The sequence below is a fragment of the Desmodus rotundus genome, chromosome 6 (assembly GCF_022682495.2).
Source record: "Desmodus rotundus isolate HL8 chromosome 6, HLdesRot8A.1, whole genome shotgun sequence".
Taxonomy (NCBI): Eukaryota; Metazoa; Chordata; class Mammalia; order Chiroptera; family Phyllostomidae; genus Desmodus; species Desmodus rotundus.
Window position 1 is genome coordinate 157609186 of NC_071392.1, and position 1085889 is coordinate 158695074.

A 1085889-nucleotide genomic window follows, 5' to 3' on the forward strand; every position below is an offset into this window, starting at 1 on the left:
TAGGTGCGGGCTTAGCATCTGCCCACAGCATGCCCTGGCCCAGCGCTCGGTCGCTGGTGGTCACCTCCCAACCGCTCAGGTTGCTGATTGCAAAAGTACTGGTTGCCCAGGACGTACGTGACTATTAAGGCATACAAATTAGCGAAATGCAGATCAACTCAAATTAATGAATTTCTGATGCTGTGAGTCCTATCCAGTGGTGATTCCCTGCAGCCGCCAAGACTGTGCTGGGCAGGGGGTGGGATGGGGGGAGGACAGCGGCCTCCCGCTGACTCTGCTGGATCAGCGTGGTCTCAAGTAGACCCTGGGCCCCCTCCCACCCACTCCCTGCACCAGCCTCAGGCCTGGGTCCTGGCACCGGCTCACCAGGCCATCTGTGGAGGTAGAATGTGGCCCCCAAAGGTGTCCACACCCTGGTCCCCAGAGCCCATGACCATGTCAGGCTGCACGGCAAAGGGGAATTCTGCCTGCTAGCCGGTAGGCTTTGAGATGGAAGGTTATCCTGGTGGCAGAGGAGGGCGACCCCACCCACCCACATTGCTGGAGTAGGGCCCCTCTAGAAGCTGGAAAAGACCATGGGTTGCACTGGAGCCTCTGGCCGTAGCCGGCCAGTGAGGCCCACGTCAGGCCTCTGACCCCCGGAACGGTAGGAAAGTGGACTCCGGTTGCTTTAAGCCACTCAGTTGGGGTAAAGGACACAGTGCTAGTTAGCCATGGGAGATCAGCGTTGTCCGTGGCGCCGTCCTCCCGCAGGCAAGCTGCAGGACACCGCACGAGACAGGATGGCCTGTTTCCGTGAGAAAAAGGCCCATCAGGGTAAGTCGGTTCATGCAGAGCTAAGTATGGGCCCGCCACAAGTGTACGCCGGCCCTTGGTCGTGTACAGGAGGGGTCGTGGCAGAGGTGGGCTGGCCAGCGTGGGGCTGGGCGCAGAGCTCAGACCCATGCCGAGGGCATAGATGGCTGGCCTTAAACTGGGATGAGTCTAGGCTCTGCCCTGGGTTTGGGAGACTGGGGCCAGAACGAAGCCAGGAGCTCTGTGAGAGGCTACCTTATTTCCCTGAAACCCAGAGGCTTGGCTTCCCACCCACTGTGGCCATGGCCTGCCCACCAGCCACCCATGCCAGGCCCTATGCCAGGGGACACCCAGTATGCTCCAAGTCACAAAGCAGCCGCCCCTCCTGGCAGGTTCCTGCATTTCTCTGAACCTTTGTTGTTTTAAGATTTTATTTATTTTTTAGACAGAGGAGAAGGGAGGGAGAAAGACAGGGAGAGAAACATCAATGTGTGGTGCCTCTTGTGCACCCCCTACTGGGGACCTGGCCTGAAATCCAGGCATGCGTCCTGACTGGGAATCGAACCAGTGACTCTTTGGTTCACAGGCTGGCACTCAATCCACTGAGACACACCTGTTTTTAAAAATTAAAACACCAATATAGAAAAATCCCACAAAACAAACAGTTGGGTGAGTGATCATACAGTATGGACAAGCAGGGCGTGCCAGCCTCCGCGGTGCACCCCCCAGCCTCCGGAAGGAGGAGCAGGCAGTCTCCTGCCTGCCCGAGAGACTGCGGCCTCAAGCTGCCTGACCCCCGGCTCCCAGGACACTGCAGCCCCTTGTAGTTTGCTGTCTCTGGAGTCTTGCCCGGAGGCTCCCGTCCATCCCTTTCCTTTCTGAACAGTTTCCATTTCGGACAGCCTGGGAGAATCCCCTCATTCGGGTTTGTTGACTGGGTTGCACGGTGCCGTTCAGCACATCTGTATCTCCTGCCCTCCACCGGGCACCCCCTTCCCTCCAGCCATCCCCCCCTCAGGTCATGTCCAAGGGTCCTCCATGTAAGTTCTCTGGCTTCTCCATTTCCTATACTGTTCTTAACATCCCACTGTCTATTTTGTACCCACCAATTATGCTTCTTACTCCCTGTACCTTTTCCCCCATTCTCCCCGCTCCATCTCCCTGCTGATAACCCTCCCTGTGATCTCCATTTCTGTGATTCTGTTTCTGTTCTAGTTGTTTGCTTAGTTTGTTATTTGAATTCAGTTACTGATAGTTGTGAATTTATTGCCATTTTATTGTTCATAGTTTCCATCTTCTTTTTCTTAAACGAGTCCCTTTAACATTTTGTATAATAATGGCTTGGTGGTGATGAACTCCTTTAGTTTTTTCTCATCTGGGAAAGCACTTTATCTGCTCTTCCATTCTAAATGACAGCTTTACTGGATAGAGTCATCTTGGCTGTAGGTCCCTGCTTTTCATCACTCTGAATACTTCTTGCCTGTCCCTTCTGGCCTGCAAAGTTTCTTTTGAGAAATCAGCTGACAGTCTTATGGGAACTCCTTTGTACATAACTCTCTGCTTTTCTCTTGCTGCTTTTGAGATTCTCTCCTTCTCTTTAATCTTTGGCATTTTAATTATGATGTGGCTTGGTGTGGTCTTGTTTGTGTCCAATTTGTTTGAGACTCTGTGCTTCCTGGACTTGTATGTCTTTTTCCTTCACCAAATTAGGGAAATTTTCTTTCATTATTTTTTCAAATAAGTTTTCAATTTCTTGCTCTTCCTGTTCTTCTTTCACCCGTATGATTCAGGTATTGGTACGTTTGGAGATATCCCAGAGGTTTCTGAGGCTATCCTTGTTTTTTTCAATTCTTTTTTCTTCCTGCTGCTCTGATTGAATGCTTTTTTCCTTTCTCATGTTCCAAATCGTTGATCTGAATCTTGGCTTCGTCCCCTCCACTGTTGGTTCCCTGTAGATTTTTCTTCATTTCACTTAGTGTAACCTTCATTTCCGCCTGTATCTTTTTTGTGCTGTTGAAGTATCCAATGAGTTCCTGCAGCATCCTGATAACCAGTGCTTTGAACTCTGCATCAGATAGGTTGCTTATCTCCATTTCATTTAGTTCTTTTTCTGGAGTTTTGTTCTGCCTTTCCATTTGGGCCATATTTCTTTGTCTCCTCATTTTGGCAGCCTCCCTGTGTTTGTTTCTGTGTATTAGGTAGAGCTGCTTTGACTCCCTGTCCTAGAAGGTGGCCTGTTGTAGAAAAGGCACCTGTAAATTGTGTGGGGCAGAGCCTTAGGTAATCACCAGCACGGGGCAACCTGTGTCACTGTTCTGTTGCTCTGTGGGGGAGGGCTCGCAGAGGGGACAGTGCTTTTGCCGAGGAGGAAGCTGTCCCCCTGCTCACACTTCCCTTTCTCCCCATATGCCACTGGTGCCTTTCTGGCTGTTGCCCTGGTCCTGAATCCTAGAGGGGGTGGGTCTGTGAGAGCCCTAAGTCTGTTGCAGGCCCTTTAAGAGGACGCAGTTTCTTTTGCCCCTCAACCCCCACCGGTTTTTACAGCCAGAAGTTACGGGGATTTATCTTGTTGGTGCTGGGACCCTTGGACTGGGTGGTCTGGACTGGGGCTTGGGCTCCACGCTCCTGAGGTATCCTTCCCATTTTGTATCCACCACACGTGGATGTGGGACCGCCCATTCCCATCTCTGTGCCTCTCCACGTCTCAGCGTCTCCGCCCCTCCTGCGCCTCTGGATGAATGTGACTTCTTTAAATCCTTGGTTGTCAGGCTTCCACACAGCTCGATTTTCTGACAATTGTGGGTGAAATTTGTTTTGAAGTCTAGTTGTATTTTTTGCTATAGCTGTGCGCGGAGGCAAGGCGTGTTTATCTACACCTCCATCTTGACCGGAAGTCCCAGCCTTCATTTTTAAATATTACTCTTTTCTTCCTGATTTAGTCTGAAATGTAATTTTTGGAACGGGAACACATTCTGTGGTTCAGTGATGAAGGTGTACTGGGAGATTCCCTTTCTCCTGCTGCCCCTCACCCAGCCAGTTCCTGTGTGGGTCCTGCTGAGACTCCGTCATTCTTCTTGAACAGACACTCCCCAGGTGGCTGCAAGCCTCTGGCTCCTCTCCAGAGTTCTGGAAAGGTCAATTCTGATGATTTTTGCCAGTTTTGTTTGTTGCTTTCATGAAAGGGTGAGTTTCAAGGGTTCTCACTCAGCTGTTTTTGTCCGCGTCACCTCTGCAGCCCGTTTTGACAGCTGCGTGACATTCCCCTGGGTGGATGGATGACAAGTCATTCAGCCCATGTCCTGTGGCAGGACATTCAGGTGGTCTCCCCTCTTTTGTGATTACGTACAGCGCTGCACGTCAATAACGTGCGAACCTGTCATGTTGCACACCCGCAAGCATCTGTGAAGTGAATTCCCAGAGGTGGAACGGCCGGGTTAGCGGGTGCTCGCGTTGTGATTTCCATGGGCGCTGCCCACACTGTCTTCCCCGGGGCTGATGGGACCGACCTGCGTTCCCACTCCCGATGCGCAAAGGGCGCCTGCTCTCCCAGTCTGGCCGACAGAGAGGGTCCTCTGACATTCGGATTTTGCTAAGTCAGGGAGTGAGAAACAGTATCTTGTACTTTTCCTGAGCGTTTCTTTCACGAGCAAATTTGAGCATCTTTTTCTATATTTTAAAGACCAGGGCAATTTTCCTTTTTCTGTTATTTTTTTTCATTGATTTATAGGTGCTCTCTATGTTAGGGAGGTTGGGGGGCTTTACTTTTATATAAATAAACGCGTGCTTCCCGACCCTTCCGGCACATCTTGCTCCCGACGGGCCCGGAGACCGTGGAGAGCACAGTCTGTCAGCGCCCACTTGGCCGCTCCTGCCCGAGGTCAAGGCCGGGGCCCTGGGCCCTCCTGGGGGCCTTGGCTGTCTGATGAGCCGGGCTCAGGGACACACGTGGGTGCCACTTGTTTCCTGTCAGTTGGATGCGCTTTTCCCTCGGCTGGTGCGGTCCTTCTCTTGTGACCTCAGCCGTCTCACCGTGTCCCTCACAATCCAGAGGACTTGGATGGCAGCCTTCGACAGCTGTCCCCGGGCCCGGCCCTTCCACATAGAACGGGCAACTTGCTTTTCGGCACGCCTCTGCCCTTGTTCAAACTTCACTGCTGATTGTTGTCGTTCTACTGGGTTTGGCTTTTCCATCAGCCTCTTGTTCCTAGTAGAATCATGCTCATTTAAAAAACACAACGAACACGGGCAAGCAAAAGGAAAACCACGCAGTCCCAATGTTAATAGTTCAGGGTGTGCCTTCCTAGCCTTTCTCTTTGGATGTGCCCACGTAAGATACCGGAAAACCACAGCACCTGAGAGACAGCCTTGCCCTGCGCACCTTACGAGTCCCTGGTGCATGTGTTTCTGCCTCACGGAGTCGTCTCCGCCCTGATTTGTGACAGCTTTAATTTTCACCCGAGTTATTTAACGGGTCCCCGAGGATCGCACACTTAGGTGGCTTCCAGCCTTTGCTTTTACCAGCTGAGCTGCAGGGAGTGTCCTCACAGACCTAAATGTTTGTGCACAATTTTTTCTTCCGAGCTGAAAGCATTCGTAGAACATTTCGAGGTCCAGAGTTACTCAGATGTGGAGGCAGGAATCCAGGCACACCGCTCTGGTCACCCCGGACGGAGCAGGCACCGTCCCCGGTGGCAGATGGACCATGGCTTCGCATCAGGTGGCCCCAGTAGCTCAGCCATTCCCTCCCTGGTGGTCAGTCAGGTCCCCCAAGAAGGTGCTGGCCTGCGTGTCCTGCCCCGGTGCCCAGCCTGGGCACGGGGCGGGGCTGGCCGCTGGGTTTCTGGGGCTGTGGATTTGGTCAAAGGGGGCAGGAGAGACGCTTCAGTCCGACTTGGCTCCAAGGCACACTCAGGTCTGGGGAAACACCTGACGTCGGGATTGCATTCCTGAAATGGTTTAAAGTTCTAAGCGGGAAAGCACCGGTAGACAGCAGCAAGAACAAACCCTGTCTTTACAGGGTGATGGGCCATCCTGGGGGGAGAAGTCCGCTCGGCCTGTGAGTGACAGGCTCATGGGCCTGTCCTGGGAGGGCAGGGCTGGTGCAGGGCCAGGCGTGGCCACTGAGTGTGGCCACTGACCTCAACCGGGCCCCTCCTTGGGTTGCAGGCCCAGCTCCTCTGTGTGTCCCCTGGCCCAGCGCACAGTAGGTCTGGAGTGTCACTGGGGGTTGGAGCTGGTAAAGCTGTGTGTGTGTGGTCTTCTCAGAATGATGTGAGCCCCGTGCTGCGTTCCCTGTGAGGGATGGGGAAGCCAAGGCTGACTGGGCTGGGGACCGCATGTCCAGCCTGCAGGCCCTCTGCTGAGGCCCCTGCCCTGCTCAGCACACAAAGGGGCCCCTTCCTTGGCCTTCTCTGGGCTCCCCAGCTGGTCCAGCTTCCCTTCCACCCCCTTCCCTGGGCCCAATAGAAGGTGGGGACAGAAGCCAGAAGAAAGGTGGGCGTGGGACAAGAGCAGAGTGAGCGATTTATGGCGTAAACATAGCACTTGTGTGTGGAAGAAAAATATTTTCTTTGAACAAACAAGACTCTCAGCCCAGTTTCCCAGAAGCACTATTAACTCAAAGCAGCGCTGCTTCCAAAGAAGAAAAAGAAAACACGGTAAACACTGTGAGGGAGAGGTGGGGACAGGGCTGGGGCGCGGGGCGTCCTGGAGGGCAGAGGCAGGCTGGGGGGTGGCGCTTCCATCCCTTCTCCATCACTCATCCCTGCAGATCGGGCTGCAAGCCCATTGCAAACTCGAGTGCTGGTGGGGCCCAGGGCGGGGCCCCCCACGACATTGAGTTTGTTGGCGGGAGGGGAGGAGGACGAGGGGGGGGGGGGGGCTGTGATGGAACTGAATGGTTTTGGTCTCTCCACCAAAACTGTCCTGTGATCAAGCAACTTCTCTGCCCTCCCGCCGGCTATTTCGTGGGCTGGAGCTGGGCCCGGGCTCATGATGGCTCCAGCAGAGCCCCCCAGTAAAATCCTAGCCCCGGTTTGGGGTCCCATATCAGAGGTGCATTTGCTCACGAATGCTTTCCAAGTGCCCACGCCCCTCACCCCACCCTGCTCAGCAGCCAGGTGGGTATTGCTGCTGCCTGTAGGAGTTCCACTATTTCTGCCTGGGAGGGCTGCTCTCTTCCACTCCCTGTCCCTCTTGGCCCCCAGATACTTAAGGGTGAAACCTCTGTAGAATGAGAAAGGCCTTGGGGAGCCCTAGGCCTGCTGGTGCCCGGCTGCCTTCTTGGGGGGCAATGGGATGCCCCGGAGATGCTGGGCACTTCTCCCTGCACCCCTCCTCATGGGCTCTCTGCTGTTACCCGGCAACCGACTGCTTCTTATCAGCTCCTCCACAAGCTCCAGCCAAATCCTGAAATGGCCCCACCTGTTTTTCAGTTTGTGGTTTAGGTTTTTTAATTTTATTTTAGGAAGTGAAATGAACAACACTCGTTCTGGAAGGGGAAGATAAGGCTCGGATCTGCGGAGTGGTGTCTGCTGGAAAGAAATCTCTTTTAACTTGTGGGCAGTTTTCCAGCGCAGCTCGGGTGGTGCGGAAGCTGGCAGCACCCTTGCTGGGAGAATTGGAGGGCGGGCTGTGGGCGCAGGCCAGCCTGGTGCGGCAGTGGGGTGGTGGTCCATCTGGACAAGGCTCGGAGATCTGGTAAGCAGGGGCCTGACCCTGTCCCCAGGCCAGCCACCCAGCCTCTCGAGGCCCTGCTGGCCTTTGCAAGCCAAGAGCTAAATTTCCCAGGCCTTCCAGTGCTTTTGATCCTCCCCGATGCTGGAGAGGCATTCCTTGCTTTAGTGCCACCTGGAAACTGGCTGGCTGGCTTCCAAGGGGCCTCATTATTACATTGAATCTCAGGGGGAACCCAGCCCCGCGTCCTGTGTTAGGATGTTTGGAGCAAATAATAGAAAATGTAGCTCAAACCAGTTAACAATAAAGAGGATTTATTGCAATGAACAAATGATATGGGTGGATGTCAGGTCAGGGTTGATCCAGCAGCTCAGGACTATTTCTAAGGACTCAGTCTGGGCTAGTTACTGCAGGTTCCTTGTCTAATCCCATCCCCGAAGTAATTGCCAGGGGAACCAGCACACCCTGATTGGCTTAGATCAGTCAGGAGCCATAGGAAACATGTGGTTGCTACAGAGGGAGGCTGCTTGGATTCTGAGAAGCACCCAGAGCCCCTTAAGTCCTTTTCAGATCTACCAGTACCATGATTGCTGTGGCTCCGACTTGAGCTGCCCTGGTCCAAGCCGGTCTCCGTCCGCCTGCACGTCTGCGTGCTCTCAGAGGGACAGCCCTGTCCTGTGCTTGGTGCCGTCCCTCCCCCCTCTCCTGCCCTCCCCTCTGATGCTTCCTCTGCTGTCACCGCCTCCCAGTCAGCAAGCACCCCACCATGCTCACTGGGGTGCGACAGGAACCCCGAGGTTGTCGCAGTACCACAGGGCACCATGGCAGGGGGATGGCCAGTCCCCAGGCGATGGCTGGGCCTGGGGAGGTTATAGCTGGTCGAATATTCTGGAAGGGTTTGCTGGAGACGGGCATCTGGGAAAAGCATTCTGGGGAGCGGGAACAGCCTATGTGGAGCCCCTGGGTGGGAGCCGTGGCACGTGAGGCCCAGCCTGAGGCCTGTCTCTGCAGGGCACACGGGGCTACTGAGGAGCTAGGGGCCAGAGCTGGGCTGTGACCACCTCCCGGCTGAGACTCTGGTGAGAGGTGACAGCTGTCCATGGGACTGCCATACAGGTTAGGGGTGACAGCCACCTGGTGAGGGGTGTCAGATGCCCAGAGGAGGGTTGGCAGGCTCGGGTCAGGACATAGAAAAGGAGAGGAGTGGAGTGGGCAGGGGCCAGAAGGACAGCAGAGTGGGTGGCAGGAGGAGCTGGGGTGGATGGGAGCCTCCCCCACTCTGGGCTCCAAGTGGGTGGGAGGGGCAAATGTGCCTGAGAGGGGAAACCTGGAAGCCTGGGAGGAGATGATGCTTCAACTGGAGTTTCCACTGGGACTTGCGGTAAGGCCTGGGGGTGTCAGGCAGGAGGGGGCAGGAGTGGGAGGCTGTGGAAGAGGGGGCACAGGTGGGGGTGGGAGCACAGTGTTTAGTGGGAGTAATGGGATCTGTTCCCAGAAGAGGCCACCCGGGGTCCCTGCTGGTGGCCCCTGCCCTGTGTGCCCACAGGCCCACCCCCTTTACGTTTCTAGGGGCTAGAGGCCCAGCAGGGTTGCTATGATGATGGGACTCATGGCCAGCAGGTGTCAGTAGAGCCTGCAGAAATGGGAAGAGCAGGTGTGGATAGGTGGGGGACCCCAGAAGGGACCCCCCAGCACTGCCAGGCTCAGAGGGGCCCTCAGAGTGAACTTTGCCAGGAGCCTGGGACCGATGCCCCGCCATCACTGTGGGGTGGGGCTGTGGGGAGACCTGGAGGAGCTCCTCCCCTTAGCTGGCTGGACAAGCTGGGCTGCACTCCCAAGGGCTCTGGGGCAGGCCCTGCCCTCTCTGAGCCCGGTCTCCCCATCTGTACAGTTGTGCCCAGAAGGAGCAGGGGCCCAGTGTGCTCCTGCTCTTGTTTACCCCTCGGGCTGGAAGCCTCCCCAGCTCAGAAACCCCTCCGCCCCACGAATGAAGTGCATGAGGGGGGGCGGTGCACACGCCCCTCCACACGCACGTGGGCGGCCCACACAGAAGCGCAGCCTGCCTTCCACTCCACGGTCCCGTGCACCGGCAGCCCCACTGCACAGAACGGTTGCACGGAGACCCAGGGCTGCAGGAACGCCTGCTGCACCCTCTCTGAGCCTCGAGTGGGCTCTGGACCCAGGGACTCTGTGGGAGGGGCCTCAGGACCTCTCGTCTTTCCCAGCTGGGCCGAAGGACCAAGGCTGTGTGACTGAAGGGTGGGGAAACTGAGGCAAGCCAGCCTCCAGGGCAAGTGGTGGAGGGAGCAGCCAGGACGCGATTCCAAGTGGGAGTTAGATGAACCCACAGGGACCCTGCTCTCCCTCCTCCCCCATCCCTGAATGCTGGAAATGCTGAGGTCTGCTCTTTTCCTAAACAGAGTCTCCACTTCCTCTGTTAGTGTCTTTTCTGCAGGAGCAGCTTAAAGAGGCTGCAGATCGAGGGGGTTGAGTGGGTAGGGGGCCGCTTCCGCTGAGTCCCTGCACCTCTCCGGTGGGTGTGCCTGGCCGGTGGCCTCCCTGGCCCCAGGGGCCTGTCTGGGATGAGGAGGCCCTGGCTCATGGTCCAGTGGTTCGAATTCTGGATCGCCAGCCAGACCCCTGGGGGATTCAGCACACCTACCCTCCACAGCCGCATGAGAAGGCTGGCAGCCTGGGGTCCCAGACTCCCAGCTGTCACCTGCCTGGGGTCTGCCTCTCCCCACCCCCAACCCAGGCAAGGCTGAGAGAGAAAAAGCAGACTCAGAGGGCTCTCATCTGAGTCTGCCAGGTGCAGGGGGCGGGGGTCTGAGGCAGGTTTCCGGCCCTGTAGCTGCGCTCTCCTGGGTAAGTGCTGTCAGGCCACACCAGTGGCAGAAAGGACTGGTCCACCCTCCCATCCCTCCATCCATCATCCACCCACCCACCCACCCACCCACTCACTGTCCGTCCATTCCTCCCTCCATCTACCTGTTTGTCCACTTGTCCACCCCCCCCCCCATGCTGACATACACTGTCTGGGGCGGAGTCTAGGGAAGGGATTTTGAGCAAGGCTCCCCTGAGGGCGGCTCTCAGGGTCGGGGAAAGCCCGCCAGGCAGGGAGGGAAGCTGACTGGACAGGGGGCAGCTCAGTAGAATGCGAGGAGTCCCGTCGCCTCGGGTCTGGGGGCCAGCCTTGTGCAACCCCATATCGGTCCGAGGTGGGCTGGCTGAGCTTCCTGGGGCTGCGGTAACCAGGCGGCTTGACGCACAGAAATTTGTCCTCCAGTTCCAGAGCCAGGGGTCCGAGGTCAAGGTGTCGGCAGCTCCCTCTGAAGCCTGTACCGGGGCAAGTGGGGGGGGTCCTTTCCCGCCTCGCCCAGCTCGCGGTGGGGCCGGCCCGCCTCCCTTTGGGGTGTTCGTTGCTGTGGCCGAATCGCTCCAATCTTTGTCCCCATCACCACAGGGCCTTCTTCTTCTTCTTAACAAGGACGCGGTCGTATTGGGTTAGGGTCACCCTACTGAGGTCATCTCGATCATCTGCAAAGACCCTGTTTCCGGAAAAGGTCCCGTCCACAGACACCAGGTGATGGGACTTCAGCACATCTTTGTGGGGACCTGGCTCACCCTCAGCATCGGCAACGGGCGGCGGCAGCTCTGGGTGCAGGGCAGGGCTGGGTGACCTTGGCCCAGGGTGGTTTTTGGAGAAGGAGCGTTAGCGCCAAGACTCACAGAGGCAGGAGAGGGTGAAGCTGCTGTGGCAGACTTCGGTCTGTCACCAGGGACTGAGGTGTCCATGTCACTGAGAAGATGAGCGTCCCCCAGGGAGGGGCCTTCTCAGAGGAAGGGCACAGGCTGGACCTGCCAATGAGTGGAGAATGGGGGTGCCGAGAGCCGGTGAACTGGGCCATGGAGGGCAGCACTGTGTGGTGCTGGGTGGGGCAGCTGTGGGAGGTTGGGTGGCCCAGGCAGGCCACCAGGGTGGGGTGCCAGACAGGCCCATGACCCATGACGCCCGTCCCTCCCTCCCTGAGCATTTCCTCTTCAGCAAAGTGGAGGGGCCACAGTGAGGCCACCAACCCAGGGACATGCAGAGGGAGAGCTGTGGGCCAGCCCCGAACCGGGCAGGCTGGTGCTCCAGAAGGAAAGGCGGTTTGGTTTTGGAAACAGCCAGGGAAACAGGGCTCCTGTGATTTCTTCCCAGAGTGCCCTCTGGGGGCGTGGGGCTCATGGCAGCCCCTGGGGAGGTCCCTGCATGCCCACCCAGGGCTCCGTGTGAGGGCTGGGAGGGGCCCCTGGGCAGGCCCAGACTCATGGCTCCGGGCGTCCTGCCCTCCAGGCCCCACCCACCCCATCACCCAGGCTCAGAACCCTCCCCGGGGAAGAGCCCCACTCACAGAGTCCATTGGCCGGAGTTTCTTAGAGGAAAACCAGGAGGGACAGATAATGCCAGGAAAAAAAAGGAAAGAAAGGAAACAACCGTCAACAAACCACAAACGTCTCTCCTCCCCCAACACCCTCCGCCCTGAGAGTCTGGGCGTTCTCTTCCAGACTCTTCTTGGGTGAGAAAAATGAAATTCGGTTCAAAACAGTTTATGGAAAACAGGTTCTGTGCCCAGTGCTGGCTGAGCTGGGGGAGCTTAGCCCTGGGCAGCCCTCGGCTGGGGTGGGAGGTGGCGCTTGGTGCCCCTCTCTGTGTGCCCCCCCCACAGGGTTGCAGAAGGGGCCCCTGGGTGGGGCTTGAGGTGCATTCTCTCCCATCATGAGGCCGAAAGTTCCAGACAAGGAGCGGCCCCTGCAGGAGGGTCTGGGGCAGAAGCTGCTCCAGGCCTCCCAGCTCCGGTGGTGACGGTGGAAACCCTTGGCATTCCTTGGCTTGAGGACGTGTCACTGCCAGCCCGCCTCTGTCTCCGCACTCCGTGTGTGTCTGTGTGTGTCTTTGGGGACACTCATCACTGGATTTAAGGCCTGCCCTGATCCAGGGGGATCCCTGCTCACGACCGTTACCATCAAAGACCCTGTTTCCACATAGGGCCCGGTTGGGAAGTTCCGGGCAGACATATCTTTTGGAGGACACACCCTGCCCACTGCACCACTCTGCTGTGGGTGGCCGGGTGACCAGGGGCTGTGAAGCTGCCAGGACTAGAGGTGGTCAGTGCGAACAGTGGGCTGGTCTGGGCCAGTCTGGGCTGGCAGGACTGGGGGCACACCAGCACGGAGGGGAATCTGGGGTTTGAGGCTTTGTGCCCTTAGTGCTGGGCTCCCGTCTGGACCCTGTGCTGACGTGTGGGAACCCCAGGTCCCGCCTGTGGAAGGGAAGCCCGTGGGGACATGGGGGTGGGGGCTCCCGGCCCAGGGCTGGCGCACGTCTGTCGTTCCTGCGGGCACCGTGGGAGATGTCCAGGGCCTCTGGGGAGCCTCCCGCCCAGGCTAAAAATGCTCTTAATTAAAATGGAAACCTGGCACCGCCTCGGGCGGGGGCCAGCCTTTTCCTTGGCAACTGGGAGGCTTTCAGATCCCCAGGAGGGAGTGGGTCTCCAGGGACAACCTGGTTCCAGGAGGAAAAGAACCAAATTAAACTCCCTGTGGAGCTCTTTTTCGGGCAGCCGGATTCCTGTGGGGCCGGCAGGGGTGAGGGCCAGCCCACCTGCTGGGCCCTGGGGATGCAGGCCAGCTTTGGAGTCCCAGCCCTGCCCCTGGCCGGGGAGAGTGCGGGGCAGGGGCCAAGCCTGCACAACACACCTGCTCTGTGACCTGCAGACCCTGCTCCTCCAGGAAGGGACACGGGTGTGTGGGACTGACCTCAGCATCTCCTGTATTCCCTGGGGTCCTCCTTCTCATCCCCACTTTCCAGACAGGGACACCGAGGCCCAGAGACAGAGAGACCTGTCCCAGGCAGACCAGCGAGTATAGCCAAACCTGAGCCCCTGCAGACTTGGCACCAGGCGGCTCCTCCCCGACTAGAACTTGAGGCCCCAGGGTACGGCTGAGGGTGGAATTTCAGGCATGAGGGGGCAGCGGGAAGGCATGTGTGGGGTGCAGGCCAGGGCTGTCAAGGCCCTTCCACCCACCCTGTCCCGGTCGTCAGCGCCCCTGGGAACCCCTTTACACCAGTGTGGTGCTGGCTCCTCCTCCCTGCCTGCTGCTCTGGGTGGGGGTGAGGTGGGGGGGGTGAGGGCACAGGATGGGGGTCTGGTGAACAGGGTGCTTCCTCCCTGCAGCCCCACCTCAGAACCGGGTGGCTATGCAGCCTGGTGGGGGCCTGGGAAGCCTGGCTCATGTCACCCTCTGAAGTTCTCGCTGCTCCCCAGTCCCCAGTGAGGAGGTGTGGGGGAAGGAGGGACAGACGGACAGCAAGAGCACGGTGCGGTCCGCAGCTCCCTGCCTCCCTGCATCCCAGCCGTGCTTCCTGCACGGCCCCCTCTGGGCATCACCTCCGAGAGGCAGTGTCTTCAGCCCATGTTACCAGGATGGGAACCAAGTCCCAGGGGAGCCATGTGGGCTGGCGCGTTCTCATGGACAGCTGGCTGCCCCCCGACTTGTCCAAATGCAGCCGCAGCAATTCTCCAGTCAGGGGCTGAGCCAGACCGGAGCCAGTCAGGAGGTCTGCCTGCGCCCGGTATAAAGGTAGGCCCCCTGCCCTGTCTTACTCCTGGTGGTCTGCACTTGGGCTCCCTGGAGGCAGAGCCTGATGTGAGGATTTGAGGGCAAGTGAGGAGGCCCCAGAGGGGAGGTGGGAAGTGAGGCAGGAACAGGAAGGAGCCGATAAAAGGGGTGCTGTGACCTGGTGACCCCTGTGGGCCCTCAGGGAGACAGGGAGCTCTGCCACCCAACAGGGAGGGAGCTGGGGAATTGATCCACCAACTCCCATCAGTTACTGTGTTAACACCCTCCCAGGGTTGCCCCTGGAGGGTGTTAATCCCACCCTTCTTGAGGGTGACATGCAGGCTCTGGGTGTGGAGAAAACCCTCAGACAGGGAACTGCTGATGCTGGCAGCTGGATGTTCAACTGGGCCAACCTACACTTAAGTGAGGACAAGGGAATGTGGGATGGAATGTCTGGAGCTTCAGCAGCAGTTTTGTGATCATGATGCAGCAAATAGCATTCAAGTCTGAGGCTGATAAGCTGCTGAGCAATCCTACCTCAGTCTCCCAACCAGGCTTCTCATGATGTATAAGTCAGTGCCTTTTTGGCTCAGGTCATTGTTAGTCGAGTTTTCTGTTCCCTGTAGATGAAAACGTCCCAAGGGATCAGGTGGCTCACACAGAGGGTGCCCCTGCTGTCACCAGACTCCCAGTGTCCAGACTGTGAGAGAGTCACTGTCTGCTGTTGTAAGCCACCCAGGGTGTGGGACTTGGTTTCAGCATCCCCAGAACACTCACCCAGATGTGGAGGGTGGTTGCGGCCCGGGCAGGGACAGAGCTGCTCAGGGGCCTGGGGCCACCTCTGCTGGCTCCCTGGGGAAGCAGGTGGGCTGTGTGCACAGGCAGGTGAGTGCGCCGGATCTCCACAGTGCTTTGGGAAGGCAGCCAGAGAGGAGTCAGGGGGCAGGGCTGTGTGGCAGACCAAGTCCAGGTCTGGTGGCTGCTATTTTAAACCAGGGCCCCTGGCCGGCCTGTCTCGGCCCCTGCACCCTGTGACCGAGATGCTGTGGGCTGGACGTGTGTTTGGTGTGGCAGCCATTGGCGTAGGTGTGGAGAGAGCTCAGAGGTTGGCGACGTGCCCACAGACCCCGCCCTCCCCAGTCCCAGGAGTGGCAGCTGCTGTGCCCCTGAGAGACCCCTAAGCGGCCGTAGGCAGGCCCTCTCTCCAGGGTGCTGGCAGGGCTTGGGCAAGTTGGCCTGGCCAGGTTCTCCCAGCTGCTTGGGGGAGAGGGTGAAGGGCACTGGGCCTGGCCAGGGCCCTCCACCCCCTGTTTTAAGCACTGTCCCACATGGGGCACAGTGGCCATTTACAGTGAGATGTCCCCTGAGAGCCCAGCAGCCCGGATCCAGGAGGTTCCCGGGCCACAGGCGATGCTGCTGTCTGTGGGGAGCTCACCGGGGTGCTGTCTGCTGGGCGCTGCCGTGTGGACTCTCCGTGCGGCCCCAGCTGCTTGGGTTTCTCAGCAGACACCGGCCAGCCCCAGCGTGAGCGAGCGGAGAGCCCCTGGAAGCTGTGTGGCCCTTCCAGGACCCACCCTAGGCCATCAGGTGCCCTACGTGGCACTTCCTATTCTTTGGGCAAAGCAGTCCCAGGCTGCCCTGGTTCAAAGCGAGGGGACTCAGACACCACCACCTCTCGACAGGGCTGTGGAAGGAATGTGGGGGCACGTTTTACAGCCGCCAGTAGCCAAGAAGAACACCCACCCCCACGCGTTGGTGGCCGCCTGTCGCCCACCCGGCAGAACCCATGGCTCCTCTGGGTGGACGGTCCAGTGGCCCAGAGGAGGGGCTGGTGAACCCGTGACTAGGAGGCTGGTCAGCTGGAAGCACACACCTTTGTTTCCCAGGGCAGCCCTGACCACCCCACAACTCCAGAGGCCAGCCACCCAACATCGAAGGGTTGGTAGGGCTGGGCCCCCTCGGAAGTTCCTAGCGGGGAATCGGTTCTAGGCCTTTGTCCCGGTTTCTGGTGGTGGCCAGCAATCTCGCTGTGCCTGGGCTTGGTGGCGTCACTCCAGTCTCTGCCTCTGCCGTCACACGCCTGTCTCCCTCCGCCCGAGTGTCTGCGTGTCAGTTTCCCAATCTGTGCGAGGTCACCGGGTTAGGGCCCACCCTAAAGATCCGGTGTGACCTCGTATTAGCTACCTCTTAACTGCACTCAGCTGAATGACAGCCACGAAGACCTTACCTCGGAATAAGGTCACGTTCTGAGGTTCCGCTGACGTGAATTTTAGAGGACACCACTGGACCCAGGAGCTGAGGTGCCCCGGCCTCTGCCCACGGCCCCCAGAAGGAGCCCCACTGGCTCTCCACTGGAGGGTATCGAAGAGCTCCCACCTCGGCGGTGTGGGACCGTTTCCCTGCCCAGCCTACCCCGCCAAGTTATTTCCCTGGAGAATCCCCGGTTTCCCAACATCAGGCTGAGGGCAGGTGGGACGGGAACCAGGCCTCTGGACCTTGGCCCCAGCCGGGTCCCACCCCCAAGGGCCCTCTCCCCGTCTGCTTTCTGCAGCCGCCTCTGGGGCCCCCCACACCTTGGCTCTGGGGGTGTGATGGCCTGAGTTGTGTCCTGAAAAACGCATGTGTCGATGTCCTAACCCCTGTCCCTCCAGATGTGACTGTAGTTGCAGACGGGGCCTTTGAGAGGTGATGAAAGTAAAATGAGGTCAGGTGGTGGGGCCTAATCCCATGTGACTAGTTTCCTTATGGGAAGGGATTGGGATGCAGACACCCACACGCACCGGACAGCGGCCACGTGAGTACGCAGGGAGGAGGCAGCCGACGCAAGCCAAGGAGACAGGCCTCGGGAGAAACCTTCTTGATCCAGAACTGTGAGAAGATACATTTCTGTTGTTTAAGCCGCCCGGTCTGTGGTGTTTGGTACCGCAGCTCAGATGGGGGTACTGGGGAAAAACAAGGCCGTTCTGGACTGTTCCGGAGACCCAGCAGGTGCGGACCGAACCCAGCAGCAAGTCAGCAGGTCTGGGCCAAGAGGAAGGTCAGCGGAGGCCCAGAGGCCCCCATCATCCTATCGCTGCCTTGGGAGGCTTCATGGAGACATGTCCGATGTTTGGAACTGAAAACGGATAGTTCTCAGACCCTCCACTCTGCCTCCCCTCCTTGGGTACACCCTCGTCAGCAGCACCCAGTTTGTGTTTGGGGTTCTCCCAAGACCCCGTGCACTGCTGGCCATCTTTGTATCATCACACAGAGTCGTCTCAGGCCTGTCCCCCCCACACCGGGGGGCTTCCAGGGGCAGGGACCCTGGTGTGCACCTGAGTCTCCAGTGGTCCTGGGCCAGGCACCTGGTCTGAGATTGTCTGATCGAGGCTGGAGATGGGAGGCGCCAGGAGCGGCCTGGTGGGGTCCCCAGTGAGAGAGCTGGGTCTCTGAGACCCACCATCCCCACATCCAAACGGGCAAGAGGTGGGGGCTGGTTCCCGGTGGCTCATAGAGGACCCGTTAGGGCCGCGCAAGGGCGTGGCCCCCTGGCAGAGCTCCTGGCCCATGTCACAGAAGGGGAGGGGAAGAGGAGGTTTTTGTTCCCCACTCACCCTCCTTGTATCCCACCCAGCCTTGTTCCCTGTCCTTAGTCATTTCGGGGACCATGACCCATTCAGGCCTGCACCACCTCCAGCCACAGCTGGCTTCCAGAGTATTCCGAGCCTCCAAGGCCACCTCTGATTGACGGTGAATTGAGTTGACACGTAATTTGTACCTTGAGTACGAAGATACAGCCGTTGCTAGAAGAGAACCGAAACCAGTCATGAATAATTCCTGTGCTTTCAACAAAAACACCAATAAAATGAAAGTTTGAATAAATACCACTCAGCCCGCCCAGGCGTGAAGGGGAAAAGAGATACTGCAAGTCACCTGAGTGCTCGGAGGGCAGAGGCGCGGGCCGCTCCTCCTGGAGGCAGGACAGGCCCCAGCCTGTGGGGTGCCTGTCTCTGCCCCCCAAACCCCAGCAAACTTCTGTCCATCCTTGAAAACCCTGCCACAGGGGTGTCCTTCCGCTCGCTCAGCGAGGGGACTTTCACGGAGGTGTGTTGGGTGGGCATGGTGGGGAGGGCCTCTGCTGTGGGCTGCACTATAGACTGAAGGTTTGTGTCCCCTGCCCCCCCCAACTCCAGTGTTGGGATCCTGGGCCCCAACATGATGGTGTCGGGAGGCGGGGCCTTTGGGAGGTGGGGAGGTCCTGAGGGTGGAGCCCCCAGGAAGGGGATCGGTGCCCTGGTTCAGAGAGCAGCCTCGCGCCTCCTGCCGTGAGGACACAGCGGAACACCTGACACCTATGAAGGAGGAAGTGGGCCCTGGCAGGCCACTGAACCTGCCGCACCTTGACCTTGCACCTTCGGCCTCTGGAACTGTGAGAACAAAATCTCTATTGTTGGAGCGGCCAGGTCTGTGTTATGGCGCCCAAGGGGACGATTGTGAGGGGGTGATGGGAACCCTGGGAGAGAGGAACACAGCCACAGGGTCTGAGGTCAAGTCCCCTCCATCACCACTCAGCCTTGTGACCTTGGACCAGCTGCTTCCCCTGTCTGGGCCTCTGTTCCCACATCCCAACAAGAGCCCTCTCTTGGGGCGCCAGGCTCCGGCCACCCACTTGACACAGCAGAGCGAGGCCGTGGCCCCACACCAGGCCACCCAGACAGGTCAGTAAAGGCTGGGCAGGGGGAGCTGTTGGCTGGAGGGAGGGGATCCGGGCAGTGTCCTGGCTCTGGGACAGGGTAGAGGGCCAAGGGCCCCAGGTGGGTGTTGAAGGTTGAGTTGTGCACCCCAAAAAGATGTGTTCAAGCCCTGGCCTATGGAACCTCAGCACGTGGCCTCCCTTGGAAACGGGGGCTACAGAGGCAATCGGTGGAGAAGAGGCACGCTGGATTGGGGGGCCTTCACCAGATCCTCTGGAGAGGAGGTGTGGAGACCGACACCCACAGAGGGGAGGCCCCGTGGGGGCGGACTCAGGGAAGATGCCGAGACTGGAGGGATGCAGCTTGGAGTCAAGGGGCCCCCAGGCCTGCTGCCGCCAGCAGCGGCTGGGACAGGCCTGGAGCAGACTCTCCATCGCAGCCCCAGGAAGGAACCAGCCCCGTTGACCCCTTGATTTTGCACTTTGGACATCCTAAACTGGGAGCGCACGAGTTTCTGTCGTCTGAAGCCACCCAGTCGGCGGCATTTGTTACAGTGGGCCCAGGAAAGCGGTCCTCTCGGCCTCGGTGCTGTCCCAGTCAGGAAGCTTTGGGGCCCTGGCTCCGGGCTGGACTGACTCTGGCCGTGCGGTGCCAGTGCGTGGTGCCCCACCCGCCCCAGGGGAGGGAGGCAGGCACTGGTCTCCTCGGGGCTCCTGGGCCCTCAGGCTTCCTCAAAACCTGCTGGTGCCCATTCACACAGGTGGCCATCTTGGCCACCATCTGCTGACCCAAACAGGCCCCCACACACCCTCGCTTGTTCCCCTTTATATGCAGGTAAACTGAGGTTCACAGATGGGCAGTGGCTTTGCAAATGTCACACATCGAGTGGGTGTTGCTCCAGGACTGGCAGCCAAGCCGGCTGGCTCCACCTTCATCGAATCAGCCCCCACGTGCAGGGGTGGCCCGGCCAGGGACAGGCGGAGCTGAGCTCTGAGCCCAGCTTGGCCAGCCTGTGTGACCCGGGCAGTCACAGAGCCCTGAGCCTCTCTGACACAGCTCTGAGAAGGATCGTCCCTCTCTCGCGCCCACACGTCTGGTGGTGGGTGCTGGCTGACATGGGGACCTCGCTGTGGCTGTCTGTGGGCCAGAGCACCTGCCTGTGGCCTGTGCGAGTGGCTGGAGCTTCTTCAGAAGCTCTATAAGGCCTGGTGGCGTCGGGCAGTCCAGCCTCTCACCTAGTGGCTCAGGGTTCCACTCATGAGTGTCCCAGCGCCTGGGGTGATGTCGAGTCTCCTTTTCTGACCTTGACTCAGAAGTCACAACATCACTGCCTTATGTCTGGTTATAAGACACAAGGTTCCACCTCCAATGGGAGGAATGTCAAGGTCATGCTGCAGAGGGGAGACTGTGTGTGGCCGTTCTGCGAGGATACAATGTGTCATTCATGACAGCCCCTTGGGGAGCCAGGCCGTGGCCCCCAGTGTGGTGGTTTATCGCCTGGAATGGAGATTGTGACCTGGTATGGGCAGGGTGGGGGGAGGGAGCTGGAGGGGGGGGCACGGGAGTGGCTGGAGAGGGGCACAGGGTGGGGGGCGGAGTTTGGCCTCTTGGGCAAGGCTGCGAGGAATCTCCTCTCTCCTTCACTCAGGTCTGACGAGTGTGTCCTCGGAGAAGAGCTCGCTGGGCTGAGCCTTCGTTGGCAGTGTTGTCGGTCCTGTGTCACCCCTTCTAGGGCCGACACCCCCCACCGCGTGGCTTTTCGGGGCGCGGCCTCTTTCGTGCTGCAGATCTGAGGTTGGCCCTCTCCGTGCACAGAGGAAATGAGTGTGCATGGGAGAGGAAGGAAAGTGGAGGGGGAGAAAGTGTTGTGTGCTTCCACACCTGAAGGCGCCACACTTTCGGGCTCCAACCAGTGGGACCCAGCACTCTTTCCAACACTCAGGCAGCAGCCACCGACAGCATCTTTCCTTCTGCGGGACGAGCCCTGCACCACTGGGCCCGTCCGTAACCCCGGCAGCGCTGGCCGCACGTCCTGTTCTTTGTTGACCAACCATCTGTCCCACTGTGAGCTCCATGGGGACAGGACTCCGGTCCACTTTGTCACTTTATTGTCAGGGCCTGGATGGTGGGTATTTGTTAAATGAGCACAAGTGGACAGATGCGAGGAAGTGGGTGTGGGGCCTCAGCCATCAGGGGCATCTGACCTGAGTGGGGGGGCAGAGCGGAAGCCACGTGGGAGCGAGCACTGTGGGGCAGCAGGCGCCCTCCCCGGCAGTTTTGTTCGGTCAGCACTGCCAATGAGCCCCCACAGGAGGCCAGCTGCCCTGGAGGGCGCCCCGGCTCACAGCAGGCGACGGGCCCGGGAGCACACATCTCAGTGTGCTGTGTGGGGATCTTTGTCACTGCAGCGGCACTGAGCCCACGCTGACCGATACACCAGCTTCCCTGAACAACGGCACGCCTGGCCGTCCCACTTCTGCTCACCCGTTTCCTGCCTGACTCTTGAGTGCCTCAGTGTGGGATAACGTACTCATTTACTAGGGTGGCTGTCACTGAGGACAAGTTGGGCGGCGTGCACCCTCGAAGCATCCTGTCTCCCAGTTTGGAGGTCAGGGTGTGGGCAGGGTGGGCTCCTTCTGGGCCCTGAGGGGGGGTCTGCTCCTGACCTCGCCCTTTGCCTCGCTGTCTCCATCTTTCCACAGAGCCCTCCCTATCTAGGTCCCCTTTTTATAAGGACAGCTGTCACATTGGATTAGGGCCCACCCCACTCCAGGGTGACCTCATCCTAACTAATCACACTTGCGATGGCCCTATTTCCAAAGAAGGTCACACTTGGAGGTCCTGGGGGTTAGGACCTGAACAGGTGAACATGTGACAGAGGAGGGTCTGTGGAGAGTGTGAGAGAGAATGCAGACATTTCCTAGCTGATTGGTTCTAGAAGGTTCTTCCCCCTCCCCCTCAAAGATGTTATTTATTTATTTAAAATTTTATTTATTTTTAGAGAGAGGGGAAAGGAAGGAGAGGGGGAGAGAGACAACAACATGTGGTTGCCTCACACACGCCCTCTACTGGAGACCTGGCCCGAAACCCAGGCATGTGCCCTGACTGGGAATTGAACCGGTGACCCTCTGGTTCACAGGCCAGCACTCAATCCACTAAGCCACACCAGCCAGGGCTGGTTCTCGAAGGTTCTTAAGAAACTCCTTGTGGCTTCAGAAGATGGGGGAGTGCATGCGTGCACGTGTTAGGGTGCAGTGCTGCCTCCTGCTCATCTTCAGGTGGAGACAGACCAAGACACACAGAGAAAGTGGGGGGGATGCCGGGCAAGGGGAGCGTCTGTCGAGCTGGATCTTTGCGGGTTTGTTTCCAACTTTATGCTGACTCTGGAAATGGATTGACATGGGGGGTGGAGGCGAGAGAGGCAGCAAGAAAAGGGAAGCTTTCAAAGCTATAGCCATGGGAAATGTTTTTATTTTCTGCTTGAAAGAAAATGCCAAAGAAAGATTTTTTTTTTTAAAGGAAAGGAGGTGAAGAGAGGGAGAGACAGTGTGTGTGTGTGTGTGTGTCTGAGAGGACAGAAAGAGGCAGAGAGACACAGGGAGAGGGGGTGGGGAGGGGAGAGAGAGGGACAGACGTCCTGGGGGTGGTGAACGTGGGAGGCTCCCGGGAGACCTGGGAAGAAGGGTTAGGCTCTGCTGTCCCCTCCCTGGAGATGTCACCATGGGCCATGGAGCACCAAAGATGGAGGGCTGGGCTTGCTTATTACCACCAAGCCCCATGACCTGAGGAGGGTCACCCACTTCCCTGGGTTGCAGGGACCCTTTTGAGGAGTGTCTGTGGGGCCCAGATGCACGGGGACAGACCTGTGTAGAAGTAGCAGAAAGAGTACTGAAAGGGACACTCAGGGACTCGTGTGTGTGTGTGTGTGTGTGTGTGTGTGTGTGAGAGAGAGAGAGAGAGAGAGAGAGAGAGAGAGAGAGAGAGAGAGAAACCAGAAAACTCAGAGATCCAGGAGAAATGGCAATCTCCAGGTAAGCCCTGAGGGGTTACAGGGCAGGTGGGGGAGCTCGTGACCTGGCTCCTGGGCCAGGCCTATTGAACTCCTCACCACAGCCCCCTCCAGCCAGGAATGTGCCCTGGGTCAGCCTGACCTCACCCAGCCCCAGGCCAAATGGACTCCCATTGACCTCTGACCTGTCACCTCCCCCCCAGGGGAGGACAGGAGAGGCCCTAGTAGAGGTAGAGGATTGATGGGAAAGGGCAGTAAAGGGGGTGGCAGGGTGGAGGGTGAGTTCCTGCCCAGCCGTTTACCTTCTGGAAGCTAATCTGGGTCAGGCTGGGGGCTCCTAGGGGTGCCGGGGCTCCAGGTCTGTATCCCCAGCCCCCCACCTGGCCTGGTGGCCACTTCTTAGCTGTGCTGGCGTGTCACTTCTGCACCTCGAGTTTCCCATCTGTGAGACAGCAGGACCTTACCAAAGTCAGGGGCCATCAAAGTCATCTCCAAAGAGGGGCCAGTTTGCACAAAAGGAATTTTCAGACTATAAAAGAGGAAACTGGGAGCATTATGCACGAAAGGGGTGGGGCCGCCGGGACCGGCAGGGCCACGTGGGTCAGGGCACTGGAAAGGGTCGGGAGGCCCCTCTGGGGGCCAGGCTGGCGGAGGAATTTGCTCCAGAACTCTCAGCTTGCACAGGCCTGCCAGAGAGGGAGGGGTTCAGAGGCCCCGACGGGGCTGCGGCAGGGAAGGCAGACCTCTAGGAGCCCACGCAGCCCCCTTCTGGGGCCCTGCCTCCCCACCTAGGTTCGGCGCCCCTCCCCCCCACACGTGCTGCCAAGCCCTCCATTAGTCACCCTGGCACTGACACACATAAATCCCATTAGTCACACCCACACGAACTCGCCTGCAGAACACACCCGGGCACACCCAGACAAAGGAGGAGGCCCCCACAGTGCCTAGGCCGGTGCAGACACCCTAGGCCGCTCCATGTGCACGTGGTCAGTCTCCCCCAAAGCAGCCGGCACCCACAGTAACAGCCCCCCACGACTGGGCGCTGACGGCTCCAATAAGCACAGTCCCCCCTTCCCCCTGCCTCCAACATACACACACTGCAAACCTCCTCCACCCACTCTGGGCACACAAGCACCACAACAGACGCCCACGAATGCCCTTGGCCATCCCCTCTTTGCCTGTCTCTGGAGGGGGCACGGCACCGCAACGTGTCCCCCCTCCCCACGCCTGTCCTCCGACTGTCTAGCAGGAAAATCATTCCCCAAGGTCAGCAGAGCGCTTCAGCAGGCGGCCGGGAGCTGATTTATTGGCGGTTTATTTGGAGAAATGCTATCGCTTTTAGATTCCGGTGGGGGAAAAAAAAACGCTCACGGTGGACTTTAACCTTGGGCTGAAACCGCAGCGCTTTGTTTTCGGAGGCGCTTCCTGGGGCGCCGCGGCGGGGCTGGGCCGAGGGGGCGGCGCGGCGGGAATGCGGCTGGGCAGCCTCCCTACTCCCAGGCCGCGCTCCGCCGCCCGCCGGGGCGGGCCCTCAAAACCTTCTGGGCTCGGCGGGAAGCACTCGGTCCTTCCGAATGTGCTAGAAATTGTAGGAAGGAGCCGAAGCTCCCAGGGCGAGCGCTCCGGGAAGCGAGGTTGCAAGTCCCTGCTTGCGGCATCTGCCACTGACCGTTCTCACTCGCGTTGTTTGTACAGGGAGGCCCTCAGGAGCCACCTGGAGGTGGCGAATGCCTCCCCCTTCCGAGGCTGTCCCGACCCGAAGTCCTGAGCAAAGACTGTTTGTTGGTAGTGGTCCCCGATCCCGGGCATGGCCTGCTCAGCTGATGCAGGACACCAGATTGAAGGCTTGTCCCCCACCTCTCTGGCAGACAATGCTGGTGGCATTGAGCGTTATTATAGTAAAGGCACTCTCTCTGGGTGCCCCCTGACTGTTCGGGTAGAAAGACTGCCTTTCCTACCAGGCATCGCCCCACCGATCCCCGCTTTCCCGATGGCGGGGCTATTTGCGCCAAACCGTGTGGACGACAAAAAAGCCCAGGGTATCCCGGGCATGGAGGGGAAGACGGGCTGGCCTGGGCTGGGGAACCACATGAGCGCTCATCTCCAGGCATAGCACTGCACACAGTTAGCTTGGTCCTGGCCTAGCAAAACAAACAAAACGCCCCTCCCCCATCCTGCGCTCCAAGAGGGCTCTAAGGTCAGAAGGATGGCGCGGGATTAAGGCAGAGTGCTGAGAGAGGGCTGAGAGGCAGAGTTCTGAGGGGCCGCTCAGACCCTGACCCCAACGTCGCTCCTTTATGGTGAGGGTGGCACAGGAGTTGCGCTCAAGCGGGTGGCCACACCCGTCCCAGCCTAACCGAGCATTTGTAGGATAAGTGCCCGGCCAGGGCGCGACCCGGGCCACCACGAGGTCTGGCGACTGCGGGGATAGATGTGATGGCACCAAGTGGGCAGCCGTAAAGTTACCTCCCTTTGGCAAAAGGGGAAGCTCCTGGCTTGAGGTTCCGGCCGTACGGGGTCCCTGCTCTCCCAGTTACGGCCTAGGGGGTCCCCCGAGGCTGCGAGGGGAAAGAAGCCCTGAGCAGCCGGGAAGCACGGGGAAGGAGGGCCCGCATAGAGATTTATGGCCACAGCCAGCCCCCTGCGCACGGAGCGCGTCTCCGTCTCTGTCCTCTGCAAGCTGAGCAGTGGAGAGGAAGACCTGACCCGGGCCAGGGAAAAAGCCAGGGCCGGAGGCGGAGCCAAGAGGCGCCAGGATCCGCAGGGCCGTGCCTGGAGCTTCAGCCTCAGCTCCGTCCGCCCTGAGCCCTGGTCCCGGCTGCGAGCGGGGCTCTGGCGCCGAGTCCCTGGTGTTCCTGGGGAGCACGGGCTCCTCTGAGCAGGGCTGGCCGAACCTCTGCTCGGCTCCGAATCGCGGCTGGACCAGTAGCAGCACGGGGATGGCAAGCGCTGCTTTCCCGGGCGGGGCCTCTCCGGGTTTTAGCGGCGTCCGGGCCAGGAGCTCCCAGGTTGCTGGACCTGGGACTTGGACACTGGAGCTTAAAAGACCCGGCCAGATCTTCCCGAGCGGGCAGGAGAGGTCGGCGGACGCCCAGGCTCCTTTACTGAGAGCCTCGCAGAGCGCGGGCGCTTCCGTCCCCACTGGGAAAGGCCGTTTGGGGCGAAGAGTGGTGGTGGCTGGGTGTCCTCACCTGAGAAAACGATGCTTGTCCCCCCGCTTTGGGGAAGGGGTAAGGGAAGAAACGTGTCCAAGCGGCCAGCAATCCCGGGGGCCCGGAAAGCGCCCGGTTTGGCCTTAATAGGGAGGCTGAGCCGGCGCACAAAAGCACGGCCCGCGAGAGCTGCGCTCAAGGTTGGCTTGTCCTTTAGTTTTAAAACAAAGGGGAAGCATTTTGTCGGTTGGGTCGCCACAGAGCCAGAGCCGGCGACCTGGGAACACACAGAAGGCCTCGGCTCCGGAAGCCCACGCTGGCCGTGGACAAGGGCGAAGGCCTGGGCGAATTCTGCGGGAACTGAGGTTTGGGGTTTCGAGGTCCCATCCTCCAGCCTATTTTCCGCTCAGTCAGTACAAAACACACACACACACACACACACACACACACACTACGTCAACACTCTTTTCGGCCACGGCTCCCGCCGGGTAGACAGAAGTATGTGGGGGGAGGGGACGGAAGATGGCGGCCAGACTGCGGGCTGCGGGGCTGTCACCCGTTCCCGGCAGGCCGCCCAGGCCTGGCTTTTACATTTCAATGTGGCTCGCCAGTGCGAGGAAGGCGTCAGCCCAGAATTGGAAGACCGGTGAGGGGTGCTCCAGAGGCCCCCTGCGCTCGGCGAGGGTTTTCCCAGAAGCCCGGACAGCTCCCACCTCTCAGCTTGGGAATCCGTCCCTCGCCCTAAGATGGCTCCCAGCTGCTGTTTATCCAGCGACTGCGGGGGCCACCAGGGTGTGGGGCTGCGGAGGGGGCGAAGATCAGGGCGCGCGACTCCTCGGCGCGGCCCCCACGCACGCTGCAGCTCGAACTGGCGTGGCCGGGGCCTGTCCTACCGCTCCGCCCCGCGGGGCCGCCACCTCCGCTGGCCGGAGCCCCGCGCCCGAGCCGATTCCGCCGGTGCCGGTGTGTGTGTGTGCGGAGAGGGCGGTGCAAGGGGGCTGGGGCCACAAAGGCTTGGGAAGAGGAGGCTGGAGGATAGGGCCTCGACGTCCGGAGCCCGGAACTGCAGCCCTAATGAAATGCAGGCTCGGTTCGCCCCGCCGACTAGGCACACCCTTGGAAAATGCAAACGCCATTGGCAAATCCAGGGCAAACAGGCAGAATTTTTATTAGCAACTAAATGATTTATGGCACACATACCCAGCCGTCACAATTACCGCGTCTTGGAGCATCCAGGAGTGAAAACATTAAACATTTATAAAAATAGGCTTTTGTTATTTTCCACCCTGCAAGCCCTTTGTATTCTCCAACCCCAGCTCTCTCAAGATACATTTTTTTTTGAGCTATATTAACATAAAAACATTCCAGATTTAGGGCGGGGATATGGGATGGCGGGGGATCAGGGTCTGGGCTCCGAATATTGGAGGGCAACCAGGGAGGTGGGAAGCAACGGGGACTCGGGCGAGGGAGGGTTTACTAGGAACCCACAAAAGCCTCTGGATATGACTTGAGGATGGTCGGCGCCCACTAAGATTGCGCCCCCACGCACGGCCCCTTCCCAAGCCTTGGCTTCCAGCGGCTCAACTGTTTATTTTATTTCTGCAGTCATACCCCTCCCCCGAGGAACACAGACACAATACCTCCTTTCTTTTAACCCCCCTCTCTTCTCCGTCTTTGCTCCTGCCTGTCCGGGGCTGCACCGGGAGCCTCCCGCTGCCCCGGCCGCCACAGAAACCTTGCGCCCTGCTCCAAACGCGGCCACCGCCGGTTGTTCCCCTCGGATCCGGCTATTTTCGTTCTTTTCTTTCCTTCTCACTCCTCCCTCCTCCCCGCAGAGCTCCGGCTTCCAAAAGAGGGCAGCCTAGAAACCAGCGCTGGAGGCTTTAGGAAGGGCAACTTGAAACTGTTCTCAAGAGGCTGAACTTTTTTTCCCTCAAATTTATACTGGAATTAAATTAGACACCCCAGTTTGCTCTCGAACCTTCACCCCCCCTTTTTTTTTTTTTTTTGCTAAAAGTGGTTTAAAGAAAATAGAACAAACGGGCGCTAACTAGCTTCTTTTACCCCCTCCAGAAAAGTTGCCTTAAAAATGGGTTTTAAAAAATGAAGCGAGCTGTGTGAAAACGCTGAGTCCGCAGCGCGGGGGCTAAAGAGCGGGTTCCTCTTTGTTTTAATTAAAATCCAATCACCACGGTGGCTCTCCGAAGCAGGATCGGCAAGGATTTCTGCCCTTCCAAGCTTCCTTTTCAGGGTACGTAATGCCTAGCCTGGCATGGGTCTCTGCCAGGCTGCGGACAGGGTGCGGGGCCCCCCTGGGCGGCCCCTCCGACCGCGTCCTCACTCCTAGCGCCCGCAGCCAAGTAGGTTGCCGCGGGCAGCTCCCGGCGACTCAACCCAGAAAGGATTTTGCTGAAAACGCAAAATAAAAGTACAAAGTCTGGGGGATTGAGTCTCCCCTCCCCCTCCGGCCACCGCGGCTAGCCAAGCACTTTTTGGGCTTGGCTGCTGCCGCCTCTGAGCTCAACAGATTTTTTCTCCTGGTCTCGCCCTCCCTGGAGGGGGCGCGGCGGATGGAAGGCGAGAGAGGCCCCCAGCCAAGAGGTTTTTAATATTACACTTTAATAGGTTTCAGAAAGCCCCGTGGAGAAATGCTAATAGGCTGAAATGTCAGAATCGAGAGGGAGTTAGTTCGCGCTCAGCCGATCCAATCCTTTTTTTCTGCTCTGATTTTTTTTGTGGGGGGGAAGGAAAGGGAAGGGGTGGGGAGTGCCCACGCAGAGAGACTTTGGGGAGGGGCGCGCGGTGCAAAGAGCCGCAGCCCTAGCTGGGGCCGTGGGGGTAGCGCGCCCCGGCTCGCGTTTCTATAGGAACCCCTTTTAGAAGATTAGAGACTCACCCGCTGCCGGCCGCCGCGGCCTCTCCAAAATATTAATCAGTAACCATCTGACACCGCGTTTCAGGGAGGGACCCGCAGGCCGGGGCTAGGAAAACGGCCTTCTCGCCAGCCCATCCTACCCAACCGCGCTGCTGGGGGACAGGGAATGAATCGCTGCTTTGTTTTAAAAGGGGGGGGGGGAGGGAGGGAAAGGCAGCCCTAGTCCGTTTTGGCGTCGCCAACGCGCGTTCTAGAAGGCGCGCCCCAGGGGAGGTGGGGGGCCGGGGCCCAGGCGCGGGGTGCAGCCGGCCGAGCCCCAGGCCCTTCCCGGCTCGCTCGGCTCATCACCTCCTCCTGCGAGCAGGAAGCTGACAGGCGGCCCATTAAACCGCGCCTTGCAAAGCCCAGGATTGCGGCGACAACCATCTTCCTCTATTTTGATCACCAAGCCCAGACGCTGGGGGAGGGGGGAGGAAAAGGCAGGAGAGAAGGAGGAGGAGGAAGGGAGGGGGTGTCCGAGCTGGTGGAGGGGGAGGGCTGCCTAGAAACGGCCCGGAAAAATTCTCACCACCAGTTTTGATCATTCAGCCCGCCGAGGGGAGCCTGGAAACTGCTGGAGCCCTTTGGTCCGTAATTGGTTTTATAGGAATGGCTGAGGGCCAAGGTGTTTACATGCGCGTGACTGGCGGCGCGCGCGGCCAATGGGTGGCGGCCGGGGGCCGGCCTGGGGGGGAGAGGCGGGCCCCGGGGAACAATGCGTGTTTCTTCCGCGAAGAGTGCTCCCCTCCCCCAGCCGCCCCCCCCCCCGCGCTGGCTTTTTTTTTTTTTTTTTTTTTTTTTTAGATCCAGTGAGAGGAACTTGAAAGGGGGGTTGTGTAATGTACCTTTTCCAATCCCGGGCTGTATATGGAGATTTGGGATTCTTTAAACCGGCGCTACCTGGATTTTATTAAAAAGCGGGGAGCTCGGCGGGAGGAAAGCTGGCTTTTCCGGGGGCTGCGGGAGCCGGGCCGCGGGAGGGCGGAGGAGTTGGCGCGCCGAGCGCTCGGCCCGGGGAGCGGTTTTCAACCAAAAAAAGGAAAGGCGGGCAAAAAGTGTGAGGAGGCTGCGGGTGGCGGAGGGGCGCAGCGGCCGCGGGATGGCGGGCAGCACGGGCGCCTAGCCGCGCCGGGAGCCGGGGCCGCCACCGGAGTCGCCGTCACCAGAGTCCGGAGCCGGGAGCCCCGCCGCGCCAGGTACGCCGCTGTGTCGCCCGCCTGCCCCTGGCCGGGCGCGATGGTCTCCAAACTTCTCCAGCGGGTCCTCCACCCCACCTCGCCCTCGGGGTGTCCCGGGGGATCCTTGCAGCTTTCCTGTCCTCGAGAATGGAATCGGGGACCAAGGCCCGTGAGGCGGGGGCGCGCAGGGAGGGGTGAGGGAGAGCCGCTCTTCCCCGGGCTCTCACTTGAGCCCGCAGCCCTGCTCCAGCCCGCCCAGCCCGGCCCCGGGGCATCGGTTCTTTCTCGGTTCCCTGTAGGCGGTGGGGGAGCCCGAGCGCCGAGACGTTTTCGATTATGGGCTGTTTTTAATTAAAAGCCGGAATTCAGCCATTTTAACTATATTTAAGAGGGGAAGAAAGTAGGGAGAACGCAGCGGAGCTCGCAGATGGCCGAGCCAGCTTCTCTGCCAGAACGAGGGTGTTCCGGGGGGCTCCACCTCGAGTTCCCCAAAGTGGAGCATGACCTGAAGTGCTGGCTTTTAAAAGAAAGACACACAAGGACATTTTCGACAAATCACGGGAAGCTCATCGCCTTAAGACATGTATCCTACTAGGATGTGGCGATCTTAGATTTTTCCAAAGTAAACGCGGATCTGGTAACCAGAGCCTAATGGGAGAGAGCGAGGGAGGGAGGAAGGGAATAAGGGGGTGGTTGTAACCAAAACCGGGTTAAAATGATCACCTTTAGGAAAGTTGTGGAGGAATACTGGAGGGGGAAGCCGGGGGGTGGGGTGGGAGCTGGTGGCCAAGGGGTCGGCAGCTCGCGGCGCGGGGCGTTGGGCGGGCACCCGGGAGTCGGTGGCTTTGGCGTGATCGGCAGCTCTAGGAGTGCCCCGGCCTCCCGGAATCAGGAATCCAAGCTGCTGCGGGCAGACTGAGAGTGAGGACCAGGTTGGCTCCGAGACCCCCCTCCCGCCCCCAGGGGAATCGGCAACCGACAAATCTTTTAAACAAACAGCTTTAAACTGGAACTACAGAGGGATTTACCCAACGCTGGGGGAAGCGCCCCTCGGTGCGAAGGTTTTCTTTGTAGGTTATTTTGGGGTTGGGGGGAAGCTAGGGTAGGAGCGAGACTCTTGAGCCTCTTCCGTCCTCTGACGCCCCCCAAATCCCCGGCTCCAGGCCACGTCTTCGGGCCTCAGGATTCCCAGGCCAGGACGTTGGAAAATGAAACCAAAGCTTGTTGGGAAGGATTCTTTTCAGTCTTCAGGCGAGAATGCCACGTCTCGGGTCCTCGGACTCAGACTTTGCGACTCACAGCGGCCCAAGGGGGGCGGCGAAGCTCTTTAAAAATAATAAGCCCGCTTTGCACCCTCTCTTCCCGAAAAATCCACGAGTTCGGCGCCTCGGGACGAATTGAGGGAAACTAAACTGAAAAAAGGAAGGCGAGGGCCCCGAAAGGTTAAATATTAAACTTTCCCGATCAGATAGTGACACGAACTGCTCTTGGAAAGGTTTCATGGTTTGAAATCCAGGAGCCTGTGACGCCCAAGAATCAGACACTCTTCGGAGGTTTGTATTTGCGCGGTCCGGGCGCCTCCGAGGGGCCTTCTCCAGTTTCGGGAGGCTCGGTGAACCGCCGAGGCAGAGGCGGGCTGGAGCGCAGCGCGCCACCCGCCACTTTCCGAGGCGCGGCCCGGGGAGCCTGAAGCCGCCAGTGGAAGGAATATGGATTTTTACGTTTTGAGGAAAAGGGGGTACTCCCGATTTTATTTCTGGCCACCAGATCTGCAGTTCCCGACCCCGAACGGCAAAACGACTTTCTGAAACTTGTTTATTTTTTTTCTTCCCCTTTTTTCTTTTCCCCTTCTGTTTCTTCCGCGGCCCGTCTCCTCTCCCCCGAAAGACGCCGAGTGAGCCGCCTCGCGCAGCTCCGCCTGGCCGCCCGGAGGAGCCCCACCGGCCCTGTGCGCCCCGGGCCGCGGGCCCGCCGCCGAGCGCAAGCCCCGCTGGCCGCCGCCGCCATGTATGCCGCGGAGCCCCCGCCGCCCGAGGACTCTGGGACTACGCCGAGGCCGAACTTTTAGGTTCTGCTGAGCGAGGCCCGCGGGCCGGGTGGGAGGCTGGCCGTGGCACTCCCGCGGAGGATGGATGGCCGAGACTTTGGGCCTCCGCGGTCCGTGCACGGCCCCCCGCCGCCGCTGCTGTCCGGCTTGGCGATGGACAGCCATCGCGTGGGCGCGGCCACGGCAGGACGCTTGCCTGCTTCGGGCTTGCCAGGCCCGCTGCCGCCCGGGAAGTACATGGCCGGTCTCAATCTCCACCCGCACCCGGGTAAGTGCCCTACGCCGTGTTCGCCCCCGCTTGTCCCCTCGGGATTCGGGGGAGGGATGCCAGGGAAATACTATTGGGCCTGTTCTCGGGCGTTTGCGACGGGGGTGCGGCACTATCCTCTCTCCCGGCGGATCCATGGGGTTGCGGGCAGTTTCAGCTTCCGAGGCGGGGAGACCCTGGGACTGGGGCGAGGCAATCCCGGAGGTGCGGGTGTAGGGGTGCGTGGATCCGCTGCCGCCTCTGGAGCGCCGGGTTCTCCCAAGGCACATTTCTCCGCAGCAATTGGAGTCACCGGGGATGAGCCCAATTCCCGAATCCCTGCGGCTGAGGCTGGGCTGGAGTTTTCAAAATCGGGGGGAGAAAAGAACAAACCAGCCCTACACCCTTTGATGCATCCGTTCCCAGAGCTCGAATCTATTTATTGGCAAACGCCCTTGCCGGCGCCCGTGGGTCCCGGGTTCCGTTTCTAGCTCTTCCACTTGTGCGGTGCGGGGTCTCCGGCCAGCCGTGAGCGCCCAAGTTTTCGGGTAGGACGGGAAACGCAGCCCTGGAGCGTTGGCCTGCGGCGGGTGGGCGGCGGTCCTCGGGAGACCCCTCCCAAAGGAGAACGGCAGTCTTGGGACCCACATCCTGGTAGGAGAGCAGCGACTCCGGCCCCGGGGCCCCCTTGTACTCCGGTAGGAGGGCACGTGCGCGGCGGGTACGCAGAAACTGGGCCGCTGCCACTCCTAAGCTGGGGGAAGGAAGCGGTACGGGAGCGGATCGGGCCAGGCTGGAGCGGCGGAGGGAAAATCTTGAGTCTGACATAACCCGTAGGAGGAGGTGGCCGACAAGGCCCGGACGCCTTAACCATTTCCCGAGAGGGGCTGCCCAGGCTCCTTGAGGACGACCCCGGGGAGGGGGAAGGTTGCTCCGGCGGCCGCTCCAGTCGGGCGCTGTGGGAGTGCAACTGTGGGCCCCTCCAGACCTGCTGCCGACCTCTGCACCAGACTGGGTCCCTCCTCCCGGCTGCCTCCGCCCTCTGTGCGCGGTGTCCCACATTTCGAATTTTGGAGAATTCACCTCTCCTACGCCAAAATGTAGTCTAGGGAGCTTGTGATTTCTCGGGAGCCCCCGACGCTCTCCTCGGCCTTGGGGTCTTGGAGGGGACTCTTCGGCCACCGCCGCGCTCGCCGTTTTTGCCTATCTCTTCGGGTTTTCTCCTGTAACTTTTCAGGAACCGGAGTCCCGGGATTCGGCGGGACAAAGGACCTTTGTGAAGCGCCGGGCGGGGGAGGGGCGGCGCGGGGGCCAGGAGCGCGGAGATCCCAGTCCGCGGGGTGCGAGGACCAGGTCGCAGCCCCGGGGCGAGTGTTCCCCGAGAGCGGGGGGCTGCATTACGCTCAGGGGTCCCCGAGGAGGGCAACGGAAGGGACCCCGGGGAGGATGGGTTGGGGGCGGTCCTGGGGTACAAAGGGCCGCTGGAGTCGTCCCCTTTTGTGCGCCCGCAGAGGCGGCAGTAATTTTTGTTTGCGTGTTGTTCGAGCTCATCGGGTCTCCAGGCCTGCCTGGGGTGGTAGCACGGGGTCCCGGGCCTGGGAACCTGACCCGGGTCGTCCCCTACCGCAGGGCCCTCGCTCGCTTTCGGAAAGTCAGGGTTAGAGAGGGCGTTGCGGCCTCCGCTTCTCAGGTCTGGCTGCGGCGGGCAGAGGCCAAGCGCTTTCATCCGAGGCAGTGGAAACAGCCACTACTCGTGTGGCGCCCGGCCTAACCGCTGCAGCCCGACGGCCCGACACCCATTAGGTGGATGGGGAGGCCGAGGCGGGAGAGGGGAAGCGACTTGGGCGCAGGCGGGCAGGATCGGGAACCAGTGGGAGGCGGCCGCAGAGGCCTGTCTCGCGCCTCCGCGTCGGGCGCTGCCTCCGGACTTCTGCGTGCTCGGCGGCTGAGGTCACGGCGGAAACAGCAGGCGGCTCAGGAATCGCCGCCCGGGAAGGGAAGGCCCGGAGCCGCTCCTGGGGCCGGACTAACCTGGGAGGGAAAGATAGGGGGCTTGCGGCCCCCACCTGGAATGGCCTCACGGAGACCTCGGACCCCAGGCCATCGCTCAGAACAGAGCCCCGTGCTAATCCCCTGAGCTGGGGAGCTGCTCCCCCTCACTGCTTGGGTGGGGCTGGGTTTACAAATTCCTCTGCTCAGCTTCCCTCCCCCTCTTTTTATGGGGTGCAGGTGTTAAATTTTCCCTTTCAACACCCTCGCCTTCTTGGCTGTCAGCTTCTTAGGTCGGGCCAGCGTTACCAGCCCCATCTTTGTTTATTTTTGCCCTGGGAAGCCCAGAGAGGCTGAGCCATTTGCCTTGAGTCCCACAGCAAGGCAGAGAGGCTGCCCCTGTCACCTTCAGACTCCAGTCCACTCCGGACTCCCGTGTGGGTGGGGCCCTAGTGGAGGGTGAGACTCCTAGGCAGAGGGAGTTGCCCCTGGAGGGCTCACAGTGTGAGGGGACCCCAGCTGCCCTGGGTGCTGGCACCCCTTCCAGGTAGGTGTGGACAGAATGGTCTCCGAGAGCGAGGTTCTTGGGAGGAGCTGCCTTCTTCTGCTTCAGGGGTATAGGCCAAAGAACTCGGCTCTGGCCTCTGCAGAACCGGGGAGAAATCAAGAATAACTGGGATTTGGGGTAAAGGGTGGTGCTTACCTTTCCCGGACCCTTGAGTACGGTTGTATTTGTGTTCCCTAAATGTTCACAGATGACATTAAAACGGATAAGTGACAACTACCTGATAGGTTTGCCTCTCTGCTTTTGGGTCGGGAGGCTGGGATTCAGTCCTCAGTTGCAATTAAAAAGCTATTAGCAGAATTTTGTATTTGGGCATCGATTCCCCTTGTCCTCATACCCTGGGCAGGACCCTGCGGGACACGTGGAGGGGGTGGGAACCAAGGAGCAGGGTGGGAGGCCTTGCACTTTGTGCTGGCCCAAGGACAATAGAGGACCGCGGCTCTCACAGGGTCCATCGGCTCCATCTGTGGAATCCAGCCCTGCAGCCTGCTGGGATGGATTTGAAAAGGTTAGTCAGTGCAGTGCGCTGGCTGGCTCAGTGATGTGATCCTAGAGATAAGGGAGATTTGCTGGGTGCTTCCTCCTCTGGCCTGGGGGAGGTTTCTGGAATCTGGAAGGGCCCCCCAGGCTCCCTGGCTCTCTGAGCCTCCTGGTTCTTTAGCACTTTCTCTCCAGGCTTGTTCATTTACTCAGCAAACAATTTCCAAGTGCCTCCTGCCTGCCAGGCTGCTCTGGCCCCGGGAGATCCAGCAGGGACCAGACAGACAGAAATCTTTGCGTTCCTTGGAGCTCAAGCCCTAGTGTGGGGGCAGGCAGTAAACAGATGAGGGAAGGAAGTCATTTTAAATGGAGATACAGGCCTTGGAGGTCGGAAAATGCCCAGGGTCTGTTTTTGGGCAGTGGTGAGGGGCTGTGAGCCTGAGAATGGCTGGCTTGGTGGGGGGGGGTGTGTGGGGGGTGCTGGGATGGGGAAAGTAGGAGGTTGAGACCTGTAATGAGGTCTTGGAATTTCAAGCTGTGAGGCACACGAAGGCAGTGGAGGATTTCAGATGGAGGGAGTGACTCAGGTTGAGGGGCGTTTTACAGCAGGGGCCCCCAGCCTCCGGGCTACTGAGTACTGGTACTGGGGCTGTGGTACGGGTCTGGGCCTGTGAGGAACCAGGCCGTACAGCAGAAGTGAGCCTGAATATGATGCGCTTGAATCATCCCAAATCCCCCCTGCCCCCCAGGCCCTGCTCCCGTCTGGAAAGATTGTCTTCCACAGAACCGGTCCCTGGTGCCAAAAAGGCTGGGGGCCGCTGTCTTACAGAACTGGTCTGGGCTCTTAAAAAAACGTCAGTGGCATGCAAGACTGCAGGAAGGCCAAGAGCTGTTCCTGATTACCACACACACACAAAATGTGGCGGCAAGAGGCGGTGGAAGGCCTCTGATTGGGTCTTGGATCAGGGGAGAAATGGCCCTAAAGGATATCAGCGGGGCAGTTGGCAAAATCGGAATATGGACTGTAGTCTAGCTGATAGGAGCAGATCAATACCAGGCTTCGTGCAGTCGATAACCATATCACGCTTACGTAAGAGAAGGTCCTTGCTCTCAGACTTGCGAGTCCTGGAGTGTTTAGGAGCAGGGGACGTGATGTCTGCAGCTTGCTCAGGGATGGCCCGGGAGGAAAGAAAGCGAGGGCTATAATTCACATGCTGTGTGGGAGACAGTGGTACTTCGGATGACATCAAGTAACACGCAGGGCCAACAAGCAGTTCACAGTGGCTGGACCTGGGGAAGGTCCCCTGTACGTTCGTTCTACTATTTCAAACTTTTTTTCCAAGTTTGCAGTTATTTGCAGCGTGGGTTGCTAGCTGGAGACTGGCTGGTAGATGGGGAGAGAGGCAGGGGCAGGTTAGGGGCTGGCAGCTTTGGGGAGGTGACCTGACCAGGAAGGGAGGCTGCAGGTGGCAAGTGTGTAGTGCTTTGTGGGGGCTGGGCTGCTAAGAGATGTGGAGGGGCAGAGAGGGGGAACAACACTGGGGGTTTTGGAAAGTGCTACTTGTGGAGCAATGGGGAGGACCAGATTTGGGGAGAGGGCTGTGACTGGGTGTCCTTGCTTTGGATGTGGCCAACTTGGCATGCATGCCCTTGGCTTCTGGTCCTGACCCGTCTGCAGTCTGATCTGGTCTAACTCCCACCTGGTCATGTGTGGCCCTGTCTTCCACCCAGACCCCAGCTCCATCACTGGGGTACGCCTGTCCTTTACTTCCCAGTTTTTGAGAGGCCTGGTGGGAGCTGCTGCCAGCCAGTGCAGTCCCCAGGGGCGGCTGGGACTCCTGGCCAGCGGTCAATGTTGGCCCCCAAGGCTAGGGTCCCTATCACACCAACTGCCCACAGAGGCCTGGCCTTGGACTTTGGGGGCAGTCAAGTTGTGAGGTGGGAACCACCAAAGCTCTCCACACCTTTGCATGCCACGAACATCCCCAGTGGCTGTGCCCAAGACTCCTTCCTGAGCTCATGGAAGTGATGGACCCTCTGCCCGAATCCAAAAACCTGCACCACCCACGCTCACTAACAGTCCTGCACATTCTGGGCTCTCATAAGTCAGCCGAGGTTCCCACCCAGCAGCGTCCAGATGAGACAGGACGGCCTAGAGGCTGAGCTCAGAGTGCTGGGGTTTCGACCTGGCCCCTCCACCTCCTGGCTGTGTGACGGTTCTCTAATAAAGGTCTTGATGATCTGCTCTGTAAAATGGGCCCACGAGTGGCACCGAATTCATTCGATTATTGTGAAGTTGGAGTGAGCAAGTGCGGGCAGGTGCCTGGCACAGTCGCAGCCCTCTGCAAAAGTGACAGCAGAAGCGACCGTTGTCATTGCAGTGGTCATTGACTTCGGACTCGGCTGCTGTGCAGACGTTGCTGAGGTCCACGGACACCCTAGACTCCAGGGTCCCTTTATGTGTGTGAGTGCGAGTGTGTGTGTGTGTGAGTGTGTGTGTAGCAGCAGCGATACTCTAAAAGGCTTCAATCTTGAGTGTTTGGTTCATTGAATTGTCAAAGGATGAACCCACCCACGGGGCCCACCAGCCAGCTCAAGGTCAGGACCTCTCCAGCACTGGGAGGGCTCCCCAGCTTGCTCTCTGGGCACCACCCACCCTCATTTTATTTCTGTTGCCATAGATTTGCCTGTCTAAGAACTTCCTGTAAACGGAATCCTTTTACTCGACACAATGTTGTGAGGTTCGCCCACTGTTGTATGCAGCTCTGGTTGATTTCTTGTTGCTGCTCAGCATCCGCCCACGTGTTTGGCCAGCCTGTCTGTGGAGGAACACTGAGGTTGTTTGCGGTGTTTGCTGTAAAGAGAACAGCTCTGAAGGTGGCCTCTCCGCCGCATAGGTACACTTTTCTCTGGGTGCGTGTCTAGTACCGTGGCGAGTTTGCCAGTGGTGGCGCCATTGTGCGCTCTCCCCGCCGCACTCCAGTGGTTCCCTGGCCTCCTGATGCGCGATGTCATCGGTTGCTCTCAGTTCTGTTCACGTTGGTGAGTGTGTAGTAGTATCTAACGGAGTGTGCATTTTTAAACGTTTTTCCTCGTTTATTGTTGTAAGCTTTATCGAGAAGTACTTTGTATACCATAAAATTCACCCATTGAAAACATTCCCCTCTGCTTTGTGCTTAATATAAATGTAGAAGGAAAGTCACAAGTTTAAAAAGTCGAGCAGCGTGTGCCCTGGCCGGTCTGGCTCAGTTGGTGGGCTCAGTGTCGTCCAGCAAACCGAAAGGTCATGGGTTTGATTCTTGGTCAGGCCACGAGCCAGCTTACGGGTTTGGTCCTTTATGTTGCTCTCCCACACTGCCCCCCCCCCCCCCGCCCTTCCCCGCTCTCTAAAATCAATAAGCATGTCCTCAAGTGAGGATTTAAAAACAAAAAGAAAGAAAAGTCAAGTAGCGTTGCAAGAGTTCTGAAGAAAACCAACAGTTCCCCGCCTCGTGTCTCCTAGTCCGGTTCCCACTTGTGAACACTCTCGGCTCTTTCTTTCACCTTTTCACCCATATTTCTAGAGAGTGACCTGCTTCCACTGCTAGTTACGTTCCAGTTTTGGGATTTCCTGCCGACTCTTACGGAAGGTGACAGTCTTGCACAGACTGAGTCTAAATCACGACTCTCCCTTTCACGATCGGGTGGCTGAGGGCAGGGTCCTTTACCGTTTGCACCTTGGGTTTCTCCTCTGTGAAGGGGGGATAATGGCATCTACTTCATGAGATTGTCGGGAGGGTGAAATAGTTAGGCAGGTAAAGCACTTAGAATAATATCAAGTACAATAAGCACTTAGTAAATGTCGTTATTATACCCACCATGTGTATTTCTTCTGTCCTCCAAATATAGGTGAAATACCATTTTAACTAGTTTTGTTCTTATGGCCTTAGCTTTGTGAATCTTGTTTACATTTGAGCCAAGAGATAGAAAGTTTCTTTATTTCCCTTAGTTAGTAGTTGCCTCTCCCCCCACCCCCACCCCCACCCCCATTTGCTTGTGTTTTTTAGAATTCCTCTCTTCTGATCTCTTGGTACAATTTTCATTTGGTCAAATCTATTGAATGAGCTTCCTCTTTCTTTTCTTGGAGATTTATTTCCTGGAATTTTCCACCTTCCTGCTCTCGTCTGGTTTGCCTGCTGCTTGGGCCTGTGCCCCTTTGCCTCTCTGTCGTTTTAGATGTTTCCTGATTCCCATGCTTCCCTTCTTCCTGCTTTACTTTTTGTTTTCGAGGAGCACACCCTGCAGTAGCTTTCTGTGAAAGTATGCCTGAAATGCCTTTATTCTACCATCACACTTGACTGGCATTTTGGGAATAATTTTTCCTTGGTGTTTTGAAGTAATTGCAACACCACCTTTTAAATTCCAGTGTAACTTTTGAGGAGTGTTGGTGGTATTTTGATTCTTGATCTTTGGATGTGAACTTTTCTTTTAACTTTTTTCCAAATGCTCACAATCTTTTGGAACGATGTCATAGTTACGAGCATGGGCTCTGAAATTCACATACATGCTATGCTCCACGCTCACTGGCCGGGCAGCCTTGGGCGTGTTGCTTAACCCCGAGTACTTCGGTTTCCTCTTTTGTAAAGTGAACAGTAGGGCTTACCTTTTATGGTTTAGGTGAGGACTAAAGAGTTTATAAGAATGTAAATACCTGGAACATTTCTTGGCGCAAAGTAAGCCTCGTGGATGTTATGACGGTCATTATTCTTTTATCACTGGTGTTACGAAATTTGACATTGACGGGCCTCGCTCCGGGCCCTCCCGGGGTTCTGTTTGGGTCCTCCGTAAGCCAGATCAGTCGGGAAGGAAAGCCTCCAGTCTGAAAAGTGTTTGAAGTTACTGATAATTTTATGAGTGTTTTCTAATCTCCTTCCCAGCGCTTTTGCTGTTCTGTCCAGTACGGTCAGCTACTGGCTCTCCCGAACCCAGGGCCAACGCTTTTGTTTTCCATCTCTCTCTGCTCCTCCTGCCTTCTAGCAGACGACCTCAACTCTGTGTTCTTCCGGCCCTGCAGGTCTGCTTCTAATTAGGTGTCTTTTAGGTGTCGTAGTTTCAATTTCTAGGAACTGTTTCTCGTAGTCTGGATACTTTTCTTTCTACCATTTTTAAATTGTTGTTCACGTGCAGTTTTCTGCTTTTCCCGCCCACCCCTCCCCACCACCCCAGCTCTCCCCACTCCCTCCCCTGTTTCCACACCCCCCCTGTTGCTGTCCATGTGTCCTTTATAGTTGTTCCTGCAAACCCTTCACCCTTTTCTCCTGTAATCTCCTCCCCTCTCCCCTCTGCTCACTGGCAGCCTGCTCTCAATTTTCTTTCTTTTTTTAAAAAATTGAATTTATTGGGGTGACATTGGTTAATAAAACTATATGGGTTTCAGGTGTAGAATTCTATGATACACCACCTGTATTCTCTGTTTTAATAGCATCCTGTTCTTATTTTATACGTTGATTCTTTCTCATCGCTTTGAGGATATGCTTTGTGTCCCCCCCCCCCCCCCCCCCCCCCCGGCGTTTTCTTCTCTCCTGCCTCGCTTATCTTTCTCTGGATCTCTTTTTCCTTGGTTGTCTTTCCTGGTGGAGACCCCGAGGGGGTCTGGTGATGGATTCTGTGGAAGAACAGCCCTGACAAGCCCACGGGACTCAGGTCTGGGGGTAGGACTCGCTGGCCCCACAGGGCTCCCTGCACGGGGGTCTTTCCTTCCCGATTCAGTCTCCCCAGTGGGCAGGGCCCCATTTCCTGCCTTCAGGGAGTTTGTTTGTTTGTTTATTTATAATCCTCATCCGAGGACAGACTTCTTCATTTTACAGAGAGGGGAGGGGAGGGCGAGGGAGAGAAACATCGCTGTGAGAGAGAAGCATTGATTGGTGGTCTCTCCTGCGTGCCCAGACCAGGGACTGAACCCCCCAGGGACCCAACCGAAACCTAGGCCTGAGCGATGACCAGCCATCCCACCTGCCACCTTTCAGTTGACAGCACACCAGCCAGCGCTGCCTGCAGGGAGCTGAAGCCTGGCCGCCCCTCTTCCCAGAGCTGAGTGAAGTTGGAGCTTGGCACTCGGGTCCCGAGTTCTATTGGTCCCACCAGAACCCTGGGAGACAAGGCTTGTGGGGGGCCCTCCACGCACCCCCTCCCCCTCTCTGCACCCTGGCCTTGAGAGGGGCCGAGTCTCAGGAATTCCTGGTTGCTAATGGCTCCCCGCTCCCAGCTTGGGTGTGTTTCCCGTGAAGTCACACACCCGTTCGTTCCCCTGCTCTCCCGCTTGCAAAGTGGTGTGGAGGTTGTTTTCTGTTCATTTCTCTCTCGTTTGGTTTTCTCTCCTTTTTAAACCCCGTTACTGTCATTCTTGTGAGGTTCTGGCTTTTGGGAAAGGATTCGTCCGGACAGGGGCTCTGTGCCACCTTGCCTGGGGTCACCCGTCTCCTTCCCAGCGGTACCTGGGAGGTGTCTGCCTTCCCACTCAGGTGTCTCCTCCTTGGCCTAGAAGCTGGAGTTCCTGGAAGGCCCGCCCTCCATCCTAGCCTCTTCCTCCAGGCCCAAATCTCCTTTATGGGGAAAAGCAGATCTACGGGGGAAATCCTCTGTAATTGCTTTAGAATTGAGACTTCTGGGGCCCTGGGGTGGACGCATTTGCATATCACTGTAGCCTTGACCGCCCTGGGGGCCCTGGGATTCCCTTTATTTAGGTTTGAGCACCCAGTGGTGGGCTGTATGCCCGGTTGGGGAAAGTCGAAGTGCCTTTGCACAAGGAGCCCAAATTCCAGAATGGGGAGGGGCTAGAGTCAAATCTGGACCGCCCTTCTCAGGCGGTGACCTCTGGGGGGGAGGAGCTGGGGGTCACGGGATACTAAAAGATGCCTGCTGAGATCTGACCCCCTAGTGAGGGTGGGGGCCTCGGCTGCTTGAGGGAGCTGGAGGCCAGCGAGGGGTGGGGTGTGTGGGCCGGCCTCCAGCTTCCTGCAGGCCAGCCCCCAGGCCCTGTTGGGTCCCTCCCTGCTGACAGTCAGGTTGGTCTGGCCTGGTGGCTCAGAGGCTCCTGCAGCTCCTGGGTGTCTGCTTGGCTTGGAGGAACCTCTGCATTCCTAGCCACTCGCCCCTCTGCCGCACGGATGGGAGCGCGGGGACGGTGGTGGCAGCAGCCACAGATCCCGTGGCCAAGCCGTAGCACCAATACTGCGCAGGGTAAGGCACCTTCCCCGCCCCCCCCGCCGTCCTGTCCTCTGGGAGGGGATTGCCTTGAAGCGGAGGACACTGGGTGGGGGGGCAGTCTCCGCTTCCGTGCTTGCTTGCCATGTTCATTTTACTTTAGGGGGAAATCAGGCCCAGAGAGGTTGTGTTACCTTTCCAGGGTCACACAGTGGGTAAGTGAGGGGCCTAGGAGCATGGCCTGCCTGAAAGAAGGCAGGGGCCGGGGAGAGGAGGGGTATTGGTAGGGGTTTTTCTTCCTCTTCTTTTTTTCTTTCTTGGCTCATTTTAATTTATTTGCTAGTTTGGATTTTTGCAAATTCTGTCAAAGTGAGATTTCCATGAAAATTACTCTGTAACAGTTACTGTGCTGTGATTAGACCGCCCCTCCCCCATCAATTGATTTTTTTTTTTTTAGGTTTTATTTATTTTTAGAGAGAGGGGAGAGGAGGGAGAAAGAGAGGGAGAAAAGCACAGATGTGAGAGAGAAACATCGATCAGTTACCTCTCACATGCACCCAGCCGGGGACCTGGCCCACAACCCAGGCATGTGCTCTGACCGGGAATTGAACCCGTGGCCTTTGGCCCTGGGTAGCGGCGCCCGACCAGTTGAGCCACACCAGTCAGGGCAGATCTCTTTGTAGAGGATTTTTTAAATCGAGGTTTAAGATATGCTGAAAAATGAGCACCGATCATAAACATACAGCTCAATTATTTTTTCACAAACCGAACCCACCAGTATAAGTGCCAGCCAGGTTAAAAACAAACCCGGGTGCCCATTTGGCACTTCCCCTTCCTGTCCCAAGGTGACCCCCCCCCCCCCTGCGTACGCTACATTGGTTGGGGCTCACATGGTTGTGATTCTCTTCGCTGTAGGTGTTGCATTGTATGGTGATGTCCCAATTTGTTTATCCAGCTCTTAATGGACAGTTGGGTGGTTTTCCCATTTTGGCCATTATTAGAGGGGGGGGGGGGTTTCTGGCCATCCGGGTGCGCGTAACCTGCGGGGCGAGACCGGGTCAGAAAGGCCGGCAGGTTCCGCAGGCCTCTCTGAGAGCGGTGGTGCTAATTCATACTCCCCAATGGCTGCATCTTACTAGGTCCCCCTTCCCTTTCGGACCATTAACTCTTCTGGGGGTGTGCGGTGGCTTTGCCTCACGCTTTCCCCCTGGTCTGGGACGCCCAGTACCTCGTCATTTGGGCCTTTTCATTGGTGACCCTCCTGTGGAGTCGATCGCCGTTTTTACGGTGAGTTGTCTCTTCCTTACTGACTTGAGGAAATTCTTTATTCTGGATACAAGCCCTTCCTTGGTGACTATATGCTGCGCGGGGCTTTTTCCACCAGGTGGTTCACCTTTTCTTTCCCCTAAAGGTGTCTTGTGATGCATAGTTAAGTTAGTTTAATGTAATCCAGTAGGGCAGTCTTATCTGCATAGTTAGTGCTGTTTATCTGGTTTTTAAGAACCCTGTGCCCGCCCTCGGGCCCTAAAGGTGTTCTCCAGTAGGTGCTTTCTGGCTCACCTTGCGCAGGTAGATCTGCTGCTCGCCTGCAGTTGGATTTTGTGTGGGGTGTGAGGTGGGCACTCAAGTTCATGGGTTTTCCCACGTGGAGATGCAAGCTGACCAGCAGCATTTATTACAGAACCATCCGTGCTTCACCCGGTGCACGGGGGGCCTGCCCCGTGCCTTCTGGTCCCATACAGTGTATCGCTGACCCAGTGCCCATGCCCAGCGGGTGCGTTATGGTGGGTGCAGAGGTTGTGGTATTTGCTAGTGTTCAGTCCTCATACCCTGTTCTTCATGTCCAAGGTTAGCTTGGCTGTTCTCGATCCTTGGCTTCTCTATCACTTTTTTGTTAAACTTATAAAGCACACAGGACAGAAATTCGCCATTTGAAGCATTTTTAGGCGTGGCGTTCAGCACCCTCACTTTGTAGAGTCATCCGCTCTGTCCCCGTGAAGCAACCCCCCAGCCCCCCGGCACCCGCCTTCTACTTCTGTCTCTGTGACCTTGACTCCTGCAGGTCCTCGCAAGAGTGGGATCACTCGGTGTCTGTCCCCTGGGACCTGACTGGGACTGCCCTGGGCCTGTGCGTCGTTGCCCACAAGCCCCGTGATTTCCTCGGGAAGGACCCCCCAGACCTGGGTCTGCGCTTTTCTGGGCCTTCATCGGCTCTGTGGATTTGCAGAAGCTGCTTGGGGATGGGTGTCCTCTGTCCTCACCCTCCTGGCCTCCCGCCCCGGCCTCCGGCAACTGACAGGAATGGGCGTTGGTCTGACAGGTGAAAAGACTTCATCCCATTTGGAGAGTTTCTTGTCACGCCAACAACAGTTATCTCTTTATTTAGTTCCTATTTCCCTCAGTTCTTTCTTTTGTTTGTGACTCGGTTGGGGGTCTGGCTGGGTGATAAGGTTCTGTGCACAGCAAGGGCTTGGAGAGCACAGCGGTCTCCAAATCGAATGGGACCAAAGGGAGCCCGAGGGTCACTTTGTCCAGAGGGTCCTTCTCTGTATCCAGCTGCTGTCATAGGGGCGCCTGCGTCACATGCCCTGGGCTCAAATGAGCTCTTTTCTGGGCAGCGACCCTGATTGGATCGTGCTGACCAGATTCCCTGATAGTCTTTGGTGGCATCTGAACAGAAGTGATCTCTTGCTTGTGAGGCCCAGGTGTTTTAAAAGAGAAAGGGAAAACAAATTTTTGTTTGGTGTGTGGTTAGGGAGGGGCCTTTGGGAGTGAAAGCAGGAAAATAGGGTCCAGTGCCTTGGCGGGGTGGCTGAGAGAAAAGGTACAGGTTTTGGAATCAGAGACTCAGTTTTCTTATCATTCAGAGATAGGAACCCACTCTCCCAGAGCCTGGGGCAGGGAGACCGGGAAGCGAAGGCCTGAAGCCTTCTTAAAAAAGTAGTTTAAAAAGTTTCCAATTACAGTTGATGTACATTATTAGTTGGAGGTGTACAAACCTGGTGAGTGGACGTTGTGTAGCTCAACAAGTGACACGGAGTAAGTCTGACAGCGTGACAGTGTCACTGAGTCTAGTCCCTGTGCACACCTGTGGCCAGCCCCACCTGGGCTGGGAGGTGGGGCCCCGGGGAAGGGCTCCTTCCTCCTCCCTCAGCCCCCTCCGATCCCCACCGTAAATGTTAATTGAGCATCTCCTCTGTGTGAGTGTTGTGTGGGGTAGGGAGGGAGGAAGCCCACATTGTAATGCAGGTGTCTGCACACCAGGGCCACACCTGTGCCACCCCCCCCCAGTTTTGTAAATAAAGCTTTATTGGCACAAAGGCCTGTCCCTTCAGTGTTGTCTACAGCGGGCGGAGTAGGAGGCGTTGGAGTATTTACGGCCCAGACGGAGCCTGCTGACCCTCGCCCCAGCGGGTGGAGGGGCCGGAAAGAAGGAGCTGCTGTGTGCGGTGCGATAAACAGTGATGGGCACTGTGAGGACCGGCCATGCTGGGCAGAGCGGGTCTGGGGGTGCTAAGGGAAGGCCACCGTTGTGCAGGGTCACCCAGCGGACAGAGAGAGAGTGAGGTGTGTGCAGCTCGTCTGCCCCCCGTCTGGAGGGGGCGCGGCCGCGGTGTCCAGGCTGTCCCCGCACCAGCCCAGCCCCAGGCCCGGACTGTTTACTGGACCTTTGCACCCAGCATGATGTCATCGAGGCCCCGCCCGCTCCCACTGGCGTGGCCTGCAGGTACCTGTGACAGAGTCAGCTTCCAGAAAGGTCCCCGGCAAACTCCGTCGTTGGAGAGGTGAGATTCTGAGGGGGCCTCACCATCACCTTCCTGGGGACCGGCCAGCAGGTGGCACAGCGCAGCCCGGTAGGGTGCGTCTGGAGGCTCATTCTCCAGCCCTGAGTGAGTGAGCACGCAGGGGCCTTGCCCGAGTGTGGAAGGGAGGGAAGGAGGACGGTCCCCTTCCCTCCGTCTGGATTTGAATTCTACCTTCGGGTGATCTTGGCCAGCCTCCCAGCCGAGCTGAGTCTGCAGACGCCCTTCCTGTGTTCCGGGTATCGGTGAGGGAGGTGGCCATGGCTGAGGCAGGCTGGCCCGCATCCCTACACTCTTGGTCCCTGTGGCTTCTGAGGAGCTCGCTGTGGCTGCTGGCGTGGGGGGCTGGAGGCACTGGGGTGGTGGTGGGTCCCAGTGGGGTGGGGAGGGCCTGCTAGCTCAGTGCTGTGGGGAGTTGGGGTGGGACTGGGGTGTTGTACTCAGCTCCCTGCTGCTCACCCTCCCCCAGGCCACCGCAGGTGGGGGCATGGCCTCCATAGCCCACCTTGGGGTCCCCTTTCTTGGTTCTGGGGCCACCTTCCTCTTTACTGGGCACCTAGGGCCAGAGGAGAAGGCTACTCTCGGAGAACCCCTGAGGGCCAGGACCTGCACTGGGTGGGTGGGGGGTGCTTACCCTGCTCAGGGCCTGAGGGGCAGTGGCCCAGCTGGAGCCAGGGCTGAGCTGAGGGCCTGAGGGTGGGATTCCAGTGCTGGGCTCCCTGTGGCCGGTTCCTTGTAGCGCTGGCTGAGCAACCTGGCCGCTCAGGGTCAGTAACCCGGACCACCTCTCCAAGCCTCAGTGTCTTCGCCTGTACACTGGAGGAGCCAGAGTCCCTCACCCCCACGGCCGTTGGGGCAGTGAGCCAGTATGGAAGGGGCCAGTCTGGAACGGCTGCCCTGAGACCTGCTTTGCTCTGGGGCCTGGCAGTGCGGCTGGTTGGTCCCCCTGGCTGGGAGGCTGGATTTGGAGACAGAGAACAGATCTTATCCCTGTCTTTTTAAAAAAGATCCAGGTGGAATTTACATAACGTGCAATTAACCATTCGAAAGTGTGCATTTCAGAGGTATTTAGCGCATTGCTAATGGGCACCCGCTGGCTCTCGCCGGTTAGCTGACGTTTTGTTGTAAGGCAGGAATGGGGTGGAGGAAGCGGTGGGCTTGGACCCTGACCTTGAGCAGCGGCTCCGCTTCTCTGAGCCCCAGGGTTTGTAACTGTAAGTAATGGGAGTAACAGTAACAGCGACAGCCGACCTTGTGTTGCACTTTGTGAAAGCATTTAAAAAATATGGACACATCCGCCCGCGGGGGCAGATGCCACTCTCATCCTTCATGCAGCCTGAGGACATTAGGGACTTGTCCAGAGTCACAGAACCAGTGGGCGTGGGCTCCAGGTTAGTCTGTGTCATTCCCCTGGACTCCTGTCTAGTCCCTGCCCCTTGTGGAGGCCTGGCCTGTCAGAGGCCCCCTGCCCTGGCCCCACGCCCGTGTCCGACAGGGAGGAGCCTCAGTCCAGCGTGTGGCTACATTAAGTCTAAATTCATTAACGTTTAATAAAACTCAAGATGTGATTCCTCCATCTCATGAGCCACATTTCAAGTGCCCCGTCACCACAAGTGGCCAGCGGCTACTACTGTAGCATCCAGGGCGGGGAGGCTGTCCCAGGGTTTCCTGGTGGCCCGAGCGTGACTGCCCACAGGAAGGGTGTAGGGCCGCCTGCTGGGCGCTGGGCCCCCGTGACCTGTGGGTGTCTGTGGCCCTGTGTGCCCCACGAAGGGCTGAGTGGCGCTTTGGGCACGTGGAGGTTGAGCTTGCGCTGCGTTGGTGCCTCTAGAGGCTGGGTTGGTGTTGGCCACGACTGTTAAGGATGACGACAGTGGAGGGTGGGCGACTGTGCCCTTGTCAAGTCTCCTCGGTCCTCGGTCCTGGCCCCCAAGGCGTCGACTGAGAGGCCTGTAGCCACCAAGGGGGGTGCCTGGGACCCAGGGTGGGGCAAGGAAGGCCCCTGACACCCCTGGCTGTGCTGGAGGGTTTGACTGGCCCAGAGGTCCACACCCTTCTTGGTGAGCCCATGCGGCCAATGCTGGGTCTCCAGGGGTGGGGGTGGGAACTTGGGGGTGCAGGGGGCACACCTAGAGCGTGAGAAGAGTGCCAGGTACGCTGATGGGCCTCAGGAAGCAGTCTGCAGGTGTTGGTGCCATGGGGTGGGGTCGGCTGCCCCTGCTCCACCCTGGGAGGCTGGCCAGGAGGGCCTGAGGTGGCATGTGGTGGCCTTGGGAGTCAGGGGCAGGCTGTCTCCTGTCAGAGTGCTGTTCGTCCACCCTTGTCCTGTGGGGTTGGAAACAGAGCTCACGTGCTTGGTCCACAAGTTGACGCCAGCCGTGTGCCCGGATGTGGCCGGGAGGGAGGGCTGCAGTCCCTGCCCGCAGAGGGGAGACGGGCTGGCTTGTCAGGGAGACAGACCTGTACGTCCAAGTTGTCCTGAGTGGGGACTGGGAATGGGGCTGGGATCCTGTGGCCCGAGGACCTGCCGGGAAGGCCCCGAGGTGGAGTGAGCGAGGAGGGGTCTCGAAGAAGCTCTGGGGCCAGGTGGACAGGGAGGCAGGCTCCCGGGTGTCTGGCGGTCCCAAGTTCGTTTCGTTTGAGATCCATCACTGGGGCACTGGAGGAGGACCATGTGGGGAGGGGCGGGGGCGGCGAAGTTGTGCAAATAGTTGTGCTTGCTGTTCTGGGGGGGCAGGTTGGTGGGCCGTTGAGCCCCGGTGGTGGGCTCCGGCCGTTGGCAGCATCCGGGCCTGGGGTGCTGCAGGGCGGGTTTCACAAGCCTGGGCAGGGGCAGGCCCGGGCCACCCGGCTTCCGCGTGGCCCGAGGCAGGAAGAGCTGGCGGCTGATGTAAGCCCTGCGCAAACCTCTGGCTGCCGGCTTCCGGAGCCTCTCACCCGCCCGCCTGCCAAGGAGGAAGCCCGGGCCTGTGAGGGCCCGGGGGCCCCGATGCCCCAGCTCGGACTGCGTGGCTGGACTGACCGGCCACCATGGCCCTGGGTCCCCAGGCCTCGGCACTGGAGTCCGGTGAGGGGCCCGCAGGGGGCCGGGCTGCAGTTTGGGGCCCCGGGCACGGGGTGGCGGTGCCTGCGCCTGTGCCCTCCCATTCCTCAGCCTGCTGCTGTCCCCACTCTGGGGGACTGAGGTGGAGGCCCTGTGCCTTGCAGCCTCAGTGTCCCCGTGTGTACCCCAAAAGGTTTGGGTGGGCGTTTTGGGGTCCTGTGCCCCCTGCCCGAGGTGCCGTGTGAGCATCTGTTATACGCGCGCCCTGCCCTTGGGGCTGCCGGGGACCCACAGGCTGGGTGGGGCTCTGTGAGCCGCCGCGGGCCCGGCTGGGGCCTCCCAGGTACCAGAATCCTGTGTCCCCTGCATGCCCCCTGAAGTCACATCATTTCTGGGCTGTCCCTAATAGTGCCTGCCTCACAGGAGAGGTTACCCGAGGGGGCACATGGGAAGCCCTTAGGGGGCATGGCTGGAGCTGGCCCCTGCTGGGTGCCTGGTGACACCTGTGCCTGGCTCCTCGTGCCGGCCTCTGCCTCTCCTCTTGGGGGTGTTCAGAGGACAGAAATCACTTGCCTGGTGCTTTCAGTGAGTGGGTGTTGCCAGCATTTACCATCATCATCCTCACCGTCACTATCATTACTAAGTGCGAGCCTCCTCCTTCGCTGCAATTCTCAAGGGAGGCGTTATCCCCGTTTCCCTGATGAGCAGACTGAGGCCAGGTGAGGGAGCCCTCCCTCTGGTCTGTCACCGGGAGGGCTGCCAGGGTCCTCCCCTGGGGCTGGGGTGCAGCGCCCTGGGCTGCGGGAAGGAGGAGGCGTTTCTTTGGGTGTGGGCCTGGCCCAGTGTGGTGTGGGAGCAGGGGGCGCAGTTCCCCTCAGGTTCCAGCTGACCTGCTAAGCAGCAGCCACTGCATCCCCCCCATTCCTTGGGACCCTGGGGGGGGGGTTCTGCTCTCTGAAGGGACGGTCCCCCTAGCGGTTCATCCGCTAGGTCACCGTAGTTCTGGGATCTGCTGCGGGTATGCAGGGAGTCAACCGCTCACCGGCCGTGGGATCAGCCCCATTCCGTCTCTGCGCCTCAGTTCGCTCCTTCGTTAAATTGGTGCATAGGGCCGGCTGAGGACTTGGGGGGTCCAGTCTGTGCAGACTACTGTGGGGCCCTCGGAGAGGTCATTCTCCGACTTGTGGGAGACCTCCCTGGTCCAGGAGCCCAGAGCAGAAGTAAGGGTTCAGGCCACGAACCCTCCTCCACCTCCTCACTCCATGGCCTTGGGAGGTCCCTGCCCTCCCCCCCACCCCCAGCCTCAGCTGTTACTGTGGATGGGGGGAACTCTCTCTTGGGGTGGAACTGGGCACTGTCCTTGGGGGAGGGTCTGCTTGGGCTGACCCAGGCCGGTCGTCCTGAGGTCAAGGGGCAGGCAGGGGTGGGGCGGTCAGTGTCTGCTCCTCGAAGTGGGGAGAGACAGGCAGTTGGGGATCCACGGGTGGTGGGCCAGGCGGCGTGGCCTGGTGGCTGCCTGACAGCCCCCCTTCTCTCTGCAGGCGAGGCCTTCTTGGGCAGCTTTGTGGCCAGCGGGATGGGGCCCTCGGCCTCGTCCCATGGGAGCCCGGTGCCCCTGCCCTCTGATCTCTCCTTCCGCTCCCCCACCCCCAGCAACCTGCCCATGGTGCAGCTGTGGGCCACCCATGCCCATGAAGGTAAGGGGCGTGTCAGGTGGGGGGGTGGGCGGGCAGGGGCTGCTGGGCTGCTGTCCCCAGCACTTCTGGCGTTGTCCCACTCCCTCCACTTCCACGGTCACCCCTCCCCACTGTGGCTCAGCCATGTCGCGGGGCGTCCCTGCTGTTCTTCCTCCTGTCACTGTCTCAGGGCCTTTGCACGAGGCGTCTCCCTGCTTGCCTCCCCTCACCCACCCCACTGGCTGTCTCCTGTTCAACCCTTTGGGGCTCAGCTTGCACCCGCCCCCATCGCCTCTTAGCTGTGAGGGCAGATTTGTCTGTGTGTTTACTTGCAAAGCAGCCTTTGGGCTGCCAGAGTTCGCTCTGAGGGAGGGCCAAGTTTGCTCCACTGGCCCGTCCCCCGGTGCGGTCCACTTGGTGATTGATGGTACTTGTGGGAGCAGAGGACCAGGGGCTGCCCGGCTCCTGGTGTCACAGGACACCAGATGCGGTGTCCTGCTGGCCCTGAGCACACCCACACCTTCGTTTCCCCCCACCCCCGTCGGTGAAGGGATGGTCTGGGGGAGGCTGCGCCCCTCCCCTGCTTTGGGTGCTGGGTGCAAGCTGCCCTCCTCCTGCCTCCTAGGTGTCCTGTGCTGCTCCTGGTCCTGGCAGACAGGGCCCTGGGAGCTCCCACTGCAGGCTGAGCCCAGCCTCCCCATTTCCTCTGCTCAGTCTCCATCGGGTGTGCCCTGCACAGGGAGTGGTGCCTGGCTCAGAGCCTGGAATGGTGGGCAGTCCTTCCAGGCGGGGGTCCCATCTGATCCCACTTTAGCCCCCAGGGAGGGGCTGGGGGGGCCGGAGGAGTAGGGGCTGCTGCCTCTGGGTGCCTGGGTGCCACCAGCCTTCCCTGACACCCCCACTTTTTTTTGCCAACAAGTACCAGTGATGATAATAGTGATAGCAAACCAAGGGTGCTCACCAGGTCCCAGGCGCTCCGTGCTTGAACTCACTTCAGCCTCAGGACAAGCCCACTTTACAGATGAGAACGCAGGGGGGCCCGATAGCTGCGTAGGATCGCTGGTTCAGTGATTAAACGCAATAACGTGTGTCGGTGGTCTTGGTTATTCAGTGATTGTTGCTAGTGTCAGTATCAGGTGATGATGTGGGGGGGGTGGTCCTGGGGGCTCAGTGTGGCCAGGGACAACCCTGCTCCCCCGGCACGGGGGACCCCAGTCCCTCAGGGATGTCCAGGGGGCCTGTGGTCCTAGAGGACCCACGGCCCAGGCCGAGTGCTCCCCTGCCTGGCCGGCCGGGCGCTGCTGAGCAGCTCTGAGCCCCGCCTCCCTGCCACCCGTGGGTCCTCCCAGGCCAGGCGGCACTTCTCTCTCTGTGAGAAGCCTTCTCCCTTTCCTGTTTTCTCTGTCCCGAAAGGCTCTGAGTCTGGGAATCACTGGTAGGGCCTGGCGGGAGGCTGGGAGCACCCTGGGGAGGAGGATTCTGTCCTGGGAGCCAGAGGTGCTGGGTGAGCTGAGGTTCATAGATGGGTCCCACAGCAGGGAAGGGACCAGGTCTGTGCTGGGTTGAGATTAGGAGTCGCGGTGACCTTTGTTGGAAACCAGGCTCCTCTGCCGTGTGACCTTGGTGACTGGTCCTCTCCAAGCCTCAGTTCTCCCCTCTATAAAAGGGGTTGGGGTATAAGAGTACTACTTTCCTTTTTGTCTTTTTTTAAAAAAAGATTTTATTTATTTATTTTTAGAGAGAGGGGAAGGGGGTGTTGAAAGAGAAGGAGAGAAACATTGATGTGCCAGAGATACATTGATTGGTTGCCTTGCCTCTCATGCGTCCCCAGCTGGGGACCTGGCCCGCAACCCAGGCACGTGCCCTGACTGGGAACTGAGCTGGTGGCCTTTTGGCATACCAGCCAGGGCCCTTTTTTGTGTTTTGAGCTTTAAATGAGAAGAATGAAGGCAGAGCGGTGGGCACGGCTGCCACCCTCATCACCTTGTCCTGTCGGGATCCATTCTGATCCTCTTCCTGGTGGATTTCAGAGCCCACGGGCTGCCTGCCACGGGAGGGAGGGAGGGAGGCCTGAGGTCGCTGGGTTGGGGACAAGCCTCCAGCTCCAGGGGCCAGCCTCACCCCTGGAGCCTGGTGTTAAACCTCGGGCTTCTTTTATTTCCAAGGAAGGGGGAGACCAGAAGGAAGCTCCTTGTGGGAGGCGCCGGGCGGTCCGGCCCAGCTCTGCTCTTCTCTTCCAGGCTTCTCCCACCTGCCCAGTGGGCTGTACCCATCCTACCTCCACCTGAACCACCTGGAGCCCCCCAGCAGCGGGAGCCCCCTCCTCAGCCAGCTGGGTCAGCCCAGCATTTTCGATACCCAGAAAGGTCAGGAGGCAGGAGTGGAGAGATGGGGGCAGCGGGTGTTGGGGGTTGGAGGGTTTTTCTGGGACCCCCCCCAGGGAGCACTTGTCCCCTAAGAGCCCCTACAGGCTCTTGGGCAGCCCCTCAGCCTTCTGGAGCTTTCTGGTCGTGCTCTGCCAGGCTGCTGCCTAAGCACTCTGGGCTGCCCTTAAAACGACACTGGCTTTCCCCTTTCACAGATGGGGAAACCGAGGCCAAGAAAGGTTAGTTGGAGGCCAGGCGAGATTTAAGCCGGTTTCCACCCATTTCCAGAGCCTGCCCTCTGTGGGGCTGCGCTGTGCAGGGCCCTCCTTAGCCTGGGGTGGAAGGGGGGCACCCCTTGGGCCCCCTTAGGGGCCAGCTGCCTCCAGTCTTGGTGGGGCAGAGGGGGTGCCCTCTGACCCCTGGGCATTTACTTCTCCACAGACGGCTTCTACCTGCCCGCCCCAGGGGCTCCGGGCGCCCTGCACTCGCAGGCACCCTCCTCCAGGACTCCAGGTGGCCACTCCTCCGGAGCCCCCGCCAAAGGCTCCTCTCGGGAAGGCCCAGCCAAGGAGCGGGCGGGCCGCGGCGGGGAGCCGCCCCCGCTGTTCAGCAAGAAGGACCCGCGGACCCGGGAGGAGGCCGCTGGGCCGCGTGGTGTTGTGGACCTGACTCAGGAGGCGCGGGCGGAGGGCCGCCAGGACCGCGGGCACGCGCGCCTCGCAGAGCGCCTGTCGCCATTCCTGCCTGAGCCGGGGCTGCCTCGAGCACCAGGCGTGACCACCGCCGACTCCAAGGGCAAGAACCCTCCCCCACCATCTGCTCACAGCCTCTGCAACGGTGCGGGAGACGCGGGGCTCCCCGCGCTGATGGCGGAGGCGGCCCGTGGCGCCAAGGACGGGACTCGTCAGGACGACAGCTCACGGCTGCGGCGCGCAGAGGCCTTGCTGCCCGGACCGTGCCCCTGCCCCTCCCCGCTGCCGCCTTTGCCCCCTGGCAAGGGCCCGCCTGCGCCCCCCGCCGGCACCACCGGTACATTCGCTTCGCAGCCGGGTCCCGCCGGCGTCTACACCATCTTCCCCGCAGCGGCTGCGCGTGAGCCGGGCCGCGAGCACCGCGTGGTGGCGCCCACCTTCGTGCCTTCCGTGGAGGCCTTCGATGAGCGGCCGGGGCCCATCCAGATCGCATCGCAGGCGCGCGACGCCCGAGCCCGGGAGCGTGAGGCGGCCAGGCCCTGTGTCCTACAGGCACCGCCCGGGTCCCCTCGGCCGCCCTTGGACAGGCCGGAGGGGCTCCGCGAGAAAAGCTCGGTAATCCGCTCGCTCAAGCGGCCTCCACCTTCCGAGGCCCCACCGACACGGGCTGCGCGCGCCTCCCCGGACCCCCGGGCCTACCTCCCCGCCAAGGAGCTGCTCAAGCCCGAGGCGGAGCCGCGTCCCTGTGAGCGCAATCCCCGCGGGCCCTCCGCCGCCTCCCAGCAGGCTGCCAAGCTCTTCGGCCTGGAGCCCGCGAGGCCACCACCGCCCGCGGGTCCTGAGCACAAGTGGAAACCTTTCGAACTCGGCAACTTCGCCACCACGCAGATGGCTGTGCTGGCTGCGCAGCACCACCACGCCAGCCGTGCAGAGGAGGAAGCCACTGCCTCCAAGAAGGCCTACCTGGACCCTGGGGGCACTCTGCCCCGCGCCGCGGCTACCTGTGCCAGGCCCAGCACCGACCTGCACGCCTCGGCCCATGGGCCTGGAGAGGGCTCCGCCATGCAGAGCCTCATCAAGTACAGTGGCAGCTTTGCTCGAGAGGCTGGGCCTGTGCGCCCCGGCGGCTGTGGCAAGAAGAGCCCATTTGGAGGCCTGGGCACCATGAAACCTGAGCCTGCCCCTGCAGCTACAGGAGCCCCTCGTGCCCAGGCCCGCCTCCCACACCCTGCAGGCCCTGCCCCTGCTGGGGGCCGGCAGCTGAAGCGGGACCCAGAGAGGCCTGAGAGCGCCAAAGCCTTTGGTCGGGAGGGCTCCGGGGCCCAGGGTGAGGCAGAGGTGCGACACCCGCCGGTGGGCATTGCCGTGGCTGTGGCCCGGCAGAAGGACAGTGGTGGCAGTGGCCGGCTGGGGACTGGGCTGGCAGACCAGGAGCGCTCCCTGTCACTGAGCAACGTCAAAGGTGAGTCCTGCATCACACCCCTCCCATCTTTGCTTTCCCCGCCTCCTCTTATCCTCTCCTTTTCCCTGCCTCCCTGGTGCCCTTCGCTTCCTGTCCCCTTGGGGCTGCAGCTGCTGTTTGAAGTTTATTGCTTTTTCCGTCGGGCACATGGAAACACGTGTAAGATGCAGAAGGAGAAAGAGGAAAAAGGACCATTACGTTTTTCAACGCCCCGAACACTTGAGGTCTTTTCCCAGGGCTCGTTTCCCCGCGCGATTTGCTGCCTTCCACCTGCAGCAATCCTGGCGCCCGCGGGCCCACGGGCACAGCCTTTCTCCCGGGCTACAGTGTGCGGTGTCTGCTCACCGGTACCGACTGCCGTTTTTTTAACCGGCCTTTAGTGCTCCTCCAGGCAGGTGTGCACCGTAGCTCGGCCGGCCCTGCCCCTCGTGGCCGCGTTGGTTGCTCCTTCTCTGACGTTCATTGCGTTCGGCACGTTGCATCAAGTATTTCTGCGCGTCTGCCTTCGGGGTATCTGGAGCCAGCTTGTAAGGAGAGGCTCCTAGGAAGAGGCTAGTTTGAAGCCTTCCATTGGAAGTCCTTGAGGGAGGGGACCATGCCTTGATGAGGTCAGTGTCCCCAATACCTAGCGTGGGGCCTGGTGCGTGGTGGGTGTTTGATGAATGAGCGAACGGGTGACTGAGTGTGACAGATGGAAGCGTGGACCCTGGCACTTCTGTGGGCCCCGAAGTTGGGACCTTAGTGACTTCTTAGGGTGTTATGTGTCTGTCTGCGTTTTAATGTCATTGGAAAACTTGTTAAGGTTGGTAGAGATGCATGGTGCGTTTACTTTTTGTTTTTACTTTTTGATGTTTTGACGTGAGAGGGGGAGAGGAACACTGATTGGTTGTTCCATTCATTCGTGCACTCATTGGTTGGTTCTTGTACGCCCCTGACGGGGATCAGAGCCTCGACCTTGGTGCATGGGGACGATGCTCTGACCGACGGAGCTCCCAGTCAGGGCAGTGCATTCCTCTTAATTCCTCGTGAGGCTGAATGTTTTCCTGGAACTGGGTGACTGGGTCTCCAGAGCTCTCTTTGGCCCCTTGCATGTTGTGCTGTTGGAATTCTTTCCTGGGATTTTGAAGAGCTGCTCTTTGTGGCACTTCCGTTGGGACTGGGACTTGCTCAGACTGGCCCAGGCCCGCAGCCCTGGTCTGTGGCACCCGCGTGGCTGCCGTCCCCACACTCTCAGACCTGACCTGTCTAGGCCGTGTAGGTGCGCTCTCCTGGGTCTCTGTCCCTGCCTGGTCCTGGCTGTCCTGTGCCCACCCTAGCTGACACCAGGGCTCATCCTCGGTCCACGGTGAGTGGCCACCGCTGTGTACTGTCACTGCTGCCTCCTGGACCCACGGTCTCAGCTCTGCTGTCCTACAACGAGAGCCCTGTGAGGCCCCGGCTGCCCTGAGCCTCACACTGGCCCCGCCTGTCTGCAGCCGATGGGCCCTGGCCTAGATGTGTCCCCGCAAGCTGTCTTAGGGAGTGTTCACAGCAGGCCTGGCGGAGCCCATGGTTTTGTGGGAAGCCCCTGTTCCTCCAGCCCGGGGAGCCCTCTCCTTTGGCCCTGAGGGGCTGTATCCCAGGCCCTGCCCTAGTCTGGGATTGAAGAAGTGGGCGCAGCCCACAGCTCAGTGGTGGTCATGCCCTCCCACTCTGGTCAGAGGTTCAGGGCTGGGGACGTTTCTGGGAGGAGGACCTTTTTGGGTCCTTTACCTTAAAGAATGCTCTGGTGTGGCACCCCTTTTGGGGTTCACAGTCCCCAGAATGTATCCTGGAGCCTAGAGTGTTTGTCCGTGCCCAAGGGGCCTGTGGGTGTGGGGACTCGAGTGTGTGAACGCGTGCGTGTGTGTGTGAGAATGTGCACACAAGTGTGTGTGACGGGAGTCTGTGCGAGAGTGTGGGGGACAGAGCAGGTATCCCAGGCTTGGGGTGAGACCTTCAGAGGTTAGTCTGAAGCTGCCTCTTTTCTGCCGCCGCTGACGGTCGGCGGTGTCTTTCCTCTTCTTCTACCAAACTTGCGGACACAGTGGTGGTTCCTCCCCAGTCTGGGCCTCTGAGGGAGGGGAGGCGTCGCGGTACCCCAGCCCCCTGGGCCCCGTGTTTCACGTTTACCGTGTGGCAGTCGTGAGGGCTGCCTCTTTCCTTGATGCCAGGCGGGCAGACGGGCTCATAGTAGGTGCTTCATAAATGGGTCTTTTTTTCTGTGTACCTTCAAAGGGTTAGGATCTTAAAGGGCTGACCATGCCTGTGTGCCCGAGACCCTTCTGGAGGAAAGCCCCTGAGTGCTCACCCAGGGTCCGGTCTGGCCTAGGGGGCCTTGGACCCCAGGTGGGCTCACAGGGCTGGTGTGATTGGCACCCGGAGGCCCAGACAACAGCGCCCCGTGCCCGCAGATGAGCACAGTCCGCCCTGTGTGCTGGCCGCCCTATTGGGTCACCACTGTGACCCCATCAGGACGCTATCTCTGTGGAGAAGCTGGCATCGCATCCACTCCGCTTCACAGAGGGGGTGCGCGGACCACAATGATGTTGGAAGCCGGGGCGCCCCAGCTGGTTAGCACCCCGACTGGGCGGCATTGCCCTCTCACCGTCGGCCTGTTCCCTTTGCTTCCTCGCCCGCCCGCCTTGTGCTGGGGACAACATGGTGACTTCACTTCGAGACGGAGTGTCCGCTCAGTGCCTTTGCTGACTGTGGCCTGCGTGCGGAATGAGTTAGCAGGCGGCCAGGGATGTGCCTCCGTGTCCCACCAGGGCCAGTCAGGAGGTCAGGGAAACGGAACAGAAGTCTGCCTTGCCTGCTCTCGCTCCTGCTTTCCTCTGCTTAAACTTGCTCTGCTTTCCCCCGTTGCCTCGGGCCGGGAACTTCCCAGAACTTCCAGAACATTCCGGCCAGCCTCCCAGGCGGCCAGCTGCCTCTAGGGACACGCCTTCTCCCCAGGGCTAGGCTGTCTGCCTGTCCGGCCTGTCCCCTTGCGTGGTCTGTCCGGCAAGTTGCAGTGTCCTGTCCTGGCTCCTCCCTTGGTTTAGAGTGGGCGGGTCCCCACTTTCTGGAAGCCTCTCCTGGGGGTCCTGGTCTTCGTGACGTCCAGGTTTGGGACTGCAGGAAGGGAGAAATGGTGGGGAGACACCCAATGGCAGCATTGCAGAGGGGATTCCTGCCCTGGGGGGTCAGGGGCTGCCGGTGGAGATGGGGAGCTTGTCTCCAGCACAGCGGTGCCTGGGGCTCTGGCCGCTTCCTCCCTGTGCGCACCCCCCGAGATGCCTGGGTCTGGGGGCCAAGGCTGCTAGAGGTTTGTGGGATCCTGAGGATGGGCGGGTGTGCACTGTGGGTGGGGTCCTGGGTCCTGGGCTAGTGCCTGCCTGCCCCCCACAGCAGCCCGGGTGGGTGGGAGGACACCAGCCCCAGGAGGCCGACTCTGCGACAAGTACTTTAGCCTCCACGGGAGATTTGTCCTTTAAGATGACCAGTCTCAGTCCCCTGCTGTGTGGCCAGGGCTGCCGCCTCCCACTGGTTTCTGGGTCACTGTGTAGAGGGGGCCAGGGCTGGCAGAAGGGGACCTTTGGACCCCTGCCCCCTCTGCCCCTCCCTACTTGCATGTGCCAGGCTGGACCCGGAGACCTACCTTCTGTGCTTTTTGGGGGACAGGGAGCTCCGAAGGTGAAGGGAACCAGCCCCGGGTGGGGGGCGTCACCAGCTGGACACTGGAGCAGGGACGGACGAGCCAGGTGGCAGCTCCCACTCACCCCATGTGGATAGTGTTCTCTGGTTTTATTTTTCTGTTTCGGTTTTTGAAAGATTAGCCACGTGTCTACAACAGACAGAACTGTGTGGGGACCTCGGTGTGGCAGCTGATTGCCTGTGACCTGGGTCTGGCTGTCTTCTGACCGGCGGCCACTGTTTTGGGTTGTGGCTTCCCTCCACCTTGACCTCCCTGTCTCCTGTACCACCCCCACCCTGAATGTGCCTTGCTCACACGAAGGTAGTGAGTAGTGTTAGTGAACGCCACGTGGCTCCACGTCAGATTACGACATGATCGGTTTTCTGATTGACTGTGGCCCAGCTGCCTGTGCGAGGTACACAGGGCCTCCTGGGTGGTGATGGGGCAACGCTTCCTGGCCCAGAGGATGCCTGGCGGGGTTCGGAGGTGCCAGTGCCTCCCGAGGGCAGGCCTTCCAGGGGAAAGGGGCTGTCCAGACGTGGGGGTTTTGGGGGGCTGTGCTCTGGGGCTTACTGCCTGCCGGGCTCCTGCAGGGCACGGCCGGGCCGATGAGGACTGTGGGGACGAGCGGGCCCGGCACCGGGAGGAGCGGCTGCTGGGGGCGCGGCTGGACCGGGACCAGGAGAAGCTGCTCAGGTAAGGGCTTGGGGGCGGCGGGGCCTGTGGGTCTGGGAGCCCCTCTGCTGTGGCGGGTGACTGGGGCGACGCTTGATGCCCCACAGGGCTCACTGTGCTGAGAGTGGGCGCCTGGGTGGGGACCCTGCTGGGCGCTGCAGCCCCTCTCCTGGGGATGGCTCCGGGGTCTTTCTCTGGCTCTGAGCTTGCTCTGTGGTCTGGGTGCAGTGTTGTCCTACTGGTGGCCCGGTGTCCACCGGTCACGGTGCACTGTCCCCAGGGCTGTCAGGGCCACTGTTGATGCCTCTGTTTCCATCCAGAGAAAGCAAGGAGCTGGCCGACCTGGCCCGGCTGCACCCCGCCAGCTGTGCTGCCAACGGCCTGAACCCCAACCTCATGGTGACTGGGGGCCCGGCGTTGGCAGGCTCCGGTCGCTGGTCTGCTGACCCTGCGGCCCACCTGGCCACTCACCCCTGGCTGCCCCGTTCGGGCAGCGCGTCCATGTGGCTCACCGGGCACCCCTACGGTGAGTGGGAGATGTCTCCTTTAGCTGGGGGCCTGCTTCCTCTGCTCCCCATACTTCAGCCCCTCCCTTGGGTGAGGAGGGGTTAGGGTGGCACCAGCCCAGTGGGTTTCTCTGCTGTGAGCCTGTTTGTAGGGAGGCCCAGGTGGTGGGCAGCTCTGGGCATCCATGATGCAGTCAGCCAGCCCTCCCCCCTTGGCTTCCTGCATGGCCCCTAGAGGTGGGGAACTGGGGGGGTGGGCAGGGGAGGGGCCTGGCCTAGGGTACCCGGTGCTGACTCGGGCCTGGGTCTTTCTCTTCTAGGCTTGGGTCCCCCCTCTCTGCACCAGGGTATGGCACCCGCTTTCCCACCCAGCCTGGGGGGCTCCCTGCCATCAGCCTACCAGTTTGTCAGGGACCCCCAGTCAGGTCAGCTGGTGGTCATTCCCAGTGATCACCTGCCTCACTTTGGTAAGTGGCGGCTGAGGGCCTCTTGCTGGAAGGGGGAGCAGGGAGGGAGAAGGGGGGAGGGGGCCCACCCAGCAGAACAGATGGCAGGCAGCCTGGGGCTCAGAGAGGACTTGTGATGTCCGCCTGTGGTTTCCACGTGTGACAAATACACAGGGGTCCTTGTGATAAGCTGCTCCTACCCTGAAACCATGTGGAGAACCAAAGCAGGGCCACCCTGGGGGGGGGCATGGGCCCCCCAGGTGCCCCCATTCCTCGAAATCCACTCTGCAGGGAGGAGTGGGGGAAGGAGTTGGGAGCCCCCAGGTTGGCATGCTCCAGCTGGAAGGCTCGGCGGCATCCCAGGTTGGGTGTGGCCGGGGCCCCGTGTGGAAGTCCCCTCCCTGGCTCAGCTTTCCCATCTGCACAGCGGGGCAGTGGGCGTCAGGCGGGTGCAGCTCACTGTCTGTGTCCCCCGCAGCGGAGCTGATGGAGCGGGCCGCTGTGCCGCCCCTCTGGCCTGCCCTGTACCCGCCCGGCCGCAGCTCCCTGCACCACGCCCAGCAGCTGCAGCTCTTCTCCCAGCAGCACTTTCTGCGGCAGCAGGAGTTCCTGTACCTGCAGCAGCAGGCCGCCCAGGCCCTGGAGCTGCAGAGGAGCGCCCAGCTGGTGGTGAGTTGGGGTGAAGCCGCCCTAGGGGGCCGTGGGGGCAGTAGAGTCCTCTCCTCTTGATGGCGGGGCACACAGAGCAGAGACTCCAAAAAGTTCTGGACCGTGGGGGAGGAAAGATGAGAGAGCCTGGTGGTCAGGGAGGGCCTCCTGGAGGAGGTGACATTTACCTGAAGAGCTGGAGTAGTTCTCCTGGCAGAGGGCCCTGTGTGAGCGAGGCCCAGAGGTGGACAGAGCTTGGCAGGGCTGGGGTGTAGGGAGCAGTGGGGAAACTGAGGCAGGAGAGGTGATCTTGTGAATGGGGGAGGTGTGGATGGGGCAGTGAAGGGGTCCCAGCGGGCTCCTGCTGTGTCCAGAGCCCATCCTGTCCTGGCTGCCTACGTAATGGCCCTGGGCTGCCCTCTGAGGCTAGGGTTGGCCTCTTTCGTTCACGTCGCCTAGTCCCCTAAAATCGGAGATGTGAAGCGTCCCCCATCTGGCGGGCTCCCCAAAGCCCACTGTCCTTCTGCCTCTTTGAACGCATGGACGCTTGCCCTCTGCTCAGCCTTGTCCCTCCTCCCCGGGCAGCAGCCACTCGGGAGGAGTCGGCAGCGGGGTGCATGCCGCAGGTAGCACCCTGGCTTTGGCTTTGCCTCTCTGGGCTCCAGGTCTCCTCCCCTGGAAGAGGAAGGTGCGAGTTGCCTCCGTATTGTCAGGACTGTTCAGCGAGCGAGAACGCTCGTGTGTGGCCGCGGCTCAGAGTGCTGCTCCCGGCATGTGGGCCGCCCGGCCCCGGCAAGCACTGGCTGCCGCTGCGCCCTGTCTCTCGTGGCTCCTCAAAAGTCATCGAAGGCAGGAGGAGGCTCCCTGCCTGCCTTGAGGGGTTTGGAGACCCAAGTGTGAGAGGCAGGGGAGCACTGGTCAGGTAGTGAGTTCCACGTGCTGGTAGCCATCAGAGTGCCGGGAAGGTCCCCGGAGCATGGTGGCTTCTTCATCTCCGGGGCCTCACCTCTTCCCTGGTCCCCCCAACCCTCCAACTCTGAGGGTCTCAGCAAGGCCAGGGTCTGGACCGGGGGCCCCCAGCTCTGCCTGCTGGTGTTCTCTAAGGAACGCTGTGCTTGTTACACGCCTGCAGTGACAGAATGTCTGCCTCAGGCCGGGGGTGGGAGGGCAGCCTGTCTGTACCTGGACCCTGCCTGGGGTTCTGTGGGAGCTGGGGGATGCTTGGGGACAGGGTGATGTGTCCTGCCATGCTGATTCCGCCTGCCGGCCCCCTCCCCAGCAGGAGCGGCTGAAGGCCCAGGAACACCGGGTGGAGATAGAGGAGAAAGTCAGCAAGCGGAGCCTGGAGACCACGGGCAAGGCCAGCCTGGCTGCCGCAGGCCCTGGGCTGCTACCTCGGAAGCCCCCTGGCCTGGCCGCTGGCCCTGCGGGCACCTATGGCAAGGCTGTGAGCCCACCACCATCTCCCCGTGCTTCCCCTGTGCCTGCCCTGAAGGCCAAAGTCATCCAGAAGCTGGAGGACGTGGCCAAGCCACCACCCGCCTACTCCTACCCCGCCACTCCCAGCTCCCATCCCACCAGCCCACCTCCCGCCTCCCCACCGCCCACACCTGGCATCACCCGCAAGGAGGAGGCGCCTGAGAACGTCGTGGAGAAGAAGGACTTGGAGCTGGAGAAGGAAGCCCCCAGCCCCTTCCAGGCCTTGTTCTCAGGTAGGAGCGTGGCTGAGACCCAGGGGCTGCGTAGGGCCCTTGCAACCTCGCCCCGCCTGGGCGCTTTCGTTTAAACGTCCGGCCCCTCTGATGCCGGGAGCCCCTGCTCTGCACTCTGGGGCAAACACAGAGGCTCCTCCACAGTAGCTGCGTCAGGGAAGTGGGTGGGACTGGAGGTCTGCTTAAGAGGGGCTCATGCGGAGCGCTGACTAGAGAGACTGCAGGACATGTAGCCTGGCGCGTAGTAGGTGCTTCGGAGTCATGTTGGTAGTAGCACTGCAGGGACCCCTGTTCTGGGTTGTCCCACCCCCTGTGCTGCCCACACGCTCTTCCCCAGGCCCATGGCAGTGGGGACGTGCAGTAGGTGGCCTGCATGGGCCTGAGGGAGGAGTCCTCCTCCCCAGTGGCTAGGAGTGTGGGCTTCTCTAGGGGACCCCTTGACTGTGAATTCAGATTCTGCAGCCAGGATGCTGTGTGATCTTGGGCAAGTAGCTGCCCCTCTCTGGGGAGATTTGATGCCATGCAGATGTCCAGCACTGAGCACATACCTGGCCCTGGAGGTCGCTCTGTGCGTGTGTCCCATGCCCCACCCTTACCCCCGGCCCCATCTGATTCTCATGAGGCACCTGCCACTTGCCCCGCTCTGGGGGGAGGGCCTTGGAGCACCACAGGGAGTCGGGCTCCTGCCGTCCTGTGGGCGTTCAGAGGGAGCAAGTGGGGAAGCAGCATTGCATGCTGTTAATTTTTTAACAGCTTGGTGCCCCAGTCTGCTTTAAGGGGGTGGGGCAGGCGATTCTTTGGAAAGGAGGCCAGAGTTGCACAGGGTAGGTGAGACCTTTCGGGGTCTCAGGAGCCATTTGCTCCTGGACCAGCCTTGCACTGGGTGCTGGGTGGGAGGAGCTAGAGAAAACGCCCACTGTGGCTCCTGCCTGTGAGTCCGAAGAGCCATGGGGACAGGATGGTGGCCTGTTGTCCCCCGGGGTTCCTCTGATGCTGCGTAGACGAGACCCCAGAGAGCAGAGAGGGGGGCTCTGGGTCTGTCCCGGCTGGTGGGTGGCTGGTGGGTGGCTGGTGGGGGGACGGGGATGGCAGATGAGGTGGGAGGAGGAGCCTCGCTGACCCTCGGTGTCCTTGGCAGATATCCCGCCCAGGTACCCGTTTCCAGCCCTGCCGCCGCACTATGGGAGGCCCTACCCGTTCCTGTTGCAGCCCACGGCGGCCGCTGATGCTGACGGCCTGGCCCCCGATGTGCCGCTGCCGGCTGATGGGCCTGAGCGCCTGGTGCTCTCGCCCGAAGACAAGCCCATTCGCTTGTCCCCCTCCAAGATCCCAGAGCCGCTGAGGGAGGGCCCAGACGAAGAGCCGTTGGTGGAGCGGGAGGTGAAGGCGGAGGTGGAGGACATGGACGAAGGCTCTGCGGAGCTGCCTGCCCTGGAGTCCCCGCTGGCACTGCGCCCCGAGGAAGCCATGGTGGCCCCAAGCCCTGCGGGTGGCTGCGGAGGTGGCCTGCCGGAGGTTCCGGTGCTGGGTGCCGGTGGGCAGGGGGACGCGGAACCCTCCGGGTGCCTGGACTTTGCCGAGAGAGCGGAAGCGCCAGTGGACTCGCCGGGCCGGATGGTATCTTGCATAGCTGCCTCAGACTCTGGGGGGCAGCTGACCCCGGAAACGCTGGTCGAGGCTAAGGAGGAGCCCGTGGAGGTACCTGTGGATGTGCCTGTGGCTGCAGCCATGGCGGAGGCGGCGCCGGAGGAGGCCCTGGGCCAGGGGACCACGAGTGAGCCCCGGCCCAGCCTGGAGTTGGGAGACTGCAATGTGTCAGCTGGGGAAGGGCAGTGCCTGAGCCTGGAGGCCCAGGAGGCCGTGCCCACGCCCAGCAGTGCCTGCTTCCTGGAGGAGGAGGGTTCCGACCAGTTCCAGCCCAGCCTGGAGGACCCGCTGGCCGGCATGAATGCCCTGGCGGCGGCTGCAGAGCTTCCCCAGGCCAGGACTTTGTCCTCCCCGGGCGCCGGAGCCCAGGCCCTAGAGCCACTGGAGGCCGCGCAGAGCCTGGTCCTGGAGCAGAGCTTCCTGCAGGGCATCACCCTGCTGAGCGAGATCGCGGAGCTGGAGCTGGAGAAGAGGAGCCAGGAGGTGGGAGGTGAGCTGCACTGGGTGGTGGGTTCACGTGAATTGGTAGTAAAAAAAGTTTCTTTAAGATTTTATTTATTATTCTTAGAGGGAAAGGGAGGGAGGAAGAGAGGGAGGGAGAGAAACATCCACGTGTGGTTGCCTCTCACACACCTGACTGAGACCCAGGCACGTGCCCTGACTGGGAATCGAACCGGCGACCCTTTGGTTCACAGGCTGGTGCTCAGTCCAGAGCCACACCCACCGGGGCTAAAAAACTTTTTAAATAACGTTTAAAGCTTTTGAGAACACTCAGGATATGGTTTAGTCCATAGAACTTCCTAACAATGTTGGTAAACCATGCGCGACACCTTTCTTCAAGTGCTCAGTGGAGTGTTGTGGACATTGGTGTTGTTCGGCCAGTCTGTGGGGCTGCTTAGTGGTGAAATTTCTCCTTGTTCTCTTGGTGAGTTTTGTATTAGCAGGATTCTTCAGGTTGTGAGGGACAGAAAGGCATTTTAACTGGTTTAGGAAAAGGCAGGTGATTTATTGGCTTGTAGGACCAAGTGCAGCAGCAGCTAGGTAACAGTTTCAGGTCTGGCTGGATCCAGGCACTCAGACCAGTCATCAGGCATTTCCTTTCCTCCCACCCTCCTCCCTGTCCCTCTCTGTCCTCTGGTTTGCAGGTTTGCACTCAATCCACTGAGCTACACCAGCCAGGGCCTCCTCCCTGTCCTCTTGCTCCACTTTTCTTTCTGTTGGCTTCGTTCAAGGCAGACCCACTGTTTTTAATGGGGGGAAGGAAAGGAAATACTTGTCCCCCAATACTTGTCCCAAGCCTATGGGCTTCTGGTAGCTCTAGAAAAGATGCCACAGTTCATTCTCATTGGCTCTCTGAGGGTTTATGCTCTTTGCAAAAGCAAACCCTGCAGCCCAGGAGAGGGGATGGACCAGACTGATCATGCTCCACTCTTACTGGGGTGTCACGTTCTGAGTGTTAGGGGAGGGGTGGGCCTCCGAGGACGCGGGGTGCCCTCCACAGAAGGGGTGGTGAAATCGGGGTCGGGCACAAAATCCGTGGTGCTCCACATAGAAAAGTCGGAGTGCTTCAAGAAATGTGTGGAGGGGCTGTGGGTCAGACACCGCCTTGCCACTCCACGCTCGGCAGCACGGCGGGGAGGAGGGGCCCCGGCGACAGCTGTGGAGGAGTTAATAATAGCATTGCCAGTGTTTGGTGCATTTCCTCTGGCACTGTTTCTACACACATCTCTACAGCTAAGACCGTTGTGTAAACAGTGCTCTGTGACCTGCCCTTTTCACGTAGTGTTTTCTTTACTGCACGTTTTTCGATTTTCTTAAAATGTTGTCAGCGTGTTTGGTTGAAGACATTTGTATCTCTTAAAATGTTTTTTTGCCCTGACTGGTGTGACTCAGTGGATTGAGCACCGGCCTGCGAATGGAAAGGTTGCTGGTTCGATTCCTGGTCAGAGCACGTGCCCGGGTCGCGGGCCGGTTCCCTGGTAGGGGGCGCGTGAGAGGCAACCGATCATGTGTCTCTTGCACACTGATGTTTCTCTCCCTTCTTTCCTCCCTCCCTTTCCTTCTCTTTGAAATTAAATAAATAAAAATAAAATCTTAAAAAGTGTATTAGAAAAATGATAAAACATTTTTTTAAGGGACTGCCCAGCTTTCTGGCTGGGGACTTCCATGGCCGAGTCCTGGATTGTCAGGCTTTTTCCTTTTGCCTTTTTTTTCCTTTTTTCTTTTCTGCTGTTGTAAGTAGGGTGATGTTTTCCCTTGAAGAAAAATCTTCGCCCGCGCCTCGGCCGGCGTGCTCCGAGGGCTAGCGTGGCTGGGTCGGAGCAAGGCCACGTTTTCAAGGCTTTGTCGTGGTTGTGGCCCGTGGCTCCCGGAAGCTGGGACGGGAGACCTCTGGCCCCTACGGCCGTGTGTGGGGCTGTTTTCCTGAAACTCGTTGCTGCTTTTCTTTCGTTCACGTGACTTGGGATAAGAAAACCACTTTTTCAGAGGACAGAACAAACCCTCTTGATCCTACCAACTGGTGTGTTTTTTCCTGGGGGGACCGCAGAGGCCCCGGGGCGCCTGGGTAAAGGGGGCTGAGGAAGGGTCCCCCAGTTAGGGGGCTGCTGCCCACCTTTGTCCCTTTGCACCCTCCTCCTAATTTTCTGTTTGGGGCCGCACCTACCCTCATTCGACAAGTACTTAGTGAGTCCCTGCTGCGTCCCGGCACAGTTTGGCTGTGAGGCCCTCAGTGACGCCTGGCGGTGACAGGTGGTGGGAGCAGACACTGGGATGGGCACAGGGCAGGGGTGGGCAGGGTGGGCTCGGGGGCAGGGAGGGATGGTGGCCAGGGAAGCCCCTCTTGACCGCGGGTGCCTGAGGAAGTTGGTTCTAGGAAAGCCATTTGGGCTGGAAGAACAGCAAGTGCAAGGGCCCTGAGGTGACAGTGTCTGGCACTGGCACGCTGGAACAAGAGCGGAGAGGCCAGGGGTAGGAGCGGGGTGGGAGGGGAGAGCGGTGGCGGGGAGATCTGCGGGGTGGGGGCCGTCCCGGGGGCTTTCTCTTAAAGCTGGTCTTGAGCTGGAGTGATAGGGTCAGACTTACACAGGGTGGGTGTCGGGGCTGTGGGGACAGGGAGACCCCGGGGAGGGGACGGGACCCCATTGAGGCCCGCCCAGGCCCAGGGTGGGGGAGGAGCAGGCTAAGGCGGAGCCAGCAGACCCTGAGGACAGGCTGGATGTGGGTGTGGAGGGACGATCCAAGGGTTGGGCCTGTTTTTGAGCTGGGGAAGTGTGTGGGCAGGTTTTGGGAGAAACCAGCTATTGGTTTGTTGGTTTGGGCACTGACCTCTGAGATTCCATTTAGTGCAGAGCATGGGGGTGTGGCCCTGCAGCTCTGGGGCTGGAAAGTGCGCCTGCAGGCAGGGGTGGGGGTGGGGGGCGTGACCCTGTTGGCTCCCTCTTCCCTGCGGCCAGGATGGGGTGCTGAGCACCAGTCCCTCCGGTTTCCCTCCCGGGCTGGGTGGCGAATGGCCCTGGGCGCAAGCAGGTGCAGCTTTCCCTCAGCCACCCACCTGGAGGGAACGGGGCAAGGGGTGGGGTTGGTGCGTTGGCCATCCATCCCATCCTCCTGCTAGCCTTCAGCCTCTGCGACTGACCCTGGTCCTTTGGGGTTCTGGTACAGATCTGGCTTCTGGTCCCGGGTCACTGGATTCGCCTTAGCGAATCCACAGGGCTGGCATCTCCCGGTCCTGGAGGCTGGAAGTCCCCGACCTGGGTGTGGGCGGGGCTGGTTTCTCCGAGGCTGCTCTCCTGGGCGGGCAGACGGCCGTCTTCTCCCTGTGTCTTCACGTGGTCGTCTCTCTGCGTGGCTGCGTGCTGTTCTCTTCTTACAAGGACGCAGTCCTATTGAATTAGGGCCATCCCGAGGACTTCACTTTAACTTGATCACATTTTTCAGGACTAACTCCAAATAAGGTCAGGTTCTAAGGTCCTGGGGTTCAGACTTCAATGTGTGGCTTTTGTGGGGGCACAAGTCACCCTGTAGCAGCTGGCGCCAGAGTTGTCCAGGCTGCTGTGGGCTGTCGGTCCCGAGAGCCCCAGCAAGACCAGGGTGTGGGAGGGTGAAGGAGGTGACAAAGCCCTGCCTTGGCCCCCTCTTCTGTCCTGGAGCAGCCTTATCCCCCAACTCAGTATCTTATCGGGGCCTTGCAGCGTGTTCCACGGGCGTCCCTGCAGGTGGGCCACGCGCTTCACCCTGGTGGCACCCGTGGGGGCTGACAGGGTTCACCATGTGGCTTCCTCAGCTTCCATCAGGACGGAGGGCCACACCGGGGATTGTCCGAGGGCAGGGACTTGGCTTGTGGTGAGCACTACTGACACCTAGTGGGTAAAGGCAGGACGCGGCTGAGCATCTTCGAAGGAGCTGGGACAGCGCCCCAGGGTGGAGGCAGCAGCCACCTGAAACAGAAGGAGCGCCCAGGCTGGGAGGCTCTGATCCTGCTGCATAATTAGGGTGCCAGTTCCCTAACCCCTGTGCACACTGGGTACACTGGGAGGAGAGGGACGCGTGGAATGGTCACAAAGGCTGACCATACGTTATGTCACAGAGGAAACACTAAATTAAAGTGCACGTTAATCTGGGCTTCTCCTCCCGTCGGGAGTCCTGGGGGTTGGCTGCAGTGCCAGGCAGTCCTGTCCCCAGGGAGCACAGGCAAGGCGGGTAGCTCACCTGCCTCCTGTCTGCAGGTGCAGAGCGGGGTGCAGCTGTACGGCCCTCCCTGGAGAGCCTGCTGGCCGCCAGCAGCCACATGCTGAAGGAGGTGCTGGACAGCCCCTTCGTGGACCCACTCAAGAGCCTGCGGCTTCCTCGGGAGCTGAACCCCAACAAGAAGTACAGCTGGATGCAGAAGAAGGAGGAGCGGGTGAGGTGTTCTGGGCCCCGGGTTTTCCTGCCTGTGGCCTGTGCGGTGGGGGTGGAGACGGCCCCCTGTGGCTGGCTTCGGAGTTAAAAGGGCCTGGTCTGAATCCAGCTCCCACCACTGACTTGCTGGGCGTCCCCGGAGAAGTCGTTTCTTTTTTCCGGGTCTCAGTTTACCTCTTTGGTACACGTCCAGGTGTGTGCCACGGGCAGCAGCGTGATGGGCCGGGAAGAGTAGACCTGGCTGTGCCCTTACTCCCGGGGGCGGGCCGTGGGCAGTGGCGGCCTCTCTGGGCCTGCACCTGCGAGAGAGAGTTCGAGGGCAGTGGGGCTCCTGGTCCCTGTCATGTGACAAGGTGTCTGTGTTGTGCCTGACGCCACAGCTAGTAGTGGCAGAAGTGGGGTACGAGCTGGGCGCCGGGTCTTGGCGGTGAAGCCTCGCCATCCCCTGGCTGGCCAGCGCCCGGGAGGGTGGCGGGGGCAGGTGGGCATCAGCGTCCTCACCGCCTCTCTCCCCACAGATGCTCGCCATGAAGTCGTCCCTGGAGAACATGGACGCTGTGGAGCTGGACTTCCGCATGCGGCTGGCCGAGGTGCAGCGGCGATACAAGGAGAAGCAGCGGGAGCTGGTGAAGCTGCAGAGGCGCCGCGAGTCCGAGTGAGTGCACGCCCCGGCCCGTCCCGCGGCCCAGCCCGGCCCTGGCCGGGTGCCCCGTCGTTGGCTCTGTAGGCGCTGGCGCTCAGTAGGTCCGCTGTGGTAGGCCGGCAGAGGTGTGCGAGGACCCGAGTGATGTGGGCGCATCGTGTGTCTCTTCTCCGTGCCCCCCCACCCCTCAGTTCACAGCCAAGCGTGTGATTCTTTTTAAGGGACAGGCGCGAGGATCCCCATAGAAGCTTGGCACGCAGAGGCCCTGGCAGGCCGCGGAAACGGACCCACGCCCTGAGCGCCCTGTCGCCCCCCCGCAAGAGAGGGAAGAGCCGCAACAGTAGCGGAAAGTAAGGCTGGCCCCTCGGTGGGTCGGGAACTGGCACAGAGCCCGGAGGGGAGGAGCACAGGCCCGCGCAGGGCCTGCGTCTGGGCGCTGGGGACCTCGAGTCCCTTGTGCTCTGACCCACCCGGTTTGGTAGCTCTCAGGGAGCCCGGAGGGTGAACCAGGCGAGTGGCGGATCAGACAGGCAGGCTCACCCAGCCAGGACCGAGCGGGCGGGCCACCCAAGTGCTCATTTCACCCGTCGTCCTGCCAAGCCTGCTTCCTCCACAGGGAGGAGTCGGCTCCTGCACTCCTCCACGCATCTCTCCCTGTGGAGGGCCCGCTGAGCTGCCCGTCTGGTGGGGTGGGCTCCCACTCTGTGCTGGATACTTGGTTCCCTGCGTGCTGGACAGTGGCATTCCGGTCCGCCTGGCTTGACCTGCTGGGTCATCGTGCCTGAGCCTGCTCCCTGTGACCTGGGGCCATCTCCTTCGGGGACAAGTTCCTTGAGTGGCAGCAGAAGTTAGGCGTGGCCCCTCTGGAGGTCTTGAATGCTGGCTGGAATGAGAACTTCCTCCAGGCCGGGCGGGGACAGGAAAGGTGCTGTGGTTTTCTCTGGGTGTTGGGAGCAGTGTGCTCTGAACGGGGCCCATGAAGGGATGGGGTGGACTGCGCCTCAGCCTCCTACATCCGTGCAGGTGACGCTAGGTGGCCCGGTGCTTGGCTTGAGGAGGCAGAGGGGGCCAGGGGATGTCTTCAAAAGGCACGGGAGAGTCCGGGGGCTGCCACAGGTCTTCTAAGGAGAAGACAGCCCCATGGGCCCCCACAGCTCGCATTTATTGTCCTTGGATGTTCGGACTGAGGAGAGGGTGGAGAGGAAGAAGTACGCCATCACAAGCCACGGGGGTTAGGGGAAGCGGCTCCTGGAGAAGGGAGCCAGGGCTGGCTAGGGCACGCAGGCCCGCTGGTTAGGAGTGTGGACCCTGGAGGAGGTTGCACTTCCTGCTTTTGAGTCCCAGCTCCAGCCCTGGTTGTAACCTTGGGCCAGGTGTTAGCTTTTACAAGCCGCAGTCAGACTCCTCAGCTATGAAGAATCGTTTCAGTAGCATTGCTTCGTGGCTCAAATGGAAAGCACTAACACGGAAGGAGACAAATAGTAAGCACCCGGTAAAAGCTGGTTTTGTTATTATTACTGGTGAGGGTTTAGCTTAGAGGAGCCACGAGAAGCCTTCAGTGGGACCACGTCCCGGCTGTGTACACCCCCAGAGGTCTGCAGACTGGCCGTGGCTCTTTCTTCAGAGAAGCATTTGATTCAGTCACCCTCCCATGCTGGTGGATTTCCTTGGCATTTCTGATCCTTGTTCTTGGCACGTTTTGGTAAAGAGGCGTCTGACCATGCAAAGCTGTGAGTGTGAGCGTGTATGGAGGGCCGTGGGAGAGAGGAGGAGGCCAGCAGAGGATGCTGCCCCAGAGTTTTCCTTCCTTCCCATTAAACTTGCATTCTGCCTCATTCACAAATATCCCAGAATCCCAACACCATAGTTTCACAGGCTCCGACTCCCCAGACTCGTCGCTGTGCTTCGACATCCAGAGCCCACCATTCAGGGCCACGAGGGTGGACCCTGGGCCCTTGGGTCCTGCCTGGACAGGGTGCTGACCAGCCGTGCCTCTGGTTGCAGGCTGAGCAGCAAGCCCCTGCTGACCTCGGATGCCTACGAGCTGGGAGCGGGGATGAGGAAGAGACACAAGGGGCCTGAGGAGGAGCACGAAGCCCCCGTTGGAACGGGGAAAGCTAGGGGGAGGAACCAGCCTTGGGACGAGCATGACGCCCCGTCAGACTTCATGAGTCAGGTCAGTAACCCCGCCTTCCAGGTGTGTCCCTGGCTCGGGCCAAAGTTCTGGAGGGGATGATGGAGTTCACACTCCCTTTGCTGGTCTGTTGGCCCTGCTGCTGCACAGAAACTGTAGAGACGGTTGCCTTACTTTGTCCCACCTGCCCTACTGAACAGAGGAGGGGAACGATGGCCCAGAGGAGCTCAGCCACTTAGCAGAGGAACAGAGCCGCAGGCAGAGCTCAGACTGAAAGCCACCTCCCCTGTGTGCTGCATGACCCTTTGCTGAAGCCAAGAAGACAAGACTGCAGGTTTTGAACAGAGTGCAATTGCACTGTTGTTTAACAGTGTAACTGTTTAACGAGCAGCTTCACCATTCTGTAGTTCTGAGAAATGAGGGCTCGATGCCATTGTAATTCCCTCTGTGAATTCTCCAGAGGTAATGGGGTGAGAGCCAGCTCTGATTTTTCCTTATTTCTGTAGAGCATTGAAATCATCCACTTAAAGCCCTCATCTCTACGTACTGACATACCTTCTCTCCCCTCCTCGTAAAGCTCTGTGCGAAGGGGCTGTTTTGGTTGCTGTGAGCATCAGGGGAAAGTAGTCACATCAGGGCCCAGTGGCAGGGGAGAGGCCAGTTTGTACACTGGGTCCCTTTTCCTCTCAAACTGTGAAGCACACTTTGTTGCTGAAATGACATTATCCCAACTTTTTTCTCTTTGTGAAGTGTTACCTGATTAAAGAAAATCGAGATAAAATGTTCAAATGAGGGGCATTAGTGGCTTCGAAACTGCACATTTCACTTCCACAACAAATGGTTACAGCTGACGAGAGGGAAAGCAGCGATTTAATCTTTGAAATCGCTAATCTTTCTGCTTTGGCATCCAAGGCACACTCCAGGCATTTTCTTGGCAGCTTCGGTCCCTGTGGTTGGATGGGCCGATTTAGGCCTCTTCATCGGTGGCTGGAGGTGGCTGAGATAAGCAGATCAGCCAGGCTCTGTCTGATCTGGGTGTCGGATCTCAGTTGCCTGCTCCTCCCTTGGTCCAGCTGGCTTCTCCGGGTCATTGGCAGCACTGTTTACTTAAAGTGCTTCCCTGGGAGGCACCAGACAGCACCACGGAGGGCCAGGGTGGAGATCTTGTGCCGGCGATCTTTGTCACCGCAGTAACAGCGGTTGGATAAGTGGTCTGTGTGCCATATCAGGGTTCATCTGCAGGGCGACCTTCTGGTGCCCATACACAGGTGTCCCCCTTTTACAGAGGGACGCTAGGAGCAGTTGAGCAGTTTGTCGGAAGTCACTGAGGCAGGGAGGAGGATTCAGGCTCCTCAGAGCTTTTCCTCTGAGCCCCACTGCCTGGCCTGGTCCAATGACCTAACCCGGGACTTCCCTCTCCAGCTAAAGATTAAGAAGAAGAAGATGGCCAGCGACCAGGAGCAGCTGGCGAGCAAGCTGGACAAGGCCCTCTCCCTCACCAAGCAGGACAAGCTGAAGTCCCCCTTCAAGTTTTCGGACAGTTCTGGGGGGAAATCCAAGCCGGGCGGGGGCTGCGGCAGGTACTTGACGCCTTATGACAGCCTGCTGGGCAAGGACCGGAAGGCGCTGGCCAAAGGCCTCAGCCTGTCTCTGAAAGCCTCCCGAGATGGTAAACACAAACGGGCCGCCAAAGCCAGGAAGATGGAGGCGGGCTTCAAGGCCAGAGGCCCCCCCAAGTTGGCCCACTCCCCGTTCGCCTCGGAAGTGAGCAGCTACTCCTACAGTAAGTAGCCGAGGCCGTGCTGCCTCCAGGCCGCTACTTCTTTCTTCTCTTATTCGCGTCTCTGTCTTGGGCGCTCTGAAGTCTCTCCTGTCTTGCACCGGCTCCAGGCCGGAAGTGGGTCCGCCTGGGGCGGAAGTGCTGGCATTGGCCGGCGCCATATTGGATGGGCGCAGGTGATTGGTGGTGGGGGCGGAAGTCCGACTGCCCTCTTGTGCTCACTTCGTTGGAAACCGTCAGTGTGGAGGCCTTGTGCCACCGAGTTTTTGACGGCCCTGCCTAGAGTGGCCACTTTTGAGGATCATAGAGAGGATGTCGCCTACCCAGCCGGAGGCGGCCCTCCTCCCTTGGGTCAAATGTTGGTAAGAGCATCTAATGAGCGCTCTCCGTGCTGGGCACCGAATTATTCGGGCAGCATTTCGCTTTGTCTTGGTGACAGCCTTTTAGGCAGCCCCCCATTTTGTTCTTTAGGTTGCATGCTGAGGCCGGGTGAGGTTGACCGTGCTGGGCCGGGCCGTGATCTGGCCCAGGACTTCAGCCCCAGTAGACATGGCCTGTGTGCCGCCCGGGATCGTCGCCGCTGGCCGCAGGGGGCTGTGGAGCCCTGGGGCTGAATTTAGTTCATTAACTGGAGCTCCTTCACAGGGAGCTCGGGACAAGGTTTCCTGAGCCGCACAGCCTGGTTTCAGCTCCTGCGGCTCTTCATGGTCTCCAGTGGCTCGATCTGCCCTGTGGCAGATGCAACAGGCGTCACTGCTTGTGGGCAGAATACTTGATGCCCAGGATGGACGGGGGCTAGGGGTGTGGCCACTACAGAAAGGCTGGGAGGGGCTCCCTTGGCGTCTGGTGCTGGTCAGTGGGGTCTATTCGGGAAGTGTCAGGATGCGGCTGGGGTGGAGGGTCTTTCCATTGGTGACTGTCTGCGTTTCTGAGTCTGGGCTTCTGGTTGGCTCTGCCTGGGGCACTGGGGGAGGCTGGGGAGTTTCACGTCAAGAGCAAAAACGGACACTTTCAATGTTATAACTGTTTTCTTTCTCTTTTTCTAAAATTTTATTTACTTTTAAGGAGAGGGGAAGGGAGGGAGAAAGAGGGGGAGAGAAACATGAATTTGTGGTTGCTTCTCAAGTGCCCCCTACTGGGGACCTGGCCCCGCAACCCAGGCATGTGCCCTGACTGGGAATCGAACCAGCGACCATTTGGTTCGCAGGCCAGTGGTCAATCCACTGAGCCACACCAGCCAGGGCGAAGCGTGCCTTCTTAAGGAAAGAAGATGGCGTTGTTATGGACTTGGGAGTTAAGATCGCCTGTCTCGCAGGGCTGCCGTGAGCCTTCAGTGAGCTCACATCAGCGAAGAGCTGGATGGGGCACCGTGCACGAGGTGTTGCTGCCGTTTGTTCTGTTTGTCATGTGTCTTTGGTTGCCTAGGACTAGTGGGTGTCCAGGGCTGGTTCTCAGAGGAGCGGGGGGCAGACTGGAGTGGCATAGTTTCTGTGGTCCCTCGATTCGGACGGGTGTGGAGCAGACAGCACTGCCCAGGATCCATGCCACTTTCAGAGACTGGTAGCTCTGAAGGCAGACAGAAGGGCTTCCCCTGCTTTCTGCCTCTGCTGGTTTCGGAACAACGAAGAGGCTGTGAGGAGGGCTGCAGCTCCCTTGATCTTGTGAGGCAGGGTAGTGACGGATGTGACCTGGCTGCTTGCCTGAGGAGTGCAGGAATCTCCTTCTCCCCCCACTTCCACGTGAATGTGATGCAGTGAGAGGCCAGAGGTCAGCTTGGTCCCTGCAGTCTGGGGGTGGTCTGGGCGGGCGAGTCCAAGGTGGTGGGTCGGTGCACGTGCGCGAAGCCACGTTGAGGTTTAACCCTGTTAGGTTTTTGTCTACAATACCACTGTCCCAGGGGGGAGGTGGGTTAGTGTTGCACCGGTGAGGTCCTAGACATGCCCACTCACAAAGGTCAAGGGTGTGTTCTAGTGGAACGGTGCTGTCCTGGCAGGAGGTGGGCAGGGAGAGCAGCTTCTTTACTTTTGGGGGTGGCGGGGGTTGGGTGGTGTGCCTGGTGGTTCTTGGCAGGAAGCCAAGTAGTTCATTGTCTCCTGTGGGTGTCTCCAGTTTGGGATGGAGTACATGGGAGGGAGAGCTGTAGCTGGGGGTCGGGCAGTGGCCCGGCTGGGCTTGTCCTTGTCCTTGTCTAGAATTGCCAGGCCGTCTGCAGGCAGGGTCTCGGTGGGCGTGGAAAGCGTAGTTATTGGAGGCGGCCGCCAGAGGGAACCCCCGCTCGGGGCTTCTCTTGGCCTTGGAGACCGCGGTCGCGGGCAGAGCTGTAGCCCGCACTGGTCCAGCGTGTTCCAAGTAGATTTTACCAGATTCGGGGATTAGGCTTTGGCTGTGGGAGCCCTTTATTCCAGTGAAATCTTGCTTGACAGCCCCCGTGTAAGACGGATCAAAACAGTGTATGTTTGGAGTGGGTTGTTTGCAAGGGACCAGAGCTGTGCCCACCTGACAGTCCCCTCAGAGCTGGGTGACCCTCCCCTGGGAAGCCTGAGAACCTAGGCCTGGCCGGTGCCGTGAGGCTGAGACTTGTGGGAAGCCAGTGGCAGTGTGCCGGTCACCGGCTCCTCGTACAGAGAGTTGTGGCATCACCTGCCTTGGGCTGTTTCCCTCCAAGTGCTGTGTTGGAAGGAGGAGTGCTCGTGCGCTGCCGAAGCTGGTATTTTGGGGGAGAAGAGCTTGAGCTCTTCTTCTCCTGAGCCTCGTCCCTCCCCCGGGCCGGGTGTAGTCCTGTGGGGCAGACGGCCCAGTGGTGACCTCCCTCCCCAGCCAGGGGAGAGGCCTTCCTGCCAGTGGGACTCCCTCCTCCAGGGCCTGGAAGGCTGTGCGCGGAGGTGACTGTGTTGGGGGTGCTGCTGGCAGCCACCAGCCTGGAGAGGGCCCGGGGGCCTCCCAGGTAAGAGGAGAGCCCTGGCCGCTTGTTTGGGGGCCAGCAGGCACGTGGACCTGTCTGTTCCGAGCCAGGGCGCACTCACAGCCACACAATAAGACAGACAGCAGCCCCCCACCTGGTGACTCACCTTACTAAAAACTACTTTGACTGCAGATACGGACTCAGAGGAGGAGGAAGACTTCCTGAGGGATGAGTGGTCTGCCCAAGGCCCCTCCGGCTCCAGACGGACATCTCCTGTCCTGTGTGGCGCAGTGGCAAAGAACAGCAAGCCGGCCGGAGGCCCCAAGCTGCCCAAGAGGGGCCTGGCGGCCGCCCGGACTCTGAAGCCCAAGCCGGCTGCGGGCAGGAAGCAGCCGTTCTGTTTGCTGCTTCAAGAGGTCGAGGCCCGCTCCTCCTTCAGCGACTCTTCGGAGGACTCCCTTGACCAAGGTTACTAGCTCCAAACACACCCCCCCTTCCGTGTCTCATAGTGAGAGAGTGAGTGAGCGCGAGCGAGAGGACCAGGGTGCAGGGCGATGGCACCGCATGGCGGCCGTCGCGGTTCTTGGCAGCGTAGCCTGCCGTATCAGCCTCTTATCCGGGTGTATTTGTACCTGTATCGTTGTGATAATACCGCGCTAGCTCTTTTTGAGCTTTTATACGGACTGATTCTCGTCTTCACCTCCCTCCGCTGCCCCCTCCGCCCCACCCCGTTCTCGCCGCCTCTGTCCCCTAGGCCGCAGTCCGGGGTGGGGGTCTCGGCAGGGGCCTCCCCAGGGACGTTTTGTAAATGGAATTCTGTCGTGTGGGCGTGTGACTTGATGTTTGTACTGCAATTTTGGTAATACCAAGCTTTATTAAATATATCGAGTTCATTTTTAACTAAACCCGTGTGCCTTGTCTCTCTTGCTGTGTCCTGACTTAGACCGTTAGGGTGCCGCTTCCCTCCTCCGTCCCCCCCTCCCTGGGGGGGTGGGACAGAGCGCTGCTTTTCTCTGTTACTCAAACCTCCCTGGGAGCTGCCGGCATGCGGGTCATGTTTCAGGTTCCGAGTCCACTGCTTCCACCTCCAGCATCATCTTTTTTTTTTTTTAGCTGCTTGTTTGTCTTTTGTTTTCCCAAAGCTCTGTTCCTATGCACCAGTGCCTCGAACACATTGACAAACCCTTGTTTGCTAACACACGTTTCTGCCTGGAGGGGGCGTGTAGGCAGTGCAGGGTCAAAATCACCTGGAAGTGAGGGGCTGAGCACAGGGCTTTGGAGGGAGCACTGGCCCTTGAGTCCAGGAGCCCGGCTGCTCGCAGCTCGGCCCAGGCCTCCCCGTCTGCTACGGAGGGGCGGGGTCAGTGACCTCTGGCTGGCAGGCTCTGAATGGTTTCTTGCCCTGGCTGAAGCTTTGCTTCTGGGTGGACCCCTACAGGGATCCCAGGCCCTGGGCGGCAGCCTATGGGCGACAGAGCTAGGACCCCGACCCTCCCTGAGTGAGGCTCGGGCACGTAGGGCCCGCTTCACTGGCTGGGCCCCTGGAGCTGCTCGCTGCCCGGTCCAAGCCCGGCTCACGCGTTCCTGGTCCGCCTTCTCCCTCCCACGCCTCCTGTCCTCATGGCCCAGATTCATTTTGGGTGACCAGCAGAGGGTATAGCAGGGAGCCAGGTGCCCGTGGAGCTCACGTTCTCCTGGGCAGAAGGCTAGCCAGCCTGGTTTCCCGAGGCGGCCTCCATCCTAGGCCCTCGCGGACCCGTCTTGCTGGTTTGCTGCCCCTCCACCCCCACCCCCGGCCTGGACTCCCATGCCTCCTCCCCCCAACACACTTCCCCGTTTCCCCTTAAAGCCAGGATGCCAGCTTCCAAATTTGGGGCTCCCCTGCCTCAGCTCAGACCCCGTAAAGAAGCAGGCAGTCCCCCAAATCTAGCAAGGGGCCATTTGCTGCAGGGACCCTCAGACTAGGGCTGGACAGAGGTCAGAGCCCAGCTAAGGGAGCGCAGGGGTGAGGGGGGGTGCCCACTGCAGGCAGGCCCCTCAGTCAGGCCTCCGCAGGGATGCTTGGGTAATAGGGCCGCACTGACGTCTGGTACTAAAACACCTAACTGGCTTGGCTTTTCCAGTGTGTCTGCTTTCTCCCCCCAGCAGCTTGACCATACCTTCACCCTTGACCCCTACCCATGATGCTTTGAATGTCTGTTTTGGTCTCTTGCATTCGCTCTCACGCTGCACCCGGACGCAAAGCGAAGGCTGGGAGTAGGGCAGACGGCGCCGCGGGTCACTGAGCTGGGGTCCAGCCCGGCTCGTTGGTCCGTAGGTAGGCACACCCTTTTCCTCCTGTCCCCCTGCCCCTCCCTCCTCGGGGCTGCCCCCATCGGCTATGGCAGCAGCGGGTCGCTTTGGCGTTTACTGGTAGGATTTTGCAAAACCGCACCACGTTACGGCCAGGAGATTTTTAATAAAAAAAAGTTCCCCTCCATTTCCCTGGGTTTCTTTGTCGGGACTTTTTCCCCCCTTGCCCTTGGCCAACTCCGTTGTCTCAGGTGTGGACAGCTCCAAGTGGCTTTCCTGCCAGCCCCCTGCTCCCCCTGCCCTGCAGACCTGGTCACTGGCCACCGCGGGAAGCAGCCGGGGCAGGCTCGTCAGGCTCGGAGCGGGAGGCGGAAGGGTCCTGAGAGACGATGATGTTTTGTGGCAGGTACACCCTTGTTTTGGCTTTTGCCTTCCAAACACTCCTGCGTCTCGGGGCGCTGGGGTGGGGCTGCTTCTGGCGTTCTAGGATCTGACGCAGGCGTTTCGGCCCCCAGAAGGCTAGAGGCAGCTACCCCCCCACCCGCCCCTGCAGGGGAGACCCCCTCTGGGTGGGGGAGGGTTCCGAGTCTCCACACCTGAGCAGCTCCAGGAAGGCTGTCTGGAGAAGGGAAGGCTGGCCACTGCCCAACCCCGGGCCCCAGCCCAGCCAGCCCCCGCCCACCACCCCCGGGGGCCTGATGTGGGGGACCCAGGCGCTGTCGAAAGTCTGCCTACACTTAGCCTGCTTTGCCGCTGTGGCCCACTGGGGCGGAGACAGACCGTGTGACGTCCGCAGTGTGAACGGACCGCAAGTGTGCACTGCCTGCCTGCCGCCCGCCTGCCCGCTGGCCTCCATCCCGCTTCATCCATCGCTCGGCGCGCCGGCCTCCTCTCCTCACCCCTAACCGCCCTCCCTCTTCCTCCTTCCTCTCTCCACCCCCTTCGGAGCATCCTTATGCTTCCCGCAGCCAGGGGTCACTCAGCAAACACTGACCCCTGGGTGGGCAGAGAACCTCTGCCCTTGTCGGCACCCCAGGGCCGCCCCATGCAGCCACCGGTTGCATTCAAACAAGCAGGGGCCCTGGGGCGTTGGCAGGAAAATGTGGAGCTGGCCAAGCACCTACTGTCCCCACCCCAGACACCGCTTCTGCCTCGAGCCTCGCCCGGTCTGGCCTTGGCCAACAAGCCCCCGGAGCCTGTCAACACTCCTTGTGCTCTGGGTGGACGGGCACCTATGGGCTGGTGTCCCTCGGGGGATCCTTGGCCCTGGAGTCCTGGCCACCTGCCTGCCCCGGTTAGGTGCGCCTGGGGAGGTCAGAGCAAGCTCATGTCTCTAGCCCAACCCTCAGTGCAGGTTCCCGTGTGGCAGCGGGGGCCTCCCCGCCACTCGCCCTGCCTCTGTCCCGCTGATCGGATAGGGTCAGGCCCTGTGGAGAGGCGTGTCCAGTCACCGACTAGACTGTGGGCACAGGCCAGCCGGCCAGCCTCGGGTTCGAGTCTTGCTCTCTGAGCGCTCGAACCTCCTGGGTCCTGGGCACCCAGGGCAGAGTCGGCGGCCTGCACCCTACCCGCTCGCTCACTGCAGTCCAGCCGCACAGCCAGCCGCTCCTTTTTTGCAGGACAGGGAGGCTCTGTGAATGTCTAGTTCTCTGCGCCTGCAGAGCGCTTTCTCCTACCAAGGTGCAGTCCTGCTTGCATCCTCTGTAGCTGGGGTGGGCCTGGAGGGTCGCTCTGTGCTGCAGATGAGAAAAGAGGGGCTCCGAGAGGGCCAGGGAGTTGCCCCAAGCGCTCCAGAGGGGGTGGTACTGTGAGCCAGCCTTGCACCTTAGAGCCTACTGCGGGTATCCCCACCCTCAAGAGACCAGGCTCCACCTTCTCCTGCCGCCCGCCCCCAGGCCTCTAGCTGCCCAAACTGCGCCAGGCGCCCGTGCCCGCAACCCCAGCCTGAGCCCCCAGGCCCTTTCCTGTCCCTCCACTCCCTCCCTCTGCCTTCTCTTTCCTCTCTTCTCTCCTGCCTCCTTCCTCAGCCTTCTCGTTGTACGTCGGGGCGTGTGTGTGTGCGTGTGAGACCGTGGAGAGAGCCGTCTCCAGTCTTGTCCGTGTGTCCCCCCCCGCCGCACAGGTGCATGTTGGTGTTCCCCTGACAGAAACCCCTCCGGCCCCAAAGCCGCTGCCCACTCTGGGCTTTCCGGGAGTCCCACGGCTTGGGCTCGCTTTGATGGGGCACTGGGCCATTGGGGGGACTCGCGGGCTAGTTCTGGACCCACCCCCAGCCGGTGAGGAGTGAGGAGCTAGGCTGGCGCTCCGGCCGAGTGGGGGGCGGCGGGGGTGGCCCAAGCCCAGGTGAAGCTCTGACTCCCCCCTGTTTTCTGCATGCCAGATGAAAGCTCCGAGGAGGAGGAGGATGAGGAGGAGAAGCTGGAGCAAGAAGAGGACGAGGCCGTAGGCAGCTACAGGCTGGGGGCCCGGGAGCGGGACCTGTCTCCAGGTCTGGAGGAGAGCGGGCTGGGCCTGCTGGCGCGCTTTGCAGCCAGCGCCCTCCCCAGCCCCACAGTGGGGCCGTCCCTGTCGGTGGTGCAGCTGGAGGCCAAGCAGAAGGCCCGGAAGAAGGAGGAACGACAGAGCCTGATGGGTGAGTCCAGGCTGGTGTGCCACCTGAGCCGGGAGCCAGAGCAGAGGGCTGGGCATGTGGGCCGGGGCCTGCTGTTCCCACGGAGGGGCCTCCAGGCTGTGCAGAGTGACCTTCAGTCCAACATGGCCTGACCCACCCCCTTTAGGTTCTCCATGTCGGGCGGTTTTCAGATGCAGAGGGACCTCAGGTCCGCACCCAGGGTTGGGGGGCTGTGACTCAGCTGGGGGAGTCAAAGCGTCCATTCCTGGCCCAGGAGAGATGTGGGAGCTGGCCGAGTACACCCACATGGAGCAGAGTGTGGGCGGAGGGAATGGGCCACGCAGTGCATGCAGCCTGGGGCTGGGGCTGAAGAAGGGCCACGGGGGGCGGAGGTGCTCTGCTGGCCTGAGAGCCTGTCTCCTTTCTGTGCTCGAAAACGTTCCACGGTCTGGATGGACCCCAGTTCCTTTACCCCTCACCCATGGGTGCTGGGGACGTCCGAGTTGCGTCGTTAGGAAGAGAGCTGCCGTGTACAGGTTCCGTGTACAGGTGCTGTGGGCAGTCAGTTTCCAGCTCATTTGTCAGCTCCTTTGGGTAAACGGGAGTGTGGTTGCTGGATCGTGTGGTAAGGTGCAGTAAGAGCGTGCTTAGTTTTGTTAGTTTTGTAAGAAGCCCTCCAACTCCCTTCCAAAGCGGCGGCCCCTTCTGCATTCCTTCCAGCAGCGACTGAGAATTCCCGGTGACCACATTCTCGCCGGCCCGCGGGGCTAGGGTTTGGGATTTGGCCGTTCTCACAGGTGCGCCATAGTACTCCGCGGTTGTAGTTTGCGTTTTCCCGATGACGGACACTGAGCTTTTCGTGTGCCTGTTTACCATCTGTGTGTCTTCCTGGAAGCGTCTCTTTAAGGTTCTTTGCCCATTTTTAAATCAGGATATATTTTCTTAATGTTGAGTGTTAAGAGTTCTAATTTTTTTTTTTAAGATTTTATTTATTTGTTTTTAGAGAGGGGAAGGGAAGGAGAAGAGAGGGAGAATGAAGGAGAGAAACATCAGTGTGTGGTTACCTCTGGTGCACCTCCTCCTGGGGACCTGGCCCGCAACCGTGGCATGTGCCCTGACTGGGAATCGAACCCGCGGCCCCTTGGTTTGCAGCCCGTGCTCAGTGCACTGAGCCACAGCAGCCAGGGCAGAGTTTCAGGAGTTCTTTACAGTCCTTTATCGGTTGTATCTTTTGAAGACATTTTCTCCCAGTCTTCTTTCGTTCTCTTGCCAGCGTTTTTGCAAAGACGAAATTTTTCATTTTCGTGAGGTCTAGTTCATCGGTTCATTCTTTCAAGGTTTGCGTTAGGTGGTGTTTTTAAAACTTCCTGCCAAACCCCAAGCCATCTGGATTTTCTCCTGTGCCGTTTCCTCGAAGGGCTGCAGTTTTGCGCTTTACGTTGAGGTCTGCGATGCACTCTGAGGTAGCTCTTGTTTAGGGAGGAAGACCTGTGTCTCGGGTTTTGTTGTTGCTGCTGCTGCTCTGGTTTAATGGCGACGTCCAGCACCGTTTGTGGAAGAGGCTGGCCTCGCCCCCTTGTCAGAGCTCCCTGACCGTTGTTTGAGTCTGTTTCCGGGCTCCCAATTCCGTTCCTGATCTGCCTGTCTGTCCTTTTGCCAACCGTCACTGCCCTGGCCGCCGGGGCGCGGCAGTGGCCTTGAAGTCGGGCCGGGTCTGTCCTCCCGTTCGTTCCTCTGCCTCAACGTAGGTGGCTCTTCTGGGCCTTCTGCCTCCAGGTAGACTGTAGAGTTAGGCTGTCACTGTCCACTCGGTCACCTCCCGAGGCCGTGACTGGGGCGCACTGGCGCTGCAGACCGAGTTGGGACGAGCTGGCGCCTTCCCAGTAGCCAGTCTCCGGAGGTGGTCACGTGGCTTAGGCCCTGTCCTCGGTTAGTAGGGAGGGTGTATCACACGTGTGTTTGGTGTGTTGAACCAGCCTTGCCTTCCTGGGATGAATTCCGCATGGTTGTGATGTATGGTCCTTTTCATATGTTTCTGCATTGTATTCACGTATGTTTATGATTACGTCCTTCTAACGGGCGGACCGTGTTACTGTTGTACAAGGTCCTGCTTTGTGTAAAGTAACAACTTTTGTCTTAAAGCCTCTCTGTCTGAGGCTGGGGTGGCCGCCTCGGGCCTCTTCTGACCACTGTTTGCCTCGTCTGTCTTCTTCGCCCTCTGGCTTTCAATCTCCTTGTGTTTTACCCTTTTTAATTTTTCTGCCCGCCTCTTTCTCCTTTGCTGCCCTATTGTCGGGGAGGAGGCAGGAGCCCAGGATGCTGGGTGGAGTCAGTACGCGGTCCTACTCCAGCCCCGCGCACCGTGTGGCCTTGAGGACTCAGTGCGTCCTCCCAGCTTCCTGCCTGTCTCCCCAGCAGCCCTGCGGAGGAGACCTCCGCCCCTGTCCCAGGCCACACGTGCTGTCCCTTCTGGTCCCAGAGGGGTTGATCCTCCGACCCCCGGTCCTCCTGCGCCGCTCTGGTCTCCCTAAGTGTGTGCCAGCTCCCTGTGCCCACTCGGCCCGGCAGTGTGCCCCGTGCTTCTGGGGTCCCTGGCGGCTTTCTTCCAGGAGGTCTCAGCAGGTGGCGTCTGCTCCCCTGCTGGAGCACCACTCCCACGCCTGTGTTTTATGGTCCACACTCTATAATCAGCCGTGAAAGCTCCCAGCTGCCTCCCTGTGCAGCGGGAAGTCGGTTAACAAAAGATTAATTAAGGGGATCGTTAAGCTTTTTGCAAGTGGCTCCTTCCCACAGAGTGTGCCCAGGCCCTCCGCCTTTCCCTGTACTGCGGCTGTACCTCTCCTAGCTGTGGAGTGTGGCCCCCTGCAGGCTGCCGGCTGCCGGCTGCCCCGGGGTCAGCAGGCCTGGGCCTTGGCCCTGGCTTCTCGGTCCCTGTGCTGTGGGACCCATGGTAAGTCCTCCTCTGGGGTGATGCCAGCTCTCGGGGGCTGTACAGACACCTTGTCCCCGGGACCTGCCTGGAGGAGGAACACACCTTAATGCTCCTGTACCCTGTTCCCTGGCCACCAGCTCTGGGCCAGATCCTGAGCAGCACGACCTTGGGGGCTGCAGGAGAACTCAGGGACCCGTTCGCTGGGGGATGGGAGCCCCGTGGATGCTGCCTGCCTACCGTGATGGGGTGTGCGCAGAGGGCGCTCCAGGACGCTGAGCGGGCCTCCTCAGAGGTTGGGGAGCGCTGTGCTCGGGCAGAGGGACCGGCGAGGCCGAGCCTCAGGGTGGTGTGGGTTCAGGTGAGGTCCACCTCCTGTTGAGGGGACTGGGTGCCAGGGACCGCCCAGCTCTGAGAGGTGGCACCAGGAAGCAGCGGAGAGGCCCCTCCAGGCTCGGGGATTTTGCCTGGGCTTTCCCACCTGCCTCCCTGAGTGGCCCTCCCCACTCACCTTTCCCGGCTTCTGGGGTTCCCGTGGGGCTCGCAGGAGGGGGACAGAGTGGTCTGGGCGGCCGGGCAGCGTGGGGACAAGAGTGGGGCCGGGCGGGACCTGCCACTCACAGGCGCGTGGCCGGGGCGTCCCCCTCCTCTGGGCCTCAGGTTCCCGCCCCAGGAATTGCAGAGAAGCCTCCCGTGGGCAGAGCGGTCCCTTGGAGGGGGGATGGGGCTGTGGCCTCGGGCTGCTTGCCAGGACAGCTGGGCTGTGGGAGGTGGGGGCCCCGTGAGCCCCTGTCCACAGCCACCTCCCTCCCCTCACGTCCAGGCACAGAGTTCGAGTACACCGACTCGGAGAGTGAGGTCAAGGTGCGGAAGCGGTCACCTGCTGGGCTGCTGCGGCCCAAGAAGGGCCTGGGGGAGCCCGGCCCCTCCCTGGCCACGCCCGTGCCCGGCGCCCGTGGCCCCGGCCCCACCAGCCCCGACAAGGCCAAGCTGGTGGCAGAGAAGGGGCGCAAGGCCCGCAGGCTGCGGGGCCCCAAGGAGCCTGGCTTCGAGGCGGGGCCCGAGGCCAGCGACGACGACCTGTGGACGCGGCGGCGCAGCGAGCGCATCTTCCTGCACGACGCCTCTGCGGCAGCCCCGGCGCCCAGCAGCGCTGCGCCCGTGGTCGCCAAGCCCAGCCGCTGCGGCAAGGGCGGCCCGATGAGCCCGCGCAAGGACGCCGGCCGTGCCAAGGACAGGAAGGACCCCAGGAAGGTAGGGGCGTGGCGCGGGGGTGGGGCCTTGGTGTTCCAGCCTCGGGAGGTGGCCCCCGTGTCCGCTGCAGGTGGTGCAGACTCCCTTTGTGCCGCCGCTTCCACCCCTCAGTCCGATCGGGCCCGGGGCGGCCTAGCAGGTGCCAGCAGGAGCCCAAGTGATACCTAAGGCCTTTGTGGTGACTGTCACGCGCCACGTGACAGTGATTTCTGTTGGTGACACAGCCACAGGACCGCTGGTCTGGTTGTGGTTTGTGCTGTACTCACGCTGGCAGGAGAAGCTCGTTTCTTCAGAGGCTGGCGAGAACAGACAGGGGCTTTCTCTTTCCCACCCACGCTCCCAGAGGCCCGAGCTCCCCCGTGGGCGCCCAGGCCACGCACATGCACTGTTCACGACCGCGTGCCGGTCGGACCTGGCGGCCGGCTCTCGATGGTGGCCCTGCCCCAGGCCTCCCCTCTCCTCCTCCCTGGTGGAGGGTAAACCTGAATGACAATGACCTTCTAGAGAAAGTCACGAAAAGGGATGGGACTCTGCGCTGGCTTCCTGATAGTGGGTGATAATGAGGAAGGGGCCACACCCAAGTGTCAGCCACGGGCACCTCCATTAGTGCTGGCGCCTTGCTTCCTTCGTCGTGACCGCCACCGCCGCTCCTGTGGAGGCTCCTGTGGAGGCTCCTGTGGGCCGTGGAGGGAAGGCACTGAGGTGATGAATAACGGCGAGTAGTGGCAGGGGCCCACGGTGGGTGGGGTCCAGGCACGGTCTGGACACTTTTCCACGTGTGCTCAATTTCCTGCTGAAGGAAAACGTGTTTCGGGCCCTGCCAACACTTCTCACACCTACCGCCTGAGCCAGTGCCACCCCCACGGGCGGGGGGCTCAGTCCCGCCAGTCTGCCCCCACTTCAGGTACCAGTTGCAAGTCCAAGGCTGCCTGTAACTGCAGACCAGCAGGCTACAAATAGGGGTTCCCACAACCTGAGGCTTGATGACTCACTAGGACGAAGCATAAATTCGGGGAGACGCTGTGCTCACACTCACCGGGCTCTTGTGAGGGACACGACTGGGGAACAGCCCATGGACGAGATGCATGGGGCCCGGTCTGGGGAAGGACCAGGGCTGCCCGGCCCGCCACCCCCCCCCCCCCCATTTCCTGTGTTCACAACCAGAAGCGCGCCAGAGCACATGGCTGGGGGGCTTTATGGAGGCTTCGTCACATGGACACGATCGATCATGGCCCTCCGTCCCCAGCCCTGCTGCTGTCCCCAGAGGACAGGGAATCGCCTCCTGGGAACAAAAGGGGCTCCACGACCCAGGAGCTCAGTGTAGGCGCCGGGGGCGGAGACCTGGTGTCTGCTTCTCACGTCATCGCGAGCGGCAGGTCACTCACAGGATCGGCACTTGACAGGTGGCCCTGGAAACTGCGCAGAGTCACAGCAGCTACTGAGCATCAGAGCCTGGGCTGCGACCTCTTGGGCCTTCCCCTGGGCGGCCCCGCTGGTGGGGAGGAGCAGGGCTCACCCAACCTGAGCTTCCCGGGGACACAGCAAGAGAAGGGACGGGAGCAGAACAGCCTAATTGCCAACAGGAGGAGGAATCAGACGCCCCGTCCCGTCCCCCAGGGACGGCCACTGCTGACATTTTTCAGAGATACGCTTTGATTCCTGTTTTGTTTTGTTTTTCAATTTTTCAGTTATTTTATTGTTGTTCAAAGAATCCTGTGTGTTAGACTTGGCATTATATCTTGTGCGTTCCCATATGCTGGGCTTTCATTTTACCTTTTTAAAATCACTATTTCTACATGTCTGAGTAAGACCCCCCTGTCTGGCCAGCCCGAAGCTTTCGTTCTCCAGCACCATCGACCCTCCTGGCCGTGGCGACGACAGTCGGTCGCTGCAGCAGCGGACGCCCCTGCTGTGTGTCCAGCCCGGTCACACGGGGGTGCTTTCCTTATTTCAGAAAATAGCAAGGCTCCCGGAAGCGGGAGAGAGTGGCCACCCGATGAGGGCAGTGATTGGAAGGTAAAGAAGAGGAAGAGCGGCACACTTTTGCCGTCGCCGCCGCCCCCCCCCCCCCCCCCCCCCCCGCCCGCCCGTGCCTTCCGATGTCAGGAGTATGCACAGGGTTAGAACGTTCATTAGACGCAAAAAGTACAACGTGCGTGCGCACGGGCACTTGCGTGTTTCCCCCCAGAGTGGGGGTTGAACTGGACACCTGTTGTCCCTCTGCTGTTCCCTCTCCTGCCCCTTCTGATGCTGTTTGCGCTTCACTCATCTGCTGTTGTCATGGTAATATTCTCCCGCATTATCTCTTTCTGTTTCTTACTTTCCACCTGCTCCAGTCCCTTGGATTTGGTCATGTAGTTGTGGGCGTGTCTCTTAAAAAGTACAAAGCGACCCTTGCCCCCAAGTCCCGGGTCTCGGGTCTCGGGTCTCGGGTCTCGGGTCTCGGGTCTCGGGTCTCGGGTCTCGGGCAGCAGGTGGAGGCCCCTCCCCTCTGCGCCTCTCTGCAGCTGGAGTGCTGCTGGAGTTGCATCTCCGGAGGCACCAGCGCCTCTGAAACTGGTGGCTGACGTCTGGGCTATTCCCGGTTCTGTGCTCCTCATAGGTGAAGCCATGCACGGTCCCTGTGCCCCGGACCGTTTCCAGTCCCCCTGGAGGGGGTGCAGCCCTGTTTCCCCAGCAGGGGGCGGGGTGGGGGTGCATTGAGCTGGGATAGTGTGGCACTTGCCCTCTCCTCAGGGGCAGTGGGCCTCACCACACGCCACCTGGGAGAGACTGAGGTAGCCGCGGAGAGCTCCTAGCTGCTCCGGGCAGGAACGTGCCCGCGAGCTCGCCTGTCTCCTGGCGCAGGGGCCGCACGGACCCCCTCTGTACCGTCCGCTTTCAGCGTGCGTGCCGCCGCCGCGAGCACATCTCAGGCATCGTTTGCGAGAGCGGGAAACCGGAGGCGCCGCTACGGGTGGTTGAACTGCGGAGCCCTGCATCGTGGCCGTTGGCAGCTGTCAAAACAAAACGAGGCAGATGCTTATCAGACGTCCCGGTGGGGGGGTTGCAAAGTGGAACTTTTGGTAAATTCCCATCTGCGTTAAAAAACAAAGCACTGTGTTTAAAAAAAGGCTGTGCACAAGGGTGTCTGCACAGCCGTCAGGTTCCCATGGGTGTCTGTGCTTGTGGAAGGTTCCGGAAGGGCACACCACATGGCCGGGAGGGGCTCCAGCGACCTCCGCTTCGACAGGATCGTTGGAAAAGGACTCAACGCACAGACGTGCTTCGTGCACACCTCGGTGTTGTGTCCTTTAAACAAGCAACGTGCCGCGTGAGGCAAAAGTAGCTTTACAGTTGCTCCTATAGAAAGTAACACATTAGTAAATAACACAGGAAGGAACTCTGTGTTTCGTGTACTCGCAACTGTAACCCTACTTCAGCCCCGCTCTGTACAGTAGTAACGGAACAACGCAGATCAGAACCGAAAGTCCTCGCGGGGAGGGGAGGCTGGGGCCCTCCCGCCCTGATGGCACGCTTGTTGCTTTCTCCCCAGAAGAAGAAGGGGAAGGAGGCAGGATCCGGAGCCGCACTGCCCCCGCCCCGTGCACCTGTCCTGCCCCCCGACGCCCGGGCCCCTCACACCAGCTCCCCGGCCTCCGCCAAGAGGAGCAAGGCCAAGGGCAAAGGGAAGGAGGTGAAGAAGGAGGTGAGGCTTGCTGTGCCCAGCTGGGTTGTTTCCCTGGGGATCCCCTGGGGATCCCCTAGGCTTGGGTGCATTGGTAGACAGATGGGGCGTGCCGGGGCATGCCCGTCCCCAGCGCAGGCTAGCCCCCGCAGGCCAGGCTGTCTCTCCTCAGACCCATTGCGTGTGGCTGCAGACGCTGCCTCAGTTTCTCCAGGGTGGGAACCAAGACACCTGCCTTGCTGATGAGCCTTAGGGCAGTGCTGAGCACTCGCCACCGAGCAGCGCAGACCCTGGCCTGGTGGGCAGCGGCCCGTTTTGTCCTCCCTCTGGCGTCCGGGCTGAGCCCAGCCGGGACCCACACTGTGCGCCTGGCAGACGCCACTGCGCCCTGATTGACCGTGCGGTTCCCGGGAGGGTCTCACCGGGCAGGACATTCGTGCCCTACCCTAAGCCACCCGTCCGCCATGCTCTGTCCCCAGAACCGGGGGAAGGGGGGCGCGGTGAGCAAGCTGATGGAGAGCATGGCTGCCGAGGAGGATTTTGAACCCAACCAGGACTCGAGCTTCTCCGAGGATGAGCACCTGCCGCGTGGCGGAGCCGTGGAGCGGCCGCCGACTCCAGGTGAGTGCCGGTGATGCTCTGTGGGCCCGGGAATGGAACGGCGGCAGGGAGTGTGTGTGCAGGAAGTTCCCCTAGGAGGTTACCGTGTCCTATGGGGGCAGAGACTGAGTAGGGGCAGGGAGGGTGGGGTGACAGGGGACAGCAGGTGCAAAGGCCCTGAGGGCGGATGGGCGTAGCCTCTGGGGTGACCCAACAGAAGGTCAGTGGGCTCTGGCTTGGTAAGTCATGAGTGTGAGTGTGGCCTGGGGCTGGGAGGAGGTAGAGGCAGTCCCCCTGACTCTCGTGGGCCTTGGTGCGGAGTCTGGGTCTCGCCCGAAGGGAAGGAGAGGCCGTCAGAGGGTGTCAGTAGGAGCAGTGTGGTCAGAGTGGTTTTGAAGACAGCTCTCCGACTGCCCTGTAGAGAGCTCTGCAGGGGCCCCAAGGGGGGCAGCGAGTCAGATGGGGGGCTGTAGCCAGGACCCAGGCGAGGGGCGGCGGGGCTGCTGTGGGGCAGCAGGGAGGGAGATGGGCTGGGTTTGAGCACGTTAGGCGGGGAGTAGACGGGCTGTGTGAGCAGGTGAGGAGAAGGGAGGGTCGCAGACTGGTGTTGGCACAGCTGTCCCCAAGACGCATCGCAGAGGGGAGCAAGGGCAGGCCAGGTGACGGGCTCTGCAGACTGCAGTTTGGGGTGCCTGGAGCACACCCCAAGGAAGTGGCGTCAGTAGGCACTGGGACCCCGGGGGTGTAGAGCTCAGAGGGAGACGGAGGATGTGGGTCGACCTGGGGAGCAGTGTGGAGCGAGAGGAGGGTCTGGGCCAGCCCTGAGGAGCTTTCTTCACCCCGTCAGGAGTGTATCCGTCAGCTATGCTGTGTAACAAACAGCCACGTGGCCTTAATGGCGGGGGTGGGCGGGGGCAGGGCCGACCGCAGCTGGCCTTGCTCCCACAACCTGGGATGGACTGGGGGCTGGCCAGCCGTGTTCTCATGGCCACGTGCTGGGGGCTTGGGAAGGAGAGTGCAGGTGGACGAGACCTCTCACGGTCTTCGAGGGGGGAGTTTGGCCGTGGGGGTGGTTTCCACCAGAACAAACAGCATTCTAGGGTGGCAGGTCCCAGGGGTGTGGCTGAGGGGGCAGTGGTGGGGGCTGATGACCCTAAGCCTCCTGCAGGGCTCAGAGGTTGGTGGCTTTGGCGTGGGGGAGGGGCAGCATGTGTAGGCTGCCACCTGGTTCATGCCCACCTGGGGTCTTTGCAGGTGTGGACCCCCACGTGTGCACACTGGTGCACGTGTGCGTGCCTCTGCACATGGCCTGCCTGGGCACCTGTGTGTGTGGCACATGTGCGGGGCTGGCCTGGGAGGAGGGAGGTGGGAGGGAGGGCCACAGCCTGCCTCACTGCCCCGCCCGCAGCCCCGCGCTCCTGCATCATCGACAAGGACGAGCTGAAAGACGGCCTGCGCGTGCTCATCCCCATGGACGACAAGCTCCTGTACGCCGGGCACGTGCAGACCGTGCACTCACCAGACATGTGAGTGGGGCCAGGTGGCCGTGGGGGTGCACCAGGCTCAGAGCCGAAAGGCCCTCGCCCAGCCCTGCGTCCTGGGCGCCTTGCTGGGCCTCTGGGGCAGGTGGCTTTCCCTCTCTGAGCAGCTTCCCCCTGCAAGACAGGGTGAATTTTGTCTGCCTTGCACGGGGATGGTCCTCTCTGAGGGGTGCTGGGACTCAGCAGGGGGTCCAGGAGAGAGCGTGCTGGCCTCTCTTGGACCTGCAACCCCTAGCTGTACAGGGGAGAGACTTGGCCCCAAGTTTATACAGCAAGTCAGCAAACCCTCCAGTTCTGATGTCCTGTCTCAGGGGTCTGGGGGCTGGCGCAGGTGGGGCCAGGGGTGCTGGGGGCAGAGGTCCATGTGGGGGGGCCCTGGTCTCTGCCAGACCACTCCACTCTTGCCCTGGCCTTGCAGATACCGAGTGGTTGTGGAGGGTGAACGCGGAAACCGGCCCCACATCTACTGCCTAGAACAGCTGCTCCAGGAGGCGGTGAGGGGAGGGGGAGGAGGGGGGGAGGGGAAGTGGATGGGCTGCGCTGGGCCGGTCCTGGTCACCACCTGGTGCTCAGTCCTTGGCCTTTTCAGATCATCGACGTGAGGCCGGCCTCGACGCGCTTTTTGCCGCAAGGGACCAGGATTGCAGCCTATTGGAGCCAGCAGTACCGCTGCCTCTACCCGGGCACCGTGGTCCGAGGTGGGAGGCTCCCCTCCCCGGCACCCCCGTTCCCATTGCCTGATGTGTCAGTATGGGTTCCTTTTGTCCCTGAAACCTGGCTCTGAGTGCCTTATTCACAAAGCATTTTATCAGTTCGTGCGGCTGAGCACTTACAGGCCTGTAGGAGGGTCAGCCCCAGGCCCTGATCCCTCGGGCATCAGGACTCAGGCTCTCGGGTCTGGGTGCCTGCTGTCATCAGGGCTGTCATCTGTGCTGTGTCACGCCCAGCGCCTTGGGGACTGTATTTCACCATCTTAAATCCTACCATCAGAGAACATGTCACTTTTCCCATATAAGTCCTGGGGTGGCCTGGGTCCTGTGCTTGTCCCTGAAGCCAGTGAGTGAGGTTGGCTTCCTCATTTGACACAGGGCCAGAGAGAGGTGGGAAGGTGGCTTTCCCAGGAGAGCTGGGATGTTGTCAGCAGGGTGAGAGAGGGGAGACCAGGCAGACAGAAGTAACAGGCACCCCGGAAGGTGTACGGACGGCAGACACTCAAAGGGTGCACCCCTTGGCTCTTGCAAAACCTGCGTACCAGGAGATGGGGGGTATGGATGGTTGTTAACGTCAAAAACAAACCAAAAACCCCAAACAAAAAAGGTGCCAAACACCGTCCACCCTTTGGCTAGCTGACACCCGTACACACCCAGACGATGGAGGCGGTGCTGGGCAGGAAGTCCTGTTACTGTGCAAACGTTCCCCTTCATTCATATCTCCCGGAGCTTTCTGTCCCCTGAACCACGTGGGCCGCTGCTCTCCAGGCCTGCATCACGGTGTCGCTCTCGGGACTTCTTCCCGGCATGCTTCTGAGCGTTCCTTCCTCTCCTCTGCCGCACCCTGTGTCCTCCTGCTCCTCGCCTCATTCCCTCGCTGTAGTGGAGCATTTTGCCATCCCTTTCTGAGAAAAGAGTCGCGGGGGTGGGGGGGGGTAAATTTCTCAAGCATGTGCACGTCTGAAATCTCTCCTCTGCCCTCGTTCGTAGTGATAGTTGGGCTGGGTATAAATTCTAGGCTGGAAATAATTTTCAAAGTCCCTGTTCCCCTTTCTCTGGCTTCCGGTCTTGTCTGAGAAGTTCGATGTCTTGATTACTCCTAAACCTTTGTGGTCCTGTTTTTTCTCCCTGGAAACTTTTAGGATCTTCTCCTTATTCCTAGATTTGGAATTTCATGTGGTGTGTGTGCGTGCTTTTGCATGCTGGGTCTTTGGGAGAGGGGCCTCTGATTTTGAAGCAGATTTCCTCCGTTCCTGGAAACATTCCTTGTGTGGCTTCTCTGAGAGTTTTCTTCCCTCATTCACTCCCTTTTCCCTGGAACTCACCCTCCTCTGCTGCCCTTGATGCTTTGCCTTCTTTTCCCTGGAACATTTCTCCTTTTGTTCAACTTTTGGGGAAATCTCCTCAACTGTGCTTCCTAGCCCTTCTATTCTGTTGAATTTTTGGAGTGTCTGCTAACATTTTTAAAAGTCCTAGCAGTTCTTTCTTATTCTGTGAATAATTCTTTAAAACTTTTTTTAAATTATATTTTATTGATTATGCTATTACAGTTGTCCCAATTTTTCCCCCTTTAACCCCTCTCCCCAGCACCCCCCACTCCCTCAGGCACTCCCCCCACCATTGTTCATGTCCATGGGTCATGCGCATAAGTTCTGTGGCTGCTCCATTCCCTGCACTGTCCTTTACATCCCCGTGGATGTACCTGCCTATTTGTGCTTCTTAGTCCCCTCACCTCCGCACCCCCCCCCTCACACACCCCTCCCGTCAGGCAACCGTCAAAATGCTCTCCATATCCGTGATTCCGTCTCTATTCTTGTTTGCTTAGTTTGTCTTTTAGAGTCAATTGCTGATAGATACGTATTTATTGCTGATAGATATGTACTCATTGCCGTTTTTTTGTTGTTAAGTTACAGTTGGGCCACCATTTTCCCTGTTGCTTTCCCCTGCCCCGCCTATCCCTCATATTGCCATTTTATTGTTCGTAGTTTTGACCTTTTTCTTAAATAAGTCCCTTTAACAACTCATATAAACATGTTTTGGTGATGATGAACTCCTTTAGTTTTTTTCTTGCCTGGGAAGCTCTTTATTTGCCCTTCGATTCTAAATGGCAGCTTTGCTGGGTAGAGCAGTCTTGGGTGTGGGTCCCTGCTTTTCATAAATTTTTCTTGTTTAAAAGATTTTATTTATTTAATTTTAGAGGCAAGGGAATGGAGGGAGAAAGAGAGGGAGAGAAACAGCAGTGTGTGGTTGCCTCTCGCACACCCTCTACTGGGGACATGGCCCACACACAACCCAGGCATGTGCTCAGACTGGGAATTGAGCTTGCAACCCTTTGGCTTGCAGGCTGGCACTCAATCCACTGAGCCACACCAGCCAGGGCTAACCTTTGGCATTTTAGTTATGATGTGTCTTGGAGTGGGCCTCTTTGCATCCATCTTGTTTGGGACTTTCTGTGCATCCTGGACTTAAATGTCTATTTCCTTCACCAAATCAGGCACTTTTCTTCCATTATTTTTCTAAATAGATTTCCGATTTCTTGCTCTTTCTCTTCTCCTTCTGGCACCCTTATGGTGCGAATGTTGGACCTCTTAAAGTTGTCCCAGAGGCTGCTTATAATGTCCTCATTTTTTTGGATTCTTTTTTCTTCTTGTTGCTCTTGATTGGCTATTTTTTGCTTCCTTATGTTCCAAATCATTGATCTGAATCTCGGCTTCATCCACACTACTGCTGTTTCCCTGTACATTGTTCTTTATTTCCATCAGTGTATCCTTTGTTTCTGACTGGGTCTTTTCCATGCTGTTGAGGTCTCACTGAGTTCCTTGAGCATCCTTACAACCAATGTTTTGAACTCTCCATCTGACAGATTGCTTATCTCCACTTCGTTTAGCTCTTTTCTGGAGTTTTGATCTGTTCTTTCACTTGGGCCGTGTTTCCTTGTCTCCTCGTTTTGGCAGCTCCCTGTGCTTGTTTCTGTATAGTAGGTAGAGCTGCTCTGACTCCGTGTCTTGGTAGAGTGGCCTAATGTACTAGGTGTCCGTAGGCTCCAATGGCACAGCCTCCCCTGTCACCCAGGCTGGGTACTCGAGGTGCACCCTTCGTGTGGGCTGAGTACACCCTCCTCTTGTAGATGAGCCTTGGTTGCTGTTGGCAGGTCAATGGGAGGGATTTACCCAGGCCAGTCAGCTGCCAGGACTGGCTGTGACCACTGACCACCTACCTCTGCCCTCTGTGGAGGATCATCTGTGCAGGGGCAGGATGTGGTCTGTGGCTGCCCACTGGGTGCCCTGGCCCTGGGGTTTCCCATGTGGTGCAGGCCAAGGTCAGCCCCCACCTGTGTTCTGCCCGGGGCCACCCTGCCTGAGCTATAAAGCCATCTGAGATGGCTGCTTCTTGTGCTGGGCTTGGAGGTTCCTAGGCGAAGCCAAGCTGTGAATGTAGGCTGGTGCCAAGCCTGAGGCTCGCTGAGACTCTGCTTGTTCCAGGGGATTTGGGAAGTTGTGCCGCAGGAGCTGAGGCCAGCCATTCCTGTGGAAGAGCAGCTCGGGTGGGCCTGTAAGGTGGCTGGGGCAGGGTCTCTGGGGATCTCCTAGGCGGGTCAGACAGTGTTAGCCAGGTTGCTGGAGTCTCAGACAGGGCACCGAGCTGCTGGGGGAGGGCTCAGGAAAGGGATAATGGCCTCTGCTCACCCCAAAGCCAGACACTTCAGTCCCTCCCTGTACCACTGGGTGCCTTTCAAGCTGCCATCCTGGTGCTGGAGCCCAGAGGGAGTGTGTCTGAGTAGGGGAGTCCGTGTGTGGGTTCTTTAAGAGGAAGTGCTTGGGGCTCCAGCAGTTTCTTCCACCAACTCAATCCCTGCTGGTTTTTGTAGCCAGAAGCTGTGGGAACTTAATCTTCCCGGCACTGGAACCCTGGGCTGTGGAGACCTGGTGTGGGGCTGGGACTCCCCACTCCTGAGATACCCCCCCGAACTTTTTATCCACGTGGGTGTGGGACCAGCCCATTCCACGTCAGCACCCCTTCTCCCAGTCTGGATGGGTGTGGTTTCTCTTAACCGCATGGTCGCCGGACTGGCTTGGTGCAGCTCGGTTTCTGACGGTTCCGGGTGGTAGTGGTTCTGTGTTTTCGTTGTAATTTTGATGTGGTCGTGCGAGGAGGCGAGCCGTGTCTGCCCAGGCGGCTGTCTTCTATTTCTTTTTTTAAATAACTTCTTTTTTCATGGATGCAAATTTTTAATGTCTTTGAGGCTTTCTTGGTTTCATTCTCATTTTCTTGAGCTTCCTTTCCTTCTGCGTCTGCCTTCCCCTCCCCGGTCTGCGTTTTTTCTCCGAGTTCCCTTAGCTCTGCTCTGGGTCTCTCTCACTTTAGGGGCCACCCTCTGGACCCTCGGCACGTGGCCCGGGAGCTGGGTGATGGGGAGGCCTTGCGATGTGGCCCGCAGGGCTGTGTGGCTCTTCTCCCCTCAGCTGGTCAGACAGCCCAAGGCTTCTGCCCTCGAGGGCCGGGGCTGAGCAGCTGCCGCTCAGGAATGGGGCTGAGGGTCGCTGTTCAGGGCGTACACCTCCCTGTCAGCCCAGCTGCCTTCCTCCGCTGTTCCCAGGCATCCAGGGTCCCCCCCAGGGGTAAACTCCCAGCTCCTGCGACTGACCCTCAGCCTGCCCAGCAGGGGTCCCATGCCCCTTGGCCTGCTGGCCCCTTGACACTACCCCGCCCCCAACAGGCTTGCTGGGCCTCGAGGACGATGGGGACCTCATCACTGTGGAATTTGATGACGGAGACACAGGGAGAATCCCCCTCTCCCACATCCGCCTCTTGCCTCCCGACTACAAGATCCAGTGTGAGTGTCCGTCCTGCCCCGGCCAGCCCACCCCCAGGCCCTCGCCTGCTGCCCCCGAGCCTGGCTTGGGGTCTGCCATTTGGACCATTTACAATCACAGGGGATGGAAGTGGTAGAAACCATGGGTGAGGGCTCCCAGGATGAGCTTGGGAGAGGGGAATCCCAGGGTCCCCCAACTTCTGTGTCCCGAGGCCCAAGAGGGCAGTACAGGCCAGGTGGCCCAGGCTGTGGGAGGCCCGTTAGTAATGCTTGAAGTCCCGCTCCGTCTGTCCACGCTAGTGCTGCGCTCTTGCCTCAGGCCTGTGTGTCTGGGGCTGCCACTCCCTCTGACCAAAACCCGTTTGGAGCAGCCGAGTGCCTCACCCAGGGTCCTGAAACTCAGTGATTCGGGGCGTCCTCCAAGTGGGCCAGCAGAACCCCAGAAGCTGGCATCCTTGCTCAGCCCCCCACTCCATTCACAGGTGGGGGGGGGGTCCCGCTGAGCTTGTGTGCAGACACCCGAGCGGTCTCTGCAGGACGGGCCCCCCTCCCGACAGTGGGCCAGCTCTGCGGTGTCATTGCTTCCTCCCCGGCCCTGCTCTCAGGACAGACAACACTGCGGAGGCCCAGGCCTGACCACTCCAGGTCTGTCCCTCCTACAGGTGCTGAGCCGTCCCCGGCCCTCCTGGTGCCTAGCGCCAAGCGCCGCAGCCGGAAGACCAGCAAAGACACTGGGGAAGGCAAAGATGGGGGCGCGCCCGGGTCCGAGGAGCCCGGTGCCAAGGCACGAGGGCGTGGGCGGAAACCCAGCACCAAAGCCAAGGGCGGTACGTTCGCAAGAGGGTCGTGCGGGGCCTGCTGCACACAGATGGTGCCCACCTGGGCAGGTTGGGAGGCTGAGGCCCAGGCATGCTCATCTCTCAGGGGTAGAGCTGCGACTCCTTCTGGGTGTTTGCCCCAGAGTCTGGAGAAAAGTGCTTCCGGCTCACAGCTGAGGCTCCCAAGAACCCCCCATTTAGGGGCCACGCCTGTGGGACTGAGGCCCTGAGAGGCTGCTGCGTGCCGGCCCCACGCCAGAGCAGGCAGTGCCCAGTTCGTGCAGGCTCTGTGGGCTGGGAAGCCCCAGCCCCAGCTCACCCGTGCTTCCCCCCCTCTCCTCTAGAAAGAGCTGCTGTCCTGGAGGAGGGGGGCCCAACGGGTGAGGTGCCCAGTGCCCCATTGGCCCTGGAGCCAGTCAGCACCCCAAGTTCCAAGAAGAGCCCCCCAGAGCCCGTGGACAAGCGGGCTAAAGCTGCCAAGGCTCGCCCGGCACCCGCCCAGCCCAGCCCAGCGCCATCCACCTTCACCAGCTGCCCGGCTCCCGAGCCCTTTGGGGAACTGCCTGCCCCCACCGCAACCCTGGCCCCCACCCCCCTCGCCACTGTGCCCATCACCATGCCCGCCACCCGCCCCAAGCCCAAGAAGGCCCGGGCTGCCGAAGAGTTGGCCAGCAAGGGTGCCCGCAGGCCTGGGGAGGAGGCTGAGCTGCTCGTCAAACTGGACCATGAGGGAGTCACGTCACCCAAAAGCAAGAAGGCCAAAGAGGCCCTGCTTCTGCGGGAGGAGCCCGGGGCCGGGGGCTGGCCAGAGCCCAAGGGCCTCCTGGGGCTCAGCAGCTATGGCCAGGCAGCGGGCAGCAGTGAGCCCAAGGTGGCCCGGCCCAAGGCTGGGGACGGCGACCTGGCCCTGGAGCCAGGGGCCGGGCTCACGTTCGAGGACTCGGGGATTCCCAAGAGCCCGGACAAGGGCCAAGCCGAGCAGGACGGGCCTGAGGAGTCAGAGAGCAGCAGCAGCAGCAGCAGTGACAGCGGCAGTGCGAGCAGCTCGGAGACCGAGGGAGAGGAAGAAGGCCGGGGCAGCGGGGGCCGGGCCTGCACTGCCTCCAGCTCCAGGGCCTCCTCCTCCTCTTCTTCGTCCTCTTCCTCCTCCTCCTCCTCTTCCTCCTCCTCCTCCTCGTCATCCTCCTCCTCTTCCTCCTCCTCCTCATCGTCCTCTTCTTCCTCCTCCTCCTCTTCCTCCTCATCCTCCTCCTCCTCCTCGTCATCCTCCTCGTCCTCTTCCTCCTCATCTTCATCCTCCACCACAGACGACTCCTCCTGCAGCTCGGACGACGAGGCAGCCCCCGGCCCCCCGGCCGGCCCCTCAGCCCCACCTGCCCTCCCCAGCAAGGCACCCAAGCAGGCCAGCAAGGCGCGTGCCTCAGCGCACTCTCCCAGCAAGAAGGCGCCAGCACCCCAGCCCCAGGCCCCCCCACCCCAGCCCCCGCAACCACTGCAGCCCAAGGCCCAGGCCGGGGCCAAGAGCCGACCCAAAAAGAGAGAGGGTGTCCACCTCCCCACCACCAAGGAGCTGGCCAAGCGGCAGCGCCTGCCGTCCGTGGAGAACAGGCCCAAGATCGCCGCCTTCCTGCCGGCCCGGCAGCTCTGGAAGTGGTTCGGCAAGCCCACCCAGGTAGCCAGGGCGGAGGGTCTGGAGATGTGGTCGTCTTCTGCTCTGTGCCAGCCCTCGGGGCCTCCTCCCGTCCACCCAGCACCCCCATGGTGGAGGGTTGGGGTGCGTGGTGGGGGTGCCCCGTTTTGTGGATGGGAACACTGAGTCTAGTACCTGCCGGCCAAGCCTCCCAGAGCAGCGCTGCCCCCAGCCCCTGCCTGGGACCCAGACCACCCCGTGAGCCAGTTGAGCCAGTGTGCCAGGGCCACACAGGTCCCCAGTAGCAGACCCCAGGCCCTCTCGGCCATGGCTGTCTCTGCATCAGCTCCTTTTCAGCTCCTCGGCGACTCGAGCGGCGCCAGGCTTCGGCCGGCATGCTCAGCAGTCCCAGCAGAAGGCGCCTCTTTCCCTTTATTTTGTTTTTATATTGTATTTATTGATTTTAGAAAAAGGGGGAGTAGAGAGAGAAACATTGATGTGTCGTTCCACTTAATTATGCCGCCTTTGGTTGCTTGTTGTATATGCCCTGACGGAGGATTGAACCCCAAACCTTGGAGTAGCGGGACAGCCCACCAACCAACTGAGCTACCTGACCAGGGCTTCTCACACTTTATTTGCCAGCAGTAGTCCAGGGTTGAGTCTCTGGGCCTGGCGGGATCACGGCCCACCCCCAAGCTAAACGTTGTGTCCCGGAAGCCAGGACGTCTGCTCGCCCAAGTCCGGGTCACCTGCATAGCAGAGGACAGTGGGTTCTCCACCCCCCCCCCCAGCCCACCCGGGGCCTGCCTGGCTTCTGCACATATAACACACATGCACCCAGGCACACATGCATATATGCACAACTCTGCATGTGCTCACATACCCGCATGCATGCTGCATATGTACATGTGTGTGCCTGTGTACGTGTGCACATGCGAAGCTTTCACGTGCAGAAGAGGAACAGCCCCTGTGGTCGCCGGCCCGCCCCACGTCCCTGAGCAGGAAGAGCTGACTGTGCCCAGGGCTCCTCACCCCTGGGCGCAGCCGGCCAGGCCTGTCCGAAGCACCTGTCTCCCTGGTCCAGGTTGCGCTGAGGTTGTGCTTGAGACGGCCTCGGGGAGACACCTGCTGTGTCTGCACCTCTGAAGCCGGGGCCTGCCAGGCAGAAGGGCAGACTGAGGACTTTGGGGGGTAACAGTGATGAGCTGCCAGGGTCTGGGGCAAGGCCCTTCATAAAAGTCAGGAAAGTTCTGGCATTTTTGCATAGTAGCTCCCGGGGTGTGTCTGCCAGGCTGGAGGAGCCGTGGGGTCTTCTGGGTCAAGACTCCAGCCTGGGGGCTTCTGTCTTAGCAGCAGCCTTTAGGGCCCCCATCCCCACCACTAGGGGTGGCTAGGACCCCCACAGTAGAGAGGGCAGCTCCACCTGCCCCAGGTCACACCCCTGCAGGGCCCTTTGGAAGGGGGCAAAGGGTGGGTGCAGAGCAGGAAGTCAGGGACCCCCCGCTTGGCCTTCGCTGCACTAGACCTGAATGGGGTAGCCCTTCTGACTCGCAGGGCGCAGGTCATCTTGTCTGATGGGCTGGCTCCATCTGGGCTGACAGAGCCTCTGTTGGCAAAGCACCACCCTCCCCTTCCCGCCTCCTCAGCCCCCAGATGCAGCCAGTGTGAGCAAGGAGATCCAGGCCGAACGCAGAACGCAGATCTGCACAGCGAGCACCCTGAGCCCCTGAGCCAAGGAAGGGCAGGTCCCCACCGTGACTGGCCCATTCCTCACGTCCGCCTCTGCCACTCATGGACTCCATAGTCACTGAGTGCTGAGAGCACAGGCTGAGCCTGTTGGCCTCTTAAACGGGAGAGTTGGGGCTGGAGCCATGGCTTCCTTGGTCCTGGTCGCTTTCTCCAGCAGGGGCAGCAGCAGGATGCGATGCTGGACTGGCCAGACCAAGGCCCACCTCGGGGGTGGGGTCAGTCCCACAGGGAGCCCCATGGACCCAGGGGGTGGGGTTGTGGGAAGGGGCGTGGACTCTCGGTGCCAAAGAACCCCAACTGGTGTTGAAGATGAGCCGGTTTAGCAGCTGTGGCTGTCCCTGTCACCCTGAGCTCACTCACACTGCGCCCAGAACCGAAAAGAACTTGAGCCACTTACAGGACACAAATTGACACTTAGGGGCAGGGACAGTGAAAAGTCTGTCACAGCAGGGACCCAGTGAATGAAAGGTAGAAGGGAGACCGTTGGATAAGGGAGGAAATTATGCAGGTTTCTCAGGTTTAGGCTAAAAGAATTGGCTTTGAGCCCCCTGGGAGGGCCACCGTGACCTCGTCCCCCACAGGTGTTCTCGGTGGGCCCAGCTGGAGGCAGCCTGGGTGCTGAGTGACAGGCTCTGTCAGAAGCCAGCCCTTCGGCATCACCGCTCGCATCTCTTCCCTGCACCTCCCTGTCCCTGTCGGCAAACGGGGGTCAGCGCAGGCTGCTGTCAGGACCCTGCTGGGACCCCTGTAGGCATGGGGTCCGCAAGTCTCCAGGCCTCTTTGCCAGCGCTGCTCTGGGACGGGGAGTCACAAGTCATTGTCGGAGAGAGGAGGAAGAGGTCTCCTTAGAGCCGGGGTGGGGGGTGTGCTTCCCTGTGCCCCCTCCCACCCCCAAGCTTGAGGGGAGGCTGCAGGGCTGGGCCGAGGCTCGGGAGGTGGCAGTGCCCTGACCCACCATGCCCGCCTGTCCCGCAGCGCCGCGGCATGAAGGGCAAGGCCCGCAAGCTCTTCTACAAGGCCATCGTGCGCGGCAAGGAGATGATCCGCATCGGCGACTGTGCTGTGTTCCTGTCGGCCGGCCGCCCCAACCTGCCCTACATCGGCCGCATCCAGAGCATGTGGGAGTCCTGGGGCAGTAACATGGTGGTGCGGGTGAAGTGGTTCTACCACCCCGAGGAGACCAGCCCGGGCAAGCGCCTGCACGAGGGCCAGGTGGGCACAGGGCTGTGGGTGGAGGCTGCAGCTGCCTGGGGCCTGGGGCAGGGGGGTGCCAGCCTGGGCTCACCACCTTGTCTGCTGCACACAGCACTGGGACCAGAAGTCTGGCCGCAGCCTCCCCGCAGCCCTGCGGGCCTCCAGCCAGAGGAAGGACTTCATGGAGGTACGTGGCGGGTGGTTGTGCCAGGGGCGGCGCCCTCCCAGACCCTCGCGCCTGGCCCCTGGTCTCTGCACATGGGTCTCCTACTCCTCAGGTCTCTGTCTCTGGGTCTTCGTTTTGTCCGTCTGTCTTCCAGCCTCTCTGTCTCTGTCTCTGTCTCAGTGTCTGGGTCTCTGAGTTCTGCCCTCTTCTGCCCTTGGTCCCTCCCAGTGTCCCTCTGTCCCTGGGTCTCCGCCCCCGGGCTCCCCCGGCCCTGGGGCCCCTGACGCTGCCCTTTGCCTGCAGCGTGCGCTGTACCAGTCGTCGCACGTGGATGAGAACGACGTGCAGACCGTGTCGCACAAGTGCCTGGTGGTGGGCCTGGAGCAGTACGAGCAGATGCTCAAGACCAAGAAGCACCAGGACAGCGAGGGCCTGTACTACCTCGCCGGCACCTACGAGCCCACCACGGGCATGATCTTCTCCACTGACGGCGTGCCTGTGCTCTGCTGAGGCCTCGGGCCCGCAGGGCCTCCGCCCCCCCACCCCCACCCCGCGGCCCAGAGCCACTTGTGTTGGTTGTGTGCATGCAAGTGTGGACGCCCTGGCACGAGAGAGTGTGCACGTGTGCACCCGAATGCATGCCCGTGTGTGCACACATGTGCACACGCCTCCAGCCCCCTTTCCGGACTCCTTGGTGCCTCCCACGAGGGGGCTCCTCTCTGCTATCAGGGTATGGCTCTGCCCGGTCCCCCAGGGCCTCGCCTCCAGCACCTTGTAAGCACTTGGCCAGGCCGTGCCCAGGGCCCCACGCCCAGGCCGCGCAGACTGACAGGGCGTTTCTGAGGACCAGACTGACGCTCGCTCTGCGGTGCCTGCTGCCTGTGGACCCTCCCGAGGCTCCCAGCGCTCGGCTTCCCCTCGGCATGGAGCCCACCCTCAGCCTCCCCCCTGCGATGGGGCAGCCAGAAGCCCACCAGCCTCACTGGCCAGGCCAGGCCTGCTCTGGGCACGTGCCAGGGGCCCGGCCCCCACCCTCTCAGGACAGCCTGGACTTGGGGAACAGAGCCAGGTGAGGGGGCGCTCCGCAGCGTCGGCCAGGCGGAGGCGGCTGCACGCCCTGAGGCCACCTGGTCCAGACCCTCGAGACACTACAGACAACCCCAACGGTGCTGAAACCCCGGTCCCGGCCCCGGCCGCACCCGGAGGGAGGCGGCAGCTCTTCGCCTGTACAGTTTTCTCGTGCCGAGACTCTTCCTCTGTATCATACACCTTTAAATGGAGTCGACTTTTTAATTATATATATAAAGATAAATATATATAAATATATATAAATATAAACTTTTTAAAACTGTGAAAAAATAGCTATGAAATTATAAAAAAAAGCGAACACATTCTGACGTGCAGAATATTATTTTTTATTTCCTGTTAGATTGTGAGTGTCTAGCACCCAGCTTCACGGGCCCCTGTCCCAAGCACACCCCACCCCGCCCACCCCGCCCAGGTGTACTGTACTCGCCCCCAGGTGTCGGAGGAGTTAGGGAGAGCGGAGGCTGAGGGAGGGGCCGCCCTGCGCGGTTTGGCCCAAGAGAGCACTTACCAGCCCCGCGGCCTCCAGGGAGACCGGAGGTCTTGTCCAGACAATCTTAAGGGAAGGAAAAGCCAGACTTTGGTGTTATTTTTGGGGGGAATTGTTTTTCTTTTTTTTAAGTTTCTTTTGGAATTTTGTTTGCGAATTCTGTGTGATCTTTTTCATAAAAAGAAAAAAAGAAAAGAAAAAGCTATAATTGGAAAAATACGGTTGTGTGGAGTGGTTCATTTCAGGGGCCGGGGTGGGGTTGGCGTTGGGATGTGGCTCCTGGCGAGGGTGGGGTGAGGGCAGCTGACGTTCCAGGGCACGGGAGCGGGGTGCTGCCCAGGGCAGCGGCCAGTGGCCACAGGTGGGTGTTTAAATTGGGTTAATTTAAATGAAAGGGAAAATGCCTCGGTTGCGCCAGCCACGTTTCCCATAGGTGAGCCGCCAGGGGTCGCTAGTGGCTACTATTCTCAGTAGCCCAGGTAGAGAAGGCGTTTCTGAGTGCGGGAGGTTCTCACGGCCACGGCGGGCCGGGCCGGCAACCCTTCTCCGTAAACCTGGAGCTGAGCGCTCCCAGCTGCGCCCACACCTGCGGTCGATGCCGACGGCCTGAATGGACCTGAGCCAGCCTGACCCCACCAGTGCCCGCCGGCAACCCAGTGCCCGGAAAACGGATGACATGTCAGGCTTTGCTCTTTCACGACTGCGCGTCGAGGGAACAGCAAGGCGATCAGCAGCGTTAACTAAAGGAAGGCGGCGCCTGGCTGGGAAAAGGGCTCGGAAGGTCCTCTTTTTCAGACACTGATTCACGTGGTGCTGGGCGGCCCCTCCCACATTCGCAAACCCGAGAGCAGCGGCGCGCTGGCGCCACCTGGCGGCCGCCACCGGCGTCGCCCCGCCCGCTCTGCGCCCCTGTGGATGCCGGCTGGAGCGCTCCCCGCCCCTCTCCGTGTGCGCAGGCCCGGGGGTGGGGCTGCAGGCCTGGAGCACTGGTGGCCCTGGGAAGGCCAGGTGCCCTCCCCAATTCTCCTTCCAAGGGACCCACATCCAAGAGTGGGCAAACCCCACTCCTTGCGGAAACTGAGGCACAGGACAGCGTGGGAACTTGTCCAAATCTCACAGCTCAGCAAGAGAACCTGGTTTGAGCACAGAACACTCAGCCTCACTGAGGCCCTGTTTCTAAGTCCAGAGAGCAGGACCAGTGGGGGGAAAGCCACCTCTCCTCTTTGTCTTTCTGCCCTTTCAAGTGGATGGGGTGCAGCTGTTCTCCCAGACCCGAGAGCCTTTAAAGCCCAAGAGCTTCCAGCCCCCCACCTTCCCCCAAAAACCTCCCAGGGCCTGCCAACTGTGTGGGGACCGTCCTCTACCTGAGCAATCCCCGCTTAGCCCCTAGACCAAAGGTGGCAAACACAAGGCCCGCGGGCCGAATCGGCCCTCCACCTTGTTTCATCTGGCCCGGCATCTTGTTTCTACCCAGCGGCAGCGCCGAGCTCCTTGCCCAAGTTAAGGAATAGTTACATTGACACAGTCCTAAGATGACATTCAGCCCTTTGAAGGCAACTGCGAGGCTGATGTTGCCCCCAGTGAACATGAGTTTGACACCCCTGCCCTAGACACTTTCAGGACAGGAAGACAAGTCCCAGATCTGTGGTGGGCCTTGTCCCGAGGGGACCCTGCCCTGATCCAGGGAACTGAGAAGGTGGGGCAGCTTTCACCTGCAGACAGGACTTGGAGGCAGTCGTGGGGCAGTTTCTCTGCCTTCATCTTTTAATGGCCAGTGCGGTACAGTTAGTGGACAGACGGGTGGCTGACAGGGCACAGAGGGGTAGTGCGGTGGTCACAGCTGTGTCGTGGGCGTGGAAGGGCAGGCCGTCCTCCTGGAAGAGCCCATCTTTGGTGGGCTTCCCCGAGTCCCCTTAACTTGGCACTGAGCCAACCTGGGGCCTCCACCCTGCCCTGCAGGCCAGGGCTCAGGTTTCTCTTTCTTCAGGCTTTACTGGATGGGGATCAAGGTTTAGGGTGAGAGTTGACCTCAGCCAGGGTGTGGGGCCCTGTTTTGCGGCCCCCAAACTGTCCTCCCGCATCAGAGATGGGGAGGAGCCGCAGGAGTCAACAGCCCCCAGGCCTGTGGCATCGGGTGGGCACCAGGGCGTGTGAGGTGGTCCTGATGCACCCGGGCCGGCACAGACTATGGTCGGACACCCTTCGGACCCAGGGCTCCAGTTCCTCCGCAGCAATCGTGAAGTTCAGGAGAACCGGCATATAAGGCTAGGGGGAGGAGAGGCCTCCGGGGGATAACAGCGGGGCTGGCCCTCTCCTCTTAGTTCGTGAGGAGGGCCCCCAGTGCAGGAGGGGCTCAGTCAGGGGCTGTGGGCGGTGTGGTTGGGGCCGAGGGGCCCTCAATGCTGAACTGGCTGTGGGGGTTGCCAGGGAGGGCACTGGCTGGTGGTCTGCTCTCCTGAGTGGGGATGGCTGTGAGTGGCCCCCACAGAGCACTGAATGCGGAGGGGGGGCGAGGAGCGGGCATGAGACAGGATGCAGAGCACAGTGCTGGGCAGAGAGCCCCAGGGGTGAGGGCAGTGACAGGTCTGAGGCCTCTGAGAATGGGCGGAGCCCTGGGGCTGCAGCTCTGGGAAGCCGGGCCCACAGAGGGCGGCATTACTGGCACGGGAAGCAGCCAGGGCTCGCAGGCACGGCAGGCGGGGGTGCGGAGGGGGCCTCAGGCCTGGGGGGCCAGTGCGGGTCCCAGTGGCCCTCCCTGGGCAGAACCAGCTGGCTGGCTCAGAGACCGGCAGAGAAGGAGGCGTTGCTGGCAGAGGTCTGGAAGCAGCTCCGGTGGCCGTCGCGTGTGAGGCTGTAGGTGCAGTAGGCCACGGCAGAGCCCAGCGTCAGCCCTGTCATGTAGGACACTGTCATGGTGTTCCCTGCGGACAAGACCGGCCTGAGCTGGCGGGGGGCAGGCAGCCAGGGCCCCCCGGGGTCCTAGCAGCTGTGTGCACACACCGACAAGCCCAAATCCATGAGGGCCCTCGACAGAAGGCTGGTGCGGAAGCCCTGGCCTCTCGGGTGTGAAGCGGGTGACCACGGCCAGCTCCCGGGGCGGGGGGGTGCTGGGTGAGGACAGTTCCATGTGGGATCCCAGGCCTGGCCTGCTTCCTTGTCATGGACAGCTTGGGATGTCTAGTGGGCTTCTGGAACCTCCTGTGTCTGGAACCCGACTCTGGCCCCCGTCTCCCAGGGGAGCTCCCTCCCCCTCTCAGCTGATGGCAATCTACCTTCCTGCCTCGAGCCCCCAAACCTGAGAGTCCCTTTCTTACCCATCTCCCAGTTTGTCAGCTGGCCCTGTGGGCTCAAACCAGAATCCAGCACCTTCTTCCCGGCCCCGTCTCACCCCTCACCGCTCCTGCCCTGGGCACACACAGCTCTTCTGACTCAGGGCCTTTACTCGGGCTCTTCCCTTGCCCCGTCACATGGCACACAGCCAGCCTCCTCCCCACTTCCTCCTGGTCTTTGCTCAAAAGTCGTCCCCGCAGTGAACTCCCCTCAGGTTGCTCCGCTGGCATTGTGGACCCGACTCACCCCTCCCACTTCTCTGCTTCATTTTCCCCTGTTCTCTGTCACTTGTCTGTCTGTCTCTGGACTGTCAGCCCCAGAAGCGCAGGGGACATTGTTTTGTCACCACCTGCCAGCTGAGGCGTTACCTGCCAGCTCCCGCTGCCTGGGGCCCACTTTGCCGGCTGCCAGAATCATGGGCACGCTGCCGAAGTAGCCATTGCTAATGCCCATGAGCAGGGAGAAGACGCAGGGCCAGGCGGGGTGGCGGAGGGTGGGCGTGCCGCTGGGGTAGACGCACAGGATGAAGAGGGGGATGAAGACCACGCGCAGGCAGGAGCAGGCCAGCAGGTGCGTGCCCCGCCAGTCCATGGGCAGGGCGGCCAGGATCTGCAGGGTGGCAGCAGGTGTGTGGGCCCCGCCTCCTCCAGTCCGCCGCGGCCGCCAGATGCACCCCCTTCCCCAGGCAGTCCTGGCTCGGTCCAGCTTTGTCCATGAAAACCCAACCCCCATTACCGCAAACCAGTCCCTGGCCTGTGTTCCCATTCAGTTCTCCAGGAACCTCACAGGGTGGGGCTCTGGACCTTGTCTGAGAAAGGACGCCACCAAGCCCTAAGGGCTGGGCCCCCCAACAGGGGAAGCGGCAGGCTCGGTGCGGGGGGAACCCACTTGCTCTCTCATGAAGCAAAGACTCAAGTTGCTCAGACCTTCCAGCTGTGTGACCCCAGGCAAGTGGCTCCCCCTCTCTGAGCCCTGCATTCCTCATTTATCTAGACAGGACCCATGGCAGGCCTGCCCCAGAACCGGCAGCTTGGAGCCTCCAGCCTTGACCCGTGGCCCCCACCCTCCCCCCTCTCATAGCACATGACTCTGGTTCCTTGAGCCATTTCAGGGGACCCTGGCCCTCTGGAGCACTCCTGGTGCTGTCAGAGACCCGTCACCCAGGCGGACGGGAGCCTGCACTGGCCTCCGGGACACAGGTGACCCCAGGGCTGGCCTGCGGTCCACCGGGGCTGCCCTCAATGCTGTGGCCTGGGCGGGCACACAGCTGGGCTCCACCCTCTGCACCCAGGAGCATCACACATCCCCAGGGACATCTCCATGGCATCCCTGGTGGCCCTGGAGGTCTGCTGCCCCCATCTGTGACATGCTCAGGCCCCGTCCCCGGGGGGCAGCCCACCTTGCCCACGAAGTCGGAGAGGTTGAACACAGCCATGATGAGGATGGGCAGCCACTCGCCCAGGACGCAGTGCCGGATCTCGGACTCGAGACCCGGGAACAGGCACAGTGTGATAAAGTAGGTCACAGCGATGGACAGCATGTCGGCCCAGATGACACGGGCCACCACATACCGGTGCAGCAGCAGGGCTGTGGGAGCGGGACGGGGTCAGGGGTCAGCATCCTGGCCCCACCCCCGGCCTGAGCACCACCCACGGGTGCTGTGGCGAGCTTGGGGCCCAGCCCCCACCTCTGAAGGATGGCCAGCTCCTCTCAACTCTCGGCTGAGGCTCATCGAAGCGCATGTAGGCTCCCCTACCACGGATGACCACCTCGTGGGCCGGGCTGTCCTTTGGGGACACGCTGTTGGCCAGGGCTGGGCCCTGGTTCTCCTGGAGGACAGAGTGGGACCAGGTTTAGATGGGGGCCCCTCACGGCCCCCTGCCTGCCCTTGCTTCCTCATTGTCCCCCAAACACGGAGCTCCCGCCAGCCTCTGAGCCTTTGCAGCTTCTTCCTCTGTTCCCAACACCTTCCCTGTGGCTGTTCCCACCTCTGCCCCGCCTACACCACTCCTCTGCAGCCTCCCTGACCGTGAAGGGGGCCCCTGGTCTCCATTCTCTCCCAGCATGCCATCTCTTGCCCATCTCTGGGTCTCTGGGCTCCGAGGGGGACAGTGTCTCTGGCTCACTGCAGTGTCCCCAGCCGAGGGCCCTGGTGACTCACCACACCAACGTGTGTGAGAACATCCTGGCTCTCCCTGCCCTGCCCTGCCCTCCACCTGGCCGGACTCTCCTCCTTCAAGTGCTCACAGGCCTCACCTGCCACCCTGGGCCCGCTGGGGACTCTGCAGCCCCACTGCCACCAGAGGGCGCCTCAGCGCCCTAGGACGGCACTGGAGGGCCTGCGGGGAGGGGGGGCGGGGCTCAGGCCACAGGTGCTTGGTGCTACTAAGGGAAGGTGTTGGTCCACAGAAGGAGGGAGGCCCCGTGGGGCGGAGCCGGACACCACAGCACAGCAAGGCCCCCTGGGGGTTCTCCATGGGGACTGGGTAGAGCTTGTGTCCAGGGCCCCTGGGCTCCTTCCGGGAGTTGTGGCGGGGATGCAGGCGGCGGTGGGAGCTGCAGACTTACGAAGTGGATGTCCTCGGCAGCCACGTCGTGGTGCACGCGGTAGCCGGCCCTGTGGCCCGGGCGGCTGTCGCGGGGCCGCACGGTGTGGTGGAGCACGAAGCGGCTACGCCGCACCAGCAGGTGCAGCAGGAAGCAGAGCAGCTCGAGGCCGGCGGAGACCAGGAAGAAGATGAGCGTGCTGGCCCGCTCGTCCGGCAGCAGCAGCTTGGTGAGGATGCGGCTCAGCGAGACCATGACGCCGGCCGTGCCTGCGGGGGCGGGGGGGTGTGGGCCTGGGACCCCACTCGGCCCCCCTCGCCCCCTGCACACCCACCCCAGCCCAGCCGGACCCTGGTTCCGGGCCCTCTGCCTCCGCCCGTCTGCCCCGCCCCGCCCGGACCTCCCCCCGACACTGCAGCTCAGGCCCTGGAGCGCTTGTCACGCGCCTGCCGAGGACACTGTGGGGATGACACTCGTGGGCCTGTCCTCCTGGGACTTGGTGGGGAGAGGATGCAAACAAGTCAGCAAAGGGCCAACCGAGGGACGTCCAGGGGCAGGTGCCCTGGTGTATGGGGCTGCCTGAGGGTGGTGCTGCCCCGGGGCAGAGGGGGCGTGGGCTGCCTGGACCAGGGGCTGGAGGGCAAGTCCAAGGCTGCTGGGTAAGTTTCGGGTTTGAGCCCAGGGCGCTGTTCACTGAGCCGGGGCGGGTGGGAGGTGGTGGGTGGGCTTTGGAAAGCGAGTTTGAGAAACCGAGGGGGGTGGTGCCAGCTGGGGTGGCCCGCGCTGGCGCTCAGAGACAGCAGCTGTGAGGTGCGGCACTGACTCTGCAGGTACAGGGGAGGGGGGGAAGGGGGGGTGGGGAGGGTGGGGAGGGCTAACCCTCGCACGCACACACACACACACAAATGCACACCACACACAGGCGCAGGGCACGAGCCTCTCACATCACAAAGGTCCCTGTCCCCAGCCAGGCGGGCCCAGAGCTGTGAGCCCAGCCTCCGTCCAGGGACATCGTGTAGATTCCCCAGAAGGGGCTCCCGAACCCCAGGCAATCGGCGCCCCGCCCCCCAGGCCTGCTGATACTCACTCTCCCCGGTCATGACCCCCTGGGTGTACCTCTTGGGCAGCATCCCCGTGTACCCATAGAAGCTGGATTGCTGCACTTGAGAGAGAGAGGGGGTGGGGCAGCTGTGAGACATCCCCTGGTCAGTGTGGAACAGAATCCCCAAGTCTGAGGACACTGGGCTGGCGAAGGTGCAGGGAAGCGGATGTTAACACCGCCAGTGGAGGGGGTCCAATGACCTCGCAGGGCAGTGGAAACAGCTCTGGCCAGCAGACGGGGTGCGTCCTGCCTCCCACATGCCTGCCCTGGGGTAGCCAGGTGCCCCGACTCGTCTGCCCAATTAAATATGAGCGGAAATGCCACTTGTCACTTCTGGATGAGGCAGAGAAGAGCTCACAAGGACTTCCAGACTCTCTCCCCCAACAGCAGCCACCGGAGAGGCCCTGTGTCACCGATGGACCGTGGTCAGCCTGCGTGGCTGAGGGACTGTGTGGAATCCCACCCACGTGCTGGACGTGGAGCAAGAGCCAGAAAGAAGTCGTTTTTTGCAGCCACTGAGCTTTCTGGGCTCACTTGCTACTACAGCGTGACGCCTCTCATCCTGACCGACACAGGAAAATGGGCACCACCGGCTGTGGGTCTGCAGCCAGGCGATCCCCGCCTAGCTCCGCCCTGAGCAGGGCTGGCAAACTGGATTTCCTGGTCTCTACCAGCACTTCTGATTTTTTAACAGAATAGACCAGAGTACCCTGCCTGGCTTGAGGACAGTAGTTCAGGAAGCCTTGGTTTCATTGACAACAAATGGCTTCCTGGAGGAGGTGCCACGACAGCTGGGCCTCAAGCTGGACGTCCCCACAGAGGGGCAGGGAACAGGGAGGACCAGCCGTCATACTGCATAACAGGCCCCAGCACTGCAGCGGGGCTGGGTGGGATAGGCACAGTGGGCACCCAGGGGCTTAGTCCCTCCGCCCGCCCCACCCCCGCCCCCATCCCTACCTGTGCAGCCGAAGGCCACGATGCCCACAGCGGCCAGGTTGATGGCGTAAGCCTGGTCCCGTGAGAAGAGCTGCAGCCATACATCACAGATGCTGATGAAGAGGAGGGGGCCCAAGGCCAAGAGGTAGCCTGTGGGGGGAAGACCAGAGAGGGGAAGCGAGTGGTGGGCTGGGGGCTCCCACTTGTCCACCTCTTTCCTGGCACCAGTTCGGAGGGGTCCTCTCTCTGCCATTAAATGCATTAGTGCTTGGAGAGCGGGGTACACCTTAGGGGTCTAAGAGGGGCACCTGGAAGACTTCCTGGAGGAGGTGCTGTTGGAGCAGAACCTCGAAGCTGGATGTCAACACAGAGAGGTGGGGGAGGGCAGCAGAGCAGGCGGAGGGAAGGGCTTGGGCCCCTGGACAATGTGGGGCCCACAAAACTTCCCCGGGGCAGGTAACGTGCGAGTGGGTGCTGCGCCCACCACAGGCCTGGCCTTGTTTTCATACATAGAACCCCTGCAGCGTTCCTGGGACGGGCGCCCATTCTACAGACAAGGGGAGTGTGGGGCGGCAAGGCGCGGGAGAGCTGGGGGCCCAGGGTGGGGGCGTACCCGCAGTGATCCTGGTGTGCAGGCTCAGCCTCTCCACCAGCACGTTGTTCAGCAGCACGGCCACCAGCGCCACCAAGATGTAGGTGAGGCTCATGTCGAACACAATGGAGGTCCCTGTGGGGGGCGGCCAGCAGCAGGTGCCCAGGGGAGCCCCAGCCCCTGCACCTGCCCCGCCAGGCACTGCCTCCTCACCTGAGGGCCCAGAGAGGGCGAGGGGCTGCCCCGAGGTCACTCAGCAACCAGAGCTGAGCCCGGACTTGGATGGAACGGGCTCCCTGGGCAGGGTCCTGCCTGCGGGGCTTCTGGAGTGGGCCGGGCAGCCTCTGAGGGCCAAATGTGACGGGGGCACCCAGAGGGACCCACCTGGGAGCTTGTGGTGCAGGTAGTCCACGTCGGTGATGAAGCTGTTGTATGGCAGCAGGAAGCCCACGCCGGCCAGCAGCATCGCAAAGTAGATGGCATGGTAGCGGTCATCGGGTGCCGGGCCCTCTGCTGCTACCCCCAGAGACCCGGGTGAGAGGGGGACTAGCCCACTCGTGGCCACAGCCGGGCCCCCCCTCCAGGCTGTAGTCTACCACCACAGCCACCATCACCGTGGCCACCATCACTGTGGCCACTGCCACCAGGTCCCCCAGCATCATGGCTGTCACCACTCTAGCTTCCGTCGCTCTCCACAGCCACGGTTGCCGATGCTGCTGCATCACGGCCATTGTCACCACAGTCATAGCTTCGCAGCTGCTGCAACCATGGCGACCACCACCACCACCACCAGCACCGTGGCCACCACCCACGTTCGCGGCCATGGCTGCCCCGTCACTAGAATCATACTCCTGGGGCTCCAGCCTGTCCGGGACGGGCCCGGCCGCTGGCCTAGGAACTGCAGACAGGCTTAGCCGGCCCCCACTCGGGGAGAGCCAACGTCCCGCACTAAACCCTGAGTGTGGGCACATAGCTGCCCCTGAACCCTGCACATGGCCCTCTGTCTCTGTGCGTCTGTGTCTCCACTGTGTGTCTGTGCACCTCCCGCTGGCCTTGTCTCTGGTGGAACCTTCACTGATCCAGCCACCGTCCCCAAGGCCACTTCACTTAGAATCACCGTGGCCGCCATCCACTCCTATGGCCACGGCAGCCACAGCCACCGCCCCGCGATGTTGACTGCCACGCCGGGCCAGGGGGAGTCTGGCACCGAGGGTGGGCCCGGCTGGGCTCTGTCCACGCACATGGGCACAGAGCCAGCACTCCCTGTCCACACAGACGGGGGCAGAACCGGAGAGAAGACCCTGTTTCTGGGCCTGGAGTGGGGCTAGTATAAACCAGAGCCCCCCTGAAATGAGCTCTCATGCGGGGACAGTGTTCAGCAACATTTCGGGGTTTTGTGTCCGTGGAGAGTGGCACCAGCCGCTGTCCTTTTCCAGAGGAAGTCACGAAGGCTCGGAGAACAAGGACTTGCCCGAGGTCCCAGAGCGAGCAGAGGCAGTGGAACTGGGCCCTCCCTGCAGGTGACTCCACAGGCGGCTGGCCTGTCTCCTCCCAGTTCGGCTTGGAGAGCCTGTGCCCCGGACCGAGGCACGCAGCCCAGCCCAAACCAGGCCTTGAGCCTGACGGCTGTCCTGCTTCCAGGCACTCTCCCATTTCCACTGAAGTGAGGCATGGCTTGCTTTGGCCAATGAATGTGACTGAAATGACCTGTGTCACTTCAGAGAGAAGTTTTACACACGGGTCAGAGTGTGGGTCACCGTGCACCCTCCCGCCTGGACCGGGGGTCACGGAGCCCCTGTTCCGAGGGAGCCTCCTTGGCCTGGCTCTGTACCCGCAATGGGGAGGCGGCCTGCAGGTGAAGGCACCGAGACCCCCCCATGGGGCTGGTTAGTTACTGCCGCAGACCTCATCTGGCCGCCCCCCGCCGCCCCCCACGCTTGTGACAGCCTGCGGTTCCCATCTCTGAGGCTCCCCTGGCCATCTCTGCTTCAGGCCAGACATACACCTTGCCCGCACCCTCACTCACCAGAGTCAGTGAGAATTGGGGCTCCCCTGGCCGCGCTGCCCTGGCCAAGAGCCACCCCTGCAGCCGCCTCCTCTTCCAGCGGGCAGCTGTCGAAGCCGAAGCTCGTCACCACGCTCCTGGCCGGCGTGCCTGCCACGCTGGGCTCCTGGAGATGCTGGCTGCCCACGGTGCCCATGGTGGCCCGTGCTGCGGGGAGAGGGAGGCTGAGGGAGCCCCTGCCTGCCACTGTCCCGTCACCAGGCCTGTCCCCGCCTGCTCTGAAGCAGCGCAGCTGGGCACACAGACCTCAGCAGGGGGGAAGTCATGTGATCTCTGTTAGGAAGAGGCTAGGACAGAGGCCTGCGTGAGGGTGGAGGCAGTGGGCACTGAGAGACGGGGGTGGGGGTGGAGAGGCAGGGGGAGGCGGCTGCCAGGACCAGCGGGCAAGCCATTAGAACAGCAGGTGACACCAGTGAAGGGCACTTCCCTCTGGGGGGAGGGGCCCACGTTCATCCCCTTGGCAGCCAGGACAGCGAGGGTTTGAGGGTGAGCAAGTCCCCCTCCCCGCCGCCCCAGTCTCACAGGGGTCAGCGGGGCCACCCCAACCCAAACCCAGGCCGGAGGACACTCGGGGTGGCCACCTTCACTGGCAGAATGTCCTTGCTCTGGTCTTGCCTCTGTGTCCCTTGCTTCAGTTCACACCTGCGAGCCCCAGGAAGGAGCTAACTGATCCAGGCGGGAGAGGCCCCGCGGGGACAGCACTGTGTGTGTGTGTGGGGGGGGTCGTCTTTACCAAAGACAAGTGTCAGTGTGTCTTTCCAATGACCTTGTGTATTTATCTGACCACGAAAGGGCACATGCTCCCTGGAGAGCATCTGAGGCGGAGATGGGAGGCCGCGCACTGCCCCCGAGGGTGGCACCTCTGGTCTCCAGCCCCGTGAGCATGTGTGGGAGAACCCGTGGGGGAGCTGGGGGACCACGTCCTGAGGGGCCCCACGTGCCCAGGGTTATGACCAATGTCTCTGAGGTGAGCTCACAGATATACTCCCCGACCCCCCACTTGCTCATTTCCTCCAGCTCTCCTGCCTCAGTTTACCCACTCCTGAGCAATAGCATGGGTTACCAAGCGCCTCCCCCAAGCCCGTGGTTCTCCTGCCTGGCTCCCCATAGACTCTTTCCTGAGCAATAGCATGGGTTACCAAGCGCCTCCCCCAAGCCCGTGGTTCTCCTGCCTGGCTCCCCATAGACTCGTCACTGGGGCCTGGGAGCCGGGAGCAGTCCCTGCTTCCAGGCTGGTGCTGGGGGCTGGGGAAATTCTGCCCCGCCCACTGGGGCTGGCGGGCTGGTGGGCACCTCAAGCACCGAGCAGAGTGCTGGGGCTTCTTCTGGGGGCTGGGAAGCCAGATACAGCCCCCTCAGGAGCCCCCTTCTTCCTGAGCCCCAGCCCTGGGTCTCCCAACACATCCCTAGCTGGGGCCCCCGAGCAGGACTCCGGACAGAGATCAGCCTGGATTTGAATGGCTGTGGCCTTCACCTGGGCCACCCCCTAGGCATGGAGACGGTGCCCACCCACCCAGCTTCCCTCTGCTGATGTGGGGGCTGGGACACAGGACCCTCCTCACGCACGACCTGCTCAGGGCAGAGCAGGCCCCACCCTGGAGACCGTCCACCCTGGCCCCCAGGGCCTAATCAGCACAGGGTCAGAGACGCAGCGCTCAGACACCCCGCCTCCGTGTGAGGTCGCTGCCCGGCTGAGAGGCCACGCCACCGGCGAGGTGGACGTGCTCAGCATGCAGCCAGGAGGCGGCCCCACCTCTGCCTCTGGCTCTGTGGGGCAGCAGGCGGCTGCCACCCACACCAGCGGCCCCTGCCCCATGTGCTCCTCCAGACCCTCTCCTGGAGGTGGGGGGCGCACTCTGGCTCCCCCCGACACGGCCCCATGCCCCCTGACACCGCATCACTGGCCTGGGCAGAGGACAGACTGCACAGATGATGGGTGGGAGCAGGGGTGACTGCGGAGTCGCCCCCACCTCTCCAGGCTGCTGGCCTCCAATTCGCCCTCCTCAGGCCCTGCGTGCTCCACACCAGCAGCCCAGAGCCTCAGGTGGAACCGCACCCCCCACCTCCCCCTCCCGTGTCCCCCTTTAATTAAAATCTGGACCGTGCACGTGGGCTCTCCTCTGCCCCCCACCCTGCTGGGACCCCTCCGTACCCTCCCTGGGGAGTGGCCGGGATGGCCACAGGTCGCCCTGGGCCTCAGTTTCCCCTCTCCATGCTGTGGACAAGGAGGGTGACGCACCTCCCAAACAGGAAAGGCTGCAGTCAGGAGGTGCTGGCAGTCACACGCGCCCCATGTCACAGCACTGCTGGGGGCCTGCAGGGGCTCCGACCCCAACAGAGCTGAAAACCCGGCTCACACCGCCACTTTGTAGAAAGGGCAACTGAGGCACCAAGAGCCACGTGCAGGGGGGTGACCCCCTGTGGCTCCCCCGTTTCAGCTGTGACTGAGGGGACATTGGTTCTGATTGTGCCCCAGGGTGCTGTGGAGGTGCTGGGCATCTGTGCCCCAAGGCCAGGCTGGCCCCTCAGGGGCTGTGCCCCACCTCCAGAGTGCGTCCCCACAGAGGGGACAGGGGACCTGAATTCTGTGTGGGGAGCCAGCCCGCTGGTCCCACTCCCTGCAGGCCACAGCACCCAGCAGCTGGACGCCCTTGGATGGCCCTGGGCCCCTGCCTAGGCCAGCTCAGGAGTTCCCTGCTGCTCCCTCCACAGCCAAGCCCTCCCTGCTGCCTCACCGCCACCAGGGCGCCTCTGCCCTCAGAAAAGTGGGTTCAGGATCCTCTGATCACCCCCTTCCTGGAGCCTCCCCCAGGACAGCTGAATGCACTGGCCACAGGCGCTGGCTGGCTGGCTGGCTCGTTGGTGGCTGGGGCGGCTGGGACACCCCCTCTCTCCCATCCTGGTTTCTGCAGTTTCCGGAGACTCTGAGTACACCCCCCGCCCCCGCCCCAAACACCGCTGCCCCTTTCCATCAGCAATAAAGTTGGTTCCCAGGCCTGTGCCCCCAGACCAAGGGCAGATCCCCCCCGTCCGCCACTGCGAGGTGACCCCTGGCACAGGCCCGCCTCTTCCCGAGGCTTTTCCAAGAGCTAGGAGAGGGCTGGCTGGGGGAAAGGGTGACGGGGCAGGGGGAACTTCAGGTGAAAGGACCCTTACTTGGCCCGTGCTAAGTAAGGGGAAGGAGGTGGCACAAGACCAGGGCAGGCTGGGGTCCCGGCCACTCTACCCCTTCCGGAATCTGTTGCTGTGCTCGCAGATGGGCTGATGGGGGCCGAGGAGGTGGTCGCCCGGTACGGGTGCTGGAAGAGGTGGGGTGGAAGCTCCCACTTGCCGGGACAGGGGGTAGGATGGGCGACTTGGGTTCCCCAGGGTCTCGTGCCTGCGCCCCTGTACGCGGCGGCCCGAACCGGCGCGGAGTGGGGCCGAGCGCGCCGCAGACAAAGGCTCCGACAGGTCTCCGCATCCCAGCCGGTCCGCGCCCCCACCCGCTACCTCCGCGGTGGCCGCTTACCTTGGCCGGGTCCGCCCGGGGATCCTTGGCGCGTCCGACCCCTTCTTGTGCCCACCGCCCCCGCGCCGGGACCCCTGGGCACCGGCGCCCCGGTCGGCTGTGCCCCGAGCCCCCCACCCCGCACGCCGCCTCGGGCCGGGCGCAGCCGGCGTTCTCCGCGGGTGCGGGTCCGCCGGCCCCTGGGTCGGCGAGCGCGTACAGGGGGTTCAGAGGCAGCGGCGAGCTCGGCCGGACCCCGCGCTCCGCCCCACTCGCGGGGCCCCGCCCGCCCGCCTGCCATCCCCCGCCCCCTTCCCCGCCTCTCCTGGGCTCGCGGCCTCCGCAGAGGTGGGGACGCGGCGGAGGCTGAGGTCTCGCCGGACACCAACCCCCCAGGGAGTGGTAGTGGCCGGGCAACCCTGGGAGACCCGCGGCTGACCTGGCCCACCACCTCCCATATCCTACCCATCCCCGCCGGGTACCCAGCTCCGTTACCCCGCCTCCGCTCCGCCGCCACCCCAAGTCTGCTGGGAGGAGGCCTGAGATGCGGATGAGGTGGGGGGGGGAGGTGGGAGGGTCGGTGAGTGGGGCCGGTCTCTCCGGTGACCAGACTCACGATTTTGAGGGCTGAGTTGGAGTCCTTGGGCTGGAGACCCTGCGGGTTCCAGCGGTGTTCAGGGACTGCCACGGCTCCCCAAGTGCTCCCTTGCCTGGTCCCCGCCCCTGGGCCCAGTCCCTGGGCCGAGGCCTGTCCGTGGGAAGCACGCGAGTCCCCTCCCCACCTCGCCCCGGGCCACTGGGGTGGGACCCACACAGGTATCTGCGGGCCTGTGCGGGCTTCCACCCCGATGCCCTCTCCCCCCTTTCCACAGGCTAGCGCCTCCTCCCGTGGAGACCCACCTCCCGCAGCACCCGGAGGCCCCTGGGGTGCTTCTGCCGCAGCTGGGGTCGCACTTGTTGTGTGAGAGGGGCAGTGGGGGTGGGTGGGCCGGCCGAGGGGGTCTTGTTGGCAGTGGGATGGCCCTGGAGAGTTTTATTCCGAGGAGGGGGCGCGCCCTGACCTAGGTTTTCAAACCTAGCCTGCTGGTAGGAGTGCAAATGGGAACAACCTTCTGGAAAGTAAATTGGCCTAAAACCCATGCTCACCCTTTGATCCAGAAAATGTAGCCCAAGGAAATAATTCTAAATACAAACACGGTTCTCATAAGAGCCAAACATTGCAAATAGCCCAGCTGCCCAAGAAGAGTGGCTGAGTAATAGTCATCTCGGTGGGGGACGAGGACATTGTTACTTTTGAAAAACCCAAGAAAACCGGTGGAATAATGTTGCTACGCAGAGAACCCCGAAGTCACACAGAGGTCACGAAGCATTTATAATAACGTGGGCGACGGCGGTGCAAGGGTGTCATGCTGTGCAAACAGGAAATGAAAAGACGCACAAAGATACTCTGCACTTTGTGTCCAAAACATGGAAAAACGGTAAGATGATTTTCTGGGACAACCCAAGTAACCAGTCAAGCTGCTATCAGGAGAGGAGGACTAAACAGGGCAATTACTGGCCAGGAAACAGAGACGCTGGTTACAGAGCCAGCACCTCTCTGCTCCAAGCCCCCGGCCCAGGCAGTTTCACGGAAAAGAGTTCCGCCAAACCTTCAGAGGAGAGAGCGCTGGGGGGGCGACTGCACTTCTGACACCCGGCAGAGATTTCTCTAGAAGACAACAGACCAGTCTCACCTGTGAATAGCAGTGTGAAGTCCCGGATGAAGTATGGGCGGAATCCAGCAGCACAGTAAATTCAGAACATCCCACAACTGTAAAGAAACATTGTACGACTGTCTCTGTAGATACTAGAAAAGGCTTTGGGTAAGACACAACCTTGCTTCTTAATTTTGACAAAACCCGGATAAACATGGGCACTGGGGGACTTCTGGGCATCGCCGAGATTGGACGCCCACTCTTCCTCCTCCCCCCGCCTTGGAGAGCTGGCTGGCGTCTGGAGACCAGAGAAAGAGACGGGATCTGTATACACCGGGAAAGAGGGGTTAAGTTATTGCTGCCTGTAGGCAAGGGGACCATTTAGCTGGAGGAACCCAGCGACCCAAGTGAAAACCTTTTGAGGGATTTCCGCAGCCTTCCTCCTTAGGCACAACAATGAGAAAAATGCAGTGGAAGGAAAGATTAATTTACAATGGCAACCAAAGAGATAAAATCCCCCGGAATAATCTTAATTAGAAATGTTCAATGCCTACATGAAAATATTTTAAAGGGACGCTTTTCAAAAGCCTTTGTGAGGGACCTGGAGGAAGACAAATGGGTAGACAGGGTGTGATTTTCGACTAAGTCAGTTTGCTTGTCTAACAGCGGCCCGGTGGAAACAGCAGCAGGATGTCCCTCCTCTGGAAGCAGATACTCTGATTCTGAAGCTCACGAGCGAAAAGGATTTGCAAGAGTGACCGAGGGGTCACGAGGGCTACCTTGCTGGACACAGAGGGGAAACAAGGCGCCCGGCCTGCAGCCGCAGCTGGACTCGGAGGACAGCCCCTCCGAGGACACAGGACGTGCTTCCAGAAGCCAGCCCAAGTGCACGCTCTGACACGGCGCTTTTAAAAAATGATAGTGAGTGTGATAGCTTTTCATGTTAAGGGGGGAAAGATGGGTTATCCTATAAATGGTGTTTGCACCATTAGGTGACAAGCTGAAAATAAAATAAAATTAGATCTCGCCCTGACTGGTGTGGCTCCGTGGATTGAGTGCTGGCCTGCCAACCAAGGGTCACCGGTTCGAGTTCCAGTCGGGGCACATGCCTGGGTTGCCAGGCATGGTCAGGTCCGCAGTAGGGGGCGCGTGGGAGGCAACCACACATGGATGTTTCTCTCTTTTTCTCCCTCCCCCTCTCTAAAAATAAATAAATAAATAAATCTTTAAAAAAATAAAATAAAATTAGAGCTCTACCTCCTTCCTTATACCAAAACCAAAACAATAACAAAAATAACAACCAACAACATACGCAGATTTTAGTTTTTAATTTTGTAGAAAGTTCTTCCTAAGCAACACACAAAACTCAAGAGCCATTAGCGAAAAGAAAAAAAAACCCCCACTACGTTGGACTATTCATTAAAAATATAAAATGGAGCCCTGGCGGTGTGTCTCCGCGGACTGAGCTCCAGCCCGCAAACCAAAAGATCACCTGTTCAATTCCCAGTCAGGACACACGCCTGGGTTGCGGGCCAGGTCCCCAGTTGGGGGTGTGTGAGAGGCAACCCATCCGTGTTTCTCTCCCTCTCTCCTTCCCTGCTCCTTTCTCTGAAAATAAATAAATAAAATCTTAAAAAATATAAGATGTGTGCAGGGAAAAACCCATCATAAACAAGATGGAAGAGACGATGCCAAAGTGGGGAAAATATTTGCAACACACACAACAGCTGGTGGGCCCAGTTCCTTAATGTGTAAGGAGCACCTACAAGTCAACAAGAAAAAGACAACTAATAGAAAAGATGAATAAAGGATATAAAATGATAATTTACCAAAAAAAAGAAAAAAAAGCAAACAAGGAAACACAGTGGCTTTAACACATGAGAAACTGCCCGAGTCTTCACCTAATCTAAAAAGTACAGATTAAAACTACATCGAGCCCTGGCTGGTGTGGCTCCGTTGGTTGGAGCATTGTCCCATAGACTGCCAGGTCACAGGGCTGATTCCCAGTCGGGGCACATATCCAAGTTGTAGGTTCGGTCCCCAGTACTGGCGTATACAAGAAGGCAATCAATTGATGTTTCTCTTTCTCTGTTTAAAAAAAAAGAAAGAAAAAAAAAGGTCTCGGGTGGAGGTTTGGAAACAACTGCACAGCAGAGAGGCCACTTCTCTCTCCGCACGTCAGCAAACCCAGCGAATCTGACGTCAGCCCCGGCATGGCAGCGGGAGCGGGGGGAGGCCCTTCGTGCAAGGGGTGGGAATGTAAATTTATGCAGCTTCTGTGGAAGCACATTTGGCACATCCATCAAATTTTAAATGCACAAATGATGTGCTCCATTAATTCTATTTTGAAGAAGGTACACAATATTATTCTTGCATATTTGTTCAAAGCTTTGCAGCCAGGGGATGTTCGCTGCGTTTTGGTAATAGCAGCAGATCAGAGCCGGCGTCAGTGTCCAACGGCACAGCGACATTCCGTGCGGTCCGTAAGAAGGGGGAGGCAGCTCCACTCGCGCAAATGTGGAGCGGTGAACAGACATATTGTGTCGCTTTTACAAAGTGTGAGGTGCAGCAGAGCGTGTGCGACGGCTGAGTTTACGTGTCGACCTGGTTGGCCCCGGTGAGTGTGCACACGCACGCCTGGGCCGGTGGGTTCTGTTTCTCCGGAGACGCTGACTACATCCGCGCGCACAGTACGAAACCACCTGGGTTGGAAGTGGGGGCGGGGGCGCTCGCTCGCTGCACGCAGCTGTTTCTGGAAGGATGAGCCATAAGCAGGTCATGGCGACGCCTCTGAGAGGGGAGGGGGTGGCTGGGGTCAGAGAAGGGGCGCTCCGTTTTACCGGAGACTTTTGGGCACGTTGCTGTGTTTGACGTAAAGCGGGTAAGCAGGGCACGCGGGCGTGCTTCTGCTCTGCATGAAGGCTGGAAGGAAATGTAGCGAAATATGCAACTGTGGTTGTCATTGAATGTGGAGATGCCTGTGGAGGCACCATCTTCCTCGCTTTTCCTGCCTTTTCTACAGCAAGTCCATGTCCATTGGTAATGGTTTTCACCTTGTACACCTTTATCAAGAAACACTAAAAATGTATGTGTGGAGAGAGACATCTGGTCTACCCGACCTTCACCTTCTCCTGCTCCCCACGCCCCCTCCCCCTGCCAGCACCAAGTCATAGGCCCACTTGCGGGTGAAGAACCTCCGAGTGGGGGGGAATGCCTGCCCGGACGGGGAGAGCTTCCGGGTGTGGAGTGGGGCCAGGTCTGGTTTCCCGATCTGCAGTATGACCGATGGTGCCCAGGGTCCAGGGGTCCTTGGCCAGGGCTTGTGTGTGGTGGAAGATCAGGGCTGGGATGTGGGGGTTTCCAGGGGGCCCATGGCAGCAGGAGGAAAGAGTGCCTTTGGGGAGGGCCCAGAGCTGAGAGGCAGGCCGCCCCACAGCTGGCTGCCTCAGGAGCCTTCCTCGGCGGCTGTCGGTGGAGAAGGAGTCCTTGGTGTGGAGGAGGAGGAGGGTGGCCAGGGCCCACACGGCAGAGGCGACAGAGGTGTGGAGTGAAGCCAGAACAGAGCAGATGGGAGCGTCTCCCTTTTGGGGAGGAATAGTCTCCCCCCCTTGCCATTCTGTATTCGGACAGGTGATGTGGGCCAGCCAGTGGGAATTCCATAGTTGTGATAAACCAGAGGTCTGAAAAGCTTCGCCTTTACACCTTCGCCATCACCGTGAGAACGCACCCAGGCTATGAGGAAGGGAGACACGTGCAGCCCAGCCACATGGCCGAGGCCACCGGGGTCAGCCCGCCGCCAGCCAACCCCAACCGAGAGCAAGCCAGTCAAGATCAGCAGAGCCTCCCTTACCACCGCCCAAGATGTGAGAGCCACAGACATGGTCGAAAGCCACTGACGTTGTGTGGGTGTTTGTGACACAGCACCGCTGTGGCCCTGGGTAACGGCTACCCTGAGTGAAGGACTTCAGCAGTGGGCCACGCCGTCCTGTGCCCTGTGCCCTGGGGTCAAAGGTCAACCTTGCACGGTGCCATGGTCTCATGCACACGGGCCTCATCTCAGTCTCGGAGGTGGACGTCCTGCCTCTGTCACCCCAGGGGGACCCTCAGCGCTCGGGAAGCTCAGCAGGTGGTAGGAGTGCAGCCTACCTACTGTGTGACCCCGGATCGCCCATCTCTCCCCTCCGGGCCTCACCTGGGAAGGGGACTGAAAGGACTCTTGGAAGGAGTAAGAGACACAATACGCTTCACATGGGGCCTGGTGCTTAGGAAACACCTTACACGTGAGCTCTCACCTTACACCTTCCTTGAGCTCTCCCAGCTGCCCTGTGACATGGGACTGTTCCTGTCACCACCCGTCTGATGTGGGGGCAAACTGAGACCCAGAAAGGTCAAAGCTGAGACTTGCGACTCTGCACCCCAGGTGCTGCGGCTCACAGATGGCTCGCTGGCGGTGAGCGGCAGAGCCAGGAAGGGGTTCCCTGTGGGGCGCCAGGGTGGGCTAGGCGCGGGACCGGCCTGCTGTCCCTGATGGTGACATCCTGGCCTCGCTGACAGCAGCAAGGACCCTGCTAGTCAACGTGTGCCCTCCTACCCCTGGCAGCAGCTGCCCCATTGAGGGAGCCGGTGACCGGCTGTGGCAGGGACAGAGGGAGGGCCTGAGGCCGCGCTGCTCTGTCCGCTGGGCTCACAAAGGCAGCTGGGCTGGGAGAGGCTGTGGTGGGGTCTATATCATGGACACAGTGAGCAGGGGGCGGCCACCGCCGGGGACCAAGGACCTGCTTTGTCCTTACTCAGCAAGTGCCGGGCGCTGTTCTTTTTAAAAAAGGGTTTATTTATTTATTTTGGGGGGGTGAGGGAAGGGATACAGGAAGGGAGAGAAACCTCAGTGTGTGGTTGCCTCTCATGCGCCTCCCACTGGGGACCTGGCCCGCAACCCAGGCGTGTGCCCTGACTGGGAATTGAACTGGTGACCTTTCGTCTCGCAGGCCAGCGCTCAGTCCACTGAGCCGCAGCAGCTGGGGATGGGCGCTGCTCTAAACGGCTTCACAGGCTCCCCGCCACAACCCAGGCACGTGCCCAGACTGGGAATCGAACTGGTGACCCTTTGGTTTTGCTACAAAAACAAAAACCAAACCAAACCAAACCAAACCAAAAGCACCATTCGACCGCTAGCTAATGACAGGCATGTTCGGGGTGAGGTGTCTGACGTCTGCCCCCGACTCTGAACTGCGTTACAGAAGTAGGGGGGCTCGGTGGGGCGGTGGGGATTTGCAACAGACGGATACTGGCACACAGACAGCAAGACAGACGCACGCAGTGGGCGCACGGGTGCTCACTGCACAACCCTCTCAGCTCCCATGTTGACAGTTTTCACCATAAAACGCTGGGGAGAAAGAAGTATAAAGAGAGCCCAGCGGTGCCCCTCACCCCCACCCACCGCTGCGCCAGCGGGGCTGACGCCAGCCACAGAGGCTGTGCCATCTGCTTCCTGCAGAGCACAAACCTAATTGTTCCAAACTTATTAACTTAAAGCCCATTAGAATCTTCCCATCAACCTGTACACGACGTAGCCAAGAGCCAGACCCAGACAGGAGTGACGGGCCCACTCAGGACAGAGCTGGGGCGGGGCAGATGCTGCGGGGTGGGGGGGCAAGGTCCAGGGCCAGCCAATTGGGCATGCCGGGCAGGCCAGGCCTCAGAAGACCACAGAGGGACGAGGGTCTCTCCCGCCTCTGTGTCCCCCCCACCCCATGCAAAGCCTGTGTTCCTGGACAGAGTGTCCCCTGGAACTGCCGGAGCCCCAGGGCCAGAGATAAAAAGTCCCTGCCCCTGATGCAGGGTCAGCCCCCAGCTCCGCCTGGGCCACGCCCGCTCTCCCTCCATTCAAGTGCAGAGCCGCTGGCAGACGCGTCAGAATCAGAGAAACCGAGATCCAACCACTGGGCCGTGTGAATAAACAAACGGCCTGAGATTCTGTCCGAAGAGGGGCAGGGACGCCATGTGGGGCCCGGGAGGACGGGCTGGGGGTTGGTGCTAGGCCAGCAGCTAGGGGCCAGGCTCTGGGCCGAGTGCACAGTCAGCTCCAGCCGTCCGGTGGTGGTGGTGGGGGGATGGTGACCTAGGGTGAGCCGAGGCTCAGAGAGGCGGAGGGCTCCTGTCACACAGCGAGGCCCAGCGTCGCTGGTCCCTCCGCAGGGGCCTGGTGGGCCCCACCCCCCGACCCTCAGGCCTGGACCTCAGAGGGAGTCACACCACAAGCCAGGCTTCTGGGGCGAGGGTCCCCAAGCCACATGTGGCCCCCTGAGCCTCCACCCCTCGGGACACCCAGGCTGCCAGCGAGGTGGGAGAAAGGCCCCCTAGGGCCTCCGCTGGAGGCAGGCTGGTGGCAGTGGCGGCGGCGGGAGCTGCCTGGCCTGTCGCCAGGAGCTTTTAGCAGGAAGAGCAGCTCTTCATTACGGCTGGGTGGATGCAGCTGGGTGGATGCGGCTGGGGGGACGGCAGCCTCCGGGCGGGGCCTGCCGCTGTCCCCGAGCCCTGACCTCCTCGCTTCTGCTGCCCCAGACCCTCCTGTGCTCCCGCCAGTCCTGGACCCCACACGCCCACCAGTGCCTCCTGGCCTACCCACCCCGCCCTCCCAGCATACCAGCCACACCCCACACCCACCGGCTTCACCCCACCCCGCTCCGCTCCGAGGCGCCTCTTCCCCAAGCTTTTACCCACTATTGTAGTTAGCTCTCCCCACTTGCCCATCAACACACACACACTCCCCTCCACTGCTCCCCGACTCCTGTGCGCGTGTAAAGTCACAGCCCAGCCCCCGGGAGCTCCCCCGACTTTGATGGGGTGGGGATGACCCTGAGCACTCACTGGGTACCAGACAGCACCTGAGGGCGGCTCGATGACACCCCACTTTACAGGTGGGTACGAGGCCCAGGAAAGGGAAGGCACTTGCCCAGCTCCCGAGGAGGGCTGGGTAAGTGAGAGGGGCCCGGGTGACAGGACCGCAGTCAGGGCTAGGGGCAGAGTGATGCCGTCCTGGGGTCTGGCCCCACTGTGGCCACCCCAGATGAAGGCAGGAGGGCGGTCGGATTCCCAGCCACCCCGGTTCCCGAACACCCGCACGACAGCGTTCCCCCGCCCTGCTGCTCAGGGATGACACGCCCCTTTCACAGGTGAGAAAACAGAGACCAGCCAGCAAGCCTAAGGGACTGGCTCCCTGCTTCCCAGACAGGCTCGCAGGGCATGGCAGAGCCAGGGCCGGCCCGCTGGGACCCCAAGCCAGCGCCCTCCCAGTGACTGATGGCCGCCTGGGCGCGCAGCCACCGCCGAGCCTCACCTGGGCTGTCCTGGGCTCCCTCTGTGACAGCCTTTCGGGCGGAGTCGGAATGTGCCCGGCTGCCCGGCAGACACACGGCGTGGAGGAGCCTTTGTACTCTGTATTTACAAGAGGAGGCTTGTGAGCAAATTAGCAGGGTAACCAGGGAAAATGTTTGGCTTCCGTGGGTGGGAATTGCAGCCATCTGTTCCCAAGCGCTGGGAAAACAGTGGAGCAGTCGCTGGCGCCCCCCACCCGCCACCCAGGGCTGCCGAGAGGGCTGGCTGGCACCCGTGGCTGTGTGTCCCCAGGCAGGGCCATGCCCCCTCTGAGCCTCAGTATCTGCATCTGCGACGCCCTGGGGCCTGCTCAGCTCTGGTGACCTCAGAACCCTCCCGCCTGCCCCCTTCTCCTGCTGCTCCCCTCTCCTGGCTCCCAGCCCCAGCCCCTCCCGGGCAGGTCAGCGCCGGCCTTGGCCTTCGGTGTTCTGGGGTTTATTTACCAGTGGACTCCTTTGTTTCCAAGCTGGAAATAGCTTTCTAAGGTTGCAGTTCACCAATCCAGAAACGTGTGATGAGGCCCGGTGACCCAAGTGAGGGTAGCCGCTCCTTGGACAGAGAGCGTCGGTCCAGACCCCTCTCCAAGCAGCTGGCCTCCTCGGGGGTCCAGGACTGGGAGGGATGGCTGGGGTCTTTCAGAGACAGAGATGGAGGTGGAGGGGAGGAAGGGAGGGAGGGAGGGATGGACAGAGGGAGGGAGGAGGGAGGGAGACAGGGACAGAGAGGACTACCCGCCCCCCATTCTGCTCTGTGTTCGTTCTCTGGTGTTATAACCCTGGACTACTCAGACACAAGGCGTGTGGGCCTTCCACCCTCTGGCGCTCACCCCAGGCCCTGCAAATGCTGGGGCCAGCCTGACCCCAAGCTCCCAACCTGACACCTTCGTTCACGTGGCTGGGTTGTCCCAGACCACCTGCCCCCGCCCCTCACCCCAGCAGCCTTCCTGGGCTCTCAGGACGTCGCCACACTGGGAGCAGGCGGGGTGCAGCTGGGTCCCAAGCCCCAGTGGGGTAGCTCTGCCCTCCAGGGGTGGGTCCCCGCTCAGGAGAAGCCTGGTGCTGGCGGAAGGCGGCTCTCTCTCCCCTGGAAGGGGCTTATCTTGGCTGAATTCTCCTAATCCTTTTGGTGGATTAAAGGAACTCAGTGCGTGTCCCTTAATGCCACGTCCCTTAATGCCGGTTAAGGATTTAATAGGCTTCAGGCTTTCCAGGAGAAAGCCCATATGACTTTGCTCTTGATGGCTGGGTGACCTTGATCTGGGCCGCTGAGGTCTATGGTCCCTGAGACGCTGTGTAAAGGGTGGACGGAGGTGGCTGTCCATGGCCGTGGTGCAGGTCGGTTGCAAAGTCTCACTCCCCATCCGCCCTGGGGGTGGGGGTGGAGGTGGCAGGTGGGAGGGCTGTCAGTCATGAAGCGAAGCGGGAGCTGGAGTCTGAGACCCGGGTGTGGGCAGGGCTGGTCCCCTGGAGCCCTCTCTCCTGGACGTGTGGACAGCCGTCCTCTCTGTGTCCTCACATGGCCGTCCCTCTGCGTGGCTGTGTCCCCATCTTTGCTCATAAGGACGGAGCCATATCGGATTAAGGCCACCCTGGCAACCCGCTTTTACCTTAACTGCCTCTGGAAAGACGTCTCCAAATACGGCGGCTCTCAGAGGTCCTGGCGAGTAGGGCTTCATCGTGTGAGTCTGGGGGCCCCAGCTCAGCTGTGTCGTCGTGGGGCCCAGCTGGTGGCACTGTGCTGCAGCAGCCACAGGAAACTCACACAGGACAGCTCAGGGCTCAAGGGGCAGTTTCCCGAGACAGTGGGAGACACAGGCGGACTGTCCCGAGTGGTCTTCTCTGCAGGTCATTGTCCCTCTGCCCCCTTCCGTGTTCTGTTCATGGTGGCCGTCACAGAGGCCTGTCCAGGCTCACGGGGCGGGGACAGGGACTCCCCCGGGAACCTGCAATGCCCTTGGGCCCCAAAGGTGGGTGGATGGGTTGGGCGGAGAAAAGGCTGGCGGTGAGAAAGAAAAGACGGGGAAGGGGGGCTGCTAAAAAGAAAGGTCGTGGAGAAATAAAGCCACAGGTCACGCCCCACGGCCTGTGTGTGAGCCGTTCTGTGGGACACAGCAAACGTGGATGGAGGGCAGGGCGGGGAGGAGCTCCGCCCTCAGCTGGAGGTCCCCACTGGGGGCTCCCTCTGGAGCATGTGTCTGTGGAGCCCGGGAGAGTGACAGATTTGCAGTGTCTGTGGGGGTTGGTGGCAGTCACAGTGTGCTCTCCCTGCCCCCCCACCACATGTCATAGGGACACAGCCTCCCCGGAACCCCCTTCGTGGTCTGCAAACTCCGGTTCTCAGCAGCATCCGAAGTTCCCCCCAGGACCCCTCGGCTCCCGAGATCTGCAGGTTAACGCCCCCAGACCCAATTTTCCCTGTTTAGCCAAAGGCTGTGAGGGGTTGGATGGCTTCTGATCCAGTCCCAGCTCAGTTTTCTCAGGTTTTTAGGGGGCATTTAATAATTGATGGTGTGGCCGCCTCCCACGCCCTGGGCGCTGAGGGCGCGGGCGCTTTGGGCTTCTCTCCCTGGACCTGAGGAAGGAGGGGAAGCACGGGCCTTGGGCAAGTGCCGCCTCCTCCCTGGGCCCTGGACGTCGGGTCCATGAGCCGGAGGTGGTGTTGGGCCCGAGTGGGTGGCAGTAGTGATTCTTCGCACAGAATCGTGAACCAGGGACGCGCTTACCAGCCGAAGTTGCGTGTACACATTCGAGGTGGGACCCACTCCTGGGGCAGCCCCAGCCCTGCTCATGGCTACCGCCTTCACTCTTCAGGGGGGCTCAATCCTTCTCTCTGTCCCGATGCGAAAACTCCCGGGGCAGAATGCTGACTGGCTCGGCTTGGGTCACATGGTGCCTGGGGGTGGGGCAGGGGAGGGGGCTCTTCCCCAGAACGAAGTGCTGGCATTCAGTTATGGGGGGGTCTCACTACAGTGTCTAGAATATTCTTCAGAGGGACGAGAGAGCCTGAAGTTTAAGGGGGATAGAGATTCTAAGAGTTAAGTGGGAAACGGGCCTGGGCGTCTATTCTGGTCCCTTGGCCTCGTCGCCGTTGTCGGCTCCATGACAACGCGTGACTCCTGTGTGCAGCCCCGTTTATATTTGTGTTCCCGAAGCCTCGTCGGGACTGCGCTTTCCCGGGCTGTGGGCGGCGGGGCGGGTCTCCGCAGGGGGCCCTGCAGGGCTGGGGGCAACACTCCCTCTGCTGGGCACTGATGGTGGAGGGGCCCCCCCGCCCTGGGTTCCGTCCTGTGACTTCAGAGCGGCCACTGGGTGCCGCCCCGTCAGGCCCCCACTCGGCCCCTCCTCTCGGCTGCAGCCACCTGTCCTTCGCCTCTTCAAGGACATTTACCAGCGAATCAGAGCTGTGTGGCCGCCAGCATGTCAGCCGTTCGCTCAGCCCGCATCACCTGGGACAGAGATCTTCAGCTTTCGAGGCCACACACAGTGACACGCACGAGTCACACTCAGATGCCAGCACACATGTACACCCCCCCCACACATGCAAATGTGAGCATGCACACACTGCCTCCCATGGCCCCACACACAGCTGTCCGTGGTGAGAGTTAACCTGTTTTCCGATTTGCCACAGAGGCAAAGCCTTGTTCCCATCACAATGCTGGAGCGCAGACGTGAGGTCATGAAGGAGTCACAGGCCTGATGGGTCTTGGTTTGCCAGCAGGAGGAGCCATTGCTCCCGACCAGGCTTTGCTGGCTGCACCCTGAGAATTTCAGGGGGCCCTGCTCTGGGCCCAGTCCTGACTTGGCGGTCCACAGATGCTGCCTGTGCCTCTGCAGCGGGCTTCTTCCCCTGCGCCAGGGATGGCTCTGCACGAAGGCCTTCGTTTCTGGAAGCACACATGGACTCTTCATCCAAATTGCCTTAAATTCCTGCCACACTGGCCGTGGGCCGAGGCATAAGGGCAGGAGCGACCACCTGGCCTCCAGGTGAGTAACTTTAGATGCTCAAATGTCTCCCACTGGCTCGTACACTTTCCAACTTTTTATTGGAAAAATGTCCATGTTACCAGACGACGAACGCCTAATAAACACTGCCTCGAGACCTTATCTTTCAGTCCGGCCCAGCCTTCTCTTCTTAGGTGCACTGGTGTGTGAGAGAATCATCAATCGGTTGCCTCTCACTACGCCCCAACTCGGGACCTGGCTGGCAACCCGGGCCTGTGCCCTGACGGGGAATTGAACCGGTGACCTTCGGGTTTGCAGGCCAGCGCTCAACCAACTGAGCCACACCAGCCAGGGCTGTTTCGTTTTATTTTTTAAAATAGTCAGTCTATCTTTATATTCACCAACAGGCTTATCAATGTCTTTGCTCAGCATTGCTTTAAAAAAATAAAAGACACCTCTTTCCTTTCAGTCTTGTGTTTTTAATATCCCCCTGGAAAAACTTGTAATTATTCACTCAACAAGCATTTCTTGGGCAGCCCTTGTCACGTGCGTCCCACTCACTTCATTAAGGGAATTCCTCACTGCGTCATGTCTCAGCTACAGCGTCGTTGACAGGGAGCGGTGCCCTGTGACCCCCGGGCTCTCCTGCGCCGCTGTGGTACCCAACGGAGCTGGCGTGCGGGTACTACTGGCCGCCGAGTGGCGCTTTCACAGCCAGGCACCCGACCGAGTACCCTCGCAGGCCCCAGCACGTTCCCACGGGGGTTCCAGGTAGTCACGTTCTTTGCAGACAGCAATTCTGCCTCCTCCTTTCTGGTGGATTTTTGGTTTTGTTTTCAACCTGGTGGCTACACATAACGTACAATCTCCTGTTTTAACCGTTTCTCAGGGCACAGTTTGGAGGCGGTGACTGCCTTCACAGCGCTGCGTGACCACCCCCGCCCCTCCTTCCAGAACAGAAGGACCTCACCATCCCAAATGGGAACTCTGTCTGCATCACGGCCACTCAGGCTCCTTCCCCCGGTCCTGGCACCCACCTCAGACCTCCCCACCCCCCACCCCCCACCCCCAGGGACACAGCTGTGAGTCTTCTTCAGGGCTGGTGGCCAGGGCTGCCTCGTCCCTTTCCATGGGGCAGCAGCTCAGGGGGGCACGTCTGGAGCAGTCTGGGCCTGCTCTTCTTCTGAGCCGAGGTCCAGCCCCAAGCTGAGGTCTCTCTCTGGGGCCCACGCCCCAGGCCTCTGTCCCATGAGTCCTTCCTCACGGCTGTGCTTTTATTTCTCACATCTGAGAACTTCTCTTTCTTTTGAGCCCAGTTGGGCACTTGCATTTATAGCTGGGGGTCCTGGGTCCACCAGGTTCAATCCCGTTGCTGAAACCCTCCCCATGTGCCCACAGCGACACGCCTCCCACAGCGGCCTTTTTGACATCCCCCAGCTGGGCTCTGAGGCTGGGGGGCGCCTCCTGGAAAGTGAAGACCATATCTATTCAATGACCAGTTTAAGCATAATGTTGGGTGAGCAAGAGGATGTGAGGGACAAAAATGAATTTTAAACGGCAGCTGGGTAACCACTCCTCTGCCTGGTCTGTGTCCTCACCAGGTTTTATTTTAAGTGCTAGGGAGCTCTGGCACTGCCGCTGCAAACCTCCGAGGGAGCTCACGGCAGCCAAGCTCTCCCCCGGCTTCTGCAAACATGAGTCCCCCAGAAGGCACCCCCCTTGCGGCTGCAAGTGACAGAGACAGCACATGCCACAGTCACCGTTCTGAGTTCCTCAGCCTGCGGGGAGCAGGCCTGGGGGCCGGGCTGGGCTGGCACACCCTGTGACTGCAGAGTGCTCCTCTTCTGGCTTTTTAAAAATATGAACATTTTACCCTGGCTGGTGTGGCTCAGTGGATTGAGTGCCGGCCTGAGAACCAAAGGGTTGCCGGTTCGATTCCCAGTCAGGGCACATGCCTGGGTTGTGGGCCAGCTCCTCAGTAGGCGGTGTGTGAGAGGCAACCACACATTGAGGTTTCTCTCCTCCCTCCCTTCCCTCACTCTAAAAATAAGTAAAAAAAATGTTTTAAAGAAAAAAAATGAGTGTTTTGAAGATGTTCAGCGTAGCAGGGATTGGAAAGGATGTGACTCCACGAAACTCACATGCTGCAAGTGGAAGTGGAAGTTGGTCCTACCAGGGGTTGTCTGCAAAGACGGCAGCTGTCACCGCCTCCCCCCTACCCTGTAGGTGCCTGCTGCTCCCCATCAACAGGTGGAGTCCGGGTCCCTCCCTGCAACCTGCCCTGACCTTCTGACTTCTTTTGGCCAAGAGAAGTCAAGGAGTCACAGGGCCAGTTCCTTTTTGTAAAGAAGCCCGGCAGCTCCCACTTTCATTCCCTGGAAGTCGGCAGTCACCTTAGGTGTCTGACTGTCTGGCAGCGGCCACTTCGGGAGGAAGCCCAAGCAGCCGTGTGGCTGGGAGGTACCTGGACATCTTAGCTCTGCCCGGCTCTAGGACAACCCTCTCCAGCTGGGACCAAGCCCAAGTGCATCCCTGCTTGCCTGCTGTCTAGGAACAGTTCTGAGACAGAACGCACGCACCACACAGCGCTCCCAGGAGAGGGCGCAATTCCACGGAGTTTAGCACACTCACAGACATCTACAACTATCACCACCAGTCGACTTCAGAGCATTTTTATCACCCCAAACAGAAACCCCCCCCCCACCCCTATGCAACCATTAATGAGCTTCCTGTCTCTGCGGACCTGCCTGTTCAGGACACCTCCTATGAAAGACGCCGCAGTGTGTGGAGGGCCTGACGTCTTTCGCTGAGTGGTGAGTGTAGCAGGTGTCAGCGCCTCCTTCCTTGGCAGGGCTGCGGAGTACTCCGTGTATGGACAGACCACCTGTGATTTGTCCATCCATCGCTGACGCTCGGCAGTCGCTTCTTTCCTTCTGGCTGCCTCGATCCCCTTCCATCCCTCTGGGGCCCCCTGGGAGCTGGCCTGAAACTTCTCACGAGCAACTGACCGTGCTGAACTTGCCTGGCCCCTTCTTGGCATTTGCCTCTCTGAGACCAGCATGTCTCCACTCTCCTGCAGGGGAGTTATTTACAGGAGAAACGAGACACGTGAGGCTCCGGGGAGGCAGGGCGAGGGGCCACCCTCAGTGCCCTTGTTTTGTTTACACGCTCATGGAGCATGGCTGGTCTCCACTAGGATGCAAGTGTCAAGGCGGTCACCATTTAACTGTGACCTCTCTGCAAGGTGCCCGCTGGCTCAGAAAGGTTAGGGGATGCAGGTGGGGAGGGGGGCAGATCCAGGCAAGATCAGTCCAGTAAGGTCCCTGATGACGTGGCTATTTAGAGACCGCAGGGCATGGGGAGAGGACTATGGGGACACACTGTCCACCTATTTCTGCAATAAGGAACGTGTCAGCCCAAATGGAAGATGCAGAAAACCGCCAGGGCCCTGGGGAAACAACTGGTCAGAAATGGAGACAGGGCTTCGGACGAGGGCAGGCTTCCACCAGCAATGGGAAAAGGGGGCTGAGCTCATCGGCAAACTGAGTTTACACAGTTCTATGTGGCACCATTTCAAAAGCTGGTTGAGTTTACAATACTCTCTACTTAGCATGCACTTCCTCTTGTCCGCCAAGTTCCTGAATCCCTGCCAGATCGGCCCCGAACTCACAGGTGAGCGCCCCACCAGGGACCTCACTCCGAACCCTCCCACATCCCTGGCTCAAGGGGACCAGGAACCAACCAGACGGGGGAAGGGACCCCTCCCAGGAGGACAGGGCTACAAAAACCAGTGCTCTTCGCTCCCCAGAGAAAAAAACGCCTGGCCTTCCTAAAGCAGCTCAGGGGCACCTGCAGTGAGTCCGCTAAAAACACAGAAGGAAAAACATGTTCTTTATAAAATGGGAGCCACGTCGGCACACGTTGAGATGGACGCCATCTCATGCGCTTCGCCGGGGAATTTAATGTGCACTGGGGCCCCCCACACGAGACGGTGACCACGAGCCACAGTCACCACATACCAGCCTGAGGTCTCAGGCACGGATGCGACTCAGCTGCGAGCCCCCACACCTCCGTGAGCTGCACACCCGTGGGCATCGCTGCGTGCCTTACCTACCAGTAGGGGGACATGAAACCGGTGCTTCCCAGCCTCCGGCAGGAACAAACCCCCCGTCTGGAGGGGAACTGGGACAAAGCCAGAAGCTGCCAAGCTAGCGCTGCAGCCAGGGTGCCAGTGGCCGGAACGTGGGAGCTAGTGAGCAGGGGCATTGTCTCCGCCCTGTCCTGCCCTTGCCCTGGGCCGGCCTCCGGCCCTCAGCCACTAGGAGCGCCCGCCAGCTTTCTCCCAGCTGTCCTGTGGGGTCAGATTTGTTTACCACCTCTCAAGACGAGGCCATGAATTCAGTAGAAAGTGGCACACAGTCCATTTCACAAGGGACAGGCATCAATTCTGGGTGAAACCCTTTGGAAGCCAGGGTGCAGCGGGACCCTGATTTCTTTGCCGTGATGTTCTAGGCAGAATCGAAGTAACGATACGTAACGCCAAGTACATAACGGTGCCGATGCAGGGCCTGTGAGCAACTGCGAACCAATGAACACACATAGGCTGTACCTTCTCAATGCGGCGATGAGCATGAGCAGCAGGTGCCTTTACCTGCCCGCACACGCCACCGGTGTAGGCCACACACTCACCTGATATGGAAATGTGAAATTAAATCACAACTTGGCAAAGAACGAAACAGGATAGGAGGAATTGAAACAGTCTCGAATTCTGAGCTTTAAAAAGGTGTATTTTTTCCAAATTAAAGACTTCCCTGGTCAGATACCAGGAAAGGGTTAAGAAGGAATGGCTATGTCTCGAAACCCATTTATTTTTTTTTTGTGCTTCAAAAACCCACAGAACAAAAAGGTGCAACACAGGCCAAGAGTTATGACCTGGGCACGGACACCCCTTGCTGGGAGCCGGGGACCCTCGTGGGGCCAGGCCGGGCTGCTCAGGTAGCATGTCATGTCCTATCCCGGCCGGAAGATCTGCTTGGGATGAGGTGCCCGGATCTGGGTGGCCGCAGCCCGCCAGCCACAGCTGGCAGTGCCCCGTCTGCCAGACTCGACGACCTCCCCCGAAGCTGTTGCTGTTCTTAGAACCCAGAAGCAGGATAGGCAGGGACGAAGGGGGCCACGTATACCCTTGAATGCGTCTTGTGCCTGCCCACCTTCTCCCCTTTCCCACCGGCTGTCTTCAGGAGTCAGAACCAAATAGAAACGATTGGTCGCAGTCCTTAAGCCCAGTCTCTGCTCGGTGTTTACTAGGCACCCACCACAGGCCGGGCGCTGAGCTGGGGTCCGCAGTCCACGTGGCACGACGACCCGGCGAAGGCGGGATCATCCCGATTGTGCAGGCTTGCAGGTGGCCTGCACCGGCCATGCCACCAGTGAGGGGGCAGAATCAAGTGGGGACTGAGTTCAGGTTCAGTTCAAATCTCGGTTCCGTTGAGAAGGTGCAAAAGCTTTGGTCCCAATCCACAGGAGTCCTTCAGGTAAGTTTCTGGGTTTGGTTCCTTCCCTCCCCCCAAATCATCTTCCTTGAGATTTGGAAAACATGGCATCATAAAAGATAGGATCGGTGTGTAGTCTGGAGCTCAGCACATCAGCACACACGCGTGCTGGGTCCCGCCTGAGGCCCCAGCACGCCCTCCCCGGTGGCCGCCTCCTCTGCTTGCGCCATGAGCCTGGCGGAAACGCAGGAGCGAAGCCGTGGCCCTCCCGCCCTGGAGGGAGCACACGGCCCATCAGAGGCAGGCCGCAGATGCCTCCTGGACTGAGGAGCAGCACCGGCGGGACGCGCTTGGACCCCCTGGCCAGCCCTGCCGGCCAGGCCCCAGTGAGCGACGGCCTCTTTCCCAACTGCCTGTCTGAGAGCCGAGGGGCACAGGCTGGAGAGGGAAGATGCCCACATCTTCCGACTGCCCATCCCTGAGAAGGACAGGAAACCACGTGCCTCCGTGCAACGCGGCCGTCAGTCTGCCTCCTCAGGTCCCTGGGAGTCGGAGGTCAACAAGCAGGCGTGAGACCAGCACTTCTCACGCAGGGAAGGCCGCTCTCTTGGGTCTCCAGGACACCCTCACTTAGGGTACCCACTTGTCCTGGGCACCTTAGACACTGCCTTCCTGTCAACACTCGCCCTGGACCCATGTGCCCCCCCCAGTTCTAGGGGGAGACAGCGAGAGAACGTTCCAGAGTGGGTGCGGGAAGCCTGGGTGTAGGGGGCCTCGGGCTGTCCTCACTCAGGGCTCCGCAGAAGCCTGTCAGGACTCAAGGCGGGTCACATTCCGTCACGGACCCAGGACAGACACGAGGTGAGTCTCTGCCACCGTCGCCTCCGACTAACACTGCATTCCACGTCACTGCCGCAGCCAGTGATTCTGGGGGTCGCTGGCGCAGGCAGAACTCGCCTGAGGAGCCTCTGAACCGCAGGCTTTCACCTTGGCGCTGCCCCTGGGCGTGCAGCCAAGGTGCATGGCAGACCTCGAGTTGGACCCCAACACTTCAAGTTGGCGGTCAGTTCAACCAGGTCCCCGGTCTCTCCCCGCTCTGAGCCGCCCGACTGCTACGACCAAGGTACGGACACGACCTGAACACGACCAGAGTTCTCTGACCATCCTCTGCCCAGAACCCTGACGAAGGAAAAAGGCAGAGCGAGGCCAGTATTTCCCCCCGTGATCCTGAACTGTCCTCTCCCACAGAAGCTGGGACAATTCTTCCCGCCATTAATGTCACTCGCGTGTCCTGGTCTGGAACGCAGAGTTTGAGGTTATCTGAGGTTTACGTTCCATAAAAATGAAAGGGAAGCCAGGCCAAGCCTGAACGCTTGCCCACAACCTCTCATCACTTTGCTGAACGGTTCTGTGAGGTTGAAACGGAAAAGGCACAGATGCCCCCAGGAGGAGGCGCTCACAGCCCACTCCTGCCATGCGTCTCCCGGTCTCAGCTGCGCCTGACCCAGGTGAGGGCCCTGAGGTCTGAGGACAAGCTGGGACCACTACACTTTAATCCTGTGCTACGTGTGGGCACAGAAATAGCTGCGAGCTTTCCTAAAAACACACCCCCCCCCCCACAGGTATTTGGTAGGAGGGTGACAGCGGAGACCACATTACTTGCCGACACAGGGACCCCTTCCCTTCGTTCCGATGCGCCTGGGCGTTCCTTCAGGTCCAGGTGCTGCTGGGGGAGAGGGTTTTCGCAGCAGAAGGAGCTCTCTCGGCCCACATCCACATGGAAAACAAGGTCGGAACCAGAAGACCGCCATGGAAGAAATCCCAGAAGAGTCCAACTTGGAAAGAATTTAATTAACAAAATAAAGCGGGGGCCGTGGTCCAGGAGGGGCCCTGGGGGGGCCCCCCGAGGCCGCCGCCCACCCGGCCCCAGGGCCCTGAGGAGCAGCCCGCTCTGCACGTGCGCCTTGTAAGTACAGGTGGTGACGGCCACACGCCCGCACTTGTTTGGGAGTGGCCTCTAGCTAGCTGTCCCAGGCTGGCTTGGCACATTAACGCATGCAAAGCAAGGAGGGTTCGAGGGCTTCACCAAACAGTTAATTTTGGCAAAAAGAGAAAACAAACGAAGAGCTAAAACTCATAGCAGGGTTAAAAGCCACGGAAGTGAAAACCATGTATTTCAACAGTATGGAACGGACTACAGCTACAATCTTTTTTTGTCTTTTTAAAGTCTCTGCCATCCTCTTCCCCAACTCAGGCCACAGTTCATAGCAGCATAACGCAAAGTCCTCTGTCAGCCCGTGTCCTCTGCTTGGGGTCAGAGCTCACAGGCCAGGCTCAGTCCGTCCGGAGAACCATGGGCGGGTGCTCGCTGTCCTCCTCCAGCCGCAGGGCGCGGGCTTCCTCCTCCAGCCGCATGCCGCCCACTGCCCCCAGCTCATCTGCGCGGGCTGCAAAGAGAGGCTGTCAGCTCAGGGGCCCACGAGGGCGTTAATGCTCAGTGGCCCACACAGCCTGAATTTCCATCTTTCTCCTGACTAACAAGCTTTTTGCAGCTTTAGGCACTCAAGATGTAGACATCTCTTTTCCAAAATTCTTAACTTTCAAGAAGATGTCAGCAGAGTGCACAGGGGCTTCCTGATGGGCAGACTGTTCACTTCCTGGTGAGCACTTCTCAGGACGGGTTACGTGAGAAGCTCAGCATTCCTCCGTCTGGGAGGCACGCCACCGCGGAGGAGGCGCACGCAGGGGCAGTCTCCCCTGCGAGCAAAGCTACGGGACTGCCCTGTGAGGGCAGGCTGGCTTTTTGGGGGGAGACAGCTCACAGGAGTTGAACAGCCACAGCCGGATAGGCTGCCCATCTGCCCGCACACTGACTGTTGCTTCCTCGAGGGCCCTCGTGCAGGCCGCTATCTGGCCACAGCCCGCCCTATTCCCAGGGCCCTGGGCCGAGGACTCCCACACAAGCTCGTGGGCCATCAGACAGGCAGGCGGGAAAGGACCCGGGACAAACACCGGGCACTGGCGGGTGCAGGGCAGTGTTTCCGGGACAGGCACATGTCACATGCACGCAAAGCAGCCTTAGCCACGGCTATCTTTCTTCAAGGAGAAAGAGAATGAATTCAGCCTTCAGAGACCTAGAACAACCCAGTGACGACAGCTGGCCTCTGAGGACTGTCACTGCCCTGCCTGACACAAAGTGGCAGGTGGGCCGTGCCAACTAGGGAGAAAGGCAGAGCAGGAGGAGCACGGGCAGCCCCTGCACGATGGCCGCCCAGCCTCGTGACATGGCCCTTACCCAGTCTGGTCGGAGAGGCAGGCGCGTGCGTGCCTTTGGTGACAGCCGAGCTGTAGGTCTGCGCTGCTAAGGGGCAGTCGTGAGAGGCAGAGTCTAAGATTTCGTTGGTTGTCTCCATACTGCCATCCAACCTGGTGAAAGTGGAGCAAACACCAGTGAGGACGTCACGGGGCAAGGGCCACTCGCCAGGACACACGCGCATTTGTAACTGTGGCGACTGTGTATCTGTTCACGTGAACTTTCACGTGGAGAGTATGGTGAAAAAACTTATGCCTGGCGAGACGATCTTACATCATTTGGGACTAATGATTGTAAATAGAATTTGGTATAAAAACATTCCCCAGTTCCACCCCAGAATATTACAACATTGTTATAATTGTTGGATTAAAAAAACAAAGCAAAAGCAAAAAATCAAACTGCACTATTTCCCAGTTGACAAACATTAACTCGTCCTTTCAAAGAGACGATCTACCCCATGGTGCGACAGCAGGCTCTCATCCCTGGCCAGCACGGCCACACCAGACTGTGCCTGCATGTTGCCGGCTTCCGAGGAAGTAAACACACAGGTGCCGACGGCAGCCGGACGGCACAGAGAGAGCCTGAGGCGGTGGCTGGGAGTGGCCGACTTACTTGTGCTGCTTCATGAGGGTGCACTCGCCCCCTTCTTGGGGGTCCAGGTTGTACATGTACAAGTACCCGTCGGCAGCTCCCACCAGCAATCGGGGGATCTTCTGAATTCTAGTGGGAAGAAAAAGCAGCCGTGTTCCAGGAGCACAGTCTTCACAGAGAGTTCTTAGTGGCGTGCAGCCTTGCCTCTGGCATGGCCAGGGAAGCCCCTCCCCTCAAAGAGCACGTGCAAACTCCGTTTCATGAGCACGGCCTGCTGTGTGCGTGCAGGGCAGAGATCACACCCCCTGGGCCACAGCACCAAGCACGCTGATGCCTGGAAGCGAGCAGGTGGGTCACCGTCTCTGGGTCCCTTGACCTACTAGGGGCGGGCAACTCCACAGGACTTGCCCTTGCAAGATTCACGGCCTCACAGAAAGGCGCTATCCTCGGTTTTTCAGCTACACTCGGACAACGCCCACGCGGACCCCAGGCCCCGGGAGCTCTGCAGCTGTCCTTGGCTGGCCCTGTGGCCCGGGGGTGACAGGTGGGTGCTCCCACAGCTCGGAGTTGGTGGCGTTGGACTCTACTCCGCTTGTACTCCATCGATGCCCAGCAGACACAGGAAGAGCGCGCTGCGGAAGCGAGTGCTGCAGAGAAAGCGTGCACGCACACGGTTCCCTGCTCCCCACGGCAGCCTCCACTGACCACAGGTCGAGGTTTGCCGGTTATTCTCAGGCCGCGAGAATGGCTACTGGCCCACACCAGTGCCCATCTCTGGATGTGCCAGGACAAGGGGGCAGGGCCTCCCAACCCTACTCACGTGGCCAGGGCGCAGATGTTTTTGTGGCCACAGAAGGGCAGGCGGACTGTGGCAAAGGCTCTGCCCTGGTTGAACATCTCTGTCACTTGGGACGGCAAGTAGCTGGTGGAAGCCATTAGCACCTTCCCGAAGTAGCCGGTCCAGGTGGTGGGCTCCTCCTGAGGTCTAGGAGGAAAAGTCACCAGGTACGTGCCTTTTCACTGAGAGCCACCATGTGCCACCCACACAGAGACAAGGGTCAGCCCCGAAGCCTGGGAGAGAACCCTCCCACCCCTCCGGAACAAGGGGCACAGAGAACATGCCTCTGCAAGAGCCGCGTCCCTCCCGAGTGGCCGCAGCAGATGGCAGCAAAGGGCCTGTGGGGAAGCACACAGGGCCACACTCACGGCCCACTGCTGGGCCTCTTTAACAGGAAGTCTCTAAAACCTTACGAGCACAAATTTCAAACTGTTACTTCCCCGTAGCCCGTTTTTGTGGTTGCTCATCTTGTACATATTTTCAAGTTACCTTCAACACCCCGTTCGCCATCACGTCCACGCAGCAATACATAATGTGAACCGACCGCTTGAGACAGGAAACCCACCCCGGGCCGGCTGGGACAAGCGTTCCCCCCCACGGGCCGTGTGCGCAGACCTGCTTCTGTGCTGAGGGGACGTGCCGAGAGCTGGACGTCTGCACTGACCGGAAGACAGCCACCTGCACCCCCACGCTAATCTCACACTTAGCCCGTCTTCCACGTGAGAAGGCCACTGACGGGGACAAATCCCTTCTACTGCCAAGCATGGGCTGGGTGTCACTTATTCAGAGCCAGAGAAGGGTCTTTCCCGGCAGAAACTGGACAAACTGCTCTCCTGGTCTTTAAACAATGGAATCTTTGCAACTCACTTTTCCTTCACAGTCTCGAGTTTGAAGATGTGCACGGTCTCAGTGTTGCTGGAGGCGGAGAGGAACATGCCGTCCATGCTGAAGGCCAGGGAGCAGATGCTCACGCACCTGCGAGGAGAGAGGAGGCCTGGGCTGCACGGCCGCCCAGAGGCACCGGGGGCCGCCAGCAACCTTCCCGGGGGGCTTCTGACTAACGCCGCAGAGAGGAGAAGCTCCCTCACAGCCGCACTCGGGTCTGCGGCCACTGTCTCTTCCCTCTCTAGTCACTTTCTCAAGAAGCACCTTGAGAAGAATGTTCGAATGGCAGTATCAAGCAAGAGCGACTCTTCCCTAGATTCTTAAACTGCCAGTTTTCTTTAAGTTACAGCAATTCTCAGTACACAGAGCGTACACTGGCAACCTTGACGTTTAACAGGGTACAGCTTTCGGTGTTCAACACACTAAGTCTCTACAGTATGTGGTGAAAATCACTGTAAAAACCCGAAAGCCAGCAAGCCGTTTCCTCACAGTTCTGGACACACGTGTGGCCTGTCCACCGCCGGGCCTCCGGCATCCAGCGTGGACCCGGGGCTCACAGGCCTGGCCCCGCCCTCCCGCAGGTGCGTGCGGAACCGCACCGCTGCCAGCAAGACCACCTGATGACTGAGGGGAAGGTGCTGCAGAGGCAGAGGGGCTACTTCTGCTGGAGGGTGGGGAAAGGCCTCCGGGGGAACGTGATGCTGCCTGGAAGGGTTCAGGAGTCGTCCAGGTCGCCAATGTTGCAGCCCGAGCACAGGAGGCAGCACACGCAAGACCTCCCCGGAGACCGGGCTCCTGCTCTGAAGGACTCACCATGGTGTGGCCGGGACTGGGAGCGACAGGGAGGGAAGGAAACGCTGCTGGAATGAAAGGCAGAGGCTGAGATGCCAGCCGAGGAGTTTGGGAGTTTGGAGTTAACCTACCAGCAAAAGGAGGCAGCAACAGTGTCCAAACGGGGCACGCTCAAACCCCGTCTGCGTCCTCAAAGAACAGCGGGGCCAGTCTGAGCGACCAGCAGGGCCCACAGCAGAGATGAGATGAGTGTGAGATCAGAGGGTGATCTCCATGGGGTGGGAGGAGGAAGGTGGGGCAGGACACGAGGAGGGGAGACCTCGGGGGTGGGTGGGGCAGCCCTGGGAGAGCCGAAGCGCCTGTGGCCTAACTGGGCGCATGGAGTGAGGGAAACGAGCCAGCGCCGGTTCCCTCGAGTCCCTCTGGCTCTGCGCAGGGTGATGGCCAGTGGCGACAGTTGCCAAGGCAAGGTGTGTGAGCAGACGGGGTGCATTCTGGCTGCTGGTGTCCGGCAGCCTGGGCTGCAGGCACGCAACACGGTTTAGGAGGGCGTGTGGCTGTCAGGGCGAGGAGAGGGCCCTGGCAGAGACGAGAGACAGAGCAGGAGCAGCCAAGGAAGAGCCAGGAGTGTGGTGCAGGGACCAGCAAGGGAGAAGGGGAGAGATAAAGACAGGCAGGGGCGACAGGAGGGGCCGGGTGCCTCACTTTGGAGATAGGACATTAAAGTGAAGCTCACTGCCAATCTGTGGGACCCACGCCTCTGAGAGCGAGCGACGGCAGTACAGGGTGAGGTGACACAGAGGGATGGGGCGGAGATGTTGGAACAGACACACACGGCTACAACTTCTAAAGTACTTCCCAAGTACCAGCACTTCCTGGTCCAACTCCTGGCCTTGGGGAGCTGTGCTCCACCAGATACCTGATTGGGATGGGACCCAAGCTCCAGAGGTCAAGTACTGCTAAGCAAGGTCACAGGCTACAGGCGGGGCCCAGGGATTTGGACCTGAAGCCCAGGTCATCATCTCTCCTGTGAGTCCTGAGGCAGAGGACCCAGGAGTAACCAGGACAGCGCCCCTTCCCCAGCAGGTCAAGGGAGGAGGGAACACTAAGTCCAGCCCAGCAAGACCTAGGATGGACAGCGAAGGGAGGGAGCTCCACGCTGCGACTTACAGTGTGTGCATGTTTGTTTCTAGAGGGAAAGGGAGGGGGAAAGAGAGGGAGAGAAGCATCTGTGTGCAAGAGATACATCGATTGGTTTGCCTCTTGCACGCCCCCAATTGGGAACCTGGCTTGCAACCCAGGCTTGTGCCCTTTTGGTCCACAGGTTGGAGCTGGTCAGAGGTCAGAGCTGGTCGGAGCTCAGATTGAACCCAAGCCCCCGGTTAGGGTGGGCGAGAGGCGTGTGTCTCTCGCACATAGATGTTTCTCTCCCTCCCTTCCCCTCTCTAAAAATAAATAAATAAAATCTTAAAAAAAGAAGAAAAAAAAAAAGAGCCAAAGCCTTTTGCTGGGGTGAAAGGGGAGGTGGTCACAGTTTTCAGAGCAGAGAGTAAGGCTGGAGCCTGCTAAGCAGGTTGGAAGCCCTCAGCCGCCACAGAGTTGGCCGAGGACGGCACGTGGCCCAGGGCCTGGCTCTGCGGGCCCCTCCACTCCCCTATCTGGCCATCGCTCTGCATCTAGGCGGGATGATGGGCAAACAAAACCCAGCTGGCTTTAAAAAGTGTCCCTCACCTCCCATGACCACAGAGCTGGGCTGAAAATACCTGTTTACCTGGATGCCCGGGGTTTACACCCCACTCGTTAGTCACAAAGAACACAGAACTGAAATCCGAAGAGAAGCCACACATGCCGCTGTGGAGATTTACGTACTTTACCTCTTAACTCCTCTCCGGAACTCGAAGAGTTTCTGTCCCTCTGGAATGGAAAATACCCTAATCACGGTCCCCTGTGACAGGGAAAAAGGAAAGGAAAAAGGATTTTAGCCGAGCAAAGACAGACCTTCTTTCCTGTGAGACTGGACATGAACCGTGTGGCAGGGGCATAGGTGTGGGAGCCCCTCCTGGCCAGCTGCTGTGGGCGCTCCGCACGGCCACTGTCTCGCTTTTGGCCATGGGCACAGCAGGACACCCTCCTCACCACAAACACGCTGCTCATTCTGCACACTGACGGCCTGAAGTCGGACGTGGGGTGCGCTAGCTCTAGTTTTCAAAGTCACCTGAAGTTTAAACTGCTAAAAACAAACCCTTCAGGTGTGTACCCCGCACTGGAAAGCACTCCCTAACTGATGGCCTGAAGCAGCTCAAATCCCACTGACGTCCTTTCTCGCCACTGAGTCACTGATGGAGAACGCGGACGAGCTGGAAATGTGACGTGCCTGCTCAAACAGGGGTCTGTCCAAACCCACTCAACAGGGAGGCCCATGTTATGAAAACTCCAAGACACAAGGAACTATGAGTAAGTGGGGGGCTGTAGCGGGTCCCTGCTTGGACATGAACTGTTTTGAGGACGGCTATTTTCCTGCCACGCTCTACCTCCCACCTCCTGAAACACGCGTAGGTCTGGGGGTAGGCAGACGGGACGTGAACATCTGGGAGAGTCAGAGAGAGACCTGCCCCGGAAGTGAAACCGAATGGTGCTTCCACCACCGAGGTTGCAAAGGAAGCCCCATGAGCCATCGCACCACAGCGGCACCAAGGACAAGACCTGTAGGACAGGGGATGCTGCCCAGCCACCAGAGATCTGGCTGCCGGTCTCTACAGCGACGCCCTTGGAAGACAGGGGTTCCCCCCTGTAGGAAGGACACCAACTGAGCTCGTAATTCTTGAGCATGAGTGGGGGGAAATAGTGCACTCACAGGCAGAAACCATCAAGGCAAAGTTCTGCCTTTTGTAGCCTAAGCTTTTGTATTCACTTAGAGCTCTCTGGGTTTACGTCTAAGGGCATTCCCCCTTGAGTAACACTGACAAAGGACCCTTGTGGGTTGCAGCCTGAGGCAGGAGGAAGCCACCCAGCCAGGCGGCCAGCACCCAGCTCATAGCAGGGCCCAGAGCCCCTGGCGGTCTAACCCCATGGACCGAGGATTCTGTTTAAATGCAAATCAAGAGTTTGCTCTTAATAGCCCGGAAGACATTATTCTATTTTTACTGGCCTTGAAATTCTGTAAAGTGCTTTAGTGCCTCCCTAAGACCTAATAAAAACCATAACAACAGAACTCTGATCAATCAAGGGGTGACAGAACTTCACGGCCATTGATTTCCAGGTTCCCCAGGGCAAAGGGAAAGACAAGGTGATACTGCAACAGCCCAGCACAGCATTCAAATGGGAAGTCAGCTTGGAGTCTAACCCCTGTTTCTACCCAGCCGGCTGACCCTGTGCAAATCACCTCACCTCTGAGCTCTCCGTACGAAATGAGGTGACGAATAGAAGGGTCTAGAGTGATTCCTGACGTAAGTGACCTGTGAATGGTAGCGTCGCTGCTGTGGAGACCGGGCAGGGATGTGGGGGCAGGGGCCTACATCCCGTGTCCTATCTAGTTGGCTGGCTTGAGGGCAGGGGAGGCTTCGGAGGGGAGGCTACTTCAGGCCCTCAGTGCGGAAGCATCGAGGTGACATTAGGCTGCAAGTGAGTGAGGAGCAGGCCCCGGTGCTCTGGAGAGAGGAACAGCTGGGAGAACAAATGAGATCCCCAAGAGAAGACAGAGAAGAGAATTTTTAAAGGAGAAGAGAGGAACAGAAAGGAAACAGAGGCAGTCGTTCAAGTCAGGAAGAGAGCGAGGACCTGCAGGGTCTGGGAGGCTGCGAGCAGAGGCTCACAGGGGAGGGACCGCCCCAGTCTTGGCGCAGATGGGCCACATCCTTTGGACCCAGGAGTTCTCCTTGCTTCGTAATTAGAGATGCACATAAAAGACTCATGTAAGACTCAGGTGCACTACCACTTGTAGTCCAAACATTATTAGCACATTTACACGTTAGCACATTATGCTAGTATATTCTAAATACGGGAAACACAAACGTCCCAAAAGAATGCGGTGTAAGTAACCACCACGGAGTATTTTACAGCCAACGAGAGTGTTTCTAACTCAGAAAAGAGCAGCATTATGCGGAGTGGGAGGAGGACGATTACACACGTGACGCGGTCACGGCTTGCTACGTAGACAGACACGGAAGCAGACGGCTCTGGGCAGGCCCGTCTTGCTGCTCTGTTAGGCCGCTCACCCCTCGACTGCCTCCCTGCACCCCAGCGCCTGCCGTGTGCTCACTCTGCACGCCATGGCGAGTGTGTGGCTGCAGGGCACTTCGGCCCCTGTCAGGGAAGCCTGGCCCGCGCCCTGTGCTGCTGTGTGTGGGCAGATACAGAAGCTCGGCTGGTAGCCTGACTGTGTGAGAGGCACAGGAGTCTGCTGAGACCTGGGGACCAGCTCTCCACGGGGCCCGCATTCTTACCTTCTCGGAAGCAGTGGCGAGCTTGGTTCCGCTGGCGTCGAAAGCCAGCGCGGCTAAAGGACTGTCGTGAGCCGGGATCATGTTGGCAGCTCTCTGGAAGGGAGAGCCAGTCAAACGTGACTACCACCCCGTCTGTGCACACCCACGTCCTCCTGGTTCACTGGGGTCGGGGGCGGGGCAAGGAAATGTGCTCAAAACCTTAAAAAAGTGAAGCCATTTATCCCGAGGTGTCTGGCAAAGTTTTCTCCATCCCTCCCAGCCCTTGCTCTGGGGGAGCTGACGGAGGGGTGAGCACCACGCTGGTGAGGGGCCAGCAGGCAGAACTGCACGCGCCACAGACGCCAGAGGCCCCGCAGCCCTCGCTGCAGGTGCGGGGTGCGCTCTGAGAGCCTCACCAAGTTGATGGTGTCGAAGACCTGCACCTCCCCGATGGTGGCGCTGCCGGGGTACGCAAGGTAGCAGTTGTCGTTGTTGATGGACAGCGCACACAGGCCTGAGGACACACGGAGCACAGCGCAGAGTCAGGGCCTGAGGGGGCCTCTGCAGTGCCGGACACAACAGAGCACCTACTTAACGAGGAGTGCAGAAGTCAGAGCTCTGATTATTAGGGTTCGGGTTCCACCTCAGCTGAAGCAGGGTTCTGAAGCAGATGAGAGGCATCCTGGTTGGAAGTGATCAGTGACCTCAAAGTGGAAGCTGACCAAACCACTGACTGATGTGGTCACAAGACCAGCATCAGAAGGAAGGGAGCTTGGTTTAAGGTCAAGCCACTTTAAATTTGCCTGTGGGACTTCCAGAGAGAAATAAACCCCTCAGCCCTGACTACCTTTATACGGGACTCAGGAAAACAGGGCGCTCCTCTCACAGTTCACTCACCTGCTGGGTTTGGGGGCGTCTCCCTGATGGTGTGCAGCACCTTCATGTCCCGGATGTTGTGTATGTACAGAGACTCCTCCAGGCACACTATGAGCCTCTAGAAGAGAGAGACGGGGCAAAACCCAAAAACACCAGACATGAAGCTCAAGCCGAAACACGACATACTCCCAATCTTCACCTCACGGACTCTTGGATCAAGGCACTTTGCGTTCCTTCCAGAACACCACACAGATTGGACACTCACGCAGAAGACGCTGGCATGACCAGGCGGCTCTCCCCAGCACCCTGTTCCTTGCGCACTGGCAAGGTGATGTTCAGAGCCAGGGTGCCTGTCCTGTGATGATTTCTGCCACCTGTACTAGGACATCTAATGATGTGATTTGGTCTGTGTCCCAGAAACTGCCCAACTACCGCTAGGAAAAGGATGCGTAGTTTTGCTTGTGTCTCATCCCTCTCCCCCGCCGCTCATGAAGACGAGAGGGAGAGCCTTGGATGGGTCTGGCAATTAAAAACCTGCTGCTGAGTTAGGCACGGCAAGTTGGAGGTAAATGCCTAGGAATTTCTTAAAAGTGTAAAACATGTCCTGCACCCGGATGACCTTGCAGGCGACTACGTGCCCGCCGCATTCCGAGATGGATGTACCACTGGCGGCGCCTCAAGGGCACACACACGCTCGACATCAGCTGCGACCAGAACGCACACGAGCATTTTAAGCTGAAAATAGGTTCAAGATGCTATGCCTTATAACTTCCCGTTTCAACCAGCCTTTTCAGTCACTGGACTGATTCCCAGTTTCAGCCAAGCCCGCAGGCCCCCGCTGTGACCGTTTCACCCAGTCACCGCATTTCAGGAGCCGCCAGCTGCATCACGCACAGCCCGTGCCCACCGCTCCCTCGGCCTTCCCGGCACAGAGTGCTGTGCTACGAACAGAGCGCGCAAAGGGCCGAAGGCAGCGCTGCGTGTCGTGAGCGGGCACAGCTGTGATGGTCCCATGAAATGGGCTCCACTGCCTGTCACCCGTCCGCACTCTGCACCCCACACTCTTGTGAGTTTTGGTGAAGATATAAAGAAGTGGTAAACGCATCAGTTTAAAAAATTAACAGTTTAAAATAGGAGGCTAAATAAACTCTGATTCAACCCTGAGGATGAGCACGTGGACACACAGCTAGTCCTCCCACATCGCCGACAAGTCTTAGAAGCTGTGTCTTCAGCGAAATGGAGTGTGAGACCAGTTTCACCCCAGGCCAGCTGACACACACAGAGATGAGTCCCCACAGCAGCTCACCCGGTCACCACGACAACACTCAATTTGAGGACCTGCTGTACAGAGTCACGCAGGCCTTGGAAGGATGAGTCAAACAGCGTGGCCGAAAGCAAGGCATTCCCCAGGATGGGTGGCAAGCTGAGGAGAAGGCCGAGTCGAGGCAGGGTGGGGGGTGAGGCGAGCGGGTGCTCGGACCAGGCAAGCGGCCGGAGGCTGGAGGCTCTGCCCCAGAGACACTGCAGGAGGCTCTGGGGCAGCAGCGCCAGCTGAAGTCATCCTGAAAACCCAGGACATGGGTTTCCACGTCTGATTCAAAGGAGAGGGTCACTCACCTGCCTGTTCAGCTTCACGGCCAGTATTGTGTTGGAGTAGCTGTAGTTGCAGATCTCCGTTCCTTTCTTAAAGTGGCAAACTTTCAGCTTCCTAGGAGCTTTGAGGCTGACGATGGCCACCAGGCTGCTGGAGAACAGTCTTTCTACAATGCACACGTCTTCAGTGTCAGCTGCAAGCAGAAGGAGTACCTACGTATCCACACCAATAGGCACGATCTGCTCACACACACAAACACGGGTCTAAGTGATGCTTATGGAAAGCAGTGCAGCTCTGGCTGGTGTGGCTCAGTGGATTGAACGCTGGCCTGCGAACCAAGAGGTTGCTGGTTCGATTCCCAGTCAGGGCACATGCCTGGGTTGCAGGCCAGGTGCCCAGTAGGGGGTGAGCACGAGGCAACCAATTGATGTATTTCTCACACATCAATGTTTCTCTCCCTCTCTTCCCCTCTATCTAAAAATAAAGTCCTTAAAAAAATTGTACAAAAAAAGCAAAGCAAAGCACTACAGGCCTACACAACGGGCGTCTGGTGACAGGGTCAGGTTGTGGGGACAGTCCCAAAGCAGCACCGCTGTGGGGCAGGCAGACCGGAGGCAAATTCACAGCTCAAAAGCCGCAGGCAAACCGCTCTCAGGGCCTCCCCGCCAGGAAGGCCCCTATACTCTGCATGGAGGGCCGCTCTGCACTCAGATGCCACCTGTGCAGAGGCCTTACACACACTCTGTCAAAGGGAGACCCCCTAGGTCCTCTCTCCCATCATCCTGCTCACTTCCTCCCTGTCGGTCAGCTGCCATCACCTGTGTATCTGCCCACCGGGAGCTCCGGACACGGTCTGGACTGTGAGCTCCATGAGGACAGAGGCCGCATTTCCTGCTCACAGCTGTCTCCCTGGCCCTTATAATGGTCCCTGCTGTACAAGAGGCCCCCAAATAGTCTCTGAATGACTTCCTATCTAAGTCTTGCTTTCCTCATACATGAAATGGGATGACAACTGCTCTGCAGTCCTTCAGGAGAGAACGGCCAGTATGGCCCAGAGCCAGCTCCCTGCCCCCCGTTAGAGAGGGGACACCCCTTACCCGGAAGACCGAATGAAATAAGATGTGGAGACAGCATCTTACCCAGAAAGTGGCAAGTACAGTGGACCCTCCACAGATATTACTTCACCCCCGCCCCACTGACTGCCTACACCCCATCTCTCCCTATTACTGCAGGGTAAGTTCAGATCGAGATACAAAGAGAACTCTGGAATGTAAGAAAACCCCAGACCGAGCTCTAGACGGTCTCCACCTGCAGCCTGAGCTACGCGAAGGACCGTGGTGCTGGGTGCTTTGAGCACATGCCCACCTCTTCATTCAACAGTGCTCCTCAAATCGGTCCCTACAGCAAAGCCGTCCCAAGCATAACCCCAGCAGACATTTCTGTTGACAATAAGTGATTTTAAAATCAGCCAGTCAGCCCTGCTGGTGTGGCTCAGCGGATCGAGCACCGGCCTGTGAACCAAAGGGTTGCTGGTTTGATTCCCAGTCAGGGCACTTGCCTGGGTTGCAGGCCAGGTCCCCAGCAGAGGGTGCGAGAGAGGCAACCACGAGTTGATGTTTCTCTCCCTCTCTTTCTCCCCGCCCTTCCCCTGTCTAAAAATAAATAAAATCTTTAATAGCCAAAGGATCTAGAATGTCCAAGGCTACCTTGAAAAAGAATGGAGTTGAAGGGCTTACATCACGTGACATCAAAACGTAGCACGTAAAGGAAGCGACAGGAAACCAGCCAGTGCGTTACTGACACACAGACTGATGAATCATCAGTGGGGGGATAAAGAGCAGACAGAGACCCACACTCAAAGGGCTGCTTAAGCACCAAAGCAATCCAAGGAAGAAGATAAATCTCGTCGCCACACGGCTGGCCGGGAATCCCCCGGGGAAAAACCGGCCCTGACGCCACACACTGCACAGCAAACACCTTCGAGACGGCCGCCCAACTAAGCAGAGGGGCTGGGACCACAAAGCTGCCGAAGACGACACCGGGCAGTGTCTTCAAGACTTGCCAGCAGGCAGAAGTTTCCCAGAAAGGACACAGAAAGCAGGAGTCATAAATGCAAAACAACGTAAAGCAGACTTCATGAAAACTCAACATATTTGCTGAAAAGACAAGACAAGCCGCAGACAGGGAAAATGTGCACAAGGCATTATCTGGCACAGGACTGCTCCCCGCTGAATACCTAAAGAGCTCTGACAACTCAGTGATGGAAGACAAACCATCAAACTGAAAAAGGGACAGAACAGCTGAACAGACATTTCACAAAAGGTACGCAACTGGCTGACAAAAGTGCCCGATAGCACCAGTCATCGGGGACATTCAGATCAGAGCCACAGTGAGATACGTCATGTGCACACAGAACGGCTACCCCTAGGAAGACTGGTAACACCAAATGTCGGCGCGGATGTAGCTCGCCACACTCTCACACAGCCTCGGAGGGGACGTGAAACGGACAGTCACTTAGGAGACCCTGGTGGTCCTTACAAAACGAATCACATGTTCTATGTGTAGATATTTACTCAGGTTAAACACATGTAAGTCCACAAAAGGGGCTGTGCAAGACCGTTGCCAGCAACTTTATTCATCACAGCAAAACACTGGAAAAGCCCATGGACCAGGGAATGGACCAGCTGTATTCGGCCACACCCAGCTGACCCCTGAACAAACGGGGGGTGGTTAGGGGCACCGACCCCCCTCAGAGTAGAGAATCCCAGCATGTGCTTTGACTCCAAAACCTCATTACCCTTGGTAACCACGGCGGATTGGTTCCGGGACCCCTATGGACACTGGTACTCTGGGACGCGCAAGCCCCCGTAAGATGGCACAGGTGACTGCATCCAGCTGGCCCCTGCACCCGCAGATGGAGAACAGCACAGGGATTTGTCACACAGAATCTGTGCGCACGGGACCCGGACAGTTCAAGCCCACGTTGTTCAAGGGTCGATGGAGAGGCGTGAATGCAGGGACAAGCCTCGGAAACATCGAGCTGAGAGACCCTTGTACCAGAGCGGACGCTGCCAACGCAACATCTACTGGAGAAAACCTGCAACACTTGTCTCCTGGGGGTGGGAGGGAGCTGGGGCTGGTTTGAGGAAGTATAAGGAACTTTCTGGAGTGATGGTAAACCTTGATAGGAGTTCAGGTTACACAGGTGCGTGCCATTTGCCCGGACCCACAGGGAGTTTACTTAAGATCTGTTCATTCCACTCCAGCTGGTGTGACTCAGTGGGCTGAGCGCCGGCCTGCAAACCACAAGGCCACCGATTCTACTCCCAGTCAGGGCACGTGCCTGGGCCGTGGGCCAGGTCCCTGGTTGGGGCCGTGCGAGAGGCAACGATCGTTGTTTCCCTCACACATGACGCTCCTCTCCCTCTCCTTCTCCCTCCCTTCCCCCCTCTCTAAACATAAATAAATAAAACCTCAAAAAGGAAAACATCCGTCTGTTCCATTATACGTAAATATTACCCCAAATAAAAAGACTGCAACACTGGAGTCCAGGAAGCAGCAACGTTCACGCTGAAGTACTCACGGGCAGGCCTACTGGTGGGAAGTAAAGCACTCGTGGGCAGGGTGTTTGTGTGCGTTCCCACCCACTGGTGAGTGTGAGTGGAGGCAGCAGAGCTACCTCTAACTGCAAGCATCCATTACAGAGACCGGCCTAAGAGTGCCCCATACCCACAGCCGTCCCCTGGACTGAGCAAGCACTAACTTTCGGACTTTAGCTTCCCTTCTTTTCTTCTTTTCTGAAGTTTCAAAGAAGGCCATCACCCTGACTTTTACCTGCAGACACGTCAGGAAGCCCTCTACATAAATGAGCACGCAGGAAAACACATTTTCCAGTCGGGGAGTGGCAGTGGGAGACACCTTGCCTCACAGTGCATCCCGGGCAGGTGAGGCACCATGTAAAACCCTGAAGACCTAGAAGGGCACACAGCAGACTGTCCCGTGAGTCCCTGGGGCAGGACACGCCTTCCCAGTGCCGTCGGAAGCCTTACAAGAGAAGACAAACACGTTTGCACACGCAAAAATTCCAGACCTCAGAGCGACAAAGACCATGAACAAGGCCAAAAAGCGAACAGCAATCCAGAAGAAATATCTGTGACCCAGGGCAAGTGGCTAACTGGCTCTGAGTCAGAAAGAAACAAACAATCCAACAGAAAAGCCGGCAAAGACACAAGCAGTTAAAAAAAAAAAAGCAATAGCGTTCACTTCAGTTACGATTTAAAAAATGTAAAAAGACAACAAGCACATTGCTTCTCAGACTCATCTCGCAAGTATTAAACATCTGACGATGCCTGAGTGGCAGGAAGGGAGGAGACAGGTCTCGTAACACTAATAAGAACTACCCTTTTTAAGCTCGACTTGACCCACCAGCTGTGAAATGTCTACCCGTGGACCTTCCTCTCCAACAGCTGTACTCACAGGCACAGCAAAGACGCCTGCCCAGCTGCCCGCTTAAGAGACACGAAAACGTGCCACACGGTCACCCAAGCACAGGTGCTCACAGCAGCAGGACTCACAAGAGTCAGACAGTGGACACCACCGAAGTGTCCACCGATAAGGCGTGGGTCGTCCACACAGTGCAGCCCTATGCTCCCACACGGTGGCCCCGCCAACACTCCAAGTAGAAGGGGCCAGGCGGGTGTGACCCCACCCATCTGAAGGGCCCAGAGCAGCAAATCTATCAAGGCAGAAGGTAGATTAGTGCCAGCCTTGGGGGAGGGGGCAGAGGGACATGGGAGTGACTGCTCAGGGATCCAGGGTTTCTTTGCGGAAATGATAAAAAGGTTTTAAAAGCAGATTACCGTAGGCAGTACAACTTAGAACATATCCTAAAACCCAGTGCACTGTACACTTAAAAACAGGTGATTTTTATAGCATTTGAATGGCATCTCAGAAAGGTGTTTAAAAAACCCCCGCACAGGCGGCGTTACAGAAATGTGCATTCTGGCCAATCCGTCAGATCTGATGTAGCAAGTACAGGGCAGCAGAACAGGGGCGGTAAATACCAAGTTGTGCACCGGGAGACAGAGGGCAGGAGGAGCGCGGTGTCAGGGTGGACCCCCCACCCCCTGGGCCTCCTCAGAGACCATGAGGCCCCGGAGCCTGGAGCCCGGGCACACTTCAAGGGGCCTCCAACACCGCCAAAACCAACACCAGCTGGTGGGCTTTCTTGGCAAGACACCTGTAAGCTTCATCGGATTTCCAAAGGAGTGGGGAACCAGACAAAGGCCCAGGCCGCTGCCACCCGGAGCTAACACGTTTTGTCACTACTCAAGAAGGAACAACACAGAAGGGTTTGCCAGGGTCCCTCCAGTCCGACCGGCCCGCGGGCCCAGGACTCTGGGAGCAGCGCACCCCTTCTACATCGTCAGTGGTGCAGGCTCCTTCTGTTCCTGCCGCTTTGTCTCCAGAAGTTCTTTCATGCCTTCCTATCACACCTGCCTCCCAAGGGAGCCCGTAACACAGGAACACACCCTGAGCCCATGTCCCCAGCCCAGGCCCTCCCGTGGAATGGCGGCGCACGCTGAGCCAGGCTGGGGACTGGGGGCCCTGCAGTCAGATGAGAGCAGGGAGACAGGTTGTGTCTACGATCACTGAGGGTGGCCTTTGCCAGGACACCGGTGCCAGTAAGCACTCAGGCTGCCGGCTGCCTGGGGCTCTAGAGACGTGTGCTGAGGGCCCGATCTCCCGTCACAACAGATTTCGGCAGCGAGAGGCCACTGCACGGCCGCTCCTACGCGTCTCACCGAAACTCACAGGCCAGCCAACTCAGAACGATGTCAGACAGCACCGCTTCTCGAACCCTCGTGAGGGCAATGACGGCCTGCACAGGGGACGACGGCTGGTGTCTTGGCAGAAGGAGCATGTGTCTCTGGAGGCTTGTCTATCAGGAAGCGGCCTCTGGTCACTTCTGCTGAGGCGAGGACTGAACACGCTTGGTGTCAGAGCTGCATGCTTCGTGAGGTGTGTTCTCCCAGCTCAGAAACGTACAGAACGCAAGGATGCACAGTGCAGAACATGAAAAGGCCACCCTCTCCTTCTAAACCCAGACATTTCACGAGCAATAAATCTGCATCCTTTACCTATGTTGCGTAGCAGGGCAGGACTTCACGGCAGTAGTATTTCAGGGAAGAGGGGGCACAGATTTGCATACAGAAGGCCAGACGGAGGAAGATAAATGGCACCCACAACCAACCAAACACCGGGCAAAGCGAACGGGAGTTCTTGCAATGTCTTTTTAAATCTGAAGTTACAATATAGACAGTAAACAACAACAACCCCCCCAAACCCCGAAACAAACAAAAAAACCCCAAACCACACCAAACCCAAAAAACAACTTCCACTGCTGCCGGGCAAAGGTTTTCTTGTTTCAGCAAAGAAAAGGAGAACAGGCCGTTGTCAGCCTTGCTTTCCCCAAGCCCAGCTCTAGCTCCTCCTTTCTGTGACAGCAATGGGCACTGAGAGCAAAGACCTGATTTCCGGGTGGCGGCTAAGAGTCATGAAGAACAAGCCAACACTGAGCCTGGGCTAGACTCCGAGGCATCCAGGGCTGTTCTTTGCTCTGGGTCTGTCTGCAGAAAATGCCAGAAAACAATCCCGACTCAGCAGCTAATCTGTTTTCTAAGGGAAATTCTTTTCTCTAGCTCAACAGAAGTATGTGAAAGAGGAAAGGTGGATCAAGTTCTAGGACCAAGAGAACTTAATAGCTTTGGTTTAAAGCATTAACTCTCAAAAACTCCTATGCCCATTCCATCGCCTATTTTTTTTTTAAAGACTTTATTTATTTATTTTTAGAGGGAGGGGGAGGGATGGAGAAAGAGAGAAACATCACTGTGTGGTTGCCTCTGTACGCCGTCCCCTACTGGGGACCTGGCCTGCAACCCAGGCACGTGTCCTGACTGGGAATTGTACCTGCATCTCTGTTTCGCAGGCTGGCGCTCAATCCACTGAGCCACACAAGCCAGGGTGACCATGAGCTATTTTTTAAGGGCCAAAGTGCACTAAGAAGATCAAAGAAATCACCATGTCAGTCAGTGAATACCCACTCTTTTAACAACACTTTCAAGACAACACATTTTGTTCCATCAAACACATCTGCAAAACAAGGTGCCCAAAACCAGTAAACAAATTTCAAAGAAACAGATTCGTCGTTAAACCGATTCAATGGAGGAAGAGTGAAGACCAGGTGTTCTTACACCCTTTCTAAGCACTGGGTCTCCAAATTGGGAGGAAATTCTGTGGATTTGAGAATAGATGACCGGTCACTATAGTAACAGATTAGTAGCACAACCCAGGCCATCATCTGGATTAGATTCAGTAAGTGCTTCAGTCACGTAAAAGCCCGATGGAATCCTTCTCTGAGACGGGGGCACCTTTCTCGGAATCCCCTGCGGGGAGCAGTCCTGTGTGGGGTCCAGAGAAGGCAGCCAGCTGGGGAGTTTCAGAAACACTGACACCCACGGAGGTGAGCAAGCAAACTCGTTCACAGCTCTTTTATCACCCAGGTCACATCTTCCAGCTACATGCCAGAACAAGGGCTTTTTGAGAAGATTAAGAAGCATCAGGAGGCCAGTCTGAGGACGGGAGAAACAAAAGCGGAGGCAGCAGCAGGCACCAGGAGGCAGACACTGACTGCGAGGATTCTGCTTCTCCGCCCGTCTCCCGGCTACAGGGCCCAGGTGCTTGCCTTCGGGGCAGTGACAAGGAAGGAGAAAGTCAGAAACACTCTGCTGATGCAGGTGAAGGGGCACCTGAGGGCTCACCTGGGAGGAGGCCAGGACCTGTGAGCAAGCCTGGGCAGCCTCTGCCCTCCGGGTGGGCCACGAGACCTCCACAGTTTCAAGCAACTGGCACAAAGAATCGACTTTCCCCCGTGTCTTCATCTTATGTAACAGGGGTGGTATCTGTGTTTGCTCGTCTTTGTGCCCCTTGCCTAACATCACACAGAAACATCCGCTTGTTTTTTTGTCTCCCTCCATTTAAACGTGTCACGAGAGGGGGAACTCTGTCACTACCACCATCCCCACCAACAAAACAGGGCTGGCACACAGCGGGTCCTCAGTGAACATTCACAGAGTGACTAAACCAAGAACGAGTGTGAGATGCCCAACCACACTGCAAACACGCTGTGCGTGTGCGAAGAGTGTAAAGCTCTCCGCGGGCCTGGGGGAGAAGCGCCAAGTCACACGGTGACTGGCGGGAAGTCAAAGCTCACGGCCCACCTGCAATTCCATGCTGCCTCTGACAGGCTGGCTCCTCCAACGCCAGAAAATAACAACTGAGAGAAAGCCAGTCGTTCCTATGGGGGCTGTAAAATTTTCAACTTTCTGCAAGTCCTATATGACAGAAACCTGAAAGGTTTAAATGGCATCGAAAATGGGTAGAAATAACAGAATAAAACATATAGTATGATACCTTGTATTGAAAAACAACCCATAAAACAAATATTTCTCTGTGTACATTTATCAGTATGCAAATTAACAGAAAAGATCTGGGGACCACACGCACCAAGTGCTCCCGGCTGCCACTTCTCGGTGGACTGAGGTGGACTGAGAGAACTGGCCAGGGGCACCTCGATTTTAACCAGTGTCTGAATTTAAGAATGCACATCAATTCAAGTTCAACTTGTCTCGTTTTTTAAGAGGGGAAAAAAATAAAGCAAACACTTACTGCATTCATAGATCTGTTCCAGCTTATCCACAGAAGAAAGGGAGAAAAATTTATAACCGGACTTACTACCAACAGCTAGGGACCTGCAAAAAAGCCAAATTCAGAAATAAGAGCTGATACGTGTAGACAGTGATAATGCACAAACTGGCTCAAAGAGTGAGCATCATCTCTACCAAAAGTTAGCACACAGTTCCATGTAGTCTGTCCCGGGTGAGCGGTGGCTGAGCAGAAGAGAGGAGGGTGGCAAAGGAAGACGACACGCCCCACAGCCCGGGGAACAGGTGAAAGTCAGTAAAAAAAAGACAGACAACACTCTTATTTAAAACTTTAAAGGTACGTTTGACATATAACAAATAATTAGCCCTAAATTAATGATCCTCTCAAACAAGTGGGGTTCCTCAGGTGACCTGATACACATGCACAGGCTATGTGAGAGTCCAAGTTCAGGGAGCTAACATTCTAGTTAAACAAATCTTTACAGCTCCAGAGCATGCCAGCATCTCTGCATTTCCAGACGGCCACAGCAAATGCAGCTCCATCACTTCTGTACGGCTGAGCCGTGGGCTAGAAATAAAACAGACCAAAATGCTAACTGAGGACCTGGAATCGGAAGACTGCAGTTGGCCTAGAAGGGAAAAGCAAGGGCTCCGTCTGCAGAGCCTCGTCAGTAAGATTCACACTCAGCATCCCACACCAATACTGCTGCTTCTGCTGAGAGGCTTGGAGGGGCCTCGAGCGCTCCCCGGGTCCCCCCACAGCAGAGCTGTGGCACTAAACGGAGCATTTCCTCATCAGATCACTGCCCCCAGAATGTGACTGACGAGGGAAGTAAGAAAGCACAGCCTTCAGAAACAGAGGATGAACAGCAAGTGCAGGTCATGCAAAGAATCAGATCCTGGGATCGTCTGTGTATCTAGCGCCTGGGAGAACACGAACACAGGTGGGGGCAGCAGATAAACCAGAAGACGGGAATAACGAAGACTGGCATTTCATAACGTGAGTACTTCATCTGTTAGAAACCTGAGACTTCCAGCCTCTCTCTCACACACATGCAGAAGATATATACAGTTAACTCCTGAACAATGTAGGGGTTATGGGCGCCCATCCCTGCACAGTCAAAAACCTGTTTATAATTTTTGACTCCCCCAAAATTCAGCTGTCCCTTGGTATGAGGGGGATGGAGGGGACTGGTTCCAGGACCCGTACAGGTACCCCAAACCCACGATGCTCAAGCCCCTTACATAAGGTGGTGTAGATGTGAACCCAGGGATACAGAGGGCAGCTGTGTATTTCCTGTGCTGAAAAACCTCCACGGGTAAGTGGACAGCACAGTTCAAATCTGTGTGGTTCGAGGTCAACTGTATTTCAAGAACAGAGCTGCTGTAAGTACCCTTAAATTTTTAAATTGCAATTGGTTTATCTTATAAATATAAATAGAACTTTCCATTTTTCTTCGCAAAAATACTTCACTACACTGAATTATATCAACAAAGTAACTGTTACCTGTAAATATTTTGAAGAGTAATAAAGGAACCAACAAACTACAATAACCGAGGAAACTAAAAATTAAACAAAATCTCAGTACTCCACAACTTTTGGGAAATTGGTACTTAGGAAAATGTTTTGCAGCTAACTAAGGGTTACTATTTTCAGCATGAAAACCTTTCCCCCCATCATTTCTGATTTGGAAAAAAGCTGTTCTTGTATTATTACACGTGTCCCTGTGTTCTTAACGCAGGGCACGCACAGCCCCGACTCCGCCCGGCCCGTGTGAAACCACGCACTACACTGCCGGGACCCCCGCCCCCTCAGACCCTGGGGAGGCGTTCGGGGTCTGTGCGCCCACCCCAAAGGGCCGCACTGCGGTGCTGAGTTTATAGAAGTATTTTCGACCTTCTGTTGACAGTCGACACTTTTCCTTGTGACCCTGCCGTCATGAACAGCCCTCCTTTCCCTAATTTCTTGTTGACTTAGAAACCAAATCACCGAGCTTATTAGCATTATATCTAAAATAAGTCTCTTTCTTGAGCAATATAATGAGCTTCAATTAATGAGAACCTCAATTTTGATATATCTAGGTTCTCAGACGGGCTCCAAACAGGCAGAATTTGTTAAATCCGGGCCCTCTGATCAAACATCAGGACTCTGACGTCCTTCCAGGTATCAGGAACTGATTTGGGATATTGGATACCTTAGCTAGAATGGTCACTGCATGGTTTACCAAACAACTGTGCACCCCGATCAGTGAGAAATGTGAACAAAAATAGTCCAATCTTTCCGTGATGGGTATGTAAGGTAGAGTAATGACTTATCGATAAAGGCAGACAGTTTTAAAGGGTGATGACGTTACATATAAATAGGCTTGATGTTTTTCAGCTCAAACACCAATCAGGAGGTTCACACCCTCCCGTTGGGAGATTCTGCTGTTAGTAATTAATCCCTCAGGATTCACCTGACCCTCCAACGGCACACTGAGGGGAGAGGAACAGTAACAGGTAAGTATGAGACTGTCCCCAAAACAATCTTACTCCCCCATAAACGTTCATGCGGTGTTTTTAAGATAACACAATGAGTATCTTTTATTGACAAAGGGAACGACTAGCAAGCCATAAGAAATGAAAGGATCTATCACTTCGCCCCTCCCTGCACTACTGTACTCCTGCCTTCAGCTGTGTCTGGTGTCAGAATCCAGAGACCCTGTTGTACCCTCTTGAGACAGGCTCAGGACAGAGAGAGACTGCTTCTGAGACACAGTCTGAGCTCCCCAGCCCATTTCCCTCCATTGCATCCTAAGCCTCCTGGGGACGCTGTGGGGTCAACGAGGTGGCCCTCTGCTTTCCTCACTAGTTAATTTGGGTCCACTTTCCTTTACCACTTGCTAGCTTCCAAAATTTGTTGCTGTGCCTCCTTTCTCATTCTCCCCATCCCATGGGGTTTAAGTCTTTCAAAACATCTTTTTTGACATTTTATTAGTGTTTTGGAAGGGAGACAACATAAATGCTTGTGTCTGGTCCACCAAAACTGCAAATCTCTGTCACTGAATTTAACTCCTTTTTCTCTGCTCTACCCTCATCCCAATGATCAGCCCGTACAGGCTTTCCCTTGTCGTTTCTTCTTCCTTAGAGGTTTCAGGGTGCATGGAGACGGTCTACACCCACAGAGAGGAACCCAGTTGGGGGGCCCTGCAGCCCCACTTCACACAATGGTCGCAACGCAGGCCCTTCTCGCCAGCCGCCATCGCCGTCCGACCTCCAGCAGGATTTCTGAGACAGAGCTTGTCCTCTCCCCCGAAACTGCACCCCTCTCTCATCCTCCTTCCGTAACGCTACTTAACCACTGCTCACCAGGACCCACACCAGAGACCTGGGGGTAACCTGAACTTCTCCCCGACACGCATCACGTGTCCAGGGGGTCACACCAAGTCCTGACGGCTAACAAGTCCCCTTCCTGCTGGCCACTGTTCTTGGACAACAGCCTCCTCAGTGACTGCCCTGCCCCCCCCCCCCCCCCCGCCCCGAATGCACCCTCTACATCTTTAAGGGTGAAGCGTCCTTAAAAACCATCTACTTCTAAGTCCCTCAATTCGCTGATGAGGAAAAGGAGGACAGAAGTGACCTACCCCGAATAACAACTGTAACCTAGGAGAAACTTGGTTGAAGAAAGTCATAAACTCAGACAAGTGTCTGCTTTGCGTCTCCATACCCATAACTTTTCTGGAGACTCACGACGTCAGTTCTACAAACAGAAGGCTTGGAAGGTTAAGTTCTTTCTTTAGTCCATCCCTTCCAGTATTGTGGCTTCAAAGACACCTTGCCAATCACTTCCCACAGGTTAATGGTGTCCAGCGGAAGAAGTCAGTCCCTGACATTTCCACTTGAGATTCATGTGATACTCTGCCACTTACTAGTTTGGTACCTTCAATTCCAAAAAGCCCCAAATCCCTCCAACGTAAGTCTTCCAAAGTGTGACTTTCAGAAACTAGGGTTGGAACTGACCAGGTACGAGCAAGCCGAAGGAGACGAGCTGTTCTTCGTGCCTTTGTCACTGGTCCAGTTAAAGGACAAAACGAAACAAACCCAAAAACAAATGGTGAAAAACAAACAAGCCTTGTTTACACTTCTAGGACAAGAATCGTGGGAAAAAGCGCCACCGCACTGGAACCTTTACGAGTGCGAGAAGACAGGCAGGCAGAGTCCGCTGTGCAGAGAGCGGCCGTGTGAACCGGCTCCCAGGAGACAGAGGGGCGTGGGGCCCAGACCGGTTTTCTGTGTCTCACAAAAGCTCACGTTCCTCTATTAAAGTAAATTCTGGAGATGGGCAAGGGAGGGAAAGGTGCAAACCGCACAGCTGTTCCCCAGGAAATTCAGTGTTTCTTTGAAGCTAGACTGGAAACCAATCCCCTCTGTTTCAATCAATACACTTCTGCAAGTTCTAACTTGCTGTTCATTACAACTCATGTTCATGCCACATCACGGCCTCTTTGGCAAGTTAAAATTACAAAATAGAAATCTTCTTTTGAACAAGTAACTAACCTCAGGACTCCCAGAGGGGTAAGGCAGTACACGATCTCTGACTGTGAAAAAGCCTTTTTCAGGCCAGAGTGATATTCTTCTATTATGCAGGAATTAAAAAAAAAGTATTGACTTTTTGAGAGAGAGAGGAAGTGGAGGAGAGAGAGACATCGATTAGTGTTCCACTTATTTATGCCTTCATTGGTCGACTCCTACGTGTGCCCTGATGGGGAACTGAGCCTGCAACCTCGGTGTACCGGGACGACACTCTGCGGAACCAAACTACCTGGCCGGGACGTACTATGCCGGGAATTTGGTGCCCAACTGAAATAACAACGAAGAGAATGCTTGGTCGTACTTCATTTCCTGTCAATGTAAGTGACGGGGAGCGAAGACCTGACGGAATGATAGGAGATGTTGTGGCAATCCCTAATTGATACGAGACACAAACCCATCAAGCTACCATTTCTTACTGAGCTTGAAAACTAAGTCGAGGTTGGTCTGAGAGGCCCCACTCCCCACACTGACTGACATAACAGGACCTGTCCGGTGATCACCACCTGCGACAGGCGGTCCAGAGTGGGTATTTTTTTTGCGGTACTGGCTGTGGTCACAGAGACCACTGTGGTATTTGGCTGATTTCATCTTTCAAGATTGTGAGTCTGATTTCTACATTCACTGCCCTCGAAGTCCTACTCTGCAGGTACTCGGCGTGGCAGAGGGGAAAGAACGAGAATCCAGGAAACGGATGTCAGTCCCGCTCCCCCGCGGTAGCTCCTCGGCAGCCCCAAGCCCGGGGAACCTGTCTGAGGGTGGACTTCCTCACCTGTGGCTGGAGCGAGTAACCCTCAACACAGCCCACCGAGGGGCTGTCTACAGCAGGTGCCACTGCGCCCTGCCGCACGCCACCGACCTGGGGCTGGCCCGTCTACAATCGTTTGTTTTCCTCTTCATTTAACTTATTTTTTAAATTACACTTTTGGGGTGACATTGCTTAATATGATTACATAGGTTTCAAATGAACACATTTCTACGACACACGACCCTGTATATTGCATTATGTGCCCACCACCCAAAGTCAAGTCATCCTCCGTCACCTAACATTTGGCCTACCACCCAGTTTTAATTAAAAAAAATTCTCGTTTTCTACTTTGCCAATTACACTCAACTAGTAACCACTCGACCAACTCCTCTGCCAGCCCGTGGCCCACTCCCCTCCTTACATCACTTCCTCTTACTCACTTCCCAAGATGGCTCTCCTGCCTTCCAGCCCCACAACTCATCCTTCCTGCTCCCCAGGCCTCATCGGGTAACTATCCTCACAGGCACCAAGACGCCTCCGAGGCACAGGCTTCAGACCCACGTGGGTTTGGACAAGGGCGTTCCCAACCCATGTGCTGGCCCCAGCGAGGGTCTCGTCACCTAGGGACGGCCCAGCCCACTCCCTAAGGGACCCAGACTCCGCAGGTATTTGTCACTCTCCCCTTGGCTCAGTTTCTCCCCGGGTCGCTAAGTTTGTTTCTTGCTGGGGGAGAACATCAAAATTTCCTGCCAAAAAGTACAGCGAGACATAAAAGAAAGGAAATAAAAGCGGGGAAAGGGACCCTAGGATGAGGAGGAGACCAGGAGACGGGCCTAAAGAGGGGGAAGAATGGGGCAGAACGGGGCGGGTGGGACACGAGGAAGGAACCCACTCCCACTCCCGCCGACAGAAGCGGCGAGGCAACAGGTCAGGCCACAAAGCGCGGCCCAAATTTGTGAGCAATGGGGTCCAGAGACCGAAAGCCTTCCAGTCGGTGGGAGAATGCCCCCTTCGCCCCATCACTCTTCCTGCCCAGAGCTCGCCACTCTAGAGCAGAGCCCGGAGGGTCCCTGAGGAGGGCGCCCCCGCCGCGACGCCCCGGGCCCACGGCAGGGTCGCGTGCGCCCGCCCGCCCCCCAGCCGTTCCCCCTCCCAGCTCCACCCCTCCGGCCCCGGCCCGGGTCTTACGTGACGTCCTGGTTGAAGTTGGCGAAAAGCAGCTGGCCGGCGCCGGCCTCTCCGCTCTGACTGGCCAGGTTCATGGTGGGCGCGCGGCGGGCGGGTGGGCCCGGCCGGGGACTCGCGCGCGGAACAGGGGTCGCGTGCGCTCAGGGTCGGCGCCGGGCCCCGCTCGCCACCTGGGTCGCCGCAGCTCGCTGCCCGAGGATCAATCGCCGCCTCATCCCGTCCCCGCTCTTGTTTATGCTCCGGAGCCGGGGCGCCCGACGCGCCTGCGCGTCCCGCCCCTTCAGCACACGGGCCTCTCACGGCGCAGGCGTGCTGCGGAGGTCCCGCCTTTTCACCTCTGGCCTGGGCCGGAGTTCCGGTCGAACACGCGCAAGCGTGGGGACGCGCGGGGCGGCGCGCTGGACAGGGCGTGTGGGCGCGTCGACCGCCGCGCATGCGCACGGGAAAGAGTAGGCGTCGGTACACTGCCATCATTTTAAACAATATTAAAAGACCCGCCTTGTGCCGGTCATGGTGCTAAATACTTAGGTGTTTATCTTGATGTTATAGCAACCTTTCGTAGAGGCTTTTGCATTCCCGTGTTATAGATTTGAAAACTGAGGCTCAGAAATATTAACCTGTTCGCCAAGTGTTAGATCCGAGAATGGAAACCCATTTCTCCAAGGCCCATGCTTTCTGCGTCCCTATTATTCATTCGCTCAATAATATTTAGGAAGCACCTTCTATGTAAACTACCCAGGCCTCCTTCTTTCCCTCAGAGAGCTTACAGTGTGTGTGTGTACTTAAACCCGACTACAAAGCGGTGTACAATGAGAGCACATAATGAAGTCGCTTAGCCTGGACTTAAGGGGTAGGGACAGTGCAGGCAGAAGGATGTGGGCAGTCAGATGTAAACGCATAAATCCACATATGCAGTGGCCACATAGCTCAGGATACAGGGCAGGAGCCATGCCTTAGTGGTTCTGTGGTTACCAGTTGGCACAGGATTTTTCTTAAAAGATTTTATTTATTTACTTTTAGAGAGAGGGGAAGGGAGGGAGAAAGAGAGGGACAGAAACATCAATGTGAGAGAGAAGCATCAGTTGGCTGCCTCTCACATTCCCCCAACCAGGGACCCACACAACCCAGGCATGTGCCCTGACCGGGAATCGAACTGGCAACCTTTCGGTTTGCAGGCCAGCACTCAATCCACTGAGCCATACCAGCCAGGGCAGCACACTTTCTATGGACTGTTATTATGGAGCAAAGGCACATAAAGAGGTGCCCAACTAAATCCCCTGGGTTCTAAACACACTCCTTGACTTTATTTGGAAAAGCCACCTAATTTGCTCTGGTTCAGCAGAATCTATTATTCCATCTAGGCTAGTAACTCCTTCTCTCTCCTTGGTTCACCAAATGAAGACCTCAGAATAGCCCCAGGGTAGACTGAGTTTCAATTTACTGGAACTGTAACTCTGCTCCTTGGGGATTCTTTGGGTGCTAGAATCTCAGCTACGGTTATGTGGATGAAAAGACACTTCTTAAGTGGACTGTTAGTTGTAATGCTACCATTCCTAGTTGGCAGGCACGCACTGCCTGTAGTACAGAATGACACCCCAACCTCACAGGGTGTGGTGTCTCAGCTGATGCCCCAACTGAGTCTTCAGTAGACTATCCTACTGTCCATCTGAGTAATGGGGTGCGTGATAAGGAGGTGAATTCCAAGGGCATGAACCCGTTGTCAGACTTCCTTCACCTTCATGTAAACTTCTGGGTTAGAAGAGAATTGGCAGGGATACCTGATAACCCCATTAAAAATGGTAACTGCCACACTCTCTCAATTCCCTATCCCTTTCCCTGCTTTATTTTCTATATAGCACTTATCACACCTCCCAGTAGCCCGTGTCATGTCCCCTTCCAACTAGAACATAAGCTCCACGAAGGGAGGGTTTTGGTCTGTATTGCTTCCTCTGTGTTCCCATTACCTAGAATAATGGGAACTTGGTCCGAAGCCCTGAACTCTGGGCCTCGGTTTGTGGTGGCTGCCAAGGGCCGCAGCTGAGGGCTTCTGCCCACCCACTCAGTTTTTGTTTCCCTGCTTTATTATCTCAGTTTTATTGGGAACCACAGACAAGGTTGTCAGAGAGTATGCTGGATTTGTGCCAGGGAGCTTGACTTGTGTGTGACTCAGTCCTGCGCCCTGTGTCCCAGTTCACCTTGAGGACATTCCTGGTGGCGTGTAGTGCGGAAGAATGCTCAGGAGCTTCAATCATCGCTTCAGAATTCCTCCAGGTGACTGGCCTGAAGCTAATCCCAGAGAAGAGCTTCCCCTCCTCCTTTTCACGTTAGAGTAGAGCCATCCTTGGCGAGTGCTTAAGAAATCCCTCAGACGTTCTTCTGTGCAGAATTCAGAGAGGAGCGACCCTCCCACAGGCAGATTCCTAAAGAAACAAGGAGGGACCCAAGGCCTGGAGTGAAGGGGTGGTGGGGTGCACGGTGCCTGAGGTGAGGCTGAAGGAGAGAGGTCAGGGCCAACCCTCAAGTCAGAATCTCACCGGGTAGGTGTGCTTCCGTAAGTCACCTAGGCTCACTGAGCATCAGTTTCCTTGGTAATCCCAAGGGCTGAAATAACTGAACTTAGGAGAATGCAATGAAGATTGAATGGATGAGAGGAAGCACTTCTAGAACAGTGGGGCAAGAATCTCCAAAAACCATTCCTTCTTTTCACTTAAACATGCCCCGGGGACATTTCCAGGCCACTTCAGATTGCGTATTGCTCTCTGCCAGTTGCACCGGCCTCCACTGTCTCCTTCTACCATAATAACATAAACAGCATTTCCCAGTTGATGGGCGTCTAGAATGCTTCCACTTTTGCACTGTCTCAGCAAACGTTGTACCTTCTCTTGTACTATCGTATTTTTGACTCCCAGATTCATTCCTTCTGTCCAGACCTCTCCCCTGCGCTCCGAAATGTTGGAGCCCACTCGTCCCCCGATGCGGAGCTCCACGTGGACTTTCACAGGCCTCTGTAACTCAAAAACCCCGAGCAGTGTGTGGTTTCCCGAAACCTCGCCTTCCTCAGCCTTCACCATCTCAGTCAGTGTCCCTTCCTCTCTCTCACCTGTGGGTCTGACCACAACTACCCAGTGAGGACAAGCAGAGGCCTCCATCAGCATCTGCTAGAGCAAGGGAGTGGCCCGCCATCACTGGCATCTGGAGAGACTCAGGCAGTGGAAGGGGAGGCTTCCTAGGGAGAGAAACAGGGTTTCACGGGGCCCTGGTTGGAGGCAGGCGCCTGGGAAGCTGGAGGTGGGTTAACTGGAAGCAGGACATCCCATGTGACCAGTCAGGGGAGTGTATTTGGCTTTCTCCGGATGGTCCTGAGTAGGGAGCAGGACAACAATGAGGGAAGCCGCCAGGTATTGATCAAGTCTGACCTTTGGTGCCAATGGCTACAGGAGTGGATGTTTGGCACGCTGGCCAGTTGCTGAAGGTGGTGGGATCTCTCCTGATGTGTGGAATGGCCACTGTCCATCTGCAGGTGGTGGGATCTCTCCTTATGTGCGGAATGGCCACTGTCTGTCTGCATGTCCCATCTCCGCACCCTCAGTAAACAGCAGATTCCACTTCCAACATATAGCTAGAAACCAACCACGTCCACCTCGTCACTCCCATCAGTGTTCTGGGCACCCTCCTGTCCAATCTGTGGGTGGGAAAAGGCTTCTGTCTGGCTTCTACAATTCTACTCTTGGTCCCTTTCAACCTCTGGGAAGCATCGCTCGGAGGAATCCTGAAAGGCAATGGCATATGGGCACTCTGCCCACCCCTCCTCCCGGTAAAATCCAAGGGCCTGTTCTGTGCAACCTCTGCTCACCTTTTCCATCTCACCTAGGACCACCTCCCCTCTACCACCTGCTCCAAGCCATTGTTTTTTCAGTCTCCCCCCTCTCTCTTTCCCACATTAAAAACTTTCCCATCATGTAGCATCTGCCCCTCCCCCCACCCACATTTCAGGTCTGGGCTTGGATGGAGCTCCCCTCGGATGCAAATTGGAAAACCACCCTTCCTGCCCCTGTGGTGGACCAGCACGCCCTTCACCCACCCCATCAGAGCCAACTCCTGAGATTGTCAACAATTTTTCAACGTAATTCTACTTCTGGCCACAAGAGGGCAGCAAGACCCAGCGCATTGGAACCAAGGGGACCCTCCCAGCTGGATCCTGGGCTTTGGCTCCCTCCCATCTTGGGGAGCCAGGGATCAGGGATGTCCAGGAACCAGATGGTGGGTAAGTGGGCAGACAGGGCAGGGGCGGGCAGGGGCGGGCAGGGGGATGGCCATGTTAGAGAGGCCCTAGCACAGAGCGGCCTGTCGTCAGAGCTGGCGGAGTATGATTACTCTGTTGTTCTGATTTTGGTACCGTTATTTTTGAACTTCACAACCTTCAGAGCTGGAGTACCTTCATTTTAGAAATAAAAAACGAGGCCCAGATAGTGTGAGCTGTTTGAGATCACACGACGGCCAGAGGCTGGGCCAGGCCCCGGCTCCCGTGCTCCTTGGGTAGGTAAAAATTCAGGACCGGTTGCTCCGAAGTCATAAACATTGAGCACAATTCATCAATACCTGTCTAGATGAACTTTGTATTTTGTGTTTCTTATGCATTCGGGACAAAAGCAAAAGTTTTGGTATCTACTTACTGCATCCCACTAGTTTGTGATTAACATTATTTTTGTCTTGGTCTCATGTGAAATTTTAAATACGGATCTGGAGGGTTTCCCCAATGCGGGCAAGTCCCCTCATTCTCTACTGATTGTCCTATGACAACTCAGGTTCTTATCGATGCTGCTGCCTGCCTGGGTTTTTTCCCCTTCAACCCTGTTTTATTTGTTTGTTTTGTTCTGTCTGACTCTCAGCCCCCCAGTCGGTGGAGAGTCTGGATTTGAATTTGGCTGCATCCTCTAAGGCTGCTCCTGCCCCAGGTCCTCTTAGAAAATGAGACTGTTTTGATTTGAAGGATGAGATACCAGTCTCTCCTCCTATGGAGCTGGAGAGTGACTCCCAGGCTGAGAGAAGAGGTGTCTGGAAGACAAACACCAAAAGCCCCAGGATCTGGCCCCACACACCTCACCCAGTTTGCTCCCTGCTCTCACCTCTGCCACCTTGGCTAAGTCGGGAGGGGAGCAGAGGAGAGAAGGGCCTTCTGTTTGGAGGAGGGGGGAGGCTGGGAAGAGAGGAAAGGGGACCCGGGAAGAGGCTGCCGGGCAGCTCAGAGCAGTAAGGTCCCAATCAGAGGAAGCTCTGATCAGGAATGAGGAGTGTCCTTCCAGGCTGTCGGCCCCCCAGGGCCTGTTCCTGTAGCTGAACCACTGACTAATGGATGGGGATGTCAAGGCCCAACTCACTTACCCCTGGAGGCACCCATGAGGGGTCTCCCCAGCTTCAGAGCTCCCCCCTGGACCTGCTGAGGCCACTGTCCAGAGCCCAGCAGCCCAGCCTCTCCTGCCGCTTGTTCCTGCCCCTGCTGTGACCCTGAGAACAGCCCCTTAATACATTTCTTCAAGCTAATCTCATCTCAGAGCCTGCTTCCCAGGACCCCAGCCTGCAACAGGTGATCAGCTTGGTCCTGGGAAATGCTCCTTCCCTTTTGGGAAGACCTGAAGCCGGCTGTGTAGGGTGGAGCCTGGCAGGAGGAAGAGTCCCCCATGGCTTCACTGGCTGAGCAGGGACTGGGCGAAGCCTGTTCCTTCAGGCCCAGGGCCCGGCACACAGTAGGCTGAACAAGAATGGAGGACTGGGACCTGGCTGGTGTGGCTCAGTGGACTCAGTTCGGGCTGTGAACCAAAGGGTCGCCAGTTCAATTCCCAATCAGGCCACATGCCTGGGTTGCAGGCTGGGTCTCCCCCCCCCCCCCCCTGCAGTGGGGACCACGTGAGAGGCAACCACACATTGATGTTTCCCTCCCTCTCTTTCTCCCTCCCTCCCTCTCTCTCTAAAAATAAATAAATAAAATTTTAAAGAAAGAAAGAGGACTGGAGTCTGGCTCTTGGTGACGAGAGTCCAGCTCTTGGTGACAACAGAGGAGGCTGGTTGTACTAACCCTCTAGCAGTTACACACGTGTATGTAAAACGGACTCTGAAATACCCGTGGCGTCGCATCTAGATAGGTAAGTGTACACAAACTTCCTTTATAGACGTACACACGTGCATATATGTGGGTAAGAGAAGTAGAGGTTGTGGACTCAGGTGTTATTTGAAGGTATCAGAGGGAGACGGGAGCAGCAAACAGAAAAGGAAAGGAGTCTTGAAAGACAGTGACATTTACAAGTTTGTGGCTCTGTGTCCAAGGACACTCCCCAAGTCGTATACCCTTTCTGGTGTGGAGTGTTAGAGGTCAGAGTTAGGGGCTGACAAAAGAGCCAGAAAGTGTTTTGGGGAGTGACTACGGGAGGAGAGGAGCCACAGAAGGTGACTTCCTGCTAAAACAAGCAAACCCAACCCTCTTCAGAGGAACACACCAAAATTCAGAGTCTCCACACTGTGCTACTTATAATGCCAGTACCCAATAAAAAAGTCACTAGACTTGCAAAGAAATGGGAAAATGCGGCCTATTACAAGAAAAAAAAAAGTCAATAGAAATCGAACCAAAGGGGCCCGGATGTTGGGGTCAGCAGACAGGACGTGAAAGCAGTGATTACAAACGTGTCCAGGAACCGACAGAAACATACACACGTGGTTATTGAACAGAAAGGAAGTCAGCAGAGAAATGGAAACACGACAGCAAAGAACCACACAGAAGTTTTAGCGCTGGAATGCTGAAATGAAGAAGGAACGGACGAGGAAAATACATGTCATGGGATTAAAGATCGAAAAAGAAGAAGAAGGAGTGGATTCAGTCTTGTTTTAAGCCCACATGGTTGTTCGGAGGTTGGTGGGCCAGGAACCTTTACCCTGGTGATGCCGGATGACAGGACACGGCGGTTGTGACCTTGGGCTCATGCATGTGAGCCTGTGTCCGTGAGTGAGTCCACCAGCCTCTCCGGGCCTTGGTTTCCTCACCTCCGGTACTGGGTTCGTTATGTCGTTGAGAGCCTCGCTGGGAGCTGAGAAGGACAACGCGACCCGTGGTCACCACGATCCTTAAAACCCTTCAGGTGTGCGCAGAGTGCAGCCATGCACTCGCGCTGTGTCGCGGTTCTCGCCCCAAGTCAGCAACGACACCGCCCTGGGCGGCACCCAAGGGGCAGAACAGACGTCAGCCTCAACGGGGACGTCAGAGAGCGGCCGCATCCCCAGAAGTGGACGGGGTGGTGGAGGGTTCACAACTGTCCACTCAGGCTTGCTGGGCAGCCCCACCCTCCCCTCTGGTGTGGTGGTGGCTCCGTGGGATTGAAGTCACCAAGAGGGAGGGGAAGAGGCTGCTGTGGGTCCCAGGGATACAGAGCAGAGGTGGCCTCCTGGGGAGGAGGCTGCTGATGCGCCGTGCATAGGGCTCTGGGGGTAGGGGTTAGTGGTGGGGGGGAGCCCCACCTCACCTACCTGCTCCCACTCGGCCCCTCCGCAGAGCTGGGGACTTCTCAAGGCTCGATCCCTGCCTGCTCAGGAGTGCCGAGGGCGCAGGGCCGGACAGACGAGGAGTGCCAGCCCTGCTGTGCGGCAGGCCGGGTGCGCTTCCTCCTCTGTAAATGAGGAACAGCGATGCCCACCACGCAGAGTCACAAAGGGGGTTCAAGGCGAAACACACTCTCAGGAATGGCGTCGTGTCGGGCCCAGGACACCTTTGCCCCTTCGGTCATTCTGCACGGTGGGCACCGTCAGCCCCACTTTACAAGTGAGGTCACTGAGGCTTGATTGTCATGCCCCCGCCCTAGGGGACAGAGCTGGGTGGTGGTGGAGCCCAGGCCTTGAGTTCCAGGAAGACCACCTTAAGAGCTTTCAGCCACTGTCCCACCTGGTCCGGAGGTGGTACTGCTGCCACCTTGGGTAGGGGGGATCAGAGGAGGAGCAGCAGTGAAGGAGGGAAGATGGCCAGCTGGGCTTTGGCCAGGAGAGGGTGAAGGGTGGAGTTACTCCTCTGCCCCTGAGCTGTCTCTGTGGCAGGGGTGCAGGTCCCCTCTGGAGAGGAGGAACATCAGCCACTCCCAGAAGTGGTGGACGGGCTTGGGTGACAAGGCCGGGTGGAGCCTGAGACCCCAGAGCTGGCAGGCGGCCAGCATGAACCAAAGGGAGCCGTCCTCAGGGACCACCCACTGGGGCCAGGGGTTCAGCAGGGAGCAGAGGTGGACTTCTGAACTTGGGGCAGACCCGGAACCCTGTGAAGACCCCGAGTCGGGGGTGGGGAGCCCAAGGCCTGTCCCCTGCTGCCCTGGCGGTGCCCTGCCTCCTCCAGAGCACACACAAACCCAACCCTGACTCTGGTGCAGGAGTGAGGCCCTCGGTCGCCATAACAACTGGATGCTGGCAGTAAAAATAGCAACTTATTTCTTATTCAACTCCTTTTGCTCTTGGAGAAAAAGAAAAGCCATTTCTAGGCTTGTGTTTCCTTTCAGGGGTCTCCTCTGGGCCCTGCCGGGTCCACAGCCAAGGCCTGCTTGCAGGTCGACTGCAGGCAGGGCCGGGGGCCCTCCGAGGTCTGGGCCTGGACCTGCGGGTGCCTATGGACCCCTTGGGAAGAGGGGCCACTGGAGGTCAGGGCTCCAGGGGTTTTCGCCTTTGCAAAGTCACTAGGGATGCTCTGGGGAATGGAGGTTGGGGGCTGAGGAGGAGGTGTGGTTGGCACCCGGGACAGACAGAGGTGTCCTGGTTCAGCTGGCAGAGTGGCCTGGGGTGGGGGTGGGGGTCGGAGTGACTGTGAGGGAGGTCAGGTCAAGGAGGAGACCATGTGGGGTAGGGCTGGCCTTACCTGCCTCGGGCTGCTTTCTGCTCCTGGAGGCTGACAAACCATTCCAGCGGGAGAGCTGTGCTGGCTGTGAGCTCAGAGCACCGGAGCTTGGCTCCAGGGCAGGTCCTGGCCCTGGGGCTGTGTGACCTTGGTAGGCCTCCGGTCCCTCTCAGGCTCACTTTCCCTCCTCCAAATGAGGGGCAGAGGCACTGGTCGCTGCCGCTGTGAGCCTCACCGTTCCTGACCCCAACTCCCAGGAAGAAACACGGTTCCCTCCCCACTGGGACACAGAAATATACAAACAACTGAAACAAGTTTCCTGAGTGAGACCCCGATCTTTGGGGGTCACTGCAGGGCTGGCCCACAGAACTTCCTGTGACCTTAGAAACGGTCCCTTGTGGTAGCCACTGGCCACACGTGGCTGTTGGGTACTCGAAGCGTGGCCGTGGACCCAGGCACGGCACTGTATGTTGTGTGTCATTTTATGTCACGTGGAAGCCGCGGGAAGCCGGGGGCTGTGGTGTTGGAGTCACAGCTCTAGCAGGTCCAGGGGGATGATTTGAAGCCATGGCTCAGAGGGACCTTGCGGCTCAGCCCTCCAGCCCCTCCTCACTGGGGGGCTGGCTTCCTGTCCTGTCAGCCCAGCCGGCCCGCAACAGGCTCTTGGCCTTCAACTCGTGCCAGCCTTGACCTGAAGCTCACCTGGCACCTTCCCTCCTGTCCCAGCTGTGCCTCCTCTAGTCTCCTCTCACCCCCCTGCACTAGGCCACCTGGCAGTCCCCACCCAGCAGGGTCAGGGGTCATCCCTGACTCCTCTGTCCCCTTCACCCCCCACTTCTAATCCATTAACAGGATCTGGTGGCTTTTTCCCTGTAAATGTCCCTGGATCCCTGCTCTGGTCCCCACCTCCAGCCTTCCCTCCCCAGCCACGCCCCCCCCCCCATCTACCTGCAGCCCAACTAGTCCACACCCATAACAGGTGTGCGTGCCCATGGGGGAAGGGAGTTTCTGTCTTTCTCTGTCTTGTTCCAGCACCTTGGGTGGAGGGCGTGAGTGGGATGGTTTTCTGAACACAGTAGGCTCTCAAATAAAGCATTGTTATAAAAAGTAGCGGGGAGCTGGGGCTTGGGGAACAGAAGCAGGGGAGGGAGAGGGGAGGAGGGTGAAGTGGGCCTGGGAAGGAAGGGCTCGACCTTTAATTCTGGGATCTGTCCTTCTGCGTTGAAGGCTGTTCTGCCTCCAGCAGCCCCCAAGGGTGTCACCCCTTCCAGTAGGTGGCTTTCCCATAGCCAGAATCCTGGCCAAGGTCTCCTAAAGGAGAAAGCTGGATTTCACAGAAGACGCAGAGGGCGTGGGCAGATCCTGGGTACCCCCGGGTTCTGGCAACCAAAGGCGTGTGCTTGCATCTCCAAGGGCCCCCAGAGTCACAGCTTCTGGTGGGGGTTCCCAGAGACTGCCACCATTCGGGGTGGATCCTTTGGGGTCATCGCGCCTCATAGGGACCAGGCAGGCGGCGCTGGCGGTGGGAGAGCGCGAGCTACAAGTCCACTCGGGGACGGTCCACGCTGGGGCCGAGGTCGGGCGCGCAGGCGGTGTCCTTTGCCTTCCAGCCCAGGGCCCGTCGCCTTCTCGGTTTAAACACCCACGGGCAGGGGCGAGGAGGGCGACAGGAACACCGGGAGAGGAAGAAAGGGCAGCAGTCAGGAGATGCCCTTTGTCGCCCCCACAGCTCCCCTACCGGGGGCTAGAGCTGGAGGGGTCCGCCCCGCCCAGGGAGGGCGCCCAGGCCGCGGGGACTAAGGCGATTGGCCCCGAGCCCCCCGCCCCGCCCCGCCACCATCTGGTCGGGATTTGCGTCGGCGGCTCCTGGCACCCTCGGTGGAGCTCGGGCCCCGCGCCCCCCGCCTCCCCCACCCCACGCCCACCTACCTGCTGCGCCCGCGCCCCGCGCTCGCCTTCCCCGCGGGCCGCCAAGTTCGCGTTCTCTGAGCCCGGGCTGGACGCCGATGGAACCGCCGCGATGTTCGCCCCCCGGCTCCTGGATTTCCAGAAGACCAAGTACGCGAGGTGAGCGGGGAGCGCGGGGCGCAGGGGGTGCGCGGCCACGGCTCTGTCGCTGCCCCTGCCGCCTAGAGCTCTCCCGTCGATACGGGGACCCTAACCCGCCGCGAGGAGCCAGAAACCAGACACGGGGGTCTTTGTCAGCGTCTCCGCGCCCAGCTTTGCGCCCTGGACCCGGAGAGCGCCAGTTCCCAGCGCCCCTCTCTTAGCGGGGTGCCCTAAAGCGAGTCGCTTTACCGCTGCGAACCTCCGTTTCCAGGTGGGCAAAATGGGGATAATGCGAGTTTCCACACTTGGGGTCGCCGCGAGGGGATGCAAAGTGCTTTCCAGTGAGATGATCCCTAGAAAGCACTTTGCACTGTGCACTGCGCTCACTGTCTGTCCGCGTTTTTGTTACTGATTCAAGGCGCTGGCCCCAGTCCCTTCCATCCCCCCATGCTTGCACCCCAATCCCCCCCTCCAAGCAAGAGGGAAGAATGGGTAGGTGCTCTTTGCTGGTGGGGAAACTGAGGCTGAGGACCCAGGAAGAGCTGCTTGTGGCCTTTTCACAGTGCGAGGTCCCTGGGCCACTGAGCCTCACTTTCTTCTCCTTAAATGGTGATGACAGGTGCTCTCAGGGGACTGCGCCGCGAAGGCCAGCTCCTGGCTCTGATTCCTAGTTAAGGGGGTGGGGGGCAGAGTCATGCAGTTCCTCTAAGAGTTTGGGGTGGTGGGCTTACCTGAGAGCTGGCACGGAAACCCACTCCTGAGGTTGCCCCTCAGCCCCTGCAGTCTGGGCAGGACCAGCAGTCCCGGGAGACTGGGCCTCTCCTCCTTCCCCAGCACCCGGGTCTTGGAGGGGGCACCCATCCTGCCCGCCCCGCACCTCTTACCTTCCCGCTCAGGTCTCCGCCCCCCCAGCCCAGAGTGGCAGGGGGTGAGCTTGAGCCATGCTGGTGATGTTTCGAGAGGCACATCCGTGTGGCTCTTTGTTGAGGGCCCCTGGTGCCCTGACGTTTCTACAGGTTCTGGTCAAATTGAGCACAGCTGACCCCGGAGGCCCCCGCTGAGCATGACCCTCGGTGGGCAGGGAGGGTGAGGGGCAGGGCTGGTCCTTCCCCCTCAGGCTCACTCTCCATTTCTTGGGAGGCAGGAGAGGGTGTGTTCTGTCTCCTTCATGAAGTTGGGGAGCCCCCTGGGGGCAGGGGCCACACAGAGGAAGGGCAGGAGGGTGGGGTCCTGCAGATTGTCTTTTGGTCTGAAGGTGGGAGGCGCTGGCTGCCCAAGTCCATGGGGTCCTGTAAGGTCTGCACACTCGGACTTTCAAAGTCCTCAAGGGTCCGCGAGAGTCGGGAGCGTTTGCCCGAAGGGGAGGGAGAAGCCCAGGGCTGGAGGCTGCGAGCGAGACAGGTGGGGAAGAAGGCTCCCCAGGGCCTTCGCCTGCCCCACACCTGCTGTGCCATCTTGGGTAGGCATCTCTGCCTCTCTGGGCCTTAGCTGGTTGATCTGCCAAGACAGGAAGGTTGGTCTAGATGAACTAGATTTGGCCACAGGTGCTGCCCTCTGGGGAATCGGGCTCTCCAGCTGGGCTGGGGCTGGACCTGAACCCATTCTTCCACACCGGGGCTGATGCCCCTTCCATCGGTGATGAGTCCAGTGAGGAAATGGGATTATATGTCTTCTTCCTTTTTTTTTCCCCTGCAAGTCTTCAAAACCTGGTGTGTGTATTTTACTTACCTCCCACCTCAGTGTGGACTAGCTATATTTCAAGTGCTCAGTAGCCGCAAGTGGCCAGTGGCTGCCGTATTGAACAGGACAAGAACGTTCTTCAGGATGAGAGATGGGTGTTGGTCTTTGTCTGTTCTGACTGCTAAAGCAAAGCTCCACAGCCTGGGCGGCTTTCACACAACAGAAAATTGTTTCTCACCGTTCTGGAGGCCGGAGGACTCAGACCAGGGTGCTTGCAGGGTTGGCGTCTGGTGGGGCCCTCTTCGGGGCTACGGACTGCTGGTTTCCTGTTGTGTCCTTGGGATGGGAAGGGAAATAGCGAGCTCTCTGGCCTCTTCTTATAAGGGCATGAATCCCCTCCACGGGGGCTCCATCCTCATAACCTAATTACGTCCCAAAGGTCCCACTTCCAACTACCATCCTACTGGGAACTGGATTTCAACATGTGAATTTTGGAGGGCAGGGAGGACACAAATATTCAGGCCTTAACAGTGTTCCTGGTGAAACAGCGTGTGACATTCACGGCAAAAGATGCTTTTCCTCTCCGAGCCTCAGTTTCCCAGTGGGTGGTCTGGCCAGCTGGTCTTTAAGGGTCTAACCCAGAGTCCTTGGATGATTCATATTCATTGGGAAAACCACTGATCGTAACGCTGTGGGAATTAAAGAGAGTGTAGTGTTGGTGTGGAGCATATAAAGACTTCGACTGTGGCAAAGGCGACAGAGCTGATGGGCAGGGGCAAGGACGCTCTGCTGAACAAATGGGAGACGGTGGTTCATTGGGGTGGAAACAGTGAGAGACTGGAGCCTTGCCTCGCAGCACCCAGAAAAAGCAGGCCTGGCTGGATGACGGTGAAATTAAAAATCGAACAAACAAAACTTGAAAACTTCTAGAAGACGTGAAAGGATATATTTGGGACTTTGTGGCATGTTCCCGAAGGCACGAAAAGCGTAAACCATAAAAGAAAAGGTGAATACGCTGGATTACAGGAAACATGAAGAGTTTCTATTCATCCAAAAATGTCGCCAAGAAAATAGAAGAAAAGCCACATGCTCGAAGGACGTGTTTGCAACCAATCTAACCAGCAAGTACGAAAGGTCCAGAATATACAAAGAACCCAGGAAGAAAGAGACAGATGAGCCAACAGAAAGAGTGAAGACAGTCATTTTGCAGAAGAGGGAACACAAACGAACAAGTTCGACGCGCTTGCACTGGTGAGAAAGGAAATGCAAAATAAGGGCACAGTGAGAGACCGTTCTTATCATTCAGTAGGGACGAAGTGTGGCAATACTGGTGTAGCACTTTGGGAAACAGAGGTTACCAGGCTAACTCGGACACATGCACTTCCTAACGCACAGCCGTCCCCTTCTGGGCGTCCACCCGAGCGAAACGGAGGCAGGTGCACCAGGGTAAATGGGCCAGGATCTCAGCAGCATTGCTCTCGGCAAGCGAGACCTGGAGACAACCCAGGTGGCCTTCGTCGGGAGTGGTGTGTACTCACACGAGGGAGCAGTACCCTGCAGTGAAAAGGGACTCCAGTTCCCACCAAGGACGTGGGGATGTCGAGTAGACACAGTGAGCGATAGTAAACCCCTGGGGCAGCCGGACTCCAATCATGGAGCGCTCAACGACCGCAAACCAACTGTGCCATTAGGAATGCAGAGGAAGGGAGGTGAAAAGCCAGACAATGGTTATTGCAAGATCAGGACAGCAGCTACCTCTGGGGGAGGGAGGGACAAAGTCAAGGTTAGGAAGGGTGCACACGGGTGCTTCTGGGTCCTGGCCGTGTCCTAATTCTTGACTTGGAAAGAAAAATAAGCTGGATTCTAAGTGCCTGAGAAGATCTCATAGGCTCTGGTTCCCTGGGTGGGACTTATGTGGCCACACCTCCCTGCAAGGGAGGCTGGGAAGTGTAGTCCAGCCACCCATGTGTGTCCGCTCCTGCCTCCCCCATGCCTGGAGCAGCTCCTGGCCTCTGAGTAGGTACCAGTCAAAATCTGTCAAGTGAACACTGGCAGTGTGACTTTGGACTAGTGAATTAACCCCTAAGGACATCCGTCTGCTCTTGCTTAATGCAATGTGACTTTAAACAGGGGTCGTTATGAAACCGCATTGTGGTTACAAATGCAGCTTGGGCTCCTTGGAGAACACTTACACTAAATCATGGCACGCATAGGTAAAAAGCGTCAAGAAACAGTCACCCTTAACCCCTCCATCTCGCGATCATCCCTGTGAACCCTGTTGGCCGGTGTTCGTCCAGCCGTTTTTGGATGCTCTACAGCTAGCCTTTTATCCTGAAGCTGAACTTGTGACCTGTGGTCACCCCGCCTCCCTTGTCTTTCTGCACCCTCGTTTCAAGTGCCCCTATAGTCCCCATCATCGCCGCCCCTGCTGTGTTTTATCACTCCCCACGTTTGGGCGCCAAGGTTGTCTCCCAGGTTCCAGCTCTGTCAGTAACGCCAAGGGGACGTCCCCAGGGGAAGGCCCCAGGGGAGAGGAGAATTCTCTGTGTGGACACAATACCCGATCCATTGTTACTTCTGGGTGTGGGCCACGTCCCATGGGTCACAAGGTCCACGTGAAGTCATTGACCTCCCACTCTACCGTGACCAGGTCAAGAATGTCCCCATGGTGCAGTTCTCACTGTGGGGACTTGGAGTTGCTCCTGAGGCCACGCGAGGGTGGGTGCTGGCTCGTTTCACGGGGCAGCGTCCCTGGGAAGTGGCAGGAGCTTGGGGCTTGTGCTTCAATTCTGCCTCCTCTTTGCTGGGCTCTCTTGGGCAAGTGCCTTAGTCACCCAGCCTTGCTTTTGTCCTCATAAACAAGGCTAATAGGGGGGTGGCAATGCCCGAGGTGGCCCTGGCAGGCCTTCTCTCCATTCAGGTCCCGTCCTACCGCTTCACATCCCTTCAGAGTCACTCAGCCGACCCTGCTCCAGCTGGGATTCTGAAATTCTGAAGGGCACAGGTTTTGTAAACATTTTCTGTTCTTATGGTGATGCAGATAATGCACGTGAGGCGTCTGGGGGGATATACAGTCGGTGCTCCTCAGTGGTGGTTATTTACGTCACAGTTCTTGTTCCTATTTCCAGTTTGTCTTTTTCCAAAGAGGATTTGAGGCAGCTTGTAAGAAGCAAGTTTCTCAAGGTGCACGGGGCTGTCAGAGACACCTCGCATCTCTGGAATGCTTGCTCTGCCGTCTGTTTGTCCACAGGTCTCTGCGCACTGGGGGAGGGGTGGTGGGGCAAGTCTGCCTCGAAGGCTACCGTGGGGCTTCACGGAGTCGGGAAAGATGACCCCAGACTGCGAGCCAGGCCCCTGGGGAAGCATTTTCATACATCACATCACCTAATCCTCAGCCAGCCTGTGAGGGTTAGGGACCCTTCTACCCCTGCTGGGTTTGCTCGAGGTCGCAGAGCAAACGGCAGGACTCACACTTGGGTTTGTCCGGACTTGGCCTCTCTGCCTGCCACACACCGAGGGGATTAGAACAACCACAGTTGCCACGGCTACAGAGCGGGGGTCTCACGCCCACCCCTGCTCCCCCGCGGACGGACGCAGGGGTAGGAGTTCCGAATCCTCCCGGCTGCCCTCGCTCTTCAGCAGCTGGCAGGCTCTGGGGCCGCCCCCTCTGGGCCCAGGCGCCCTCACTCCATCACTGGCAGGCCCGCCCCGAGCATTCCTGGGGCCTGTGTCCCAGCAGAAGCCCACACGCGGTGTGTCTGCATATTTAAAGCTAAAAATCAGGCTAATAAGCTTTTCAACAAAATGGACCCTGTCTTCCTTCTTGACAAATACACTTCCGCAGTGACATAACTGAACCTGTGACACGGAGGCTGTCACGGGACTGAAGGCGGCCGGCGTCAGAGACGGCGGAGCTCAGGTTAGTGATTCCCGTGTTTGGGCATTCGTTGCTGGCCGGCAGTGTGTGGGTGAGCAGTGGAACGTGGACATGCACACTCCATGTTAGTCATTGTGTAGAGCATGGAGCTGATTTCTTCTTGACTTCACTGCGGCAGCATCATTGTTACTGAGATTCAACATTTGCATTGACATCTGGGTTCTGTTACCAGTCATCATCCAAAGCGGTACCGTCCAGAACTGTAGCATGAGCCGCCTGTGGCTATTTTAATTCAAACCGATCGAAATGAAATAAATTTAAAAGCGTGTGCCCTGGTCGCACCGGCCACATTTCAAATGCTCAGTAGCCATGCATGGCCGGCGGCTACCGCATGGGACGACACAGACAGGTAACGTTGCTATCCCTCAGGATTTTCTCCTAAAGAGCACTAAAGAATTAAAAGAAAAAATACAATTAAAAACCCCCGATGACTGTAGATTAAAAGAAATGTTAAAAATTGAAAAGCTTCAGTGATTTTTGTTCTAAAATATCCAAATAGTTTTGTTAAGTAGAAAAGGCAAGATACAAATTAGGATGCCTAAGTGTAAAATTTAAAGTCAGAAAGTATTTAAGTAAAGGTGAAATGTATTTTTTTAGATTTTATTTTTTAGTTAATATTTTACTTATTTATTTTTAGAGAAAGGGGAAAGTAAGGAGAAAGAGAGGGAGAGAAACATCAATGTGTGGTTGCCTCTCACACTCCCCCGACTGGGCACCTGGCCCAAGACCCAGTCATGTGCCCTGACTGGGAATCGAACTGACAACCCTTCAGTCCACAGCCCGGTGCTCAATTCACTGAGCCACACCAGCCAGGGCAGAAACATTTTGTTTTAATTAGATTTTTTGCAAATGTGGTGGAATTTCATTCTATGAAAATGGGAGCGCCCACGTTGAGAGTGTGAAGTCCGCCTGGTTGTCAGCATGAAGACTGGGAATCACGCCTTCGAGAGGGCTGTCCCTCTCTGTTCATATCCCAAGTTCAGGGTGACACGGATTTACCACCCTCGCATGGTACCGCACCGGAGAAGTGCGTGGGGACAGGGCTTGGGGATGGGGGGGGAGAAACGACCGCCCCTTCCACAGCGGGGCACCTGGACTTGCTGCGGAACTTAGAGTCGAGTGCGCTGGGGGTTCGTGGGGCCTGGAGCTGCCCTCTCCAGGGCCGCCCATGTGTGCCTGGGTGACTCCAGGCATTCACCCCCTTCTCCTCCTCTCTCTCGCGTCCGACTTCACCATCATGCCCGCTGCCTCCCAGCATCTGTTCTCTTCTAACCTCAGCTCCCTCATCTCCATCTGCATCCGGTTTACCGTGATTTAATCACCCCCCATGAACCTGGAGGCAGCAGAGCAGGTGTTTCTCCTTCGGAGGACTGGGTGGGGGAGGTGCGCCCTGGGTGGCTGTCAGGTACCCAGGTTTGCCTCAGCACCCCCACCTGGGCTGTGTGACCTTGGGCATGTCACATGACCTCTCTGTGCCTTCATTTTCTCTTCTGGAACGTGGGAAATAATAGTAGTACTAACCTCACTGCGTTGATTGAATCTCTGGGCCTCAGTTTCCTGTTCTGTAGAATGGGCAGAATAAGAGATGCCCCCCCCCCATTGTAGTTGTTTGGACTGCAAGTGAGCTCACAGTGAGTGCGCAAATGGAGTGCTGTCCTTCCTGACCCCTGTGGAGGCGCCCTTGAGCCGGTTACTTAGTTCCTGGGTGCCGGGTCCTCCGTGGCTGCATGAAGGATGTAGTTATGAGCCCCCAGGCGGCCTGGGTGGTCGCAGAATGGGCAGTGCGGAGCTCTGAATGAAGTGGTCGTGGCAGATGCCCTGTGCTTCAGTTTACACCAAGAGAAGGGCTCATCTTGGGGCTAAATTCCTGCCCCCTCAGGTCCACTTTTTGGGGACCCTCCCACAGCTCTGTCACCAACCAGACGGTGGGGATGCTGTGGCTCTGCTTTTGAGAATTACTGTCCAGGTGGAGTCGTTAGCTGGGGCCGGAGTGAGAGAGGCAGTGGGGCTGGTGGGGATGGGGGTGGTCCGGTTGTGTTGAGGTCAACCATGAGAACACGCACCCCGCACCCGGGACCCTTGACTGGCCCCCCAGACAAATCTGCCTTCCATTTGTCCGCTGACCCATCAGTAATTGCTGTGGCCCCGAGGTGCCAGGACTGACCGAGGTGCCGGGGACCCAGGGCTGACCAAGACGGAGTCCCCGCCCTCTCAGAGCTCACGTCCTCGTGTGCTACACGCTGGAGCCTCGGGTGGCTGTGTGGCCAGGTGAGGGTGTGAGGCGCAGAAGTGTGCAAAAGTGGGGAGACGATGCTTTCTCCTGGGACTGCGGGGAGGCCCATGTGAGGAGATGCACGTGCACTGGCCACAGGGGAGCCCGTGAAGTGACCCGGTGCAGGGGGGCCGATGCCTGGGACCTGTCACCCCAGCAGAGGAGGGCTGGGCTTGCTGCTCGCCTCCTCAGCCGCAAACCTGAGCTGACAGGTGTGCAGGGGAATCAGGAGGCGGGATATCTCTAGGAGCCCCCGTTTGGCAGCCTTGCAGGAACGCATCTGCAGACTCTTCTGGGCACGGTCCCCACTTCCAGGTGTGTCCCAAGTCCCTGCACTCAAGCAGGTCCTGTCCCTTTGCTCAGCAATCCCCAGCCAGACCTCAAGATGCTTGGAGCAGGGGTGTCCCCAGACGTGGTTCGTTGGTCAGTCCCTCCAGGCTCACACCCCCAGGGGGCGCCTTTCACATGCCACATCACATGCAGCTTGGTTGTGCCAGGGTTCTTCTGACCTGGTACCTGGTCCCGCCTCAGCCCTCCCTACCCCTTGCTCAAGTCTCCTGCTCCTGTTCCCGGCTCTCTCTCCTGGGGTTTTGGTTTCCATTCCAAGGTGGCACCGATCCAAGAGCTGCTTTTCCTCCCACTCTGTTTCCCAGAGACTGAGCCAAGATGCTGTCTGCCTTCCAGGAGCCGTGAATTCATGAATGGACACAGACAGTGCCCCAGGGCATGCTGGGGAGGGGAGGCTCCGAGCACTGGGGCCAGCTTGGCCCTGGCTGTCCTTGCCCTGTGAGACAGACAGACAGACCCCCTTTGTCTTCTGGACAAATCTCTGTAAGTCCTCTGTTCTGGGGATTTAGAGCTGCCACCACCAGGCACTGGCCCAGCCCGGAAAGAGTGGCTGCAGAAGCTTTCCCTGACCTGTCTCATCGAGGACGGGAGGCTGGCTTCTCTCTGGGGGCTCGGCACCCAAGCCAGGGAGAAATTGTGGGAGCTCTGAGGCTGGGTCTGGCTGTTCCAGAAGGAAGGGGAAGAGCAGGAGAGGGAGCTGCTGGGGTGCTCCGAGCCCAGACCTGAGGGAGGCCCAGGCATAGGGACAGGTGTGGACTGGTGGGGTCCGTGAGTTGGGCCCTGCCTGGACCCGCAGTGCTGCAGCGGTGGTTTGTGGAGGCCGCATGGCACTGGTGCGGAAAGCTCACCATAACGGACCCCGGACCTTGCCAGGCAGGCGCCTGGGTCTGCCCCAGCTTCTCACCCTTTGTGCCTGTGCGGTGCCCTGGGGCGGGGCGAGGGGCGGGGGCGGCCTTTCTGCCACAGCTCGCAGACTCAGTGCGCTGGTGGAACCAGCGCCCGGCGAAGATGCTCAGTGTCGCCATCCCCAGAAACCCTTCGGCGCCCCCTTTAGTCACTGCCTCGCCCCTAGGGCGACCCACCATCCTGGTGGTCACCCTCCAAGCCTCCTGTTGCCGGTTCTTGAAGTTTCTATGCACAGAACCAAAGAGTGTGTTACATCTGTGGCACTTCCCCATGTCGGCGTGCGGGTGCGTCCTGCTCCCACCGCGGTCTAGCGTCCACCCCGTCCACGGTTCACTCCCCCCCGTCCCCGCTGTGTGGGGGCATCTGGGGACCTGCCAGCCCCTCCCCTCTCCAAACTACGATGGGGCAGGCGTGAGAACATCTAATCTCGAACACTGATTTCAAACACAGACTTTCCTGTTTAACATGTTTTTGTTTTATCCGATTTTTTAAAAACATGACTAAAGTAGGAATAAATGAACATGGTAGCCAGTGAAGCAACACAGAATACAAAGAGAAAAAAGAGAAATGTGAAGAAAAAAACAATATTTTCCTCCCTTGTCCCCCAGTCTCTTCTTGGGTGCTCCCTTCCGTACCCCCTGCTTTTCTGAGTCAGCTGACTGGGGCTGTGTGACCTCGGGCAAGACACGTGGTCCTGGCTAGATTCACCCATGTCTCAGGCGTCTGTCGATTCCAGAAATTCCGAGGGTTTTAAAGGCTGGACTGTTCCCTCTTGTTGCCTCAAGTCTGAACAACTGAATAAATGCGCTGAGAGGATGGGTAATTCGGTCGTCGGGGGCCGCCTGCGGTACACCTGGCTCTGCGTAGGCCCAGGTGGAGGAAGGCGGGTCACGGCCAGTCCCCTTGCACAAGCACTCATGAGAGGCTCAGGGCAGGAGCCACCACGTGGGGAGCCCACCAGGGAGAGGGGAGAGGGATGAGGGACGAGTGTCCAAGATTGGGCAGCGGCCCGGAGGGGCGAGAAGGCAGCTCCGACCCAGTCTGCATGGAGGTGTGAGGGCAGGAGTCAAGGACAGCATTCAGAGGAGGGACGTTTGACCTGTGTTCTGAAGGCTGAGAAGTTCGGAGGGGACTTCCCCTTCGGTCTGGAGCAGCCAGGGAAGAGAAAGGGCGGGTTGTGCATCAGGGATGGGCACCAGAGAGGCAGAAGCCCCTGGAACGCGGGGCCTTCCAGCCCACGCAGAAGCTTCCTGGCATGTTTGCCCTTGGCCCTGGTGCAGGCACTTGTGCTCGGGGGTCTCCAGGGCTTTGCCTCAGCCCAGGAGGCCTGGGAGTCTGGTGCAGACTTGCCAGGGTGGGAGGGCCTGGCAAAGGAGGGGTGCAGGGGGCCGGGGGCCATGGGCATGGACCATTGGCCCATGAGGCAGTGAATCCAGGAGCAGGAGTAGAGCTCTGTCCCTTCCCTTCCTTTGCTGCCAGATGCACAGCCATCCCGGAGAGGGTGCCCAGATACACCTTGTTGGGGAGTGTAAAGACAGAAGGCAGACCCTCTCCCATCAGAACCATGGACAGGGCCGAAGGGGCCGTGGGTGCCCTGGGAGCCCTGGGACTATAGCCCCAGAGTCAGAAGGTCTGGGTGGCCTTCTTCCCCGCATGTGGCTCCACTCCTGAATCGCTGTGTAAAATGACCGCTCAGTGTATAGCGCTGTCACGAGGTTCCGAGAGGAGGAGGTGTCGGGGACCTCTTAAGCCAGGGCCTGCCTGCCCTGCGCCCCAGCAGACATCGCTGATTCGCCGCCCATTCCTTCCCGACGGGCCCAGGTTCCCGCATGCACAGGCTCCTTTGCAACCCGGCCCTGCAGGTCACAGCCTCGGCCACCCCATCGGGCTGCCACACGAGCGGAGTCCTGTTTGCTGCCTGCGCTGAGCCCGAGTGACATCCTGTTGTGTGGATGGGCCACATTTTGTCGACCCATCCGTCTGTTTTCCATGTGATTCTTAATGTGCGACCAAGATGGAGAACCGCGGGATGCTCCTCCTGGAGCCTGATCTTCAACTTGGAATGATAATATCTACTTTGCAAGGGCTTTAAATGGACGCCCTCTGTGATGTGCCCGGATGGGGCGTGCACTGGGAAGCACACGGTGCCTGGGCTCTTTCGGGGAGCCCCCAGGGAGCGGTGAAAACAGCGCCCCTCCTTTGAACACTGCTGTGTGTCAGGCACTGTGTGGGCTTATTTCCTGCCACCTGCAGGCGAGGTAATATTATCTCCTTGACAAAGAAGGAAGCTGCAGCCCAGACACATACAGTAATTTCCCAGAGGTCACACAGCAGCTCAGCCAGCTGTGCCTTTCCCCAGAGCCCATGCCTCTCCAGTTCAGGAGGGGAGTTGACCTTCTGTCCTCGCCCCCTGCCAGCATCTGGCTCCAAGTCCCGGCTCAGTTTGGACCCCGCTGTGCAGAGTTGCCCTTCCACCCATCACGTGCGGTGGCCACGTGGTCACCTAATAAGCAAAGGCTGACCACAGGCGGGGATCCTGTTCTCCAGAGAGGGGCAGAAAGGCCCGTGTCCCTCCTCAACGTTTGACCAGCCGTGGCCTGCTGGAAATGTCCACTTGGATAGGAGACATTTCCCACACCCTTGACGGCTGCGTATGTGACTGCCAGCTCTGTCGTGGAACATGCTAAGTTTTATCTATGCATTTCAGCTGGTGAAAAGGACCCCACTGTCCCTCCGCGGGAGCGGACAAACAGGCCTTACACGTCCACACAGTGGACTGCTCTCACGGTGGAGAGGAGGGGACCGCCGACAGAGCCCGATGAGTCTCACAGGCAGGTAGGGAGCTGCGCGAGAGAAGGCGAACGCAGAGGGCTGCGAGGGGAAAAGAAAACAGAGGATGGGAAGGTCGAGAACCGTCGCTGGAACTGGCTATGCTGCATTGAGGAAGGTCCGTTTTCCCATCGTGTAAAACAAGCGAGTCTTCAACACGATTTGAGTAGAAAAATAGGAACACCCCTGTGTGGCATTCAAAGCAGAGCTTCCTTCCGCCTAAGCATGCACTTGGCCTTTATACAAGACATTCTCTTTAGACGTCGAAAAAACAGGCTTGGGACTCCTGTGAGGCTCTGTTCACTAAGTGGCCTTCTGGAGGAAGCAAGGCTGTGGGGATAGAGACCAGAGCTGCGGTGACTGGGGCTGCGGAGGGGTCTGTGGCCAGGGGACCTGGAGGGGTGGGAGGGGGATGAAGGACCTGCTATTTGTCTTGGCTGTGGTGAGGGTTACATGACTCTCTCCGTTTAGCAAAACTCATAAAGTTCCAGCAGAAGAAGAGAAAGTTTACTTATGTAAATTAAAAGGAAGCGAAAACACAAATTAATGCACTGTCCTTTTAAAATGCTGCCCAGAGGTTTGCGGAGAAAGAATTGGGCTGCAGGCCATTGAAGAGAAGTGTTTGGTTTTTGCAGGTTGTGGGAACTGGATTTCTTGGGCGTTTGCCCCCGGCCCCGGGCCCTGTCTGCCCCCCACCCCACCCCACCCCCGGCTTTCCCTCGCCTGCCTTTGTTACTGCTGGACATTCAATACCTGCCACTGCCCGGGGTGGGGTGGGGGGGACAAGGGAAGTTTTGTGGAGCCCAGAAATAAATGAAAACTGCCCATTCTGGGTCGCCACGGCAACCGTGACATCATCTTCGAACCCGCGTGGCTGGCACGATGGGTGGCTTTCATAGTGTTTGTTAAAGGGCCAGCAAGAGAGGAGACAGCCAGACTGCACCTGGTAACGCATGAGACCCGGCCCCCAACTTGGAGAAGGGCCCTAGCTCTGTCCCCGCCCAGCCCGAGGAGTGAGTGCAAGCTGGCAGAGTACCCTGGGGGCTTCGGGATAGGATGGACCCAAATGAACCCCGTGTGCACCTGTGCCAGTGTTTCTAGGGCTGCAGTGACAAATGGCCACACCCATGAAGTGGCCTAAAACAGCAGAAAGCTACCCTCTCACAGTCCGGAGGCCAGAAGATGCAGGTGCCGGCAGGGCTGGCTGCTTCTGAGGCTCAGAGGGAGCATCTCCCCGGGCCCCTCCCGGCCCTGGCCGAGGCTGACCGTGCCCGGCGTCCCCTGGCTTGTGGACAAGTCACTCCAGTCTCGGCCTCTATCGGCACGTGGCCTCTACGCTCTGCGTCTCCCCTCTTCCAATACGGACCCCAGTCCTATTGGGCCAGGGCCCACGCCTTGCAGTGAGCTCTCAGCTTCCTGAATTACACCTGGGGGAACAACTGTGTGTCCACATCAGGTCACACGATCCGGTTCTGGCGGTTCGGATTTCGACATCAGAACTTCAGAGGACACAGTCCAACCAGCACCGACTTTTGCTGTCAATACATAGCACTGAACAAGTCAGCCGGGACCACGGCCAGCTCCTCCGGGGCCGCTTGTGAAGAGGGTGGGCTGATGGGCACATTGTTCTGGTTGCCGGGGGGAGGTTGTGTTTCCATGGGCCCCCCACTTCCAGGGGTGGGCCCTCCACTTTCTCTGTGACCATAAGTCCAGCGTTTACTCTACATCCACAGGGTGTGTGGACCCTGAGGGAAAAAGAACACTGCTGTCTGTCCTTCCTCTGGACTCCAAAAGCACCCACTGCCACCCAGCTCATGGTGGGTGTTCAGCAAACATTCCTGAAAGGGGGTAGAAAATGCTCAACAAACTTTCAGTCAACTGTACTAATATGACACCAACATACAGAAGGTGCTTAATACATGCTCCATGCACTGTCCTGCATGGACACAGCATGTATAAGGTGCTCAATAAATGTTCCATGTACTGTCCTGCATGGACCTGGTATACAGAAGGTGCCAGTATACAGATGGTACTAAATTAATGCTCTGTGCACTGTCCTGCATGGACACAGCATGCAGAAGGTGCTCAGTAAATGTTCCGTGCACTGTCCTGCATGGATGCAGTATACAGAAGGTGCTCAATAAGTGCTCTATGCACTGTCCTGCATGGACCCAGTATACAGAAGGTACTAAATTAATGCTCTGTGCACTGTCCTGCATGGAGCACTGTGTTCTGAGCCATGTGCTCATTTCTCATTTTTGTGGGTCTTCATAGTAATAATTGGGATCTTGGGGGACCATTTTTTGGTGTTTTGGTTCCCACTGAAAGGAAGTTCGAGAGCCTCTGATCCATGATGACAGGGTGGGGGGCTGGTTTCCTTGGGGGAAGGTTCCCCCAGGGAAGGGCGGAAGGGTGAGGGGTGGCCCCTCCTGGGCCTAGTGTGCATATGTGGAAGTCTGTGCAGCTGTGCCCCGGGGAGCGGTACTGCATGCCAGGCCCAGTAAAGAAAATGAAATAGGGGATGAAGAGAGTGCGGCAGCCGGTGTTGGGTGAAGTACACCGGGGATCAGGCAGAAAAGATTGGCGAGTACGAAAAAATGTAATAGAGAGTGAGAGGGGAGGGGGGAGGGAGATGGGGGAGGGGTTGAGGGGAGTGGGGTCCCTCTCTTCCCTCCCCAGGGTCCAGGTCTTCAGGCCTCCCCGCCCAGCTCCCAGGAAGGTGCCTCTCCTTCCAGGCTCATGAACCACCGGGTCCCCGCCCACAAGAGGTACCAGCCTACTGAGTACGAACATGCAGCCAACTGTGCCACCCATGCTGTGAGTCCGCTCCTGGGGCTGAGAGCTGAGGGGGGACACATCCAGGTCGAGGTGGGGGGTGGGCGCCAGCGTGGCTGTCGGGAGAGCGATTGGCGGCTCTGAGCGTGCCTCTTCGCAATGGGGCCGGCTCGGACTTCCCAGAGGGAATGGTGGGTAAAGCCAGATTTGAAGAATGAGGGGTTTTCCCTGCAGACAGTGTGGGGGACGTTTGCTTCAGAGGGACTGCACGGGTGACAGTGTAGAGGCCCGAGGCAGCGCGGTGTGCCCGGGGACCTCCAGGCCAGGGTCTCCGGGGACACAGAATGTACGGCAGCGGCCAGACTTGCTCCTTGAAGCAGGGGGTCTTGGCTCTCTGCTTCTCTCAGTCCACGCTGCCCGGTATGGTGGCCCCTGGCCTCCTGTGGCCATGGACATTGACACTGAAATCAACTCAAATGAAATAAAAATTCCTTTCCTTAGTGGCACAGAGCACATTTCAAGTGCTCAGTAGCCACATGTGCCCGGTGGCTCCCAAATGGGACAGCGCAGGTTGTAAGGACAGTCCCACTGTGGCCGGTTGACTGGTGCGGGTCTGGAGGTGAGGGAGGTCTCTGCACTGCCCTGGACCCTGAGCTGGAGGTGGTCGGCCCCTGTTCCCCCTCCACTTGCAGCTCTGGATCATCCCCAGCATCCTCGGCAGCTCCAACCTCTACTTCCTGTCGGACGACGACTGGGAGACCATTTCTGCCTGGATTTACGGCCTCGGCCTCTGCGGGCTCTTCGTGGTGTCCACCGTGTTCCACACGGTCGCCTGGAAGAAGAGCCACCTCAGGTACCTGCTGCCTGGCCCTGGGGGGTGGGGCACGTGCCATGTACGTGGGGGACCAGGGCCAAGGCAGAGTTTGATATGAGGGTGCTCAGCACTTCCTGTCCTGTGCTGGATGGGCTCTAACTCACTCAGCCGTCACAGCAGCTGGGCAAGCCCTGCAGACGGCCTCCCTATTTACAGTGGAGGGGACGGAGCCTGGGGGGTGGGGGGACTGCGTCCAGGCCATAGTCCCTTTACCCAGCCCAGCTGGGGCTGGGATTTGAACCCAGGCCTCCTGGCTCCAGAGCCTGGACTCCGGAGGGTTTTTAGGGGGGGCACATAGTTTAATAATCTTTTGCACTCTTTTGCTAGCCACAGAATTTTCTCATCATTTGGAATCTGCTGAGAAGCCCAGTATCTAAAATAGAAATGCAGAGGGAAGGAGAGGAGGTTCCTGGGCAGGACCCCCAGCATCTCTGTTTAGCCCCTCGGTGGGCAGCGAGCCTGGTTTGAAAGCCACAGTTCTGGTCACTCAGCGACGGGGAGACTGAGGGCCCAGGGGTGGTGGCTGGATAGAGGCAGGCTGGTGCCACGGCAGCCGGTGGGGTGACTCCGCCCCCTCTGCCCCAGGACGGTGGAGCACTGCCTTCACATGTGTGACCGGATGGCCATCTACTTCTTCATAGCAGCCTCCTACGCGCCCTGGTGAGTGGCTCTGCGGCCCCACGCCCGGGCTGGCGTCCTTCCCTTCTCTTCCTTGTTCGAATGGCCTCTTGTACTTGGCGGGCAAAACGCTGACTCCACATGGAAGAGTGTAGGTCAGGGGCTGCCTTCACCTGGCACTCAGCACCAGTTTCTCGTGCTCGTCCAGAGTTATTTTATGCGTGGGAGAGCGCGTGCGTGTAAGCATGTACATATGGGAATATCTCTGTGCACAGGGCATGCACGCCCATGGACACACGCACACTTCCAGCATGTATTTGTGAGTGTGTGTGTGCACCGCTTTTCTCCCGCTTCAGTACCACAGGGAGGGCACGGTGCCACGGCTGTGCCGTTCGCTTCTGCTCTCTTAGTGACGCAGCTGGGACACCGGTCCACATTAGCACGTCGGAGATCTCTTCATTCCTGTTGACAGCAGCGGAATGTTCTCTGGCCACACCATGTCTGTGGGGGTGGACGACATTGGGAGACCCCATTCCTCTGCCATTCTTGCTGGCCCATGTGTGTGGGTCTGTGGGCGGGAATCTGACGAGATGGCTAAGAGGCGACCTGTGTGACCTGCAGGAACGGCAGCTTCGGATGGTTGAGGTTGATCTTTGTGGGATAAATTCGAGACCTCCGTAGACTTCCGGGTGGCAGGGAGTGGGCCTTGGTGACGCGGTGAACGGTTTTCCCAGATCACCCTCCACAGATTGTACCCGGTTAAACCCCCCAGCGAGTCACTCAGGGTTATCGAAAGTTCTGGAATAAGGAAGCGCCAAGCTTCAGGTCTCACGCTGAGAGCCTGGGAGCCCGCAGAGCCTCTGCAGGGAGAGAAGGACCTTTCTACTCGCTTCTGTTGACCGTGTACTGTGTGGCTGGGCAGTGCTGGGGGTCAGCACACGGAGGTTCTGTTGGCGGACGAGGGTCTGTGACAGACCAGTGACGGCATGGCGAGGCAGGCCTGTGTGTGGAGCTCAGAGGCCACAGCCCTGGTGTCGGGGCCTCTGGAGGGCTGCCTGGAGGGGGTGTGCCTCTGAGGTGTGGGGAGCCACAGAAAGGTTGGCTCCGCTTTTGCCCAGGGAATCTCTATTTTTGGCTATTCTAAATGGGACCTTCTGCTTCATTCCATCAGCTAATAGATAGGCTTTGCTTGTGTATGCAAAGGCAATTTTTTATTGTTTATATTTATTTTAAATTTATTTAATTACTTAAAATTTTAAAGAGATTTTATTTACTTATTTTTAGAGAGAGGGGAAGGGAGGGAGAAAGAGAGGGAGAGAAACATCAATGTGTGGTTGCCTCTCGCATGCCCCCTTCTAGGGACCTGGCCTGCAACCCAGGCATGTGCCCTGACTGGGAATCCAACCAGCGACCCTTTGGTTTGCAGGCTGGCACTCAATCCACTGAGCCACCCCAGCCAGGGCCAGATTTATTTTTAATTGTATTTTTTTCCATTACCATTTCGAAGGTGGTTGTTTTTAAACACGTTTTATGGGGGTGTGCCTTCCCTGGAGAACACGTGGCCATGCACTTTCATCTCATCGATGTTTCACACCCTGCAGCTAGCACGCAGACGGAGACACGGAGCAGCCCCTCGGGCCCTGCGTCCCCCTCTCCAGTCACCATCACCCCCCAAGGGTGACCACAGTCCCGACGTCTGTCTTCACATAGGGGTTTCACCAGACTCTGAACTTCATAGTAACGGAGTCATCCTTCTTTCGGATGTTGCTGCTTTCATGCAATGTCTGGTGAGGCTCATGGAGCCGCTTTACAGGAGCTGTTGGCTGCCTTGGGAACAGGGAGGTACGGAGGACGCTGGACAAGAAAGGGCCCAGGAGACACGCAGTGAGGCCTGGCCCCCAGTAGTGGCCACCGAGGTCGACAGGAGAGGAGGGACAGGTGGAAAGATGTTTCTGGAAACTGAGTGGACCCTGATGACTGACTGAAGGTGGGGGAGAGGGGCAAGGAGAGAACAGCAGGGGTCCCAGGAAGTGCCGGCCTTCACCAGGAAATTAGTGACTCTTAGGAGTGCTGGGAAGTCGGTCCTGCTGCCTGTCTGTCTGTCTGTCTGCCTGGAGGCATCATCCAACTGGCCCAGCCTAGGCTTCAAGAGGACAAGACTTGCTTCTCCCCTGACAACCCTCATGCTTCAGGTGGTCAGGTGCTAGGAAGGCAGGCAGACGGAGACTTCTAGAAGTCTAGAAGGTCCCAGGTGAGGGGTGCAGCTCGGTGGGTGGGTGGGCAGGAGGCCCTGGAGCGTGCCAAGAGCAGAGGCGAGAGGCGGAGGCCACCATAGGGGCTCCGCCCACCGGCCGCTCCTCCATGGCCCCGAGCTCACGAGGCAGCACCTGCAGTTGTCAGGAGCCAGGTAACCTCAGGGCTCTTTTTGGTTGTTGACGAGAAGGGTCAAGCCGGGTTTTGTGCTCCGCTGCGGTGACTGCAACATGGATTTCTAGAGTAGTCCTCACTATCCTCCCCTTTGCTGATGTAATGCCTGGGTTTCTATTCTTTTTCCCTGGCTGTGGCCAAGGAGCAGTGGCTCTGTGTTGCCCCCTGCTGGTGGCTGAGGATACGGCTGTAACTCCTTTTGGGACTTAGGGTCTCCCAGCGAACATGGGTGTAGGATGCTGAGCTGGGGACGAGTGTCTGGTGTGTGAGTTGCTCAGGAGGATGACTCAGCAGAACTTGGGGGTGATTGGATGGAGGGGGTGAGAGAGAGAGACCGAGGCGCTCCGTGGGGACTGGCTTCCTGCTTGGGCACCCGGGTGCCTGGTGAAGAGGCGACAGGCAGTGCAGAATTATTTTTCGTTGTATTGCTCTGGTTTTTCAGATGTTTTCTGCAGAGCTCTGGAGGGTCCTGGGGACCACTGAGGAGGTGAGAGCGTCCGGGCTCCCTTATCTCTTCCTCAATCAGAAAAGCCCCATTTTGTTTGTTTTTATGTTTATTTTAGACAGATTGGACTCACATGGAAGCTGCCTGCATAATATCTTGACCTAAAGAAAAGGGCGTTGTAGCAGCAGGTCACAAGAGTGTGGCCTGTGTGGGCACGAGATGGCGTGGCCCCGGCTGGGCCCTGGAACTGGGCCGGCGGGGTCACGGGCTGTGCACATGTCCTGGCCCCAACAGGCTCCCCGTTCGGACACCTGCTGGCCCCACATGCCCTCCCCTTCGCACTGGGATGCCCGTTTGGCTAATTTTCCTTTAATAATTGCTCCTGTGTTGCTTTCTCTTCTTGTCTCTGCTCACGTCTTTGCTTGGGATCCCGTGTCGTGCCCTGGCAGCCACAGCAGATGGATCTGCTCTGGGGTCAGCTTCTGGGGGATGGTCCCGGCCCGTGTCCCCTCAGACTGTGCCCTTGGCTCTCCCCAGGCTGAACCTTCGGGAGCTGGGCCCCTGGGCCTCTCATATGCGCTGGCTGGTCTGGATCATGGCCTCGGTGGGCACCGTCTACGTCTTCTTCTTCCACGAGCGGTAAGACAGCTCTGGGGGCTCCAGTGGCAGGGCGGCCCTCGGCGGGACAGGAGACCCCAGGTGACCCCAGAGGTAGGAGGGCAGGGCTCTGCCTGGCGTCCCAGTGGACGGCCACCAGGGCTACAGCCCATAGGGTCAGTTTGAAGAGGTTTTTTTTTTATAAGACGCTGAAGGTTGCTGGACGCACAGAATGGTGTCATGAGTCACCTGCCTTCCCTAAGCCGTGTTGGCAGGTACAGAGGAGCGAGCGGCTCTGAGCCCCCTGGACTCTGCTTACTTCCACCTTGCTCAGGGGCATGATGGGAATGATTAAGTGAGGGCATAAACAGAAGCGAAAGCAGTGACAGACTCCTGGGCCGCCAGGGATGGCAGTAGGCGTCAGCTGATGCAGCCGCCCAGATCCCTGGACCGGGGGGCATGGGTCCTGTGGGCAAGGGTGCTGGGATTGGAGAGTTGTGTCTGCCCCGGCTTGAGCGTGGGTGGTGCCCACACGCTTGCTGTGCCTGCATTTCCGGTCCTCGAGTGTCATTTCACAGATGTGGAAACTGCATCTCCAAGAGGGTAAGAGACCTGCCTGGGGTCGCTTAGCCCTGCCAGCAGCTGCCGGGTGATGTCTGAGCCCAGGGGCACTCTCACGCTTGTGGTCAGGGTGTTTTCTCTTGCCCAGGCCTGGGGGCTGTCCTAAGGCCCAGGGGGCTTCTCTCTCCACCAGGTACAAGCTTGTGGAGCTGCTGTGCTATGTCGTCATGGGCTTCTTCCCTGCCCTGGTCATCCTGTCAATGGTAAGTCCCACCCACGTGGCTGGGCCCTCACCTCTGCCTGCAGAGGGCCCGGCCTGACTCTCGCTCGAGATTGTCAAGTACAACTGTATTCTCTGGGAGGAGGGGAAACTGAGGCCCCATGTGTCCGTGTGACCCACCTGAGGAGGCAGTAAAACAGGCAGGCGGCCCCTGAGGGCCTCTCCTCCCTGAGCCTCAGCTGGCCCATCTGTCAAAGGGGCGCAGTAACTTGGGCGCCAAGGGTGCCCATCCCGGAGGGCCAGAGTGCCTTCTTTTTGCTTACTTTTTGTTTGTTCGTTTTCTCTAAAACTTCCTGCCATGGGCATGTATGCCTTTTCTAAAACTATGATAAAATATACACATATTTATGATTTCAACTGTCTCCAGTGCAGCGGCGCTCAGCACACTCACGCTGCTGTGCAGCCGTCCCCACCACCGTCTCCAGAGTGTTCTCCTCTTCCCAGACTGCGACTCTGTCGCCAAGACACACTCGCTCCCCCTCCCCTCCCGCAGCCCCTGGAACCTCTATTCCACTTTCTGTCTCTGTGAATTGGGCTCCTCTCAGGACCGCGTATGAGTGAATCACACAGTACCGGTCCTTTGGTGACTGATGATTTCACCGAGCAGAGCGTCCTCAAGGCTCAGCATCTTCTTGTAATGCTGAACAACGTTTCATTGTATGAAATGACAGGAATGACACCCGTTTGTCCGTCCGTGGCCCTGGGGCTTCTTCGCCTTGGGCCTTCTGAAGCCTGGACATACATAGGGTTCATTTCACTCCCTGCTTTCACTTCTTTTGGGTTTTACTTTTTAGAAAGGATAAAAAGCTATAAAACACTCCTTGAGAGTTTGGTGGAAACCTGCTCCACATGAGAATCGACTTGGGGAGATGTGGCGACTCCATGGGGTGGAGACGCCCCCACCCAGGAGCCCAGGCTGGCTTTTCAGGCGGGGTGGGGGTGGGGTGGAGGCTGGGAGCTCTGGACCTTGCTGGCTGCTCCTCTGACCTGTGCCCCACCCTTGTCCTTGCCGACAGCCCAACACCGAGGGCGTCTGGGAGCTGGTGGTCGGAGGGGCCTTCTACGGCCTGGGCACTGTGTTCTTCAAGAGCGACGGGAGGATCCCCTTCGCCCACGCCATCTGGCATCTCTTTGTGGCATTTGGTGCTGGTACCCACTACTATGCCATCTGGAGGTACCTCTATCTGCCCAGCACCCTGCAGGCCAAGGTGTCCAAGTGAGGTGGTCCAGACCGCACGGGACATTTGGGCTTTTGGAGCAGAGCATCATGGGAAACGTTTCTGTGAACTTTAGCCCAGAGTGCCGTAGGGCCCAAGCCCGTCTGCCCTCCCATGGGGAGAGCTTTTGATGGGTCCGAGGTTACTTCTGGTGACAGCCGTCCCTTGGGTCCTAGGTGAGAAAGAAAGCATTTAGTCACAGCTCCAGAGGAGAAAGTAACCCTGTAATGCATTTCTATTGTAGACAGTGTCTCCTAACACAATGGGCACTAACATCTTCAGGAAACGGAGCAGATGTTTTCCTGCAAATTGGGCAATGATGGGCCAATACATGCTTCTCACGGTCCCGAGAAACCGAGCAAGGAGTCTGGTGGGTTGTTTCTACAGGGTGGCCAGGGCCTCCTTCTCCGTTACCAAAGTCCTGGCCGGGGAACGTCCCCCTGTTCAGGGAAAGTCACCCGGTTTGTAGATCAGGGCTGGTGGAGATCTGTGACCATGGCAGACATCACCAATCAACCACGGCATGGGGTGGGGTCAGAACTCTCAGGCTGGTGCTCTGGGCAGACATGACTAATCAACTCAGTACTCATGATGGCACCGCTTCGCCTCACCTACTGGTGTGCCCTGTGGTCGGAATGTGCCCAGGCCAGGTTAATGTCTCTGTGTGTGGGAGTGTTTATCTCCACTCTCTCTTGTTCCTTTTTGGAAGATGCTGGAGTGGGCAGAGTGGGGGCTGTAGAGGGACGGCAGGTACACACCCTGAGCAGCCCCTGACCTGCTCTGGTCCTTGGTCCAGAGGAGGAAGCAGCTGGGGATGAGAAGCTGTTCCTTGGCTATTTATTCTCACGCTGAAAAAATCCAGGGAGAGTCTGAGAGCCCCTCGCATCCCGGGAGCTTGCTTACCTGCTCCAGATTCAGGGTTTGTGATGCTGACATTCAGACTCTCACTCGGTGCCAGTGAGTGGCCTTGCAGGAGGGAGGCCTCGCTCATCTGACGGGACCTGGGTGAGTGTCTGCGATGGATGCCCTGAGCTCTGGAGCCCCTAGTAGCCCTGCCGCAGGCCCGGGCGGAGCCAGCCCTCTGTGTCTGGCGCATGGATGTGTCCCGGGGAGGCCCAGGCCCAGCACCAGGTCTGAACTGGAACCTCATCTGGACTTGAACCCTGGATCAAGGATCTGTGTCAGGTCAGACAAGCCTCAGTCCATGGCTCCCAGTGAGAGCCGGGGGGCAAAGACAGGATGCCTTATGCTTAGTTCTGGTGGATTCCAGGACACTTCAGAGCTCCGGCCTCTGAATCCCATGCATCCAGCCAGTACTAAATCACCTGACACGGTCCACAGACAGGCGGGTCCTGAGTGGGCAGAAGCTTGGGGGATAAGCTGTGTCCTCTTACCCATGCGTGTGCATGTGTGTACACATGTTTGCACGCACATGTGCATACATGCGGCCGCACTGGCACGCCCAGCCCCTGGAAGCTGCTTTCGGGGCACCCGCCCCGCAGGGCTCACCAAGTATTTCCCATCCATGGGGTGGCGGTTGGAGATTGGGGAGGGGAAGCTGGGGGTGGCAGGCAGGGGCAGGGACACTGTGACTTGACCTCTGGGCCTCAGGCCTGTGTGGGGGTGGTCCCTGGGATGATGTTTGGGAGACCTCCCAAGGCATGGCCCCATGTTGGGCTGAGCTGAAAGTCCCACCACCCACATGCTGACGGGGATCAAAGCCTAGTGCTTGGGACACTGACCTGGGACTTTGCTAGTGGCCACTGTCGAGCTCCTCGTCTGATACCTGCATCTCTTGTGTCCCCTCTTCTGGGCCTCTGATCTGGCGTTTTCCCCAAGCTCCCCCTCCTTTATGCCCCTGAACCTTTTTAGGAGGGGCTGCTTCATCCCCTCATCTACCCAACTCCTATTCACCCTTCAAAGCCCTGCTCTGGAGCGTTCTAGGCTGCGCACTGGGCGTTTGGGGTGGAGAGGGCGCCGCACTGGAAGTTCAGACACCACCTTCCTCTTTCCGTCTGTCCTGAGCCTGTCACGTGCTGGGGGCCTCCAACAAAGCGGCTGTCAGGCCCCAAGGAACCTGGGCAGTGGGCAGCAGACTGGCCTGTGTGACACTCTGGGCACTTGGGCGACTGCTCCTGCGGTCAGTGGGGCAGGATGGGAGGTGGGGGCAGGTGAGAGAGGTCAGAGGTGAAGGTGGGGGCAGGTGAAGGCGGGGGCAGGTGAGGGCAGGGGCCCACCCAGCAGGCTCATTACCCCAGCATCACGTCTCCTGGCACCTGCTGTGCACTGTGCGGCTGGACAGGCCTGGAGTTGACGGCTGGCTTCGTCAGTCCCCTGACGAGTGTCTGGGCAAGCGGGCCCTGAGCTCTGGGGACTCTTTGTTGGTGGCGTTGACTGGACCGGGAGAAGGCCGCAGGCCTTCTGTACGTATTCATACACACCGCTTTCCCACCCACATCTGCAGGGCGATGGGGCGTTCAGATACCTTAATAAGGCAGTATTTAATAAAGGGTTGTGGGTCTGAACAAAGAGAAGGGGCTGTTTTTCTCCATGTGACATTTTGGGGTGAGGATTTGGGGCCCGCTGGGCCAGGCACGGCCGTGACTGATGACTTCAGGTCTCCGTGGCTCTCTGCCCACATCGGTCTCCTCTGGCACAGGTCCTGGCAAACTTGGCTTCGTGACAGGCTTTCTTACTGACTTTCACCCTTGTCGTGGATTGGGAAGGGTGGGGCCCCCTCCCAGCTGCCACCCAGCAGCCTACGTGGGACGGTACCTCGGTGCCCTGGGAGCTGCCCATCCCGTCACCTGGGACCAGGCTCCAGGGCATGGGTCTGCTGTCCTCCTCTGTTTATCCCCAGACAACAGACGTCACGAGGGAGGACCTGCTGCGTGCTGTGCTGCCCAGCGAGACTCTGCCGTCCCCACCTGCCTGTCCGATCTCATCCGGTCCTGTTGCGTGTCATTTTTTCCAACAATGGTTGGTTGCAGCCCCAAAATTGATGTTAAGACCCATGGGGGGGTCTGAACCCTCTGCTCTAGAAATCACTCTTGCTGGGACTCTCCTGGAAAGCCAAGGACACCGGTACCAGGTGCTCGGTGCCTGCTGACTGGCGGGGTCAGCATGGTGCCCTCCTTGGGAGCCTGGGTGCCCTGAAGCCCTGTGGGGACAGCTCGGGAGAAAGAAACCCAGAGCTTCCGGGGATCTGCTTTCTCAGAGCCCTGGCCCCGCTGAGGAGTACAAGAGCAGCTTTCTGCGTCTCTCGGCCTGGTGGTGGCCCCGTGCTCTGGGGCGCCATGGGGCTGGGTGGTCATACTGGGTGCCCTTTGGGTGGCAGCAGGTCGGGATGCTTGTGGGCATCGCCTCAGGCCAGCCGGGAGGGCAGGAGGGACAGAGCGGATCCATTCGGGAAAGGAGTGGCCCTGGTTTGGGGATTGCGGCTCTGCCTCTGTGAGAAATTTCAAATTCCAGCCTCTGAGTCTGAACGAGTGGCCGCCAGTCCTGTTCCCCCGGCCAGGTGTTCCGGGGTCTGCCTGCGTCGTGCAGGGGCCGCCTCCTACTGCCCGGAAAGGCCTTCCCTGGGGGACCCAGGGGCTCCCACCGTCTTTGACACTCACCTTTATAGAACTGCCGTGTCTCCAGTGTTTGACGATGGCACCGGTGGCATGACTTTTCGAAAGTGTCGTGCTGGCATCGGACCCTTCCTGTGTTTGTGAAATTGCTGTTTTGTACTATTAACACAGTATTTGGTAAACTTTCGTATGAAGAATAACCCTGCCAGTACACGGTACTGCCTCCACTGGAGTAGAAAGAACTTCAATAAACAAAACTTCAAGAGGCCTTGCTCTTGCCCAGTTGTCTTTTTAAAAACAACAGTTGTCAATTCTCTTCCCTAGAACCAATCTCTGTTCATTGTAGAAAGCCTGGACTGTCTCGAAAAGCGCACATAAGTGAACAACGCTGGGGTAGCTGTGTAAGAAATGACTCTAAACGACAGGGCGTCACACAGCACCCAACGCCGCTCATGGCTTCTGCCCGTCAGGACTTCAGAGTCTGGGCCTCCGCCAGAGGACTGACGGGGCGTGTGCTCACGGGTCTGGTGTCTGACGCTGGCAGCTGGCTCACACCCTCGCTGGCGTGAGGCTGGCCAAATACTCTGTTTTAAAATGTAGATTTTAGCCTTGGCTGGTGTGGCTCAGTGGATTGAGTGCCAGACTGAGAACCAAAGGGTCGCAGGTTTGATTCCCAGTCAGGGCACATGCCTGGGTTGTGGGCCAGGTCCCCAGTAGGGGGCGTGTGAGAGGCAACCACACATTGATGTTTCTCTCCCTCTCTTTCTTCCTCCCTTTCTCTAAAAATAAATAAATAAATAAAATCTCTTAAACAATGTAGGTTTTATTACTATTCAGGTATGACAGGGCCCGCAACTCAGGCAGCCAGACCTGACACAGGATGCCACACAGGGCCACTGGCTCGGGGAAGCCTCAGAGGGGCAGAGGGGCAGAGGGGCGGGGGAAAGTGGACGAACATGTTGTTGCAGTTGCTGAGGGAAGGAACAGGTGAGGCAAGGTGAGCAGGCGTAGGGCTGGCTGGTTTGGGTGACATCAAGCTCTCTGGGTACAAGTGCTGTTCCTAGTTTCGTGGTACTTGGTCCTGGGGTGATGAGGGCAGGGGCGAGTGGCCTGGAGTATAAGAGCCCCCCAATAGAGGAAGTGGGCGCCTGGTCTCCAGATTGATTGTGAAAGGTGAGCTCATAGGCAAATTGTTTACATCGCTAGGGATTGGCTGACCCTGGGAGGGGCAGTCTCCCCATGCTCAGTCAGGCCTCCGATGACAAAACAGCAGAAGCCCAGGCCGCAAGTGACTTCCACATGTGTCCTGGGCTTTCTTACAAGACGGTGGCCTGGTCCTAAGAGAAGGAGAGAGTGAGGCAGAGATACGGAAGACGTGAGTCATCGCTTCTACCACGTTCCGATGTTCAACACAGCTAACGGGGTCTCCCAAGGTCAAGGGGAAGAGATGCAGACCTCCCCCCATCACATTGGGAGGAGCGTGGCAGTGCGAGAAGAGCCGGGAATGGAACACGGATCGAGACGGGTGTCTTTGGAAACTGGAGTGTGCCACAATCCCCGTCCTTGAGAAATAACCAGTTAGCATTCCCTACCTATGCTGCGCGCACACCTTTTGAACGTGATTTTGCAGAAGCGAGGCGAGCTGTCATGAATGAAAGGTTGTGACTGTAGACAAGTCCCTCAGCCGCTCTTGGCTCCAGTTAAGTTAGGGGCTCCCACACATTCCTTTCCTCACAAACCGGAAGGAAGGTCTCCGGCTGGACCAAGCTCTTTCACCCCAAATTTGAAAAGTAGATACCCGCTCCCAATTCTCAGTTTAAAAAACAGTTAGTACATTGTGTTTTCTCACTCTTAATTATTTGTCCCATGCCTAGACATCATCCGCTGGGTGGTATCCCCTAACAAAGGCTCACAGGCCACACATCAAGGAAACACACAGACGAAAGGTGTTCGCGGACACGGGAGACCCAGCCCAGCACATCTGGCTCTTCGGCAGCGAGTCATCCTCGGGCACGCGTGCCCGTGTGTGCGGGCTTATGTCGTGGCTGTCGCGCACGCTCGCGTTCTGGGCTAGTGGCGTTGATCCCAGCTCCTGCAAGGGTTGGAATACAACTTTTCAACACGTTCCCAGTCCCGCGAGCAATAGAATCTCCACGCAAAGGGTCTAATGACCACTGTGGTGGGTGATTTCTTAAGTCCCACCCAGCCTAAATTTTTCTCCTTTCTATTCAATGTATTGCGGTGACACTGGTTAACAAAATTATACAGGTTGCAGGTGCTCAATTCCATACACATCAACTGTCTGCGGCATCGTGTGTTTGCCACCCCAAGCCAAGTCTCCTTCCATCACCTGCTAGCCCCCCAGCGCCCCTCCTGCGCCTCTCCCCAACCCCGCCTCCTGGAAGCCTAGAATTTTTAACAGTTATGTGAATGTAGTTCAAGTTTCTTGAGAACAGATCAAACACTGAAGAGTGAAGCAATTTGACACGACCTATTGGAATGGTACTAAAACCTTTGTTGGTTTGTTTGTTTCAGTTAACACGGCCACTACCCCGGCTCCGTTCCCTAGCTGTGCGCCAGGGACTCGGAATCCGTATCTTCCTGTTAGAGGTCTCTCCCGAGCTCCAGGCCCCTAGAGCGCACCGCCTGCTGGCTGTCTGCAGCAGAATATACACGTGAACCTCACAGTGACTCATACGCAGCGTCACCACCCTGTCGTCTGGCTGGTCTTTTGCTGGTACCCCACCCATGACCGGCCGGAGGTACTAAGTTGTTGACTGGAAGTTACTCAGGCTACGGTGTGGGAAGAAAAATAGCGATCGCTGTTGTCTGTTGTCGGCTGATGAGCCAACAGGGAACAGCAGGGACCCAGAGCACTGCTATTTATAGGTCTCGGGGCTGGGGATGGAATCCGAGGGTAAAATCACTTGTTTTGCCGGCCCCTCTAGTGATGTGGACGAAACAGTCTCTGAAAGGAAGGCTGGGGCCTACAGCTGTCTCTGTGCCTGCGGCGCCCTACCCTGCCTCTCTTCTGGTCCCCAAAGCCCCGTCTCCCTGTCCCTGGACCCGACATCCCTGGGAACTTAAACTTTGACCTAAACCATAGGCTTTTTCCTTTGGGCTCATTTGGGCCTTTCCCAGGAAAGAATCCCAGGACTCTACCGTCCTCTAGTGGCCACTGAGGGCAACTCAACACTTCATTTTTGTCCAGTGAATGTCCAAAGCTTTCAACCCTGGAATTCAAAAATGTGTTTTGCTCATCTGCCCAAGGGCCCAGGGCTGGATACAAAAATGAATAAAAATCATCTCTTGCCCATGAGCAGCTTCCAGCTGGGGGAGAGGGAGGAGGGGAGAGGGGTGGAAGTCTATTCATTCCTTTAACAAATACTTACTGAGCACCTACTTTATGGGGCACAAATCCTAGTGGGTGTTAAGTGCGCAAACGGTAACAAAGAGGTAATGAGGTACAGCGCGGCCACCGGGGTGGCCGTCCAGACGGCGGGCAGAAGACAGCAGTGCAGCTAGCTGGGTGTTGAGGCAAACACCACAGGGTGGTGTGTTTTAGGGAGAGCAGGCAGCCAGGAGAGGTGCTTCAGAGGAGGGGATGGTCTTAGCGTTTGAAAGCAGAGTTTGGGGCTGCAGCTCCGGGCAAAGAGCAGTTGGAGCAGTCAGGGGGAGGCCTGGCCAGGGTGGGGGCGAGGTTTGCAAGCTCCACTTTATTCCACGGGTAATAATACAGGATTAGAGGCAAGGAATGATGGCATCTAATTTGTATTTAAGCAACACAGTTTGATGTAATGTGGACTTGGTTCAGTGAAGAGATTAAAAATAACAGGCTGTGGCAGCCCAGAGGAGGGGCGTGGAGCCCAGTCAGGGGTCGGGGAGACCTTCCTGGGTCAGGCATGTTTGTTGCCGATCGCTGCAGAACAAACCACTTTAAACTGGAGCGGCTTAAGTCAACAATGAACACTTACCTTCTTGCACAGTTTCTGAGGGGTGGGATTTGGGGGCCGCGTTGCTGGGTGGTTCTGGCACAAGGCCCCTCACTAGATGTGGTCGGGATGGTGGTCAGGGCTGCATCCTATGAAGTCTCCTGGGGCTGGAGGACCTGCGTCCGAGATGGCTCGCCCACAGGGGTGGTGAGCTGGTGCTGGCTGTTGGCGGGAGGCCTTCCTTTCTCTCTAGGGTGGGTGGCTTCCCCCAGAGTGAGTGATCCAAGAGAGAGCAAGGGTGGAAGCCACATATTTTATAATTTAGCTCCAGAAGTCACACTGCCAGTTTGACAGCATCTTATTGGCTACACTGTTCGGCCCCATTGAACAAGGCAAGGGACCCCACAGGGGTGTGGAAACCAGAAGGCATGAATCCTGGGCACTATCTTGGAGGCCGGCCACCATATAAGTAGCACTTCATCTGAGTCTTAATGAGTAGAAATTGGCCAGGTGGTGAAGTTGGTGTGATGGGCTGAACTGCGTTCACCCAAAATCCTCACGTAGAGGTCCTAACCCCCAATAACTCAGGATGAGATAGCGTCTGGAGACGGGGCCTTTAAAGAAGGATTACGTTAGACTGAGGTCATTAGGGCGGGTGCTGATCCAACATAATCAGTGTCCTTGTAAGAAGAAGAGATTAGGACACGGAGGGACGATGGTGTGAGGACACAGGGAAAAGACAGCTGTCTACAAGCCAAGGAGAGAAACTGACCCTGCTGGCACCTTGATCTTCAACTTCTAGCCTCCGAGACTCTGCAGTCCAGTCCCGCTGTTAAAGCCACCTGGTGTGTGGTATTTTGTTATGGCAGCTTGAGCCGACTGACGCAGCTGGGAAAGGAGTTTCAAGGCCGAGGGAATGGCCCAAGCAAAGATGCAGAGGAGTGGAGCCGTGGGGCAACACCAGAGAGCTGGCATGACTAGATCCTAAAGGTTGGGGTGGCAGGGAGGGTGGGGGGGAAGCAAACGCTTTCTGTAAAGGGGCAGGTAGTAAATTAACCTGTGTGGCTGGCAAGTCTGTTGCATGAAAACAGTTGTAGGTGACGTGGAGACAAATGCATGTAGCTGTGCTCCAATAAAACTTTATTTATAAAAACAGCAGCTCAGGTTTGGTCCACAGGTCAGAGTTTGCCAACCCTTGCTTAAGGAGGGTGTGAGGAGGGAGAGCTGTGAGCCTGAATCAGGGCGAGAAATATTGTACCTCACAAGGAAAACACAGACCTAAGCCCAGGCTCTCCCCCCCTCCCCCCAATATTTGCCTCTTCAGGGTCTGGGTGAGGGGAGGTTGTGTATGGTTATGGGGAGCCCCATAAAGGTTCCTGTGTGCATGTGGGGAGGCCTGTAATGGGAATTATTTAACCACACAGTCCCAGGCTCAATTCTCGGCTCTCTCTCTGGCTACAGCCGTATTTCGTCAGCTGTAAAGGGGGAGTAACCATCCACCTCACAGGGCTGATGCGAGCTATATGTCAATGGGATGACCTAGGGGAAGCCCCTAGCATAGGGTCTGGCATACAGTAGGTGATCAAAAAATGCCTTTTTGCTCTTCCCACTTTCCCTTACCAAATACGGGGTTTATACTACCATAGCTTCCAACCCGAAGGGTCAGAATTCTGCATCTTAATATCCGAGGCCACATGATGCCCCCCCGATCTGGACGGTGAGCACAGTGGGACAAAGGGGCCACTCTGTGAGAAGTCTTTCTCCAAGGTGAAACCCCAGCCAGAGGGCCAGTGCCAGAGTGAGCTCTAAGGACACCAGCTTCTTCTGAAACATGGTCACCAAAGGAGGGTGGCTGGGCCAGAGCCCCGGTGCTGACCTGGCCCAGCCCAGTTTTGCATTGTTTTCAGCAGAAGGGTGCCATGATCTGATCTGTCACTTAACACTCTGGCTGCCGGGTGGCACACAGGTTGTAGGGGAGACACAACCAGCCACCCTCCTCCCCTTCTCGGGCCTCAGATGTTTATATATTGGGCTGCCTGCTTCTGGTAAGCACTTGCCTTAGCCTGCTCCCTTCTTTTCTTGACCCTGTCCAATGCACGCCTAATAGGGGATAAAACACAGCCAGCCCGCTTGTCCTCCCAGAGCCCAGGCTAGCACTTGACACCTGAGCTAGCTCTGGTCCAGCCCCTCCTGCCGAAGCCCCTCCCTTGAACTGAAGCTGGGGGGAGCCCTACACAGTCCCGCCCCTCTAAAACTAGCCCCTCCCCTGTCCAGTAACCCCGCCCCTACTTTCGAGGCCACGCCCACACAATTAATTGGCTAGCAAGTGGAGCCGGTGCCCAGCCCAATCTTCACCGGCTCCACCGTTTCCCTTGAGGCCCGCCCCGCCCCCCCCCGCCCCTCCGTGAGGGCTCTACCCTGTCTATTGGGTGGCGGGTAGAAAGAGCCAGCACCCTGCCCTACCCTTCTTGATGTCGGCCCTTCCCCTTGAGGCCCCGCCCCAAAGAAGCCCCTCCTCAGGGCCCACCTCTTTGAGGCTCCGCCCCGCCCGTCCGTTGAGCTGCCGGCAGGAGGCGCCTCGCGGGTCACTGAAGGGGCTCAGGGCAACGGCGGGTGTGGGAGCCACGCGGGATTGCTGCGGCGGCGGGCTGGGCTGGAGGTGAGTGCTGGGTGCGCGAGGAGAGTCGATGGACGTGGAGTGCTTCGCGGCAGCCGGAGCTCTGGGGCACGGAGGCCGAGCGAGCGGGGAGGCCGCGGGACGGGAGCTCGGGCAGCAGGGCCGTCACGGGGCATCTCCCGGGCCTCCGAGGCAAGGCTTGTCCTGTTGCCATGGAAACAGGCCGGCTCTTGGGGCCCAGTGCGGCATTTGGGGTCGGGACCTGAAGGCTGGCCACTTGAGTGAGGGCTGCCCAGTCTTAGGGTTACGGGGGTCTGCTGTGGCCACTGCCTCCTGGACCTTGGCCCTCCAATGTAGAGGACCCCCGGGCCTTAAGTCTCCGGCGGCCCCTTGGAGAGGAGTTTGGCAGCGCGGGCGCCGAGGGGAGAAGGGAGCAGGAGTCCACACCCTCTCTCCAGGGTCTGCGTGACATCCCCCCATTTCTCCCTCCCTCAGCCCATCCTGGTTTTCCTGTTCACACAGCAGTGCATTCCCCACTCGTGTGCCAGCTGAAAGCACTGTTTCCCAGCTATTTCTGTACCATTTCCAGCCCCTCCACAAATTCTACATCTAAGCAAACAGATGCTGGGCTGGAGCTCCTAGGGCCCCGTGGAAGGAACCGGCTTATTTCCCATCCTTGGTGGGGCCCGGCAGAGCTGCAGACCCGCCGGCTCAGGCCCCAGCACCCTGTCAAGTGTTTGGTTAATCTGAATTGCCGAAAAGAATTTTCCAAGTCCCCGGTGATTACAGGTGTCTCCGGTTAGCACAGGCCACCTCTTGTGCATTCCAGAGAGGAGCCAGTCCTTACTCCCATTGGCAGAAAAACATCAGTCCCGTCTCCAGAGGCTAGCATGTCAGATTAAATCTGATTAAATTATTTTGTATTGAAAAGCATCACATGGGCTGGAGCTGTCAAGGCAGGATTTATGGACAGTGGAGATAAAGCAGAGCCTGCAAATCTACCCTCTTCCTTTCCTGCCCTGGTGGAAACTAATGGATTCCACACTGCGGTGCTGGACCGGCCACGTCCTCCACCCGTTTCGTCAGTCTTGCTCTGACCTCGCTCTCTGCACCCGCTGGTGTGACTTGACCTTGTTTTCATCAGAACTTGGACTCTTCCCTGAGAATGAGACCAAACACAGTCTCTAAGAGAGGCAGCAGCCAGCGTCCTACGCCCTCGGGCCTGTGTGCTCGTGTTAATGCGAAAGAGGGGGGAACTGAGCAGAAAAGGAAAAGGCAGGCCACGTCTCCCCAGACCAGCTCGGGTTCCTTGGGTGTGCCCCACTCTGTAGGGTGTTCCTCCACTCTTGCCCTTCCTAAAAAACGAGTCTGCCCCATGCTGACAGACAGGCCGTATCTGCGTTGGGTGATCTCGAAGGAAGGTGATGAGTGGACAAGTGACCGTCTGCGGTTATTCTCGGAAAATGGCCACAGAGAATGAGCATGAGGAGAATAAGCTTCCTGATAAAGCAGATCAGGGTCTGTGTTTCTGTGTTTACTGCGGCTTCTTGGGGCTTAAGCAGGAGTTAGCGAAGAGGTTCGGATCACCTCCTCCCGGCATTTTCTGCCCTCTCTTCCTGGTACGGCTGACTTTGCCTCAGAATCCAGCACTAGGGACTGCCGGAAGGAGGGAGGGGCGCTCGCTTCCTAGGCCCTGGGAGTGGATGAGCAGTCATGCATCTGTAATGTTTGATTTCTTTTCTATTAAAGCAGAAATTTTTTAGTTTTAGATCTTACAGAACCTAGATCCACCTTGGTGCAAAATAGCAATTCACTTCCCCATTGTATCTGGGCCTTTTAAGCTCATGTGTCTGCTCACAGCTTTTCCGTGATGGTTTCTGCAGTTCTCAGCATCATATTTAAATTTATATTCAGACACTATTTTGAAATGAAATTTATCTTGAGTCATGAGCTGCTGCCTCAGGTGTGGGTCAGGACCCTGGGGCTCTGCCTGGAGGAGGGGCCCGGTAAGGCAAGTGTTTGGGGGGGCAGGTCCTCTGAGTGAGGGGTGTCAGGGGCGCGTGTGCTGGCAGCGTCGGAGGCTGGCTCACGCCTTTCAGAAGGCAGATCTGGAGCTGCCAATGTGGCATGTGAAGCTGTGCACTTGTCACATGCGTGCTCACGGAAACGCTTTGTTGGAAACGAAATCGAAGCCTTTGACAGGCACAGGAGGTGAGGCCATGGTTCGCTCTGGCCTCCCTAGGATTTGACAAGGGGGAGGAGAAACCAAGCCTTTGACATACGCATTCCTTTACAGCCTCATTTGAGGTCAGAGAGAGCCTCCCGTGCTCGTTCTGCTTAGGACACGTGACTGCTTTCCGGCAGGGTCACGTCCTCAGAAGGTGGTTTACAATGAAAGCGCTGCCATGGTCAAGTGTGAGCAGCAGGCTGTCGGACCGGGGAGCATCCCCACTCCACCCCCGAAAGCCTTTTCCAGCCGGTGGAGCCATAAGTGAGCTGGGACTGCGGGTGCTGACACTGGTCAGAGTGGCAGGTGCCCAACGCTGCCAGGTCCTCACTGGGACCTGGGGACTGTTTCCAGAGGCTTCTAGAGAATGGGCTTTTCTTCTTTGGTCTGTCTGCTCTTGTCACTGGGGACGGCAGAGCACAGATGTGGGGGTGCTTAGTCCTCCGCAGACCTGGTGTAGAGCAGAGGCGGCTCCCTTTGCCACGCCTCCTGCTCCCACAGAGCTCCGGGGAGCCTGATAAGCTGCCTCTGCAGAATCAAGGCCCGAGGAGCACTAAGTGCGCTGGAATGATGGCCGGATGACTCACCAAAGTGCCCAGGAGCTGTTTCCGCACTTCCCCACCAAGACGGCATGTGGGGCCCGGATGGGCCCGGACACCAGAGGGACGGGTGGGGGGAATGAGCACATTCCAGTCACACCTTCCCCAGGTCTGGAAGGGCCCTGTGCGTCCACTGTGGCCGTGTGGACATTCTAGGGCTGCTGTCCCAGGGACGTGGTGCCTCCAAGTCAGGACTGGCCATCGCCTGCTTTACTCGTCCCACTCGTGTTTGTGATGAGTCTGCTGTTACAGGCTGTGGCAGGCTGCGGTGGGGGAGAGGTGGGATGTAGAGAGATCAGGCGTTTTGCAGGCTCCATTGTTTACGACTTCTCCTTGGGTGGGATGTGGTAGGTGGCCGGTTGCCTCAGGGAGGTGGGCCGCCCTGCCAGGACTCTGCAAGTACAGCCCACGGCCACGGCCATGGCACTGCTGCTTGCTGGCCATGCCCCACGGTGTGCATGAGCCTAGCACTTGGCAGAAGGGCGTTGGAACCGGACAGTGGAGTGCACCCTCCTTTTGGTGACTTCATCGGCTTTCTATAGGTGCTTGGCCTGAAGGGCACTTGAGCCTCTTCACACCTGCACTGTGCCCTGCGGTCCCCACCTGGGTGACTTGGCTGAGGGTAGCAGAGGTCTGCTCTGTTGGGGCACCAGGCCCGGGTGGCCGTGAAGTTGGTTACAGTACCTGTGTGCCTCCTTTGCTTTTGTAGCTCCTGGCTCAGCACTGACCTGCCTTGTCTCTCCCCCAGGACGTGGCTGCTTCCCCGCCGCTGGCTGAGCCCATCACCCTTGCTCATGAAGACGAGCCCACCATGTTCTATGGCGCCCACTTCATCATGTCTCCACCCACCAAGAGCAAGCTGAAGCGGCAGGGCCAGCTGCTGTCCAGCGTTCTGTCCCGGACGCTGAGCTCCAAGTACCGCGACCTGGACACCACCTTCACCAGCTTGGGTGCCAGTGATGACCCCGTGGAGCTCTCCACCCAGCTCTCAGCCCCCGGGATCTTGAAGGTGTTTGGGGACAGTGTCTGCACGGGCACCCACTACAAGAGTGTTCTGGCCACCGGCACATCCAGCGCCCAGGAGCTGGTGAAAGAGGCCCTGGAGCGCTACGCCCTGAGCCCCGCCTGCTCCAGCCAGTACGTGCTGTGTGACGTGGTGGGCCGGTCCGGCGACTCTGGGCGGCAGTGGCAGGCTGAATGCTTTCGGGTGTTCGGGGACAACGAGAAGCCCCTCTTGATTCAGGAATTATGGAAACCCCGAGAAGGCTTGTCCCGGAGGTTTGAGCTGAGAAAGAGGTCAGACGTGGAAGAGCTGGCAGCCAAGGACGTGGACACCATGACAGCAGGTGGGCAGGAGACTCGGGGTGCAGTGGCTGGTCAGAGGAGGGCAGAGAGGCAAAGGCGTGGCTGGTGGGGGGTGGAGGTGTGTCTGCTCAGCGCGGATGGGGCCTCTGTCGCGTGTTTGAGGGCATCATCCCAACACTCCCCACTTTCGCGGTGGCCTTCGGGAGCCTGGCATGCTTGGTGGCTGCACACCGAGCGTACTGCAGGCAGACTCCTCCTCCTGAGGAGGGATGTTGTCCCCGCCATGGGCTGCAGAGACTCCGTAGCCAGCGTGGTGCAGGCACACTACAGAAAGTCCTGTGCCCGAGGCCCTGGGTGACTCTTAGGAGCGACCCAGTGAGAAGGTGAAGAAGCCGGGTCTCCAGGCGGGGTGTGTTTGGGTGTGCACGGTGCCGGGCAGTGGGGACCGTGCTGGGGGGAGGCCCAGCCATTGTCCATGTGAGGTGTGCAGGCAGCAGCAGCAGCTCTGGGCCCGGCCCTGGGGCGGGGAAGCGGGGCCCACAGCCACTGCTCTGGGTCTGGCTGTTATTCAGTTGGTGGAAAGAGCTGATTATCTAAACAGGTGAATGAAACAAAAATAACTTTTCAAATGTCAGAAGACTCTCAGCTATATCTCAGCTCATGTTTGACTTTTTCTTAGTGTCCCCTAGAAAAGGCGGCTTTGCGTGAGCAAGTGGCCTCTTCTTATGTGGCCCAGAGCGGAGGGACGCTGAATGGTCTCAGGAGACCCATCACTTGGTTTTATGATTCTCCAGGGTGGAAAGGGGCCTTTGAGCTTTTGCAGATGAGCTGTGCGTGTCCCTGAGGTCTTGTGATTGCCTTTCCTCTAGCTTTGCCTCTGGGGCGAGCGCGGAGCCCACCTGGCCCCTCTGGGGTCTGGAGACGGTGGTGTGGGGGGCGGGTGGGACTCCCAGGGGCTGGTCTCCCTCGGGCCTGGACGGGACTGCCGCATCACACAGAGACAGCGGTGCCATGGCTGTGGCAGCCCACTGTCACCTTAGGCAGATTGCTTTGCCTCTTCGGGCCCGGCCCAGTTCCCTGACCTGGGAGTGGGGCTCGTGCAGCAGTGTACGCACAGTGCTCAGCACAGCACCAGCGCGGCGCTCAGGAGGTCCCCGGGTGCTGCGGTGTTACTGCTAACACTTGCCGCACCGGTGAGCAGGGTACTCGGGGTCTCGCAGGCTGTGGGTGCCCGGCCCAGGGTGGGGTGGGGCCTCTGGCAGGGAGCAGGGTTTTCTCACTGACGTGCTTTGGTTCTGACACATGGGTGATAAAAAGCAAGCCGAAGTGGAGGATGTTGTTGTTGTTTTAAGTCCTTCAGACCAGCCCCCCGATTCCCGCACCCCACAGGCCCTGGCGTCATGGGTTTGGCGTTTCGTCCCGACCCCTCATCCTGGTCGATGTCCCGGGAGGCCAGCTGTGGGGTGTGGGTGAGGGGCCGGCGTTCCGTGTGGGGCCTTTGTCCTGCCCCGTGTTTTCTCTGCTGCAAAGAGCATGTGGGCCAGGGCCAGCCCTGCCTGTCCTGAAGGTCACTGGGCCCTGGGCCCCTGGGTGGGGCCTAGGAAAGCCTGCTCCGTGCCGCGTGGCCGATTCCTGGACCGGGACCCTGGGGGCCAGACACCACCTGTGGGGTGTGGGACGTGGTTCTCTGCTCACCGACCCCTTTTGTTCCCGTTCCTTTTACAGCAGTTGAGGCCAGAGAAGGCCTGTTGCTCACAGCCTATTCAACTTGGTGGTGGTTTTGCGAAACCTTTTAAATAAAGAGTCCATTGAGCAAGCCTGGCCTCACTGACACACTTCTCTGGCAGACAGCGGGTAGGGTTACCTGCCCGGAGCAGGCCTCCCGGACCCCAGGGAGGTGGCCTTCCTTCGTGGCCTGCCACGCGGGGTGTAGGCTGGGGCCGTCTGTGCCTCCCGGCCTTGCCAACCGCTTTGCTGGTGACAGTGAGGACGGCGTGGTGATTGAGACGGTGTTCCAGGGAGGGCGCGCTTGCTCCTGTCATCAGAGGCATGGACGGGCTAGCCTTGTGCCGGCCAAGGCCGCGTGGATCGGACGCCCAGGGCACAGAGCCCTGCTCCGAAGCCTGGCGGGGGTCCCAGACCTCTGAGTTAGCACCTTCGCTTGGTTGTTCCTGTGACGCGTGGGTCTGTGGCGCAGGGAGGTGCGTACGCACTCACACATGGGCACACGGCCCGTACACACTCCGAACAGCCCTCCGAGCAGCAGGGGCTGTGCTGCAGTGTCTGTGGATTTGTAGGTGGCTGTCGTGCGGCCCTTGACGCCACTGCTGACACCTCCTTACCATCTCACAGAAGCCCCGCCCCGAGGGAGCCGACTCTGCCTCTGTACCCTCTGCCTGAGACCCGCTCAGGGGCGGATACACAGCCCAGGGTCCCCCGTGCCATCCTTGCTGACAGTGGGGGCCACGGAGAGACTCAAAATCACTGTGGAGGTGAAGAGTGAAGAGGGCGCCAGCCCGGGTTGGTGGCTGTGTGTGAAGTGTGATGAGAAAGGGTCTTGGCTCATCCATGTGCCCCGGGAGGGGCCTTCGGTCCCTCCTTCTAACACCTGCTCCCTAGTGAGCAAACAGTGTCAAGGAGAAGGACTGCGTGTGTGTGCCTTGTCTGTGTGTGTGCACGCACGAGTGTGTATGTGAATTAATGCCAGCCTTCCTGAACACTGGCTCGGGAGTTTTCACTATTCCAGTCATTGTCCCACAGCAGAGGACTCTCTGCTTGTTAGTGTGTGGGGCTCGCTGGCTGCGCCGGTTTCAGAGGTGGCCTTTAGCCAAAGCTCACAGCGTGTATCTGAGGAGCAGCTGGGTGTGGGCGCCGGGAGCCCCCGCAGCAGCAGGGTCTCCTGCAGATGGCCTGGGATTCCCCGGGAGACTCAAGTGGGAAAGTGGGTGTGCCAGATGCTTCCAAGGGCACTGCCAGCGGGATCCAGCCCATCCCCCTTCACCATTTGGGCCACTGTTGTGCGCTCAGGCACTTTGGTGTTTGTTTTCCATAAATACTACCTTTTCACAGCTGCTACTTCCCCTGATTTCCAGAGGATCAAAATATTGTGCATCAGCTCTGGGAGAGCCGAGGCCGGGGGAGGTGGGGCTGCAATGTGGCTCTGACTGCCTTTTCCCAGGAGGCGGGTACTCGGCCAGTGCCGCGCAGAGAGGGCTCTGGATCTTGTCGCTGAGATAAAGGCGGGAAGCTCCTGCAGGGAGGGGGCCCGCCAGGCCATGTGGTTTTCGTCAGCAGTGGGGGGGAGGGCGGGAGAAGGGTGCACTGTGTTTCCGGGATGGAAGAGTGAGTTGAGGCTGCATTACTCAGCCTTGGCCCATTTGGACCAGTAGTTCTTTGCTGCGGGGCAAAGGATATTTAGCAGCGCCCCCTTCTGCCTCTACCCCTAGATACCTGTGCACCCCTACCAGTCGTGGCAGCCAACTGTTTCTGAGGGCAGAGTCCTGGGCGTGACCTCGCCCTGGACTGGGAACCACGGGCTTGGACCCAGCGGCCTGGACTCAGTTTGGATGAGCTCAGTTTCAGCCACACCTAGTGTCTCCCCTTTGGGGCCAGTGGTCATGTGCCCTGGGACCATCAGGCACACTGCCCCTCCTGTGGCACGCTCTGAGGGTCTGAGAAAGCCCAGTGTCCCGAGAAGGGTGACATGTGGAGCTTCCTTTTTGCACCTGTGGATGCCTTTCTGTGTGGCCTTCTTGGCCCTCAGCGGGGTTGTGTCAGTGGGCTCCTGGGAGGCAGGGCCTGCTTCGCTTTGGGCGTCCTCTTTGGAGAAAGGCCAGCTGACAGTGTTTCGAAAGACAGTGCAGCTTGAGGCTCTCTCTGCAGGTCACACAGTTACAGGGACACCTCTGCATCAGCCACCGAAGGCTGGGACTCACTGCCCTTCAAATGTCTGTGTGGCGTCTGGCATACAGTAGGTGCTCATTGAAAGTCCGGTGAAGGGCTGATGTCTCGTGGAAGAGTAGGCTCCTCTTGGCTTCCCTGTGCATCCGGGACTCCGGAGCTGGAGTCTGTTTTCTTTGCGGTGGATCCGGGACAGGGAGAGGGGTGGCAAGCCGATGGCGTGGTTGTCCACTTCTGCAAGTTGTGGCTTCAGCGACCAGGAATGCTCTGGCGCCTGACAGTGTGACTTGCTGGCCTCCCCTCTCTTCTAAGCCCAGCTGAGTGGCTGGCGGTGGCAAAGGTGTCATCTCTGAGCACCCAACTTTGGGTGTGTGTTTGTCTTTCTACTTTGTCATCCACAGACGGGCAGATGGGGCCTGACCCCTGGTGACTGATAGGGATGTTCGGCCTCCGTTGCTAATGGTGCACCTCGAATCCTGTTCTCCCGTCCCCCCAGCCTGGCTGTGGTCAATTTGTTTTGACATTTTTTTTCCTCGCTATGAATCTGAATTTTAATGGCTTATGTCAGGTCGGGGGAGGCGACCTGAGTAGTTTCCCCCTTTTATTTAGGAGCAGCTCCCTCCTGAGACTTGAGTAAGACTCCTTTTCACCGCGACCCAATGATGGGCCGCTGTGTGGAGTGTCTGCTTCATGCGGTTTGGGGAGAAGCAAAACCACCCCCACCTTTTTCACCAGTCTAAAAACTATCAGAGGAATTGAACCTAAAAGCCATTTAAGAATTTTTAATTCAACAAGGACATAAAGTTGAATGGTTAGTTGCTCACAGCCAGTTTTATCCCTCGGTTCACTGCTTAGATTAAAAAAATAAAATTCATAGCCTTTGGTTTCACATAGACATGCAGAGTCAGGAGGAGGCTTAACAGCCTGTTCTCCCGAGGTGGGTGGTGCCTGCGCGGAGCCCGGCTGGCAGCACCAGCGCCCCCGGGAGAATTCTGGCCATGGTGGCACATGACGAGCCTCCGGAGGGAGACACAGGGGGAGGTCATGGCTGGACACACTCTCTGCTCTTTGTAACGGTGCAGCTTGGTTAGCGCTGATAGCTGGGTAAGAAGGAGACACAGAGCCTTGGACCGAAAGGGGTAGGGAGTTGGAACCGAGACCCCCAAATATAGCTGGGACCCTTGAGGGTGGCACACTGACCGTGAGGATGGAGTGAGAAGAATCTGCTACCTGGTCAAAGGAGATGACGAAGCCTCATCTTGCCGGACCTGGACTCGGGGTGGGCAAGCTAAAGGCTCTTCCCTGGAGTTGAAACCCACTCTCCCTCCCACGCGGGTTTGGGGTTTAGAACCGGACTACTTCTGTGGCCTGGGCAGCCCCCGGGTGAGAAGTTGAACTGCAGTGTACCTAATTTGGGAGTGTCTAAGGACATCTGAGAGCAGCAAAGCGCCTCCTCTTTGGAAGGACACACCTTCACGCAGGCACCCCAAGCTTGCCAGAGACGAGCTCCTAGTCCAAAATCACAAGACCACGAAATGATGCCACTCTAATGAGTCCGTAGAAAACAGCGAATCAGAGTGAACCAGATTCTCAAGAACGTTAGGAACGGGCACCATTATGTAATATTGAGTGACTAAACGTGTTTAAAATGTTTAAAGAAATAAGAGGGAGGGAGAAAAGCAGGTGAGAAAGAATGTCATCTAAAAAGGCAGGGAAAGCTTGGAAAAGAACAAGATAATGCTTCTAGTAATAGAAATATAAGCATTTAAATGGATATTTCAGTGAAAGCTCCGGCAGCGACTAAATACAACTGAAGAGAGAATGAGAGAACCGAGAGGCAGGTCTGCCATCGCCCTGAAGGAAACGTGGGCGGAGAGACATGGGGAACAGAATGAGGAGGCCTGTCACGTCTGCCTGAAGAGAATCAAGGGAACGGTGGGGAGACATATTCCAAGGACGCGCCTGAAAATGTTACGGACGTCCCGAAATGAAAAGCACGAAACTCAGGATATCCTGAGTAAGATAAAGGAATTTACCCCCGCCACCTAGTGGTGGTATTGCAGGTGTGAAAATAAATAAAGGAAACCACACTCAAAATGGAGTTGGGAAGTCCTAGGGGAGCTCTCCCACACTACCACTCACCACATTTTGTGTATTTTCCTCCTGTTGGAGGAAGCTGCCTTTGCACATCAGGCGGCAGGAAGCTTACTCCTCCACAGCAGGACAAAGGAGGGTTTTCCCCTTGCCTAGCAACAGACCCAGCCAATGAGAAACCGCCATGAGTCAGCCAATGGGAAGTCACTACACTTCCAACTGCCACTCCCAGCTTCCTCCAATGGATACTTTGTTTATAACAGTCCCTCCCAACCCCCTCTTCTCTCTTAGATTTCCCCTCCTTTGTTCTCCAGACTTGCCTGTGGTTTGCTATAACTTAGACGTCCGGAATTGTATTTCCTCTGCCAACCTGAATAAAGTCATTTTTGTGGGCAAAATAACTGGCTATTTTATTTTTAACATTGACACAGGACACTGAGGACAGAGGTTTTTACAGCCGCCAAAAATAAAAGACAGGTGAGCAGCAGGTTAGCCTGATTGCAGACTTAGCAACAGGAATGTAGAAACCAGCAGACAGCAGCTGAGACCTTCGGAGCAAGAAGAGAACAAAACTGCCCAGCTGGAGGTGCCAGCCTGGCCAAACTTTCATCCAGGCACCAGCCACAGAGGCCTTGGCGGGGGCTGCTTGTCACCTGCAGACCCTCGCTGTAAAGGCGTTTCTAAAGGATGGGCCTTAGGTGGAAGGCCAACTGAAGATGCCCCTGGAGCGGAAGTAGGTCTGAGGTGTACGAAGAAATTGTGAGCAAAGAAACAGATAGTAGGTCAAGGTAAATGCAGAAAACAGTAAAAAAGCCAAAAACCAAAGCCCACCACCCCAAGCCTGAAGCCTGAAACTCTAAGCCCGTGGCAGACCCCTGGAAACTACAACTCCCGTGAGGCTCTGCACGGCACGCATGCGCCTTTGCATGCATGGTGTGCGTGGCAGTTCTAGAACACTGCGTCGAGTGCCTGGGCGCCATGTTGGGGCCCAGGGGACAGCGGAGAGACGCTTGAACGGGCGGGAGTGGGACAGACCTGGAAGGAGCCCCGCCCCTCCTGCCTCAGCGGATCATGACCCGGGCAGCGGCCAAGGAGGTCGCGGTGGGGGGGAATGTGGCGTGGCTGGGCCAGCGCTAGAGATGATGCCGTTTCCGGTGACAACCCCCGGATCACAACAGACTCCGCCGTCCCCCAGGCTCTATGGCATCTCCTCCCCCATCAGTTTAGCTGCCCCCAAGGAGACAGACTGCATACTTACTCAGAAATTAATTGAAACCCTGAAGCCCTTCGGGGTTTTGGAAGAGGAAGAGGAACTGCAGCGCAGGATTTTAATTTTGGAAAAATTAAATAATCTGGTAAAGGAATGGATACGAGAAATCAGCGAAAGCAAAAGTCTTCCACCAGCTATAATTGAAAATGTCGGAGGCAAAATCTTCACGTTCGGGTCTTACCGACTAGGAGTGCACACGAAAGGTGCCGACATCGATGCGCTGTGCGTCGCACCGCGACATGTTGACCGAAGTGACTTTTTCACCTCCTTCTATGATAAACTGAAACTACACGAAGAAGTAAAGGATTTAAGGGCTGTTGAGGAGGCATTTGTACCAGTTATCAGACTCTGTTTTGATGGGATAGAGATTGATATTTTATTTGCAAGATTAGCACTGCAGACTATTCCAGAAGATTTGGACCTAAGAGATGACAGTCTGCTTAAAAATTTAGATATTAGATGCATAAGAAGCCTTAATGGGTGCCGGGTAACGGACGAAATACTACACCTGGTACCAAACATTGACAACTTCAGGTTAACTCTCAGAGCTATCAAACTGTGGGCTAAGTGTCACAACATCTATTCCAATATACTGGGCTTCCTCGGCGGTGTTTCCTGGGCCATGCTAGTGGCAAGAACGTGCCAGCTCTACCCAAATGCAGTAGCATCAACTCTCGTGCGTAAGTTTTTCTTGGTGTTTTCCGAATGGGAGTGGCCAAACCCAGTGCTACTGAAAGAGCCCGAAGAACGAAATCTTAATTTGCCCGTGTGGGACCCAAGAGTAAATCCCAGTGATAGGTACCATCTTATGCCTATAATTACACCAGCGTACCCGCAGCAGAACTCCACGTACAATGTGTCAGTTTCCACAAGGATGGTCATGATCGAGGAGTTCAAACAGGGGCTTGCGATCACACACGAGATTTTGCTGAGTAAGGCAGAGTGGTCCAAACTTTTTGAGGCTCCAAGCTTCTTTCAGAAGTACAAGCATTATATTGTACTTCTAGCAAGCGCACCAACAGAAAAACAACACCTAGAATGGGTGGGCTTGGTGGAATCAAAAATCCGAATCCTGGTTGGAAGTTTGGAGAAGAATGAATTTATCACACTGGCACATGTGAATCCTCAGTCGTTTCCAGCACCCAAAGAAAATCCTGACAAGGAAGAATTTTGTACAATGTGGGTGATTGGGTTAGTGTTAAAAAAGCCAGAAAATTCTGAAGTGCTCAGTATTGATCTCACCTATGATATCCAGTCTTTCACGGATACAGTTTATAGGCAAGCGATAAACAGTAAGATGTTCGAGATGGATATGAAAATCGATGCAATGCATCTGAGGAAAAAGGAACTTCATCAGCTACTCCCTAATCATGTGCTGCAGAAGAAGAAGACACGCTCTGCGGAAGGCGTCGGCCTGACAGCTTTGAATGACAGCGGTCTCGACTCATCTGCAGCCAGCGAAAACAGCGTGGCTGCCGTCACTGGCGCCTGTCAGGGTAGGAACAGCCCTGCACTGGCGGTGATGGCAGCGTCTGTGACCAGTGTACAAGTTACTGAAGTGTCCTTGCAGCAGGTGAGCCCCAGTGAGGACGCACAGGGTGCCCCGAGTGAGAGCACTCCTCCGACTGCCCCCCACGCAGCCGTCTCTCCTCCTCCGAAGCCCTCGATCACTAGAGTCGTTTCCTCTACACTCTTGGCAAACCATCCACCCAGGCCTTCAGGGAGCACAGCTACAAACATAGCTAATCCTATAGTAGGAGTCTAGAGGACATTCTCACTTCACGAAGAAGAAGGACCAAGGAAGCCAGAACAGAAGAGGAACCATTTTGAAAAGGGATGGCACAAGTCGCGTTGGGACTATTCAGACAGCAGCTCCTCTGTTGGCCTGGCAGGAAACGTCCAGGACAGACCTTCCAGCAACCCTGCCCTCTCTGCAAATCCTGTCCCTGTTACCAAGAATTCAGTAAAACAGGTTGAACTGATAGAAACAACCCCAAGGGTCCGTGAATAGTATCTGCCAGCTCAGTCTGTTGTCTTCAAACGCCAAAGGAGGAGGATGAAGGGTACCAACCTAGCTAAGACTCAGAATAGATTTGGGCTTATTTGGTGACTTCCTTTGCTGGGCTAACCTTGGTCAGAAGTCCAGGTTAGTACACGAAGCTAGACGTACTGTTATTAATGTGTCAGCAACAGTCATACTAACTTTATTTCAAAGGATTACTTCCCTTAAAGAGAAAAAGAGGCCTCCGGCCGTGCGTGTACCCCTGACCGACAGCTGGACCGCATTTGTGTTTGCGTGCTGTTGGGGGACTCCGTAGTCCAAATCGGTACCCGGTGCCCTCGTGTCGATGTACTGTATATATACTACTATTAGAAAGTAGAACTCATTTTAGACTTTTAAGCTTGATGGATTTTAATTTTTTCCTAAAGAGTTTTCCTCCATTTTCAGTCTCCAAATTGGATACCATTTTGCAGTGGTATACTGTACTTCAGAAAAAGTGTCAAAATACATCTAGCTCACTCCCTGTGAGGTAGCTGTTACCCTTTAAAATGAAACGTCAACTCTTCGGACATATACGTGGCGTTGGAAGAGTAATTAGTAAATCTCTGCTTCGGATGCGACACGGTCAAGAAGTGGCGTGTTGTTGTTCTGCAGAGGGTGACAGGGTGCGCGACTGGCCATCTCGGTGCCAGCGGAGCCCCGTGTTCTCTTGTCCACAGTCATTTGTCCTAAAACAAAACAGCCTTTTGGCTTCCCACCTCTTCTCTTCACTTGTATGCACGTGGCAAGCTTATATTTCCTAAAAACCCAGAACGCTGGCATTCTCTTAGCCGTGCTGTGAAATCAACCATCCTGGGGCCACGTGGCATAAAACACTAGGTTCCGATTCCATGCCTAATATTTTAGTAACACTTCACTGAAAGTGATGCGCACGAAGCGTGCTATCCACCTGGGATGGCCATTTGATCTCTGCCCGTGAGAAATTTTGTGTCCTCCACAGAATACCTGTTTATAGGAAAGTTAACGTCCAATTCAAACAGGTAAGCGGAAAGATCTTTTCTCCAAGAAGTTTATGCCAATTTTTGCTTTTAAATGACTTATTAAAATTCATCAGTAAATTTTACATCTAGGAAAAAGTTTCTAGCAAGCACCTAACATCTAGTCGGCTTTCTGCTCTTTTGTTCACCCTACGAACTGCTGGGGATACCTTTCTTTAAAATAAAAACACTCATGATTAAGCAGCAGAACATCCGTGTCTGGGAAACATGAGTGACAGCAGATGTGGGTGAGTGAAACCAGTCTTCCTTAATCTGGACACAGCGCCCCAGACGGGCTCTCCAGTTAGCCTGGCTCCGATCCCTCCCCCCTCCGTGTGCTCCTTCCTCCCACACGCACCTTTCACATTAGACGGCAACTTCCTAAGCCCCTTCTCTCTCCATCTGGATTAATTTTTCCAAAGCTGAGATACAATTCCTTTCCTTTTGGGCCCCGCGTAATTGAGACTCTTTTTGCAGCAGTACTTCTGACGTCTAGTGCCCGTGGTCCCGCTTCCCACAGCTTGTCCCACAAGACAGGCGAAATCCGCACAGTGCCCGTGCGTCTGCGGGCTGTGGCGTCCTACCGTCTGACGCACGCCGGGCTGGAATCGCCAGGCACGGAGTTTGTCATGTCATCTGTCATCGTGTTGGTGCGTCGTGTGGCTAAGCTGGAGACGGGGACCTTTCTAATTCTAGTTTTCATTACCTGAGTATCAGACTATTTTTGTACGGTGCACATAGTGTCTCGTGGCTGGAGTTTGCTTTGTCTTACAGTATCTGTCCTCCTTGTATTGTTCAAGCACTATTTTGAAAACGGATGATGTATTTCTCCATTTAAAGCACAATAAAATTAACAGCAAAGAAGTGAGTAAAGGGGTCTCAATCTGACATTAACATTGGGATGTTCTTACATTGTTCTGGAGGTGGGTACAGACGCCGATGAACTGATTTACTTCATTAAATCCAGAATTCACGTTATAATATTAGGGGAAATTATGAAAAGGCTAAATCTTCAATTCATTAAGGGTAAAAAATGGAGGTTAAAAACCTAGTTCAAAAGAAGTCAGGAAAGAAAGGGGCATCGAAAGCACAGTGTGAAGCGAATACAGTCTGAGATGGTGGAAGTGAGACCAAACACACCCACCACTGTGTGTAATAAACGGACCAGACTTCCTGACTAACAGAGATTGTCAGAGCCCGTGGAAAAATGAGGCCCAGCTGGATGCTATTTTATTTGTGAGAGACACACCCAAAATGTAAGACATAGAAGAATGGAAGAAAGAAATGCTAGTGCGCAGATGCTGTTCCCTTGCAGTATCCTCCAAACAGATGTCACAGCAAAGACAATCACTAGGAACAAGGGGGCCACTGCGCTAATGACAGAATAAGTAGCGCTCCAGGAAGACGGGCCGACTGGAAGCTGGTTGGCACCTGATCAGCCTCAACACAAAGTGACAACGGAAAGATGAACAGAAATCACCGAAGGTGTCCTCGCCACAGAAGACTGTAAAACAGCTCTTTTACCAATGATATCAAAAAGGAAAGGGAAACGGTTTGGCCCAACCGTGGCTGGCAAACCGCTCCTGTAGGGGGCCCGGCAGTACACACTGCTGCTCCGGGAGGTCACGCGGTCGCTGTCTCAGCTGCTTAGCGGCCTTTGCGCGGTGAAGGCAGCCCCGGACGCTATGTAGGCAGATGGCCGGGGCTGGACGCGTCATCCACCCCTCCCAGCTGGTGTCTGTCGTCCCTCATCTGTCGGATGTTTATTGTGGAGCCCCCCACCTAACAACTGGAAATGCATATTATCCTCGAATAAGCACCAGGCATGTGCGAAAATGAACCCCTGCTAGATCAGAAAGCAAGACAACGTCTCTCAAAGGACCAGATTCATGGAACAGGGTCTCTGGCTACAGAACGGTGCGTCAGAGATCAATAACAACGCAGAGAAGACTTTCCAGCAGGAGACACAGAAGCTCGTACCAGGAAGAAGGCGAGCGATGGACGGAGTCTCCTCGTTGTGTAACACAGTGGACGGCAAAGGGGAAACAGGTCATGAGCGGGGAGAAGACTTTGTAACACCTAAAGCTGACGTGATTACTGTCCAGATTATAGTAAGGATGCCAGAAAAGGTCTGTTTAAAAAGATCAGACACCCAATAAAAGTGGGCGAGAAAAGTGCATTTCACGGAAGAGGAGCTAGGGATGGACATTAAACAGGAGAAGATGCTGAGCCTCATTAGTAGTAAGGGAACTACAGATGAAGACCCCAGAGATACTTTTTACGAGTGAAGTTCGCAATGTTTGGTGAGGATGAGGAGCGGTAGGGACTTGGATACAGCCACTTTGAGAGTGCGAGTTGCTTTGATCTCTAGGATCTTACCTGGTACCGTTAGTGGCCCACACCCTGCGTCCCACTTATTCTACGAGCCAGTCCCCACCACCGTGTGGTGCGGCACTGATGTGCTCCTTCTGACGGGCCCCTTTACAGCTCGCGGTGGCCAGAGTCCGCGGTCACCTGTGCCGCCGTGTCCGGGGCTCCCCACACCGCCAGTGTGCACGTGGGTATGGTTCCCCCTGCATGTTGTGGCGTGAGGAAGGTCGGGGAGACTGTTCATGGGCCCCCGGGAGTGTCTGTAGCCGTGTTCTGTACTAGTCTGAAGCTGGAGATGCCCCCCACGTCCATGGGGGCAGGATGGAGACCTAGCGGTGTGGTCACACAGCGGCAGCGCAAAGCTGCGAGACTAACTGGGCCGCAGCTTCGCGTCTGGTCGCAGACCCGGCTCACAGTGTTGAGGGGGCCACAGCCAGCCACACAGTGTGGCACAGTTTGTCTATGCCGTCAGACCAGGCAGAGAAGGGCAGTGTGGTTTAGGGAGACCAAGATGTGCACCGTGAGTGCAAGTGGAGGACAAGGGACTGCGAAACAGACTCCGTCCAGAGCAGCAGGTCCCTCTGGTTGGCGGGGCAACAGGTGTGCGGAGGGCAGGGTGTGGCCGTGAGCTCCCGGTGAGACGGCAGAGGTCCCGCTGTTGTCAGTGGGGGAGGGGGGGCGTGAAACGACGTCCATTCCTGCAGTCCGAGTTACAAGGCTTTCGTGTGTGAAGTGCTGTTTATTGGGTAGGAATTGCGTCTGGCCAGATGGCGGCCACTGAACACTGTACTTTCTTCCATGTGCAGCCCACCATCCTAGTGCACACCTTCCGTCCTCAAGGTCACCTCAAGGTGCAGGATGATTGCGGGGCCACCACCATCGCCTTGTCAATTAAGGCAGGAAGAAGGAAGGAAGGGGCATGGGAAAGGTGCCCCTGCAGACCGTGTCGTCCTTCCAAGGAGCTTTCCCAGAAGTCCCAACATTGCCACTCTCTCACCCTTCACTGATGGGACCTTGGTCACACGCTGCATCTCCATGCTGGGGACATCACATCAGCATTCCTCACCGTTGTGCTGCTGGGAAGAAGGGGAGGGTGGGTGCCGGAAGGCCGTGACAGCGGCGTGGGGTGCGGCGCTCAGACACCTATGTGGTCCGGCTCCTTCACAGCACGGCCACTCAGGTGACGTCGTCGGGGCTGGGCAGTAATGGACGCGCAATTGGAGGGGCGCGGCCAGTGTGGTGTGACAAGGAGGGCCGGAACTTTAAATTCACAGACTAGAAAGTGGCAAGTGACCTGCCTTCATAACTAGGTAGAAAGGAATAGAATAAATGCAGGGAGTGCGGAAAGGAAACAATGCAGAGTAGGAAGTAAAGAAACGGAAAATAAACATGCAGTAGAGAGGATCAAGTGAGGTAAAGAGCAGGCTTTTTTTTTTGAGAGAGAGAAACATCAGTTTGTTGTTCCGCTTATCCGTGCACTCACTGGTTGCTTCCTGTCTGTGCCCTGACGGGATCAAACCCGCAACAGTGGTGGATCGGGACGGCGCCCTGACCCATGGAGCTGCCCAGCCGGGGCCAAGGGCGGGCTCTCTGAAGAGAGGACAGAATAGTCCACTGGAAAGGTCGGTGAGGAGAAATGAGGACAGTTCACACAGACAATTTTAGGGAGATAAAAGGGACACAGCTGCAAATACTGTGCAGATTTTTCGAGGGATATTACAGGTGGCTCGATGCCAGTCAGTCTGAAGACGCAGATGAAATGGACAATCTGCTAGGAAAAGAACCTGCTGAAACTCACTCAAGACCAGGAGCCCTGAAGAGACTTGTAGCCCTGAAAGAAGCTGCGTGAGCAGTGTGCAGACGCACCCACCGCAGTCAGAGCAAGACCGCAGAAACGAGAGACCTAGGAGGCTGTGCAGGCCAGTCCCTTCTAATCGTCCAGGACAAGGTTATTCCAGTACTTACATTGCCCTTGTCCAGATAACAGACAAAGAAGAGACATTTTACAAAACAATACAGGGGCGGGCAGAAGTCGGTTTACAGTTGTTCCCATGGAACAAGATATAACACAATGACTGATAAAAAGTAATAGCATAAGAACAAACTTGGTTTCACAGCTGCAAACCTACTTCTGCCCACCCCGTGCCACCTTCACACCAAACCCAGAGAAGGGGCATGTAAGAGAGAAAAGAAACCAGCTAACCGTACTTACGACCGTGGGCATGAAAACCAAACCCAAACCAAACCCAAACCAAACCCTGGGGTGCACTGAGCATCCTCCCAACATGGCAGCCGACGCACCCCAGTGCACGCGATCGGAGAGAGCCAGCTGCAAGGTCTCCCATGGTCTACCTGTGTGAGCCACGCTGCCATCCCCACCTGGTCTAGTACGCCACAGTGGATGCCACACAGCGGCGGAAAGGAAGGGGCCAGAGAAACACACCGACTACAGAAGCAAGCTGGCCAAGGGGACATGCCATGTGGTGCCACTTCATCAAAGTTTTAATGAGTTTCGAAATGAAACAAGGTATTTTTCAGAGATACTTAAAATGTGCGTACATAATACCTTAGTCATGCTTGATAAGTGATGAACTATAAATGCTTATGTGGGGGTTGTGCCCCACACAGCATTGCTCGCTCTTCTGGGTGGAGAGAGAATACTCATCCGTGCCTGTAATTTTCTCCTTTATTTTCTCGGCCCGATTCCTATTTGGCCTGATTCAGACCTTCCCGTGCGCCTGACATGTCTCATAACTGCGCAGAAGGTGAGGGGGAGGTGGGCTCGGAAGCCTGAGGGCAGACAGCTGCCTCAGGACAGGGCAGCGGGCTCATGGTGCGGGACCAGGCAGGGCTGGGGACACCGGGCCGGCTGGGGCGCCCGTGGGAAGGGCCTGCTGTGCAGAGGAGCCGGGGATGGGTCTGCCGCCGCCAGGCCGTGAGAATATCGCCGGCACCCTCTCTCCTGACTATGTAACAACATCTCTGCATCTTCAAAACCATGACACACACGTAAAAATACAGAGGGGAAAGGTCACTGCAATGCCAGCGCCCGCAGACCACCTCGGACCAGCTGCCCACACAGGAAAGGGGAGAAGACGCGTGCCAACGGCTGGCCGGGAAGCGGTCAGGCGACCGTGAATAGCCAACGTCCGCGTGACCAGGGAACAGCAAAGCCGTGGTGCTGGAGCACTGCTCAGTCACCCCCGTCTGTCCGCGCGGCGCCGCTGTCCTGAGTGTGGGGGCCGCCTGCTCTCTGCGTGCTGCGGACATGCGCGTCCCCGACTCAGCTCCTCTCGGGTGGGCAGGCAGGCTCTCCAAAGTGGTGGGCCCAGGGCCGGGATTTCTGCCCACACTACTATTTCCCCTGAAACCGGCAAATGCTTTCCAGATGAAAGTGCCCAACATATTCCTACCTTTAGGCCGAGCCCTTGTCAGGAGGTGCTGGGGAAGGATCCAGTCCTGAGCTCACTCTTCCTGTCGGCAGAATCCAGTTCCCCGGGGCTGCCGGACTTGGGTTCTGTCCCCTGCTGGCAGCCCTCTTGGGTGCCCTCCTTCCCCCTGCCCTCCAAGTCCTGTGCTCTCCGGCTCGGTGGGGCAGCAGCGCCCCCCACTGCTCCGGAGCCGCCCCTCCTCTCTGCTTTTAAAGGCTCCCAAGCTTGAACGAGGCCCACCTGGATAAAGGGCACCCTAAGGTAGGCTGAGTGAAATGAGTCACATCTGCAAACCCTCTTTTGCCACATGGCAGAACACACTGGTGGCTCACACATTCACAGGTGCCACCCACGCTCGGGCAGGGGTGATCTGGCCCCAGTGACCACTGTCTGCAACCACATGCCGCCCCCACCTCCGGGTTCCCCAGGAGAGCCTCCCCCCATGAAAGGGTCCGTTCAATCTCGCTGTCTGAACGCTCTGTCGGGTGAGGAGGGCCCTGGGTGCCACCCACTCGGGGCAGCCCCGCCCCACAGGTGCTTGGTGGGCCTGGGGGCGGGGATCTGCCAGCTCCCAGCACACAGGTGGGCAGGCACAGGAACGGGTCAGGTGCTCCTGTCTCCAGGGGAAACGACAGTGAGGAGGGGCTGCTGGGTTAGATCCGGCCGCCGTTCGCTTTCCTGCAGTGCACTTGTGAGCAGTCGAAGTTCCCTCCTGCGCCTCTGCCAGTTTGTACTGTCTGTCTGCCCCTCCAGTCGAAGCTGGCACTGTTTCTTTCTGCTGCACGATTCTCTCAGGAACCTGGGGGCTGTATGTGGCCCTGGGGCATTCTCTCCATTCCAGGAAGCCCCTTCTGCAGAGCCCACCTATGCCAGTGGGTGGGAGGGCAGTGTTCTCCGCCTTTCCCGGGGCCTCTGGTTTGAGTAAGAAAACCTACAGGAACACCCTTAACCTCTTGGAAGGGTCTTTTGTAGCCGAGCACTTGACCTTTTGATCTTTCTGGGGTGCAGGAAAGGGCTGCACAGGACTCACTCGGCCTTTTCTCCAAGCCACATTTTTTCGGCAGCCTTGACTTGCGTCTTTTGTCACCTGGAGGGGCTGAGCATGTTCAAAGTCCTCCAGTCAGGTGTTCCTTCCTGCTCACCTCTTCGTCCCTCACTTGGTCCCCACCTGCTCCCTCTCAGTCCAGGCAGTGGGGGTGGGGGGGCGGTGCCTCCACCCTGGAGATGGTTTCCTCAGCCGCGTCCAGGTTCGAGGTCAGCACTCCCATGGCGGCAGGGTGAGATCCAGTGCCACGCAGCCAGGATCCTCCTCCTGCAACTCCGACCCTCGTCCCTCGCTTCCTCTGCGGTGTCACCTGTCACCAGCACCGCAGTCTCTCCAAGGCAGACTCCTGCGGACAGCTATTCAGGGCAGCCTGGGCTTTCCCCGGGTGGGTTAGGGCTGTGCTGCCCACCCTCCGAGCCCTTCCACCACTGGCACCCTCTTTCCTGCCCACCTCCCTCCCCAGGGCCTGGGCACGGCTGTCCAGACTCCCTGACCTGCTCCTCAGGGCCCTTCCAGCCTCCACCCGCTGCCCGGTCCCAGAGCACCCCTTCCAGGGACGGAGACCCGGCCTCGTTTCTTTTGCTGCGCAGGGAACAGCCACATGCGTAGTGGTGTGGAGCAGCAGCCTTCCGTCACCTCAGTTCCCACGGCGCGGTCTCGCTCGGCTGCGGTCAGGCTGTGCACCGGCCAGGGCCGCTTTCACGTTCACAGGTCCTGCCGTTGTCCATGGGACTCTCTTCTAAGCTGTTGGCACGAAGTCCTCCAAGTTTGCACACACAGCAATCAGAACTCACACTCATTCTTCCAATGGTCCTGAAGTGACCGAAATATTGCAGAATCTTGGCCCCCTACCCCGGAAAAACACCAAGTTCTCACATCTCAGCCACTGCCTGGCTAACAGTTCGCATGAATGTAGGATGCTTTCTGGTTTTAAAGATGCTAAAATGTTGGGGGGTGGGGAAAGCGTGTCTAGGAATTGGAGAAATATATATCACAAGTGTGTACATTGTCATTCATTTATTCATATAGGAGGTTGAAAACTATGTATATTCAAACACTTCTACTTACTTCACCAAACTGATACATGCGCATAGTTAAAGCCTTGTTTTCTCACTGTGAATTAAAACCCAAAGCAAACAAAACGCAAAGCTCCGTTCCCTGCCCAGCTTCCCCTCTTCCCAATTTTGCACTCCCCAGAGGGAATCCCTTTCAGCTGTGAGCTATTTCTTTTTTGGCATTTAATTCCACATCTTAAAATAACCAGCTTATCCTACTCTACTTGGTTTTTTAAATTGCAGGCATTATCTGGTGAGTTCCTGCCGGGAGATGTGGCCCTTCTCAGCATTGCTCTATTAAATGCCCAGCCCCCCCACCCCCCATCCCTGAACGCCCACCCCACCCCCGCCCTGTCCCAGGCTCATCATTTTGGTTAGACCAGTAGTCAGGGCTCACATTTTTTTTTCCTTTTCTTAAGGGAGGGAGAGAAACACTGATGTGCGAGAGATATGTCAATTGGTTGACTCTCGTGCGCCCCCAACTGCGGACCTGGCCTGTAACCCAGGCATGTGCCCTGACCAGGAATTGAACCAGGCTGGAGCTCGATCCACTGAGCCACACCGGCCTGGGAGAGTTCACGCTTTGATGAGCAGGGCTAGCTTTCACACCTGAAGACTGGTACATACAAAGATTACTTTTCCTTCTTGCTCAACTCTTAGTTTCTTTGAAATGAGTTATTGCCATTATTGCTGATTTGTTTGCTCTTTTCCTTGGTACTTGGCCCTGATCCAGTATTCCCCGACTCTGCCGATTATCTTACCTGTTCTCACAACGCTCAGATAGACAGACGGATGATGGAGCCTTCTGCCTGCTGCGTAGGCCGGCTGCTCTGAGAGCCCTCCCCTGTCGCCTCTCCCCAAGAGGACGGGGGGGGGGGGGGGGGGGGTGGGGGGGGGTGGGGTGGGGTGGGGGGGGGGGAGGACAGGTCTAGGCCACACCCTCGTTTGGGTGGAGCACCTCCTCCGAGCGGCTTCCCGAGAAAGGCACACAGGAGTAAAATTTGCTTCAAACCGTGTGCGTCTCGAAACACCTGTGTTCTGCCCTAAAGCTTCAGTGACGGTTTAGCTGGGGATAGAGCTGAGAACGCAGTTTTCTTACTCAGGACTTTGAAGGCTGGGTCCCTTCCTTTAACTTCTGGCGCCCCCGTGAGAAGTTGCAGCCATTCCGACCCCCCATCCCCCCTGGAAACTCACGCGGCTTCTTTCCCCCGCCGCCTCCCGGGCCTCGTTCTGCAAGTCCGGTGTGCGTCCTGGTGTGGCCTCACACCAGCGTGGCGCTTTCACTTCCTGTTGAAAAGAGTTATGGCTGCACCCATTATCATACTGTGTTCCATTTTCCCTGCTTCCTGGCCTTATCAAGGTCGCTACAGTGCGTCCCCTCGCCTATTTTCGCCCCCCGCAGCGTGTCAGGCTGCCGCGGGCCATCGCAACCAAAGCGCGTGGCCCTGGGCGCTGAAGGGCTGCTGTCGCTCCTCGGTTGGGGTCTCCTGGCTCTTCTGCCCCTCGGGTCCTGGGTTTCCTGGGCTGGCCCGTGTTTTTCCGATGTTTTTTCTCTTCTTGGTCTTTGTGCTGCACTTTCAGGGCTATTTCCTGGACTCTCTCTTCCTGCCTGAAATGAGTGGGGGTGGGGGGTCGGGGGGAGCTCGTCTGAGAACAGTGGGGGCCGGTCTCAGGTGGGGATAGTGGGGCAGGGACTCAAGACGCTTCACAACAGCGGGGAACGGGGAGCCCTGGGGCCGGCCCCGCCTGCCCGGGTCAGGGGTGAGAGCGGGTCTGCAGGCCGCAGCAGCGCAGGGTCTGTGTCCCCTCCACCCTCAGTCAGGGAGGGACCAGCCTCGGCCTTGGGTTTCAGCTGAAGAGAACTCCCGTCGCGCTGCGCTGCCCAGCCCCGGAAGGCTCCACTTCCACCTGCCACTGACAAATGGCTTAAGCATTTTATCTACTCAGTTTACCCATTATCTTAATTAGGTTATTAGTTCCTTCTAGAGAGGGGATGCTATTCCCTGATTAAAACTCGAAGTAGTACGAGAAGTTCCAAGTTTTACCGTGGAAACAATGCCCCTCAGTACTTCACAATGTCATTTTCCCCACGTTCCGTGGTTAGACACGCCTGTGGTTGAAAATGTGGAAAATAGAGCAGGAAGAGAGTCAAAGTCACCGGCACGGCCGACTCCTGGAGAGGGCCGCTGTCGGCATTGGTGCCCCGGTTGCAGGCCTGTCCTGGCGTTGCGTGGACTTCCTTCTTCGCTAAACCAACCGTGCACCCCGTCACATGGCTTCCGTTTTCATTGTTCTCGTGTTTCTTTCCTCGCACTGTGACGCCATTTGCGGTGCCAGGGAATGCGTGTCCCTAACCGTGTCCCTGCCGGCTTTGCAGGCTGTTTCCCATTTCTCTCTGTGTAGGAATCGGGCTTGTTATACTAACAGTCTTGCGCAGGACGTTTCTGCAGGACATGGACTTAAAAGAGGAACCTTTGCGGAAGGATGGAGACAGTTTAGATGTAGGTGTGTTTATACCTCAGTACTGATGTCGTCGGCAGTACCTGGGCAGCTATTTTTAAGGTTGGGGCACCGCGTCCAGGCTACAGGCTCCCAGCAGTTTTGGAGAGAGACTGTTCCCTCTCTTGGTCCTGCGCACTGTGTGATTCTGTCATTAGAAATCTCTGCCAGTTTGGCAGGGGAGGCACGTATCTCATTGCTTTAGTTTGTGTTTCCTCTCCTGTTTGTGAGATTTGTTTTCATTCTCCGAGGACGCGCTTATCGATGTTAGAGGAAGGGGCAAGGAGGGAGAGGGAGAGGGAGAGAAACATCGATGCGTCGCCTCTCCCACGCGCCCCGACGGGATCAAACCTGGAACCGCGGTCTGTGTGCTGACCGGGAGTCAAAGCCACAACCTTCACGGCCAGGGCGGGGCGAATGGGTTTCTATTTCTCATTCGGTGCCCATCTCTCCGCGCTCTCCCCGCCTTCATTCCGTACCACTTCGGGCACAGGAGAAGCAGGCACAGAACAGAGTCGTGGGTTGTTTGCGCACCGTGGCCCAGCTAAGAAACACGATGCTGTAGGTGGCGTGATGCTGGGGGACTTTGCTCCCCGTAAGTTTTCACGAATCTCCCCCAGGGTCCGTGCAGCCGGCCCTCTGTTCTCTGGAAGAGCAGTTCTTGGGGCAGCTACGGGGTCAGTCAGGGTCCAGTCCAGGAACACAGGAACGAGTCACAGCTGCGTCATCCACCAGCCACAGCCCGGCGTGGGGGCCTCAGCCCGCTTGAAGGGGGTGTAAGCTGCAGAGACGCCCCAGTTGTGTGTGGGCGGTTTCACCACCTTCTGTCCCGGGACCTCGGAGGTAGACAGGGCCCGGTGCACCTACAGGCTGGACGTATTGTCCTGAACTCGGTGACGTCCAGGAAAAGAGTTGTTTTCCTTTCCAGTACTGCTCAGAAGCCAGCACCTAGCCCAGGACGGGGCTCAGAGGACAGTCACCAGCTGTCTTCAGAATGGCTTTGCCACCCCTCCTGTGCACAGAGGCCTTCCCTCAGCCAGCAGACGGGCCCTCGGCACCAACTTCTTGCGGAGGAGGAGGGTTGCATGTGAAAAGCCATGTGACCCGGGGTGCCACCCCCCCTTCCAGGAGGGTGTGACCCAGCGGAAAAGGAACTGTGGATTCCTGCCCCCAGCCTTGTGCTTGCAGGGTGTGATTCTGGGCCGTGAGGCTGCAGAGCTAGGGAAGGGATGCTCTGTGGGGCCCATGTGGGCACGTGCCCAGCGCCTCTCGCCATCCTGGCAGGGCCACCTCCTGCGGGGCGGGGCCTCTTCACCGGCTGCCAGGTCAGAGACCCCGTTCCGGAGTGTCAGGCCTGCATTTAACTCTGATTCCTTACATTACAAAGAATAATGTATATTTATTTAGAGTTTCTAAAAATAAAATGAGTGAAACACACAACAAAGTTACATATCAAATACATCCTATTGTGGCTCCTCAGCCCTGGCCCTTCGACGCTGGTGCAGCCACCCCAGGACCTGCTAAGGAGCCCTGGGAGTGGCCTCTGAAACTCCCCAGGTGGTTCTGAGCACCGACAGGGGCCAAGCACTGGGCATCGGGGTCAGAGATGCAGGCCCTGGGCCCTGGGGGGCGTTCTCTGCCATGGGGGTGGGGATGGGACCCAGCTGCAGGAGTGGGGTCCAGTGGCTGCAGCCCCAGGCTACACAGGCCTCAGTCAGTCTGGCCTCATCTGGCCTCTGGGAGCCCCTGGGAATCTAGGAGGGAAGGGGACCTTCTCGGGACGTGTGGCTGCCTGGGAGCCCCAGGACTTCCAGAAAGTGGGTCCGAGGCGTGTCCTGCCCTGCAGTGCTGTGCCCCGTGCAGGAAAAGCTTGGGCGCTGGAACATCATTTGGTGTGGCCCCGTGTTTGTGCAAAGGTGCTTAGGAGAGAGACGGTAGGACAGGGCTTGCTCCCCCTGCCTTCCCTGCTTCCCCTGCCCTGCCTGCTCCACCCACCGTCATTTCCCCCTGCCTGCTTCCTTCCCCTCTCCATCATCCCCCCCGCCCCCACCTGCCCCTCCTGCTCCTTGCCCCCCTGCTCCCACCTGGCCCTCTCCCGCCTCTGGGCCTGCCTGCCCACCCCTCTTTCTGCGTGCCCCACTGCCCAGCCCGCTCTCCTCCCGCTGGTTGCTGGCCTGCTCTGCAGCAGGCAGGGAGCAGCAGCTGCGCACACTTGCACTGCGGCTCAGCCTCCTGCCTCCTGCAGCCCGGCCCCTGTGGGCTGCGGACGGGCAGACCTCCTTCTGGAAGGGCAGATCAATCGCAGCGCTTGCTGGGCTCCATCCAGCGCCCGGTAAGGCAGCGCCTGGGCTCCTGCTCGCCCGCCCCACCTGCGTCCTCTGGCTTTGGTTTGGTTTCCTTCGGAGCGGTTGTAGCGAGGGATGCTGCAGAGGGGCACAGGGGGTGGGAGGAGGGGGCTCAGGAGGGAGGCACCGGGGTCAGCAGGGGCTGGTGGTGGGAGACTGGCTCTCTTGGGTTCAGAAGGCTTCTCAGCTTTCCCGTAGAATCAGTGTAAAAGGGCGCTTCTTGGATGGATAAGACCGTCTTTCCTGGCATGTGTTTGTGTGTCTGCATGCGTAGTTTGTGTGTGCCTGTGTCTGCATGTGCTCTGACCGGGCACGGCCCCGGGAAGGGGCAGCGGGCTGTCCTAGGCGACTGCTGGGTCAGAGGGCTGCTTCTCTGCTTCCTCTTGGAGAACAGGGGTTCAGAGGACAGCTCCCATCGCAACAGTCACAGCAGGACGCACGCACACGCGAGTGCACGCATGCGTGGGCTGGCAGGATGGGCCAGGTGGCTGGGCAGGGCCCTGGGGTGAGGTGGCACCAGTACGGTGACCCGGCAGTCATTGACGCTGTAGTGGGTTTGCTGCCCCGAGGGGAGGGCCCTGGGGCTAGCAGGGTGTGCCCTGGGGCTCCTACAGGCGCCTCCGGAGCAGACAGCCCGGCTGCTGCCCTGCTGCCAGGTTCTGGGGCTGTTGGAAGTGCCTGGCCTGGAGGCAGGGGGTCGGTGGGTGGAGCCTGCAGTCTCTCCCGGGCAGGCCCACGGCCCTGAGCTGGTGTGAGAGGAGCTTCCCGGGGTGCCGAAGGGCCCTGGAGGTTTGCCTCCACCGGCTCTGGCTGTTTACCCTGTGCACCTCCCATTTCAGGGATAAACGCCCAAGCCCGGAGGCTGCAGCGGAGCCGCGCCAAGGGAACCCCAGCCCTGGCCTTGGAGGGTGCCCGGAGTCTCCCTGAACCCCGGCTGCGCCGCTCGGCCAGCGAGACCAGCCTGAGCCCTGCTGCCACCCAGGAGCCCGGCCCGGACGCCATGCGCTACTCCCTCTATGAGTCGCCCCACCTGCTCCTGCTTCAGGGCTACAGCCAGCAACATGTGAGCTGAGCCCCCACCCCAGCTCCTGCCCCCTGCCCCACACACACACCCAGGGGCCGCAGCAGGAGGTCCGCATGTGGCCTCAGAGTAACGGCCTCTTGCTGTTAGCTAAGTCAGCCGTGAGTTTGGCCATGATGGGCTGCAGCACTGGGGTGGGTGGGGGCCACCATGTTGGGCCCATCCTAGACTCTGGGGAAGGGCTCTTCCATCCTTGGCTTCCAGAGCATTCTCTGTCCAGCTTATGGGAGGAGGCCCAGGGAGAGGGCTTTGTGAGGTGGGTCGCCCAGCTCCTCACTACTCACCCCAGCGAGGTACTGGGCGCCCTTCAGGGGGGACTGCCCGCTACCGTCCTCACTGTGTCTCAGGCCACTTCCTGCCCTGGCTCTGGGGGCTGGGGCTCAGGGCTGCATCCTGTCCTGTGACAGCGGGTGCCTGGTGGACGGCTGCCCCCTCAGGAGCACAGGGAAGGCTACCTGCCCCACCCTGGGGACGTCGTGGCCGGAAGGGTCCGGTCAGAGCCATGGCGCCTGGTGGCTGCCCCACAGACACCCGCCGTCCCCCAAGGTCTCATTCATTGCTGTCCTTACTGAGTGCCCCCACCCTGAGCCAGCTTCAGCATGCACTTGGTGACAAGGGGGCTTTGGGGCTCCTATCCGAGGTGGCCCTGCCCTGGCTGGGCGTGGCAGCCGAGGAGGTGCTTCCACACCTCGTCCGGGAGCCTGGGGGTGGGGCTCGGCCTGTGTCTGCGTCCAGGCCACCTGCACCTGGCCTCTTGTGTCTCATGCTGGGGCCTCCCTGGGTTTCTGGCGGGCCGCCTGGCTGCCCTGGGAAAGCTCCTCCCAGGACAAGGTGGTCGCCCCGAGTGGGACAGGCTGGGGCACGCAGCCAGTTGGGGCGGGGGTGTCCTAGGACGGGGAGAGTCGGGAAGAGCAGTCCTAGGTCCCCTGTGTGGGTATCTGCCGCTTGCTGGGCGGTGCCCATCCCTGAGGTCGGTGTCTGCCTTCCAGGACAGCCTGGTGTACGTGCTCAACCGGGAGCGGCACACAGTGGGCCAGAGGACGCCCTCCAGCAAGCCCAGCATCAGCCTCTCGGCCCCCGACATCCTGCCCCTGCACTGCACCCTCCGCAGGCTGCAGCCCTCGGGCCGAGAGCATCCCCGGGGCCTGCTGGTCCTGGAGCCCATCCCCGGGGCTCCCGTCGCGGTCAACTTCTTGGAGGTGGGCCAGACGGTGGTGCTGCACCACGGGGACCTGCTGTCCCTGGGCCTCTACTACCTGCTGCTCTTCAAGGACCCGGCGCAGGCCCAGCCGCTGCCTGCCCAGGCCCTGGCCCGCCTCCGGGCCCTGCCACACGGCTGCAGGATGTGCGGGGCCCCGCTCCGGGCCCCGGGCACCTCCCGGCCTCGGCCGCTGCGCCTGGAGTTCGAGCCCGACGTGGAGGACGCACTGCTGCGGCGCATCATGACGCTGGTCGAGCCGGGCGGCGACGACCACAAGCTGGCGCCGGCCTTCCTCCTCTGCCTGTGCATCCAGCACTCGGCCACGCGCCTCCCACGGGGCTCCTTCGGGCAGCTCCTGCTCAAGATCGCCGGGATGATCCGCGAGACCGTCTGGGTCAGTCTCGGCCTCAGGTGGGGGGGGAGGGGGCGCGGTGGGGCTATGGCCGCAGAGGGGTGGTTCTGAGTTTGTCCTCTGGCTGAGAGCCAGCTTTCTGGGCCTGTCCACACCTCCAGCCTGGGGCGCCATTGGGCCGCGGCTCTGTGAGCCCTGTGTCCTCTCCATGGCCCAGCCCGGCCCTGCCATGTGCCCGGGACCACAGTGCCCGGAGCCCGAGCCTCCCTGTGGTCTGGGCGCCCGTGCTTCCTGCTGGGAGCAGGCTGACCTCTGCCAACACCCACGGCAGGGCCCTTGTCAGGTTGGAGTTGGGGCCCAGGGCCAACGGTCGACTTCTGTACGTGGCAAACCTGCCCTCCAGGACTGAGCCCCTGGACTGCGGCCCCCGAACACCGGGGGATGCTGAGCACCCCAGGCTCCCCCCCCTACACGCCTCTCCTGAAAGGTGGCGGCGGAACCTGAGCCCCTGTGGGGACATGTAAATGCCTTTGCGAATATGCAGGCACAGAGTCACCGGCTGATTTTCACCATGGTGACGTTTGCGAGAAGAGCAGCAGCAGAACCTCCATTCTGGCCCTTGTAAACCTTCGGCCGACCCGTACGTTTCTGAGGTGGCCGGCTGTTGTGTGAGCCAGACGGCTGTGAGACAGTCCCATGGCGGGAAGCGGGCCGACCACATTCCGCGGTGGTAGGGAGACCGTGACCCAGGGGGACACTGCGAGTCCTGGCCTGGCACAGCCAACAGGAACACAGCCCGGAGTGCGTGGTGCGGGGCGCGACACCGGGTTTTCATGTAGAGGCCGTCACACGCATTTGCTGGTGTACTCCCAGTGGTTTTCTGTTTTTCTCACATTTGCTTTTTTCCTTTATAACTGTAGGAGAAAACCAAAGAACTAGCGGAGAAGCAGGCGCACCTGTAAGTATTTCTGCCACAGTCCCCGCCCCTTGCGCTTGCAGCTGGTCCCGGTTCCCGCAGAGCAGCACCCACGGGGCGCAGACGCCGCTGGGTCGGCACTGTGCTCCACGTCACACTGTCCTGCCGTCTCCCAGTGGCCACTGTCAGTTCTCTGACCCCCGCCCGGGGAGTGCTGTGTTTGCGAGGTTCCCTGAGTGCCGTCCACGGGGCAAATGGGCTGGGCCCTCGCAGAAGCCTCCCCCGCATGCGCCCTCGTTGCTCCTGACAGAGAGGACTGACCCCCGGGGATGACCACAACCCCGATGGTGCGAGGGACCCCACGTCTGCATTCTCAGAAAGCACTGTTTCTACCTCACACGCCCCCCCCCGGGGCCTGGGAAACTGTAACAGTAAAGATGTACGTGTCCTGTGACCCACCCGTCCCCATCTTGAGGGGACACTGCGGAGAAGCACCTCCACTCGGAGGGCAGGGGCCTGCCCTGAGGCCTCGTTTGCGAGCACAGAAGTTGGAGGCAACCCACACGGCTGATGCGCAGCAGATGCTGGGGGACAGTGTAGGAGGATGCACCCCGGTCCTGGCATCATCTGCACTGCAGGACCGAGCAGCCACGGTGGGAAAGGAGCACCCCGAGGGCTGCCCGCTGGGTGACTGTGGAGATGCGTGGTGGGCACACAGCAAGCTGCCCGCTGGGGTGCACCCATGGGAACGCCCCAAAGAGGACCAGGTGGCAGGGGTGGTCTCTGCCCACCGTGACAGACGGGCTCGCAGGGCCCCGGTCCCACCACGGTCCGTGCAGGTTTGCTTCCTCCCGCACCTGCCTCACAGGGAGATGGTCCATGCGTAGAGCACATGGCCACCACACAGGTCACTTCTGTACCCTCCTTGGTCTATGCGGGAGATGGGGTGGGGGGGCATGCAGCTGGAAGCGCCGTCACCTTCCCCGTTGGAGATCAGAACTGACGGCAGGGAGAGCAAAAGGCTTGGAGTTGCCAGTGTCCCTGCCCGGTTGCAGGTCGGCACAGAATTCATCACTCAGAGTCTGAGACTCTGCCACTAGCTCGGCAGCTTGGGGCTCAGTCAGGCTGGCAGGTGTGGCACCGTGCAGGGTGGTGCATGGCGCAGGGTGGAGGGCGCTGCTCGCTCACTGTGGGCCTGTGTGGTGTAGGTCCTCCGAGTCACGGAGTTGGCCTCGGCCCCCAGTGCAGGGGAGCCTGCAGGTGAGGGGCCGGTTTGTAGGAGCCCCCAGCCCTCATCCCCGAGTGCACCCTCGGGTCCTGGCACCTCCTGCTGGGGGCGCAGCAGGGACAGGAGGAAGCCGGGCCTTCCCATCAGCAGCTCACAACCCTGTGTTCTCCAGAGCTCCCACCCTTAGGTCCTGTGGCCGTCCCCAGAGAACGCTCTTCTTTAAATGTGAATCACTTCCAAAATTCGGGAAGCACAGAATGTGCCAGTTCCCTGTGTGCCCACACCTGAACTCCGCATTGCGGGCCCTTTGACCCGTTTCCTTCTGACCTCTGTGCTGTGTGCTGCTTGTCCCTCGGCGGGTGCCCGCTGGACTGCACCCCACACTTTTCCTGCGCCGGCGGCCAGCCCATGCAGAGTCTGCCCGAGGACTGGTGCCTGCGGGCACTCCACCCAGCCTGCGGAACCACGGCCAAAGCAGGGCCGAAGCCCTCACGACCAGTGGTGTTTGGCACGGCAAGAGGTGGCGGGCTGACATTTCCGTTAGGGGTTTCCCGCCCGAAGTCACAGGCAGAACTGGTCTGTGGGGTTATTTTTGGTGTCGTCCTTGTCTGATTGTAAGGACAAGGCCGCCAGAGGGTGACCTGGGCCTCCTTGCCTGTCCCCGTTCTCGGGGCCAGTTTGCTGAGGTGGGGACTCGGGCCGCGGTTGGAAAAGCGGGCTGTCACCACGCCTGGGCGCTGTGCCCGCTGACGGAGACCTGTGCGTGCCCACTGCGCTTCTTCATGGTTCTGCTCCATTTCGTTTCGGTTCCTTCCTGTGCTGATTTTGGGGATTTTTACTTTCTCAGGGAATTATCTATCACCTATGTTTTTCAAAGTTATTGGGATAAAATTATCCATTGTATTCTCTTATGACTTTTTTTCGTCTCTAGCATATTTGTCCCTCCATTTAATTCCTGTTGTCTTCATAGCTTTTTTCTTTTCTCCCCCTTTGACCGATCTTTCCAGGCACTGGTCTGTTATTTCCTGTTTAAAAGGACCAGTTTTATTGTTTCTGTTTACTTTACTTTCTATTTCATTAACCTCTAAATTATTTCCTTATTTTGGTATAATTTCTATTTTAATTTTTTTTTTGATTCATGAATTGTTTCCAATGTTTTTTTAATTTTTAAATTTTCACTTAATTTTTATTAGCATTTGATAGTGGAATCATGCAATATTCGCCTTTCAGAGGGCTGACCTTGCCTAGCATCCTGCCCCCCGGTCCGCCCTGTTGCCGAGTGTTGCGGGGGGGCCTCCTTGTGGGAGACTCCACCACGCCCGGCGTTCTGTGCCCGCTCACCGTGGGTGGGCACGCGGTCTGAGCCCACAGCTCGGCCACTGTGAGTAGCGTTGCAGTGAGCACAGGGCGCTAACGTATCTTCGAGGTCCCGATTTCGGTTCTTTTGGATAAATACCCAGAGGTGGGACTGCTGGATGACACGGTGGCTCTATTTTCAGTGTTTGAGGGCCCTCCGCACTGTTTTCCACGGTGGTTGTGCCAGTTGGTGCTCCCGCTGAGTGTGAGGCCCCCGCCCCGGTCCTCCCAGCCCATCCTCTCCTGTCCCCGTGACGACAGCCACTCTGACAGGTGCGAGGTGGTGTCTCTCTGTGGTTTCAGTTTGCGTTTCCCTGATGACTAGGGATGTCGAGTAGCTGGACATCCTCATGGGAGTCATGTCTATTTAGATCCTCTGCCCATTGCTTAACTCGATTGGTGGCTTCTTTACTTTTGAGTTGTAGGAGTCCTTTATAGTTTGGAAAGTGACCCTGACCTGACACGTGGTTTGCAGATATGGCCGCCTGTTCCACAGGTGGCCCGTCCCCATCGATGGTTCCCACGGCTGGGCAGAAGCTTTCGGATGGAATCAGTCCCACTTGTCTGTTCTCCCTTTGTCACCTGTGCCTTTGGTGTCACAGCCATGAGATTGTTGTCCCCACTCGGCGCTCACCTGAAGGGGTGGCGCGGCCCACTGCACCTGGTCTGCGTCTTGCGCTGTGTGGCGCGCATTCGATGCTGCCCGCGCTGGGGCTGGCCCCGGAACTCCAGCCGGCAAGACCTGGGGTCTCGTTTTCCGCAGAGGCCTGCCTGTGCAGGGAGAGCGGTAGCCTCATGGCCGCAGGTCTGCCAAGCAGAGAGAACAAGGCATTGCGGTCTGAAGCCAGTCCTTCCCTTCCCAGGGGAGGGCGGTGCACGGTCCCATGTGGACAGAAAGAAGTCATGTCGGCACCATGAGACTGTGGCACGGGAAGGGTGTGGGGAGGGGACCCGAAGTCCCCCTTGGCCCCGCTGCTGCTTAGCAGGAGACAGACATGGAGGACGGTGGGGCCCGGCCACCCCAGAAAGTCCCCCAGGGCCTCGTTCTCCAGGACCCCGGTCACCCTGTCTCCAGGGTCCCTGATCTGGGCACCTGTGTGTGCACACCCACTTGCACACGCGCTGTAACATCAGAGGTGGGAGAACAGCTGACTCAGCTGTGAGTCCTTTGCTGGCGGCAGCTCCCGGTGTCCCTTCCCGCTGAGATCTGTGGATATGTCTCCGGCTGTTGGCATCAGACAGATCCCGCAGCTTCCTCCCACTTCCCAGCCTCGCTGGGGTGGGCTGCTGCAGCGTGGTTCTGTTGGCGTCCCGCTGAGACGCGTGTCCTTTGTGAGAAGGGGGGTCCCCGAGTAACCTCCCACCTCTCTGTCTCGGCAGCCAGGAGCCCCTCTCCCCGGCCAGCTTCACCCTGGCGGCCCTGCTCCCCGACCTGCAGCACATCCTGGTCTGGATGGCCAACGCCATCGAGCTGCTGTACTTCATCCAGCAGCAGGGCCCCGTCTACATGCAGAGCTTGGAACAGGAGCTGGACGTCACAGGTAGGGCTCGCGCCGGCGGGCTGAGTGCGGTACGCGCAGGCCCCCTGCCAACTCAGAACAGGGGCAGGTCAGGGCGGGGCTTCCTCTGAGCAGAAGCGACACTGAACTTTGGGCCCACCTGGTACCTGTCCGCGGCGTGTTGGCACTCTGCTTCTGTCGTTTCACGGGCTGTCCCACCGTGTTCTGTCTGGGAGGCCTGGGGACACCGGCCACTCTTGAGCACCCATGGAGGGAACGCAGTGCAGTGGCCCTGAGCTGTCGTCCCATACGAGTCACTGCCGTTTCAGGAAGAAGGCAGGTCGCCCAGGAGCGCTGTAGGGCAGTACGTGCGTGTGACTTCAGGGGATCGGACGGGGGACGGCGTGCATCTCCGGGTTTGCGCAGAGTGCGGGGGCACTCTAAGCGGGAGTGATGGGCAGGCCGTCCAGGGGACTCCATGTGGAGGGCGGCATCTGGCTGTGCCCCGAGGCCCATGTGGGCCTTCAGCGGGCGTGCGCCTGACAAGGACTGGGCGGGGTCTGGAGAGGCCTGATGGCTCCTGGGATAGAGTCAAAAAGGAACAGCAGGATCGTCCTGCAGTGGGACCGGATGTGACAGTTGGACACCCAGGGGCAGGGGCCACAGCCGCACGTGGACGAGCTTGGTTTTGCCCACACAGCCTCTTGCTCCACCGTGGCAAAGACAGAGCCTCTCAAGTCCTTCCCTCCTGTTTGTGGGACCTCCGCTTGTTCTGTGGACCCCAGTAGATGGTGCCTGGTGGCCCTGCCTCTGGGGGCCTGGGCTGCAGCCGTGAGGTGCACTTGGGGCAGGGAGAGAAGGCAGGCAGCAGGAAGCGGGGGAATTGCCCGGGGCTCCGCGTGGGCTGGGTCGGCTGGACGCAGCACAGTGTCTGTCTGCAAGGGCTCAGCTGTGTCTCCGGGGAGGAAGAACCTGACAGAACAGCTCACAGGCCTGCGGCTCCAGCCCGTTTCCCCGGGTGGATACTCTGAGAGGCGTTATACCTCCCAGGACACGGACACGCCCTCTCTGCGCACGAGGCCTGTGTCTGAGGTGGCCTGTTTTCTGGCTCCCCTGCCTAGGGCGTGCGCACCAGCCCTGCAGAGTCTGTGGAGCCAGGGCCCCTCCCGCGAGGCCTCCGTCACCTCCCTCTGCAGACCCCATGAGTCCCCTCGAAGGCCTCTAGCCCCTGGGACCAGTGTTTCTGCAGCGGCTCCTGAGGGGCAAGGCTCTGCTGGCTGGGAGACCCCCCCCCCACCCCGTGACTTTAGGCCCAGTGTGCACGGGAGGGTCGCTTTATGGAGAGGTGGGAGTTCTGGGGGCCCTTCTGCGTGGCTGCATGGGTACCCCTGTCTGGCTGGTCTTCCTGGGAAAGCAGCACTGCTCACTTAGCTGCTGCCTCCAGTCTTTCGAGGAAGTTATTTTTGGTCGGGGAGCTCGGATGTCATGTCGCCCAGTGGATGCTGGGAGAGGGTCCCGCCTCTGTCAACCCTGGACCACACCGGCCGGCCGGCAGGAAGTCACAGAGACCATGCGCGGTGCAGGGACTGAAGAGCTCAGAGGAAAAATCTCGTCAGCCAGAGGACGAAGGGGAAGCTCGGGCCGGCACTTGGCCTCCTGACCTTCAGCAGGAAATGTCTGTGGGAAGAATTCTAAAACCAGAGATGTCATGTCCTGAAAGCTGGAAAAACCGCTTTTTCGTTCCCCGGTCTTTTTGTCTGAAGTCTCATCCAGGAGACCTCGTTCACAGGGCGGATGAAAGGTTGGCCCGGCCAAGGGCGGGGTTTATTTTACCCATTTAAAATCCTGTAAGTCTTTGAGGCTCTGTCTCAGCCCCTGTAGATTTTGGGGTCCTCAGGTGCTGGGCCTTGGGAGCCAGCATGGGAGGGAGGTTGCATGCAAAGCCTCGCAAAGGCTCCGTGGGTGTTGGCTCCGTCGGAAGCCCTAGCTGCACAGGCATTCCAGGAGGTTTTCAATGATGTCGGAGGGGCCGGGTGGCATCTGCCGGGGACCTGCTGTGCTGTGCGCAGTGGGATCCCGCTGCCTCTCCCTGTGCCATCTCTTCCCGCCAGGGCCCCAGGCCCACAGGAGGGTGTGGGTCTGCTTTTGGCCAAGCTGGCCCCATGGCAGGCCTGCGGGTTGGCGCCCCTGTGCTGAGAGGCCGTGCAGCTGGGCTTCTCGGCCACATCTGCATGTCTGGTCTGTGTGCACTCAGGCAGGCGTCTGGCTTCTGGGTCAGAGGGTTCCTGGGGAGTGAGCCCGCCGTGGGCCGAGCGGCAGGAGCCCCCACTCCAGTGCTCCAAGGGGAAGAGCCTTGAACAGCAAGACAAGGAAACAGCGGCTGTCCAGATGTTGGTGGGCGGGGCTTGTCCAACAGTGGGGAGGCGGGTCTGTGCTCCTGGGAGGCCCAGCCGAGGCCCGGCAGACCCAGCTCCCTCCTCCAGCTCTGAGAGGAGCTTCCCCGACAGCGGGGTGGTGCCGCATGTCCAGTGCAGGGCAGCAGCGGGTGGGTGGGCAGACCAGCGTCTTCATCCCGCTCCCAGGAGGCCCTGCTGTCCCCTTGTTCACCCGATGCCTTTGCGCCCTGCAGGCTCGAAGGAGTCCCTGTTCTCCTGCGCGCTGTCGGCCAGCGAGGAGGCCATGGCGGAGCTGGAGGAGGTGGTGCTGTACGCCTTCCAGCAGTGCGTGTACTACGTCTCCAAGGTGCGCTGCCCTGCCTCTCTGGGCGTGCTTGGGGCCTGGAGGGAGCCACACGCTCTCCCCAACCTCCTGTCCTGCCCCAGAGGGTGGCAGCCCTGTGCCCAGTCCTCCCCTCCCCCTCAAGACACTCAGGGGCCTGGGGGACCCTTTGCTGTGCCCCCTGTGTGTGTCCCGGGGTCACCTGCCCCTTTCAAGGAGCTTGTATGGAGTCTCCCACCCCCAGGCAGGTGTCCTGGGGACCCCGGGGCTCACCGTGTTCCCAAAGCCCCGAGGCCTGCACCCCAGGCCCCGCCAACTGCTGCTGTGTCTCCCTCTGGCCCCTAGTCCCTGTACGTCTGCCTCCCGGCCCTGCTGGAGTGCCCCCCATTCCAGACGGAGCCTCGGGAGAGCTGGTGCCCGGCCCCCCGGCTGCCCGAGGAGCTGCGCCGGGTCGTGTCCGTCTACCAGAGCACCCTGGACCTCCTGCAGCAGTCCCAGGTGCACCCGGAGGTCGCCTCCCAGGTGCTGGCCTACCTCTTCTTCTTCTCCAGCACGCTGCTCTTCAACCAGCTCCTGGACAAGGGTGAGGGCAGGGCCGGGTCGGGCCACGGGTGTCCCGGAGGCTGCGGGCAGAGCCCTCGTGATGGCTCCTGAGGATGCTGGGGACTGGGCTGTGGCCGGGGGGTTCCCAGACACGGGGGTCCGTGCCGGTGCCGTGGGGGCCGCAGACAGAGGCCCAGGGAGTAGGGATGTCACAGAGCATGTCCCCGTAGGGGCAGAAGCTCGGTCAGTGTCGGCACAGGGCCCCTCTGGCCTCTCCTGGTCCCCAAGGTCCCACAGCCCCTGTGGGAGAGGAGGGGACAGGCTCAGAGAAGCGGTGTGACCTTTGACCCCACCTCCCTGCCGCACATCCTGGCACTGCAGACATTCCTCTATATCCTGCCCAGGGGCTCCGGGGCGCCAGGGGGCATGGGCACATAAACACAGGGATGAGCCCCCAGCACATGCATGTCTCCCCCGTGGGCTCCCCAGGCTGGGGCGGGGGCCTTGGGGCAGGATCCCGGTGGGAGCAAGGGCTGGCTGTCTTGGATCATGTCCCTGTGCACTTGGGATTCAGTGGCTGTCCTAGCCCCTCCCTGCCACCTTCAGCCCCGCCTCCCAGGCCTACCCCACCCCCTCCCAGAGTGGGGCCCACAAGCAGGTGAGTGCCTTAGGACCTGTGGGAGGTCTCCCATCTGTCCTCTGAGGCCCCGAGTAGGGGAGGGAAGGCACAGGGGACCAGCTGGGGCCTCGTGTGGGCAGCAGACCTGCTCTAGGGGAGCAGCCCGGGCCTCACGGCCCCGCCCCCCTCCCCAGGCCCGTCTCTGAGTTGCTTTCACTGGCCCCGAGGCGTCCAGGCCTGCGCCCGCCTGCAGCAGCTCCTGGAGTGGGCCAGAAGTGCTGGCTTCGGGGAGGCCGGGGAGCACTTCTTCCGGAAGCTTTCCTGCACGCTCAACCTGCTGGCCACTCCCCGCGCCCAGCTCATCCAGGTAGGAGAGGAGTGGAGAGTCTGCAAGAGGTGGCACTTTGTTGGGGGTGGGGGACCACAGGCCAGGCTGGCCGTGGGGCCTGGCCGCTGGGCCTCAGGGGCCTTGCAGAGCCGCTCCTGCCTGTAGGCACGGAAATGCCCCCAGTGTCCGCATACGTGACCCAACGTGGCTGGGGCTGTGCAGGGGCGATCAGAGCTAAGAGCCCGAGATGGGGAGATTGCCCTGGGGCAGCCCACAGGCTCAGTGTGGCCACATAAGTCCTTCAAAATGGAAGAGGATCAGAGAGACTGGACAGTTAAGGGAAAAGAGGGCCCGGCCCACAGTGGCCGGCCCTGAAGACGGAGCCAGGAGCTGTGGGCCAGGGACTGCGGTGGCCTCCGGGAGTTGGGGACGTGCCCTCAGCTGGAGGGCAGCCCAGAGACGTGGGCGGCCCTGTGCCCACGAGGGGCTGCGCTCTGGCTGCGTGGATGGACAGGGTGGGCCCCTCCTGGGGCCTCGGGAGTGGAGCGGCCCTGCTGGCCTGGGTTCTGGCTGGGTGCGACCCCAGAACCGTCCGGTGTACATCCCTGTTGCTGCAGCTGCTGGGTTATGCTCATCTGTCACCACAGCTACGGGGACTAATATGCCACCTCACCCCTCCCTTTCCAGCTGCTGGCACAATCGTCACAGATAATCTAATGAAACCGGACCAGCGGTTCCCTTCCTGCTTAGCATGACCCCACTGTGCCCCGGGAGTGACCGGGAGAGCGTTTATAGTGCAGTCTGGGGAGGGGCGTGTGGGCCTGGGTCGGCGGTGTGGCCAGCGTGGCGTGATATTCCCGAGGGGACAGTGGGTTTCAGTTTGGTATGAAAAATGGAGCGGTCCGCCTCTACCCAGAAAGCCTCGCGGGTGCGCCCACCGCTGCTGCCAGTGGCAATGGCACAACTGCTGCCACCTGAGCACCTGCAAAGCATGGACGGCTTTGCACGTGCCTCTCATTTGCGCCCCACGGCGTGCTGCTACGGGAGACCTGGCTGTGACCTCTGCTTCGTGACAGCCCAGCTGAAGTCACACAGCCAGCGCGTCCTGGAGCCAAGACTCCGTGGGGGCCTGGGAGCCACTGATGTCTCAGCAGATGCTGAGAACCCGCCCCGTGTTGGGGTCTACAACTTCCTCAAGTGTCCCTTCAAACGTTGTTTTACTTTATTTATTATAAAAGTGAAACACGGATTCACTTGAGAAAATTCAGACCATGGGGATGTGTGGGGAAGGGCCACGGCTGAATGCATGACTAAACAGAGGCAAAGCAATGCTTTTGACCCGCCCAAGCCATACGGACACAGAAAACGCAGCAGAGAGAAAAGACAACGCTTTGGAAGCTGGAAGCAGGGGGTGAGTAGGGACCGCCTCCGCGGACCTGAGAGAAGTGACTCCTGAGATGCGACCCAGTTTGTCAAAAAGCCGCCAAGAGGCTTAGGAGTCGTGGGCACTGGGTGCCTCTGGAAGCCGAGCCCAGGTGGGCTAAGGCGGCACAAGAGCAGTGGGGGCTTCCCGGTGGGTGCGGCCGCTCAGGGGGAGCCTACCTCGTGCTGAGACCACCACACGGAGGCATCTGCTTAAAGGCCCCAGAGAGCTCCTGAAGCAATGGGGACCGAGGGTGGCAGATATGCAGAGAGGAGACCCCGGAGCTGTTCTGCTGCTGCTTTTCCTCCGGGGGCATCTGCTTCATCTGGAGGCAGGATCTGTGACCGGAAGTCCAGGCTTCGTCCGGATGGGGCCAGTGCTGGGGGAGAGAGACCAGACAGGCTAGGCCATCTTAAGGCTGGGGAGGCAAAAGTGAGATGTTTGAGGTGCCTGAAATGCTTGGTGGTTTCCCCTCGTGACATTTGACACAATTTTGAAGCTCCAGGGCATGGATAAGAACGACTTTAAAACAGAGCAAAGGCTCTGAAAACCAGACTGGAATCGGTAGGCGTTTGAACACGTGTGCACCAAACTCACCGGTGCAGCTGCCAGCAGTGCCCACGGGCAAACGATATCCTCGCCTGTGCGTGTTAGACATCGGAGAGAGCTGAAGTGACGATCGTGGCGCGAGGAAAAGAAAGCAAATAGACCCAAAGCAAGTAGAAAGAAGGATGTGACAGAGGAGACCCTAAACCAGTCAAACAGCAGACACACATGTAGCAGAGAAAAGCCAGAAGCCGCGTTGGTTCCTGGCAAAGTTGTTTGAACAGTTGGAGAAATGTTTAATAAAGGCAACAGGGCCAAGAGTTGATTCTTTGAGAACTTCACTAAAAGTGGGGAAATGGAATTCGCCAGTGTGAAGAACGCAGAAGGGGATGTCACGCAGACCCCACGTTAATCGTAACAGTTCTGAATAATTCTGTCTCAGTAAAACGGGGGGAAACTAAAAATGACAGTAAGGGCACCTCCTTGTCCCCCAGATGAGCTGGGCAGACCTGCGGGCCGCGTTCCCCGCCTTGAGCCCCGCGCAGCTGCACCGGCTCCTGACTCAGCACCAGCTGGCCTCCGCCGTGGGCCCCATGAGTGCCTGGGAGCCAGCCGCCCAGGACCGCCCCGATGCCTTCAAGTCAGGTAGGCCCCCTTCTCGGGCAGGACCGTGCTGGGGGCAGGGGTAGCCTCCCCGGGGCCTAACCCTTGGAAGAGCCCTCAGAGCATCTGGTACCTCCGCCCTGGGCCCTCTCCCTCCCTCAGGGGCCCTGCCCTGCCCCCACCAGGGGACGGCCTCAGGTGGAGGTCAAGGAGCCCATAGTTCATGGCCAAGTTCTAAGCTCTGGGCTCAGGTCGGAGGTACTCCCTGCCCCTCATGAAGCCTGAGGACGGGGCCTCACCAGTGGAGGAGAGCAGAGTCAGCCTGCTGGGCACCACTGTGCCGTCCACGGGAAACATTCCCAGCACCGTGCCCACGAGTGTTCACATACATATACACTCACACACATGGATGTGGACGCACACACGTGTATTTTCACAGGTCAGACCTGCACCTCCCTTCATTAGAGTCACACACAGCATGTCACAGCACACAGCAGTGGGAACAAAAGGGTTGCGGAAGTCAGTGGTGCCATGGGCTGCTCACTGAAGGGCTGGCAGGACGCAGAGGCCCCTCCGGGCAGGACCACAGGCTCCACGGGACCGCGTCTGCCCTCCCCATTTTCAGGCTCCCTGTTTTCAGTGCTGGGAGCAGAGCCTTCCTGCTGGTTGCTTGTTCCCTGGTCCCCCAGTCGGGAGGGGTGGGTGGCCTCCTGGCCAGGAGGCCAAGCAGTCCTTGTCCCATCCTCAGAGGACATCCTGGAGTCCTATGAGAACCCCCCACCCATTGTCTTGCCGAGTGAGGGCTTCCAGGTGGACCTGGAGGCGGACTGCCTGGACGACAGCATCTATCAGCACCTTCTCTACCTGCGCCACTTCCTGTGGGGCCTGCAGAGCCAGCCCAGCCCCCGCGGCGGGACCCCCCAGCCCCAGGGCCCTGAGGTACCACTGAGCTGCTGGTCTGTGGCTCCTGCTTGGACGGTGGGGTGGACCCAGGGCTCCCGCCCTGGGGAAGAAGCGAGAGGGACAGCTGGGGGCCCCTTGCCTCCCTGACCATGACAGGAACTTGGTGCCTGAGCTCCTTCTCTCTTGCAGGGCCCACACCACCCTGCCCCAGAGGGGCACCCTGAGGGCCAGAGCTGCCCCCTCGCTCCCCGGGGCTCCGGCAGGGGAGCTGGTGAAGGTGGCCCGGCGCTCCCTCTCCCCTCACCCAGGGTTCTGCGGGCACAGGGCCCTCCAGAAAGGCAGCCGGGCCGGGGGAGCCGCGGTGGCCCCCCCCACACAGACTCTTCCTGCCTGCTCACGCCTCCCAGCACCCCACTCGAGCCTGCACTCCCCGACTGGCCCCACCCCGGCAGCTCCTGTGGGAAATCACTCCTGGACGGGAGGAGGGACGGACCAGGTGACCTCCGAGGGGCGACTCCGGAAGGTGAGAACTGTCCCCTGGTTCCCACCTGCACCAGCCCCGGGTCCTGGTGGCACGTGCTCTGCCCTGGGCTTTCCATTCCTGCCCGTGGATGCCTGCAGCCCCAGTTGCCGGGAAGGCTCTGGGGGCCGATGGGGCAGCCAGGGAAGCCGGCCTCATGCAGGCTCCGGGGCACTCGGAGCCGCTGCTCCACACAGGGTTGAGGAAGGGGCTGTGCAGGCGATGTGCGCTGGGTGTCGGAGATGCGAGGGCCAGGGATCCGGGGCAGGGGAGGGACGGCGTGCAGGGAGGGCCGGGGGTCTTGCACACACAGATGTGTGAACAGTGCGTGAGGCTACGGGCTGTGAGGGCAGTGTCGTCCCCCACCTGCCCGCCCCCCCAGTCAGCCAGGCCTGGCCCCAAGCGGGGGCTCAGCCTGCGTCCTGACCCGAGTCCTTGGAGCTCCGGCCGAGCTTGGAGTGTGTTCTGAGGGCAGCGGTCACCTGGGCGCAGGGTGGGGACGGGTGGGCACGACAGCTGACCTTGTGGAGAAAGCACAGGGCTCTCAGGGTCGGGGGTGGTGCTTCAGGGATGAGAAGAACCCAGGTCTGTAGGGGGCAGGCTCCCTGGGGGCCTTGTGCTGGGCTAGGAGCCTGGAACTTCCCATCAGCAGGGTCAGACACTTGGGGGAGGGACAGAAGTGGAGCCACCACCTACAGTTGCGACAGGAGAGAGAAGGGGGGTCAGGAGGGCTCTGTGGATGGCAGAGGGAGGACAGGGGGGTGAGGGGGGGCTGTGGTGTGCCCTCAGCAGAGCCCCTTGACCGCCCCCTGGAAACAGCCGGTCTCTGAGAGAGGCTGGTGTCCTGGGGCAGCCACAGGGGGTCCTAGGTGCCCCTTCCAGGCACATGGGGTGTCACCCCAAACAGTCCCCGATCTCCGTCACCCGATGGAGGTCTGGGAGCCCTTTTCCTTTGGAGAAGCAGCCGACCCGCAGCTCCAGGGTCCCGGACTCGGGACAGGTGCAGGCTGCCATAGCCCTTACCTGCCTCTCTCCTTGTCCACCCAGGAGACTGTGTGGCTTCCGAGGATGAGCCCCCTCCGGCCCCCTCCAGCATCCATGACTTTTGCTCCGTCTTCCTGGTGGAGCTGGAACGAGGCCCCTCCGGGCTGGGGATGGGCCTGATCGACGGGCTGGTGAGTGGCCCAGGGCTCCCGTCACTGGTGGAGGAGGCAGGAACTTGGGACAGGGACCTGGCGGAGTGTCACCCCAGAGTGGAGTGTGAACGGAGGGAGAGGGCCGCACAGGAACCTGCCCCGGCCTGCCGTTGACTCCGTCCCCAGGCCTTGGGTGTCGGGCCTGGGCCTGAGGATGGTGCGGTGTCTGGTGCTGCGCTCGCAGACACGCTGATGCCCGGGGCCGCTGAGGGCGGGGCTGTGGTGGCCCTTACTGGGCCTCTGTGTCCCTGCAGCACACGCCCCTGGGCACCCCCGGCCTCTACGTGCAGACCCTGCTCCCGGGCAGCCCTGCAGCCGCTGATGGCCGGCTGTCGCTGGGAGACCGAATCCTGGAGGTGAATGGCAGCAGCCTGACCGGGGTCAGCTACCTGAGGTACCCCTCCCACCCCTGACGCTCACACCGAGGCCTGGGCGGTGAAGCCACCGGGCAGCCAGGGGGCCAGGTCCACCTGCAGGAGGAGTCTGACTCAGGCTGACCCCGAGAGGTCCTGTCATTGCTGCCCAAGAGAGGAGGAAGTGGCGGCCGAGCCCCCCACCCAGCTCTCTGTGGCCACCGTCCCCCCTTCCCTCCCCTCTTTCCCACCAGAGGCCGAGCTCCTTGGGGTGGGGATGGGCCCTCACACAGCCCCATGCCCTGGGGACCCTTGGGGTGGAGGCTTGGGTCCCCCTCTCTGGGCACCTCCAGGAGGCTCCGCCGCCCCTCCCTGGGAGCTGGCACGGCCTGTCCTTACCCCCTCGCTGGTTTCAGAGCCGTGGACCTGATCCGCCATGGGGGAAAGAAGATGCGGTTTCTGGTGGCCAAGTCCGACGTGGAGACAGCCAAGAAGATCCGCTTCCGCTCGCCCCCGTCCTAGGGGCCGCGGGGGCTCTGTGAGCTGCTCCTGAGTGGGTGCGCCCCCTTCAGGACACTGGCTGCCCCTCACCCTGTGGATAATGTACATCTTAGTGTGTATTTTATTTATATGACAGATAACACTAAGTCGTGATGTTTGTTACAGAGCTTTTATGTTGGACAATTTCAATGGAGACAAATAGGTTCAATAAACTATCTTTCATATTCTCGGCAGTGCATGGAGCCAGGGTGGGTGCCCTGCTGGGCTCCCCCAGGGCCCAGGGGCTGCGGTGGGGGGGCACCGCAGGACTTAATCCCCTCCCAGCTAGTGCGGGAGAGACTCTGGGAGGATGCGGGGCACGGTGGTGGCAGAACAGCTTTAACTGACTGTCCGCCCTCGCCCTGCCTGGAAACAAGGCGCAGCAAGGACACCCTGGGCGGCCGGCCCCCAGGGGAAAGCGAGAGCCCCAGGCAGCGCGCAGGCTGCTCCTGGGACTCGCAGGCTCAGCACAGCACCCCAGCGATGGTTAGAGTCCCCGGAACGTTCTAAAGTCAGGACCTGAGGGCCTGTTTTCCTCTCTGACCACGGCAGCCCTGGCGGGGCCCTGCCACCAGGCCATTAGTCTGCGCGTGACCAGCCGACCAGCTGACCGGGCAGGGCCAGCAGCAGGGCTGTGTTGGTGCTGCAGTGACAAGGGCCTTGGTCACCTGCATCCATGCAGGCTGTGCATCCTCAGCAGGTTCAGCAGCTGGTGGTCCATGTCCTGGCAGCGCAGGGGGCCCACGGCCGGGCTCTGGGGCCAGCGTCCTCATCCTTGACAGGTTCAGAGACCCTGCGGATTTAGGGGTCCCAGTCAGCTGCCGAGGCAGCCTCCTCTGGTCAAGGGGTTTGGTGGAGGCTCCCAACAGTGTTCTGGTGTGTCCCAAGCCCTGGGCCCCACGCTGCCCTCTGGCGGGCACAGAAGAGGGGCGCACGGGCGGCTGCCGGTCAGTGTTTGGCCCCAGAAGAACCCCCGCGCCCGGTCGAGGCCTCCCGCCGCCTTGTTCCCAAACGCCAGACCAGTGCGTTTTCAAAGGCACTGCAAATGTGTGCTTGCACCCAGGAGAAAGGAAATACTACGGCCCCCAACAGAGCTCACACAGGGCACGAGTTCAGGGAGGCCGGCGGCGGGAACTGTCGGTCTCATCCCTCACTGCAGCGCCCTGCAGTCGGGGACACACCGCGCCCCCCCTGAGCTGCTGCGACCTATGGAGCCAAGTGGGGACCCCACGGGTCCCCGATAAACACATCCCCTACCTCGGCCCCTGGACCCTAGTCCCGGGGGCCAAGTAGGGTGGGGGAGGGCTGGGGAGGGTGGCGGGCGGGGTCTGCCCTGTCCTGGGGGTTCAGGATGTCCCTGGTGCCCCCATCTGAGGGGGCCAGGGGCGGAGCCTGTGGGGGGCGGGACACAGCGAAGGGTGGGGCCGCAGTAGGCGGGTGGCTAGATGTTCATGGAGCAGTAGCACCATCTGGTGGCCGAAGAGCTCATCTACAAGCCGGCTGCGGACTTGAATGGAAGTGGTAGGAAGCGCCGGGGCTGTGGCCGTTTCTTGCCCCACTAAGGGAGCAGGCAGCCAGCGAGTGTCTGCCCACTGGGGATAATCCCAGAGTGAACCTGGATTTGTTCTGGGTAAAGCTCCGGGCGGCAGATGTCGCGGTCGCTGGGAGCCCTGCCTGTGGGGGCCCCTGCCTGGTGGGCCTGCCCTCCCTCTTAACAGCAGTGGCAGCAGGCAAGCCAAGGTGACCACACCCGTGGCCCATCCAACCCGCCCCCCAGGGCCCCAGCCTGCTGCACCTGAGCTGTTCAGGAGGGGAGGAGGTGCACGAAGGAGCGCACTGACCAAACGCACCCCCAGCTGTCGCCTCTTGGGGTCACATGGAGTTCTTCCTGATCGCAGGCGTCCGTGATCTGTCACCCCCAGAACACGCGCACACGGGCTGAACCACGTTTGCCCTTACACACGTGGGGACCGGGTGGGAAGGAGTGACCCCAAGTGTCCCACAGGCCAGGCAAGGGTCCCTTCCATCCCAGGGCTGGCCCTCCCAGCAGCACTTGGGGGCGCCCCAGATCAAAGCAGCAGGGGGCTGTTTGCTGGCTGCACCCAGCCCCCCCTGACCCCAGACCTGGCCCTCTCCCCTGGGGGGCAGGGCGGGGCAAAAGGGCGAAAGGGAAGAGTCCTGTTTCTCCACACAGAAACTTCCAGAGCAGATTTATTTTGGTGGAATCTCTCTCTGCAGCTTTCATCCAGCCTCACGGGGCTAGGGCCACAAATCAGGGCCGCCTCTCTGCAGGGCTCAGCATTGTTGACAGGGGAGGGTTCAGAGAGAGACAGCCACCAGGTGAGACGAGAGGAGACGGCCCTGAGCATCACCCAGGTGCTGACAGCCACGGGGTCTCCCGGGCTCAGACCCCTCCTGGTTTCCTCTCTGACCGTTGAAGTGCTGGCTTGGCCCTGATACCAGGCTCTTAGTCTTCGGCCCCAGCCGGCCTCAGCCTGGCGCAGTCCCTCACCCTGGCAGGAGGCCCGCCTCCCTCTCCACCAGTCGGCTGACCGTGCGCAGGGCCAGCGGCAGGGCTGTGTTGGTGTCGCGGTGGTAGCGGGGCTCGGACACCTCCACGCTGGGCGTGAGCACAAACTGGGCCACGCTGGGCATCTTCAGCAGGTTCAGCAGCTCAGTGGCCCGCCTGCCTATGGCTCCTGCGTCCTCCCTGCAGCCCAGGGAGCCCATGGCCGGGCCCTGGGCCAGGGTCCGTATCTTTGACAGGAACAGAGAGACCCTGGGGACGAGAAGTCCTAGAAGTCAGCTGCAGCCGCAGCCCTGGCAGGTGGAGGGGTCCCATGGAGGAGCCCAGACACTGGAGGCACCAGCTAGTGGGGCTTCAGCTCAGAAACGAGGAAGCAGAGCCTGCACAGCCCACACTGCCCTCCCATTTCCAGAATCCCGTGTGCTGACGCTGGGTCCCAGCCTCTGGGAGTGGGACACCTGCAAAGTCCCCTCCTTTTCCCATTCCTGGCCTGTACCTGGGGATCAGGTCTTGGCTGCGGGAGGCCAGCTTGGTGAGCGTGGTCATTAGCGTGGCGATGAGCTGTGGGGGGCACTTGGGAAGGGTGGCCGAGGGGCGGGACTGGGTGACCTCGAACAGCAGCGCCTCCAGGGCTTCGAAGAACTTGTTGATCTGGTCCGCGGTGCAGCGCCGGTCCCAGCTCACTGCCAGGTACTCACCGATGGCCCAAACCTGTGGGGACGGCACCTCAGCCCCAACCAGGAGTGCTGGGCCTGGCGGGGGACGGGCGGCCCAGGCTTACCACCGACGTGAGCATGTGCCCGCCACCGCGCACGCCGCTGCCGCTGCCCACGAACTCCAGGAGCTCCTTCGCCAGCTCCACCACCAGGGAGGGATGCCGCTTGCACAGGACCAGGAACTGGGAGCTCATCACCCTGCCCAGAGAGGATGCTGGTGGGACGCAGACCGGCCCTCGCAACCCCAGCCCCGCACTGCACCCCACCCCACCCCACGCAGGACAAGGGCTGGGAGGCGGGAGGCAGGAGACAGAAGGGAAAGCCTCTGGGCACCGGGTAGACGGAAGGACAGCTCTGGCCCCTGAAGGAGCCTCTTGCCCAACCGGGGAGGAGGCTGGGACAGCTCTGTCCTCGGTCCTTGTCCTCTGAGTGGGGTGCAAGTGTCAGGCTTTCAGAAAGGGGGATCAATAGTATAGAAGGCTTTGGCGTGGGGGGAGGGGACCTTCTGGGTCTGGGGCAGGGGGGATCTGTGCAGTACCAGGCTGGTCCTGGGGACGGCGCTGGGGTGGCAGCGCTGTAGCAGCCGGAGGGACAGCAGGGGCGGTGAAGGGGTCAGTGGAACCCTGGCGGGGGGATGGGGGTGAGGCCCCCCCAGGTGTCTGGCAGCAGGCACTCACCTGTGCACACACGCCTCGTACCCTGGGACCGGGTACAGCGAGTCGCTTCTCTCCAGGAGCAGCCGCGCCAGCTGGTTGGTCAGGGCCCCGTCGGTGAACTGGGGGCAAGAGTGAGAGAGACTCAGCGCCCCCCAGTGAACACCTCCTGCTGCACTCTGTCCGGCCCCAGCTGGCCTGCCCTGGGGGTGCGACGCCCTGGGGATGGGGCCCGGGCAGCGGGCTCACCTGGCCCACTGCGGAGAAGAACACCTGCAGCAGGGTGGGCACCGCCTCTGCGCACTGGAGCACCCGGGCGCAGCCGGCCATGGGCTGCAGCAGCTGGTGGAGGGGCGCTGACCTGTGGACACGGGTGTGACAGTGGCAATCCCTCCAGGTAAGAAGGCACTAGGCCCGGGGAGGGGGCACCAGGGCTTTGTCCACACAGCCCCAGCCTGAGGGACCCCCACCTTTCCACGGTCCCGCTGGCCTTGGCACGCAGAAGGTGCTGGAAGAGAGCCTGGAACTGTGGGTCCCGGAAGGCTTCCAGGCAGCTGGGGACCCTGACGGAGGTGTCCCAGAGCGGCCTCTCCGACGCAGCCGGTGACGACCTGCGAGTGGAGCGATGCCGAGGCCGGGTTCAGTCGTGGCTCCAGCACAGGCTACCAGGGCTGGACGCGGCCTGGCCCCCACAGGCACCCACTAGTCAGGGAAAGCCACGAGCAGGCGTCACCATGACATCACAACGCCCTGGCCCAGTGGGGTGACCAGAAAGGGCTGGGGGCCAGCGCCTGTGGGAAGGGGTGGAGAGGCCCGCAGCTGATGGAGGACAGGCTGAGGGCCAGGCAGTGGGTGCCAGGAGCGCTCTGGTGGGCTCGCTCTGCAGGGCGCAGAACAGCAGGGGCAGCGTGGGGAGGGCCCTGTGCTGGGGGGCGGGGGCGGGGACAGGGCCCGGGCACGTGCTGGCGAGCGGGCTCACCTGAGCTGCAGGTCCAAGGCCGCGGTCAGACACGGCAGGTCCAGCAGTGCGTGCAGCATCTCTGCGGCCGTGCTGGTGTCGACCAGCGACGGGAGGAGCGCCGAGACCTCGGCGGTCAGGGGCGGGCTGTTCCAGGCCAGGAGCTGCGGGGATAGGCAGGGCAGCTCAGGCCAGCCCCAGGAGGCTGTCCGTGGGCCCTGAAGCTCGGGAGCAGGGCCGTGGCTGGGGGGCTGTGGCTGGCCACGGGGGGCCAGCAGGTCATGCCCTCGTCACTGCTGCCACGGGGTGCTGCTCTCTTCAGGGCGTCAACCTGGCCCCACCTTTCCTACTCCACTGGGACCCAGGGGTCAGAAAGCAGTCCCCTCCATTGTCATCTTTTACTGGTCTTTCTGCTCCTGCATCACTTTCATGCCGACATTGCCACCACTCTCCTCGTCACTGCGGCCGTTTCTTTGGTGAGGGGCCAAGTCTCCAATGATTCCGAAAATGCCACGCAGTGACCGCTGGCCACAGAAGACACGTCAAATGCCGGTGGCACCGAAGGGCCGAGCACACAGGCTGGGCCGCAGGACGGTGCTCTGGGCAGGTGCTGCGAGAACTGAGCCCGGCGTCAGCCCTTCCCAGAGGGGTCAGCACGGGGCTGCGCACGAAAGCTAAGGGAGTATCCAAGACGTGAGGACATCCGCTGCCCCACCCCTCGCCCTCCGCCTGCATCCCAGGCTGCCCCAGCTGAGGCCTGGGAGTGACTGGGCCTCAGGCCCCAGGATGAGATGGGGACACTGTGCCCCCCACCTAGGCCCCCCACCCCCCCGCTCTGGCCCAGGGACGAGCGAGCATGCCTTGAAGAGGCTGGGGAAGCTCAATTTGAGAATGGCGAGGTCTCTGCCAAACAGGGGGAGGTTGTCCCTGCAGAACTGGACGAACTCGAAGGCCAGCGTTGGGCTGTGGAAGAACTCGGAGGGGACCCTGGTGAACGCGTGCTGGCAGACGGCTTCTGCGTCCACAGCTGCTGCCTCCCCTGAAAGGCACAGGTCATCGTGAGGACGCCTGGTGCTGGTTAGCACCACCCGGGGTCTCCGGCCCGTTTCTGCGGCCCGCTTGTCTCTAGGACCCCAGATGCTCCAACACGTCTGCCGGCACCAGAAACACGCGCTAAGCCATGTCCTGCTTCCCCAGCGGCAGCAGCCACAGACCACCCCGCCAAGAAGCAGGGGGTGGAACGTTCTTTGGGAGCTGATGGACTCTGATGGCAAAGTGAGTTCTAGGAGCGACATAGAGTCGATATCATTTTAACTCCTGACACAAATCATTTTAGAGCTACCACGACCCAGTGCTAACTGTCCGTCAAAGAAATGCCACCCGCCGGCAAAGGGAGGGCAGCCTGGGGAGAGCGAAGCCGCCCTGGCTGTGACTGCACGTGGCCGTGTGACCTCCAGGCTCACCGTGGTTCAGGAAGAACTGGGCGATGGGCAGCAGCGCCCGCACGCAGGCGGGGTCCGCGCACAGCCGGGCGTGCAGGGCCTTCAGGCTGGAGAGGGTGCGGTACAGGAAGGAGGGCTCCTGCCTGCAGAGCACGTCCAGCACCAGCACGGCCTCCACCAGGCACTGTGGGGACCCCGAGGCCACGGTCAGTGGAGGGGGCGAGTCCCCTCCCGCTCCCTCCCACCTCGCTGGGTACTCACAGCCTTCTGCAGATCCGCGTCCCCCTTCCTCAGGGCTCCTGGGGGAAGGAAGGAAGGGAGGAAGGGGACTGGTCTGTGTGCCAGCAGAGACGGCTGGACAGAGGGTGCACCATGGTCTGGAAGCAGGAGGAGTGGGCAGAGGGCCACCCACTGGGAGCGGAGGGACAGGAGAGCAGAGAGCCATCCCCAGGGCAGGCGTGGCTGGTGCTGGGGACACAGCCCTGAAGAGCTGGGGGTGGGGGAGGGTGGGTTCTGTACAGTGCTGGGCACCCCAGGAAAAGAGCTGCCGGGCCGTGCTCCCTGAGCATCCGCAGCGCGGCCCTGCGGGACCGGGACGGTGTGGGCCACTCACGCCGGGTGCTTTGCTCCAGGAGCCGCTGGCAGTACTCGAAGGCCTTCTCCCGCAGCTGCTCCTGGGGCGGCAGCGGGCGGCTGGTGGCGGAGGCGGCGGACAGCACGGACGTCGTGGAGCCCTCCAGCTCCGACCTGTCGTCTGCAGGACAGGACAGAGTGCTCAGTGGGATGCGGCCCGGAAGGCATCCTGGGCACACCGCGGCAGTCACCCCAGGCTCTGGGCCCTCAGTGCGGCTGAGGTTTCTGCCCAGCAGGTCTGGAGAAGGGGCTCAGGGTGGCTGTCTGAAGGAGCTGTCCTGGACGGCCCTCTGACCACTCTGCACGTATGGGGAGGGCCTGCTGGTGTCAGTGAGGCACAGCCCAGGTGGCCCACGTCTCCCAGGGGCCGCCGCTGCCGGGTCCCACCTGCGTCCGGGGAGCCTGGGCCCTCAGGGCCACTGTGCAACAGCCAGGCCCGCAGCATGGAGAAGGCCTGCACGTTCAGCCACTGGTCCTCCGTGAAGCGCTGGCCCACTGACAGCACCGTGAAGAAATCGGTGGCCAGGGCCCCATCGACCTCGGTGACAGGACCAGGCTGCAGGAGGAAAGGGAGCATGGGTGGCCCTGGGCAGGGGCAGGGCTGAGACTGGGAAGGCCAAGGGGCTCACCCACCCTGGCCTTCTAGAACTAGGGGCACCCCCTTCGCAAGGCGCGTAAACGCAGGCATCCGCCAGACAAGTGACCCTCACCAGCCGGTCTGGCCCTCAACTGACCCGCAGCATCAGGGACCTGTGACCCTCTGTGACCCTCAGCTCTGCCCACACCCCCACCAGGCGGAGACAGGAAAGAAAGGCCATTCTGGGACCAGGGCAGGTAGGAGGGCAAGGTAGGAAGAGTCTACAGGACCCTGCTGGCCAGGCTGGCTGAGGTGGCCCAGGGACACCCAGGGACACCCAGGGACAGGGCATCCCTCCACCTCACCTGCCGGGCCCTGGGCGTGGAGAAGAAGCCCCCGGGGGAGTGTGCCGGCCCCTGTTGGAGGCTGGCGTAGCGGAGCCAGTCCACCAGCCTCCTGCTGAGCAGGTTGGTCTGGTCTGCAGGGGTGGGGACAGCGCCGTGGGAACCGGGTCAGCCCCAAGGACTCCCGCTGCCCGGCGCCCAGGTCTTTCCGGAAAACAGCAGCTCCCGACAGAGTCCCACACTCCCAGGCCTCCCCAACACCCACTCAGACATAACAACCCCTGTCCCACCCCCACCCCCACCCCCGACGTGGGCTCATCCTGGTTCTGCGCCCCAGGCCTCTCAGGAAGGCGAGGTACCTCCGTGGAGGGTGCCTGGGGCAAGGCTGACGACCTTGGACAGGACCGGGAGGAGGGGACGCAGACTGGGCCCCTCGGGCTGCCGGCTCTCCAGGACTTTGAAGACGCGCTGGCCCACACTGCTGACCTGCGCTCTGTCACCCTACAAGTTAAACACAGGTGGGGCCCGAGGGAAGGGCTGACGCACCCAAGTGCCTGAGCGACAGGTCACTTGGTCTGAAAGCGTCTGGCTAGGGAACCCGTTAACGTCGTTAATGCTATAATGCCTCCTCTTCTAGACATCTAGGGGCATCACCTGAGCAGCCCAGGCCCTGTGGCCTGGATTAGCCTTCACAGTGTCCTGGCTACTTCCCTAGGAACCCAGGGAAAGGAAGGAGGGAAGGGGAGGGCGAGGGGCAGGGTTTCTGCTCAGTCCAGATGCATAGGAGCATGGGCTCTGCCAAGGTGGCCATGCAGGCCGGTGACCGAGGGGAGCCCACCCGCATGGGGACAGCACACCGGCATACTGCTTCTCTTGGGGCCCCAGGGTAGGCCACTGAGGGCAGGGTGGCCAGCCCGGGCGGTGACAGTCACATTACCTGGGCCAAGAGCACAGAGGCCACCAGGCTCAGCTGCCGTGTGTTCTGGATGTGGTCCCAGGGCAGGTGCAGGCTGTTGCTGGGCGCCATCTCTCTCAGGACGGCGGCACAGAGAAGCTGGAGCTGCTCGGGGCTCTCGGGCTGGAGCAGCGTGGTCTGCAGCAGGTCCACACACGTCTTCTCCAGCCTGGGCGACAGACCAGACCACAGATGGCATGTGCCGTATCACAGCTCGGCACGGGCACCTGGCCCCCAGCACTGCCGTCTGACCCCGGGAAGCGGCCCCGTCCCTTGGGCAGGGGGAGAGAACTTTGATATTTGAGGACCGTCTGCACGGTTTGAGTGGACACAGACTGAAGCGCCACCTGCCGGGCATACCCAAAGACAACATCACTCACTTCCTGTTATATTTGGTGGCCGCGACGATGAGGAAAAGCCTCCGCAGGGCCTGGGTGGCCTCAGGCCCTGAGTCTTCCTTCTGCAGCAGCCCGCTGACCCGGGAACAGAACTTCGCCAGCTCCTCCGCCGGGATCTCCCTGAACCAAGAGGATGTTGCCAGCAGCCTGGCATCGCGAGACCGTGTCGGGGCCCCCGACTGCCACCCTGTACTATGACGGCGGCTGGAGGACGCAGGGAAAATCCCTCCGAGCAGAGAGAGACCATGGTGTCATGGGAAGAAGGCAGCTCCGTCGTCCGCACGCCTCTCAGGACAAACTAGCTGACGGGTTGTCTGACCTAGTCCCTCTCCCTGGGGCTCTGCAGTCCAGGGGCCACTGCCGTCCTTCACTGGACAGGGCTGTTGGGGACACCATCACCCCCATATACGGTGACAACAAACCTTCTTGAGGGAGACTCCACACACTCAGATTTTCTTCCCGGAGCGGAAGAACTAAGTCGGATCGAGGTTAGGAGTCAGACGTAAGGAAGATTTAACCTAAAATAAGTGGTTTTTCAAAAGATTCCTTCGGGAAGCCTTTACCTTCTGGGATCGAGAGTTAAATCTAATAGGTCAAAGGGCAAAGGCTATGGCACACTGTAAGGCTAGCCTATCATAGCCCCTGATTCTAACACTTAATTGGCTTATTAATCCGAAATGCCGACGTACTGACAACAGGCAAGCTGCTGCAAAGTCTCAAAGTGGAAAGTGCTCCTAGGTTTCTACTCCAGTCCAAAAAGCAAGGAAAAGTAACGCGCCAGTGGGCCAGTATATTGGGGACTTCTGGGGGGCTCTCGGCGGCTGTGCCCCCCGTGTGTCCACCCCGAGCCATGGCCGAAGTCCACTCAGTCCCTTTTCAACCGATCAGATGTGTGAGCTCAGGACTCTTGAACTGAGACAGGCAGCCTCTGATGCTGACAAGGTATGACAAACACCCAAGGGTGGGGCCCTAGGGCAGCTTCTTACTGGATGGCTGGGGGACAAATCCCTATGGATTAGCCTCCGCCCCTCACCCCCCTCCCATGCCCTTCCTCCAGAGACCTGGTCCAGGTCTGTTTCCAACTGGGGTAATGAGACTGAGGGAGAAGCTACCCGGCTGCCTCGCAATTATAACGGAGAGTCTTTCCCAAATGGTGGTACGCCTCATCCCCCATCAGTCCCTTCCAGCGCGGTCTCCAAAGCACAGCACACTTTCTAAAGGCGGGCCTGTGCCACCACTCCCATAGCTCCCCACTGCTCTCAAACCCAAACTCCGGCAGCCGCCAACGAGGCTTCCGGGACCCTGGCCCCATCTTGCGTCCCTAGGAGCCACCAAGTCCTTCCTCCTGCTTCTGACCCTCCACCTGAAATACTCATGCTCGGATGCACTTTCTCATCTCAGGGAACCTCCCAGACCTTGCTACACACCCCTGTCCCCCCACCCCGTCTGAAACCTACTTCCTTCACCTCTCCTTAGCTTACAAGATACATTTCTGATACCTTTTTCCACCCTTGCTTTCCATATTTCAGAGTTGGATATTAAAATTCACTCCAAATCCTAACTCCCAAAACTTAGCAATATAAAATGAAGACCTGATAGCTAATAACGTCCCCCAGGTCCTAGGCAACAGAAACTGCATATATAAGTCATGCCCTCCATTCAGCCGCCCGCCCAAGACAGAGACAGAGGAGAAAGAGTTCAAATAGTGAGGGCTATTCCTTCTGCCTTTCAGTCCACAGACACACGACCTTAAGTAGGAGGTGACTCGGGAGAGGAACCTCAGTGGAACACTGAGTGGTTCTCAGTTCTTACACGCCTGTCTGTGAGACCTCTGCAGTGAGTGTGTCACGTGCTGAGTCAGGTATGAGTATTTAAAGAGATCTATTGGTATTTTCGTTGAATACAGCCCCTAAATTCAAGCGGACTTGGAGTACAATGCGGGAACATGAACTGCAACGTTGGGCCTTGAATTTTGGAGCACCTGCCCCATACTGAAGGAAAGGCAGATGGTGCGTAGATGCGCGGAGCATCGCCGCGCATTTTCAAGGGTTACGGGACCATAGCAGATTTTTACCCTCTTCACAGCCCTTAGAACCGAACCTTCATTCGAGAACATCTCCCCACTAGAATCACAGCAGCCTCAACCATCAGCATCTTTCCCACCAACTGGTCCAGTTCAGAACCCAATTTTCTTTTTTTCCTTTTTTAAAAGTTTACGACGGGTTTGTGGTTCTGCCTGCATTTCCCCCTTATAAACAAGTAGCATCGAGTCTGATGGACTCCGGGGTTTTAGTCCTCCCCGTCACCGCTTAGTTAGTGAGAGGGGCTACCGGATAGTTAGTGGGAGTCCAGAGCTAGCGCGGGGCAGAGGGCGGTGGGCAATTTCTCAACCCCCCAACGCACCCCGCTGGAAAGCCATGCCCACAGACAGGCCCCAGACAGCACCCAGCTCCCGAACTGGGCACACAGAGATCGCCACGGCTCCACGCCCACCGGCTCTCCGGCTTCTCTGTGGCTTTGTTCTCTTGATCCTGGGGCAGCTGAGTTGCAACCGACAGCTTCTGGCCAGCCTGCTTCTGACCTAGAAATCAGCGGGAACCCAACCCCTCTGCATTCCCACTCATCCTCAGGACGCAGCTCAGGCGCCACCTCTCCCGGGACCAGCTCCACCCTCCCCGGAGCTTGACCTCTCCGAGCCTGGCCGGCGAGGCCTCCCGGTCCCCCAGGTCTCTAAAGCGGGGCCAGACGGGCTCTTCCGGGTCGCCGCGCTCGGGTCCCCTCTGATACCCCCACCAGGCGCCCCGAGGGAAAGGCGCGGGCACCTGGCCTGGCGGAGCAGACTCTCCGCCGCCGCCGAGAACATCACGCCGCCGCCGCCGCCGCCTACAGCCGCGGCCCCGGAGCCCCAGCCACTGGCGACTCCGCAAGCCCGGCACGTAGCCCGTCCGGCTTCCGGGTGTCGTCACGTTGGCAGAACGGACAGGCCGCAGACCAATGGGATTGGGCAGAGCTCCGCGGGGCGGGGCCTCTGCGCCCAGGACGCCGGCCCTGGTTGGCTTCTGGGCACTTTCAGTAGTGGGACGCCCAGAACGTCCGCGCCCGGCACGCGGGACTCGGGACAGCTCCCGAAGGGCGCTCAGCGCCCCTGTTCTAGGTGGCTTCAGGAACACAGCGCCGTGGGCGGCGGCAGCTGCCGCACGAAGGGGAAGGGAGCTGGCGGAGGGCGCGGGTTACAGGCCTTCTGTAGGGAAAGGCTGCTGCGTGCTAATTGCTATGCATCCGTGAGCCCATCCAACCCGCGGGACAGCTCTGAGGAGCGTCATTTAGCACCATTTGAAGGCTGAACTGTCTGGAGCTGAAAAAATGGTTAAGGGGGCCACGGTCACACCCTGTACGTGGAGGAGGGACCTGACGCAGCAGCTGTATTCCAGGTGATTGCGGCCACTCTGCCCACTGCCAGCTGAGAAGCAATCCGAGAGAATGTTGTGTCTCCGAGGCCAAGAGTGCAGAGATCAAGTTTCAAGTGCTGCCGAGAAGCTTGATGACAGGTGTTTGTGACAAACACTTTTATTGAACCCCAAGTCAGAGGTAGTGTGCAGGAGAAATACCCAAGCGTCGTCTTAAGATGATTTAATTATGAAAATGGCAGGCACTGTGAAAAGAGGCTGATTTCACCGCAGTTGATGTCACCGAATCCACAGAATATTCCTGTGGTTGGGGTGCTCACTCCACATGTGAAGAAACGAGGCTTCTTGCAAGTTCAAGTCCCCCAGCTGCACTCGCACCCAAGGCTGTCCGACTGCAGAGTCCTTGCCTGGCCACCTCACTACCTGGAACAACATGCATAAAGGGACAGGGAGGCCCACATCTGCGCAGGTCTGCTTCTGGTGGGAGCGAGGGCCCACTGAGGCAGCTGTGGGCAGCTGTGCGCGTCTGGGAGCAGGGGAGGCTCCCCTGGTTCATCCACGTCCCTGGAGCTGCAGGTTGATCTTCAGGGACCTCCTGCGAGTCCTGGACCTTACAGGCACCTCCCCAGATCACATCCTCTGTCAATCTGCCTCTTTCCCGGGGCGAGCCGCTGGTTGGGCAGCCGAGGGGGGCTGTTTGCCCATCTGTGTCTGTCCCGAGGCAGCCGCTCACCCACAAAGACCATGCTTAGCCCGGCTGTCATTGCTTTAATATATAATTTTATTTCTGGTTATAGAAACAAATGCTAAGAGGAGAAACAAAACTTCCCCATCCACATACAACAATTTAATAAGATAAAAGAACAGTTAAAATAAATGAAAAACAAAAGGTAGAAATTTTAAACTTTGTTATATCTTTAAACATTAATGTCTGATATAATTAGAAATCACATTCATATCTCAAACTTTTAAAAAAAAGTATGGCTCCTTATTAAAAAAATACTGTATCCCATTAGAAATGGAAACGCAGGCTGGCCCAGCCGCCGTGGGTGGGTCTGTCTTGCAGAAGGTAGTGCTGGCTTCCTGCCACCGAAGCAGGGTGTCTGCACACCTTCCCGGGTTTCCCAGACCAGACTTTGCTCACAGGTAGTGAAACATCACGGCATGATCTCATCTTCACACCCAAGGCTTGAGAACCTAAATTTCCACTTTATAGGATACCACTGATATTCTTAAAGCATTGATTATTAAACGTATTGTAAAAAACACTTTAGACAGCCACTGTAAAAAAAAAAATTACACACGCTCGCACACACATACACAGTCCTAACAGCACCCCCCACCCCCAATTACCTTTACAGGAGAATTAGCAGTCTGATATGAAAAAAAAAAAAAATCTCAGTGTTGGGTTCGGTGCCCCCTCACGTACACTGAGCTGCTGGGTCTGAACCTGGCTGCTCTGAGAGAGGCTGGGTGTACTCTGTCTCCCGGCCGCCTGCTGCCCCCCGCCCAATCCTGACAGAACTTGAGCTGAGTAAATTAAGATGCACCAGGAAGGAGGGAAGGGCCAAGCTTAAAATGTTTTGAGTTTAAATCCCATTTTTACTGATTAAAAAAAAACCTGGACCAGTTAACCCAAAATGGGGAGGCTGAGAGATTGAGGCCACAGGCTCAGTGTATTACCTGTCAGGCCTTGCAGGGAGAAAAGTCCTTTTCAGAGTCAGACCTCCTTCTGGCTCAACTCTGTGCAGGCGCCGGGGCACGGTGTGCCTCGGGCTCCAGGACGCAGCCCTGCCGAACAAGGCCTGTCTGTTGCCGGTAGAATCTTCCCGTGATGAGCACGTTCCTTATGATACCGAGCCACGTGGCAGGCCCCACTGCTAGGCTGCTCTCCGGCCTGGCCGGCCCTCCACTTCACTGCTCGTGATTTCTGACACAGAGTCTACCATCAGTAAATGTGTGGATGAATCAAATTAGCAGGCTATCCCAGAAAAGCTTCCCGAGTCAGGAATGAAGAACCAGAATTCTTCCAATTCTATTTGGACTCAAAATAACTGGGTCGGGGCAGAAAGGTGAGAGTAACTCTCTGGTCACCCTCAGAGGCGACGTGGTGACTGGAACCTGGGGAAGGTGACCTGAAGCCGCCTGCTCGTGGGGACACAGGGGGTCCTGTGTAGCCAGCAGCACCTGGTCAACCAAAGCAGGGGAGCATGTTTGCTGCCTCCCACTTTCCCAATGGCTACCAGAATGACAAGCAGGCGGGTCTCCCCCCCGGGGAGAGAGGTGCCGCGAGATGAAGTGACCGCTCCCCTAGTTCTGAGAGAGTGAGCAGCCAACACCAGCATCAGGATGACCCCGAGGCTCATGAATTCAAGGAGATTTTCCCTTCAGCCCTGCGGAAAAAGGCAGACAGATGCTCGTCCCTATGGCAGCAGAACCTCAGCAAGACCCTAGAGCTCCACCTGACGAAGGTCACCTGCAGGAGGGCCTCCTATCACTAATGAGCTGGAGCTGAACGCCCAGGGCTCAGCTCCCACAGCAGCTGGTACAGACATCCCGAGTGTGATGGCAGCTTGGCGAGGCTCGTCAGCCTTGGAGAAGTGAGTCCTTCTGACCTCTCAATGCTGTTTAGTTGCTTTGTGTCCCCAGAACCTTCTCACGACCCCTATGGGAAGTCAGTGCAGCCCCATGTCAGGCAGCACCCCTGGTGATGCCCGGGGTCCCAACTCAGTCGGCCTTCCTGCAGACATGGTCCTGCAGGCATGGGGAGGGATGGCCTCCTGGCTGTAGAGCCAAGCTACAGCCGAGACGAGCCACAGTCGAGCCAGGGGGAGGGGGTCTGAGACTGGGCCAGAGAGGACTCTCAACAGAGGTACCCCCAAACAGGCCTGCGAAGCCTACGGCATACAGAGACAGCTCAGCAAGTGACCCACCTTCCTTTTTAACTTAAGACTAAAACCATTTTCTCTGAACAGTGAAATGAGCCTATTTCTTATTTCAGTTCTGAGGAAGTGCTTGGGGTTGTATCCCCAAATCCCACTCTTGAAGTGGCTGTCACCCTGGGTCAGGTGGCAGGGAGGGCAGAGGAAGCAGCAGCAGTTCTGGAGAGGACGGCAGTGCTCCGGGGCCCCTCATGGCCAGGGCAGACGCAGACCCAGCCACCAGCCAGGGGGCGGGGATGGTGCTGCCTACCACCCCACAGGGCCTGTGGTGCCACTGAGGCCCCCCGCCAGCACCGATCCAGCCCCTCCCTCGACACCAAAGGCAGCAGCTTTGGCGTGAAACAGAAAGGCAGGAGGCAGAGGTTGTGTGCCAACCCCCCGAGCTGTGAGCATGGGGCCAGAGCCGCGTCCTGAGCGCTTTAAAAACCCTACCGTGGAAAACAAGGCCTCAGGAAAGGAACTTTTAAAATGAAAGGGATGTGAGAAACACAGGAGAACAATCTGGAAAGAATGGACAGAAACCGGCCGAGTCCTGCCCTCGCCCGAGCCACCACCCACTGGCCGCCTGCAGATCACTCGGGTCTCATAGCAGCACATCTGAGCGATGTGAGTTATTCTGAGTGCAGAGGGTCACTTCTGGGCAGAGGTATTGCGGAGGGGCTGCAGGGAACGCTTCCTGGGAAGGCCGACGGGGGCCCCCCCTGCAGCGACCCGGTGTGTGCCCGGGGCTTCGGTCAGCTGCTCTGGCTCTTATCCCTGGTGGAGCCTCACATTCATTTTTTGGTAACTTATTCTAGAGCAAGTAGTGCACTGTTTATCCAGCATCAGAACGGAGGCAGCTTACGTGCATGGCGCCCTGAGGTGTGTCTGGGGGAGCTGTTCTCGGGGGGCCGGGGGTGCAGAGGCCGGCTATGGGTGTGAACCCCGAGACGGTGACAGTCCTTCACCCCCGGCGTCACTCAAGGGCAAAGCAGAATTTGAAGCTTTTGGAGAAAAACAGGTCATTCACCTGCACCGACTGTACTGACGGACGCCCGGGCACTGAGCTCTGGGAAACCCCCTCTCCGGCCTGTCCACACGTTCAGAAGTCTCCATTTTTCCCGGAAGTTCTGCTCTCGGTCTCGGTGAGAAAACCAACCCCCGAGCCAAGCGCAACCTTCCTCCTCCTTTTGGACGCTGAACTCCCGATGAAAGGGCTCTGCCCACAGAGAGCGGGGTCCTGCAGTACCCTCTGCAGAGGGGGGCCTTCTAAGAAGAAATGACAGTATCAGCGGAAAGACCCGGTGACCTCAGCCGATCTTTCGCCAGGACCAGGGAGGCAGACAGGGACCTGCAAACCCAGTCCCCCCCCCCCGGCCAACAACCACAGAGTCCTCACTGTAGTGACGCAGAAACCCTTCCCACCTTTTCCCGGTTAGCTAGGTTCTGAAACACAGATAGAAAACAAACAGCAACCCCCAGACAGGAGCTAAGCAGACCCCTGGAGGGAGAACGGGAGAGCAGGGTGGGAGCGCACTGCAGCCCGTGAAGGGGCGGGGGGCGGGCAGGTGCGGTCTGAGCCCCTCCCAGGGCCGAGCGTTCTGGGAGAGCTCACGCGTGGAGGGAAGACACAGAGGTGTGCTCCCAGGGACAAGCCTGTCACGCTCAACGCCACACTACATTGTCTTGGTGGGAAATGCTCAACTGCTTACGTGACTTATTCGGTGACTTCCTCCCTGTGCAGAGTGTGTTTTTCTGCACTCGGTGCCGGGCGACTTGCCAGCCGGCCAGCAGGCCCTGCGCGGGGCACGTGTGAGTGATTTTGCGGGGGCTGCAGCAGCAGGGCCCCAGGGCCATGCCAGCGCTCTGCGGCCAGCCTCTCTCTTTTCCCAGACTCAGCCCCTGGGTGACCAAAGAGAAGGCTCTCAGACCCTGAGGCTGCAGTGACTCAGGATCGTGCCAGAATTGACCTTTCGCTGCCCCGACCTTGGCTGGGGTCACCCGCCCTCCACAGCCCACGCTCGTGGCAGCTCACAGGTTGCCAGGCTCTGAGGGCCCCAGGCAACCTCTCTGGCTGTGCCAAGCAGCACCTCCTCGGGCACTGGCCATTCCGGGGCCTCCAACCGTCCAGGGCTCAGTGGCTGTGGTTCCCCAGGGCCTCGGCCTCCTGTCCCCACCCTGCCTGATGTGGGTGCCGAGCCCACAGGGTCCTGTCTTGGTCCCAGCAGGAATGGAGCCACCACGTGGCAGAACAACGCCCAGCGGAACCCTGTGCTCCCCCCGGTTCCACTCACCCACCTCTCCCCCCTCCTCCCTGCACTTCTGGCCGTAGCGTGGGGTCATCAGTGAAAACGGGCAGAAAAAACACCTCAAAAGTCAGGAAACCAAGGGGCCGGAGCCACACCCTGACACCAGATTGGGTAACAAGCTGCCCGTGGCCCCATCTGTCTCTGTGGACGATGCTGCGCCCCGAGGAGGCAAGCCTGTGGTGGTCCTGGCGGCACGAGAGCAAACGAGTCCCCTAGATTAAACAATAACAAAGTGACAGGGACCCCTTGTTGCGGACCCTCATGGTGAGGCCTGGGGCTGGGAGGCAGGATGCCTGCCTTGGCCCAGCTTGCGCTCGCTCACGCCACGCGCACACACACCAAGACACGTGGTAGAGTTTATAGGAAACACGGGAGATGTCACCGTGGAATGGAGCATGACTCTGTGTCACCGGAGGCGGTGGCTGCACCCGAGGCCGCACACCGGCTGTCTGCATCCTGTCTGTCTGAGACGGCCCGGACTTCACAGGAGAGCTTATTTCCCACGGAAGGGTTAGTGCCATAGAAACGCCTGATCAGTCCAGGCAGGGGACGCTCTGCACTGGTCCGCAGCGTCTGGTGATGGTGGGCGTGGGGACCCTGCGGCCGAGCTGGAGCTGGTCACGCCCACGCCGCCATCTGACCGGCTCTGCAGGAGCAGGGCACCTGGCATCTACGCCTGTCTTCCCCACACTGCCTTGAGATCACGCCCCATGGCTCCCCTCCTCCTCAGCCAACACCTGCCCACCAGGTCCCAGCTGGGGAGACAGCCGGCTGGTCCTCTTGGGTGACTGCAGAGGCCGAGCTGCTCTTGGGGCTTGGGGCTCGGGAAGGGCAGGCAGCCTGCTGGTGAAGATGGAGGCTAAGGCCAGGCAGGCTTTGCTGAGGAGGAGGCTGGCCTGCCGGGACTTCCGAAGCTCTGCGTTTGCTGTTTCTAGACGTGTCCACCGCAGCGGGACCAGCGCCTCCTCCCAGAGGCTCCCTCGCCTTTCCTGAGAATGTTCTCCAAGAGCAGCCGAGAGGCCAGGCCGACCCCACACTGGACAGTGACCCAGACGGCTCAGGCTCACCCCCTGCCCCGGCTGCTCCCTCACCAGGGAGGCCAGTGCCCCCACCCGCAGCACGCTGCCCTCGGCTCTCCCCGGTGCACACAGGCCGTGCTGTGGCAGTCAGAGCCGGGCGAGGGGGCATGGTGGCCCCATGCTGACCGACCCCAAGCCCCCGGTGCCTGCGGGTGGTTAAGACGACTTGGTGAAGCGGCAGAGAGTGGTTCTGCTCTGTGCAGGGTGTGCAGGGTGGCTGTTGGCGCTGGGTGTCAAGACCACAGAAAGCGCAGGGCTAGCCGTTGGCGACGCAGGTGCGGGAGCACAGAGGGCGAGAGGCCGAGGGCGGGGTGCTGCAGATCTGACGTGCCCTCCACACCTTTCTGCCTCAAGTGCCGATCCGGGAAGCCAGCAAGCTCCCCTGAAGTGAGCAGACAGGGCGGCGGGTTCGCCTCGCCAGGGTGCTGCGGGCAGCAAGGCCCACAGTGGCCACCGGCCTCCGGGTGGGAGCCTCAGAGACAGTCTCAGATGTAGGTGAAGCTGAGGCCATGTTGCAACCAAACAAGAACCACTCAAGAGTCCAAGGCCAAACTGACCCCCTGGCCCTCCCTGGTAACGCCAGTCCCATACTTCCTGGGTCCCTACTTTAGGGAGTAGACGCCATGAAGAGTCAGAAGTCCGACTGCACCCGCCTTTCCCGTGCTGGTTCCAGTCCACAGCAGACAGTGGTGGGGGTGGCTGCCCTGCCCTCCCTTTGGGGGGGCCTCTGTCTGTGGGGTCGCCAGGGCGCAGGCTGCTGCTCATGGCCGGGGGGCCTGGGGGGCGAACAGTGCTCAGGGAGGGAAACAAAGAGCCCCAGAACCATACAGTCGGCTGTCTGAACGTGTTTATGTGTTTCTGTGCCGACCACAGCAGGGGTGGGGGACAGACGGCAGGGCGGGCGAGTGCGGGAGCAGGTGGACGGGCTGTCCTGTCCGGGTGGCACCGTGCTTCAGCAGCCTGGGGCTTTCTCGCCACGGTCCCAAGTGGCAGCGATGTTGGCCATCGTGGTCCAGCTGCACAACTCCTTTGGGTGTGCGTCCCACTCCACCTCAGTGGGTGCCGTCACTCCCCGGTCCCGGACCCCTGGGGGCCGGCAGCTGTGATCACCCCGGCCTGCGCGGTCCCAGTCCCACTGGGCTCCTCCAGCCGAGGCCTTTTGACTTCGGGCTCCCCGGTGGAGGAGGCAGAAGTGGTGGTGGTGGCGGCGGCTGGGACAGCAGTGGCAGTGGCGGTGGCGGCGGCAGCGGAGGCGGCTGCTGCTGGCTCCTCGGACCCCACCTCGCACACCCGAGTGACCACCACTGGTGTTGACGAGCTAGCCTGGGCCGCGAGGAGCTGCAGGGGGCTCGTGAGGGCTGGCGGAAGAGGAAAGGAGACTTGGGTTGGGAAGCTGGTCGGGACTGACGCCGATGGTCCAGACACAGGAGCCCGCTCCCCAGTTGCCCTGGTGCCTCGGGCCACAGCTGCTGGCAGCCCTGGCGGTGCCAGTGCCCACCAGCTCCCACCGCAGCCGGCCTTCCTTTCTGGGGCTGGACTCCTGTGAGCCACCTCTCCCTGACCCCCATCCTCTCTCTGCCCACGGGGCACACCGTCCCTGGTCTCTTCCAGCGTCCCCTCTCCCTCACTTCTCTGTGGGGCCCTAACCTTTGGCAGATCATTAGCAAACGCTGCCTGTCCTGAACCATCCCACTGAGAACTGAACCCCTCCCACCTGCCAGCCCCCATCCCTGCTGGGAGCTGTTGGATGTCCCCCCTGGACCTCTGGTCTCGCTGGGCCAGGAGTGAGCTCTGTGACGGGGACGTGGCCCAGACTGTCACCACAGTGCCGCTGCTCTGCAGGGGGATGGTGCTGACGGCTGGCGGGACTAACTGGGAACCCATCCCCCTGCTGCAGGGGCTACGGGCTGAACCCTGAGCTTAACGAGGGTGCGGAGGTCAGTGGGCCTCACCATAAGCGCTGCTGGCTAAGCTGTTCGTGGGGACAGCATGCTTGCCGTTCTGGGTGACGGCCCGGACAGGAAGGTGGTGCTGTCCGATGCTCACGGGGGCTGCTGGCTGCAGGATGGTGACCGTGTGTCCAGGGACCCCTGGGGCCATCTGGCTGGCCACAGTCTGGATGACTCGGCTGGCGGCGGGGATGGTGGCGAACGCAATGGTGGGCTTCTCCTCCGTGCCTATGGGAAGAGTATGCGTGAGGGCCCCACGCGCCTGCGGCAGACAGAGAGCTGTCCATGGGGACAGCGAGCTGGGGCCTTTCAGCACTGACAGACGGAAGAACCCCCCCCCCCCCCCCCCCCCCGCCACGGAGGGTTTTAGACAAAGTTCAAATATCTTCAACTTTATCCAGACCTGATGTAATCCAGGAAATAAAATACATTAATTTGAGTGAAATGATTTGCATTTAGAGCTACCCAGATGCATGGTGTCAGACGTGACCCTGAGATCCCAGCGGGGGTGGGGGGAGGGACAGTGGAGGTGCTGCTTCCACCGCGGGGTCCTGCTGGGCCTCACTGTGCTGGCTGACCTGTCAGGCCCTACCTGTTGGACCTGGGACCCAGGTTTCTAGTTTAGGACCTTGTAACTATTTTTTACTTTAAATGATTTCTAAGGGCTTCTCACTGAGGGCTTGAGAGGACTCATCCTCTGGACCCCAGTTTCAGGCAGCCCCTCTACCCAACTCAGTGTGACCCGGGGCTCTGAGCACCCGAAGTGCTGACTCACAGGGGAAACTGTCTCGGAGGATGCGCAGTGCTAATTCCAAAGGACAGACTCCCTGAGAAACACGCAGCTGAGAGGAGGGGCCGGAGGCTGAGAGCCATCGGCTCCAGAGACAGCCCGTGCCCTGACACTGGGGTCCATAACCCCCAAGACCCAGGGTGACAGCCTGCCTTCCGGTGGCCCAGCCAAGGGACCACATGGCTCCTTACCTCTGGCCTCACTGCCCAGGTCCAACACGGCTGTGCCCGCTGCTTCGTGGGCACCGCCCGCTGCGGCCTGGCTGGCGAGGATGTACCCATTGGCGGAGCTGGCGGAGGAGGTGACCACCCTGAGCATGGTGACAGGGGGGGCCTGCTGCACGACGTGGATCGCGTGGCCAGAGGGCTGCTGAGCCGTCACTATAGATGCTGGCATGTAGGCCACGGGCTTGGCCACTAAACTGGGAGGCCGGGGTGGCACGGCCATGATGACCGGCTGGGCGCTGACGGGAGAGCCTGCACGGAGAAGGGGCGCCGTCAGCGGGCTCCCCGCACACCCCCCAGCAGACACAGGGACAAAACCACTCTTACCGGGTGCGCTTTGGGAATACCGATACTCTGGAACAGAAGCTAACTTTGACCCAAAGTCGGGGTCGTGAGGAATGGGGGAGCCCTCCCGAGACAGGCACTCTGGAGTCTGCAGGCCACTAGAGCGAGGGGACATCAGCCCAGGGTGGGTGGGTGAGGCCGGAGCACTCCTAAATGCGGGGAGAAGGGACCACGGACGTGAGTGCCCATGACGAGGGACGTAGAGCGACGAAAGGCCACTGAAGGGCGCCGCGAGACGAGTGGCCCCGCCCCCGCCCCCATGCCTCCTGTCCTCACGATGGGGAGGGGCTTCTAGCACGGACGCGGACGCAGTGGGGTAGCACCCGCCACAGGACAACCCCGATGGCAGCCCAGTAGGGAAGCCCAGCCCCGGGAAGCACCGTGTAGCTCCAGACAAAGCCGTGATCCCGAGCGTTCACTCCCTGAAGGGACCAGGTGTCCCCTAGGAAAGCGGCCGCACCTTCCTGGTAACGGTGCGAGCTATTGTGGGACCGGCACAGACCCCTCCCCCCGCCCTCCCCTCCCCCCATGAATCCACAGCAAAGAGGGTGGAATGCAGGCAGCACTGTTCTCCGAGCCCCTCCCACCCTCCACCTGCAAGCTACACCCATGGCACAGGGGCTGGGCAGTGTGAGCACCCCCAGCATGGCCACCTGGGGAGGTTGGGCTCACCTGGACGACAGAGGACCGAAGGGGGTGCGGAAGCAGGAGACGCCTCTCTGCCTCCGTTTCCGGAAGGCCTGCTCCACCAGCTTGGCTTCTGAGGCAGGGTCTATTCGCCAGAAAGACCCCTTCCCAGGCTCTTCCTGGGAACGGGGCACTTTAATGAAATAGCGGTTCAAGGAGAGGTTGTGTCGAATAGAATTCTGCAGGCAAGCAGAGACAGTCATTGGTCAATGGTAAACCAGAAAAGAAACCCTGCCTGCCCCGCGGCAGAGCACCATGACCAAGACCGGAGGTGACCGGAGCCTGGGGTTCGTGCCAGTGAGGGCTCCTGCGGGCTGGCCAGGTTACCTGTCTCGTGGGGAAGTGCAAAGGCGACTCAGGTCAGCATCGCTACTGTTCTTTATAGAAAGAGCAGGACAGAAAGAGAAGCCATGGTTGAGGAGCGCGCCCAGGTCAAAACCTGCACAGAGCCCGCTGGCCAACGGGAAAGAAGCGACGGAGACAGGTAGACAGATGCGTGGGACTCGCTGGCTCTGCCCACGAGGACGAAGGTCATGTGATCCCACACCCACAGTTTGCACGTGTGCACAACCGAAAGCAATGTGACTGTGACACGTAGAGCACGTGGATGAAAGGAGGCAGGCACGGCCGTCCTCACAGTTCTGCAGCTCGGAGGCGGGGCCTGGGAATGCCGGGTGCAGCCCACTTTAGCCGAACACCTGTGCCCCTCCTTCCTGAGCAAGCTGCCTTGGAGCTGGGGCCCCAGGAGGGGTGCAGGCCTCACCTGCCAGCCCTTGTCGGCCGTCCTGTAGTAGGGGTAATGCTTGGTGATGTGGGCGTAGATCCCGCTTAGTGTTAGCTGCCGGTCCTGCGCAGAGGAGATGGCCTGCACGATCAGCTGGGCGTAGGAGTACGGCGGCTTCGACTCGTCCTGCGGGGAGCAGGCAGCGTGTGGGACCCCAGGCACGGCCCCACGTCCAACCCGCCCACGTGTCCCCTCCCAGTGGACAAAGCGTTGGTGAGGACAAGAGGTCGATGGCGAGTCTGCTTACACCAGACCCAGTGTCCTGTGCAGGAGGGTGGGGGGCCAGCAATGCGCTTGTTTAACGGAGGAAGAGCTGCTTCTGCCCCATGAGAAGGGAAGTGAGGGTTTCATCGTGATGTGTTCTGGAATTTCTCACCTCCTCTACAAACTGGTTTTAAAACTCACCACGATTTCACTCCTACGTGGTCTAATGAACAAAATGAACTAACAGAGTAGAAACAGACTCCTAGAGAACTGACAGGCTCAGAGGGGAGGGGTTGGGGCGTGGGTGAAGAAGGTGAAGGGACTGAGCATAAATAAATAAGTAAATAAATAAAGTTACACAGATTTCCGACTGTGCAGGGGCTCAGTACCCTCAACCCCTGTGTTGTTTAAGGGTCAAGTGTATACACTTAAAATGAGTGCATTGGGTTCACATAAATTACACCTCGAAAGTCAGTAACAGTAAGTTTCACAGGAATATACTTCTAAAGCTGTCAGAGGAGCATGAACTGACAAACTGCTGCTCCTCTCAGAAGCTGTAATTAAAGCCCCGAGGCCGTCTGGTCAACAGCAGACAAGACGAGGAGAAACAGCAAGGAAGCAGGGTGGCCGCAGCGCAGAGGCGCCACCAGCAAGTGAGCGATGCGCAGGGGCGCGCAGGGAGGGGAGCGGCCTGGCCTCTGCGGGAGCTGGAGGCCCCACCCGGTGCCCAGTGACATGGCCCCCAGGCTGTGAGGGCTGAGACCTTGGGGCTGTCTCCTCCGGACGCATCTGCCTGCTGCTCCGAGGCGGCCTTCGCGGCGAACTCTGCGGCCAGCTGCAGGTCCGAGGTTACGTTCTGGACGAATCGGTAGCCGGAGGACCCGGCTCCGCGTGGACTTGCTGGGCAGGAGTTGGGAACACTGCGGAGAGAAAGGACACGCCCTAAGTCAAGATCCCGAAGCACAGGGCATGGTGTAGGACACAGGACCTGCCCGGATGGCAGAGGTTAACGACAGTTTCCCCGTTCTCTGTTACCATGACAGGGCACCATCCCTTGATAAAGGATGGACCAGTTGCTGCCCCAACCAGGTGGCCTGGCGGCAGGGCGGGTACTGTCCTGTGCTCACTTGTCCACACGGGGGCGCCCTCAGCAAAGGTCAGAACTGGGTACCGGCTGGATGAAAACCTCAGGAGGGAAGGTGCCGGGCTTCCTCACTCTCTCCTGGGCTGCTGAGACAATCCCAGGCTGAAATTGTAACCAAACACATGGCTGAAACACCTCTCGCTACTCCTCCAAGGCTGCTCCCACCTGAAGCCCAGGGCTCTGTGGGCACCGTGGTTACCAGGCCTGCTCCGCCGGCCCGTGGGTCATGGGCTCCGGCCGGTTTCCTCTTGCTAACACGGTGCACTTTGCTTATCAAACCACATCAGAATACTGGCTCTAAAATTCATTCTATTACAAACTATTCAGAGAAAACCAACAAAAGCAGGTACAAAGTGCCCTGTGGCAAGCTGCCCAGGGCCCCGAGGTCACTGGCCTGTGTGAGGGCCTCCAAGGGAACCCCTCCCCCACACCATCCGGACTCAGCCTTCCCTCCCCTGCTGTCCAAATAACAAGACACCCCCCACACCCTCCACAGCTGCAGCTCAAATGTGACCCTGTTCCTTTCCTGGACGCGTGCACCCCAGAGCCGTCGTTGTCCCGGGCCCAGGAGGGCAGCCCCAGTTTGCACGTCAGATGGGGGCTGTGTGCCCTGTGGGGTGGGAGTGGGGGGCTTGAGACATCGCTGCTGAGGGAGGAAGGTGAACAAAAGAATACAATCCTGTGACCGAGAACAGCTTGGCGATGGATGTGAATGAGAAACTCACCCACTGCTGGAATGCCTTTCTGGGGATGAATCGCTGCGTAAGCCAATCAGTTTTAAGGACGCTTATTTGGGAACCCGTTCTTTCCTCCACTGGAGCCCCAAATGCGGCAGAGGGGTGTGCTCTGCCAGTGCAGGCAACTGGCCACCGTCACAGTCCGGCTCGCGGGGTGCGAAGCAGCGAAAGCGGCCTTCCCGGGGTTTAGTTCTGAGCCAGGCACACAAGGCGCAAGCTTCTGAAGTGAGGCAGGAGGGGAGGGGGGCCTGCAGGTGACGGTCACACACTCAGGCATTTGCAGTGCATCCACTGGGGAACCCAGTGCCACCAGCAGCAGCACGCAGCTGGGGCTGGTGGACACGTAGCCTGATGTGGGGGCTCTTCCCCCCCATATTGCGAAGATACTCTGTGAGGGGCTGCAGACTGCTCAGCCGCTCCAGCCAAACACTGACAACACTCTTCCTGGACCAAACTCCGGGCCTTCCTCTGGAGCATGTGGCCGGACACTGTCCCCCAGAAACACGTCACCCTCCTGGAGGCGGACTCAGGTGCAACCAGGGGCCCTGCGGGTCTTAGCCGGTGGAAGGTGGAAGGGCCCGACAGGTGGAGAGGGGCACAGCAGCTCCTGGGCTGGCTTACGCTGTGCTGCCTGCCCCCTCCGCCCCCCTGCTGCACTGCTGTCAAAGGTCAGAGAGAGTTCAAGTCCAAACCTCAGAAGGCAAAATGCAGAGAGAAGGCTGCCCCCCTAGAATGAGCTCCGATGGAGCCCTCCCCACAGAAGGACGGCACAGGCCGTGGAGCTGGCTCCCAGGGGACAGAGCAGGGCAGCCTGTGTCGTCCCAGGGATGTGCCGCTGCACACATGGCCTTCCTGGCTTCAGAGCAGCTGGCTTCTCAATAACTCTCATTCAGTGTCCCTGTGGGCTGGCTCACGGGGCCGGCCTGGCACCACTGCCCTGGCCCCACACCTCCCGGTCAGGGGAAGGGCGCAGGCCACGTGCCATGCGGGCCAGGCGTCTCAGAGCTGTCAGCATTCGATTCGGAGCCCGGCCTCGGGCGTGGAGGAGCTTCACCCAGCTGCGCTCGCACTCCCTGGCTGTCAGCGACAGGAAGGCCACCTTAGAGTGTGGTCACGCACACGTGTCCCTGAGGGGACGAGAGGGAAGATGTGCTGGGCTCCCCTGGGGCGCCCGCCTTAAGCAAAGAACTGCTCCCCTCAGGGGGACCCCTAACTGCCCGGGGGTGTGGGAAGTCTGAATTCGGGGGCAATGAAGCAGTACTGGATGTCACGTGACTCAGATGCCTCCCCCCCCCCCCCCCCGACTGCAGACACAAGGTGGACGTGAGGACGCACACGCATGTTGAGCTGGCGGTCGCCGATCCCCCTTTTAGGAGAGATGATCTGAAGTCAGCTTTCTGTTTCGGGTCTTGAGTGGCAGCCCCTCAAGGCTGGCCTGTCCTGCTAGCAGCCACTCTGGGCTGGGGCCCTGTCCTGCTAGGACACACGCACGTTGGCCCTGGGACAGCCCAGACCTAGAACGTGACTTCTGTGACTGTCCGAGACACCCCTGGCGATGTCTGCACCTTGTTTGCAATGTTGGAACAGAATGACAGCACACAGGGTGGCAGCGGCCCCTCGCGAGCCCACCGTGGAGACGCCCTGCACCGTGGACCCACGGGAGTCTGAACTTGTCCGGGGAACACTGTGTAGGAAGGGTCAGGGGTCAGGAGAGCGTTAACTTCTTAACAGCAGCACCCGAAGCTACAAAAATGATGTAAATGACTTCTCTGCACAGTAAAATCACCTGTTCGGTGTGAATGGAGAATAGTAATTTACGAGCCTGGTCAATTAAAAATTTACCTCTCTGGTCCCATCTTCAAGAAATGATAAGAGGGTGTTCTCTAATAAACAAAGGGACAGATGGGGAAAGCAAACACTCTGGGGCCAAGGAAAAGGGCCTTCCAGGGCCCCAGGTGCCACCTGGGCCAGTGCGACGCAGAGGCCTGAACTCCAGAGGACGAAGGTCTTCCAGCAAAGGTGCGAGTGACGGACCTTCACTCTGGGCAGAGGGTGGGGTGTGCCAGTCTTAGGGACATGCAGACCTAACTGAGCACAGAACGGGGTCACACCACCTCTGGGAGCACAGGCCAGAGCACCAGCGGGCAAAAGGGTGGTGAACACCGACTGCTAGAAGGTCACGCTGAGGAATCGCAACAGTAACCAAGCCACCAGTTCTTAGCACAGCAGACGGTTACACCGAGGAAAAGGGAGCTCTAACGCAGCCAACAAGATTCTGGTGGAATTTTGCTGGGGAGGGGATGGGGGCCAAGTCCACCCCTTGAATTTCCACAGTGGAGGTCAATGTAAAACACGCGTAACCCCGAGAAACCGGGAGAGGTGTGCGTGTGTGACGCAGACGTGAGAAGCTGGGGGGCCTGTCCAAGTGGGGACCGGCAGGGTGTGGCCAGGGGACTGCCATTCTGTCATCAGAATTCTGGGGAAATCAGTTGAATTCTTAACCATGTGCACACATTACTTTGATAAAAACAATCAAAACAGATTTTTTGAAACCAGGAGTGAAATAAACCATCACTCACTGTCCCTGCCGCACCGGCTAGCCCCACGCTCGGCTGCTCCGCGCCTCCGTTTCCTGACCCGTGAGGCAGGGCTGCTGGAAAGACCAGGGCGTGGGCTGAGCTCCTGGCCTCAGCACCCTGGGCCTTACCTCGGGGCAGATGCCGTCATCGCGGACCTTGATATCACGCGGCTCCTGACCCTGCAGGGCACGTTTTAAACAACAGAACCGAATCTGAGAATTCTTGGTGTAAAATGCTGACATTTCTGGGGCGGTGTCAGATGTCCGACCTGCCGCTGACTTGTGGGAAGGCAATCAAGTCCGGCTTGAAAGAGGAGGACCAGGGTGTGGCCCACACGCACCGCGGTAGGGACCGCATGAGGCACATCCATGAGATGGGCCACTTAGCAGCCACCGACACGCAGCAACACAGAAAGGCACCAAGACACGGAGGGAGGGGGCAGCACGGAGCTGCAGGATGACGGGCGCTCCACGCATCTCCCCGGGGTGGGCAGGGGGCAGGGAATGGCGCCTGGCTGAGCTGTGGCCAGCGCTTGGAGAACCACTGGGGAGGGCGCACCACGAGCTCGGCCTGTTGGACACGTGTGCGATGCACGTCTAGTATTTGCGATGCTTCAGCTGGGACCTCACCCGGCATGTGCACCTGAGGTGTGGGCCCACCCTCCTGCAGGCTTAGGAGGGCGCCTCCGGCCTCCCGGAGGTGTGGCCTGGGAGGGGCTCACGGGGCAGCCATGTGCCCACACAGGCTGGGCGTTGCCCAGCGGGCACACCCAGGAAAACAGCAACCACCTTCAAAGGGCCCCTGAGACGTGCCCGGAACTGGGGTACTCCTTCCCGCAGCACTGCCACAGACACGTGTACAAGCGCCACCCCACTTCCTCGCTACGGTTCAGAGCCGAATAGCACGCTGGCCGGGACCAGGCGGAGGGGACATAAAGGACACAGCAGAACCGCCTTTCTGTGGGGACGGACCGATTTGTGCTTCTCTGGAGTTTTCGGAGGGAAAAGGGGCCGGGTGGGGGAGGGGGTGGGAGAGGCTGGGGCTGTGTGGCCACAGCTACAGGGGAGGAAAGAAAGGGCCCCCTGGTGACCCACGCGTGGGGGCCCTTAGACGGGCCGGCAGAGGTGCCTGTGTGCGGTCAGGCTGAGAACACAGCCTGGACTGCAGCCTTCAGGAAGAACCCTGCGTTGGCCAGAAACACAAAAGCACTTAAAAATTTTTTTTTTGTTTGAGAGGGGAAGGGAGGGAGAGAAGGAGAAAAACATCAATGTGTGGTTGCCTCTTGCATGTCCCCCATGGGGACCTGGCCGCAAACCCAGGCCTGTGCCCTGACTGGGAATCGAACTGGCGACCCTTTGCCTCGCAGGCCTGCACTCAGTCTACTGAGCCACACCAGCCAGGGAGCAAAAGCACTTATAATGCAGATCTGACGACCTCCAAACTCCAGGGCAAGGTGACATCGCAAAGCAAAATAAACAGAGCCAGGGCGGAGTTTTCTCCAGCAGCCGAGTGTCGGAGGTTGTGATCACACGCAGCTGGGACAGCGGAGTCAGTGGCTCCGTGTTCCGTTTCGTGCCCTGCTAACCTTTGCCAGGTTTCAGCAAGCAGGTCACGTCCCCTTTTGATCTCTGTGTTAGAAGTATCAAGAAAAGCTTTTTTAAACAGCTTCTAAAATGTTGCTCTTAGGAGTGAAACCTGGTCACTCTCCTTCTGTGATGCGCCTTTTCTCCGTTAATTGCAGCAGTTTTCTTGAAACTGGCCCGGAGGAGCTCTTTTCAGTGTTTGCCATACCCAGGAAATGATTAACCAATTTCTTCTTTCCTATAAACATCACTTACTTCTTTACAAAATGGAAAAAAAAAAAGTCAACAAAACACAGCTTAAGACAGCAGAATTTATTTCAAAGAAAGTTCATTCATTTTCTGCGTGGAGTACCTCACGGTGAAAAAAAGAGGAAAAACCCCACCACACAGGCACACGCCCGGGCCTGGCAATGCAGGGGAAGCAAACAACAACAACAAACCAAAAAACAAACACCAAGATCACCGAGGGCGGGGTGCGAGGCGGCTGGGTCAGGAGGGCAGGGCGGGGCTGTGGGGGAGAAGGTTCTTACGGGCACAGCCCCTCCCAAAATACTGGAGAAGACGGGCTCAGGGCAAGTGCAGGTGAAAACCGGCTGCAGGAAGGAAACCAACCCAAACCAAGGTCTCCAAACTGCAGGGACTGAGCTGGCCAATGGGGCGCGCAGGGCACAGCCACACCAAATTAGGAGACAGACGGGAGGAGGGGCCGTGGCCTGCGTTCTTAGAAAGGGCCCGGCTGCTGGGCGGCTGCGGGGTGCCAGGGTACCCCACCAGGGCCGCTTCCTCGGGACCTTCTCCTGCCCCGCAGCTCCCAGCTGGCACGGCCTGCCTCTGTCTCTGCAGAGAACCCCAGAGGCAGGAAGGGCGGCCAGGCTGTTTGTAAACAATACTCGGGCCCCTCCCTCCGATGCAAAGGGTCCTGGCAGGGAAACCTCAGGGGCCTCTGAGGTTTCTGCGACACTCTGCTGAATTCCCCAGCAGGAAGACAAACAGGTATCCACAGGGACCCTCCCCTGCGACACTGGATTAAAGGCCCTCGCGTGAGAAAGCCTGTCCCAAAGGCACTACTTGCTCCGCAAATATCTTACCAAACAAAAACAAGAAGCCAGTCCCTGCTGGGCGGAGCGGACAGCGCCACCCCTGACCCCCTCCAGCCCCAAGAGCAAGTTAAATATCAACCGAGGGCAGCCTGGGCGGTCCCACTGCCCGCGACAACACCGCTGGTTCCGCTCAGCAAAAACAACCCCCCCCACCCAATGCAACTTCACCCCCAGAGCTCAAGTGTCTTCACCAGGTGGGTCCTATGTCTATTGGACGTGACTGGGAAATACACTCACTTTACGAAAAGCTCTCCTGGGACAAACCCACACACTTTCCTTCCTGAAAAGCACCTACTAGGCTGGATGACAAATCACTGTTAATAATCCCGCCCTGTCTGAGGCTGGCCACCACCCGCCATGGTTGTCCTGGGGTGTGGAGAGTGCCTGGCCCAGCTGGTGACACAGTGGTGACGTCCCTGCAGGGGCTCTCAGGGGCTGCTGGGTGACAGGTCGGTGCGATGTCCCCCTCGGCTTCACCAAGACGTAGTTACACACACCACACCCCGGTTGCACAGCGCCGTGGTGTCAGTGCGTCCCCAGAGCGGTGTGACCACCACGGCCATCGAAGTCCAGATGTTGTCACCACGCAGGAAGAAGCCCGTGACAGCCGCAGTGGCCCCCTTGAAGCCCGCTGCCGCGGTGGCCAATCACCAACTTTCTGTCCCTACAGGGCTGTCTGGGCTGCAGGTTTCACACCTGTGGAGCAGGGATGTGGGTGTCCGCGCCCGGTCCCCTCCACACAGTGGGACACTCACCAGGAACGCCCACACTAGGCGCGGCTTTTACGGCTGAGCCACACCCCTGTGGGGTGGACCCTGTTTTAGTGACTGCTCATTAGCTGAGAGACACCTGGGCTGTCTCCACTTTGGGGCTATGACAAATAATGTGGCCATGAGCCCCGAGGTCCCCCGCTTTCCCGGGGACCGCAGGACCAGTGCACGGGGGGTCACAGGGTGACACTGTTTAATCCTTGGGGGAACCGCCAGACTGGCCTCACTACGTGTAGTTGTCACACGTGTGAATGGTGCACACACGTGTGAGTAGTGCGCGCATAGGTGAGTGGAGGAGCGTTTTCACAGCGATCGTGTTTCACACGAGACTCACACCAGATGTCTGAGAAACAGTGAGAACACACGCTGAATTCTGGGTTTCAGAACAGAGCCACCACTAGAAACCCGAAACGAGCTCAGGGAGAAACCGTCTATGGGGGCTGCAGCGAGGGCTCCAGGGAGCTGCTCGCTTATCATCATCGCAACCAGGGTGAAACTTCACGGGTGCTGGCGGCAGCGAAGGGCAGAGCGCGGCCTCACCGACCACAAAGGCCAAGCCCGGCGAGGCTGCAGGGACTTGTCCCCAGGCCTCCCACCGACTGCACTTGGACCCCAGACTTGGGGTGTCGGCCATGTTCAGTGCCACCCTGAACCTGCTCTCTGCAGAAGAAAGACACCCGCTCAACCGGCCCCTGTCCAAACGACTACGCAAGCAGCTCCCAGCGCGTAAGCAACACGTCCTGGGCAGGAAACGAAGGCGCAGGCGACACACTGATTATCACAGAGAGTACGTGGCATGTGGTTCCAACTGTGACCCTGGAAAGGGGGAGACACAGGGACCCCCGAGGAGGGCTCTGAGCAAGGGATGGGTCTGGTGCCTCGTGACACAGAGGGACAGCGAAACTCGCTGCCAGCACAGTGGGTCTGCAAGTGTGGCTCACTGACGTGCCCGGGAATCCGAGACCCCCGGACAGGTGCGCCGTGTCCGCCCCACTGGGCTGACCCTGATGCCCTGGCCCTGCTGGACACACCTGGGCAGTGGCAGGAGCCGAGGTGCCGTCACCGTGTGGCCACGGTGGTGTCAGGGCCACACATGCAGAAAAGGAAAAGCAGCCAGTCGTGTCTTAACACGTCTCTGGCGAAGCAGCAAACCAGCTTAAATGGATGGAGTTTTGCCCCGCAAAACATGTCTTCCACGCTGTGAGGGGGGGCGGGCGGCAGGGGACTGCTGTGGAGGCTGGGGGGCGGGGGGTCCTCGGAGCACTGGTGCAGCGCCCCCAAGGCTACGGCGGCATACCCCAAGGGTGAGAAAGTTTGGGGGCTTTCCTTTCTTCAAAATCTAGATCAATTTCTAAAACTTCACAAAGAGTTCCCACACAGTTCAGCAGGTCCTGGCATAGAAATACTGCTTCCAAATATTTTCAGTGTCCTGAAAAACAAGGCCCACTCTTGCTTTCAGAGGCCCCAAGGTTCAAAGTGCCTAACCGGCAAAGTGACGAAGTGGGTAGTGACCCCTCGGACAGAGAACTCTCCAGAGACCTGTTTGAGGACTCAGGTGCCCTGATGCACTTCAGATACTTTCAAAATTCCCACTCGCACGCACTGCGGCAGAAACACATCAGACATCGTAGGACGCTGGACGTCTGCATCATTTTCCTCTAGCTCAGACTGCTTGTGCCCGGGCAGCAGGGTTGGAGAGGAGCCGGGTGGCAAGCGCCCCAGGGTGTGGGGCAGGGCTGCTCACCTGATGGTGCCCGTCGGCGAGGGGACGGGGCTGACCAAGCCGCGCAGGTCCGGCTCCGGAATGTGGATCCTCAGCGGGGAGATCTGCGGGTAGAGCGGCCGCAGGGGCGAGGCCGGGGCCTCCTCCTGCTGGAACAGCGCTGTGAACTGGATCTTGATGGCCGTGCTGGGGAAGCGGAAGGTGCACCTGCGGGGGAAGAGCGCTGCGTGAGGCACAGAGGCGAATGAGGGGGAGGCACCGCGCAGCAGAAACTCCCCAGTGTATCGAAGTAGCGGGGACCACGCGACGCTGCGCTCAGGCCACCCCGTGGTCCGCTGTGCCGACCAGGCGCCCCCCCACCCACCGACCTCACGTCCCCTCTGCTTTCACTGGGGCCCAAACCGGTGCCCATCCTGTTTCCCTGTGCTGTGCACGGGGACAGGAGAGACGCAAACACCCCCAGACCAGTACCCGTGATGGCATCGCCAACGGAGGCTCCAGAGAGAGCTACTTCCTGTCACACCACATGGGACTCACTGCCCCGCAGGGAACACTCGTGGGAAACTGAGGCGCTGCGAGCAAGGTGGCTACAGTGATATCAGTGACCGAGAGACACGAAGCAAACGGTGTGTGGCCAGGGCAGCCATGCCACCAGCAGCCGCTGGCCGGGGCCCTGGGAGCAGGGGTGGGACCAGCGCACTCCAGGTGACTGGCCTCACAGTCAGCTCTGGGCTCCCAAACCGGTGGCCTGGTTTTCTCTACGGCAGAGGCCCACGAGCTAACGTGCCAATGCCGGCCGGCTGCCGGGCCACCGTGCCACATGCATATGTGAGCCCAAGGCCTCCGCCTTGGAGGAGTCGGCCCTGGTCAGATCAGGGCACTAGGTGGCCAGCGGGCCGTCCGGTATCTGAGCTGACCAGTTATCAACAAGCTGCTAACTGTATGACAAAGACCTAACTGACAGCAGGCCGCCCACAAGGAGACTCAACCCACCTGTAGCAACAGCTCAGAAAGGGCTCTCTGCAAAGAAGGGGGCAGGTGGGGGGCTCAGAAACACGCATGCAAACACCCCCTCCTCGCACCTCCAACCGGCTGAGAAAGGTGGTGCCACTCGACACCTGGGACACCAGCGGTCTCCTGCTTCGTTCACTCAGCAGCAGTGTTTGAACAGTGAGTGCACCTCCAGCCTCCCGTGGACACGGCAAACATCCCCTTCATTTGAATCCTCTTTTTCTCTTAGTAAAAGTCTTTTTTTTTTTTTTTAAAGGAGTTTATTTATTTTTAGAGAGAGGGGAAGGGAAAGAGAGGGAGGGAGAGAAACATCAAGGTGTGGTTGCCTCTCACTTGTCCCCTACTGGGGACCTGGCCCACAATCCAGGCATGTGCCCTGACCGGGAATTGAACTGTGACCCATTGATTCACAGGCCCCCGCTCAATCCACTGAACTACACCAGCCAGGGCAGTAAAACAGTCTTTAAAAAACAAGATTTGCCCCAGCCGGTGTGGCTCAGTGGACTGAGTGCCGGCCTGTGAACCAAAGGGTCACCGGTTCGATTCCTGGCCAGGGCACATGCCTGGGTTGCAGGCCAGGTCCCCAGTAGGGGGTGTGCAAGAGGCAACCACACACTGATGTTTCTCTCCCTCTCTTTCTCCTTCCATTCCCCTCTCGAAAATAAATAAATAAAATCTTAAAAAAAAGAAACCCGCGAAAAATAAAAATAAAAAACACGATTTAAGAATAGGTTGCATAGCGACCAGATCAGAAGAGCTGGAGAAGGGGCCCCAGTGGCCTCGGGGTTCCCCAGCACCTTCCCCTCGGGGACCCACTGCTCCCGCTCTGACTCAGCGGTGTGGGCACCTGCCCCAAGAGCCACGGCATCTCACAGAGCAGGCTGTGACTCCCACAGGCTCCGCCCACCAGCCCTGCTTCTTCCAGACACTGAGTGGAGTGGACGCGCATTGTCCCAAAGGAGGCACCGGGCAGCCGGCGTGGCGCCCCTGCCGCCTTCTGACCTACGGGCACAAACTCAGAACAAAGGGACTGTGACGACGCTTTCCTGACGCCCCTCCCAGCTGGGCACTCTCCAGGTTCTGGGAGAAGCAGCCAAACACCAAACGGCGGGGGTCTGGGGGGGTGCCTGATGTGTGTGGTCGGCAGCGCCCCAACGGGTCTGCTTCGAGGGCCACCCAAGCTCCCCAGGCTATCCTGCCGCTCTCTCCTCCAAGCCGCAGTTAAAGGGACACTGCCAACCCACCCCCCCGGCTTTCGTTTCCCCGGGACCCAACGGAAATTTCCTCCCTCGGTCTTCTGGTTAGAAAGTTACATCACACCTCTTCCTGAGGTGCCTTCTGAGGCCTGTGGTCTCTCCAGACCGGAAGCCCTGCCGGCTTCTGTAGGTCGCAGGGCCACCAGCCACCCCACCTGCAGGGTGGGCTGGGAGTCCCCCAGCCAGAGAACGAAGGAAAGCATTTGGAGCCGGAAATGTGGCTGGAGCTCCACGCAGGCAAGCTGAGCCAGGGGAAGTGGCTCCGCCTGGGGAGGACAGGCACACACCTGCCCCTCGGGGTTATTTAGCTGGGACGGCAGCACTAGTGACAAATGTTCGAGGACAGTCTCCAAGGCCGTTGCCATGCGTCCCTTTAAGTGCAGCAAACGAGCAGAATTTTCACGTCCCTGTCGGCAAAAAGGGCAGTGCTTGGTGTCGCTGCTCCGCACTGTGCTGGCTGAGGTCATATCCTACTAGGTCATCGAGGCCACCCAGAAAGAGGATGTGGCTTCAGCCTAGGACAGGTCACAAGGAGTCAGAGAGAACAGGGCGCAGGGTGAAGACGAGAGAGGGCGTGTCCTGGGGGAGGGGCCTGAGACCCAGGTTCCAGCCTGAGCTTGTGGCCGTGGGCACAGGTCAGGGGAGACACTGGGGCACAGCATCAGAGCCTGTCCCTGCCCCCCATCTCTCGGCCTGACGCCTGCCTTTGGGGCCGGCTGAGAACTGCCCACCTGCGTGTGATGGGAGGCCTGGGAGACTCCACCCAGGCACCATGGTGGAAGGGGTGTGTGAACCACTCGCTAACCAAAGGGGGTGCTTTGAGCAGCAGAGGCCGCCTGGGAGGCTCTCGCCAGGTCGCAAAGCTGGACTGGACGCCGTGTGCGCAGACTGAGGTCCAGTCAAACAAGGCAGGGTCCCAGGCCAGGGACTCGGGTGTGTTGCCAGCAGCACAACCTAAGACCACCAGCGGCTGGTGTTCCGGCACAGTTTCCTACCAGGATGGCCAGTCTCCAGCGAAGGTTTAACCATAGACACTCTCGTGTTATTTACTGCGACAGCTACTTCAGAAGCATCTCCTGGCTCACTCTCTCCAACAGTGATGCTGAGGCAGGCTGTTCCCTGCCCGGGGTGGGGTTGGGGGGCAGAACACCCCCCAGGGTGCGGGCGGAGTGTGCCAGTTATTCTCCCTGCAACATTTTCATTCTGGCTGTTCAGCCCGCTGACATGGGCATCCAGATGGGCCAGTTGTATGGCGTGACACCTCGGCCTAGCTCGCTTTCAAGGACATTCTTGCCCTAAAGCGGCCACCCTCAGGCACCCGCTCCCGTCTGGGCATGTCCCAAGGGCTCCTGGAAGCGGGCCAAAGCTGCGGGCCCTGGGGGGCAGCCCCGTGTGGCACCAGGTCGAAGAGCATCACGCAAGGCTGGCTCGGCCCCACTCAACCGGCATGAGCATCGGTGACCCGGCTGTCACTCACCTTCAGCTCCCTCTTGTCCTTAAGGCGGGACGCCAGCACCTGTCCTTCCACCCAGGGAGCTGTCAGAGAACCGAATGGCTCACTGACTCCTCCCTGATATAAACAACCACGTGCAGAAGAAACCCACCCTTGCTACGCTGACTTCCCTTCTACAAACCAAACCCAAGTCCTGAGTCTAAGCAGCCAGAGCACCCCGAGGCATGGCTGCGGGAACTGGGGTGCACAGCCCGAATTCCACACGGAGGGATGCTGTGGCCGTGTAGAAGGACACTGTGCAGCACTGTGCACCCCGGCAAATCTCCTGACCCCCCAGCCCTGCCCTTCACCTCGGGGGACCTCGTGGGGTTGCTGTAGTGCCCAGTGAAACCACCCACGCACAGACATCAGGAGCACACGCGGCACGTGGCATGACGTACTGAGAGCTCACTACATGGGCCCACAGAGCGACGTGGCAAGTGACGACACACTGACAAATGGAAATGGCACAGGCCCAGCGATACAGGCCGTGGCTGAAGGCGCGGATGTGGAATCGGACGGGTGGGGTCTGGGAATGGGCTGCAGGGGCAGAGAGCAGGCCCGGGGCCAGTGCGCGGGAGCCCGGCGGTGGTGACGGTGGCTGAGTGCAGGCCGGGTGTAACAGGGGGCCGGTGGCACGTGTCCAGCTGTTACTAAATAAGGTTGGAGGACGCAGGAGCACAAACAGCCCTGGGCATGAGGGTGTTACTGAGAACTCTCTTTTTCCCAAAATGTTCTCTAAGTGCCGTTCCTGTGTCTTTTAATACATAAAAAACTCAAAATGCAGGGGGAAATGATGTTCTGCGCGTATTTTGCAAGGTGTGACGAGTCTTTTAGAAACCTCATGAAGTGTAGCCCCGCTGGAGGGGGAGGGAGAGAGCCGCATGGGACCCAGGCCCAAGCTCAGGGGTGGATCCTGGTCACCAGGCCCCTCAGGTTCTGGGGGGAAGGGGCAGACACCCAGTGGGGTCTCCCCCGGCCCTGTGTTCCCACCTCCCTCCAGTGCAGCAGCTCCCTGGGGGCACCCGGGGCCACCAGCCGTTCCGGGGCCACAGGCACCAGGGACTCTGGGTCTGCGAGGATGCCAAAGAAAAGTAGGCTGTTCAGGAAATGGTTTTGGAAAATTTTTACATAAAAAATCCCCCAATCAAAGGATTCTTAAGTATATTTAACCTAGAAGTTCTATTTCTATTAAAAGTTTAGTACATTTTTCTAGGACATCTGAAAAAACGAGTACAGGAGGCTGTGGACGTGGGCCCGTGCCGCCAGACCAGCTCTCCCGCGCGTTGAAGGGCGGAGCCAAAGGGGGGGTGGCCCTCTTCCTAGGGATAGTCTTATCCCTTTGTGCGGGCAGAGCAGATTTAAAACAAGCCAGATTTAAGTTTATAACACTTGTAAGTCGAGCTTCCAAGTACCACAGTTTGGAAAACCAAGCAGGGTCAAGAGTCTGACTTGCCTGGAAAAGCAAACACCTTCCGGCAGGGAGCGTGGAGGAGCTAGAGGCCGGGCCTGCCACTGCAGACGCCTGGCCTTCCTGAAGTTCAGTGCCAGCTGCGCAGGCCCTCGGAGGACTGCCTGCCAGTGGCTGACATGCAAACGGCTGACTGGACCGGGATAGACAGAGGCCCCAGAAAACAGCACTGTCACTTGGGGGCCTGGGGCGGGACAGAGCCGCACCCCCACGCCACGAGCCTTTCGAGTTCTCTTTCGTCTTTCCCCTCAATGCCGATTTGAAGGAACTGCTTTAAGGAGCCCAAATGGCTCAGTCTGCTGGTTTTCTTATAGTGCAGTCCGCGGTCACGACGTCACCCCTGTTCATCGGGCACCTGACTGTCACCAAGTACAGGACACGGCCTTGTCCCAGCGGACTTACCGTATTTTGCCGTGTACAATGCGCTTCCGTGTGTAATGTGTGCCCACGTTTTTGTGCGCATTTGGGGATTATCACACCCATTATTATACCCCTGGTATGTAATCATTGTACCCATGTATAATGGGCACCCTTCTTTCCCCTCAAAAATTTGGGCAAAAAATTGCGCATAGCACACAGCAAAACCTGGTACATTTTTCAAGGTTCAGTTCCCAAGGCCGCCTCCTCCAGGGAGCCTTCTTTGAGCGCTTGGCTTGTCCCCTGTGCCCCGGTGAGGGGCTCAGGCTCCTCTGAGGGCAGGTTGGCCGAGTGCTCCCGAGGATAAGGGGGAGCACTTCTCACTATGCACAACACACGCGTGTCCGTGCACACGAGCGAGAGGCCAGCACACACACCTCCTTCTGTCACGTAGAGTCTCTGAGGAGGCAAATGCGGCTAGACTGCTGGACGGCTCGAGGCAGAATGAGAGAAATTCTCCCCAGGGCGCTGTGCGCCATGGCAACACGGAGGGGGATGCTTCTGCAGAGCTTCCAAACCGGAGACGTTTTTAGATGTTTTTGATCCCAGCTCAACTTCGCAGGGATGTCGAGAACGGTCTTTGCTGCATTGAGCAGAGTCACAGGGCACGGAGCTGGGGACGTCCAATGGGAAGAGCGCCGGGAGTGCTGATCCCACTGGGCCAGTTCATGCCCACGGCTTTTAAAAAGGGAGGCTCAGGACCGTCTGCGCAGCAGTCGGCATCTGCCTGCTCCGAAGCCGCTTGTCTGAGCGAGAGAGGGCTGGACGCTGAGGTTCTCTCCACCGCAGGGACAGCTGCGCCTCCCCCAGTCAGAGGCCCGTTTTCCTTGACAGAGCTGGGCTGTGGTCACAGCTGACACACTGAGGACCCCTTTGCAGAGGTCACGGACCACCCACCCTAGACCGGTTGAGGCCCCGCCCACTCCCAGCACACCGCACACACCCAAAGCCGGCAGGACCCAGTCGGAGCCAACCGCACTGCCAAGAGGCAGCGAGAAAGCAAAGCTCTGTCCTCCCTGCCCTTCACTCTAGGGCGGCTGGTCTGCAATAACCGAGCCAGCTCACTGGGCACAGTAGTGAAAACAGCCAGTCCGTCCCCGTGGCTGTCTCAGCAAAGCTGCGCCCCTCACTGGTCTAAGGAGCGTGCGCTGTCTCTGCTCCAGCTAAGGGAAGTGGGGATCTCCCCATGGTGTTCTTGGGAGCGGGGGGAGCTGAGGACTAAAGCAGCAGCCCCCCCTTCCAAAGGAATCTCAGCTTTAAATGGGCAAAGCTGACCCACAGGGCCGAGGCCCTTGGGAACAGCTGGTGAATGGGGTTTGCAGAGCATGAGGGATGAAGGGGTGCACCAGGCAGTGGGTGAGGCACACCAGGGTGGGCCTGGACAAGCTTCTGCTGGGGAGAGTGGAGAAGGTGGGTACCCACCCAAAACCCACTTCCCTTCTCCATCCCTCCCCCACCCCAGTCCCCAGTGGAAAGACACCACTTCCCGCCTCCCTTGCAGCCAGGGATGACCAGGGAAGAGTGAGCCAAACCTGCTGGACAAGCCTCGAAGGATGCTGCTGCAGAGGTGCACGGGCACCTACCGAGTGAGGGCTCCTGCCCATCAGCCCTCCCACCCACTCTCCCTGGGAGGTGAGCTGTGATGACAGTGCTCCAGCAGCCACACTGCTCAAGGGGGTGCCGAGCGCGGGGCGCCTCGGGCTGAGGGTGGTGGGATGGGCCCCGTGGCACATACACTTGTACACACACGCACTCACACGCAGCACGGTGCAAAGCTCTTATCCTTTACACATACTGGACAAAACAAAACCGCTTGGCTTTAGAAAGGAAAGGACATCATGGGTTAAGTTTATCTCTACTGAAAAAAGGCCCTCAAAAAAAAATTCAGCAGAAAATGCAAGGTCACCAAGTGTCTTTAAAATGAATGGTCATGATTTTGAACAATGTCCGCTTGAAAGAGGGAACAGGAGGCAGAAAACGCTTCCTGATTCCTACCGGCCCTTGGTGGTTGTGTGGCAGCTGCGGTGGTCACCATGGCAACCAGGACACTGGCCAGCAGGAGTGGAGCCACAGACCATGGACGGACGGGGACACACAGGGCTGGCCGGGCCTGCGAGGCCACCGCCCAGCACCAGCGTTGCCACCCCACTGCACTTCTAGCTGCTGAGACTGCACAGCGATGGTCCTCGAAAGAGCCGGCACGCCACCTCCGGTACGCTGGACACAAAACCGCTTTGAAGGGAGGGGCGGAGCCCACGGTTTCAGGTGAGGCGTCCCACCAGCTCTTTCACTAACTGGGCCCCTCTGGGTGGGGCAGCACCTACGCGGTCGTGAAGAGACGCTGCTGCCCTGGCCTGTTCTGAGAGGGGAGGGGAGCTGGACTCCACGGGAGAGGACGTTTTTCACTTGGAGGCAGCAGCTGAGAAAGAGCAGGGTCGGGATCCGAACCCAACACAGCCTCTTGTCCGGGTCCCAGGGAAACCTCGCTGCAGGTCCCTCCAGCTAAGGAAGCACCCCCAACGCACCTCTGAGGCCGAAAGGAGACTCTGGCCCATCTTTTGGGAGTTTTCAGAACAACAGGCACTGGACACTACTGGGGGTGAGGACCCTGGGATGGAGGGAGGGAACAGAGCTCAGTCCATCTTCTTGGTGTTTGTCTTTAGGCAGCAACAGAAGGGCTACCAAACTGTCACCGAGTCACGCCCACCTCCTGTGCCCTCACCTGCCCAGCCCGTGTGGGGCACGACCAGGGCTCCATCCCAGCCACCTCTTCCACAGGGCCCGGGGCTTGGGGAGGCTGGGGCTCTGGGATGCAGGTGGCCACGCCACTTGCCTCCCCAAGGAGGGGCTGGCGTGTCCCGGCCGCTGCAGGGTGCAGGCTGCATTACATCTGAGTCCGACTGTGAGCTGCAACCATGTGGATGCGGCTTCCTTGCTTCTCCCCACCCCACACTGTCCCTGGCCCCCTGCCCCCACAAAAAACCGAGGAGCCATTGGATCTGCCTCCCCGGTGGGGCCCCCAGTGAGCTGCAGCCACAGTGCCCATCAGGCTCAGTCCCTTCACGACAAAGAGCTCTAGTAGCAAATCAGAGCAAGCGCCAGCCTAGGCCTGCCCCAGACGCTCCAGGCGAGGAGAGCTGCCTGCACAGCCACAAGCACTCCCACGAGAGCTGGGCTTTGCTCTCCCTCAGGCTGGGGCAGGGGACACCGAACTCGAACTCGTGCCGGCTTTGCTTTGCTTTGTTTCACCCACGACTCGCACTGCCAGCAGGTGGTGCACTGGGGTCTGCTGTCTGGCCCGGGTCACGATGTCTCATCCCCAAACTCTCCCAACGGCACCGGCCACCAGGAAGATGCCTCAGCATCAGCACCGAGTCGAGTGCACTGGCTTCTTTATTTCTCAATCACGTGCTGATGCCCAGGAGACACGGGACACATGGACACTCTGGTGGCCCCTCCTGCACCCCATTGCCTCTGCTCCCTGGGAGCCCAGGCAGTGCCCAGGCCTCCCTGTGGCCGCTCCACACCCCACCAGCAGGACAGTCTCCGTGAAGCCCCATGACAAACCGGGTCCTTCTTCCGCTCAGAAAGCACCCACAGCTCTTGGAAGAAAATGCGAACTTCCAAGCCCGGTATGACTGGCCCACCACCCCCTCTGGGCGCCATGCTGGCCCCGCCCCTCCTGGCCCCTCCACCCCAGCCCAGTCCCCTCGGCCTAGGGCTGGCCTGCTGGGAACACTTGCAACCACCTCGGCTCAGGGGAGGCCCATCAGCATCGGTGTGCATGCTCACGCAGGCCGCCGAACCCCTGACCTCAGCAGGCACCAGCCCCGCCCTCGCCTGGCCTCTCATCCTCCTCCGCCGGGCCCACTGGACGCCAGGCCTCTGCTTCCCTGGTGGCCCCGGGCCCAGCACTCTGGGGAGACGGGCAGATAGGCTGCCACCCAGAGCTGGCCACCCTGGCCCCTCACAGGCGGGGCTGCACTCACCCTCGAAGGTTCGGAAAACCTGTGTGATTCAGGGTAATAATGACTGCTGGCTGCTCAAGGCCAGGGTTACGGCCATTTTCTGGAACCACCCCACTGCCTGCAGAAGCAGGCCCGGCTGCGCCACCTTCTTATCAGGGCTGCTGGGGGCTGCCGCTGCTGTCAGAGGCACTCCCAGGGCCGCGGGGAGTTTTGGGGGGTTTCCGCAGTGCGAGGCCTCCCGGGGCTGCACGCCCAGGGTCAGGGTGCTCCCACATCGCCTCCTGGCCAACCATCGCCAGGTGTGGGGCGAGGCCTCCCTCACAGCAGCCGTGACAGGTGCCCGGCACTTCCCAGCACAGGTTATCAAGTAGACGGGAACTCCAATGGCAACGACGGCAACAGCAAAGAAAAACGTCCCAGAGATATTCAAGGCCTCTAAGGAGAAAAACTATGAAATCTAGTTGAATGACAGAAAAGACCTACCCGAACGGGTAGATGTGCCGCCCGGGTTTTTTTTTTTTAAAGATTTAATTTATTTATTTATAGAGAGAAGGGAAGGGAGGGAGAGAGGGAGAGAAACATCGATGTGCGATAGATACATAGAATGGTTGCCTCTTGCACACCCCCACTGGGGACCTGGCCTGCAACCCAGGCATGTGCCCCGACCGGGAATCGAACAGGCGACCCCTTGGTCTACAGGCCAGCACTCAATCCACTGAGCTACACCAGCCAGGGCCCGCCCAGGTTTTTAAAACAGTTCACAACAGACCTGTCCGATTCTTAGGAAGCATTTGGCTGCTGGGGAGGAAGGACGTTCAAACACGTGTCCAGGACAAGGTGGCACCCCAGACAGGGTGAGGTGGCGGATGCGCAAGGCCTCACCCTGCGGGGCCTGTGAGTCGGCCACAGAGCCACGGCGGAAATGAGCTCCTGCAAACCTGCCGTGTCCTCCTCGGCCCGGGGACACTCAGGCAGCACAGAGTCCTAGGCCGGCCGGGGTGACAGCCTGCGTGTGGCCTGTCATGCCCTCAGCACCAGCAGAGCCGCCTGGGAGTATTGGGGCCCCCCGCCCACCAGAGCAGGGGGGGAGGGCTAATGAAACACGTGGCTGAGACAAGACCACACCTCCACCACCACGCCCCAATGCCCAGGGAGCCACGGAACACCACCCGTTGTACCCAGAACGAGGAGGGTCTCAGACGGAGTGAGAAGAGGGGTCAGCAGCCACCGACACAGGGCGACAGTGACGTCCAAAGAGCTGACGCCAGGAAAACTGCAAGGCGGTCACAAGGCCTGAAAGTCTCGTGAAGAAACGGGAGGCTGAGGGCCCCGGTCCGGCCCGCCACCCTGGCCCCAGCCACCGTGGTGAAGCAACACTCGGAGCAGACGCGGCTGAAAACGTCCCGACTTCGGCGGCAGAGGCGAACCTGCAAGCGGGTGAGTAGGGCCCAAAGGGGGTAAACCCAAAGAACCCACACCAACCTGAAAGCCGAAGACCGAGACAGCAGCTTCACCGCAGCCCGAGAGAGAAGGGAGCACGAGTGGGAACGCCAAAGCCGTCCTGGGGGCCGTTCTGGGTTTGGCGAGGAGTTTGGGCAAGTCGCCCAGAGCCTGCTCCGTGAAAGAGAAGCAGTCAGCACACGGGGCGCCCCCAGCGGAAAGCCGCCGGCAGACGGAGGCCGGCGGAGTCGCGTGCAAACCGCACGTGGGACCGAGGGCTCATCCAGAACAGGCGGAGAACTCTCAAACTCAGTAAAAACCCCAACAGTTCAGCCGGACAAAGACACCAAGAGGCTGTTCACTGAGGGGGATGCCAGAGAAGACTCGTGCAGTGCCGGGGGTCAGGCGACACCCGTGAAGCCCCTGGGGACGCTGCCACACGCCTGTCAGTGTGGCCCAAGTAGCAGACAGCGACACCACCAGGCGCTGGCGAGGGCGTGGGGCGACGGGGCCCCGCACACCGTGGTGGGCGCGGAAAGAGGCCGTTTCGCACACTGAACACATGCTGACGATACAACTTAGCACCTGCACTCCTGGGCGTGCGTCCCGGAGAAGTGACACCTGTGCCCACTCAGAACCTGCACAGGACGTCCCCAGCAGCTCTGTCCGCAATGGCCGCAAACTAGAGTCAGCCTCAAACGTCCCTCCGAGGGAGAAGGTTCAAGCGGGGTGGACCCTCCACCCAGCGGAGAACTGACCCCTCAGCAGGAGAAAGGTGTGAAGAACTGTGCCCATGGCAGTTGGTCGAGGGCAGGACGCTGAGCCTGAAAAAAGCCCAACTCACAAGGTTTGTATGGTCCACGCACGCGGCACTCCCAACGACCGGCCGGAGCGACGGAGCCCAGGCCCCTGGTCACCAGGGCTGCGGGGGAGCTGGGCAGACACGACGTGGCGGTGGGGCTGTGTGGGCCCTTGTGGCGGCGGCGGCCACACAGACTTGCACGCGTGGAAAAGAGACAACTGCACACACGCGCCACCGTCCCCTTCTGGGCTGTGACACTGTCCCACACTCACCTCCACTGCAGCTAGTGACAGAAATGGGGTGAAGCCCACAGGGGCCTCTCCCGGCGTGTTTGCAGCCTCCTGAGAATCTCTCATCATGTCAAATCAATGGGCTATGAACAGATGCCAACTTTCTCTGTTGGCCATTTAAAAGTTCAGATAACTAGCTAATTAAATTAATAAGGCAGGTAGAGTTTTGTTTGTTTTTTTTTAAGCCACAAATTTACTTGGGTAAGTCACCTGGACAAGGTATTGGATTATGAATCTAGATGTGACATTTACTAACCGAGGGGCCCAGGCAGTGGGCTGCGCCTCAGAGGTGTTCACCACGCTCCCCTGGCTCACCCTGATTTTACAATGAATCTCGTTCTGAGTTCTGCAGAAGTCACAGAGCATTGAGCACGATTTAAAAATAAATGTCACTTCTTGTCAACTGCGAGTGACCGGAACAGAGAGCAACGGCCACGCCCTCCCCACCCCTACTCTCATCAGCCCCGCTTTGGGTCAGCACAGCCTGGCCCGCTGGGAGCAGAGTCCAGCCGTCAGCGCCTGCGAGTGCCCTCAGGGGCACAAACAGAAGGCAGGCTCCCCCGAGACCCAGCAGGCCAGCAAGGTGAGGGGACAGAGACCCTGGTGGACATGAGAAGCCAGGCAGCTGGCACACCAAGTCGAACAGACACAACCACTTCTGAGGTGACAAGCCTCACTCGAGTTCAGAGCAGCAGCTTGGTTTTGCCCCAAGGATGGGCGGGTGGGCTCGACCACCTGCTGGTGATGCTGCTGGGTGGCAGGCAGGCTGGAAGGAACGCACCACCTCCCTCCTCTGGAATTCCTGCTCGGGAGGTGACCCTGCCTCTCAGAAAAACAGCCTGTCCTCTCAGCCTGGACTCTCCACAAGCACCCCCTGCCAGCACTACACACAAAGCAGACGCCCACGCACGGCCCTCGTCATGTCTCCATTTAAAGCAGCCACATGTCTTTGACGGAACCGAACTCCAGAGCAAGGGACCGGGAGTGTGGGCCGGAGGCAGTGGTGGTGTGGCCCGGCCGTCAGGTGTGGCGGTGTCTGGACCTCCCCTCTCCCCTGCTGTCCTGTCTCCTGTACAAGGGCAAATAAACCAGGGGCTGACAATAGTCCAGCCCAGATCCTCGGCCTGGCTCCGGATGACCGCCGACAGTGCCCCGCTTGCGTCCTCCGGCGCTGGCCCCCCCCTCGGGGTGCAGTGCCCAGCATCCCTCTACACACATGGCTTCTCTCCTGGCGCCTGGGGTCTGTCAGCTGCCCCTGCAGGCCCTGCCTTGCTCCCGACCCGAGTTCATGTAGAACCAAGTCCAACCTCGTCTAAGACCCAGCTCACACATCTCCTCCTCCCGGAGGTCCCAAGGCTTCCTCACTGTCTGCATGTCTGCATGTCCTGGGCCTGTGGGGGGACTCAGCCCCGCACGACCCACAGCTGTGTGACCTGGGGAACGGACACCATCTCCAAAGCAGGTCCCACCCCCGTAAAGTGTGGTGACGCCATACCCGCCCTACGGGATGACGGCGCCAACTGGACCCCAGGGGTGTGGTGCACGAGCCCAGTGCACGTGACGAAGGCCAGCACAGGTGTGTGTGTGCGTGATCTTTTCTCGCCCGGTGGCGGCCTCACGACAGTCCGCATGCAGGCTGCTGCGGGCACTAATCACATTGCCTGCCTCCTCTACACACCTCCCACAGTCCAGGGGCCGTGGAGTCAGGGGGCCTCTCTACCCTCTTCACCTGCCACGATGCCTGAGGTCCACTGAGAGCACTGTATCTTCCTCTACCCAAGGTCCTGCCCTCCTCCACGCCCAGACCAGCCTTCTCTTGCGATAATAACTGCTAGCTGCTCACCAAAGTCCGTCTCTTCTGTTGGGGCACGTGGCTCAGTGGCATTTCCCAGCATCCCGGGCGGTCCCGTGTGCCACAGACACTGGTTCTCATGGAGGGAGTGTGAGGGGTGAAACAGAAACCACAGCTGGCCCAGTGCTTTGGAGAAGGGTGTTTCTTGCTCTTTCTCTTCTCCTTCTGGCACCCTTATGGTGCGAATGTTGGACCTCTTAAAGTTGTCCCAGAGGCTGCTTACACTGTCCTCATTTTTTTTAAACTCTCTTTTCTTCTTGTTCTGATTGGTTGTGTTTTTTCTTCCTTATGTTCCAAATCATTGATCTGAATCTCGGCTTCATCCACACTGCTGCTGTTTCCCTGTACATTGTTCTTTATTTCCATCAGTGTATCCTTCGTTTCTGACTGGATCTCTTTTGTGCTGTTGAGGTCTCACTGACCTTATGAGCAGTGTTTTGAACTCTCCATCTGATAGATTGCTTATTTCCACTTCGTTTAGCTCTTTTATGGAGTTTTGATTTGTTCTTTCACTTGGGCCGTGTTTCCTTGTCTCCTCATTTTGGCAGCTCCCTGTGCTTGTTTCTGTGTAGTAGGTAGAGCTGCTTTGACTCCGTGTCTTGGTAGAGTGGCCTAATGAAGTAGGTGTCCTGTAGGGACCAATAGCACAGCCTCCCCTGTCACCCAAGCTGAGTATACCCTTCTCTTGGAGTTGAGCCTTGGTTGCTGTTGGTAGGAGGGATTTGCCCAGGCCAATCACAGATGCCAGGAGTGGCCGTGACCACTGACCACCCATCTCCACCCTCTGGGGAGGATCAGCTAGCTGTGCAGGGACAGGGTGGTGGTGCTCCAACGTGGTCTGTGGCTGCCCACTGGGTGCGCAGGCTCTGGGGTTTCCCGGGTGGTGCAGGCCAAGGTCAGCCCTATTTGTGTTCTGACCCCAGGGCCACCCTGACTGAGCTATAAAGCAATCTGACTTGGCTGCTAGTTGTGCTGGGCTTGGAGATTCCCAGGTGAAGCCAAGCTGCGAACCTAGGCTGGCTGCTGCTAGTGCCAGGCCTGAGGCTCGCTGAAGCCAGGGGCTGCTTATTTGAGAGGATTTGGGAAGTTGTGCAGTTTGAGCTGAGTTGTGCAGCAGTGCCGAGACCAGCCATTCGTAGGAGAAGCAGCTTGGGTGCGACCCCAACTGGGTGGGGTGGAGTCTCTGGGGATCTCCAAGTTGGGTCAAACAGTGTTAGCCAGGTTGCAAAAGTCTCACATATGGCACCAGCCTGAGGGGGGCAGGGCTCAGAAAAGGAACAATGGCCTCTGCTCACCCAGTGCCAGACACTTCAGTCCCTCCCTGTGTACCACTGGTGCCTTTCAAGCTGCCACCCCAGTGCTGGGGCTCAGAGGGAGTGAGTCTGAGTGGATGATTCCGTGTATGGATTCTTGAAGAGGAATTGCTTGGGCCTCCAGCAGTTTCTTCCACTGACTCAATCCCCACTGCTTTTTGCAGCCAGAAGTTGTGGGGATCTATCTTCCTGGCACTGGAACCCTGGGCTGGGGGGCCTGGTGTGGGGCTGGGACTCCTCGATACCAAGACGTCCCTCCCAATTTTTATCCCCACACGTGGGTGTGGGACCAGCCCGTTCTGCGTCTGCGCCCCTCCTGGCGGTCTGGATGGATGTGGTTTAATTCTCGTAGTTGTCAGACTTCCATGCAACTCGATCTCTGGGTGATGGGTGTTCTGTATTTTATCTGTAACTGTGATGTGGTCATGTGAGGAGGCAAGCCGTGTGCCCAGGCGGCCATCTTGACCGGAAATTCTTTTTACAATGTAATTTTTAAAAGTTGTTTCTTTTGCCTGTTTCTCCCTCGGGCATCAGCACGACTGGCACCGCCTGTGCAGCAGCGCACTGGGCGATGAGCCCAGGAGCCCGCTGAGCCGTCAGGGAGTGTCACCTCGCCCACCGCACTGGTGAGCAGCCAAGGACGCGAGGGCGGCTCCCGGGGACCCCCCACTGGGGGTCACGGCTGCATGGAGGAATCTCACTGCCCCCCACGTTCAAACCTAAGGCATGATAAGCAATTTGAAATTTTTCAAACCAAGAATTAAAACTTTATTGTGGCAAAATTAGTTCACAATTGGCCAAATTTAAATTCTGAAACTCCTTGGCTTCAATGCTTAGCAGACCCCACGGTGCCTGGCCGCTGGGCATCTACAAGGTGCCCAGGCCGTGCCGTTGACGGCGTGTTTGCGGGTGAAAGCAGAAGGTTGGTGGCGGGGCCTGCGGTCCCGCTGGAGACCAGGCCCTCGCTAGCAGCATGGCCGGCACCCCTGCGGCGGCCTCGTCCACTCTGCCCGCTCTGCCCGCCACTCATCTGCACAGTCACTAAGCGCTGCGGAGCGCTGGGCCCTCTCCTAAGAATCACAGAAACGACAGCTTCTCCTGGAGGACAGGGCCTGTGGCTCGAGGCTGCAGGAGAGGGATGGGAGTGAGAGGAGCCCCGGGGAGGGCCGCAGCAGACCTGGTCCACAGGCGGGGCAGGAAGGGCGAGGCGGGCTCCGCAGGAGGCAGGAGTGGGATGCGCAGGAACCAGGGCCAGGACCGGCCTGAACAAGGCGCTGGGGATACAGGCCTAGCTCCAGTGCCAACGGCCACCTAGTGCTCCTCTGCTCGCTTCCGGGAGTCAGTGTTTTCTGCTGGCCTCTCTTCTAGACGCTGCGTATGACTGCCCCCACCCCAAACTAGCCAAGAGGGAGAAGCCAGGAGAGGCAGACCCCTCGGTCCCCCCAGCCCCGCACCAGCTTGCAAACGCACAGGTGGGGAGCCTTCACCACAGAAACATTCGGGGAAAAAACGCTTCCCTGGGTCACACACAAGTTGAAGTTAATACTATTTGGGACAAACTGCTATATTTTTACTACACCAACTTATTATACTTTGGTCACCTTTGTTGTCATTCTCTCACATAAAATTCCACACTAAACTGAAAAAAAAATTACTGTGGATAACTGATGGTCACTTAGATTTTAACCTCTTCCACCTTCCCCAAGGGAGTAGACCTTCCCGCTCTGGTTCACTAACTGCCCCCCGCCCCCCCCCCCCCCCCCCCCCAAGTAGCAGCCATTGATGAAACAGAAGCTGGCCGAGAGTCAGGAAGCGCCGCCAGTTTCCCAGCCGAGCTGGGAGCCGGGATAGTAGCTGGCAACCGGACAATGTTTACAAAGCAGGGGGCGGGGCGACTCACTTAGAGACCTCTCTGCCATCCTGGATAAGGCCCGAAACAAAACACAGGACAGCAGGATCAGCACCAGGGAGTCTGAAAAGGCCTTTATTTGGCTTAAGACTCAGGCCTTCAAAGCCAGGGAGCTCAGCTCCAGGAAGGCAGAGGCTGGGAGGGAGGAAACGCCCTCAGTTAATCCCTACGCCCCGGACCGAGAACTCGGGGAGAGTGGCCTCCCCTGCCAAAGGGGGCTTTCCCTGTAGTAGACGCCAGCACGGGGGGTGGGGGGGGGGGTCAAGTGGGGGGAGGAGTGGCCTCTCCCAAGCAGGCAGCAGGGGCAGGGGGTCAGAAGAAGGAATTCCGCCGCTCCTGCGCACTTCCCAAGTCTGAGGACACTGTAGAATGAAGGAAGAGAAATCGCCCAATCGGGAGGGCCTGGCCCTGAGACGCTGACAACGCTGAACAACCTGCAGGGAGGGGGCCGGTTCCACAGCCTGGGGACACCGAGCGGGTTTCACTGTTATGCAAATTACACGGTCAGTCTCCCTGTGGCCTGGGGCCTCTTCCAAACAAACAAACCCCCCCCAAACCAAGCCAGACACTCTTGCCGTGGGTACCCGAGTCCTCAGCCCCCACTGACTTGTCCCTCCTCAAGGGGAGGGTCTGGGTGGCCCTGGCCACAGTGCCACCGGGCTTGATAAAGCCAGCAAAAATGAACGCAGCTCACACACATAGCATGGGGGACGCGGAGAGGGGATGCTGTCACTCCTTCCCCGAGTCTGGGCGGTGTCCCCCCGCTCGCGGGGCTCCCCTGGTGTGCCTCAGGGACCCAGGCAGGGCCTGCTCAGGCCCAGCCTGCATCCTTACGAAGACACTGCAGGGGAGCCCAGTGGAGGCGTAAAGCAGCCAAGTTATTTCCGCATGAGGTCTTGTCCCCAGCTGCTGCGTTATTTGTTCAAGTTCAATACAACTACTCGTAGACCCTGCAACATCAAGGACGACAAGCGCCAGAGCTGCAGGGATCTCTGCAGCCCCCGAGGGGCTCCGCTGGGAAGGAGGGCTCCTGCAAGCGGCAGGCATGTGGGCAGGGCTCCCAGGCCAGCCTGGGCACCACCAGCTGGGACTGCGGAGTCAGGCGGGACCTCGGGAACCACAGTGGCCCCTCCTGGCCTGCTTACCACCTGCAGTTTGTGGAGCCCTGCTGGGCCCCTCCCTGCTCTCTGAGCTTCTGAGGTGGGGAGGCCCCAGGGCTGAGCCCCTGCCTGCTCACCTGAACAGACCGGAACGTGAAAGTGATGCTCTCAAGTCCCCGAGCAAGGGGACAGTCACCTGCGGCTGTGACATCCCAAACACGCAGTTTCAGCTCCGGCTGTGTGTGTATGTTGGGGGGGCAGACACAGGAACACACGGAATGGCTGGGAATTCCGTGGTCGCTGCTGTGGAGAGTGGCGCGTGGCACTTCCCTCGTCCACGTGTTCGTACTTCCCGACTTTTCTGCGAGCACAGGCCTGCACGGAGAACACCAAGCAGCCTGAAACAGTAAGGCCCGCACAGTAAAGAGCGGAAGAGCTGAAGCGCACTTTTTTTGGCTTTCTCTTAAAAATTGACTCCTCCAAACACAAATGACACTGAAGAATCGACTTTTAAGCCATTTTGTTGTTGTTTTAAAGATTACTTATTTTCAGTGGTACCTCAGCATCATCGTTATTTCGGTCTGGAACTCCTGAAGAGTGCCCAAACCGACGAGCACCGGGCAAGCGCCGAGTGAAGGAGCGTTTTCTCTCGCTGGGTGGCGCTGTGACTCACACGAGTCCCGCGGGAGCGCCCAGCCCTGAGACCAGTTTTCTCGTCCAAACGCGACCAGTACCCTGTGCGACAAGGTACTTGCAACAATGTGACAAGGCTGTGACCAGTTCTGAAGCCCAGGAGGACTGAAGCCGCCGAGGACTGAGGTGTGACTGTGTTTGTTTTGAGAGAGGAGGGAAGGGAGGGAGGAAGAGAGGGAGAGAAACACAGATGTGAGAGACAAACATCAATCAGTGGCCTCTCGTATGCGCCCCAACTGCGGACCGAACCGGCAACCCAGGCATTGCCCTGCCTGGGAATCGAACCCGTGACCCTTTGCTTTGTGGGATGGCGCTCCCACCAGCTGAGCCACACCAGTCAGGGTACATTTTGGATAGATGAGTTCTTCAAAGAAAGGTTACTGACTTAACTTTTTACCCATTTTTTTAGAGTTATCTTGTTAAAAACACGTCGTACCTCCCTGGCTTCTCTGATGACAGTGAATAAACAGAATCACAATTCTGAAAGCTGTTAAAAGACGAGGCCACAAGGGGTCATCACACAACTTTTTCCAATTATGGGTCAGAAGTAAAAACAAGCACAAGTGTCAAACCTCCCCAAATGTCAGGGTGACAGTTCAGTCCCTGAAAGGGAGGCGGTCTGTCGGCAGGTGAGAGACCTGAAGAATGAGCGACCCCCAAGCACGGGCTGAGGGTGTGACAAGGATTCCCGGTACGTGCCACACGTAAAGATGGCAGGTGACCTCGCCAGGCGGTGCAGAGACGCCGAGCCCCACACACAAGGGGTGGGGAGACCGGCACTCCTGGGAGAGCCGGACTGCTGCTGGCTCTTCAGAAAGGCTGGGTCTGGATCGAGCTCTAAGAACCTTCTACCCCCTTCACCCCTGGGCCCCCCAACGCAGGGACAGGCACTCGGGTCCTACTGCTACCCAGCCTGGCCGGGAGCTCAGGGAAAGTGGCTGGAGATGAGCCCCAGCCACAGGGTGGGAGGGGTGTGGGAGGAGGGGAGTGGGCAGTGATACTCCACCCGAGGCCTCTCTCGGGAGGTCCTGAGGGCCAGGTGTGCCCGGAGGTCAGCGAGGCCCTGGAGGTGGAAGGAGCCACTGTGGGCAGAACAAGGGGGGTCCGAGGCCACACAGCAGGGAGGGCCGAGTCACGGTTCCTTGTGTCTGATGGTCCACCCACGAAGAACCGCTGGGAGAATGGAGAACACACACTGGGTAATGAAGAGATGGTGGGACACCGTTGATGTAAATACCCCCCCCCCCAACACACACAGCTAGACGCTGCCGTTCCCGTGGACCCTGCAGGCCCGGGCAGTGGGGAAGGAGCAGGGGCCGCAGCCGCTGGAGGAGGGAGGGAAACGGGGTGGGAAGGGGACACAGGAGGCCGCAATGGCATCTGCGATGCACTGTTTCTCTTTTTAAAAAGGCTTAAAAATGCATCAAAATGTAGGCAAGTGTTAATTCTTCGTGGGTACGCAAATACGTGTTAAATTATCCTCCGTGCTTTCCTGGGTCTTTTCAACGCTGTTAGACACACGTGAATGACTCAGCCAGTTCGGGGTTTCCAGCCTGTCACTCCTCCTTTGCGAAGCCCCCTCACCCCAGCTCATGGCAGTGAAATGCTGCAGGGAGGCCTGCGGGAGGTCAGGGCCGACTGTCCCGCCCCCTGCAGAGGTCATCCAAACTGATCCAAGGGAAAACCTGGGTTCCTCTGCGCGAGTCTCTTGTCCTTCGAGCTCCCATTCTTTGCAGAAGCAGCTCAGGGAGACACAAGCGGACAAACGCACTATTCCGCTCTGATCACACCACCCTGAGGGCTGGGGGGGTGGTGGTGCTGGTGATGCCTAGCCCCTTCTCCTGCCTACGCCACAGTGTGGGCCTCCACGGCACTCCAGCGGTGACTGCGCCTTGCCAGGAGGCAGAAGGCCCATCTACTCCACTGCGATCAGCTCAAGGCACTGTGAAGTTTCCGCACCAACAACGCTGGTCCCACTTCTGACCCCAGGTGCCTGTGGAGCAACCACAGCCCTGCCCCAACAAGGTCACAACGACAGCAGAGACGACAACTGCAGTGCGGGCAGCGGTGAGCCCGTCTGCGCGCCCGCACCAAGGTGAGCACTGTGACACGCTGCCTTTAGTTTGCCAAAGCCTCACGGTTACCCCAGAAGCGGGCAGCGTGCCCACATGCAGATGAGGAGACGGGAGCCTGAGGTTCGCTCACTTGCCCAAGGGCGCCCGGCGGGGAGGTGAAGCCAGAAGTGTCGAAAGTCACTCTTTAGCCAGCTGTTTTTGCGTTCAGATCTGTCCTGTTCATTCATTTTGCCAACTATTCACAGGGTGCCCCCGATGTGCCAAGCAGACTGGCAGGTACTGGGGCCACAGGAGTAAACCCAGGAAAGCAGAGTCCCTCCCTACCTCAGAGCACAGCAGATGAACACGGCTCCCAACTCCTACAGGAACACGGGACGGCTGACGGGAGCCCTGGGCGCCAAGGGGCGCTGCCCATGGCACCCCCTCCTCAGAGAGGCACCGCGGAGCCTGCTTTAAGGAAGTGGTTTTTAGGCAGCAAAGCTGTATTTGCTCTGAAATGCCTGCTGTGCATTTCTGCTCAGATTCAAAACAAGAAGGGAGCTCACTACAGAATTTACTCCATGTTACCTGGAGGTTCTAGGCAATTCAACAAGATGACACAAAGAAACGAGACATGCAGTAGCGGAAGAGAGAAACAAAATGATTTTTATTTGCAGATGAAGATCATGACCTAGAAAACCCATGAGAAGAGTGAACTAAAAACTGTCACTAAAACCCAATGTGATTGGATACAAAATTAGTATTTCACTGCAGTACTGAATCGCAACAGTAAACTTTTTAGTTACAAGGAAAAACAGTGACTACTCCGTGCAGAAGCCCCACACCCCTGAGCCAGCCATCCACAGGCCTCCGTGGGGGACACCATGCATCTGAGGGGACGCCATGAGGAGGGCCCATGGCCCCTCGCCAGGAGTTCAAAGATGCTCAGCCTGAATCTAACAGGATTTTGTCAAGTGAGATGAGTCCAAATTGAGGGACATCAAGTAAAATAACTTCCGCTTTCTTTTAAACATGTCAAGGTCAATCAAGCGAAGGAAGGCTGAAGAGTCATCCCAAGGTCAGGAGACAGGAGAAAGGACAACTGAATGCAAGGCTCCCCGCTGGGCCGGGCCCCGAGCGGAGTGGAGATGCTGCAGGGACAGCGGCAGGACCCGTGGGGACAAGGGACAGCTGGGCCGCGGGTTGCATGGGAGCGTCGTAGTCACGTGACATGTCCTGAGTGTGATAACGGGTCTAAGGACACAGCAATGTCCTTTTTCCTAGGAAACATGTTGTGGCATCGAGGGAAAGAGGCACAATAGACATGACCCGCCCCCAAATGACACGCAGACCCCGAAAGCACTGAGGCAAACGTGGTGAGCGTTAGGAATCGGCGAATCTGGGCAGAGGAGGTCCAGGGATTATTTATACTAGTCTTGAAACTTTTTGGAAGCTTACATTTTTTCAAAATGGGAAGTTAAAAAAGATAAGTTAGTATTATAAAGCCCACACCAAAAAAGAAAGAAAGAAGACCAGACATGCACACCCCGAGCCCGCCTTCCTGCATGGAAGCACTGACCCTTTAGAAAACGGAAAGTAAGGAAAGAAGACGCCGTTCACATTGCCCACCCCGCAAACACAGACAGACACGGTGAGGGTTAAACAGTGCGTTACAGACGCAGGACAGGAGGACACAGAGGACACAAGCGGTGGATGGCCGTGACGGTCTCAGTAAGATGTGTCCACTGGGTGAAGGGGGCCGGTCCCAGCCGGGGCGTGCCCTTGCTTCCGTGAGCGTTTCAGGGTTAGGGGCCACGTGGTCTGTCTCAACTGAGCAGCCAGACAGCATCTAAGTGTGGCTCTTCCAATAAAACTTTATTTATAAAAACAAAAGTCTGGCAGGACGTGGCTCACAGACTCTACCTTGCTGACCGGGTCTAATCGGGGCCGAGCCAGGCTCAACGGTCCACTAAGGTCTCCCCTTCTCCCTGGCACCTGGCCCTCTCCTGGACGGGCCCTGCACCCAGCTCTGGCCACTGGCACACGAGCAGAGTGACAGCTGCCGCCTCTGGGCCTGCCCATCGACAGGCCCCCACGCCCGTCCCGCAGGCCTGGGGCAGAGCGAGCTGCCGAGGCAGGGGGAGGTGTCACCAGACATCTGGGGCTAGGCCGGCCCTGTCCCTGATTCTCCATGCAAAAGAGGTGTTTTCTGACCACCGAGTAGAAATACTGATTTTGGAACTTTCCTTGAGCAAGAGGTTGGCATTTCTCTAGGAGAATGGCCAGCAGCCTAGAGAAGATTACGTACAGGGTCCAGGGTTATAAAAAAAAAAAAAACCCGCCCCTTTTATATCACAAACTCTTTCACCACAAGTTCGTAAGCATGCAATTCTGTAACATAACACCATAGGGCACTTTAGGTGAAATGTTCACATTAAAACGGTAAGTTACCGCGCCCACACTATTCGCCCACCAGCCACACTCAGGCAGGCGCTGCTTCTGCCGGACCCTGTGTTCCAATAACACTCACTCGGTCGTGCCGAGCGTCTCCTGAGCGCCAGGCGCTGTGCTAGTGCTGCGCAGGCGACCCTGTGTCCTCGCAGGGCTCATGGCGGCCCGAGTGGACAGACTACACCGCAGTCACACCGCAGAGTGACCGACCGCACTGACAAACGCCACCCGGTCAAGCACAGGTGTCCACGCAGACGGCAGGCCGGGCCAGGCAGGCTCACACGACACGCATGCGCTGGTCTGCAAAGGCCTGGAGTCATTTGCTGGGATGGAAACTACGGCACTGCCAGGCAGGGGCTAGGCGTACATGCCGTCCGTCAGCACCCAACGCAGTGAGCCCAGGCTGCGAAGGGCCACGGAGACTTTTTGGAATCCCACCCCTACAGCAAATCTGGATCTCCCCTCTGTCCACCACCCACAGGAACCCTCTCTCAGGCCCCTCGCTCTCCCCCAGGCTTTAACAATTAGGTGGTACAAGGAGACTGAGGGCCTGCATTCTCACTGGTCTCTGTCTCCAAGGCAAAAACCAGAGACCCTGGTCAACCTACACAGCAACAAGAGCCCTCCAGCAAGAGCTGGGCGGCGGGTGTCCCCTCCCCCCACCTGTGGCTGCGAACTTTATTTTGTGGGTCCGCCAGAGGCCCCTGGGCCAGACCACGCCTGCTGGGTCTTTCTCAGCTGGCAGCAAAGTGCAGGAACAGTAAGTACTTGTGCCTGGAGGTGAAAGGGGTCAACCCAGGTGGTGGCCACACCCAGGAGCCTGGGGCTCCACAACCTGCCACCTGTTCAAGGACACCTGGTATGGCAGCGGCACATGCAGCTATTTAAACGTAAATTAATTGGAAAACGAAACAAAATTCAGTTCTTCAGGCACATTAGCCACACACAACTAGTAACACAGAGAAATCAGATCACTGGGGAGAAGTGGGGCGGGACCACGGGAGGGGGGGGAGTTTGCCAAGGCAACGGTAAGCAGTCTGGGACGAGATTGGCTAAGCCGAACGCCTCCAGAGCGCGCTGAATTATGGGAGAGAAGATACGAAATAAAAGAAGGGCTCGTTGGTGCTCTCTGGCTGCCCTCTTCCTTGAGGATGCCTGGCTGATCGTGCTGCACGGACAGGACTCTGGCTGGAAGGAACTCCGGGAGTGGCCTAGGGTTGGGCGGGGTTGTTCCTGTCTGGGGGGTCTAGAGGGCGCGCACTGGGAGGCAGCAGCGTGCCATTCTTCCAAAGCTGTGTAGCTTTTGTATCTTATGTTTAGTTTGTAAACTAACCCTACAGAAATAAGATAATTAAAAACTAACAGGGAAATGCTAGGAGAGCCCAGGTGTTAGAGTTTAGCCTTGATTGACAGGCTTAAGTGACTAATGCCTGAGGAAAACCGTTATTCCAAAACTGTGAGGCTTTTGAATAGACTCCTTTCCTTTACCGCCAAACCTCTGCCTCCAGGGCGGTGGCGGGAGTGGTAGGAGGGGGACCCCACTGCTGCTCGGTAACTAGTGCGTCCACACTGGGCGCGCAGACACAGAACACGGTTCCACTGCAGAAAGTTCTGAACTCTCCACAGGACCCCTGCTGGCGAAGCCTAGTGTGAGCAGGCCTGGGAACTGTGTCCTCACCGCAGTTTTGAAGAAAGCTGCTGCTAAGAAAGCTGACTACTTCTGCCGGTGGGGAGCCAGGCCAGGCTGTAAATGTCCCTGCTCTGTATGGAGCCCAGGCGGAGGGAGGCGAGCGGCCTGGGGTGAGTCACTGTTCCCGGCTTCAGGGATATACCTGCCAAGCGGACGGGACTTTTCTGTCCCACAGGGTGGGGGGAGGAAGGCAGACCTCTGCAGCTTTCCTGCCACAGCCCTTCACCGCCTCCAGCCCATCTGCTGAGTTTCATCAGATTTCAGTTTAACATTCTTTCCAAATCGGTTTGGAATTATTTTTCCCTGCCTCTCTTTGCAGCTGTAGCGCCCTGGCCACATCTAGGAGGCTCCGGAACTTCATCAGCCACTGGAGCCCAGGCATTTCTGGAAGGCTCTCTCAGGACCGCCCGCCCCTGCTCATGCACCTCTCTGAACCACGCGTGCTCACGAGTGCAGGCCAGTGGGCCTCTGGGGCTCCTCCTTGTGGCTCCCCAGGCGACGGCTGCCTCGGATTCCCCGCAGCAGCTCCGCCACCCAGCTTACGCAAAGGCGTGGCTCAAAGTTCCAACAGGAGGCTGTAAAATGGTTCTTGACCCCCTCAAGCTGCTCCCAAACCCAGAACATCTGTGAGACAGGGCCAGGCAGTCTGGGGGCAGGGGACCCAGCACACCCTCCGTGAGGATGTCCATTTGGAAGGTGAGCATCTCTTGTTCTTGTGACAAATCACAGAAAGCAAAGCTTTTTCAGAATAGCCAGAAGATCATTTATCTCCTGTGAAATATGGATTTATTGTTAGGAGGGAGAGAAAGCTACCCACTGAGAAAAATACCAGCCTGGGGAAGGAGAGCGTGAACGCCTATCTAAGCAGCACCGTTCTTCAGAAGTGTGTCTGGAATGGCTTCAGGAAAGATCCCAACGAGGGCTCTTCCCACACAGTCACATTGCCATGACACCCTCGAGGAGGACTGGCAGAGCTCCATGTGCCCCGTCTCACCCCGCCTTTCTCCTGGTGGTCCCACACAGGTGTCTGAAGGGAAAAGGCAGGGCTGGCATCCGGGAACTGCGGGGGGAGAGGAAAAGGCCGCCGCACCCCACCTGGTTATGGGGAAGTAATAAGTAATTGATAAGATGAGGAGTTCCATCTGAAACGATCAAGAATTGACATGCAAAAAATACTAAACCTAAGCCAAATTATGTCACTAGATGCTAGTAAGGCCAGTGACTATTATGACATGACTTTTTCACTTTTGTGAAGATATAGTGTGCCACTCAACTTTTAAAGCAAATTTAACAACTGAACTCTATCAAGAAGCCTGATCCTTTAGGTGGGAGATGTATTCAAAATGCAAGACAGAGCAATGGACTGCACCTCGACGGTACTGAAAGGCGAGGTTCAGGTGGCACCTGGCCGCGGGACCTGTGAGAACTACAGGCTGTCGGGTCTGGGGGAGGCATCCCCCAGAAGCGCCCCTCGAGTGGCGGCAACCTCCGTGTGTGAGGCTGGGTCTTCTCTGCACGCACACCTGAACCCGCCAACCAAAAGCAGAAGCGGCGACGAGATGCCAACTACCTCCTACCCTCCCAGACAGTAAAGACTTTTACACAAGATGAACATGTTCTGAATTTCTTTTGTTTGGGGAAATAGTTAACTTTCATAAAATGTTGTTTTTGAATAGGTTTCTAATGGCTATTTTCGAATAGGTTAATTTCTAATATAGTGAGAGTGACAAACCAAACCCTGTCAACTAAAGCTCAGGGGTCCTGCCCTGAACAGCTGGAGACTCGCTGGAATAAACCCAGGTGTGGGGCGCCCAGAGGGAACCATGCGCCTTGGGGTGCAGGTGGCAGGTTAGGGGCAGCCCCTAGAAACGCCAGGCCCCTGCTGGGGTGCAGGCTCTGCCCCGGGCCAGGCAGCCACGGAGATCTCAGTGGGGCGCCGCGCTCCACACACACATAGCGGGGACGGTGTGGCCTCTGAGGAGATACTAGGAGATAAAACATTACAGGTGACTGAGGGTAAGATGGGTCTCCAGCCGTGTCCTTCCCAGGCATCCCCTCCAAGAGGGAAGCCACAGGGCCGGCAGTTTCTGCCTGGATGCCGGAAATGTTACATCCCAGGAACGCAGACCCCACACCAGCTCATCCCCCTGTGTCCAAGGAAATCCCATGAGGTCGGTGGTCTGGAAGTGGGTCCCGTGAGGCCCAAGGGGGCAGCCACGGACCAGTGCCAGCAACCCAGCCAGGACACACGGCTCTCGGAGCCTTGGGCTGGACCACACCCAGCATGCCTGCTGGTTCCCCGTGCACACCCACAAGGTATGTTCACACACACACATCCCATTGTTCTTCCTTTTTAATCACCAGCAACATGGGACCAGAAAACCAGAAACTCCTGAAAAATGAGAGTAGTGATGAAGGTGAACCGCAAAGTCTCTCAGTGAGTCACAATGCAAAGGTAACCAGAAAATGTCCAGGAAACCAGAGCGGAAGCATTTCATATAATTCTCTCACTTTACTATGAAACCTTTAAATGGAGGATAATTGCGGAAACGAGGCGTTGCTGTAACTGGGGTGTCATTAACTCTGCAAGTCCATCCCTGACACTCACAAGTCGTGCAAACAGTCAAGAGTAAATTTCTGTGCGCCCAAGCCAGCCGCTTGCCTCTCCTTTCAGGACCTCACTCAAACGTGCCGGGTCTTTCTCAGAACCTAACGAGGGACCATGGGGGCTGTCCCCAACGCCCCAAAGCCCCTTCAGCCCACCGGGTCGTGTCCCCGCAGCAGTGACAAGGGCTTCCACAAGTGAACTGCAGTTCAGTTGCACACGCACTACGTGAGGACAGCATCCTCCTTAGAGACGGATTTCTAGAACACGACGTAAGTCCTCTCGGATGGGCGGTCGCCCGAACTCTCCAGGTGAACTACCTGCAGAGAGTGTGCAGAGAGAGTGATACCTGCTGTAGTACCAGCTTCCAGGGGCTGGCTCCAATTTGCTACTCTCCCGGGGACCTGCCTACACTAAGTTTCAGACAAGATGACAGCCTCACTTTGGGCGACACAGGCAACACGCAGCAACTGCAGACTGGCAAGAACCCCGCCTGACGCAGCTCTAGAGAGAGCGGCCGTCTCCCATCTGCGCCAGCGGGCCGGACTCGCGCTCGCGCTGCTTTGCGCACCCAGGAGGCTCCTCTCTGGGGCTCCTGGCGCGGTCCTGCAGAAGGCACCGCCGCTCCGGGCCAACTGCAGCCGTGCCCTGTCCGGGCACCGCTTCCTTCTGAGGCTCTTTCACTCAGGATCAACCTCTTCCTCCCCGCTCCCAGCACCGCCCTGTCCAGGTGCCCTGCGGCCAGGCCTACGCACCGTCACCTACGTGGTCTCCGCGTGCCCTGGCTGCGCATGCGCCCGCACACGTCGCCACACACCAACACGTCACGGCAGGCTGTCCTCGTAGGCCATGTGGTCTCTGCGTGCCCTGGCTGCGCATGCGTCCGCACACGTCGCCACACGTCAACACGTCACGGCAGGCTGTCCTCGTCATAACTCTTTCCTCCCCATGGGACAGCCAGCACAGTCTCCCTGGCATGTCTTCCAGTTTAGGCCACTGGAAGCAGGCTGATCTGACACCGTGTGCGGGCCAAGTGCAAACCCAGCTCGGCCACGTGCCCACCCCTGGACCGACCGCCCAGCGTTGTGGCGTCAGTCCGTAGGGACCTGGGGGAGCGAGGACAGGAACGCAGTTCCTGTTCCCCAGGGTGCTGGGTGGTGAGCATTTGGCCCACACCTGCTGTCTTCACTAGGTCTAAGGCACTTTCCAACTAATTTCAAAACAATTTCAATCTAATAACTACTTGTATGGAAGTCAGTAACTAATTCGATATTCTTTGAGTGACCAGTTGAAACAGTAACGAGAAACTATGTTCTGCATGTTTTCAGAGGGCCTAAAACAATTACAAGTAAAAGCTTTGGTGGTTACCATGAATCACTGTTCATCACGGCCCGTGTGCAGGAGCCGCGAGCCGTAACATCCGCCACTCAGCGGGACCCTCAGAGGGCGGAGTGTGTGAGCACCACCGGGTCGGGGCCAGGGAGACAACAAGCACGTAGACCGAGGCAACGGCCAAAACCCACTAAGCGAGACTCGCCTCCTGACAGACACACGCACCACCCGCTGCCTATGAACGATTCTCCCCACCAGGTTCCCATGCAAACGACGACCCTCACAAAGCTCATGAGGCAATAAAGGAAATCCCAACGTGGACTGGGTGTTTGTTGATAGTAAGAAGTTGTTAAGCGTGATAATGACATTGTGGTTAGGTTAAAAAAAAAAGAATCTTTATCTTTTACTGAATTATTTACAAGCAGAGTGATAGGACATTTGTGATTTGCTTGCAAATAACTGGGGGCAGGAGAGGGATGCGTGGGGACAAAGATAAAGCCGGTTTAGGCTTAACACAAGAGTTGTTTCAGCTGGGTGATGGTGTGTCGGGAGAGGGTGTGCAAATAAAAAAACACATTTCTCACGTACCTGCTGCGCACCAAATCCAGGCCTGGTCGACAGAATCCCACAGCAGCAAGGGTTCTAAATCTGTGCTAAGGAAACTCATGACTAATATTAACGGCAAAACTGGGTACCAAAGCCTGAGGGAGACAGACAATAATTACTGCCACTCCTCGAAAGTGACGAATCGCCAATGTCAGAGTGACAAAAATGTACCCATTCAACTTCCTTGCTCCGAGTTCATTAAAACCTTGCCTGGTTTCCCTGTGAGAGGCCAAGGACCCCGACCCAACTCTGAAAGGGCGTTTGCAACAGCCCGTGCTACCTGTGCGCGCGCTGAAGTGTAAGGTTTCCGAAGAAGACAGAAAGCCCAAACTGCTCGCAGGCTTGCCACTGGCTGTGGGTTTTCAGAAGCAAACAGCTCATCCTCAGAGGGCACACGGACATCCACCTAATGTTCCTCCCCCCGCACACGTGCCCTGTGCTCGCACGTCTGACGTCTCTGCCTACAGGACGCTGCTCCGAGGCACAGCCGCAGGCAGGAGGGCACAGTGGGGCAAAGCACCGCATCGGGGGCGCACAGGGCAGGCCCGGCCGCCAGCCCCGCCTCAGTGCTCTGGGATGCGCCTCGCTCAGACCTTGGGCTCCGAGGGAGTGAACCTGCAAAGCACGGTAAACACCAAAACCAAATCACAGGCCACAGCCTTGGTCTGGCCTATGCAGCCAATGATCGCAGGATGCCCCTGGCTAAGGTTTCTTCCCCGTGAGTTAGAGAAAATGCTGGTGCATTCAAGATTCGGTTAGGTCCCAGTCAGGTGTCAGGCAGGCTCTGGGACCACAGGGCTGCTTCACGCAGCAGAACCTAAGTCACATCAAGTGCATTAGCAGCAACAGGCCTCTAAGAGCCGCAGGGCAGGGAGGGGAGGGCACTGTCTGCCTGAGCTTGCTCACAGCAGGAGTGGCTGGTGCCAAGATGCTGTAATGGCCCAGAACGGCAAAGGTGTGGAGGTTATGGAAACGACTGGACGGGGTACTGACAACCACGAGGTAGAACAACTTTAATTATTCATCAAGGCCTGCTTTCCCAAACACATACCTTTCACGTTTGCAAAACGGAGTGAGTCATTGTTGATGTTGCACTTGAAGATTATTCAACACAATATTTACAACCACACAAGCCAAGACCCTAGGAAAGAAGAAGTTTAAAGAAGCGAGCTTTGGGCCCGGGGTTTCACCCCAGCAGAAACGCCCTGAGCGCAGGGAGCCCATAAAAGAGTAATTAGACAGTCAGAGACGACTCTGCAACATGAAGCACGCAGGAGAAAGGTAAACATTAGTGAGGAGTTAAAAAGCAATTACTATAATAGAAAAAGAAAGTGCCTGAAGAGGAAATGAGTAGTTAAATGGGTTTTCTTCTGATGTTGAGAAAGCAAGGATCGCTGGGGGAGAAATGCGTGCGTGGGAACCGGAAGAGGGGAAAGTGAGGGAAGAGCGGAAGGAACACAGGGATGTCGCTGAAGCTCCCGGCGTCAGCGGGCCCTGCCACCCGGCTGCGCCCCGCGCGGCCTCCACGCCCTGCGGTTTTCCTTTCCTGCTCCGGGCCCCGCCGCGTGCCGGGTACCATGCCCATCCCGGGAGCGCCGGCTCCTGGCCCGTGTCTCCACGTTCACCGAGAAGTGGGCACCCTCGGTCCTGTCCCTCCGCACCCCCCGGCCCCCGGAACGGAACGTCCCCTCCCCGCCTAAGTCGCCGCGGGTCCACACCCGGCCCCTCCTGCTGGGGGCTCGGGCCTTCCGGGGGAACCCGCACCTCTCCCAGCGACACCACCTGACGCAACCCGTCTCGCCAGCGCGTGCGTGGGCGACCCCGGGGGTCCAGGTCCGGGCGGGGACAAGGGCGACCCTCAGGAAGGGGTCGGGAGTGAGCCTTGGGGCCCGGGGCCCAGGCCGGGCGGGGTCAAAAATGACCCCGCGTCCACGTTGGCCGGGGGTGGGGCCGGGATCGGGGGTCCCGCGGACCCCAGGTTGGGCGCGGTGGTGGGCGTCGCCCGGTGGGGCCCGGCCGGGCTCGGCGGGGGGCGGGGGTCGGCGCGCACTCACTGTTTGGGCAGCTGCAGGGCGGGCGCTCCGCGCCGCTGGAAGGCGCCGTCCACGAAGACGCCGTTCTTGCCCAGGCAGCGCAGGAAGAAGTGGGGCTCCTGGAAGGTGAGCTGCAGGTGGCGCCGCGAGATGAAGCTCGACAGGCCCATGCTCAGGTCCACGGAGCCCTGCGACGAGTTGCGACCGATGGTGACGCTGGGCTGCCGCATGAGGAACTCGAACTCGCGGCCCTCCAGGCGCGCCAGCGCGGGCCCCGGGCTCCGGCGCACCGAGTCGGCCGCCGCGGCCACCACGGCCTCGCCCGCCGGGCCCGCGTCCCCCGCGCCCCCCGCGATCGCGCCCGGCGGCGGCGGCGGCGGGGGCTGGGCGGGCGGCGGCGGCGGCGGCGGCGACGGGGTGGCCGCGGGCCCGGGGGCCGCCGGGGCGGCGGGGGCCGCGGCGGCGGGGAAGGCGGCGGCGGCGGCGGCGGCGCACAGCACCGGGCTGCAGGGCGCCGAGCGCAGCGCCAGCAGGGCGCGGGCCCCGCTGTCCTCGCCGACTTCGGCCATGTTCGCGCAGCTCCGAGCGGCCTCCGGCGGCGGCGCGGCGACAGGGGGCGGGGCTCCGCGGGGCTCCGGCGGGCGCGGAATCCCGGGCTGGATCGCGCCGTGAGGATGCGGAGCCGAGCGGCCGCGCGCCCCGCCCTCCCGCGACCGCTCGCGTGGGGTGGCGCGGGGCGGACGGAGAGCGGCCTTGTCTGCACCCGGCCGTCTCCCTGCCCCGGGGCGAACCCCTCGCACACTGCCCCGGGCTGTGGGCTGCCCTTGCCTCCGTTCGGGGGGCGGGGGGCTGGGGAGAGGAACCCCCGAAATGTCAAACTGGAAAGTTTTGGTCCTGGAACAAATGACCTCAGCAGTTTCCTAGGCCCCAACTACTCCATCCTCCGACCCAAAAGTACAGACGTATTTAAGCACCCAAATTAAGGGTTTTCATACTGTAAATGAAGTTTACCTAAAGGTGCTTGTGGCCCCCTGGGGCCTTGTGTTTCTTTTTGGAATCATCCATTTACTCAACCAATAGCTCCATCAAGTATCCCGGGACCAGAGCTAGACACCGGGGTAGATGAGGCAGACGCCTGCCCTTCAAAGACCTCCCAGTCCGATCAGGGGAGGCAGGTGGGGAGACGTCTCAGGTGCAAACACGGTGTGGGCATCGCTCAGATCCCGTTGGTAGTCAGTCTCATGGTCATGCGTTCCCGATTCAGCCAGGTCCCCCTAAAAAGGGTGGCAGGGTCTCCACATTTGCATCGTTGAATAATACCCGAGGTGAGGAAACTGACCCTCCCTGGTGGAGTTAGGGCCCGTGGGGAGACGCAGACATGAATGAAGTGCACTGACTGACGATGATAAAGCCACCACTTCCACAGGTCCTGGGAGGCACTGCCGCGTGGTGACATGTAGTGTGTGGGGAGATGTGACCTGTGTAGGATGGGAAGCCTGTGGGCTTACCCACTTTCCAGCCTGCATTGGAAACTCACTCGTCACGGCTGAATGAGTGTTTGGGAGGCAAGTAACACATTTTGTAAGATGTTGTAAGGAGAGAATGGGTCACGCCCAGTTTCCTATCTCCAACTGGGCTGCTTGGGCCAGGCCCTCTGAGTGCCCAGTCAGTGGTAGCATTACTGTGTGGGGCGCCCTTGCAGACAAAACCTGCCCATGGTCCGTAGAGCCCCCTACGATGTGCCCTGAGCAGGAGCCCCCGGTGGCTCCCTAGGATGGGGATGCAGCTGGGCAGAACCGTGGCCACTCAAAGGCTTCCTGACCCAGGCAGACCCACGTGGTCATGCCTGGGGACAGGACAGAGCCCCTGCGTTTCCCGTGCGGTGGCCAGTGACTTTGTGCGGCTGCCATGGCTGGTCCAAGCTGAGATGGGCTCTAAGTGTAAAATACGCAATCCACTGGATTTGACAGACTTAGTTAAAAAGAAGCAAAGCTCATTAATAGTTTTCATATTGGTTGCAGCTTGAAATGATAACATTGGATCTATTGGGTTAAATAAAATGTATTACTAAAATTAATCTCACTGATTTCTTTTTCCTGCTTTAGTGCAGCTTCTAGAAAAGGCAAAGTCACATTTGTGGCTCTACCAGTCGGCACTGGTAGAGACCGCCAGGGGAGCTTTCTCGGTCCCAGCAGATGTTTCATGGTGACACTTTGTGTTGTGGGGGCTCCTGGCTGTCAGTCTGGTGTCCCCATCACGTGTGTCCCTTTCCCTTTCAGCCGTCACATCACCTCGTGGAGGTTTCATGTCCCAGACTGTCTGCGTGTGTGGCTGAATCGGTCTGAGGGAGAGCTCCCAGGCCATCTGCCGGGCCGCGCTGTCTCTGCCACAGGGTGCTTTGGTTTTCCGCCACGGAAACCCACTCCGGCCAACTTAAACAAAGAGGGGATGTAGCGGCACGACGCTAGGAAGCTCACAGAACCGAAGACAGCCAAGATCCAGGTTTCAGAGAGGGCTGAACTAGCAGAAAACCTTCCCGTGGTGGCTCAGGATGCTGCCCCCTCACCCCCCGCCCCGCGGCCCTGGATTAATCAGCCCCAGCTTTCCCCGCCTTGCATCATTCTCCACTAGGCTGGAGTCCCCGGGAGAGAGCAGCGGATGGGCTTAGCAGAGGCTCTGCCCAGCCCTGGGCCCAAGGTGGGCAGCCCGGGAGGCGGCTGCAGAGACCTGGCAGGGGCTCAAGGCCGAGTCTGGTCGCTGTTAAGGAGGGGGGGGGGCGGGGGAGGGGCCGAGCCGGCAGAAACAATAGATGTCCACCACCTCATTCCAACCAGGTTTCGTCAGACCAGCGGAGGACTCAGCCAATTCAGCTTTTTCAAAAAGACTGGAGTTCTTTTTTTAAAAAAAAATACTTTACCTCATGGAAAGACTGAAAACCTACACTAAAGAAGACAGAATAAAAAAATAACCCCCCACGTTCCCATCACCCAGCCTGAACAATGATTTCGGTTTAGGGTCAATCTTATTTCACCTGTGAGCTGTCTGAATCCCTCCGGTTCCTCTAAGGCAACCCTCAGGCGTCACCTCATTTCCTGTAAGTCAGTGTGTGTCTCTAAAGATAAAGGCTCTTCTCGAAAAACACAACCACAAGATTACCACCTGAGAGAGCCCTGCCAGTGCCGTAACATTCAGGTTTCTGGCCAGTGCGTGGAGACTTATTTTGAACTTGTCTGAGGTGACCCGTTCGAACGGTGCTAGCGTGCGGTTTCAGTAGGTTTGCCCAGTTGCGCGGTGACCACCACAGTCCAGCTGTAGAAGAGTTTAGAATCCTCCCCTCGTCCCAAAAGTTACCGTCCGTTCAGTCAACCCTCACTTGAGAGAACAGCCTGCTAATTTCTTAATGAGTTCTGCTTGCCCTTGGTGTATCATCCCGCCACGGCTTTCTCAGGACTCTGCTCGCGAGACATGAAAACACACCACACGACGAGGCTGGGAATGTTTATAGCAGACTCATTCGTGAAACCCAAACTGGAAGCAACTCACAGGTCTACCCGTCAGTTGGATCAATTTTGAAAAACCGTCACGGTCATACTCGAGCACCGTCTGCAATACCGAGGGGTTGCCGATACGCAACAGTGCGGACGAACCCCAGGCCTGTGCTTAGTGACGGGCCAGACACGCGGCCACGTGTCTGCTTCTGTGTATGGGAGAGTGGTGGGAAAGGGAAAACTACAGAGAAGAAAGCAGATCAGTGGCTGCCTGGGCCACCCCTTCTGGAAACTTCTCCTGCTCCCTTCCCAGAGGCCCTGGTATAACCCCTTCACTGACAACTTACACTTTCAGTCTTGCAACCAAAGCCCCCCCAAAACCAGCGCACACGAGGCCTGGCCACTTCCAGAAGTCAATGCAGAGAGCGCAGAGCACAAGCTGACCTGGCAGGAAGTAGCGTGCTGCGTACATCTTAAGGAGTATGTCTTCACGGTTTATAATAATGATACCTTGATTTTCAGCTCTTCAAAGTTTTTTTTTTGAAGGGCGTTAGAGAGTGCTGTTACCTTGGTTGGACAGCTGAGCAGGTGGACACTCAGACATTCAGCGTCTGGTCTGAGCTCACAGAAGCTGCTGGTGAAAAATTAACCTGACCTGTCCCCCCCCCCCCCCGGCCCAGTCCCCAGCTCTGCTTTGCCATTTGCTGTGTCGTAATTGACCCGAGTTCATGTTCACTGCGCACCGACCACGCGGCCTGTGTACAGGTCTCGGGTAGCTCGTGTGAGGCTGGCTCAGGCCGCGGCCGCTCACGGATGGTCAAAGAGGGTCAGTGGCATGGAGGTCACGTGGTTCTGCCTGACATTCTAAACAAAACCTAAGTTAGAAGAGGAGATCCCAGGAGGAGATCTGCTAGAAACCGTCAGAGCTTGGAAGAGGGAACCGAGCCAGTTGACGGGGGAACAAGAGGCTGGACTTCGGCGAGCGACCCAGCACAGGCAGGGGCTGCTTGTGTCTCACTTCAGTCGGAGCGCGCGCTAGCGCATTCCCCGTTTTGAAGTGGGAGAGAGGAGAAAGCAGGCGTGGCTGCCCAGGTGTCCGGGGAAATCTGTGTTCTTGAGGAGGGGCTGGGCTTTGAGAAGGAGGCTGGCGGCCCGACTCTCGGCCACGTGTGAGGGTGTGGCCTACTGTGCACTGGGGGGCCGGGGTCATCGGGAGCAGCTGACTGTGCCCCCGGCAGGGACGGGGTGGGGAGGCCATGAAGCACACGTGACGTGTACATAGCCCCTCTTCCCTGCGTGCCCCATACCTACCGGCAGTTGTATGAGCCCATCAAGGGAAAAACTAGCCCACCAGGAGACTTACAAACTAAGTCAAAAGGATTAAATCTAGAGGACACCATTTTGCCTCCCTCTTTTTATGTTTATTATTTCTATAAAGGACAAGCAGCTGGCTGAAGAAATGCGAGTACCAACTTGCATTTGGTACTCACCAACTCCCTAGGTTTGAAACCCTCCCTAGCAAGCATTTTCCCATCAAGCCAACAGTAATAAGTGCAGGCACCCAAGGGTATTCAGAACAAGCCAAGGACAGAGATCAAGCCTGAGAAAGCACCAAATGAACACATAGGAGAAGAAAGAGTACAGGACCCAGGAAGATTCCCGAGCTCCTCTCAAAACTAAGAGCTTAACCTCCTGACCCCATCGGGAGAGAGCCGTGCTTGGCATAAAACAGGAAGACGCGGAGTCTCCGTGACAATGGCCATGCTTCCCTGGTCACTGCTGTCACCCAGCAACCCCCCAGCACAGGGAGGTGACCGGCCAGCCCCTCATCTGCAGAATGTGCCTAGCCCCTGAAGATTGCCAACGATAAAGCATGGGGACAGCTCTCCTGTCTGGGATGCCAGAAACAAATCGTCGTTCACCTGGGGTGTGTGTGGGGGGCAGGCAGGTGTCCTGAGAGAGGCGACCGGCGGGCCTGGGTCTGGTTGCCATCCTGGTGACAGTCCTGTGCTCTCAAGCGACACTGCAGGGCCATTGGCAAGTCCAGCCTGGAGGGAAAGGAGAGAGTCGCTGGCGCCTCCCCTCTGTCCGCTCGGTCCCTCCCCCTCGTCCCAGGGCATCGATTCTCCCTGGGAAGACGCCGAGTCCAAAAACGACGTTTCTGAAACGTGGTATCTCCCAGCCTTCCTGGAAGCCAGGGGTGGCCGCACGACACAGCCGTGGTTAACGCGTGTCAGCGGAGGTCACAAGGCTTAGGATGGCCGACCTGTCGAAGCTGGCCTAGACTCTCTCGGTCTTAGCCAGGAAAGTCCTGTATCCTGGTAGACTCTCGAGTCCCAAACCAACCGGGACACTCGGTCACGCCGGGAGAAGGCTCTCTGGAAGGGGCGGACACAGCTGGCGAGGGTGTGGGCTCCACAGTAGAGTGCCCGAGAGACAAGCAGGAAGACGAGAGCCACCAACTCACTTTAACGGAAAGAACTGCTGGAAGGAACTGTGAACGCGGCGCTGAAGGGTGAAAGAACTGTAAGGGGCAGCAACAAAACGACATGGGTATGGACCCTGGGGCTGAGGCGGGGACTCAGTGAGGAGGCTGGAACTTTCAGCAACTTAGGAAATGAGAGGGGCTGAAAGCCCAGTTTATGAGGCAGGAGCTGGCCGGAGAGTTGTTTCTGAGTTAGAAAAGGAGCTGTCGGACATGAAGCTGCTGCCACAGGAGGCGCAGGTGACGCAGGGGCTGCAAGAGCTCACGGAAACGTGCCACAGGTGGGGACCCAAAGGGAGGAAACCTGGCCAGCCCTTCCTTCCTCTCCCACCTCGCGTGCTTGGTCTAGCGCCACCTACTGGCAGGTCCTAAGTCGCAGCCCCAGCCCACAGAGCGGACTGGGTGGATCAGGAGCTCAGAGGCGGGGACTCCCTAAGGGACACTTTCCTTGTTCTCGTCACCCTCCTCCTCCCCTGGAGGAAACCACTACACCAGTGTTCGTGCTGTTTCCTTGCTTTTCCCCAGAGTTTTATCACAGCCGCATGCAGCCCTGAATAATACGGTTTGCTTTTACCTGCTTTTCAAGTTTCTGTGGTTGGAATTACACTGTGTATGGCCTATTGTGTCTGGCTTTTTTTAAAAGAGGACAATTACAGGCTTAAATGTAGTAGTCAGTATTACATTTTTTGTTTTTATCCTCACCTGAGGACATGCTTATTGACTTTTAGAGAGAGGGGAAGGAAGGGGTCAGGGCTGGGGTGGGGGGAGAGAAATGTGGATTCGAGAGAAAAACATCGATTGGTTGCCTCTCATACATGCCCCAACCTGGGACCGAACCCTCAGCCCAGGCGTGTGCCCTGACTGGGGATCAAACTGGCGACCTTTTTGTTTATAGGAAGACACTCCAGCCAATGGAGCCACACCGGCCAGGGCGTGTCTGGCCTTTTACATTCCAAGTGTTGGGAGATTCGTGCCTACGTTGCGGGTGGTGGGGCTTCATTCATTTCCAGTGCTTATAGTGTGGATGCCTTGTGACTTGAATGTGCCACGCTGCACTTGGCCAAAGGCTGACGGGCATGTTCGGCTCCGCTCTAAGAACGTTTCCCGTACAGGTGTTCTGCGGCCCACACACATTTCTCCAGGTGGTTCTCAAAGTGTGGTTCCCCAGGCCACCCGCACAACCTGGGACCTTGTTAGAGAGGCAGGACCAGGGTCCCACCCAAACCTCCCGACTCACAGCGTGGGGCGGGGCCCAGTAGCCCTCCCGGAGACTCTGCGGCACGTGGCGGCTCCAGAGCTGCTGCAGCAGGCTGTACCCTAGAAGGAGGCTTGAGTCACGGGATGTGCAAAGTTCTGCGCCGGCTCGGTGAGAAGGCTTTGACAGCGAAGGACAGGAAACCCAGCTCCGCGTGGCTCTGACAACTGACGGGATTTATAGCCTCGCAGGCCGGAGCTTGGGGAAGGGCAGCCCCAGAAGCCAGTGGTGCCATCCGGGACTCAGCTTCTGCCCAGCGCCTGGCTTCCCTGTCCTTGATGGACGGACTTAGGTGATTTCCATGTGGTTGCAGGGAGTCCTGTTGCTCCCCTACACCCCATCTTCACAAACCAGATTTGGAGACCATTTTTGCTTCGTGCATCTCTTTTTAGCAACAAAAATGCTTTTCTCAGGATCTCTTCTCCTCCCCCAGCCCACTTCCCCTCAGGTCTCATTGGCCAGAATCACACACATGCTCTTGTCCTACCCACGGGGCTGGAGACCGCCATGCCTCCTTGCCCCATTGTGATGCTCTCAGAGCTGGGCCCACCTCTCCGGTGCTGATGGAGACGGTACCTGGACAAAACCTGGTTCTCTGAGTGGAGAAACACGAAGGGTGGGGAGGGGCTGCTACTAGGTGGGCATCCAAAATACACCTGTTACACCAGGGCAAAAAGTTCCAGAGACCAGCAGTACGCAAGGCACAGGTAGAAAGAGATGTTCATGGTCAGATGTGGAAGCGAAACCTAGGAACCGTGAATACTGAAGGTGTTGTCCTTTCTAGTACATTTATTTAAATGTGCCGTTGTGGGAAGCTGGTGGCAGTGGCCACGTCTCATTAAGGTGGAAGGGTGATCGCTGAGAAGGTTGGGTAGTCTGGTTTCCTGCCTGGTCTGAAGTCAGTTCCCGATGACTGCTCTGCCACGCGGCCTTCCTAAAGAGCGCCGACCAGAGCCAGGCGGCCATTGAAAATGTTCGTTATCCAGCAAGGAGCCGGCCTGCATGGAAGGGACTTGGATGGACCATGAAATCTCACCACAAAAGGCCGTGTGGGAGAAAGAGCATATTAGAGGGTTGTTCCCATGTCTGTTAAATTCCATATGGAAAACTACGCCTTTGATTAGATGCAACATGCGTTCATTGTGGAAAATCAGGGAAAACTATGTATCCATTTGAGCCGAGTCAAAGACATACTGTCCCCACTGATGACTTTTGTTTGGTGCCTTTCCTTCGATCACACACACACACACTGCCTCACACCTGGCTCTTCCCGCTTCACTTGGTACCCGCGTTGCCCCATGTCACTAAAAATCCTTAGTGGAATCATTTTTGACAGCGGTAGGGCACATGCCCTGGTCAGTTACTCGGCCAAGCGCTGTCAGTGTGCGCTCCGGGAGGACTCTTGCAGGGAGACGGGGCAGGGTGAGCACCGCGGCGCCACCTTCCTCACCGGTCCCATTTGTGGAATTCTGAGGCTAGCTCAAGGGTTCAGCACCCTTCTCTCCTCTTCTTCAGTTTGGGGAAATTAAAGCCTATATTGAGGCCGGGGTGGAAGGAATATCTCAGATTTTTGTGTGTATGTGTGTGTGGGACCCTGTGCATTAATTTGTGCGGCAAAATGCAAAGGAAAAGACAAACCTTTCCCATTATTAGTTGTGTTTCTTGTCAAGATGAGCCAATGAGGGCCTGGCACTTCCTGGGATGGCAGTGAGCAGGCCTTCAATTTCCTGCCTTAACTGGTGTGACGGCTCCTCAGGGAGCACAGCGAGCTATTGTTAGAGTCCTCTCTTGTGTGAGAGTGTCACTTTATTTAATTTTATAAAATCTCACAATAGCAAAGCTCTGGAATATTTAACTGCCCCTTCCCACCCCGCTCTCTGATTACGGGGCTAGTCTCTATGCCTACTGAGTTCTGTTAACCCTACGGCAGGGGTGTCAAACTCATTCTCACGGCGGGGGGGGGGGGGGGGGGGGGGGGGGACATCAGCCTCGCTGTTGCCTTCAAAGGGCTGAATGTCACTTTAGGACTATAGAAATGTAACTGCTCCTAAATAGTTAAGCGAGAGCTCGGTGCTGCCGCAGGGTAGAAACAAGGTGCTGGGCAGGATAAACAACAGGAAGGGCCGGATTCGGCCCGAGGGCCTTGAGTTTGCCACCTGTGCCTTAAGGGATGAGCCAGCTTTGCCCACCACAAATCAAGTTGTGAAATTCGCCCCTCAGGTGTGTTCGCTTTGTGAGAACAGCGTCTGCCCTCTCCGGCTGAAGCACGGTCCTGAGTTCCTGAGTATCTGAGTGGCTGCTACTCCCCCCCCCCCCCCCCCCCCCCCCCCCCGGCTCCCCGCCCCATCTGCCCTGTGGTCTGCACCATCGCTGTCTCAGAGCCACCAGGCTAGCACCGTACCCAGTGTGGTGACGTCTGCACCTTGAAAACACTCCCCGCCCCCCCGCCACTGGCCAAGGACGCCGCCTTCCCCTGAAATCCCAGCCAGTGTTCTGCCCTAGTTTTGGACGGACCTGTGCTCTCGAATGTGAATGGATGGCATGCAAATGCTCTTGAGCCTGCTTTTTGCTTTCCCAGTGTTTAAAAAAATTAAAATTTTAATGAAAAAGAACAAGCCTCTATTCAGAGGCGTCACAGTCTAGGGCTGCTGCTCCCTGTGCCTGAAGGAGCCACCGCATCTGGCTAAAAAAGGCTATTTCTCTTGGTAACCAAACAATCCAAACAGACCTGGTCCCTGGGGGGGACGGGGGTTTGCCGGGGAAATGCTGGCTTGGTGTTTCAGCTGGTGACTTCTGTTTAAAAAGAGACGGCAAACTTCATATTTATAGACGAGTGAAAAATGCAACATCCCCTATTGGTTAACGCACAGCAGCAACGTGGGGGATAAAGAAACAAAGGAAGTGAGATTCACAACGGCTGAGGAGGAAGAGAAATAGGCTTTTTGTTTTTTCTCCCATCCTCCTAGTAGGCCATTCGACTTACAAAATCCGTGTGTCTCTAGTTTCTAAAATAAAACAAGTTAGGGCTGCAAGCAGGCCAGCCCCCGCTCAGCACTGCCTCCTGCCCGGAGCCTGGGAGCCCACAGAAGAACTGGTCACGTTCCAGATGCCCCCCACCCCCTGGCCGAGCGGCTATTCTTGTGTGTGCGTCTGGGAGGCCCAGCGTCTTGTTAGTGTTCTGCTGGTGAGAGGGGTTGGGATCTGTCTGCTCAGGCCTCTGGGACCCTCTTCCTGCTTCGAAAAGAGGTTTTGTTTGGCTCCCTTTCTGGCCTCTGAGGCACCAGAGGGAGTGATTAATAGGGAACCACCTCGAGGCTTCAATAGAACGGCAGCAGGAGCTGCCGGAGGCGGCCAGGCCTTTGTTCCGAAGAAAACAGCTTTAAAGGGTGATGGGCTGCCGGCTGGGAACCCGGCCCTCATGCCTGCCCCACTTCGTCTTTGCCAGGCCAACCTCCTGACCTGAGCGGGTCTGGGAAGATTCTTCTGGGGGCTGCTGGGCCTGCAAAGTGCTGGGGCTGGGACTGCGGCCCAGAGACCCTTGTGTTCTTTCGTGAAATCTCACAGATAAGAGCGAAGGCGGCGGGGGCAGGGCCGGTGGGGTGTACACTTCCCAGGCCCGGCGCAGGGAGGGCTGCTCTGAGCAGGCGCCAAAGCGGCTGGGCCTCTCCGCCTCAGCGAGCGGCAGAAGAATGCAGGCCTGTGAACAGGGACAAGACACTCGGTTCCCGGTCACCCTTGGCTGACTTTGGGCAGGCTGAGCAGGGCTCCCGGGAGCACAGCAGATGCTAGGGCAGCCTTGGGAAGTGAGCGGAAGGTGACAGGCACAGAGGAGTTAAACCGGGAAGGAAATCAACAGCCAGGCGGCCAACGTTAGTTCACGACACCATCACCGGCCATCAGAGATCTGTCTCTGGTCTCAATGGTCTTACTCACCAACTAAGTATTTACCAACGTTCATACTGCATACTACATTTAATGAGAATAAATTGGGAAAAAGTGGGTTGGGAAGCAACCCAATTTGACAGATTGCAGTTAAATCTGCACCACAGGTTGGCTATGGGTAGAGCATGTTCCGTAATTTTTTTGCAGAGTGCGCTGCACATGCTTTTGTCAGTCAAGTTTGTAATAAATGTGTGTACGTACAAAGGCACCCCTCCCCGCGCCAGCTGTTACACGTGTACCATCAGCCTGATGCTTAGGCTAAGTACTTCCTGGATTTCCTTTATAATTTAACTACTTTAAGAGTTCCTGTTAGCTAGATGTGACCCAGAATGTCGCCGAAGTGTGTAAACTTCCGAGGAGTACCAATTCTGCAGAGCCATCGCAGTGGCAGCGCAACTGTGAGCCTTTCCGAGAATACGGCAGAAAAAGTCAGGGCGAAGCCTGTTTGCTTTTTAATGTCTGTAAGCCCCTTTAGAACTTTTTAGACTTAACGGTATAAAGTCACAGGGGAATAGAAAAGGCAACAGCCATAACAACTGCCCTAGTCTCCAGCGCTTGGGGGCCCAGCAGTATTTTCCTGTAGCATGTCATACATCTAGAGTAGGTGGTAGAATAAAAAACCGGAAACAACACTTCTGGCATGTAACAATCCCACCGGCTCGCCATCCATTCACATATTAAATGCGGACCGAGCACTTTTCCGCGCACAAACTAAGAACAGGAGCTTGGACTTCGGCCGGGAGGCGGCCCGGGTCCCCCGCCCGACCGGTGAGCGCGGATTCATTCCCCGTCCATCACAATCCCGCCCGCGGTGCGCGTCAGGCGCTGGGACCCATGTGGACTGCGGGAGGCCCCTTTCCCGGGTTCCTGCTGCCTTGCCAGCCCGCTCCTGTAACCTTGGCGGGTCGCCCCACCTCGCTAGAACCCCGGACCCGGCTGACGCGCAGCAGTCACGAGGACGCAACCGACCCACGCCCGGATCCCGCTCAGGCCGGAAGACGCATCGTGGCGCTTTAAGCGCAGGCGCGACGTGCAGCGGGGCGCTCCCGGCACCGCCAGGGGGCGCTGCGGGCCAGTAACACTGTGGGGGAGGGGAGGCTGCCGCGCTGGGCCGGACCACGTGCGTACCACGTGGCGCCCCGGCAGCCCCGGACCTCGGTAGGACATCTGGGTCGGCCACGCCGCACAGTCAGCAGCCCGCGAAAGTGAAGGGACAGGTTTCCCCGCCGGGGTCCCCGATGACTCGCGACCTCCGACCCCACTACCTTTAGGGTTACCCCTCACCGGCGACCTCGCGGTGTGTTTATAAACAGAACCCCCGGCAGGGCCAAAACCCTGGATAGCGGATTTACACCCGCAGGGAGCGGAACCTTCCGCAACGGGCTCCTGTCGCGCATGCGCCCTGCGTTCTGCCGCGCGGCTCGTCCTGCGCTTGTGCGCCTGCGCACTCGCGGCCGGGGCAGGTAGTGCGGTGGGGAAGGGAAAGGAAAGGAAAGGAAAGGAAGGGAGGGTGAGCCAGAGGAGGGGGACTCGGGCGGTGGATGCCAGCAGCCTGGGCCCCGGCCCTGCTTGCGATCCCCGGCGGATGGGCGACCGCGGCAGGCTGCCTGGCTGCTTGGAGCCTGGGATCCTCGCCGGTGAAGTTGGATGGAGGTCGTGGTCGCGAAGATCAAGTACCGAGCTGCCCCAGCTGCTGACTCGGGCCCACAGTGGCCCTGGGGACCCTCCACCCCTGTCCACCAGAGGCCCTTTAAACACACGGGTCCACCGCGCTTATGACGGGTGGGCAGAATGTGGCGCTTACACACAGTGGGTCCTATCGACCTTGAACAGCAGCAGAGTCCATTTTGTGCTGAGTGTGTTCATTGCAATCCATCCCGCGCTAGGGCGTGCACGGGCCTGGAAGACGCTGTGTGAGTGAAATAGTCCAGATGGGAGGAAACGTGTTGTCCGCCTCCACTGACAGGAGGCCCCCCCAGTCTCCTTCCTGCGTTCTGAAGGGCCCCGGCCTCCCTCTACCCTGCGCAGGCCCTCTGCCCACACGAGCTGCCCTTGTGACCTAGAGCACCCCGGCCTCGCGGCCCCTCCTCGCGGTTCCCCTGACAGAAATGCTGTTCCCTCCTCTCCTGCTGCTGTCTTCTCGACTATTTAGTAAACGTGTGGCCAGGCTTACTTCCTGCGAGGCTTGTACAAGGAGCAGGGTGAACACAGGATATCAAACAGGGAAGGACTATCCTCTCACGGACTTTAGATTCTGGCCGAGGCAGAATCTATGGGCAGAACAGTGCCAGGGGGTGGCGGCGCTGTAAAAACAGAGTGACCAGGGACCGGGATCTCCTCTAGACCCGGTGCTCCTGAAGAACTCGCTGAGGGGGTGGCTGCTGAGCTGAGACCTACGTGATAAGGAGACTGCCAGGGGGGCTTGGGTGGAGAGGGGGGAGGGAATTTCCCGGGACAGAGAGGTAACCCTTGCCCAAAGCCCCGAGGAAAGGGCCATTTGAGTGTGTCTGAGGAACAGAAAGAAAGACCAGGTGTCAGGGGCACGTGAGTAGGGGCGCGGTTTAAGAAATGAGGGCAGAGAGATGGGCACTCCCAATTACAGCATGGAGCAAGTTACTCTCAAACTTACTAGTGTGAAACAATCCTATGTGGCTTGTAGTTTGATGGCTCAGGAGTTGGTTCAGGGCTCAGCTACGCAGTTTTTGCCTAGAGTCTCAGGTGGTACTCCCAGATGTTGGTGGGGGCTGTGGGCACCTGGAGGCTGGATGGGGCTGGATATCCAAGTTGGCTCCCTCCCCTGCCTGGCAGGTGATGCTGGCTGCCCACTGGGCACTGGGATGGGCTGTCTTTGGGAGTGCCCACCTGTGGCTTCTTCAGCCTGGGGGTTGGACTTTTTGCCTGGTAAGGCTCCCGGGAGAAGCAGGCAGAAACTATGGTCCTTTAGGGACCAATGTGCAATTACAGGGTCCCGGACTTGGAGGCAATTCTCATTGTAGCAACGTGGGAGTGTTGCCATTTCTACACATCCTCACTACCCCTTGTTATTTTCCGTTTCTAAAATTGTATCCCTCTGAGTGGGCGTGAGGTGGTGGCTGATTGTGGTTTTGATTTGCATTTCCCTAATGACTAATGATACTGAGCATCTTTTCATGAGCTCCTTGGCTGTTTGTATAGCTTCCCTGGAGAAAAAAAAATTAATAAATATTGTTAAAAATTCAAGTAAAACAATATTGATAAGTATTCTAACATAAAACAAACTCTCAAACTTTTATGGTTGGATCACCCAGGGGGTTTAAAACACCCCCTGATCTGCAGGTCGCACCCAATATATATGAAATCGGGGTCCCTAGGGATGCCCATGTCAGCAAATTTAAAAAGCCCAGAAGGTAGTTTCAACATGTGGACAGGCTGGAGGACCATCCTGTACTGCGTCTGAGCGTCATCGCCCGGGGAACTGGTTCAAATACAGATTCTGGGATGCAGGAGGTCCTGGGTGGGGCCCAAGACTGTTTTTAACAAGCTCCCCGGTGATGCCGAGGCTACCCGAATGAGCGCTGTGAATAGCAAGTCTCTTCCAGGAGATGCTGGTGCCGATGCTGCTGGACTATGCTGAGTATATCAAAGATGGACTTGCGTAGCATTGGACCAGCAGCATTGGCATCTGGGATTTGCTAGAAATGCAGACTCCCAGGCTCCATCCTGGCCTCCTGGGTGCTTGCCAGCCACTTACCCGAGGGTAAGCACCGCCTTGGCCCTGCGGCCCTGCCAGCTCTTAGTGTAGGAGGTGAGCAGTGGGTGTCACCCCTGAAGTAAAGGGAAGGCAAGGATGAGTGAGCTTCTCAAGTGCTCTGACCTTATTCTGATCAAACGCCCTGATAACAGGGTGATTCTGTGTTTCCCAACCAAGTTCGCGCACCTCTGATCATCCTGGGGAGCTCCACCGTGTCCTGCAGATGGCAGTGCAGGATGGGAATTGAACCAGGAGGTGCCGGGAGCCCAGCTCCTCCCTGACTTCCCGACCTCGCTTCCCTGTCCTGTAATCTTCAGGGCTGGCCTGGGCGTCTCCCCACGCTCCCCACCCTGAGCTCCGGTTTTCCGGGTAAATCAGGAGTGTGAGTCAGCCCAGGCCCCCTCTCTGAGCGATCCTCTGACCGGACAATCGGATGGACAGGTTGGGGGGGGGGTCATGTTATCAGAGTATTCATTCAGTCATTTACTCAGCTATTATTAATTGCCTGCTATGTGACAGGCAGCCTGCTGAGTGCTGGGGACACAGACCCAATGCAAAGAAAAGAAACGGCGATTCACCCAAATACATGTAAACCAGGAGTAAGTGCTACCGAGGAGAGCTTCCTGGTGTTCAGGACAGACCTCAGAAGGGGTTTTGACCTTGTCTGGGAGGTGGAGCTTATGGATGAACAAGTAGCTGGGCAGAGCGGGTTGGGCAGGGAGCAGGCTTAGTGACTTTAAGATGACAACAGAGTTATTTATGCACATCTGCGTGAATGAGAGACTTCCTTCCGGTTTCCCCTTCTGCCTCAAGACAAACTAGACTTAGCCAATCAAAGCTAGAGTTCACGGGACATTGTGTCCCTCAGAAAGGGCCCCAAGCTTTTCCGCAGGGATGGCCCCACACTATGGGGAAAGGCCTGCCCTCAGAGTACTCAGCCAGCGTTCTCTGTCCTCCGGGTGTGTTTTGTGAGCTGGGTGTGGCTCTGGGTCAGGCCGAGAAGCGATAGCCAGGCCCTTGCCTGCAGAGGACTGCTGATTTCATTGGAAAGACTGGACACTGCCCACAGAAAGAAAGAACAGGGCAGTTGGTTTGCAAGGTGGCGAGTGGGAGCCTGAGGGGAGGGGATGCTGTGGGGGTTCAGAGGACAGAGGCCTGGGTGTGGGGTAGAAGGGGGTGGTCTAGTGGGGTGGGGTGGGAGCCAGGTCCCCCCAGCTTGTCCACCTCTGTACCCCAGGGGGCAAGAGGAGGAAGGAAGGCTTCCAGAGCCCATCCAGCCGAAATCCAGCCATTAGCTTAAATATGCTCTTACATTTTGCATTCTACTCCATCTGAGAGGCATGTTTGGTATAAAAGGAATGTTGTGAATTGCTAGCTAAATTGTTGGAATTTCCCCCCTCAACTCTTCAACACAAACGGGGACTTTAGGAGGAGGCAGGCATGTCAGGCACATCGCTGACCACACTTCTCAGCTGGACAGGTAGCCTGGGCAGGGCTTTCTGCCCTGGGGGCGCCAAGGCCTGGCACGACCTTCCCAGGGGGCCTGCGTGGGGAGCCCTTCTCCTGTCTGTGCCTAAGCTTTCTGAACAGGGAAGTCACAGGACCCTGTAATGTGACTCGCTGTAATGGGAGGGCAGGGCCAGCAGGTGGCCCTCTGCAAGCCAGGCAGTGAGCTGACGGCAGATATAGGCTCTGGTGGACTTGCCGGGGGGAGGTCCAGCCCCCAGCACTGTGGGAAAATGAGGTTCGTTGTTTAAGCCGCCCCGTCTGTGGTCCCCGGTCACAGCCCCCGGAGCAGACCGAAACGTCAAGCAGGCAGAGCGGAGCTGGTAGCAGGGGCAGAGGTCATCACCAATCGGGTGCCTGGTGTGTCCAGGCCCAAGAGGCTCTGCGTGGTGGTTTTTGTTTCTGTTTTAGCCGAGAGAGGCATATTCTGGCTGTCTTTCTCCCCTGTTCTCTCCCTCCCTTTGTGGTCGCACGTTCTCTGGCTCATCTGCTCACTTTATTTTAAAAAATACATAATTTATTTATATTTAGAGAAAGGGGAAAGGAGGGAGAAAAAGAGGAAGAGAAACATCAATGTGTGAAACGTTCATTGGTTGCCTCTCACACGCCCCCAATTGGGGACTGGGCCTGCAACCCAGGCATCTGCCCTGACTGGGGACTGAACTGGCAACATTTTAGTCCACAGGCCAGTGCTCAACCCCCTCATCCAGGCACTCAGCCCACTGAGCCACCCCAGCCGGAGCTCAGTTGTAAGGTGAAGAGTTTGCTGAGATGGCGGGCTGCTTGGTGGGTCTGTGTGGAGGGCACCTGCAGATGCCAAGGTTCTCAGAGCTGGAAAGGGCCCGAGAGGATATCACTCGGGGCTGGACGCTGGCCTCCGTGTTCCTGGAGGCCGGTCACCCAGGGGCTGCTCGACATGTGCAGGGAGGGACTCCCCACTGCAGTGGGCCTGCCAGTCCCGCCTCTGTGGGCGTTGGATTGCTTCCCTGGCCCTTTGCCCTGAGCCGGCATCTGTCTCCTTGGTCTCCAAAATGTGACATGCAGGACAGGCCCCGAGGAGAGCTGCGAGGTCTCAAGACCCTTTTCTGGCTCAACGGCAACCCCGTTTATTATGACTTTGCATTTACTCCTCGGACATCTCTGAGCATCTCGCCCGACAGCCCTCAGCCCGTATTTGCCTGTCATGCCCGTAGGGGCATCGTGAGGACCTCTGTCACATGCTGGGCCGACACCTCTGGCTCCTCCTCCTGGGAAAAGACACGAGCTTCCTTTGGTGCAGACGGCCTCCTAAGGACCATCTGCACCGGCCTCCTTCTCCCGGGGCTCATGTGATTTTACATTTTTGTCCAGACAGACATCAGGTTCTGCAGCTTCTAGAACCGGTCCTTTCTTGCGTTTTTGCAAAGTGGGACATCTGTTCATCTCTCCTCTCTTGGCAGCTTCCCACTCCTCGGGGCTCTCCGAGGACGGGGTGGTGTCGGCCACGGGCATTGTTCTGCTGGCTGCCATGGCCCCAGAGCCTGGCGGCGAGGAAATGCCGCGTGACTGTATGGTCTGAACTGAATTGACTCGAGGTCCACAGTTTCTGTCACTGGTTCTGTCGTGTCATGTCTGGAACCCTCCACTTCCCCAGATCCCCACCGTCTCCTGCTTTCTTTATTCTTAAACTATAGCGTATTCTTTGGGTAACTATAAAAGTAACATGTGCTCGTTAAGGATCCTAATAATAACCAAACATAAATTATCCATAATTCAGTGCTCAACATTTTCTTCCCAAGTTTTTAAAAATTATTATTGATTTCAGAGAGAGAGGGGGGAGAGAGAGAGAGAGGGAGAGAGAGATTTGCTGTTCCCCTTATTCATGCACTCATTGGTTGATTCTTGTATGGGCTGTGACTGGGGATCGAACCTGCAACCTTGTCATACGAAATGATGCTGTAACCGATTGAGCTATCTGGCTGGGACTCTTGCCAGATTTCTGACTCAGCTTTCTCACTACCTGTAGGACATTTCAGCTGGGGTGTCCCTAGAACCCCTCCAGCCCCACCTGGCCCCAGTCACCCCCATTACGTGCCCCTTCTCATGGCTCCCAAGTCCCTAGATGAGTTCATAGCCCCACCACTCACCAGGTCACCCTGGACTTTGGCCCCCAGCGTCCAATGAGTCACCGAGACTCGCCCCGCCCCAGTTCCTGGGACGTTTCTGGCCATCGCCCTGGCTTCCCCTGACTCTGAAGCAGCCCCTTAGCATTGCTTATCTGATCTGTGGTTACAGACTTCCTACTGGTGTCCTGCCCTTTAACTCTCCCGTTGGGGCAGTCTAACCTCCACATGCTGCTGAGACGGCGCCAGGCGAGGCCCTCGCCCAGACACCTTCAGTGACCCTCCATTGTCCAGAGGACAGTTCAGCGTGACGCTCAAAGACTCACACCCGTGGGTCCAAATCTCTCCCTCTCTCTATTTTTTTAATCCTCACTCAAGGACATGCTTAGTGATTTTAGAGAGCAGGGAGCAGAGGGAGAGAAACACCGATGTGAGAGAGGAACATTGCTCGGTTGCCTTTCGTACACACCCTGACTGGGGACTGGCCCGCAACCCAGGCACGTGCCCTGACTGGGAATCGAACCCACGACCTTCTGGTTCGTGGGACAACGCCCCACCAACTGGGCCATATCAGCCAGGGTGAATCTCTGTTTTCATCCTCATCTTCTGCTCAGATGTCACCTCCTCTGGGAAGTCTTCTGTGATCTTCAGGGTCAGAGCGAACCTCCTTTCTCTGCTCTCCCACAATGCTGTGGTGGGGTACCTTTAACAGTTTTACCAGTCATTCCACGGTTTGTCACATATGTGTCTCGCTCCCCTCTAGATTGGAAACTCACCCACACCAGGGACTGCTTCATTTATCTTTGTGGCCGGGATTCAGAGAGATCTGACCCAATCACTGGGGGGGTGGGGAGGGGTCGTAGGGGGAGTTTGCCAAGGCAACAGTGAGTAGTCTAGGAGGGACTGGCTGAGAAGCTGAACGCCTCTGGTGCGCGTGGAATTATGGGCAAGAAGATTTGACCTAAAAGAAGGGCTCTCTGGCTCTCTGGCCCTCTTCCCTGAGGACGCTGGGATGATCGTGCTGCACGGACAGGATTCTGGCTGGAAGGAACTCCTGGCGTGGCCTAGGGTTGGGCGGGGTTGTTCCTCTCTGGGGGGTCTAGAGGGCGCGCACTGGGAGGCAGCAGCGTGCCATTCTTCCAAAGCTGTGTAGCTTTTGTATCTTATGTTTAGTTTGTAAACTAACCCTACAGAAATAAGATAATTAAAAACTAACAGGGAAATGCTAGGAGAGCCCAGGTGTTAGAGTTTAGCCTTGATTGACAGGCTTAAGTGACTAATGCCTGTGGAAAGCCAAAACTTATTTGGAAAGTTATTCCAAAACTGTGAGGCTTTTGAATAAAGACTCCTTTCCTTTACCGCCAAACCTCTGCCTCTGGAATTCTGCCTTGAGGGTGGTGCTGGGAGTGGGGGGGCACCCCACTGCTGCTCGGTAACAGCTGGGCTGTCTCACTGGTGCTGGCTCTTCAAGGCTTTTGTAAATAAATAACCTACTTTTAAAACACTTCTTATTTTGAACTAGTTGTAGCTTCACAAGAATTTCAAAACATGTACCTAAGGAGGCCCCGTGGACCCTACCTCCAGTTCCCCCCAATGGGACCATCTTGCGTAATTGGAGTATGAAATCACCACCAGGAAATCGACGTTGTGCGAGCTGTAGAGCTTCTCCAGGCTTTACCAGTCATTCCGTGTATGTGTGTGTGTGTGCGTGTGTGTGCACGTGTAGTTTTATGTAAGTTTATTGCGTGTGTGGAGCTGGGTAGCACACCAGGCAAGACACAGAACTGATTCGCCCGCATGAACCACGATCCCTCTCTTGCTGTCCCTTTACATCACTCTCCCAACTCCTAACTCCTGGAAACCTGTTCTCCATCCCTATAATTTGTCACTTAAAGAATGTTATTCAGCCCTGGATGATAGAGCTCAGTGGATTGAGTGCCGGCCTGCGAAGCAAAGGGTCACCAGTTCGATTCCCAGTCACGGCACGTGCCTGGGTTGCAGGCTAGGTCCCCAGAAGGGGGCATGCGAGAGGCAACTACACATTGATGTTTCTCTCCCTCTGTTTCTCCCTCCCTTCCCCTATCTCTCAAACTAAATAAAACAATAAAAAACAATCTAATTAGTAAATGGGCAAAGGAAATAAAGAGACATTTCACTGAAAAGATATGGCAAATTAACACACGAAAGGAAGCCATCATTAGCCGCTGGAGAAATGCACATTCAAGGGATGTTCCCTGACTGGGAGTCGAACCAGCGACCTTTCGATTTGCAGGCTGGCACTCAGTCCACTGAGCCACATCAACCAGGGCTGGATATTTCATTAAATGGAATCGTACAATATGTGTGCTTTTGTGTTTGGCCTCTTTCACTTAGCATAATATTTTCAAGTTCAAACACATTCTAGAATGCACCAGCCCTCCCTTTCGTGGAGGAAGGCTACTGCAGTGCACAGGTAAAGCACGTTTTGCTCATTCATTCATCACTTGACAGGCACCAGGCTTATCTCCACCTTTTGGTTGCTGTGAATAGTGCTGCTGTGAACACCTGTTTTGTTTGACCTGTTTTTTCATTCTTTGCATCTATGCCAGGAGCGGGCATTGCTGGGTCATGTGCTCATTCTGCGTAGAGGTGTCTGCAACTTGGATATTATTGACCGAACTTGGCCATGTTGGCACCATAATCCGGGACGTCCAGCCTCCAGGGCTGTGAGAAATAAATCTGTTTCTTATGAGCCGCCTGGTTTACGGTGCTTTGTTACAGTAGCCGGAACTAAGACAGTGTTGCCTGTTTTTGAACTTGATCTAAATGGAATCACCCAGTACACACACTTCCACACCTGGCTTCTTAGCTCAGCAGAGGGCCTATGAAATTCTCGCGTGTCTTTGGAGCTGTGGCTGGTGCCTCCGCCCTGCTGTGCCGTGTTCCATCACTGGGGCGTGCCACACGCTGCTCACCCCACCCGCGGGTGATGGGCGTTGGGTCGTTGCCAGGTTCTGTCCGTCGCAAGCAAAGCTGCGGTGATGTTCTGACCTGCCTGTTCTGGGGTGGCTTCCTGCCCTTGTTCCTCTTGGGAAGGAGTGGACTTTCCGGGTCTGTGTGAATGTGGCTGTAGCAGGCACCACCGCATGTACTTCTAAAGGACCTGTGCCACGCGGTGCTCCCACGTAAGGAGAGAGGGTTGGTGTAGCCCAGCCCGGTACCACGTTGTCATTTTTCTCTGCATCATGCCATGGGGCACCTTTCCACAGGCTTGTTCCCTGTTTAACATTATCCACGAATTACACTAACACCCTGAGAGGTGGCATTCTTGTGTCCATTGGCCAGGTGGGACCTTCAGAGGACAGAGAGGCCCAGGACCCCAGTGGAGGGTGAGCCGTGGTGGGTGGCGGATCCAGGTCTGCTGCTGTTACAGACCGAGAGCCGTGACCCGAGGCCCTGGAGAGAAGCCTGGGTGCTGGGGGAGGACACGTTGGGTCTCCCCAGCGCCTGGAGGGCCTCGGCCTCCGGAACTCAGGTTAGCTCTTCGCCAAGCTCGACCGCACATGGGTGAAGAAGCCATTTTGGGGGAAGCCATGTCCTTGGTGGCGCGGTGCTGGTCTCAGCCACCATGGATGTTTGTGCGGGAAAGTGTGTGCTGAGTTCCAGGCCAGGCAGGGAGGACTGGCTGCTGGGAACACGCCTGTTGTACCCAAAGAAAACATTACAACTTGAGTAATAGCAAATCCTGGAAATGATTACCGCCGCTTGCAAGCTTGTTGCAAGCCACTTGCTGGGTTGGCAGAAACCTGATCCGCAGGCATGTGTGTGGGAGGCCGGAGGGCCCCGCCAAGTCCTCTCAGGTTTTGAAATCTCCAAGATGCTAGAACCCATTTTCCCTCTGTTTTAGGTCAGGGTCCCCAGAAGCAAATCCTGAGAGGAAGATCTGTGAGCAAGTCATTTGTTATGGTGTGTCCTGGGGACTTCTGCCAAGAAGACCAGGAAGCCAAGTTAGGGCGGGTGATTTTTTTTTTTTTTTTTGCTTTTTTTTCTTTCCCTAAGTGCAGAGGGCTGGTCCAGACTCAGGTGAGAAAGTTGGGCTTCCATGTTCTTGCAGGTGCTGGGCACTGGCCCAGGGCTCACACGAGGACCCACAACCCAGGCCCCTCTCCGTTTCTGCCCCATAGGCAAAGGAGTGCTACAGGTGCAGGCTATGGGAAGCAAGTAATTCCGGAGCCAGGGCAGCCGAAAGAAATGTGGGACCTGGGAGGAGCTCTTGTATGACTCACAGCTGTCCCTCTGGGACTCAAGAGATGGCGGCTTACGTAATATCTTTCGATGAATAATCACTGTACCTCAATGTGGAAAAATATTGCATGTGCCCACGTTTGCCTGCCAGGAAATTGGGGTTCAGCATTATTTCATAATTTTGTATGAAGGGCTGTGGCCCCCCTGAGGTTTGCCAGGGGTAACCACCGTGGGGGATGGCGGTCCCTCTCTAAGAAGGGTTGCAGCCCCCCCAGGAGTTTATGGGGCAACCTACAGGGGTCCGCACTCCTTCCTGACCAGAGGCTGCAGGCCCTGAAATGCTGGCTGGAGGACAAACGTCAGCAGGTCCGCTTCCCCTGTGGAGGAGGAGCTGGGCAACCCTGACGGTGGCCAGGGGGACCTATCGTGGGGTCCACCGAACCTCTTGAAGGGCCTGCTGCCAGAACTGGCCTGTAGGAGGGGGTGCGGAGACCCCGAGGGGTGGCCCCCAGCAAGCGGGGCTGCCATTCCCCCTGGGTTTTGCATGGGCCATACCTCCAGGGGGAACATAGCTTCCCTCTACAAAATATAGCCTCACACAAACATTTAAGGACAAACATCAGCATACACAATGTTTCTCCATGAAATATTGCCATCTGAAATAGTCCTGTATAAAATTCACACCCCATACCTCCTCACATGGAGACTTTTTGTTCCTGGCTAAATACGGCAGACAGGTGACAGGCTGTGTTGCTAGAGAAACACAGACAGTCGGCTTGGGCCAGGGCCAGCCAGCCTGGTGCTGGGGGCGAGCCTGCCTCTTGTGCGTCGGCGGCCTGTCTGCCTGGCCACCCCCTGGTGGTCTGTCCTGGCCCACATATTTGGAGGGGCATGTGGTGAACATTCGTGTGTGCAATACTTGTCTTGTGCAATGTTGCCATACCGGAATAGATGGGCAAACTCGGGTGCACGCAGTATTTCTCTGCGAAATATTGCCGTACCCCTATATCTGGAGGACAAACATGGATGTATGCAGTATTTCTCTATGAAATATTGTCGTACCCCCATGTTTGGGGAGGGTAAACAGGGACGTATTTTTCTATAAACACGGGGGTACGGCAATATTTCATAGAGAAAAATCGCACACGCCAGTGTTCATCCTGCAGACATCGGGGTGCAGCAATATTTCATAGAGAGAGATTGCTCACGCCAGTGTTTCCCCCCCAGACTTTGGGGTGCAGCAGTATTTCACGGACTTTGACCTGATGGCTTTTCCAGCTGGGGGGCGTCTCCGTTTTCAAATTGGCGGGAGTGGGAGCAGTGGGTGGCTGCCCAGCCTGTGGGAATCACAAATCAGCCTCACCAAAGCTGCAGCAGGCTGATCAATTGTTAAATGATGGGCCGGAAATGTGTAGCATTTTCGTTTCCTCCAGAACACAGGCCAGCAAAGCTTTGGAAGCGCAGACGCCCACCGTGTGTCAGGAGAAGCGAAAACAAGGAGTCCTGGTCGCTACGTCGGGGAAGCCAGACTGTGGACACGCAGATCAAGGGAAGCTAGTTTTCCTCGGCGACAGCGCCCCGCCTGCCAGGCCGCGTGGTTCTGGAAGCAATGTTCCCACCAGGAGGGGGCGGTGCACACCCTGGCAGCTTTCTCTCCCTCGCCTCTGAAGCCCCGCCCTACGCAGAGCACGCACAGACGCTCCACCTTGACAATGCCGATGAGAGTGCAGCACGCACACGCTCAGTTTTCCTAAAGCGAGTCCTCCCACGTGAGGCACGCTCAGGTGGAGAACCACACCGCCCAGGACCCTTGTCCCCGCCCACGAGCCCCTAAGGGCAGCGGCCACCCCTCTGACGCCTCGGGTTAGCACTGCCTGCTGTGTGCGTCTCATACAAATAAAGTCACGTGGATGTTTTCTTCTCTCGGGGCGTCATCTTCCTCCTGTTACTTTACCAGGTCGCTGCACATCCCGGGCACGGCAGCGCTTTGTTAGTGTGCGCTGCTGTCTAGTGGTCACCGCGTGGACAGACCAAGTGGGCCACCTCCCGAGGCTACCCACGGCCTGCGCGTGGGTGTTCTAGAACCAGTTTCTCCGCACATACGTGCATTACGCGCTGGGTAGTGGGATTGCTGGGTCCTGGGTGTTTGTGGGTTCGGCTAGATGAAGCACAGTCGAACTGTTTCCGAGGTGGGAGTTTCCAACTGACACCCCTCCCAGCTGCGAGCTGTTCTCAGAACTCAGTAACCTCGCCAACGCTCGGGGCTCTCACTCATTCCTTTCAGCTTCCTCACCCTCGAGATGCCGCCGGTGCGTGCAACGTCTTTGTGGGAATTAGAAAAAGGTCACCCTCCCTTAAGACACTTCCATCCGTGATGGTTTCCGTGACACGCTGACCTTGCTGGAGTACGACATGCTACTGCCCTCTGCTGGAAAACCATTGACGTTCACGGTGCACGGCTCAGATGCTGGGGTGGAAAAGCGCCTCCGAGGTGTGGCGCCCCTGGGCAGTGCACACCCTGGACAGCCACACACGGAGATTCTGGCCCCTCCCCTCTCGTCCAAGTGCGTTGGAGGTGAGGGTGAGGACTAGGCAGAGGGGGACCAAGGAAAGCTCATGGAGCAGTGGCCACGGGGCTGAATCTGGTCTGTTTTACTTGACCCAGAGTCTAAAAAATGAAATAGGCCAATATTGAAAATTTTGTTTTTTAAACCTAAATAATATGAAAAAATCAGAGAAACTAGAGGAATTGAGCCCACACCCCCAAATTGTGAAATAGGGGCTGATCTGCGTGTGTCCCCAGTTATCCTCAGTCTCTACCGTGCCCTATCGCCCTACAGCCGCAAAGCCTCAGTCACTGGCAGCGGAAAAACCAACATATCAAGCAAAGGCCAGAGTCCTTCCCCAAGTGTCCTCACTCATTTATGGCAACAGCCTTGCTGCTCTAGGTATATATATCTGTGATCACTAGTCTTGACCTTGGTGGTCATTAGATCGTGAGATAAAATAACTCCCATCTTCTTTGTGCTGGAATGATAAAGCCCACCTGACAAGGTTTCTATGGAACGATAAGGTCATAAGGCTGGGTTGGTGCTTCATGAACTGGCGGCCAAGGGATGGTGAAGCTGGGAGAATGTGGCAGGTGGGGCTGGGATGAGCAGGTGAGGGTGAGAGATGGGTGGGCAGGTGAGGATGAGCAGGTGGGTGAGCAGGCTGCATCTAGGACTGGCTTAGGAAGGATCTGGTGTCCCAGGGATTGGGGCTGGGGCGGCAGCCCAACAAGTTATGGGACTCTGACTGAATTGAAAACCCTAAATCTTTATGTTACACAGTTCCAAACTGGTCTCTTGGTTAACTCAAGCATTTTTCACCTATCTGTATACAGGAATTTTTTTTTTTTCCATCAGTGGGTAGAACAACTAACTTTGACCTGTCTTTTTCATTTGGTTAGATGCAAACAATCATAACATTACCTGGGTTTAAGCACCTACTGTGCGCCAGGTGCTGAATCATCGCCTTTAATCCTCACTAGTGTGTGCTGTATTATTAGCTTTGATTTGTAGACGTGTATTTTACGGATAAGCAGACTAAAGCCTAAAGTGGTTAAATCACTTGCTCCAGAAATCTCCCCGAGGGCGGGGTGGAGGCCTGGTCCTCCCAGTGGCAGGGCTCATGCTCTGGACACCCCTTCAGCTCAGATGCTGTCTGACTCGGAGCAGAACCTCTTTGCTGGTGGTGCCAGAGGAAGCCCAGGCCGGGGGCCGTGCCCTGGGACAACTGCAAACCCGCTGGTACGAGACCCCTGCATGTGGAGTGTCTTTGTTGTGAATGCAAGTCTTTTTGATCTTGGACTCCGGGAGCTGAGAGACCCGACAGGCTAAAAGCCACTGGCGTGTCCCCATCTCCTCCTTGCAGGGCCCCTGAGTGACCTTGCCCTTCGCACACGGTCACACGGCCTGTCAGAGGTGGACCCGGAATTGGACCCCTGGGCCCTGACTCACAGGTTCTTTCCACCCCACGTGGTGTCAGAGTTCCCGAATCCAGCAGGCGTCTGGGCACGCTGCCCTGGACACAGAATGAGCCACTTCCCATCCCCTCCTGGAGACACCATCCTCAGACAGATTGGCGGGTGTCAGCAGCCTTTATCCACTCGTGGTTTTTCCGTGTGGTCCTCCTGCCCGGGGCCCTCGCCTCATCTTTGATTCCAGCTGCAGCGTGGAAGCAGCCCTGCCCGCGCCCTTGCCCCTGCGGGGGGGCCCAGCCAGGACACGGGGGTGGCCAGACTTGTGTGCTGGACTCGCAGGGTACAGTAAGGATCGCAGGAGAGTTGGGCTCGAAAGGGTTTGGAGAAACAGTGACACAGAGCATCGCGGTCACAGGCGGGAGGACGAGGCAGAAGGGAGGTGTCGCAGCTTTTCTGCTGGAAGTGGCCAGGCGCCTGGGTGTCTTCTCCTCACTGACTTTGCAGGCTCCTGGCGGGCGGTCACCGAAGGACAGGGAGGGCTTGAGTCATAGGTGCTCTGGAGCCTCTGTAGCAGAGATCTGCCAGCTAAATTAAATGAAAGCCTTTCCTGGGCCGCCAGGAGAGGAGTATTTGCATGTGGGAGTGGCCTTCTGTGAGGATGAGAACTTTTCCTCCCCCAAGAAGACAGAGGCGCTATGGCTGCTGCCGCTCACTGGGGGTAGGGGGGTTGGCCGATGAGCCTCTGGAGGGAAGGGCGTAGGGGATGGGCGGGGTGGTGACATGCCTGAGATCCTCTGGGGGCAGAAGTCACGACCCGCTGGCTGGGGTCATCCACTCACTTCCTCATTGAGAAATCCATCCTGTCTTCTGGGAGGGCCCAGCCCTCCGGGCACATGGGTGGGCAGAGAGGGAAGCCACCCAAGGGACAGAGGACTGTGGGACCCAGATGTGGGAACAGTCAGTGCTGCTTATAGGTGGGTGTCAGCGAATTTTCTGGACATGAGATAACGTTGGCACCAGGCCTTAGAGGATGCTCAAGATTTTTCCCGATGAGTTGAAGAAAGGGTAGGTGTTTGCGGTTGAGGAAGATCCAGAATGTTCCGTCCACCCCCAAAGCTCCATCTCCACCTCTCCCTCCCAGACAGTCTGACATCTTCCGCCGTCTGTCTTCTGCCAGCAGCCCCGTCCTGGCGACCAAGCCCAGGGGACATACGTGAGGGGCCGAGGGTGTTTGTTGCGCTGGGTGGAGTTGGGAAGAAGGCGTGACGGAGGCTCAGGCGTGGGTGGTGGCGGGGCAGAGAAGGGACAGGTGCACTCAGCCCTGAAGCTCCCATCATCCTGGCGTGAGGGCCTGTCTGCCTCACTGGGGCGAAGACCTTGGGGGGAACAGTGAACACCGGGGGGTCTGAGGGGATGGAAGAGGGGAGGTCGCTACTGGAGACCAGGAGCTTGTCTCCAGGTCCCGTTGCCACCTGTCAGCTGTTGTCCTCACAGAGAGGTGAAGCGGAGGGGAGGGAGTAGGGGACCCACCAACGCAGGTGTATGTGTCCAGGCAGGTGGGTGCAGGTGACCAGCAATGAGAAAATGAGGCGTGGGGCCTCACTGGGAGACTTTCTAAGTCCAGTGGGGAGGGGCAGGGCGGGCCCCTGGCTTTCCAACGCACCTGTCTGCAGCCTCTAGTGTCCTGTTGAAATTCACCTGGAGCGCATGGTCCAGCTGACCCTCCCCTGGCGCCAACTCCCGCCCTGGGTGAATAGACGTCATGCTGTGCTCCGGGGCAGCACAGAGGACGAGGCTGCGTGGTGGAGGTGGGCTCATGCCCTGACATTCCGGTGAATCGAGGCTGCAGCTCCCACACCTGAAGGTCTGTTTTTTCTCGCCAGCGTTAGAAGGAGAAAACCACCCTGGCATCTGGTGGTCGCTCTGAACCCTCCGGGAAAATGGGGCGGTGAGTGTCTGCGACCGTGAACGCTCTAGGGCAAACAGGGAGAGCTCAGGTGAAGAACAAAGGACACGGGACCCGACCCGGAAGAGCTTGGGCGGTGCCGTCCCCGAGGGGCCTGCTTCTCTGAGGACGCTGCTGCCCCGACTGCAAAGCTGACAGAGCGTGGGACGTCCTGCCTTTACTGGCCACCAGGTGGCTAAAGAGGAGAAGTAGGGACAGAAAGCAGCCCCCTGGCAGTGCCTCCCCAGGACAGCACACTCCTGACTCGGGGGCGTGGCCTGGACCTGCCCTGGAAGGCATGGAGATGCCGGTTCAGGGAGGAGGTGGCTCCCCGGTGATGAGAATCGGTGATGAGAATCGGTCACTGGAGGGCACGGCCCAGCTCCCTCCACAGCAGCAGGCTCTGTCCCTGTCCTGTCCCATCCACCTGCTGCTCGGCACCCGGGTGGGGGAGGGGCAGGCTCTGTGTTAGGGGCGCACCCGCCGCAGGGTCAGCCTGGTACGCACCCCTGGGCCTTGGACTTGGCCTGGAGGGGAGCGAGTTTGAGGGTGTTTTCCCACACACACCCAGACAGGTGGGTCACGGATAAGAGTGGATGGTTTCCAGTCACTTAAAGATGAAGCCCCAGTTTGATTCCTGGTTCGGCTGGCCCCTGAGGCCCCAGCACTCCTGGGAGTTGGCGGCCCCCCGCTGTGGGGCACTTTCGTGACAGTGTTGGAGGACAAGGGCGTTGTTGAGAGAAGCCCTGTCAGTCCGAAGGGCCGAGCACATCCTGGAGGAGGCGGTGGAGCCGTGGCAGAGCTGCTGGGACAGGACCGGCGCTCCGCCCCCAGCCCTCGGTCCTGGTTACAGGCTTGGCGGGTCCCTCTCCACACCTGGTGCACTTGGCATCTGACAGCAGGCACCCACGACCTCTGCAGATGGCCCTGCCTTTGCTGGGCTCTGTCCCCATCACTGCCTGCAGCTTTCTCCCACCAGGAAGCCCTGGAAGGGCCCTCCCACCATCAGCCTGCCAATGCTGTCCCTTCCATGTCCCTGTGAGCACATGATACTTGCGTTCCTCAGGGCCCTGCTTCTTGGGGCGCACCCTTCTCCCAATCTCTACTCACCAGCCTGGTGACCCTGGCTGCGCTCCGAGCAGAGGACTGTCCGGCTGGAGGTCTGCCCACAGCAGTTCCTGGGACCACCCTCTGAGAGCCTGCTGTGCCCAGGTCCCCTCCAGGACACCTTCCCACCTGTCCACCTGGGCCCAGGCTTTCTCCTGGGTCCCTGTCACACCTGCCTACCACTCACCAGTGCCCAGGGCCCCACCCACGCACCGGCCCCTTCCAGGCAGGTCTCTACTGACACACCCTTCTCAGCTATTGGGTACCCTCCCACCCCCTGCAGCAGAGAGGTTTCAACATGTATCCAGGGGGCTGGCCAGTCAGGTCGAAAATCCAAGGTCGAGGCAGAGCTGCCCCTTCGGGCCGCATTCCAACCAGGTTAGGCCACACAGAATGGAACTGATGAGCCACCCGGAGCCACTTTCTGCAAATCAGGCCCAGCAACAACTTCTTACTTTTCCTCGCCTGCAGATGTCTGTTAAGATCTATCCGTTTTGTTTTAACCACTTTTCACAGCAGCATGATTTAATCCAGAAAAGCTTCTTGTTCAGTCTAAAACAGATTGTTCAGTTTATATGTAATTCAAATCCCTAAACCAAAAAGTACTTTCCACAGATCCAAGAACCCCCTACGAGTTGTCCGAGACAAAGACAGATGCGCCTCCGCGTCTCCTGGCTTCAGGGAACGAGCCCCTTCACCTTCTAATTGCGAATAGTTCATGCTCGGTGCAAAAGATTGAAAAAAAAACCCCAACAACCCACAGAAAAGAGAAAGATTAAATCTCTCCCCTGCATCCTGCTCCGGGGAGATAAATAACCACTGCTAATATTTTATAACGATCCTGTGGTTTTAAAAATATGTATACACCCACACATGCATAAATTATAAACCCTTATAGGTTGTCAATGATTTATGGATAACTAGAAAGTTACACAGTTGTATAAAGTTACAAAATGCATGAATTTACAAAATTAGTGGCATACTCATCAGCATAATTGGGTCTCCATTTTTTTTCTCTTTGGAATATATAGGAGGAATTTTCTCACAAGATTCTCTTCCTCAACATCGGTTGTTACAGCTGTGTCTATGGAATGACTTGTCCACTTTTTCGTGCACGGGGGAATTTTATTGTGCATTCTTTCTATCCTTGGACGTTTCCCAATTCTTAGCGCATTTAGTTCTCATAGCAACCGCTAACTGTATCGGAAACACGGCTGACAGAGGCTGGGAGATGCTGTGTGTCCGCTGCCTGGAATTAGAATTCCTTCATGGGCCCTCTGACTTTAACACATTCTCTTACTGTATCCCGGCTGCCTTCCACATGCTGATAAATTAGAATTCTCTAAAAGTGATCTCTCAGGCTATTTGTACTTCTAAAATGATCTTTTAATAAGATTGAAGAGCCCGGGCCATCGCTTCAGGCTTCAACGCACATTTTCTAGGCGGGCGCTGCTGGGGTTCCCGAAGGAGGTGAGGTCCTGGAGGACCCTGGGTGGGGGGGGGGTGGCTGCCTCCCCCGGAACACGGGCTCTCCGTGGGCAAAGCAGCCTCCGGCGCCTGTGGCTGGCTCGACTTCTCTTTCATTTCACTCTGCTCTCTGTTTGCTTTGCTTTTCAGATCGATTTCCTTATGTTTTTAATTAATTTAGAGCTTAATTAGTTTGATTAAAGGGTGTGCCACAGTGCCAAAGGGTCTCTGGGGGTGGAGACAAATAGAGGCCCAGCCTCATAAAACTCAGCCTGGCCTAGGGGCCGAGCCCAAGGCCCCTCCACAAGGACAGCAGTGAAGGAGGGGAGGCAGGCTTCATGGGGAGGCGGGGGGCCGGGGCATCCCAGCCGACATGTCACTACGGACTGCCAGCCCGTAAAACCAGAGATCCAAGATGAAGTGGTGGTGGTGGCTGTCTTCCTGGTCCAGGCTGGCCTTCTCCCTGTGTCACCGGGGCCTCTCCTACAAGACCACCACTCCTGTTCCCGAGTTCCATTTTATAAGAGCCCTCCGCCCTCCTGACCTAAGCACCTCAGAAGGCCTCTCCTTCCGAAACCATCATCACCGGGGGTGAGGGTTTCACCGTGGGAACTCAGGGGCCACATCCAGCCCGCAGCTAGGACTCTTTCCCTTCGGCATCTCTGTGTGGCCATCCCGTCCTTGAGGCGCACGAAGGAAATAGTGCCACAGAGCCCTGTCTCTGCTCTTCTGGAACAGCCGAGGGGCTCGACGGCCCACCGCCAAGAAGCGTGACTCCCCACGCAAGGGCTGGTGGAAAAGGAAAGGGGCTGTTTATTTAAAGGTTTTGCAGATTCAGAATAATGGCACATTTCTACTGTTACATCCTGCTTCCCTTAAAACCCCCGGAACCAGGCCTTGGCTGGTGTGACTCAGTGGATTGAGTGCCGGCCTGCAAACCAAAGCGCCACGGGTTTGGTTCCCAGTCAGGGCATATGCCTGGGTTGCGGGCCAGGTCCCTAGTAGGGGATGTGTGAGAGGCAACCACACACTGATGTTTCCCTCTCTCCTTTCCTTCCCCTCGCTCTAAAAATAAATAAAATCTTAAAAAAAAATAAAACCCCTCAAAACACACAGTCCTGGCCCCCCTCTTTGCCAAGTCGGGCCAGATTCAGAACATGCTTGTGGGAGGTCCTGTCTTTCTGAAACAGCGAGGTCCTCAGTGGAGCAGACGCAGCCCCGCCCCTCACCACAGGCAGCATGGCGGAGCCCCTTCCCTCCCAGACCGCCCTTATTTTAAACCCTGACCCGGAGCTTCCTATGTGACCTCGGACTCGGCGCTGTATGTTCCGACAGTTCTGCAGCCCTTTTCCCTGCGTGGCGGCGTGGCTGCCCATCAGCAGAGACTTGCCGCGACTGTACAAAGTACCTGAGGCCCGATTATCTGCTTCCCCCGTCCCCCACCCCCAACCTGGGGCTGTGGGGAATTTTGGGGGCGGCCCTTGCTCTGCACCCCGTTTCAATACCAGGCATGAGAAAAGCACCTGTTAGGTTTGGAAGCTGGATAGAGGAGGTGGTCGTGCGACATTGGGAAGGCACCAAATGCCGCGGAGCCGCAGGCTTTAATAAAGCACAGGTACGTGGACGTCATCCCCATAAGCAAAGAGACAAAAAGAGGCACCAGTCCCTCATTCGAAAACACCATCACACCTCATTACGGCCCGTCTTGGAGCCAGGCGCAGAGCGCGCACTCGGCACCTTTAATTCCGCCCGTGCTAATTGCAGCCAGTGTGGGTCCCTGGCTGCGGCAGACCAACTCTGTGTGATTAATTTAGCCAATGTCATGGTCAAGAGGACACGCTGTAGAGCAGGCCGACAGGGGCCTGGGGCCCAGCTCTGCCCCTTAGGAGTTGTGTGACCTTGGCAAGATTTTTAATTAAAACAATTGTTCATTCATTATTAGCAGCCCACGAGGAACATGCAGGACAATTATCCAATATTCTGTGTTTAACTTTTAATGTCTCAGGAAATTTCACCGCAGGAAATGTCAAGTTCAGCCAAGAAACGTCCAAGAAGGAAGAGGGTAATCAAAGTCATATCGTCCCCAAATGTTTCCAAATGTTAAAAAAATGAATCACTGACTAAAAACACGTCTGGGAGTCACGCGGCTGGAATTCTTCGTGCTTCAGCCTCTCTATGGGTGAGTCGGGACTAATAACACGGCCCATCTCGGAGCCGGAGCTAAGGGTTAAAGAGTGTTTAACATCCACTCGGCAGGTGCGAACTTTGCTGCTGTGACTGGTATTAGTCTTTTTATTAACTTGCCCGTGAGTTCCGTGAGGGCAGGGCTTTCTCCCACACGTAGGCCCCGTGCCGGGCAGGGCACTAACACTTACGGAGCAGGTTAATGAGCGACTGGGTGGATTATGCTAACATTCACCTCCACAAGGTCTCTGCTTTGTCTTTGGGGTTCGAGGTGGAGCAGTGGTCTCTCTGGCGTTCGAGGCTCTGAGTGCGTGTGCACTGAATGAATGGCTGCTTGGGCTCTTTGGATGCAGGAGACTTGGACGGGTGTCACTGTCGGGGTCGGAAGGGACTAGTTCCTGGAAGCTGAGCCCGGGGCTGGGGGTGACCCCAGGGAACCTGGGCCCTGGAGGGACCCGGCCAGCTCTGGTGGGAGCAGCTCAAGGAGCTGAGGATTTGGCCACCCCCTGTCCCCACACTGCGTCGCAGGGCTGGTGGCAGTTAGGACTTGGGCACATCTTTGAAGAGGACACAATGACCTCATGTCGTGCAGAACAAGAAAAGCACTTGAATCGACTCCTCGGAGGAAGTCCTCCCGCAGCCTCAGGCGCCTGTGCCCGATGTCCTCTGAGCCAGCCAGACCTGTCATGTGGGGTCCCCTCTCCCCGGCGAAAGGCGGGCAAGCGTTCCCGCTGATCCACCTCACCCAGGGTCACAGTGAGAACCGTGGGGGGCGGGCCAGGGGCTCCTACAGTCCAGTTTCGACTGGCTGGCGGGGGGTCGTGCTCAAAGTCAGCAAAGCTAGTGACGGGCTCCTGCGTGAGGCCCAGACTCCGCGTGTTTCCTTGGCAGTCCTCCCGGGTGGCCAGCTCTGGATGCAGGGTCCAGGAGGTCCAACAGCACTTCCTGGCAGATCTCTAAGTAGGACACAGTGATAGAGAGGGCTGCTGGGCGGCCCTCAGCACCCTGCTGCCTCCTGAGCTGCAGGAGGTCCGTGAGAGCCTGGCAATCCCTCCAGGTTGCTCCGGCCGGGCGGCATCGTGTGCATCCTCCCTGCCGCCATGGGCCCATTGGCAAGCATGCCGGGGCTCTGCCCTTGTCACGGGTGCCTCAGGGCTGGCTGCAGTGATCGGCACAGATGTCCTGCTGAGAACCCCTCTCCCGGGGGAGGCATCAAACTGGCATTTGAGCATCTCTCGGTGGTCCCTCGCGTCGGCAACCTCTAGTGAGTAGCTGACCAGGCCCCGTACACAGGGGGTGTCACTCGCTTCAGCTGTTCCATCCACCAATGGCCTCCGCCACACAGCCACCCTTACTGGAGCTGGACCTGGGCGCCGACCAGCTCCCACCTCGCTCTGCCAACAGTGACCAGCTCCCCAGGTCACTGCTGCCATCCCACGTCCCCTCGGATGCGTCGAGACCCCCGTCCATTCCGCTGCCTCCTTGGACCCGCCTCTCCCCATTCGGACTTCCTGGTGCCTTGGTATTTTGAAGTTTTTGGAATATCAGAAAATACAAAAAGGTAACCAGAACCCACAACTTATTACTCAGAATCCAGTATTTAAACCATCAATATGTTGTCATTTTTATTCAGCGCAGTATTTTTAATATTTAAGGGAGCTAGAATAATACAATAAAGATAAAATGCCCTTTGAATCCCTCCTCCACTTCAATCTCCTTTTCATTCTCCCAGAAGCAACATTATCATAAGTCTGGTGCGTATCTGTCTACTCTCTTTAAAATGATCCCATTATGTTTCGATGAATATGTATCTCTGTACCACATTGCAGGGTATCCTTTTGTGCATTTTAAACTTTTGTGGAAGTTCTATGTTATGCATAACATATCCTGAAGCTGGGTTTTCAATTCGATACTGTGTTTCCCAGGGTCCAGTCATCCTGACCCTCGCTCGTAGCAGCTTATTTATTTTTACCGCCGTGTAGCATTTGCCTCTCGAATGACTGTACCGTGATTTATTTATGAATTTTCTTACTGATGGACGTTTAGGTCGTGTCCATGGCCACCCCCCCTTACCAACCACGCTGCAGCAATACTGTGTACACATCTCCTGGTGAACAATTGCGAGCATTTTTGGGTTGTAGAGAGTGTGTGTATTACCAATTACTCCATATTGGTCTCTGCAGTGGCTGTGCCAATTCACACCCCCTCCACGTTTTAATGCATCTGTACATGGAACACTTGGCATGGTCAGACCTTTGGATTTGCTGATTGGACGTGTGGAGTGGTACCCGCGGGCTGGCCGGCCGCCTGCTGGAGCTGGCTTGGGCTTCTTTTCCCAGCTCTGGGCCCAGTGATGCCACAGCGCTCGGAAGTGAGTTTGGGGTGTTCCTGTTTCTTCCTGTTCTCTGTGAGAGTCTGTATGAAATTTGCATTATTCAGCTATAAATATTTCATAGGACTTCCCGGGGAGGGCAATCTGGGCCTGGAGTTGGCTTTGTGGGGCGTTTTTAAATGATAGATTCAATTTATTTCACAGTCACAGAACGGTGCGGATTCTCAGGTTTTCCCGTCGTCCTTCTTGGTTGAGTTGGGCTTTCTTAGTTATTTGTAAACTTCATCTAAAACTTCAAGTTTGTCAGGATACATATGCTCATATTCTTATTTTATTTTAATGTCTAAATAAGTATGTCTAGAGAGGTTATCTATTTCACCCCAGATATTTCTTTCTTCTCTTTTTCTCGTCAGGGAACCCTTCCTCTTATTGGTCTTTTCACAGACACAGTTTTTGATCCTGCCTACTCTGTGTGTGTTTTTTATTTTTAATTTCTGCTCTTTAATGTTTCCTGGCTACTTTCTTTTGTTTAAGTTGCAGTTTTTCCTTTAAGTTTTTCGGAGGGATGCCGAGCCTGGTCGTTCTTCCTGCTCTAACTCGAACAGCTTGTAAAATGAAGTTATGCTAAATGAAGCTGAGAGTCAGAGAGCTCTTCATCTTCCCGTGCATCTTCCTCAACAACGGAGTAATTACTTGTTCTTTTAAAGGTTAACCAGAAGCCGTTTCCTTGTTGTGTCTTTATTTTCAAACTTCCCGTGCTGTTCTGTTTCAGGTAATTAGTTCCAAGTCCGTGTGGTTGAAGGCGTTTCGACAGAGTTTGCAAGTTTTTTCCTCCGACTGGGGCCGTTTAACCAGTTCTTACTTACAGGATTATCGACACGTTTTACTGTATCGCCTCATCTTGTTTTCTATTTTATTTCTTCTCTTTGGAGGATTTGCTCGTTTCATTGTTTTATTATTTTTCCCTCCAGTAGTTTCTGATGAAGAAGTTATACATCTATTTGTATTTTTCTGGTAATTACCCTGAAATTTTTTCACCATGTAGAACTAATTATTATTTTTATTTTCTCCTGAATAAGATAAGGCCTTTTATATAAGTTTATTCCCCTCATTTCCCACCAGGCTTCCTTCCTGCTCTTCACTCCAACATCCCCCCCACCCCCCACAATGTGGAAATCATGGAATTGTTTTAGCTTGAAGTTTCCAGTGACACATTTTTAAATATTCTGCATCCGGAATTCTTTAGACACATAATATGTCTCCCCTCCATTCTCCGTTTTCTCTGTGTGAAATTGTGCAATGATGATTTTATCTTATTTCATTTTTTTCCTCATTATGGTCCCATGCCTTTTATGTTGCCTACTTAGGTTCATTATTTTTGTTTGTTTTGGTCGAGTAAGTCTTCAACAAATTTGCTCAAAAGAGATTGACAGAAGGTCAGGGCTTCGCATCCTATCACGGCTGAACGCGTCTCCGTTTTGATCTCGCACTTGAATGTTAGTTTTTGCCTGCGCACAGAACTCCGCATTCAGACTTGTTTCTCGCATCGTCGCTGCCGATAAGAAGGGGGAGCCCAGTCTGGTTTTTGTTCCTCTGTAGGCAACTGCTTTTTTCTTTCCTCTCTCTCTTTCTACTTTGTCATCTTTTAGTATTTTCCTCCGTCCTTGCTTCGACGTTCCCTGGTGGCGTCTGTAGGTGCTTACCTACTTTTCATTCATTCCGGCCACCTCGCCGTGGACTCGTTCAGCCCAATGCCTGTGTCTCTGTCTCCCTCCCTCAGAATGCTTTTACTATTAGATGTTCTCGCTCCTTTACTTTCTCAGTCCTCTGCATATGAAATTCATACCAGATGGCTTTGAGAATGGTTTGATTATTCAGGAGATAATTCATTTTTAGCTGCATCTCTCTACTATTTATCCATCTGTTGAGCTCTATATTTTAACGATCACAGTTTACATTTCTAAGACCCTTATGTGGCCCCCCTCTCTGCTGTGATCTCTCTGGGTATTGCTGTATCTGTGGCAACAAAACACTTCACGAAAAAACAGGAACCTTGTCCGTGTTACCTGGTGTTTCAAAGAGCCAGAAAATTACTCCACCACAGCTGGCCCAGACCTTGAGAGAAAAAGTCACTCAGCCAGGAGGGATATTATTTAAAAAAAAAATAACTCCTGTGAAAGGTACAGTTACCAATCCCAAGATTCACTTCAGGCTGAAGCAACATGGGGCTTAATCTAGTCCCCCAAACGGGGCGAGTACACGCCACAGTGACACAGTTTGAAACGCTGCGGGAAGCTCGCACAGCCACCCGGACGGGTCCCCGCGGCCGGCGCACCCGCACGCCCGCGGTTCCTCGTTCTGCGACCAGGGCGCTCATCTCTGTTCAGAAAGAAATAAATGGCCCAGAAGTCAATTCAGCTGCTTTTAATTCAAAAACCAGATTTAAATTTAGCTGAGAACTGAAGATATTAATTGCAGCGTTATTTATACTAACACAAGTTGGAAACAACCCACGTGGCCGGGGAGAAGGGAGAAGAAAACAGATCCCAGGGCGTCCAGTCAGGGAACGCGGGGCAGGGCTGGGGACAGATGGGAAATGCCGGGATGCCAGGGCCACCGAAGACAGGACATGTGGCATTGCACGTGAGCCATGGTTACAGTGATGTCCTCGGAATAGGAGAACGTAAAAACATAAAAGAAACGTTATTTGTGGTGATGAATTGGGGTACTTTTTATGGGGGAGTTTTTGTGTGCTTTTCAAAGCCAAATTTGTGTGATGGGAGATTACTTTTAAAGAATTAGATTACGTCGGAAAACGTTCAGCAGTCAGAGCCAGGGGCCGGGCTCCGGCCGTGGCTCGGCTGGGGGCGCATCTCTGTGCTGCTGCGGCTTCTGCTTGTGTCTTGGACTTTCGCTGCCTTTGCGGCCTTTTCTCCCTCCACAGGTCGCCTCCAGGGTCCTTCTGACACTTCAAAAGCTCTTCCAAACGTTCAGTCTCGTACTATGACGGATTTGTTCTCTTTAAAATGATAACTGCTGCCATTTCATGGGGTTTGGATCAGAGGAAAGTGATGTTTTTACATCCCTTTGTCATGTCTCGTTTATTTTTTGTTAGCTAACCAACCGTTGTAGAGGCATTGCTTAGTCACACCTTTATTCTAATATTATTTCTCCCATGAATCTTTGTTTTTATTTTCACCTAACGTGTCAGGGTGACATTCGCTAATGTGACCGTGTGGGTTTCGAGAGCACGTCTGTGTCACCGTGCCTTCGCCCTCCCCCTGCCCCGTCACCCCCACACTGCTGTCTGTGTCCGTGAGCTGTTTGTTTGTTTTCCCTGCTTGTTCGCTTGCATTTTTTGCAGTTTCGTATCCCACACGGAGTGGAATCGTAGGGCTCTTCACTTTCCCGTCCGATGTGGTTCGCTCAGCTCAGCACAGCTGAGCCAGTCGCCGTCAGAAACTCAGCTCGCGCACTGGGCATGGAAGAGTGTGCGTGATGTCCACCTGAACTGTATACAGAGATTTATTTCAGTCGTTACCATTTCTGGCCTCCTACAGTTAAATAAACTCGACGTTCCCATGGCATTGATTCCGGCCCGAGAGCCTTACTCTCTGCTCTGCGTGGCAAGGGTGGGAGGGGTCGCCGAGCGTGGATTCCATGACACTGGACTGAGGTCCTAACTCGTGGACTCTGCGTCCAGCCGAGGCTCCGGCCTATGGACCCGCTGAGTCTGTTTTACTTTGCTTGACACTTGACGTGGGTCCAGGCTGGCCGGGCTGGACCCATGTGTTACAAAATGCCACCAGTGAGGCAGCACCCACGGCTGACTGAGTCGTGGGTCACTGAAGCGGCCCTCCAATGGCCGTCCCCCTCGTGAAACGGGGCTGCGGGGAGTTTAAGGCTACGTGTGCGGCGTGCATTTACAGCTCGGATTGTATCTCCGTCAGGCTGTGCTAGAGCAGCAAGTCCAGAAACAGATCCACACACAGATGTTAATTAACTTCTGACAAAGATACTAAGGCAGATCGGTGGTAAAGATCTTTGTCTCCCACTCTGCGGCTCGAAGCAAAGCATAAGTTCCTGGCTCTTTGGGGTCTTTCGTTCACCACAGCCCCCCTGAAGGCCCGGCCCTGGCCACGCTGATGGCGGGCACTCCCCGCCGTGGCCCCCAACCTCGGCGCTGGCACGCAGGGCTGAGGGCAGCCTGGCCGCTCCACTCCGCAGGGGCCACGTGGGCTCAGACAGGGGCACCCCCCTTTGGAGCCATGACCTGTGGGAACACATCAAGGTCGCTCATTATATTGGGTCATGTGTGTGGATGGTGGTGACAGAGGAGGGACGGCGATCAGGGCTGAGCTCACTGGGACCCACGGGAGGTGTGTGGCTGACGGGGCCTGAGACCTGCCTTCCATTTTTCACAAACACGAGAGGAGGCGTGGGTCCAGAGAGATGGGGTCCAGAGAGACAGGGCTCTTGGCCTGGAGGCTTGGAGGATTTAAAGTGTGTGTAGGCGCAGACAACCGGCTTTCCGGACCAGGGCGTGGAGCGCCCATTTCCCCAGGCTTTCTCATAGAGGGTTCCAGAACCTCTCCCTGAAATGCAGAGCGTCCGGTTCGTGGTTTATGATGCTGTTGCTATTTGAGAGGCTCTAGTCGTCTCCAGCATTAGGGCTGCGCCTTCTGCGCAGACACTCAGCACTCACACTGTGCTGGGCGCTGTCCCGGGTGCTGAAAGCGCAGCTGGACAGAAATCCAGCACCTTCCCTGGAGCGTGGGGGAGGAGCCCGGAGACTGAGCGAACAGGCACACCTGTGACAGGGCACCTGGTGGTGGCAGGGTGGGGCGGGGGAGAGGGACAGGAGATTTGACCTTAGGACAATAAGGAGGGCCTCTCGAAGGCAAGCACATTTGAGCAAAGATCAGAAGGAAGCGATTAATATTGGGGGTGAATACATCTCGACTCAGTGAATTTACATACAAAGAACTTGTACATATAGCAGTGCACCTGGCACAAGAGACAGCGCACCTGGCGCAGGAGACAGCGCACCTGGCATAGGACTGCACACTTGGCTCCTGTGCTCTGCACCCGGGGCCGTAGCCACCAGCAGCTGGTGAAGACCAGGCACTTGGTCTGACCCCAGGCCCCGTCTGGGCCAGTGACCAACAGGGCTGGTCCAGCCCCCTGTGCGCACACCTGTGGGCTCATTTGGCTCCATCCATGGCGGTGGTCATCCACCCTTGGTGGGCACAGCCCTAGGACCCCCGTCCAGGGCCGAGATGCTGCACTGGCTCAGGGCATTTCTTCAGGGGCACGCGCCCCTTCGTCTGCACGTGAATAGACTCGGCTTCCCAGTGGCGCTGGGAGACGCTGTTCTGCCAACACGGCCGAGTGGGGTCCGGGCTGTGTGAGCGTCTGGGCTGGTTCTTCCAGCCAGGAGCAGCCTCGGACCTCTCCCCCGTGGCTCCCTTCGTCAGGCACCATATACGGTGAGACCAAGCATTGACTGTTCGGATCTGAGGCTGCCCATATCTGTTCACGTTCTTTACATCCCAAGGGACAGGAAAACAATCCAAAATGACTTGGACAGAAAGGAGGCCCACCCATGAGCTCATGGGGTTGGAAAGTCTGAGAACAGGCCTGGCTCCAGGCCTGCCCGGGGGGGGGGCACCGGGACCTCGTGTGTTCCCGAGTTCCCGGTCCCATGCACCTGCAGGGAGTCCTGCTGGAAGGGAGGCTGTGGTGGTGGACTCACTGGCCAAAACGCCCCCTTTGCCTGTGACGCGTCCTGCTCTGGTCTTCCCTGCCCCGCTGATGCCCAGCATCTGCTTTGGCCAGTGGGATGTTGGTGGACACAGCACAGGGAGGAGTTGGAAGCGTATGACCAGGCATGCACTTTTGACCTTGACCCTGCAGAACACTGACAGGAGAAGAGCTTCCTCCAAACAGCTCTGCCCCCTTACCCTTGGCCCTGTGTGGATGTACAGGTACTGACCGGAGTCAGACTCCTAGAGGTCGAAGGGGGAGAGGCCAGCAGACCACCAGCTTGAAGAAGCAGAGGCCTCCAGGTGAGCCCCACCCAGATCAGCAGATGAGTGGCCCTTTCTTGGCCACTGACATTTTGTGGATATTCATTACGCAGCAATCGCTGACAGATACAGCGAATACACAGGGGAGGGGTCGGGGATGCGAAATGCCCTGTCATTAGCTTCTTGAATTAAACCTGCCGGGACAGGCCCTGGTCCCACCTCAGCAACCGCAGGTCGGGCGTGGTTTTTTCCAAACACCAGATTCCTGCCTGCTCCCTCGTTATGATTTGCGGGATAATGATGTCATTGAGCAGCTTTTAAGTCTCTCCCATCAGCCAAATGTGGGGATCGTAACCCACACTTTGGCAGGATTTCAAAACTGAAGGGGGATCGTCAGGCTGGCTCATTTATAATACAGGGAAACGACTTGAAGGTTTTCGTTTGCAATTATGAAAGTTCTAGTGCAATTTCGTTCTTAGCTATTTTCACTAATATGTCCTCGGTGCTTGACATCTACATATCCACTCAGTCAACAGCCATAATGGGGCTCTTAGTACCTGCTGGGCTGTGTGTGGAGCTGAGGGGAGGGAAAGAAGGAAGGGAAAAACGGTGCTCTCTACTCTTTGGGAATCTACCATTTAGAGTAAACACGAGCAGCTAAATGGATCAATCATTCACTTAATTGCAGAAAGAACCTTACCACCGGACTCTTTAGTAACATTATTTTTATAAGTTATTGTAATAATTTTGTTTATTTCAAATAATTTGCAAATACAAAATATGCAGCAAAAAATAGATTGCCCGTGATCGTATCATTTAAATAACAATTGTTAACAATTTAAAAAAATATTTTATTTATTTTTACAGAGAGGGGAAGGGAGAGAGAGAGAGAGGGAGAGAAACATTGGTGTGTGGTTGCCTCTCACGTGCCCCCTACTGGAGACCTGGTCCGCAACCCAGGCATGTGCCCTGACTGGGAATCAAACCGGCGACCTTTTGGTTTGCAGGCTGGCACTCAATCCGCTGAGCCACACCAGCCAGGGCCGACTGTTAACAGTTTGATGAATGACTTTCCAGGCATTTTTTTCGAGGCACACGTGGTTCTGTACACACATCTGTTTTCTAAGGAAAAATAGTATCGTACTGCATTTTCACTTAATATTGCACGGCCATCGTTCCATGTCGGTAACTGTGGGTTTGCAACCTTAGTGGCTGCAAAGGATTCCTGTAGGGGACTATGCCGCAATTTGTTCCGTTCCGTTTCTATCAGGAGTCGTTTGGTTATTCCTATTTTCTCTGTTACGAAGAGGGATGCAGTTAACATTCTCATCTGCCCCGGGCCCCGGGGCCCCTTACCACCTAGAGCCAAGTCCCCGTGAGCAGAAAGAGTCTTGGGGTCAAACTGTAGAGAGCACTGGATGTACTTGGGTAAGCTGACTTCCGAAGGTTCAGTTTTAAATATCTTCCCCCCAGAACTTTAGGTATTTTGATTAGATGGCCTGTCTCCATGGAAAAATGTATCTGAGCCTCTCTCAAGGTCAAAGGCTACTCTTTTCAAGTTCATAAGTTGGCTCTAAAAGCTTGGAGTCTGTGTGACTCCATTGAGGACAGAACAGGGGTATTCGGAAGTCCCTTCTGTCCCCGGGAAGCTCTAGCCCACCGGGCGGGGGGCATCTATACACATGCAGAAGGAAACAGAAACAAAGAAAGTGGACTGAATGCCAGCCTGTGGACTGAAAGGTCGCCGGTTCAATTCCCAGCCGGGGCACGTGCCTGGGTTGCGGGGTGGGTTCTCCAGTTGGGGGAGTGCAAGGCAACTGATCGATGTTCCTCCCTCCCTTCTCTCTAAAAATCAACAAATAAAATCTTTAAAAAACTTAACCTGATAAGTCTCATACAGCCCGTTCTCTGATTCCCTTGTGAGAAGTTCGAAGCTAATACAAAAAGACAAATGAAAAAAATGCTCCCTCCTTGGGAATTTAAAAACACACAGCTAAATAACGCATGGGTCAGAGGGGGAATCTTTTTTTTTTTTTTAATAGGTTTCTTTTATTTCACAATTTTCAACAAAATTATCCAACTCATGTAATTGACACTTAGTTAACCTGCTTTGTATCAGATGGAGAGTTCCAGGTGCCTTACCACTGATAATTTTCTTATAGGTAAAATAGTATTAATATCATTTTTCCTTTTTTTAAAAATTGTTTTTCAGGTACAATTGTCTCCATTTTCCTCCCACCACTCCTACACACCCCAGCCATCCCCACCTCCCACCCTCAACCCTACTCCCCTTTGGCTTTGTCCATGGGTCCCTTATACATGTTCCTTGACCACCCTTCTCCCCTTTTCCCCCATTATCCCCTCCCACCTCCTGTCTGGTTACTGTTAGTTTGTTCTTTATTTCAATGTCTTTGGTTATACTTTGCGTGTTTGTTTGTTTTGTTGATTAGTTTCCACTTACAAGTGAGATCATATGATATTTGTCTTATACTGCCTGGCTTATTTCACCTACCATAATGCTCTCCAGATCCATCCTTGCTGTCATGAAGGGTAGAAGCTCCTTTCTTTCTGCTGCATAGTATTCCATTGTGTAAATGTACCGTAGTTTTTTGATCCATTCATTTACTGATGGGCCTTGGTTTGCTTCCAACACTTGCTCTTGTAAATTGTGCTGCTATGAACACTAAGGTGCATAGCTTCTTTTGAATTGGTGATTTAGGATTCTTAGGGTATAATCCCAGCAGTGGAAATGCCGGGTCAAAAGGCAGTTCCATCTTTCATTTTTGGAGGAAATTCCACACTGTTTTCCACAGTGGCTGCACCAGTCTGCATTCCCACCAACAGTGCACTAGGGTTCCCTTTTATCCACAACCTTGTCAGCACTTGTTTGTTGATTTGGTTATGATGGCCATTCTGACCAGTGTGAAGTGGTATCTCATTGCGGTTTTAATTTGCATCTCTCTGATGGCTAGTGATGCTGAGCATCTTTTCATATGTCTCTGGGTCAGAGGGGGAATCTTAATGGAAGTTTAAAAAGAGCCCGCGGTCGATTCTCTGGAAAAAACCCCAAGCGAAGCGGTGACAGGCTGCTTTCTGGTGAGACTGGTGGAGAAGGGAGATACACGACCTGGGAAATGTAGAAAGGCCCATAATTGCGGCGGAGTCGGCGATGAAACGATGCGAGACAACTACTAACACATTCGGTTGCTCTCTGCTAGACGCACCCAGGGTGATGCAGTCGCCGCGACCTCTGAGTCAGCGGAGGCCAGGCCGCTGCTCCCAGGGGAAGTGCAGGGTGTGTTGCCCCTCTGGTCACCGCACTGTCACCAACCGATCGATAGGTAACCTCGTTTGCGTGCGTTTCTGTTCAGAGACTCCAGGCGGCTCCCCAGCGACACTCTTGCAGGACGTGGCAAACAGCGAAAAGCACAAATACGCGGCAACGGGACGGGACAGAGGCCACAATAAAGACGCGGTTTCCCATGTGAGCTCGGAACAGGAGTGCAGAGGGCCGCCCCCCGCCTCCCTGGCTGTGCACGCCCTGGGGCGCCCACGTTCTTGCTGCTCTGCCCAGGTCCCCGACCCACCACGGGGGAGCCCCCGAGTGTGGATCCGGGGTTCAGGTACATCTGAGGGGGCGGGCAGAGTCAGAAACATGGACTCCGGTTCAGAAGGAGAAACTGGACCAATGGCGTTTTTTGAAGGCCGAGGTCACGGAGCGGTTTCAGGGCTGTGACAAGACCGAGAAGACAGTGCAGAGATTTGCCGTGTGTGCCCTGCCCCCGCACCTGCACGGCCTCCCCACCCTCTGCACCCCTCACCAGATGGTGCCTTTGGGCCCAGGGGGAACTGGCGCCGACAAAACCCCCGAAGGCCACAGCTCACTCCAGGGCTCACTCTGCGCCGCTCACTCTGTGGGTTTGGTCAAATGTGTGAACGATGCGCGTCCCCCTTCAGAGTATCCCGCACAGCATTTCCACTGCCTCTGGTCCCACCGTCTGTCCCTCCCCCGCCCAGGACCCGCCGACCTTTTCCCTGTCCCCACAGTTCTGTCTTTTCCAGAATGTCGCACAGTTGGCATCACACAGTAGGTGCTCTTTTCAGACTGGCTTCTTTCAGGTAATAATACTGCACATTTGAGTTTTCTCCGTGCCTTTCCGTGACTTGGCAGCTCCTTTCTCTTCAGCGCTATTACCTCACCGTTCGCCGGACCCCGGTGTGTTCGTCCACCTCCTGTTGAAGGACGTCTGGGCGGCTTCCAGGCTGTGGCAGTGCGGAACACAACTCCAGTGCGGGTTTGTGTGGACGGAGTTTTCCGCTTCTCTGGGTAACTTCTACCGATCCTGATGGCCGGGTCACATGGTAACAGGCCACTTAATTTGGGAAGAAACCATCAGCCTGCCTTCCGAGGCAGGGGCAGGCGGTGCCACCTGCACTGCCGCCCAGGGAGACCGAGCTCTCCCCTGGCCCCACGTCCTCGCCAGTGTGGGACGCTGTCACTGTTCCGGAGTTTGGACGTCCAGTAGCTGCTGTCGTTTTCATTTCAATTCCCCGATGGCGGACGGTGTGCAGCATCTTTATGTGCCGATTCGCCGTCTGTCCACTTTGTCTGGCGAGGTGTCTGTTAAATCTTTGTGTCCACTTTTATTGAGACAAAGTAAAGCCCAGAGCAGCGATGGTCTGGAGATTTTCATCTAATTCCTAGAATCATCTAGACTATAAAAGCCCAGTGGGCAGACCTGTCGAATTGCTAACACTGAGGACATTGCCTGTCCCCCCGCACCGACCCCACGGCGGGGCCCTGTGTTTGCTGAATGAATCCCGATCACTGAAGGAGACGTTTGCGTGGGTTTGTTCCGGGGTCAGCGAATGTGGCCGGGGGGCCAATGCCGGCCCTCAGCCTGTTGTTATAAACAAAGTTTTATTGGGACACAGGCACGTCCGTTTATTTACAGACTCTCTAGGGCTGCTTTTGTGCTGGGATGGCAGCGTTCATAGTTGCAAATGAGACCATCTGGCCCGGAAAGCTGGAAACTATTTGCTCTCTGGCCCTTCTCAGAGGAAGGTCGCCGAGCCTGTGAGATTGGCCAGGTGCTCCGAGGAGAACTGTGTGTCGGAAAAGGAGTGGGTGTCCCTTCTGACTCTTCAGCACTTCCTCTCACTTGGTCATTCATCCTGTCAGACATGGTACTGCGGCCTCAGGTCTCCCGGGTGGCCAGGGAGCCAGCCTGCCCTCTCCTGTGTTCCGTCTTGGAAGAGAGGGGCGGGGGGCTCGGGTCTGGGATTCTGATATGGAAAAAGTGCTGCAAACTGGAAGTTATTGGAACTCCTTTGGCTGCAAAACCTGACCTGAGGCGCGGCTATTTATAATCATTATTTTCCCCACTTCTTCTGAATATTCATGTATTTCCTGCAGAAATATTAATGGGCTTGATTACAGGATGGGGCCCCGACTCCTTCGGGATTTGGGGGGCGGGTTTGAGTATTTGCATTATCTGCTGAGAACGCCGAGTTCTGAATTCCAAAGCACATCTGGCCCCCGGGGGGGGGTGGGTGTCAAGGGGGCACCCAGCCCCTCAAGGCAATGGGACGCAATACGGTTATAATTCAGCTGGAAACAGTGATGAACTTGGAGCGGGGGGAGGGAGAAGGTCCAGGGAAGGTGAAGGGCTGGTGGTGGTGGCAGCGGCAGCTTTACCAGGCCCGGGGCACACGGCAGGTACTTGGGGCCGTCTGGGAAGACACGCGGGACCCACGGCAGAATTCCACTGGGAGCAAATTCCTAGTTTTTCCTGGGACTAAATTCCTAGTTTTTCCTGGGACTGACTCTCTCTGAGGCCCCTTCGGGAGTTGAACTCATTCGCCCCCCAGTAAAACTGCGACGCTGATGTGACATTGGCGTTCTGTCCGTCCCTTTCCACCTCCTTCCCCTTGGTATCGGTGCCCCCTCCCTGGTGGCTGTAACCTTAAGGTGAAGACAGTCCCCTCGCCACGCTCAGGTCTGGCCCTGGTGAGGACACGTGGCCAGTAGAGTGATAGAGAGCCCCCCTCCCCCATCCCCGTGCCAAGGAGCTGGGGACCTGGTCAGATGCTCAGAGAGGCTACGATGCTGGGCGTGCGGAGTAAGCGGCAGGTTCGGAGTGTGCGGGGGACGTGGACTGACTGGACAATGAAAAGGAGCAGGAAAGCAACGAGATCATGGGGATTCCTGAGTGGCCTGTCATTTGGTTTTAGTTTTTTTCTTCTCAGGGATGCCAATCTTTGCTTTTTCCCCCCCGCTTTTTCTCCCTCGGAATTACATTGTGTGTTCAGAAGCTAGGCATTTTTTTACCGACTGATTGAATGGCTTCATTTATTGGAAAGAACTTTCTGCCAACTCCCTTTAATTGCTTTTCTTACCTTTAAATCAGAGGTGCTTATGCTCAGCCTGGATCGGCTCCAAATGAAGGGATTCTGGGTCGTCACTACCTCTCTACTCGCCTCTAATTTCTTCAGAGTAAATGGACTATTCACATCCTTGCCTGAAAGTAACGACCCTCCCACGGTGGGTGGTGGGGGGAGACCGGCTTCCTGGGCAGAGGCGAGTTTTCATGGGGGTGGGGGGCAAGCCCCTTAGAGCTCGAACAGAAAGGACCAAACTCAGAGGCAGAAAAAGGAAGGGAAGCTGGTTGCTGGAATGACAGACTTAGGAAGGAGGGTGGACGTATGGAGTTTCTGTCCCTTCTCTGGATTCGACGCAGTAAAACGCCGAGGGAGGTGCCTTGGACGCCTGCTGTGTGGGGGGCGTTTCAGCGGCAGCCGTCAGGGCAGCCCCTCCCCTGTGCCAGGTCTGTCGCAGGTGTTTGGCACAGGCCAGAGGCTCAGCTCAAGCAAGGACACAGGGGTGACAATGCCAAGGACGTCTGGCGCGGCCACTCTCAGGTCTCGGACCCCGGGTTGGTTCTCCTGGCTTCTGTGGGAAGAGCGCTGCGTGGGACCGGCCCCGCTGGAAAGCCGGTTCCGAGGGCCTTGAAGAGCAAAGATCCATGGTGCTATCGTGGAATGTAATCTAGTGAGAACAGATTGCCCAGGCGTGAAGGTGAATTAGCTGCAGAGTCGCCGGCGGGCAGCGGCTGGCGGAGCTGGCGATCGCCATCTGCTCGATTATCAGGGTGATGATGGCTGGCAATGACCTTTCTGCCACCTCTGGGCTTGTGCGAGAGTGAAGATGTTCCCCGACCCATTAGCTGGGTTTTTTGTTTTCAGTTTTGTGTCTCAGTTCCATTTCAATGAAGGGAATTCAGAACGAACAGACAGAACACAGGGACAATTGCCTGCCTGCGTGGCTGCTTAGGAAGTTCACTGTAACTGGCCCGAGCGAGGACTTCCGCACGTTGGGACGAAGGAGGAGAGCCTCCGGGAAGGTATGGAGGAAGAAAGAAGGAAGAGGAAGAAAGAAGGAAGAGGAAGAAAGAAGGAAGAGGAAGCCGAGCGTCTTCCGTGAAAGCCACTGTTTGCGTCAGTTCATGTCTACTTCTCCCTGCGGTGCCTCCCGGGAGGGCCTGCGTTTTCTCGCATCCTAATGGTGGACACTTTCAGAGGGCCAATCTGGAACGGGAGAGCTTTCGTTAACCTTCTGTCCGTCCGTGAGCTCCGAGCTTTCCCACACTTAACTCTCTCGTGCCCACGCGTCCTGTCTGCGTCTGCAGCTGTGAATCCGGCCCCAGACCTGCATCCGCGCCCTCTCGCCGATGACGCATTTCCATCCGTGGAAGCACCGCTCACGGATGTCCCCATCCCTCCTCCTCCCCACTGACCCCCCGCCCCGTCATGCAGGGACCCAATGTCTACCTTTAAAACCTTTTTTTGAGGTCTTGTCTGCTCCTTTGAAAAAACCCCCTACGTTTTAATTGAGGCACAACCCATACACGTAGTAAAACATGCTGATATCCTGTGCGCGTGTTTGCCCGTGTGTGCGACCGCCACCCCATCCAAAACACGGGGCCACTTCCATCAGAGGCTCCCTTGGGCCCTCCCTCACCCCCCAGAGGTAGCTGCTCCCCTGAGCTCCGTCCACACAGACGGGTTTGGGGGGTCTTGCGTGTCCTGTGAAGGGGGCCCCACGCTCTGTGCTGTGTTGCGTCTCACTGTTCTTGGCCACGACATGCCTGTGCGTTGCATCCACATCACTGTCTCGGCGTTTTCAGAATTGCTCTGTGGTACTCCATTGTCTGGCATGCCGCCCTTCATTGCTCCAGCCTGCTCTTGCTGGGCGTTTGCAGAAGTTTCCAGTTTGGGGCTGTTGTGAGCAAGGCTGCATGCACCTCTCCCGGGGAGGGGTCGCCCCGTGGGCGCACAGTTAGCGGGCACGCTGAATGATTTCTCGTGGCGGGGACGGATTGCCACCCCCGCTGTGGGCTGTGCTGCCGGCTGTCGGCCACGTGGGCCATGGCGTGGCATCTTTCCTTCTTTTTGGGAATTTCAGCCTTTCTGAAGGCTGAAAAACATTTGTGTTTTCTTGCTGAGCACGTTTTAATATATTTTTTATTGAGCTGGCGGGTGGTTTCTTTTGTGAGGTGTCCAAATCGGCCGCACATGTTCTAGTTGGGTGGTTTTCCTCTTCTATCCACGTGTGACTCTCTGTCGGAGATGCGCACTGAGAACCGCTCCCCCACGCCCGGACCTGTCTTCTCCCACCGCCGCCCCCCTGATGGACGGTCGAGTTTCAGGGTGTTCTTTCACGGCGAGCACTTCCTGGGTCCTCGTTAAGAAATCACCACCTGCTCCCACGCCCTGAACCCGGAACATTGCGTTTTTCTCCTGGGGGCTTTTCGTTGCGCCTGTCCCGTCAAATGGAATCGTTCTTGGGATGCTGCGAGGTGCTTGCTGGACCGGTGTTTTCTCCACAGGGATGTCCATCGGCTCCAGCACCATTTTTGAAAACATCCCCCTCCCCCGATGAGTCTCAGTGGTGCCACGGTCATTAGCGGTGTGACCGCCTGCGCTCCGAGATGCTGCTGGGTGTGAGGCGGTGCCGACGGTCACTTGTCTGTCCCTGAGCTGACAGCATGGCAGACACGCCGGTCTCGCCTTCTCTAGCCAACCTTGCCTGTCTGGGAAACACTCTCTCCGGTTTGTCCAGGCCAAATGGGTTTCCTTTTTGTTTGTGTGCCTCTGAGTTTCTGTCTTTAGAAATCACAGCAACAGGTTCTGTGACTGGCCACCGGTGACTGTCGGGCCCGGGCCGACCCGGCTGGGGCTGGGATGAAGGGCAGGGTTGAAGGCTCCCACCTACGGCTTCCAGTTCAGAGGCGGAGCGAGAGGAGTATAAGCCACAAGTACATCCTGCAATTACGCCTTGTGAACACGGTTGCCCAGGAAACGGAACGCCCACCGCGCTCAGTTACTTGTGGCCTCCCTCCTGGAGGGAGACAGGCCAACAACAGGACAATGCCTTCGGTGGGTCCCAAAGGCCACCTCTCAAGCCAGGGCCCAGGGGGTGGGGAGGGGCCCCGGGGTGCGGAGGGGCCTGCCATGCAAAGCAGAGCTTGTTCTGAGCAGGAAAAGGCACCTGCAAAGGTCCCAAGTCACCTCACCCCCCAGCTGTGTTCTAACAAAGGAGCAAGCACATTGGGGACATATCTTAAGTAATACATTCACCTAGAAATGATTTATTCTGTGGTTGTAAGTTCCCTGGGGGTAAGGGCTGTGTGCAGTAATTTTATTGAATTTCTTAGATAATTTGTGGCAGCAAAAAGAGGGGTGATGAGGAAGTAGTCGCGGGAGGGCGTGGCCAACACCTTGTCAGAAGCTCCAGGCGTGCCCCTGGAAGGCTGACGGGGCCACCTTCGGGGGTGAACTGTTTTCTTGTTTAAGTGTTGGAAGGGGAGAGAAGGGGAGTCGACAAACCCACGGTAGCAGGCCCCAGGCCTTACGGTTCCAACGGGGAGATTGAACAGCTCCCACTCATCACACCCTCATCGCGTTACGGATGGCGGGAGCCCCAGTTACCTACAGCCCTGGAGGGCCACTGTAGAACGGGGACAAATAAGTAGGGGTCACAGGGCCAACATCCCGGCACCGGGCTCTGCAAAAATAAAGCACTGAGCGCTCCAGGCTGTCCGCACGGCTGACCACACGGCTGACCGCACGGCTGACCGCCCACCGCTGGTCTGTTATTAACAAGTCAATGACGGAGAACTTGGGACGCAGCGGAAATAAAACACGGCACTTGGAAGAGGGCTTCGCGTAATTGATGGCGTCACGCACCGAGGGGGGCAAAGCTGTCGATAAAGCTCTACACACAGCTGCCGGAGGCCCGTCCAGGGGCGCCTCAGGAGTGGGGGCTCCAGGGGCAGACACATCTGTCCCCATCTCTGCTGTGTTGTCCTTGGCTGTTTGACCTCAGAAAGCTACCTCATGTCTCCATGCCTCCGCCTGTCCCTTCATAAAGGGACAACGTCCATGTCACCTGCCTTGGGCTCTGCAGCTGTTGCCTGGCATCATGGGGCCTGGTGGCCGCCTGTACATCCATGAGCTAAGGACGGTTTTTACATTTTTTTCCTTTTTCTTCTTTTTTTTAAATCATCACTCGAGGACACGCTCATTGATTTTAGAGGGAGGGGAGAGAAACATCCATGTCAGAGAGAAACATTGGTTGGCTGCCTCTCTTACATGCCCAGGCCTAGGACCCAACCTGCAACCCAGGCATGTGCCCTGACCGGGAGTCGAACCCACAACCTTTCAGTTTATGGGACTATGTTCCAGCCAACTGCACCACACTGGCCAGGGTGGTTTTTACATTTTAAAATCATGGCAAAAAACAAAAAGAAAACCCCAAACCACCTTCCTCCTCCTTCCTTCTTTCTCCCTGTCCAGCCCTCCTGCCCCACTCCGGGTGCCTGACCCTGGGGAGCCAGCAGCGACAGCTGGGGGGTGGGGAGGAGCTGAGTGAGGGGCCACGACCAAGGGCTAGTCTCCTTTCCACCCGAAAGCTGGCCCAACTGACACAGGGAAGCAATTAGAGATTTAATAACATTGAAACACTTTTTACTCCATTCCTGGAAAAGACACCATTTGTTTATTTTCTGGACGTGGCCCGCACACCTCTGTGACCTGCCTGTGACGTCACCGAGGGGCGAGAAGCCCGAATCAAGGGTTGGGGCCAGAGAGGGAAGCTGCTGTGGGTTTGCTGTTCAGAGACCAACTCTGTTGACAAATCGCTCACATGGGTTTTCCCAGAAGGTTGGGGAAGCTTAAAGTCAAAAGACCATTTTCCTAAGTCAGGACAAATGATCACTTCTGGGCTCAACGCGAGAACTCGGGGGCTTATCTCAGCTCCTCAAACAGCTGAAGAGGCAAAGCTGGATGCTGCCTCCTCTAATGACGCCCAGAGGACAAGGGACTCAGGAGACCTTCAGTGGAGGGGGCAGGGCTGGGGCTCTGGGAGCCCCGGCTCTCAGGGGTTCACAGGTGGGCTCCAGGTTCTCCGAGCCCCATGGAACTGCGGCCAGACTTGCGTGTGCCTATGTGTGCCTTTCCAGGGGGACACGTGGCCTTCCTGATTTTCCCCAAGTGTCTCTGACCTAAAAAAAAAGAAAACGTCCTGACCCAGTGGGTGGACCTGCGGCCCCGAGGGTCCGTTTGAGATGAGACAGGTGGATGGCGCACCCCCGCACCCCGGATAGCGGCACCCTGCTCCAGAAGCAGACACAGAGATGGTGCTGTGGGTGGTGACCGTCCTGAGGGGCCAGGCCCTGAGAAGAGGAGAAAGCCCAGCCTCGTTCAGCCCCCACAGAGCCTCTGCCAGCCCAGCGGCTGCGACACTGGGACCCATGTGTCCCTGGGGCTGACACGGTCTGGCCTGCATGCGCCCTCCTCCCCCAGTCACCAGGTGTGGACACCTGGGAAGGGATGGCCTCGGGCGGGTGGGCGTTCTCTGCAGCCGAGGGCCCTCACAGCTCAGAGTCCTGCCCCGGAGGTGTCTTCCTGCCCGTCAGGATTATGGACACAAGTCCCGCAGTCACGCACGGCCGTGTCTGTGTGTTAGTGCGACGCACACTCGCAGACACACATCTGCTTATCTGAAGTGTGCTGGCAGCCTCTACTTCAGCAGCCGATTGGCCTTTTGAAGAGAACCAAACCTGCGGGTCAACGCAGCACCTTTCTCACGAAAGACTCATCGCAATTGTTTCCCGAATTTTTCCATCAGTTCCTGAGTGGTGAACAGAACAACACAGGAGAACGCGGAGAACACCAGACTAGCTGCCCGAACAGAAGCGCCCTGGGTTCCTTCCTGGCCCTCACACTCAGCCACAGGTCTGGTTTCTGGAATCGGGGCTCCCCTGTCACCCCCCGCCAGCCTTGCCTGCTGCGCCCCGATGACACATTTTACCATAAAAAATGAAGTTCTTTCTGGGACGAGGCTTGAACCACCAGAAAAATGCTCCCCTCGGCCTGTTCTGTGATCCCAGCTCAGTGTGACCCCTCGCATGTCTCAGAAACAGGCCTGGAAGGCGGAGCTCGGCCCTGCGGGCAGCCCCGGGGCGGGGAGCGTGGGGCCCTCACAGCCGGGTGCCCCATCAGAGCGGTTCTGGACAGTTTGGACCTGAAAAGATGTGATTAATTAGAGGATTTCCATAGATTCAGCAAGGAAAAGGATTGGCAATGCCCGCCTCTAACGGAGGTCGTCTGCGAGACGGGCCAGTTCTGGACAGCCCTTGTCCCGGGAAACGGGAGTACCGGGCGCAGCTGCCGGAGGCGGAGGCTCAGTGTTGGCTGTGAATGTGGCGTCCGGGTCTCTTTGCTAAAATTTAGGGAACCGTGGCTGCCTCCCGTGGGGTGAAGGCCTTGGCACTGGGGGGTTGGGGAATGGGACGTCGTGGTTCGTGGTTACTACGGACTGTGACCCCAACATTCATAGGTGGAAGCCTGGGATGTGATGATATTAGGGGGCGGAGCCTTTGGGAGGTGCTGAGGCCGGGAGGGAGGAGCCCCGCGGGAGTGGGGGTGGGGATTGGTGCCCTCAGAAGCAGACCAGAGACAGCTTGGGTCCTCAGTCCCTCTCCCCGCCGCTGTGTGAGGTCGCAGCGAGGAGGCACGTCATCTGCACACCAGGACGGGGCCCTCACCGAGGTCTCAGACACACTGTCGAGCACCCTGCATGCTTCACCTCCGCGGGCCAGAGGATCTATTTGTCGGACTTCAGAAAAGCGGACAGACCACCTACATCTGTCTTCATTCTTTAAAATACATTTTTGGATGCGCCACAGAATTATTTATTTATTTATATGTTATTTATTTATTTTTAGAGAGAGGGGAAGCGGGGGAGAAAGAAATGTCCATGTGTGTTTGCCTCTCCTGCGCCCCCTGCTGTCTGGATGAATGGAATGTCTACGTCCTTGGTTGTGGGACTTCCATGCAGCCCGGTTTTCCGACGATTCTGGGTGGTGGTGGTTCTGCAATTTCACTGCGACTTTTGCTGTGGTTGTGTGAGCAGGTGAGCCGCATTCACCACGCTTCTCTGTGGACCGAAGTCCTCCATTTTATTTTCGTAACTGGGGTTCTGTGACTGACAAGGGGTGGAAGGCCTAACCACCCCGAAGTGGTGAATTCTGACGCCTGGGTTTGGGGGTACTTGGCTAAGCGATGTCATGGATCGGATATGGGGCGTGTCCAACAAGCAGGGCTGGCAGCAGGGGGCCGGATGCGGCAACGTTCAGACTCAAGTCCAGAGGCCCTGGATAACCCCCCCTTCCCTGGCCTTTCCTCCCTGGGGGCAACTTCTAGGCCTCCGTGGTGGTCCAGCTCCTCGCTCCAAAGAGCAACGCATCCCGGTGGGCAACGCCAGGGCCAACTCCAGTGACTGAAGTCAACCACTGCTTTCAAAAAATAAATACTAATCCCCCACCTCTATGTGCGTCGGAGGAAAAGCGATTTTACATCTCGTATTAATTATCTGAGCGCTAGACAGCAGTGTGGGAAGAATAATTGTTCTCAGCGGCTCATTTACGTTTCTCTCAGTTTTTGAGCTGTGCCTTTTCTCAATCCCACGGAGCTGGTGTATTTCTGAAAAACAAAGTTTTTCAATATTGTTCCATTTTATTTTTCAGAAAATTGCCTGCAATCTTCTTCCAAGAGGTTTTTATGATTAACGAATTTGAAATCATTGACGCCTTCGATTGATTCTTCGCAGTCAGCCATAATATTTTAAATTGCAAAAGCATGTCTCTCTCCAGGTGCGGAGGTGACTGTAGGCTCAGAACAATTCTGATAAATGGAGGTTATTATTGATTCTATTATTTTCGTGTTAACATGTGTAAACATTTTAGTCCAAACTTTCACAGATGCTCGTTTCGCTTCCATTCAGAATACCTGCTGTTGGCAAATATTTTTAGGACTCAAAATTAGTGAATCAGTTTACTCTCTGTATGATTCTTTGGAGTATTTTGCTAATCAAAGATGCTGGGAAATTTTAAATACCGAGCATCAATTTACAAAACTAAAAATAGGAGCTCCATCGAAGACTCTTCCTGCACATCTAGAAATTCCCAAACACAATCGTAGGATTTTTGAAAATGAAATCTCGTGTACGGTTTGGGCTCACATCATTTAAGCCGTTTACGTCCCTGCTTGCCTTTCTGGCTTTCTGATTGCAGATTTTATTCTCAATAACTGCATTTTGCTAACATCTTCAAGTGCGGCAGCTCTTTTGCTACTTTGTGATTACTTTAATTAAAATTTCCAAGTGATTTTGACAAAACACAATGTTTTCTTCAGTTCTGTGTGTGTGTGTGTGTGTGTACATAGGAATATGTGCAGAAAGATCTGGAAACATTCCCAGGGGGTGGCAGGCCCCTGTGACCCCATCTCCTTTTCCTTGAGCTTGGTGAGGGCTTAGTGGTAACCGTGTTGAAAGTCAGGGGGCAGAAACCCCGGGGTGAGGGCAGGGTGAGGTTCAGGGTGACGTGGGGGCTTCGAGAGCCTTCTGCAGCTCTGCAGACATTTAGGAAGCAGAGGGAGGAGGAGGGAGGGAGGAGCGCGGGGAGGGGCGGTGGCCGGCGCTGGGTCAGAAGCAAGACGTCAGACATGCACGTTCTGAGTGGTGTGTTCCCCCTCGTCCAAAGGTGGGAACCACCCCAGCTCCAGCAGCGGACGATTGGAGACACAAAACAGGGCCTGTCTGTGCAGTGGGACATGACTCAGCCGTAAAAAGAAACTCTGACACACGCCACAACACGGGTGGCTTAGAAACATGCTAAGTGCCAAATGCCAGGCATGAAAGGCTACATGTTACATATCCACTTATGTCAAATGTCCAGAACGGACAAAGCTCTCCAGACCGAAAGCGACTGGAGGTCACACGGGCTTGGTGGGTCAGGGGGTTCGGGGGCGACTGCTTCATGGGGGTGGGGGCTCCTTTAGGGGATGGGAAGTTCTCGACCTCGGCAGAGGTGGCCATGGCACGACGCCGTGAAGGTGCTACATGCTGCGGCATCCGTCCCTTTAAAGGGGCGACTTTTATGCCATGTGACCTTCCTCTCAGTGAAAGTAAATGTGAAGCCAGTGGGCAGCGCTGACCCTGGGACCCGGGTGGTGCTGCCTGTGGGGACAGGAGCCCAGGCCCCTTTGTGCAGAAGCAGCCTGTCCCTACATAACACCTGAGCCCGGCACCGCCCTTACCCGAGTCTGCAGTCAGGGACAAGGGGGAAATTCTACCCTATCAGTTAACGAGAGACACACACTCGGATTCCTGACACAACACCCGCCCAGGTACTGACTCAGCGTCGGGAAGCATTGGGAGGAAATGCAACCCAGCCCGCGAGGCCCCCGCAGCAGAAGCACGCGTGGAAACAAATAACTACGTGGTAAACCACGGGGCCAAATGTGCTCGCTACGGAAGGAGAGCAGGAAGAAGAGGGGAATGTCCTCGGAGCCTTTACACCGAGCCGGGGCTCAGGTCTGCCAGGTGGGCCTTTTCCGGACCCCCAGGTGGGGAGGAAGGGAGCCGGGCCGGGAGAGCCTGGCGGCAGTTCAGGTGGGTAAAACCCACCTGGCGTGATGGTGTGAGAACCGCAGAGACCGAGGGTGCAGACGGTGAAGGACGGCAGCTCGGCCTCCACGGTCTGAGTTAGGGCCTCTTATCAGCTGCTCCAGTTGCCATCCAGGCGGCCTCCCATCTCCACTCACACCCAGACCCACGCCCACCGCGGCGCCCAGGGGAGCCACCAGCGTGGGATGCGTGGGATCCATGGTCTCCCTCCATCCGTGAGACCCACCCCCCAACAGAGGGGCAGCCGGGCGACAAAAGGGAGACTCTTCCAGGAAAACAATCCCAGCAGGTGTCAGACACACTCACAGCAACATTCAAAGAAAGAAGGAAAATGGAGAAACCCTTCTGATATTCTCCTGGGGAGACAGGTGAGCCCGAGGTTACTTCCCACCAACATCTCCATAAGCTGGCGAGGCCGCGAAAGGGCCACGGCGGGAAGGAGCTAAGGAAACACGGTCCCGAGAGACCCGCCGGGGCCATTCACAGAGGATCCACTCCGGCCAGGCAGCGCGGACCAGCACAGGAAGGAGATGTTTCAGGCTCTTTTTATGAGAAGAGCCCACCCCTGACGTTCACCCCCAACAGACTGCAGCCGTGTCAGACGCGGCACCAGGACAACTAATGCTAATAGTGACAATAAAGATAAACTTGGGCGTGTAGATGCGGAACTTCTAAATAAAATATCGTGTCAGTGAACAACTCCAGTGCCGTTCCGCATACATCACGACCAAGTGGGTTCTTATGTGCAGTATGAGAACAATTCAATCTGAGGAAGTCTCAGAAAATAGCATCATTCAAAGGGGAATGAAAAGATCATCTTCATTTTATGCTAAAAAGGCATTTCGAAAATTTCGATATCCATCCTAATTTCTTTTTAAAAAGCTCTCAGAGAAGTAGGAATAGGCGGATATCGCCTCATTCACATGGAGACCTGATAAAATGTATCTGCCCCAGCTCCAGGTTCAGGATCATTTCTGACGAAAATCTCTGAGACGTGTCTTCACCAAGATCAGTCACAAGACGGGGAGGCCCGTGAGCACTGCCAGGCGTTGTCCCGGAGCTGTGACACGCCCGTGGAGACAAGCCACCACCAGAGTCTCCCCAGGGGGATCCAATGGGAGTGCGAGTGGCCCGTGGATTCGGCCGTCAGGGTGCAGGAAATGCAGAGACGGGGGTTGGGGGGGTTATGCCGAATGGCCCCATGGGGATGCAATCAGCTCAAACCTCCCCAGATTCTTCCACGCTAAGTTGTCAGAAAAAAAAGATGGAATGCTACGTGATCGTCTAACCGCTATGCTGGACACCTGAGGCCAATACAAAACGGCATTGAAAAATTAAAAAAGAAAAAAAGGAATAGAACTCGAGATTAAGTGAGACTTGAAAACATACTACAGTTTCTTGGGGCAAGATGGCTGTGGAGGCGAACGCGGGACTTGCCTCTTCCCACGACCACATCAAACTGCAAGGAAACTACAGGAAAACCGGCGTTCAGGACCCCTGAAATCAAGCTGTATGGAGGTCCCGGACCTAGGGGTCTGAAGAAGCCACACTGAGACCGCTAGGAGGGGCGGGGATGAAGAGTGGGCTGGGCCCACATCCACGGGCGGCGGATAGAAACTGGGAGGCCCCCAGCCCAGCGTTCCAGTGCCAGCAAGAGAAGTCCCCCAAACCCCTGGCTGTAAAAACCAGCGGGGATCGAGGCTGTGGGAGACAGAGGGCTTCTGGAGTCCCAGGCTGTTCCTTTTAAAGGTCCCGCGCACGGACTTACTCTGAGTCACTGCGTCTGAGCTCCAGCCTGGCAGCAGCAGCTTACAGAACACTGGGACACACAGGAGGGACCGAGGTGTCCCCTGTGTCAGGGACAGAGCTGGCAGGCAGCTTTCTTCCAGGCGGAAGTGCTCTGTGGTTCCTTCGCTGGGCCCCGCCCCCACCCCCACAGGGACAGGTGTGAGACTTCTGGGAGTTTCCACCCACCTGTTCGCCCCACCCCTGAGATTCTCAGGGACCTGCCCCACCCAACCGGAGGGCCCAAACCCAGCTGCTTCTGGTGGCTTTTCCATACAAGCGGCCTGTTTTGGCTCACGCTTGGGACTTTTTTAGAATCTCTCAAACAAGCAGCATCCGGCCTCTGCGTGCCCTGTACCTCTCATTAAGCAGCCCCAGGCCGGGCACTAGCAGCAGCCGGCCTTCACCCGTAGCTTGGCCTCCCTGGGGCCCCTCGAAGCCCAGCACAAGGAGCAGGCTTCTGCAGATCGCTTTGTAGCTCCTGCCGGGTGGCCCCAGGGCAGAACTCGGGAGGTGGCTGACCTTGGCCAGCACCTCCTGGGAGGCCCCAGAGCCAGCACACGCTCTGGACAGCTTAAGACTACCCCGAAGCACCACCCACCCCCCTCCACAAGCAGCACACTCAAGGGGTGGACTCAGGGGGGTCGGCCCTGCACAGCTGGTCCTCCACGGCGGTCCCAGCCAGTTCTTACAGCGGCTGGAAGCCGGCTCCCAGGCTCCGAGAGCGTTTGGAGGGTTGCCAGATGGGAGAGGGTCGGGGAGACAGGTGAAAATGGCGAGGGGACTGAGCAGTAGTAATGGCAGTCACAGAATCGTCTGCGGGATGTGAGGTACAGCGCAGGCAGGGGACGCAGGCGTGATGTTAGAACGAGTGCTGTACCGCGGTGGCAGGTGCGCACCAGACTCTCGAGGGAATCACTGAGCTGCGAAACGTTGCAGCACTGGGGCGCACACCTGAAGCTGACAGCATTGTAGGTCACCTGTAACTGAAAAATAAAACTTCAAAGTCAAAACTAAATGAAGTGCAGACTTCTAGGGGGGAAAGAACAGCACAGTTTTTAAAAACTGGGCAAAACTGAATGAGGACGTCCAGGAACCTAGGCTGAGTGATGAATTTACTCAGACATGCAAGGACGTGATGACCACACGGGGCGGGGGCGGAGGGGTTGTTTGGGGGGGGGAACTGGGAGCTGTCAGCGGGGAGCCGGGGAGGCCGTGCTTGCCCTGGGGCTGTCTCCCAGGCCGTTTGCCTCACCCTCGCTCCTCCAGCAGGGCGTCCGTCCCGTCTGTCCGTCTGTCCTTGTGTTTACTTTACAGCGGAAAGGTGTTAAATATGCTAAACCCTGCATGGCGTGAAACACCGTGAAGTGATCCTAAGTCAAAAGACAAACTGCAACACACGTTGAGAATTTATGGCCAAAGCAAAGGGGTGACTCGAATTGTACAAAGAGCCCTTCCAATTTAATAAGGAAGAAAACACGTTTATTAGAAAAACTGACACAAGAGAAAGAGCGTTCAGAAAACACGTGAAAGGTACTCGGCGGCCCTCGTGGTCAGGGATACGGCTCACCAGTATTTCCGGTTCCCCTCCTTTCCGTCTCAGGCCTCTGGGGTCACGTGATGGGCCTCCATCGGGAAAATGAAGCAGAAGTGAAAGAGCACTCGCTGCTGGCAGCAGTTAAATGAGCGATGGCCACGCCCCATGGAGGCAGAACCTGGGGGGAGTGGCCGGGCAGTCATATGGCTCCGTGCGAAGGGGCCAAGAGACTTTGGATTGAAGGTGCGGAGATCTGTGTTACAGCGGTGGAACCAGCCTACCATTGCGCATGCGTGCTGGTGGGGGTGGGCCGTGACTCTCCGCGCCCGCGGGAGGGAGAAAATCACGGCTGGTCCCCGCGGGAAGTGGGGACACCGCTCAGTGCCGCTGATAGGATGAAAAGAGTGACAGTCGCTTGAGCGGAGTGGAGTGTCCCCATACTTCAGAAGGCTACACCACAGACGGTGTGTTTTGATGGCCGCACGATTTCATTTATTTTGTGATGTTGACAGATGCACTTTCTCATGAAAGAAAGAGCCGGCAGTTGTTTTATTTTTATTTCACTTCTTTACTCAACCAAAATTTATTGAGTGCCTGCCTACTCGGAGTCTGGCACTTTTCTGGGTGACATATCAGCGGATAAAGGAAATAAAAGACTTCCCGCTGGCCTGGAGCTTGCATTCTGGCAGGGACATGCGGACAACAGCAAACGCAGGCAGTAGATGAAGGGCAAGGTGAAAACAGGGCGGGGACAGAGACGGGGCACGCGGGGCCGGTGTCGGTGTGTTGAGGGGTCAGGAGAGAACTTGCTGACACGGTGGCCTTGGGGCGAACGCCGGAAGGAGGACAGATGCCAAGCTCTGCAGCTTCGGGGGGGCGTGTGGGGGGGTTGTGTCCCAGGGAGACTGAGCAGCCTGTGCAAAGGCACTGGGGCATTAGAGGACAACGAGGAGGCTGATATGGCCCGAGGACACGAGAGTGGGAAAGAGGGCAGAGCGGAGAGAGGCCAGCTGGAGGACCGAAATAACCAGACTGTGGAAGTGGAGGGGTGACGGGGTCCCTCCCAAACCCGGGGCTCCCTGTGTTTGGCCCCGGGCACTGGACGCAGCTGCTCTGCTGGGGCCACTGTTGGCAGAATGGCCAGATGAGGCGCCTTTGCCTGTACAACTAGCAGCCGTTCCAAGGCTGACAAAGCCGGCGTCAGGCTGCCGCCCGTCCTCACAGCCCTCGAAGTGCCGACGCGGGGACGGGGCACTTTGCAGCCCGTCTGGGGGGAGGCAGAGGCCGCGTGACCCCGGACACACAGGAGAGGCTTGGGGGCCTGGTGGCCAGGATCAGCAGCAGCGTGCCTGGCAAGAGGCTGGGATGGGCCCACTGGAAAGAGGCACAGAGCCACCACTTCCTGAAATGTTACTCAGTCACATCACGCTCTGTTCTGAAACAGCCAGCGCATCCCCTGTCGTGGCGAAACTGAGTCCCGTCACCAGGTCAGCGCCCGCCTACGGTCCGGGCTCAGCACTCACCGACTCCATTCGGCTGTCGTAGGCCACTTAGCATGCCCACCCTTAGCCTCGTGCTCCCTGTTTACGCTTCCTTTTTTTTTAAGTTAAATTTATATAAGTAAAATGCACAATCGTTCACCGTTGTGATTTGATGGCATCGCCACTGGTTGATCAGTGAGCCCGCAAGGCCAGAAGTTCTGCAGTCTCATGCTCACATCCCATTGGTGGGTAGAAGTCACATGACCACATTTCACTGCAAGGGAGTCTGGGAGGTGTAGTCTCCACGTGGGCTGCCTTGTGCTCCGCTGAAATGCTTGCAAAAAGGAGAGATTTGGGCAGACCCCCAGTGACCTTCAGAGTGACCTCTCTGCCGGAAGTCCTGGAGGGGCGGCCGGACGGAGTCCACTAACCCGGGCCACTGTTTCCTCTCTCCGCCTGATCTAGGATGCTTGTCGTAAAGGCAGCTCCATTCTCCAAGCCTGCTCCGGTTGCTCAGAACCAAACCAGCTCCTGGGATGGCCTTCCCCGCCTCCCGCCCTGGTCCCCACGCTCGAGGTTGCAGACCGTGGAGCAGTGGCCATGTTTCCAGCGAACCTCTGGTCCCCCTGGCGTGTCCCCTTCCTGCCTGTCTTGCCTGTCTGTTCATGTGCTTCGGAGTCTGTGAACTGTACCTATTTTCTGGTGTCCCTGAAAATGGAGTGTAGGGAGGTTTTCAATTCTTGTTCCTTACGCGGGGTTTCCAGGCGGAGGTGCAGAGCAACGCCCTATGCAGCTCTGTTCATTCGGAAGGTGATGGAGCAGTTTAATAAGTTACTGTATCCTGGTGAGAAGCAGCCTCGGGCTTGGTCTTGGGACACGGTGATGAGAGGAATTTCTCTGTTGGGAGGGGAGACTGCACCCAGTCCCCGTTTGGGCTGGTGACAGAGGGTAGGCTTGATTGAGGACAACAAGATGAGATGAGGCAGAGAGAACGCATCTGGGTTGGGGACACGAGTGCGTCCTGCTGACTGCCGTCCCTGGTACCCCTGATCACAGCTCCCTGGGCAAATGTCAGCCCATTCTCTGCCCCTGAAGTGGGCACAGACGTGCTTCTGAGGGAGGTAACGATCCCACAAAACGATAAAAACACCAAGGAAACGAATGGTTTAGTGCCCCTGAGTCAGTGTCAGAGAGGCCTGCGTGCACCTGTGCCCCCACCGGGCACCATGGCCACGGTTGTAAGGGCATGGAGTGCAGAAGCCGTGACTCTGGCTCCATCCAGCATCTCCCGGCCGTTGGAGACAGGCCCTCGGCTCACCTCGCCGGCTCCACACGGGTGTGACTCACAGCACAGCGGTTTCTCTCGAGCACCCAGTTTTGCAGTTTTTTCCTTTTGCGGCAGATTGCTGGAGTCAGAGCCAGAACTGCGGAAGAACTGTGTCACCCATCGCCAGGGTAATGGTCGACGCTTTGCGATGCATTCAGATAGAGGAGGCAGCCTGGCTGTCTTCCAGGAACGCTTCATCCTCTCAACGCCGAGGACATGGCGTTGCTCTGTTTTGCAGATAAGTAACTGAGGCTCCTGGGCTCAGGTGTCCTGTTCTCACCACTAAGCCATTTACCTGGCCGAGTGATGAGGGTGGGCACTGCTAATTGTGCACCTAAAACTCACCACCCCCTTCTTTGCTTACGAGGAGCTTGAATGGAAGGTGGCAATGCACCCAGCCCCAAGTGATGACTCATGTTCATCTAAAACAATCAGACAAAGCTTTTCCCCGGTCCCCAGTCTGTTCTGCAGCCAGGGGGAGCCATGAGATCCAGTTCTGATCCCTGAAATCCAAGGAGAAGAAGCCTACATGGAGCTCTGGGGAAACTTTTGGTTTTGTTAAAAACAAAAACAAAAACATGATGACGCAACTTCTCATGCTTCCCCACTTCCCATTGCCTTGTTAGCAGAAGTGATACCTGGTGCTGCTGCAGCCATCTTATGACCATGAGGCAAAAGCACACACATAGGTGTCTCAGAGCTAACACAGCTTGGACCTCTGATGACATCATTACAGCCGCTAAAGCAATGCCAACAACTGCCCACCTCCAGATTATTGTGAGAGGAATAATCCCCTCTTTTAAAACCCCCCATTATTCAAGTTTTCCCTTAATTGCGGCCAAATGCATGCCTGAGCCAAGCTGGAATGTCTTTGGAGTGGTGGGACTCCTGCAGGGGCTGGCACTCTGTTGTGGTAGCTCTTTTTCAAAGAACACTAAAGCAGGTTCCCCAAATCTGGTGGACAAATGCCAGGCAATGAGGTCAGGCTTAAGGAGCAACGAGCATGATGCTGTCTCACCTGGCTGGGTGACAGTCACTTCCGTCCTTTCTGGCCAAGGCCCTGTTCAGTCCCAGAACTCTGGGCCAAGGCTGCACGTGTGTGTATGGTTGAAGTGTGGGGGGCAGGGCCTGTAACTTTTGTGGGTGGGTGACCACAGACATGCCGAGGCTGGGAACCCAGCACGCTCTGGGCTCCCCAGTGGCCTGCCCTGTCCTGGGGGCTTGCGCAGTGTCTTAGCGCCCTCACCTGGGAGGGGGGTGCCTTCTGCTGTTAATGCAGAGCCAGGTCCTTGGAACCAAGTAGGGAATAACTATTTTTCTGCGGTGAACTGAGGTTCCAGTTTCTGCAAACAAGTCTCCCCACACTTAGGGTGTAGCCAGCAGTTATGTGATTTGTTCACGACGTTTTGGGACAGGAGAGCAGGATGGGTTTGGGGGCCATTCTCGCTGGGCATCGCCCATGCCGGTGCCTTCAGATGTGGCTGGAGTGCAGGTGTCCGAGGTCCAGTCCGGAAAGACAGCCACGCTGGTGCACCCAGCCAGCAGCTGCTGGTGCTGCAGGCGATGCAGCTGGTGCCGGAGCCCTGCCACGAGCCCCGCCCACGAGGTGCAGTTGTGTGTCTCCCGTGGCATCTGCTTTCCTCCGACGCCTCCGGGGCAAGCGGCCTTGGAAGTCACACAGCATCACTTCGCTTCATTCTGTTGGTTTCTGCAACTCACTCAGGTCAGCCTCGTTCTGAGCGGAGGGACATGGAATTGGAAGGACTCTACGGAAGGGCTTACACACCACCACTGTCATCTGGGAAGACATTCTGCTGGGGAACCGCGTCGAGGGGAGGAGTGTCCCGCCGGCCCCCAGCACCGCACTGACCGCATCGAAGCCACCACATTGCTGACTGCGGCGTTCTGAGCAGCGGGGGCCTCTTTTCTGACTGGAAAGAACTGTACAAATTCCCAGGAGACAGAGAGCAATGGAGCCGATTTCTAGAAGGGAGGGCTGCTTTAACGTCCGGGGTTGAGCCTGCACTTCGGTGGAGGCCTGGGGGAACGACAAAGTCCTCTGTCCCTACGGTGCTCTGGGTGTGAACTTTGAGAAGGAAGACCCGCCGGAGTGTCCCCATCTGTCCCAGGGAAGGGAGACGGCGCCCGGTGACCAGTGAGGATGGACGGTGGCAGGACAGGGCAGGGGGGAGGGAGAGCCAGAGTGCAGGGCCATCCAGCCAGGGGACGTGCATTTTCCGCTGCTGGCGTGGGCTGTGCATTGTAGCCCCACGCTCATTGGGAGACAGAATTACACCGGGAGGGAGGACGAGACCCATCACTGCAAACTGACTCAGCAGAATGTGTCGAGGCTGGTTGGTTGACTGCGGTGGGGACGGGGACACCAATCACAGAGGCGCAGAGCTGCCAGTAAACGAGATGGACACTCCTCCCAACCCCCTGCAACCCGGTTCTCGCGGGGATGAGCGACCGGTCATGCACACCCAGTGAAATTGGAGCAACGCACGAACAAGTGGAGACGCTAGTGTGCTGTGTCACTGCCGCCCTCCCCTCCTGAAACAGGTGACAGATCCCTTCTCCAGGGCCAGTTGGGAGCCTCTGCCACTTAGGACAGGTGACGCCATCCTGCCGAAAAGACGCTTAGGAGCTGTGGTCAGTGGGTTTTAAGAGTTCCTGGCTTTGCAGCCTCGGACGTCTTCTGAAAATCCCTCTTTCCACACAAGTGAGGTCTGCTGACTGTTTTTCTCTCTGCGTGTGGGGTGGGGCTGCAAAGAGCAGGCCAGCCCTTGCCCTGCGGAGCAGGGTGCAGAGCGCAGAGAGGCGGTCAGTGCACCTTCTCCGGTCACAGTTCGTCTTCCCACACATCTGGGCTGCAGCCTCCCGCTTCCTGACCGCGTCACCGACTGGGGCTGGCAGGAAAGAGGGGCTCTGGGCCCCAGGGGTGTCCTGTCCAGTCAGCGGGGCGCGATTCTCAGCAGAAGTGGCTTTGGGCGGAGCGCCTAGTTTTGGCTCAGAATGTCTCCTCTGCTGAGAGAGAAGGGCGGGCAGTGGGGTGGGGGGCAGTGGGAGGGAAAGGAGCGTTCCCATACCTGCTACATTCGGGAAACTGCAGAGGGGCCTCCCACCCAGCACAAGGCTCCCCTTGGCCCCCGGCCACAGACAGAAACTCTGGGGGCAGAGGGCCAAACTCCGCCCCCATGGAGGGTCCCACAGAAGACAGAGCACAGGGTCCCCGAGGCCTCAGGCAGGCTCTGGACCCACCCCAGCCCTTCTGCACCCTTGCTCCCTGCGCTCTGGGGGTGCGGACAGAGTGGCCGTGGGCCTTTCATATGTCACAGTCCTACCGGTGAGGGGGGACGTGGGGCCCTCCCGTGACATCCAGACCTGGGCTCTGCCTGGGGGACCGGCCGCCTGCGCCTCAGCCACGCCGGCGCCTGTCACCAGCAATGTGAGGGGTGGGCTGGATGCACAGCTACAGCTTCACTCGCAGGTTTCCAAAGTGGCGTGTGCTATTTTCCTGTAGCTAAAAAATCTAACACAAAGCAATAACAGAGGAAAAGAACTTTCCAGAAAACCAGGTAAGCCTGAAAAGCTGGCGCCCAGGGAAGGGACAGCAGCCACACCGCACTGCTGTCACGGAGCAGTGGGCAGTGGCAGCCAGGAGGCCAGCGGAATGGTGCTCACGGGGAGGGCCGTGCCCGCGGGCACGCAGGGGCTGGTGTGCACAGTGTGGGGGGGGCTGCTGGCTGCTGGGGTGCAGGGCGGGGCTGGGGTGCACGAGGCAGGTCGGGACCTCGTTTTCTCAGAGCCGTTTGCTTCATTTGGAGACACTGCCGCTTTCCGTGTTTCCCATGTACAAAGCTACACAATTAATAAAAAGGCACCTGGAGACAGCAGAGACTCATTCATCTCATGTGACATATTTTAAAAAAAGATAAAAAGATTTAAAAAGTACTCTGGTTAACAACGCACCCTCTCACGCAGCAGGCAATTCCGGACGCACTGTCCTCCCCCGGGTTCGCGCGCTGGCGGGGGCTGCGGTCGTGGGGGCGGGGGTGGGGTGGGGAGGGCAGCTAGCTTGCTGGGCCGGCGGGGGCTTCCAGCGTAGGGGGGGCTCCTGCTCCTGCACTATCCAGTTTAAAGAAAGAAAGGAAGACAAGAGCCCCACGATTCACCGCTGGGCCGTCACTGGTCGGACGACAGCACCTCAGAGTCTCCCGCCGCGCCCCCAGCAGGGTCAGGCGGACCCCTCGACCAGCAAGCGCCCGGCCAGAGCGTCTCAGGGACAGACGCAGCCGGGCCGGGACGCGCGGAGCCCAGGCCGCACGTTCGCTCTTCGGACCCCGGGACGGAGCCGCTGGTTGTCCGGACGGAGGCGGCCCAGGAGGTAGAGAAGAGGCCGGTGGCCTGGAGGCAGGCGGGGGTCGCGCTGGACCCTCCGGCTCCTCCTCCCCTCGGGCCGGGCGGATGGAGAGCCGGGCCTGGGGCCTGCGGGGTCCGGGGGCCGCGCCTTCGCACCGCGAGATACGCCTTCTCGTAAAAAGAAAAGAAAGCAAAGAGACCCGCTTCCTGCAGCGATGTTACAAAAAGCCATTAAAAAAACCTTCCTAACTGAAACCTAGTGTTCCCGAGCAGGCGAGGCCGCGGCCCGCCGGGATCTCCGCCGGCAGGAGCCTGAGCTCCGTCGCCGCCGGAGACGCTTGTCCGAAGGTCGGCGCGGTGGCCGAGGCCGAGGCCGGTCACACGAAGGACGAGAAGCCGGTGAGCGGAGTCCGGGCGCCGAGGCCCGCGGGCGCGAACACGGCGCTCTGCGTGGTCACCACCGTGTGCAGGGGCGGGCCCTCGGCCGCCGCCACCGCCTCGTAGCGGTGCGGGGCAGCGCGCCCGCCCGGCGCCCGCCGCTTCCAGGAGCCGCAGTAGGTGGGGTCGCTCAGGTAGTGGTTGACGAAGGAGTGCGGGGGCGGCGCGTCCTCGGACTCCGAGCCGGTGCCCTGCGGGAGAGCGGGCTGTGAGCGGGCGCGGGCCCAGGCGCCAGGGAGGGGGCCGTGGGGAAGGACGGGGGACGACCGTCGCGGGAGGGTGTGGTCACGCGGGACACAGGGCAGCAGGGGACACGGGGGAGGGTGGCCGGGGAAAGCAGGGCTGAGCTGTCGCCCCACAGGGACAGTGCAGGTCAGCCAGCCCACTCCCCCCTCTGCCCCCTCCCCACCCAAGGTGCACAAACTCCCCCCGCCCATCCAAACTGACCCCTGCTGAGCCCAGCACCTCCTCCCTGACCCAGGGGACCTGGCCAAGGCCGCTGCTGATATGTCAGGAGAGGGTCTAGGGACACAGTGGCCTGAAGGTTCAAGGTGGGCCCAGGCCACTTCGCCACCCCCCCCCACCTTCTGCCAGTGTCACCAGGGACCCCAGGGAGGTTCCTGAAGAGCCCAGGGTACTGAGTGGGGCCTGGCTCCGGAGCCAGCTGGTGTGAGGGGACCGGGCACCAGTGGTCGGGCAGGGGAGGAGGGGACAGTGCCTGCCGCCCTCTCCCTCCCCTGAAGGTCAGGGAGCGAAGGCCCCGCATCCCCGATCCCCGTCCAGCAGGATGCTCTACCCGTGGGCTGACCCACAGGACATCCCCTCTGGGGGTGCCAGCCTTTTGCCCCAAGAGCCTCTAGGCTGAGCCGAAATCCCCTGTGTGCAGAGGGGGGGTCTCCTGGGACCCCTCACCCACGGAGGGGAAATCTGCCTCACACCGGACTGTCGATTACGAAAGCAGCGGAAGTCGCAGATCTGGGGCTTTGGGGACAGTAAGTGTGAGCTGGGGGACGGCACCATAACCCGTGGTCCCCCACTCTGCACCGAGTCCCAGCTCCCGGGAGCGAGGGGCTGACAAATGTCCCCGCCCGTCACAACCCGACAGGCAGAGGACATCGGCTCCTCTGTGACTGGAGGGTGAGGAGGGCGGATCCGAGGTGACCCGGGCTGTTTCTCAGGGGACACAGGGTTTGTACCTGCACAGGGACCCCATGAGGTGGGTGTCACATTCTTGACCCTGGATGGAGGAAGGCTCAGAGACACCAGCCAGGCCCCCAGTTTTGGGGGGGGCATGGGGGCAGGCCTGAGCCCTGCACCCCCAGTCCCGTCCCTTCCCTCAGCCCAGCAGGCAACGCACCCGGGATTCCAAACCCTCGGAAACCCCACGCTCCTGGGGTTTGCTGCTGAACCTTGACCCCAGCAACAGGTCACATGACCCACGGCACAGCCCTGAGCCTTCGGGGCAGCGGGGTTTGGACGAGATGGGTCGCGCACCTGACTTTGTGGCTGTGGATTAAGATTTACTGTGTTTTCTAGAGGCCTTTGGTGGCGGGGGGGGGGGGGGGGAGCGTCACAAGGCAAAGCTCGGTGTGAGCTGAGGCGGCCCCGGGAGCCGGTCACCCGCCCCGAGCTGCGTTGTCATTTCTCCAGACACTGATTTGGGTTCCACGTCTCCTGAAGCGCAGGCCGAGGGGGCGCGCGTTGAAATGCCCTGAAGGCGCCCTCCCCCCCCCCCCCCCCCGCCCCCAGACGTTCCCCGGACTCTGGGATGACACTTTAGTTCCAGGTCTGGCAGATGGGGGTCAGGGGTCATGAGGATCCGAACCTAGACCAGGGTTGCGTAGACTGGGGACCCAGGGAGCGAGACCCCGCCCCAGATTCCAGCGGAGGGGGCGGGCTCAACCACAGTCCAATAAAAGCTCCGGGAAACACCAGTGGGCGGGGCTTCCACCGGCACCCCTAGCGGGGACGCGAGTGGCACGCATTTCGGTCAAGCCTCTGGGCCTTCTCTCCGGCTCTCTGCCCTCGCCCGCCGCCCCTGCAGCTGTCCGCGCTGTGGGGCAGCGGGATTCGAGGCGGCCAGAGGACCGAGGCGCGGCCTGGAGGGTCTTAGCATCCAGAGCCCGCATCTCGAAGGACCGAGGGTGAGCGCACCAGATGCGCATCCACGTGCACGCTGTTGCGTTGCACACAATCAGCGTCATTCCAAATGCTGGAGAGCTGTACGTCCCGATGTATTTTCTCACCAAAGATCTAAAGGTCCCACAGCAGGGGGACGGGGCCAGTGACCAACGCGGGTGCTGAGAAGAGGTCCTGGCAGGAGATGCGCTGGCGGTGGTCGTCTGGCTCTCAGCCATGTCCCGGATTTGTGCCTGGGCATTGACCTTCCTGATGACCTTCAGGAAGTGACCCTTCCCTGCCTCTGGCATGGGTGGAAGGGCTTGTTTCTCCGAAAACAGTAATTGGCTCGTGGGTGGGCAGGTGACAGACGCTGAGCCCATGGGTACCCGGCCTGGGACTTCTCTGGGGAAGAGAGGTGCTCCTCCGGTGGGGACAAAGCTACAGCCCTGGGCCCAAAGATCCAGCTAGGTGGCTCCAAATGCCACTGTGGGGGAGAGAACGTCGTGCAGACAGGGGCCAGGACGGAGTGCGCAGGGGAGAAGGGAGAACTGCCAGGTCCCCAGACACAGGGCCGGCCTCAGCTCCTGCAGGGGCGCTGCTGCGGGGGAGGGCTCTGGGTCAGAGGCCACCAGCCTCCTGCCACTGCTCTCTTCAGTGCTTATACGATGTCATTTCTTTGTGTTGGGCATGTACTTTGGTGATGTAGAATTACTGAGAGAAAAATACTGCCGTGGGATCTTTTCTTCCCCAAGTTTCCTGTGTGATAGGAAGTCTCGGCCTGGGTGTGGGCGTGAGCTCCTGGACGTGGTGGCCGAGCGGCTGTGGGGCTGCCAGTGGCACACGGAGGCCTGGCCGGCAGCTGACAGCGATAATCTCAGCACTCTTGGATTTGCGTTGGCGAGGTGACAGGCGCGGGTTATTGGGGAGTCCACGGTATCTGGAGTTGTCCGGGCTACTCACAGCAGGAGAGATCTTTGAAAACTGTTTCTGTGGTTTCAAACACAGGTTTTAGAATGTGATTTGGACGGCAGCCCTGATGTGATTCACAAGCAGCCGCGGATAGAACCGTGAGGAGCCCTCTTACTTCCGAGCAGAGACAGTGGGGCTGCACCCTGGCACGTGATGCTGCTGGGTGAACGCAGAGCAGCTCCGACCAGGCAGATGTGAGCGGGGTCTCGGATTTTCTCCTGAGCAATATTTCTGGAAACGGGTAAAAACAACACCCTGGAGAAAAGGACGGTGTCGTGGCTGTGTCGGTGGGATGCCAGCTTCCCGGGAGAGCCCCGTCTGCAGAGGCCCCGGTCGGCGTCTCAGGGTGTCTGGGGCCGGCTGCCCTGGGCCTGCTCTCTCTGGATGCCCACGATCTCGCTCAGGGCACTGGGACAGCTCTGGAACCTGACTCTGGTTCTCTCGCCCGGGTGTCAAGGGACAAGGCCAGAAGTCAGTGCCACCCGGGACAGCCAAGGTCAGGACTCAGCTGGTTTCTCACCACATGAATGCAAAGATGCTTCCAGGATGGCTGGTGGGTGCTCAGCCGGACCCGTCCCCAGGGGGCATGGACGTCAGTGGGGAGAAGTGTCGGTGACAATGGCATAGAGCACATGCTCTGTTTTCTAGAGCACATGTGTCGTAGAAAAGCTAAGCTTCACCGAGAAGTGCAGGAGTCTGAGGCCCTTGACCCTTGACCTGCCACCCTGTCCCCCCAGCTCCAGGCAAGTGTGGCCCAGGAGACAGGGCGCCCCTGCCCCTCTCGGCTCTGGCCCAGGAGTGTGGTTTGAGCCGGGGGAGGTGGTCGCTGGCCTCTGTCACCCATCCACGGGCCCCAGTGCCCTGGGGCAGACCTCCGTTTCTCCAGGAGATCAGAGGACTGGGCTGCCGGCCAGCACCTGGGCTTTGTGCTTGGGCTGACGGTCCCCAGCAGGTGCGGCAGTGAGAACACTGAGTCCCGCTGCCCCACCCGCTCACTCGGGAGGGTAGGGCCAGAGGACCAGGGGCTGCCATCCGGACCAGTGGCCTCCTGCGCACAGGCCTGCCACCATGGGGGAGGGGGCTGGTCCGCACTCCACTTTGGTTCTGTGACCGAGGTCGTACACAGGGAGGTCCAGCAGGACCAGTGCGCCCAACTCTGCAGACCTGAGGGCTGGAAGCTTCAGAGGAAGCTGGGAGTCCCGTGACAGCCACCAGCGAAGCCACAAGCCAGCCAGCAGTTTAACCGAGGGAGGTGGGGGTGGGGCGCTAAGGAGAGCCGTCCAGCCTCCTGGGCTCACCGTGGAATGGCCCGTGCCCTGAAGCACGGTCGAAAGTCACAGAGCTAGCAGTAGTGGAGGTTTCCCGCGGGGCTCACACCCACAGGGCCCGAGTGGGGGCTGAGACAAAGGGACAGTGAGTCTGGCTGAGCCTGATTGGCCCCTGGAGTTGGCGCACGCGCCGAAGGCTGCATCGAGGAGCAGCCGCATCTACCCGCGACCCACTGGGCCTTAGCAGGAGGCGCCGATCACACGGCCTTGCGTTCTCATGTATCACATGAGACCATGACAGCCTCCTTGCAGGATTTAGTGTGGACTCCACGTCCCTTGCTCCTCCCTCCCTGCCCCCATCGCCCCCACTCTCGTGTCTGTGCACCGCATTTGTAGTTAGGCTGGCATGCGCATGCACACGAATGGGTATATGTACACGCCCAGCTCCGTGCCCGCACGCACTTGATAACCCTCCTTCAAAATCATCCAGATGAAATCTCAACCCCCCCCCCCCCCCCCCCCCCCTCAGGCAAGGGGCTGAGCGCTTCCCAGGGAACTGCGCTGAGAAGCCTCCACGAACAAATAGTTCGGAACCCAGGAGCCGGATTCTGGCCGCTGCAGGAACGGCCACAGGCCCCGGCGCTTGGCTGGAGGGTCAACGGCGCAGGGGCGGGTTCAGTTAAGTCCTGCAACAAGGGGCTGGATGACTTCAGCCTTGGCCTTGTCGTGTGATTAGTGCGGAGAGTCGCCCTACCTCGCGGTAGCTTGGCCTGTGCCTGGCCCAGAGTAGGTGCTCAATTCGTGCTCAACACACAGCCGCTAATAGCGCCCCCGGCGGAGCTGGTGCGCGCCCACTCTGACTGCCGCGCGGGGGCCGCGGGTCCGGAGTTATGGCCCAGGGCCGGGAGGGAGCTCGAGCTTGGGTCTCTCACTGCCGCCGCAGACGGTCGCCCGGAGGACCGGCCTACTCTTCCGCGCGCTGCAAGCAGCTGGAAGCAGGCTGCTGACTCTGGACCACAGGCAGGCAGGGGAGTGTTCGCAGGGTTTCACCCGACAGCCCCTGGTTTGGGCAGCCGTGCTTTCGGAGCACGGAGTGCTGTGGATGCTTCCTCCACGCCCAGGGCCGCGGTGCGGATGGGCGCCCCCTGCCCTTTGTAAACAGAAACTGGGAGCCCAGCAGGCGAGACAGGACCTGCCCTCCCCTCTCCCTGGGAGCTCATGTACAGACCATGGTTTAAAAGAAGCCGTTGTATTGGGCCTCAGGGCTCAATAAGGCCTGAATTTAGGTCAGAATGAAGGTGAGACTTATTTTAGATTAAATATTGATTTAGAGTAAAAATGCTGAGAGGTGGGGTCAGCCTACACATCTAGTGAACGGCCTGGTGATTTGTCTCCCTCCCGAGGCCTGGCCGACCCCGAGCTGGGGAAGCTGAGGACGGACAGGGAGCCAGCTTCCCTGGTGATGGGAGATTGGAGAGAGTGCCGGGGGGGGGGGGGGGGGGGGGCAGGGAGGCTGAGCCCCTGGTGGAGTCCCCAAGGTGCTGCCTCCTTGGGAAAGGTCCGCCTGCTACTCCCCTGTGAGCCGTGCACCCTGGACCGCCCAGCCCCACAACTGAACGCCCCGCACAAAGGAGGCCGGGGGTTCGCAGGCCCTTGCGCCCGGCGGGTGTCACGGTGGAGGCGCACTGCCCCTCCGGGGAGAGAGGGAGGGCCGAGTCTCAAGTGGGAGCTGCTGGAAGGACGCTGTTAACTGACCCAGAGCTGCTGTGCGGAAAGCCCCCCTCAGCACGAGGGGCAGGTGGGAGAGGCAGAAATGTGGGGGAGGGGTGGGGGTGTCCCTGCTTCTCAGTCTCGCAGGCTCAGGCTCCCCCAACTCTCAGCTGGGGTCCAGAAGCCACCAAGTGCATGGCCACCCCCAGGACACAGCAGGCCTGGTTCTGAGAGCAGGAGGAAGGAGGGTGGCCTTGGATCAAAGGTCACCTGGGGCACGTCGCCCGTCTGAACACTGGCAGGGTGGGGACCCAGGAGATTGGGCAGGCACGGGACCACTCCCCAGAGCCCTCAGCGTCTGTGTGTGCTGTGGGGGTGGGTCTGCTCAGAGATGGGACCGCTGCTCGGGGAGCCCGCCTGGGCGTTGGTGCCGCCGATGCCGAGGCTGTGGGAGGGGCTGGTGGGCACTGGGGCTGTGGGTCTGAGTTCGGAGCTTCGAGTCCCTCCCCAGTCTGTCAACGGGGCCCTTGTCATCATCACACCCAAGAGAGACAAGCCACCAGGCACCTGGAGGAAGCAGAGGGCTGGGACAGGAGCGGGAGGGGGTCGCAACACTGACCTCCGACTCCGATGCGTCCACTGACTTCTCCTGGAGGTTCATGCTCTCGGCCAGCACGGCCCCGTTGTACTTGTTACAGATGTCCTCGTCCGAGTAGTGCAGCCCCCCGGGGCTCGGCCGGGGCGGGGACCTGGGGCCGGGGGCCGCAGCCGTGAGGGCACGCGGGGCGGCAGCGCTCTGCCCTCAGCCTGGGGACTGCACTCTGGCGGAGCCAGAGGAAACCCGCGGCCTCTGCCCTCACGGCCTCTGATACTGTTTCGGCAACAGGTGCGACAACTTCCCAGTCTGCGGCGCTGGCGGGGACCCCACGGAAGCGGGATTCTCTAACCCTGGGGCTCGCCTGGGGCCCGCCCGAGGGCTGTGGGGTCTCCCCAGGTCACCTCCCTGCCCACCCAAGATCGTCCTCTCTTTACCACCCCCGCACTCCGACCGCCTGCCCGGACCATCCTCCTGGACTCAACGCTGCCCCTGCTGGGATTCGGTGGGACCACGGGGGTGGGGACGCATCTGGCCAGCACACAGGCCCTTGAATGGGGGAGGGGGGCAGCTGCAGAGTCCCTACCTGGTCCCGTTCTTCTTTGAGAAGGTGTTCTTGACATTGAGGTGCCTGCTGTTGAGCTCCAAGGCAGCGAAGCCTCCGTTATCCAGGGTCACAGACTCTTCCGCGTGGGAGAGGCCCTTACCTGCAGCGGGACCGGGACCCAGACGGGACCGTGAGCGGGCGTCGCAGGCAAGCGCCCCCGCAGCTCCCCGAGCTGGAGAGCTCGAGGTCTCGCAGCCCCGAAAACCGCAGCCCTGGCCCAGGGGTGGGGCCTGAGGGCCGGCGGGGGAGAAACACTGTATCTTAGTGACAATGCCGGAGCAAAGTGGCACTGTCAGCATTTCAGTGTTTCTTTCGCCTGACACCAGAATAGCAGAATTCTGACCAGAATATGTTAAGAAAGCACTCAGAGAGCATCCACTTTTTAAAAATCGGCAAAGTCAACATTTAACACATCAAACGCAGCTGCTCGCAACCCTGTGACAAGCCAGTCCTTGGACAGTAAGTTTGAGGGGCCGGCCAGGGGGTGCCAGCTCCCCGTGGCAGCGAACTCAGCGCTCTGACAGCGGGGCGGGGGCCACCCTGAGAGTGAGTTTGAGAGTGCGCATCACAGCAGATCCCGGACGCATCAGCAGGTCGAGTGGAGCCACGGCGTGGAAGCCGGCGTCCTCACGCCGCCCCCCTGCTGGGCTGGTGCACTCCCACCCCCCTAACCACCCGGCTCACTCGCCCCCTTCCTTCAGACCACAGCTGGCAGGTCAGGAGACCAGGGAGAACTTTCCAGATGCCCAAAAGAGCAGCCTGCTGTCTCCCGCCCCCCAGGCCCCTGGAGCCAGGACAGGCTCGCCTGCGGTTTCCCCAGGGTCACCGCCTGCCGGGTTTTTCAGACGTGTTTGCTCGCTCTTCCTCGTCCACCTCTGTCTCCCTGACTGGACCCCAAGTTCCGAGCAAACACAAGCCCTAACAGCTCCTTGGCCTGCTCTGCTCGGCTCCCGCTGCGCCGGCCTGGGGGACAGGGCTGCACCCGCGCCGGGGTCCACGTGGGTCTGCTTGACTCAACCCCATTTCTAAGCCCTGAGGGTCCCCTCCGTGGGGTGCCTTGTCCCCCTCCCCCAGCGTGCCTAAACCAACAGAGCACCCGGGGAACATGAGGGTGCTGGCAAGGGGGGTGTCAGGAGGGAGCCAAGGGAACCTGCTGAGGACGGTCGTGTTGGTGTGCAGGAAGGAGGGTGCGGGGCAAGGCTGTGCCAGCGCGGCGTTGGGCTCTGTGTCCCCTGGGCGGGAGGGGGACATCCTGGTAGGCAGTATTTTTCCAGGGGTCCATTTGTGGTGTGAAGTTAACCCCTCAGGTGAGGCTGAGTACCGGAGGCTGCAGGTCAGCTCTGTCTCCCAGTCGGGTGGGAGCGTGACAAGTCGGGGACCCTCCACAGCCAGACACAGGGCTCTGTCATAGCGCTAACTCAGTGAAGCGACACACCCTTCCTACCCCGTGAGTCCCACAGGAATAAAACCCGGTGCAGGAACACACGTTAGAAGTGAATTTATACAGGAGAAACATCCTTTCTTGGAGGGGTGGACTGCTCAGTGTCATGGGAGCATGAGGCGAGGCACCCAGGGTCTCAGTAACGCTTTCTGCACAGTGACGGTGCTGGCGGCCGGGTGGGGGTCCCGTGGGCCCCTCCTCGGTGCAGCGGGCTAGCGTGGTGGCTCCTCTGTAGGACAGCCTCACTGGGGATCCCGTCTCCTAAGAGGGAGGACGGAGGAGCTGATGGGAGGAGCCCGACCACCCAGCATGGGGCCTGGTGACCCTAGACAGCGGGCCCAGCGGTGGGGATGTGCGGGGAAAGGGCAGCCCGCAGTCTGGGGCCCTGCGAGACCTGCGAATGAGAGGAAGTGGCCCCCGGCAGCTGCGGGAACGTCTTTAAACGGAGGACGCCAGAGCGCGTCCAGTGCGCCGCTCTCCAGCGTGCGTGGCAGCCCCATCGGGACAGCAGGTGCGGGGCGATGCCCACAGCCGGAAAGCTCCCCTCGCACCCTCTGTTTGCCCTTGTCGGCCAGGAGCGACACCATTTTGTCTTCCAGAAACACCCGCTGTGACCTTCCTGTAAGTGGAGTCACACTCTGGGTGCTCCTCTGTGGCTGGCTCTGCCCCAGGTCCTCCCTTTCTCTAATGACGGCAACTCACCCAGCAGCGGCACTTCCTGAGCACCTACTAGGTGCCAGGCACAGCGCTTGTGTTGGGGACATGGAGATGAACTGGCCACCATGGGCTCGGCGCTGGGCCGTGGGGCAGAAGGCGAGGCACAGACTCGGACCGAGAGACGGCCGTGCCGTGGCGTTTCTGTCACTCTGTGCGGGACACCTAGAGCTGGGGCCTGTGCCAGCCCCTGGTCCTCACGGCCCTGACTGGCACGGCTGCCCACAGTTTGACACTGTGCACTTTCTGGTCACCTTTGAAAACACGGCTGCGTTGGCGCAGGGTGCAGTGGGGAACTGAGACTCAGAGGTCCCGGGTGACGCATCTGAGACACTCGGCCATGCTGAGGGCAGACAGGAGAGCCTGGTGCCCCGAGAAAGGCACCCCGCCGCTGTTCCCCCAGCCCCGGGTGGGGTGGCCCACCTGTGCCGCAGCTGCTGTATCTCCGGCTCTGCCCACGCAGGACCAGGGCGAACGCGGCCAGCAGGACAACGACGAGGCAGGACAGTGCCAGCACCAGCAGGAACCACCACTCGGCGTAGAACGGGGCGTCCACTTGGGCTGAGGGCAGACACGAGCACACGGGGACATGGGACAGACACCCAGACTCGCCTGCTGCCCGTGAACTGGCCAGGGTCAGGGTGTGGCGGGTGGGACCCCAGTCACAGGGAAGATGAGGCCACTGGCCTGGACAGGGCTGTCTGTGCTGGATGGCGCCCACACCTGCCCGGAAGCGGCCTGTGGTAGGCACGTGCCAGGGCCAGTCTGGCTGCCTGTCAGCCTCCTCCACCCACGGGCCCCACGAGCTGGGCTGTTGTATTTAGTTCATCCCCCAGGGAAGCTGAGCAGAACAACTGGCCCCACTTTCAGGTGTTCTTTGAGAAAGGAATAGAAGAGTTTTCATTTACAAGTTGCTCTAAAGGAAGCTACTCATCTCGTTTTATCCTATTTACTAAACCGAAAAATGGAAATTGTTCCTGGAAAGTGCCGGATGGCCCTGGGGCCACACTCTGTGTCCTTGCTGTGCCCCCTGCAGGGGAGCTGGTCCCGAGGCCTTGGATGCCGGGAGGCACAGGAAGCCTGTTATAGCTGAGGCCCAGGACCGGCCGCCCACAGAAAACACACCCGCCAGACGTTAGACACAGCGCTGGACGGACGCAGCAGGGTGCATGCGGGGTTGAAGGGGACAGCAAAGTGGTCTTGGACATGCAGTGGCCCGGGCTCCTCGGGACACGGCAGCATTCCAGATCCACAAGGAGGAAGCCGGCTGCCCTCTCCTGAGGAGCTCCGTGGTCTGGCGTTGTCCAGAGCGACCCCCTGTCCCAGGGGCACCCCGGCCTTGCCGGTGCTGTGGGGGCACGAGGGCCGCTGCTGCCCGGCACCACACTGCCGCTCGGCACCATGTGTCCCGCGCGGGCCCCGGGTGCCGGAGTGTCTGCCAGCGGCAGGGTCCCGTGCCGGCCTCCCCACTCAGAAGCAAGAGTTCCTCGGAGGGCACCCTACCTGACACGGCTGTGGACGGGCTGCTGGGCTCCCCATAGCCCATCTGGTTCACAGCCACCACCCGGAACTCGTAGGTCACTCCTGGCCTGAGCCTGTCCAGGCTGATGGTGTAGGACGTGGCACTCCGGGGAACGCCCTTCACGAACATGTCCCACAGGCCTTCATCTGCAAGAGCGAGAGTGCTGGGTGCGGCTAGGGAAGCGGGCGCAGCGAGAGTAGAGGACAGGGCTTCCCCCACCTCCCCGCCAAATGCGAGCGGCCTCAATGCGGCACCGGCCGGTCAGCTCACCAGCCCCCTCGCCCAGGGCACATGATGTGCGTGTCGGAGGCTGGGGTGAGGTGCACAGGGTTGGGGGCAGTGGACTTGGGCAGCCGAGGCCTTTCCTTCGTCAGTAGACTTGCTGAGACTGCAAGCGGGTGGTGGCTTTCTCCTGAACGCTCTCGGGCAGATCCCAGACCCTCCCCTCTGCTCTCTGCCTGGATCTTATCTTTGGTTCAGGGTTTCTGGCGCAGCTCACTGCTGTGCTGCCTGCCGTGTGCATGCGGTCACTAACCCTATGTCCGCTTTCCTGACTGACCACGGGACACCCACCCCAGCCACCGCCCGGCTCTGCTGGTCCCTGTGCACACCAGCCATGGCGCTGAGCTCTTCCCAGTGCCCACGGTGGCCCCCCTACATTCTAATCGGAACCGATGATCGATGTGCAAACTTGAAACGACAGCCCCTTTGCCTCCACTGCCAGCTTTGCGGGGATGCCACATGGCCTTGGGCAGGGAATGCAGGGCTCCCAGAGTGACTTTCCGTGACCTGCAGCAGGTCACGTTTGCATCGCGGAGAAGGTGCCCAGTGCAGCTGGGATGTGGGGTCTGCCCGTGCCCTGGGACGGCCCTGCCAGGCCTCTTGCCCCACGGACGCTGCCTCCACTGCCCAAACCAAACTCGCAAAGTGCCGCCCTCGGGCCCCAGCACCCTGTGAAATGGCTGCAGCCTCCAACCTGCCCCAAGGTGAGCTGGGGTCTTAACCCATGTCCGGGCGCTTAGCCCTCTTAACCAAGTACAAGTGCAAATTACACAGATAGGTTGAACTTCGCACAGGTACTTGCACACCCACGTTCCCAGCCACGATATGCACAAGAGCCAAAAGGTGGCGGTGACCCAGGTGTGCACTGATGGGGGAGCACAGGGGGTCCATCCAGACGGTGGCTACTGTTCAGCCCTGAAACCAAAGGGAATTCCGACACCTGCTACTATGTGGCGGGCCCTGGAGGCCACCGTGGTGAGTGAAGCAGCCAGTCTCAGAAGGACAAATACTGCCCGATTCTACTTCTGTTAGGTCCCTGGAGGAGCCAGTTGACAGAGACAGGGAGTAGGAGGGTGGTTGCCAGGGGCTGGGGGAGGGGAAGGGGCAGCGAGTGTTTCGTGGGGCCAGAGTCCCCGTGTGGGTAGACGAGAACGTCCTGGAGACGATGGTGGGGACGGCTGCACAGCAGGGTGAGTGTGCTGAATGTCACTCGTGCTAGACACTTACCAATAATTAAATGGTAAATTTTAAGTATATTCTACTACAAACTACATATTGAATTTACTTAAGCCCTGACATATAGGAAAACGTTAAAATTGAAATTGAAGCCACTAGGCTAAGTGAGATTATCCAGTCACAGAAGGGCAAGCACTGTCTGATTCCACGGGAACGGAGGGAGTGAACGCCTTTGGTGCGGAGCCTTTCCCACAGGACCGAGGACCTGAGATGCGTGGGGGCTGCCGCCAGAGCGCTCGGAGACAGCCCAGCGTCGGGGAGAGCAGACCTGAGCCCAGGCTCTAAGGTAAGAAGTGGCAGAAAGGATCCCCAGAATGTTTGTCGGGAGCAGCGACCCTTCATGAATTACAATTTCTCGGGCAGGCACGGGTATGTGGTCTTTTAAAACGAGCCGGGGGTCGGGGGTGGCGAGGCCCGCTGGAACAGAACAGTCACGTCCCCGCGTCCGCGACCGCCACGGCTTATCCGGAGGCCAACCTCGTCGCGCGCTCAAAGCGCCAGACCGGCTCCAGTGGATTAGCCGACAGCAAACAGAAAGGAAATTGCTGGTGTGGGCGTCTGTGTTTGCGCAGGATTTAGCGTTCGCACCGAGTAAGTCCTTGCAGCCACAGGTTAATGAGGGAGTGGTTGCTAATGAGCTTTCAAAGGTGCAGCTCTCCGCACGGGCAGAAAGGTAGCGCCACGCTCGTTTACTTCCAAATATTCGCGTTTACATTAGTTTCTCACCAGGATACCCATTTCCACTAATAAGGTCAAAATGGCACGCTGGAACTTAAACCTTTCCCTTTTCCTCCGAACATGCTGAGGTTTACACATGGAAGGATCGTTGTGCGGGACTTATATTCTGAGTTTTGCCTGAGAGACATCAGGGAATGGCAGGTGCAGGGAATGCCCTCTTGCCTGGGCACAGGCCACCCTCGCATGGGCCATGCCCCACAGGCCACGCCCTCCGCCTCCAGAGCCCCTGGCCCTTTCCTCCCTCCACCGCATTCACCCATCAGGGAGTCAGGTGAGATGTCTGTTCTCAATGAGTGGCCAGCAGGGGATGAAGCAAAACCAACAAGGCCATTCCACCCCTTCAGACTCATCTTCGGAGGCCACCCTTGACCCCCTCCAACGCCCAGGAAGACGTGGGTGCTGCCAGTGGGCTTCCAGAGCACCTCTTCACATCACCTGTGTCTTCAACCACCGCGCCCTCAGAGTTGCCCAGAGTTCAGTAAGGACCTGTTGACACGACCCTTCCGTCCGCGCTCCCTCTGCGGTCCTCTCGGGCTCCGTGCCCCTGCACCTGTGCGCGCTCACAGCCTCCGCGGCCCGCAGGCTGCTGTCGGCTGCAACCAGCGCCCGTCACTGGCGCGCACTGGGACCACGCCTCCGTTCCGGGGCTCTCAGCGCTGCGGGAGTCAGGCCCCGTTTTCCTCTCAAAACACAGACACCGTGATGCTGTCAAAGAGGCTAACGGAAAACATGCAGACTCTTTTAAACTGGATGTTGCTTAAAACCACAGAAATGACGGGCCGCGGAGGGGCACGGGCGTCCTCAGACTGACCGCGCGGGCCTGCACAGTGGGCTCCCTGAGTGTCTTCTGCATCTGTGTTTCTGCAACGCTTTCTTGCCGCTGAAAGAAAAGCCCTTTCCCTTTCCTGTACCGTCACCTGAAGCCACATTTTATTTTAAGCACTCTGTCGCAGCTCTAGGAATCGTGTGCATTTTTCATAGAAAACATTTTAAAATATTGATGCAGCATCTCAGCCCAGAACGAGGTATTTAGCAATCCACTTACGGTGACAAATGTCGGGGCAGGGGCCGTCATACCACGAGATTTCCTTCTAAATTGACTGAAAAAAATGTTCCCATTTTTACTCTGCTTAATTCTTCCTTTCCAAAATTAGCATATTCAGCATTTTCGGCTTCATTTATAGTTCACCAGGCTGCTGGTCCACACTAATTTTTAAATCAGAACCATGGGTGGGGGCGGGCGGGAACCTGGCAGCTGTTGAAGGGTCCACTCCGTGGCCGCGCGGTGGGCCGCCCTCCTCTGTGCTGTGCCGCTGAACACCCATGCAAACTCGTGGCGGAGGGAGGGGGGTAACGTTAGGGAACTATTAGCTGCAGTGAGAAGTGGACACTGACTTTCTGAGCACAGGGCGGTCCCATGGCCTGGTCTCCCCCCCAGTGAGCTCGGACGAGGAGCCGGGCCGTCGTCCGAGGTAAAGGGCAGTTCTGGGGCCGGAGTCAGCCAGCTCTGCCGCCCAGGGGGAGGCTCCGCCTCGCCGGTGTGCTCGGGACAGCTTTCCTTCTCCCCTTAGGGAGAGAACAGTGGTGGTGTCTTCCAAAGCCACCTCCCTGGATGGCTGCTGCTGGGATGACTGGGGAGTAGCCCTGCTGGCCCGAGGGCTTTGAACTTGCTGGGGGAGGTGTCGACCTTCCCCTAGACCTCTGTCCATGGCAGCGCAGTGAGCCCGAATCAGGTCTGTCTGCCCGGCCTGCCCCCCTCTCCGCCCCCCATTCTTGGACATCGAGGGAGCACCGTCCTGGACTGTCTTTACCGAAACACTGTCGGGAAAACGGCACTGCCAGGTGAGAAGGCGGGGCACTGCTGAGAAATAAGCTTTGCAAGGTGTGCCTGAGTAAGCACACCCTGGTCCCAGGCCAAAATCCGGCGGCCTCAGAAGGAGAGCTGCGTGGGGTCCAAGGCACACCTGGGCCGCCTGCTCCGCTTTTCTTTAAAGAACACGAACGCCGGCTTTGCTGCCCTGGACGCGCCATCCAGGTACTACGAAAAGGGAAGTGGCTCTGTCGTCTCCCTCGGAACAGGGTTTTCTGTCCGGTCCACGCCTGCGTCTGTCGAGCGGACTGAGTCAGCCTTTCCCTCCCGCGCCACCTCCCCCGCCCCCACGGGAGGGGCGCGTCTGTTCCCAGACAAGCTCCGGGTTCGCTGGGCACACGAACGCCTCGTCTCTGGAATGACACAGTGCCGCTCGGTTTACCCCTCGAGCACCCGGGCGGAGCCACGCGGCAGGTATCCGGACGCGCACCGGTCTGATTTTACGGACAATTACACAGGGTCTCCACGTGAGTGGAACTGTCACTCCCGGCCTGACGTTTCTGGTGCCACTAACTCACACTGCCCACACGTGACTGTCAGCCCGCAGCCCTGAGCAAGCGGAAGCCTGTCGGTTGTTGATTTCTTAAACACGGCGATTTTTCTTCTTACAAACGGTCAGCCTGGGTCAGAAACTTAGCTGAAGCAGGCGGGCTGACTCACATCTCACAAAAAATCACTTTTTACCTCATCCCTGTTTAAGGCAGGAGAAAACCTGAGGCGAAAGCCTAAATGCAGAGGCTGGCCTGCGAGGGAGAGCCCTTCCCCCCAGAAAGACAGGGATCGGGGCGCAGGCTGTCAGCACGCAGGGCTCCGAGGGGACAGGCGGCGAGGCCGAGGCCGAGGTGGAACCACCGTCTCGCTGAACCTGCTGACTTGGGAACTTCTGTGGGTTTTACGCCTTCGGAACAATACTGGTTTTCTTCTCTGTCCAGCTGAAAAGTCTCCAGATCAAAGACCCACAGTGAAGGTTTTGAGTGGGAGGGTCCTGGTCTGGGGCGCAGGGCCTGCCCCCCTGTTCTCAGCTCTGCGCCCAGCACGTCCTTCGTGAAAAAACAACACGGGGTCTGCTTGCGTTGGGCACATCCCGGCGTGCATCAGCGCTGCTTTGGAGGGGACGTCTGTTCAGGTTCCTTCAGGACCGTTCCAGCCTGTTGTACGAACACGTGAATGAGCTCGGGGAGCTCCCCGGAGGAGCCACGCCTGGGATGGTCTGTGTAATCAGGCCACGTGCACACACTTGCTGCGCAGTCTCCACTGCGTCACAGGGAGCAGGACAAGGCACTCCACTGGGGACCATGTCCTCGGTGAGGCGGGCCTGTGCAGTCGGGTGTGCTGTCCTTGGGCCCACCCCCGCCGACCACGCCTGCCCAGGGGTCAGCGGCCCTGCTCCAGCCCGGTGCTCGCCACTGTGGCTGCTGCTCTCTCCCGTGTCTCCATGGTGGGGCAGCCAGGGGTTGCAGGGGCTAACGTGAGGTGGCCTGCCATCACCCCCGCTGCCCGAGCCCTCGGCTGCCCGCTGGCTGGGCACCAGCCGCAGAGCAGATGAGCTGCAGGCGCAGAGGTGCAGGTGGGCGGGAAGACGTCAGGCAGGCAGCCCACCCGACGCGAAGTGTCTGGTCTTCCTGGGTGCCCTGTGGTGAGGGGACCGCTGAGCGGCCCCCCACTGAAAATAACCTCTCCTGATGCAGCACATGGCCCGTATTCCAGACCCTGGCTCCCTCAGAAGGTGCTGGAGACGGCCTGGCCAGAATGTGCCGCAGAGGTGCGGGAACACGGGCAGCCGGTGTTCTGTGGCGTGAGGCCTGTGCTGCACCAGGCAGAGACCGGGGCCCTGCGGCACGGCACGGTGTTTGAACATCGACACCCTGCCGCCGGCCTTGCCACACAAGGCGGCCTCTTCTCGCCCGGGGGGCGGCTGAGCACTCAGGGGCCTGGGAGAGTTCGGCGGCTGCCCAGGCCAGCCTGAGAATCAGGGCCTGTCACTTGTGGGAGGGGCCGCAGTCCCGCAGGCTGATCTGCGACGGAAACGCTCATGCCGAGGACGCGTTTGTGCCCTCGACTGGACGGGGAGACCCTCCGTGGGGGACATGTGTCTACGTCACACATAAACTTCAGGCCGAGCACTTCGAGGAAGCTGCAGCTCCGTGCAGCTGTGGAGATAAAACAGAGAGCATGGGTGTCTTTTCTCCGGGTCCCCGTGGTGACAGCGTGCACAGCTGCCGATGTTGCCGCCGGGATGGGACGCGGACAGCAGCACTGTCGGGTCCAGAGCTCTCCTGTCCCCGGAACACTCCCGAGCCCTCGCCGGGCCCCACGCCTGCCGGCCCCTCACTGCGCTCAGGGAGACAGAGTCCTGTGCGGGCTGTGCGGGCGTCCTCCAGGGCCGGGTTTCCTGATCTCTCGGTGCGCGGGCCCCTTCCGCCATCTGCTGACCGTGAGGGACACCTTCTGAGAATGGTTTTCGGTGCGTGAACCAAAATTAAAGAGGAAACCAGTTCCACGGGTAAGGCTTTTAATTACCCAGAGGTCAGTGGGAGTCTGCCGGAGCGTGTGTCTCCCGGTGAGGCTGCTGGTGTGGACGGTGGGTGGTTTTCTCCGCCTCGCGTGAAGCCGCAGGGCTCGTTGGGAGGCGTGGTGGAAAGATGGGCTAGCTGACCGCCCTCACCGTGGAGCGTGGGATGACAAGGTCTAGCAGGGGTCTCCGAATGATGCTGAGCTGGTGAGACACGTGCCTGCCACGGCAGGGACGCGATGCGGCCGCGGCCGGGGTGTCTCTGCTGACACTGTCTCAGGGACCGCATTTGTGACATTTGTGGTTCTGGGTTGAATTGTGTCTCCTCAAAATTCGTATGTTCAAGGCTCGGTCCCCAGTGCCTTAGCATGCGACCTTATTTGGAAATAGGGCCATGGCAGAAGCAATTACTCACGATGGGGTCGTGAGGATGAGCCCCTGATGTGACTGGTGGCCTCACAGAACGGGAACGTTCACATGCCGACACGGGGAGAACGCCAGGGGAGAGGAAGCACGTGGGTCAGCCTCACACAAGCCTCGGGACGCCCAGGACCGGCAGCCACGCGCAGGCGCTGGGGAGGTAGGCTCTGCCCCACCTCTGAAGGGACCCGCCCTCAGACCTGGAGCCCCGGGGCCGAGAGACGGATGTTTCTGTTCCGTAAGCCGCCCTGGGTGAGGCGCTTGGTTGCGGCCAACGAGCACACTGACACTTACGAGGGGAGAAGATGCTGAGTTTCAGAAAGAGGTGAGTGAAATAAGAAATGCGCTTCTTCCCACCTGAACGCACAGATCGGAACCCTGTCGTGCTCCCGGGAGGGCCCGAGAGTCTGCAAAGCGCCTCCGTCTCCCACGCGGTGCTAGACCCGGGGGGGCAGGGGGGGATGCAGTTGCTCATGCGGGTCGGAGCGGGCCCGCAGCCCGCACCTATTCTGGGCGTCTGCCTTCAGGGGGTGGGGCAGCGGTGAGCGACCACAGAGGCCCATCCGAGCCCACACAGCTGAGCCCACACCAGTCACTGATCTGGGACCCCTGTCTCTGGGACAGGCTGAGTGCCTTGTTCAACAGTCTCGGGACCCTCGGGCTGGCGAGTGGACTGTGGGAGTTCTTGGGCCAGAGGTTTTTTTCATATCGCCTTTGAACAGAAATTTTGGTCTTATGAACTAAGCTTCTTAGGAGTTTCTGGAAGGCACTTGTAACGAGTAATCTTTCCAAAGCAATCTGGTGGGGGAGTGGGGCGCCCCTGGTACAGCAATGCACGTGACTCTCAGTCTCGCGGCCTCTTTAAACATTAGACTGAAGGGTCCCGGAGCCGCCGCCCGCCCGGCGGCAGGGTTTGGCAGCGCGCACACTTTCTGGACGCCGCCCCCGCCCCGCATGTCCTGCGTTTTCACACACACACTCCCGTGAGCCCAGCAGTGAACTCAGCGTTCTCTGCTTGGGGCAAAACGCCCAGCGCCGACCGTCACGTCTGACTCAACTCACTGGAAATTTGTTTTCTAGGTACTCCCATTCTTAGTTACTGAAGATGAAGGGGGCAGTGGGGGAGGGGCTCTGGGACCTCAGGTTCAGAAGCCACAGACGTGGAGTGGACCCTGCGTCGGCTTCGCTGTTCACAGGAAAGTTTGTGAGGATCAGACGCGATCTCCACACCTTCCACCTGGGAAGCAAACTCTCAGAACCCGCAATGAGAACCCTGGAAATCCTCTTAGATCCCACTGGTGAGTCGAAAGCACCTCCAAGTGTCCCCAAATTCTAGGGTGCTCGCTTCTGGGAGTGACATTTTCGCCTGGCTGGTGTGCTGTGGGTAAGACAGGTGGACGGGTGCCCGTGAGGTTAATATCACGAGAGGAGCATGGGGGGCTTCTCACTGCAGCGGAAGGGCCCTCCCTGCCCCGGCGTCGCCAGGGCAACGTGGGGAGGAGGGGTGCAGTGCTGGCCCGCAGACCCTTAGACACAGCGCAGACCCTGTGCCGTGGGCAGTGCCCGACTCTGGCGCCCACGGCCCTGCCCCCCTCACCTGAGGGCCTGGCCTCGATGACGTAGCCCGTGGTGGGCGCCCTGCCAGCGTTCCCCTCAGTCCACTGCAGGGTGAGTGCAGAGGCTGACTTGGTGACCAGGACGTCTCTCGGGGACCCCGGGGAACCTGTGGGGTAAAACAGAAAAGAGGGCATATGTTGGCCCCCAGGGGACTCCCAGCCCCCAGTGTGGGGCCCCCCGGTCTGGGTCTCTGTGCTCTGGCTGGGTGGCCCACCCTCGCTCGGTGACTACATGGGGCTGATCAGAAGGGCAGGAGAGATGGCACGTGCAGAGGGCCCAGCTCGGTGCCCAGCACTCTGCGTGGCCTTCCTTTGGCCGCCTTGGTGTCAGAAGCAGTTAAACGAAGGCCCGAACAGGCTCAGTAGGAAGCTGCATGGCTGGTCTTTAGGACTTGTGGAAGCTAAAGTTTTCTTACGTGTCCTGTTTCAAAAATCAAACTCAATTCTTGTTCTCTTAATTTTCCCAGAAAACAAATCAGCACTTCCCACACTTAACACCCAAGAAACTGCTCACGTGCACCGACCGAGCCGTGGGTAGAGCGTGCACACGGGTGCACACGGGTGCACACGGGCCACCTAGTCCCGAGTTCCCGCTGGCTCTGCGCCCACAGACGGCCGTCCCCGACCTGGGGACTCGGGAATCGCCCACTCACCCTCGGCCGGCCCGGCCGTGACGTTGGCTTGCAGCTCGGGCCCGTAGGCGATGGTCCGCGCTTGGACTCGGAAGAAGTAGGTCACACCCTTCGTGAGGTCCCGAACCTTCAGCCAGCGTGGCCCACTCCCTGCGACGTCCACAGTCACCACCTTGCTCACCCCTGGAGCGGCGAGAGCAGGGTGAGCGGTCCGGTTTAGAGAGGGAACGGGTGTGCAGCACGGTAAGGAAGGGTTTCTCGCCTTTGGGAGGTGGTGGTGGTGACAACAGCTGATGTTCAGCACACAGAAGTGAGCTCAGAGCTCACGCTTGGTCAGGGGCCCCCACAGTGGGAGGGGGCAGCCCATGGCCTCACTGTTCACAGGCTGGACCCGTGGGCACTGTGGGAGACCTCGGGCCCTGGCCCCCCATCAGGCCTCTGCTGCTGTTCTGGGCCTGTGTCACTAGCGCAGGTGACCTGGAGCTCCCTAAGCCACAGGAGAGGGGCAAAAGCGGGAGGAGACGCCGGAAGACTTTCAGTTCAAGGGTGGGCAGCCCAGGGGGGCTTTCAGCCTCACGGGTCGGCTGACCTGCGGCCTCAAGGCCTCAGGCAGCTCGCGACAACGTCATTCGTGGACCCTGAAGTGCGGATGCAGAAAAATTGTCACTGTGTATATTGCCGCCTGGACTGGGAGAGCTGTGACAACATGGCTGTGACAACAGAGCTTTCACTCGCAAACGTGTAAAGGGAGCAGAAAGGCTGCGGCGGCCCTGAGAGAGCTGCGGGAGTCGGGCGGCACAGTGTGCGAGGGGACGTGCTGGGAACGACGCACATGCAGCGCTGCCCGGAGGGGAACTGAGCTTCTTTGATTAAACACGTCTGAAAACAATGCACCGCCCCGGCTGGTGTGGCTCAGTGGATTGAGCACTGGCCTGCGAACCACAGGTTCGATTCCCAGTCAGGGCACATGCCTGGGTTGCGGGCCAGGTCCCCAGTAGGGGGTGCACGAGAGGCAACCACACATTGATGTTTTCCTCCCTCTTTCTCTCCCTTCCTGTCTGTCTAAAAATAAAAATAAAAAAAATTAAAAAAAAATGATGTGCTGGACTGCAGGTTTCTCTGAGCTTTGCTGGGCGTCTCTTGGTGGGAGGACGTGAGGACACCATATCCCGAGACGCCCAAGTCACTGAATCACTCAGGAGACCAGTCCCCACTGTCCCGGGTTTGGCTGTCCACACCCACGACAGGGCTGGCCCTCGGTGACAATGGCGCAGGGGCCCCCCAGCCCTCACCCTAGCAGCCTGACCACAGATGGGCCACGCGTGTGCCCACTGCAGAACAGACCCGCCCTTCCAGTCCTCCGGCCCTGCGGGTCTCCAGACGACCTTCTTTGGGTTTGCTGTTTCCATATTGTGCTCTTTAGAAAACATCAATTCAGCCAGATTATCCTCTTCTAAGTCATTTCAGAGTGACACCGACAGATGTGTGCGGCCCCCACGCCTGAGCCCCCTGCGGGGACACGGGGAGCCTCCCAGGGAGCCTGACTGTCACCTCACCTTGCTCGGAAAGGGCTCGGAGGGCTCCAGCCTGCGCACGCAGCTCCCACCGCGGCCCTCATTGCAACGGCCTGGGCCCTGCTGGTATAAGTTATTCTGGGGAGCAGCCCCCCTTCTGCTTTGTTAGAACGCCTGCCTGCTTCCCAGGGCAGAAGTCAGCCCATGTCTGATTCTGTCCCGCCGTGGGGAGGCAGGGCTGGGCTGGCCTCTGGCACCCCGATTATGTCAGAGCCTTGTACCTTTAGCCAGTTTTCAAGCTGTGCCCTGCGCGACAGAGCCCCAGGGCGCAATCGCACAAAGTACTCCGGTTAAAAACATTCTAGGAAACAGAGAAAGAACCCTGCCACGAAACCAAATTCCCGAGAACACGGCTCAGCGTTCCGTGCAGCTCGGCACTCCCCCACGACAGGGGACTGACGGGGCCCAGCCCGCCCCGTCTCGGTACTCGGGAGAAACCAGGCCTGTCTTCCTGACAGGTGACCCCTGGGCCTGGTCACCTGGGCCATGCTGCATTCCCTGGGCAGGGACTGGGGGGAGACCTGGCCCGGAGCTGCAGGAGGCCGAGGGAACCTCTCCCGGCTGAGCTGGCAAAGGCCCACACACAGATCCGCCCTGGGGCTGCCCTAACGAACACCCTAGCGGCTTCTTCGGGTGAGGTAGGAACCGGGGCTGTGGGGGGACTCGCGAGGGCCGGGTGGGGTGGCGCGGCGCAGCGAGGGCCGGGCCAGTGGCCGCTTTCTCCTCCCTTTTCTCTTCTGCTTTCTTTCTCAGCAGAAGCCGGCTGAGAGAGCCCTTCCCCACGGACAGGAGTGAGGATGCCGGTGACACCTGGTCGTCCTACTGTGACAAGCTGTGAAGGTGGTTGCGGCTGAAGTGACTTCACCTGTTGTCACTCGAAAGACAGAGTCTCACATGCAGCCGGGCACGTGAAAGGCTCCAAGAGCCGCTCCTCACGCCCCACCTGCCGGTCAGGACGCGCTCACTTTCGGAAACAGAAGCTCCCTGGGCACTCCCCCGTCACGTGGCTGTGTAGACCTGCAGCTGGGGCTCTGACCCCACCCTCCCACGCTCTCCAACGACAGGCCCTGGGCAAATGTTAAGGGCTGCGGCCCGATCACTTTGCAAAGTGGGGGTAAGTGTGCCGCTGCACCGTGGGTCGCGGTGAGGGTTTGGAGCGAATGCGTGGACGGGCCTGGCTCCTGTAAGTGCTGGGCAGATGCTGTTGGTGCGCCTGGGTCCTGTCCGTGGGGAGCAGGAGCCGCGAGTGGGCTGCACACGCTGAACGTGAGTCTCCCGACGACACCAGCACTGATGTGAGGTGGACAAGCCACCACGGCCCTGGTGACCCCGCGAAGCTTCCTGACATGGAGCACGATCCGAGGGAGGGAGGCCTCCTGCAGCAGGTCCAGGCCACCAACAGCTAGCGATTATGGCAGTGGCAGTGGAGAGCAAGTGCCTTCTTATGAGGCAGCCGGCCCAGGAGACGGGCCCAGTGGTGCCCACCACGGAGCTCCGAGAGAACCTGCAAACGCACGTCTGGCCCCCAGAGCGAGGACGTGTCTGAGGAAGGTGACACATTCAGGTCCCCGACGAGGAAGGGCTCCGCTGGTCCGCTAGACTCGTGAGTTGCGGCAACCCTCTCTCATTGGGACAGTGTTGTGTTTGGCACATGTCCCCTGCTGGGACCCCAGCCGAAGTCCTGGCTGGGCCACCTGGTCCCCAGGCAGGCACTCAGTTCTGAAAGAACGCAGCCAAGCGAGGCCACGCTACCCCCGCGCGGGTGCTGGGCCCCGTGCGCCCGAGCTCACGGACTGCTGGAGACGCCGCTCTCCCCTCTCGTTTTCACACCTCGGATTCAGGAGGCAGCACGCAGCCGATGGCACGAAAGTCCCGGCCACAGTTTATTGGAAGCATTTCTTCCTTTCTTAGCACTTCACTAAATAACAATGAATCTCACGGTCAATGGCACAGCAGAGCTGACGAAAGGAAGCCGAGTGCTAAGTTCTCTTCTTCAGATCAGCTCTGCTCCCCCGAGCGCACCGACTGTGAAGGGGAACTGCCACCGCGGCTCCAAGTGGGAGCCGGTGTTGTCTGGTGTGTGGGTCATGCTTTTCCACAGACGTCAAGTACCGGTGATTTTTACAGCCTGTCTGTGTGCGTTACCAGGGAAACTGCCCAGGGCCCGTCTCCTCCTCTGGAGCCGCAGTGCCTGGTCCACTGAGGCAGGAAGACACGCCCACTGGACACCCACGAGCAGGGCAGGGGAGCACAGAGGTGGGAGGTGGGACAGCCACGCAGCAGCCGAGTGGGCTGGGTGTCATACAGTAGGGCCATGGGCAGGTGCCACGTGAGTGACCGCAGAGCACCCACCACCCGGCTCCTGTCCCTTGCCTTCATCCAGTCGGGCACATCCCCTGGCTTCCCCTCCAAACCCAGTGTACCTCACCCTCACCCTGTCACCCGCTTCCCGCCACATCCCCCTGCCTCTCCCTCCTGTCACACCCCCACCTGTCACCCTCTCCTGGTCACACCCTGCGCCCAGCCCTGGGCCAGGACGTGGCAGCGCACCCCCAGGTGGCCCCCAGTGCGACCCGTCACTCAGTTCTAGGCTGTGGTTGTTGCCCCTCTCAGGGCCCCTGTGTCTAAGTGTTGTCTCTGCTCCTCTGGGTGTCTGTGTTTCCGCCAGGTCCTGGGCAACAGGCGGCCATCCACACATGTTTTCATCCACGGTGTTGACACTGGCACTCAGGCAGAGGGCCCTGGTCTCCCATAGCTCAGACCCTCCCCCACTCTTTCACCACGGCAGCAGGCAGGGCACCGGTAGACCCTCCTCCTCCCTCCTGAGGCCTGGTTTGGGAAGGACACTCCCCTTTCCACTCCTAACTCCCACCCCCCACCCACTGCCCCTGGGCCACTAAGCCTCCTGCAGGGGGCTCTCTCCCGGATCTGTGTTTCTGGCTTCCTCACCTTGTTCAGGCCTCCTCCCTGTGCCCAGTGCCCTCACCACCCTCCTGTTTCCTCCTGGGCGCTGGTCACTACGAGAGTTTGGCTTGTCTAACAGCACGCTGCTTCTCTCCTCACTGGGGTGCAAGCGCACCGGACCCAGCACTGCGAGGGTCTTGGTGACCGGTTCACTCAGATCCCCACTGCCCTGGGTCCACAGGCTCCGGCAGCCGGAGCAGGGCTGGGCCCACGGCAGGTGTGCCATGAGTGCTCACGGACATGAACGGACGGAGGGGAGGCTGGGAAAACACCTGGCAGCCCCGCCCCCGAGGCTGACCATGTCTGGTCGGCAGCGTGGCCCTGAGTGGGCCCTCGAGCGCTGCTCACAGCCATCTCCCCAGGGCCCACGAGGACTGAGAGTCCAGGAGGAACCGTGGAGAAATGTCGAGGGAGCTACAGAGATGAGGTCCGAGGCGCATGCAGGCAGACCCGCGGGGTGAGCGCCGCTCTGGGACTGGGGGCGGAGGTGTGGCCACAGATCAAGCAGCGCTGAGCCCCTGCACAGCCGCCCTCCCGTGCCCCCCGCCTCACCTTGCACAGGCGCCAAGGGCTCGTACACCACGCGGTAGCCCTGCAGGATGCCGTTGGCGGCTGCCGGCTCGCCCCAGGAGACGTTGAGTGTGGTGGAGGTTATTTCGGAGAAGGCCAGAAAGCTGGGGCTCCCGGGCGCTGGGGGGGACAGAGCACAAAGGGACTTTCACGGAGGTGCTGGGGGGTTGTCTGCACACGTGTCTCTGCCTCCGTGGGGAATACACGCGTCACCAGAAACCATTTTCAGCTCAGTGACAGTCTAAATGCCATCGAGGAGAAGGACATTCTTTGGCCATCTCCGAGCTCCCCAGGGTCAACCGGAAAGCCGGGTGCTCGGGGAGGGGGGGGGGAGCGGAGCAGCAGGAAGAAGCCTCAGAGGCTGAGCGACGAAGGCAAAGCCTGAAGAATAGATGGAGACGGGAAACGGAACGCAGGCCGCTCCATTTCCTGGGTGCTGCTGGGACCTTCCTGAGGCTCCTGGCCTGCTCTCTGGGGAGCTGGACCCTGTGACGGCTGAAGGCCCTGCCGACCCCTGTATCCCCAAGGGGTCTGGCGGTCTTGGAGGTTGCCCCTTCTCGGCCCTCTGCCGGCTCGGAGTGCCCTGCTTGGTCCGGAGGGGGGCGGACTGAGGAGCTGTCCTGAGCTGGGGCACCTGACCACAGACACAGAAGGCCAGGTGTGTGGCCAGGTGGCATGCCGACTCTGTTCACACATACCTCCTGCCTGGGCTCTGAGCAGAAGTAGGGGTGGGTGTTGGTGCCCAGATCTGTCCCCCGATGGCCTGGGTGGGGACCCACTCCTTCAGCTCCCCTCGGTGCTCAGGAACCGTTCTGCCCTCTGTCTTGTCCTGGGCCCTTTGGCCCTGTGACCCGCCAGGCCTGCAGTGCCCTGGGGAGGGCCTGCCCACGTCTTTCCTGCTCAGCGTCCACACTCAGCCCAGCTTAGCTACCAGGTGAGGCCCAAAGGAAGCAGCCTGTGCGGGCTGCTCACGTCACCCATGGGCGGCGTGACGCTTAGGAGCCCCTGTCCCCAGGAGGTGAGAGTCTCAGGAGGGTATTAGTTGGCTGAACCTATAGCACTGTGGGGAGTCCTTAGTGGGTCTTCACCCCATGGCCCCCCCACCTCGCTTCCCCTGCCTCAGGCCCCCTGGGCCCCGCAGATCTGCTTGGAGCTGCCAGGACGCCGGGCCAGGCTCCTCTGGGCACCTGTCAGCGCCACCCAGATCCCCAGGCCGCTGGGACCCTCCAAGAGGCTCCGGAAGAGTGGGACCCCTCAGAACCCAAGCTCCAGCCAGCGTGTGACGGCTGGCAGCTCAGCCCATCCATGCTCCGGACCTGGCTGGGGTGGTTTGTGGCCCCCAACCCAGGTGAGCATCCGAGACGGCGGCCTGGGCTCAGCCCACAGGAGCTCCCTCCCAAGAGACAGGAACTAGTTGGCAAGCCTGACAGGAAGGCCCTGAAGGACCTGGAACGTGCCCTGGTGGTTATGAGCGAGGCCTAGGTCAGCCGCCTGGAGACCCTGGGGGCTCGGGAGGGAGGCAGGCTCGGCTCGCACTGGCTTGCGCCGTCGGGACCTGGCCGAGGCCTGGCCTGGGGGGCCTTGGGAGCCTGGCCCAGACATGGGGGCCTCCCCGCAGGTACCACCCCTCAACATCGGTGCCTCGTGGGACAGGCGGCTGTTTGTCCTACCGGCCTGATGGGTGCGCCCCGGCCTGGGGTCACTTCTGGGCCCATCTCCAGCGGCGTTGAAGGCAGAAATGCTGACCAGGTACTGGGTGTGGCTGGTCAGGTTCTTCAGCTTCACCACGGTCTCTGGGAGGAACAGCACCTTCATCTTCTCTGTGTCGTTGGGGCTGTCTGCCTCCCAGTAGTAAACCTGTTGGGAAAAAGCGAGGGGTCGGAAGAGGGCCGTTGGAAGGGGTGACCCCCCCCCCCCCCACCGTCTCCAGCTGTCAGGAGAGAGGAGCCCATGGGTGGGGCTGTGCATGCCCTGGGGTACAGATTTGCTGAGTCAGGGGATGGACGGGGGCCTAGCCCTGCAGACTCGGGGCAGGGAAAGCCGTGCCAGGGCGGGCAGAGCTCCCAGGCTACCCCTAGGGTAGCGGAGCCACTGACTGGCATTCCTGAGTCACCCCTCCAGAGCCGAGCCCTGCCCAAGGGAGCCGAGTGCCACTCAGGATGGGGTCTGAGGACAGAAGGGACACTGTCCTTCAGCCACCAGTGTCCCTTTCCTCTTGTAGAGCCAGCACGGCTGGTGTCTTCCCTTATGGTCTCTGCCGCCCCCACGGCTCTGGAGCGGAGGGAGGGCAACTGTGTCTCCCTGTGCCAGCCTGTGGACAGACCGCAGCGTCCCCCTGGTCTCATCCCAGGCTGGCCCCGGTCACAGCCCTTGGTCAGTGCGGCCCCATGCAGGACAGTGAAGCAAGACCTGGGGTGGGTGAGACCTGGGTGGGCTCAGCACTATCGGGACGGCCCATGTTTCCCTGGGGTGTCACCCTCTCACTGAATTTTCACGTGCCTGGGGGTGACCTTGGCTTCGAGGACAAAGGGGTGCAGAGGTGGCCAGATCTGCTTTGCTAGACAGCTGGCCAAGAATCACTGCCCATGTGGGCTGGCCAAGCTGCCCAAGGACAACACGGTCCGTGGGTCCACCTGGCCCCGTGGCCTGGGGGAACTTGCTAGGACTGGGAATTCTTGGGCCCGCCGTGAGAGCAGCGTGGAGGCCGAGAGGCGCTGGGACACCTGGGCCAGCCCTCCTGCCACACGCTGGAGTGGCCCTGCCAGGGAGCATCGCTTATATCCACCCCGAGACTCATTGCAGCTGCTGCGCTCCGAGCTGACCCCGTGAGAGCTCCTACTGGAACAGCCCTCCTCACGGGATCAATACCCATGTCCAGTGTCTCCCTCATTAAGGGAGTTAGAAAACACACTTTGGACACACACAAATGGCTCCTTGACTCCGAGCTCGCAGGGCTCTCCATTACCTCGTTAATCATGGGGAGCGCCCTGCCGTGGAGGAAGGCGTTCATTTTCATAAAACACCTACAGAAATCATCTCTAAATGGACACATAATCGGTCCCACAGTCGTCGGGGCGGGTCAGCCCACGGGACCGCGTGACTGATCGGCTCGGGCTCACGCTGCCCTGCAGACGGACGGGGCTTCTCACTGCTGTTCCCTGCGGGGCCCTCACGGAGGTCTCACAGGATCTCTACGCAGAGGTGGACTGACACGAGGCGCTTCCTGCCCCAGAATAACCCAACCCACTGTTACTCATCCCCCAGAACTCCTCTTGCTCCTGCCTGCCGCCTTTCTTGTATCCCATCTCTGGAATCTTTAGCTATTGTGGAATCATGACCTGTTAGTGTGGTGGTTCTCAACGTGGGGCTCCTGGGAACCACGGCCCCTGGGGGACCATGTTAGGGTGGAACATTCCTGGGCCCCACCCAGGACCTATCAATCAAGAGATTCACACACCACCTGATGGAGACCCCGGGGTGGGGAACAATTCACTTCAGAGCCCTGCTTCACTGTCCATGAAGGGAGTCCTCCAGGGTGGGTGCGGGAGGGGCAGGGCTCCCTGCAGCCCTGGGAGGGGCCCCTGAGCACACACGGGCCAAGAAGCAAGGCTGGGCTGAGCCCACTCCTGGCGCTCAGCATGGCCCGCAGCTCTGCGGGCTGAGGTCGGCTGTGGGCCTGCCCCAGGAGCCAGAGGACAGCGTGGAGTGGGGCCAGGATTCCACCTGGGATCCAGGCCACTCATCGTGGCCCTGCCACCCGGGAGGAGGAGCCTGGCGTGGCGCGAGCGCATTGCCTTGTAGCCCTGGACGTTCCCGTTCTGGCTCTCCGGTGGCGGCGGGTCCCAGGCGACCTCCAGCTGGCTGGCCGTGAGCGGGGTCACCTGCACGTGCTGAGGGGCCATGGCCGGGGCTGCGGAGAGAGCAGGACAGGAGGCGGCTGAGAAGCTGCTCAAGGCCGTGCGAGAGGCTCCGCCCGGCCCTGCAGCTGTTGCCGGTATCTCGGAGAACCCTGCCTGGAGCCACGTCTGAAAGGCGTGACGCAGAGTCAGGGTGGCCACGAAGAGCGTGGACGGCGCGGAGACCCAGCAGAGGGTTCCGTGGAGCATCCCAGTGCTTTGCGGCCAGGCGCGCAGTCTGGCTGTGACCCGTCCCGTGACAGCTGTGACAGCCTGCGGGGTGAGTGGAAGGCACTGAGTGGAGGGCGGGTGGTTCGGACGGAGGGAGCACGGCTGGCGGAGGCACCCGCTCCAGTCACAGCCCGGGAGCCCGGGTCCTGGAGGCAGCTCGTCTGCACTCACCGCCCCTCCAGGAGGGACAGGGACACAGATTTCAGCGCCACACACCCTTCTGGGAAGCCCCTACGGCTCCAGAGTCTGAGGGCCCAGTCCTCAATTCTGCTCCATCCCTTCCAGGCAGGGGAGGCCCCTGGGTGCTGGGTTGGTGTCAGCAGGGCCACAAGTGCCTGCAAACAATGAGGGTGACAGATGGGGCCACGGTGGCCACCACCTTTCCCAGGGGCCCTTGGGAAGCTGGGCTGACGCAGAGGACCCACGCGCTCGGGGCAGGGCCCTTCTCTGTACTGAGCACTCTGGTGGCACAGTCAGTCCTCTGGTCTCCTTCCCTGGCGCCCTGGGAAATCTGGGCCGAAGCCAGCGCTGTTCTGGGGGTGCCAGCGGACCTCTCACCTCCTGCAGCTGTAGCCTGCAGGCGCGGGAGGTGCCTTCAGACTCAAGTCTGTTCATGGGCCACCAATGGAGACCGTGAAACAGGCGCTATGGAGAGAGACGGCCCACCGACCGACGGCCCAGCTCCCTGGGAGGCCTTCTGGGAGAGAATGACCTTGGAGTCTCCCCTCCCTCGGCGCCCCTGCCCCCAAGGTGGCGTAAAATAGTAATTAACACCCACTCAGCCTGACACCGACATTTGTTTTGCTCTAACTGCGCGCCCCCAGTTCGGGCTGCCCACCCTGCCGCTAATGGAAATGTTAATAACCCACGCCAGGTTGTTGTGGCAGATGCTCAGCCTCATTATCAGAGATTCTTATTTACCGCTCCATTAAACAACAGAATCACACAAAAAAACAATTCAATCAAAACTAACTGGAGGAATTTTAACAGCCACATTAATAATCCAAAACATAAATAAAGTTAATGTCTTCTGCATGTTTGCCATCGGCAACTCTATCGCAAAATCACTGTCACACAATTAAAAGGCGAAAGACAAAATTGAGCCCCATTACCCTGGTCGCCGGTGAGCACCTGGCTCCCCCACCCCCAAAGCCTCCTTTTCCAAGGCACCGCCACAAGCAGCCGGCGGTGGTGCCCGGGTGGGAGAGTCACGCCCTTCACCAGGGTGCCCGCAGTGAGCCGAGAAGGACCCGGTAAGTCCGGGGCCGTGGGACCCCGTGCTGTGGCCTGCCTGTGCTGGACGAAGGCCTCCGGTCTGGTCCTGGGTGGTCCAGGCCCGGAGCCCCAGGCATGGCTGTCCCCATCCTGCAGTGTTTGGTAAACCCACAGGCTGCCCTGCAGCACAGGCTTCTGTGCCACAAAAGCACGGCAGGTGACAAAGACTCTGGTGCTGCCAACACAAGCAGGGACAGAGGGAGGCAGGCGAGCGCAGAGCAGAGCATGCTGGGCTTGAGGCTTCCTGCTTCGGCTCCTGAAAGGGGCGGGACTCGGAAGGCTGCCGCGCGTGGCCCCAGAGAAGTCCTCGCCGGGCGTGAGCACAGGGGTCTGCCAACCCACAAGCCCGGCTGAGTCACCTCTGCCTCCCAGCCCGGTGCTGGTGCCAGGAGAGAACACCAGGGTCAAACCGGAAAGCTTTTGGACATGCCTGAGACCATCGTTCCAAAGCCTCTCAGCCCAGGACGCCTGGTGCCTGCTGGCACAGCGCTGAAGGTGGGATGCACAGGTACAGGTGTGAAGTGGATGCCCTCTGGGCGTCTCATGTCGAGGCTGATGAAGCTGTCACACAACTGCCACCCACAGTCCTTGGCATGACCGTGTGCCGCCTGGCCAGAGAGCGCTTGCTCAGCCAGTGCCGGAGAAACCCCTGCCCCTGCAGCCTAGCGGAGCTCCAGGAGCATCTGCAGTCTCTGGCATCCCGGCCGGGGGCTCAGGGAGGCCCTGCAAGGCGGGGTGCAGGGGTGGGGGGTCGGGGCCACAGCCCTGCCTCGGTGCTGGTGTGCTGGTGAGGGGAGGGCGCTCCTGGTCTCCAGCTCCGCCTCTTTGGGACGCAGGGCAGGCCTCCTGCCCTGCCCAGAGTGCGTTCCTCAGGGGACGTCCCTCAGGGCCTGGCGGCGGTGAGCAAGTGGGCGCTCAGGGATGAGGCCTCAGTCTGCTGCCAGCGCGCAGACCAAAGCGTCTCCAAGAATGTGCCAAGGGCTTGGACTCGGGCCCTGTGTGACACGTGGGATCCCTTCCAAAGGAAGCATTAGGCACGAGGATGCTCTCCCCCCGCCTGCACTGATGGAAATGAGGCCGTTAATAACGCCATTTGTCTACCAGCTCTTCTTGGCTCCGTCCCCTAGGGAAGGCGGTGGTCCAGGTGGGGGCCGCCGGTGAGCACAGGGCCAGTCCAGCAGCGGAGATGCAGGGCTGAGCTGGGTTAGGCTCGTGTGGCCGGGACGATGGGTCCAAGGCAGAGCCGGGTCAGCCTGGGGCGGCTTTCACATCCCTACAGACACTGGGGGTCCACAAGGCATTGAGACAAAATGACAGGATGACATGTGGGTCTGGAAGGGTTCCTCGCAGGACTGGGCCCTCTGGGGTGGAGACAGTGATTCTAGGTTTCTGTGTGTCCCTGCTAGAGGGTCCCGGGGCTTCAGCTCACCCTGTGGGCTGGTCCTCGCCCCCCCCACCCCAGCAAGGGAGGCCACGTCAGGGCTGATCTCTTTCCCTCTCAGAGATCCTCGGGGCCAGGCCTGACTCTGCACCTGAGCTCAGTCCTGGGAGCACACAGAGTTCTGGGAACATCTGCTCCTGTCACTCAGGCCTTCTCCCCTCCCCGCCCAGCACCCCTGGGACAAGGGTGCTGGAGAGCGAGCTTGGCGGAGACAGCAAAGGGCCCTAGGGTTATTCAGTGATGCTGGCTCAGCCAGGGCAAGGCAGGGCAAGCGATGCACTCTTGCATGGTGTCTGCCCGCCTGCCCAGGGCTGGCCCAGCAAGGGGGCAGGAGGGACCCACTGCAGGGTCCCCATTCTGAACCCCTGGGCCAGGCTCACGGAGCGGAGCGTCCGCAGCAAGGCAGCCAACCACACGCTGTACCCCAGAGGGTGGGGAGAGCCCCCGGGGCCCTGGGCGCCAGGCTCAGCGAATCTTTGTGCCCCGCTGTTCATCTGGGGAATGGAGACAGCGATCCGCATGCAGTGGGCCCTCAACAGACGTCCACCCCAGGGCTCCCGATAGTCCTACGGTGATTCACGGCCCTGCCGACTGGCGGCACTGCGCACTCGGTGGGCCGGGAGCCTGGCCACCAGCATAGTAAGAAGCTGCCTAAGTTTTCCCGACCTCATGCCCTTGCATTCCGCTCAGAATGACCCGGAGGCCCCCGGAAGGGCCCTGCAGAGTGTGGACGGCCGCGCACTGCGTCCCGTGCATGTTTCCAAGCAGCCCCGCCTGGGCTCAGCCTGGTCCCCATGCCACGCACGGCGCAGCACGGGTCTCACTTGTCACGAGGGGGTGCTGGAGCGGCGAGTGAGCAACTGCGAGACGTCCCTCGCTCCAGCTGACAGTAGTTAAAAACGTGGAGCACTGGTTAGGAACCCGGAATCTGCACTGTACACTAAGTGTCTTGTTCTTTGAAATACAGTAGACCAGTACTTTCAAGACCCTTCTCTGTCTTCTGAAGCAACACGTACGCCCAAAGCAACCCAAACAGCACCGACAGCAACGGGATGATCACAAACACCGAATCTAAGTGTCTGCCTGTCTTCCCTTTGCCATGAAAGGTGTGCCAGGGGCCAAAGGTCAGGACATCCGGCTGCTGACCCAGACTCTTGGGCGCACTGCCGGCTCCCTTTCCAGGCCCGGTGTCCAATGCGCCCCCAAGACGGGCGTGGCCGAGGTGTGGGGCAGGGACACCACGTGGACTGGGAGCAATGACCCCAGGAGGCCACATACGGGACCTGAACCAAGAAAACGACCGGATCCAGCCAGGTCCCCGGGGACGAGGCATGACTGGAATGATGACGTCGGGACTTTGGTTTGAAAGTTAATACACTTTCCATCAAAATCCCAACATAATTTTCTTTTTTTGAGAACTTTCCAAAATGATTGGAAAGGTCCTAGCGTGGCTGAGGAATTTTGGGAAAGAAGGAGAACAGGGCGAGCGCCACCAAGTACGGAAACGTGTGAGGCGGCGAAACGAACGCTGGGCTGGGGCGGCGCCGGGCGGCCCCTGTGCACCTGACCTAGACCCTCACAGGAATCAATCAGCAGACGGTACGGGGGGCGGGAACCTCCTCTGGCAACAAAGGGGCCGTTTAGGAGCTCACCGCATTCCGGCACCAGCACGAATCCCAGGTGGATGAAAGGGTTTAGTGGGAGAACGAGCCCCTGAGAACTCAGGAGCCAACCTAGGGGCGTATTTGCAGGCTTCTCCTGGGCAGCGGAGGTGCTGCAGGGCGGAGGTTCGACCGCCCAGCGATTAACCACGATCAAGGTAGCCACGCGCGACAGGGAGGGAGACTTTGCCGCAGACGCGGCGGCCGGACGCGCCGCCCTTCCTGTACAAGTAGCTCTCAGAACCAACCCGGACGCCCCAGGGCCCCAGAACAGATCCGCCGTGGACAACCGTGGGCATGTAGCCACGGGCTGGTCATTTGGGGCCCACAGAGTAAAGCGACAACAGCACACGTGCCCACCAAACGGGGGGAGACTTAAAAGTGGGAGGACAGAGGATGCGTCACGAGACCGCGCTCTGGTCCCGGCTGCACAGAGCGTCACGCAGTCTGAGTGCTGGGAGGTGTGAAACGTCTGTCCTGAGGGAAGCGCCGGGGGAGCGGTCAAGGACTCGCCACGCTGCTCGTAGCCGCCTCAAACGCAGCCGCAGCGAGGCCCGGCCCGGGCGAGGGCAGAGTGGTGCCGGGAAACCCATGCCAGTTTGCAGGGCTCGCGCAGCACCCCTGTCCCCACGGCACGAGGACGCGGTGGGAGCCACGCCGGCACACAGCCGGGGCCATGTCTCCTGCCCACTGAGCGGAGCCGGGTAAGTGACGTGTCCTCTGGGCCTTGCTGTCCTCATCAACAGCGCCCGTGGGTGACAACGCAGATGCTGCACCGAGCCACCCTCCCTGAACGCCACGCAGCCTGAGCTGGCCTGGGTCCCCTCAGTCCCACCCGCTGAGAGAGAGGGATTCTCCTCCTCGCCTCAGCCCCACCCGCCGCAGGGCTGGCACCCGGTCCCCACGGCTGCCCTCTGGCCTGTCCCACAGGGGCTCTGAGCTGCTATTTGCAGGTCATCAAAGGTGTCCTGAGCCCAAGACGAGGGACATTTCGAGATGAGTGCCACAGTCCAGGGAGGGGACAGACACATAGCGACAGGACTGTCCCCTCTGATGACGACACGCAGACATCTTCACAAGGATCCAGGCACTGAGGAAGGAATCGAACCCGGCCTGGAGGGAGGGTCAGACAGAGCTTCCCCGAGGAGGAGCCCGTGGGCCATGTCCCCGGTGTCCCTGGAAGCACGGGGCAGGAGGCCGGCGCCGCCCAGGCCCCAGGTGTCTCCTGTCCGAGCCAGACCCTCGGGCAGCCTCTCCAAATTGCACTGGCCACCCGAGGGGCTTCTGCACACTGGCCCCACTGCCGAGCCCCCTCCTCCCGCAAGCCTGGGCCTCTGTCCTGTGGGGGAACTGCAGTCACCCGGCCTGGAGTGCCACCTTCCTGGTGCTGCTCCTGCAGATCTGAACAATGTGCAGGCCAGCGACCACAGCTGTCAGCTGAGGGCAGTGCGACACTGTGCGGCGGGGGGCACTGAGACCAGGACATCTCACAGTGAGTCAGCCCAGCTGAAGGGACGGTCCTTGAAGCACACTCAGGGACATGTCCCCTCTAAAAGGGGTAGAAAGTGTGACCACGTGGCTTTCTGAGACCTGAGTCAGGCTGAGGGGGGCACTGCCGAGGCCCAGCCAGGGATGCTGGTGACAAGTACACATGTCCTCCCTGCCGATGTGAGGCTCCCCCAGCTGGACCCCCGTAGAGGCCATGGCATCACTCCACACATCACGACCTTGGTCACCTGACTGCTCCCTCCAGCCCTCCGGCCGCCACAGCCCTCAGCCGAGCCTGGGACCCACTCGCCTCCACTGCCACCAGCAACGGGGGACACTGTTGTGTCCTCGGGGTGGGGGCGGGGACACTGGGGCTTACCGGCCTCGCCGACAAACACCTCCACGGGCACCGTGGCTGGGCTCTCGCCGATGATGTTGTAGGCTGTCAGGGCCACCTCGTAGCGCCGGTATTTCTTCAGATCTGCAAGGTGGACGGGGACGGGTCAGCCGGCCTGGAGCCCCTCCCCCCAGGAGGCTCCTGCCTGCACCGCATGGGGCAGATGGGTGTCCCTGAGGAGCCCCAGCATCGGTGGGCCTTGCTTCCACCGAGGAGATGTGTGTGCTGGGTAGTGACAGCCCTCCGCCCTGCACAGCCTGTCTGGCGCACCCTGGCATTTAAACACGTGGGTGTGCGAGCCGACTCCACTGTGTCCTCACGGAAGGACAGTGTGCGTGAGGCCACATGCTCAGAATTACGCAGGCAGGGCCAAGCGTGAGTGACCTGTGGGAGTGGCTGTCCTGTCACCGAGCCTTTGGGAGGGTGCCCCACTGGCCGGCACTGCTTCCTCAGAGCTGGCTTTCCTGAGCCCTCTGTGCACGTCCGGTCCCCGGGGCAACCGGGTGAATAGGGACATGCCAGGCCTGCACTGGTGGCTCCAGCGAACTCCTCGCTCAGCATAGGTTCAGTGAATGGGACACCACCCCCCCACTGTCACTCAGAGATGTCCCCAAGGTCCTGCCATGTGGCCGAGTGGGACCTGGCCTGCCAGCCCTCATCGCAGCTGGAGTGTGTGGCCCTGCAGAGAACCCCCTACCCCTGCGTGGCTCTGGGACCACAGTGGCCTGGCTGGCCTCAGCCCTGGGGCTTGCAGTGCTGAGTGCCCAGAAGAAGGGACTGTGGCGTCCATGGAGACACACCAGAATGGCCGAGGACAAGCTGCCTGGGCTGGGCCACCCCTCTCGCCCCTCATCACTCACGACCGAAAAGCCTGCAGTGAGAGCCGGCCAGGCGCCCTCACCCCTGGGGCCTGCACGGGACCCTCTGAGCTGCCGGGAGACCACTGTGTCATGGGACGGACGAGGGCTCGGCGGGTGAGCAGTGGGGGTGGGGGTGAGTGAGCAGACAGGTGGGTGAGGGGACAGAGAGGAGCAGCGAGGAGATTTTGCTCAATCCGACTCCGTCCCAAATCGAACACCAGCTGGTCAATAGTCCCCCTCCCCAGCCTCTTTCTGGAAGGTTCCTCTGCTGCCTGCCCATGGTTTGGTGTATGGATAAGCAGTGTTTGAGGGGTTCCGTAAATTGCAGCCACTGAGCCCAGCTGGTGCTGGCTGGGGGTGGCGCGCACTTACGCATTAACTCGTACGTGGTCACCGCGGAGCTGCTGTTCACGGTCTTGAAGCTGCCGTGGGCTGCGAGGGGGAGCAAGGCAGAAAGGCGGTCAGCGTGCGGGAAGCACTGCAGGAACGGGGCCCCCTGCACCGTGCCCTCTGCTGCCGCGAGACTGCACCTGCTCCCGAAGCGGCCGGGCCCCCTGCCGGAGACGGGTGGGCCTGGTGCTCAGCCTCTGGGGACCAGGTACACTGGCCCCGGGACACCCTGGGTCTTTAATCCATCGCTGTGTTTGCTGCCAGGCCCAGAGAGATGTCTGGCTGTCAGCAAGGATGCTGGGGACGTGGGAGACTGAGAGCCCTTCCTGCATGTCTGCGCCCCAGGATGGGAAGGGCCGAGTGCAAACTCGAGGCGTTGCCTGTCTGCCTGACTGTGAGACCTCCAGGTGTGGCCGGGTGTGGCAAAGGCCCAGCAGAGCGTGGTGAGCAAGTGAGGTGGCAGAGCGAGGGACAACTGCAGAGCGAGTCTCCACAGCCACAACCTGCCTGCCCAGGAGCTGCCTCGATGGCAGGGCTGTGAGAGCCAGGCCAGGGTCCTGGAGGAGGGCCCTGCGCTGTGCCTGTGGTGGAGACTTGCTCCAGTTGTGGGGGGCACGTGGTCCCTGTGGGCCTGGCTGCTCCTCCCTCAGGACGCAGTCCCCAGGCGCTCCTGGGCCCTGGCCCCGAGCCCCTCCCCCTCCCCGCCTCCCCACCATTTAGTTTTAGGGAGGAGACACCCCCCACCAGGGACTCCTGGCCCCTCACATCCTCAGCGAAGTCCTTCCACCCTGACAACCCCACGACCTCCCCCGACCCCCATGGGGCGGAGGCCCCAGAGCCAGGAGTTTCCTGTTCGCTACCACTGGGCTGCGCACCCTGGGCTGCCGCCTCAAGCAGATGCTGCATGTTCCTCGGGGATCCCTCTGCCGCCCTGGTGGCCAGCGAGGCCCCTGTGCCAGGAGGAGGGGACGGCGGCGGGCTCACCTGGGAGCTCGGTGCGCAGCGCCGAGGGGGTTCTGAGCGTCTTGGGCGCGGCGGCCGAGGCAGCGTCAGACTCCAGCTCCCGGTAGTAGATCCTGTAGCCCTGGAGCAGCCCGTTCAAGCTCTCGTCCCGTGGGGGCTGCAAGGAGAGGGCCACGTCGCCAGGTCTCACAGCCAGCCGCCCGGGGGACGTAGCTCCTTCACACAGACGGCTCCCACGTGTTTACCAGGAAAGCGGGGCAGGGCCCCTGGCCGCAGGGCCAGGCTGTGCAGCCTTCGCCTGGAGCCCAGGGGTTTGGGCTGGGGGGTGTGGGTGTCTCACCCACCTCCAGCTGTCCTCGAATGAGCCCAGGGGATGTGGCCTGGGTGACACGCGGTCAAGGAAACTGCCCGGTCTGGTGAACCCAGAGCTCTAAGGGAACCGGGGAGTGGCTGAGCTCTGCAGGATCCGCTGGCTGCCCCCGCCCACCAGCCCCGTGCCTCCAGTCCCTGGACCCCGGGCTGCAGCTGCCTCTCTCGAAACCCACAAGGGAAGAGCCCTTTGTGACTGGGAACCTGCAGAGGCTCCCAGGGCTCGTGCTCTCCCTTTATTGGGCAGCCGATGGAGATTCGTGCCCCTGTGCTGGGCTGTGCACCCCGGGAGCCAGGGCTGCCCCAGGGAACCCTGTGCCCCAGGGCAATGATGGTGAGAGGCCTCCGGCTTCCTGTCTGGGATTGGAGCTGACTTGGAGAGAAGGGAGGGGCCGCTGGGCAGATCAGAGGTTGCGGCTGGGTCTCTCTAGGCTCCAGCCCAGCACTGTCCCGAGTTACCATTGCAGCTTCCCTCACATGGTGTTTCCGAGACCCCATGGGGCCCCAGGCCCTTACCTGCCACTGGACCAAGACAGAGGACGTGGTGTGGGGCGTCACTGAGACACAAGTTGGAGGCTCCCCTGGAACTGAAATCCAAGGCAGGAGAACCAGGATTAGCGGGTCTGTGGGTACCTGCCCTCTGAGCTTGGGAAGCTGACGAGCCACCCCTGGCTCCCTCTCTTCCCTGTGAGTGCCCTTCTCCCACCGGTGCGGCCTGTGCCAGGAGAGAAGGGACCCCGTGCTGAAGTGTGGCCACATCCCCACAGACAGACCCATGCTGAGGCGCCAAAGGAGTGTGCGCCTCTCCACTGGGGGCCACATACACCAGCGGGGGGTGCGGGAGCCCTGCCTGCAGAGCCTTCCTGAGCCCCAGGCCCCTCAGGGGCCCACGCCTACCCTGCCCCCACCGCAGCAGGGGCATCGGTTCCTTTCTGAGGGACTAGGTTCTGAGCGGGACCAGCGACCAGGCCGGGGCACAGCGCCCTCGGCTTTAAGCCCTGATGGGGCTGCACGGAAGGCGGCTGGCGTGGTGGCTGAGGGGCAGCACGTCCGACATCCACGGAGGCCCTGCTCTGCTCTCCGGTGGGCTGGGGTCCACCTGGCCTCTGCCTGTGGCCGCGCCCTGCGCCCTGGAAATGGAACCCCCCCAGTTCTGTCAGGTGCCTGCCCTCCCCATGGCCCCCGACCCTGAACTGACCCTATTATGGCTCCTGCACGGAGAGGTCCTGAGACCGGACCCAGCACCATCCCAGTTCCTCATGGGTGGAAAGGCCCGGGGAGCTGTCCTTGCCCCGGCTCTCCGGGGTGCCTGGCGCCCCACTGCCCTCATCACACAGGACGGGGCCCTGGGCCACCTGCTCCGTGAGTCCCCTCCGGGCCCCCTCCCGCCACCCAAGTCATGCCTGCGTGGCCCCCACCTCCAGTCCTGCGTCCTGCCTTAGGGACAGTGCTGCAGCCTGGGCCCTGGACCTCCCGCGGGTCCAGCTCTAGTTAGTGGCGAACACTTAGCCAGCCTTCCTGACTCCGCGGCCTAAGCGCGGGAGCAAGAAAATGGTTTTCGGCAAATGAGGGGAATCGGGGTTTGGCACCCCAAATATGCCTTTCAGGAATATGGTTAGTTTTTAAGAAATGAAAGACACAGGAGAGCCTTTCCCTCCCCCTTCCGTGCCTGAAGGAATTCAGAGACCTGCCTGAGGGGGGCAGTCTGAGTGTGGCAGCTCAGAGGGGTCCACGCAGCCCATCCATGCGTCCCCTGCGCCCCACTGCGCCTGGTGGCCTTGCACATTTGCTCCTTCTCACTGGCCTGCGTCCCTGTTGAAGTCCCGCAGCCCAGAGCCCTGCCCCCTCTCCTTAGTCCGGAGCGGCCCGTGAAGCTCACAGCCGGCGTGGCCCTGGTTTGGTTTCCTCCTGATCACCTGCCTCACGTCAGCCTGCATTTGAGGCCGGCAAGGAGAACTCAGGGGGTGGAAGGAAAATTATTTATCCTCCCCACACAAAGCGTGCGGACGCTCACAGGGCCGCCTCCCCCCAACACAGGGCTCCCCTGCGCCTGGAGTCAGTCCCTGCCTGTCAACCTCAGCGAAGGCTGGACAATCCAATGCAAATCCCATGCAAATCCCATGCAAATCTCCTGCAAAGAGGCCCGCAATCTCAGAAAGCGGAGATAACAAGATCCGTGCAGCAGCGGGAGTGATTTGAATGTCAAAGCGTTAGGAGAGGCCTTTGGGAGTCCTGAGCGGCAGTTCTGACCCCCCTGGGTGAGCTGCTCCCAGGACGCCCCCCAAACAGGCCGCAGAGCGGCTGGCTGCACCTGTTCCTTTCTTTGAGAGTCAGTGCGTTATTCCGATTGTTTCTGCTGTTGTTTCAGGTGTAACATTAGAATGGGAGCCGCGAGAGACAGCCCCGGCTCCTCGAGGGGTCAGTCCTCCGTCCCCCTGGCTCCTTCAGAGCATGGCCAGGGCGCCCTCCCGAGAGCAGGGACGATGGGGCCAGGAGCGCCCTGCTCTGCGGCAGGATGCTGTCTGCGTGGGCTGAGAAGCTCAAGGCCCCCGAGGCCTCGGGCTGGAGAAGCGAGGCCCCCAGATGACAAGAAGAGAAGAACGAAGATGTGAGGCACCCGGGAGAGCGGCTGGAGATTGGTCTGTTTGCAAATGGATCCCTGGTGCGCCCGGTGGAGGAGACGTGGGCGGGGGCGTGGGGGGGTTATTACAAAGTGCTGTGGGCGAGCTAAGGGAGCGGGTTTGCCGTCGGGGTCTGTGCCGCTAGGGCAATCCTTCTCGCCCCGAAAGCCAGCCTGTTAGCGCGAGGCGTGTTGGAGGATGCCCCCGCCCCTGCATTCACCAGGGGGCATCGTTCCTCAGAGTCCCGGAGGACCTGCAGGCCCCACTCTGAGCGGGATGGAGTGGGTGAAAGCCGCCGAGAGCCTGTGGGGGGGGGTCACTTCCATCACTGCTTACGCTCCTGGAGATCGGCCAGTCTGGGAAGGCTGCTGAATGAGAACACGGGGACACCTCTCCAAACCCAGCTACCCGGTGACATTCATTTTTAATGACGCTATAAATTATTCAGTGTCTGCGACGCTAATGGGTCATAGGGGTCTGGAAGCCAATCAAAGACACTTCCTCCCTCTTGGAAGCCCTTCAAGTCTTCCCAGGCCGTGGGATGCCCAGGAGTGCACCGCGCCAGCCGTCACTAATGGACTCCCGCTGCTCCCCCTGGTTCCTCAAGGGACCCCTCCCTGGCTCAAAGTGGGGCCTCTCTCTAGGAGCCAGAGATCAAGTCCAAGGGCAGCAGCCAGGAAGTGGCCGTGTCTGTCCGCCTGCCTGGTCCCCGCACACTCACCGTCCTGTAGTGTGGTCACCGCTTCTGTCTCTGCGCTGAAGTCGCTGTCCCCAATGTCATTGGTGGCCTTCAGGCGCAGCTTATAGGAGGTGAAGGGCCTCAGCCTGAATAGGACACCGAAGAGACCAGTGACCGCCGGGGGACCTCCGGCCCCCCAGCCCGCCCCGAGCTCCTGGGGCGGTCCTGCCCGTGAGCCCTGGCTGGCTGGCCTCAGGGAGAGGATGTCCTGGGGGTGAGACAGGCTCCAGCGGCTCCCAGAACCGTCTGGGCGAAGCCCCACTGGCCCCGCACTGACTTGCTGGCCTGCGGGAGGGCTCCCAGAGCACAGGGAGAGCAGCACACCCTGGTTTGGCTCCGGGAGGAACCAGCACCTCCTGTAACTGGAGACTCTGGGTAGCCGGTCCTGCTTCTGCTCTGAGGAGCCAGAGGCTTCTAGGGGCCGGTTACACCAGAACCCGGTCTGGTCCAGAGTGTGGAGGAGGGCCGCCTCGCTTCCCATGGAGCGCTCCCTGGTGGGGGCCGTGCCGGCCCACCCCTCATCCCTCCCGTGGACTGAACCCGACGCAGTGCCAAGTGCCTGGCAAGCGTTGCCCCGTTAACCCACACGGCAGCTCTGTGGGGCTGCACCGCTACTGTTCCCGGTTTGTGGGTGAGGGGGTGCAGGCCCAGTGACGTGCCCCGCCCACTGCCTGGATGGCCACTGGCTTGGCTGGGATTGGAAGGGGGGCCGATCTTGAAGCCAGGTTTGCCGTCCACTTCATGTAAGACCGGGATGATGTCCACTGTCCCTATGGAACACGCCCCCTGAGGCACTGCGGGGCGTCACCGCCTCACGCCAGCCCCCGCCCCCCACTCAACAGGAGCATGTCTCTGCAGGCTTCTGGGAGAAATCCTTTATTAAGTTAAAACAAACAAATAGCTCCCCATCTGCTCCCAGCTTCCCAGAAGTCCTTCGATCTAATTTTGGTGAGAACCACAGGCGCCTTCTCCTGTGAGCTGCACCTCACCCGCTGGGCCCCCGCGTGTGCACCAGACGGCAGTGCCGCGAGGCCGGGAGGCAGCGGGCGCAGGGGTCTAGCTCCTGGTCGCCCTGGGCTGACAGGAGCCCCGAGTGGCGCAGCTGTTGTTCGGTGACCTTGGGGGGAGCACTCGGGAGAGGGCCGGGCACAGAGGGAGGGCTCGAGTGGTGTTTGCCGTTAGCGCGACCGTGACCTTAGGATGGGCATGGAGGGGGGAAGCAGATGCCGCCCCCGCCGGCTGTCGGTCTCCCCTCCTGTAGCACAGGTCTCATCAATTGTCTGTCTCCTTGGCGACCGCATTCTCTCCAGACTCGGGACTCCACCAGCACAGGGACCAGGTGCCTGCCCTCCCCCCCACCCTCCCACCATGTCTAAGGAACGGAGTGAGTGGTGGGCCGTCTACTGTGTCTCTACCAGGTCACTAAACGGCGACGCCCTGAGGTGAACCCCGTCTGTCCTGCTGACTGGGACAGAGAGCACGGAGAGCAGATGTCTCTCCAGGACTGACACCTGCAGCTGGGCCCCCTGCCCGACACCAGTGCCCTCCCAGCTCTGCCTCTGGGGGGCCAGGGCTTCCCGGCTGCCTGTACCTTTCGACCACACAGGCCATGGCCTCATGGCTGACGGACGAGGAGTAGGTCTGCCACTGGCCCGCAGGCAGCTCTCGAACCTGCACGGTGAAGTAGCGGATGGGGGAGGCCCCATCGCTGCCTGGGACCCACTGGAGGCGGAGGCTTCGGGCGGTCACTTCTGCCTGGGGCACCAGGAGCTCCCGGGGAGGCGCCGGCCGCTCTGCAACCAAAGGATGACAGACCAGGGGCACGTGAGAGGCTGCTCTCCTGGGAAAGGCCCCCCTGGAACTGCTGTGGGCACTGCTGACACCCACGGGTGTGCCGTGTGGACCAGACGATGGGAGGGTGACCCCGGGTCTCATGGGGGTGTGATGTTCTCTGGCAACCACGTGGGGCGATGTGCCCCAGCTCGGACCCGACTGGAGATCTGAATGCTCCGCCCTTGGAGCAGACAGACAGACAGACCGACCGTGACGAACCGACTAACACGCACCCCCCACTTCCAGCCCACCCGGTACAGTGTCCCTGAGTGGTGCAGGGGCTCCCAGAGGCCTCAGGCCCTTGTGGACTGATTCCGGGTTCCTCCTTCCTGACTTTGGGCTCAGTGTGCCTTCCACAGCCACTTCCCCTCCCTGCAAGTCCACCTGAGCTGGGCCGGCGCCAGCGTGGAGCTCAGTTCTGCCCTGGGGGCGGGGCCTGTGGTGGCTCTGGTCTCTGTCCCACGGTGGGGGGTGCAGGGGCACGGAGTATGGATCGGTAGCTTGCCCCGTGACTCCTCACCCCGTCGATTCCAATAGGGAAACTCCACGGGGAGAAATAATTGTTTAATTGGTTATCATGACGGCTATTGATTGTGATTAGGATGTGTGGTGCGTAATGATGTAGCAATTGATTGCCATGGCGGCGGGCGGGAGGGCTCTTCGATCTAACACAGTCAGCATTCTGCTCCCCCGCAGAGGCCCGGGCGCCTCCCTCCCCAACACGCTGGCGACTAACAAAGTGCCTTGGGCTCCCTCTCGCCGCCCACAGGACAGGACCTGGGGCCCTGGAGGGGTGGGGGATGAGGGCTGGGGTGGCGTGGGGGGTGGGGGTGCGGCGCGGCGAGACGTGCAGGGTGCGGCGCAGCCCCATCGCCGTCAGCAGTGGCCCTGCTGCGGAGCCGATGCCTCATAAAGGGTGTCTGTGTTAATACTTCCACTGGGATTGAATCTCAGTCACATCACACCTTTAGCAAACCTGTCTCTGCCTCCACTTTAGAAAGTGCCAAATACCCTGGGGGAGCTGGATGAATTTCCAGCAAGAAAGCAACAGCACAGCCGGTGCTCTGGGCCCTCGGGGGAGGATCAGGCCCCGCTGCCTGCGGACACTGGACACACCGGTCCTGGGGACCCGCGCTGGGCGCCCGGCTCCATCACAGCTGAGCCTGAGCTCCTTCCTCCGCCCGGGGACGCCAGAAGGGCAGGAGGGCCAGCTCAGAGGGCGCGCTGAGGCCCCAGCGCACAGGTGCTCGGCTCACCCACAGGAGGAGCGAATGCGATGCTTGGGGAGAAGGGACAGGGTGGTCACACAAGAACACAGGAGCCCAGCGCTTGCTTTGGGAGTCACACAGCTCCTGAAGCTCTGGGCGGCGCCCTGCGCGGGGGCCTCCTCCTCCGTGGGTGCCGCATTCCAGACTCGGGGGAGCTCAGGCCTGTCCGAGACTTCCAGGCTCCCAGCCTCCACTTCATAGCAGAGTCTCGGCCATCGCAGGAGCCGGTGCAGGAGACAGGCTTTCCTGAAGGCCGCAGCAGCTCGGAGAGGCTCGGCCATGTCATCGCCATCAGGCCTGTAGGCTGGGCTGCATGGTGAGCAGCCCCGTGGGGGGATGGGGCCCACGGGGAGAGCCGAACGACGGAAAGGGAAGTCAGCCTCCTCGCGGCTGGCCTCCGGAGGGTCAGCGTGGTGCGGGGCCACCACGGCCGGCTTGTGCGGCCGACCCTGGGCACTTCCTCCCATTGCTCTCAAACACGTAGCTTGACATTGGCCAGTGGGAGGACTGAGAACGCGGAGGTCACCAGACGCTGCCAACAGGGGAACACGGTCTGGGGGCTTCTGGGGGAGGTGGGACAGGCGGGGAGAGAGGACATGGGGGCAGAAGGAGCGTGGGGCTGGCCAGCAGCGGGCTGGTGTGGGGACAGCGCAGGCCCTCGGACACTTGGAGAGCGGGGGCGGGGCCAGGCCAGGGCTCGACGCAGGAGCTCAGGCAGCAGAGCAGGTGAGTGGTTTCTCTGGGCCTGGCGGGGGTCGTGGGGTCGTGCCTGGTCAGGGGGAACGGCCGTGTGAAGGGCTCATTCTCGCTTGTCACCAGGACACCGACAGTCGGGCCTCGTCGTCCAGCACCAGCTTGGGAGCCGCACGGGGACGCGCCTCCTTCGAAGGGCAGCCTGCTTTTCAACGTGGTGTGCTCTGCTCCACGGGCTCTGCTGTGGGTGCCGGGTGGGGGACCCGTGCATCGGCCACACACGGGGCTGCAGCGGGCCTTGTCCTGACAGCCCTGCGCTTCCAGCTGGTTGGCCACCAGGCGGCCACTGCACCCGGGAATCTCGCTTCCCTGGCAGGACACCACGGGCTCGTCACAAACTGTCGACGCACACCCTGAGCATCGGGGGAGCTGCCCCGGCAAAGCCTCCCGATGGTCAGACGCAGTGAGGGCTCAGCCCGCCTCCCCCACCATCTCTAGATGGAAGATTGGCCTGTGGGCTCCAATGCTCTGTCCCTGACTGTCCGCTTGATCTTGGGATGACCAGTCCCATCGAAGGCGTCCACAGCTCAGCCCCACAGCCCTGTGTCCCGGGCAGCTGGTGAGCTGGCCTGGGCCTCAGCTCCCTCTCCAGCACACTTGGGGCTCACACATGCCCGCCCTGGGCTCTGAGGATGACGGACAGCTGATGGGCATCCAGCACCGCCCAGTGCAGGGCCGCCCATGAAGACAGTCCTGTCTGTGGCTGTGCAGCGGGAGCTGTGTCCTGAGCTGCTCACTGGGGAGCGGCTGTGATCAGCAGAGCCTAGTGGCCCGTGCTCATGCACGGTGACCCTGTGTGTCCCTGGGCCTGTCATACGGCCTCTCTCAGCTGCGTCTCGGTCTGTAACCGGGGCCAGTCAGGCCGTCTGAGAGCACAGGGCTGTGGGATGTGTGGACTGGTCCCTGCCCCAGGACGGCGCAGCGGGTACCTTATAAGCTCTGAGCTCCCACAGCCCCCCACCCCCACAACGTGCAGGCCACGCGGGGCCCCAGTGAGGGAGCCTGGCACCTGCCAGGTTTGCAGTGGGTGACTCCCCCCTGCGGCCGCGCATGTGAACTGGGCCTCCAGGCCTTACCTCTCTTCTCCGTGGTAATGACGGTGGCCTCCAGGGGCTGCCCCCAGCCCTGCCTTGTTTTGGCGGACAGCCGGAAGATGTACGCCGACTCTGGGGCCAGCTCGGTGGCGGTGAACTGCCTGACTGTGGCGCCGACCTCCACTGTGGTGAACGTGTTGGGGCTGCTGCTGGCCAGGCGGTAGGCGATCTGGTACCCTGGGGGGCGGACACGGGGGAGTGTCAGGCACCCGGGCACCTGCGAGAGCCCCATCCCGCCCCCCACAGTCACGGCGGCACGGGAAACCCCAAGCCCCGTCTCCTCACGGCTTCCTCCTCCCCCAGCTGGCACCTGGGAGGCGGCTGCGGGGCAGTGGAAGCGGCCACACCCGCCATGAGTGGGGGCCTCGGAGCGCCCGTCCCCCACGATGCTGGTTTCCCTCTCAAGCTTCACAGGAACAAGATGTGACAATGGCCCACCCTCTCCGTGGCCATCAGCATGCTGAGCGGACGCCGTGGGGCAGCGGATGTTTCTGGGTGTTTCTGATGGGGCAAGCCATGCCAGCCCCTCCTGCTCCCCTGCCCTTCTGCTGCCTGCCCAAGGGCAGTGCCTCCCATTAGAAAGGTCTTCACACGGAGCCCCTCCTGCTGTGAGGCCTGCAGCACTGGCCGGACGGTGGGGCACCAGCTGGCCCTCACATCTGCCAGCCTTCCTCCCTCTCCTCTCCCCTGTCTGTCCGTGGACCCCCAGCTTCCCAAGGGCTCAGCTTCTGCCCCTCCTCTTTCCCCACTGACCCCAGGAAGCCCCTCCCCGCAGCCTCGGCTCTGCACTGGGCTCCACCTTCCCCAGCCCTCTCCCAGGCAAGGAAGCAAGAGGGCCTGCAGCTCGATCACCCCTCGTTCAGGTCTGTGGTTGACCGGCGCCATCGATGACCAAGCCCGCCCAGCAGCCCCGTGAGCCCCACCCCCCGCGCGCTCCTGCCGAGTCAAAGCACAGTCTGCCCACTGTGCGTCCATGTTAATGACAGCCACGCCGACCCTGCGAAGGGCTCTGCCGGGGAATGGGCTGGCAGAGGGGGCCTCCGCCCACGCTGGCTCCTGTGCGCAGGGCCTCAAGCAGTCCACACAGCTTGCCGTCTGCCCCAGCTCCCCTCGGCTCCTCTGTCCTCCTTCCCGCACGGCTCGGCTCAGGGGTGACCAAGCTCACTGGTCCTCCTGGCTCCGCCCTCAGTCATCTGTCCGGCGACAAGGGGGCCGGGAGGCCAGGGCCGTGAGCGAGGTGCAGAGTGCCCTCGTATTCCGCCCCCACCCTGCAGGTCCCCGCTGTCACCAGGTGGACGGGCACAGCACCGTGACTGCCAGCTGCTGACCGGCGTTTGTAGGGCCCCGAACTCTGGCCCCGGAATGACCCCTGCAGCCGCAACTCTGCCTCCGACAGACGGTCTCTGCGCCCTGTGTGGTGGCCAGCTGTCCCCTGGATTGTGGATGTGGCCCAGCTGGCCCGGGGCCTTGGTGTCCTGCTAGACGCCTGTAATTTCCTGACCGCGGCCAGCTCTCTCCCAGGCCTTCCCTGCTGTCCTTTCTCTTTGTCTGGCCCCAGGGGTCCGGTGTTCGGGCGAAGTGGGAATCTGATACCTGGCCTTTCGAGACCCAGGACACCTAGGGTCCTGACCGGGGGACCGAGTCGTCGCTGTGGCCATGTGGTGCCGCTCTTCCTGCGGAACTCCTCGTGGTCCGTGGCCACGCGGCCTCAGGACGGTCTCAGCAGGCAGAGCGTTTGCCTCACGCTGCCGTTTCTGAAGTCTTGGGAAAAGGCATTAACGTGTTTTATTATTTCCTTTCGAATCGTGTTACATTCACACAGCTCATACATAGCACAGAGGTGCCAGAAAAAAAGTGTCAGGGAAGCCCGTCCCCCACCGGCTCCCAAGGCAGCCGCTGGACTCCGCGTCTGCCCGGGAGCTGCGAGGGCGGACACACGGACGTTAAGTGAGGCTCCCAGGCCACCACGTTCACGTCCCCACGGCTGCCTTTGCTTCGTCGGGCGCGTGCTTTCCCTTGCGATCCTTCCGAGGGTTTGTCACCTGCTTCTGTTTCTTCGGGGACGTAACCCCAAGAGCTGCAGCGGAGGTAATGTGCTCCCCCGGCCCTTCCACGGCGTGGGGCGAGGGCGGAGGCCAGCCCAACCCCGGTGCTGCTCCGCCTTCCCTGACACATGCTCTGGACGGGTTACAGCGTCGCTTCATTTTTCTCCGGCTCTCGGCCTCTGTGCTTTGGAGCCCATCTGCGTCTCTGTGCCCTGATTTACTAACTCTGAACTCTGGCTCTGACACTCGCCCACGGCGCGGGATGCGGTGTAAATCAAAGTCCTCGAGTCGCCGCTCACCCCCCTCGCGTCCGTGAGCTGCTCTCACGCTGCTGGGGTCTGGATCAGGGCTGAGGGTGGAGAGCGATGCCCGCCCCGCAGACCGAAGGCGGCGCGCCGGGGAGGCAGCACTGGCTGGGCCTGGCCACCGTTCCAGGGCCGCACTGTCTATGTGGGGACGTGTTCCTGCGGAGGCTGACGTGGGCCTCACGGTGAACCCGGTCAGCCAGGGGCTCGGGGATGACCCCCCTTCCCTCCACCACTGGGGGAGCCAGTCTGCCCAGCACAGACGGCAGCGCCTGATGTCCTTGTCACACGCACATGGTTAACCAGTCGGAGGTGAACTGAAGGCACTTTGCAAAGACAGAGTGAACTTCACAATCAGGCAGAGGCTGCACTGGCAGACACCTGTTACCCGTAAGAACAGGATCAAGCTTAGTATTAAAAAATCTCAGGAGTGAGGTGGGACCAGGGCAGGTGAGCTCACCCAGGTCATTCCTCCTGACGGAGAGTTGGCAGCCCTCCCCAGCGGAGCAGAAACTGGGTGTGAATGCCAGCCCCCGGAGCCGCTTTGAAGTGGGTCTGAGCGCCATCCGGAGGATGTCTTAGGCCCCAAGGGTTTGGATGTTAAAGCAGTAAAGTGACCTCTGCACGGGCTACAGTAACATCGTAAAGACCGGTGTGCAAGGGGAGCTAGGAAGCCTTAGGACCGCGGACCGTGAAGGAGGACCCTATCGCTGTGTTGTGCTACCTGCGAGGGCAGCCGGCCTTCCTCCCGTGGATGTGGCTGTCGTTCCCCTCCCTTTCTCGTAAACACCCCGCCTTGTCTCCTCATCGGAAGAGACTACTTGGGCTTCTGTCTCAATCAGTGCGTCCCAGGCAGCTGTTCTCGTTGATGGCAAATAGATGCTGGGCGCCTCTTAGCCTGGCCTTGCATTTCAGGTTAACACGAGCTTGCATTAAAAGCAGACTGATCCATCTATGGGTCCTGGGCCCCCATGTCCGGGCAGGATGAGGCTGGTTGGGGCTCCTCTCTGTGTGTGAGAAGCCGTGTCTGTGCTAAAGTAGCAGGGGGAGCAGAGGGCCCTGCTGGGACTCACCCTCGGGCCTCGTGAGCTCCATTAGCTACGAGGTGCTGCACCTTTGCTGCCGGGGCCGTGAGCGGAGCCTGCAGCGTCCTAGGCCCGGGAGCCCTTCCCTCATAGACTCTGCCCGGTCAGTCCCCCTTTGCTCTTCTGCCCCTTGGAGGGTCCGTGTGAGATTGAGATGCCGCACTGATTCAGATGGCTTTTCACCTAGTAAGCCCAAATTAAGGAGGAGCCCCACACTGTACAGAGAGCTCGTGGGCTTGGGTCCACCTTCTTCCCTCGGAAACCCTAACAATGCACCCCCCGCCCTGCCTGCCCCAAGGCAGCCCTGCAGCCGCCGGGACCCTGCTCCCACCTCCTCGTGGGCCCACCCTCACTGCTTTTGCCGACTTCACTCTAAACACAGGTCTCCGTCCTGCTCTCTCCTTGCGGTGTATGAAGGCCCTTCCTTCCTTCAGCAGCTTGGGCTGGAAGGACTGCACTGTCCCCTCCCATGGCCCTGCCTCTCGGGTGCCACTGGGACTCAGTGAGACAGGTGTGCGCAGCAGGGCTGCCCGCCAACCCCTGACCTCCTGCCTCTGTGGCTGGACATGGTGGTGTCCACTCCACACAGCCGCGGCCATGAGGCTGTGAGGCAATGTCTGCAAGTTGCAAAGCACGTGCCCAACTCGGGGTCCGGCCCTGGCCCCACGCCGGGCCCCGGAGAAAATGCCTCAGCCTGTGGGTTACACGTGCCCCTTCCTAGCACTCACTCTAAACCAGGACAGCACCCTCTCGCCCCCATCCTGTCAGCTGTTGACATAAAGATGGACACCGGTATCTTCCCTTGACATGGTTTCAAAACCTTCTACGCTCAGTGGACAAGCGAGGAGAGGCTTTCTCTGCACACAAATGGCGAAGCGCAGCTGAGTCCTGGCTCTTGCAAGTTTAGAGAATAACGGCGGGCGTGCTGAGAGAGAGGGGCGTCTGGGTGGGAGGGCTGGTTCTCTGATTGTGCCAGGTCAGAGCGGAAATAGCGGTGCGCCCCGTTCCCGCGCCGCACCACGGCGGCGGCTGACTGACAGCGGGGGTGTGACGCGGCCAGGGTTTTACCGTCATGGGTGAATGACAGTAGTGCGGGCGTCCGGGGGGTGCTGTCGCACCCACACGACCCGGACCCAAGGGGAGACCAGCACCATGGGAGGAGGAGCCCAAGTGTTTTCTGAAAACGTCCGGAAGGTGGAGGAAGCGTAGCGCACCCAGACAGTCAGCATGGGAACGGAGTGCGGGCTTCGAGCACGAGACAAGTTCTAGGACCCTCTGCTGTCAGATGCAAACAAGGAAGAGAGGCTGAGAAGACACGACTGTAGCCTGGGGGTGTGGGGAGCACAGGTCTCAGCGGCCTCGGGTTGACGGGTGGACTGTGGACTGACGCCCAAAGCCGCCGTGGAGCCGTGTTCGGGCACTGTAGGTGGCTGCAGGCCTTTTATGGATTGCGTGTCTCCGGGACAAACTGGAGCCTGAGAGCTGGCCATTCGGTGATACAGCCCTGGGGCCTGCAGCCGAGGCCCCCAGGGGCAGGGCACTGGCTGACCCCCGGCAGCCCCGGTCTGCGGGGTGAGTGGCGAAACCCCACCAGTAGCCACTCGCAGTTCAGAGAACACAGCAGCTGAGCTGCCCGGGGGGCGCACGTCAGCACCCCGCAGATACTGTGCATCTTGCCAGTTTTACGGCTTATTCATTTGAGGGCTGGGGGCAGACCGTGCAGCCTGGGCTCCAGGGTCAATGGCAGGCCCCCGCTGGGCCGGGGTGTCGGGGTGGGAGATGCGGGCAGGTTTGGTGGGCAGACCCTGCGTGGGCTTGAGCAGCACACGCTTCACTTCAGCTTAATGGCGTTTAAGGGAGCCGTCGTCAAGTAAGGGAGGGACACCGGGATGCGGTGGCTCCCGCCGCATCCCCCAGAGGAAGGCTCTAAATGCTAAAAGCTCTCCATAGTAAAATATTTATGCAAATAAGCAAGTGTTTGTCCCCGTAGGCGCTGCCAGTGTTCTGTGCTGTTAATCTCTTTTGGAAATGCAAGAACATGTTTTGGTCTAGATTACAGCCTGCGAGCTGCCGCGGTGTTTATGTACTCCGGAGGCCGCGCCGCCGAGCGGGAGCAGTGATTCAAGGTCTCTGGGTGGAAAGGGAGCCTTGCAAAAAGATGCCTTCCTCTCTCCCCTGAACACCAACGTGCACCTTTAGAAATAGTTTCCCCCTCTCTCCTACAGCGTCTGCATGTGGTGTGACAGTGGTGACGACTTCCTGGTGACAGGGACCCACCCCACTCGGTAAGATTACAACCTGCTGGCATCACAGCCAAAGCGGTCCGGACGGGAAGTTCTCTGCATTACGGGGACACGGCGCTGTTTTACCAGCCCCTGTGGGCGGTGGCTGGAAGGCTCAGTTTTCAGTGCCACTCTCCTCCCCGGCCTTGCTGTGACTTACAGTGTGCTCCTGCGTGGTGTCCCGTGCAGACATGGGGCCGGTGACCCCTTGCCGACTGGGTTTCATAGGGCGGCCCCACAGCTCCAGGGTGACAAGGGGAGCTGTCCCTGCAGGGTGACGCTGGGTACATACCCTAGATAATCGGACATTTCACCTGCTCCTTCCAGAAAAGGCTGTGGCCAGTCGCAGCGTGGAGGGCAGGCCCACCGGTGAGTGGTATAGGGTACTCGCTCCCCTCCCCCAGGCCTGGAGCTAATGGTCTGTCCCAGCTGGACAGGATTGGGGACACACGTGTCACAGAGGCCCCTTTGGCTGTTCACTGTGACTTCAGCAGCAAGAACCCGAGGTCCCAAAGGCCCCCCGAGTCAGACGCGCTGTGCTCAGGGCAAAATGCTTCCCTCTTGCAGCTCCAGGGGCCCACGGAGGGCGAGCCCTGTGGGAGCAGGCCGGGGACTGTTCCGTCCCCGCCCGGGAATGCCCGTCCCGTCCCAGGGAAGCCAGAGCTCCGAGGTGCCCTCCCACCCCTCTCCGGGCCACCAGTCATGTCTGGAAGGCACGCCTGCCCAGAGCACGCTGCTGTGCAAAGTCCCTGGGTGACTCCCCGCGGCCGTCAACAGTTTCAAACTTTCAAAAAATGAACAGAAACCTTCCAAGCAAATCTGAGAACCCTAACGTCAGAAGCGGTAACAGCGGTGGATTTTACTACCTGTTGTAAGCTCGGGCTTACAGTGACCTCCCCGTGACCCACCCAGAGCGCTGGCACCGTGGTTGGGCTCTGCGGGGGCTAGGACGAGGCCGACTCCTGTGTGCGTGCCCGCACATCCGAGAGGGCGTCTGTCTGGTGCCCTTACCTTCAGATGCCTACGGGCCTCCTCCCCCATGGCCGATATGGCGGACCTGCAGGTCCCCACAGGTCCCAGCTGGCCCGGCCCAGGTCTCCCACTGGTCTGTCTGTGCCCCCCCCGGATGAGGCCTGTTCTGGTTGGGGTCCACCTGTCTTCCCTTCCTCCAGGCTCTGGAAGCCACTGATCCGGGAGATGCAGCCGTGAACAGCCCTCCAGCCATCGAGACCCCGCACCTGGAGGGGCTGCTGGCAGGGCATTCCGTGAACACCCCGCCGCCCGCTGCCCGGTGGCACGGCTGCGCCTCCCTGCCGGCAGCCTGAGAGTTCGGGATGGCACTTCCTCTTCAATCCCTACTCGCCACTGCGTGGGGTGCTGGCCTGTGGAGTCCCCTAATTCGTCACAGCGAAAGGGTGGCTAGATAAAGGGACCGATCATTTTTTTAAATAAAAGTTGCTGCCTTCAGGGAAGTGGGAGAAATTAAGGCTTTTTGTCAATGTTGTCGGAGAGGCTCCCCTGAATGAAAAATTAAAAGTAAACACTGCCCCCGGGACCTCAGGCACACAGGGCTCTCTGGACGTCTGCAGAGGACGAGGCCCCAGCCCTGCGGCAGAAGAACGCCGCCTCCAGGAGCTTGGGAGCGCAGCCCCGCTGTGACCCTGTAGGGAACAAGTCGGCTGCTCCCAAGGACGAGTCAGAGCGGCCTGGTCACTCCAGAGCTGACGGGAAGGTCAGTCACGGATGGCACAGCTGTGGAGTCCCAACGAACAGAAGAAATTCTGGGTCGGCAAACTGGGAACTCCAATTAGCCGAGCAACCCTAGTGCGATGCTCGCAGTGGTAGAGGGGTCTCCACCCCTCAGTTCGGAAAATGCCAGGCTGCTGCAGACGGGGGTCTTCCATCTAACGCAACTGGACAGATCATAGAGTCGCTGCTTGTCTTTGAGCTGTGCCCTGTCCACCCGCTTACCCAGAATGATGCCGTTGGGCTGCTCGGGCGGCTGCCACACGATCCGCACCGCCGTGAGCCGCACCTCCGGGAACACCAGCCTCACTGGGGGGCCTGGGGCTGCAGGAGAGAGAAGCCACGTGAGCCAGGGGCCCTTGCGGGGGTTTCCGGGTCTGTGACAAGGGTACCATGATTCTGACCTGCAGAACCCTCGTTACTCACAATGACACTGTGCATGGGTGAACCACTCTAAGTTTTGGGGGAATGACTTTGGAATTTTAAGGCCTCATGTGGCTCCCTAATGATTCTCAGGAAAAAGCCTCATTCCTCATCCCAGCCATCTGCTCGGCGAAGCTCAGACTGTGCTGGGAATCATCAGGTATGGCCACGGTGCCGCCTCTGTGTGAGGTGCAGGGGACAGTGACAGCTCAGCAGACAGAGCATTTGAGGACTAATTCAATTACTTTGGTGAAGATGCGTAAGAGAATCTGCAGGCGTTTCGTCTCTGCCAGACGCCGTGGGCCCCTGGGCTGGGCCGGCGAGATGAATGTCTGCCCTCTGATGCACCCATTGCAGGGTCTCCGGTAACCGGAAGGAGAGACGCTACCCTCAAGTGGCTGGCACTGCGAAGTGGGAAGTGGGCAGGCAGGTTTGCTGCAGACTCGGGCCCCCAGAAACATGCCGGCCACAGGTTCCTGCTGGAAAAGCGACCTGGGTGCCTGGGAGCCCCTGAGACATGCACACGCGTGGGAAGTCCTCGTGACCTCGGATTACGCAAAGGCTGGTCCCGCGGCCCCAGCAGTGCCGGCGCATGGCTGGAAGCGGGTTTTTAACTGGATCTATTCGGACACCCCCGGGAGTGGCCGACTCAGTTTTATGGCCCCGCCCTCGGCTTTAACCGCCTGCCGGCTGCAGAGTTACCACGGAAAGTCTGCACAGGTTCATAATTAGGCCGTAAAAATTCACTCCTGGCTGAAAGTGGCCATATAAATGCTCAGTGACTGAAAAACAATTTTGTTTTGTTTTCCTCAACCAAAAAAAAAAAAAAGCGGCTTGGAAATCAAGTGAAAAACGACATTAACATTAACGCCAGCCTGGGCGACGGCAGGGACGTGCAGACGTGTACATACCGTCGTCCTTGGTCCGCTCCAGCACCAGGGGCACGCTGGGGACCCCGTTGCCAATGCGCGTGAACGCCAGCACCTGCAGCTCGTACAGCGTGAACTTGCGCAGGCCCGCCAGGAGCGCCGACTGCGTCTGGTTGCCGCGGACGACGTGGCTGCCCGGCTCGGGGTCCAGATCCTTGGCCCGGAACAGGATCTGAAGCATCAACACGCAAGACTGTGCACCGGGCTCGGACCGGGACCCAGGGGCCGTGGACGGCAGGGTCCTCAGGGAGGAGGGTGCGGCCGGCCCGGCAAAGGCAACCCCCTCAGGCCCAGACCGGGGGCGTGGAGGTTTGGTCACGGCCCCTGTCAGTGGGACTGCGGGTCTGACGGGGCCAGCGGAGAGCGGCCCCTGCCCGGGGAGGGAGGCCAGCAGGAGGGAAGTCGGCGAATGGGCCGGGTCTGACTGGCAGCGGCACGGAGCGGACTTGCCAGAATCTGGGCCGTGGTGTGTGAGCCACACGTGGCCTTGCAGCCCAGATCCGGAGACTTCATTCTGGGGCTTCGGGGAGGTGACGGGGCACAGCCAGGAGTAGTGTTTGGGGCCTGGGTGAGTGCACGTCACGCCAGACCCAGGGTGGCCCCTGCGAAGCTGGGAGGTGTTAGCCTTGCTGTTGACGCCACCGCCCAGGACCTCCCTCTGGGGATGGCAGGCGTGGGGCAAACAACCCACGTTGTTCTCGTGCCAACCAACCGTGACCCCCCCCCACACACGGGGGGAGACAGATGCTCAAGGTGTCAGTGGCCACCACCGTCTGGGCCAGGGCTGGCCTGTGTAAGGGTCACACTGGACCAAGTCCCCAGACTGTAACGAGGTCTACATAAGACATGGGCGTGAGAACCAGGGAGCAGCCCAGAGCTGCAGGCCCCGGGGGGAAATCGGAAACTCTTTGATCTGAGGAGGTGACATGTGGTAGCACTTTCTTGTCTTAAGCAAAGGAAGGCCACGTGAACACGTACATACCTTGTAGCCCAAAATGAGGCCGTTCTGGTCCTGCTCGGGCACCGAGGCCCATGTCAGTAAAATCTGGGTCGAGCTGACCGCCACGGCGGACACATTTTCAGGGGCAGCCGAAGGAACTGCAAAGGATGAGTTAAATTGGTTGGCGGCCAAAGTCTAAGGCTTCCACAAATAAAGGTCCCATTGTTACCCAAATAATGAGGTGGGCCTTGCAGCAGCGGGGCAGCCCGAGCTTCCTGCAGAGAGCGGGCGGCCTCCAGGGGCGGAACAGAGTGTGAGTCTCTTCAATGTGAGCAGCAAATCCACAAATCCTGGGGGTTTAGGAGCTCAGTTTCATCTGCGCCCGCCCAGCGAGAACGTGCACTGGGTCTGTCTTTCTATGAACTTGTGGGGACTGCAGACTTTTCTCTCCTGGGGAGGGCCCTCTCCTTCAGACGCCAGTTCCCTGCCCTCTCTGCACGCAGTGTATTCCGTGACGGGGACTGAGAGAGGTGACGTTAAGATCTACAGGTCACATTTAATCCTCACAGTAGCAGACGGAGAAATGATTGACAGAGAAAACTGCGCATGTTCGTGCAATGAAATGCTGTTTCCCAGAGAGGTGGGCGGCAGAGGCCGCAGCCGCCTGCACCTACAGGAGGCCCCACTTCCTCTTTGCTGTTTGCCTCTGTCACTGAGCTCGCTTGTCCTGATACATTCGACGTGCAGTGTGTGCTGACAACAGTCAAACCGGAAAGATACTCTAGGTCATCGCGGTTTGCTTCTCTGACTTTCTCGTGGGCCCCCGTGAGCCTCAAGCCTTGTTCAGATGGCGACAGACGGGCCTGGAGGTCCCAGCACCATCGGGGGTGCACTTTCCTCGCTGGCACTGAGCCGGGGCAGCTCCCAGCTGTGGCCTGAAGGCCACACCACCCTCCGGAGCCTTCAAGGTCAAGAAGGAGGAGGGAGACTGCACAGTCACCGAGTCAGCAAGTCCGTGGTGAGTGACAGGACACTGGTCCCTTCTCATTCACCCTCAGGCTGGCTTTGGGGCCAACTGTGCCAAGTCACCGCCAGAGACCAGGGACCGGGGGGCTTACCCAGGGAAGTGAGACGCTTACAGGCCAGACCCAGTGAGAACCCCCAGCTGTGTGACCTAGGGACACGGCTCTGTCCTCTGTGCCTCGGTTGTCCCATCTGTGCGATGGCACAGCCCAGCCCGCCCCTGTCTGAGCCTGTCTTCTCTCCCCACCCTGGGCCCAGCACTCGGCTCTGCGATGGGCAGGTGGCCTGCGCTGCTTGTTCTGAAGAAAGTGAGACAGAGGCCCCCAGGGGCAGAGGCTGGAGTGCAGTGCTGTGGAGGGGGCGGCACACGGAGCGCCTGCGGCCCTCCCCGGGTCTGTGCTCACTCACGGGGCACAGCCACACTCACGGGGGCTTTCTCTGCCCTCTGTACGTAGACCCACTCACCCACCCACTCACCCACCCCTCCATCTGCCCGCTCACTCACTCATCCATCCATCCACCACCCACCATCCCTCCATCCATCCATCCATCCATCTGTACACCACCCATCCATCCACCATCCCTCCACCCACCATCCATCCATCACCCATCCATCCACCTATCCTTCCACGCATCCACCCGCCGGCTCATTCATTCACCGGTACTTCCTCCTTGTAGCAAAGCGACTGTGAGGCACTCTGTTAATCCATTAGTCCGAACACAGAAAATAACATGGGTTTGCACAGTAATGCTGCTTCCAGCGTTTCAGCCCTAGGTTTTCTACACCAAAACGATCCAGTCTTTGCTGTGGGTTGAACAAATTCCCATGTTGGAGTCCCAGCCCCACCTCCCAACACCTCGGAACGTGACCTTCTTTGGAAATAAGGTCGTTGCCAATGCACTTTGTCAAGATGAGGTCACACTGCAGGAGGGTGGGCCCTGTGAGAACGGCACGCAAGAGACAGACGCAGGCAGGCAGAAGGCCGTGGGCAGACGGCTGCCACAGGCACGGCCGGACATGGGGCAGGCCAGCAGCAGACCCTCCCCCAGGGCCTGCGGAGGCAGTGTGGCCCCACGGACACTTTGGTCCCCACTTCTAGCCTCTGGACTGAGACACATCAATTTCTATTGCTTTAGGCCACTCAGGCCCTCGGCGGGTCAGCCTAGGCCACCGCCACACTGCCGGCTCAGCAGACAAAGGTGGAGGGAGAGCAAGAAGGCAGGCCCAGCAGCAAGCCACAGCCTAAGAGGGCACGCTGCTGGGGACACTGAGCCTGGGGGTCTGCCCCCACTTCTGTCTGCAGCCAGAGGGGCAGTCAGGGGGGGTGTCCTGGGAGGCAGCGGCCTCTCCTGCCCCCTCCTCTGCTGACCACGTGGACCCTCCTCAGAACGCAGGCCGGGGCTGAGGGCTGCGAGGGCCGCCAGCCTGTGCGCAGTGCAGTTGAGGCCTGCACCTGCCTGCGGCACCGAAGGTGGCCGTTCTCTGTCCCGGACGGGGAGTTTGCACCCGAGGGCAAACTTGTCCCCGAAACACGTCCCTGCAGTCCCTCCGTCACTCAACAAAATCATATGGGTTTGTTGGAGCACTGCAGTGTCACAGAAAAAGAACATTTGCAACTTCAAGTTTACTCATCTCTCTGAGGGGGGAGGCTGCTGGTCACACACGCCTGCCTGTGGCCCCAGAGCCCCTGGCCGTGAGCTGCACGCCCCACGTACACACGGGCGGGCTCTGTGAACGAGGAGCGACGGCCAGATGAGAGGAGCCACTGCCTCTGGGAGAGGAGGGAGCCTGCGACTCCCCTGACTTCACGCAGACTTGCGGGTGCGATGAGAGTGCCCACTCCGCCGTGCGCCGTGCGCCAAGGCATCCGCGCCCTGCCCTAAAAACCCTGCCCTGCCTGTGAAGGGGGAGGCCGCTGTCATGGCAACACAACCAGCCCACCTCTCAAATCCTTAACCAGTTCCTGCTGGTCAAGCTTCGACACTCTAAGTGCCCGATTCTCCTGCAGATGTGCAGATGGGGGCTGATTTTCTCAGGCGTGGCCCCCCTTTCCTGGAGAACGAGTGTGCCCGGGCAACCGCGGCAAAGACACGGCGCTCAGACATGGCAGGGGTCCCACCCGGGACAGAGAGGGGCAAATGGCAGGATGGACATCGCAGCCGGTCGGCGTCCACCGGCACAACGCCCGCCGGGGGGTTACGGAGTGCAAGCGCTGTTAAGACTTGAAAGAAAAACCACAGCCATCGCCTCGTCGGAGGTAGCTGCCACTCCTCGTCCAACCCGACGCCCGGGGTTTCGGGTCTCAGACACCCCTTCCCTGGAAACACCACCACGGAAACGCACATTTTCCCTCCTCTCGTGCTCCCTTCTCCACAGGGAGGAATCACACCGCCGAGCTTGTCGCCACGCCTCCCACAGCCTTTCTTGATTTGGGGGGCCTCATTTATCCTTACGACGTGTCTGAAGATGCCTCGAGGCCAGCCGGACGGCACTGCAGACTGCAAGGCCCCTGTCAGGGTGGCCCCAGTGGTCCTGCCTGATGACCTGGCCCGCATGCCAGCCTGTACCCGGGGCTCGTGTGACTCACCGACGGCCCGCTGTCCTCCCCGGGTGACACTTCATTCCAGAGGGGTGTCCGTGGTTCATTCTCCCCCTCAGCTCCCACATTGGCTCCCTCCACTGTTTGGCCAGGCTGCTCCTTTACCCTGCTTACCACCACCCTCTCAAAACTCTGAGAGGGCCTGGTGGGGCCGGCTCTCTGCTGGGCCAGGCTCGGTGCTGGGGACGTTCAGGGGTCACCTTCAACAGGACAGGGGAGGCAGGACATCAGACAGGAGGGCTTGTGCCCCATTCAGAGGTGGAGGGACTGAAGCCCTCCAGGACCACCGATGCTGCAGGGGTGCCTGACACGGCCCAGGTGCTGCCAACTGCTGAGCACCATGGCCCCTGCGGGGGAGATCAGCCCGGGGCAGGGGGGAGGCGGGGTGCTGCTGAGGCCCCCTCTCCCAGCATGAAGACTATCTGACATTTGAACCACTCACGTCTGCAACTGGAGATCAGTAAGCCTATTATTATTCAATCCGTGATGAGAACCCCTGCAGACTCCAATGCTTCTTCCCAGAGAGCAAATCCACTGGACCAAAATTTCCAATTGAACAAACGTTCAATTAGCGTGACAAAGACAACTTTCTGTGTACCGTCCTGTCCAAAGGAGGAAGAGAGAGCAGCTCTGGGTGAGGAGCCTGCTCCCCGGTGAGCGGCGGCCTCAGTGGTACTGACCCGGGCTGGCTCTTGCCGCTGAACACACGCACCCAGGCACGCCTGTGCCGGGTCACGGGGTGGCAGCACAGTCCTCCATGGTGGCTGCACCATTGTGTCCCCACCAGCCACACGGAGGTCCCCATTTCCCCATGTCATCCCCAACTCTTGCTCTTGTCCCCTGGTAAGTTTTATTTCAGCCCCCTGGGGTGCGGTTCCAAGGTCATCTCCCGACGCTGGTGCGGTCGAGCCCCCTTTCCTGCCCTGACTGGCTGCTTGTACACGTCTCTGAAGACATGTCCACTCACATCTTTGTCCGGTGTTAGTGGGGGTGCCTTTGTATCGTGGAGTTGTGAGAGTTTTTAAAAATAATACTCTGGATACTACTTCCTTATCAGATACATGATTGGCAAATATTTTCTACCCTTTTGGGGATTTTTACACTCTTCATGGTATTATTTGAAGCAGAAAAGTTTTCATTTCGATGAGCTCCAACGACTCTATCGCTTTCTTTTGCTGTTTGTGCTTTTGTGTCTGGAATCAAGTTCTACATCAACTGCTCTTCAGAGAGTTTCTGGACCCTCCGCACTGCGCACGTTGAGAACCCGGACCAGAGCCAGGCCCGGCACGGCGCTCAGCAGACACACAGGGTGTCCTGGGCCCCCTACGGACAGGGCGCAGGTCCCAGGGCCCTGCCTGTGTGCGGGGCCTCGGTCCTCACAGGCACGCACAGACTCGAGGCCAACGGGCCCATTCCTGGTGGGCGCCCGATCCCAAGTCCTGAAGCCACCAGGGAGGCTGCGGCCCCATCCACGGTCCCCACCCCCCGCGGGGGCCCCACACGCAGCTCGGCACCTGCCACTCCTGCTATCTGTCCCCTTGGTGCCTCGGCATCTGCGGGGCCCCCGTTTTTCTTATGAACACATCAATAAAATTTAAATTTCAAACATTATATTTTATTCCTAATTTCCTAGTAAGTTTAAAAAAATGTTTTACTGATCTGCTTATTACTGAAGTCAGACCTGCCCCTCGTACTTTTCCAAGGCCTCTTCTCGGTTACGACGTTCAGAATTTGAAGAGAACGGAGTTTCATGAAAGTCCCCTTGGTCACACGGCCCTGAGCCGAGTGTCCACGCTGCACTGCGGCTAGTCCTCGGAGGCGCATGTCAGCCTGTCCGTCTGTCGGTCTGTCTGCTCCAGGGCCCCAGCGCTCACTGACAGCGCTCCCGGTCGGGCAGTCGCCCAGTCGCTCTGGCTGCTGTTGAAGAGTTCTCCCGCTGCCCCTCCCGCCCCACCCCGCCCAGGGCAGGAGATTAGGAAGAAATCAAGTCCTACACCAGCTCCACAGCCTGTGCATCTGGGCAAAACCCTGGCTTGGAGCCTGTGACTGGGAGCAGACCAAGGTCAAGGTCAGCCTGTCCCATAACCTACGTGCCCATCCTGACAATGGCCAGCCAGGGCCAGACCCACGTGGCAGCACTGGCAGGGGCTGGGAACCAGCCACGAGGCTGAGCAGAGAAACCTTTATCCCTGCCTCCCAGACCATTGGCACCTGGCCTCATCAGTGTCAGTACTGCCCAGACGACCTCATCAGGTCACAGTGGACTCTGCCGGGGAAAGTCCCGGATACCGGTGTTGTGAGATCTCCCTCAGAAGCCTCTATACACTCTTGCTTGTCATCACTGATGGTGAAAATTATCCCTAATTACAGAAATAACACCCAAGTCCAGCCCCTGGGGAATTCATCGTTGATTTCAAATTAGTGGCATGGGGCTGTAATGAAGTTTTACTTAAATTACTGTTGAGGTTGACTTAACTCCTGGGCCAACGCAGACACAGGGGGGAGGAGCCAGGGAGGAGCCCGTGAGATTCATGGGATCAGCCCGTCCCTGGGAGACGTGAGAGGGGCTGGATCTCGGGCCCGGGGGGGGGGGGGGGCCATCTCACCTGACTCCCGCGTGCGCCCCCGCACCACCTCGCTCCAGGGCCCGGCCCCCACGGCGTTGAAGGCCTGCATCTGCAGCTCGTACTCCGTCCACTCCTCCAGCTCCTCGATGGCGCACTCCCTCTCCAGCCGGTCGCTGAGGACGTGCGCCAGCGCCGGCGACTGCAGGTCTGCGCGCCAGTACCTCACCCTGTAGCCCACCGACTCGGGGTTCCCGTTGTACTGGGAGTCGGGCAGGGGCTGGGGGGACGGCCGTGTCAGCTGACGTCTCGGGACCGCCCTGCCCGGGTCTCCCCCAAGGGGCGTGTCTTACAAGGCCAATGCCGGGGACAATATTTTTTTGGGGGGGAATGTTACTTTCTTCTGTTAATTAAAGGAAACCTTGCCAGTCAAGTTGGCTGGATGTAATTTTTTTTTTAATTATGCGTTGTCTTAATTTTGTGGGGAATGTTCTGATTAAATATCAAGCGGGCTCTCTTACAAACACCGACTTCCATGCTGACCCAGATTTGGGACGTGCGGGTCCAGCCCGCAGCACCATCAGTACCCACCTCCTCAGCGCCCGGAAGCCCGTGAGGGACATCCCTGATTAGTGAGAGAGGTCGGCCCTCGCTGGGACCCAACACCAACCGTAAAGCCACACTTCATGGCTTAGCGACGAGATCAGCCCTGACGGGCACAGAGGGGGGCTGAGAACTGACGGGGCTCTGGGTTCACGTGTGCTCCGGGGACAGCAGACCAGCCCCCGCGGCCCCCTGGCCTGCCCACTCACCACCCAGCGCAGCCGCAGGCTGGTCTCGCTGGCGGTCCGGACGGTGACGCTGGTGGGAGCCACGTCCGGGGGCGCCTGCAGCGTCTGGATAACCCGGGAGGATGGGCTGAAGGGGCTGGCACCGGCCACATTCACCTGCCGCATCCGGAACCTGGAGGGACAGTCGATGGTGCGCGTCACTCTGCAGCAGAAGGAGCCGCGGAAGGTGGAAAGACAAAGGAAGACAGGCCCCCAGGGCCGCCTCGGGGATGAGGGGTGCTCAGGCCCCCGGATCTAGGCTGACGTGTCTACCTGGATCCTAGCGACTGATGCTCAGGGGCGCCCTCTTCCACCTGGTTCCATTAGAAACGCACACTACACATGTGGCCCTTTCTGCTGAAAGACCCCAACGAAGGCAAATCTACCGCAAGTCAACGATGCCAGTTCCCAAGAGCAGCACAAGTGGGGGGTCACACGGCCAGAGATCTTTGTGTCCCCGACACTGGCTGGTTCAAGTTGCCTGGCGTGTCAGGGGTCAGGGTCCAGCAGCTACCTCACAGCGGCAGCAGCACGCCACACCCAGGGGCAGCTCTGGCAGCCCGCTGTCTCCACGGTGACCATGGGCACCGCGCCCTGGCCCCGGCTGGTTCGTGGGAGGAGCGGCGGCCCCAGAACCCACACCTGGGGGCTCTCACCCCATTGGTAACAAACCTTCGCAATCGGCCCTGTCTCGTCTCCTGGTGTGAAAAGTGAGGGTGGGAGTAGATGTTCTTTAGGGTCCGCGTTCTCCTGGGTCACAGAGACGCACACCCGAAACCTCTGTGACCCTACGAACCGTGCCGCCCAATCAACTTAACAAAATGAACAAGTGAATAGGAAAAGTCTACGCTCACGTTTTCAGCTCCGTCTCCTCTTTGTTCACATCTACAACTGTTTGAATTGAACTTTGTACAGGAACTCTCTCCGAAGAGCGCACACAGAGGCTTCCTAAGTTTCCGTGAACTGAAGGCAGGGGTACTCATCTCTAACTGCAGTTTCTGACCCTAGAAATGGTTATCTGGCTGATACCAGTTTCGAGTGGTCCGTCTCGAATCCAACAGCTCATTTTATGCAACGGTTTCTGTAAGTCAAGCGAGCAGTACCCTGGCCCGTCCGCTCTAACCCCGGGAGAAGTGAGGGGATGGCAGCTGAGCGGCCCCCCATCAGGTGTTCATGCAGACCCTGACTGCAGCGCTGGACTGAAAGCTGCTCTTCACCAGACACCACTGCCCTCGGGTCCCTGAGCTGGTCACTCGGGTGCCCGCCTTCCCTGGTCAGGTGCAGTGTGCCCGTCCTGGCAGAACCAGGGTGCTGTCCCCTGCACTCGTGGGGACTGCTGGAAATCCCGCAGCCTCCCACGGTCTCATGGGAAGTGACAGCATCCCTGAAGCCTGTGGCCACACCACCATCTCTCAAGGCCAGGGTGTTATTGTCTGGGTGGGTTTCAGGATCAAGAAGCAAAAGGGTAAACAGCGTGTTAGGTGCCTGAGCTGTGAGGCTGGTGGCGCCTGGGCCCTGGAAGGGGAGCGGAGGGGCGCCCTGGACCCTGCCGTGCCCACACATGGCGTGGGGTTTTGTAAAGAAGGGCAGCATGGGTCTGACCACTGAGCTGTGGGCCCCTCCACGGGGTGTCTCGCCAGCTGGCGTGGAAGGCGGATGCTGCTGACATCACATCGGGGTGACCGCCCCTGGAAGAGACCGCACCGCGTGTCTGGCTCCTGCAGGTGCAGTTTTCCGTGACTGCCCCTTGGGAACAGCTCACTCACACCCTGTGACTGGTCTGGTTGTGGCCGACAGAGGCCCCGCGGGGGCCCCGCGCTTCCTCTCACCTGTAGTGCGTGTAGGGTGTGAGGTTCGGGATCTCCAGTGTCTGGGCGTCGGGCTCGTTCTCCTCCTCATACAGGCTGACCCACTCCTCCTCGTCCCCGATGGCCCCCACCTGTGGAGAGGGGTGTCCTGGGACCGGCCGGACGAGCTGCAGGCGGGGGCTGGGCAGGGCCCCCGCATCTCCCACACCGGTGGTGGGTCGAGTGCTGCACACACACCTCCCACCCGTGCTCCGGAGACCCGGGCCCTTGCTGTCCCCGCCACAGCCTGGACCTCAGGGCGCAGTTCCTGGGAGTGAACTGCTGGGGGCTGGGGAGGACATCTGCCACCCTGTCCTTCCTCCCCTGGCAGTGAGGACTCAGGGAGAGGAGACCTGGCTGGGTCCCATGCGCCCTCACTGAGGGTCCAGAGCCATTTCCACTGAGTGCTGACCAGGGGCCTGTCTGTCCTTCCACGCCCAGTCTGTCCCACCCCAGCACACCCCAAAGACACACCGCTGGCCATGACAGGGGGAGTCCTCGCACAGACAAACACTTGCAGCTGCCCGGGAGCCAGACCTGCAGGCCCCGCCCCCCGGGATGTGACCCCGCCTCTGGGCAGAGCTGACTCCATCACACACAAGTCCAGCGAGGAGCCCCGTGGGCCACGCTGTGCCTCTCCCAGCGTTGCCCTTACACGGGTCGCTGGGAGTGTTTTCATGGGGCTCCGGCCCTTGCAGGAGCCCCTGACCTGACCCGGGCCCCACCTCGCAGGACTGCCTGTCGCTGCCCACAGCCGTTTCTGGTCGTATGCCCTCCGATCTGACCCTGAGACTCACCCGGGCATGCCGGGGCCAAGGGGCCCATCCCAGCAAGAGGGCAACGGGGCCCTCCGGCCAGCCAGGGACCCCAGAGTCACCTGCAGGTGTCTGCATCGCTGTCCCAGCACACTGTGGAACCTGCACAGGTCGTGTGGCTCTGGGGAGCTTTGTGGAGGAGGCTGCTCCCCGTACTACAGCGTCCTCGTGTCCAGGTTTGCCATGCTGGGGTCCCTGCCGTCCCAGGAGCGCCTCGCTCCTCACTGTACCTGGCAGCCCCCCAGGGTCCCGCCCAAACTCGGGGCCCGACCTGCTGGTTTAACACGCGGATGTGGATGCAAATGCACAGGGTATGACTTCAGAGTCCGTACCGAAAGTGGGCTGTCTCGTGCTGAGCTCCAAAAGCAAGTTATTACCGGAAGCATAATTTTACTTACAGACCTGCAGAGGAAACCTTAAATTCCTATAGTAAAAGGTTTACATTTTGATCTAAAAAGACCAGGATTCTTTCTAGTGAGGAACAGAAGTCCTTTCATTCTTGCTGGGCCCTTCTGGCTCTAGCGAGATCTCAAGGCCATCGTGACAGAGCGTTCTAGAAGTGACCGGCTGCTCGCTAATGATGCTCTGGACACAGAAGTCTGCAGAACTCTTTAGAGATAAAACACACCAGAACTCTGTGGGGAAGCTGGATTCTGATGGTTTCTCTTTCTTCCGAAGCTGACAAACAGCACTTTACCATCTTTGTTACAGACGTGGAAACACCACACACTGCAGGGAGCCCGAGGCGGGCAGCGGGCGGCGGGCCCCACCAGGGTGTGCGCCGCGTCTGGAGTCCCCAGGAGACACTGCCCCACCCACGGCACTCCCGGGAGCACCCGTCTTCACACCTGTGCTCGCTTACTGCCGGGGCCCCACCCCGACACCCGGGCCGCGCCAGGCCTCCAGCCGGCTGCCTGGAGAAGGCCCTGCAGTCAGCTGGAGACCCCTGGCCAGGCAGGACCTCCGATGTCCCCACCGAGGCTGGGGTGACCGCCCTGAGCTCAGTACCCTAGAGGCCAGGGGCTCAGTGGCCCCTCAGAGAACAACCATTAACCTCCTGGAAAGGTAGCTGCAGACGGACAGATGGACAGAGACGCACAGAGGGTTGCAGCTGTGGAGGAAAGTGAGCGGGTCCAGGTGGCGGCAGGGACAGCAACCCCTCTCGTCCAGAGCTCAGGGGGAAAGACACTCGGAGGGTCCACTGCGGGAAGCCTGCCAAGCCAGTGTGCCCCCTCGGCGGGGACTCTGGCATCAGCAGGAAACCTGTGTGCAAGCGACTTGCAGAGTCAGCCAGTCGCCTCTGTCTGAGTGGTCCCCCCGGGGCCAGCCGGAGGACGCCTCCTGTGAGGCGGCTGGAGGGCTGGGAGGAAGGGGACAGTGGGCGCACCTCCCCATGAGCAGCGGGAAGGGGTCTGACATGGCTCCATGGAGGGACAGCAGACCCCAGGAGAACAGACACCTTTGCTGAGGGGGAGAGAGGAGGGGACCAGGACAGGCCTGGGAGAGACTTTGGGCTGCTCACCACGCCCCAGGGTCCCTGTGGGGTCACTGGCCCAGCCAGTCAGCTCCTGAGATGAGCATGGGGCAGCCACCACTCCGTGGCTCCCTGATGTGTTTCTAGGACTCCCTTCCCCCATCGGCACCTCCCGCTGCCCCCGCCCGCCCCCCCCCCCCCCCCCCCCCCCGCCCTGCCGCGCTCTCTCCCTGTCGACTGCCTGCTTATCCCTTATCCTCTCTGAAAAACCGACACGCTCGAACCAGTCTGACATGGAGCCAAAGCCACCTGCTGTCTTGGGCCTCAAACCTTGGATATTAAAACAGCAAAACGGCCTCTGCGTGGGGCCTAAGCGGCACCGTGACCCAAAGACCTGTGTGCAAGGGTAAGGAGAAGGCAGGTACGAGGGCGGCCAGCCTGAAAGTCCAACACCGCGTGCAGAGCCAGCAGCACCGTGCGAGCTCATCTGCACCCCAGCTCCCCGTCTCCCGACGCTGCCGCCGCCCCCCACTGTCTCATAAACACCTGCCTTCGACGCCCGATCAGAACACTCTCTGGGCTTCCGCCTAAATCAGTGCGTCCCGACAGCTGTTCTCATTGATCTCCAATAAATGCTGTTTGGCTTGTACTTTGAAAGGCCTTTCATGTTTGCGTTAACATCTCCAAAGGGTGCTTGCCGTTCTCTCCCTCTTAAGGACCAACGGGAATGCCTATACTTCCCGTGCCCGAGGCTGGGTTTGGTGTCATTTCCTAAGGTCCTGATGTGCCCGGGAGGACTGGGAGCCATGGCTCACACAGGGAGGCGTGCGGGGAGTGGCGGGAGAGGCCCAGGGCGTGCCCCCGCCTGTGTGCCGCCGGGCACCTCAGCCTTGGTACCTGCGAGTGAGGACAGCAGTGGTCACCAGAGGGCCGTCGGGGCTCTGGAGGGGTGAGGGGTGTGAAGCGCCTGGGACACCTGGCTGGTGGCACTGTGCTCAGAGACCAAGACATGCGGCTCCTCAGGGACAGTTTCAGACAGACACAAACTAGCCCCCAGCAAGGCCCCCCCAGGCCCAGCCTTTCGGTCTCGTGCCCACCGAATCCTGCCCGCACCTGACCCTGCAGCCACTTGGCCTCCCCGCAGGTGTACCGGCCACACTTTCTGTTTCTGCCTTTGATGCCCCGATACCTGGGCCCTGCTGACCTGAGAGCCTGACCACCCAGGGTCGGCCGAGTCCTAGAGACGGAGCACCCTCCCCTTAGAGCATGCCTTTCCCGTGCAACGCCCCCCTCTGGTCCAACTGAAATCTCACCTCCTGCGTGGAGCTTCCTTGATTGTCCTAGTCAGTTACTCACTTGCTTTCTGACACCTTCTTAGCAGCACAGTAACAATTCCTGCAAGTCTGATTTGTATCCTATGTCTCAGTCTCCCCTCCTCACCCCACGAAGAGTTTCTGGATGCAGGGACAAGGACGTTCTCGTCCTCACAGCCTAGGGGACAGCATGACGCCCGAAACCCATCAAACAGTAGATGGTAGTGAAGTTTGCTGCGCAAGTGGATGAGCGAGTGAAGCAAACGCACGCCCTGGCGACCAGAAGGGGGACCCTACGGACCGCTCCCGAACTCCAGGACCAGGAGCACGGAGGGCCCAGAGCCGTCCTCGGGGAGAGCAGGACTCGGCCCTGGGCAATTCCATGTGTTTCAACAGCTGTGCTTTAGATCTACAGCCACCTCTGTGTCTTGAGAATGACATTCATAGTAAAATGCTCCCCTTGGTCCTACATTTAAAAAAAATTACGTGTTACTTAAAAAATTTTATTTATCGATTTGAGAGAGAGAGGGGGGAGGAGAGGGAGAGAGAGAGAGAGAGAGAGAGAGAGAGAGACAGAGATGTCGATTTCTGTTCCACATATCTATAAACTCCTTAACTGATTCTCGTATGTGCCCTGGCTGGGGATCAAACCCGCAACCTTGGTGCATTGGGACGACGCTCCAACCAACGGAGCCACCGGCTGGGGCCCCTCTGTCCTACTGGAGTTGTCACTTAGGCTGCAGTATTTCCCTCTCCTGTGGCATTTTCAGAAGTCCCATAACGGGCCCTAAAAGGATCCGACAGGCTAAGGGACAGAAAGGCCACTTCAACCCACTCACCGGGCACAGACGCCCGCGCCGGCCGAGGAGCGAAGAGGGAAGGCTTCATCAGGGGGTGATTGCCGACAACCAGGCAAACAATAGACTCTGCAGCACTCGAGTTCGCCCTCCGTGGTCACTCGCCACCACGGGGCTGGGCAAGGGGACGCATCGTCCAGGGCAGAGCCACAGCCGGCCTCGGCAGACAGCCCCAGGTGGCCGTGTCGTCACTGAAGTAGAGCCCGCGATAGCCCTCCGAGGCATTAGAGACAGCCGACTCAGATGCAGCGTTGCCCTGTTTCTTCTTATTAAGAGGAGAAATCCACCCGCACCAGGGTTCACTGTGGCTGAGACGCTGACGTACTGCTCGGCGGCCCGCGGCGGCCCTGCCATGTGCAACGAGGGAGGGAGGGGATGCAGCTACAGTTAGAAGTCCCAGCCCTGGGTCTTCAAGCGATGAGATAAAAGCCTGCGGGCCCACGACGCTGCGGGAGATAGAACACGCTAGGATTTCTTTTCCCGTCAGAGCTGACAGGTAGCCAGTTGGACACTGCAATAAACCAAGGGTAGGAACTACCGAAAACGAAGACCAAGGAAGCTGGATTTGGCAGTTTTCAAGCTGTGGGATGTTTGCTTCTGTTTGAGTGAATTCTCAGTACCAGCAGCTTGACTCCCAGTGGACACTCGGGGTGCTCTGGGGGCTGCTCCTGGCCCCAGGACCGTGGCCTCCTCCTGTGCCAGCAGCACCCCCGCCTGCCTGGGTGCTCAGCCCCTCTAACCGCAGCCCCTGAGCTTCAGCAGGAGGCCGGCCTGGCCGGCCTGGCCCTCGGCAGGCCCTGCTTCGGGGCTGCTCGAGTCTCCAGGCATTCTCCTCCCAGGCCTCCCTGCGTGTGGTCTCTCCTCTGAGTCCGCACCGTGGTGAGCGACAGCCTTCGGGAGGCCGCACGCCCGCCTCGGCCCGACTGTCTGCATGGGGAGTGTCGGTGCTCACCGCAGGCACGTCTGAGCCACACGCTCCGTGTGCTGCTCTTCTCCCGCAGAGGCAGCTGTGGCAGGAAGCCAGGGCTGGGCAAGGCCACACTACTTGTCCCCGGTCACCACCCCAGCTGCAGGATGGCTCAGCACGAAGGTGCCTCAAGCCCGTCGGCGCTGAGCTCTGACAGTCAGCCTGTTGCTCCCTGACCCGGGGCCATACAGACCCTGCAATCCCAGCAGGCCCCAGCCCGGCCTGCAGGGAGCCAGGCCCCATGTGCGTGGGATGCTGGGACGAGGAGGCCGAGCTGGGGCACTGGGTGTCCTACACCAAGGAGCTGTAGGTTTTTCTGAGCCCCAGCATTGGCAGAGTCTTGCCATTTTTATGGACTTGTAAAGAGAAAAAACCCACTGAAGCTACACCCCCAGGAAAGCAGACAACTTAGAGGCTGATTTCAGGGGACTGGTGTGTTTCCGGGGCACACACCTCTTTTCCAGGGAAGGGCCTCAGGAGTGAAGCCTCCCCAGCCCACAGCCTCCTGCTCTCCCTCCCAGGCTGTGACATCGGCCTTGCGCCTCCTGGCGCCTCCCCCAGGTGCTAGAGGTGGGGTGGCGTTCGACGTCTCCCTGCAGCCCCGGAGTTTTGCACAGGGCTGGACCACAGCAGGGTTCGGCACACAGAGGGGATGGGGCGGGACAGGCAGCAAACCCAGCCGCCAGGAGCGCGGACATTACCACCGCGCCCCAGCAAGTCACTGGGCTTTCAAAGCGGGGGGCGGCTGAGGCACAAGGGGAAACCCCAGGTTGTGGGGGCTTCAACTTGAGACCAGACCCTCGTCTGCCAAGACAGCACCTTCCTGGAGCTCAGGGCCGGGGAGCAGGGGCTTTGCTGGGAGAGGCCTTGGCTCCAGGACACGATGGGGGAGCAGAGCTGCCGCCGCCCAGGGCTCAGCTCACAGGTGAGCACCTGAGCACACAGCCGTGAAACAAGGCCCAGCTGCCCACCCGTCATCACGGGTGTGTCCCCGGCGGGCGGTGCCCTTGGGAGATGGACAAGGTCAGCGCACTGCCCTGCCTCCTCCCAGGAATGTATCACAACCAGTGACATTGTGTGGACACTGCCAGGCCCCCGGGAACTCTGTGAGCGCCGTGCCCGCGGCTCCTGGGCACCGGGAGCTCCTTAGCTGCCCGAGGCCGCAGTCAGCAGGCCTGAGCTGGGTTTATGAGCCCATAACACCCCCTGAAACAGCACCTTTTAAGCAAATGGCTACTATCACGCACAAATGAGCACTAAGTGGGCTTTTTCTCCCTTCCATTTTCGGAACGCAAACAGTTTAGTCTGCCCTGAGGTGTCAGCACCGGCATCTCCATCCCAGAGACCTGCGCGGAGCCGCTGAGAGGCCGGGCCTGGCGCTGGCCATTACAGCGGGGCCGGCGGCTGGGCGGCAGGCAGAGATGTGCCTTCACAGCCTGCCTTTATGGAGCTCCCTGCAAGCGCGGGAGAGATGTTCCGCTCACTCTGCGGTCAAAGGTTACTAATTATGCAAAGCATCACTGAATCAGAAACCCCTATAAAAGCTGCTTTTAGAAATCTGAACCCCCCTCAGCTCGCCCGTGATTAGAGCTCCTGTTCTATGACCCGCCGGCGAGCATTCCGAGTAACACAGACTTGCTGGTACACTTTAAAGCGGCCAGAATTGAAAGGAAAGCGGATCTGACTGAGAAGCGGGTCCCAGGGTAGGAAAGCACACCCTGACCTACCACGCAGAGCTCTGGCGGGAGCTGCAAGCCGCGTGGTGGTGCTTTGCCCAGGCCGCGCCTGCGGTGCCTCGAGATGTGCCAGGGCCTCTGCAGCCACCTGAGCTCTGTCCCCCGCCTCAGCATGCTGCCGGCACCCTGAGCAAGTTGCGGTTACGCCACCTCCCTACTCTTCTGGGGCCACTGCTCGCTGGATGGGGAGCCCGAGATCTACTCTCTCGGAACACCTGCCCGTGGCTGGCACAGAGTAGGAGCGCGGCCGCTTCCGGTGAGAGAGACCGGGCGAGGGAATGTGGGGTCTGACTACGGCACAGGAAGTGTGGTGTCCATTCAAAGGGACTTAGGCGTGGGGTGTTCCAGAAGGCCTCCTCTGTACCGGTTACAGGCTCAGGGCCCCACTGCGCTGGGTTTAGGAACGGTGGAGCCAGCCTGGGCTGGAGAGGTAGCTGGGGCGAGCTCAGTGAGGCTTCCTGGAGGACAGGGCATGTCAGCGTGTGCGTGCGGGCCTGTGTGGGCACGTGTGTGTGTGCACATGTCAGTGCACACGTGTGCCGAAAGGTGGAAGCCGACACCTGAAGGGGGCTTGGAAGACAGGGACCCCCCGCCCAGGGAGCAGGGAGGACGCCTCTGCACACACCTTTTTAACAGTTTACCTTGAGATCACGCGAGTGAGTGGTAGGCTCGGAAAGAAATGAAATAAAAAGTGTTCTAACAATTTGTTAAACAGTGAATTGGCTTTTAAAGAAAGCACTCACTAAAGATTGAAGCTAAGGAAAAAACAGAACAAAACCCCTAAAATGACCGAATCTAATTTTGTATGAAGCTGTGACTGAACCACGCAGAGAAAGGGATGGCAGGACTTTCGGACTCAGAATTTCGACGGCACGTCCACGGTGTAGCGCAGTCTGAGGACAAAAGCTTAGGCTGCATGCAGTGGTCTTATTGTTAGTAGTCCCACTGGAGTGGCAACACTGAAACTCTTACACAATGGTAGGATACAGATAATGAGTAATTATGTTAATACTTCTAAAAACACAATTTTAGTGCACGGGAAAAGGTATTTAAAATATAAACTCAAAGTAAAATAATCTTAAATTTGAATTGGAAGTATCAGTACAAACTCATGATGCTTCAGAAAGTGTGCATCGTCCCTCTCCGTCCCCTGGACAGGTCTAGAAGCGGGGACCAGCCAGGAGCGGAGGACAGCCCCCGCCTGCCCTCAGTGCCCGGCATGTTTGGTAGCTAATGGCGGCACGGAGTGAGAGACCCGTCAGCCGCGCTCTCCAGCTCTGGGTCCCCTTTTGCAGCCCCGACGCGAAGTGTAGGCTTTACCCCCACACCCCACACCCCCATCGTCCAACGAGACCTCAGTCTGACCTCTCAGCTCCCCTTTCTCTCCACACCCCGCCCCGGCACCCCAACGGGCTCGGGTCTCTGGTCCTCCTCCAGTCACGGCCACCCAGCCACACCCCGGTGTCAGCTCCGCCCAGCTGCTGATTAACCACTGCGAAGGCACCAACCGAACCCAGCTGCCCAAGCGCCACTGCCCGGGAGCCCAGCTCCCCCCTTCCACGAGGCGTCTACCTGCCCCTCTACGACCCATCTGGAGATGGACGTCTTCCCATCGTAGCCCGGTCGGAACTGAAGGGTGGCCGAGCGGGGGCTGATGTTGGAAATGACCAGGTTCGACGGGGCACCAGGAAGTTCTGGGGATGAACAAGAGAGGAAAGGTAGAGAGTTACATTCTGTTGCAGCTTAGGAAACATATCAAAGGTGTTAGCAAGTAAACACGTTCAAGATGCCTTTATACCAACAAGAGGATTAATATTCAAAACCACGGAAGTGAGAAGCAGAGCTTCCCCAGACCATGGTCAGGGCGACTCACACTTTAGTAGGGTCACCTGTTATGCCCCAAGCCATGGAAGTGGCATTGGGAGACAGTAGTGTGGCCCCCTGGATAACACACTGGGAAGGTGGGGACCGTCCCTGCACAGAGTGGAAGTCTCTGCTCCTGCTGAATGGACACTTGTTGAATGGAGAGCAGGTGAATGACCGGCCCCTCAAAGGACGCAAGGAGAGGGTGCCCTGCCCTCCCTGCAGAATGACCGTGACAGCTTGGAAAGGGGGCTGGGGAAGGGGATGGAGGCGTGCACACCCGGTATCCCCAGGCAGTGTGACAGAGGCAGGTGGGCAGGTGCCAAGCCTTAGGCTTCCTGGGTCTGGTTTCCAAGACAACCGCATCAGGTAAAAGTGCAGAACTCTTCCTGCTCTGCTGTGTGCAGTTGCTGTGGCAACTAAATAAGGGGAGGGTGTGTTCTGAAGGACTCCATCACCTGAGGTTTGGTAGGCTCCTCCCCCCAGAGCCCGCCCCCTCCGAAGCCAAAGGCTGCGAGGTCTAAATGACGGAGGGTGTGCAGTGCCAGCCCGTCCGAGAACCGCAGCAGGAGCGGGGAAGGAAGAGACACTGCGCGGGCAGAGAAGGGTGTGCAGGCTGCGTGGTCCCTGAGGACTGGCCTGTTGACTCGCTGTTGCCCAGGGCATTTAAAACCAGCCTGGCGGGACCGGAACCGCTGGCGGTCAGTTCGGTGCCCTCACAGGCCACGGCTCTGGGACCTCAAGGGGCCTTTCCACATCTGGCTTCATAAATGCGAAGCAGAAAATGGTTACATCAAAGGACAAGTGACTCCTTTTTTGTATCTTCTGAGCTCTCTGGATTCTTAGCAGGGTCCTTCAGCCGCTGATGGATGAGGACTTAAAGCTCAGCAAACCTCAGCTTGCTGGGGGCACAGCAAGCACAGCCCCCCGAGCGATGGAATCGAGACTTTCCTCCCGGCTACTGGTGAGGGCGCCTGGGAGGTCTCGGCATCAGCCTCCAGCTACGGGGGACCTGACCCGAATGCTGCATCCACCGGGGTGGTCCGGGGCCACTCAGCCCAGCCGGGGCCCTGCTCCCTACGCCTTCCCGCCCCGCAGCCCCGGGGCAGCACGGGTTCCCCCGCCCGCCGGACGGTGCCCAGGACACCCCGGGAGACCTGCGTCCACATGCATGTGCTGTTGGCTCACCTCAGCAGCTGCAGGGGAGCCCCTCCCAACAAACTGGACCACAGGCCACCTCCATCACCGCTACTTACTACACACAGCACTGGCGATACTGCAAATGCGAGCTTTTCCCGGAGAATGAAATGAGTCTCTCTGCTAGCCAGAGACTTCTTTCTTAAAAGAATATATTGTTTGGTTGACGCCTTTTAAAAGGATACCAGGCTGGCTCAGCGTGGGGTCCCGCCCAGCACCCTGGGCCACACCTGAGCCCTTGCTCCACAGGCAGATTCTCCAGCCTTTCCCGGCCCCGGGAGGAGAAGCTGGCGGGGGCGGGGTGGGGGGTGTGGGGGGTGTGGGGGGGTGGCAGCCATTGCTTTCTGAAGAAACCCCAGTGCTTGGCACATGACAGGGCTGGAACTGCGGCCGTGGCAGGGGATGACGGTGATGTCATCGGTGGACAGGAGACTTGCTTTGGGACACTATGGGGCTCAAGGCTCCCTTGCTGGCAGAGCAGGTCAAATGGCTTCTAGAAAGTTCTGAGAAGGTCATAGTGCCCAGAGAGGAAACCAGCCTCCACCGCCTGCCGCCACCACACAGGGCTGGCGGGCCTGCTGCGCTGGCACCAGGGGCCATTCGGAGAGGGGCCGGGGCGGACACACTGACTCTGGGCGCCTTATTCACTGCCTGCGTTTTATTTGCTCGGCGTCCCCTCTGATCACCCACGTCGCCCTCCCGGGTAGTCGTCAGGTCGTGGACCCGGTACTGGATGTGGTTCTACCACACGGATGGGCACTGGTGTTGAAGGGACCGTTCAGCCCTGATGACGGAGGCCAGAACAAGGCAAAGCGACATCTTTCAGGTGGCACAAGACCTGCGGCCACGACCACAGATGGACCTGAGAGCCCCGCCGTGCTTTCTCACGGTGGGTCCCTCGGAGGAGCGCCGGCGTCTTTCATGGCAGCTGTGACGGTGGGACGGAAAGCTGAGTGCCGTCTGCCAAAGGGACAGGAGCGCGCCACCACCGCAGGTGACGTGAATTTCAGAGGGATGGCAGCGGCTGCCACCCACGCCCATGGCACCAACGTGCCTCGGTGGCCGGCTCTGCGCCGACAGGCCCCTCGCGCTCTAGACCCCCCTCTCTTCCCCTTCCCTCGCCCCTTCCCCTCGCTTTTCCTTCTCTCACCCCCATGACCTCATTATCTGGCTGAACGAATAAAGTTTTACACTTCCCACTGCGTGAGAAAAGGGGTCCCGTGGCGAACAACCGCGTGGGGTGATGCGACCACAAACCCTCACGGGCAGGCCGCCGTGGGTGTCCGCCCCGCCTGCCCCTTCTTCAGAGAGAGGATGCGAGGCCAGCCCTCTGCGGTTCTGTGCATCTGGTCGGCGCCCATGTGGGACACCAGCTGAGGCCTCTCTTCTTTCGTAAACACTGCTCTTATTCCCATCTCAGCATTTCCTACTTCTCTCTGCTTTTGCCTTCTGTGCAGCGTCCCGGGAGGCAGCCCTCACCCCCGGGCACACTCAGCCCGTGCCCACCTCCCTCACCCCGACCGATGGGAGGTCAGGCTGTGATCAGACGACATTGGGAGACAGGCAGATGGTGGGTCATCACCCACCTACCCCCTGCCCTCGCAGGACGCCAACACCCTCCCTCAGAGGTGGGTCCCCTCCGAGGGCGGAACTCTAAGCGCAGGGGGATGGGGAGGCCGCCACACTCTCACTGACCTGGGGGCACGCCAGAGGAGATGGTGGATGAGCTCGCCAGGCCGGCGCCCGCCGCGGTGAGAGCAGCCACGTCGATGGTGTAGGTGGTGAGAGAAGACAGCCCTCGGATTTTGTACTCGTGCGTCGTGCTGTTGAGAGTGTCTGAGAGCCGAGAGTCGTTCCGGCCGTACACCTCCCAGGAGACCCGGTAGCCTAGGGAGGACACGCAGAGTTGGCTGGGGGTCCCCTGACGCCAAGGGCAGGGGCGGGAGGCCGCCGGCACCACTGCGGAGCTGCAGAAGTCCGACAAGAAGCTGCTGCCCCTGGGGGTCAGGCCTCCGTCCTGCCTGCCCCCTGGGAGACCTCCATCGCCCCACTTCTTAGCCTGGGCCGTCTGTCTCCTGTGACGTGTGACCTACAGGGGACAGGGCTGGCCTGACACATTGGCCACCTCCGTACCTGGCACGGGGACTGAGGTCTGATAACTAACTGCCAGCCCGTGGTGCGCAGTTTAACCTCCTCTCGTCAAATGATGGATGTGCTTCGGCAGTATTTCCATTTTTATAAGCTCATATTTTCATTACGCGGGGCCCTAAATCAGCAGCTGGCTCCTGGCTGCACCTAATTTGTGGACACACTGCTCCTCGCTCCCCCAGGAGTGACGAATTGGCGCCCTCACCGTGCGAGCCTTACAAAGCGGCTCTGCGCCCGACTGCCCGAGCTTCGCTCCCAGCCCAGACCCCCTCCTCGAGCCTGTTTTCCTCGGGAAATCTGATTTTCCCTGTCCCCTGTTCAGTCTGGCAGGGCCTCATAATCACAGCTCATTCAACCCTGGGGTCCGTGTGACGGGCTCAGAGAAGAAAGGGCCTGCGAGGCGCCGATGTGGTCAGAGGATGCTGAGGAGTGTCGTGTGGGGAGGGGCCGGTGATAGGAAGAGCTCGGGCCCCAGGGCAGAGGGAAACCGCTGAAAACGCTGCTTCTCCCTTCTTTCCAGTCGATAAACTCGCGGACACAGAAGCCTTAGGAGGCGTCTTAACGCTCCGGCTCATTCTGATGAAAGCGATAAATACAGTTAGGAACTTGTACTTCAGGTAAACGAGGATTTAGAGGGTACAGCCTCGGGACTTTGATATTAAAAACAATTAACGTCAGAGGCCACTGCCTGTCTGCTGTTCCTCAGCCGTCTTACGGCCCAATGGCATCTGTGGGCACGGGGCTCCCGCGCTGGAGGCACCAGGGGCAAGACGGGAAGAGGGGAGGTCCCTGTCACGGGGTGCCCCAGTGCACATCGGAGCTCCCCAGACTATAGTGGCTGCTGACCATCTGAAGGCTGCTCCCAGCTTCTAGGTCCCTGCCCAGCACCCCCGACTCCGCCGCCCCAGGACCACTGAAGCTCTGGCCACAGGACCTGGCCTGTGTCTGGCCGTGTCTCCCGGGCTGACCTGTCAGCACTGTCCTTCTCTGGCTGGCCCCCTGACTCCAGACGACATCATAGTCTCGTCCTCCTTGCCTGCCACCACCCTGACCAACGTCCCTCCATCCCCCAGCATCGAAGTCAGGGATGCACCCAAATCAGTCAGCTCTTCTTGCTAATCCAGAACTTTGGAATTCATTGCACAAGTAAAAAAGAGACAAACCTCCCAGGCAACCGTGTTAATCACGGCACGCACGGAGAGTGCTGACGGCATCCCGGGGGCCCTGGGCCCTTCGCATACATCCGCTCCTTCACTCCCCAGGACGGCCCTCTGGAGCGGAGCCACCGTCGCCCTGTTTACGAGGGAGAGAGCCGGCACAGGGAGCTGGAGAGTGTGCTGCGGCGATGGGCAAGGTTTGTATGGCTCTCCGGGCCTCCTGCTCTCCCAAGTCTGGATGTGTGCGAGCAACCCGGAAAGCCGCCCCTGACCTTGGTGGGTTATTCCTGGGAAACCCACACAATTTGGAACTGGGGGTCTCTTCTGCACACACGGGAAGAGAAGCCTTCGTTAGTGTGACAACCTTGTCAGACAATTTTATTTGTTTAAAAGTGGTTCTCCACCAAAATTTTCTAAATGACAGCGTCACGTGTGGCCTGGCAACCTGGAGCCCGAACACGGCCACTCCTGCATCTCCGGCCAGCTGCAGAGCGAGGCTGTCACATCAAAACTGAGACCTGCGGCTGCTACAGTTGTTGTGGACACAAACCAAGCCGACCGGGCAGCAGAAGCCCCCAGCTCCAGCGGGGCCCACGAGAACACCAGCACGTGGGAGAGGCCTGCCTGGCGCAGACAGAGGGTGGGTGAGACTCTCGTGCATGCCGACAGACAGGGCCGTGGAACGTGTCAGGTTCAAGGCCCTCTGGTTCGCGCCCGGCTTTTGGGGACCTGTGTGGTAGCTCTCGGCAGTTTCCTGTGGCTCCTGCTTGCGGGCGGGGACGCAGGGGACGAGGGGAAAGGAGAGAGCCAGGAGGCAGTGCCTTCCACTGGTGCCCCACCTGCTCCCAGCGGCCGCCTAACTGAGACTAACGACCCAGAGAGCTTCAGAAATAATTTTCTGTTGATCTGAAGTAAATTCTCTACAAGAGAGCAGTGCGCCCAATCACAAACTGTCCGTGTATATCCGGGCCCTCATAAATCAGAGCGCACGGAGGCAGAGTGGAAGCCGCTGACTCACAGTGCAGGCGAGATGGGCTTTGCTGGGGCGGGCAGGGCGGCCCTGCTTGGCCCCTCTCCCGGCTCCGAGGGAAAACGAGGCCCCAGGCAGTGCTCGCCCGCACCAGGCTGACACAGTGCGGCTCCCTGCAGGCGTCTGGAATGCCAAGTGGTCCCGTGCACGGAGGACCACGCTGGCGGCCAGCGCCTGCCCCAGCCTTCGACGGCAGACAGCCACGGCACTCCCCGGAGGCTCCCGGAGGTCGGCCACTGGAGCTGCTTGACACCCCTGGCGGTGGCCTCTGGGGGCAGGTTTGCTGCCACTGGTGAAACAGGCCGCCTTCAGCGGGAATAGGCCTTCGTGTTCCTGCTGGTGTGTCGCTGACAGCCCAGTGGGTTTGGGGTGTGGACCTGTCGGCGGGGCAGTGTCTAGTGCCAGGGAGAGCATCACCAAGGGCCGCGGTCCCTGGGGAGGTGGCATTGCGTCGCCTCACCTCTGGGCCCTTCCCTCCACCCACTCCCAGGGCGCTGCAGCAGCCATTGTGTGGAGTCCGGCGCGTTTCATGGCGAGGCTGCCACAGGCCAGGTGCAGTGACATGGGGACCGTGTGGCTGCCGAGAGGGAGAGCAGAGTGTGTGCCTGAAGCTCTGCCAGACGCTTGGTGCTGGGACAGGGCAGGCTGCTCCCAGGCCAGGGCGGTGGGGCGGGGCGCTAGCTGACTCGGGCTCCAGGAAGCCAGATGGCCAAAGGCCAAGGTCACATAAACAACAGGCCGTGGCCCGTAGCTGCAGGCATTGGCTTAAATGAAACATGGAAACGAGTTCATGAGGCCCGGTTAGCTGCTGAGGACCGAAGATCATAAATTGGGAGTATTGGCCACCACCGCTTTGCCGTGACCTGCCAGCTCCACGCAGACGACCGTACCCATGGGTGTCCTTGAAATGTTAACACGAGAATGAACTGTGTGTGGGGGCTCACAGGGGACAGGTGGGGCTCACACTGCGTACCTGCGTGCAGGCCAGCCCTTGGCGTGGGAACTGTCCGCCAGGGCCCCGGACAGGTTCGGGACCGGGAGACTGAATGCCGTGCCGAGAGCCCAGTGGGCAGAGGGGCCCTGCTTCTCACCAGGCTTTGCCTCTGACCCCGAGGAGAGTGCAGCTCGCATTGGGCCGCAGGACTGGTCCCCGCGGGCTGGGAGCTGGGAAGCCCTTCCTCCCAAAGGGCAGGCTCCCGTGGAGTTCGGTGTGTGGACTTGTCTTCCCCGCACTCGTCTGTCTGTCTCTGCTCCATGGTGTGGCCAGAGCCGAGCTATCCTGCGGTGTGCAGGGGCCGTCCCTGGCCCACTTTGTTCCGTTCCTTCCAGCCCAGGCTCCTGGAGGCCTTCCATGCCACCTGCTCAGCCCTGCGACCCTGTACTAAGCAGATGTCAGGATGCAGGACAGGTCGGGGTTTTGACATCCAGTTCTAATAGTGGCTTTTTTCCATTGCTGGGGTTATAACACTTTTTTAAAAGTGGGTGTTTCAAAACATCAGCTTCTTTGGGGCAGTTCCAGATTCCTAAGTTTACTTAAACGTGCTGGCTGGAGATGACGCCTGACCACAGGTGCCCTCCCTGTGACCCAATCTGAGTACATGGTTCTCTGAGGGGTTCTGGCCAGGCTCTGGTGGCCAGAGCGCACTGGGAGGGGGTGAGCAGCAGGGCAGCAGAGAGGAGTTCGGTGTAGGACACAGTCCCCAGGCTGCGTGTTGGGGTGCCCGGGGCACTGCAGGGAGCCCCCGGGAACAGTGCAGGGAAACGGGGACACGGGGCACCTCCTGCCTGTGTCTGGGACATTCACTGGAGTAGCTCACAATTGCAGAATGGAGAGCTGCCTGCCTTGGACACACCCTGTCTTTGAGATGCTGCGGTTTGGGGGTTGCAGGGGTAAGAAGGCAGGCATTGCCTGAAAATCACAGTGGAGCAGGAAGTGAAGGGGGTGGTCCGGTCTGGCCCTGTGGGCAGGAGGCTGGCAGGGCCCCCAGTGCGCACTGCACATGGGACACCAGGAATACACGGCCCGTTTCCTTTAGAAGGGAATACAAGTACCACTTCTTTCAAGTAATGTGTATTACTCATTCGATGGCCATCTAGGGGTCGGCATATCAATACTTATTAAGTGGTTTGCGCCTAAGTGCCCGCTCGACAGGACGATTAGGTGGTTCGTCGGCCCGGGGCACGCTGGGAAACGTGCTGAGACCCGAGAGCCGAGAACGCAGGAGGAGAGGGACCGTCTGGCTCGGGGCTGGAGCACAGCCCCCTGCTCTAGCACCTGGTGCAGTGGGCAGAACACGGACACCTGGATCCCGTGCTCGCTCCGCTACCTGCCAGCTAGGTGGGCCCGGGACCCATGGTCTCACCTGGTGGCCACAGGATGCCCCTCCTGTGGCTGTTCAAAAGTTAAACAAGATCCCAAAGTGCTAGGGGGCCTGCCGGTGGGAGGGGCCCAGGGTGAGGACTGCTCTGTGGGACAAGGTGGTGGTGGGGGGGCACCTGAGCCCTGCAGCCGGGCGGAGGGCTCTCAGAGCCCCGCCTCAGGAGGGATGATGGCTTCTGTGAATGCCTGGATGACAAAGCCACAAAGGGAAAGCATAGCTCAGGCCCGGCCACTCGCCAGCGGGTGGAAAGGGCTCAGCTAGGAGCCAGGGCCTCCTGATTGCTCAGGGCCCAGCTGCAGGGACAGCTGGGTGGGTGTCCTGTCCTCCCCAGAGGGTGCCTGCCACAGGACATGTGTCCAGTAGACGGGTGACCGGGCTATATGAAAAGTGAGTGGCCGGCTTCACAAGCGATGCTTCCTGAATGGGAAGGGGTGCCCAGTGGTGGCCGAGCTGCTTCAGGCCAGCCACACTATCTGGTGGCCTCAGTGAACCCTTGGCAGCCCACGAGGGCATTCCATGCCCGGGGTGAAGAGGCGTAGGTTCTGAGGTGATCTGCGGACCCAAGAGACCGGGAGAGTGGGGTTCAGGTCCCCCACCTTCTCCTGAGGCCACAGCCTGTGCCCCTCAAACCTAGAGTGCTTCTCTCCAACCCAAGATTTGAATTAGCTCAGACCTGACAGTCTTTCCAGAAAGCTCTTCTATAATATAAGGCCATTAAAACCCTACAGAAGGTGAGCTGTTTGCAAAGAAAGAGGCCCCGAGCCCTGCACCCCTCTGATGCACACCTGCTGCCTGTCCTACCCCGAGTTCTCCCCAGGACCCTGTCCTGCCCTGGCCACCGCTCCGCTGCGGGACAGGGCTGAGACTCTGGCGTGGGAGTGTCGTGGTTGCGGCCTGGTTGGCAGCCTTTTAGCCAAGGGCCGGCCCGCACGGGCTCTCGTGTGCACTTGCTGAGTGAAGGGAGAGGTCGGCTTCATCGTCTGCACATCGGTCACGTCAGTGTTGGCTGTGTTGCTGTGAGAATTGAGGGCGAGACCTACACTTGAGAAATTCGCCACAAAACCCTTCCTCGCTGCTCAGAGACGCGGTGGGAGGAGACTAAGTGTCTGCACTCTGGGTCTGCAGCCGGGCAGGCAAAAGCGCCTGAAGGGGTTGGGACCCCGAGGGCGGGGCCTGGGAGTGGGGCAGGGGCCGCGGCCGCTGCCACGCACTGCAGACATGCGTGCTCTCTGTCGGCGGTTTTGCCGGAAACTGCATCCATGTCTTCGTGTTTGGAGCGGGGGACACTTACCTGTAATGACACCGTTCTTCTCCAGGGGCTCCTGCCAGCTGACCTTGAGGGACGTGTCCAGAATCTCCGTGAAACTCAGGTGGCCCACAGCTCCTGGCCCTAGCAACGAAAGATAAGGTCGCCTGTTAGCAAGACAGCCCGCTCATTCTTGGTCAGCTGTGTGGGAAGTTCCAATGACAAAGGGAGGTGATGAACCAGGACCAGGGCCCTGAATGTCAGTGGAGTCACAAAGGGGTGGCAGGTGTGAGAAGTGTCCTGGCTATGGTCACAGAAATGATTTCATCCAGCTTCACCCAGCCGTGCCGAGAGCCGAGGAGACAGCGGCTGGAGAGTCACACACTTCCTTCTCTGTCTTCTCTCTGTGCTGCTCAGTTAGAACAATCAGGCGGGTGGGGGGTGGGGGTCAGAAAAGCAGCTGCTTGAGTCCAGCTCCCTGGACACACTGTGTAACCATGAGTAGGGCTTGTGTGAGAACATAGGAACCTGGGAAGCCAGAGCAGGGAGCCCGGGCCAGAGGCAGGGCCGGCCCACACCTGCCCCAGGGCGAAGCCTGTGGCCCCTCACCCATCTAGAATTCCTGGCTTCACTTACCCACATGCTTCGCCAGTACCTCCTCAAGAGCAAGAGACAACAGGAAAATCTCCAACACGTGGAAATTAAAGAGCACACTTCTACACAATCCACGGGTCAGAGAGGAAGGGCAAAGAAGTAGAAACACATAGAACTGAATGCAAATGAAACACAAATATCAAAATATGTGGGATGCAGCTAATGCAGCGTGAAAAGGAACATTTATAGCACTACATGCTCGCATTAGAAATAAAGAGAGCTTCAAATAAATAATCTACATGCTTATTACTTCAAGAAGTTAAAGAAAAGAAAAATAAACCCAAAGCAAGCAGGAGGAAGAATAAGAGCACAAATGAATGAAATTGGAAATGGGAAAACAACAGAGAAAAATCAATGAAACAAAAACCTGGTTTTCTAAAAAAAAAAAAAAAATCAATTAAATTGATAAGTCTCTAGGAAAAATGACAAAATAAAAACAAACAAAAACCCCCAGAAGAAACAGACCCCCAATACCAGGATGAGACAGGACTGCACCTCCGTCAGCCATTCGGAAGGCAAGAAGGGAGCACGTACTACCCACAACTTTACCCTCACAAATTCAATAATTTAGAGGATTTCTTGAAAACCACAAACTACCAGAACTCAGCCAAGGTGCAATAGACAACTGAATCGTATTATAACCATGAGAGAAATTAAGTGTGTAATTAAAAAGCTTCCCCCAAAGAAATCTCCGGGCTCAGAGGACTTCGCTGGAAAACTCGACCAAACACTTAAGGACGAATCAATACCAGTTTTGTGCGACCTCTTCCAGGACACAGAAGAGGGTGGGATGCTTCCACACTTGTTTTGTGAGGCCAGTGCTAACGTGATGCCCAAACCAGACAAAGTCGGTCCAGGAACGCACAAGTGCAGACCAGCCGCTCTCACCGGCTTGGATGCAAAACAGCCTCCAAAAAGTATCGGCAAACCGAATCCAGAAACGCAGTCAATAATCACACCGTGTGACCGAGTGGGCTTTACTCCGAATATGCACGGTTGATTCCACATTCGAAGAGCAACCGACCGTATCAGTCAACAAGCGAAGAAGAAAACGCTGTGATCACAGCGACTGATGCAGTACAAGCGACGGGACAAACCAGTATTTACTCATGATCCAAGCTCTCAGCAAGTTAGTAATAGAGAGCTGCCCCTACCCGACAGAGACCAGACATTAGACAACATCCCACTTAACAGCGAAAGAAGGGCTGACTGTTGCCCGCGGAGATCAAGAACCAGGCAAGAAAGGAAACGAAGCTCGTGGCTCAGAAGGGGACCTGGGAAGGGAGGTGGGCGTGGCTGTAAGAGAAGGATCTTCATTTCGTGTCCATGAACCAGTGACCTGACCGTGGTGGCAGATACACAGACCCTCAGAGCCCCAGCACAGCGAGACTGCCCCGGGGACACTACGGGGGTCAGCGTTGGTTCTCCCGGCTGCGGTGGTTCGGTCAGCATCGCCATAAGCGTTCCAGCGTGACCACAAGCACACAGCAGAGACGGAAGGCCGTGAGTGGACACGACTTCGGTGAACAGTGGCAGCAGGGTCGCTGGGTTTCTCTTTTTATGGAGGAAGGTCGGTGGTCTCAGAGGGCCGAGAAGTCCGTGTCTGTTCTCCCCGTGTCGCCGCTGGGACGGGGCCTGAGTCGATGGCGGGCAGTGGTGCAGGGACAGCCAGGCTGCTGGGGGTGTGGGGAGCGGGAGAGGCTGGGGGCAGAGCCACCGCTTATCCTGGGAGGACACAGGGCCAGGGGGTGGCCTGTGGGCAGCTCAGTCAGGTCACGGAGCCCTGACCACATCAGGGGCTGGGAGGCTGGACTCCACCCCGTGAGGGAGGAGGGGAGAGGAACCAAGAAGGGGACAGGAGGAAGCTCGCTGGATGGCCTTGACCTCTGCCCCCAGCTGAGAGGACTGCGAAGCCGGGAGGCTGAGGGAGCAGGACCTTAAAAGCCTTACACTGGTTTCGGTTCTCACTATGAAGGACACACTCATTGTAGAAACGAGAACTGCGTGTAAATTTACCCGCAGCCATGCCACACAGACGTGTTTCTTCTGAGGTCTCTTCGCAGCTCAGGTCATTTCATGCACGTGTGTTTAGAAAGTTTAAATCTCGTACAGTTCGGTGTGCGATCTCATTTGTCACTCAGCTGAGCATTAGGTCACGATCGGTTTTCTCTGAAGTGCTTCTAGTCACTTCAAAATATTTAGTACACTGCCGTTCTGTGATTTTCTCTTTTCCAGTTACTACGAACTACGACAAGCCTTCTCGGATCTTGGGACTGAGCTGGGGCGCACCGGGGCTCGCTTTCCCTGGACAGCGTCTGCTGGCCTGAGGGCAGAGCAGCCGGCTTGACTGCCCAGGCGGAGACGGTGAAAGTCAAGGGCACAGGGGAAAGGCCTGCAGGGGTCAGGAAGCAGGGCTGGGCCACTGGGGGCTGAAGGAGAAGGGACAGGACGATGAGACCTGGGCAGAGAGAAGTCCAGCAGGACCGAAGCTGACCACACGGTGGGACTGGACTCTCTCCTGCCCTCAGCCCTCCCTGTGGCTGGGTGGCCCACCCTTTGCCATCGGCAGCCCCTGCCCTCTGTGACGGGGACTTTCCACAGCCTCAGCTCCCTGCGGAGCTCCCTGGTGACCCGGCTCTGCTCTTGCCAGTGCTGGACACGGCAGTGGTCCCAACCCCCCACAATGGACTCTGGCTGCCGCTGAGACCCGGGACAAAGGTGCACTCACTGTCCTCGTGAGTCCGGACGAGCTGGGGGGTGCTCGGAGGCCCGTCCCCCGGCGTGGTGAAACACAGCACCGACGTGAGGTAGGCGGTGAACTTCTTCAAATTGGTTATGTGCCCATGGTGGACTCCGTGGAAGTCCGGAGCGATGGTGACAACAGTGACAGCCTCGGGGACATCGGCGGGCCATGCTAGGAGCTGGGACAGAATGCGACAAAGAGATCCTTTTAATTGCGTGTGTTGAAATCTGCATCAGAACTTTATTTTGCAATTGGTATGTCTTCAAAGTCATAATTAAGAAACTCCATAAACCCAGCATTTATAATCTTACTCAAAAGTGCTGAGTTTAAAAGATACCTCAGATTCTTGAGTACAAACATATATACTTTAAATGCGGATTTGTAAATAAAATACCTGCTTTAACTCAGAGGGTGGTACACACTCTTGAAGCCTTCACTTCTTTGCGCGTACACACGCGACTTTGACAGTCAGAGATAAGAAAACCCGCCCCGGACTCTGCGGACTCGGTACAACCGCGCACGTGCAGGTATTTTCCTGGGTTGGCACCTCCTCTGACTCAAAAATGAGCCCGGTGCCATGGAGATGACCCGAAGCATTTATAACTTATAACTCGGGAGTTTTCTGAAAAGGACTTCAGGAAATTAACTACAGTTTTAAAGACATGTGGTAGATACACATATTCCAAGGACAGGTGTTTTAAGGTTCTGGCAACAGCACGTAGGAGTGCGGCTTTTCCTTCCTTAGACACGGAGCAGGTCCGGGGTTACGGGGCGAAGGCGGGCGCGCTGCGGGGCGCGAGGCGCATTTACATGGATCAAGCTGGCATCGAGGGCATTGATCGCGCGCCCCAGCCTTGCCAGTAAGACTTGACAGAGAGTCAAAGAGGCAAAACCATCCTGGCGATCGATAGGATTCTCTCTGAAGAAAGCTCGCCCTTGTAGGCACCGCTGGGGGAAGAGAGGGCGGGGCACATTTCTAGCCACGTTTGCCTTGCTAGTGAAACTCAAGTGTTTTTATAGATTGAATCCAAATGGAAAAAAACCGGACTGGGCGTCCGGGGAAACTGGGTTGCTGGATAGACGCTCGTGTCCGAAGGGCTCCCTGAGCTGACGGCCGGGGCAGAAAGCTAGGGACTGCCCGGCAGCTAAAATGGGCTCCTGGTCCCCGCAGAAGCGAGCCTGGAAGGGAAGAGAGGCGGTGTTTCTGGAACTTGTGCCCAGTGTGGGTAGGAGGGCTCCGCGTTCTGGTGAGTGAGGACAAAGTGGGGGTGGGGGCGGGAATGTGTCCGTGTCTCGAAGTCAGGCTGGGGAGGCGCCCTGACCCACCGGCCTGCGTTCTGTGAGCAGAATGCTCCCGGCAGTGGAGAGGGGGAGGAATAACTGTCCTCTCTTGGTAGGGATGTCACTCAATTGCACCCGGTGCCCCTGTCCCCTCTGAGAGGACCCCTTCCAGGGCAAAGTGGCTCGTACACACGCTGATCCCAATCAAGTGAGAGAGGTCTCCCGCTGGCAACTTTCACATGAAAGGCCTTTCTCACAAGAGGCTGCTCTGCTGCGTGGGAACCAGACTCTCGAGAACCACGACTCTGAGTTTCTGAGCCAGCACAGCTGGTGATAAGATCCTGGGGACTCCAGGGAACCCCCCTCCTGGTGGGGCGGGCAGCCTTCTCCCCCATCACAAGGCCATGGCCTCCCGAGACAGCCAGCCACCAGAGGCCAGGCCGTGTACCTTGTATCCTTGGTTGATGCCGTTGATGAACTGCTGCGGCGGGGGGCTCCACAGGAGCCGGATGGCCGTGGAGTTCACAGCTTCCGCCTGCACGTTCTGCGGGGGTGCGGTGGGCACTGTGGCAGGCCGGCGATGTTGCAGACGCAGCGCGAACAGGGAGGCCCGGGAGGGAGGAGAGATGAAAGAGAAACCCTCAGCGGCCGCTCAGACTCACAGGCAATTACAACGTCAGGGATGGGGAGTGTGATGAATGTTTTTGGAAGCTAACAGTGACATTACAGAGAAAAAGAATTCGGCTATTTCTCATTTTCTGTTGCTGAATTCTTTAAGGCTTAGGCAGAAAAGTAGACTGGACCATCTCACTTCACGGAGAGCCTTTCCTGGGGGTCCGGGATGGACAGCAAGCACGGGCTTTCTCCGATTTCTTCTGCAATTAGCCAGGGCTTCATTTAGAAGTCCACACCCTCATTCCATGTGACTACGTTTCGAACCCATTACCCTTTATGTCAAAAACCCACCTCGTTCCCACACGCATTGCTGCTGATTCGTTTGGAGGCTGAATTTCTGTTTGTGTGTCACAGGGGCCCCCCTTTGAAAACTTCCACTCTCTAGTCTTTGTTTTAGGGAGCAGATCTTGTATGCCTGGCAGATGGCCTGCCTCCAAGAAGTCACATTCTAGGGCATGGGTGTCACCCTCATTTTCACCGGGGGCCACATCAGCCTCGCAGTGGCCTTCAAAGGGCTCAATGTAACTTTAGGGCTGTATAAGTGTAACTACTCCTGAACAGTTAAGTGAGAGCTCGGCGCCGCTGCCGGGTAGAAACAAGGTGGAGGGCCGGATTCGGCCCGCGGGCCTCGTGCTTGCCACCTGCATTCCAGGGGACAGCCGCACGTAACTGAAATGGGCAAGTCTCTCTGTGGAGCAACAAACGCATCGGGCGGAAGAGCCAGCTCTGCCCGAGGAAGGTGCAGGAGGCCTCCGGCCAGGGGCCACCTGCAGCAGGTCTGGAGGACAGGAGAATGGGGAGAAAATGGTGAGCACGGCCACCGCGATGTGGGGCAGGCGGCTGACCCCGAGCATTGGGACTGATAGCGTGTGTGGTCGGCAGCGGGGACCAAAGTATTTGAAAAAGGCAGCGACGTGACAGGGGCACCAATGAGGGGCCAGCGCACTGGCCGTCCCATCGCACTGTCTGCAGGGGACAGAATGAGTCCTGGCTCTTTAGGAGATCACTGTAAAAGTACGGCACAGAAGCCCCAAGGGTCCTTTGGCTCCAGGCACAGGAACACAGACCAGAGTGTCCTGGCACACAGCACAGGGGACAGAGCATGGTCCTGTCAAAGCTACTGTGCCTTCCGGTGTGCTTCTTCCGAAAAGCTCTCTCATCAGGCAGTGGTGAAAAAGTGTCAAGTTCACCCAAGTCCTCACACCTGTTCTTCCAAGTCACGCTCTCCTTCCCATCCTCTCTCAGCTCCGGCTGTGGTGTCCCCCAGCCCCTCCCTCCATAAGTCACCAAGAAAACCGTCCCGCTTCCCCACTCAGCACCCATCCAAAAGTTGTGGGTCAAAAATGGCCACGTTGATGGCTGGGACCAGGATATAGGCAGGTGGAAAGAAATCGCATCTACCTAAGAACCAAAAAGAGCTGAATGTGTGATAAAATCATAACTTTTCTTGAGCCCAGAGGAAGCTGAGGGCACAGGGCAGCCAAGCAGTTTGACGTCTAAGAGTGGAGCGGCCTCTGGGGGGCGTGGGCTGGGCGTGCAGGCTCCCCTGTGGCAGCCCACAGGACAAAGGGACAACGGGCACCGCACAGTGAGAAAAACTCAGCCCCAGTTCTTCCTGAATTGCTGCAGGCTGAGTGGGCGCCAGCACGGGAGTGCGGATGCCTGGGTGCTGCGGATACACGAAAAAGGCAGGACACACGCCCAGATACGAAGACGAGAATGACAATGGCCTTCTCATCAGAAACTATGTGAGCCAGAAGGTGATAGAACGATGGCTTTAAAGTACTGATAGAAAAAACAATTCTCCCAGAATCCTATATCCTGTGAACATATCCTTTAAACATGACGGCAAGATAAAGACATTTTCAGAAAGATAAAAATCTGAGAGACATTGTTACTAGCAGACCTGCACTATGAAAAATAAATGTTAAAGAAATACGTAATCAAATGCCAAAACTTTAGCTCTATGCAAATAAATGATGACTTTCAGAAATGGTTAAAGTGAAGGTAAATATAATCTACTTTTTTCTTTTTATACTTTTGTTTCAGTCTCAAATATAACTGTTTAAAGCAAAAAACAGTAGCAATTTATTGTGGTCTTATAACATAGGTAAGAATAAAATAACTGGCCACAATGGCACAAAAGACAGGAAGGAGGGATTGGAAGTATATTGTCATAAGGTTCTAACATTATACATGTAGTATATTTCAAGATAAATTTAGTTGATGAAGTCCATTTGAAACCCCAGAGCAATCACTAAACAAGTTTGAGGAAAGAGATAAATAAGACAAGAGTGGAAAAAAATAACCTAAATAAAAAAATACCTAAATAATCCCAAAGCAGGCAGGCAAAAACAATAGAGAAGGACAAAATAAGGGAGGAAACAAGTGGAAGTAATCAGCAAGATGACAGACTTCAATCCCACGTCAATAGTTATAATAAAATATAGACAGTTTATATGTCCCAATCGGAGACAGATTATCAGTCGGACAAAAAGTAAGACCCGGCTATATGTTGTGTGAAAGAAGCCCACTTTAAATACGAAGACACAAGTAGCTTAGAAGTAAAAGAGTGGGAAAATACACACGAAAACACGAATTAAATCTGGAGTGGTTATAGTAATACGAGGAGAAGCAGACTCCCCAGCCAGGAAGAGAACCAGCGCTGGAGAGACACTGTGTATGAGGATGAACTGCTCTTCTCACCAAGGAGACTTAAGGACCTAAGTGTGTTACGCAGCAGAACTTCAACATACAAGAGGCAAAACCGACAAATTAAAAGGAAACCTAGAAAAACCCTTCTATTCTAGTTGGAGACTTTAAGGCTCCCTTCTCAAAAAAGAGAGAGGGGACGGAGAACATCCGTGAGCAGATGCGAGACCCAAGCAACGCAACGCCCCCGAGCGCCTTGCCCTACGTGACACGCACTTTGAGGCCTCCCGTCCGTCGACAGCAGGGCACATGCAGCTTCCCCACCCAGAAGTACTCTGAGCCCCAAGCAAACCTGAACTAGCTAAAAACAACTGAAACCACAAAATACATGTTTGATGACCCCCAAAGAATCAAACTTGACATTAACAACGGAAAGATTGTGGAACATCCCTAAATATTCGGAAATTAAGCAACACACTTCAAAGGAACCACGAGTCAGAGAGGAAGTCGCACGGAAAATTAGAAAGCACTTTCAACTTAATGAAAATGAAAATTCAACATATCAAAATTTATGGGATGCAGAAGCGCTAGAGGGAAATTTATAGCATTTAAATGTTTAAATTAGAATCTAAGCTTCTACCTTAAGAATCTGTAACAGTTCATTAAACCCAGAACAAGCCAATTCAAGGAAATAGTAAAGAAAAAAAAGCAGAAAATAAAATAAGAAAAATAATAGAGAAAATCAAGGAAACCCAAAACTGGTTCTTTTAAAAGGTAAATAAACCTCTAGCCAGAAGAATCAAGAATAAATGAGAAACCGCAAATGACCAGTACCCCACCATCAAGACACGCCCCTCCAAGTCCGGGTGACAGGAAGGGGGTAGAGGACGCTTCGAGCGTCTTTATGCTCATAAATTCCGCAGCTTACACGAAACAGACAAAGTCCTTAACAGAAACACACTTCTAAAACCCACTCAAGAAGAAATGGGTAACCTGGGTAGTTCTGCAACTGGTAAACATCCGAATTTGTGATTAAAACCTTCCAACCACAACAAGCCCTCGACGCACCACGGTGCACAGGTGAGTCCCCCAAACGCCTGAGGGAGAGGTGAAGGCAGTCCCACAGCGTCGCGCCGACGCCCGGCCAGGGGAGGGCACCAGAGAAAAGAAAACCGCAGACCCAGACCCTTAGCAGCACGCGTGCAAGAAATACCCAAGAAAGTACCTGAAAATCAAATTCCATGATCTGTAGAAATCATAATTTATCCTGATCAAGTGAGGTTCGTCTTACCACTGCGAGGGCTGGCTCTGCAAATATCAGTCAGGGGAATCTGCCACATCAACAGAGTCAAGGAAAAATGTGATCATCTTACTAGGCTCAGAAAAAGCATTTGATAAAATGTAACATCCAATAGTGATTAAAAAAAAAAAAAAAAAAAGACAAACCTCTCAGCACAGTGAGAACTCACCGAAGCTGGGAACGGGCACTGGGAACACCCTACAATGCCGTACTCAGGAAGGAAGCCTGGGCGCTTCCCCTGAGACTAGGGACAAAGCAAAGATGCCTTTCCGACTGTTGCTGTGCTGGAAGTATGAGCCCGTGCAGGAGCGCAAGGAGAAGAAATAAAAGGCATACAGATTGGAAAGGGGAAGAACAACGGAACGCAAAGCCCTCTCTGTATTCACACAAAGTAATTGTCCATGAAGAACATTCTTGAATCAACTCTATTTCTAAACATAAGCAACGAACAATGGAAATTAAAATGAAAAAGTCAATACTGTTTAAATTGCAATGAAAACACAAAACAGATACACGTTTAACAAACTACATTCGAGATCTGTTCTACACGCGGAAGAGAACAGGGCAGCGGTCAGACCGAGGGAGAGGAGAGGCCGGTCACGTTAGGGGCTGGGGGACAGCCTGGCCAGGATGTCCGCTCTCCCAGGCTGGTCTCTGCATTGAGTGACATCCTCATCAATGTTGCAGCTGGGGTATCTCTAGAAATTGAAAATTTTACTTTAAAATTTATGGGGAAAAGTGAAGGAACTAAATAGCTAAAACAGTTTCGAAAAAGAACAAAATTGGACGACCTTCAGTACATAGTATCGACACAAACGATCCATCTACAGGAATTAAAACAGGTTCGCGCAGAAAGGATGGACACCCGAGCAGGGAACAGAGCCCAGGAATTACTTCGATTAACGCACAAAGGAGAAAGGACAGTTTCTGTAGCAGAAGGCGCTAGAAACGTGGATGCCCGCGTGCAAAAGGAAACCCGGGGCCACACCTCCTACCGCACACACAGACTCACCCCTCCTCAGTACCCCTGCTTGCCCTGCCCTTGCCGCCCCCCAGCGCAGCTCTGGACGGAGGTTCGAAAGCCTCAGACTCATCCGCCATGGGCTGTGTTCAGAACATCTCCAGTTCTCCTCAGCCCTCTTCTCTTTTCCCTGATGATTGCCAGCAGAGTGACTCACAAGTTTGTGGACAATGGGCTTAAAAATCCCCTCAAGTGAGAAAAAGACCGACAGCCAGGAATCCTTCTCGGGAAGACATCCCACGAAGCAGCCGTGGAGGCCGAAGGGTCTCCATTACCACGCCCACACCCGCGACAGCCTAGTGCCCGCAGAGGGCTTGGTGTGCCCAGGGTCTGAGCAGGAGGCCTCCTGGGGCATTTTGTCCCGGTAAGTGGCATGTGAAGCGCCACCGCCACTGCAGGCTTCGGAGAGGAACGGCGACAGGGTGGTCCTCAGGTTTTCATTGTCAGAACCTCCATTTTCCCCAGACATGCCCGGTGCTGACCCCAGTGCGGCCCGTCTTACATCCACACTGCCCAAACCCATGGGACCCTGGCTCCTTCTCACAGCCAACGGCGAGGGCCACGGTGTGAGCACACAGCACCCCGGCACCCAGGAGGATGTGCGAAAGGAGGGCCACAGGGCGGGTGTAGGTATGGCAGTTGCACCCGTCCGGGAACGGCTGCCACCCGGAGAAAGCCATGGCCGCGCCTCTTACCCGAGGACGGGGTTTCTTGGAGTGGCAAGTGGAAGGCGCCAGAGGCCAGAGCATCACCTCCCGCAGTTCCGCTGGGCCAGAGACGGCCGTCTGTCCGTTTCCGCGGCGGTAAACCATTGTTCACAGCGTTCAGAAACGCACACCTGTACACATGCCCCGCACGCCGAAAGCGGGAGAAGCCTGGCTGAAGGCTCCACGCTTGTGAGTCCACTGCCTGGCGTCCCGGACGACACAGCCCGGTGGTGGAAAGGTTACCTTCGCCCCCCAAGGCCAAACTCCTCACTGGCAGTCAGGGACTTCTGACTGGGAAATTCATACGCGCTCCGTGTCGGACGGTCTGCAAAGGTGACCGCCGAGGCTGTTACCACGACACCTGTTTGCCTTCCCTCACAGCGCTGCCACGACTGCCCCCAGAGCCGACCAGGCACCCGACACCACGGCCACCAAGACGCCTGCTGAAAACCTGTCGCGGGGTCCAGCGTTGCTTCTGGCTTCGTGCTTAGAGCGAAACGCACAGCCCGTTTTGGCTTCAGCTCTGCCATGCTGATGTACATAGTAATATGTCCTTGTATCAGGGTCCCCCCCAAGCCTTTCTGTGGAAACTGCGGGCAAGTCACAGCTCCCCGCCTGTTGCCCCGTGACGGCAGGTGTGCACCCACATGCAGCGTTTGGGCCAATCCCTTTTACATTCAGCTTGACTTTAACCATCAGTCTGACAACAGTTCACTCTTCATTTCTGATCTGGGGTAGAAATACACGAGTTACCCCCTCAGCCGTGATGCCGGAGGGTTTGAGAGCCATGCCCCCTCCTTTCCTCCGAGTCCCTGACAGCAGTGTGGCCGAGAAAAGCCCAGAAGAAGGATGGGTTTTGCAAGGGAAGGTACCCTCCCCGAGTGGTGGTCAATCAAGTAAATTACACTCCGGGCACCGCGGAGCCCCAGGAAGCCATCCAGCTGCCTTACCGCCCATCCGTCTCAGCCACCAGCCTGCTTGCTGAGCGCACTGGTGAGCGAGGGAGCGAATGAGTGAATGAGTGGAGACCAAGCTACCGGTGAACATGGTGTTTGGACCCAACACAAAGGAGAGGCAACTGGTAGGGCGTGGCTCATCCTGGAGGACCAGAGGCAACTCCCCGCTTCCTCCTTCCGCGGAGCCTGCGGTCCTGCCCTGTGGCGAGTGTTTTATAGCTTCGTCCGTGCATCTCCCCTCCGTGCCTCATTTCTCAAGTTTCTGTTGAATGTGTTCCTTCTCACCCTTTCAGAGGTGACACCGTCCCTCGTCAGAGACCTGCCGTTCTTGCACAGACCCCGTTGACCCATCCCGCTGTCTTCCAACACGCTGGAGACATAACCCCGAGGCAGAAGCTGCTCTGGGGTCCCGTCCCCTCCACACAGCTGTGGGCTGTCACTGGCTGACCGACTTTGGTCCTGACAGCTCCCTCCACCTAAGTCGCCGGTGGCCATTACTCAAACCTCCCTTTCTTTTCCAAGTCATGGTCTTTATCTCAAGGAAGCCCCTGTTCTTCTTTCTACCCAACCGTCAGAGCCCCTAAAACACAGCTGAGGTTCCCGGTGGGAGGCCCCCTCGTCCTGCAGCCTCACGCACGCGGGGTCTCGCGCCCCCCCGGGGCCGCGGTGCATGTGGGCTGCTGTGCTCCTCCAGTGGACAGGCACCCCCCACACCCTTGGCACAGTCCCGTGGTGCCGTGGGATGGGAGGGCTCCTTGGTGTTCCACTCTTCTAGCCCCCAGCTCAGAGGAGCGGTCCTCGCGTGTGAGCCCGGTGGCAGGAGGGCAGGCACGTGGTGGGCCCCCCCAGTGCCTGACTCGGGCATCTGGCGGGACCCAAGAGTCCCCATTTCTAACAGGTGACCGGACTCGGAGCCGGTGCCCTAGAGCGCCCTTTCCACTTCCTTTCTCTTCCCTTCCTTCCCCTGCCTTCCTTGCTTCTCTCCCTCCGTCCCTCCCCTGCTTTTTCCTTTCCTTCTGTCTAGAGCCTGCCTGACTGGCTGACAGAAAGCCCTCTCTTGTCCCCGTGAGCCCCTTCTCCACCTCTCCTCCCAGGAGTGTCTGCTGCTGTTGGCAGCCCAGGGAGCTGGGCCTCGCGCCGGGCAGCACTGCTCCCGAACCGTTCTCTGCAGCCGAAGGGGGAGGCGCTGGGTTTTTTTTTTTTCCCTGCTATTTCACTCTAGTGCTTAAACAACACTAGGCAGCTGTGGTAAAGCTTCTTTGCAACGTCTCTGAATAAATTCTAGCCCAGCGTTATAATCCATCTTCCCTTCAATCCATGTAAACAGGAGAATCAGCTTAAAATAATGGTTAATCCAGAGACCAGTGCTGGCCATGAAGCTAGCTGAGCTCTGAAGACTCACAACCTGTCAAATAAAATGGATACAGTGACTTGTGGGGCCTCGTGGGACGGAGGCGTGGGCACCCGGGCCTCTGCAGCGGGAACAGGGCTGACGTCTGTGCCCCGCCGTCGAGCTGATGCAGACCTGACCGGGAGACCCTGAGCAGCCCACGGGCGCTGCTGCAAGACCGGACGAGTTCAGCACAGGAAGAAAGCGCTGCCTGGTCAGACACGACGTCCGCATGCTAACCTGCCGGGTTGTGTCGCTAAAGCAGCACCACCTGTGTGCTGCAGGTCGACGCGGAATCTCACTCTTACCCCCCCCACAGCCCCCCTCTCCTCACCCTCAGTGCGAGTCAGCTTTCCCGTGAGCAGCCTCGAGGGTGACCTCGCAGGGCCCTCGGGCCGAGAGAACCAGCCCCAGTCTCCTCACTTCTGCTTGGGTTCTATTCAGCGGGAACGGAGCCGCTGGCCAGGCAGCTGCGCCCGGCAGGGTCTCCCACCGTGGAGGGGCACGGACCTTCATGGCTTCCCACAACCCCACACTGCTTCTCGGTGCCCCTCAAGCCCCTGATTTGAAACGCTGGGGACTGCAGTGTCTCTCCAGAACGTACGGGGGTGCACGGGCCTCTGGCCCGTCAGGGGGCCCCGCAGAACCCATGGGCCTGCCTCTCCAGCAGGGCGGGGGCGGCCGTGAGGAGAAAGGATGGCTGGCCTCGCGCCGCATGGATGCGTGTGCCCCGGCTCGTGTGCCGCACTGGTGTTAATTCCAGGTCGTAACAGGCTCTGGCTGCGTTCTGCCAGTGACGGCTCCCGCCATTCCGAAACACCTGCTGTTCTCACTGAATTAAATGCTCCTAACACGGCTCTGGGGTAACCGATCTTGGACAAGCAAGCTCAGGTATCTTTTTCTAATGGCTTGCATAAGCAAACACACTAATACCTAAAAAGTTCTGTGTGTCCCTTTCTGAACTTATTTTCCCCAGTTCTTTATTTGCCAGGCATCAAGGAGAAATCACTGGGGACCATTTTCTCGGCTAGGGGGGTAGAGCGTGTGGGGACAGACAGGAAAACCCTGGGCTCTCTGAGGCAGGAGAGAAGCAGGCAGCGTGCCAAGTGTGGAGATGGCGTGGGCTCTGCACTGGGACCTGAAACGGTGCCCCTGGGCACCTGCCTGTGAGCAGACACCTGCGTGTGCTTTGTTTACTCATGGGCCGGGCGCTGGGCGGGGCCGGGCCCGGCATAAGTGAGGCCGCCCCCACTCAGCTCCTGCCCTCGGGGCGCCCCCGCCAGTCCGTACATCTCAAAGTGGGGTGCTGGCCCCCGGAATGTAAGGTCGCTTTGATTTTTCCTGCGTCTTCCAGTGGCAGCTGAGGGGCATATCTTGTCCCGGGGACCCTTCCCCCTTACGAGGCCACCTGCACAGGGGCAGGAGCTGGAGCTCTGCCCCCACCCGGTCCCCTACTGTGGACGGCACACTGTCCACGAGCTCCTGCAAAGCCACCGGCCCCGTGGGTGCGATTAAGGTGAGATGTCACTTCTTTTCTCTCCCGTGCGCAGGGACACTGCCGATCTGGAAGCGATCTTTATCCATGTTTGATGCATGCAGAATGAAAAAAGCATCAGTTGCAGCCCTTTCCAGCACTTTCTAGCTGGGTGACCTCAGAAAAGCTAGTTCCTCCCGAGCAGCCATCTTTCCTCTGTGAAGCGGACGCAGGGACACCCGTCTCCCTGGACGGGTGGGGGACCGAGGAAGTGCGGTAACGAGTGTCAGGGCACAGCACAGGACGGCGAGGACTGGTGGAAAGTGGCTTCCTCTAACCCGCCGCTTTCCTGTCCTGTCCTGTCCTCAAAGCCCTCAAAGGCCAAATGAAGCCCATACCTCACGGCACGCCCCACGCCACCTGCTCGGGGCTTGATCTGTGCCGTGGGGCGGCTGGGAGGGTGAGGGGCGTCACCCCACTCTGCAGGCGCTGAGGTCTGGGGGTCTGGCGGACGGGGAGACGGCTCCCCTGTGCGACGCTGTTTATGCCACACTGAGAGCCTCCCAGGAGCAGAGAAGAGCGGAGCTTGCCGACAAAGTGCCTGTTCGCTTGTGACCCTTGTTTCAGAAACCCTTCCAAAGCCCAAGTGAACATTTAGGAGCGTTTACTAATGCTTTAGAAATGTGGATAACCAAATGTTTTCTCCATTTCTTTTTAAATATAAAATATTTCTCTTTCATCAGAAGGTAATGTTCTGAAACCAGAATAAATCATCACGGCACAAAAATACCTGCTATAAGAAGAGAAATGTTATAAGAAGAGAAATAAAACCGGGAAAAAATTTCGGCTTTGGTGTGCTCAACATGATGATTTATAGCATAATCCGTCTTCGGGGCTGCTCCAGGAACGCCGCATCTGTCTCTTTGTGACGCGTGTGTGAAAAGGAGCGGAGTCCTGTCTGCGTGGCTTGCGCTAGGGCGGAGTGGCTTGTCCTTCACGGTGGTTCCAGCGGGTTCCGCCCACAGGGTTCCCTGCGAACGCCACGGTTGAGTTATTTCTTCTAGTTGCTTCTACCGCTAGTTGAACAACCATTAACAAAAACAGAGCCCAGAACCAGACGCCGCCTCCACACTGAACCTGAACTGCTGAGGCCTCAGGTGACCACGGGTCCAGGTGGGGAAGCTGTGGATGGGACGTTGGCCAGAGAAAAGGCCTGCAGGGCTCCTGGGTGCTCAGGGAGGCACAGCTCACACCCTCGGCGCTTCTCCACTCGAACCCAAAGCACGTGGACTTCCAGAAGCGTTCTGAGAGGAATCTGGAGTGAACTGAAGGTATTTTCTGTTTCGGCTTCGGGACTCACAGTGGAATTTTGACTGGCAGGTGCCCAGTCGGGTGCTGGGGCAGAAGGAGCCTCTCCTCGCACCCTGGGGGGTCCCCCGGCCGGCACTGTGCTGGAGTGGGCTGCTCGATTCCTACTTCGGGGGTCACGTTTTTCTAGAATGCCGGGAGCAGAGCGGTCCCGGAGGTGCTGCCGATCGAGTGCATTTCCTGGGGCTGAGCGGCGCGGCACGTCCGGGCAGGGAGAACGTGCACACTAAGTGGACCCTGCGTGCCCGGTGTCGGTCCAGGCGGAGAACGTGGGAAGAGCCCCGCGGAGACACCAAACGCTGTCACTGTCGCAGTGGTGAAGGGGCTGGAAGGACAGTGGGGTCTGTGACAGGTGAAGTGGCTTCAGGTGACTTGGGGGTCGACAGCACACCGTGCTGAACTGAGGCAGGTTGACGCTGGCCCCTCGGTGCCCGTCTCTGCTGGGGGCAGCTCTGCGCCCCTCTGCCCTGTGCAGAGTGCCACCGCTCCAGCGACAGGGAGAGGTGGCAGTAGTTCAAAACTATAGGGGTTATTAATAGCAATATCTGTCATTTTATGTTTTTCCAAATGTATTGTTCTCTCATTAAATAGACTACATAAAGCAAACACGAGTTGCCCAGGTTTTCAGGTATTTCCATTTTCCAGGGAGTAATTAAGAATTACTTGCAGACGAACGGGTCCTTCCGGCTTGTCTCGCATGTTAAGTGTTTCTGCCTCTCACAGCAAATGCAGGCTGACCGCACCTAATCTATCAGGGAGGCCTGGCATACGGGCTCCGGGACGGCAACAGACAGCCAGTCAATAAGGGATGATAGCAACCGCGTGCAGTATCAAGGAACATTAGGTCTCAGGCAGGATTTGGGGAGGGACGTGGGCAGTCAGAAGCCTTGTCATTTGAAAAAGGTCAAGGCCTGGGAACAATAAAAATGCCTCAGCAAATAAAATCACACCTGCGAGTCAGGAGAGGAAGCGGAGAAGGGTTTCAGGTTCGGTAGGAAAACGCTTCCCTGGGCCCGGCTCTGGGCAGCCAGGCCGTGCGCAGTTGTGTCGGGGGCGGGGTCTATTTGGTGCTAAGATCTCCGCAGCGACATGCAGCGTGTCTGCAGATGCCCAGCTCTTCCTGGGGCTGAGCCTGGGTCCTCCAGAAAACGGGGGGGGGGGGGGGGGTCAGGCACTGCAAAGAGCCCTCAGGTGCCGGGGTTGGGCCTTAGCACGAGGGTGAGATTGAGACCCACTGGTTTTATGACGTGTGCCCAGCTATTTTGGGGGGAGAAATTTTACTGATCGAGTAATTTGTTTGCTTGGGTAACTGAAAAAGAAAACTGTGGAAACACCAAGTGGCAAATCCCATTACTACTCATTGCATCACAACTCTACAAAGAACATTGTAGGCCATCGTTCCCTTTGAGAAACATTCTCAGGACCACACAGGACTCCAAAGATGCAGAACAGACTGTTATTCCGCATAGGGAAAGCCCCCCCCCCCCCACGCGCCCGGGGAAGAGTGAAAGGTGCGTGTGCGGCCGCCTGTCCTTGGTGACCGGAGACACGCAGTCAGCCCGCAGCCCCTCTGACCGGATCGCTGTTGCGTAGGAATAGGCAGCGAGTTTGAATTGAATAGGGGGTCGGATCCTCCACTTTTATCTCCAGCTGCTCCAGCCATGCTTGGCAGAGCCTGCTCCCCAGCAAAGACTCCGCAGGGCGCGGCGGGAAGGCCAGCTTACCTCCTTGTAAGGTGTACTCGGTCACCGCCCGGCTGAAGACGCCCAGGCCGGCGCCGTTGTAGGCGGCCACCTGGATTTCGTACTGGGTCCAGATGATCAGCTCCGTCACCAGGCAGTAGTTGGCCTCGGGGCTGCTGATGTTTCTCTGCTGATGCTCTCCGGGCAGGCCGGCCAGGCGGTACCTGTGTGGGACCACAGAGAAGGGGCTCACGCCGGAAACTGGCTTACCACTGGTCTTCCTCCAGGCAGAGGGGAGGGGGGTACACACTCGTCAGCCCGGAGGGCACCGCCCCGCCTCCAGCTGCCACCAAGGTGCAGTCTGACCTCACCGTGATGGTGAGCTCCGGGCAACACAGCCCTGACCTCTGAACTGTGCTAACGGTTAAGGGAAAATTATGGCTCTTTCCGTGTAACTAGTCTCGAGAGTATAGGGACTTCGCACCAAGAATTGCAGACATGATTCTTGTCGGGTGACTGCTACTGATCAGTTGGAGTGACACTTGGCTCCTGTGTTTGAAATGTGGGGAGAAGCAGAGAAGCCAGCCTGGCTCTGGTTCCACTTAGGATCTAGGTTCGTTTAAGTAGGCTCCTGGGAGCCCCGGGAATGGAGTGAGTGGCTGCCCCAGGTGCTCCCACTCCGGGAATACTGGTCCGATGTTAAGTGTGACGCATCACTCTTCGGGGGCCTGTGAGAGCGTGTGTGGTGTAGGCTCTCTAGTGCCACAAGCAGATGTTTAAAGTTGTGTTTAGTTTAGAAAGTGACCCACAGAACTCGGGACCTTGACACATGCGAATGAGAAATTGCCATCTGTGCTCTGAAGGGACCGTCACAGCAATGGTCTGAGGAGCAAGATCTTCCAGGATCCCACTTGGGGAAGGCAGCCCACACCCTGGGAGAGGCAGGGCCTGGACAGCGGGGCCCTGGCACGTGCCGCCTCCGGGCATCAGGACCCCACCCTGGGAGCACGCCTGCCCGAGGGAGGCCTGGCTGTGTGAGGGGAGTGGAGAGGGGAGGAGACGGAGGGTACAGGACACAAAGCCGTGGTGACAGCAGGAAGCTCTCAGAGTCTGCGGCGGGTTGGGGTCCCCAGGCCCCTCCCTGATGTGGAGCGACTCAGAGGGCTGTGCAGTCCCGGTCAGTCACCTGCGCTGTCCCCACAGCTGGACCAGTGGGTCAGCTAGGCTGCCGCCTTCAGAGCAAAGGAGAAACCCCCGAATTCAGGCCTGGACCGGAGGCATGCTCACTGTGGAGTTCAGACAGCTGTGCCCTGCGATCGTCAGCCCAGTAACGACATGCAGAAAGGACCAGTGTGCAGTAACCCCCAGGCCAGACACTGCCACTGAGCTCCCCCACATACAACACCTGCACTTTTGGGATAAATGGTGTGGAGACCATTAGCTAGTCACTTGGAAAAAGCTAAAAATTGGTCCCACACCCACATCAGACCCAGAGTGCCTGGCGTGTAAATGGCCCAGAGCCACGTCTAACCAGTGCGGCACATCCTGGGCGAGCGGCGGCCTAGGAAGGACCCACTCATCACTACGCAACGTACGGCCGCAGCCGCAGGCCGGGAGGAAGATGTGAGAAGGACGGCAGATTCTGACCTTCTGGGAGCCTCAGTTTCCACCTCCCTAAAATGACACAACAATAACGGCACTTCCCAGGGTTGTTGCAAGAATGAAGTGAAGCAGTGGAGCCAAGGGTCCCCTAAATATTTCCCTTTCGAAAGCACCTCTCCGAGGAGAGTGCTGGGAGACACCCACGTTCCGAGGAACTAAGATCTCCAGGCCTCTCTCCACGTTTGTGCAAATGAACTGCAGCCTCGTGTCTTGGAAACGAGCTACTGCTCCTTCCACGGCAGCAGGCCGGCCTGCCCTGACCGTGGCTCAGGCTGCTTCTGCGGCCGTCACAGGACGTCTGGGAAGGTCACGATTGATATCAGAGGGGCAGGGCATCGTCCTCCGGCTGCCGGGCTGTGTTGCCCAGGAGACCGCCTTGGACAGAACAAGATGATTTTTTCTGCGGAAATAACAGGAGAGTGTTTACCAAGGACACAACCCTTCTGCTCCTCTTAAAGGAACGCCCTGCCCATTGTTATAAATATTTGATGACCGCACGTGCATCCGAACGGCTTCTCCGGCCGGTGCCTCGCCGCGGAGTATTTCCACTCTGCTCTCGCCTAGGCCGCGCTGCAGATCTGACACGGAGTCGCGCGCCTGGAGACGCACTGGCCAACAGAGCTGATTTGCAGGCCAGAGGACGATTCGGAAATGTTACCAAGCAAGTCCATTTCAGCACGGCTCTTCAATTTCCGGAAACTTCGGTGTCTGCAGGCCCTTTGTGGTGCACCATCCTTCCAGGGCCTTCTTGACATAAGCCCGACAAACACAGATGCCCTGTGGTCCAGTGGTCGGCTCCGCAGACACTACCATGGGACACCCTTCGACAGGAGTCACCCCACAAACAGAGCAGTGTGCGCTCCCGGTGGGGCCGCAGGACATCAGAGCAATTCGATTATGAAACCTCACGTCTGGAGCTGGGTTCTGTGGGCTGACCTTTAAGTCCTTACTTGGCAGCTGGAGCCTCAGGAAGCTCTCCGGGTGCTCAAAACCAGATGGAGCAGCCGGGATGGCGAGCACGGGTGTGGGGGCTGGGCCGAGAGGGCCAGGCCCATTGTTTTCATTAGCGGATGAGCACAGAGCAAGAGTGACAGCTGGAGCAAGGAGCGGGCAGGATGCGACGGAGGACCTCAGCCTCTGCAGGGGAGCGTCAGGCAGGAACCGAGCCCATGGTGCCCCTGTCTGCAGAGGCAGACTGTGGTCACTGTACCCTCCTTTGAAATGGGGAAGCGCAGCTGGGGGCACCGGGGGCCTGGGGCTGGCAGCCCTCGGGCACCCCGGGGACAGCTGCCTGTGAGCCACTTCAGGCAGATAACGAGCTGGCTCGTGCTGAGAGGACGGTTCAAATGCTTGAGGAGTTGCCAACAGTAGTGAGCCAGCAGTGACAGGCGAGCGTCCCCAGCACAGATACACACACGTGACCAGGTGAAGGCACCATCGTGTAAATATGTACTGGGGATGAGTTGTCCTCCACGTGCAAGATCATGGAGTTGAAGAAGCAACCCTTTTGTGATTTCTTGCATTCTCCTACTTAAAACCTCTGATAGCCCGTATCTTCAGGTCTTGGCTCGGCAGGGGCCCGGGACAGACACCGGAGGAAGGTGACCAAGGGCACCTGGGTTCTTGCCCCGTAGGCTGGTAAGGGAGTCAAAGGCCATGGCGGATTAACAAATGCACCCACAGCCGTTCCATCTATTAGAAGAGACTTAACGATTACCCTTCAACACCGCTTTCCTTTTCCCTTGTGCCGACAAGCCACGGCAGTGATCGCGTCTGATGCAGTATTTACGTCAGCAGTGGTTCTGGCGAAGGGGATATCTTCCCTCGAGCCCAGCCACACCTGGCCCAGTCCGCTCCCAATCGTAAAGGCCCAGCTGCCCCCGCAAGGCACAGGGAGCCAGCTGGCGCCTCGTGGACCAGGTCTGGCCTGTGGCGGTGTGAGTTCCACCTGCCTTGTATTTCAAAGTATCTTGGTTTCATTTCCAACACTGAAAAACTGTGAGATTGTGTGTAAGAAGCCAGGTTTTTAAATTTCTTTGACCCAGGAGAAACCTGGAAATACCGACCAACATACTTCCATGCTAACAATTTAATCGGTTGTATTATTCTTCACGAGAAATTGTGGTAGCTGATAATGCATGCCCCCGGTAAAAACTTAGGATGAAAGGACTTACAGTGAAGAGCGCACCTTGCCCCCCGACCCATAATACTCCCCTCGGAGCTCTTGCCAAAATGCAGCCACGGATTCTGGTGTTCTGCATGTACACATGTTCTGGCAGGACGTGCAGAAGCCGTCTCGGCCAGGCTGCCTGCGTGCCCGCTCTCTCCAGTCCGGCGCACGCCCACCGCCCCCTGGACTCTCCCGCTGACCACAGGGCCCCTCTGCACACGCGTGTCTGTGCCCCCAGCAGAGCAAGACGGTCTAGAAATGGCCATTCACAGGCGACTTGCCTGAGGATGTACCCACGCAGCACCCCATTGTGCTCTGTCTCCGGGGGTGGCTGCCACTGCACCATGATGGACTGGTTGGTACGCCCACTGGCCACTATATTTTTTGGGGGAGCACTGGGTGGTTCTTCAGGCAACATCAACCTAGAAATAAAAGACAAAGAGGAAAGAGAGGTCAGCGCCAGATGAGAAGGATGCTCATTTACATTCTGTCTTGCTGGATCTTGAGCCCAACTATTTACTAAAATCCAATGATGAATAAAGAGAAACACACAGCTAATCAAACGGAAGGGACAGGCGTGAAATAATTACAGCAAATCAACATAATGGAAAACCCGTTAAGCAAGCAGCAGGCAGGCACAGGAAGGAGGCGACCCTATTCTGTCGGAGCAACCCCGGTGCTCCGCTCTTTAAAGGCATTCCGAGCTTCAGCGAGGTGGCCTGCGGGCCCAGGCCTGAGGCGCCTTCCAAATCGTTTTCCTCGGGTCTTCCCAGCTTCCCATATCACACCCCGTTTTGACAAAAGGCACTCAGCGTTCCCCTTGTTCCACTGTTCTCCAACCCTGCCCACGGGGAGCTCGGGCTGGCCGGGGAGGACACATTGACCTCGGACGAGGACGTTTCCCGCCCAGCACCCCAGGGACGGGGCAGCGGCCAGACGGCTGGGGAGCATGGTACCGCCATGGCAGCCCTGCAGCCATCTGGCTCCCCCGGCCCCTGATGGGTGCTCACTTGTAGGGATGCAGTGCCTGCTCCCGTCTGGCCGGCGGTCGGGGTAGATCAAGGCACTGGACACTGGAAGCGAGTCCCTGCGTTTATGCAGAGGGCTGCGCACTCAGAAACGATGTGTCTAAGGCACTTCGCTGGGAGCAACTGCGGAGCCCCAGCCGGTCCGGCTGCGTGGTCTGCCTGGGTTAGCCTTCCCTGCGCAGGTCCGTGCAGGAGTGGCTAAGGGCTGCAGGTTCATTTCTCGGTCCATTTCCCCCCCTCCCTCTGGGCTCTGGTTTGCTTTCAGGCCACACTGCAGCCTGTCGCCGGGCTGAGGGGCGGGCCTCACGCACCTGCTGGTCTCTGCGCTGTACTGGCCCTTGCCCACTTGGTTCACGGCGCACACCCGGAACTGGTAGGTGCGAGCGGGAGTCAGGTCGCGCACAGCGATGCCTGTCATCTCGGGGCCAACATTTGACAGATGCACTTTCCACGGTGAGTCTGAAACAATGAACAACACACACCAAACCCATGTGAGCACACGTCTGAAGAAAGACATGGGAACGTGCCGTGCATCCCCATGAATCATCTCACATGCCCAGCATGGCATGCAGTGCTGACTGCATTTGACAGAGGTGGAAGCCGAGGCTCAGGGTCCCGTGGCCGGTAACCAGGGAGCCTGGCACTGAGTGCGGGCTTCCCATCACCCCTTGCAGCCATCAACAAGTGAGGGGATTTCTGTGCAAACTGCACAGGGCTGGTTAAGTGGGTCCCCACACTCCTCATCCCCATGCTCGCGATGCACTGAGAGGAGCTTCCTGCCAGCTCGCACGGTCAGCAGACTGTAGACTCACTGCCCAGAGAAGGATGTTGCCCGATGATAAATAAAAACTATATTCATTAACATTTTAATAAAAGAGGAAATGAGCATGATGGAGACAGATGGGGTGTGCGCTTGGCGACCCATCTGCGTGGCGGCCCGTTCCACCACCACGCTCCTGAGTGGTTTTGGCTGGAGACATAATGAGACTCCCAGCCGCGTGGAGCATCTCTCCACCAGCCACCCGCAGGTGTGCCCGAGCCACTCTGCCAGCAGGGGGGTGGCTCTCGCCTGCAAGGCTCTGGAAGGTTCCACCGGCTCCTCTGTGCTCTTGTCATTTTTCGGCAGTGCGTCGGCCTGCGCATTCCTAGAGGCTGCCTGGAATGACTGAGGCCTGGCAAGGACTCCGAGCACCCACCACGAGCTCCCACGCGGAGTGGCTTTGATGCCGGAATGGCATTTTCGAGTTCTCAGGGAAAGGTTCCTGAGGAAATCAAACTGTTTTCTTGTTCTCTGGAAGTGGGGAAAGACTGCCTGCCACCCGCCCGGGAGCAGGCAACACTGAGGCGGTGCCCACCACGGCGGGCAGAGCAGGCTGTGTGCGTGCGGTGCGGCACACACAGAGCCATGGCCTCTGGAGCCGGGAGGACTTGCGGTCTGCACCTGGGGGCCCGGCAACACCCCTGGCCCCAGGGCGCAGCTGCAGGCTGCCCCGCAGGGAAGGGGGACTTGGCCCTGGCCGGCCTCATACTCAGCCACCTGCCGTGGAGTCCGGTCGCTAGCCGGGCTCGACAGAAAGTTGCGCTGCCCTGAAGCACGGTGCCAGTTGGTGCTCCGAAGGCTGAACCTTTCCAATTATTTCGAATAAAGCTGCTTCCGAAAATGGCTTTCTGGGAACGCAGTCCTCACCGCCAGCTGGGCATTTCAGTGTTCTTGGCTCCGGCTCGCCAGTGATGTAGGTGATCTACAGCGGACACCACGGCCTTCCCGACACGCTGCCCCAAAAAGTGCAGTGTGTGCAGGCCCGACTCACTGTGGAAGACCCCGCCAGCCTCGCTTTCCACTCTGGCAGCCTGAGACCTCCCTTCCGGAGAAGAAGAGAGAGCGTCCCCAGCATGGGGGCCGCTGGCGTGGGCGGAGGAACCAGGGCCCCGTGCTCAGGGCCAGCATAAGTGGAGACGCGTTCTCATTCTGAAGACAACAGATACGCAGCAGGAAAATTGGAGACCAGAGCTGGCTGGGGCTCTTCCACGGGCAGTTCAATTCTGTTTGTTTCTTCTGTCAAAACGGAGGACGAATCAGAAACCCCCGAGTCCCACCTCACCCCCCTGAGACAACTGCTCTCAGAAACGCAGAGAATAGCAAGTGTGGGCAAGGACGTGCGCAGGCGGAGCCCTGGCCACGGCGCCCCTCAGTCGCCCTGCACCTGGGCTCCGCAGGTCCTCCGGCTGCACCGTGGGAAGCTCCGCTCCCTTCCTCCTCTCCCACAAGAAGGTAACAGACCTGGCAGGAAGGGAGATTGAACTCAAGCTGACACGCTTGGCCTGATCCATCTCACGGGCGCCCTGATTTGTACACACGTGTGCAGCGGTTTGGGGAGGGCTTGTGCATTCACCAGCTTTGGAACTGCAAGCTTGCTGAGAACCGTTAAAATTTAATGGCAAGTGTGTTCCCGACAATCAATGAGTAAAATTCCTTTAAAAGACTCTTCTCCCAGCCCTCACAAAAGGGACGTGCCGGTGGTTGTCTTAGGGGCTGTGGTGGAGGAGAGTCTTTTGATGAAGAAAACCATCCCATGGAAGTTTTAAGTGCTCTTCCCGCCTCCTCTCCTCTGATCTAGGAGACACAGGGATTCTAGTCTTCCGTGGTCAGGCCAGCAAGCCAGCCTCTGCGCCCATGGGCGTCACAGGTGTCCCCTTAGCTCCGAGTGCCCGGAGCCCATGGGGAGGTGGTTGCTCCTCCTCTCTACCTGCTGGTCCAAATGCTGGGCGCTTTCAGTCTTCACAAATGTCCTGGCAGCTTTTCCGAGAAAGAAGAGCATTACCGCGTTCCCGGTCAAAGGCCCCTGGGGAAGGACATGCCTTGTTTGCAGGTGTGCTTGGCTGCCACAAGCACCGTCGGTATCTGAGCTCCTGACGTCTGTGTGGCAGTGTGCGGTGTGGTGGGCACTCGCAGCTGTGACTTCCGGGGCTCTTCTCAGGGAGGACGAGGGACCCAGACTCGCGGAGTTGAAGTGATGTCCCCCAGGCCTGGCGGCAGCCACGGCAGGACTTGCGGATGGATTGCACATCGCACGAGCAGAGCAGCCCGAGATGCAGCAGGAAGGACCGAGCGGCACCCAGGAAGTACTGACACTCCCACGCACACAATTCAAGGAAGCACACAAAACCGAAAGCTGAACTCACACCGCTTCCAGCCTTCGGGCGGTAAAGACGACGCAGGGACCCATCCAATGACACCACGAGGACACATTCAGCCTGGCCCGGGGCTGGGGACTTTCTACAGGACACATAGCCTGGCTGTGCACCAGCAAGAGTGGGGGGCGGGGAAGTGGGGACTTTTGTCCATCAGGAGACGAAGGAGACCGACAAACCAGCGCTACGAGGGACCTTGTTTGGACCCAGATCCGAACGAACCAACCGTGAAAGCGATGGTCAGAACATCCGGGACATTTAAACACGGACAGAGCATCAGGTGGTATGAAGCGTCACCATTACTTTTGTTGGGTTTCAAGTCGGTGGTTTGAGCTGTTTACTGAGTCACTTAAAGGTGAAATGACAGTATCGAGCACTTCCCTTAAAATGCTCTGGCAGAATAAAGCAGGACGTTGGTGAAACGCACGGTGAAACGTTCACAGGCACTAAGCCGCATTCGTGGGCACTCTGATCCTGGGTGCGCACTCAGCACTTTTGCTAATACAGGGTGTTTAGAAGGGGGCTGTTTTGTTGCAACGCTGCCAGCATCGAGCGTGCCTGTCTCAAAGGCTACATTTGGTAGATGAGAAACACGATGTCGCTTCTCAGAAAAATATGAATGAGAACGAGCGTTCTTTCATTGCCTCCCAGGCGACAGAGCAAGTCAAGTGCAGGAGCCACGAGGCAAACGTTGTTTTCTAAGTCCACTCCCCCGGCTGTTTTGGCTACAAGAGTCGCCACACGCGTCTCCCGAGATGTGAGCACTGGGTGGCGGGAATAACATGGAGCCCAGGAAGAGCCGCCCTCGAGACACACCCCGGTACACCCGAGTCTGCTCACTGTAGGGCCTTCGCCCCTGGAAGGGCCCTGACACATAGGAGGACCCCAGTGAATATCTGCTCGACGGGGGCGCCTGCCGGGTCCTAGAGCTGGTATGACTTCCCAGGCACACGTGGCCTTCAGAGTACCCAGGTGGCAGACATGGCTCCCGTCACCGTCGTAGGAAAGGAGGAGGCGCAGAGGGTGAGCCAGAGACGACAGTCTGTGGAGGAGGCATAGGAGTCTGCGGCGTGGAGTCACCACGCACCAGGCTTTGCCTGAAAAGCTGAAAATGACAGAATTTTGGGCTCCCTGCCCACCTCTTCACCTTGTCTCAGGGCCGGTATCCTTGAGGAAAAGAACCCCAAAACCCTCCACTTTAGCCCAGTCTGGGCCTACGACAGAGCAAGGTAGCAGGGACTGGTCAGGGTCGCTGCCACAACCTGCCCCCGGGGTGGATTTCAAGACGGGAGCAAATGTCACTAATGTGAGGTTCAGGGTGTAAAAGCCCAGAGAAAAACGAGCTAAAACATAAAGCTTCCTAACGACTGCACGGCTACGAGAAATACCAGCGTTAGACACACTCAAAGCCAGCGTCGCGGCACTCCGAGGCTCGAAGAACGGAGCCTGTGCCACCTTGTCAGGCAGACAGCGCGGAGCCCGCCCCTTTCCAGCGCACCGCTGCCCGGGGGCGGGTGGGGAGGAGGTGTGAGGCACTGTGCGGTGGTGGCTGGGAGCGGCTGCAGCCAGGAAGGAGCTGGGAGCCCGACAGCTGCCGGGCTGCAGTTTGAAAGGACCCTGTGCTGCTGGCAGGGACAGCCAGCGTGGGGCTTAGAGACCCTCTGCACGGAGGGAGAGGGACTGTCCCGCCTCCCTCAAGATGCTGGGAGGGGGCTCAGAGGAGCACTAGGCCTTGGAGAATGTCCTCCAGAACTGAGTCTCAGACCAGCAGCTGACATAAGAAGCCCTGCTTAAGAAAGCTGTTGGTACCAGAAAGTTCCACACCGAGGGAAGACAAACTGCCGTAGGACATGCTACCTGAACCTCAAAACCTCATCGCCAGCTCAGCCTGCTCCAGCCAGGACGACCTGCCTGGGCCAGTGCCTCGGTGGGCTCCCCGTGCCCAGGCCCGGGCCCCCAGGCCCAGCATCTTTGGGTGCTCCCTTCCTCCCAAGGCCCTTCCATCACCGATTCAGACAAACCAGCCTTCCTGCACAGGCCCCTACCCCCACCCCGCTCTCTCCTCCCACCTCTGAGCCTCACACCAGTTGGTCTGCTGGGCCAACTGGCTGTCACAGGACTGCCTGATGACTTTGCTTCTCTGTTGTCGGAGACTGGGGCCCGGCGTCCTTCAGTCCCTCTGTGTGTGTGTGCGTGTGTGTGCGTGTGTACAGAAAGACATTTCCTGCTTTTAAAGACGACTTAAAGACCTTCTATGGTGAAAACATACATAAAACCGGACACTAAAATGAAAATCAAAAATGAACAAACCCACGTCGTGAAGGACAGGAAGCAGGAGGGTTGGACTGGGCAGCTGGGGTGGCTGAGGCGCTTCAGTGAGGTGCTCAGCTGAGCCTGGGGTTCCGGGCGGCCCAGGCAGTAGGGCGGCACATTGAGGGAGGAGTTTCCGGAGGGAGTTGCCCGCGAGTCCCTGGAGGGTGCGCTGTCTTGGGGACACCTCAGGGAGCGTGCCCGCCTGTCAGGGAGGCCACGAGAGTGCGGAAGACGCAGGCCTGCTCTTGTGATTTGACAAAGACGAAGTATGGTACTCACTTAACTTATGGAAGACAGTTACTAAGTGAGGGAAAATGAATTGATTCCAAGCTTGAGGCTGGGAACCTGGAGCCCCGACGGAGGCCGGGTCCCGCCGAACATCCATCAGCTCTGACACCTGTGCAGGGGCAGGGCCTCGGGAGTTCACGGCAGAGCAGACAGCCCGCAGGACAGCCGCAAAGGGGACTCTCCTGCCAAACTGCGGGGTACTGCCAAAGGGAATATTTACTTATTTTAGGAATAATTTGCTTAGAAATTAGAAATTTCCTTACGCATATTGAAAAAACCCTACGAACCAGCAATGAGGGGAATGTCTCACACGATGAGAAAGTGCTGTCTCAGACGGCACCTTCATTTGCGTGAAGTTCGGGACCAGGCAGGACGGACCCAGGGAGGCAGAGGCGGAGGAGAGCTGGCCTTCGAAGGAGGAAGGCTGGCTGGAAAGCCACGCCGCGAACTTCCTGAACCGCTGGGGACGTTCTGTATCTGGCTTGGGCAGTGAGCTACACGACGTGTTTATACTTGTCAAAACTCACTCCAGAGCCCTGCGCTTCGTTACAGACAAGTTCTACCTCCACACCCGGCACAGACCAACACCACGTGCAGCAGCAAGAGCCCAGTCGACAGGCCGCTGAGAGCAGGAATGAACAGCAGGAGCGCTACTGCACTGGTGATTTTAAAACTACTCTGACTGGCCCAGAGAGACACAAAGCAAACAGAAAACAACAATGATTATTGGGAGAAGGCACCACGGCCCACCTGGAAACAGGGAGGACCAGCGGAGCAGCCCCCAGAACGATGAGAGGATACAGGAGGTGGCTGGATGGAAAACGAGCCCCTGAACGGCCGCCCTTCCCTGTGCCGGACGGCTAACGCCTGGGCCAAAGGCGACGGGGAAATGAACCCTGGTCACCGAGGCAATGAGACAAAACCTTAGGACACCTTTAACCGAGAAGTGCAGGGCCTCTGGGTGCAGACCTGCAAACCTCGCTGAGCAATCCAGAAAAACAGCTGAAGGGATGGAGAAGCATTTTACTTTCTGGATGACGAGACAGAATTACCAAGAAGTCAGCTCTCATAAAAATTACCACAGGCTTAACATGATTAAAGAGCCAATGAGACTATTTTTGAAACTCGACAAAATAATTCCAATTCTTTTCTGAAAGAACAAACAGGTGACAAGAACAAAACTCTGAAAGATGAGGGGACTAGCTTTTATCAGCTTTTAAAACACATTTTGGAGCTAAAACTAGTAAAATCCTCTAACACTGGCAGAAAACCAGATGATGAATCAATGGATCCGAATAAACTCCAAACAGACTTTTATGTGAGCAGATCCTCTTCGTATGGGAAAAAGCAGACGTCCATAAATGAACGGAATAGTCAGTAAACTACGTTGGGAAAGTCATTTGGAAAAAAGAAAAAGCCGTATGTCAGAATACTTAACACATCTACATTCCAGATGATTTGAAAAGTTAAATGTGTGAAAAGGTAAAGCTTTAACAGCAAGAAGAAAACTTATAAGAACGCGTGTTTTATGCTCGATTGTGTTGAAATACCCAAACACAAAGGCGGTAAAAGAGAGTGTAAAGGAAAATGTCAATAGACTTAAGCACATAAAAACCAAGCACTTTGGTCTGCCAAAAAAGTAATACACAAAAATTAAGGGCGAAAAGCAAGTTGAAAACATACTTGTCACAACTGACAGAAAAACCCCGAGGCCCCGATGGAAAAGCAGGGGAAGGAAGTTGACGGATCGCAGCAGAGGAAGCCAGGCTGCTTGGGAAACTGTTCAGCAGTTCCAGTCACCAAAGCAACGCGGTCGAAACAGCTAAAGACCTGAACCGAAAGCTCAACCATGAATCTTCCAAATGAAAACACAGGAGAATGCCTTTGCAAACTGGGAGTAGGAAAAATTACTGTTTCCTTCTGATGTTTTCATTAGTGGTGGTGTCCTGCCTCGGTTCGGTGCCCCCAGGGCCTGGTTTGCCCATCGAGTGCCAAAGGGACACTGAGACAGCGCCCCCCAGAGGAGGAGAGGCTACAAAGGAGCTGACCTAAGACGGAGGGTGGGGGAGGGGAGAGTTTGCCCAGACACAGGACAGGGTGGCGGCACAGGACACCGGGTGCTCAGGGAACTACGGGCAACGCCTTGCTGCAGAAGTGTGGCAGGTGAAGCAAGGAGAGGCTGGAGACAACCCTGGAGAGGCAGGAGCGGTCAGGTGGTGAATGGCGCTGTGGACCACGCTCGTAAGCCTAGAATCTATTCGTAAGCAGTGGGACCTTCCACATAGGGAGGAATCGGGGCTAGCAGTCTGGTGAGAGGACTGGCTAGCGACGCGGCTGCAGGCCAGGTTGGAAGCACAAGCGCACTCCGGGGAGATTCTGGGGGAGCTGAGGCTCACTGCCCAACTTCACTGTGGCGCCTTCTCCCGGGAGGCCCCGAAGGTTTCAGGCAGCAGGGACGTTCACGCGGTCAGATGTGCACCGAGAGCTCCTGCCGGCGGCGCCATGGAGGGCGGGTGTGAGGAGGCCTAATTGGGGGATCGGTGTGACGGGGCAGCCACCAGGCGGGGACAGGGGTTGCAGGAGTGCAGAGGGCTACGTGTTGTGGCAAGAAATTTACGAGGTAAAACCAACAGAATTACTGATTTATTGGTGGGGGACAGGGAGCGGCCAGGGACTCAAGAATGACTTCCATGTTTCTAACCCGGGAAAGGAGCAACTTGGAGCAGGGATGGTGAGGCCTCTGCTGACTGTTCGAGTTTGATGAGCCCGTGGGACACCCAGCTGTAGATGTCCAGAGGCCATGTGGTCATGGAGTCCGAGGCTCGGGACAGATCCCGGCTGGACTCGCACACGTGGGAACGCAGCAGGGGGTGGAAGGTGGGCACGGCGCCCGGGAGGTGACCAGGGAAGACGGACGGTGAGAAGACCAGGGTCCTGAGCATGAATGAGCATGGGGCCAACAGTTTAGGGGCAGGACTGGAAATGAGGTCTTCAGGTGAGTCAGAGAGAGTGGCCGAAGAGGACAAGGAATGCAGAAAGGAGAGAGACGGAACTCCAGCCCAGGGAACAGAGTCCGCATTTCAGCTCAAGCTCTGGCACCGCTGCATGGAAGCTCTGAGAGGGCCTTTGCGATGGCTGGTCTGACAGGGGGCAGGGGGAGGAAGTGCCTGCCTCTGCTGCTAAAGCTCATCCTTTTGGCCCCTGCAGGAGCCACAGTTTCCAGGAGTGCGGGGTCCTAATCAGCCCGCCGGAGGAGCTGGACGAATGGGCTACTGCGCGGAGCTCTCCAGAATCACCCACGTGCACAGCGCTGAGTGCAGGCCAAATACCATTTCCATTTCAGCGTCCTTGCTGCTAAGCCAGTCTTTCTGACCATAATCAGCTAGCGTGTCCAGCGGCTTCTTTAGGGCTCTGGTTCCTAATAAAAATAAAAATCAGATCGCTGGCCCAGAAGACAGCGCTGGCCTTTCCAGATGCTGGGGCAGGAAGACGCGCAGCCGACTGGCTGCACAGCCTGCCTCAGTGGAGACGCCGACTTGCTGGGAGCAGAAGAAACTGGGGTGGGGGCCGGGAGAGCGCCTCGCCCTGCTCCGGTTCTTCGTGCGGTGACCCTGCTACTGAGTGTAGCCTCGAGTCTGGATCCCTCCGCATCAGGGGCCCTGAAGGGGGCGTGGCTGGAATCTGCGTGGCGCTGGTAGGTGCAGTGGGAGAGCCAGACGCTCAGTAGAGGCCCATGATGTCCTCAGTCACTTCCACAGTGAAATGAAGTGACTGAACACCCGTGGGGCCGTCCAGTGTGTGCCCGGCACTCTGCTGGCTACCACAGGGGCAAAGAGTGTTGACACCTGGACCCTACCTGGCCTGGGGGTTCATGGTCTTGCTGGAGGACAAGTGCACGACCCAGTCCCTATTACACAGTGTGCTCGGCACGCAAAGGGAAACACACACAGTGGCTTAGGGGCCTCCAGGAGGGAAAGTGAGTTCTGCTTGGGCGAGACGGGGTGACGGGTCCAGGAGACCCACGGTGGAAAAGCACTCTTTGGGCCGCCCCCACCAATGTCCCCGCCCATCCTCCTGGCCATCACTTTAGAGCTGAGCATGCCAGGAGCCCTGCACCGCGTGGCCTTGGCTGTGCTTTAGTCGCATGTCACATCCCCTTGAAGGCTCTCACTGACTTGCCCGCCTTCGGCCCCTCTGTCACTGCGCCCCCACAGCACTGGGTCCATACCTTGGCGAGCACCCGTGACCGGGCCGGGCATGTTGACGTGTGACCACCTCTGTGATGTTAATGAGCTGCGACTGACCATCTCATCTGGCGCAGAGCAGACACCCAGGCGGACTCAGCGCTGTGTGTAGGGACAGGCAGACGGAGGGGACAGACCCCCCCTCAGTCAGGCATGGCGTCTGGCGGGCAGGACCACCCATCACACCGCATGTCGTGAAGGCGGTGGTGTGGGATTGTGAAATGGCGCCTTGTCTGTGGGAGCCGGGGCACCGCGCACGTCCTTCTGGGAGAGGCCCACGACCGTAGCTGCAGTTCGAGCAAACTGTGACTCTGACTCAGAGCCCGAGAGGTTCATTCCAGCCCTTTGCCGACTGCTGCTAAGTGCTAGGGACTAGGGACTCAAGGATGGGCAGACACGGTCCCCATCTCAACGGGGCAGGTGCCCACGGCACCCTCAGGAAAGGCTTACCTTCTCACAAAAGACAACGTCCACCCTCCCCTGACCAGAGCCGCTGCATGCAGGCTGCTTTCCATCCGACCTGCCCCTCCCATTGAGAAAAGGGACCGACCGATTGGCTCTCCTCACCAATGACCACGGGAAGGGGAGTGAGGGGCTGGACATCAGGGACCTCGTTCTGAGCCAGTGCCGAGCGTGAGAGTTTAGGACCCCAGGAGGCAGGAGGAGGGGTCTGCCATTGGTTCGAAGGTGGCCAGCTCACATCCAGAGTGGCTCCCTTTAGCCTCCACGCAGACGGGCGGCCCCGTGCACCTCAGCCCGGCCGGCAGCCACAGCGGAGCCTCTGTACAGGTGCAGGAGAGAGGCATGTGCCCCACGGGGTTCTTGCAGGTGCTGAGCGGCGCCCGGACACACGTGGGGTTCTGGCAGGTAGGCGGGCCAGGCTCTGGGGGAGGGACACTGGCGGAGCCCCACTCTTAGGTGCCCCGAAACAGCGATGCCGCAGGGGAAGTGCACCACTGGCCCGGCTTAGCCCCACCTCAGTGGGAGGCTCCCAGGATGGGTATGGAGTAATGGGTGAGATGACCCAGGGAGGGCCGAGCTTGGGTGGTGTGCCCAAGAGCGTGGGCTCTGGGAGGTGCAAGGCAACCGCCGAGGGCGACCGTCCAGCCCTGTGGGCACGCCAGGCAAGGGACGGCGCTGAGACGGCAGTCTGGCCCAGAGCCACCACCATGGGTGCACAGGCCACGGGAAGAGCGGAGTAGCCGGCAGGTGCAGCTGCTCAGGGCCCGGCAGGCTGCTTGTCCCGAGCGCTGGGTCTGTGCGGAGGTTGTGGCCTGTTGCTCCGTGTGAAGGGCTGTGTGCACTGGTGGAAACAGTGGGGCGAGAACAGAAACAGAGGCCTCTGCAGGGGTGCTCGTGACAGCGCAGTGGCCTGGAGAGGTGGAGATGGGGGGGGCCGGCTGTGTCCCAGAGCACGGACTGGTGGGGCCTGGACGCAGTGGATGTGGGTGTGGGGCTGGGGGAGGGGACAGGAGCCGAGGACCCCCACCTCCCAGGCTTCCAGCTTGAGCGGTAGTGCAGACCCACTGAGGGCCGGTGACGGGCTGCATAGCGAGGTGGGAACAGAGTTAGGGTGAAATCCAGGCAAAGACACAGTTAGAAGACACTCAGTTGGAGAGGTCTCCCAGCCAGCCTGACAGAAGTGTCAGGGTTCAGGAGACGAGGCTGGAGGTCTGGGTACAGACGCATACAGAGCAAGGCATTGTCTCAAGGAGCAGATGGCACTGAGGACGCGTGAGAGTTCCTGGGAGGAGACACTGGGGGTGCCGAGGGGAGTGACCAGGTAGACACTGAGGGGCCTGTCGCCCGGCCACCACGGAAGAGGACGGGACAATAGCCAGTGGGGCTGCAGGGAAGCCGAGAAGGGCGGTGTGGCCCCGGCGGCAGGAGAGGAAGGGCCCCGGAGCACGGGGCAGCACGCTGCACCAAGGACACGCGCAGACATGTTCACGCTACTGCTGTGCTCGACGCTCAAATCAGCTCCAAGCGGAGGCATTAGGAGCCCATTTCAGGGCTCGCCCTGGGGGGCAGTGCCGAACCCAGCACCCTGCTCAGGGCAGCCCGCGGGCATGGCCACCCTGTGGGCCCCAGCCCCCAATCCAGGCTCTCATGGGAGGCCCTCGACCCTGCCTCTTGCGCCCATCGGCCCCCACCCTCGCCTGCTCTCTCCTGAAGCCAGAGCTGCGGTTTTCCCCTGCAGCTCCACAAAGCACCACAGCGTTTTACCCGCTGTTTCGGGTCTGGGCCAGAAGTATAGGCTGAGGACGTGAAAGCGCGGAGGGGAACCCGATGACCGTGCCCGGCCAGCCCTGCACGGCTACTCACTGTTCTCAGACAGCTCCACGATGTAGTACAGGACCGGGCTGTTCCCATCAAAGGGGCGGACCCAGGACAGCTGCACCGCGTGGCTGTGGGAGGAGTTCAGGCTGGCCAGGAGGTTCTGCGGGGCGTGCGGCAGTTCACTGGGACACGAAGGGACGAAAAGAACAAAGGAAAACACGTCAGAGTTGATGGTTAGCCCGTGCCTACACCGCGCAGTCCTAGTGTGCAGTGCGGTGAAAACGGAGAATGTAAAATCGGCCCCGGACGCGAACACTGCCTTCACCTCTCACATGCAGCTCTGTCCTCTGGACAGCCTTTGCCTCAGTCCCTGGGCCGGAGCTGAAACGCTAGCGACGCCGTAGCTGAAATCGGGCGGGGAGCACCAGTTCTCGCACCGTGTATTATTTAACTGGGAAAGGTGGGTCGGCGACTGGTTTTGCACCCGGAAGCAGTTCACAGACACGCGGCAGCCTGATGGACAGGGGAGGCCGGGGAGCTGCGACTCAACGTGAGCCTCCGATGCCAGGCATCTGGAGTTTCCGGCTAACATGCGCACGTATGTTCTTCGATGACGTGGGTGCCTTGCCAGTGACAGCGAGAGGTCACCCTGGTGACACCTCCTGCTGGACGCTGGAGGGTCAGGAGAGACACTAAAGGGAAGGTGTGGTGGGGACGCTGACGAACCCCACAGAAGAGTGACAGACGCCTCAGCGAGGCTACGAGGTGGGCACATGGCGAAGGAAGTGGGTTCTGGAGTTGCTAACACGGGGTGCACTGGGGACAGAGCTTCCATTGAGAGCCTGCTCTCCCCTCCAGGGGCCTGCCGCCTTCAATCGGGGGTGGCCCACGTGCCGTGTTTAGCCTCCACCTGTCCTGAGCCTGGGAGCAGGTCCCTGTCTCGTGGTCACGAGCGGTGGCTTCTCTGTGGATGAAAGCTCCCAGGCACGCCCCACCCCCGGGGAATGCAGACGCCCGGCGTGACCCGCCTCGCCCGCTAACGAGTTCCGGTCTCCCTAAGCCATCGATGACTGCTGACCCACAGAGGCCAGCACAGAAGCCATAATTATACTTGATGTTTAAATGTCCTCCTTGCCCTTTGAAATTGATTAAGCTGTTCTGCGCTTGTGGCTACCGAAGAAACACATCTCTCGCTAACCGTGCATGCTGTTTATAAACAAACATTTCGAATGGAGACTGCGACTTCAGATTAGTACGATAAAGAATAAACCAGGGCCTGGAATGTTGGTTTATTTTCTCTTCATCGTGAAATAAGTTTTAAGTTAGAAAAGGCATTGTTAGGTATGTGGGGGAGGGGCCGGAAAAAAAAAAGAAAAAAGAAAAGAAAAGGCGTTGTTATGAAGACCAGGGTGAAGGGTGGGCCACAGCGTGACAGTCAGGAGGGAGGACAGGCCGTGAGACAGCAAGTGGGCCGGCGGTTGCAGGAGCCAGGCGGCTGAGGCCGACACGCACATCGGGGCCCCAGCGAGGATGTGGGGGCACACAGCTGGGTCGGGACAAGGCCACTCTTGTCCTTGAGGCTGGAGGAACCTAACGGGAGGCAGACCGTGAAGGGACAGGTTGCTGTCGGACAGCAGGGTGCTCACCCAGCAGCCCACGAGAAAGCACACACCTGCACACACCTTCCTCGTGGCCTCGGATGGGTTTACTGGAGCCAGTTCTAAACTCTGACAGTGTCTCTTTCCCACCGTGAGGAAAACCGAGGTTCTCAAGCTCAGCTGCTGTCGCACTTCTCTCAGCCTAAAACGAGGGCGCCTAGCAACGCCCCATCCGACCGGCAAGCAGACGCTGTCTTCTCGGGGCTGGACTGCTTTGCAGATGGCGGTCACCGCTGGCTGGGCTCCTGTCCAGCGCCTTGCTTGTCCAGTCTGGACTGTGCCTGTGCGTGGTACCTCTGCCCACCCTTGGAGCCACCGATTCTCACCCAGGACATGAGTCTTGTGGCTCCTGAGGTCCCTCCTTGAGCAGCTCAAAAGCCACCAACAAGAAGGAGGTGGGCTGGCCACAAGCAGCCATGCCGAGCAGCAAAAACGGTAAAAACGGTAACCGAGAGTCGGAGATGGGGGCGGAAGAAAGGATTTTTAAAGAAGATCAGGGAAAAAGGACCGAGCCACTTGAAGGGCAGTGCTGCCTCGGGACAGTTGTGGTAGAGAGCGGGAGGCACTGCCTAGGGTGGCCAAGGACACCGTGGCGGTGACACATCCAGAAACCACGTCCTGCGTCCGCTGCTGCCCGGTGAGTCCCGTCCAGGACGGTGGCTGATGCTGACGGGACTGTCACACGCGTGCCAGGACTCAGAGTCGGAGGAGACTCAGGTCTTCCCCTCGCTCCGGCCTCTGCTCACTCTGCGCGCCCCCCTGTGAGGTCCCGTGCTCCGTCTTGCCTGTTCCCACAGCAGAGGGCTTTTCAATGTGCCTTGGAAACCAGCTATTTCTTTAAGTGATAAGTTTTGGTTATCTGGAAAATTAGGCTTTGTGAGATACTAGACTAACCCATCAATAACTGGTACGTGCGGCTTTAATATATTCTGAATCCATTTCAGAGGATCTTATCTAATAGAAAGAGATTGCATCTTGGCATTGCACCGCCAACTTTGAGAGGAGATGAATGATCAGCGGAGCGACTCAGACAGCGACAGGCAGGCGGGGTGACAAATGACAGAGAGCAGAGGGGACAATGCACATGAAGCCCGGTGCTGAGTCACTGTGTAATTTAAGGAGAAGGTGGTGGGGGTGGGGTGGGGCGGGGGGCGACCCCAGCAACCGGCACACCACAGCCACATCCGAAATCAGCCACAGTGAAGCGGCTGGTGGGACGGAGACAAGCGGCGAGGTCTGAGAGAAGCTCAGACAGGCTCAGGAGACAGCAGCGGGCAGCGCTGTGGCCGCAGGGCACTGACTGCTGGGGCAGAGGAGGCTCGGACAAGCGTTTCTCTCTAAGCGCACTGCCCCCTTAAAGACACACAAGTGAGAACTCGGAGAGACGCGTCTTCCTTGACTTCCCTCCGAGGACAGTGATGACGGGGCCTGATGATGCTCAGGAAATGGTGCGAAACTGTTCACTCCCTGCCGTGGCTCTGTCACCTGCAGCCGCAGTGTGACAGCCGGCCTGCTGCCTGCCAGGCCCTGCCCTCTCGGGGGCCTGAGCTGGGTTTCCTCTGTGCCCGGCTCACAGCAGTGAGTCTCTGGTCTCGGGAGGAGAGATGCAACCCAGGGGCCTCTAGGTGATGGAGCTAGTGGCTCCATAAAGGGTCCGGAGCCCGGCCCCCCAGGGTGCTTGGCACCACCCTGCGGGCTTGGAGACACCCAGACGGGGCCTTCCCGCAAGCCGCCGGCCAGCTCGTAGGAGACGAGGCACACACAGCCGGTGACCAGCGTGTCATTTTGACCTGGGTGTTGTTCACTGACAGGACACGTCGCAGGAGCCTGTGGGGGTGCAGGAGCCTGTCCTCCGGGGCGGGGATGGAGGCAGGCCCTGCTGAATTAGTCCTCCTCTGCGGCACCAGACCCGCAAGCCCGCTCCTGCTGTGTCACAGGGCCACGGGATCCGGTAGGGAACAGGGTGGGGTGAGAGAGAGAAGCTTCCCGGCCCCCGGGGGGCGGGGGAGAAGGGTGCTGGTGAGGAGAGCGGGAGGGCAGGTTTGTGAGACGGTGAGGGATGGTGAGGGCTGTGACCGATTGTGTGTCCGCCTAAGCCAGCTTCCAGGCCAGCACTTCGCGAACGCTGGCTCGTTCAGGCCTCCCAGCAGCGCTTTAAGATGCGGGACAACGTGCCCCTCTACAGATGAGGAAAGCGAGGCTGAGACATGAGGGAACCTGCCCACAGTCATGCAGTCTGTGAGGGGGTGGGGAAGCCCTAGTCCAGCTGGGCCGTGGGCGGCACCTCCTGGTGGCCCCGCTGGCACCACTGTGCTGGGCGTGAGGGGACCCCGACCAGGCTCGCCAGGAGAAGAGGGCGCGAGAGGCCGCACAGGAGTGAGCAGATGAGAGAGCAAGCCCGTGGCCAGCTGCTTTGAAAGCCACTTCGAATGCTCCCAATTTCTACATTTAACGAAGCAGCTTTTAACTTAAGTGGGGAGGAGGCTCTCAGGCTCTTCTGAAGGACACTATTTGGCGGCGAGCACCTCTCAGTCACTTCAGCAACATGAGATTTTTTTCTTTTTTCATTTTTTGCTGTCATCTGAGTAAATCACGGAAGTGCTCCTGAGCTCAGTTTGAAAGTTCTCTGTGCAGCACACGACACCCTGCAATCAGGAGTTACGACCGTTGTCATTACCGCTGTCACTGCCGATGCTGTGGAGTTAGGACCGACGTGGGCCCAAGGGCGGGCGCTCCACGCCAGAACCCGCGACTCCCGCCATTCATCCCGGTTTGGAAGAGCGGCGTGTTCATCACACCGACAACGATTCACCAGGAGCAACGGCCTTCCAAATCAGTGCTGTAACCGGTTGTCCCTAAATTGGTTTGAGTCACAAATCAGCAAATATTTCTCTATTTGGAGATGAGGTGTTTTGCCATTATGGGAAGCCTATTATTTTAGAGACACAGCAACATTTGCTGAAAAATGTATTTTACTTAGAGGAAATCAAATAAGCAAATAGTAGGGAAGGTATGTAAATTGGCAGAACATAAAAACTGCAGACCGGTAAGAGCGCACTATATTAGAAGTAGGCAATTTAGCTTCTGCTGACAGGGTCCTTATGAAACACTAGCGCTTATTTGGTGCCAGTGATGGATGATGTACGAGTTCTCAAAGGTGGTTTTAAAGATGTGATCAGCACGGTGGATTGTGTGCAGTCACCAGCCCGGACTCCAATACCACCAAAATATTTTTAAAAAATCCCCAACGTGAGCTGCGGACGGGAGGAGGAGAGACGCAGGGTTTGTTCCTGGGGGAAAAGCCCAGGGTGTGAGCCTCGAAGGGGATGAAGGGCGGGAGCGACATCAGAAGGCGGTGCCAGTAACACACACACATCAGTTCATCCCTGCATTCGACCGCTGACGTGTGTTTGCTGAGGGCCTGCAGTGCCCCCAGCTGCTCTGGTTCAGCAGGGAGGGAGCTCCCCCCTGGCGTGGCCCGTGGAAGCACCATGGAGGCACCTGGTGCCCCACTAGTGGAGCCTTCAGGTGGCCAGGGCAGAAGACACCCGTCTGGCCACGGAGGCTGCAGACCACTGGGGTGCCCTGCGGGGGCACAGGAGGACAGAAAGAGCCCGGTAGGCGGGTCCAATGGCAAAAGCAGGGGTGGGGAGCTTCTGCACTTCCACGCTCACTGACAGAGCTGGGGGGCCACCTGCCCATAGCCTGTGGCCACAGCACCAGGACCCCCAGCTGACCCTCTGGGGCTGGGGGCTCCTGCTGCCTCGTGACTGACTAGGGTGATGCTTGCTCCCAACAAGGGAGTAACCTCCACAGAGAACAAGGGTGGGTCATCCTGGAGAGAGCCCATCTGGGAGGCCAGCGGGGCCATCTTGGGTTCTGGAGGTGCAGGCCAGGCCCGTTCCACGGGGCACCCCGGTCCCCGCCCTGTGGCTCAGCACTCAGCAAGCCTGCCTCTCATCTCTAAGCCCCTTGGCCGGGTCTAGGGGTTCAAGGACAAATGAGGAGTGGCCTTGTACCCAAAGTGTTCAGGTTCTATTTTTAGGGAATGAATTTTGACTACAGATTCCTTCCTGGATCAAGGCGAGCAGAGTCCAGTAAAAAAACCTCTCAAAATCGCCTTTGCTAATGGTCTGGCAAGTGCGTGCTGGCGGGGACGCTGCTGGAGCTGTCTGCTGCCCCAGCGCCCACCCGGTCTGCGTCTTTGCAGGTTTTACTGCGTACATTTGTGCTGGGGGAATATCTGGGAGGACAGCATTTTTAAAAAGCAAATAAATAGTTTGTCAGCAGGAGTTTCAGCTTCTGCCCACGTACAGAGGGAATTGTGCAAAAGAGAAGCGAGACAGAGATGGCTGCTCCCCACCTTGGGCCCTCGGGACCCCCAGGAAAGCCCAGATTAGAAGTCATGGGCAGCTGACTGCATTTTCGGGATCCCTAAAGACTTCACAGGAAGCGCGTGTTCGCCCAAGGAGAGGCAGCTGGCACTAACGGCAGCGCGAGACCCAACCACGCTCACCCCAGCGGTGAGCCCACCGTCGTCACCGACTGGAAGTTCTGATGGGCATTAGGTGGAAAAGTGGGCCCGCTGCTGCTTCGTGCAGTGCAGTGAGCAGAGCCCCCCGCAGCGTGGAGTCTCTGGGGGGCTGGGGTGAAGAGAGCCCCGAAGGCCAGTCATCGAGCCTCCTGGGAAGCCAAGGTGGGGGCCTCCTGCGTGTACCTGCCTGCGAGGCCTCGGGCAGGGACGTTCAGCTGCCAGCTGAGAGCCGATGTGGGCATCCCACGTGGGAAGTGCCGGGCCCTGGGAGAGGGGCGTGTGGTCCCCATGATGAGGGCAACAGGGGGCAGCTCAGGGACACCGCGTGAACTCAGCGTGGACTCACATCACTTCCAGGCGGGCCGCCCTGGAGTCGCTGCCCCCTTCAGAGATGACGGTGCAGGTGTAGTCTCCGATGTCACCCGACCAGGTCTGGCTGATGAGGAGGGACCCATCCTTCTCCACCACTACTCTGGAGCTGCTGGACGGGCTGATGACCACGTTGTCCTTCTTCCAGACGTAGCTGCAGCCAAGCAAAGAGCCTTGCGTTAGAGGGGGTCTTGAGTGAGAACCTTGTGCTGATCCTTCCCTGTCTGTTAAAAAGCAGGTGGCCAGTGACCTTGTGGCTGTACCAGAAACCACTTCCTGCTCTGGAAAGGTGAGTTTTATCGTGTGCGAGTGATACGTATAAAGAAAGAAAAGAAAAGGCGAAACCAGACATTGCGCTCACAATAAGGAAAAGGACAATGAAGCTAACACAGAACAAAGGGCATCCCTGGGACCGGCGGGCAGTCTTTGGGTTTAGAGACGGGACGTCTAGAGTCGCGGTCACACGTGTCCCCTACAGACACAGTTCCTTGCCTTCCTGCCCAGGAATGCCCCGAAAGACAAGTCTCGCCTGGAGAGGAGGCGATGACTGTTTGAAGACCCCCCAGAGTAGAATCCCCCAATTTCTGAGGGGGGGGAAGCAGATTACACCCCATAAACATGTTTCCTCAAAACCAAACCATTCCGGCAGGCTGCCCCCAGCACCGCATTTCTTCCTCGTTCATCTTACTTGCGACAGCGTGAGCGCATCTTTCTCTCCAAATAGAGACTCGGCTGTGTAGCCCTTGCGTGTCAGTGGGCAGGGCCCCTGTGCACAGCCGGCTGGGCGGAGAGCTGGCTGTCCCCCCAGAACAAAGGCCTCCGTGCACAGGGACCGACATCCACCAACCGCTTGCTCAAACCTCTGTCTGAGACAGAGCAGGACTGCCTCCACAGAAGGAAAGGAGGAGACGGCTCACTTTGGGTGCTTCAGTGGTGACTGCCGCTTTAGGGCCCGGTGTCCCTCGGGCCGAGCAACCCTGGGACAAGGGGGCCCCAGGAATGAGCCCTCTAACCCCCTCCCAGGAAGGGGCTGCACGTGAGTCTACTCAATCCCACAGAAAGTTGGGGGACAGGCACGGAGACCAGGGGTTGGGCGAGCTTGGCGCGGAAGGCCAGCATTGCCCTGCGCCTTCCCGGGAGGTCCTCGCAGCTCACTGAGGAGCGAGCAGGCGCCCCCCGGGCTCGGCACCTGTCTCTGAGACAGCCCCCGAGGGTCTCTGGGAACCTCTGACTCCTTAGTTTTTGTCTGTGTTGCATTCAGCGGTCTTGTGACTAAACCAGAGCAGGTTTTGAACTCTGGGGCCCCTGGAGGGCCTGGTGCAGGTACGGAAGTTCTCGACTGGCCAAGTGCCTGCCCCAGAGGAGTGAGAAACAGCTGAGTCCCTGACCCCAGCCGGCCCCACACGCCTCCACCGCCGCCTGCCTCTGCTCAGAGGGGTGCTCCAGAGCGCAGGGGCGTCGCGAGTCGACCACTGGGCCAGAGCGCAAACACTAGGAGGCTCTGTCTTTCTGGATTTAGGTCCAGGTCTGGGGCTGAAGACGAAAGCCGCTCTGAACGCGGTGGGCCTGTGGGAAGAAGTCGGCCGCCGTGCGCTTGCCTGTGGTGTCACATTTCCACCGTGGCTTTCCCGGCCTGAGCCCCAGGAAAGGCGGTGGCTACAACTCATTCCATGACTCTGCAAGTCACCCAGTCCCCTTCTTTCCACGAACTGCCCTCTGACTGTGTGAGACAACAGTGGGTGCTCTGCTCCGTGTGCAGGCCTCCCCGTTCCACGCTCCCGACAGAGCCTCCCCTGGAGCAGGGAGAAGCCCTCTCGGGGCAGCTGGCCCTCGCAAACACTGCTGCGGTCCCGCCCGGTCCCCGTGGGTTTTCCTCCCATTAAGTGTGAGCCTCTGACACGTGTGTGGCACGGGCAGGGCATTAACCTCGGCAGGAAGATCACGAGGACCTCGCGGCACTGAGGCATGGAGCGGGACACACCCCTGTGGATGACACACAAGGCTGGCGTGGAAAATGGGGCGTGTGTGATGGATGGCGGAGCCCGTGACTGCACGGCGCCGTGATCAGGGATCTGTGGCTGTAATCAGGGTACGAACAAGCCCCAAACACGGTAACTGAGGGAGCTGACCGGAGAGAGACGCGGGGGTCGTGAGTGGCTCCGCAGCGTAGTGTGGCTGTGGTTCCCTTAATCACCACGCGGTCCTCCGGCGGGTGGATGATGGACGTCCGGTCTGAAACACACACAAGCCGCAGGTCAGACGAAACGGAACTGGTCGTCTGACATCAAACACTTCCTCCCGTCTAGGAGACACACGTGCGTGTCACGGCACTCGGGGTCCGTCAGGAAACTGAAAGAACCCACCCTCTCAGGTCATCCCGGGAGCTCTGGACACCGGGGAAGCAGCGAGAGAGGAAGATGGCCTGCGAGTGTTGATTACGTCTGCACTCTTAGGCAAACGTCTCGATCCCTCCCCGGCACAGTCAGCACTCTCGTGATCTACTGCCCCCCAGCCCCTCCTGACTTGTCTTACTCAGTCCTCACAACAGTCCCGTCAGGGCCGCGATGGCACCGCCCCCGGTTTTCAGGAAGGAAATGATGCTCAGAAATACAGGGGTTTGCCGGATGCTGCCCAGCTAAGAAGCAGTGGGGCTGGTGCCCTGCAGCTGAGCCCAGACCAGCAGCTGTCCCCCGTGGCACAGCTGCCACAGTACCGGCCCGCACTGCACCCTCCGAGGTGGGCGCTGCTGTGGCACCAGGAACAGAGCCTGGAGTGCGGGGGTCACCAGACTGAGCTCAGGGCCCAGCCTGAGCACTTGCTAGCGGGCATCTGGAAAGCATCGCTGAGCTTCCGATTCCTGTGTGTGGAAGGGGGAGCTGTGGACGCCCTGCAGGCCAGAGTGGCTCCTGGCACTGCACTGTCATTCTGACCTTGAACTTGGCAGAGCCACACAAGTGCCCGGTGAGTGATCCATCGAAATGCAGACATCAGTGTGTCACCAGCTTTTAGACATACGGTTAATTTTAGGGACCAGGATGAATCAGAAGTGGCTGATGGTGTCACCCACCGGAGGGGACAAAACCTCCTTTCCAGCACTTGACAACCCTGGGGACGGCACGCTCTGCTTCAGACTCAGGGTGTCTTCGGAACACCCAATGCCTTAGAAAGGTCACACGTCAAAGGGACACCAGCGGTCTCAGGAAAACCTGCATGGATACGAAGTAAAGCCCAAGCTCTTCTTTAAGGGCTGTGTTGTGACACATCAGTCGCTCAGCCAGTTGAAATTTTCTCTTCTTGTAGAGATGGCTTACGAAGACCGAGTAGTGAGCACTCCAAGCTTTTTCGAGTAATGACTTTTTAGTGAGAGAGCCACGTCTGAAGTGGAGAGAGGAAGCTCCTGGGTGAGTGAAGGTGTGGGGGCGGGCACACGTGCTGGGCCAGCCAACCCCTCTGTTCCGGAAAACAACAGCCTCCTCTGCATTTCAGGAGCGCTTGTCGTAGGTAAAATAAGAAACAGAAGTTGTAGAAACAAACATTTCCGTTCATTCCTCGTATCCAGGGGACACTGGCTGGGAGGGATCCAGTGGGCTTCAACGATCGTATAGGAAAGAAATACACTTTCTCTAGGATTTTAATTCTTGACTCGGTTTTCTTACATGATGATTATAAAATTAATCAGCCTGTCAGTTTTGTTCGAGCTGCCTGGGGACAATGTCCGTACTCGACAGACTTGAGAAGGTCGATCTTTGACCTCTCCTGAAACGCCCCCTTTAAATCGCGGAACACACTTTCTAATTCTTCTTTGGAAACTGAAAGATTAATTACTCAACAGATGCCTCTGTATCAGCTGTAAAAATAACCACTGTCCTCTGACTGAATCAGAGGGCCCATGGGCACCGTGGCGTCCCTAAGCACAGAGACATGGTCACGCAGCCGCGAGGGAGGCGGGGCCCCCGGGGTCCTTACTCCACACGGTGAGCGTGGCCGATGCGCTCAGGGCCCCCGCCGTGCTGGTGGCGTAGCAGGTGTAGTCGCCAGCGTCCTGGGTGAAGACAGGGGCGATCTGCAGACCCCCGGACTCGAGCAGCATGAACCTAGGGATCCGCACGGAGCCGCTGGCCAGAGTGCGGTTTCCTGAAGGGCGACAGAGAAAACGAGGCTGTCAGACTGTGACCCTTGAGAGAAGGTCATGCCTAGAGCCCCAGCCGAGAACACGACTGCAGGCAAGGCCGGCATGTGAAGCGGGGACGGTCTGCGCAGACGGCCAGCGCTGTGGCCTTCACAGCCATCTGTGCCATCACGAGCCGCGAGCACCTGGTTGTCGGTGAGATGGATCAGGGGCCGTGGCCGGGACTGTTCTCTTTGGGGGCTGGTTCTGAGTTTTTGTTATGGCTGCATGCCTTTGAAAACTTCTCTGCAAGCCAGGACTGCATTCTCAATCGGGCAAAAACAAGCATAAAACAGAAGAGCCCTGCCCTTCTCTTTAATCTGCGGCTTCCCAGGTCTGTCGGCTGCGGTCTGGGCACGCGGGTTACACCCGTGTGAGTGGAGACGCCACCCGTGGTTTTAAACCGGGAGCATGAAGAAGGCCTCAGTGTTGACGTCCCACCCAGGTACAGTCCGCCCAGCGGGCCCGGTTAACGCGGACCGACGCAGGCCAGCACGGATTTGTGCGGGATGCCGCGTCAGTGACACACTCCCGGAGTGCTGGGGGGTGGGCGCTGCAGGGAGAGCCGGGGTGGCGCCTCCCTCCGCAGGAAGGAAACACAGCGGGCCAAGCACCTCCCAGGTGTCCACAGGGGAGGACGCCAGCGGTCCTGTGCTAAAGGCAGGTTTCTTTATATAAAAAAAAGGCCACGATTCTTAATTTGTAACGTCCCTGAGGGAGAACGCCGTGGTTTCGGGCTTTCCTGGCAGCCCTGCTCCCATCCCAACGCCGAGGACTAAAGGGGCCCCAGGCCCATGGCAACTGGTGATGGGTTTAGACAGAGGGCAGTGACATTCAATTAGTTTAAACAGACAAGTTTTAAAAAGCCTGTTTAAACGAAGACTAGACTAAGCTCTGGGAAGGTGACAAGTGCCTTGCCCGTCTCACTCATCCCGGTGCCTCTGGCATCTTCACCGGACAAGAGCCACTGTGACAGGGTGTGCCACCTACCTCTCCTCCACGTGATGGCGGGTTTGGGGGCCCCAGACACCCCACACCTCAGCGTGGCTGTCGTCCCGTCGGTGACTGTGGTGTCCACCGGAGGCTGAGCGAATGCCGGTGCGACATCTAGGCAGGGGAGTGGAAGTGGGGCACGGTCAGCGCGCTGTCCCTCAGAGACGCCACCCAGCCAGGCGCATGGTCTACGTGCACTTTTACAGAACTAATCTCAGAGGTAACCCCAGCGACAGGTGAAAGCCCTCCTGGGGTGCCGACCGCCTTCCCCGATCCTCTCCCAGGGGCCGCAGAGAGACGCAGCCTCCTGATGCAGCAGACCCCGTGGGCGAGGCAGGGCCTGGGAGCTGCTTCCGTGAATGTCAAAGGAAGACATTTGTTTGAAGAAATCCAACATGCTGCTTTCATTACTTAAAAAAAAAAACCCTCAAAAGCTAAAAAGCTGATTTCTGAATGTTGGATATTATCCAAATGAGATGCCTTCACACTTCCCAGGATCAGTCCTGAAAGTTAAAATGACCGGGTGTCGAGGGTCAGTAAGGGGCCCCCGGGAGGCGTGACGGGCCTGGCCGCGGGGTCTTGCTCACGGAGACCGCACCAGCCTCCAGCCCCTGAGCCCGAGTGAGGCCAGGAGGGATGGGGAGCTCGGGCTGGCTCCAGCGTGGGCTCGCCCGACGGCGCCGCTGTGACAGCAGTGATGCTGGGGTCCCTGAGCAGCAGTGGTCTGCATCTCCAGGTCCTGTGTGAGGACCCCAGCCCGCGGACCTGGGCTGATGTCCCAGGAGGAGAAGGGCAGGACTCTACATAGCCAGGGCACAGCTGCCGCCTGTCCCGCCCTGGGGGGGCTGCCCGTGAGCCCAGTAGTTCCTGATGATTCTGCCGCTAAGCCCACCCCTTCTCCCTCCTCTGGTGCCACCACCTGGACGGTCCCAGGCCTCTGCTGTCCCCCTCGCGGTCTGCTCTGCCCCCTGCTTGGGGTGCCCCCTGAAAGCGCTGAGTGACACCCTGCCACCCCTGCTCACAGCCTCCGGGGCCCCGCCTCCCCCTGCCCCTCTCCTACTGACACCCCTGCTCCTGGGCAGGCCGGTCCTCACCTCTTGGCCTTCTCCCTGAGCCCACACCTGTCTGGTGTGTCCCTCTAAAATGAGTGCAGGACTCCTCCCCTCCGCCCATGGCACGCAGGTTCCTAGCACGGCCACGACAGGCCCCTCCCTACTTCAGACCTCAGCCTCGGAGCCCCCTCAGAGCGACCTCCCGGTCACCACGAGCTGGCCTGGTCCAGCGTCTTCACAGCGCTCACCTCTCGGTCCCCAAGCCCGATGGACCCACAGGGCCTGACACATGCTCAGTAAGTTTTTGCTAAATGAGCAGTAAATATTGATTGTTCTACACCATATTTTTATTCCATTAAAGGTGTTTTAATGTGGAAAAAGTCCATTTTGCTAAACGCTGCGTTTAGCAATCATAATCACTTATTTATGTTCGCTTTCCAGTTGTCATGGTAACCAGTTTAAGCAGCACTTTCTTCTAAATTTCCAACCTGATCCTCAAAGAACCTCATGGACCTGGCCGGTTCCATTTTGACGACAATGTGGAGGCTGAGAAGTGAAGGGAAGCCCCCCAGGTCTCTCACTGGGGAGGTGGCAGCCTCCACCACCCGACTGGAGGGCCAAATCCGGCCACTGCCTGCTTTTGCCATAAAAACTTTATTGGAGCGCAGCCACGCCCACAAGCTTTGCATTGTGGGTGCTCTGTGATGCTGCTCCCGCAGAGGGGAGTCACGGTGACAGAGGCCACGTCCCTCAAGTCCCTCAACGCTGAAACTGTTCCCCATCGGCCCGTTACAGAGAGCTTGCTGAGCCCGGCCCCACAGCCCCCTGGCCCCCACTGCAAGATGTGCTTTGGATAGTTCTAACTGACCACCCTGGGTTTCCAGCATAAGCACCCAGTCCTATTTCTACCGTTTGAGGTGACACCGGTTTCCTGTGCTCTGAACTAGATGATTGACTGGACCCCCGGGCCAGGCTCACGGAGATGAGCCCGTTTCCTGAAGCGTATGCACGAATCTATAAATATTCTGTCCATCTCCGAACTCCACTGACAAGCGCCACCAGCCCACCCAGCTGAGGAGACGAGCCCTTTCCCCCACAAAGGGCGACTGAGTGGCGTAGGTCCAGTCTCGGAGCTCTGCCTCGTCAGAGAACGACAGGGCGGCTGTGGGAGGTGGGGGAGAGAAGCCGCAGGTGCGACTGAAGCCTTCGCCGTTCTTGGGTTTCTCCGAGTGCCCGAGTATTTACGTTAATGGGGTAATAAAAGAAACTCCAGAACTGTAATCATTCAGTGAAACCACAATAGAGAGCGGATATTTAGCAAATGGGAAAATGACCAAAAGGGGAAGGTTAGGGATGAGCTGTTCCCGGGATGTCCGGAAGCACGGGGTTTTCCTGCTTCTGCGTGCAGAGGAGGCTCGGGAGCCGGGCCCCCCAACACCCGCCAAGAGCAAAGTGGTGTCCGCCGGGACACCTGGGCACTCGCGCCCAGGGGTGACCACAGAGCTAACGGGTGGCTTAGGCGTGCTGTGGCGAGGTTCTCCTTGGTGGTCACCTTGGGCCACTGCGCCCTGTCCATTACCTCAGGGGGCTGAACAGATAGGACCACTTCCTGAATGTGTCCCGGGGCAAAGGTCAGGAAGCTCTAGCCTCTCTGAGGGACGGTACTCACTGGTGACGTCCAGGTAGGTGGAGGTCTGGACCTCGCCTCCTGCGTTGCTGGCAAAGCACTGGAAGACCCCCGAGTCGTCGGGACGCAGCTTCTGGATGCGCAGGCTCCCTCCCGGGAGCACTCTGTACCGGGGGTGCTGCGGCGGGCTGATGCGCACGGCGTCCTTGTACCACCACAGCGTGGGCAGCGGGACCCCTGCGGAGGAGAGGGGACAACCGGGCAAGACCAGTCACACACGGGGATCCCTCACATGAGGACTGAAAGGCAGTATCGCAACAGGCGTTTCAGCTGTCACTTTTCTCATCTCACACGAAGCAAAGGACCCAGAGCGGCTCCCAGTGGGAGGGCGGGAGTGACGCCCAGGCCCAGCGGTGGCCCTTCCGGGCGGCCCTGCGCCTACATAGCCTCGTGCCCTGTGTGGACGAGTAAGTCCGCAAGAGTTGACTTCCAGGCAGACGGGGTGGGGATGCAGGTCCCGGCTGCTCTCAGGGCCCTATTCTGTCACTTGGGCTTGGGGACAGTAGCCAGGGTGGGAGACAGGAGGAGCCAGCTCCCAGGTGTGTGCCACGTGGGCTGAGTGTCCCCTGCCCCTGCTCCTCACGTTTGGAAAGGAGGGGACCCTTGGGACCACAGAGGTTGTCGTGAGGAGGCATTGGGTCAGTCTGTATAAAACCCGGGGGGCCAGGCACACAGAGAGTGCCATGTGGGCGGTGTCTGTTTCCTGTGACAACTAACAACAGTCACAGTGAGTGCCACCTGTTAAACAGCCTTCCCTAAGGAGGTGGCGTCTCCGCTCTGAGCAGAGTCTCCTGTGGCACAGGGGCGGTTTATCAGGTTCAGGAACAAGTGCACGAGACGCGTTTGGTTAGAGGTCCGGGGGACCCAGGGGCATTAAACCGTGGACACAGGAAGCGTTGCCTGGCCCCCGAGACAAATGCATGCGCAGTGGATGCGGAGGAGGGGCTGTGGGATGGCTCTCTCCTTGAACCCCGAGAGCAAATGGGGCCAAGAGCACGGCCAAGACTTTGACTGAGAATGGGAAGGCTGGGCTGAGGCCAAAGGCATGGCCATCACTCCTGGGTGCCCCTTCCTTGTGCTCAGGACACCCCGGTGACCCGGGAGCTGCAGTGGGAGCCAGCCAGACTGTCCTGCAGAAGGTACATGCAGGGGACCAAAGACAAGCTCCCGGGGGCAGAGCCTGGGCTGGACGGGCAGGGACTGTCCTCAGCCCGAGCACACGAGGGCCCATGCTGCTCTGCCCGTGTGGCTGTGGCCAGCAACGGGGGAGACTGCTTCCTCGGGACTCTGCCCTGGGCCCTCCTGAAGTCACCACAAGGGGTAAACTGATACCCTGAAGAGGCTGCCCATTGTCCTGGACTCCAGTGGGCACAGTGCTGGCTGGGGGGCCACTGGGAGAGTGCAGACAGAGCGAGGCTCATTTCTACATCTCAGAAGGTTCTGTACCTCGGTTTCCCTAGATGGAAAGTTAACGTAACGTAAGTGTCTTCACGTGATGGGTGGTGGAGAGCACGCCAAAATCTCCTGATTGAAGATGCTATGTAGGTGTAAGATGCCTTCTTTTAATAAATAAAGTTAATGTCGTGGAATATTTCAAGATAATGTGTTCTCGGATTCTGTTCTCTGCCTTAATTATGTTTCTTGTCGCTTTTCATTAAATCAGGAAATTAAAAAAATCCATTTCAAGGTAAATGCATAACCAATTCACGTAGAAGCCAGCAGCAGCCCCATGGCGCAGCCCTCACGAACAGCCCCTTCGAGTGTGGCCGCAGCTTCGTGGTCAGAGTGAAGGAAAGCAGTAAATCCCGGGACGGTCACGCCACGTGGAAGACCTGTCCAGTTGTTTGTGTGTGAGTGTGCCCCTAACAGGCAGTTCGCCCGCAGAAATCGTGTAAAGGGGGCATTCCCTCCCTGAGGGGCCATCGTCAGACGGTCCGTCACTGAGAAACGACCGTGAGCGGAGCGAGGACGGGAGTCTTCCTCTCGGGGCAATTTCCTGCCACCGCAGACTCTCACCCTGCAGCACTGCAGTGGCTTCGCTCACAGAGCTGCTGGCCTTGAAAAGCCGGCGTCACACAAGAAAGGGAACAGTGTGACCATCGCAGGGACAACACTTCCATTTAGGATTCGAGTTCCTCCTCCCCCGCCCTCCCCCTGCCCTGGCTGTCTGAGGGAGCAGAGAGAGAGAGAGGGACAGGGACAGAGCAGAGCTGTGAACGGCGGCCACCAGGCGCCAACCTGGGCTGAGAGCAGAGCCACTCAGGAGACGGCCTTTGGGGCAGGCCCGGTTGTTGCCCAAAGCACAGGGGACGCAGAGGGACGTGTGTCACACGACGATCCACCCAGCATCAGCGCTGTTCAGAGTGACACCTCCACCGTTTTCAGAAATGCAGGCTGACTTGTGGGTGCCTGCAGGTATTGGCTGCATTAGTTCTGTGCCCCGGGGTCTCGGCTCTCAGGCGGAAGCCAGCGTCCTGCCCGAAGCACTTGCTTTGGTGGCCGGCGGACTTGGCTGTGGGTCCTGTCTCCATGTGATCCTCGGTGGGGCACCTGCCTGGAGTTTAATGGCGACACCTCCGCACCAGATGCAGGAGAAGATTTTGCAGGAGGCACCGCACTGCGCACCCTCCCCGGCCTCCTGGCTCGGGGCCCTGAGCGCATTAGGGACCCCACTTTCCGGGGCGTTGTTTCCGAACGTGTCTGGGGAGGCGACAACCCACCTCACGGAGCTGGTTTGAAGGTTTACAAAACCAGGCCACTGCCCAGGTGCCTGTTGAAGAATCTGAAATCACCTCTCTGTCTGCAGAGCAGATGTGCTGTGGGTCCTGTCACCTCGTGGGTGGGAATGAGCTTCCTGCCCTAAGTCTGGGGGCCACGCTCCCGTGGGTCAGAGCGTTTGGAGCGAGTGAGAGGACAAGACGGCGCGGAGGCCTCCTGTGCTCCCCTCGGGTGAGCGTTGTTGTCCCTGCTCCGTGGGGAGGAGCGAGGTCACGCACCTTCCCGAGGTCACCCGCAGAGTGACTGAGTGCGGCTCTGCCCCACTGCCCCCATTTCTAACCATCACACTCAAGGAGTCCCTCTAACGGTGGCAGCTCTGCCCGGGACAAGGCCACCGCGTCCCTCCCCTCCCACCACTGTCCAGCCCCCTCCCCACACTCACCCATGGCTCCGCACGCGATGTCCACGGACGCCTCCACTTCCACCGAAATCCGACTCTCAGGCTCCGCGGTGAAATACGGCGGCTCTTCAAACAAGAAAAAACCAAAGAGCCCCTGAGCAAAGGAGGTATGTTTCAGGAGACTCTCTAGCCTAAAAGAGGCTGAATGCCTTATAAAAAGCGGTTTTGAAAACTTCATCTGTTACCAACATGTGCGCAAACTCGGAACTCAGTGAGAGAGGCCAGAGGCAATTCACACTCCCAGGGTTCGGGGAGCCGGTTCCTGCTCGGGGTGACGGCAGCTTGCCAGTTTCAGGCTTAGGCCATGGAATGCCTTAATTCAGATGTGAGAAGGACTGTCCCAAGTGGCTCACAAAGGTGGACACTCACTGCACACTATTTTACAGGCTAGTTTGCTCCAGTACCTGAACTGAATGAACACCAGGCACACTGATGCGTCCGTCAGGCGCTGGCCCACACCGGGGCAGCGCGGCCTATTAACATATTTTTAAAAGTCTTAGCAGTTCTTCCCTAAAATATAGATTTAATACTTCAGCGGAACACAACGTAATAGCTAAGAGCAAAAGGAAAAAGGGCCTCTCATCCATCTTCAGTAGCAAACCCTTAACCACTTGCGTATCTCTGGATGCTCCACTCGCCTATTCAGCCGAAAAAAAAAAAAAAAAGAGTGGTTGTATTAAACAATGAATTTCCTCGGAGAACAAACTGCAATATTTTTTTCTCGGTGTATTCAGCAGAAATTCAACAGCGGCATGGCCAGGCTCGCGCGGTGTTGGGGTGGTAGTGGTTTCGTTATCACGATAGCAAAAGGCTCCTGCATTCACTTTTGGGGGGATAATTGATTTCTGGGTGCTGTCTGCCAGAGGGGGTTATGTCCATCCTAAGGGATACCACAGCCTGGCGAGCCTCCTGTGTCAACTGTAGGCTTAAAACAGGTGGAGCCTAACAAAGGAAAAAGAGGAACAAAAACAGCATTTCAAAGAAACGATTGAGGAGAAAAGGCCGAAGGCTCCTCAGTGGAGGCAACGTTGGGCGTCACTTTTGCAGCCACAGGGACCATCCGAGCAGAAACAGTCTGCGGGAGGTCCCAGCCGGACGCATCTGCTCCATCTCCCTCATTCTGCACTGTCCCGAAGGTCACAGGAGTGCAATCCCACCCTGTACGGCCCGGGAGCTGGCTTTCCTCACGCAGCATAACGCCCGTGTGATTTGTTCCAGAGAAGCTGGTGGAAACCCGTCCCCGTGAACGGTCTCTGTTGGCAGGGCTGACAGCTCCCGGGGTACTGCCAGCTGCGGGTGCTGCCGAGCATTCCGGCCGACGGCTGGCGCCCCTTCTAACTCGGCGGTGCCCCTGGAGTCCCCCAGGCGGCAGGGAGGGACGAGCACGGGGTCAGAGACGGGGGGCACTCCTCACGCGGTGGTGAAGCTGGCCCGGCTGAGCAGACGTGCAGCCTGTGGCGTGAGGAGGCAGCCGTGGCCCCAGCATCAAGAGTGGAAGGCAGTCCTCATGGAGGAGTTGCAGCTGGGCACAGTGGGTGCTGACCCCGCTCGGCGGGTGGGGGGGGCTCTCCTGGCACACTCAGGAGGGGTCTCCCCACATGACTCAGGCAGGTTCACACAGAAGACCTGCCCTCTAACTCATTTGCACCGGTTTAAGGAAACCTTAAAGTGTCTTTTTTATGGTTTTCACATGTGACCGGTATTAGAAGCACCCAAGGGAATGACTGGCACCCTATCGCAGCTATAGAACTCACCTATATGGGAGTTTATGAGTGAATGAAGCTCAGAAAGCAGAGCGGTTACAGAACTGTTTCTGAAGTAACAGGTAAATCCGTGTGAGGCCGACACCACATGACGTCTGGGAGACTTGCTTCTGAGCGCAGGCCGGCAGGCCAGCTCTCAGGGCCTGGGGCGGAGCAGGGAGCGTGCTGCTCCTGGTACCCTGCGGCCTTCCAGGCCCCTTCCCCCGTCTTCTCTGCCCACCTACACACCATGCACCCAGCGCACAGTGTGTCCGCGACTCGGACGGAGGATGAGGGAGCAGGACTTGCGAGACCGTTTCTTCCCCTGAAGAGGAGGAACATTTTAGATCTTTGGTAATACCCTCCATCTCTCCTCCCCGGTTTTCCGTGTTGCCCCTGAAGTCACGCGGATGCCAGAAATCCAGAGAAGACTAAGACAGCATTCTTCTCCGAAAAAGACCGCTGTGTGGCAGGGGCTGACCCGGGGCCAGTCACACAGAGCGGGTCATCGGTGCCTAAGGGGTGCGCGGCAGGCAGGCCCGGGCAGCCAGTGATTACAGTCAGAGGATGAGGTGTGCTAGCTCCCCGTCTGGGTGGGCTCAGCCAGTCTCTGTGGTCCAGGTTTCCCAAGGCCAAAGTCAAGGCTGTGACTGGGCTGGGTTCTTCCCTGGAGACTCTGGGGAGAATCCACTTCCTGGCTCAGTGAGGGAGGCGCCGAGCCCTGTCTGCGTAGTTGTGGGAGTGCGGTTCCCGTGTCCTTTCTGCCTGTTGCCCAGGGTCATTCTCAGGTTCCGAAGGCCACCTGCACCCCTGGCTTGTGCCGCCTTCATTTTCAAAGCCAGCAGTAGCAGACCGAGTCCTGCTTATGCTGCAAATCTCCCGAGCCCCTCATGCCTCATCTCTCCTGTGCCGATCTGCGGGAGGCGCTCTGCTTTTAGGGGCTTCTATGATAAGAGGAGACCCACCCAGCCAGTCCAAGAGAATCTTCCCCTTTTGAGGTGGGTAACCTCCATCATATCTGCAAAGCCCCTTGCCATGGAGCATATTCACATATGTGAATAGGGGGTCCAGTGATGAGGGGGTGGGCATCTTTGGGGGCCATTCTGCCCACCACAGTGGACAAAGGCACCTGACCGTGGACAATGGTGGCTAGTCAAGGGACCCCTGTGGGGTTTGCTGCTCCCTGAGATGGGCATCTGCTATGGTGGCCTCTGCGGGACCAGAAGCAGTGGTTTGTCACCCTGGCATTTGGGACAGTGAGTTGACAGAGGCCCCTAATTTGGGGGCTTCCTGAGACTGGGGCCCTGGAGCTCGCTCGTGCTGACGAGGAGCTGCCGTGGCCCTGGAGGTGTCAGGGTTGATGGCCACACGGCCAGCCCCTTCCTGGCACCATGTCTTCACACTGGGGGCCAGCCCCTCTCCTGCTGTCCTCCTGGTGTTTCAGAGGAGAGGAAAGCGTCGGCTTCAACCCCCAGTTCTGCCGGCTGCACCTCTGAATTTCTAAGTCCCGGGTGTGCCCACGCCGGCGGCACGCCCTTGCTAGAGCGAGTCGTCGTCCGTGTGCCAGGGCGCTTGCTCATGCTCCGACGTCAAAGCACAGGATGATGGCCGCACCGCCCCCTGCTGTTCAGCTGGGTATTTTCATGGTGGGTGTGCCGGGTGCTTCTGCACCTCCTCCCTGTAGCTGACTGTACGTCAAAGGGGCTGCGGTGGAGGGAGAGTCCTGGAGTCCGTCTGAGTTAGGTTTACCTGGAGGCTCAGCGGTGAGAGAAGCCTGACGTGTGGGATCTGAGCTCCGGGCCTCGCGGGGACCCTGGCAGCTCCACGCCTGCTCTGCTGGCACGGCCACCTGGAGACCTTCTGGAACAGGGCAGGGGCACCCATACTGTGCTCTGCCCACGCCACCGGGCCTTCCTCGTGCCCAGATACTGACATGTCCCCCAGAAGCAGACCCCGAGACCAGGCTCACTGCCAGCAGCTTCCTTGGGAGGCAATGGAAACACCTTGGGGAGAGCAGGAGGGCAGCTGGAAAAGAGCCCTTGTTGAGGCAGCTCCCCCGAGGGGGGCTGGAGCCTCGCCCCACAGGGAAAACTCCATGACCACGACAGCACAGAACACGACCTCCAAAGGTCGTCCCCGCCGTAAGGGCTCTTGTCCGCCATCTGATGCCAGTGACAGCTGTTCCTGGGAGGGCTGATTCCCAGTACTTCCCACCTGCCACCAAGGGCACCGAGGCTGCACGCAGGGGACACCAGGCTCCTCATAGTGGGTGGGCGGTGGGAAACGGGGCAGGTGGGGGGATGTGCTGGTGCAGCCCCGTGGCTGGTGCTGCCGGTGAGGAGGGGCCCACAGTCAGACCCTGGTGCCCTGTTCGCGCTGCAGAGATTAAGCAGTACGGCAGGGGTGCCAGGCCGAGTAAACAGCGCACGAGTCTGTCTGGTCTCATCAGTGAGAAACAGAAGGATTCGGAAGCCAATTTGTCTCTGATTTCTTCCATCTCACATTCATAAGAGAGCTTTTTCCAGCACCGCACGGTGACAGCCGGGGAAGCCGGTGAGGTTTCCTGAGGACCCCCTCCCTGAGTGCCGGGCTTGGGGTGACAACCGCCCCAGTCTCTCTCAATTGACAGAGGCCTTTCAGGGCCTTTCCAGGGAGATTCAACCACGAAATCCCACCTGTCACAGCAAATTCTCAGGAATAAAAGGGGATCGAAGTTGACATCACGAAGAAGCAAAGGGTGTTCCTGTGCCTTTAAACGCCAGACAGAGCAGTGGTAGCTGCAGGGAAGGCAAGCAGTCTGCTCTGGAATTCAGATGCAAATGCAAGGCGAAGTTCATGGAGAGATTTAAATATTTTTAAAAGGAATTATGATGGAAACAAACATTCTAGTTTACAAAGAGATAAATTTCTTGTTTAAATTACCTTACGATGTTTTAACGCAATGTAGTCCTGTCTGCTGGAGACTCATACCCCACAAATCTTAATTCTGGTTCAATCTGTGATGTGCTGTGCTCACCCAGCTACAGAGCAGCCTGACGAGCCAGTCCTCTGGGCGTGGGCTGTCACGTCCCCGAGTGCAGCTGAACAGGGGCGAGAAGGGCTGCGGGAGGACAAGCTGGGGCCCCTGTGGAGTCACAGCGGCTCGCCACCCCTCGCCTGCTTTCCCGGGCGCTTTCCTGGAAGTTTGCGCCCCTCACTCTCCTTTGTCCCGAGGGGCTGCCGTGCGCGTGGGGCAGCCGTGTTCAGGCCACAGAGCCACCTCCTCGTGATTGAAGGGAAGTGACATCCCCAAGGCCAGCTGCCTTTTAGGCAGCATTTCTCAACACTCTTGCCGATTTTGTATGAAAATACAAGCCTTTAATCTGTCTGAGCTGGACGTGGCAAACTGCGGTGCAGATTACGTGGGGAGCTATTGCTCTCTGGAGGGCTTTCTGCACATTCGGTCTTTCCTGGTCTCCCCTCCCTCCTTCGGAAGGGGAGGGTCGGGGTTGGGATTCCCCTGCCAGTGTCAGCCTTGAAGAAACCTGCCTCCGCAGAGGCCGCCACTCTGCAAGGGACAGGTCACCACGGCAGTGATCACGGCCACTGAGGAGCAAAACATTAGGGCAGTGGGATCGAGGGGAGGAGTGGAGGCCCCGCCTCAGTGTCATGCAATCCAGTTGTGACTGAAGGCAAACTGAGGCCCCCTCGGCCCCCGGGACGATGCCCGCATGCTCGCCCCTGGACCGTCCAGCACCAAGAGGCTCAATGCACCTAACTTCCTCTCCTCCATCTCCTGGCTCATGGCCTAGGAAGCAGCTCTGTTTGCATCTTTTAATTTAACAAAAGGTAACATTGAACACTTTCTAACTCTCTTCTGGGTCAAAAATGAGAGAACTAGAATCTCCGAACACTGATCGTAACAGCCAAGCAAGAGTGACAGGAGAGCTGGCGGCACGGAGGGCAGCGGGGGTGGGCGGCCCGAGAGGGCCTTCCGCATTCCAGGTCCCAAGCCTCGTCCCGGGAAGCCTTCGGGACAAGGGCTCTGGGTTTAACTACGTGGCTGGAAAAGAGAACTAGGGCACATTTGGAAAATAAAGCCGACCTCACGGCCAGGCGCTGGGTGAAACACGAAGCTGGTGAGAGGCGGGTGTGACTGTGCCGTGTGCAGGGAAGTGCCGTGGGGCTACAACCTGGGGATGACAACCGGTCACAGGGTATGCGTTACCTATGATGGAGAGAAAGGCTCGCGCTCTCGCTGGTGTGGATGTGCTCCTGGCCAGCGCCGCCTCGCAGACGTACTCCCCGGAGTCTGGGGACGTTGGGTTGCTGATGGTGAGGCGCCTCCCAAAGCTGCGGAGCCCGCTGGTGATGGTCACCCCATTCCTCTTCCAGCTCACACGCAGGTCCTCCAGCGGCCTGGGGGGAAGAGGGCGAGGGCATCGGTGACAAGAGCTGTGAGTCGGGCTGAGGGCAGTGATGACAGACAGCTCAGGCCCTCGGCACAAGCGTGGCGGAGCCGGTTCCAGCATGTGGGTGAACAGTGGGCACCTGAAACCGGCCCTGACATGCCTTCTCCCCCTCACGTCTCCGTCACCGACACGTCCTGCTCAAGGGCTCCTGAGCAGGGATAGCTAATTGTGGGAGCAATGGCCCGTGGGTGCTAACGACTCCGTTTGCTCAGGAAAAGGTGTAAAATAAATGCCACTAGGGGCACGACCAGCGGGGAGGCGCGATTGTGGGAACTCAGCTCTGCAGCGAGAACACCGGGGCCTGGAGAGGAGAGGCATGGCCTCGCCCCTCCCTGCCAGACTCTGAGGAGGGGCCCCCGCGGGAGGGCAGCTAAAGTGAGGTATGCATTCTGGGAACCTAAGTCCTGGCACGGAGGCTTGGGGGTGGCGGCCCCACTCCAGCGCGGGCTGTGCTTGCAGCGCAGCTGGTCCGACAAGCCGCCATTGCTGGGAGCTTGCAGCCCTGCTGAGGACGCCCCCCCCGCCCCCCAGTCACTCTGGATCTGTGTCCCCACGTGCAGACCAGCTGCGTACCTGGCATTCGCTATGCACTCCAGGGTGACCTCACTGGCCCCGGCCACCACGCTTCTGTTGCCTGGGGGGATCACAATGATGGGGTCCATGGCTCCGGGTGCGCCGACGTCCCCTGTGGCAGACAAAGCACAGTCCCATGTATCTCTCCTAAGTACAGGAGGTGTGTGGACCGGAAGCGATGAATGAGAGATCCTGCCGGGCCACTCTGATGGGACCCCAGAATCTCACGACCCACCGCAACCCGCCGCTATGAGGGGGCCCCCAGGGGGCCAGTGCCCCGGGGATCCCGTGTCCCGGCCTTTACCAGGTGCTTGGAGCCCAGGGTGGGGGGATCTGCAGCCCGCAGCCTCACGCGCACACCCCGGGGGTGGAGAGGTGGAGACTGTGCGCTGCTCGCGTTCTCCACAGTGCCTGCTGACTTCATTCTTGTCCAGCTGATTGAACACTTTGCCTGTTGAGTCACCTGGTCTACCTGCTGTTTTAAACCATTCAATTCTACACACACCTGGAGCAGATGCTTTGCTAGGCACGCGTGTTGGGAGAGAGCGGGCGGCCCTCCCTCGGGGCTGGTACTCAGATGTGTTCAGTGAACGGAGAGGCCACACGGCTGCTGCCCGTTGAGCCCCCCCCCCCCCCCGAAAGCCCGTGTCCCCACCTTGGCTCTGTGAGCATCCAACGGTGAGTGATGTGGCTCACTTCTGGTGACAAGGGAGAAAAAACGACACACTTTTCCCACTCTTCTCTACAGTACGTGTAGTATCAAAATTAAACTACCCGCAGTACACTCTACGACTGTTTATTTAGGGAGAATGAAGACTGATCAAACACTTCTAGAACAGGAATTTCAATTTAAGAGTGGAGACGGGAGAGTCTGGAAATAAAAACAAATTTAAATCACTGCAAACACAAACCGTTTCGTCAAGTGCTTTACTCTAAGACCCCCGCTAAGTCCCCCGCTAAGTCCCCCGCTGTTCTGAGCCGTGGCCAGGAACCGGGCGAGCCCCGGTGCTGGCCGGCGGGGCAGGCGGTGGGGTCAGGGCTGTGGAGGCCGCAGGGCCAACAAACGAACCTTTAAAGTCTGTGCACTGACCACAGAGACGCGAAGCCCATGGTCACGTCTCCGTGGTGTCCTGGACAGCGCCCGCCTCCCGGCCCTGACGGGCTGCTCTGCAGGTCTTCCTGCGACAGGCTCTCTGGGCTGAGCAGGGTGGGGACTGCGGCTGGTGGTCAGGTTCCTGAGGAGAGGCCACCGTGCACATTCATGATGGGACAAAGGACAAGAGCTGAATGCCACTCAGACCAACCACCTGCCTGTCACCTGTGACAGTCGCCGAGGAGAGGACCTCAGAAGCGCACGTTGGCCAATGGTCACGTGACACGACGGGGCAGCAGTGAGCGCTCAGAGGTCACCACGTTAGGCACTAGTTTGGCACGAGTCGCTGCTCAGCCGCGACAGCAGAGGAGGAAACCCGTGCTCAGCACGTGTCACTGCCCCGGGGGACAGTGCCCTGGACAGTCAGCCTCGAGGGCAGCTGCCCCAGAGGAACCGTGCCGACTTCACAGTCCCTCAGGTGCTCGGGACAGAAGGTGGCACCGGCCAGCCTGGCACGGGCTCAGCCGCAGCGACGGAAAGATGAAGCCCTTCACCGTGACTCCCGCAGACGGCACGGTCCTGCAGGCCCACTTTCAGTGGCACGAGGCCAGTGTCCTGCATGCCCTCCCTGGTGGGGTCAGTGGGACAGTGGGGCAACCGGCCTGGTGTGGGGCTGGTAACCATCAGCCTGTGCTCACACCGGGCCTCTCGCCCAGCACCCTGCTCTCCCCAGTGAGGTGTGAACGGCACTCGACAGGCGTCGCAGCAGGAGCAGGTGCAGGCGGCGCGGAGGGAGGTGTCACAGTTCCTAAACAGGGCGTTTGTGACAGACACACACACAGGAGTGCTGGGAAGGTGACCTTGACTTGGGGAAGCTGCCTGGGCGAGCGCCAGGCGAGGTGTTCTGAGTGCACAGCCCGTGCGCCTTCTGCGGGCTGCGGTGGCGCTCCGGTGCAGTGCCACAGGAGAGCCCGGCCCCCGCCTCCAGCCAGCGAGGACAGCGCTGGCCTGGCACGCACTGCTGGTGTGCGACCTTCTGGCTGAAACAGCGGTTTAAGTGCAGGCGAGTTCGTGTGTGCACACGGGTCACAAAGAACACAGGTCAGGCTTAAAATGAAACGCGCCCTCCCCCAAACGTGAACCTGTGGTTTGTCCACTGGCTGGTTCCCCTCAATCCGCTGGGTGCTCACCAGGGTTCTGGAGGAACCCTGGATCCCAGGGCGCAGGTTCTTTCCTGGGGCCATAAATGTTTGGTGGAGGGGTGTCCCCACCTGCCTGTCCATTCATTTCAGATGCTGAGTACTCTCCACTCTCAGAAGGGCAGGAAGCAGGCAGTTCCAGTCCTATTAACTCACCCCCCCGGTTTTCACCCCTGTGTCAAAACCAGCCCCTCCGAGACCAAGTTGGCTGCAGGTGTCTGCAGGTGTCTCCAGCCGGGACCTCTTCCCCCTGGCCATCACCCCCGGCTGGCTCGAGAGCTGCCTGCCAGACAGGGGCCTCACCATGGGTTTGCTGACAGCCTGTCTCCCTTCCTCTGTCCCAGCCTGAGGCTCCGCCCCCACCTGCTTTTGCTCCTTTGTTCAGTGAGACGAGATGATGGACGAGCATTGTGAACCTGCCGTGCTGGCTCTTCTACCTCGTTTTGTTCCCACGTTCAACTTTTGGAGGAAAGGTGAATAGAATAATACCAAGGCATTCTTAAAAGAATAAAACCAGCTCTTTATTTCTGCTGTTTCCATAGAATTTGTGATACGATACGGATCACCAATTCTCAACAAATCTCAATGATTGCTTAGTTCTTCATAAATATTCTGCGATAATGAGTCACGACTACCTCCACCAGAAACACTACTCTCTCCTTCAATGTTCTACTTTAAAAAGCCTTAAAACTCCAAACGGCAATGTATTAAGAATTATTTCCAAGAAGAAGGAAACGAAATGGGAAGGGGGAAGGGAGCTGTGTTTACTAAGTGCCCACACAACTCCCGGTTTGATCGGACCCCACGCCAGTAAGAGCTCCGCCATTGCTGAGAGGCCCGAGGTCACAGGGCTGCGAGTGGTGAGAAAGGGTTTCAGTGAAGGAATGTCTTCAGCCAAAGTTCAAAATCTTTCTTTAACCATAACGAGAAGAAAGTTTTTATGAGACAGTTCTTCCTCATAAAAACTCTGCTTGTGTTTAGTTAACCAAAAACCAAATTCTCTGTCATACTCCTCCCCCCGGCATTTCCTTAACTGAAACTTGACTTGTAGCGTTTCCACTGAACACTTCCCAGGCTGGTTCGGGGTGGTGGGAGGTGAAGACATCGAGTCAGAAGAGATTTCTGCAGAGGTCAGCAACCGACGGGCCCAAGGAGCTCCCGGGGCGGGAGGCAGAGCCTCGCCACGAGGCCTCTCTGTGGTCAGGAGAAGAACGAACTTGGGCAGAGCGGTCACGTTAATGCGGCTCTGGTTCTCCCAGACCCACCGCTTAACCGGCGAGGGGGCTGAACAGGAGCCGTTGCCAGGATGCACTTAATTGAAAAGTGCAGTCGAAGACTATCAAGTCTCTCCAGCGGAAAACAAAGGTTCAGAGTCCACCTAAGCTGCCACGCTGGGAAAGCAAGCAGATAACAGATAACGGAGCACATCCTCCCCTCTGGGGCTTCTGCGTCTCTGCTCCCAAAGTCCATTCACCTGTTTCGTCTGCACCGCCATTGCTTTCAAAAGTTGGCCATTCCTCAAACAATTAAAATTAGAAACAGAACTACCACGTGACCCAGCAATTCCACTTCTGGGTGCGTTCCCCAAGGAGACGGTACATTTCGAAGAGACTCCCGCGCCATGTCCCCAGCAGCACTGTTTACAGCAGCAAGGACGGGGACACAGCCCGAGCGTCCCAGCAGCGGATGGAGACACGGGATGTGGTGGAGCACACGACGAGCTAGCCCTCATCCGGTAAAGAACAAGGAAACCCTGCCGTCCACACAGCCACGTACACGGGCCTGGAGGGCAGCACGCTAAGCGAGGCAAGTCGACGGAGACGGATCGTGGAAGAAGGCTCTTCCACGCAGACCCTGACGCAGTGGAGCTCAGAGCCAGCGAAGGGATTGGTGGCTGCCAGAGGGGGTGCGGGTGGAGGAAAGGCGTGAAGGTGGTCAAAGTGTACAAACTTTCTACTATGAAGATAAATGAGATCTGTGAAAATAAAATATCTCTAGGTGTGGCTTAACGTCCACTGTAGAGCAAAATCACCCCTGTCCTGCGTGGGAGTGTTTAAGGGAAGGGCCTAGTGCTTCAACATGCTCTTTTATGGCTCAGCAGCCAGAGCCCCACCCCTAACCCCACAGGCGAGACAGTGTCGTGAGAGGCCACGAGGAGGGGGGCGGGCAGGGCACTCTCTGGGACGAGGTCGTCACAAAGCTCTCTGCTTCCCCTTTGCTGCCCAGCAGCAGGACGGAGGAAACGGGAGGTAACATGGCTGGGTCTTCCATGCACAGTTTTATCTTTATAATGTGCCTCCATTTTTAACCTCAATATACGTCCAGACTTTTCTATTGATGGGAGACGATAAATAAAATAATATGAGTTTGACAAACAATCCAGCCATTTCTTTCTTCTCATTTACACTTGGAAACGCGCACGTTTGGAAATGAATGGAACGCAACAAAGGGTGTATCTTCACTGGCTTTCCCCCCGGCAGAGAAACAGGGCCGCGATAACAGCGGGCCGCAGTCTTCCCCCTGGGAAGAGCGTGGGCTGGAAGGCCCAGGCTGGCGTGCGGGTGCAGGACTGCGTGGTCAGTCAATGGGATGACCCAAATCCCTGATTCCAGCGACAGCGGCGGGCAACCCGCTTTTTATTTACATGTAGAAACGCACAATCTCCCCTTAAGTAGAGGGAGCCCCGCAGCAGCAGCAGAACCGGGACCAGGTGCAGTTCGGGAGCGCCGGAGGGTGACAGTGATTTGTCACCGGGTCGGGGCGGTTTTCCGAATGGTGCTCTTGAAACCAGCGAGAACGTAAAGAGGTGCAGTCGCTCCACTTTCAGCGCCAATAAAAACGCCCTTGAATAATTTTGGCAAACATGCCCATCTGGGTGTGGAACCCAAGTCCACTAGGGCAAATGGTGCTCATCCAAGGTCATTAGCAAGGACAGTGGAAACAGCAGGGACCCTGGCAGGGGCCTCAGAGGCCTTGCCTCCACCCTTAGCTGGGGGAGCTCCTTGGCAAGGCCCTGCTCAAAGTTCACAACCGCTGGAGGGTGGTAGACGTGTAGGAAGAACACCGCTGCACTTAGTAAGCTGGGAGGGCAGGCCAAAACCACATTTGGGCTTTTTTAGTGGCCAGAAAGCCACCTTTTGGGGACACAGGCTAGGCTGACCGGTGACCTCTGTTCGGGATTGGGAGGGCTCCGTGACAGAGCTTCTCAAATGAGAAATCCAAAACCAAACAGGCCTCTCTTTACATAGTTAGTGTTTGTAAAATTGCTGAAAGGTGGTTCTACCCAGAACTGAAGAACTACGGGGTCCACCACATGGCATTTTCTTAGGAACCCCCACCTTGGACACACATGTTCACACGCACACACTGAGAGACATGCCCTCTGCTGTGTTTTCAGAGTCAATTTCTTGTGTGCTCCGTCCCAGAGGAGGGCGGCCTCTGGGCAGCAGGGCCAGCAGGGTTCTACCCTGACCCTCAGCACGGAGCACCAGGGGCCGGAGAGGTTCCAAAGCAGCCAGCGGGAAGGAAACGGCCAGCCGCATCGCCCATGTTCACCCCACGGTCGTTCTGGGAACGGAGCAGCATCCCATTTGCGGACACCAGGATCAAGGAGCCTTTCTCTCTGGAGGAGGGAGTGGGGCTTCCTTGCACCTCTGGGTGGACCTGTAGGGCTAGGCCCTGTACTAGATGCCAGGGCAGATCCTGGGCTCGGCCTGGGTGGAGAGCCCTGTCCCTGGGGCTTAGCCCAGCTGGCTGCACAGGTGAGGGGGGGGGGTGGTCTTCGCTTTCTCTTGGTCTCTCATTTGCCCATTCACACCCGTGCTTTCTCCCCGTTCACTGCTGGGAACTCGTGGGTCACTGTCCCCGGTGAGGGGTGCATCGAACAAGGCCACAGAAGGGGCCAGGGCACACGGAAGCTTTGATACTGAAGACTGAGAAGCTCCAACTGTCCTGCTTTCCCACCACTCCACGTTTTGTTAGCAGTCGCTGCATAAGAATCACCCGGGGGTCACAACCGAGGTGCAAACAAATCAGGAAAGCCGAAGAGAAGAAAACATTTCTTTTCCTGCCTGCCCCAGCTTCCCGAATGAATAAAGGCAGTGCCGCAGCGCAAGAATAGAGTGCTCAGCTAGAACAAGACATTTTCTGATGTGACCCAAGGTTATCTGTTTAAACCAACTGGTTCTCAGCTCAATCTGCTAGGAAGCAGGGCTTTGAAAAAATGTCAACACAATCTCATTTATATTTTGGTCTAAAATCAACACCAACAATAAATCTAAGGTTGATGACAGAGAGGAAGGGTGAAAAAAGCAGAATCTGAGTACATAAATTAATTCAAAGACGCAGCTAAGATCCCCCTGAAGATACCCACTTACAAATGCACCATCGCTCGTGTTATTGGCAGGCGCACGCTGCTGGTGGAAGGGTAAGAAGTCTGTCTGCTCACGTCGCCTGGAAGGCAGGTGACGGAAAATACAGTCCTCGTCCCATCTGGGGGCTGTTCACACCCATTAGCAAAGGAGCGGGTCAGGGTGGGCCCGCTTGGCGCGTGGGTGGTCGCGGTGACTCGGCAGGCCCGGGCCGTGCCAACCATCGGTTCACACAAGTGGGCCTGCGAGCTCTTCTCACCCACTCGGCGGGCTGTGCAGTTTTAGGGCATCGGGGTTCTGAGAGGCTGCAGAAAGACGGATGTGTAGAGAATTCACAGGAAGTCTAAAAATAAGAACGGCCAATCTTTACAATAGGCACTTCCACCGGCCCTCTCCCAAAGCTTCCAATAAGAGGACGCCATCCCTCTGCTAGAAAGTGTGACTCGGTGTGCCCTTGATGGGTGGAACGGCCCCTCCACGGGCAGTCCCGTGCCTTCTCCGCTCACACAGGGGGAGGGAGAAGGGCTGGAGCCCGGATGGCACTGGCCTGCTAACCGGCACAGCACCGACCGGCCTGTGGACACTTGGTGAGCTCACCAAGGGGGACAGAGGGGCACGTAAGGAGCCGAGAGTCGACCCCAAATGCCTGAATAGAAGTCAAGGATTTTCCCCAAAATTACTCCTCCAAAGGGGACTTTGGGCCGAGTCCTAACAAAGTCTCTCAGATTACAAATGCGCTATGTTTTGTTTGAAAATTAAATACTGCTTGGGGAGGACACATCAGCCAAAAATAACCCCCAATGGAACCTGAGGCGGTTACATGAAGGGCTACAGAAATTTAACATGGACTTGACGATAATCTCCTCGGGGTGTGGCCTCCCCTGTGAGCATCGGTCACTGTGTGGCAAAGGCAGTGGCAGTGCCATTCGGAAAGGGGACCGGTAATGTGGTACATCCGCCCTGTGGGATGCGGCACAGCTACGGAGGAGATGAGGAAGCTCTCCGCAGACTGCCAGAGAGGGGTCCCTAAGAGTCCCGCGGAGAGAAGAAAGCAAAGTGCCGAACAGTTTGTGCGATGTGTTACTTTTGGGACAGAAAAGGGGGGAGAAGTAAGACAAGGTTATATACACGAATATTTTGTTATTTCCATAAATAAAACAAAAGTAAAAATAAATCAGTAAGACAGATATGAAAATTACTATTCTCGTACAACTAGGGTTTTCTAAGAAATGGCTATAGATAAGATGTTCTAAATGATGATAAAAATACAAGTCTTAAATACATTTATAAATGTACTTTTCTTCTGCTGAACCTGGAACAAAGTTTATTTTCCTCAGAGAGTCTTTTCTGGTTCATTTCAATCCACTCATTAGCTTAATCTGACATTAGTATTCCTGTTTCCCGAGCACGGAAAACCACGTGGTTTCGCAAATGTGCTGTGCTTCTCGGGCCTGTGGGTTCACGCCCGTGCACCACTGGGCCGGCTGCTCCTGTGCAGGCTCTGAAGCACAGGTAGGAGCCCAGTGCTCATCAGCTCCCGGGAGGGGCTGGCAGCAGAACTCGCCCTGGGTCCCTGCTTTTCAGGACATGATGAGCACTCCATTCGCTCAACACAGGACAGCCCACTCCCCTGCTCCCGGAAGTGGGGCCGGCACCGGGAGTGCAGGCCTTCCCGGGGAGCTGGCTAGAGGGGCAGAGTCCTGGGCCGCCCCGGCTCCTATAGCAGCAGAACCCAAGTGTTCGCAATGAGCCTGCTGGGGGGCATGCGTGCTCCTCGGGCTGAGAAGGTCTGTGCTGGGTGGTCTTACTCTTCAATTAGGGTTCCATTCATCCGTTTATCAGTTGAGTGTAGGGGAAAGAAAACATAGGCAAACACTGTCTTACCGGGAACACCACCCAGTAGGAAGCAGTCCTTCTGGAGGTGGAAGGGGGCGAGATCTCAGGTAGTCGCCAGCGGGGGAAGAGGCAGAAGGGAACCTGGGATGAACCAAAGATTTCTGACATCCCCGGAGACTGGAAGACTTCCAGTCAGGTGGGATACCTGCGCCCGAGGCAGGTGGAAGACGGGCTGAGCAGTGGCAGGTCAGGCGAGGGCTGACCAGCACAAGGAAGTAATTACGACGTGGGCTCCCTGGGGTGTGGGAGGGAGAGGAGGCCAGAGAAGGCTAATGAGTGGCATGTGTTGATGAGGTGGCAAAGAGGGCAAAGTGCAGGGAAGGTGGGAGGGAAGGAGGGCTGTGAGCAGAATTAAAGGTCCCTAAGGTGGAACATTTTCAGAGATTGTAAGAATTAGAGAAAGCATTTATTAACTGCTTAGGATGGGCCAGACGGTGCAAATCACCGTGCATTCATCGTTACGTGTGTTCTTATTGTTCCCATTTTGACACAGAAGGAAATGGAGACTCCCAAGGCAGGTTACCACCCAACATCACAGGCGGAGCTGGGACGCAGACCCAGGGCTTCGTGGCTCTGAGCAAGAGGTCCCAGGGCGGCCGCACAGGAGCAGTGGAGCTCAGAGCCCGCAGAGCGGAGGAGGCTGAGGAGCCCCACAGCCAGCACGGCCATTTCAGAAGCGGTGCTCGGGCTGCTGTTCCTGGAATGCACGCCTGCTGGTCGCCCCCAGATCTGACGTCCGCTCCATTCCCGCTGATCCCCTTAACGACGCTCCCCGAGATTCCAAGTTCTCATCTCCTTCCTGGCACAGGGAGCGCGCACCCTTCCTGTCCCCTCACGTTAGGTGTGGCAGCGTGACGGGTTTGCCCACCAAATGTGAGTGGGGGAGACCCGTGTCACTTCTGTCAGACACAGCCAAGCACCTGTGTGAGACCCCGTCCCACGTACAGTGGCCTGAAGACTCCCTTGGCTATGGCCTCGCCACAAAATAGTGGCACATCAACAGCCACAAGACCTGCACCGCATCTGTAACAAGAGTGAGAAATAAACTCTGCCTTTGAGCTGCCGAGACTCCTAGCGGTCCCTGCTGCAGCACGCCTCTCGTCCGCGTCTCTCCAGGACCTTCCAACCACCCCTACCCAACACTCCAACTGTGTTTTCCATGTCCTGCGACACCCCTCCTAACTCGGTCACGCTGATTTTCTCTCTGCCCTGCCTGGGGCCCGCAGCCTCGCCCACCTATCGCCAGATGACCTCATAAACCACCGGGCTCAGTCCAGCCACCCACCAGGGTCTGCACCTAGAGCTCCCGTTTGTCGGCTGTGTGACTCTGGACAGGTTCCTGAGCACGAGTCAGTTTCCCGGTTTGGGGAGTGGGGCCGAACCTCCCAGCTCTGAGCTCGACGTGGCGGCTGTCTGAGGCTGCCCACGAGGCGCGCAGCCCAGGCCCAGACGGACTGGGCGCGGGAGGCACGGCCACTCCCGTCCTCGTAGGGGCTGCGGCTCTGCCTGTGTTATCAGTGTCTCCAAAGAAAAGGAGTCGCTGCCACCGCTGGGGAGAATGAAGGCTACACAAAGTCAGTCTTGCGTTTGCATGGTTCTTCTTCACCTGAACCTCTCTCTGCCACATTTTCCCAATTTCTTTTATTAAAAAAGTTTCATCGTCGTAATCAAATTATATTTGCGCATGTCGATGAGATGTGCATATATTAATCAAATTAACTTGTAAAAGGTTTTTAATTAAGTTGTAGAACTAAAGCATTTTAAACAAAATAATATTGTTAGTTCACTACAGGGAATTTTACACTGAAAAAATAAAAGACTCGCTCAATTATCTAGATAATTCAGACCCAAAACACCCACCTGGCCGTCCTCAGCCTGCTCAGCAGCTGGGGTGGCTCTGGATCCCGTAGATAACGGCTGTAATTTATGTTCCCCGAGAATCCTATTAATTTTCCTATACCTTTTTTGAAGTTATACCATTAATTGCTATTAACGTTTCCTAATCAAGACAGAGCCAGTCACTGAAACAATTAACCTGTTTCCGAAGGTGCAAACAGAAAGATAACTCATCAACTTCCTCTCTCCCGCTGCGGCCCGAGCCACGTCTTGCCACCAAACACTGTCCTCCGAGGACTCCCGGCGGCTGCTGTCGCCAGTCAAGACAAAACGGAGGACGTGCTCACATCTGAGGGTCCCTCCTGCTTCTGTGGCCAGGAGCTGTCATCCGTCAACTCAGGTGAGGGCCTCGGGCATGACCACAATTTCCACCACCGAAAGACACCCCTTTCCTGCGGGATTCCTGCAGAGAAATGTGCCTCCAATCCACTCCCTGCGCGGAACGAGAGGTACTGTTCTTACTGCCGAGCGGAATTCTACAGGGACCTGGTCTGGGGCCAGACAACAGGCGGACGCAACGGGAGAAGATGAGGCAGGAGAATGACTTAATGCAGCAGCCAGCGCTGAGTCTGGTCTCCAGCCCTGGGCATCACATGCCCCCCAGATGACAGCGTCAGGGACAGAGCACAGGCTGGAGTCCCAGGCCCTGGGAGGCCTGGCTCTGCCACTCACTGGCGTCCTGATCCCGGCAAGCGTCGGTTTACCCCAAGCTTCCTTGACCAGGGCAGAAAGGGGTCAGGCTGTCGTGAGGACACAGAATCCGGCATGCAGTAGGTGCTCAGTAAACCAATTGCCCCCAAAGAGCTAATTAAAAACAGGACAGAAACTAGAGAGCCCAGCGCTTGGTCAGTGGACCAAAATCCTGTTCGCGTAAGCCGCGTGATAGCTCTGGGACAGCACACACCGTTAACAGGGTCTCAAATGCTAACAGTCTGTGACCTTTCACACACAATGCAAAGCCAGACCTGGTTGGGCTGAGACCTCACGGGCAACTTCTGAGCCTCCTAAATCCAAACAATGGGATCCAAGGAGGAAAGTCAGCCCCTCTCTGCCCATCATGGAAGGCGAGAGTCAACGGCAACCCATCGGTGGATGGATCAAGAATTCCCTGGGGTCTGCAGCCCCAAGTGGGGGTCTCGTGGGGCCCCAAGTGAAGCCCTCAGGGTGACCAGGCTGCAGACGCCGACTTCATTCACTGTCAGGCCCCTGAGCCCCGCTGGGACCGGGCCTCTGCCTGCCCTCTCGGATAAAGGAAGAAGGACGGCGCTTCCTCCGGCCCACGTGAGGCCCCAGCCCACGCAGCAGTCTGCACTGGGCCCAGGCTGCCCAGCTGTGAAGGGGTTGAGATGGCCGTGCGCCCGGGTCTGCGTGAGGCCAGAGCCAGTGCCTGTGACCTCCACGCCCTCCTGCCTCTCAGAAGGTGCAACGACAACTGCACGAGCTTTCAGGGCAAACCTGAAATCAAAACAGCCCAGCGACTCGTCCCTGCAGCAACCCAGAAGAAAGCGGGGAAAGTGGCCAGGACCCAGCCCAGCGTCTGCCGAGCACCACTGCATGCCGCAGCGGTGCACACACAGCCGTTCCCGCGGCCCCCCGCACCCATGGACCTGCGCTCCCAGCTCTGCGGGCCTCTGCCGGCGGCTGCGGGGCACCAGGTCTGCTGAGCCCCAACACGCGTTCCACGACAGCACGCTCTCCCGTGCTGCGCAGCGCGTGTTTAAAGGGGACTCTGCTTGGGGCTGGAAGGTCAGAGAAGAGGGCTGGGACCCTCCCAGGTGGAGCCGTCCCCTGGCCAGGCAGTGGCTCCATAGCCCCTCAGGGCAGGCGCTGCTCACAGACCCCCGCACCGCACCATCCCCCTTCCTGTGGATGTGAATGGGGGGAGGGAAGCTGTACAACTTGTTTTTGGAAAAACCTACTTGTGGAAACACAAAGGACCGTTAGAAACACAGTTTCTGAACGAAAGTTTCCATCCCATCAGTGCAGAGAGGTGGAGGCACGCCAGCCTTGGGGAGCAAAGGGAGCTCCCCTTGCACGGTGTGGGGCTGGGGGAGCCAGCTGCCCCCTCCCCCTCAGCAGTCACATCGCCTTCTCCTCCGGGACTGCCACCAAGCCCACGACACTTTCCCCGAGCACTTCTTCGGGGCGAGAGATGAAAGGACCTGGGGGCCCAAAGCCTCCCCTCCGCTGCAAGGACCTGGGGGCCCTGCCAAGCATCTTGTCGGGAGGCCCAGGAGGACACGGGGCAGGAAGCGCCTGCACACACCCGCCTCCTACATTCTGTTTCCGGATGAGACTGTTCTCTCCAGGGACTGAGATGAACAGGGGCAGCTTCTCCTGACGACAGACATGCCGTCGCTCTGCCATTATCAGCGCGAGCAACAGGCCCCCTGGAGCGTGCACGGCTAGCCGCGATTCCGATTCCGCGGAGCCCAGCCATGCCTCCTCTGACCTGCGCAGGGGGCTCTCCGCGCTGGTTCCGGGCCGCTGTGTTCGCAGGGCTATGACGCTCTCCAGTTATCGAAGGTGCTGCCAGCTAACGCGCCCTGGTCCTCACAGTCCCCACGGCGAGAGGCACACGCTGTGATTGTCGCAACCCTGCTCCTCTGCGGGAAGCTGCCTTGGTGGCTCCATGAGGAGCTCGGGACAAGCAGGCAGCCGCTCAGGCAGATGGGGCTGAGGAGGGAGCTGGCATAGTCGGCATTAGGGTCCCTTTACAAGCCTGAACCTTAGCAGAGCGTGGAGCACTTGGGAGACTCCGGTGGCTGTCCCCATGTCACCAGCTGGGTGTAAATGACAGTGGCCATAATTAGGAATGAGAATCGAGACGCGAGGTAGCAGACCAGTGGGTTATGTGCTGGGAAGACTGGCCCTTCACCCCCGTCACCCCCCTTTCGGGAACCGGAGAAACTAACACCGAGAGTGGGGAGAATCACCACACACAGAAGGAGGGTAGCGGGTGAAGAAACTCATTATCATCTTCAGTGCCTCCCAGTAAATGTGAAAATTAACATGCCAAACCCTGCGAGGGGAGCCGGCGGCGCAGGCTGCGTCCCCTTCCTGTCTCTCAGGGGGCCTGGAGGAAGGCCCTGAACACTGTCCCTGTCAGTAAGGAACTGGAACCTAAGAGACCCAAGAGGACGCTGGGTGCCATCGGTCTGATGCGAAGGGGCAGGTGGCCAGGTCAGCTCGGAGGCAGCGTGAGGAGGAGCCTGGCACCCGTCACCGTGATGAGCTCATGCTCAGCCCGATGTCCCGCCTACCTCCATGCTGGTCGGAGTGGCCTCCTTCCACCCTGTGCTCCAGAGCCATCAACCGGCCCAGGCCAAGTACAGCGTGAACCTTGTCCCCAGCCGGGAAAGCAGCCATCCTCAGGTGCCCCCTCTCCTGTGCTCCTCACCCCCGCCGGCCGCCCCGTGGAGCCCAGCCTCGCGGGTCCCCAGCCTCACTCAGTGCCTCAGGCCATCCTCACTGCCCCCGAGGGTCACAACAGCACCCCCCACCCCAACCCTGACGGTCTCTGTGGCCATACTCCCTCGGCTCACCCGAGATGCTGTTGGATTAAAAAAATCCAACTCCTTCACTTACCCATTTTACACTTCTTAAAGCTCCATAGAAGTTTCCAACGGGGAAAGCAGGGCAGTCACTGTACTGTGAAAACGGGGGACGGGCCAGCGCAGGAGAGTGTCTGCTGCTGACGACAAGTGAGGCCTGCCCTCGACCGCCGCAGACGTGGGGATGCCCGTGACTGAGGGGACGGCCAGTCTGGGGACGCGTCAGGCAAGGGCCCGGCGTTGCACGAGGGGCCTCGCACAAGGGACTGACCACGAACTCACATCTCTCAGCTTAAACGTGCTGCAGACGGAGCCCCCCGCTGGGCGCAGACCAGCAGGTCCCACACCAGTGGTGTCAGCGCCGTCTGGGGGGGGGGTGAGGGCACCGCTGCCCTGCCCCCGCCGGGGGTTCCGACTCAGTGCCCTCAGGGCCCCGGGTGATGCTGACCCTGCTGCCTGGGGCCCTCACTTCGCAATAGTGCTGGCGAGAGAAGAGCAGAGCCTGGCAGCTTCAGGATTAAAACAAAGTGGGGAAGCAGTCGTGTGGCCCTGGGGTACAGAGCCTCCCATCCCGTGAGGCTGAACAGCGGTCACCTGCTGACGGTCTACAGGCTCACTGACGTGGCACAGCGAAAGCGAAGTCATCCTGACAGTACAGCCCCACACACGAAGTCCGTACGGAGGGATCCATTTAAAGAGTGTAAAAGAATATCCCCCTTCTAAAATAGGACACTTCCGGAAATTTCTGAAACAAATCAAAAACTCATTGAAAGCAGTAATAACATACTGTAAATACGAAGATGCAATAATCTGAAATCGGGAAAGATTGCTTTTAGATGAGGATACAATTGCCCAAAATTAAAAATGCAGCAGAAGCCCTGAAGGACAGACGGGATAGTACATAAAACCAGATCAGTGAATTTGGCTGGAGTGGAGAGTTTTTCTTAAAATTTAGAGAAAATAGACTAAATGGGCTACGATGGGAAAGTAAGCACAACGCAGCATTGACCCAGGAGAGCCGACAGAAGCACAGCACGAATTCCAGGAGATACAAACAGAGTCAGTGAATGAAAAACATTAATCAAATCAGCAATGTGGAAAAACTATTCTGACACGAACAAAGAAAATCTGCATCTTCCAAAAACACCCCCAAAACAAAACAAAGCGGGCTCACTCCGTACGGAGAGACAGCCACAGTTTCACCTCCCAGGAAGATGTCTGAGCTTCGTGGACAAAGTCTGAGCTTCTTAAAAATAAATAAAAGTTACAAGAACCCAGACAGATGAAACTAGGCGTCAGCCCGAAGAACACAAAAACGAAAACCAAAAACCTTCACGTTTCTTCTCCACAACGTCAAGTGCCGGGGGAAGCGACGTCTACAGAGTCCTAACGGGATTACATTGGTCACAAACCCTCCCACGTGCCAGTCAGTGGCCACGCCTCCTCCTCGGGGAGCCTGACAGTTTCGGTCTGGGTGACGCCCAGGGCTTTTGGGACTGAGCAAGCCGCCCCACCCACAGCATTTGCCAGTCCCCTTGGGGCGAGGTCTCCCGCCATCTGAATGTGGGGCTGCCCCAGCCTGGCAGCTGAAGTGCCGATTAGCCTCCTGGGCATTTCCATCTTGGCATCTAGAGCTCCCTGTGTCAAAGCAGAATTCGCAATCTCGTCTCTCCTCCTGCGCTTCCCCCGCTGCCTGCTCCTCGTGTGATCTTGACCGTCACCCTCACCCATCTGGTCACCGAGACTGGGAAGAGGGACACCCGAGAAGCCCCATCATCCAGCATATGTGGACTCTTCCGTCTCCCCCAGACTCCCCAGTACGCCCCCCTCTCCCAACCCTCACCACCACTCTCTCACTTAGTTCGCACCCTTCCGGTGCCTCACCTGACACGGCAGAAGCCCTCCTTCACACCGGTCCGCACGCCGCAGCCAGAGGGTCTGCCTAACACACCCCGAGGTCTGCGTCCCCAACGGCTTTCCCAGAGCTGCAGGGTAAAGCCCGGGACTGTAAGCGTGCGTAGCAGGCTCTTCCCCCACTGGCCCCGCGGCCCACACCCCGCCTCCCCCCGAACACACAGACCGCCGGCCACCGTGGCGCCCGCTCCAGCCCTCTGCACAGGCCCCTCACCCGCACTGCCCTCCTACCCAGTCCTTGCAGCTGCGTCCTTCTCCTCTTGGAAGATTGCGCTCGGGGCATCTCCTCCCTCAGACCTGGCACCAGCCCAGGGAGCTAAGTGCACGGGACCTCAGAGCCCCTGTGCTGCTGTAGAGCCGGCAGCACTGACTGCACCTGAGGCGCTGCCCTCCGCCCCCCTACCCGAGGACGGCCCCCTCCCCGAGGCCCAGGGCTGCCCGAGGTGTGTGTGCAGCCCACGGCTTGTGCGACCTCTGACAGGTCCAAGGTCCTCGCGGACGCACTGTAGAGGCCCCACCTAGACCGTAAGTTCCTGCAAGCTGGCAGCTGCTTCCTGTGCCAGAGGGCCCAGCGCAACACGTGGAGACCCACGGGTCAGCCCCTGGACATGCTCGGAGAGCGGAGGCTCCGGAAATAGAGCGGACGGAGCAGAAGCGCATGGTGGCGCCTCGCTCAGGGCTTGAACACCATGCATACCTCGCGCTGCCCCTTGCAGCTCACCAGGAAGAGGAGGGCCCTCCTCTCCGTCCCCTCTACTGTCCTCTGCTGTCCCTGGATGGAGGGCGTGGGCAGGGCATGCGACCCATCTCTGATTCTTGGCCTGCGGCATGAGGTGGGCCCTACAGTGTCAGCAAAGGCAGAACCCGATGGACGTAAGGGCCACCGTGGTGCATCCACGTGAGCTGTGACACCAGCGAGGCCACCCAGGTCGTGTCTCTGCAGGCGAACTGACGGTTCATTGGTCACTGGCACCGTCCGTTACGTCCTGGGACACAGGCCTGGCTCCCGGGGTCTGCAAGGACCCCCAGGCGGTTGGATTTGTCAGCCAAGGACGGGAGGAGGCGAAAGGAAGTAGAGGCAGATGAGGGGCAGAGAAAGACAAATGACGTGAGGTTCCGGAATATAGTTAGTAATGATAATTATATTAGTGATGGCATGAATTATTCATATTTAGTTAATAGTCATTATAATAGCAACGACAGTACCAGTTACGAGTTAATGGGCTAATGATGATTGCGTTGAATGTTGTAATAATAACGGACGGGAGAATCACTCAATGCCAACAGCCCCTCTGCAAAGAAGAGAACCGTAGCGCCGTCAGCAGACCGGTGTGCGCACGGGAAAAGGAGCGGCTGAGGAGCGGTGTGTGTGGGGAACTATCGGGGGATGTATCGGGCCAGCGACAAAGGAAGGCTCTCAGGAGAACCACGTCCAACGCCATTTCCTACAGAAAGACTTGAGTGACACGTGGACGCTCCCTGAGAGGTCCAAGGCGGAGTGGGCAGACTGGAAGACACAGGGGCCCTCACCTCCCGCTGAGTTTGGGCGGCCTGCTGTGAGACCCAGCCAGAGGGAATGTTGCTGTGTTCGCCCTGCCTAGAGGCGGGGCCCCTGGACCTGAGGAATTCTGCACCAGGCCCACGTGCTGGCCCCTGGAACGGAAGACTAGAGCCGTACCGACGCTGCGTCTGTGTTGCGGGGAGTCTGGCCAGAGTCCACGGGGCCTGCATGCTCGCACCCCGACGGTGGGCACCAGCCCTGAGAGGGAAGAGGGGTGCGTGCACACGCCCCTGCACGAGCACGTGTCCACGGGCAGGGAAGTGCCTGTGAGATACGCTGTGAGAAGTCAAGAGGGTGTCCAGGATGCCTTAGTCCCCCCACCTTCAGGGCTCCGGAAGTAAAGGGCGAGGTGTGCCTCTGATCTGACCGAGGGTCGTGTCGACGCTGCGCTGAGCCCGCTGGAGTTCGGCTTTGCTCACACACAGACCTGCATTTCCCAAGCTCCCCCTTCCTTCCTGCCCCCTGCCCCCAGCCCTCCGTGATGCCCTGAGCCAGGGGTCCCATCCTCTAAGCACCCCCGCGCCCACACGCTGGCCTTGGCAGATCCGTCACGTGCCTTTCTGTATCCTGGCTACAGGACACTTCCTGTCTGCCCTGGGAGAGAAGCCCCACACTGGACACTCACTGCACGCTGGAGTCTCCCTCCGCCACGTGTAGCCCCCAACAAAGACTCAGGTCAATAAATATCAGCTGAATGCTGGAGGGACGGGGACTTGGACACACGGACAGGAGCCCACGAGGCAGTGACGGAGATCTGAGACTCCGGTATCGGGTGACGGGTCAGCCTGAAAGGGTTTTGAATCCGTGTGGTCTGTGCCACCGAGTTTTTGTATTTTCACGGAGCATCGGGGCTCTCTGGAAGGAAAACAACGGGGAGTCGGCTGGTTGAAGGTGATGGCGGTGAGTTTAGGTGGGGATTTACGCTGGGCTGTGAGCCTTTGGCCTGGAAGGGTCAGCAGCACGGCAAAACGCTGTCCGGAACGTGGGAGAGTCCCTGCTGCCGGTGTGCGCCTCGCCCAGGAGCTGCTCTAGAAACCTAACATCTGCCTGTCTGTCTGCGCCTGTTCCCCTGCCGTCAGGTGGAGGGTAATACGAAGGATGTGGAATTTGGGGAAAGTGTCAATAAATTTCTCTAATAACGACTCAGTAAAGAACGAACTCGCCACTCAGTATTTTCCCTAGAAACACAACGCGTGTGCGTGTGCACACACACACACAGCGTGTAATACAGGAGAGTGGAAGTCGTCCCAAGCCAGCCTCTGGGTATTTGAGGCCACGTTAAACCTCCCCCAGAAGTTGCGTGAAGTGACCGGTTTGCCTGTAACACACACAAGCAGTCAACCGGTGCCCCTTAAGACGGCGCAGCAGGAGTACGAAGAATCCCCTGTGGACCAGACACTGAAAGGGACGGACTCGAAGTTCCCCTCCTCCCACTTCCCAGAGGGGGTGACGAATACAGGACTAGCAGTAGGTGACAACATAAAAAAAGAGGTAAAACATCTAAATACCTACAAATGGAAAGTGATCCCCCTGTGCCTGGCCATGCGGCGGTTTGGACGGAGCGCTCCGGGTAGACGGTGCATGTGGGAGAGAGGACCAAGGGGCAGGGTCGGGGGTGTGGCTCAGCGCTAAGGCCCGAGGGCACCCCACCCCTGGCCGTCCCCTGACCCTGGCCACAGAGGGTGCCTGGCAGAACACTCGTCCCCCCCACCCACCCCACCGTGCACCCCACCCAAGACTGCCCTGTTCCTTCCAGGTCCTCCCCATCTGCACGGCCACCTGGCTTCACCAAAGAGATGATGAGAAGTGGGGAGAAACACCTGCTCCTGACCTGCCACGACCTGACCGTTCATGTGTCAGGTCTGTTATTGAAAAATGTGCTCGGCCCCAGTGCTCCCTGGGGCCACCGCAGAGCTCGCAGGCACGGGGCCCAGCCGCCAGTCGGGGAAATGTGCCTCCAAACTTGACCGAGCAAACTTGACCCAGGGCCCAGGTCTGGTACCAGCGTCCGAGCCGGCCACACCCAGGTGGTGCGGAGACACTCTCACCAGCCACTGAGACACACAGAAATACTCCCTTCGGGAGGCTATCGGAACGATTTCCTTCTAGAAGTTTAAATGGCTGCAGAAGTCTCCCATAAATTCTCAAAAAGCAAGTAAATTAACCACTAAATTGCACGGATGTTTTCCCATCATTCCATTTACATTTCAATCAGCTGGGGGCTGAAATGGCCCCTCTGGAACCACGGCTTAGAGCTGCTTCTTTGCCACATCACTGTGGTCGTCACGGACACCCAACGCTGTCCCCCTGCAAACGCAAGTCCTGCAGGAGGCGCTGGGCGTGACGCCTGTGCTCATGCAGGCGAAGCAGTCGGACTTGCCCGCCTCTGCCACTTGAGTGTCCCCCTCCACCACTTGAGTGTCCTCTGCAACGGCCGCCACTCGGCGGCCGCCAACGGGCCACTTCTGAGTTCGAGCAGCGAGAAAACCCTCCGAGGTGCTCGTCTCCTGTGGCCCACTTCCCCGCAGCCTTGTGACTCAGCTCCGTGTCCCTCTGTGCACCCATGTCTACGCGTCCCCTCGCTCCCCCTGAATCTCTGGCGGACAGGCTCTCTTGCACATTCCGAAGACCTGACATGAAGCCAATGAGACAAGAGCCTAAGAGGAGGGACAAACACAGCTGCAAGTGGGCGAGCACACGGTGGCAGCGGCCCGTCGTGAGACAGGGACTGTCACACACACGCTGATCCCAGACATGCGGGAAAGCTGCGCGTGGGCTCCCACGAAACGCAAAACGCGGAGCTGCCCCCACCTGGCCCCTGCGAACGGTTTCTCATCTTTCTTCGACACCTGGGGCAGACTCTCCTACTTTCTAATAATGCAGGAAGCTTCTAGAAGATCAGGCATCGCAAGGAAGGGAGGGTGATGCAGCAGGAAAGGACACTGTCCCAGCACAGCCACTCACCAGATGTGTGACCTGGGGCCAGTCGGCCACCCTCCAGGCCTCCTAGCTGGAGGCTGGGCCAGGGCGTCCAGGGTTAGTGAAGCAGAGACGAGGGAGAAACAGAAGGGAAACCACAGAGAAAAGGGGAGGGGAGGTCTGTCTTACTCGGAACTGAGTTCTCATTTCTACTGCCCATGGAGGCGACAAGGGCAGATGGACGCAGCCAAGCCTCGGGAGAACTTGCTCGAGCAGGCTCGGGGCTGAGAGGTCAGTGCCGGTGCAGAGGAGATAAAGGACTTGGGGAGCTGCTAAGGTAGATAGAAGGTGGGGAGGGGGGACCTGGGGCCTCCCCTGAAGCGGCACCGCAGGGTTCACCCCCATGGCTTCCTGCGGGCACCTGCCCCCACCTTCGCCCTTCCTGTCCCGGCTGCCCTGACCACACTTGTTTGGAGGGAAGGAGGAGAGCCGTGAGGAGGACACAGAAGGGCGTGCTCCCTCCTCGGAGCCTTCCCAGGAGACAGGTCAGTGCGGTGAGAGCAGGTGGGCTGCTGCAAAGGCCACGCGCTCTCTGGGTCAGCAGCTGACGTGTTCCCCAGGTGGGTCCGTGCATAAAGAAGGAAGTCCAGTTTGCCCCTCCACCATCTAGCTGCCAAGTCTGTAGTCTCTCCTGCCTCTTCCACGAAGTGACTCGAGGCCTGTGCTCGCCTCTGCGGGGACTCAGGGAGCTGCCGGGGGAGCCCACAGGGGGCGGGGACACCCGAGGTTCAAAGGTCAGTGGTCGGGCTGGCCCTGCTGTCTCACCAGCCCCCTGAGGCCCAGCTCGAGCAGTCCGTGCCCGCTGGCTATCTGCCCGCTGGCCCTTCCCCCTGCTGCGGCCCCTCTGGAGCCCAGGGCTCCTGGGTCCGTGTCCATGGAAGCCTGGTGCTGTCCTTGCTTACTCGTTCACGCAGCCCCTTGGCAGGCCTGTCACGTGCTGGGGACTGGACTGGAGAGGGTTTGTGGTCCATAAACTCAGTGACCCTCTGTCTGGTCTGACCTCACGATGTGAACAGGAGCGCGTGAAGGCAGAATCGGGAGACACAAAAGTGGCTGCACTTCCTGTGGCCCAAGAATCACAGTGGGGAAGCGGGTCCTCCGCTCCTACTCTGCCACCAGGGGCCTATTCCCTGAGCACAGCCACCCTCCGCCACCGCGGAGCTCCCACCGGACGCCCGACATGCCCGGGAGGTCACAGAACATGCCCCTTGCTCCGTCCACGCCTCCTGTGGCCTGGCTCTCATCCAGACTCACTGGGTGCCTTTGTTCCCACACAGTGGGACCCTAGCCTGTGCCCACCCCCCTAACGCACCTGCTCACACTGATTCCTGGAACGCTCTCTCTGTCTCCAAGTCTCTGCTCCTTCCCGTCCTTCCGGGCACACCTCCGATGTCTCCATAGCCGGGTGAGCTCTTCGCCCAGCTCTCAGGCCATCTGTTTGCACCCTCCGGGAGATGACTCGCACCGCATGCCGCCGAGGGGAATTCACGGTTTCTCCTTGCACTGCCCAGGTGGGGCTGCTCCTGAGTCATGTGACTCTCCTCTCCTGTCTGACCTTCCTCCCCAGCACCCTGATGGAGGGCAAACACAGAGCCATGGTCCAATAGAGCTCTGGCTGGCCTGCCACTGACCAGTCGGGAGACCTTGGCTGGCTCACTTGCCTTCGTGAAGGGCACAGGCTTCGGCGTGCAGGTAGACACAGGTGAGAACCCCAGCTCTGCCCAGGGGGAGAAGGCGACCTCAGAGCCCTGGTGGCTGCGGAGGGCCTGCACATTCAAGTGGATCCGTTTGTATGTGTGTCGCTTCACCTGTGCCCTGGTTAAAAGGGACGTCCCACAGAAATTCCCTGGTGGGGCCGATCTAGTCCCGACAAGATCTGGGGCGGCTGCAGAGTCAAAGGCGCCACCTAGGGAAGGCCACGCAGAACCAGTGTGTGAGGAGAGCAGGAAGCCAAGAGAGCTGCGCAGCACACGTGGACTTGAGGACGGGGCTGCCATGGGCCTGGAGAAGAAGCCCACGGCATCCACAGCAGGTGCTGCGTTTAGGGGTTACAACAGGGTGTCCACTATCCAGACTAACTGGGGCTTAACGATCTGAATAACCGATTTCTTCTGGATAAGCGATCACAGTGGGTTCGAGAGGAGGAAGATCAGCTCCTCGGGGAGAAGGCCACTGTCCTGGACTTTCAGGTGGTCGCATTTCAAGTCTGCATCCAGGACTGCTCACAGGCAGACTGCAGGGCAGGCAGGACACGGAGATGTTCTCCCCACACCTCCAACCCCGGTGTGCCCCGTGGCGCGTTGGTGGGAGCACCCTGCGGGGGAGAGCGCAGACCTTTGGGGAGGCCTGGGAAGGTGGCAGACCGGGCTCGTGGCGCCCGTGCTACACAACACACCGTCGGTCCCTCCCTGGTCGTGACCTTGCAGCACTCGGGCTCCCTCCAGAGATACAAGGAGACAGGTTCCTCGGCCCCTTCGGGCAGCGTTCTGCAGTGGGCAGTGTTTCCCGGCACATGCGAACCCCCAACGCAGAGGGCCTTTGTGGGCACAGTGCGATTTCAAAGTGTGCCCCACAAGAGACCGCTCTGAACGGGGCCTTGTGCGGGCTCAGTGGCGCAGCAGAATGGCCCGGCTGGGCCTCACCCTCGCAGAGGCTCAGCGGCCCTGTCTGCTGGGCCCTGGGTGCTGGGGAGGGTGCAGAGGTGCGGAGCACTGCGCATTCCCTGAAAACCGGTGTCCCGGCTGCTGCTGCCGCCGGGGCGGGGCAGGGAGCACGCACACACTGCGCCATTGTTTCCCCCGCGAAGAGGCGCAGGGTTCCACGTCGGCATCGCCGCAAAAGTTAACAGTCCTTCCAGAGGGCCTTTTGATCCCCGAGAGCTTCCATTACTGCCATGCGTTTTGAAGGAACCTCACCCTTGACCTCTGCTTTTTCTCACATAAAACGCTCACTTCCCCGGGGGTGTGGGGGTACAGCTGCATAATGATCCTGACCGCTCATTTCTGCATCCAGGGCTGTGTTTCAATCTCTGCGTTTAACGTTTATTCAAAGGGGTTGATTTATGGATTAGGAGGCACCTTCCTTTAAGCAAGTAGATACACGTGAAGATAAAGGCATACAGCGGGTTCTTTATCCACTGAGCTTCTCTCGAGCAAATTTTAAAATATTTGTACCTGGAAAAGTGTATTTGCCTCTAGAAACAATGCGGCGCCACAGTGTGCAGCCCCTCGGCCCACCCCATCCGAACACACTGGACGTTGGGGAGGCGCTGCGCCCGCGCTGTAGGGACCACACAGACGGCCCCTGCCCTCGGGGTGTTTCCTGACCGCGTCACCTCTGGGAAAGGCAAGGACGTGCTCAAGCACAAGAGGTCAACTCGGGCTACTCGCTGGCCACGCATCCCAGGTGCGGCCACGGCGGGGGAAGGAGGAGCCCTGGGCACAGGGCACAGTCCCCCCACCCCCACACCATACACTCAGCGTCAGGAAGAACCAGTCTATTAAACAACACGCTTTATACCCCTGAACTTGAGACAATGAAGTAATTTGAGAGAGCCTATGAAATAAGGACGTTTGAAGTGATTAACCCTAAAAGAAAAAACAGAAATTCTAACAAAGTAACAGAATGATATAAAAAAGAAAAGGTGATCTCAAAGTGGCAGATGGAACATCTGCAAATGAAAAACAGTCATTGGAATTAAAAACCCAGAGGTGGGGACAAACATCTGATAAAAGAGAGCAAGAATGAAAAAAATTAAATGGAAGAGAGATCGAGGAACTGTCCCAAAATGAGACTAAGAGAAAGTAAGGTAAATCAGAAAAGTCAAAATATGGTTAAACAAGAGTTTTAGAAAGAGCAGCTACGACAAAAGAAAAGCAATATTCAGAGAAAAATAGCTGAGAATGTTGGAGCTGATAAAAGTCACAGCTCCTTAGACTTAAGAAACATAGCGATTCTTAAGCAGAAGGAAATAAACTACCTCGTGAAACCAGGAAGCAAAGACGAGGGGAAAATCTTAACAACCGCTGAGAAAGATTACCCACCAAAGAGTAATTGAACTGGCAGCAGATTTCTTATCAGAGAAATAAAGTGGCTGGAAGGAAATGGAATCACAGCATCCAGGGTGGAGAAAGCAAACTACCCACCTAGGGCCTCACGCGCACCCAGACCATCACTCAGGACGGAGGCAAAGTCGCCTCTGACGATACGCAAGCAAACACACCGCCAACACTCATCGCGGCCGCAGCGCCTGCGACAGAGAGCTACTGGGGACAGTGACGCCTTGTCCCTGAACAGGAGACCGGCAGGGGCACTCTGGTGCGACAGCGTGTAGCCACTGTAGAAAAAGAACGGCGAAGATTTCTGTGAACGGATCTCCAGGACTTGGGCCGAAAACCCCAAAACAAACAAGGTACTAATGAGGATTACGAAAAATGCGCTTGTGTTTTTATCGGCATCATTCATATACCCTGAAGGTCACCATTTTAAAGTGTGTAGTGGAGGGGTTTGTGTTGTACACACGAGGTCCTGCAACCATACACCGAACTCCAGGGCGCGTCACGTCCCCAGAGGAGACCCTGACCCTCCCTGCAGTCACTCCCAGTGCCCGGAGCCCCCGGCAGCCACCGGCCTCCTTTCTCTCTGTGAAGCCCCCTACTCTGCCCACACACGTGGTGGATCCGTACAGTCCACGGACCTCCACGCCCGGCTTCGTTCACGTCGAAGCGTGTTTTCAGGGCTACCCACATTGTGCGGTGGGGTGGTATTTCATCCCTTCCTAGGCTGAGTAGTAATTCCAGGGCTACCCACGTTGTGCAGTGGGGTGGTATTTCATCCCTTCCTAGGCTGAGTAGTAATTCGCTGTGTGGCCGGACCACATCCGGTTCATCCAGTCAGCTGCTGACGGACGCTCGGGTTACATCCGCCTTCGGACTACGACGGATGCCCCTCGTGTACCAGTTCTGGTGTAGATATGCGTTCTGTCTCCTTGGGGACAGAGGTCGCAGTGGAAGTGCTGGGTCATACGACCATTCTCTACTGAACTTTTGGAGGGGCTGCCAGGCTGGTTTCCGCAGCAGGCCCACCCTTGCACATCCCACAGTCAGGGCACAGGGGCTCCAGTTTCTCCACTCTCTTGCCAATACTTGTCATTTTCAATTAAAAAAATAATCCTCAACCCAGTCGGTATGAAGAGGCGTCTCTTGGTGTCTCAATTTGCATTTCCGTGGTGACAAACGATGTTAAGGAGTTTCTCATGAGCTTATTAGCCATTTGTTTCTCTTCTTTGAGCACTACCATTAAAATCCCTTGTCCGTTTTTAAAATTAGGTTATTTGTCTTTTTATTGGTGTGTTGTGAGAATTCTTTATCTATTCTGGACAGTAGACCTTACCAGACACATGACGTGGCTTTTCTGGGGCCTGCGTGGGAGTGGGTGCGATGTGTAGACGGCGGGCGGGTGGCTGGGGCTTCTCTAAGTGTATCTTTTCAGGAAGTTTCATGGTGAACTGTAGTAATGACTTATGCCTCCAAAAACATATCGCTAAATAAATAGAGACAGGAGGGTTTTCCTACAGTTGACAGGGACAGAAACAAATGAATGTAACCATACATCAACCAGGCAACATAGTACACAGAAGAAAGAAAACCCTAGAAGGTTTAGAACCCAGTATCTGATTGTGACCCTCAACGGGATGTCTTCTCAGCGCATGCACACACCCACACACACCCACACCCACACACACACCCCTCCCAGGCTAGAAGGCAATCTTGACTTGTCCTCAGTGACTTTGAAGTAGGTAGTATTATTGGTGTAGCAATTCCAAAGCAATTCAGTTAATTGTCAGACTGAGCCCATAAACACGTACACCGATGTTGCTGGGAACCAGCGTTCTCACGGTGGGAGAACGGAGATGGAAATGTGGCATGGGGTGTGTGTGTGTGTGTGTGTGTGTAACCGCCCTGCTCTGTCCGCTGAGAGAGCCCAGAAGCCGCGCTACCTCAGCAGTAGCGAGCACACCTAGTTTCCAGACCTCGGTTTTCAATTTCAGGGCTGGGGCAGGTAAAATACAAGGTGAGCCTGGAACCTCTCGCTGTGCGCCAGAAAGTGAGATGGGCTGGAAATCGGGGGAGATCTTGTTGTAAACATACAGGAAACATGTTGAATGGGCTCTCACCAGCCAAACTGGGAACAATTTGAGCATCCAAATAAATAATTAAAGGAGTACATGATGACATTGAATTAATAAAAAGAACACATGAGTCCATTTTTAAAAATAAAAAAAGGTGAGGACTCCAGAAGGAGAAGCAGTTCTTTGCAGAGGAGTGTGTCCTCAGTAAACAATGGGAGAAGCTGCAGCAAATCGCGGGCGCCCACGGTCAGACGGTCGGAGGCGAGGCCCGTCCGCGACGGGGAAGCCCTGGGAGACGGCACAGTGACATCTGCAAGTATCACCACTCAGATTCTTAACTTATTACAAAGAAAAATGCACCTTTACCTTCAGAGAAACCTGCTGGCCTCCATTTAAACACATAAGCACTTAGCCAAAAGTCGTTCACGACGAGACACCCTGACACCACTGACCTCCGGGGTGGACGGGGCCCAGAGGGTGGCGTGGTGCCACCACGATGCTCACCCTGCACCTAAGAAGAGGGGACAGTCAGGTAAATTCAAGGCTGAAGAACCTTTTACGAACTGGCTGGCTGGGACTTTTCCAAATGTCAATTCGAAGATACACGAAAGGCCGGGACCCCTCAGGCCAGGGTGAGGAGATGGGGGAGACCCGAAACGAACACAGTGAACAGCCCTGACCTGGATGCCAGGATGGAGATGGAAATGTGGAATGGGGTGTGTGTGTGTGTGTGTGTAACCGCCCTGCTCTGTGCCCAGAAGCTGCGCTACCTCAGCAGTAGCGAGCACACCTAGTGTGCAAAAAAGGCCAAGATGTCCTTTAGTGTTGTCCGGGGCGCCCAGGCGGTGCACTGGCAGCGCTGAACTGCAGCCAGCATCCCTGCCGGGCTGCGGCGGGATGCTCTCGGTCGCCGAGCTGCGAGAGGATGCGGCGCGTGGGCTGGGGTGTGTGCGGCGACCTAGTAGACACTGCAGTCTGCAAAAGCATGGGGTGTGTGCGTGTGGGTGTGTATGTGCGTGTGTGTGTGACAGAGAGAGAGGGGGGGAAGCAAAAGTGGCAAAACAGGGGCAATCGGTGAATCTAGGTGAAGGGCCTAAGATACACATTTATTCAGCTTACCCTTCTGCAGGTTGAAATATTCCGAAATAAAAGAGGGAGGACAAAAGAGAAATAACAATATTTTCAGATTTTCTATGGAAATGGCTTCTGAAGGAGGCACTTTGCCGGAAGGACTAACCCCGAGGGAGGAGGGAGGAAACAGTGGGGAGTGAGCCGCGCTGGCAAATCGGACGGAACACTTGAAAATGATTCTGTAGTATCACCGTTAGCCACGCGGGGTTTGCAGACAGGATGGTAGCAGACCGCAAAGGGATGGAATACAGGAAAGGAGATACCTGGATGGCATGGAAGTTGGTCCAGGAAGTGCCGCCTAATTTTAAACTCCCTGAAGTCAGCAATGCATGTTAAATATTTGAGGGCAACTGCTTTGAAATGGAAATATTTATGTAAGTTTAAAACACACAAACGATATTTTGCAGAATTATGGGGATGAAAATGCAACAGAATGGGAAAACATGGACTAGAAGGATTATACTAACCTCGGGCTAATGGTTTCCTCCGCAGAGAGAGGAGGAATGGACAGGGGGGGACTTAGTTTTTCTGTAAAATTGTATTTCTTTATGATGTTCCTCTGTTGAATGCTGGCAGGGAATGCTGGGATCCCATTATACCTTTCCGCACGTCTGAAGAATTTCATCGTTAATAACGTAAAAGAGAAGCCATTAGAACACTTTACAGTGTGTATGGTGAGTAGGGGGAGTATGGTGAATGGTGTGTAGGGTGAAGGGGAGCCAGGGAACAGACCCAAGAGGACAGCTACCATCGGCTGTGACGGTTCCTGCCACTGAGATGGGCACCAGGCCCGGGGGCAGGGACGCCCTGGAGTGGGGACAGTCCCGGGATGCGTGTCAGCCGCACCGACACTTGCAGACGGCTGACCGTGGACACGGTGCTCAGGGCAGAGAGGAACAGGGTGGCAAAGGCGCAGATGCCACAGCGCAGGGCGTGTGACCCCGCACATGGCCAGGCGTCCCGGAGCAGGCTGGTTGTCCTGCAGAAGGAGGTGGCATTGTTTCTGGAGAGCAGGAGGTGAGCTGAGGGCTTTCCCCGCACACTCGCCCAGTCTCTGCACAGCTCTCCTGGGGAACCACGGCCACCACCCATGTCCTGGCTGGGAGCCGGCCGCTTGGAGAGAAGGAGGACTTGGCCGGTGGCCCGTGGTGCTGGGTAGACCTAGGATGGAGTGTGGGCCTTTCCGACCTCACGGCTCCGCCCCGTGGGCACCGGAGGGACTCAGGAGCCTCACCGCGCGGAAGCTGCAAGTGCGGAACGACGCACCGACGTGCTGTCCCTGCAGGGCTGAGGCTGAGCTGTCACGGGGCCAGGGTGCCCGTGGGGCTTTCTTGACATCACACCAAGGAGGGCGGACGGCTTCGCTTCCCAGACAGTTCCCACACCCCAGCGTCCGCTTTGACGCTGCCAGTGGGTCTGGGAGGATTATGGGAGATAAGCTATTTTAATACATTTCTCATGATTAAAACTGAAACCAAAAGAAACCTAGAATGTCACTGGTATAATAATAAAATGAGGTCCCCATGGACTGTCTTACCTTACTGTCAATGCCTAATGTGTGACAATTCACTTAGGGCTGGGCTAAAATAATCTACATTTATTTAAAGATAAAGTTTCCTCTTGGCAAATCAACAACACAAACGCGATGTTAGGGATGCACCCAGTCGGGAAGAAACTTTGTCGCACTTTTGTCAATGAATCACCATCTGTTTATTCAAACATGGTCTGGAAGGGCTCTGACAGTGGGGGGCGGGCCGGGGGCGGGGGGGGGGGGGGGTGCCCACCTTTAACACAGTGAGAGTGAAATCTCACCCGTCACTCCAACTTCTCCCTCAGATGACTTATCATTAGTCAGAATTACGGAGAGGCCACTCTTTTGTTCTAGGAACAATTATTTTCATAAGAACAACAGGATGTAAATAGCAAGTGATAAAACTGGAAAAATATTTGCAACACACAATGGCTAAAGCCAATCAAAAATGGGCAAAGTGCATGGAAATGAAGTAACACATTTTATTGTGTGATTTTAATTATCGCACGCAGAAGTAATTTTCTCTACACTACTTTGAAATTTTAAAAGCAAAGAATGAGGGGAAAGAAAGGTAAAAGAAAAATAGAGAGATGGGCAGGCATCACGCAACAATGCGAGGGTGCTCAGAGCTAACGAATTGCACACGTAAGGTGAATTTTATGTCATGCATACTTTAATACGATTAAAGATTTATTTAGAAAGTAGATGGAGAGGACTTTTGCTTTCAGCCACAAAGGAGAGAGAAGAACCAGCTTTATCTCCACACCTCAAAGGACTCGAAAGCCAGACAAAACCCACGGGACAATGACTGTCAGACACGGGACCAGGGGCGCAGGACAGTGACTTCTGGGTGAGGGAAACAAGTGGGTGTCCCAGATCACGGCCGCCAAGAGCCTCCAGCCCAGGGTGAAGGGGCCCAAACACAGCCCAGTGGGCCTCTGAGTGTGGGAGGCCAAGGGGGCAAAGCTATGGGCTGAACCCCAGAGAGGAGGCCAGTGTGCAGAGCCCGGGGTGGGCAAGGGCGCCCCCACCCAGTCGTGTGCTGCCATGAGCCCCTGCAGCCCTTCCAGGAGCCACGGAGGCCAGAGGCTGGAGGGTGTGGAGGGAGGAGGGAGGAGGCGCTATTACCCCAGGAGCCCAGCAAGGCCCGGAAGAGTGTGCTCTCACCAGGCTCCGTCACGCACCCCGGCCCTTGCAGAAAGGCTAAAGCAGCGCCTTCAGCACAAAGACAGGGATGAACACAGGGAGCAAGGAGCAGAAAAATGGCACCTATGTGAGGGAATACAGAAGCCTCACTTCTCATTTAAAAATTTCCTTAAGAGAAAAGTTAGAACCAGTAAAGAGGCCTAAGATTTGAACGATATGGTCACCAACTTGACCTGATATTTATGGAATACTTCGCCCAACACCAGTAAAATAGAAAATAGAAACTCCTTTTAAGTGCACACACAACATCTGCCAAGATATTCTGGGCCATAAAACAAATCTCAATGAATTTAAAAGGATTGAAATCATGCAAAGTGTATTCTCTGACCACCAAAATAATTAAATTAGGGATCAATAACAAAGATGTCTGGAAAATCCCAAATAGTTGGAATTTAATGACCCACTGCCACAGGTCAGAAGAGAAATTACAAGTCGTCGTGAGTGGAAATGGAAGCCCAGCGTGTCGGGAATTTGGGATGTGCCCAGACCAGTGCTTGGAGAGCTGCACGGCATCACGCACGTGTGTCAGAGAAGAAGGCCTCACGTCAGCGATCTCGAAACCCACTTCAGGCAACTTCAAACACAAAGCACACGGAGCGTGACGGAGGGGAGAGTGTGGTGGGGGACATGCGTGGTCTGGGTCCCTCAGTGCTGGCGCTTGTCCTCGTGCTCACTCACTGCCTCATGGCTGCAGAATGGCTGCACTATCTCCAACTTTTCACCCACGTTCCAGGCAAGAAGAAGGAAGAACAACAAAGTGGTAGTTGCCCTGCTTTTCTCTCTTTGTCCCCAACAGAACATCCTCCTGGAAGTCCTCCTCAGCAGACTCCCACTGAATTCTGACACGGCCATGCCCAGCGGGGAGTGCCCAGGATGGTGCCCTGGGTTAGCCTGCAGTGTCAGCGGCCCAGGTGAAAGCACCCAGTAGGCAGACATCACACAGAGAAGTCAGGATTTAGCATCGCCCCGCTCTGACGACTGAGCCCACGATCACTTCCGCAGTGATCGCGCGGTCGGTCGGGCCTCTGGGTACCGAGCCCTGCACTGCTTTCTCTCACCATCCCTTCCTTCAACAACGATGCTGCCCCCACACCTGTGGGATGTTTTATGCCATTTGTCTTACCCTACCCTGGAAATTTTGACCACACTCCAAGTAAAAATGACAAAATTCTTAGGGGAATGAATGAGACACGCTGATAACCTGTGGGTTTGGGACAGAGACAGTGTCACTTGCCTGGTTTCCAGGCTCACCTCGTGCTTAGTGAGCCTGGCCCGCATTTGGCGGATTTGGGGCCCCAGCCTCGCATTTGTGCAGGGACGTGCTGATGGAGAGGCCGGAGTGTCACTGGGCTGCACACCAGGCACAGAATTCCCCAGGGATGGGGCACCCGGGGGGCCAGGCTCCCCGCCTCCAGAGGGGTGGCGCTAATGCACTGCAGGGACCGACAGGAGGTAGCAGGGCAGACACGGGACACACAGCCTCACCTGGGGTCATCAGGCTTCTGGGTGCAGGTGTGCGGCCCCAAGGGTCAGAAGGCTAAAGGGGAAGCAGCTCACTTAGCAGGAGCCACGCACATATTCCAACGGCTCCTGATTTAAGTTACGGGGAGAAGTAAATTAAATTTTATGAAAGCTTTGACTTTTAATACTATCGGCAGTATATTAACATGCTCAGAAGATTATTTATGATACATATTTTCTAGAACTGGTCCAACTCCAATGACAGAAAGCACGAAAGGCTCCTGAGGGAGGACTCAGCGCCCCTTGCCACGTCTAGACGGGAAATCTCAGCAGGCTGCTGGAGAAACCGCCGAGTCTGTGAGCAGACTTATCCTCGTGTCTGCAGCATCACCACCGTGGAACCGGGTTTCACACCTCCTCACAAGGGCCCCTGTGTTTCACTGAGCCACAGGCACCGCTGGATGACTGCACAGCCGCCGGGCGACCCCCGGGAGGGCCTCCCGTCCATGGGCAGGCCACGCTTCTGCTTCTGCCTCTGTAGGAAGGCCACATGGCGTTCTCAGTGGCTCACACGGGGCTTCCCAATGGAGACTAGACCGGTGAGAGACTGTGTGCTTTGTGCAGAAATATTTGCCTCCCCCATCCTTACCGACTCCCCAAGAGGGGAAGGGCACAGACGCACCCCCGCCCCACTCCTTTGGACTTCCACGTCACCCGAGACAGTGTGCCAGCTGGAGCACAGGCTTTACGGCATAGTGTGGATTCCCACCTGCCCTGAGCTCCCGCCCCGCCCCGCCAGACAGTGCAGCCCAGGTGTCGGCTGCTCGGTCAGCCTTGTCTTGGCCCGAAAGGCCCGAGAGCACAGCCAGGCTCAGCGGGGCTGCAGCTGCTGCGCCACCCTACCAAGATATGGAGTCAAAGCAGCTCTACCTAACACATAGAAACAGACCCAGGGAGGCTGCCAAAATGAGGAGACAAAGAAACATGGCCCAAATGAAAGAACAGAACAAAACTGTAGAAAAATAACTAAACCAAACAGATATAAGAAATCGATCAGATGCAGAGTTCAAAACACTGGCTATAAGGATGCTCAAGGAACTCAGTGGTTACTGCAACAGTGTAAAAACGACCCAGGCAGAAACGAAGGATACACTGACTGAAATCAAGAACAATTTGCAGGGAATCAACAGAAGAGTGGATGAAGCCAAGAATCACATCAATGATCTGGAACATAGGAAAGAAAAAGACATCCAGTCACTACAGGAAGAAGAAGAAAAAGAATCCAAAATATTGAGGACAGTGTAAGGAGCCTCTGGGACAACTTCAAGTGTTCTAACATTTGCATCACAAGAGTGCCAGAAAGAGAAGAGAAAGAGCAAGAAATTGAAAACCTATTTGTAAAAATAATAAAAGAAAAATTCCCTAATTTGGTGAAGGAAATAGACATACAAGTCCAGGAAGCACAGAGAGTCCCAAACAAGCTGGACTGAAAGAGGACCACACCAAGCCACATCATAATTAAAATGCCAAAGTTTAAAGATAAAGAGAGAATCTTAAGAGCAGCAAGAGAAAAGCAGATAATTACCTACAAAGGAGTTTCCATAAGACTATCATCTGGTTTCTCACAAGAAACTTTGCAGGCTAGAAGGAATTTGCAAGAAGTATTCAAAGCCATGAAAAGCAGGGACATACAGCCAAGATTACTCTATCCAGCAAAGCTATCACTTAGATTCCAAGATCACACGAGATCGGGCGCATTCAGGGTGGTATGCTGTGGACTCGTTTAGAACCAAAGGGCAGATAAAGAGCTTCCTAGACAAGTAAAGCTAAAGGAGTTTATTATTACCAAGCCATTTTATATGAAATATTAAAGTGACTTATTTAAGAAAAAGACCAAAACTATAGACATTAAAATGGCAGTAAGTACATAACTATGAACAACTGAATCTAAAAAACAAACTAAGCAAACAACCAGAACAGGAACAGACTCACAGGCATGGAGAAGGTTGGGATGGTTGCCAGCGGGGAGGGGTCTGGAGGAGGGGGGAAAGGCGCAGGGAGCAAGAAGTACAAACTGGCAGGTACGGAATAGACAGCGGGGTGTTAAGGGCAAGTATAGGAAATGGAGAAGCCAAAGGACTTACATGCACGACCCGGGGACACGATCGAAGGAGGGGGGTTGTCTGAGGGCGTGGGGGATGCTGGGTGGAGGGGGCAAAGGGTGAAAATTTGGGACAACTGTAACAGCATAATCAATAAAAAATTTAAATCTTATAGTTTCTTCTTGAGGTTTTGCCATTTTCAGAAGTGCTCATTGACTCATTTTTAGGTAAAATAAAAATTACAACGAATATAGTTTATCTCAGAATAAGAAGAGGATGAGTCCAAAGATGTGCAAAGCTTGCCAGTTCTGCAGCAAACACTGATGTCAGTCGCTGGCTCCTCGCACCGCGACCGCTCTGCCTGCCTAGACCCCGTCCCTCTGGGCAGCGGAAGCGAAACCCACTTCCCCCAGTGCTGACTGCCCCGTTAGGTCTGCCCTGGAACCGCTAGGCCCCGTTTGTCTACAACTCATCCCGGTCGCTTTTACGAGATGCTCCTGATGCTGTGAGATGCCTCACTGCTCAAAATGCCGTTCTCGGGGGAGCATGAGCGCAGCAGCGACGGTCGGGCGTCACCACCAGTTTACCGGACACATTCTCTCTCAGGTCCCCAAAAGCCTTCGTACTTCCCCAGCCCCCCACCTGCCCAGGGCCAACCGGCACGTGAGCCTCCAGAGACCGGGGCAGCTTGCATGCCCTGTGTCGCTCTCAGCAGAAGGCTTTGCCAGATTTGTCCCTGAGCCAGAGACCCCACTGGGGGATGGGGCGGTGGCCCGAAAACAGCATTGAATTGGGACACGTCACTCGCACACGAAACAAGGACTTATTTCCACCAATTTCCCAACAAATAGCCGGGGTAGGCCAGCCTGGGGACAGCTGCACAGGTGTGACTTTTCTCTCCTTCACCAAAGAGTCGCTCTGTGCCTCAGGCAGGAGGCCCTACGTGTTAGTCAGGGTGAAGGGACGTCCAGCTTCCACTGTCGCTTGCAAGGACACAGGCAGCCCTTCCGGCATCTCCTGGCCTCCTTTTGGCTGAACCCTAAGCTTTAAAAAGCACCACTGAGAAAGCACTTGTGCATCTTTCATGCCATGGTGGCGAGAACGACGTAGTAGTCACTTTCCTCTACAAAACAGCCCGCCAGAGAAGAGACAGAGAGCACCCAGCGCAGGCGAGAATTTGCAGGACACACGACCCGCTGACCTCACCCCAGTTTCTGGGTTGGGGGGAGGTTTAGTAAAATAACTTAACATGCATGTTTTTAGTTGCTCGGGTTTGCAAGCGGCTGTGAGAATGACGGCGGACTGTCACCCCAGGAGAGTCACTCTCACCCAGGACGTGGAGGGGGGTTGACAGGGGGCGCCGTGGCAGCGCCGGCAGCGAGGGCCACGGTGGGGAGCGCTCCCGTGCTCACAGGGCCATCAGGATGGGGAGGAGGGAAATGACGGCACACTCTTCCGATTTGTCACGAAACCAAACAACTATATCTCATTAGCAATAACAACCTTGGCTCTGGGCATTTCTGACGAATTGAATTAATGAGCAGCTGACATTTATAACCCAAGGCAAAATTCCTCCAGCGTTTCGGAAATCCCCAGGAAATGCTGGAGGTGGGCCCAGATCAATGATGCCTTAATTATCAGACCCCTCTGCTGGCGAAGACATGGCTGAGGGTCCTGGTTCCCAGCAGTGCCCCCTGTCCTTTCTGTGAGCCAGGACACTGCACTTCTCAGCCATCTTGTAATTAATTGGGGCTGTGTGACAATTTTTGGCTAATCGTATGGAAACAGGAATGGCGTTATCATGGTAGGAGTGAACAAAGCCCAAGCAGGGTCTGGTTGTTCTCATGACCTGCCACAGCTACGACGAGCTTGGAGCAGAGAAGCTCCCAGGTCAAAGCCACTCGGACCCACGTTGCGTTAAAACACTGAGTTTATGGGTTGTTCTTAGCAGCAGCAGAGCTAGCCCCCTTAGTACTCAAAGTTTGAATTAAAAATGCATCACTCCGACAAAGACTTGACCTAGCCCCACGGACTTCTCTTCTCTGCAGAGGAGGCTGACACAGCCTCCTCTGGAAGCAGGCAGGCTTGGTGCCTCAAGAACCAATGTTCGGGAGGGGCCGGGGGAAAAGATGGCCACCCGGGCAGAGCGGGGCCAGGCTCACGAAGCACCATGGAACTGAGCTGCAAGGTAGGCGTCGGGGCTGGCAAGGATGGAGGGGAGTTTCCGCAGAGGAAAGAACCCAAATGGCCTGCAGGTGTCACCTGAAGAAAGTCAGTCCGCTCCACTCTGGTCCATTTTCTGTCCAGTGAGAGCAGCACGGTGGCCTCAGGTGCCTATGCCCGCCGGTGCCGCCCAGCCCCTCCAGTCTTTCCCTGCTCATTGCCACAGGCCCCAGGCCGGCGTCTGGACTGTGTCACCTGACAGACCTCTCTGGGCTGCCCACAGATGGGCCAGACCTCCGGAGAAGGAGCTCGGCTCCCCTTCGTCCCCGAGGCCATGTTTGTGCTGGCTGCAGGGTCCCCGCTCCTCCAACAGGGCAGCTGTGCCTGGGAGTAAACCTCTGACAGCTGCCTCCCCTCCCTGTCACCAGTCACTCCTGTCCCATAGCTGCCTCCTCAGTAAGCCTCTTGCTCCGGAATCCTTGTCTCGACTCAACTCAGCGTCTGAGTGGGGGGATTCAAAACCCTAGAACACGCAATATCCGCAGTCGCGGCCCTGTCTGCAGAAAGCCCTGTTTATTGCGAGCGCGGCGGTGGGTGGGGTGTGGGGGCAGAGAGGACAGGCTGCAATGCGGTCATACAACTAACGAAGGCTGGCGCTGGGGGAAAAGGGAAATGAAGCAGGCCAGGAGGTCGCCAAATAATTCAGCATCACGTGTCCTGTTTATTGAAAGATATGACACTAGATGCCATAGACGTCAGCAACGTAAGGGGAAAAGAGGCACGCAGAAATGCCGCCCGGCATCCCCGAGAGGTAAGGTGAAGGGCTGGGGAGTGCAACGGAGGGGCCGAGACAGGGCCTTGCCAAGGGCCATCGCCGAGAACCTCGGGTTGCCGTGAGCGCCAGGCAGGCATGTGCCCGCCATGGTGACGTCCAGAGACAGCGACTCTGCAGGGTAGTCAGCAGTCGCACAAGGGAGACTTCCGGTGCGTTTGGTTCCAGCACACCGGACACCTTTCATGGGCGGACACAGGAATTCAGGAGCGCGTGCCCTCGGTGAGCCTCAGTCGAGCCGGACCGAACGGTTACTCCAAGCGAGGCCATTCGCCTGGCGGACAGGCTGGAGAGTAAGGCCCGTGATCCCGGTTCTGTCTTCACGGTCCAGTCGGCATTGCTTAGAGGTGGGTTGTGAGGCCCTCAGGATCTGGGGCCCCTGGCCCCCATGGGCCCTAGTTCCCCACGACCCCAGCTACCCTGCAGGGGAGGTTCTGGAACTCGTTTTTGCAGTGAGTCAGTCTCGGGTAACAAAGAGCTTCTCTCACACACACATGCACGCACACCCCTGGGTCAGTGTGTGGGAGACGGACTCACAGTGTCACCCCAAAAACTCTCTCTCAGACACACCCTTCCCTTCAGGCTCTCAGCTAGGAGACCAATCTTGCCCTGTGAAATTCCTTGGAGACAGAGCAAAGAACTATACAGAAGAGGCTGCCCAACTTCTTCAACTTTTAAGAAAGATTTTTCCCCAAGAGAAATCTTAGGAAGAACCTCAATGTAGAAAACAGAGGAACGCGGGGGCCAAGCTGGAAGAAGTGAGTGTGTGTGTGGGGGGGACAGTCGTGGAGCCTGCCCACGATCTGCTTTACCCAGCGGGGGGGCCCTCAGCACCTGCCAGGACCCGGGCTTTGCGGAGCCCTGGGGACAGGACTCTGGGCTCCGGAAGTCCCGCAGTAGCCCAACGGCGGCTCCCGTGTCCCAGTTCCTTCTGAGGATCACATCTGTGTGGCCCTCACAGCCAACACGGAGCTGATGTATGGAAATGGGGCAAATGCTCCATTACCGAAATTACTTTGAAGGGAACAAAAGCCAGAACAATCTCTTAGGCGTGCACGGCCAAATTGTGTTCTGCATCAATGCAGTGCAGGAGCCCAGAGGAAGCAGAGGAGGTCCAAATTATAGATTTAAAAATAACAGTTTCATTCATTTTAACTGTTCAAATGAATTGCTAACAAAGCGCTTCCAATAGAGGCCTCGGCCAAGGCTGCTTCGATTAAAAAAAAACAAGGTTCATTTGTAAATAGTGACACCAACGTATCTATGTCCTCAAAAATAGTTTGTTCATGTAAATGGGCAAAACATGGCCCCACAATGCTATTTACATTCTAAATTGGCTCCACGTCCACTCTTCTCAGAGACGGTGCTGGGTAAATTTCATTACCGGCCAGGTCAGGTGATCGTAAATTCTAAATTAGCAGAATCCAAAAGAGGTATTTACTGAGTCCAAGCTCAAATTCAAGGACAGAACCAGAGTTTGGGGTCATATTACAAAGGGGAGTAAAAGATCAGAGCCTGGGAGAAGGTGCCCCCAAGAGAAAGAGGGTCTGTCAGTTCACGTTAACCTTGACCTTCACTCTCAGCTTTCCAAGGTCAGCCTGCCTGCAGTGTCTCTAGACTAGAAGGGCATTTTGGGAGGCCTGGCTCACTCAGGAGCAGAGCGCCAGGCTCCCGTGGCTCGTCCCTTCACTCGAATGCAAACCTAACACAACGTAAAGGCACCTGAACCAGCCATTTATATTAACCACTCCTGCGGGCGGCTCACCCCACTGAAATATGTCACAGCCTGTCTTCCAGATCTGGGCTTCTCCCTCTCTTTTGTTCTCAGGGTGCGTGGCCAGCTAGGCACCCTTCACCTGCTGGTGATCTCAGTAACCTCGTGAAACCTGCACTCAAAGCCTCCTCCAGCCTCTTCTCCCCCAGGACGAGTGACCTGAGATGCGCGAAGATTTATTGTGAGTCCCGCCTTGCCCGGGGGCAGTTCAGGGCGCCCTCAGCACGGGTGCGGGCACCTGGCCTTCCTGGCGTGTGGCTGTCTGTCAAGGCCACATCAGCCCCGTCACCTCCACCAACAAACATGTTTTGGAGAAAACCAAGTAAGGGCAGGAGTGGGTGAAAGGGGCGCAAGCAGCCATCTGGGCTTTGGCTCAGGCGCTCCTGAGCTGAAAGGATTTTTGTGTTCACCTGTCTGTGTGTTCTTACAAAAACCAGGGCCTCCTTTTAAAGTGTCACCACACACCCGTGCAGGGCTGCGCTTGTGCTGTGATCTTGGCTGCACTCCAGGGAGGCGAGGGGGGCGCGGGGGGCGTGTCCCCGAATTCCGCAGCTCTAGTCGCAGGGTCAGGGCCTCTGCTCCCCTGGCCCGCTGCTGTGGCTCGTTCCTGGATTCCCCATCTCCAGGAGCCACGTGGAGCTGGTCTGCAGCCCCGACCAGCTGTGAGGAATTTATTTCTAAGAGAGCTAATATTAAAAATTTTTTTTTTTTTTTTGCCAGAAATTGAGGTGTGCCTGACTGTCCTGGCGCCATGGATCACACCCCGCACCCCGCCGAACATCACGTTCGTTCGGCGTCTTCCACAGCGACATCCTCCCCGCCCGTCGGAGGGCACAGAGGTGATTGACCTTGGCGTCCCGGATGAAGGCAGCACTATTTTTCTTGATTACCAGCAGCAGAATAGAAGGGAGATTATAAAGCCATTGAGAGGATTAATACAGCCTTGATCTCTCTCTCCTGGCTCTTTATCTCAAGTGATTAAAATTCTGCAGGAAAAAAAAATGGTCATGTAGCATACGCCGGCTGCCACGGAGAGAGCCGCTATCGGCTCCATGCATCAGGTCGCTGCGGCAGCCTGGGCAGAGGTTAATTATGCTCGCTGTATACGGTTTTAATCACTTTAATCAGAGCACGGTGCCGCTGCAGACCAGGCCGTAACTTTTCTACAAGCAGGGGATGTACCTCGGGCATGGCAGTGTTTGTGCAGGGAGAAAAGAGAAGAAAAATGGTACATTAACCATAAGAAAAGAAAGATAATGCCGAAGCTACTGACTGAACAGTAAGATTAAGGCGGGCGTCCATCCTGAACACACAGCGAGCGGCTGAGTGGGCGGCTTTGGGTCTCGTCTGCCGGAGCTCCGAGCACAGCGAGCCCCTGGGGACAACACGAGGTCCGGTCAGGAGGCCGTGGCCTCTGCACCAGCCAGCTCTGTGGCCCGGGGACACGGCTGCTGGCCACGGCGCCATGTCACCTCTCAGGCACTTCCAAGTCCCCGTCGGCTTCCCCGTGCAGAGGGCCCCATTTGTTCTTGCACCCCGACCTGCGTCTGGTCACCACGGGCCAGTGCCAAAGAGTGGCGTACGCCAGCCATCCCATCCCGTTCTGACCCGTACGTACAGCCACGCTCCCTCAGTCACACACTTTGCAAGCCACTGGGCTCTGCCCTTGTAATTTCTTTGTTTGGTCTCACTGTCAAAGGGTCCAGCGCTGTGGATAATCCGAACACCAGGCAGGTTACGGCACACAGAATATTGAGAAGTGATTTTCCTGAGGGAGAACAGAAGCTGGGAGACCAATGAGTAGGTGCTTCCAAAGAGGAATTACTGACTGCCTAATGAAAAGGTGATAGTCCGGGAACGGCCAGGACAACTTCACATGTTTTTATTATGATCATCTGCATTAGAAAATGTCAGTAAGCAAAAGTTGTTTTGATCTTGACCTGGGGGGCAATTACATGTGTGTTCCGCTGAGGTTTTCGTACTTCGACGCATGGGAGTTACACTTCCATTAAACCCGCAGCTGTCCCCGGGCAGCCCTGAAGTGAGGCGGGGTCGTGCTGCCTCTGGGCCTGAAGGTGTTGACTGCCCCCAGGCAGGAAGGCCGGGTGAGGGGGTCCCCGCCCTCGGTGCTCTGGCCTCAGCCCTCACTGCTCTCGCGAGCGGAGACGGGGAGCCCGCCCCGCACTAGAGGCCCCGCGGTGGCCCTGACGAACACAGTTTTAATGGTTGCCATGACAAAAGGGCTTTGCGGTTAAAAGCTTTTAAATAACAGTTTTTTAACTTTAATAAGAAGAAATTTTAAAAAGATACTCTTTGATTTTAGGGAGAAAATGCTCTCGCCTATCCTATCAAAGAATACAGAAACCTTTCATTTTATTCGAAAACCCCTAAATGTGGAGCTGTGGATGCCACACAGGCGTTAGTGGAGGTATAACTTAGCAGCACCTTTCCCGGGTGAGTCTGGAACACGCTTCATCATCGACGAGGTGCATTCCCTCTGGCCCGCAAACCCGCTTCTAGGGTGTATCGTAAGCAAACAACTACGTGTGCACGAAGAGATACACGCGTAAGGCAGTTCCCTGGAAGTAACCCAAATGTCCACGGTGGGCACGTCCCAAATTTGCCACGCTGGGGAAGTCAGACAGCAGCCTCCTGTGGCGGTCCCTCACAGACCTGGACACATGCTTGTCACACAGCAGTTGGGTGAGGAGGAGGTTTCAAAACGTTTTGTTCATATGACACCACTCCTGCCCACGTTTGCATGTTTTCACAGAAGAAGGGGTGGAAGGGTGCACCTCGAAAGTTGCTGGTGGTCGGCTCTGTAACGACAGCACTGCGGGCGACTTCACATTTCTTCATCGCACCTTCTTCCGTGTTCTCTAACTGCTTTATACGTCTACAACCAAAATTAAAAAGGAGGACTCACCTAGAGACTTGTAGCTGGAAAAGACAGAAATGGCTCCAGTAGATGCCGCCGACGTCTGCCAGTCAGGGAACCGACCCCCAAAGCCAGGACTTCCCTGCAGACGCTGCGTCTAGCCACGCCCCTCTGCCCAGGGCCTGCTGTGTGCAGGGAGCCACTGTCGCTTGGTCCGTCCGTGTTGTAACTCTGACACGCAGACACTGCGCCCCTCGTGGGGAGGAAACGAGGCTCTGAGAGCTGGCGTCCCAGTGCACGGAGAGCCGCAGGAGGGACGGTGCCTGGCTGCTCCAGGCCAGAGGAGCCTGGGGTGCGGGGCTCTCTGAGGGGTCGAGGGGCCATTCCAATTAGTCAGACACGCATTCTGATTGATCACCGAGCTCCTTCTGATCGATTAGGCGTCTGTTCCTGGCAAGAATTTAAATCCAGGTTTCTCTGATTCTGTGCTGGATCTTTACCTGCCCTTTCAACTGCGAACGCACTGCCTCTGAATCTAAGAATCGAGATTTATGTACGAGATCAATGGGAGAGGGTGGGGGGAGACGGTTTATTCACCGTATCAAGTGAGCCTTCGCTTTACAAAAAGGACGATGTACAACACAGTCAAGAAAATTGCCAACGATACTAAGATATATTTCAACTCCACAAAAATTACGTTAGCAGCACCGGGTGAGGTACGGTAGGGCTGCGTTACCACGCGCAGACTGGAGTCCAGGTCCACTCTCTAACCCACCTCGGCGAGGCAGACGCCTGGCCACTTAGCTTGATGAAAAATGTCACTATGTCAAAAAAAAAATAGTGTCTATGGTCCTCAAAAAAAAAAAAAAATCTTTCCTTTGGCCACGTTTGGAATGTCAAAATCTGAAATGCAATCTCAGTATCTTAGTCTTGAAGCACCTTGGGATGCTGCGAGCCCTCTCTGGTCTTCTAGCTGTTTTCGAATTACAAACATGACACCCGGAGAGAAAGCACGGCCCCCACCCAGGCACTGCTGACAGTGCGTCTGCACCGGAACAGGGCGAGTGCCGGCGGGAGGGTGGTACGGAGGGACCCTTTCTTCGTTCCCATCGACATTCCAAGGAATTTACGTAACAGTTTCTGCCACATTCCAGAGTGCCAGATCCTCCACGTAGGACTCGCAACACGGGGTGTCAGAAACCCGTGAGACGTTTAGCCGATCGCAGGTTTCCTGCCCAGAGGACACCGGGGAAAACAGCACCCATGAGATGAAGATGGAAAGAAAAATGTGTGAGAGGGCTGTCAGCATGCCGGAGCGCGCCCCTAGGCCAGCCCGCGTCAAGCCCAGTTCAAGGGGCTTGGGGAGAACGTTGGGATTGTCCGGCCGTGTGTCCGGGCCAGCTGGGGGGAGAGAGAACGCTGGTGTCCCATTCCTCCCAGAGCGCCCCGAGGCCCCGAGCCTGGCTGCAGTGCCAGCAAACGAGGGGCTGCTGTCTGGCTCGCAGCTGCCCTCCCACCTGGGGCAGCAGGGCTGCAAAGGTGGCTGTTTCCAGTGGATCACGGAAGGGTCTATCTGGCCTTGTTTTGTCCTTGCCCAAGAGAACTGCTTAAGAGCAGAACACACACATAACCCCTGATGTCTAGGGGTTAAGGAAGGGGGAAGACGCCCTCTTTCCCACTGAGGGGTCTGTGGGGAAGACCCCCAGCACGGAGGAAGCTCAGCCTGTCCCGGGGCACGCCACCTTTCAGCTTCTATCTCAGCCAGTTCAGGGACGTGCTAGTCAAGTGAGAACTCTCCTGCATCCTTTCTTTACAGCCCCACCCCTCCTGCAGCCAACCTGCCCTCCCCTGTCCCTAAACCTCCAGACCGCGGGGGTTCAGTCCGCCCAAGGCTCCCTGGGAGAGGCAGAGTAGAAACAGAAGTGGGGAGACAGGACACCCGCCGCAGGCCTCTCCCCATTGCAGCCCGCCCGCCCGCCCCACTGGGGCAGCCTGAAAGGGGAGGGACAGTGCGTTTCCAGAGCCTCTCCTCTCTGCCTTGCCAAACAGTTTAATTTCTGAACTCGGAAGTATCTGGGGGATTAAAGGGAGGGAAGGACTGTTTATTTTTCCGAGATTGACTTGGAAGGCAAATAGCAGAAATTAATTACAGTGAACTTCTGGCTTCAGCTCCACCATGTAAAGAGCTGGAGGCGGCATAGCTCCCACTGTTACCTCAAGTGACGCATGGGGCAACGTGCAGGCCAGTGAGTTTCGCTGAACCTGCCAGCGGGCGGCCGGCACAGGCCACACGATGAGCCCGAACAGGAGAGGGAGATGGGCACTTGCAGGGAACAGCAGGACCTGAGTGCTTGCTTATCTGGGACAGACACCACTGATGGGGTCAGAGCCCATAGGGAGGTTTGTCTGGGGTTGGGTGAACTGCCTCGGGGCAGGTGTGGGCTAGTGCGAGTGTGCTGTTCCAGGTCAATGGGGACCCTGAGAGAGCCTCCCACAACGGCCTGGCTGGGCTGCATGAACAGCAGCCGCTGCTGAGACTCCGCCAGAGCCATCTCGTGTGTGCCCTATGGACGAAACGCTCTGTCTGTAGGGACAAGGACACAAAACCGTGTATGGCACTGCTGGAACTGACGGCGGCTGGGGTCGGGGAACAGCGTCCCCACCGAGATTCTGCCCACAGCCCCTCTCCCCCGGGGCCCTGAGGAGCAGAAGCCTCAATACACAGGAGAAAGAGCAGCAAAGCTGCAGCCACTGTGGGATGCGGGGAGGCGTCCCCAGTAGGGCTGGGTGGAGGAGCAGTGTGGGAGACCCCCCCCCTGCCCCATGGCCCTGGGAGGTAGACAGAGATGGGTGCGGGCCCGAGTGGCCCACCCTGCAGGAAACACTGAAGACAGCTCTTCAGCAGAATGGGGTGTCCGTCGAAGACTGGCTCTCCAACGAGGGAATAAATGAAGGTAAGTCAAAGCTATTTTTCTTATTTTTAAGTTTCCTAAAAGACTGCTGATTGTTTGAAGCCATAATGGCAACAATGTGTTGTATGCTTGCATGTTTAAAAGTAAAAGGTATAACTAAGACTATTTAAAAATGTATATTGTAAAGTCTTTTTTAAAAAGATTTTCTTTATCTATTTTTAGAGAGGGGAAGGGAAGGAGAAAGAGAGGGAGAGAAACATCCATGTGTGGTTGCCTCTCACATGCCCTGCACCGGGGACCTGGCCCACAACCCAGGCCTGTGCCTCAGACGGGGAATCGAACCGGTGACTCTCTGGTTTGCAGCCAGGGCTCAGTCCACTGAGCCTCACCAGCCAGGGCCGTATTGCAAAATCTCGTAGCAGCCATGTTAAAGGTTTTCAGCAAAGAAGTATAAAATCAATGACATTAAAAGCTGTTTTTTAAAAAGATATATATCAAACTCCTAGAAATAGCAAACTCCTAGGCAGGCTGGTTGAGAAAGAAGAACACACAGGTTACAAACACTGGAATGAGAGAGGGGACACCATTACTGACCCTGTGTGCACTGAGAAAGCAAAGGACAGACGCCGCACAGGGCTCTTTGCCCACACGTTTGACAGTTTAGGCGACAGTGGCTAATTCTCTGAAAGAAACAGACTACCAAAATTCCCTCAAGAAGAAAAACACAACTTGAATAGTCTTGTATCTATTAACAAAATTGTAGTATCAAAACTGTAGTTGTGGTTGAAATATTTAAAAACAAAATAAAACAAAACCTTAGAACAAGAGAGTGTCACTAACGAACTCTTCCACACTTCACCCCACACAATCTCTTGGAGAAAACAGAAGGAAAGAGAGTGCTTCTGCGCTCAGTTTATAAGGCCAGCGTTGCCTTACCGCCAAAACTAAGTAAACACATTACAAGCAAATAAAACTGCAGATGAATACTCTTTATGAATACGGATAGAAACATTTTCAACAAAATATTAGCAAATTGAACCCAGAAATATATAAAGGTACACAAAAGAGTAACACATTTTTACCAATAAGGTTTGTCCAAGGACTGAAAGGTGGATTCAATATTTAAAAATCCGTCAGCATAATTCGCCGTATTAACAGACGAGGTGAGTAAATCCAAATGATCATCTCAGTCAGTGTGGAACGAGAATTTAACAAAGCCAGCATCCATCGCGACACAAACTCAGTAAACGAGAAACTGAAGGTAACTTCCTTAACCACACATAGGAAACCCACAAAAGACCTGCAGCTGAAATCATCCTTAAGCATAAAAAATTTTGGACTTTCCCCTTAGGCTCAGGAATGAGGAAAGCGTGTGTTCTCTCACCGCTCCGAGTCGACATCCTATTCAGCTCTAACTGGTGCCACGAGGCAAGAAAAAGGAATAATACTGATTGTGAATGAAGAAATAACACCATCTCCACTCACAGATGAAGTGACTCTTCTATGTAGAAACCCTCAAATCATCCACGGAAGAGCTCCTAGAACTGATGAGTGAGTTTAGCAAGACTGCAGGAGGCAAGGCCCACATAGGAAAGGTCGATACAAGTATACACAGGAATACAAAAACAGACGAAACAGAAACACACGAAATAAGTAGGTTCTCACCTAACAAAACATGTGCAGAATCCGTACGCCAAAACCTACACTCTACTGATGAAAGAAATCGAAGACCTTTGCAACTGGAGAGGTGTGCCACATTCGTGGATTGGGAGATTGATGCCGCGAACATTTCAAATTCTCTCCAATTTCATCTCTAGATTCAGTTCAATACCAATCAAATACTTCCCACAGTTTCTGACCGGTGCCCTTCCACAGTGTCAAGACCATGAAAAGCAAGAAAAGAGAAACTGTTGCGGGTTGGAGAAGGCCAAGGAGACACGCAGCAGCCTGGAGTGCGCTCCAGCACAAAGGACGTTGGTGCAGCGGCGGGGACCTGTGAGTGGGCTCCGTGTTTCGGTCGGTGGCGGTGCACCGAGGAGCATTTCTCGGTTTTGACAGGTGTGCTGTGGTCATGCTAATGTCACGGGAAACGTCTGTGCTAGTTATGCAAACGTTCTGAACATCTCTCTAAATTTATCTAAAGTGACAATTTACCTCTTTTTTTACAAAAGGTACCTGGTACCTGTTGCGGGTTTACCCCTAGGGGTCAGGGAGGGGCTAGTGGAAGGAAAGGTCTTGAAATGACTGTGAGAGACGGAATAAAAGCAATTTATTTAAAAATTATCGGGCCCTTCTGAGTCTTACTTATTCAATGTAACGGTTCCACTCCATTCAATGTAACAAGCACTTGTCTTGCTCTATCACCTCCGCCTGGACACGGGCACGTACGGCAGGCTGCCTTGGCTGAAAGGGGGCAAGAAGCCGTAAAAATAAGGGAAGTGGCAATTATGTGACATATCGGAATGCATTCGTAGAATGAGAGAGTGAAGTTCAATAAAGCAAAAACTCACGGAAACTCTGCCCCAAGATGGTAATAGCTTTATGGAGTCTTAAAAGCAAAGCACTGTACGGCTTTATGAAAACTTCTCCGAGTGCTCGCCAAGGCTCTGTGTGAAAGCATGATGCCCTTTGAAAGGCCTCTCGTTGTTCTGACCAGCTCAGCTTTGGACGACACGATGACAGGACCCCCCTCACACGGACCTTTAACAGGACGCTCAGGTGGACGCTGCGATGCAAGCCCACCGGCGTTTCAGCTGGTTTTCGTCGTAACATGTGGGGAACAGTAAACAGCAAATGGCATTTCTTTTGAGTATAATATTTAACCAGCATTTTCTTTTCTATTCTGTGGGGACAAAAGGAGCCCACAGTCTTGAATTTGAGAGTTAAAAGCCATTGTGCCTACATTTTCTCATTTGCGAGGAAAACAGAGCTGCCCGGCGGGAGCCCAGTGCTGAGTGCGGGGCAGGGGTGGTGGAGAAGAAGGCGCCGGGGCCACAGGCCAGGACCTCACACGGCTGGGGCGACCTGACTTCCAGCCACCCCACTCCACTCTGGGCTTCGCTCTCCCGATGGAAACCTCAGAGAAATGGAAACCGCGGCTGAGCCAGAACGCACACACCGTGTTAGTTCCCCACTCTTTCTGCAGGGTGTCTTCAATTAACAGTGCTCTGTAGCGAAGCAGAGTCCCCGTGGGATCATGAGAATTAGCTCTGCTTTCCCTGGTGAGGGCTGTCCGTCCACTTCGTGTTTCCCTTCTGTGTTATTGCCTCCGTACACTGTGCTCCAGTAACTCACATGTTCTCAGTGATGCTGTGTGAGGGGGGACCCCAGAACTGGGATTATCTTCTGGAGGGCGGGACGCTGGTAGTACAGGCTTTCCCGCTAGGTGAGTGTTCCAGGAACCCATGTGTTTCATGGACCAGCTGGCGATGTTGTGAGAGGCTGCGTTCGGCTTCAGTGAATTTTTTTGAAGACTGTTTTCAACACGTTTGCACATTCACATTTCATGATGGGTGATTTACGAGCACACCTGCCCACACCGTGTTGAATGTTCAGCAGTTTTTGACCAAAAACAGCATGATCCCTGTGCCCCGTCCTCCCTATTCATCTGATCTTGCCCCATACGACTTTTTTTTTGTTTCCCTGGATGAAAAAAGTCCTCAAAGGGAAATGTTTTGCCCATGTAGAAGAGGTGGAAGAAAAGATGGCAGAAGCATTAAAAGGCATCAACATCAGTGAGTTCAACAACTGTGTTGAGCAGCGGAAAAGAAGTCTCGATGGGTTATTGCATCGAGTGGAGAGCACTTGGAAGGTGACTGAAGTTTACACACGTAAGAATGAATGCACGATTTTTTGTAAACAAATTCTGGGTTTTTCGAGGGGTCCTCCCTCACACACATCACGTTCCTCTCGGAGTACTGGGAAGGAAACAAGCCTGTGAGCGTGCCCAACGCGCCGAGGTCCAAAGTGGTGCCGACGGCGACTCCTTTATGAACAGCAGCTCGAACACATGCCCACGCGCACAGGTTAACAGAACGTCTGCGGGTTAACTTTACCGTGGAGAAGCAGCCACACACTGCAGCACATGTGACTTGTGTGCCCCTCACTTCTGAAGCAATGCCGTACGAGGGGTGCGGGCTCACGCTCACGCTCCTGCCTCAAGTGCGGATGCAAGTCTCGCCTGCTCGCTGGCACAGAGCACAGTGCGGAAACATCGGTCAGTCTTGTGGCCGACGAGCCTCGGTGGGAGAACAGGGTGTGGCCCCCACAGCCTCGCAGTACGGGAGACTCCCTGCTTTATTTCACCTAATAGTAATGCAAATCGTGTTTTCAGCAAAAACAGCACATTGATTAACCAGATGTTTCCCAGTCCATAAAGCCAACTTTTACAAGGTGGCTTTCTTTTCCTGTTTCTTTTTTAATAAAGTCTCGTTCCTCCGCACGGTTTTAATCTCATTACATCGAGGGTCTGCGTGCTGACAGTTAATAACCACAGCGTTTCCCAGAGACGAACCGTCCCGCTCAGCTCACTCCAGTCGCCGGAAGAAACTCAGCGGCACATTTTTCAGAATCAATGATTGGTGACGGGTTTGTTTATTGTTCATTAATAAACAATAAATGATACCGTGCCTGGTGGGTAATGTCAGGGTACTTGATTATATTTCTTTCCAATTTATAAGGCGGACTCATCAATTTTGGGCAATTCTTCATCATGGCAACTAAATGCGCCAGGATTAACATTCTGCTTAACATTCAAGCCGAAATTACTCTCCAGTTATGAAACAGGGTTTTTATGAGAGGTTTTATGTAATCTGTGAACTCTGATCATCTCTGGAAAGATATAAAGGATAAGTAATGGTCTGCCAGAAAAAGATTCATCTCTTGCATGAAAGAAAGAAAAAGAATAAGCTAACACGGTGGAAAACCATGCACAGTGAATGGATAATGGCTAAGAAATAAAACACTGTTATGTCTAAAAAAGTTCTGGTTTTAAAAAAACACGATCTCAAAGCTGGAAAATGATCTATAGATTACAAGGCATATTTTAAGTTTTTAAAACTGTTTGAATCAAAAGGAGCTGCATTGTTATACACCCCGACATCAAGATAATCGATTTCTAACTTCTTAATGTGCTTGAGGAGTGCATGCTCTCCGCTTGGGGTCCGCCCTCTTTCGTCCTGTGTTGGAGGAGTTCAGTTGGTCTGAACCGATTGACCAAGGCTGACTGTGTCACTGGAATCCAACACGAAAGAAATCACCAAAAATGCCTTTTCTGTTTTGGCTGAACCTTAATTTCCCTCAGTTCTCGTGTCGTTACTTAACAAACATGTGTTTTCCATCAGCCCTAGCAACCAGACCCCCCCCCCCAGCACACACCAGCCACACCCACACTGCCCCAGGGTCTACCTGTCCACTGTCACCTGCCAGAGGGACAGGAAGAAGATGAGGGCTGAGCCCCTCCCACCTGCATCCCTGCAGGGAACCCAAGGCCATCTCATGACACTGGGGCCAGTGAGCTGAGAGCTACGGACCTGAGGCCACTGGCTCCCTTGGCTTCTGAGACCAACGGGGTCCAATTCAAACTCTTCCACTTGGAAATCAAAGTCCTTCAGCAGGGCCTTCCCCGTTCTCTCACACAGTTTTTTCCTCCCCCCCCTCCCCAGGCTTGGCCTCTCTCCTGGATCCATCTGTGGCCCGTGGATTCTGGGTGGGGTGGGGGGCATCTGCAACCCTGGAATAGTCTGAAGCGTTGTGCGAGCGAGTGGTCCACAGCCCTCGCTGCCGCCTCACACGATTACCCCCCCCTCCCCGCCCCTGCGGCAGCTGTGCGGCAGCTGCACCGACCTTCTCTCCCGAATCCACAGGTGGCGAACAGAAGGCCCTCGGGCCGAATGCGGCCCTCCGCCTCGTTTCTACCTGGCGGCAGCGCAGAGCTCCTTGCCCTAGTTAAGGAGTAGTTACATTTATTCAGTCCTAAAATGACATTCGGCCCTTTGACGGCAACCGCAAGGCTGATGTGGCCCCCGGTGAAAATGAGTTTGACACCCCTGCCCCAAACCCATCACACATCCCCTTCCTTCCGTCCTGAGGCCTTTGTGTGGGTTCCCTCTGCCCCTCGTCCTCATTCAAAGCACAGCTTGGTCTTGGGAGTGATAGCAGTTGGGCGCTGTTGCCGGGCTGGGCATCTGTCCCTCCCCCGCCCCGGGAGGGAGAGCTCCTAGCTCAGGGTCACCCTCGAGTCCCCCGGGGCTGCACCAGGCCTGAGCTGGCTGGCCACTCGGTCCCTGTCTGCCGAACTACTGACTGCAGGAAGGACCCAGCCCCTGGAAGTGGTTTGAGAGCCGAGAGGGACTCTGGTTGTTTGCTCTCGATGAGGGAAATCGTTTTCCCGATAATCGGAAGGACTCAACGCTGTCTATCCCCGAATATCTAACATGCCAAGCGACACAGCACAGCCGTGGCGCTCGGTTGCCCTTGTCTTCTGCCCTGTTGCCGTGGCTCCCTTCCCTTCCAAACAGGTGTCTGAACTGGTTTATGTTGCTGTCTTTGTTTTCCAAATTTATCTTCAAGGTTTATGAACTTATTTATGACAACACGGCCTCCTCTCCCTGTGAATCCAAAAATAGTTTGTGGGGAGATGCAAGGTCACGAGAAGAAAACTCATCAAACTGCCGGGCTAGGGACTGAGGCGCACAGTCGGTGCCCTGGCTTCCAGCTGCTGGTTATGCCATCATTTTTTCCTCCAGACAGAATTTTTTGGTGAATGGCCACACCACATGTCAACAACGTCCTGAGTCTGTGGTCTTGTCTCCACTACCCTCCACATCCCTCCAAGGGGAGACGGTCAGGCACCCCCAACTTTGGTGACGTTGGCTCTGCCGGGGGGGTAGTCTCCATGGTCAGCCACCAAACCCTGTCCTCTGCTTGCTCACACCCCTCTCCCTGCTGCCCATTGCACAGCGGCTCAGGTATGGACCTTTCTTGTTTGTAAAAATGAAAAAAAAAATCTGACAAGATTATAAAAGTTGCCTTTACTTACACATTTACCACACAGCCTTTCCTGAAAAAAAAGTAAACCGCCCCAAATCACTGCACTGCAAACAGATATGGTCACCCTGTCACAACAGCACAGACGGAGGCCACCCCAACGGGGAAGCACCTCTGGTCAGGGCTTCCGGCCGGCTGTGGCTGCCATGGCCTGGGAGCTCTGAGAGGTGGTCCTCACCCGCAGCCGAGGGGAGAGCTGGTCTAAATAGAGGGGACCCGTTGCCCAATCCCTGCAGAATTGGAAGGACCTGCAGCTGAGTCATTCAAAGGAGATGTTTGTGCCGGAAACTCCCCCAGCCATTGGCAAGGAGCCGTTTTTGGAGACTGGCTTTAGCTGGGTCCCTTCAAGCCGAGAGCTAGTCTCCTGGACGCTGGTCAACCCAACTCCCAAGAGGTCTGCGGAAGGGAGCCCAGTAGCTCAGTGAGGCCCCTGTACCCCAATGCCACTTGGACTGTGTCCCCCAGAAGGGCCCCTAACAGTGGGACAGATAAGCACAATCTCTGCTAACGCAGTAATCAGGGCAGATAATGACATCCCGTAATTGTTTTCTTTTTTCAGCTTGGGTTCGCATGGGTGGGAGCTGGTAAAATTAGTCCACAAGCCCTGAGAAGTTCGCTACTTTGCTGATTAAAGCCTTAATTGATTCAGGATGTTTTACAAATCAATCTCTGCACATTACTTCAGGCGCAGGAAGGCAGCTTATAAAGAAGTGTCAGCCCTGAGTCCCCAGAGGAGGTTCTGAGTGAGCACCGAGCTAGCAGACGGCCCCTCTGCGGAAGGCACTCGCATTCTCCGTGGGGTGGAAATGAGTCCTGCTTTCTCCCATTTGTGTTCAAATTCAGATTTCATTTCTTCTTGGTGGCCCTCCAGCAGCAGGGGGTCCACTAAAACTCTTCCGTCTGAAGCACACAAGCACCCCAAACCCAGAAATGCCTGCATGGTGCTTACTCTCTTCCTGCCAGCCCCATGCTGGAGAGGCTCTAATGCTCCAAAGACGTCAAATGAGGTGAAGAGTGGGTTTTGTTTAAACAACACCATAGATGACTGACTGGTGGAGAGGGGGGTGGCCAGGTACCCAATGCCACCTGCTGAACACGGTGGGGGTGCCTAGCCATCCCCCACTTCCAGGTGACACCCTTGTCTGGGCTGCCTTGCTCATGGGCAACTGTTTCTCAGAGCCGTGAACTGTGGGGATGGAGAGCCTGGGATTTCTCGTTATTACAGACGCCGCCCAACTGCTCTCCACAATGGCTGCATTAATTTATACTTCAATTACCAGCACTCTGAAAATTCCATTATCCTATAAATACCCCGCCAACATTGGACATTACCAAACTTCTCAAATGTTCGGCACTTTGATGAGTGACCGTTCATATTTTGTTTTAATTTGGATTTCCTAGACAAACAGTGAGCTTGTCCATCTTTTTGTTACTGGCAACATGTGCCCATGTTGTGCGGCCCGCCCGGTCACGGGCTTCGCCCACGTCTTCTCTGGCTCTGTCCTCTTCTCGGACTGACTACCCCCCGGGCAGCCGGCCTTGTTGATGAACTGGGCTGGAATTATTTCCTTCCAGCCTGTCTCAGCTTGGTTTACGGGGCCCTCTGTTACACAGAGGTTTTCAATTTTGATGCAATAAAATGCTTTATGCGCTCTCTTATTGCTTTAAATTTTTGTTTCTTAAGAAGGCCTTCCCTACAGCAGTTACTTTCAGAGACTGGAGTCTGGTGTCTATGTCCGCCCATTTGAGCGGCGTGGGGTCCGCTTGGGAAGGGCGGTGCGAGTGAGAGCTGGCGCAGACGCTGGGGCTAGCTTCTCAGTCTGAGCCAAAGAGCACATTGCCTGGTGGCTGTCACTTCAGGTGACCTAATAAGCCAAACGGGAAGGCATTTTCATGTGTCCCTTTCTTATTCTGCTGACAGCGTAACAGGGAATTAGGAAGAAGACCAAAATGCCACCAGCCACCTGTCACTTAACTTTAAGAGAAGCCAGATTTGGGGTGAAGCTGGTGGTGGGGACGTTGCGGGAAGGAGAGCAGAAAGCCAGGGAGCACCTGGGGCCCTGGTGACCTCATGAGACCCACCAGACCTGGCTCTGCCTGGGGACCAGCCCCTGAAAATAAATTGCCTCACCTTCAAGAACCAGGTTGAGTTGAGGTTTCCCGTCACCTCAAGTCCACAAGCGAGGGCCACCACCCTGCAGCCACATGAGGTAGAGGCCCCGGAGGATGAGACACTGAGAGGAAAAGCCACTTGGAAGGGGACCTCTAACTCGGCACAGGTGACCACAGGCAGACTAAGTTTGGGAGCCAGTTGTTCCACTGGTAACCCAAACTGGGACATTTGCTCATTCCTGCTTCAAGGTCATGAATTTATTTATCTTTGTGATCTGCTTGGAGACCCCACAGGGAGATCCTTCCCTCGTCTTCTAGCCTTTCCTTGTAAGACTTGAGTGGAGGCCTTGGGCTTCCAGGAAGATGGAGGAGACGCGTGGTCCCCAGTGAACACCCTGGGCGTCACGAACAGCCCACGTAAGGAGGCTCTGAGGCGGGCGGACACCCCTGGGAGAAGACCCACGTTCTGCCCTAGCCCGCTCTCTCCAGAGAAGGCCAGGGACAGCAGCTCAGCGTGCTTTTCTTCTGCATCTTCTCCAATGTGTTTAGCTACATACATAGGCACTAACAAACGTATAAAGTACCATCTTGTGTTTCTTAATGAAATACCACACTACCACGTACATATGCTCACATGCACAATATCTGCTTACCCAAACTCCCTAGCGGAGCTTTCAATATTAAAATTCACTCAGTGAAAAAACGCACGGTGATCGTAAAACCTAAGACACGCTGGACTGAGGGGTCCCGAGGACAGTCATGTTTACTGCTATCTCCCCAGCCGCTGGCACTTGGCAAGAGCCCCTGAGAACTGAGGGGTGAAGGAGCAGACGACCGAGCTCCGGGACCTGCACTCGGGACCGTGTCTCCAAGACCAGTTGGCACCGTGACTGCCTCCCGTGTCCGCAGCCAGCAGAATCAACCCAAACCCTGGGCACCATCCGGGGCAGACGCCCCGCTACCCGTGATGCCGGGCGGGGAGACGGGACTAACTAGTGGGGCCACAAGCTGACAGCGTGCCTTTGTGAGGGTCGGTCCTCCCACACGGACTCTGGGGGCAGTGGCACTGTGACCAAGGGCCACGGTGTTTAAAGACTAGGGAAACTTGGTTTGTCTTTCCTTAAACAGCATATTTAAAAGTGAGCTTCAAGAAAGAAGGTTGTTAAACAAGTGATTCTTCTCTCGTCCGTCTCAGGATTCGTGACCCTGACGCTCCTCCAGCTGCGGTGGCCGATGGCAGCACCGCGACCACCGCAGCGCCAGCACATCTTCCCAACAGTGAGCGGCCCCAGGCTGCTCCGGGACGTCAGCCAGACCTTGGTGGAGTCAAGGCTTCAGCAGAACTCGCACGCTCCCGAGAAAAAGCAGGACTAAGCCACCCCTGCACACAGCTCACAGTGGGGGGCGGGGGGCTGGCCCCCGCCGTGGGCCGTCCTCTGCCGTGCTGGTGGATGGAAGTGCTCTGTGGCACGCAGACCGCCACCCACAGCGGCCCCTCCCTCCCGTTCGCCAGACTAACTGAACCGCACCTCCGGGGCCGCCCCTCGGAGGGCTGGCAGCCCTCACTTCCACACCCGCTCCAGACACGGGTCTCCGACCAGGAACACACTGTTCTCTTATTTGTCAAGGTATGTCGGGGCTCTCCTTTATTTATGGGTCTTGTTCTTTAATAGCAACACTTTAGGTCTTATTTTTCTTCCTCCAGGGGTGCCGGCAGCCATCTAGCCACTTTGCTTCCACGTCCGGTCCTTTTCCAGAGGCTGCTTCTCCCACCCACAGTGGCTGCTCTGAGGGGGCCCTGCGGGGGGACTGTGACTCAGCTTCCCTGCGGCGTCCTGCACAGGCTTTTTCCGAACACACACCCTCACACACCTGTGTGACTGGCAAGCTTCACATGGAAGACATTGCTGGTCCCCACGACTAGTCCCCTGCGGCTAGTGCTTCCGAAACTTGGCTGCATTCGAGGGCACCGGCGACAGAGCGAGGACAGCAACGCAGGGAAGCACATGGCGTTGCTGTCTTTACGGAAATGTGAGTATAAATTAGTTTTAGCTGACTTAAAATGTTAAATACTTATACCATTATGAACACGAAGCAGAAATTAAATATCAGTTTCTTAATAAACATGAAAATAGAATAATTCCTTCATTGAAATGGTAATGTCACTAAATTATTCAATTAATAAAAAAGACTGTCTCATGTCTTCAGACAGACATTATCTCCCAAAAGCTCATTACTCGTGGTAGATAGCATCTTTGCCTGCCTTTAACAAGCTTTAAGTGCATTTTAATAAAATGATAATTTTCACTTGAACAAGTGAAATTTCCAACATACATTGTATAATTTTGAATCATTAATAACGCACGTTTGGGGTTTTTCAGTTGGCTCATCGGGTTTGGTCAAGAACTCAATTTTTGGCAATTTTATAAGAAGTATCTGAATTTTGCTGTTAGTAAAATAATTGACTAAGACAATAATAACAAGTACCATTTTACTTAGTGACGGATCAGTAGACAAGACAGTAATAACTGGGGTCCACTCTCTGCGTTCCGGGCCCGTTCTGTGCTCTTCCTGCGTGTTCACCTGGACACGCTCCTGTGAGGTGGGAGGGAGCGCCACCCCTCACACAGGCGAGGACTCCGGGCCCCGGGGAAGGCTTGGCAGCTCCCGGGGCCCCACGCGGCCACACGCGGCCACACACTTCGCCAGTGCTGCAGCCTGACGTAAAGGCGGGTGGCCAGTCCCAGGGCTGGAGCTCCTCACTCCACGCCGGGCCGCCTCTCCTAAAGGGCTTTTGTCATTAGGAAACAGCCGTGTGGGCTACGCCTTCCGCATTTTAACTTGCTAGGCAACACCCAGGAGCCCCCACTCCGCCTTCAGCCCCTTCGCAGCGTGTGAGTCACTGGTCATGTGCGCGAGTGACAGCACACAGTATTCCGAGCGCCTGGGTTCTCTTTCTCCTGGAGCTGACGTGTTCTCTCGGCGCCAAGCACTGCCTCTGTCACCCAAGGTCTCTCGGCTTGTCTACTGTGCACCCCCTACACCAGCTCCGAAACAGCTTTCTGAAACACATGCAGTTACGCTTTTTGGAAATTGCACAGATGATAGATATAATAACAAGAAAAGAAGCAAATGATCCCCTGCCCAAGGGACGGCGTTGTCATTTAGCGAATGGCTGTGACCCACAACGTTCATATCTCTTATCAAAATGAGCCCCTGTCAGAACGAGCCATCAGAGTGAATTCTGCATCCTGCTTCCAGCTGAAATTCACCAGTCAGTATACAGTTCAAAAGAGCTTCCAAATTCACAATGTCCTCTCGCGATATCCTCCGAAGTTGAAACTACCCTTTCAGTCAATGAGTATAACACAGAACTGTTTAAACTAATCTTCCTCAGAGTGCTCTTTCATAGGCTTACAAGCCCATTTTCCTACAAGTGCCCAAGAAGTTTGATTTCTCAGCAGCTGAGACCATCAGTTACACTCCCAGCTGTGTGCTGGGCCATGTGCTGGACCCAAGGAGTCAAGGTCAGAGAGAGGTGCTGCTTGGAAAGCAGCTCAGACCTGCCCACTGTCGGAAGAGCATGTGAGGAGGGAGGGGAGGAGCAGGGGACACGGCTTCAGGAAAGAGGCCTTTGCGCCATCGTGAGGGCGTGCAGGCAGGAATGGGGGCAGCGAAGGCATTCCAGGCCGGAGGGCTTGTTCAGACCGTGCCTGGGCAGGTTGCACTGTGTACTGGTTTGGGCAGGGGACCAGATGACAGGGGAAGCTGGGATGGAAAAGTGAAGCCAACACAGCCTGGGACAGGTGTGAAAAGGCTTCGGCACCAGGCCACAGAGGCAGATGTCAAGTTTTGGAGGAGGAAGTGTCGTGGGTCGGAAAGGGAATTCCACAGTCGCAGCTGAGAGTCGCAGGGGGTGGAGGTGGTGGTCTGGGGGGGATCTGCGAGGGACCCCAGAGGGGGCCATGCCGGGGAGCTGCGTGGTCTCCACACCAGGGCACATGTGCCACCACAGAAGGTGTAGCTCAGTGACACTCTAACCCTCCATACTCCCTCCTGAAAGGGTCAGCCCACAGCGTCGCCTGGCCTCCGGCTTCCCTCCCGGGTCCTTCCCCATCGGCCTCTCCTACTTCAGAGGAGAGAGGCGGGCCTCTCGCCGTGTTGGACCCTAAGGACGGACCACAGCGAACAAAACCCTCGGGGTATCAAAGAGAAGAAACTGTCTGAGCTCCTTTCAGCAGGGCACCAAAACATACCTGGCCCTGCATCCATCTCATTAAGGGATGTGCTTCCCATTAAATCAGTGTAAGTTTAACAGTTATTTTTGAAACGTGTAATATACTATGGTATGTTGATCGACTGTGCCCTAAAAATTGTCATAGTAATAACAGAATTTTTTAACAGAGCTTATGATCACTGGAAATAATTAACAAATTTCAAATACAACTTGTAAACGTGTGTGTGTGCATGTGTGTGCACATGTGTGGATGACTCCATGTATGTATGCTGCAGGACAGTATGACAGGGCGAGTAATGAACATTTTTGAAGGAAAAAACCCCATTAGGATAAAACCGTGTGTGTGATCTGGGGGCAAGCATTCAATAATTCAATAACGCCCCAGTGCCACGTCCTCTATGGGTGCCCCAGAGGACGGTGTGTGAATGTGCGTGAGCCTGTGCACGCACGCCTGGCTGGGAGAGGGAAGCCCAGCTCTCGTCTCCAGTGCTGAAGGCAGCCCCATGGCCTCTGGGACCCGTGTCAGGAGCTGGCTTCTCGCGGGCAGCTCTGTTGCCTTTTCCAGCCCCGTGGGCACGCCCAGCACGGGCTTGTGTCAGGCCACGGGGCCAGCTCCACAGCGCACCCTTCCCTTCCTTCTTCCTGGGGCCTGGCTCACAACCTGCGGTCACATGAGTGTCCACCCCCCGCCCCCCGCCCCGCCACCCCGCCCTACTGTCTTCAGATGTGCCTGTCCTGAGAACTTTCCAGCCACCGCTCTTGACTGGCCCTGGCTCAGGCCGGCCCTCGTCTGAAGCGGCACCCGCCTCGCCTCCCCGGGCCAGCCAGGTGAGCCCACGTAGCTCATTCTCTGCATCTTGTGTGATCACAGACACTTTGCTGAAACACACGCGCGGGCCAATACGGCATCATGTTAAGAGCCCTTTTCTTGAAAAACAAACAACAAACACTTATTTGCTAAGTGATAATTGGATTAATTCAGGAGGTTCTACTTAGGATGGATTTTGAATAGAGGATCATACATTTTATAAAAATTAAGCCTCTTGTTTAATCATAGCAAATCGGAAGTGTGGTAGGTAAACAGGTCTGACTTCTGTCTCCAAGGCCTTGGGCAAACAGCGATGCCGACCGTGGGACTTGGGCTGGACAGCTGCGTCAACTTAACTGGTCCTCAAAGTCAGAAGTGACTTTTTCCCTCTCTCTCTAAATTCTCCATTGTTGAAATTACAACTTAAGGAAGTGGGTTTTTCTTTGGTTAGTAAAATTCTCTGTTGCAAAAGAGATTAAGTTGCAGGAAGCTGAAAATCCGGGGGAAAAGATCAACAAAGGCCCAGGCTCCCAGCGGCGGCCCTGGGAGCCAGGTTCACACCTGAGCCCCGTCCAGCTAGCAGATCCCAGGGCCCCCGGGTCTCAGCAGTGCATCTGGGGTGGACCTGGGGCCTGACTGAGCCCGCTCCTCCCCTTCTATCTCGCACCAGCCATCTGAACCACCCCCTCTCCCTCCGCCTTTACCAGTTAGAATTTTTATTGGCATTCTGTACTGGGCTATAAGAAAATGTTTGATCAGTACAATGTTTGTGTATTCTTCGCGTATCTATTCTGTATAGGTTTATTTAGTTTCGTTAGGCTTGTAAAACCCGGTGGAAGCCCTCATTCTACAGAGGAGAAAACTGAGGCCTGGAGCACCAGCAGACAAAAAGCCGACGGCCCGCGGGCGTGCAGAGGAGGGGAGCTCTCCGTGACACAGACTTAGGCGCTGGACCCCGGGCCAGCTCTGCAGCAAGGCCCGTTGTATAACAATGCCTGAGTGCCCGAGATAATACTGTTTCCGTTCTGACAGAAACTAATTAATTTTCATCAAAAGCATTATGAATAAAAAAATCAGATGTGCTGGAAAGTGAATTAAAACTAATGAAGGAATATCACCAATTGAAAAAGGGTTGATTTTAGTTAATTTGGAGAAGAGTGAGCCAAGGCCCATTTTGCAGGTGAAAGGATTTTTTAACAATTTCTTCTCCACAATAAAAGCTCTTTTTAAACAAAATAGCTGCAGACAAAGTTAATAAATCGTATTGCACCCGGGGCCGTAAAGCAGACGGTGCGAAGCCAGCATATTCGGCCTGGCCAGGGCACAAAGCGGCGGCGGCCGCACCGCACACACCTGGGAGCTGCACGTTGACAAATGTGGACAGAAGAGTTCCGGTTTTCCCTTTTGGGTTGGCACCGGGCTCTGTGCTCAGACTGGAGGTCAAGTGCAAGCCTGGCAGGGAGGCCCTCGCTGCCCCGAGCGCCGCAGGCTCCTCTGTCATTATGGACCCAAAGGCTTGCTCCTTAGGCCCATTTTGTCCCAAGTGCAAGCTGATGGAGAGCTCCAAGCAGGTGCTGATGCGCCCTCACTAACTAGAGGCGGGGTGAGCCCACCCGGCTGTCCCGGAAGAACATGTGTTCACCTGAGACTCATCCCCAAGGACACAGTTTCACGTCCCAGGGAGCTCTGGGCTGTACTTGTGGTGACAACACGTTCTCTCTGCTGGAGAGAACACCTGGGGTCCTGTCTGCACCTGGGGTGAGGGTGTCCAGGTGCAATTCCACGGAGGCAGAATGAGGGGGAAAGGAGGTGGGTCCCTCCGCCTCGGCCAGCACAACTGGCCCGGGTGGCCTCTGCTGGGTCGACCCAGGCTGTCTTCAATGCGTCAGTGGACTTGTCCCTTGTTCTGGCTGCTAGAACCGCCCACTGTCTGTGCTCATCGGTGGGGAGACCGGGAGTCTACCAGCGAGTCACCTGGGTCCACACGGAGTCCTCCCTGTCCCGTTGTGCAGTGGTGGCTGGGCCCCTGGTGGCTGTCAGCATCAGGGCCCATGCAGCATGGGACTCTCGTCCCTTGTGTCCTGGCCCAGGGCTCCTGTGCACTGGGCAGGGGCACTGTCTCCCAGCAGCAGGCACTCTGAGAAGCAGAGCCTGGGGCTCGGGGTGGAGGCGGGTGCCCACACTGGGTCAGTGGGTGCAATGTGGCGGGAGGGACTGCTCCCCCTTCACCGCTGTCTTTGGGGACTTCCCAAGGGGCCGTACTGGGCAGCTGCCATCTCAGCACCAGCTGACAGACAGTGCCGGCCCGCCTGCGAGTCAGCTCCCGGTGCTTCCCGCTTCTGTCAGTCGGTTGTGCCAGCCCTTCCCTCTGAGGCTCAGGTCCTGAGAGGGAGGAGAGGTGTCACAGCTGAAGGGGTGGGTGACATGGGAGTCCAGGGTTACCTTTCATGTAACTTATTCCCACCGCCTCCATCTCTCTGGGTGTGGCCTCCACGTACCATTTCCACCCTGCTGCCCTCCAGACTGGGAGGAGGTGACGACACCTGGCTCACACGGGGCCGTGCTGGGGCCTGTGGCAATGCACAGCGCCCCTTCTCCAGGGAGGCCTCTAGCACCATCCGATCTGCCGGGTCCCATGACAGGAGCTCCTGGACCTAGCAGACAGCCCCCGCGCCCGCATACTGGCAGCCTCCGAGCACCCAGGCAATAGCTGTGGGCAGTGTTCCCCAGGCGGCACAAGTCTGCGGTGCGAGGTGGGAAGGGAGCCACTGTCCGCCGGGCCTGTGGAACACTGGCCACCGTGCATTCAGGGCCCATGGGGCCAGGGTGTCCCAGGGCCTGCAGACTGTGAGCTTGTGATGGAAGATTCAGCAGCTCCTGCTTCACCTGGGCCTCAGGTAGCAAACTCCGAGCCATCTCCCTGGATTCACTCGATGCTCAGAGCTGCCTGGGGTCCCCATGGTTCTCTCTAGAGCAGTCCTTCTCGAATTTTAATGAGTGCTGGAGTCACCAGAGAGCTTGTTAAAACACAGATACCTGGGCCCCGCCCCCAGAGAGTCTGGTGGGTTGGTCTGGGGTGGGGCCCCAAGAATCCGCACATGGAGCAAGCATCCAGGTGGTGCTGTCACTGTGGTCCCCGACCCCACTTTGAGCAGCTCCGCTCTACAGCTCCGCTTTTCACCTAGCAGTGTCAGCGTCACCTGGGAGCTCCGGGCAATCCTGGTTTCCTCAGGCTTTACCGGGCGTGTGGATCAGCTGGGCATCTCGCTGAGACACCGACACTGACTGAGTCAGCAGGACGGAGACGGAGCCCTGGATTCCGCACTTCTAACGAGCCCCCACGGTGAGGCTGCTCGGCCGGTCCAGGGGCCGTGCTCTCAGCCGAGCCCCACAATCCACTAGAACCACTGGGGTGCTTCGGGGGCCTGCTGCAGCCCGGGTGGTGTTCATGGGCACCCAGGGTAAAGAAACAGGGTCGAGCGATTAAAGTATTTCTATTCTACGTTGTCACATTTCCCAAGGTTGTTGTTAAATGTATCGGCTCACACTTTTTCCAATGTTGCAGGGTTTGCCTTTCATGGGTCCACCTTCCATTTCCCGCTGGCCTGGTGCCCCGCAGGCCAGGCGGGCCTGCCCTCCCCGCCTCCTTCGCTGTCCCAGCTTGCGCTTCCAGACTCGGCAGAGGCCTGTCACGGCCGCTTTTACTGAGCGTGGGCTTCACGTGTTTTTGTCTATATAGTCCGTAAACGAATTCCGAAAAACTCTATCCTCCTCACATATTTTAAGTTCACATTCGAATATTTACATTTAATTTCTAGTGCAATTTAAATGAAACCTTAGATCACTCTTTTAAAATTATCCAAAAACACCTAGGTACCATTGTGATGGGATGTCCCCCATCATTCCTTTGAAAATCTCCTTTCAATAACAGGATACTTTACATTATTCCTTTTCCTCCTTCAATCCATGCACGGAATTTTATTTACTATTAACAAACATAGTTCTTGAAAGTCTTTTATCACTGTGCTCACTTCTCTATACAAGAAAGGATAGATATTTCATTAACTTTTTTTCAAATTCCTGTGATCCAAGAACTCTAAATGTTAAAAAAAATTGTGGGTTGATTATCCATTATAATTATTATTTATTATTTATAATTAATAATCAAACCAGCATACATCATTACAAATTTTGACAAATGTTGAACATAAAAGTACAATTTTCTTGGAAATGCATCTCAATGAGATAAATGATACTGTTATTTTTAAAATTAATTCATGTACTTATGCATGAATATTACTTCTAACTAAAATGAGAAAGCATTCAGCATCAATTTTATTGCTACTTTTCGCTTTTATAAATGTGTGCACTGGGAAAACTTATTTTCATAAATAAGCGTGTGGGGGTGGGAGGAGCCTTGTAACAGCGCTACTCAACCCCCTGGCACCGTCTGATTGCACTGCCCCAAATCACATAATAATTTATCAGCAAACGTTATTTTTAACGATCTCTTGGCTGACACCTTGACTACATCCTGCTTCAGTTTTGCTGAAAGCTAAGGGCTGGAAGTCCCCTGCCCTGCAGAAAGATTTCTGTGTAGTTACTGAAGTCCACTTTCTCAGCACCGACCCCGATATTTGGAATGCCCCTCCATCTGGCCAGCAGAGGGCTGGGCGGCCCAGAGCAGCGCGCCAGAAGGACCAGGCTCCTGGAGTAAAGCCCTCCTTTGGGAGGGGTGAGGCAGCAGGGAGGTGGGGTGGAAGGCTCTGCTCCCTCCTCCTCGAAGGCCCTTCTCAGGCAGGTCGCTCAGGGAAGGGGACAAGTGTAAGTTTGAGACTCAGACACTGAAGGTCTTTGGAGTCACTGAGCCCAATTTGAAGACCCCTGATCTGTGTGAGCCCCCACACCCTTAGTGGTGACGGGCTTGGACATGCCTATGCCCGGACCTGCAAGCAGGGACCCAGCAGCTGCGGCACAGGGAACCGCCCTGGCAGTGTGGGCCCTGGCCACCTGCACGTCTAGCTTTTATTTCCCTCTTTTTGACGGAGACTGGGCACAGCAAGCGACTTCTTTACTCTAAGAAAAACACTCATGCAAACACTGTAATTAACAGCCCTGCCTGGTCTCCCTGCGAGGGTCCCAGGCTGGGAGCTGGGAGGCTGCGGGCAGGGGAGATGTGCCCTGGGAAAAGCCAGGCGAGGACACGGGGAGCAGACAGCCATCTGTAAGCCAGGAAGAGGGCTCTCACCAGAAACCAACCTGCTGGCCCCTGATCTTGCATGGCAGTCTCCAGAACGGTGGGAAATAGACCTCTGCTGCCCAGCCTGTAGTACCTTGCTGGGGCAGCCTGAGCTGAACACAGTAGCCTTAACTTACACACCCAGGTTCCCTTATGTATCCGAGCTATACACATAACTTACACACAAGTTACAAAGGAGTCGGTTTCTGCAAGTTACACCTAATGGCTGAGAGATGAAGAGCTCACATCAGCAGTCTGTCTGTAAAGCGCCCATTTGTTAATGACATTTGGTCGCACCGCGGGCCTGCGTCACCTCCCAGGGCTCAGTCAGCTCTGCCCGCAGAAGGGCCCACTCGTGAGACTGCTGGGGCCTGGGGCCCGGGGGCTAGACTTCAGTGACTGGGACACCCCGTCCTGTACTAAAAGTGCTCTTCGTCTTTTCTCCCCTGAACTGAAGCTCGGACGGCAGGACCAGTCTGCCTCGATCGCTGCTGTTCTCTGCCCAGCACAGTGCCGGCCACGCTAAGCACTCAGTAAATACAGGCGGAGTGAATGAATGAACGACTGGGTGTATGGACGGATAAGGGACAGATGAATGAATGCATGAATGAGCCATCTGGAAGAGCCAGGGATTTGGGCTAAATGTTCAGGAATAGGTAAGAGCCAGAAACACAGAAGGCAGGTGAAGCACCTTTCTCGGGGATCTGGGGGGAGCACCTGCGTGGGGGTGAGAGGTAAGAGGAGACAGGCTCACTTAATTTCCGAAGGAGCCTGCCCCACGCCCGAGCGCCGACGGGGCAGCCCTGCCTGTGACCAGGAGCAGCAGTCAGCTGGGCGGGGGGGGGGGGGGGGACAGGGGAGCCAGAGCCAGGTGAGAGTCTGGTCCACCACTGAGCAGGTGCGTGGGGACGAGCCTCCCAGGTTGCAGCACCTCGTGAGGTCAGGCCACGCAGTCGGAAGATTGGACCATCACCAGAATTTCAGAGCCACAGGGGCTCAATGCCCTCTCACCCCAGTCTCCACCCGGCAGGCACCCAGCGCTCAGGTCGGCACTCACACCCGGAGACGGCATTTGGTCAAAGGCGATACCTGACGTCACAAGATTGAATGAGATGTCCAGGGAGGAAAAAAGCAGCAGAGAAAAGCAAAGCACTGCACCCAAAGACTCAGCAATGTAGACTCCTCCCATTTTGGGGTGGGGAGAATTAAAAGGAGCTACAGACACCAAAGAAACGGGGTGAGAGGCAGAACAAGACAAGGGCACTGAGAGAGTAGCCCTGCGGCAGATGGAGAGTGCCCTGGGGCGAGGCCGGGGAGTGTCGTCCCTGCACAGCCGTGAGGACGGAGGTGGAAGGACAGGTGAGCGTGTGGTTCCGAGTGACTGTCGTCCGTTCGCTGAAGTCATTCAGCCCCTACCGTTTTTCAGGTACTCTGCTAGCGGCGAGGGGAACCAGGGCAGGACTCCCTGCCCCCCTGGCACTGGGCCCTCGCTGCGGTGGGAGGGAAGGGACACAATGGGGAGGAGGCGGTGGGAAAGGCACCCTGCCGGGGGTCACGGTGTTGGGAGCAGAGGGAGCAGACAACAGCACGGCAGCCACAACAGTCCCTTGTCGGAGCCCTGCTCGACGCCCAGCCTCTCCTCCACCCTCTCTCGGGGGGCACGCCTCTCCTCAATGAGGGAGGAGACGGAAGGGCTCTGCCCCAAGGCTGGGCCCGCCTCAGAGGCTGAGCTGACTGCTCCCCCACCTGCGCTCCCACACCAGTCCCCCGACTCCACCCACTTGGAACCTGTGCCCGTGTGCTTGTCACCTGCTTGTGGGCCTTCTGCTCCTGAGCAAAGGCAACACCCACACGTCTCATTCATCAGTTGCCTCAGCCTTGAGCACAGCGTCTGAGTGATATCAGGGGCTCAGAGTTTTCTAAATGAAATGCCAGGGCTGAATTTGGAATATCTGGAAGGGGGGACGGCACACCTCGGAACAAGAATGAGACGGACGGCCCTAAAGCCAGGGGCACCACCTTGCAGCCCTCGGGCCACGTCTTGCGTACAGATGGACGGACGTGTGGGACGTGCAGAGGTGGGTGACCCAGACAGCAGGGACAGTGAGGCTACTCAGTGTTCCTCCAGGCTGAGTGACATTCAAAATGTTTCCTGACCAATGTGGCAGGGCACCAACCGACTGGAGCAGAAGCCAGCGGGGACAATGGCTTAACAGCAGTCCTCCAGGCACAAGCTAAGGGGTGCACCTGACCCCGCTAATCTCCGAGCCAGCACCGGGTTCGAGTAATTAGCAGTGCAGCCTTCGTTTTTATCAGGAATATGCTTTCTGTCAACTTTTAATGGTATAACTAAAATGAACAAAGAAATGAAAGGCCCCAATATTGCCTGTTCATTTTATGTCTTTATGACAGTGACATTTTGCATATTTTTGAGACCATTTTCTCAACTCAGGAATTTTCTCACATATGCTAAGGAGATGTGAAACCATTAAGTTTCCGAGAGGAACTCACCGCCAGAGGTCGGCTCCGGCACAGACCCTTTCCACGCGTGGTCATTCTGACTCGCTGGGGGCTGCCCGACGTCTGAAGGGCTGGGAAGGGGGAAGTTTGAATTCTCCCCAGTGAGAGCAAACCTTTGTGTAATTCAACCCTGTCTGAACTAATAGAGCCACAGAGTGACTTCCTGACGGGGAGACAAATTAGAGGGCGCGACAGTCTTTCAAGGAAGTTAAGGGAGCGCTTGGCACGGGGCATTTAATCCCAGGAGGGGTGCAGCTCAGCTAAGTCCGTTGTCAGCATCACAAGCCAACAAGCACACTAATGCCCCACCGGCCAGCCCAGCGGGTTGCCACCCCTGACTGACTTCTTCCGTAGTGCCAGCTCCTACTCCTAAGTCCAAACTAGGGACTGAAATGGAAAAACAGTTGCTCTTTTCAGACTTTCACTCGCGTTTTTGCACTTCAGGGTTTTTGTTTGTATCTCGTGCCTCAGGGAAATCACACACAACAGCCTCAGCCTCCCCCTGCGGTAATTCAGGCCTGCAACCAAGGTGGACCGGAAGATTCCCACCTCATATTTTTAGGACTCTATAAAGCCCTGTAAAATCGTAATCTTTGGAATCCTCCTTCAAATGCTACACTTGCCAGATATGCCTGGGCGAAGAGCAGGGCACGGTGACAGTCAGCAGTCGTATTTCTCATGCCCTGCAGTGGCCTGCTCTGCCCAGCACAGAGCTACCCTGGGCTCTGAGACAGAAGCTGATTTCGTGCCAAGGAGGATATTCCCGAAGATCCTAAGAGGTGAGAGGGTCCAGGCAAAATTATTGCCTGAAGTGACAAAGAATCACGGGTAGGGACCATCGCTAAGAACTCGCTAATTAGGACATGTGGAAAGAGTACATCTTAAGATACATTTGGGGCTCCTGTTATTTCTGATGCCAATGCCATTTTTTTCCATCTCAGCTGCAAAGTGCTCTTGACAAAGCGCGGGGTCCCCTGCTCTGGACTTGGCCATGGCCTTCCGAGGAGCTCCGTGACCTTTCACGGTAACGGATACTTGACCTCATTTTCTGTAGGCTTGATTTAACATTCTCAGCCACACTGCAAAGGTCTACAGCTTTAATTACCTGCTGTAATTGCCTTCCATGAGAGCCAGGAGAACATCATTTTTAGTGACCAGCTGTAAAATGTTACGACGAAGTGGGAAAGGCAGACTGAACTGTTATCGAGAGGCGGCCCCGGGTCAGGCCGCCTGCACACAAGCAGAAACCAGGTCAAGAATGGTCAATGTGATTTTAAGAAGCAAAAACAATTTTGAATATCAATAATCTACAATCTAGAGCTTGAAAACCTCAAAAGTTCTGAAGGACGAGAAACAGAACAGGTGGTTCTTAACTAGCAGCTTCAGCTCCCGGAAGCCATGCGCACAGGAAGGAGAAAACTGGGAGGACGTGGCGTGGGGTTGTCTCGCCTTGAAAGGAACTAAGAGCTGAGCACCAGATAATTGACCATAATCGTCACTTGAATTCGACTATCGAGTAAGTCCTGTTTCTCTAAGAAAACTACATTTACCACTAACAGCTGGGCCCGTGGCCTCATCTCAGCCCACAGCCAGACCAGACGGGTCACGGATGGATGTCGAGTTCACGCAGCGATCTTCCGTGCCCCTTGCCTGTGCCCGCTAAGAACGTCCTATCTGTCCCTGCCAATTAGGGTGACGGGGAAGCAGGCAAAGCGCTTCAGTGAACGCCATACGCAGAGTGTCCAGAGCGGGCGATGCCGCGTGAGTGAGTCGTAACGTTGAGTCGCTCTCAATAGAACCTGTGAAATACTGTGTTTACAGACTGTGAGCCTACAGTGAAGGGACCTTAAATTCCGGTCAGTGGAATTCAGGATGTGGCTGTTGGCTGGGGTGAAGCAACTAGGCCTCGGGGTGGGAGGTAGGAGTCCCTGGGCCACTTCTAGTTACAGCCCCAGAATTGCCACCGCTAAAAGACGCGTGTGTTTGAGTGTCTGGATGTCGTATTTAAGTCGGCATGCTTAACAAGGGGGCAGGAGGAGAGGTGGCTTGGGGAATATTAAAGCGAAGCTTTGTGGAGGTGTTTGTAGTAAATCTGATTCGGCAAGTCACTACCCAATGCTCGTTTGTGCCCTTAGATGATCATGCGTAACTGAGAGAAGTAAATGAACACACGGTTCGCCTACGGAATCCAAGCGGTCAGCTCCGCTTGGTGAATGCACGCCCCTGCCCCCAGGTGCGGCCTACTCGCTGTTCAAAATCTGCCATGAGAGGTCAATAGTAACACTGGGAAAGCAGGGGCCCACTGGGACGGACCAGGTCCTACTGAGCAGCCTCCGTGGTGTCTGGTGTGTAACTGGTAATATCGGCATCACTTAATGTCCCATGCTGAGCTCCAGCAGGACAGTGCTCCGTTAGTACGCTCGGACTCCAGCCTCCTCGCCCGCACGCAAACAACCGTGCAGATGAGTGGGGTCTCCCTCACAGTCCACCCCCCTCAGTTGGTCGCCAAAGGGTGCCAGCCTCCATGCTGCCTTTGCTCGGCCAGCACACTGATTTCACCCAGGAGGAGCGTTGCTCGGGAGTGGTTCTGACGTCAAACAGAAGTTCTCCCTTTCTCAAATGCAGCTGAGCTCTGAGGCTGAGTGCGGACGAGCTCTCAGAGAATCTCCAGGCCCAATGGCGGGTAGACTCTGTGGGTGGCCGCTTCCCCCAAGGTCGGCTTCTCCTTGGGCACCACCCCCCCTGCCCTTGGCCACACGTTGACCCCAAGAGCAGGCCTGGCTTCAGGACAGATGACGTTTTCTTTTTACTGAGAAACCAGGGGCCTGAGGGTCAAACCAGACTTGGCTTAACGCCCCAGGTCCCGCCTACGATTCCTGTGATTTCGGTCAGCACGTTAACTTCCTAGGTCCTCGTGCTGTCCACCTAGCGATGGGGTTGCTCACCCACTAAGGGCTCCTGTGGAAACGAAGGAGGGAAATGCTGGTGCAGCACCCGGCCAGCGCCCTGCTCTCGGAGCCCTTGGAGAATCCCTGGACAGAGCACTTATTTAAAGATTATCTTCCAATGGCCAAGCTGGGGGCAGTTTTCGCCTCTGCATCACCTAAGTGAAGTTTGTGAGACTGTGTGTCCTCCACAGTTGAAGTTGACATCTAAATTTTCCCAACGTAGACTTGAAAGACTGCAAAAAATAGAATTTCTAGTGTATTTTAGTACTTTAATATTCTAGTACATTTTAATAGAGTGAAATACACTCTTTGATGTGTATCCCAAGGAGGTTAAATATTTGATACAGCAGGTCTGAGGACTTCATACACATCATCACCCATTTAAAAAAACGCATGGACAAGCTCCAATTTTTAAGTCAGAAAGTTTACATCCTTTTTAAGTCAGAAAGTTTACATTCCTTTACTTTCTTCCTGAACTTGTGTTTTCATTCTACTCCTCCCACAGAACTTTTCCTTTATTATATTTAATGATTCAAAGTATTTTATTGGTCACCCTGCTATAGTCTCTGAAAAAATATAAATATAAATTTTTCCAGCAATTATATGCCTCTGGGGTATAAATTTTTTTCTCTTGGATTGAGTTATTATTACTTATTATTGGCACTCAATCAGAGCAAATGTGTAAAGATTTTGATGAATATTATATAAAATTTAAAAATCACCGGCAAGGCGCTGCTCTGTGAGCTAGACCGCGCAGGCTGCTGTACTCCCAACACTAGTCTTCCTTTTACAGATACGACGGCCCGGAAGTCTCGTTCATACAAAGAAAGTAGATGAGAATGGAAGGAGTTTTGTTAGGGAAATTGCTCTCAGTTCTTTGGACTCCTGAGGATACCAAAGTCACACAGTAATTTATTAGTTACAATAGACTGTTTGTTCCAATACCAAATAGACCCCGAAGTCTTGGTGCTTAGTGCACAAAGGTCTGTTTACTGTTCGTAGGAAGCCCTGTTCTGCTGGGCTGTCCTCTCTGCTCGCCCAGGGCCTAGGAAGCTTTCCACCGGGGCTCTATCATCTCCGCATGTGGCCTGGTCTCAGTTGTCCCTGCAGGCGGAGGGAAAGCATGAAGGTGACATCCTGGCTCCTACATGTCCAGGCTGGAAGTGACACTTCATTCCGCTCACGTTTCATTCACTAGAGTTAGTCACTTAGCCCCGAACTGTAAAGGGGCTGGAAGGGCGTCCTGTTCTGTGAGCAAGTGGCCTCTCTGTGTAGTCACCAACCATCAAACGTTACTTATAACAAACTGTCGGCTGACGATGCCATGTTTGGTACACTGTGAGGAACTGGAAACACATGATCTGTAAGGCGATTTACTTCCCAGTCATCAGAGCGCCCCACTTTCTCACTTCCGGCACGGATACTCAGAATTGTCCCCGTGTTCGGCACCTGGATGTTCACACCCTCGGTGGTGCCTGTGTTAAGGATCCGGGGTGAGAGGGCCAGGGGCTCAGGGAGAGCGGCAGTGGCGAGACGAGCCCCCGGAAACGCGGGCATTCGCAGGTCTGATTTTAGGGGGAGCACAGGCACACGTCTGCAGAAGGAGCCTCGAGGACCACACAGGCCCGCTCACCCCTGGGAAACCTGTGTGCGCCCTGAGAGGCACTCAGCCCAATTGGTGATCGCTGCTTTGGGAGACGGGGGATATCGGGCGAGCCTAAATTTGTTCAAATGTTGAGAGCAAATTACAATTCGGGCCTTAACCCAATTTCCTGAGACTTACCAAGGGTGAAATTAGGCTGAATAAGTCACGAGGGGGAAGAGCAAGCTTGGGATGAGAAGAGATGGGAATTCTGTGCTAAGAACATGAATGGGCAACAAAAACAACCCAGTTTTGTCCTGTGGGGTGGGGGAGTTATGGCCACATTTATCTGTAATTGCCTTGGTCTCTTTTTTTTTTAATTGAAGTCTGCTTGGGAAGCTCCTAAACCTCCTTCACCAGCCCGTGCATCCTTATATTTGGGGTTCAGGAACGAAACGGGAGCAGTGGTGTTTTTATTTATGCTTTGAAACTGAAACCACAGGCAGAAAACGCGTCTCCAACGCTGTCCCGCAGATGGGGCCTGTCAGTGAGCTGGCAAGTCAGACCCCTGTGCACAACCCCCAGGGGAGGTGCCTGCAGCCCCTCCCAAAGAGGCGGGCGTGCCTCCACCTTCGCCAGCAGCACACTTAGTGTTGCCCGAGCGAACCCCCACAGTGCGGATGGCTGGACTGGAAAGCATTCTAGGGGGGAAGCACGGACCTGAGTTGCTCAGAACGCAAGCACAGAGGTGGGACTCACGGCGGCCGACGCCATTGTCACCACATGCTCGTCCTCAGCTGCGCGAGCAGCACAGACAATTCTCTGTGAGCAGCACCGTAAAAATTTGCCCCAAACTAAACATTGTTGGGAAGACCGAGTAAAATATGGATTTCCATTCATAAAGGGTATACTATGTCATGAGACATGAACTAAAGGTGGAATGCAATAGTCATGATTGGTGAGATACAAAGATACTATTTATTTCACATTTATTTCTCTTTTGTGTGACAGCGATATGCTTATAAGTTATACAAAACCAAAGCTGCATGTGTCAGGGCTGAATGCACAAGGCTCGTGTACTGACGAGACCACAGCCCACACTCAGCTCTGCCGGTCGCCCTCTGGGGAGGCCCGGCCAGAGGGCCTGTGCACCCTCCCACGACCCACCAGCAGCTTTGCCCAGCTGAGTGGCCGAACTCATTTCTCGGTGGTGGAGGGCACTTCCTGTTGTGTTTCTGACAGCCCTGGTAGTCGGGTTCCCTACGGCCAACGGAGCCAGAGCTGGATTCTCAGCTGGTCATTTATGATACAGACGGTGTCTCCAGACCAGTTTTTAGTAAAATTTCAAACCGTCCGATTGCTCTGGGAATCCAACCCATGTCAGGGCACAGCTGAAAGGCGGACGCCTGCCCCCTCTCCCTCTAAAGTTAAAAGCACAGAGGAAATAAGCTGGGATAGAGCCCAGGCGCACAAAAGCCACGTTCACAGACATCGTCCTCGGGAATCCACTCTCAGCTGCTGCACATGCGTGAGGTCTGCAGTGAAATCAGCATCGGAGAGGACAAAAGAATGTTAAGTGGTCTTCAGAATTAAAAGCAAGGGTTGTCAGCCTGAAGGAGGATCATTTGGAATGATATCCTATCTGTGAATGTTGTGAAGAGGAGACAGTAAATGAAAGAGGTGAAAATAACAGGAGAGAGAGAGGCAGTCATTTCTTTTTTAATCTCCACCCTGTCCCTGGGAGACAATCTCATTACGCCGGACACGGCGAGTATCGGGTCAGAACTGATGAGTGCCGAAGGCACGCTCGGCGGCCTTTACACAATAACTGACTGACGCCCGCACAGAACGCTCATCTCCCAACTCTACCCTTTGTCTTTTCTGAAGAAGAAACTCTCATTCACATATGAATCCCGTTCAGAAGAGCTGATCCACCAAAGGTAACTCGATGTAAAACCTTCAAAGCGAAACCCGGACACAGGGTGACAGGTTTATAAAGCTTGCCTGGCTTGGACCTCAGAATGGAAATGTCTGCTCCCAGCTGAGCGGGGCCCATTTTTCTTTTCCGGCGTGCTTCTGAGCTGCAGGAGCCAGCCATGAAAAATTCATGCAGGACGCTCCAACCGCTCCACCTCTGTCCTTAACATCTGCTGGCCTCGCGTCACCCGAAACCTTCAAAAGTGAGTCCTCCCCCCGCCCCTGAGACGGCAGCAAGCTTTCCCTGGGAGCAGGAGAAAGGGACGCTCAAAGTGTGCCCTGCTTCCTGACAGCGACTGTCTGTGCCGAGCACGCTGTCATTCGCCTTCTTACTCACAGAGGGGAAGGTGTTCCGGGGGACAGGTACCGTCTACTACGCAGGCACAAAGCACCAGGCGCTCCCATCGGGAGACAGCATTTCACTCCTAATTGTCATGTGTTTAAAAAAATTATTTATTTTTACCAAAACCCTCTTTGTCTTTTGCGTCCCACCAGTTTCAGGTCCAGCCAAACTATGCAGTAAATGAAAAGGTGGGAGGTGGGAGGTGCTGAGCTCTCAGGTACACAGTTTGGGAAAACACATGGTCTCTCCCTGTCAGGTGGGGGATGGCCCGTCACTCGCGGAGCTGCTCTGGGACAAGGTGGCCTCTGGGGGCTGCCCCTGCAGGGGTTGTGGTGTGTTACCAGGACAGGAAACAAGGAGGGGGGTGCACGGCACCCCAGTTTTAAATTAATTCTACTGCAAGCCACCGGAAGTCTAATTTCCAGTATCTTACATTCCGACTGTATTCACCACATAAAAGTTTCCTACTTTCGTCCCCTGGTGCTAAGGACAAATTTATTTTTGTTAAATGATAATTGGCTGTAATATCTTGTGATTCTTCAGAAATGTTGGCTGGCAAGTTTTTAAAAATACTCATCAATATTGTTTCTTGTTTTCTTTTGTCAATGCCTACACCGGGAAAAAGAAGATTTTTAAGTGTGCAGAACACCCTGAGCCTCGCTGCCCGCGTGAGCTGGTCTGGGGAGCGTCTGGCTCCGAGGCACAGCGGGAGGGGCGGCCCTTGGCATCTCAGGGCTGGCCCTGGTGTGCTGGGGGAGCTTCCCCTGGAGGCTGGAAAGGAGCGAGACTCCCAGTGCAGTTCTGGGGTTTCCTGCAGATTTATCAGGACTTCTGATCTTCCAAGATTTTCACAGTAGAAGTTTTAGTGAGAAATGCAGAGTTGGATGCCATCTAACTTTTAGCTAAATCCAATATGTCAACAGGAAGTTCTCCTAAGAATTGAATACGGCTCTTCCCTCAACCCCTCACTCCCCCCTTTTCGCCTGCCCTGGTAAGAAGCGAAGAATCCACAAGGGAAAGAGATGCAGGGCTTCTCTTAAGATGTGCAAGACGCCCTATGTCGACCCCCTTGTACCTCTTTCTCCGCATTTTGCCTGGTGCCAACGAGGAGATAAAAATATACGAGGGAATGAAGTGCAAGGGAGCTAATCATAATATTTATGAGCTGCTTCCAATATACTTCTCGGATGGAGTAGAAACTGAAATTATTTTTCAGATTTGCATATTCCAATTATGTGCTGCCGCGGCGTCGCTGCGTTAGCACGGCGACAGGCGCGGTCCCGGCACGAGCTGTGTCTTCCACGGCACGTAGGAAATGCCTAGATGCAGCTGCTTCATCCCTTCGGGAGGCTAGCGCCATCTCGACAGAGCGTTTGTGCCTTCTGACAGACTCAGGCCATTTTCCTTGTTTCTGACTCGAAATTCCACCAATCGGGCCTAGCATTATCCTGGTATGTGTATTACAATTGAGTGCTGGATCCGACTTGCTGGACAGAATAAATGGCTCTAACTGTAATCCTTGAAAATCTTCAGAGTAATCACAATCTATTTGATGATACGATTTCCATCCTTTCTTATCGATATTGAGAAAAACCTTGATAACTCAAGTTCGCCCCATTACGGTTCTTGACTCGGAGGCCCTTCCCTTGCAGCACGTCGCGCACTGACGGGCTCTGTGAGCCCCTCGCCTCATCAAGGGGCGTAACCGTCCACAGCACTGACTGCAAAGGCTGCGCCGACGGCAACCGCACGCTCGGCCTGTGGTCTGGAGACCAGGATTCAGCTCCCCCCAAGGACGCACGGAGCTGCCTGCGGGACAGGGGCCGCTTGGGAGCCTTGCCAGGACGGCGCGGGCACGTGGCAGCACACAGGCAGTTCCCGTCTCCTGCCCGGGGTTTGCACAGACCTCACTCAGAAAGCCCGCCTGGGAGCCACACGACCCCCAAGGACCACAAGCAAACACCACGACCCCATCCCACGTACAAAACGAAACTTCTCCACTACCTGGAGCGGGGAGCCATTCCTTTGAGGTGTTCTTTAAAGAGATGGAATCTACTCGGGTACAGACAAATCAGTTTAATTCTCTCCGGTGCGACGTGGCCTTTCCCGGCTGTGTCTCCCAAGGGCGTGAGCACTGCGTCTCCTGCGTGGGAGCTGCCACAGCCGGCGTCTGGCGGCTGCTGTGTGACCCGCACGCTTTCATCTCCCTCTGTTCAGAGTTCTTGCCTCTGGTCACGTCCCCATCCCAGCAATTACCTTTGCTAGCAGAATTTCTGGAGCCTTCTTTCAAAGGCCAAACATTTGAACTAAGTCTCCTCAAACTAAAATGCCCTTAAATAAGCAAACAGGACAGGTAACTGCCATTCGTGTGCTTTCTCGACCTGATTCAGTTAAATCAGGTAGAAAAAAAATGACCAGCTGGTTGTGCCTAAGAAACCCTGCTAATTTGGACACAGCTACGTTAGTATATGTATTTTCTCAAGGATTTCATTGTTAAATTAAAAGAACATGCCTGACCTCACCCTGTGTCTAACCTCGTCTCAAATGAGATCCACAGACACGATTCCCATAGATCAAAAGATGTTCTGTTGTTAGAAACAGTACACATTAGAAGTGCATGGAAGCAAAAAAAATATTTTAATCCTCCAAACAAACAAGACTTTGCACTCAGAATAATGAGTTATATTCACATTTTCTGCCTATCGTTTCCCAGGAAGCAACCATTGACCTTTGGTTAACATCGAACCATAACGCGGGCACTGGGGAGCGAGGACCTAGTGCAAAAGGCCCCTACGAGGTCGCGGTTGTTCATTAAATCCGACCTCCCTGCTTTCAGGGCGACCGGAGGGTTTCAGAACTCACTGGCTACGCTCAGGAGAACGGGCGGGCTGGTTTTGTTCTCTCCGTTCCTCTCGTTGACAGCCTGCGCGTAGTAGGCCCCAGCGTCACCTGCCGCCGCCGCGAGGATCACCAGCTGGTTCTCCAGTGTGATGGCTCTGTGTCAGAGAAGGGACAGAGTCAGAGCCACTCTGAGGAACGTCTTGTTCGTAAGACACATCAACTTACTAGGCCAACAGCGAAGGATGTCCCAAGGTTTTTTAAGGTCAAAATAGAGCCTGCAAGGGCAGGAACCAATAAATCCATGGCCTGACTTTAGGGACACTCGGCAGCCTCTCAAGTGCTGACCCACTGCCCCCTCCCCCCCCTCCCCGGCCTGCTGCAGTTTGGGGGGTCGGAGCCTCCAGGTGCTCCCCATCTGCCCCCACACTCAGCAAGGAGGCAGACAACATTCGGAACACACACATGCGCGCACACACACACACACGCATCCAGGCATCTTGGGGAACTGACACAGAACAAGCTAGAAGGATTCCTGAAGAGCAGACCTTTCTCCTTCAGGCGGGGCTGTTGGATCAAACCCTGCAAATGGAGGGCTGGACCACCAAGACCTGGGCCGGGGCAAAGGGATTGGGGTGATGCTCCACCATGGGCAGCCTCACTGGAGCCTCTGCGAGTCTGTTTCTAGACTGCAGGCAGCAGGAGAGCCGCAGTGGGCACACTTCTCCCAGAACCACTACGTCCGTCCAGGACCCACGCTCTTCACCTGCACCAGCCCCGGCCCCAGCAGGGCAAGCAGCCTGTCGGTCACCCCTGAATCCTTCTCATACATCCCAACTCTGTTGTGAAAAGGAACCTCGGAGGCATCTTTGAGCCATCTGCCTGCCGGCTCTTTAGAAACGAGGATACTGAGGACCAGAGAGGGTAAGTTATTTGCCCAAGTAACACAGCGAGCAGCGACACGAGAGGGAGGGGCACGTCCTCTCACACGTATGTGGGTCCTCTGCCAGCTGTGTCACACACAGACTCTCGCCCGGTGACTTACTTAGAGGAAGAAGAAAAATAATAAAGACACAGCTTCCACAAACCAAGCAGTTTTTAGTTAAAATGTGCGTCCTAGACCCTGAGGGCGTGCTGTGGCTTTGTGCTCTTGTTACAGCGAAGGAGGCGGGGAAAGCAGACTTTGCTGACGACGAAAACACGATTTGGCTAGTGAACTGGGCTCGGGGAGTAAGGCGGCTTGCTCCGAGCACCGCAATGTCCTTCAGTCTGTGCTCTTATTTCCAAAATGCCGGGACCACCTGGCCCCCAGGCTGAGTTACTACCTCTCACAACGGTGTTCCTCCACAGAGAACTGTTTTGTTTGTTTGTTTTTAAATCCAGAGATTCATAGCCCTTCCACATCCAGATAAACTACGATTTCTGTTCTAGCAATGCAAAACACAGAAACTTCCCACGAGGAATTTTACTGTAATAATCTTTTCCTTCCTGCTACCTTTTGGAGAGCTGTTTCAAAAACCCTTGACTTTCGTATGCCACATAAACTTATCTTGAGAGGTTACTGCTCATTCGGGGTTTTCATAGGACTTGGTACAGTGTCAGGGCTCTGCGATGCGCTCAGCTCATTTCTCACCTAATATTTGTGACTCCTTTATAGGTTTCTGTAGCGAATCATAGAAATTATTCCATTTCACTTTAGTACATGTTACACTGGCACCTAAATTTAAATATGAATATTTATTACACATGAAGTTACACATTTAATACTACAATTTAAAAATAATAACTTTTTCCTTTAACATCTGATTTTTGCCTTACTGATTTCAAATATGCCTATTATTTCTCAGAACTATTCTCCAAAAATACCTATAATTCTCTAATATTATATGACATTATTTCAAGGTACTGAAAATTTAACAGTACATAAGGAATACAAATATTAAATATTAAAAGTTACATTTATTATCATTTATATCTGTAAGCTGATTTTTTCTTTTAGTTTTTAATTTCTGTACCAGTTTAAGTCAAAACTCATGAAGAAAACTCATCTACTGCCAAAAACACACCATAAAAATGCCCAAACTTTGGAGAACATTAGATTAATAAGGGTTAATTCCCCAGAAAACATACCCGTTTTTCTACCAACAACACAATGTTGTGTCTAACAACATTCACCTTAATTTCAAACCCTGATGACTCTTGTGATGCTTAAGCAGAGAGCAGTCTTTAAAGCCAGTGTGGTGAGGGCCAAGCACCCCTTCTGAGTCCTTTTTCTATCAGACCTGCCTTTGCTGGGGGGCCTGTCCCCTCCCAGGCAGCCATGGAGGTGAGCAAGTCGGCCCATGGCCAGCACCAGGTTTGGACCTCCATCCTCAGAGGACAGTAAAGGTGTTCTGGCCACAGTGAAGATAACAAGGAATCCGCATGGGACCCACATTGGCCCAACTGGACCCGAGGGAAGGACCAGGCTGCTTACGTCTGCTGGATGCCAGCCAGGAAATATGCTGGCTGCCAGGAGCCCACCTCCGTGGGAACCCTGGGGACCCTGAGCGAAGGCAGTGTGCAAAGGCAGAAAGAAGGACAGAATTTCAAGAGTCAGGCCCAAGGAGAGCAGAGCCAAGAGGCAGTGATGGGGAAGGAAGCTGAACGAACCAACCCTATGTGCGTTCAAAAGCTGCTGGTCAGGAAGGAGGTGAGGCTGCTGAGGTTGGAGCTGACTTGCAGCGTCTCTTCCGAATCTCCACCATTCAGAGCAGCAAGGTGGTTCGGGGACCCTGCCCCGGTAGTCTGAGCCCATCATGGTAATCCAATCTCTCTTCCCAGTGATTAAGAAACCTGGGGGAAGCCTGCTGGCCTATGGCAAGGCCATGGTCACTGCCCTTGGCCTGGGGTGGCCAGACCTAGTTGGCTTCATCAGAACAAAGGGCAGGGCTTTCACTCCATGGTTGGGATCGGGCTTCTTACTGCCACTAGACAAGGATGCACGGCATCCCCGATGCTCGTGGCCACACTGTGGCCACGCAGGGCCCGGCCTCAGCAGGAGCTGATGGTGTCAGTGGCAGGATGGAGAGCGTGGGAAGTGCCTGGGCTTGATCTCGACAGCCTGGCTGGGTCAGTGAGCCATCCTGCACACTTCCTGTCTCTGGGCTTCCTATTTCATGAGCTAACATTCTTCATTCAGGGTTCCGCTTGCTAGAGTTAGGGTTTCTGTTACTAGGAGTGAAATGCACCCTGATGCACATTCAAAAGAGCATACGCAATGCCATCTCTTTGGGCTGAAAATGATAAAAAAGTCTGTGTCCCTTGTGCATAGAAAAATAGTGTTATACATGTGTTTCAATACACATGTGTATACATAAAACGTTAGCAGTGGTTAGCTCCGAGTGGAAAAATTGTAAGTTTTTGCTTTTGATTTCTATACTGTGAAATATTTTTCCCATTTTTCCCACAATAAATAAGTATCACTTTTATTAGAAGAATAACAATTTTCAAAATGAACACGAGGGCATGCTAAGGAATCATGGCAGCAAAGTTTAATATTTTGCCCATAATATGAACTCCATGGCTTTATTATAACATAATTCCAAAGTACTAATTTAAAACTTACATTGACTTTACAGAAAAATAACAATTAAAGCCAGAGAGAATTTCCCATATTTTGACTTTATCAAAATGAATGTATGGCTTTATGCAAAATTATTTTCTTAGTCTTCCCCATCTTAATTCTAATTTTCCAAATGAAATCTAACTTCTAATTCCATGGGATGATAATAAAGAAGAAAAAAATAAGTAGGAGAACTTAGTCCAATGCAGGTAAAAGGCACCAAGCTCAGAAAAGCCGATGCCGGATTCGTAAGGCAACACCTGCAGAGTGTGAGTGCGGGGAGGGCTCCACGAGGAGACAGTGGTCAGCTGTCCCAGCAGCTGAGGAGCCGCTGCCACTTCAGGAAGAGAGGACAAATTTGACAGGGCACTTTCCAGGTGCTCTGGATTTCTCACCTGATTCTCCCAGTGCTTTCTTGAAGCAGTAAGCAAAATAAGAACTCTCTACTTCAGAAAAGATGAGACCTCGAAGGAGCTACCTGGGGTCTTGGACCATCGGCACTGATCAAAGACCCTGTGGATGGTGGTGTATGCATGTGGGGTGTGGGATTGGGGTAGGGGTCAGGGGAGACCAGCTGGGAGACCCACAGTGAGCTTCCTGCCACGCCTGAGGGACCCATGTGTTCCTCACGCCATACAGAACATCTGCGGTCAGAGATAGGATGCTGACATTAATTCTAGAAGCACTGGACTTACGATGGATGCAAATAGCTCAAGACCAGGAAGGAAAAGTATGAGCATGTGTTCAGGCGATCACCATGGAAACAGAACCATGTAACCGCTTCACTGCTTCATCATCAACCGTGTGAATCCCTGTGCCTGACTCAGCGTGGGGGGGCACACACCCGACCCAGGGGCACTCTGCCCATGTTCCATGTGGCTTCCATTTGGTGTGTTTAAAAAACCAGAAGTAACAGGAAACACTTGAGGAACTTCCCTGAAGAGTGGCTGCGGGCCCACAGGCTTCCGTGCTGAGCCGCAGAACCTGCATCAGCCCCTGCTTGACTTCCAGGAAAACATACCTTTCCTTGGTCATCACTAAGTATTTTGATCTTTGACACTTTTAACACAAACCAGGATGGCAATATACGCATTAATTTATACATTATGATTAAAATTTAGTAAAAGGTTCAGTAAAATAAGGACTTTGCCCATAAAATATGAAAGTATAATTTGGGTCTGTGGTTTTACTACCACAAATATTACAGCAGCACTTGATTAGTTTCAATGGATATTCAAGTACATTAAAAAAGAAATCAGTGCTGAAAAATGCAGAACATTCGTTTTTAAGCCCTTATAAACTAAAAACTGTTTAAAATACGCTCCATTTTAATTAAACAACTTTTTAATGTGTTGGTTATGAGGTTTAGTGTTTTGAGTGCAATCTGGATCTCAACCCTCAGTTTAACAGCAAGTTCGGGGCAGACAACTTCATAATGGACGGACTCCCCTTACTCGTTTAACGATGGGAATGAACTTCGCTCCCCAGGAGTTTGGGCAGGAGCGAGTCTCTGGGGGCTCAGTGAGCGGGGAGGCACCAGAATGACCTGTTGCCTCTGTCATGAAGGAGGCACTTGCGCTGACCGTGGGCTCTGGGTCGAGACCGGCTGCAGACCAAGTGAAGGAGATTCTGGGAAACCTATTTCTCAAAACTCCGTACCACCAGAAATGATGAATTGGGTTGAGTTCAAGAATGGAATCCAGGTGTGCTCAGCACGGGTGGCGGGAAGTGGGGTGAGCGGGACTGCAGAGCAGCAGGGACAGCAGAGCAGCGGGCTCCCAGGACAAAAGCCAGTGGTCAAATGTGAGAACCGTGGTTGCCCCGTGAGAGGCGAGCTGCCCTGCGGTGGGAGGCAGACTGAAGGTGCCCAGGGAGGGGAGGTACTACTAGAGAGAGGCGGGGGCCATTCGGCCCTTGTGGTCCAGGCCCACACGCAACATTTCCACTGAGTCCAGCGCAGGGACTTTTGCCAGGGCACACGCAGTTAATTCCGCAACGGCAAGTATATACTAAAACAGAATTACATTTATATGTAAATTCTCCTGCAAATTCAATTCTATTTGAACTTAACTATCAACTCTTAGTTACAAATAAAACGGGCTTAAGTTATAGGGTGGGTTTTCTAAAACGATAACTTGCTTAAAGTTGTTTGGATGTGAAATGCATTGAGATACACACGTGTTCTGCCTTGTACACAGCTGAACCCGTGTTCATGCACAGGGCTGACACAGTGGTGGTCACTCACACGTGTTGGATGAATAAGTGCGTGAAGAGAACATTCAGGTGTGCACATTCTCAGATTTGCTCCGACAATTCCTTTTTGAGCTGGCAACTACTGGGCTGGCCTAAAAGCACGCTGTGTGTTTTCCGTAGGACGGCTCTAGTGGTGTTTTTTTGTTGTTTGCTTTTTTCCCCTCAGATGAGATCGTTATTTTCTTTTTAAACTTTTGTATAATTTGCAAATTTTAAAATATTTATTGATCATGCTATTAGAGTTATCCTATTTTCCTACCACCCTGCACCCCCTCCCACCAGCATTCCCCCACTTTGTTCATGTCCATGGGTCGTACATATTTCTTTGGCTTCTCCATTTCCCATACTATTCTTACCCTCCCCCTGTCTATTTTATACCTATCATTTATGCTTCTTATTCCCTGTACCTTTTGCCCCTGTTCTCCCCGCTCCACCTCCCTGCTGATAACCCTCCATGTGATCTCCATTTCTGTGATTCTGTTCCTGTTGTAGTTGTTTGCTTAGTTTGTTTTTGTTTTAGGTTTGGTTGTTAATAACTGTGTTTGTTATCATTTTACTGTTGATATTTTTGATCTTCTTTTTCTTAGATAAAGTCACTTTAACATTTCATATAATAAGGGCTTGGTGATGATGAACTCCTTTAACTTGACCTTATCTGAGAAGCACTTTATCTGCCCTTCCATTCTAAATGCTAGCTTTGCTGGATAGAGTCATCTTGGATGGAGGTCCTTGCCTTTCATGACTTGGAATATGTGTTTCCAGCCCTTTCTTGCCTGAAAGATTTCTTTTGAGAAATAAACTGATAGTCTTATGGGAACTCTTTTGTAGGGACTGTCTCCTTTTCTCTTGCAGCTTTTAAGATCCTCTCCTTATCTTTCATCTTGGGTAATGTAATTATGATGTGCCTTGGTGTGTTTCTCCTTGGGTCCAACTTCTTTGGGACTCTGAGCTTCCTGGACTTCCTGGAAGTCTATTTCCTTTGCCAGATTAGGGAAGTCCTCCTTCATTATGTTTTCAGTTTCTTGCTCTTCCACTTCTCCTTCTGGCACCCCTATGATTTGGATGTTGGAATGTTTAAAGTTGTCCCGGAGGTTCCTAAGCCTCTACTCATTTTTATGAATTCTTGTTTCTTCATTCTGTTCTGATTGAATATTTATTTCTTCCTTCTGGTCCACACTGTTGATTTGAGTCCCAGTTTCCTTCCTTTGACTGTTGGTTCCCTGTACATTTTCCTTTATTTCAGTTTTCATAGCCTTCACTTTTTCCTCTATTTTAAAACCATACTCAACCAATACTGTGAGCATCCTGATTACCAGTGTTTTGAACTGTGCATCTGAGAGGTTGGCTATCTCTTCATTGCTTAGTTGTATTTTTTCTGGAGCTTTGATCTGTTCTTTCATTTGGACCACTTTTTTGTCTCTGCGTGCCTGTTACGTAGTTAGGGGCGGAGCTTTAGGTATTCGCCAGGGTGGGGCAACCCATGTCACTGCGTTGTGGCACTGTGTGTGGGAGAGGGAGGAGTCAGAGAGGGAACAGTGCCACTTGCTCGGCTCTCAGCTGGCTTCAGTCACTTCCCCCGCTACCCACAAGTAAATTGGGCCCTTCTGGTGCTGATTGGGCCCTCCACGGTGGGTGGGTTTGTGTAATTCTAGGACCTTGTGGGTCTCTCCAACGAACTTTCCTGAGAGGCTGGGAGTTTCTCCCATCGCTGCAACCCCCACAGGTTTTTTCAGTCATAGGTTTTGAGGCTTTATTTCCCTGTGCTGGAGCCCTGGGTTGCTCAGTCTGTCTTGCTCCCTAGGTGTTCCTCCCGGTTCATCTACATGCAAATGCTGGACTGCCCGGTCCACCAGCTGCTGCCTTGCTGCGAGTCCTCTCTGCCCCCGCTGCCCATCTCCACCCCTCCTACCGGTCTGGATGAATGTTTCTTCTTTAATCCCTTGGTTGTTAGACTTCCACACAGTTCAATTTTCTGGCAGTTCTAGTTGCTTTTTGTTTTTAAATTTGTTGTTGTCCTTCTTTAGGTTGTGTGAGGAGGAAAAATGTACCTACCTATGCCTCCATCTTGGCTGGAAGTCTCTAGTGGTGCTTAGTCATCTTCAACTTCATTTGAAAAATTTTGTTAAATTGTATTGTGACAGCTGTCACATCAGCATGCATTTAAATTTTTTAATCAAAATTTGTGAATTTTTGTGCAGCCATTTTACTATTGAAGATGGAAGATGAAACACTATTTTTGGAGCATTATATTTTATTATTTCAAGGAAGATAAAAACACAACTGGAATGGCAAAAAAGATTTGTGAAGTATATGGAGACAGAGCTGTGACTGACGAAACATGTCCAAAGTGGTTTGTGAATTTTCTTGGTGCTATTGACATTTCGGCCAAGTTCCTTTCTGTGGGGCTGTCTTATGCATTGGAAGATGTTTAGCAGCACCCCTGGCCTCTATCGACTAGAAGCCAATAGCAGGGGACAGCCGACATACTCTAAATATCCAAATCAATAAAGTTATTGGTGAAAATGAAAAAATGTGTCTTTTATTTTATGGAAAATATGTAATGGACTTTTTGGCCAACCCAATACATTCTGGAGCCGGAACCCAGGCCAAGAGCGGAGTAATGAGCCCCCCAGTCAGCCTGCACGGAGCCCCTGCTGTGTGTGGAGCACTGTGCAGGGACAGGTGTGGGAGACGGGGTGTGTGTAGTGTGGAGCACTGCACGGGGATGGGTGTGGGAGACGGGGCCCAGCGCCCAGGGAGCTAACTCCATGGGAGGGAGATGTGCAAAGGTTGTAAGAAGAAAAATGATCACGGTGTCAAGTCCCCAGTGTGTGAAGCCAGTCTATGTACTTTACAGAACTTTAGAGAAGGCAGCTGCCCCATCACAAAACACGCAGGTCTGACCCCAGGTGCCTTCCTAGTGACAGCTTCTTGAAAACTCCACTGGAGAGGAGCTGTCACACAAGGCAGACAGACCTGGTTCTCTAGCCCAGAACATCTGTGACCGTTCAGGAGGCGGAGGGCTGCTTTGGGAAGTGACTTGGGAGGAAACCCCATGCTCATTTCTCTTGTCCCTCTGCCTGGGTGTCTGGCCATGCAACAGAGGTCTGGGCACCCGACCGACCTGGCCTCTGGGCCTGGCCTGGGGCCTCCACACTGCCCTCTGCGAGCGTGGGTGCTGGAGGTGCCCATCTGCAAGGCCAATGGCGACAGAGAGGAGACTGCGGTGGATTGTGGGGAGAACCCGGAGGGACGCCCCTCCTGGGCGCACCCTGCCTCTGCATTACAGCAGAAAGGAGACTGGAGCCCTGAGTGCATTCACCTGGTCCAAACCCGGCTCCTGAGAGCCCAGAGCAGAATGTGCTCCATCTCAAGTGCTCCACTGAGAAGTCACCTCCTCTGTGGGCCAGAGATGAGCACAGCTGATGGGTAGTAATGCCCCAGACGACCCGGATGAAGTCACCACAATGTTCTGTGTTACTGCATCCTGGGGGTTGGGGTCAGGACAGATCAGAGCTGGTGCCGCCTTTGCTCCCTCAGGTCCATTTCTTGGGGTTGCTCCTGTGAAACGGGGGTGGCGGCCCTTCCACTGAAAGGACCTCTATGGGGTGCAAGTCGGGTGGTGACATGAGGGAGGCTGAAGCACAGGGGTTCCCGCGGTGTTTGCTGAACCTGAGCCTGGCTCCGCACTTGGCCTACATGGTGTCAGCTGTCCTCTTTGGGGGGCCGAATATCAAGCACTTTCTAGAGTCTTAGTGCATCGATTCCCACATGAACACTGCCAGCTCACTGAACTGCCAGATAAGTCACAAAGTGACCTGCCGCCGCTGCTCTTCGAAACGAAGCCACCTGCTCAGGAGCAAGGGTAATGACCTAGCAAACAGGCCCTCGGACAACGTCCACCCATCTGACACACGAACCACAGAGCCTGCTTTACGAGACGTCGCTGCTGGAAAATCCAGCCTCTTCTCAGCACGGCTGCCGTGCCCTCAGCAGAAGAAATGCTCTCCCTCCAGGAAAGCTTCCCTGACAGGGGGCCTGGGGAAGAAATCCAGCAATCACGGGGCGGCTTGATAGCGCTCGTAAAGGGTTTATTTCATCAGGGATTTCACCCAGCAGAAATATATTTATTTAGAGCAGTGTTTCTTAAATCCTCCAGCTAGTTTTAAAAAACACTTAGTGAATTTGTACTCATCCAGGGGCTTTCGGCTACGTTCACAGACCGCTCCGGAGCCAGGCGTGTGAACGAGCCATCCTGTGCCATGGTCCAAGGCAGCAGAACCAGCGAGGGGGCGAGAGCTGAGCTCAGGTTTGGGCATGAAAATGGTGAGCCAAGTTTTTGTTTTGGTGAGCCAAATGTGTTTTCCTAAAAAACATTTTAAGGAAAAGGAAACAGGACTTTATAAAAATGTGTGGAACACATGTGTTTAGGTCTTTACATCCTTAAGTAGTGGAACTTCCCCAGAGTGTGGAGCCCACTCAATCTAGAAACCATTAAAAGATGACAGAACAGATGGGCACCATGAAAGCTGCTCCATGGGGGGAGTGGGCGGGGGGATGTGGGACTCCCATCCCTGAGGCCCTCTGAAAGTGTGGACGAGTCTGAAATAAGTTCATTTGCATATAATATAATAAAAACGATACACAATCCAGCCAAAATTGAGTGTTGTAGAGTTTTCCCTGGATGGAAAGAGGAGCAGGAGCAGGGCAGCTGACCCTCTGCGGGACACAGAGTGCTGGGGAATGGCCCCTGGGACTACGCCGTCGTTCCCAAGGCCGGGCAGCAGGTGGCCTGGATAAGCCATCCCTAAGCAGCAGGGCGAGTCAGGCTTCCAGACCAGCCTGCCCCCTCCATTTCCTGCTCTTTCCTGAGTATGGCGCTCAGATGCTTTCTTCCCTCCTGCAGAGGACGGGGCGCTGGGCCCAGCAGCGGGGCAGCTCCTGGTGCTGTCTGCAGGGCAAGGCCTCCCGCAGCATCAGGCGCAGGAGGCGGTGCCATGAGAGAGTTGGTCTCTGACAGCAGACAATGGCAGGCATAGTGTCATTCAAAGGAACGTGATTGTTACAAAAGGGTCTACTCTCTGTTCCACTTTTTGATCCCTGAGGGATGCAACTGTGCCCACGGAGCCAGGAGCACCTGTCTGGCCACGGCCAGCCCTGGCCTCAGGTGTTACAGCTCATCTGCAGAGACGCTGGGCCTTCCCAATGGGCCTGCAACACGCACGCTCCCCAAACTACGGAAGAGAGCTCTCTGCTCAAGAGCAAACTCCGTCAACAATGAGGATGAAAGTAAATCCAGAAGAAAGCTCAACTCTGTCTACACGACCTTTCCTTCTGGAACAAGGACGACAGGCCGGTGCCTGTGTGGCTCTGCTTTACTGGACGGCCATGGTCTGGCCGCAGCCGTGCACAACTCTGGCAGACAAATGCAGGGAGAGGGGGAAGGCTAAGCACAGAGAAACGAATTTACAAACAGGCTGAAAGTCATTTAAAATCCCGGCCCACAGGGAGGGTTAGCACACTCTCTGTTAACTGTGGAATGAATGGGTGTTCCAGGAAGAGGAGCCCCCCTGACTGTGCCCAGCTGGGCTGGGGCCCAGAAGGCCAGGCACCGCTGACACCTGTGCTCGGAGTCGTTCCAAAGGTGCTGACCAGCGCAGCCAGCTGCACCGCTCGCCATGGTTGGGAGGCCGCCACCAGAATGATTTTCGGAGTTCTGACAGGTTCCCCGAGTCCCACTTCAGCAGGCATGAGCGTGTTTGTTCTGCACATGCCTGTGTGAGGCCGGGCCCTCTGGCCCCTCCCCACGCAGCCCACTCCCAGGGCCGCTAGCGGTGCGTGTAAGCAGCAAGGAGCCCTTTTCCACTCTCCTCCTCTGCGAAGCTTCTGCTCTGCCCTCCTCGCAGTAGTGACAGAACTCACTTTTCTAGCACTTTCTGCGGGCCTGGCATGGGGCTGGGTGCTCTGCACGCATTGCTGCCTCAGGTCCTCATAAGGAGCTGTGGTGAGGACCGAGGACAGGATGGAGATGCCTGTGAGGGTCCCTCCCCGACACCCCCTGCTGTGTGCACTGACAAGCTGCCTAGGCCCCCGCTGCTGGTGGGGCGGTGCGGGCCCCTATTTCTCAGTGCAGGCACAAGAAACTAACAAGACAACATACGGGAACTGGTGAGCATGACCCCCGGCATAGCCAGGATCTCAGGAAGGGTTAGCTACTGTTCTTTTGCCCACTCCATAGACAGGATACTGTGTCTGTTAGAGGTGGAGTAACTTTCCCAAAGGAAGTGGAAGAATCAAGACTCTAATTCAGCCCCTTCTACACCCCGCCCACACTAAAGGCGGTATTGCCCCTCGAGGCCCCTCTCCCCAGACCCGGGCAGGCAGCGTGCCGGCAGCACCTGAGGCAGACCAGAGGCATGGGCTCAACAGCGTGGTGTCCATGCCTCTATCTCTGTCTCCATGCCTCTGTCTCTCCATCTCTCTCTTCCTCCCTCCTTGTCCCACCTTTCTGGGGCCCTTGTCTGGCTCCTCAGTGGCGAGGACAGTGCCTGGCTGATGGCAGTGACAGCGGCACTGGTGGTGCCGTGGGCAGTGCTGTGGCCTGTGGGTCTGATGAACTCCTGCGTGTGACGTCATCTGCAGGACACAGGCCCCACCACATGGCAGGTCTCAACCGGGCGCCCCATGTCTCCCCAGGTTCCTACACTGGCGGTCAGGGGTTCCCTATCCTCTTCCAGCAGGACCCCGAAAACAGGCCTTCTCGGCTCCTGCTGTACAAGTCACCTCCCCAAGAGGTCAGAGCCTTCGCTCCTTCTCACGAGAGGCAGAAATAGGAGGCTCGGTGTTGGCTGCGCAGATTAGCAAAACAGTTTTTCCCTCGGAGATAGGGAATGATATTTTTTTCCTCAAGAATTATGAAGTTTGGACTTTCCCGGGAAAAATTCTTATAATACCCTTTGTTTGAAACACTAGGATGTGTCTAAAATGAGAAGATACATAGGCAGCTTCAGATTCGCTTGGGTGAATGGTGGCCTGCCCTAAATGTAGCCATAAATAATTTAAAGAGGACCATCTGGGGGAAGTCTAAGGATATTGAAAACATTATTAACCGTGCTGATGGACCTGTGAGACCTGGGCAGTGTGCGTGCTTACGAAATATTGCTCTTGCTCCTAGACACCCCACCTGAGAGTAAAAGGGGAAACACGTATGAACACAGAAAAGAGGGTAAGAGACACTTCCCTCAACTGTCCCCCCTTCCCACCATCGTTGGTGACCCTGCTATTTGTTTCCATGACAAACAGCACAGCCACACACCACTAATTGCCCATCCATCTTCCGAGGGAGCTGTGCTGTGGGCTCCCTGTTTGCTCTTGGTCCTGGGCCACGCTTCTCACCAGGCATCTGAGGTTTGCCACAAGCAGGGTTTAATGGCACCCTGGCCCAAAATGATTACAAGGAACCGGGCAGTCATTGTTGGACAGAACGAAAAACCATAGCCAACCATCCACCAGAGTCACCCGCAGGTCAAGACCTTGAGACACCCCGCAGGAGACACCACTCCACCAGGGGAGGGAAGGCGCAGAGGTGAGCGTCCCGGGTGTCTGCAGCCCAGCTCTTAGCCGAGACAGGGGCCTATCCAGGCCGTGTGGCGTTGACAGGAAGAAGGTCCCTCTAGCCTCCTCGGGGGGAGAGTTAGACAAACTTCGTTACGGCCACACGGCAGAATCCCACCATGGTGACAGAGGCGAAGGGCCAGCTGACAAGTGCCACTGGGTGCATCTCGAGGGCATTAGGCTGAGGCAGAAAAGCCAGTCTCAGTAAAAGCCAGTCTCACGCGCTGTATGACTCCACAGACATCCCACTGTTGAGACGACAAAATTACAGAGGGGCTGCGTGTCCGGAGTTGCGGGCAAGGAGGTGGGTGTGTGTCTAAAGGGCGGCAGGAGGTGGGGACACGGATGGACAATGCTGACACGACAGAGCCACACACGGCGCCAAGGCCAGTTTCCTGGTCTTGGTATTGCGCTGGGGGCATGTAAAACATAACCACTGGGTGAGCGGTACCTGGGGCCTCTCTGAGTGATTCTTACAGATTTCTGTGAATGCATAATTATTTAAAAACAAAAAATTTTAGAAAAAGGAGGGGGAAAAAAGACTCAGGCCAGAACAAAGAAAAAGAAGGAACACTCCCAACTCATTCTATGGGACGGAGCGACCTGGAAACTCACACCAGCAAGCTGTCTTATCCTCGTGGGCACACCAGCTGGTCGTGGGGAGCTCTGGCTGCAGCTTCTGGGCGAGACGAATGTTGGAGTTGAGAACCGAGTAACAAAAAACTGGGTGAGCAACAGGAAGTTGGGGTTAGAGGGCCCAGGCAGGGAGCACCATGTGGCCTGGCGACAGGACAGGCAGGGTGTGCTACAGGTGTCAAAGGGAGCAAAGGAGGCGCGAGCTGGCTCAGCCGGGATGACAGGCAGACGGAGCTGGGAGTAGCCACGTCTTCTGGAACCTTCCACACCTTGCTCAGAGGTCCTTATCTGGTGGAAGCCCTGCAGTCACGGCTTCCGGGCCCCCTTTCCTGCTTCAGTCAAGCTCGACGATCAGACCCTTGGGGCTGAGGAGGGGGGTAAAAGAGGTGGGGGCTGACAGCACATTGACAATCTGCCATGGAAATAATAAATTATATGGATGTAGCTGTAAGGACTCAAAATGCATAGCTGAGGTCAGTTAGTGCATTTAAAATGAAAAAAAGGTTAGACAATACAGTAGACTCTAAGGGTCATGGAATAGGAATTTATGCTTTTAATTATAACCTTGAAGTGATATTGAAAAAAGAATAAATTATATGCACTATGCTCCAAAGAAAAGTCGAGATATATTAGAAAAGTTTTCATTAAAGCCACCACAAAGGGAAAAAAGGTTATGGTGATGAAAGATTACTTTCAGCTATTAAAAGAAAAAAGCCTGCAACATGAAATAGCTAATTACACAATAAGGCCTAACAACTGAAATCGTGACGTGTCTAATTTTATCACCCACACCTGCGTCTCCCTTTGCCGAAAAGCTCTCAGCTTGCGAGGGCTAGTTTGACCGACCGTGCTTTGGGGTGTCTTAGGGATGCTCCTCGACTTACAGTGTGGTTAGGTCCCACAGACCCTCTGCAAGCTGCAAATGCATGTGACACTGTGCTGCAGAGGGTGGGCTGCTGAGCCGCACGGTGGCGGGGCTGCCTGGGGGCTGTGGGCCCCTGACACCATCCAGCGTCACATGTCAACAGCCCAGGAAAAGATCAAAATTCAAAATTTGAGTAGAGAGTTCACCAAATGTGAATCAGTTTCACACCCTCATAAAGTCAAAAAGTTGTAAGTCAAACCATCATAAGTCAAGGACTGTCTATAGTAAAATAAAAAGAAATTGCTAAAAACTACGTTTGGTTGTGCAAATATCTGAGTTCAGAACGTTTCACTTAGGGTAGGAGGAACAAAGGGGGTGATAAGAAAAGAGAGTTACAGGGAGTTAGCTCCCCCAGAGCCAGGAGCTGTGGCAGGGACGAGGCTGCCGACCCAGAGCCAGCTCTGCCACCTGCTTCTCCGATGCACCTGTGCGGGTGGTAAGTCTCGGGGGGACAAAGGCCACAGTCTCTGATGCAGGGATGAGGCGCGTGTGAGCGGCCGTGGTGCAGAACGTTTGGTATGTGGTCTTGGAGTCAACAGCGTGTGACTTTAAAGAGAGAGAAGGTAACGACTTATAGAGTGAGGAGCATATCAGTCCAGCTAGAAATTTCCATCCCTGGAAAACAGGAGCAAAGGTACAGACACGTCATTATTCAGATACCAAGTTGGCTAAGAGTCAATAGGAGAGAGTAAAAAAAAAATAAGAAAATAGAATCGCTATGTTCCCTTATGAGATCGGACACAGGCGGGAAGCGTGGTAGCACCGTCGGCTAGCACGGGAAGCCGGCAGCCAACCTCCTGAAGCCTGCCCTAAACGGTGCCGCACCCTAACCAAGAAACCCAGGTTTTTCCTGTGTGCACTTGAAGGAAACGAAATAGTTGGATAGTTCGGGGAAAGACATTTTGTTCCATGTTATAGACACGAGAAACCAAAACTTCCCCTAGAAAGGAAAGGAAGAGAAGTGTAGAATGAGCTGGAAAACACACGAGCATCCCGGTCTCAGTAACTCAGTGCATTTAAAAATAGACACCAAAAGCGGATGGTTCCAACTCTGCCCTTCCAAGGACCGTGTGCTCGGGCAGCGGTGAAGGGGACTGTGGGCCCCCTCTGTCAGCGTCAGTGTAAAAGGGTCCGACACAGCGCTGTGCCCGAGCGCGGAGAAATGAGGGGAGGCCCCACGGGCCGAGGGGAAACGCAGAGGCGCGTGCACTGCCCTGCTGCGTGCGCCGCCCTACTGCGCGCGCCGCCCTACTGCGTGAGGGAATTACTGGATTACAGAGATGGCGTTTCTTTCCAGGTTTAGTTGCAAAGTTTAACAAAGTTCTAAAGAACGTGCCAGTTGACGTTTCTAGAAGTGGGAAATAAATATTTTTCAAGTTTGTAGAAAGAATTAAAAAGTAATAAAAAAACCCCCAAATTGTTTTAAAAAGGAGAATACAGATGAGGGACCCATCCTAGTAGTTAACAAATGACATTAAATCCATACTATTATAAATAATTATTGAATAATAAATAATTGAGGGAGAAAAGATGACTTTTCCTTACAGGAGCATTCAAATGAATAAATGTAGAAGTAACGAGGAAAATAAGAAAAGTCGCCAGGAGAAATCCATGGACACCCCAGTTGCAGGCAAGGCCCACTGACGACGGCCACGACCAGTGAGCAGTGCTCAGGGGAGGCAGCACAGCTGCGTGACCTCGGCCTACCGACTCGGCACGTGTGGTGGTGGCCTGTGGTGGTGTTAACTCTGGCCCGAAGGCTCTGGGATCCCTTCTCCCCAGCAGGTGGGGCTCACTTGCCCTGCCCTTGAGCGTGGGCTAGTCTCAGTGACTAGCTTCTAGGAATGGGACATGGAAGAGGAAAAGCAGCAGCTTCACAGTAACAAACCCGGCTGACACCACCTTGACCGAGTGAGCAAGGCTGACGTCACTGGTCATCAGTGATGCTGATGTCATGGGGCTGTGACAGGATGCAACGAGAAGTTCACCTCTCTGGGGTTCTCCCCCCAAATCTATAACCTCAGCCTGGCCATGAGAAAACCTCAGGTGACCCCCAGCTGTGGACACTTTACGAAATGACTTTCCCGTGCTCTTCAAGAGCGCAAGATCGTGAAAGACAAGACACAGACACCGTCACTGGTGGCGGGAGACTAAGCAGAACTGACAGAAGTGCAGTGTGGTATCTTGGACTGGATCCCGGAAGCGAAAAAAGGCATCAGAACCAGAAAGTGGGAAAAACGGAAGTCCCCCAGTTTGGTTGACAGCCCTTAGCAGTGCTAACTTCTTAGTTCTGACAGATGCGCTGGCCGTGTAAGATGCTAACATTAGCAGTGCCGGGGAACGGAAGCCCAGAGCTCTCTTACAACTCTTCCATCCCTGTAAAGTTATTCCTGAGTAAAGTGTTTTAAAATAAAATTGAACAAAAACAAGAAAACACTGACATCTGTACAGAACAGAGCCTCAGGACAGACCATGCTCTGTGTGTGTGTGTGTGTGTGTGTGTAGTTAATATGGAATAAAGGAAGAGCTACAAGCCAATAGGATGGGAATAGATAATTCAACAAACACCCTTGGTCTGCCACTCAGAAAAACAAGATTTAGATCCTTACCTCATGCCACACAGCAACATAAAGTTCCAGTGAGATTTTCCAATGGACAATTATGGAAAAAGACTTTGTAAATGGTGGTATTCACATCAGGGGATACAACAACCATTTAAGAGAATGAATGAGAGCTATACAAGTTGAGTTCAGTGATTTTTTGGAGGTATTGCTGAGTATGAAAAATCAAGATGTAGAAAATCATGTAAAATATGATCTAATTTTTAAACAGCAATGGCAATAGAAATCGCCCGCACGTGTCTGTGTGTCTGCGTGCGCATGTCTGCATGGGACCACGTGACTTCACAAATACATAAGAAAGAGACACGCTGGGCCACTGACGTGGGCTGGGCGGACAGAGAAAATGGAGAAGAGAAGTGGCACAGAGGAAAAGGGGGGAAGGTGACTTCTAAAAAAACATGTGTATGATCACACTCATGCATATTTAAAATTACAACACGTGATTATATGCTTAAAGAAATCCAATTGTAAGAATTAAATGTTATAAAACAAAAAGGTAAGCACGTGTGTAATTGTTAAATGCGAATGTACTTTTCTGAAAATAATCACCAGGTAATAAACAACAAAGGAAAAGATTAATGAACTTGACGACATGCATTTATAACTCAAAATGTAATGTAGAAACTAAGAAAACTGAAAGGCAAACGGCAAAAATGTTTAAAACAAACATAAAATTCATAAAAGAAGGCTCAACGGTGTGGCAGCCCCAGGAGAGCGAGCAGGGACGTGGAGCACACTGCTCTTCCGCGGCCACGGAGCAGGGAGCGCTGGCGCCCCAGGGCCCGGAGATGCGAGAAGCGGTGGCCTCTGGGTGTCCACTGACCGGAGTGGACAGGAGTGCTTGGGCGTCCAGGAGAGGGGCGGCGTCCGGCGTGAAGGGAGCCGGCACCCAGCTGGCTGGCAGGCACAGGAGCAGCCTCGGTCTTTCAGGGGCGCTGTTCCCCACGAAGGTGCCAACATGCAAGCTCTGAGACCCACTTCTCTGCTCTGTGAGGCCTTCTGGATCAAGGAATTCTTTCTCATGGCCAAAGACACCTCTCCATCCCCCTGAAGCCTCTCCTTTCCCTGCTCCTCGGAGGGCCTGGGTGGAAACGCCCCAGGCGTCCCCTCCACCCACTGAAAGGCCTCTTTGGTCCTCCCTCCACCCGCCTAACCAAGCTCCATTCTTGCTCTCATTTCACAGAGCTCTTTTCCATCTCTTTAACCTCTTTTTCTTCCTCTCCAACATATCACAAGATGCCAAACTTCTGCCTCTAAGCAAATCAAGAGAGGCAAAGAAAGAGAAGGAGGCACAGAAATGCAGACCCCATTGCCCCGGTTTCCAGAGCAGCCCAGGGTTTTAAAGGCAAAGGTTGTGAATTCTATTTCTTAGCACTCTCGTGATGTCTGCGTGGGCATCTGATCGTGAATCATCACCTTCCCAGAAACACATTTTATGAGCTAAAGTGAGATTTACTGTCCTCACTGATATTATTCACAGATTTTTTACTACTGGACTCGAGGAAGAATACAAATTGGTCCATCGCCATTACTGTGCGACACGGGGAGAATGCCGACTCCTATCTGGAGTAGATGCCTCACAAAGGGCATGTTTTAAGTGAGCTCTCAGCTCTCCAGCTAACACGCTGGGCCGTGGCACAGCGGTGGTACTGTTCAACTTAGTGTCAGTTAGCTTTTGGTGACAAACGAGAGGAGGGAGAGAATGTGGCTGAAAGACGGGCAGCTAACATCCAGGTCCTCGAAGGGATGGGAGGAACATTGCCTGGCGCAGCCAGGCCCCTCCTCCGCTCCGTGCAGACACCCACCCTCCTCCCAGCCCCGCTGCTGAAGGACTGCGTGCGCTTTATGTTTGCGTCCAGGCCCTCCAATTCCCCTCTCCGTCATAAACTCACAGAATGATCTACAAGCCTTGCGTCGGCCCTTCCAGCAGCGCTCCAGCAGGTGCCGGGGGACACTGACAGCCACGTCTCGCTGGCCTGCCAGGCCGGTGGCATCAATTTCCAAGACACCACACCCAACGGTCCTGCACAGAAAACAGTAATCACAGCCACCGCGCGCTGTCCTGTTGAAGTGTGCTGCAGGATGAGGTGTCCGAGTGCCACTAATAAATTCCACCCAGGGTGCTTAGGACGGCTCGGTGTTGGGGACAGAGTTAGACATTAGTCAGCTGTGCTACTAACCTTGGACCAGCTCCTGAGCTCACTAAGGCTCCATTGCCCAGCCGAGCAAAGCAGTAACGACACCTCACGGGATCGCCGGGACATAAATGAGCGAACACAGGCAAGGCCTCCAGCGGAGGGTTGGGTTCGGAGTTCACACTTAATAGTAATGACGGTACCAATAGCTATCACTACATTTATAAAAAGCCCATTAATCTTTACTTCAAGGACAAGCTGAGTGCCCAGGAATTCACACCGGGCCACCGACAGAGGACCTAAGCAGCTGCCTTCTGGGCCCACTGCATGGAAAAGAGAGATGTCCGACCCCAGGAGTAGCGTGTGGGCATCCCAGAACCAGTCCCAGGCTGCGTGTTACCACCACCTTGCCTTTGCTATTTTCTTTCTTTTTATTTTCAAACAATTTCCAGCCTTATTGAGGTACAATTGGTATATTAACATCTTCCTTTTCATTAAAAGTCATCTTAAAATGAACAAGGAGCTAAAGTGGGAAGGTTAACTATGAACTTCAGGACAGTGTCCAACTTCAGGGATGGCAGAGGCAAGACGGGCCCTCTGTCCCATGGACCACGTTTTACGCCTTCGGCTACAAGCCAACATTCTGTTTTAAACTTTGTACACATCTGAAATGATTTATGTTTTTTAAAGGAGGTAAAACTGTAAAATGTAAAATGAACTCAGCAAATACTAGAGGAATTTTATAAAGATGACATGCATTTGCCTGTGCTAAGTCTAGGGCTTGGGCTTGGGCTTGGGCTCCACCCCCCTCACCCCCCCCCCCAAGGAGCAGGACAAAGAGGACCCTGTTCCAGACATGCCCTTTGGGAGTTACCAGGGAGGGGCCTGACTTGGGCCCAAGCAGATGAAGCTGCGTTTTCCGAGGCGACTGCAACTGTGCAGAAGTGCTGCCCCACCGCGCCCTGCTCCCGGGCTGGCCTTCCCTCTGCGACCCTGGGATAACCGCCCTAGCAGCAGCCACCGAAGAGTCAGCGTGTAGACTTGAGAGCTCCCTTCCAGCAGCTCAGTAAGTGGCAGAGGAGTGGAGGGTTAAGAACGATGTAGCTTATAGCTTCCCAAACCGTAAGAAAAAGCAAGACTGCTTAGTTGCCGACAGTAGTTATAGAATCGACAGACGACGAGGATGCAAAGGCTGTAAAAGGCAGAGGCTCAAGGGTCTACTCAACTGTGTGCAGGCAGGAAGCAGCCTGGGCCTGTCTGAGGCACAGGGAAGCCTTTCACGAGCTGAGAGCGACCACCTTTGTGTGCAGAAATACTCAACGCCCGTCACGTCCGTCGCTGGGCAGGCCTCCCTGTGCAGAGCACGAAAGCCTCCAAACGCACGGCTCTTCTAGCCATTAGAAGATGCATCTAATGAGCAGCTGATGATTAATAACGGTCCCGTCTTTTCAGAGGACTGTTAGAAGACAAGATTTAAAGTGGGGTGTCCAAGCTTTTGGCGTCTCTGCACCACACTGGAGGGAGAGTTGTCCTGGGCCGCACATTAAATACATTGTGACACTTAATCACAAAAAAAACTCATAACATTTTAAGTAAATTTACGATTTTGTGTTGGCCCTCATTCATAGCCATCCTGGGCTGCATGTGGCCCTCGGGCCATGGGCTGGGCATCCCTGATTTAAGGCTAAGAAAATGAACCATTTATAGGATCTTAAATAGTGGAAGGTTGCCTTCAAATTTAGAAATGTGTCATTTGTCTTTTATAGAAACAGGCCAAAATATTGAACCTATAACCTTTTCAAGTTTCCACAATTTTAAAGGGACATTTGGGTAGGTATTTTTCATAACAGTACATCTCTCTGCTTAATGGTGCTAATTCTACATCATCCCATTCGTAGAATTCTGGAATCCTTTGAAGTTTTTTCCATTATCTCCCACACAATTCTATGTGTAATTGTGAAATGAATCTTTTCCCTTCCCATGTATGAAAGGCTTGAGTTATTACAATGTTAACATTTGATTGTTTCAAAGCTACAACTAATCGCACTTATTAAGCTTTCTCTGTTAAGAGGCTGTAGTGAACCAGAACCAAAGCAGGAGCCAGCAGTGGCCTTGATGTTAAGCCAGCAGCTCGGATTGAGATGTAAGGAGAACCAAACAGCATGTATAGATGGGTGGATGGGCAGATGGATAGTAGATGGAGAGATGAGAGAATGGATATGGAGACATGGGTGGGTGGATGGGTGGATGGATGGATGGATGGATGGATGAGTGGATGGATGAGGGAATGGATGAGTGGGTAGATGAGTGGATGGATGGATGGATAGATAAATGGACGAGAGAGACAGAAGAAAGGGATATATTCGAGTCCCTGATGAGGGACAACATCAGGCAGTGGGAAAGGAAGTGAGAGCATAAAACATCTGGTTTGTACAATTCATTGATTCCTCAATGAACAGGATCAGCTCTTTGCTGAGCCTGCTTGGCAGGGGCACAGTGAATTAAAGCTACGCAAGACACAGTGCATACCTTCAGGAACATCGTCCTAGTAAGGACGCTGAACTCAGTTTGTCCATGGTCACTAGGGACGACTGGACAGAGGAGGGAAGAGGAGCACGAGAAGGGAAGGGAGGGATGGCACAGGCAGGCAAGCACTCAGATGCTCGGGAGGAGGTACGGGGCTCCCTCAGCACTGTCACCAGGAGCTGCAGGTCAGGGACTGGCCAGAGGGGCATGGAAGTGGGAGTGCAGGGAGGTCTGGAGCCAAGCGGTCTAAGAGGCTTCATTTAGGGCCCATGCAAGTTTCAAAGTAAAGCCAGGTGTCTTTGCCCCGTATTTGGTCAAAGGATCCAGAACTGACTTAAGTCCCTAGGGTGCACCCTGAGCTCATCACCCTTAATTAAGGTAATTTCCAAATTGATTCTTCTTCTAGTGATAGGGAATGGGAGGCTTCCTGCAGCTGAGAGGGCACCTGGTGGGAGCCCCTCATTCCATAACCTCCCTCCCCACCTGCTCAGCCCCAGGCTGGGCCTTGATGGAGTGCTGACCACAGGACTCCCATTAGCAGCCTAGTCCGTCAGCCAGCAGGACCTGGACCGCTGTGCTGCTTGGGCTCAAGACCAGAGGCCGGGGGGGGGGGGGGGCCTCAGAACGAGCTATTGCGCTAAGTGTTTCCTCGTGCCTGGACCAAGACCAGGTGCGTGGGATGCGCTTTCTGCTGTAGCCCCTTCACCTACCTGGAGTCCTGGCATCTGAATCATTCAGGCAGGTTCACAAGGGGTGAACCTGCTTCCAAGCTCATGCTTCACTGGCTGCCGTCTCCTGGGTGTTGGTCTGGCAGCACTACGCTCCTGCTCCCCCAACTCCGGCTCTGCCACCAGCTCAGCCCCTCGCGGTGTGTGTTTGATGGGCACTGATGTACATTCCCTCTGTGTCAGACACCGCTCAGTGTTGTAAATGCTAAGTAGCCCTCGTAACGCCTGGAAGCCAGGCGCCGTTGCTAGAAGCTGAGGCACAGAAAGGTTTGGTGACTTGCCCGAGAGTGGGGAGCAGCGGTTCGAAGCCCAGCAGAGGCGCTCGGGAGCCTGGGCTCCTCTGAGAATGGAAAGCCCGCTCGTTTCCCTGCACTTGGGTTTCTCCCTCAATTGTGGAGCCCCCTCTGGGCCAGCCTCTTCCGTGGGGTCCCCCCAGCCCCGGCAGCAGCTCTTTCAGCCCCCCAACACCCGTGGAACCAGACCCTATGTTATGCTACACACCCTCTGTTGAAATACTTAGTAAGATTCCTGTTTTCCTGACTGGAGATATAACAGCTGGAGGTCTCTGCTCCAAGGCCACTCAGCTTCTCCACAGATGACACCCCCCCCTCCCAGACTATGGTATAATGTCGATCACTGGCAGAGACGGGCTGGTGGTTCCACTCTCAGGGAGCAGACTGTCCCCACATCCTGTTCTCGCCCTACCCTCTCATCAGCATTGCCCCTAAACGGGGACTGGTCCTGGGGAGCAGGGCTGGGTAGTGGTGGGAAACAGAGTTGGTCAGTTACCGTGTGACACGTAACTCCTCACTGACCCTGCCACTTCCACGCTGCGCCTCACCCCACCCTCCCGGCGCCTGTCCTAGGGCCTGTCCAGGTGTGTGGCAGGGAGACCTACAGGCCCTTTGGCTGTGAGGTTGTGGCCGCCCCACAGACTGCCTAACGACATCGACTCACACGTGTGGGTAGTGGGGAAAGCAGCCAGAAGCAGAATTAGCTTCCCCAGTCCCTAGGCTTTCGTGGGGCCAGTCCATGTCGACCTTTCGGGATGTGCCCCTCAAAGCCAGCGTGGTCGTGTCTGGCATGTGGTCAGCCTTTGCTTTCTCGGGAAAGGGCTTGTGGGTGTGAGCACCTGCAGAGAGCAGAGAGGTGGTCCCGCCATTCCTTCCATCTCCGACCCCAGCCCGAGCCCAGGCCCTGCTCCCAGGACTGACCAGGAGGGCCAGCAGCCTCTAGATCAGGTGTGAGCTCCACCTCCTCACCTCCCCAGGGGGTGCTGTGTCCTCAGGAAGCGGTGCTTTCAGAGGGGCCTTTGGGAGCACCCTCTGATATACCACACGCAGACCCAGCAGCAGCATCCTGATGAAAAACATGACCCAATGTGACCTGCTTGCCTACAGGAGCTCATTCAAATGCAGACAGCGTGGCAGACGTCGCCGAGTGGCTCGCTCAATTCCCCATTCCCCTGTGGCAGGCCACTCTGCCTGGCGGCGGAAGCTGGAGAGCTGAAGGCGACTTTACAGACTCCTTGTGGGGTTGCGTGGCGGACAAGCGCGCTGCACGGGTGCTGGAGGGGGAGGCAGGGGCTGTGTGGCCGCTGATCTCCTGACAACACAGACACGGGGGTGATGGTGTGAGGGCAGCAATCACAGAAGTCCCGGGACCCAGTCCTTTGTTTCCCGAGTGTTGCTGCACACGGTGGCACCGGAAGTGCCCTGTGCTTTCTGCTGCCCCCCTGGCACAGCGAGTGTGACCCTGGCTAGCACGGGTGGTCAGCCTGGGGATTGCCTGCCTCCGGCCTGTCCCAGGGAATCTCTGCCCAGGGTGGGCGGATTCCCAGGCCTCACTGAGAGGCGTCCCCACCCTCAGTCCTGAGTTGGCCTGTGACTCCCGGTGGCTCCATCCCGCCCCTGTCTCTGCAGACGACGGAGAGCAGGACCTGTGCTGTCTGCCTCTGACACAGACAGCGGCAAAGCTGCATTGGTCCCAAGGCAGGGCCCAGCGCAGTGGCCTCTTAGGGTTAGAAACGCTCTTACACGTATTTCTCAAAGCCACCCAGTGGATGAGGGAGAGGAGGTACCCCACGTTTCCGCCAGTGGGTCGCCTTCGGAGGGGCCGTGGGGGCACGCCTCGGAGTCAGCGCGCTGAGGCAAACAGGCCAGCGTTCATATAAAGAAAGGGCAGCTGTGGGCAGGCCAGCTTAAAGGGAATACCTCGTCCCCTAGAGGAAGGGCCCTTCCTATGTATGAAAAGGCACTTTGGGAACCCCTGGGGGGTAGGAACTGAGAGAACTAGAAGAGATTTCGCACCAGTGCCTTAAAAAATCTAGCCATTGGTTTCTACTCATCTTTATTTCTTCTTTTCGCGTAGGCTCCTCCCTGGGGTAAGAAGATGCTCTTCAGACCAGTGAAAGGTCAGGAAGGGCAGGGGACCCTTCTTCGAGCGATGCTTTGTCACCTTCCTCTTTATGAAAATAGACTAATTTCTTTGTACTTTCCTGAGTTAATCAGAACTTAGATGCATACAGTTAGAAAAAAAGAGTTTTGTCAATTATGATTAGCATTCAAACAAAGCCATAAAATTAAAATTAAGTGGGCAAAGAAGGAAGAGGATTAAGGCTACAATCTATGGCAGAAAGTTTTCCTCTTGGGATTTTAAATAAAGGTTTCAATAAAAGTCTTTTCTGGGATGAAACAACTTTAACAATAACGAACATGCTGTCAGGAGAAGTCACACTTCTTATTCACAACCTGAAAACAAAAGGAAGTGTTCCTGTCAACTACCACAATCAATTCGGTGTCAGCGAAGGAAGACAGCCGCGCCTGTACCCCATCTCTGCCATGGGCCTTGTGACTTTTAGGGTGAGACGACGTGGCTGGCGCTCCGCAACACCACTTTTCCGTGAGCTGCTGTGTCTGCAGGGGCAGGGAGGGCCACGGAGGCGCCGGCCACTGGCTGGCTAGAGGGCTGCACTTCCTACGTGTGCTCAGAAAGGTGCTTTTTCAGAGGGAGAGCCCCTGAAAGTGCTCCAGAAGCACTGAGATGCCTCGCCTCCCCCTCGAGGCCCAGCACACACATTCTTTACACACCGGAGATGAAGACTGGAAAGGGTATTTATCGTGTGCGGGTCATTGTCATCAGACCGCGCTAGAAGGGACCGGAGGGCAGCGCTGGGATGCGGGCAGAGTAGCCGTCGACCAGGAGCCACAGATGGGCTTCTCTGAGCTTCTGTCTGCATTCTGTCTACGGAGACGGCTCTAAGAGCACTAACTGTACCCTCTCCTTTCCTGTGTCACATGCGTGACTGTCACTAAGCCAGAATTTGCCATCCCGAACCCAGGACAGTCGGGTATGTTCTTCAGTGGGAAGGAAGAGAAAGGCCAGAAAGAGGCGGTCTCTCTGCCAGAGCCGCGGCAGCTCTGTGCTGGAGTCCACCCTCGCTAGAGAGCTCCGCTTCAGCCCGTGACGGCTGGTCCGCTTCAGCCTGTGACAGCTGGACAGCAGCGGCCACGGAGGACGCACAAAGGCAGTGGTGACGGAAGAGGACTGCGCCCGAGTCAGCTGGGGCGTGCTTGCATCTAGTGCATCACTGCTGTCTCCTGGGGGTGGGAAGGAGGGAGGGACAGAACCCGAAGGAAAGAAAAGCCAACAAAACGAGGAGCCCTTAGTGAGAACAACCTGCCCGCTCTGCACCACGGCAACAGCCGCTCGTCCCATTTCGAAAGCGGTGACATTTGGGTGTCACGCACATGACCACAACCGAACCATCTGACGAAGCAGGATGACAAGACCGGTGACCCAGGAAAAGTAAGCAAGTCACTAAAAGTGTGTTTATCTAAGACAAGTACCAAGCCTCCTCAAGCAATGTCTACCTCGCGGTTCTGCGCGGGAAGCAAGGTGGGCGCACAGAGACGTGAGTGACAGAAGACGCACCCACTGTCACAGTGATATCTGCATTTGTGATGCTTCGGGAGATTTTAAAGGGACAGTCTCTTCCCTCTTCAGAGCCCTCGGACTCAGAGCTTGGAAGGGCGGGGACACTGGGGCAGACTGCACTTTCCAAATTAAATGTCTGCAATTACTGAGGAGTCTCCCAAATGTATTGTTCTTTCCCACTGACACCAGGAGTCTGTTAATAGGATAATTATTTAATTTGTAATATTGTTCTACATTTTCTGTTTTCACATTTTCTAAGCAGATTGGCCTCAGCTTCTTAATTCTATAATTCACCCCCGCCCAGGTTCTCAGTCAGCCAGGAGATCTTTTGTATTTGAAGTGGCGTTAAAGGGAAAGGGACGCGACGTGAAGACCATCAAGACCCAAACAGGAGGCCCGGTCTGCATCCACGGGCGTTCGCACAGCCAGGCCGGGTGCGGCTATAACTGCGGTACACAAGCATTTGGGGCACTTGTTTTGCCACACGAGAAAGAACACGAGTTCACGGACCCAAACCAGGCACGGTTCAGCATCTGCCATCGGTCTTTAGGGTCATTTGTGACTCTGGGAGCTGTGGCACAGAAGACTGATCCGCCTGGGCTGACCCCCCCAGGAGGGGGACTGACTGCAGCCCGTTTTTTTAAACCCTCACCTGAGGGCATGAGGGTATGCTTAGTGATGATAGAGAGGGAGGAAGGGGGAGAGAGAGAAACACTGATGTGAGAGAGAAACATCAATCGGCTGCCTCCTACATGCACCCTGACCGGAGATCGAACCTTCAACCCGTTGGTACGGAGGACGCTGCTCCAACCAACTGAGCCACCGGGCCAGGGCTGCAGCCCACTCTCAAATGATGCCGGCCCTAGTGGGATGGCCTTCTGAGGCTTAGGAGAGACACCTGGCTAACGCCAACTCTGTACTCATCCTCTTCAGAATTCCTTGGACCAGATAGTATTTTTAGTCTTAAAGAGAGTATGTTTATCATCTATATCAACCACTTTAAAGATAACATAATTAGAAAAGAAACTGCAGAATTCTTAGCCAAATGATTAAAAAAAGAAAAAAAGGAGGCCCCATAATTTAATACTGTCTTTGTTCATTTCTTTTCCCTCTAAGGTGTTCAATGAAAGTGTCGCCCAATCAAAGCTGCTGCCACAATGAGATGCCAATCCCATTGGGTGTCAAGGACATTAAACCTACGAAACTAACCACTCTCTGGCCCGAAACCGTTTCGGTCCTTTACGGAGCTGCCGGCGAGCCTCCCCGCTGAGGAGCGTGGCCCTGGCAAGGCGGCCTTCACGTGTCATCTCATCGCTGGAGCCCTTCAGTCCTGGACCCCGCCGGGCCCTCCGGTCTCATCTGGTTTACACTAAGTCATCACAAACTCCTCCTCTCGGTCAGGTTTACGTTCAACATCAGCCACCCCGCCAAGTCTGCTCTGTGAAGACGATATTTTTGGATATTTATGGATCATGCTAGACGTGTGTTTGATCTAAACGACTTCAACCTACTAGAAACGTGTGATGCCCTTGACTATAACGGACTGGAGATCGGCGTGCATGCTGTCCGAGCACCGATGTAGACGCGGGCGTGTCATCTGCTCCGACGTGCAGACACGGCTGTCAGGCGAAGCACAGACATTCTGACAGCATCTGTCAGGCACACAGGGGCGGAGTACGTGAACTCTGACCCAGCCAGTTAGGCACCGTGCAGTGGGAAATGCAGTCTCTCCAGGAGGCCTTTTGTTTGAAGCCCAAAACACTAGACAAAAGTGTTTTCAAAGTCTGTGCCGTGAGGGCTTGTTCTACAGTGCAGTGATTGCTTTCTCATGCTGACATCTGTCTGGAGGAAAATGCTGTTAAAATAGGGACGATGTCAGGAGAGAAAACTCTGGCTCCGGGCCCCCTTCTTTCTTTGTGGGGAAACACAATGTGCTCTCAGCCCGAAAGGCTTTCATCGTGTCCACTGGGGGGGCCACCCAGGGGCGGTGCCCATGGCATGGCGCGTGCCAGGCACTGCCTGATGCCTTTGAACACAGGTTCAAAAGCACGGCCGTTTCCTGAAGGGATGATGAGAGGATAATCAAGAAAGAGGGCCAGCTACTTATGTAAACTAAAATCTTGCCAGGAAAGGCCAGCTCCCAAAAAACAATGCCCCCTGTCCCCTGTGGTCCTTCCCGGGCAGCAAGCGGGGCTGGGACTGCCTTGAATCGGGGGTGGGGAGACCACACCTCCTTCCATGCTTGCCATGGGCTGCTGGCAGTGCTTGTGAACAACCGTCTGCAGTCCCTAAGCCTCAGTTGATCATTGCAGAGTGACAAATGAACGCGCCTTGTAAGATGGCCTGAAAAGCTGAGAGCTGGCGGTCCGTCCAAACTCTCAGAACTCCCACTGGGCCGGAGGCCAAACAACCCCCCAGTAGCCGTGGGGGAGCCACTGGGTGATGCAGGCGGCAGAGGTGCCTCCGGCTCCTCACAGGTCTGCTGCGGCCACGTGAGTAGAGGGACTGAGCCTCATTCTGGGTCCCGCCGCCCCGTGGGTTTGCTGATTCCCAGCAGAGGCTGCTCCCTCACCTGTGAAATGGCAATGACGCTACCTGCCCTGATTACCTCACAAGGTGAGGATCAAGTTGGATTGTATGAGCAAACACTTTCACAGCCATAAAGTCATATTCAAACAATAGACTATTTGTGAAGAGGCTTAGGGATATCTATTAAGCAGCATGCTAATCAAGGCAAATTAGTGCCTTGCCACCTGAATATAAAGGGTGGGACAGAAGTCACTTGAAGATCAAGCTTGTGTTTCATGCAGGTCTGCAGTTAAAGGATCATTTTATATCTCAAGTGCCTTCATCACAGCACAAAGCGGGCAGCCCTGCGCACCCCCTTCACAGCCCTCGTCCCTCGAAGGTGCCGAGGGAGGAGACCCAGGGAGGGTGAGCAATGAAACAGACCTGGAGGAAAGCACCCTCGCGATCAACAGCGAGGAAGCAGGTGTCTGGTGGGAAAGGGCAGAGATGGAAAGGAGGAGGCTCTTGGGGAGGGACGTGACTCCTTGCTGGGTCAGGCTCTTGCAGGTACCTGGGGCAGGCATGTGGGGCTGGTCACGATCTCCTGCTGGATCAGGTCAGGCACACGCTGGCTGTATGTGATACAGTTCTCTGCGTGTTACCATGGAGATGCTGAGCAGTCCCACTATAGGGTGGGTTATGCAAGACTACTGCATGACATGCTCAGGTCTCAGCAACAAAACAAAGGTCAATTTCTGTTACATATTCCTTCCAGATTCATTCTTGCCTGGAAAGCCAGCTTACTGGCACATGATTTAGTTCTCTGCTTTAATTCTTCCAGAAAAATAAATACTAGCAAAGCATCTCCTCTTCATTCTTTCGGTGTCGTTTCTTGGTCACTTACAGTGGGCTGTTGATGTGTTTTGCGACGCTTAAAAACTAACACACACAGAGCCTGCGTGCTTAAAGCCCACGCCATCGGCAGAGCGGTTTGTACACAGTCACACATCATCTCCTGCGAAGCCTCGTAACAACTCTGGGAGCCGGGCGGGGAGCCGTAGCCGGAAAATGCGGCAACAGTGGAGCGGACCCGGTTCATCACGTGGAGCTGGAAATGTCAAACGAGATGGAGAGGCCGGCACGATCTGTCCAGGTGACAGTAACAGAGGCCTTAACTGATCCCCTCATAAATCCGACAGAGCATCCTTCCAGGATGTAATTGGGAGGCAGAATGGGGGAGCAGGGCGCACGGACAAGCATCTTCTCAGAGCTCCCCAAGCACCTCACGCACACCTACCGCCGTGCTGCGGGCGCGGGATCAGACCTGTCTGCCGCAGGGCCATCTCCCCTGGGGGCAGGAAGCTCCTCTGAAACCAATACCAGTCACTCGTTCACTCTTCCGTGGACTCATCCACAAACATTCACTGAGAACACGCTGTCTATGACTGACTCTCACGCCCGAAGGCCTGGCGCTCAGCCTGGTGCACTGTGGATGTGGAGTGAAGGGGCCTGTGGGTGACACCGGGTGGGAAACAGGTTCCACTTGGATAGGAAGCAAACAGGAACTTGCCTAGCAAATCAGTGCGAATACTGGTCACAAGCAATTAAGTTGTAGGAGCGGGAGAGGCAAAGACATTAATTTAATAATTATTTCATTTAAAGAGGTAATAATGATTGAGCTTAGAATTCAGTAGGGAAACATGAAAAAATTAAAATGCGATAGAAGGCTGAAGAGGACTTGGAAACGCCAGCTGGAAGGACCAGGGGAGCTGTGTCTGCGTCAAGCGTGGAGAAGGCTGATCTGCCGACGGGCGCGGACGGGCTCCTTCCCGGGCGGCTGGGAAGGGACGGAGCAGAGCCACAGGCTGCTGTGGGGAGATGCGGGCACTCGGCCGCACCATATGTGACTCCAACCGCGACTGCTTCTGACCCGCCATGTGGCAACTGCACACGATTCAACTGAATAGGAACCAAAAACCTCAGAAGGCGGACAGAGTGAAGAGAGACTATTAGAAGCTCATAAAAACAAATGCCTCCAGCTATTCCTAAACTAATTTGTCCAGTACTAGAAATCAGGGGAGCGATGACCCAGGTAATTCCAAAATAGCGAGGGGCCCACATTTGTGCAGGCGGCTTCCTCCAGGGACAGGACTGGAGGAACAGGGATGGCTCCTGACAGGCAGAGCCCACGGCCACCAGCACCTGGCATGGCCCGGCCTGCACAGCGCTTGAGCGTGGACCCCGCAGAAAGGGTGCCCACAGAGGCACAGCGCTTCCCTCAGAGAAGAGAGCACGGGCTGGGCAGCTGGCCCGTTAGAAGTTGTCCCGCCATGGTTTGTCGGACCCTGGGGATCAGAGCTGCTCAAACACAAATGCCACAAAGTAATTTTAAAAGGCTAGACAAAAAGTAGAATTTAGAAGCATATCATAAATCCTGGAAAAATACCTCCAAATTTTATAACTGTTTTTTTTTTTTTAGATTATAAAAACAATACACACTTTTCTTAGAAAACTTGGAAAGTGCAGAAAAAAATGTCAAGAAATATTCTGGCAAAGATACGAATTACTTTCCCTGGTGGATGACGGCTTAACTGGATTTGTTCAAACCAAGTCCACCCTATGCAGCAAACAGACGCACCCCAGACAGTGGTCTCCAAAACCAACCCCCAGGCAGGCTGGAGGGACTCAGGACCCAAGAGACCAATCTGATGATATGTGTGGTGACAAGAAGGGTGAGGCAAATCGATTACAAGAATGGCCTCCGTGCGTCACCGTCCCTGCATGCTCGCCCTTTGCGAGGACTGTGAAGAGCCTCCCATCGGGAGATGGGACTCTCCCCTCCCCTGCATCGGGGCTGGTCCTGTGACGTGCTGTGGTGGAAGGAATGGGGTACCAGTTCCAAGCCAAGGCCCAAGCAGCCTGGTGGGCTTCTGCTCTCCTGGAACATGGGAAGTGCCACAGGGACAAGCACCGGCTGGCCTGCGGAGGGGTCAGGGATGGCCCGGAGGAGGGCATAGCTGTCCAAGCTGCGCCATCCTGATCCGCCACAGCCTGCCGACCCCCGAATGGGAGAGAGCGCAGCCCGGATCAGCAGAGCCCCCGCCTGCCCTGCAGCTGACCACAGACACATGGGTGCGCCCGTCTGGGACCGAGTGCCCCGCTGACCCAGAGGCTCATGAGCGAGAAGAACTGCTTCTCGTGCACGGGAAGGCACACTGGCCAAGGACCCCAGGACTGGAGGAAGATAGCATGGGGCGTGTGTGACTGCTCCCGAACAACGGAAGAAGGTGGCCCAGGCTTGGTGACTCCCAGTCCCCAACGTAGCCACAGAAGGCAGCAGAGGCAGGCTCGCCCCTCCCTGCACGGAGCCGGACCCCGTGGACAACGGAAGGTGAGCACAGCAGCATGGCTCTACGTGGCCGAGGGGCCGTCAACGCAGACTCCACCAGGACGCAGCAGCTGGGAGAGGGCTTTCCATCCCCGCCGGGCCCTCATGCTTAAGGCTGAAGCACAGTTCTTTGTCCTTAAGGTTTACCCCTGAGAACGTGGCAGGGGCGTCTCCTCTTCCCACTGCTATTCAGCGCAGCACTGGGAGTTCTAACCGCAAGGGAGGTAGAAGCAATAAAAGGAAGTAAAGTCGTCCCCATTTGCAGATGGTATGATTGTCTCCCCAGAAAATCACAGGGAACCTACAAAGAAAACCCTTCTGGAACTGATAAATTAGTTGAGTGAAGTCACGGAATATAAGATAAATACACACACATGCAAAAAGTCAATTATATTTCTATACACTAACAATGAACATATGGAAATGACAATTAAAGGCACAATACCATTTATACCTGCTCCAAACAAAATGAAATGCTTACTATAAACCTAACCGGCAGAGACTCCGTATGCTGAAAATTACAAAACGTTGATGGAAAAACAAAGAAGACCTACACAGACAGAGAGACCCTGTGCTCATGGACAGAGAGCAACAGGGCCCAGGTGCCAGTTCTCCCCAGCGGTGTGCGGCTTAGCCTGCACACCCATCGAAAGCCCAGCGAGACTTTTCAGGATGCAGACGAGATTCCCCTGGAGTGTATCTGGCGAGGCCACGGACTGGCACAGCTAAAACAGTTTTGAAGCAGAGCCCTACGGAGGACCAGCCCACCCGGCATTAGGGCTTCCCACGTAGCCACAAGACAGGACGGAACTGGCAGAGGGACGAGCACAAAGATCAGTGTGAGAGAAAAAAGAACCCAGCAATACAGAAATATGAACGACAGACCTTTGACAAAGGCACAAAAGTAATTGAGTAGACGAATGATAGTGTTTTTAACAATTGGGCATGCATGGAGAAAAAGAAAATTAACTTGGATCTAACCCTCACATCTATTCAAAGTTAATTCAAATGGATCTTGGACTTAAATGTAAAATGCAAAATGACAAACATCTTAGGAAAAAGATAGGAAAAACCCTTTGGGACCTGGGGCCTGGTGACGAGCTCTTAGACCTGCCTGGAGCAGCATGACCCACGAGTGGGAACACTGGTCAGTGCGGCCTCACCCCAATTTAATGCCTCTCTCCTGCAGCAAGACAGCCTGTCAGGGGGGCGTAGAGACAAGAAGCAGGCGGGGAGAAGACTCGTGCAGCCCACAGGTCCAACAGAGAACTGGCATCCAGACTATACGGTGAGCTCCCCGTCACGACCACCACAGAAATCAATCAGGACTCGAGCAAACGATGTAAAGAGATATGTGAAAGGAGTATCTACGTGGGTGGCAATCAGAACAATCAGAACGTGCAAAGGTATTTAACGTCACTAGCCATTGGGGAAATGCACATTAAAACCCCATGAGATAGCATCACGCACCTATCAGAACGGCTAAAACAAACAAAAAAACCAGGGATAGCACCAACGCTGGCGGCGGGGATGCAGATGCAGCGCCCCAGGACGCTCCGATGCTGCGGGGATGTGACGTGGGACAGACACGCAGGAAAGCAGTTCGGCGATTTCTTATGAAACGGAACGTACAGCCGCCACACAACACAGCAACCACACTGTCGGGTATTTATCACTGCGACATGACAGCTAACGCTCACACGAAACCCTGTGCACAGCAGCTTTATTCACAGCGGCCCCAGACTGCAGATGCCCCAGGAGTCCTTCGGCGGACGAGTGAGTAAACACACCGCGGGATGTCACCTACCAATGGAAATGAAGGAACCATCGGTACACACAGCTGGGGAGGACCTCCAGGGAATTCCACTGAGGTCTAGTGTCAGAGGTCGCACACTGTGTGATTCCACATATAAGGACTGGGGACCAGGCGAATGGTGGCCAGGGGCTCGGGTTGGGTGGGGGTGAGCGGGGTCAGTGTGGGTGAGTGTGGCTATTCAAGGGCGGCAGGAAGGCCCCTCCTGGTGGTGGAATTAGTCTGTATCTGGACTGGGGACGGCACACAAACCTCACATGTGATACAATTACAAAAACCTACACACACATGCACACGTGTGCAAACAGCACAGGTGAAACTGGAGAAATGTGAATGTGGCGAATGGGTTTTTAGCAATGTCGGTATCCCGGCTGTGACATTACCGTGCAGCTCGGCAAGGCACCATCACTGGGAAGCTGGGCAAAGGTGCATGGGATCTCTTATCTCTTACACGTGCGTGCGAATACATATTCCAAAATAAAACTGTTCACTTAGAAATCCCTACTGTTCAAAATTCACTAGAGACCACAGACAGGGCTCCAAGTGAAAGCAGTGTCCCTTAAAGATGTCGCTTAGCACAGGTGTCGGCTGCGACCCAGCAAACCCACGAGGGACTTGGGGTCCCTCAGGGCTCCTCCTGCCCTGTGTCACCACCGCAGGTCTGTGGGGCAGGATCTGAGTGGGGAGAGGATGGGAAGGCCGACAATGACATGGGGGTCGTGGGGCCAGTGGGATGGGAGGGAGAACCGACTTCAGAGGGACAGTGGGGAGGCCTCAGAGCACGTCAGTGCCGGCGATGATGTCCGGTCCATTATTCAGCGCGCCCAGAACTGTGCACCGGAACTTTCAGCTCTGCGCCACGCCACACCACACCACGCCACGTGGGACTGTCGCTGTGGGCGTGGGAGAACATGCATGTATTCCCCACACCTTGTGCTCCCAGCCCCCAGGGAAGCCCCCGGCCAGCACCAGTGTCCCACCTGCAGCCTGGTCGGACTGCTGCCTCCACCTGGGCCTCCCCGACCTCCTCCCCAGCCTTCTCCACTGGGCACCCCTGCAGCTGTGCTGTCCACCCCTGGTCCTCACCCAGCCTTAAGGAAAGACCTCTGATGCCCTTCTATGCCATTCTTACCCAAACGTCCCCAAATGGATACCCACTGTTTCTACTTCCCTGTGCTCCTTCGTTCCTCAGGTTTTTCCTACTAAGATTATTAATAAGCTAATTCCCCAAATCAAGTAACAACAACCGGAACCCGGTGCTCCACCCGGTGTTCTTGCGTCTCCTGTGGGTCTGTTCAAATACAACCAGCCTTGCATACGCTTTTATAGGGGCAGTGATGTGAGCTCACCCTAGGAGTGCCCATGCTCATTCACACCTTTAATTCCCGAGTGTCTGCACACGACGGGTTGATACACACTTCTTGTCTACTGAGAAAACTAATTTCAAAAAATTCATCCGAGGAACACAATTCCTAGTCTCACCATTAGTATTTCCCATAAAAACTAACAATGACCCAAAACTATTCTTCATCAATTTCTCACTGAAAGTCAGGTACTATGCTAAATGTTTTGCGTTATATTATTCCGTTAAATAATCGTGATGCTCCCTCCCTCATTATTAAGCAGGTGCAATTACCCTGTTGGGTGGATGAGAGAAGCCAGGCAGACAGGGGAGTGACTTGCCTGGTGGCGTCAGAAGTAAAGTCAGTGTACTCTGACTTCACAGGCTCACTGGCGGCTCCCCCGTCCTGCTTATTTCCCAGGGTGAAAAGTACGATTAGGTACTTTGTAATCCATGGTGGCTGAATCATTTGCTTAGAATAAAAGAATTTCCTGAGGCACGGATTTAGACAATGTTCAGACGGAGAAAAAAGCGGGTAACTAGTGTGCTTCTTTTACAGTAGCCAACGCAAATCAGACTCCAAGGAGATAAACACAACCCTACGCAGAGGGACGGATGCCCTCTGTAAGAAGGTTTCAGAATCTTGCACGTAATTCAAGGTGCAACTCCTCAAACATGACATTTCTCTTCGTCACTGCAAACCTGGGCCAACTGGACAGAAATGTCATATCTTGGAAAAATGCTGTTTTAAAATAAATGATGCACTTATTAAAAACATGTTCTTCTGAAGCAAATGATTAGTCCTTTGCATTGTAACATCATTGCTACCAGGTCTTGTATTTCAGCGAGGATGACGAGCTAAGTAGAGAATAGATACCTGAAAACATGACCCAGGAAGTACTCTCAATCCTGATGAACCCATGTCCCTGCCCTGCTTTGTTTACTAAAAGTATTTAATCGTGCTGACTTTGTTCTTCTGAAATGAACGTCACAGACAAAACAGCTAGCCTTTACACATAAATTCAAAACATCGATATAATACCTTAATAGTGCTATCAAGCAGAAGTAAAAGAAAACAGTTTATGCGGACCTTGCATTTCAAGACATGAATGCTTTAGCCTGACTACCCTGGGGGCTGAATGAAGCCGTTAGACGCTGCAGCTTCTCGTAGAGAAGGGGTCTGGACTTAGACAGGCGAGCGCTCAAAGCCCTGCCCCAGGAAGGTGCCGGCGGCGGAGGGGTGGGCGCAGGGAGGCACATTAACAGGATGGCGCTCCGCGCGGACAGAGGGCGCCGCCGACCGTGGCGCACGAAGCACGGTGGACTCTCAGGCACATGCTGGCGCAAGAAGACAGACGCAGAGCATATGCTTCACGTTCCAGGTCCATGAGATGCGTGGGTGTGAGTCCAGGGGGTGTCCCCCCTCTGTAGGGCGGTGGTGACAGAAATACTGTTTATCCCGATCTGGGTGGCGTTTCCGCGAGTGTGTACATTCTTACAAATTCACTGTGGATTATTCCTACCATGACATGCCATTTATCCCCCCAAAAAACAACAACAAAAACCCCAACAAACTATGGACACACCAGACAACACAGACCGATGTCAGAACCAGCTCACCGAGTGGAATAAACCTTAGACAAAAAGCAGACGTGACTGACTCTATTCATGCAAAGTTCTACTCGGAGCTAAACCAGTTGTCCTCAAATTGTTTGGTCTCAGCAGACTCGTAGTCTGAGAAGTTAATTATTGAGAACCTCCAAAGGCTTTGATTTATGTCGGTTATATCTATTTCTATTATCACATTAGATTTTAAACTGATATGCTTAAAATATTCATTAATTCATTAAAAAGAAATAGACTTAAATATTAACATACATAAAATATCTTAAGAAAAATAACTATATTTTCCAAAACAAAACATAGTGAAAAGAATGACACTGACTCACATTTTTGAAAATGTCTTCAATGTTTGGCTTCATAGAAGACAGCTGGGGTCTCCTATCTGCTCCCATGTCCAATTTACATATTAAAATACATATTTCTTATGAATGACTTTCTTTTATTTCTCTTTCACTTCAAAGCTAGGGCATGATATTGATTTTTTGAAATTTTACATGCAGGCTAGTTGTTTTGACCATGAATCCCCCTGCAGGAGGGCGGGGGGCACGGTTAAGCCTGTGTTGTGGAACCTCTTTTCTTTTGCCGCGTGGAATTCAGAAGGCTGTCTGTCTTCAGTCACGTTTCAAAGCCTTCGTCCTTTCCTTAGCTCACCATCCTCACTGGACAGGGGACCTGGTGGCACTAACAGATGCCCCACTGGACACGCACAGTGGGATGATGTGGGAAAAGGCTAAGGACATCTAAGGAGCACCCTAACAATGGTTTGGGCCCCCTTCCAGGATTTTGGAGCACCCATGGATCCCAGGGCTGCACTGGTCTATGATGAAAACACCCAGAACAGTGGTTTCCTCTGGGGTCAAGGTCAGGGTCAGGTTTGACTGGGAAGTGGTCTGTTTGGGGTGATGGCGACTGCCCTTGGCTATGGGGTCGGCTATACACAGATTTATCCTTTGTAGAAAAGGCATCAAATGGTACATTTACTATGCGTGCATTTCATCGTATGAAAATTTTACCCCGAAAGAGTAAACAGATATTAAACTAGTTAATAACATGCATGTGGAAGGGTTCAGGAGTGAGTCAGAGGGGAAGACAGCCAGACAGAGAGCGGGCTGGGGAGACCGACAGGCACGAGACAACGCAGGGACAGCACAATGTTCACAGTAGCGTCTCGGAGGCGGGGTGCACGGGCTCACTTTCCAATTCCCTCTATGTATGAAATGTTCACAGTCAAATGCTGAAAAAATTCACTGAGTTGTATACACTTAAGATTTGTGTACTTTCTATAGATAAGTTATACTCCAATAAAAATGTTAAACTATTAAACAATTTAAAATATTAAGGCTAGGCTTTTAAATAACAGATTAGGCTTATTCGTAAATAAGGGAAAGAAGAAATAGTATTTACTGAAATCAAGTCCAAGACAAATTACATGTTAATAAAGTAAAAAAAATACATATGACATTTTCAGAAATAATGAAGCTTAATTTTAAATGCAGTGTCAAAACACTGTCCTATGTTGACATGGGACAGGGTATTGACAGAGGGTCCCAGAAAAGAGAGCTCATATCTCGAATCAGCCAAACAAGAGCTGCAGCCCCTTGTCCGCGAGAAGGAGCGACCAGAGAGACTGCACCACAATTACGTCACCGACTTCCGGCACCGAGTCAGAGAAGGGCTGGAACACAGCAGGCAACTCCCCAACTCGGTAACTCAAATACTATGTAATTATGTAACATATTCACGAAAATAAAGAAGAGACAATAAAGAACATGAAAATGATTAATAAAGGGTTTTTAACCGTTACGGTTTTTTTTTTTTTAATCTGTAAAGTGTGATATCTTTACCCAGCGGGTGCCTCTACTCATTACACACGGTTGGCCCTGCGTCTGTGACAATGGCTCCCGGCGCCCCTCCGCTGCGCCTCTGCATCTGCAGCTGCGGATGGAGATGGATACAGGTGTGCTGTGCCGGCCGCCCAGACGCCACAAGGGCATTGCGGAATGGCGAGCAGCTCTTGGTAAAGTTCCCAGCCAAACAAAGTACAATTTTCTTTCTGTTTACTATTGCTTTCATGGAAAATTTCAGTGTATGTGGAAACTGCAAAAATGCTATGTGTTTATTTAAAGAGGGAATACTAGGCTCGGGTTGTGATGAACAGTTTTGTCTTGTTTTTGTTTTTGTAAACATCCGGGGACGTGTGGGGGCTCAGAACCACTCCTCTTAGTTGCAACATCGTCCTGATCGCTGCAGGTGGTCAAACGTGGTGCCTGCGCTCCCCGTGGCCTCATCGCTGGGACCGCCAGAAATGCCCCCATTAATTCCAATATGTCCCTCAGGGGCAGTGCTACCTGCACAAAACCCCCCACTGATCTAGGGTGAATAAAGGATTGTTTTAGGAACATCTAGACTTTAATGATAGAAATATTGGGTTGGCCAAAAAGTCCACATTGTTTTTTCTGTAAAACAAGACACATTTTCATTTTCACCAATAACTTTACTGGTTTGGATATTTTGAGGATGTCGGCTAGCTCCTGCATGGTATAACACTGATTATTCTCAACTAATGTCTCAATTTTATCGCTGTTAACTTCAACTGGTCCGCCCGACTGTGGAGCATCATCCAGCAAGAAATCTCCAACACGAAACTTCACAAACCACGTCGATATGTTCCATCAGTCACAGCCCCTTCTCCATACACTGCACAAAGCTTTTTTGCATTTCAGTTGTGCTTTTACCTTTCTTGAAATAATGAAGCATAATATGCCAAAAACGTTGCATATTTTCTTCTGTCTTCAATATTAACATGGCTACGCAAAAATTCACCAGTTTTGATATGTTTTTAAAATGCACATTGATATGACGGCTGTCACAATACAATCTAACAATTGTTTCAATTGAAATTAAAGACAACGAAAAGCTAATAGAGCCATCTTACAGGAAAAAAAAAATGAATGAGCTTTTTGGCCAACTGAAAAATAGAATTAGCAGGCTATCACGTGTTCATTCCTAAATCATTCAATGTAAAAATATCTTCGATCTCTTCAGATAATTTGTGGCCAAGTAGTGATTAAAATAACATGGACACCATACTCAGGAGCACTCACCTACTGATATTTTGAGAGTATATTTTGGTATAAAGAAGCATTTCAAATAGCAGCTAAAGACTTATCACATGGAAACCACATTTGCGTATTCCTGTCTGGGGCTGGATTTGGACCACTGAGCCAGAGAGAAAAGCTCCGCATTGTGCTATTCCAAAGTCGAGGCAAGTGCAAACATTTCATACTTGTTCTTAGATGTTGTTCTTAGGATTTTTGTGGTCAATTTTCAGAGGAGCCGACCTCAGTGTCCAGTCCTGGGTAACTTCATAACTTCCGTGTTTCTCTTTCCATTCGTAACTTGGCCCCAGCAGCTGCAGCCCATTTGCACCCTGACCGAGCCTGAGCCCTGAGAACTCCCGCATTCCCCGCTCCCCCACACCCCCTGACGTCCTGTGTGTTCGCTGGGTTTGCCTCCTCTCTCTCTCTCTCTCTCCCCTCCCTGTACAATGATTAGGCCTGTTTTTGTTTAAGGCAAGACAGAACAAAGTGGCACGTGAATTCATTTACTTAAATTAGTTGCCAACAAATAACTAAATCAATCACTAAATATGGATTAAAAGAAAAATATGCTTGATCGAAAAAATAACTACTGGATTTTTCAAAGAAATTACGGGGGGAAATCAGTCAACGTTGAAAAGCTATGTGTAACTCGGCAGGAAAATGCTCACTACGGGAAGGTGCTGTGCATATTACGTTCTCTATAAACAGAAGATCTGCAAGCCCTTACCTAAAAATTAAACACAGAATATCTGACCCACAGTCCCAGGTGTCTAACCAAGTGAATTGAAAGGTAGGGTCACAAAAGATTGTGCAGGCAAATGTTTACTCATGATCGCCCTGACAACCAAACATCCTTCAACAGATGCACGCGTAAACACAATGTGACACATGCGGACAACGGAATGTGACTCAGCAGTAAAAGGAATGAAGTATTGATTCACACAGCAGCACGGATACATTTCAAATGCATTTTCCTAGATGAGAGACCTGAAGAGCCCATTTGTCTGAAGAACGGACAAAGGCACGACTGTGTGGTCTGAAACGAACAGACGAGTGGCTGGCAGGCATTGGGGGAAGACCCCAGCAGGCACCCACAGGGTGGGGTGATGGAGCCGCTGTGCGCAGTGGTCTCTCAGCAGACTCTGCTCTGCTTCTGTGATCCCACAGAAAGGTACCCCAAGGCATGGACGTTACCATTCGCAAGTCAAAACCAAACAAAATTGCCAGGATATTGGGAGATCCTGGGATGGGGTGCCGGCTGTGATAAGTGAAAGATGAACGAATGAGCACAGATGGATGACATGGCCTCACTGAATGGAGTGGAGGAAGAGGAGCGGACCCGAACAGCCTGGGAAACCAGTGCTCTGACTGCTCATTGTAAGGCTAGACAAAAAAGGAGGGATGCGCGAACTGTTCAGTTGGTAAACTTATTTATCACGGGGTGTGTGTTGGCGATTCTGAAACCAGGGTCCCTGCATGCTCGGGCTAAACCAGTAAACACACTGTAGAGCATGGCGGGCAGAGAGTTTGCTCACTGTCAGAGAACGAAACTAGCAATCAGAAGCCAAGGACAATGGGATGAACCCGCGGTCCTGGTTTAGAGTCAGAGATGCCTGTGGGGACTCATCGTTGTTTTAAAATATGCATGGTGGACGGATACAGAAAGAAACGCAGAGGTGTGTTCTTGGGTTAGAACTCACGTCCACCAAGAAACCTAGAGACATAGACAATCCCGTAACAACGAGCACTCGGCCCCCTCTATCTTCTTAGAGAAGCGGCAGATTCCGGGGCCGGTGCAGGTCATCGGCCAGGTGGGCCTGGAGCACGTCGCGGTGCTGGAGAGCAAGGACGTGCTAAGGAGAAGACCCAGGCGACACTGGTGCCAACTCTAAAATGCTCCAGAGGCCCAAGGTGGGACGATTTGAGCTACAAATTAAACACAGATGGATTACAATCCTAGGACTGACATAAATGTCTGCATGTCCACACGGGAACATAAGTGAATGAATGAATAAATAAATGGGCAAAAGGGACAAATGGTCATCATAGAAGAATTCCAAACCATAAACATGGGAGGAGTTAGGGACAGGGACACGGACAGGGACAGGGCCACCCTTACTGCTGTGAGTAGGACCCGGCGGAGGCGACAGCTGGTGGCCGAGAGCTTAAGGAGAAGCAGGTCTCTGCACAGCCTCGAGTCTCTCCCCCGAATTTACAGAAGACTGTGGTGGGTGTAACACAGGCCCACGCAGAATTCAACACTCTCCCCTGAGAAGAATAGCTCCCTCCCCCTCCCCAAGCGTGTGGGCTGGCCTGCGACCTGCTTCTCAGGAACTGGGGTTCGGTGGGAAACACACATCTGGTCTCTGTCTGGCTTTGGGCACACAGCCCCTAAAACCTAGGGACTTTGCCGAGTGGTAAGGCGACTGTTGGCAGGCTCCTGTGCAGCTTCAAGATAGGGACCGGTCACCAAAAAGACCAAGCCATGACCCGAAACTTGGAACTTCCAGATTCACACCCCAACTTTGGGGAGGGGAAAGGGACTGGAGATGGGGCTACCCACCAAAGATTTAGTCACCCATGCCTGTGGAACGAAACCTCCCTAAAGCCCCACACAAAGGGGTCTGCAGAGCTCCCAGGCTGGTGCACAGGCGCAGCGCTGCGGCGGTGGGGGCAGTCGGCCGGCACAGGACACATCGCCCCCACCTCACACCCTGCCCATCACGTCCCTTCCAACTGGCTGCTCCTGACTTGGGTCTTTTATATGAGACCAGTGTCAGTAAGTACAGTACTTCCCTAGCCTCGGGAGTCATCCCGTCCGGCCTGGGGTGGGGGCGGGTGAGACGCCCCGAATTCACGGTAGGTTGTGCAGAAAAGCGGGTGGCCCGGGCACCCCATGTACAGCTGGCATCTGACAGAGAAAAGCTGGTGAAACACAAAATCTAAAGTTTATCCTCCGTTTTTTAGTGTTAGAAAACGGGGGATGAACTACTGGCACACAGAAAACAACGTGAATGTGTCACATGCATCACGCTACATGGAAGAATCAGACGTGTCACATGCATCACACTACATGGAAGAATCAGACACAAAGGTCCCGTGACGTCTGTATCTGGTCACGTGACACTGGGGAAAAGGCAAAACTGCGGGGTCGGGAAACAAGCAACTGGCTGCAGGGGTCGGGGGTCGGGGGTCAGGGGGCTGACGCGGAGGGACCCACCAGGGAACCAAGGGAGGCGATGCTCTGCATCTCGATTGTGACAGTGGTTACCAGACTCTATGCCTTCCAAAAGAATGAATTTTACTGTATATGAATTAAAAAGCAAATTTTAAAAATATCCTAATGTCCCTCTTAATTTAAAATTTCCTGCCCTGATTGGTGTGGTTCAGTGGGTTGGGCATCACCCCACAAACCAGAGGGTCGTGGGTTTGAGTCCCAGTCAGGGCACAGGCCTGGGTTGCGGGCCAGGTCCCCAGTAGGCGGCACACAAGAGGCAGCCACACATTGGTGTTTCTCTCCCTTTCTTCCTCCCTCCCTTACCCTCTCCCTGAAGATAAACTCTTAAAAACAGAACAAAACTTCCCACTTACGCATATTCGGTTTGCACTTTTTGGTGTATTTTTCTGTTCGAAGTGAGAGACTGAACACAGAAACAGGAGACGGCAGGCTGTGCGTGACGACAGGACTCCCACCCCCGTGAGAAGTCGGGAGGACCAGCCGAGTCCTCCTCACCATCAGCCCTGAACAGTCGGGATTTGGTCCACGAGTGCCAACTTCCCTATTTTTGCCCACAAACCCTTTGCAGCTCAGGACCGATTAGAAAAAGCCAAACCTGCGCCCCTAACTGGTCACAGGGGATGCCTCGCTTCGCCAGGCGCACACCGCCAGCCAGGGCTCCCCTGCAGGGCCTCCTGTCCCTTGCGACTCCCCTGCTTCTCCTCCTGCTGATCTCAAATGCCGGGCTCCTTGTCAGAGCAAGTCCTGATCAGCAGCCCTGCCGCTTCTCCTGTGGTCGTGGTTCATTTCCACAGACGCAAACCCCCTTCATAAAACAGAGCCTCTCAGAAACTCAACAGACGTCGCCCAAGTGCTCTGTGAGCAGCAACGTGAGAAGCACGGGGGGGGGGGGGGGGGGGGGCGGGGAGGACACACAGATGGTGGGAGGAAGCTGTGAGGGCTCCCTAAGCAGCAACTTCCTTTCAAAGCCACCAAGCCCTCCGTGCCCCTGGTGTTCCCGCAAGGCCATCCTGTGTTCCCCCCTCGCTGTTCTGGGGACAGGCACCATCCTGTCACAGGAGAGTTCTTTTATCCTGTCCGAACTCTTCCCTGCATGTTGTTCCCAGCGATGAGGGGTTCTGCTGTTGTTGGGACTTAGAAACCAGGTCATGCTGTTGCTAGTCAGCGATCCTGAAGGGGTTTCCAGGTAGGAGGGGGCAGGAAGGATGCCATGGCCTCGGGGAAGCGGAGGAAGAGAAGGAACTAAAAAGAGGACTGGCTCTTTTGGAGAGTGAACTTTTCTGGAAAGGATACAAAGGAATCAGTAATGGAATGCCTCCAAGGACTGATAAACTGATTCCACTTCACAATAATTTAACATTTTAGTGCTTCCTATAAAAGTTTTCTTTCTTACCACCTGCACCAGCTTGCCAAGCTATCTGACTTTCAGGGGAAATATTAATATGGGCTAAATTAGCTGATGTAAAATTAAATTATTCTGACAGAACAACACCAAGCAAAATTTGCTGAAGGAAGCCATAAATTAAGAAACCTTCTTAAAAATGCAATATTCAATTATAACTTAAATAAATCCCTGGGGTATGAACCAAGACAAGTGTATTAAAAACTAATATGAATTTCTCAGAAAAAGTATTTCAGTTTGGTCGAATAAAACCTCTCCAAGAGCCAGCCTCATTAGCCGGCATAACATCAAGGCTCTTGGCATGACCAGCTAATTTAAAGCACCTTTTAGGACTAATTTCCATATGGCCTAGCCATTTAGGTGTACAGTTTGGGCAGAAGTCTTGAATGGAAAGCGAGCAGGAATGCCTACAATAGCAAGTTCCTTTTAGAATGAGTTTCTCCATCAAATTATTTATTTATTTATTTATTTACTCATTTATTTATTTAGCATATTACTTTCCTTCGAAATGTCATTTTGTACATGATGCTGAATTGTCACCCATGTATCTCATTAAACACAGTGATAAGAAGAAAAAGACGGTCACTACCGAAGGGCCCAGTTCCACCTTCTTCAAAACGTGCCATTTCAAATGCAGTATCTGCGCATCCCAGCCACACGCCGCCTACAAAACCACCTCCCGGACCAGGAGTGCCCTCGCGGCCCCTCGCAGCGGGGAGCGTCCCGGAGAGTCCGGCTGACGGCGGGCCGGGACCTCACTGCAGAACCCCCCCGGCATCTCCTGCCGAGGGGCACCAGCGGTGCTGGGGCTCACGCCCCCTTTCTCCCTTGCAAAGGGCCGCTGCCTTGCACTCTTCTCTCGCTATAAAGGTCTGTTAGGTGGCACTAACTCTGGTTTAGCAAATTTGCATTTATTGTTTCTCTCGTATTGAGGGAGATGGTGATGTTTTACTACAGTGAAATGTGGTTGGACATCAGAAGTTTCCAGGGCATTCAGAAATCAAGTTCGCAAAATGGTACAGCTTAGACTTTTACTTTCGTAACTTCAGGTTGTAAAAATAGTAAAGAAATTACTATGAAATTAATGTTGACATTATATTTCCAGAGATGATAATTTATAAACAAGTTACGACATCTAGCTTGTGAATTACTACCGTTGCAAAGACCGACCCCACCCTCAGATCTCCCGAGTGTGGACCCTCGCCCAGATGTCTCACACATCGGCAGCTGCCGCGTTCAGAGGCTCCCCGGGAGCCCAGGGTCTGTCCTCTCGCTGGGCCAGAGAATGCGCAGGGTCGTGGTGAGCGCCCTTTTGGGGGTGGAGGGGTAGCAATTAGGGAAAGTTGGAATTCAGGTCTGAACTAATAAGGAAAACTAGATTTAAAAATTCAGTTTACTTATCATAGATTTATTACAGATACTGTTGGGAGTTCCAAGGGAGAGTAAAGGTAATAGATCGTAAATAAGCTGGCTCATGACATATTTACAGTAACAAATCAGAATTTTTCACACATAGTTTCCTGAAAATAAGATTCTTATCTTGGAAGATGGGTCTCATGATTCATAATAATAAAGGTGCAAAGAAAGAAATGGATTCATGGAGTTTTAAGAATTGGTGGCTAGAGGATAAGGAAAAAAGACTATACTATATAGTCCCAGGTGATGTAAATCCTTGCTAGAATTCTAATATCAAACTCTCAGACTGTTTCTATAAATGTTTCTGAAGGTATGTCTGACACATTTTTATTTTTTAAAGGTTTGTTTTATTCTCTTTCAAGAGAGGGGAAAGGGCGGGGGGGGGAAAGGAGAGAAACATTGATGCGAGAGAGAAACATCAGTCATCGATTGGCTGCCTCTTGAACACGCCCCCACAGGGACCAAACCTGCAACCCAGGCATGTGCCCTGACCAAGAATCGAACTGGCGACCCTTGGGTTACAGGCTGACGCTCCAACCAATTCAACCTCTGAGGCCAGAATCATACTTTGACCAATAGTTTTAAACTTCCCCTAAGCTCAGTAATGAATCTTATTTTCTTGTCCAGTTTGCATTTGATTCTATTAAAATCCTAAGGTCAGACAACATTAAAAGTGTTGGGAATTTTTGCAGAACAGTAATTTTGTATCAAAGTGAAGGCACCAAAACTGTGATTTTCAGGAACTATTTAAATGAAAGAAAATCAAAAGAAAGGGGTCTTTGAAGTCCTAAACATGCATTAAGATAAAAAATAATTGATCTAATAAATTCATTACATAGATTGCAGACCTTAATCACAGTGAATAACAAGTTAACAGAGTCAATTTTAGGCTCAACGATCAGGTTGGGCAAGATGAAAACAAGAATGGCGATACATGTTAATCACATAGGCAGAGACTTAGAAAGTGTTTATTCGTCAACTTCCTCCTAAAAGGCTGTTTTGAAATGTAAATCATAGGAGGCAACACCCACCCTCTGCTCACTGGAAGTCCCCCCATGAAATGCTACTACCCTTATTCTCTCGCTTGCCAGCCCTGGTGCCCTCACAATTAGATAGAACCCCACACCTTTCGTAACTGAAGCAGGGACAAAGGTGGAAGTAGGAAGCAATTTGCCTGGGGCTTTCAGAAGAGAGTGGTCCCGGGGGAAGCTTCGGAGGAGGGCTATCTGGAGCCCCCCACTACCTAGAGCCCCCCAGTGCCCAGGGTCTGCTTCCCAGGGCCTGTCAGCTGTGTCTAATCACAGTGCTCAGTGCTGCCGTCAGTAAAGCGTTGAATAATTTTTTCTGAGAAAAGGACCTTTCGAAAGGAGGCCTGTGTGGCTGTCAGAGAATCATCACTGATCGAGATTCAGTCCTGAGAGAACCTGCCACACAGGACAATGGCCGATGGCCACAAGCACCAGGCCTGCAGGAATTCAGCCGCACTCACTGCCCCCCACCCCAAGTTCTCCTTTCCAGTGGCCAGTGTCTCTGGGCCCACTCGCACGCTTGGTTTGCCCCGCAGTGCTGTGGGGCGAGTGACTGCAGCGGTGATAAATTGTAGCGAGGCGCCAACAGCAAGGTTTATGGCGCAGGAAGTAAAGAGGGATACCGTCCTAGTTTTATAGCCCTCTTATGTGACACTTCGAGAACTAGGAGACCTTGAGAAGACTGGAGTGCCTAGGACAAGCCCTGGCTGAACTTTAAGTGCCATGTTAGGGAGGGCCGACACTTCCCGGAATGTCAGAACCAAGGAGGGTGGCCTCGTGGGGACCGGGGGAGGAGCACTGCGGACTCTGAGACAGCAGCCACAAGGGGGAGCTTCAGGGGACTGCTGTGGGTGGCAGCCCTCTCCAGAAGTGAGGACTCTGCCCAGGCAGGCACACAAGGTTACCGTCATTATTATCTCACTCAGAAGGCCGCCCGCCATCTCCCAGATGCTCCGCTGAGGCCCACAGTCAGGCCTCCTCTCACAACTGAAGCAGAAAACAGTGCGAAAGAGAAAGGTGTGACCGGACAGCAGGAAGAGAAACCTGCATCCACCTGGTGCTGCTAAATAGCTATTTCGCAGCGTTTACTTGCAGAGAGCATTACGTATCAATTGCGCATTAAATGCCCTTACACTTGTTAATCCGGCACAACTCAACTTCCGCCTTCCTTCCCCTTCCACCAGCCCCTCCCGCACGCTCCTCTTTGTCCCGCCAATGGCTGTTTTGCTTGAGTGGAGCTCCTTCTTTCTGAGATGACCGTGGGACTAGTGGACCTCCCCTCCTCCTCTGCAATGATAAAGTGACACTATTCAGTGATTTTTAATCGAAGCAAGTCAAAACAACTGTAAAGCTTGAGAGTAAAACATTTTGCCAATTTTGTCCAGTGAATTAGGCCAGTCTTGTGCTAGGCAAATCAGTCACGTCTTGGACCCTACGTACACACGTCCTTCCACAGTCTGTGCGCCGGCACGGGCTTTGCAGTGCAGACCTCAGGCCGTGACCACGCGACCAATACACAGATGATGTGTTACGGAACTGTACGCTCGGAACCTATACAATGCTATTAAATGACATCGCCCCAATAAACTTAATTTTTAAAAGTGTGCAGAATGCCTGGATGTTAACAAGAACTCCTATTTTTCCAGGGCCCATTGGTTTACACGGCTGGAAGAGGTGGGGGTTTGTTTTCACTTCTGCGTCTTCTTTATAATAGGGACTTGCTCTCAGTTACTCCTTAGCGCTGCAGTTTTGCACTGAGACAGCTCTGGCCCTGGGGGCCGTAGGGTGCGGTACCACTCTGGGATGGGGGCAACTGGAGCTCTGGACCTCCCGCCAGCGCAAGCCAAAGGGGGACCTGGTCTTGCTGCCCCTGGTCCGTTACAGGAAAACAGAGGGTGCGAGGGGCTTTTTCCCTGCCTGCACCAGGCTTGGACTACTAGCAAGCCGGGGCTCAGGACGGGGCTGACAGCCGCAGGGCTGCTCTGCTGCCCACTGAAACTTCGCTTTCTTTCCTTACTTCAGAGAAGTGGTGTTCTCCTTAACCTTCAGTGCATTCATATCTGTCAGGCCTCTCATTAAATTCCGGAGGCATGGAATCGGAGGAGTGTGATCTGTCACAACTCCCATTACTGCTGTGTCCCCATTCATGTGTGGTTTGGTTCCTTCGTTCCCTGCTACACAGAAACGTACCCCAAACCAGGGCATCATTATTATTAACGAATTTCTGTAGAAGAGAAAAAAGTCTAGACGTAAAGAATAAGGCATACCTGAGTAGCAGTGGCCGTGAACAACACTGGATATCAAAGCACATGGCAGCTGAGGTTCTGCATTTACGTCCAGCAGTCATGTGGTTGCTCTAAGTACTTCTGAATTTTCAGACTTGCCTTTGCTCCCAGTCAAATAAAAGAGATAAGATTTAATTTACCCTATGATTTTCCTATGGTAACAAAACCAGAATTTTTATAGTTCAATACATGACACATGAAACAGAATTACGTATTAGAATTCTAAAGGAACTGCCCAAGGCTAGGTGGTTTCGGTTCCTCACCCAGATCCATATGATTGAAGAATATATTTCAATAAAAATGTTGGAGCTTAAAGACCCCTAATGGAAAGTACACATTGAAGGGGACCTTAAAGGGGCAAAGCCAGTGTTAGCTGACTCCACGCCATTTCACAGGTATCTGTCAGTACCGCTTCCTAAGCCCAAAGTTACCTACAGAGACTGTTGCTTAAATGTTCCAAGGTAAAAATGAACTTATTTTTCTGAAATAATGTGTATTTTTCTTTTTAAACACTTTTAAAAGATTTTATTTACTTTTACAGAGGGGAAGGGAGGGAGAAAGAGAGGGAGAGAAACAGTGATGTGTAAGAGATGCATCAATCCGTTGCCTCTCGCACGCCCCCCAATGGGGACCTGGCCCGCAACCCAGGCGTGTGCCCCGACTGGGAATCCAACCAGCAACTTTTTGGTTCACAGATCGGTGCTCAGTCCACTGAGCCACACCAGCCAGGGCTGAAATGATGCATATTTTTCTAAGTAAATAGTAAAACCTACTCATTTTAGAGAATTTGGAAAATATAAGAGAATACAGAAAGCACTGTTCTTTCCACCAAACAGAAAACCACTGCAGAAAACAATTTGGAATTTCTCTCAGTTTTTACATTTGCTTTTTATTTTTCATATAATTTTTATTTTCCAAAATTGAGATTATACTGTCCATGCTGTTGTGTCCTGCTTCCATCATTTCCTGTCATGCCACTAAGTATTGTATCCATGTGCATTATTACATAGAATGATACATGGTATAATCACATATAGTCATTGTTATACAATATACAATGTCGACATACGCACTAATATTGTATCGCTTGGTGGTGCTGAGGGAGATGGGTCATCTTGTGGCCCATTCAGTTCAATACACACAGTTTGCTGGCATTTTTGTTTGTTTGTAACTATCTTTTTTCTAGAATGTTTCTCTAGGGATCTCTTCCCATTAATCAACCACTGTGAACTCTGACCAAAAGGGCATTGATTTTTTTTATGTCATAAACTGATGGATACAGAAGCGACTGAGGAGCAAAGGGGAGAAAGAAGAAACAAGAAAGGGGGTGGAGGGACAGAAGATTTAACGTAATCAGATATATGAAAACATTATTAAAAATGCCCCCAAATTAGGGTTCTGTCCCTGCTATTTCAAGAGGTGAAACACAGCACGCACGGGCAAGCGCCATGGACCACGCGCTCCGGGTGCAGCGCAGGGAAACGAACAGGGCACCAAGCTTCAGGAAGAGAGATCTCACTGGGTGTGGGCCGGTTACACACGCGCATGTGGGAGTCACTGCCTGGGTGCCCTGTGGTTTAGACAGCAGGGAAATCAGAATAATCAATAGTTCGTGTCTTTCTTTAAGGAGTTAGTGATACAGTGACATGGGGTAGATGGGATTGTACAGGTAAGGGCTCCTGGTTTAAAAGCTCTACATAATTTGCATACATCTGCATGCTGAGTTCAAAAGGCACAAATCTGTAATATTAAAGTTAGTTAGGGCAAACCACTTATTTAATATCAATCCAATCTTCAAGAATGACACAGATAAAACACAGAGCAGTTTAAAAAACTGACTGTCCTCATCATTTCCTGACAAGAGTAGACAAATGAAGCCCCCAGCCTGTGGCACTGCCAGCCGGCTGCCCCTGCCACACAGACCCAGCAGGGGGGTGCAGAGAGAACGCACGTGTCATGGAGCTGGGGTGACACGGACAGGCTGACAGGGTCTTCTCAAACTCGGGCTGCTCCGAAGACTCTGGCTGGAGAAACCAAAGTCCTTAGATTAGCTAAGTACCCACCGGTAGCCTTGGCTCGAATTTACAGAACAAACTCACTAACTTAATAGCGAACTCACTAACAACTGTCTCCACTCTGTACGTGGGTGTTTAGACTCCCCGGGCGCCTGCTTGCAGCTCCGCGCTCGGGCGTGTTTCCCACATAAACTTGCTGTCCTGTCTGCACTGTGCGTGTTTGTCTCTCGCTTGGATGATTGTCTTGCGGCAAAACAAGACCTGGGGTGGGGAGGAGGTCTCCCGCCGTGGATCTCTCTCTCCCCATCCATAACAAAAAGAGTGTGAGGGACACACGACACAAAGGCACACTGCTGCCTCCGTGACACGGCCGAGACCTTGCTCCGCGCTGAACTTGGGCCACACGGACTACCAGGGATGGGAAGTACTGCCTGGAAAGAAGGCCGATCCTATCGCTATTCTGATTTGTTCTGAAGAGGGAGGCCGCTCACTAAAAAACTAGGCAGTGGAAGATTAAGTGGCTGAGACACGCAGCAGCCACACTCGTAACGAATGGCCACACGTCTCAAAAGTAATTCGTCCTCCAGCTCGGATATTTACAGTCACTCCTGCAACTGGAAAAGAATGGGTGCTTAATTAATGGTTCTTCCATGTGACCAAGTATTGGAAGGGGATCATTATTTAAGCTGCAAATGGTAACTAATCTCAGATAATCCTTTCCACTGAAATGTTTAGGCCTGTACTGAATTACTGACTTAAAACTTACGGAGCAACTCCACTGCAGACGCATTCTAAAATTACCCCTTTTTGAGGACCATTTTTAACATCATCTATATGCGAATCAAACTCCACATAAAACGTTCATGACCCTTTACCCCTCTGGATAGATGAGTTTCCTCATGCTAGTTGGTGTGAAGACAAGCTCAAAATCTTTCTGATCTAGTTATGCCAATGTTGATTTTAGTCCCAAGCAGGTCACGGACTCGGGTACCCCTCCCTCCTCTGCTTTCAGGGCACCCACCCTCCACGAGGCCGCTGCCCCAGAGCAGGAGGGTGCTGACGGTGCCGATGACGGTAACAACACGGCAGGCCAGGACCAGCCTGGCTCTAGCTCAGTGACAAGAGCTACGGCTCCTAACTGCAATCAGTGGTCGTGAAGAAGAAATGGGATCCAGGGCCGGGCCAGGGCCTAGGGGGGTCGGGGTCAAGAGTGCCCGCTGTGGATTCCCGGGGCGGCTCCACCTGAAACATCTCTGAGCCTTTGAAAATTAAACTTTCGGAGCCCATTCCCTGGAGACCCTGAGTCACATCTCCGAGGTGGGGTTCCAGAGCAAGTGTCCTGAAGGGCATTCCGATGGGCCAGCGTGTGCCCCAGAGCAGTCACAGTAGGGGGGGGGGGGAGCTGGGGTGGGGCATCCTGCGTGGAGGCCGGTGAGAGAAGAGGCCTTCGAGCTCCCACACGGAGGAGCAGCCAGCAGTCCCTACGTGTTCTCTTGTTCCTTCTTTCCTTCCATAAACAGGCACAAATCGCTTCACTGCGAGCCGCTATACTAGGGTCAAAGCAGACAGATGCAGCTTCTGGAGCTCAGGGGCCAGAGGTGACACAGATATTAACCAGCTGATTAAAGGGGCACCCGGGAGCAGCTGCCAGACAGCCACCGTTGCTCAGGGTGTCACCGCCAGGGTGGGGAAACCTGGAACCTCCAGCTCTGCAGAGGACGCCAAGTGATCTGCATGGAGCAAAGAGGGTGCTTCTACTGCTGGTAGTGTCTGCCTGCCAATCATGAAAAGTAACTCATAGGGCAATCTCCACCCCATGCAATACTGCAAAGAATTTATCATAGCAATCTGCACATATTTATAAGGCTTCCCAATGTAGTAACTATTTTCACATCATCTTGCTAATGGTCTTCAAAGTGTCCACTTGGCAAATGAATCGGATGCAAGTAGCCTATGGAAAGACACAACGTGACAAATTAAAAACCCTTTGAAGACCTACCACGTTACATGGGTAGTGATTCATAGCCATGTGGCACCTGTTCAAGAAACTTGTCTAACTCTTTTATGCTCACCACTGAACTGTGTAATGTCTGTTTGTTTAATTGGCAAAAAACACAGGGCTCCAGGGATGGAGTCACTTGCCAGTGTGTAGACAGATGACGGAAACGCAAGCCCACAGTGCCCACGATTACTTTTCTAGAGACCGGGCTGGCTCTCCAGACCCCAGGGTGACTTCCAATCAAGATCAGCTCATTCTCCGCGGCCAGTGAGGGTGGCCACTTTAGGACAAGTGAATAGCACGGTCATTGCTGCCCACACTCCAAGGCGATTTAAATCTTGCACGGATCCTGCGTAAAGGGCTCCCGGCGGCTCTGCTGCGGAACACCCCTTTGGTGAGCGCGTTGCTAGACATTGCAGCGCCTGAGTCAGATAAAGGGGACACACTGCAGGGACTGAGCGCTTGCCTCTGGGCTCTTCGGGTGCTTCGCATGGAGAAAGCAGAGAGGTGAGTCGCTAATAAGACAATAAAGCCGTGAATAGAGAGTATTAAGACTGAAAGAGGGTGGGTGGAAATGTTGTCAACATGAGCTGTGTAAAATAAAGGCTTGTATAAGGTTTTAGTAAAATCTTCCTTGTCTTTTCTTGAAATTTTAGAAAGTTCCATTTTATCGTATCTAAAAAAGCTTCAAATAATACGCCAGCTCTCTCTGAACACGGTGCAGAAATGCATTCTTTTCATTTACACATGTTTACAGGACCTCTGCGTGCCCTCGATCACCACAGCTCCAACATCAGCAGTTTTCCCACGGCCTGCTGACAAACCTTGAGAGCTCTCTGCTCCGCCCACCTACTCCTACCAGACAGAAAGCCAATGGGAGCTGGGCGTCGTCACTGCTGACAACTACCAGTTCCTTCATCACTTCACCTCAAAAACAAAATTACCAGGAGCTTTTTCTCCATGGGGATTCATTCTGTTTCTTCTTAAATCTATACGCTTCTTTTATTTAGTTCCTCTGAACACGCCATGTGAGAGTGCATTCCTGGGGCTCCTATCATCACCGCACAGGGGGCAGAATGACTCCGAGGCAGGAAAACTGCCTACTTAAATCACCCAGCCAAATTGCCTTCGAGGTGGATCGCAACCACAAAGCAGATTAAAGTATATATTGGGTTTAGCTCCTAAGCAGCAGCGCGACCAAACATAAAAGGAAGTGCAGAAGAGAGGCAATCTACTAGCTGTCGGCTCTACGGCACGTCCCCAGCTCTGGCAGACCGGTGGCATCACGGCCCACGTTGGCTCCTGACCCACTTTCCGGAGTCGAGTCCTCCCACACTGACTCCAGGTGGTCACGGCCTGGCTTCCCAGTGGTTCCGCAGCAGATGCAGTACAAGCAGCAGCTTCAACTAGCACTTGGGAGTTTTTGCTTTCTCCCCGGGCCCACTGCTGTGAAAACAGGTCCACAGGAGGCTTATGAGAGAGAGCGCCTGGGGGACCAGCTGGGGGAGAGGTGGGCTCCCCACCTGAGGCCGTCCTTGCCCCGCCTCTTCCAGTCTGCTGCTCTCCAGGACCACAGAGGCTCACGTGAGCCCACATCAGCGGTCTCTGCCAACCCACAGACACGTGAGCAAGAACAAATCGTTATTCTTGGAAGCCACTACCTTTGGAGCCACTACCAAGGAGCCCCAGAGTGCTGTCTCAAAGGGGCCCCATCCACCCTGCCTCCTTCTGGTGTTTGTTACACAGCAGTAGATGCAAATATAGAGAATATGAACTGAGAACCAAAATTATCCAAGTAAGAGTTGCTCTGAGGTGCATCTGGGGCCTTGAGCGAGATGCTGTGTTTCACAGGCTATTGGCAGAGTCAGTCATGAAAGGCGTCTCGTCTGGGAGCCAAAGCAGTGTCCAAGGCCAGAGTTTGGTGGGGCACAGCTGCCTGAACAGCTGGTCACACCCCCACTTGCCCCTCTCCCCTCTCCCTGCATCTGCGGCTTTTCCAACGGGCTGCCTCTTGCTCTGCTTGCTCTAGCTGCTCCTGGAGGGACTGTGCCCCTTCATTCAGTAAGAAAACATGACCTAAGACCTGGAACCCAGGCCACAACTCTCAGTTGCCTTCCCAGAAAAAAGGCCAGGTGCTACCTTACCCTCTCAGACCTGCCGCCAGGGCACTCAGTCCTCTGCCACCTGGAGCCCTCCCTTTCACATCTGTTACCTCCTTGTCCTACCTCCTGTCACTTTGCAATCTGCTCCTGGAAGATCCAGGGTCTTGGTGACAGGCGGTTCTGCCCACAGCGCAGTCCAGAGCACCAGCTCTCATGAGGCCTAAAGAGAGGAGCCCGTGGCCTTGGCTGCCGGAGCCCTCTCTCTGATGACGGGAGACAAGGCAAGGAGAGGACAGCGGAGCTGCCAGCAGCCAGAAGCCCCTGTGTGGGGTGAGGACAGCCCCCCGCTCTCCTGGCCTGCCCCCTCATTTCGCCCCAGGGGGCTGTGTGCTCAGGGCCTCTCTGTCTCAAAGGGGCCCCATCCACCCGGCCTCCTTCTGTCCGTGAGGACAGAGGTTTCCTTCCTGGGCCGTGACATCCACTCACACCCAGGCACTCTCGGCAGACTAAATGAAAGCGGGTCTGTGCCCACATGACGCCGCTGGGCAGGCTTTCAGTCCTTGAGCAGCGAGAGGGATGAAGCTGTGTGGCGCCCCTCGAAAGTGTTGTTGATGACAAAAAGGTGTTTCAATTAAAACAGGCTGAATGGAAGCCACTGCTCTAGAAGTCATTCTAGAACATTCTAGAAGGCTCATTCTTAGGTTGACCTAGGGCCACAGAAATTGTCTGGGGTTGTGTAACGTCTCTTAGACCCTAACGACACACATTGGTACGTCTGCAGGGATGGGGAAAGGGGCCCCAGACAAGCGCCTGGGCGGCACAGTGAGTCCTGCAAGTTCTCAGCTGGGGCCCCGGGGACGGTGCGGGTCAGAGCGATCTTGGCCGGGGCAGGCTGCTCCTGCAGCGTAGGGTACTTAGCAGCAGCCCTGGTCCTCACCTGCAAGATGTCAGTAGCACCCCTCCACCCAGTTGAGACAATCAGGACTGTCCCCTGCAATGTCAAGTGTCCCCAAGGGACAAACGCCTCCCACCTCCGAACCACTCGTCTAGGCTATCGCGCGTATCCGAAGGCAGCGCTGGAACGAACACGAACGGCTTGAACTTTCATGCCTGTGACAGTCTGTTTTCATGTGGGCCGTCGCACAGCTCCATTCCTGAATATATAAATGTTCACTTTGCTTCCGAGTTGAAGACAGAACAGTAAATGGCTCACTAAGACACAACTTCATTGGAACGCACATCCCAGCTTCATCGGTACCCAGTCTAGTTTGATGCCCTGTGAAAGTCAGTACCACGCCATCGGGCAAGGACTGGGTGCTGACAGAGGTTCAGCTGAGCTGTGGGGTGGGACCCCACAGTGTGAGCGGCTGATCTCAAAGGCCAAGGTCACGAGGTCCAGTGGCACCCTGTGTTGTCTTCCTTCGCAATTTTTAAATGCAAGTGTTTTGGTGTATCTTGTTGACATTAACACACTCATTCCTGAATGTAGTCATTTCATGGGGCACTGGCGGGTGTTTGGCTCAGCGCTTCCTGCAGAAGCCACCAGGACCTCAGTGGTCGTTTCTGTACGGCAGGCCTGCGCTGTGCTCGGCACAGGCTGCTGCTGGGGTGAAGAGCACTCAGCGCCTTGCCTTTACAGCCGGCGCAGGCAGGCTTGCGCACACCCACACAACGTAACACAGGATGGCGCATGGTCGGGCCAGAGGAGACAGTGTTAGGAACCCATTCACGAAAGCTCAGCTCAGTACGAAAGCTGAGAGCCTCTTTAGGGGAATTTTTCACTTAAAATAAGAATGAACACCATGGGCTAAGAATAATTAAAGGCTGAGTTTGGGAGAGAGGGATCCTGGGAGGGCAACTTTATGGGGAGCAGGGCTCCCCGTCCTGTACCCTGCCGGTGGCTAAGGGAGGCTTGAGTCCCGGGGGAAGACTGATCAGAGCAGCCTTCTGCAGACACTGGTTCCCCTGCCCCGGATATAACTGTGCTATTAGAGCCAGCCACTGGGGTCTGCTAGCTCCTGACTAGACGGTGTTCCTCCCCAGTCCCCACTGTCCCCAGACTGCCTCCACTATTGGCCACACAGCATTCCCGGAGGGTTTCTTTGGCTTCACCCACACATAAAAGGCAGAATTAAAACAGGCAGAAGCATGGAGAGGGGGAAATACATAAACCTCACTCAGAGAAACCCGACAAACATGCCTCTCAACCAGGTACTCCAGGTCAGCATCAACAGGGGCCAATCCTTGATATGATGTGGTGAGAGTGGCATTTTACCTGAGTCCTTCCCCCTCCAACTCATAATCCCCTTCTAATGATGAGAAAAGCATCAGAAAAACCCGCAGCGGAGACCTTCTACAACATATCTGAGCCAGCATCCCTCCAAACGGACAAGGTCGTCAAGGACAAGGCCAGGCTGAGACACTGTCACAGATGGGGGAGCAGAAGAGACACATGACAGAGTGTTCTGTGGTGTCCTGGGTGATCTCCCGAACAGACGAGGGACACCTAGTCAAAACTGGGGGGACGTGAATGAAGTATGGACTTGGTTCAATGTTTTGTTCCTGATGACTCATGTTGAATCGCTGTCCCTGGCAGAAAAAGGAGGATGGGAAGGGCATACCAGCCTTAAGAGGGCGCAGAGATGACGCCGAGAGCTTCTGTGACTGGCAGAGGCAGCTGATGGCAACGTTAATGGTAAATCCAACCTCACATTTCCTTTCCAGAATACAGAGCAATGGAATGAAACCACTTCCTATTTAGGGATTCTGATTACACATTAGATCAGCAGACACAAACAAACAGCACTCTGATTAAATCAATATGGCAACAAGGTTGCTTTTTAAACTAAAAGTAGCTTGCTTCTCATCTGCCATGCACACAGTCAGCGAGGGATACTTTTTTTCCCAATTACTATTTGTGATGCAGGTGAAAAATTTAAAACGCCATTCCTTTCAATGGGGGGAAGCGTTGCTGTCTCCCTAGCAGCCAGCTTGCTTCCTTGTCACAAGCACGTCATGCCTGTGAAGACGGAAAGGCACTTTCCCAAGAATGTCACTCAGAGACCTGCCTTATTCATGATCCATTTGTCACAGAGACAGGCAATTACAGTTTGATTAGCATGTAATAAATGGTGTTTCTTCCCAATATATCAGCAAAGTGGGTGAGCAGACACTTTTTGTGTGATTCACACCCCTCCGGACCACACAGTGGAGAGGTGGTTAGAGCAGGGCGCCGGGTCCAGGGTCAGAAGGTAGAACACTCTCTGCCAACGTGGGGCTGGAAGGTCGCCGCCCCTGAGGTCACAGCTGACACCTGCTGTATCAGGTGGGGGTTTCCCCGAGCTCCTCACTTCCTGAGAGATCCCAGAGTTTGATGCTCCCCTCTACCCATGTTTTTAGAAAGTTTTTGAAGCCTTAAAAGTTTAGCATTTTAGAAATCTAAATTGAAATCTTGGAAATGATTTAATAACAAAGAATAAAGTCATAAATAAATGCATTGTAATGAATAAAGCATTCAACAACAAATATTTTAGAAAGCTCTCACAAAACACTAAACAAAGAATTCATTTATTCTCTTAAAAAATAGGTAGAAGGGTGAGAGCTGGGCCTCGAGGCTACGAAAAATTAATTTCCTATAAGTAAGCGATGCCGACAGCGGAGTTGCTACTTCTCATTCCGTCATTTACATGTGCCATTGATCTCAATATCCCAAAGCATTAGCTGCGTTCTTCGTGCTGATCAGAGTTAATGAATTTTCATAAGCATATCTCAAAATCCGATCACTAAAAAGGGAAGTTCCCGTCAATGCAGTGGCCACGCTCTGTTTCGCTGGGAGCTGTGCAAGGTTCTAGGGACCAGGCTCTAGGACCAGGCCAGCGTGCTTGTCAGCGGCGATGGCTCAGGTCCCAAGACTTCCTCCACACAGTGCAGGTCCAGCTGCCGCACAGCAGGCAGAGCCAAGGTGATGCAGCCTCAAGTACACTTAGAGATCGGCACCTTATTTCCCCCCAGAAGAATATTAGTAGTGTCCCTCTTGCTCTAAGATATTGGCACTTGATTACAGCCTCATTTTCCTCAAAGCAGGCATCGTTTTCTGATGTAAGCACGTTTTAGCCCAGAATCAATGGACTGTTCAATACAATTGAATCTCAACCGCAATAACTTTGGAAACTTTACTACAATAGTAAATCGTGGTTTCAAGCCAGATGTCACTCCTGACCATGCTTGCAGTGGGGAAGACACCGTGCTTCCAGGCCAGCGTGGCGACCCTCCTCTCCCCAGCGGTCCTGGCTTGGGCCACGGAGCCGCTTGACTGCTGTGACTGAGTCCCTGTGCACAGACGACTTTGGCCATCTCTTCAGTGCCCTGTCCTCTCTGTCCTTGGGGCTTCTGACTCCACACACGATTTATGTCAAGAAGTGGAGAGCAGCAGAGTAGCAGGGTGAACTAAAGTTTTGAAATAACAGTAATTTTATTGATAGTATTAATGTTCTTGCAAGGGGGCCCTCAATTGCAGATTCTTCTGTAATGACTAGAAAACCTTTTTCTTTCAAATGTGAAATTTGTCAAAACCTAAGTCATCTTCTGACCTCAAGGAGAACTGGCCAGAGGGCCACCTGACAATCTGCACCTCTGCGGCCCGTCCCCCAGCCCTTCACCCTGTAACAAGGCCTGAGATGCAGCCCCTCCCCGTGAGGTCAAGGCAAACTCACGGGGCTGCGTGTGTGAGGGGTTCCTCGGAGCAGTGCCCCAAAGACCCTCCTTCGATCTCACACTCTTTCACCGCTCTATTAAGACTAAGGGTGGATTTTCTTCCTTAACTGAACTCTAATCAGGAAAGTTAATTCCACTATTGACTGAAAGTGGATTCAACTCCCTAAACAATCTTTCTCTTAAGAGTCCGTCCACAGCCCATTTACAGGGAAACCGTGTGGCTCAGGGGGAGTCCAAGCTCGTGCAGCCGAGGAAAGCGGCCGTGGCAGTGAGACTGGGTGTCCGCCCAGACCCATCCTCCATTCCTAAAACATGTACTCACACCAGAGAGGCAGCTCGCCAGCCAGAGACTGGATCCTGACCCCCTGTGCAGGGGGTGTGGCTGGGGGTGGGGACGTGTGCTGCCTCCAGGCCAGCTCTCAGGGGTAGGTGGGCCTTCTCCCTGCTGCTCCTGCCAGACCCCGAAGGAGGTAGGGGCCTGTGTCTGAACCACCTCAAGGAGAGAGCGACCCGAGGACCAGGAGCATCATCCTGGGCTGTCCTGCGAACGAGTCTACTTCCGACCACAGCCTTGCCTGATACAGTTCTCTCTTGGGACCCTCCAAAGGCCAGAACCTGGCCTCTCAGCACGTGACAGCCAGGTCCCACTCAGACATCACGAGCTGAGGGTGCCACAGAGCAGTGACTCTTCATAGGCCCCGGGTTACTTTCTGCACACATGGACCGTCTTCTTCCAGTGCCAAAAACTTCTTTAATGAAGAGTACACGTGTGAAATTCAGGATTACAACAAAAGTTGCGTTAAGGTCAACAAAACAGACGTAATTCTCTCACTGGTCTTTCTAATTCTGTTACTCGTGTGAATAAGGACAACTGAAGAAATACCCCATTTCAACTTACCTACTTGTTAAATCATCAAGACACTGTGCTGGTCCTTAGGAATTTCCTTTTATCAACAGATATATTTTTCAGAAGCTTACATCTAAGATAAAAAATGGTTAATCTAGTATTTCAGAGAAGTGCTCTCCGATTTCTATGGTAATCGTATAAATTTTTTGTCCACACTGCAGTACACACTGACAACTCACTTATTTGGTCTACCTTATTTATTCCCTCCTTTTGGACTCCATGGATAGGAACAAAGCTAAATTTTCAATACGGGACCTTTTCATTGTAGAACATACCTGGGAGACGTCGGAGGACAGAATTGTACAGCCCGGCTTCCTGCCTAACGCAGGTACCTGGCCTTGCACAGCTCCCTAGCCTTGCAGTTCCTGCCTCCCAAGGGTGAAACTGAAGGTCTCACGCTATTTCCTTCTATGCCCAATGATTACTGTGAAGCTTAAGATTTGTAAAGCAAGCTCAAGGTGAGGGGAGTTTACAAATGTGAGGTTCTCAGGCTGGCTCTCTTCTCCACCCGCAGGGTGATACATACTGCCTGAGCGTGCGGATGGAAGACCAGGAAGGCACGAACGTGTGGCCCTGTGAGCCAGAAGCCCCCACTCCGTGTGGGCAGGGGTGCTGACTTCTGAACTCCAGCCCTTTCCCTGAGCCAGCGCATCGTAGGAAAGGTAAATACACCACGGCCCCTCCCAAGCTCCTCCCACGCCCACATGCACAGGAGTCCCTGATTCTGAAGCAGCACACAGATAAGAATAAGGGACTGAAGAAACCGCTTGGCAAGCTGCTCCTATATGCAGCCCCCGGTGTCCCCTGCAGGGAGTCAGATGGCCAGGTGGCCTTTGGTAACTCAACGCTTGGTATACACTCTCTACCTGCACTGATCTCCCAGAGGATGGAGGCTGCTTTGACTGTTTCTTCAGCTCTGCCATCCGCTCTGTTCCTGGGGTCACTCTCTCTCTCATGGGGGCCATGACATGGGTGTGGTCTCCCACTGCCCCTTCTATGAATTCTACCAAGCCACAGCCTTCTTTTCACCCAAATCCTCTTAGCCACGTTACTGCTAATAGTCATGAGAAAACCAGCGTATAACTGACATACCAGGACAGCACACAGTCCACGAAGGCACCCTGTCCTACGGTAGCTGCCCAACTGGAGCGAAATTAAGCAGTTTCTGCCATCTCTCAGCTCTGCACTCTCTGTTCTCATGGCCCATTGTTCTCCTGCCTTCTTTCCCCTCCTCGGGGAGAACACAATGCACCCCAGTGTTGTCACTGTTGCAGAGAGGGGTAGAGAGGACAGACCGCAGAGGGTCACTTGCATTAGAGGAATGTCAGCTAAAGTGTCACTGAATCACTCTAATATCATCTTTCCAAAATTCAGAAGCTTATACTTTGAAAGCCTTATCATTACTTGATTTTTGCACTAATTGTATTTTAATATATTTTTTTAAAACTGTGATTTTGAAATAATTATAGATTCAAAAGAAGTTGTAGAGAAATGTATCAGAAGTCCTGTGCACCCTTCCTCTGGCCTCCTTCATGCGGAGATCAGGCAGAATAGCCACAGGACGGAGTCGACATCAGGAGCCGGCTTGGCACGCTCCGTGGGGTGAATCCAGACTTTCTCGCTTGCACATGTGTGTAGACACGGGTCTCTGCGATTTTACCCCATGTACGGCTCCGTGTAACTCCCACCACAACCAAGGCACAGAACTGACCCGTCACCGCAAAGCTCTCCTAGCAACCGTTTTACAACCACTCCTGCTCCTTGGCTCCCCGCCCTGTCCCTAGCTCCTGGTAAGCCGTAATTTTGTCATTTTGAGAAGTTATATAACGGACTTCTATAGTATGTGCCCATCTGAGATCGGCCTTTTTCACTCAGCACAATTCTCTTGGGGTCCACCCAAGTTGTGTGTATCAGTGGCTTATCACTTTTTGTTACGGACCAGTATTTCGTGGTATGCAAGTAGCGGTTCTTTAACTTGTCATCATAGGACAGTAGGGTCATTTCCAGTTTGGAGCTACTACAAATAAAGATGCTATGAACACCCGTAGGTTTTACGTGAACATAGCTTTCGTTTCTCTGGGATATGCCCAGGAGTGCAACTGCTGAGTCGCATAGTAGGTGCACTTTAGTTTTAGAAGAAACCCACAGCCTACTTTCCAGAGTGCCTGCGCCAGTTGACAATCCACCCAGCAGTGCGCACACGATCCAGTTTCCCTGCATCCTCACCAGCATTTGTTGTTATCGCTATTTTTTATTTCAGTCATTCTGACAGGTTTGTAGTGACATCTCATCATGGCTTTAATTTGTGTCTCCTCAATGGCTGGTGATGTGGAATAGCTTACACCTGCTCATTGCCATTCGCACATTTTCTTTGCTGAAATGCCTCTGCATGGCTCCTGCATATTTTCAATAGCAGTTTTCTTCATGTTGACTTCTGAAAATAGTTTATATATTCTATATAACCTAGCGCATTCTAGTCCTTTGTCACATATGTGCAATGCAGGTATTTTCTCCAATTTTCAAATATTCGCAAATATTTCCTGCAATTTGTCTTTTCACAATCATTTAAAAAGTTTTTAATTGTGAAAACGTCTAATTTATCTTTCTTTTTGTTTTGTCAGTCATACTTTTAGTATCGTCAAGTTTAAGAACTCCTCTCCTACTTTTTTATCCCAAAGATACTCCCTGATTTTTCTAACAGTTTAAAAGTTTTGCATTTCTATGTGTGATACATGTCGAATGAGTTTCTACAGATAAAGCAGAAGGTTCAGGTCGAAGTTCTCCATCGTGCACGCACGCTCTGAGTGCTCCCTGGTTCCGGTTCCAATTACTGTGAAGCCCGTCCTCCCTTCGCTGAGTCCCTCCTGTGCCTCCGTCAGCCAGCAGGCAGACAAGTTCGTGTGCATCTATTTCTGGCCTCTCTGCCACTCCATTGTGACTGCTGTCGCTACGCAGTGGTCCTCATGTTGGGCAGAGTGACGCTGTCCATTTTATTAACCTTTTTTGAAATTGTGTAGTTATTTCAGGTCCTGTGCCACACCACAGAAATTTTAGATGAGACTGCCGTTGTTTACAGAAAAATGGCTGGGTTTCTGGTGCAAACTGTGTTAACCCAATAGCCCAATTTAGAGAGAACTGACGTCTTTACTATGTTGAGTTTTCTCAGCCGTGAACAAAGTCAGTCTCTCCAATTACTTAGGTCTTTTAAAATTTATTTCACTTCTCAGTATTTCCTAATTCTCAGCATATAGCTCCCGTATCTGCTTTGTTAGACTGATACTTAAGTCTTCTGATTTCTTTGGAGCAATTGTAAGCAGTATTGTGTTTTTACTTCTAGTTTCCTCATGCTTGTTATTATGCAGAGATGTGATCGATTTTTTGTGTTGATTTTGTATCCTGCAATTTAACTGAAATCACTAATTAATCTAGGACTTTTTGGTAAATGTCTTTGGATTTTCCATATAGGCAATAATGACATCTAAAGCAGGAACGGTTTTATTCTTCCTTCCCAATAGGCGTGTCCTTTTTTCTTGCCTTACTGTACTGGCTGGCTACTGCGTTAAACGGAAGCGGAGAGCAGACCTGCTAGCTTCGATCCCTACCTTGGGGTAAAGCAGAGTCTTCGGTTCTCTTCTACTGCCTTCCTGTGGGTTAGTTGAAGGGTTTTTAGGATTCCATCTTGATTTTGATAGTGCTTTTTAGTATCCCATTGCAATAGTCTTCTTAATGGCCACTCTAATTATTACAATTTCAATACATAACTTTCCACGGCCCACATGCAGCCACATGCTACTGCTGCAGAGAAGTCCTGAGACGCCATTCCATTCTCCACGTCTTAAACAGGATTCTCACATTCCCTCCACATACAGTCAGCGACACTTCCGGTGGTGGTATATTCTTAGTCTTCATATTTCAAATGGATGTAAGAAACTCCTGAGGAGGAGAGTCTATTTTACTTTCCTTTTGGGTAACCACTTCTTTGTGCTTCTTTCCCCTCCGTAACTCCAGGCCTCCTCCTCTGACCATTTTCCTTCTGCTGGGAGGCCATCCGGTCGTCATTCTTTAGCATTGGTACAGTAACAACACATTCTCTGAGTCTGCCTTAGTCTATGTTTTCACCTTCATTCCTATACAAATTTTTTTGCCAGATATAGATTCAGAATTAGAATTTGATGGTTCTTGTTTTCAGTTTGAAGATTTTTAATTTTTCTTTACATTTCTTAAGTTTAATTATGACCTGTCTTTGAATAGATTTCTTTGACTTTATCTTACCTGGGATTCACTCAGCTTCTTGAATCTCCGGGATTGCAGGGGTTTCCAATCTGGGACAACTGCAACCCTGATGTCTTTTTCAGCACGCTCTTGTCCCCTCCCTCCGGCACATGTGCCGATGAACGGATGTCAGATCCGCGGTTATGGCCTCAAAGGTCCCTGAGGCCCTGACCATCTTGTTTTAAATCTAGTTTCCCTCTGTTGCTCAGACTGAGTAAATTCTACCAATCTGTCCTTAGAGTCACTGGCTCGATCCTGGTCACCTCCACTCTGTGACTGGGCTCACCCACCGAGCTCCTGGTTTTCATTATTACATGTTTCAGCTCCCTAAGTTCCACTTAATTCTTCTTCATTGTGTCTTTGCTGAGATTTTTTATTTCGTCATTTGTTTAAAAAGAATTAATTATTCGCTGCCGAGCACTTTTATGACGGCTGCTTTAAACCTATGTGGGACCACTCCAACGGCTGATTCATTGCAACGTTGGCCTCGGCTTGGGACCTGCCTGGCTCTAGGGATGGTGACTGATTTTCAGTTGTACTCTGCACATTTTGAAAATTAGGTTGAGACTCCTGATCCTGTTTAAACCTTTCATTTCAGCGGGCAGCTGCACAGGCTCTGGCCTACATTTGTGGGCTGCAGTTCCAATGACAACTTATTTTTCAGAGCTATCCTGGTCCCCTTCATTCTGTCAGGTCTGCTGCAGCTCCTGCTGTAGCTCTGCTCCTGCTGTCTGGGCGGAGAGAGGCTGCCCTGTGCCACCAGCTGCAAGGTGACAGCTGCCAGGCCTCTGGATGGAGGAAGTGTCTCTGGGCCATCAGATGCTGGTGGGCTTCCTGCTCAGTTCTGGCTGGTGCCATCCAGGAGGGAAGTGCCCACTTGGTCTACCTTCTGCCCCTGGGGGTGGCTCAGAAAATGCTGGGTCAAATAGTTTTTAGTTTAATGCCATTTCTGGTAAGTACATACATTAGTCCATTTATAGGCTGCAGTTCATCTGCAAAGGTGAAATAAAACCTTAAGTTTGCAATTCTCTTTGAACAATTTATGGCAATGGTATATTTGTGGCTAGGTTAGTTTAGTATCTCACTAACTGATGCTAATTACATGTGCAATTATTTGGAATCTAATGAACAATGAGGACAATTACAATCTTAGTTCACGGACTTGAAGTCGTCACTGAGAGGCTGGACCAACAGCTTGCGTCTTCATTTACTTTTTATTTAATTGAGTTTTAGTGCCACATAACATTGACTCACAACTTAAAAGATTACAATTATAATTAATCTAAGCCCACACTGCATTGTCTCCCATTTTAAAGTATAAAAATTGGTGTCATTTATTAATTTCATTGCAATTTGCACTTAATTAGAACCCCTCGATGTTTGAGACGAATATACAAAACAACTCATTCTGGCACGACAGGGAAAGGAAATCCTTCAGGAGCGAATTTCCCAGACATTTGGGGCTCAAGGTGCCAAGCAGGGAACTTGGTTTAGAATCGCTTTTCAGAGAAAGTTTTCTGAAATTAATGATAGTACAGCGGTTCCTGCCCTTCTTAAAGACACTGTATTGAACGACATGTAACCTTTCCTCAAGGGCTCAGGACCATTTGCACAATTTGTATTTCGTCCTATATTGTAGTGACGATACCACCCCCTCTTACGTGAGATGCTGCAGGCTGGAAAGCACCGTAAGGACACTATTTTTCTGTTGTGGAATCAGCAAATAAAATACAGTTATTATTCTCAATTTAGGAGAAAACTGAGTCTCAGAAAGGGTGAGTGACTAGCTGATAATTAAACAGCTAATCGAAAGGCAGAAAAAGAAGTAAAAGCACCTACTTTTTACATTGTATTTTCACTGTGCCAAGGCCCTTTTCGCAAATATTTCATTTAATTCTAATAGCAAGAATGTCTACCTTCATATTTTACAATGAGGAAACTGAAGCTTAGAGAGTTTAAGCCACCGCGGGTCTCAGGGAATTACGGATGCCTGGCCTCAAGACCCCGGGCCGTCTGCAGGTCCCGAGTCCTCGAAGCCCTTCTGGACCTGACGTCCTGCGCCTTCTGCCACTTGAGTACATGCTGGGTTATTCACACCTGCCCACCGTGGCTGCAGGTGGCTGTGCTTTGTGACTCTGGGCTCCGTCTCCATCCGCACACCTGCCCCTCACTCACTGTTTCTCACCTGATATTTCAAATGAGTCTGTGGATGGGACGAACGGCTTTTTAACTAGGGTGTGAGGAGCTCTCTCTTTTAAATCAGCCCGTGAATGAATGTGACCTTTATTTGGCAAACCTGCTCTGCTGACTCCTGGTCCTCAGGTTTGTTCTCAACCACACCAGACACTAGGTTTGTAACTTGCCAATGAGTGACAGGCTTTGCCTGTAATAACTCAGCACGAGCAAATGATATAATAATTAAATATTATATTGCCGAGAGGTTTTGCTCTCAAAGCTAGTCTATTCTCCAGATGAAAGTTCTAGATCAGATTCCATGACCAATGATCAAATACCGTGACAGAACACTGTCAAAAGAAACCTGATGACTGATGGGGCCTTGCTCTGACGGAGCTGACACAGGTGTGAAAAGACTTTACTGTATTTTCTGTCACAGACACCAAGTCTAGATGAAGCCGCATTCAGTGCTGAAAGACTGTTGGGGAGAAAGAAACAGGGGATGTCTAAGGTGGTAAAAGCAACGAATGAAGAAATTCCTGAGGGAAAACGTGTAACAGTCATCTCCCTCCCCTTCCGCCCATGACACCCTTTCTTATGCAAACTCGGGAAACCCTTTCTCTTTGAGGAACTAGAATTCTCTGGCCTGGAGAGACAAACGCCCCCAATGCACTTTACACAGAAGCTCGGGGCCCAAAAACTCTGCAGGAGAAGGTGCTGCCGGTCGCACCCTAGTGGAGGAAAACACCGTCCTCCCCACCGGCCACCGCGTTGGCCCGCAGGCTCCGCTTGACAGCAGATGTTTACCTCGGGGGTGCTCCCATTTCCTAAGCCTTTTGAGGGGCTCCCTGCACCCTCTGGCTGTCTGTGACCCTCTGACGCTGCAGACTTGGACTCTTGCTCCATCCAGGAGCGCAACCTGTCTCCTGTCACCCTTTGGTTCCCAGCCACACGGGCAGGCACCCCCTTGGCTGTTTCTAACCCCTTAAGACAGGCTCAGGCTAACTAACTAGTCGGTAGTCCGGGTACTGTGTGTGAAGGTCTGCACCTTCGAGGAGCTTGGGGAAATGAGGCTCTGAGGGATGGGAAGGAACACCACGGTACTAGGGAGAGTCCAGGGGAGACGCTGTGAGGCCCCCAGGCAGTCACAAGGCCACAGGCGCATATTCAGCGCCGCGCACTGTGCTCAGAGTAAATCTCCAATGGTGTCTGCGGGATCTGGACCCTCCCTAACTCTCGGAGCCCATCTCTGGGTCTCTCCCCTGCTTCGCACTCTTCCACGGCACTAGTTTTCCTCTGGCTTCTTCAACACGTGCAGCTGTTCTGCTTCGGGCTCTCTGGGCTCGCCATCTCCACATTCCGAGACACACTAACCCCAGGTATTTGCCAGCTCATCCGTACTTCCTGAATCAGCCCGCATGACACCTTCTTAGAGTAGCCATCCTGACCCACACACCAAGCACGCCAGCGCCCCATTCCCAAGTCCCTCTCTTCCCTTCACATAACTTACAGCTATCTACAATTGTCTTGTTTACTTGTTAACTGCCTGCCTCTCCTATGCAAAGCTTATGAGGTCAGGGACCTTATTTTTCCACTCTCTGCTACATCCCTGAAGCACAAGCCCCGTGCTGAATAAATACTTAATGACACAATAGACGAGTCCTTAATAGCGAAGATGATGGATAGCACAGTCTCCTAAGTTAATGGAGATTATTCTCCCTTTAAAGAAAAAAGGAAATTCGCAGAAGTATTTAGAAACGTTTTTTATGTTGTTTATAAAAAGCCAAGTCATACTGTTTTCTGAGATAACAGAGAAAGAACAGGGTCTGGCAGAAGCAAAGCCTGCTGGAGTGTGGTGGGTGGGGTAATAATATGGATGTGATAATTTATAGTTGCAATTTGAACATTTCACCTAAAATGTCATATGCTGAGCTTGAGCGTGATGCTGTTATGCTATAGAATTACATGTTCATGATTTTGTAATGAGATATTTTGTAATAAAAAAGGGCATTATTTGTGCTGGACCCTGTATCAACCTTTTTAAATTACGTAATTTGAACCTTTTAAAGATTTTATTAATTTATTTTTATAGAGATGGGGAGGGAGGGAGAAAGAGAGGGAGAGAAACATTAATGTGTGGTTACCTCTTGCGTGCCCCCTACTGGGGACCCTGCCCGCAACCCAAGCATGTGCCCTGACTGGGAATCGAATCTGCGACCCTCTGGTGTGCAGGACGGCACTTGATTCACCGAGCCACACTAGCCAGGGCTATAATTTGAATTTCTGAATGGAAAGCTATTCTACCTCTGAACAATAATATAAACTGCTATCGAATTAAGGTTGATAAATTCACAAAAGCACCACCTGAGAGCTCCCTGGAAATAAAAGTTAATTTTAAATTTTGAAATTGATATGAATGTAAAAGAATAGCTTTCGAAGATGCTTTATATATTAGAGAAAAATCTCTGTATTACTACACGAAGCCAGAGTAACGAAGGCATCAACTGGGCATTTATTAATGACGAAGCACTCACTACACGTGTGGAGTATGAGGTCACGTGAAAAGAGGAACAACCGAAGCCAGTGCAGACTCCCCAGGACACGTCCTCAAATGCAGACTGAGGTTGGCTGTCAAGATCGGTGCCCCAATGGCCTCTCTGCCACTTCCTCCGTCAACCGCGAGCCCCTCTGGCTCAAGTAATGACCAGGCCGCAGTCGACAGGGTGCACGGCTCTCTCCTCTCTGCCTCGGCTGCCACCGGCCTGCCTCAGCACGCGAGAGAAACTGGAAGTCCATACGGACTGCCTAACTACACGAAGCACTGAGACAGAAGAGATTTCCCTAAACAGCTTGTTTTTACATCAAAACTAGAAACGACTCCAAGCAAAGCTCCACCCTCAATAATTTCAACATGTGAATTTTAATGAAAAACAATCAGATCTGGGTAATGGATGGCTTTCAGCCTCATAAAAACAGCACGGAATAACTGAACAACGAGAGAACAAACAAGTTATTAAGTGTGTCCAGAATGTGACGGTCTCACGTCAAGCTAGCCGTTCAGGACACAGAGGTTTTCACGCGATCCCTCTCTGAGAAACCCAGGGGGGATGACAAAATGCAGACCCATGCAACGACGGAACGATTAATTACAGCGTAGACTGCCCACCGGCATCACAGACCCTGCCAAGAAAACGTGAAATATCAATTCCCTGCCTGTCCTGAAGGAATTTAAATGTAAAAGGCATTGTAAGCAATATGAAAAGTTTAATAAGCAATGTTTAAAGAGTTTTAATAAAATTTCTTTCTTCTATAGTCAAATAATGTATCAAATAATTTTAAAAAGTCTATCAAATAATACAAAGAGAATATTTAAGTCTTGGGGCACCTGGCACAGGCTTTGCTCCCTGGAGCTTGCGGCCACGTTCCCCACAAAGCCTGGGTTACAAATGCCGGGAGGAAAGAACCTGGCGTTTCTGACCTCTGTAAATTCCGGTGAGCCGAGCTCTCCTTTGATCTTAGAGGCGTGGTTCATCCTGCAAGGTGACTCAGAAGTCTTTCCAAGCCCAATTTCAAGACAACAGTCTTACTTTAAAAAGCAGGAAAGCATTTGTTGATGTGAATGAACCAAAAACACCAAAACTATAACACAGTGAAACAGCATCAGAAGCAAGCCCCGTGGGAAAGCAAAGGCCAGAATTTTAGAAGTGTTTTCGAGTGGGACAATTCTCCCCGAAAGGACATCTGAGAATACTCTAAAAAATCACTTGGAAATGATTATAGGTTCACAGGAAGTTGGAAAGAGGACAGAGAGAAGAACCGTGCGCACTCCCCCCCCCCCCCCCCCCCCGTTTTTCCTAAGGGACATGTCTCGGTGGGTGCGGTGTGGCGAGAGGCCGGGACCTCAGCGGGGTGTGAAGGGGCCTTCTTCACAAGGGAGCTGCTTCGCCACACCCACAGCCAGGACCCAGAGCATGCCATCGCCATCAACACCCCCTCACGCTCCCCTTCTGAGGCCCATTTTCCCCCTCCCCTCGCCACCCTGACCCTAACACGCCCGGATTGGTTCTTCACGTATTTAATTTTGCCGTTTCGAGAGTGTTACATGAACAGAATCATCCAGCGGGAGACCTTTTAAACACAGGTGTTCAATCATCCCAACTGAAGGATGGAGAGGCTGTACAAACGCGTCCCTCACCCGCTGTGCTCCGGGCAAAAGACAACGACTGGGAGGTGGGGACGATCGAAGAACTGAATGGGGCCGGGGTAAGAACAGCATAACGATGAAAGAGAAAGGAAGGACTACGGCATGTGAGTATCTTACAGCCTCAGGAACCAAAACCGGGAACCTTTCTTGGGGTCTTACATCAACTTTCAGGGAAGCAGAGTGGCAGAGAGGCCAAACATCGCTCCCTTCCATCAGCTAAAGACAAAACTTAGCTGCTGAGGAGGAAACAGAGGCAGGAGCTCCGCCTGGGCTCCCGGCTCCCTGAGGACACGCTGCAGATCACAGTGTGCAAGGGAGGGAGGGGCAACTAGCATGACTCGAATTTCAGTATCTCGCCTTTTCTTACAATTAGCAGACACGCAATTTAAAAACCACAGCCCCGCACAAAGTCATTATCATTATTTTCCAAGGGTAATAGGAGAAAACCCAGCAGGAATGGTTGACATTCCCTTCGTTCACTCCCTCTGCTTTTGTTACAGGAGTTGATCAAAGACAGAGAAAGGAAATAAAGGACTTCTTCCGCATCCCCAGTCTCACCGCAGAGCCCGAGAGAGCACTTCCCCGGGGAAGGGCTCCGGAGGGTTTCCGAACTAACACTGCACTCGGCACTGCTGTTCTAGGTCCGAGCTGATTCATCACCCACGGCTTGTTCCTCGTGTTTTCTTTCAGGAGTGGGGATGCTGAGTACAAGAGGTCTCCCAGATGCTGGGGCTGGACCCCCCGGGAATCAGAAACAATGAAATACTCTCCCTTCACAGTGAGTCACTTTCTCCTAATTACATTTAGTCTCTACATTTGATATACTATTTAGTAAGATAATTAGAAAAAGAATAAATAAGAAAATAATTACATATAGTATTTCTTTCATTCTTTAATTAATTTTCTTACTGTTGTTTCAGAAGTCTGCACCCATAAATGATTAGAAATTCAGATAATCATTACATTAAATATCAATATAATGGGTGCTGCTTCTTGAACCACCTTAAGTATAGATGATGATGCAGAGAAAGGGTGAGAAGTGTGCTCCATGGGAAAGAGAAGGTTGGACCACATATTCCAGAGTACATCGCCAGGTGCTGCAGAAAAGGCAAATTGGTGAAAGAGAAACAGGGTTATGCGGGAAGACAGGTGGAAACACAGACAGGTGCACGGTTATAAAGCAGCGTCACAGCTGGTGTGGGGTCTTTTGTCACATGTAAAAGTAATAAAATTATTAATGTCCTTAAGAAATAATATAGTACAACTCTATATTAACATACTACACAGGAAAAATAAGTCATTAATATAATATATGTCATCTATAACTTTACTTATTTCTCTAGAATGTATCAGATAATTTTTAAAAACACTGGGCTGGCAAATTATACAAAACACACGCGGTGCAACTGGATGACGTACAACCAGAAATACTGAACAAAATACTGAATGAAATATTAAAACACCGAATGCAGAATTTGACCATTAAACTAACATACAATTAAAATCTGCAAAATACTCAGTGATTCCAAGGATATGTAAATTGATACAATCCTAGAAAACAAAAGAATGCTTCCTATTATGTGTTATATAAAATGGGTCAAAACCACAATATTTTCATAATGCTTCATATATGATGTAATACATGTTGTATTATAAAAATACAACCTTTGACCCAGTAATGTCACCTCTAGATCATATTCTAGGCTAACAGTCAGAAACGTGACAAGATTTTACACTTTAACCATCAATCGTCACACAGGTCAAATAACAGGAACGCTGGAGAACGCAGCTGGACTGAGTCCAAATGGAGACACAGATAGTGACTTACAGTACGTAACTAAAGTAACAGCTACCCAGCACACCTAAGGTGTGTTTTTAAGGGTATTTAATAACAGGAGAAGTCCTCACTATTTAATAATCAGTTAAAGGAAACAGCAAATTGAATACGTCACGCAACCCTAAATGCACCCATGCACGCCTACGGAGGAATAAAGGGACAGAAAGCCATAAAATGTTCACAACAGTTATTTTGTTAGGGATGGCGGGTTTATTTTTTTCCTTGACATATTCCTATATTTTCTAAGCTGTCTATAAGGTTTTAGAATCAGAATTTTTTTTTAAGAAAAGGAAATCAAAAATTATTTGGGGTCTCTGAACAGGAATTATCATTATAATTGCAACAAAAATTACTTATCCAGTTATTTATTTAATGTCTGTCTCCCCCCTCAGTCATAAATTAAATTAGAGTAGGTCCTATATCCATCATGCTCACAGCTGTAGTCTGAGTGCCTGCTACACTGTAGGACCCCCCAAAATACTGATGAATGAATACTATGCAAGGAAGGAGGGAGGGGGAGCGGGCGGGGAGGAGGGAGGGAGGAAACCTGAGGGAGGGCAGGAAGGAGGAGAGGGGGATGGAAAGCAAGGCCATGGGGAACCTGGCAGACACAGAGCCCCTCTCACGACCGATTTCTTGAGGGCGCCCCCACTGGCTGACATGTTACTTGGCTTACAATCGATGCTGAACACACGCTGTGGGAATGAATGAGTAGATAGACCAATACTTACTTCTCACTCAAGGCAAGAGCCAACACTCCGAGCCCCTGTTTTTCCTTCCCGGACTTGAACATACTCTAAGCACAAGGGCAGCCAGACCTCGCGGGGACGGGTGGGCCTGCGTTCGTGCTGTTCCGACCAAGGTCACACGAGGAAGATCAGTAAGAGCAGTATGTAAGAAGGGAGTGTGGGGTCACGTCAGACAATAATCTTCTATTTCGTTGTGAAATGTCACCAGCAGAGCACGTTTATCTGCCGCTGTCTGGTGCGCCCCACTGGCGCCTTAGCTGGCCCTGCGGAGCGAAGAGGCCACAGCCTGCTGTCAGGGTCCTCTCCAAGCCGGCAGTCCTTCGGAGCTGCTGCCCCGAGGGTCGGACAGCTGGGCGGAAGTGGTCCTTTCTGGTCCGTGGTGCAGCTTGTGACTCATCCTGCGCCTTGAGGACTAGCCTGACCTCCCCACATCACAGGACAGTCCCATCGAGTGGCAGTTTTACTCTGCTTTGTGATGATCGTCAAACAAGAAACACGAGCTGTTTTTTGTCCCTCACAGGTCTGAGATTCAGAAACCTCTCACTGGTTTTCGTTTACATTTGAGTTTATTTATGCTGAGCCGTACTTTTAGGTATGAAACACTGGTGTAACTGAAAGAAATTGTCGTGCTTTCTGCTAAATGATGAGAACATGTGAGACAAGTATTTCTCCATGAAAAGTTGAAGAAGTTTTCTTCCAAATCATTTTCCTTAAAGAAAAAAGCCATCTGACAGGGACAAGCGCACCGTATCCGAGCATTTCTGGTGGGCCGCAGAGCACTGTAAGGAAGCGTTAGCCCGGTGAACTGCCTATGAATGCGGGCTAACACATTAGTGTGTGTCATTTCCGAAGTGTTGTGAGACTTCACATTAAGAAAGGTGTTATAAGTACAAAGTATTATTTTCCAATTTAATTTTCTTGGAACTCAAAAACAAGCCATGTGGCTTTTGTTAATGTAAAGTTTATCCTGACCTTGTAGTGAAAAAGATAATCAACTTGAAAAAGTATTAATATAATGTTATATGGGGTTAAAACTAATGCGGAATCTCAAGAATGGCGGGCGGCGCTCCCTATGGGGCACGGCTAGCTTCTCCTTCCCCAGGTGCCCTGCCGCCCCGCCCCCCAGTGCTGCTTCTCCCTCTTTGTCCCTCAAGGCGCCTTTCTCCCCCGCTTTCTCCTGGGCTCCAAGGGCCCTTCTTTTGCTGTAACTTGTTTCCTGGGCCCCTTTCTTCTGTGGCTCACTTCTTTGACCCGTGACTTTCCAGATAAACCTTCTCTAAAGAAGAAGATGATGATGATGATGACAACGAGGATGAAGTAGCAGTAGGAGGAGGAGGAGGAGAACGCCTTTCCTATTTTCAAAGCAAGGCTGACGGCACTTGCTTGGTGATTTATCCGTAAATGCTATACCATGATCCATGATCCAATATTGGTAGAGCTGCTCGATAGTGATTTATCGGTTTTCTCTTCATCCTAAATGCCAGCCAAAGACACGGGCTATCCAGCGGGCTTACTTTTTGATTTACTACATGTAAAATTTAAAAGACAAACACCATGAGAATTTAAAAGGATAAACCTTTGCCTCTATCACTGAACATTAACGATATGCCTCAAGTGAATTATTGCAATTTTGGCAAAATAATACTATTTACTCATGGCCTTCAAAGAAAAAATATACAGTAAAAAAATCAATATTGTAGGATGCTTCAGACATAAGCATAACTTGTCCTTTAATTCTGGGTCTCAGGGAGTGGTCATGTGGATGTCCCCGCAGACAGCACTGGGAATGACTTCAGTGTCAGGAGAAGCGAGAAGCATCGTGCTGACTGACGGGAGCCACTCTGCCCGCCGCCGCCCCCGTTTTCTCACGAGGTTGGGAGTGCTCTGGGTTATAAAGTGTAAACCTTTCACGGGAGCCTAACTGCCCCTGGGTGTTTTTCCAAGGCAACATTCTAAGAAATGGACAAATTTATTTGCCAAAGCATTTAGCAAATATATTTTGTAGCTTAATGACTCAAATGCAAACATTCATTTCCACACAGATGATCAAAACGAGTACTCCTAAACTGGAAATATTTCTCTTCGCACTAGAAACACATGTTCCGGCTGTCAAAACATTTCTAAATGAGCCCACGTCCTGGACGGATCAGTGTGAAGAGCAGGACAGATCAGCAATGTCCTGAGCCCCGTTCTCAGAAAGGAAGGAGGGCGGTCACTATAGTTTTCAAACAATTGGAGAGCAGAAACTTTAATCACCATTTTTCCTTTTTTTCCCCCACACTCCCTGAGAAACTGCAGAAAGCAAGATTCCAGTCCCTTTTTGTCACCCAGGGAAAAAGAGTCATCCTGAACCGGCAGAACTCCTTCCCTCGTGATGCCTCTACGTCACCTCACACGAATTAAGTTCGATGCAGACCTCGAGGCCAGTCCCATGAGCTCTCCTGCCTTCATTCATTCAATAAATACTTCCTGAAAACTAGCCTTTTTATGTGGAGCTCGTTGCAGATCCCATGCAGTGGTAAGAAATACTACGGAGCGCACCCGGGCACCCTGATGGCACCACCCCCGGGACGCTGACAGGGATGGTCAGATCCAGAGCTTTCCCACCCCCTCAAGGACCCCCTCTGCAGCCCCACACAGTCACACCCACCTGTGCCCCTCCCCTGAGTCACTGGCCCCCGGGAACCTCTCATCTGTTCTCCACTCCTGGACATTTGCATTTTGATAACGTTAGAGCAGGGGCGTCAGACTCTTTGTCACCGGGGGCCACACCAGCCTCGCCATTGCCTTCGAAGGGCTGAATGTAATTTCGACTCCTTAACAGTTAAGGAGTAGTTACATTTATACAGTCCTAAAATTATTTCGGCCTTTTGAAGGCGACCTCAAGGCTGATGTGTCCCCCAGTGAACATGAGTTTGACACCCCTGTGTTAGATGAACGGAATAAGACAGTGCGTGACCTGCGGGGACTGAATCTTTCCTCACCTTAATTCCTTGGAGATTCACCCAGGCCCCGCCGCTGCATCGGCGGCCCACCCCTCTTCGCGCTCGTCAGAGTCTGCATTCCGGAGGTGCCACGGGTTGAGTGTTCATTATCCAGTCCAGGCCCGTTGGGGTTGGCTGGGGTTTGTTTGTTTTTTTCCAGTTTTGGGTGATTATCAAATTGAACTCTGGGTGATTGCTGAATGGAAGCAGCCTTTAATAACTGCAGTAATCCTGCTAGTCGTGATATGTAATTCTTTCGTTGATTTTTGTGACTAAGTGTGTCAGAGATACTGGTCTATGGTTGTCCTTCATTCAAATAGACAACCAGTATATGGTTGTCTATTTGTTGTATTGTCTGTATTTGGTTTTGATATAAAAGTAATATCATCCTCATTTTTTTGGAGAAGACTGTAAAATTGGTGCTTATTCTTTAAGTTTTGTTAAATTCCCCAGTGAAACTCACTTCAAATGCAGTGACATTGGAAACTGCACAGAAATTCCTTTCAGAAACATTTTAATTATAAATTCAATTTCCTTAATGGTTATTGGACCATTCAGGTTATTTAGTTCATCTCGGTTGAGTTGGTGAATTTTCCTTTTTTCCTGAACAGGTTCCTTTCATCAGGATGCTCAAACACATGCGTACAGACTAGTTCACACCACTCCTCCATCAGCGTTTTGACTTTGGCAGGATCCCCAATGACATCCCCCCTCATTTCTGATACTTGTGATTTGTGTCTTTTCTCTCAGCAGTCTTGCTATAGGTTTTTCAATTTGATCTTTTCAAAGAACTGTGTTTTTAAAAAGTATTTTTCATCTTCTTCTATTTTCAATTTCATTGGTTTCTGCTCTTATCATTATTATTACTTTCCTTAGATTCATTTTTCTCTTCTTTGTGTAGTTTCTTGAGGTGGGAGTTTAGTTTATTGAGACTCTTCCTTTTTTCTGATGAAAAGTTTTACATGCTATCACTATTCCTCTCAGACCTGCTTTAGCTGCATCCCTCGAAGGGAGTGCATTACATTTGTTGCATTACATTTTCATTCACTTCTCTACATTATTAAAAATTCCTCTGAGTTTTCCTTTTTGAACCAAGGATTATTGAGAAGTATGTTGTTTAACTTCCAAGTGTTTGGAGATTTTCCTGTGGTCTTTGTTACTTATTTTTAGCTTGATTCCATTAAGGCTGAAGAAGATTTCTATATGAATTCAATTCTTTCCATTTGTTGAGGTTTGTTTTGGGACCCAGGTAATGCCTATCCTTGTGAATGTTCCAGGTGTGCTTACAAAGGACGTGTGTTCTGTTTGTGTGGGTGTGGTGCTCCATGCAGGTTAATCAAGCGGTCCGTTGAGTGTGTTGCTCAGTTGTTCTGTGTCACTGCTGATTTTCTGACCGGTGGTCCCAGCCACTGCTGAGATGGGAGTGGCCAAGGCCCCGCTGTAATGGCGGATCTGTGTGTTTCTCCTCGCCGCTCTGCCAGCCTTGGCTCCATGCACTCTGCGGCTCTGTTGTGTGGCGCACACACATTTAAGATTATTTGTTCCTGATGGATGTAGCTTTTATCATTACGTACATGCACACCTCGTTCTCTTCTGCTGATCTTTACTGAGCTCCACAGATATATATATATAATTTTTTTAAACAAATTGAAGGTAAGACTTTCCACCAGCGAAGAGATTATGACTCACTGGGCTCAAATGATGTGGTTAGAATGTTTTGGCAGTAAAGTATTTTTAATTAAGAACCAAGTTATGTACATTGCATTTTAGATATAATGCTATTGAATACTTAATAGAGTACAGTATGATATGAACATAAAATTTATATGTACTTGGAAACCAAAAAATTTGTGTGACTCACCTTATTGCAATACTCGCTTCGTTGTGGTGGTCTAGAAATGAACCCGCAACATCTCCAAAGTACACCTGTACGTTCCTCTTTGTCTCTGGTAATTTTCTCTGCTCTGAAGACGACTCCTATGGGTTAACTTGTGCTTCCTATCCTCCCCGCTCCAAAAACCCTAAAACATTTAAGTCCTGACACCCAAGGTCTGAGACTGTGACCTGATTTGGAAATAGGGTCATTGAAGATGCGGTCAGTTAGGATGAGGTCACGCTGCAGTAGGGAGGGCTAGCTTGATACCGGTGGGTTATGGAAGAGGCCACGTGAATATAGAGACTCACCATGTGATGATGGGGGCAGACTGGAGCCACGTGGCTGTAAGGCAAGAAACTGCAAACGATGCCGGCAAGCCGCCAGAAGGTAGGAGGAGGTGAGGAAAGAGTCCCCTGCAGGTTTGACAGGAGCAGGGACTTGCCAGAGCCTTGATTTTGTGTGTCCAGCCCCCGGACTGTGAGCTGACCTTTTCTATCGTTTGAGCTGTCCAGCTGGTGGCCCTGTCCCGCACGTGCTCACGCAGGGCATGGCAAAACCCACCTACTACACCTGCTATGCCCCCACCGCTGCTTCCTCCCGCAGTTTTATTTAAGTATTTTTTATTGATTATGCTATTACAGTTTTCCCAATTTTCTCTCTCTTTATCCCCTCCACCAGGCCCCCCTAAACCCTCCAGCACCCTCCCCACTTAGTTCATGTCCATGGGCTATACATATAAGTTCTTTGAGTCCTCTGTTTCCTCTACCATTTTTTATCTCTCCCCGTCTATTTTATGGCTACTAATTATGCTTCTTCTTCCCTGTACCTTTTACCCCCAATTCCTCCCCACTGAAATCCCTCCACGTGATGTCATTTTTAACAGAGTTCAAAGAGGTATGTTTTTCTTAAAGATAAAAGGTGCAAATAACCATGTGTTTATTAAGTGAATATTTGGTGAATGCAGAGAACGTGCTGGTCCTGTTCCGGGTATTGGGAAAGCAGGAGAGACAAGACAACGAAGAGCCTTCCACTGACACAGCCCACGTCTACGGGAGGAGACAGACAAATACAATAAACACAACCCGTAAGCGGGCTGTATCTACGTTCATTCATTCAATCAATTCACTCAATGCAAATGCCTTGCCAGGCAACACCTTGTCTGGAAACTCACTCCCAGCAAAATGTGCTACTTAAACGTACAAATACAGATGGCTGCTCTCGGGTCCTCTCCTGTTTTGCGAGGAGAGAGCAGGCCAGAGTGTGATGGGGGCGCAGTGCAGCTGACATGGGAAAAGAACTCTCAGCAAGGACGGGAGAACACAGGGAGGGGTGGCGGGGGCTCTGGCGGCAAACATCCCAGTGGGTGGGGGGTCAGTGCCCCCGTGGAGGCGGACAAATGAGTTCTGACCGGGGACAGTCCAGAGCGCACATATGCTCGGTGGCAGCACTGCCATTAGCTCTGTTCCAGATTTCAGCACGACTGTGCATGACTTATGACAGCTTCATCATGAGGGAGCTTCTTCTCTTCTGAAAGGTTAATTTACAAATCACAAAAACTGCTCCCTTCACCCACGGGAAGCAGCTGCGGCACTGCTGAAAACCCAGCACGTCGGGGGATGCGGTGCGTGTTTCGGCTCTGCTCTTTGGAACACCTTGGGGCCAGAGCCTTGTTTTCTGGTGCCCCGACACAAGCATATCTGTGCTACCTAACATCTCACAGAACCGCAATGAAATTTTAAACATTTTTACAAATCCTGAGGTATGATTTTTAGCATCATGACCTTTATTGGGTGGTCTGACAGGCACATTCTATGAAGTTCTACAACCAGTTACAGCAGTCTCCCCTCATCTGTCATTTCCTTCTCTACGGCTTCAGTTGCCCGCAGTCCCAAATCAGCAAATGCAAACTCCCGGAAATAAACAATTCATAAGCTTTAAGTTTGGAGCCACTCTGAGGAGCATGACGAAACCCCGCGCCACCCTGCTCTGCCCCCCCGGGAGGTGAGCTACCCCTGCGGCCAGCATCTCCACACTGTAACACTGTAGGCACACCCCGGCCGTCAGTCCCTTAGCAGCTGTTTCGGCGACCAGACCAACGACACAGTACTGCAGCGCTTCTGTTTAAGTCACCCTTGTTTCACGTAACGACGGCCCAAAGTGCAAGCGTGCTGACGTGCACATTAGGATATGACAGACAGAAGCCATCAAGTGGCCCCTTCAAGTGAGAAGGTAAAAGTTCTCCACTTGATAAAGGAAAAAAATTCTTATGCTGAGGTTGCTAAGATCTAGTAAGAATGAACCTTCTATCCGAAAAATTGCGAAGAAGGAAAAAGAACTCCCTGCCAGTCTTGCTGTCCCACCTCACCCTGCCAAGGTCACGGCCACGGTGCATGAGAAGTGCTCAGAGAGGCCAGGAAAGGCATGCAAACTGTGGGGGGACGCTGCGAACTGAAAATACATCCCGGCTGACGGCATCGCGTTGTGCCAGAAAGCGCTGAGCTCTGGGGACTCTGCAGCACGGGACCCTGAGATGAGCCACACCAAGCCATTTACTGAAAGCGAGACACGGTTACATACTCAGGAATAGGTTTGGCATTTTATCATCTCACAGCATCCCAAGAAGGGTGGGTGTGGGACAATGAGACATTTTGAGAGAGAGCACAGCCACGTAACTTTCATTACAGTAAATTGTTATACTTTGTCTATTTTATTAGTTATCGTTGCTAATCTCTTACTGGGTCCGATTTATAAATTGAAACTTTATCAAAGGCGTGTGTGGGGTGGTTTCCACATACTGGCTGTGAATAGCACTGCTGTGAACGTGGGTGTGCAAGTACCTGTGGACGTTCCTGCTTTCGGTTCTTGGGGCACAGACCGAGGAGCAGAACTGCTGGCCACGTGGTCGTCCTGTTTCATGTCCTCAGCACCCACCAGACTGTGCCCCACAGCAGCCTCCCCAGTTCACATTTTTACCAGCATACAAGTGGGCCCCCATCTCTCCACAACCTCACTATTGGTTATTTTGCCATTTTTAAAAACAGTAGTCATCCTAATAGGTGTGAAGTGGCATCTCACTGTGGTTTTGATTTGCATTTCCCTAACGACTAGTGATGCTGAGCATCTTTTCGTGTGCTTATAGGCCATCTGTATGTCTTCTTTGGAGAAATGTCTACTCAAATCCCTTAAATGGTTTTGAATCAGGTTGTTTTCTTTTTCCTGACGGAGTTGTAGAAGTTTTTATATATACCCTGGGTGTTAGCCCTAATCGGGCCCCACTGAATTTGAGGTGTCTACCGGGCCCCCACCAGGGCTGCGCCATAGCCATGACACACAGACAGACTGGCAACCGCAGCCTCTGGGCCCCGTGCGGACCAGTCCTGTTGTAATGTGGCCCACGGCCAAGGAGACTGAGGCCACTGGGTCTCTATCCACAGGGTCAGCAGGGACAGAAAACGCTCCCTAATCCCTACCACTCACAATCCTGTCCAATTATCCATCAGGATTAATCCACGGTATGGTCTGCATCCGGGGGGCGGGGGGGGGGGGGGGCGGAAGCCAGCTTCTTTTGGCTCAGAAGAGCCAATTTTGTGCTTTTCTGTCCAACATCTAATAGAATAATGTCATGGTGGTATTTGAAATCTGCTTTGGTGGGAGTGTTTACACCATGGAAATTGGCAAATTCTACTTTTCCTTGCCAGAAGCCAGTTATCAAACACTTGAAAGCACATCACTGCCTTTAACCCTGTTTTTGGGCCAAGTCCCAGAATCGCAGCTCATGCCTATCTCCTGCTCTCACACCCCCACACAGCTCCGTGTGCCCCCTGCCTCGCTGCAGCCACAGACTGCTGGACACTTCAGTCATTCTCATGGAGCCTCTGGGCCTCGGGGCCCAACCTCAGCCAGAGCCCCTGCACGGTCAACCTTTCCTTCCTCCTGCTTCACTGGACACCTGGTTGTCCCTGCTGACCTCTTGCCCTGGCAGCCTCTGCCCCCCACCCCCTCACACCACGGGGCTCGGAGTGGGAGCAGGGCCTCTAGCCTCTTAGGCCACGTCCAGTGCCCTGAGCCCCCTGCTTCTCCCACTGCCTCCATTGCCACCTGGGAGCCTCGGTCTCCTGCCTGCCTTCCCGGATCCCTTCGCCGCTGCAGCCTCCGTCTCTGCCTCACACTCGGATGCTCTGTCTCTAGACTCACACTGACGGCCCTTCTGTCAACATGGGACCAGGGCTGGGAGACCCAGAGACACTGCCTTGTTCTCTCCTAGAGCCTTATCAAATTCCAGGACTTCAAAAGTGCTCAGAACTCTACGGTCACACACATGTCCCTGTTGCCACCTAGTCAACACCCCCTTGAAATAATCCCTCAGCCCATACAAACTCTATCCCTAGTTTTTTTAATGGGATAAAAATTGCTTTGTTCTTGTTTCTAATAACTATTTATAACTGTTTGATCAATAATGATCAAATAATATTCAGGAAGAGGTACTTAGAACTCATTTTTATGATAGGATTCTCAAATGAAATCGACATTTGTTTTTCTGCCCCCAGTGGAAACCGTCGGCCACGTGACGAAGTGACTGCACCAGCGACCAAACACAGGAGGCAGGAGGGAGGCCCTCCCGAGCAGGCACCAGGTGCCGCCCCACTGAGACAGACCTACCCGAGGCGCTGGGAAAGGACACGAGACAGGACCAGCGCGAGGCCACACTCCGCCGTCTCACAGTGGACGTGAGTCAGCTCAGCAGGGAAACACGCCGGCAGAACTGTGCGAACTGTGGTCTGCCGGCACTTCCATTCTGACAGGTCCACACAGGGCGGGGAAGAAAGGAGGGTTACAGTTACGGGAATTCTTGTGTTATTATTTATGGATCATTGTTTTCTTCTCCATACAAACAGCTACAAACTACTTTTGCCCCACTCTATTTGACTATCAATTGTTAGGAGTTTTAAGATTCTCATATGAGCTGATGAATAAGTAGGAGAAGAGGGCATACTAAAAAGAAGAGCCAGTTGATAGTAACCAAAAAGATGACTCTTTCGGAAAATGTACGCTTTTATTTCCTGCTTCTTCGCTATCGGCGCTGTCTGTCAGACCTTCCCATTAAATGACGGGCCCTGTTGACCATGAACCTCCCCCCCAGCACACACTACTGCGAGTCTCCACTCCGGCCTCACACGCCCGTGCTCGCCAGTGCGGCCAACGTCCTGTCTGCAGGATGAGAGCGTGGAGATGAAAATCAATCCCCTCTGGAATTCATCTGAAAAGCTGGGTGTATCATTGAAATTTGGAAACCACTGCCTTTCAAACTGGTCAAATGCTACAACAGAAAGTATCTTGGTAGTTTAAGTATTTACTTGCCATCAGCAAGAATTATTATTCCAGAGCCAAAAGAAGTAAAAGTTTTCTAGCATCTAAGAATGCTAGAAAAGAGCAATGAAGAGAAAATCATCTGGAATGCTTCAAAGAATACTGAAAGGCGCATCTAAAAATTTTTAGCTGTTTACTAAGCACAGAGCTTTCGCCTGTAACCTGCAGCAGACACGCAAAGGCGGGTCCTCAGGATGGGGCCTGTTCGGGAACCAGGGCACTCTCCGCAGGCTCGGGGCTTCCTCCATGTCCTCACTCCTCCTGCACATGGCAGCACTGCAGTGTCTGAGCGGGACACTTCTGCACTCACCCCCGCGGGTTTCCAGCCCACCTTCCCTCTCCATCTGTACCTATCTCTTCTGACAGGATGCTCAGTAGAAAGGGCAATGCAGATTGAGTTTTTCCTACTGGCCTACCTCCAGTAAGACCAAGCAAAGACAGACTCCTGGAGTCCAGGGTGGGGTGGAGGAGATGAGCTCCTGAGGAAGTGAGGCACGGCAGGTGTTCTGGACGAGCCAGCACCCTGGAAACAGGCCTGAGTGGGAGCCATCGGGGCACGCTTCTGCTCGCACCTGGACCTCCTCTTCGTAGCTCTCCCCACCCCTCATCCCGCCATGCTTCAAGGTAGACAAGTGGTCACCGCACATGACCCTCCATTCCCCAGTCATCAAGAAAACACCCCGATGACCCCAGGAGACCTCCTATCCCAAAGCACGGTCCACTTTTCCGTGAAGCACCGTGACTTCAGAATATCTCCTCCTTGTTTCCAGGGTCTTAGCTGATTTCCTCATATTACTAAATACAAACAGCAAACAAGTGAGCAAACAAAAAAATTCCCAAACTCATGACACTATGAGGCCCAATTAAATTAGAAGAAAAAGAAGTGTGATCAAATGGTTTCACGATTTCCCACAGGCGTTATGGATTTCATGTGTTGCTCTCAGTTTCTACTTAACTTCATTATAAAACTCAATGAAAATGTTTTAGATTTTTCACAACACTGTCTTGTTAAGGGTTACTTTTTTCTGAATGACAGCAGCAACAATAAAAAGTCTTTGGTTGGCTAACTAGCTGGAGAAAGACAAGTTTATTTTATAAAATCATGGCCCACTCTTAAGTTTGTCGATAGGATTAGCAATAATCATATAAGCTCACAGACTCCATCTCTCCCACAAGCCGAGAGAAAAGGTATAAATCACAGACTCCGTGGGAGGAGTCTAAGTAACAAAAAGGGAAACAACCAGGGCTTCATTCCCTGGGCAGTAAAGGGATGCTGTTCTGTCTCTGGGGGAATCTATACCGATTCTGTATCTTTCTTAGAATTCGTGATTGCAAATGTTAGAACAAAGGGAAGAGATTTCTTTGATGTGCCGAGATCCATAAAATGTGGAGTTGAAAGGAGCTTTAGACAGCATCAGGTCCAATTTTCTCACTGGGCAGGGGAGGGACTGCAGCCTCGAGATGAGACATGACTTTGCATTAACGGCAGAAGCAGAGGGAGGCCAGGTCTGACTCCCAGCTTACTGCTTCCTCCTTCCTCTCGCAGTGCTCAGTGGGCCCTGCACACCAGACCGAAGCCGGGGCTTGGCCATGAGGCCACACAGCCCAGTCCTTACCTCACAGAGCTCAGACCCTAGCAGCAGAAACAAGCCTCAAATAACTGACCCATTTTAATTATAACCATGGTAACTACTGCAAAGAAAGATATAGGATGTACTACGAGAACAAATAAGAGGTGAATAGGAGAAAGTTCCCTGGAAAAAGTTACTTTTGAACTGAGCAGGAAAGGGTGACCACATCATCCCTTGCACAAACCAGCAGTAAAGGGGACCTCGAAACTAATTAATGGGCACTGACTGATCTACAGTAGACGCGATCTGGGTCCACCCTGGGTCGACGAGAGTGGCAGGTCCTCCTGGAGCAGGCAGCCACGTCAGTCTTAAGTAGGTCAAGCCCTGGGCTGAGGGAAGAGCCGGTGGGAATTCCGAGACGTGAAGGGACATGGGTCATTCAAAGAAAAAATGTACCCTCTACCGGGGCTGACTGAACGTCAGGCCCCAAGCTACCGCTTTATGTTTCGTGTCATTTAGTTTCACACGACACCCCACGAGGCAGACACTGGTACCCCGTCTCACAGACGAGAACACTGGTACAGAGGCTCAAGAGCATGGCCGGCATCACACAACAACAAGACTCAAGTACACACAATCAGACCCAGACACTAAGAGTCCGACCATTATACCAAAGTGGCTTGGCGGGACTTCAGAGACAGAGAGATGAAGCCGACAAAATAGGCCAGGTGAGGAAGCAGGGACCACGCTTGGTAGACCTGCAGGTTATATTAAGGATTTGGTCATTCAGACTAATATACTAATGGATTTTAAACAGGAAAGAAGCACAAATGGGCTCATGTTAATAAGCCATCCTGCCCACAGCATGGAGAATGCAGAGTGAAAACGGAAGTGGGTGCAGGAACTCGGGGGGGGGGGAGCACTAGCATGGAAGTTCCCGAGAGGAGAGCAGAGGGGTGAGGACGGTGATGCAGGCGCACACAGGACGGGGGGGGGGGGGGGCGTGCTTCTGGGGCATCAGGAGGCACAAGACAGAGAACCTCGAGGCTGACCAGGTGTGGAGGTGGAGAAAGAGAGGCAGCGAGAATTCCTTGGTTCTGGCTGGGCAGCCGCTGGGCATCAGCGTCACTCACGTCAAGGACGGGTCCCTGGAGGAGACCCAGGGTTTTCGTGGCAGGAAGTAGCACAGAGGGAAAACAGGGTCAGCACAGAGGTTTTTAAAAGTTCCGTTTAGGGGACGTTGAGTGGGAAGTGCCTTTGAAAAAAAGCCGGGAAAATGTCAGGAATAGGCGCTGAAGGTATAGGCTTAAGGTCAGATGAGTGACCTGGGCTGCAGATATAAACCAGTGAGTCACCTGCAGGAGCTCTAGTTAGCACTGAAACGGACAGATTCAGGTGAGATTGCCTGAGGAGAGAGCATAAGGGGGGAGGGGCGGATAAACAAGTTCTGGGACCAAAGATTAAGGAAATCCAGCATTTCGAGGGTGGTTAAAGAAAGAGGAGCTGGCAAAAGGGTCCAAGAAGCAGAGAGAGACAAAAAAATAAATCAACAGGAGTGTATGGTGGTCTGGGCTCCAAAAGAGGAGCGTTTTAAGGAGGGAAAAAAATGAACCGAAGGCCAAAACCGCTGAGTTGGAGCAGCATCAAGAACTGAAAAGCGGCTCCACTTGGCTGGGAGCAGAGGCAGAAGACAGCGGCTGGCGGCTGAGGCGTGGGGAGGAGCTGAGCCACGCAGTGGAGCCCGCAGCCGCTCCCAGGATTCACATAAAGAATTCTGTAGCAAGGTCCAAAGTTAATAAGTATCTACATCATTTAAATTATACAAAGTGACAATTTCACAGGCTTTTACTTCCCTCTGCTTCTCTACTACTGCCCCGTATTATTTATTATAATTTGAAATTTTAGTATCGCATTTTTTACCTAAAAAATTCAGCATTCAATTAGTCTAACCAACACATTTTACCACTTTATTTGTTCATTATCACTTCATTTATCACTATCTTTTCCCATATTTATTTTTATTCTTGGAACATGCCCTTTTTACATTCTTTCAGAGAGGTTTGGAGGGTGGTAAGGCCCCATGAGGCAGGTTATAATTTCCAAATGGGCTGCAACAATGCCTCAGACGTGACATGCTGTCCGGGTCTGTGCCCCTCCCCCAAAGAGATGGCGTTCCTTCCCTGGATCTTGGGCAGGCCTACAGGACTATCTCAACTAATAACATAAGGGCAGAAGTGACATGGTGTGAGTTCCAAAGTCAGTCACAGAAGGCAGTGCAGTTTCCATGGGGCTCTTTCTCCAGGGACACTTGTCCTTGGAACCCAGCCCTCCTGCTCTGAAGGAGTCCAGGCCCCAGGAAGAAGGCCAGTTGGAAAGGAACTGAGGCCCTTGGCTGCTAAATGAACTCCTGCTGGGCAGCAAACACTGGCGTGCAGGATGGAGAGTGAGTCCTCGTGGAAGAGGGCCACTGGCCCCTGGCTGAGCTGCCCCAGAGGACACCCTGTGGAGCACAGGTAAGCCTTCCCACATGTGCCCAAACTGCAGACCCATGGGCAAAATAAATGACTGCTTTAAGCGACTGAATTTCAGGACAGTTTACTAAGCAATAGTAAATAACGAGAACACCCTGCTGGGTAAAAATGCCATTGTCCCCCGTCCCTTGAATGACAGTTTGGCTGGGTATAGAACGCTCAGTTTCTGACTGCTGCCTGCTGCCACTGAGAACTGTGACGTTTCTTATAAAATTAAACAGTTAACCTTGAGACCCAGGAAGTCCACTCTAGGAATTTAATTCAGTGAAATGAAAGCTTATGTTTACATAAAACATAGTTGAAAATGTTTACCGTAACTTTCTTTGCATTTGGCCCCAAATGAAAATATACAAAATGTCTTTCAACTGGCGAGTAGAGCACAGACTCCACACAACGCAAGGTGCACCTGCACCCTGAAGCACTCGCTGCTCAGCAGCAAGAGGGAGCACGTTTCTGACACACGCAGCACCTCACGGGGCTCACTAATGCACTCTGCAACGCGACGGAAGCCAGACTCAAAAGGCCACATGCTGTAAGGTTCCGTGTGTATGACATTCTGAAGAATTCAAAACCATAGGCACAGAAAACAAATCAGGGACAGCCCAGGTCTGGTGGTGGGAAGAGCAGGCTACAAGGGTCAGGAGGGAACTTGGGGGGCGGGGTGATAGACGTCTTTTATGCCTTGACCGTGAGGGGGGCCAAGCACTGCACGTGGAGGTGTAGACATGTGGAGGTGTAGGTAGATACACTTTGCCTCCTTGCACAACCGAAAGAAGGACAACAAGTACAGAAACAACAACCAGAACTGCCAGAAAATCAAACCGTATGGAAGTCCGACAACCAAGGAGTTAAAGCAGAAACATTCGTTCAGACTGCACTACAACATGGCAACATGGGTCACCCTGCCCTGACAATACCTAAGGCTCCGCCTCTTACAATGTGACAGGTCGCTGAGACAAAGAAATATGGCCCAAATGAAAGAACAGATCAAAACTCCAAAAATAGATTTAAGTGATGAAGAGATAGCCAACCTATCAGATGCAGAGTTCAAAACATTGGTAATCAGGATGCTCACAGAAATGGATGAATATGGTCACAAAATAGAGCAAGAAGTGAAATAAAAATAATATACAGGGAACCAACAGTTAAAGGAAGGAAACCAGGACTCAAATCAATGATTTGGACCAGTAGGAAGAAATAAACATTCAACCAGAACAAAATGAAGAAACAAAAATTCAAAAAAAAAAAAAATGAGGAGAGGCGTAGGAACCTCTAGGACAACTTTAAATGTTCCAACATCCGAATCACAGGGGTGCCAGAAGGAGAAGAGGAATAGCAAGAAATTGAAAACTGATTTGAAAAAATGATGGAGAACTTCCCTAATCTGTCAAAGGAAAACTGCCAGGAAGTCTAGGAAGCTCAGAGAGTCCCAAAGAAGTTGGACCCAAGGAAGCACACACCAAGGCACATCATCATTACATTCCCCAAGATTAAAGAGAAGGAGAGAATCTTAAAAGCAGCAAGAGAAAAGGACACAGTTACCTACAAAGGAGCTCCCATAAGACTGTCAGCTGATTTCTCAAAAGAAACCTTACAGGCAAGAAGGGACTGGAAAGAAGTATTCAAAGTCATGAAAGGCAAGGACCTCCATCCAAGATGACTCTATCCAGCAAAGCTGTCACTTAGAATGGAAGGGAAGATAAAGTGCTTCCCAGATATGGTCAAGTTAAAGGAGCACTTATTATACGAAATGTTAAAGGGACTTATCTAAGAAAAAGAAGATGATTAAAACTATGAACAGTAAAATGACAACAAACTCACAACTATCAACAACTGAACCTAGAAACAAAAACAAAAACTAAGCAAACAACTAGGACAGGAACAGAATCCCAGAAATAGAGATCACAAGGAGGGTTATCAGTGGGGAGGGGGAGGGGGGAAATGGGGGAAAAGGTACAGGGAATAAGAAGCATCAATGGTAGGTACAAAATAGACAGGGGAGGTTAAGAAGAGTATGGGAAATGGAGAAGCCAAAGAACTTATATGTACAACCCATGGACATGAACTAAGGAAGGGGTGAAATGTTGGTGGGAAGGGGGTGCATGGCAGAGGGGAATAAAGGGGAGAAAAAAATGGGACAACTGTTACAGCACAGTCAATAAAACTAAAAAAAATAACTGCACGTGTTTGTCACAATTCATTGATATCTATACACTAAGGGGGGGATTTTATACCTTAATTTTTTTTAATGAAAGAAGATGTTAACTCTGGGTAGAAGAGACTCGGGTAGAGAAAGGTTGGGAGGAAGACTTCCGTTCATGAGGACACGTCTCCTGGACAGGAAGCGTAGCCGAATTCGAAGGCACAGGCAGGGAAACGGGGGCTGCCATGCTAAGCCACCGGGGACCGAGGCAGCATTCCTGCCTGGCTGTCTCCGTCTCTCTCTCTCTCTTCTCCCCACCCTCCCCTAGAGCCTCGCACCTCCCATTTCCACTTTCCTCTTAGCGCCTGACCCTCACCACCCTTCGCAGAACTACTTCCTCTCCTCACCGTGGCTCCTCTGTAACCCCGTAACGTCAGATGATAGGTGGCTTTGGTTTTTCCAAGAAACAATTCTACAGGCTTTATGGTGTCTGAATTTCTCATTTTCTTTAAGATCCCATTTAGTGGATGATCAGCCAATGATTAATCTCCCTGTCACCTCTGATCTGAAGTCAGCAGTGGCCAAAAGAAGGAGCCCTGTGGTTGAAACACGGCCCAGCGTGTTCCGCCCCTCAGCAGGCTGTGCGATTGGGAGACACTTCCTAGAGAAGGAGGGATGACAGGAAAGTGTCACTGTGTCACCAAACAGGGTTTTTAAAAGTTATAGATTTAATGGACCCAGGGACAGATTAACCCCGACAGAAAAATGACACAATTAACCAAAGGTAAAGAAATGAGAAACACAAGCTGTGTCTCCAAAGTAGCACGTGGCCTCTTCTGCCTAAAGCGTAAGACCCTCTGTAGTTGGGGTTGGAGAGAGAGAAGCTGGACAGACTTAGGACAACTGATGTCCAGATGTCCATGCTGGGGAGGGAGCAAGAGGGGCTGGGGGAGGAGCCAGAGAAACCACAAGACACACCATAACCTGGCCCAGTCCAGGCTGAACTGGGTGCGTGTCAAACACCGGAGCAGACGGCTGTGAGGACAGGATGAAGGGGCTAGCCTCACTGTGGCTCAGAACAAATATTTGTTAAATGGTCTAGCTCATTTCTTCTGCAAGGGAAGCAACTGTGGTACCAACTTTGCTTCCTGGATGCTCTGGTTCGGGAAAGAGGGTGTCCTGGAGGACGGCACGATGAACCCTGGAACACACTGCTCCTCATCTGGCTCTTACATCACTCGGTCTTCTGAGTAGGATCAATTCCAAGAACTCACACCAAAACAAACAAACAAGCAAGCAAACAAACAAACAACCCCGCCAGTTCGGGATGTAGGGGCTGAGGTCCGGATTCCGTAGGTGAGGGCGAAGCACTGGGAGAATAGCTGGTCTCCCCAACCAGATGCTGGCTCTTCCTGCTGAAACTACAGCGAACCACAGATTTGTAAGGAGCTCCGAGTACCAGAAAAATAGGCAGAATTTAATCACATGTCAAGTAAGTGACATTGTGGGGTTTTAATTTAATGTGCAGTCACCAGAATGGCCTATCAGGGACATTTCCCCAGTGAAGTAAGCTGGCACATCCACTGGCACATGGGGGGGAGGTGACCGCAACAGCCAGTCAGACAGCAAGAGCTGGCGCGGCAGCGGGTGTGGAAGGAAGAACACAGAGGGGAGAGGAGGAAGCAAACTCGGACCTCCCGCCACTTCATAGACAAAACTCAACAGGGCTCCGGTTAGGGACTGCCCGCCTGTCTCCCCGGAACTCCCTCCTCTATCTCCCAGCAACCACTGGTCGCTGTGGGATTGCTTTCACATAGACAGGACCGTAGGGTGTATACGTTTTTGGGGCGGCTCCTTCCACTGGGCATGGTGGCTCTGAGACTCACCCAGGCTCTGGCGTTTATCATCAGTCCCTTTCTTTTTTACTGTGGGGGCTTTACTGAGCAATAAACGCACCATGCCGCTCACCCATTTAAAGTGCATGACTCAGTGGGTTCTTGCCGTGCGTGTCCTCCTGGAGCTCAGGGGTGTGCTGCGTGACTGCATTGCAACTTGTCTGTTTACTTATAACATCCAGATACTGGTGGGCGTCTGGTTTGTCCCCAATTTGGCTAATGAAATTTCATTACAAATGAAATTTCTTTGTACATAAAAAGAAAAAAAAAAAGAACTCACGCAGATTTCATCAACTTCCACAAGTAAGAAAAAAAAAAGCTTCCTAGAAAGAGAGAAATGCACCAGAAGCAGAATCCTGCCACTTCTACCATTTCTACTTTTCACATTTAGAAGCACAAAGAAAAGGCTGCCATGTGACCAGGGCAGAGGGTGGGCGTCACGTCAGGTTTCTTGTTACTTTCGCGCAGCACGGGTGCATTGTAGCTGGAGTTGCCCTGAGCTGTGGGGTAACGAATAACCTGGCATTGCTCAAGATAGCGATGGCTGTGACTAAGAGCAGCCAGGTGACAGTGATGCAGTTGGTGGGCACCCCTGATTTGCCTGTGTTTACACCTCCTCCAAGGCACATGTGTTTTTGTGCAGCATTTCACCACAAAGAAAGAAAAACGTCTCCCCATGGCCAACTGGAGATGCTCACTGGGCTCATTTCAGCAGGTGTGTTTCAAGTCCTGGACGCCGTGCACGTGGAGCGCAAAGGAGGGAATAAACCAGAGGCCGTGAAAAGGTGTGACTTTCTGTGAGCCCAAGACGAAGTGCTGGGGACGGAGAGCAGCTTACAACGCATCTCCCTCACATCAGCAACGCCTGGCCTACGATGAAGCACATCAAGTTCTTCAGATGGTGACAATGATGCATCAGTAAGAAAAACACTGAAAATAAATTAAGTTCTGTTCACGAAACACTTGTGCCTTGCTTTGCATTTACCGGAGAGTTAGCTAATGCTGAATTTGGTTTTCTATCTCCATGCTTCTCTACGGATGCAGAGCCTCTGGCACTCGTGGGGAGGATGCGTGTCCATAGTGCAGCCAACGTTTGTCCCCGCAGCAGCCGCAAACCGCGGGGAGTGTGGCTGGCCCCGTGGTTTGCTGGGGACTTAAGGACTTCAGTACAAAACAGGGGCCGTCCCTGGCAAACACGAATGAGGCGGCCCCCCTCCAGGCCAACAGTCACAGCAATGCCTTCATTTCCTCCAGTGGGTTGTGGTGGAAACCCCTCTGCTCCCACAGAAGCCTCTAGGAGGAGAGTTTCGCAGAGAGTCAACTGAGAACAAGCCCAGCTCAGGAAGATCAGTCACAAGCGTGCATTCAGCTTCCCTGATATTTTATTAAGTTAAAAACTCAAAAAATAGCGTACATGAAAGAAGCTTCCATTTCTGTATAATCCCCCTCAAGTTACCCCATTTGAAGACAGAAAGATGGATACCCGTTCCTCTGATTTAAGATGTCTTATTATCACTACGAATCTTACTCTGAAAGTATCGCAATTTTGCTCACTTGAGATATGGACGACTCAAAGCCTTTTACCATTGCAACAGATTTAAAATACAAAAACGTTTCAGCCAACTTTATTTAGTCTGACCTTACTGATACCAATTTATTATTTTATTTTATTTATTTATTTTTAGAGAGAGGGGAAGGCAGAGAGAGAGGGAAACACCAGTGTGTGGTTGCCCCTTGTGCGCCCCCTACTGGGGACCTGGCCAGAAACCCAGGCCTGTGCCCGGACTGGGAATCACACTGAAGACCCTTTGCTTCGCAGCCTGGTGCTCAGTCCACTGCGCCACCCCAGCCAGGGCGTGATACTAATTTAAGTTAAACTATTCTACTTATGCATTCCTTCAGTGTCCAGAATGAAATCAAATATGTGTACTAGCTGTCTGACATGTCATACATGTGCATGTGATAGATATAACATACACTGGCACACACGTGCACATGCATGGAGACACATGTCCATACCTACAGGCATATATCGAATAAGTGTGTTTGGTAGTTAAACGTGTGTCATGCTCCCTGCAACGAGCCCTTCCCCTGACCCCAAGCCTGTGAGCTCTGGCCCTCCCAGCAGCTCCTGTCAGTCCCCTTCGTTTCTTGGGGCCTAAGACAGACAACCTGGCTGCCAGAACCTTCCCATCTTGCTAAAGCAGGGTCTCGAAATGGAGAGATGGAATCTCAGCTGTGAGCAGTGCGGGGTTTCTTCCTTTTAGGACCTGGATGCAAGGCAAGGCAAGGGGGCAACAAAAGCCTCCACGTCCCACCCATGACAGGTGCTAGGGCTCCCTGTTTCCTGGAACCGAAAAGGATGTCTTCTTGAAGAGCGTTGTGCTGGGTTCTGATCCATCTGTCAAGGCCACATAACCCAGTTCCCGCGGCCCACCCCGCGAGGTCTGTGTCCCTCCTGCTTCACTCGCTCCGGCCCACCTGCTGCTACTGAGGACGTGGACTTGAGTCCACGTGAAGGGTCAAGGAAATAATTTCCGCGCCTCCAGATGGGATGGAAGTCCGCACTCTGACAAACCCACTCTGACTCTGCGGGATTTACGTGAAGGGAACTGACACCAAGAGAGTAACACGAGCGCCGTCCTCCTCTGTTTGGAACTCTCTGTGAGTGGCGGCTCTGACGGGCGTGGTGAGCGCCACCGACAGACAGCACACCCTCTAGGAGCCTGCGCCTCCTTATGGACAGGTGCCCCGTGGCTGACCCTCGCTGTCCCGCGAGGCAGATGGCATTACTGACACAACAGAGGAGGAAACTGAGTCATGTGCCCAAGACCACACTAGTCCTAAGCGGCAGACCCAGGCTCTGAGCTCAGAGTCGACTTCAGACTTCATGTTCTTCGCCACTACTTTCTGGTGCTTGCTTGCAAGTCAGATCTCTTACCCTTCCTCAGGACATTAGGAAGACCGGGGAGGAACAGCGTAGAAAATGCTATGACAAGAGCACTTTCCACTAAATATTTAGAAACAGTGTTTTCTTAATCATTAGATGCTTGTCAAAATTCCATGCTTTGCCCAATTCCTTACCCCGTCATTAGATCAAAGAAACGGCTAGACTGTATGTGGAGCATTTAGAATTTATTTAAATTCACAGAGTGTGGCAGCTGAAAGCCAGGCACTAACGAGCCAGACAGTCCACTCACAGCTCAGGACAGAGATCAGCCCCTGGCGAGCCGCCGACTGCTCCTTTCTCGCCAACGTTAATTAGCACGAGTCCTGCCCACGTTCATTTCCATAGACAGAACTCATCAATTTAACTAAAACATAATTCAATAATATTAACCCACATGCTGCAGCTTCAAAATAGACCATGATTTCTCTGTATATCCAGTTTAAAATAAGGAAAGGTGAGATTATTGATACTAAATTCATTGTTCAGAGACTTGGCACGGGTTTCAGACAGGACACTCAGCACAACCGAGCGGAGGTAGATGGTAACCTGGGTCTTCGGAGTGGGCAGTACTGGTTTCCCGATGGTTTTCCTGAATGACCGTGAACATGGGCAGATCGCACACAGGTAATCTCTAAACACCCGGAATTGCTCGGCATAGGTAACTCACAGAATTGTTTCATGCACTAGAGACTCGGGCTATAAGAACACAAGTTACCCAATGCACTTGTGACAAAGGACATGATTTACCTCTCGGATACAATGACTCACCCGCTCTGATAATGAGCAAGCACGTCCCAACTGGAGAAGGAAGGACTCAGGCCCAGAGAGACGAGTGAGTTCTAGGCCCCTCCCATGTATAAGCTTCCAGGGCAAAACAGTGCCAGGCTGTCAGCCACCAGAGAGAGCAAGCACTGAGCCACGGAGAAAGCCCCCGAGGGAGGGGCACGGGCTGGGCGGCTACGGGTGTTTGTGCCTCACCTTCCCATCTGTCTGCAGCACAGTCCTTCCGGGGGGCCTGACGATGGCTGTGGCAGACAGGGAGCCTGCACCTTCACCCTAACGGGCTGCCACGGAAAGTCCTCTTCCGGGGGAGGCCACAGCCTGGAGCAGGCCTGGCTGCCTCTGCCCTTCCTCTCTCTCCCCGGGTATCTCATTGCTGCCCCCTCCCCCGCAGGTCACAGCTCCTCACAGCCCGTGTCTCTCTCTTTTTTTTTAAATTATTTTATTGTTGTTCAAGTACAGTTGTCTGCATTTACTCCCCATCACTCCCCCCCACACCCCGTCCATCCTCACCTCCCTCCCCTGATTCCACCCTGCCTTGGATTTGTCTATGTGTCCTTTATAGTTGTTCCTGAAAACCCTTCCCCCCATTACCCCCTCCCACCTCCCCTCTGGTCACTGTCAGATTGTTCTTAATTTCAACCCCGTGTCTCTTCTTTCTCTCTTATGTCTGTCACTGTATTTCATTATCACCCAAAAATAAAAGTCCTGTGAGGTGCACAGGCCAGTTGCTTATCACCTGTATTTTCCAGATGAGGAAAAGGAACGTCACAGAGGCTACAGACCTGCCCTAGGACACCGGGCCACACGTGGCATCCCGGAGCCAGAGCACGGCTGCGAACGCCTAGGCCCCTCGGGTCCTGTCACAAGCTCACAGGCAAGCTGCGGTCAACTCTGTCACAAACACGCACAGAGAACCCAGAAGGCCCTGTGCAGGCGCCAAACCCCACCGTTGGCTCTGTCACTAACACAGCGTTTGTCCCTAAATCCCACGGCTGCTTTCCTTTCCCATGCAGCCTCCAGGAAACGGCGTGATGAGACCTCCCAGCCCTCCCAGCAGAGTGCGGTGAGGATGCAGGCAGGGGAAGACCAGAGAAACACTGCTCCCAGAGTCCCCACTAGGCTGCCCGGCCCTTCCCTGGCTCCCGGACAGCGGCTCCCTCCACAGCTCATCGTAGCCCCAGACGACAAATCGGCACAACGTCCTCATGCTGGGCACTCACAGGATTGCTTTGAGCCCACTTCACCCGTGAAAGAGCTGAGTCCCCCAGGCATTAGGACGGAAGATGACGGAAGGGTACAGGTTCTCGGTCAGCCCCTCTGACTTAAGCCCAGTGTCTTTCCAAAGCCTGCACATCTGCACAGGGCCTCGCGCTCACAGCCCGTCTGCCCTCCCCTGCTCCACCGAGGCCGCCTCAGGGACTCTGCAGCGGTCCTGCTCCTCCTGGTGACACCCCTCCCTTCCCACAGGACTCGCCCAGCGTGCATAGGATGCCCACAGTGACAGCAACGCCCCCACCCCCTGCCAAGTTCCCCCGGCCCACTGCTCTTCTGTCACTGACCCTCCCCGTGACCCACTGCCTGATCTCTCCAGTTCACAGGCCCCTCAGGGCCCCAGCCCTAAAGTGCACACCTGCCCGGGAGGGAGACACTCATCCTGTGATTTCTTCTCTGCTCTAAGCATACCTCTTCCATCCTAGGGGTCCTTTCCCCCACCTCCTTTGTACAAGAGAACTTCACTTTGGTACCAAGATGTCTGCCTAAAGATTCTGGGATAATGTCAGAAGGGACCAGCCTGCCGTGACACAGAGTCCCCAAGGCGCGGGTATAAACTGAACTGCACTCTGACCCCTGGCTCAGGTGCCCTCTGATACACGGGGTGACACGCATCCTGAAGCATCCCCAGAGGCTGCTCTGAGGGCCATGGCCTGCGTCCGGGCTACAGATGAAACAGCATTACAAAGCCTTCTGGACTTCTCAGCTCCAGCAGGACTCCCCTGACCCAAGTCCAAGGCACCTGCCCTTCCCAGGGAGTCTGGGGCTCCAGGAGCACCTCTCACGGATGCTGCCAGTGCGATTAGGTGCTTGTGGAACCAAGAGAGGAGCAAACGAACAAAGGACTGCACTGGGGAAGGGTAACACTGACACAGATAATCTGAAAAGGAAGCTGGTAAACGTCACTTATATTCGACTACATAATGAACTGTCTATCTATCCAGGAGCTCCACAGACAGCAATGCCTCCCCAGTTACTCGGCCACCGCGCAGACCACCTTCCACTTCCCGAGGGAGGAGTGAAGGGGGAGGGGCGGCTGGCAGGGCATACCTGCGTGTATATGGTACCCCACGGACTGAAACGCCATCACCTAGGCTTCCTAGAAATCCACGGTTCCAGACGAGCTGATGAGTAGTTGACTTCGAATACTGACGAATCATCATGTGTATAATTAGGGAATATAATGAGCAGAGGTGGGAATGATAAAAATAATGCCACTGCATTCTATTTACTTTACAGGTCAGAAAGTGTTTCACACCTGTAATTCTCTCCACCAAATAAATGTTTGCTGTAATAACTCCAAGAGCTGGGTGGGGTAGCTACTATCATCTCCATTCAGGATTTCCCATTCTGTCTCCATGGCTGGGCACTGTAAAGGACGCCAGAGCTGAGACGAAGACCCTCCTGGCCTGAGTTGTAGTCCAGAGAACACCGATCCACACCATCTCCCCAGAATGACCCAAGTTCTATTATTTACTTATTTTCCTTTAAATTTTTATTTACTGATTTTTAGAGGCGGGGGGAGGGAGGGAGGGGGGTGGGGGGGGAGAGAGACCGATTGGTTGTCCTGCGTATTTATGCATTCACTGGTTGATTCCTGTACAGGCACAACCTCGACGTATCTGGTCAATGCTCAACCAACTGACCTACTCGTCCAGGAAATATTATTTATTTATTCAAAAAATTCTTATCCATTCATCCAGTAAGCCTGAGTTATTAGTATGGCCAAGAACTGTGCTGAGTTGCTGGGTCTTCAAAGACAAAGAAATAATTCAGCTAAAAAATAATAATAAAATGGGCAAAATAGCTGAGTAGACATCTTTCCAAAGAAGATGGTCACATGACCAACAGGCCCATGAAGCGGAGCTCCCCATCGCTCATCCTCAGAGAAATGCAAGTCAAAACCACCGTGAGATGTCATCCCACCTGGTGGAACGGCCATCGTCAAAAGGACGAGGTAGGTACTGATGAGGACGTGGAGAAAGGGAGCACTGAGCACTGTTGGCGGGAACGTAAATGGGGGCAGTCACTATGAAAGACAGTTTGGAGGCTCCTCAAACAATTAAAAATAGTTACCGTCTGACCCAGCGATGCCGCCTCTGGGCACACATCCGAAGGGACTGAAATAGCTACCTTGAAGACGCACCTGCACCCCATGTTCAGTGCAACGTGATTCACAAGAGTCAAGACAGGGAAACGAGCCAAGCGTCCGTCAGTGGATGAATAAAGAGAACAAGAGTTACATTACTCAGCCTTAAAAAGAAGGAACTCCTGCCATTTGTGACAACGCGGATGGACCCTGAAAGCATTACACTAAGTGAACTAAGTCAGCCAGAGACAGATACCGCATGATCTCACTTCCACGGGGATCTGAAAACCCTGAACTCACAGTTACGGACAACAGGGTGGTGGTTGCCAGAGGCGGGAGGGAGGGAGGAACAGCTGAAGGTGATCGAAAGGCACAAATTTCCCGTTGTTCTGGGGATGCAATGTATGGCGTGGTGTCCACCGTTAACGATACCTAACCGTGTATTTGAAAGTTACTAAGAACTTAAAACTTCTCACCACCACCACAACAAAAACATCGTATCTAAGTGTGGTGATGGGTGTTAACTAAACTTATTGTGATAATCATTTCTTAATTTATACATATATCAAATCATTGTTGTACACCTTAAAATAATACGTTGTTATATGTCAATTATATCACACTAAAACTGGGGGGGCGGGCATGTCTTTGCTTCAGGGGAGTAAAGTTAGTAGCCAATAACCAGCCACGTGCAAGGGTGTGAGCGGACCCAGGACAGACATGGAGAGGCACATCACGTAGCAGTTTATACATCGCATGCGTTAAAAGTGGCCCTGGCTCATGATTGGCGGCATTTCAACACACAATGTAGATACAGATTTAAGAGCTAAAAAAGAGCAAGGTATGATTTAACTAACACATTACTGGCTTGGCAACTTCAGAATTTATTGTTCATTAAAACTGTATTTTAATTATCTGAGTTTTAATTAAAGTATTAAGTAGAGTTGGTGAAACACAATTATGGGCAACTGACTTAAGATGTGTAACAGGCTAACATTTGTGAAGAAATGCATTATTGTCACAGATTTGCTCATGCAAAAGTAAGTGGTATTTATTTTCAAATGAAAAATTGGTACAGAGAATATTAAACTCTTGTCATTAAAGTTAAGCACTACATTGCCAACTCAAATGGAACCAAGTAATTCTAAGATGCCCTTCCCTGACACTAGTTGGTTGGCTTGGGAAGGGTTCCCAGAGCAGTGGGCTGCATGAGCCCAGCAAGCAGTGCCAGAGAGAAGACGCCGCGACGGCCTTCACCGAGTCCGTCTGCATGCGGCGCTGCGGGCTGCAGCCCGGAACCTGATCTAACGGTGCTGAGGGGGTGACCCTTCCTCCTGTGACGACACACTGCCTCACAGTCTGAAAGAAGAGGAACTCGCACAGCGATCTCTGCCGCCTCTCCCCGTGCACGGCGAGGTTCTGACGACCCAGCACTGGGCCCACCATTCACAGAAGCAACGGAACACGCCCAGTCCTTCTCCACAGACCCTAGTGTGCTGGGATAACGTCTGCTCGGAAATGCAGCTCCTCCTGAATGTGGTCAGATGGCAACAGCAAGAACTCAGCTTTAGAAATCAGCCCTTGGATGAGCCTGTGCGGTATGTCCAGGAGCTAAGGCATCCTAGGCGGAGCACCCTGCCCCCTTCTCAGCACCTTCTCTGCCCGGGGCCCTCCATCCCAGCTGGCTAAGTCCCAGAAGACATCTGCACGCACAGCCACAGGCAGAGCCATGTCTATGCAGGACATCTTTAAGGTAAGCATCAGGGCATGACTTTCGGGGTGACACGTAGCAGGTATGGTCTTCCAGTTCCTCAACATTCAGTTTACCAACATTAGTAGCTAAATGACTTGTCACTTGTTTTCTCATGTTAAATCTCATGACAGGCCCGGCAGGAGATCACTCTCCCACTACCACACGAAGTGGAGTCACTGTGGGGGCTCTGTGGCCTGCCCCAAGACAGAGAACCTCCTGGGGAGGTGTCTTAGTCCTTTAAGGCCATCTAACTAAACACCACAGACTAGGCCACTTACATACAAAACACTTACACTCACAGTTCTGCAACCTGGAAGTCCAAGACCAAGGCACTGGCAGACTGGGTGTCTGCTGGAGCCTGCTTCCTGCTTCCTAGCTGGCGTCTGCTCACTGTTCTCATGCAGCGGAAGGGTGAGGGGCTCTCTGGGTTCTCTTTATAAGGGGACGGATGCCATGATGAGGCTCCACCCCATGACTAAGCATCTCCTAACCCCTCACTGGGGACTAGGTTTCATCGTTCTAGGAAGTACCCCTACAATGACCTCTCTGGACATGACTCCACTGTCTCCAGTGGTCCCTTCTGCACTGCTTCTTGGCTGTTGATTGTTCTCGCCTTCATGTCCCGTAGCCCACCATACTTTCCATCTTTTTATCCCTGTGCTTTACTCAGACCATTTTACTCAGACCTACCAGAGTAATGTTTCTCATTCCGGCTGCGTGCTGTCATCTCTTTTACCCATTCAGTTAACTTTTTATATAAATAATTATAGTTTTCACCTCAGTAAGTTTAGTTTCTCCCCATTTGGTTCTTTTCAAAAGCAGCACGCTAAAAGATGTTCAACACCATCAGCCAATTAGAGAAACGCAAATTGAAAACACAGTAAGTTATAATTACACACCCATCAGGACGGCTAAAACACAAAATGGTGACAACACCAAATGCTAGTGAGGGAGCAGAGAAATTGGGCACTCAGAACTGCTGGTGGGGACATAAAACGGTACAGCTACTCTGCAAAACAGTCCAACTGTTATTAAAAGACTGCCCTGGCTGGGGCGGCTCAGTGGATTGAGTACCAGACTATGAACCAAATGGTGGCCAGTTCGATTCCCAGTCAAGGCACATGCCTGGGTTGTGGGCCAGGTCCCCGTGGGGGGCGTGCGAGAGGCAACCACACACTGATGTTCCTCTCTCCCTCTCTTCCCCTCTCTCTAAAAATAAATAAGTAAATCTTTTTAAAAACTGTTATTAAAAAACTGAACATGCAACTACCACACAAGTCAGCCACTGCCCTGTAGGGCAGTCGTTCAAGAGAGAGGAGACACGTCTGCACAAAAAGCCTGTGCGAGAACGTTCACGGCAGCTTCGTTGACGATGGCGAGAAACTAGACTCAACCCAAATGTCCTGCCGCAGGTAGGTGGTTACGCAGACTGTGGCAGGTCCACACCATGGACACCAGACAAGAAAAAGGAACTGACTACTGTTACACGTGGAGACTGATGAATCAGTGAAGGATCCTGCGTGAAAAAGCCAGGCCTGCAATGGTAGAGGCCGTGGCTCCATTTACGTAACATTATCTGAGAGGTAAAAACACAGAAATGGAGAACCCGGGAGTTACTGCCCGGGGTCAGGGTTGGGGTGAGGGCTGAAGGAAAGTGGTTCCCTGGGTGATGGAAAGGTCCTGTGTCCCGACTGTAGCCAGGTCAGTACCCTGGTTGTGATGCTGTGGCTCAGTGTTACATGCTCTGACCACTTGGGGACACTGGGCAAAGGGTACATGGGATCTCCCTGTATTATTTCCTACAACTGCTCGGGAATCTATAATTACCTCAAAATGCTGTGTTTAGTTGAAAATGGGAAAAAAAGACATACTATATGACTCCACTTAACTGAGGACCTGGAAACATAGGATTCACAGAGACAGAGAGGAGAATGGATGGCGGGGGCAGGGGCAGGGGCGGTGGGGATGGGAGAGTCTCGGCTTTGTAAGACCAAAGAGTTCGGGATGGGCGGCACGATGTGATGAACTTAATGCCACTGAGCTGCAGACTGAAAAAACGTTAAGATGGTAAATTTCATGTTATGTATATTTTACCACAATTTCAAAAAATTTTTCACAAAACCCACAAAGGTTTCAAAGCCCCCTCTCTGTGTAGGGAATAAAGTCCAGATTCCTTCCTGCTTTCTGGTGCCTCCAGGTCTGTGTCCCTTTTAGGCCTCTTCTCTTTCCACCCCTACCCCTTCACAGCACCCTAACAGACCATAGCCCCTCGGTCGAGCAAACACGAGCCCTCCCCCACTTTTGCCTGCATCCACCCCTCCGACAAGAACATCGTCCTCCAGACCCACATGGTTGGCCCTGATCTGATGCCGCCTGGGAAGGCAGACAGCACCGAGGGGGGCAGGCTCGGGAGCCAAGCAGCTCCCACACGGACAGCTGTTGGCCTCTCTCTGCCTTACTTCGTATCACAGAAGCGAGAATAATAACAGTACAGCTCACTGGGCTGCTGTGAGGATCAAATGAATCATTATATAGGAAACATTTAAAACAGTGCCTGGCACTCAACAATATTAATAATTACTGTTATTAAATACCACCCTGAGACTATCACAGAAATTATGTGGAATAAAAGAAGCCAGACACAAAAGATTTCATATTCTATGATCCCATTAATAATAAATTCCAGAACAGCCAAAACTAACCTGGGTTAATAGGAATCAGATTAGGGGGTGGGTGCGTGGTGAGGGGGAGGGGCACCAACTGCAAGAGGGGACCTGACTGGGGTGGTGATCACAGCCCTGTGTTAACAGCCATCAACCCCTGCGCTTCAAGCCCGAGCACTGTGCTGTGTACAAATTCTTATACCTCAGGAGAGTGATTTGTACAATGTCACCTGCACAGAGAGGCTGGCTGCAAGCACTCGATGTGGCGTGGCAGCCACCCCTCCTTCTCCGGCTCAGTTCTCTCTCACCCCCGCCCCATTCGTTCCTCTCATGAGGCCCACCCTCCCCCGACAGTATCCTGTTCATTAACCTGGTTTTGTGCTGGACCATAACTCACTGACGGCAGCACCTCCAAAGCCTCATTCCGGTCCCTGGCCAGGCACGAAGCAAGTGCTCAGTGAACACCTCCTGAGTGGGTGGGCTAAGGGAGAGAGGGGGAGAGGGGGAGGTGTGGGACTGGCCGTGAGCACTCTTCCCGAGCATCTCTCAGGGGTCTTTCAGTACACCTGCCTCACCCTGACAGGAGAAACTGAGTCGGAGGAGAGGACAGCATCTGCCCAAGGTCAGGGTTAGCGTGGAAGCGGGTCTGGAGCCGGTATCACCTAGTCTTTTTTGCTTACAGCAAATATGGCTCAATTCACCTGTATAGAATACACCATAAACATTCACAAAATGCCCATAAAATATAATATAAAAATTTTTAAAGCATATTATTTTGAAAGCCCAGTTAACTATAAAAATATCATTACAACCATATTTCCTTCATTCAGTCATTAAGTTGTGACTCCCACTACAAGTGCTAATTTAAACAAACCCTTCTTGAAGCAACTGCAATGAAACGGTAATGAGTTAGTGGGTGTTCCAGTGTTTAAGCACGAACAGTTATGAGTCAGGCAGCTTTGAAGTCACCTGGGACGCTGTTTACTGCCCATACTTCACAATTCAGATCATTCCTAGCAAGTTGCCTTGCAAAGCTGGCTGGAGGTTTAAAATATTTAATCCATAAACTTCACGTTTCCAGGAAAACCCATGCACGCACACTGCGCTTATACATTCCTGTCAGGTAGGCTACAGGACGCAATCTGAGCGCAAGAACCTGCAATTAAACAAAAGAACGGCATCGCACAGAACAAGTTTTTGCGCCCTAATCTGGTAACTGCTGCCGTAAATTACCTCCTGGAGGTGAGAGCAGCACTACATGACATCAACATCCACACTTCGCATTTTGAGAAATGAAATGAAACAAAGAGCATGTATCTACACCAAATAGCACAGAACAATTTTAGCGTCAAACCAGACTCCAGTTATACGGACAAGACTATCCTGATCTTGGATACGCAGAGAGCACACCCACCGTCTGGATTCAGTACATCAGAAAAATAAGCGTGCGCTTTTTCATCTTCTCAGATGGACAAAACCCATAATTTCCCATCCAAAATCCTGCATATAACTCAGTCGCAACTCTTTCACAATATCGCTTGGCTTTCCGAGTCAGAGCTCCCCGTCACCGACGGTGTCCGTTCCCCCTCCGGCGAGGACGTTTACAGGTATTACTGACTCCGCTCCGCACTCCTCCCTCGGCCGTCCCAGGGCTGCACACCTGTTAGGCAGGGCGCTGTGTGGAGTTACGAACGCAGAGGTGTAGATGGTCCGTACCCCAGGGAGGTTGGAACTACTTGAAGAGACAGGACCTGCGCAGGCGATCCAGGGTCATGACCCGCACCAGCTGAAGCCTGAAGGCGAGATGTTGAGAGAAAGAGCGGCCAGTGCTCGGCGTGTATGGGCCACGGGGTGCGGGCACTCACCCTGACTGCACGATGCGAAGACTTGGCCTTTCTCCTTTTCTCCCACTGTCTCACCTCATCACCTCTCTATTGTTTCTGCGAGCTCCACCCGCTTTGCCTGTCACCTCACTCACTCACGGGTTCCAGGAATTAGGACCGGGACAACCTTGGGAGGACAGTAAAGTTGACTTGCTCCCTGCTCCCTGGGCCTGGGGAGCAGCCCAGTGATGACCCAGTCCTCTCCTTCTGGTTCGGCCCGTGTTCTGTGAATACTCTGATACATTTTCTCTTTCTCAGTCAGTTATCCTCTGTGACTTGCAGCCAAGAGCATCTTTGCTGATGTGGCCACCTCTTGGGGCTTCGCCTACTGGCTTATACTGTTCATACCAAGCTTTGAAGACCTCTACACACCGTCACTGCACCAATGCCCCATCGCTTTGCTGACTCCGAGTCCGTCTGATGTGTATGACCATCTAAGCCTTGGATCCCCTTGCCTACCTGCCGTGCATCTCAGACCTACACCTTCAAAACAAGTTTCAGACACCACCGCCAACCCCACAAACATCCACTAAACTCGCTTTGCCCACTCCGTCCCCAGTGGTAACTCCATCCGCAAGTCTTAGAGATCCACGGCTCCCACCTTCTGCCATGCCCACCGCCTAAACCACCCTGACAGGAGCCACCTGGGCCACTGTGGCGAAGCGCACCCCAGGCCTCCCGGCTTCCCGCTCTGTCACCCTACAGTCCATGCACAACACGATTCTTCACAGAAGAATCATAGGTGGGATTGTGTCGCTGTTCTGCTGGGATTCTCAGTCATGGCCAAAGTCCACACCGCGACCGAGCAGCCTGGGCCTATAACTCTGGCCCCTGCCACCTAGACGACCTCCTGTGCAGGCCCCTCCTCAGTCCCGCACCAGCCCAGGGGCCTCCTGGAGCCCCCACCTCAGGGCCTTCACATTTGCTATCCTCGCGGATACAGCCCATGCCTTCCCTCTTGATTCACTCAGGTCTCTGCTCATAAGGCTTATTGTCAGAGGCCTCCTCTGATTCCGTATCTAAAATAGCACCCCGCCCGGCCATGCTCCCTCCTCCACAACCTGCTTTATTCCGTCCTCACTATGTCACCAGCTGGCACGGCAGATACGCATCCGTTAGCGTGTTTCCTTCCACCTGCATGGAGGTTCCCTGCGTGGGGGGACTTTCTTTTGCTCCTGCTGTCTGTCTGGGGCCTGCACTGGTACCCGGCACACAGTTTGCCCTCGACAACTGCTGGGTGAATGAATGGAAAAAATGCCCACACTGCAGTCTGGACTTTGTATGTGTTTCTTTTTATAAAAATTTGTGTTGAATTTATTGGGGTGGCATTGGTTAATAAAATCACACAGGCTCCAAGCGCACAGTTCTGTAACACATCACCTGTACCCTTCACCGTGTGTTCACGGCCCCAAGCCAGGTGTCCGTGTTTAGTCAGCCTTTTTTCGAGAACCACCACCGGACACTCGCTGGCTACTTTTCTGGGGGTGATGATAAATTCTGCTGCTGTTTCTCCCACAGAACTTAACCCCCTCCTCGCTGGAGAACAAAGAGGCTGCCAGGGACTGGGTGCTGCACGTGGTGACCACCCCTCCATCCCCGGTCGCTGCCCACCCCATGCTAAGGTGCCTGGGATCCCTACACGGGGAGAGCCCCCATCTCCACCTCCACCTCTGAGTTTCACACAGCCCGGGCCTTCACTGGAAGGCCACACCTGCCTCCTCTTTGTGAGAAATTTCTAAAGTTAGTGACCGACAGATCGGACTCTGTGCACAGGCATGCTCTGTGATGACACGCACACGCATGTGTGTGTGTGCCCGTGACCACGGTAACCCATCCTAACCCACAGTGTCTCAGACTGAAAGCTGCTGTTCTAGAAAAGGAGAAAAAAGAAACTGAGGCAATGTATGAAAAAAAATCAAAAGCACAAGGAAAGCTCAGCCAAACAAAGTAAAAAGAAAAATTAGCATGATGCGGAAGGGAGTGTGAGATGAGAGTCGGGCAGACCCGGTTTGAATCCTGGCTCTGCCGTCTGCCAGCTGTGCGCCCTCGGGCCGGTCATCCAGCACCGCTCACCCTCAGTTCGGACAGCTCTAAGTGGAGCTAATTATACCTGCCTCAGAAGGCAACGGTAGGAATTAGAGGAGACGCATTTAAGGTAGCAATTTGATAAATAGTAGCTGCTGTTAAAACTATTAATGGGCTAAGCAGCTAATTTTTCAAGTTAGGAACATTAGACTTACTATTTCCCTTAAAAATGGAAAAAAAATCATTTAATTGTAAGCCCAGAGCTGACGTATTGAAGGTATGAGATAATGTTGAGACTAGGGGCAGGTACATGCTGTGTCAGGGACCCGACGTCAGATGCTCAGGAAAAAAGCAGATGAAGCAGCTTGACCTGTTTCAACACGTGGGAGACACTCTGAGGCAAAAGTTCCAGTTCTGGAATAGCCCCTCTGACTTTCGTCTGCCAACACACCGGACAGGGTGATGCAAAAACGCCCCTCCACCGGCGGGCCGAGGCTGCATTCTCCTGCAAGTGGAAAGTCACCTGGCCCTGGTGGTGCAGACGCGTGTGGAGGAGCCCGAGAACAGCCTGAGTTACGACACCTCACACAGCAGGTACTTAATGTACGTGAGGGGGGCGATGAGGTGGAAAATACCAAACTGAAGGGCCTTGCACGAGTGTGAATATCCATAATCAGCGTCGCCTCATCTCTTTATTAAGAAAAGGTACACGGAATATTCTTCTGCTGAGACTGGAGACTCTCAGCAGCTTCACAGTTGCAAGCAGACCATTTGTTTGACGTGACACGAAGCTAAAGCCCCACCGGCATCTTTACATTATTAGCTCGCCAGGAATTAAACAGTCTTTAGCAAGAATGTGCAAGTGAAAAAAACAGCTTATAAAATTAAGAGTTGCTATTCCATTCCACATCCTGTCGTGCTTGTCCTTGGACACTCGTTGTTGCCAGAATGTATGCAGAGCACAGGTTAACAGATGAGTTACCATGTAATCTTCCGCCACTGAATTGAAGTACTCCTCCCACACCACCGACTGAGGCCCCACTGACGTGCACGGGAAGCTCCCGGGGTGGAGAGGAACCCTAATTCAATCGCTCACCCCTCCCAGGCCAGCTCTTCCCAGGACTCATCCCAACTCAGCCTGGCCACACTGCGCCACTCAGCATGAGACCCTTCTAGAACACTTCACAGGAAGCAGGCTCGGCTGCCTTCCTTCCAGCAGTCTTCTGGGAGACCGAGAAACAGACCGCTCCTCTTTGTTTCACCCCGACTAGCCGCCATGTGCTGAAATTGGGGTCGGTACAGAGGTGGACACCTAAGCAATGTTTTAATAAAATAAAGAAAGGATAGCAGTTATCCTATTTCTAAAGTAATTGCTCTTTTACTAGAGTTAAAATATGGCTTATATATATATATTTCAATCTTTTTCCTATTTTCAGTAACCCAAAGGGAAGCATTTGCTAGAGAAACTTGAGGGCAGCCCAGGTGTGAGCAGGGCTCAGGCGCCCAGGAGGGAAGCGGTGAGGCTGGGCTCATGGAGGGGCTCCCCGCCGCTCGGGTGGGGGAAGCAGGCCTAGCACCCAGAGGCCCTGTCGTCTGAAGCCCACGCAGCACATTGTCTCTCACGGGTCCTTTCTAGAAAACAAACCAGAGCACTTTCTGCTCACAGATGTCTATCTCAGTGCAGCCGTCTGACGGCGTGAGTGTCTGACTCGTCGCTCAAGCTTGTAGCTTCACGGTCTCTCGACGCTCACCTCTGAAACCCTGAAATGTGACGCATTGTCTTTAAATCACACGGCAAGATGCCAGTTATGAAATATATGCTCAATGTGCTTTTTAATCACGTAAAGCTACGTGAAGAAAATCTGCTTGCCATTAGATAAATAAATTGAATGTGGGATAGGCAGGAACACCTTGAAATAATGCTTAACTAATCACGAAGCAGCTATTCTGCAGTAGACGGGCGAACCGCTAATTAGATGAAGGGAAATAAAGCTGCCACGGCAGGATAAAGGGATAAATAGAAATAAGCAGCGACCACTGCTTTGCGGTCAAAGAAAGGGGTACCCAGCAGTAAGAAGAGGAAACCCCAGCGCTGTCAGCAAACGCCGGCACGCACTGAATTTGCACTGGGAGTTAAACGCCACTCAGGGCTGACCACGACGCCGCAAAGACCGCGCTCAAACAGGGCAGCGGCGCCGTGCGGGGTAGGGAAGGGTGTGCGCAAACTAGGAATTACGGTATCTGGCTGTTTTCTTAATCTCTCACAAGTTTCCACGCCAAGCTGAATGTCGCTGTTCCTTAAGGAGTGGGGTAGGGCTACCGACCGCGTCATTCTGTTCAAAGACCAGCTGGTAAACTCAGTACGTGAATGGTGCCAACAAGCGCAACGGTTTGTACTTTCAGCTCGAAGATCTGCAACGACTCACATTCGGTTGCTGGGAATAATCTTGTGTCCTTCTCTGAACCAGGTCACTTGAGGCCTGGGGTAGCTGCTGATGGGCAGTAAGTTGAGAACTGCTGCCTGTCCCTGAGGGACCATTTGCCTCTGCTCCGTATCCACGAAATTTCCCATATCTGCAGGGAAAAAACAGACCTTTTAAGTTCTAGGAAACTCTTTTCCGAGGGGGAGGGGCCCAAGAAGGAAGTAACTATCAGCGGGCACTGATGTGGGATGTCACTACGATGGATGGTGCGAGGAGACAGAGACTGAGCAGTGGCCGCGAGGACGCAGACCGGTGGGGGCGAGGCAGGGCCACTGCCCCGGCCTGGAGAGCGCGTCCCTCCGCGGAGCGTCCCCTGCTGGCTGCTCGGCTGCAGCAGCGCAGTGAGCCGCGTCTGGACGCTCAAGCCCACTTGGCCCGCGGAAAGGCTTCCCAGAGCCGCAGGAACCGGTTGCAGACACGGTACTCAAGAGCTCTTAGACCCCGCCCAGCTCCCCAGCCTCTCCAGCTCGTTTCACCCCAGCACCCACAGGTGCCCTGACCAGTGTCTCCTTCTCTTCATTTCTGGGGCGACCGTCTCCCTCAGAGATCTTCTGGGAGAAAGAATTTTTAACCCCTGATTCACTTTTAGAGGGTTCTCCACCCCCAACACTGCTGACGTAGTTGGGGGTAGGTAGGTTTGATGCCAGTCTTTGAGTTACTTGTTACCAATTTTAAAAATGGGGTCATGGGGGAAACAACAGTCATTAGAATGTGGGTATAAGTGGCCAATTTTTAAATTAGTAACATTTGAAGTTTTTGACAAATTTATGTGAACATGCATAGATGTGGTGCATATAGTGTATTTGCCTGAATGTATAGAAATTTGGAATAATCCACAGAATATCCCTATTATCGATGGCTTTTTGATTAAAAAAATTATTTCCTATATTATAAGCAGCATCTAATATTCTAGGAAAAAGGTAAACTAATGAAACAGATTAGGAAGACATTCCTGGTTATATTAAAGTAAAATTTGTCATCAAAGAGGAGAAAAGAGATAAGAGAAAATGTAAGAGATAAAGGATAGAAACAAGGAGATAAATAATTGAGAAGTCTAAAATTTAATTTTATAAAGTAGAATTTACTGTAGTATAGTAAATTCCAAGTTATTAACTTATTCAAACATGTTTGTGGTGATTTTATTTATGTTTCCAATTTTCCAGTTGAAAAAAATTTTATTCTGCAGACAGATTAACTGAGTGACTTCACCACAACAATTCAGAAAAATCCGTGCCTTCCTAGCAAACAAAGTGTAACTAAACATGTGTCGGCAGCTGCATCTCACCGCAGCGCTAGTAACTACAGAGCAGTAAAACAACCGGGAATGACTGCGCCTTCTACACCGACCAGTAACACGGAAGACCAAGGCCCTCACTGGGGCCAAAACGGCGAACGAGAGATCGCTGCCGTTGCCGGTTGGCACAGTCCAGTTAGGGGCTCTGGAGAGTTCTCTGACGTCGCGCACGATGTATTGGTGCGTAATTTATAATTTCGTAACACTTTTGATTTCTTTTAAATGAAGAAGAGACACTTGGTAGTGAGTTCACGGTAGAATGAAGCAGACAGGCCAGTTTTCTGGTCACAGATTTTGGAATAGAAAAGTATGGAGTGCTTTGCATGGGCCAACTTCCCGCTCCTGTTCCTCCTCACGGCTGCGTGAGAATTCACGCTCGCAGCATTTGGACAGCTCCTTCCTTCAGTTACCCCTCCAAGTTTCCTTCTCCTACATGGGCCTGCCCAACAGAGAGTTAACGAAATCACTGTTACAGTAATGCCATCGGGGACATTAATCCATGAACCTTTTGTTGTGCAGCTAAAGGTTTCTACACACATCATCATTGGAAAGGACTGATTATGAATTGATGAAATTTTATCTGACTGGGTTTATTTTGTTATGTTAAAAACACTTGAATCAAACTACAATGAAAGCTAAGAGCAACTAAACTAATTTATAAAACAGAAGGCATCTTGTTCTGTTGCTTTTCAATCCTCCACAGTGTGTATCGGGCCCTCAATCGGTTGCGCTGAAAAGTAGCCCTAACTCATTAGCTCCATCGTCACCATCGGACCAGCTACAGCAGCAACTTACTTATCTCTCAACCACGGTTAGCAATTGCTCTGCTCCAAATAGAACCCGAGATAGAATCCCAGGCCCTGCCATGGCTGAAGGTGATTCTGGCCAGCATCCCACAGTTAGTGAACAGAGGTCTTTCAGCGTACACCTACATGCAACTTGAACTTCCGATCTTCTCTGCAGGAGAGCTCCCATTCTGTTCCGCACCACGCAGCGGTAGAACCCGGCATCTAGCCTCTGCAAAGACGGGATGATGTACCTGCCGAACAGAAGACCTGAGTATTAGAGGTGGCCCCTCTGGAGCAGCCTGGAGTCTCAGCTGGGAGCTGCTCCACGGAGACTTTATTTTTGGTAAACTAATACTCTGCAACCCTTTCCTGACCAACACACTTACTGCAGCTGCATTTTACCCATTTCTGTCTCCCCAGCTAGCTGTGAATATGACCTGAAATGGGGTCCGGGTCGGTCTTGGCCATTGCTGTCCCTCTGGGGTGGCTACAGTGCCGTGCGTGCAGGAGAGGTCACTCGCAGCTGGTTGAAGGAATGAAAAATATAAGTAGCTAAAAACCATTACACTTAAACTAGACCTCTCAATACAAAGTCTTTGTAATTCTCTCTCTCAGAATTTCTAAAAATTATTTCTAGAACTGGCAAGTTTTAACAAAATGTGCCATGTCACTCTTTACGAAAGTTTAAACAATGCTTCCAGAATGTGGTACAGATGTCATTATGAGCAGTGCCCTCCTGGCAAATGTGGCCTCTCTGTCCACAGCCACGGACATCTCCCCACACAGTGTACGTGCTTCCTTTACGTCTCCACACATGGCCTTACGCTAATTTTAAAACCTCACTGGATGACTGAACGGTCACTTCATTTGTATTTTCCAACCCTGTGACTGTAAGTGATCATCCTTCAAATCAACGCCTTTCGGAAAACCTCAGTAAAATTTTATAGGGAAAAATGTGAGGAGAAGATATAGTTTCCATTAGAGCCTTGCTTCAGGTTTACTGTTAGTTTTATAACTTAGGATGTTTTGAAATCCACAAGCAAGTGGGATATATGACCCAGAACCACTTACAGTGCGTTTTACAGCTCCGAGGCCAACCCTTTCACGCTACATAAGAGAGTACATTAACTGGTTTCTAGGCCATGCTCACAAACAAATCAAGAATAAGGTTGTGGGGCTTGGGTACCTTTCACACGTGGGAAGGTGTTTGTCATAAGAAGGGAGAGCTAAAGCCCAAGCGAATGGTAGCCTATTTCCCAAAAAAGAGAAAACGCAGTGATGCCATCCTTTACTAAAGAGATGTTCTTGTAAGAGTCCCTTCGGTTTAAAAACACTTTCTGTGACAGAGTCCAGTCAGAACAAGTTAAAGCAGGTACCAGGTACCACGTGTGGTGTGTTTGATTTGCTCAGTTCCAAAGCATACCTTGAAATCACTGAAATTCAACTAATTGCTCATCTTTTTACTCAAATACATCCAATTAGCCCGAAAAAGGAACTGATAGGCATAATTTTTTAAGCGAATAAAACATTTGGACAACAAAGCTAATTCAGTTTAAGCAAATATTAACTGAAGTATGTTTTCCCTCTGATAACCATGTTGAGACCCTATGGCAAGACTAATAAAACCTTTCATGAGAAAAATATTGCTGAGTTGTAATCTTCAAAATCTGATTCTTTTCTGAGGACCAGTTCGTCTCAAATAAAAAATTAATTAGTGAAGATAATCAGAATAATATTAAACTGAACACAAGGACTTAGTGCCATTCATTTAAATTACAAATAAAACTAGGAGGATGAGTAATTTTTATTCTATACTATGATTATACTAAGGAGAAGCTTTGGGATTACATTAAAGCGAAGTCAACACGAGTCTTTGGAGAAGTAAGCACCGTTGTTGGAGCACGGACCTGAAAAGCTCTGCGACAGCCTCATCGTCCCAGCCGTTTACACAGCTGCTGTGCGCTCCACGGCTCGCGTTTTCCAGAACCCCAAGTAGATACTAAATCCCTCCGAGCCCCTCCAGCGACCCTACCCACTGCTCACGACGGCACTGCCTTCCAACGACAGAGAGAAACGGCTACGAAGTGGAGTGTTAGGCATATGCTGGTTTCTCCCACATCTTTAGCTGAATGTCTCACCAGGCGAAAAAATATACAAAAAAGTTGCAAAGTACTCCACCTATTACAAGAATTATTATACAAATTATGTTCACCTAACAGATGGGAATATTCATTGCATGCCTATTGTTTATAAACACATTTTTAAGCAGAGAAAGTTTCCTGGCTCTTCATAAGAAAATATGATAAAAATCTCAGGACCATAGGCCACTGAAATATAGGACATGCTGCTCCGGTTTCGAACGAACACGGCAGGGAGTGTCTATAGCCAACGCATCACAGCACCATTCTGCTGGGCTAACACAATGCTTTCCAGGCTAGTTCATTATCAGGAAGAGCAAATGGAAGAAAAATGAACAAAGTCACAAAAAAACCAAGGGTTTGAATATCCATTTCTGCTAAGTAGAAGAACACCGGGGTTCTGAACTGCCCCTCAGCAGGGGCCCCAGGAGCAGCACCAGACCCTCCGGGAAGAAGCGTTAGGGCCATTTCAGCCCAGGACAATCGCTCTGACTGGCCCTTCTGGAGTGGACAGTGGGCGTCTGTAGTCTCCCGGGACTGGCCCCACATTCCTGCACTGGAGAATGCACCCCCGCCTGAGACTCGGTGAGGCAGACCCCAGACGCCCGCGGTCACTCATGCTGTGGACTCTGAGGTCTGGGGCTGGTGACACACAGAAGTGGGACTAAAGGAAACACATGGGGTGGTAGTGGTGGTGGGTGCTGCAGAGCCCTGGGCCAGGCAAGCAGTTTGCATGTCCTGTGCCAAGTGGGGCAGTGGCCCCAGCAGTGGCACCACAGTCTGGTGTCACCAGCATCAGGACCCTGGCTCAAATAAGAAGAAAAATGGCTCGCTGCACTAACCCTGTCATATGAAGTCCTTGTAGAAACTGACTGCCTGTCCTCTTGGAGGGGACTCTGATGGATGGCACTGAAGAGCAGGGGTGAGTGATACTGAGGTCCAACGAACAGACTCAATTTGACCCTCTTCTGCCCCATTTCAACAGCCCTCTGGACCTGCCTTTCATCTGAGCCACACCTGTGGCCACCACTTCCCCACAGCCTGGACGGGCTCCGTTCTGGGGCAGTGGACAGCACCTTTCCGCTGCCCCTTGCCTCATGCTCCTGGCTCCTGTCCCGAGGGTTCTCTGGCACCAGAATATGTACATGGTGCCCATGCCTGAGTGACCAGCCACAGGGCTGATGATGACTAGGGGCCAAAACCCAGCAACTGAGGAAGGGAGCGCGGAGATGAATCTTTCCTCCTCTCACCCTCCAGGCTAGACAGCTCTGAGACGCGCTTCACAAGGCTCCCTGAGTTCCCAGTGGGATTTAGCTAGAGCCGTCTGTGACGGCCGTCAGCTTGGCAATGTCCCTGTCTGGGTTGTGCACGGGCTGCTCCGCATCGCTCCTGCCTTTGCCCCCGCTGCTGAGAACGCACCCCAAGTAGGTGAGCTCATGCAAACCCGTGTCTCCAGCGCTGTGTTCAGAGAATCCCAGGTTCTTACGCATGACAGACCTGTCTGACGTGTTGTGGGCATTCTTCTGGTTTGTTATTTGCCTTTTCATTTGTGATGATTATTTGAGCATACACTGTAAAACTGGATATGTTCTTGGGATCTGTTCTTGGTGAATTTTTCCAATACTTTTTATACTTTGTCTTGGTATATTTATAGATCGTTAACTTTTGTTTTCTTATAATTTTTTAATTTAACTCTTAAGTGTATCTAAAACTTATTTTGGTGTTTGGTCTAAAATGAGGATCCGTTTTTCAATATTGTTTCCAAATAACTGATTTCTTTACCATTGGTTCTAATGCTCATTTGAGTTCATGTATTTTATGTATACAATGGTCTAGTTCAAACTCCCTTCTGGAATATTTATGTTTATACCACGAACATGTCAGTGAATTACTGAGGCATTCTAATATGTTCCTGGAAGGGGAAATTCCTCCCTATTATTTACCTTATGTCTTGAAATTCATTGGCATATTTTTCTGCTTACATTTCTAAATGAGCTCTGGAACCACCTCATGAATCAAGTTACACTAAAAAAATTGCATTGGGATTTTTATTGAAATCAGGCTAAACTTCTACCATAATTTCAAAGGAATTGACATTTATACAATGTTTAGATTTCCTATCTAGGATTCTCTTTTATATCAGTGATGTTTACTACTTTTCTTTATGAAGGTTCTACTCATTTCTTACGAAGGTGATCCCCAGATATTTAATAATTTTTATTGATATTGTGAATTTTTTTGTCTTCTTACAAGGCTTAAGGAAAAGTGTCTTTTCCCTTAACAATTCCTATTTTTTACTGTAATAAGAAAGAATAAACATCCATCAAATTTCTACTGTTATATTGTCATAGAGCTCGAACCCCAGAGACAGGCCACAGAGGAAAGTGGAAGAGTTTCAGCAGTGTGGAGTATCCAATTATTCTTCCTTTTTAACAATAGGTGTTGTGTCTAGCATTAGGAAATGCTTGGCTTGGACGTGTATACTTTGAATATAACTACAAAATATTTTTTATCCCCAAACAGAAAATAATTTAGAGTAAATGTTTCCTGGAGGAGAAACCAGAGAGCAACTGCCTGTGACCCCTACGCAGGCAGACGTGGCGGGAGGACCGGATGGCGTCGCTTCGCCAGCACAGAGCCCGTGCTGACGGGAGGATGCGAGCACCGATGGAGTAACACGGGTCCGAACCTTGCCAGGGCCTCTGTGCCCTTGGACCATCACACAAGCACCACAGAAAATGCTACTTTTTGTCAAAGTTGCAAAAGGTGAATTTCCATAACTTTCCCTTTTACAGGGTTAGCATGGTCCTAACTGACACCGCAGGTGGAGGGGTGGTAGGGATTCCTATCAGGCAGGAGACAGCTACCATTTTCACAAGGAGCCCGTGTTTTCAATGTGACACTTGGAACAGCCTCACAGAGGTTAATGCGTGACAGCTGAGCGTGCTCATTGGCAGTGAGGAGATGAAAGAGGAATCTGAAAAAACAGTGTGAGACTTTTAGTGAGGTTTTATATCATGAAAAAATGATAACAAAACGTGACGGGTCTTTGATAGCCCCTCTCAGCGTCTGAAGCCCTCATTGAGTGGAATACAGTTCATCATGTCGGCCCCAAACCATTCTGCTTCGGGAAAACCCATTTCTTCTTATCGAGTTTCCAGTGAAGTTGAAGAGAAGCACCTACTTATTTTAATGGCCTGTACGTGACACATCACTCCCTCCATACAACAACGCTCTGTCTCCTAGACCATCAGAGAGCATCGAACTAACAGGTACATTCGCTCATGCAAACAGCAATGCAAAAAGAGTTCCACCTCCTCCAATATTTTTAAGTTCACACCAAAATTGTTTTTACCGTAAGTTTAAGTAGTTGCATATATAAAATAATGGCATAGTGTATTTTTTTCAGGGTTTATAATATTCTTTTTTGTGTGTTTTTTTTTTTTTTATTGATTATGCTATTGCAGTTGTCCCATTTCCCCCCCTTCATTCCACTCCATCCTGCCCACCCCCTCCCTCCCACATTCCCCCCCTATAGTTCATGTCCATGGGTCATACATGTAAGTTCTTTGGCTTCTCCATTTCCTATACTATTCTTACCGTCCCCCTGTCTATTTTCTACCCACCATTTATGCTACTTATTTCCTGTACCTTTCCCCCCTCTCTCCCCCTCCCACTCCCCTGTTGCTAACCCTCCATGTGATCTCCATTTCTGTGGTTCTGTTCCTGTTCTAGTTGTTTGCTCAATTTGCTTTTGTTTTTGTTTTAGGTGTGGCATAGTGTATTTTTAACTTTTTAAAAGAAAACTGTTACACCACTGTTTTAAATATATCCAATGGAATCTACATAATACAGTGATTTTGATAACCACATTATTAATTTTTAAAAATGACCTCTGTATTCAATCCAACTTTCATACTGTTTCTTCTTACTCTTTGAACTTGAGCATTAAATATATTTACCGCACAGAAATTTATTCTAGTTTAACATATTTTTATGTCTTAAAGATACACACTGATATCCCATCATACTTCTCTGAAATAAAAATATACATATAGATGGCAATTTAAAGAGAATTTCCTTTGATCAAAAGATTCAAAGTGCTTTAAAAATTTCTTCTGAGTTATATGTTCATTGTTAATCAAAACACAATAAATGTATTACATATTTTGAAAAATAATGATTAAACATTAAAAACTTAGGAAATGTGTTTCTTAATGAGATGGAAGTGACTGATTTTTTTCAATTACTTTACATTTCATTATTCAGGAAGTTACTTCCTATTGAATGAACAGAACTGGACAGAAATGAACAACAAAAAGAAGAGAAAGCACTGGCCACACGTCCGCACGCAGGTCACTGGAATCTGATGGGTACGTGGGGAAACGAACAAGCAGAGAAGGGGCTGACCGCGGCCAGCGATCGCAGGGCACAGTGAAGCAACAAAACCAGACCTGGGCAGGGTGTGGGGTGATTTTTTTTTTTTTTCCAAACCTAACGACAGTGCCTTCCTCTTGGTTGTTGGAGAAAACCTAAAGCACTAACTTGCAGCAGTGCGTGCTCCTTCTGCGTCAAGATAGCGCACTGCTCTGCGGATGTGAAGAGAACTTTCCACCCCTCCGCCTTGAAATCTGACACTCAGGAGAACCTCAGGCTGAGGGTGCTTACTAGTGGAATATTCTCAACTTGTTTTAAATTTCAAACAAATCTTGGCTCTTCCAACTCTAATATATGTAAATATGAGCCAGGGAGCGTTTCGGGAGTGCGCTGCCTGATGAAACGTGGCACCCTCACCTGTGTGCTATTTCTCGAAGGGGCTGTCTTTGCTCAGCTCTCATTAAACATTCCCTGAGGCACAACATCCTCTTTGATGATAGTTGGGGAACAGAACGGAAAGGTGGTAACCAAAAGCTGGTACCCGCTCTTGCTGCCCACATGCACAGCACACCTAAATTCAGAAAATCCAAGATTGGTCAAAATATCCCATTTCTAGTGTCATACTTTGCAGTTACAAGAAACATGTTTAGGACTTCCAGTCAAGATGGAAGCACAGGCAGACACACTTGGCCTCCTCCCGCAACCATAGAAAGAATTACAACCAGACCTCAAAACTAGCAATACCCAGAACTGTCAGAAAATCCAGTGGTATGGAAGACCAACAACCAAGGATTTAAAGAAGCCACATTCATCCAGACGGGTGGGAGGGGCGAGGAGGTGGGACAGCGTGAAGTGGCAGGGGTGGTGGCAGAGGTGGAACAGATGGGAGGGATATCTTTGGGAGCAGTGATCCCAGCCCCAGGCCAGACCACAGAGCCCAGGGTTCCAGAGCAGGGAAGATAGATCCCCATTACCTCTGGCTGTAAACACCAGCGGGGGTTGGGGCAGCAGAAGAAACTGCCAGATTTTTGCCTCGAAAAGGGCCAGCACAGTCTTAGAACATGTGCAAACCTATGCATTCTGAGACTCAGCACCAGGGCAGAAGCTAGGAGGGCACCAGTTGCACACGGGAAGGGAGTGCAGTGCCTGGAAACCGGGCAAGCACTGGGCGAACCACCAGAAGCCAGGTGGCAGCACTGTCCCCTCCCAGAGCCATCCCCACACAGCCACGAAGTGGTGAAGTGGGTTCCCCACCCTGGCAATTACCTAAGCCTCTGCCCCACTCAATTTACAGGCACCCAAACCAATGATTTGGAACATAAGGAAGAGATAAACTTTCAAACAGAACAAAAAGAAAAAACGAGACATTCAAAAAAAATGAGGGTAGGCTGAGGAACCTCTGGGACATCTCCAAATTTGCCAACATCCGAATCATAGGGGTGCCAGGAGAACAGGAAGAGCAAGAAATTGAAAACTTATTTGAAAATAATAATGAAAGAAAACTTCCCTAATTTGGGAAAGGAAATAGACATACAAGTACAGGAAGCACTGAGGACCCCAAACAAATTGGACCCAAAGAGGACCACACCAAGCCACATCATAATTAAAATGCCAAAGGTTAAAGATAGAGAATCTTAAAAGCAGCAAGAGAAAAGCAGAGAGTTACCTACAAAGGAGTTCCCATAAGAGTGTCAGCAGATTTCTCAAAAGAAACTTTGCAGGCAAGAAGGGACTGGCAAGAAGTATTCAGAGTGATGAAAAGCAAGGACCTACCTACAACCAAGATTACTCTATCCAGCAAAACCACCATTTAGAATCAAAAGGCAGATAAAGAGCTTCCCAGATGAAACAAAACTAAAGGAGTTCATCATTACCAAGCATTTATTGTATGAAATGCTGAAGGCATTTATTCAAGAAAAAGATCAAAACCATGAGCATTAAAAAGGCAACAAATTCACAACTATCAGCAACTGAACCTTAAAATAAAAAAACAATCAGAATAGCAACAGAATCATAGATCTGGAGATCATTTGGAGGGTTATCAGCTGGGAGGGAGAAGGGAGAGAATGGGGTAAATGGTGCAGGGATTAAGAAGCATAATTGGTGGGTAGAAAAAAGGCAGAGGGGGGTTAAGAAGAGTATAGGAAATGGAGAGGCCAAAAAGCTTACACACATGACCCATGGACATGAACTACAGAGCGGGGAAGGATTGCTTGAGAGAAGGGGGGTATCAGGCAGAGGGGGGCAACAGGGGAAAAATTGGGACAACTTAATAGCATAATCAATAAAATATACTTAAAAAACAAAACCTGTTTAGAGGGAAAGGTAAGAAAGCTCTTCTGTGGATTGTCCAGAAGCCCAACGTTTTGTTTAAGCCCAATATTTTGAACTGTGTGTGTGCCCCGCACCCTAAGGTACAGTAGGGCAGGAAAACCCGGGCAGGGAGGTGGGCCCTCCCGTTGTGACATGGGAGCAGCGGCACGAGGAGCTGGGGAAGAAGACTCCTGGCAGGTGCCCACACATGGGAGTGCACTCAGGCAGCTCGGGTTCAGAGAACAAGCAAGTGGAAATGGAAGATCCCAAAGCAGCCCCTCGGCCACTTCCTACGGCCGTGGGCCTTGGCGTGAAGACCGCCACTGCAGATCATCCACTTACTGCTGTTTATTAGGACGAACAAACCGGATTGCTCAACAGTGTCATTGCTTTCATCCTGGGGCGCCAAACTGTCGTCATTTAATTTGGATGCGACCCTGAGGTAGGCTCTGTTACACCCATTTTACAGGTAGGGAAAGTGAGATCACTCCGGGTAGACAACTTGTCACAAAGTCACACAGGCAGTGAGCTGAACAGAAGTGTTTGAACTCAAGTCATCTGCTGTTAAAGCCCATGACTCACATAGGATTTTCATTTCCAAGTTCACTGTTTCTCTTTCTTACACGCCCCCTAACAAAGCAAGCCTGTAATGCCACATCACAGTAACACGTTGCCTAGGATTTGTTAATAGGTAGCTTGTGGCCCGGAAAATACGCTGTGTACACACATTCGAGCCTTTTCCAGCTCACAAGGCCACAAGTGAGGTGTGACCACCCCTCTGCAGATTCTGAAAGTGGGGTTCATGAGCACCCTGCCCGAAGTCAGCCATCATGCTGCCTGGTAGGGAGCTGGAATTCACACCCAGGTCTGCTCAATGTCAGCAAGCTCTTAAAACCATTTAATTGCTCCCAACAGCAGGCACTCCAACAGTAAAGCCCTAACAACGACAGAGGAGGCCGCGCAGGGTGGCGGACGGTGGACCGAGCACAGCAAAGGTGGCACTGAGGTGGGTACCAGAGAGCACTGAGGACCAGCGTGGCCACGCCTTTACCAAGGGGCAGTGTTGCCCAGGGCCTGCTTCTAGGGGACTGCAGAACCGGGTGGCTAGGCCTGCTGACTGGTCAGGAGGAGCTGGAAAGCACGTGTATGAAATACCTTAGCGCTGTGAAATGTTGGCAATCGATTAAGAAATCTATTCCGTGTGTATATCCATATACACACACATGCCACACTGCAGGCGGGCTGCATGTGCTTCACGGATCACCTCACTGGAGCCTCCGGGCCACAGAGTGAGCGGGGGGCCGTTACTCTACTTACAGTAGCCCCAGAAAGCCCCTCGTCTCTCACTCCATTTCAGCGAGAGCACGGCACTGCTGATTTGCACTGGTGGGGGCTTCCTGGACTTTTCGGGCAGTCACTAATTCTCCATCCTGCCCAGAACGGCAGCATCTGGTACAACAATCCTCACATACGAATGGAAGTTAAACAGATATGAACCTGGAAAGACTCCCCCCCGACCCGCCCGGGCTCACTGCTGCTGCTGCTGCTGCCTCCCCGGTGAGGCCGCGGCTCAGGCCCCATCTCTGTCCTTGCACTGGGTCTCACAGCATCATGCTCTCACTCCTGGACTCCAGTACCCAGCCCCTGGCGGGCAGGTGGGTTCTGCTGCTGAATGCAGACGCCCTCCGCATGCCCTCCCTGCCCTGGCTGCAGCTCTCCCATCCCAACTCTGTAAGCTCACTCAGGAGTCTCCCTGACTAGTTAAGGCTGCAGACGCTTCTGACCTAAACATCCTAAACAACTGGTGTGCTCCTCAGGTAGCAAGTAGCCCTACTGGGGTGGAGGGGCGGGCTGTTGCCAGGAGAAAGCAGATTTATCATTCTGTAGCTTTTTCGGTCTGGCCCTCTCGTGAACGCGCTTGGTTTCACAGTTATGATGACAGACCTCCTAGGTGTAAATGCAGCCTATGTCAGACTAGTAGACCCCTTTCCAAGGACGGGTTCAAATCTCTTCCTTTCAGTCCCAGGTGCACTAGAAATTCGATCCGATGTTTTCACCCCTGCGCTATCGTGGCCAACAAGGCAAACGTTCTGAACACATCGCCGGAAACGGAATCTTACTTTTAAGAATCACTTACTTATATTCGCTGGTGTAGGTGGTGAGCTCATTGTCGTTGTGTAGCCACTTGAACTCCAGAGGCCAGCTCCCCTCGGCGAGGCAGGTGAGAACAAGGCGGTTCCCTTCCAGGTGAACCTGCGGGAGGCCTGGCTCTGTTTTAAAATATGGCACAACGTCATCTGAAATATTAAAAAAAAAAAGGAGAAGAAAGAAAAAACTGAGTAAAGTGCACATGAAAATGGCATTCATCCAATCAAACAATCACTTGTTTAAATAGATCTAATTTTTAAAAGCAGCAATGATGGCTATTTGGCCCAATTAAGTAGCAAATAATGCTTGACCCCCTTGAAACATGCAGTACCCTAGATAATATTTCCAAAGGCTGAAGCACACTGATAGCACCATTTGAAAGCATGTGACAAGTTCATCTGGGCTATTTCCACTTATGATTAATACTTATCGAAGGGAAACACTGGGCAATCTCTGTGATAAGTAGGCATTCTATTCTCAAAGTAGCAAGAAAGGTCTACACCTGGGCTCTGGAAGAGAAATGTCCTCAGGTGACCTTCAGTTGCTTAAAGAAAAGTAATTAGGATAAGCAAAATTGACACACTCACAGGTGACACGAACCACACCAGCTGTCACCTCACTCACATGGCCTCTTTCAGGGACTCTCCATGGGTGACAGAACTGTAAACCTGTGTGTGTCTGTTCAAAGGACACTACACAGCAACAGGAATGAACTAACTATTGCTCACACTGTGCACAACCCGGGGGAACCTCACAGGGAGAAGTTCATCGCACATGCTTCCATCCAGAGGTTCGCAGAAGTGCAAAGCCCGGCGACACTGACCTGTAGTGTCAGAGGTAAGGAGGAGCATTACCCCTGGGGAGGGGGTGAGGGAGTGTCAGGGGACCAGGTTGGATCTACTTCTCTATGCGGTTACACAAGGAGTATGAATTTGTGAAAATTCATTGAAAACCATTCTATAAATAACCTGTACAATTTTTGTGTTATATGAGGCTTGTCCAGAAAGTATCCAGCCATGTCCTAAGAGACATTTTTTTGAAGAAGATACAACATACAAGAAACATTACACACAGGACAATGACACCTCAGTCCCCTTCAAAGTAGGCCCCTTGGGACCTCACGCAGTTCTCCCAATTGCCATCATCGTAGTTTCCTGAATCTCATCAACGGTCTGAAATCTTTTCCCTTTCAAAGGTGATTTTAACTTTGGGAAAAGCCAGAAAGAAGTCACAGGACCATAGCGGGGCTGAGTCACCTGGGTGATCTTACGTTTTGCCAAAAAACTCTGCATGAGACAGCGCATTGCTGTGATGAAGTTGCCAATCACCAGTTGCCCATAGCTGCAGCCTTCTGAGTCACCCCAGCGGTTTCCACGGCAGCGGGGGGTGTTCAAGCTGAACACAAATTGGGTACAGATTCGTTGCTCTGCTCACGCAGTTATTTTGCATGCAACGGCCACACAGCACACACACTCACTCACCGGTGTCTACCACCCCCACTGGCCAGTACAGTGAAGTTGTCATTGTTCACACAGGCACATTCCAGTCCACTCTCCTTGGCTTCCAGGTTACATTGATGTCACACAAACTCTTCTCATCACATTAACAATGATTCGACTTTTTCCATATAAACCTTGTATGCCTGTTATTTTTTAAAAACTATACAAACACAGGCCCCAACTTCCAGTTCTTGCCCATCAATAGTCAGCCACGTGGCTCTGATTTCGACGCATGGGGCCCTGTTTCCTCATCAGCAAAATGAACAGAAGCAGCCGACGGCTCGCTTTCCCGAGGAAACCCCGCCGCACACCTGCACTGTCTGCTCCTCCCCGCTCTCATCAACACTCTGCCACGCTGGCTTTTTAACTCTGCAGCCAGGCTACGCCCCGTTGCACCTCGGGGCCTTCCCTGTCCCCTTCCCACCTCGCTCTCTGCTCTGTACAGCTGACTCATTCTCATCCTTCCTGTTAACAAAGTTCCTCCCCACCAGCAAACAGACCCTGGTAAACTGACATTTATTTCAGTCAACACTTATCAGGTTTTGAAATTGAGGAGTTTCTGGATGAAGTGCACTGGGATGATACCTAAGGCCTTCCCAGCCCCCAGCACAATGCAAGGAACAAAGTAGATACTGAATGAATATTTGTTGAGTGAATACATATAAAAACAATAACACAAATAACAGTGGCAGCTATGTGCTGGAGACTGTTTTAAGTGCTTGGTATGAATTGCCTTATTTAATCCACACAAGCCCTATAAAGCTGATGCCATTATAACGGCCACTTTACCAAGGGGCGAAGGGCGGCACAGCAAGAGGCAGTACGTGCTCAAGGCTTCCCAGGCAGCAAGTGGTGCAAATCACGACTGAAGACCCACGGGATTTGTTCCAGAATCTACCAGTTCCATATAACTCTAAATGTCACAGGTTTCTCAGAAAAGGAAATTTCTTCTCAAGAACCTATAACTTAACTACAAATTTTTGATAAACTTGTGGAATTACTTACCTGAATGGACTTTTAAATTAAATTACTGTATCTTTTTAACAAATTAAGCATCAAGTAGGACAGGAACAGTGTTACAATTAGGACTATTTCTACCTTAAACTGCCGTGCATATAGCTGGTTCCTTCTGTGTGGACGATACAAAGTTTCAACATAGGGTTTATCTTGCCTTCGGGTCCCCTGCTGCCATGTTGACGGAGCTATATTGCCACTCTCACTAGTGTTCACTCGGGTAAATGAAGGTCAGACTACATCTGCGGGTGCAAGCGCCTGTGCTCAGTGACAAGCACGCACTGGCTAGGAGCTGAAGTTCAGTGGGGTCCAGGCCTCAGAGCCCAGCACGTGCCCCGCCCTGGAGCGGGGAGCCACCCAGGAAAGCGAGCAGCCTGCTGTGCAGGCGGAGGGGTGGACGGCAGCAGGTGAGCCAGGCCCAGCCCTGCAGGAAGGGCAAGCACACACCCTGCTTTCCACGGCATCCCTGCTGGTTTTCAGGATTCACAGTGTTCTCGTGTGAACAGTAAATTGCACGACCACCCTATTTACAGGCCGTCATCGGCAGCGCCACCGTCACCACCACAAAGAAGGTGACGATTGGCTAATTGCTTCCGAAGGGCAGCAGAAAGCCTTTGAAGCAGCTGTTGTGAAAAGCTCATCTGGCCACAGTGTGGGGAAGGAGTCAAGAGGGACCCGAGCGGTGGGAGCAGACCAGTCGGGAGGCCACCGCAGTGACCCAGGCAAACGCTCCAAAAGGGGACATGGGTTGGAGCAAGGGTGTAGTATGAATGTGGTGATGGAGAGGAACAGATGGTTTCAACACAATACTTCAGTGGCAAAAAAAAGACTGTGATGGACTGACTACGGGGGCGAGGGAGAACGGGGTGTCAAGGAGGATTCTGAGATCTCTGACACAATGTTCCATTCCATAAACACACTGGTTCTGCAACCAGCATTGGAAATAAATGAGAATGAGGCAGGTGCTGTCCCAGCAGAGGTCACAGTCTAGGTCTGTGACAGGTGCGGTGAGGTGCTAGGCACGGTGGCGGAAACGTGGAACTGAAAGGCAGGAGGAGAAGGAGAATGTGACCCTTGTCCTGGTCCAAGAGGGCCACCTGCTCCTGCTGCACCCCGAGTGCGGTTGAAGGTTTTGATTGTCAACAGTGTGTCCGGTTTCCCTGTTTGCTCCACTCTCGCCACCCGAGCAGCCTGACGAGGCTGAGCTGCAATGGCTGCAGCTTTGACCCTTGGGGCTGACTGAGCGCCGCACTTTATTAATGCGCTGCCATTGCCACTACATTTAACAACCGGAAAAGAAGTGTCACTTTACATGGTTCCAGTGCCCTGCAAGAGTAAGTCATACGAAATATATCTTTTTGAAAGAAAAATGCTTTAAGATAGACATTCAGGAATTTGAATTTGGCTTCCCAATTGACAGAGTATCACTGATTTAATATATGCTATGATGGTTTCGAGTGTAAACAATACTCTAAATCATTTTTTCATACACTTCACAGTTTACCGAGCATGCTTACACCACACGGAAACCACGTTGGGCGCCGTGGGCCAGGAGGAGAAGAGATCTTCATAGAGGGTAGTTTCAGGTAGCGGCAAGCAAATAGCTTACGAGGCAAGTGAGTGTGGAATCACGTTTAGCACAGGGGCTAACATTTGTATTAGGAAGAAGGGCAGGCAAACCTGTCGATGCTCTGGAATCTTACGTGTCTACGTTAAAATATTTGAGGAATTAGCCCTGGCTGGTGCGGCTCAGTGGATTGAGCGCTGGCCTGTGAACCAAAGGGTTGCAGGTTTGATTTCCAGTCAGGGCACATGCCTGGGTTGAGGTCCAGGTCCCCAGTAAGGGACACATGAAAGGCAACCACACACTGATGTTTCTCTCCCTCTCCTTCTGCCTCCCTTCCCCTCTCTAAAAATAAATAAATACAATGTTTAAAAAAAATACTTGAGGTATTAATCTCAAGTATTTGAACATAGATTAGACAATGTGCAGAATAGCCCAGTTCTCTCAGAGCCCAGCACTGTTTACCACTGAGACACACAAAGTAGGTCACGAAATTAAAAGAGACGTAAATGTAACAAAACACAAAAGCTTTGGAGAGAGAGACAAAAGGACTAGTATTTAGCACTTCAAAAGCCTGTGATCTTTATACGCCTTAAACAGAACAGAAAAAGTCAGAAAAGGTTCATAAAGACAAACATGCCTGAGCCACCTCTGAGATAAGATGACCAAACTGTGACCTGGGAAAAAGCCAGGGGGGTCCACCCGATACTCTTTTGGGGGGGGGGGAAGGTGTGTGTGTGTGTGTGTGCGTGTGTGTGTGTGTGTTCCCCAATCATAACTAAAAAGATCTCACCTTCCTCAGGAAAAAAGGAGCAGGATGAAGATGAAATATGCTTCTGTATTCTTACAATGCACATTACAAGACCCTAGAATGAATTACTCAGGAAAACTGAAATTTCCATTTTCCCATATTTTAAATGGGACATAAATCACTTACGAAAGAAAGAGGCTTGTCTGTCTGGATAACACATTTTTAAGGTCCATCCAGAGGAGAGGGATGGACTTAATGTTCTCTCAAGACAACATCATAATTTTATGATGTGGAAGTCACTTCCCTAAATGGACTTTTAAGGTTTTCGGACATAGGGTGAATGCACTTGACTTTCCTGTGCAACGTGAAGGTAGCCTGTGCTCATCTAGAAAGGAGCCACGACCCGTTCGCCTCACTGAGAACCACGGCCTGGGAAGCTGGGGGTAAGCAGCAGCTGGGAGGCGGGGCCACGTCTGTGGGTCCTGGCTTCCTACCACCAGGAGGGCACACTGCCAGGGGGTTCTCTATCTGCTCAAAACGGAAAATGGAGGATCTACCACCAGAAACTCGGTCATGGCAGAAGGGATAGGAATCAACTACTAGGCGCCATGAAAGTCAAAGTCAAACTCAACCCGTTCTTGTGACTCTGGCAACAGGAGCACCCCACCTGGGCCAGCCGGTACCTGTTCACTGACTTCCCCATTCTCCTCCATTTCAAAAACAATCATAAATAGAGAAAAAGTAATCCATTGCCACCAAGCAGAGGACTCCACCAGACCACCAACAGGGGGGTCTCAGACAGAGGAACTGTCCCTGCTCTGGACTGGTGATGAAATTTAGCAGGCCCGTCCAGTGGGGGGTCCCGGCAAGGGGCATGCGGGAATAGCAGCCTGAACTCAGCCATCAGCTGGAGCGGGACACTCTATGACTGAACTCTGCTTTCAACAGCCGAATTTCCCAGGGCGACTAATCTTTTGGTTTAAACCACTAATCTTCCTTTCAAAACTTCTTTTATATCAAATTCAAACATTTTCAAGCTTATGAATTTGCCACTAATGGAAAGCTTCATTTTTCAAATCCCAGGGAGGAACAAAAGCACAGAGCATAATGTATCGTTTGTGAACACCTCTTCTGAAAAACACGGGCAGAGGCTCCTCTTGTGAACACAGCCATTCGAGTTTCCGCTGCTGGCAGGTCGTTATGCACACCTGTTGAAGCCAGGAATTTAATCTCCCGGCGTGTGCTGCCCTTCCAGAGTGGTAATATTAATCTTTTCAGGGAAAACAGTTGTACATTTCAAATGTATTTGAGATAAAATTTAAATGTGTGACGATATGTTCTACAGTTACGTATGCAAATACTAGCACAGATGCTAACATCTATATCAGGAAGGAGGATGGGCAAACGTGTCGATGCTCTAGAATCTTAAGTGTCTACGTTAAAATCACCACCTCCAGTATTTTAACGTAGATTAGCCAATATGCAGATGAGCCCAGTTTTCTCTTGAGCCCAGCACATTTACTACTGAAATGCACACAGTAGGTCCCCTGGCCCGTGAAGGTCACAGTCAACGCACTAGGATGATCCTGTGAGGTGGCTGGCTTGAAACGAAGTCCTCTGTGTGCTCCAGGAAGGTTGGTTGAAGCTGCGCTCTCTCTACCCACTTACACGGACCCTTTGGTGGCCCAAGTGGGGAGGGGGAGGAGGCTCCACCCTCACAGCTAATTCTGAGGCTGCATTCTCTTAGCTTATCCGTGGAAATTTTTTCCACGGATAAACCTCTAAATGCAGTAGGATGCACCGTCGTACTTTGTGGATCTGAACAAAGCAGCCAACTTCCCTGTACATCGCTTTACCTTCCCACTTCGGCCTTACGAGAATGGCTGCGTGCCGGGGACTTCAGGGTGGGAGGTAGTTACAACTGAGCGGATACATACATATGACTTCAAGCATAATAAAAACTAATCAAGCTATTACAACTACAAAGTGTAATAGGGTTTTCCGTGCTGTCCCACTCGCTGAAGCCCTCCGACGGCATGACTGGGAGAGTAATGGAAAGTCAGGGCAGCTCTCCCCACCAGCCTGTCTGCCCAGCAGCCAGGAGGCCCTCACCACTTTCTCAGTGTTTGCGGAGTGTTGCCAGGACAGGAGGCTCACAACGAGGCCCACGGGCCCTCCTGCTCCTCAGTCACAATGGCACTGCACCTTCCCTCAAGCACTCGCTGAGTGTCCTGGCTGGTCGGCACTGGGACGCTGCTCTCTGGCCCTGAGGAACCACAGACCAGGAAGCAAGGGACTGGTCAACAACCCAAGGGCAGTGCCAGGAGGTGACAGGACAGAGGCATGAAGCCGTTATCTGACAGGGCCCTCAATGGAGGTCATGGCCGTGGGCCTCCGTGGCTGAGGCAGAGCCAGGGCAGCAGCTAAAGGTGCACCAGTGCCTGGGGAGCCTGGGGAGCCAGGGCCACCAGACAGATCTGGCTTTACAGGCAGAGGCTCTGAGGTCCCCCAGGAAGATCAGGGCTCAGGGACACCTTAGTGCTGCTTCGGCTCCACAGCAGCTCTCAAAGGCTTTGGAAGGCCCCTTCAGGACAAAGGCCCCATCCTTTGAGACAACAGGGAATGTGTTTAGACAAACACACTCCTCCATCCCCACTAAGGAGTGGGCATGCGCGAGCCCATCTGTGTGCATGTGGGTACTGAGAAGGGGGAGCAGCACTGCAGGAACACCCTGGCACCCTGAGGCCTCTGAGGATGAGGAATGGCCTGGCGGGGCAGAGTTTGGGGAGCCAGGGGCCAGGACTCACGAGCACACACCCTGTGGCCAGTAAAAGGCAGGCTGCTGTCTCTGCCCCACTGTTTCCTGGAGCGTACCATGATGAGAACGGAGAGAGCAGACCAAAGCTTGCCTCGCACATTCCTGGATCTCCCTCTCAAGTCATCATTTGTGTGGGATTTTCTCTGAGTGCAGTAGTTCATCTGCAGTGTTTCCTTGGTGTCTGGGTCTGTGCGTGTGAAAAGAGACGAAGCTGGAGGGGGCCGGAGGTTCCATTAAACAGCCCTGGGAAGAGCGTTCCCCGCGCATTCAGTCGGGGACTGCGCGCTGGTTGTCTCTGTCTCCTCTGAAATCAATGCGAATTAACAGCGTATTTAAGGGAACTCATGGGGTGAGCCTACCCTGCCAGCGTTTGCCCCTAGGAAACCATTCAAGTTCCCAGGGACGTTGCTCTGCAGTGAGGCTGACGGCAGGAACCAGAATGGCTGTATTTATGCACTGGTTCGCTCCTGCCCTGTGCTAATCTGCTTCAGCATATAAATTAATACAAAGAGGCAATGGGATAAAAGCAACTCCCCTATTCCTCCAAACTGAAATAAGCTTCCAGTCCTCCAATATTTTATTTCAAACTAGAATGGCACTAAATTGTCATTTCTATGGTTTGTAGTGAAAAAGTATGACCAACCAAAATAAAAGGAGGGTTATCAGAAATAACCGATATTTTTCTTAAATATGGTTCAATATTTCTTTCAAATTATTCTTTCAAATACTCCCAAAAACTCAACTCAGATTAAATTAAAGGCCAAAAAGTCCAAGAAAAGAAGCGCAAGTGTGACCAGCCTTTTCCCTGCTGAGATGCTTATTGGGGAGTTTGTGTCACACATGCACAGAGTAAGGGACAGGGACTCCAACGATGAAGGTTTCGTTTTAGGCCAAAAAGATGACATTTGAAAAAACACTTCTTAAGGATATCTAAGTTCACATAGACAGGCCCACTGATTTCAGCGAAGTTACAAACCGTGGTGGTTTCTCAGAAGTGTCGGACCTGACAGCAGCAGAGTAGGGGCCTGGGTTCACGGCCCCTCCCTGCCCTACCCACAGGAGCAGTGTGGGCCTGGGGAGCTCGGCCCCCTGTGTTCAGCTCTGTCCCAGCCAGCCACTGCTTCCGGAGCAGCTCCTTCTAGAGCAGCGCTGCTCAGGCTACTGGTCTTAGGACCCCTTGACAACTTTTGAAGGAATTATCAATGACCCCAAATTTCTTGCTTGTGAGTTGTATCTTTCACTACTATATTAGAAAGTTAAACTGAGAAACCTTAAAATATTTCATTCATTTAAAAATAACATTAAAGTTACTGCATATTATAATGAGAGACATATTTCAGAAAAATAACTGCTTTATTCCCCCCCAAATACATTGAACAGAATGGCATTGCTTTACTTTTTTTTTTCTTCCCAAGTGTCTTTATACTGCCTGGCTTAACAAAAGACAACTAGATTCCCACACAGGCTTTTGCATTTAATCTCTCGCAACTGTGCTGTTTTGATTGAAGGATATGAAATAATCCAGCCTCCTACAGACATGTAGGTGGAAAAAGGAGGTGTATTTTAATATCCTTTTCAGATAATTGCGAATACTCTTGAAACTGCACTAAAACTGAACGAGCGGTAGCTTCATGAAGACTGATTGCAATGTGGGGTCTGAAACTCTGTCAGTGAGACCTGGGCGCTTTCTGTGGTAAAATCCTTAGCCGGTCTCGCATTTTGAATGGGCCGTCTACACAGGATGCCTTTGTCAGTTCCCCCAGGCGTCGACACGTCTCAGGTACCCCAGGACCCCTCCCCCAGGTAGTCGCACTGCCGCCTGTCTCCTCTCTTCGGGGAAGTCCTCAGAGAATGGGCGCTGTCCAGCTCGTGGCGGCACAGTGAGGATTTCCAAAATTCTAATTTTTACTTAAGAGTTCAATTTTTATTAGTAGTAACAAATGCTGCCAATTGTTCTTGGTCATGCAACATTATTTTAATCATTTTCAAGAAAATGCTACCAAATACCCAACTCTGAATAGCCATGTTTGCCCGTGAACTGCAGTGAAAATGGTACCATGAAAAAAGCAGCTAGTCAGTCACCTCGCAACTCAGTCTCACAAGGGCTTGGCCTTGGGACGGGTGTCTCACTTAAGCATGCAATAGAACAGTTGTACGTGATGCGCATTTTCAATACAGAATATTAAAAAGGCATGCATTAGAGTCAACCTTTAGCAAAATTAATTATTTTTACTAAAGGATATTCACAGGAATTGGAATTAGAGTAACTGCAGTGTATGGGGGGGAAGACCACACCGACCAGCAGACTTCGGCGTCGTGGCCAGTGACACACCTGCGGGGGCCCAGGAGTTTTCTTGTGATTGCTTGTAACACAGGGAAAAAGCAAACAGATTCTTAGTCTTATTATAAAATACATTTGACCTCTTGGACCCCCCGAAAGGGTCTCAGTTTCAAGAACTAAGAGATCCTCGCAACACCGTTTGAGAACTGCCACCCTAGAGAGTTGTCAGAGGACTGAGTCAGCAAGCGCATTCAAAGCGCATTCAAAGTGCTTAGCACAGTCCCTGGTCCTGAAGCTCTCGAGACACACTAGCTTCTACTAAAACATGGCGCCATGGAATAAAACCACCTCTTCCTGCTGAATGTTGAACCTTGAACTTCATTCAAAACATCTACCTTCTAAATAACACACATAAATCAGCTTCCATGTAAACTTTTAAGCCAAAGAAGTCCAATTTTTTTAAGTGTTCATATTTTCAAATATTTTGGAATTCCAGAGAAGTCTAAATATTGATTTAATTATTTGTTCTTTCATTCAACAAATACTTGTTGAAAAAAACAATAAAAGTCACATCTGTATGTCATTTATATTCTAGTTAAGAGAGATAAATAGTAAACAAATAAGGAAAATATATAGTTCAGTCAATTCTGCTAAAGTTCTTATTTCTTCTACTCCAATGATGACATTTGTTGTTGATAAGTAGAAAGATGATATTGGTATACTATGAAAGCAGTATGATTTATACATGATTTCCCCAGCATAGTAACGTTATGATGTAATCGACGACAATATTTATTATTTATTAAAAAGCAAGCCTGAAAACTAAAAGGAAACAATTAGTAACAACAGCAAAGTTGGGGTGCGCCCTCCTGAGCCCCGGGCGAGGAGGGCCCGGGCTGGGGCTCTGAGCACACTTCTCCCCTGGCGTGTACCTGGAGGAGACCTGTAAGTGCAGGTAAGCGCTCTCGGAAGGCTTCCTCCTTTTATCTAAATACTCAGTCAAGAAGAAGGTTACTAGGAGTATTATTTTTCATTAGTGCCCTGCATGCAGAATTTTATACATTTTGGGTGGTCGGCCCCAACACTAGTTTTCCCATAAGTTCTGTTATTTTAGTGTATGAAGCTTTTCAGGGACACATATATGTGTCCTTAAAAGATAACTCTATTATCCCAAGCGAAAAAGAAATATTAAAAAGTGTGGCACTGTTTTACTTTTTTTCAAATTTCTTCAATGTCTGGCTTAATAAAAGACAATTTTTTAGAGTGTTCATATTTTCAATTATTTCAGAATTTCAGAGAAGTCTAAATATTGACTTAATTATTTGTTACCAATAGATTCTCATCTATGCGTTTGCATTTAAGGTCTTGCGATTAGTGTTCCAGAACTAAAAACAAACCCCAGCACATTCGAAGGAACTGAATTCGTACAGACTGTATCCTCTGACCATAAGGGAATCAAACTAGAAATCAGTAACAAAAAGACAATAGAAACAACTTCAAACACCCATAAACAATGTTTTAAACACTCCATGAGTCAAAGAGAAAGTCTGAAGGAAATTAAAAACCACCCAGAACTGAATGCAAGTGAAGCCACACCATGTCCAGATCCGCGGGACAGAGCTAACGCAGTGCTGAGAGGCAAGTGTAGGTACTAACACTTAGATTAGACAAGAGGAAAAACCTCCGTCAACAACCGAACTTCCTACCTAAAAAAAATTAGAAAGTCAGGATTAAAATAAACCCAAAGCAAGCTGAAGGAAAATAGTAATAATAAAGCAGAATCGATAACACTGAAAAAAGAGAAATACAGAAAATCAATGGATCAGAGGCTTATTCCTCAAGGAAAAAGTACAACTGACAGAACTCTAGCAATATCAAAAAAAGTAGACAATCTAAATAGTCCTAAATTCAGTAAAGAAATTAAATTTGTAATTAAAATCTGAAAAAGCCCTGACTGGGGTGGCTCAGTTGGTTGAGCATCATCTTGCAGGTGAAAAGTCGCTGGTTCGATTCCCAGGGCACGTGCCTGGGTCGCAGACTCAGTCCCCAGTCGGGGTTCATACAAGAGGCAACTTTCTGATGTTTCTCTCTCACATGGATGTTTCTCTCCCTCTCTTTCTCTCTGCTCTCCCCTTTCTCTAAAGATAAATGAAATCTTAAAAAAATAAATAAATAAATAAAAGCTCCTGAAAGAAAAATCTCCAGACCTAAATTATTTCATTGGAGAATTTTATCAAACATAGAATTCACATCGATTTTACACAATTTAAAAAAGAAATGGAAAAAAATAAACATTTCCCAACTCATTTTTGAGCCTAGTTTTATCATGAAGAAATCTTGTAAAAATATTACAAAAAAGTCAATTATTTTCTTCAAAATAGTCATGTTCCAAACAAGCAGAATTATACAAAGTTGAGCTGACTACTCTCAGAGTCACTGAGGTCCCCGAGTAAATCACAACTTGAGAAAGAGGCGGCTGACCTGTGGTCAGGCTCTTCTGCAGCTCCTGCGGTCCCCTGGCCTGAGGGGAGGGTGGAACAAGGGGATGGTCTCCCGCCCAGGCTGTTTCCTCTGCTCTAGAAGGAGGGGGCAGGGGCAGGGGCAGCAACGGCAGGGTGGAAATGAGAAGGCAAGTGCCCCTTTGCAAAGCCCCAAGGTGCTGCGGAGAGAAGCCTCACTTCATTACGGATCTTCTTAGTGTCCAGAAATAAGCCTTAGATGAGTAAGAATCTTTAAAACAGCACCGGAGCACTGGCTGTGGTCACAGATGCTGAACCAACCGGAATACTGCTCCCAACAGTGAGGCAGGCAGGTCTCTCTGGCACCCCCTTTAAGTTCCAGCTGCAACGGAACAAGGTTTTTACAGATGAGTTATCTTCTCCCAGGTACCTGTCTCGAGGCCCCACCCCTGTAAGCCTGGTGGGGAGGAGCACGGAGGGCACAGGCTCCAGATCACTCACCTCCATTACCCCCTTTTCACCTTCACCCCAAGGATATTCATAAACGATACAGTAAAAACCCTACACCCACCCCCCGAGTGCTTCAGAACCACGCAGCAAACACATCCTTTCAAATGGTGAGATGAAATGTTTAAGGCGGCAATCTAAGCAGTTTCTGGAGCTGGGATTTAGCCAGTTCCTCTTGTTGAAAGCCGTGACATTTACCCAGACGGGGCCCCGCAGCAGGAGTCTGCAAGCGCCATCGGCCTGCTGTGCCTTGTACAAGGCAGGGCAGAGTGTCTGCAACACTCGGAAAGGCAACAGAACGCGGAGATAAGCAGACAGAGGGTGAGATCCAGCCCAGGGACAAATAAACAAGGAACCTTCACTGGGCAGGATTCATCAGCAGCAAGACACAAACGGCATCATTAAAATGTCACCAGAATGACCAGGAGGCAGAGAGAGAGAAAAGGGCAGTGAGTGGGTTGGAATCGCCTGGACTGTGAAAGGTCTCGAAACAGAAGGTGGTTTCGCAAACGTGCAGGCTGGAAACGCGAAGGCTCCTCATTTTGCCAGGATTCTGTTATTATGAAACGTTTGAATGTAAGAGGGGGTGGCAATTATGTTTTTAAATGGTGTGTAATATTTTTACGAGAGATAGCTGACATTTTATAGTCAGACATCATTTCGATTTCAAACTGCTGGGTGATTCTTATAATGACTTGAGGACTCAGAGGAAATAAAGTGTCAGCAGGTGGTCAGTCAAACACTAAGAAGTCCCTCGCTCCACAGGCAGTAATCCGGCTGAAATACTTCCTCCATGACTTCCAAAAATAGAGCAGAAAGTGATACACAGGCCTGTGCAGTTTCAGAACTGTCATTTCCACTAACGGCAAAAATATATTCATTAATTTCTACATAGAACCACCGACAGCCTTGTTTATAATGTGTATAGGGTCTCTAAGAAAAGTAGCTTTGGGGGGAATTTAGGTAAATCGGTGCCTCTCAAACTTTGGACCCTATTCCGGGCTGATCCTGGTATGCCTACAAAAGTTTGAGAATCACCAAGTTAAAGATTTTCCTCTCTTTGGACAAATTTTGTGAACATTTAAAAAATGAGTTCAAGTGTGAAATATAAAAACAGTAATATATATACACACTAGTATGTGCGTGCACACGCACCCCCCCACATACTTGCATGCACTCACATGCACACACGCACACACAGACGTGCACACCCCCCAAATGACGCAAAGATCACGGTGGCTCCCAGTGGCTTTTCCCCATCGTGACCGGCGATGCTCTTGCACCCATCGGCGCACAGAAGACCCAATGCTAATTTTACCACGAAGCACACCTCAAAGGCACTCGCAGCCTGTCCTTCCAGAGGAGGAGGCACAGCCGTCGCTGTGATTTGTTTTTCTGAAAGTCAGGATGGGCAGCCAGCGAGAAATGCTTCTCGAACTTCGCGACTTCCACAACGTACCCAATGCCAAGCCTCTGGGCAGATGCGTACGTCCAGAGAGGAACTAACAACAGCAAGGCCTCCCCTGGGCGGCCGTGATCCTCCCCACGTCCACCAGATAAAAGCACTGAATGAGCGGCTCGGCCCTGCTGTACCCTGCAGACCCAGATCAGTTTAAAAGGGTCTGCTGGGAGGTTTCAAAAAGCGAGGTCCTGGCACGCAGGGTCGTGCTGCTGCCAAAGGCAAAGGGTAATCTGTACAGCAACTGCATCTGCAACATAAAACTCTGAAGGCCAAGGGCAACACTTTCAATTACCGATAATGTGATCTAAACTGCCTCCCACAGAATAGAACAACCCTGAAGTCCAAATGTTAAAACACAGAGACCCACCTATAAAAAAATAACCAAATGCAATTAAAGAATCGCTACAATAGAAACAGTGGCTCTTAACTTTGGATGCATATGAGAATCTCCTGGGGAGTTTTTGTAAAAACGCTGACACCCCGGCCGCACCCCGGCCGTCTGGGAGTGAGAGGCTCGGGCATCCGTACTCTTGGAGTCGCCCTCATGGTCTCAGTGTGCGGGAAAGACGGAGAGCCCCTGGGAGGGACTGAAGGAAACCGCACTCAGTGATCTGGAACTAGCAATCTTCCCCAAAGTATGTTTAGAATTTTGATTTTTATTGATAGAACTGTGTTGCATAAAGCAAGAAATTACTGTGATTTCATGATTTAAAATTTATTAGCATTCATTTTTGACACTAGACAGAATATTTTAAATTGTCCACTCACTTTTTGGAATACTTTATTTTATTAAAGTTGTGTGATTTAAAAATAGTCTTTGTTCTACAGTTTCATTCTCCCATTTACCCAGAACCTGTGCTCGCCATCAGTCCTTTGTCTATAACACGCTTAACCACACTTCACCCGAAACAATGGCGAAGGAAAGAAGGAAAGAAGGCCAAACCTATTTCTTCACTTCACACCAATTAGAATTCCAGAAAGACTGTTTGTGTTCCTACTTCAAATCCATGAAAATTCAACTTCTGCCCAGGAGTACCCATCGCAGGTGGAGAACCGCACAGGCACCCTCACAGGTCTCACGCACGGTGCGGAGCTACCTGTGGCAAGCCACGCGTTTCCACTTTCGTTTTCGATGCTATGAACCCGCGCACAGTCTGCCCTGGGACTACTTCGATGCCAACGTGAAAACAGAGTCCCCACTCGCCGTCACCTCTGTGTGTCTGCTGACCCGGCACTAGCTCGCTAGCTCAGGAAGTGCCTCGCTCCAGTTGCGTGAACCAGACTGAGCACAGACCGAGCGGTGGGGTCGCCTACAGATTCCATTCGTACATATGTGTCATATTGCCCAGATAGGATGGTTATTCAAGACGTGCTTAGGGAAATAGTACCGCACTGCCTTAGAAACCCAGCGGTCTCAGCAGACGACACTACTAACACCTGTCAAACCTGAAAGCAGCCACTCAGGCGATGGAGACAGTGCTGATGGACACACAGCAGTGGGGCCAAGCTTCTTCGTGCCTGGCCTCAGTTTGCATATCGGGGTAAAAATTTCTCCCCTGCAGAACTGGTACCTGTACTACAGCTCGCAGCTGCCAGCAGTACAAACGAGCTCCTCCTCCTCGCGTCTGACCCACTGTTCCACGTCAAGAAACTAAAATCCCAAAGGAGAAGGAAGCGTCTTTTGTAGTAAATGACAACCTCAAAATCATTTCTGACAAGCAGAAGCCACGTGAAATGCCTGGAAAGCGAAAGAGAGCAAATGTAATGCACACTTTGATTCTTTGGTTTCGTTCATACGGATCATCCGAAACAGTGATCCAAACTCGCTCTGCTTCTTCTCCAGTTTCTCACGTCTTTATTCTAGAACAGAGCAGGAAGACACTAAATCAACCCAGTACAGATGTTGATAAAACCAGATCAATTTAAAATGAATAATTCAATCAGTAAAGTGTTCAAAAGGTCTCACTAAATCATTTTCAACATCTTTCTTGCACTTAACATTAAGCTACTGACTGAACAGGTTCCCATCACCTCGGCAGTGAATCTGCGAACACGGTCTCCGGACCCCAGGACTTGGCACCTGTCTGCTCATTCGTCATCCACACAGCCCAGAAGAAAAACTGACTGTTTTGAGCCCAGGGTCTTTCATAAGCGAATTTCCTTAACCGAAAGCTTTTTTGGTTTGTGTGTTCTTCTGGTTTTTGTTTTTACTCATTAACCTGCCATAAACTGCACAACTGTTCAGCACAGTCACATGTCACTTAGGGACAGGGACACGTTCTGAGAAACGTGTCTTCAGGTGATTTTGTTGTGCGAACACTGCAGTGCACACTTACACACACCTGGACGGGCGGCCTGCCTCACACCTCGGCCGGGGGGCGCTGCCCACTGCTCCCAGGCTGCAAACCTGCACGGCAGGGCGCGGTACAAAACGACATGCCATTAAGTCAAGGGCAAGAGAATAGATGCCATCAAGAGACACCACAAGCACAGGATGTACGAGGCTATTGCTAGCGTACGGTGGCATATGGTCTCACAGCAGATTTTTTTACGAGAAAGAGTACACCCTGAAATGATGATAAGAAGTATAGTATAGTAAATACGTAAGCCAGGAACACCGCTGTTTACTGTCATGGCCAAGGGCACGCTGCACTGTGACACGCCTGGCAGCACAGGTCTGTTTACATCAGCCTCCCCACAGACACGTGAGCAATGCGTTCGCTGTGATGTGACGACAGCTACGAGGTCACTAGGTGACAGGAATTTTTCAGTTTCATTATGATCTCACGGGACCACCGCGGCACGGGCGGTCCCTCGCCGACCGAAACGGCGTTGTGCGGCACGTGACTGTGCCGACTTTACCCGTCGGCGCCCTCCGGAAACACTGTGTAGTGTAAACTAATCTCCTGTGCACCTGCAGACTAAAGACGAACACCGCGAAAACAGGGTGCTACCGACCTGAAGTTGTAAACCTCACAGACAGCTTTCCATGGAGTCTCACTCTGCACGGAAGTAACAGGCACACTTTGCTTTAAACGCCTTCCATTTAACCAACAGATCAGACGGTGCCACGTCATACGATTTCTCTGTAACCGGGCTTCCTTATCTGTGCAACATGAAGGTGACCGAGTAAAGATGACTTGAGTTCCCAGGGTCACCGGCGGGTCTTTCAATGTTGAACATCCCTGGTGCATTTGAAATAAGATTCAATTTACCAGGAACTGATTTACCCACAGCTTTTCGAGGGCAATTCTGTATTGGCACAGACATAGTTTATTGGATCAATGAACCATCCAACACATTTTATTGAACAGTTAGCACATGGAAAGCATTGTGTTGGCTACAGGGAACATGAAGGAGAAGACAGGCCCCTGCCCTGGAGGAGCCTAGAGCTCGGAGGTGAACATGGGACATACACACCTGGGTCAGGTCACAGAGGACTGGGGGTGTTCGTTTCATGTCAGCGTGGCTGGGCCTCAGGATGCCCAGACAGCTGGTTAAGCCTCATGTCCGGTGTCTGTGAGGGTTTGGGCAGAGATTAGCATTTGAGCTGGTGGACTGCGCGAGGCAGATGGCCCTTCGCACCGTGGCGGGGATCCTGCAATCCACTTGAGGGTCTGCAAAGGGCAGAGCAGCAGTGAAGGGCTGGATGCAGCCTCCGGTGCCTGACTGCCTGAGTCGGGCACAGATCTCTGTCCTCCGGGCTGCTGCTCCTCGGGCCTTCAGACAGGGTGGAACTGGCACCACCGGCTCTCCTGGGGCTCCCGGGAGGCTGCAGGGCCGCTCAGCCTCTGTAACTGCATCACTGGAGGAGCCGCTGCACATAATCAATACCTCTCCCATAGGTATATGTTCTGTTTCTCTGGAGACCCCTGACTCACATAAGCAGCCAATGCTGAAAATCTCCAGCCCTCTAATCCCCTAGAATGGCCATTCCTTTCCATCTCCTCCCTCCACCCCCGCACCCTCTGCTTCCTCTACCCCCATCTTTGGCTCTTCTCCCTTGCCTGGGTCCACAAGCAGAGCTGGTGCTAGAACCCTTTCCACACGATCTCACATGCACCCAAGGACAACTCCCTGACAGAACCTCTGCCCAAGCTGACCGTGCCAATCCCCAAACCTTTGCACTGGGCCCTCCATCCCTTCCTCCCCCTCCTCCTCTTCCTCCTTTGACTACAGGTAGCAACCATACCCGCCGACTGCTTCCTTACAATGCCAGCTAACCCTATTTGGACACTCATCGCCTAAAAAAATCCCCGGCCTTCTTATCACAGTGGCTCACTCACTTCTCCAGCGCACGTCACCTCTGCAGACGTGGCAGCACCTCTTCCCCACCAAGAGCTTCCTTTCCCCTTGCCTACAGACACTGAGAAATCCCCCTTGACATCCACATGACACTTAAGGGTACCTGTCCTTAGACACTGTAATAAAACTGCTTCTGCTGTCCTTTCCCACATGCTGTGGGAAGCCCAAAGCCCTTCTCAATTTTGCTGCTAATCCCTCAGAGATGCGTTCTCACGGTCACGTTAGCTGGGCACACTCGCCCCCCACTCACAGCTGGGTGCGCCCGCTGGTCCATGCTGACCAGTGACACTCAGTCCTTTTGCTGGTAGGACTTAGATTCCTCTCTCGGCACACTCTGGCCCAAGATCCCCATCTGAGGTGTTTGTGTGTGTGGCACACTGCGCGGAAAGTTATGGAAACGTCCCGCCTTCTCTCTGCCTACTAACCCTGTACTGCACTCTGCTGTTGTGTGACTCGGGCCCCTCTCCCAGGCCCGGCCCGCCCCCAGAGTCCAGCCCCACGCCTTTTCTCAGCACAGCAGTTTGGCTCTCTTCCACCCAGTCGCTCCGGAGCCTGTATTTGCATTCCTGTTTCCACTTGAACAAAGAACCACAAACCGTCTCCTCCAGCAACACAGAACCGGCAGAGGCCCTGAAATGTCAGTCTTCCTTCTAACGTCTGTGCCACCAGCCTCTGAAGGCAGACAAGAGAGACGTTTCCCCACCAGCACAAACTACACCCCCTCTTTAGAGGGGACGGTGGCTATAATCTGCTCAGCTCCTGGGCTTTCTCCCTGTTTCCTATCTCGCCCATTCCTCTGCCCTGATGGACCTTCCACACACCATGCCTTTCCCTCTGCCACACCTCACGGCTCAGTGCCATGGCAGCGGCGCCCTGCACCCCTGGGACTAGGAGGCCCCATTCTGTCCTCGCCAGGGACCAAGCAGCCAGTGAGACCAGGGCCTTGATCTCTTGTTCCGTGATTGCCCCTCAGTGTCCTCAGTGGCTCCACTCCACTCCTGCCTGCGACCAGTCCTCTCCCTACCGGCAGCTTCCTCCTCTCATGCCGAGGCGTCCCCATCCCTCATCTTTTCCACCCTGCACCCACACAGTCTACAGTGCCACCCCGGATCTCCACCTGGAGCTCTTCTGTTCCCAGTTCTGAGTCACTGGTCAGCTCCCTTCAGGGCATTTCCTCTCTCCAGTCTGGACTGTTGTGAGGCTGCTCATGCTTAGCGCTCACTGCCCAGATGCACGCGCGCAGCCACAAGCCTGCCGCTTGCCAGGCCAGCCCTGTGGACACCACTCTCAAGTGCTCAATGAAAGCAGGACTCTGCCTTTGCCCAGCCCCCTAGGAGCACAGCCTGAGGCGAGCATTAAATGCTGACGTTGTACTTGGGACTAGAGCGGAGGGTGCAGAGAAACAGAGACTGAGGCAGGAGAGAAGTGAAGTGCTGGGTCGTCCCCATTGTGCAACGGCACAGACGTGCCCAGAAATGCGTGACTTCTCTGAAACGCTCTCCGGAGAAAGCACACCTTGGAGCAGCCCGTGGAGGGAGGCAGGATGGTGATCCGCTTGCTGGCTCCCTCCCATTTCCCATTGGTCAAGATTCATCTGCTGAGGAGCTAACTCATCCACAACACCCAGGGTGCATCACCCAGCCCTGTGGCCACCCGGGAAGGCTGTGGGTGCAGCAGTCCACCCAAATCCAAAAGTGAGAGGCAAGCGACTCAGAATGAACAGAGCCTGAGTGAGGAACCAGATGAGGGCAGGGCTGTAAGTGCAAGTGGGCAGGGAGTGCAGGCCAGCAACCCCCGAGATACTGGGCGGAAGCTGAATGACCTCAGCCAGGTGCACCCGGTTTGTGTCCCACTCAGGTTCTCAATCATCAGCCACCTCAGATTGGCATGTGGTTCCCTGAGATGGTGAGGGGTAGGCCGGTATCTGCCCCTACTTCTCACTAGGCAGCTAGCATGGAACTTCCCCTCCAACCAGAAGAGATGTCTCACGGCTCCACAGGCCCAACTGCTTCCCTCCACTCACAATGTCCCTTCCACCCGAAACACCTGCTGACGGGGGGCTGTCCCCAAGGCCACCTTCTCTGTGCTGCACCCTCTCAGCTCGCGGGCACACATGGCCTGCCCCCTGGTGCCCTCCTCTGCACCCACACCTCTTAGGGGCACCTGGGACTCTCCACCTCTCATTATATTTTAGCGCATTTTATTTCCCTGCTCAGAGTGTAGAGGCTCCGAGGCCAGAGGCCAGGTGTGTGTCACTTGTTTCTGTATCTCAAGGAGACCCCAAGTGAAGGGCCCCGCACACAACAACAGCTCAGGGAAGGCTTCAGCAGTAAGTGCTACGAACCCCTCAAAGGCACGAATGCAAATGTGGATCCCTGTGTCTGAGCTCCTCATGTATTTCTAAGCAACGGGTCGCTGACCCTCCTAGTCTTTTAAAACCATTCTTAATGGTTTCAAGGTAAAAAAATTGTCAGTCACTTTTAATAGCAATTGGGCACCAGAAGAGGAAAGTTTCTAAATGGTAAAATAAAATGAAATTCTGTTTACAAACAGTTTACTTCCAGAAAGATGGAGAATGTTATTTTAGAGCAAGAACTGACCAGTTTTCCTCTGCTCAGGCATGAATGCCAATCCTCATTAGCCTGAGAGTAACCAAGGTCACCCTGACCCTGGGCCTCTCAGGTCCAGCTGGGGCCTAAACGTAAGAAACCGCGGGAGAAGGTTCACACCAATTTGTCCACAGTCTCCAGAGTCTTTTTAATCCCCCACTGCCACCCTCCTTTAGGCGTAGGCCTGAGGAATGGAAGGGAGGATCCTGGGAATACAGCCGCCCAGCCTGTGAATCCCTAGTGCACACCCACTGCCTCTGCCCTTCCTTTGCTCGGCCCAGGTCCCCTGCGAGTGGTTCTCTAGGCAACGCTGAGGTCCCTGACGATAAAGCTGGTGTCACACACAGGCCCCAGAGCCAAATGGAGATAAGAAGTTAGAACAATGAGGGCGGGCGGAGGGAGGCTACTGGCCTACCCAGAGGTACTGCAAACAAAACAAAACAACTGAGCCGGGTTCTCACACTGGCAGTCAAGTTCCTTCTGTAAAGCCCCTTCCCATGTGAAAAGCAATGCAAACTACTGCAAACTACGGGGAAAATGAGTGTGGTGACTCCAGAAAAGGGGAGGGGAAAGACAGGACGAAGCTCACTTCCTCTCCTGTCTTCTAGGTGGATCAAAAGCTTCTGCTCCGCCCCTCTCAGCTCCTCCTCCTGCTGATCACCCCAATACCCTCAATCCTGCTGCGCTCCACTCCAGGAAGCAGCCCTCTCCTGCACCCTCCGCTGTGTGGACACACCCAGGGCTACCTGGGAATTCGGGAAATGAGGAAGTTGCAGTCTCTGCCCTGGAGAAGCTTCCAGCACAGTTGGGGGACAAGGTAACTGAACAAAAACATAATGTAAGCCAGCCCCTCATTTGTTAAATAGAGAATACTTTCCTCGCTGGGCTGCTGCAAGAATGAAATTCTCCATTTATTTCCCTTTAACTTAACAGACACAGAAAGCTCTTAGCAGAGTGTCTGACACAGACAGGATTCAATAAACAGCAGAAAAATGGAAGTGTTCCATAGGGGTTACACGACGGGAGGGGAACTGCTCTTCTGGACGATGGCACAGAGGTGGCACTTAAGACAAGAGCAGCTGCAGTGAGGGAGCCCGGAGAGCATGACAGGGCCCACTCCTGGGGCATGCAGACGGCCCACAGCCCGGGCCGTCCCAGGCAGCGGAGAGGCTGTGTGCCCTTGGCTAGGAGCTCTGCGGCAGTCGGACCGCTGGACCAGTCTGGAGCTAAGACCTGCTGGCTGCGGGTTTCAGGCTGGCCACCCATCTCTCCCAGTCTCCTCTCTGTGTCTGTAAAATGTGTGAAGTACAGGACCCACCTCGGAGCACTGGTGTCACTACTGTCACTGGTGCTGGGAGAGGGAGATTTGTAACACATGCAAGGAAAAGAAATGCAAGGTGGCTGTGGTGGTCCTGCCTGCGTGGGTCTGGGAGTTCAGACGGGGAGCATGGGTTTCATTTGGAATGCGCTAAGAGGAAGGGAGCCTCCCCAGCATGCCCAGGCTCCAAGGGGACTCGCATGTCGCCCTGACTCTGCGAGGTGCACCAGACACCAGGAGTCAGGTCAGGAGGTAGCTGCAGAGGCCCCGAGGAAAGACGATGAAGACAGATGTACTCCAAAGCCCAGACCTTCCTCAGGTGCCCACCAGCTACCAGGGAAATGACACTGGTCCCCAAGGACAGGTGCAGGCAGTCCCAGCAAACAGTAGCTGGATTCTGCTGTGCAGCGACTGTGTGTCTAATTTACAAGTACACACTTTCCTCTGAATCAAGAAAATGCCAGGAACAAAATGTAAAAGCTCTAGTGTCTGGGGCAATAAAGAAACACTACTTCCAGTTTGTACATACAAGCTCAGTGCAGGCAAAACACAGCCACACGCGGGACTGTGCACAGTTCACACGGGGATAAGCAATGTCTCTGGCACTGGAGGAAATGGGAGAATTCACGACGGCGGCTTTCTCTGGCGAGTTAAAGCCAGCTTTACTGCAGTACCAGCAAAACAGTCAAGTAAAGAAGTCGTCTGCTGTGGAGCAGAGGGCTTGGTATTCATGAACTGGGTCAGTTCCTTAAAAGATCAACAGATTAAGTCTCCAGGGACCTGCAACTGTCACCACTGCCGCTGGGCCGCACACTGGACTTCTCTGCCCAGTGCGCCCTGCTCTTGCTCACCTGTCCTGAGGAAGCGCAGGCTTTCTCGGAACAGGGAGTATGCAGCTTACCTTGCTTTCCAGCTCCCGGGGCTTGTTCAGAGTCAAGCTGAGTTGTCTGGTGTAATTTCAGAAGCCTTTCACCTGGGGCGGGCCACTATAAACAATGGTGACCCCCAGGGACCTCCTTGGAGGTGATGGCCATGAAAGAGAAGTCTGAATGGCCAGCATTATCACCCTTCATTACTTACAAAGGTCCACAGGAGGCCCCACTCACAACTGGCTTGATGGAAAATTCTGTCAAGAGCAGGAAATGATAATGCAGCTTTGTCTAATGACAATTTCAAGTCTGTTCTGAAAGTCAGATTTGTGATTTTCCCCTTTCTTTTTTTCTTTATCTTTGAACAGAGTCCAGATAAACACACACATTTGTAGGAAGAGAGGGAACATGGAATCACTGCTGACCTGGGTCACACGGGGAGGAACTGAGCCGAGATGAAAGGTTTCATCTCCCATTTCTCCTGGCTATTCACAGGCCTCGCTCGGGAACTTGCACCTCTAATAAAAAATAAATGATGGGTTTACAGCCTCCTGGTGTGTAACAAGACAAATACTATTGTGTTTTGGGTTTCGATGATACATGATAGACTGGGAAGCTTGTTTTTTAATTCAGTCCTGTACCTTTAAAAGAACAAAGAAAACTTGATGGGCTTGAATGCTATTAATAAGTTGATCCCCAAAACTTTCTCTAAACAGATTTATTGCTTTTACTAAGAAGGTCCCTTTGAAAATCTTAGTTAATTAGATTTTATTGTTTAATTCCAGATTTATTTTTCTTGGTCTTGAAAAATCAAAAGCCAGCCAAAACTATTTATAGCCAATGTGGTAGTTTTTTCCCCCCTAGAAAAATGTATAAATGTATTCTTTTAGGTTAAATAAAAATATCAAATCGATGTTCCCATGTGTTGTTGTGGACTGAGTGTTTGTGCCCCGCCCTCCAAATTCCTCTGTGAAAGCCCACCAGCCAGTGGGGGGGCGGTGTTTAAAGACGAGGCCTTGGCGGGGTGCTTCGGGTTACGTAAAGCCACGAGCAGGGTCCTCATGACGGCCTTACTGCCCTTGTAAGAAGGGACACCAGGAAGCTCGCCGTCAGTCTGTCTCTCTCCCCGATGTGAGGGCGTGGCCAGAAGGCGGCTGTCTGCAAGCCAGGAAGAGACTCTCATTGGCCAACACCTCTACCTTGGACTTCCAGCCTCCGGGAGTGTGAGATAAACTTCCATGGTGTAAAGCCCCCGGTCGATGGTGTTTTGTTGTGAGGGCCAGAGCAGACCCAAACAGATCTCAATTCCAACTGCCGAAGCAACAGAGACATTCTTCGGTCTCCTCCTGCGTGTACAGCGGTGATCGGGCAAGCAACTAGAGGGGCTGGATGGAGCGACTCAGAAAACCCTCCCCTACACGCAGAGACACCGAGTGGCTCCAACGGGACAGCAACATTCAGACATTCTCTGTCATTTTGAGAAGGTGTCTTCTACATTGTTAATTTGCAATAATGACTTCTTTTCTTAATCTGAGAGTTTTCATGCATTTCCTTAGACTTGCTTTCCAACTGTCTTTCACCCTTTATCGCTTGTTCCTTTATTCGGTTCAGTAACTGGCTGGCTTCATAACTTTAAGTATAACATCTTCCCTCTGATTTTTGGAAGCCAGGAAGTTAAGTGCTGCACCGACTACTTACATGCCACTTCAGCAGCGTGAAGGAGGGTGTGCACAACGGGAAGTGAGGGAAGGTGCGCAGCACCAGCCAGGGGCGCTGACCAGGGTCAAGAACGTGGAGAGGAAGCTGGGAATCTTTCCCAGGTTCGTGTTCTTTCAGGAACAAGAACGCTGGTCCAGCTGGTTACCTTAAACCCAGCTTCTGGCTTCAGTTACCAACAGCAGCAGTGGTAATTCTCGTTCCAGCTCAGATGAGGGCTACAGAGTTTGCTTCGGAAGGACAGGAGCCCTCAGCTGCAGAGTCCGCCCCCATCATCAAAGTAGACTACCTGGAACCCTGCAACACACCCTTATCCTCAGGGCCCAAGTGAAAACAGCAGCTCTGCAGAGGACAGCACCTGAAACACAGCCCTGCCCTTAGTAAATATTTCACAGGTGCACGTGTCGCCCCCCTCCCTCTCCCCCTCCCCCTAATGAGCACTGAAATGAGAACTGTAGGGGGCTTCTCGTGTTCTCTGTGTGCCTTAGAAAATCACAGTTTACCTGGCCACAGCAGCCACAAGGCAGCCTGGTTGCCCGGGAGCCCTCAGGTTTTCAGTTTAGCTTTGTCCCTGAGCTAATCGTGATCAATCACCCAAACCCGGGGGAGAGGATCATTAGATTGTTCTTCCTAGTCAAAGGCTGGCTTTGGTGGAAGTGCTCGTTAGCCAGGCGCTGTGCACCTGTGGATACTGCTGCTCTTCAGGGGACGGTTGTATCCATTGTGGTCCTTTAGCTCTGCTCTTCCCTGGGACTCCAGCAAATGGATCCGCCCCATTTCCTGGTGCTAAAGCATATGTGGAACCCCAAGACTGGCCCAACAAAACAGGGCTCACTCCTCAGCCCCTTCCAACTCAATTCTGCCCACTACCGATACCTCTGTGGGGCTATGTGCACTCTTCTGCCCCTCCCAGTGACAGCTGCTCAATGTTAGTCCCCTGTCCCATTCCTGGCCCTGGTTTTACCACATCTCCTCCACCCCCCTCCCCAGCCCATCTTCCACTATGAAACCAGAAAAATCTAAGTATTTTTCAGGTCCTGGCAGTATTTAAAGTTAATGTATAGTTCCCACTGCTCTGGGATACAGCCCAGGCTCCTTCAGAGCAAGCTAGAAGCACTGCCCAAGCATGGCCCACCTGGCCCCCACCCGGCTATATACAAGAGTCCTAGGGTGCCTTGAACTTCCCCTCACTTGTGGGGGCCACCTGGGCTGCTGCCTCACCAACACAGCTCCCCTAACCTCCTCTCCCCACGTCCCGCCTGCCCTGCAGCGGAAACACCCCTGGCACGGGAGTTCTTCCTCATACCCCTTCTTCAGGGCGTCCATTCCAGCTGCACCCTGTAGCTCACCGCCACACCAAGTGCCATTCAGCCTGGGCCCTTGCCTGAGACCCCCACAGAACTAAAAGCTCTCTGGGGCAATGAGCAGGTCTGTCTCGCTCACAGTTAAATCCTCTGTGCCTAGGTCTATGCCTATCACATAGCAGGAACTAGACAAAGAGCCCTCGAGGAAAGGCTGTCCACCGTCACTGAGCAGTCATCAGAATAAGACGATAATGGAATAATAATAGAAGCAGCCATTGATTGAGCTCCTACACTGTAAATCACTCTGCTAGGTCTTTCTTTACGCTTGGCTCACTTAATCCATGCTCCTCCTGGCACATCTCAGCTGTCTCCCCTTCGGTCATCCAGTGGTCGGCTCACTTCATTAGACACATTTGGAGAAATTACTCCCACCGACAAGGTGGCCATGCCAAGCCCTGGTCTTGATACACATCAGGATGTAGTGTCCACATCCGTGCCCTGAGGGTCCACAAAACCCTAATCCCGAACAGGCTCCACGTCCTCTCCAGTGAAGCACTTTTGTCTAGGATTGCCATTAATTCCAAATATCTCACTTTACAAAAGTTCATGAAACACCATTAAACAAATCAGAAGTCTAGCAAAGTGCTAGAAAAAAGTAGGAATGTATGTAAGTTACTTAACGGTAGGAACTAGAGACTTACTAGACCTCCTATCACCTACAGCATTTTGAATGTAGTAAGTACCCAACAGACGTTCGTTGAATTGAATTAAAAAGTATGAGTCATTTCTTGCTGATCCGTAAGCTCAATTTAACAGGTCAGATGCCCTTTCTTTCAGGTTTGGCAGGAGTAGTTAGCCAATGAATCCTGTGTACTCAGATGTTGAACAAGTAGATTTCGAAGATTTTCCTAATAAGAAAGCCAGTGAGTAACTCTGGTAAGAGAAGGGAGAGATGAGCAGAGAGAGTGACCAAGGGCTTGCAAAGAGTTGGGCGGAAGGTCACCCATTAGCTTAAAAACACAGACTGCCGATTTACCTCAATGTGAGGGAGCAGGTCACCTTACGCGTCCTCATAACTCACAGCTGCCAGAGTCAGGAATTTGATCCTGTTCTCTGATTGCCAAGAATGCTGTATTCAGTGAGCTCCCACATTTCTCCACGTTGATCATTTTAAAAAGGGTTTTACATGAGTTAATAATTTTAAAAGATGTGACAAACTCTACAACAAAAAGCTACTCTGCTAACAACAAAGATAGCTACAATAATATCAAAACCAAGATTTTTCAGACCGATAATATTTATACATTATACACACAGGGTGGGGTAAAGGTAGGTTTACAGTTGTTTGTAGGGAAAAATAATACAATAATTAAATACTAATACAAACATAAACTGTTTTGCATACTCACAACTATAAGCCTACTTTTGCCCCAACCTGTATATATATAAAGAGAGATGGATAATTCAGCTATTACATCAATTAAGTAAAAATCAACTTTAATAACCTACCTGCATTAAGTTAAACAATATAGGATACGTAAGTGCAGTTTTGAAACTAAACTTTTCAACAGGAAGATGCTAATTCCCTTAGAGAAGTGCTGGCTGTTGGTTGGTGTGATTTCGAAGCTGCTCCGTCATGGTGAGATCGAAGCCGCTTGGAAGAGTAAGGTCAGCTGTGCCGAGATGCCGCCGTCCCAGCTGCTGCCAGTGAGAAGCAGTCGGGGCTCGGCCACTGAGGGCCTCTGCCAGGGCTCATCAGTAAGGACACAAAGGGAACTACAGCAAGGGGACACAGACTGCGAACACCCAGAGCTTGTGAGGACTGGTGGAGGTGTTCTGTCTGTGCAAGGCTGCCCTTTGCTGATCTGCAGAGCTATGCAAAGACCCCTGGGACATCAGCTCCGGTTGTGGTAACGGTGACTCTTTCATCAGCAGCGATGAAAACTGTCTAGCAGCCCTGAGAACACCACCTGCCCTCAACATCAGGGCGTCCTTCCCTAGCAACGTGCTCTGGCAACCTTGCTCCTCGCTGCCCAGCGCTCTGCGGGCCACCTCCCGCACAGGTGCTCCTCGCCTCCTCCGCCTGGGACGAGACTGATTAATCACTGGTTTGGAGGGGCATTCCTTCATTACCTTATTAAGGGGCAATGTCCTATTTGCTGTTGGTTTGTGAAATTATGAATTTGTTTTCAAATAGAGCACTTCACAGAGCAAAGCCTGAAATCACCCCCCAATGCAGTAATTTGCACCCACCTCAGTGGGCCTCAGCATCACACGGTGGGACACGACTGGGCCACAGCCATCTGTGACTAGGGCACAAGTTAATGATTGCGTTGTTATAAATAAAACTATTGTTAGAAAGCCGGTAACGTCTCCAGATACGAGAACTTGAGAGATTCTAATGGGAGCAATGGGTCCGATGGGGACCCTCACTTTCAGTGCGAGGCAGTTCAGCGATGCGGAAGAAACAGGACACTGGTTGTCTCCACATCTCGGCCACTGTGGAAGACGCTGCAGCGAACACAGGGGGCATAAATCTTTGTGAATAGGTGCTTTTGAGTTTTTTTAGGTAGACACCAGAAGAAGGAATGCTGGGTCAGATGGTAACTCTGTCTCCAGTTTTTTGAGGAACTGCCACCCTGCTTTGCACAGTGGCTGTGCCAGTTTACATTCCCACCAGCAGTGAGGGCGGGTTCCTTTCCCCCCCACCCCACCTGTCTTGTTGCTATTCGCCTTCTAACAGGTGGGAGGTGGTATGTCATTGTAGTTTCGATTTGCATTTATTTCCCCAATAGCTGGGGAAGGTGAACACTTTTCACTTATCTGATGGCCATTTGTATGTCTTCTCAAGAAAGGTGTCTGTTCAGGTCGTCAACGCTGCCACTTGTGACAACAAGGATGAACCTTGAGAATATCACACTAAGCAAAAGAAGTCAGTCAGAAAAAGCTGAGAACCGTGTGATTTCACTTTTACGTGGGACATAAAACTGAAACTCATGGGCACAGACAACACCACAGTGGTTACCAGAGGGGAGGGGGCCGGGGGAGCAAAGGGTAAAGAGGGCCAACTATACAGTGACAGATGATTTGACTTTGGGTGGTGGGCACATGATGCAATATACAGATCACGTATCACAGAAATGTACACTTGAAATCTATATGGCCCTCTGAACCAATGTCACCCCAATAAATGTAATAAAATTTGGAAAAAAAAACCCAGGTCGAAGCAGCCCAAGGCTTGTCCCAAGCCCACAGGAGGCTGGTGCTGTGCAGAGAACGAGGAGCCAGTGGTCGCTGCCCTGCCTCTCGAATGACAGAGCTGCCGTCCCTGACTTAGGGTTGTGGGGAACAGAAAGCGGTCAGGAGAAAATGACCGTCCGAAGGCCAGAATTAGAGGAAGACTCTGAGACACCCCAGGGGACACAGCCCCCACTAAAATGGACAACCAGTGTCCACTGGATGTCCCAAAGAGCTGACACCAACAGGTTTGAGTCAACGTCTTCATCTGAAAGTAACAAACGTGTGATGCGGGACGGGAGTGGTTTCCCTCACTCGGTGCAGGGCCGATGCCCCGGCCCCAGTGCACGGATGCCCCAGCTCATGGGCAGAGCCGCCCAGAGCCCCCAGGCCTGCGGGGAGGGCCTTCGCTGCTCGTGCCGGCTCGTGTGTCGGGGGGCCTTGCTACTCTGTGGATGGACAGTGCACTGGGCAGCCCTTGGGGACCTTCCTAAGGCACAGGACCTCCGCTCTCCTCCTCCTCCTGCCAGCTGCACATCTGGTTCTGGTTTGGGGCCTACTGTTTCTCCTACTTCTAACAGATACGTGTGTTGTATTCTCTTTCTCCTTTTCACCAACTTTAAATGCATTTTAAAACTAAGCAAGATATAGCCCTGGTTGGTGTGGCTCAGTGGATCGAGTGCCAGCCTGCAAACCGAATAGTTGCCAGTTAGATTCCCAGTCAGGGCACAGACCAGGGCTGCGGGCCAGGCCCCCAACTGAGGGCACGCGAGAGGCAACCACACATTGATGTTTCTCTCCCTCTTTTTCTCCCTCCCTTCCCCTCTCTAAAATTAAATAAGTAAAATCTTAAAAAAAAAAACAAAACTAAGATATAGCTTTTAAATAAGCAAATAAATATAAAAATTACAAACCATTAATTTTTTCAAAATGATGGTCTAAACAACCACCTATAGTACCCATGTGGTACTAGAAAAAATGCATGTGCCATGCTAAACATTTAGGAATAAATCAGAGAAGTTAAACTGAAGGTACAGCTTTATTTGTATATTGAAAAAATTTACTAAGTTGTCTACATAGTTTCTTTGGAGAAATATCTTCTTTTAATTAACAACATAAAACGCCCATATGCTCCCGTGTAGGAGCGATAGATGGAATGTGAATGGTGTTTGAAGGGCCCTGGTAACCAACATTACCCACCATAGACTCTCCAAGATGAGGTCAAATTAGGAAGAAATAGTTTCATGTCACAGAGTTGCCAGAGGCCACATGTCTGTGTCACCAGAGGTAGAGTCCTAAACGATGAAGGCTCCGTCTGCCCAGGGGCTGCTCTTGGCCGTGCGCTGCTGGCCAAGGGGCAAAGCACTGCTGAGGGGCTCTGCAACGTGGTCCTGACTCACTTCGGGACGCGGGGTGTCTACCAGAAGGAAGCCCAAAAGACACCAAGTAGAAGGTCAAAATTCAATTTGACAAAAACTCCTTGAATGATCATCATTTTAGGGGTTGAAAGATGAGCCACTCACAGTCCCTGACCAGCATAATCTGAAATCTAATGAGGGAGGCAATACGCACACTACCATACAAAGAAGGGCTCGTAACGGCTGCTATTACAGACAGGCAAAGAGGGATGGGGGCCCTGCGGAGGAAGGCACTTCCATCTGATGGCAGCGAGGACATTAGGTACCACAGAGCTGTCCAAGGCAGCCGCCTAACAAGAACCAGCGTGTCGCGTGAACTGATCATACCATTAGTGGCATCGGCTCAAACAGCAAATCTCTCAACCATGGCCCTCTTGAGATCCTGGAGAGTGTGACAGATGAGCAAATGGGCAGCTATCTCCACCCCACCCTGATTAGGACAAAGTGAACAAGAGGGAAGCTGCAGGGGGTCACGCTCTTGTAACTGATGCCTGTGGAATGGCAAATGAAGATGGGAAAAGGTGGGCAGAAGACCCGAAGGCTGGGTGTGTCTCAATCAGAGCGCCGTTAAAACTGACTACAAGTTACTTGTCGCCTGTTGTGTTTACGAACATATAACACATCACATATCCCACTTACTGTAAAAATTTACTGCAGCAATTTAGTCCCACCAGGGCAGGGATTTCTGTCATGTTGTCTATGGTATAAATGCCAAGACGTAACAGTGTGCACTCGATAAATACCTATTGAGTGAACCAACGACGGATGGGCTTTAAGAGAAAAGTTCATACCAATTAACCTCATGCTTCTGTTTCTAGAAATAACACTACAGTAATAGCTACCATTTATCCAGTGGGTTATTACGTGCTGGACACGCTCTAGCCCAGTTACAGGTTTAAGCAATTAAATTCTCCCAACAACCCATGAAGAAAGTGAGACACAGGACAAGCGCCTTGCCTGAGGTTACACAGCTGGCAAACAATGGAGCACTGTTCTTCCTAAGTACTACAGGTCGCCTGAAATGTGACCAAATACACATGCAAAGATGTTCACTACACTGTGTTTTATAGACCCTAAAACAATCTAAATACCTAAGAGTAGGGGGCGGCTTTCATAATCATACTACATCCGTACGGGGAACCTCCCCCACCCATCGACACGCGCATGCTTACAAAGCACTTTGACTCCATGAGACGTGGTGATACGCACAAAACCAGAACACAAAACTGTTTGCTGTGATCTCAACCATACGTAGGAATATGAGTTAGAAGAAAACGCATGAATTCTTTTTTTTTTCTTTTAACCCAGAGGCAGAGGCTTTAACCCTGCTCTTCCACGCGTGGCACTTTATTAATGGTCCATTCGGGGCCCCCTTTTGTTTATATGTATGGGTGGATTTATGCATTGATTTCCTCTTCCACCCACTCCCCATACTCATCCCACAACCCCTGCCACAAGGAATAATCCTGCGTTCTGTGGGTCTCTCTTGATTTGAATGTGCTCTTCAAAACACATGCTGTTCTGCATATGTGTACTTTTAATGCAAGTAAATGATGGTATTAAGCTACTGACCCCATTCTGCCACTTCCCTTGCCTGTAACATCTAACCATGCCCAAGCACACAGGAGCTGCCTCTGCCTCCGGTTACTCCACGCATGCGGCCTCCACATCCAACCCCACTGGTCTCCTGCAAGGGCCCCCTCAACGTCCTGCCTCTATCTAGAGATAATGGTGCCACAAACCTCGTCCATGTCCCTTACCCAATTATCGACAGTGTCCTTGGCACATATATGCAGGAGAGCTTGTGTTCCTGATTGGAGGAAGAGCTCCCGACTGTTCTCCGATGCAGCCGCAGGACCCCGCGTTACCACCGCAGAGCAGGAGAAGCCCTATACTCACCCTGCCCACTGGCACCGCATTTCTCAGCTTCCTAAGTATCACTGGTTTAACAGTGATTGTTACATTGTTTACCAACTCTTCTGTCTCTGATTACGGACGAGTCTGAGCACGTCTTCATGTGCTGGTTGGCCTTTCCGGGCTGGCTACTCTCCCGTGAGGTGCATGCCCACATCTCTCTTGTGGGTCTCCTGGGGTCGCTACCCCCTTCACATTGTCTTGCAGGAGTGTCCTGCAGCTCTAGACTCCGACGCGCTAGAATCTCCTACAAGTTTTGGGCGCTGCATACCTCCCCCCCATTCTGTCATCTGTCCCTCTGCGTATGGGGGCCTTCATCTCACAGAAATCCGCCACTTAAATGATGCTGTTTTCCCTACTGCTTTACGCTTTTGTTGAAGTTTATCAACTCTTTAAACACATACAAGTAAAATTTTGAAAGAGACTGAATTGAATTTCAAGATCAATTTAGGAAGTTGATCAATTCAAGATCAACCGTTGCCTTCTTAATACTACGTCCAAGAGAATAAAAAATCTCTATTCACTCACATAATCCTTGTCTTTTATTAGGTTTAAATTTTTCTCTAAGGAGATATTGTGCTTTCTTGGTTAATTCACAGATACTATGTAGTTTCTGTTATGACTGGTATCTTACGTTTCATTACATTTTTAATTGGATATTGCCAGTATAGATAAATCGTACCGATTCCTACAGATTCCTACAGACGTAGCAGTTCTCACCGTACTTATTAGTTCTAATAATCAGTCTGTTGCATTCTGTGGTGAAGAGCACCATAGTGTCTGTAAATAATGACAATTTAACCGCTCCTGCAATACGTGGGCCTCTCTCCCTTTTCTTCCGGGGCAGCTCGCACCCGGACATCAATGCCACGCTAAGGGCGGCGGGGACAGTGGGCAGATAGGCAGGGCACTTTCCACTGAATCTCTAACTCCATTCCTCTCTCCCTGTATCTGGCTGGGTCTGAAATTGAAAAGCTGCATTTCCCAGACTCCTCCATAGCTAAGGCTCTGGATGCAACTTAAGATCTATCAGCTGGACGCACCCTCATGAGATTTGGAGAAGGTAATGTAGAGGCCATGTGACTGCTCCAGTGGATGGTGGGAGGCCAGGCTGGATCGTGTTTGAGGGGCCGGAGTTTTAGAGGTAAAAAGCAAATGGTAATGAAAGTGGGGGCAGCAGCAACTTCCTGTCCCCTGGACTGTACCTACAGTGTGCGATCTTGAAATCTGCCCCACAAAATTGCCCCTTCCAAGAATTTAACTATCTGGTCCATCGTATGACATCTCCTCCCCCTTGAAACCTGGAGTTAGTGGTTGTTTCCTGCGCTGCATCGTCACTGACAGCAGTGGGCTTGCCTTTTTCCCCATGTTACAGGAAATGGATCTAAAATTTTTCTGTTAAGCATAATCTTTGATATAGTTTTTGGTATGTAACCTTCAGGAAGGTCCCTTCCATTCCTAACATGTTACACGTGTGTTGTTAAAATCCTAGGTAGGTGTTGCACTCCATCACATGCTTTTGCTACACTGCTTGAGATCAACATCTTTTCCTTCATTCTTTCCATGTGCAGTATGACATTCCTTCGGCTTCTGATAGTGGCTTCGGCAGCTTTATAAAATGAGCTGGGCAGCTTTCTCTGTACCTTCTATTTTCTGGAATAATTTGTAGAAGATAAGAAGTGATTGTTTCTTAAATATTTACCAGACATCATCTATAAAATTCTCCCTGGAAGCTCTGGGACAAAACACCTTTGACAGTTTATATGATCGCAGCATATGTGGGTCTGGTCATGTTCTCTATTTCTTCTCGTGACAGTTTTGACATTGTCCTCTTTATCTTTCAAAGCACCAGCTTCTGATTTCCTCAACCTTCTCCATCATTTAGCACCATTGTAATTCCGTACTTTACTGCTTTCAGTGCTTACCTTTGTAGTTTCCTCAGGTTTGTTTTGTTGTTCTTTTTTTTTTACAAACTTCTGAGTTGAATGTTCAGATTCCTTGTTTTTTAACCTGTCTTGTTTACTGATAAATGTATTTAAGACTACAAATCCCTTTAAGCGCTCCTTGAACTATATCCCACAATTCTGACATTTAATGTTTTCATTATCTTTCCACTCTAAGTATACCAAAACTTCATTTTTATTTCCTTTTTAACCCAGTGGCTATTTAGAAATATGTTCTCTAATTTGTAACAGTGAGGATGTTTTTTGCAGGGGGGATGTCTTTTGTTAGTAATTTCTTATTACATGGCACACTCACACTTCTGAGGAAACCTAATTGGTATGACTTCCCTTCTTGGGAAATTACTGAGGCTCCCTTTACGGTGTGCTACGTGGTTTATTTTGCTGCCATTCCATATAAACGCACAAGTGCACACTCACTCGTGGTGGAGTGCAGGTGCAGACGCGTTCCCTGCAGCCCCAGCTCACTAGCGGTGCGGCTCAGCTCCCCTCCGCAACCGCTGCTGTTTTGGCTGCAGGACTTGGCAGTTCCTGAGAACAGAGGGCTAGAAATCTTCAAATGCAGTTGTGATTCTCTCTCCGCAGTTCTGTCGGTCGGTGCTCGGCGTATTCCAGGCTGTGTTGTTAGATACCTGTTTGTGAAGACTGTGCTTTCTTGTTCTAATGTTCCTTTTATCACTATGTAACACCCTTCTTTCTCCCTCAGAATAGATTTACTTTTAGTGGTAACTTAAAAGTAAAGAGAATATAAAGAGAATATGAACTTTCTTTTGGTTCATATTTTAGTAGTATCTCTCTTTCCTATCCTTTTATTTTCAACCTTTGTCTGCCTTTTTTTTTGAAGAATGTTTTTTCTAGATAACTCACTTTTGCATCTTGTTTTCTCATCCAGTCTGAGAATTCCTCTTTATAATGAATAATTTTTTCATGTTTTCCACTTAATGTACTTGGTTTTTGTTTTTTCCTCCATCCCACCCCCTTTTCACATTTCTGATTAGATGGACCAACTTTTCTTCTGGTTTCAAAGCTGCACCTTCAGTTTTTCGCACTTCTGCCTTTAAGATCCATTCTTATGTTTATTTACCCCTATAGTCAAGTCCCTTCGGTTTCCCCTCTGCCCAATAATGCAGATCCTGTCTAGTACTTTAGTCCTAGGCCCTGGCTGAGTAGTTCAGTTGGTTAGAGTGTCTTCCCAATACACCAAGGTTGTGGGTTCAATCCCCGGTCACAGCACCAATGAATGCATCAATAAGTGGAACAATAAATCAATGTTTCTCTTTCTCTCTCCCTTCTTCTCTCTCTCTAAACACAATTTTTTAAAATTTAGAATTTTAGTGCTGGGTCATTTTGCCTGTGGTTTGTCTTTACTTTGGTCCTTGACTTTTTTTAAAGGCATTGATAAAGTTAACTCATATATCGGGACCCACAAAATAGAGGCCACCCCAGTGGTCCAGCCCACGTCACAAATCAAAACCTAAAGCAGCCTGAACTCACAGGAAACACCTGACGACAGCAATTGCAATCCTCCAACTCCGCTTTAGCCAGCTCACCTTACCCCAGAAAACAGGCCCAGAGCGCCTGCCTCCCAAGAAACCCCCAACCTGAGCCAGCCGTGCCCCAGGCCCACACTGCCTTTTCTAGCCCTCTACAAGGCTCGCTCTTGCCCCAAGCCCCTTGGGGAAGGGTGCTCCGCTGGTGTGAGGCGCCGCACCCACCAAGCCATGGTTGGTTTCCCTCGAACACGGGGCATCAAACTGGGTACTACCTTGTATTAATTAGTCTTTGTCATTTGACAGCACCAATAAGCTTTCCTAAGGGACCCGTCCTCCGTACTTCCCTCATCTCTCAGAGCCGCTCCTGTGTTTGTTTTCCTGCACGTTTAAACACCCTCTCCCAACACGGTCCAGAGGGCTCTTCATATGAATCTCTGTAAGGCCCTGTGCAGCCAAAGATACTCATTACATTTGCGGGACACTTTGGCTGGAAATAAAATTCAAGGTGACAGAAGAATTTATTGTGAAAGCACTAGTGCCACTGAGCTGTACACACTGATGGTGCGTGTCTTTTTCCAATTTTTTAAAATAGTTAAAAACATAATAAAATAAAGCTTCCCTCCAGACTTTTATGACACATCCGGCCACCTCCCCCACGGCTGTGTCTACCTCCCTCCAATGATGCAGAAGCTGGGAACCCTCCTCCTCTCTCCTGAGCTCTTAGCACCGTGTTTCCCATGAGCTTCGCCCACTCTCGTCTGCTAGGCTACTTCACCACCCAGGCAGGACTGCAGGCGTGTATATCACTTTTGCCTTTAAAACCTACAGAAGACTCTGCCTAAATGTTTCCTCTGATGAGCATGTTTTACTTAAACAAACTGAAAATGTTATTGTAAAGGTAAGGATCAAAGCTGATAATGGCGAATGAGTTTTGTGAATATGACATGGTCTGAAACCCTTTAGATACAAGGCCTTGCACTTGGAGTCATTTTCACTACGGGCGGCACGGTTTTCCGAATGCCCCCCCACTACACCCCCACGGGCACGCCGGCCCTGAGGCACACACTGTGCAGCCGCGTTCGGTCCTCCATCGGCTGTGTCTACATCGCTGGGGGGTGTTGAGAAACAGAGACCTGAAGTACTTACGAGTGCGTGTTTGCTCTGCATTTTCCCCACTGGCATTTCTGTTAAATTAATCTTTCTCAATCCATTTTACCAAGAAAATGAAAGCAAATGTGAATTTAAAGAAAAAGACTGATAAAAAAGTGAAATATTCATAACTTACAGGTTCCTTACAGAAACGTGTTACAAATGCAAGGCCAGTCCGATAATGAGTCTTATTTGAATCCATGGTCAGGAAAACATATTTAGCTTGCTTGTTAGAAATAGTGCCTTCTGGAAGGAAAATGTGCTCTCTGTAGCTTGGCCTCTGATGTTACCTCCTGCAGCTTTAGAATGTAAAAATGTGAAGGCCACATGTAGGCCATACAGAGAGGAACTCTCAAGTCATCAAATCCAATTGAGAGGCCCAGTCCAGACTCATAAACAATGTGAGCACTTGCTCCGTGCCAGGCCTTACGCGTGGCTAATAACTACCATTCGGGACAGCAAACACACACACACACTGATCAGCGAGTCTCTTTGGGAAGAGTCTGCCCAGAGGACACACAGCAGTCACGGGCATGTTTATGCCCCCGGGACTTCCAGCTTCCACATCCGCACTCACAGCTGTCTGCGACTGGCTAGCCTTAGCATTTTGATTTTGTCACATTGGGACCTTGACAGGCGTAGATTTGGGGTTGCTTGCATTGGCCATCATGGCCTTAGAGTCACCCCAGCCCAGGGGCCTCTTGTCTAATTAACGGTCCAGAGATGATGGGGCCATTCTGCTAACCACAGTAGGGGTGATCTCGAGTGATCAAACCTAGGGCATTCCTCAAGGCACAGATGACAGTATCTCCCAATAAACTGGACATAAACTGAGAGAGAAACACGTCACAGATGACAACTTTTTTGCCCAATCTACTGGAAACAGAATTGTCATTGACTAAGATGATGAAATCAGGAGTAAGCCAAAGGCAGAAGATATTAATTTGGATGTCATCGGCATATAAACAGTACTTAAACAGAATTTAATTAATTGAACACTTGTATTTCTCAAGAGAAATACAAGTAGCCTAGAGATGCTTTGGTCAGGATTATTCAGGGTACACACAGAGCATTCTCCAGAAAGATATTACTTTATGATAACATTTAAAATAATATTTGTGATAAAAAACCCTAACCCTGTATAAAGCAGAATTCGATATTTGTAGGAGTTTTTAAGATAAAACACGAGACTTCAAAGAACTGTGCTTGTGACAGGCTGCTCTGAGCTACAGGCTGGTCTCCTGGGACTGTGCACTTCTCTCTCCTGCCAACGCAAGTTTTCCTGTGTTCTTCCACGTCCTGAGGAGCTCAGGACTTTTTAAGTTTATTCAGCATCAATCATCTTGAAACACTTACTGTCAAGCACTATACTGGGAGCTGGGGATGCAGCTTGAACCAACCAACCGCTCCCGCCTTTGAGAAGTCTAGTCTACGCTGATGAGATTAAGTTCATCTGTGCTTATTTTTATTTAGGTGGATTTTTAATGGAAAAAAATAATGTCATCTCTGTTTATACGTTGCAGGATTACTTTGGGGCTCAAATATTATGATTGCACAAGTAGTCCAGGAAATGTAAATAGACAGGCAGGTGAACTGAACCAACACTGCTTTCCAACAGGGCTTCCGGCAGGCGGAGCGGGAGCCGCCGCAGCACACTCCAGACGGGGCGCACGACGCCGACGAACGCACGTCCGGGGGGCGCCGCCCACCACGTCCGGGCACTACATCAGGCTCCAAGCGTTCCGGCGCGGAAGAAAAACTTAAAGCGTTTTTGTTTGTTTGTTTTCTGGCAAAGAAACACACAAATTCATTGACAGAGAAAATATCTTTCCTGGCAAGGACACGAGCAGCACTCACGTGGGTCTCCGTGTGCGCAGGCTGGGTGGCAGAGCGGGCAATGCTGTGCACTGCCACGTACGAAGGAGACAACTGCGCTGTCTGTCTGTCTGTCCCAAAGATGGCTCCTATGCTCATGAGCCATAACGTCAGAAGGCATAACAGTAAGTTACTCAATTGTGAAATCCTGGCAAGAATGATTTTTCTGCACTGTTTGTGATTTCATTTCCAAGTGCACATCTGACTTTAGTAGTAACGGTAAAAACAATTATTTATATGTCACAGGTTCGTCATCTGAGTTGTAGACTAAAAGCTTCAGGGAAAACACCTTCAGCTGGAGAGGACATGCTTGCTTTCTGTTTTCATTCTTAAGTGTTCAAAACAATACATCCTGTATGTAACAGAAAAATTTAAAGCATTCAGCCATCGTTTCAAACACCCACCAGTCAAAAGCCAGCTTCCGAACAATCGTCTTAGATATGTGACCTCAAGTGCAGTAGGAAAAGGGGGTCCTGTGAGTCTGTAGCTGAATATGCACTTGCCTAACAGAAGTGAATATCAAAAGTATACAGATCTGATTCCTTGTTTAAATGCTACTTTTGAATTTTTGACAGTCTCTAATATAAATTGGTTAGTCATAACAAAGGGGATAAATTCTACCTAATTCAAAACCTACAACAATTAGATATGCTTTAAAAATTTTTATATCTATGATTTAACTATCATTTGTCCAAACTGAAAGTCTCAAGTTTCAAACTTTTTGACATTGAAGTGTAAATCTCAGAATCATTATTGAAAAATAACTTTCCTGCCCTGGCTGGTGTGGCTCAGTGGATTGAGTACAGGCCTGCGAACCAAAGGGTTGCCGGTTCAATTCCCAGTCAGGGCACATGCCTGGGTTGCAGGCCAGGTCCCCAGTAGGGGGCACATGAGGGGCAACCACACATTGATGTTTTTCTCCCTCTCTTTCTCCCTGCCTTTCTCTCTCTAAAAATAAACGAAATCTTTAAAAATAAAAAATAAAAAGAGAAAAAGAAAAATAACTTTCCTGCAAACCATGGTGAACATTCAATAGGTAGCACAGGTACAGCTCTTGGCTCACTGCCTTCCACAGAATCAGCGCTTAGCAGCAATTAAATTCTTTGTGGAAAATATACGAGTAGAAAAGGCCAGAAGGATATACACTAAATAATTACACTTCTGGATGGTGGGATCACGAGTACTTTTACATTTTCTTCTTTTACATTTCTCTATATTTTCCCAATGTCCTACAATTAACAGGTTATAGTTTGATGACAAAAATAGTGTAAAAGTAAGAATAATCTAAATACGCACCTTATCACTTCTTAAGCTACTTATTAAACATCTTCTGCACCATCTGCATGTAAAGTGAGGAAGACGATGAATACATTAATAAAATCCCAATGTATCTTCCATTTCTAAGTTTTTCAGACAGCAGGGTAAAATGACCGATGCGAGCCATTTAACTGTGCTGTTTTGTTCTGAAAATGTAACGACTATTTCAAAGTCTTTCATGTCCCTTAACCCCTAAAGTGACCTAATTAGCAAACTGCATGACAGCAAAGACAAACAGCTTACTATGGTTCACTGCCGTCAATAAGGTGAGACCCCACCCCGTGGTCAGTCCAGCTCAGAAACACCGCTTGGAATCAACTCGACAGACAGACGCTCTCTCAAGTGGGATCCGGCAAAAGGAAAATAATTACCTCCAAAGAAATAATATGAATCACAAACTAACACATGAGCAAGCTCTGCCTTCCCTTGAGACTATGTCAGCCTACATTTGAGGAGAGAGGAGGCAGGTAGAGACTGAGCGTTCCTTCCCCGAACACCTCTGGAGGGCCAGGGAGTTCGATCTCAAGTCAGCAGAGAGGCTGCAAGGGGGAAGACCTCACATCCAGAAGTTGTAGCCAACTGAGATCTGGATGACTTCTGCCATAGCATCAGTCCTTAATTTGCTCAATTAAATGACAACGTTTTTCTAAAGCTTAACAACATGAGTCACAATTTCTAGGCCTAAATAATTGATTCCCTTATGAAAAATTTTCTTTAAAAACACTTTTAAAGTCACCTGTTATATAAAACTACTAAACTTAAGCAGAAAGTGGGGTCAGATAAATTGAAGTTTCTGGTTTTATTCTTGGATAGCTTTAATTCCAGGGGCCGAGGGGAAGATTAAAGAGGCACGCACGTGAGCCCTGTGGTGTACAAATATATGCCGAATTTGTCCATTTAAAGCAGGAAAACATCATCGCAGGTTGTGCCCAACTCCATAAAGCGATGAAGAAATTGCAGCTGATTCCTCATTTGAATCTGAAACTTTTACCAAGATAATCTTGGCAGATTGTAGTACGTATGAACATTAAAAATTAATTTTATTTAAAATACCATAAAATAGTACACAGATGCTCACTTTAAATAATTCATATTCCTGTCAGGTACTAATATATTAAAGTAATATAACCTACATTAATAAATATTGCATTATAAACACAGCTTGTTTGTTTGTTTTGGCTGAGTCGTTACTCCTGAAAACATCCATTCCTGGCAAACAACTGTTCCAATAAATAAAATAGAAACGAACAAAGAGGAAAAAGATTTTTTAAAAGATTTTATTTATTTATTTTTAGAGAGGAAGGGAAGGAAAAAGAGGGAGAGAAACATCAGCGTGTGGTGCCTCTTGGCCCGCACAGGCATGTGCCCTGACTGGGAATCGAACTGGCGACCCTTTGGTTCTCACGCTGGCACTCAATCCACTGAGCCACACCAGCCAGGGAGGAAGAAGATTTTAAACAAAAAAGAAAATTTAGTTTGTATGATCTAAAAGTAGGTGAGGTCCTTCTTAACTTGATTTTCTCCTACCCTGCTTAAATTACTGAAAGCTGGTTGAGTTTACCCAACATTTATAAAATTTATTTTAACTTTGGCTTCTTTTAACAATAAAGAATGATAAATGGGTTTAAAATTAGCTCATATGTTCATTTCATCTAAGCTTCAGAGCTGTATTGCAAAAAAAATTATAAACTGCTTATCTTTAATAGAGTAAAACATTTCCTCAAAATATCAAAATATGAAAATAGAAGGAACTATGATAGTTCTTACAAGAAGTCTAATCTTTCTTAATAATCAGTTGTCATAGTAATAATATTAATATCACACAAAGCATTCCAAATTTTACTTTACATTTTAATGACTGTAAGAAAGTTTCTGCACACATCTGTCAAATCGATAGAATCAATACAAGAGAATCCCTGAGTTGCTCTTCATGGTCTAGAAGTTAACGTTTAGTAGCTGTCTATCAAGTATTACAGATGGAGAAAAACAAACTACATGACAGACAGGCAAAGAAGCTGCCAATGGCCACGCTGCCAGGACAACTGGAGGAGGAGTAAGAAGCACCCAGCACTCGGCAAGGTGAGGTTCAGAAGGCAGAGGGCCGCGAGGCGCAGGCTTTAACCAAACGGGTTTCGGGAGGACTTGGGCCCCCTTCCTGGGAATGTGTGCAGTACCCATAATTCTCACTTTTGCCATAATGTGTGGATTTTGAGCATGTAAATTCATCCGAAGACATTAGAAAAGCAAAGAAAATGCAAATTACTAAAATATAAAGCTAAAAAATTTCCAGGCACCAAAATATTTTAGGTTTCTCTACACATCACAAGATACCTAAAATATGTGGCCTCTTAAATAATTCATTTGCAATCTGGGTTAACTCTCTCTCTACATATACATGTGCTATGTACACATATGTTGATAAATGTTAAAAACACACACATATATAAATATATTTAGATACACATGTATGCATGCTTGTATATATTTACATGTAAAGCTAACAATTCATGACTTCACAAATATTATCATTGTGATAATTATGCTGGTGTATAAAACATCATTTACATATATAAAATAGTGTATCTATTTAAATACTGTTTTTAGATGCAGATTTAATGAGAAATTAAATGAAGCTGGCTGCATTGTTTTATCTTAGTGTTACACACACCAAAATAGGATTGCTTTCCTTTCCGGCTAAATTTGGTTTGGGGAGAGAAGGGGCCTGTGTAAAAACGAGCAAATGAGCCACGACGAGATCTCTGTCCGCACAGACTGGTCTGCAGGGCATGGAAGGGCACCAGGGACGAGCGCGCTGGGAACGCACGCAGCACAGAGCAGTTCCCAGGGAGGCCGGCAGTGCCATCGGCCGGGCCACTGTAAACAACCCCTTTGATTTTTCACCTGATTCACAGGATGACAGATTAAGTTTGTGTTCAAATGTAAAAACAAGAAGCAAACTACTGCGTGGACAGCAGGCGACTGAGGGCGGGAGGCAGAGCTCCAAGTTCAGCCTGGTCTGCAGGTGACCGATGACAGCGCTGCACCCCGTCCACACGAACCCCACGAGACCAGAAAGCCCTGCCCAGAAAAGAACTCCCTTTCGTTGTCCTTCAGCACAGGAATGTGCTTAGCACAATATATCATCTAAAATTTTTCAGTGAGATGGCAACTCACAAGGAACGCTCTGTACATCAGATAATTAGCGAGTGGTCCTTATTTTAATTCTGTCTCTGGTTGGTTGCAGTTCAAGGTACAAAAGTAGGTGGAGGAAAAATAAGTGATGTTATGTGAGCCCATGGCAGCTTCCACAAAGGAACACATCCTCACAGGAAGGCCAGGACGCAGAGAAATCCCATTTCGTGGCCTTCAGAATTAAGTCAGTTAATTCTAGTTTCCATTAAAAAAAACAAAACTGTATGCATGAAAGATGACCAAACACAGCAGTAAGTCTTAACACAGTACACATTTTTTGTAGAGTTGGGAAATGCGCTGCACTTGCGCTGCATGGGTAACGGAGAGCGACAGAAATCACGTAGCAGCCAGCCTGTCGGGGGACGGGTGCACTGCCCGGGGCGGGGGCGGGGGGCAGGCTCTCAGAGGCCGCCTGCACAGTGGACACATGGATACCAAGGAAGCTAAAACTCAACTATTGTTCTCTATGACCGGATCTTAACAGAGGTCTCTGATTCATGTTAGAGAAGGGGATATTGGGGTGAAAGAGGTGATATTTCCTTCATGAGCTTATTAATGTTACTCTGCAATAATGATAAAAGGGTAAAAGATTATCAACTCCACATTGCACGGGAAGCCCTAAGTTAATTAGAAACTTGCTAATATAAAAAGAAGATGGAAGCACAATAATTTTCTATAGTGAAGAATGGTCTATCCTGAACAGAAAAGTAGTAAGATATTGTGTACAAGAAGAAAATCATTCACTGGCACAGCCCTTCTGAAGAGCAGTTTGGAAATTCAAGCTTTAAAAACACGAGTCGCCTTTGACCCGGCCTCCTCACTTCCAGGAGCGTGTTCTGAGGGCATGATCATGAGCCCACTTCCCAGTGCAGACACAGGATGTTCACCGTGGCATTGTTTACGACGACTACAAATAATGGACATAATCACATGCTGGGCAATAGGAAACATTTTTCTCCTCTGCCTCTCCTTCAGGAAATGTAACATGACAACATCTATCAACATTTACAATGTAGCATGTAGCGTTGGGAATGAAGCGGACCTGGACTCAAATGATAATGGCAGCTAGTATGTACAGTTACATTTCACCATCCAGAGCTCAGTCTATTACCCGGAGATAGTCTTTGCCCAAGATAAATCTCAACATTATCGTCAAAAATAACTTTTATTTACCAGATAAAAAGCTTTGACCTATAAAATGATCTCTGTATTTCCTGCTTATTCGGTGCCCCCTTGTTTTTCTAAGCACTTCCTCAACCCCGCACCACTTCCCTGCTTTCCAATGCCTTTCCCATCCCTAACAACCCTGAGGCCAGCTATGGCTCTCATATTGCACAACGTGGAAATGTCTCAAGCAGACATCTATTACCTATCAATTCAAATTCTCCCCCAGAGTTTGCTCTGGTCAGGAGATTCCCTCTATAATGTGGTTTCGTGGCTTCTGCCCACCAAAGAGTCCCGTTCTCCTCTGAGGCCAAGGTGGGACTGACTTCCCTGCCCACTCAGTTAGGCATGGCATCCTGTTTCAGCCAACGAAATGCAGGCCAGTGAGTGCTACGCCCACTGCCCTTCTTTCTGCACTGACAGGTATCAGTAACAATTGAGTCGGTGGACCCTCCAACAGCCTAGGCCCCCAAGTGGCTGAGCTGAGCAGAAGCCCCCCGGCCCACCCACACTGGAGGTGCAGCCTCAGCATGAAGGACACCAAGACTGAATAAACCAGACCCCCAGCACAGCACTGCCTGGACGCCCCTCGAAGGCTGTGAGCAGCTACGGGTCTAACGCTACTCCATCCACGCCATGTCCAATGCTGCCTTTGCTGACAAAATGCACTCTACTCTGAATTAAGTTACAAAGGAAAAATGTCTTTTAAATTATTCTGGCAGTTATAAACTATTGGGAACCCAGATGAATACATATGGTCCTTGGAAAGGGAAGAATTCTTACAGAACTGTATTAGAAAATTTATAATCAGTCAAGCATGTCTCTGTAAGCATTTAGAACCGAAATTGATGCGGGAAAGGCCAGACAGTCAAGAGCATTTACCAAAGAGAAAAGCCTGTAGCCAAGGATAACATAATTTATGAGAAAAATAATTCAAATACAAAAACTATACACTTTACATGTTCAAGGGAGGATTAAATGAGTTGAACAAGTAGCACAGATAACTAGTGATAACAATCTATGAGTAAAGAACTGATACTTTTTCAAAAATAAAGCCCATCTTAATAAAAACAAGTTTATAAAACTCAAATTGCTATTGGTATTTTTACTATCAGTTAACAAATAAACGAGTATTTTGAGGTAATTTGCAAGCTAACACTCATTAAATACTCTGGAAGATCATCCTTTTGTACAGAGTAAATAAAAAATAAAATTCAACCCATATGAACATCAACAGATTTGAAGACAGAACAATGAAGGGCATGTAATCCTTGCCCACGTCCACAAGCTTAACACAGTCTGAGAGACACACCCAATGCCACTCACTCCAAACCTTTTCTCAGAAGTAAGCAAACGGCCATCTCATATGTCTCCAGACCTGCCTTTATGTGGCTATGTGTCATCTCTATCACCCACTATTAGCCGCGGCCATCAACAGATGAATGGATAAGGAAGACGCGATCTATATACACAGTGGAATATTACTCAGCAGTAAAGAAGAATGAAATCTTGCCACTTGTGCCAACATGCTAGACCCAGAGGGTATTATGCTGAGTGAAATAAATCAAATAGAAAAGATAAACACCATATGATTTAATGTATATATGGACTCTAAAAGCAAAACAGATAAACAGAAACAGACTCATAAATACAGAGAAAAAAAGGGTGGCTGACAGACAAGATTGGGGGAAGGAATGGGCAAAATGGGTGAAGGAAACTGAAAGTTACAAACTTCAACTTCGGTCAAGATGCAGGCATAAGTAAACACGCTTCACCTCCTCATGCAACCACAGAAAGAATTACAACTAGACCTCGAAACAAGTAACACCCAGAACTGTCAGAAAATCAAGTTATATGGAAGTATGACAATCAAGGATTTAAGGAAGCCACCTTCATCCAGATGGGTAGGAGGGGCAGAGATGTGTGGACACACGCAGAGGTGTGGCGTAATGTGCGGTGTGGTGTGGAGAGGTGGCAGAATGAGCAGTCTCACATTCACAGGTGGTGGATAAATATCAGAGGGAAGCCTCGAGAACAAGGGAACCCAGCCCCAGCCAGAACGCACAGCTTGGGGTTCCAGTGCCAGGAAGATATATCCCCATAACTTCTGGCTGTAAAAACCAGTGGGAGTCAGGGTGGTGGAAGAAACTGTTGGATTTTTAGGAGGCTCTGCTCGAAGAGCCCACACAGTCTTAGAATTTACGAAGACCCACCCCCTCTGAGATTTAGCTCCAGGGCAGCAGCTGGAAGGGCACCAGTTACACTTGGGGAGAAAGTGAAGTGACTAGAAGCAGCACGAGCGCCAGGCAGCCCCCCCGCCCCCGAAACAGAGCCATGAAGCATGAAGCAGGTCGCCCACCCTGGCAATGATCGAAGGCGCCACCCCACACAATTTACAGGTGCCTTTTCTACAATGGGCCACACAACTAGGACAGGGAGTCAAAGCAGCTCTACCCAACACACAGAAACAAACACAGGGAGGCTGCCAAATTGAGGACACAAAGAAAAATGGCCCAAATGAAAGAATAGAACAAAACCCCAGAAAAAGAACTAAACAAAATGGAGATAAGCAACCTATCTGATGCAAAGTTCAAAACACTGGTTATCAGGATGCTCAAAGCATTAAGTATACTACAGCATAAAAAAGACCCAGGAAGAAATAAAGGTTACATGAAGTGAAATAAAGAAAAATATACAGGGAACCAACAGTGCAGGGGATGAAACTGAGTATCGTATCAATGATTTGGAGCAGAAGGAAGAAATAAGCATTCAACCAGAACAGCAAGAAGAAAAAAGAATTAAAAAAAAAACAAACAAGGATAGTATAAGGATTCTCTGGGGCATCTCTAAATGTACCAACATCCGAATCATAGGGATGCCAGAAGGAAAAGAGGAAAAGCAAGAAATTGAAAACTTAGTTCAAAAAATAATGAAAAAACTTCCCTAATTTGGTGAAGGAAATAAGTCCATACAAGTCCAGGAAGCACAGAGTCCCAAACAAGTTGGATACAAAGAAGACCACACCAAGCCACATCATAATGCAAGTGCCAAAGGTTAAAGATGAAGAGAGAATCTCAAAAGCGGCAAGAGAAAAGCAGAGTTACCTACAAAGGATTTCCCATAAGACTATCAGCAGATTTCTCAAAAGAAACTTTGTAGGCAAGAAGGGACTGGCAAGAAGTATTCAAAGTGATAAAAGCAAGGACCTATAGCCTACATTACTCTATCCAGCAAAGCTGTCATTTAGAATCAAAAGGCAGATAAGGAGCTTCCCAGATGAGAAAAAACTAAAGGAGTTCATCATTACCAAGCCATTATTATATGAAATGTTAAAGAGACTTACTTATGAAAAATAAGATCAATACTATGAACACCAAAATGGCAACAAATTCACAATTATCAACAACTGCATCTTAAAAAAACAGACCAAGCAAACAACCAGAACAGGACAGAATCACAGCTATGGAGATCACCCAGAGGGTTAGCGGCTGGGAGGGGAAAGAGGGAAAATGGGGGAAATGGGATTAAGAAGCATAATTGGTAGGTACAAAAAAGACAGGGGGAGGTTAAGAATAGTGTAGGAAATGGAGAAGCCAAACAACTTACATGCACAACCCATGGACATGAACTAAGGAGGGGAGGCATTGCTGGAGGGAAAGTGGGTACTGGGCAGGGGGGGCAAAGGAGGAAAAATTGGGACAACTGTGATAGCATAATCAATAAAATTTATTTTTAAAAAGGTACAAACTTCCAGCTGTGAAATAAGTCAGAGAGACATAATTTATAAGATAGGAACTATAGTCAATAATATTACTGCAATACAATAAATTTGGTGACACATGGTTCCTAGAGATTTTGTGTGATCATTTTGTAAGGTATTTTAGTGCCAAATCACTGTGTGGTACACCTGACACTAGTGTAATGTATACAACTCCAGTTTAAAAAAGAAAACTGAATGAGATAGACTTTAGAAAGCTGGCAGTCTTGTGGAGGAGAAATCTGGTAACCAAGTGTCACGTGAGCAACAGTAATGAGAGCTGAGGGCAGCTACAGCAGGACTGGCGCTTGGAACGGTCCCGGGAGCAGCAGTAGGCAATCATGAGAAAGATGAGAAGGAAAAGCGCCTGAGAGCGGAGGGAGGCTGCCCGGTAGAGCAGACGCAGGAGCAACACGAAGGCCAGCGGGTGCACAGAACACCAGGGCGTGGTCAGACCACACCCTCTCCAGCACAGTGGGAACAATCACTTGGCCTCGAGCACGCGGAAGTACACGGAAGGACCTTAGTAAACGGGTTTTGTTTGCTCACTAGACAATTTCTAACTTACACAAAGCTTCCATTAGAGTAATTTATAATCAACTATAACCTTTCAACAAATAAAACAAGAACACCTATTAGTCTAATACCTTAGATAGGATATACTTTGTTATACTCAAGGTCAAGGATATACCTGTTTCAATTTTGACTTAAAAATGCATATATGTCACTTGAAATAACATGGATCAAGTTTAGGAACCAGAAATGACTGTGTCAAATGTTTGAGAGACTTGGGAAATCTGTTCTTTATGACAAAAAATTAAGATTGAAACTTTAACTGGGCCTCCCTCCAAGAAAACACAACCTCCTGGAATAGGATCTACTGTCATAACTTTCCCAGGCAGACGAGACAAGGCCCGTCCTATCACAGCAAAGATAAGAAAAGAGTGGTTTCCTTGACGGTTCCATGTAAATTCCTTAAAATATTTTAAATACTTCTTTAAAATGTTATATTACAGATACATGAATAATGGTCTTCAAAATGTCAAATTAATTTATAGAAATTTAGGCTATTTTTTGGCCAAAGCTTTAAGGAAATAACTTTTAAAACCAGTTTGGTCCAACTGCCGCCCGACGTCACGGTCGGGACCGTATTTATGGCCAGACCAGCGGCAGCGGCTTCATGTCAACATGCGCTCTCCCTGTCTTCATGAACGATTCACCATGCACTCTAATTGCTTGACTTCCCCTTAGCATATATCTCAGCAGATATCCGTCAGCCTTGCCCAGATTTCTGGAGAGTCTTCCCTGCTTTAGATTCAAGTTCACTGCTTTTTCTCTAGCACTCTAATTGCTCTTGTTCAAGCATTCTGGGGAATTTGTTTTCTTCTGCCTGCCCCTTAAAAATTGGGGTTCCTGGCAGCCCAGCCCTCTTCGTGCTTGGTTGCTGGAGAGCACATGTGAAGACCTATGGGCCAAATCTGACTTGGATCTGTGTTTTATTTGTTCCTCAGAGTATTGTAAGTTTAATTGTAGAAGCCAGGGTATTTCCTGTTCCCATCATAGTTTTGCTTCCATCAGAAACACTGGGAGCTTTGTCATCATGTCTAGGGGCTGCAGGTGGGCAGCAACGGCCCCCTCTCACAAGGCCTGAGCTGCCTGGCCAGCCACCACTACCCTGACGTCGCAGCAAGCTTCAGATGCAATCTATCACCCCCGGGGGTGCTCTTCACTCACCTGCTCGGACCCTGCCTGTGCCGAAGTGAGCCTGCGATGCACGCAGCAGTGGCCCTTCATTGCCACGATTCATCTGACGTGGATGGTGACCGTGGTGATAACTGCCTGGTTTGCCCATCAGTCTACGACCGCTGACTGAGTACCTATTGCCTGCTGTGAATTACGCCAGTTGCCAAGGATCCCCATACACATGAAATGTGCCCTGCTCTACCTGAGCCTGCAGTCCAGGGTAGGGGCCAGGCAAGCACATCAGTCTGTGCTGAGCAGCAGCCAGCGTCTCCAGACCGGAGGGGTGGAAGCCAGCACAAACTCAGCTTGTCCAGCAAAGCAGCCCTCTCCTGGGCACTGCACGTGGTCAGGGCAGGGACCCACAGCTCTTCTTCACTTTCCCATTAAAATTCCACAGAAACGTTCAATTAATTTTTAAACCATTCACATATCAACTTCAAAGGAACTGCTAAAAGAAAGCACCAACTGGATGAGGTCCTCATGGCCATACTCCAAGTTCTTGGAACATACAAGGTAGAGGATGCTCTAACTCCCCCTCCCTGCTACTTGTGGAGAGAAAAGTGTGTCACCCTGGGGACAGGTGGCGTGAGCAAAGAGGAGCAAGCTGCTGGAAAGCCTCTCCCTCGGGTCTTTCTGTCCCCTTAATGTTGCTGGGCATATTCAACATGGGAACAAAACCAGAAGCCATTTCTCATGAGCTGAGCCATAGCAGGTAGTGACCGGGATGAAAAGGCAGAAGGAAGAAGATGCCAATTTGGGAGCCACGACAGAAACAGGAGCAGGAATCCAGCAAACACCTCTCTCGGCACCAACAACAGTGAAACTGTGCCAGCAGCATGAATGTGCTCTGGGTCTCTTTCTTTTCTCCTATTTTCTTTCTTAAAACATGATCCAGCCGCCAAAGCAACAGGCTCTTGACCTGGGACTGAATGGGCCCTCTTGCCCTCCCTTCCAGGTTTGGGGCGCTCTAGGGTGAGGAAAGTCTTAAATGCCGGTGCTAAGCCTAGGACTAAGCCTAGGACTAAGCCTTGCACTAAGCAGCAGGGTTGGCAGACCTGAGGGGACCATGTGGACTTAGTCCATTCCCACAAAAAAGGAATAAAATACAAATTCCTCAGCGGGACATCCAAGGTGCTCCACATCCAGACACCATCTTCCTTAAGGGTCAGGATACGCTGCCAACAGAGCAATAGGCAGGTGCTTGCCGTCAAAGTTACATTGATCATCAAAGTACAGAAATTCAGTGTTTCTGAACTCGTCTCCAAATTAACAAAGAAAACTTATTAACTAAAAGACAAAAATTAATCAAAAGAGATCTATTGCTAGACTGATTAAACAAAAAGGACTTCCAAGAGAAAGATGGCAGATTGAAAGCACACATTTATTTTAATTCTCTTCTGAAACCTTCACTGGAATGAGAAAAAAAGGATTTTCAATTAGAGGTGCAGGGAACACAGGTGAGCATACGAAAGGTGGGCAGCTGGAACACGTCCTAGCAGTGGGGAACGTCACAGCAGACACCAGAGCCTGACTCCAAAGCTAGCAACAGGGAAACCCACAGCAGACGTGATTTACAATCAAAATCTGCGGAGGATTTCCGGTGGCCTGTGCTACCCAGAAAGGACTGAAGAGGAGCCAAACAAGGAAGATTACTTGAAAGATGGTTACAACACAACCACTGCCTGGCCTTCCTTCCCCACTCCGCCCAGCCAGGGGCCTGCCCACTCCCAGAAGGACAAGCACATTCTGGAGAGGGTAATACACCGGCAGCTGCACGCAGAGACTCCAGGAAAGTTCTGTTCCAGGCAGCTTCCTGGGGACAGGGAGATACCTGAATTGATGTGTCCCTGCCCCAGCTCAGCCTCCAGCATGCTGACAGCCAGGCTGCCGCCGTCTGCACAGGAGACACAGAATCTTCTCTGGGGAACCCGACCTGCCCAAAGGGAAACACTTAAAAATGCCAATATCTAAAGTCAAGTTTTCCAACTGGACGTCCAGTCAGATCACCCTGCAGCCAGGGCTGGAGTCAGAAGCTTCTAGACCAGTGTCTCATTCATATTAGCAGCTTGATGAACACTTGCTGAAGGGAGACGGGAATACTTTTTTTTGTAACAAACTGAGTCTGTTGTACTTCACAGTCCCGTGTATGCTGGTGCTGTGGTGGAGAACTCACATTATGAGGAATAAGATATAACCCCCCCAGAAGAACCTTTGTGGTGCTTCACAAGCCCGCACCACCCTCCTCCTCCATCCCCAGCCCCAGGAAAGCAGCACCAGGTCAGGGAAAAGAGCTCAGGGTCATGCGGACCTGGGCCGAGTCTGGTTCTGGCACTTCCCAGCTGTTCCCAACTGGAACTTGGTCCAGTTACTTAGATATTAATAAGAAAAAGAAGAGAAGGCATTTTAAAATAGTGATGCAGCTGCATAAATGCTGACATGATGGGTAACGGAAGAGTCGGACACAAAAGAGCACATGGAGTGGGATGCTCGAAACAGAAAATCACAAACCCCTGGTGATACAGGCCAGATCCACAGTTGCCCGGGGTGGGAGGGCGGGGGTAGATTTAAGAGGGATTTGAGGGACTTTTACAGGATTATTGGACTTTTATATTTTAAGTGCAGTGGATTAAAAAACTCATCAAAGGGCAGAGTTAAAATCTCTGATTTTATTATATGTAAATTATACTTCAATTAAAGATAGACTGGGAAAAATAATAAAATATTTTAATAAGGTATGATTTAATAGTCAATAAAGAATATGGTTTTATAATTCAATTAAATTACTACTGACTGATAATTACTTCATAATATCATACTATGTTTTATTAAAATTAATTTTCCCAAAATGTCAATTATTAAAATATGAAATACAAAGAAAAGCATAAAGTAAAAAAATAACTTCAAACTCATCACCCCATACAAACATTGTTTACATTTGTTTCATTTACTATGAGATACTTTTCTATGCATAGAATTTTAAAATTTTTTCTGCTAATGCAATTCAAATGCAAGGGGAAATTAAGGTGTAAGAAAAAAGACAAAAAATTAAAAATTAAGTTTCTTATTAATGTATAAACTACAGCTACCAGATATTGACTAGACATAAATACGTTCAAAAATATGTTTACATGAGATCAGTTCCAAGGTATGAGAAACAAAGGAGGGCACTAGTGTCTGTGCTACGGTTTACGTGCGTGTACTGACACACACACAACATTTCTGCAAGAAGATCTGTTTTGTTTTTAGTGGGGCAGGGGAGCAGACTTTCATTTTCAGTTTTATATTTTACACACTTTGACGATGTTTGAATTTTCCACCATGATTCACACATACATACATATAACCTTTGCATTAGTTAATTGTACTTTTATTAATTTAAAAAGAAAGACCTATGCAGACATATCTTATCAAATAACAAGGGAATATTACAAATACGGGGAACGCAAGGGCTCTCACTGTACAGCCGAGAAACCTTTAAAGCAGCAGTTTAAGTAACTTGCGTAAGGCCACACAGCTGAATAAGCAGAATAACTGGGCCTGGGGAAGGCTGTCCTCGGCTCCCAAGCCAGCCTTCCTTCCACACTGCGGCTGCAGGGTACGCGGTGTAAGAATGCGAGCCATCAATTTATGAGGGCAACACTCAACACTAAGGCGTATAATTAGAATAGTGTATGTTTACTTTTAAATTAAACCAACAGATAAATACAGGGACTCTTTGTAGCCTACCATGGTTGGTTTGAACGTAATAAAACAACTACCTACACTTAGCCCAATCATACTAGTGAAAATTAATGTCCAAGCTTTATTTTATTAGCCTTGATAGTTCTGAAAGAAATTGGTGTGTTTTATTAATTTAAACCATAAGACCAAATGCATTTTTCTCACTTTACAAGACCCTTAGCATCTGTTAGTAAAACAATTTTGAGAAAATATCTATCATAGCTCTTTCTGTGAAAACACTGAACTTTCTTGGTGATATATACCTATTTTTTACACTTTCAAATTACATTTAAATTATTTTTATATGAAATCATTTTACAACAACTAAGTTTTGTTTTTTTAAGATCTCATGTATTTATTTTTAGAGAGGGGAAGGGAGAGAGAAAGGGAGGGAGGGAAACATCAATGTGTGGCTGCCTCTCGTGCACCCACTACTGGGGACCTGGCCCGAAACCCAGGCAGGTGCCCTGACTGGGAATCGAATTGGTGACCCTTTGGTTTGCAGTCTGGCGCTCAATCCACTGAGCCACACCAGCCAGGGCTCAACTAAATATTTACAAATGAAGAAAACGACGCATTATCTCATCCTGATTAAGGATCATAGTAATGACGTCTCACTTAGGAGGAGTTCTCTCCCACCTCAGTGGCCAACCATCCTACCAGAAGTGTGTGTTGTCATGTTAGTCTAAACCCAGTTTAACCGGTGAATTACAGTGAACTTCGGAATATTGAAATTGTAACGCCCCTGAATACAAGACCCTCCCCTTCCAGAAAAAGACCTCTGCCCCCAATTGCCCCAACAAAACCTCCCACAACAAACACACTGCAAACAGGTTATATTAATATTTAAAAACCAAAACAATAAGCTTTCAGATGTGATAAAGCTTCCCATGATAATTCAATGAAATATCTAATATCCCTGGAATTTGAGTCTTTCTCATGCTTAATTTAAATAGCTTTCTACAGTAGTTTTCCTAGTTTAATATGAAGAACTTAGTATTGTATGGACTATACACACTGACAACTGGAGAACCCCAGTGAAGTAAGATGGGTCGCCTTACAAAGGGTCCATGTATGTGCAAGGAGTCTATGACCAACAGATATTTGAGGAAAGCCTTTAACACGGAGGACAGAGACCGAAACAAACAAATGGAGGAGGAAGGGGAGGAGGAGGAGCAGCAGCAGTGGCAATGAAGAAAGAAGAAGAGAAATCTCCTCAGATAAGATACTTCGGAAAAAATACTGTGAAGCAGTAACAGGTGGCGTGAGTGGTGGCTGAGAGATGAACAGCAGGAAAGAAAAACAGATGAAAATCGGATCAACCCAGCAAGTCCAAAAACTCCAACAAACTCACAGGAGCTCTACAAAGAGAAAAAAGACAAGAGAGAAAAAAAACTATAGTACTAATCCCAAAAACATTTCCAGAACATAAATGTCAACCTTTTAAGGATAAACCAAGTACCTAGCAGCATTTCATTCTAGACTTATCATGCTAATCAGCTTTATAGAGCACATGCGTTAGGCTGATAAAGATATTTCAATTTAAATATCTTTAAATTTAACATGATCCCTTGCTGTCTGGAGAATATATAGATTTTATTTTGGCATCACTCTCAGAATAAAACTTACATATTTAAGTCACATATAAGTCATCCCTTAACCTGTCCTCTTCAAGTTGCAGTGATGCTGCTTGAGCCCTTACCAGTGGGTCTTACCCCCCCCTTCTCTGTGGACTCGGCAGAGCTCCCATCCCTCAGCCCATCTGTACCTTCTGTTTCATGTTACCCGCCGTGGGAACGGAGTTCTCACTGGACTCTGACCACAGTGCCATCCACCTTCAAGTACGTGATAAAGGAGAGGGGCTGTTACGCACCACGCGCATTTGGGGTTCCCACTGGATCTTACTCTACAGTAATCACGTGGGTCAGGTTGGCTGTAACACTTGAATCATTTTTGTATCACTTCATTTCTGTATACACACAGGTCACTTGCTTTCTTTCTATATTTCAGTATTTTTCTTTTTCCACCCATTGGTACTCTTTCTCTGCCCTCGGGGGACCGAGTTTGTTCACAGTGCCTCCGTCTCCCTCTCCCTCCCCACATTTTCTCCATTTACTGAGCGCTGTGTTGGCTAAGTGGATGGTGCTGGTGAAGACAATGACTCCAGGGGCAGGGAGCAGAGCAAGGAAGGGAAAGGAGCAAAAGATGATGAGGAACTGAACCGAGACCACGTAACAGAGACGCACAGAAGGGAAGGCTTGAGAGATGTTTAGCTGTAAAGCAGGCAAAGTTTTAGAAACTCTTATAATGGAGAGTGCAGACAAGTCTACGATGATACTCTAGTTTCTAGTCCAGGTAACAAGACTCCATCAAGAAAGAACACAGACCTTTTTATTCATCAAGACTAATGACAATGGTCCTAATAAATGCCTAGAGTTAATGTCCTAGTCACAGTAGAAAGGCGCTGGGCTTGGAGACAGGGGACTGAGTCTTAACCAAATTTCTGCCACTATTGAGTGTGTGAGCTCAGTAGTGGTTCTGGGGCAATTCCCAGAACACCCTCGTAGGGCTCTGTTTACTCACCTGTGAAGGAAAGGTAAGACCGAGCATGCCATGAGGCAGCAACCTCACAGTGACTGATCTTTCAGAACAAAGCCCCAACTCCAGAAGCAACCTGGGGACGTGTGAATGGCTGACAGGACTGACTGAGCAGACCAGCACTGACCCATGACCTGCGTGGGCCCTCAGTGCCGTCCACCTGGGCTCTGATTTACCATAAAAGATGATTCTTAACAACTCTGGTTTCATAAGCCACAGGGAACAAAAAGCAAAACAAAGAGAAAGAGGAGTCATTAGAAGTGGATACAAAAACAGAAGAAATGGCATCTATTAACAACCTCACCAAAAAGAAGAAAACTTTAAAAGTAGGCATAACACTTAACTACTTCGTGTTAAAAAAATAATGGTCCTGAGTCATTAGAAATAAAATTAAATTATATTGCATATCCTCTGATTAAGAAAACATAGGAAAGAAGATAGAAAGTGGTAATATATTTTATAGAATTTACCATCAAAAATGGTTAAACTAAAAAAAATTTAGTCCTTGAAGGTGTAAGATTCAGCTACCTGGAAAACTAATTTATGATCAGTTACCTGGAAAATTCCATCTTATTCCGGAAAATGACCAGATAAATGGGGTGTTACTGAATGTGCTACCTCAGTACAAATAAATGGATAAAGTTTAAAACAAAAGCCTACTTAATTTCTAGACAGCCCATTTTACCTGAATTCCTTGTGTATTTAAAATATTAATGTGTGACGCTCTATCATGTTCAGATGAGCATCCTAAAGAGTAAACCAAAATCATTCCTTTTCCAAGAATAAACCCTCCCATGTATCACTTGCACAAATGTCATTACCCAAGCGAAGCCACAAAAATAAGTAACGGAATGGATTTAATTATGCACATTAATGGGAGAGGAAATAGAATGGTTCTATTCAAAAGACATTCGAATAGTGAATATTTGTAAATTCCTATTTGGCTGAGACACACTTAGATAGGCCCAGCACGCGCACTCACACACGCAGCACACCCTAGCCAGCCTTCTCTCCCTGCCGGCTAGACTCACACGTGGCCGGGAAAGTGTGAGTCTCTGTGAAAAACCCCAAAGACGAAAATTAGCTGCTCAAATTGCAGGCAGTTTAAATTTAGTTTTTTAAATTTTAAGGAAGTAGAAGTTTTATGCTCAATGTATCCTTCCAAACACCCACTATGCAAATAAATTTAAATTGCTGTCACATTCATTTCTTACTACCCTTAAGTAACTGAAGTCAAAATAATCATGACCCTTTCAATACCAAATGAAGGGTAAATAAAGGACATAGACTGAGCACTAACATAGGGCCCAGATTAAGATCAACCCAAAATGTGCCCTGAAGTACGCAGGTAAAACATGGGCTTATCAAAAGACCTACACTAATACCAGCTGAAAACTGCATGTAGTCCGAGGGTCAGGACCCGAGGAAGAAACTGAGCCAGTGTTCAGAGCTGGGCCCACGTCAGCCAAACCCTATTAGACTCCTACATAAACGATTCATTCACTGGTACATGAGCAGTTATTTTGGTAGAACATTTTAAGAGCATAATTCCAAACACCGGTCATATCATCCCCAAGCCAATAAAAATTCAACAGAGATGATTAATTCTACAGTAAGAATTTATCATTGAGAAACAAATTTTAATACTATTTAGACTTGACCTTCTGGATAGTAGTCTATGTTTTTAATACATGGAGAAATAATGAGGCAAGCAATTAATTCCTTCAGAAAATGTGTCACCACACAGGTTGTTCCCAGATGTAATTTCACAGGCTCACTTGTGCTCCTCATGAAGCAAATGGATGCTGACACTCTGTGTACAAGTTTAGCCGCCGCAGCCCGCATTTTATCTCTCATTCATTCACACTCACTAACTTCATAGTATTTTGAAATATATAATTTACCTTATATGCCTGTCTGTTTGAAAGGTATTATTGTCAATAACGTCACAAATAAACAACTATGCTAGTTTCCCTCTATTGTTCATTTCGTCCATATACTTTTCCTTTATAAAGCATGAGAGAATCTTTCAGTTCCAGCTACCCTTATCCTTTCCAGCTTGGCTTTCCTATTTCTCTGATGGCTAACCGTCACCCTAAGGGCTGGTCATCAGTAGATGTCTTCTACAGGTTATCACATAGGGTAATGTTATAAAACACATGTTTCCTTAGCTTTTATAAGCATTGAGCCACTAAAAAAAAATTCACAAATTATCATTATAAAAGTGTTCTTACGCCAGAAATATGTAATTCCTGCTCTTAGACAAGTTCAAATGGATCATTTCTAAGATTCTATGGTTTGTCATATATTTTAAAATGTATGCAAATAAACTCATTGAGCTGATATAATGGGTATTTACATACATATCACTGGAGTGAGTGAAAATTGTGTTAGGTTTTGGGAATATAATTTAACAATGACTTTCAAGAGTCCTTAAAAGTTCTATTTGATCTGGTTATTACATTCTTAGAACTCCATCTCAAATTCTATAGTCTTGAAGTTCATCTCAAACAGTGAAAACCTAGAACTCTGAAACTGCCCAGTGTTGAATTACGACTGACTTAAATGGTGGAGTACTACTGTTTGACGTTACATGGCTGCTCATAGATAACGGTATAAAAGGGGAAGTGGATCCGAGGTATATGTTGTTGAAAAAGCAGGACACAGAAATATATATATATATATATATATATATATATTACCGATAACATATATATATATTATACTGATTACATACATAATATATATTATATTGGTATATATACACCAATAATATATATATTACACAGAAGTATATATTATATATAATAATATATTGCATATTATTATATATTATGTATATATAATATATATATTATATTTTATATATAGGGTATGATTTCAACAATATAAAACTATACCAGATAAACAGTAAAATAGTATACAAAAATAGAACACTGATTATTTGAGTGAATAATTTTTGCTTCTTTTTTTAAAATATATTTATTGATTATGCTATTACAGTTGTCCCATTTCCCCACCCCTCACTCCACTCCACCCTGCCCACCCTCTCCCTCCCGCATTCCCCCACTATAGTTCATGTCCATGGATCCTACTTTGGCTTCTACATTTCCTACACTATTCTTACCCTCCCCCTGTCTGTTTTCCACCTATTATTTATGCTACTTATTCTCTGTACCTTTCCCCCCCTCTCCCCCTCCCACTCCCCTGTTGATAACCCTTCATGTGATCTCCATTTCTGTGGTTCTGTTCCTGTTCTAGTTGTTTGCTTAGTTTGCTTTTGTTTTTGTTTTAGGTGTGGTTGTTAATAACTGTGAGTTTGCTGTCATTTTTACTGTTCATATTTTTTATCTTCTTTTTCTTAGGTAAGTCCCTTTAACATTTCATATAATAAGGGCTTGGTGATGATGAACTCCTTTAACTTGACCTTATCTGAGAAGCACTTTATCTTCCCTTCCATTCTAAATGATAGCTTTGCTGGATACAGCAATCTTGGTTGTAGGTCCTTGCCTTTCATGACTTCAAATACTTCTTTCCAGCCCCTTCTTGCCTGTAAGGTCTCTTTGGAGAAATCAGCTGACAGTGTAATGGGAACTCCTTTGTAGGTAACTGTGTCCTTTTCTCTTGCTGCTTCTAAGATTCTCTCCTGTTTAATATTAGGTAATGTAATTATGATGTGCCTTGGTGTGTTCCTCCTTGGGTCCAGCTTCTTTGGGACTCTCTGAGTTTCCTGGACTTCCTGGAAGTCTATTTCCTTTGCCAGTTTAGGGAAGTTACTTTAAGGGGCGGAGCCTTAGGTGTTCACCAGGGTGGGTAACGCTGGCTGGTCGATGCGCTGTGACCGCTGTACTTGGGGGAGGGGCCGAGAGGGAGCAATGGCGCCCACTCCCCTCTCCACCAGATTTCAGCCTTTCACTCCACTACCCACAATCAAACTGGGCCCCTCTGGTGCTGGTTCCCGAGTGGGAGGGCTTGTGCACGCCCTAGGCCCCTGTGGGTCTCTCCAGCGACCTCTCCTGTGAGGCTGGGAGTCTCCCCTGCTGCCGCCTCCACCTCCACGGTTGTTCTCAATCAGAGGTTTGAGGCTTTATTTCCCCGCGCTGGAGCCCTGGGGGTTACTCGGTCTGCTTCGCTCCCCCGCTGTTCATCCTGGTTTATGTATGCGCAAATGTGGGGCCGCGGGGTGCTACCCGCCGCTCTGCCTGCCCAGTTCTCCGCTACTCTGAGTCGGGCCCTCTTGGTTTATCTGCGCAAATGTGGGGCCGCAGGGTCTGCTAGTGGTCAGACTGCCTGCCCCATTCGTCCCACACTCCGCCAGTCTCGGTCCCGCCACAGCCACTCGAGTCCTCCCCCCCCTGCCCCCCGTGCCTGTCTCCGCCCCTCCTACTGGTCTGGATGAATGTTTATTTTTTATCAACTTGGTGTCGGACTTCCTTGCCTTTCGATTTTCTGTCAGTTCTGGTTGTGCGAGGAGGCGCAGTGTGTCTACCTACGCCGCCATCTTGGTTCTCCTCGTGCTTTTTCTTTTTGTTACCACAATCTCTATAATAAACACATGTTTCTTTTAAACTCAAACAAATGCCTGTTGAAGAAGTGGTGAGCTTTATTTTCTATTTTGCAGCTGTAACGGAGTGGCTGAGAGTTGTGGCTGTTGCACTGTGGCCTTGGGGTCTCCGTGCACCCCCATAACCACTGAACACCTTGCGGGTCTGGGAGGAGACCCAGGTGGGACAGACAAGCACTTGTGTGAGGACTTGCTGCTCACCCTGGGCCATGGCGTGGTCACCACCACACACTGCCTGACACACCAGTCCCAGCAAAGGCCAAACTGAGAACTGATCACCTTCCTCCGCGGGAGCAAGCCCGTTATGCCTCAAATTACTGTGTCGTTTGTTTGCTTGTTTAGCCTCACACGTCAGCCACAACAAGAACTGGAGCACCCTAGGTTTTCCAGCATCACAGACTCCTAAGCCACATTAACTCTCCCTGTGGTAAATGGATTCAGATTCTATCCCCCTGACGCCCACACTCAACCACGACGCCTTCTGGAATGCACCTTCTACCTGGCCCTCGCCCGCAGCATCTTCTCTGAATAGCACCATCACCTCCTCCTTTAACCGAAGCCCTTGGAGGCGGCAGCTGCTTTTCTCCCCCCGCCCCCCATGCCATTGTCCTGATGATGGCATCTCAGGGTGGCTCCAAGTCTCCTTGCTCACTCAAAACTTTCTGCGAACTTGAAGAATTAGCCTTAGCAATTTATATTATTTTCCTCTTGATGCTACAACAAATTACCACAAACTCAGTTGCTTAAAACACACATTTGTTATCTCATAATATGGAGGTCAGAAGTCCGAAATGGGGTTCGCTGGGTTAGCACCAGGTTGTTGGCAGGCTGCGTGCCTTCTGTTTCCTCGCCGCTCTGTTTCCAGGGGCTCGTGTGCTGCCTGACTTGTGGTTCCTCCTCCATCTGCAAGGCCAGCAGCACAGACCTTCAAGCCCCCGACTCAGTTTTCATCATCGCATCTCCTTTGCTGACTCTCGCCCTCCTGCCTCCTTTTTATGGGGACTCTTGTGATGGTATTTGGCCCACCCAGATGATCCAGAGTGATCTCTGCATCTCAAAAACCTTAATGTAATCACATCGGCAAAGCCCCTCTTCTCATAGGTGGCAACATATTCCTAGGTTTCAGGGATTACACTGTGGATATTTTTAGGGGACTATTACTCTGCTCTCCAGACCATTCCACCCATTTGCTTCTTGCTAAAACCAGCCACTGGCCTCCTGGGTCCCCTCTTCCCCTCACTGATGGAAGTCTCAGCACTGAGACTGTCTTTTTCACACCACCCTGCTGACCCACCTGTTCCTTGCTGTCGTCATCTGTGAAGAACTCCCCTCTCCTGACTTGGTCGCCATCTCCCATGATTATATGCTCAAGGGCGTGACAAGTGCTCCCACTCCACCCCTGGCTCACTCACTCGATGGTCAGTACAGTAAGCAGTCCTGCTAGCCCGAACCCTGATAGGAGGGACTTTCACTAGCTAAATCTTGGGTAATTTGAACATCAAAATAAATGATGGTAATAGATACTAATAAAGAAATAAATGGGAAAGAAAGTTCTTATAGAAGAATGCCTGTTAATAAATGAGGAAGAAATCATGGAGTTTAAAAATCACCATTCGGCAACCACCACAGTAGAAGCTGATTCAAGTGGGAGCCAGCCATGGATGCTCGTGTGGGGGGAGAGTGATGGGAGCAGAATGTTACTGTAGTCTCAGGTACCTCCCGACAAATTGCATATCAATTACAAAGGAGAATTCGGTGACCAGGTGGTCTAGGCTAACGTTACCAGTGCTGGGATGTGTTGACTTCCCGTGCCTCCCAATGAGAAGGACCAAGGTATTTTTGCCCAAAGTCCATCCCAGGTCTACACAGCAGGACACATTGGACAGAGGCAGGCTGAGGGACATCCAAGAGAATGAAAGCCCTGAGCTCTTCAGAATTGTGAACTCTTTAGAACTGTGAAGACGGGAAAACACTAAGAAACTGGCGAAGACCGAGAGAAACAGGAGACACAGCACCTAATGTAACACATGGATGCTGCAGCAGAAAGTAGAAAGATGTGGGATGGTTGGCATCACATTCACCATAGTCTTCCCGTTACTTATTACTAATACATGATGGGCATTTAGTAAGTATTTGCTAAGTTGACGCGTTAACAGAAATGTATGTATTAACTGTTATGAAAGAAAATATAATCATCCGAAGACGCAGATTCACAATAAATGGCAAAATATCAGGGTTAGTGACCACTAGCAACATCAAGAACAGATGACCAACCAGAGCTGTGTCATTAACGGCAGAATTTATACAATTATAGAATACTGAAGCTGAGCGTGGACCTACAGCAGTTTAATGGACAACCGCGTGTGAAGGTCGGAAAAGGAGCGGAGCGTGTCTAGGAGAAAGCGTTTCAGAGCTGCCCAGATGACAAATATCTTCATAATAATTTAAAGCTAAATCTAGAAGACATACATTGGATTCAAAATCACATGCCCCAGTGGTTTGTATATGCATCGAGAATGAAAATCGGGCACAGGAAAGACCATCCGTGGCTCTGTGCGGCCGTGAGAAAGGATCAGGAGCAGCACACAGATGCGACAGACGGACGGCACGAAGGAACACTTGGCAAAACAAACGGGACTGCAGGAAACAATCGTGACAGGGAAAAAGAGCAATGAAAGGGACCGTTTTGCCCAGCATTCCCAAACACAGTGACAGAGGAAACGAAAACAATCGCATACTTACATGTATAACACATACTCCCACTACTACGTACAGAGAAAATACAGCATAGAGAAAGGGGCTGGTAGAATTTCAGTGGAAACGCAATGATTTTTAAATGGCAGTTATATTAAATCATAGGATAAAACACTAAAAATTTTCACCATTCTCATCACAAGGAAATTTTTTCTTTTTTTTCTCCTTTTCTTTCTACTGTGTCTGTAGGAGAAGGTGGCGCTCGGTGACAGAGGGTGGTGGCCATTCCACAGCAGGTGCACATCGGACCACCAGGCTGTGCGCCCGAAACCCATACCGTGACGTGTGTCGAGTATTTCTCCATAAAACAGGAAAAATATAAAAATGTTCTCCAGTATATGAAAAATACTGCCCATTTACAGTAAAAGAGGTACCATTAAAAAATTCATGGTAAACCCTAGCATATAAGATGGGATAGTAAAAATAAATCCTACAAAGGCCGAAATATGAATTATTTGAGAGCAGGGATATATTATTACCTCATTAATCTCTGTCTCAACCCCAGTTTAAGTCCTTGGTAAAATCTGAATTTTGTGTAAGTGAGCAAAATTATATAGGACAAGTCACTACAATAAATTTGATAGTTTTTATTGGTCAGTGAGCAGGGAGTTAGAAAACTCCAGGCAGAAGAGATCGCCTACAGAGTGACTGAGACAGAAGAACCTGGCAGGGCACGTGGGGAAAGCCGTTCAGGAAGAACAGCTCCAGCTGCGGTGTCCGTGGGGATGACACTTGTCCAGAAGTCACCCCTGCACCCAGAAGGGGCCTCTGAGAAGAAAGATCGGCGAGAGGAATCAACCCAGCCCCAGCACGAGAAGAGGACTCCGCAATCAGGATACTGCACATAGAGCAGCTAAGAAGCATTTTCACGGTGCCGGTGCTGGGACACCACTGAATCAATCCCACGTTCTTAGCAACCGGCCACCCTCACAGACTGCACCTGGGGCGTGAATGTGCAGCCACCAACCTCCCAGAGGATGAGAAAAGGGATCTGAGGCGTGAGGAAGTTCTCCCCAGGTGCACTGCCCTACACAAACTTGCTCCCTAAAGGGGCAGGAGGTGGCCTGCTGTGCCCAGAGCCCACTCCGAGTGGCGTGAATGCACGCTTGTGCAGAGGTACCCGCCATCGTTTGCACAAGTAGGCAGGAGCTCCATTTCTACACCCAGAACCTCTGTTTAGAGAAAGATACACAGTCATACTGACAGGCTCCCTTTAAACTCAAGGTCACACACCTTAAAGGGCCCCTTCTTGCTGCCTGATAAGCCCACTGTCTGGTCCCTTCCACTCCCCCAGATGACAATTTTATACCCCTTTCCTCAAACCTCCCACATCACCTCCCTCTTCCTTGTTTTCAGCTTGCTCCTGGGCCTGAGAAAATGAATGCCACCTGAAGAGTCCCCGCACCAGCATCCACCACCTCCTCCACCCAGCCACCTGTCCCCACACCTGCGTAAACTGCCCTCTCACCAATTACTGTAGACAAATTGGCCATGCCACCATCTGAAGCCCAAACACACATTTGCACACTCACTCAAGAAAGTAATTCCAGCAATTCTCCCCTCTGTCTCCTTACCACTAACTTTTCTTTTATCTCCGACAGCTAGGATAGCTGCTGGCTCATAACCCTTGTTCAACAGACACCTACTGAACAAACAACTGGATGAACTCATCTTGTACAGATAAGTGAACTGTAGGTGACAGGAAACTTGGAGGGCACAGACCGGCAGGAGTATGTGTCTCCTACACAAGGAGACACAAGACTCAGCCTAACTCACTTGTGCGGGGGATCAGCTCTGTTCTGGGAACTCACATGCCCATCAACAGAGCTGCTGAAATGGAAGTGGGCTTTTGCAAGGGGATGTAAAAGAGAAGTTAAACAAAAACATTAGAAATACAATAATTTATGACAATAACAAAAAATTTCCTTCAAACTATAATGCTTTCCCCCCTTACTATTCCTGAACATTTACTGGGCACCTGCAAAAGCAAAGAGAGGGCATGGCTAGGTGGAGGGAAGGATGGGGAGGCAATTTTGTTAGGGTCCCAGGAGCAGAACTGACTCCTGTGTGAGCTAGGCTGCTAGTTTTCTTCTGTTTTTATTTCCTAGCTTGATAAAAAGAAAAAAGTTTTCACTGCTGCAAACGTCTGACTGGTTATTAACAACCGCACCGCTTACTGAACAGTCAATCATTCCGATTTCTGACAGTTACAAGTTTGTCTCCTGCTCTGGGAGGCTGGGCACCCCCATCCGCACTCACTGTGGTGTGCTGCACCACTGGGCTACCACAGAAGCTGTGCTGGGGGCTCCCGGGCCATGCTGTCGGGCAATGACAGGTCAAAAAAGGCTCTACAGGATTCTTAGGGGTCTTAGCCACTCCTCGAAAGACTAGTAGCCACTGACCAGACAGACAAAGCTAGAAGAAAGATGAGTTTCATTCACTAATCCAACACTAAGCGACAACCTACTGTGTGCTGAGTACCTACTGCATGCTCCTCTGGGCCCACAGTTGCTACCCTGGACACACGTGTCCTGTGTCTGTCTCACCCCCCGCTGGAGTAGAAGCCAGACCACCCCTCTAGAACCCAGCACCTAGCCAAGTCCCCCGAGTACAGAGGACATTGGCAGCTGTTTTGTTACTGGAGAAAAAAGCCAGTCGTTTCATTTCGGATGTCAGAACGCTCTCACAGTATTCGGTGGCTCTTTAACAATGATATCATTCTGGTCGGTTGTAGTGTTTTTCAGATCTCACCCCTTCATGTGTTTTTTTAATATAAAAATATTGTCATTTCTAGTTCAAATGTGATACCTAAAATTTTTCCCTTACTTAATCCTGATCTGCATCACCTGTCTCATGATATAAATGTTAAAGGTACACCAATACACCACTTAGAATCAAATTACAAATTTGCCTTGAAGAGGGTTTTTATAAAACTATTACCAAGTCCTGTACAATATAATTAAATAAGTCAAACTAGCCCTTAGGGACCTCTTACTCTGAAATGAAATTTTAGAGCCACAGAGTGCCTGTAACCTTTACTGAAATCATGTCTGAAACGCTAGTTTGCATTTAGCAAACGAATCAGATCTTAGAAAAAGCTAGTCACACTCTCTCATGTGAGTCTCGCTGCCCCACCAAAAATCAATATGGAAATTATCTTAGAAGAAGATCTTGCTTTTTCAAAGTGTGCTCTGAGCCTTAAAGCTGGAGCCCCATGCATCAGTGATGCAGGTAGGGTCTTCCAGGTAAGTCGACTGGCCCTCAGGTCTCTGGCCATGTGAAAGGGGATTTAGAAAGAAGAAGCCTTCCAAGGTCAGCCCAGGTAACCCGATCATCAATCATTAATTGAATAAGCATCTCTTCCTATGAGCCTGGCCCCATAACAAGCTCCGGGGCAGCAAGACAATCAAGTCCCTGCACCCAGAGCTCCAGAGTATGAACCGTATGCCTCACGGGTCCTTAAAAGCTAGTAAATGTGCACACATAGTTATTCAGCAGAAAGATTATTCAGCTCAATTTAAGGTGCGTGTCTGAAGGCCCTCTCAGCCTACCTCTAAGAAGCGCTGCAGGGACCAGGGACTGGATCAGAAGCAAAGCCCAGGATTTTGCCTCAACTTATGACACTGGCATGCTGAGTGATCCTGTTAAAATGACTTCAGGTTTCTGAATTTCCTTTCTTTGTATCCAAACAGAAAAGGCAACTGTTTCTATCCGGAATGCGTTCTGAAGACGGCTATTGGGAAAGTATGTGAAGCGCCACAAGTCTGACACAGGAGACACATTTGTCACTCTCGCTGACTTCACAGCCTTGACAATGAGAAAGGACATTTACTGTGTGTGGCAACACAAAAGGTAGTTCCATTAGTGAAGGAGTTAATGAAACAGCCACTTAAAGTTCACGCTTTAAAATCGTGCCAGTTTTAGGATGTCAATACTTAAGATGACCAAAGTAAGAACGTGTTACTTTAAGCCGCTAAGTCTGTGACCATTTATGATGGTAGCACTGGTCAGACAAGGAGGCACACAAGCCAAACTGCAAGTTCAGACTTGCCACCCAAACAGAAGTGGTTCCTTAAATGCCGTAAGCAGGTTGGACAAAAACTCAACATGCCCCTGGAACAGGGGAAACAGGAAAGAGCAGTTTTTACCTAAGGAAACTTGGAGGGATTCCCACTGCCAAACTGAATTTTAAAGTACCTGGGTCAAATGTATTAGAACTAACATATATGACAGGGCTATTTATTTCAACTGCTTTTGAAATAAAGTGGGAAACTTACACTAAAATTTCGAGACACTTGGGAGAAACGTCCCCTTATGACCCAGTGAGTTTTCTTTGACAGGACTAGGGGTACCGTCTGCACCACAAAGCACAGCCAATCAGACAGCCTGAGGAGAGCCTGTACACTCGAGTTCATCGTTAATAAGGCTACAGTAACAAGACGGCCACCCAGGGGCTCAGTGGACAGCACGCAGGACGTGAACCCCACTGATGGAGCGGATGTAACAAACCCACGAAGCAGGCGGCAGCTCTCTGGGGGCTCCGGAGAGACAGGGTGAAGCCAGGAAGCTGGCGGTCAGAACCCCTACACCATGTCACTCTCAAGGTCACTGTGTCAAAAGACCAATCGGGTGTAAGTGTAACCCCCAGGAGAATGACTCCAGAGAAGGTTCTGGTAACTTGATATCTAGCATTTTTACTTACCTAACTGGCACAATGGTAAAAATATAATTAAAAGTAGTAACTGAATCCAATTAAGACAATTTTAAATAACCCTTTTTCTAAATGCAGAATATGGCAAGTAGAAAAAACTTGGGAAACAGAAAAATACATGCACAAGTGAGATCGTCCATAATCCCAACAGCCAGAGGCAATCAGCACTATCGACATTCTGCTCTACAGGTTCCTGGTTTATTTACATAACATGTATCACATAGTCAATATATGGGCATTAACACCCTTTTATTAAAATAGCATGACGCTTTTTTAAGGTTTAGCATTATGGAAGACATTTTCCACAATTTGATATTTTAATGTCCTCATAGAATTCTATTCTATGATTCACCTTTTAATTAATATAACCTCTATTTGTAGAAATATAAGTGGATTCATATGTTTTTAACCTTTTACTTACATTTTATGCACACACCTCTGTGTAACAGACACAATAAAACCCTAGCTTCACCATTTACTCGCTACATGATACTGGACAAGTCATGTAACTTCTGTGCCTCAATACTTTAATTTAAAAATGGACATAACAACAGTACCTACCTCATAAGATTATGATGAGTTAGATAGTTAACATATGTAAAATGCTTAAAACTGTCCCAAACACAGCAGGTGGTATAGAGACGTTAGCTATTATTGTTGCTGTTATTATTTCCTCCAATAAGTTTCAAAAAGTGTGATTATTGGGTGGAAAGGCTCATAATTAAAGAAGTTTAATATGTATTACTAATTTTTCCAAAAAAAAACAATACAAAATAAATTATTCATGTATAAGAAATGTATTTTCCTGTTTAATATCAACATTTATGTAGTATATTACTACATAAATTCAACCTACCTTCTAGACAAAAACAAACTATCAAATTAACAAATGTCATAGACATCTCAACAAAACACTTTGAAGGATAAACTATGTTTTGACTAGAAAGGATCTAAAACTATATCTTAATTTGGCTCTGTAAATACCCCTGGCCGGCTTCTGCACCAAAAAGAGAGAGGGCACAGAAAACAAGCAAACGAAATACCAAATGAATTACCATCAGACTAAGAGAAAATATGTGGCCACTGGCTAATGACAGCATAGTGACAATTAATTTGCTCTCTGAAAAGAGTAATTTCAACTGCAGTGTCAAGTGCTAGAAAAACGGTCTCATTTAATGATGACCTAGGAAGAGACGCACCAGGAATTCTCTAGACGCCCCAGAAGGAGAAGGCAAGCACTGGATGGTGGCAGAGTTCAAGGCCAACTGTGCATGCAGCTTGAAAACGCTGAGAGCCTTGTCAGCAGAGGGGTGGGGTCAACACGAACGACTGGCAGGTAACACGCGCACGATGGCAACCCAACCCACCCCAGGCTCTGAGCTATGAGTCAGGAAAGGTGACACATTCGTGGCTCCCTAAGTTGTCCCAGGCTGTTTCCTAATGAAATAGGCTCAACAAGTTGCTGCTGAAAGGAGGCAAAAGTGGTGAGCACGATCGGGAGAGTCTGCGAAACGCAGAGCGTGACCGACCTCTTTCTATGGCACAACGAGCATCCCCAGCTCCAATGCGGCACAGAATTCGCACAGGTGTAAATGAAGGGAGACAGTGAATCAAACAAAAACACACTAAAGTAACTGAGGGGGTATGAGAGAGCCACATAAAGACAGACTAAAACCACAGTGCTCTACAAAATGGGAGGAAATTGGGCACAGCTGAAGCTTTTATCAGACAACATGCTGGATATACGGGCACTTCATAAACCTGAAAGGTGCCATTTCCTGACCGCCAGAGCACCGCTGCTACCCCTGCAGAGTGCTTAGGGACAAGCTCCGTCCAGAAATGGTCCAGACCAGAAATGTAACTCAGCTCAGTCACGGCTTTCGTGCATTTACGGCTGGTGTGTGCAACAGAGGCCACAGAGAAAAGCCTCAGTGACATGCATGCGGCCCTAACTCTCCAAGGTGACACTCAAAGCAGACATGCCCCTTCTCCACAAAACAACAGTCTCTGGCCACCAACACGAGAGAGCCCCCAGCAGGTGGATCTGACCCCACGTAGGACTTGATAACTCTGTATTTGAATGCCTTTCGTATCCCCAAATCATGGGTAATAAACTCTATCGTAGTTAATGAATTCTTAAGAATGTATGAGCTTTTTTTAAATGATTTTGTATCAATTTCTTTTACAGTAAATGTGTATAATACTAGATGCATTTCAAATTGTTAATTGTCAGACAATAAGCACAGTTCTTCACACTAGACTTCCATGAAATTTTCCAAATTATCATTTATACAAACCCATAGTAATTTATTCAAAAGGCCATTATACTCTAATTAATATATTTTTAGGACACTTTGCAAAGATATTGTTAGTAGTACACTAGAAAATGAATTCCTTAAGAGATCGGGAAGCTCTAAAAATGTTTCATTTAGAAATCAGGAGAATGTTTTCATAAAAGGCTTGCAAAATATTTACTTATTTCTTAAAATATAAAACAGACTGCTCTGATTGGTGTGGCTCAGTGGGTTGGGTGTCATCCTGCAAAGCAATAGGTTGCCAGTTTGATTCCTGGTCAGGGCACCTGCCTGGGTTGTGGGTTCAGTCCCCGGTAGGGGCATGTATAAGAGGCAACTGATCAATGTTTCTCTCCCCCTCTCCCCCTCCCTCCTCCTCTAAATATAAAAAAAAAAAGCAATAATAATAAAATAAAACAACTTTTAAGTCAAGTACTTAAATTTATCTCATTGTACTTTCAATTTTTGGTTGAAAATAATATGAAATAAATATCATCCAGCAGGATGGTGTGACATAGGCAGCTTGCATGCAAGGGTAGTGTGTGAGCACGTGTGTGGGTGTGCACACGGTAAGTTATATATAGGTGTATGTATGTATAAATGTGGCATATATGCATAATACATAATGGTCAACATACATACTACTATGTGTATTTATATATAACCTACATAATTACATTATATGATATATAGGTACATAAAATATATAGTTAAATATATATCTTATGTCTCACACACACATATGCCTATTTTAAAAGCAGATCATAAAACAAAAAAATATCTTTTGAGTTAAAGGATAAAATAAGGGGAAGTTCTAAAATTTTCTTGCATTCTTCCAACTTCATGCATCAAAGACAGCACTTTAGTTCATATCTGATGAATTATAAGTACAAAATAACAACAAAATAATTACACGTGCAGAAGGCCTATCTAATTATACTACGTGAATATTTTCAAAGGTCAAAAACGAAAACTTTCAGCTAAGTCTCTTAGTCATAGTAAAGAGAATTTTTCATTAGCTATTTTTCAATCTTCAAAAGTTGATCAAAATAAGGTAATTTATACCTTTGAGAGTGTACTACAGGGATTTCTTAATAATGCTTATGTAACTTCAAGTAATTTGTAATTTGCAAAATGAACTAATTTGTAAAATCAAGTGAGCTGAAAAACAGTGCAAAATGTACAAGGCAAAATTTACATCAATATTTCCCTCTCTGGCTACACCCCTATACCGTTCTGAAATGACCTCCAAATACTAAAATAAAAAGAGACACTCGTTCTTCCAGTTCTAATCGTGGAGGGTCAAGAACAGTCTGTGTGCTTTAAGAGCACACTCTGTATTACAGAGGATCCTTGATGATGTTATCAAAAAGACGACTCTGAGCACAAAATTATTGAGCATTTCACTGCACAGCTGTGTTCTTAAACTCACTCCTAAAGTTGTAAGCAGAGATTAAAGTTACACAGTTGCAGCCCTGCCACTGAGAACACGGACTGGGGGCCTTGCGCCCACAGGCCTGTGCTACAGCGACTCCTAAGGACGCAACTTCTGCCTGACAGACTTGCTGGGCAGAGGTCCCTCTCCTTCTGAGTTCACTGTAGGCACAACAAAAAGGAATGAATTTTATTCTTTTCCAACACTACAAAACTCCTCCTATGGGACTGCATGTGAGGATGGTCCCAAGAGGTAAGAGTCAGCTGTCAGTCCGAGACATGCTCACCTTCGCAAAGGTTGCCCGACAACACTGCAGAATGAGAAGCCTCCCAGCCTCCCCTTCTTTCATCTGCCTCCTCTGCCCACAGAATGTACTGGGTGATGTAAAAGGAACACTAGTGTCAAAAGATATTTCCAAGCCCATGATGCCACATTATGAAAATATTATTTTTCTAGTTAATAGTAGGAATGTTCCCTTTGTGCTTATTAAAGGTAACTGCTGGTATGTGTGTTTGTGTGTGTGTGTAAAGGTAAGTACAAATAAGGTGGAGCAGAGAAGGCTACTTGTCTAGCATCCATTCTCCCGTTGCTCCTGATTTTAGTTCCAGCCAATGAGACGAAGTTAAGTACTGCGAGGCAACTTCCTGATATCTTCTTAAAATAAGGCTAGGGATATGCCATTTGCCCTGTTTTCCCCATCCTACATGCTGAAATGCACCAGAGCTGGCCAAGAGCATCCATGTAGGACAGATTCTAGATTCTGGGACAATGAAGAGACACTGTACGGATGCAGAGCAGTGAGTCACATGAAGCCTGAATCCTAATGATTATGGACCCACCACAAGAGCCCTAGATGACCTACTCCTCCAAATTTAAGACAGAAATAAACCTCTCCCTTGTTTAAGCCACATGGGTTTTCTACTGAAAGAAACCAAAACTAATCTGATATGTAAATTATCTACAAATATGTTTATGAGTATGAACTATGTATTTTTCCTTATTTCATTAACAGAAAATACAAATTGACATATAAAAACATTTAACTTGTAAAATGCAGAAATATTGATTGTAAATCTCTCTCTCTCTCTCTCTCTCTCTCTCTCACACACACACACACACACACACAGGATTTAGACTAAAACCATACAAACTCCACCGAATGTTGTGTGTAGACATTTGCTCTGAAATAGTGATAACGTTTCTTGCCCTCCTGCTCTTTCCTTATTTCTAAAATACTAACATTTTCTTTATATCATTTGTCATAAATTTATTTATCTTTTAGCTACGAGTCTTAAGTCTTCATTAAACCACAGTAAAAATGACAAAGATTTGAACAAAGAAATTGCTATGTATAGAAAGACTATATTTTATATATCAGTTATTCCCAAACTGATTTATAATGTTAACACAATTTCAAACAAAAATCCCATAATTAAGGCAAAATGTACATGTAAATATTATCAAATTTTCTGGCTGGTGTTTCTATGTCTAAAGGCAATAGAAGAAATAGTAAGGGAAGCAAAAGAATCTACTCAGACCAATTTTTTAAAAACTCAAAATTTGCAGTCAAAGCTTACAAACTTGAGCGCCGGCCGTGTGGCTCAGTGAGTTGGAGCATCGGCCCGTACACTGAAAGATGGTGGGTTCCAGCCGGGTCAGGACAGTGTTTCTCACACGGATGTTTCTCCTTCCCTCCCTCCTTCTCTCTCCCCCTCCCTCCCGAAGATCAATGAAGTATCCTCAGGTGAGGATTTCTTTTTAAAAAAAGCTTAAAAACTTGAAATTAAAAAGCAAACCAAAATGACTTTATTTATAATAAAGAGTTTTAAAAAATAAATTGTTAACTGCTGGCACTTATCACAATTACCAGAGGAAGAAAATTGAATTACAGAGGATTCCACAACATTAAGATGACAGGAATAAATGCTAAATAAACATTTCAACAAGCCATTTAACAAAGTCTGACAATTTGATTAGCAAATTTTACATATCAGTTAAATGTTCATTAAACAGGAAAATTTAAATATAAAGTACTAATGTAAGTAAAATGATTTAAATAATCTACCTACTAAACTTTAAATGATTTAAGCTCTAATGAATTGAATTGTCAATGAATTGAAGTTATTTTTCAACTAGAGTTTTATTTAAAATCATTAAATCTCAGAACATATAAATAAGTAAAGATATCACTCTGTAAATGAAAAGAAAGGATAATCTAAATACACTATCGTTTCAGAACACACTAAATCATGTTATAAATGCCCAACAAGGAAGAAATAGAATTCTGAGTCACCTTATTAAATGAACAGAATAAGCCTGCTCCTTTCTCAGACCACATATCTGTCCTGGAATCCCACTGGCTCGACCCTCAAAGGCTCCCATCACCTTGGCTCAACCCGTCTTTGGCCAGGATTACTGCCATAGCCCCCAACCTGGTGTCCCTGCTGCCGCCCTCAACCTTCCACTCTTCAACGCAGCAGCCAGAGCAGGCCTTTTCTGCCGGGTGCTGTCCCTTCTTGTTCAGATGGCTTCCCAGCTTACGCACAGTAGAACTGAAGTCCTTACGCGGGCACGGGCAGCCCAGCCCCGGTGTCACCCTCACTTTCTTCTGCTGACCACTGCTGTCTGCATCCAGGGCCCCCAGGTGCCGACTGGAACCTGCTGAACCACTCTCCCTTCTGGCATTTGCACACGCCAGAACACTCTTTCCAGAGACAAGTGCATTGCTCACTCCCTCACTTCTCCCGAGTCTTTGCTCAAACATCACCCCCCAACCAACCACTCTACTCAACCTGCAGACCACTCAACCCATTTCTTTCCCCATAGCACTTACCGCCTTATAAGATACCATACAATTTATTTGTTACATTTGTTCCTTATTCTCTGTTCCCTCTGAATACTGCCACTAAATAAAAGCTCAAGGAAGGCAGGAATTTTCGTCTATTTCCTTCACTAATATCGCCTAAGCATCTACAGTTTAACTGGCACATAGTACATGCTACATAAATGTGTTACATGAATGAAAAAGAAGTGGTACCTTTACCATGGTATCCAAGCATACCATGGGAAATCTACCTAGAGATACATTAAAATGTTACACTTCTGTCTTTTAAGACCAATGACACTTAATCTGTCCTCCAAAGGTGATTATTATCATACATTGGGAAAATATCCTCATTGTGGAGAAAAACACACATTGAAATATCTGAAGAGAAAGATAAAGATATTCCTTCTCCAAAGCTAGCCTCTCATTATCCCTCAATTCTTCATTTACTTCTCCATCTGCCATGCAAGTGTTTTTTTCTTAAAAACCAAAAATCAGAATGTGAGTAGTCAGTTGAAATGCTATCACATGTCACAACAACCTAACACCGCATGGCCAGCAAACACAGGCAACATAATAACTTCACACAGCCAAGAGGTTATGAGTAACACCTACTGGCAACAACATTTCCTGTTCAAATCAATGATAATTGGAGTATCAGTCATCGCGTCCCTGTGCAACTAAACTCCCTGAGACACGCTGGCTTCCTCATCACCGTGCACGCGGCTCTTCCTTCGCCACGGTGACCAGCAGCACACCATGGCTTTCAAAGCTGAGTTCACGCTGCAGCAGCAAAACCCCCAGGTCCCAGCACTGGGGAAGACATAGGACACCGCCTTTGATAAGGCTGTCCTTGAGAGCCTAGAGGACCAGGACTGTAACAAAGCCCCTGGCAGCTCCTTTCAACCAGGCTGCACCTCGCAGAGCCACCCACAGAGCTTTGAAAACCGCCTCCCCGCCTCCCCAGAAGGTTGAGAACCATAGATCTAATTCATTCTACTGTCTAAATTTAGACTCCAAATGCTCACTGTCTATGTGCGGTCAGGGGCTCTCTCTGCCTGTCACGTCCCTTGTCTTACAGAAGCCCCACCCAGGGCCAGCAGTGGAGAACACCCGTCCGGTCTGGCAGTCGCTGTGCGAGCCTGCCTGAGACCCAAAGGGAGAGTCACATGGTGAGCAAACAGGCAATATACTCTATGTGTCACTGGAGTCCTGGAAAGGGGGAAATTATTTGAGGATACAATGTTTGAATTTTGGCAAATTAAAAACATAAACCCAGGTATACAAAAGCCAACAAACCCCAAACAGAATTAAAAACTAAGAAAACAAACCTAGGCACATCATAATGAAATTCCTGAAAACTAATGACCAAAAGAAATACTGTATTTTGCTGTGTATAACGTATTCCCATGTATAATGCACACCCACATTTCTGGCCCAAATTTTCAAGAAAAATATCTTTTGTTCTAATTTTTTAACTCCATTATTTATATTTAGATACTTGTTTTTTGTATTATAAAGGAATTTTAGCATTTATCTTTGAACATATTATGGTACAAGAAGTTTTATGGAACAACTAACTACAAAACACAAGAACAGACACAAGGTATTTCAGGTACTGCCCACGTATAATGTGCACCCTGTCTTTCCCTCAAATACTTGGGCAAAGCAGTGCGCATTATACATGGCAAAATCCTGTACTTATAAAGCAGCCAGGAAGAAAAGAAAGATAAATTACACAGAGGTAGTAGATAAGAGTCATTACTGACTCTTCATCAGAAGCGATACCAGTCAGAAAGAAAGGAAGGACATCTTTATCTTTCGGGCCAAAAGTAAGACTGCCCTCTTGGAAGCCTATAGCCAATGAAAATATCATTTAGAAATAGAACCAAAATTAGTTTTCAACCAGAGAAATGCTTAGAGAATTTTTCAAAAGAACTGGACTGAAAAAAAAATTAAAAACGGTCTCTAGGGCAAACGAAAAATTTGTAAGATGAAACATATCTACAAAAATGAATAAAAAGCATTATAAATTATAAGCATGGTTAAATATAAATGAATTTTTCTTAGTTTTTAATTTCTTTAAAAGATGACTGAGGGTTGAAAGAAAAAACAAAAATGACTGTAGAGCTTATAAGACATAAAAACAGCGCACGTGACCACAGCACAGAAGGCGGGAGGGGAGAAGCAGAAGAGAGCTGCAGTGGGTGTCTTTCCCACGAAGGGGTGCGATGCTCCTTAGAGTCAGACAGAAAAACCAAATATACATACTGTAAACCCTATCGCAGTGAGTACAAGTTAAAGAGGCTTAGTTAATAAGGAAACAGAGAAGGTAACAGGTTATACTTTAAAATACTCAATCCATAACAATTAAGAAAAAAGGAAAATTTCTACTTTATTTTCAAATACATACAACCTGTATGTTTTAAGGAAAATCACTGTAATAATCAAAAAGTCTTACTTACCATATAGAATAATAGCAAAATAAAACATCTAAAGTTATATTACCAATTAAAAATTTTTTTTATTTATTTACATTATGAGGCAAGGTACACAAAGTGCTCAAAAACATTAATTGGCTGAATGAACTAAGGATATGCAGATTTTTGGTGGTAAATCAAATCCTTGTAAGTAGTGGTTCATGCTTTAAATCGCTATTTCCCAGTTTTTAAAAGATTTTATTTATTTATTTTTAGAGAGAGGAGAAGGGAGAAAGAGAGGGAGAGAAGCATCAGTGTGTGGCTGCCTCTCATGTGCCCCCAACTGGGGACCTGGCCCACAACCCAGGCATGTTCCCTGACTGGGAATCGAACCAGCAACCCTTTGGTTCACAGGCCAGCACTCAACCCACTGAGCCACACCAGCCAGAGCCCATTATTTTATTTTTAAAAGCAGTACAATCCATTTTCCAACCAAAATCTTACGTAGAACTACAACCTACATAATGAATGAAGGGGGGCTTTGTTAGAGACAGGAGGGCAGCATGGGACCCAAGGCCCTGCCACTTGGCTTCCCTTTCACTTGGCGGCCCCCAAAACATCTCTGACATAAAAAAAGTCTGTTGCTTATCATTTTACTGACAGCTACGGAATAGCTGGGTTTTGTTGAAGTTGTCAATGAAATTTATTTAAAGTGTACAAATTTAATGGATTTAGTATATTCACATAAAGGTAACGCTATCACAACCTAAAATTAGAATATTTCATCAACCCAAAAGGAATGCCACATACATTAGCAAGTCGTCCCTGTTCCCCGCCCCATTCCCAGCCCTAGGAAACTACTAATCTTTTCTGTCTTTATTCTGGACTCTTTACTTAAATGAAAGAGTGTGTGGTCTTTGTGTCCTATGGACACGAGGATGGACTCCACTTTGGAGCTATTATAAGTGATGCTGTTAGGAACATTCACATACACATGTTAAAATGGACATCTATTTTCCTTTTTCTTGGGTACACGATAGGAAGGGAGTTGCTGAGTCATATGGTAATTGCATCTTTGACATTTTGAGGAACTGCCAAACTGCTTCCAAAGTGGCTGCACAATTTTAGATCCCACAGCAATGTATGTAAAATTATTTTTCTTCTCTTGCTTGTGCTTTTAGTGTAACATCTAAGACACTATTACCTAGCCCACGGTCTCAAGATTGCTATGTTTTCTTCTAAGAATTTTAGAGCTTTAGCTCTTAAAAAGACTGAGTGAGTTTCTTTTCACATGGATATCCGGTTGTCCCAGCACAACTTGCCAAAAAAGACTATTCTTTTCTCTGTTTAATGAATTGTCTTAGTGCTTTGGTTAAAAGCAGTTGACTATAAACGCAAGGGCTTATTTCTGGACTTTCAATTCTATCAATTGATCTATATATCGCCTTTTTTTTTTTTTTAAGCCAGTATCACACTATCTTGATAACTAGCTCTGGAGTGTTTGAAATTGAGAAGTATAAAGCATCCAACTTTGATTTTCTTTTTCAGTGCTGTTCAGTTATTCTGGATCCCCTGTACTTTCATGTGATTTTAAAATCAGCTTTTTGAATTCTGCAACAACAGATATCAGCTGGGATTTTGATATGAATTGTGTTTAATCTGTGAATCAGTTTGGGGACAAATGACATTTTAATAATATTAAGTCTTCTAATCTATCAATGCCATATCGTCCCATTTACTCAGATCTTCTTTAATTTAACAATGTCTTACAATCTGCAGTGTGCTCGTCTTGCATTTTATTTTCATTCTTAAGCATCTCACCCTTTTTAACGCTACGTAAGTGTAGCTGTCGTCTCCGTTTCGGGCGGAGCGTCAGGGGCTGCACACTGTGCGTAGCAAGGCTCCATCACGACCGGGTGGAAATGAGTATTTTGACATATTACGAATATCATAACCCAACTAATCTAATTCTTCCAAATACAATTGCTGGAATCTCTGGCTCTTAATGAATATTTTCTTACTCATTCTTTTTCCCTGGAGCTGGTAAATTCTTAAGAACCTTGTAATTACATATAATTTAAATATTTCATGTTAATATTCACTTGCCATTTTCAGGGGAGGACAAGAGTGCAGCAAGCATACCACTATCTCCATGTAATTTTAATTAAAAGAACCCGAACATTAGCTGACACAACGGCATCATTATCTCGTCCGATGCGCTGAGCATAATACATAGCGTTCGTGATAGTATCATCTATTTAGGTAGCTCCAATTCTCAGACGGACAAAATATTTTACAAACATTAGTTCATTAATCCCTACAATAATGCAATGATTTGGTAGGATCAGGAGTAACATCTTCATCTCAGAATTACAGCCAGGAAAACTGTGTTACAGGAAAAAGCCAACAATTTGCTCAAGGTCACTCAGAAAATCAGAAGCTGTAGCTGATTCTAATAAAAGGCCCTCTCACAGGTCAAGAAGTATAGGTGATCCTCATGTAAAATATGTAATTCTGAAAGATGTGTGAGTTCAAATTTTGTATACACAACCACGATTTATATGCACTGGAGGTGCAATTAAAAATAAATAATCTTATAAACATTTTGTAAAAAAAATTAGTTAAAACTCTCTGAAGAGGCAATCCCCAATTAATGACCCTTGTGTACACCTAAATTTTCACCTCCTAGGTCCGTTTTCATGGCCATGGCTAAATAAACCCTAATTATAACAATATGTTTAATCATAGTAACCAAATGACAATGAGCTTATGTATATAAAATGGGATTTTAATTAAAAGTTTCTCTATCACTAAAACTTAAAACTGTTAATAAAAAACAAATAAAGTTATAAACAATAAACACTTCTGGTCAGGGATGCAAAACAAGGAAGAATAAAGATAAGTTAAAATGGTTGCAGAATGCTTTAAAATTCCAAATGCCTTTAAATCAACAGGAACTCATGAACCTTGGAGATCATCAAAAGAAAGAAATATTTCTCCAAATAGTCTCCCATTAGTTTTGAGAACTTGTAGATAGTCTATAATAATTGGATGAAGTTCAAATACTGCTCTACTTTGACAAAAATAAAAAAAATATGATAATAATGAACCAGTAGTATTTATGTCAATAACTAGAAAAATTAAAGAACAAATTAATAAATAAATCATCAACTAGAAAAGTACAGATACTGGATCAACTAAACTAAGAAAAAAACAAATTACTCCAGATCAATTTACATTGACACTTCATCTATTTAGAATTCAGTTACATGAATACGTCATGTTTCTAGAATACATCCAGGAATGCAAAATAAACAAAAGTATTTTTCTGGGTCACCAAAATAGATGCCAAAAAATCCCACATTCAGAGCATTTTATGCACAGGCTCGTCCCTTAGGCTGCCCCTCAGACTCCAACTGTTCTAATTTCAAACAACCCTAATCAGGTTGTTCCACCCCCCACACCCCCGCTGCCCCAGTCCCCTAGCCTGTAGCAAACTAGAAACAGCAAATCAGAGAAAACAAAAGAAAGAAAAAGCGACCAAAGCTCAGTGAGAGATTGAGGGAATCTTTTCTAGGGAAACTGATGGGTCCAAGAAGAATTCTCTAAAGTACCAACATCAAGGGTGACCCCAAAAAGAGCTCAAGCAGATCGCCTGCGATGAAACCCAAAGTTAACACATCCCACCCCCAGGCTCAGCACTTCTGTTGACTTTTTAGCCACCATTTTGCACTCAAGCACATATCTAGTATTAACAGTCATCTAAGGAAAGATGTCAACAGAGAGGTTAGAAAGTAAAATAATCATAATGAAAATAAAAGCAATTTGCAGGAAACAAAGACTATGAAGAGAGAAGAAAATGTCAAAAAGTTTTATTAAAATTCTCAAGGATATGAAAAATACATTGTACCTATTAAACAAGAATAGGATGTTATGAGAAGGAAAAGAAAATGACAACAAAACAATTGTTTAAATTAACATGATGGGGGGAAAAGGAGTTGGAGAATGAAGTTAAAGAAATCTCCCAGAAAGTAGAACAAAAAGTCAAAGAAATGCAAAATGAAAGAAAAGATAAGAAATAGACGGCTGGGGCAAGAAGTCTAGAATCCGAATAATGGGAAGGGAGAAAAATCACTACAATTATCCTGATTTTAATTATTAAAATTATGAAATTGTTCTAGAAAACTTAGCAGGACTAAAGGAAATAAGTTTCTGGGGCTGAAAGCACCCACTGAGCATGCAGCACAGTAGAAGACAATTGGTGTCCACCTGGGCACTTCACTGTGAAACTACAACATTTGGGGGAAGAGAGAAGTTCTTACAAATAGCAAAAGAAAAACTGTAGGATCACATCAAAGAATTGGGAAGTAGAATGGCTTTTAACTTCTCAACAGCAACACTGGAGCAAGAAGGTAATGAAGCAATACCTTCAAATCACAGAGCAAAATTATTTCCAACCAAAAATTCTCTAACCTGTCATTCTAAAAATGAGGGTAAAATAAAAATGAGGGTAGAACATATTTAGATTGATGAGATCTCAAAAGCAGCATCTCCCATGCAACCTGTTCTCAGAAGATACTGGGGGATGTGTTCCACCAAAACAAGAACACAGTCTGAAAAAGAGGGAAGTGTGGGGTACGGGAAGCCTGAGGTCCAGCGCAGAGCAGCAGCAAATGGAAGCTTCGGAACACAACAAAGAATGACCCTGGAATCAGAGCTGTGCAGCAAACATGGAAGGAATTGATCCTACTTCAGCAATGTGGCTCAACAGATAGATAGGCTGAGGGCTCTCACCACAAAAATCTACCCCCTCCCTTTTTTTTTTTTTTTTTAACCATCTTTTCTACCTGAACACAAAATGCCCAGGTGAGCCTGGCTCAAACTCTTATCTATACTTGACTTATCCTACCCACAAGTTAACGGGGTTCCTCCTCTATCCCCTGCCAACTCCCAACACCACAGGGATACCGTTACCCACCGAGGACGATCCTTTCACCCCACAACAGCTACTTGGATGAGCTCTGCAGAGCGGGCGTGGGCAGAGTGAGCTCAGAACCTGGCTAAGCGCTCGTCCCCCCTCAGCACACTGCTTCCAGGCATCTAACACGTGACGCATACACACAGCCCTGCCAGTTGTTCTGACTGTGGTAAAGTGAACCCAGTGCTTCCCAGGACTCATTCATGGCCTTGACCACTAACTTCCCCAGAAGGGATCTGTAAACTCCCAGGGAAAATGACGCCCAGCTCTGGCCCAGAGACCGAGTTCAGTTTCTCTTATGAAGGGGACCTGCAGTGGCAGTGCTGCCCTTCCCTTACACAGCCAGGTGTGTATAAGTTGCTTATATTATTCAAAAACAATAATATGCTTTATGCAAAGTAACAATGTGGCCGTTAACCTGTAAAGAAGAGCATGGAAACATTACGGGTTTACCTCTGGGCGTGAAGCAGAGGGAGATAACAGGGAAGGGGGTCCACAGCGGCCTTCTAAAATACTGATAATGTCGTTTTCTTAATCTGGAAGTTGTACACAGGTGTTCATCTTATTATTATTCTTTAAACCATAGACATTTTATACACTCTTCCTCATGTAGGATACCTCTCACATTTAAAAAAATAAAAATAGCAAAGAATGGTTAAGGCGTTAAGGAACGATTGGTTAATAAACCAATTTTAATAAAACAAGTTAGCACTTTATTACAGTGACAGGAAAGCTTCAGCACCTTCACACGAGGTGCAGTGGCGTCTGCAGCACTGAGCTATAGGAAGAGGGACAAATACCATCTATCAAAAATTTAAAATTCAATGCAAAAGAGTAGGTAGCTTGAAAGTCATTTCACAAGTTCATGTTCCATATATGACTGTCAACTGTTGAATTAAATAAAAGCATAAAATAAACTTGGAAAAATGTCGACCTTAAAGAAATTATTTAATGCTGCACTGAGTACAATCTGGCCAATCCAGAAAATGAGGTTTTCCAAAATCAGTAATTCCAGAGGCGTCGTAATAACCAGGAGTTAGTTGTAGAGTGGACACGACTAAAATTTGCATTATAGAGTGATTTTAAAAAACAAAGTATAAGACACCTTCGTTGTAATTAAACTTTGCATTTCCACATATCATCAATTAACCAGTAAGAGCTATCTCCAAAGGAAAAAAAGAGAGTTGTCTCCAGATCAATGGCATTCATTCCGGAATTGATCTTCACCCGCCCGAGGGCCGTGATCAGCCTGCAGCAGGGTAAGCCGTGCCTTTCGGAGGAGCCCAACAGGCAGGTCTGGGTTGGGGACAACCAAGCGGAAGACATCAGCGTACACGTGAGAGCAGAGTCCTGCCTGTGGATGAGACTGTCTGTGGAGTGGGAAGTGCAAAGAGATGAGGAAAGGAAGAAGTAATTATGGCTATTAATAGTAGCTGGTAGTTAGTGATAGTAATCAGGAGCAAAACCAACCTTTGTTTCTCACACACAGTGTGCTAGGCGGCGTGTTAGGCATTTGACATGTGCGTTTCACTTAATTCTCCCGACAATGCAATGAGACAAGGACTATCGTCACCTCATTTTTACAGGCTCAACCGGCAGGTTGAGTAATGGGCACAAGTCTAGGAAGCTGGTAAATAAGGAAGCCAGTCCTAACAGCCTCACCCACTAAGCTTTCAACCCCTACAAACTCTGAGACAGACGTAATCCAATGTGGAGCACACATTCACATACAGTCTTTAGAGTAAAAAATGTCCTTTACAGAAGGTGATGTTTTTCAAGGCAGACCATGAGTTTCTTCACCCCCAAACATCACAGAGACAAGAAACTAGGCTTAATTTTACATAACACTCCAAAACAAGTTTCAAGAATAAAGGTTTAGAGCTTCAGATAAAATGTAGGCCAATTTAGACTAAGGGTTTTAAATGACCAACTTTCGGAGAGCTGGTTTCTTTAAATCAATTATGATCGATATACGCCAGATGGCTGGACTGTCAAACTGGATAGAGCTGTCTGCATGATAAGGTCACTGCATCTGTCACCGGGAGACTTTGGAAAAAGTGTCACATCCAGAAACTCCCTAACCTCAGAGCCCATGTATCTGAGCAGAGCCCACCAGGGATTAGGAGGCGCAGTGAGGGGATTAGATGGTGTTCCAGTGTCTGATAGTGTTTGTCTGTCAAACTGCCGTTTGCATTTTCATTTTGGAAGTAAAGAAAAAGCAAAACCAAAAGCTCTCCACAATCTAAGGAATATGATTTTATCCCTTCATCTTTAAACCACTTTTTACTCCATCTTACCATAAACAATGTAATCTTATCGGGCACCATACTGTGTCTGATATCAGGAAGTATATTACCATAATTAAATGTTATTTCTGTTAGGATGTGTGTGCTACAGGTTGAGACAAGATCACATACAGTATTATCTTGCAATTTACAAAATCATCTCACTCCTGCTGCTTCGGAAACTCCTTCCAGAATGGCAATGACGGTGCGGCGACAGCACTTTCATGAGAAAGGTGCAGCGGTGTCTGCAGCAGAGAGCTACAGAGAGTGATAAACATCGTCCATCACAAAATAAAGAGCAAATCGAAAAAGGAGGAGGTAGCTTGACATTCCCCACCAACACCGTATTTATTCACACAAACCCACAAGCGCCAGTCCCCTGTGCGCGTTGCCACTTCGCAGTTTCAGCACTGAGGACGCCTGCCTTCCCTTCGGGGCGGGCACATCTGAAAAATAAGAGAGTGACCGCTGTGCCCACGCAGAGGTCACGTCCTCACGGGAACCTTTTTTGAGGTCTCTTCTTAAGGTCGTCACAGATTCGAATGAAGCCTCAGGAATAAGCACTGGCTGGTCTGTCAGCGAGCATTTCCGTTCAACGACTAGCACTCGCGTGTTTGTTGTGGGCATTTTTCATGGGAAACATGACCTGACCACCAACAGTCGTTATTTAGCTATTCCACGCTGAGAACGTGAAGGGACAGAAACGCGAGTACAGGACTCGGACTGCTGGGCTGTGTCACAGCCACATTAACTCAGGTGGCCTCTGAAGAGGAGTCTGGGCATGTCCTACCCTGTGGGAGGTACAAAGATTTTTATCTTCTACCCTGCAGAAGAAATTAGCCAAATGTAGCTTGAATTTGTGGACCTTTACTACACGAAATGACTTAACCAACAGGCCATTCTGTGTGCTTTCCGAATGTGACAAACGCAACTGAGCTGAGAAGCCAATGTTCAGAATGCAGACATTCTTCATAAAACAGAAACTGAACATGTGAAAATTCACCGTTTTGAAATTTATGGAACATAAACTAATGTATTACATGTGACCTGCTTCCTCGTTGTTTAAAATTTTCACCATCATGCGACCTTTTCCAATTGATTCATTTGTTAATGCAAAATAATATACTTTCCCCTGTATCTTACACTTAGGAACCAAAACAAGATAAAGTAGGTACAGACAACCTTTTTCTATGATGAAAACATTATGTTAAAAACAGGGCTTGATATCCTAACAAGTTACAGAAACTTAGAAGATAGAATGGTTTTATTCTGAACCCTTTAAATAAACTGCGGGCATCACAAACACAGCTACAGACTTGGGGTCACTAGTGATGATGACAACCACAGGAGCTAAAATATGTAGCCCATGATTCCACACCAGACACGGTCCTCGAAGGCTCAGGTAAGTAACCTGTGGCCCCTGCAGCGCGTCTGTGAGGGAGGCACCACATCACGCCCGCTCTAGTGATGAGCAGGCAGGCTGACAGAAAGGTCAAAGTCACACAGCCACTTGCTCTGAGCCGGAAATGGGCACTGCCACTAGGACCACAGAGTCGCTGGTGGAGGTCTTGGTGGGAAGCATGATGTCGTCACTACTGTGTTAAAGAGAACGCTTTGGTCAATGCTGTAGAGAGCCCACACGTATACATACTCCAGCTGTGGGCTTGAACTAAGGCAACAGGAAAGGGCGGGGGGCTGATGGAGACAACAGTGCTGAGGGAATCGGGACAGTGTTTTGATGGGCAGGCTGTGGGCACTGAGGAAAGCGTGGAGGTTACTCTCAGGCTCCAACTTGAGACAGGGGGTAGTGTCCCTCACTCACCAAGACGGGGAGTACCGGGGCCCTAGCCCTTGGGGAGACAGAGACAAGGAGATTTTTTAAATGCCTTTATTACAAACTTAAATTGTGAAGCAGCTCCTTTTCCAACCCCAAGAGTTCATAAATACAGACAGCAGAGCCAGTTCCTCATTTAAAACATCATTAAGAACAGGTACAAGATGGTACTTGCAGGTACCAGTCCAACTTCTAACAGGCCGTGCCATCCCCGGTCACAGTACACAGTCAGGAAGGTCACCTCGTTGTCCAGAATTTACAGGTTAATTCCTACGCTTCACAGCAAAGGATAAAAGTTATGTGGCCCAACAGAGAAAAAGCTATTCCCCAAAGACCCTCTTGGACAGGTCCCTGATTTTCCGATTGAGAGGATGGGGAGTTTGCTGCCCCCTGGCCCTGGGCGTGTTCCTCCATGTGTACAACTGTTACTCTCCATCCCTTCTGCACAAACCTGTTTGAGTTGCATTAGGCTTCAGGCTCCTACAGCAGAGAAGGACAATGCTAAGCCGTAACCCATACGAAATAATGGTCTGGAGCCCGAGCGAGAGGTTAAGTGGCAGAGAGCAAGAGAGAGAGACACATGAAACCCTGCAACCAATAAGAAGTCCCCACACCACTTCTTGCCCATAATCAGTGTTCCCAAATAAAGTGCCCACTGTAATCTCTAAGTTATGCAGTGTAGTCAGTGGCGATCCACGGAGCCTGAGATGATCCAATAGGGGAGACTTAGAAACATTTGCTTTGCACATTTTAAACATTAGGCTAAAACTGTAATAACTTTGGTGGTTTCCCGACATATTCTCCTTCCTTTTAATAAAGTATATAAAACAGAAGCCTTAACACTAATTTCCATAGTACGATGGAATGTTATGATACCCTTAGAAGCTGCCATGGACTCAGAGTTATTTGCCGCCACCTTCGATGTGCCCGGACCATTGGAGCCCCCCCCTCTCTTCCAGGCGTGGCGCACGCCCTCTCCCATCCCCCTCTTCCCTCTAGCACTACTTGTCACCCCTCTAAACCCCCACCTTTAACCTGGGCTACGATGGAATAACATACAACAAGGCACATTAAAATCATATATAAAGTAAAAAAAAAACTGATTCGAGATTAAGCAGTAAAAATGTTTTCCTCTACAATAAGAAAAAGGACTGTACAATAGCCATTTTGAATGCTGGAGGGAGGAAACGATGTTCGTTTGCTTTCCCCTAGGTTCCTGGAACATATTTGACTTCTAAGTAAATGAGACGAAAGTTTACTAAAAAAATCTGTCTTTTCAAAATGCAACTAAATAGGATACGGAAGTGGGCTCTCATGAAAAGTCCACACCAGCGCTTATTCCTCTGCTTGCTCTGACTCCATCAAACCATTGGAATACCTGATGATTTGTGAGCTCTTGAATTGACATTTCCGATTCCAACTGCAAGTCTGGGTGAAGGATTTGTAACAATTCAATCTGGTCATTCCATGTAAAGACAGATGCAGACTGATCTACTACAGCAAATTCAATGTTCCATAAGTCACAGAGGCTATGTCGTATGTGAGAGCGGATGATCAAATGCAGTATTTTTGAACTGGCACAGGAATAATACTTTTAACCTTGCAAGAAATTGAAACTGAAAAGCCCTAGCACTGCGAAAACCCTGACTTCGGAAGGATTCATAAAATTCTTTATATCATTCTCCTTTTCTTTACTTAAATAAAAGAATAGTCTAAGAAAATCAAATTTCTTGATTAATTATGACTATTTTATCAGTGTGGGCACATCCTATAAATGTATGTAGCTTAGAAATAAAAGAAACAATACTTTGTAGTGAGGACAGCACACTGCATCAGAAGTAGTATTTTTAATTGTTTTTGAGAACAAAATCTATAAACAGAATTAAAATCTGATTAATACAATAACTCAATGGGCCGAGCTCTGGATTTAAAGATTAAAAACTCAGAATTTTAGCTCTCAAATAATGTCAAGAATGAATAAAAAGATAATAGAGAGGTTGGTAGACAGACAGACATGTATTTAAATCTTCACTTGCAATACACTACATGCGTAAGCCACTTACTACTTGAATCTCAAATTCCCAGTTTTCTTGGCTCATCTTTAAATATAAAATTGTAGTCATTAGCCAACTAGAGGCCAAGTTACGTTCTATGTTTAATCAAGAAGAGCAAGCTGCACAGCTGCAGTGTGGTTTGCCACGACTGTCACTAAGTTGGGACTTCGTTTTATAATTACAGTCTCGATGGGGTGCGGGGATGTTATGTAACAAACAGAGCACGGTCAGCCAGAAAGCAACAGGGCGCTCGTTAACGTGAACTGCTGAGACGCAGGATCACGGGAGCTGAGTGGAGGAGGAGGATGGAGAACCGCTCAGTGCGCGCCTGCTGTCCACACGTCCCTCTGGTGAGGTCGCCCAGACGTGTCTGTCGGGTACCAGCTTTTTTAATCAGAGACATTGCTCTCTAATTCAAACATCCGCCCTCACATACATAGCAGACAATTTTAGCAGAGAAGTGTGAGATGAGCAGAAAAGTCTTTCGGGAATGCTCTAGATTTAAATAAGCAGTTATTACTGTGTTTTAAGTCCCTAAAAGGTATCTATTTGAAGAAATTTGGGCACTCCTGTCCAAATCACATCAGGCTTTGAAAATCAAATCGACACCTTGAGTAGTAGTAACCAGAAGCCAACAGGAAGTCTGTGTGAATTGCAGCAAAAGGCAATGAGTCCCATGTGGACAGAGAATTTTCAAGGCCTGTAATGTGTTTCATAAGAGCACCTGTTTTCACAGCATCATCCAAACTGTGGTCAGTAAGACACTTCCACCTATGCTCATTACTACTTCTGACTCTTAGATTTAAATTCTGCTCAAGAGTAAGGAATCTTTAAATGGCTACTTTATACTTCGATTACATAATTGTTGGCAATGAGAAAAAGGATTTGGCTGGCAAACAATGCTGGATTTATTGCTCCGGTTCATTTAAGAAGTCATAACACTTTGGTTACGTTCGGTGGGGCAAAGAGGCAATATTAAAGTTCTGCCTCAGCTAGGAATTTGTGCACTGCCTTAATCAGTAGCTGCAAAAGTCTTCAGGAGAGATGTAGCTAGCTATATGTTTATAAGTTTCTTTTTCTAAGTAAATTTTATCAGGCAAAATTAGGTAATTCTATAGAAGTTAAGACTGCTATCACGATGGTTTCTGAATAGGGAAAGGGAAAAGTTTTAATCTTTAATTCATTTTATAGACAATTCAACAACATTTTTCTGTAACATCTACCATAAAACAGCACAACTGAATTGTTCAAAGCTCTAAACCAGTGGTTCTCGGGTTTGGCTACATCCTGAAACGGCCTGGGAACTAGACAAAGCCCTGAGGTCTGGATTCCCCCACAGGCACCCTGATTAACTGGCAGGAGGACGCTGCCTGGGCATCAGTATCTGTGGGCTCCCCGGGGACCGCAGAGCCCAGCGGGAACTGCTGCTCTGACCTGCCTCGCGTCCTCCAGGACACCAAAAAGGCATCTACCTGCAACACTCCACGCTGTGCTACTCTGATCTGAGGACACGCTGGCCCACCTTGCTGTAGCCTCATTGCAAGGTGTCAACATGGGAAACCTTTGAACGGGAGCCAAAATCGGTCCCTTGGCCACCAGCGAGACTTGGCCGTCCTGCTCACCACTTAAGGCCACACACATATGTAAAATGAAGTTCCACGAGTACATGCATGCACTTCGACCAGGCAAATGCAAACGAGAGCCCTGCCCTCTTTCTCCTGCGATCTGTGAAGGGGGGCAGCGTGAGGCTTAGAGCAAACGTGCACAGAGCACAAGGCGGGGAGGCGATCGACCTGTCAATGGTGGTCATTTTACATTTGTAGTTCGGGCCGCAGCGTGAATGCTTCACAGGACTGAATGACAAACACGCAGGAGCAAATGTGCCCGGGGGAGCAGGGGACATAGGGAGAATCCACTACTCTCCTGGCCTTCTCCAAGAGAAGAACACCCCAGCAAATGAGAGGATCCACTTCATTAAGATGGAAGCTGGGAGGCTGCTCAAACGAGGGCACAGGGCTCCCTGCACGTCCGAGGCTGTTGGACAGGAGGGGCGCCCCATGGACCATCTGAGTCAGCGACGCGGGCTCAGGCAGCGTTTTCCCCTCACTGGCCCTGCGTTTGAGCATCATCTTCATTCATGCGTATGCACTGAACTCCATCCCTGGCAGAAAGGTAAATGGAGGTGATGGGGAGCCATAGCACTCTACATAGTAAACGCTTCACACAAAGTAACACCTCTAAAGAAATATTGTAAGAAAAGGAATGGCAATCTTTAAAATGATAAACAAAAGACACGAATACCTGGCAATCATAGGCACTCAAAAATTACTTGTTGAATCAATGAATAAATAGGTTCTATGCCAGACATGATTCCTAGGCCAGATTTCACACACCTTCCCCAAGAGGAACAAAACAATCCTGAAGGAGCTATTAAGAAGTATAAATCCCCAGAATTCATTTCTCTTCTGCTAATTGGTATCAGTGATAAAGGCTATTAGCTAAAAATATGCCTGTTTCCTATGAAAAGAATTTAATAATCCATCACTCATATTAAATTACCTGGATGCAAAGTAAAGAACCTGGAGGTTAACAAGAGTAGAGAGTTATAAGACACACTACACTAACGGTAATAACTTTACTTTAGACGGGCTTTTCACTTAATTAGTATCTATGTCTAAACATCAAGACAAATAATTCCAGTTTGAAGGCAAGTGACAATACATCATTTTTTGGGTATTCTCTCAATAAAAATGCAAGTAAACAAATGACCAGTAAGCACGAAGGGCATAAAAAAGCTCGTCTTGACAATTAGCTACCCAAACATGGTAGCCTTTGACTGCCCCACGTGTAATTGGTGGCATCATTTCCTCATGACAGGGCTCTTCCAGGGACACTACAACCTCCCATTAATTCAGCATTTCACACAGACTTGAACTAGTAATTAGTTGGCATGAATCTTGCTGCATTATCACATATACTCTGTGACCAAGTTTTAATAGGACCATCTCATCAGTATTCACACAATGCTGTTAAACCAATTATTTTTTATATGTTGCCTGAAAATGAATCCACTTTATTTTTCATATTAGAAGCTTTCCCTGTATTACAAATATGCAGGAAAAAATAACATTTTAATAAAAACAAACTAGGGAGCTAATCACATCTGGAGTTACACTTCAATCTCCAGACATGTACCTTTTTCTTATTATTAATAATTAGTTTCTGAAAATCCAGTGCTCAGTGTTGGATGAACAATAAGAAGACATAGTGTCTGCTCAAAATCCTAATTATAAAAAGTATAGCAAATATATATATGTGATATTCTCATAGTAACAGAATTTTATAGTAAACATTTTTCAGTCAAGCTGCAATTATTTATTAAAAAGAAAAATCATTCCAAACTTTCCATGACAAGCTCAATTACGTATAGCCAAAGTGATGCTTATTTAGTTACGCCTGAAAGAATAACCACTCACGGTGGTGTGTGGGTTGTCGGCACCGTCATAGCTGACAACATCATCCACTATGTGGACAATGTTGGTTTTCCGCCCAATCACCACCCCTGCACACCCTGCCCCCCCCCCCCAGCCTCTAAACACTCTTAGAGTCCCACTTCGGTTCCCTCTGGTTCAGTGTTTGCTCATCAGGCTATTGTCCCCTCTGTTCCCCCAGCCCTGACTTCCCCTCGAGCAGCAAATCATTATTGTGCTTAGGACCCACGGCGGTGACACCGCCACCGACTAGACAAGGAATGGGCCCGTCACACAGTTCCAGTCATTGGAAGGGCTGGTGGGATCGCACCCATGCACACAGACACAGAGGCTCTCGAAGGGAGATGTCCACTTTCTGTAGCCTCTGGCCATTACCTGTGAGAGCCATCCTGAAACCCTGAGCAGAGCCAGCCTGGGAGGACAAGACCCAGCTGCCAAGCTGAGATGAGAGTGGAAAAATGGAAGAAACTTCAGTTTTTGATGACGGTATTGAGGCCCCCAGTTAACATCCCTGGAATTACCCTACTTCAGGACTTCTTATGTAGAGAACAAATTTCCTTCCTGCTTAAGAAGCCATTTTCAGTTAGTTTTCTATTACCTGTAACTAGCTAAAAGCTTCCTAACTTATGACTGCTGTAATGGACTTCAAAAATTATTCTGTGATCACAGAACACTTAAAAAACTTGATTACATATTATGCTAAAAACTAAGCCTCAGTTCCAAAGAACATAAGTTACAAAGATCATATTCTCTCAAGATAATGCAATAAAAACTAAAATTCATGAAAAAATATAAACCAGAAATAGCTAAATTAATTCCCCTCAAATACTAAATCACTTCTCAAACAAAGCAGCAGCTAAAGAAACAATTACAAAATCTTTAGAAAATAATGAAAAGTAATAATGTCACATACTAAAAAAAGAAAGCAAATAAAGGAAAAGTAAAGATAGGAAGAGGGAACAGAAATATAGCTAGATTTGGAATCAGAAGAAAAAATATAGCATAAAATTGGGGAGATGGGAAGCAGAAAAAATGAATTAAATGTATCAGAAAGCAAACAACAATAAGCAAAATAAAAAAAAATAAAAATAGATGAATCTGGAAGAGTTGAATTGGGAAACTAATTCAAGAGAGATTCCTTGAAAAGGATGGGGGAAAGAAGCTGCTGGCTCATCCAGTAAAGGACAATCAGAGAAAATGTGATGTACAGCAGTAGGAGTAAGCAAACTGTGTAACCTCAGAAACAGATAGTAAAAAATCTTTAAAGAACATTACATTCAGGAAATAGTACTAAATATAAATATCTACCCATCTCCTCCTTATCAGGTCCCTAAGGAATTTTCCTAATCAATACCCTGCTCATGAAGTGACATGCTAAGGAATAAGAATTTGTCTGGTAGGCTTGAGCTTGAGAGGGCCACATACCATTACCGCTTCGGAGATTGTTTTTGCCTTCCCCGCTGCACCACTTCCCGAAGTCACGTCCCTGCTAAGGATGCTTACATTAATACTAGTACTAAAGCATTAATACTAATGCTTTAGAAAAGCAAGGATTTTCTTATTGATTCAAGAGGAAGAATGCCAGAAATACCAAAACAACAGGTAAAGTTGTATGAATTTCCAACAAATTACCACCAGAAAGGTTAACAGACACAGATGATATTACAAACAGATAACATCTAAATTTCAGAGTTTCATAATCCTTATGCTAGGCCAGGATTTGGCAAACTAAGACCACTGGGCAGTTCTAGCCTGCCACATGTTTTTAGAAATAAAGTTTTATTAAAACACAGTCACACTCTCATTTACATATTGTCTAAGGCTGCTTTCACGCTACAATGGCAGAGTTAAGTAATTAGGACAGAAACCATATGGCTCACAAAGCCTAAAATATTTAATATCTGGGCCTTTACTAGAAAAAAAATTGCCTACCCTGCACTAAGATAGAAAGACAGTTAATACAATATTTGCAAAGCAAATATCACTTTTATGCACTTAATATGATAGTTTTAATATGTATGTAAGGTAAAAACAAGGCAAAGTTGATAGAGAGTAAGATAGTTAAGAGAAGCAGAGAATAATGTACATTCATATCAAACACAAGTGAAATATGCAACAAAAATTACTCATCAAATATTAGGACAACAGAATACATTCACAAATTCAAAACAAATAGAAGTCATACAAACCTTGTTAAATAAATGTAACAAGATAAAATTAAACATGGTTACAAAAAAATATTCCCTACCTGCAAAAGCACTTATACACGTATACATGTATTTTGGGATAAAGAAAAAAATAAAGGAAAAATCTCCATTTCTTTTACACATAAATAACAATTATAGCTTACAGAATAAAAACTGGGAAACAGCCAAAGCAGGGTCAGGAGAAAATTATACCATAAGATGCATTTATTAGAAAATACAAGAGACTGAAAATAGTTAGTTTTTAACTCAGAAAATGAAAAAATACTTTATAAATAAATCTAAAAAAAGAAAGTAGAATAAATTATTGAAGATAAAAGGAGAAATGAACGAGGAAACAAAAATATCAGAACATTTGAAACCCACGTTCTTTGCAATGATCAACTAAACTGACAAAGTCTTGGCAAGTCTGATTAAGAAAAAAAAAAAGTCAGTCCAAATAACCCACTCTAGAAATGAAAAAGGGAACCAGAGTTCAGATTGGAAAGAGATTTTTTTTTTACTTTTCCCCATATAATTTTAACCGTAAAACCTAGGCAAAATGAATATTAGAAAAATATACTAAAACTTTCATAAGAATAAAAAGAATCATGAGCAGACTAAATAGTCATAAAAAAACTGAAATGATAATGATTTAATTCTTAAAAAAAAAAAGAAAAAGCACTGAGCTCAAATGGCTTTTGGATGAGTTTTCTCAATCTTCAAGGAATAGACAATTCCCATGTTATAAAAAACTGTTTTAGGACAAAGCAAAGGAGGAGGAGGAAGAAGGAGAAGAAAGGAGGAAGGAAGAAGAAAAAGAAGAAAAGGGGAAAAAGCTATGTAACATTTTATGAGGACAACATAATTGGGAAAGTAAGAGAACCGAAACTTAGGTGGAAATAGCATTTATAAATATAGATGTAACATTCTGAAATAAAGTATTATTTTAAAGTATAAAAGTTAGCCAAGTGTTGTGACCAGGTGGAGTTTACCCAAGGTATATAAATGTATTTCAATGTAAAAAAAGAAAAGAAAAAGTCCCAATGAATTTATTACATTAACATACTAAAGGAGAAAAAAATCATATGATTATCAAATATAGGCTGAAATATCATTCGATAATACTGAACTCCGATCCCTAACCAAAATGCTGAGCAAATCTGGATAAAGAGTAAAGACCAGAAATTTAGGGAAATTTTAGACTCAGTGGTAAAATACTAGACGCAGCCATTAAAAGGAAGAAAAAACACAAAGATCTGTTCTACCCACCTCAGCCCCACGCTGTGCCGACCGGGTGTTACACTAAAATAAATAACAGAGCTATCAGTATTGGAAAGTAGAAGACAAGATTATCATAACTCACGAACAATATGGCTATTCACCTATAAAATCAACAGAAAAATAATACGAAATTTTGGCAAGTGGACCACATACAAGGTCAGCATAAAAATCAATAGCTCTCTTATACCTCCAAAACAGCCAATTTAAGAATCTAATAGAAAAAAGTAACATAAACTCTAAAGTGGGTATAAAACAAAAAGAAATGTGTAAGATCTTTATACAGTCAACTATAAAACTTCTAAAGGACTATAGAAGTCTGAATAAATGAAAAGATATACTCTGTTCGAGAACAGTAAGACAATATTGTAAAGATGACAGTTTTAAAAAACTTATTCTGATACATGTAATCCCTACCCCTACCAAAATTAAAGCATAATTTTTAGGAAACTTGACAAGCTAATTCTAAAACTAACATAAAATAAAAAGTATGTAAGAAAAAATTTTAGAAGGACAATGAAAGAGTTGGATCTATGCAAAATAATACAAAAGCAACATAGCATCATATTAATTAGAGTGGTATAAGATTAGTACAGGAAGACAGAAACCAGTTGACAGATGAGGACTGCGCAGCCTCGCATCGACATCGTGGTCACCCCATCACAGCTAAGACTCACTCGCACTCATTGCGCACCAGGAATGGTTCTAAGTCTGTCCAACAGATGAGCAGCTTTAATTCTCACAACTCGGCCCCCTTTAGTTGGCAAACCTATGCATGAGAAGTCCAAGCAACAGCTAGTGCTTGACAAAATCTGCATTCAGACCCAGGGCATCTGCCCACAGTAACCACCATGTTGTCCCGGTACGGTGCCACGTAGTTCATAGAGTTTGAAAAGTAATAAAGGTAAAATTTCCAACCAATGGACATGCTGAATACCTTCCATGTGCTTCTCAAGATACACCTGTCTGCACCCTGCTCTGTACCCTGGGAGACTGACCTGTTGGGACTGCATTAGTGGGTTCCTGTGACATCCGGTTGCTTTCAGCCAATGGGGTATGCAGTGATGAATTAGGACGAGGTAGTCATTTTGGCCGGTGAACCCTGACTGCCCCCCACACACAACTGTCCCCGCTCGACAGAGTTGCCACGAGGCTCACCACACCCCTCCACAACATGCCACAGCTCCTCAGTGGTCCTCTCCACGCAGCCCTGACAACATCCACTCTCCACTTTGTGCCTCTTCCCCTTAGGGCTTCACGGCAGAAAAAGCAGTTGCTACTTGCTCCAGAGTTAGAATTTCTTTCAGTTTCCCTAAACAGCCACACCTTTGGGTAAGTCCATTCCTACGCTCTTCCCGATTATCCCTGTTGGCTTGCACAGTCTGTTTCCTGCCAGGACCCTGCCGCACTCACTGAGAAAGGATCAATGAGTCAAGTCAGCTCTCCTTTGCGGGAACATGGTTAAAGTCCTACCTGGTATCAGTCACAAGAAATATTCTAGATGAACTGAAGACCAATACACTCAAAACAAAGCTATATAAATAATGACAGAAGATACAGAAAATATTTTATGACATTGGGGGAGGATTCCTTTAAAAAGACATAAAACTTAAAACACGTAAGAAAAGCTTAATGAATTTAATGACATAAAAATTTAAATTCCCGCGTAGCAACATAAAGCACAGCAGATTTGGCTGGCAGAACTTGCAATATAAGAAAGGATTAATAATTAAAGCATGCAAAGAATGTCAAAATCGCTATGACAAAAAATAAGCCACACGATAATAAAGGACAGATTCTACTAAACGTATAACACCCTACAAATAAAATATATATACTGGTGTGTGAAAAGGACACAGGTTTTATTTCACAGTGTTATGAGAGACCAGATACCCTAAACTATGTACCTACTAACAACAATTAAAAATGCAAGATGAAATATTTCAAAAAATGCTATTCTAAAATGTACTTCTGATCAGGCAACAGAGCAAGGGATTGGCGGGGGGGCAAAGTGAAAGCTGGGCTGGGGCGGGGGGAGCAGGGCGGTGAGCTCTCACTACCCCTCTGAACCCTGGTGGCCTGGAGCTTCTGGTCTGAGGACTGCACGGGGCACTGGAGAGGCCATAAAGCACATGGTTTCTACAAACTGGGAAGCTCAAAAAAGACTCTGAATTAAGTTGAAATCCCAAAGTCCTTTGATTCCAGAGTAAAGGTGAATGAGAAAGAAATCCCTATGTTGAAGAGAAAAGCAAAGAAAGAAGCCCGACTTATTTGAGTGGAAAGAAAAGCAGTTCCCTGAGAATTTGTAACCACCAGGGGGCCTCACGCAGGCCTGCAGCCCAGATTCCTACCACACTAACAGGAAGTCCAAATCAACCTTAAGCAAAGAATTTTTAAATGTAGCTTTCAGGTAGTTGTGCCCCCAGGCACTGGCAACAGCAAACACAGATGCCCTCGGGAGGAAAGCAGCTTCAACCCAGATTCAAGGCATTACTGAACGCAGCCAAATGGAAAACCAGGTAAAGGATTAGCAAGCAATTCACACAAGATAAAATATACATACTCCATCAACAGAGAACACAGAAAAAGAAGCATAAGTAACCAGAGACAGCAAATGAAAAGAATAATGCAATACTATTTCATCCACTTTATTGGCAAAAATGTATAAATGTCCCAAGGATGAAGGGAAAGCGAACTCTCACATGTTAACTCATTCATTATTTAACAAGGGTTTATTAAGCTCCTAACAGGTACCTGGTATTATTTTAGTGAAAACACAGTTCTGTTTTGAAGCTTATATTCTAAGTGACCAGACCAAACAATACATTAATTATATGTTAAGGGGAGAGGCAAGGGCAGAGGGTTAAGGGCTATAAAGAAAAGCAGAGCAGGCGCATCTGCAGAGCAGGGTTCTGCAAGCCTCTTCTGTAAAAGGCCAGAGAGTAAATACTTGGCCTCAGTCAAAACCAGTCAGCGCTGCCAATGTAGCACAAAAGCAGCCATAGACAATACAAAAACAAGTGAGTATAACTGTGTTGCAATAAAACTTTACTTACAAGAACCTGCATGGGGCCAGACTTGGCCCTCAGACTACAGTTTGCCAACGCCTACTACAGAATGAAAAACATTGTGAACGTTTCAAATACAAAGCAAAGCACACACAAAAAATTCTAATGAATATCTATATACCCACCACCATGTTTAATAACATGTTGCCATGTTTATCTTATCAATATTTTATTGAATTATTTCCCCATAATAGACATCATGCTACAGCCTATGCATACTCCACTATGCAGCTCTCAAAAATAAAGGTTTTTCCTACATAATCACCCTATTGTCACAGCTAACAAAATTAACAGTAACTCCTTAATTTCAACTTATCCCCAGTCCATACTCACATTTCTACAAATGTCTTTAAAGATACTTTTACACTTAGTTTGTTCAAATCAGGATTCAGCTAAGGACAACACACTGCTTTCAGTTACCAGCTACCTTGTAAGTATCTCTTCATCGTGGTAGGTCCCCAGTTTTTCTTCTTCCATCACAGACTTGAAGAGACTGGGCCGGGTGAACTACAGAACGGTTCACCTCATGAAATTAATGAATGTCAATTCCACGTTTAATTGTATGTCTTAGAGAAACTCTCCCACATATGTACAAAGAAATGCATGAGAATGTTTTCGTAACAACATAAAAGTGAAAACACTTAAATGCTTATTGATACAAAATAGATAACTAACATCATTGTTCATAAGATGAAAAGTCACTGGAGTGGGGTGGAGGGATGGGGAGAAAAGGCAGACAACTGTAATTGAATAACAATAAAAATTTTAAAAAAAAGAAAAAGAAAAGTCACATAGCAGTTAAGTTATATAGCTATATCTATATGGGTAAATCTAAAAAATATATTAAGAACATTTAAGAACAAACATAGTACATTGTTTATATATATATTTTTTAAAACTATGCTTTCATAAAGTAGTAGTGGACACCATAAATTTTCACATTCAAAAAATGTATACATTTTAAAAGACAGAAAACAAAACAGACTAATCTAGATCTCCAAAAGCTTTTTTGTAACCAAATATGAAAACATAAAAGATAAACATTTGAAACCCCTTTCATGGGCACAGCTCAGCTTGCAAGACAGAAAGGGAGCCCGTTTCCAAAGGGCAGAGCCAGCAGATACGGAGCAGAGAGATGCCGCACACAGACGGGCTCCAGACTCACCACGGGGACCACCGTGTAAGGTACACGAAATGTCTAGTCACCACGCTGTACCCCTGGAACTGATATAATACTGTTCGTCAACTACAACTGAAGGTTTTTTTAAAAGATGAAGCATAAACCCCAAGTGGTTTAAGTTGGCCCCAGAACCTACAGCCTCTACTTTTAATGATTGCATAAAAGTCAGGAGACAAGGCCTTGGACCTAGATAAGGTGGAAAATTATAATAAAGCCAGAGAAACTAAAGGTTTTCTGTGGAAAAAAAATAAACTAAGGGAAAAAATCTGTTCCACCAAGTAAACCGAAAGGAAGAGAGACGTACCAGGGAAATACTAATACGAGGACCGATGCAGGTCTCACCCGGCTACCTGCCGCAGAGCTGAGTTCCTTTCTGAGACCTCCAGGGGAGAATCAATCCGCTACTGGCCTTCTCCAGCTTCTAGAGGCTGCCAGTACAATGTGACTCGCGGACCCTTCCATCTTCAAAGCTGCAATGGCCGATGGAGTCCTCACCACATCACACTCCTCTGACCTCTTCTTCTGTAGCCCCAGCCCCAGAGAAGACATTAGGCCCACCCAGTGATACAAAATCATCTCCCTATTTTAAGATCATATGGTGAGCAACCTTAATTCCTTCTGCTACCTTAATTCCTCTTCGCCATGTAAGCTGAACAATTCGTGAGCTCTGAGCATCAGGATGTGGACATCTTTTGGGGAGGCAGGAGACACACAGGGCACAGTATTCTGCCTACCTAATAACATAAACTCAAATTTATAAAGAAAAATATTGAAAGAACTTTGAGAAATTTACAGATACATCATTTAGTGGAATATTTTAACGTATCTCAGTAATTGCTAGATAATCAGACTAAAATCAATCATTAAACATATTAAAGATTTGTACAATATAATTAACAAGCTGATTAGCAGATATTTTTAGAACCCTGCTTCAAACAATTGGAGAATAGACAATCTTATGCAAATGTACAACATTTATAAGTGACCACATGCTGAGCCACAAAGTCTCAACAACTTTTAAACAATCAGCTTAATACACCTAATATTCTCTCAACACAGTGCAATTAAGTTAAAAATCAGTATTTCAGGAAACAATGAGACACTTTTGTCATTTATAAACACATCTAAATAATTCATTGATTAAAGAAATCAATTAAAATGCTAAAATACACATGAAAAATAATGAAAACACCACCTCAAAACTACTAAGAAGCAACAAAAGTGATTAGAAACAATTACAAATGTAAATGCTGAAATTACAGGAGAGGATAGGCTGAAGAGCCAAGAACAAATCATCTAATTTAAGCATTAGGAGACAAATAATAGAATAAACCTATTTATGTAGGATGAAGGAAATAATGAAAGAGCAGACATAAATTAACAAAGATTCAATTTAAAAGTTAAACAAAAACTGATTCCTTGAAAAGCCAGTGGAATTGACAAATCTCTAGCAACAGTGACCGAGGCCCCACACAAATGAAAACGCAGAGCATATGTAAAACTCATGGTGATAGGTATTCAATTTTATTTGCATTTTATTGCAAAAGATTTAAAATGACATTTCCAGATTCCGTTTCTAATAATTACCACATTTGTGGTTTTAAGTTATTCTCCAAATTTAAAAAAAGGAAATGAACGAAGATCTCATTCACAACAATGATGTAAAATGCCTACAAGCACATTAACAAGAAATATGGTGGATCTCAAAGAACTAGAGACCCGAGAGTACTAGTGGACACATGGATTTACCATGTTTCTGAAACAATCAGGAAAACCTAATAACATAAAGATGTCAAAACTCACATATGAATTTATAAGATGCATTTACAAAATAAATGAGATCCTAATCAAAACTTCAGGAGTTACTGTGTAAAAAATAGGATAATGCTCAAATTAATCCTGAAGAATAAATGGGATGTAATGGCCAAGAAATTTTGGAAAAATAACAAGGGAGTTTTGCCCTAAAAACATGAAAATGTATTATAAGAGGATAACACTTTAAAATTTCTTTATTGATAAAGGGATATAAAGACAACTCAATGGAACAAAACAGAAAATCCTCAGCAGGGCTAAGTTTCATAAGAAGTAGGTTTTAAATCAATGGGAAAAATACAACTGAAAGAGTAATGGGAAACTGGATAAAGGTGGACATCCAACTCATACATACCATACAATTAAATACGCCACTTATGAAGTGTAACACTTGTGAAATAAACATTTCACAGATATGAGGAGATACAGGCAAATTTCACCCGGCTCCTCATTGTACACACTAGATAAAATGATAAGCAAAAATGAATCATGAGGATATTTTCAGTTGCAAATTGGAAATCTCTGTCACCCGACTGAACAAGGAAGTGATTCAGTGATGAGTGTAATTGCAAAGCACAGAGGTAGCTCCTGTTTCAGGCTCACCATGATCCAAGTTCTGGCTCCATCTCACTGCCATTCTCTCAGATCTGCCCTCTGCTCGCACCTGCCAGCTTGACCCACAGCACGGGACCCATTATGCCCACAGACCTCAGTACCACACGGCTGCGTGCCCCGCCATCTCAAAGGAGTTTCTCTTCCCCTGCCCACTGCAGGAAGCCCTAGTCGCTCGCCGTTTCCCCGTCACTGTAATAAACAGAATGCCCTGCACTGCTTGGATCAGGCCTGAGTTCATTCACAGCAAGAGGACTGGGGTCAAGTCTTTCCCTTCAACCACGTAAGAGGGTCAGTCCTTATGCCTGGGGGTGGGTGAGGTCATCCAAACCACGGAACAACTGCAGAAATGGTGAGAAATAAGGAATCGGTGGTTGGAAAACTAGACTACAAAGAGATCAACAAGTTTAACTACATAAAAATGCTACATTTCATAAGTCCATCATCAAGAAAATGAAAAAGCAATGGTCTAGGGAGGAAAACCTCATGTATACTAAAATAAAACAATGGGAGAGTCCTATATGACCCCATGGCACCCATGGCAATAAAATCTTGGAGGGTTTACTAAATTGTATCAGTTGGCAGAAAAAGGAAACAGATTTCAGTGAGAGTAACAGTATAATAATCTAGGAAAAATATAAGTAATAGCTGCCTAAAAGTTAAGACATGTTGGAATTACCACTATTTTTTTATTTTAAACACAGCCTTGCAGTGTTGCATGCTACCAAGACAGGCCGTGGTAACTGAGGACATTGTCCAGGTACACAGTGCACGCTGCTTTGGGTCACGGAGTCCTGTGTAACAGTCAGGTCACTAACATCAAAGACAGCCACGGGGGTGGAAACCGACCAAAGACACGAGAACACAGGAACAACTTCCATTCGCACACCGCACATTCAGGAAGCACTCCGAGAACTTTGACGAGTGAGACGGAGTACAGATAAAATTAGTCACCTAATCCACAAGTGAGAGACATCGTTTTGAATTAGGTTTTGAATTGCTTTTAAAAATACAGGGTTTATGGGGTGGGGTGGAGGGATAGGGAGAAAATGCAGACACCTGTAATTGAATAACAATAAAAATTCAAAAAAAAAATACAGAGTTTAAAAATATAAAGCCTTTCATGACCAGTAGAAGTTTTATTACCAAGAAATAATAAGCAGGGTCTAAAACTAAATTAAAGCAACTAAATTATGGTAGAATTTTAAAGGGAAAATCAAAATGTTTGAGTTAATTAATCTTCGGGGACAGAAATCACACGGGGCGATGAATAACAAACACCTCGTGGTGCCCCGAGCGCTACAGCAGGGCTAAGGCGATTCTATTTTAAACGCGACCCACTGTGAAGTCATAGGGTTGTGTATGAAGAGCATCGTGTACAAATGCAACATATGCAATTCTCTCAAATGAATAGATCCTTCAAGCTTGACTTGACAGGTTAGTGAGTTTCTTTACCTTTAGCCCAATTCTCCTATGGACTTCATCTGGAGGAAAAAAAAAATTATAATTGGCCATAACATAAGCAAGTCATATCTAAAAGTAAATCTTTAAAAAAATAAAAGTAAATCTTTTAAAAGTCAAACAATTAAAGAAAAACAAGTACTCTGCAGTAAAACATTAATGATCACAATAAAATTCACAGTTGGACAGTGTCAGAGGGAGAAGAAAGTAGTATGGCAAGCATCTGCTACGTTCCACAGCGTTCTGCCCACTCAGGGGACCGTACCTGGGTGAGTGAGACAGAGTGCTCTGGGGGGAGACACGGTTCTGGGAGAGCCGGCGGGAAGGGGCCCACAGGGCTGTCAGTCTCCCCAGAGGACTGAGCATGAGTAGTTGTCAACCAGGGAAAACAAGTGGCACAGTCAAGGGGACAGGCCTGGGGAAGTGGCAGGGAGAAGGAATTCTAGAGAAAGAGGAGAACAAGCCATTCTGGAAAACAGACATCTGCTGAGAACTGAAGAGCGAGAGGAGAGTGCAGGTTCCAGACCACTGCGGGACCTAACGATGGGCCATGCTTTACAGAAGGGACGATGGAAGGCACTGAGTGGTTGTAAGCAAGAGAATGGCACGATTGAATTTGCTTAGAAAACAGAGGGTATTGGAGGGTGCCCGCATGAATGCAGGGCTGTCAGTTACAGGAGGTTACTGCAGGACGGGGGTGCAAGACGACAGCAGTTTGAACTAATATGGCGTCATTAAAGGTGGAGAAAAGCAGACTTGGTTAGAGAGAACTGTAGGAAGTAAACATGGCAAAACAGTAAGGAAGGGGGAAGAGAGAGGGAGAAAGTCAACTGACCACTAGTGAAGGATGGTGCCATTGACCAAATCAGAGAACAGAGGGAGGAAAGGCCAAGGTGGGAATAGGGGCAGAGGGACTGCTGTGGGTTGTAGACAGGTGAGCAAGAGGGTCTTTAAAACATCTCCTCAAACAGATCTCAAGTAGACAGGGAGATGCCCCTCGCACCATCCGCATGGCGGACATCTACCCACATCCTATAGGTGAAAATGTCAAGGCCCAAAGATGTCAACGGACTTGTCTAAAACCACACAGCCATCTTTCACCCCTAACTATTCCACCTTGAAAGCCCAGGTTCCTCTCACCACCATTCACTGTCATGGTGGCTGAAATAGTTACAAATTTGGGAAAATAGCCTAGGGAAAAAAATAAGACAATAGTCTAAAATGCTCACCTAGTTTCATCACACTCCCTGAACATTATCATATATATGAACACCTTATATTAGGTCAGAGCTCTATGTTTAGAAAGAAGCTGAAAAGTAGAATGGAGGTACTAGAAAAATAAAATAAAAGCAATCATTCAAGATATATTAGTAGCTACACCTAGGGAAAACATAGTAGTGAATAAGCAGATGGAAGTGTCAAGAATTCCAAGGGTTTTTTCCAGAGGTCAGTTGGGACTGCCCACATCCCACTTACTGCCAGAGTCCCATCTGAGAAGCGTGGCCCCTCGGGGTTTAAAAGCTCCACAAAGCTGTTCTGAAACCAGCCCAGGTTTGTTGTTTGTTTATGCTATTTAAGAACTAATAATGCACACAACTCTACAAAGATTACTGAAGAAATAAATTTATAAAGCATTTAAAAAGGTGCAAGGCAAGTAATTATGATAAGCATTTAAACCCAATTTCACTCCTCATTTCCTACATGGTCTACAATTGACTCCCCGGTTTGGAAAAGGACTTGGGGTGGAACTGGCTTTCTGAGAGGCAGTGGCAAAGGCGTGGAGCAGGAATTCGGGGTCAAGGCCTTGCTTCACCTGCTTGAGCACGTCCCTTCCCTGATTTGCAGTGTGTTTTCTCATCTTAGATCAGGGAGAACCCTCCTCACAGGGCTGTTGTGATGCTCAGGTAAATTGATATATGGTATATGAAAATACTTTTTAAATCATAAGGAGCCACGCAAATATAAGGGATGCTGCTGCTGATGATGTTGATAATGATGGAGAAAGAAAGTAGCAAAAGGAAAAAGGAAAAGAGGAGGAGGGGAGAGGAGAAGGGGTCAAACGCTACCAGAAGAAATAAGCAATTCAACCTTTGCTTCAACGAATTTTGAATCAAACTATAAAAGAACAATGTTTCCAGGTTAAAAATGCATATGGAGACCAACGGCCTTTGATTCCATTACGTCAGTAATGCTTACCAGCTCCAGTGCACGGGACTGTTACCCTTTGTTCTAATGCTGGCACGCTACTAACTAAGCTGTGTGACTTAGGCAAGTCACTGGCCTCAGTTCCTTCAATTGTAAATTGAGTAACTTTGGCTAAAGGCCTAAATTTTAAAAGCTTTCTGTTGCTCCACAAACTTCAATAAAATTGTGATTCATTTTCTTTATAATTCAAAGGGTAGTGTCCTGTTTAGTTCAAGGCCTTGTGATGAGGAAGTAACCTTTTTTTAAAGATTTTATTTATTTTTAGAGAGAGGGGAAGGGAAGGAGAATGAGAGGGAGAGAAACATCAGTGTGTGGTTGCCTCTTGTGTGCCCCCTACTGGGGACCTGGCCCTCAACCCAGGCATGTGCCCTGACTGGGAATCGAACCAGTGACCCTTTGGTTCACAGGCTGGAGCTCAGTCTACTGAGCCACACCAGCCAGGGCAGGAAGTAACCATTTTTAACTAAATACAGAACCAGCCATTATCAGTTATAATTATTCTGATAAGGTATAATAATAACCTTATTTGTTCTTTTAAAATATACTTTTCTTTATCTTGTATTATTTTCTAACTTATTAGCCTTTTCCCTCTCATTAGATCATAAATCTCTCCAGGCAGGAAAAATTACTTTTTTTCATGTCCTTCACAATACCTAGCAACGTGCTGGCCACATGCCAGATGCTCAATAAAATTTGCATGTAGTATGTAGCAGGGAGAAACTACACTGTTCTTTATAATCCCTTCTCTTCCAGCAAGAGGTGTTTCAAAAATATTAAAACATCATGCTTAAAAATGGAATCCTGTGAGTAGCTTAAAAAAAAAAACAAGATATGCAAAATATTTAAAATCCTTTTTGCCAAGAAAAAGTAATGGAGGGAAGTGTGAACTTAATCCCCCAGAGTCCAGAGGGAAAGGGGACATGGGTAAAGAAAGCCTTCACATACCCCGCTTGTATTAACAACACTACCTCTTTTACATAAGCAAAAATACAAAAGGGACACGCAGATCACAGAAGTGAAAAACTGAAAGAATGCTCAGGACCACGCTGCATGCACCAAGTAAAAGTGACCGTGGTTATGAATAATTTGAAGTTTGATTATGTGGAAGAGGAAAATAGGCCTTTCCCAAAATCAAATGCAAAACACTGCAATTTCTGTCTTAGAGAAACCTCACATTACAATGGAGGTTTAATGCATAAAGTCCCAGGGAGTATTTCAGCCTGTATAACCAGACAAGTTTTATATCAAAAAACAGAAAGCCAAATGGACTTTTGAAAAGTAAAAGCATGCTTCTTTTTAGCATACTGTTAATATTTTTGAACCAGAAGAAATAAGCAATTCAATCTTTGCTTCAAAGAATTTTGAATCAAAACTATAAAAGAACAATGTTTCCAGGTTAAAAATACATATAGAGATCAATATTTAGCCAAAACTAGTATATGAAAGAATATAAATGTATTATTCTGTTAAAAAAAACTAAAAGCACGCAAAGCTTATTTTTGTTCTTGGCTACTAAGAGTAGTATATTATCCGTTTCTCTACAACGTCATTTCACTTGAGCACGAACTAAGCTGGCCTACTGAAGTGGAAGACATGTCTCACTCTTGTCTTCCTTCAAACATTTAGCCAAACTGAAAAAATGATGTCAATGGGCAAAACTGAACTTCAACTGAATGAGCTGATGAATGTATACCGCTCATACTGCTAACTTTATTAATGACTCTTTAATTAGCAAGGTTTTAAGTACCTGTAGTCGGAGGATTAACACATATTAAAAATAACAGTGTGAAATAACCCAGGTTACAATATCAGAAGATGAGAATGATTTTGCAGAAGGAAACAAGGTCTAACAAAAAAATCATCTGGATCCCTAATACCACTGCTGACGACCACAGCTTTATATCGCGCTAAAATTACATACTTATCTCCTCATTAGCAATTAATCTCACTTATTCTTCTTGCCAAACCAATTATGAGAAAATTTTCAGGCTCAAATAAATTAATAGGACACTTGGACCTCTCTGTCTTCTCATGACTCAAGTAATTAACAAGCACTTGTATATAAAAACCAAATGGTTTCCCTAAACTAATTAATGAAATGAAGGACATCAAAATGTTATCAACTAATAGGAACTCAAGTCCCACATACAGTAGCCCTCAAACAGATACAGTAATTGTCTGGTGTTGACAGGGTCTTTTTGTCAACTCGGACTAATTTGGGATATTAATGAGGAGGAAGAAAGAGAGGTGGTTGCTTTTCAAATAAAGCAAACTACATGTGATAAAGGAAAATTTTATAGGCAATGTCTCGTCTATTAAACAGCCTCTGGATTCTCCAACTCTTTAAGCACATAATACAAAGAGAGTAAATGATTATAGCAGAAATTTGCATTTATATGATATTTTCCTCCAAGCAGCTCAAAATGGAAGACCATAAGGCTAAGCCATTTTTCTTAAAATTTCATAAAAAGCCTGGAATTTGTGAAAAAGAATTTGGAAAGCTTGAATCTCCTGTCAGTTCCTTATTTTCTGTGTCCTTCCGACCATTCATTTCAGAAATCAAACTGTAACCCTTCATTAGGCTTTCACACTGTTTCCTCTCCTTTCGCACCCCACATTCAATAAAAAGTTTCCACTAGCCCAGTTACACCTTTCTCCCCATAGTTTTCTTACTAAATGACAGCTTCAAAACAGACCTTTTTTACAAATATATTTATGTTATAGATTAGGTTATTAGCTGTTCTTAGCTCTAACTTTTAAAAGGCTACGTTAATAGTAAATCAGAAACTAAATTTAGTGTGATTACAAGTTCTGTACGTCTTTACTAAAGCTGAGGTCCTTCAAGAGCTCTCGCAACGGCTGTCTCAGGTGACGAGGACAGCACTTTGACTCCAGCGGCCCATAGCAGGCCAGGTGCTGCGCCCGCAGGGCTCGCCCATGGACAACAGGGCTGCGCAGACACAGTCTGGCCCGGAGTAAGCACTCTCTATGCATTTGCTTAAGAACCGTGAGGGAGGAGGGAGATTAGCATATTCATGTTTGATGTTTATAAACTCCAGATTCGGAAAAGACCAGTGGAAAATTCCTCCTTCGACACCAGGCCCCAGGGAAGTTGTGAACAAATGTAACCTTGCCCGTCTCTTCCCCGTGGACACTAGTGGCGTTAAATACAGTGAAATTAATGGAAAGAAGTTGCTTCTGGCCATCTCTACTACTCCATGGATTTTTGTCTTTGAGGCAAAATTGAAAATATTCCTTCATACCCAGTAGAGCAAATCTCTGAAATCTCCAACCAATGACGAAACCATTGATCAGCATAGTTGTTTTCCTAAATCTTAATTCAGAGAAGAAGCTTCACCAGATCTGAAAATCTTAGGAAGCATTTTCAATTTATTTGAGAAAATGCCTGACAGACTCCTTTTTAATCTCCCTTTAGATAAAGCTCTCTGAAGATCAAAGGGGCCTCACTCAGAAAGATGCGTTTTGCTGTCAATGGCTAAGAAGGAAAAACTGACTTCAGGCAAAATGCTCAGAGAATCCTTAAATGATTAGCCATCAAATGTAGAATGCAAAGTCTTCAGAAAGGTCATCGGACACGGAAAAGCATGGCATTCAAAGCAAAAACAAATTTGCCTTGGAAAACCAACCTAGAAACAAGCCATGGCTGAAAATCTACATCACAATTAAGGAGCCAAGCCCTGCATAAATATTAAAAAATACTGACAAAGTATATGTAACCTCACGCTATTTACTGCAAGTCTTAAGTTCTACTTAAGATTGACACAAAATTCCCAATTTAAAATCAGTCTGTACATAACCACATGATCAGAAAAAAAACAAGCTTTTACCTAACATACTGCTAATGAATATTTCATAACTTCATGTAACTAGAGAAAAGCCCAAATTGTGCAAATAGCCCCAAAAATTATATTAACCACGTTCTGCCTGTGTCCTTTCAGAAAACAAATCACTGGGCACTAGGAGCACTAACAAGGGACAGCAGACTCAGCCCGGACGCAAGAACAGAGCGGAAAGTTGAACATATATCTGAACTTGCTCACAACCTGAAGAATGATTTCTCTATGCTTTATTTTTTTCATTTAGAAAATACTGAGATAACTATTCATTTCTTAACTGTATTACATTATAAATGTCTGAAGCAAAGAACTGATTAAAATCCTCATTAAAGAAATAAGATGATGGTAATGTCACCCATGTAAGATTACCGGAAACTCAGAAAGCCTAAAAGTTATAAACAGCAAGCTCTCTGATAAGCCTGTGATGCATTTTCAGGTTTCTCCAGCATTACTCCAGTTCATAAGCTAATAAACTAAGTCTAATACAAAGGAAGAGAAACTAAATTTTCATTTGAAGGGTAAGTTTTAAATAAATACTGTCCTATTTAAAACATTTTACCATAAAATTAAGCTTATCTTTAATCCTACCTCAATTTATAAATACAAAATAAAATGTAGAAAGAAATCACTAATACTATTGATTATAAATAAGACAAATTCTTAAAGGTTTCAACAAACTTCGCTCTTAAGGAAGCTTGGTAGTTGCAGAGATGATGGACTACGATTCTCATTGCACTTTAATAACAGACACCAACTTTAAAAGAATGTACTAAAAGCAAACAAATTCACTCACGTAAAGAAACCTCTGGCTCATTTTTTCTAAAAACCTAATAGATTGTCCTTTTGCCAGGTGCAGTTTTTACATGAACTGAGAGTATTGTGGACAATTCTTTAATGCCCATGAGCGGGGCTTTGAATAACCTGAGTAAAAATACAGTGGTACCTCAGTCCCCACCATTATTTTGTTCCGGAACACCTGACAAGTGCTGACACCAACTCATACAAGTTGTTCAAGTATGGTTGTCTCCATTCCCCCCCACCACCACTCTCCCCTATCCCACCAACCCCTACCTCCCACCCTCAATCCTACTCCCCTTTGGCTCTGTCCATGGGTCCTTTATACATGTTCCTTGACCACCCTCTCCCTTCTTTCCCCCATTACCCCCCTCTCCTCCTCTGGTTACTGTCAGTTTTTCCTTTATCTGAACTATTTTTACAAGTTTCACTCAGGCAAAGATGTGTCAGTGTAATAGTACTCAGAAATTGGTACATAAAATACTGTAAAATACTTTCTACAATTGGTTAAATCATAGTTGAAAGACACTATAAGGACTTTGATTAGTTTTAGATTGAAGCTCTCAGAAAAGGAGAGATTAACAGTAAGAAGATTAGTTTATACCTGCTTGGCCCTCAATGTGTCCAGAAGCCAGTTTGGGTTCTGAAGTCAGCGTTAAGTTAGAGCCTCCTCACGTAGCCAGTTACGGAGGGAGTACGTTAAAGCAATCGGACACTAACACAGAGAAATGTATGCAAACTCCATCATTACAAGAGGTACAGCAGAGAGGGGAGTCTTTGAATGAGGTCAGGAGGGCCCCTCACAAGGTCTAACCCCTGTCCTCATCATTTTTTTCCCTGGGGGTAAAGTAGTTTAAATACATACAGAAAACTTACTCACTTCAGAAAACTGGAAGTTACAAACACTCCTATAGCAATAATCATGATTACCTGATGATTTGGGGGCACTTACCATTGGCTGGCACTAAACTATGCCCTTTTCATTTATATTATTACATTACGTGTTTATAGAATAGCCTATAAAATTTCCACTTTAGATATGCTTATTTCTCAAATTGACTGTGATTTGTTCTTGAATGTTTCTGTATTATTTAGAATGTGAAAAGAAATGTTTCTCTGTCAGAGATAATTGCTTTTTAGTCAAACATGTAGTCTAAAACTTATTTTAAAAATACCAAATGACAAGGAACGGAGCAATGAGGAAATACGGACAACCAGAAATGGATTCTATAAGTGGGTTAAATCATTTTCATGGGTTATTAAGTTAGTAAGTTCATGAGTCAGTGAGTTAAATAAGATTCATTCATTCTCCAATTTATAACAATTGGCTGTTTGGGGCCTTCGAATAAGTTCTTTTTAACGAATTCCTGCGCAAGGACTAAACAAAACCACTTGACACCACAGGCATGAAACTATTTCTAATTGTCTTCAAATTGGGACGTTAGGCAGGGTAATATAAAGTAAGGTACGGGGAGAAATGGCAGGATTCAGGTAACGAAATTTGGAAATGGTGTGAATGAGACCGTACATAAGCCCACTGTTAGGACATACTGACATATTATGAACTATCAGAACTCCTGCTTTTTCCTAACAGCCCATTTCCAAATTCTTCTTTCTGAGTCCTGAGAAAAAATCAGCTATAAAATCTGAATTTTCATCAAATAATGAAAACATACATAAAGCAATTTTAGGTATTCAGTGATGTTAACACCAACATCCTACTACAAAAAATAAATAAATAAATAAATAAATAAATAAATATATATATATATATATATATATTATATATATATATATATATATATATATATATTTCCTGACTCAGATTCTAAGGCAGACTTCCTAAAAAATAATAATTCCCTAGCTAAACCTTATCGGATACAGTGATTTAAGTCGGCAATCGCCGCCTGTCACGGACTGGTTTTAGGGCAGGCATGGCTTCGTCGCCCCATAGTACAGCTATGGGGCGTAGCTCACAGCACGTGACGACTGTGCACCTGAGTCCCAGTCTATTACTTGTCTGAGGAAAATTTAGACAGCATTTTCCCATAAAAAGATAAATACTATTATGCCCAAAACACTTCAGGAAGCAATAGTTTATAGAAATTGGAATGCCATTTACCATCTTAAAATATCACTGTATCTTAATAGATAACAAAACAGCTTTCAAAGTAAACATTTATTCCAAAATTACTTGATTTTAAAATGTTAAACAAAACAATACTGAAGTTTAAAATCACATTTTTTGCTATCCAAGAAACAGGGAAGTTTCTGCAAATTAATAAAACCAAATTACATATGAGAAACCCAAATAAATGTGGCAGACACCTTTTCCTGCCTACGCAATGCTTTGTTCCTCTTCTCCTGCTAACAGAAGCCCAGTTAGAGCCACAGCAGCAGGGAGGGAGGAGAGGCCTTACCCAGGGCCCAAGGACCTGAGTTAGGACTGGCTAAACCAGCCATAGTGACCTCACTGCCCTGATCAGTGACTGGTCTGGAGCGTCCATGCAAATGAGTCTGGCCAAGTACAGGTCTGGTTCTGGAAGCAGCAGCCTGTGGGGTGGGGACTTGGGAAAGCATTTGCTTCCCAATTTTAAAAAAGAGAGAGAGAACAAATACATTCTGTAGGCAACTCTCTTCATCTCTTGGCCCCTTTCCATACTTCCTGTCTAGAACAGAGAAACGATGCTTCAACTACAAGGCAGTGAGCACAAGGACAAAAATCAACACATGAAGGGAGGAGAAGCAGGCAGACAGGAAGCGGCTGGGTTCTGGCTGGCACTGGGAGCAATCACCCCAGCCTGGTACTATGTGTCGACTTCAGATAAAGTTTAAAAAAAACAAAACACATGAAAGATTGGCGAGTTTCAAATGCTTAAAACCAAAACACACTTCAAAGTGATAAAGCATATAAAAAGCATAAGAAAACATATCTTCTGTAAAGAGGGGTGTAAGAATTTACTTCAAATATAATATCAAACTCTTGCTAAATGAACAAGTTACTGCAGGGAACAGGCAGACAAAATTCTCATGCAATTTGTTCTAAAAAAATAGAAAAATTACAATTAAAATAATATGCACACGTCATGGATTAAAAGACACAGTATTGTAAAGACTTCGTTTCCCCCAAGGTGATCAATAGGTTTAATGCAATCCCATTCAAAATCTTAAGAATATTTTTTGTTCATCTGTGTGTGTGCACTTTGACACATGGATTCTACAAACCTACATGGAAATACAAAAAGGTCAATAATGGTCAAGACCACCCTGCATAAGAACGTAGAGACTTCCTTAATAAATATAAACTGTTTATAAAACGACAGCAATTAAAATCGTGGTGACGGTGCGAGGATAGACGGAAGAGGACGATGAAATAGAATCCGTTTACTTGAGCAAAAGGGAAGAGTCCTCCACACAAACAGGGACAGCGCCCTCAAGAAAGGGCGATCGCGTCAGCAGTGACGCCGCGTCAACGGCCAGACCTGCAGGAAAAGTAAATCTGGGCCTTTACCTCATCACACAGGGAAAAACCAACTGCAGGGAGGTTGTTTGCTTCCTGGCAGGGTTCTAACCATAAATGTGCCTTACAAAAAAAATGTTATGAAAAAAACGGGGAAAGGGCTCTTGGAAAATAATATATTAGCACACGAAACAACGGGAAAGTGGGAGGGGTAACTGAGAAAAATTTCCCTGTGTATAGACACAGAGAAAAAGAGCTGTGCAATAAAAGAGGAAAGACGATTAAAAGGTAAACCCAGGAGATTTAACTGCCAGTAGAAAAAGTTCAATCACTTATTCATTCAACAAATACGTATTATATAGAGAACTTACTCTGTAAAGACAGCATTCCAGGCACTTGAGATAAAACATGAACAAAAGAAATGAAAATCTCTCTATTTTTGGAGCTTATATTCTCACAGAATCCCATAAAGTGAAAAGAGAGACACAAGAGGCAAGACATTCCCAGAGAAGTTCTATTAGACGTTTTCCCAGGAAAGAGAAACAGTTTCCAGATTAAAGTAGCCCTCCAAGGTTCAGCCCCATGCCACACTGCCACATGAAGGCACAACAAAACAAAATTCAGACACAGCAAAGAGAGAGAGAAGCATCTGAAAGTACTCACGTTCTCGTACATCATTTACAACATCCGGGGTATCAGCTCGGCTCTGCGTAGTGCCACTGATTTGATCAGGTATTTCTCAGGGATTTCACTCAAATACAGTTTAATCGTATTTGAAAACAGGTATTGCTTAAAATCATTGTTAATTTGTTCTGCAGTGCTACTTCACAATATACTATGAGCAATCTATTAGAGGAAATTAAAAACAGAGACTTGATAGAGGTAAATGAACCCAAAGTGCTTACCTCGATGAAGCTGGTAAAAGTAACTTGGTTGTTCTTACTCATAGTTCCTTCTTAAGATTACATTTTAAATATGAATCAAACAAAGCACTGACAGAGTAACTTTAATTTTGTTGCATGTGAAGGGCTGGTGGAAATTCTGCCAGCTCTAAGATTCTATCCTTGGGGAGAAAATGCAGACAACTGTAATTGAATAACAATAATTTTTTTTTTAAAGATTCTATCCAATTCTCTGCAATTGTACGATAAAGGCAAAGGGCAAAGTGTTTTAAATTAGCTAACCCTTGACTTGTTCCCTAACTCGAACATTTCTTAATTTTGTGACTGTGGCTAAGTTAACTTACTCCCACGAGCCTCGTGTTCTTCATCCACACAATGGCGGAAACATAACCTAACACGTGAGGGTCTGGGGGAGATTAGACGGCACACGTGTGTCAAGCACATAGCAGGTACTCAATGAATTAAGCAGTTAATATTGCACATTAGCAAAATTTAAGATTTATACCAAGGCTATTAAAGATTCCAAAAAGAACAAAATACACACAGATATACGCAAAACAAGTACAAATTAAACTGCTGAACATTACTATCTCCTGGGGAAAGTATATATCTTGATTTAATTTAATGGGCAAACTTTATTTAAAAGCAATGTCACCATCAAGGAGCACTTTCTGCTCCAAACTAAGATGGAGTAGACATCCTTCTCTCTCTTCCTCCTGCTCAGTGCAGCTAAAAACGCTGGGCATGATGTACAAAACAACCATTAAAAGACTCTGAAAGGCAGAGAGAAGAAGTCAGAGTGGCTGGGGGCATTGCGACCCCCAGAATGACACAGCAGTGCCTTCCCTGGGTTTCTTCCGCCTCACCCCAGACTGGATGCTGAAGAAGATGGCAACCTAGGAACACCATAGGAGCAGACAAAAATACCTCCAAGAAAAATTTGCTCCCTCTGACCTAAGGACTAGGAAGGGTACAACTTGACCAGACAGAAAGCTTTTAGATAGTAACTACTGTACTCTAGCCAAACACCACAGAAAAAAAGAAAAACACAACCACGTCCCCATGAGCAAAAGCCAACTGGGCAACCTGAACCGCCTGCCACTCCTGCCCAGCTGTACGGAGGTGCCGCTCCCCTATCCCACTGGGCTGACGAGCAGAGCAGACAAAGGAATCTCGTGGCCACACAGCAGCAACGAGTCCCACCTCCCATCTCCCCTCCCACAAGCCATCATGAGATGGGGATCATTACTTTAGGTACAGGTACCTCCCTCCGATCAAGCTGGACATTGGCCCACCTCAGACAGAGTATCCATCGCGGGTAGCAATCTAACACGGACTGCGGAGTGGAGAGATCACATGGTCAGGGAGGGGAGCACGGACGTGGGCCCTCTCGGGAGGACTAGCCATGCACAAGGAGAGTGCGTCTGGTTCTGGATGACCAACTTTTAAAAGAACTTTGAAAAACTACAGTTTTCTTGTCAAAGGAATGGAGTTTTCTTGTTCTTGGATGGAGTAAGAAGAGAGTCCTCTTTCTTCTCAGACCTACCTACTACTGGAATTATATCTTGAATTCATCCACTCATTCAACAGATGCATATTATTCTAAACACCGGAATACGAAAACGCGTAAGAGAGGAAATGGGAAGGCGGGAGTAGAGAAACCAGTTCGCAGAAAGGAAAATCGAAGCGACACAAGGACACGTGAAGGTGGAGATGGGAGGCGCGCAAAGCGAGCCGGCAGACAAGCACGAACACCGTAAGACCATCCCACTGACAGGCCGCCTGAGGAGGAAAGCGCAGAGCAGGGCCTGGGCCCAGGAGGGGTCAGTCGTGTCTGTCTTACCCATGGGGACAAAACTGAACTGGCTGCCCCTTCCCAGAGACCGGCCACCACGGTGGTCTATCAGACAGAGCTGGCATGGTGGAAATGCTGCACAATGGGATCTTGAATCTTTTTGCTTCTTGTCGGGTTTCCATGCTTATTGCCAAAACAACTGTGATTATTTCCCAGTTGCTCTAGCCCACAGCCATGTTGGCTCTTTGCAATCCACTGTCCAATTGCAGCCATGAGATTTTTATCCAGACTCAACTGTGCTCACATTACCTTCTTTCCTTAACCCATCCAGTGGATCTCCTTTGTACCGCAGTATGAAGACAAGTCCTGAAATTGGCTTTCTGGGCCCTGCCTGCTCTGGCTGTTACCTAACTCTCCAGAACCATCTGTGACAGGTTCCACTGCTCCTTCTATCCCTGTCTCCCTGGCCTCCTCTAAGTGCCTCAAATACTTAAGTAGGTGCCTCAACTACTAAGTATGGGGGTGGTTCTCTCTTTCCAGGGCCTCTGCACTGGCCCTTCCCGTACCTGCATGCTCTTCCCTCCCTCTTCACCTGGTCAATTTCAGATCACAATTTAAGCAATGCATCCTCAAGGAAGTCTTCCTTGACTCCCAGCAACAATGACAATAAAGTGTCCCTGACCTTCAAAATACCTGCCACAGTTAGACTTGTTGGTGTGACGATCTCCCCTCTAGAGTGTAAGCTGCTGAGAGATGCTGAACCCTGGCTCACCACCATATCCCAGCACTCAGGTTACTGCCAGGCACACATACAGGGAGCTCTTGATAAGCAGCGGTTCACAGAACAGGTGAGTGGAAAGTTCATGGTCACTGGTGAGGACATGTTCCGAAGTCAGAAACACCTGACGAAACCTCTTGTTGAGGCTTATATGAACAGTATTACTCTTTGGTGTTAAAGTAAGTGCCACATTATATGATAATAAATAACGCTCTTTTGTTATTAAACCATTTCTGTTAATAGTATTCTGCATTCAAGTCTTTAAGTCACATTGGAAGATCGTGTTCTGCTTAGTTTTAACTGAACTTGAAATTATCCGTTTGGGTTTTATTATGGAACTTCCAATAGTGATATCAACTAGCTTGATGACAATAAATTGGTAACAAAGAAAAGGAAAAGGAAAGCTATTATTTTTGCTCACCACCAAATAGATTTGCTATCTTCAAGGTCACTCAGAGCTGGATTTCCCAACTGCAGTTTCCCCCTGGCAAGCACAGATGAAGAAAGAAACACAAATCAAACCATCATCTAGGCTGGTGTGCCCCCGCTTATGCCAGCTGTGGGAGAATATTTAAACTGGGTATTCAGCTAGCACGCTGGCTTTGTAACTCATCATCATCCCCTTCGTTAATAAGCTGTTACTGACAAAATCAGATCCCATCATCTGTGCGGGTAATTACAAACTGGAAAATATTCAGGGTATACAAATTTTATTAGCATTGCTGACATCTGTCAACTATATAGGTTAATTACTCCTGAATTTGGATTCTAGCCCTCAAAACTACTTCAAATTTTAACATATTTGACATAAACGGTTTTCAAATTACCATTATCTCTGTTGAGTGTTTTTTGCCTTATTCCTATTCTAAAACAGTCAGAAGTAAGTACTGTTAGCTCTCGTACTGACATAGTTCACTCTGCAGCTAAATAAAACTGGTAACTGGCAGGACGCTATCTACCACATGGTTAAATGTTTCGGTCAATGCTTATTCAATACTCTCAGCATTGCGATATAGGACATAAAATAATGTACTCTCTAAAATTACATGTTAAGGATATAACCCTAAACTTTACTTCTGAGTAGAAAAAAACATTTGACTTTTTATTTTTAGAGGTTAGATATGGAAAGGTTGTTTGTGTGGCTTTGTAAGTAAACATGTTTTCCATCCCTGCTCTAATCTATAAGTCATTTGTGGTGTGTGAGGGCAGGCTTCTTGGAAGAAATTAGTCTTACTGTGAAAGAGAAGGCTGACTGGGGCAAAAGGAAAGATCAAAAAAGGAAGAGGGGGTGCTGGGGGTGAGACAGGTTGAGTAGAACGAATAAATTACAGGGAGTAAAGCCAAAGCAGCTCACTGAACACCCCGTTCACATTTTCACAGGTAGTCAGCAGCAATGAGAACATAAAAAATTAAAGATAAAAAGTGGGAAAATATATTATGCTAAAAACACAAGATAAGTACACAAAACCCAAGAATTTACTTTTAACCTCTCCGAGCTACTATTACAACATCTGTGCCTCGCAGGAAGACGGGCTTAGAGGAATTCAGTCCCCAGATCTGCAAAGGCAGAGTGACATGTACTTTGAACCCAGGCAGCTGACATCACACCCTCAGCCGCAACACTAGTTCAAAAGCTGTGCTCTCCCTGTAAGAGGACAGTACAGGCCCACGCTCAGTGACAAGAATGCTCTGACCTGTCGCTGAAGAACTGGTAGTTAATTTGCAACGACCCAGTCACTGTTCCATTTGTCATTTCATTCAAGGGACTAAACGGGGCTGGGGTATCCGCTATGGCGGTGATAAGCCAATTACCTGGGCCAGATCTCAGGCTCATTCTGTAATGGACCCTCCTTCAGAAGAAAACGTGAATCCCCGGCAGGAAGGCCTCCATCCTAGTGGAGACGTGGCTGCCCGAGTGCACGTGGTGCCCTGCCGCCCCCCTCTCTACGAGTGCGGTGCTCCTGTTCACAGCGGCTTCATCTTCAGCGCGTGTGCTCCTGTGCTTTTCCCGCAGGAAGCTCCCTAGAAAGGGCCGTTGAGCAGGAGAGGATCTGGATAGTCTTGGACCACGAGCTTAAATCCCTCCTAACCTCACCCGAAATGCCTGCCATCGGGTCAGGTGTCAGCAGCCCAGATGAGTGCACATACCTGTGGCCACCTAGCATCTGTGCGACAGTGATGTCTATGGAAAAGGTTACTATTTGGGGCATCTAATATTTAGACATCTCTTAGCAAGTAAGAATTTGTGGAGAATTGATCAGGCACATCAATCAAAAAGACCAATTTGAGTGGTTTACACTTTAAACCCAGATAAGAGTTTTAAATTTCAGAGACGCAAAGACCCTGTTCATGGTGTGAAAGACTTAAAGTTGGTAAGATGCTAATTCTCCCCAAATTGATCTATAAATTCAGTGCACTCCCAGTCAAAATCTCGGCAGGCCTTTTGGTAGAAATTGACAAGTTGGTTGTAAAAACCATATAGAATAGCCAAAACAACTCTGAAAAAGGAGAACAAAGTTGGAGGACTTGCCACCTGACTTCAAGAATTATCATGTAGCTACTTTAATCAAAACAGTGTAGCACCAGCGTAAAGAGAGACAAACAGAACAATGGCACAAAGCAGGCAAGTCCAAAAATAGACCTGTGCACTCATGGGAAAATGAGTTCCAAGAATTGGAAATTTGCAGCTGAACCGCCTGAATACCTACCGTATGACTCCAACACTCCAGCCCTACATTTTACCCAAGAGAAAAATAAATGTAATAAATACACATCTAGATATACACATTCACATCAGCTTTATTTATAAGAGTCCAAACCTAGAAATAACCCAGATACGCATCAACATGTGAATGGGTAAACAAATTGTAAATATGCGCACAATGCAGTACTTACTTGTCAATGAAAATGAACAACTGATACATGCAACAAACATGGACGAATCTCAAAATCATTAGAGGAGACATGAAGAAACCATGCTACATGCCTTTGTTTCGTATAAAACTCCAGAAAACGCAAACCAGCCTACAGTGACAAAGATCAGACCAGTGATGGGTGATGGGGGCTTGTGCAAATGCCGTGACGGAGGAATTACCGCTCCGCTCCGTGGAATTTGACGAGAGGAGTAAATCTACGCTCACTATCTTGGTCGTGACGATAGTGTCACGACATATATGTATCGAAACTAACCTAATTCTGCACTCTAAATATTTCCAGGTTATTGGATGTCAATCACATCTAAACAGAGCTGTAACTTTAAAAAACAGTCCAGTATAGGTCAGTCTTGGAGTCAAATAAATTACTGTCCCATTCTGATCCACCTCAGAAGCTTCTGACACGACAGAAAAGTCCTCTGGCAAGAGAGATGGTCTTCACGTGTCTAGTCTGAGCTGTGTTAGCTAGTCTGTCTTCCCTCACAAGGCTGATGGCTTTAAATCATGATGATGAGGCTAAATAATGTATTAATGAAAGTGTTTTATCTGTTCTATAAAGCAAACTATGATATGTCACTCAAAAGTGCATCAGATCCTTAAGAAACAACTTTAAAAGGAGAAATTTCTTTTCTTTTTTTTTTTTTTACCCCACTGTAAAGAACAGAGCCCATCCGGGACATTCTTGGCAACAATGATGCATAGTAACGTTCCCATACAGAGTCAGCGTGAGTATTAACATGTGGAGCTGGGGACATAGCTTAAGTATCTTGGCATGTAACTGATTGCTATCCACTGAGTCCATCTGAGGAAAGTCTGACCACACCCCCACACTATCTAATATTCCTCTTGAATGCTTCTCCCCAGGCGTGGAAGGAGCACAATGCGGTCTCTAGTGGAAGAGCTGGATCTGGAGCTTGCATGCCCCTCACGTATAGCCACAGCTTGAGAAACATTAGCTTTATCGGCTCTTACTGTTCACTCAGAAAATATAAGGTTATTTATCTTTTAAAAACAAGTTAACTCCATCATGTCTCAACAGTTAAGGCTCAACTGAAAACTCCCATGCATTACGCATTCAAACACTCGACAATTAATGAAAAGGGGAAAGAGGATTGCTGCCTGTGGGGGAACCAGTGAGGAATAACCCTTTCAAAGAAAGAGGAGAAGATTCTGTGGAGAGAACGCTAAGGATTTAAATGGGGAAATAAATGAAGGGTTGGCCATGAAGGTGAGAGGTCCCACACCAGCTAAGTGACAGGCCAGGACTGGACCGCAGCCCCAGACTCAACCGCTGCACTAACCCAACTCCCTTTCATGCCGTCAGCGGCCAGAGGGCTTCCTGGCAGATGTTTCAGGAGTCTGGGCTCCTCTGCAGCTGTCCGCATGTGCACAGGTGGCACAGAGGACACGGGAACACTCAGCAGTGACAGAGGAATTGAACACTTAGGAGGCCACTTGGATACAGAAACCTTAGGAATACCTGGCACATTCTATCTGCCTGATGTCTTCAAATAAAGGTGTCAAACTGAGCCAGAAAACAGATGACATAAGTATACAATGATAACCCTGGTTACATGTTCTTATAGAAGTCCCATTCATTAGGGATACAAAATATTAATGCCATACAGGTCTTCAGAACAAATTTTTGGCTTAGTGTTAACTATAATGCATAAAATCAAAAGACTTAAAAGACCATACAATGCAGCACCTTAAAAGCACTGTCGGCCAGGCGTGGGGGGGGGGGGGGGCGCGCAGAGACAGAGGGTTTCAGAAGATCCAGAGAGGAGAATAGTTATAAATATTAGCCATGAAGCCTTGGATAGCTTAATCACTCCCAGTCCATTTCTTCATCTGACCACGCAGAATCATTCCACCTGCCCTAACAATGTCATGCCCCAGGCCTGGGAGGACCAGACGAGATAGAGTAAAAGAAACTGTCAAACCTCTCACACATGTGTAAGGGGGATTCTGACTGTTGCCACGTTATCTCCCTCAGAGATGTCAACTCTGTGTTTCTTCACTAGTAAGTTCCAGTACTACACAAGATAAAACTTCTATTCAGCCAAAGCTTCTACAAAGCTATGTGAATAATTTTTTGTTCTCCTTAATCATATCTAGTTTTAATGCTGATATCTAATAGGGGATTACAGGTTTCACAAATTTCCATATCATTAAAAAGTTTTGCTTTTCATATACTATAAAATATTTGTTATGTTAATTCATTCTTTTTTAAAAAATCAAATTTCTGCCTGAAAAATCATCACATTCATCTTTTATTCCACCTCAAAACCCACCATTCACACTCAATTCTGGGAAATGACAATGTTAGAAGATTTTTGTTTTAAGAATCATTTATTACATATCACTCGGTTAGGGTTCAGACACATTTTTTTGCATTGGAATATCTCCTTTCACTGCTGAAGGGCACTGAGCAATAAAGGTGAAGGACTATGATAAAACCTCCTGTATTGATTTTTAAGGGTTGCATTAATCGTCTTTTAGTGTCAGAAGATCTTTGAGAAAGAAAAGCAATGTTGAACCAGACTGGACTCCCCTGGATTAATGGAGGGGGAGCTGCTGCCCCTCAGATATCTAACTCAGGAATTTATTTTTAGCACGCCTCGTCTATTAGGAATTCTAAACACTACATTTTTTATCAATAAATAATAATGAATACACTTTCATTAGAGCACATTCTATTGTCTGTGTAGATTCCGGGGGAAGGTGGGTGAGCTTTTAAAAGGTAGTCTAGCATCTTCCTGGTTTTTATTTATAACTCTGGAGCACGAGTTCCAGGGAAAGAGGGAAGGAAATGAGCACAAAGATTCTGTTCTAATTTAAATATTCTTCACAATTTAGTAATTACTTCTTTCAAGTTTCAATCACCTTCTAATATTATTTGATAAGAGAAAAAATTGTGTTACCTAGCCAAGACATTAATAAAAGTACATTCTAAAGTGTAATCATTATTTTCATTTTCTATTTAAAATTTTTCATTTTTTATCATCTCAGTTGCCAAATTTCAATCTTCATTGATTAGAAACATAGAACTCCTCGCATACAAATGTATTCAGGTTTGCAAACATTAAATCATCATTAGATTAGAATGACAAGCATGACAAAATTCATACTCCAAAAGAGTTCAGGGAAATATAAAGTCTAAAATGTATTGAATTAGGTCTTAAATTGAGCCCATACAAGTTTAAGTTCAATGAAAACTAATATTACACACCTTTTGATCAATTATTTCATAATCATCCACCTGAATCCTTTAATTTACCAAGAAATCCTACCTAAAAAGTTTTCTAAAGTCAGCCATAAAGTACCACTGAATTGCAAATTGAATCTAAACTTCCGTTAAACCTATCAAATGTCACCTTCCTTCAGTTCATCAAATTACTTTGCATGAGTGAATGTAAAGTGTGTCCTCAGGGCTCATTAGTGTTACAATTAAAATCAATACGGAAAATAAAGGGACAGAGTTATTTGGAACCATTATGGATCTAAACTCCTTAAAATAACTTACCATGCAAGTCACATGATACTGAGTCATCTACAACCTTAAACATAATTTGGAACTAATTTCCAAAGCTAACATTCAGTCAAGAGCAACAGACCTGCCTTTTAAGATATTTTTAGTGAAGAGAAACACCTGTGTTGGTGCCATTATACAATTTGTGGTTCACCAGTGATTGTAGGGGAGAGAGAATGTCTGGAGATGGAGGCTGGGGAGCCCTCCTGTATCCATGAGAAAGGATGAGGTCCGCAGGCAGTGAATGCAGACAGAGGAGAGAGGAGGCGAGCGAAGTGGGATCCAGATGGAGGCACGACAATTGCAAAAAGTCTTCAAAACACTGATCTAGAAGTTTAGCCCACCACCATTCCTCAAAAAGAAATAAAAAAAAAACACCATGTGAAACAAAACATAAATCTATATTGTTATAAAATGGCTCAGTTCTAACCTGTGTCTGACTTTGCTGGGGATCAACGTGGAAGCGATAGGAGACTCCACCCAGATGTGTTCTGCTCTCCCTGGGATTCTTACCTATTCTGCTGGCCAGCGGGGGCTACCACTCAGAACCCTGAAAGGAAACAGGTTTGGGTTGGTGATGATGACTCACACTTCACGGGGAAGCAATCCAGAGAAGTAGTTAGGACCATCCCTGGTGGGTCCAGGAGACTGGAGCTGGCACTGGAACCCCAGCTTGGTGACTTAACTGGACCTTGGATGAGCTACTCAACATCTCTGAGCCAGAACTGCCCCATCTATGAAATGGAGGATGTAGCTGTGGAGTGGTGAGGATTAAAATTAAGAAATGTATGTGATCGTTAATAAATGGCAGCTGTTAGTTATGGCAACCCCATCTTCTCCACTTCCGCAGGGGAAGTGCAAGGTGACATCGCTAGGACACTTGTTCTCAAAAAATTAACAAAGAGAGGACCTGAGTAAAACTCCACTGTCATGCACAGAAATCAAAGGGAACAAGGTGGAAATTCTGTTATAGCCCTACGCCTACCAGTGAAAGAAAAATCAAACATATTCGTCTGCATTAACTATCTGTGAAACCATGGTTTCCTAATCATCTGGCCCCTTTGCCTGGTAAGGTGAATAGCACCACACACATGCTTTCTAACTCTAGGTCTTCAAAGAGAAGGAAAAAAAATTGTCACAAAAGAGGCCAAAATTACCTGCAAAAACACCTTATAAGATAGGACCTATGTCTATAGTTTTTGCCTCTTTGCTGTTATTATTCCTTTATTTTACTTCCTTCAACTGACTGCTTAAAAGAACACTGCTTTAAATGGTCAGATATGTGGGATAACAATTCTTAACACTTCTTCAACACATTGTAGCAGTTACATGCAAAGTAACCTATTTAATAAAAGTTACACTTATTAATAAACCATTAAGTCCACATACAACTTCAGTGTAAAACTGTGTTTTAAACACAAATATTTGAAGTCGACCACAGCACGCATATAATCTCTAAGGTTGTTAGTTTGAGATACATAAGAGGCATGTTAAAGATTCTCAAATTCGTCACAGTATCTTTTTTGGGCTAAGCACTGACTACTGTTCTTAAAATTTTTCTGAGTTGCCCTAACTGGTGTGGCTCAGTGGGCTGGGCGTCGTCCCACAAACCAGAAGGTCCCCAGTTCGATTCCCGGGCAGGCACAGGCCTGGGTTGCGGGCCAGATACCCAGCTGGGAATGTGTGGGAGGCAACTAATCAATGTTTCTCTAGCATGTTGATGTTTCTCTCCTTCCCTTCCCCTCTCTCTAAAAAATAAACAAAATCAAAAAAATTTTCTGAGTCCATTGAGCTGGAATGGCAAAAAGATTTGTAACATGTTTGTATTTGATGTTGGTCCCTAAAGGCTGCCATACAAAGATTAATAGTTTCTTGGCCAAGCAATCTTTAATGCTGCAATTCATTCAATCATTCGTTGTGCTGGAAACTTTTCTTCTATTTAATGTAAACCTAAAAGTCAGGGAGAGAAAATAAGGGAAGGAGAGAGAAAAGGAGGAGATGGAGATGGAGACAGAGACGGAGACGGACTGAACGGAATAGTCTGAGAACTTGTCTTGCCTTTGTCAGAGAAAAGAAACAACAGGAATTTAAGCTAATCCTACCCCTCCTCCCAGGAGTCAGTTGAAATGATTAACCCAAACATCAACTTGCACACACCTTTTGAAATAACTGTAAACCAGTAAGAGCAACAGCAAAACATTTGTAGTGTTACAAACAGCTACAAAATTTATCTCTGGTTTAACGTTCATCTGAGGCCAGTTGAAAATGAGGACTAAAGCAGCTAATCAGATAATTTAGGCAAAAGCAGGCATATTTCCTGGCCTCCATCAGGTTTCACTTGGACTTAAATACTGTGCTGTCACACTTGGAATCCAATCCACTAGCCAGCATGACTTATGTTGCTGGAATCTCTGGGGGTATATTTTGCAGTCAACATGAAACTTTGGGAAAGCTGTCCTCTAAAATGAATGGAAAATTAGCTTAACTCAGAACTCTCAACACCAATGTAAAAGAACTCTTAAGATTCTGGTCACTGTTTGATGTAAATAAATATTTACAAGCCTTAGCAATAACATGCTATGAATCATGTTATGCCCAGCACAGTAGTATTCATCTTCAGACTGGTTTTCGAGTCTCTTTTAGATGTAGGAAAACAATGTTATTTGGGGGTTATAGCCAAGTTTTGCTACCTATCTGGCGGAGAAACCCACTCCTTCAAAAGGAGCTGAAATGTCGCCATCGGTCCGTTCCACAGCGCAGCCAGCCCGCAGTTCAGGCTGCAGTCCGCTCCGAGATGTGCGCAAACCTGGGTCTTAAGATTCGAGTACCGTCTGTATCTCTAGCCACTTAATCTCTGTGCTTCCAGAGTTTCTCTGTGGGAAACCTGGCAAAATACAGTTCTTTCCTACAGTACTATACTCTTAAATAACTAGGGCTGTTGTGTAAATTCAGCATAAACATATGACAAACTACTATTTCTTCCCACTACTTTAACCCTTCAAGCTTGTTTACATGTTTGCTTTTAGGATATTTGTCCTCTGAAGAATGAATTCACACGTCGTCGTAAGACTGCCGCACTGCACATCCGACCGTGCACGCGGCTGCAACACAACCCCGGAGCAGCAGAGTGAAGCTGCCTCCAGGCACTGCCGACCGGGCAGGATGACACGGTGTCCGTGTGACTCAGCACCAACGCTGCGATGTCGAGACCACTGTGAGGATGCCCATGTCAACAAGACAGCAAGGATATGGCAAAAATGACACCCATGTCATTCTTATACTAGAAACAATTCACCCCAAAATCCAAGGTGCAGCCTGCAAGACACTGTTGTTGTTAAAGTATTTCACATGGATTTACTGAGTTTCTGTCAATTCTGAGAGAGAATGCTTTTTATCTAATGAAAGTATTTTTTTTTAACTGGCAGGTATAAATTTAACTTTCGTCAATCACAGTTTAAAGATTGAGAAGATGAATCTTAAAGGAATTCTAGGGAAAATCACTTTATGAACCACAGGCTTCTGATAGTTAAAAAAGCACTCATAATTTGTACAAAATCTTTCTGGTTATTCAGTGGGCTCCAATCAGAGGGCACCTATGCTTTTCTCGGGTAGATCCCATCTTGCCTATGAGGAAGTGTTATGTGCTTTCTCATAGTCACAAAGCTAGTCAGTTGCCCTCCCCTTAGTCCACCGGGCCACTGCTTCCCTGGCTGAACCGAAAAAGGATTATAATACAAGATTACCATAAAGTATGTGCCAGACAAGCACAATACAGAAGAGCTGGTTGGGCATTCACCTTTGAAATTTTCTGTTGCAATGAAGCAGCACAGAACGAGACGACAACGCACACTCTTGCAGACCATACCAATGTCTGTGTGTTCAGACTCCTCGTCTAAAGAATCGGCAGGGCGTCTGGCTAAGCAAAACAGATGAATCTGCTTTAAAATATCTAGTTTTCAGGGTAAATCTCTTCCCGGTCCTCCTCCTCTGTATCAGAGTCCTTTGGGAGACCTTTACTATTGGGGCATTTTAGTGTGAAAACACAGAATGTGCAGTGATAATTGTTTTTGTCTAAAAGTAGTAACAGATAGAAAGCCCGAAGCAAAAAAGCTAAATATAACTAGTGAGTAACAGACCTGAGTGGGCAATTCCCGTTCTCCCTCTGCTCTGGTTCCGGCAGAGGACTAGATGCCAGCAGCCCATGGGGAGCACAGAACTGAGTTCCCCCACCCCCCAGACAACTACACTAGTGGATCCCTAACTGCTGATGGAGCCCTAATGACGGAAGCCTGACTAGTGATGGATCTCTATGGGTGATGTACGTCCTCATCTATGATGAACACCTAACGAGTGATGGATCCCTGAGGACGAATCTCTGTCTACAATGGATCCCTACCTGTGACGGAAGCTAACCAGTGCTCCCTAAGCAGTGATAGACCCCTACCTAGCTCAGGATGGGCCGGTCAAAGTCACTGTCTTCGGAATTCTGCAGTCTGGTCTCAGAGACTCTCGTTAGCTGCAAGTGACCTCAACGCCAGAGAGTCAAAGTCAGAGGCGGAGGTAGCCAGAGATGAGCAGGAGGAAGAAAGACATTCCAGAGGGTCTCACAGCGTTCCAGTCCCTGGTCCTTTGCAGACAGGGAGATTCTAATGTGAAATACCTGCCGTAACCCTAGAATCAGTATCTTTTTAGTTGATAGAGTGTTTGTTACTTGCTATCAAAAGAACTTTAATTATTAAAGGCACAGTCCCAATACATAAAAACAATTAAGAATGCTTATACAGCCAGAGAAACGGAATGTAGAGGATATCAAGTAACTTGCTTTTTTCTCCAACTCGAAGTGTCTGAGCAGTGGCTCACTGAAACGGCTGCTTCGCCTGCGAACGTGTCCTCCCGCACAGATGAGGCCCCTGCACAAGTTACCACCGCTCCCACCTGTCCACCGTGCCCCTGACGGCAGGGGCTGCCTGCCAAGTGTGGAGCAGAGCTCCCGAGATCCCCAAGCTGGGACTCAAAATGCAGTGTTTTATATAACTATGATGTGCACTTTTTTAAATACAGAAAAAATATCTAAAGAGAGAGAGAGAGAGAGATGGAGACACAAAGACAAATAGATACGCATGTAAAATAGGCTTTTTGCACTGTGGCCCAGGTACCAAATCACATTTTCAAACATTATTTCTACAGAAAAGTGCATTTTGAGGTACATACAACAGGCTTTGTTCAAGATCAAAGACGAGAAATATGCTCCCTAAATATCTGACTTTTAATAATGTTTTAGTCTGGTACCTTTCACTTAAGAACTGTGTGACATATTAAAAAGAGCCTGAGTTTAAGAAGAAAATTTCAGTTCTACCACTAATTCTGTTAACTTAGGCAAGTTACTTTTCTGAATCTCACTGTAACACCTGCTAATCAGATTTTTATGAGAATTACAAACTTAATAAGTACATAAAAGCCACACATAATGCCTAGCATTTTAGAGACACTAAACAATGCCACTTTTTTTCTTTAACCATATTTTTTCCTCAGGCTTCATATTCCCAGGCCTTACTACCAATCCTTCCAGCCCATCTCGTCACAGCCCTCCTCTCCCCAGGACAACTTCAGATGCTCCAAAACGCGCCTCCCAGTTTTGGAAGCTGAACTGTATCTCAGAATCAGACTCACTCAGATTTACCTCCTTAATACGGACTCCTACCGCCAGCAGGCCAAAGAATGGGGCAGTGACTCCGTGAGGCTAGGCCTGAGTCCCGGGGTCGCCCATCCCAACGGGCATCTCCACCGCCAACTATTCAGCGACTTTTTCTCCACTTGACTCCCAGGATGTTCCTTTCCTTCTAAGGCCTGTTTGAGTTGTTCTGGGTTGGTCCATTTCTCATTCCAAGTCTGAGGACTCTTGATTCGTTCCCAGAAACAACACCCTCATATAAGGTCAGGTGTGTCACCAGCTTCCAGAAGCTTTGCACGATAACTCACTTTCCACGTGAGCTCTGGCAAAAGTACACGGTCAGCCCATTTAGGCAGAGACAGAGTCCCTACAGGACTACAGACTTAATTAGACATGCTGAGGACTTCTTTTTTAAAGACAATCCATTAGTAATTCAGACTCCATCAATATTTTCTTTGACAGAAACATCAAGAGAGAGGCTGTGCCTCCTTATAATATTAAAGGCCAGAGACATTTAAAAAGTTACGTTAATGGTTTCTGACACTTTAGCGATGTGACCTGAGGCAGTTACTTAATCTTTCTGAGACTCCATTTCTTTGTTTGTAAACTGGTTATTTAACACAGGCAGTCCTTGCTTTGCACAGTTCTGAGATGTCTACATTTCCATCACCACATTTTAGTTACCACATTTTAGTTAAAAACATCATCCCCCCAAGAACGGGGTTCAAATGTCAGTTCCTGTGCTATGCAACCACGATTAATTACGTAAAAGACAAGCTTCAGGACGAGCCCTTCGGTCCACAAGTTACCACGTGAGTAACAGAAGCGCATCATGACACACGACCAATCACATCGCTTCTTTCAAAGCTTGCACATCCGTTCGCTCAGACACAGACAACGCGTTGTGTAGCTGTGTTGCCCCCTTGTCTCCCAGTGACAAACCCACCTGACATCTTATAAAACTAGGTGCTCACAAAAGGGAATTGGCCAAAACCAGGGTGGGCTGTGATGTTTTTATGTTTTTCCAAGACTTCCCATAAAAAGTTTTCAGTCTGCCGATGTCCTAGAAATGACTTTTTCTATCTACTTATTTTCCCTAACAGAACATCTTACCATAAGTACCTTTAAAATTAAACATGTAGCATATTTCATTTTCCCTCGCCTGCCTAAAAGGTCGAGACTGCTCTGGCCACTCCTGTTAATGGGATTCCTATTGTATACATTTGTTTTCTACTCTGTTATCTGAATTATTTATTGCGTTATATGAGGGCTCCAGGTGAATTCCAGAACTACCTCGCAGAAGGAAAACAAATCTATCATTCTGGTATTAAGTTATATTTCACTTACTCAGTTTATGCCAAAATATAGAAAATTGGTAGAAGAGGATCATTTAAATAGGTTACCAAAGAGTCACTCAGAAATCAGTCTCCCAATCACAGATTTACGCTTAGAGGGAAAAATAGGCATTCGGTTCTTGATTTACACCAGTCATTCATAAAAGTCCTCAACAGATAAGGGCCATAAATTTGCTCTCTGTGAAAGTGCGAATCATTGCCGCAGGGGGTCACGTAGGCCTGCCTCCCCGAGACCACGCAGAAGCTGATGGGGGAAAGGAGTAGGTAATTTTTCGGTCATTAGTTCCTACAACTGTTCTACCACTTGCCAAAAAGCTGACAAATTCATAACTGTCAAGAATGGAAAAACGAAGACCTCCAGATTGAAATACATTTTCTGTATAGAGGATATGATAACTACATTAATTAATACTTGATTTAGCCAGCAATGGCTTTAATCAGCTATAGCTCCTTCAAAAAAAAAAAAAAAAGAAAGAAAGAAGAAAGAAAGAAACATACTTCGCTGTCCATCTTAAATATTTTAGGTTTTCTTTTCCTAAGAATGTTTGTTTTTGAAAGGAAATTCCTAGAAAATCAAACCAAACTAAACGGCATATCAGCCACACTATCAGCAAAAAAGAAAATTATTAAATGTGGATGCAGTAAGATTCATAAATGAGACGCATCCTCACCAATCTCCCATTTTTTCCTTTCTACAATAACACTAAAGTCACTCCCTTTCCCCAGAATGAAAAATGTCCTGAAATAACCCATGCAGCTCATCCACCCCTCCCACCTGAGGGCCGTGAGGCAGGCTAACTGTTCCAGGACACGGTTCCAGAGAAAAGACTCACCTGAACATACACACTCTGAAAAGACAGCAAATACCTACAGTGAGCTGCCCTGGTTAGCACCCATTTGAACGTAAAATAACGCATCTTTTTACAACTTTGTTCAAAATGAATTATGAAATAACATTCCTAAAATTAAATTAATACGCATTGGTCAGAAACCAATTGTTTATTGTTCAGAATGTATAAGGAGAAAAACAGAGTAATAGTTTTACTTATTTCACTCTCTATATTACTCTATATTATTTACAGAGAAATAACATTAGAAAAAATGCTACAAGATTGAATTATAATTTTCCATAACAAAGAAATTGGTAGTATCTGCCTGATCTTCTGGTTCATGGTTCTGCCAAACGAGTTTTCCTAATCCATTCAGATATCAAAACCAAAACTGTACTCAGTTTAAATCCCTGAGTTCCATATTGCAGTACCACCTGGAAACGTACTTCCTTTATGTTTAGGGTCCTCTGTGTGGGCAATAAAAATGAAAAAGTATAAAAAGCAATTGGCTCCATGATTAAAAGACAATTCCAGGGCTTATCGACTGACTTTTCATTCCTGTTTTTTTATATTCTCAACTGTCCCCAAAAATTCATCATAGAAAATCATAAAAACCTGCTTATCTCAAGAAATTCTTCCTGTTGAAGATTCAATTACCCTGCTCTGCACTCTTTGCCAATCTGCCCAGAAGTTCATTGTTCTTTTGACAGGAATCCCAAAAATTAACTACCTATCTTCCTCTTCCAAAGACAAAAAATTCAGGTCATAATTCCTTAATAAAAATTTTACCCTTCTCTACCATCTGACATAAACCAAACCAACTATATTGACCATAATTTTAAAAAACGTGAATTATTGGAATCGTTTGTGCTTAAATTTTCTTAGGGAAGGATGATAGCTCTCACCAACCAATTTATTCTTTTCTCTTTATATGCAGGATGTACAATAATTTCCTTGGACTCCTATTGATTATGGTCACTCCCCAGACTTTTCAATTTAAGAGTAAAGGAGAAATAGTAAAAAAGGACTTTAAAATTAATTTATCTCTAATATTAATGAATGCTTATTAAATGTTAGCAGGTATAGAAAATTGGCTTGCCCGTTAATATCCCTGATAATATGCAGGGTAAAATGAGAAAAATAAAGTACTTAGCATAGGACTTTGAAATATTTAATAAATGCTATTTTTATGACGACTTTTTAAAATCAGATCAATTGTTCCCGGCATTTCCCCCCGGAACTGACAGTCTATCATATTTCATATTTGTATCACTTCCCGCACCAAAACGTCTTCACTTAAAGCCCCACCTTTCATCTCCTGGTCTGGATTTTGCCAGAGTAAATTTTTCAATCAATTAATTAGAAATGCATGTGAACTCAAGAGCTATAGAAAGAATTTGTTTGACTTTGGTTGATACAAGAAAAGACTATTGTTATTAAGAATTTCTCATGCACTGAATCCACTTAGCTTCACAACCTAATAACAATTATTTAGATTCAAGTTCCACTGATTACATATTAGTTCTATCTCTTTTTTTTTTTTAAGATTTTTATTTGTTTTATTTTTAGACAGAGAGGAAGAGAGGGAGAAACAGAGGAAGAGAAACATCAATGTGTGGTTGCCTCTCACATACCCGCTACTGGGGACTGGGCCCGCAACCCAGGCATGTGCCCTGACTGGGAATTGAACCAGTGACCCTTTGGTTCACAGGCTGGCATTCAATCCACTGAGCCACACCAGCCAGGGCTCATATTAGTTCTTTCCTATTATAGTGTGTGGGGTTTTCAGCGTTGATTTTGTCACTGCCTTTAATATAGTTTTAATTTTTTTTCTAAAAGGATTCATGTTGGAACAATGGCATGTCTGCATAGTAGTTTAGGTATAGAATTCTTGGGTCTGATTTTCTGCCACTTAAAGCTAACATGTTTTCTTCTGGTTAGATAATTGTAGAATTTTCTCTTTGTGTTGAAACTCAGAAATCTCATTATAGATATATAACGACATGTCTCATTATATGCTCATTGTTGCTGCCGCTGCTGTTACCCAGTCCTTGTGCCTTTGGACTCAGTTTGATCTCGAGCACCATCCGGTCTGCTATTTAATTCCTTCATTCAGCAACTGTGCTTCACATATCCAAGAATTCTTTCCCACACCCAGATCATTTCCCTTTGATATCAGTCTCTTCCTATTTTACAAATTTAGTACATGGTAAATGTCATTAAAAATTAAATTTTGGCCCTGACCAGGCAACTCCATCAGGAGGGGTGTCATCCCACACACCAATAGGTTGCAGGTTCGATTCTAGTTGATGGGCATGTGGGAGGCAGCTGATTGATGTTTCTCTATCGCAATGTTTTTCCCCCTCGCCCCCATCTCTCTAAAATCAATAAACATACCCTCAGGTGAGGATTTAAAAAATTATCAGGTCTCAGTTTAAATGCTGTTCCCATAGTACCCAGGGTGGACCCAAACTACAACCTAGACTATGTAGGTTTTACTCGGGCTAGTCGTAAAAAACTAGGGCAGTTCCGTGGAAGTGAGGAAGCAGTACTTACATCCACAAGGGAGGCTCAGTCACTCTAGGGATCTTAAGTTGACTAAACGGACAGATTAGCTCAAAATCTTTGCCCAGTTTCCAAGAGTCTCAAGTACCCAGAAGTCAGAAAGCAAAGACACAGCTCCTGGAGCAGCTCTTGCACTTGAGGCTGAGAGCAGGCTCTCATAACCCACAGCACTTTAATGTTACCTTGAAATCAGGGGAGGGGAGTTCCGTCTTTCGTTAAAACACCCACTGTCAGGTCCACAAGAACGCCCCAACCAAACACTAATGGAAAGCTACCTCATTGTCTAGATGTGTTTCTTAGTTTTGGACACTTATACAATGTAGAAAATGTCCATTTATATTAATTTCACTTCACAATATAATCAATTTACTTATAACACCTCAATACTGAAAATTAATTACACTTTACACACTTAAACCAATAATTTTTAAAACTATTCATAAAATAATTAGGTAAAAAGTTTATCAGAAAGCAGTGAAAAATATTAAAATGCAATTTTAAAATCTTTGTTAATTGTAAACATCACAATTATTTAGTGACCAACAATAAATTTAACATTGAAATAACTAAAGGTAAAAGTGTGAAGAAGGAAATTTGTTGCAAGAAGACCACAGATGAAAGGTTTTAATGTATTCTTTCTCCTTTGTACTAACACTTAAGCAACAATGCTATAAAGAGTCCAAGAATTGTGACTGAAAAAGAATTATTCTTGAGATGTGGTAAATTTCTCCATAAGGATTCTTTTTATGTTAAAATGAATGAGACAACATTCAGTTTCTCAAAAAAAAAAAATATATATATATATACACATATACCATGACTTACTAGAATTCTACTTACTATTGAGCCACATACCCAGGTCTGTAAAAGACAAACTATATCACAAAATTAAGTAAAATCTCTCTACCTCTTCTTCCTCAAAAGATTAGCCAGGCTATTAAGAGTTATAATGAACGCCCTGGCTGGTGGGGCTCAGTGGATTGAGCACAGGCCTGTGAACCAAAGGGTGGCTTGTTTGATTCCCAGTCAGGGCACATGCCTCAGTTGCAGGCCAGGCCCCCAGTAGGGGGCACACAAGAGGCAACCACACATTGTTGTTTCTCTCCCTCTTTCCCTTCCCCTTCCCCTCTCTCTAAAAATAAATAAATAAAATCTTTTTTAAAAAGTTGTGATGAAGGAGACACACAGACATATAAAATGCACAGGAAAAGTTCATTAACACCTAACTGCTTAAGCATATCTTCTACATACAGTAAAATGATTACTGCTCTGAAGGAAAAATTAATGAGAAAAGAAAAAATGCAAAAAGATCAGAGGGTGTTGAAACCATCTGAGCTGTAAAGTCTTCCCTGCTGCTGGCAATCTACCGCACCGTGCAAAATAAACGCTCCTTTATCTAACCTTTAAAAATCTTCTGGGTTAAACAATATTTTCAAATTCACCAAGCCAAAAAAATGGGAAAATTTTAATGCTAATATGACAATACTGTTAATACTGTTGTAATATCATTACTAACACTCTGGGATTAAGGGCTAGCATGTCGAATGCCGAATAGCATTTTATTTTTGTTTGCACTCCAGGGCGTTTTTCTCTGTGCAGTAAACGTGGAAGGCTCTCCAGTTCACCAGTGACAAAGGTCTGAGTGCCAGAGAAACACTTCAGAAACCCCGTTCTTTGGTGGCACGTTCACAACCACAGGGCCTAGATCCGTTTCTAATTATCATCTACTTCGGAGCCATTGGTACGTCTCTCACAGCTTTGTATATTTTCCAATTTTCTTATTCAGCTTTGCTTTTCCACATGTTGCCCTTTTGATTGTGGAACTTCTAGGCAGGGATTAAGACCAGGCCACATCGAGCTTAGTTTTGTTCTTTGTGGAAAGCTGTTAATTCTCTTTTAATAGCGCGGTGCACTTTGTGAGCACTGGGATCTTTAGTACTTCGTGATACACAGGTATTTATCAACTTAAAAACAGATTACGTTCCAAGTGTTCATGTAAATCAGCTGGCGGAACTAGGAACCTATTTTCCCATACACTTGACTTTGTGAAGGGTGACTAGGGTTCTTTAGCGGCATTTGAAAGCTGACAGAGGCCACAACGAAGCTCCTATTACAAAGGAATTCCACAGGGCTGACTGGTGTCCAGTGTCCAGAGAGCCTGGCAAGGTCCAGCAGAGCAGCTCCCCTGCAGAGCTGCCCTGGTGGGAGACAGTGGAAGCCCCGCGCCAGTGTTCCCCTAGACACACTCAAGGGGAAGAGAAGACAGGTGCGCTAGCGCCAGAGGTGAGATAACGAACAGGCAGGACGACGGAGTCAGAGAGGGAAGGGCAGTCAGTCCTGGCACTGACTTGATGATCAGGGGCCCCCAGAGATGTGGGACATTCCAGCAGTTAAGAGCATGGATACTGAGCCAGAGGCCTGGGTTCTAAAGCCAGTTCCACCACCCCAGCAAGTTGCTTAAGCTCACAGCTTCCGTTTCCCGGTCAGAGGGAAAGGAGCAAGGGCAGCTCCTTCACAGGTTTCCTGTGAGGACTGAATGAGTTAACACATGAAAAGTGCTCAAAACAGTTAACTCCCCACTGTGTTGTGGGCATCTGTCACTATCATCACTTTTCATACGTAGAACAAATCAGGACTAAGCCCACTACTGCCCATGGATGTTCCCAGGACACCTCCCACCTCACTCTGGAAGGTGCTCACAATAGATGTCTCCACAAGGCTACTTCTGTTATACAGGGTAGGGCAAAAGTAGGTTTACAGTTGTACATATGAAAAATAATGCAACAATTAATAAGGAACACAAAAATAAACTGTTTCGCGTACTTGGAACTGTAAACCTACTTTTGTCCCACCCTGTATAAGCAAAAGAAATGAAAACACATATTCACACAGAAACCTGTACACGAATGTTCACAGCAGCATCATTTATAATAGCCCAAAGGTAGAAACCACCCAAATGTCCGTGAACCGGCGAATGACAAGGTGCGGTATAGTCATACAATGGAATATCACTCAGCGACACAAGGAAAAGAATGCTGGGACCCACTGCTACACTGGTGAATCTCAGAAACTTTACGGAAGTTTGAAAAAGCCAGTCACAAAAGGTCACATACCGTGTGACTCCATTTATAAGAAACATGCAGAACGGGCACATTCATAAAGACAAAGAGAAGATTAAAGGTTGCCAGGGGCTGGTGGGAGGGGAGAATGGAGGGTAGTTTCTAACCAGTGGGGGATTTCTTCCTGCAGTGATGAAAGCATTCTGGATGGGGGGGGCGGTGTTTGCATAACCTTGTGAGTACGCTACACATCACTGGACCGTACACCTCTAGTGGTGAATTGTACAGTATATGAAGTATACCTCAAAAAAAAGTTCTAACCTATAAACTTCCCAGAATATGAACTGTGCCTTACACATGTTGTGTTCCTGAAAATATCGTGCACATAGTAGGTTCTCACACTTGCAGCATCACTATCACGGACAGCAGGCATCTCATCGGTGCAGATTCATTGGAAACTTCATCTCTAGACCATCCCTTTAAAGATGAAATGTGATTCTTACTGAAGAGGACAGAGGCCATCCTATCACAAATTAACTGAGTTTCCAGGTTCCGGATGTTCCTACTGTGCCATCTCATAATAGATGATGAAGAAAACTGTCAAATAAGGAAGCGCAGGCAGGGTGGGTCACAGATTTGAAACTACAATTTGTGCACTGTCCAGGGTCCTGAATTTGGCCCATAATCCTCCCACCTACCACCCACACATGCACACAGTCTGAATTGCAGAAAAGCCTGGTTTTATTATATAAAAGAAATTATACTTAATGGCAATTTACCCAGTCTGTTTTCCATTTTGGTTAAGTTTGAAATAATACACTAATTATTACATTGTGTCGGATAAATTGTTTGTCAGTTTTATCAGTATAAAGCTCCATGGAGAGTTCATTCGATCCTTAAAGTACCTTTGTCAAGGATGTACTGTCCTAGGCAATGGGTCCACATCTGGCGAACAGAGCCCCAGCACCCGCCAAGCCCTCACTGACGCTCCACAAGTTAAACACCAGAGGCCATAGTCTGTTGCTCTCAAGTTATAATCAAGTCAGCTCACAGTTCTTTAATTGAAGAGAGAGCAGATACCAAGGATACAGGAAAAATGAGAAAATCTTGTACGAGTAAAAGGAGCCACTGCATTAAAGGCCGCTTTCCCAGGGTAACACCCCATGTCTGTCATTTCACGGCAGTGCACCCACTGCATTCAGATTTGCTGAGAAGCACCACAGGTGCATGATAGCTGCGTCTTGCAGTTGGATCTCTAATTATCTGACAAGTGTCAGACACTGCTTGCTAGCAGAATATTCTCTTGATAAAATGTATGAATTAGGAAAGGTGGGGGATCAAAAGAATAACTCTAAGCTGCAAATTTCAGCTCCCGATTCATCTATATCATCAGATCATATGCTTCTGCTGCTTATCGTTGCACTGACAGTCAACTGTTTTAGCTGCAAGGGACAACATATTAATCTGCCAGCAGCAAAGAGCGACTCAGACTGCCTTTTCTCAGTCTCCTCCTCGATCTCCAGGCAGCACTCCACAGCGGCAGCCAACAGGCACTTTTGGCAGCCCCCGTCCCTAAATGCAGAAGGTGCATGATCGTCCTTTTGTCCTCTCGTTCTCGCACTCTGCTGTGCTCCTTGCGGATCTCCGTCCCCCTTTCGTCCTCCCCCAGCAGCTCTCAAATGCCAAAAGCTCACCCGCATCTTTGTGTCAGATCTCTCTCTTACAATGACAGCTGTTATTAAAAAGCTCTCCTTACAGTGTTTTGAGAGGCCATTGTCCATTTGACACCCCAACAAGGTTCTGTGCATTAGGTATTTGGTCCTTTATCTCTTACCAGGGGTGTCCAACCTTCGGCCCATGGGCCGCATGTAGCTCAGCATGGCTATGAATGTGGTCCAACCCAAAAGCATAAATTTACTTAAAACATAAATTTACTTAAAGTGTAAATTTAGTTTTTTTGTGATTATGCATCGCAATGTATTTAATGTGTGGCCCAAGACAACTCTTCTTCTTCCAATGTGGCCCAAAGATGCCAAAAGGTTGGACACCCCTGCACCCCATACAGCCTCTGTTGAAGATCTCATTTTTACAATGAAAAGAGAGAGACATGCGTAGTTATGAACATGGTTTGACCTGGGTGCAAATTCTGACTCCTGCACTTACTAATCATGTAATAGTGTGACAACGTTGGCAGAAATGTTATGTTGCTTAAGCCACAGCTTCCTCTTCTATAAAGTATGTAAAATACCTCTTCCCAAAGAAATGTTATATTGAATTGTGGTGATAACTAACATTTAAATATTTTAGATACCGTTAAGTATCATTTAAGATACTGTTAACAGTATCATTTAGATACTGTTAAGCACTTTATACATATTAACTCATTTAATCTTCACAAAAATCCTACTGTTACGTCCCTTTTACAGAAGAGGGAACTAAAGCACAGACATCGTGTTTATAAAGCCCTTTCCCAGTAGCTTATGGGCATCCGACAAACAGTGGCTGCTCCTAGGAATACCTCTGCGCTGCACCTCTCAAGGACGTGTCCCATCAAATAGACACCTACACCTTCGTTCACGTCGACTCTGATACGGGGTTTCCACCTGACGTCTCACCAACAGAAACGTAAGAGTGTCAAAAACCAAACTCCACATTTCACTCCCCTCCACTCCACCTACACGAAGCGTGGTTCCCCTCTGGACTTCTTTCCCTGGATCAGTGGTCACCAGCCTCCTGCGGCCACCTTCAGCCCAGCTCCAGTCTGGATTCCTCCTACCTGTACTCCTCTTATCTCCATTTCCACTGTCTTAGCCCCTGTCCCAGCACAGGGCTGGATTCTGGAGCCAAACAAACTATACAAAATATATGCTTCTGGAATAACTCGTATTTTATACAGTTTGATGGAAACAGGAAGCAGCACCACTGCAAAGCCCACCCACAAAGGACGTCTGAAAGGTGACGGAGGGAGAAGAGGCAGGCCAAGACCAGCCGACTGTGCAGGCTTCCAGATGACAGACGCAGGAGCGACTCTGTGATCAGGGTGTGATCTGTGCTCAGAGGATCCAAGTGCATTATTCAAATGGCCTCAAAAGCACCCAAAACAAACATGCAAAGACATCTTAAGAGAGGCCATCATAAGGGAAAGGTGGGTGAAGGATACAAAGACTGGTGAAATCTCAGCTGGCAAAGGAGTGGAAAAACACCAACCCAAATTGAGTAAAAAGGCCTGTGATAATCAGAAGCAAAAGTGTCAGTTTATATTATCTGGTATTGTTTTTATGCCATGAGAAAGAAAGCCAACTCATATCTCAAGGGTGGAGAGGGAAAGAAGCTAACCACAGTAATGCCATCCTTATATTTCCATTTTAGCAGCCTGACGAGCCAGCCCTGTGTGCCTCTGACTGACGGAACCACTTAAACTAATTAACCAGAAGGTTTTAAAACACAATGGGAACAGTACATCGGCACTGCTTAATTATTTCAGAAGTGGAAACTGCTAAATAAATATTGCAAAGCCTTTAGTAAATAAAGGACATTGCCATTCTATAATGCATTATTGTTGTTGTTAGGGAGTAAGGTTGAGAATGCAAAAGCAATAAAGTTTAAGAGCAGAACTTAAATATATATTAAAATAAAACTTAAAATATGTAAGAGCAATCTATGGTACTGTCCAACATATCAAATATGAACAGTTAGTTCAAGTACAGGTCAAGTCAGTAAGTTTATACAAATAGGTATTTGAAAAGAATGACCAACAAACAAGAAGCAAAGAGTAATTGGCTAAAACTTCCTTGAATAAGAAGATAAGAGATACTCAATTATGTTAAATATTACTTTTCAGTAATCTGTCAAATGACATCCTGTGTGGAATTTGTTTGAAACTTCCTTTAGAAATAATAACCAGAGTATAAATTTTTTAAATAATCAATAAAGCCAATGATTAGAACTAAAGACTGAAGATTGTTAAGTAATATTATAAAAGAGGAAAAGCAACATTTCATGTTCCAAGTTGCCTTCTTTGAGCCCAAAGAAGAGAAAGAACCAGGGCGTTCTGCAGGCCAGCACAGTACAGTGGCCTTCCCTGAGCCTTTGGAGGCTCCATCGTGCTTCTCGGCCCCCCGCCTATGCCTCTCTCCTAACACCCCCCCATCCGCAGGGAACAGGACTACACCTGCCTCTTTCTCCAGAGTTGGTAACTGTGCCTGACACATGGCAGTCATGCAATAAGTTATAGTTAAAGAATTTGTTTACAAATCTGTCTCGGCCACAAAAGCGGGAACTCCTGAAGGGAGAGACCAATTCTTACTTATCCTTGCACACCCAATGCCTCGAACAATGCCTCACATGTAATGTGCGACCAAGAGATGTTTGCCAAATTAAGAATCATCATTTTCAATTTATAGTACCCATCTTGGGATCTTATAATGTAGTTAATTATTAGGATATGTGTCACTCACATACAGCTGGTTTCCTGAAAACTACATCTAATTAAATGAGAGCTGGTTGCCCAGTGTTACAAACTGAGACAAACAATTTCTGAATGTAAATATACTGTCACTATGCTTATTTTTTAATATATTTTCTTTTATTCCAATCTTTTCATTGCAGATATTTCAGCAGGTTGCTGAGACCAGTCACCTTTAGCAATGGTCCCAAAAAATACCACTCAGCAGGATGCAAAATCTGTGAAACCTGGCCCCGTGCAAGAGGGCTCAGGGAAGCTTCGCTTTCAGTTAGTCGCTGAAAGAAGCACTCGGCTATGGCCATCAGCAAAGATTATGTTGTTTGAAAATTCCTGCTGTGATCTATGAAATTTTAATAGAAAGTTCCAGGAAGCCCAGGGAATTCTGAGTAGGTTGTGAACTGATAGGGAAGCAGAAGCCACCTTCTAAGGACATCTTTCACCCTAACCATCATTAGCGCAGACCAGTATTCCCTGCCTGTTCACTGTGTGTGGGGTTTGGGGGGTTTTGTTTTGGTTTTGACCCTTCATGGAGAGAGAGAGAGCACTCTGGGGCGAAAGGGTAATCTCTGTCCTTTCCTCCAGGATTCCTCCTTCCAGTGGCAACCAATTCTCTGTGCCTCGCCCTCTCTGTAGTTTGCTCAATCGTGTCCACAAACAAAGATGTAAAAATCAGATATCAGAGCAGGTACTTTCTGCTTTTGTTTTAGTATAAAAGTGGACTGTTTACATTACAAATGTAGTGTCCGTGTTTATTTTACCAAGTGGAAACTCTCCGTTTTTCAGTTAACATTCCAAGTTCACTTTGTGTGCACAGCAATGTTATACACATACACACCCATCAATGTCCTTATGTTCACACGTGGACATCATATGCAGCTTCTCAGTCATTTAAAACATGATCAGAAATTAATCTTTTCCCCTAAATATTCCTTCTTCTGGGACACATACAAAAACTAGGACTGGCTTACCCTCATTTGGTGCCCTAGTCTGGGTGGTGAAGCTAGATGCTTCCAGTATCATGTTTCATTTAACCTGCGAAACAATCGGTAGAGTAAGAAACCAAAACTCTGATCAATAAACTAGCCCAGAGTTGAAGAGAGAGAGGCAAGATTTGAACAAGGTCTGTCTGACTCCAGAATATCTGATCTTGAAAGCAGTATTCCAAGGCAGTGCAGTAGGGGAGGAAAAAAATAACCCAGCAAGTTTCCCTTAGATGCAAATCATAACTCACAGAGAGAGAGAAACAAATTTGCTACTTAAGTACAAATCTGAGTTTTTATATTGTCTGGGCCATCAGAACATTGCCCATAGACGGTAGGCAGGTGGGTAGAAGCTAAGAAGATTGATAGACAGACAGACAGAAAGAGGAAATAGATTTTTTAAGCCAAGTGTCGGGTTTAATACACACATCCAAGTTCGATGCCAGGAGAAGCTAAGTGAGAAGGTAATTGACTGAGTTTATATTTCAATGCAACAGCTAAATGAGGACAAAAAATTACTTAGATTAACTACTTGACTAGCTTGTTCTGGAGCTTGGTTAGAAAATTAAAGATACAAAACTATACTGAGGAAGAAGGTAATGAAATAAAATCAAGAATACTAGTGTTAACTTTCTTAATTAACTAGGGTCAGTTACCCAACCACTTGATTCTGCTCTCTCAACCCTGTCTGCATTGCTACATTGCTATCAATAAAATAAGCTTTCTTACAGGCCTACCCAATGATGTCACTCTCCTCCCAAAGTCCTTCTCTGTCTACCTATTACCCTAGCACGAGTTCAACTGAAAAGCTTTCAAAGGCAAATGGCAGGTGGAAGGGTCCAGTACGAGACTCAAAGAAGCAGAGTGTGAGAAATGGAGAGAGCATACAACCGGGGGAAGGGCTCGGACACACTGTGTTCAGGATGAGCATCACAGCCGGCAGTCAGCCCAGGGACCACGTGTTTCCAGCCTGTGTGCTCACGGGGCAAGATCTAGCAGTAGGGCTAGCAGCAGGCTCTGATTTTCTGGATGTGGCACGTCCAAGTTTCACTCCGAATTACTCTGCCCACCTTTCAAACTTCAAGCTCAGGTACTAGCAGAGCACTCACAGAGCCACCAAAATAAGAGCCACTCCTATTTTCTTTAATTTTATTTTTCAATTACAGTTTACACTCAATATTATTTTATATTAGTTTCAGGTATAGAGCATGGTACTTGGATAATCATATTATACCTTTACAAAGTGATCCCCCCGGTATGTCAAGCACCCACCTGTCACTACACACAGTTATTACAACAGTGTTGACTATACTCTCTATGCTGCACTTTACATCCCATGGCTATTTTGTAACTGCTCATTTGTTCTTAATGCCTCCTCCCCTCTGGCAACCATCAGTCCATTCTCTGTATCTACGAATCTGTTACTATTTTGTTTGTTCATTTATTTTGTTCTTTAGATTCCAATATAAGTGAAATCATACGGTATTTGTATTTCTCTGTCTGACATTTCACTTAGCATAATACCTTCTAGGTCCATCTATGCTGTGAGATAGATCATCGATAGATGAGTAAATAAGTTGTGGGACAGAGTCTCCTTAACAATGAGGAAATTGAGACTTGCTAGTGTCAAAGGTTGCTTGTAGATAGGCCATGATCGGAAGTTCTGCCCAGTAATTCAATTTTCTCGATCCAACTTTTTTGTTTGGTATCGTTCTACATAAACACAATTCCCCTCTTACAAAAGGCTTATTTGAATATTTTCACTTACTTAATATGAACACAGAAACCTGTACCCTATTACATACAGTACAGAATGCAAAATTAACAAGTTACATTATTTTAAACTTCATGCCCTTAAAAACACTCCAAAATAGCTTTTACAACCTCACCCAATCAAAGCCCGTTTACTAAAACACCAATTGCAGCAGCATTTCGGAGGGCCCTGCACTGCACCCCGGGCAGAATGGAGCCGTGCACCGAGGCGTCACGTTGTTGCAGCTCCGAAGAAACTGGCCTCAGTCGTTACAAACGCTGACAAGAGTCACCTGGCTTTCAGCCCAGATAAGCTGTCAAAACCAGTTCAGAAATATTTAATATTTTTAAACATTTCAAATTCCTTTCCACTGAGTATTTTTGTACCCCCAAAACAATGTCAAGCCTAAGGGCAGACTAATACATTGTTTAGGGAAACCAAGAAAAGTCAATAGACTCCAACGGTAATAAAGCTATCTATTCTCTACTACCTGGGATAGAAAGATAGGTAGATGGAGACGTACTATACATGCCTATGTAAAAATATCACATTGCTTTATCGCAACTTGGAATATGCTACTCCAGTGTTTAGATGTGCAGTAACTACGCCAGCACCCAGGCAGACCTGCGGCAATTACGCCGGCCCCCAGACGGCCATGTAGCACTCCCACCCTCAGAGAGCATGTAAGTGAGCAATCGTATGGAAACAGACAAGAGTAACAGACTATTTTAATAGATAGTAACCACTGAGCTATTTTACAACAAAAGCTGATGTGAAGTCAAGCCTGCCCTTCTTATCACACTTGTGTTCTTTTTACTCTTTAGCCAGCCAGCTTGGTATCTTCTGTTATTTTCTTTACAAGCACAAAAAAAAATTTTGTTTGCCTGAGTTACTATGCTGCTACCTAAACTATTGCTCATGTGAGAACCAGACCATCTGTTTTTCATTGGCATGTAGGAGTCAGCACCAAAAATCAAACAGAAAACACTGTCAAATAGTCACGATATTAAAATAACCTGAGGTGAGCAATCATAGCAACAATTTTTCCAGCACTAATTTCCAAACATTTGAAAGAAACAATCATTCATTACTTTTATGGGGAATATAGTGAAATAAAATCACAAAACTTTAGACTAAAGGAATCTTAGCAATCTCCTAATGAGTAAGCTAATGACAAACAGAGGTGTAGGCATGCCGGTCTATCTAATTTACGATAAATCATAGTGTACACAATTAATGTCTATCAGTCAGAAGCCATCACATTTACATAAGAGAAAGATAAGTCTTATAAGTTTCCAATAGAGTTATAATAGAATCTATTGTTGAGTTTAGAAAAACTTTATATTAATTGATAGACTCAGTAATGTTAAACACATTGGTTTCTATTTTTAACCTACACAAATAGTGAAAGGAAAATTGCAATCAAGAAGAAAAACAACACTGTGATTTATTTAAACAGCTCAAAATGTCACCATAAAATGGCCCATATGAAAAAAAAGGAACTACTTCAAATTGCTTGCCTCTCACAATGCACACTCTTACTTCACAGGGAAAATTTAATTGTGTTTTGCGTGTGACCTTTAGAGCATCATTGTCACAGCGTGATGACAGCATCCAAATAATTTCAATAAAACATCTACCACAGATGGGAAGTAATAAAATCATAATAGAAATACTCAAACTTTATAATAGTATCTAGGAGAAATTTCTGTTCTAAAACTTAGTCTTTGCCTCTTCAGAAATGAGTATTGTGCTTCCGAGTGAACTTCTTGGGAAGACACGGTGAAAACTACTGAAGCACTTCTCCCACTGCCCTCGGCCGGCTGAACTTGGCCGTCCTGTGTGTCTAACCATCCCTCGGTCCTCATCGAAGCCTTCCCTAAGAACTGCGATTAGATCTGAAACCATCCCCTGCGTATCCTACTGAGTGCAAGACACTAAGTCACATGGAGCTTTCCCTGCTTTAAGGTTTTTCTTTTTTGCATTTGTTTCCTGCATGTTATTTCCTGTAAATGACACCACTTTGCCATTATTATTTGCATAAAAGACTTACCATTGCAAGCCAGGCTGAGTTCCATGAGGGTAGGACTCAGTTTTCTGCTTCTTTTATGTCTCCCACAATAGCTAGCAGGAGGTGTATATATAGCAGATGTTTATTCCTGCTAATTGACAGAGGCAGGAAAGACAGCCGCACAGACATGAGAGAATGAATACAAACTCCCAGGAAAAGCCACACACTTGCCTTCACACCCAGACAGGTTAAACAACAGTAAAATTGAATGGCTATGTGTCTGTACAAATACCCCATTTGCTCGCATTTGGGCCAATATTTAAATGGAAAACTAAAGGGTAATTTTCATACTCTAATATTAGTAGATACAAAATCATTCTGAATAGACAGTACTGTTCCCATAGCTCAGGGAACAACAGATAAACTAAGACTCAGAGAAGTAATGCAACAGCCCAAAGTATAAGAAACAAACCCAGAATAATTAAGTGTCAATCAATCAGAAGCCATCACATTTTCATAGGGGTAAAATAACTTTAATGTACTTCCATATCGTTATAATACAATCCATTGTTGAGTTTAGAATGAAGTTTATATTAACTAATAGACTCAGTAATGCTGAGTCTATTAGTTAATCTTAAACACATGGGTTTCTATTTCATTCTTTAAAACAGGAAAACTGTAATTGCTTAAATTACCATATTCTTAGCTACCTTTCCATTCTGATCCTGCCTCCATGATACTCTGCTCAGCTCATCTCAACTGTGGTTTGACTGTCTCCCCCCAAACCTTCGCTTCGCTCGCTGCTCTAAAATACCTCTTGAACACGCGCACAAATAGTGAGCGTCACGCTCTGAGTACGGACTCTAACAAGGGCAGCATCACTTGCACACAGGTTGGGCTGATGCCTCTAACAGACGAAGCCCCACGGAGCCCATTACAGGACTGAGGGCTCTGAGACTTAGGTGGGGGCCGGCACCTGGGCAGGTGCAGTGTTAGACGCCTTCTCATCTCCAAGTGGCACAAGCAGCCATCATTCTTTTCATCATTATCCCTGGCTTGTCCTGATTCCTGACTGGAGCCAGGCCCGCTGAGGCAGCCCCACAGGCAGTGGGTAGATACATGCTCCCTAAGGAATTCCTCTGCCCATAAAAAATGACTTTAAAAGCTGACGTTGAAGCTCCTTCATAAAACTTGGTTGCATAATAGATTCCCCATCTGATATGTTAATGTGAAAACAACCATAGTCACATTTTTACTTGTGTGTTTTCATAATGTAACAAAACCCCCTGAACCCACTACTCCAAAAAAAAAAAAAACAAGACAGTAAGTGTAAGATAAAAATTCCTATTATTCCCGTTCCATCCCTAGGTCTGCCCTCACCTGTAGTGGCAACTAACTGGAATCCTATACTTTTCTTTTTATAGTTTTATGTTCATTTATATGTCTTCAATGCAAATATCATGTATTTTAGGTATATGTGAATATTTATGTTTTCCGTTGCTCCTAAGTTTATAAAATAGGTAAATTCTGTATGTAATCTTTAAAGACTTACTATTAAAATTCATCCGCATGGTGGGGACGGGGCAGGCGGAGGAAGAGGGGTGGGCAGAACTTCCAGAATAGGGGGGTGAGGACCTGTGCAAATGCTCTCACCCACAAAAACAATGAAAATGCTGGCGCCAACTGAAAAATCGACTTTTTCAAAATTCTGGATATTAACCAAAGGCTTACTATAACCTAAGACGCAGTCCCCTCGGAGAACTGCTGAACCTCCGCTGGAGCGGCTGTGTTTATGGCGTTTCAATGTTGTCTATGGTGCACCCCTCGCCGATGCTCTGCAATAGCTTGAAGAACCAGCAGCTTCCCAAGCACAGTAACTGTGGAAACCTGTAGCCCTGAAGAACCGGGTTTGGACCTCCTAAAAAATCTCCCTCTCCAAGAGCACTGTCACCATCCTGTCTCAGGGCCCTGGAAAAGCCCCATTCACAAAGTATTACCATTACTTGATGTCACTCAGTGCTCACCAGCAGGAAAAGCCCGATCCTCAGGGTGTCTGTCAAAAATGATTAGCTGCAATTGATTACTATTGGAGCTCTCAAATCCGCCATGTAAGCTGGGCAAACAAGAGTCCAATGGTTTTTTAAAATCAGAAGTTTGGGGGGACCCAGAGCTCTGTACACACAGATGTGCATTCCCAGGAAAGACTTGAGAGGGCCCCACCCTCTCACTCTGGAGGACCTTGCGGCCCTCCACCACTAGAGGGTGAAGGCAGACTCATCAAGTACCTGAGTGTTGGCAGCTGCCCCAGCGTGCACACAGACTCACTCACAAAAGCCTAGAAGACTTAATGGTATCAGGAAGGCTTAATGGTATCAGAAGACTTAATGGTATCAAGAAAATCTTTGTCGGATCATTAACTTACCACTAATCAAACCAAGCAGAGATTTCATGGTCACATCCAACAAAGCAGACAGACTGGGCAGGATTAACCCAGAGAAGCCACTACAAGAACAAACAGCAGCCACGCAATAAGAAGATATCCTGCCCTGGCTGGTGTGGCTCAGTTGCTGGGTGACGTCCCGCAAACCGAGAGGTCACAGGTTCGATTCCCACTCAGGACACATGCCTGGGTTGCAGTTTCAATGCCCAGCCAAGGCATGTGCAAGAGACAACTGATTGATGTTTTCCTCACTCTCTTTCTCCCTCCCTCCCCTTCTCTCCAGAATCAATAAGAGAAAATGAGTTTTAATTTAAAAATTTTAAAAGATATCCTGAGATGAGGGATTCTAAATCCCAAAGTTTATGCATTAAGTCATTTAAAATTTCTGGGTTTTGACAAAAAAAATTACAAGACATGCAAAAAAGCAGGGGAGTGTGGCCCCCACACAGGAGAAGAGCTGCCAACAGAAGCCAGCCCAGAGCAGGCCCAGACTTTGGGCTCATTAGACAAAGACTTTAAATTATGTCATTATTATGTTCAAAGAACAAAAGAAAATCACAGCTTAAGAACTGAATTATGAGAACAATGTCTCACAAAATGGTGAATTTCAATAAAGACAAGGAACATTATAAAAAGGAACCAAATAGAAACTCTTGAGTTGAAAGATATAATTACTGAAAAAATATTCACTACAGGGGCTCAGCAGCAGATCTGAATTGGCAGAAGAACAATTTTGAAGATAACCTCAAGGAGATGGTCCAGTTCACAAACCAGGAGGAAGGAAGAGTGAACACAAATGAACAGACCCTCGGAGACCTGTCGGATCTCACCAAGTGTGCAAAGATAAACACAATCGGAGTCCCAGAAGGAGAGGAGATAAAATAGGCAGGAAGAATATTTGAAGAAATAACGGGACCGCTGGTTTCCACTCCAATGTATAAAAACCTTGAAAGCCATCACTTACAATAAGATCATCACAAATGGACAAATGTTGTGCAATCCCACTGATGTGAAATAGTCTCTATAACAGGCGAATTCGTAGAGACGGAAAGCAGGTTGGAAGTTAACAGGAGTTGGGGACGTAGGGAGTGGGGTATGGCTGCTTAATGACCACAGAGTTTCTGTTCGGATGAATGAAAAAGTCTGGCACTACTGTAGACAGTGGTGACAGTGGCACAACTGTGGACATAATCAATGCCACTGACCTGTGTACTGAAGAGTGGTTAAGATGGCAAATTCTATGATATATGGACAGGGTGGGGCAAGAGTAGGGTTATAGTTATGAGTATGTGAAACAGTTTCTTCTTTTAAGATTTTATTTATTCCTTTTTAGAGAGAGGGAAAGGGAGGGAGAGAAACATCCATCAGTTGTCTCTTGCACATCTGCAGCTGGGGACCTGGCCCACAACCCAGGCACGTGCCCTGACCAGGCATCAAACTGGCCACCTTTCGGTTCACAGGCCAGCACTCAGTCCACTGCGCCACACCAGCCAGGGCTAAAAGAATTTCTTTTAAAAACTAATGGAGTCATGTCAAGAGGTCACAAGATGTAACTTAAAGGGGCCCCAAATGGCCACAGATGTGGCCATTTGAGTATCAATAAAAACTAAGGACTGACATAAAAATCCATGAAGCAATAATGGCTTTAAATTTGATTAAATCATTGGTCACCATAGAATTTGCTAGGGTATTAAGATAGATTGAAAATGGCCACAAACTCCTACTCCTCCCCCAAAATCCGAATTGGCCTGTGTGAGTGAAGTGACCAATAGAAGGAAATAAAAGTGATATTCTGAGATTTCAAGGCTAGGAATTAAGACACTCTGCAGCTTGCACCTGGGACTCTCAGAAAATTCTCTCCAGAAACTGAGCTGCCAAAAAAAAAAAAAAGTCCAACAAACCTGGGAGGCACGTGTACAGGCTCTCTGATCAACAGTCCCAGGTTAGTCCCACCTTCTGTTCCCTCCAAGGTGCCAGACATGTGAGTGAAGCCATCTAGTCCCTCCATACCAGCCCAACCACCAGCTAAACACCTTCCCCCACATAGATCTCAATCACCAGCCATGCCCTCCCAAACCCCTGACCTATCAAATCACAATATGTAATGAAGTGGCTGTGGCCACATGCCCCTTGAGTTTGGGGTGATTTGTTATGCAGCAGTAGATAAGCAAGCAGGCATCAGCTCATTACTCTGAAAATTGATAAAGGAAAAAAGGCAAGCATTTACCCTGCCCTTCTAGTATAAACTATTTCAGAGTAACTATATGGTTGATGAGAGTTAAGTTCTATAAAGAGTTCTAGCTAGTAAAAGCTAAGAAATGATATAATTAGAAATGCACTGTCTTTCAAGCCCCGAGGAAATCACAGTTCTAGGCAATAATCATTAGCAAGCACTAAAACCTCCCGGGGAAGGTTCATGAGCAAGGGATCAGGCTCATCCCACCGGCTGGCTCTCTCTCTCTCTCTTTCTCTTCCCCCTCCCCGCCCCCCTCTGAACAAATCAACTGCAGGAAATAAAATGAGGAAAGAGGAGGAGAGAGGCCATTACACAGTAAAAGGTTTAGAGGACATAACAATCAAATACAATGTAAGGACTTTGTCTTGCTTACATCCTGATTTAAGTAAACCAACTCTAAAAAGCCATCTTTGGAGACAACCTAAGAAATCTGAATATGGATGGAAATTAGATGGTATTAAGGAATTATTATTCATTTTGAAGGTATGATAATGGAATAGTGGCTATATATTTTTTTTAAATCCATATTTATCAGTTAGAGATGCAAACTGCAGTGATTAGAGGTAAAATGGCATGACGGTCTCTGGTCTTGCTTTAAAATGCTCCAGGAAAATGAAACAGCACACTCAGTCCTTCGAGTCCCCGGAGCGATACCAAGATTGCCAAAATGCGGCAACTGTGAAGGCTGGGCGATGGGGACAGCGTTCATTGCACTGCCCTTACGACTTTTTGGGAGTTTGAAAATGTCTGTGATGAAAAATGTTTTAAGTGTTCCATTACTGACTGGAACTGAATTTATGGATTAATGTGGGGACAAGTGCCATCTTTATAATATTGATACTGTCACTGTGAATATGGTACATACATGCATTTATTTATGTCACCTTTATGTCTCTGTAAAGGCCTTGCATGTTTTCTAACTTAACCTTAGGTGGTATATGTGTATTGTGATTATGAATATGATACACAGTCTTTTAAAAATATTTCTGTTGTTTGATTACAGGGTACACGTATCTACTTTTAGACAGTCTTGTAAGCACACTTTGGGTGCAATTATTTCTTTGTGAGAAGAAATAGTTCACTCTATAATAGAAAACTGAAAGGAAAAACAAAATTTCATTTCTGGATGCACTTTCTTTAATGCAAACTTTCCAGGGATGACTGTGGCACAGAACGAGGCATCCTTTTACATCCAGCCTTGCTAATAGCAACAGACTACATCCCAAGTACATTTCCACCTCCTGCACAAGGCAGCACAGGTCCTGGGGGCTGGACAGGCCGAGGGAAAGAATGATGGAAAGGAATTTTAAGAGTCGACTTCTGTGGAGTCTATCGTACACAACCCCGGGCAAAAATTACCAGTAAGGGCACAAGTGGGAGGAAGCATGGCACCGCTTCATGCAGCCTTCCTTCCAGTTTGATGCTAAGTCTCATTCTGTGTTCACGGTTTTCTTACTGCTTAGCTAGTACAGAAGTTTTAAGAATTACCCAAGGAGCTACGGTGACTAACTTAAACTTGCAGAACTTGCAAAATTTGAAAAAGCCATTGTTTTCACTGCCTCTGTGAAGAGTGAGTGATATTTTCTTTTTTTTTTTTTTTTAATTTGCTAGGGTCCATTCTTTAATTCATACTTGTTGAAAGATGTATTGGTTTCTTAGGGTTCCCATAACAAAATACCATAAGCTGGGCATCTTAAAACAGAAACTGATTCTCTCACACTTCTGGAAATCGCAACTCCAAGATCAAAAAGGCTTCAGAGCTGGTAGCCCGTGGGAGCTCAGAAGGAGAGGCTGATCCATGCCTCTCCTACCCCCTGGAGTTTGATGACAATTCCTGGTGTGTCTGGGCCTGCGGGAGCATAACTTTTATCTCTGCTTTTGTCTTTACAAGGCATCCTCTCCCTGTGTGTTCCCGGTGTCCAAAGTCCCCACATAGGACACCAGTCACTGGATTGGGGCCCACCTAATCCTGTATGACCTCATCTCAACTTTATTACATTTGCTAAGACCCTATTTCCAAATAAGGTCGCATTCACAGATTCCAGGTAAACATGAATTTAGGGAGAACACGATTCGACCCAGTACAGGAGAGATGCTGCATAGAGTTTCTCAAATAGTAAGAGGATGCACAGTTCTTAGATACTGGTTTAGACCCTTCCGGCTGCACTCCTGCCCGCAGACATGGAACTCAGAGCTCTCGGCTGGATGCTCCCTAGGAAAGCAGCACCCCCTGCAAGTGGTGAATGGGCGGACTGGACGTCGTTCCTGAAGGAATGTGTTCATGAGACATTCAAAAGAGTCCTCTTCTAGAGGGAGAGAAAAGTATCTCAACAGAGAACACGGAAACGAATTTGAACATCATGGAAGACAAACAAACTAGAAGTTCCTTCTAGATGGCTCTTTTAACCCTGAACATCAAAAAACATTAAAAAATTTGAATACATTTTGAAATGATTACAAAATTCTATGTCATAAATCTATACAACCTAAATCATATTCTATCTAACAAACCTTACCATTAACTCTACCCTTTTAAAAGAATTTTAACGAAAAGTGTTAAGAAATTCCTGACAGACAAAATTGTAATGTGCATGGTATTAAAGTATCACCAAACACACACACACATTTCTAATCGATGAGGCAAACCCAAATGTCCACATCTTCCAATATTATTAACCTTAATTACACAATGTTATTATAATCTGAATGGATGCTAATGCATAAAAGTAGTCATTTCTACTACTGAGTATTTTTGACAGTGATCAATATCATTTTTAAAAAGCAGTTCCATTTCTTCCTATTGTTACCTACTCAATCTGCCAAGAGAAATGTTTGCCATTGTTTATTTGATTACTATTACTGTAATGAAAACCTATAACATTTTTACTACAGATTTACTTCACTAGTTGGTACTAAGGTGCTGAAATCACGGGTATGAAAACCTATACAAGCAAACACAAACTTGCTCCAAAGAAATGTCATTAAAATTCAGAATGACAAAATATTGCAATACCTTACTAATATCCAGAGTGCGGTCTTCACCCCACCTCACAAACAATATATGTAATAAAATGTCTGGTAGTCATAAGAATTAGAGAGAAAAAGGCAGAGATGGAGAGGTACATCCGGGGCAGTTTTTAGGTGGCTGGGGAGGTGAAGGGGAGCACATTCCAGGCAGAAAGACCAGCAAAGGGACTGAAGCTGACGCCTGAAGATATTAGTCAGGAGTTTTCAGTTTTCAGTAGTTTTAGGGGAAGGTTGGAAGTTTTTAAACAAGAATGGAGAAGTCCATTCATTATTCTTCACTTAAAAAATATGTATTTTATGCTCATACTTTTAAAAAATAAGTGTCTTCATCAAAAATTTAAAAATAGAAATGTTCTTATCCAACATACACATGGAATGGAAAATTTAAGTTAATCACTTTTTTAATAGAGATTTACCCCACATCAGGATGGATAAACATTCACAGCATTATTTCCAATTAATTATTGTTCCAATAATTCTATAAAGTTTTATCTTCATTCATAGAGGAAAATGGTAGAAATTAGACCAGAACCTCAGTATCCTGCCTTAAAATCTAGTAGGGTTCTTTGTTTGTTTTTTTGTTTGTTTTAAACACAATACTATAATAGCGTGGAAAGTAGTTTACTTTGTCTTCAACGTTTCAGGTGTCCCTACTAGGATCACAGCCTTCTTCCTACTTGGGAATGACACACCGTGTTAAGCCTGCATCTTGAAGAAGGAAAGTGGAAATAATGTCATGGATCGGTAAGATTTCTCATCTATTTATTCAGTATTTTCTGATCTACCGTCTGCTATACACTGCAGGGAATATAGTGAATAAATTAAATATGTGTGCATGAATGTGTTTGTATCTACGTAGGTGTGTATATACCCTTATAAATGGTATATTTGTTTACACAGGTGTGTTTATATACATGTGTACATGTTGATATATGTGTAGCAGAGAAACATATCTGCTACATTTGAATGTTGAAGTTCGAGATCAAGGAAAGAGAAGAGCTAAAGCTTATAACAGTATATCACAAAAACAGTACATCACAAAGTGGACCACAGAGTGATAGGGAGCCCGAGGATGTTCGTGGGTGGAAGAGTGGAAGGCGGAAGTTCCTGTCATCAAATAAGTTTAGGAAACACTGGATTAGACGATGCTTAAATTACTTATTTATTTGCTCTAGATTTTCTCAGATCCCTCAACATGTTAATGTGACTATTCTAAGAAGAGCATATAGTACGCAGACTTTAGCAGATTTATTGAACCATAGTCATTTTTGGAAAGGCATCTCTTAAAAGAATTAGTATTTTTCAAATTGCCCTTAGGATATGTTACTATTGAAAATAAAAGTATATTCCAGCTGACTACTTTGAAAACTGCTACTGACTATAAAACACTAAAAAGTATATGTTAAAAGAAAGATTAAAAGACAAAGTTTAAGAAATACATGAAAAATTGAACTTTGGCATTTTAAAATGAAAATATTAACAAAAATATCACATTTTCTTCTGTGAATAGCTGTAAAAGAAGCTTCATTTCAGTTATCCACAATGTTAACTGTGCATAAATTTTATCAAGTTCTTTAAGGCCTAAGCTAAGTTTGTGTAAGATACAAAAATTTTATTTATAAACTTCAAGTAATAACTCAGTAGTTCTATATAGTACTGTGTGAATAATCATAGGTATATTTTAAAATAAAAACTATTTTAATATCTTATATTTTAAGTGTGAGAATCTATAATGGCTCATAAGATTGATTTACTTAAGTTCCCCAGCCAAAGACTCCCAACTGCTTCTAGAACAGAAACAAGGGCCCTGTGTACTGCTGTCCTTCGGATGAGAGACCATTTGCCCACGAAGGACCAGTCTAGTTACTTAAATTATTCAAATGATACTAGCACTTAATAGGCTCCATGAATCAAAGATGTTTGACAATTATTAACCTTTTAGGGCTACAGCAATTTGTGCAATTAACTCGGGGGAAATTATTTTTCTCAGTCACATAATTAATTGTCCATGCCTTTTTAAAAGAATTCTTGCACCTGAACTAAAGTTGCACAAAAGAAAAAAGAGAAAACTAAGAATATACAGTTTAAGATCAGGTCCTCAACCGAGAAAGTAAAATTAGCTGGACACTTCTCAAGTGTTTTAAACACGCATGCAATCTAGCTGGTTGAACGGAGGCCGAAAGGAGACGGCCAGGCACCCTCCACAGCTTTGTAAACAGCCAAACACTTCCTCGGGCCTCACTCTGATCCTCTTAACTAAGACTTTTTAACTGAAAAAAATATTTCTAAGTATATAGTTGGAGCTTTTAACTGAAGTATAAGAATATAATTTAATAACTAATACCTTATTAGTAAAGTGAGGGGATGATGATTTACTTTTAATTATCATCATTGACTGGTACCTGTGGGTGTTCTCAAGTTGGAGTTGAAGTGAGAAAACCAGGAAGAATTCTTTCCCTTAAACAAAATAAGCTTTGAAAATGAGAGATTCATGAGTCAAATATGAGGCAGAAGCCTACTGAATGAACACTATTCCACATTCTTGAGTGGCTACCACTCATTGAATCAGATGGGAAAAACACAAATACAATACATATATGTATTTGCGCAAATAAATATTGCACAAGTATATATATATATATTTGATCATACAGTATATATTATATTGAGTTAAATAATATAGTTTATATAGGAGGTCTGTCCAGAAAAAGTCCAGCCATTGTTAATATAATGAGATCTTTGCGTGACATTGATGTAACCTGGCAGCCAAGGAGAGTGGACTGGAATGTGCATGGCTGAACAATGATGGCTTCACTGTACTAGTCAGGGGGGACAGTAGATGTCATTGAGTAAGCGTGTGTACTGTGTGGCTGTCACATGCCACATAACTGGGCAAGTAGAGCAACAAATCTACAGCTAATCTTGCGTGAAGCTTGAACGTGCCTCCACAGAAACTATGGGGATGATTCAGAAGGCCGCAGCTGTGGGCTCCTGGTGATTCCAGCCTCATCATCACAACAACCGGCTCATGCATCACGTCTCTGCTCCGAGTTTTTTTGGCGAAGCATCAAATCACCCAGGTGACTCAGCCCCCTACAGCCCAGATTTGGTGCCCTGCGACTTCTGGCTTTTCCCAACACTAAAATCACCTTTGAAAGGGAAGGGATTTCAGACCATTGATGAGATTCAGGAAAATACCACGGGGCAGCTGTTGGCGACTAGGAGAACTGTGTGAGGTCCCAAGGTGCCTACTTTGAAGGGGACGAGGTGTCATTGTCCTGTGTACAATGTTTCTTGTATCTTGTATCTTCTTCAATAAATGTCTATGTTTTTCCTATTACATGGCTAGATACCTTCTGGATGGAACTCATACATTTGATTTTCAACTTTTCTATGATTGCTTTTATAATCAGAAAAAAATTGTTCTTAAAAGAAACTAATGCTTATCATATGGTTTGGCTTATGAGTATATATATTTATATATAATAAATATATTACAGACATAGATAATAAATAGGTAGGTAATAAAAATGAGTACTGAATAAGCAGGCTTACAACTCTTCCAGTTTAGTTTATTTTTATGTTTTATTCATGTTGTGAGAAACTAGATTTGCAACATGTGTTTTCTTCTATATTTTTGCCAATATTCCCAGCAGTTAGTCCCACAAAATACAATTTGTCAACACAGTCAGGAAAATATAACTTCACTATCAAAATGCACTCACTTAAAATAAATAAACTAAGTATATAATTTAAAAATTAGCATTATGTCATGATTTTAAAAATCAGGATAATGAAGATTGTAAATACTTCAAAATGTCACAATAGATCATGACAGTTAAAACACGCCGGGTGGTGCCCGGCACAAAGCAGTCCGGCGGCCCGGGCAATGCTTTTGGTGAGTATATTAGGCTGGACCATAAAATTGCCAATCTTTTTTTTTTTCTTTACTTACTAGCAGGCAACTTCATATGGTTCAATCCACATGAGAGCAGGTACCAACACTGCTCCGGAATCAAAGAGACGTATTTCTAATCCTGCTGTCACCACTACCAGCCATGTGATCCCAGACAAGTTATTTAGGTTATCTGAGCCTCGAGATTGCCATCTTTAAAGTGGGCACAATAACACCACCTTCCTCACAGACATTTCTTGTGCAGACTGCATAAATAACGCAGGTAAGACACTTAGCTTTCTGTCTGGGACAGAGTAGGTCCTCAATATATGTTAATCACTATAAATTACAAGTTGTAGAGACTAAACTATTTCACTTTTTAACTGCTTTTGTGTAAATTTATGGTTTTATACCTCTAAAATGCTTATAGGTATCATTCAAAGATGTCAACTAGAATTGTTTAGTTCCTATGTAAAATAACGGCAGGACACAGATCGGTGCTGCTGAACTCAATTCCAGCCGGGTCTCCAACCACAACCAAGCTCTTAATGCAGCCCAGCTGCAGGGGGCACATTTCTCTTTCTCCCAGACCCTCCGAAACACCCATCCACGGCCTTGCCCATCCTTCGCAGACTCCAGGTCTGCCACCACGCTCCTAACACAGAGCATGACGTCTTCTCTCATTTCCCATAGAAGACAAACACCATCAGAAGGTCACCTCTCAGAGCCCTGCCACCAAATGACACAAGTCCCTCCACATCCACGCAGCTTCCCTTCCTTCAAGGCTTAGATCTCAACACCTTCCACCTCCCTTGAGAAATACAACCCTTCTGTAATCTCCTCTCTCAAGCATCTTCAACATGTAACCACGCTTGGGCATTGATTGTCCTGAAGCCACATCTCCCTCCAGCCACTCTGCCCCCTTCCCCTCCCTTCTCTTCTGAGAGTCATTCACTCTCACAGTCACTGAGTCACCCCTCTTTCACCACAGACCACAGCCACCACTGAAAATGCTGCCTTTAAGGACACCAGTTCATGCTTTCTTTTGCCGAACCCCAAGTTCAAGCCTCAGTTCCTGACATATTTGACTCCCAGCATGTAGGATGATGTAAACTCTGCCTGCTCCCTCAGCCTGAGCTGGTATCATACCACCCCCGCCAGGGGGTCACCCCCACCACTGGCTCATGGTCATGTCTTCTAGTGTCCTTTCAGAACAAATTCTTGTGTTTTCAACACTAAGGCTCCTCAGGGTTCTTTCTTGATTCTCCTGTCTTCTTACCATGTGTGCTCCCTCTGTGTAATCTTAGTCACATCCCTGACTTCAAACTACCACCTACAAGCAAGTAACTCCTGCAGCTGACAGCAAGTTGCCCAACCAACATCCACCCTCTCCTTTACTAACTGGACTCTGATTTTGTTTTGAAGAGCCATATGTTCTGGTTTACAAAGAATGAAAGCTTGATTTCTCAGGTTTCCTTGTAATTAAAGATGGTTCTGTGACACAGTTCTCACCAGGGACATGTAAGTGAAAGTCTAATGACTTTCTAAAAAGAAACTTTAGAAAGTGTAAAGTTTCTGTAAATGCTACTATTTTTTTCTGATAAAGAGAGACGAACCCAACTGGAATACCCTTCCTCCTTTGGCTGTCTGGATCGCAGAAGAAATTTCTGGAGGTGTAGCAGCCACCTAGTTACCATGAGGTCAAAAGCCATATGGAAAGGATGGTAGAGAAGGAAGAGGGCCTGGCTCCTTTGTGGCCCATAACCCCATCATACATGTTCTGAACTGTAAGAAACTACAATGTTAAAATTAAATTTCAACCTTGCTCTCACTAAATTACTTGTTTAAGCAATTATTTGTCTGGATTTATTTTACTTGCAGCTGACTACAATCCCAACAGATACAACACCAAGTTGGCCAAATTAAATTGCCAACTCCTAAACACATATTCTAGGCTTGAATATCTAAATGTTATTCTACAGACACTTCAATTTCAAGGTATCTAAATCTCAGTGTTTCTGTAACTTTTAAAATATTATTTGTAGGATAAAAAGACTTAATGTCTTTGATCACTATGAACCATTTAATAGCTTTAATACAATTATATCATGAGACATGAGCAAGAATTCTCCAGTATAAAGTAATTGTTTCCTATTGCCTGGGTCAGGTTTGCCACCGACTTTACGCCATTTCCATTAAGCATGCATTACACCTTTATGATATTGCAAATGGTACCCATTGACCTATGAACATTTTTTACATATCATAAGCCAAACCATAAGATAATTATCAGTTTCTTTTAAGAACTTTTTTTCTGATTATAACAGCCATTTACACTCATAGAAAAGTTGAAAATCAATTGCAAGTTCAAAAAAAAAAAGTTCTGTATTCTTAATTAGAAGTCCTTTCCACTCCAAAAATATAAAAATACTCAGCCTTTTCTTCTAAATACATTAATGTTCTTATTTTTACATTTAAGTTTTTAATCCACGTGGAATTTTCTTGACAAAAGGAGTATAGAAAGGATCCCACTTGTTTTTTCCCTAAATACTGGCTGGGTGTCCCAACACCATTTACTGAACAACCTCTCTGATCAACTACCTATGTATTTATAACAAATGACCCCAACACATAGTGGCTCAAAACGATAAACACTAGTTTCTGTGGATAACATTCAAGAGTAGCTTAGGTCTGTGGGTCTGGCTTTCTGATCCTCACGAAGTGGCCAAGCAAGGGGTGGCCCAGTCATCTGAAGGCTTGCCTGCAGCTGGAGGATCTGCGCACGAGATGACCCTCCCACATGCCTGGCAGGTTGGTGTGTGTGCTGGGAGGGGCATTGCCAGCTCTTTAACAACCCTCATTTTCTGCTATTAATATTGCTAACCTGTTTTCTCTCTACTTAAGTCCATTTGGGTAATTTATATTTTCCTAGGAAAGTAATCATTTAATTTGGGTTTCAAATTAGAATATAGTCATACAAAATAGATATGTATTTTCTTAATTTCCCTTTTTCATTCCTAATTTTTCATGTTTTGTTTGGTCTCATTTAGGCTACCTACACTATGTAGGAGCTTTTTCTCCGAAATCATAACACTTGAATTTATCAATTATAGTGTTATTGTTTTCTAGTGCATATTTTTATCTTTAAAACTTTCTTATACCTTTCATCTTCACAATTACTTTTGTCCCATTTTAATGCTTTGTCTTATAGTAATAATAGAACTCACACAGTGTTTGCATTTACCAATTTCTTTAAGTCTGAGTTATTTTACTTGAAACGCCGCTTTCATAAAGAGATACAGTTGGATTGTTTTCAACTTTGCGTCTGGTTGGTGGGTTTTTAATTCTCTAACTATAACTTGGCTACATTTTCCTGTGATGGCCCAACTTCCCAGTCAGGTGACAGGGACTTGCCTGAGGGCCTGTACTGCTAACCGCCACTCATAGGACATGACACCTAAATACGTCCCCACCTCCTGAAAGGGCAGGAGGCCAGAAAACTTCATGCTCTCCCAAATAAAGGAAATGAGCAAAATCCAAGAGTTGTGTCTTCCATAGATGAAATATTATCTAAGTAGCTTTTTAAGGGACAGAACACAAATGTTCGTGTTTTACATCTGAAAACTGTCATTAAATTTTATATTAACAACAGAGCTGAATATAGTTACCAGGCTACAGACTTACAGACTTCTGACATTTAATAGACAAGATACCTGAGACAAACCTAATTTGTGTGCCTTTGTAGGTAACCTGCTTTAATCTCCTGGGCTTGTTTTATCCTTAAAATTCAAATATTTTGCCAGGGTAGGTCTAAGCAGGAACCTTTCTTCATAACTTTGAGCTGGTTCTCAGGGGGCCCTTTTGATATTTACTCACATCCTTGTCTGGCACAGAGAAGTTCAGTCATGATCTCCCTGATTACTGCTCCAGTTTCCTGCTCTGCTCTGAAACGCCTCGTGGGTTGAAGAACGGTCCTCCACACGTACTCTTCATATTTGCGTATCTTTGTCTTCTTCTTCTCTGCATTTTGGAGTGTTCTCAAGTTTGTCGTCCATACCACTCTTCCATTTTTTTATTACCAAGTCTTCTTTTAATTGCTTTAACATACATTTTAAATCTTGCAATGTTGGTTTCCTTGCATTCTTTCATTTCAACCAGGTTTTGGCGTTTCTACTCTCATCCTGTTCTTCTGCACAAGGCTGCCCGGTTTCCATTTTACATGAAACTATGATTTTTAAAAAGACACCAGATTTGTACCAAGTTTGTTACAAATTTATACTAAATTTATTTCTTATGTGTAATCATTTTCTGAGAGATGTACTGCATCTTCAAAGTCATCTTTTCCTTTCCCTTATATTCTAGAATATTCACCAAAGCCATATGCTAGGCATATTTTGTGTACTACCCTTAACGAGGAGCGTTCCATTTAGATCTAATGTGGTTGCACAGACAGGGTAACACGTCCGCAGTCTCCTCAATGCTGGCAGGTTCTCCCTCTCAGATTAAAACTCAGAAACAAGAGATGTGTTCTACTCTCAGCTGAACTAACCAGTAATGTGACAGCCATTCCTTCTAACGTAGCAGACAGAGTGTAACTCTTCCAGCTCTGACGGTCGAGGTACCCCTGTTAGCGGTCGCATGCTGCACCCCGTGTAACACATGACACACAGGCGCCCACAGCGCTATTAACTAAGCTTCCCTTTAAATGACAGTTGTGCAGCAGTGTGGTACGCCCTCTCCCATCTCCCCTAGCTCCTGCTGCAGGGCTGCGCCTTGGGAGTTATGCTTCTTAGACGAGAGTGAATAGAAAGGAACTAGTGGAGGTGGGGGAAAGGAGCAAGTTAAGGATGCTGGTTTGAGTGGCTCCAGACTGTGAATGGCAAATTGTTGCCACTTGGCACATCCACTGCCAAAGTTAAGCAAGCTGTGCAAATCAATTTTTAACCTGTGTCCTACTTTTAATGGGGCCATTTGCCCCATTTTAGTTCAGAAGCAGAACTTGTGCTTTTTATAGTTCAAAACTAGTCTCAATCCATTCCACCGACCGTATTTAGGAAGCTTCTAGCCAGAGGTTAGCATGTGTCATGTGCTTTACAGTACAAGTGCCTGTGTTTGTCATCTCTATGGATGTTTTCATGGGAATAGGGAAACGGTATATTGGGCCCAAGTAGTCTGCCACATCATCTCGGAAATGTCAGACTTGCAAGTTTATATCCTTTATATCATCTTCCAGTGTTTTACTGAGAGCTGAGATTATAGGCTGCACACTTTTCTTAGGACAAGATTACTTTCCCACATCATTCTGAAGTCAAGCTACAGATTTACAAAGAACAGCTGACAGAAAGTGTCGTCCCCCTCCCTCAGGGGTTAACATTTGTGTAGCCGTCTCTCTGGCTGGCACACCATCTGCCTGGCCGTCTGAAAACCCCCACTTGTCTGATGTTCCCCTGCCACGAAGGGGGCTGCGCTGCAAACCCACGGACTCGTGAAGCAGATTCCCTTCTTCAATATTAACAGTCACACTACCAAAACCGAACTCTCTAAAGCCATATACGCATTGCAATTTAAAGTCAGGTCTAAATTCCAGTTTTACCTGAGAGCTATGTTCATGCTACTTATTATGGCTCTGAGTATAGTGATTCAGATAACAGTCATGATACATTTAAAACAAAGACTGGTTTTAGAAGTCCTCTTCACTGGGTAGTAAATGCTGCCTCCCGCGGATTGAGATGACATCGCCAATGCCTGGCCTAGAGCGAGGCCCAGAGCTGCCCTGAAACCGCTCTCATGAAGGGACACTGTGGCATGTCACGAAGGGGAGTAAGCGACTAAGTGAGTAAGTGACAGAAGTGTACACAGGTTTTATGAGTTCAGTTTTTCTTCCATTAGGAAAGAAAAGGAACAACTTCAAACCTTTAAATTAATTCACAAGGTTTACTGCAATTAATAATGTTTTATCAATTTACAATTCTTAAAATCAGCTCTTTGGTAGGAACATATATGGGGTTGGCCAGACTTTCCCTAACACCCAGAGAGCAAATATTTTTGGCTTTGCAAGCCTTCTAATCTGTCACATCCTTGCAACCCTGTCATTGTAGAATGAAAGCGGCCACAGACAGACAGTACATGAACAAATGAGCGTACTATGACTCAGTACAGCTTTATCGACATTACTAAATGAGGCAGTAGGAGGAAGCACAGTCCAGTGAAATATTACAGTCTGGGCAACACAAGTTCACAAAATTACACAGACTTGACTTTTTATATATATACAAAATAGAAAAACAAAGGGGCAATATTTATATTATTCAGTAGCAATCAAACTTTATGAGTAATAGCTAACTTTTACTCAGCTCTTACGATGTGTCAAATAGTGCTTTACATTAACGGTCTCATTCAGTTCTCCTAACAACCCAGAGAGATTTTCAATGGTGTTAAGATTCTTTTTTTTTCTTCTGCTTAAATGTACACTCCCATTTCATTATGTGCCTTGCTTCCTGATTGTGCAAACCTGGACAGATAGAACGATGGATGCGAGAGAAATATTCAGTACTACTGACAATGTTTTTATTCTACTGCGGGACTGAGTCATTTTCCGAGTTACTCTCACAGTCACTTAACAGTGGCTGTCAGAGAACGATTGTAATAGCTTAGGAGAGTAGTCACAGTTTAAATTTGTTTTCAGCTACATGTTTTCACCATGTCGGCTTACCCAATCTTCAATAAAGAGAATACGTAGACTTCACTTTTTTTAAAAAAGATTATGTTAATTAAAAGGAGATGCCAGGTCATCTCAGGCTGCCTCTCACTTCTAGAAGTAGAAGCCATAACTAGAAGGGAAGATGGGTATGCAATGGTCCGAATACGAGCTTTAAGTTCAAGTAACAGACTCTCATGTCCCAGGAGTGTGCAGTGAATCACCTCTGCTACTCTCCTCACTGGTTACCCCTCAGGTTTACCATCCCATGACCCAAACCCTGCCGTGCCCACTTTAATTCTCAAAGTATCACCTTCGTGCAGCCTCTTCTACCCTGTACTCACTGTACTTCTCCAATACCAGGAGTACTGGATGGAAATAAGGTAGTAAGAAATATTAGATTTGTTATCCCTTTGACAAAATTTGGAATAAATGTTTCCCACAAAATTGAGCTGGGCAATAGGTTATTATTGAATGTTCACTTAAACAGTAGCCAAACAGGAAGACAAATATCTTTGATTTTAATAGCAGGAACACAGAAGATTCTGTCTTTTAAGAGGGAGAAGCTTAGGGACACTTTCTCCTGCTTGTAATACCTGGAAACGATCAGGGCTCATATAACTGACCCAACAATATTAAACTAAATATTTACATGTTTTATCTGTTTCAGAGTTATTACTCACAGATACAATATTAAGTTTACTTCCCACTGAAGACAATAATATACTTGCAGAAATGTGACAGGCCTCCTTCCTTTCGCAGATCATTTCCTCTTGGAATCATCACTTCTGGAGTGATGAGGGACCTGACAACACCACGGTACCCACTGTTTAACGGCGTTTCTGCACGGCTCACCCTCAAAGGGAGTACTGTCAGCAGCAGCAGCGCTCAGTAAGCAGGAAGTTAGGCATGTTCTAGTTGTTCTAATTTTCTACTCTTTGCTATATATTTATTCTGTGCTGTAATAATAGTTTGTATCAAAAATGAAGTAAATAAAACCTAATCATCATTATCATCCAAACAATACACTGAATTCCCTGGTGGTACCTGACTATTATCTGATTTTTACGGTTATGGGAATTGATACAAGCTTACTTGAAATGACAGCAAGGAAATGAGCAGTTGAACAGGTGGACGGGGAGTTAAATTAGAATGGTCCAGACCAGGGTTCGACAGACTGGAGCCCATGAGCCGAAGCTGCCCACTCTTCCCCCTCTTGCCTGCTTTTACGAACAAAACTTCACTTAAACACAGCCACGTCCTTTCATTCACGTGTTGACTACGGCTGCTTTTGCATTTCAACAACAAACTTGAGTAGCTGTGTCAAAGACTACACGGACTGCAAAGAGTAACCCTTTACAGAAGAAGACGGTAAAGCCCTGGTCTAGACAAGGATCTAAGGAACAGAGACTATGGAAATCAATTACAAATACTGAGGGAAAAGGCATGAATGCAGTTCCACAAAGAGAACTGACATCACTAGGCAGCTGCTTCACAAATGACAAGCTTAGGGGAGATGAAAGGCCAGTAGTAGTATTCTGTGGTTCTCTGGTACATGGTAAGAAAATTAGTCAACACAGGACCTAAAGTAATCGCTGTTGGCAACTGCTGGTTTGAAATATAGCCCAAGAAAGGTGGGCAGCTAGAGGTGCAGGCATGAAAGTACTTCCTAACTTCCCCACTCCGTCCACATCGAACACCTGCATGCATAACACTCTAGATCTATGAAACCACAACTGTAAAGAAGATACATTTTTAAAAACTCATGCATACAAAAAACAAGATAAATGGCAAGCTGGTATATATCTACCAAGGAGATAATCTTTTTTCTTTAAAAATTCAAAATAAAAAATCCTGATAGGTAAATAGACAAAAACATGAATCAACAGTTAACAGGAAAGAAAGCCCTTAAACATTTTTTAAAATGCTCAACTATACTCATAAGAGAAATGTACATGGAAACCACACTGAGACACCACTTCTCATGTATCTGGCAAAAATCCACTCTCGTCGCAAGGTTGAGGAAAAAGACTGAAAATTGTGAACACTGCTCATATAGTGCAAAATAAAATCACCATAAATAAGAATGTCATAACATCTAATAAAATTACACATGCAGAATTGCCCGGTACTGTGTAGCTGTAAGAAGGAGTGAGGAAGAACTCTGTGTACTATTATGGATTATCTCCAGGACGTTATATGAAATAAAAACCACAAGGTGAGGAACAGAGAACTACTTTTTGTATGAGAAAGGATAAACAATTATTTGCTTATTTTACAAAAAAAATTAATAAAAGTGTGAGGATACTGGGAAGGACTAAAGCAGTTAGAGATGTGCGACTTCTTTCAAGATACATTTTTATTTAAATTTGGTTGTTTGAACCTAAACAACCTTATATGTATATGTATATATCTATACATGTATAGATATGTATATATGTATGTATAATGTCTGTCCAGAAGATATCCAGTCATGCAACATGAAAAATAGAAACATTTATTGAAGATACAAGAAACGTTGTACACAGGACAATGACACCTCGTCCCCTTCAATGTAGGCACCTTGGGACCTCACACAGTTCTCCTAGTCGCCAACAGCTGCCCCGTGGTATTTTCCTGAATCTCATCAATGGTCTGAAATCCCTTCCCTTTCAAAGGTGATTTTAGTGTTGGGAAAAGCCAGAAGTCGCAGGGCACCAAATCTGGGCTGTAGGGGGCTGAGTCACCTGGCTGATTTGATGCTTCTCCAAAAAACTCGGAGCAGAGATGTGATGCATGAGCGGGTTGTTGTGATGATGAGGCTGGAATCACCAGGAGCCCACAGCTGCGGCCTTCTGAATCATCCCCATAGTTTCTGTGGAGGCACGTTCAAGCTTCACGCAAGATTAGCTGTAGATTTGTTGCTCTACTTGCCCAGTTATGTGGCATGTGACAGCCACACAGTACACACGCTTACTCAATGACATCTACTGTCCCCCCTGACTAGTACAGTGAAGCCATCATTGTTCAGCCATGCACATTCCAGTCCACTCTCCTTGGCTGCCAGGTTACATCAATGTCACGCAAAGATCTCATTATATTAACAATAGCTGGACTTTCGCCAGACTGACCTAGTATGTACATATATACATATTCACAGATATAAAGAAAATAAATTAAAAATAAATGCAGAATGTAAAGAAGTGGAAATAAACCAACATTTATATCAAATTGGTAAAATATCTACAGTGAAAAAAAGCATTTTTTGAAGATACTATAAAACTCAGTACTCTGTCTGTATATCCATTGTAGTGTTTACTGAAAGGACTCCTCCCTTTAAAAAAATCTTGAACTTTATTAGGTAATTTTGAATACTACTGATCCTGCAATTTTAAAACACTTTTCTGTATTATAGGATAAAGCAAATAAGTAAGTTAATGTTACTAAAGAACCAATATTTTCAGTGTCAGAATAAAAGGATAGAAGTATAAAGTGGAAGAAGAGAAAACCACCTGCTCTTAATTTCACTTTGAAACGTTAATGTAAACTCAATTATCTCTCTCGTTCTTTCATTTGGAGCCTATTTCTTTGTCTCCCCATTTTGGCTGCTTCTTCGCATTGTGTATTAGGCAGATACATTTGGTGCTATGACTCCCAGTCTTGATAGGGTGGCCTTATGTAATTGGTGTCCTGTAGGCACAGGCTCCCCAGTCACCTGAGCTGGGTGCTCTAGGAATGTCCCTTGTGTGTGCTATGTGGGCCCTCTTGTTGTAACTGAGTCTTGACTGCTGCTGGCCTGGGACCCACCCTCAGGCTGGCTGACCGTGAGGCTCAACCCCGACACAGTGCGCAAGCTGCTGTGCCAGTGCTCATCACACAAAGCAGAACTCATCTCAGCAGGGCCAGGTGCCTGCCCACAACCCCCAGGGACGTGTTGCTAAGGAAGCTTATTGGATCCTACTCTTATTGTCTGAGGCTGGCCGCTGGGCGTACTGGTTCTGGGCCTTTTCAGAGGGACTGTGGCTCAGGCCTATGTCAGACGCTGCTGGTAACTGGCCCTGGACAATGTGCTTGAACCTATCAGTGATCCACATCTCATGGCTTCCTCTGTCGGGCCTGGGTATGTGAGGAAAGGACCAAGCTGTACACCAAGGCCAGCTTTTACCAGCACTAGGCCTAGGGGCAGGTCAACAAAACTCTCCAAGCACCCAGAGATCTGCCTACACTTGCAGGCTGCCTGTTAGGCTGTCACTGAAAGAGCCTCTGGCTGTACCTCTCAAGAGGGCAGAAGCTCCACAGGGTGGGGCAAGAAGGAGTTCAGCAGATAGGGCTGATGACGCATGGAGGGGAGGTACTCGGTCCAGGAAAGGCTGCTGTTGCAGTGTGGGGGCATGACTGAGCACAGGCATCCTGGCAGCTGACCCTTCATGTCTCTCCCCAGAGCTACCAACAACCCCAGACTCTCTTCACACGGCTCTAGTCTGCTCTGCCCTCCCTCTGCCGTAGCCCAGGGTAACTGGCTACAAATGCAATTTGTGTGTTGGCCCTTTAAAAAGGTGCCTGCATCTCTGCCTTCTCTCCCCATCTCTGCGTCTCTGTTCAGTGGACAGAAACCCTGCTGCTTTCCATAGCCAGATGGTATGTGGACACCTTTCCCCACACTTGTGCTCTAGCCTAGGGAGCCTGGCTTGGGGTAAACCCCACACTTCTCGGGGTAACCCCCCCACAGCTGAGATATCCCTGCAGAACCTCAGCCCTCTCATGCTTCTGCACTTCTACCAGTCTCCATACGGCTTCTTTGGTGAGTCCTTGGTTACAGGGTTTCTCTCCAGCTAGTCTTCAGTTGTTACTTTTAGGATTTTTCTATAATTTAGTTCTAATTCCAGTTTGGTCCCAAGAGGAGATTAGTGTAGCTTCCACCTAATCTGCTGCCATCTTGGATCCCAATCTAAATTTCTTAAAGTATATTTGTCACTTTAAATTTCAACCAAAGTGGAAAGATGACAGACAGGATTGTCAACTCACTATCTGGTTTCTTCAGCACATGTGCTACAAATGGCAACTGGAGGCCTTACTATTCAATGTACATAACATTACATAACACACAGGCAAAACGGTTTCCAACAGGGGAATTCCTCAAATTCGATCTCCCCACACCCTCCCTGAGGCCTCACAATTCCACAACAGAGAACAGTCTTGCTTTCCCCTAGGCCAGGGCCTCTGATGCTGCAGGCGAGTCTGGACAATCAGGAGCTACTCTTCTGCTATTCCAGATCAGGCAGGCTGGTGACTGGGACTGTGGCAGCAGGGGAACAGGGTTGCATAGCCTGGGACAATAAAGCCAGCACTAGCTTGTCACATGTTCTTGACAAGTTTTAAACCACATAGAAATGAAAAGTTTATGTGTTTCATCAGCAATATGCAACAGCTACTTGTTCTAATGACTGTCTATAAACCTAAGGAGGCCAATAAAAGAGAATTGAAAGTAAAATTTGTTTCTGTCAATTTGGACATTTTAAGATATACACTCTCTAATTTACCAAACACACACACACACACACACACACACACACTCTCTCTCTCTCTTCATTCAGTAACATTATACTCCTGGCATTTGACTAGGCTACCCCAAGAGCTACAGATTTGCATAGTAGTGTGTCTGAAAAGTCTAATTACCTTGAAATACCTGGTGTTTTCTGCCCTAAGCAGATGAGAATCAGCCTCCCCAATCACTTCAGAGCTTCAGTAACTATTTCAACAGATTGTTTATTGAGCACCTGTTGTGCCAGGTACTCCGCTGTAGCTCGCGAAGAATGTAATAGTGAGCAGGATGAACTTGACCCTGTCCTCTTGAAGCTCACATTCTCTCCCTAAAGCCACAAACCAACACAAGTGATTGGAGTGTTAAAGAAAGGGTGTCTGGTCTAAGAACAGGGAAGGCCATGAGAGAGGAACACCCTTCCCGCCCCTGCTGCTATGTGGCTGGCAAAGATAACGGCAGAACCTTTAGTAAAATGGAAAAAAGTTGTAGTATTTCACTTATAAAATTTCTTTGTGAAAGTGTCTGTTGCTATAAATGAGGACAATAACTTCAGAATCAAGGAAGAAGATTCATTCTGCCAAAGAGCCTTCCTCGATTCGTCCAAAGACCCCAAGGCCACAGTAAGAATCCCTATCTCCTGAGCTTAATTACTGCATATCATTCCTTTTTCACAGTGACCTCCAAAATGCACTGAACAGCAGCATGCCCCAGAGTCTCACAAAGCCTGAAGGAATTGTCTTGAAATTGGTAAACTCTTGAAAATGAGGTTCGTGAACTCAAGAGTGAGGGCAAGGGCTGCCCTGGAAGTGGCATGTCCGCTCTGGTGTTATTCCCTACAGGGAGCCCAGAGCCCTCTGAACTGTAAGGTCAGCCCTTGGGACTGCAGGAATTCTGCTCCAGGGACACTTTAGAGAAGGCACCCAAATGCCTTACTTGCCTGTGTTCCTGGCCATGTGTAGAATCATTCATCCCAAGCAACCAACAATATAATAAAAAATTAAAAAACTAAAAACTGAAAGCCCAGACTCCGTGATTCTCTTAATAACAACACCCTTACAGGGTAATTCCTAATTTGCCATCTTCCCTATGGATTGTTTATACCTCTCAATTTTAAGTGGGAATAAGAAACCACGTGCCTTAAAGGGAAAGGCAAGTGTGTGCATCCTGCGGGTGAGTAGTCCTGGAGAGGAAGACTTCCACCCTCGCAGGACCCAGACTCCCGGAGTGCTGTCAGGGCTGTGTTCTCTGGCTCTGCTCCCTCCATGTACACATTCTTCAGAGGAGCTCCCCCAGAGCCAGGAAGAAGGCCACTTGGCAGCCCACACTCAAGCAGCAATCCAGAAAGAAAAGGCAGTCTTTCCTGTCTAATTCTCCGAAAAGTACCAAATGGGCCGCCAACTGACCTAGTTGATCACTTGCCCATCCCTTGAACTAACACTCCCTCCAAGAAGGGGCTTATTAAGCTCTACGATGGGAGAGCACATGAGGGTGGGGCAACTGACAGCTTCCACCCAGGAGCTGTGCCCAGGCACGTGCACACAGTTGGGATGAAGACGGAGTTTAGGAAAGGAACGAGAAGACAGAAGAAAAACCACTTCAGAGAGAAAACTATAGGTGCCACAGTCCACTATACTAATTTTTCAACTTTTCATTTTTACGAAAGCGAACCTTTCTTTCAATTAAACCTTATGTGTTATCTTTTGTATAGAAGGCAAGTAAATAAAAAAGAAAAGCAGAGTTGGATGGAACGGGGGAGGAAAGGGGTCTGCCCCCCCAACACACAATCGCACAAACATTCCTTACCCCCAAGATGATGCCTCAGGAAACCCCCAAAACTACTCCTGGAGTTCTGGGAAACAGTCTAAAAACCAAGGTTCTGATTTAGATGTTTGGGGGCAGGAGGAACCCACACTCATGTGTCAAGCCAGGCCTTAGTAATGAGTGCACTATACTCCTATTTATAGCAATCATTACTTAATCCCTATTTGCAATTAAGAAGAAAAATTAATAGTTAAAAAGTTAAATAGTTTAAAATATTAAATGCTTCAATTAAATGCTTAAAACCCACCACATTTTGGCTCCATCTAGGGTACGTTATTTACTGTAGTGCAAGTACATTTAAAGGTCTCGGAACTCAAGTCCTCCGGGGGATGGCTGCCAATTGGTTTAATTTTCAAAATCAATACCAATGCTGAGAGCTGCTACATCCTTCAATCCTGCAGAAAAGTCTAGCTGCATAGTAATTCCAGACAACATTTAGTTCTATTTTGAGATCACTTTTATAGAAAAACTTTTTTATGAGTCATACCTTAATATATGGTATAAGCTTGAAAGAACATTTTAATGATCAGATTAGCTAATTGTCCTAAATATCTTCTGTCATTAAAGTAACTTACTATTGAGACAAATTGTCAAAGATTATCACTGTAGCGCAAGTAATAAAGGGGAACAGTTTACACATAAATCAATAAATATCATTAATGGTTTAAAGTTTGATTATGCTACCTTCCTTGTGTTACTAAATATATAGGTTTTTTTTATTTTTACACCAGTGTTTTTTTAATTTATTTATTTATTTTTATTCAGTTACAATTGTCTGCATTTTCTCCCCTTCCCTTCACCCCACCCCAGCCAGTCCCACCTCCCTCCCCGACCTCTACCCTCCCCCTTGATTTTGTCCTTGTGTCCTTTATAGTAGCTCCTATAGACACCTCTCCCCACTATCCCCTCCCCACTCCCCTGTGGCTATTGTTACAATGTTCTTAATTTCAATGTCTCTGGTTATATTTTGTTTGCTTTTTTCTTTTGTTGATTATGTTCCAGTTAAAGGTGAAAGCAACCTAAGTGCCCATCAGCAAATGAGTGGATCAAAAAATTATGGTACATTTACACAATGGAAATCTACACAGCAGAGAGAAAGAAGGAGCTTATACCCTTTGCAATGGCATGGATAGAACTGGAGAGCATTATGCTAAGTAAATATATAGTTTTTAAAAGCAAATATAATTGAGAAATGTAACTGTGCATGACTAAGAGAGCATGAGTGAGGGGAAAAAATCACAAGTCATAACTCCAACAGCGAAGAAGTTCACAGTTTATCCTTGTTTTCAAGAAGGTGCCTTCATTTAAAAGATGCTCAGTGGGTGCATAATAGCATATGCACCTATCAGGACACCCTAAAATCTGCTCCCCACTCCTGACAACTGAAACCTGCTAGCCTTTCTTTGGCCCCTTGGGTCACAGCTATATAGTATCTTGGTAATCTGAGTACCTGTGCCATTATTTTAAAATGTTGGTTCTGTGAGGTTTCTGTCATTGTTGGGTTTTTGTTTGTTTGTTTGTTTGTTTCTGTATCGTGAAAGAGGAAGAAAGAGAGGGGAAGAAGATCACCACTCTTCCTCCCTGAAGAGAGAGAAGTGGACAGAGGCAGAGCAAGAAAAAGAACAGGAGGCAAAAGCCTGATAAAGAGATGAAGCAAGAGGAAAAGACGCAGAAACATAAAACATCGCATGCTATAGAACCATGATTGTGAACACGCATATCAGCGTCCGGAGTCCCAGAAAGGACTGAAATCTTACTACACACACACACGATGTCAAAGAGGAAGAGATGGAAGAGATACTTGGAGATTAATGTGGTCAAGCAGGTATTTTTCTGATGAGCTCGGATTTTCAAAGGACATGTGCAAAAGACAGAAAGACGTATCTTGTGGATAAAATAATGACATGAATCCCTAAAATTATTATCAGGAAACAACCTTAGAATGAAATGAGGTTTGTAAGAAATAAAAAAAGTTTCATTTAGTGACACTACATCATAACAATTATAGAAAACGTGTAAAGTGTACACCTACTTTCTTAGTCAAAAAAAAAAAATCTTCAGAATACATACAGAAAACTAAACACTGGGGGGAAAAGACTGGCGAAATCAGCGAAGCAACAAATCCTAGACCCTCCAAATCAACGGCAGCCTCCTAACATGTGTGCACGACGACACAGGAGTGTGTGCATAAACTTCCGAGATACCTGCCTTAATCTCGAAAGAGAAGTGAGAAAAGCAGGAGCTTCTGGGAGCTGGCGCTGCCAGGTTCCTGGTCGCAGTGGTGACGACACGGGTGTTTATTTACAGTTGGCTGAACTGCATGTCTGCTTTATGGGCTTTTTTTCATGTGCTGTATTTCACACAAGAAACAGACTAAAAAACTTAAGAGGTGCAAGATGACTGGAGAAGGGCAAACGCTGTCTACACTTCCAAAAGCTGTGGGTAGACATATCTAGTGTGACTCCCTAGCAAGATTCTTACAAACGGAGAGAACAGTTAGCAAAAGCTAATGCAGCTGACCTGGGAATTTGTATACACTACGAGGCCATAGAACCCCTTTCCAACAGTGTGGGCTTGTCAGGCACTGTGCCTCGTTCGGTGCCCCACTCCTACAGTGCAGTCCCATGATAAGAGTCGGGGAGGGCCAGGTAGAAAAATGCCACGAATGCTGAAACAGGCTGTGGTCTCTCAACTTGGAAGAACAGGACATAAAGAGGATTAATTATGGGATCAAATTCCCTCTAGAAGGATAACTCTGGGGATGTGCCCTGCCTCCCAACATGTGAGGGTAAGAAAAGACAGGCATAAAACAGCAGTTTTAATGAGTAACGAATTTGGGGATGATGAAAGAATTTAGGTAATATTTTCAGAAATTAGGATCAGAAGCCTTTAAAAATAGACAGGAAGGATGGGTGCCTAAACAGACAAACGTGGACAGGTGGGTAGGAAGTTGAGGGCATTCCTATTAATGGCTTCCATTTCTTCTGTGAAGGGCACTGGTGAGGAAGGAAAGATGGGGACTGAGAATGGAGATCTGAAGAGTGGATGCAGAGCATGAAAGAGACTGGAAACGGTGAAAGTGTTGAGATTTAAATTTATAAATGGCAAACAGTGTGTTTTCACTAATGAGTGTCTATATTTTAAAAATAACTCCATTATCTATGTGAATAACTACTCATTCATATTCAACAGACTTTTAGCCCCAATTTCAGAGAATATTCACAATCAATGTATAGATACAAGATATTCTAAAATCTTCAGTTACTTATTTTTTTTTAAATCTTGCTGCATATCTTAATATACCAATGGACTCATCAGCTAACATGACTAAAAAAGGACTAGATTTTGAGAAATAGGTCCTATCCCAGATTAATCAAAGAAAATGAGAAAATAAACCAGAACATATTTATAATCATATATTTAGAGCTTCCCAATAGATCCAAGAAAGTAAGCCATTTTTACATACAGTGTTATCTAGTGGATTATTTTAAGCGGCAAGAATTCTTTAATGTAGTCAACTAAATGTAGCTTAAGTCCAGTAGCTTCCTTACTTAACTTAGCTTCATTCTATTTTGAGATATTTAAGTACAACATTGTCAATAATATTTTGCCCTTATCACTTCAGGATGTAGTTTTAATAAGGTCAAGGGTTAAAGCCTTATCTAGCAGGGCTAAACAGTGTACCCCACACTTACAAAGTCAACATGAATTGCCACTGAAATATAATTAACTGTACTTAATTTAATAAATGTGTGACTTTGATATACATGAAAAAATAATACAGACTGATCATTGTAATTAATTACTTTCAGGAGCTGCTAAAGCACTAAATGAGACCAAAACAATGTTCTTGCAAATGAAATGTGAAGACTGTTAACCTTTTCTGATGTTGCTTTACCAACATTTTCCTCAGAAAATCAGCTTCTAGAACGATTATAAGTACCAATAAAAAAATAGTATTTCAAAAACAACCTCTTATATTCAACTTTCCAGATATGAACAGGAGGCCTACAATAAAGTCGTATTGTCTGGTCTGTCCACAGCCCGGTTCTGTTTTGTTTCTCTGCCTTACGACACAACCTGACCCTTGGTGAAACGGACAGCGGGCTGAAATCTTGACTCGGAACCAGGTCTACCACAGAACCTGGGCAAGCTGGGCAGCCTCGCTGCGGCCTGGTTCCCATCTCCGACCTCCCGGGACCACTGCAAGGACCACACAAGGGACCTCCCGAGCGCGTTCTGCGCAGAGGCAGACACAAGGACATGCTCCAGCACATTGGACAGTGTCTCCTCCTCACTGTTTGCATGCATTCCGCTGTGAAGCGGCCCTCACCCAACAGGACAGACATGGCCCCTGTAGCTATGAATTGCACAGGCTGTGTACATCAGTCCGGTTATTGCAGTTTCTGGGTATGACAGAGTGAGATTATCATCACTTGTAATAGGTCTAGGAGTGGTGGGCAGCCCCCTGGGCATTCAGAATGGACTCCTGCCCATTCCTGGGGAAACCATTAAGGAAACTACACACAGCACATGTCAAATAAGAGCTATACGTTATTTTTTTAACTTTACAAAGAGGAGATACAGAATCTGGGTTATTCTATTAATTCCAATAAGTAATGTAAATGTATCTTTTCTCCCAATTAATTTGTTTTAGTTTCTTAAAGTATGGTTACTTCAAAAATTGGGAGCCATATTCAGTGCATTTTATAAATTCAAATGTGGGCTAAGTTTATATCAACATTTATTCTAAATGCCATTAATTGTTTTAAAAACCCAGAATGAAAGATACTCATTAAAATATCTAAGTAGCTATCCCAGGTTAAGTCAGGCACTTTAAAAAGAACAAAAAAGAACCTTCTACTTGATGGTTCTGGAGTGTGTCAGTGCCATCATTTACATCATAGACATCCAGCCTCTACTCGAAAAGGTAACAGCATGAACGAAGTAGAGAAACAGCCTCAGGAGGAGCAACTGTAACTTGGGATAATGTGGAAGTTTTTTTTGAACAATAAATGAGCCAACGAAACATGAGCACCAGGAAAACACACATATCGACCTTACACCTAACATACTTCCTCAGTCCATGATGTGACAAAGGGTTCCTTCAATGAGACATCTGTTCCAAATCTATCCAAGAGGACATAAGGGTACCTCTGTGACCATTATTCAAATAGGGAAGCAGGAATAATCTGCCTCAACCTGAGCCTCAAATTTTATTAAGTCTCTGGCCCAAGGTCACACCGTAGGCTCAGCTGGTCTCCTGGGCTCCAGGGAAATGAAAATAGGGGCCACAGCCAGCGAACTGAAACCTGCATGTAAAAGCCCTGTTTGTAATAAATCCAGACTTCCAGTCCTGGCACACCGTCTTGCCACCAGCAGGGATGCCCTTTCCCCATGGAGCTTAGAGATTTACTTCCCTGATCCAACCCAGATGGGTGCTGGACAGAGGACCTAGGATCTGGGTTCCTGACTCTGTGCAGGAAGGGTTTTCACAACAGGAGTGTGGTGACTATGTGAGTGTGTTTATTAAAGCTGGAGCCGTGAAACAGGAAAGGGCTTTAAGGGCCCGGAGCTGAAATGCAGCTGAGGCCTCACTGCTATCTCCAGGGAGGAAAGGCCAGGGGAGAAGTGTTACCCTAGGGGCGAGGTCCTTGTTTTCCCAGTTGTGCCTCCAGCTAGGGACTCGGGGCCTTCTACCCTGGTGACCATCTGCACCTGGCTATAAATTACTCAGCCAGTTTGTTCAACCATTTGTCTCAATTTTCTTATTCCACCTGCCAAGGAATTTTCCTAGCTTCTTACTATCCTTCCTCAAGATGATCACTAGCCTTCAAGAAAAGGAGAATTTTTTTTAACTATTGGAGATCTCTGGAATATATAAGCATCAAATATTGGGACATTAAGAAAAACACACCCAAATGTTGACAATCTTTTTACCATGTTCAGCAACACGACAATTTTGGGATGGGGAGGGTTAATCCTCACCTGAGGACATGTCTCCATTGATTTGACAGAGGGAAAGAAAGAGAAACACTGATGTGAGAGAGAAACATCAATTGGTTGCCCCCCCTACACACCCCAAGTAGGGATCAAACCCTCAATCTAAGCATGTGCACTGACCCGAAATCAAGCCCACAACCTTTCGGTGCACAGAATGATGCTCTGACCACCTGAGCCACACAGACAGGGCTTTTTGGTGTTTTTAAAATGACAGTTTTTTGTCCTTCCAGTACTATTGTAAAACTTCATTCATCTATGAAATATTTGGAAGTATATTTCTTAATTTTTAGACATATGGGGATGTTTCTATCATCTTTGGTTGATTCTTGGCATAATTCCCACATTCAGGGAACATGGTCTACATAATTTCAGTCGTCTGAAATTTGTTGAGACTTGTTTTACAGTCCCCCATGTAATCAATGTCAAATGTTCCACGTGTGCGTGAAAAGAATGGGGCATGCACCAAGTGTGTATAACGTTCTATGTGAGTCTACAAAGTCAAATCGTTATTTGTGCTTTTTAAATCATTTTTATCTTCCTGAATTTTCAACTATGTCTACCAATTATTCGGAAAGGTTTATTAACTTCCCAAAAGATTATGAATTTGGGTATTTTCCTTCTGTTTCTGCATATCTTTGCTTCTATAATTAGCACCTATGTTACTGAGCACCTAAGTGATCACATCTGGTGAACTGAACGTTGTGGAGAGATCGCTTCGCCTCTACCAATGCCTTTGACTTCAATGTCTGTTCTATCTGATAGCAATACAGTCGCACCAGCTTTCTTTTGATTGGAATGAACCTGAAATATAATTTTTCATTCTTTTGCCTTCTATATGCTTATGTTTTAGATATGCTTCTTGTAAACCTCGTATCTCATTGGGCTTGATGTTCTTATCTGACAATTTTGTCTGTTAACTGAATCATCTAGTGTATTTACACTTACTGTAATTACTGACACTTGGATTTATGTTACTTTGCACTGTTTTCCCTGCCTCTTCTCTATATTTTCTCTTCATAGAGGACAACAGTGTTAGGGTCCATTGTTTCTAAGTTTCCCTTTTATATTCCCCTTGAGTAATAATAGTAAATTATTATATTAGGTAAATAAAACGTTTCATCAATTTTTACTCTTATTATTTAAATGCTTGAGTTTTCACTAGGATAAAGTGATGTTTAACTTTCCTAGTTAATAAATTCCTGTGCTTTTAGCTGATGCTTTATAAAATTTTGATGTAACTACCATCTGGTCTTTAAGATTAACCAATTCATGGAAGTACAAGCCCACTTGTTAAAAATAATGGCAACAGACTCTCAGAATAACTGCTGTTGAGGCAGTAACCAAGCTGCTTCCAAATTTGTTTTATTCTTCTAGTGTTAGCCAATGAAAGTAAGCTATATTATCATAATAGATACCTCCATATCAGATATTATTGATCCTTGCAGCAACCAGATGTCACTAATTGTGTTTCTTCTATCTTAATTCTCTACCAATGTGAAGCCTAAAATAAAAACCAGTTGAAGTCAAATTTTTCAGAAACAAAACAGTATTATTTCACTTTTCACGGGGGAAAACTGATTATAATTGTCTCACTCATTTTTTAAAGTTTCAAGCAAACTTTCGCATGCATGGTCAACCGTGAAAAGTGAATAAACAGGTACAAAGGTTAGCATCATACAGTACATCAAAACTAACACGACACGCTTGGTGACTACAGAAGTAAAAGCTGGAATATCACCAGGAAAAGGCTATCTGGCCGTGGTCAAGTGCCTCACGGACTGGCAGTCTAGGAAAAGATCCTCGGTTTTGTAACCCACAGACCTTACTGTAGTCTAGGCTCACAGAAAAACACCTCAAGCCAAACAAATGTAAAGGCAGCCGATCATATAAAACAACATGCCACGTTTTCAATAGTAGTAATTCACAAAAAAATAAATAACTGCCAAGGTGACTGGATACTGAGCTCTTCTGCTCACTGCAGTGTGAGCCCGTAGGTGAGCTACGATGGAGAGCAGGTAGTATCGGACGCGCACTCTGCCGATCTGGAATCCCGAGAGAGTTATTTACTGCTTTCAGAGGTTTCTGCACCATGTGGTCTCATTCCCACTGGAGAAGACGCCTGCCCGAGGCCGCCCTCTCCAGCAGAGCGCCCTCTTCAGCAGTAACGCTCACACGGGCACTGACAAGCTCTTCTGTCTAATTCCTGGGGAGGGGCGGGGTTTTGAGCTCATCGCTGAATGACCACTTTTCCTTTGTGGCATGTTCCTCTCGTTTCTTTTTGGTCACGTTGTTTGCTGGGCTGGGTGGGCAGGACTCTCCCTCCTTTCCCCACTGATTCACTGCATACAGGTGGACTCAAAATTGTTCACCCTTCCCAAGCCAAACTTGCTATTATTAGGGCATCTGACCCACATGCAACTAACCGCGTGAACTCTCATTATTGTCCTGCATAAAAAGACAGCATAAATGTGGGATATATAAAGGCCCCAAGTTGAATTTCATCCTCCTGCTGCTACTTTATCAACAGTCCCACAATGCCCAAGGAGTAAACCCCTTAAATCTACCAACCCAGGGTGCTACCTAAAGATGCACATACTCTGGTCCCAAAAGGCAGGTATGACTTCACAGGCTACCTGCCCATAGTCCTCACCTCTTACTCCTCTACCTGCCTTTACATAAATTGTCCCTCCCAAACAAATGCCATGGCAGCTCCTGCCTGGACATCTTGGCCAGTCACTCAGATCCAAGAGCCAAGCAGAGTTCCACCCCACAGCAGCCCAGAGTTCTTCCTGCGACACACATCCGCAGCCCCATTCCACTCTCCAGTCTGGGCAGCTAGCCTCTCTCTCAGGTGAGGGACTCCACGGACAACTTTCCCCTGACGTAAAATGAGCCATGGTCCGATAAGGGGGGCCCCTGACCTTATCACAGAACCACAGCCCCATCAAGTCAAAGTCACACACCTACACACAGGATGATCTGAGATTTTTTAAATGGCAACTGTACGGCAGCCAAAGGCAATGGAAGACTGAGGACAGAGGCAGCAAAAGTAAGGAAGGCACAAGGATACGGGAGGGAAATTAAGAAAATGCCAAAACTCAAGTTCACTTTCACATGACTGCTGCCTAGGGGAGAAAAAGGAGGGGTGACCAAGCCAGCCATGCTCTCTGGTGACATGTACAAAACAGGGGGGAAGAGGGTGCGTTCCAGAGACAATACATCACCTAACAACGTCAGAACCAGGTGCAGAGCATCAAAATGCTTCATGCTATGAGTGGCTTATTACATCTGCACCTTGAAACTGGAACCCTCTGCAGATGCACCTTCTGCAGAGCAACACTAACAGCAAAAGCCATTCTCTATCCAGTGCTGGCTACTTTGTCGCACGCACCACACTGGGCACCTTTTATCACTTACTTCATTTGATCAGCCCCAAAAGTCGTAATGATGAGTAACAAAAATAGCAGCTCACATTCACTGAATGGTTACCTTTCATGACACCTGTAGGAGTTAGGTACTAGTATTATTCCAGTTTATAGGTGAAAAAAAGCTAAGTCAGAGAGGTTCATTAACTTGCCTAAAGTCACACAGTTATCAAGTAGTAAAGCCAGGAATCGAGCCCAGTCAGTGCACCTGGGTTACACCCTAAAACTTAGGGGCTTAACCACCATTCTGCGCTGTCTCTGATATAAGCACAATGCCCACTTTAGAAAAATGTAGAGAGGTTAATCTGTCAGGGTCTAAGAGCAGCTCTGAACCTGCTTCGTCTTTATTGTTATACCACTTCTCTTACTGAAACATTACACACGTTTAACTAGTTATTAAGAAGGATTCCTGTATTGAAGTTCAATTTCCGTCTGTTTTCAAAGGCTCAAATTTACTTTATCAGGAAAAAATCCATAGCGTGTGTAACTGGCTAGATACTAAGCTACACTCTAATGCGTAAATTATTCCCCGGGAATTAATAAGGTACTTAAGAAACTTGTATTAACTCTTTCAGGCCACAGGAGTATCATTCAGTGAACCGGAAGTCTTAATTTACTAAAATGGTGCCCTAGGGCTTCAGAAGCACATGCTTTTCTCTGAAGGCATCGGGAGAAGAAAAACTCGTAAAGCCATTAGAAACAAACTAAATTCGGAATACAATTAAAACCCCCAAGCTACAGGGAAATACTGTTCTAGCAGATTAGCCTCTGGCCCTCGAAAATTTGGCCAAAAAGAAACTGCAGGGTATTTGGAAACACCTAGGTCTTCTGGTTAGACGACCACGTTGGACAAGTGTGTGGGCCCAGCGGCTAGGGTATAGCCCTGACGGTGTCATCAGAGCCGAGGGAAGGAGAAGTTATTTCGCTCCTGCCTTGGCAGGTACTTTTGACGGAGACAGTGAGAGCAGTGGCTTTAGGGGGAGTCACCAGGACCCCAACTGACTCCCCCATCTTTCCATTCTACCCTGTGCCCTCCCACACCAGGTAGTTCTAACCAATCAGTCTGTCTTCCAGGAATGTTCCTCCTTCTCACTGTCTCGTGGTGACAGCACCTCAGTATTCGCGAGTCTCCAGCAGTTCACATCTGACTGTATATAGTGTATTCTCGAGACAATGTATACACCACTAACGCCCAATTAAATGTGCTTGTGAGCCTGTGAAACCATGGCCCCATATACTGCGCATCAGAGGGTTTACACCAAGTGTTGTCCGCACAGTACAAAACGGCTCTAAGAAAAGCAAGAACATAAAAGAATCATTTCCGATTTGTGCAACTGGAGAGGAGTTCTTGGAGAAAATGGCATCTAAGCAGGGACTATGAGGACAAGTACCGTCTCAAATAATAGTCTAACAGCTAGATGCAGAGGTAATGTGGGAAGCAGAAGCAATCGCCTGGGCAAACGTGTGGGAGTGAGAAGGCAGAGAGTCGTCCAGGGAGCAGCAAGTAAAGAATTCAGCTGCAGACTCAGGCATCTGAAGTGGAAATCCCCAACTTCTTTAGTCGGAAAGGACAGAGATTTCTCTCCATATCACTGCTAATTACCTTTCATATATGGTCTCAATGGCTTTCTTCTCACTGATTCTGATGTTCTTATCAATGTTCTCCTTTAACATGTTTCCACGTCTAACGTCAAATAGAGATATAACAAGCCATACTTAGTATAGCTCGACTGTCCTTTTCCAGTATTCACTTTCGGCTTCTCTTTCTCAAAACAGCCTCCTTAATTAAGTTACTGTCCTTACTTGATTCATGCTTTTAACTCTTCCACTCCTGCTTAAAGACATGTACGGCCACGGACACTCAATTGCTCGGAGTCCACAAACCACCTGGCCATGGGAAGCCCAGTTTTTTACCGCTCCACTAAGAAGGTTTATCTTCCAGAAACCCAGGGCTCTGACATCCCTAAAGACCTTCCTGTGAGAGGGACGGGGGGGAGTCCTTAGATGTTGCTACGTGAAACAATTTGGCTCCACATTCCAGAATAAGATCTTATGTTCTTCTACATAACCAAAAGGCCTGCTTAAGTGAACTTCCCAAAGCAGCATTTTGTCCTCAAAGGTGACCTCAAGCTCCAATCTCGAAAAGGCAGAGAAAGTTCTACAAATTTTTAAAAACAGTAATTATTTAAATTGTAATGATTCAGATTTCAAAATCTAACTGGATCAATCCTCAAAACAAACAAAAGTCCAGGACCAAATGGCTTCACTGGTACATTTTTCCAGATATTTAAAGAAGAACTAATAGCAACCCTTCTTAAACTCTTCCAAAAAATAGGAGAGGAGGGAACACTTCCAAACTCATTTTACCAGACCACCAAAATCTGACAAGGACACCACAAGAAAAGAAAATTACAGGCCAATATCCCTGATAAACATAGATACAAAAATTCTCAACAAAATATTAGCAAATCAAATTCACCAATACATTACAGGGATCATCCACCATGACCAGGTGGGATTTATTCCAGGAATGCAAGGATGGTTCAACATCCACAAATCACTATGATACATGGCATTAACAAAACAAAGGGTAAAAATATCATCTCAAGAGATGCAGAAAAAGCATTTGACAAAATTCAACACCTATTCATGATAAAAACTCTCAACAAAGCAGGTATAGAGGGAATATATCTCACAATAATAAAGCCACCTTTCTATGTCAAGCCTAGAGTTAACATCATATTTAATGGCAAAACACTAAAAGCTTCCCTCTAAGATCAGGAACAAGACAAAGATGCCCACTTTCACCATTTTCATTCGACACAGTACTGGAAGTCCTAGCCAAAGCAGTTATGCAACAAAAGGAAATTAGAGGCATTAAAATTGGAAGGGAAGAAGAAAAATTGTCTCTACTTGCCAATGACATGGTACACAGGGTCCAGCAGAAGTAACGCCTGTTTGAGTGTGGTTGGGAGGGTAATGATATGGTTGGAATAATTCATAGATTTAATTTGAACATTTCATTTAAAACGTCATACGGTGTGCTTGAGTGTGATATTGTTATGTTACAGAATTACATGCTTGCAACTCTAATAAAAAAGGGGTGTTATCTGTGCTCAGACCCTGTACATAGAAAACCCTAAAGACTCCACCAAAACCTGTTAGAACTAACAAATTCAATACAGCTGCAGGATACAAAAATCAATATACAAAAATCTGTTGTGCTTCTATACACTAATAACAAACTATCAGAAAGAGAAATTAACAATCCCCTTTACAACAGCATCAAAAAGAATACAATACCTAGAATTAAATTTAACCAAGGAGATGAAAGACCTATACACGGAAAACTATAAGACATTGACAAAAGGAACTGAAGACAACACAAATGGAAAGATATTCCACACCCATGGACTGGAAGAACATTATTAAAATGCCCAGCCTACCAAAAGCAATCTGCAGAGTCAATGCAATTCCTGCCAAAATTCCAGTGGTCTTTTTCCACAGCAATAACAACCCTAAAATTTATATGGAACCACAAAAGACCACAAATAACCAAAGAAATCGTGATTTCAAAAAAGCTGGAGGTATTGTGCTTCCTGATTTAAAACTATATAACAAAGCTATAGTAATTATAACAACATGCTTTTGGCATGAAAACAGACATACAGATCAGTGGAACAGAACCAAGAACCCAGAAATAAACCAATGCACATATAGTTGATTAATTCATAACAAAGGAGCCAAGAACATGCCACAGGGGAAGGACAGGCTCGTCAACGAGTGGTGCTAAAAAAAATAATAATAATTGACAGCCACAAGCGAAAGAATGATACCAAACCACCCACCACCCTACGCCACACACAAAAGCCAACTCAAACTGGACTAAAGAACCTGGATGTAAGACAAAACTATAAATCTCCTAGAAGAAAACATAAGTGATAAGCTCCTTGACATTGGTCTTGGTGATGACTTTCTGAATTTGATACCAAAGGCAAAGGCAACAAAAGCAAAAATAAACAAGTGGGACAATATCAACCTAAAAAGCTTCTGCACAGCAAAGAAAACCATCAACAAAGTGAAAAGACAACCCACCTAATGGGAGAAAATGTTTGCAAATCATATATTTGGTAAGGGGTTAATATCTAAAATACATAAAGAACTCATACGACTCAATAATACACACACACACAATCTAACTTAAAAACAGGCAAAGGTCTTGAACAGTCATTTTTCCAAAGAATACATACAGATGACCAACAGGTACATGAAAGGTGCTTAGTTAACATCACTAATCAGCAGGAAAATGCAAACCAAAACCACAGGATCACCTCACACCTGTTAGAACAGCTATTATCAAAAAGACAAGAAGTAACAAGTGTTGGCAAGGATATGGAAAAAGGGAAACCCTTGCGCACTGTCGGTGGGAATGCAAATTGGTGCAGCCACTACGGAAAAACACTACGGAGGTTCCTGATAAGATTAAAAATAGAATGACCACATCCAGCAATTCTACTTCCGGATGTTTATCTTGATGAAACAAGTACACTGACTCCAGAAGATATCTGCATCCCCACGTGCGTTGCAGATAGCGCCCATCAATGGGTGAACAGGTAATAAAACGTGGTACATATGGAGTGGGTTATTGTTCAGCCATATAAACGGAAATCCTGCCGTTTGCAACAACATGGATGGACCCTGAAAGCTTTATGATGAGTGAAATAAGTCAAAGAAAGACGAATGCCATACAATCTCACTTGTAATGTGGAATCTAAAGACAAAAGTAAGCTCCACTCTAAGAACAGACCGGTGATTGCCAGATGGAGGGGGAGGAAGTGGACAAAAATGGGTGAAGGTGGTCAAAAGGTTCAATTCCTCAGTTACAAAATAAAAGTCAGTCCTAGGATATGACGTGCATCACGGTGACTGCAGTGGACAATGCTGTCTCGTACATCTAAAGCTGCTAAGGGTAGCTCTTAAAGATTCCTATCGCAAGGGGGAAAAACTTGTAACTGTGTGATCATGGATGTTAATTAGACTTAATGTGACAATTATTTTGCAATATATGCATATATTGAATCGTTATGTTGTACACCTGAAACCAAAAATAATGTTATACATCAATTACATCTCAGAAAACCTAATCGGGTCCAATCATCACAGCTGGGCTCAAACGCTCACTGCTCGGCTTCGTGGCTGTGTGTGATTCTGAACAGACCACTTCCCCAGTGGTAAGTAACGAGGGCAAAGATGGCACCTACTCTCGTGCTCCCGCCACAAGGAGTAAATAAGACAATGCATGTGAAGTGTCTGGCATAAGTGTTTAATAAATGTTGGCTCTAGCTATCATTACTACAAAGGCACCAGAGAGCACAACACACTTGAAGAACTGCGAGGAGTTTCATATAGCAGGACCACGGCTGTCTGCCAGAGGTGGTGTGTGTGGCAGGAAGAAGACAGAACAAGGGGAAACCTGCAAAGAAAGCAAAAACCAGAGGAACAGCCTTGTTGAAGGCTCCCTGGACCTCCACCAACCCAGAGGCAGCCTCTGAGTAAACTGGGGAAGTGCTCACTGCCAGCAGCCCCAGAGCTTACCTACTGGACAAACTGGTGGGACTCCCCTCCTTACTGGTACCCACATGTAGGGCACAACCAACTTTATTGTAAGCAGCAGTCCTGCATGTTTAAGAGTTTGAATTTCATTCTGAAGATAATAGAAATCCCCTGAAAGATCTGAAGAAGAATATGAGGTATTCTAAGTAGCAGTTTCAAAAAACTGAGACACTAAATCACAGGTGGCAAACACAAGGCCCGCGGACCAACTTGTTTTATCCGGCCAGGCACCTCCTTTCTACCCGGCAGCAGGGCCAAGCTCCTTGCCCCTAGTTAGGGAGTAGTTACATTTATACAGTCCTAAAATTACATTCGGCCCTTGGAAGGCGACCGTGAGGCTGATACGGCCCCCAGTGAAAATGAGTTTGACACCCCTGCTCTAAATCTTAAAAATTAGGCCCAAACTAAATACAGTGTATGCAGGAATACAAACATCAGAAACATGTAACAATGGAATTGTTCTAAAAGAAATGTCTTAGTTATTGTGCTTAAAAGAAAGAAAAGAAAGAATCGAATACGATAAACATGTGATGACGGCGTCATTCCAACGAGCTGAGAATGGCTGAACATTGACTGATGTCACAACAGCCCAAGCTGCATACTCTAGACAGGAGAGAGATCAAAATTGCTGCCAGAAGCTATTCAATGTGGAAAAAATCTCGTAAGTTTCCTGGTACAAGGCCATTTGCTCCCGAGGAGGAGACACTCCAGGGAAATACTGGGATAGCAAAGTGAAAAGGAGAGGCGTGACCAGAGGAAACATCTCATGCTGAAGGAGAGCTTTAGGAACCCATCCTGGAATTCGAGTTTCTGTAAACTTGTAACAGGTTCTGAGAAGTGAGATACCATATCCTATCATCAGATCAAGAAGAATTTTCTAGAAAAACAAAACTTCATGTTATTGAGTGGTGTTCATGCTTTGCATTAAAATCACTGCATTGCAAATCACACCTCTTGTTTATGTGTAATTCAAATAAACTTAACATGGTTTTCAGGAAAACCCGATCTCATGAAACATGACAATTACTTTATTTACATAATATATTTATGTTGAATTAAAGGCTAGCTCAGTCTTTATTCTCATTTGTTTCTTAACATATGTTATTGTCCCAATATCTCTTTTTCAATCAATGTGTTAATTTGAACTTAAGATCGTTAAACTGTGAAGATATTATTAATCTGCTACAAGTCAGGTCCCAAAGAAACCAGGAAATAGATCATTATATTATATCAGCATAAATGTTTTCACTACATAACCAATAAGCCATCGGAAAAATAAAATCCTCAAAACCCAGAACACAGCTCCTAATGACGTTATTTCCATTGTTTCCATTATTTACATTATTTCCATTGTTTCCATTACTGCAGTGCAGTGATATCAGACTATGTCCCATGAAGCCCCGACATTCAGCAGCAAAACTTCGACACTTTCACATACATTTAACTCTTTACTATATTTATTTTAATCCTGAACAAAGCGCAGCAGCCACAATCACAGGGGCACCACCCCGATTTTCACATACAGAAGCCCCCCGAAGCAGTACCTGTGAAGTCAGGTTACCGTGTGCTCGTGTAGACCGCAAAGCAAAGCTCCTCTTGCTATTACTGTCCGGGGCACAGATGACCTGCAGTGATCACGCCATTAACTACACAGGCTCACCACTCACTGTTCTCTGAATTCGAGACTGTTGAATTTTTACGTTCACTCTCACAGAACTACACTACCAAGTACACTTCTGTAACACACATACACAAGTTAAATTATGCACCAGAGAGGGCTCAGCCACACCCGGCTGAAACGTGCTCTCGGCGCGCCATTACGTGCAGTCCAGCGACAACCAATGAAGACAATCTCCATCCATGCTGAGAGCACAAAATGTAGTTTTAACGTTTGTTGCAAATTTGGGGGTCTTTTCTATTTATGATAATAAGAGCAGTTGTCAAATTTTTATTCAGCTTGGAAATAAACTTCCTACAATTCTTGTAAACTTCTATATCAATATAACCAAAGTACATCTTGAAATTGCAAGAGCAACTATTCTTAAAAGCTATTAACAACTGCCACGACTTAAGTAGAGTTTTCTCATATCCTGTTACTAAAACAAAACAGCATAAAATCAGATCCTGAACACAATATGATTGCATATATTACCCATAAATCTTAATTCCTTTTTTTTTTAAACAACCGTCCAGTTCCCATTGATGGACTTTATTGTAAGTCAACATTATAAATCTGAGCTTGTAAGATACCCTCGGGGTTCTAATGGTCTAATGACAAACATGGAAAGTGCAATATGAAAAGCTGTATCTGAGTTGCAAAAATAGTGCTTGGGGAGTCCAAGAAAGCATCCCAGTGAAAGGTTTCCAGAACGAGCTGCTGGGCACCTGGCAGACAAGAAGGCTGTGCGTTTGGCCAGAGGAAAGAGCGAGAGCACAGGTGTTAAGTGCCCAGCACTGCAGGAGCGAGGCTGCCGCACCGCGAGAACCACTGTGGTAGCTCTGTTTTCAGGTTCTCTTTCAGTGGCCGTCCCCTTTCTTTTCTTCTCTCCCCTCCCTTGCTAACAACTTAATACACGTTCCTCTACGTTTTCCTCCACTATGTAATCATATGCATACATATACCAAAGAGGCTTTGTCATTACTTGTATTTTGCAATTTGATTTTCACACTAAACACTTCATGAAAGTTCCTGCAAGACATCTGATGTGGCTCTGTTTCTTCTAACCCATGGTTAAATACGGTCAGGGTGTACCACACTTCATTCAGCCCTACTTCTATCAATGGTCATCACCTTCGTTTTCCATCTCCTCTGCAAGCAACGCCACAGTAAAACATCCTATTCTCACTGTCTTGTAGGTTGGCTGGTAGTGCTTGGGATAGAGACTCAACAGTAAAAGCAAAGTCAAAAGACATGTGTGATGTACATCAGTATTTATGTGCATGAAGAATTTTAATAATTTGATAGATTGCTGTCCCAAAAACCTGTATTACATCATGTGGCTACCTTTTCTCTACATCCCCACCAACCAATGGGATAGCTTTCTAATTTTGTTCAGCCTCATCGTCATTTCATTTTGCATTTTTCTGCTTACTAGTGAGTACTATGAATTTTAGCAATTTTCCATGCTTAGTGACCACTTATATTTGCTCTATTATTTGATCAGATTTACCACTTTATCAGTTGTATTCTTAATAACAATTTGTAAGAGTTCTTATATATTATTCCTTTATCTTTTGAATTGCAAATAATTTTCTAAATATATTTATGTTTTATAATAAAAATGTTTAAATTTTACTATCACCAAACATGCTGCCTGTGATAAGTTCTGAGTTTCCAATTTTGTTTTACAAGATCTCCTGACTCCTATTTTATACATACGGCTCTTCTTATATAACTTGTCTTTTTTACACTTAAGTTTTTAGTCAATCTAGAATGTTTATATGACTTTTATTATTTACATTATAGATATAATTTTATATAGCTTTAGGTGTCTAGTTTCACTTTCTTCCAGATGGATAGCCAGTTGTAACACTTATCACCCGCCCCTTGCCCACTGCTCACAAATGAGGAACCTAAATGTACCTCCCGCTCTGATCTGTTTTACGGCCCCAGCACTCGCACCATGCTGATTGAAGCGCGTGGCTACACATGAGACGAGGCAAATTCTCCTTCAGTCTTTTTCTTAATACTGCTCTTGGCTGTGTTCAGGCATTTGTCCTTCCACATATACGTTAGAGGAAAAATCACGAACGTGAACAACAGTGTGGTGATCGCTGGGGGTGAGGGGATGAAGGGGGCGGAGGAGGGCACGGGGCATAAAGGGTGATGGAGGGAGACTTGACATGGGGTAGAGAACACACAATACAGTGGACAGGGATCGACCACCTGAGACCTGTATAATTTTGTTAAGCAGCGTCATCCCAATAAATTCAATAAAAAGAAATTTTCACTTTAAAAATATTTTAAATTATTTAAGTTAAAGCAGTAGTAATAGGTATAGTCAAGTTTTCTACGTCCTTTAGGTTGATTTTGATCATTTATAATTAGCCAGAAAATGACCCCTCTTAATTTTCATAGCATTCTTCTGAATGTGTGATTTTGTAACCACAGACTTGTTGCAGTGTCTCCTTATCGCTCTGTCACACTCTTCTGTTTGTGACTGCGCCTTTGTGAGGTTTCCAACACCACTGATTTTACTCTCTTCTCGTCAGTGTCTTGAGGGACATATCTACTGTGTTAATCATCCCTAAGAACTGAGTTTTAGATTTGTCTATCTTTTATACCTTGTCTATTTCATTAATTTTACTCTTTATTAATTTTTTCTTCCAGGTTTCTTTTAGAGTTGAACAAACATTTCTCCAAAGAAGATATACATATAACTAATAAGCACATGAAAAGATGCTTCACACCATTAATCATAAGGGAAATGCAAATCAAAACTACAATCAGATACTTCACACCCATTAGTACAGCTACTACCCTCCTCCACCCCCTCTCAAAACACACACACACACACACACACACATAGAAAATAAGCGTTGGCGAGGATGTGGAGAAACTGGGGCCCTGTGCTCTCTGGTGGGAATGTAAAATGATGTAGCCACTATGGAAGATAGTATAATGACTCTGGAAGGACTTTTTTTTTTTTTTTTTTTTTTTTTTTTTGGTGCATGCAGAATCTGTGGTTGATAGCTCTTTTCTTTCGGTACTCGAAAAATGGTATGTCAGTCCCTTCTGTCCTCCACGGTTCCAGGAGAGAAGGCTCCTCTCATTTGCATTGGTTTTCCCATTAATTAGTGTGTGGTTTATCTCTGGCTACTTTCAATAATTTTCCTTTGTCTTTAGTTTGCAGAAGTTTAATTATGATGTGTCTTGACATAGATTTCTTTGCATTTATCTTGCTTGGGATTCACCCAGCTTCTTGAATCTGTAAGTTTATGCCTTTTACCAAATTTGGGAAGTTTTCAGATATTTCTTCAAATACTTTTTTTGGTCTCGGTCTCTCCTTTCCACTGGGGACTATGTTGGAAATATGCTTGTTAACTCTTTTCTTATTGTCCCGCAGGTCTGTGAGACTTAATTTTTTTCAGTCTATTTTCTCTATTGCTCACATTGGGTAAGGTCTATTGGTTTATCTTAAAGTTCAGTAACTCTGCCCTTCTCATCTCCACTCTACTCTTGAGTCCATTCGGCATTTTCTTTTAATTTCAGTTATTTTTTAGCTCTACAATTTTTTTTGGTTCTCTTCTTAATAATTTCTATTTCTTTCTGGAACTTTTGGATTTTTTTATTGCAAGAGAATTTGTCAGAGCTTATTAAAACATTTTTATCACGGCTGTTTTCAAATCTTCATCAGATTAATATGTGTTGGCACCTGATGATTGTTCTTCTCATTCATGAGTGATTTTCCTGGTTCTCAGTATAATGAGTGACTAATTGCATTCTACAGATTTTTGTTATGAAACCCTGGATCCTACTCCACTTTCTTTTAATAAGCAGTCCACCTGTTAAGGCTTAATGCCAGGGACGGGTGGGTATACATATTCAGTTACCCACTAGGCCCTTCCCCAACTCAACACCCGACATAAGTGAGGCACTGGCTCACATTATCTTGTCACAGGAGGGTGAAGTGCAAGTTCAGATTACTGACACCTTCATGGCACAAGTGTGGCTCCAACCCACCATTCCTGGTGCCTTTGTGTCGGATCAGCTTCCCCTTGGGCCGAGCTGCCACTAGGGAGAGGAAACCCAAGGGCTGTCACGCCACTTTTTGCTACAAAGTCACTGCACCCTGGCGAGCCCCAGTGTACATGGGATCCAGGAATGGAGGACGTGGAGTATCAGTGAGCCCTGCCTGCCTCCATGTACTCCATCTCCCTGATGCCAGTGGGTGTCGAAGTTAGTTCCCCTCTGGGAGACCACTGGTGGGGGGCGGGGGGGACATCAGGCCTAGCAGTAATTAGTCCCTATTTGCACCACCTGGTTAAATCTCACTTCGGCTACTTGGCCCTGTCACACCACCTGGTAGGAAAATTGAAGTGCCACCTGCTTCTGCCAGGCAGGGAATAGATGATTAGCTCCCTGATCAGGCATATCTCCAACCTCCAGGTGGGGGACTGCAGCATGCTGCCTGATTTTGAGTGGTGTGGGGAGGAGGGGGGATGGAAAGTCCACTCCTTGCTTAGTCCTGCTGGAAATGTTAATCAGCAGAGGGTTCTCTTCGTGTTGGGGTGAAGCAGGGTGAGTACTGGTGAGTGCCGAGAAGGTTTCTTCTTCAACCATCCTTTCCCTGTCCCCTGGCTGAGGGGGGCGGGCTCTGCTTGTGCCTGTTCAGGTTGGAAGCTTCCGCAGTGCCCTGTCTGGGATGTATGGGAGACAATGAGCAAATCCACGGAACTCACCTCTTGTCATTAAGTCCCAGGTTCCTAGACTGTCTGCTGCCTTCTTTCCACCTTTCACAGTCCTTCTATGCATGTTAGGGTGTTACCTCCAGAGATTCCGAGCTGCGAGCAGATGGACCTGGGCAGAATGAGAGTCCATCTTGACAGAACAAGAAGTCTCTAGCCCACTCCCATTTCTACCTTTCATCTTGCTCTGTTATGTCATACTGTTTCCACCTTCCTAATGACACGTACTGGTTTGGTCAGGTTATTCACTCCATTTTTGTCTCTTATTAGTTTGAAAACTACATCTTTGTATCATTACTTAATGCTTACTGTCTCTTACCTGCAGTAATACTCAGTCACATATTTTACTACTCCTCAGAGTCTCCCTCCACAAAGACCCTTTATATTCAACCTTTCACACTAAGACAAGACCATCAGATTAATTTGACTGCCCTCACCTTCCAATCAGCCAATATTTGAGGACCTACTATGTGCCAGGCAAAGAAAGCATAAACAGGGAGCAAAACAAAGTTCTACCCTCGTGAAGCTTACATTCTAGTGGGGAACAGGAAACAATTATATTTACCACTATGTATCTATCCCAACAAATTACACAGGGAAAAATTGGTAGGCCAGTGTGGAAGAAGTTTAGTGAGCCAGGCAGAACCAGGAACTAAGGTCAGAAACATAGTCAGGACCAACACACACAGAGGCCAGAGTAAGGCCTTGAAATTGTATTCTAAGTATAATGGGATTTACATGCTCAGTGACAGCAGAAAGGCATGATCAGACTGACTCAGGCAGTTGGGTACAGAAGAGTAAAGTGAGGGTAGTCATTTATAAGGCTTCTTGATGATGATGGCCTGGGACAGCAACAATAAGGTGGGTTACAAGTGGTCAGTTTCAAGGTTAAGTCTGAGGGCAGACCCAAGAGAATGTGTTAATGAACTTAATGTGAACAATGAGAAAGACGACCAAGGTTAACTCCAAGGTTTTGGGCCTGAATTACTAGGTAAATTGCAGTGCCATTCACCAAGATAGGGGGGCAATGAGGGAAGGGCAGTTTTGGAGGCAAAAAAAGAATCAAGAGTTTTTGTTTTAGTCATATTAGATTTGAGGAGATTTGAGATATCTAAGAGAAGATCAATGCAGGCCACTGAGAATGTAAGTGTAGACCTCTAGGGGAGGTCAGGGGGGAAGGCTAGAGACAAATTAGGGAGGAGATTACTCATAAAGAGAGAAGAAAAGGACTGAGCCTCAGCCAAGGAAAGAATTCAACAAAATGAACAGAAAGGGTTTTTTTAGTCAGCAAGAGAGGAGAGTGAAGTGTCCTGGACTCTGAAGAAAGGAAGTTCTCAAGAAGGAAACAGTAATTTGATGGTTTCAAATGTTCATGACAGGTTGTTTTCTGAGCCTCCAGAATGTTTTATTTCCTTCCTCAAACCTGCCCTTCTCACCTTGTGGACCCCAATTCCAAGAGTCTCTGTTCCCCTAACTCTCTCCCCCTTTCCCTCTACTGCATACGGTGGTGTTACAGTAATTTGAAATGAACAGAGAGAAGGTCAGAAGGACAATTAAGTCCAGTTCCCACCACAGCTTTTTCTTTCAGGCCTAGGTTGCAGTCATCTGCTTAGAGTAGAAGGGGCCACAGTAAAGTGGAGTGGGAACTGCCACTTTAAGGAAGAGAAGAATCATCCTACCGAGGACAGGTAAAAGGACAGAATGGCAATTTTGATGAGCCAGCTCCAGTTTGGAAATCAGACATTCGTGGAAAATACCGTAGACTGCCTCACTCAAACCTTCTGCAGCCTTCTATTAGCAGAGTGGAGCCAGAAAGCTAACCACCATCCTTCCCAGCTCTCTTGCTGCTGGGGCCTGGACTGGACTGCAGTTCTGATCAGATCATAGCAAATGTGAAGCATGCAAAACATGAATTTGTATGATCGATCCATCTTAGCCAAGACTGACACTGAATCCAGTAGGGAGAGAAACAGTGTGACATATCCATCAGTCTTGGGGATGGCCGCCAAGGTAGCATGGTTCTGGGGCCAGGAGCTGAGCAGCAGCATCCACCTCAGCTCATCCCCAGCGGGGCTACAACATGGGCTCCCCTGGAAGTCTGGTTCTTCAGGGCAGAGCTGGGAGTCATTCCTAGCGAATCAGGCTACAGCATGTTTTTAAGCCCCCTCAACAAGTCAGCAAGATATTTCATTCCCTGTAATAAATCCCTTTCTGTTTGGAGTAGAGAGAATTAGATTATGTTTTCTACAACTGAACCCTGACCAACACAAAACAACAGTCTTCGAAGTTGTTCTAATTCACCCTAAAGTACTGAGCGATGCAGCTACAAGAGCAGCTAAGGTGTGGCATTTATGTTGGGTTAGGGATACACATGTCAGGGGAGATGTAAAAAGCATGGAGACAAAGCAGGCCAGGGTCCTGATGTAAGAGGCAGATGACCTTGGAATCCAGGCTGAGTGTGGAAGGAAATAAAGCCCCACCTAGCTGACGTCAGAGATAATGAAAGACACACAGACACATAGGAGGCCAACTCAAAGAAGGCAGAACCAAGAGCAGAGCCTTCCCCAGTTGCAGTAAAAACATGTCTTTGACCTTGTTGAAAGGTAACATACAATGATAAACTACACTAAACACCTTCTCAGACAGGAAAGTGTTCCCTTCATGTAGCCTGTAGGAACTCTCCAGAAGCCAGCGGAGGCACTAGAAATAAGAAACCCTGGATCCTCCACGAGTAGAGTAGGGTCCCTGAGCATCGTCACGTTTCCAATAACTGGCCCCTGGGCTCTGTGTGTTCTGGCCTTCATTAGGCATCAGAGCTCCCCACCCAAAGCCAGCATAACAGAAACACAGCTCCCAATTCCTTAAGAGACCTGAGCTCATCCACAGCACACCTGTGGGAAGGCCCACGTCAAACACGCTGCCCGAAGGAACAGCCTCTTCCTTTCTCAGCGATGCCCTTGTAACGGGTTATGACACACTGACAAGGAGAATTGTAAGAGCTTTTCCGGACGATGGAACCCATTCCCCAGGCTCAACTTAGTCTTCAACTCTAATCAGTGGTAATGTCAAAGTGGTCAGCTGAATAACTGCTTAGCTTAAAATGTTAGCATTATTTAGGTACTTTCAATGATATAATGAGAATCATGTGAAAAAAAAACTTGGCAAATTTACCAAAAATACTGATACTTTCTTGCATCTATTTTGGGTGGCAGGGGGTGGGGAGTACTTGGAAATCAAAACACCTTACTGGCTGAATGTCAGAACCTTTAGCAGTGTTACTGTCCCCTAGGGCACATTATGACATCCCTAAAAACTGTCCTAGCTTCTAGTAACTCTAACTTAATCGTGAAATGCAGTCTTTCTAGGGCCTAGAAATATATTTCTAAAATAAATGGTAGACCATTTATATTTATTATAAATGGCAATAAAATTTGTTTTTCCAAATAACAGATTCCATTATCACTTCTTTATACTTACTGTGACTTCACTCTAAAAGAGTTATTACTTATTAGAAGTGAGGAGGAGACAACTTTTAAGTCTGTGATCCTACTAAACTTATACCCCTTTTCACCCACAAAATAAGAATCTACATCCACATGAGATACAATGCCAGAAAAACCGGAATAACGTGAGAACAATGTACAGCATTGACATTAAAGGACGGAACCCTGCTAGGACAAATTTGTACAGCTGCATTCATCCTTACCAGGAAGCCACGCTGTGTACATTCATTATACAGAAAATTAAAAAATTCAAAGCTACAAAAGAAAATTTTTAACTTCCTGTAGATGACCAAAAATAAATTAGTTGAAATCTCAAAAAAAATCTCAGTGTCACTCAAAAATCTTAGAGACAATAACTTTTAAGATAACGATAATTCGGTTAAAGTATTTTTTAACCTGTAGCAAATTCATCGCCATCTTCTCAGCATAAATAAGAGGCTTAACACTAATTAAAATAAGGCATGAGAAAGCTACATTCTGAAATTGCAAAAGTAGATGGATTTTTTTAGTACCTGTAAAGTAATAACTATTTCACCATAAATGTGCAAAACTACATTGCAAGGTCACATTTTATCATAAAAGCTAGATTAATTTTCATATGAAAATACCTTCAACCACACTTCCAAATAAAATACCTAAATCAGCCTAGTTGTGCTGCCTCAGACTAAGCTGCACCTGAGACCACCTCAAGGACTGAGTCGTTGGGATAAGAAACACGTTGCCTGTACCACCTACAGTACCCGGTACCCAATGGAAAGGTGTCTCATCAAGTAAACTCTTTGATTAAAAAGATATGTTCACAAATGACAGCAAAAGCATGACCAAAAGAAAAAACAGACAAATTGGACATCGTCAAAATTAAACATGTTTGTACTTCAATGAATATCATCAAGAAAGTGAAAAGAAATCCGCAGAAGGGGAGAAAATATTTGGAAATCATATACCTGAAAAGACACTTGTATGTAGAGTATATAAAGAACTATTACGACTCAAAAATAACAAGGCAACTAATTTAAAAATGGGCAAAGAATCTAAATACATATTTCTCCAAAGATATGCAAATGACCAACATGTACATAAAGATACCAAACCTTGTTAGTAATCAAGGAACTGGAAGTCAAAACCACTATGAGAAACTATTCCACACCTACTGGGATGGCTGTGATTCAGAAGTTCTTTGTAAAAAGTGAAAGGAACAAGTGTTGGCAACGATTTGGAAAAACTGGTGCCTCATAACTGTTGAGGGGAACGTAAAATGATGCAGCCAGGTTGGAGACAGTCTGGCAGTTCTTCGAACACTAGAACTAGAGTTGTCACATGACCCCGCAATTCCACGTCGAGGTGCACGCCCTGGAGAAATGAAGACACACGTCCACACGAAAACTTGGCATATGGCAGCTTCACCGATAACCACCAAAAAAGTGAAAATACCACAAATTTTTGTTCTTAAACTGATGAATAGGTAAACCGTGGTCCGTCCATCCAATGGAACACTACTCAGGCACACAAAAGAATGAAGTACTGACACACACTACAGGGTGGACGAACCCTGAAAACTTGATCAGTGCGAGAAGCCAGACACAAAAGAACCATGTGTGAGTCCATTTATATGACAGGTCCAGCATAGGCAACTCTCGAGAGACAGAAAGTAGGATGGCAGCTAATCTGATTAACCACAAATCAGATTAGATTAGGGGTTAAACTAATTAACCCCCTAACCTCCTGCAAAGAAGGGGGGATAAAGAGCATTGGTGAACACAGTTAGCAAAGAGGTTCACTGGTGAGACCTTCTGTTGGGTAATCCAACACTATCAGTACATTTAGGTGTGCATACCCAGCATTTCCATAGCAGGAATCTACCTTTTGGATTTTCCTGCAAAGATACATCAAACTACACATGCAAAGCTATTCACTGCATGATCATTTCTAATAAAAAAGTAAAGAAAAGAAAGGTCCACCAAGGACTGGGGGTGGAAGGTAAGGGTGCACAGGGAATACCACACAGTGGCTACGGAGAAGATACACCTGTGTGTGCACGTACTGAAAGATCTCTAAGTCACGTCCATCAAAAAGCAATGGACAACGTAAAAAATACACGATCCTATCTGTATAATTTTCTTAAATATATACACTGACACAAATAAATATTTGGGGGGAAAATACAGCATAACTTTTTTCATATAATACTATTTTCTCTTTATTTTTTTAACCAAATGAGTTGTTGCTCTTTTTATAAATAAATACATTTTTAAACCGTACTGGCTTTCTTTTCTGTGTTCAGTTTGTGGTGGAGATTACAATACAAGCCACCGAAATCACTTGAACTAGAACGTTAGCATGATCTAAAATGAAATCATCGTCATTCACAAGCAACTTCAATATATATGCCTAAAAGCAAATTCAAACAGCTCATAAATGTAGACCTTAAAATAGGCCTGATTCTGTTTTATGATACATTACTTCATTCCAAATAATTCAAATAACACTATAATGCACTAATCAGATTGGATAAAATGAAAGACTTTAAAATATCATCTGTCATTTGCCTCTAGAAGACAACTCTATGTTGAACAGTCATAATATTTCAACATTATCCTTTCTACTTTCAGAAGGAGTGTTAAACATGTGCAGAATAATAATACCATACTAGTAACATGTTATTCTTAGGCAGTCCCATTCTGAATATGTTCCACATATTAATCTAATTTTCGCAGCGGCCAAAGGTAAAAACACGGAGAAACTACTACCCGCTTCTTATACATGCAAAGTCATCTGGCATCAAAATACACAGTATATCATTCAACATATGAAAAAATTACATTATAGGTTAAAAAAACAACCTTTGGGCCAGAAGTGTTCCAGAATTCAGACTTCCTTAGCTTTTGGAAGGGTAATAACAGCATTACCTAATGCCCCCTTGGGGTATGGAAAAGCACACTGTAATCAAACATATTACCACTTCTGCAAAGAAATGCATGACTGCTCACAGCACGTGAGAGAAAGACATGCATTCAGGTCCAGGTTTGCCTCCAAACGAGCAATGAAAGACATTTCAGATCCTTTATTTTGAAACGAGGTATGGGATTCTGGGTCTCTGCTGGGCAGATTTCTGGCTGGAAAAAATGTCCCCCTACTGGAGAGTGTTTTCTTGTAGAGCAAAAGTACTTTAAACATCAGATGTGGATCCTTGCTTGAAGAGATGGATGTGTGAAGTAAAACCTGACAAAGATCATCTCAGGTTTTCCTGGAAACCAGAAACATCACTTGTGCCACATAACCAACCACTTGCTTTCATCAGCTGTATATAAACAAAATCAGTAAAAGCTAAGCATGAGGAGCTGGAGAGGAGACATAATTTATTGCTACTTAATTAGCAGCTTCTTTCTTGTCATCCCGAAGCCCTTCCACAAGACACTCTTCAGAGAGTTGTCACCGTTCATCACCCGCCTCCCTCAGCTCCGACTCCTCCAAACGCGAGAGCCCCACCTGGCTCCGCCCACCGTTCTGACACTGCGCCCTAACACGCACTGTGGCTACTCCCTTCGGGACCTGCCCGCTTAGCAAAGTCCTGAAAACCGCGCAGCCGGGACCCCGTGCTGCAGATGACCTCCGAACAGCACGATGGTACTTCCCTGGAACTGAACCTTACCTGTACATCTCATATCTTAAGATTATTAAACCTAAGTGCTAAATCGCACGAATGCAACTGGTATAAAACCAAAAAACCAAAATCAACTGACTGTTAAATTAAAATGTACAATCACTTTGTGCCCAATATGTCTCTAAAGGATAATCGTTCTCAGTAATAAATGAAGAGATGCAAAGATATTAAATAATTTCATGTGTATAAAATATGTCTGGAACTTGCTTCACAAAACAAAGAAGGGAATCAGATGGGACGTAGAAAAGCAAGATCAACCCTGGGTCGAAATTACTGAAACTGGTTGATGGGTGCATGTTCCTACATTGTATCTTTCCTAATAAAAAAGTAAAGCAAATAAAAAATAAATAAAGGAAGGAAAATAAAGTGGGGAGAAAGAAATCACCAGTCTTCATATTTTCATTTGGAATAATTTTAAAAGACTGACAAAGGGGTGGTGGTGAAAAGACGCAGAAATGCGGACTGAGTGGGAGTGTGCGCTGACACTACCTTTCCGAAGGGCGGCCTGGTGACGCGGAACGAGGCGGGCACTCTGCCACCCAGCTGTCCTACTCAAGGTGCTCGCCCTAATGAAGGCGATCGTCGGACTGGTGGAAGAGACACTGCCTAGCCAGACTCATCGCATTATGATTTTAGAAAGAACTAAAACAAATCCCAACGTCATTGCTTGTGCTAGTTCTTTTTAAAGTCATTAGTTCACACTTCCGCTAAGGATAATGGTGCACGTCTACATTTATAGGCTTGAAGAGAGACCGCTGAGTGGAAGATCACAAGAGCATACGATTCAGGCTCACCGCACTGGCCGTGCGCACTTTTACTATGCTCGCGGGCACGGGGAGATTTCTGCAACTAGTTCGCCAAAGTGTTAACAGTGGCTATCTCTGGGAAGGAAGATTTCTGTTGATTTCTTTCCCTAATTTGATTTTTACTTTCTTTATACTTTCTGATACTCTTCATTTTTAAATGAACAACCACTGTGACAAAATGTAAGCAATCCATTGCAGAGAGAGAACTAACCGCCTTAATAAAGTTACATTGAAGGATATTTTGCAAATTATATGCAAGTGGGGCAAAACTCGGTTTACAGTTGTGAATACACAAAACGTAAGAGTTTATTCTGGTACTATTACTTATTAGTTGTATTATTTTCCATATGAATTGAAAACCTACTTTTGCCCCACCCTATATATAAATATCTAAGTCCGATTCTGCCTTTTTCTTTGGTTGGCTGGCTGTCCCCATGGGAGCACACAGCCAAGTGAGACGGCCCTTCCCAGGTCTCTCAGAAGGACTGCACTTGGCTCACGCAATGCAGCCTAATGATGGCTCCAGAAGCCCTCCGCTCTTGTAACAACAATGAGATTCTCCTGCTCATGAAGAATTAGTTGAGCAGAACATCATAGAGAAATTCAAGGGATCTGAGAAATCTTTATGTAGTTTTTAAAAAATGTACCAGACATTACTCAGCAATTGTTATAGCACTTTTATAGATATATTAAAATATATTATTTAGCAACAATAATTTTATGCAAGAAGCTGGGGGTTTTTTTGTTGATATGCACTTTAATCCCTTAAAACAGTTCTGTGATGGAAATGCTTTTATAGTCCATCATCTGTAATTAAAGTCAAAATCATTGTGGTCCCTGGGAACTGTGATAACACGAGCGCTTCTTCACATACTTTGTATAAAAAGAATTTTAAGTGCAACCCCTAAAGTCTCACTTAAAAATATATCCCTATTTTTCTCCCCTTAAAGTCAGTATGCTTTGAATATTAATGAAAATAAAAAATAAAATTATGTATGTCATTTACAAATGTATGCAATAATCCATAAGGGCAGAGTACAGAGCAATAGGTTAAGATGCTGCATATAAAAACTAGGATGCTGCATATAAGAGGCTGGGATTACTATAAAATATGTATTAGAAAAAACAGGCTACTGATGCCCAGGTCATATGTCCTCGTGCATCAATGTTTATGAGATGGTCTATTGCTTTGAGGTCTCAAATCTCTACGTTAGATACCACACCAGAATATTATGTTTTAAAAAGGACCTGTGTGACTCGGGCATCCCCAAAAAGTGGTTGGGCAGTGGAGTATAAGACGCTATCCTTCCCAGACAGTCCAGGATTCTTTTGGTAACAGTACGATAAATACAGCTCTAGAGACACATAACTAGTAGGTATTCCATTGGCGAAGTCCACCACACTATACAGTGCTTGAATAGTTTCCTAAACCTTGTTATCTGTTTAAAAAGTAATTCAACGTGGGAGGCTTGCCATGTGTAAAATCAGTAAAATTAACCATAGAAAAAGGACTTCCTTTCTCATGTTCAACCAAACTTTCAAACATATAGACTCTGACATCTTATCCTTTACTTTTTTCTGGCCACAGATTTAATAAAATTATAGAAGAGAAACACTAAAAAGTCTGGCCTTAAAAATACAAAAAATAACCACCTAAAACTGGACCATTAGGATGATTTTCCTAAAGACCAGTTTTCCAGTCTCTACTTTATTTTATTTATGTACTTAATTTATTGCAGAGAGAGGAGAAGGGAGAGAGGAAGAGAAGGCGAGAAGCTTCGGTCAGTAGCTCTCTACCCTCCATATGTGCCCTGGGGGGCCAAACCTGCAACCCAGGCACGTGCCCGGGGCAGCGAGAATCAAACCAGTCACATTTCATTTCACAGGATGACGCCCGCCAACTGAGCCAGGGCTGCATTTTATTTTAACAGCAAAAGTAAGAGTCCACTATTGCTTTGAGTATAAAACCCATTTTTATAACTTTTAGTTATTCACACAATGGGAGTTTATTTCCTATTACTGAGACGATAAGGAATCTAGCCCCACATCACCTTTGATCATTAGGACACCCTCCGTAGCAAGTAAACCTTCAAGAGCTGCCTCCTAACGACTCTTACCCCACGCCCCAAACAGTTTGAGGGTTATCTGTTTATACCTACTCCTTAAATTGAAAGAATAAAATCTGTAATAAAAAGCATACATACTAAATAGTCCAAGAGCTCGTCAAATTAATAGGCAAAGGAAACACTGCTTCCCAGGGACCAATAGGATAGCGGGCTGCTGGGGTAAATGTCCCAATGTCTGATCTGGCTGTTAATTACATGTGTATGTTCCATCTGTGAAAGTTTGTCAAGTGATACACTTATTACCTGTGCACCTTGCTGTATGTCTGTTTCAATAAAAAGTTTACTTTAAAAAAACAACGTTCTGCTTACAATCAAAATAATCTACTCTGATTTCAATGCTAGGATAAAAGAGAACCAGGAGATAGACAAGAAAAACAATCGGAACCTGAAATTGCAACGTGAAAAAGGAGAGAAGCATGAATCACGTTTCCTTAGAACAACGCATACTAGATTTCCGTCACAAGTACCAACAGTCCATTTCAACTCATTTCTCCCAAGCTTGCTTCTACATTACAAGGTCCATCACATGATTAAAACCCCTGTGGCATATGCAGGGATATAAGACTCTGAGGTCAAAGGGCAGAGAGACATGTCAGTGTCTAGAGCAGAACCTTTACCCCGTCTACCAGAACAGCACTGCAGTAGGCGGAACTTCAGGAGTGCCCTTCCCCAGTCTCTGGACCTGGGAATAGATGGCACCACTTCTGTGATGATGTTATGTCATATGGCCCATTTAACCTTCATTCAGCTACAGAGACTATCCCGTGAGCCCGATCTGGGTACATGAGCCCTAAAAGCAGAGTTTCTCTGGCCGAAAGCAGTAGTCAGAGATTGTCAAAGCAGGAGAAGGACCTGATGTGCAGTTGTGGGTTCGAAGATTTTGGGGAGTGAGGAGGGGGCAGCTGCACATGAGGAGGAAGGCAAGTGGCCTCTGGAAGCGGAGAGATTGGCCCCAGCTTAAATGGTAAAGGAAAATGAACTTTACAATGTGTTCATTCAACAAGTGTTTATTGGGTTCCTATTATGTAATGGACACTGTGCCAGGTGCAAGAAATATAATGACGGATAAAATCATCCTATCTTTTGAAGTTCTCAGACTGGTGGAAGAGACTGATATAATAAACTGCAATGAGAAAGGCCCCAGGGTAGGAAGCTGCACAGGGTACGGTGGGGGGCAAGCCAATGAGTGGCATGGAGGACACGAGTCAGAAAGGCTACAAGGAGTGATGCCCGAGCAGACAGTCAACAGATGAGCTGAGGTCTGGCTGGACAGCGGGAGGAGAGGGAGTTAGGAGGCACCATTCAGGGCTAAGGGACCTGTGAAACCAAGGAGCAGCCAAGTGGACCTACTGGTGATTTGGTGTTCTGAGAGAGCCAGGTGAAACTCAGGAGAGATTCCAATCCAGACGAAAACAAGGCTCAGATAACGAAGACCTTGAAGGCTGGGTAGTAAGACCCATGATAAGCAGAGATTCACGGTGAGATTCAGATTTGGAAACTATGTTGGGGATGAATTTGACCAAGAATATAGGCAGAAAGTTCAGAGTGGCGAAGAGAAATTTGAGAACTATTCAGAGTAAAATCCATGTGCTTTCAAAACTGAGTAACGGGATGGGGTGGAGTCAGGAAGTCTTCGAAGAGGGAGGCTCAGATGAGTCCCCAGTTTCCAGCCGAGGAGACTCATTTGATGACGGCAACACGGAGGGATGGAATCACCGGCTAGGTTACACACACAAGGACACGACAGGCTGGAAAGGAGCACAGAGACGTCCAGAGGCTGGTGGCAAGCTTTGCATGCTGGGCTCCACTTGGTAAGTTTTAGACAGCCAAAAACGTTTTCTAAGACTAGAACGGTAATTTATTCTCTGAAAAAGCGGGCAGTCATGTAATCGCCCAGACAGTAAGTGGGGTCCGCGTTCAGGTGGAGGCAGTAGATATGCAAACTATTTCCATGTAGGAACAGTGGGGCCTAGCAACTGACTAGGCCGCCAGGCAGGCAGCAAATGAAGTCTGAGTAACATTATTTCAAAAAAAAAAAGGAAAAGATGAGAAAGTGTATTTATGTATACAGTTATTACAAAAGTACAAACGCTCCCTGTAGGTCAGGTAAGGCACTAGGTAGGATGTGTCAGGCCCAAAGGTCAGACCAGGGGCTGGAATGAGCAGATCCAGCTGAAATCATTGTTTAGGGAAGGTAGCTGGCAAAGAGCAGACAAGATTACAAGGAAGAAAAGCGTTTAAGATGAAACCCTGGGGAACATTTACACTTACGGAAACAGCATAAAACCTCACACATTAATTCACGCAAAATGCTCAGCTATAATTGATTGAGCATGAAATAAGTTCAAGGCTCTGAGAAAGATACACATTGGTATCGAGGAGTCTATTAGCAGGGGCGTTTACTGTACGTAGCTACGATACTAAACTTCTGGTTACTATAGTAAAGTTGCAAAAAATGCAAGGGAGGTGGAATACTATGCTAGCATGAGTGAGTTAGGGACGACTTCATGAATAATGCACCTGAGATGACCCTTTGAAGACAGAGAAAGAAGCTAGGCACAGGTAAGATAACAGAATGAAGGGAAATGACAACCAATAACAGTGGCAGACTTTTACATACAGTTGGTCAGTCTTTGCAACTGTTACCTGGACAAGGGACCTGGCCCTAGAACAAGTCTGCCTAGGGCCAGCTAGTAGTGCGTGGGTTCCTGGCTTCCGGCAGGAAAGATTTCACAACACGAGTCCAGGTGACTCTGAGGACACACTTATTAAAGCCGAGGACAGTGAAACAAGAAAGGGTCTAGCATAGAAGTCGTCAGAGAAAAGGGAGCCCGGGGCACTGGGGGGTCAGCCCGGGACAGGCTGCCAGCCGCCCGTTATCTTGGTTTAGGAGACTGGCACCTGTGGGGAAAGAACTAGGGGAAGAAAAGAAAGGGAATGGCAGGGGCTGCTTCCCGGAGGAGAGCGCCCGCTGACCTTGAGGCTTTCATCTCTTTCCTGCAGGTGGAATCTCAGGGGAGGGTTTCAGCAGAATATTCATCAGTTTTCCAGGTGTGCTGGTGCAGGGTTGTGGTCTCCACTGATCGGTCAGTGACAAGGCAGGGGTCCTTAGTCAGTGCAGCTGGTCCCGAGGTTAGCATGGCATCGCTTGTCTGGTTCTGCTGTGTTGCTGGGCCTGAAGCTGACATTCGACTGAGGCCTCGCTGATATCTCCAGGAAGAAAAGGCCCATCACTCTGGGGCTGATGGACTTATTTTCCCACTTTTGCCCCCTTCTGTGCACATGGGGCCTTCTTTCCCCCCCCAGCGACCATCTACATGTGGCTGTAACTTGCTCAGTTTGTTCAGTTATTTGTCAGTTTTCCTGTCCCACTCGCCAAGGAATTTTCCTAGCTTCTTACTATCCTGTCTCACAACTATCCATTTTATTTTTTTTAAAGGAGAATGGTAAAAGTTGAGTACAGGTAAGAGTGTGCTGTGGCAAAGAAGAGGGACACTCTGGCTCAGTTAGCACAGTTCCCTCTCGATAGTTTCTACGGTCAAGAATAAAAACCGAAGTGGATATTCACTCAAATGTTTGGTTGAGGATAATGGATCCATTTACACGAAGTGTAACAATGCTCTTCTGTAGAACGCTCATGGGCACCCACGACAGGGGCAGCTACACTTCTGGGGGCGCCGTAACTCCGACACAATGTAGCAGCTCCCACAGGAATGAAGAATGGCAAAACGTGATGGGAGCACTAAGGAAACACCCAGGTACGAGGGACTGAATTGCTGCGTTCAAACGTGCTGTGTGTAAGACCGTGGGCCTTGGCTGCAGCAATCCCACGTCCAGGAATCTACCACACAGACACCCACCAGCCCAAGTGCGAAACTACCCACATCTACGAGGATTTGATCCGGACTATCAGGAACAGTAAACGACCAAAAACAACCCAGTAACCCAGCGGCAGGCTGACCAGACTTCGGGATATCTATACAATGCAGTGCTATGCAAGGGGGCGGGGGCAGGGAAGGAGCGTGAATTCCTATTTGCTAACACGGAAAGATTGCTAGATTATACTGTTAGGTGGAAAGAGATCAAGTTACACAAAAAAATCAAGGTACAACTCTGTGTGTAATATGCAACCTTTTATATGGGACTGGGGGAAATAGGAGTGTGTGTGTGTACACACTTATATTTGCAAAAGGGACATGGAATAAATAAGAAACCAATGATAGAATGGGAGGAAATAAGCAGATCATCTATCCGACAAGGGTTTGGTGTCCAGAATATATGAAGAATTCTTAAAACTCAACAACAAAAATACAATGCAGTTTAAGGATGGGAAAAGATATTTCTCCAAGGATGGCATGCGAAAGCCCAATGGTTACATGGAAAGATCCTCACATCATAAATTATTAGAGAAACGCAAATCAAAACCGCAGTAAGACACCACTTTCACACTTTCCAGGATGATTTTTTTTTTAAGAAAAATAACAAGTGTTGGCAAGGACGTGGAAAATCTGGACTTCTCATACATTGCTAGTGGAAATATACAACAGTTCGGCCACTGTGGAAAACAGTCAATTTACTCAAAATATTACACACAGAATTATCATATCATCCCACAATTCCACTCCTAGGCATATAACCAAAAGAAATGAAAACAAGCAACTAATAAAAACGGTTACCTGTGACAGGGGAGGGGCAAACAGACGGCAAGGCAAAGGTATAAGCAAGACCCCTCTATGCTTCCTATACAGTTTGACCTTTGACCCTTGTAAAGCTGTCAACAACCGCACATCCACTTTATTAAATTTTAGGTTTAAAAATAATTTTTGTTACAGCATGAAGAGTGGTTCTTTGGAAAGTAAATTCTCCAGGTACCATAAGATCTTTACAATATCCTTGTCATTCACCTAAATTGATCATTATACTGATTCAGAATCAACCAAGTAAGTACCTTAAGCTCTTCTTACCACAGTATGGCAGGTTCCAATCCGCTCACCTCACTCACATTCGTGAGCTGAGCAGCCAGAGCCGGAGGTCCCAGGACAGGCCAAAGGCCACTGCTCACAGGACGACCACCCAAGACTCTGTCGTAAGTTGTGCTGTTAGAAACCTTATGTGCTCTGAAAAAAATCAACTCAAACGAAATGGCCCAGGAAAATCAAAGATGAATTTCTAATTCATTTTTACTTTGATTTTGAGGCTTCTAAGCAATCTGTCAAAAAATTCCACAGTATCATCTTGCTTCTACATTTTTAAAAGACTTTTTAGTGTCAAAAAAATTTTCTTTTCACATAAAATAAATAGGCCTAATAGTTTTCATTTCAAGAACCTTCCATTGATATTCCCTGAAATATCTTAATTTTAGGACAGCAAGATATCCTGAAATCCTGTTATGTTAGCAAACGTTAAATTTCAGAAGAAAAACAAACTTCAAGAACTGTGGGATGCTCTCTGTCAGAGTCTACAGGCTACATTCAGTTTTTATCAAGTACAAGGTTTAGCACGACTGCTCACCTGATATTTTTAAGCCACGCTTTTCCTGGCAGTACCAAAGTATCAATTTCTCTAATTCCTGAGATCTATCAAAATCATTATTTTAAACATTTTTGGTCAAGTTTAACACTATAAAGTTTTGTCTTATTCTACAAGCAGCAAAAAAAGACACAAAAGATCTTATTTCCTTTCTTATCAGAGATGAGTAGTTAAACAAATTCCATATCTCTGAAACAGGACTTATTCTGGGAAGGTTGTAATTAATATTATTTAAACAGAGCAATTGCTTAATACAGAAGACACTTGACTAACATCTGCAAAGACCAGGAACTGACACCACAGATAACTTATTTGGAAAGAATAAAAATTAGTCAAAATTCTTCCTCTATATTTAGGGTTTTCATATACCAACCAAGAGAAAAAAATCGATCAGCATTCAACCGGGCCAGTTTTTAAAGGAGGAACTCTGACACTGAAATACACAGTTCTGAACGCTAAGCAGCAATTTACAGGAACAGGAGTTCTTATTCTGTATAATATGAAAATATACCTTTTTTATTACTTTAACTTTCTCCGTAGAGTTCAAGTTATGTGTAAAACAAGAGCAAGGAATAGAAAAAAATAGAAGAAAGCTGTAACTGCAAAGGAAGGCGAAGGTATTTGGAAATTACCTCCGGAACGGCTGGGTCTCTCAGAGTTCACATGCGAGTATGGGGGAGGGGGGAGAGGGCATGTACGCATGAAGCAGAATCTTCTGGAGTTTCTGACACCCACACATGAGGACAAAGGCGAAATGAATGTGGAAGCCGTGTTCCAAAGGGCAGAAGCATTAGGATTCTGCCACACCACACCCTTCCCACCACGTCCGGACAATCCTGTAAGCAGCTGAAATTCAATTTCCCTCTCTCTCAGAAAGCCTTGGGACACAGCTGAGTCATCATCCCTTTAAATGTTCACACTTTCAGGAAAGTAAATAAAAAAAGGATTATTAAGAAAGGGTTAGGCAAATGGCAGAGGAACTCAGATTTTTAATGTAAATAAATAGTAACAACAAAAGTAAAATCCTTGAACGGAACATTCAGATGTACTTCAAGGGCTACGTTTCTTTGGATTTCCTTCAGTGATTACAGTTCCAAGGCCAAAAGGCTACTTGAGTGGCAATAAACAGACCAGGCCGTCACTAGATAACAGGCCCTTCCCTGTCACCACAGAGCACAAAGACAGAAAGCCGAAGGGACAAAAACATTAAGATCGTCACATAGTACATACAGGAAGGTCCTCCCCCAAAAAACAGATTTATTTTTAAAAATCGTGTATTTATTCTCACATGTTTAACCTTCAATCACCTTCAAAGTACTCTCCATTGGATGCAGTACACCTATTGAGACGTTTTCCACTGCTCAGAACAGTTTTTGATCTCATCAATGTTGATGTCTTAGTGCTTCTACCATTATATGTTTCACCTCTTCCACATCAGCAAAATGCATCCCTTGGAGGAATTTTTTCATCCAGGGAAACAAACAAAAAATTGCTCAGGGTAAGATCACATGAATAGGGAGGGAGGGGCATGGGAGTCATGCCATTGCGGTCAAAAATTGCTGAACACTCAGTGTAGTGTGCGCAGGTACACTCATAAATCACCCATCATGAAACGGGCAAACGCACTGAAAGTCTTCAAAAAAAAAAAATTCACTTAAGCTGAATGCAGCCTCTCACAACATCACCAGCTGGTACACTGATGCAGATGGGTTCCTGGAACACTCACCTAGCAGGGGAAGCCTGTACTACAAGGGGCCTGACTTCCAGAAGATAATTCTGTGGGTTTGGGGGGGTTATATATCCCTTTATATACATATCATCTAGGTAGTGAAAACTTATCAGGCCCAGAAAACAGAAAAACACTCCAGTAGAGAGGATAAAAGAAACTTCTAAGATGTAAACCAGCTGGCTTAGGCTATACCAGCCAATGGGTAAAAGGGAATCGAACTGATGGAAGTAGTACCTTACACTTGCCAGCTAGGCCCCCAGATGCTCTTCCTAGGACTCAGCCCCCTGAAAAGGCACTACACAAATATGTCTGGGTACACTGATCCTGACTCCGCCAAGCACGACAGCTTGGCAGACCCCCACCAAGTGAGACCCATGCCTCCCCTATGATAAAGGGTGGGGGCTCCCCTAGCTAGACAGCTTGTACCCTGAATCGAAACATTAAAGTAGCTTAGCGAGGCAGCTCCTCTGTCTCAATCATCTATGTGCAGCATATTCTTTAATACACCACTCCCTGCATGTTGTTCCCCGTCCGTCCCCAAGCGCCTCTGACTTATCGGGACAGTTTTCAAAGGTCAGGGAGTTATCTACACATACTCCCTGATGCACCTGTGCTTCCCCTCACCGCTGGCCCCTATGGACAGGCCACACTGCCCAAATGCATCGGTGGCATCTCAGCCCCACATCTATTGCACTGCCGTTGCCATCCTTACCCAAACCTCAGTCCTATCCCAGCTGAACTCTCGATCACAGAAAGAGCCATCTGTCTAGCGACTTGAATAAATTTGATTGCCAATCAAATTTAAATTAACTCTGGAGTATCCTCACCAGAAATATTCCTTCCCTGTTGGGGTTTCAATAGTGAATCACAATTGATGGGATCTGGTACTATGGCAGGGATGATATGATAGGTCGGGAAAGTCACCAGCAAGCCAAGAAACCTCAAGAAGAAAAAGAGATACATGACATCATTTGTGGGGGGGGAGAAAGGAGAGAGAAGAGGGAGAGACTACAAACAATGAATTAGAGGAAGAGAACAACCAGGGTAAGTTAAAAAGGCAAGAAACAGGTAACGGCTTCTGTGTGTTTTATTTTAGTTAAGGACAGAGAAACATATTAGGCACTCATTTAATCTGATAAATTAATGAGCACAATTATAGCTGTGATTTATTAAGCAAGAAATTTTGCTAAATGCTTTTATATACATCTTTTCTAATCCTTACAAAAACCTTGTGAAGACATATTAACTTTTCATTTTATAAACGAGCAACTGAGACACAGGTTCTGTAATTTGCCCAAGGTCACACAGCTCATAAATGACAGAGCCAGGACTTGAACCCAGTTCTTTGACTCAAGACACTGTCATGTTATAATGCCAATGCACTGTAGCCAATGTGTGTATTTAAAAATGAGACATATGTACACGTGCTAACATGCAATGATCTCTAAGAGACATTGTTAAGTGACAACAGAAGTGCAGTGAGGGCAGTTCCCCAGGTAATAGTATGTTACCATTTGTCTAAAAGCAAAGAGGGGGTGCGGGGGGATATTTGTCAGTGTTGCACATCAAATGTCACTGGAAGAATACTTAAGAAACTGGGAACAGTGCTGACCTCAAGCAGAAGGACCAGCGGACTGAGAACCAGGGAAACAGAGCCTTTCCGCTCCACACACGGCAGCATGGCACAATTTTTAACCCCTCTCGCGTAGTTTTTCATAAATAAGAAGCACTACATCAGAAAACACAACGTGAGTGTAAAAACTAAAGTCCTGCCATAAAAAGATACCACAAGCCTCCTTCCTTACCAAAGCTACATAAAGAAGCTTAAAACAACAAAGGCAGCCCTACCTTAATCAAGCATGCTGTCCAGGTGTCCTTACCTCTAACAACCCTCGCGTCTGCACACGGGCACGTGCGCTACCACACGCAAAGAGAAAAACCAACCCCTGTGCAAATGGGAGGCAGGACTGCAGGCAGGAACCCTTCGTGAGGTTGGGAAGAAAAATGGCCCCTCGAAAATAGGAAAGCAAGAGAGGAGCAGGCAGAGGCAAGCCCGCCGCTGGCTGGCCCCGGGGGAACACGGCCACGGGACAGAGACAAGCTAGAGAAATGGGGAGGAAGACGTAGGCACAGAGGCAGTTAAAGCAAGGTCAGGAGAAGGAATTCTCACTCCCCAAATACTCTAGAAAATGGAAAGATGGAAACAAAATCAAAACACACACAGCCCAATTTCATTTGTTCATTCAGAATCCATATGTGTTCCTTTAATTGCCTTTAAATACTTACTTTTAGAACTTCCATAATTTTATATCTATAATGTGATATTCAAAATTATTGGCAATGCTTGTTAAGCCCTCCCCCCATTTCAAAAGGTTTGAATACCGTATGTTGAAGAAAAGCAACTCCAGCTAACTTAAGCAAAAGGGGGATATACTGAAAAACAAATAGATTTGAGGAAATGCTGAACATCAACCTTCAGGAAAGGCAAGAACCAGAGCAGCTCCGAGGCTGCAGGGGCTCTAGAGCTCCGAGAAAACCAGCGATGGCACGGCAGGGACACGGCTGGGGGGCCCCGCCGTGTGCCAGGGCCGCTCTCAGGAAACGGCACATTTCTACAAGCCTGGCCACGCTCCAGCTGTTGCCCGGCACGCCGCAGCTTTCTCGCATAGCCCTCTCCTAATTTACACTCGCCTTATATTTAACATACATTGATAAATTTGTAATTTACATGGAACATTTCAATTTAAAAAGCACTCCTAATTTTTGGTTACAACTAATTACATGCTTCAAACTTTTTGTATGGAATACTATAAAAAATTGAACTCATTGAATTGTTTCACTATGAAGAGAATCTGACACCAGAATCATAAAACAAAGATTAAGCAACACTAACCAGAAATGCATGGTACAAATGCGTTTACCCACCCATCTTTCAGAGGGGTTTTTGCATTTCTGATACAGCAGGCCTTTTCAAACAGATGAACAAAATAAGGCCCAAAACAATCATTTAAGTTCCTGCAAATAGAAAAGAAATTCTCAGGTCCCCATTAAAGCAATCTCAGCCTAAGTCACTAAACTACTTCAATCCATATTCCTCCTAAAATCCACCAGTACCATCACATTATGGTAAATAAGTGCTTTTGTCATTTTTTTAAAAAGTTATAAATGCTTGTTTGAGACTTAGAACACTCAGGAAAAAATAACTCTGTAACAGAGAGAGAAGCACGTTAAGTTGGCTGATCGATTCCTTCAACCATACTCAATGGATGTATTATGAAACTGAGTAATTTCCTATCCAGTTCTGACTTAACATTATGTCCCCATTACTTTTCAAATCTATTATACTTTTCTATATTTTATATTATTTCTTATTTCAAAAGCAACCTAAGCCCATTATAGAAAATCACAAAATAGAAAAAAGTAAAAGAAAATACCTGTATCTCAACTAAGAAAGGGCTGCTACCAAAATCTTGGTGGGTGGCGCTCCTGACGTTTTTCTTCTTACGTGTGTAGGAGTGACCCCACGTCAGAGAGCTTCCCATGTGTGCTCAGGTCTCACACGAAGGGCAGCACAAAGCCAGGACCAAGAGCAGGGCCTCTGGAGCCAGCCAGCGTTGCATTCAAAGCCCAGCTCCCCCGCTCACTAAGCGGGTGACCCTGACCTGTCTGCGCCTGTTTCCTCATCTACGAAGCAGGGCTGTGAGAGGGTACACGTGCTGCCTAGAAAGGCCGAGCACAGCGTTCACCTCAGAAGAAACACTCAGTAAAGACAAGCTAGTGCTACTCTGTACAAAGCATGATACAACACCATTTTTCACCTAATATATTCTGAACACCCTTCCATGTCAATTAGACCCACTTCTACAACATCCTTTTTAACTCTGATGCAGTACGCTAGTTTTCCCATGTGCTCTATCAGCCACTAGAAAAGATGTCAGAAAAATTCAGGTCCTCATTATTTTAGTCAGGGCCACCTGCTGTTGGCTAATTGGACAGAGGACTCCAACTGACCCAACTTGTTCCCCAAAAGGCGGAGTGAGCGGCAGAGTAGGATAGGGCCCTCGATGTTTCCTCACCAGCTGACCTGGGGAAAGTCACAGGGCAAACGAGGCCTCTCAAACCACAGGGCATACACATAAAGAATAAATTCCAGGGCCATTGCTTCCTGTCGCTTCGCACTTTGCTGTTTGCATTTCCCTCCTTCCTTCTGGTTTCTTCAAGTACATCTCCTGGTGGTTCCTTCGCAAGTCTGAGTGATCACCACGGTCTTCATCTGCAGTCTGCACTTCACTCTTACTCGTGACTGTTACTGTACACGGAAGCAGAATTCCAGGTTGGAGGTTGTGTCTCCCACTCCGCACTGTGGGGACATGATTCGATCACCTTCTGCTGTGAACAAAATGCCTGCTGGTCCCCACATCGTTCCTCGCGTTGCTTTTGTCTTTTCTCCCCAGTATTTCACCCACGATGTCTGGGTGTGAGTTTATTGTTACTTCTCCTGCCTGGGGTTAACTGTGCTTTTGAACCTCAGGGCTCTGGCCTTGCATTGATTGAGGGAAATTCTCAGCCATGACACCTTCAGATTGTGCCGCTCTCACTGTCTCCTCTTTTCTGGAAGTTTGCAGGAGGTAATACTGGACCTTCTCCTACTAAGGCTCCTAAGTCTTAACCACTCATTCCCGCCCATCCCCTCACCCCCCAGTACTGGGTTCCAAGTAATTTCACACGTCTCCTTAAAGAGCAATAGTTTTCCCTTCAATTGTATCTACAGCTGCTTAGCCTGTCCATTGAGGTCACTTCTATTTATTGACCATAATTTCATTTCTTGAAGCTATATTAGGTCTTTTCCTAATCTGTGTGTTGTTTGCCAACCTGCAATGTTCTTTCATTATGGTCTTACCCCTTTTGTCTCTAGTAGTTTCAACCCCTGAGTCCCAGGAGCCTCTCCTGAAGTACCAATCCGCCTCTTTACGTCTGCTCATGCTGCTTCACGGGACTCACTTCCTGTGTCGCTGGCAACTTCTTAGTGCGGTTCATCTTTAGCATGAGTTGCTTCCACTACAAGGGTCCGAGGTTTTCCGTTTGCTCTGCAGGACGGTTTTCCACTTATTTCTGAGGGCTCCACTGGTTTCCACAGCTCTGGACCGGATTCTGTGGTACTATCTCAGCTTGAGGGTTAGCTGCTATAAGAAACGTTAAATTTTAACCCAGCCCCAATACGAGGTACAGCCTTGGGGTTTAGATGTTTCTCTCTTTTTTCTTTGTTGTGCACAACCCCAGAATGACAGCAAGTCTCTGCACTCTTCAGACTAGTGGGCAAGGTTTTTCTAGACCTCTGTTCACAGCTGGGCCAGTCCTTCGCGGTTTTATGCGGGTGACCTCACCTCTATCCTCCTCCCTTATGCAGACCTCAGACTGGGGTCCCCATTCCTTCATGAGAGCCGCAGGACCAAGCCCTCGGGGCCTATAACCAAATCTGGAGCCGCCAGAGGCCTTGACTCCCACCTCACCCTGGCCTGGAATTCTCTTTTCACCCTGGCGCCTGGGATTCCCTGGCCTCCCGGGCTCAGGAGTGCTTTTGTTAGTCCTCCCCATACTTGGTGGGCGGTGTGTGTGTGTCTGCAGCAGGGGGAGGGTGGCAACCCTCTCCATCGGGTCCAGTGGCGATGTCGCCAGAAGCCTCCAGTCATCACGAAATGTGGAAACGACCCCTTCAGAGAATTGTGCTGATCACTGACATTCTGCCAGATGACAATGGCCCACTTTTATTTTTTCAGCCTCGAGATCAGTTTTCAACTTGGAAAAAATAAACATTTCTAAGGCATTTTGAGATCACTCTGTCACTATACATTTCAAATTCTCATTTCCTTTTCTTGCTTGAGAATTTCAGCAGCATGAGCACACACCTGTTGGCTGCTTCCCCTCGCTACCCATCCATTCGGTAACCAACTGCGGTCTACTTCATGCTCCTGCAACTCTAGTGGAATTATACTCAGCAAAATAGACATTCCCCACCTAATCAGCAAATTCAGCGGCCTTTTCTTGGTCCAGATTTTACTCACCTCTGCAGCAACACTGACCACGACTATTTTTCCACCCCAGTATCACCCCAGGTCAGATACTTAGTATTCCCATATTATCGCAACCATTCTCCAGTTCACTCGCATCACTCCGATCTGCTCCCTCAATGTATCCAGTAAGTCACAGCCAGACTAACATTACCGGACCCTAGTCACGTCAGCCCTCCACCCTCCCTGCTGTGTCCTGCAGCGCTCATTAATACCTAGTGCTCCGGGAAAGGTAAATGAGGCGCGTCTGTCCACAAACACGTAGACAGCAACACTTACAGGATGCATGCTACGTACTCAGCCGTGCTGAGCACCTCACCTGGAATCATATCAAATGATCCTCACAATAGTTGTATCAAGTAGGTGCAATTATTATACCTACTTCGGGCATGAGAAGTAAAGCTTTAGTAAAGCCAAATGGCCAACCCAAGGAAGTACAGCTAGTAAGTGACTGAGTCGGTTTGATTTTATGCCTCGCCCATCCTCTTAAACAACGTAAGCTATGCTGTCTCCACACATATTTATACCACATACCTAGGCCTCTCCTCTGATGCAAAACTCATATCCGAACACCTTGTAGGCAGCTCCATGTGGAAGCTTTAGTGGTACCTCACGTTAACACATCTAAAACCAAAAGCGTGATCATCCTGCCCAGACTGAGGTGGTGCAACTTCACTGAGCAACTGCTCGACTAGTCGTGCAAGCTGAGAACCTGGACATCACCCTGGGCATATTCTTGCTCACCCTCCACACCACCAGCGACCAAATCCTGCCCGTTTCTGTACCTTCCTTGGTCTCTCGACTCTACCCAGTGCTTTCCATCTCCAACACGATCACCCTGGTCCAAGCTCCCACGCTCTCTCACTGCAGCTGCCGATGCAGCCGAACTGGTCTGCTGTCGTTCATTCCGGTTTCTCCCAACCCATCTTCAGTTTTGCTTTTCCCCCTCAAGGTTATGCTTTTAAAATACAAATCTCAGCCTTTCACAAATTTTGGAATCACGACCAAAGCTTTAAGTCCATCTTTACTCCAGGGTCTGAAGCAACAGGCATGCAAAGACTGGAGATAGCTGGGTTTCGGTCACAGGAAAGCAGCCAGTTTTCAGCGAGAGTAGCGGCACCAACACGGGAACAGAAGCAAACTGAGGGATGACGACAGGAAGACAGTACCTGAGAGGTTCCAGACACTTGGCTCTAGTTATTCCTAAGGCGGAGCTGAACCCTAAATTTGCCAAGTTTCAAGGTGTTCTTTGCGCTACACAGTAAATCCCCTGGATGTCTCCAATGAAATCCTTTTCTTCTTAAGTAATTCAGACTGACTTTCTAGCTTGTAACCTGGAGTCTTAGCTAAGAATAAAAGAAAACCTTTGAAGAGCCCAGAAGACATTCTTAGAAAAATGGGACGTGCCTACAAGGCAAAAATAAAGTCTACATAAAGTAAAACTACCTGTGGCCGGAAAATACATAAATACATGCACTGTTTGTAAACTTACGTATCTCCCCCTTTAAAAGGTGTTACATAAAATGTTGCAGGGTAAGCGCCATACTGTCTGTAAAGTTCTGCAAATCATCACAGCTCACTGTAGAGCTAAATACTGAATAGAAACATTGTAAGTGGAAGCATGACTATACAATAACATAAACCATAAGGTGCATCCTTGGAAACCCATTCTCTCTGGAAACAATTCACACATGTGCTCATGTAAATAAAATGTCATTCTCTAGTAACGCTTTACTGCCACTCTATTTCCTGGTTTGGATTTGCATTGTCAAGATTATAAACGCTCCTTGTTCATAGCCAACAATTTTATATATTGCATAAGTATCCTGAAAAGTAGTGTACCGTGGAAGGGGGAAGAATCATCTATGGAAACTACAGATTACATTCTATAGAAACACTTTTTCTATTGCCATCTGGTGGTTCATGTATTAAATCAATGCTGACAACACCCATTGTATAGAAGGGCTTGGTCTACAAAATCAAAATCTCTCTCTCTCTCTTTTTTTTTTTTTGGTATGACATCTAACACCTAGGGAGAAGCCAAGATAGAACTGACCTTCACTTCGAAGACAGGCCCTCTTTCATGAGAAAACCCCAAATGCACACACATAAATTAAGGTTCACACTTAAGAGGAGAACCCACACTCACCACAGCCTCTGGAAATGATCGTCCTTATCTAAGTATGATCGGTTACACCTATGTGAAATGAACTTTGAAATCCCTCCTCACCCCAAATCTAAATTTTTCCTAAGTAGCCCGCTTGGGTTGCTAAAAGTCTTACCACCAACTATTCTCACTGCAGGCAACTCCCGGCGCTCCCAGAACAGCCACACTCCTGTTTGAGTCACTACCGCATTCTTTGGTTACATCCCAATATTTTTTACCTTGGAAAGATCATTCATCTTTGTAAATTCAAGATTACAATATTTGTGAGCTTCTTAACCTCTTGCGATAAAGAATCGTGTCTAGAATACAGAGGAGCGTTCTGAAAGGGAGGGAAGGTAACAAAACTTTGCACCAAAGGCTAATGTTGTTTACGTAAAATATGGGCCTGGGAGTCCAGCCCACTCTCTGAAGCTCACATCTCCAAAGGCTGGCCTTATCAGTTTAAAACACACACAAACACAGAGAAAAGCCAAAAACACTGCAGAAACCATTGCCTTAGCCTGTGTTCAACAAGCTCATCTCCAAAGATCAGTAAATGGAGTTGACTGGCGTCTGTTGTCAAGAAATTGGATTAATTAGTAGTGGTTATATTCACTAGACATTGTATATCAATAGAGTACCAGCTAAGCCTGTTGAAATAATTCTTGTTAATTTTTAGAGCTTTTCATTTACTAAAAGTCCCTCATGACGACCACCAACCTAACGTTAGGGTGAACACAAACTTCAACAGAACCATCTACCAATCTCTTTCATTACTCACGGTCACCATCCAGTAAATACAAGCATTCTCATACCCACCCGTTTTATATCTTCTTCAATTTCTCACTGCATTAATTACCTCCAGTAGATTTTAATTAGACTTGCCCTTTAGTCTTCCAGCCATTTAAGTAAATAAGCATCTCATTTTTTTTAAGATTGTATTTATTTTAGAAACATAGATCGGTTGCCTTTCGAACACCCGCAACTGGGGACCTGGCCCACAACCCAGGCCTGTGCCCTGACAGGGAATGGAACAAGCAGCCTCCCAGCCCGCAGGCTGGTGCTCACTCCATTGAGCCACACCAGCCAGGGCGCATCTCACATTGTAAGGAAATTTATTTCCCCAAATTTTAGGCTTACACTGACCAATTATGGCACTCATTCATTTTAGAGAACCTAAAATTTTGAGCATGAACCACTTTCAGGCCAGAGCAAATCCATCATGTGTTAAATGGCAGCCCCTAGAGAGAAATATCACATTGCACCTTAGCTGTCTCAACATTGTATTAACTACCCTGGCAAAGGTAAAATGAGGGGAATTAGGTTCCAAGAGCGAAGACTCCAAGAGTGGAGTTACAGAGTCCCCAGAAAGGAGACACACTTACGGAGTCTGGTGAAGGGCAGAAGGGATTGGACAACATGCAGAAGATCAGAGAATCAGAGAAGAACAATTTTGAAGATCCAGTCCAACCCCCAAATTTTACAGCTGAGAAAACACACTCAGAGAGCCTAACGGATTTGCTCACATTGCAAGTTAGTTACAGAATCAAATAAAAACCAGGCCTACTGACACTTAGCCCAGTGGCTTTTCCACTCACCACACCTGCGTTTCTAGGAGAGCTTTTAAAATAGTCTTATTCCCACATACCCACAGGAGACCCCAGGAGCCAGGGTGGTGGTAGAGGGTGGGGGGCTGGTGCTAGGCTAAGGCAATGAGTCTCTGGCTTTAGAGATGCCGGACGGGAGGTCAGACCACCTAAACACTAGACTAGCACGTGTATAAATGACAAGGGCTTCCTCAAGCAGTGCTCCCGTAACATTGTTGGCTTTTGTACGCAGACTCAGAAAGAACAGTGTTAATATATAATGAAAGTACATCATTCTCCGGAACAAGTCTCAGGTGTAGGGTCAGTAACGGGCAGGCGAGTATCTGCCAAGCGATGGCAGACTTTTGTGTTTCACTGACTCCTTGAAAAACTTCATTTCTTTGTGCTACCACAAAAGGGTAAGAGGAGTTACCTTATTAGCGGTCCCAGTTGACAAAATGTATTCTTCCTTGGGATAAAAGGTACAAATGTTTATAACCTTATTAAAAGACATTTATAAATTTAGGGGGAAGCTTGTCTAAGAAAAATGCCTTATAGACATATTCAAGTCAAATTAATGAGAATGAAAGAGACTATACAAATTTAAAAGGTAAGTTATATTAGGTTGAAATGTATCCAGATAATAAGACTGACATTGATACCTTTACTTTTTAAAAAGATAAATTTACCTGAACTCCTCTTTATACGGTGCTTTTCAAGCTGATTTTCATTCCCCATCCTCAGCTTTACTCAAGTTTCATGGATTTGGATTTAAAGGGTCTACTCTTACAGCTAGTTTTTCTTACATCTAAGCTGTGACCTAGTCAAAATCCAGTTTTTTGTGTTGTCACTCTCCGCTGTTCCCGTCTCTAGATTCAGTCAGCCCATATCACTGGTGTCTGACCTCCGGGACACCCAGAGGAAGGCCCCAAATCCATGCCTCACAACGAAAACAGCACAAAGACTTTTAGGGTAGAAATAAAGGCAACTGGCAGGTAGAATTTAACTCAAGGTCCTCTTTGATTCCACTCAATTACCTGCTGGCCAGAGTGACTGTGCTTTTACTCAGTGTCTGAGGGCACGGGAACCTTCCTGGCTAAGCACAACGGTCCCAGCACGCAGCCAAACTGAACTGTGGTTAGATTAAATGCACATAAAGCAAAATAACAAATTGAAAGCCTGTATCTGACAAACCCCAACTCTATTTTCAGCCAAAGGACTTCAGTGCACGTACTTGAGTGCAGATAAAGATTCCCCAAGTGTTCCTCAAAGAAATGGTTGGCACGCTCCTAGTGGTCAGTTCTGGGACGTTCGAATCTGCCGCCAAACTACCACAGCCCATGCTCAATTACAATTTGACAGTTATTATCTTATGGGGAGAAAAACGCCGAAATGGCAACAGTCATGTTATTATGGGAGATGGGTGAGTATATACGAAGGGGGTTACACTTAACCCTCTTCTCTATTTTCCTAATTATATATGTAATTTTTATTTTTTTTACAATAACAGTAAATAAGGTACCCTGAAACCTGAGGCCAAGTAACTCGGCACAGTATTTAGAAAATACCAACGGGCCGTCTTCCCTCACACCTCCTCCTCCCACGGAAAGGCAGAGACCACAAGGGAGACACCCCTGCCCCTGGTGGCGAACACAGGCCGTGGAGCAGGCAGGCTGTTTTCCACGGTGGCTCCATCACGACTACCCTGGGACCTTAGGCAAATTAAGTAACATCTCAGTGCCTCAGTTTCTCACAGGTAAAACAAATGTCAAATGCTCCCCACCTGCGTGGGCTGGATGGAGAGTAAACAAGCCTGTGCAGCACCTGTGCGTGGCACCTACTAAGGGCTCAACAAAGGGCCGCTGCAGGTGGCTATGCAGAAGCCAGCAGAGAGGGTGAAAACTGCTTATTATTAGATTTACCACACAGTTACCCACCCAGTGGCCCGGGGCCACCTGTTAAACATGCAGTCGCCTAATAAGATGCTCAGTAAGTATCCGAGCGCCTCCCATGCGTAGCACTCACTGTGCGTGAAGACTTTGGTGAGGCAGGCAGCCTGGACCTCCAGTTCCAACGGATGCAAACTCGCCACACCGTGAGGCTGTGAGGGAACGCGGGCTGGAGTAAGAGGAAGCACTTCTGCGGTAGTGGGAAGCCAGAAGGGCCCCAAAGGAAACTAAATTTGTAGTGAACCCAATGAGCACTGTTTCGTGCTTTCTCCAGCAAACCAGTGGCATAAAAGCCTAATTTGTAGACCCACCCAAGGCTGGGAATTGGCCTGAGAAAAGTGGTAGCAGAACCAATAAGCCCGTCAAAGGCCCAGCGGGAAAGCCGAGACACGGCAGACTTCACACACGATACTGCGGCCCTGCCACCCGTCTGAAACCCTCAGGTCAGCTCCGGGGCGAGGACAGAAAGCAGGCGTGCACTGCCGCCGTCTTTCAGAACTGAAGTCTTGGATCTTTAGGAATCCAGGGAAGTCCTGCACAGCAATGCCCAGGGTCCGCAACACAAAGTCTCTTTACACGTAAAAAGCAAAACCTCAGGACTACTGAAGTTACATTTTGAAGATCCGAACCTGCTGTTTCACACAAAGGTCAATTGCAGCTCCTCTCCCGACGGGCTCTGTAACTAACCAGATGTAACTTCTCCTGGTAAGTGTTGCACTTTGCTCCCAGACATCCCTGGACCAACCCTAACCACACAAAACACCTAATTAGTAGAAAACACTTGAGAAATTAGGGATTACTTCACTAGTTGCAACTTAGTGGCAAGTACTCCAGAATGTTACATTTTACTCCATAAGATTCAAGAGAACACATCCCTGCCCATATGACCGGCTAACTCATCATCCCATCAGAAATCGCTACAGCAGCCCCAGAATTTTCATTTTCAAGATACATGAGCTTTTGTCAAATGGTGACATCTCTCCTGTAATGTGAATTTCCAACATGATATAAAAAATGATGGATATATTACTCATTTCACAGAACACAGAGAACAGAAACCTGTCAATGAATTTAAAACTTGTGACAACCTATTTGAAATTTTACACTAAAACATCTGTACACTTTATAAACCGTTTAAATGTAAAAGAGGCGCCACTGTTTTTGCTGGCATCACGGGATAAACTTCTCCTTCCTAACAAAGTTTGAGTATCTCCTTGTACTTTCTTTAGTACATTTCCGTCAACGTTACGGCTGTAAAAATGTGACTTGTTACAGAGCCTTCAAAGTGCAGCCGATGAGAAGTGGAAACGCCGAGCAACGCGCTGCGAAACCGAGCCGAACCGGGTCCCCTCCCCGCGCCACGGACACGGTGCACAAATTTCCAAGTGTGTCAGTGCACGTGTGTCAGTGCGAGTGTGTCAGTGCACAAGTGTCAGCGCGCAGCGCTCACGGCCCCGCGCGAGCCGGCGTCTTCACCCGTTCGTCGGGGGCGTCAGCGAGCCCCGCTTCCCTCGGACGGTTCCTTCCGCGCCCGAAGCCGGCTCGCGGGCGACCCGCACACGCCCTCCCACCCAGAGACGCTTTTCCCCCCCGAGTCGTCGAGCCGAGCGCGGCGCAGACACGCGAAAGGCTCGCTCGCTGACTGACGGGGAAGTTAACCCGCGCGGAGCAGGGCGGGGCGGCCACCTGGGCCCCGGGCGCGCGTGTGACCCTCTCGAGGGTCGCGGCCCCGCGGAGCCGCAGGGGGCGCCGGCGGGAGAGGTGCCCCCGTGCGGGGGTCGCCGCGCACCGCGAGCCCCTCCGGCCCCGCACGGCTCCGCGGGGGGGCGCTGCCCGGCGCGGGGCGCCACCCCGAGCCAACGGGGGGCCCCGATCTGAGGGCAGAACTCGGTCCCAGGGGATCCCGCCCCCCGGCGCCGCCACACGGGCCGCCCCCGCCCCCGAGACCCCGCGGGTCCGAGCCGAAGCCCGCACGGCCCGGCGGGCGCTGCGGACGCCACCGCTTGCGGGCACCGCGGCGGCCGGGGCGGCGGTGCGGGAGCCGGGAGTCAGCCCCGCGCCCAGCGCGCTCGGTGCGGGCGGAGCAGCGGGCGGCTCTGCCCTCAGCCCTGGGCTCGGCGGACCGAAGGGCGCCCGCGGCGGAGCGCCCAGCCCAGCTCAGCCCAGCCCGCGCCGGCCCCGGCCCCGGCGCTCCGGACCCCGCTCCCCGCCCCGCGTCCCGACCCCGCGCCCGCCCCGGCCGGGCCCCCGCCTACCTTGCGCCAGCGCCCGGAGCAAGTGCAGCTGCAGCGCCAGGAGCGCCCACCATCCGCGCCGCCGGCCCGCGCTCAACTTTGTCGCCGGCCGCCCGCCGCGCTCCCCCGCGTCCGCGCCGGGGCTGGCGGACGCCTCGCGGGCTCCCCGGGGCCGCCGCCGCCGCCGCTCGGGGCCGAGCCGGGACCCCCGCGACCGCCCCGGGCCCGCCGCGCCGCCGCCCGCCGCCCGCCGCTCGCCCCGAGCCATGCTGAGGGGCCGCCGCCCCGGCCTCAGCCCCACGAGCGGGACGGGCGGGCGGGGGGCCCCGGCCGAGCGCCCGCGGGGCGACCAGGTGCGGAGACCCGGCGCTGAGGGGCGCGGCGGGGGAGAAGTTGTCAGCGGGAGGATTCCTGTCGCGCCGCCCTCAGCGCCCGGGTGGCCGGAGCGCCCGGGCCGCGCAGCGTCTCGCGAAAGGGTCTGCGGGCTCTGAGCAGACGCCTCTGCCTCTGCCGCCGCCCCCGCCCGGCGCTGGGGAGAAAGTGCGCCCGCCCGCGCCGCCCGCTAGCCCTCCGCCGCCGCTTCCCATTCACAGCCCGGCCTAACGCCCCGCCCACCACGCCCTTCGCCACCGCCGATTGGTCGAGGGGCGGTGGCTCGCGCGCCCGAGTCCCGCCCCCTCGCCCTCGCCAGTTTTCAAACTCGCCGCGCCCGCCCGCCTGGAATTTCGCGCCGGCCCGGGGCTCTGCTCCGCGGCTGCCGCGCCGGCTGCGCCCCCTAGGGACGCGTGGCGAGCACTGCAGGCCACCGCCGGCTCCGCGCGCGTCCCCGGGTGGCCCGGGCCGGGGGCGCGGGGAGGGGGTCGGTGTCGGCCTAGCCCTGCGCGTGTGCTGCGGGAGCGCAGGTGGCTTGCCGCACCTGCGGCAGAGGGGCGGGCGGGCCAGGCGGGCCACGGGCTGGGGCAGGTGGGCGCGCCCTCCCCGCCGCCCCCGGGAGACGCCCTGCTCCCCACCGTGGGCTGTGTGTTCGGGTGGGTCCATGCCAAGTGACTGTGATTGCAAAAGAGAAACACGCTCGTTCTGTCCGGTTTTCAATTTCTGGCAACAAAAGGCTCCTCTGGGTTTAGACCCGCTGCGTGTTGAGAGGAGTGGACACCGGGTCTGTAGGGGCGTCCAAGGTCATGCGTGGCCGGCGGGGACCACAGCGTGGCCGCGTCCCGCCGGGGTGGCCGGTATCGGGGAGGGGCCCCCAGGGGGGAGGGCCCCCTAGAGGAAGGGCCTCCTAGGGGCGAGGGTCTCGGAGGAGGGAGGGCCCTGGCGCGGAGCCCGCAGAGCCCTCGAGGGGAGGGGCGGGCGCGCGGGCCGCGCTCGGCCGCATGTGGTACGCATTAGCCGAGTTTATGGGGTGAACTCAGCGCTCTGGAGGCTGGAAGGCCAGCGTTGTCGAGGGAGGAGGCCTGGAAGGTGACACACAGTCTGACGCTGTTGGCAGCTGGCCGGGGGAGCCCGGGGGCGTGTGATGATTGAGCGGGAGGATGCCAGTGGTGTTGGGGGCGGGGTGGGGCGCGCGCCTCCCTCGGGCCCGGGAAGTGCGGGGGGCCGGGGCCTGCTCCCCCGTTTATTGCCCGGGACGGGAAGGGTCCAGGTGAGAGGGAAGGGCCAGCGGTTCCTGGGTGGGAGCTAACTCCCGAATCCAGAGCACCTACTGTGCGCTGCACGACTTCATCTAAGTTTTAACAATGGCTCTGTGGAGGAAAGACAGGGACACGGGCCCAAAGACAGCAGCCAAAGGAAGGTGGACTCGGAAAGGGACCCCTGCCCTCTACCCCCTGCCCTCTCCCACACTGGGTAAGGAGGGCCAGTGAGGAAAGACTACGCATTGCCGGGGGGAGGGGGGGCAGCTGGGGCCGCAACGTCATCGTCACCGTGCCGATCCCCACCGCCCCCTGCCCGAGAGCTGCTGTCCCCGGTACAGGGGGGACCGGGACCAAGAGGAGAAGTGGCTCCACCTCCGAGCACCTCCGCTCTGCTCAGGGTTAGGGGCTGGGGGTCTTAGCTGCGCTCCTTCTGGTTGTGAAACCTGGGCAAACGGCCGGCCCTACTGTGCAAGGTCGGGAGTGATTCCAGGGCACGTGGCTGTGGCGCGGGGGTGAGATAATGCGCACTCTGCTGTCCCAAGCCACCCACGCTACACACACCAGTTGAATCCCGGCCACATTTAACCTTTTCCTCCCAGATAAAAACATGTGCCCCTTACTTGCCCAGCAGAGAGCGAGCCAGGCCCATGTGCCCTTCCAGCTTCCTGACTTCTGACCACTCAGAAAGGTCCGGAGCCTCTTTCGCTGCTGCGTATTGGTGTTTGCTCCGGGGGCAGGTCTGGAGGCCCCACGGGGAGCGCATTATCCCAGCATCATCCTGAGTGGGTGAGGCCCTAATGTGGCCTCCCTGTTAGGGCTGAAGGAGGGAAGCCCAGGAAGTTCGAGGAAGCCAGAGAAGAAATCCAGCTCCCTGAGTCCTAGTCTGAGGCTTTTTCCCCTCCAGACGACATTGCGTTTTCCGTGGACCCTTAGACCACTGTCTGAGGGGGGGTGTTTAGACTGTTCATTCTCAAAGATTATACTGAGAAACCCCTTTCTAATGCTGGGGAGGGCAGAGAGCACAGAGTTGGGATGTTTCTGCCCAAAAGGGCCCGTTAATCTCTCTCAATTTTATCCAGCTCAGTGAGGAGATCTCGGGAAGTGCACATCTTATAAACGCATGCTCACCTTTAGAAATTTTCAGTCAGCCCTTGGCCAGCGTGGTTCAGTTGCTCGGGTGTCCTCTGGCAACGGTCACCCGGTCACAAGGTCACCCCGTGCAATTCCAGGGCAGGACACGTGTATGTTGTGGGTTCGGTCCCCAGCTAGGAGAGGCATCAATGCTTCTCTCCCTCTCTTCCTCCCTCCCTGCCCTCTCTCTAAAAATAAATTTAAAATTTTTTTTTAAATCCTTTCTTTAAAAAAATAAAAACAAATAATAAAAGTTTTTAGTCACCTATTCTAAAAAGCAATGTGGTTTAGAGATGTTACTTTTTGAAAGCAGACTTATTCTTCACTAAAAAATTTACTGTGGTGGCTATCTTCCACCTTCCAGAACAAGGAGTTGGGGTTTTCCCTGCTAATTAAAGAGAGAGAGAAAAAGAGTTTTCAAAACAAAAATGACAGTTTAAGAGGAGTTAGGACTATGACTGAGCCCACAGATGTCTTCCCCCTGTCATAATGTAAAGTCACAACTGCAGTGCGGTCCCTGGGCCATCAGACCCAGCTGGGAGCTCATTAGAAATGCAGAATCTCAGGCCCTTCCCCAACCTGTCAAATCAGAACCTGCATTTCAACAAGACCTCCAAGTGATTCACACGTGAGTTAGAGTTTGAGAACCGCTCCGTATCTCTCAGGAATTCAGCAGCCAGGGTGAACAGAGCTCTCCTTTCTGTTCTTTATCTTCCTCTCTGTCTTCCTTTTCTGCTTTGTTCTGTCTCTTCCCTCTACTTTTGCCCTCAATCGGCTATAGATAAAAGGGAGACTTTTTTAAAATGAGAGAATTATAATTTTATTTTTTTATTAAAAGGAAAATATTCAACTTCCTAGAACATCAATAAACTCACCTGTATCCAAATGGACAATCAAAGACATCCTAAGGTGCTATGGAAAATAAATGTTAAGAGAAGCACACAACCAACCAGGGAAAGTATTAACCTCTCTATATAAATAGCTTTTACAAGTCAAGAGAAGAATAGATGAGCAATCCCCATAAAAAAAAAGATGGGCGAAGGACATGAACAGGCCAGCCTCAGAGAAATAAAGGGAGAACAAATGTCTGAAGAGTGCCCAGTCCAAGAAAGTGATCCAAGCAATGAACAAGTGAAGTAATAGGGCTTATGAAAATGCGACGGGACTGACGGCAGCAAGTGCTGGCGGGAGGGTGTGGAAAGGGGCAGGCATATTATCAGTGGAAATATAAACAGCCTTCTGGAGAGAAACCTACAATGCGTAGCAAGCTGTAAATGCAAGTTGTCTCTGATCCGGGCTTTCTGCCTCATAAACGCGCAAAGATCTGTGTCTAAGGTTGTCCGCTGCAGCATTGCTAATAATACCAAAAAAAAAGGAAAGCAACCTCAGTGCCCATCCAGGAAGCTTAAGCACCCTGAGGCGCACCAACGCAGTAAAACCGCATGTGACTGGGACGGAACACAGTTAGACAGATGCAGAAATGTCCACTGTATTCATTTAGTGTTCTCTTACACAGTTATGGGGTATGTAAAGAATAATCCCCTTCGAGTTAACTTTACTTTTTTTTTGAAAGAATGGATGCCAACTTTATTCATAAGATTTCCTTCAGGGGACATGGAATTACATGCTTTTCTGTAGTTTTTAAATTTTCACACATGTGAGTGTGTATTTTGTAATCCGAAATAAACAGAACTTATTTTTAACAAGCAGGTGGTGATGAGCCTAACCTGTTTCTCCCTCATGGGCTCTCAGTGGTTCTTCTGAGAAAAATATTCCCCAATCCTATTAGAGGCCATGTTCCAACGTGAACTTGTCCGCACAGGGAGGGTGTGCCCTTCCGTGTGCTCATCAAGGCAATGAGCGTGGGAATTCCTTACACCTGGTCTCCCTGGTCTTCTGCTGAGAAGTCTACCCTCTGGATGCCTCAGTAGCTCACACTTAAACCCCTGCCAACTGCTAATCCCAGCCTCAGCCTCACATTTGTCTCGTTGCCTGGAAACCTATTAACGAGCCACCAGGTGCTGCCTTTGATCCCCAATGGTGTGTGTGCTTTGGTTACCTTAGAGATCTTTTCCACAGCTAAGCTCTCATGAAATGCTCTTAAAGAAGCTATGAAAAAGGCAGGTACCAGACATTGACCAAGTCTCCAAAAACTTCTACCAGCCTTCTTATTAAGGAATTCTCCCTCACCTTTCAGACTGCTTTAAACTGTACAAAGCCGTTCCTAACGTGTGGCCCCAGGCCAGTATTTTTAGCAACACCTGATTAGGAACCAATTCCGGGGCATCACCAGACTACAGAATCAGAAACTCCAAGGAGACTCTCAGGGCAGGCACAGCAAGCTGTGTTTGAACCAGCCCGTGCCCCCGCAGGGGACTCTGAAGCCTGCTCAGGTTCCAGAACGATTGGTGGGGAGCACTTCCTTCCATGCTGACTCTTCAATGAGTGTTTACTGAATTCCTGGTTTGCGCTGGCCCCAGTGCTCGGCTTTGAGAGAGAAACAGTTACATTAATTGTGTGAGAAGCCAGAGCCCTTAGGGGGACACCTAACAGGGGTCTCACAGCCTTGGGGAACCAGGGACGGTCTTCCAGGGGAAGTCAAGTCTGAGTGGGGGATGGAAGGATAAGTGGGAGACGGGAGAGTGCTCCGGGCAGAGGGAACACCACATGCCCAGCCCAGGGAGTTAGGAAAGGGAGGCAGGGAGAGTTAAGAGGAGCCCCCAATAGAGGGGTGAAGGGCACGGGGAGAACGCGGAAGGTGAGGCATTTCTCAGGGCAGTGGGTACACGAACCGCGTCCTGTAATGTCCTGAAGCCCCTCCTGGTGTGACCCGGCCTTCTGTCCTTGTCTAGCCGGTGAGTTCCAGAAGTAGTGCCCAGAGCCTCCAAGCCCCTTCCCCCGCCCTGGCTGACAGCTCCGCGTTGTCCCCCAAAGGCATTACCAGGGTTCGCCCCAGCAAACCCACTTGCCATTTCCCTGCCCACATACTCAGCCCTGAGGACCTCCGCCATCTGTCTCCATGGGCCTGACATCCCACCACGTGGGAAGGTCCAAGGTCATGAACTGAGTTGCTGACTTCACTGGGCATGTTTTCCTCTAGATCATTTGCAAAAACATCACAAGGGACCATTTCCAGAGGTCCTCACCAGGATCCCCGCAGTTGACACCATTCCTGCCAGAGCTGCCTCTTCATTACTGGTGCTCCCTCCTGTCACTAAGTCATTTTCTTATTCATTAAAAAAAAAAAAAAACAAAAACACCATCCACCCCATATTATGCCATCTAAAGGGTTAAAAATAGATTTGGGTGCAGTCTTGTCAAAGGCTCTTTGAAAATCTCGGATATATTTCCAAGTGTTTCCTCCTGTGCTCATTTATTCCCTGACAGCGGTGGCATCGACGCAGTTCCCTGTGCCACAAGATGATGCTTTCCCCCAGGATCCCTCATTTGCCTTGGTGATCTGTGACCACCCTATTTACTCATGAGTCACCATCTTGCCCAGAGCAGAAGTGACATTCACCTGGTTGTTCTCTGGGTCCTGCTCGAAGACACCCGCTTTGTCACTGTTACAAACCTCTTCCACCCGCACCCGGACCCCCTGCCGGCCCAGGGTGTTCTCAGTGCAAAGGTGGTTAAAGAGATTCAGGCAAGTTACTTGCAAACTCTTTTTTTAAACTGAGAAGTCTTTGTTCAACAAAATCTTAAATGGAAATGTATTCATGCAACAAATACTCGTTTTAATGCCTGCTCTGTGCCACGTACTTTTCTGCGTCCTTGGAATATATCAAGGAACTAAACAAAGGTCCTGGTCTGTGGAGCTGACACACAGTAGGGCAGGCAGGGAGGCGAGGAGGGACAAAGCAGTGAGTATCGTAGATTGCACTGTACATCCACGGGCCATGGTGTGATGGGGATAAAAGACAGAATAGAAAAGGCAGGGGATCGCCACTGAGAAGGGGGCATTTGAGCAAAGACCTGAGGGAGAGCGAGGGGAGCTGGGCAGGGGGATTATTTGGGGAAGAAGGGTCTGCGGCAGGAGCCCGCCTCCAGGGCTGCTGGGGCAGCAAAGAGTACCCAAGGGGGAGGAGGTAGGGCCGCAGTCAGCAGGTCCACGGGAGGAGGGCCCTTGAGGCCCTCAGAACTCTGGCTCTGGGGGGTCGTGAGGGTGCTTTGAGCAGGAGAGGTCCAGGATCCAGCCGGTGTGTTAAATTTCTGCTCTGGAAGAGAACATAGGGACGCCTGTGTAGGGGAAGGAGAGATCTCAGTGGGGCGACCCCAAGCTCCTGGGGCTCTGCAAACCCTTTATTGGTCCCATTCCTTATGCCGGTGAGATTTAAAATGTAGGTTTTATTATTACTAGAGTCAGGCATGGCAAGGCCAACAGCTCAGGACGTGGCTGCCATTGAAGAGACAGTCTTGTACCCCAGGTCCCGAGGAAGGGGCACAGCCTGCCATACGAGGCCATGAGGGAAGCACCAGGGTGGGTCAGGAGGCTGAGGGAGAGAGGGAGACAGACAGGAGCCTCTACTGGGGCTTCTCAGAAGGGGACAGGCAAGGCAGGGTGAGCAGGCTTAGGACTGGCCTGTCTGGATACTTCCCGTAGGCTCTGGGCACAGGACTGTCCTTCAATGTCTAGTACTCGAGGGGGACAGTGGCTCCAAGTTTGAGAGCCCACAGAGGAGAGGTGGGGTGTGGGCTCTGGGCTAAGTAAGGGTTTGCGTCCAAAGGACACGCTCACAGGTGAGTTGTTTACTACCTAGAGCTTGGCTAAATTTGGGAGAGCCGTCCCACCAGGATCAGCAAGACCCCAAGACGTAGCTTTGAGGTCAAAGCCTCAAAACTACAAAATAAAAAGATATAATCAATACACACCAGTCCTCATCAGTCTCACACAAGGAGCTTTGGTAACAGAGTGACCCCAGGCCAAATGAGTCAGAACAGGGGGAAGGCAATGAGCCGCCGGGGCACCCAGCCCCTCCCAGGGCTCCTCAGAGGTAGGAAGGGGGAAGCCCTGTAGAGGGTCCAGGCCTGGCCACTACCTGGCTGTGATTGGCCTCATCCCTTTCCCTCCACAGCCTTCACTTCCTCCTCTACGAAGAAGTGTGCTTCATCTTCCCGGGTGACGGGGATTTGCATCTTGTCAAGGTGCTCTGTGATTGTAACAAGCTCTACAAATCTTGTGATTATTTTGCCGATTTCTTATCTTGAGAGCTTTCAAGATCATTTCAGAAGCGAGACTCGGAGCTATGCTCTCCCCTTTCTGCTCACGCACACACTGTTCTCCGCCTCAGTCTGGTGATCACCGTGTTCCTGGGACATCCTCCGCTGAGATGCTGGGAGCTCCCGAAGGGCCCTGGTGGCCCTTCACCTTCTCCTCCGTGCCAGACCGCTGGCTCCCAGAAACGTTCCTTAGATGAGAGCAAGGTCAATAAATGGAGCTTGGTGGCATCCTCCCTTTCCCTTTCTGGGCCTGGAGCCCAGGCAAGTCCCCTGCAAACACTTCTTTTGCATTACAATGGCGCTGCGGACTTAAAAGGCCAGGGAGGTCTTTGTGAATTGTTAACCATCTGCGCCTAAGGGGCAACAACACTTATTCCTTCTTAAAGGGCTGTCCGATTAACAAGGAGTTATAACAATAGGTATTTCTTATTCAGCAGATATTTGTTGAGTCCCTACTACATACTAGATACAATCTAAGGACCAGAGAAAAAAGAGACTGCCCCCCTGCCTTCGAGGAACTTGTAGCTTAGGGGAGGACACACACAGAGAAATAAGCCATTATCCTACTGAGGGTTCCCCTGTTCTCACAAGCTCAATTAATGCAGGTTCTATTCCAGGAGTTTTAAAGGGCCACCATTTATTTCACTAGATTTTCCAAACTTAAAATGGGAGGAAGCCAGTAAGTGATGAAGATGGATGAGGTTTCTGTTACAGAGGCCAGGAGGAAAAGTCTTCTTTAAAGAAAAAAAGATGAATGAGTAGACGGAAGCTGACCCACTGAATGAGACTTTGGTAAGCAGAGAGCAGACACATCAAGCCAGATCATAGAGCCCAAGGCCAGGGGCGGGGCAGCCAGTGGAGATCTTAACATTGCCGGCATCTCGAAGGCCAGGTGGCAGGGGTACAATGGATGACATGGGCTTCTGGGCCAAAAGCTACGCAAGAAGGAGAGGGGCAGGAGGTAGAAGAAGACTGCTGGAGTGGGATGAGTACACAGCTGTGGGCACCTGGGCTCACCAGACAAAGGACATGCGAGGGAATCCCAGGGAGTAGAATCCCAGCTCACGGGTACACGCACCTTGGACACCTCTCCCAACCCACCCCCCACAGCCACGTCCTGGCTGAGGCAGCCAAGAGTAGAGAGAACATCAACAGTGTAGGCAGAGCAGCCAAATTACTCCAGCACTGATGGAAACCATCCCTTACCCTGCACACGTAGGCCAAAGATCTCATCGAGCAGAAAGTGAAGGCCAAGTGGCTTTGAAAGTCAGTGGTCTTTTTAAAAATCTCAAACTTACAGAAAAGTTGAAAGAATGGTACAATGAATACATATAAACCATTCTGCTAGATTTACTGGTGTTAACAGTTTGCCATTTTCTCCGTCTCCTCCTTCCTCCTCTCTCTCTCTCTCTCTTTCTCTCTGTCTCTCCCTCTCCTTTCCCTGTCTCTCTCCTTGCTGACCCATTCGTAGCACCTCATCCCACCGTGCATCATGAGGACATTCTCCTATTTTCCTTCACGTGGAGTATCTCATTCCATCCTCACCACCACCCTGCACAGGAGGTGTTACTGTCCACACTTTCCTGACAGTAACTAGGACACCAATATCAGGACTATGAGAATTAACACTAATTCCTTTATCTGACACGTTTCCCCGTTTGTTCCCTGCATGTGATCTGTAGCTCTGTTGTCTGGTTTCCCATGGGGCCCACTCAGGGTTAACCTGCCATGTGCGGGTGTTCTCCCTGTGGACCCTGACTCTGGAATAGTCCCCCACTACCTCTTGCCGGTTTGTTTCTCATGACATTATATTTTGGGGAGAGTCCAGGCCTGTTGTCCTTTAGAACGTCCCACTTTCTGGATTTGCTGTTTCCTCATGATGACATTCAAGCTAAACACCTTGACAAGACATAGGTGACATGGACTTGTCATACATCACCTCGGAGCCACACGATGTCAAGCTGCCCCACTGCTGGTGATGCACATTTGGCGGCTTGGTTAAGGTGGTACAAAGATCAAGTTTTTATAAGGGATGATAGGCTGCTGACTCTTCCCTGGGACACGTGGGTTAGGAGCCTAGCCTTGACTAATGAACGTGACTGGACCAGGTAGTCATGGTGTGGGTGGGAGGGGCAAGTGGGCATCTCTTAGCCCAAAAAGTACATTTGTGTTAACTATAAAAAGCCACCCCGCTCTGGGGAGACGAATTGCCAGCTGGTATCCCACGAGAAGAGGCCTTTCAATGATATTAAAGAGGAGAGACTTCTAAAGACTCAGTAGGAAACTCAGTTGGGGGTTTGATGAGCCTGGACACATTGGTTGCAATGAACAAAACCCCATCACAGACCAGCTTGTGGCACTGGAAAGGCGGGCGCTGGCACTGGCTTCTGAGGCCCAGACACTTTGAGCTCAGGGGGACTGCTCTTCTCCTCACTGCCTGTCGCCCAGTTCCTTCCTGTGTCTTGATTCTCATTGTCTTTCCTGCTTGCTCCCATCTCCATGGGGGAAGTGAGAGGAGGGACTAGGCAGGGCTGAATTTCTATGTGAGTAGGAAGGGCCTCCCCTATAGGCCCTGGACCCCTGTGGCCAAGGGGATTGAGCAGTGTGGTTGGTGACCAGCATGGCCACTGCGGTGGAGCTTGGGGAGGACAGTTCCCCGAAAGGAGAGGAAGTGGTACCAGTCAGGCAGGCTCCCAGTGGGAGATGGGGAAACCAGGGCTTCAGCCCATTCCTGTCTGACTCCGCAGTGGATCCTCTCAGTCACTAAGCAACACAACTCCCTGATCACAGACAAGGTCAGCCTCCTGCTAGGAGCACCAACCTCGAGGCTCACTCCTCTTGTGAAAAGAATGACGTGACTCACAGATGTTCTCTACGGGGAAGAGGATGAAAGGAAACAGCTAATGGACTGAGTGGACCTCTAGCCTCGGTTACAAGGCTATTGGAACGGCTCCTGCAGCAGACAGGTACTAGATCAAACCACGGTCACTACCGTGATGTTCCACACCATATTGGAAAGAAGGAAGTGTGGTCACTCACTGCAAGCCGACGGCCCCACCTGAGAGAGCCGCGGGAGCTCGTGGATGAAGCTGGGATGATTGGTTGGCCGGAGAGTGGGACCTGTCTGTGCAAATGGCCGCTGTGCTGGTGAGGACGTCGGCTCACAAGCGTGACCTTGGCCCTAAGAGCACCTGGGCAGGGCCCGGGGAACAACGGCATAGATGAGTCAGCCCTCAGCCTCTATCTGGACCACGCTGATGGCAACTGGAATAAAGAAGAGAAGCCTTGGACTTAAAACAACCTACAAGGTAAGGGATGACGGGGGTGTGGGAGCCACACAGGTACTGCCCTGGCAACTGAGGCCCCAGGGGGCGTGAGCAGGGCACAGGGGAGCTGGGGAAATGTGCAACAAGCAGCCACTCCACCCAGAAAACAGCAGGTTTTCTGAGTCAAGCTGTCCTGGCTGCTCCCCAGCTCGGCCACCAACTTCTACTATGTCGACTTGGGCGGGTGGCAGAACTTGCTTGAGCCTCAGTTCCCTCACCTGTAAAGTGAGGGTAATCACATTTCCTTCCAAAGGCAGTGTTGAGAATTAAACCTGGTAAGGAAAGTACCTGGCTCGTGGCAGGCAGGTAATACATGGTGGCCAGTATTCTCTGCCGCACCTGCCACCAAATGGTTTTCAAGCTGAGTTCTATGTGCCCAGGGTGTCTGGGGGCCAGAGCCTCCAGGGCCAGTTTGGAGGGTCTTTGAGGAGGTCAGGAAATAAGATTCCAGTTCATCTTCCCAGTATTTTCCAAACAGCTCTGCTTGTATTTATTTTCTAGATAAAATTCTTTTTGAAAAAAGGTGTGGCCTCACCTCCCAACCCATCCTCACTGCTTTTAGTCATTTAACATAATTAATGCCAGTTCTGAGCAACAGTAACACAAGTTCATTTGCCTTTAGGTTTACCACACAAAGACTCTGGAGCATCTGAACAGATGGCTGAGAGCGTGGGCTCTGGAGCCAGACTGGGCCAAACCCCCTCTCTGCCTGTGCAAACTGTGTTCCCTTAATCAGTCACTCACCAGCTCTGAGCCTCAGGTTCCTCACCTGGAAAGTGGCGCCAATCATAAAAAACATACTTGACTCGTAAGGGGGTCAATGAGTTCATACCTGCAACTGAATGAGTTAATATATGCAAAATGCGAAAAACAGGCCTCGCACTGGTAACTGCTGTTGTCATCTCCATCATCATCATCATCATCATCATCATCACCAGCATCTCCATCACCACCACTGTTACTTTTTAATCGTCATCTTATTCATTATCATCACCATCACAATCACCACCACCACCATCATCCTCACTGCCATCATCACCATCTTCATCCTGATCTTCATTATCATCATCACCACCACCATCGCCATCTTCATCACCATCCGCACACCCACAGAAAGTGTGATGATTCCCTTTGCCCTCCAGGGTAGAACAAAGAACAGCAGTGTTCCTGGCTTTCACTGTGCAGGGAGCCGGAAGGTGGAGACGGGAACCCTGGATAGGGGGTTGGGTTGAAGAGGGAACATGGAGGGTGGCCTGTGAAAGACGGGCGCCCCTCCTGCCTACATCTGAGGCCCATCCTGCATTGACTGAAGAGCAACCCAGGCAGGAAAGGGCTGTGTTTTGTGTGGTACTGTTGCCTGGGCTTCTTGTTGCTATTCAGACACAGCTGCCAATTAACTGAGTACCTTCTCAGGTCTTGATCGATACATTCACCTTCCTGGGTGTCAGTGGCGGCACAACAGTGGGGTAACTAAGGGTTTTGCTGCTACAAAGGGTTTGAAAAACACCTACTTAGATTTTCAAGACTTCAAATGATTTTATTCACTAAAGGCTTTTTGAAATAATTGAGCGGCTGACCAGCTGTGCTGGGGGCTGTTTTGACCCTGTCGGGGACTGAGGCCAGTGATAAATGGAGAGAACCTTTTCACCAGAGGGAGGAACAGAGGACCAGACTCCTGAAAGGTCACTGCCAGCCCCTGCCTTCTCGGACCTTCTCTCACAAGAGCTGGAGGAGGAAGGAGGAGCGGTGCAGAGGAAGCTCAGGGTCAGCAGGTAAAAGGACAGGAGATGGGAAATTGAGAACATGGAAACAGGAAGATGGTAAGGCTCTTGGGCGGAAGGAGGGAGATGAGATCGAACATGAGCGGGCTCAAGAGGACACACTAAGCAAAACGGGAGGTCTTGGAGCTTGCCCCCAGCGTGCTGCTTGGCAAAGTCACTGCGCTCCAGACATCATGAAGAACAGTAAAAACGAAACAGGAAGGCTGCCCATCACTGGCAGGTTTGCTTCATTTGCATCCTGTCCTAATTCCCCATATTTAAGGGAGGTTCTGAGCCCTCGCTCAGTGCGGCCCACTGACGGCAAGCTGGCGCAGAGCTGCAGTGGGAGACTGGTCGAGGGGGAGCCGCCTGCAGTCTGCTGAGTGGGCCATCTGGCTTGTTCAAGTGCTAATGGCCTTGTTCCTTTCCAGAGGCCGAGCTAGGAGAGGATAAAAACCATAATGCCATTGTCCCTTTTCGAGATGCCCCGTCAACTCAAGTGGGAGATGACTGGGTTTGCGCTCCAGAATGTTTGCTTGTGTGCGACCCGTGATCTCGCAGGCCCGATGGCAATATTTGCGAGCCCCAAATGCTCAGGACAAGCTGGTGGCAGAGCCACCTCCTCTGTCTTGTGTCCCGCCGATCATCGTGCCCATGCTGCTTGCTTACATGTGCACTGTGAGCGCGTGGCCTGGACAGCCCGAGAGGGCTCTCCGGCCAGCTGGCTCTCCCAGACGAGCTCCTTCTGCCTATTTCACTCATCCGTCTTCTTCCCTTAGGCGGAGAGCAAGAGCAAAGCAAGCTTGGCTTTTCAGCAGGATTGTGTGTCACCTAAATAAATCCGTTTCACTGGGGGAAACATGCTAAATATGATATTCCCATGAGTCACAAAACAGCTGTGCTGGCTTTACAGGGAAATCTGCTCCACCATCAGTACCAGCGCCTGGACAGGACGGAGATCCCGTTTCAGAATGGGCCGTCGGAGAAGCAAGGGGTGGTCGCCTCCCGGCATTCTGAGGGGACCTTCAGAACCGCTACAGACAGCACACGAGCCATAAACAATGGCACCCGAATAAATCGCGATGAGGATCCATGGAGCTCGGTAGACTTGGAGTTCACGGCGAGGGAGAGGGCTGGCAGAGAGAGCACCACAAAACAGAATGGTCACGTCGCCCTTGCTTCCACTCCTAGTGTAATTTAAAATCATCAGTCGAAGCCAACACACCGCCCACCCACCATCACCACCACCTCCTCCAGGTGCTCGGGATCCTGGGCCACAAACAAAAGAGCTAATATTTGCAAACCCACTTCTGTAAAATGGACAGTGCCCCAGGCAGACCTAGGTTGCTGCTGTTAAGTGCCATATAAATGACCACTTAGACTCGTGGCTCCTTCTGTAGACCTGGCAGGACAGGGAGGGGGCTGTGCAGAGGGGCTTTAAAGTAAAGTCAAACCCCAGATGCCGTACTGGGGTTTCAATATCAGAGGGTCTGAAGGGATGGCTTTTGCTGTGGCCGTGTTCAATGCTGGCCAAACTCAAGAGTCAGGGAAAAGGGCGGGGCGGGGGGGAGCGTTTTAGTTCCTTTTAGTCCCATTTTAGTTCCTCGCCCCACAGCAATTTAGTTCCACCCCTCCCTAACCTAACTCTGGGAGCCACCCATGCCCTGTGGAGGAAGGCTCAGGGTGCTGGACAGTAGCACAGTTTCCTGCTGAGCTCTACAGAGGTGAGCATCCAAGGAAGTAATCTTTAAACCCCACTAATAGGTTGCCTGCTTCCCTGAAACACTTCTTTCAGCCCAGGAGAGAGCCAACAGCCCCAGGCGGAAGGCAGCGCCCTGCACTGTTCAGAGAGCTTTGAGAAAGGTTCTTCCGATGGTGGCGTCCTTCCAACGACCTTCAAGTTAAGTCGTGATCCTTTCGCTCCACAGCGAACAGCCTACCAGGCTCCCAGTTTTAAGTCTGAGGACGACGTCCCTGGCAAGGACCGGCTGAGGATGCTGCAAAGCGCTCTGGGGTCCAGCAATGCCCGGAGCCTGGGCTGTGACCTTTAATCTTCCTCCCAGCTGCTCAGGCATCACGGGCTCCTCAGCCCCGATCTTGCTCTGAGAACGACACGCGGAATGCTCTGTCTTCTGGTAAAATTCTAAAATTTAATCTTTGTGCCCTTCAATAGCATCTTTCAAAAGCAAAATTGCCTGCTCAATTATCCAAATAGCACGTTTTGTCTATGCAGAGACAAATGACACACAATAGTTAATATCCTTAATGTTATATTTTCAGAAGCGTGTATCATACCATATCTGTTAGTATAATTAATTTCATTGAGTCATGCCCACCGAGAAAATTTTAAATTATATTGCCATTTGAATAGGTGATACGATTATAACAAACTAACATTCTCTTTTTTAAAACCTTGTATTTGTTGTCAAGCGATAGGAAGACGCTGAGAGAGGGTGGAAACCATTACGGTGGCGGCTGGAGCAGCCACGATTTACAGGGAAGAGATAAAACCAAGCACCTCAGCCGTGTTATTGCCGTAATTGCCTGCCGTTTAGCCACCTTGTAAAATAAACGGGTCATGAAACGTGAGAGCACGCTCAAAACACACAGAGAAGGTGCTGCAGTGATTATGTGTAGGCCGCCTGACTTAATTATAAATTGTTTCTCTTTCCGCGGGAAGTGAAAAGGGATTAATTAGTAGTGACTTGACGAGAGGGGAAGTCCGAGGACGTTGGCCGAGGGAGGACTCTGCAAAGGTGTCTGCCTTCTGGCGTTTGAGCCTTTAGTGGCGATGTGTTGTTTGCTAGTCAGTGGTGTGGGCACACACCCTGGAAGAGCGGCTTTGACAGATGTGTGACTTCCTCCTCGAGTTTAAACAAAGAGCGTTTCTCCCCTGACTCCAGGGGGCAAAGAGGAAAGCTGGGCCACACCACTCGGGGAGCAGCAGACGGGGCACTCCACCACCGCCACCAACCCGGCGGTCTCCTAGGACCGCGTTAGAGGGGCTGGCACCTGATCGAAGTCTGACTCAACACCCCCAGCCTTCCCTGTCACTCCGTTCTGTGCCTTTCCCACCGACAGGTTTTATTCTCAGCAGCCAAAATAATTCACTGGCTTCTGCCGTCCTCCTCGGCCAGACCCTCAAGTACATCAACTCCCTCCGTCTCTGGACAGACTCTATAACTCAGCAGGCATCTCATCAGCACCTGCCGGTCGCCCATCCTTCTTCTCCAGAGTCGTGATCCCTTCCTCCTCGAGTTAAAGGGACATCACAAGCAAACAGACGCCGTCCAGCGTGGGAGAAGTGGAATGGGCAACAAACTCTCCCACGATTTTGCTTCTTTGTTAAAACAAGCTCAATATCTCCCTTGAGCAGGGAGCAAGTCAGCTTCTCAGGGGCCTCACCCTCTGCGTGCCCCCCTCCCAGCCACGACTATTTACTGCTTTCTCACCAGGATGCCCTGATTCACCTGGGAAATCCGTGCTGCCCTCTGTTTGCGGTGCCAAAACAAACCGCCATGGCACAAGGCCCCGAGCTGCGTGGGGAAGGGGCCCAAACGTGCGGGCCCTGGGCCTGGCAGTCTGATTCACACAGTCCTCTCTGGCGATCCGTCTTCCCGGGGAAACCACCAAGAGTACGCGCACCTCCGATTAAACTCCCCGCTGCCGACAACACAAAGTGATCATGGGGAAGTGAAAGAGAAGGGGAGCTTGGCTGGGCTCCGTGTAGTGTGTGTGTGCGAGTGGTTCACACCAGTCTCCCTCACTTCTGTCCTCGGGGTGAGAGACATCTGTAAGTCCACTAACTTCAAGGACGGATTCCAGTGAGCGGGCCGGGCGTCTGGCCCCACACCCCAGGCAGCAGGCAGGTGGAGCACAGCCCGCGGTCACTCAGCACCCCGGACGGAGGCTGAGCACACACCAGGAAACTCCAAGTGCTGCTCCCTTTCAGCCCTGCTGTGAGACAGGCCCCAGCGTGGGTCTGCAGCCTCACTTAACCACAGCATACCTTGAGGCTGTGTTTCCTAAGCCAGCATTTCTGATGAAAGCGAGGGAAGGAGTTAACTTTAGAACGCTGGCAGTGCGGGAGGGGCTGCAACAGGGCACCACAGCGAGGCAAACCTTGGACATGTGTCTAAAATAATACCCACGCCTCCCTTTGCTGTTTTAATTATTTCGACACCCCTGACGAGCTGTCTGAGGCCTGAGCTGTCGCTGACACTTGGTTGTCGCTGTACTGAAAGCAGACGTCAGGCGAGGGAACAGGAAACGGAGGGCCAGGAGGGGACTTGGGAGCGTGGTCAAATCACCCACAGCTGTCGGAAGGATGATGGCTCCCTACACCGCCACCTGAAAACTGCCCAAAACGTCAGAGATCTCCCTCACAATGTAGGCGCAGCCCCCCCACCCGCCTTCTGACCGAGTCAGAAACGGGGACGTTCAGAACACAGCCCATCAGCATAACCCTCATAGACACGAGGCTGGGACCATGAAGTCAGCCGGTGAAGAGGACGCACTGGAGGATGCGGCCCGATTCCTTCATAGGAAAGTCAAAGACAGGCGTGACTCGTCTGCGGTGCGGAAGCCCTGCTGGTGCTTGTTCTCTGTGGGGCTCTGTCGTTGCGAAGGGGCTTGGGGAGGTTTCCGCAGTGCTGGACTCTGACCGTGCTTGGGATGCATTTACTTTATAAAGATTTATTACGTTGTATACTTGAGGTGTGTGAATTCACGATAGGTAAGTCACACCTCATTAGTTTATAGGACCTCTCTCCCTCCTTCCAACTCACACGGAAAATGTCAAACACAGAAACGGAGAGGGAACGATAGCGGAAATGCTGCGTACTCACAAGTTAATTTTAACACGACAGTATTTGGCCGTTGCCTCCAAATCTTTTCCTTTTCTTTTTGAAGAAAGAAAGCATTACAGATGGGATTGAAATTCTCGGCATCTCTGTTTCTGGCCCCACTGCCCGCCCGCCCGCCCTCCCACATTCAGTGTTTTTTGTTCTCATTCATGTTTTTGCACCTTCCCAACATAAGCATGAGAGACATATTGTGCTGTTCGGCAGGCTTTTAAACTTGATATAAATGTGAATCATTCACAGCTTCCTTTTTCAGGCAAGAGATCTTGTTTTTAGGGGTATTTATATACAGGCATGTAGCTCTGTTTTCTTCCTTTTAATCACAACATCGTACACCATTGCAAAAATACGCTGCGATTTATTTATCCATTCTCACAAAGATAGACATTCAAGTTGAGTGGCAGAGACTGCCAGTTGCTTCCCAAATCCCCTTCTCCCTTCCTTAGTAACAGGAGCAGCAATGTGCCCAGTTAAAAGAATACATTTCCCTATGTTTCTTATTCCCAGGTATGGCCACATCTATCTTCTGGCCACTACAATATAAGCAAGAACTCCTGGGTGGGACTTAAGAGAAGGCTCCTTTAAAGACAGATAGATTGAGGCATGCCCTTTTGCCCTTCCTCCCTTTCCCTCTTCTTGTTGCTTGGAATGGGGATTTGGTAGCTGGTGCTCCAGCAGCGACCTTGAGCCAGGGGTGATGCCGGGGCTGGAAGCCGCCTGCTAAGCCTGACAGAGCAGGAAGACAGAAGAGAACTGGGTCCCTGGTAACTTTGCAAAGCCTTCGTCCCAACCCTGAACTTCTAAGATGAGAGGATAAGCCCTTACATAGCTAGGTCTCTAATACCAGCCACCAAACATTACACTGTCATTACGGATGGGAAGAATTTGGGGGTTATTGAAAGCAATACTGCTCCTGGTTCTGTCTTACCGGGAGGGCTTCTATAGGGCTCTGTGTATTTCATGAGTGTCTGCGCTGTTTCTCATTCCCCACTTCATTCCCCTCCCTCTGATATTGGATATCTGCCGGTAAGAAACTGTGTTCTTTGTTGTACGTCTGAAAACGTCTCTGCTTTGCCTTGGCTGCTAAATGACAGTTTAGCTGGGTATAGAATCCCCAGGAAGGCACTTCTGAGAAACTCTTCTTTATTGTACTTACCACATTTTACAATGATACACACACATTGTGTGATTGTTTGGAAAATGTCTGTCTCCCACAAGAATGATTTTGGTTTTTGCCCACCACTGTGTGTACCCCTGTCCCTAGAACAATGCCAAAGCACATAACAGGCCCTCAAAAAATGAATGAATGAATGAATGAATGATCTTTCTGTTCTCTGAGGGTAAGGGGGGCATCTTCCTGTTTAGAGCTGACTCCTAGCATCTTGCCTAGTGCCTGGCATAGTAAGAACTAAATAAATATTTGTTAAAGAAATAAATAAATGCACCTATGTTCTAAAACAAAGGAATAAAAGCAGGAGTCTGAGGAACTAGTGCCTTTTGAAAAGGCAATTTTTGGAGTCCTCTAGGTCCACATTTGCTTTTTAAACTTTCTGCCCTGAGGTTAACTGCATGGGAGTTGGGGACAGACGGGGGCTTTCGTGAAAGCAAGGCCCTCCTTGGGGCGTTCCCTTTTACCAAATCTGCACAAACCTTGAAAGACCTGTTCACAGAAAGGAAACTGTTCTCCAGCTTAACCAGGAGCCTGAGTGAGCCTTCGTTTCTAAATGGACCAGGATGCCTTATGGCCGGTGGCTCCTTGAAAGGAAAAGGGTGTCACCACAGGAAAGATGACAGCCAGATGCAGACTGCACAGACGGCACAGCCACTAATAAAATATTCAGCAGCTGTTACTGTGGTCCCCGGGAGGGCCCGAGCCGCAGCGAGGACGCCCCGGCGTGAGGAAGTGCTCCGGGTTCTGCATTAAGGCCCATTTAGGAAGGAGGCAGGGGCCTTCGAGGCCCATTGTGCAGGAGGCCTTTAAAGAGTGGGCCCCCTGAGAGCGCTAATGCCCTTCAATTTGGCCACTTATAAAAGAGAAGGAACTATTAGGGCTCGGAAAGGATGCTTGGCCTGTACCACTTAGCGGACACAGGGGTCACCTGTGTGTCAAGGCAACAAAGGAAGAGGGTCGTTCATAACCCTTGGCCTATTCGTCAGCCCTGACCCCCCACTCGCCATGACCGTGGGCTGCCGCGTCTTCACGCCGGTCGATTCTAACAAGCCTCAGCTGAACGTCTGGTCTCACACACGTGGTCCCAACTCGGGGTGATTTCTCTAGACATGGACGGCACTCTGCTCTGTCCCACTCAAAACGCCCCTTCTCTTGTGTCGGACACGCTCTGCCAGTTGGTGACCGGCCTCAGTGCACACCTCTGCCCTGGTTGCTCACAACACCACACGGTTCCCTGACAGCCACACCGGAGAGGCACAGAGACAAGGCAAAGAATGAGTTTTAAAGATGCCAAAACTAATGTTAGCAAGACTTTAGAAACATGTTTTCCTTGGCTCACGAGCATGGGCCTTTTCGCAAATGGCACCCCCTTCAGCCATGACGTCGCCTCTGAAACACGGAAGCATAAACAGAGAAGGGCTCCCCTTCCAAACACCGGTTCAGATGCAGGCAGGGCACAGTTGCCAAAGGAAAAGAAAGAGTCAGCAAAGCAAATTGTTTTCTCAGGCATCAAAGTAGGTTTCCCGAACAAAGGAGAATGCTATTTCTTTGTTAGGCATTCGGCGGAAGAAAGTCATTCTGGAACATACTTTACAGTCACCCTTTAATGTTGATAGACGACAAAAATGTTTTGGCTCTGCTCTGGGTCTGCCATTCACTGTCACCCTTCAGAGACACGCCAGGTTCAGTATCCTCAAGAAGGGGACTCGCCGAGAGGCTTTCCACGTCTTTCAAGTAAAGATTAACAACAACAACAATAATAAAGTAAGACATCGGCCTTGAATCTTGGCAAAACGTAAAGCCATATGTTCTGAGAGTCGCTTCATTCACTGGTGATTAAGTTTTCTTTCCCCCACCAGAGAGACTTTTTGGACCCAACAAATAGCTTCAGGCCCATGGGTATCTTGATGGGGCCTCCTCCAAGGATCTGCCTAGTTTTCTTTGAAGTTCAGAGCCCGAGGCTCGTTAACAAAGTAGCAGCACCTATTTAGAATGACCCCGCACCTCCCAAGCCTGCATCCCAGGAGGGAAGTGTGGAACGACTCCCGACTTCAACACCAACAGAAAGCAGGCTGGCCTCAAGTCACTCTGCCTTACGGAATCATACATACGTCTTTGCGCGCCAGGCCCCAGCAGGCTCAGTCACGGACACACCAGCTTGCTATCTGCATCTCTTCCAAACAGTGCCAGCCCACATGGCCACCAGACCCCTCCAGAGCAAAAGTCGCCAAGCCTTGGGGAGACACACAGCTTGTTTGTCTTGAGTGAGTGCAGCCTAGCAAAACACAGATGTTTTCCTTTTAATCCTGTTTGGACTCTGCGGCGGTCATGCTCGGTGCCGCCTGGCTGCAGGGAGCCCTGCAGGAACGACTCTGCAGGGGAAGCAGCATGTGTGTGGGGCCCTCTGACCCGGGCCGCTCTGCACAGCGGGGCGCCATCATTTATTGGAACATAACGGGGTCTGAGGGTGAGAATGAACGTACAAATATTGCTTTTTTTAATGCTAACTCTGCAGAATCTAACCCTCTGGCCCTTTAAGGTAAGGTTACCACCTGTTTAATGTATTTTTGTGTGTGTTTAATGTATTTTTGGATGTTTGCTTCTCCTCCAGGTTTGGCAAAGAGCCTTCCTGGCTTTCCTGCGAGAGGCGGCATGCCTTACGAGTCAAGAGCTCGGACTGACGGCAAACGGTCTGGGTTCAAGCTTTGGGCCTGATGCTCCCCTGCTGTGTGACTTTGGGCAAATCTCTGTGCCCGTCTGGGCTGCCCCTTTATCGATAAAGAGGGGACGATCCGTGTGCCTACACCACAGGGCGTCGTGAAGACTCGGGAGGAGACGGCACGGAGGCACACGAGTCAATATGCGATGCGATGCGGGTTTGCTGTCCTGCTATTTACTCTGCGTCCCTCGGGCCTTCCGTGCCTCATGTCAGGCCCTTGATCTTGATCTGCATAAACAGCCAGCTCAGGGTCATGAAGCAGACCGTGCGTGTACTTCGCCTCTCCCCGTGAAAACGTCCCCTTTGATCCCTCCTTGGCCGGAGGAGTGAAGGCTGCCATGAAGCACGATATTATCATATTAATCATGTCGCCATGATGCTGTGCGGCAGGTTTCGGGCCAGCTCCAGGGAGGGGGGTGGCCCTAGATGAACAGGACACAGGGCAGGTCAGGAAGGCCGGTCCCGGTTGGATGTGCAGGCGGTCTGCGAGGTCTGTTCTCGCTCGCGGCTGTACGTGATACACACAACAAAGCCGCAGGCAGGGGTCTGGAGCTCCACTGTGCAGAAGTGGCTGATCTTCAGGGAGGCTGAACAAGTCGTCCGAGATGCAGAAGTTCCGTCTGCTGCCAGGAGAATGCCCTAGACCCTCCACCTCTGTCTTGGTCTCTCCTCATTCACCCCCACCTCGTGTCCCACTGTGACCCAGCAGTGTGAACCCCGGCTGCCTTTCTCCAGCCTGAACGGGAACTCAGATGTCAATGGCCAGCAGTACAACCACCAGAAGATCCAACCCCAGAAAGCATTGAACTCTAATGACAGCCTTTCCCAATGATTTCTTATGGAAGCCCTAGCGCCCGGACCCACATCCTAAAAACCCCTTTGCACACCTCTCCCCTCGGAGCCCTGCCCTTGCAGGAGCTGTTCCTCTCTTCGCCTTTTCTCCCTCCACTAATTCTTCAGTGCTGCTCCCTTCTCCCCTCGTCCCTGCCGTCCTCAGCAGGCAAGTGTGGCCAGCCCTGGCCTCCGCCCCTCTCCACAGAGCCTGAGGCAGGCCAGCAGGGACACAGTCACATTCCACTCTAGTGAAGCAGAACAGGGGATGTGTCCTGCATGGTCCGTGAAAATCCTTTCTCACAAAGTCCTTTGGCCCCAAGCAGCCTCCTTCTCTCGTACTTCCCCCTCCTCAAGCCCCAAAGCCCACTTGGCCCCAGGGAGGAGGCCACCTGCCAAGACTGAACCACCTTCACCTCTGTGGAAGGAGCAGGTGCCCTTCCCGGGCTCCACGTGGCCCTGATTGTCACACACACATGTGTTGTGCTCACCACGCCAGGTGGCCATTATCTGTTTCCAGACCCATCTCCCTCCCTCTGGCAGGTTTCTCCAGGGCCCTGCCGCCAGCTCTCCACAGAGGGTTGCTTCTGGGGGGTGGACTAGACTGGCTTAAACCAGAAGGAACAGATTCTTCTCAACAACACAAACACTGCTGTGGGCCCTCACTTGTGCTGATTCAGGGCCAGCCCTCCAGAGCTCACTTGGCCCCGCCTGCCTCCTGTTGGAAGCCCCTCCTCCCCATCCGAGGGAGGGGGCAGCGGGCGTGGACTCCTGTCTGGAATACAAAGGCTCTCCCAGAGCCCTGCCCAGCCTTGGACCTGAGGGAGGGGTCTGGTTGGCAAGTGCTAGAGCGCAGGCGTACCCAGTGTGCTTAATGGGGTGCTGTGAACTGATTTGTTTTTGGTTTCACTTTTGTTTTTCTTGGAGTTAAATCCACAGGGCATAACATAACCATTTGAAAGCAAGCAATTCACTGGCATCCAGCACATTCCCAGGGCAGAGCAACCTCCACCTCAGTCCAATTCCAAAGCATTTCATCCCCAAAAAGGACACCCTGGACCCATTAAGCAGCGGCTCCTCATTTCCCCACCCTCTGCCCCTGATGATCACCAGTCCACTCCGTCTATGGCTGCACCCAGTCTACACGGCTCATGTAAAAGGGAACCATACAATACACGACCTTTTGTGTCTGCCACCTTTCGCTCAGCACAATGTTCTTGAGGTTTGTCCACACTGTAGCGTGGATCCAAATGTCACCCCTTCTATGGGTGAAGACTTTTCTAGGGTATGGGTGGACCACACTCAGTTTGTCTGTCCACCTGCTGATGCACAGTGGGGTGAGTTGTCGTGGGGTGAGCCTGGGCATCCCAGCTCCAAGTGCCCACCGTGGGCCTCCACCAGTGCCAGGGCCTGGGTGGAGGGGTGCAGACACGCAGGGAGGTTTCAGGAGTCTAGAGGGAGGGAGTGTTCCTAAAAAAGGGAGAGGACCCCTTGGGGACCCACCAGAGAGCATCTTTCCCTACTTCCCAGTCCTGCACTTCAGGAGCCTCTGCTTCTGCCTCCACTGGGCGTCACTGGGGAAGGAATTCACCCCAGGGCGCAGTCCACCCACCAACATGCCCCAGCACCTGTGTCATTTTACATCCTCCTCATTAGTGACCAGATAGGACGCGTAGCCAGTGGCTGCATTCTTTCCCGAGGCTGACAAATTGGCAGACACATGAATCACTGTCCAATGGTGAAAGCCTTTGCAGGAAGGCTTTCAGGAAAGGCTTGCAGGAAGAAGCAAATCCAGGGGCGCCTACTGTGGATCTGACTGATGCTCCTCTCAGCCACATCCGCATCCACCACTGGCTGGGTGGCTGTTCACCTTCAGTGTGGCCTCCAGGATCTCAGTTCAAAAGCATGACTCTCTGCAGCAGTCTGCACTTGCACGTGGGCCCTGGGGGTTGAGTATGGACCAACTGGCCAAGGAAGCAAAAGAGTGGGCCCTGAATGGGCTCAGCATCCGGGAGGTTTGCATGGAAGCACCACGTCAGCCCCCTCCAGCTTTTCACTCTGGAGACCTGTGAGTATCTCCCGAGCAAGACATGAAATCCGCCACACTGTCCTCAGTCCCAGGAAAGACTGTCCTCCTAGGGAAGGCCACTGGAGGGAAGTGCCTCCAGCCAAGTGAGGGGAAGAGCTAAGCAGCGACATGCAAAGGCAGCAAATGAGCCAGCACAGCCCAAGCCGACCTACTTCCCTCCAAAGCAGATTCCTTTTCAGCCTGAGCCGTTACAACTTCTCTGGCTTCTGAGTCTCAAAGACCCAAGTTGGAATCCAGGCTCTGCCACTGGGTGATCTTGGCTAAGTTACATAACCTCTCTGAGCCTCAAGCTTCCATCCGAGAAACAAGAGTAATGTCGAGGTCCTGAGGGCTAAAGAGAATAATCCTGTGAAGTGCAGGGCCTGGCACAGGACGGCACTCAGTAAACTGTGGCGATTAATACTGTTTGTGAGCTCCCGACTCCCCACTTCACTTGCCCTGTGGGTCCCCACAGAGCTGCCAGGACCCCTACCCTCAGTTCCTCCCCGAGTCCAGTCGATGCGTCCAGGGTTTTATGGACTCAGGTCTTGCCAGGACATTTTTCTCAGAGGGCCCTCTTGGCTGGGAGGAGCTGAGGATTATAAAGTGTGGTTAAGAGTTTCAAGGTCAAACCCAGTGCTTCCTATGAAAATAAAAGATAGCAGTACATCACGTTGTCACGTTAATACAGCGTGACGGAGCATCTCCAGACTGTGCGTCCTGGAAGACTGCAGACATCTCACAGATTTAGGGAAACTGCACCTCAGGGAGAGCATTAGATGGCGCCCATCAATGGATCAAAACTGTCGTGGGCCCCTCCCTCCCCAGGGGCAGCCCTGCCCCTTCAAGAATTGCTTTCCCTTCCACCACCTGGAGACAAACAGTACTCCACCCACTCACCTCATACACATGGGGCAATATTGTGAGTGGAGAGGACACCTTATTCTACCCCAAATGAAGGAGTATATTCTTTGAAAGCCAAACTCCACTTTCTCTTAAACTGTTGGGATATGACACAATGCCAGACTAGGTTCCCTCGCTCCATCGCTGCCGACTGTGGATGTATTTGGACACATTGAGCTGCATGCCTCTGTTGGTGAAGGGTCTCCAATTATTCCAAGGGATGTTTCTGTGCATTTAAGTTCTAATTGGATATAAAATAAGCAGAGTATAAAGTCTGCACATATGCTCCTAGGGAGAAGGCATCATTTCAACGAGCTTTTATCCTGCGATGAGATGCCATTTTACAGTGAAAATGTTAGCAGAAAACGCTTAACTGGACCATGCAGACTTTTTAAGGGTTACCCCGTGAAATCATTGATTTATTTTCCTCATTTTGTGAGCTTGATGCTCTGCCCATCTGAAACAGTCACTTAGGAGCTGTCATTCCAGCAGACGGGGCTTTGGTGGGGCGCAGTGCCACTGACAGATTCTCACCCTCTGCTCCTTGTGTGTTTTCCCGTTAGTTGGGATTTAATCTCTTCCATGAGGAGGACTGTTCCGGCTGAGTCATTTCAATGCCCTCAGTGACTAGACAATGCATCACGGCCCCCCTCAGGGACCCGCCTGTCGGGCGGAGCATCCATTACAGGAGTCGTACTCCTTGGGTTCACAGCGAGATGCTGGAGGGGGAGTTACGCACATCACTGCTCCTGTAGGTTGTTTGTCAAAGCGGTCACAGGCCAGCCCAACTCACCGGGGGAGGGAAGTAGACCCCATCTGTTGATGAAAGGGCTGTCAAAGAACGTGCAGCCATCTTTACTCTGTCAGAGTGAGCAAGAGCAGGCACGAGGTGGTGGTCGTCCTGGGGAGTGAATGTTACTGTTTCAGGCACATCGCTGAAGTTTACTACAAAAAGAAGGCTAGCAAAGAGCAACTTAGGTAATTACTAGGATTTTTACAAAACAAACTTGATTTATTCTTGTTTCTCCTCCTCCATTTCTAAGTGGTTTCCAAGAATCACTAAATTTTATCCATTTTACCATTTATCCATATTCTAAATATTCTGCAGACATCCACTTGTCTCCATATCTACTAGCATGACCACCACTGCCATCACCCTCTTCATCACCACTACCATCCTCATCATCACCATCATCACCACCATCATCACCACCACCATTGCCATCACCACCACCATCACCATCACCACGACCACCACCATCATCACCATCACTACCCTCTTCATCACCATCACTATCACCACCACTACCACCATTATCATCACCATTATCATCACCATCACCGCCATTATCATCACCATCACCACCATCATCATCACCACCATCATCATCACCACCACCATTATCATCACCATTATTTCCCTGCTCTCTCTAGAGGCAGCCAACATCATAAATCTGTTTTAAAGTCATTAAATTCTGGATTTTATATTTTCTACATATATGTGCCATTATAAATAATGTATGATGTGCTTTGTGTATCTTTAAAATTGTGTACAGATGGCATCTTTTTCATATTATTTTGAAATCTGTGTTCCATGATATCTATTTATTCCGATACACATGGATCTATTTTAACTGCTGCTGATGTCCCTTCATATACATACCTTACAATTTATTCACCTATCTTGTTCTGATGACCATGTGGTCACTTCCAAATTTTCATCTGACAGACTCTTTGGGCTGAACATGGACATAGGCACCAAAGTTCCTCTAGAGCAGTATCTGGGTACGGAACTGCTGGCTCTGTCTTTCAAAGGGTGTGTTTGGACCATTTACATTTAATGTAATTATTTGTGCGTCTGGAATTAGGGCTACTTTTTAATTTTACTTGTAGGTGCATGTGAGTCATCAGTGCGAAATGGTGATCAAAATATTGCCAACTGGAATAGTGTTCAACAGTCTACTGGAATGAATGACTGACATACACCAAACTAATACACATCACATCGCGGATGACTATCAAGTATGTTATGCTGAGTAAAATGTGCCTTGAGGGTTCCCACTATATGATTCCATTAATGTAAAATTATAAAGCAGGCAGAAAAAATAGTCTGGAGGGATTGGGTGAGGATTCACCGGGAACGAGCATGAGAGAACTTTGGGGTTATACAGTATTTTTCTATAGCCTGATAGGGGTTTTGGTTGCACAGATGTATGCATTTCTCAAAACTCAGGCAATGTACACTAACGATTCATGCATTTCATTGTATGTAAATTTTTACCTCAAAACAAATAAACTGTAAACACATTACTCTAGATAATGCTGTGCTTATTGCAGAAGCGGAAAGAGTACTTACGGATGGCTGCAACTTATTTTGAAATGCATCAGAAATAGGTAGCTAATGAATGGATAGAGGCTCAGACAGACAGATAGGTACACGCTAAGTGAGTGTAGTAAAATGTTAATGGTAGAATCTAGGTAGTAGTTATATTGATGTTTGTTGTAAATGCCTTTCAACTTTAATGTATGTTTGACATTTTTCAGAATAAAATGTTGGAACAAATATATACTGTGGGACCCACATTGGCCCCAGTAATGTGTCACAGTCACGGAACAGCCACCTGGAGCCTGTAGGGTGGGAGCCACATGGCCTGGAGAAAGACTGTCAAAGCAAAGGATGACATTCTTTCATTCCCAAGAGGGGTGTGTTTTCTTTCTGGGTTGCTCCAAAGGGTAGATTTAGGACACATGAGTAGGTTGTAAGCCGGACAGTTTGTACTTCATAAGGACAGTTTGTATTTCAGTTTGTATTCCAGGAACCAGGACTATCCAAACGTGAGATGGGTTGCTTCGTGGCGGCAGCTCCCCATCCCCCAGCAGAGGCTGGCCGTCTATTCCCAGAGACATCTCAGAGACAAGCCTTGGCTCCTTCTGATTCCAATTCTGTGCGTTCTGCATATTGGGTGTCATGCTTTTGGAATAGAGTTTGGTAAACTACAGGCAGAAGGCAAAACGCAGCCTGAGGTCTATTTCTGGAAAGGAAGTTTTACTGGAACACAGCCATGCTTGAATGTTTACGTGTTACGTGTGGTGGCTTCCATAGTGCGACAACCGAGCTGAGTCGTCACAAGATCAACCATGTTTATGATCGTGGTCCTTTTTTGAAAAGTTCTGGAAGACTTGGACGTCCCCTTTCACTGTCCCTTGAGTGAGCCACTGGCTTCGCTGTGGTCTGGCAGCACACTCTGGTCTCAGAGGTCAGGGCTATGCCTGGAAACAGCTGGTGCTCAATAAATACGTAAACTAATGGGCCACAGGGTGACCGAAGGAGGGGTAATGCGGCCTATTACAGCAAGAACTCCAAAAAAGTCCGTAGGCTTCCTGCGGAAAGGGACCTTCTGTGTGACACAGTGGCCCTGATGTGGTTGACCCCCCTCAGGTGTTTGTTGGGTTGAATTGAACAAAATGCATCGATGGCAATGGATTTATGGAACTCCAGCCGCCGCTTCCTCAGGCTGCACTTGGCACCAAGCCACCAGGCTTGGTTGGCTTTGAGCAGCGTGAGGGAAGAGGCAGGTCCTCTCGGCCTTCAGACAGATGTCCCTGTCCCCACAGTTTGTATGACTTTGATGGACCCATCTCCAGAGCAGTGGCACGGTGTCAGAGGGCACAGGCGAGTTGGACTACTGTCCTATCAGCTGGGCCATCGCCTCTTTGCCAGGAGAGGGATGGCATGTTATCTTGGCAGCACACACAGCTCTTGAGCTTCACCAACCCATGACACTCAAGTCCCACCCAAAGGTGGCCCAGGGCTTCATACTGTCTAAGTCTATCCCACTCCATAATCTGTAAGCACATAGACACTCGAGCCATCAGAACTGAGCCAGGACTGCTTCCTGTTCCCATTTCTGCATTTGCTTCCTCGTCTTTCAAGAAGCATGTCCAGTGTCGCCTTCTCCAGGAAGCCTTCCCTGAATGCATGTGTGAAACTACCTCCATCTCCAATTCATGGCCATCCTACAAAGGACTTCTGAGCAGCCATCATGAAACTCTGAGCCCTCCTCCTCCTAATGACAGTCTACCCCTAAAGCAGGCAGAGCTTAAGGACAGAGAACAAGGACTTGGGAAGATGAAATTTCCAATCTCAGCTCTTTTACTCAACACATAAAATTTTTCTTCATCCGAGAAAAGGAAGAATTTCTGCCTCACCTCTATAGTTAGGTAATTCAGAGTTGCTTGCCCCTCACAGCCTTCCTCAAAACTTTCTGCGTCCTACCTTCCCGTAACCCCATTTCTCTCATTGCGAGACCCTAGCTGCAGTGAACTGAATGTTTATGTCCCGCCCCCCAATTCTTATGTTGAAATCCTACCCGCAACGTGTTAGTATTAGGAGGGGAAGCCCTTGGGAGGTGCACAGGTTATGAGGGTAGAGCCCTCATGCGTGGGATTAGTGTCCTAGAAATGCACCCACAGAGCTGCCTTCCCCTCCTGCCACGTGAGAACACAGAGGTGGGACGGCCTTCTATGAACCGGGAGGAGGGCCCTCACCAGACACGGAATCTGCCGGCACCTTGATCTCAGACTTCCAACCCCCAGAACTGTGAGAAGTGAATGTTTGTTGTTCAAGCCACACAGTCTACGGTATGTTTGTTAAAGCAGCTCAAATGAGCTAAGACACCAGCCCAAAAGACAGTATTAAACATACATTCACTAATGATTACTCACAACTTCATGTATTTTAGATTTCTTGTCCCAAAGAGAGACGTTAAAGCTTCCTGAGGATGAAGACTGCATCTTTTATTTCTCTTAAGACAAGAAGGACATAGAAGAACTCTCTGGTGGGCTGTAAATATTCTACCCCTCGATCACGGTAGTGGTTACAGAGGCACGTACAGGGGTGCAAACACCGCCTCCCCCAGCCCTGCACACAGATGCACTGCTCTGTACTGTGAGGAATTCGGACACACTCACTGGGGGCCAGGCTCTGGGCTTCAGGCACATTATTTTCATCCTTCTAACACCTGGGCGAGGCCGACTCCCTCTCTCTACTGAACAGACAGGCAGGCTGAGGGTCAAAGCGATGAAGCCGTCTGTCCAGGGCTATGCAGCGGGTCAGTTTGGGGTCACGGGCCTCGCGCAGGCAGATTTGACAGTGAGGCTCACACTCTTCTCAACTGAGCTCACCAGGGTCCAAGAGAGAAAGAAACACACACACACACACACACACACATACCCACACTTACTCAAGATGAGCTTTCAAACTAAATTCCAGAGTACATCTTATAAAACAACCGACAAACTCATCCCTCCCAAGGAAGTGTACATGCAAAGCAACCTGGAAGAACTCCTACAGATGAAGTCAGAGCAGCATTTGCAGCCCCACCATGTGCCCTGAACCACCCAGGCATCTTGTTAAAATGCTGCTTCTCAATCAGGATGTCTGGGGTGAGGTCAGGGGTCTGCATGTCTCACAAGCTCTGGGGACATCAGCACACTGGTCTGTGACCCCCAGTCTTCACAGTCAAACATCAGAGTACGTTTCAATGTGCATATAATTGATCGAGTCATTAGTAAAACACAAGAAATCGCTCAGACAATTAGACAGTGGTTCCTGCAGGTGCAAAATATTGGCATTGTCCCCGGACAGGTTAAAGACTAAATTCCCTCCAAAGTGGCCCATTGGAAACCTATTTTTGAGGGGCCCACCCTGAGGCCTGCAAGTCTCAGAGCCCACCCTGCTGCCGGGTGTCAGGTCCCCCACACTCAGCCCGCCCAGCGACACCGGCAGTGGTCACTGGCCATCTCTCCCTGTGGCTCTGTTTCCAGTTCCCTCCAGTGGCTTTTCCACCCACAGCTCCAGGCGGGCCCTGAAGCAATAACCGGCCTGGAGCGTCTGTGCCGGAAGATGAACAGGACACAGCCTCTGCCTCTGCTGTCCTCTTCTCTGCCCCCCGGCCCTGAGATGTGACGGACGTCAGCTGGCATGTGGGCGAGCATACGAGAGCTGTCAGTTTGCGCAGTCCGGTCCCAGGTTCATACAGAACGTGGGATTCGGCTCCGGGTTCGGCACAGCGGCTGTCACCTTCGTTCCTGAGAGATCAAAATAGCTGTTGGTGGGGACATGTTGACTTAGTGTGACACACCATGCAGGCCATGACAAAGGAAGTGACCCACCCAGCCAGCTCCTGTACCCTGACCGGCAGATTTGCTCCCTGAAACCACGCAGTGGTTCAGCAAAAAGGAACACACCCACACACACACGCACACACACAAGGTAAGAGGAGACCTGTCTTAGCGTTTTGATTCTCAGTGCCAGTCTGGAGATCTCACATGATCTGAAGCCCAGCCTGAGACCTCAAGAATGCTATTGTTTGATTTGTGCCACGATTGATAAAATATATGCAGAGAAGGAGTTTTTGTCGTGTGTTTCTCTGTGCACATGCATGTTAACTGTCCCGGGAGGCCAGGAGAGACTGAGGACTGGCCAGGGCTGAGTGCAGGTGGGGCCGGAGGGGAACCTGGGGTGTGGGCCTCGGTGTGGGAGCACCGCGGCTGCAGTCAGCTGGACATTAGATCTGGGGCTGCCGAGAGCGCGCACCCCTCCTGCCCACCCCACGCCCCGCCGTAGCTGTCTCTTTTGTGAGACGCTGACATGCAGAGTCTGCTCGGCGTTGCCAGCGGCTTTGCGGACAACCCTGTTACAAGCCCTCCGCAAAGATCCAGTTACTTGGCTGTTGTTATGGGAACAGTACAATTACAGCCAAATTGGCGGGGTGATGGGGTACAAAAAAGAAAGTGGATTGGGGGTGGGCAAAATTGCTATTTTCATCCAAATGTATTTTGGCTGATCACCTGGACTGAATGAAAAACAATCAGCAACCAGGTAGCAGACACCCTGCTTGGCTCCAGGAACTGCAGGCCTGAGTGTATGCTGGGGAAAACAAAATTGCCGTTAAGAGATAAAATATCACATCCTCTTACTGTCTCTGTAATTTTACAAAAATACTGTAATTGTGCATCAGGGCAGGAAGCTCAATGATGTTCAGAGATTCCGCGGGGGCCTCTCCACTTTTGTTTCCAAATTAATACATGCCCAAAGTACGTAACCTTGCAATTCAAGGTTTTCGGTTCAAAAACCTAAAGTCGCATTTTATACTCTTCCAGGAGAATCGGTGCCTTACCCAGACACACACACAGTTATCAAACGCCTCACCGACAAGATAATTAAGGTAGGAGCCGGAGCGCCCCCCACGACCGCTGCTCCTGGAACCGGAACTTCTTCAAAGCTATGTGGGGAGAGGAGACTAAGTCCCCTCAAAATGGCATTGTGAGTTCACACAATGCTTCCTCCCTTCCAGCTCCAAAGTCAGAGAAATAATGAATGTGGTGAAGTATAAAAACATGGCTTAAGACTTAACTGCCCTTGAAAAACACATAGATTCCTTGAGAGTTCAGTCCCGCGAGGTGGAGAGGGGCAGAGAACTGTCTCCATGCACGCAGGACAGCGTTGTCTCAGGGTGGGGACGTTTCCACCCTGAGTGGAGGCTAGCACGTTGCAGCCATTGGGCTGTCATTGCTGAGGTGGCAGGAGGTGCAGAGGCACCTCTGGAGCTGACCTGGTATGAAGTCACAGCCTGCCAATGTCCCTGTATCTGCCAAGAGCCCCAAGCCCCCAATACCAGGCCTCCTTACTCAGGAACCCAGTGGGCTAGATGGAGGCTGCAAGTCTGCTGGTGACAGCGGGGTGATCCCAGGAAGGGGACACACACCTCTTCTATTCAAGGTGAGCTTTCCAACTAAAATCCCAAACCCATCTTATGGGGTACAACCAACGAATGTATCACTCCCCACAAAATGAAAATACTAGGGCAATCTGAAAAGGACTTTAAATAAGTATAATTATAATCCTCAAAGACAAGCAAGGAATCTGGAAATGGGGTCTTTGTGGGTCTCAATCCAATGACTGTGACCTTCTTAGCAGAGGAGGGGACCCAGAGCAATAGACAGAGAAGCAGGCCAGGGAAAGACGGGGGCAGAGGCTGGGGCGATGCCCCCACAAACCAAGGAATGCCAAGCATTGCTGGGAGCCACAAGAAGTTAGCTGAGAAGCATGGGACAGCTTCTCCCTCAGTGTCCAGGGAGAACCAACGTCTCAAGTGTCAGAATTCCACCGTCTGGAGCTGCACAAGAATAGGTTCCTGCTGTGTTCAGTCACCCAGTTTGTGGCGTTCGTTCTGGCAGCCCCCGCGAGCTGAGCCGATCGATGTGAGCGCCGAGAGGTCACGGAGGTCAGAACTGCTTGACAAAAGCACTCCCCACAAAACGCTCTAATGAACAGTTACGCTCACACTCGGAATGAATGAAAATGTAGGAAGTCGCAGCACACAGACAGAAGGTATTTTAAAATCAAATAAAAAAATTAAAACTGAAAAGTACAACCCAAGTAAAAGTTACACTACATGGGGTTTAACGGGAGAATGGAGAGGTTGGAGGGAAGAATTAGTGATCTTGAAGCAAGAACAATGGAAAGGACCCAGTCTGAACAACAGAGAGAAAATACACCGGGAAAAACAATGAACCAGGCCCCCGGAACCTGCGGCAGTGGGACAGCCCTGACAAAGGCCAAACGCCCATGTTCTTCGAGTCTCAGACAGAGAGGAGAAAGTGGGTGGGGCTGCAGAGTCTTCAAAGACATAATGGCTGAAAAGTTCCAAAAGTTGGCAAAATATGTACGTTTACACACTCAAGAAGCTGGGTAAACCTCAAACAGGCTAAACTGAAAAAGATGTAATAGTCAAATTTATGAAAACTCTTTAGTTGAAAAATAAAATAGGAAAAGAAAAAATCTTTGAAAGGGAAATGAGACCTTATCTGTAAGGGAAAAGCAATTCATATGACAATGACTTTCCCACCAGAAGCCACTGAAGCAGGAAGTGGCACAGCATTTTTCAAATACTGAAATACACTCTCAATCCAGAATTCTGTATCCAGCAAAAATATCCTTCGGGAATGAAGCAGAAATTAAGATATTCTTGAATGAATAGAAGCTAAGAGAATTTGTCACCGGTAGACCTAAACTAAAAAAAAAAAAAAAAAAATAGCTAAAGACGTTTTCGAAACAGAAGAGAAGCAATGAAAGGAGGAATCTTAGAACGCAAGGAAGGGAGAGAGAATGCAGTAAACGCTTCTTCTCTTGGAATTTCTACACTGCGTTTGACGGCTGCAGCAAAGGCCCCAACACTGTCTGATGGGATGCCCAGTGACATCACAAACGCGGGAGGACACGGGGCACGAAAAGAAGCAAGATTCTACATTTCTGCCGAAACGTGGGCACCGGCCAGGCGCGGAGCGTTCTGTGTACATAACGTGAGCCCTGGAGCAACAATGAACAAGTCTGTAAGAGAGCAGCGCTCACTCCAGACCACCGCAAACCAACCAAAATGGAAGTGGGACAAAACGGTGAAGTAACGCACAAGAAAGCAGGGCGAAAGCAGGAATCAAAAACGGGAGACCGACCTCTGCTTCAGCTCCAGAATGGGAAGAAGAGCTTATCGCTGCTGTCCTCACGACGAGAAAGAAGCAGAAGCCGGATGAAGTGAACATCGACAACTCTGTTCAGACGTCACAGGGAAAACTGCTGCCTTGGCCTTTGGAGAGACGGGGGAATCCAAACAGCCTCGGCGTACGGGGAGCAGAAGTCGCTGGAGAGATAATAACAACGAACTACACCTGTGGGAGCTGCAAGACACGGACTCCATTCAAAAAGAAGTTTCTAGGGAAACCCAGTGACAACAGGGAGAAAAACACAAGGTCACCAGAGAACACTGAAGCCTCTGACTCCTGAAACGGTAGCAAAAGTTCCACATAGCCCAGCCCCTGGCCAGGGAAACACAGAACCTCCCACTCGAGGCCTCCGTGCTCCTGTTCCTGTTACCTGACTCATCATGAATGACTTCCAACCAAAGAATCACAGGCGAATAAAAAGTCGAGAAACAAACCACAGACTGAAGGTGCAAAGCAAGCATCAGAACCAGACTCAGAGATGACACAGATGTTGAAAATATCAGGCCAGGAATTTAAACCAACTATGATTGCTATGCAGAGGGATCTCACGTAAAATTGGATAGCATGCCCTAACAGATGGGTGATGTAATCAGAAAGATGGGAATGCTAATAAAGAATCAAAAAGAAAGGCTAGCAATCAAGAACACTGACAGAAATAAGGAATGTTCTGAGGGGCCCATCAGCTGGCTCGACTTGGGCAAGTGAGCCTGAAAAATGTGAATAGGAACTCCTCAAACGGAAATGCAAAGAGAGAAGAATGGGGGCGGGGACAGAATATGCAAGAAGTGTGGGACGAAAGGTGTAACATACGTGTGATGGAAACACCAGAGAACGGAACAGGAGAAATCTCTGACGTGACAGTAACTGAGAATTTTTCAAAATTAATGACAGACACTAACCTGCAGTTACAGAAAGCTCAGAGAGCATCAAGGAGGGTAAATGGCAAAGAATCTACACTGAGCCTGTTACACTTAAACCTCAGAAAACCAAAGACAAAGAGAAAACCCTGAAAGACGCCAGAGGAAGCAAACTCCCGACTTAGAGAGGAACAACAATCAGAATTATATCAGAGGAAAGAGCAAGAAGGGAGTGGAGTGGAATATTTCACATGTGGAAAGGAGAAAAAGACAAGGAACACAGAAATCTGTATCGGGCAGAGTTATCCTTCAAAAATTAAGAAGAAATGCAGTCTCAGACAAACATAAGAATTTGGTGCCAGTAGGCCTGTCTGACAAGAAATGTTAAAAGAAGTTCTGCAGGTAGAAAAGGATGCACCTCAGAAACTCAGATCTACATAAAGAAGAGCATTAGAGAAGGAATAAATGGAGACATAATAGACTAATTTTTCTTAACTGACCTGCGAGAGAACTCTTCCAAACACTAACAGCGACAATGCCGTAGGCGACTGTAGACAGTGGGTAAGTGCGATGCACGACAGCAAAGTTACGACAGAGCTGGGAACGCCCTCTTAGAAGGAACCTGTACTAGCCACGAAGCGGGGTGGTATTATTTGAAAGTGGAACCGGATTTGTTGTAAATGTATATTGAAAACACTGAAAAAATTCCTAAAAGGAATGTATTTGGCATACTAACAGAAGAGGACATTGAACCACCTAAAACGCTCAACAAAAACCAGAGAAGGCAGACAAAGAACAAGGGCGATGAGTAGAAAACAATCGTAAATATGGTAGATGTTGACTCAACAATAAAAGGGTGTACTTAGTCTCCTTTCCTACCACGTCCACCCAAGCCCCCTGAGCCCCTCAGACAACTGCCGACATTCATTCTGGCTTATCTTTCCTATGTTCCTTTTCAGGAAAAAAAAAACAATACACACACACAAAAAAAACTCAGAGTCTTATAATACTCTCCTGCACTTTGCTTTTTTCATCTAACAGTAAGTCCTGGGAAACACTCCATCAGTTCCCAGGGATCTCCCTCATTGCTTTTCCAGCTGCATAGTCATCTGTCGCATGAATGCATCATAATGTAACCAATCAGTCTCCGATCAATAGGGGTTTAGGCTGTCCCCAATACTTTCCTATTGGTAGCAGGGCTGGAATAACTGGCTTATTCGTGTGGTTTCACGTCTGTGCAGGCGGATCTTCACGTGAATTCCTAGAAGTGGGGTTGGTGAGTCAGAGGATAGGTGCGTTGCAGGGGTTGGAAATTGCCAGCTGACCTCCTGGAAGGGTCAGCCATTGTGCTCCCGATTGCGTCTTCCCCTGCAGGGTGTTTTTCGGGGCGTGGGTGAAAGGTAAGAAGGGGGTCTCAGTGTAGTTTCAATTTCTACTTCTCTTATGAAGAGCACGGATGAATATCTTTCCATGCGCCTAAAAGGGCTACTTGCACATTGATTTTTATGAACTATGTGGTTATGTCTTTTGCTCATTTTTAATCAAGTCTGAGATCTTTCATCCCTCCCTTTTAAAAAACTTTTTATATATTAGGGATATTAGCCTTTCATCTGCAATACAGGTTACACTTGTGTTCACTGGTTTCTCATTTATTGTTTGTTTTTCTCTTGGCTTACACTGATTTTTTTAACAATAAAAAGGTATATATTTCACGCAATCAAATTTATCAGTTTTGGCCCTGGCTTAGTGGATTGAACGCTGGCCTGCAAACTGAAAGGTCACCAGTTCGATTCCCTGTCAGGGCACATGCCTGGGTTGCAGGCCAGGCCCCCAGCTGGGGATGTGTGATGTTTCTCTCCTTCTCTTTCTCCCTCCCTTCCCCTGTCTCTAAAAACAAACAAACAAATAAAATATATTTTCTTAACTTATCAGTTTTGTATTTATTGCATCTGGATTTTGCATCATAATTAGGATTTCTTCACACCCAGGTTGTGAAGGAAATCATCCACAATTTGAAAAACACTTGTGCGTTTTCATTATCTGCATTAGATTCTAAACCATTTTGAATGTATTCTAGTTTACAGTGTGAGGAACAGATTCAGCTTTATGTTCACACACCTATCCCAGAACAACTGATTCAAAATCTGTCTTTCCCCAGGGATCTCAGGCGTCACGTTCATCACGTACGAAATCCCCATAGGCCCTTGGGTCTGTGTCTGGATTTTCTGTCATCTCTCCCCCTGTCTGGGCACCAGCCCCGCACTCGCACCTGCAGAGGCTGCATACGCGTTGTAGTATCCGGAGAAGTAGGTGGCTGTTGGCGCCCCTTTTGTGGTTTTCTTATTTTTGCATGCTTGTCTTTCTGTTGGAACATTCAAACCAATTGTCCAGCTCCAGAAACAGAAAACACCGTGGTACGTTTACAGAGACTGGACAGCTTCGTGATGGTGAGCCATCCTGTATCAGAACGAGGGATGTCTTACCATTTGCTCAAGTTCATTTTTGTGAGTATCAGGTCCTTCGTTAGAAGTTACACGTCTTGTGCTGAGCGGTACAAACACAAATAAATGCACAGACAGACGATTCTAGTGAAACTGCAGAGTATTAAAGAGAAAAATATTCCTAGCTGCCAGGGAGAAGACAGGGACTACCCACAAAGCCAAGATAGTCAGGCAGACGTCTGCCTCGTCAGGAACACTGGGTGTCGAGAAACACAAATCTGCTGAAGAGAAACAATGGTCAGTCTAGAACGATATACCCAGAGCAGCTATCAGTCAGGAGCAAGGGCAAAATAAAGATATTTTCACACCTAAAAAGATGAGAAGAGTTTATTTCCGTAAAGGACCCCACCCTCCCATAAGAAGCTACTAAAGGATGCACTTCAGCAAAAAGAAAAGTGCCCTCTGGTGAAGGACCCGGACACAGGACACAAGAGATAACAAACACATCATTACATAAGTCGATAAACCTCATTAACTATCAGCTGTAAGCAAAGCTGGTTTTGTGTTAACCAAAGATAGATGTGAACTGCCATGGGGCAGGAACACGGAAACGGGAAGGAAGAGGCTGAACTGGCCGGGCCCTTGTTCGAGTGAAGAACAGACACTGCGTGACTTTACACTCTGCAGAAAAACAGTCTTTGTGTTAAAAAAAAAAAAACGTATGGGTAACAAAGGAAAAACAGAAAGATAAGCTTTTTCAACACAGTAAAGAAACAAAAGAGAATAAAGAAACATTATCAGTCCGTAGAAGAAAGAAAAGAAAGGGGGGAAACATGGCAGATTAAAAACTACAAAATAAAATGATAGTGTTAAATCCCAGTATATTAGTAATCTGGGAATCACAATAACTGTGACTGGGTTAAACTCACCTGTTGAACATCAGGTTGCATTTCAAATACCAGCCTAATGCCCCTTATGAATAACAGAAATGCTTAAAACCAAATGACTCAGAAAGGCTAAGATTCTAAGGTTGCATTTAAGTTAACTCTTTGTACCCTGCACTTATTTTTGGTTTTATTTTCCCCAATGCAGGAATTTAATTCATCTTGGGAAACAACAGCTTATGCAATGGGCTCATCATTCTTGTCTGTTGGGGTGGGCTGGTCCACTTCTGTCACCCATTGAAGTCACTACCCCTGCTGCTTTGTGACATGTCCCTCCTTGATTGGTCTTGCACGGATTGGTTCAGAAGGCCAAGGAAAGAGCCCCAAGGCACCCACTGAAGACTCCAGCTCCCTAAGAGTTCTCATTTGGACGCTTTCATTCAACAGGTTGCAACTTCACCTGGCCGTCTTCCCCTTCGTCCTGCTGTTTCCCTATCCCGTCCAGATAATTAACATGCCAGGGCTTTGACCTCCAAGACACAGAGAACTCTCGCTAACGACAGACGTAGGACATCACAGGCTGTTGTGCTGTAAAAGCCCAAACAATTTAAACCAGTTTCTTAAGCTGGAGCGGGAAGACGTCAGCTGGCCGGGACAGGTGCTGTGCTTCTGCTACTTAATTAGTACAAAGCACCGTGCTCCTCCTGTGCTTCCAACACCTTTCGTGTCTGGGCTCTTGTTTTCCATTTGCAGTAATTGAGAAATAAAGGTCCTGAGTCAAGAAACAGTATCAGAACAAGAGCCGTAGCTGCGTGCCGGGCGTTGTCTCCGCGTGGTGGTAGCTCTGCGGAGTCTGGGCGAAGCGCACCCCTGGCACACCTGTCTCTTTCCGTTGGTACAAGAATCGTTCATTGCGTGAAAACGACTTCCATTGGAGGTTAATTTACTTTGGCTGACAGTCACACGCATACACAGACATGTCACATGCTGCAGTGCAGCCGGGCTTTATTTAGCACATTTTATTTATATAACTTGTGTGACTTCATTCCTAAGACATTGAGGGAGAAAAAGAGGAGATGGTGCAGGAATGCAAGAAGAAAACATTCTCAACTCTAAAAAAAAAGTGAGGAGGGGTCAAAAAGCCAATGTCACAGCCAAGAACTTGGCTTTCTCCCCAGGATACAGTGGAACTCGGACCCACTGAAGAGGGGCCAGGTGTGCGTGTCGGGGGCAGGTAGAGAGCAGAGGGCAAGGGCAGGGGTGGGCGGGTTGGCCGGGTTCCTCTGGGTGACCAGCTCTCCCTTTACTGACTTCCCTCTGAGAGGTGGGGAGTGGGACAAAGTGGCCAGCACGCTGTGCTTGAAGACAGGCCGGCATGAACTCAGTGCCTCAAAATCAGCACCCAGTCCCAACACTGTGACCCCAGCTCCCCTTCCTGAGAGTCCAGGAGGACTCATCTCACCAAATAACGGCGAAACTTTGTTGTGAGCTTTGTTACATGCCCAGGCACTTTACAAGCATGATCTCATTCCACCCGCCAACTCTGTTTGGTAGGGACTATAGTGTCCGCATTTTATGGCAGGGGTAGCTAAGGCTCAGAGAGGTGAAGGGACTTGCTGAAAGTTGCACAGCTAGCCAACGATGGAGCAGGTTTCGAACCTGCGCAGAGGCAGACTGTGCTCGTAACCGTGGCATCGCACTGCCGCTACGTGACAGGTGTCGATCCTATTATTTTGGCAACAAGTGGTCCCACGCCTCCCCGGGCCACTGTGGTCTTTCAAACCCCTGAGGACGTACACTGCATTTTCACTTTCCTGCCTGCGCCGGCGGAGTCACCTCTGACCTGAGGGCTCTGGAGAGCTTTAGGCTACCCTCTGCTTCCCCAGCTCTTGCAAGCAAAGCCTCAGGGAGAAGCCGTTGTTTCTGATAATCATCTGGCCGGCATGTCCTCCTCAGCAGTTCTTACTGCAATCAGCCACAGTCTGACTCCCACAGAGTCCCCAGAGGGTGCCTGTCACAGTGGGCATTGGCTCGTCCCCGGCCCCAGGTCAGCAGTGCACAGTGATACCAACACTCACCACCACGCCTCACACACTCTCGCACCCACAGCATTGCCCGCCATGTGCCAGGGGCTGGTCCACACCCACCGGCTCCCACTCTCCCACCCACCCCCTCGCGGTCTGGGGCAGTGGTTTCACCTCTCTGAACATGAGTCTCCTTCTGTGTGCAAGAGGTTAATCATCCCTATTTTTAAAATAACGTATTTAGTCATGACTTTATATGCATGATTTATTTATCCGCGTGATTTCTCACGAGAGCCCTACCATGAAACACAATGAGGGTGCCCGCTCTCAGATCAGGAACCTGAACCCGGCAGAGGCCCCCCACCTTCTGAAGGTCACCCAGTTTGTTCAATGGCGGAGCAGAGGTTCAAACCCACTTCGGGGTGACCCCAACGCCTGGCTTTCCCTCATCGTGCTCCTCCAGGGTGATCGCGGGAATGAGGCGGTGTCCGTCAGGGAACTGACCCAGCGCCCGCACTCGGTGGGAGCCAGCTGCCAATGGGCAGACGACGCTGTCCTCCAGCTGGCCCCGCTCGCCGGCTGCTGCGGACACCCCTCTGGACAGGTGCAGGACAGAGCCAAATGCCCTGCGCAGACCGAGGGACCAAACGGATGCTAATCTTTTCTTAAAATAGGCACTTCTTTAGAAAAACTAAACAAGACCGAACCAAAACCTGTTTGGCCAGACTGGGCAGTTTTCTCACACAATAGTTATCTTAATGAAATCTCAAGTTCCTTGAACTCTGTCTGAGAACTCCTGAAAGGAAAAGTACTGGGTCCCCCCATGCTGGTCTAGAAACACAGCCCTGCGGTCACCAGGCCCTTCCGGGCGTCAGCGGCTCTAGGAACAGACAGAGCCCCTGGCCCTGCCCCAGAAACCGTCACCCCTGCTCCACTCCAACTGCCGGGAAGGAGAAAGTCACCGTTGCCGGGAACCTGGTGCTGCAGCGGGGCCCGAGGGTGGGGAGTGTGCGGGAAAGGGCCCCGTGGGCCAGGCTGCCTGAGCTGAAACACCCTCCAGCCAGTAGCGACTTCTCTGTGCCTCAGTATTCTCATCGTTTAAGTGGGAGTTACGAGGGTTCCATCTCCACAGGGCTGCTGCGTGGGTCCCATGACGTCTGGGCACTGCCTGGCACGCAGTCACACCTCTGGGACTTTCGGTAGTTGTAACAGCAGTGGTGATAATAAATAAGTAGTTATAACAGCAAATACTAATAGTGTCATGTGGAGACAGGCTTGAACTCACCACACCTGTGGCAAGCCAGCTCCTGGCAGTGTTTTCACAGGCAGATCTGTATAACGACAAGGTTTTCAGGTGTGACCCACCTGGTAGGTAGGGTCAGAGTCTGCTGTTGGGGAAAGAGTGGGGTGGGGACTAGGGGTGAGAGAAGTTTGGGAAGGGGTGGAGGCCAGGGGTCCCTGGTATCATGGACCCCCTTACACCAAGGCCCGAGATGAGCTCAGAAATGGATGGGCTTCCGGAGGCACCTCCCTCAAACTCCAGGGGAACGTGAGACAAGTCTCTTCCCTCAGCCCTTATTCCTACAACCAAACTCTCCCAGAATCTGAGGGACCCGCTTGAGTTTTGTTTGGTTTGGTTTGGTTTTCTGTGTGTATATTTTTACAGCGGGCAGAGCATGTGAAGAAACTTGATGGTTCTGGAAGGTTCCAGAAGGGATAGGCCCAGATGATTCATCAGACGGCTCCAGGAAAAGGTGATAGGATTCCAAAGTATCTGTAAGCCTGTGGAGTATTTTGCTTGACCCCCAGGGGAGTGTGAACACTGAGTTTTACCTGGAAACAGCACGGCTGAGACGCAGCTCACAGCAAACCAACGCCCTTCTCCACCTCACTCAGAGAGGACTCCAGGACGCCGCTGCCTTAGTACCCACGGCAAAGCCAGACAGAGAGCCTCCCAGACAGATTCCCATCCTCTGCATCATAGTGTTCAGCTGGACTGAAGGCTTGTTAGCCAGACTCGGGTCCAGCGACTCTTCCCTCAGGTCCCTGGGCGATGGCCCACCCTTCAGGTGTGGGCAGACAGCCCCTCCAGAGAACACTCCCTGATCTACCGTCTTGTCATCTCCACCCCACTCCCATTTCAACTTCTTCCCCACAACCCCTCTTTCTAGTCTTGCTTGCTCCTCCCTGTTGAAGAAAAACCCTTTGGCCTGACCTTTGACACTTCAGATCTGTGGGCAGAGAGTCCCCCACAATGCAAGGGTCCCTCCCCCACCTTCGGGCTGCAAAGATCCTTTGGAATACAGTCTCTCCCCACTGAATCTGGACTCGAGTGTCTTTTGCATGGGCCTCCCAAGGGTTGTGGCTTCTCTAGAAGGCTTGGGTCTGTCTCTGCTCCTGGTGGCTTTCTCCATCCATAAGAAACAGGGACGTCCCCCGCACCTGTCTCCCGGAAGAGCCACGTCAGCACGGAGCCTTGTCTGTGATTAACCATGTGCTGAGAAGAACGAAAGGGACCTTGCAGGGGGCGGTCCCCACCAAAGAATTCCTCAGCTTCGCCAGGAGCCCGAATCAGAGGACATCTGTCCACTGCCTTACGTGATCTGGAGAGAGAGTTCGGTCTGTGTACAAAAAAAAAAAAAAATCCACGTTTCTGCTGATGCTGCAGCAAACAGAGCCCCCTTCTCCTCGTTCCTCGTTCCAGCCACTCAGGACGCGGCACCCCCCGCACGCGGGGGAGAGGAGCTGACTGTGGTGGGGCCGCACTGGCTGAATAATAGAGCCGCAGCCGCCACGGCAAAATAATGAGAACAAGCCCGTGCGAATGAGGGGGCCCTGGAGGGACCCAATTAGGGCCTTGCAAACAATGTGAAATGACATGCTCAGGATTGACTGCTGATAAGAATGTTCCAGCTAATTAAAATGTCAGGGTTTCCTGGTTCTCCAGGATTGATCATCGGCCTGGGAGGTAACACTTGTCCGCTGGTCAGTTCCTGCTGATAAGGAGTTGAGCTTGGCAGTTACTGAGGTCTTTGATAAATAAAATATGGGGAAACAGATGAATTATTACTTAATCAATGCAGCGGCATTGGGGAGGTTTTAGGTGCAGAAGTTGTAGCAGGCAGCCTGCCGGCCAGAACCAGTACTTGGAGAGCTTCTCCTCATTCTGCACGGGATTTCTGGTTTTGTTCCACTGGTGTTAGCCGCCATTCAAGACAGGAGACAGCGCACACTCACACACTTGTGCACACGCCACCCCCCCCCCAGGCCTGGGGCTCCTGTATGAAAGCTGCCCACACCGGCCGTATGTCTGGGGGGGCACCTGTCTGTAGCTGTGTCCTGGCTGCTGCCGATGGGATGGGGCCTGTGCAGACCACCGCGTGCCAACTCTCTGACACACGCACAGGGCTGGTGGCCACGTATCGCACCTTGTGCCCTCCTCGTGCCTCTGCCGAACTGGGAAGAAGAGAAGCTGGAACACAGGAGCGCGCCCGGGTCCCTCGGCTTCTGGCCGGTTTCACCCGTTGACTTGACCTGAGGGCCTCGTTGGGTGAGAGGCCAGCAAACCACACCCAGGGGCCCGATCTGGCCCTGAACTGCTTCCCTACATGAAGCGTCGTCAGAACACAGCCATGCTCACTGGTTTCGGCTCGTCCCCGGTCGCTCTGTGCTTCACTGGCAGCGTGAAAAGCTGCAGAGACTGTCTGGCTACAAAGCCTCAGATACGCACGTTCTGACCCCTAACCCATGACCCTGGAGGGAGAGACCCATCCCGCTGGCTGTCACACCTGGGGCAAACGACAACTTCCTGAGCGTCAAGTGTCGCATCTCTGAAGTGGGGCAGTTTGAGATTCTGTCCCTTAGAATTGCTACGGGGGGGGGGAGGGGGATGTTTCAAAGAGATGAAACCTATGCCCGGCACACAACGGGGGCATTCGATTCAACAAATGGGGTCTCCTGACAGTAGCCCAGACACTGCCTCTGCAAGGGCAGAGATACCCAAGGGCACGCCTCACGTTGATTCCACGTGCAGAGTTGTCACATGGGGCTCAGGGCGCCCCAGAGACTTCGTCTCCCCCAGTCCAAAGGGCCCTGGGCACGTCTAGGCAGAGTCACTGGTGGAGGGCAACACAGTCCACAGCCCAGCTCAGTTCCAGAAACAAGCCGGGGGCACCAGCCAGGCCAGCATGTGCTCCCGGGGACACCTGTCGGTAGCCCCAGGCCCGGTTTTTGTGCAAACCTCTAGAGAAACCATTAAGAAAGCTGGCATCTTGCCCGCCTCACACAGAGCCTCCGCTGGGCCCCGTTATACTTCCATCCCCACCGGGAAAGCCTGCCCAGGAGGAGGCCAATGGGAACAGCTGCTGGGGCGGGGGCCTGTTGAGGGTGACGATGCTGGAGGAACCACAGAGGCGGGCGAGGGCTCTCCGGCCCACTGACCGACACAGAGCAGAGGCAAAACTCCCGTCCAGTCAGCACCTCGTCCCGGCCTCACTTCCAGCTCCCTGACTCTCACCGCCCTTCGTTTGTACCAGAAACATCACCACCGTCGTCCCACAAGTGTCTACTGCGCACCTACTATTTGAATTTTATTTATTTTTAGAGACAGAGGACAGGAGAGGAAAAGAGAGGGACAGAAACATGGATGTGACAGAGAAACCTCGATCGGTCGCATCTAACATGTGCCCCGACCAGGGAGCAAACCTGCAACCCGGGCACGGGCCCTGACTGGGAATCAAACCAGCAACCTTTCGCTTTTCAGATGACGCCCAACCCACCGAGCCACACCAGTCAGGGCAAAGCACCTACTATCATAAAGTCGCCAAAGTGGGCAAGAGAGCCTCCAGGGAGCTGACGGCAAATAAATAAAAAAATATCAGCTAACATTATGCGAGAACTGAAGTGGAGGGGGGTGTGTTAGAGAGAGTAATCAGGGGAGGACTTTCATTTTGAGGGGAGACATTTGAAACATGCGTGGAACCGGTCAGGTGAAGATCAGCACTGCGGGTAAAGGACGCGGCAAGTTCAAGGTCTCGTGGTGGCCCGGGCCCTGGCGTGTTGGAAGAAGGCCCATGTGGCTAGAATCTTGCTGCTCAGAATGTGGTCCGGAAGGTAGTCCCCTTGTGCCGCGGTTGCCTGCTGTGGGCGGCTGAGACACCCACGCTCTCTCTCACCTTCGGCGCTCACACAATGCAGAGCAGCCGTCTTCACCAGCCCTGTCTTGCTGAGGGAGTGCCTGAGGCTCCGAGGGGTTAAGGGCCTCACTCAGGACCAGAGACAGAAGGCCGAGGAGCTAAGATTTGAGTGCAGGATGTCCAGATCGCTCCACCTGTCCTCAATGGGGACCACTGATACACGAGACACAGGCCACCCTGAATGGCAACATCGGGGCCACTCCTGTCCCATGCCCCTAAGTAAGGCAGGGCCGTTACTAACCATTCTGATCAGCCATCCCTACCAGCTGTGGGTCCCCTTTACGACTCGGTCCCCCCCTCCCAGGTTCAGCGTGATTTCCCTTTCGTGTTGTTTTTCTGGAAGCCGTGCTACAGACAGCACGCCCCGCACCCCCTGGTACTAGCCACGACCCTATAGCACTCAATTATCCTGGTTTATTGGGCTCCTTAAAGCTACTTTACTGCTCTCTCCTTGCCGTGACCTTAATCTTAGTTTTCCTACAGCTTTCTCCAGGGCTATTGCGCGTCAAGAGCAAGGTCACCACAGACCCAAACGACGCGGAGAAGAGCCTGACACCTGGCTGTCCAGTTTGTTCAGCCGACATGAAACTGATAGACGAAGGTGCGGGAGCCCTGCCTCTGTGCCTGTCTCTTCTCCAGCTACGTCTTGCCAGACATACTTTCAGAAATAACAGGCATTATAATATAACCCCCATGAGCACTGGCTAAGAGTTCCCAGTGTACCTTCACCTACACGAACCTCTCAGTTAATTCTCAGCACAGGTCAGTAGTGCAGGTGGGAAGGATGTCATCGCACGCATCTCGCAGACACAGGAACCATGACGGAGCAGAGAGGTCATGCCGGAGCTACACTTCCAGCTCTGGACACATAGGGCGTAGCGTCCCCATTCCTCCCAGGTCCTCCCTCTTACAACGACAAATCCCTGGACATGACACAACAAAGAAGCATAAAAAGAGTTCCCCTCTGTCCTCCCGTGGCGTCCGAGGGGCTTTGGCCGCCCACCCTGCAACAGCAAAGCAGCGGGAGCCGGCTCTCCCCGCTCTCCCATCCGCGTGTCAGTGGAGCATTGCGGGGGAGCTCAGAGACAGCAGGGTGGCACAGTTGGGTTCTCTACTTTCCCTGGGTGCCAGCAGAGCCAAGGGGGAGCTAACTGCCACCCACCCAGCGGCGGCGAGGCTTCTGCCAGGATGGTGGGGCGCGCTCAGTGGGAAGCTGTACGTGCAGGCTCCACAGGAAGACTGCCCCCTCGGAGAGGAAAAGTGAGTGGGACTCAGCATCTCACAAATTGGCACCCCAAATGTCCAGGACAGAATAGAAAGTCACTCCTTATGTCAAGAACCAGGAAAATCACAACTTGGCTGAAAAAAGACAGTCAACAGGCACCAACACAGAGATTAATCGGGGGTCAGAGTCACTGAGAATTTAAAAGCAGCCGTCAAAAATGCTACAACAAGCAATTAAGAATTCTTTGAAATGAATGAAAAATAAGAACTCTCAGTAAAGATATAGAAGTTATAAAAAAAGAACGTAATGGAAATTTAAAAACTAATAACCCCAGGAATCAGGGCAGGGGAAAACCCTCGTTGAACAGTCTCAGCAGCAGAGCGAAGATGACTGAGAATAGAATCAGCAAATGTGAGGTCAGATCAACAGAATTTTTCAATCTCAATAACAAAGAGAAAAATAGACTGGAAAAAAAACCCTCCAGATTCTCAGGGACCTTGAGACAATAGGAAAAGCATTAACATTTCTATCTTCTGCATCCCAAAAGGAGAAGAAAGAGCAGGGCTGAGAAAGAATTCAAAGAAACAGTGGCTGAAAACTCCCCAAATTGGGAGAAAGATATAAACTACAGATTCAAAAAGGTGGGTAAATCTCAAACAGGATAAATATAAAGAAATCCACATAATAGTTACACGTCTGCAAAAAGGAAAAAGAAAAAGATATTGAAAGCATTCAGAAACAACACATAATATGGGAACATTAAGTTGAATGATAGCAGATTTCTCGTCTGAAACTACAGAAGCCAGAAGGAAGCGACTCCTTGACTTACGATGGGGTTACGTCCCAATAAACTATTCTAAGTTGAAACTATCATTAGGTCAAAAATGCACTTAAAACACCCGCCCTAATATCAACAGCTTAGTGTGGCCTTCCTTAGAGGTGCTCCGAACACTTGAATTAGCCTACAGTAGGGCAGACTCTTCTAACACAAAGCCGGTAATAAAATGCTGACCAGCTCGGGTGATTCATTGTGTGTGTCACTCCACACGATGGCGAGCCCGAAAGAACTGTGAGTTGAACCATTACAAGTTAGGGACCGTCTGTACTGCAAAAAAACCATTATCAACTGCAAATTCTATATTTTATAAAAAGAATACCCCTCAGAAATGAGAGGAGAGAGAGTCTCAGACGAAGGCAGACTAAGAGAGTTTATCGTTGGCAGATATGTCTTAAAGATCGGGTAGAAGAAGTTGCCTAAACAGAAGCAGTTTTTTTATACCTTCTATTTTTTTACTAAGAATTTCTTTTTTTTTTTTCATTTGTTTCAAAAAACGTGGAACTTCAGACAGGAAAAAAAGAACTTTGGACTGTGTAGAAATAGGGATAAATACAATAGACTGTATTTCTCATGAGTATTTTAAATCACACTTGATAACAAGCAAAAATTATAATATCTAATAGGGTACTCAGTGCATGTAGAGAATACACTTAATACAATTATTTATAAAGTACATATAATTGTACATGTGCATACACATATATAATTGTGTCTATATTATACATACATAAGCACATATATACACAAATTTTAAAAGAGGAGGTTAAAGGGACATAAAGTGGGAAAGCACCAATATTGGTAGACTGAATAAATCGTGTACATACATTGGAATCCCTATGGCAACCACTAATTTCACACAATCTCTCTCAGAAAACCAAAGAGAAAGTAAGACTTCCAGCTCATTTTATGAGGCTAATGTTATCCTCACAGCAAAACCAGAGTAAGATAGCACAAATAAAGAAAAAAATAAGCCAATATCTCTCAAAATTTAGATGCAAAAATCCTCAACAAAAGTTTAGCAAACTGAACCCAGTAATTTATATATATATACACCTTGACCAAATGGGATTTGTTCCAGGGATGCAAAACTAGTTCATTATTCAAAACTCAACATAGTCAACCACATTAATAAGCTAAGGAAGAAAACTCATATGATCTTACCAATTTATGCAAAATGAAAAGCATGGGGCAAAATTCAACATCCATTCATTATAAAGACTCAGAAAACTAGGACTCAAGGGGAACTTCCCCAACCTGACAAAGAGCACACAAAACCTCCAGCTTACATCACACTTAGTGGGGTAACACTGAACGCTTTCTCCTGAGAGTGGGAACAAAAGAAGGATGTCTTTATTCACCCCCTTACTCAGCATGGCCCTGCAAGTTCTAGCCCGTACAATAAGGCGAGGAGAGGGGAGGGGAGGGGAGGGGAGGGGAGGGGAGGGGAGGGGAGGGGAGGGGAGGGGAGGGGAGGGGAGGGGAGGGGAGAGAAAAGACAGGTAGACTGGAAGAGAAATAAAACTGTCACTATTTACAGACGGCATAATCGTGTAGAGAATATACTTAAGACCATTCTAAGGAGTCTACAAAAAAGCTCCTAAAACTAGTGAGTCTAGCGACGTCACAATACAAGATCAGCTCACAAAAATCAATCCCATTTCAATGTACTAACATGTGAAAAGTGAAGTTAAAAACTTCTACATTGCTTCAAATAAAATTAAATACGTATAAATCTAACAAAATATGTTCAGTATCTGTACCCTTGAATATCACAAAATACTAAAAATAAACTTAAAAAGACCTAAATAAATGGAGAACTATACATACCATGTTCAAGGATTAGAAAATTCAACATAGTAAAAAAAATGCCAGTTCTTCCCAAATTGATCTACAGGTTTAAGGCAATTACTAGCAAAACCCCAGCAAAATTTTTCATAGCCATGCTTATTCCGAAGGTTTTATGGAAAAGCAGGGGACCTAAAATAGCTAAAAATGATCTTGAAAAAGATTAAATTGGGAGAAATTTCTCTATCCAATATTAAGGCTTACTATATATTTACAGTAATCAAAACAGCACCGTTTTGGCAGCGAGAAAAGGCACACAGATCAGTGGGACGGAACGGAGAACCCAGAAATAGACTCACACAAATGCCCCCATGGGTTTGTCAGAAGAGGAAAAGAAATTCAATGCAGGAAGGGTAGCCCGTTCGACAGCTGGGCCTGGGGCAACTGTGCACCCACGAACAACAACAAAATAAACCTCCCAATTTATACAAAAATAATTCAAAATGGATCACGGGCTTAAGTAAAAATATATTTATACACTTTTGAGGAAAAACACCTAGGAGAAAATCTTTAGGATACGGGGCTAGACAAAGAGTTTATTAAAAGCACACTTAATAGAAGGAAAAATCGGTTAATTAGACCTCCTCCAAATTAAAAGCTTTGCTCTGTGAGGGACCCTGTTAAGAGGATGAAAGGACAAGTTTATGGACTGGGAGGAAATATTTGCAAAGCACGTATCTGAGGAAGAGCTCATATCTACAATAGATACAGATCTCTCAAAACACACAGTAAATAAACAATCCAATTAGAAAGTTGGCAAAAGGCATGAATAAACATTTCACCAAAGAGGATACACAGAAGGCAAATAAAAACATGAGAAGATGCTCAGCTTCAGGAGCCAGGAGGGAAATGCAAACTAGAGTCACAATGACCTGTCACTTCATTCCTATCAGATGGCGCAAATAAAAACTTGTGATGACATCCAATTTTGGCGAGGAGGTGGAGAGACTGACGCACCCATTCAAGCCATTCCACCCAGCAGTGGCGCTCCTGGGCATTGATCCCGGAGAAATTAAAAGCTTACGTTCACACTAAAATCTATACAGGAGTGTTCACAGAATTATTTGTTATAGCCCCAAACCGGAAACCACCCGCATGCCTTTCAAAGAGAAAACGATTACGAAGTCATTTTCTCAAAGAGGAAAGGCAGCGCCTCCGCCCCGCGGAGGGCTACTCGGCAACGGGAACGGGCCAGCTACAGACGCACGCGAGGACTCGGGTGGGTCGCAGGGACCTGATGCTGAGTGACAACAGCCGAATCTCAGGAGGTCATGTCGCATGCGATTCCATGGACAGAACCCCCTTGACATGACGACATGAGAGGACAGATCAGGGGTGGCCCGGGCTTCCGGGGCCGGGCTGGCTATATAGGACCGCACGAGGGGTCCTTCTGATGGGACTGTCGTGTGTTGACTGCGGTTGGCACGCATCACCACGCGGCCCGCAAGCATTCGCACATGCGAATGAGTGCGTGTGAAGCCCGTGGAATCTGAGTAGCGTGGGGTCGCATCAGTGTGTCAGCTCGTGCTGTGAGGCTGGGCCATGCGAGTGGATGCCCTTGGGGGAAGGTGGGGGACGGGGGTGCCGCCTCCCTCCGCATTGTTTCTTACATCGAGACGTGCTTCGACTTTTATCTCCAGAGAAAGGCCTTTAAAAGGTCACGGCCGTGTGATAAGTGCAGCAGACTCACAGTTACGTCATCCCTGCAGTCCTGGCTAAACGGTTGCATGATCCTGGGTGAGCTGGGGATGCAGAGTGGGAAGCTGCACAGAACCTGTGGCCTAGTGTCCACACGGAGGGCACCACACCCCCTGCAGTCCCCAAGCAGGTCCCACCAACACAGGAAGTTCAACACATGAGCTCAGAACTGAGGCATTGTGCCCCCTCCCACCCCCAACTGCCCGTCCAAGGGCCCCCACCCACCCAGCCGCCCAGACATCTGCCTCTTCCAGGCATCCAGCCCCACATGTCTCTGGCCCCCTGGCCAGGGGGAGGGTGGGACCCCCTCATTATCTGCTGGGCTCGCAACAGCTTCCCTCCCCCACTCGCAAGTATCACCGACAGCTTCTGTGTGTTGGGGCCCCGATAGAAGCCTGTGCACCGTCACTGTCCCCTGCGGCCTCATGCAGGAGAGCCGGTGAATGCCTGTGCCAGTCCCCAGTGACCGAGGGGCCACACGGGTCTCAACTCCTGCGCTTCGGGGAAATGTGCATCCCGCCTGTTGGGCTGACGTACCTGCCGCCTTGGTTTCTCTGCAATCGATCGTTTCAGCACTGGATGGGGCGAGTTCCGTTTCCACTCAGCTACCCTGAGGGTGGTGGATAAAATCGTAATTAGAATCCATCAATAGACATTTATCGAGCGCCTTTTCTTTGTGTGCAAGATCGTGGGAGCCGTGGACTCACACAGGGACACAACATGGGCAGGGCCGACCATGGAAACGTCTGCTGTCTGCTCTGTGGGGTTTCTCTCGACTTGGAAAACAAACCACAGGAACATTTTTGGTGACGATGGAGGCAGGAAAGTAAGAAAATAGAAAGAGTGTCCTAGGGTTCCCACACAGGACGAACTCCTGAGTGGGTGAGGCAAGTCTGAGTGGAAGGGATCCCACAGGCGTCCAGTCTCTCCTCCAAACGTATGCCAACCAAAATTCCACCATTAGGCATTCATTCCTCTGATTAAAATTCGTCCTCTCCTGCCAGTTCTTTTTTCTTTTTTTTAATAAAAATACTTCTAGAAAAAGAACGCTGTGTCCTTAACCCCTTAGAACAGAAATGACACACACAACTTGCCCTGCGAGCCACTCTGGACCCCTGGGGAGCAGTTGCCGGGACAGTGTGTTGAGAAGGCCTCGGGGCGCCATCAGCCCAGAGAGGACTGTCCATGATGCGTCGGTGGTGGCTGCCACGGGTGCCAGGCGGCAGCAGTGTATTGGCTGGAGAGGGGCTTTTGGAACTTCGGGCCGGCTCTGTCAGGCGGCCGGAACGAACACTGAAAATCGGATGGTGGAGCCAGTAGAGGGGGAACCTGGGTCCACGCTGTTACGGCCTGTCACTACTTGACAAAGGAGGCAAGAGCATGCAATGGGGTAAAGAAAGTCTCTTCAGTAGACGGTGTTGGAAAACTGGATAGATACATGCAAAAAAAAAAAGAAAGAAAGAAAGAAACTAGACCACTTCTTACACCGTACACAAGAGTAAACTCAAAATGGATTAAAGACTTAAATGTTAGACTCGAAACCATAAAAATCCTAGAAGAAAATATAGGCAATAAAATCTTGGACATTTCTCTAAGTAATATTTTTTCTGATATATCTCCTCGGGCAAGGGAAACAAAAGAAAAAAATAAACAGATGGGACTACCTCAGATTAAAAGGGTCTTGTACAGCAAAGGAAACCAGCAACAAAGCGAAAAGACAGCCCAGTGAATGGGGGGACAAATTTGTTAATACACCTGACAAGGGGTTAATGGCCAACATTTATAAAGAGCTTATAGAACTCAAGGCCAAAAAAATAAATAATCCAATTAAAAAACGGACAGAGGACCTGAACAGACGCTTCTCCAAAGAGGTGGCCCGTAGACATATGAAAAGATGCTCAGTGTCACTAATCACCAGAGAAATGCAAAGTTAAACCACAATGAGATATCACTGCACACCTGTCAGAATGGCCGTCATCGATAAATCCTCCAAGAATAAGTGCCGGCGAGGACGTGGAGAAAGGGAGCCCTCGCGCACTGTTGTTGGTGGGAATGCAGACTGGTGCAGCCACCGTGGAGAGCACTATGGCGTTTTCTCAAAAAATTACAAATGGAACTGCCTTACGACCCAGTGATTCCATTTCCGGGAATGTATCTTAAGAAACCCTAAACACCAAGTAGAAAGAAAGAATAGATGCACCTCTGTGTCCATTGCAGCGTCACTGACCATTGCTGAGATGGGGAAACAGCCCGAGCGCCCGTCGGTAGGGAGGGGATGAGAAAGCTGTGGCACATTTGCACGGTAGAACACTGCTCGGCCGTAAAAAGAAGAAGGAACTCTTTCCCTCTGTGACAGCACGGATGGGCCCGGCGAGTATTACACTAAATGAAAGAAGCCAGGCGGAGAGAGACAAGTACCATTCGACTTCAATCTAGTGTGGAATCTAATGAACAAAATGAACCAACAGACAAAACAGAAACAGACGCATAGATTCGGGAAACAGACTGACGGCTGTCAGAGGGGAGAGGGTGGGGGGCTGGGTGAAAAAGGCGAAGGGATTAAGCAAAGAAAAGAACTCCATAGACACAGGCAACAGGGCGGTGGTGACCCGAGGGAAGGGGGCAGGGGAGGAAGAAGATGGTAAAGAGGGGTAAAAGGTGACGGAAGGGGATGTGACGTTGGGGGGTGTGAACACACAACACAATGTACAGATGACACGTTATAGACTTGGACCCCTGAAACCTGTATCATTTTATTAACCAGTGTCACCCCCAATAGATTCAATAAAAAGTCGTTCAAAAGAAAGAAAGGGCTGTGGCTGCCCATCTTGTCAGCCCCCCCCCCCACCGGGTCTGTCCATGTCCGTCGAGCCTGCAGCAGGAAGCCCGGAGCTCATCACGGCACCAGAGACGCCCCAGGTGCCAGCCCCCGGCCACAGCCTCGGTGCGTTCCCGTTCCAGCCCCACCGAGTGCTCCCAGCCTTGTGGAGACGGAGACAAAGACCTTTGTGTGTATTTAGTGTGCACAGCATCACTGTTGAAGGCGTGCAGCGTGGAGACCAATACGAGATACACGGTGAAATGGTTCCCACGCTCAGGCCCACAGCTCCCTCACCTCCCGTGGCCGCCGGTTGTGTGTGTGCGCGTGCACACACGTGCACTCACTGAGAATGCTCAAGAGCTACTCCCTGAGCAATTTTCAAAGACACAACGGTATTATTAACTACAGTCACCAGGCCGTGCATCAGATCCCAGAACACAGTCACCTTATAGCTGAAAGGTCCTACCTTGACCAGCGCCTCCCCATCTCCCCAGCCCCCAGCCCCTGGTGACCACCATTCAACTCTCCGTCCTGCGAGTTCAGCTTTTTCAGAGTCCACCTCTGTGCGAGATCGCACAGTATCTGTCTTCCTGCGTCTGGCTTATTCATTCGGCCACGTGTCCTGCAGGGTCCTTCGCAGTGCTGCAGATGGCCGGGCGCTGTTCTTCCCCACAGTCAGACTGCACAGCGATCCCGTGTGGGCGTCACATTTTCTTTGTCCACCGACGGGCCCAGGTGGTCGCCGTGTCTCGGCGGTTGTGAATAGCGCTGCGCTGAACGTGGGGTGCGGATATCTCTCCGAGACACTGATCCAATTCCCTTTTGCAGGTGCCCCCAGAAGTGAGACCGCAGGATCGCAGTATTTTTAGTATTTCTGAGGAACTTCCATACTGTTCTTCATGATGACTGCACCAATTTGCATTCTCATTAGCAGAGCTTAGGCCCCCTTCTCCCCACCTCCTTGCCAGCACTCATTATGGGCTGTCTTTTTGATGACATCCATCCTCACAGGTATGCGGTGACACCTCACTGCAGTCTCGGGCTGTTTTCCTGGGTGCTAGAGGCATCGAGCACCTTTTCCTGTACCTGTTGGCCATTTGCATGTCGTCTTTGGAAAAACGCCTATTCAGGTCCTTTGAAAATTTTTTAATTGGGTTATTTGGGGTTCTGCCCCCCGCCCCCACTAAACTCTTTGCAAAGCCTGGCTCCGCCTTTATCATGCTCCTCCTCCTCGGCCACCTGGAACCCGCATGCCCACCGTCTCTGCAGGGGAACGCTTACATCACTCCATCCTGACTCAACTCAAATGTCATCTCCTCTGAGAAGCCCTCCCTGGTTCCTCTGCCATGGTCTGCGCTCGGCCACTCTTGACCCACTGCAGACCCAGCCTCCTCGTGGCCGTCGCCCCCGCATCACCCTGTGCTTTGGCGTGTCCCTTTGTCATCAGTCTAAGAGCTTCATGGGGGCAGGGCTGGGCTTCGGCCCCTCTGGGGCCGGATACAGAGCCACCGTGCAACAACCATCAGGTGGACACAGGAATGAATGAAGGAGCTTCACAGGTGTCACACTGGTACTGAGACCAGCCCTCCATCCACGCGCCTGCCTGTCCTTGTGTCCCTGCAGAAGTGCACCCCCACCGCGGCAGGTCAGCCCCAGGTCCCCGTGACTCGGCAGTGGATCACCTCCCTCCCGGAAGACCACTGTGAGTGGCACGGACCCCTGAGCAGCCATCTCTGCTCTAACCCTGCTGTACTCTCTGTGCTGACCCCTGACACCAGGCCCTGCTGACCTGAGGGCCTAACCACCCAGGGTCAGCCAAGTCCTAGAGACAGAAGCCTCCCCCCTCCCCCAGGAGCACGCCTTTCAGATGCAAACCTCCAGCCCAGAGCCCACGCCCCACCCTCCTCCGGGGGCTCTCACACTCTGGCCACTGGCCACCGGCCCTCGTCACCCAGGGCTGGTATGAGATGACCTGTGCCCTGGAACCCGCTGGAATGCGCCGAACAGCCACCCCTGAGCCCGCTCACCTGCCTCACCCACTGTTTCCTGCAGAAATCACAGTCAGGCTTTTGTCCACCCTTCACCCCACCCATTCCTGGCCTTCAGATGGACACTGGTGCTTCCCCATGTGGCCCTGCATGGTGTGGTGAGGCGTGGCCCCTCCTCGGGAACTGTGAGTAACGACTCTGCAACGGCCCTCGTCTCCTGACCTGCAGGCCCTTCCTCGACCTCTAGTTTCCTACTGAAATTTAAGTCAGCTTTCCCTTCAGTGAGTCCGTCAACCGGCTGTACCACGTGGCCCACTGTCCGGGGACGAGGGCGCCGAGCATCTCATGGAGGCACCTGGCCGCCTCCACTCGCTCCACTCCGCTGAGCCCCGGAGGGCGGCTGAGCTCTGGGCGTTGGCTCCCTGCACCTCTGGGTTCCATCTTCCCATCAGAATTAAGAATGAATCACCACTCTAAGGTCACTATGTGTTTAGTCTCATAACTATGACACGATATGATTTCAGAGGACCATTTGCCATAGATACGACCTAGTTTGTCACCAGAAAATATGGAAGCTGTGTGTTCACAAAGCAGACTCCAAGGAGACAAGGCACAAGGACTGATGGGGCCATAAATGTGCTCCGGCGCCGGTGCCGTGAGATTAATGGGCCGAACCCACGAGCTCGCCTGCCCTCCCCTCCGGGGCCAGAGGCAGGCAGGGGCCATTTAGGGGTGGCTGGGTAAGCTGCAACGTGGCTGGAGAGGAAACTGTGTCTGGGGCTGCCCTGTCCCTGGGCGTGATGGGCCTGGAAGATGCTTTGCCCTCATGCTTGTGGGCAGTGGTCACGTGACGCAACTGGATGGTCATAAGGTCTCGATTATTCCTGACCACGGAGGGGTCAGCCGCGGAGAGACGCCTGCGGAATACGTGAACCACAGGCCCGAACGAGCTGCTAACTCTAGCTGTCTTCTCCCCAAATGTTAACTGCGGCCATCGGCTGCTCAGAGTGTAAAATGACAATCTGAGGGGCTCCACCCCTTCTGCTCCCGCCTGCTGGGAGAGGCAAGGGCATCACCATTAACCAGAGCGGGGTGGGAGACAGAAAGCCAAACCCGGGAACCCAAGACTTCAGAAGGAAGAGGGAGCGTCCCTGGGGGCAGGGGAGGAAGCAACGTGGGGCCCTTTCATTCACTCCTCCCACCACTGCAGCCCCAAAGGCTCTGCCTGCAGCCCCAGGATCACGAGATTAAGGTGTCTCCGCTTCGTTCTCCACGCACCTGTCAGGTACCCCCCCCCCCCCCGGGGCACACAGTGTCAAGGCGCTCGCTGCTGAGGCCATTTTGGTGCTGGTGTCACCAGCCCCAGGCCTGGGCGGCTCCTGGAAGCACCGAAGTTTCAGAGGTGTGCGCACCTGGTGACCACCGCCCTGGGAGTCAGCTTTGCCCAGCAATGAACCCCATCAGTGGAACCTTCTAGCTACACCCAGTATGGAAAGATCTCAGCTGCACGTGGGTGTCAGATGGGGCGGTTTCTTTTCCTGTGAGACCCTGTCATGTGGCTGCAGTGACTCAGTCTCTCACTGTTCCCCCGGCTTGAGATTCCAGCAAGTGACACAGGTGTACCACCCATGCAGCCTCCCAAATGACTCTGCTCAGCCACTGCCTGGGGCGAGATCCATCCCTTCCCTTCAAAGCCTGCAAGCCAACAACGATGACCTCACTCGCCCTAGCTGCCTCCAGTGTCGCTCTTCAGTAAAAGTATCTGTATTATTAATGAAGCCAAGAGTTAGGGAGAAAACCGTACCTTCTGCTGCGTTCTGGCCTGACATAAACACAATCCACTCAAAGAAAAGCAACAGAGGAGGGAAAAGGTTGCCACCACCTGCCACAGGAGAAAGGCCGCCGCCGATAATACATGAAGCGCTCCTACAGACCAGAAAGACAAATAAATATCCCGATGGAAAAATGGGCAAGGAACAGTGTCCCAGGTAGTGACGGTGGCCATTCCTGCTTCCCGCCTCCTAGGGGACCCCAGGTCTGCTTGGGTTTCTGCTTCCACATGGACATGTGGGGGCAGGCCCCACAGAGGGTCCTGGCATCCTTGTGGCCAGGTGCAGTGGACCGTTCTCCCTGCCGGTGGCCCATAGGCGGGATGGGTATGGGCAGGGGACGGCCTCTGTCCCGTCTGTTGTATGTGATGGTGGGAGTGGAGAACAGGGGCTTCCAAGACAGGTTTCCTCAGCCTTAAAAAGAGACACTGAAAGGGGAGGCCCCTTCCCTGCGTGCGGGCACTGCGGTGACGACGTGAGGCCCGACACCGCAGCGGATGTCTTCGACTTTGCTGGGGGAGGGGCTGGCGAAGGACCAGGAGGTGTCCAAGGACGACGGGCAGGATGACCAAGAGAACCAGGCTCCTGACATCGCCACTGCTGAGTCCACCGACCTTGGAGCTACTTCTAGTCTGCGCTTGTTCTTACTTAAAAAGTTGTTTTTAATTGTCATAAAGCGCACGTAACATAAAGTTTGCCCTGGTAACCATTGTTTAGTGTGCAGCTCAGTGGCGTTAAGTACCTTCACACGGCTGTGCAGCCGGCACCACCGTCCAGCTGCAGAACATTCTCACCTTCCCAAAGTGAGACTCTGTCCCCACGCAACACGCACTCCCCACTTGCTCCCCCGGCCGCTGGCGCCCACCCTTCGACCTCTGCCCGTGAACCTGACTCCTCCAGGTCCTTGCGCATGTGAAATCACACAGCACTTGTCATTCCGTGACTAGTCTTCTGGGTGCAACCGTGTTGTGGCACCTGTCAGAATTTTCTTTCTTTTCCAAGCTGGATCACGTTCCATCGCATGAGGGAGGGAGCGTATCCGTTCATCCATCCGCCTGTCGATGGGCACTTGGGTTGTTCGCACCTTTTGGCTCTTATGAATGTGCTGCTGTGAGCGTGGATGTACCCATCACCCTTTGCGGCCCTGGTTTCAGGTCTGGGCATGCACCAGGAGCAGAATTGCTGGGGCACACGGTCTCTCTGTGATGATGTGTTTGAGGGACAGACACACTGTCTCCACGGTAGCCGCACCATTTTGCACTCCCTCACCTGTGGCTCTTTTTGTCCGAAGACAAATTCCTTACTGACGAAGCCAGCTGAATCTCAGTTTTCTGTTTCTTGCTCCCCAAAGCATCCTAAATCCTACCCGTACAAATAACCCCCCTGATAGATGAGATAGGATTGGCCAAAAACTCGACGATATGCTCAGCCTGCGTAGTTAAAGGGGAAATGCTAATTGTACTAACAAGGATGTGATTCGCACTGTTAGACTGGTAAAGAGTAGAAAGATGGAGGAGAGGAGACATTGGCGAGGCTGTGGCTAGCGGGAGCTCCGTACCGGGTGCAGCGCTTGTTAACGAGAATAGCATTTCGGGAGGGCGATGTGGCAATATCTCTAAAACTTTAAACACACGTACCCTCTCACTTGATGACGCCAACTCTACCTGTTGCACAGAAACATTTGCACAAATATACAAAGAAATAAGTAGGAAGATGTTGACTTCAAGCGATAGTAAGAGCAAAAAATGGGAAATGGTCTAGCTGCTTCCAAGAAGGACTCGCTCAAGTAAGTCTCGATGTGGCTGAACCACAGAAAACGACACGGCGCTAAAAAGCACACACCCCGCGGCTGAGCACGCACGTGGGAAGAGCTCCAAGACGGTCAATACAGGTTCAGCGAATGAGCCGCAGAGAGACACGATCGACCTCAGCACACTCACGTGAGACCTCACACCTGGATGTGCATGAGTGTGCATCGGGACGCAAATTCACAGAAAAAGACGGAAAAGGAATGGACGAAAGTATTAGCAAAGGCTCCTCTGGAGAGAGAGTGGAGAGACGGGACTAGGAGAACTCTAACTTCGGTGCTCTGTGTGAAAACCACTTTTACAGTGTATCACTGTATTGTGTGATTTCTTTCCAAATGCAAGCCACTCACGGTGCTCCACACGTCTGAGCTGCCTTCATTGCCGGGTGCCTGGAAACCCCCTGTCTTGCTGTTTTGTTTGTTTTGGGGAATCCTGACAGCTCTGGGGGGACGGTGCCTGGGGAGGGCTCTGAATTCAGGAGGTGCCAGGGGCTTTGTTCACCTGTCAGGGGTCCCCGACCCAGAGTCCCACAGGTACACGTCCAGGAACCGGGCTCGGGGTAACCGCATGGACTGTATTTTGTGCGTGTCCACATTTTCGCAGCCCCTCCCTCTGTGAGCCAGGTCCCTTAACTTCCTCAGAGCGAGTCCATGTGGTCATCTGTAACACGGGGTGGCAGTAGCTGGCTTGCAGAGTTGTGTGGGGAACAAGTGAGCCGGTGCAGAGTGTCAGGGCTGGGGCGCTGCGGTGAGGGTGGATGCAGGGCACGGTGACGCTCTATTAATACGCATAAAATAACCTCACCAGCCGGCTGTGGTCCTGGGTGAGCACGCTGTTGAAAAGGTGAGCCAGAGAACTGGGGGCTGGAACAGGGCGTGGAGAGCGGGCAGAGAAGCAAAGAGGAAAGGGGAGGGAGGGAAGAGACCACGGTTCTCGACTCTGGCTGAGACACGGGACTTGGGTTTGTTCTGGCCCCAAACCTTGTGCACCTGGAGTTCACAGAGGAGGCCCTGGTGTTCCCTACGGGGTCAGTATACATATGGAGCAAACCCTCAACTCAGCAGAGAAGCAGGAGATAAGACCCTGGCCCAGAAGCCCGGACCCCAGGTTTCAGCGGGAACACAGCCTCCCTGGGAGAAGAGAAGAGGGGAGAAGACCCAACAAGAGGCGCTCCCCCTTAGGAGATGGCGAAGCGCATCCTCCAGAGAGAACTCCGAGTCAGACACAGCTGACATCCCTTTGCTTCACATTTAATCATTTTCCCCCAATATCCCTTTATGGCGATGAGGCTATTTTGAAGGATGCTCAGCGCTATAAAATAAAGCCAAGATCCATAGCTGGGCTTCTGTAGAGCCCACGATGGGAATGTAGACCACAAAAGCTATTTAACAGCGAGAGGGCATTTCAGCAAGAAACTTACGACCGCGTTTAGAATTAATTTAGTGCCTTGTCTGCTGCAAGGGCATACGCTCTGTGTCTAGAATCGAGACACCTCCGGCACCATATGCACGAGTTTGATGCGCCAGGAGAGCTCGCAGCCTCCTGGCGCACCACCAGGCACACTGCGCGTGTCGGCGCTGATCACAGCTCCCGGGGTGTGCGAATGCCACCCCCGCGTCTGGAGTCCACGTCTTCAGAAATCAGTGAGCATATGGCCTGTGTCTCACGTTTGGCACCAGGCACGGAAAACAAATGCCGGCGTGCGATCCCCAGCCAGGGAGCACGTGCCCTGCGCTGTCTTCGCCGTCTCGACTTCCCACGCTGCGGTGGGTTCCCAGCTCAGAGAGACGGGTGGGCATCCCCGGGACCTGCGGTGGGGCCGTGGGCCTCAGACATGGGCATAGGCACCCCCCTGTCCCGGCACTGGCGGCTCTCAGCAGTTCTCACCTTTGAAGCAGGAAAAAGGTAACTGATGACATCTGGTGACACATAACTAGAAAATCCGAATGAGCCAGACTCAGCCCTTGCCCGAGGGTGGGAGTCTGGAGATTGGAGACAGAATCACGAACAGAGGCAGGAATGTGGGTCAGCCCCGAACACGACGCAGGAGGAAATCAGGAAGAGCAGCAACCGGCACTGACTGAGGATGCACGCATATCCCCGTGGTGCCCCGACACACTAAGAAGCCCGAGACCCTTCTCCACATTCCACGTGAGGGCCAGAGCCACAGCCGCTTGTGCCCTCCACAGACATCCACTGGGCACTCTCGCAGGAGTGAGTTACACAGAAGAGGACAAGAGGTCCCCACTCCTGTCGTCATGGAGCTGACGTCCCAACCAGGGTGAAGGGGGTGCGCTGGGCAGCTCAGGCTGCCACTTCTGGAGGCTGGAAGTCCAAGATCAAGCCGCTGCCCGGGTTGGTTCCTGGGGAGAGACTTCTTCCTGGCTTGCAGACGACCACCCTCTCGCAGTGCCCTCACTTGGCCTTTCCTCTGTGCCCCTCCAGACGGAGAGCAATCCCTGGGGTCCCTTCCTCTTCTCATAAGGCTGCAAGTCATATTGGATGAGGTCCCTGCCTTCATGATCTCATTTACCCTTAGTGACTTCCTGAAAGGTCCAAGCTGCAAATACAGTCACAGCAGGGGTTAGGGCTTCAACATAGGGCTTTTTGGGAAGGCCACAACATCGCCCATGACAGGGGTGGAGAGACACACACAGCAAGTGCATGGCATCAGATACAAGAAGGAACCTGCCGCGAAGAACAATGAGTGAGGGAGGGGAGCGGGGAGCGCAGGGTAGGTTTGCAAATTTCAGTGAAGAGTCTGGAAGGGCCCGGCTGACAGGCGACATTTAAATAGAACAAGCCACTCAGCTTGCAGTCTGGGGAGGGTGCTCCAGGCCCCGGGGACCACAAGTGCTGTGGTTGAGACATGTTGAGGAGCAGCAAGGAGGTCAGCAGGCCAGAGAGGGGCGGGAGAGGGGGCTGTGACAGACTCAAGTTCAGAGAGAGCAGGTGGGTGGGACCAACGGCGGGACACAGGTCGTGCGAACCTGCAGAGTATGGCAAGGAACCGGCTCTGGCAGCTGGGGCAGGAGAGCCTCTGGGGGCGTGCAGAACAGTGGAGACATGATCTGACCTCCACTCTGGCTGCTGGGTCGAGAATATTCAGTATCAGGATAAAGGTTAAAGCAATATTTTTTTTTTTCTTCAGCCTCAGTGAGTTCTTGCTTTAGTCTCCGAGTTTCCAATTCCATCTGACATGTTATAGAGAAAGCACAAAGCCAGAGTCAGGAGAGCTAGGTGGAAGCCCTCACTCTGCGACCAGATCACCTCAACAGCCTTGCCTCAGTTTCCCCGTCTGTCAAGTGGGGGCAGTCATGGCAGCCCTCCCCACCCACTGGTGGTGATCACCAGACGAGACTCCAGAGACACAAAGCTTGGCAAGGAAATTGCTCTTCAGCCCTGGGGGTCCCTGGGGTGAAGCCAACCCCTTCTCACCCTGTGTCCCCTCATTCGAGCTGGGCCAGGGTGTATCATCCAAACTAACTGAGCGGCAAGGAGATTTATCAGGCTGAACGGGGACCATCTCATGAGGCAGTGACTTGCGTGTTATTCTCAGCAGGGGATGACCTTTGAAGGCATTCTACACCCCACCCACTTCCTGTAGCCAGCGACTGGCACCAGTTTTGTTTTTTTTTTTCATCTAACAATCACCAAATTCAACTTCAAATTGTGCAAGTTGGAAATCTGCTCGTGAACCAAGAATAATATTGCCAGCTAAAGAGTGGAAGAACTGAAAAAAAGGTAGGTTTTTAAAACTTAGAGGCTCCGTGCAGAAAGCAGGGTTGCCACCAGTGCCAGGGGGTGTCGCTCTCACCTCACTGTGCTGACACCTGCGTGTCGTCCCAGAAGCAGAGGGTCCCTCGAGGAGAGACGGCCACGCCTGTGACTTCTCACACACGCACGCGCACACACACAATGCCACTAACTTCAGATGGAGAGAGAGTTGTCCTCCCTCTGCCACCTGGATTTTCTTCACCCACCAACACGTCTCGGAGACGGTGCCGCACTGGCCCCTGAAGAATTCCTCATTCCTTGTCGTTCATTTCTGCCTATTCTTTTTCACGCAGTGAAAGTCTCACAGTTTCTTCAAGCTGATGCATTGATTTGGGGTTTTTTTCCCATTTTTGGCTAATTTCTGTCACATTGTAATATCTGCTGTACAGGCGCTTCTGGTGCCTGGATGAATGCATCTGCGGGACCAGTTCCCACCTGAGTTGCGGGGTCAGAGGTTAGGGCATTTGCCCCATGGCTAAGTTTCACCCATTGCCCCCCTTCAGGGGGGCCCGGGTCTGTGTCACGACCCCATGCCCAAGGTCATGATTCCCCAACAAAAACCATATAAGGTTCCTGGGCCGCCATCAAAATGACCACACACGGAGGCTTAAAATAACCGAAGTTTATTTTCTCACAGTGCTGGAGACCAAAGGTCCAGATTCAAGGTATTGGGCAAGATTGTTCCTTCTGGAGTCCAGGAGAGAGAAGGAGTTCCAGCCTCTTCTTGCTTCTGGGCGCCACCAGCCATTCCGAATTCCTTGCCTTGCAGACACATCACTCCAGGCTCCGCCTCCGTCTTCGTGTGGATCAGCCCGCATGCCACGTGCCCAGATTTCCTTTGTCACACAAAGTCCCCATCATTAGAGCGGGGCCCCGTCTAATTCAGTATGACTTCACGGTAACCCGACTGCATCTGCAAACAGCCTCTTTCAAATAAGGCCATGGCCATAAGTACCCGGGGTTTGCACTTCAACTTACCTTTCTGCTGGGACGTGATCATGCCAGCGACAGGGGTATCAGGGAATGTTCTCCTCTCCGACCCTCTGGGAGACCCTGGCACTTTCTATAGCTGAGTCAGGCCATGCCAGCACAGACTTGGGGGTGCAAAAGCAGGAAGCATGAGCCCCTGGGCATCGGTGCAGTGTGGGAAAATCTTCAGGCGCTGCCCAGGAAGCGGGCAGTCCCCTGAACACCTGGCCTGCTGCTGCTTCCCCAGGCACCGAGAAAAATCCGGAGCGGTCCGAACGCTGCGGGCCCCGGTGAGCTCCCCAGCTCCCAACACGATCTGGCTTGCTGTCGGCGTCTCACAAACGCCCACGGTGAGGAATTAGATTTGAGAAGACATTTCTCATTAAGAGACTTGTTTATTGATTTTTTTAAGATTTTTTGAAAAGGCGGCTGTTATTGATTACAATTTAACGCCTTTAATATTTTAAGAGAAAAACAGATCCAGTAGCGGAATGATTTTAAATGTGTTGTTTGATGGTTTGTTTCTGTCCACACGACCCTGGACCGAACAGAGCCTTGTGAGGACTCGGGGATTACGTGGGCTGTGTTTGGGGGGGCCCATCAGGATTCCAGTGCAGATGTGCTGAACCCAGTGGGGGCCCCCGCAAAGACCGTGGCCTCCAGATTCTAGACCGTGAGTCCTGGGCCTCCTTGGAGGCCCATCTGACCCGAGCCACCTGGTTGTTGGAATACACCTGCAGAGTTAGAAGACACTGCAGAGAGGGTGCTAAAAACCAGCCAACCAAACAGCAGCATCGAAGGCGGGCTCTTTCAGGGAGACAGTCTCAGATGGGCAGGTTAGTTGCCTAAATTAAGAAAGCTTTAAAAATCTCTTCTGGAAAAGGCTGAAGGTTTCAACATGAAATTAGAGTCCTTCCCTCCACCTCCTCATCCCCACCAATATTTGTTTTACGAGAGTCCTTTTCTGACGCTGAGTGAAGTTTGTCACCAGATCAGTTCGATATGGTGCTCTCATCTGAAAATAGCACGTACTTGTCTTTGGTCATCCCACCCTGTGAGCAGTTACAAACTCACGGAGTCCCAAGTAACAGAATGAGCAAAGGAAGCGGGCCTCTCGTTCCCTGGGACCTGGCTCTAGAAGATCCACACCAAGCCTCCGGGGACCGCCCGACCGCTGGCCAGCGCAGGCCGCCACACAGGAGGAGGAGACTGCTGGGCCCTGCTCACCAAGAATTTCCCGTTCAGTGACTGGGAAGAGGAAGAGCCGGTGAGGAAAGAAGGGAGCAGAGAGACCAGGCAGATCCCCAGTCTGGGAAGGACCCCGACTCCTTTCTGACATCCACCTCTCTCCCATTTGCGCACCTCTGGCCTAGTTCCTTCCCCTTCGCCAGATCTGCACCCCCAGCCACGGGCCTGCAGTCCTTCCCACTGAAGGGGAGCAGAATGTCTCCCCACTGCCCGGCTGTGGGGTCACTTGCTTTCCCCAATGCAAGGAGGGGTGTGTGACAGAGTACTGGGTTTCCGCCTGGGCTTCAAGACTGCTTGCAAGCTGGCCTTTGTCTTTCATCTGTCCCCCATCATCCTGAGCAGGACGTGCCCAGCCAGCCCACCGTCTCAGAAGGAAGATGAGGGATGTATGGATCAGGGCCACTCCAGCCAAGCCCAGGCTTGGCCATCCAGCCCACAGCTGACCCGCAGAGCTGTGAGCCTGAGTAGCTGCTGCTCGAGGCCATTGAGTTCTGAAGTCGTGTTACACAGCCCTTTGGCGTCCCTAGCTAACGGATGCGCTCCCTTCCCGGGATTTCCTCGGTCTTCCCCATTCCACACGTTTCGGCTCACCGGCCCCTTCCTTCCACGACACCCACACCAGTCGCTTCTGTGCCCGTTGAACGCTGATACTGATTCCTAAGGCCCTTCAGCCCCACCCTTGGTTTCCCAGGCCACCTGTTTTCCCTGTACTGCCATTTCTGTCTTCTCCGAATCTGTCTCAGAGCATCCCGCCCTCCCCGCCCTCCCCCCTGCAGTTAGCTGCCTTTCCAACCCGCCCGTCCTCCCTGCTCTCCCATCTCTCCGTGGCTGGTAGCACTGTGCAGGGGCTCGCCTTCCCCTCTGGAAGCTGTGCCGCCTTCTCCGCAGGAAGGAGTTTAGAAATGTGCAGGCATTACTCACACATGAGGCGCCGTCGCTGCTGACAGGGCAGGTAGGCCCCACAGCGGGCCCCAGTGACCTCCGGTGCCAGGAGCCCCTGACAGAGGAAGCCAGGCTTTCGTGGAGCAGACCCAGCCGCGTCTGGCGGCGAGCAGCCTCTGCCAACGGCAGATTCTATCAGCTGCGACTGCTATTTGACAGCATTTGTTAACATATTAAAGACAGGAAAAGGCTTTTTTGGCAGGAACATCTCATCCCTCGGTCCTCCTCTCTGGAAGAAAGGCATGGGGGTGTGTGGGGACATGAAGCAGACACCAAAGAGCCAGTCACCCCTGAAGGGGGCCCCAGTTTCAACAATGCTGTTTTTTTAAGTCTCACCCAAGGATCTGCTCCTCAATTTGAGAGAGAGAGAGAGAAACATCGATTGCTTGCCTCCCATATACACCCTGACTGGGGACTGAACCCACAACGTAGGTGTGTGCCCTCACTGGGGGTTGAACACGCAACCTTTGGCATACGACATTGCAACCAACCAAGCCCAAAGCCAGGGTTCAACAATGCCATTTTAGGGTGTGGGCTCTCAAAACAGACGCCCACATTGTCTGTCTTTTGAACCCCAAAGTCACAAATTTGGTTTAAGGAAGAGGGACCCACCCAGGCTTACCCAAGGAAAAGGGATGTCCCCATCGGGACCCTCACAGTCCCATTAAGATGACACAAGAGCTTTAGAGAGACTACTTACTAAGGGGCTGGGGGTTCTACTGGGAAACCCCAGGGGGAAAATGCAGTTACGGCGGGTCCAGCCGCAGTGCGCTGCCCCCACACCCACACCCAAAGGGGCAGGGAGGGGCTGGTCACAAGAACCGGGCAGGAGAGAGTCACGCAGACAGAGAGCCACCTGCAGGTGACAGACGCAACTGACCGAGGTGGCCCCACAAGGAGGGAGCCGGGAAGTCAACTACCTGGCCTGGCCAGCCTCTGTCCCTCGGCACCCTTGCTGGGGTTCCCAGTGGGTGGGCCCAATGGAAAGGCAAACACAGGGAGTCCAGTGAGGTCATCCTCTGGTTCTCAGCCCCCGAGGCTGGGAGCAGAGGGCAGAGGGAAGAGGAATGGAGGGCAGACGCAACCCCAAGACAGCTACTCAGGGCTGGGCTTCCTGAAGTCTGACGCCAAGACAGGGCTGAGCGGCAGACAGCTCCAGCGGCCTAGGAAGCAGCTCCACCACCACACCGCTCAGCTGCTGGGCTGCTCCTTCCGGTGTCACCCCCGAAAGGCAAGTCCATTCCCATTTTCTTCATTTGAAATTCCAAAGAGAGACTGAGTGATTACCTGATCCATGAGGAAGCTGACTAGCCTCTGCATCACCCAGGTATCAGGCTGGTCCAGCCCGACAGGTGGCCTGTTCCTGGGGCCAGGAGACCGGATAGCCTCTAAGGATGACCCATGGCCACACTATCTCTCTGTCCCAGTCTGAGTTTTCCTCCAGGCAGAGCCCAGGCTGCAGATGCAGCAGTTTACCTGGGAGGCAGGCCCAGGAAGCATGAGCTGGGGAGTGGAGACGTGAGGCAGGAGAGGAAAACTCTGAGGCAACAGGGGCTGGACGTGCTGACCCCCGCTGCAGGCAGCCGGTGCCCACCCCCCTGCTCTGTCAGGGGCCTCTGCTCTCCCTCCCGGGGGCGGTGGCCGGCGAAATATTTACACCTATGCTGATACTGTCCATTATACACATGTTATATTTGCATCACGTGTGACACATCAGGGAGGACAGGAGCGCCTTCTGGCCCCGGGTCCAGGCAGCGCCAGGAGCAGGCGCCGGGCTCTTGGTCCCAAGCTGATTCCAGAAATAGCTGGGCACACGCAGGGCTGTGCCCTCTGCCAGAGCCGCCAGGGAGACACTGTCTGCTGGCTTTTCGGGACACGATGTTTTCTGCTGAGTGAGCACTGTGAGGCCATCAGGGGACTCTGAGGCGTGTGCCTGGGAGCAGGAAAGGGAGCGGAAAGAACCGTGTTGGGACTCAGGTGGGCCGGGCCACAGTGCCTGTGGGGGAAGATTCTTCGCAGACGGGGGCTTGGGGGCTGGCCCCATTGCATAAAGAACACATTCCACTTTCAAAGACAGAAGCCTCCAGAGCAGAAACACCAAAAATCTTCAAACGAGGTGATTAATTTTCTTATTAAAACCCAATGCAGCAAGTTTCTTTTTAGCAAGCTCTGAACATCACCATGGCTCAAAGTCATGAATTACCCACGTGGCAAGTAAGAGGCGTACACCAAACGGAAATCACAAAGTTACGCGGCCACGTGAGAGATGGAGCGGCTTCTAGAATGCCCTCTGGAAAACGGCATCTGGTGCTTCCACTTGATGGCCAAGTTCGTGCCCGGGTGAGCTTGATTGGCTGTCCTTTCCAGGGGGCCCTCTCCCCACCACCCCTGGGGGTGGCCCCCTTGACACCAAGCAGAGCCAGCCCTGCTCGAGACAGCCCCCGTCCCTGGGCGACAGGCTTCCCGCAGAGCCTGCCCGTCCAGTGCAGCACCGCATGAGACGCTCCGAGCCCAGGACAATTGCAAACGCCTCCTTTCATTATGATTTTCTTTTTCCTTGAGCTTGCTAATTAAATCATTAAAATTTTATCTTCACTTAACCATGGGTAAGAACCATCCGGAACATTTAATTAGTATGCTGCAAGAAGTACACAGGAGCCAGGACTCTCTGCAAGCCGGGTCTGCTAGGAAGGCGAGGTGAGGGATGGAGGGCCGGGAGACACAGGAAGAGAGATCAGCAGGAGGGTGGAGGCCTGTTTACCAACGGGTCTGCACCTGCTCTCCTGCCTTCGCGGAAGAGCTCGGGAGGAATCAGCCCCACCTGCCGGGTCCTGCCCCTCTGCCTGTTCTCAGGAGCTTTGGCTGCAGCCGAAGGCAGGTTCTTACCCAGAGTGGCAACCCCTGTTCGGTGCTCACCTGTGAACCTGCGGGGGTGGGGGGAAGGCAGAGAGAGAGAAAGCGAGAGAACCAGACTGAGCATTCCAGGACTCTTGGCTCAAACATCTAGATTGCATTTCAAATTTTACTTCCATTCAGGATCTCTGCGTTCCTGGCCCTTCTCCCTCCCCCAGCCAGCAAAATAAAATAGCGCAAAATACAATCGAAGTGCATTGGTCCCCCTCATCGGTGGTTTCGGTTTCCACGGTTTCACTACTCACGGTCAGCCGTGGTCTGAAAATATGACATGGAAAATTCCAGAAACAAACAATTCATACGTTTTCAACTTCGAGCTATTCTGAGTAGCGTGATGAAATCTCAAGCCTTCCCTCTCTGTCCCGCCCGGGACGTGAGTCATCCCTTTGTCCAGCGCCGCACTCTGTACGCGCCCGCCGCCCGCCCACCACTCAGCAGCCGGGCTGGTCGTCACACTGACCCTTGTTTTAGTTAATAATGACCCCAGAGCACAAGAACAGTGATGCGGACGACAGGATACGGCGACGTAAAAGGCCGCAGTTATTGCTCATTTCTTACCGCGCCTGGTTTATACATGACGCTTCACCACAGGCCTGCCTGTGCAGGACAAGCAGCACGTACAGGGTGCGGCACTGTCTGGCTTCAGGCACCCACCGGGGGGCTTGGAGCGCGCCCCCCGAGGGCAAGGGGGCACTGGTGCAGTGCAGCCTCCAGGGCAAGCTAACGTGGAGCAGGTTGCGCAAAGCGCCCCCAGGCCCTCGGCGAGCAGGAGCTGCGGGTCCGAGCCTGTGCCGGTGCCCGGCAGCCCACCAAGCGGTTCCCCTATGACCTTGTCTAACCCTGGACAACCTGGAGTTGGCATTAGCATCTCCTCAGCAGGGATGGGTCGAGTGTACGGTCCCCGTTCCCTGTTGCCTCTACAACAGGGCACCACAGCTCCCTGGCTCAGAGCAAAGCATGCTTGTTAGCTCACAGTCTGGAGACCAGAACTCTGAGGTCAAGGGGCTGGGGGACGCCCTCCCTTGGGAACCTGTAGGGGAGGGTCCCTCGTGCCACCCCCAGCTTCTGGAGGCCCAGCCGGTCCGGTTGGCGGCACACAGCCCAGCCCTCACACACTCCTTCCCACGGGGTCCCGAGTCCCAGTTGCCCCTCTTACGAGGAGACCCTGAATGACCTCATCTTCACTTGGTCCTCTGCAGAGGCCTATCTCCAAAGAAGGTCACATCCATGGGGCACAGCACAGGACTTCATTACATCTTGCTGGGGACACAAGCAAACTCAGTAACAATGGTTGTGAGAGACTCTGAAGCCCCTGCTAGTTCACCCAGCCGGATTATAATCCCCATCCGACTTCAGCGCCAGCCCCCTCCTGCTGTGTTGCTCGAAGAACATTCTAGGCCTCATACACGGGGCCTCCCCCAACCTGTAACATTGTCCAGGCGGGACAGTGGGAGATCCCGGAACCCCCTATGGGGCCGGGCTGGACATGACCGGCCCCAGGAGCCAGCCCAGGCCTCGCTGTCCCGCTCCCCACCAACTCCGCCTGTCCTGTTGTCTGGTAGGATGTTGGGGCTCACTCTGTGTGGACGAACCTCCGTGAGCAAGGTTGTCAGGGGATTCTTTCTGCTGAGGACCCCCACCCTCCAAGTTCCCCAGATGCCTGGGTCACACTTGGCTTTGTGCCCAGTGAGACCCTCACAGGACAAAACGTGGGGCCAAAGTGGCACGGACCCCCAGCTGTGGCCTGAGGGTGTTGGGGTCAGAGGAGTGTCACAGACTCTCGTTCGCATCCTGGGCCTGGGAGCACCAGCCCAGGGCCCCTGTGCTCAGGAATTATCCAGGGGACCCCCATGGTCAGTCCCTACCCCGGGGGCTTTCTCTGCCACGCCCACCTCCACACTGCCCAGGGTGGCGCTCCAGATGCCAGCCAGAGAGAAGAGGCTGGAGGCGGGTGGCCTCCCAGAGCCAGGCGCCCATTGCCACCTCCTGCCACGAAGGTCAAGCCTCTTGTTGGCTCCAAGCTCATCCCTGTCATAGAGGGGTCAGGGGCTGCCTCGCTGAGATGCCCGTGCCCCCAGGCACACTGTCAAGGGGCCAAGTTCTCTGCAGGGGGATCGGGAGGGGGGTCGGGATGTCAGGGTGATTATTAAAATCCTCTGAGGCAACACATCTAAGGGAACTTCGGGCACCGAACCGCTGTCTCACTCTCCAGTTACAGGTACAGTAGAAGACAATCCCACCGATGCCAGCATTCACGAGACTCACAGGCACAGGGCTCTGCGCCGTGAGTGACAGCCGTGGACCCGGTCTGTCTGTCAGGAGACAGTGAGAGCGTGCCGTCCTTCGATGCCCACTAACCGCCCTGGGAGTTCAGCCTTCGCTCTGGAACAGGCGTGGGCCGGAGCCGGTATCTGGCTGCACCGCCACAAGCTCCCCTGCGCGGCCTGATGCTCCAGTGCCGGACTGGTCTCAGGGAATCCCTGAGACGCCTTAAAAGGGCCAGGGAAGCGAGTGAGCTGGGAGGGGCGGGAAGTGACGGGAGCAAGCCGGGGAGCACCTCCATCCATTGCACTCACCTGCCACAGTGATCCGCATTTCTTCCCAGCCAGGGAGGATGGGAGGCTGAGACAGACAGAACTGCGGGGCCCCGCGCAGGCATGGCTTGACCACACGGGCCCCTGTGCCTCCCCCCTGACCCCCAGCAAATAACTCGCCACGCTCCGCTTAGGAGCAAGTCACATGAGCCCCCGAGAAAGTCAGGGTTAGACTCTTGGGCTGGGCGTGGGGAGGGCAGGTTGTATTTTCCTTCCTTGTTAGGAAGGAACATTCCACAGAAGAGAAAGCAGAGAGGTCTGTGAGGTGCATCTGGAACTTTCTATGGCCCCGGGCACTCCCTGGAGCTTTATTGACGCTCCAGGCAATTCAGGTGGAGTGGGATCTGAGTGGAGCTCCTAATTGGTCCCGCCGGCTCCGGAATCCCTCCACAGCGCACACCGTCCTGCTCCGTCACAAGTCCCCGCTCACCTCGAGAGGAGCTACGTGGCGCCCGTGGCCGGTGACAAGCTGGCAGTGTTCCGCACCAGGCCCTGTGGGTAGAGGCCTCCGTCACAGCCTGATTTGTCTCCTCCCCCCCAGATGCGATTCCCCGGGCCATCGCCTGTGATGTTCCGGGAGTCCTGGACTTGCTGTTTGAGGAATGTGCGACCCAAATGACAGCAGGGTTGAGTCACCTGGAGACCTCTAGAAGCTCACGCCTGCCGAGCCGGTGGTGCTACCGGGGTCAGAAGCATGTCGGACTTCTCCTGTCTGGCCGACACTAAGGGCCGCCCAGAAGAAGAGCGGGAAGGAAGAAGTCCCCAGATCCAGCTCATGGGAAGGGACAGTGCAGACAGGGAGGACCCCGTCCTGGAGATGGCCTCGCTTAGGGGCTGAATGTGTGCCCCCCCAAATCGGTGGAACCCCGACCCCCAATGTGGAGGTGTTGGAGGTGGGGCCCGAGGGAGTGATTAGGTCGTGGGTGGTGCCCTCGGGAATGGGACTAGTGTCCTCGTAACAGGGACCCCTGACAGCTGCGTGGCCCATCTGCTGTGGGAGCACACAGCGAGAAAACACCGTCTGTGAACCCGGACACCGTCACACAGACACCAAAGTTGCTGGCCGTGGGCATCCAGCCTCCGGCGCTGCGAGGAGTCGTTCTGGAGGCCACTGGTCGGCCTCTTGCCTGTAAGGCACCCCGCCTGTGGGGTTTTAGACGGAGGCCCGAACGGACTCAGGAGGCCTCCCTTGCACATGGAAAAGAAAGAGCTGCTTTTTGACCTGGGCTTCCTGGAGGGTAACAGGAGAGTGTGCCCCCTTCTCTGGTAGGAGGAGACGGTGATCCCCAGAAGAGCAACCAAGAGCACTGAGAATGCAGGACAAAAAGACACGCTGCCTTTATGTTTTCCTCCCCAGTGGGTACCAGGCGTGAGCTATCGCCCTCTGCTGGTCCCCATGGGGACTACAGCTGGGGGCTGACGTCAGGAACAACGGTCCTTACAGCCACCATTTTACAGGCGACAGCTCTGCCCCAGGCCCCATTGGGGGGGTCTTTGTATATTAACCCGTTCAGTTCTCACAGTCCCCACAAGACTTTCCCCCACGAGAGGCTGCGGTACCTGCATCTGTGCATCACCACGCCTGTGCCCTCGCGGTGCCACAAAGCACATGTGGCGTGAACTCAGCCAACACGTGCTCACTGCACGCGTGCCGCCCACACTGCGCCGCCCACACTGCGCCGTCACCGCCCTCCGTCTCCAGAACGTCCTCCTCTTCCCAAACTGGGACGCTGCCCTCGTTAAACATTCCCTCCCCACGCCCCGCCCCCAGCCTCTCTCCGCTCCAAAGGGGAATCGGTGCAGACGGGAGGCCTGGCCTCTCTGCTCGCCCCCTCCCAGTCCCGCACCCCTCCCTGCACTCAGCATGGGGCGAGGGACGTGACTTTGACCGCAGGACTACGTGGGCGCCGATTAGTGACCACGGCTTCCGTGTCAGCCGCGCTCGGCTGCAGGGAGCGCAGAGCAGGGTGGGATGGCGGTCCGCCTGGGGGAGGGGGGACAGCCCCGCCCACAGAGCTGCATTTGGGGCGGGCTTGCAGGACAAGGCCAGGACAGGTCCCAGTCAGGCTCCTGGGAGATGGGCCTTGGGGCCAGCCTAGAGCTCGGTTCAGAGTCAGAGCAAAGGGGTGAGCCTGTCAGCGGGACCACAACCCTGGGCTCTCCCCAGGGAATGCGCTCAAGAAGAGGTGTAGCTGCGAGGGCATCCATGGGCCATGCATCACGCAGCCCTCCCTGGGGTCCCACACCCCACATCGCAAAGCACGCACAACTCCGGGCACTTGGCTGTCTTCTTCCCGGTCTCCTGGGCAGCCGCGCCGGTGAACAGTGAGGTGAGGTGACAGGGGCCTGGGGTGAAGGTCCCTGTCGTCCCAATGGAGAACAGGAGACAAAGCCCAGGGACTTCTCCGAAGACCAGAGCCCCGCTCTCCAGCCTCCTTATTCAGGGCCCTTGGCTCCGGGCTGCTTCACGTGATGGGGTAGGGAAAGGCTTGGACTTTTAAAAGTTAAACTAAATCGGTCATAGCCCCTTGTGACCATGGGGGCTCGTGGTGACCACAGTGGACGGTACAGAAGGTGCACCTGCATCGCCACATCCAGTTCCACTGAGCAGAACAGAGCCGTGGGACGGGGCTGGGCAGGCCACAGCCCTTGCGTGCGGTCACGGTCGGCTGCCCCTTGGTGTAAAGGACGTTTTCTTTGCACACAGCCACACCTGTCCCTTGACGTTACATTGCCTGCGGTGGCTGCAAGCAGAGAGCTGAGACAGACACCGCGTGGCCCGCAGGCCGGCAGTGCTCACTGTCTGTCCCTGACAAAGCAGCTGGCCTGTCCCAGTTCTAGGAGAGACTAAATCGCTAGCCCCGCTCAGGACCCCGCGGTGTCATGCAGAGACCCAGAATGACCCAAAACCACAGAAATCCCTTTGTCGCTACCCTTGCTTCTTGGGGCAACTGAACAGCGAGGTTTGGACGAACCGTGGCTGTCGAGTTGAAGCGGGGTTTCCAAGGCCATTCCCAGGCCCTGCAGCTGCCCACTGGCATCTGCTTAGTTCACGTGCTCGGTCTCCACTCAGGACAGGATATTGGAGGTGAATAATTTATGCCCCCAAGAAGCCAAAGGACAGAGAGAGAAAAAAGAAAGAGAAAGAGCAGGAAAACAGTAATTTCTGTATGGCTGTCTTGCAGGTTTCGGCCTTTCTCAGCAAAAAAAATATTTCATTCTTCCTTCATTTTTGAAAATTTCATTTGTGCCGTGCCATGGGAGGACAATGTTATTGATTTATTTAAAATATTTATACCGAATGACCAGATCAAGACAGACACACTCATTAGCAGGAGCAGTGGGGAGGGAAAGCCCACAAAGTTCAGTTTTGCGCAGGGAGGCGAGAAGGCTGTGTGTGAGAAAGTCAGGTGAGGCATCCGTGGCTAATTACTCACACCTGCAGCCAAATCCCTCCACTAAAACCCAGCACTTCAGTTCGTTCCTCTCTAATTAGTGAGGCAACAAGAGCATCTCCTGCATGATAGAGAAACACAGAAGCTTTCGATTTTCTTCCTCAAATTCTGAGCAAAGAAATTGAGAAAAGGCCATGCATGGTCTTGGCTTCGCGGTGTCACCCAAATGGTCACCGATCCCTCTCCCCAAGGACAGGGTCCCTTGGAAACCAGTCAGTGAGGTCTCCTCTGATGAGGCAGTGGCGAGCTCGGGCCGCTCACGTGCTGTGTGACTTTGGGCAAATCACCTAAGTGCTCTGAGTCTCAGGATGGGAATAAACAGCTGGTCCCATCTCATCTCACGGTCTGTTGCGGAGGCAAAGCGCTTGGAACGTGATAGCTGTTCCATGCGTTCCTGATTCCCACGGCAGCTGCTCGGGATCGGCTCCCTCGTTCTGGACCCACCGAACATCCCCCATCGGTGCCGTTCTGCAGGCTGCGCCCAGGTCCCACTGCAGCAGGCTCCTGCCTCCAGCCAGTCCACCGTGTGGTCCTACTCACATCCTAACTGGGCTTTTCCCTTCTCAGGACCAAAACATGGAGGACAACTGCTACCTGTGCGGGTGCCTCTTTGTGACAGCGACTGGCAAAGTCCCCGCGTGCGTGGACTCAGGGAATCTTCATGACTTCCCAGAGACAGATACCCTTGCCCCCGTTTGACCGATGAGGCAACCAAGGCGCCGGAGAAGAGCCATCCAAAGCCACGTAAGTAGGCAGTTCAGAGCAGCAGGAGTTCGATTTGCCTGTCACACTTGGGCAAAGTTGCGGGAACTCACAGTCAAGGAAATGCAAATAAAACCGATCTTGAGATAGCATTTCTTGTTGATTAGATTAACCAACGATTAAAAGGACAACGATTTCCAATACGAGCAAGAACACAGGAAAACAGGCGCCCACGTGCTTGGGACAGAGCGTGCACACAGCCAGCCTTTGCAGGATGAACCTGCACACACCCGTTAGAATTTAGAACAGTTTTATGGAGAAATACTCGACGCACGTCACCGTGTGGGTTTCGGGCGCACAGCCTGGTGGTCTGATGTACACCCACTGCGGAATGGCCACCCCCCTCGGTCACTGAGCGCCACCTTCTCCTACAGACACAGTAGAAAGAAAAGGAGAAAAAGGTTTCTCCGTCACACTGCGCCCGACAGCCTGGGTGCTCATTTCTCTTGGAACTAGCAGCTTGTCTCTTTCGACCCCTTCCTCCAGCTCTCCCACGTCCCATCCTCCATCTCCGGGGACGGCCAGTCTGATCTCTTTTTTCTATGAATCTTGTGGGTTTCGTTTTTGTCTGTCTGTTTGTTTTGGATTTTCTTATCTAAGGGAGATCAGACGGTATTTGTCTTTCTCTGTGGACTTGCCTCGCTTAGCATAATGTCTTTAAGCATTGTCCCGTTGTTGCGGACGTCAAGATTTAATTACTTTGTGGCTGAATGACATTCGCTGTGCAAACGTACACCACGGTGTCTCTACCCACGCATCCACGGGTGGGCCTCGGCTGCTCCCACGGCTGGATGCTGTACACACTGCCGCTGCGAATGTCGGGGTGCGGGTCTCTTTCCAGTTGGGGTTTTCATTTCCTTGGGGTGTGTTCTCTCAGGTGCGATTGCGGGATTATATGATGGTTCTATCTTTAATCTCTGAGGATCCTCTGTACTGTTTTCCATGTGGCTGCACTGACATCCGCACCAGCAGGGTTCAAGGGTCCCCTTTCTCCGCGTCTTCGCCAGAACGCACACCCCGTGAGCAAGCAGCCTCAGCAGTGCAAGATGAGGTGGCCAGGGCGCTGGCGGCCGAAAAATGAATGGTTCCTACGGCGACGTCTGTAGTCGGGGAAGACAATGGAAATGACTCCAGGACGTTAGAGAACCGTTTTTAGCGGGGGAGGTGGACACAAACTATGTTTTCATCGGTAGGGAGTAGCTGAATCAATGCTGAGTCTCTCCAGTGTGGACTATCACGCAGCAGTTTTAGAGAGTGAAGTAAGCTCCGCAGGCCCCACTGCTGAATGAAACGCCAGCCCGAGCTGTTCCTTGAGATGGTTCGGGGCTGCATTTTAGATCAGAGGAACCCGTATTCCGTCACTGCAAACAGTACGACGTGCTTCCCCAGCCCACTTGAAAACCGCGCGTTCCCAAAATTACCAAAACCCTCTCTAACCCCCGCGGCACAGTCCACCACGTATTTCCGCCAAACGTCGGGCGTTTAAAACACCAGCAACCTAATGACCCGACGCTCGGCGCGCACTCGAGGGTGCGTGTGCACACTCAGCAGCAATGTTTTCCTTTCCCGCTGCAATTAACGGGCCCGGTAATATCAGCAAATGGCAAAATAATATGTTAAAGGCACACAATGAATGCAAACAAGTGCAAAATGAAATACAGCGGGGGATGTTTGCACAATGGTGGTTCACTGATTGAAGACACCTGTGAGTGAGGAGGGGCCACGGGCGGTGGTGTCAGGTGCTCCAGGCCAGCTGCCCCTGCAGGGAGCACCCGGTGCACCAGGCAGCCATGGTGCTGTGGGCAGACAGCCTTCAGCGAGGAGCCCGTCAGGCAGGGCTTGCTCTGTGGCGGGCCCAGCTGTCCTGCCTGCTCGGGGCCTCCTGGTCTGAACACGCAGTCAGGCGGCTGCTACCCCTCAAGGACTAGCAGGCAAGCAGGCTCAGGGGTGGCTGTTTGGCACATTCCAAGGGGCTCCAAGGCACAGGTCGGTCCCTCGCTGTCTGGTAGCAGCCCTGGGTGACGAGGGCTGGTGGCCAGTGGCCAGAGTGTGAGAGGCCCCAGAGGAGGGTGGGGCGTGGGCTCCAGACTGAGGGGTTTGCATCTGAAAGGTGCGCTCCTGGGCAGGTTGGGGGTTCTGTCTCTAGGACTCGGCAGACCCTGGGTGGTCAGGCCCTCAGGTCAGCAGGGCCCAGGGGTCAGGGCATCAAAGGCAGAAAACTAAAGACGGGGTCAACACACCTGACACCCGTGAGGTATGAGGATAAGAGCCGCATTATGGCCCACACAGGCGAGGCAGCCACCACACTCCTGCTCCAGTCCCATCGCTCCAGCCTCGGAGGACACCACACAGTCTCAGGGACAGAGGGGACTCTGCTGTCACCCTTCACCAGCTCACCCCTGCTGCCTGGCACCCACCAACCCCCTCAGGGACCTCAGCCTCTTCCAGGTGGCTTCCACGAGACCGCCCGGGCTCCAGCACACAGGAGATCTGGTGAGTCGTGCCGTGTCCCCGGGGCTGCGGGTGCTGAGGGGAGGGGCATACGTGGAGTGAGCAGGGGACAGTGGCGCTGTGACCTCTGGAGCTTGGAGGGCCCTGCAGAGAGGCTCAGCTAGGTCAGGGGCCCTGGGAGCCCAGAGGAGGCGCAGCCCCCTCACCTCAGGCAGCGCGACTGGTGAGCAGGGATGCTGGGCCTACTGCCTGAGGGATGAGCAGGCTCTGGCAAGTGCACAGGTGTGAGCAGGTGCTTCGGGGCCCCAAGGCCGGGACCAGGCGTGTTCAGGGCTGGCGAATTAGAACAGAAGGGCAGTTAGCAGAAGCAGGACCCCGGTCGCAGGGACCTGACTGGCCAGGAGGGAAGCCTCCCGGCCACGGGAGCCGGAAAGGGCTGAGCAGCATGGTGATCATCCTAGAGGACCCGCTGTGTTGCTGAGGGGGTCGCAGGGAATCAGGCCGGGCTGGATTCTGTCAACGGAACCCGCGAACAGAGGCAGTTGAGAGCCACTGCAGCGGGGGGTGCAGTGGGCGGACAGTCGGGAGAAGCCTGGCATGCTACCCGAGCACTTGGCGATGGTGGAAGGGCGGATGTGTTGGGTGGGCCGTGGGCAGAGGGAGGCCAGCCAGGATGCCCCTGGTCGAAATTGCAGGTAGGGGGCGGGTGCTGGGGTGTTTAAGTGGAGCAGAACCTCAAGGACACCTTGAGTTTGGGGAGTCAATACCTTCGGGTAAGAAAAGCATCCTGGATGGTATCAAGTAGAAGTTTCTTGCAAGTGCTCACCTATGCCCTGCAGACCAGCCTCACCCCCCCAGGTGCCTCCCTCTTCCCCAAGTCTCTTACCCTCCCCATTCCCAGCTCCTTCTCTTTTTCTGGGCTTCCTCAGAGACAACATCCTGAGCACAGGGGTTTGCCTTAATTATTCAGAATGCAGTATCCAGTTAATCCGAAACCGGGGGAGATGGGGAAGGGAGGCCACGCAGAGGCCTGTCTGCCCACAGAGCCCGGTGACAGTGACCTCGGTGCTCCTGGGCTCAGAAATGCAATCCCAGCCGCGAGAGCACAGCAAGCACCGCACAAACCCCTCCGTGCGGCGGCCCTTCTTGACCCCAGGCCTGCGAGGTAGGAAGGGGTCTATTGCCCCAGGGGTCTCCTCACTCCCCGCCAGGGCCCCCTCCCAGCTGCCCAGAGGCTGTGGACTGGGACTCAGTCTGAGAACCACCGCCGCGCACCCGGGGCCGCCTGACTTCACGCGCAAGGATTCCCCAGCCGAATCCCTCCTCCCCAATTTGCAGTGACTTTCTTAGTGAGTGATTACCGAGCAGAATGGGATCCTTCTCTGAGCGATAGTACTCAGAATAAATCGCCGCGGCGTTTTTCTTCTCATTTTTCTCCCGCGTGGTGCGCGCTTTATCATCTTAAAGATCTCCGTTCGGCACTTAAGTGCATTAGTGTAGATGAGTGTGATATTTATTCCCTATTGTAATTATTATTTCCTCTTATAATTGCTGAGTTGTACGATCGCTTCTAACGTTGTTCCTCCAGCCCTGGTACGTAAAGATTTCCACCCTAGCCCGATAGTGCGGCTGCGTGTAAAACAGACATTAGGGAAATTGCACAGACTTATAGAAATGAAGCCAATAGTGCTGATTAGCTAAGCAGAATGTATATTGCCTCATAAGAAAAATACCAACGTATCCATTTCTCAGCAGTTCCGAGGAAGGCGGCTTGCCCGTCGAGGCCCAGGGAAGCTCACGTTCTCTAATTACAGTATCGTCCCTGATGGCGGTGACCTGCTCGTTAGGCTCAAAATGCTTGTTTATGGAAAGGTCTGAGGGGCACGGAGGGATCCTTCCAGCACGCTGTCCTCTGCCCCGCTAATGTGGCTCCCTGGGGGGGGGGGGGGAGTAAAAGGCCTGTAATAAAAGAACTTGGCCTCACCGCGCCAGGAGGGGTTCTTGGCTTTATCATGCGCCATCAGTGGTACTTGGCTCTGAGGCCAGGGGGTGGTGTTAGCGACCTGCCAGCTTTGCAGAGGTGAGCCAAGGAGCCGGGGTGTCGTTCCCGGGACAGAGACGGCAGGTGCTGGTGAAACGCTGCGCATCCTAGAATACCTGCCCGGCCGCGCCCCTATGGCATGGGACATGGCCACATCCCGAGATGCGCAGGTGACTGTGCGCCCACCGAAGTGTGAGGAGCTCTGGTTTAGAAAGAGCTGCTTAAAAGTGACCCCAAGGGAGGAGTGGAGTGCTGGTGCCTCAGGCCACCCAGGGAGCAGCCGCCACCTGCTTCCAGGACTCGGAGCCCGAGAGCCAGATCCTGGAGCCCCGCCCCAGGGCCGAGCGCCGGCAAGGGGAGGTTCTCTCCTCACGGTTAGATTTCCCCTAAGACACTTCGGTGACTCGGTGACTTTGAATCAGCAGGGTTTCAGCAGCTACTTTTTCAGGGGGTGGGGACAAACTTGAAAGACGTATTGGGGGGGAGGGGCTTTAATCTGCGTGGAGTCCAGTTGGCTTTGGTTCCCCAAGCAGGTAACCCCTGCTCACCCACACTGGCATTCCCATGTGAGCAGGGGTGGTGAGGAGGGAGAGACGGAAGGGAAGAAGGAAGAAAAGAAGGAAAGGGAGGGAGGAGGAAGGAAAGAAAAGGGCAAAGTAGAACCGCTGTTTATTTCTGGGAAGCATCCCAACCCTGGCCGATGGTTAGAAAGAATCACTTGTTCACAACAATTTTTATTTTTTAAAACAGTGGCTGAATGTCAGGCGGGCCCCAAATGCTGGCCTTTATAAATATGCTTTCTAACTGGGAGGAATAGTGCTGGCTGGCTTCACACCGTTACGGCTGACCTCTGTCCACCCCAGGGCTCAGGACAAGCCGTGTCCTCTGGGAGCGAAGGTGCCTACAGGGGACATCGTCAGGCCCGGGGTGTTAGTCTCCTGCAGCTGCCGTTACAAAGCGCCATAAACCCAGCGTCTAAACACAATGGACACGCATTCTCTCCCCCAGATCTGGAGGCCAGAATTCTGAAACCAAGGGCTCCACAGGGCCGTGCGCTCTCGGGAATCTTAAGGGGACGCTCTTTCCTGTCTCCTCCGGCTTCTGGGGGCTCCCTTAGGTGCCCCGGGCAGGTCCTTGGCCTCCCTGCTCCATCTCCTTGCATTAAACCCAAGCTAATAACACAGAACTCCCTCCCAGGAATGTCATAAAAATCTGGTCTTTAAAAGAAAATCATTCTCAAGCATGTTGCAAATATGAGATGTTACAGGAATACTAACTAGGAGGTGACCTGGCCTCCTAGGTTTCCCAGATTCTAAATCTGGCAAGAAGAGAGAAGGAGAGGAGTGGGGGGTGTGGGGAGAGAACAAACTATTTTTAATTCCTGGCCAGGAACTGATTTCTTTAAGTCCACACCAATATTATGAGCTCAGCATGTTCGGACAATGAGTTCTGTTTCCCGATTGTCCTGTCCCCTGTTACGCTGGTAGAAAGAGCGAGAATAGTGGTGGCCACGAACATAAATCTTCCCAGGGGGCGAGAGGGGTGGGGATGCTGTGGGAGCCCCCAGAGCAGCCTGCAGGAGGGCTCGGCGGCCCTCCTGGGAACAAGCCATATGACGAATAATTAATATTTAACATGGTTTTTAGGCCCTCACTCAGTGCACATTATCTAAGGTCAGGAACAGAAGAAATGCATTTATTTATTGATTAGCTTTTACATTCCCGTTCCCATCTGTGTCTCTGCGAATATGCGAATCAATACCTAGCCTACAATGTCCAAATTTTTTATAAGACCTGGATGTGGCGGGGCAGACAGCGCTCCCTGCTCCCTGTCCTCCCAGCGAGCGGGGAGAGCGGGCCGGCTGGAAGTCCACTCCTTGACGAAGGCGCTCAGCCACCCGCTGCGAAACAGCGCCCCGCTGCCTGAATGCAAGGCCCCCGCAGTCCAGTCTGCAGTCTCACATCTGTTTACCTTTTCCAAACGTCTAAGACGTTGAAAAGCACATAGATAACAGAACAGTCCCAGACGCCCGCCACCCAAAATTAACAAAAGCCCACACTTTCTATCTTTTGTTGTTAATTTTTGCTATGAAGTGCATAAAACATTCCCAATCAAGTTCAGTCCCTTCCAACCCCACTGGCAGGGAACCCCCTGCCCCCAGTCTCTGGCACGGGGCCTGGGCCTTTGGGGCCTTTGTGCCGGGTGCCCGTATCCATGAGCGACCTGTGATATCGCTGCCAGGCTCCTCTCGGCTTCCCACGCGGGTCGGTAGGTACCTAACACACTGAGGGGCGTTCAGACTACTTCCCTTTTATAAACACAGGCCCGGTGCACGCGAACACGTGTAGTTCCTGGCTCACGGTTCTGCGTGTTTTCAGCCCACGCGTACCCCCAGGCCGCTCCCCAGAAGGGCGGGATCAGTTTGCCCCCAGTCAGTCACCAGGGCGTGAGAGTGGCTTTGCCCCGACTCTTCTGCCATGTTTGATATTGAGCAACGTTTTATAAGATTTTAAACGATCGATCGGGTGGGTGGAGACAGAGAGCGGGGCCTCACGGGGGTTCTCGTACAGCTTTTCTTTGGCTCCTTGCGTGGGGGGCTCTAACACAGAGCGAAACCCAGAGCAGGACCCCGATGTGAGCGACCCGAGAGTGGAGGTCCATGCCGTCCAGAGGGGGGCTCCCCAGAAACTCACGCAGGGCCACCATCCCCACCGCGCCATCTGCCGCCTCAGGAAAGCAGAGGAACAGAGAGCACATGTTTGAGAGTGGGCTGCGGGGCTGGGAAGCCCAGGGCCTGTGTGTTGGCTCTGAGATGTCCTTTGGATGGCTGACTTCCCTCCCTGAACCTCAGTTTCCTCTGCCGTCGAAAGCGGACAGCGATTCTAGTCACGTGGGTCCTGTGTGGACTGACGGAAGTGGCATTTGCAGAGGGCGTAGCGCCTTGCTGGGCAGGCTGTGTTCAGAAAAGGCTGATACGGTCACCAATAATCTATGGAGCATCGTAGCAGCGGGGGCTGGACTCTGGAGGTGCACTGTCTGGGTGTCCTTCCCGGCTTGGCTGCGTGCTGGCTGCGAGCCTGGGTTTTCTCACCTGCGAAATGGGGGTGATGTTAATACCACTCGTTGCGAAGATCAAGTGAGATCACTCATGTAAAGGACGCAGTGCCCGGCGCATAGTAAATGCTCAATAACTAACTGCTTGTATCCTAACTGAGCAAGTTATGGGGAGCAGCGCTACCCGGTGATTTAGCAGAATCTGTCTGGGAACGTTGGCCCGGAAGGTCCCCAAACTGCAAATATTTCAATGTAATGCCACTCACCGAAAGCTTTCCCAAAGAGGACACATCGTTCTCCTGCCCACTGACATCGGCCACCAGAGGCTAGCCGTGCACGGTGGGGAGTGCCCCGAGGACCAGTGGTCCTTCCCGCCCTGCCCAGTTCTGAGGCGTAACGGCAGGCCTGGCCACCGTGGGCCTGGGCAGGTGTCGGGCGGAGGGAAGAGAGGAAGCGTGAGACAAGAGAGGGGCTGCCGCGTGCAGATGCTGCCCCATGCGCAGGCCCAGGAGGAGAGCCCGTGGGCCTGGCCATGCCGTGGAAGTGCCAGCAGGAAGCGATGTCACTCCTCAACTCTCCCGAGACTTCCCTGCCAGCACCCTGAGTGGTCATGAGTCACTCTCTGACTCGGCCACTTTCTCAAGGCGTTTTTCCAAGAAGCATCCCGCCATCCCATTTCGAACATAGTTTCAATGGGGCAGGGGGTGAACCCTGCAATGTTTATTATTAACTAAGCAGGATTAGAGGACCAACATGGTGGCGGGGGTGGGGGGGGAGGGAAGAAGGCATCGTCCCAAATATTCTGTACCCAGTGCCCCGACGTTCCCGGGGGGCGGGGCGCTTCCAGGTGAGATGCCTCCCACCGTAACTCCAGATATCCATGCACGCAGATCTGCATCTCGGTGCTGGAGTCGGACGCTCCGTGTGTGGGCGTCGGAGCATCACTGACAGTTAAAGCTTCACGTTTCCCAGACTGGCATTTTTGCGCGAGAACACACGGCGAATGTCGTGCAGGCAGTTTGAATGGGTGGAGAGAACAGACTACTTAGCACTGACTTCTGCTTTCTGTCTCAGGAGTCTCTCAGAAACGGGAAACCGAATCTCTGGGGACGATCGAGGGCGCGTGGAAATAAATGGTAAACACATAAATAAGTCAGTTCTCTTTCCTGCTCCCGGGAAACAGGCTTTCTCTTTTAAGATCTTGTTACCGTTCTAAATTTATGAATTCTAAAAGAAAAATTTACAGGCGATTTGAAATATACGAATGTGTTTTAAAGACTCTGCGCAGGAAATGGAGCTATCACCTGACTCCATCCCAAGCGGCGGCCCTGGGCGGGCCTCGCCCGGGTGGTGCCCCAGTCCCTGGGCTGCCACTGAAGACAGAGGGCTAACACCCACGCTGGGCTATCCCTTGGGACCCATACAAATCCCAGGGGACCACCCTGCAGAGCACGGTCCCTGGAGCATGGACAGCAGTGACCCTCAAAGATCGCATCAGCGAGAATGCCCCAGGAAGCTAGACGGCCGAGGTCAGCCCTGCCCATTCAAAAACTGTCCAGGTTCAGCACAGCGTCTGGCGCGTAGCTCCTAACTGGACGAACCAGTCCTTGCTCCTCCTAAGAGTGGCGTCCAAGGCTGGGAGCTGTCGCCCCAGGGGCCTGCAAGACAGTGTCACCTGCAGAGAATTTGAAAGCAATGACAAAACCCACTAGAGTCAATCTGCTTGTTACTACCACGCGTGTTACACACGGTGTGTGTGCTACCATACACCTGCCCCCAAAGCCCGTCCTCAGCCCGAGTTCCAGACAGTTGCCGCAGTCACTGCGAACTTTTAGGGGTTTAGCTTCCAGTCGGCACAGGTGCCTGGCTTGTCCTCTGACAGGTGTTGTGTTCCGTGTGGAGGGTGGTGTGGAGAAGCCCCCGGTATGCATTCCCCCCAGTGCAGCTGCGCGGTGCTCATTTCCAGAGGAAGGCGGCCAAGGTTCAGAATTGTTGGGGCTCAGTCGGGGTGCGGTTCAGGCCTCCAACCTGGCAGCACCCATCCCTGGGTTTAAACAGTGGATTCAAAATAAACAGAAGCCCCTCCGCTGTGAAGACACAGGAACAGGATCGATTCTCCAGCACGTGGTGCCCACCTGCCGTTCTCGTTCTCGACGTCCAAACCGTGGAACGAAGGAGAACTGAGAGGCGTCACGTCCCTGGGTGGTGTGTGCAGACTCCAGTGCATGGGAGACGTTTCCCCGAAGAAAAGTTTATTTGTAGTTGTTACTGTTTATTTTAATTCGAAAATGGGATTCAAGAAAATGCCTGTTCCGTGATTACCATGGGAAATAATTTTGTCTCACAGAGGGGGTGTTAGAAATGACGGGCCTCGGGTGTGCGTCTGCTTGGCCTCCCCCTGCCTCCTGGCAGACCGGACCCAGCCCCGAGGGGGGGTGCCGGGGAGTCCAGCCCTGTGAGCTCCTCCCCGGGCCAGGGCCCTGGGCCACAGCAGAGACCACAAGAGACGTTTCGAAGCAGTGGGGCTAACGTGGGGACCCAGCTCCATCACACGCATTCCACTGTGCAAGGAGCAAGCCTTTCTTCCATCTGCCAGGGTCCTAGCAGCAAACAGGGAATCATCGCAGGAGACCCAGAAAAAGACAGCTGACGAAATCAGTACCCACTCGTGGAAAAAAACAGTCAGCAAACCAGGGATGTAAGGGAACTTCCCAACCCTGTGAAGAACATCTGTGAACACCCCACAGCCGGCACCAACCTTACCGCGAAGACGGAACCGCTCGCTCCCCATGGGTGGGAAGTGAGGCAGATTTCCACTCTCGCTGCTTCTGTTCAGCGCTGGACTGAAGATTCCAGCCAGTAAGATAAGGCTGAAAAAAATTAAAAGGCATCCAGATTGTAAAGAAAGAAGTAAAACGTTTTATTCCCACATTTGTCATCCTTTATGTAGAAAACCCTACAGAATCCACACACACTGAGGTCCCTCTTAGAACTAATAAAGTTGGCAGGTTTTGAGGGTACAAGATCAAGATACAAAAATCAATTGTATTTTTCCTTATTAGTAATGAATACTTTGAGGGTAAAAATCTAAAAATTCATTTGCAATAGTATCAGAAAGAATAAAACACTTTGGAATGACTTTAACAAAGAAGTGTCTAAGAATTGCATGCTAAAAACTATAAAACCTGGCTGGGAAAATTAAAGAAGATGTAAATAAATAGAGACATTCCATGTTTATGGATCAAAAGACTTAATAGTGTTACGATGTCGGCTTTATCTCTAGATTCAATACAACACCTAGTAAAATCCCAGCAGGGCCTTTGGCAGACGCCGACAAGCTGGTTCTAAAATGTGCGTGCAGATGCAAAAGACCTAGAATAGCGAAGACAGTTTTGAGCAAGAAAAACCAGGTTGGAATACTTACACCACCCAAGACACCGTGCCATTGGAGCGAGGATCAGCGTGCTGGTCCGTGGAACAGAGAGGCTCCAGAAATAGACTCTCACATTCATGGTCAAGTGATTTTAGATGAAGATGACACAGGAATCCAACAGGATGAACCGCGGTCCTTTTGAACATGGTATTGTAACAATCAGACGTTTGTATACAAAAAATAAAATAAAATAAAAAGAGCTTAGGCCCGTATCTCTACCATGTGTAGAATTTAACTCAAAACAGAACATAGACCTCCATCTAAGAACTACAATTATAAAACTTCTAGGGCAGGAATCTTCAAGACTTTGGGTTAGGCAAAGAGTTTTTAGACGTGACATTAAAAGCATTAGTCAATTAATAAATTGGACATCACTAAACTTAAAAACATCTACACTTCAAAAAGCACCATTAGGAAAATGAAGACAAGCCACAGGCTGGGAGAAAATATTTGCCAATTGCATATCTGATGCAGAACTTGGATCCAGAATATACAAAGAACTCTTGCAACGTGATAATAAGAAGGCAATTTAAATTTAAAATGAGCAAAGACTTGATGGACATGTCACCGAAGGTGACAGATATGTCCATGGCGAATAAGCACGTGGACAGCCACTCAGCGTTATTAGCCATTCGGGAAGTGCATGTTAAAACCGTAATGAGATACCACCACACGCCTGATAAATGGCTGTAATGTTTTAAATATCACACAATGCAAAGTACAGCTGGGGATGTGGGAGCCACTCGTGGCTGGTGAAAACGTAAACGACACAACAGCTTTGAGAGACAGTTGGGCAGTTTCTTAACAAAGCAAACATACACTCAGCACACGACCCAGCAGTTCCACTCCTCGGAATCCACCCACGGGAGTCGAACACGCACGGCCACGCAAAGACCTGTACGCAGACCCTTATGGCAGTGTTCTTCAGAATAACCAGAACCTGCAAACAACAGTGTCCACCAACCGGCAAACACGAACCAAGCGTGGTGTGTGTCCGTACAACAGAACAATACGCAGCTTAGAAAGGAATAAAGTACATCTTTTCCAACGTGGGTGATCCTGGGTAGCGAGGATTCCGAAGCAGCATTCTCGAGTCTGGCTCCGCAGTGGAACCTCCTGGGACCTTGAAAGGGAACCGAGGCTGGCTCCGCCTCGAAGGGGTCCTCATTTCCTCGGCCTGCATTTGCCAAGGCTGCCCAGGGTCCCTAAGGGACGGCGGGGCTGGGAACTGCTGTTCTAGTGGGCCTTGGTCTCCCCGTTCACGTCCTCAGGCCGAGAGATTTGCTCTCAACACCAGAGAGCGAAGCTGACTTTTTAAACCAGCCCCCTCTCTCCGGAAGGAAATCATTGACTTGGAGCCCAGTGCTCACACACTGAAATGTCAACCGGTGACAGGCGGAGAGACGAGAAGGAGCCGCGTGCAAACCCTTTAACCCAGCGGTGATGCCTCAGTGAGTCCACGGAGGGGGTCTGGCTGTGAGCTCTGCCGAGGAAGCGGAGTGTGACATTTTCACTCGGGGGCAGGGAGGGCCTCTCCCCTAATCAGGACCTCGGGGCCTCCTTGAGCATTCTGGGGGAGTCGTGAATGTTAATGAGCGCGCTCTGGAAATGTCTCACTCCCGGGGAAATGTTACCCGTGCCCCCCGCCGGTCCTCTCTGGTCTCCACTTCTGAGGTTCTGACTGACGCCCTGCAGCCCCAGCTTCGAGACACCAGGAGCGCCACAGTCTGCCAGGAGCTGCAGGCAGAGGGTCGTGCAGTCCCTGCTGTGGGCAGGGCCGTGTCAGCCCAGCAGCAGAAGCCACTTCGACAACACTCAGCCGTCACCCCAGATGTCACCGGTGCCCAGGGAACCGAGGGTGAGACCGGATGGGCGTGAGAGTTCCGAAGCCCCAGCAGGAAGAAACGCAAACACTCACCATTTCTGAGGCTGGTGTTCGAGGGAACATGGTTTCGTGTTTTGGTTGTTTTAGTACATTTTCCCACACAAAATGTTTTCTAGTGGGTACAACACGACACGAGACTTACCATAGTAACCATTTTTAAGTGGACAGCTCGCTGGCATTAAGTACAGTCACGTCGCTGTGCGGCCGTCACCACCGTCCACAGCCCTTGCTCATCTTCCCACACTGAGACTGTCCCTGCCAAACACTCAGTCCCCGCCCCTCCCCCAGGCCCTGGCCCCCACCCTCCTGCTCCCTGTCTGCGGATCTGACTCCTCCAGGGACCTCACGCGGGGCAGTCGGGCCATATCGGTCCCTCTGTGTCTGGCTCATCGGTGCTGGAGCAGGTGGCAGAGCTTCCTTCCTTTTTAAGGTGGGAGCACTGGTTTGGGGGCTGTTTGAACCGTGCCCCCAAGTTCATGGACCACATCAGAGCCCATCAGGGTCCAGGGATGAGATTACCTTGGTCAGATCCGCCTGGGATGCCTACCCCTTCTCTAGAAGTAGAGTAACCCTGAAGAACGTGCCTGAACGAAAACCAGGGCCCTCCCGGGAGAGTCCCGAGGACTCAGAGAGATAACACCTCAGCATACCACGTACGGAGTGGGGGCTTCCAGCACCCCCATAACCCTGGCTTTTCAGTCTTTCTGCCCTCTGGGATCTCTGATGTCTCCCCTCCCCAGTTCAGCCCCACCCAGCGTCCGCACAGGCGGTAAGGGAGTCCTCGTCTGGTTTCTGTGCTCCCAAAGGCTCAGTGGAAGGAGCCCTCCGCACACATGCCCAGCTGGTTAGCACTGGGAGCCTCTGCCTTCCGCGGGAACCGCATCTGCCCCGTGGGAAACGCTGGCTCCAGAGAAGTGCTGGTGCCTGGTGTCTGTTTTGATTAAAAATAACTTTAAAAATCAATTCAGTATTTCTCACTAAATGCACCTTAGTAAACAAAATCTTATAAAGTACATGATGTATGAGGGGCTTTGTCTCCCCTGTTCCTAAGTGTGGACGTCACTGCACGCCCTCCCTTCCCACCCACCCCCACTCACTGGAAGCCCTCGTCTGCCGGAGTTCCAGGCTCGTGTGACGGTTCAGCAACCTGGACAGTCCCCTCTGGGCCGGGACACCAACCGGAGCTAGCGAACAGCAGCTCCTGTTCCGTACAGAAAAATGTCTGCAGGCCTTTCCCCACAAAATGCAAGTGGGAGAGGTTGCTGTGTGATGACACCAGTTTCCAAAATCTTGTGTAAATCTTGTTTAAAAGACACTCGGCGGGAACCGCTGCCAGCTCTTCCACCCTCCAGAGTTCCGCTGCTTCCGGTCCGAGGCTGTTGGGGCAAGGTGCTGGCGAGGCTCCAGTTCCTAGGGATGCGGGAGGAGGTTCATTACCCAGAAATTCCAGGCAAAGGCAGAGAGTGAGCTCCCTCAAAGAGGGAGAAACTCCAGAGAGATGGGAAAGCAAATCCCCAGTGAACTTGGTCCCCAGGGCTTTGTGATTGGAGAGATGCCTTAGGACACAATGATCTCCCCTCCCCGCCTCTGTCTCTCGTCGCAAATCCCAATCTTAGCTTTTCTTCTCATAAACCAGGGGTCCAGGCAGCACTGCCAAATAAAGCACGTAAAAATATTTATACGAGAACAATTGGTTGTCCATCTGAACCGTCAGTCCAGGGGACTCCGGCCTGCCCCCGTCTTCACCACAGCGCCAACGCCCCGCCGCAGGCGCCACTGCTAGCCCCCCAGTCCAGGGGGCAGTGTGGTCACACGTGCACCCACATTTGAGACCCGAGAGAATGTGAAACTAAGCAGCACGGGAAACCTGCCTTGTAAATTGTAAGCCTGGCGCAAATCTATCCACTCTGTGCCTCGGTATCCATCGCTTTCTTGAAGATCGTGATAGGCACCAAAGAATCGAGATAAGCCTCGAGCACCATCACCCAAGGAGACTGGCTGCTGCTAGACCTCGTTGCAGGGGAGGCGGAAGGCGCCCTCCTGCAGCCCCCCAGCCCGCCGCCCTCCCCTCCGCCCCACCCATACACACAACAGGCCTTTCCCCACCGTGAATCCCTGGCTGGAAGCAGCAGCCCTCCCTCGGGCGGTCCCTGCCACCCAGCTGATTTCCAGCTGACCGCCCTTCCGGCAGAACTTGGTGAAGACGGAGAGAGTCCCCAGCCCTGCCAGCCAGAGTCCCAGCCGAGGCTGCGGGACGTGGTGTAACTGGGTTGACACAGAGGATGAGTCTCCGCCCACCCCTCCCCGCGCCCTTTTCACTCAGCATCTCTCCTAGAGCCGAGGACAGTCCTCGCCGGCACAACTGTCACCTGTGGGACTGCGGCCTGTCTCTGCCCAGCCCCTCTGGCTGAGCATTCAGATTGTGTCCAATTTCATAAAGGCTCCTCACAGTCTTAAAGGGAAAGAGGAATGGATTTATAATGGCTATGAATGTGAGCGCTAAGTGCCCACGTTTTATGTATTATCTTGACTTGGCGTGTTTGGCGATGAGCTGCACAGTTTTCATCCGAAGATACATTAATGGGCTATTAGTGGCAAGCCCATCGTTCTGGTCTGGAACTTTGAAAACAGGTGGAGGAGAGCAGGTCAGAAATCATCTGAGTGGGAACCGTTGCCAATGGAGGGTGCAGCGGGGAAGGGGGTGGTTTCGCAAGAGGTACCTTTGCTAAATGAAGCCATCCAAGGACATTAGCAGAGAGGTAACACCCGAGAAAAAGCAATGCCCGCCCAGGCCAGAGGTGGCAGTAGTGTGTTCCAACTCTACCCGGGTTGTACCATCAAGGTCCTACTCACAGTGCAAGGGGAGGGAGGAGGCTCCCACCAGGGGGCGGCGCTGGGGAGAGGAGGAGGGTGCTGTGGCTGAGCTGAACCAGGAGTCCCGAGGGCAAACGAGACCGCGAACTGCAGCACGATCCGTGGCCAGTGAAGGAGCTCAAATGCCGGGAGGATTCAAATCGCAAGGGCAGCAGGGGGCACCGGGGTCCGACCCAGCAGGCAGAGAGCAGGGGGAGAATTCCGGCCCTCCTTGTGAGCGAGGGTGTAGTTGGGGCCGCAGGGGCAGCTGTGACGGCTACAGGGAACACTGCGCTTAAACTCTGCACATTCCACCCAGCAGTCTTCTCTCCTGTCCACTCCCGCTGCCGTGCCCACATTCCCAGCCCAAGTACCCGCAGCCCCCCCCCCCCGCCCCGACTTCCTTTACTGTGAAGCTAGAGAACCACTCCCGTCCACTTAGAAATGCCCTCCAGAGAAACTCTCCCCTCCACCTCCCTCCACCCTGAGTGATAAACCTGGCGGGTAAAGTTAAAGCCGCCAGAATAAAGCCACCGGCTGACAGGCTATGACTTGGGGAAATGAAGTGTCTGTGGCTAGAAGGACACAGGAAAAACCCATTTGGGGAGATCGCTTCTAAAGTTTGCCATCGACGTACGGCCTTCAAGTTTTCATTTTCCCGTAGTATGAGAGAGAGAGATCCATCGTGGGAAGACAGAACTTCCTTTTGGAAATGCCATGAAAAATGTCTTTGCTCTGAGGAGAATGACAGAGCTGTGCCTCGTTTTCCTGGTGGGCACGTAGGAGGAGCCGGGGCAGAAGCGAAGAGCGATGGCCGACACGCAGTCTTCAGGGCGCTGATCAGCTCGCCGGGGCTGCTGGAGGCAGGAAGGCCTGGGGGTGGAATGAACACCTCCAGGCTGCAAACAGGACACGTGCTTAGGAAGCAGCTCTCTTACCCAGAGACAGCCTTCCCTGTTATTACATCGATTCTCCCCGGCGTCAGGGGTCTGGGGGAGCTTCCCAGCTTCCCATTAATCTAAAGGCTCTGCTCTGGAATAATAATGCTTCTCTCCCACCCGACTCGCCCGTTTGACAGACAGCTTGGATTCATCAGAGGAAGGGCCCACGTGCTGTGTCAGTCATGGGGACACAGAGATCAATAAGGACCGGGCGTGAAGGAAGCCTCGAGTCTATGATGCGTGGCAACGTATTACCTCTGAACTCTGCAGCCCGCACAGTTCCCAAACGCCAGAGTTCCGCGAGGCCGTGCTGGATCTGGGGCCCCGGCAACGTGGGCAGACACTTTGGGAATTAATGCGGCTAAGAGGGCGGCCAGGGCAGGATGCAGCGTCGGCAGTGGGCGGCACCCCCTGGAGGTGAGCAAATGCACAGTCCTGGCCTGGCTCTGGGTTACACACACACACACACACACACCCCTAAACCAGCCGGCAAGGAGGGGCTGCCCCGCCGAGAACCGTCAGAGGAAGCAGGCACAGAGGCCTGCCTGCGGGTCTGCAGGCCAGAGGGCTTTCGCAGCAGACAACAGCATCCCCAGGATACTAACGAAATATCAGCTGGGGGCTCACACCTTCTCCAGTCCGCGTCTGCTCGGTAGGGCCCTTCCTTATTTCCGTGAGAGCAGGAGCATTTCCATGGGTGGACGGACAGGAGAGGCGGTCACTGCTGAGTCCTGTCCCTGTTCCCCGGTGCACTCCGAAAGAGCCGGGCAAAGGCACCGTTGTCTAAAGGTACAGGCGTCCCAGGCTCTGCCCCAGGCTGACGGCTTGGCAGGGGGGCCCGTCCCTTCCCGAGGGCCCATCCGGGTCCTGCTCCGACCGGCAGCAACCACACCACACAAGAGCTAACGTGGCGAGTGCTGGCTGTGGTCTGACGACCAGCCCGGAGAGCTCGCTGACTTCCCGGGAGCCTGGGAACGGTGAATGAGGCTCCATTACTGCCCCAGTTCAGAGGCAAGGCCCCTGAGGGGCAGAGAGATGGCCCCGGGGGCAGTGTTCCCTCGGACCCCTTTATCATCACCTGACAAAGCCCCCACCACACTCTCAGCCCCCACAGGCAGCCCCTGGATCACTCCAGGACAACCTTCCAGCTGCTGGAGCCCACTCCCCTGCCTGTGCGGAGGGGACTTTCGTCCCCAGGCAGCCCCAGCAGCTCCTAACCACCGGCTGATGGGTTTGGGGTGTCTCCAGCCCCCACTAATTGGGACACCAAGGTGTGACCCACACTGCCTGCAGAGCTCCCTGAGAGATTAACCCCAAATTCTGTGGCTTAAAATACCCATAAAGATCGTTACCTCACTGTTTCTAGAGTCAGGAGTTCAGATGTGGCTTGGCCCGGTTCTCCTGGCTCAGGGTCGCTCAGGAAGCTGTAGCCAGGACAACGGCCCGACCGCTTCATGGGAAGGCCAGCCAGGGGCGGGGGCTCTGCTTCCCTGATGCCTCCCTTGCAGGGCAGGCAAGCCGGTGCTGGCTGTTGGCTGGAGGCCTCCGCTGCTCCCATGTGGGCCTGTCACAGACAGCTTGACAGTCCTCACTGCGTGGTGGCCTCGCCCACAGTCAGGGATGCTGGAAAGCAAGGGAGAGACGGAGAGCAAGGGAGAGACACACAGTCTCTGTGACCTCACCTCGGAGTCACCCTGGGGCTTTTCCACAATATCCCCTTGTCAAGCAGGCTTGCCCTATTCCAATGGGCAGTGGGAGGGGACACACAAGGGCGCAAACACCAGGACAAGAGGACTCGCAGAGTCGAGGCCGTCACAGATTCCTCAAGGGACTGTGTTCATCTTTGCCCCCTCAAGTGGCCTCCTTCCCCTCCTGCCCCCACATTCCCTCGTCCCCATCAGCTTTTCCCGGGAGCACTCTCCAGCCGAAGACTTGCCCTCCCCCGTGCACACTCCCCCGACAGGCACCAATGCCACTCTGCTGCACCTTCTGACGAGCCCCTGGCTTCCTGCTGGTGTTGAGGCCCGGCTGTGAGCCTCGGCCTCCGCAGTCGAGGCTGTGACCCACTGGGTGCTTGATTCTCTTCTTCGTCTCAACAGCCAGGGCTGGGGTCCTGCTGAATACACTGCCCCCCAGAACCAACAGCATCTTTTACCAAGCACTCGGCACGCCTCAGCCTGTTTGACTTGACTCCCAAGAACCCTGTACACTACTGTTGTCTCCTGTCCCAGCAGAGGAGACAGAGATTTAGGGAAATGAGGGAACGTGCACACGTGGGCCCGTGTCCCCCAGCTCCGAGCTCACAGCCACCCCATCCCGGGACTGGCTGTTCCTTCCTCATTCTCTCCACCTGCTGCCACGCTGGGTCTGAAGGCCTGGCCCTCTCAGCCGGGATGGAGCTGAGGTGGGCCACATCTCCCCACCCAGTAGCCTGCCACCGGCAGCTGACTTCCTGTCCCTTTCTGCCCAGAGTGGAAAGTCCCTGCATGAGCCCGGCCTTCCTGCCTGAAGCGGCCCAGAGCTGTGGTCACTCTGGTGGGGACGCAGATATCTGAGCAATCAGCCCTTGTCCTCTGCCACGCGCCACCTCAGCCCCATCACCTTCGGTTGAGGAAGTCCATGTCTCTCCTGTCCCAAGGCGCACGGCCTGGCTGCAGCAGGGGGGGAGGCCTCTTCGTGGTCCAGAAGGTCCAGAAGATGTACTTGCCCTGAAACCGAGCTGCCGCCGGTGCACCTCGGTGTGGAGGCCCCTCTGAGGACGGGGGCTGCCAGAAGGCTGGGTGCAGGGCAGGGCAGAGGCTGCAATCTGGGCGCAAGCAAACAGGGTGCGTCCTCCATGCCCAGGAGAGATCCGGGTTCCAGGACCCCGGCCTGGGCTCTAGAACCTTCTCCCTTCTAACAGGAGGGTTCCCAGGGCAGCGCCTGACTAGTTAGCCAGTTGTTCTGCATGAGTTTGCTCCTCCCATTTGAGGATCAGACTCCTTGGACACACCGTAAAGCCAAGTTCACTTTAAAGTAAGACTCAAGAGAGCATCAAACAGGTTTTTTAAACACTGTATTAATTACATATAAATATGTATGACATGCAAATCTTCTATCTACATATCTTTCTACTTACGTCATTAACACGCCTTCCACAGACATACCGAACGTCAGATCTGAAGTTGGTTACATCCTCACGGACAGCTCACCGCACCGGCGGGCGTCCACACCGAGGGAAAGAACATCCCAACTCCCAGAAGCCTCCTCGTTTCCCTCCCAGTCACCCGACACCCGCCTGATTCCGAAGGCCGTACATTAGTCAAGCGGGGTCGTGTGGGTGTCATTTTTCTAAACAAACTACAATCCACACACCATAAAAGGCACAGGTTTTAGGCGTTAGGGTCAATGAGTTTGGACAGCTGACCTTTAAAAAATGAAACCGCTGATTTGAAAAAGAACCACCGTGTGGTCGTGTGTGGTGTTGGCGGCCTGTCACCCTGTTGCCGAGCGGCACCCCGTGGCAGGAGTGAAGCCGGTGGCTCCCTGCTCCCCTAACGGTGCACATTCCGGCCGTGTCCCGTGTGGGGCCCCGACGCATAAGGCTGGTCTCCAGCTTCCTGTACAAGTCGTTCTACAAACCCGGGTTTCCGTTTCTCTTGGGTAAACACCACGGAGGGCTCGCCAAGTCCTGCGGCAGGTCCACCTTTAACTGTATAATGAACGGTTCTCCGAAGGGACCACACCGCCCGTTCATACTCCCGTCGGCCACATTTGAGAGTTCCGTTTTCTCCACATCTTTGCCAACGTTAGGCATGGTTAATGTGTTTGATTTTAGCCTTTCTGCCTACTGTGGTTATAATTTGCATTTCCTTGATCACCAAAGAGATTGAGAGCCTTTATGTATTTATTGCCCATTCTTAGATCTTTAGTGAGGAGCCGACTGCGTGTTTTGTTCACTTTTTAAGTTGGGTCACTGTCTCCTCATCGCTGACGTGCTGGCGTTCCCTGCCTGTTCTGGGGACAGTCCTTTGCCTGAGACACGTGCTGCTGAGATTTTTTCCGTCTGTGGCTTTATCTTTACGGCGTCTTCCAGTGGGCAATTTCTCCGCACACCCTGGTTGGGATGTGCGGAGAGAAACTTTTAATGTTAACGAAGTCCAGCGTACCCAATTTTTAATTCTGTGGTCAGTGCTCTTTGCATCCCGACCAGAAAAACCTTCGTCGAACTCAGGAGATTTTGCCCTGTGTTTCCTGCCAGAACAGAGGTCGGCGAACAGTAGCTTCGGGGTCGGACCCAGCCCACCACCTGCATTCCGTACGGCCTATGGACCAAGATGACTTTACAGTTTTTCAAATGGCTGGGGGAAAACCAAAAGCCGAATAACATCTCATTCCATGCAGAAACCACACGAGAGTCCAGTTTCAACACTCGGAAGTAAAGTCTCCCCGGGTCACGGCCTCGCCTGTTCGCTGTGGCTGCTGCCACGTGGAGGGTGAGGGGACAGGGCCACATCAGCGGCCGGATGGTCTGCAAGCCTAAAATAGCTCCCATTCGGCTCTTCACCGGAAAGAGTCTGCTGACCCTGTTCTGGAAGCTCCCGTGGTTCTGGGTTTTGTGTGTAGGTCTGTGATCCATCTTGAATTAGGGTTTGTGTTTGGAGCAAGATAGGGGTTTAAGTTTTATTCAGATTTCTTCACGTGATTGTTTGAATTCTGTGGCTAATGGGCAGGCACACGGGTGCAGCCCATGTTTCCAGAGGGTGTCACAAAGCACCTCCTCTGTCCCCTCTGGAAGGAGACTGCAGCCCCCTCCCAGCACGTGGGGCCGGGCTGAGGACCCAGGAGAGTGGCCCAGCTCGGCCTCTTGGGGGCTGAAGGAGCCGGCTTCAAAATGTCCTGGTTTTTAATTCAGGTGGCTTTTCCCTGATTATGCAGCCCACATGCTGTCTGGGGTTGTTCCATGAAGATTGCAGCCTCTGTTCAGAGCTGCCTGCTGTTCGTCCCCGAGCCCGTGCCCTCTCCAGATAGGGGTCACAGTGCACGCCCGTCACCACGGCCCTCTCCCAGACCCGCGGGGCGGCACTGGCTGAGCACCTATTAGTCTTGCACTTGTGTGGCCTCTGTCGGGCAAGCCATCTCCCGCCACTCAGAGATGAAAGGGAAGCCTTGCTAGAGCAAGTAATTAGTTTGAATATGTTTCAAGCTGGTTGGAGATATTTGGACATCTAGGAACAGAGTTCGTAAAGTCCCACTTCCGAACAACCCAGCAGGCATATTTGCCTGTCGTGTAAAAGCTCTGGGCCCCATGGGGGCAGCCTTACCTGAAACGCTGCTGGTGCAAAGCATTCAGAGATGAAATTGAACTTCCGTGTTTGGGGACGGGCTTTTGGTGGATTTATTGCCCTAACTTGTTTGCGTCAACTCTCCGTATCCCGTACTCTGCCTCCTCCCCGTCACCTTGTGCGCGATGCCAGGACTGGTGGTTATTTTGCCTTGCAAATCTCGTTTTCACACACACACACACACACACACAACTCCTAGGTGTGCACCCAGGCAGCGGGGACCCCGCTGGCCTCGGTTCCCCAGCCCCTACTCCGCAGAGATTGTAATCATGTCGTATGTTTCACCCACAGTTGCAAAGGGTTCCACAAACGGCAATGCCATTTCTTTCCTTTTACAAGTGGAGAAACTGAGGCCCGAAGACGCTCGTGACATTTCGTGCCGCTGGCGCCCTCCTGCTTCACTGGGCTCACTCCAGCCCAGCCCCAGCTCGAACGGATTATGGCAGCACCCACCACGGGCTGTTTCCACGAGGTGGGGATCAGGTTCTGCTCTCAGCGCCTGTCACAGACGAGCAGCATCGGTCCTCCGTACGAGGTAGATCCCCCTGTTTCAGGCGGAGAGACTGAGAAATTGCCCAGGGTCACCCAGCATGGAGGGGCAGAGCTGGAATCCAAACCCAGGCAGGGGAGCACCGAGACCACCCTGGGGTCTGTGATGATGTCACCTCCTCATGACTTGTCCCCCGGAAACCAGGTACAGGCAGCCCAGGAGTCAGGGATGCCTGGTGCCCATCAGCGTGACCGAGTTTTCAAAGCATTTCTCCACGAGTCAAAGGAAAATTAAAGAGCAGATTTTTCCTGGACGTTTTGAAATCAAAACTACACTAAAGGACACTTCGCCTAAAAGGGAGTGTGGCCACTGGTGCAGCCATTTGCGCCCAGAGAGCATCAGAAAGGAGTGCGGCGGGCGAGACAGTGGCGAAAACCGGCGGCACGCGATTGCACTTTAAAGTAAGCCCGTGTTCACAGGCACGACCGAAATCTGCACGCAAAGCAGGATAAACCCCACGTGCGATGAAAATGACCTGGACCCCCCGCCCTAGAACACAGCCTCCAAGGGCTTCTCTGGGAGGCCAAGTAAAATTACAAGGTTGGTTTTCTCAGGGCGGTCACAAAATTATAGTCGCGTAAAGGGCACTCCAAAGGCCAACGATCAGGCGGCAAATTGGCATTTGTTAATAGCAGAGGACAGGCTCGTGGCCGAGAGCGCCTCAGCCCAGGTGCGGGGTGAGGAGCATCCTCTGCCTCACCCTGGTCCGGCGCCAAAGACAGTGAGGCATCTGTGACCTTGGGCACCAGAGGTGCTGGAATGGGTCAGACGCCAAAATTGTCAGGCTGGAAAGACTCTGCTTCTCGCTGTCCTTCAATGTCTTTCATTTATTCAAATCACTCAACACACATTGGGGCTCTGCCAGCATTCCAGGCTCTTGGCAGAAAGACGGTGACTGAGTCGGACGTGGCCCCTGCCCTCACGGAGCTTAGGTCTGGTAGGGAGATGGGCCCTGAGGGTAGAAGTGTCTGGACACAGGCAAGGAGCAGGGAACCAGCTAGGAACATGCCTACTGCAAGGAGCACAGTCCTGCTTCAGAGGCTCAACCCAAACCAGAGTTATTGTCCCCATCTACCAAGAAGGCCTGGGTAGGGGCCAGAGGTACTGGATCAGCTGCTCGACAATGTCAGCACCCACATCTTAGCCATCTCTTGGCCTTTCCCTCAGGCTCACAAGATGACTGCAGCAGCTCCAGCCATCATGTTGTCATTCTAAGCAAAGAGGTAGGGAATGGGAGTGCAGGCTGCACTGTGCTTTCCCAGCAAAAAAGAAAAAGCTTTCCCGCACCCTCGCCTGTCCCGTGGCCAGCCCAGCTGTAAAGCGTTAGCTGTTTAGCTGGACACATCCCTGCTTCATACAAGAGTCAAGCAGACACACATCTACATTGCAAAAAGTGAAGGACGGCCAGTTCCTCAGATGTCACGAGGCAGCAGGTTTCTGGCCCACGAGGTCCTGTGAGGTCTGGCTTCCTGCCACTTCTCCATCGACACAGGGAGCCTGAGAGTAGCGAGAGGTCACCACGGGGTTCTCCACAGGGAGCCAAGTGACAGACTTGCATGTGGAAGCTCACAGGCTGCAGTGGGGGCAACAGATGGGGCACCTGAAAGTCGAGGGTACCGAAACTTCCCATTTCTCGTAACAGCTCAAAAGGAATCTAGAAAGGCAGAAGTCAAAAATTAGGGTTGGGAAGTGAGCACCCACAGTCAGTGAAAACCCAACCTGGGCTGCTTAGCTTCAATGCCTTTTAAAAAACAACAAGAAAACCGTAAAAGAGGAAAAAGGTACACAGGACTCTCTCCAGCTGACCCTTCCAACAACGAGGTGAAGTCACATGGGAACGCGGTCTTCAGGGTCACACTTGGCTGGCTGCGATCTCCCTCTTCACACCTGGATTCCCTCATCGGTGAAATGGGGGCAGCGTTGCCTCAGCACTCCAGGGGGTGCGTGCCTAGTGCCTGGCTTTACGGGGCACCCACCCAGGGCACCCAACCAGCGTAACTCCCCTTCTGCGGTGCATTTAGTGAAAAGTTCAAACACGCATGCAGCCAACGCTGGAGTGCCTGACTATACACAGCAAATATTTATTAACAGACCTGAAGAGAGAAATAGACAGCAATGCAATACTACTAGGGGGCTCCCATGCCCCGTGTTCCACAATGGATGACCGTGTGGACAGAAAGTTAATAAGGAAACACTGGATCGAACCGCCTTACATCAGACAGACTTCACAGACATGTACAGAACATTCCAACCCAAACAGCAGAGTATCCATTCTTCTCAAGAGCACATGGAACATTCTCCAAGATAGATCATACGTTAGGCCACAAAACAAGTTTTAATGCATTAAGGACTGAACCCATATCAAGCATCTTTTCCAACCAAATGATGTGAGACTAGAAATCAATCACAAGAAGAACACATAAAAATTCACACACATGCCCTGGCTGGGGTGGCTCAGTGGACTGAGTGCCGGCCTGTAAACCAAAGGGTCGCCAGTTTGATTCCCAGTCAGGGCACATGCCTGGGTTGTGGGTTGGGTCCCAAGTAGGGGGAGCAAAAGAGGCAACCACCCACTGATGTTTCTCTCCCTCTCTTTCTCCTTCCCTTCCCCTCTCTCTAAAAATAAATAAAGTCGTTAAAAATAATAACAATTTGGTCACAGAAGTAGCCGCCTTCCACGGGTCGTCCTTACATTCCCAACAGGCTTAGAGCAGCTGCAATGACAGCAGCGTGGTTTTTCTGCACGGGACACTGGGGCCTCTCAGGGCAGCCAGCAAGCCGGGCCCTGCCCCACCCCTACCCACCGCGGCGCCACCCGGGGTTGCATTCTTAATAGCAAGCGCAAGGCGCTTACCCGATGCTCAGTGAACACTTGCTGCCTTTTACATTTCCCTTTTCGTTCTGCGGGGGGCAGGGGGGTGCAAATCTGAGAGGCTGGATGGCGTAGAACCTGCGGCTTTCCATCCAGTAAGCTTTCACGCCCGGCTGGTGACTGCACCGCCTCTCGTCGGAGCGACCCGGCTGCTACAGGTGCGCTGTGCGCACCGCACTCGGCTGCAGGCCTCACTAAACTCGTCTTTCCTCGGGCTCAGTGGCAACTTGGCAGATTATTTTTTCCCAGTTAAGATAATAATAAGGCCAATGCTGGAAGAAAATAAAATAAAACAAGCTGGAAGGGGCTTCAACATATCTGTTGTCAGTTTTACCATTACAAATAGAATTAGTCCAGACGCTCAAGGGGCTTCCACGAGCCTCCCTCCTGTAGGGCCCGCTCCTGAGCACATTCCCCGGGCAGAACGACGTTGGCCATCCTTTAGCCTCCTCTAATTTATTAGATTCCGTCTATATATCGCGGCGCTTATTCTCACAAAGAGGTTTTTAAGCAAATAGAAGTTCACGCAGATTTAATTTATTTCCCCAGATGAGGACATCTCAAGAAAATCCATTTTCATTTGCAGAGGTATTGTGGCAGCCGGACACCCCATTGTTACGCGCTGCTCCTCCCAAGCTGGCCTTTACATGACGGATAGCTTCGTTTCGCGGCCGTGATTCTACTACTTACAGAAAAATATGTGGAAGGAGTATTAAAGGGCTAACTTAAACTGACAAAAGTCACCAACGCGCGTGTTAGGCTGTAACTTACTCGGGCGGATGGGAACGGCGTGGGAGAGAGCACGTTGCTATGGTGATTCGGGGCGGCCGCTTTAATTCGCTGCCCCCGCGCTGCTAATTTATGGAGGACCTTTAACGCCACCTGCACAAAGGAAGGAGTCTCGGCCCCCGCATGAGAAGGTCTGCGGGGCGGATTCTCTCTCTTCCCTGAAGCTGCGCTGCTCAGCACCTGGTGTGTGGGGGCGCGCCCCCTCCCCAGCGCGGACAGGTCTCAGGTCTGGCGGCCTAAATGCTCCGAGCGTCCCGGTTCGCGAGGCTCGTGGCTCCTTGGCAAACACGAGCTAGATCCTCTTCTCTGTCCTCTGCCTGAAACCCTCCTGACAGTTTTCGTCTCCCCTTCCACCCTCACCCTCACTCCTGCAACATGAGCTAGGGCCGACGGGCACCAGCCGAGCATCCCCTTCCGGCTCTGCGCCCGGGTTCGCCTTGGCAGCACCACGTCAGCCGTGATGGGAGCATCTGCCGTGGAGATTGGCAGACGGTACAGATTGGAGCTTTGGTGTCCCTTGAGCACATGGAGCTCTTTCCTCCGAAGCCTCTGCATCTTCAGGCCCCTGGGCACCAAACAGTCTTGCCCCTCGTAGAAGATGCTAATGCTTCCCTACTTCTACCTGCATTCATGCCCCCCGATTACACAGGCTTCCCGCTCCCAACGGCCAGGCCCTCACTGACCCCCAGGACTTGCTCTGGCCACCGTGGGTTGCCAGCAGGGAAGGCCAGAGTGCCAGGAACCCAGGCACTGTCCCCACCACCCCTTCACGAGCACGAGCAGGGACTGGTGGACAAACAGCCCAACTCCTGGCCCTCAGAACAGGGTGGGGGGGTGCATCTTCCACTCGCTCCCTGCGCCTGGTGCCCCTCCCAGCAGCCGGTCCACCTTGGAGCTGACTCGGATATCACTTGCAATAGTGGTTGCTCAGACAGCCTTCCCTACACATTTCTCCCTCTGTGTCCCCCTGGTCAGGATCGACCTGTCACCCTTCGGGATCACAAATTATCATCCAGGGCCAAGTGCACCCCCTAGAATGTGAATCAGCATCACAGAAAAGGGTTCCCAACGAAGTGACTTCGGGAAGCACAACAGCCCCACCCGGGAGAGTCACAAAGCCCAGCAGCCTGTCACAGGGTCGGGGAAAATAACGGAAAGCCGGTACGATCACGGCGCTTCGTGACCTGGGTCTCATCGGGGCTACTTGTGAATTCCAAAGAGGAGAGCTTATTATCCAGGCCTACACCAACTTCCACCTTCCGGTCCGTAGATGTTCATTTTACACACAGGTTGTGCCGGCACCGGGACGGATCCTGGGATTCTGACAGTGGATGGGAGGGGCACAGCCCGCCCCCGCCCCCCTCAGAGTTCTCACATTTATCACGAAAGACGGGGATCAAGCAGGCTTGTCACCTAGGCATCTGGGCTGTGACGGACAAGTGCAGCATCCTGACCGTGACTTCCAGAAGCCAACCAGGCTCCGGTTGCCCCGCAGACACAGACGCAGCACCTGGTTGGGGGAAACAGGGGTCTGGGACAGTGACTCTCAACCTTTTTGAAAGGATCATTTCATCCTCCGCCTTCATCCTTCCATGTTCTTCTTAGAACAATCTTTTGGTTTTAACGACACAAGAAAAGTAATGTTCAGATGTGTGTTGACTTTATAAGCAAGCCATTCCGCATTAAGACCGACAAAATCGTTTGGAAGTGTTCCCGTCACGCAGCCTGCTGGAAGGCCACGGGCTGTGCAGGTCCTCTGGCTGGAACACAGGCCTGCGCATCTGGGTTTAAGTTCTCCACGAGCTCTCCAAAGGCCCTCATTTGTCCCGCTGCCAAATCGAAACGATAATATTCCTCCGACTTCCCTGTTGAGACCTTTTGAGACAAAAGGAAGTAGAATGGTGTTCTCAGCAACCCAGAGCCCCCTGGGGAAATGGCCTGCCACCTCCCGAGGCCCTGCCACTGTCGTGGGGGATGCAGGCAGGTTTCCAGCTCTCCCAGCCTGGGGCCCCACCCTGGGGTGCACCCTAGGCCGGGGCGTGGAGCGGGGGGGGGGCAGCTTCAGAAGAAGACCTTGAAGCGGTCAGGAGAAACCGCTCCTGGAAAGGAGTTATCTTGGCCTCGGGAAACCAAAGACCAACCTTGGGAAGTGTCTCTGCCGTAAAACTTTAACACTGGGGCTACAGACATGTTTTTTTTAGCCACACACTTAAAGAGCATTTCCCAGGCAGTCTCTCTTTCAGGGATTCGGGGGAGAGTGGCCTGGCATTCCCAGGTGGCATGTGAGTGACTTTGTCCTGCCGAGGGGTCATCTTCTGACACAGTCAACTGCTTGCCTACACAGGTCGTTCTCAGAACCCACTTTTGGGACTTTATTTAGTGACCTACTCCAAATCAAGGTGACCCCCTGCCCCCAGCCCCGTTCCACACCTGGCTGCGCTGTGATTATCTCACTGCACGAGAACCCTGGTGACTGAAAAGTGATTTGAAGTCTCTTTGCCGCTAGCAAATGATCCCGAGAGGATGGTCTCGGGGACCCCCCTTCCTGTTGGTGCCGGATGTGAGGGTGGCCGTGCCACCTAACCTCACAAAGCCCCAAATTTCCAGGGCTGGGAACCCCCACTTGTTCCTTCCCAGATCTTAGGGTCCCCAAGCCTTGTCCTGGTCACTGGAACGTCGCCCCCTCCTGCGAGACTCCCTGGTGCCCATGGACGGCACACCTGAGTCAGGTTCCTGACCAGGGTGTCCTTCCCTCCTTGCCTGATGTCGGTCTCCCGGACACAGTCCTGTCCCCGTCCCTCTGCCTTTGGGATCCTGGTTCTGCACCCGGACAGCCGCCCAGCACCTGCCCTGGACTCCTCCCCGGGCCCCACACACATGGCCCACCCTCCAGGCCTGGACCCTACTAGTCCATCCAGCCCCCTCCCTTCAACCTATGTGGGAGGGCCACACAGGCCTCCAGAGTGCCACCTCCCCTCCCCTGGAGGCACAGCACCATCCTGGGTCCCATCAGCCAGAAGCACTGGTCGAGCTGGGAAAAGCCCAGCGGAGGGCCGCTCTCTGGCTCTGCTGGTTCTGCTGGCCCGTTTCCCCCGGCACGTTCATCACCAGGCCCAGGACTCTCATTTCCCTTTTCCTCAGGACAAGTTTGTCCCGTGTTTTGAGCCTCTGGGGGCTCCAAGGGTGAGCAGAGCCCCTGTCTCTCTCTCCCCATCAGGGCCTCGCCCCCTCCAAGCATTGATGGAGACACAGGGAAGTGTCGGCTTCCTCCTGGAGCAGCCAGCGCATTGCAGAGGGCGGGGCTTCCTCCTCCGTGTCTGTCACAGTGTCTGCCTGGCAGTCTCAACTTCCTGACATGAAACAAAAACGAAACCAAGGTGTCCCTAATTGGGGCTCCTACTCAAGAATCCGTCGTGGTGTCTCTTAGAAATTAATTCAGCTTGATTGTTCCTTAGAACTGCACCGAGGGGCTGGCGCTACTCCCGACACTGGCTTGTCTCATTCTCGTCCCACATTAGTCCCCTAACGAGGTGGCGGGATCAGCGCGTCGTTGGCAAATTGGAGAGCCGGCAACGGTGCCAGCGGCCCGCACGCCACGGCACTGTGACGGTCCCGCCACGAGGCTTCCAGCTCTTCGTGAGCAGAAGGTGGTTCCAAGTGATGTAACTTCATGTTTGACAATGCCCCCTTTCCCTCAGCCTCACTTTTAAAAAGAAGTTCACCAGTTACCCGTCTCGTGGAAACTGGAGTAGGGTGTTGCGTTGTGGTAGAGTGGGGGCAGCTCCGGAAAGAAGAAGGTGCTCCTGCCGGCTCCATCGAAACGCACGTCCAGCCACCGAAACGATGCCTCGAACTCACCAGGTCGGGGCTCGTGGACTATGCCCTAGCGGTCCCTGCGGCCAACAGCAGGGAGTGGCGCCTACTGTCTTGGTCCACGTCAGCCTGGCCGTGGAGCCACGTGGACCTGGGTTGCCAGCCCCCGGTGAGTTAGCTCCCTAGAGCCTCAGCCCCTCACCTGCAGAGTGGGGACAGTCACCAAGCCCCTTCCCAGGTTGCGGGGCGGAGGAGGGCGGTAAGAAAGGCAGAGCAGCTGCAGGGCCTGCCCACGGTGCCCGCCAGCAAATCGCCGCCCCTGCTCCCCGCCCGCCCGCTGTGGCGCTGTAGGTATTTTCCCCTCTGGTTTGGTGTCTGAGGCCCCTGCCTTTCTGAAGGGCGTGATGTGAATCAAATCACGGTTATGATTTAAAACATCCAACCTGCAGCTCTGCTGTCTGTCCCGCCTCTGCCAAACCGATCCTCACCTGTGAGGAATCTCGGGGCCTTGTCGGAGAAACCGCTGTGGGCTCCAGGCCCGAGCTGCACCCGGCGCCCGGCGGTGCTCGCAAGCAACGTCCATCCGGACTGGGCTCGTAAATCGTCCACAAACACTGAGGACAGAAGTCAAAATCCATGAGTGCTAAATGGACTGATTTTTTTTGAAGACTCTATTTATTTATTTTTAGAGAGAGGGGAAAGGAGAGAGAGAGGGAGAGAAATATCAATGTGTGGTTGCTTCTCACGTGCCCCCTACTGGGACCTGACCTGCAACCTGGGCATGTGCCCTGACTGGGAATCAAACCAGAGACCCTTTGATTCCCAGGCCAGCGCTCAATCCACTGAGCCACACCAGCCAGGGCTAAGTGAATTGATTTTCATAAAATTAACATTACGCTGTGTAAGAAATTTCCGAGTATAAAGTCTTTTCATATTAATATGTATCACGTGGTAAGGACTAAACCATATGTTTGCATTTATATTAATCTGTTTTTAACCTTATTCTGTTCCAAAGATAAGAGTTGGTTGTGGGGGCTTTTGCTATTGTCGCCGGTCTGGGGATTTTTGGTCTTTATCTTCGGAATGTTCCTGTGGCACCCTGGAGTCTCCCGACGAGGAGCCGGTGCACCTTCAAGAATGGTCGCAGACGCGTGGAGTGGACGGGACTGAAATGTCTACCGAGCCCCCCCTTGGAGAGCGCTCAGCTTTCATTTCACTTGAACAGTCTGCACCTCTGCACCCGACGTCAAGCATGCCTGGAATAGGAGGAGAGCGCCTGAGCCGCCGCCTCCTACACCCTTCCTCTGGGGGTTCTGGGCAGGGCAGCGGGGCTGCATCCTGCTGGGACGTGGGCCCCCAGCGGGACTCGGACTCCCCAGCCGGCTTCCTGCAGGAGGCCCAATGCCGGGGCGGGCGCTCCTGAGCTGTGTACACAGAGACGGGCACGAAACCCCACAGGCAGTGCAGGAAGTGGGAACCGCGGCCCCTCCCCGGCTTCAGGCCCAGAGGTGGGGAACCCTGCCCTTCTTCCTTTCACACCGGCAGATTTGGTTAAAGCGTCACTGTTTTTCGTTCTTGCCGGTGTTTTAAGTTTGGGCTTCTTTTTAAACGTGTTCATCGCTGGAGCTGAGTAAGGGTGAGGTGCCCGCAGCTTCCCCACCTCTCACCCACAGCCCCCCGTCTGCTGAGTGTCCCACGACACAGCACCCACACAGGGCGGCTTAGACAACAGGCACTGGTTGTCTCAGTTCTGCAGCCAGCCGTCGCAGGGCAGGTGCGGGCAGGTGGTTCCTTCCCGAGCTGCAGGAAGGGGCTGGACGCACACGGCAGGGCCCGGCACAGGTAGCGGAGCGACCGTGCTAAAAGACAACTGTGGCCACGCTACCCCTTATGCCCTCCAGTGGTTCCCGCTGATCTTGAGATAAAAGATGAAAACTTCTGGGCTTGGTCCACACAGCCCCACCCTGCACAGAGTCCCCTCCCCTCTCCGCTCTGCCCGCCTGCCACAGGGCCTCTGCAAGGGCTGTCCCCTCAGCTGATCACTCTTCCCCTTTGTCACCTACCTGTGTGGCTACACCTAATTTCCAAGGGTCGCTTCCTCAAACAGCTCCTTGACCCAGGCAGCTCCCCGTGCTGTGGGCTGTCAGAGCACAGGGCGCAGGCCCTGGAGCACAGGCCCTGGAGTACGGTCTGCAAGTCTGCGTTTGTCTGCTTACCCGGCTCTGGCCCACCCCCGGCAGGACAGGCAGCACCTTGAGGAGAGCAGAGGGGCCGAGTCCGGCTTTCCCTCCTGGTCGTTTCCCCAGAGCCCAGCACAGCCTGGCGCACAGTAGGTGCTCAATAAACACTTACCAAATGGATGAATCCGTTCATTCGCAATATTAATAATATATGGTGCAGACATACAATGATGTCAATGTTACGACCGCATTAATGAGTGAGTAATGGTCGTACACGTCCACCCATCCAATAATTACTCCCCACAGTGGAGGGTTCCACAGAAAACCTGTGATGCGTTCACATTCATGGCTTAAAAAAAAAAAAAAGGAAAAAAAGCCAACAACTGCTGTGTTTTGGTCCCTGACAGCTGTGAAGGATGGGCCTCCAACAGGCTGCAAACGGTGGTGGACACAAGGGACCCATTTTTCCAAGTGAGGGTGCAACCCGAGGGTGGTGGGGATTTAGGAAAGGCCCCGGCAGATGAGACAGAGCGGGCTTTCCCAAGCTGGGTGGACCCAGCTGCCTCTTGGGGCGGGGCTGCCGATGGAGGAGGAGGCCCGGGGGATGGGAGGGTACACCGCCAGGTGCCCAGGTGCATTCTGGAATTCTCTTCCAACCTGTTCATGTCCTTAGCTCTGTCTGTCCTGGCCTAATGTATCAAGAGCCAGGAGGAGAGAAGCTAGGCATTGGGTCGGCACACTGGCCTTAGGACATTTTCACAGCAAATGACCCACATGGAGTCTGCATGTGGGTCATAGCAACAGGGGTGAGCCGTGACCCCAGCTCATTGCCAAGGAGCTCCTGTGGTGTCACCCCTCTCAGCGGCATAACACCCCACCACTCCTGCTTCCCCTGTGGCTCCAAACCCTGGGCCAACCCCGGCAGCTCCTGCGGAGGCCCCAGGGGCCAGCACTGACTCGGAGGGAAAACAGTGTCCCCTTTGACTAATGGAGGCACCCCAGCCAGGCAGCCACTCCCACTGGAGGTCAGAGGGGAAACAGGGTGGAGCGTGAACCTGCCTGGCCTGCTGTCTCCTCACAGGTCTCCAGGGAAACCACAGAGGACGGGGTGGGGGTGGGGAAACGAGAGCATCCAGAGGGAGGGCCACAGAGCCCTGGCACAGGCGGCCATCCCTGCGGACAGCTGCCCTCTGCACCTGCTGTGCCTTCCCAGCCTCCCACCCAGATGGAGCCGCGCTTGTCTTTCCCCAGGGAACCCCCGGGGAGTGAGGAGGCAGGAGGACCCGAGTCCTTGGTGAGGGCGGCTCCTAGGCTCGCTGCACCTGCCAGTTCAGTGGCACCCACAGCACCCCAATGGCCTGCTGCCTTTCATGTTTCCTTGGTGTCACGCTCACCGAGACAGCAACATCAGCCCTCCGAGGAAGCTAGCCCAGTCCCACAGGCTGCTGCTCCAGGCCCAGAAACACCCCTGAGGACCAAGGATGTTCTCAGCACCGAGCCCCCAGATGGCAGGTCAGGTCGGGCCAGGAGGCTCCTGCAGGGGAAGAAGCGCACCTCACCCCCTGGCCCCTTGTCCCCGGCCCCGCACCGGAAAGTCCATGTTCTGCAGAAAATTCTTTCCTAACACGGCAATGGCACGTGACCAGAGCGCTTCCCCCGCTGACAGCATCATCCGTCAACGCCAGCCAGCAGGACGCAGGCTGCCGAGCTCCTGGCTGAAAGCTGCAGCTGAAAGCGCACACCTGTTTCGGGGCGCTCTGCCAAGGCTGGGAGAGGCCAGCGTCGGCCCAGGGAGCCCGGAGGAGGGATGGAGGGACTGAGCAGGCCATCCTCCTGGCGAGAGGGGGCCCCTGGTACCCCTGGGTGACCTGGGCTGGCAAGAGCTAGATGGGGGTCCTGGCTCTTCTCTGGGGCTTCAAGGACTATAACGTCATCCCACTAGGGTCAAGGGTTAAGTTCTCCGTTTCTGGGGAAGGAAAAGCTGCCCGCTCAGCTGTGCTCAGGTCAGCGAGCAGAACCCTGTCTGCTGCGGCCCCGTTAGGTGGCACCCCAACTGGCCAACATTGCTGCCCCAGGTGTGGGAGGCAGGTCTTCTCCCCAGGCGAGAAGCATCCGCCACTGCAATCAAAGACACCCCGACTTTTCTGGGGGTGGAGTGGGGAGGGAGAGGCAGGCTCGGCTAATGAGAACGAGCAGATGTAAGCTCCCGAAACACCAAATGCAAACTGACACGCTTCTGCTCAGCAAAACAGAGAAGAAAGCCCCCTCCGAACCTCTCTGAGCGCTTGCTTTGTACCCTGCAGGCAAAGCTGTCATTTCGGACTAAAGGCAGCGAGGAGGAGGGGAGCTGACTGCTGCTCGTTAGCTTCCCCTGGACCTGGCTGTTTTGCCTTGTTAATCCGTCCAGAGTAATTCTCCCCACGTTAGCGACGGCTTGCTTCCCACGGGGCATTTTGCAGGTGTGACATCGAGCTCCTTGGGAGAAGTTTCCACTGTCACAGTTACACAAAGAAGGCAAAATCGTCCGCTTTTCCTGGCTCCACACCCCATCTCAACATATGACGTCCCCGCTTTTCAAATACACGGTCAGCCGCCCGTGCTTTGTAAGGACAAAATAGTAAATACTACTCCTCTCTTCTCTGGCCGTCAGCTGAGGCGGGGAAGAGAAGGGCGCCCTAATTCTTCTCCTTACGAAGGTGAGAAGCACAGACCGAGGAGAGTAGCTGGCTCTGACCTTGACTCGCCCTTGTCTGGGGCCCATTTGGTCTTTCAGTCATTTCGAAAAGGGCCTTTGAAGTGTCCCAGCAGGAACCTGTGTCCCCCATCCAGGGGCCTGGGGGTCTGGAGCCTGTGCCCCTAGGGCCGTGTGCGCAACTCTCTGAGCTCTGGCCACGCTCAGAAATACAGGCTGAACTCATCACAGTGGTTGGAACGGAGTGGGCCGGCTGGCAAGTCTAAAAAGAAACAAGCCCCGAGAAGGGGCGGTGCCAGGGGAAACATCCGTCGGTTCATCAGTTTCTGCGTTGGTCTGTCTTCTTCCTTTCAAAAACACTCCGGTTTGCAGGACGCCACCCTGCTTGGACTGATTTCCTCCTTTGGGCCCAGATGCCCTGGGCACACAGGCCTTTGTGCACCCCTTTCTACTCCTGCGTGTGCGGGTCCCTTCAGATGTGCGTATCAGGCCTGGGCTGGAAGTTCTCTCCGTCTTGAGAGCCCCAGGCTTAGAAACAGGGGTCGGATTCTTTCCAACAAGCCCCCCATCCTGAGCCTCAGTTTGTCCGCCTCCCAGTGACTCAGAGCCCACACACGGTGTAGAGAGCGGCAGCTACAACCCCCCCCCCCCAACCCCCAGCAGCTCGGCCTCCTTCCCCCGCTCATCTCTACAACAGGTCGAGGGCCTGCGGGCTTGGCTTTCTGGCCTCCCACGAAGCTGGGGTCCCCTGACCCCAGCTCTCAGACCCCTCTGGGGGCCTCTTTGCTACATCCTCGGGCCCCCCTTGGTCAGCTCTCCCTGTAACACCCCCGCTCCTGGTCCCCCCATCCCAGGATGCCCACACCCATGCACGTGCCTGTCTTCAGCCAGACACGTGTGTGAGTTCCATCTGCTGTCACCGCAAACCTTTATGGCTATTGGTCCAAGTCCCAGTTTCAATTAAATCTCCCCCCTCTCCACCAGGAAGCACCCCTGGGTCCCACGCATTCCCAGAGAGGACTGGCATCTCTTCCTCTCTGCTGATCCATTCCCTGTGCCCACTGAGGCCTGACTCCTGGTCCTCTCCAGCGTCGGAGCCTGCCTGGGCCCTGCCCCCCGATACCCAGTCGTCTACGGCCCCGGCGCACCCTCCCCAGCTCTCAGTCACCAGGGCAGCCGCCCTCACCCTGGCTGGAGTGTTTTGTCTGCTCGCCTGTCTGTGATGGTCCTGTGGCATCTTCTGCTTCACCCGTCTGATGAATTTTGCACACCATGATCTCTGCTTATATTTGCATAGAAAGTCAGTAATTAGCCGTGGAGCATTTTGTTAAACTTCCCAAGAAGCGCTGGAGAAAAATCCACCCCGTTGTACCGTGTCTCACTCCTGGGCGCGCCGCACTCCCGGCCCGCGCTGGCTCAGCTGCCGCATTGCCGTCCTGAAAATGGCCATTCTTGTCTTGATTACTGGGTCTTTTCAGCCTCGGAATTAGTTTTCAGGGTACAGAGCAGTTTCCACCAACTCCATCCTTTTTCAGAAGGGTCTTGTTTACCAGAGTTAATTTTGCTCATATCGCAACGCACTTGAAAATAAGTATGAATCTTGTTTATTTTCATTTGCAGTGTTCCACCAGCAAGTAGCAATTGGAACTAAATTACAAGTGTTCAAGGAATGTGCTCACATATTTCAGAGCTGTGGAGAAACATCTTGCTGGACAAAGCCAGATTCAAACAAAGCTATAAACCAGACCGTTGTTAGCTTTAGGACCCCCCAGAGAGCGAGGCGCTGCTGCGCCCCAGGCCTGCTGGAGTGCAGGGTGGGGGTGGCTGGGGCCGTTGGTTTTAGTTGCAGAAGCCGGTCACAGTGTTACCATATGTCTCTCCCATCCCTGGCAGGCACGCTGGGATGGCATCAACTTAATGATTCCTAGCCCATTCGAAATGCAAACCTTTTTATTTCCTTGGAAATAAATCTCCACTGATTTCCAAGGCTGCCCGAAAGTCAGGGCTGCCAAGGAAGGACTTGGTACTTTTTCAGTGAGGCTCTTCTCCGAGTCTTCCCAGGAAGCCGAGAGCTCTGTGCCGGGGGAGGGGCAGGAAGTCAAGCAGCAAATCCGGAAGGTGGGCTTGCCACGTGCTGGGGGAGCCACCCAGGCAAGGTCCCTGCCCCGAGTGGCTTGTCCTCTAGCCCAGCGCGAGGCCCACGGAGCTACACAGCTACACGGTGGCCCGTGCGGGCAGGGCCTGGGGGGGAAGTCAGGAGTCTCTGAGAACCAACCCAGAGCAGGACACCCTTGAGGCTGGGCCCACAGAGGGCTTCCTCAGGCAGTGGCGTTTCAACCGGGGCCAGAAGCCTCAAATCCAGCAGCAGTTTGGGGTTTCTGTCAGACCCACAGCCAGATCCCCACGGCGGGACTGGGTGTCACGGGCCGATGCCAGGGTACAGCGCAAACCTTGAACACCGTGTCACCAGAAATTCGGGGGTCGATTCCTGTTTTTCATCAGCCTTTAGGTCAGGGAGCCTTATCTTCCTCTCTGATGGATGGCAGCTGGGCCGGGACCACCGAACTCTTTACAGCAAAGTATTTCTGCCCCTCTTAACTGCCCCCAAATTACTCAGACTTGAAGTTTGGGTTTTTACATGCAATCCAAAACATTTAAGAATCCTCTGAGCCGACTGCAAACATGACCCCCTTTCTCTGTCCCTCGTGAAATCCACGCCCTTCACCTCTGACACTGCACCGCCTCCCAGCGAGAAGCCAGGACTCCACCCTCCCCCTCGGAAGCGGGGCTGGGCACGTGATATGCTTTGGCCAACGGGATGCACAGAAGGGATGACATACGTAGGTACACATGGGCTCCACAGGAGCCCAGGCCTCAGGAGACCCGGGCGTTGACGCTGACCCCTCCCTGCTGTCACCAAGGACAGGGCTGGCTCCCTGCCAGGAACAGCCACGGGCCCACTCAGCCTGCCGAAGCCACCAGTACCCTGACAGCCACACCCTGGCACAGGTGAGCTAGCTAGGACCAGCAGGGCCACCCAGGCCACCTGCAGACCTCCGAGCAGCTACAACGGCCAGGTGTGTATCGGCTGGCTGGGGCCGTGTAACAGTTGTCTCCCAGCTCTGCCCGCTGGAAGTCCGAGACCCAGGTGGGGGCAGGGCTGCTCCCCCCCAGGGCCTCTCTCCTCGGCCATCTCCTCCCCGTGTCCTTGCCTGGTCACTCTCTGTGTCTCTGCGTTCTGATGTCCTCGCCTCATAAAAGCACCAGTCATGTTGAATTGGGGCTCCCCACGGAACCTCACTGTGCCTGAATTCCCTCTTTAAAGGCCCTGTCTGCGAACACAGTCACATTCTGAGGTTCTGGGTGCTAGGACCTCAACATGTGAATTGCGGGGGATGGGGGGTGACATAATTCAGCATCACTGTGGCAAGAGTAACAACACCGGCAGCAGGAGCCAGGCGCTGCCTGAGCACTGAGGTTATAAAGAAGCACCAGGCGGGGCTCGTGCCCCACCCAGGAGCTGAGCACCTGTGGGGTTTTCCTCGCACTAACCCCGTACCCAGGGCCACCCACACCCGTGCACGCACACCCCCGTCTGGAAGCATCCCTCCCCGGCGGGCGGCGGGCAGCTGGCGGCGGGTGTTCCGTGTTCACTACCCAGACCCCGGGAAGCACAGGGAGAGAGGGAGATAACGTTATATGCCCCTCGTGTCTTAATATTCACTCACATAATAAGAAGCTACATTTTGCTGCCCCAGGCAATAGCTTGTTCTGTTTTAATTAACTTGCCTTTTATTGAATTTCCACATCTGTCACCAAACACCAACACCTTTAAGAGCGGCTGTAAAGTTGGCGATCACACCACACGGTGTTCTGGGACAGGCGGGGCCTGTGACGGTGGGGAGGGACTCGAGGCTCACGCCGGGACTTGCTAGGTGGTTTGACCCCAGCGTGGCATGGTTGGGGCAGGGCCACAGGGAGAAGGCGTGAGAGAATGGGGTGGGGGAGGCAGAGTGTCCTGCAGAGCCTGGTGTTTGCGGCTTGGTGATGCTCTGTGAGGGACAGGCCCGTATCACACTGGTGACGGTGGGTTACACGCACTTCACTCCTGCTGGTAACAGTGAGACACCTGTGCAACAGGGAGACCATGTGCACACATCACTGAGACCGAGGGGCCCCTTCTCCGGGGTCCACGCAGGTCTTATGGGGAGAAGGCTGGAGCAACGATAAATAACAAAGCAGGGGTGGACCCAGGCGTTCTCCCCCAGCCCAGAAAGCCTGCTACTCGCGGCCGAGTGACAGGCTGTCAGGGATGTGTTCGCGTCACAGCTCTGTCCCCAGCACCGAGAATTGAGAATCGTGCCAGGCACACAGCCAACACTCGGGAACAACTGCGGGAACGGGTGCGTGTGTGTGTGCGTGTGTGCGCGCGGCACCGTCCCTCCTGTCTTCCGGGGGCCTCTCTCGGGCTGCTTCCCAGAAGCAGATCCTAAGAGGAGGAAGGGGGAGCTCGCAGGAGAAACTCGAGGGAGGAGGGGCGAGTGCAGAGCGGGCAGGGAAGGTGCTGGAAACAGCAAGGCTGAGACCAACAGTGGATGGCTTCTGCTTGACCCCAGGGCCATGCTGGGAGGTAAGGGCTGTGCTTCCCATCCACCCTCTGCATCCGGGGTCCGAGGGAGAGGGGCACTGCGGTCCCACGGGGGTAGCCACCTGCGGGACCTGGGAGAGGGGTCCTAGGGCCTCTGGGCGGAGCGCAGACAGAAGTGTGGTTTGGGAGCCTGCGCACCCCATGGGAGTCCCTCGCTGTGGGTCCGTTGCCCCCTGGGAGGGGTAGTTTTATGTGCCTACTGCACTGGGCCGCGGTACCCAGATATGTGGTCAAACACCAGCCTAGATGTTTCTATGAAGGTATTTTCGGGTGAGGTCAACACTTGAATAATAGACTTTGAGTAAAGCAGATTACTCTCCCTGATGAGGTGGGCCTCACCCAATCAGTCGAGGGTGATAAGAGAAAAAAGGCTGACGTCCCCGAGGAAGATGGAACGCTGTCAGTCAAATGCCTTAGGACTTGACCTGCAACATCAGCTCTCCCCGGACTGAAGTCTGCCAGCCAGGCCTGTCGATTCGGCTTGCCAGCCCCCACAACTGTGTGAGCCAATTAATAACCAACCGAAAGATAGGTAGACAGACAGACAGATACATAGATAGATAGATGTATCTTATTATATCTTGAGGCACCAACCACCTGCGCAGTTGAAAATCTACGTTAACTTAGGTCCGCTCTCTGCGTACACAGATCCCCAACTGCGGGTTAACAGTGGACTGTATGTGTATCTAGACAGATGCAGGGCTGGGCATAGCTGTGGATACATAGACGCAGAGATATTATGTATCTATCTCGTGTATCGATATACGATATTCGCTGCCAGGCTGTGCCAGGGCTAGACACAGCCGAGAGGCACAAGGATGGCGGTGGGCAGTGTGCCCGCTCCCGGCCATGTCCGGGGTGATTTTAACCATGACTCAGAACCAGAAAATTGCTGCTGAGTCGGATCCTTCCCAGGTGTTCAGACAAGTCCAATGTCGTACAAATAAAACCAACTGCCGATGGGGAATCAAAGAACCGAAGAGGGTTTTGTCTTACTCTTTCCTTTAAAAGGTAAGCGCGTGCACACACACACCGCACTCCATCCCACCCGCAGCTGAACCCTGAAACAGCACCAGACACTTTGAACACTCGGAAGGGGCTCTCAAAGACTCTCCCCCAGCAAGGCCCGGCCAGGATGCTCTTGTGGGCCTGACAGCTGCTTTCACCTTCCCCAGCCCAGGAGAGATCCTTCCAGAAATGACAGCTACGGAGAAAATCTGAACACTGTGGCCAGAAGAGGAAAGAAAAAAAAAAAAAAAACCCGACATTTCCAACATTCCAACCTCTGCGTTGCACAAGCCCCTGGAACCGACACTGTGGCTGCATTTTGGAAGAAGCAATATCACCCCGAGGCCCAGGCAGGTTGCAACCTCCAGTTATGGCTTTGGATCCTGCTATCTGCTGGTTGTGATGCAAAATTAATTATCTCGGTCATTTGAATGTTTCCCCCCAAACACAATATAATCTCATTACAGACTACTCCATACCAGAGAGAAACTCGTGCCAAATTCCATTTCGGAAATTGAAGGTAATTTAGCGTTATGATTTGCAAAAGAAGGAGAAGGAGAAGAAGCCCCTTTCCCTGCTCGTCTGGCCTGTCTCTATGATGTGGAGGGGTGTTCCGTTGGTTGGATGAGTGTGCAGGAGGTGGGGCTACTTCAGAATTTCTGAGTGACCCGGAAACGGGCTGGGCGTCAGAACTCTGGGGTCCGGGCTGCAGAGGACAGAGGCCCACGTCTGTTGGCCGGTGACAGGCGAGTCTGGTGACACGTCTTGTGCCCACGAGACACGTGTGGACAGAGTGACGGCAAGGCGCCATTGGAGGGACGAGGGGAAGAGCAAGCGCCTGGGCCTCTCACACCGCTGCATGCGGGCTTCCACCGTGAGCATCAGTGTGTGTGTGGAGCCGCCCAGCAAAGCGCCGCAGGCCCAGCAGCTCCAAGCACAGATATCTGTGTCCAGCCTCAGACCCAGGCTGGTTCCTGCCAAAGCCTCGCTCCTCGGCTGGTAGATGCCGCCGGCTCCCTGTGTCCTGACGCAGTCTGTGCCCCAACCTTCTTACAAGGACCCAGTCCTGTGGGGTCAGGGCCCACGCTCACGGCTGCGTTTTCCCTATCCCCTCTTTGAAAGCCTGTTCGGGCCGATCACCTCCCCGACCTTGGAGTTAGGGCGGAGAGTTAATGAGCCTCAGAGAGTGAGGCGACCTCGCTCCGACTGGTGCCGGGGTAATTGTTAGTGAGGTGGGAGTGCAACAAACTGGTGATTCCTTGAAAGAGAGCTTTCGTTCTCTGTGAAATGACACAGTCAGAAGCACGGTCCCCCTCCCCCGCCCCCAGAAGCTGGGCCTGGGACAAGGAGGTGAGCGGGGCTCGTTTCCTGGGACACTGGTCCCAGGGAGCGTCGTGGAAGACAAGTGTGACCGGCCCAGCAGCGCCAGCCCCCTGAGGAGCTGTCCCAGCCCCGTCCCCACACCCTGGGAGTGTCCCCTGTCACGGCAAGAAGAGACTTTGCAGATGTGGTTAAGGGTCTCGAGGGGGGGGCTCGCCTGGATCCCTTGGGTGGTGCTTCACATTGTCCCATGTGTGCTGGTGACAGAGAGGCGGAGGGAGACTTGACTGAGCAAAGGCCGTGTGGCGACGGAGGCAGAGACCAGAGTGTGGCGGCCACCGCCAAGGACGTCACCGATGGCTGGTGGCTGTCAGAGGCGGGAAGAGGCAGGGACGGACCCCCTAGAGCCTCAGCAGGGAGCGTGGTCTGCTGACACTGGGTGACACCGATTCTGGACATCTGGCCTCCAGACCTGTGAGGGAGCAGTGTCTGCTCTTTTAAGCCACCGAGTCTGTGGTCACTTGTTGTGGCCGCCACAGGAAACTGACACAGGAACACAGCCAGTGTGCTCGGGTACCAAGCGGCTTGCCACTGGAGGCCGAGGGCTCTGTCCTGCCGGGGGACCTTGCTGGGGGACACTTCAGAGCCTTCCCAGTGGAGGGACAAGGAGCTGGGGGCTCCTTCACTGACCCTCCTCCGTCGTCGGTCGAAGGTCAGGCCTGGGGCTCTGCTCTCTGTGCCACTCGGGAACCAGGCTGTGGGGGAGAGCACCCAGAAGGAGTGGGAGCTGCTGCGGGGGTCCGTGTGGGGGGGGGGTGGCGCATCCAGAGCACGTGGGCAGGCGCCGGCGCGGTCTGCCACAGCGACGGGATAAAGGCAAACTCAGAAGGGAGAGCCCAGAGTCAGGCACGAAGGGCGAGCCTCCCACAGGCCCCTTTCAGTGGAGAAATCGGACGGAACGCGGACAGATGCAGCTGAATGCCAGCCACGGCTCCACGCCACCTTAGAGCCCGGGCGAGCGTTCACACGGCCAAACGCTCGCCCGCCTTTCCATTGCTACGCCATTCTTTTCTTTACGGCACCGCGTCGGTGTCCTAGGGCCGCAAACTGGATGGCTTAAAACCACAGAAGTCTACTCTCCCACAGCTTTGGAAGTCCAAGGTCAAGGTGTTGTGGGACTGGGCCCTCCTGGGGGCTCCCGAGGAGATGTTCCTGGCCCTCTCCCCCGGCTCCCGGTGGGGGCCTGCGATGCCTGGCACCCTGTGGCTTGTAGGCATGTCACTCTGTTTGCACCTGCAAGTGGCCTTTTCCGGGCTAGGTCTCTCTGTCTCATCCCCTCTTCTTACAAGCACACGGTCACCGGATCCAGGCTCCACCTCATCTCGTTACCTGCAAAGCCCCTATTTCCAAAGAAGGTTGTGAATTTTGGGTGGATGTGAATGGGGGGGGAGGTGACACTATTGAAGTCACTACTCATAGTTACTAGTGCCTCCATCTCTGTGACTGAGGGAACCGAGGTTGCCGTGGGTGGAAGACTGGGGGCGGGCAGGGCGGGGGGGGGGGGGGTGGATTTCGGTGCAGGTTCATAGGACATCGAGGAGCTGGAGGGGTCCCCAGACCTGCCGTGCGGGGCTGCGGAGCTTCGCGCAGTCTCTGAGCCAAGGCCGCTGGCAAAGTGCCCAGGGCAGGCCAGGCACCACCCAGGCTCGGTAGTTTTGTGCATCCGAGGTGAATATGCCCAGAGGACCCCAGATGCCAGGCTGTGGTCCCAGAGCGAGCATTTTGCTTTCTGTCTCCCTGGTGGGGACTCGCCCTGGGAAACTGGGAGGAGAGGCGTGCTCGGGCCGCCATCAGTGGCTCATAGTTTGTGCTTCTGCCTTCTGCCCTTGTCCTTGGTGCTAGGAAAACCCTCAGCCACAACCAATTTCATGTTTTATTACCCCTGTAACCTGGTTCTCAAGCAGTTTTAAGTACACTGGAGCATCCTTTATCCTCACTAGTCTGTCCTCCCGAAATTTATGTTTGAAACAAATGAGTAAACAGAAGAAACCAAACCCAGCTTGGTCCTAATAACACTGGACCAAAGAAATGGGGCTTTCTTTTTAGTTTCTTCTCCGCGCCCAAGGCTTCCAACGGTCCTACGAGTCATTCCCTCCGTGGCTCTGGTGGATGCGCCCGTGCAGAGCCACGAAGTGGCGCCGACTGTGGGGGGAGGTAGGGGATCTTCCCGAATACGGCCTCTGGCCGGAACGCCCATCTCCCCTTAGGAGGGAAACATGGGCAGGCCTTGGGCCGTGGGGCTGCCCGTTCGCTGCGGCCTGGGTCTCCACCCCCAGACTGGCCCTTCTCCCTCACTCTCACCATTAGTCAGAAACAAAACGGAAGGTCAGGCCTCCAAAACCGCGGAGGAAACTCTGGGGCCAGAGTGACAAATTAGTCCCACCGCGAAAGTGTTGTCTGCAAACAGAAATGACAAATTCTCATCCGCGCGGTATCGCGTTAGCCAGGGTACCAGGAGGAGACACGCCGCGAAGCAATTCCGGTGCTAAGTGCCCAGTTAGGTCAGAGTTCGCAGGTTAAAACTGTCCTCCCTTCAGACACCAGCCACCTGCGCTTAACGACCCCCTTGCTGCAAACACGGAGTGCCCACCGCTCCCTCAAGTTCGATGACAGTGCGCTAGAACAACTCCGAGAGCTCGGGAAAGCCCAGTGCTGCCCAGTCCTGTTTCCTTATAAAGGGTACAAACGAGGACCAGGCAGGAAGGGGGCCCGCAGAGTGAGGGCTGACGGCCCACGCCGCCCGCACCGGGCGTCCGATGTCCCCAGCTCCAGTGCCCAGAGTTTTTGTTCTGTTTCCATTACCCAGGCCTGATTCACTGAATCATCGGTCACGTGACTGAACTCAGTCTCCAGGAAAGAGCTGGGGGGTGGGGGGCAGGGAGTTTGGCACAGGAGGGCTTGGGGGCAGCCGCGTGCGGAGTGAAGACAGGAGGGGAGGGGCTTTGGAGAGTGTTCCTGAGGCTTTTGAGTTGGACCCCCTGTAAGACGCCTGGAGACCCCGATGTAGGGATGAAACTCTTCGTTGCCCATGGTCCTGTGTGTTTACAGATCTTCTCCCTGCCCAGTCCGAGCCGAGAGGCTCAGCCCCGTGGGCTGTCTCGTGACGTTAGCCACAGATCGGTCTCCGTTTTCTGGGAGGGAACTTTTCCTCTCCCACGTGCTGTCCTCCTGTGACAAGGGGACTGGTCCGATTTGTCAGGGGCTCCAACCTCCAGGTACGGGCAAGAATAGGGCAAGGCCAGGTGGGAGCACAAGGGGAGGCAGCCAAGGCCCTGGGCCCGGGCGGGCACTTTGTCCCTACTCCTTCCTCTGTCACCGTTCCTCCCGGTGCTGCGCATGGGGCACAGAGAGGGAGGAGAGAGCACATCACCGGGACTGGGCTCCACCAGCAGTCGTGGCCGGGGACCAATAAGGACGGACTTTCAGTCAGCGTCCGCTTCCTGCCCTGCAAAGTGAGGACTGACCCACCCAGAGCGTGAGGTAGCCCAGCGGGCAGCCTCCCGTGGAACCGACTGCTTTAGTGGGCACCTGCTGGCTCCCCTTAGCATTCAGCATCCACCTTTCTGGGCCTAAGGGATGCTTTCCAGATGCTCGAAGAGCTGGCATATAAATAACTCCTGCGCTCCCAGGTGAGAACACGCTGATGGTATTATAAGTCGTCCCCCAGGGTCCCCTGGGGGCAGAGCTCAGCGCGCACCTCGAGCACCCTCTGCTCCCAGCCTCCCCTCGCCGGCGTCACTCCCCTCGCCCCTGCCCATGTTTCCTGGGATCACCGCCCACAGAAACCACTTGTACAGAAATCCTCCTCTCAGCCCCAGCATCCGAGGAAGCCCAAACGAGAGGCGATGTGAAGTGACTGTGAGGTTCGTGGCGATTCAGGGTGAAGGGCTGGCAGGGCGCTGGCAGGCAGGAGGGTGCGTGGATTCTGGGAGCAATCAGAACCGCTGGGTGGGCGGGGGCAGCAGGAGAGAGGGGCCTTGCAGAAATGAGAGATGAGAGCTGGGAGTGGTCCAGGTGGGAGGCAGCTGGTGGGGGAGTCACCTGAGGATGTGCCACCTGGAGGCCGGTGGAAGAGGAGCCGGGAGAGTCAAGGAAGGGTTGGCCAATGTCACGAAGAAGAGATCTTGATGCTCCTAAACTCCTCGTTCCCAACGGGAATGAGCTGGGTTTTTCAAAACCCATGGTCCCCTAGCTCTGTGCAGCTCTGTCCTCCTGGGGGAAGGGTGGGACTGCCATCATCCCCAAGCCCTGGGTCACATAGAAAAGGTGGCCTCCTTCACCTAGATTGCCCTTGTTTCCCTTCCTCTGCCGTTGCTCCTGTAGTTCCTATCGCCCTGGGCCCACAGCTTTACTGGCATTAGAGCAAGTGTTCTATCTGCAAACCACCTTTCATCCCCACCCGCCAGAGACTGAAAGCTGCCCCACAGCGCCCTGCTTGGCTCCACCCCCTGTCCAAGGCAAGTGTGGGGGTGGGGAGGAAACTGATTGCACCACCCTCACACCACACCCCGAATGCTTCTCACAACAAACCCAGGAGGCAGGAATGGCGTCCTGTTGACAGACGCAGAAAAGAGCCCCGGCAGTGGATGTCCTGGTTTCTCACCCGGGGCCTCACCTTTCCAGAGGGCTTCCCACTGGGCTGGTGGGGCTGTGTCCACAGACAGCGCCCTGACCGTGGGGAGGAGACAGGTGCCTCCGGCCGGCCGCACCCCCATCGGGCATCCCCACTCAGCGTCTCTCAAAGCAGATCCGCTGGTCAGCTCTCGGGAAGCACGATGCTGTTGCTCTGTGTGTTAAGGGGGTTCATTTCTTTCAGGAAAATAGGTGAAACATGCAACTCTGTAACTACTTCTGCATGTTGTCACGTATTAAGAATCGTGGGAGCTGTAAAAATGGAGGTAGGTGTGAAATGCTGTGTTGTGTATGCGAAAGGTGCTGAGAAAGTGGATCTTCTCGGCTCTCTTCTCAAGGAGAGAGCCCTGCCACTCGCTGAGACGGCGGTGCTCACTAAACGGGCCGCAGCCCTGTCGCAGGTGCGCCCGTATCGACCGCGGTGTCGGCCAGCCTAAACGGACGCACCGGCACTCCGCAACTGTATCTCAGTGAAACTGGGGGCGGCGGGGAGACCCTCGCAAGACAGAACAAAGCAAAGAAGGTGCAGGCCGTCCTCGGCCCCCAGACTGCAGGTCACATCTGGTCCTCGGCCGCAGGTCGCTGACCACCTACTGTCTCGGGTGACCGACTATCAAGGGAAAAAGTGGAGGTGGCCCTGGCCTCTCTCAGACCACTTCCTCTTAACTGTCCTTCTGTCTGGGTTGGGGACCCCCGCAGCAGACCCTGAAACGAAGATTCGAGGGCAGGTCATTGATAAGGGGCTGTTCTCAGGACCCCCATCCAGGAAGGGAGGGAGTGGTGAGATGGGGCACGGAAGGCGGAGGAAGGGTTTGCTGTTGGAGAGGCCGAGGCAGGCTGGCTGCTCCTCTGAGCCAGACAAGGCCTCAGGCCGAGAGTATGGGGCCCCTGAGCGGGCACTGGCTGCTCCTTCGGGAGGACGCTCTTCCTCCTTCAGAACGATTCTCCTTTTCTGCCCTGAAGCACTGACCTCCGTGAGTCAGCTCACGTAAGGAAGCCGCACTCTCTCCACTTCCCCCATCCCCGTGAAAAATGGAAACACATTTTAAAACACATTTCTGACAAGCCCAAGGAAGTGAACCCTTAGAGAAGAGAACTGATAAAAGCAGGGCTCTCCTCCCTCTTTTACTCGCAGCACCCCTTCCAAAAGCTCAGGAACTGAACCGTGGTGACAGAACTTTCCACCCTGAGTTGGGCAGTGAGGGGGAGGAAGCTGAGCTGCGGCAGCAGGTCGGACAGAACTGAAACCGAAAGGGCCGCGGCCCTGGGCTCGGCGTCGCGTGGGGAGGACAGCAGAGCCCCTCGGCTCTCACGCGCCTTCGCTGGCCCCGGCGTCGTACTCAGGACGGCGCCCTAGGGCACCATGGCCCTGTGCCCTCTGACTACAGCCTGAGAGCAGTGTCGAGAGAGGGCAGAGCGCCCCTCCCTGTGTCCCCAAACCTCCTCAGCTAAGGAAGGGTCGTCTGTGCCCGGGAGTGGGCGGGGGACAGAGATGGTAGGATGCGTCCCTGGGCGACCAGGTGTGTCCATCAGAGAAAGGTTTGCATGGGAGCAGGGTTCAGAGGGTGCCCGGAAAGCGGGGTGGGCACTGGCGCACCAGGGGTGGGGCAGCGGGGGGCCTGCCCTGGGAGCGGGCGAAGTGGGCATGTGGGCTGTAGGGAGTTTCAGACCAGCTGAAAGCCAGTCTGTTTCAACGATCAGAGTGGACCAGCGATTCCACACGGGGCCAGTGATAAGCTCCGCCCTGAAAACATCTGTGCTTGGTCTAAGTTCTAAACGACTGCGGGGTTCCCGGCAGGGTTTAATACTAGACACGTGAGCCTCACGGCAGCGCTTTTCTATGACGTGAACGTCGGTAAATTTTATAGCGCCTCCGGGAGCCGACTCGGCTCTGCCATCTGCCCCCGACACGAACCAGCTCAGCTGCACACCACACTCCTTTGAGGAGTAATTTTCCATGGGAACGAGACAAGGGTGCTTGTCTTGGCGTTTCCACTTTAGGGTCTGGCCAAGGCAATTAGGCAAGAAAAAGTAAATAAAAGGCATCCAAACTGGGCGGGGGGGGGGGGGGGGGGAAGAGAGGTAAAGCTACTTCTATTGGCAGGTGACATAATTTTGTGCATAGCAAGCCCCAAGGAATCTGCTAAAAATTATTAAAACTAATAAATTCAGCAAGATCGAGAGATACAAGAGCAATATATACAAAGTAACTAGTGTAATTCTGTGCACTAGTAATAAACAAGCTGAACCCAAAATCAAGGAGACAATTCATTTACAATAGCATCAAAAGGAATAACATACTTAGAAATATATTTAACGAAAGAAGTGAAGACTTATACAATGAAAAGTATCAAACATCATTGGAGAAATGTTGCAAGATCTAAATAAGCTGGAAGGCATCCCGTGTTCATACGCCTTAAATTGATCTACAGATTCAACACAACTTCTACCCAAATCTCCTCTGGCAATTTGGCAGAAATTGACAAGCTGACCCTTAAATTTCATGCAGAAACTCAGCGGGCCCAGAGGAACCAAGACAATCTTGAAAATGAAGACACTGTGGAATAACTCACTCCTCCTGACTAAAAACTCACCGCAAAGCTGCTGGAATCGAGGCAGTGTGGACACAGCATAAGAATCGAAAACGAGACAATGACATAAATTGGAGAGTCCTTATTTATGGTCGGTTGATCTGTGACAAAGCCGCCAAGACAATTCAATGAGGAAAGAAGGGTCTTTTCAGTCTTTCTGGAACAAACAGGTGTCCACATGCCAAAAACCGAATTTGGACCTGGAATTCGTACCACAAACAAATATTGCATCAAAGTGGACCGTGGACCCAAATATGAGGGTCAGAATTATAACACTCTTAGAAGAAAACATGGAAGTATAATTTGTGACCTTGGGTTAGTCAATGATTTCTTAGATAATTCAGCCAATGAGCAAGTGTCAAAAGAAAAGAAATAAGTCAAACTTATCAAAATACGAAGTTTTGTGCTGCAAACGATACCATCGGGAAAGTGAAAAGACATCACACAGAATGGGAGAAAATACTGACAAACCATAAGTCTGATAAGGAACTCACGTCAGATTGTATAAAGGACTCTTATAGTTTGATGAAAAGACCCCCCATTTTTCCAATGGGGAAGATTTGTATAGACACTTCTCCAAAGAAGACACACAGACGGTCAGCAAACCCATAAAAAGACGCTCAACATCATTAACAAATCAAGACCACAGTGAGGTACCACTGGGCACCCGTTAGAATGCCTGTAATAAAAGGACAGTTACCAATGTTGGCAAAGAGATGGAGAAATCTGAACCTTCGTACACGGATGGTGGAAACTTAAAACGGTACAGCTGCAAGAGGAAGCAACCCAGATGTCCATCAACTGATAAAAAGACAAACGAAAGGTTGTATATTTATGGAAAGGAATAATATTTGGCAATAAAAAGAACACTGCCCTGGCCAGCGTGGCTCAGTGGATTGAGGTCACCAGTTCGATTCCCAGTCAGAGCACAAGCCTGGGTTGTGGGGTTGTGGGGTCCTCGGTGCGGGGCACGTGAGAGGCAGCTGATCAGTGTTATCTCCCACGCACTGGTGTTTCTCTCCCTCTCTTCCTCCCTCCCTTCCCCTCTCTTTAAAAGTAAATAAATAAAATTTTTTTAAAAGAATGCTGATACCTGCTCCAACACAGGTGAACCTTGAAAACACCTTGCTAAGTGAGAGAAGCCAGGTTCAAAGCCACTGCGTGTGATTCCGTTTGTAGGAAATGCTTAGAACAGACAGAGCCATAGAGGCAAAGGGTAGACTAGTGGGTGCGGGGCTGCGGGGCGCGGGGACTGGCGGGTGGGGACCGGAGACCCACTGCCGACGGGCACGCGGTTTGTTTTGAGGGTGACGAGGATGCTTTGAAACGAGGTTGTGGTGTGATCACACAACTGTGCAGATGCACTAAAACCCACCGAGTTGTACCCTTTCCATAGCTGAGCTTGGTGGTAAGTGACGTACAGCTCAGTAAAGCTATTCACAATGAAAAGGTTCCTAAAAGTTCAGAGCCGCTGGGGCTCCTTCCAGGCTGGTCCGGCCTGCGGTGCCCGTGACAGGCTCCTCCGGTCCTGTCTTTAAACAGCGGGGCCCAAATAAGCGGCACGGCACCGTGGTGATAACGCGCCACACAGGACTTGCGTGAGCCCGTTGCTGCCGTTTCTGCAGCCATTTGGGAGTTTAATTTCTGTGTAAGTTCTCAAGCAGGGCAACAGAAGGCGAACCATAAGCTGTGATATTTTCGTTTGGTAACTACATACGCGAGATCTCTTGCTGACTCGGAACGTCTTTAACACTGAGACTCATCCTTCTTCTAACTGATCATTGTTTTCAGACCAAAAAACAAACAACAACTTGTCACTGACTCTGACGGTTTTCTTACTGAAAGTGACGTGGAGTAGAGAAGCCACGGTTTCGCGATCTGCTCCAGCTGTCAGGGAGTCTGGCGCTGCCGCTGGCGCTGTCTCGGGGGGCCGGCAGGACGCTTGCAGGACGCTGACCGGCCCCGGAGCAACAGCCGCAGGCCCAGCGGACCTTAATAGTTGTTAGTAAAAACGGATAGACCTTTGTGTCGGGTCAGGTGGTTTCACATGGCAGGGGCCAGCCCACATCATGATTTAAGCCCGGCAGCCCCGGGGCTGGGAACAAAAGCGTGTCTACGGACCACGTCCCTGGCACAGGTTGTGCACATGTGTGTGCGTGAGTGTGTATATCGGGCCATGTGGTTGCTGTTTCCTTTCGGTTCGGCTTTGCTCCTCGTGTGCCTTCTGTCGGAGGCGCTCCCAGGGTGCCACACACAGCAGGCCAGGCACGGCCTTCCCACCCCGACATTATCTACTGGACCCGCTCACGGGACTCACATTGGCCTTGAATACTGTGGGCTGAAAATTATTGAACCTTGCGGGTCATTCTCAGCATTTGCCTCTGTCTGGCCCAATGTAATGTGGTCGGTTCTC

The 1085889-nt window shown here is 53.3% G+C and overlaps 9 protein-coding genes across 23 annotated transcripts; 4 read left to right on the forward strand and 5 right to left on the reverse strand.

The window, feature by feature from the left end:
• The first annotated feature begins 29629 nt into the window (after positions 1–29629).
• On the forward strand, positions 29630–105004 carry TNRC18 (trinucleotide repeat containing 18). Of its 7 annotated transcripts, none has more exons than XM_053925954.1 (30): positions 29630–30017; positions 31887–32314; positions 50897–51052; positions 53197–53397; positions 53839–55551; positions 59842–59944; positions 60244–60449; positions 60750–60896; positions 61354–61544; positions 62803–63235; positions 64374–65372; positions 69610–69785; positions 70303–70439; positions 70649–70777; positions 72432–72603; positions 73984–74344; positions 77436–77711; positions 81916–82167; positions 85899–86329; positions 89865–90017; positions 90476–90617; positions 92005–92122; positions 92556–92631; positions 92727–92835; positions 97565–97681; positions 98323–98487; positions 98823–100150; positions 102833–103069; positions 103164–103238; positions 103521–105004. In XM_053925954.1, the coding sequence occupies exons 2-30, from the start codon at positions 32128–32130 to the stop codon at positions 103725–103727; spliced, it is 8997 nt and encodes a 2998-aa protein (XP_053781929.1). In that variant the 5' UTR covers positions 29630–30017; positions 31887–32127; the 3' UTR covers positions 103728–105004. The 7 variants fall into 7 exon arrangements, with proteins under 7 accessions (XP_053781929.1, XP_053781932.1, XP_053781933.1 ...); XM_053925957.1 differs by having other exon boundaries at positions 62806–63235; XM_053925958.1 differs by having other exon boundaries at positions 53272–53397.
• Positions 105005–106535: 1531 nt separating this feature from the next.
• Positions 106536–127964, reverse strand: SLC29A4 (solute carrier family 29 member 4). 4 transcript variants are annotated; one of them, XM_053927434.2, is made up of 12 exons: positions 127886–127964; positions 120589–120665; positions 115327–115512; positions 113685–113813; positions 113322–113435; positions 112730–112858; positions 111758–111832; positions 110692–110939; positions 109811–109952; positions 109523–109710; positions 108492–108732; positions 106536–107714 (listed from the first exon to the last, which is right to left on the reverse strand). In XM_053927434.2, the coding sequence occupies exons 3-12, from the start codon at positions 115499–115501 to the stop codon at positions 107572–107574; spliced, it is 1584 nt and encodes a 527-aa protein (XP_053783409.1). In that variant the 5' UTR covers positions 115502–115512; positions 120589–120665; positions 127886–127964; the 3' UTR covers positions 106536–107571. The 4 variants fall into 4 exon arrangements, with proteins under 4 accessions (XP_053783409.1, XP_053783406.1, XP_053783408.1 ...); XM_053927431.2 differs by having other exon boundaries at positions 113685–113816; XM_053927433.2 differs by lacking the exons at positions 120589–120665; positions 127886–127964 and adding an exon at positions 119472–119518 and having other exon boundaries at positions 113685–113816.
• Positions 127965–139186: 11222 nt separating this feature from the next.
• WIPI2 (WD repeat domain, phosphoinositide interacting 2) lies at positions 139187–166161 on the reverse strand. The gene is made up of 12 exons (XM_053926507.1): positions 165895–166161; positions 159394–159476; positions 150690–150859; positions 149094–149190; positions 148613–148710; positions 148218–148310; positions 145650–145720; positions 142966–143073; positions 142081–142245; positions 141282–141389; positions 140652–140782; positions 139187–139803 (listed from the first exon to the last, which is right to left on the reverse strand). Exons 1-12 carry the CDS (start codon positions 165966–165968, stop codon positions 139691–139693), a joined length of 1311 nt encoding a protein of 436 aa, XP_053782482.1. The 5' UTR covers positions 165969–166161; the 3' UTR covers positions 139187–139690.
• A 10508-nt stretch (positions 166162–176669) lies between these two features.
• MMD2 (monocyte to macrophage differentiation associated 2) lies at positions 176670–202390 on the forward strand. Of its 2 annotated transcripts, none has more exons than XM_024577098.4 (7): positions 176670–176815; positions 191505–191586; positions 192237–192397; positions 193004–193078; positions 196446–196547; positions 197260–197329; positions 198363–202390. In XM_024577098.4, exons 1-7 carry the CDS (start codon positions 176769–176771, stop codon positions 198564–198566), a joined length of 741 nt encoding a protein of 246 aa, XP_024432866.1. In that variant the 5' UTR covers positions 176670–176768; the 3' UTR covers positions 198567–202390. The 2 variants fall into 2 exon arrangements, with proteins under 2 accessions (XP_024432866.1, XP_071077922.1); XM_071221821.1 differs by having other exon boundaries at positions 176777–176815; positions 191449–191586.
• Positions 202391–208632: 6242 nt separating this feature from the next.
• On the forward strand, positions 208633–253943 carry RADIL (Rap associating with DIL domain). Of its 3 annotated transcripts, none has more exons than XM_053927218.1 (15): positions 208633–208726; positions 212259–212856; positions 236703–236926; positions 237934–238539; positions 239418–239455; positions 243378–243538; positions 246126–246238; positions 246560–246797; positions 247571–247743; positions 250168–250318; positions 251025–251215; positions 251369–251702; positions 252747–252874; positions 253150–253289; positions 253665–253943. In XM_053927218.1, the coding sequence occupies exons 2-15, from the start codon at positions 212322–212324 to the stop codon at positions 253768–253770; spliced, it is 3138 nt and encodes a 1045-aa protein (XP_053783193.1). In that variant the 5' UTR covers positions 208633–208726; positions 212259–212321; the 3' UTR covers positions 253771–253943. The 3 variants fall into 3 exon arrangements, with proteins under 3 accessions (XP_053783193.1, XP_053783194.1, XP_053783195.1); XM_053927219.1 differs by having other exon boundaries at positions 253150–253251; XM_053927220.1 differs by having other exon boundaries at positions 247604–247743.
• Positions 219949–221844, forward strand: PAPOLB (poly(A) polymerase beta). Its single transcript, XM_024577012.2, has one exon. It carries the CDS (start codon positions 219949–219951, stop codon positions 221842–221844), a length of 1896 nt encoding a protein of 631 aa, XP_024432780.2.
• Positions 253944–255981: 2038 nt separating the features above from the next.
• AP5Z1 (adaptor related protein complex 5 subunit zeta 1) lies at positions 255982–265941 on the reverse strand. Its single transcript, XM_053926093.2, has 17 exons — positions 265814–265941; positions 262974–263111; positions 262576–262762; positions 261998–262139; positions 261660–261772; positions 261105–261273; positions 260698–260838; positions 260346–260383; positions 260106–260268; positions 259503–259681; positions 258664–258806; positions 258155–258295; positions 257934–258045; positions 257709–257806; positions 257097–257229; positions 256812–257026; positions 255982–256567 (listed from the first exon to the last, which is right to left on the reverse strand). The coding sequence occupies exons 1-17, from the start codon at positions 265852–265854 to the stop codon at positions 256297–256299; spliced, it is 2424 nt and encodes an 807-aa protein (XP_053782068.1). The 5' UTR covers positions 265855–265941; the 3' UTR covers positions 255982–256296.
• Positions 265942–271107: 5166 nt separating this feature from the next.
• On the reverse strand, positions 271108–319715 carry FOXK1 (forkhead box K1). Of its 2 annotated transcripts, XM_053926094.2 has the most exons (10): positions 319133–319715; positions 298424–298552; positions 287348–287533; positions 278454–278610; positions 277466–277612; positions 276688–276881; positions 275998–276164; positions 275638–275922; positions 274660–274884; positions 271108–274065 (listed from the first exon to the last, which is right to left on the reverse strand). In XM_053926094.2, exons 1-10 carry the CDS (start codon positions 319678–319680, stop codon positions 273773–273775), a joined length of 2331 nt encoding a protein of 776 aa, XP_053782069.1. In that variant the 5' UTR covers positions 319681–319715; the 3' UTR covers positions 271108–273772. The 2 variants fall into 2 exon arrangements, with proteins under 2 accessions (XP_053782069.1, XP_053782070.1); XM_053926095.2 differs by lacking the exon at positions 298424–298552 and having other exon boundaries at positions 319133–319713.
• A 60990-nt stretch (positions 319716–380705) lies between these two features.
• Positions 380706–957587, reverse strand: SDK1 (sidekick cell adhesion molecule 1). 2 transcript variants are annotated; one of them, XM_053926257.2, is made up of 45 exons: positions 957059–957587; positions 731403–731562; positions 720582–720688; positions 718299–718446; positions 607017–607150; positions 530760–530871; positions 529943–530133; positions 523976–524059; positions 520798–520992; positions 518074–518190; positions 516882–517049; positions 515045–515147; positions 512893–513069; positions 506400–506536; positions 494349–494496; positions 493291–493431; positions 489220–489401; positions 476401–476516; positions 474657–474849; positions 471320–471418; positions 465008–465199; positions 461825–461946; positions 453073–453182; positions 451226–451376; positions 450456–450693; positions 444269–444384; positions 443269–443458; positions 442160–442258; positions 434454–434648; positions 431115–431316; positions 429506–429609; positions 426680–426750; positions 425816–425951; positions 424814–424873; positions 423564–423665; positions 416987–417102; positions 414863–415049; positions 413175–413312; positions 408106–408267; positions 407434–407559; positions 398760–398924; positions 397680–397817; positions 395081–395201; positions 394519–394648; positions 380706–388022 (listed from the first exon to the last, which is right to left on the reverse strand). In XM_053926257.2, the coding sequence occupies exons 1-45, from the start codon at positions 957303–957305 to the stop codon at positions 387771–387773; spliced, it is 6582 nt and encodes a 2193-aa protein (XP_053782232.1). In that variant the 5' UTR covers positions 957306–957587; the 3' UTR covers positions 380706–387770. The 2 variants fall into 2 exon arrangements, with proteins under 2 accessions (XP_053782232.1, XP_053782233.1); XM_053926258.2 differs by lacking the exons at positions 720582–720688; positions 731403–731562; positions 957059–957587 and adding an exon at positions 720445–720547.
• Positions 957588–1085889: the final 128302 nt, after the last annotated feature.

Bases quoted from the DNA above. Each gene is read 5' to 3' on its own strand.
- PAPOLB (XM_024577012.2), top strand. From the start codon at position 219,949: ATGATGCCGTTTCCGGTGACAACCCCCGGATCACAACAGACTCCGCCG.
- WIPI2 (XM_053926507.1), bottom strand. From the start codon at position 165,968: ATGAACCTGGCCAGTCAGAGCGGAGAGGCCGGCGCCGGCCAGCTGCTT. The intron at 148,711-149,093 runs GTGAGTGAACTG...GTGTGTCCTCAG, and splicing joins GACGCCCCCAAACCCAGCAG to GCCTGTGTGCGCTGTCCATC. The intron at 143,074-145,649 runs GTAAAGTACGTA...CTCTCCTCGCAG, and splicing joins TTCCGGAGAGGAGTTAAGAG to GTGCGTGAGCATCTGCTCCC.
- SDK1 (XM_053926257.2), bottom strand. From the start codon at position 957,305: ATGGCTCGGGGCGAGCGGCGGGCGGCGGGCGGCGGCGCGGCGGGCCCG. The intron at 494,497-506,399 runs GTGAGTAGCCGT...TCATTGTTTCAG, and splicing joins CGTGGAGCTGTCTGAGAACA to ACTCACCGTGGAAAGTGCAT. The intron at 474,850-476,400 runs GTACACGGCCTG...ATTCTGTCCCAG, and splicing joins GCATCAACCAAGGATACAAG to CTCCTAGCATGGCCCGCCGA.
- MMD2 (XM_024577098.4), top strand. From the start codon at position 176,769: ATGTTCGCCCCCCGGCTCCTGGATTTCCAGAAGACCAAGTACGCGAG. The intron at 191,587-192,236 runs GTGAGTCCGCTC...CTCCACTTGCAG, and splicing joins CCAACTGTGCCACCCATGCT to CTCTGGATCATCCCCAGCAT. The intron at 196,548-197,259 runs GTAAGACAGCTC...TCTCTCCACCAG, and splicing joins GTCTTCTTCTTCCACGAGCG to GTACAAGCTTGTGGAGCTGC.
- FOXK1 (XM_053926094.2), bottom strand. From the start codon at position 319,680: ATGGCCGAAGTCGGCGAGGACAGCGGGGCCCGCGCCCTGCTGGCGCTG. The intron at 278,611-287,347 runs GTGAGCAGCCCT...TTCTCTCCGCAG, and splicing joins TCGCCGACGGGCACCATCAG to TGTTCCCAACTCCTGCCCAG. The intron at 277,613-278,453 runs GTCTCAGCCCTC...TGCTCCCCGCAG, and splicing joins CCGGAGGAGACAGCCCCAAG to GACGAGTCGAAGCCGCCGTA.
- RADIL (XM_053927218.1), top strand. From the start codon at position 212,322: ATGTTCTATGGCGCCCACTTCATCATGTCTCCACCCACCAAGAGCAAG. The intron at 246,798-247,570 runs GTGAGGGCAGGG...CCCCCTCCCCAG, and splicing joins CAACCAGCTCCTGGACAAGG to GCCCGTCTCTGAGTTGCTTT. The intron at 253,290-253,664 runs GTACCCCTCCCA...CGCTGGTTTCAG, and splicing joins ACCGGGGTCAGCTACCTGAG to AGCCGTGGACCTGATCCGCC.
- SLC29A4 (XM_053927431.2), bottom strand. From the start codon at position 115,501: ATGGGCACCGTGGGCAGCCAGCATCTCCAGGAGCCCAGCGTGGCAGGC. The intron at 110,940-111,757 runs GTGAGTATCAGC...CCGCCCCCGCAG, and splicing joins GGGGGTCATGACCGGGGAGA to GCACGGCCGGCGTCATGGTC. The intron at 109,711-109,810 runs GTGGGGGCTGGG...CCGCTCCCACAG, and splicing joins GAGCTGGCCATCCTTCAGAG to CCCTGCTGCTGCACCGGTAT.
- AP5Z1 (XM_053926093.2), bottom strand. From the start codon at position 265,854: ATGTTCTCGGCGGCGGCGGAGAGTCTGCTCCGCCAGGCCAG. The intron at 258,296-258,663 runs GTGAGCCCGCTC...CTCCACTCGCAG, and splicing joins GCCTTGGACCTGCAGCTCAG to GTCGTCACCGGCTGCGTCGG. The intron at 257,807-257,933 runs GTGAGCCCGCTG...TCTTGCCCCCAG, and splicing joins TCTTCTCCGCAGTGGGCCAG to TTCACCGACGGGGCCCTGAC.
- TNRC18 (XM_053925954.1), top strand. From the start codon at position 32,128: ATGGATGGCCGAGACTTTGGGCCTCCGCGGTCCGTGCACGGCCCCCCG. The intron at 82,168-85,898 runs GTGAGTCCAGGC...CCTCACGTCCAG, and splicing joins GGAACGACAGAGCCTGATGG to GCACAGAGTTCGAGTACACC. The intron at 100,151-102,832 runs GTAGCCAGGGCG...CCTGTCCCGCAG, and splicing joins GGTTCGGCAAGCCCACCCAG to CGCCGCGGCATGAAGGGCAA.